Below are 1153433 nucleotides of genomic sequence, written 5' to 3'. Positions count from 1 at the left end.
CGGGAGAAGCGCACAATCAATACGGTTAGAGAAAACCAAACAGGATTGATGGAGCTAGAAGAACGGGTGATGAGGCTCGAAATGGAGAAAGCTTCAACTATTCTTCGCTTTCAAAATCTACCAAGAAAAGGAGGAAGATATAATCAGTAAAATTAGAGACATCTTAATTATTGATGATGAAGAACTATTGGAAGAAGGTCCAAGAGATATTCTTTGGGCCAAAAGAGTTTCTTCGAGCTACATAAGGAAATTCAAACTTCCCAGAGAAGTTCAAGTAAAGTTCGCCCGTCCAGAAACTGTGGAAAGGATTCTGCGGAAGGCAAGAGATTATGAAATGAATTGGAAGGGAACGAAGATCAAAGTATTGAAAGAGATACCCTGGAGTGTCCGACAGAGGAGATTCAAGTTCAAGAAATTGTCTACTTGGTTAATGAAGCAAGAAATTCAATTTAGATGGCTTCTCCCGCAAGGTCTTTTCTTTACATTTCAAACTAAGAGATACAATATTACTACTGAGGCAAAGATGGAAGAATTTTGTGATGAGTTTGTGAAGCAAAATGGATCTGAATCGGGAGACGAACAAAAGGTAGAAGGAGCTAAGAAGTTCACTGATGATAAGTCTCCCAAAAAGAAACCTGAGAAGATCAAAACCAGGCTCCAGACTAAGAAGGACTCAGCCATGATATCGGATAGTATTCACTCACCAAAATGAATTCGAAGATGGAAACTAAAATACTCTCTTTGAACGTCAATGGATTAAATGAACCCGGGAAGAGGAAGAGAACTTTTCTGCAATTGAAAAAATCTGGCGCCCACATTATCTGTCTACAAGAAACGCATATTAGGAAGGACAATGTGAAGTATTTGGAAAACAAGAAATTGGGTACTTTATATGCTTCATGTGATCCTTTTAAAAAGAAGAAAGGGGTAGCTATTTTTGTTCCTCATCACATTAAGTCAAGCTGCCTATTTTCGGATGAACAAGGAAGAATCATCATAGTCGAGTTGGAGTTAAATGGACTTAAAACAATCCTTGGGAACATTTATGCCCCTAACGAAAATCAAGAAAAATTTTATGAAGTATTGTGCACGAAACTTAGGGAACTCAATTCAGATAGGTACTGCATAGTTGGCGATTACAACGCGATATTTGATATCAAAATGGATAAAAAATATGACGAACCTCAAAAAAAGAAGAAGAATCGGAATTTACTACCTAATTCTTTTTTGAAGCTGGCTGAAGAATTAAACTTAGTAGATGCCTGGAGAACAAAGAACCCGAACACGACAGATTTTACTTTTTATTCACATTCACATAAATCTTGGTCCAGAATAGATATGACCTGGGTATCCCTGAGTATGATTTTGTCAGTTAACCAAGTTGACATCCTCCCTCAGTCATACGCTGATCACAACCCAATTTTGTTATCTCTACAGGAGCAATCAAGAAATCCTCAATGGTCTCTCAATTTGCAAATTTTAAAAGAAACTCAATTTTTGGAAGTAGCTAAAAAAGAGATTCAGGAATTTTTTAAACTCAACTTGGAGAAAGACACGAAGATCCCAGTTATTTGGGACGCATTCAAGGCCTTCTTTAGAGGAGTCGCCATCTGTTACTCAAAGAGGAGGAAGAGAGAACAAAGAAAATCTTACAATGAACTTGTAACAAAATTGAAATTCTATGAGAAACAACAGAAAACTGGGAATCCAAGAGAGGTGAAGGCCAGAATTACTTTTATCCAACATCAGATAAATATTCTTTTAGCAGAAGAAATGGAGAAAAAACTAAAATGGACAAGACAAAACTATTTTGAAAATGCTAACAAAGTGAGTAGATGGTTGGCTTACAAATTAAGGAAGGAAAAGGAGAAGAAGATCATAAAAATGTTGAAAAATGATGCCAAGGAGGAGGTGTTTCAAAATTTTCAAATGAAAGATATTATTCAAAACTTTTATAGGAATCTGTACAAAAAGCAAGAGATTGAACAATTCAAGCAAGAAAATTATATTAAAGGAGTCGAAATGAAACAATTAACAAAGGAACAGCAAGCAAGTTTGGAGAGCCCAATCTCAATGCAGGAATTGGTTGATGTAATTAAAACCCAAAAAAGCAACAAGACCCCAGGTCCAGATGGACTTCCGATTGAGTTTTTTAGAGCCTTTGAAGATTTGTTATTGTTGCCCTTTAAGAAGGTAATTGAGAATGTCTATCATTCAGGCGAGACTCCAGATTCTTGGAAAGAAGCGCTTATTACTCTCATTCACAAAGAAGGCACCGACCCATCAGAAATTAAAAATTATAGACCAATTTCACTTTTAAATAGTGATTATAAGATTTTTGCAACAATTTTAGCGAATAGATTGAAGAAGGTGATTACCGACTTAATTCATGAGAATCAAACAGGTTTCGTCCCAGGACGACTAATGAATCAGAATGTGAGGCTACTTTTAAATGTGATTGAATATTACAGAGATCACCCGGACAAAGAATTTGCTGCTATTTTTGTGGATGCAGAAAAGGCTTTTGACAATGTTAATTGGAATTTCACCAAAGTGACATTGGATGCGATTGGTTGTGGTGATAGGTACCGCAGAATGGTCGAAGCGATTTACTCGAAGCAGAATGCGAGAGTGAGTTTTAATGGAGTGATGTCTGATTTAGTAGAAATACAACAAGGCACTAGACAGGGATGCCCGTTATCCCCATTGCTTTTTATCTTGACGTTAGAACCTTTAATAAAGAAGATTAGAGAAGACAACAAAATTCAAGGAACCAGAATTAATAACGTGGAATTTAAGTCTTTGGCGTTTGCGGACGATTTAGTATTTATCTTGGAACAACCCATCTCTTCGATAGTCCCTCTGAAGCAAAGGCTACGAGAATTTGGAGAAGTATCTGGTTTCAAACTGAATGTGTCTAAGACAAAAATTTTAATGAAAAATATGGAGAAAATTCAAGTTGAATCTTTAGAACAGCTGTCAGGATTTAAGCAAGAAAAAAAGATAAAATACCTTGGAATTTATTTGACGAATGAGTTAAAGACTTTGTACAGAGACAATTATGAAAAAATATTGAAAGAAATTCGGGATGATCTAGCTAACTGGAAAGATCTCCATATTTCGCTCTTAGGTAGAGTCGCTACAATAAAGATGAACATTCTTCCAAGGATCTTATTTCTCTTCCAAACAATCCCAATCACCTTACCCAAACTATTTTTACAGAAACTTAACTCTATGATCAAGTTGTTTATCTGGCAAGGGAAAAAGGCCAGAATAAAATTGAAAATTTTACAAGACAGCAAATCAAGAGGTGGTCTTGCTCTCCCAGATTGGAATCTGTACTATAAGGCTTGTTGTATTGCATGGTTAAGGGATTGGTGTAAGCTAGATAATAAGAGGCTAATGACTATTGAAGGCGTAGGTTTGGGAGAAGGCTGGCACAATTATATGTGGTATCACACTCCTGTAAAAACTGGGCGCTTTTTCAGACACGAAATAAGAAGATCCTTGTATAAGATTTGGGATGAAATTAAGCTGATGTATACTTATACTCCAAAGTGGTTATCTCCGATAGAAGCTCTGACTCACCCCAACTTGTATAATTGGGATAACCCACAAGATTATGCCTATTTGTTGAATAGCCAAAATGATTTGATTGAGGAAGAACTATCTAAGTTAAATTGGTGGCTCCAGTGTCAACTCAAATCAAGATTTCAGAAAGACAAAGAAAGGGGCTTTTCGAATAAACCAATTGAATTAGATCTTATCTTAGAGTCCAAGCAGAAGATAATTTCTAAAACGTATGATTGGCTACTTCAAGTTAAGATGCAGGATGAAGTTGTAAAAGAAGCTTGGATCCGCTGGCTTAAGGATTTTGGCTATAATATTGATCTGGATGAATGGGAAAAATTATGGAAACAGAATTTAAAACTAATAAAGCCAACTGATCTCAAAGAAAATCTACATAAAATGGTATATAGATGGTATCTTACACCAAATAGACTGGCCAAAATTTACCCCACATACTCTAATAAATGTTGGAAATGCCGAGAAGTTGAAGGATCGTTGTTCCATATATGGTGGCGATGCAAAGAAGCCAGGAAATATTGGCTTCAAAAAATCTTGAAAATACAAGTTAAGCATGTGCCAGAATTGTATCTTCTGAATATCTGTAGGCAAAATTTGCCTACGACCAAACTGAAAGTGTTACTGTATATAGTTACCATTGCTAGAACTTTGTATGCCAAGTATTGGAAAAATGATAGAATCCCGAACAGAGACGAATTCATTAATAAGCTGTTGGAAGTCGCTGAATCTGATCTAATGTCCACAAGATTAAGAGAGGGTAATGTGCAAAAATGTCAGGAGGAATGGGACCCCATTTATAAATGGGTCAAAAGTAGAGGCTTCGACATGGAGTAGCTAGAATTTCTTTTTTCCTTTCAAATCCTCTCCATCCCCCAGTGTGTATGATTGGGATGTAGTGGTAGACGTTAGACATAGATGTGTTTTTGACTGTATGGCGCGCCCAAGCGTCTAAGGTGTTTGGAATGATTAATGTTGATTGTATTTGTTCGTTCTTTATTCTTTCTTTTCTTTGTATGTCCATCTTTTCTTAATAAAAATTTCATATATCCAAAAAAAAAAAATAATAATATTAAGACTGCAATCCCATGGTCATAGGAGTAAGCTTTATAGAACATATTGGGTCATTCCATGTAAATATGAACTAGTTTACATTAGACAATTTGAGTATTTTGTATACTTCTTTGGTAGTAAGATTCATTAAACTCAGTAGGATTGGATTTTGTTTTGCATGGAAAAAGAAGGCATGGCACAAAGCTGATAAAGCTTTTTATGTAAACCAACCATGAAATCCATGACTCTTGCAAAGAGCCCATCACATTTCTACTTGAAATTCTTTGCATAAACCACTGCTAGATGTCTTGTAATCTAATAACTCCACAGGAAATACGATATTTTTCGCTGGCCACTGAACCATAGTGCTTCAAAATAACGGTTCGATGATTTACAGAATTTCTTCAGGCATATCAATCCAGATATTTGAAACTGGGAAATGGGGCAATAAAAAGTTTTGATAATGACATGCATTGTATTGAAGCAATCAACTTGCATTTCATTTGCAACACAGCCTGAACTGCTACAGAAAACTGAGTCAAATTACTGGGAGTCATTTACATATTCATATTGCTTATGGCAATTTTCCTTTTCTGTTGGAAAATATGCACTAAGAAGAAATCTGGGGCTTAAAGAATCAGTGATATCCTGCAGCATTTAACAATAAGGTCTATTGTAGGGCTACCAGGTCTAACCTGGCAGCTGGTGGGGGATGTTCCTCACATGTGCAGTGTGCTGGTGTGATGACATCACCTGGAAGTGACATCATCACACTGGCTACTTTGTGGAGGGATGCTCTAGCACTTGGGGGGGGGGAAACTCTATGATTATCATAAAGGGTTTTTTTCCAAATGCTAGAGCGCCTACCCTGCAACATACCTGGCATGATAATGTCACTTCTAGGTGATGTCATCACAGCAGCGCACTGTGATGGGACTAGCTGCATAAAGGACAAGGCTCACTCAGAGACTTTCCCTCTGTTTTCAGGCTTAGTAGCCATCCCGTACTAACATTTTGGATTTCTACTACAAGCTTTATCAAAGGACAAAAAAAAAATCAGAATCAGAAAATTTACACTTTTAAGGGGAAAATCTAGCTTAGAATTTGGGATAGAATCATAAAGCTGGAGAAGAAACACAGATCTACTCTTGCCAGGTTTTCATCTAGCTGACTATTTTCTTTCAAAAAATGTGTAGAAAGTGACTCTATCACTTTGCATTCCATTCATCTGCCTTTTATCATGGTACCCAATACTTTAACTTTTGGCCACTGGAATTATTAACCAATGCAACAATAAATGGAAGGTTACACAAGTCAACAAGCCTTCATTTCCTGCTTGAAATTCAGTTGGCACACACACACACACAAACACAAAGCCAAACATAACAAGGTGGAGATTAGAGGATCCTTGCAGTTCTGTGAAGATAACAGTTTAAGAAGCAGGAGAGCTGAACTGAATTCAAACATGAAAAAGCAATAGAATGCCAATAATTTTTACTAACGGAGCAAAACCCCAAGCAACATTCATTTTTGTGGAATAAAGGATGGTAAAAAAAAGGTTACACAAAATATTCCAGTTCTATAAATAGGTTGAAACTATAGGTTCAAAGATTTAATGCATGCTAAGGTACTAAGCTTTAATGAATGCTAGTAACTTAAATATAAATTATATATATTGGCCATTGTGTGATACAGAGTGTTGGACTGGATGGGCCATTGGCCTGATCCAACATGGCTTCTCTTATGTTCTTATGGATGTCTACACCAATTTGTAATGCAGTTTTAAAAAATGCTTTCTTTAATAATTTTCTAATTGGGAATATGGTACATTTTCCCAATGATGGAAGCATATATGTCTTTATCCTAGCAGTGGAAAAAGAAGTTATTTTCAGCCCCAAACTCCTTTTTTGACACCTACAAGCAGGTGCTTAAAATATTTGCCCATATCTAATTCAGTCCTTCCCCCTTGCCCTGCCCCAACATACTTAAGAGTGGAAAATCTGGCATGAGCTGCAGGTGTCACGGCACCCACTGGAAATTCTGCCGTATGCAAGGTTCAGTTATTCTTTCTTTCATCTGTACATAATATATATTTTATGTAGAACATTTTTATATAGTCTTGTAAGAACCAAGCAAAAAGGAAAATCTAAGTTCTTTCTTTTTTATTACCCAGTAGGCTGTGAAATGAGCAACATAAATGAATTGCACATGGACCCCATGTTTCCATGGAACAATCAGCTCTTTTAACAAGCAAACCACAAAAGTCTCTCCTTAATCATAACAACACCTGGTAATTCACCATTTTGGGTCTCAATGCAAATACATTTCACTTGCTTTCCTTCCCTTTTTTTCTTATTTTACTAGATACATTAAATATAAATTATATATTCAACCAACTGTGCAGGCAAGAAAATCCAGCCTTTTAACCTCCTGTGCATTCTCTTCCTTGGTAATAACATTAACACTGCCTAGTAGTAGTTATCTAGCATATTTTTTAACATGCTTATGCTACTTCTTATACATAATCTGGTCATGCTTACAGCAGTACACCCATATTACAGATGTGTTTCTTAAAGGGTTACCCTATGGATTAATGGCTGAGCTCAAATTTGAACTGGAATCTCTGGTCTCACAGCTGACAATTGTTAACTACTGCACTCTGCAAGGGCCCAAGGCTATGCAAAGTATGCCTTACTTTTTTTTTCTTTGCATATCTAAGCTAGGCTGTGTAACACCATGCACTTTTCACTTGCTTATCTGAAGGCTGCATAACACCATGCACTCTTCACTTGCTTATCTGAAGTCCACTGAAAACAAGTCAGAAGAAATTTGTCAAAGCTACTAGTTGTATGCTTCAGCTGTGCCGTATGCACTGATTTACTGGGACAGGCAGTCTGTTTTCTGGCAGGTGCTTCCTGCTGAAGGCAGCATATTTTTTATTATCATCTCTCTCCTTTATTAGCTTTGAAACTATATTTAAAATCCAGCTGACATGACATGTTTTCTTTCAGAGGATTTATAGTGTTCTGTTTGAGAAATACAGAAGCTAACTTTAATGTGTTTTTTAAGTGCATTTTGTATTTTTTTAATAGTTATGACCTTTGAAAGCTCCTGGAATCTTTCACCAAATTACCTTTTTTTGTTGTTAGAATAATAGAATCACTGAGTTGGAAGAGGCCATACAGGCCATGTAGTCCAACCCTTGCTCAATGCAGGATCAGCCTAGAACAGGGGTGTCAAACGAGCAGCTCAAGGGTCAGATCAGGCCCCTGGAGAGCTCCTATCAGGCATGTAAAAACTCACTGTCATCTGCTCTCTTTCTTCCTTAATTCTGCATCACAGTTTGCTTTGCCTTGCAAAATTGTTCTCTTTTATCGATCTGCATGGCTCCATCCCTGACTCTTGGCTTGACTCTAAAATTATCCCAATATACAAAAAGGGGGGGTTGGAGTTACCAGAAAACTTCCGCCCCATTAGTTTATTATCTATAGTGGGCAAATTGTATGCAAAACATTTAGAACTCCGATTAACTGACTGGATGCGCCTAGGCAACATCATAGGTCCTGAACAGATTGGCTTCTCCAAAGGCAAATCTGCTATGGATCACTGCTGCACTCTGGCCTTCCTTGCTGAAAAATATATGCATACCGGGTCAAAAAAATTATATGCTGCCTTCATCGATTTGAAGGGTGCTTTTGATTCAATAGATAGAGCCCAACTATGGATCAAGCTAGGTTACCTGGGAATGGACCCTCGTTTGCTGTTTCTCTTGAGGAAACTTCATTCTAATACCTTTTGCCAAGTGAAATTTTCTTCTAGCGGTGACTTGACTAGTAAAATCCCAGTGTTAAAGGGGGTAAAACAAGGTTGTGTGCTGGCCCCACATCTTTTTAATTTATTTTTAACTGACCTGGCACAATTTTTGACCCCTATCAATGGTCATCCGCCTAAACTTGCAGGCCGAGCGGTCCCCTTATTACTTTATGCCGATGACACTACCATCCTCTCTTGTACAAGAGTGGGCCTGCAAAGGTATTTGAACGCCTTTTATGACTACTGTAATTGTAATTCACTCTCTATCAATTATGCCAAATCTAAAGTAGTTGTCTTTTCAAATTGCTGGGGCCCACAGAGATGGTTTATTGGCAATTCAACAATCGAACAAACAAAAAATTTTAAATACTTGGGGATCACTTTTAACCACAAGTTAAGCTGGGTTTCACATCGTAACAACACCATCAACTTGGCTAAGTGTTCAGCTGCTCAAATTAAACAGTTTTTCTTTGCAAGGGGCAACCATTAGTTCCAGCAGCTATTAAAGTATTCAAAGCCAAAACGCTTGCCCAAATCCTCTATGGTATCCCTATATGGATCTCAGCTTTTACCAGGAAAGTGGAGGGCATTCAAGCCTCATTCTTTAGACAAATTCTTGGTTTGCCAAAATGTGTGTCCTACTTTGCTCTCTGCTCTGAAGTGGGTCAGTCTTTGGTGGAGACAAAAGCCTGGATTGCAGTGTTTAAATTCTGGCTCAAAATTCATTTTAGAACAGATCCCAACAGCCTCCTTGATTGTATGAAAAGAGACCCATATATTTCGTCCTGGACAGCACTGCTTCTGTCTAAACTCAATCAATTGGGGTTAGAGGTAGATGATTTTTCTACCTCTGAAGAGTCATATATCTTCAGATGTATTAAACTGAGACTGTGGGAATTGGAGGAAACGAAATTACGGCCAACTCTCCCTTATACTTGCTCTCCAGCTTCCTTAGGTCTTTATGCTTTTTGTGGCAAAATGCCCAATTATCTATCAGACCTAACCACTCCAAGTCATCGCAGGGCATTTATGTTGGCCAGACTAAACGCGTTTCCCTCCAAAGTTTTACAAGGGAGATATCAGCGAGTCCCTTTAGCCGACAGACTTTGCTCCTGTGGAGCGAATACCCCTGACTCAATCCAGCATATATTGCTTGATTGTTCTTTTTACCATAACCTCCATAAAGATTTATTTGGCAAGCTTTCTTTTTCTCCAGATTTGTCTATTCTGCCACCCTGTTATTATTTATTGAGTGATACTGAGGGGGTGGTTAGTGAGGCTGTGGCAAAATTTCTGGCTGACATCCTTAAATTTAATTCTGACCATGTTTGAATGTATCTGTAAGCTCGGTTTTATTTCGATTTTATCTCCAATGTTTAAATTTTTATATTCTGTGTATTTTTATCTGAATCTATTATGCCATTAAAGGTTTGGTATGGTATGGTATGGCCAGGCTTGCTCAATCACACAGGAACTACAGAGCAAAGCCTCCATTTTCCCCATTGGCTGACCAGCACATGAAGCAACTTACATACAAAAGCTAGCAATTCCCAGCCATTTCATGTTTTCCCCTGGGGCTTGGGCTCAAAGCATTGACCATGAGATTTCTGTCCTGAATGTCAAATTGGTCAGCACAAATTGAGAGAAAAACAAAAGCAATGGGTTTATCCCTAGAACTATTGTCCATGCTGTCCTTCACCACCACAGTCCAACAAATTAAAAACAGGTTGCTAGATATTGAGTGCCAAGACCTTTACAGTCTGGCTAAGAAAACTTGTTCCCCACTGAGTTTTGAGATCTCTCTTAGTACTGGGAAAATGGCCTCATATCTATCCGTCTTGCAGGTGCCAAAGCAGCGTAGAGCTTTTTCCCTTGCCAGATGCAACACCATGCCCTCTGCCATTCTTTATGGCAGATTTAACAAGACAGCCTACTCAGTCAAATACTGTCTCTGCAAGCAAAAATGTGTGGAGTCAGTTACTCATATTCTTCTTTATTGTAATTTGTATACAGATCTTCGTCACAAGTATCTACATCCTCTTTTAGTTAGCATGGTTGATTGTTCTGATGCACTTAAGGTCTACAATCTTTTGTACGATACTTCTTCTAGTGTCACTGAGAAAGTGGCTAAGTTTCTTTATTCTGTTTTAAAGGCACCCCAGAGGATCTCATAGAAATAGTTTATGCTTATGCTTTTCCTGATGTATATGTAGGCAATCGTTGCATTTTATCTTTTTTTTTAAACCAATTTGCTCTGATATATATATATATATATATATATATATATATATATATATATATATATATATATATATATATATATATATATATATATATATATTATGCCAATAAAGGCTAACTTGACTGTCATGAATGTCAATAAATCAAAATTAGGTTTCCAATTTACAGACACACACCTGATCAACACCTGAACAGTATACTCAAGATTGCTACAGCACAGACGTTGTCTTCAGATTTTGATACAATAATTCAGAGTAAGAGGTGTCAGTTATCAGAAACTGTTAAACAAAATATTGCAGGAGTGCTAATCTTTTAAGCATGTTTTTTTAAAAAAAACAAAACTTTGTATTTGTGAATTTAATAAAGTTTATATTGCTACTACCTGGCATTACATTTTATGACACACAAAGCTCAGCCTGACAATGTCTCATTTATGTCAGATCCGGCCCTCATAAGAAATAACTATGACACCCATGGCCTAGAGCATACATGACAAGTGTTTATCCAGCTGCTGCTTAAAGACTGCCAGGGAAGGGACGCTCACCACCTTCCTAGGAAGCGTATTCCGCTATTGAATAACTCTTATTGTAAAATAGCTTTTCCTAATATCCAGTGGGTACCTTCCCACCCTTAATTTAAAGCCATGATTACAAATGCTTTCCTCTGCTGCCAACAGGAACAGATCCCTTATTTATTTATTTTAGTATATTTCTATTCCGCCCATTCCCCATAGGGCTCAGGGCGGAGTACAACATATGATAAAACAATAAAATGCAATAAAAACATTTTAAAAACAGACAACTCAACAGCACTCAGAGAAATTTACCATAAGTGACAGCTCTTCAAATACCATATTTTTCACACCATAAGGCGCTCCGGACGATAGGACGCACCTTCCTCCTGGGGGGCGATCCGCTGCCTCCGATTCCGGCGCTTCCTCCGTGCCTGCCTGCCTGGCTCCAGCTCTGACGCTTACAGCAAGCTCCGGGATCGCTCCCTCTGCCCTCCGATCCCGGCGCTTGCTGTAAGCGTCAGAGCTGAAGCCAGGCAGAAAGGCACGGAGGAAGCACGCTGCCCTATCCACAGCCGGCGCTCGCAAAGCGCTGGGTTTGCGGAGGGGGCGGGTGCTTTCTCCGTGCCTGCCTGCCTGGCTTTAGCTCTGATGCTTACAGCAAGCGCCGGGATCGGAGGAAAGAGGGAGCGATCCTGGCACTTGCTGTAAGCATCAGAGCTGAAAGCCAGGCAGGCACGGAGGAAGCACGCTGCCCTCTCCACAGCCGGCGCTCGCAAAGCGCTGGGTTTGCGGAGGGGGAAGGTGCTTCCCCCGCGCCTGCCTGCCCGGCTTCAGCTCTGATGCTTACAGCAATCTCCGGGATCGGAGGGCAGAGGGAGCGATTCTGGCGCTTGCTGTAAGCGTCAGAGCTGGAGCCAGGCAGGCAGGCGCGGGGGAAGCACCGGGATCAGAGGCGGAGGCAGCGGATCCCCCCCCCCCGGAAGGTAGATACCGGTACCTTCGCTCCATAAGACGCACACACTTTTCCCCCCACTTTTTTGGGAGGGAAAGTGCGTCTTACGGTGCGAAAAATATGGCACTTAAAGACAGCAATCATGTCCCCCCTCAACCTCCTGTTTGCCAGACTGAAAATTCCCAAGTCCGTCAGTCTTCATTGTTGTCTTATCCTTCAAGTGAGAGGGGGGTGGGAAACATGCAGGGTAAAAGCTCTGAAATCACATGCACGTAATTAGACAAATGGACAATGCCAAGCTATGGTTGATACTTTCCCAAAGCCCAGGACTCAGTTACTGGTATTCCTGGCACAACAACTGGTGTCCCAACAATGGCCTATCTTTTCAGGCCACGTTACAATAATACCACAGTGAAGGGTATATGCATTTATGAGTTGTGTGTAAGGCTGCCAACTCCAGGTTGGGAAATTCCTGGAGATTTGGGGGTGGAAGTTGGGAACAGTGGCATTTGCAGAAGGGATGTTCCCCTGCAAGATATATGCCATACAGTCCACCCTCCAAAGCAGCCATTTTCTCCAGAATATCTGATTTCTGTAGTTTGGAGATCAGTTGTAATTCCAGGAGATGTCCAGGCCACATCTGGAAGTTGGCAACCCTAATTTGTGTTTGTGTGTGTTATGATTTCTAAAGGAAAAAAACAAGAGCAAGAGACTTGAGGCAGGGCAATCAGCACCATCTCAATGAAAAATTGCTATAGTGTTGGAGACTGGCAATGAGGCCAGTGTAGGAAACTCAATTTTCTGCCAAGTTTTGAGAGAAAAAATCACATGAAAATATTGTCCAATGTCTCTTTCTCCTTTCTTCTACAAATTTAAAATTAATTTCAAAATAAAAAAATGGTAATTGTCACTAAATTAAGAAGTTACATATGTCAAATGTTTAAGGAATTTTGAGTTAAAACTTCAGGAAGATTGCTAAATTGAGTGCTACAAGAGATTAGACGCAGACTTTTCCAGGTGCTTGCAGTATTTGTTAAGGCAGTTCATTTGAAAATTGACTGGCGCACGTAGAACCTTCATAGGCAACTTTAAAGAGAACCACAATGAGTCATAGGACTACTGCTCATCTGCATACATTGTTTACGCAAACCCTATACTATAACCGCAAGACCCATTTTTGCTCCTTAAACACCACTGTTTTTTAAACCAAATACATTTCTAACTATAGAAGAGGTTCTCTTGTGATATAATGGGCATGGAGCAAAGCAAAGTAATAATTTGGAAAGCCAGAAAAGGACAAGCGCCAATTGTTCTTACGTGTGTTTGGTTGGATTAATTTCCTGTGACCAGACTGAACTCATTAACTTCTAGTTGGCAGAGGATTTGCAAGAAACAAGAAACATAAAGTGGATATATAAAAGTATCATTCTTATTTATTACACCAATTATTGTTCATCTAATAAGCACTACTCTATTGGCAAGTCAATCTGCATCAATTAACCTGCATTGCTCTTAGCAAGCAGAGCTTAATCGTATAGTGTGTTGAATGCATGGAACATAACTATAGAATAGAACCAAAGGTCCTAAAAGCCTGATTGGCTTGACACTGAGGTTCTGTTCTCATATATGAAGAATGCTTATGCCCAAGGCTTTTTTTGTAGCAGAAACTCCTTTGTATATCAAGCTACACCCCACTGATGTAGCCAATCCTCCAAGAGTTAACAGGGCTCTTCTTACAGGGCCTACTGAAAGCTCTTGGAGGATTGGCTACATCAGGGGTGTGTGGCCTAATATGCAAAGGAGGTCATGCTACAAAAAAAGCCCTGACATGCCACCTCACTGTGTTGTGGGACCCGAGTGGACTAGCGTTCCTAGTGCTTTCTGCTCAAGGATTGCAGGATCCAGTCCATACATAAATACAAATAAATTGTTTTCATGTTTTGGCACTGAATATTTTATGCTTGCTGTCTCCCCTTTCCCTTCAGAGTAGGCGGAATACAGCTTAAGTCTCAGGAGTATCCCTTTTCAGTGTAACACAAAGTTCACTGTAGACAACAAACACTTCTAATGAGAGCAAATTTGCAGTTGTTGTAGACAGTGTCAGTTACAAGTTTTTCAGATAATCCCAGTTCTTTTTCCACAGGGATACTTGCAAAGGAAGTTTCCTCACATGTTAAAGGATCCTTGAAGACAGCCAAAAAACTTCACTTAATCATTAGCAAATTAACAATACAATCCTGCACAGATTTACTCTAGCCTAAGCCTATTTAAACTGAGTGGTAAAGCTGCAGTAATGCAGTCGGAGCCCTCTGCTCATAACCTGAGTTTGATCCCAGCAGAAGCTGGTTCAGGTCGCATGCTCCAGGTCGACTCAGCCTTCCATTCTTCCGAGGTCGGTAAAATGAGTACCCAGCTTGTTGGGGGGAAAGTGTAGATGACTGGGGAAGGCAATGGAAAACCACCCCGTAAAAAGTCTGCCATGAAAACGTTGTGAAAGCAACATCACCCCAGAGTTGAAAACGACTGGTGCTTGCATAGGGGACTACCTTTACCTTATTTTATTTAGACTTAAGTAATTCTGTATAGGACTCCACTGTAAGACTGCAGTCCTGCATGAGAGGCTATCTCACACTATAAGAACATAAGAATGTAAGAGAAAAGAAGAATTGAATTGCAGATTTATACCCTGCCCTTCTCTCTGAATCAGAGACTCGGAGCGGCTTACAATCTCCTTTATCTTCTCCCCCCACAACAGACACCCTGTGAGGTGGGTGGGGCTGAGAGGTCTCTCACAGCAGCTGCCCTTTCAAAGACAACCTCTGTCAGAGCTCTGGCTGACCCAAGGCCATTCCAGAAACCATGTTGGATCAGGCCAATGGCCCATCCAGTCCAACACTCTGTGTCACACAGTGGCCAAAAAAACCAAGTGCCATCAGGAGGTCCATCAGTGGGGCCAGGACACCAGAAGCCCTCTCACTGTGCCCCCCCACAAGCACCAAGAATACAGAGCATCACTGACCCAGACAGAAAGTTCCAATGATAAGCTGTGGCTAATAGCCACTTATGGACCTCTGCTCCATGTGCTTATCCAATCTCCTCCTGAATCCGTCTATGCTTGTAGACACCACCACCTCCTGTGGCAGTGAATTCCATGCATTAATCACCCTTTGGGTGAAGAAGTACTTCCTTTTATCAGTTCTAACCCGACTGCTCAGCAATTTAATCGAATGCTCAGGAGTTCTTGTACTGCGAAAAAGGGAGAAAAGTACTTCTTTCTCTACCTTCTCTATCCCATGCATAATTTTGTAAAACCTCTATCATGTCACCCCTCAGTCGATGTTGCTCCAAGCTAAAGAGCCCCAAGCGTTTTAACCTTTCTTCATAGGGAAAGTGTTCCAACCCTTTAATCATTCTAGTTGCCCTTTTCTGGACTTTTTCCAATGCTATAATATCTTTTGTGAGGTGTGGTGACCAGAATTGTACACAGTACTCCAAATGAGGCCGCACCATCAATTTATACAGGGGCATAATGATACTTGCTGATTTGTTTTCAATTTTCTTCCTAATAATTCCCAGCATGGTGTTGGCCTTTTTTATTGCTGTCTCGACATTTTCAGTGAGTTATCTATCACAACCCCAAGATCTCTCTCTTGGTCAGTCTCCACCAGTTCACACCCCATCAACTTGTATTTATAGTTAGGATTTTTTGCCCCAATGTGCATTCCTTTGCACTTGGCCCCATTGAACCTCATTTGCCACGTTGATGCCCACTCGCCCAGCCTCAAAAGATCCCTTTGGAGTGCCTCACAATACTCTCTGGTTTTTACCACCCTGAACCATTTAGTGTCATCTGCAAACTTAGCCACTTCACTGCTTACTCCCAACTCCAAATCATTAATGAAGAAGTTAAAAAGCATTGGACCCAGTACTGAGCCCTGCGGTACCCCACTGCTTGCCACACTCCACTCAAAAAATTGTCCATTTATTCTCACTCTCTGTTTCCTATTGATTAGCCAGTTTTTGATCCACAAGAGGACTTGTCCTTTTACCCCATGACTCTCAAGCTTACTAAGGAGCCTTTGAAGAGGAACTTTATCAAAGCTTTCTGGAAGTCAAGTAAGCAACATCTATTGGGTCCCTTTTGTCCACATGTTTGTTCACCCCCTCAAAGAACTCTAACAGGTTACTGAAACAAGATCTTCCCTTACAGAACCCATGCTGAGTCTTCCTCAATAACTTTTGTTCGGCTACAACATCCTACAACTGCAACCCTGGAGACGGATGTTTGTGGCTATTTAAAGGTAGGCAGTGGAAGGAGCAACTAAAACTTTTCATCAGCTCACACATATCCCCTTGTGCTTTCCTGAATCAATTCCAGAAACCTCAGGTTATTTCTGTACACACAGGCTCAGTGATGCAGAACCTGGGGGGAAGATGGGCTTGCCTATCCTCCTCAAAAATATGCCTGGAAAGTATATTACATATGAAGCAATGCGTCTTGTGACCAACATTCCTTCTAAGCTGCAGAGTCTTGTGAGCATGGATACCAAATGTATCGATTTGTGCTGGCAGTGGGGAATATCACCTCACAATTTAGTTCAGTCTGAGTAGTGAAGGAGTTTAGTTGAAGATATCAACTGGGAATGAGCTGAGAACAGCCTGTCGGCTGAGTTCCTTGAGACAGAACTGATTTTAGGGTTTCTGTCTGAGAGAGAGAGTTTGATTTGGAACCAGGCACCTTCTGTAAGGAAACTCTCTGAATGGAAGCAGAGGAAAACGGAAGATTCTGCTGAGGAGATCTGTCAGCACTTCAGGGCAGATTTCTGGCAGGGCACAGAACCAGTTTGGTATAGTGGTTAAGTGCGTGGACTCTTATCTGGGAGAACCATGTTTGATTTTCCACTCCTCCACTTGGAAAGGAAATCATATGCTCACAGAAGTTGTGCTTGTATGAGCCAGCATAACATGGGAGCTTTAAACCGACAATATTGCTACTCTTCGTTACACAAAAAGAAAACAATAACTTCTCTTCCAGTTTTAGGAGTTCAGTGATTCCAAGTTATACTACTGAAATGAATGGACTGCTGATGGGAACAGTTCTTACTACAAGTCACTTACTGGGGTCTCGCCACCACATGGTCCCATTCGTCATTCCTCCCTGAAAGTGACTACCCCTAAAAACTTATTTCACTGACTATATAACTGAACATTCTGTACTGGGAATGTGCAGATGAACTCACATTACTGTCACTCTCCTCTCAACAAATCCCCTCATATAACCCCCCTAATATTACAATTTAATTACAGACTTCTGTCCCCTGAAAAAAAAATGGCTTCATTGGAGGGTGGACTGTGGTATTATGCCATGCTGAAGCCTCAGTCTTCCCCAGAGCCTGCTCTGCTGAGATTTCATGACAAAGTCTCTTGAAATCCCATTCCTGGACTTGGAAACTCTAGTCAGGCCAGGTCCAAATGAGTTCTCCTTCAAAAGCCAAAACTGGACTTGAAAGGACCCCCCCCCCCCCCCAATCTTCTCCACCCCTCTTTTATTAGTGATAGAGCCAAGCTTATGTTGTGGTGTGCTTGACTACCAACAGCGACTTTTGTCTTTTTTCATATTTTTGACAGCCCATTGTGACATATTGGAATGCATTTCTCTGGTCTGGTAACAGAGGAGACAAATGACCCACCTCAAAAAAAGGATGCTGTTAGTTACCTCCATGCTTGAGAGGAGACGGATGGAGCATAAAAACAGGGTCTCACTTAATTACCCTTAGCACTCCACAATTAAGAGGGATACATTTATCTACAAGACCATCTCCTTTGGTATGTCCCCAGGAGTGCATTGTGCTCTCAGGATAGCAACCTGTTACTGGTCCACAGCCCTAAAGATACCTGGCTGTCCTCACCAAGGGCTAGGAACTTCTCTGTCCTGGCCCCATCCTGGCAGAACTCTCTGCCAAACTCCATCAGAGCCCTGTGGGACCTTATTCAATTCCACAGGGCCTGTAAGGAAGAGATTTTCCACCAGGCTTTCAACTGAGGACAGCAATGGTCCCATCTTAAGTGGGCACCCTGCCTGTTTGCTTCTTCCTCTCTCTCCCTTTCTCCCCCCTGCCTGCGAAGTAGCAGGCAGCCTGCAATTAGGAGAAAATTATTACTCATATTTAAATGTTTTTAGTGTCTAAAACAATTGCATTATTCTGTAATATATTGCAATAATACTCATCATCTATTATTAAAAGTTCATACAAAAACATTACATTTTTCTCCTCCCTCCCCCCTTTTCATGACCTCCGACAGTGTATTTTAAGTAAATTGCTAAAACTAAAAGGTAATTTTTTCAAATAAAGAATCTTCATAAATCTTACAAACAAGAAGATTAAAAGGAAAGAAAAAACCATATGTTATAATTATAATCCATCTTCATTATAATCCTTTAGTCCTTATCAAAAGAAAATTAAAAAGAAAGTATGTTCCCATATTCCCACTTTTTGACGATAGTCCATGTACACTTCCTCCAAAGTTCAACTATTGTCAAAAATAGCCAAGTATCCTTTAACCTTCCATTGTTTTTCAACATATATTTGAAATTTTCCCCATTCATTTTTAAACTTCTCTAAATCATTTTCTTTTAAGATTCTTGTAAGCTTGTCCATTTCACTCCAATGTATAACTCTTAAAGTCCAGTCCCACTTTTCTGGTATTTTATCGTGCTTCCACATCTGTACATAGTGTCCTTGCAGCTGAAAGCATGTACCAAATTATCATTCTATCTTGTTTCGGAATTTTTTCCATTTGTAATCCCAACAAAAAGATGTCTGGTGCCTTCTTAATATTATAACCCAACATTTTTGAGATCTCTTGCGGAATCATTTGCCAAAATTGTTTTGCCTTTTCACAAGTCCACCACATATGGTAGAAAGATCCTTCATGTTTTTTACATTTCCAACATCTGTCTGACACCTGATTATTCATTTTTGCCAGTTTCTTAGGTGTCATATACCACCTACATAACATTTTGAAACAGTTTTCTTTAATGTTATAACATGTCGATATCTTCATAGAGTTCTTCCATAAGTACTCCCATGACTCCATCTGTATTTCCTTATTTATATTTATCGCCCATTTTATCATTTGAGATTTGACTACTTCACCTTCCGTAGACCATTTCAACAATAGTTTATAAATTCTTGAAATCAATTTTTCGTTATCACCAAACAGCATTCTCTCCAGTTTTGTTTGTTCTTGTCTTATTCCATCATTTTTAATGTCCTGTTCAAGCAAACTCTTAATCTGTTGCAATTGAAACCAGTTATATTTGTATTGTAATTCTTCAGCCGATTTTAATTTCACCTTCCCTCCATGTATTTTTAACAATTGTTTGTTAGCCATTTCTCTTCATTGATATCAGAATATAATTTCATTACTTCTGTTGGCACAATCCAAAGTGGTTTCCTTTCATCTCCATATCTTTTATATTTTAGCCATGTATTTAACAAATTGCTTCTTATATAGTGATGTGTGAAAAACTCATCCATCTTACTTTTTGCATAACACATAGATGCATGCCAACCAAAAACATTTCCATGACCTTCTAGTACTAGTAGTTTTCTGTTTAATATCATCCATTCCTTAATCCACACCAGGCATACTGCATCATGATACAGCCTTAAATCAGGAAGTTGGAAACCTCCCTTTTCTTTTGCATCAGTCAAAATTTTCATTTTAATTCTTGTTTTTTTCCCGGCCCATACAAATTCTGAGATTTTCCTTTGCCATCTGCTAAATTGTTTATTATCTTTCACTATTGGAATTGTTTGAAACAGGAACATAATTCTTGGTAAGACATTCATTTTAATTGCATAAATTCTGCCCAGTTAAGACAAATTCAACTTGTTCCATTTTATCAAATCTTCATCAATCTTACGCCAAAGCTTCTCATAATTATTTTTGTACAAATCAATACTTTTGTTGTGATTTCCACACCTAAATATTTTACTTTAAAAGTAACTTCACATTCTGTTAAATTTTGTAGTTCTTTCTGTTTACTGTTTGACATATTTTTACACAATATTTTCGATTTTTCTTCGTTTATGTGAAAACCTTCCAGTTCTCCATACTCTTGTATCTTACGAAGTAGCAATGGTGTTACATGAGTGGGATTTTCATTTATAAACATTACATCATCTGCAAACGTTCTGTATTTATAAGAAAAACCTCTCAATTTCAAACCCTCTGTCTCCTTATCTTCTTGAATTTGCATAAGCAAAACCTCTAAAGTCATTATAAATATCAATGGAGATAGAGGGCAACCTTGTCTTGTTCCTTACTAATTGTCATCTTTTCCATCAAGTCTGCATTTATTCAGTCTTGATTGTTGTTCAGTATATATCGCCTTCACCATTCTTATAAAATCTTCTCCCAATCTCATTTTTTCCATCACTGCAAACATGAAATCCCATTGCATATTATCAAATGCTTTCTCTGCAAAAAATAATGCTATTTCTTTTTCAGGGTGTTTCTCATAATATTCAATAATATCTACCACTGTTCTGATATTATCTCTAATTTGCCTCCTGGGAAGAAATCCTGCTTGCTCTTCTTTAATAACATTGTTCAAATGCTGTTTAAGGTGTTCTGCTAAAATTCTAGCATATATTTTATAGTCATTATTAAGTAGTGAAATTGGTCTATTGTTTATTACGTTCGTGGCATCTCTGTCTTCTTTCGATATCAATGAAATTACTGCTTTTTTCTATGTATTAGGTATTTTCCCACCTGTTCTTATAATATTCATCAATTTCTGAAGTTTTGGTGATAGCTCCTCCACAAGCACTTTATAAAATTTTGCAGTAAAACATTCTGGACTGGGTGCTTTCCCTAATTTCATTGAATTAATTGCCACCTCTATTTCTCCTCTTTCAATTGGTTGATTTAATATTTTCTCCATATTTTCTTTTAAGGGGTTTACGTTGATTTTCTGTAAATATACTTCAATTTTTCCTTTATCCACCTTTTGACCTTTAAACAATTTGGCGTAATATTTGTAAAATTCTCTTTTAATTCCTTTCTGGTCAACAATATCCTTACCTCCCGATACTATTTTGTTAATAATTTTATTCTCCCTTTTTTTTCTTCATTTGCCAAGCCAAATATTTTCCAGGTTTATTCACTCCTTCAAAAGATTTCTGTTGAAATCTTTTAAAATTCCATTCCACTTCTTTGTTTAACAAATGCCTCAATTGACTTTGTAATATTGTAATCTTCCTTAGAATTTTCTGTTTCCCAGGTCCCTTTTTAAGCTCCTTTTCCTTTTTTACAATCTCTTTCTGAATATCCACCATTAGCTTGTATTTGGCTCTTTTATCTTTATTGTTCAATGTAATGAAAATACCCCTCATTACCGCTTTATATGCATCCCATAGTTTGAAATTGAATGTCCTCTTTTTCATTTATTTAAAAGAAAGACTTGGTCTCCTTTTCCAGAGACACCACTACTTCCTTTTTCTGTAGCAAATCTTCATTTATCCACCATCTTAGAGTCTTTTTCACGGGTTTTGTAGACCACATTAATGGATTGTGGTCTGCTCCTACTTTAGGAAGAATCTGTATTTTTTTTTCTTTATAAGTCCAAAATTTATTGTACTCCATAACATATCAATTCTTGAGAAAGAATTATGCCTTGCTGAAAAGAAAGTATAATCACATTCTTTAGGGTTAAATTCCCTCCATATATCTTCCAGACTTTCTTGTTTTACTAACTCAAAAAATGACTTTGGTAATTTTCCTTGGGTTTTTTTTTTTCCCCAGATCTGTCCAGAATATTTTTAACTGTTTCATTAAAATCCCCCACTAGCATAATTTGCTCATATGTCACTTGGTGTAATTGTTGCATAATGTCTTTAAAGAAATAGTCTTTTGCTCCATTTGGGGCATACAATCCGAATAACAAAGTTCTTTTATAGTTCAACGTCACTTCCAGAAGAAGAAGAAGATATTGGATTTATAGCCCACCCTCCACTCCGAAGAGTCTCAGAGCGGCTCACAATCTCCTTTACCTTCCTCCCCCACAACAGACACCCTGTGAGGTGGGTGGGGCTGGAGAGGGCTCTCACAGCAGCTGCCCTTTCAAGGACAACCTCTGCCAGAGCTATGGCTGACCCAAGGCCATGCTAGCAGGTGCAAGTGGAGGAGTGGGGAATCAAACCCAGTTCTCCCAGATAAGAGTCCACACACTTAACCACTACACCAAACTGGCTCTCCACCGCAATATATCTGCCATCATTATCCTTAAAAATCAATTTTGGGTCCAGTTCTTGTTTAACATAGAAAACAACTCCCCTTTTTTTCTCCTTAGCCAATGAACAGAATTCCACACTCAGTTGTTTATTCCATAAAAATTTATAATCCATTTTTTTAATGTGTATGTGATGGTAATGAACGGGTTAACAAGAAAACTAAGGACACATAGAGCCTGCGTCAGATGATCTGAGGGTGGGGGCCAGAGTGCTCGGAACTCTCAGAGGTGATTGACAGCTAACGGCTGAGGGCAGTTAGTGACAGACAGAGTCTGAGGGAGACTGCTGAAGAGAGCATTTGGTCTGAGAAGGAGCTAATAATAATAATAATAAAATTTTATTTATACCCCGCCCTCCCCGCCGAAGCAGGCTCAGGGCGGCTTACAGAGTGTGGCAAAAGCCATGTTAAACAATAAAACAATTATACATTTCTATATGAGACAGGAGCTGAAGAGAGTCTTCGAGAGAAGCAAAGCTCACTGTTCACTCTATTTAGACAGCCACGGGGCTATGTGTGACTAAAGGGAGAGTCACAGTAAAAGACCTGAGAGGTCACAGACACAGAGACACTTCTCTTAAGAGCTAAAGAGGTGATTGAGGGAAATATGTGGGTCTAGAAGTCTGAAGGGCTGGGAGAAGAGACACCAGTCAACTTGAGGGACTTGGCACATTACACCCAAGAGGCCAACCTAGAATAGTGTTGGAGAGTGAAATCTGTATGATCTGTGAAACCTGAAAGACCTAAGCGAAATTGATATTATAAAGCCTGAACTACGAAGAAACTGTTAACTGCTTGAGATACAATATAGCCCATGTATATATTTCCCATTCCCCAGTTGAAGACGGTGTGTGTATGTTAATACATTTCTGTGGTTTACTTTAAAGTTCTCTGGTGCCAGTATATTGGGAAAGCTATCAAAGCTGCTGTGGTCCCCTACAAACTGAGTTTATATCCATCTGGAAGCAAAACAAAACCCCCGAAGAGACTAGTATTGAGAAATCCATATTACACCCACCCCTCGAGTTCTTTAGTCGTGAGGTAAAATTTTAAAGGAAGAACTGAGGCTGAAGAGGGGCTGGGGTAGCCATAATCCGCATATAGAAGCAATCCAGTGAGACCGCGAGGTGCGCTATTATAGTATACTTCTTGTAGGCAAATTATATTACATTTTTGTTTCCCAATCCAATGAAACGTTGCCTTTCTTTTTTGTGGTGAATTAAGTCCATTTACATTCCCAACCACAGGTATTCAAAACAACAGTTGTTTTCCTTCTTTTAACCTTATTTCTCCAAGTTCATTAGTCCCAAATTTACCCCCTCCTTTATCTTCCTTACTTTAACATAACATAGTTGGATCCAGACCTTTATCTTTATTTCAAATAAGTCTTATTTTAGTCCCGGAGTGATAGATAAAGATCTTTTACCTTTAGAATTGCGATCCTTTTAAACATCGTTCTCTTCAAAAGTTATTCAGTTCCAAAGAAGCTTTGAATCCTGGTGTATTTAAGTCAATTTAATGACCTCAGAAGTCCTCTGTAGACATTGGAATGCAATCCTTCTCCGGAGACCCTTCAAAGCCAAAAAGGAACCCCACTGGAATTTCTCGTCAGCCAAAGTAAATCCCCTCAGAATTTAACATGCATGTCTTGGGCTTCTCCCTGCCTGGGAGAAGAAGGCAGCAGGCGTTAGGATCGCCTTCTCTGGCCAGAACAGAGGCTCTGGACTGCTCCTCTGCTGAGAAGCACCTCAATCCTCCATGACTGAAAACTGGAAGCCCCCCATATTTAAATTTTTTTGACATGTATTACAAGTATGTTTTATTGTGATTGTTTTAATAATATTGTAAATTGCCTAGAGCCCTGCAGTAGCAGGGACTGGGTGATATAATAATAATAGCAGCAGCAGCAACAACAACAATCACATCTATCTCCAATTTTGAAATATTTATATGCTTCACTGTTTCCCCGCCCCCCCCCCAAATTAAATCCAAACAAATGGTGATTATATAAGCTTGTTATTCCTGCTTGTATCTATTAAAACATTTTCATTGTGCTGCATGCTGTTCAATCTCTACCTATATGCATGGACTGGTAATTTCCATTTCAATGTATCTGAAGCTCATCCCTTGCACACAGAAGCTCATACCTTGCATAAAGCTTTGTTGGTCTTAAAGGTGCCCCCATACTTAAACTTTGTTCCCTGCTTTTGTTCCTAAGAAAACATAATGGGGGGGGGGGGGTGTTCCAGTTTCTGTATAACTGCAGAAGGCCAACTAAACCTGTTCCCTTTTGTTATGTTTTCTCAGCAGGGTCAGAGTTCATTTTGTTTACTTTTTTTACAGCTTTTCTCAGGTTTATGTCCTCTGTTAGTGACACGGCCAACAATTCCTTGTTCTAATTTGACTTTGGGTTTGGTGCAATTATTTTCTTATAGATCCTTGCCTTTTATTTGCTTATCAGGGAGACTTCTCTCAGATTTAGGAGTTGCCACAAAGCTGTTATGGAGCTTTTGAGAGCCTCTGTTGATTCAGGGTGTGATCCCAGGCTGTGAAGGCTGCAATCTTATCCTCATTCTTTTCCCAGTTTTAATTTATTTCTGACCCCAGGAGTCTTCAGCTTAGAGAATTCTGCTCAATGCAGATGACAACCACTGCATCAACTTTCCACTGGCTTCTGAGCATTAATGAAGAAAGTGACATCATGAGAAGCCATTTCCATGGGTACCGACAGTGGTCACTCTTGGTTTCCATGGCATTGCCTAAGACATGCGCTGATGTTAAGGGAATGAAGAATACACATCCACCAAGCTATTTGTATGCTGCCTAATTATCTTACAAGTTAAACAGTTTTACCTTTATGTTCTATATTTTCAGAGTCTTATTAACAAGGCGAGTCTGTAGACTCAAAGGGGACAAGAAGGATTCCTTCGCAACAGCTCTTTGCTGCAGAGTTGCCTGCTTGCGAACAGAAGGGAAGACAAGTGCTTAGTTGTGCCTGACTGCAATAAGGCCAATCAACACTGAATTGAGTTGCGAATTGAGGCCGCTAGTGGGGTTTTGCCAGATCCAAGTTGGAAAACTCCTGGAGATGAGTGGGGAAGAAACCTCAGCAGGGTATAATGCCACAGACATCACCCTCCAAAGCAACCATTTTCTCCAGGGGAACTTTCTGTAGTTTGGATAGGATCTGTAATTTCAGGGAATCCCGAAGTCCCACTTGGAGGCTGGCATTCCTGACCATGAGCCATTTCTAGGAGTTACCAAGGTATGTTTTGCAGCAGAATGTGGCTCGTCAAAGCTTGTGCTCATTCCGGCCTAAGTGGAGGAACAATGCAAACCTATGTTTCTTATGCAGCGTGAACTTAAGGGCATAACGCCATCATACTTATTTGGGGGTTGATTTTGTATATGGAGTGTGTCCATACTGTCATGACAGATGCGGAGCTGGTCCCCCACTTGTCCAGGTGGCTGACGAAGATGATTAAAAGATACACGCAATCCAGAAAATCTGTAGAGATGACATTACACTGTTACTTTAAAAAAACACTCAAATAACTCCAGTTCCAGAAGTGTATATTAGGTGGAATAATCTCATTCTCAGCTAAATACTACAGTATCGGGAGCCAGGTACCTACAAAAGTCCTGTTTGTATTATTACAGGAATTAGGGTTGAGACCATCAGTGACCTTTCACATCACAAATTGTGTCCATCAGTACACTGTTACTGCGAAGTTAAAAATGTACTTTCCCTCCTTCCTTTCAAAATGCTTTTAACAAAATGGTCCTTGTAGACTGAACAGACTGTCAGAACCCCTCCCAGGTTTCTGCCATTTATTATGTTTTATTGCTTCATGCTGTGTAGTACTATCTGTATATGTATTATATCCATATAGTTTACCATTATGTATATTAACTAGTCATGGCCTTTTCCCTTTAGTTCCTCTTTTGCTTCCCCCCCCCTCTTCTCCCCATTCCCGCTTTCCTTGGTGTCAAGGATATCTCATGTCCTTGACAGACTTCAGTTACAACATGAAACACGTTCCTGTGCAAATTGCTTAGAACCTTGAAACACTTATTTGTTAACCGTTCCTCTATCTGCCATCTGGCCATGACCTTTTGATAATACCTTCCTCCTTTGAAATATATAGTGTTTTGGTCAACTGGAAAAGTAGTGGTTTTATTGCTTTGACTAGAATGTGGGGCAGTGATGGTGGGAGGGAGTGTTGAACTATTTTAGAACAATTCACTTGACGCTGGCCATTCCTGGCAAGGTCTCAATGGAGAACAGAATACCTGCAACAAATCATAAATAAAGCTTCATCTATCTTTGAGAAAGTGATATCTATCTGAGTGTTACTTGCAAGTCTTACACAAAGCCTTTTAAAAATAGAAATGGAAACTGCACTCCAAACGAATAAAAAGAAAACTATTTTAAAATTGTAGGGCGTGTTTCTATTAAGACTGATATGAGGTTTTTTTACTTGAAATGGAGCATTTCAGAAGGTGGGGAAAGGTAAATGGGGGCAATGAGCAATGCAGCTCCCAGCTTCACTGGCTAGGGCACTGCAGGGGATCTGGACATCTGAGATGTGTACTTTGGAAACCTGAACTGTGCAGTTGGAAATGCCAGTTATTCATGCTGCACTCCCCTGCAGTTGGGCCAGAGCAGAAAACACACCTCAGGAGGAGGGACTCAGTAAAAAAGACTCAATTCCTGCACAACCAGCATCCCTCGCCACACCACCCAATGGAGGAGTGGGCACAGGAGCCAGGGCTAGCACTGGTGTGGAGGCCGGCGGTTTACCAGCCCAACTGGCAGTGCTACCAGGTGAGCCAAAGCCCAGACCCATTCCTGGTGGACCCAAGGTACAAGAAGCCCGGTTCAATTGGGATCCCACCCAGCTCGGATACTTTCTGGTGCAGATAAGGGTCCACCTGCATGTCTGGGACAATTACTTCCCGACGGAAGGTGAAAAAGTGGGTCTACATTGGTTCATGCTTGGATGGGGCTGCAGCAGCTTGGTACGCGGCCCCCCAAGCTCAAAACTGCTAGAGATTTCCTGTGGACCCTCTGAGAGCAATTCAAAGGCTCCCTCCAAGAGATGGATGCAATTACCATGCTCCAAGAGCTCAAACAGGGACAGAAATCAGTGCGGGAGTATATTGCCAAATTACAAATGCGTGTGAACAAGGTGCTCTCAAGGCTGTGCAAGAGTTTGTATAAATGGATGCTTCCTGTCACAGATAGACATTACTAGAGGCGTATGTCAAGGCTGCCCCCTTCTTTCCACTATAAAATAGGACGTTATGCAGATGATGTTGTAATCTTTCTAACAGATATTAAACACTCTTATAGAGCATTAGAAAACCTGATTTTGCAATATGGGAATGCCTCTGAATATAAGTTGAATGCAGATAAATCAGAGCTCATGTGTTTTAATATAAATTTTGATGATTATAAAAAGGATGGTTGGATAAAAGGATTGAAGCTGTTAGATCAAATCATATATCTTGACATCCAGCTAAGTAAAAGTAATAAAGAATTTTTAAGAATTGATTATTCCCCAATGATTGTTGAAATTAAAAAACAGTTAAAATCATGGGGAAACTTAAAATTATCCTTTCTTGGTCGTATAAATTCCATACAAATGATGATCCTCCTTGAATTCAATTGTTTATTTGGCAACCTACCAGTTGAACTTCCAGAAAAACTTTTAAGAGAATGGCAATCATATTGAACACTTTTATTGGGGATAAAAAGAAACCTAGGATATGATGCAATAATCTGTATGACAGGAAAATAAATGGTGGTTTGGAGGTCTATATCTTTTTAAACTGTGGTGCCCAAAACTTAACACCATACTCCAGGTGAGGTTGAACCAGAGCAGAGTTAAGTAATATCACTTCACATGATCTGGACACTGTACTTCTGTTTATATAGCCCAAAATTGCATTTCCTTTTTTAGGTACAGCATCACACTGATTACTCATGTTCAGGGGTCAACTTAGACCACTAGTTCCTTTTCACACATACTACTGCCAAGACAAGTCTCTCTCTCTCTCCCCCCCCCCCACATCCTATAATTATGCACGGGGTTTTTCCTACCTAAATGCAGAACTTTACATTTATCCTGGCTAAAATTCATTTTATTTGTTTTAGCCCAGTTTTCTAGCCTGAACTGTACAGTTTTCTTGTGATCTTTCCTACCTCACTATAGATTAAAATTATGTATGTATAATGTAAAATTATGTAGAAAAACTACACAGTGCATGTTTAGTTCATAGTATTTATGTCTGCTATAAAGTCTCTATAGCCAGGCTATTTTCATTGACTGGGCAAATTTTATGATCAAAGGTTTTTCACAAGAAGATGAAGGTTACCAGATGCTTCTGCATCTTTTGGACACAGCTTTTGTTTTGTGGCACATCCTTCAATCAGTAACACCACAGATATATTGCCAAGCAGTCACAGTTTCCAGAACCAGCCCTGCCCCCTCACACACACACATACACTATGGACAGCACACTGACTGGCACTCATGCCAGGCTTTTGGGCACATAAGCGTCAGAGAGAGAGCAAGACACCCATTTTGGAGCCCAGACAAATGCTGTAGTGGGAACTGCTGTAGAGGGGAATTGCTATGTTTAAAATGCTTGCTAGCTTATCTACTGTATTATGTCTGTAAAGTTACACAAGTAACTTTCTCACCCTGCATGCATGGTATGGCTTTGTGTTGAAGGCCACAGTGTGGAGACATTCACTTTTGAGGCAACCTGCTTAAGCTGAACTTGATAACAGTGAAGGGGGGGGGGGGCGTAAAGGGAGATGCTTAATTGGTAGAGAAAAAGGTGCCTAGTGCTTCAAACATGTAATGGTCTGGATCCAAGTGTATAATTGTAATCCTGAGCCTACGTGCCTCAGTCTCATCAAGACAAAGTCTTGAACCTGTAATGTCTTCATTTAATGAATAAAACCTAATTTGATTTCATCACAGAGGTTGTCATTAATGGGGATGGTGAAGCACCTGACAATAACTCTCATGGGGTGTTTTCGCACTCACGTTTTACTGGCGCCACGACCCTCCTGACGCCGGCGAATCTGCATGGATTTCGCACCAGAAGCGCCGGCGCACCCAGAAGCGCCGGCTACTTCTGTCGCTAAGCCAGCGCAAACGTTTTCCTGCATCTTTGCGATTTCCGTTTGCGCTGGCTTAGCAACGGAAGTAGCCGGCGCTTCTGGGTGCGCCGGCGCTTCTGGTGCGAAATCCATGCAGATTCGCCGGCGTCAGGAGGGTCGTGGCGCCAGTAAAACGTGAGTGCGAAAACGGCCATGGACTTTAGACAAATTGACACTTATGCCAGACCAACTATTTGGGCATGTGGCCCTCATGGACTGTCAAAAGTACTGAGCCAAACTGGCCTCAGGACACCCCTGCTTGGACTGTTATGCTGGGAGTATTTGATGCCCACAGCACCACAGAGCACCATGCTTCATCCTTCAAGCTGCCAGCCACCCTGTTGCAGATGACTGCAGCCGTGTCTTCAAGAAGACAAGTACAGCAGCAGCAGCAGCAGCCCTAGGAGAAGGCTTGTGGTTTTGAAGCATTTCAGAACAAACTATTTTCCTGTGGGAGCCATGTAGAGATTCTCTCTTCAATGCATACAGCATACCAGGATTCTTGCACCCTCTTTAATCATGCAAATGCCAGCTGCTGAGTCGGAAACAAAGGAATGAATGCAAGAATCCCACTATGGAAAAAGAAGCTGTCCTGCTTTTATCCCAAAGGCACCTTTACATATGACACACCAGTGGGTTTATCTTGTCAACTTCCAAGGATCATAAAGCAGTTCCTGCTACTCATCATCCCTTTCCTGATCCCTTTTGTTTTCCCAGTATTCCCCATGAGGTGTCACAATTAAACTCATCAGACCTAAAATTGCCCAATGAAGTTTTCTTTATTTTAGTATATGCCCCACTCAGAGAATCCATTATCACTCATTATTAAGGGCTCCTGGGAAATACTGACTCTGGTATACCTAGGTTATTGGTCCCATGCTAATTTTTGCCATCTTGCCTAATTGAGTAAAATTTCCCAAATTAACTTAAAAAGGCATTTTGGCTAACAGATACTTCATCACAGATGTTTTGTTAAAATTATTGCTGGATGAATATGGAAATATGTTACCTTAATGCACAATTAAAACAGGAAACGTTGCAAGTGTTTCTTCAAGAACTCTTCCAACAAAATAAAATAAACAGTTCCACATTCGCCACTAATTTTGTCTGTTTTGTTGGTACCAGAGGACTAATGAAGGAGGTATCTGAGGATCTGGAAGATGGACTGATTCCTACATAGCAAAGACTGTGTTGGACCGTAAAACAGCCCTGGAGTAGGGGGCAAGTGGCCCTACAGCTCTGGCAGTGCTATAGAGACTGCCCAGCTCAAACATGGATGGTGACAATAATATCAATATGATTTTTACTGAAGGCTTTTTTTTTACTGAGGAGGGACTCATTGGCCGGGAGTAGAGGATAAAAGGGCATGTATAGAACTGATCAGGAAGCTCGTTGCAAAGTGACTCCCCTCTTTCTTGATATCATTAAAGTTGTATATTTTAAAGGAGACTCCCGACTGACAGCTCTTTTTCCTTGAATCTCCTGGAGGGCCGGGAGAGGCGGACATGTTGTCCCTAACAAGCTTCTGGGAGGAACAGAGACTGCTCCTGCACCATCAACTGCACTTTAATGCCACTTAGCACTCTGGCACTTTAACACTCAAGCACTGCACTTTAGTGGATGCCCACTGTTTAAACTGTTTGCTGCTAAATCATTGTAAGAGAGGATATATTAATGTCTAAATGTTATGGAGTGGTTTTATAATTGAGACCACTGGCTGCTAAATTAATTGTATTGATTGTATTGGTTAGCTAATTAATTTGGGTAGTTAAATTGGGGGTTCTATTTTAATTAATTGGCTATTTAGGTTTGAATTAAATGGTATTAATGGGGTAGTATTAATGTGGGGGGGACGAACTTTTTAGAATTAATTGGCTATTAAGAGGGCAACTAATTAGTGGTAGGGTTCAATTTGGGTTGGTACATAGGCTTATACCAGAGAGGGCAATCATTACTTTGTTTAGTGAATGCAGATGAATTGAGAAATTAGAGTAGTATAGGTTGTGTATTATACATTAAGGGTCTGAGGCTACAGCGGAGACCACCATAGAATGATGTCCGGCCTGGGGATCCCAGTACTCCTGGGGAGGGGAAGGTATGGTGGTGAGAACAAGCATAGATGTAAGGTAAGAAGACTGAGATACAGAGAAGCTCACCACCCTTCCAGTCTGTGTCCCATCCCAACCGTGGCAGGTAGTGGGACCAGATGGATTTACTCACCTCTGTCATTGGTGTTATGTAATGCCAGGTCCATAAATAATAAGACCTCAGTCCTATGGGACTTCCTGCAGGAGCAGGAAATGGACCTGGCCTGCATGACTGAGACCTGGGTGCAAGATGGTTGCTCTCTCCCATGTCCCCCCCCCCCCCAGATACTCAATCTTTCACCGATCACAGACTAGCGGCCGGTAGGAATGGGTGGCTTTATTTATATTGGAGGCTTCCTCCTTCTGGGCTCTCCCATCTCCAGAGATTGATGGCACTGAATGTCCTGGCTTGGCGTGGGATGTTGGGGAGGGGTTGGCTATCTGGCTGGTGTACTATATGCCTAACGCACCAGCCAGTGCCTTACCATCCCTGATGGAGGCCATAGCAGACTGGGTGTTGGACCACCCAAGACTTTTGATTGTGTCTGTGGAATCACACCCAGCACAATTGTTTAACATGATTCGGTCTCTTACTATCATACCATAGGGCAGACTCAATGTTAGGGGACTGGAGATAGGCTGTGAGATTTTTGCCACTTTTTTTGCAGATAAGGTCTTGTCACTCTGTCACAACCTCCCTGCCACATTTGATACAGTATGTGAACTCAAGACTCTGTGCCCGTCCTCTGGTTCAGTTTTTGACAGTTTCACTCTACTCAGCCTGGAGGAAGTTGACAGGATTGTCTCTACTGTACGCTTGACAATGTGCAATCTGGACCCATGCCCATTCTGGCTGATCAAGACTTGAAGGATGGAGCTACGGCATCCTTTACGGGACGGCATAAATAGATCCCTCTATGAAGGGCTTTTCCCAACACCTCTCCCCAAAGCTGTTCAACATCTATATGTGCCCCCTTGTCCAGATTGCCTGGAGATATGGGCTGGGGTGCTATCTGTATGCAAATGACACACAGCTCTATCTATTGATGGATAGATGGCCTGACTGTGTCCCAGAAAATCTGGACCTGGCATTGCAAGCTGTGGTGAGATGGTTCAGGCTGAGTCATCTGAAACTGAACCTGATGAAAACAGAGGTCTTTTGCCTGAGTCGTGGTGGTCCTGCAAGGAGATTCCCCTACCAGCCTTTGATGGGGGCCACTTGTGCAAGCAGCCCGGGGGGGCTACTGGACCCTGCTTTAACTCTATCATGTCATCTCACAATCGACGTTTCTCCAGGCTAAAAAGCCCCAAGTGTTTTAACCTTTCTTCATAGGGAAAGTATTCCAACCCTTTAATCATTCTAGTTGCCCTTTTCTGCACTTTTCCCAATGCTGTAATATCTTTTTTGAGGTGTGGTGACCAGAATTGTACACAGTACTCCAAATGAGACCGCACCATCAATTTATACAGGGGCACAATGATACTGGCTGATTTGTTTTCAATTCCCTTCCTAATAATTCCCAGCATGACATTGGCCTTTTTTATTGTGATCACACTTTCATTTTCAGTGAGTTATCTGCCATGACCTCAAGATCTCTCTCTTGGTCAGTCTCTGCCAGTTCACACCCCCATCAACTTGTATTTATAGCTAGGATTTTTGGCCCCAATGTGTATTAATTTTCACTTGGCCACATTGAACCCCATCTGCCACATTGATGCCCACTCACCCAGTCTCAACAGATCCCTTTGGAGTGCCTCACAATCCTCTCTGGTTCTCACCACCCTGAACAATTTAGTGTCATCTGCAAACTTGGCCACTTCACTGCTCACTCCCAACTCCAAATCATTAATGAACAAGTTAAAGAGCATGGGACCCAGTACTGAGCCCAGCAGCACCCCACTGCTTACCATCTTCCACTGCAAAGACTGCCCATTTATACTCACTCTCTGCTTCCTATTAATTAGCCAGTTTTTAATCCACAAGAGGATTTGTCCTTTTATTCATGACTCTCGAGCTTACTAAGGAGCCTTTGAAGAGAAACTTTATCAAAAGCTTTCTGGAAGTCAAGGTAAACAACATCTATTGGGTCCCCTTCGTCCAGATGTTTTTTCACCCCCTCAAAGAACTCTAGTTAATGAGACAAGAGCTACCCTTACAGAACCCATGCTGAGTCTTCCTCAATTACTTGTGTTCATCAGTGTGCCTACTCATTCTCTCTTTGATAATGGCTTCTACCAACTTTCCCAGTATTGAAGTCAGACTGACTGGCCTGTAATTTCCTGGATCACCTCTGAAACCCTTTTTAAAGATGGAGGTGACATTTGCTACCTTCCAGTCCTCAGGAACGGAGGCAGATTTCAATGAAAGATTACATATTTTTGTCAGGAGATCTACAAGTTCACCTTTGAGTTCTTTCAGAACTCTTAGATGTATGCCATCCGGGCCTGGTGACATTAGTTTTTAATTTGTCTATCAGTTGTAGGACCTCCTCTCTCGTCACCTCAATCTGACTCAGGTCCTTCAACACCCTTCCCAAACTCAGCAGTTCTGGAGTGGGCCTATCCTCCTTCAGTAATCCTTTTACCCCTTGGTCATCCAAGGGCCCCACTGCCTCCCTGGCTGGTTTCCTGCTTCTAATATATTTGAATAAGTTTTTATTGTTGGTCTTTATGTTTTTTGCAATATGCTCCTCATAGTCCCTTTTTGCCTGCCTGATCACAGTCTTGCATTTGATTTGCCACAGCCTGTGTTCCCTTTTATTAACCTCACTTGGACTAGATTTCCATCACTTAAAGGAATCCTTTTTACCTTTTACATTTTCCATTACTTTGTTTGCTAACCATGCAGGCTTTCTCTTAAACCTATTAGTGCCTTTCCTAATTTGTGATATATATTTTATCTGAGCTTCTAGGATTATAGTTTTAAATAGCCTCCAAGCTTCCCCAAGGGTTTTGACTCTATTTACCTTTCCTTTCAGTTTCCTCTTCACATGCCTCCTTGTGTCAAAGAATTTACCATTTTAAAGTTAAAACTGGTTGGGTCAGTCTTTTGGGGCAACTCCCTATTCATACCAATGGTGAAATCAATAACATTATGGTCACTGCTCCCAAGCGGTGCAATCACTTTTACATCTCTCACCAGGTCTTGGGCATTACTTAGGACCAAATCCAGGATCACCCCACTCCTGGTAGGTTCTGTGACCATCTGCTCCACAGCATAGTCATTGAGAGTATCTAGAAACTCAATCTCTTTGGGGTTCCGGGTTTCAGCACCTCGAGATCGGAGGGTCGGAGGAGCTTGGCTCCAATGACCCCCCCCCTGAATCGGGTGGTAGGAGGGGTGCCACAGCCATGGCATTCCAAGGGGGGCCCTTGGGGGGTCCTCCTGACAGCAATGAAATTGACAGGATCCAGAGAAACAATGGCGGTTGTTCCCTGTTTTTTCCTGTTTGATCCTATGCTTCGCTGCCCGATCGCCATGATGGCAACAAGACGTGATTGCCTGACTGCTTTTCTCTTTCAATAAGCTTCTGATACATCATTCTTCTACCTTAATCACTGGAATTCTACCATGCAAGTAAGTCAGCTTTCTAACAATACTGGCTAATGGATCTTTTAATATAACAACAATTGGAACTGTTCCAAAAGAAAGGGGAAGAGGAGGGAAATTCCCCCCTCTTTCTCCGCAAAGAAGGCTTCAAAAAGTAAAGACAAGCTGGAAAACTTTCAATAATCTAAATTGAACTGAGTAAAGATATTTGAACTGATTTGGTTGATAAATAAGCGTTAATGAGATCACCTTTTGGTTACAACACGGTCTGAATAAAAACAAGATATACTTACAAGAGAAATGTCAGTGATGCCTAATTAGGACTGAAACAGCTACAATTGTAATGTAGGAGAAAAACTTGCAGCTGGAGGAAACAGATTACCTGGAACTTTGAATTACTTTTCAACTTTGATTAACAAACTGAGTCCTTTCTGTTGGAGAAATGGCAGTTCAAACCAAAGCAGTGGGAAAAAAAGATATTATGAGTGCTATAACCTTGTTAAAGCAGGAACTTGGTTGTTTTGCAGAGTTGATGCAACAAAAGATGGAGACTTTTATTTTGAAATACAGCAAAATTGAAAATCTATATGAGCAGAGTAATAAAGAGACCCCAGTGATGTCTGTTAAGTCGAGAAAAAAGTTAAAGATTCATTTGGAAAGGTCCGGAAGAAAATCAAAATTGAGACAATGTGCGCAGTTACAAAGATGGAACAGAAATCAAGACCAATTAAAATTTCCACAGGGGGGCCATACCACTCTCAGCAAAACAGATGGAGGAGCCAAAGGGAGAAGAGGCAGATTTCAGCAAGATGATAAAATTTTGGAAAGCCTTCAAGAAGAAAAGATTATAAACAGTTTTTTCGTTGTTTTGTTCTTTTTCTACATTTAACTGGTTAACATTGAATTAATAAAAGGGATTGATAAGTGATTTTGAAATGGCAAGTGAGGCTTTCCGAATTTGGACACCTCTCTTCAGTCTTTTATACTCATTTATGGAAGTTAAATAGAATAATGTAGTTAAGAGTGGGCCAAGGAGACTGTATGATTTTTTATTTACCTAAAAATAAACAAGTGTGGGAGATAAGGTAGTTATTGTATATTAATTTCTGATTCTCAGAGTAATATGAAACAGGACTTACAGTCTCCAAAATCTTTATAGAATTTTAAATGTTTAAAGTAGACAAAAAGTTAATTCGGGTAAATTTGTATAAGACAGGCAACACAAATATTTTGCAATCTTAAGGATCTGCTTCTGATATTTCTGACAAGAGAAACTGTTTATAATGAAATAGACAAAGTACTGTGTTTTTTGCTTTTCTTCTCTCTCTGCTAGAACAAGTAAATTAGTATTAAGGATAAAGGAACTATATTTACTTTTTATGCTTATGTTAACTGTTAACACAGTTAAAACAATTAGTTAGCTTTTATTTCTAATATTGCTAAATTTAACCAGTTAACTCTGTTTCATGATTAGTTTCTCTGACTTTCTCACTTATATGTATTGAAGATGAATAGTTTAGATTTATATTACAAGCTACAGATTAGTTAAAAGTATATAACAAAATAAGAAGACAGTAGAATTTAATAGTTATAATGGGTAAAATTTTAAAGCTTGCAGGTAGAAAGAATTTGGTATTTTGTCTTCAGTTAGAAATGTAACAGGTATATATACTGCTTCTCTTTATTTCTCTTTGGGGGTTTTTCTATGGTTTTCTATCTTGTACCCCTTTTCCTATCTTTTCCTGCTGTAACCCTGCATTTCCTACCCTTTTTATATTCAAACTTAATAAAATTTAAACTTAAAGAAACTCAATCTCTTTCTCCTGACCAGAACACATATTGACCCAATCAATCTGCGAGTAGTCAAAATCACCTATTATGACACAGATTTTATGTTTAGCTGCTATCTTTAATTCTTTCATTATATTATAATCATTGTCTATCTTTTGATCTGGTGGACAATAACAAACTCCTATAGTTAAATTTCCTTTTGGACCCACTATTTTGACCCAAAGCATTTCTAGAAGGGAATCTAATTCTCTGACCTTCTCAATCTTACTGGACTGTATACCCTCTCTGACATACAGAGCCACCCCACCTCCAACCCTTCGCTCCCTATCCTTCTGATATACTTTATATTGAGGAATCACTGTGTCCCACTGATTCTCCTCATTCCACCAAGTTTCTGAAATACCCATGTCTATATTTCCCCCCAACACTAAGCATTCCAACTCCCCAATTTTACCCCGGACACTTTTAGCATTTATATACAAACATCTATAATTTCCCAGGCAAGTTAGGCCCACAACCTTCCTCCTGCTGCCTTGAGACTTTGGCAGACAGTCCATACTGTTTGTCACCATCTCAGTGGACAACTCTAATCCTTTGCCTGGTAGAAAAGTAACAGCTAACCCTTCATCTCTTTGAGATGAGTCCTCCCAAATCAGAGACATTTCATCTCCTGTCAGCTTTCTCCCAAGAGTCAATTTAAAAACTGCTCTGCCACCTTTTGGATTTTAAGCGCCAGCAGCCTGGTTCCTTCTGGGGACCAGTGGAGACCGTCTCTTTTGAACAGCTCCTGCTTGTTCCAAAAAGCATCCCAGTGCCTAACAAACTTAAACCCTTCCATTATATTCTTAATTGCACAATGTATGTCCAACCTAGGTTAAAATTCCTTTCTGAGGTTCTATCCAATCTACATTCCTATGCAGCCTCTGAGAAATTTGCAGTTTTTGTTAGCTGACTCTGATGCCAACGTATCTTACAAAATGACTTTATATACCTTGGCTGCAAAGGAAATATGGGCTAACACTGTTATCAAGGGATTTGATTAACATTGATCCCAGAGGATATTTAGTGATGTTTACCTTTTATGATGTTTTTATTCAGACTTGACAATGGACTAATGGTCTTATTTTAAATCTTATTTCATTTTGTACAACTACGTAATACCTATTTTATTCTCTTGTTATCCTTGGTTTGTAATGGACTATGGCTAAATACAAATACAAATAAATACTAGTTGCTGTGAAACTGCAACTTGGAAGTAACTTAGTGGAAGAAAGGCCAGCATTGCACGAGATTTCATTTGGGCTGTTCCAGGAATCATCTTTCTATCACTTAATAGCCTTCCTGCTTTCAAGTGATCTCTTCTTCCCTTAAACCTTCTGATCCATAGCTCATCCCCACTAATAGTGGAAAAAAGCATTTGTCTATATAAACCTCAGCCCAGAAGAAGTGAGTGTTGATTGCTAGAAGTTGAGACAAAATAAGCTCTATGATATATGGAAGAGATCTGGGAGAGTTTGATCTCCTTTTCTCCTTACAGTCTGTCTCAGATTTCTTTAGTGGAGGAGGAAGTATGGACATTCCTACAGACCATTCTAAGGGGTTGTAAATTATTATAATAAAAGAACCATAGTTTGCAGAGCCTGGAGTTCTTGATGGGCTGCAATAGTATCTCCCACACTTTTCATCTGCTTCCCTCTAAAGTGAACAAATTGCCCCTGCAGCCATATATTTCACAGGCATACCTAAAAATTACAATATGGGTTTTCTCCAACTTCTTTGAAAAAGGTTTTTATAGTCATAACATGCAGTTACAAACACTTCATATCAACAGATGAATACCCCACAGGAGTGTGCCCTTTCCAATAAACGGTTACTTTGTAGAGGTGAGCATTAACACATGAAACTGCATTATACTTAATCAGACGCTTGCGCCATCAAAGTCAGTATTTACTCAGTCTGGGAGTGGATCACCAGTGTCCCAGGCAGAGGTCTTTCACATCACCTAATGTCACATCTGTTAACTGGCAATATGAGGGACTGAAACGTAAACCTTTTGCATGCCAAGCAGGTGCTCTACCATTGAGCCATAGCCCCTCTTTCACATACCAATATCCTGTGAGTTGTACTGTGTCCAGCATTCGGTATTATATTCAGCTCATAAGAACCTAAGATGAGCAGTGCTGGATCAGACCAGTGCTCCATCTAGCCTAGCATCCTGTCACCCACAGTGCCCAACCAATGCCTCTTCAGGTCCCAATAACAGAGCATAGAGGCCATGGACTTCCACTGATGCTGCCTTCTAGTGCTAGCATTCAGAGATTTACTGTCTCTGAATGTGGACATTCCCTTTATTCACCAGAGCTCAAAGCCACTGATAGACATCCTCCATGAACTTATCTAATCCCCTTTTAAAGCTGTCTATGCCTATCGTCATCACTACAACCTCTAGTAGTGAATTCTGCACTTTAATCACTTGAGTGAAAAAGTATTTATTATTGTACATCTTGAATCTACTGTGCATCAGATTCATTGATGTCCTTAAGTTCTACTATAGAAACTCCTTCAAGATGGTGACCAGGAAGGAACTTTGAATATGAGTTCCTGAAGATGGTATTATTAGCTTTTCCTAGCTCCTGAAATTGACACGAAACTGACACAAAATTGTTCACAAGGTTAGTGCTACATATGCTATATTGACTAGAGACATACTGGCTTACCAACTTCCCCATGTTGACTGCGGTTAATGTTTTCCTCTTGGACAATCAGAGGGAATGGACTGGTGGTGATGGTTACTGGACATTGGCTGAGCAGCCTGGATGAAGCTTGAACAATCACAGACTTTTTTACAAACTTATTTGGTTCTGGTCCCAGGGTCCGGTGGCATGTTGCGGGATCATTGTCCAGAGAGACCTCTGCTGCCATTTAGCAAGTCCTATGTGTGTGTGCCAGATTAACCTGCCTGCCCCTGAAAACTGCTGAGGAGGGGCCCACCCCAGGAGGAACTATTGAACATCTGGGAGCAAGGGGTGTAATGAAGGTTACTCCCTCAGAAACCTCCCTCCCCCCCCCCCATAGGGCTATTCCACCCAGCTGTGGGTTATTTGCTGCACAAGGAAGGAAACTCCTTATTCCCAAAGTATACAGTCCTTCTTTATTTGATAAATTCCAAGAACCAAGTGGGGGGAGGCAAGAAGTCAAAATAACGATACTAGTCCAGGTACATTTCCTAATAGGAAGAACCATGACAGCTCCAAGCCTCCAACAAATTCTTCACCGGCTTCTGGGGAGAGCCTTTTCCAACAATCAAAGAAAATAAACTGCAGGTATCTCACCGGCTGCGTCATCTCCTCTCCCCCAAATTTTTACTACAACTCTGAGGGCCCGGCTCACAATCTGTCTTTCCAAAGTAGCACTAGCATAAGGCATCACCTGGGCAGTTTTATCTTTTAAAATTTGGTCTGGGCAAACCAAATCCAACTGGACCAAGGAAATATCTGCCCCAGTATCCCTTCAAGATGAAACCTTAATGCTATTAATACAAATATCATGTGAAAACTCCATCTCTGCCCAACGAGGCGCGCACACGCCCACCAAAGCTACAGAGGCAGGCACAGGGACAGAGGCATCTGGGGCACCAGCTGATAACTGCAAACTAACTGGTGCAGCTGAAACAACTGTAGCCAGCTGGGCAGATGAGACAGGTGCTAAAGCCTCATGGATTTCTCCTCCTCGTCTTCTACAAGTTGTTCTTGTTGAATCACCCGCACTGCAGGGCCGTTGGATCTCAACTGGATCTTCTCCTTCCAGGCCCTACATTCAGACTTTCTGTGTCCTGCTTTTTTACAAAAAAACCACAAATTTGATGATGACACAATCCATGGTGGCCTTACAGTCAAAGAGAGAGCAAAGATTACTATTAAGGGACAAAGTCTCCAGATTACCTCTAGACTTCCCACTGCCCGTAGAGGTAAATTGACTGTCAGTATTAATCCCAGAAACAAATAGCTTTTGCCAACTTTTGGCTCTGTTAGACTTCATCCTTTCAGCAATCTCAGCAGCTTCTCGCAATTCACCACCTCCTTATCTTGAACCAAAGCTTAGGGGAGGGACGGTGGCTCAGTGGCAGAGTATCTGCTTGGTAAGCAGAAGGTCCCAGGTTCAATCCCCAGCATCTCCAACTAAAAAGGGTCCAGGCAAATAGGTGTGAAAAACCTCAGCTGAGACCCTGGAGAGCCACTGCCAGTCTGAGTAGACAATACTGACTAGATGGACCAAGGGTCTGATTCAATATAAGGCAGTTTCATATGTTCAAAGCTAAAAGTTCTTCTGGGAGCAAGGAAAAAAATTGTTCAAGCAGAATTATCTCTCTGAATTCAAGAAAAGTGGTCACATCTCTAGAGGCCAGCCAATAATCCAAATTTTGAGCCAACTTGGATGCAACGACAGGCAGGCTATTCTCTGCCCACAAAGTCTTATCCACTTTTCTAAAAGCTTTTCTATAGGCCTTAGGACCCAAAGCAAACCTCTGCTTTGCTAGGTCCTTTACAAGGGAGTTTGCTAAAAGGAGACTTTAAAAAAAAAGTTGGGAATAACAGTCCCTATAAAACTAGCATCGGGTAGTGTTAGGAAATTATTTTTTTGAACCAATGGGAGAAGGAAACATACATGTACCATATAAATCAGTGACTACGGTTTGCATCATTATAAATGGCAAAGTTGGTGGACTTATTCTGTTGTTGCATTCAACCATATTCTCAGCAGTCCATCTCCCACTGTATGACTACCGTCTTTTTTTGAATAGCTTTTAATGACTTCCTAATCCATAAGTAGTTGTGAATTCCTTCCTTTGTATCTGCTGTTTCCAATGTAATATTCCTTTCATCTGGGTTTATAATCCATTCTGATATCCAAACTAGTGCTGCTGCCTGACGATATCACCTAATATTCCTCTCATCTTGCGTTATTTTAAACCTTCCTCTTCTCAAAACTGGGTGCTGAAAGAACACTAGACCTCCCCAGAAGTCAGTTGGATAGATAATGATTTTGCCATGAAATGTGCACCCTCTCCCCAGTATGTTCAGCGAAAGACCCTGCCTGCTCAAGCAGCCTTCTTGGATAATATCAACACAACAGGGCTGATGGAGCTGGTGTGCTTTGATTTTTTTTCCCTCCTGTGGAGTCAGATAGTGGACAAGATAAAACATTAAGGCTGATCCCTCACAAACACACACTATGGCAAATCACAAGAGCCAATACATTACACTATAGAAACATATTGGTGGTGACAGACTATTTTATATATTATGCCCAGGCCTATCTCACCGGAGATGAGAGGGCCAGCACCATTGCCAAGGTGCTGTGGGAAAAATACTTTGCTGTATATGTGCTACAGCTTGCATCCATTCAGATCAGGACCCTGGTTTTGAAAGTCTATGGTTAAGGACAAGGATGGGTTCCAGCTTTGACTGGCCTCCCCTCTCTCCCCTTTTAAGACCAAACAGACAACACACCACTTCTCCTGAGTTTTACACCACCTTTTATTATATTGCTACTTTATTATATTGCTAGTTGTATTTTATAATATAATATTAAGTATTTTATTATATTTACTGTATGTATGTACTGAATTTTTTTTTTATCATGATGTTACCCACTCTGAGCCTGATCACAGGGAAAGTGGGATACAATTCCAGTAAATAAATAAATAATATACTGCTAAAGGAAATGCTGAGTTTGACAGGAATAACGAAGTCAAGAACGACCCCCTATCACCTTCAGGGCAAACCACAGCAAGAAAGATTCAATCATACTCTGATCTCTGTTGGGGATCCTGCAACCTGAACAAAAGACCAAATGGAGTCAACTAGGCAGGGGTATGGAACACGGAAATGGTGGTTCATGGTTCATTTGATTGTCTGAACTGGAGGGTTGTTTTGTTTCATGATTTATATGGTTGTCCAAATCCATTTCATGGTTCATGGTTTGGTTTGGGAGGTGTAAAATGTAGTGGGAGTCTTCAGCAGGCTCTCCTCCAACTGCCCTCCAATTTGGTGAAGATTGGATTTGGAATGTCGAAGTTACACCTCCCCCTCCCCCAAAGAAGCTGCCCCCAGGAAAGCTCAGCTTCAGCTCTCATGATGAAAACTAATCCTTCTCTCATTGTGCTGCAGTGCAAAGTGAAAGCAGTGGAGTGAGGGTGCCTGCTCCCATAGAGCAGCATGGGAGCTCTGTGTTTGGCTTCCAGAGCTGCCAATCAAGCTATGGACAACTGCTATGAGTGTTTCTAGGGCTCCTGGAATTCCACCTCCACCATTGCTAGGAACTGATTGAACTGGCACCAGGCTTTCTCGGAAAATGAACCGCAAATATGAACCAAACAAAGCACCACAAAAAAAAGGGAGGTTCATTTTCCAATTTGGGTATGGTGCAAGCAAACGAACCAGTTCAGAATGAATCACAAATTGGCCCAGTTCATGCATGAATTGTGGTTAGTAGTTCAGTTCCTGCTCATGTCTAGAGTCAACATATAGCTTTCCTAATACATGATTAGAATGCAACTTACAATGGCTCCACAGGGTTTACACCATACTTGATGTTTGGAAGAGAGCCTAGACTCCCAATAGATCTGTGCTTTGGTGTGTTTGGGAACAGATGATATGCAAAGTCATCTCCAATATGTGGAAAAGATGAAGCAACAATTGCAAGGGGACTATTGGCTGGCCACAGCAGCTGCCCAGAAAAGCAGCAATCACAACAAACATAGCTGATACCCAAGTGTGGTCACATGAACTCCTACAAGGTGACCAGGTACTGATCAGAAACCTAGGCATTCCTGGAAGGCACAAGTTCACTGTAGAGTTTTGCATTTAGAAGAAGAAGACCTCAGATTTATACCCACCCTTCTCTCTGAATCAGAGACTCAGAGCGGCTTCCAATCTCCTATATCTTCTCCCCCCACAACAGACACCCTGTGAGGTGGGTGGAGCTGAGAGGGCTCTCACAGAAGCTGCCATTTCAAGTACAACTCCTGCGATAGCTATGGCTAACCTGAGGCCATTCCAGCAGGTGCAAGTGGAGGTGTGGGGAATCAAACCCAGTTCTCCCAGATAAGAGTCTGTATACTTAACCACTACACCAAATTTTAGGTAGGAAAAATCAATTGCATCATTATATGAGCATTAGTACATTAGAAAGGGATCTAGGGGTCTTCATAGACCATACATTGAACATGAGTCAGCAGTGTGATGTGATAACTAAGAAGGTCAATGCAATTTTAGGCTATATCAACAGAAGTATAGTGTCCAGATCAAGCAAAGCGATAGTATCACTTTGCTCTGCTCTGGGTGGACTAGAGTATTGTGTTCAGTTTGGGGTACCACAATTTAAGAAGGATATAGACAAGCTGGAATGTGTCCAGAGGAGAGCAACAAAGATAGTGAGGGGTCTGAAGACCAAGTCCTATGAGGAAAGGTTGAAGGAGCTTGATATGTTTAGCCTGGAGAAGTGATTTGAAGGGCTGTTATAAAGATGATGGTGTGGAATTGTTTTTGGTTGTCGCAGAAGGTCAGACCAGAACCAACAGGTCAAATTAAATCAAAAGAGTGTTTGGCTAAATATTAGGAAGAACTCAGTGGAACAGGCTTCTTCCAGAGATGGTGGGCTCTTCTTCTTTGGAGGTTTTTAAATAGAGGCTAGATGGCCATCTGACAGCAATTCTGATTCTCTGAACTTAGGCAGATCATGAGAGAGGGCAGGAAGGCTTGCATCAGTGCTTAGTTCTTGTGGCCCATTCTTACATGCCCAGGGAAATGCTGATCACCACTTTGGGGTCAGAAAGGAATTTTCTCCAGGCCAGCTTGGCCAGGGATCCTGGAGGGGTTTTTTGCCATTGTCTGGGCATATAGCAGGGGTCTTTGAGGGCGTGGGGGGAAGTAATTGTGAATTTCCTGCATTGTGCAGGGTGCTGGACTAGATGACTCTGGAGGTCTCTTCCAACCCTATGATTCTATGATACCTCTGAATCAGAAGATGGTGGGTGACCAGGACCTTGTTGAATGAGATGTGGCCTAGGCAAGTAGATCTGCTGGAGATGGTTCCTCCAAGTGATGCAACCAAAGGGGACAGTGTGTCCTGCCATTTGAATGCAGATGCTGAGCCATTTATACCAGGGGTACATCTTCCCCCAATGTCATCTGCAGTCTCAACTGATTCCGCTGATGCCAGTCATCTTGAATCTACCATCATTCATTCATTCATTCATTCATTCACATTTTATTTATATCCCGCCCTCCCCGCCAAAGCAGGCTCAGGGCGGCTAAGAACAAAAATTCAATACATACATTGAGTTATAACTAACAATATAAACCTACAGATAATTAAAACTATTAAAATTCTAAAAACAATAAATTAATATTAATGTGTTAATATGTTGGTGCTATTCAGATGGTGAATTTACTTAGCAGTTTAATCAGTGAAGGCCATTCGAAAGAGGACGGTCTTGCAGACCCTGTGGAACTGTTCAAAGTCCCACAGGGCCAGCATTTCTTCTGGAAGCTGATTCCACAGCTGTGGAGCCATAACGGAGAAAGCCCGAGTACGGGTACTCTGAAGTTTTACGTCTTTTGGCCCGGGAATAGTCAGCAGGTTCTTCCCTGCTGACCTCAGTGCTCTCTGGGGTTCGTACGGGGAGAGACGGTCCCTAAGGTAGGCAGGTCCTCGGCCATATAGGGCTTTAAAGGTAATGACCAGCACTTTGTAACGAATCCGGTATATAACTGGTAGCCAGTGCTCATAAGTGACTCAGGGGCTGATTCTGCCATTACCACTGATGAAATAACTCATCTGCCCAGTGTAAACCACAAGAATGAAAGTATTAAGTCTCACACAAAGGCTGTGGCTGCCTCAGAAACTGTGGCAATTCCAATTCTATTGTGACCATGTCTAGGGATCAATCCCATGCACTGACCCAAAGCCCAGTCAGGAAGGAGGTTACTGTTTCACCTCCTATTAGAAGATCCATCAGGGAAATATGGCCTGTCAGAATACTGAGTAACGGTAAAACTGATGTTTCAAGTTATGTTCCCATTTAACCATTGAAAACATTTGTTACTCAGGTTTGGGTGGATGCAGTTTAAAATTTTATATACCACTCTAATGAGTTACAGTTAGCTGGGATGGCAAACTAAAGTTTTGACAGGGGAAGAATGTATTGGAAAAAATGGTTTCGGGCCTAGGTCTGATTAACAGACTGCAGATACTTAGATAGACTTTAGGCCAGACTGGACTAGCAGATAGGTGATGCTTACATATGCTTGTGTTAATTTGCACAATTAGCAAAGGTTCATGGGCTATGCTTCTGAAAAAGCCACCATGACAATAAGAGGTGGTATAAAGTGGGGCTGGGCTAGCTGAAAGGGCAAGAAGGGGAGATTGATTAAAAAGCACTGAAGGTAGTGCTCTCTGAAGGGCAAAATTTGTTTTATAAGCTTTGGATCCAGAAAAGACAGAGCTGAAATTGCTAGCTGGGAAAAACTGAACACTCCTCCTTGGAAGAACTGCAGGAGCTGGGAGGAGCTGAAGAACAAAAATTGCTGACAGATGAACTCTCAATTGACTGCACTAAAATCAGCACCCTAGAATAGAACTGCCGCACTTCATCTTGCCAGGAGGAAAGGGAAACTGTTCTTAAGGCAATGAACAAGTTTGAAGTTGCCACAGCATCTTCACAGGAAGAGTTCCTGCTGTTGGAAGAAGGCCTTCTTGACTCTGCTCCAGGCTTAGCCATAGGAAGAATACACAGTGCTGTCTGTGCCTTGTACAAAGTGGATTGTGAATAAGACTCTGCTCTGGGGCAATAGTTAGTGAACCAGTGTTGATATCTTTGGGATTGGTTTCTGCAGTTGCTTTCTGTTGTATTTAAATAAATTGGATTTACCTTTTGAGTTTATGAACATTCGCCGATCTACACATTGAACCTGACCCTTGGAATTCAAAGGGTTACACAAGTTTCCAGCTTCTAGTCCCCAAGCTCTACCAGTCCAGGCCTGAGGGGCCCTAAGCTGGAGAAAACCTGATTGGGCCTGAGTGCAGGACAAGCACTTGGGGCTGTTACAGCTCTGCTAGGAACCCCAGAACCACATTCCATCCCTTTTAAGGTACCACCAGCATTGGAGATAGTTGAGCCTGCTCCACGGCACAGGTGCAGCTGGCATGCTCTTCAGAGTCTACCAGACTTAGCTGCCCCGAAGGAATATGAGTTCCCATGTGGCAGCCAAGCCCTGCAGCTCTGGATGATCCACCTTCATTCTCTGGATGTTCTGAAGGGTGGGCTTAGCTGCCTTCAATGCCTTGGGCACTTTAAAGGAGTAGGAATGTGGTTCTGCGCTCCAGGTATAGAACCAACTGCCTTATCTGCCTAATATCTCCGGACAATCTGGGCAAGGGGGTGCATGTAGATGTTAAACAACATTGGGGAGAGAACCACCCCTGAGGCACACCACATACATGTGGGTGACTCTATGATGATTGCTCCCCTATCACCATCCTTTGTCCCCAATCTTGGAAAAAAGGAGAGGCAGGAGAGCAGGTATAAAATTGGACAGGACACAGTTTATGAGATTCTAGATCTAAGATCCTCTGTTTGATAAATCTAAAATTATAAGAGTCATCAGATAAAAATAGATCGTCAATTGCAATTCCCATGTGTTTGAGCTTCGACATGATTCCATCTTGCCAAGCAGCATTATAAGGGTCTCTTTTTAGGTAGCTGAGCAACCCTATAAAATATCCATAACCAATGTTCAAAAGTTAGAGTCCAAGCTTTTGTTTCGATCAGAGATTGGCCTGTTTCTGAACAGATTACAAAATAAGGAACACAGTTGGGGATTCCTAAAAGTTGTCACAGAAATGTAGCCTGGATATTTTCTAATTTTTGGTTCAGAGCATTAATCCACAGAGGGATACCATACAAACTTTGGGATAGTGTTTTAGCATTAAAAGCTCTGATTGCAGCAGGCAAGCATTGGTTATCTTTTTTATAATAAAACTATTTAATATGAAATGAAGAACAACCAGCTATATTTATTATTCTGTCATGGTGAACGGCCCAGTTGAGATTGTAACTAAAGGTTATGCCCAAATATTTAAAGCATTTGGATTGCTCAATTTCCTGCTTGTCTATATACCATTTTTGTGGTCGCCAACTTTTAGAAAAGACTACAACCTTAGATTTGGAGTAGTTTATAGAAAGTGAGTTAAGCTGGTGGTAGTTGTTAAAAGCTTTCAGGTATCGCAGCAGGCCAACTCTTGTGCAGGAAAGTATAGTTGTATCATCAGCATACAATAATATTGGGACTGAGAGATCATTTAACTCAGGTGGGTACCCATTTATGAAACTAAGATATTGTGCCATATCATTTAAGAAGAGATTAAAAAGATGTGGGGCTAACACACACCCTTGTTTAACTCCTTTACAAACTGGTATTTTTTCAGTTAGGTCCTATAGATGAGAATTTTACCTGGCAAGTTGTATTTGTATGTAAATTCTTTAATAGATTTAACAGACGGGGATCTATATTAAGATCCTTTAGTTTATTCCATAGTTTGTTTCTGTCCACAGAGTTGAATGCACTCTTCAGATCTATAAAAGCTACATAGAGCTTCCCCTTTCTTGTATTCATGTATTTGTTGGCCAGAAAAGCCAATGTGACACAATGATCAATAGTTGATTTTTTTTTTGAAAACCCTTTTTTTTTTTGCTCTAGGCCAATAACGTTTTCCAAATGTATCCAGTCTATCAGCCGACGTTCTACATGTTTTGCATATAGTTTGCCCATAATGGATAATAAACTAATGGGGTGAAAGTTCTTGGGAAGATTTAAATTACCTTTTTTATAGATGGGAACAGTTATGGAGTTAAGCCAGAAATCTGGGACAATTCCATAATGGTCAATTAATGTAAATAAGCTAGCCAAAGTTTCAGACCACCAGACTGCAAATTTGTTAAAAATCTCAGCAGAGAGACCATCAGGACTTGGTGCTTTGCCAACTTTTAAACCATGAATTAACTCAATAATTTTGTCAGGTTCAACAGGAGGCCAAACAAGAAGATCAGAAAATACAGAAGCATCTATAACAGTAGAGGGGATGACTTGATCTTCAAAAATCTTAGAATAATGGTCAACCCGTGTTTGTGGAGAAATGTTACGGTTGGCAAATGCTCTAGGCTTCATGCTGTCTGAAACTAATCTCCAAAAGGATTTACTGTCATTAGATTTTATAGCGTAAAGGAGTTGGTCCCAATTATGTTGAAAATACTTTTTCTTCTTATTTGCAATTACCTCTAAGAAGGATTTCTTACATTCTAAATAGTCATATAGCTTCTGTGGATCTCTACCATACTGGGCTTCCTTAAATAAGGTTCTTCATTTCTTTTTTCCAAGAATAGCAGTCCTAGTCAAACCATTTGGACATATTAGGGCTACGTAATTTCACCACCTCTGCTTTAGAGCTGCAAAGATTAATCAACAAGGCAAGTTTAAATAGGGCTTCAGCAACTGTATTTGAATTTGTAATTGCTATTCCTAATTTTTTGAAACTCTCAGACTTAAAAAGAGCAATGAAATCTCTTTCTTTAGATAAAGACCACTTTATCCTTTTCATGACCTCACAAGAAACATTTTCATTTTGAGATGGTATAGAGTTAACTCCCCTTGGATTCATCTTTAAGGAAAAAACTAAGGGAAGATGGTCACTTTCAGTATGTGGTTCTATGGAAATGTTTTTAATAAATGGGAATAGATTTGGTGACCATAGACAATAATCTATCACACTGCAACCACAAGAGGATACAAATGTAAATTTACTGGCAGCCGGGAATTGGGGGAGTCCATTAACTATTTGGACATCATGTTTGATACAAAATTTTAGTAGGCTTAAACCAGCTTTGTTAAGTAGTGTATCCTTGGAATGGTACGTCAGCCCAAGCTGTAGAGGTAAGGTCTCTATGTCCTCATAGCCCAAGGATGAGATCCATTTTTTATTAGCAGAGCCAATTCAGGCATTCAGATCACCCACAATCATAATCTGGGCTAAAGAGTACTGCCTGGATATAGACAAAATGTATTCAGAAAGTTTCTCCCAATAAGCAGTTAACTCTAGTTCGTCATTAGAGGATGGAATGTACACATTAACCATGATTAGATGAAGTGCAATAAATGACAACAACAATGCATGAGCTACAGGTGGACAGGGACTAAAAGCAGATACCTTGACTTGTAAATGGGATTTCACCAAAATTGCTAGACCCACCTTACATCGGCCATTTGAGTGAATTCTGTAAGCAGGAAGATTAAAAACTCTAAAATCTGCAAAGTTTAGCATTTCTGTAGACCATGTTTCCTGTAAAAATATACAATCAAAAGATTTTAGGAAATTAATAAAATCTAAATCAGACAGTTTGCTTCTCCAGCCTGCTATGTTCCAGAAAACACATTGTAAATTCCTTTGTTTCCTTTGTTAGTCACTCTATCCTTGTTATCTGATCCAATGACTTCTGCAAATCATTGAAGATACAGCCGTTACATTGCGAGGATTGAGTCTCAGGCTGGGCCGTCATTGTGTCCATGTTGAATGAGTCAGAAAAAGAAGGTCGGGGTGAGGATTTGGTATTTAAAAAACCTGGTTGCTCTGAATGTTCCTGTGCCTGTTCGCTGGGAGGCTGAGTTAAATTTGTCTCAGTAAGGGAGTTTCCCATCGTAAAACTTTCATGTCCATTTTGGATTGGATTATCCTTAGAGATAAGTGGGCAAGTTGCTGTCTCTATAAGTGATTGGGAACAGTTTTTAGTAAGTTCCAGTCTCCCAATAACTGCGTGTTGCTCCATAGTTGGTAGCTTTCCAAAAGAGTGTAGAAGATCAATATCAATAGAGTTTTCCAATGGGTCACAGTTGAAAGATAGAACATTTTGTTCCAATTGTGCATCCTTGTCCGCTGGAATCTCTGAAGTCCTTCTATTGAGACCCATCAGGGACTTTCTGTTGGGTGTAGCCAGCTGTGGAACTTCTGGAATTGTTGGCTTTTCTTGGGACTTGGAAAATGTCTTTATTTTAGAGAGTCAGGAGTGGTTCAACCATTGTTGCATTTACAAAATAGCAAGCTGGGAATATCCCCTTTGTCCAGAGAAACTTGTTGTACTCATATCTTTTACAAATGAAAATGCAGGATGAGATGGTAAAAGATTGTATGGTACAGTGGGAGAAGAATATAGGCCGTAGCATTAACTTAGAGGAATGGGAGACATTATGGAAATTTAATATTAAATTGACCAAGTCCACAGTCTTTATAGAAAATGTTTATAAAATGTTTTATAGATGGCATGTAACTCCCGAAAAATTATCTAAAATGTATGTTAAAATGTCTAATAAGTGTTGGAAATGCACATCCCTTATGGGCTCTTTCTATCATATGTGGTGGACATGTTAGGTGGTGAAAGACTATTGGAAGATGGTGCGTGAACTACTACAGAAAATATTGAAAACATAGATCCAGTTTAAACCAGAACTATTCTTATTGAACATATATGCTAGCAATTATACAAAAGAGACAAGACATCTAATGGCACATATTAATACAGCAGCGAGAATATTGCTTGCACAGAAGTGGAAGCTCCAAGGACTACCTACTAGGCAAGAATTGATTGGGAAAATATTGGAGACAGCTGAGATGGACTATTTATCCTCATTACTTGGCAGCAAATTTAAAGAAGAAGCAAGAAAACATTGGGAGTCAATATATGCTTGGCTAGACACCACAGATTGAGTTTTTGAATGAAATTAGCTGATGTGAATTCCAACAGTGTGTTATGGTATATATTGAGAATATGATCCAATATAGATAAGTACAAGCGTGAACTTACAATAGCCATACAATACTAGTTATGTTGACTCTATTTTAAGGTTACTGAAATACTCTATGGTCTTGTTATGTGTAGTAACATAGCAACATGCAGAATGTACTGCCTTTATTCCTTTTTTTTCTTTTTTGCTTATCTATGTATCACTTTTATTCTCTTTCTAATGCCTTATCTTTTTCTTTTCGTGGAAAATCAATAAAAACTTTAAAACCTAAAAATTAGTAACAAACTAAGTGTAAACCAGAATGTGAAATACCAGTCAAGGTGGTGATATATGCCAACATGCAGTACAATGGTGGGCTTTGAAAACTGAATATATAGTCTATCAGAAACTACATTTAAAGTGCAGAGTGCAAAACAGGGTGTTAAATGGTTGCAAACTTGGAAATTTACAACTAAGAAAAAAGTCAATATAATTATAACCACTCAAAATTCAGTCCTAAGATCATAGTGAATTAAGTGAAAATACAAAAAGCTAATGTTACATATATTGGTCAACTGGGCAGTGTTTAAAGGTAAAGTATTAATATATTATAAAGGGAAACTAGTTGTAAACTGTGCAAGATGCCCAATCTGATTAGTAATACTGTTGAGGTTTTCAAATACACTTTTTAAAAGTAAAGTTAGTACCAAAGTGTACCAAATCTGCCAGAATACCCAAACATAGAAGTTGTAGGAATGCAGTTTTTCCATAAGGACCAGTTTCAGTGCAAAAAAACTAATGCAACTTTTGCTGTGCTCCCACTGTAAGGAAATGACAGAAAAGATACTCTACATGTTACAAAACAGTACCAAAATATAATTGCAATACTTTCCATTGACAACATAGTATTACAATGTAAATTTCAGTGACAAATTCAGTGACAAATACCAACCAAAGCACACAACTTCACTACTGTCCATAAGATGATATCAGGTTCTTTCCAAACAATACAGTCCGACAATGCAAAACCGGTCTGTTCTCATTTCGGGTCCTTATGATCCTTCCTCTGGGACCATCTTATTGATTGCATATGCAATGAAATGCTGAAAGATGGAGAAAGAACAGTAGCATTCTAATAATGAAATAAATTAGAGAAAGCCTGGAAAACAGTGTATAGTAAAGAAATAAGGCACCATCAGACTACTGCATTCAAAACCAATAAGACGGTCCCAGAGGAAGGATCATAAGGATCCAAAATGAGAACGGATCAGTTTTGCTTCGTCGGACTGCAGGGCTCTTTTTCTATCAGGAGCTCCTCTGCATATTAGGCCATGCCCCCTACTGTAGCCAATTCTCCAAGAGCTTACAGTACAGGGCCTACTGTAAGCTCCAGGATGACTGGCTATATCAGGGGTGTGTGGCCTAATATGCAGAGGAGTTCCTGCTAGAAGAAGAGCCCTGTCGGACTGTATTGTTTGGAAAGAACCTGATATCATCTTATGGACAGTAGTGAAGTTGTGTGCTCTGGATGAACATAAGAATATAAGAACATAAGAGAAGCCATGTTGGATCAGGCCAACGGCCCATCAAGTCCAACACTCTGTGTCACACAGTGGCAAAAATTTTTAAATACACACATACACTGTGGCTAATAGCCACTGATGGACCTGTGCTCCATATTTTTATCTAAACCCCTCTTGAAGGTGGCTATACTTGTGGCCGCCACCACCTCCTGCGGCAGTGAATTCCACATGTTAATCACCCTTTGGGTGAAGAAGTACTTCCTTTTATCCGTTTTAACCTTTCTGCTCAGCAATTTCATCGAATGCCCACGAGTTCTTGTATTGTGAGAAAGGGAGAAAAGTACTTCTTTCTCTACTTTCTCCATCCCATGCATTATCTTGTAAACCTCTATCATGTCACCCCGCAGTCGACGTTTCTCCAAGCTAAAGAGTCCCAAGCGTTTCAACCTTTCTTCATAGGGAAAGTGCTCCAGCCCTTTAATCATTCTAGTTGCCCTTCTCTGGACTTTCTCCAATGCTATAATATCCTTTTTGAGGTGCGGCGACCAGAACTGCACACAAATGAGACCGCACCATCGATTTATACAGGGGCATTATGATACTGGCTGATTTGTTTTCAGTTCCCTTCCTAATAATTCCCAGCATGGCGTTGGTCTTTTTTATTGCAGACGCACACTGTCTTGACATTTTCAGTGAGTTATCTACCACGACCCCAAGATCTCTCTCTTGATCAGTCTCTGCCAGTTCACACCCCATCAACTTGTATTTGTAGCTGGGATTCTTGGCCCCAATGTGCATTACTTTGCACTTGGCCACATTGAACTGCATCTGCCACATTGACGCCCACTCACCCAGCCTCAGCAGATCCCTTTGGAGTTCCTCACAATCCTCTCTGGTTCTCACCACCCTGAACAATTTAGTGTCATCCGCAAACTTGGCCACTTCACTGCTCACTCCCAACTCTAAATCATTTATGAACAAGTTAAAGAGCATGGGACCCAGTACCGAGCCCTGCGGCACCCCACTGCTTACCGTCCTCCACTGCGAAGACTGCCCATTTATACTGACTCTCTGCTTCCTATTACTAAGCCAGTTTTTGATCCACAAGAGGACCTGTCCTTTTACTCCATGACTCTCAAGTTTTCTAAGGAGCCTTTGATGAGGAACTTTATCAAAAGCTTTCTGGAAGTCAAGGTAAACAACATCTATCGGGTCTCCTTTGTCCACATGTTTGTTCACCCCCTCAAAGAAATGTAACAGGTTAGTGAGGCAAGATCTTCCCTTGCAGAACCCATGCTGAGTCTTCCTCAATAACCCGTGTTCACCAATGTGCCTACTCATTCTGTCCTTGATAATGGTTTCTACCAACTTTCCCGGTATTGAAGTCAGACTGACTGGCCTGTAATTTCCCAGATCTCCTCTGGAACCCTTTTTAAAGATGGGGGTGACATTTGCTACCTTCCAGTCCTCAGGAACGGAGGCAGATTTCAATGAAAGATTACAGATTTTTGTTAGAAGATCCACAAGTTCAACTTTGAGTTCTTTCAGAACTCTCGGATGTATGCCATCCGGACCCGGTGACTTATTAGTTTTTAATTTGTCTATCAGTTGTAGGACCTCCTCTTTTGTCACCTCAATCTGACTCAGGTCTTTCAACACCCCTTCCAAAATTAGTGGTTCTGGGGCGGGCAAAAAGTTCTCGTCTTCCACAGTGAAGACGGAGGCAAAAAATTCATTTAGCTTCTCAGCCATTTCCCTATTGTCCTTCAGTAATCCTTTTACCCCATGGTCATCCAAGGGCCCCACTGCCTCCCTGGCTGGTTTCCTACTTCTAATATATTTGAAGAAAGTTTTATTGTTGGTCTTTATGTTTTTTGCAATATGCTCCTCATAGTCCCTTTTTGCCTGCCTGATCACAGTCTTGCATTTGATTTGCCACAGCCTGTGTTCCCTTTTACTAATCTCACTTGGACTGGTTTTCCACCGCTTAAAGGAGTCCTTCTTACCTTTTACAGCTTCCATTACTTTGTTTGTTAACCATGCAGGCCTTTTCTTATGCCTGTTTGTGCCTTTCCTAACTTGTGGTATGTATTTTATCTGAGCTTCTAGGATTATAGTTTTAAATAGCGTCCAAGCTTCCCCAAGGGTTTTGACCGTATGTACCTTTCCTTTCAGTTTCCTCCTCACATGCCTCCTCATCTCATTGTATTTACCCCTTTTAAAGTTAAACGTGGTTGTGGTGGTCTTTTTGGACAACTCCCTATTTATACAAACGGTGAAATCAATAACATTATGGTCACTGCTACAAAGCGGCGCAATCACTTTTACATCTCTCACCAAGTCTTGGGCATTACTTAGGACCAAATCCAGGATCACCCCACCCCTGGTAGGTTCTGAGACCATCTGCTCCATAGCACAGTCATTGAGAGCATCAAGAAACTCAATCTCTTTCTCTCGACCAGAACACATATTGACCCAATCAATCTGCGGGTAGTTAAAATCACCTATTACGACACAGTTTTTACATTTAGCCGCTATCTTTAAGCCTTCCATCATATTATAATCGTCCTCTCTCTTTTGATTTGGTGGACGATAACAAACTCCCATAGTTAAATTTCCTTTTGGGCCCTCTATTTCAACCCAAAGCATTTCTAAAAGTGAATCTAATTCTCTGACCTCAGTCTTACTGGACCGTATATCCTCTCTGACATACAGAGCCACCCCACCTCCAACCCTTCCCTCCCTATCCTTCCGATATAGCTTATATCCAGGAATCACCGTGTCCCACTGATTCTCCTCATTCCACCAAGTTTCTGAAATTCCCACAATGTCTATGTTTTCTCCCAACACTAAACATTCCAATTCACCAATTTTACTTCGAACACTTCTAGCATTTGCATACAAACATCTATAATTTCCCAGGCGAGCTAGGCCCGCCACCTTCCTCCTGCCACCTCGAGACTCTGGCAGACAGTCCATATTGTTTGTCGCCTTCTCAGTGGACAACTCTGGTCTGTTACCCGGTAGAAAAATAGCAGCTAACCCTTCATCTCTTTGAGACGAGCCCTCCCGAACCAGAGACATTTCATCTCCTGTCGGCTTTCCCCCAAGATTTAGTTTAAAAACTGCTCTGCCACCTTTTTGATTTTAAGCGCCAGCAGCCTGGTTCCATCCGGAGACAAGTGGAGACCGTCTCTTTTGTACAGCTCCCGCTTGTTCCAGAAAGCATCCCAGTGCCTAACAAACTTAAACCCTTCCTAACTTACACCATCGTCTCATCCACACATTGAGACTTCTAATTTGTGCCTCTCTCTCCTGCCCTGCACGTGGAACAGGTAGCACTTCCGAGAAGGCTACCTTGGAGGTCCTGGCCTTAAGTCTCCCACCTAGCAGCCTAAATTTTTCCTCCAGGACCTCACGACTGCATTTCCCCACATCGTTGGTGCCAACATGCACCACGACCACAGGCTCCTCCCCAGCACTGTCTATCAGTCTATCTACTACACGCATAATGTCCGCTACCTTCGCACCAGGCAGGCAAGTCACCATACGGTCAGTACGCGGTTTCGCCACCCAGCTGTCTACTTGCCTAAGGATCGAATCACCAACTACCAACCCCCCCCCTCTTTCCCTGCTCAGGGATGGTTCCTTGGCGCGAAAGGATTCCCGCTCACCAACCAAAGAAGAGGTCCCTTCTGAGGTCGCATTCCCCTTGTCATCAGCACGGTGCCCTGTTCCCTCTCGACCCTCTCGCTCTCTGGCAGCAACGGGGCTGCTACGTTCAGAGCGAGGCTCATCTAATACGCCCCCGAGAGTCTTCCCCAAGTGCCTAACTGACCGTCTCTGCTTCTCCAGGGCAGTCACCTCGACCTCAAGGGTACGAACTCGTTCCCTGAGGACCAGGAGCTCCTTGCATCGAGCACACACCCAAGACTTCTGTCCTTTGGGCAGATAGTCATACATGTGACACTCAGTGCAAAACACTGGAAAGCCCCCAACCCCCTGCTGGCATTCTATCTTCATGATATATATATATTAAAATATACAGTCCTCTTTAAATGCTGTTTGTTTAAGTGGCTCCCCTTCTGGAGGGTCAACTTACCTTACCTCAACTTACCTTATTGGGAACTTACCTTATTTGGAGAACAAGGAAATCAGGGATCTGGGTTCCTGGCCCTTAGAGAGCCCCTAGGCGAAGAGCCACAGGCGAAGAGCCCTTTAGCTCTCGCCCTTCGGCTCGCGCTAAAGGCTCACGCCTTTGGCAAGGCGCAGCTTAAAATGCAAAGAGGTGGAGCAGAGGCACTCCTCAGCAATCAGCAGCAATCACTCTCAATCTCTTTCACCCTTAGGCCAATCAACCAAACAAAGAGCAGTTCCCCAGCTATCACACCTTAGAATTTTAGGCAGCCCCACAAACCTTAGACGGAAGTCCTTAGAATGAAGTCCTTCAAAACTCAGAAATTCTCAGCAATTTCTCCAGCTGTCTCAGCTATCAGAGCTGCTCTGCTCCTCTCAGACCTCTGTGAGATGTGCTCAGCCTTTGGCAAGGCGCAGCTTAAAAATGAAATGGTATTTGTCAGTGAATTTGTCACTGAAATTTACATTGATATTGTTTTGTAACCCAGAGAGTATCTTTTCTGTCATTTCCTGATTGTTAACCTCCACGGTCCCAGAATTGTTTGACGTGATCCCACTGTAACACAAAACAAAATAAAAAACACAGAGAGGGAAAATACTTTTCCAACCATCCTCACTGCCTCTTTATCAGAGAACAGAATTTAGGATGTTAAAAATTAGTTAAGGCTTAACTACCAATGTCTCCTATAGAAAAGGGGGAGAGAAGTATTGCAAGCAAAAGGATGTCTCCTGCCCCTCCCCATTATCTGTAATTAGCTTTCTAACGTTTGTTATAGCCCCGTTTTAAAACCTTTCTTTTTTAACTAAGCAACCATTAATTGTAAATTATTGATTCTGAGGAAATTTAAAGCTGTTGCATCTAGGTTGCAGCCAGTATCCCTTCAGGTTTCTTGTAGTAAGTCTCTCAAATGCTGCCAAAGTTGGAGGGTTGGCTGAACAGTCTGGGTTGTGCCTTGGGGATCTCGGAGATTCTAATTGTAAAGTGAGTAGAAGATCAAAGCCAGATTCCACATCTGATGCTGTGAGTCTTTGGCCCTTGTGAATGACTGTAATTTGGCATGCGGTAGACCAGCAAAAACAGATGTTGCTTTTTGCCAGCTTGTCGATGATAGGGTGCAAATCTTTTCTCCATAGCAGGGTTTCTGGTGAGAGGTCTAGGAGCACCAAAATCTTTTTATCTTGATATAGCAAGCCGCCCTCTGAACGTGCTTTTTTTGAGTACCATTTATCTGGTTCCCAAGTCAGGAAATGTGAGGATGTCTTGTGGGTAGTTTGTAGTGCAAGAAGTAAGGGTGCAAAGGCGATGGGCATTTTCAATAATAGGCACTACACCATTTTCCAGACAGAGCACTTTTGCTAGCCACCTTGTGAGAAATACACATACCTCTTGGTTCACCTTTGTGTGTTCTTCAATAGATGTGGAATTAAGGTTCCATTTTCAAATCTTGTTTTCATGGAACATTGTTTTATCTTTAGTACAAGTTTCTATTTGCTGTAAATGTTTTATGCCGGAGTGAGCTGAAGTAGTCATGTCAAGTGCTGAACTGGCTGTCTGAGTAACATATGTTAAAGTCTCACTCATCGTTCCAAGCTGCTCTTCAATAGGATGTGTGGCTGCTGCCAGCCTCAGCAATGTTTTGCTCCAGTTGAGCGACCATGTTGCAGAATTCCTCGCTAGTCAGGGCTTTGATCCTGTTGCATCTGAGGGCCTACCGTCTGCCATTTTGGGGCTTGTGCTGGAGCCTCGGGGAAAATATTTTCTTTACCTCTTGATGGTAAGATAGGTTGCCATCATTTAGGATGTAGATTGCAATTTAGGCTTTGAATGGTTATGTTTCCCTGTAGTTGTAAGCAGTGTTGATGTCGATGGATAGGGGCCAGCAGTGGAAAAGGGGAGAAGGACTGGAAAGACAATCTCCTAAGTATCTGCCATTGCCACGTGTGTCACCACACCCCCACTTTACATTGTTCTAAGGAACATCCTGACCATATGTGCCCCAGGATGCATTTTTGACTATTTAAGGGGACACTTTAGACATGATCTGTGTGTTGTGTGTTCCTGGATCCAACCACACACCCAAAATGCTGGTAATCTTGCCTTTTGCCCTCTGGACATAGGAACTCATCAGGTCAGGCAGCTATGAAATCTCCCCACCACCAACAACTTTATCCCCTATCTGCTCCACTACAACCTATTTTTCTGGTAATTATTGCATGTGGGTTGGTTTAATTCAATATGTGTGTGTGTGAGTTTTTGTCATATTATTTTATTTTTAATAAAATTATTTTCTTAATTACAGTTGGCTTGGTCACGTCAAAATTTATGTCTGTGTATAAATTTTGAAATTACCATTATGTGTGTGTGTGTGTGTGTGTGTTACCGGTATACACTTTATGGGAATCTTGCTCCTAAATAGCTCTACCTGGTTCTGACTCTGCTAATTCTCCCATAAACCAGCATTTCTGGTAACACTACATTTCCTATTAGTTTTTAAATGTAACTCCACATAAAGTTCATCATAATGATCCCAGTAGGAAGTTGCCAAATCCTGTATGCGAGAGGCTAATTTCCTCCCATCTCCTCCAACCGTGTCCATTTGATCAGAACTAACCTAAGCAACCATATTAATCACAACCTCCATTTTTTGGGGCAGTATGATAAAATAGGCACATTATGGTACCCAAAGGTTCACTTTCACCTAAATGAATGCTTCTTGAAAGGAGGCCAAGCAATTTCAGATATAAAATATTGAAAAATCTGAAATATATCCCATTAAAGCTTATATTGTTATATTATTACTACTACTACTTTATTCAGGGCCGGCCCTCCCACTAGACAAACGAGGTGATTGCCTGGGGTGCCCCCACGTGATTTGGTGACATCATCAGTTGTGGGTGGAGCCAAGAATTAGCCTTGCCCAGGACGCCAGACAGTCTAGGGCTGGCCCTGACTTTATTATTAATTCTAGCTTGTGCCAGGCTCTGGGCAATGCGTTATGTTTAAGTAACATACAAAAATCAGTGAAAAACAAAGCATCAATACATTACAATGTATAAAATTCAGATGACATCCTATAGATGTTTTCTGGATTCCAGTCTGCTGGGCGGCATGCTGATGAGGAGAGGAGGGAACTTATAAGCATTGGGGTGGGGAGGAAAAGGAAGGTGCCAGCCCTAATAAATCATTCCCATCCTCAGCCAAAAGCCTGGCAGAACATCTCTGCCTTGCTGGCCCTGCAGAACTGCATAAGATCCCGCAGAGCCCTAATGTCATCTGGCAGAGAGTTCCACCAGGTTGGGACCAGCACTGAAAAGACCCTGACCCTGGTCGAGGACAGCTAGACTTCTTTAGGGTCAGGGAACACCAGAGTGTTGCTAGCAACAGAGTGCAATGCTGTTCGGGGACATACTGGAGGAGGCGGTCCCGTAGATACGTTGGTCCCATAGAATGTTTGAAGAATCGGCTGGTGAAGAAGAGAGCCTAATTTGTTCGAATTAGCAAAACAAGGTAATATTAAAAGTTCCTGCACTAGAAATGTGATTTATCAATGCAAGACCTACATGTTTACTATGAATGGCTGCCTATATTCAATCATAAACTCATATGAATACATGGCACTGCTTTATGCCTAGCTGAACCATTGGTCTAGCCAGTCTGATCTTGCTAGGTCAGGCTCTGCTCTTCTACCTGCAAAGTTCTGCTATGGAAATTTTGGCTTTCCCTAAACTGGAGTTTTTCTTGTACATTTATTTATTCCTATGATTTATTTATTCCTATGAATGCTCCAGATAGGGTTGCCAGATATGCCTAAACTCAAGGTGCTGCCCCCCTCCCCTTTAAAGATTTCTTATTTGTTTCAAGATGCCTCTGGTATTTTAAACAGTGGCTTAATTGTTCAATTGTCTACATTGGCCAGCAACATTTTTCTAGTGTTTCAGTGTCTTTACCAAGATTCTTTTATTAGCAATGCCAGGAATTAAACTTCCTCAAATGGGTGTGTTCTTAAATTACTGGCATCATCTTGTGACCAATGTTGAGTGTCCTTAAAAGTTACTTACTAGTTTCAAACACACTAGTCATTTGGAACAGCCATGCAATTGCTCAGCAATTTTTACTATGTTTAGAAGAGAAAAAAAGACTCCTTGTTCCATACAAAAAGCTGGAAGCCAGGGTATCTCAGTTTCAAAGTGAAGTTTTCATTTCCATCTATTTGAGTGTATCCATTTACCCACTGGCAAACTCTGCTAACAGGGTGAGTCTGTTTAAAGCTTCTGGCCATGAGCTGGACAACTGAAACAAGAGGGAGGCAGAGAAAGAAAGGAGTGCATTAATTTTGCAAATTATGCCTATATCAGTTGGAAGGAAGCAACAAGGCAAAAAAACCAGAAGGGCCAGCTTGTTTCTAATACAATGTTCACTACTGCTGCTTACAAGGAGACATCTGCCCAAAAATTTCTCTTCATTAAGCATACTACTGTTAGAATGAAGAAGAATACTATTTTCCCCTGATCCTTTCCCTCTCTCCACATAAGTCTTGCTTTTTATGATAAAAGTACGTAGAAGCTTAAAGAAGCCAAGAGTCAGATCCTCCAAATACGTTGTGTTGCTGTATAATGAAAAAGGGGAATGAAGGGAAGCACCAGTGTGGTAACAAACAGATGTGGAAGATATTTATCAGGACATCCTGCTTTCACCATCCACTTATAAGACAAGAAGAGAGTGACTCCCATCAGCAGCAATGCTATTTGTAAGAATATGATGGAACATTACTGGCAATTGCTATTAAAACAGTCTATCAGAAGTTTTCATTTTATTCTGGATGTACTTCCCACATGCAGCCCAATCCTATGTACAGTAGCTTAGGAGCAAGTCCTACTGAATTCAAGAGCAACATGAGGCACTCACCATGAAATGATGTGCTGTTTGGTCAGGGCAGTTGGTTGATAATTCTGTTCTGCCTTCCATTCTGAATTACAGTTCAGGAGCTAGAGTCATTATCATTTTGAGTGCAGCCCTGTGGTGCTATGAGAGAAAAGGACTGAACTGCTAATTCATTAGTTGTATTAGCAAAGATGCCACAAGGTAGTACTTTTTCTCTATTTGGTCATTGCACCTGAAGACAATGATAAAATGGTAAAAGCACAAGAAAGCATTTCCATCTTGATGACAGAGGAAGAGAAGATTGGGAGAGAATGTGCTCAGAGAGGCTACTTGAACAAGACAAGCACTGATATCGAATGAGTTTTATCATCTGTACATATAAGGAGCAATTGAAAACCATCTGCTTTTCACCAGCTCTTCTCTAATTTGGAAAAAGAAAAACAGGGGCAGGGAGGATAAGGCAAGCTTGGAACAAACCACTATCTGGATTCATTGCCAGCACTGACCTACAATGGGGACTTTTTTCTTCCTAAATTTATGATCATATGTCTCATCGTGTCATGACATTATCTGGAATGATGGATTTTCAACAAAATGCACACACATCTTGTTGTAAGCAGGGGAAAAAACACCCTTGCAGAACAGGGTCAGCTCCCTAGACACCCTGGTTTCTGAGAATCACTCAGCACATCTGCCGTAGAAGTGGAAGGCCAGAGGAAGCAGCCTCCCTCCTTCCTTCCTTCCCTCCCAAGTTGTGCTGCATCAAGGAGAGTTTTAAAGCAATATTTGCTATTGTATCTCCATGTTCCACCATGAATCTGGACTTTTCTTGCAAGTCCGATCAACAGACTGTAAGAATGATTTGTGTTGTTTTTCTCTTGGCAGCAAAGTGTAATGCTTCCATGACTTCTCTAGGTGGGTAGCAGTGTTGGTCTAAAGCAATAGAAGGAAGTTAGAGCCCAGTGGCACCTTTAAGATCAACAAAATGTTATTCAAGGTATGAACTTTCTTGTGCATGCACACTTCAGATATAATGAAATGGAAGAAAACTATTCAGACAGAGATAGAAGCTTTAGCAGCAAATGAGCATATAACATGATGAAGATAGTGCATTTAATTTGTTGGGAGAGTGAGAAGGGTAGACTGTGATTGTCAGGGGTCAGCGGGGGGGGGGGGTATAGGAGGAAGTGGGCCCACATTTAGAAGGCCATATAGAAGGCCCACATTTTGGCCCACCAGTAAATGGTAGCAAGGTCATTGCCTGGCCCGATGGCACTATTGGAAATATGTATCTGTTCTGTATGTCCTTTGCAATGCTCTAAAGTTCAAGTCATTATAGGGTTAACACTGTGCCTAATTCCCTATTGTCTGCATGACCTGGGAAGAAGATACTGACTGCTGTCAATCAAGGTCTAGAAGCGGGAAAACCTGTTTTGTTTGTTTGGTCAGTTAGTCAGGTGACTTCCTTTGTTCAGGCAGAGAGGTCAAGAAGAAGGAGGAAGTAGTCTCCATTAAGCACATGATCTTCTAGTGTGAGGATGTAGTTCTATAGTGTTTGTTATTTTCACCTCCCAGTACCCTTTCCCTGTAGTAATAAATATGTTTTGCTTTTTCATGTTAAATGCCTCTCAATGGTTATATGATCCAGTGATCCATCACACTGTTTGAGATAAAGAAATAGAATTTCAAACAGAGTTCCCTAACAAAATTGGTAGCAGAGCAGATGGTTCTTGGTTTTTGCCATCAAGCTGGTAGCTTATAGCATGGATTGTTTTTTGAACTCTAAATGGTTTTTAATCTGGATCGCCTTTGAGAGCATTTAGAAAGCAATAGGCAAAAGCTGCTATGCTGTGCAGACAAGCCTCAATTTTAAAACGATGCCTTTTTTTTCTCTTGCCATTACTGAGAGTGTTCTGACTTAAATGAGCTTTGAATTCAGATTGTCTTGATCTGGAAATGCTGCTACGTTTGTCTAAAAGCCTCAGATTTACTAGAAAGAGAGTTTTTGGAGCTTTTTAACCCTTTTCTGTGGATTACGTTGGAGACCTTGGAAGAGCCTTGCTGCAGCCACGCACATTCAGCCGCCTTTTCTCTCCAGTGAGGAAGGAAGAATCTTTAACCCTGCCCTGCCTGATTGCTGTGAAAAAATGTCAAACCCAGAGAGAGGAGCCACTGGATCTTCTGTTTCCACATCTTCAGGAACAGCCACTGCAAATCTTGGTTTTGATACCGTGAGTAACCTACCAGTGATAGGATTTAGTACCCTGAAGTTAACTAAGAATAATTTCTCATTCTGGCTCTCGCTCCTAATGCAAAGACAAGATTTATGGAGCTGAAAGAGTTTTGTCTAAAAATCCCCCTGAGAATAAGCAAGAAAAATCAAATTTTTAATGGCTAGATGGTTTTGCAAAAACTCTCATTTTAGAATCTCTTGAGGCATATGAAATTCCTGAATTGCACACTCTTAAAACTGCAAAACAAACGATTGAATGCCTTAAAGATAAATACAACAAAACTCACATAAGCACTATTCATGATTTAAAGGGCAAAATATTTGGTTTTCAAGTGCAAGAAGGGGAAAATGCAACTAAACGTTTGAAGGAACTTATGTGCATGCATTCCAGACTACAGGAGCTTGGTGAGGCTATTGCAGAAAGAGACTCAATCTCAACTATATTGGAAGCTCTACCCAGTATTTACAAGCCAATTAAGATGATTTTGAGATTGCAAAAGGATTTGAGTCTGGAAGGCCTGTTAAATGCTGTCAAGGAGGAAGCAGCCTCCAGATCTGGGGACAAGGACACTGAACTGTCTGATTCTATGTCTGCTTTAAGTCTGAAACCACAGTATAGGAATAAGTCAAGAAGAGATACAATATGCCATAGATGTGGGCAAAAAGGCTATATCGCAAGATATTGTAATAATTGTGATGCTGCTACTGAACAAAGGAATGGCAATGTTAAAGCATGTATTTCAAATGAGGGAACATGAACGCCATCCTGTGGCCATAGAAATAATAGCAGCCAGAAATTTTTAAACCCGAAATTTTTCAAGCCACATGGCCCAGGTGGGAACAAAGAAAAGTAAAAGTAATAAGTAAAATCTTTAGAATTGGGATATCTTGTTCTCCATACAACTACCAAATCCATTTCTTCTGCTAATTTCCAAAAACTTGCTGGTAACTGAAGACCTTTACTTTTCATCTGTTTGTGCATTTTTTTATCGAGTTGTCTATCCAAAACTGCATTAAAATCTCCCATTAAACAATATTCTGCATATTCCAAATTTGATAATTTAAGACGCAAGTCTTGAAAAAATTTCTCTTGGTGACCATTTGTAGCGTAAATATTTGCAAGTAAAATTTTTTTATTGTCCACTGTGATTTCCACCAATAAAATTCTTCCATCTTCAGAAACAAATTGCAAGTGTGGGTTAACTTTATCTTTAATGTATATTTCCATACCCCGTTTCTTCTTGTCTGCTGCTGTGAATAAATTACCCAATTTTTTGTTTTTTAAAAAATGTTGGTCTTTCGTTAAAATATGAGTTTCCTGTAAACAAATTATATCCATTTCCAATTTTGCCAAATATCTAAATGTCTTCCTCCTTTTAACAGGCGAACTAAGTCCATTCCCATTGATTGAAACTATTGAAGTCATTATGGGTTTGGGTTATCATTATCTTTCTTATCCTTTTTCAGATGTTGCCTTGTATGGTATCTCCGTGGTTCATTTGGATTTTCTTCCCCAGAGTCTTCTCCTTCTTCCTCCTTTTCCTCCTTTTTTTGGTCTTCTTTCTCTTCCATTCTTTCCAAAAAGTTCTGAGCTTTAAAGATGGAATTAATCCTGTATCTTTAGGGTTTGTAGAATCTTTCGGGCTCAATCCTGTATCTGTTCTCCTGATATGTAAAAAGAAGGCCCTCTGGCATTAGCAACATATAAGGTATTTCTCTTCTTCTCAAAAAGTCTGTTAAGTCTTCGTATTCTCTCCTCTTTTGTCTCACAGGCCAGGGAACCTCTCTCAAAATATTCACCATGTTTCCAGCTATCATCATCGGTCTGTCTCTTACTTGTTTTAAGATATCATCTTTAGTCCTTTTTCTTTTGAATCTCACATGGACTTCACTAGGCAGTTTGTTTTTTCTTGTATAGCTCGAAGATACCCGTCTGACTTGGTCAAATTCTTCTTCCATCTTCTCAGGTATCACCTGCAAAATTTCAGCCAAGGCTTCACTTAGAATTTTCAGTAAATCTTCATTTTTCTATTCTGGTATGTTTTGAAACCTCAACATATATGCAGCTCTGTCTACTTCCAATTGTAAGAGTCTAGAGTCTTGTAAAGTTCTTTTTCCAGGTTTCCACCTTTTGATTCTGTCACCTGATCTAATACTTTTAGAGCTTTATTAGTCTCCACTGTCAGTCTGGTATTCTCTGAAAGTTCTTTTTGGATCTGTGTCATCCATTCACCAATGTTATCTACTTTGCCTGTTAGTTGTACTATATCAGTCATTAAAGCAGCCTGCATCTCTTTCATGTCTCCTGGCATGGTTGTAAATTTGCCTGGTGCAGATGGGTTGCTAGGTGAAAGAAATGTTTGTTTTCCTTCTTCGTTATCTTTTTTTTTTTTACAGTTTCCTTGGGGCCACTCATTCTTGTTAAAATAGAAACACTCACAGGCACCTCTTCCCCGTTTGTTTAGAAACTCTGTATTCCTGTTTATACCAGATAAGCTACGCTCCACCAAAAGCAGTTCAAAAATAATAACAATCTTCTAACTTCTATCAACAATTTATGTTAGTCAAAACAGAGCTAGCTCAATTGTAATCCAGTTCAGCACCAGATCTTTCCAATAAATTCCAAGTATAAAAACTGCAAAATATAAATCTATAATCCAGGGCTGATTACCCTATTTATAATCCAAGAGTGTGACCCAAATTTAACTGTAGACCAGTAATCCAGACAAGGGGGGAAAAGCCCAGAAAAAACCAACAGACCCAAAAATAAAAGCAAAAAGAACGAATGCATAAAACCAAAAATAAATAATCCAGATGCAGAGGCTACAAAATATAAATCTGTAATCCAGGGCTGATTACCCTATTTGTAATCCAGGCATGACCCCCAAAAATAAACAAAAAATCAGTAATCCAGACAAAAAGGAAAAAAGCCAGAAAATCCAAATATAAAAACATATAGATGCACAAAAAACAAAATCCCAAACCAAAAGTCTTTAAAACCGTATCCAAAAAATAATCCAACCACAGATATGCACAAAACCAAAATAAAAAATAAAATGCCAATTGTAATGATTATATCCACTAAGATAGATAGGAGTCCAGTTTTTAAAAGTTTGCAAAATACACAAAATGCTCTTCTTACAACCCAAGGTCCTGCTATGTCTTAAAATCAATATCTGGTACCTACCAGCTTTTAATAGTTTAAGTATTTATAAATTCAGTCAAAGCACTTGAACTTACACTTCAAACAAAAAAGTTTTTTAAACCAGCCAGCTTTCTCATCCAAGTTCACTTGTCAGCAAACCTCTTCCCCAAGAAGCAAGACATTTCCATCTATCAAAGAAAGTTCAACAGAAACCAGTTAAGTTCAGCCATCCATCACAAACTGATGAAGTCTCTTGCTGCAGGTATTTTGAGTATATCAGATTAGGCAAACTTTTACAAGCCTTGGAAAGGAAAGAGGGAGAGTCCCCCCCTCCCCGCCTCTTTCTCAGTCTCTTGCCTTACTTGAAGTCTGCTTCTGATTCCCTTTTTTCCCTGCAACTTTCCAGCTCCCTCTGAAGCGAGCAGCAGCAGCAGGGCCAGGCCGGCCAGCGGGGCCAGGAGCGTGGCGCCTGGGGCATGGCTGCACCCAGCATGGATGGGAGGGGGAGGGAGGGAGGTAGCTGCCCGGGGGAGGCAAAGTCCAGGTGGTGCGGTTGGGTTGGGTTGGGTGGGGTGGCCGGCTGGGGCTGGCTAGAGGCTCCGGCTGCTGCTGGGTGCTGGATCGGTGATGCCAGTGGTGTCAAGGGGGTGTACAATGAGGGCTGGCTGCGGCACCAGCAGGTTGGCTGGCTGGGGCAGGAGACCTCATTGTCATTGTGTCCCCAGGCCAGGCGAGCGCCTTGCTGCCCCACAGAAGCTGGAGGACCAGCTGCTCAAGCTCAGGAGGGAGGGAGGGAGGCGGGTCAGATCCCATCTGGCAAGAGAGAGGAGGGGAAGTGCTCGCCTGCTGCCTTGGAGGTGGGTCCTGGGGTCAGCGGGAGGGAGAGATGCTGATCGGGGGGGGGGGGGGGGCGCACAGTGGAAATGGCTCCAACAGGTGCCTGGGCCCAGTGCAGCCAGCAAGAGAAGAGGCAGAAAAGCCTTGCCTGCCCTCTGCTGCCCCAGAGCCTCGCTGAAGCTGTTTCCCCTTCAAGGTGATGCTGCGCCTCCTCCTTCCTCCAGCCGGCTGCCAGGTGGGGGAAGGGGCGGGACTGCCCGGCCTCACTCTGAAGCTGTTTCCCCTTGCAGGGGAGGCAGCTTCAAGGCAATGCTGCTCTCCTCCAAGCCCGGTTAAGAAGCTGGGTTCGGAGGAGAGCACAAACTGGCGTGCAATTCCGGGGAAGCTGAGAGTGGCGGAGCAATGGGAGAGGGTGCCTGAAGGCTCCCTGTAGGTGAGGTGGCACCTGAAGCCACCGCCTCCCATGCACTGGCTCTGTATGGAGGGACATCCCAGGGAGGTCCACTGCAAGTTGGATGGCTCTAGCTCACTCAGGGTCCCTTATATGCACTCCTGAACCCGTAGCTTGACATGTCCCTGAAAACTTTTTTTTTGTAGCAGGAACTCCTTTGCATATTAGGCCACACACCCCTGATGCAGTCAATCCTCCAAGAGCTTACAGGGTTCTTAGTACAGGGCCTACTGTAAGCTCCAGGAGGATTGGCTATATCAGGGGTGTAAGGTCTAATATGCAAAGGAGTTCCTGCTACAAAAAAAAAAACCCTGTGAAAACCACTTTTTCAACCCAATCTCTATCACCTATTAATTTTACAATTTGTACTCAGTTTTTTAATCCCCAGACACCTTTTTAGATATTTCTGTCTATATGTTTTGGGAATTCTGTTGAAATTGATCTGTGTGTGTCTAGAGGAGAAACCTAGAAAACTGTTCCAAATTCAGCACTGTTTGTAAATTTAAATATATATTTTTTTAAAAAAGAATCAGCCTACTCACACTATTTTTGACTCACACAGTAAAATTTTTGCTCATGAGACTGTGTACCTTACAGGGAACATTGGCTGAGGATTCACAAAGGAATTATGTGCAGGACCACTGAGGGCTCTATCTATACCTTATGCCATGAGCTTCAATCTATCCAGTCCTGGATCACACCCTGCATGGGCCCCACAATTATGGTTGCCAGTCCCCAGTTGAGGGCAGGGGATCCCACGGTTTGGAGGCCCTTCCCCTGCTTCAGGGTTATCAGAAAGCAAGGGAGGGGAATGTCTGCTGAGCACTCCATTATACGCTATGGACACCAACAATGGAGAATTGATCCGTGGGTATCTGGGGCTCGGGGGGCGACTGTTCTTTGAGGTAGAGGCACCAACTCTTCAGCATAGCATCCAGTGCCTCTCCTCAACCCCCCCCCCCCCCAAGTTTAAAGAAGTTTGTACCAGGGGGTCCAATTCTACAAGCCCCAAAGAAGGAGCCCCTATCCTTCATTATTCCAAATGGAGGGAAAGTATTTAAAAGGTGTGCAGTCCCTTTAAATGCGATAGTCATAACTCCCTTCAGAGTTCAATCATGCTTGTCACACCCTTACTCCTGATTCCACCCCCAAAGTCTCCTGGCTCCACCCTGAAAGTCTTCAGAAATTTCTTGAGTTGGACCTAGGCTTCCCAACCCTCCCGCCCTGGTGGGGGACCCCCAAATTTTCAGCCTCCTCCCCCGCTCTTAAAAAATCTGGGGGCGGGGGGAAAGAGAACATACCTGTAGGCATCATGTTGTTTTACAGCTTCGGATCCATTTTTAAAATGTGTCCCTTTAAGGCTGCACAGGAAACAGGAACAGCCCCTCCCTTTCTTTTCCTGTGCAGCCTTACTTTCGTTTCCACAGCGAGCAAATTCTGCTGGAAGAAGACCAAGTATGGTAAGTATTTGTGTGTGTGAGAGAGAGAGAGAGAGGGAGGGGGCAAGGAGGGGGCAGGGAGGGGGGATTTCCTGGTATGGAGGCCCTCCCCCCCTTTAGAAAGCATGGGGGGAGGGAAATGTCTACTAGGCACTCTATTATTCCCTATGGAGATCGATTCCCATAGGGAATAATAGGGAATTGATCCATGGGTATTGGGGGCTCTTGGGGGGCTATTTTTTGAGGTAGAGGCACCAGATTTTTAGTATAGCAGCTAGTGCCTCTCCCCAAAATACCCCCCAGGTTTCAAAAATATTGGACCAGAGGGTCCAATTCTATGAACCCCAAAAGATGGTGCCCCTATCCTTAATTATTTCCTATGGAAGAAAGGCATTTAAAAAGGCGTGCTGTCCCTTTAAATGTGATGGCCAGAACTCCCTTGGAGTTCAATTATGCTTGTCACATCCTTGTTCCTGGCTCCACCCCCAATGTCTCCTGGCTCCACCCCCAAAGTCTCCTGGCTCCGCCCCCAAAGCCCCCAGATTTTTCTTTAATTGGACTTGGCAACCCTCGTTGCACCTGGCAAACCTAACAGCTGCATAGAAATGTGCAGGGCTTTTTTTGAAACAGGAACTCCTTTGCATATTAGGCCACAATCCCCTGATGTAGCCAATCCTCCTGGAGTTTACAGGGCTCTTATTCCAGGGCCTGCTGTGTGCTCTTGGAGGACTGGCTACATCAGAGGTGTGTGGCCTAATATGCAAAGGAGTTCTTGCTACACAAAAGCCCTGGAAAAGTGATAGGAAGTTATGAAACATCAGTCATGTCCTAGACCAAGGCTACCAAGTACCAGGGCTAGGATTGTAGACAAGGAAACCAGAAATAGGAAACAACCAAGGGCTTATTTACACATTACAAAGGCCTAGTGTTCATTGAGGAAGAGCATGTGAAATTTGCACCAGACATGTGGTGGGAGGGGTTTTTGTTTGTTTGTTTTTGCTTTGTATTGTGTGGATAAGATCCAAAAGGTATACAATAGTGAAGAACAAGCCAAGGGAGGTCTTCTTTCCACAATCAGGTGGCCTCATTCTTCTGCTGCTCTTCCCAGTGCACATGCAGAGAGAAAAGCAGAAGGCATGATGCTCCTGGCGTTTATGCGTGCACACTGCCAGCAGTTCCAGAGCTACTCTACCAGAGTCTGTGGCCCGGCAGATATAGGCTCACTGAAGGATCCTGGCCCATAGACTGGAATACTGCATTATGCAACTCTTTCTCAGTAGCAAAACTCATTGGTGCTCTCTGCAAGAGTACCAATACAGAAAGTTCCAGATTTAGTCCTCATTAGCAGCATCTCTGTTAAAAAGGCTGGGAGAAAAAAAATTGCTTGAAAGATTGAAAAGGCAGCATTACTCCAAGTAGACAGTACACAGGGTTAGCTGGTCCAACAGTTTGACTTTATACTGAATGCAATGCCACAACTACATGCAAAGCTACTTTCGCACAATCATATATTGTGATTGTTTAGAAACATAAGGAATATCTGTTATTGTTTCAATGGTTGTTTAATATCCTCCTGCACCCCTTTCCTGCACTGCCTCAATTTCAGGGTTTCTTGAAACAAATCCCTCTCAATATATGCACTGGTCAGTGATCTCAAGATTTACTAGAATTTATTAAATTTTAGCAGATGAATTGAATCTATGGCTAAACATTTCTGGCTAAGCATTTGACTCAAATATAACATCCTAATCATGGACAACTTGCTCAAAAACTCCTTTCCCCCTAAATGTCTGGCTCATTTCCATCTCACTCCCAGCTCAATAAATATGATGATGACTAAGCTGTATCCCCCTTCCAAAGAATATTGCAAAAAAAAAAAAGCCATTTCAGCTTTCAAATCTTGTGCACTGAAACAAAAAACAAATTTATATAGGCTGCAGTGTTGTAATTTTCTTATAAATTAGCTTCAGATAATAAAATAGCTGTACCACATACAAGCAAAAATTCTTAGACTACAGTGCATGGGCTGCCAAAACAACACGGGTGATATAATAAATCCTGTGTCAAGTCATCAAATTCTCTGCATTCCTTGACTTTCCAGTCTGTGTCAAATGTCAGTTTTCATGTTGCTGCAATATAAACACAATCCAGAACCACGGAGTTACATGAGCTTTAATCATTAGCATTCATAGAGCTCAATTTTTGTTGCTGTTCTTCAGTCGCACAGTCGATTACGACTCTTTGCAACCCCATGGACCAAGTCACGCCAGGTCCTCTTGTCTTCCACCATCCTCCGAAGTCTGCTCAAATTTATGTTAGTTACATTAGTAATGCTGTCCAGTTATCTCATCTTTTGCCATCCCCTTCTTTTGCCTTCTGTCTTTCCCAGCATCAGGATCTTCTCCAGTGAGTGCTATCTTCTCATTTGGTGGCCAAAGTATTTGAGCTTCAGCTTCAGCATCTGACCTTCCAGGGAACAGTCTGGGTTGATTTCCCTTAGGACTGACTGATTTGATCTTCTTGCAGTCCAACGGACTCTCAAGATTCTTCTCCAGCACCACAGCTTAAAAGCATCAATTCTTCTGCACTCTGCCTTCCTTATGGTCCAACTCTCACAGCCATACATTACTACTGGGAATACCATCGCTATGACTATATGGATTTTTGTTAGCAGGGTGATGTCTCTACTTTTTATTATACTGTCTAGGTTCGCCATAGCTGTCCTCCCAAGGAGCAAATGTCTTTTAATTTCATGGCTACAGTCACCATCTGCAGTGATCTTGGATCCCAGAAATGTGAAGTCTGTCACTACTTCCATGTCTTCCCCCTTCTATTTGCCAAGGAATAATGGGGCTGGATGCCATGATCTTAGATTTTTTAATGTTGAGTTTCAAGTCTACTTTTGTGGTCTTCTCTTTCACCCTCAACAAGAGGTTCTTTAGGTCCTCTTCACTTTCTGCAATTAGAGTGGTGTCGTCGGCGTATCTGAGGTTGTTGATGTTTTTCCTGGCAATCTTAATTCCAGTTTGTGATTCATCCAGGCTGGCATTCTGTATGATGTACTCTGCATATAAATTAAATAAGCAGGGTGGCAATATGCATCCTTTTCGAACTCCTTTTCTATTCTAAAACAATTAGTTGTTCCATATCCTGTTCTGACAGTTGCTTCTTGACCCTTACACAGGTTTCTCAAGAGACATGTGAGGTGGTCTGGTACTCCCATCTCTTTAAGAACTTGCCACAGTTTGTTGTGATCCGCACAATCAATGGCTTTAGCATAGTCAATGAAGCAGAAATAGATGTTTTTCTGGTACTCCTTTGCTTTCTCCATAATCCAGTGGATGTTGGCAATTTGATCTCTAGTTCCTCTATCTTTCCGAAACCCAGCTTGAACTTCTGGTAGTTCCCAATCTACATACTGCTGAAGCCTAGCTTGTAGGATCTTTAACATGACCTTGCTTGCATGTGAAATGATTGCAATGGTGCGATAAACTGAACATTCCTTGGCATTACCCTTCTTTGGGATTAGAATATAAATTGACCTTTTCCAAACCTGTGGTCACTGTTGTGTTTTCCAAATTTGCTGACATAATGTGTGCATCACTTTAACAGCATCGTCTTTTAGGACTTTGAATAGCTCATCTGGGATACCATCATCTCCGCTCGCTTTGTTGTTAGTAATGCTAAGGCTCATGTGACATGTGACTTCACACTCCAGGATACCTGGCTCAAGGTCAGTGATTTCACCGTCATGGTTATCAAGGACATTGAAATCCTTCTTGTATAATTCTTCTATGTATTCTTGCCACCTTTTTCTAATTTCTTTTGCTTCTGTTAGGTTCCTACAATTTTCGTCCTTTATCATGGCTGTCTGCACAAAACGTTCCCTTGATTTCTCCAATTTTCTTGAAGAGATCTCTTGTCCTTCCCATTCTATTATTTTCCTCTATTGCTTTGCATTGTTCCTTCAGGAAGGCCTCCTTATCTCTTTTTCCTTGCTGTTCTCTGGCAATCTGCATTCAGTTGGGTGAATCTTTCCTTTTCACCTTTGCCTTTCGCTTTCCTTCTTTCCTCACCTATTTGTAAAGCCTCATCAGACAGCCACTTTGCTTTCTTGCATTTCTTTTTCTTTGGGATGGTGCTGATTGCTGCCTTCTGTGCAATGTCATGAACCTCCATCCATAGTTTTTCAAGCACTCTATCAACTCTAGTTCCTTAAATCTATTCTTCACCTCCGCTGTATATTCATAAGAGATGTGATCAAGATCAAACTTGAATGGCCTAATGGCTTCAGTTTAAGTCTGAATTTTGCAATGAGTAGCAAAATCTGAGCCGCAGCCAGCTCCAGGTCTTGTTTTTGCTGACTGTAAGGAGCTTCTCCATCTTTGGCTACAGAGTATATATTCGTTCTGATTTCTGTGTTGCCCATCAGGTGATGTCCATATGTAGAGTTGCCTTTTAGATTGTTGGAAGAGGGTGTTTGCTATGACCAGCTTGTTCTCTTGACAAAACTCTATTAGCCTTTGCCGGGCTTCATTTTGTTCTCCAAGGCCAAACTTGTCAGTTGTTCTGGTTACCTTTTGACTTCCTACTTTGGCATACCAGTCCCCTATGATGAGGAGGACATCTTTTTTGTGTGTTAGTCCTAGAAGATGTTGTAGATCTTCATAGAAGTGGTCCACGTCAGCCTCTTTTGCATCAGTGGTTGGGGCACGACTTGGATTACTATGATATTGAATGGTTTGCCTTGGATACAGACTGAGATCATTCTGTCATATTTGAGATTGTATTCCATTACTGCCTTCCTCACTCTCGTTGACTATAAAGGCCACACCATTTCTTCTATGGGACTCTTGCCTACAATAATAGATGTAGTGATCCTCTGAGTTAGATTCACCCATTCCCATCCATTTTAGGTCACTGATTCCCAAGATGTTGATGTTCAATCTTGCCATTTCTTGTTTGACCACATCCAGCTTACCTTGATTCATAGATCTTAAATTCCATGTTCCAATGCAGTATTGTTCTTTGCAGCATCGGACTTTCCTTTCACCATCAGACACATCCACAGCTGAGCGTCCTTGCGGCTTTGGCCCAGCCACTTCACTCTTTCTGTGGTTACTTGTACTTGCCCTTCACTCTTCCCCAGTAGCATATCGGGCACCTTCTGACCTTAGGGACTCATCTTCCAGCACCATATCCTTTAGCCTTTTGTTACTCTCCATGGGTTTTTCTTGGCAAGGATACTGGAGTGGGTTGCCATTTCCTTTTCCAGTGGTTGGCATTTTGTCTGGGTTCTCAGCTGCAGCCTGTTCATCTTGGGTGGCCCTGCATGGCATAGCCCACAGCCTCACTGAACCACACGAGCCCTCTCACCACATCAAGGCGGCAATCCATGAGAGAGGGAAAGCTGAATAGCTATAGCCAAAGTTGAACCCAAGTTCATGAGTTATTTGACTGACCATAGTGAATTATGGTATTTTACTGGTAGTACTTAAGGCCTGATAGCATCTTTGTGTTTTAGGGCCTAGGTCAGATAGATTGGTTATTAAAAATGGTGGGTGATTAAAGCATGACCCTGTGAACCAAAGAATTCCCAGTCCAGATCTCAGTTCAGTTAGGAACTTGGTAGCTTTAGGCTACTTGACAACAACAACGACAAAAGTTGTATGGTTGCTGTAAGAATTACAGCAATAATGAAAATGAAGGACAATTAGGGAAAGATATTTATAAATAATTATCATGTACAGATGTAGAAAATGACATTTCTTTGCATGAGATGCGAAAAAGACGCTCTCTGAGATTCAGCGTAGGTTTCCAAAGCCCAACGCATATCACTGAGATGTATTAGCATAACTGCTTTAGACACCCTGACCTACAATCCTTAGCATCCAGTTCCTGCTAAGGTGAATCCTGGACACTCGAGGCATAACTTCACCTTTAGCTGCCCAGCCAGCAACAATCACTCAGATGCAAAACGGTCGTGGAAGAGCAGGCAAGAAACTTTGCCTTTCCACTGCAACTGCCTGGTCATGCAGTTAGAGGAAACACACAACTTAGCCTTGCAACCCGCCCATATAGACCAGGACTAGTGAACATTGAAATGGCACCATAGCCCAGGAGAATAACAAAGGACTATGCCATGTAGTCTAGATTTGGCCTCTGAGATAAGACATAGTGCCATAGCCAATTGTAAAGAATGAAATCTGGACTCACAAAGCAAGCCACCTAATTAGAATACACCTGACGCTGCTTTTAATGTTCTTCACTTAACATTCCATCCAGCCACTCCTCCCCAATGTTTGACTGGTTGATTGCCAGAGCCTATTGGCTGTGTCAGCAGTTTGTTATCCAAACCCTCACCTCATCTTTCGAGTTCAGCTTCATGCATTCTAACTGCATGGTTTATCGTACTAATAGGAAAACTGTATGCTATTAGGAGCTTGCCCCCTGAACTGTGCTGATACTCAGGTAGCCAAATAGTGGGGAAGAGGCAGACTTTGAGCCATGGTGCATTGTGGGAGTGGCACACCCTCCAGGACCCATCCCACTGGCAGCAGGGTTTCCACCATTAACTTGGGAAATTCCTCAAGATTTGGAGCAGTGCCTGGGGAAGGCTGTGTCTGGGGATGGGAGGGAGTTCAGCAGGGATGTGATGCCATAGGATCTGTCCTCTTCCAGGGGAACTGATCTTTGTAGAACAGAGATCAGTTGGAATTCCATGAGAACTCCAGACCCCACACTGAGGATAGTAATCCTAACCAAGAGACCCACCTCAAAAGCACTTCAAATGATTCACAACTATTCAGTTGTCTAACAATTAAATGTAACTATCCCAGACCCAGATTTCAACATTTTCCAAAGTCTTTCTTTGGACAAACCATTCACAATATTTAGATTATGAGCTGAAATAATACAATTGCAAAGGTCATAAGGGATCACAGAGAATAAAATTGCAAAGGTCGTAAGGGATCACAGAGACTCCAGTAAGTCTCTGAGCCAATCACTTCTGATTCAAGTTGATGCGAAGCTAAAACATAAGGGGTTTGATGTTATTTCTAGCCAAGTATGGGAGCCTGTAAGGGTAGTTTGTATTTATTCAGGGTTTTTTTTTAAAGAGTTTGTCTCCTTCACCATGTGGTTCCTGCATGTGTAATATTTATTTTGTTTTTTAGGCTCTGAAAAGTAGATGATGAAAGCATGTTGAATACTTGCATCTGGAGCCAGTTCATTCCTTGTGTGATTTATGTGGGCCTCCAATGCAATTCCAACTGACCTAGTATCCAGCCAATTTGGAAAAGGTGCTCAGGGTAGGAGTGGTGGAGATGTCATTTGAAATAAAAGAGGAAGACAATTTCTCAAGAGTTTCCTCTTGTGTTTTGTTTCTTGAATCAGGAAAAACAGTCATGGGAGAGTTAATTAATACAGGAGCAATCCTAATCAGCTATATTCAAAAGTCCCAGGGAAGTGTTCTTAAGATTGCAGTGTCTTGAGTTCTTCCCCCTCTCCTAAGCCCAGGGAAAGCAAGGAAGCTTTTTTAAAACAGAAGCAGGGACAACACTTTACCAAAACTCCTGCAGAGAGTCTATGCCCTCTCTTCAGGCTAAACAGTAAACTGCCACCAGACTCTTTTAGCTATTCCCAGGGTCTCTAGGAAAGAATCAACCTCTAAGCCTTCTAGGGAAGTTATTCCAAAAAGTCAACCCTGCGAGGTAGAGTTGCAGCACTGAGTTTCCAAACTAGGATTTAACTGTGGCCAAGCAGGCTAGGTTCCTGGTTGTGTGTATGCGTGTGTACAGGGCTTTTTTTGTAGCAGGAATTCCTTTGCATATTAGACCACATACCTAGGCTTCCCAATCCCCAGGTCTCAGCGGAGGATCCCCCAGTTCTACAGGTTCCACCCCACCCCCAGCCATTCTGGCCAGCGGAGGGAAGCCCCACCTCCACAGCCACCATGTACCTCTAGATCTCTGGCAGGTTTAGAAACCTGCAAACAGTTCCCATTTTAAAATGTGTGTGTGTGCCTTTAAAGTTGAGCAGGAAGTACTTCATGGGGGAGAGTCAGCAGCAGAGCCTCGTGAGAGCACAGTCCCTCAGTTTGTTTTGCTTTCGTTTCAGAGAAAGTAAGTGTGTGGGGGTGAGCATGTGTGAAAGAGAGCAGCAAAGCCTCTGTACTTTTCTGATGTCCTTGTAGAGGAACCAGAGCCAATAAGAGTGTGTGTGTGTGTGTAAGAGAGAGAGAGAAAGAGAGCGAGCATACACAGCTCCTATACTTTTCAGAAGTCTTTGTAGAGGAACCAGAGCCAGTAAGAGGGTGTGTGCGTCTCTGTGCTTCTTTTGCATTGTTTTCAGAGTCTTTGTATAAGAACCTATTTATGTAATGGAGGAAAACTCCACCTCTCTCTCTCTTTTTATTTGCCAGTGTAAGCCTGAAGAACAGCATTTCCTGTGAGTAAAGCCCCAGTGAGATCGCAAAAATGTGAGCTTGCAAACTGCATTTTGGCCTCTTTTTGTGTGTTTACACTTTCATTTACTAGAATTGCAGCTATTGGGGGATGAGGAAATGATGACTACTCAGGTGAACTGCACTACTGTATTTTTATGTATTTATTTTGGGAATGGGAAAGTCTGGCTCCATCCAAAGTCTCCTGGCTTCACCCCCAAAGTCCCCAGATATTTTCTGAATTAGACTTGGCAACCCTACACACACCCCTGATGTAGCCAATCCTCCAAGAGCTTACAGGGCTCTTCTTAAAGGGCCTACTGTAAGGTCTTGGAGGACTGGCTACATCAGGAATATGTGGCCAAATATGCAAAGGAATTCCTGCTACAAAAAAACCCCTGTACAAACACACACCAAAAAATATTTATAAAGACAAGACTGTGATGGATTCAAAAATAATAGACTATTCTTTTCCAACTAATTAATACATTTCAAAGTATGGTTACCAAGGTTCCAAACGGACATGAAAATGCTTCGGCATTAACAAGACGTTGGGTGTGGTCCCACTCACCATTAAATCCATCTGCAACGTGCCTCTATTATAATCCGCACAACCAATTTTCCGATCAGACAACAGCTAGGCTCCCATTCTATCCCATGTGGGTCTCATTGCTGGTCGATCAGAGTGCTCTACCGGACCTCGTTTCATGAGACGTCAATTTGCATTAGCGCAGGCGCAGTGATGCCCGCTATCTGCAGCGCGTCGCTTTTAAATGGGTCAGATCACTAACAGTTTTGCTAGTCTGTTGGCACTACTTTTCCAGCACGAGCACTACGCGTGCGGAAAAAAACCCAGGAATTCAAATCAGTTCACATCTAGTTTCAAAAGTGAGTTTTGTTTCCGGACATAGGGGCAGGTAAACGATTTATCGAGCCAACATTCGCTCACTCATTCACTGGAGCAGTGATATCACTTGCAGGGGGCTTTGGGAGGGAAGTGGTGGTGCGCTTCTGACGAGTCGCCAATGATGGAGCGTTCAAACAGAGAAATTCCGCTCAGGAACCATCAGAAGAATTTTGTCCTGGATTTAAAGCAGTATCAAATTAGTCCGTGCCCCAGTCATCTCAATGTGGGACTCGAACGAGCTAACCACCATTCGCAGATGTTGACGTTTGGACAACCACTTAAAATCTGACATGCTTCCAGACTCCACTCATGCCCATAGTGGGATTTTCTGAATGTCTGACCTCACCCAAGGCCATTAACCTTCAGGAACAGATGGATTGCTTTTTGCCACTGACATGGTGAAAACCGTCAATGGTTCTAGCAGTCACACTCTAGGCAAAGTATAGCTTAATTTATAGGAGTAGGGTCTGACTGCCCCCTGAGTGCAAGGAGCCAATGAGAGTCTACAGGGTGATGTAACCTTCCACTTTGTTGCCAGGGATACCAATAATCAAATGACAGCCAATTTGTCCTTAGTTCTCAGGCTTAGATGTTTACTCTCAGCTGTATGGAATCTGTTAATTGGGAGCTGGTAAGGAAGGTTCAGTACCAGCTTTCAAAGGTATTGATAATTTCACTTGAAGGCTACAAGCAATTATCTCTTGTGAGAGTATACTTTCAAAAATGTTTTCTCAGCCAAAAGGCCTAGCTAGGATCTAAACACCAGGCCAGGCCAGGTTGACTAAAGTCTGCAAGGAACCCTAAAATCACTATATGCAGCCTACGGGTTGAATCCTAAGACTCCTTCCCATAACAAAGAAAAACTTTTCTCCATCAGAGTCCTTTGAAGAAAGACTCCTTTGAAGAAAGACTTAAAAGAAGATGGCCATATCATCCAGTCAGCTTGGTCAGCTTCATTTCAGAAAAATTACAAACCCCAAAATAAAGCCTGTTGGTTTAGACTTCAAGGATTCCCACCAGCTGTGTCCAAGGAAAAACATCTGCAGGGTAAGGAACTGCCCATTGACTTTCAGAAATGACAGTGAAACCCAAGAGATGTGCTGCAAACCTTGTGCAACCTTGCTACTGGAGTTCTTGAACATAGCCGCTTTGTGCTGCTTCATTGCCACATTTTAAACATTACTTAATTCACAGGAAGTATGCACATGTTTCCCTCATTTTACTCCTCAGTCATTTCATTCTTCAGTGCAGAAAGAACACAAAGCTATTTTGAGGGTAGAATATCCCCATAATGATCAGAATGAAGTGATCCAAGCTAAAGTTAAATCATTGCAATGCAGTAGAAACATTTGGTAACTGATCTTTAATGAGAGCCAGACCAGGTTGTGTCATAGGCGCCAGAGATGGTCCCCTTTTTATATATATGCAGAGCTTTCTTTGAGCAGGAAAACACAGGGACGCAACTCAGGCTGGATTGGCATCAGGGGGCGTGGCCTAATAGTCCAATGAGTTCCTGCTGTTTCTACCAAAAAAAGCCCCGTATGAAACAATAGTGGTGTCAGGGGTGGGGCAAATGAGTTCCTGCTGGGCTTTTTCTACAGAAAAAGCTCTGTATATATGCTCTAATTAAACAAAGTACATTGTCAGGTTAGTTACAAAATAATTTGCTTCTGATTATAAAGATCTTTCCCCTCTTCAGTCCCTGTACATTAACAAGTGAATGGCATATTCCTTTTCAAAGTCCTGGCATTTCTTTACAGACACTATCAGTGCAATCCTGTGGAGATTCACTCCAGTCTGAACTTCATAGGCAGGGCCAGAGCAACCCAGTAGGCCAGGTAGACAGCTACCTAGTGTGCCAACTGGCCTCAGAGAAGAAGAAGAAGAAGAATTGCAGATTTATACCCCACCCTTCTCTCTGAATCAGATACTCAGAGCGGCTTACAATCTCCCATGTCGGATTTCCCACCATCTGTGCCGGAGTTACAGGAAGTGCCGCGGCTTCTGCGTAGCAAACGTAAACTGGGTTTTAGCGGTTTACGTTTGCTACGCAGAAGCCGCAGCACTTCCTGTAACTTCGGCGCAGATGGTGGGAAATCCGACCGGACGCTGCGGAGAGAACAGGATTGTGACTGCGAGGTGAGCTGTGTGCGAAAACGGTATATATTTTCATGGTAGATATTTTTGACTGCTTTCTGTTCTCCCACTTAGTACCTGGCAGAAAAAGTCCTAGTTTCAGAGCAACCATAGTCTGTGGACTCATTCCAAGAATGGTTTAAACCCAAATCAGCTATACTGACCACCATGTGATACAGCAGTTTTACATACACCATTGCAACTACAGCTTTTTATGCAGTTGTGTCAGCATGCAGAAAATTAACCCAGTTCCATATTTGGCAGGAGGCAACAGATAGCTTTCATAGCATTGTCTCTGTTGCAGCTCAGGTGAACATGAGCGTATAAATGAGAGCTATCACATCAGACTCAATTATGTGAAAGAATCCTGAGGAACTAGAGAGGTGGTTGGGAGCATTCTTGAGGACTGATTTCTCTAGAAAATCCTACTTCACTTTTCCAGCATGGCCTGCCCATCAGCAAAACTCAAAAATGTTTATGTGGCAGAATTTCTCTTTTTGAGGTTGGTTCTCTTATGAAAATGGCCACCAAAAGTTCAAACATCTGTATTGCTAATTGCGCTTAGGCTGAGAGTTAGCTGCTAGAAATATAGCTCAGTAGAAAGTGGATTAAAGGTAAAAGTTATCTGAGGGCAATCTTAGCCTTAAATAGATTGATTTGGCAGCATAATTATTGATGTTAAAAGGGATGAGAACAATCAGATAGAGTAAAGATACCCAGTCCGTTGGCAGAGGGTGAATGGCCATCTACTAATGCAGCTGGTGATTTTGGACTGTAGATGACGCATATAATCAGATAAGATAAAGATAGTGATACTAGTTTCTGAAGAGGAAACTCTTTATAAACCCTGGGATTTTGCGAAGAAGGGGCTGACTTGTATCAGAGACAGAAGGCTGTCTCTGTGCTGGTCAAGCCAAGAAAATTAGAAGTTAGAGGCCTCTAACCAAGAAAATGTAGACTAACAGAGTGTAGTCCCTGGAATAGGGACTTAGACTTTTCATAGAATTAATGCTTTAGCAAGTATCATGCTTGATTATAGAATTATGCTTGACTACAGAACTGGGACTGGATTATAATTGTATAACTGTATGAGCAAATGTACTAATGTTGTCTAATTGTTTTACCTTTCTATATGTATATTTTAAGCCTTCTGTCTGGAGAAGAAACTTAAGTGTAATAAAGTTTATAATAATAATAATAGTTTTTAATTTATATCCCGCCCTCCCTGCCGAAGCAGACTCAGGGCGGCTTACATAACATAACATAACATAACATAAATACAACATTACATTAATAAAATAATAAACAACAAAATACCCCAATTTAAATTATTACTTCGTTAAATATTAAAACATCAGTAAAACAAATTTAAAACACAGATTAATTTGGTGCTACAGATATAACATAGTTTGCATAGCGATGGTATAATACTTCACATTAAAAAGCCAGCTGAAAGAGGACGGTCTTACAGGCCCAGCGGAATTTCACCTCCTTCGGCCCAGGGATTGTTAGCAGGTTTTGCGAGCTAGATCGAAGCACTCTCTGGGGAACATATGGGGAGAGATGGTCCCTAAGGTAGGCAGGTCCTCGGCCATATAGGGCTTTAAAGGTAGTAACCAGCACCTTGTAACGAATCCGGTACACAATTGTCAGCCAGTGCAGTTCCCGCAGCCCAGGCCTACTTAGGGAGTCCCATTAACAGTCTGGCTGCTGCGTTCTGCACTAACTGCAGTTTCCGGGTTTGGCACAGGGGCAGCCCCATGTAGAGGGCATTACAGTAGTCTAACCTCAAGGTGACCGTTGCATGGATTACTGCGGTTTATCAGTGCGGTTTAGAAATCTATTCATTTTTCTGTATCAGTTCCTGAGGACTACAGGTTGTTTGGGTTACTGAGGGCACAAAAGGTGTACAAAAGTAAATCCCGCCTCAGTCTAGGGGCTAGAAAAAGAAAAAGCTAGTAATAGTCTCTTGCAAGAAACATCGCAAGGGAACAAAAGTTAGGGAAATGTGTGAATATATAAGATCACTGAGACCAATTTTGCACTAGGGCTTGTTCTGAGTAGAGAGCCCTTTTGCCCCCGGGGCTTCTCTCCATTTTCTCATAAGCTGCCTTGGAGCTGCAAGTTGGCGCATCACTTTTCCACAGCAAGCAGAAACCACTTGTCAGAGGATCTCGCTTGCTGTGGAATAGCGGCACACCAACTCGCTGCTCCAGGGCAACTTGTGCGAAAATGGAGAGAAGCCCCAGGAGCAAAAGGGCTCTCCACCCAGAACAAGCCTAGTATGAAATTCTGAATCTTTGTATTCTTCTGGATTTACTATTTCTCTCAAGAAATTTAGAAGTATACTGTAGTGTATCGGACTCAGCGCAAGCGCCGCGCGACCCGAGCCACCCTCGGGTCGCCGTGCGCAGCGCGGGAAAAGCCACTGCCAATCCTGACCAAGGGCGGGAAGTTTGACTGGCCAGGATTGGGCTGGCCAGCGAAGGGGATGTTCCGGGAGGCATGTATATATTAGCGGACCCGGCCGCGTGTTCTCAGTTGCGTGTGATGTACTAGCCAATAAAGACCTATGCCTTCACCACGTCTCGTCTCCCAGTACATTACACTGGCGACGAGGATGGGATCTAGATAGGTCCGGCCGCCCCGAGGGGAACCTGACCGGGCCGGAGACGAGGAAGGCGTGAGACCGCAGGATCGCACAGCCCGCCGCCACCATGGCGAACTCTACAGTAACGACGGGCCATCTTGCGGAATTCAACCCGGAGCACCCCGAGAGATGGGAGACCTACACAGAAAGGGTCGAGTGCTACCTGCGGGCGAACCTGATCGAAGATGACGACAGGAAGAGAGACGTCCTGCTGAGCGTCTGTGGAGAAGAAACTTTCGAGATCGCAAGAGGCCTCTCCGCTCCAGCTAAGCTGACCGAGAGGACCTACCGGGAAGTCGTGAGACTCCTCACGGGCCACTTTTCGCCCCAACCGTCCATCGTCGCCCGCCGATTCCTCTTCCACAAGAGGGACCAAAAGTCGGGGGAGACAGCGGCGGTCTACCTGGCGGCCCTGCGACAGATCGCCGGGAACTGCAATTTTGACAAAAGGGACGAAGCCCTGAGGGACCGTTTCGTCTGGGGCCTCCGAGACGAACGACTGCAGCAGAAGCTCTTCGCTAAGGAGGAGCTCACGCTACAACAAGCCTTCAACGAGGCGACGGCGTTCGAGAGGGCCACCAAGGCGTTCGGCCAGCCACGCGGCGAAGCAGTCCACCAAGGGGAAACAGAGCTGGAAGACCGAGCAGAGGAAGAAGCGTTTCAGCTCCGGAGGCCTCAGAGAACGGACACACGGGCCCCCGCGAGACAACGAGCGACGGAGAGGGCCACCGCCACCACCGGTTCCAGGTGCGCCAGCTGCGGCGACCCCCACGAGCGACGGGACTGCCCGTACCGCAACCTGGACTGCCGCAGCTGCGGAAAGACAGGCCACATCGCCCGGGCTTGCCGGGCCAAGAACAGCCGCCGCCAACCGTCAGCGCATCACGACTCCCTGGACACACACACGACGGCATCCACCAGTCTGCAGGTATTGAACTTGCCCCTCTCGGCCCCAGACAAGGTCAAAATGTCGGTCCTAATCGAGGGCGCCCCCTGCATCATGGAAGTAGACTCGGGTTCCTCCATCTCTATCATTTCGGAGGAAACCCTCAAGAAACTATGTCCCCGCCGCCGCATCCAAACGAGGCCAGCGGACTTCGTACTGAGGGACTTTCAGAAGAACCCAGTACACATCGTGGGGTGGGCCCGGGTGCATGTAGAAAGAGGGGGTTTTAGGGGGCCCCTAGACATCCTAGTGGTCAAGCGCCAACTGACCACACTTCTCGGGTTGGCGTGGTTCAATCCACTGGGGATCCAGCTGGTGGGGGTGGACCAATTGCAGGCCAGCAATTTCGACGGGGTCTGCCGGGAGTTCCCCGAGGTCTTCGACGGGTCCTTGGGGAGCTACAAGGGTCCGCCCATCACCTTACCGATAGACCCAATGGTCAGGCCCATAAGGCTTAAAGCGAGGCGCGTCCCGTTCGCCCTTAAGCCTAAAATAGAGGCAGAACTGGACCGCCTAACAGCCCAGGGCGTCCTAGAACCTGTAACGTATGCGGAATGGGAGACCCCCATAGTAACGCCAGTCAAACCCAACGGGGAGGTTAGGATCTGCGCCGACTACAAGTGCACGATCAATAAGGCGCTGCAAGACAACCCCTACCCAGTCCCGGTGGTTAGCCACGTCCTAGCAGCACTAGCCGGGGCGAGGGTTTTTGGAAAGCTGGACTTAGCACAAGCATACCAGCAACTGCCGGTCGACGCTAAGACAGCGGAGGCGCAGACGATCGTGACCCACAGGGGCGCGTTCAGGGTTAAACGGCTGCAGTTCGGGGTCAGTGTAGCTCCGGGGATATTCCAGAGCATAATGGACTCTCTCTTGAAAGGGATCCCCGGAGTTCAACCCTTCTTTGACGACGTTTTAATCGCCGCCCCCACCGAAGGAGAGTTCAGCTGCCGCCTGCGAGAGGTCCTCAGACGGTTCCAAGCGGCGGGGCTGCGAGTCAAAAAGGAGAAATGTTTGTTGGGTGTTCCGCGAGTGGAGTTCCTGGGGTTCGCCGTGGACGCGGCTGGAATTCACCCGACGGCGGACAAGACCAGGGCCATAGTCCAGGCCCCTGCCCCCAAATGCAAGGCAGAACTACAGAGTTTTTTAGGATTATTGAACTTTTATCATGCATTCCTGCCACACAAAGCCGCCGTGGCGGAACCGTTGCACCGCTTGTTAGATAAACAGGCCCCGTGGGTCTGGGGTAAACGCCAAGCCGCGGCGTTCCAGGCAGTGAAAGACCTCTTGGTCTCTAACGCGGTACTTCATCACTACGATGAAAACCTACCCCTGATCCTGGCTTGCGACGCCTCCCCCTACGGAGTAGGAGCGGTCTTAGGGCACCAACTCCCGGACGGGAGAGAGGCGCCGATCGCTTACTACTCCCGGACTCTGTCCCCTGCCGAGCGGAACTACGCCCAGATCGATAAGGAGGCCCTGGCGATCGTGGCGGGGGTGCAAAAGTTCAATGACTACCTCTACGGTAGGCGTTTCACCATCGCCACTGACCACAAGCCGCTCCTCGGCCTCCTAGCCCCCGATCGTCAGACCCCCCAGATTCTGTCTCAGAGGGTTTTAAGGTGGAACCAGTTCCTGAATTCATACACTTACGCTCTGATACACCGCCCCGGTAAAGCAATGGGTCACGCAGATGCCCTCAGCCGCCTGCCGCTACCCACAACGGACCCAGATCCCGCCCCGGCACACGGGGTGATGCTCATTGAGTCGCTCCCCGAGCGCCCACTGCACGCGGACGAGGTGGCTCGGGCGACTGGGAGAGACCGCATCCTCGCACGGGTCAGGGACTGGGTGGGAAGGGGGTGGCCCTCGGGCAAGGTGGAAGAAGCATTTCGGCCGTTCGCGTCCAGGAAGGACGAGCTATCGACACACAAGGGGTGCATACTCTGGGGGAGCCGGGTGGTGGTGCCCCCCCCCCTGCGCAGACAGGTATTGGAGGATCTCCACGAGACCCACCCGGGCATCGTGAGAATGAAAGCCCTGGCCCGGAGCTACGTGTGGTGGCCGGGCATGGATGAGGAAATAGAGGGGTGGGTAAGAAGGTGCCAACCATGCCAGGAGTCCAGACCCAATCCGCCGTCCGCCCCGGTCCACAGGTGGGAGTCGAACGGGCGGCCGTGGTCCCGCCTCCATGTGGATTTCGCGGGGCCGTATCAGGGCCAGATCTTCTTTATACTTGTGGACGCATATACAAAATGGCTAGAGGTAATCCCGGTGGCCTCGACCTCCACCGCAGCAGCAGTCAGGGCGCTCAGAAGGGTCCTCTGCACACACGGGATCCCTGACACCCTGGTGACGGACAACGGCACGGCATTCACCTCCCGGGAATTCCGGGAGTTCACCGACCGGTACCTCATAAGGCACATAAGGTCCGCCCCATTCCATCCAGCCACCAACGGCCAGGCGGAGCGCATGGTGCGGACCACCAAAGAGGCCCTTGGCCGTATAGTACATGGGGATTGGGACCACCGCCTCTCAGCATTCCTGTTCCACAACAGGATCACCCCAAACCCTGTAACCGGTTTCAGCCCCGCAGAACTGCTCATGGGGAGGAAACTGACCACTCGTCTTGATAGGCTACACCCGGACCGGGCGCCGGATGTCCGCGGGTCCCCCGAGGTCCGGGAAGCAGTGAGAGGATTCTTTCCGGGCGACCCAGTGTATGCGAAAAACTTCGCAAGCGGCCCCGAGTGGTTGGCGGGAAGGGTTCTGAGGGTAACAGGCTCCCGGTCATACGAGGTAACCACCGCCGGAGGCCAGGTGCTGAGGCGGCACATCGACCAGCTGCGCCGCCGCACCCTACCCGAGGAGGCAGAAGAGGCAGAGAGTAGGGAACCGCCAGCAACGGAACCGCCAGAAGGGGCCCCGCCAATACAGGAGCTACCCACGTACGAGGCCCCGGCAGCCGCGGGACCAGAACCGGAGCCAGCACCCGACCCGGGCCGGCAACAGCCAGAAACGGCGCCACCCACGTTGGGATCGGGCCCCACACCAACGGCAACCCCGAGGAGATCAACACGGGAACGCAGGACGCCAGCGTACCTACAGGACTATGTAGTTTAAACTAGGAGGGGAGGAGTGTAGTGTATCGGACTCAGCGCAAGCGCCGCGCGACCCGAGCCACCCTCGGGTCGCCGTGCGCAGCGCGGGAAAAGCCACTGCCAATCCTGACCAAGGGCGGGAAGTTTGACTGGCCAGGATTGGGCTGGCCAGCGAAGGGGATGTTCCGGGAGGCATGTATATATTAGCGGACCCGGCCGCGTGTTCTCAGTTGCGTGTGATGTACTAGCCAATAAAGACCTATGCCTTCACCACGTCTCGTCTCCCAGTACATTACATATACATTTCTTTCTTCAGTTTCTGGCCTATTACAGAGCAAGACAGCTAGTGGGATGGAGTAGCCAGAATGATAGATTTGGTACAGGGAGATCTGGGTTCAAAATTCCATTCTGCTCAATGGGACTGTACGGCACAAGCCTTTGGCCCAGCAAACTATCAGTCAAGAGTACTTGCATGCCATTGGTTGAGTCTGCTCCTCTGTCCCACCCAAGTGGCTGTTGTCAGCCAGCAAAGCTGATTCTGTCAGTAAAACACCACCAACCTTAGTTCTGGCAGTTACTGTAGGAACACACTATTGACCCATCACACATCAATCACCCATCTCTGGCCTCCCATTAGCTGACTCCCTTGTCTCTGTCTCCTGCAGGTCCAGGAATGTTGAGCAAACTACTAGAAGCAGTCTTGCCTCAGAGACAGCCACATCTCTTCGCTCTTCTCTATCAGCTAGCCACAGAAAGGGCTGCAGAGCTCCTGCAGCCTCACGAAAGGCCCTATCAACAGTCCACACAGACGGCCTCCCAGCACACACAGCCTCCGAAGGCCTCTGCAATAGCCAGGGAGCCTGGCACCGCCTCAGAGGCTATGGCTGTCCCACCTTTACTGCCTTTCACTCCCTTGCTCACTCCTTCCCTCAGCCTTGCCCCAAGATGGTTGCCTGAGAAGAAGATAGGGAAGCCTCACAGGCAATATTCCCTCTAAACTGCAGGCTCTTGTGAGCAAAAATTCCACTTTGTGAGCTACGGGTATTAAAGTTGTGAGCTGCTGCATAAATTAGTGTGATCTGGGGTCATCCTTCCTGAGCTGAGACAAAAATGTGTGAGCTGGAGGCTAAAAATCTGTGAGCTAGCTCACACTAACTCAGCTTAGGGGGAACACTGCTCACAGGGTAGCTGTTCAGATCAAAGGGGGGAGAGAACTGAAGAGAATGATGTCAGCTGCTTTGGTTCTCCCCTCCCCATGAAGAAAGATGGTCCTTCTTTTTAATCTAGAGGCTGCATGGTTGCCAACTCCAGGTTAGGAAATTCCAGATGGCAGAGATCACCTCCCCTTGAGTTGGGGGGGGGGGATTAATGCCTTCACTTAGGTGGGTGGGAAGACAGCAAGGTGGGGAGGCATTTGCCATTTGCCCAGTGGTACCTTTCCAGGTTGGTGTGAAATTCCTGCAGGAGAGGCCTTTCCTCTGCGAAATGACTGCTGCCAACCTCCAGGTGAGGGCTGGAGATCACAGAATTACAACTGCTATCCAGTTCTTGCTATGGAAGTTGGGTGATTTTGGACCAGTCACAAACTTCCAGCCTAACCTGCCTTACAGGGTTGTTGTTCAGATCACACAGGCGGAGAGGAGAATGATGTATGCTTTGGTTCCCCACCCCCAAAGAAAGGTTCCCCACCCCCAAAAGGTAAGGAAAGAATTCAAACCAACAATTTCCTCCTGGGGAACCATTGTTGCCAAGCTCCAGGTGAGTGCTGGAGATCATTTTGAATTACAACTGCTATCTTCATGGCAGAGATAAGCTACCCTTGAGGTGGAGGGGGGGAATCAATGCCTTCACTTGGGTGGGTGGGTTGGAAGAAAGCAAGGGGCAGGCACTCATCCAGAGGCCTTTAGTGGTACCTTTCCAGGTTGGTGGGAAATCCCTAGAGATTCTGTGGTGGAATTTGAGGAGGGCATAGGAGTTAGGGCTTCAGAATGGGGTCTGCCCAGATACAGGTTCTTGCTGTGGAAGCTGACTGGGTGATTTTGGACCAGTCATAGACTTGCAGCCTAACCTGCCTCTCAAGGTTGTTGTTCATTTTTCTATGTAGACGCTGCAGGGAAGGGGAAGGTGATGGAAACTTGAAGTCAGAGAGGCAGATAAAGGGAAGGCGATAGGGTTGCCAACTCTAGGTTAGGAAATCCCAGGAGATTTAAGGGGTGGAGCCTGGAGAGGGTGGGGTTTGAGGAGGGATAGGACCTCAGAGAGGTACAATGCCATTTTCTCCTGGGGAACCACTGGAGATCCCTCAGATTTACAACTGCTCTTTAGATGGCAGAGATCAGCTCCCCTTGATGTGGGGAGAAGTGAATGCCTTCACTTGGGTGGGTGGGAAGACAGCAAGGGTGGGGGGCACTCACCCAGAGCCTCCTTCCAGAGCTTGTTGTATTTTTCTTCGCAACAGGCCTTACTCCTAGTTTCATTGTAGTTTGAAAATGAAGATTGTATTCTGATTTATATTGTGGATAGAGAACAAGTAAAATTTCAGTAAAAAGTTTAAAATAATCAGAGTAAATTTTTAAAAAGTTTAAAAAATATTATGCTTGGATATATATTTACATGGTTTAAGTTTTACCACCTGAAGGCTGGCAATCCTGCTCACAGGACCACAGTGAGGATGAGCCACCCTGAGCCTGCTTCGGCAGGGAGGGTGGGATAGAAATCCAATAAAATAAATAAAACTGAGGATGGAAGTAGACCTATATATGCCAAACTAAGCTCCTTGGAGGAAGGGTGAAATAAACACATAATAAATACAAACCTCCTGTTGGAATGTGGCTTGTCTAAAGAGATCTGCTGTTAGAATGCTGTGAAAGCAATATCACCCCAGAGTCAGAAATGACTGGTGCTTGCACAGGGGACCTCTCCTTTCCTCACTTTCAGGGCACTCCCCCAAACCTGCCTCTTCTTCTGAAGTAACTTTGTTTTCAGAGAAATCTCTCTGAAACTTATGCTGAGCCAAAATGGGGGTGGAAAGCTACAACCAAGCTTGCTTGGTTTCAAGAAAATGTTTGACAGCTATTTTTCATACTTTTCCTTGGCTGGGACACTGGGAAATTGCTGCGAAAGGTAGCAGAGAATTGTACTGCGATTAATTAATTAATTTCAAGTTATATGAAGTTCATACAAGTTTTTCTGCAGTTATCCCAAAAAGGATATTTATGAGGGGCTTGCAGCTTTTTACTGACTCTGTTTCCCATGCCTTTAAAAGCAACCTGTTGTGCAGATATTTAGCCAGTGAACTTATTTCATCCTTTTTAATATCTACAGGAGGACTTTAATTTTGGTGTCAGGCAGCTGTTAAAAGCAGGACCAGTAAAATGGTGCCAAGTTCATCACTTCCAGTGCTGTTGAGATATACAGCAGTAATCTCCAATAATCTCTTTCTGCCCCACACCTCTAACTCTCACTCACTCACACAGAAATCTCATTGAAAGGCCAGCTGGCTACAACTGGGGGTGCCAATTTTTCATTGACAGAGCTCCTATGTCTGCAACAACAGTATAATGAACAGAAAGGTTTCATTCAGTAAAAATGGAAGGAAAGAAAGGGAAAGAAGGAAATAGAAGGAAAGGAAAAGAAAAACATGCAAATAAAGAACATAAGAGAATCCATGTTGGATCAGACCAGTGGACCATCCAGTCCAAAATTCTCTCATACAATGCCCAAAAAGCACCAGAATGTCCACCAGTGGGGCCAGGGCATTAGAAGCCCTCCCACTGTTGCTTCCCCCCACCCCCACCATCAAGAATACAGACAGAGCATCCCTTGCAGATGGAAAAAGAAAGAAGGGGGACAAAGGGGAAAAAAGCCTTACCAACAATTCTGCCCAAGGTTCGTTTTGTAAAAAAAAATAGCTACTGGAATGCCCACTCCCTGTCCCTCCCAGCTGAAAAAAACACACACCCCTTCTTTGCAGCCCAGGCCTCCCAGGAAATCTCCCCAAAAGAACATACTGCAAGGCACATGAAATCTCCTACCTTGAAGAACACTTCATGGGTCTAAAGTGCCAATGGATGCCAGCTTTTCTCTCAAACACTGGGAGAGGGAGAGAAGGAAGCACAGAGATGGGGAAAGGAAGGAAGCCAAACAGAGCTCAGGCTTTGCAGCCTGTGTCAGTCTTCAAGGCTAGCTTTTCTCTGCACAACAGAGAGATGGTGGAAGGAAGGAAGCAGAGCAGAGGCCATGCTTTGCTGGGGGCGGGGCTAGCTTTGGCTTTTCTTGTGACCCAGTAGTGAGGCTTCCATGGCCCGGTACCGAATGGAAACAGTGTTCTAAAGTATTTAATATCTCCTGCTTAGCCAGTCCTAGAGTGCATACTTACGTTGTCTTGGGCAATTTGTAAACCTTGTATGAACAAGCTTTGAGTGCTATAATTCAAAATATTAATGGTGAGAAGACAAATAGGTTGCCCATTATCTGCCTTTGTAAGATATTGCATAGCGTGAATCACCACCCTTTCGAGGCACCAAGAAATCACAAATTAATTTAGGCATAAGGAGCAGCCATTAATTGTCGAAACAGGCTGCCAAATAGACGGGGTGAATTAGTCATCACTGTGCACCCTTAACATAAAGATTGGATGTTGTTAGGAAAGGTAAGGTGTTTTAGGTCTCTCAACTGACTTTTAGAATAATAGAATCATAGATTGGAAGGGACTCCAGGGTCATTTAGTCAAACCCCCACAATGCAGGAAATTCGTAAGTACCTCCCCCTAAATTCACAAGATCGGCATAAAAAACTTTAATTTTGTTTGTCTGTATCCTTTATAAAATTTATATCTCCGCTACATGGCGATACATTTCACGACACACGTGGCCCAGCACAAAAGGTCTGATTTATGCCTGATCTCCATTTATGACACCCCTGGCTTAATCAGTTTTTCTGTGTAAAAAAAAAAGGAAAAAAGTTTGAGAATCATAAAATCATGGAAACATAGAATAATGCAGTTGGAAGGGAGGGAGGTAATTCCAGATAATAATTTCTATAGTGAACTTTTATTCTTTTAATCTGATATTTTAAATTGTTGACAAATGATCGTGCTATAAGAATGCTTTCCTCCTTTGGAAATAAATTATATTAAAAAAAAATAGAATTGGAAGGGACCTCCGGAGTCATCTAGTCCAACCCCCTGCACAATGCAGGAAATTCACAAATACCTTCCCCTAAATTCACAGGATCAGCATTGCTGCCAGAACAGGCTGCCAAATAGAGAACTGATGGAGAACTGATGCGACATAAGTGTGATTGTTTTGGAAGTGCTTAATTAAATGGTCACGTTTGTTGTTACATATCAAAAATGCTAAACTACAGAAGATTTGCCATAAATGTGGCAACACATACAAGCCTAGACAGTGTCACAGAATCATAGAGTTGGAAGGGACCTCCAGGGTCATCTAGTCCAACCCCCTGCACAATGCAGGAAACTCACAAACCCCTCAACCTAAATTCACAGGATCTTCATTGCTGCCAGATGGCCATCTAGCCTCTGTTTAAAACCTCCAAAGAAGGAGAGTCCACCACCTCCCGAGAAAGCCTGTTGCACTTAGGAACCATTCTAACGGTCAGGAAGGTCTTCCTAATGTTGAGCAAGAAACTCTTTTGATTTAATTTCAACCCATTGGTTGTCATCCTACCTTCCGGGGCCACAGAAAACAATTCCGTACCATCCTCCATATGACAGCCTTTCAAGTACTTGAAGATGGTGATCATATCACCTCTCAGCTGCCTCCTCTCCAGACTAAACATTAAATTCTCCTTTTGAATTTAATATTTCTTGGTCACACAGACTGAAGGATGTACTCCAGTTTTAGACTAAGGTTTTCCTCGAGGTGTCCAGCCTTTGGAATTTCTTGTTACAAATGCTCAAGGAAAAATCATTTTGCTAAAGTGTGCAGAATAAAAGGAGAACGTGCAGAGCCAGAAAAGGACATGAAAATGGTATACATGGGTTTGCTGGATACTCCTGATTGCTCTAAGGCTTGGCACAGCACAGTAACAATAGCAGGTTTCCTAGTCTCTTTTAAACTAGACCATGAAGCAGAAGCAAACACTATCCCTGATGCAGTGGCTGAAGCTTTGATGGTGTCAAGTACCCTTGCCAATAATGGGTTAATAATATTGTAGCGTTCTGACAGTACCTTCATGCTCTGTATTGACACTAATCACCTGTTGTTTCGTCTATGCCAGGGGTGTCCAACCTTTTGGCTTCCCTGGGCCGCATTGGAAGAAGAATTGTCTTGGGCCGCACATAAAATATACAAACACTTATAGCTGATGATGAGCTTAAAAAGGTACATGCATGATTTTTGTGATATCTGCCTAGGCTTGTGAATCCCCAGGTCCCAGCGGGGGTTCTCCTGCTTTCCTAGGCTCCTTCCGTCCCCAGTCAGCTGGCTCCTCCACAGCCATCATGTGACTTTCCACCTCCGGAGGCTTCAGTCTCCGATTGGAAAGGCTTCCTCTTGGGATGGTGTGTCTCTGTTACTTTGAAGTAGAGATGCCAATCCCTCACTTCAGAGTCACCAGAAATGGGGGAGGGAGGAGGGAAATGTCTGCTGGGCGCTTCATTATTCCCTATGTGGAGATCCATTCTCATAGGTTATAATGAGGAATTGATCTGGAGGTATCGGGGGCTCTGGTGGGGGCTGTGTTTTGAGGTAGAGGCACCAAATTTTCAGTATAGCATCTAGTGCCTCTCCCCAAAATACCCCCTAAGTTTCAAAACGATTGGACCAGGGGGTCTAATTCTATGAGCCCCAAAAGAAGGTGCCCCTATCCTTCATTATTTCCTATGGAAGGAAGGCATTTAAAAAGATGTGCTGTCCCTTTAAATGTGATGGCCAGAACTCTCTTGGAGTTCAATTATGCTTGTCACACCCCTGCTCCTGGCTCTGCCCCCAATGTCTCCTGGCTCCACCCTCAAAGTCCCCAGATATTTCTTGAATTGGACTTTGCAACCCTGTATTCACCACCACATATAAGCAGAAGGCGGAGGGAGGATAGTAAAAAAATCATCCCATCCCTCCCAGCAACACAGGGCCTTAATGTCCTTTCTGCTTCCAAGTCCTGTTGCAGATGGCCCAGAGCTGAAACAGGAACCAGGCCAGGCAATGCACTAAGCCAGGAGTAGGACTGGGAAAGGTCCAGCCTGGGGTAGGCAGCAGCCAGCAGCAGACCACCAGGCTACCTCAGTCACCCACCCCAACAATCAAAGGGGGGGAAAGCATAACATCAGGAAATGTGCCAATATGGTGCCTGCCAGAAGCAAACAAGAACCAGGCCAGACTGCAGCAAGCCCCACCACAAGCCCAGACAACTATAGTGATCTCTACAACAACTTCCACAAGAAACCCCCCACCCCCACTCTTGCTCTCTTACATGGAGTCCAGAGAGGCTAGCAGGCTGCACACAGAACAGGAGCACTGAAAATGTGGAACAGGCTCTGCTGGCCGGCGAATAAGAGAGGCTCAACCAGGTTGCAATGCTCTCACTACTGCTAGTAGAATGTTTGTATCTGGTGGGCCTCTATGTCAGTGTTGTGTAGAGCCTGCCTACTTTTAAAACTGCCCAATTGAGAGCCTGATCCATTATGACAGCACTTTACACCAACAAACGGGGATAGATCCAGAAAGAAAATTGGGAGGGGGGTGTTACCCACTCTATTTTCCTCATAACGAGTGGTTGTTATAAGGGAGCCCTACCCTGAATCTTCCCCTCCCAGTCAGCATAGCCTGCCTACTGCTCAACCCCCCCTCCCCCGGTTCTCAGGAAAATGCCTGGCTTTCTGATTCTTGTTTCCTTTAAGAATGATCATTGAGAAATGGAAAGCGAAGCCGTGAAAGAACTTAAGTTTCAAGCACAAGAAGCAAGTAACCTTTAAATGTCCTTTGCTTTCCAGAGAAAATAGGGTTTGTTTGGTTTTCTTTGCCTGATCCCAAATTCTGTAGCTGCATGCTTCTCTCTGCACTATGTTTGCTTCTTTCAGATAGGTGAGGGTGGGCTCCTTACACAAAGTATCAGTGGGCACTGGTTAGCAGGAACAAAGGGAGGAGCAAACTGCCCATTTGAAGATGTGAGGCAGTCTGTGAGGGACTCAGGCTCTGCTCCTCCTCCTTCTTCCTTTGTCATCCTCCCTGCAGCCTGTCCCAGCCCAATTTAATCCAGCATTCAGTGGGTTCCAGAGCGGGCTGGGGGAAATGAGGGGTCCAGATGAGGGGTCCAATGAGGGGTCCAGAGCGGGCTGGGGGAAATGAAGCTGCAGAGGGGGCCTATAAAAACTGCTAGGCAGGCAGGCCCCTTGGTAGCTATGGGGTTGGGTGGAAGAGTTTGTTTTGCTCTGTTCCCAAACCGAGCCTCTAAAGTTCCAGCAGAGGGGGGAGGGAAATCATTGCTCCCTCTCCATGCCCTCTCTCAGAAGCTTGGAGCAGGGGGCGGGGAGGGGGGGAGTAGACAGATTTTTCTTTTTCACACCAGTCCCTGCTTCCTAACTGAAGCTTGCTTTTTGCTGACAGACACAGGCTTGCTTTTAAAGCTGTCCTGAGTGCAGAAGACTCACTGTCAGGAGCAAAAAAAAAAAAAGGGGGGGGGGGTCCTTGATATGTTTTTAAAGCAGGAGGCCTGTTTTTTCTACATGATTTTTAAAAAACCTCTCTCTCCAGAGACTTCTGGGAGGGGGGGGGACCTGTTTCTGTGTGTCTCTTTTCTAGTCCCAGCTACAGAGCAGGGTAAGGAGATTCTGGAACTCTCACAGTGAAGAGATGGAGGGAGAATGCAACAGAATCCACCCAAGGCAGTGGAGCATCTCCATTTTGGGGACAGCAAGCCCAGCTTCACCTCACACACCCCAACCTTTAGAGAGGGGGCCGCAGCCCCCTGACAGGGAAAACTCCCACCGCACAAGCCCACCCAGGAGCTTGAGAGGCTGGCTCTTCTACTCCCCAACTTTCCCGGAGAGGGGACCACGGCCACCCCGATACCTCCAGAGCACAGCTGAGGGCTCTCTGTCCTGGGTGAGAGATCCAGAGGGGCCACATTAGGAAGAAAGAAGAGCTGGAGAGCACCCATGAGCAGAAAACATTCACACACTTGCTCTGAGTCAGCTCTGGCACCCTCGCTGGTGGTAGGTGGGAAAGCAAGCAGCCTCAGTCCCAGGATCTGCTGCCGCTGCAGCACACAGTTTCAGATGCTGTTTTAAGAAAAATTATGAGTTTGTGTTGGGGCTGCATCTTGGGCTGCATGCGGCCCTTGTGCCACAGGTTGGGCAAGCTTGGTCTATGCTAAATGCCTGCTTACAGGAACACTGTAAACAAGAACCAGACCTTGGGAACCAAAGTGTTTTGCTTTTCGTTATCCTAGTGGGGTTCCCAGCCGGGGCTGTGAGAACAACTTGCTCTGGATTGTGAGAACTGGGGGCCTGAGAACCAGGGGGGCGAGGGGGCTTTGCATTTGCGTACTTTTGCATAGTATAAACTGTATACCTGAGGCATAGACCACCGTCTTGACTCAAACCAAACGTGAGTCTATGCCTTTTCTGATGCTTTAATAAACCGAACCATTTTGACCCCAATGGACCGTTTACTGAGCTAACAGGGATAGGATTGACAGATGGGAATGGTTCACATTATGCAAACATCAGTCATGTTCATTGCTTTTGGAAGTGCCCACATAAAACCATGAGTGTAGGAAGATCCCTACTCCATTGTGAACAAATTGAAGGCCACAATTCACCAACTGGAAGTGCAAGGCATCACAAAAATTACAAAGCCCACTCCTTGGATCAGTATCCTAGTGATCACACAGAAGAAAAATGGTCCACTATGGATTTGTCTTGATCCACATGAACCAGTTTGGTGTAGTGGTTAAGTGTGTGGACTCTTATCTGGGAGAACCGGGTTTGATTCCCCACTCCTCCACTTGCAGCTGCTGGAATGGCCTGGGGTCAGCCATAGCTCTGGCAGAGGTTGTCCTTGAAAGGGCAGCTTCTGGGAGAGCTCTCTCAGCCCCACCCACTTCACAGGGTATCTGTTGTGGAGGGAGGGAGGTAAAGGAAATTGTGACCACTCTGAGACTCTGAAATTCAGAGTATAGGGCAGGATATAAATCCAATATCTTCTTCATAAGGCAGTGTTGAGGCAATATTTCTCTATTCCCAGTGTTGAAGATGTCAGGAAAAACTTGGCTGGGAAGAAGTTGTTTACCATTCTAGATTAAAAGGGTTGCTGTTGGCAGGTAAAATTAGACAAAAGAATCAGCAGAAGTGTGTACCTTCAACACCTCATGGAGAAAATACCACTTCAACAGACTCCCTTTTGGTATACAGTCAGCAAGTGAAGTATTTCAGGTGAAAAATTATAAATGCTTTGGACATCCCAGGTGTCCAAATTATTGCCGATGACATGATTATCACAGCAGCAGACCAAAAGGAACATGACACCATTTTAAAGCAGGTTCTTCAGAGAGCATGATGAAAAGATGTCAAGTTCAACTAGAATAAGATGCAGTTCCTGGTAGAAGAGGTCAAGTATATGGGCTGGCTCCATGGGTAATTTTAGGTGGGGGGAGTCTGAAGCTATGTCTCCTTGCACATTGCATTCATGAATAGAAAAAAGGCTTCTGTCCAACAAGGAGACACAAAACTTCCATTGCACATCTGATGCAAAATCCTTCTGTCATCTACCCACTAACGTAAGGACTTTGTAATGTATACTGAAGAGGTAATTTCAGTTTTCAGTCATGATCAGTGTTCTCACAAGCAATGAAATTTAAGACACTCATAAAAGTAGAAAGCATAGTAGTATGGTAAGAACTGTGACTGTATGACTATGGAGCTAGATTTAGAAATAGGGGAGGTTGCAGGGTAGTGATAGGTGCAATAACATCACACTAACTAGCTGAAGTCACTTCATGCGAAAACCAGAAGTGACAGTATGACATTGGGGAGGGATAGTCTAGGATTTACAAAAACTTTCTAACAAATCCTACATCCCCCCCCCCAAGTCATGATTGCACTTCCCGTTTTCTCCAGCAGTGACATCAGTGTGCCAGTGCAACAAGGGGCAGGAGGAAGGTTAGCAAAATATCTATGGTTAAATCATAGTCATTTTGTCAAATCGTTGAATGTCATGACATTACTTCTCATTTTTATCAGAAGTAATTGCCAATATTGCCGACATTGGAGTTCAGGGGGTTGCCTTACAGTGGTTCTTCTCCTTTCTCCATAGTCAGGGACAAAGGGGGGCACTTGGCGAACAGACCTCCCTGCGACACCCTCTTGAATGTGTCGTGCCTCAGGGAGCCATTCTCTTGCCTATGATGTTTAACACCTATATGCACCCCCTTGCCCAGATTGCTCGAGGTTATGGGCTGGGTTGTCACCAGTATGCTGATGACACCCAGCTCTATCTGTTGATGAACGGCCATTCAGACTCTGCCCCAGATCATCTGACCAGGGCCTTAGAAGATGTGGCTGGATGGTTGCAGTTAAGTCATCTGAAGCTTAATCCAACTAAGACGGGGGTCCTATACTTGAGCTGTGGGGAGTTAGAGTCAGACATCCGGCTCCTAATCCTGGACGGTACACCTCTTGTGCCGGCTCAGAAGGTGAAGAGCCTGAGAGTGATACTGGATGCCTCACTTTCCATGGAGGCCCAGATCACAGCAGTTGCTCAATCGGCCTTTTACTATCTTCAGCAGATTAGACAACTAGCACTCTACCTGTCCTCCCAGGACTTAGCTACAGTGATCCATGAGATGGTCACTTCCAGGTTTGACTACTGTAACTCGCTCTACGCAGGCTTGTCCTTGAGGCTGACCCGAAAACTCCAGCTGGTGCAAAATGCGGCAGCACGACTGGTGCTTGCCTCTACGGGCAAGCATCCGGCCTTTGCTGCACCAGTTGCACTGGCTTCCAATAGAGTAGTGGATCCACTGCAACGTTTTGGTCTTAACATTTAAAGCCTTACGCGGCCTGGGACCAACATACCTGTGGGACCGCCTCTCCCCATATGTGCCCCAGAGATCGCTGCATTCCACTTTGCAGCATCTTCTGACCATCCCTAGCCCAAAGGATGTTCGACTTGCCTTGACCAGGGCCAGCGCCTTTTCAGCCTTGGCCCCAGCCTGGTGGAATCAACTCCTTGTGGAGATCCAGGGCTTACCTGATTTGATGCCATTTCGTAGGGCTTGCAAGACAGAGCTGTTCCACTGGGCTTTCGGTTGAGGCAGCGGACATCCTTATTTCCATCTACTTGGCCTCCCTTGCCTGTCATGATGCTATATTATCTTACCTTAATTTATTATTCCATCTCTGGGCCAACTGCTGTACTGATATTGTCGCACCCTAGACACCCCTCCCGGTCTCCTGGTGCAGCTGCCGTCCCTCTATCCTGGGCGGCCCCCCTCGGGTACTTTGTGGGTGTTCCCCGGAGGTCTCAGAAACAGGGGTGGGAGCCAGATTACTTCACCACAGGCCCCTGTTCCCCTTCTGGCTGTGCAACGGCTCCTGTCCCTCTCTCTCTCTGGAGGCAGCCTCAATAAGCACCGGCCAGCTTCCTCCCCGACCTCCTGCATCCCTCCCTTTTATTCTCCCGTCCCAGTCCTTCCCCCCTCCTGGGTTCCACCCCTCCCTGGCTCCACCCCCCTTCAAAGCCCCGGATGCCCGGGAGAGGCGTGCTGGGGCTGGGCTGCCTGGGCGTGCCTCGGGCGTCCTGGGCCTCTGCAGCGTGCTGGGGTGCGGCGTTTCTCATCGCCACGGGTCAGGCGGCTCTCCTCCTCTTTGCCCGGCGCTGGGCTTGGCTTCTCCCTCCTGCTCCCCGACGTCTCACTCTGGCCACGCTCCTTGGACCCAGAGATGAGTGCATCGGCTATGGGGCATTGCTCGGGCCGCCATCTGGGCTCCATCGGCCCAGGTGAGCGGCGGGGCCGCCGCGGGGGCTTGAGGAGGTGGGGGAAGCTCTCGGGGCGGCGACGGGGGTGGACGGCTGGCGAGCGTAGGGGGGGTCCCCCTTGCGCAGTCCTCGCCCAGGCCGGGCAGAACAGATATATAGAATGCGCCCAATGGAAACCACCGCCTGTGACAAATGTGGTATTTATTTTATTGTATTTTATGGTTTTAGCTTGTAGTTTTTAATTGTTTTAACTTTGTTGTAATCCGTCCTGAGCTCACTTGCGGGAAAGGATGGAATACAAATTAACAAAAATAAAATAACATAAAATAATTTCAACATGTGAGGAGGGACTGAACAGAGATGGTGTCTGCTGGTTTTCCAAAATTAAACCTAATATTTTCTGCTGACTGAGTGTGGCTGGATGGTATGTATGAATGACTTCAACCAAAATTAAAAGAAAAAAATAAGTTTTTTAAACTAAGAATAATAACAAAAAATCTTTCACTTTCAAAAGACGGAAACAGTTATGTGTAACACCCATTTTTCTGAAATGTTGGTTTTCCCAGGTTAAAGAAGTAGTCAAAAGATGAAATAGTCAACCACTGAGTTTACTCCTTTCTTTTGTTGGTAGAGTGACTCACTTCCTGTTGGCCTTCTCAAAACACTTCTGGAGTGATTCAACCAAAAAAAAATTGATACAAACAAAAGTTGACTCAGAACAAGACCCATCCAGATCCAAGACCATAAACACTTCTGTAGTTAATAAAGGAGAGGATAGTTCCAAAAAGCTTTAGGAAGATAATACAGAAGAGATCACTCTGACCTGTGAAGCCCAGGTTAGCCTCATCTTGTCAGATACTGGAAGCTAAGCAGGATCAGCTCTGTTTAATACTTGGACAAGAAACCACCAAAGAAATCTAGGATTGCTATGCAAAGGTCACGGCTCCCACCTGATTGCCGGCCAAGTGGCCATGTGATCGGGGGGCTGCCTTTGGCCCCACATTAGGAGGAAGAGCGGTGGGGTGCAAGGCATCTTGGGAGCTGTGGGGATGGAGCCAGCATTCAGTTGAAATGCCGGCTTCACTCCCACCTCCACAGTCAGTGCGAGCTGGTGCTGGTTGCCCTGGCTGCATGGGAGCCTGGTAGGAATTTTTTCAGCTTTTCATAATTGACCTCTTAAAGAGGTGTTTTTCGCCTACCTTGTACTGTTTGCTTAAGGGATTGTGGAATAGGCTTGGGTGGGGTTGTTAAATAGGCTGGTCGCTTTATGGGTAGGCAGGATTTTCTGGTTAATATTATGCGGCTTGGTGAGCACCAGTAGCTCTCCCTCTTACAGTGTATGGGGATCATGCTGAATCATTCCTGGACCATGCGGACCAGTTGAATGATGCTTACTGCCTTGGGATTGCCTGGATTGTTTTACCCTGGCAGCCTTGCAGCTGGGAGTTGGAACTCCAGGGCTTAGCCCATTTGCTGTACTGGCCAAGTACGAGCCATTTCTGAATGCCTCTACCTAGGAGCAAGGGTGGCTTGCCCACTATGCGGCAGGGGAGAGGTCATTTGACCTTTGGCCTTGCCTATGCCACTAGTTATGCCACTACCCTTGCCATTTTATGTGTATTAACAAATAAAAGTTGCCCTTAGTTACCCAACCCTTTGTGTCCATCTCTTTCTTCCATCTGTGGGGGCAAATGCAATGGCAAAGATCACTTGCCTCGGAAAACCCTACAGGTTTACAATAAGTCAGCTGCAACTTGACAGCACTTTACACACATGGGAAAGACCGCGTGCTCTTCTTTGCCAAAAAATATCATAGTATGAAAGCTATTAGATCAGGATTGATTGTTTCCCCCCCACCCCCACTCTGAATGCTAAACACCCAACATTTATATGGTAAAGACTGAATCTCTTACAATGTTATTAGGAGGTAAAACAACAAATGATCCGAAACAACATGGTGTCAATGCCCTGTCTGTAAACTTTTCTTGTTCATCAATATATGTTATCAACCAATAACCATCAACACTGTGTTGCTTCTGCATCTTATTAGAATATAATTAATTTATCCCAATGTTGGGAAACTCTCTGTAAAGATCTCTTTATGGAGGTGGACTGAAGAATTGGTGCTCCAAAGATACAGGGAAATCAGGTTCTGCTCCTCCTGGCTTGGCTTGAGTTGAAAAGGCAAGTAAAGGCTGGTATAGCGGCGGCGGCTGCTTGAGGGCTTGATTAAGACCCATCTAGTCCCAGTTGGCCAATGCCAATGTGTTTCTTTTGTGCAAGGAACCTGATTTGGGATGTGCAATGCTGAGTGTTATGCTATATTTGGGTTGTGCTCCAAGGCTTCCATTTGTTGGCACCAGTGGTATCTCTTGCTGGTTTCTCTTTTCTGTCTTTTCTTTCCCACCCTGCCTTCTTTGGCAAGGTTAATACAGATCCTCTTACTGGGTGTGCCTAACAACTCCTTTTTGCCAATGATTGAACAGGACATAATGCAGGTAAGAAAATGCCAAGCTGCTGGAAGTAGTGAGCAGAAAGAATTGATCCTACCATAACTCTCTTATTTATATATTTCATTTTAAAATAGTCAGCTGTTTCAGGAAATAGAATTCTGGTATAGATGAACTTCTTGTCTGATTCTTTTAACTTGCAGTTTCTGTGATCTTTTGTCCTACAGCTTCTCTACCTTTCTTCCTTCAGTTCTCTGTTGTCCAATACTGGGTAACTTGTTTAGTCCAGAGTTTCACATTTACATTACACCAAGAGTATTTCTTTTGATGATCATGGTATTGCTGGAATCAATATTAAAACTAACAACCATAACAGTGTGAATAAGATGTTAACAAAAATAACACTGTTTTTCTTTAAAACAACAACAGGTTTCTGTATTGATTTTTAAAATCACAATTGCTTTTCCAGTCTCAGACTTTTCTCCTCAGTTATCAGAGTTAAAAATGTTTGTTTTCAAAGCTCCTATACCTTGGGTTGCAACCAAAGTTTTAAGCAGCAAAGAGCCTTAAGTATAGCCATTCGTGGGAAGGGCGGGATATAAATCCCAAATAAATAAATAAATAGCGAAGGGGTGGCATTGGCATACATCCTGCAAACTGTGAGTGTATTCCTTTTACTCTTCCTTTATTGAAGAAAGGGCAGAACTGCTCAATTCCTACTTTTCCACAGTCTTCTCTTCTGAGGGAAACAGTACTCAACATGGCCAAAACAGAACATCTAATGAGGGTATGGAGTTACCACCTAGGATCAGCATGGGGCTAGTATATAAACATCTATTTTCTTTAAATGAAACCAAGTCCTCAGGGTGAGATGAACTGCATCCAAGGGTACTAAAAGAGCTTGTGGATGTAATTTCTGAGCCTCTGGCCATTATTTTTGAGAATTCTTGGAGAACAGGAGTGGTGCCGGAAGATTGGAGGCGAGCAAATATTGCCTCCATCTTCAAGAAGGGGGAAAGGGAGGATCGGGGTAACTACTGACCCATCGGCTTGATGTCTATACCTGGAAAAGTTTTAGAACAAATCATCAAACAGTCAGTCCTGGAACATTTAGAAAGGATGGCTGTGATTACTAAGAGCCAGCATGGGTTTCTCAAGAACTAGTCATGTCAGACTAACCTGATCTCTTTTTTTAAGAAGGTTACTACCTTGCTGGTTCAGGGGAATGCTGTAGGCATAGTTTATCTTGATTTCAGTAAGGCTTTTGATAAGGTTCCACATACTATCCTTGTTGACAAGTGGGTGATATGTGGCTTGGATCCTGTTACCATTAGGTGGATTTTAACTGGTTAACAGATCGCACCCAAAAGTGCTTGCAAATTGTTCCTCATCCTCTTGGAGAGGAGTGACAAGTGGAGTGCCTCAAGGATCTGTCCTGGGACCTGTTTGTTCAACATCTTTATAAATGCTTTGGATGAAGGAATAGAGGAAATGCTTATTAAATTTGCAGATGACACTAAATCGGGAGGGGTTGCAAATACAGTAGAAGACAGAAACAGGATACAGGATGATCTTGACAGGCTGGAAAACTGGGCTGAAACCAATAAAATGAATTTTAACAGGAATAAATGTAAAATTCTGCATTTGGGTAGGAAAAATCCAATGCATGGTTATAGTATGGGGGAGACCTATGCAAAAAGGATCTAGGGGTTTTAGTGGACCATACGCCGAACATGAGTCAACAGTGTGATGTGGTGGCTTTAAAAGTCAAATGCAATTTTGGGGTGTATTAACAGAAGTATATTGTCCAGATCACATGAAGTGATGGTATTGCTTTACTCTGCTCTGGTAAGACCTCACCTGGAGTATTGTGTTCAGTTTTGGGCACCACATTTTAAGAAGGATATAGACAAGCTGGAACAGGTCCAGAGGAGGGCAACAAAGATGGTGAGGGGTCTGGAGACCGTCCTATGAAGAAAGGTTGAAGGGGCTGGGCATGTTTAGCCTGGAGAGGAGGTAGCTGAGAGGTGATATGATCACCATCTTCAAGTACTTGAAGGGCTGTCATATTGAGGATGGTGCAGAGTTTTTTTCTATAGCCCCAGAAGGAAGGACCAGAACCAATGGGTTGAAATTAAATCAGAAGAGTTTCCGACTCAACATTAGGAAGAACTTCCTGACAGTTAAAGTGATTCCTCAGTGAAACAGGCTTCCTCAGGAGGTGGTGGGCTCTCCTTCCTTGGAGTTTTTTAAATAGAGGCTAGATGGCCATCTGACAGCAATGCAAATCCTGTGAATTTAGGGGGAGGTATTTGTGAATATCCTGCATTGTACAGGTGGTCGGACTAGATGACTCCGGAGGTCCCTTCCAATTCTATTTTTTAATATAATTTATTTCCAAAGGAGGAAAGCATTCATATAGCACGATTGTTTGTCAACAATTTAAAATATCAGATTAAAAGAATAAAAGTTCACTATACAAATTATTATCTGGAATTACATCCCTCCCTCCCTCCCAACTGTATTATTCTATGTTTCCATGATTCTATGATTCTCAAACTGTGTTCTTTTGTTTTACACAGAAAAAATTATTAAACCAGGGGTGTCATAAATGGAGATCAGGCATAAATGAGACCTTGTAGTGCTGGGCCACGTGTGTCGTAAAATGTAATGCCATGTAGCGGAAATATAAACTTTATAAAGGTTACAGCCAAACAAAATTAAAGATTTTTTTTTAAAGAAAAACACTTAAAATAAAACATTCTTAAAGTATGAGCACTCTTGCAATATTGTGATCAGGATCAAAGCAAATTCTCCCTCCCCACCCCCACTTCCTCCTCAGCCTCAGCCAATGGGGAAAACAGAGGCTTTGCTCTGTAGCTTCTGTGCAATTGAGAAATCCTGGGAAAGCAAGCTGTGACACTGAAAGAAGCGAGAGGGACGGTGGCTCAGTGGTGGAGCATCTGCCTGGTAAGCAGAAGGTCCCAGGTTCAATCCCTGGCATCTCCAAAAAGGGTCCAGGCAAATAGGCGTGAAAATCCTCAGCTTGAGACCCTGGGGAGCCGCTGCCAGTCTGAGAAGACAATACTGACTTTGATGGACCCAGGGTCTGATTCAGTATAAGGCAGCTTCATATGTTCATATGAGAGGGAGAAGGAAGCAGACTCACTCATGGGCCTGATAGTAGCCCTCTGGGGACCTGCTCTGGCCCCTGGGCTGCACACCCCTGGATTAAACTATTGAAACCGTATCCTCCAGAGACTATCGTTCCATACTCCAAAACCACACCGCACTGGCTCTGAAACAGACTTCACTTTTCAGACTCTTCACACACTAGAGAGTCCCCCAGGCCACCACTCTCTTCTCCAACCAACTTTCCAACTGCCTAACTGTCCCACTTCCCTCTACATTTATTTGCAGTCCTCCAATCAGAGCAAGTTCCATGAGCTGTCAATCATTTCAGCTGGCTCACTCTCTCCCAAACAACACTGCCTTAAAGCATTCATCTTCTTGTTGTCCATCACATGGTGGAAAGGTGTGTTTGCAGATCCCAACAAGACCCTGGCAAATCTTTCCAAATCTACTGTGAACCCAGAAAGAACCCTGTGTTTGGGAGATATCAGTTTTGGCAATTGCAATATAGTGAAGCTGTTGGAAGAAATGATTTTCTCACTGCGCTTAGACAAAAAGCACAGCTTTGTGAGTTTGGTCCTTCTCAGGATCTCAAGTTAAGGGACAAGACTGTGTGTAGTATAACTGATAGCAAACTCCTGGAGAAACTTCTAGAAAAGCCTGCTCTCACCCTCGAGCAGGCAATTGATATGTACAGAACAAAGGCTCTTACAGATGTCCCGGCCAGATCTATGTCTGCAGAAGCAACATTGTTTGCTGTGGAACAGAAAAGAAACTGTTCCAGCTACTTGCAACACGCATGTAAGCAGGCTTTCCACCATGTGAAAGGGGTGTGCAGCCCAGGGGCCAGAGCAGGTCCCCAGAGGGCTACTATCAGGCCCATGAGTGAGTCTGCTTCCTTCTCCCTCTCATATGAACATATGAAGCTGCCTTCTACTGAATCAGACCCTGGGTCCATCAAAGTCAGTATTGTCTTCTCAGACTGGCAGCGGCTCCCCAGGGTCTCAAGCTGAGGATTTTCACGCCTATTTGCCTGGACCCTTTTTGGAGATGCCAGGGATTGAACCTGGGACCTTCTGCTTACCAGGCAGATGCTCCACCACTGAGCCACCGTCCCTCTCGCTTCTTTCAGTGTCACAGCTTGCTTTCCCAGGATTTCTCAATTGCACAGAAGCTACAGAGCAAAGCCTCTGTTTTCCCCATTGGCTGAGGCTGAGGAGGTCTTGGTCATGTCCCATTTAAATTCTGGTTTTTTCTTCATCTTCTAAACAACAACAACAAAGGATTTGGTTCTGGTGAATTTTTTGTTCAGAAGACAGAAGACAGTATGCCAAAACCATACTGTTGCAAAGCTGATAGAATGAAGGCCAAGAGATATTCTGGGGTGCAATTTAGAAAGAACTGAAATGTTCACCAGTTGTACCTAGTATTTGTGAATCACTGATACAAAAGGTTCCTTCAGAAGAGAAAAGTCCTCTTTGCTACATCTACCATCATGTGCACACGCTGCTCTCAAATCTCTCCGGTTGACAAGTTCAATTAATCATTGTGTTTAAATTTTTCTTTAAAGAAATGGAAACAAACCTTAGGCCAAACGAGTCTGTCTTTGAGTCAGCCCTTTTATCATTTAACTGGAGAGACCTGTTTTATGACCTGGCTGCCAGTGGCTGGCAAATCTTACCCACCCGCCTCCTCACCTTACTACTTTTAATCGCTGCCATCATTAGACAAGACCGCACAGGAAAGTTGGTGCTTCTGATGCTGGCAGGCATGTGACCACTTCCAGCCACCAGCAGGCTTTTTCTATGCAGTGCCAAGAGAGTGGCATTTGCACAGATCTGTATGAAGTTCTAAATATTGAATGTTATGACAAAGTTTTCTTTCTATGAATATTTTAAAAGGAGAAGATGCTTTTGCATTACTCAGAATTAGGGAATCAATTCTCATTTAATGTCTATGCTCTCTAGTCACTGTAAATTCATATCAATTGTGGGGGGGGGGGGGGGTAATAGGCCTGATAAGGGAGCCAGTTTGGTGTAGTGGTTAAGTGCGTGGACTCTTTATCTGGGAGAACTGAGTTTGATTCCCCACTCCTCCACTTGCACCTGCTGGAATGGCCTTGGGTCAGCCAGAGCTCTCTTATCTGGGAGAACCGGTTTGATTCCCCACTCCTCCACTTGCACCTGCTGGAATGGCATTGGGTCAGCCAGAGCTCTCTTATCTGGGAGAACCGGGTTTGATTCCCCACTCCTCCACTTGCACCTGCTGGAACGGCCTTGGGTCAGCCAGAGCTCTCTTATCTGGGAGAACTGAGTTTGATTCCCCACTCCTCCACTTGCACCTGCTGGAATGGCATTGGGTTAGCCATAGCTCTGGCAGAGGTTGTCCTTGAAAGGGCAGCTGCTGTGCGAGCCCTCTCAGCCCCACCCACCTCATAGGGTGTGTTGTGGGGGGAGGAGATATGGATTATATGGATTTGCGCCTTCAATTTCCAACTTGAGCTAATTCAGGCAGCGTTCCTACGCTGTATTTTGGGGGTCTCCAACTGTGTTCACTATGCTGTGATATGCCTAGAAACTGGAACCCATTTGATCGAGACCAGGGCATGGCTACTAACATAAAGTTTTGGCTACGCCTACACTTTAGGGCAGACCCTGCTAGTTATATCCATATGATGCTAGCAGACTCCTTTGTTTCCAATTGGTATAGTCGGATCCAGAAGAAAATACATTCCATAGGTGTCTCCCTGGATAACCTCTGTATGCGAAGTGAAATGGAGGCATTCAGAATCCTGAAACAGAGGATTTTAGATATTGAGAAACGGTCCCTTTGTTCCTCTGAACATAAAACATGTTCCCCTTTAGCGTTTGGTATCTTTCCAAATTATGGGCTGCCTGCTGCCTACCTTTCCCAGCTTACATCACCCCAGTTACGCCGCTCTTTTATGTTAGGAAGACTTCATGTTTTACCCTCAGTGGTACTGTCTGGGAGGTTTGCCAACATCCCTTATCAGGAAAGATTCTGCCCATGTAATGGAAGGCACCTCGAAACGGTCACCCATGTCTTGCTTCGCTGTGATTTCTATGGGGAAGTGTGGGACTGTATAATCAAACCCATCCTTTATAACCTTTATGGACTACCTGAGGCAAAGTTGGTTTTCTTTCTGTTATCTGACCGATGTTCCCATTCCACTAGTCTCTAGGTACAAAGTGGGTGACAGGACCAACAGATTGGATAGCTGATACCCCTTTGAGCTGTGTTCACATGGTGGCCATTAATTTTTCCCTAAGAAAACTTTCTTTATGTAATTGGCTGTGGAAACATGGCACAACTTGCTATAGTTCTTCCAGGCTAGACCTGCTTCTCTCCAGTAGAGCTGTTTATTGAGACTTTATCCAGACAAAAAAGAGACATGGTCTGAAACACCAGCTATCTTCTGGTGAGAGCCAGTTTGGTGTAGTGAGAGCCAGTTTGGTGTAGTGGTTAAGTGTGCGGACTCTTATCTGGGAGAACCGGGTTCGATTCCCCACTCCTCCACTTGCACCTGCTGGAATGGCCTTGGGTCAGCTGTAGCTCTTACAGAAGTTGTCCTTGAAAGGGCAGTTGCTGTGAGAGCCCTCTCAGGCCACCCACCTCACAGGGTGTCTGTTGTGGGGGAGAAGATATAGGAGATTGTAAGCTGCTTGGAGTCTCTGATTCAGAGAGTAGGGCGGGGTATAAATCTGCAATTCTTCTTCTTCTTCTCATTAGAAAGTGTTGTAGGTAAATTCCCAAACAACACAGAAAGCTGAAGGAAACCTGGCTCAAGTACGGATATGGCCATAAAGAGAGGGGAAGAGAAACTAAACCAACCAAGCAAAAAAACCCAAAGAAAGTTTAGAATACTGATAAGGGGCCAAAAGTTAAAAAAAAAAAATCAATACTTATAGACAAAAGTACACGTTTATTGCAAAAAACATATAAAAACCTTGTAGGGGCCCAAATGAAACCTCATAAAATCATTAAAAAGTGTCAAATGTACATGAAAGAACCATATGTGACCTGACATGTTTCGGCCTGCAGAGGCCTTCTTCAGAGGTCAAATAGAACAAATTTCAACATATAACAAAATCCCTGTTACACGTCAAAATCAATAAACAATAAATATGACTCAAAATGGAATTCTACCTACTGACGTCACGCTGGCTACTCTTAGGATCCCAACTGGTGCATCTTTGCAATATCACTACTTGCGGGATATGTAATTGCTGCTGACATAAGGCCAGATACATCTGTGGCCTTCCAAAAAATGGTGCCATTCATTTCCAGATTGGAACATTCCATTTTGGGTCCTATATTAATTTGCACAATCGCATCTACCTTGTCAAACATCCACCCATACAAGTGAGCTCATTTTGCTGCACCGAAGGTTTCCTCATCTACAGGAACAAGGTCTACAGTGAAGAGGCAGGAAGGTGACCCACAGGAACAGTTGGTCACCCTCCTGAAACCCTGGCGCCCATGGGGAAGCAGGTGAATACCTCTGGGACCCAAGGGGAAGGGTTGACCACCCCCCGAATCCAACTCCACCATGAGGCAGAAGAAGGAATGTGCCAGGCCACCCTCTAAAACCCTGTCTTCAGGGAGAGGCAGAGAGGAGACCGTCTCCTGGGCCCCCCAGATTCCATCTCCACAAAGAGGTATGCTGCCTCCCTGGTCTGTGGGGGAGTGTGGCAGGTGGGGATGTGCACAAAAAAAAAATTCGGTAGTACACGGATTCGGAAATATGGGGGGGGGGGGATACGGAATCCCGTATATTTCTGAATTCCGTAGTCGGAATAGCCACATATACGGTAGATGCGCGGCTATTTCCGAATATACGGCCCCATTATACCCTATGGGCCATTGAAATCAATGGCAAATAGGGTATATTTGAAGCCACCTGGAAGGGAGGAGGTTTGAGGGAGAGCCCCCAAATTTGCAGGGGACCTGCAGGGGACTATCCCCTACAAACCACCCAAGTCCCAAAAAGATTGGGCCAGGGGGTCCAATTCATGGGGCACCCAAAGCCAAACCTAACTTCACACCAGAGAATCTCTATAAGACGCAAATGCACTATATACATCTATCTACTCTATGAACCCTGCCACACAAAACACAATCTGCTCAAGGTCTGCTCTGCAGACCTGGCTGCAGCAAACCCAGATGCCAGCTCTCCAGCCCTGCCCCAAAGAACGTGGGGAGAGCTGGCCAGGCACAACAAGCATGCTGGCTCTGGGTCTCTCACCCAGGTGCCAGCTTCCCTGCCACAGAACACACAATCTACAGATGCCAGCTCTCCAGCCCTGCCCCAAACAACACGAGGAGAGCTGGCCAAGCTCAACAAGCCTGCTGGTTCTGGGTCGCTCACCCAGGTGCCAGATTCCCTGCCACAGAACACACAATCTACAGATGCCAGCTCTCCAGCCCTGCCCCAAACAACACGGGGAGACCTGGCCAAGCACAAAAAGCATGCTGGCTCTGCATCTCTCACCCAGGTGCCAGCTTCCCTGCCACAGAACACACAATCTACAGATGCCAGCTCTCCAGCCCTGCCCCAAAGCACGCGGGGAGAGCTGGCCAAGCACAACAAGCCTGCTGGTTCTGGGTCTCTCACCCAGGTGCCAGCTTCCCCCCCCCGCAAAAAAAAAAAAACCAGAAGCAGGAAAAGGGACAACAGGAGAAGGCCAAGAAACTCAACTGTTAAAAAAGTGGCCTTATAAAAAATGAAAATTAGGCCAAACAGCCCCCCCCCTCGCAAGAACCAGAAGAGAAAAGGAACAACAGCAGCACAACACAGCAGCAACGAATAAAAAACAGAATCTTTTTAAAACAGTAAAAAACTTAACTTTTAACTATACAGGAACTTTACCAACCCCTCCCCCCCCAAAAAAGAAACCCCTTCACCCTAACCCCAAGAAATCCAAGCCACCCAAATCAGGAAAAGTAAAATGACACTGCACTTTTAAAAGTCCTCTCACTAAAGTAAGATATGGGCAAATTGGCAAAAAAAAACCCACCCCAGGCCCCCTCCCCCAGCAGAACCCCCTAACCCCAAATAAGCTACCCACCACCCAAATCTGGATAAGTAAAGGGACTCTGAGTCTTAAAAAGTCCTTTTACCAACTCAAATAAAAACAAGAACCCCAAAACTGTCTTACCTTAGACGTCTTCTCTACTCCAGGCAAGTCTGGTAAGGCTGAGAGAGAGCAGCAGCAGCTGAGGCCAAGGGCCAGCACAGCACAATCTCTCTCTCACACCAACACACACCAATACAGCAGCAATGGAGGAGTCCAGCCAGGCAGACTCCTTAAAAAGGTTCTCTGGCCCTACAGAGAGCAGTTTCAAAAAATAGCACTGCTCTGTGATTGGCCAGACAACAGTGCTTACTTGGATACTCAAGTAAGCAAAAGATCAAAAGAACAACAATGTTGCTGATGGCTGGAAGATCAGCTACACAACAGCCCTGCAAAGCATGCATTTGCAATGCATTTTGCAAATGCATGCTTTGGATTGGCTGCTGGGGCTCCTCTTCCCCCTCCCCCTCCCCAATCCCAGGGAGGCTATGGGAGAGGCAGGAAAAGGCTACCAAAGGCGGGAAAGGAGGCAAGCAGCTCCCCTGAGGCTGCAGAAGCCCCCTTCCTGCCTTTTGCATTGAATTCCGTATACTTCCAAATATCTATACAGAAGTATACGGGGAGCCATACTCAGCTCCCGCAAAATGGGCCCCAATTGTGATTCCGTATACAGCCGAATCAGGGGTGATTCAGCGGTTGATTCGGTTCGGCTGAACCGAATGCACACCCCTAGTGGCAGGCCACTCCCCTGAACCTGGTCACAAGGGCCTGAGAGAATAATTTCTACCATGAGGAGGCAAGCAGGTGACTACCTCCCAGGCCCAAGGGGGAGAATGGCAGGCCACCCTCAAAACCACATCCCCAGAGGGAAGTGAATGGGTGACTGCCTCCCACCTGCAGCAACAGTGTCTATTATGAGGACACAGGCAGTACTCACCCCCCCCCCCCAAGCCAATCCTCACTAAACTTGGAAGACAGGTAGAGGAACATCCTGGGGATGTGTGCTGTGAGTTTGATGCCTCTAGCTTGCAGGGGGTCCACTCAACACACTCCTGAACCTTTGGCTGTTATTTCTCCAGAGAGCACTTTCCAAGGGGCACCTTATTTGGAGGATGTAACTCAGTTCAGTCCCCCTAAATCCAATCCTCACCAAATTTGGAGGGCAAGTAAAGTCAGCTGGAGACTTGCTGCAAGCTGGCATCTCTAGCCTGCAGGGAAGAGCACTCTATTGTGTCACAGACCTCACAAAATGAACTGGTTTGGTAAATGGAATGGTTTGTGAAGGTTCATGGTTTGTGAGACCCCATGAACCATGACAAACATCCATTTTCCAGACTCATGCCTATCCCAATTGGATATAACCTACTTAAGTCTGTCTACTCCCCAAACTTCATCTTCCCCACACTCCATCCCCAAATCTCCAGGAATTTCCCAACCCAGAGCTGACAGCCTTATCTCTGAGTCACAAAATTTTATATTAGAAAAAATTCTGATAGTTTCTAAGGTGCCACTGGACTTCTGTTTTATTTTGCTTCTGCAGACCAATATAGCTATCCATCTTGAATGTTTGATCTATATTGATATAGTAGTCCGTGCTCTTAAAATATCCAGGGGTGGGGGTATTTCATTCTAGAACAAGCCTCTGAACTTCACTTTCTTCCCTAGAGAAATTTGTCTTTGACATAGTGCAACTTGGTCCATTCTACTCTGTGCTTATAAACTGATTCATTAATCCTCACTCATGCTTGGATGCTTCCTTTTCCTTTCATAATTTCTATTACACTTCACAATGATCAATTCACTTTGCAAGTTTTTTCTCTCACAATACCCTTGTGAGAAAGGCTACACTGAAAGGAAGCATTTCTCTTAGGTCACTATTACTATCATAGTTGGAGAGGCATTTGAATGCCACGCTGAAACACGATGTGTTACAGTAATGACCCAGAAAGCAGTCCATTTAGAGCCTATCAAGCTCTTTTGTTGTTGATTTATGGCGACTCCATGGGGTTTTCAAGGCAAGAGACATTTGGAGGTGGTTTGCCATTGCCTGCCCCCATGTCATGATCATGGTATTTCTTGGAGGTCTCCTATCCAAACACTAGCCCGGGCCAACCCTGCTTAACTGGGTTATCCGGGTCAAGACATCTAGCTCTATACAGTTCTGTAATTCCACATTCACTTAATCCCCCAGACACATAGTCATAGTTTTATTGACATCATGTCAATAAAAGTTTCACTTAATGTCCCAGACACACAGTCACAGTTTCATGCATTGACAACCTGTCTCTCCACATGAAACTGGATGGCTCCAGCAAACCTTGCAAATCAAAGGGAGAACAAAGGGCCCTGATTAAGCCATTTGTTTTAGGGCATGTTACATCATTTGATATATTACTCCAACCCTGACTTGCCCAGTAATTAAAAGTTACTTCGAAATGGGTGGTGTGTACCTCTCGATGCAACTGTAATGTCTGCAGAAGCAAATATTTTGCAACCAGCCTTTTTTCAGTATACAGGATATTCTCTGATCCTAATCCTTGGCTGTTAGGGCTACATCCTGTCTCTAATGAAAGAGTCTAGACTTTTAGATCCATGAGCGTTTCTATTGTTATTCCTATTACATATGGGAGGTTATGAAGCTGTTGCCTGGAAGAAGTAACAATGAAACTAGTCCATTATTTGGCCTGTGATCCTCAGGTTCTATTTTTCCTTTTGAAAAACAAGGCAGTTTTGTTTAACTGTCATAATCTTGTAGTTTAATGCATCTGCCTGAGATGCATACAAATTCTGTTTGGTGGATTCCTTCAAGAGGCCCATAATATATAGAGCTTCACTCTAGAATACCTATATTTTGGAGGTATAAGTTTTTGAAAGTCAACAGTTCCTTTGTCAGATCTGATGAAGAGATGTTGACTCTCAAAAACTTATACTCCAAAAATCTTGTTGATCTCAAAGGTGCTACTGAACTTGAACCTAGCTCTTTTACTGCAGACCAATGTGGCTACTCTCCTATAACTATCACTCTAGAATACCATGAAAGAGTGTGAGCTTTTATTTGCATAGAACTCTACAGAAAAGGTAGCCTTCAATTCCAGAAAACCTCCTAGAATTCCCCCCCTCCCCCAACAGAACAGCCATTCTGAGCTTTCCTCTTTGGGTTCATAGCAATGGGAATGTTGTAACAGAATTATAATGCAGATTCACTGTAGGAAAATCCAGTGCCTGATTCCAGTAAGGTCCTTCTCAGGGAATTCTTGAATGTAATAATAATCTCATTCAACAGCTGTTTGACTAGCTCTAAAACACAAATTAGATCAAGTGACAGGAGCTGAGTGGGAAAATCTTCCCACTATATCCAGATAGACAGACAGATAGATAGACAGACAGAAAGACAGACATAGATATAGGATGGATGGATGGATGGATGGATGGATGGATGGATGGATGGATGGATGGATGATAGATAGACACACACACATTCCAGCCCTTATTGGTGGAACCAACTCCCAGAGGATGTCAGAGCTTTGCAGGACCTTGCTCAGTTCTGCAAAGCCTATGGGAAAGGAAAGGTCCCCTGTGCAAGCACCAGTCGTTTCCGACTCTGGGGTGACGTTGCTTTCACGTTTTCATGGCAGACTTTTTACGGGGTGGTTTGCCATTGCCTTCCCCAGTCATGTACACTTTCCCCTGAGCAAGCTGGGTACTCATTTTACCGACCTTGGAAGGATGGAAGGCTGAGTCAACCTCAAGCCAGCTACCTGAAAACCCAGCTTCCACCAGGGATCAAACCCCCAAAATGAAAAATTGTGGCTATGTGCCCCACTAATTTGTCCCCCTTTCCATTGTTGTTATCTGCACTGTTTTCCAGTTCTATAATCCTGGTTGGACTGCACCGTTTATTGGAGGTACATGCTGTCTGATTGAAATGTTCTTTAAATTTTGTAATTTTCATTTAGTCTTAGTGAGAAAAGTAGGCTATAAATGAATAAAAGAAGATAAAATGAAATGCTACTTAAAATCACTTTTTTCCAAATCTCCCAAATCAAAATTCCTGGTTTCCATTTTTGCCTTTGGCACAACCCCTTAGGTTCCTCTTCATTACTGAAACAATGCCTAAGTTCACATAACAGGAAACAATGCATTCTTCCTTAATTTTGCCTTCCCACTGCTGCTCTTTTTGTCTTCCAGCTCCTCAGAGCAGGGACTTTCTTTCTTTGTAAAATATCATGCATATTGAAGCTGTTACAGAACCAATCCATTGAGATCTGATCACAGATCTCATGCCATCTGTCCAGTTAGGCCCTTAATCCAGGAAGGTTTGGGACAATGAAGAGAAGGAACTTAACATTTAGTTACTTTACTTCATTTATTCCCTGCATTTTTTTCCTGTGGGGACCCAAACATGTATTTTCCTCCAAGTGATGTAATGAGGAAGTTCAGCAAATTGGACCAGCATCCATCAAGTGAGAAGGTAGGTATCCTTCATCCCATGCCTCTGAACAATCTTCTAATCAACTGGGACAGAGCTGCTGGTATCCCACCAAAGCAAGTAGTAAATCCAGCTCTACTGATGGAAATGATCACACGCTGACAACTATAGGTTGGTCCAGTCACTATCTTGCAGACTCATCGAGCTTTATAGGTGAGCAGGGAAACAAAACCAGGTCTCTTTTTTCAGACAAACTCTGAAGTAGTTTGTTTGTTTGTTTGTTTATATATTTGTATCCCACCTTCCCTGCGGAAACAGGCTCAGGGTGGCTAACAGGATATTAACATCATAAAATACAATGATCTATTATAAAACAATATTAGTATAAAACATTAAGCAATTATTAGAATATATAAAATTAACTTCTATGGTGCTATATCTACTGAGATGCAATGTATAAAATAAATAGATAAATGGATGTTATCGCATAGCTCTTCATGGTTTCTTGTAGCTTACAGATATTCTGATGGCCCACGTTGATGTCTCACAAAAGCGCATCATACACGTTTCATTATCATCATATACATTTCACCTGCCATTTCTCAGGGAGCAATAGCTAAACAGGCCAAGGCATGATTGTATTGCATTGTTTAAGTTTAGTGATTTCAATACTGTAATATTTTTTGTCTGATTGTTAGCCACCCTGAGTCCATCCGCAGAGTGGGTGGGATATAAATCTAAGGTAAATAAATAAATAAAATTATAAAAGACAAAGAATTTATTAGCTGTTGGTAATGGTTCCCAATCACAACTGAGTTCTTAAGGAAGTTACTAGGTTTAGCTTTTGAAATCTTGTCTGGGTTCCCTTGAACATATGGAGCTGCCTTATACTGAATCAGACCTTTGGTCCATCAAAGTCAGTCTTGTCTACTCAGACTGGCAGCGGCTCTCCAGGGTCTCAAGCTGAGGTTTTTCACACCTATTTGCCTGGACCCTTTTTTGGAGATGCTGGGGATTGAACCAGGGACCTTCTGCTCCCCAAGCAGATGCTCTACCACTGAGCCACCGTCCCTTCCCAGCTGACACGATGTGATGCCAAGGCATCTGCACCAGTTGCCTTATGAAGACAAGTTGGCGGTTTAGGAAGCAGGCAGGGTTTCCAACAGCTATGCAGGCTTCTATCCCACTTTTCCTTGTGGCTTGTATCCTGCCTAATTCAAAACATCACAGTCTAGAAACAATAAAACCAAACCAAAACCATACTCTCTTCTCAAAAAGGTATCTGCAGTTTATACCCCAATAAAAGTTGCAGAGCCTGCTGTCCTCCTTCAACAAAGCAGGAGCTACTGTGAAAAGGCCATGAGCTCTGATTGATGCCAGGCAAGAGCGGAACAGTCAGTAGGTAGCATTCTGGGTACTGTAGTTGGTACAGAGATGTATGGGAGGAGCCAGTCCTTTAGATATGTTTGTCCCAAGCCATGAAAGTCTTTAAAGCTCATAGAGATCCAGGGCTTTCTGAGCAGGAATGCACAGGAATGCAGTTTTGGCTAGCTTGGTCAGGGCTCTGGCTCAAAACAAGGTCTCTGGCAGAGGGAAGGCACCAGGCAGCCATGTGTTCCCAGACTGTGTGCTCTATCCTCTCTGCTGCTTCCAGCTTCCAATGGGCTTGTGAACAGAGAGATGCGGAGCCGCTCATGAGCGCCCCCCTCCCAGGAGAAGCTGAGCCTTTGCAATGGCAGACAAGATTCATTTTATATTATCGAAGGCTTTCATGGTCGGAGTTCATTGGTTGTTGTAGGTTTTCCAGGCTGTGTGGCCGTGGTCTTGGCATTGTGAGGCCTGACATTTTGCCAGCAACTGTGACTGGCATCCTCAGAGGTATAAACCCAGAAAACTGTAGCTCTCTCTGGTCAAATTGAGAAGAAGTTGGTAGGCAGGTAATTTATATCTACTCAGGCAGATGGGGTAGAGCTGAGTCATTATCTTGTTTCTTCATCTAAACAACGCACTTCAAGCAAATGGCTATTGTAAGAATGAAATCAGAAGAACAATTAAAATAAGGATTAAACAAACAACTAAGAAAAAAAGTCTCCCACAAAAAAGGTGTTTTTACCATATATCAAAGGAATCACTGATCAGATGGGAAAACTTATGAAGAAACATAACCTACAAACAGTGTTCAGACCCACCAGAAAAGTACATCAGATGCTTCAATCAACAAAAGGCAGAAGAGACATGCTCATGACTGCAGGAGTATATCACATACCCTGCAGTTGTGGACAAGTTTACTTAGGGACCACACAACGTAGCATCCAGACAAGAATAAAAGAACATGAAAGACACTGCAGACTTGGCCAATCTGAAAAATCAGCAGTGGCTGAACATACCCTAACTCAAAAAGGACACAGTATCTTATTCCAAGACACTGTAATGCTGGACAACACATCCAATTACCATGTTAGATTACACAGAGAAGCCATTGAAATCCATAAACATAAACACAATTTTAACAGGAAGGAAGGAAGTTTAAAAATGAATGGCTTCCAGTCCTGAAAAACACAAAATGCCTTACAGCTTACAACAGCACTACAGATAAGATTAAAATTTCAATAGCCGATCCATATACAAAAGAACCCCCTCAGGTAAGTTCCTCCATTAGCATGTCACAGCCCAGGAAGCTCCCACAAGATAATGACTCAGCCTACCCCCACCTGCCTGAGTAGATATAAATTACCTGCCTACCAATTTCTTCTCAATTTGACCCAGAGAGAACTCCAGTTTTCTGGGTTACACCTCTGAGGATGCCAGTCACAATTGCTGGTGAAACATTAGGTCTCACAATGCCAAGACCATGGCCACACAGCCCAGAAAATCTACAACAACCAACAGAGAAAGATTCTTTAGTATTTATCAATGAAAGGCACCAATACTTTGGATGGTGCCCAGTTAAACACCATCTATTTTAGTTTACATCTAAACCACATTCTTCCTGCACACCGGTGCTCCAGTGTGTTAGAATTGCTACCAATTTACAGATCTTACTTTTTTGCCTTTAGTATGCCTTTGCCTTTGTCACTTTAATTCAATGCCAAGAAAATATTAATTGACTTAAAATTCTACAGGTGAGATGCTTACCTTTTTAGCACAGGAGGAAGGACAGTTTGTTTGTTTAAAAAAATTGCAATTCCAGTATGGAGGCAAAATCACCCCATAATATAATTAGAATTGCAGCTACCTAGAGAAAAATATCCAGTCCCTTGATTGGAAAACAGACTTGATGGAATATTATTAACCTTGACTCTGTGAAAAGTGTCAGCTGCCCATTTCCATACAGTCAGACTCTATTAAAGGTGCAGGACATATTTTTCTCCAGGCCTGTTGGCAACCCAAAGTAGTTGGCAAAGTACATTTCTTTGTGCTGACTTACATAGCCTAGCTATTTGATTCTGAGATTTTGAATTTTCTTCGTGACAGTGTTTGTGAGATAAAATTCACAGAGGCGTGCACAAGTATAAGCAACGAAAGAACTCCGCATTTTCCAGAGCATTGAGAAGTGACTGGCAACGGCTTCTTCAAAAATGGCAGATGCCAGCAGGATGTCCTGCAACCCATAGGCAGGGACAGAGTCCACAGACTACCAACAGCTAACACAGTCAGATGACTATGTTATCAGATACCTCAGATGACAGTGTCTATCATTAAGAGAGCTCTTTCACTACTACAGAGCCCTTAAACACATATAACTGCATCTGTTTGTCAGCAACCCATCCTGAGCTCCTGCTATTTTCTTTAGAACAGGTCTTTGGGGGAAAACCAGACACACATGTGACTCTAGTAAGCAACTTCTCCAGAATTTATTGTATGTCAGAATATGAATGTATTCAGCTACTGTATAGCATCGGTCAATCTAGCTCAGTAGGATCTGAACAGCAGTGACTCTTCAGGGCCTCAGGCAGAAAAAATATATATTTTCCCCAAAAAACTACTAACTGTGATCTTTTAACTTCAGATGTCATGGATTGAAGCTTGGACTTTCTGCCTACTAAGTACGTCTTTCCAGAGAGCCATAACCCCGCCAAAATTTGCAAGAGCAGCAGCATTGCACAAACTTATTTAGTAACAAACACATCAAACGTACTCCCAGGAAAAAATATTGTTTGCCACACCCATAATATTCCAGTCCAAGGAGTATGTAAAGCTGAACTATCGGCTCATCTGCAACTCACTGTCTACTCTAATCACACTCAAATGGTCCTGCCTCTGAAATTGATTAAAGCAAGAAGCCATGTTGAATTTTTTTATCATTAGCAAACAGAACTCTTCTTTTATCCTACGCTTCCTATCTAAGATTTTCATCTTCAGTGTAAGTTACACTGGTTGAAAGTTACTGGAAGGATAAACATTGTAATCCTTTCTTGCAATCAGCTGGATGCATTCAGAGTCCCACTTGGTGTCTTGACTATTGCAATATTCTATTATTATCACTTTATCAATTAGAAGAGTACAAGCGGGAACCCACAAGCACTTGCATGGGACATCTCATTTTCCCTTCCCTGGCAACCCCAGTAGCCTCTCCTTATCTGCTTCACTTTCACCTTCCCACACAGCAGCCAGCCTATCTTTATCTAACCCCTATATTGTTTTCCTTCCTTCTCTCCCCCTGGCAACCTCTCCCCAGGAAACCTCCAGCACAGTTGCTTGTTGCAGAACCTTCAACGACTTGCAGGGGTATTTCATTTTAATCTGGCACTCTGTCAGGTTCTGAGTTCAATCGCATGGAAGGGGGTGATCCTGCAAGAACTTGTGAGGACACATTTCTCCTGTATCTCATACTCATGCTATTTTTTTCCTACCCTTTTCCTAGCATTACCCATATCCTCACATTTTCTTTCTTCCCATCCATCAACCAACAAACCTATCTTTTATTTGAACCACTATTCAGCTGCATTTACTTCACTTATACCCCACCTTTCTCCATCCTAGGAATACAAAGCAGCTTTATTTATTCACCTTGCCTTTATTGTATCCTCACAAGAAACCTATGAGGTAGGTTAGATTAAGAATGTGTAACAGGCCCAAGGACACCAAGTGAGCTTCTATGGCAGAATGGAGATTCAAATCTGGGTCTTCCAGATCCCAAGTCTGAAACTAACTCTAACCACTACACTGGCTATATTAGGATGGTTGTTAAAACTCTAGAAAGCAGCCAGTCCTGGGTGAGACATGCAAGTCACTAGAGATGGGCATGAACCAGGTTTTTGTGGTTGGATTCGTGGCTGAACTATAAACCGAACCACGAACCAATACATTGGTTTGTGAACTGAACCAGTTTATATTGGCCTATGAGCCATTAAAAGTGTAAACCCTTGCGTTCTGCTCCCCACAAAAAGGAGTGGGGAGTAGAAAACAGGGGTTTAAATAGCTCCGAGCCATTTAAACCAAACAGCTGGGAGAGGTTTGTGAAAAGCATTTAACCCTTTGCTTTCTGCTTACTGCCAAAAGTGGTGAGGAGTAGAAAGCAGGGGGTTCTCTTGAGCTGTTTCTCATAAAAAGCAGAAAGTATGGATTTAAATGGTTCCAAGCCATTTAAACACCTGCTTTCTGCTCTTCATGAGCCACCACAAACTGCATCAGAATTCATGGAAATTCATGGTCATTCTTTAGTTTGCAAACATCACTTCATGAAACACAAACTGGCCAAAATTCATGATGAGCTTTAGTTTGTGAGCTGTTTTGTGCCCATCCCTAAAAGTCACATAATAAATTGCAATTCCAGTATGGAGGCAAAATCACCCCATAATATAATTAGAATTGCAGCTACCTAGAGAAAAATATGCAGTCCCTTGATTCCAAGCCATTTAAACACCTGCTTTCTGCTCTTCATGAGCCACCACAAACTGCATCAGAATTCATGGAAATTCATGGTTGCATCCAAGTCTGGTTTTAACGAATCCTCTGTCAAGGGCCAAAACAAACTCAGAAAGGGTCCTGCCCCCCATTCTGCCCTTACTGACAGAAACCAAGGCTTGAAGGCTGGCAATACCATTGTGGCTACCAGGGACAGCTCGCCCACTGGGCTAACTAGGCGATTGCCTAGGGCACAGGGATGGGGTGCTGAATTGGGCTCCCCCCACCCCGGTGCCCAAGACAACCTCCTAGCTTGCCTCTCTCCCCCCCTGTTGCCACAGCTGCTGCCGCAACGAGGCTTGGTGCTACCAGCTTCAAGGCAGTCGTGTGTTTTTCTAATCCAGCACTGGAGGAGGCTGGCTTGTCTATTCATGACTTCAAACTCTGAGTTTAAATATCCACAGACTTTGGCCATGTTCACAACAAGATATATTGATACTCTTAAGATTTCTTTTTTTAAAAAAAAAATCCCCATACTCAAGTATAATCACATTCTAGAATTCACATTCTACATGCTGCCAAATGTTGAGCCTTTGCAAAATGCAGTTCTACTATAGAGAAAAAGAGAAAATCTCAATGGATGGTTAAAGTTTCTTTTCCATCTGCTCCCAAATAAACCAGCTGACTAACCACTTCCAAGTGCAGAAAAGCTATGATTCCCAATTCATCATCATGTCTTCTTTCACAGGTTACAAACACATCCATGGATGTATATGGTGGTAAGCTAAGTATATAGCCAGAAAACACAGTAATTAGACAACACATTGTAAAAGGACAGGGTGTAACTTCATTGGTCACCCAGCAGGGCTCAGGATCAAGACTATACTGCTTCCACTTTTAGACTTTTTAAAAAGAAAACTAGGCTTTCTATTCAATTACTACTCTCTCAGCTCCTCCTTCACATACACTATAATTTTCATGTGTGCACCTGCCAGTATTGGAATAATAGGCATGTAGCCATGCATGTCAGCGATTTAAGAACTCCCCACTCAAGAGAACTTGCCTTTGGCAGCACATAAAATGTAAAGAAGACAAAGACCTTGGGGACATTGCTGGCAGCTGAGACACAACTGTCCGTGGAGTGTGCAGCGTGACCGGCAAAATCAGAAGGAAAGTCAACCTCCAACAAAGGTTTATACAAAAAATAAAAGTGCCAGACTCCTTCAAGTCATATAAATTGTTTTAATCTAATGCTTAATTTAACTGTTTTTATTGTTATTCTATTATGTATCGTGAGCCACCCCGAGCCTGCTTTGCCAGGGAGAATGGGATATAAATCAAATAATTAAAAAAAATTCAAAAATAGATGCATTATGAATAGGCTGGAACAGGTTAAAAAGGTTATCTGAATTTCTTTGGAAAACAGGATTTCGGAAAATTGGGAGAAATGCCTCTTATCAAGAGATAAGGTGGGGGAGGGTGACACACACACACGCACATTTCGCAGAGAGTTGTGCAATGGGATTTTAGCTCACCAAAAGACTGTATGCTCCATTATTTCAGAGGACTTTGTTACATTTGGTTTACATCTCTGGAACAACTCAACACATAATCAGTACAGTACTTTCACTCCTACCGCACAAGGATCTAGGGCTCAGTTTCACTGTTATATCTTTGCCTCAAGTTCTCATACTTTCCTTGCCCCTTGCAGAGTCTAATTCCTTTCTTGAACTCCTGGTTTGGGCAAACTATAGTTTGCCATTAACTTATAAACTAGTTGGAAATTATGGTTTGCGCTTGCCTTCCAACCCACCATGGTTGTTGGTTCTTTTTTGAAGGGCATGCAGAAATCACAGGTTTGCAAAGCTGGGGATGCAGCAGCAATCTATCCAAGCCAGAACTTTTAAATGGTGTGCAAAAGAACTGTTCCTTTGGAAAACATCCTGCTCACATTCAGACTCTAGGAGAAAAAGTCCATTGGAGGTTTGGGTTGCAAGCCTCATCACTGACATCTGGAATAGATTCTGGGATGCTGGCTCAGATCAGCTACAGAAGCTGCAGCTATGAAGTGTTCCTTTAGACTTGGCTTCAAGATGTTATGTTGCACTTTGGGGGATCAACATACCTTATAGCAAGTAGAAGTGACTGGAAGAGACATTAGCAGAAAACTACCAATTCTTTTCTAAACAACACTCATGCAAATTTCACTTCTTCCCAGGAAAAACTCCAAGTGAGCCCTGCATTGGTACTACAGAGTCCCCAGAATCTAAAAAGTTTGGCTTTAGAAAGACAGACCAGCTTTTAAGTCCTTGTGGTAGCAGAAAGCATGCCAAGACCATGGGGCAATACCTAGTGAGAGGGCAAGACTGGTTCCCTGTGGCAAGATGGTAGCAGACTAGCCAGAATCCCTTGGGTGGTGAGGGATGCCTGACTCCAGTGGGCACTCCCCTACTGCCTCTCAGCTGGCTGGGGGAGAGGGAAAATGGCAGCAAATGAGGGGAACACCAGCAGCATCTCAGTACATTGATGTCACTCCCTTCATACCCAGAGGTGACCTCAGGGCATTGCCAGGTTATGCTGGGGATGCTGTGGCATTTGGGCAAAATAGAGTTATACCCAAATGTCAGTGCATCCCCAGAAACATACTGATGTCACTCCCCATGTGCCCAGAAGTGATGTCAGTGTGCTGCTAGATACATTATTACTTTTCCATCATTGCTCCCTTGCCACCTGTACAACACCCGCCCCCCCCCCTAGTTTTCCGGTCCTGAGTGGCAATCCTAGACGACAGCAAAATATTTAGATGGGAAATTACAATGGAGCATGAGTTACTAAGCATACACCCCACCCTAAGACATCCCTCCTTAAATTAAAGAGACAAGGAGATACCTAAAAAGCATTTAAAGCACCTACCCCAAAAAAGAGGTGAACCAGTCAGCCAGCTTCTATCTTCATCTTCCAGTTCCTTCCCCATCCTTCACCTCCTCCTTTCTCCTCTCACCCCTCATAAACCTCTAGGGAAAAGTTCTATAAATGGGAAGTGGCTACCAAAAATTCTGTCAGTGTGCCTTTGGCTTTCAAACTGCACAAAGTGATGCAGTTATCATAGAATCATAGAGTTGGAATGTGCCATAGAGGTCATCTAATCCAACCCCCTGCTCAATGCAGGATCAGCCTAGAGCATCCCAGACGAGTGTTTGTCCAACCCCTGCATAGTTAAGGCTGCACTCCTAGAGTTTTAAGTATGTTTGTATTTTAAGCAAAAAAAATAATTGTGTTTATCTGTATCCTTTATATAAAGCTTATATCTCCACTACCTGGCATTACATTTTATGATACACAAGGCTCAGCCCCACAGAGTCCCATTTGTGTCAAATCTGGCTCTTGTAACAAATGATGGAAAGAGAATGAACCAGGTAAAGAGTGAAAGAATCATAACGTCAGATCAAATCCAGGAACGTTTTTTATTTATCTGGAATGGAACCAGCTCACCAACCTTAGCAAAAAGTGCAGATGGTGACTGTACATTCTCATTTTTTTAAAAAAAGAAAAGAAAATAAAGAGTTTGGTTTCATAGATTTCTGTCATAAAAAACAATTTCAAAATGTATACCAAGCTTTTTACAAAGCATCAATGCTAAGATGGTTTCTCTGGCTTCTACCATGATTTTATACCATGCAAAAATGCTACATCTGCTTAACAAATTTTAAAACTTTAGTATTACAAAGATACAAAGGTTCATCGGTCAATTGGTATTTTTAAGACATGGAGGTGGTTTCATTTCTTTGACTGTTTTTCTCTCTAAGGAAGCTGCAAAAATAATTTAGTTCAGACAAGATGGGGGATTGAATTCAAGTCTTGGATCCTTTAAAATCGTACCTCAGTCACTTGTATTAGCATAACAGTATCACTGGCAGCAAGGATTGGCTTGTGAGGTTCTTGCATTCATAATCGAGTTGGAAAGTATCTCACACAGTTCTAGTCTCCAGAAGCAGAAACTCTTCAAATGAAACCTTCCCTGATAAAGATGCTCATCCAGTCTTCTTTTAAGAATTTCCACGAGGGAGATCATTTCATTCTGTTACCATGCCATTCTGTTATTAGTTTCCATTTAGATCAGTGCATCTGCAACTAAGAATTAGTTCTGACTGAGCCCCAAAAGTAACCTACAAATGAAGAATGTCTGGGCCAATTTCACATGGATTTAGCCCTTTGTCCTTGGCCTCTTTGTACATCCTTTGGAAGTCTTTGAAACGAGGGGCACAGCCTAACCTGGCCTCCCCAAAGTGCATGCAGCCTGTAAAGAGGAAGTCTCCTTCTCCTGGTTTTACCCCACACTGCAGCAGGGTCTTGATCTGTCCTTCCCAGATACCAGTTTCCTTTGCAGGTTTGAAGATCTTCATTTTCTGCCTGTAGATTCTGTTCACACTCACATCAATGACAGAATCTTGCTCTTCCTCCTCATTAATTACATTTTGAATGGTACCTCTGGCAACTAGAGAGAAAATATACATTTAGATTAGAGAGTGTGCATGAAGCTTATTTGCAAATTATACAAATTCACAACACAGACACCAACTATTCTCTTTCTTGTTAATGTAATTCTGGATAAGTTTATGTTTGGGCTTCTGGCTTAACGGAATACTGGAAGAAATATCATGATGGGAACAACAACTTGTGAGATCTATGGAAAGGCTCAGCAAAAGGTGCTCACACTATCCTGTCAGGTCCAGCAATTAATCACCAGAAAACAAAGAAAGCTGCAGTTTTTCTCCATTATTCCTCCCCTGCAGCACCCCATCCTGGGGGAGGATTCCTATGTGGAGAAATAGCCACATGAAGTACGATGTTTCAATAAGCAGGGTAAAAGGGATGAAATTGTCCAGACCTGCCTCTTCCCATCAGTAAAACTATCTCTGGAGCTCTACTGACTGAAGGACTGATTTTGCCCCCTACTCGCTATTCAATGAAACCTACCACTAGTGGTCTCATGATGCTGGGAAATCAATTTTCCTATGATGAGGAGTCACCGGGCCAAGGGAGTCAGGGGGAAGAAAACAGGGCAGATCTTCAGAGCGGATCATTGGATCCAGCCTGCCATATGTTAAAACCCCTGTGCCAAAGTCTCAAGACAGAAAACTGGAAATGGAAGACTCCATTCATCTCCATTTTTGCATACTACAAGGAACTCATCCAAAAGTTAACATCAAATCGGTAGGCATTGTTAGGAAATTTACTCATAGCAGGGCTCAGAGGGAACATTTCAGTTGCATTCTATTAATGGCTCAATAACATTAAAGTTGAATTCTCTGGCACTCTGCCATGGAGAAACACTCCCAGAAAGCAGCCACCTGTCCGGGCAACATTTTCCATCAAGGCAGACTGCAATCCCACTGCACTCTGAGGGTTACTTCCATTTGCTTCTGTTTAGAATATTGCCACTATATTTGCAGTAGTGGTGGAATGTATTTATATCTGCAGCATATGCCCAGGACCAGACATGCCCAGCTGTTTCATTACAATATTTACTATAAATTCCAAGTGTGGGAAAATGACTTTAATGTTATTTTCTTCTTTATGATAGTTACACAGCTACCTCACGAGTCATTTCAGGCATAATTATTTGTCTCTTGGGAGGCATAGCACAAATAAGAAAATATACCTTTTGTTGGCTCAATTATAATCATAAAAAATTGCAGACTTTCAAACCCCCGATAGTCAAACACGAGCTCTCCCCTGGGCAAAAGATATTCAGAGCAATACAACCTCAATAAGCTACAAAATATCTATTGCCTACTCTCTTCTTAAATAACTCGATAAAATGGAGGAAGGCAAAATGCTGTGAGCCACTTGGGCCCCTCACAAGGGAGGGAAAGCGGCATATATGAAGTAAATAACAAAACTGATTAGGGTCATTTTAACCATCACAAGGTTAACAGCCAGTGTTGGTGGATCAGCTGCAATTGCTCAAGGAGTTAGTTACAATTCGGTAGTCATAACATAATCCCATTTCTGACCAGGGCCTGCTCTCATGTTTTATTATATCTGGCACAAGTAGGGAAAGACCAGTTCCATCTCCAGCATAGAGCAATTACTGAAATCACCTTTTAAAAATGCTGATGAACAAGTTTGCCAGTCTTTGGTTTTTGTCAGGGATCTATTTAGAGATATCAACAGGAAAAATTCTGTTGTCTAACCTCTACAAACCTTCGAACTTCCACCTCCATTACTGCACTAGGTCTAGAAGAGCATTAGTCAAATACATGGGTTTTAATTGAAGCGCTTCAGAGCTAAAACCCATAAAGCCTCCCTCACCCTCATTCCCTTTGTTGATCTTGAATGCACTTAGTTTACTCCAAAGAAGAGGGGAAAAGGTCTCCTTGTTTGTTGCAATATGGAAATTTCAGTCTGTTGACTGTGAAGTTTTCCTCAGGACAAATCCTGCAGATTACCACCATAAAGGAAGAAATGTTGATTTAGAGAAAGTAATGGCAAAAAAAAAAAAACCAGCAGCAGCAAAAGAGATCAAGTAAACTTACCAAAGTCACTAGTGCAGACAGCCAAGAGCACTTCTGTGTCACTGCAAGGTCGGCAGGGAGCTAGAAGACAGAAAAGTCATTTAGTCCCGTACATTCCAGTAAAAAGCAGTTTCACAAAAATGCCTTAAGGTTCAAGCCCTAGGCACCACTGAAAACTACATGCAAGTAGAGAGTTCTGAGTTTGAAGGTTAGCTTTCCTTTTTTAAAAACTGGTTGATTTTTAAAGAAAAGTTATATGACTTCTATGAAAATATCTTCCTCAATTCCAAATTTTCTTGGCTATGGGGTTACATAGTGTCTTATTTTCTTCTGGAATATTTTTTTTCTTTTTGACACGGATCTTTCTCATAAATGGGCGGTTTGGAAAATCAAATTATACGGAAGTGGTACATCACAGGTTCATAAAGGAAGTGAATCCTTAATATCTGCCATGGTGGCAAATTTCTCCAACAGCACCCCTACAACTGGTTTTCAAACACCAGACATCTTTTTGGTTGTTTTCTTTATGAGTTTAAACTAAAGTCAGTCCCATGCATAATTATGCAGATCATAAGGAAAAGTTACACAATCACAGCGAAGAACCTTTTAACATTTTTCCATTGCTAAATTGTCACTTCTTGTTCATCAATGAAATGAAAAGCCCATCAATCAAAGGGTTATTAAAACTCCCAGCTATGGAAATGTATACATCAGCATATGTTTGGGCATCTCTCTCTCTCTCTCTCTCTCTCTCTCTTTCTGGCTACTGAAATTTCTGTGTACAACAATCATCTGGCACACAGACCGCAAGGCTGCCACAATTACAGACATCTCTGAAAAAGCCCACTTCTGTGCACAGCACTTTCTTTATGCAATCAATTAATGTAGAAGAAAAATCAACTGAAAATTAATGTGTGAATTACCCCTTAATTATTGATGGCAATTTTAGCACAGAGTCCTACAGAACTCAGGGTCATTGAAAAAGCTTTTTTTACAAACCAGGATCCTATGCACATAATGGTCTTAGGTGGTTGGGCTACTTCTAATGTTCTAAGAAAAGTGTATCAAAGCTACACTGTGTTGCAAGATGCAAAGCCTGAAAACAAATGTGCCTGAAAGCAAGACCGAGTGGAAACTCAAGGCTAGATCAATTACAGCTCCAAGAACTGCACGGGCTGGCAACAGTAGAGAGACCCTATGCTAATCTCATCAAGGAAAGAATGTAAGTAATTGCTCTTTGTACTCTGCCAGCTACTTCTGCTGAGAAGGCAGTGCTGTTAGAAGCGCAGATGTTTCTGTAAGATCCTATTCAGTGATGCCATTCCTTTTTTTCTCAGAGGTCTGCCCACTCCAGCAACATGTAACCCAATGGAGGCCCATAAATGAGGGATGAGAAGGGGAAGAGGACCTCTTTTGTCACTCCGAAGCATCTGCATCCATTACAAAAATGAAAACTCAACTATCATCAACTGTGATATGCTTCCAGGTTTATTACAAAAGCAGAATTCCTTTTTTTAAAAAAATCTCAATAGTAGTTACAAGTGCGGAAGTACTTAGAGAAAATATAATAAGGGAATTATATACTTTACCTTACAATCATGATCTAAAGCATTTAATTTTTCCAGTTATAAAAGAGAAGAGCTCCTAACCCTTAAAGAAAGTGATTTAAATGAAATCAAGAATGTAGTGTGGACCATGTGCTCATCAATTCCCTCAGTCCTCAACATGCTTAGATGAGAAGTACTGATGAGGAAACTGATGAGTTTACAGTCCAGTAAGATTGAGAAGGTCAGAGAATTAGATTCCCTTCTAGAAATGATTTGGGTTGAAATAATGGGCCCAAAAGGAAATTTAACTATAGGAGTTTGTTATTGCCCACCAGATCAAAAGATAGAGGATAATATGATGAAAGAATTAAAGATAGCGGCTAAACGTAAAAACTGTGTCATAATTGGTGATTTTAACTACCTGCAGATTGATTTATGTGTTCTGGTCGGGAGAAAGAGATTGAGTTTCTAGACACTCTCAATGACTGTGCTGTGGAGCAGATGGTCACAGAACCTACCAGGAGTGGGGTGATCCTGGTCCTAAGTAATGCCCAAGACTTGGTGAGAGATGTAAAAGTGATTGCACTGCTTGGGAGCAGTGACCATAATGTTATTGATTTCACCATTGGTATAAATAGGGAGTGGCCCAAAAGACTAACCCAACCAGTTTTATCTTTAAAAGGGGTAAATTCTCTGACATAAGGAGGCCTATGAAGAGGAAACTGAAAGGAAAGGTAAATACAGTCAAAACCCTTAGGGAAGCTTGGAGGCTATTTAAAACTACAATCCTAGAAGCTCAGATAAAATATATACCACAAGATAGGAAAGGCACAAATAGGTATAAGAAAAAGCCTGCATGGTTAACAAAGTAATGGAAGTTGTAAAAGTAAGAAGAATGCCTTTAAACGATGGAAATCTAGTCCAAGTGAGGTTAATAAAAGGGAACACAGGCTGTGGCAAATCAAATGCAAGACTGTGATCAGGCAGGCAAAAAGGGACTATGAGGAGCATATTGCAAAAAACATAAAGACCAACAATAAAAATTTCTTCAAATATATTAGAAGCAGGAAACCAATCAGGGAGGCAGTGGGGCCCTTGGATGACCAAGGGGTAAAAGGATTACTGAAGGAGGATAGGAAAATGGCTAAGAAGCTGAATACATTTTTTTTTGCCTCTGTCTTCACTGTGGAAGATGAGAAGTGTTTGCCCACTCCAGAACTGCTGAGTTTGGGAAGGGTGTTGAAGGACCTGAGTCAGATTGAGGTGACAAGAGAAGAGGTCCTACAATTGATAGACAAATTAAAAACTAATAAGTCACCAGGCCCAGATGGCATACATCCATGAGTTCTCAAAGAACTCAGAAGTGAACTTACTTGTGGATCTCCTGACAAAATATGTAATCTTTCCTTGAAAACTGCCTCCGTTCCTGAAGACTGGAAGGTAGCAAATGTCACCCCCATCTTTCAACAGGGTTCCAGAGGAGATCCAGGAAATTACAGGCCAGTCTGTCTAACTTCAATATCGGGAAAGTTGGTAGAAACCATTATCAAAGAGAGAATGAGTAGGCACACTGATGAACACAAGTTATTTAGGAAGACTCAGCATGGGTTCTGTAAGGGAAGATCTTGTCTCACTAACCTGTTACAGTTCTTTGAGGGGGTGAACAAACATGCGGACAAAGGGGACCCAAAAGATGCTGTTTACCTTTACTTCCAGAAAGCTTTTGATAAAGTTCCTCTTCAAAGGCTCCTTAGTAAGCTCGAGAGTCATGGAGTAAAAGGACAAGTTTTCTTGTGGATCAAAAACTGGTTAATTAATAGGAAGCAGAGAGTGAGTATAAATGGGCAATTTTTGCAGTGGAAGATGGTAAGCAGTGGGGTGCCACAAGGCTCAGTACTGGGTCCCATCCTCTCTAACTTGTTCATTAATGATTTGGAGTTCAGAGTAAGCGGTGAAGTGGCTAAGTTTACAGATGACACTAAATTGTTCAGGATGGTGAAAACCAGAGAGGATTGTGAGGCACTCCAAAGGGATCTGTCAAGGCTGAGTGAGTGGGCGTCAATGTGGCAGATGATGTTCAATGTGGTCAAGTGCAAAGTAATGCACATTGGGGCCAAAAATCCTAGCTATAAATACAAATTGATGCGGTGTGAACTGGCAGAGACTGACCAAGAGAGAGATCCTGGGGTCGTGGTAGATAACTCACTGAAAATGTCAAGACAGTGTGCTATTGCAATAAAAAAGGTCAACACCATGCTGGGAATTACTAGGAAGGGACTTGAAAACACATCAGCCAGTACCATAATGGCCCTGTATAAATCGATGGTGCTGTCTCATTTGAATACTGTGTACAGTTCTGGTCACCACACCTCAAAAAAGATATAGCATTGGAAAAAGTGCAGAAAAGGGCAACTAAAATGATTTAAAGGGTTGGAACAATTTCCCTATGAGGAAAGGTTAAAATGCTTGGGGCTCTTTAGCCTGGAGAAACGTTGACTACAGGGTGACATGATAGAGGTTTGCAAGATTATGCATGGGATAGAGAAGGTAGAGAAAGAAGTACTTTTCTCCCTTTCTCACAATACAAGAACTTGTGGGCATTCAATGAAATTGCTGAGCAGTTGGGTTAAAACTGAGAAAAGGAAGTACTTCTTCACCCAAAGGGTGATTAACATGTGGAATTCACTGCCACAGGAGGTGGTGGTGGCTACAAGCACAAACAGCTTCAAGAGGGAAATGGGTAAGGCATATGGAGCAGAGGTCCATCAGTGGCTACTAGCCACGGCTTGTTGTTGGAACTTTCTGTCTGGGGCAGTGATGGTTTGTATTCTTGTGCTTGGGGGGGCACAGTGGAAGGGCTTCTCGCCCCACTGATGGACCTCTTGATGGCATTTGGGTTTTTTGGCAACTGTGTGACAACCATCAGGATACAGCAGCCTAAAATCACCAATATGCTAATGCAATATGCTGCAAATTCATATCTGATCATAAGAGAAGATTGCTAGGGAGGAAAGAAATGGGAAAAGAAAACCAGAATAGAATATGAACTGGACATTCTTCCCCAATCAGTGTGCTCAGGTTCACAATCTCATGGCCTGATTAGATAGTATTTGCTACAACTTCCCTCTTAGTGTATGTAATGCTGCCACCATGAATTTGCCCACTCTGTACGACTGAATTGTGCGCCCAAGCTCTAAGGCATCTTCATTGGACTATATTACCCTGAGGATGAGACAGAATTTAATAATAGGACTCCAGGTTAATAGAAAACAAATAAAACTTTATTTGTATTGTAAGTGTATTAGTTTCAAGATGTTTATAGTTTAATTCTTCAGTGAATAACAACAACTTCTGACTGAGGTGTCACTCTTTCACTTCACATACTCTTCATTCTCAAATTCTCCTTTCTCTTCCTAACTCAACTTTGACAGCTTCTGTCTCTCACATTCCTATAATATTCTGACAATATTAAGTTTTGGCTCTCTTCTAGCCCCTAATCTGTCCTCTAAAGTATTCTACTTTTCTTCCCTAGAATCTTAATGCCTTTCACAGCACTAGTATGGGATTCTAATCAGAATCTGTAGACTGCTGCATGACCACAACTGACTATTAACTGCTGTCACTCTGCTGAGTTAACTGCTAAGTGACCTCTCTCTCCCCCCCCCCACCACACACGTACTTCTTAGCTCTGCCCACTCTCTCTCAGTCACCAGTCACCTCACTCACTCATTCCTCCTCTTTCTCTACTGAAACCCACCAACTATTAAAAGAACACACACAGAGAAATTCAAATCGTTACAGTATTCTCCACAAAGAAACCGCTACTTGACAATAGTCTCAGACATACACAGAATCTTTGCTATGAAGAAAAAGAAACAAGTTAACTGCCCTATATTTTATTCAAAGGCAAGATGCTTCTTACTTTGATCGACAGTGGGGATGAAGTTCATTGGGTCAAGAGATGGCTCACCAGATCAGGAGAATTTCAACATTCAAATAAATATGTTCAGCCCACCTTACTTGTTACTTTTCCCATAAGGTAAGAGAGAAAGGGAGGACATGCAAGTACCTCAGATTCTTACCAGACTGAGATTTTTCCCCAGAGAATAATATCTGACTAGACTAATATAAACATTTCATGACTTAGCTGGTTCCTATTAAACTTTTAAGCCTCATCTTAGATAGCACAACCATTTAGTAACATAAGACCCAGGAAACCCCAAAGGTGGCTCCACAGCAGCACTATCTCACCCAGCCTCTAGGAGTATGCCTCCAAATCCAAACAATTGCTCCAGTCAGATCATTTATATACAGCTCTAACATTGGTTTAATATGATTACAAAAAAAATGCAACATAACCTTCAAGGGAAAAAGAAACACACACACACACACAAATCTGCCTTGTACACAAACAGACCCTTGATCCATCAAAGCTGGTGTTGTCCTCTCAGACTGGTAGTAGCTCTCCAGGGTCTTGCATAGAGTTTTTCACATGACCTACTACCTGATCCTCTAACTGGAGATGCCAGTGACTGAACCTGAGACCTCCCACATGCCAAGCAGATGATCTATCACTGAGCCATGCCCCCTACCCTCCTGAGTGGAGAACTTACCCTTATTTAATAAAATGCTGTTTTCTTGATTGGCATGATAGGGAATGCAGACACTGTAAATGCGTGCATTCTTAGCATTTTTGGGCACCAAAAATTGTTTTGTGGGTCCAAAACCTTGACAACAAGTAGCTTTGGCACTAAAGGAAGTGCTCAGAGAAAGTGTGTGAGTTGTTTTGTACATCCCTCTTGTGCGTTCCTGGTGTAATGTGTGGATCAACATGAATCAAGAACTTATGCACATGGCAAAATGTCACTGGTTAGTGTGCAAGGTGCATTACCTTGGGGATGACACATGAAGTACTAACTTCTACATTGTACTGGATTGGGGAAATGAGAGGGTGCAAGTTACTTCAGTAATATCTTGGTGTCTTTGCCTTTCAGTAGAACTTTGATTCACAATGGACTCAGTGCTGTCATCAGAACTCCTTAAGGCAAGATAGCAGAAGAGCCAAGTTTCCGCAGCCTTTAGGACACTGCATTTATAAGCCTACAACACACCAGTATTTTGTACAGTGATCTGTAATAGGGAAAGAGTAAAATCAAACATGGAACTCCTGAGATATGCTACACTAAGTCCAGAAATTTTCAGACTGGCAAAACCCAAAGTTCTTTGGGTTTAAGTATCTTCAGGAGAAAGAAATAAAAAAAATCCTATTAAGAGTACAGTTCTGCAATTTTATATTTTTTCTATAGTTGCCATGAAAAGTCATCTCTCATAATTAAGATGCATATACAGTCCTTTTAAATGAACAGATCTGCTCTATACTTAAGTAAAGCCCTGATTCTCATAATGTTGCACAAAATTTTCAAAAACTCCCTTTATATTTAGAACTTCATTTTCTGCTTGGGGGCAACAGGTGAGAGACTCTCAATGCTCAGAATTAAAAAAGAAAAATATATACAACACACTCTACAGCGATACACTCTACAGCATAATGCTGGCTTGCTACCAAATCAACTGGGGATTCCTTTGACGGGGTATCAAGACCTGAAGTAACCCAAGGCAGCTCTTACCCCTACTTGTCACCCCTTGAGCTCCACTGCCTACTAGTACATCTGAAAGCCTTCTATTTAATTCTCTACTGGGGGGGGGGGGCGTAGGCCATTTGCCTCCAAGTTTCTGTTGCTTCTGAGGGTGCTGGCAATAAATGTCATCTATTGTTAGTGTTTACCAATACACTTGCAGAACATGTCTTTCCTTCAGTTGCTCCTTTGTACATATTAAAAATGCCTCAGTAAAAAAAATGCATATACTTAAAAATTCCATGGGCTTCTTCTCATATTTGTTTTCCCCATGGGCAATTAGGTATTACCCAAGAGTAACCAACTACATCACACAATGCTAAATGAAAATGTTGTAAGCCAATCTAAGCCTGTTTGTGGGGTAGGGTGGGATATAAATGTAACTAAATAAATACAACCTAACTCACCAATTGTGATCTCTAAACATTGCTGGCATGACTTTGTCCATGGGGTCACAAAGAGTCGGACTCAACTGTGCGAATGAACAACAAACTACAGTATTTACTCCAAAGGAAGGTGACCCTAAATACAACACGACACAACTAAAAAAAATACTGGAAATTACTGTAATGAGTATACAAATGTAAGACAATCACTAACTTTTTTGATAGTATACCATGGAAACATATAAAGGCATGGAAACAGAGAAGAGAGCTATGCTTTTCACAGAAGGATCATGAGGTCCAATCCAAGGAAGAAAAAATAATAATTTTCAAAAATAACAAATGTGACAAATTTTTCAAGTCAGACTATTCTGTGATTATACAGCAAAGGATGCTCCTAACATGAGATAAATGTCCAGATTCTAATGTTACTAAGAATATGCTAAGAAAGCAGTAAAGGAAATCTATATTCCTTTTTGTTCTGGGGTTTGGCAATATCAGGCGTTACATTCATACCAAGCTTTCAAGTTTCATTTCTCTTGCACCACCACCATTCTAATTCCCTCCTCCATGAATTAGTCTATTCCATTGTATCATTCAGGGATCCCCAACCCCTGGGCCACGAACCAGTACTGGCCCGTGGTCTGTTAGCAACTGGGCTGTGGAGCGAGGCAGAGGCATGCAGCACCCCTTTCACTCACCTGGAACCCAGGTGGATGAAAGAGGCAGCGTGGCCTCACTCTGAGGCTGCCTTCCTGGAGTGAGGCAGAGCAGCCCCACCGCCCCAGGACCCGGGCGGAGGAAAGAGGCAGCGCAGCCTCGCTTTGAAGCACCACCTCTTTCATCTGCCCTGGTCCTGGGTAGGTGGGGCAGCACAGTAGTGGCCTTTGCCTACCCCTCATTTAAAGACCCCCATGGGCAGGGGGGGCAGCCTGGGGTGGCAGGAACCCCATCACCCCCACACACACTGGTCCATGGAAAAATTGTGTTCTACGACCTCAGTCCCTGGTGCCAAAAAGTTAATGGGAAAGTACAACCGAGAGAACAGAATGAACTAGTTTCTCTCATAATGATTGTATGACAAAGCTGTGTAAATTATACAAAATGTCAGTCAGCTACAGTCAAACTAGAAGCCTGAAATAATACACCTTACATGTTCCTAAAATTGTAGTATTTGCTTTTAAGAAGTTGAAAGAGATTTTCCTCCTAGTTATATGCATGTAATGCCTATTAAAGTCAATGTAATGTAAATGTATGCTGCATTATCAGACGCGTGGTTTTAACACATTTTTGTTTTAAAAAAACAACATCATCATAAAATCACTATTTTGGAACAAAATCTGGACAAAGGCAAAGCTGTTGAACTATTGGCAGATGTTTGGATACTAGTGGTCAGGACTTGATTATATTATGGAAGGAAACCTATTCCAAAACTAGCCATTCTTAGATAATTACATAGGGGTTCTGAAAGTCCAATTTTCCCCAAGGTTAACAACAACTATGATCAAATTGTACTGGAATGAAAACTTTATGTGGAACTATGAACATCTGGGAGTCATTTTAGGTAGGGTGTATTCAAAGGTCAAAAAAACAAAAACTGAAGAAAAAAAGAAATCCTTGTATTAAAAAAGAAGAGAACACATGTTGTCAGGGTGGTTGTAATACTACAGACAGGCATTTTTCATGGGCATTTGGTTGCTTTTAATATTTCAATTAGCCACACTGGTTTTGTTTTAATGCATCACCTTTTGTTTGTTTTATGCTTCTTAGAGCTTGGAATTTTATGTGTTTAAAGTTTTTTTGTTGCGTTTCATACTGAAAGATATTTTATGACTGTTTATTGGTGCTTTTATAAGTATTCTGTATTTGTAAAGTGCCCTGGGAACTACTGCAACAGGAAGGTGGCTTATAAAATAGGATGAATAAACTTAATCTTGGAATTTGCCTCTGGAGCCTTTTAGGCTAAACGTGTGCAATAAAACTCTATTAAGTGGCAAATCACTATTTACGACAGAAAAAATGGCATTAATTTAAAACTAAATTCTCTATTTGTAGCTAAGATGCTTCCAAAATCAATTCAACAGCTTGCCCCTGGCTAGTGGATTCAAATGTTTGAATAAATAAATACATCAAATGCAGATTTATTAATTCCTCTAACTATTGAAAACTGGTTGCATTCAGATGTTAGAAACAGCCTCATTTGTTTATAAAAGTCATTAACCTAGTTTAGTATAGTTGTGCTTGTCCACAATACCCCTCCCCTCACTAGGGTTGCCAATCCCCAGGTGGGGGCAGGGGATCCCCCGGTTTGGAGACCCTCCCCCCGCTTCAGGGTCGTCAGAAAGCGGGGGGAGGGGAGGGAAATGTCTGCTGGGAATTCTATTATTCCCTATAGAGATTTATTCCCATAGAAAATCATGGAGAATTGATCCGCGGGTATCTGGGGATCTGGAGGGGGGGCTGTTTTTTGAGGTAGAGGCACCAAATTTTCAATATAGCATCCAGTGCCCCTCCCCAAAATATCCCCCAAGTTTCAAAGCGATTGGATCAGGGGGTCCAATTCTATGAGCCCCAAAAGAAGATACCCCCTGTCATGGGTGCTGGGGACCCTGCAGAAGAAGCTGAGCCTGCAGAAGAAACTGTGCCCCTGCCACCTGCACCAGTGCCCTTGCCTCCTGCTGGAGAAGATCCAAGCCCCCCTGCCTCGCCCTCTCGGGTGGCTCGTGTGCGTGACCGCCTTCGTCAGGACCTCAGGGATTGGAGGAGGGCGGCACGCTCACGAGCAAGACGCTCCCTGAGCCCTGAGTTTTGAAAGGATTCTGGCCCTTCTGGAGTGAGGATGCTTGAGTCTCAGCAGGATCCTGGCTGCCTCTCTGAGCCAGCAATTAGCCCAAATGGGCAACAGCCAGCAGAGGGCTATATAGCTGTGGGCTTTGGGAGGAGGCTTTGTGGAAGCAACTAGTCACTTACCTGACGTTCTAGCATCCACTTCAGCTTTTGACTTTGGCTTCTGGACTCCCTGACTTTGGCTTTGACTTCTGGACCCCCTGACTTCGGCTTCTGAACCTCTGACCTGTGATACCTGGACTGTGATTCGGTTTTGGCACCTTGGACCCTCTTTGCTCACCAGCTACAGACCTTAGATTGCCCCTGGACTTTACCTGACCCGGCCTCAGCCCGTGACACCCCCATCCTTCATTATTTCCTATGGAAGGAAGGGATTGAAAAGGTGTGCTGTCCCTTTAAATGTGATGGCCAGAACTCCCTTTGGAGTTCAATTATGCTTGTCACAGCCTTGATCTTGGCTCCACCTCAATGTCTCCTGGCTCCACCCCCAAAATCCCCAGATATTTCTTAAATTGGACTTGGCAACCCTACCTCTCACACATGGAACATTATGGGAAAATTTCTTGTTGTGGAAGCTTCAGACTCAAATTATCAAATTCAAAGAGAAAGGTGCCAAAGCAAAAGTGATGGGTGGCCAAAGGTTCTATCAGAGAGATGCTGAAGGTTTATGCACAGCCTGCAGAAGCAGTATGAAAAATTCTTGATTATAGAAGGAAAAGTCTTAGGTCAGGGGGGAATAGGCAAGGCTAATGAAGTCCCTGGTAGCACAACAGCCATCTTCCACTGTACAGAACAAAAATAAATAGAGGAAAGCTTGAATTGAGAGCAAAGGAAGCATTCTCAAACACTATGTTGTGTAACAAGTCAATGCACTGAAAAGAGCTACAGTTAAGCAAGTATATATATAACAAGGCCTAGGAATATACAGTGCTATCTAAGCAAAGTTACACCTTTCTGAGTCCACTGAAGTGAATGGGCATAGAAGGGTGTAATTCTGCTTAGCTAGGGCTTTTTTTATAGAAAAATCCCAGCATGAACTCATTTGCATATTAGGCCATACCCCCTGACATCACCATTGTTTCACATAGGGCTTTCCTGTAGAAAAAGCCCAGCAGAAACTCATTTGCATATTAGGTTCCACCCTCTGATGCCAAGCCTGCCGGAACTGGGCATTTCTGCTAAAAACAAACAAACCCTGAGCTTAACATAGCAAGGGTGTAATTCCGCTTATCATAGCACCATCATATTGCTGGCAAGCTCTGTTTTTAAAAAAAGTTGTTCCATAGGCTGTTGCAGTTGTTTCTCTTTTGAACACTCTCTTCATGCCTTTTTTCAAGCATTAATTTGAAACATATCTATGCCACCTTTCCATCCACACAGGGTCCCCCAATATGGCAAAATTCAAGACATGAAAAATTTAGCATAAACGATATATAAAATAAATTCAATAAAAATGTATATGCTGATGGAAGATAAGAGGTAGCAACTTCTTCCAGAAAGTGACAGGAAACACTAAGGGTTGTATGATGCATTCCTGTTCCTCCCCTATTTTGGACATTCTTCAGAAACAGCAAGGAAGAGGATGATGAATGATTTACATCATTCAAGGTCACAGCTAAAGAGTTCAGGGAGATGCATCTATTCCTCCCATGCGAGATGTCCACTCTGTCTCCACAGTGGAAACACTTGTGGGATATTTTATTTACTTGCTTCATTTATTCCTTGCCTTTATCTCCACTGGGGACCCTAAGTTGTTACATCATTCTCACCTCCTGCATTTTATCTTCACAATCACCTTCTGAGGTAGGCTGAGAGCATGTGACTGGCAAGCTTCCACAGCAGAATGGAGATTCAAATCAGAGTCTCCCAGATCCTAATCCGACACTTACAATCACATTAGTTCTCATACACATATCCATCCACTTGCTGACCACAACCCAGAAGTATGGAGGGGAACAGTCTAATCCAACTTCTCTCACTGCTTTCCGAGAATATGCACCACTTCTTTATTTCCACGAGTCTTCCATGTGATGTGAATATCTCCTGACCTCCATATTAGTTGACCACATACAAGTTCCATAGTTTAGATGACATAAATTTTAAAGGCCAGAGTCACACAGGATCTTAGAATTGAAACAATAAAATAAGAGATTTGCTACTTAAAACTGGAACTTAAAACTGGAAAACATTATATATTAACAAGTTAGGCCTAGTTGCTCTCAATGGTTCTTTTAGATTTGAAGAAAAAAAAATCTCAAATTCCTTTTCATTTCTTTTAAGGCTTTTTGTCATAAAAAAGGCAAAAGAAAAAGAGAACTTCTTTCCTTTTAAATATTTGCCATATAAAACTATCCCAGGCATCGTTAGACTTTGCCTGCCAGGACTATGGTATTTCATTTACAGTTAAATGACTTTTTAAAAATCTTGGTCAAGAATCCCATATGTAGGAACTTGGTCCAAACCCAGGAAATGGAGGGATGGGAACGATCCCCCTTCTCAGGAAGCAAGTCGTGCAGCAGCTGGTCTAGAACTTGGACAGGGGAGAACTGGTTTCAATCCCAATGCTGCATTGGCTTGAAGGTCATGAGAGGTTACCCTCTCTCAGCCCGACCTACTTCAAATGTTTACTACAAAGGATTCAATTGGATAAACTCATGTATGCTAGCCTGAACTCCTTAAAGGTATACAAATGTGAGAATGAAAGGAGTCAGAAATGAATTCCATGTTTTATTGTTATAGACACATTTACAGTGCACTGAATACTTGTCAGTTTTTTGAAGGCTCCATTAAATGGCTTCGGAGAGAATATTAAATCAGGGCAAAGCCCAAAAGAGAGTTGTAAGAAAGAATAAACCCTCTTTTGGACTCGGCTTAAAAACCAGGATTCTCACAGAATCTCATGAAGCAATGCAAACAGCCATTAAGAAGAAAAGTTCCACCATGGCCCCTCTCCACTGAATTTGCATGCATGCCTTGATAAAACCAAAAGAAACCTTATGTGCTACCCTTGTTTAATTTATAAGCTATCAAAAAACAGGTCACCAAGACCTGATAAGTCACCTTGTTTTGATACCAGTTCAAAATAAAAGGGTGATCAAACACTGTGAAGCTGGATCCTCAAGTGATGGAATACCACACTATTATAATAATTTGTCTCCTGCATTTTCCTATCCAGACAGAAAGATGTAAGAGGTAGATGATTACAACAGCAAAATATCTAGCAATGTATTAATCCAGGGGTGTTAAAAAAATAATCCAGGGTTTAGATCCGGCCCATGAGCAACTTCCATCTCCTGTTGTCTTTTCCAGGGCCACTACTGCAGCCACACCATAGATTGCTTTTCCCCAGCACCCTCAGAGGCTCTTTGCTTCCTACCTCTTGCCTCCCTTCCCCTCCCCGCCTCTCTGAGTTCCCTGACTGCTTCCTGCTTTATGCAGAGAGATACGAAGACAAGCCTCTCTCCCCCCTTACACACTCTCTCAGTCACACAGCTTCTGCTTCCCTTCTCCAGGGCTGCTCCTCCTCTTTGGGGGAGGAAGGGAGGGGGAGGAAAGAGACAGAGAACAAAGTTGGAGTCCCATGGCCACTTCAAGATCAACAACATTTTATTCAAGGTATAAGCCTTTATTTACAAACACACTTCTTCAGAGGGAGAGAGGGTGGATGGATTCTTCTGACAAGCACAATTTACACTGAAGAAATTATTTTGTCTTATTCTGAAAAGTTTTTAATGAATTTTTCTGTTCCTATCTGGATTTTATTTTCTTCCAAAAAGACCTTGATTAGGAATTAGAACACCTGGATTGGCCCTTATATCTTGGAGAGTAACTTCAGATGCCAAATAGTAATAGCACACATTGGTACTGAGACAGGAAAATTAGCTCTCAATTCAGTCCCAGGGAATGCATTTTCTTCAGCTTCATTATCAGTTGCAATTTAGCAATCTCTCTTTCTAATCTCCTTCTGAAAATCCTTTGTAAGAACACTGCTACTGTTAGTAGTAACTGAATGTTGTGGCTTCTATTGTCAGACTTATGTCCATTTATTCTTTGCACCCTCCTGGACAGAAATGAGACCTGGGTTTTCTGTCTCATTACCAATACTGGTATCTCATGCCTACTACTCTTCTGCATATCACAACTAATCCAATCAAGCCTGTTATTGTCATTCGCCATCTAAAATCATCTTTATGAAGTTTACATCTCTGGTATCTCATGTCACACTTTATGGCACATATGGCCCAGCCCAACAAAGCGACATTTATGTCAGATCCATCCCTCATAACAAATAAGTTTGACGCCTCTGTATTAATCCTATCACTGAAACTGCCATATGCATCTGAAGAACTGCATCCATCTTATTGTTTCACAAATCATGCAGGCCTAAAATACTGTTGTTGTCCAACTTCACTCTGTTGTAGTCTGTTTGTTTGGCTCACTAGAATTCCCACAGTCCAGCAATGTGTTTTAAATCATCCATCTCTTTTCAGCATGTATCTTACCTTCATAGTGAAAGACTTAACTAATTGAGTTAAATGGTCCTGCATATACTCTATCTGAGTCAGGGTGGCCCAAGAAGGGAGATCCCTTTACCAGCTCTTGACAGGGTGCTACTGATACCGGCCCCTAAGATCAAGAGCTTGGGAGTGCTTCTGGAGTCCTCTCTGACAATGGAGGCCCAAGTTGCAGCCACTACCAAATCCGCCTTTTTCCACCTTCGGCGGACTCAGCCGTTGGCCTCTTTCCTGGAACATGACGACTTAGCAATGGTGATTCATGCTACAGTCACCTCGAGAATAGATCACTGTAATGCTCTCTACATGGGGGTACCCTCGACCCTGACTTGGAAACTACAGCTAGTGCAGAACGTGGCAGCACGGCTGTTAATGGGGCTCCCTTGATGGCAGCACATTCAACCAGTGCTGAAAGAGCTGCACTAGCTACCTATTGTGTTTCAAGGTGTTGGTACTGACCTTTAAAGCCCTATATGATTGGGGGCCTGCCTATCTACAGGACCGCCTTTCTCTGCATGTTTCTCAGAGAGCACTGCGTTCAGGGACACAACAACTATTGTCCATCCCTGGACCAAGGGAGGCCAGGCTGTGTTCTACACGGACCAGGGCCTTCTCAGTGGCAGCACCTGAAATGTGGAATGCCCTCCCGGAAGCCACAAGGGCCCTGTGGGATCTCTCAATTCCACAGGGCCTGCAAAACTGAGTTATTTTGACAGGCCTTTGGTACCTAAACTGGGAGAGGACTGCCACCCTACACTACTGAGAAATTGCGATAACTACGGGATCACTGTTATGTAAAGGACAATCCTGCCTAGGTTGTTGCTGAACAGCACCATAAAACATTTAAAAATGTTTTAATTGTATTTATTGTTTGAAGTTATTTGAACTAATTGTTAGCCGCCCTGAGTCCACTTGCGGAGATGGCAGGATAAAAATCCAAGGTAACAACAACAACAACAACAACAATAATACAATACACTCCTCAGGCCATAAAGAATGTCCTGCTGGGTCAGACTAAAGTCAGCCTCCTCCTGCATCTTTTTGTAATAATCCCAGCAATCAGCAAACACTATGTGGTCCACATCAACTCATGAAGATTGCCTAAAGCGACATTTCCCATCCTATGTGTCCTAACCCAAAAGCGGGTTGCAAAGCCCATCCGTGTAGGTTCCAGGTTTTTCTGGCTTTATTGATCTGTGTGTGCTCTATGGTTTGAATGGATTACCATACCAAGAAAAATGAAATTTTGGATCACCATAGCAAAAAGGGTGGGAATCTATGGCCTACAGAATCTCAGTTTGTGGTGGGTGATATACTGAAGTAGAAAAGACAGGAAAGAGAAACAAGTTTGGGTTTGCTGCCTTTCTTCCAACCTTCATGCCAGTATTCAGCCACTGAATACAGGAAAAAATTCTACAGTCAGGTCATATTATTTGTCACTTACGGTTGCCAGGTCCCTCCTGGCCACAACTGGGGGTGAGGCAGGCAACATACATACTATTATTCCAAGGCAATTACAAGAAAAAATGAAAACACCTTAAATTAATTTTCCCCACTTATGGGATGAACATTCCCATAAATTGACAAGATCACAGCTTACTGCCTCGGTTGGGGTCCCCACTGTGTTGTCTGTGGGCACCCCGGTACCCACGGACACCTTTTCTGGGGCCCACCATGTGTTTTTAGAAAGTTGGCAGTTTTTTTAATGCTGCTTTGACAGCAGCTGTTGCCACAGCACAAATGTCATCACTGTGTAAATGAAAGTAATGTAAGTATACGGCAAAAAAACTATTATAAAACAATATGCTCATTTTAAAAGGCATCCTGTTAAATACAGCTTCTGATTAAAATATAGAAACATTACTATTAGAGGTATGCATAACCTCAGTCCCTGACATGTTGTGGTTGGCTATGACTCTTGTGGCAGCTGCTTTGTCGCTGCAACCACTCCTCTGTGCCAGAATTTCAAAGGTGCCAAAACAATGGGGATCTCTAGCCTAAGTAAACTTCCACTTAAGAAGTAGGGAACATCTACATTAGACTTCTCTTTGACAGAAAGACCAAAGAGTGATGTTGCTCCAGTCAGCAAGTAGTGGGGGAAGAACCACCATCAACCCTGCTTCAAGACGGCAGCTCAACTCATGCTTCATACTTCAACTCAAATGGCTTCATACTTGTGAAACTTGTTAAGTTCTTATCTGGTATTCTGCTCCAGCAGAAGAATAACTTTCCCTTGCCCTCTGGTATCAGGACAATAAAAACTAAGAGCTGGTGTATATTAACTCAAACTGGAAAGCTGCCAGGAAAGTGTCTCAACCTCATGTAGAATCCAGATCAGAGTGGAATTGAACTAAACGACAAGGAACTGGTTAAAGCTAAACTTGGAAAGTAAATTAGCGCAAGTAGGTCAAAGATTAAGGGAACCTTTAAAATAGCCTAAGCAATCCTAATCTGTTTCTAAAAGAGAGCATAGCTGTTAGAAGGCATGGATTTTGATTCATTTCAGCTCCCCCACCCCCATTAATCTTCAGAAGTTTATTGCAAAGCTGGAATTGTAATCAAGGAAAGCTGAAGTGAGTAGTTGAACCATATACTACTACTGCTGCTGGCCAAAGGCACAATACTCTTGTGTGCAAATCCCACAGATGTGATACAAGTTCTACAAGAGAAAAGGCTTGTACAGCTCCTGTTTTAAAATATGATGTATACCTAAGACTATACAGTGGATCTCTCTCCTTTTATCTTATCATTTCGTCCAGGATCTCAGAGTGGCCAGCACAAAGTTAACCTTTCCCCACAACCCATGCATTCATTTCATCCTCAAAAAGTACCTGTGAAAGAGATTGGGGTGAGAATGACTGGCCTATTAACCATCATTTCCATACTTCCTCACAGAGCAGATTTGAACCTGGTTGTCTCATTCCTAGTTGGACACTCAAATCATTATTGCAGCTTTCAATTTAGAATTGTTTGTGAAATCAATTACTGGACTTTTTCAGATTCTGAATGGACTATTTTCTTGTCTGATTTATCAATACAGATCAGGCTTTGTTTAGAGTCAGTTTTGAGGAAAGTAACTGCACCATCCTATATAGCCATTTCAAAATTGTGTACACAATGAATATGAACAACTCAGGGTCTGGTGAAAGGCAATCAGAATGATGCACCTTCAACACATTTGAGAAATAAGCAAGCTTACATGGATTTCTTTATAACACAATACATTCTGTTGCAGAGATGGATCAAAAAATTAAACTGAACACTGACAGCTTACCCCGATAACTCTGCCGAACGTTTCCCCTTAAATGTACCAAGGATATTTAAACAGATTCTTCAGTTACACAGCACTTCCTCTGACTTATCACTATCATTTCCACGTAGGTTTATCAAAACCAGACATGAGTTATCCCAAGACACATTTAGAGTCAATTTGTGGCTGTTTAACAAGGTTCAATTTGCCAGGCATATTTCTTATCAATTGCATATAAACGGTTACATTCTCAGTGATTTATGGCAAAGCCCTGATCTCAGGACACTCCAATGAGTAGGAATACGGCCTATTACTGTCAAGCTTTCTTTAAGAAACCCATCTCAGATTTTCTGAGTTACTAGAACTGTGCATGAGGTCAGTTCCAAGACTGTACAAGGTGACTTGGGTATCCAGTTGAATGACTGAAGGAACATGGAAAGCATATTGGAGATTGTCTGCCTTCCCAAGTTGACCTTAACTCAGATACTGTGTCATGCTCTTCCGCCTTCAGTATTCATAACTCTGGAAAACAGCTGTAAATACATTAACATGATATTTCTCTACAGTGTGCTACCTTTCTAAAATGGTTCTTACATTGTCTCCTGCAAAATTAATTTTTGCTAAGAGCGAGAAAATACTCTCCTTCCCACAGACTCCACCCCATAGGAAATATAGACAGCTCTCTATTCCTGCTAATTTTGAAGCTAACCGCAGTCTGACAAATTAGGATGCACCAAGATTAAAGGGGGGGGGGGGAATCACTACATGAGAAACTCATTGGAATGCCAATAGACCATAATGTGGATAATACCCTTAATCGCTTTTCAGCTCTGGGTTCTACCACAGCAACAGAGAAACTGGGTGCCCCTCATCTCCTTTTCCCCAGCTATGCCATTAGTATCACAATTCTATTGTCACCTTTGACACTTTACAGAGCAACATGGATGCTGAAGTTTTTCATAAACCAGACTAGAAACTGTAAGCCAACCAGCCAGGAAAATTCTTTTGTGAGCCATCAGAGATCCTCTTTAGACGTTGAGAGCTTTCCTCCAGCACCATTTTTAGGCCTTAAATTTACACAGGATTATATTGTTATATTAAGGCACCACACAATGAGATACTCCAAAATGGACAGGTCATTTTGCTTGAGAAGTGTTTTGTTCTTTCGCTTAATAACAAGGGCACACACAGACACCTTTATAAGGATAGCTTCCTTCTCAAAATACCCTACAATTGGTTATTCTACATACCTTCTACTGCTCAGCCTCTTGGCCTCATATTCCAGCTGATTTACATCTCCTTCCCAAACAGCTGTACTGAAATAAACACACATCTTACCTACCTAATCAAGGAAACACAGTGATGATTAGATAAGGCAAAACCAGGGCTGGCCTGCTCAGAATTGACTGGAATACTTATGCAAGAGGCACAGGGTTAGAGTTCTATTCCAGCATTTAATCTTTATCACGTTATCCTGTGGCATTGGTAGAATCAACTTTTTAAAAAGATGCATGTATGCATGAAAAATTAGCAAAAGAAAGCATCCATTTATTAATTTTAATAATCTGTTTAACATCTATGGAATGGGATGAATCACTCTTGGGGAGGGCAGGTTTTCGTCTTCTAATCACTGCCTTTGGGTGTAACCTCGCTTTGGCTCTAAAAAAATAGCTTTTCCCCCCATGAAAAGGTCATTATGAGTCTTTTGGCAGACAAAACTCTGTAAAGCAGGTTCCAGGGGCCTGTGCAGCTTCAAATAAACTACAGCAAGTGACTATTTACTCACACATCCTTCCACCCTTTCCTCCCTTGCCAACAAAATTAAAGTCCAAGAGAATGGGCAAGGGATGAATAACAAAACAAGGTTCAGCTGGATATCTACTTGACATATGAAAGAGAAACTGCAGCTAGCAAGAAAGGAATCATGTATACTAGCTGACAACTGTAGAGGCATGAAGGAACGTGATAGCCATATAGGACCTGTTCAGACTATACCCACCCCTCAGATCCCATACTGGGAAAGCATGCTCCCATCTCCTGTATGTGCCCCCCCTCCCAATTAAGAATATAGTCAACCAGAAAATACATACCCAATGCAGACATAATATTGTCCACTGTCAACCACAGCTAAGAGACTGGAACTATGCTGTGTATTTCCACTTCTACCCATGCAAATTCCTCCCTTTCTCTTACAAGCACTGCCTGTGGTACACTACATGTGAACTGGGCTGCCATGGTTTTCAGAGCACAGAACTCCTAGATCTTCAGTTCATGTCTCACTTGGAAGCAGTGTTCGGCTCATGGGATGCCACATACAAACAGCCACAGCATCTTCCAATGCAGACATCTGTGTTATAGTCTGCACCTAACATACACTGAATTGCCAACTCCAGCCCAGGAAATTCCTGGAGATTTGGGGTGGTGCCTGAGGAGGTCAGAGTCTGGGGAGCAGTGTTCTCTCTAAGCTGAGTTACTGTGAGCTAGCTTACAGTTTCTTAGCCTCTAGCTCACACATTTTTGTCTTTGCTCAGGAAAAATGGCCCCAGAGCAAACTAATTTATGCAGCAGTTCACAACTTTAATGCCAGTAGCTCACAAAGCAGACTTTTTTGCTCACAAGACTCCACAGCTTAGAGGGAATATTGTTGGGGAGGAGAAGGAACTCAGAAAGGATGCAATGCATTAGAACCCAGCCTCCAAAGCTGCCATTTTGTCCAAGGGAAATGATCTCTATCTGAATATCACACTTTTCCCCCGGGGTGACCACATGCAGATGGTTGGGGAGGGGAAAACTATCTGAATGATCTTTCAAACTTTTTCCCCCTTGTTGTCACACATATATCCCTGAACGACAGAGAAAGTGGTTTCCAGAGGAATCATTTCTCAAAAAAACTTAAAGCAACTTAAGGGAAAAGGCTGGATACTGTTCTTGCTTAACTCAATCAATGTTTGAATGAAAGCATTTATAACATTGTTTTCAGCTAGCTACTGGACATTAAAATGTAGGAAACCCATAAACTAGCAGAACCTGCCTTACAATGAGCAGATCTCATCAAGATAAAAAGAAATGTTAGTTAAAGTTTGACTTGCCTAATACAGAACAACCCCTGAAGGAAACAGGGGCTTATATTTCTGAATTCCAGTAAATTAAGTTTGCAGATCTTGGCTAAGACACAAGGAAGCTGTTTTGCAATGAAAATCTAGACCGAGGAGTTAAAGCACTTTCAATACATGTGGGGATCTCTCACCGAGTAAAGTGCTTTTCACCATGAATAAGAAGATTGGAATTCTTGCTGAACAGCTGCAAAGAAAGATTGTTCAAGCTCAGTGAGAGACCCTAACTTTCCTTCCATACACACAAAAAGGGGCTTGAGGCAGCAGTGTGTTTCTTGTGTAAGCTTCACTCACTGAAGGAAAAAAAAACCCTCACACCTGTTTGTTAACTTTACAACTGCTCAACAGAAACTCCCATTTTAGATTAAACTGTATAAACAATGTGTGAGAAAAAGAGACACTGAAAGACACTTTTAAAAGATGCAAGTGTTGTTCCCCCACTCGGAAGAGTAGCTCTAACATCTAGTACAATTCACCACAATTCCTGATGCTTTTATGGCAAGTTTTCCCTTTGCAGCAGGGTCACCAACTGCAGCTAGTGATGTGGGCTAGAGGGGTGGAAGCACACATTTATAAAGGACACTGGGGTAGATCTAGCAGGATGAAGAATGGTGATTCAAAATGGGGCTCTGTTTTGTCAGCTGCTCTGTGTTATTTGTAACCTGTAATTTTGCTCTTGGATCCTGTGGGCTGACAAGATGCAGCAGGTATTGCACAGTGACCACAGCATGAGGGAGCTCCTGTCTTCTGACAACAGGAGGTCTTAGGCCAACTCTATGAATAGGGCTTTCATTGAATTCCAATGCAACCCTTTGGAGCTCCATAGTTACAGAAGGTGGCAGCATACACAGAAATCCAAGCCATGGCTTCTTTCCATATTTATACACACCCCCCACATACAGAATTCCTGATCCTATCATGTGCTGCATTTGTCCTTCCTTCTTACATCACAATGCTCACATTCAGGCAGGCAGCCGTGTCGGTCTGAAGCAACAGAACCAAGTTTGAGTTCACTGGTACCTTTAAGACCATCAAAGCTTCATTTATACCTTGAATAAAACTTTATTGGTTTTAAAGGGGCCACTGAACTCCAATTTTGTTCCACTGCTCACATTCATCAGTGAACCAGCTGTTCTCATCAGCAGAATTAGCAGCGGCCACAATCCAGACACTCAGCAAATATTCAGAGCATCTCCAATCATAGCAATACAATGCTGGGAAGTTCTCACAAAATCCTACCACAAACTCATTCAACCAACATAGTGAATCAGCAGAACAGATACATTTACATTGGGAATACTATGACCCTTGATATTAACCATTACAAAAGGGGTGGGGAACCTTTTTCCTGCCAAGGGCCATTTTAATATTTATAACGTCATTCGCGGGCCATACAAAATTATCAATTTAAAAAACAGCGCTCTGTCAGGGGACAATGATTCAGGCTGGCAAAATTAATGCAAATAATTGTTTTTCTATTTGAAGTCATGTGGGACGAGCATAATTTGGCACACACCCCTGGCCTGCCACCCTAGGCAAGTGCCTAGATCCAAGGGGTTTTTGTAGAAAAAGTCCAGCAGGAACTCATTAGCAAATTAGACCACATCCCCTAATAGTAGCATATTAGGCCACACCATCTGGGATAATCAAGTGCAAACTGAACTGGTGGTAGCTGGCTCCCACCCTTCACCCTTGCCACCACTTCTTCCCTCCCTCCATGCGGAAACGGCAGCTGCTCTCAGCAGACCTTGAAAGGCACGCATATACCCCAGCAGCAGTCCTTCACAATGCCCACCACTCAGGCTCCCAGAGGGCCAGACCAAGTGATCTCAAGGGCCGCAAACGGCCCTCGGGCCCAATGTTGCCCACCCCTGCATTACAAGAATACATTTTCATTAAGTTCTCATTCTTCAGCAGAGGGACTGTAGCTCACTGGCAGAGCAACTGCTTTGAATTGAAAAGGTCTCAGGTTCCAACCCTGGCATCTCCAGTTTAAAGTATCAGATGCATAATGTCAAAGTTCCCTGCCTGAAACCCGGGAGAGCCTCTGCCAGCCTCAGCAGACAATACTGACCAAGGGTCTAACTATCTGGCAGCCTCATGCATGTGTGCAATGACAGCAAGTTTACCCCCCCCAAACAAGTCTTGAAGTGAAGCAACTGTGGTTTTCACCATACGTTTTTATTTACAGCACATTTCTTGCTATGGCTTCCCTTCTAATGTTCCCATCTTCTCTAATGTGAAAAGATAAATCTGCAGCACCAGCTGATGAATTGCTAAGGAAGAAAGAAATGGCTAATGGGTCAATAGTTTTAGAAACTTGCGTTTACAAGACAGTATTCATTCATAGCTACAAGAAACTTGCTTGGGACTTTTATTTTTTCATGGCTCTATTTGCAAAGCCCAGATTGAACTGGAGAGGAATATAAACTAATAAAACACTGGGTCTACTAATTAAAACCCTGGCACCCTGCCAAGTACTACCATAGTTTGCTGAGGCACTCTGCAGTGTCATGATTCTGGGGCTGCAGAACAGGTTATTAATGTATTAACGAGATGACTGGTAAAACTTTGATTACAGCTGAATTAAGAAAAGAGCAAATAACAAAAGTTGGCTTCAATAAGGTAATTGGGGTATAAGAAAAGATACAAGAATTCGTTTTGTTGTTGGAAATATGACTACAGGAAAAAGTCAGATTGATGAACAGAAAGCTGGGTTAAATGCCATCAAGGCTTCATCCCCTCTTTGGCTTATGCTTTAAAACAATAGGCTCAATACTCAACAAGAAAGAGAGAAGTACCACCTATTTCTCAGGCCAAGATTAATGCAAGACTACATTAAACATACAAATGTAACCCCAACCTCTGCACCTACAATTCTAATAGAGCTGCAATACGCTTTTCCTTCCTCATCTGGTGGTGGAAAGTGCCGTCACGTTGTAGTCCACTTAAAGCAACCCCATCGTGTTTTCCAGGCAAGTGACATTCAGAAGTGACTTGCCCCTGACTGTCTCTGCAGAGCAACCCTGAACTTCCTCAGTTGTCTCCAATCCAAATACCAACCAGGCCAACTCTGCTTCGGTTTCAAGGTCTGATGTGACTGGGCTAGACCGGGGCATCCGGGTCAGGGCTTGCTCATCTTAGTTCTTCCTTTAGAACAGTAAAGTTCATTTTTATTCTTGCTTTACAGGTTGTGGATCTCTTGTTATATGCCTGGAGCTGAATTTCTGGGCCATGTCTACTTCTATTCAAGTACAAGGACACTCCCAAGGAGATGTGCAGCTTCGGAGCAAGGAATAGTCTCCTGACAAGTGGCAGTTTCAAAATCAGGCTCGCAAAGCTAGAAAATGTCCTTCTTGTTTGCAATGTGAAGTCTTCACAGTTGAGAAATCTACTGACAAAATATCTTGTCCGCAGATATCTTTGGCTATCAGCTTGTCTATAGAATCATCTTCATTCTAATCCATTATCGGGCAGCCCCACACAGGATCAAATCAGTTCTCACAGACAAATCTGTTAATTCCAGGCATGAACCCGGTTAAAAGGTGGGCCTGCACAGTCCATTCTCCTTTTCTTACTAAAAGAAAGAAAAGCCTTCACCTTAACTCCAATTAGTTTTGAGATTCAAATACAACTGTCATCACTAATCAACATTTGTTTTTATATCTGATATTCTTAATAGGGATTAAATTGTGCTTAAAAATGCCAGTTCCATGGATGAAAGCAAATCTCAGTTAGTAAAGGTACTAGCATTCAGACAGCGGCTTGTATCCAGCTGTCCCACATCAAGTCCTATCACCACAATTAAACCTAATGCATCTGGAAGAGTTAACTATCAGCGCGTTTATGCCACAACACAGCCTTATGGTCTTTCTATTGACAGTAAAATTCTAGAGGAACCTTCTCCCTTCCAGTTATGGTGCCATTGTACTCAATTTTATTTTTCAAAAGATTACAACCCAGTGCCTTTTTACTAATTAGCTAATGTTTTTAACATAAGACATTTAGGATGTCTTTATCTTTACTTTATTTGATTTATATCCCGCCCTCCCCACCGAAGCAGGCTCAGGGCGGCTCACAACATGAAATCACAACGAACAATAAAAATCCCACAACAATTACAAAAATTTAAAATTCCAAATTTAAAAATAAAACAATCCAAAAACAGTCTGGTGCTAATATCCTTCCAGATAGTTCCAATGGCTTATCTGTAAGGCTGCAGAGGCAATGTGATGGATATATATCCAGAATCTCAAATGTATTATGTTCTAAAAATCAAATTGAAATAACTATTTAAATTTCATTCTATGTTTGTATGTGAAGGTAGGCAAGAAATAAATAAGTGTTCTATGTTTAACAGCTGCTATTTGTAAATGCTCACAGAAGACATGAAAGCCACATTATATACAACATAACTGACTATTATTCTGGGCTTTGGTTGAACTTTGCCCTTGAAGAAGCTCCCTTCAGATCAAACCAATTTCCTTTGGAGCACAGGTAGCATCAGGGTTGACTAAAATTCTTGTAGAAGCGTTCAAGATTCCAAGATACTCAACTTGAGAAGGGTAGGGCAGGCAATGCAACAAAATTGTGTGTCCTGAGAGAGTTGTAATGACAAATGCGCCACCTATCAGCAACTCAAGGTGTTGCAGCTGCATGTAGCAACTGAAACTGATCAGCACACTACGCATAAGACATCACAAGGTCACAAGGTCACAAAAAGCAGACATCTCTAACCAGACACATTGAACTGACACACAGAAAGCCACAATTACTTTGAAGAACAGAACATCTCCCACTTGCCAAAGATGAGGCGTTCTTGATGCATAACTGAATGCTGCCTTTTAAAAAACAGATCACTTTATAAGTTTGTTAAATGATGCAGCAACATGGTACTTTTTATTCTACTCCATTAAAAAAAAGCAAGCAGTATCAGCTGTTCTTGTGAAGCACCAAGCACGGACTCTGAAAACTACATACTGAAAGCAATCATGTCAGCCTGTCTCTGCAGACATGCTCAATAAATGGATTTGTCTAAAAGTGTACAAAGTCTCCTAACTCCCATCACACCAGCTATAAAAGTTATGTGCTATAGGAGTCTTATCTGTATGATCCATATCAGTAGTTTTCTGGACAATCTTCAAGTTCAACACAGTTTCCAGAGTGAAGGATCACAGCATAAAGATGCAGAACTTTGTAAATAAATAGTTTGAAAATGTCTATGTGTGAAAAATATTAACCAACACATACACATTTAGATGATATCACTGTACACCCACAGCTCTGAAAGCAAGACGGACCTTACTCAAGGGAGAACATGGAAGAGTAACAAATAGTTCAGCAAATAGGCAGACCAAGCCTGAGGATGAAACCAGCACGACAAAAGCAATGGGAAAAGGAAGGGAGTTGCCTGCCACCTGTTTAACTGCGGTTGTTGCAGCACTTGCCTTTCTCAGCACAACAGGTACTGCAGCACAAGTGTGTATAATTGTCACATAAAGGCATATGCCATTCTCTGCTCCTAATGGATATTCCTGTAGGAAGTTTGTCATGTGATGTTGTCCTAAACTCACAATGGAGGGACCTCCTTCTAAACCACCTTTGTGCTATCACCATGATTCGGAAGCTACCTAACACTTCTAACCTGTACGCAGAGGGAAGGAGAGGGAAGGACGTCTGATAAACATCACATTGTCATTTTCAACTGAACAAGTGAAATGGTGACCACATACTTGCTATGAGGGCAACGAGTACACAAGACCATTAAGAGTGAAAGTTAAAATACAGTTTTAAAAAATAGAAGTATGTGCCTTTACTACATCCAAGGAATACTTCCTTAGCAGAAGAGACCCTGTTGTTTTTTGTTGTTCAGTTGCACAGTTGAGTCTGACTCTTTGAGAACCCATGGACGAAGTCACATCAGGCCCTCCTGTCTTCCACCATCCTCTGAAGTCTGCTCAAATTCATGTTATAGTACAACTCTCACAGCCAAACGTTACTACTGGGAAAACCATCACTTTGACTATAAGGACTTTAGCTGGCAGGGTGATGTCTCTACTTTTTATTATACTGCCCAGGTTCACCATAGCTGTCCTCCCAAGGAGCAAATGTCTTTTAATTTCATGGCTACAGTCACCATCTGCAGTGATCTTAGATCCCAGAAATGTGAAGTCTGTCACGACTTCCATATCTTCCCCTTCTATTTGCCAAGGAGTGATGGAGCCGGATGCCATTGTTACTTAAGGATAAATAGCCGTCATGCCTTCCCTACAACTTCCCACTGCCAGAAAACAAGTAAAAATACTACTCTTTACATATTTATTTTGGACACACATTAAGCATTTGAGATCAGAACAGTTAAGTGTCTTACCACTTACCATAAATCATGTGCAAATCTGATGCTGTTCCCTTGTTTATCAGTTCATACTGGAAGCCTGTAATCTTCCGACTAATGTCCTGCTGAGGGGTGGCCTCAACAAAGAGTCTACTCTGCTTGTAGCTGAAGCAATGCAGTCTCGTGGGAATATGGTTTCCATCTCCGAACAGTAATTTCAATTCTCCAGTTTTTTCCAAATAAATATTTGCTCCTGCAGAGTCTTTAAGGGGTTTTATGCAAACAGTCCAATGTTTGGAAGAAGAAGAAGGGAAAATATTAGGTCGCAAGTGGATTATCAGCGCTCCTGTGGGATACATCCATTCTATGGTTCCTTCAGAACAGCGGAGGTAGACCTGTTCAACGTCTTTTTTGTGAGATTCGTGTGTTAATCCACTGGGGAGAAAAGACAAGAAGTCATTGTAAGAATGCACGCATTTTATTTGAAAACAGTACATACTCTTTGGAGTCAGAGAAATTATGGGAATTCCTACGAAGACTGTGAAATGTTCCAGTGAAGTGTGCCTTCTGGCTGACCTTCTTAACTATTATGAATTCAAGAGTTGGTGCTTCTCTCAAAATCACTTAAATTTTCATTAATTGAAACTTTGTAGGATACCCACAAAGTTCAGCTTGTACATATTGATGAATAGCCAAACAGAAGTGATATAGCCAAAATCATCCATGAAATCGGTGGTTGAGTAGAAACTTTGAGCCTCGAGTCTAGACCTGCACTAGGATCACACTGGTCACCATAAGCTCCTAGCACCTGTGTCTTGCTTCTAGCAGAGAATTCCAACAAACAAAAAGGGGAGAGATTTCAAGCATTTCCCTTGTGTTGCTGCAGACCTCCAACTCCTCCTCATAATGCTCCCTTGGGAGTCACCTGCCCCCCAGGAACAGCATTTCAGGAAGCATTTGGGGCTGCAGAAGAAGAAGAAGGCAGAAGGTTGAAGGAAATACCTTCTATCCATGGAAATTACTATTAATTCATTGGCTAACAGCACAATCTAGGGAGGGGGGCAGAAAGTCTTTTGGGAGCAGACGAGCCACTACGTGGGCACAGGCAGGGTGTGCACAGACGTATGACCGATGCCACCACAGTGGAGGAGAGTTTTGAGGGCAGGCGGCCGCCCAAGCGCTGCTCTGCCCAAGGGCAGCGGTGCCTGAGGGCTGCGCCCGAGTGCAGGCGGAAGTGAGGCGGAGCAGGGAGTGGAGTTGGGGGCGTGGCCAGGCTTAGGCCGCTACCTGAGCAGTTTGACTCATGACACACACACCCCGAGAGGCGCAGCATCATGCCGGCAAAAATAGCGGCGTGTCCATAGGCACTCATTGAAACCAAAAACAAAGATCACCTCCGCTGCTGTGGAAGCTCGCAAACCCCTTAGGGAGCGGCGTGATTGCCTCAACAATCCCCTCGCACCTGGGCCTGGCGAGCCCCCTCCCTGGCACCCAATCACGGCCCCCACTCCTAGAAATACTTCCGCTCTGCCTCGCACAACTCAGTTGTTAGGGACAGGTTCGTGTGGCAGGAAGCTCTGCCAGGCAGCTTCCGGCCATATAGACTTAGAGTGAGGGACAGGCAGGCACGTTGGTGACGGGTTTTGCCCTGCACGGTTGCTTCGACAGTATCTTTGACTTGCAAGAGGGAGAGAGAGGTCTCTTCCCTGGGGCTAACTGCTCTTGTCTCCAGGTCTCCACAGGTTCCAGGCTCCCAGAGGCTCTGCATGCGAGGACTGTTGCCCATGGCTGGGTAAATTCCACTGCCCCCCCGGCCTCCCCCTCTCCTCGCTCTCGACCGCTTGGTGTGCAAGCATCTCTGGCACTTGAACCAGGCTCCGGCAGGGGACATTTGCTGACCCCGCTTGCCTGTGCTGCCGTCTGTACTCTTCCCTTGGTCTGCCCTCTGCCGCATTCCCAACCCCTGGAAGGGAAGAGTGTGTGTGTGGCAGCTGCCCCGATGCGGGGAGGTGGTTCAGAGACTATCCCTTTAAGAGAGCACCAGGCTGAAACTCAGTCTGCTCTTCCAGCCGCCGCCCCCTGCAGGTACTTTTGATCTCTGTCTCCGTTTTGCAGGTGGGATTCCAACACAGAGGCTTCTGCATGTGTTGCTCCACCGCCCCCCACTCCCTCAGCTGTTTCTGCCCGCCGCTCTGAATGGAGCCCCACCCACGGCAAGACTGCCCAGCGCACACCAGGGAGACTGCTGCACTCTGTTCCGGAAAAAATAAAGTCTGAGCTGTGCCATCTGTTGTCTCTCCTGCTTGGCATCTGCTGCACATTCTGTAGGCCACCCCCCCCCCCTTCTGTCAGTGGCCTCTCCGAGGGAATGCCTGGGAGGGTGGGCAGACTTGGTTTGGGGGGGGAGACAACAGTCTATGAGCCGCCACGCTGCCCCCCGCGTGGCTGGACACGGGAGGGGAGTGCCGCCCCTTAGCCTGCCCGGGCCGACAGCCTACCCAACCCCACAGGGCTGTTGTGCGCAGGGTACTAAGGGGGGGCTGATGAAGTGGATTCAGAGTTCTGCAGCTGATGCACTCACACTCTGAGCTCTGCGGCCCCTGGGGGAGGTGTTCCATGCACATGGCAGGAGGCGTCAGGGCAGCACAGGGGGTCTCTGGGTGGGAAAAGCACATGGATCACAACAGAAAATAGCAATATAAAATGCTCTGAGCCTAGGAAATCATGAACCCACTGGGCACTGTAAGCTTCTCCCCCCACCCCAGGTCTACTCAGAATGGTAGTGTCTCTCCAGTGTAATGTCCCCCTTTGGTTGTGGGTTTCCACGTTAGGTGACTTACTCAGGAACCTGTTCTCAGGTCGATTCAGCAGAGACAACCTGACTCAAAACATCAACCACCATTTATTAGTAAAAAAGAAAATTCCAGCAAGATAGCATACAAACCCTGGAAAGTGAAACTACTTGAGCTCCATTCCATTGAAATACATTGCTGCACAAAGTTGCAAAGAAAATGTGAAATGGATTTTCCATTAAGGTCTCTGGGCCCAGATAAACTACTCTGGGACTGGAATGACAACCCCCCTGAGTGGAATGATGGTCCCTGTGAGTAGCAGAAGCATTCTGGGAATGGAATGAGGGGTCCCAGAGTGGCATTCCATTCCCAGAACACTGCTGCCACTCCCAAGGGCTGTCATTCCACTCTGCGTCTTAGTCATTCCATTCCCAAAACACAGATTCTATTGCTGGGGTGAAGACTATCATTCCAGTCCCAGACAACTGCTGCTAGAATTGGTCCCAGAGTAGTCTATCTGGACCCTTAATGGAAAATCCATTCCACATTTTCTTTGCAATTTTGCAAGCTCAGAAGAGCTTCCTGTGGAAGCAGGCAAAGGCAAGGCTAAGGGAGCTGGGAACTTCAGCAGGGGGAGGACAGGAGGGGGAGAAAAGAGCTACAGCTGGATTGAAGCCCTGGGCAGGCCAGTTCCATCCCACAGGCCATAAATTTAACCAGGGCCTTTTTTGTAGAAAAAAAATCCCAGCAGTGACTCATTTGCATATTAGACCACACCCCTGATATCACCATTGTTTTGCTCAGGATGTTTTTTGTAGAAAAAGACCAGCAGGAACTCATTTGCATATTAGGCCGTAACCCCTGACACCAAGGCAACTGGAACTACATTCTTGTGCATTCCTGCTCAAAAAAAGCCCTGAGTTTAACAACAACTTTAATGTATGATTATATAATTTCCAGTGCGTTGCCAATGGCTGAAATATCAGTGGGAAAGTCTATGAGAAGAAAATTTATCAAAGTTTTCTTATTGGTGAAAAAAAATGAGTGGCAGTGGAGCTTTCTTTGCAGGCAGTTATATCGCACATGTTATAAAGGGGGGAAAGTACAGTTGGAAGGATTAAGTCCTGTTTTAAGGGATGACCCAAAATATACTTCATATTGATGCTGTTAAGTTGATTTGGCTAAATAACTCAAGACCTAATTAAAGCTGCTGCTCACTAAAAAGGAAAAGAGATTTATGAGACAACTATATCTTTGCACTAAAAAGTCACAATATTATTTCCAAGGTGTTAGGCATGAAACTAAGGTCAGGGGCCTGTCTATCTGCGGGACCACCTTTCTCCACATGCTCCCCAGAGAGCACTGCATTCAGGGACAAAAAAATCTATTGTCCATTCCTGGACCAAAGGAGGCTAGGTTACGTTCAACGCGAGCTAGGGCCTTCTCAGTGGCAGCACCAGAATTGTGGAATGCTCTCCCAGAGGCCATAAGGGCCCTGCAAGATCTTTCCACTTTCTGCAGGGCCTATAAGACCGAATTGTTCCGACAGGCCTTTGATATCTAACCGGAAGAGAACTGCCACCCAACATCATCTAGAGTACTAGGTGATCACCGTCAGAAAAGAAGAACTCGCTTATATTGTAGTGACACAGCACCACAAAATGTTTTTAAAATCTTAAATTGTAATTATGTTTTATTGGTTTTTATTGGTTTTAACTTGTGAATATGAATGTTGTCAGCTGTCCTGAGCCCACTTGTGGAGAGGGCGGGATAGAAATTTAAAGTAATAAATAAATAAATAAACAAACTGGTATCCAACAACCATGGCAACAAAAAAAGGCTACTATTTTAATGACATCTATAGAAATATTAGTTGCACTGACTGAATGGAAAACAGAAACTTTTCTGTGACCCCTAAATCTACATAGTAAGAGCAACTCCCAGCTAATCTCACAATCCTCCTAGTTATGCTAAAATCCACCCCCCTCCATGTTTTAAGCAATCTCACATTACAATTCGCTGAAAGATGAACTACAGCAATCCATATTGTCATTGTCACTTAAGGCAATTTCTGCACTGCCCCAGCCAAAGGGATCCAATCTCTGCCCACATGACATGGAGACCATAGTGTACAGCTCATTTTAGGCAAGTCATTTCCCACCCTTCTTGATATTTCCAACTGACAAGTCATATTCCAAAGGTACTTGAGAGTACAGCTGAAGAACAGCCAGCATAAAGACGATTCATGGAGCATTTTCTTTGGCTCTGAGGTAAGAAATACTGCCAGCATTTGTCAGTGGGAAATCTAAGGCAAGACACAGCTCAGAATCATTAGTATAAATGGGAAACATTTTAAAACTCAGCACAATCATTCTCACACAGAAATGGAAAACAAAACAAAACAGGCAATGCCCTCTTGATGGACATGAATATGGTAATACGGTTGCCACATTTTGTGGTCAATCTGTTGTTTCATCACAAGCAGGAACAAGAAACCTGCTGCGGTGGTATTGAGAGGCCTATGAAGTCAAGTAGGAAGAAAATACATTTAAAAGTAGGACGGCCCTTTACAAACCTATTATGATTACAAGTGTCTTGGGAGGCTCACAACCCAAGTATTTTATTATGAAGCATGATTACTATAGCTTAAATAATGTTGTCGCTAATGCACAGCATCTGCTCACAAGCTGCAGGCAGTGCTTTATGCCTCACCTGTCTGCAGTGACCTCTAAGGGGCCAGCTCAGACACAGTCAGAGAGCAGCTTGTTTTGCCACGCAGCCGTGTACCTGTGTGCCATCTGCACACCTGCTGATTCCACAGCAGTTTCTGTCACTTCAACAGCACTTCACAGGGTGAAGCAAAAGCTTGTAAGGCCAGTACATACGATACATTTCTCAATGGGATCCTTTACACAGAAGTGAGATGACACGAAGAAACAAGCTGTTTTGGACTGTAAGAAGTCAAACACATTTTAAAGGGAACAAGCAGTACAAAGCAGACAACTCTGACAGAAATCAACTGCATGATGCTAGACTGGGCCCAAAGTGCCTTCCTGAGTGAAGCATTACCAGATTGCCCCAGGATATGCGAGGCTCGACTGCCCCAAGCTAAAAAGAAAGAAAACTAGCTTCCATGTCCATTGATTTTTAAGAATGACTGTACACACAGGTAGGTACTGAATTACATTTGGATGTGACTCTTCTTTCACAACTTCACAACAACCCTGCAAAGTAGATTAGGTCAAGAGTATGACATTACCAGGGCCACCCAATAAATTTCACATTCTAGAACCTGGCATTCCCATGTACAAACCTATCACTGGCTCTTCGTTCAGTAGCATCATTAAGCTGGTTAAGTAATGGCAACAGATTAGCAGGTCGCAGTGCTACTACCTTGGACCTCTGGAGAGGCAGAGCTCAGTTTGCTCTCTATATGAAGTTTTATTTTCTCCTTGATTCAGACTGGGAAACATGATTTAGACCAAAACAACCTTTTTTTTTTAAGTTTACTGATTTCTGAAAATAGGTGGTTCTCTTTTGCAAGTATCACAAAGATGTGCCCCTGAAAGTAAGACCACCTGGTGACAGATGAGGAGCATGTTGGGGCTGCCCTACAACAGGGAAGAGAACAAATTTGCTCACCTACATCCTCTGGGGTTGGCCTTGATAACAGAACTGCTAAGCCCAAGAGAGACTGCATTCATTAATACATTATGCTAATGAAAGCTGGGGCAGGGCAGTGGCTCCAGAGACTTCATTACAGATGAGGAAATCCCAGCTTCAGTCTGTCAAAAATGCCCAGCCCAGCCGAGGGCAAGACCCTCTCACCAAGCTCCAAATCTGCATAGAAAGATAATTATACTGACCTACCTTGCAGGGCTGTTGCAAAGAGTTAGTGCACATTAAGCTTTTTGAACACTCCTGTAAATATTATTGCAGTGACTAACAGTTAGCCAGAATACAAGGCTGGGTTTCAACCAGGGAAATGTCGAGTCAAGTCTCAGTTGGCCTTGGATTGAATAGGTCTCAAAGGCTTGGGAAAGTAAGCATTAGTGTGTGTTGTGGGGGGACAGGGGAACAAATCATCCCATAAGGATGCCAGGAATAATCTAACGCTTCTCTGGGTACATTCATCCGCCTGCAATCAGAGACAGGCCTAAGTGTGTGTTCTTGGGTAGTAGCCACACTAGCATTAACCAAAGTTACTTCCAAGTGAGCTTAGGATACAGACTTTTCAAGCAACCCCATTTCAAGCAAACTGTATTACTAGGAATACAGCACTGAAGCCATTAAACTGTAACCATGTGCCCCAAACCAGTTGTACGTTTAGGACATGGGCCTTCTTCTAAGAATGTCTGATAACATTCAGCAAGCTTCTCATGTCACTATCTTTCCAGATAATGCAAATGTTTGCTACTGAGCAGTCAGACTTTATCATTTACTTATTTGTCATGAATTTAAGGGTGCACACTAACTTTTACTAAGAAATGTGCAATTTTTTAAATATAAACCGTCATAACTTATCTGGAATGTTTTAAAAAGCAGATTTTCCCCTCCACCAGTTATCAGCAAAAAAATAGTTAGAAGGATTTCATGCCATTCCCCCAAATACCCAGCTATTCCTTGCCTGAATGACCCAATTTAAAAAACAACAACACGACAAGGGCAATGAAGTTCATCACTGCTGCCCTGTTTTAAATATGCCCCCAAGAGCCAAATACAGGCTGCATATTTATTTAACCTAGCAGCGGTTTGGAAACCCTTTCCAAAGTTAAATCCCTCAAATTTGGAAAGCCCTAAAAACACATTGCAATTTCTACAGTGGATTAAAGGGGAAGAGGCTGGGTTTAGAAACTAAAGAGCTTTAAAAGATTTCACAATCATAAAGATTAGCATAGCTGCGGCAGTCAGAGCAAAATTGCCCCGAGCTCGGCTGATTTCCATCTCAAGTGGCAAGAGCGATGTTGTGCCACAGGTGTAATGGAGACGGGTCTAGAGCAGCGTCTTCTTTCCGAGGAGCATTGCACAACGACAGGTGCTGCGCGGAAGGTGAACTCCAGAAGTCAAGGAATGCGGCCGTCCTCGTAAAGCCGCCTTTCCACTTGAGGAGCAGCTGGCAGCTGCACGCAGCAAAGCCCAAGCCTCGAATCTAGACGAGGATTCTCCTCCCCCTCGCAATTCAGCAGGAACCCCCGAACCCCCGGCCCCAACCGATCCAAAGCCGTCCTCGACCTCGCGTGAAACAAAGGCAGGCAGCTCAAACCCCCCCCCCCCCCCCAGCGCGCCTGCTTCCACAAGCGGGCCCAACGCTCCCCAAGCCCCGTCCCTCGCCGAAGGAGGGCTCGCGAGTCGGTGGCGGCACAAGGAAGGCAGCGCTCGAGCGCAGGTCCCGGCCGGGCCGGCAGCGGGGGGGGGGGGGGGGGCTTGCACCGCGGGCAGCCGAAAAGCGGCGACGTTTGTCTGTTAAATGCCCCCCCCCCCTGTCGACTGAGCAGCTGCTCCTCCCCCGACTGCCCGGGCATCTCCCCCCGGCTGCTCTCCCTTGCATTGGCTACCAACAGCGAAAGACAAGGAAACTTTCTTCTTTCCCCATCAGCAGCCTCGGGGGAGCCCGCGCCCCTCCCGCCCTCCTTTGCACGACGCCCCTTCCTCGCCGCAGCCCCTGCTTGGAGGACTGCTCCGGGGCGCGAGGGCGAGGGCCCGGCTTTTGCCTCCCCCCGGCTCCCGCGAGGCCAGCCAGAGTGCAGGCGCGGCGGCCAGAAGCCTGCCTGCCTGCCTGCCTTCGCTCCAAGGCTGCGAGGAGCCGGGCGCAAGAGCAGAGGGGCGCGAGGAAGAGGAAGAGGCGGAAAGGGCAGCTTCGCCGCCTCCGGTCTGGTGCCAAGAACCCCCCCCCCCCCGCTCGGAAAAGAAGTCTTCGCGGGCGCCGCGCAAGGAGCGGGGAGAGTGTCGCTTGCAACTGCTGCAAAAGCTTCGGGAGCTCCTGCTGGGAAGCGAGCGGGGATCTGCCCGGACAAAGCCCAGCGTTGCTGACAGCGCGCCCCGAGCGCCCAAGCGGGCTTCCCAGCGCCCCCCCCCCCCCCAAGATGCCCGCCGGGCTCTCACCTTCCCCGCCAGTTGCACAGGTCGCCCGAGTACTGCGCCGTGCAGCGCCTGTCCAGCGCCAGCAGCCCCAGCAAGAGCAGCAGCGGCGAAGGCGGCAGGAGCAGCCCGGACCCCGGGGCCCCCCGCATGGTCCCCGCCGGGCCGCTCGAGAAGGGCTCCCCCAGGCGAGGCGAGGCGAGGCGAGAGGCAAGCGGCCGTCCCCTGCCCTACATGGCGAGGAGAAGCCCCGGCCGGCTTAAGGCGCCCCGCGCGAGCCCATCCCCGCCGACCCGCTCCCCGCCCAGCGCCGCACTTCTCCTCCCGGCCGCCGCTCGAGCCGCCCTGCAGACTGAGCGAAGGGCGGAGAAGCCTCTCGCCGGAGGAGCCGCCCACTCCGCGCTGGCGTCCAAAACCCGGACTGGAGTCTCAGCGAGGCAGAATCCACTTGCTGCTGCCCTTCGCGGTCGGCTCACGAGAGGCCTCTCGCTGCAACAGGCTTCAAAACGTCCTTGCTGCTCGTCGTTGTGAAATCGCTGCCTAGACAAGACCTCAGCCTGCAAAACGGCACCACTTAAACTACTATTTATGCATTTAGATATCCGAACGCGCTTTCTTCTTCCAAATGAGACCCAAAACGATTGACATAATATTTATTTTCTTTTCACAACAACCGTCCTGTAAGGTTGGCTAGGCTGTGAGAGAATGGCCGCCCAAGCGTCGAGACAGTGGCCGCTGCAATAAAAAGGCCAGAGTGATGCGGGGAATTATGAGGAAGGGAACTGAAAACAAATCAGCCAGCAGCGGCGGCCTGGCCAGAGCGTCAGGGTGAAGTGGGCCCCCTTAAACGTTAGAAAATGTGTTTAAAATACTAATGACCTTTTAGTAACTTGAAAATATAATAGAAGTTCCAATATTATTACTGTAATGCAACCAAAATTTATGTTGTATCACTATTTTAATGAAAAAAATTAATAAAATCATTTTGATGATACTTTATATTTAAGAATATAATAAATAACTCTGAAAAAAAATTCTGATTTGGGTTGTGAAAAAAAAATCTGATTTGGGTTATGGGAGGCCAATGCATACGTTATATAGACTCATTATATAGGATCATTACTATTGCTATTGCACAATTAAGCTTAGCTGGGAATTAGGGATGTGCAAAAAAAAACATTCGGTAGTACACGGATTAGGAAATATGCGGGGGGGCATACGGAATCCCGTATATTTCTGAATTCCGTAGTTGGAATAGCTGCATATACGGTAGATGCGCAGCTATTTCTGAATATACGGCCCCATTATACCCTATGGGCCATTGAAATCAATGGCAAATAGGGTATATTTGAAGCCACCTGGAGGGGAGGGGGTTTGAGGGAGAGCCCCCAAATTTGCAGGGGACCTGCAGGAGACTCTCCCCTCCAACCCCCCCAAGTCCCAAAAAGATTGAGCCAGGGGGTCCAATTCCTGGGGCACCCAAAGCCAAACCTAACTTCACACCAGAGAATCTCTATAGGACCCAAATGCACTATATACATCTATCTACTCTATGAACCCTGCCACACAAAACACAATCTGCTCAAGGCTGCAGCAAACCCAGATGCCAGCTCTCCAGCCCTGCCACAAAGAACGCGGGGAGAGCTGGCCAAGCACAACAAGCATGCTGGCTCTGGGTCTCTCAGCCAGGTGCCAGCTTCCCTGCCCCAGAACACACAATCTACAGATGCCAGCTCTCCAGCCCTGCCCCAAACAACATGGGGAGAGCTGGCCAAGCACAACAGGTCTGCTGGTTCTGGGTCTCTCACCCAGGTGCCAGCTTCCCTGCAACAGAACACACAATCTACAGATGCCAGCTCTCCAGCCCTGCCCCAAACAACACGGGGAGAGCTGGCCAAGCACAACAGGTCTGCTGGTTCTGGGTCTCTCACCCAGGTGCCAGCTTCCTTGCCACAGAACACACAATCTACAGATGCCAGCTCTCCAGCCCTGCCCCAAACAACATGGGGAGAGCTGGCCAAGCACAACAAGCCTGCTGGTTCTGGGTCTCTCACCCAGGTGCCAGCTCCCCCCCCCCAAAAAAAAAAAACAGGAACAGGGACAACAGGAGAAGGCCAAGAAACTCAACTGTTTAAAAAGTGGCCTTTTAAACAATGAAAATTAGGCCAAACAGCCCCCCCAAGAACCAGAAGAGAAAAGGAACAACAGCAGCACAACACAGCAGCAACAAATCAAAAACAGAATCCTTTTAAAACAGTAAAAAACTTAACTTTTAACAATACAGGAACTTTACCAACCCCTCCCCCCCAAAAAAGCCTTCACCCTAACCCCAAGAAATCCAAGCCACCCAAATCAGGAAAAGTAAAAGGACACTGCACTTTTAAAAGTCCTCTCACTAAAGTAAGATATGGGCAAATTGGCAAAAAAAAAAACCACCCCAGGCCCCCTCCCCCAGCACTACCCCCTAACCCCAAATAAGCTACCCACCACCCAAATCTAGATAAGTAAAGGGACTCTGAGTCTTAAAAAGTCCTTTTACCAACTCAAATAAAAACAAGAACCCCAAGACTGTCTTACCTTAGACATCTTCTCTACTCCAGGCAAGTCTGGTAAGGCTGAGAGAGAGCAGCAGCAGCTGAGGCCAAGGGCCAGCACAGCACAATCTCTCTCTCACACACCAACACAGCAGCAATGGAGGAGTCTAGCCAGGCAGACTCCTTAAAAAGGTTCTCTGGCCCTACAGAGAGCAGTTTCAAAAAATAGCACTTCTCTGTGATTGGCCAGACAACAGTGCTTACTTGGATACCCAAGTAAGCAAAAGATCAAAAGAACAACAATGTTGCTGATGGCTGGGGGATCAGCTACACAACAGCCCTGCAAAGCATGCTTTGGATTGGCTGCTGGGGCTCCTCTTCCCCCTCCCCCCCCCCCCCGATCCCAGGGAGGCTATGGGAGAGGCGGGAAACATCTGAACATCTGAAGCTGCCTTATACTGAATCAGACCCTTGGTCCATCAAAGTCAGTATTGTCTTCTCAGACTGGCAGCGGCTCTCCAGGGTCTCAAGCTGAGGTTTTTCACACCTATTTGCCTGGACCCTTTTTTGGAGATGCCAGGGATTGAACCTGGGACCTTCTGCTTCCCAAGCAGATGCTCTACCACTGAGCCACCGTCCCTTTCACCCTCACACCAAAATTATTGTTTATAACCCATTATCGGTTTGAGCACTAAGAATGAAATTGTTGTTGTTGAACTGCCTGGGTCCTCACATCTCTTTGATCACACATAAGAGATTTTGCTGATAAGGAAGGCACAAGGGTTGGGTGGGTGCTGTGGGCCCTCCCAGACAGACCTTTACTGGAGTGGTGGCAGCCAGTAGGGGAAAACCCCTCCCTGGTCCCTGCTGGGGTGTGGCATGAGGTCACACAGAAGTCCAGAGGTCAAATGTCAAAACAATAGAAGCTAGCCCAAATGAGCATAACCTTCAGCAAAAGCATGAAGTATAAAATTGCAACAAATATAAAATTTGTAGCACTTGCCCGCCATGTGTACTAAAAATTCTGGCATCCAACAGACTTAATGACAAGGCATATGATAACCTTTATGAACTTTATAAAGTCATCTGCATACTATCAGTTACTCAAGTCCAACGTGAGAGGACATTTTCAAAGCTAAGAAATTCCCTGTTTGAGGAGAATTAGATGCAGAAACAATTATTGACAGATCTGCACAATCATCTTAATCATCTTAATGCTCTTAATACAGTGGACTGCATGAAATATGCTTTTGAACTAGCTGTTAATGTGTAAAATGTTCAGTACAAGCAAACTATTTAAAAATATACACCATCTATTTAAAATTTAAAAAATTAAAAATTCAATTATAACAATGTGTATTTTCATTTAGTATCTTCTGTATACTGCTGGTAATATGTACAATATATGTACACTGTAATTACTAAATATATACTTTTATTTTGTAAAAGCTTTAATTGTACCTTTTCCCACTGATATATTTTTTTAAAAAATTATTTATTTTAAAAATGAGATGATAGCTTTATAGTTGTGTAAACTTCTTTCATGTCACCCCTCATTCGACGTTTCTCCAAGCTAAAGGGCCCCAACCGCTTTAACCTTTCTTCATAGGGAAAGTGTTCTAACCCTTTAATCATTCATATCTTTTTTGAGGTGTGGTGACCAGAATTGCACACAGTACTCCAAATGAGACCTCCTGGCAACCAATATTTTTAGACCCAGTCTGCCACTGTCAGCCAGTATCATAATGCCCCTGTATAAATCAATGGTGCAGTCTCATTTGGAGTACTGTGTGCAATTCTAGTCACCACACCTCAAAAAAGATATAGCATTGGAAAAAGTACAAAAAAGAGCAACTAGAATTATTAAAGGGTTAGAGCACTTTACCTATGAAGAAAGGTTAAAGCGGTTGGGGCCCTTTAGCTTGGAGAAACATCGGGCTTTTTCACACAGTCTATGTATTCCGGTATGGAAGCTGGTCAGTTACTGAACAGTAACGGGTTTCTGCTGGCATTTCAGACAGACCCGATTCAGTAACTGGCTGCTACCGGAATACTCTCACCTTTTCACACACTCCCGTGGCTGTCCCGGTAGTGAGGCGTGCCTGAGTCGTTACAAACAAAGAGCAGCTTCTTCCACTTTTCAACCCCTCCTTCCGGGTTGAAATCGCTATGGGGTGCTGTGTGAAATGTCCAGTATCTAACCCGGGAGCAGTTTTCGCGCCCTTTTTCGCCAGCCGGCGCGCGCGATCTTCAGCTTTTTTGGGGGGGAACGTCCGGCTAAGATCGCTATAGCACTATAGCGACGTATCACAACAGCATCACCATAGGGATACCTGGGCTCCATTAAGATGCCAGATATCGCCACCGCTGAAACCTGGTAACTTATCTCAATAGAGCCTAGCCATCTCTATGGTGTTGCTGTTGTGATACGTCGCTATAGCGCTATAGCGATTTTAGCCCGACGTTCCCCCCAACAAATAATAAGCTGGAGATCGCGAGCCGGCAGGCAAAAACGGCTGGCGCTGGTGGAAGCGAGATAAGAGCGGAACAGTGTGAAATGGCTCGCTTCAATCACGGAACCCTGCCGGAAAAAAAAACGTGTCTGAAAACTCCCATCCCTGTCTCGGATTACTGCAAGCGGCACAATACCGACTCCCTTCCGGTTTCCACTGGTAAGTGTGAAAAGGGCCATCAACTGAGGGGTGATATGATAGAAGTTTACAAGATTATGCATGGGATAGAGAAGGTAAAGAAAGAAGTACTTTTCTCCCTTTCTCACAATACAACAACTTGTGGGCATTCAATGAAATTGCTGAGCAGTCGGGTTAGAACAAATAAAAGGAAGTACTTCTTCACCCAAAGGGTAATTAATGAATGGAATTCACTGCCATAGGAGGTGGTGGCAGCTGCAAGCATAGATAGCTTAGAGAGGGGATTCAATCGACATATAGAGCCACAAGGTATAGATGGAACTGTCTGTCTGATGAAAGCCAGATGCATGTCGGATTTTATGTGGTTATCCAAACATCAGCATCTGGCAATGGTCTTTGGCTCGTTCATGTCCTGAACTGCCACGACTGGGATGCGGACTTTTTTGATAGTATATTAAATCCGGAATAAGAATGCTTCCGATGACTCCCGCGCGTACATTCTATGTTTGAATGCTCCATTGTAGCCAACTCGTCACAAGCGCACATCCGCTTCCCTGCGAGAGCCCTCTCCAAATGATATCATTGCGGCAGCAATTGTTGACTCAGCCTTCCAACCTTCCGAGGTCGGTAAAATATGTACCCCATCTGGTCCTGTCCACTTTCTAAAAACCCTTGGTAGGTACCAGGAAAGGTGTTGGCAGGAGCCATGGTGCCCGTGGGCACTACCCTAGGGGCTGCTAAACTGTAGCAATTATTTGTAACTGGATGTTCTTGTGCAGATGAGGCAATTTAGTAATGAATGATTGCTATAGAACAGGAGCACACAACTCAAATTGGTGAACATCAAGGATCTTGACTGGCGGTCAGTGGGCTTCCCCATGGCCCATGGAATGGTGTGGGGGTGTCGACTGGGCTCAGAACTGCTGCTCTGACCATTCCTATGGGGCTGGGACATTTCCCGTTTGTATCTCAGGGACTTGCATTTGCAAGCATTTAGGATCATGTGCTTGCAAATGCATGTCGTCTGATGTAGCAATTAAATTTTCTGGGAAAGGGCTCAGGATATTGTCTATCATCTGGGAAACAGTATTTTGAATCTCTCTCTCTCTCTCCCCCCCCCCAAATCTTCATACTTCATCCTTGCTCTGGGAAACAGGAAGTAATTGGGGGGGGGGACTTTGTAACCTAATGGAAGTGGAGAGCTGCAAGGGAGTAGGAAACTTTAACCATATCCTGATGAACCTGTTTTAACAAGCAGGTGATCATGGTTGTATGACTATATTTACAGGATGCAAGGGTACAGTGAACCACAAGTCCTGGACTTGGGCCTCCCGGTTCATTAGAACAGTTCATTAGAAGTGCAGTCACATGCATTTTCCAATTAGCTCAGATATTGTTTGAAAACATTCAGGCAGGTCTGAACTCCCAGGCCCCGCTCCAGGGTAAATATCTGTTCGGGCCTGGCATCAGAAGGACTCGAAAAGTGTACAGTCTATACAGATGGGATAATGAGGTTCAGTTACCAGCATAACACCTGAGCTGTTCTCAGAAGATACTGCCATAAGTTTTTCCCAAGAATTAAGCATTTGCATTCAAGAGTGCTGTCAAGATTAACAGCCATGTTCAAAGTCTGTAAAAAGTGGTGCTAGAATTTGGGTCTGCTGAGGAACCCCGTTATCTGTCTTGAAAATAAATATTGCTCCTTAATTCTTAGTGTTTGGGGAGGATTACTCACAGGCCTGGAGAAAAATGTGTTGTCCCTTTAATAATGACTTAATGTGTGCAAATGGGCAGTTAAACGTTTCCATAGTATGGAGGTAAATAAGATTGAGCCTCTATTAAAGGGACAGGGCATTTTTCTCCAGGCAGTTGACAACCCCGTTATTAGATCATGGTGGGCAGCCGCATTGCTCTGAAGCAGCAGAACAAAGTTTTATTCAAAGTATAAGTTTTCATGCGCACACACACTTCCTCAGATACACTGAAGTGGAAGGCAGCAGTTCAAATATATAAGCAGAGACTGACCAGTAAATTTGCAGGCAACATGAAGATGTTTTAAGACGTGTGAGGATAAAACAGGAATAACAAGCTAAGTTTATATGGTCAACATTTGTTTGAATTTAATTAATTTTACACATTTAACTAATTAATTATAACAAAAGATTATCTTGAATAAAATTTTGTTGGTCTTAAAGGTGCCACTGGACTCAAACCCTGTTATTACACAGTGATGAGGAAAATGTTTCCTGTATATGTTCATATGTACTGTTCCTATATAAATTCCTTTTTCTTTAAAGAAAAAAAACATGGCCATCAATGTTGTTGTTCAGTCACACAGTCGATTCCGACTCTTTGCGACCCCATGGACAAAGTCATACCAGGCCCTCCTGTTTTCCACTACCCTCCAAAGTCTGCTCAAATTTGTGTTAATTACATCAGTAATGCTGCCCAGCCATCTCTTCTTTTGCTGTCCCCTTCTTCTTTTGCCTTCTGTCTTTCCCAGCATCAGGGTCTTCTCCAGTGAGCGCTCCCTTCTCATTTGGTGGCCAAAGTATTTGAGCTTCAGCTTCAGCATCTGACCTTCCAGGGAACAGTCAGGGTTGATTTCCCTCAGGACTGACTGATTTGATCTTCCTGCAGTCCAAGGGACTCTCAAGATTCTTCTCCAGCACCACAGCTTAAAAGCATCTATTCTTCTGCGCTTGGCCTTCCTTATGGTCCAGCTCTCACAGCCATACATTACTGCTGGGAATACCATTGCTTTGCCTATACGGACTTTTGTTAGCAGGGTGATGTCTCTACTTTTTATTATACTGCCTAGGTTCACCATAGCTGTCCTTCCAAGGGGCAAACATCTTTTAATTTCATGGCTACAGTCACCATCTGCAGTGATGGGCTATTACAAACATACCTGCTTCAATCAGGAGTGATGGAATGCCAAGAAGCAGTAGCACCTGCAAGAGATTAGCAGCGCAATCCTAAACAGTTATTCCCTTCTGATCCCACTTGCATCAATGGGTTTAGAAGAAATAACTTTGTTTATGATTGCATTGTAGCTCTACTTACATGTTTATGTTGGAGGCCAGTTAAGAGTTTGTTAAGAATGGGGGGCAGGTGATTTCTCTCAGCTATTAATCAATTTAAAGCTGAATTTAAATAAACTGTACATTATTGCATTTAACTTGCAACCTGTTTCCCATATAGAAAGTGCTTACATACCCATGTCTTAAAATTTACACATGTAAATGAGTTGAGGGCAATTACCTACTTTGAATGATACGGGAAGGAACTGAGAACACACAACTTCCATACAAGATCTTCTGAAGAAACGTGGAAATGTTGCATCCTATCACATGTTCCAAGATTATTGCACTCATAGCTGGGAGCGCAGAAATTCTTGCACAGCTGATATCAGCACCTCATGCCCATGACCATCGTGGGTACAGCCAATTCTCTGAACTGGTTTCTGTTCATCAGCACTGTATTACTTTGTAAGTCCCCCTTTATACACCAAGTGGTACTGTAAAGGCTTCTGAAACACACACTAGGATATTTTAGTTTGGAGATTATGTTCCCCTAGTGCTTATGATGGAGAAAGTTTCAATCTTACAACTATATTTACCATCCATTTATGGATTTTTTTTCCCATGCCAATTTTGTTTGGTAAATTAAGGATTTTTGTTTGGTTTGGCGGGGGGTGGGGGGGAGACACAAATCAGTTGATTGCAAAGTTCCAATGTGGTTACAAGTAATTACAGTGAATGATGCTGCAGCAGCTGAAAACTTCTCATTACTGGACAGAAACAATACTAAGCAGCATCCATTTGAAAGGATATATTGCACAATTCTTTATTTTCTTGGTCACAACCCATAATGTTAATGCATATTCTCAGGATCTAAAGTTTCTTTGTAAGAAGGTTTCAGTGCCCCAGGAGATTCTGGTTGTAAGTACTACTGGGAGAAGGAGGACAAAGAGACACATAGTGGCCTTTCTTGTTAGTCTTAAGATTCTCTGTGCTTGCTTCACAGTATGTCTTACACTGTGGCATTCTTAAACTTGATTTATGGAAAGTTGGTTTAAAATCATTCGCAACAATCATTTATGTGATAGACATAATACAATACACATAGTCTCCCTGGATGTTTATGTGGCTCTTCAAATAATCCCCGTTTCCCTTACCTGTGTGGACATGCGACCTCACAGTGGAACCACTAGCCTGATAAAGGAAGCAAGTCCTCTTGAGCCATCTTATTTAGGGCTCTTTCTGCACAACCCTAAAAACATTTCTCTTGGATAGACCTCCTTATATGGCTGGCAGTCTTTAAATGATTGCCAGGTGGTGGCTGGAGATCTGGGATTACAAAAGATCTCCAAGCAACTGCATTGGATATGTTTAGCAGAGTGCAGCAGAGAAACAATGCAGAAACCAACATGTGTGTTTAGCTTGTATGAAAAAAGATAAAGTGTTGTGTGTGTGATATTGTGTCTAATGTGGGTTGCTAGCTCCATCGGAACCTTTTAGTACTGAGCTTGGAGACGCTGAACAACGGGAAACAGGATCCAAATCCCTGCTTCCCTGGACCAATCAATAGCCCCCTGCTGGTTCAAATGATCCAATGACATTCAAGTGCAGGAACTTTGTATAAAGTTGGCCCCGTAGGCCCAGTTATTCAGTCTTAGTTTAACTGTTGCCATGCTGTAATCACAAATAAAGAGCTGTGATCACTCTATGCAAGTCTCCTCATGCATCAAACCCAAAACTTTTCAGTGGCAAACGAAGGTGGGATCCTGTTGAGCGAGCTTGGCCATTGGCACCACACCACGCATCGCTGCTACCTGCTCCCGTACGCACCATGCATCACAATGCCACTGCTCCAGCCATGGCTTCCACTCCAGGAACACTTCCAGAGTTCGATACAATGCATCCCGGACTGTGGGAGGAGCCAAGTGCTTGAAATATTACGTCCTATTCCACAGCATTGGGGAGGAAGAAGGTGGCGAGAGGAAGAAGGCCCTACTGCTGAGCTCCTGCAGCTTCGCCACCTTGAGACTCACTGAGAGTCTGGTCACACCCGCCACACTGGAGGGCTCATCCTTTGACCAGATCATGGTGGTGCTGACCAACCACTTCTCCCCACAACCCTCTTGGTTGACCCGGCGGCACCAGTTCTTTGACTGGCACCAGCTACTGCAAGAATCCACCACAGACTTCCTGGCCGCCTTCTGAGAGCTCAGGGTCAAGGGTGAATTCCAGAATCTAGAGGAGGCCCTGCTCGACCATTTCTCCTACAGTCTCCGAGACAAGTGGGATCACCAAAAGATCACAGAGCTGGACAAACAAACTCTGCAGAAGGCCATGAAAGTAGTTGCCACCATAGAGAAGTCTGGCAAGGATCACAGTTGCCGACCCAAGGCCAATACGCACCAGCTCCCCACCTCCGCCTCCAAGGACTCAGATGGTGACGACATCCTCAAGCGGCAACATGCAGCACAGTGATGCCTACCACCATGTGCGACCAAAGCAGCAGTTCCCCAGGCATGTGCCAGCTGTGGTGAGCCTCGCGAGTGCCCCGCCTGCAGTTTCTGAGATGCCATCTGCCATCACTGCAGGAAGTCCAGTCACCTGGCTAGCATCTGCCGCTCCAAACCGGCCAGAGCATTGACTGACAGAGCACGCCAATGCACCCAAGGGTGATGATGGGAGTCTGCTAAGCATGAGGAGCTGCACTCCATCTACACATCTACCTTGCAGGAATGCCAGTTTTCCATGCCATTCCCAGACAAGCTGAAGACCACTGTGGTAATCAAGGGGGACCCGTGCACAATGGAAATCGACACGGGGGTGACCTTCTCCATGATCTCAGCTAAGACTCTTAATAGACTGGGCCCAGATGGGGGGCCCCACCTTCAACCATCCCCGGTTATCTTAAGGGATTTCCAAAAGTGGGTGGTAGCTGTAAAGGGAATCGGCTCTTTTTGAGTAAAGTACGGACATTCTGAGGGTACTCTGGGACTATTGGTAGTTGAAGGCCCCTTTTCAAGTTTGTTAGGAAGGGCATGATTCAGTCCTCTAGGGATCCGTGTCACCAGCATTCATCAGACCAACGGCTGCCCAAACTTTGTACATATTTGCGAGGAGTTCCCATCCATTTTTGATAGGACTCTGGGGAGATACACCAGTCCCCCAGTATCCTTACAACTCAACCCCACCATGCAGCCCATAAGGCTGAAGGCACGCCGTGTTCCCTTCACATTAAAGCCTAAGATCAAGGAGGAGCTAGACCACCTTGCAAGGAGTTCTGAAACCACTGTCTAACACACGGTGGGAAACTCCCATAGTGACAATGAAGCCAAATGGCAGCATCCACATCTGCATAGACTACAAATTCTCCATTAATAAGGCTTTGCAGGACCATGCATACCCAGTCCCTGTAGTCAGCCATGTTCTAGCTTCATTGGCAAGGGCTAAAAATTTTGAGAAGTTGGGCTTAGTGCAGGCCTACCAACAGCTTCCCATCAATGAGGCTACAGCAGAGGTGCAAACCATTGTAACACACTGGGGCACCTTCCAAGTCAAGTGACTACAGTTCAGGGTCAGTGTGGCGCCAGCGATTTCCCAAAATCTGATGGATTCTTTGCTGATCACCGCCTCTGACGAAGTGGAGTTCCTCAACTGCCTCTGTACCGTGCTGCAATGCTTTGAGATGGCGGGTCTAAAGGTCAAGAAAGAATAGTGCCTACTGGGGGTTCCCCGTGTAGATTTTCTGGGCTATACTGTGGATACAGATGGAATTCACCCCATGCAAGACAAAGTCCATGTCATGAGCCCTGACGAGGGGGAGCTGGAAGGGTTAACAGACCTGGAAGAGTTGCCAGCCAGTTCCTCAGCTGAACAAACAGCAGCTGGCCCATCAATCACTCTCCAGGCACCAGTGTCAGCTGTTGATGATCAGTCTCCTCCAAGCTCTCCCACTCCCATCTCAAGAGTTCGAAGTAGGCTCCAGAAAGAACTTTCAGAGCGAAGACATGAGGCACGCCGATGCTTCAGATCTCTCAGCCCTGAGTTCTAGCAGAGTCACTGCCACCCAGGGAGCAGGCTGATTGAGGCTCCCATATAGCTCCCACCCAGGACCTGGTAACCTTGTGGAAGCAACAAGTCTATTCTCTGGCTTACATCCACACTCCTTCCTGATCCTGACCTGCTTATTTCCTTGGCACCCTGACCTTTTGGCTTTTGGACATAGACTTCTGTTTCCGGTTTGTGATTCTGCATTGGTGACTTGACTCCTGCTTGACTTCCTGGACTTTGACCTTGAACTGGCTTTGGACTCCTGCCTGCCTGCACCCTGAGAACGTGACAGTCCGGGCCATCTGCAACACCCCTGTGCCCACCGCTAAGGCAGAACTTCAGGTGTTCCTAGGGATCCTCAGTTTTTATCATACTTTCCTTTCCCACAAGGCAGCAGTAGCTGAGCCCCTCTGCTGGCTACTGGATAAAAAAGCGCCTTGGGTTTGGGGCCACAAGCAAGCAGGTGCTTTTCAGGCTGCTAAGGACTTATTGACTTCTAATAGCTTGCTGGCCCATTTTGACAAATGTTTGCCCATTGTTCTAGCATGCGATGCCTCCCCTTATGGGGTCAGCACCATGTTGGGTCATGTGCTACCAGAAAGCTGTGAGATTCCAGTGGCCTACTATTCAAGCACCCTGCAGCCTTTAGAGCACAACTATGCAGAAATCAACAAGGAGGGTCTGGCCATAGTCATGGGAGTCAAAAAGTTCCACAACTACCTGTATGGACAGCCCTTCACCATCTTAACGGACCACAAGCCACTGCTTGGCCTCTTTGCCCCAGACTGCCAGATACTGCAAATTCTTTCGCCCCAAGTCCTGCGGTGGTCCATTTTCCTGGCTGGTTACCAATACTCACTACAGTATCGGCCAGGGAAGGCGATGGACCATGCTGATGCTTTGAGCTACCTGCCACTCTCGTCAGGGGACCCAGAACCAACTTCCACGTACCAGATCCTCCTGCTCAAAACTCTTCTGGATCAACCCATCCATGCAAAGTACATCACCCGCCTATTGGCCAAAGACCACATCCTCTCCTGTGTTTTGAACTGGGTGTAATGGGGATGGCCCACCAGTCAGGTGGGCCTGGAGTTTACAGCTTATGTTTCCCATCGGGATACACTCTCAGCCCACAAGGGGTGCTCCTGTGGAGAAGCCGGGTGGTTGTACCCCCATTCTTGCACCAACAAGTCCTGGCCGCTCTGCATGAGACTCATCCAGGAGTGGTGTGGATGAAAGCACTCACCCGCAGCTACATGTGGTGGCCAGGAATCAACAACGAAATCGAGGCCTGGATCACCAGGTGCCAACCCTGCCAGGAGACCAGACCAGCATCAACCTGTACACCAGTGCAACCTGGGAGTCCTTCCGCACGCCCTGGTTCCACCTCCATCTGGACTTTGCCGGGCCCTTCCAAGGACAAATAGTTTTCCTGATTGTGGACTCTTTCTCCAAGTGGCTGGAGGTAGTCTCAGTTGCTTCAACCTCCTTCAAGGCAGCTGTCAGGGCTCTCCACTGGGCTTTTGCTACCCACAGCCTTCTGGACACTCTAGTTACTGATAATGGGATGGCCTTCATGTTGGGAGAGTTCCAGGACTTTGTCTCATTGAACTTGATCTGGCACCTCAGGTTGGCACCCTTCCACCCGGCAACCAATGACTAGGCAGAACAGATGGTGTGGACAATCAAAGACTCCCTCTGCCACATCATCCATGGGGACTTAGAGGCCTGCCTTGCAGAGTTCCTCCCAGAGCAGCAGGCCATCCCATGCACCGCCACGGGCCACAGCATGGCTGAGCTTCTCAAGGGCCAGTGGCTGTCCACCCTCCTAGACCAGCTATACCTGGACAGAGCTCTGGACCTACAAGCATTCTTGGAAGTGCTATGGCCTCCCTGAGGGTTTGCACCGGGGGACCAGGTCTACACTCAGAACTTCGCAGGCAGCCTGGCCTGGGTTTCTGCTCAGATCACAAAGATGATAGGGTTTGCATTGTATGAGGTCTCAATGGAGAGTGGCCTCACTCTATGGCACCACATAGACCAGTTGCGGTCCCCCCCCCCGCCCCCGAGGACATCAACGCCAGCTGCAGGCCTGACAGCCAGCCAGAAGTACAGCTGCAACCACCGACTGAGCAGGCCCAACCCAAGGAATCAGCTGATGCCCTGCTGGATGAGCAGACTTCACCTGAGATCCTTTCTCCACTGATTGTCATGCTGGCATCCCCAGCCCCTCCACATGCCACTCTGGAAGCCACTGGGTCCAGACAAGAACCAGCCATCTCTACACCAATCCCCACACCCCAGTGCTCGACGCAGGAGTGACGCAGGACCACACACTTTAAGGACTATGTATGTTAGGGCTTGCAGACTGCGGGGGAGGGATGTTGTGTATCTGATACTGTGTCTAATGTGGGTTGCTAGTTCCTGCCTGACTCATTGGAGCCTTTTAGTACTGAGCTTGGGGACACTGAACAATGGGAAGCAAGGTCCAAATCTCTGCTTCCTCAGACCAATTGATAGCCCCCTGCTGGTTTGAATGGTCCAGTGACATTCAAACGTAGGAACTTTGAGTGTATATAGTTGGCTCTGTTGGCCCAGTTCTTCAGTCTTAGTTTAACCGTTGCCATGCGGTAATCACAAATAAAGAGCTGTGATCACTCTGCCCGAGTCTCCTCATGCATCAAACCCAGTACTTTTCATAAAGTTTACTAAAATATTTGGAACGGTTACATAGAGGAAAGAAACAACATCCTAGGTAATTAGTTCAAGCTCCATCTTGCTTGTTTGTTTGCTCAAACTTGTGTGTGGGTGAGAACAAAGGAGAGAAAGTTTACCCCCAAAGTCCTCACCTGTTGAGTATGTGACAAACTGCATGTAGCATTCTCAATATTTTGATCAGCCAATAATTATTCCGAAACTCATCTCATTAGGAATAGTACCTCCCATTCTCTGGCAAGAAACATTTGCCCAGCATCTAATTGGTTCTGTGCTAACTAGCTAACATTCTGTGCTAACTAGCTAACATTAACATGCATAAACAACAGATTAACTCTTTTATAACAGGAGGAATGACACTTGCAAATCCCAACAGACAGAGAGAATTCCCCTGGAGAAAAGGCTGCATTGGAAGGAGAACTCTGTGGCATTATACCCCACTGAAATCCTTCCCATCCCCCAAACCAAACCCTCCTCAGGCTCCATCCCCCAAATCTCCAGCTATTTCCCAACTTGGAGCTGGCAACCAAACTTGTTTAGGATGACACTGTTTATGTATCTCTTCACATTTTCATAAAGCAACAAGTTTGGTGAGCCATTCACTTTATTTTTTCCCCTCTATCCCATACTTCTTATGACTACTTCTGTCGCTAGTAGGGATGTGCACAAACCACATTATTGTTCAGTTCATGGTTTATGGCTGAACCAGGAGCTGATACATTGGTTCATGAACCAAACCAGACTTAGTAAATTAATAGATATCAAGCTGCAGTCTCAACCCACAAGAGGATTCTTTAGCCAGTTTACTAGAGGCACAGTATAATATAGTTTTCAACAAACAAATAAAAATTAGTAACCTGGTATGAGATATATGGTAATAGGATTTGGTACTGATAAACAGGTGCAATTCCAAGCCTGTTTTGTAGTTATAGATTTTTACAAAATAGCAATATAAATTAAAATAACTTGTTTTGCATGCAACTGTTTGCATGCAACCTCTTTCTGCTCAGGTCTAGACAAGCAATCTAGCAGGTTAGATGCTTTCTTATGTGCCCACTCTCGATGCCTCAGAGTTTATCTCAATCTATTGCAAAAAAAAAATGGAAGTCGGAAACAAAAAAACAGAAAAAAAAATTACAGATCAGAAAAAGAAACATAAGGCCTTCATCTTGTGACTTGCTGGAAGAAGCACCGATGATTAGCACATTGTAGAAGGAAAGGTGAGGAGGAGGGAAGCCATCTAGCCTCAGTTTCACTTTGCTTATTTATTATACTAGGAATAAGGCCCATTGTTGGACAAAATACAATGGGCTCTAAAAAAAACTTCTGTGGGCACATGCCCCCTACCCTCACTGTCTCTCCCCCCCCCCAACTATTTGCATTCACTTCCCATTATTCCTGTCTTCCCACGCTCCCCCCCCCCCAACTCAGGGAGATCTGTCCAGACATTCCACCAGGCTCCCCGGGGCCTGCCCTTCTCGAGGTGGCATCCTGAGGCAGGAGCTGCCCAGACAGGGAGCTGGACCAGGCATGGTGGCAGTGGTAGCTCACTGCCAGAAGTCATGGTGGCCGAGCTGACAGGAGAGGTTTGTCTGGGGCTGGGCTGGGTTGTTGCTGCCACTGCTTCCTGGGGAGATGGGTGGCAAGATGGCATTGCAGCTGGGCCTGGGACCCAGCAGCATCTCCACTCCACTTGGCATCAGGCTACAGGAGTCACTGCCACTGCCAGAGGCTGGAAAGTGGGTGCAGAGGGGTTCTTCAAATATATTAGAAGCAGGAAACCAGCCAGGAAGGCAGTGGGGCCCTTGGATGTACAAGAGGTAAAAGGACTACTGCAGGACGATGGGGAAAAGGCTGAGAAGCTGAATCCATTTTTTGCCTCCATCTTTACTGTGGACTGGAGTGTTTGCCCACTTCAGAACCGCTGATTTTGGGAGGGGTGTTGAAAGACCTGAGTCAGATTGAGGTGATGAGAGAGGAGGTCCTACAACTGACAGACAAATTAAAAACTAATAAGTCACCAGGCCTGAATGGCATACATCCAAGAGTTCTGAAAGAACTCAAAGGTGGACTTGTGGATCTCCTGACAAAAATATGTAATCTTTCATTGAAATCTGCTTCCATTCCTGAGGACTAGAAGGTAGCAAATGTCACCCCCATCTTTAAAAAGGGTTCCAGGGAAATCCGGGAAATTTCAGGCCAGTCAGTCTGACTTCAATACCAGGAAAGCTGATGGAAACCATTATTAAAGAGAGAATTAGTAGGCACATTGATGAACACAAGTTATTGAGAAAGATTTAGCATGGGTTCTGTAAGGGGAGATCTTGCCTCACTAACCTGTTACAGTTCTTTGAGGGGGTGAACAAACATGTGGACAAAGGAGACCTGATAGATGTTGTTTACCTTGTCTTCCAGAAAGCTTTTGATAAACTTCCTCTTCAAAGGCTCCTTAGTAAGCTTGAGAGTCATGGGGTAAAATGACAAGTCCTCTTGTGGATCAAAAACTGGTTAATCAATAGCAAACAGAGAGTGAGTATAAATGGACAATTTTTTGAGTGGAGGGTGGTAAGCAGTGGGGTACCGCAGGGCTCAGTTCTTGGTCCCATGCTCTTTAACTTGTTCATTAATGATTTGGAGTTGGGAGTAAGCAGTGAAGTGGCTAAGTTTGCAGATGACACTAAATTGTTCGGGGTAGTGAAAACCAGAGAGGATTCTGAGGCACTCCAAAGGGATCTGTTGAGGCTGGGCAAGTGGGCATCAACATGGCAAATGAGGTTCATCGTGACCAAATGCAAAGTAATGCACATTGGGGCAAAAAATCCTAACTGTAAATACAAGTTGATGAGGTGTGAGCTGGCAAAGATTGACCAAGAGAGAGATCTTGGGGTTGTGGTAGATAACTCACTGAAAATGTCAAGACAATGCACAACTGCAATAAAAAAAAGGCCAATGCTATGCTGGGAATGATTAGGAAAGGAATTGAAAACAAATCAGCCACTATCATAATGTCCCTGCATAAATTGATGGTGCGGCCTCATTTGGAATACTGTATACAATTCTGGTCACCACACCTCAAAAAAGATATTGTAGCACTGGAAAAAGTCCAGAAAAGGGCAACTAGAATGATGAAAGGTTTGAAGAAAGGTTAAAACACTTGGGGCTCTTTAGCTTGGAGAAATGTTGACTGAGAGGTAACGTGATAGAGGTTTGCAAGATAGAGAAAGAAGATAGAGAAAGAAGTACTTTTCTCCCTTTCTCACAATACGAGAACTCATGGACATTCAATGAAATCGCTGAGCAGTCAGGTTAGAACTGAAAAAAGGAAGTACTTCTTCACCCAAAGGGTGATTAACACATGGAATTCACTGCCACAGGAGGTGGTGGCAGCTGCAAGCATAGACAGCTTCAATGGGGGATTGGATAAATATAAGGAGCAGAGGTCCATCACTGGCTATTAGCCACAGCATATTGTTGGAACTCTCTGTCTGGGGCAGTAATGTTCTGTATTCTTGGTGCTGGGGGGGGCGGGGACAGTGAAAGGGCTTCTAGTATCCTGGCCCCACTGAATGACCTCCTGATGGCGCTTTGTTTTTTGGCCACTGTGTGACACAGAGTGTTGGACTGGATGGGCCATTGGCCTGATCCAACATGGCTTCTCTTATGTTAGGGGTTCAGTGAGGGGGCAGGCTCTACTAAGGGGATTTCTTCTGTTGGGGGTGGGGACAAAAAGCAGCTGAGGAAGAAGGGCTGGCTAGCCCTAAGTCCGCTGGGAGGGCCACCTCAGGGTCACCTGAGCCAGGTGGGATGGAGAAGCCACTGCTGGTGCTCCCGCTGCTGCCCAGCTTCAGGTGCTGCTTTACTGAGAGGGGGACTAAATGGGATGGCCAATAGGAGGCAAAGGAAGCTTCCCCAGGGGCCAATGCAAGGCAAAGTGAGTCATCTGCAAGATAGCTTGTGTTTTATTTCTTTAGGAAAATTTCACCCATTTTTCTGCAGAATTGCCCCACAACTTCAAATGAACAATGTCCAGTTCAGATAAGAGATGCTGTTGACTAGCTCTGCTTTCCCAGGTCCTTTTCCTTCCTGGAAGCAGCAAAGGGGTAGGGGGAAAGATGAGGATGGCAAGCAGTGTCATCCTAAGGAGAGCTGGGTTTTTTTTCTGTTTTGTAGGAAGAAATCAGTGTGTGAAAAATGAGCTGTTTGTCGCCACGAGGGAGGATAAAGAATGGCCATCATCACCAGGAAGGATAAAGAATGGTTTGATTATCTCCATATGTGGATTTATTGACTCTCTGGAGGATTGCTTCTGTATCCTGAAGTTTTTGGAAATGTATGTATCAATCACCTTGGTATTCTCTAAAACCGTATGAAGGTGGAGTAACTTTGGAGGTTAAAGAGACTGTCCAAGACCATGGCAAAGTTGAAATTTAAAGAGACTATTGAATGGCTGAAAATTGAGACCATTTAGAGACCATTACATTGTAAGAACTGGGATTGCATTTGGGTGTATTTTGTATATTTTGAAAGTTATAAGTAATATTGATAAAGGTTTTTATAAAGAATTTTGATAGTAGAACAGAGATTCCTTTTAAACAATTAGTAATACTGATTGTCAGAACCTTGGGCTTTTTTGTTACCACCTTCTAGATGGGGCCTGAAGATCTCTTGGAATTAAAATTGATTTTCATGCTTCAAAGATCAGTTTCCCTGGAGAAAATGACTGCTTTTGAGGGTGCCCACTGTGGCACTATAATCCACTGAGGTCCCTCTCCCTCCTCAAAGCCTGCTCTCCCCAGACTTCATCTGCAAATCTCCAAGAATTTCCCAACTCAGGGTTGGCAATTCTAAATAAATCCCACTGAATAGCCCCAAGAAGAATTCAGAGGAGACCTGCATTGGATGGCTCCACCAGTCTCCTGCTGCGGCCCAGCTGTTATTGGGCCTCCCAAGATGGGGGCACATTCGGCCGGGTCTTCGGGCTCTGCACTGGCTTCCAATAATATACCGAGTTCGGTACAAGGTGCTGGTTATCACCTTTAAAGCCCTATATGGCCTGGGACCTGCCTACCTGAAGGACCGTCTCTCCCCACATGTTCCCCAGAGAGTACTGAGATAGGGAACCCAAAACCTTCTCGCTATCCCTGGGCCAAAAGAAGCCCGCCTTAAATCTACTAGGGACAGGGCCTTCTCTGTTATGGCCCCTACATGGTGGAACCAGCTGCCGGAGGAGGTGAGGCCCTGCGGGACCTTGTTCAGTTCCACAGGGCCTGTAAGACAACCCTCTTCCGGCTAGCTTACACCTAACTGATATGGGAAACTAATGTAGCTTTACCAGATTCTTGCTATACATACTGTTATAAGGTTTGATGTTTTTAAGGTTTTAAATGTTTTGAATGTTTTAACTGCTTATATATTTAAATGCTAATTTAATTTTATGTCTTATTATCTGTTGTGAGCCGCCCTGAGCCACCTTTGTGGGAAGGGCGGGATATAAATCATAAATAAATTAAAAAAAATACTGCTCCTGGGGCTGACCTTTCTCATGCCCATCTTAGATTTTGGAAGAAATTCTGAATATTTCCCCTTTTCATTGTTTTAAAAGCACCTGCATTGTATTAAAAACCCTTAGGTACTTCTCTTTCAGGAAAGATGATGCTCAAACCATTGTTTAACCCTTCCCTGTTTTAAAAGCCTTCAATTTTTTTTGTTACTGGTAAGGATGATGTACATCCTTTGGGCAGGCTTTAATTTTTCATTTGCTTTAGGTCCTCAAGCCACATGCACAATACAACCTGTGAAATTCAGCGCATGAGTTCAGAAAGTCTACAAATAAACAACGCTTTGCCATTTTAGATATTCAGCAAGGGGCTCTAATAACAGAAGACCACAGCAGTCGCATCCCACCAGGTTACACAGACAGCAGTGTTCCAAAAAAAATCTTGGGAATGATTTAGACAAAACAAAAGCAACAGTAAGATAAACAAATGTGATACTTACCCAAACACATAGTCACAACAAATAGGGGCAAAATAATCTTGCGCCACAGCAGTTGCTAAGTTACCAGGAAGGGAGAAGAAATATTTTTGTGGCTAGGATGAATTAGTGGCATGTAAATTTCTTCAGTAGCTTAGATACTGTATACTTTGTTTTCAGCAGTTTGTCTAAAAAGCTTCAGCCATGTTAAAATGTCTGCATTAGAGATTAGGCTGACAGAAATCCATGGATAGCTTAACATGGTGGTCTTCTGTTGGTTCTCAGAGGATCTATTGTCTTTATATTGGGCCTATCTAGTAGGCTTGCCAGCCCCCAGGGCTGGGCGGGAGATCCCAGTTTTGCAGACTCCTCTCCACTGCCAGCCAACTGGCCAGTGGTGGAAGACCTGCCCCACCAGCCACCATGTGCCTTTAAATCTCAGCGGGACAAAAGCTGCATGGGGGTGGGAGCAAGTAGACAGAGCCAAATGGCTCTTTCCAGTGAGTGTGTGAAGTCTATGATAAAGGAAGAGAGCAGAGTCCCTCTGTTTCTTTTGCATTCATTTCAGAAGTCATCTATATAGCAAAATAAAGAGCAAATATTTAACTAGAACTTGATTATGGAATGAAGGAAAACTCCACTCCCTAGACTGCTCCCTTGCTTTCATTTTCCTGTGTTAGTCTGAAGAAGTTGATTGAAATACAGCAGATTGTTACATTCAGAAACTCCTGTGAGTAAACTTCCCCAGTGAGATCGCAAAAGTGTGTGCTTGCAAACGGTGTGTTTTTAATTTGGCTGCTTTGTGTGTGTGTGTCCCTTAATAAAGCCATGCTTAGAAATGCTACCAAAGCCTGAAAAGCGACTTGTGGGGGTATGACAAATTTAACTTTCATTTAGTGGAAGTGCAGCTGCTAGGGAACCCTTTGAAGGCAAAAAAAGAGGATGAGGAACTGAAGGCTGTGTTCAGGGGAACTACACAGCTGTATTTTAAATTTTTAAATTTGTTTTAGGGAATGGGAAAGTCTCCAGGCTCCCCCCCCAATGTCCCCAGGTATGTCTTGAGTTGGACCTGGCAACCCTACTACCTAGTTTTGAAATAACTGCTAAGTTATGGGCAGTTCTGGTTGCACAACAGTGAGCAGTCCTGAATCAAACCATGAACTGACCCACTGGTGTGATTTTTCTTTTAAAACAGCCTCATTCATAAACATTTTTTAAATCCCACAGAAAATTATATAACTTATATAAATTACGTTACTAAAAAAATTGTGGAAAAAACGGGAAAACAAATACACAGTAATTTGACAACATTATCGTATTATCATATGCAGCGCCAAATACAAACTAATAATATTGACGGCATCTTGGATTTTAGGACTGAAACTGCAAATGTATTGCATGTGTACAATGAATTTTAATGATTTTACTGTATTTTATATTAACATTATGCATTTTAACTGTTGTTAACTGCCCTGAGCCCAATGTCTTTCTCCAAAATTTCCCTGACTGCATCCCAAACAGACTTATCTAGTACCATATGAGGCCCCTTTAACCAGTTAACTTAAATGGAAGTTTGCAGTCTTATAGGATATTTTACAGGATATCAAGCACCACATAAAGATAACATGAAACCAAAACCACAACAACTGCTATATGATAATTGTGATGCCATATTGTATGAGCAGCCCTGTTCTTCACGGTGGGAGACATATTTATCTTTAAAATAATCCAAGACTGAAATCCTAACCCAAAAAATGGCTTTCTGTTTATCAAGCACTGTTAATTCCTGTTTCTGTCTTTCCTGTATTCATTGCTATAAATTACAGTTGCCAACTATGGGTTGGGAAATCCATGGAGATGTAAGGCTAAAGCCTGGGCAGGGAAAAGAGTTTGGGGAGGGGCAGGAACTCAGTGAGATATAATGGCATAAAGTCCATTTTCTCCAGAGGAACTGATCTCTGTCATCTGGAGATCTGCTGTACTTCAACAAGATCTCCAGGTCCTATGTCCAGGCTCCACTATAAATGGAATGCAGTGATATTACCATTTAGGAGTGTGCATTTGGTTCGGCTGAACCGAATACAGCCCTGAATATCATCTGATTCAGCTGTATTCGGCACCAAATGCAGCCAAATCAGATTTCCTGATGTTATTCAGGCGCTGAATACAGCCACCCTAATACAACTGAATAAGTATTCAGCAATATTCAGGGCTCCTGAATAATGGCAGGATAGGGGGGTTAAAAGGGAAAGGGAAGCCACCTACCTCCTTTCCCACCATTTCTGGACTTTTCCTGCATCTTCCTAGGCTCCCCTGGGATCAGGGTGGGAGGTGGAGAGGGGCTCTGACAGCTAATCACTGCCTCGCATTTGCAAGTTACAAAAGGCATGTGCAGCTTTGCAAGGCTGGTGTTGCTGCTGGGCTATGCCAGCCCAACTAGGCACCACCTACCTTGTTGGGAAAGGGGAGGGAAAACTTGCATTTCTGCCCACAGAGTTGCAAGTTGCAATACTCTCTGTCCAATCACAGGATAGTGTTGTTTTTTGAAAATGTTATGTCCGTGGACAGAAAGCATATGGAGTCTTGCTTCCTAGTGGCTAGACTCCATTGATGCTGGCTGCTTGGCTGAGAGATTGTGTAGCTGCTGGCCCCTGCCTTCAGCTGCTTCTGCTGTGTGCTTTGGCCTGCCTGGCTGCCTGGATCAAAGTGGACTGGACTCCTGACAGTGAAGTCTGAAGATATCATCAGGTAAGTTTGGGGGAAAATATTTCTTTTTTTTTTTTAAGGATTGAGTAAAAGGACTTTTAACAACAGTGCCCCTTTACTTATCCTGTGGGTGGTGGCTTGCTTGGGGTGGGCTAGGGGGTGGGGGTGGGGGTGGGGTGGTTGGCTTACTCTCTTAAAATTGTTCTAAAAGTTTTAAACTTTACGTTTTTCTTTCCAGCAATGGAAATGTTGTTGTGGGATTGCTGTTATTCCTTTTAGTGCTGGGTGGGTGGGGATTGTGGGATGTTGTTCACTTTTGTTAATTGTTCACGTAATTAAGAGTTTTGTTCACATCCTGTGGTAGTGGTTTCAAAATTCAGTGTTTTGATTTTTTGGGGTTTTAATATTTCTTTCAAGGTGACTGTTGTTTCCTTTGGTGTTTGGTCCTCTTCGGGGGGCAGCTGGTAGAGTGTGGGTTGTGTTTGGTGTCTGCTCACTTTCCTTGCTAGTTGCTAGTGCTGTTGTGGTTTGTTTTTGTTGTGGCTGCACAGTGTTGTGTGATTTCTGAAGGTTTGGTTTTTTGAAGTGGGAAAATTAACAGATTACTTTTTCCCCATCATAGGAAGCAATGGTGGGATGGGACCCCCTGCTCCAATTTTTTTGAAAATGGGGGCTTCTCTGGGGGAGAGGCTCCTTCCGCTACACTGCAAATTTGACGCCTCTACCTCAAGCCCACCCCCAGCCCCCAGACATTACTTCCCATGTTTTGCCATTGACTTCAGTGGCCCATAGAGTATAATGGAGCCTTATATTCAGGAAAAGCCAAATTTCTCCTGAATCAGATTCAGGCACCGAACCTAAAATTCAGGGATATTCAGAGGGAGGGTTAATATTTTTGCCCCCAAATCAGAATTTTATTTTTTTATTATTATTATTTGCATATCCCTAATTACCATCTAACACTTGTTTCTTGGCTTTTCTATTTGGGAATTTTTATTCCTACCCTCCTTTCTATTGCAATTGGTGGCTGCCTTTCATAGCTTTTCTACACTTCTAGTTCTACTCACTGATCTTCCACGTATTTTGTTCATATGAACATGTCCTCCCACATCTTTGTTTTCACAGAGGTGTTGCCTGTAGCATCCCAGAAAGGTGAAGCCAGCCTCTACTTGTAAGCTCTGCACAAAACATTACTGTAGTTTTTTTTTCTGCACATGCCCCCTTCTGTCAAGCAATTAGATCTCAAAGTAATCAGTCCTTGATTTGAAACAAAGTATGATTTATTGATAATCCAAGATGCTTCTATTGAGCTAGGTATTGGAACTGATACATAGTAACAGTGGAAGGCATACTTAAAGGTGGCACATCAAAGGTTTCATAAACAAAGCTACATTCTCTAAACAATGCTGTATTCACGTGTGAATCTTCACACGGTAAACTTCTTATCTCCCCTGTGGTTTCTTTTCCTGGGACCAGGCCTGAGAACCTGTCCCTGGAGGCGCTTATCTTCAAAGAGTAAATTCCTGCATTTGTTAGTAAAAGCAAGAGAGCCAAAAGAGGCGCGAACTACACTCTGGCTATTCCCTGCTTTGATGTGCCCAGCTTAGTTCATGGTTAGTAACATTCATGGGGTTTTATAGATACATTCAGTTAGCATTATACTATTAGCATTATACTGTTAAAAGAAAGATTCACATTGCTTGACACCTTCCTCATGAAAGCCTTGCACATTTCTTATGGCGGTGTATCAATATGTCAGATACTGATGTCCAGTTCAGGAACTCACCTTCTCACTTTAGTTTTTGAGTAGAGTAGCTGGGTTAATGTTTTCTGGAAACAGATGCAAACTGTCTTGGGAAACAGTTGTCATTCCTTGGAAATTAAGGAAAGGTACTCTGCACATTTTCAATACAACCTAACACATTGTAACTTGAGGCTACAGAGACGAAGCTGTGTGGGATTGGGCAGTGGAGTTTAATTTGAATTAAGCCTAATTTTCAACCTCTGAACATCTTCATAGATTGGCCTTCTTGAATGCAGCATCCATCATTTCCCTTTATTCCAGTGCTGTAACATTATTCTCAGAAGGGCATTTTTTCTGGAAAAAGAGGTGCCAGAACTCTGAAGAGAGAAATGAAGGAGTGTCATGGGTACTGGGGACCCTGCAGGAGAAGCTGAACCTGCAGAAGAAACTGTGCCCCTGCCACCTGCACCAGTGCCCCTGCCTCCTGCTGGAGAAGATCCAAGCCCCCCTGCCTCGCCCTCTCGGGTGGCTCGTGTGCGTGACCGCCTTCGTCAGGACCTCAGGGATCGGAGGAGGGCGGCACGCTCACGAGCAAGACGTTTCCTGAGCCCTGAGTTTTGAAAGGATTCTGGCCCTTCTAGGAGTGAGGGTGCTTGAGTCTCAGCAGGATCCTGGCTGCCTCTCTGAGCCAGCAATTAGCCCAAATGGGCAACAGACAGCAGAGGGCTATATAGCTGTGGGCTTTGGGAGGAGGCTTTGTGGAAGCAACTAGTCACTTACCTGACGTTTGAGCATCCACTTTGGCTTTTGACTTTGGCTTCTGGACCCCCTGACTTTGGCTCTGACTTCTGGACCCCCTGACTTCGGCTTCTGAACCTCTGACCTGCGATACCTGGACTATGATTCGGTTTTGGCGCCTTGGACCCTTTTTGCTCACCGGCTACAGACCTTGGACTGCCCCTGGACTTTGCCTGACCCGGCCCCAGCCCGTGACAGATTGCTTCCACCACCACAAACACCCATTCCACAGGATGGATGCAGAAGCAAGTGGAACCGCAGGACTACTGGCTGCCCTCCAAGCCCAGGTACAGCAGCTGACACAGACAGTAGAGCACTTGCAGCAACAACCTGTGGCCAGTGCTCCAGCCAAGTGCCCAGTTCCCCCACCTGACAGATTTGGGGGTGCCGTGGAAGAATTTCCTGCTTTCCTGGCGCAGTGTCAGCTGTACTTCGAACTAAGAGCACGGGACTTCCCCAATTACAAGACAAAGGTGTGTTTTATGATTAGTCTGTTAAAGGGGCAGGTGGCCAAGTGGGCCACACCCCTACTGGTTGAGTCCTCTACCCTACTGACTGATTACCAGGGGTTTGAGGCCCACCTGTCTGCTGCCTTCTCAAACCCAGTCCAAGCAGCCACAGCCAACCGGAAAATCAGGGCCCTGAAACAAGGCAAATCCTTGGTGGCTCAGTATGCCACCGAATTCAAGCTCCTGGCCCAAGACTTGGCATGGAATGAGGCTGCTCAGATGGACCAGTTTACCGAGGGGTTGGCAGAGGAAGTCCTGGACGAACTGGCCAGGGTGGAGCAGCCACCCACACTCCAAGAACTTATCACCCTCTGCCTCCATATCGATGGCCGCCTGGAAAGTCGCCGCCAATCCAAGACCAGAGGACGTCAGCTCCCTGCGCCGTGCCACTTGGCTCCTCTCCCATCCCCAGCTAGTACCAGGTACGAGGGTGAGCCAATGCAGCTTGGAGCTGCTCGACCCCACCTGATTCCAGAAGAAAAGGCCAGACGCTGCACGCAGAATCTGTGCCTCTACTGTGGCACGGCAGGCCACTATGCCTCTGGCTGCCCTGCTAAGCGTCGGATACCCAGACCTTCGTTGCCACCGCCGCCAAAAGGGCAGCCCCAGGCATAAGTGGACCCTCCAGCCTGGGGCGACTAGCTGGGTCCTCCGAACAGCAGGCTGATACCCCGGGCCCGTTCCTGCTACCAGTCAAACTCCGTCTGCCCGATGGACGCTGGCTGTTCGTGTATGCCATGCTGGACTCGGGAGCGGCCCACTGTTTTGTAGATGCCGCCTTTGTAAAGCAGCACCAGATCCCAGTGCAGACAAAAGAGATTCTGACGCTGGTGGAGGCTATTGACGGGCGCCTCCTCCGTTCTGGCTCCGTCACCCAGGAGACCTGTCCCATCACCTTCCACGTCCAGCAGCACCAAGAACAGCTGCAGTTTGATGTCACCCGCATGCCTCACTTCCCGCTGATTCTAGGCCTTTCCTGGCTGAAGCTGCACAACCCCATCGTGGACTGGGCCCAGCAGGAACTACGCTTCCGAGACCCATGCCCCCATCTGACTCCTCCCACCACTCTAGCAGCCGGCATCTCAAGTGGTGGTCCTCAGCTCCCTCAGAAGTATGCGGATTTTGCCGATGTTTTTGAAGAGACAGGAGCTGATCAGCTTCCCCCTCACCGGCCCTATGACTGTGCCATTGATTTGGTACCTGGGGCACCACTCCCGGTGGGGCGTCTGTACCCAATGTCGGAGCCTGAGTTGGCAGCTCTGCGAGACTTCCTGGACAAGAACCTGAAACGCGGATTCATCCGACCCTCAACCTCTCCCCTGTCTGCCCCAGTCCTCTTTGTGAAGAAGAAAAGTGGGGAGCTCCGGCTGTGCAATGACTACCGGGCCCTGAACAAGATCACCATCCGCGACCGGTACCCTCTACCACTGATCCCTGAACTCTTGGATCGCTTAAAGGGGGCACAAATCTACACCAAGCTGGACCTCCGTGGAGCGTACAATTTGGTGCGCATACGGCCCAGAGATGAGTGGAAGACTGCGTTTGGGACCCGATACGGGCAGTACGAGCACCTGGTGATGCCCTTCGGATTGACCAACGCCCCCGCTGTCTTCCAGAGGTTCATGAATGACGTATTCCGGGACCTGCTCGACCGCTTCGCGACCATATACCTGGATGACATCCTGATTTACTCCCGCAATCCTGCCCAGCACGCCGAGCACGTCCGCCAGGTCCTGCAGCGCCTACGAGCCCATGGCCTCTACGCCAAGCTGGAGAAGTGCGACTTTGACCTGCGCTCCGTCGAGTTCCTTGGTCACATTGTGTCACCACAGGGAATCCTCATGGACCCGAGAAAAGTGGAAGCGGTCCTGACCTGGCAGGCTCCTCAGAATCGCAAAGACCTGCAGCGGTTCCTTGGTTTTGCCAACTACTATCGGCAATTCATCCCGGCCTATGCATCCCTGACCACACCCCTGACTCAACTACTCCGCCCCAAAGAACCCTTCCGCTGGTCCCCAGAGGCCGATAACACCTTCTCCACCCTGAAGACCCGCTTTGCCACCAGGCCACTCCTGAGATACCACAACCCCCAGCTTCCCTTTACGGTGGAAGCTGGTGCCTCCAACGTGGCCCTGGGAGCAGTGCTGTCCCAGCGCGAGGAGCCGTCCCAGCCACTCCAGCCCTGTGCCTATTACTCGCGCCAGCTCACTGCTGCAGAGAGGAACTATACCATCCGGTTGCTCGCGATCAAGGCGGCTTTTGAGGTTTGGAGACATTACCTCGAAGGGGCTCGCCACCCTGTTCAAGTGCTCACCGACCACCGGAACTTGGAGCCCCTCCAGACCACCCGCCGTCTCAACCAGCGCCAGATCCGGTGGTCCCTATTCTTCTCCCGCTTCGACTTCCGGGTCTCCTACATCCCCCATACCCAGAACCGGAAAGCAGATGCACTCTCGCAGAAACCGGAATATGCCCCTGCTTCAACTGAGACCGCGCCCGCTGCTCCCATCCTGCCGCCCTCAGTGTTTGCAGCCACCTCCTCTTCACCAGCACTCGTAGAGGACATTCGTGCTAGCCAGGCCAATGATCCCTGGGTCCAGCAACACCTCCAGGCACTCCAAGATGACTCAACAGGCGAGTTCACGACTCGAGGCGGCCTCTTGCTACACCGCGAACGCCTCTATGTGCCACCTGGGCCCTTGCGGGCAGAAGTGCTACGCCTGACCCACGACTCGTTACCCGCCGGGCACTTTGGACAGCATAAGACCACCCACTTGCTGACATGGGAATTCTGGTGGCCACGAGTTCACTCCGATGTTGCCCGTTATGTCAGCTCCTGTGATGTCTGCCGACGGGCCAAAGACATCCCAGCCAAACCCTCAGGGTTGTTACAGCCCTTGCCCACATCCTCAGGACCCTGGGATACCATCTCGATGGACTTCATTACAGAACTTCCGCGATCCAAGGGTCAGACTTGTATCTTGGTGTTCGTCGACCTATTTACCAAGATGGCCCACTTCATTCTGTGCCCGAAACTTCCCACAGCTCAGGAGACGGCCCAGCTCTACCTGCAACACATCTTTCGTCTGCACGGACTCCCAGCCCACCTGATCTCAGATCGGGGCCCCCAGTTCTCCTCTCGGTTCTGGCAAGCCCTCCATTCCAGCCTGGGTACTCGAGTGCACCTGTCCTCAGCCTACCACCCACAGACAGATGGTCAGACAGAGCGCACCAATGCCACGCTAGAGCAATATCTCCGCTGTTACACCTGTTACCAGCAGGATGACTGGACCACTCTGTTGCCCCTAGCGGAGTTTGCATACAACAACGCGGTCCATTCATCCACCCAAATGACCCTGTTTGCTGCAACCTATGGGTACCACCCTCGGTTCTTCCCGGCGATCCTGCCACCCACGAATGTCCCCGCCATCAATGCCTACCTGCAAGAACTCCGCGCCAGCCAAGACTTGCTCCGAGAGCAGCTACAGCGGGCCAAGGAGGCATATAAACTGGCTGCGGAACGGAAGAGGCAAGAAGGCCCTCCAGTGCAGCCTGGCCTGGCCAGTCTCACAAGCTAGATGCATGGTTCATTGGCCCCTACCCCGTCATGGAACAAATAAACCCCGTCGCTTTCAGGCTCCAGTTGCCACCCCACCTCTGCATTCACCCTGTGTTTCATCGCTCCCTCCTTGTTCCGGCTGCATCCCCTGACCCAGCTCGGCCTCCTTCCCCACCGCCGCCACCACCAGTGCTGGTGGATGACGAAAAAGAATATGAGGTGCGCCAGATCCTGGACTCCCGGTACCATCGTGGAGGCCTCCAGTACCTTGTGGACTGGGAGGGATACGGCCCGGAAGACCGGTCTTGGGAGCCTGTGGACAATCTTCATGCCCCGGACTTGGTGCAACGGTTCCACAACGACCACCCCGACCTCCCAGGCCCCTCAATGGAGGGGGGCTCTGGGGGGGGATAGTGTTATGGGTACTGGGGACCCTGCAGGAGAAGCTGAGCCTGCAGAAGAAACTGTGCCCCTGCCACCTGCACCAGTGCCCCTGCCTCCTGCTGGAGAAGATCCAAGCCCCCCTGCCTCGCCTTCTTGGGTGGCTCGTGTGCGTGACCGCCTTCGTCAGGACCTCAGGGATCGGAGGAGGGCGGCAAGCTCACGAGCAAGACGCTCCCTGAGCCCTGAGTTTTGAAAGGATTCTGGCCCTTCTGGAGTGAGGATGCTTGAGTCTCAGCAGGCTCCTGGCTGCCTCTCTGAGCCAGCAATTAGCCCAAATGGGCAACAGACAGCAGAGGGCTATATAGCTATGGGCTTTGGGAGGAGGCTTTGTGGAAGCAACTAGTCACTTACCTGACGTTCGAGCATCCACTTTGGCTTTTGACTTTGGCTTCTGGACCCCCTGACTTTGGCTCTGACTTCTGGACCCCCTGACTTCGGCTTCTGAACCTCTGACCTGCGATACCTGGACTGTGATTCGGTTTTGGCGCCTTGGACCCTCTTTGCTCACCGGCTACAGACCTTGGACTGCCCCTGGACTTTGCCTGATCCGGCCCCAGCCTGTGACAAGGAGAAACACACAGGTGCTCCTCATGAACTTTTAAACATTTTTTGAGAATTTTGTTTCTACAAAGAGGTTCTGGAACTCCATTCTGCCACAATCCCCCAGGGAGAAAAGCCTTGATTTTCAGCATATAGTGTACATTTAGAACATGTCTGGGGATTATAGTTAGATGTCAACAGAATCATGCAGATGGACCAAAAGAGAAGTGTGCTTGCACACAGGGCTGCCAGGTTTACTTACCCAGACAGCAGGGAGTAAGGAGAGGAGAAGGTGGGGTGACATTGTTGCGCATGATGTCAGTGGCACAATGATGCCTCACAGAAGTGATGACATCACACTGGGCATGCCATACAGGACTGCTGTAGCATGTTGGTCAAAACTCTATGAGTTTTTGGCAAAAATGATAGAGCATCAGAATGTGACGTGCCCAGCATGATGATGTCACTTCTGTGTGATGTCATTGCACTGAGGACATTGATGTGGGAGGGGGCTTTGGAGGGTGGGGGCCTTCCCCACCAGCCAGCTGGCCAGTGGCAGATTAGAGCCCCCACAATTGTGGAAAACCGCGCCCCGAGCATGTGTCTGTTAACTGTAATTGCACATGAAAGCTTTTACCTTGAATAAAATTTTGTTGGTCTTAAATGTACTGGACTCAAACGTTGTTCTACTGCTTCAGACCAACACGGCTACCCACCTAACAGTGCAATTTTAAGCACGTTTTCCTGGGAGTAAGCCCCACTGAATAGACCTCAGTAAGATTCTGAGTAGAGGAGATTTGTTTAGGATTGCTCTCTTAATCTATCAAAACAGGTAATGTTAAAGTTACCCTAGAAGTAGAATGAGCTAATTTTAAAAAGTGAAAATGAAGCATATTTCTGTGAAAATGTGAGAAGAAATTTAAGGAAAAAATTACATCTTTCAACAATAAGACTCTCAGAGGTACATTCAGCTTGCTACCAGCTGCATCTGTGTTTTTAATTGTGTATTAAACTGGATGACTCATTCAAAGGTATTTACTAAGTAAGGCATAAGAGAGCATGGAGGGTGGTAGCGCCATGGTACATGGCCTATGAAATAATGCCCCATTGAGAAAGAGAGATTAAAAGGTTCCTGAATAAATTTAAAAGGCAAGACTGAAATCTGTAGCAGTCATCACACTATCAGGATACAGGAACTTCCCTCCCAAAATACATATTGCACGTAATGTAATTGACTTTTAATTACATCAAAAAATTGAATGCTGATGGAATGGACTTTCTAATAAAACAATGAAGTCTGAGGAGCTGGATTATTGCTTATTAAAATTATTTGCACCCAATTACCCACTTCAAATAACTAAGATCTTGCAGGACACCATTTTATCCTGACATTGGCCCTTGCAAACACATCTTTGAGGCAAACTGTTTGCCATCTCGCATTATATATGTTTCCAGATGATCTGGTAATATTTTTGATGGCTAGCATATTGTATGCATTTATATGTACTTATCTCCATTGGGCATTGACGTGCTAGTGTTAGTTAAGCTTTTAATGATCTAAGATCAGAATTCAAGATCAAAGTCATCAGAAAACATTTACATTGGTTCCAAAACATAAATGCACTAGATACACTAAGCATAAAATACAATACTGGGTCAAAATATTAAGATTAAGTTGTATACGTCTGTCTTATTAGACATGCCTGAACACAAAATCTGGTTACTTTAAGGGTCATTTCTTTACAACATTCTCCAATGAGGAGAGAAATATAAAACTGAATGGTTCTACCCGGGAAATTGGATAAAATTGGAGTAATATAAATATTTCGGATATTCTCGTAAAATTGACAGTACAATAAAACGTGCCCAATTGTTTCTGAGAGGCATGGGCAGAGATGTTTCTTATACAAAGTTTGAGCAAATCTCTGGGACTGGGTAATCCCAGTGAATGTTCAAACTATCAAACTATCGTACCATTGGGAGGGACAGTGGCTCAGTGGTAGAGCATCTGCTTGAGAAGCAGAAGGTCCCAGGTTCAATCCCTGGCATCTCCAAAAAAGGGTCCAGGCAAATAGGTGTGAAAAACCTCAGCTTGAGACCCTGGAGAGCCACTGCCAGTCTGAGAAGACAAGACTGACTTTGATGGACCAAGGGTCTGATTCAGTAGAAGGCAGCTTCATATGTTCATATATGTTCACCATTGCACTAATTGCAACACCAGCAAGGTCATGTTAAAGATCCTACAAGTTAGGCTTCAGTAGTACGTGGATTGGGAACTACTAGAAGTACAAGCTGGGTTTTGGAGAGGTAGAGGAACTAGAGATCAAATTGTCAACATTTGCTGAATTATGGAGAAAGCAAGGCAGTACCAGAAAAAAATCTATTTCTGCTTCCTTGACTATGCTAAAGCCAGGCAGAAGACTTGGATGAGGTACTTCTACAGCAGATTGCAAAGTTCTCCTAGAGAAGGGATGCAGTGATCATTGGAGATTTCAATTACCCAGACATCTGTTGGAAGTCCAACTCTGCTAAAAATGAAAAGTCAACTAGATTCCTGACTTGTCTTGCTGACAACTTTCTTTTCCAGAAAGTGAAGAAGGAAACAAGGGGATCTGCTATCTTGGATTTGATTCTCACCAACAAGGAAGAATTGATTGAAGAAGTGGAAATAGTGAGCACCTTGGGCAGTAGTGACCACGCGATTTTGGAATTTATAGTCTTAGGGAAGGGGAAAGTTATACATAGTCAGACATAGGTTGGACTTCAGAAAGGCAAACTTTGATAAACTTAGAACTATGCTGGGTAAAATCCCATGGTCAGAAATGCTTAGGAGGAAGGGGGTTGAGGAGGGGTGGGAGTTTCTTAAAAGCGAAATACTGAAAGCGCAATCACGGACCATTCCAATTAGAAGAAAAAATGGGAAAAGCCTAAAGAAGCCGAAGTGGCTCCACAAACAGTTCTCTAAAGACTTGAGAAATAAAAAAGATTCCCTTAGGAATTGGAAAGAGGGCCTTATAACCAAGGATGAATTTAAACAAATCACCAGTGCTTGTAGAGAAAAAGTTAGGAAAGCTAAAGCTCAGCATGAGCTTAGGCTGGCCAAAGATGCTAAAAACAACAAAAAACGGGTTCTTTTCTTATGTTCAGAGTAAGAAAAAGAGCAAGGACATGGTAGGCCCATTGCGAGGGCAAGAAAATGAAATTGTAACAGGTAATGAAGAGAGGGCGGAACTGCTCAATTTAGGGTTCCCAAGTCCAACCCCAAAAATATCTGGGGACTTTGGGGGTGGAGCCAGGAGACTTTGGGGGTGGAGCCAGGAGACACTGGGGTGGGGCTAGGGGGAGGGGGGGAAATGGCGAGCCGCCCCATCTCGGAGCGTGCGACGCCGCTGCGCAGCTGACGCCTCTTCTCTGCTCGCCGTGGCTGCTCCTCCGAGATGGGCTCAGGCTGAGCCCATCTCGGAGGAGCAGCCACGGCGAGCGGAGAAGAGGCCGCCGCGCCGCTGCCGCCTTGCCCGCTCGGCCTCTGGGGTTGAAGCGGAGGGGGGGGTGGAGGCGGGTCAGGGGCATGGCGAGCCATGAGTCTGGGTCCTAAAAGGGCCCGGATTCGCGGCTCGCCATGCTCCTGGCCTGCCTCGCCCTCCCCTGCACTGCTGCCGCCTCTTGGCTGCTCCTCTGAGATGGGCTCAGCCTGGGCTCATCTCGGAGGAGCAGCTGCGGTGGGAGGGGAGGGGGCAGCAGCGGCGCGGCAGCCTCGCCGGCTCTGGGATGCGGCGGCTGGCCATGCTCCCCGGCGCCGTTTCCACCCCCTCCCCCCGCTTCCATTTTTGGGGGGAGTGGGGGAAGAGGGTGGAAATCCTGGGGTCTCCCGTCAGGGCGGGAGGGTTGGGAAGCCTAGCTCAATTCCCACTTTTTCTCAGTCTTCTCTTCTGAGGGAAATGGTGCTCAACATGGCAGAAACAGAACATATAAGGAGGGTATGAAATTCTAACCTAGGATGAGCATGGGGTAGTACATAAACACCTAGTTTCTTTAAATGAAACTGAGTCATCAGGGCCAGATGAATTGCATCCAAGGGTTCTAAAAGAGCTTGCGGACGTAATTTCTGAGCCTCTTAGCTAAAAACCAATTTACAAACTCCATGATGTCTGTTGTAAAGCCTACCTATTCCTGCTTTCTATGCTGCATCGGGGGCAGGGAGAGGGTGCTAGCCCGACAACTGTTGCTGTCCTCAAACAAAAGCCTGGCAGAACATCTCTGCCTTACAGGCCCTGCGAAATTGTAAAAGATCCCGCAGGGCCCTAGTATCTTCTGGCCACGCGTTGCACCTTGTTGAGGACAGCCAACCCTCTTTAGGGCCAGGGATCACCAGCAGATTTTGACCTGCAGACTGTAATGCTCTTCCAAGGACATAGTGGAGGAGGCAGTCCTGTTTCGTCCCAGACTGCTAAAGGCCTTAAAAGTCATAACCAAAACCTTGAATCTGACTTGGTACTCAACCAGAAGTCAGTGTAGCTGGCGCAGCACAGGTAGAATATGTGCTGTCTGTGGTGTTCCTGTCAGGCGTTTGATAGAGCAGCGGGTTAGGTTGTTGGGTTAGGGCCTGGTGCTAAAGGGCTGGACACTGGTGGCAGTGCAGCTGTACAAGGTAAGTTTTTTCCAGAGCAGATGGGTGGGTTCCCTTCTGGGCTAGGCCTGAAGGTTGGGGTGAGCAGACCTGCTTGGCTTGACATCCTCCCTCCCCATCTTAACGCTGGCTGGCTCCTCCTCCCTTTGCCATCCCACCTTCTCCCATTGCACTTTATAGACATGCCTTTGGAGCTTCCTGAACATGTCTGGATCTGGGGACACTTCCTGCAAGAGCCACCTACTAAAAATTGAGGCAGCACTCCCCCCCCCCTTTATCCTCCCCGCCTCTAAATTCAATTTGTTCTGAAGGGTTAGAGTTAGGGTATGAGAGAGAGAGAGAGAGAGAGAGAGAGAGAGCAGCAGTCCTAATGCTTCCCTGGTTGTAGTCTTTAATCAATGTTTGCAGTGTGAAGCCTTTGCATGTGGTCTACACAGGAGGAAGCCTATCTCTCTTTCCTCTGTGCTGCTTTCAGCTGGTTTCATTTATTAGGTTACTGCCCATCCCAAGAGTCTTGTTCTTTTAATGTAAGCCTATAAGCTCCTGTAACTGTTGGTGGGGGGGATTAGGAACATTGGGGGAAGCAAACATGCATGGGGCTTTCTCTTTCTTTCTTTCTTTCTTTCTTTCTTTCTTTCTTTCTTTCTTTCTTTCTTTCTTTCTTTCTTTCTTTCTTTCTTTCTTTCTTTCTTTCTTTCTTTCTTTCTTTCTGCCTTTCCTTCCCTTCCTTCCCTTTCTTTCCCTTTTTCATATTTTGTATGTTTTATTTTTGTAAACTGAAATTCTGATTTTAAAAAAACACAAGTTCACAACTTTTATGCTCAGATTTTTTTTTACTCATAAAATAAGAATTTTTGTTTACAGCATCGACAGCTTAGATCAGGGGTGTCGAAGTCATTTGTTATGAGGGCCGAATCTGACATAAAAGAGATCTTGTCAGGCCAAGTCATGTCAGGTTGGGCAATGTGTGTTCCTCTTTTAGATTAGGTAGTAGAGATATACACTTTATAAAGGACACAAACACAATTAAGTATTCATTAAATAAAACATGTTTAAAACATAAGCACTCATTGATCTTAAAGGTGTTTTCTTTATATCTCTCCCATGCAATCCAGGGCATTGGGCAAGGGAAACTCTGGCTCTTTCCTTCCTTCCCCAGGGGCCCAGGACAGGAGGGCGCCTCAGCCAATAGAAGGAAGAGAGGCTTGGCTCAGTAGCTCTGCTGTGCGATTGAGAGAGCCTGGCAAAGCAAGCTCTGCCTCCCACCCCTTCCTCCCCAAAGGAGGCGCCTCAGCTAATGGAGAAAACAGGAAACTCTATTTTATGCATTCATTCATTCAGCAGGATATAAGCCAAATAAATAAATAAGAGATTTTGCTCTGTAGCTCCTGTACAGTTGAGCAAGCCTGGCAAAGCAAGCTGTAATGCAAAAGGAAGCAAGAGAGAGAAGGAGGCAGATGACTGCCAGTTGCTTGAGGGCCTGATAGGAGCCCTCTGGGGGCTTGATTTGGCCCCGGACTGCATGTTTGACACCCCTGACTTAGAGGGAACACTGGTGCCAAATCCAGCAACTGGTCTCCTTCCTGTCTCCCTCAACTTAGCCATAGTGTTCCGTGCAATGGTCACTTCCAGGCTAGACTACTATAACTTGCTCTACAGAGGGCTGCCCTTGAGACTAACCCAGAAACTGCAACTGGTCCAGAATGCAGCTGCACATGTACTTACAAGCACTCATCTTAGAGCCTATATACAATTAGTGCTTTGCCAGCTCAGTGGCTCCAAGTTGAATAGTGGATCAGATTCAAGGTTTTGGTTTTAGCCTTCAATGCCCTATATAGTCTGGGACCAACATATCTATAGGACCATCTCTCCTGGTATGCCCCCCCCCCCGAGAGCACTGTGCTCCAATAGCAACAATTTTCTGGTGATCCCATGCCCCAAAAGCATTAATCTCACCACAGGAAGTAGTGATGGCCGCAAATGTAGATGGCATTAAAGGAGAACTTTTACATCCATGGAAGGTAAGTCCTTGGGCCAGCCACTCTCTCTTAACCTAACCTACCTCAGAGGGGTTGTTGTGAGGATAAAATAGAGAGGAGAATGATGTAAGCTGCTTTGGATCCCCATTGGGGAGAAATTTAGAGTATACATGAAGTAAATAATAGGTACAGCTGAAGATGGGGGGCAGATGAAAGGTAGGTTGGTTGGTGGGAAGGAGAGAAAGTAGTGGGGAAAGATGAGGCTATGGGAGATGACCAGAGGAGAGAAAGAGGAAATAGTGGGGAAGGGATACAGGGGGTCGTGGGCTCCCTTTGTGGATTCCCCAGCATGAAGTTGGGCCTGACCTGGTGGCCAGCATTGTGCAACTGAACCAAATCTCTGTGCCCAGCATTAAATAACTTGGCCAGACTTTTCCTGGGAAAAGGCTGCCGAGGGAGGGAAGAGGGAAAGTTGAAGATGGCAGGACAGATAAAGGTAGGTGGACTGATAGGTAGGAGAGAGAAAAGGAAGCAGGAAAGGGAGAGATGCTGTGGGGAATTTCAAGGAATTTCTCCTTTACTCTGGATTCACTGCTTGTGATCCTACACATCGTGCCTGCTCCCCTTTTTCTCTGGTTTATTTTTTGCATATTAATGCATTCTGCATCTACAACCAAACCCTACATTTTTTGCTTAATTGTGGTTAATAGGGCTTTTTTTGTAGCAGGAACTCTTTTGCACATTTGGCCACACACCCATGATGTAGCCAATCCTCCAAGAGCTTACAGGGCTCTTAGTACAGGGCCTACTAGAAGCTCCAGGAGGATTGGTTAGATCAGGGTGTTTGGCCTAATATGCAAAGGAGTTTCCTGCTACAAAAAAAGCCCTGGTGGTTAATGTCATTTGTGACCTGTGGGGGACTGGGTTCAATTGGGTTCCATACCTGGAGTGTAACAACTTGGCAACAGTGATCCATGTGACGGTCACCTCAATAATAGACTACTGTAATGCCCTCTACATGAGGCTGCCCTTGGCTCAACTTCGGAGGCTACAACTGGTGCAAAACGCAACAGCCAGGTTGTTGTTGGAGCTACCTGTACGGGAATACATCCAACCTGTGCTGGAAATGTTACACTGGTTGCCTGTGGCATTCCAGATTCGTTTCAAAGTGCTGGTTATAACCTTTAAAGCCCTATATGGCCTGGGACCTGTCTACCTTTGGGACCTGCTTTCCCCATATGTGCCCCAGACAGCAGAAGTTGAGACCCAGTTCAGGGTCCCAAAATCTCCTTCAGATTCCCAGACTGAAAGAAGTTTGATTGTCCACCACTAGAGCCAGAGCATTCTCAACAATAGCCCCCACTCTGTGGAATGCCCTCCCCAAAACATCAGGGCCCTGTGGGACCTGCCACAGTTCCACCATGCCTGTAAGACTGAACTATTTAAGCTTGCCTTCAGTAGTTAGGGGGGGTAGCGAATGTCCCACAGCACTGACAGTCCCACTGGACAAACATAAATATTGAGAAACACCAACGTGCATCTTGGATTTTATGGTTAAAATGTGTAGAATTGATTTTATTGTATATTGTTTTTTAATATTCTATGTGGTTTTTAACGGTTGTTAGCTGCCCTGAGCCCGTTAGGGAAGGGCAGGATATAAATCTGATAAAATAAATTAAATAAATAAATAAATTGCCACTGGATTGGCTCAGTTTGCGTGCAAAGGATGGGGCATACTGCACCCTCCTCTTTCTCTCCTCTCCTCCCCACTCAGGAAGGGTGGCATCCAAGGGGGCCTTTTTATTATTTTAAAACAAGGAGGCTCCATTTTAATTCTAGGCTTCCAGAGATTGCCAAAATGTCCCCTGCCTCAAACATTTTGTCCACTGAAGCATTACATGGAGAAATGTTTTCAAACCTTTCCCATCCCATTGTCACCCTGCTTTATTTTGTTTGTTTGTTCATCCCCATTCTACTCCTCACACCTTCCATTTAAATCCACTTTGTTCAGTTCCATGAATGAAATTGACCCAGGGAAATGACCACCAACTTGGCAGAATTGGTGTGCAAGCAATGGGGCACATCGGAGTCTCTGCTTTCTCTCATCCTCACTCCCCCACTCTCTTCTGCTTGCTGCCACTGAGCTACTCCAGGCACGGGTGACCCATAGAGGAACGCGAGCTCAGAGGTTGGCTGGTCTGTCATTCAGTTTGTGCTGTGGTGGTGTTGGCATCCACCGTGGCCATGTTTGCGGAGTTGTGGCTGGAGCTGGTGGGGACCTGGTTCCTCTGAGAGGCAGGGGGGAAGAAAACTTCCCAGGAGAAACACTTCCAGAGAGCAGAGTTTTCCAACATGCAGGAAGGAGTCCGATAAAGAGAAAATATGTTGCTCCTTCCTTTCCTCCTCCTGCTTCCAGCTCCACATCCAGCCATATGTGCATGTGAGGGGGTGTGCAGACAGCAGCTCCCAGCAATGGAAACCATTGCTGCAAAAACCCCATCTTTGCAAAGTCCCCCCCCCCCCCAATTCACCCTTGCTTTCTCCCAAAAGTAAATCAAAGAAAGAAAAAAGGAAGCTGGATGTAAGCCCAGCCGTGCTGTTGATGGCCTCCCTGTGCCATTTGCAACAGGCAGAGGCAAGAGCAAAGCCCTGGCCATTTTGCAGAAGGCAAAAAATACTTTGGCTTTTGTTCCTGTGCTTACAAACATGGAAGTCTTTGGGAAACCATTTGAGAAGAAGTCCCATTCAACATGTTCACACAATAGAATAATAGAATCACAGAGTTAGAAAGGGCCAGGCAGGCCATCTAGTCCAACCCTCCGCTCAATGCAGGATCAGCCTGCCCTCCCTGACAAGTGTCCGTCCAGCCGCTGCTTGAAGCCTCCCAGCAAGGGGGGGCTCTCCACTTCCCCAGATAGCTGATTCCACTGTTGAGCAACTCTTGCTGTAAAAACATTTCTCCTAATATCCATCTGGTACCTTCCTGCCCTTAATTTAAACCCGTTTATTTTCCCTTTGGTTGCGAGCACAACAATGGACTCCCTGGGAGGACACCGAATGGGGTGGGAGGAGGAACGACCTCTGAGGGGATCAGAAAAGGGGCAGGGGAGAAAATTCGAGGAAATGGTTCTACATTCAAATTACTTTGTAGTGGATTGAGGGGGCAGGAAAAGTCGCTGCAAAACAACATTGAGAAAACCCAGGGAAATGGTGGAGTGAAAGCAAACTGACAATTCAGCTGAACAATTCAGAATCAAAAAAATAAATTGATGGAAATGCAGAGCAAAACTTGGACGCAATGCAGAACTTAAAAAACAATTTAAAAATTGAGGCAGAAGTGGGAGGCAACGACAACAACTATATTGCAAACCGGAGCATCTGTGAAAGCAGGAAGAAGCCCTGTACAGAAAGGGCCTATGACAAAAATAATTACAAACTAAGAACTCATAACTTCTTTACTTAAAATTACAGAATTGCTTTATACGAAGCTCAGGTGACATGGCTACTATTGGACATAAATGATCCTGTCACCCTTTCAGTCACAAAATTTAATAATTATTTAATTAAATACTAGAGAAATAACATTAATAAGGCCTTTTCTGTATTAATTTTAATTTCTGCTTCAGGCGACTGCTATATGAGGATAGATAGATAGACAGACAGACAGATTTTTGAATTTATTGTTCCTGGGAAAGGTAGTCAAAAAAGTGATGGCAGAGCAGCTACAGGTCTTCCTGGATGAAACATCCACCCTGGACCCATTCCAATCCGGTTTCTGCCCGGGCCATGGGACGGAGACGGTACTAGTCGCCCTCACAGATGACCTAAGAAGACATCTGGACCAAGGTGGATCGGCGCTGCTGATTCTTCTCGACCGGTCAGCAGCGTTTGACACAGTCAACTATGATCTATTGACCCACTGCCTTGCCGTCACTGGAGTACGGAGGGGAGCCTTGCAATGGTTTTCCTCCCTCCTCCAGGGATGGGGACAAAGTGTGATGTTGGGCGAGCAGACCTCCTTGTGACACCCACTGTGGAGTGCTGCAGGGAGCTATTCTCTCGCCCATATTATTCAGCATCTATATGTGCCCCCTTGCCCAGATTGCCCGAGGTTTTGGACTGGGCTGTCACCAGTATGCTGATGACACCCAGCTCTATATGTTGATGGATGGCAGACCATCTTCTGCCCCTGAACATCTGTCTGAGGCATTAGAGGCCGTAGTGGGATGGTTGCAGCAGAGCCAACTGAAGTTAAATCCAACTAAGACGGAGGTCTTGTGCCTGAATCAAGGGGGGGGGGGCGGGGTTGTGCACCCAGCTTCCAACCTTGGACGGCGCTGTGTTAGTGCCGACCCAACAGGTGAAGAGTCTGGGAATGATCCTGGATGCCTCACTTTCTATGGAGGCCCAGGTCACGGCAGCTGCCGGGTCTGCCTTCTTCCATCTACGGCAGGTCAGGCAGCTAGCACCATATCTTTTTCCCCAAGACCTGGCTACGGTGACCCATACAATGGTCACTTCCAGACTAGATTACTATAACTCGCTCTATGCTGGTTTGCCCTTTAAGCTGATCCGGAAGCTACAGCGAGTACAGAATGCGGCTGCTCGCCTGCTGACTGCATCACCTGTACGGGTGAGCATGCGGCTGGTGCTCCGCAGCCTGCACTGGCTGCCTATAGAGTACCAGATTCACTTCAAAGTGTTAGTCCTGACTTTTAAAACCTTACACGACCTGCTGGACTGTCTCTTCCCGTATATGCCCCAGAGGTCGTTTTGTTCGGCCTCCCAAGATCTTCTGACTGTCCCCGGCCCAAGAGATGCCTGTCTTGCCTCTACCAGGGCCAGGTCTTTCTCAGTTCTCGGCCCAACCTGGTAGAATCAGCTCCCTATGGAGATTCAGGCCCTACCTGGCTTGCTAGCCTTTCCTAGGGCCTGTAAAACGGAGCTGTTCCGCCAGGTTTTTGGGTGAGGCAGCGGGCATCTATTCACTAGATCGGTTGGCGTCCCCTACTGTACTATCCTACTGCGCTGTTTTGTTGCATCGTATTGTTATGCCATCCGGTCCTGCTGAACTATTCTGTTGGACTGAATATTGAAATTGGTTTTTACTGTTATGCTGCTTTATTGTTATGTTGATTTTATTGTGATTTTATTATTCATGTTGTGTTTTGCTCTGAGCCCCTAAGGGGAATGGGCGGACTATAAATAAACTAATAATAACAACAACAATACCAACAATAATAGATAGAAGTTGGAACTGCAGAAAACTGAATGGGTACCAATTTGTAAATAAACATTAGAAATTCTTCATGTTGCATTGGAAGACAGAGTGGAACATGAAAAGCCCATGAAAAATAAAATAATTGAATGTTTGAAATCTATTCAGTAACTTCCTCCACAATGGCTGCAGATATTTCATATAGCAACCTAACTGTGGAAGGCCACAGCCTTTGGCTATATGGGCCACACTCATCCAACTATGTTTACCGGGGAGCAGCCTCTGGCTTGTTCTCTAGGGCTGCTCCAAAGATGGAGAACAGAGCTTGACTTGCTTGACCATTAATTTAGTTTCTTGGCTTAGATTCTTTCTCTTATCATCTCTCTATATAATTCCCCTATGGTGGTGGCCAAATGGAGCTCTCCCATTGGCTTAAAGGTATATTCCATGCACTCAAAAAAGAATTGGCCCATCATGCATCAGTCACCACCTCTGGGTTCCCATTGACTGACTCTCCTATCCCCCAGTTACTGTAGGACCAGGAACACAACAAATTGCCAAAACACACACATCTCTGATGCTTCTCTGTGTCCTCTCCATCAACCAGCCTCAGAAATGGTTGCTGCCCTAGCATTTCCTCAGAGGCCATGGTGGCTGCCTCTTTTCTGTCCTTCCCACTGAATAAGCTGCTAGCCAGAGGCTGTTGCTAGGTAGCCAATGTTGCTCTCAACTGAATATAATGCCATAGAGTCTATCCTTCAAAGCAATTATTTTCTCCAGGATGGGGAGAAAGATCTGTTGTCTGGAGTTCAGTTGTGATCCCAGGAGATCTTCAGGCTCCACCTGCAGGTTGGCTGTCTTAAGCCTGGCAGCACCCTCTGGGTGACTTGATGCCACTAGGCCTGGCTGCTTGCTCCTGTTCAGCACAGCTCCCCTATGACAACCAGTGTGATTTAGCAGTTGCCAACTACATATTGGGAAATTTCTGGATATTAGAGGGGTAGAGCCTGGAGAGAGTGGGTTTGAGGAGGGGTGTATATTCAATACAATTTGTAGGCTTCTACTGTACATTTTTCCAGTTGTATGTACATTCCAATGTCGATTATAATTTTTTCTTATAAGCATTTTTCATTTTCAGTTGTCAGATGTTTCCTGTACTGATATACTAAAATGTTTAACCTCTCAACTGTACTGTGCTTACCATAGTTCTACCACAGTTCCAAAGACGGCATTGCTGGAAAGAACATAGAGTTCCATTATTCAGTTAAATTCCAGTAAAACGAATGACCACTGTTTGGCAATAATTGGGTGCAGGATCAAGTTGTACAGATTTACCAAAATCCTGCAAGACCACTTCTTGGAAGATGTACAAGAAAGTCTTTCCACTATTTTATGACTGCCTTACACTTGGGGAGTTACAAGGATCAAGGGAACCAGGTGCCCACAATCGGGGTGGGGAAGAGAACAGCAACAGGTTTATTCTGTAGCAGCTTTGATTTTCCATGGTTACAGGATACTGTCAAAAGCAGGCAAATAGGATTAAAGGTTAATTCTGCTGCCTGTATCAGTTTAAGCTATTGCCTTTTCTGTCACTGTGTCCAGTTTTTAGAGAATAGAAGATATACCACTTTTCTGTTAGGTTATTTGATTGTGATTGTATGTAACAATCTTATACATGTAGTGAACATATGAACATATGAAGCTGCCTTATCCTGAATCAGACCTTTGGTCCATCAAAGTCAGTATTGTCTTCTCAGACTGGCAGCGGCTCTCCAGGGTCTCAAGCTGAGGTTTTTTCACACCTATTTGCCTTGACCCTTTTTTGGAGATGCCAGGGATTGAACCTGGGACCTTCTGCTTCCCAAGCAGATGCTCTACCACTGAGCCACCGTCCCTCCCCCTAGTGAATCTCACATTCAAGTGAACTTTCTTCCAGCAAGTATGCCCAGGACGGCTGCCTTGGTAATAAAAATGCACTACCATGTCTTAGAGAACCATTGGGCTACCAATTAAGAACTTTTTGATGGGACTGGACAAAAGTTAAAAGTAGTGAATACATGGACATTAAACAGTGCCATACTGGCGAGAATTACACTGCTCAGGCCTTTTGACTTTGATGGGCTTGGACTGGTATAGCTTTGTTTAGGATGGCTAGAAAGAACATGCAGAAACAAATGCAAGAGACTAACGCAACAGTTTTAAATATAATATTAATTAAGTGATTACTCTTTTTGTACACAGAGAAACTATGAAAATACTTCAAAAGCCCACTATTGTTGTAGCATTAAACTTTGAAAGGAGTGGTGAAAGTATCATAGTCAATGGGAAAATGGTACAACCTGATGACATATCCCATAATAAAAACTATCACAATGATGTCAGCAAATAAATGCTTTCAGCATTTCAGATTTTATTTGTAGAATAATGGTTTACTCCATAATTATGGGGAAGGAGGGGAGCTATTCTGAGCAAATGCACTCTTTCAACAGTTACTACAAGTTTTGGTTCTGCTTTAAGTGAAGCGCAAAGGGAACACAATGTTTTACCTTTGCTGTGACTCCCCATAGTGTGAAAATCAATGTCGAAAAAGGTGAGAATTATAAAGCTAAAGTGAACAATGATTTGTATTTGGTGAGTCTAAAAAACAGAGCCACCTACTAGCTAAGCAAGGCAATTTTTAAACCTATAGTTCTGAGAACTAAATATGAAGAAAACAGAGTTGCACTTATCTGTAACTGTTGTTTATACTGTAACCTGGATAGAGCAAGAGATAAGCTCCACTCTGGAAAAGGTACACAACAGCTAGATACAAATTTAATAGACCTTTATGGAACTTTCTGGGCTCTATTGCAGAGAAAACTGATGAACTGTTGACCATATTGATAGGCTGAAATGGCAGTCAGGTGTACCTTAATACAGGGGTGTCAAATGCCCATCCTGCGGGCCAGAACCGGCCCACACAGGGCTTTGATCATGCCCATGGGGCTGTTTTATCCCCCTCCTCCACCTCTTGTTCTCACCCTTCGAAGCTCTAAGGCTGATGAAGTTCCCTGGTCTTTCTGCCTTGTCTTTGCCAGCTGGGTTCCAATAGGTTGATGTGTTGACTCAGATTGGATCCATGGTCCCCTAACCCTGTGAACACCATAGTGCAGTTCCTAGCCTATTAAAGAGGTAGCTGTAAAGACTTGCACCTCATAGGAATGTGTTCCATTCAGGACCCCTTTAAGAAAGTGAAATAAACTAGTCCGCCAGTTGAGTGTCCTAAGAATGGCTCTGGAGATTGAAATACTCATCCGGTGTGAGTCTGTTGCTGAACTGAACCTGCACACAAACTAGTTTTGAAGAGTCCACATATAAAGTCTGGCATGAGGGGGTCACTGCTGTGGCTGATGCCAAGTAGCCCAGACCTTCTTGGCTAATTGAAAACTGTTGGCTAAAAATGTCTTAGTCCGGGATATGATAATGTTTGCCCTAGAAAGTGGTAGGAATGGATTTCCCTTGTACGAATCAGTCGTGGCCCCAATGAAATCTATGGACTGGACAGGAGAAGGGTGGGATTTCTCCTCATTAATAAGAAAATCCAGGTCCTGAAGAGTGCAGCATGTGAATTACAAATTACATTCCAGATTTTGAGGAGAGCTGTCTACAAAGAGTACTGGTAAATGGTTTCATATAGGAGACTCAGATGACCAATGTGCACTTTTTAAATACTCTCAGTGCTGTCACCAGCCCAAAGGGCAAGACAGTGTGTTCATACATGGTACCCTCATGCATGAATTGAAGATATTTTCTACAAGCCCTATAGACAGCTATATGAAAATAGGCATCTTTAAGGCCAAGTACCACAAATCATAGGCTGTTGTCTAATAAGGGGAGGTCCTCCTGTAAAAGATAGCATTTGAAATGTTGACATATGTAAGTGCTTATTCAGGGTTCTAAAAACAAAGCATTAACCTCCCCCTTTTTGTCTACTGCAAAGTACCTAAAAAAAAAAAAAAAGATCTCCCAACTCTGGGAGAACTATAGTGATTGTACCTTTAGCCATTAAGGAGGAAACTTCTTGCAAAAGGAAGTTTGCGGAATCTGAGAAGGACATCAGTGGTGGATAATACAGAGGCAACTTGAATTCCAAAAAATAGCCTATATTTATTATTGATAACACCCAAGACTCATCAGTTATATTCAACCATACATGAGAAAACCTGGAAACCTGCCCAAAAAGAATGCGTCCTGTGCTAGTCAGGACATTCCTGACCCTCTAGGTTGTTGTTCCCTAGGGGAGTGGGAGGAGTGTTTACCCCTTTGTTTTGTTTTGTTGCCTCCTACCCTGATCTTGTTGAGAATAAGATGGTCTATAGGGTTGTTGGGTTGATCGTGGGGCTTGGTATCTATACTCTGGGTACTGATAAGGTCTAGAGTGGTGGCATCTCTGGGAGTGTCTAGGAAAATACCTTTGCTTATAAGGCTGAGTTGAAGCAGGAGTAATCCCCCAGAGACTTGGCTGTGATTTTATTCTTGAAGATGTGGTCTAAGACATCAACCTTAGCCATGGTAGCTTGGGGAAGTGCTGAGGATCTCACCCAGGAATGCCTCCTGAAGTCATAGACCTGCTGTCTGGCCTCATTTAATTGTTGATTTCCCAACTTTTGCCCTTCTAACACTAACACTTTAGCCAGTGCTGTATTTTCTTACTCAGGATGAGCTCAATGAATTGTGGAATATGATCCCATAAGAACATTTGATACCTGCCCATTAAGATGTTAAAACTGGCCGCCCTCAAACCAATTGCACCTTATAAGTAGACCTTTTGGCCTATGTAGTCCAATCTGTGACCTTCTTTATCCATGGGTGCAGAATGAGCCCTTTTCTTCTTCTTTCTGGCAGGACCTCAAAGATCAAAGAGTTGGCCCAGGGTTGTGGGAAAAGGTAGGATCAACCCTCCTCTTTGATGTGGTATAAATTTTCCAGCTTTTTAGCCAAAGCCACAGTAGAAGCTGGTTTAGACTATGAGCTCATTGCAATGTCCTATATGCCTTGTAGTACTGGTAGATTACCAGACCACACTCTGGGCTGTAAAGGACCTTCCTTATGGGATCTGAGAGCTGTGGTTCTGTGGAGAGGTATTCCAAATTTGACACCTTGGCCATTTGACTAAGTTGTTCAGTGTATAACTTTAGCTTCTCCATGGTTGAAGGAACTGAAGGTTCACTCACAGTGTTGTCTGGTAAGGGCACTGAGGTGTCTTCTGATTCTGAACCCAGCTCTTGGTTAAGTCCTTCAGACTCAGAAAACTGAGAGGAGGTATGCATCCCAGAGTCTTGTTTGCTCATTAGGAGCCTCTTCCTCTTATCCATAAAGTACCAAGGTGCTAGCTGTCAGGGAAAACCTGGGAACTCATGCTACTGAGGGTCTCAAAATTCCAATTGGGCAGGGAACATCATTGGGAAAGAGAACCAAGGATTATTTCAGGGCTGTCCTTGGGTGGAAGATCCTTGTTTTGCTGCACAAGGGGTACTTTGAAACCTCATCATCCAGTTATCTTGACTGGTGATGTGCAATGGTGACAGTGTTCTTGGACATGGCGATGGTTCAACATCAATATGGATCAGCAATGACAGAGTCAAGGTGACATCAAGCCCCAGTCTTATCAGTTTTGATGGTTAGATCCCAGGCAAGATACAGAGATGATGTCAGTTAGCTGAATTCTGTCGAGGTGAAGTCAAAGTTCAGCATCGAGGTGACAGAGACTGTTGATGCTGATCTGATCTGTGTTGAGGTGAGAGAGAATGGCGGGGTGAGGCACACAGCATATGTTTGGTCTTTTTATTTGATGGTTCCAACAATTTTCCAGCACTGTGTCATGGTCCATTTTCTATCAGATCCAACGTCGAAAGAGTTGGTACCAAGGCTATTTATTTATCAGAAGGGGCTGCTTTTCCCTGGTTGGTTCTGGGGCACTGAAAGCTTTCTCCCAAGGCTCCTTTGAGCCCAGCCACTCTCCCTTCTCTGACCTTCATTGTGAAGCAGCGGCAGGCTGGGCATGGAGTGGTATTATGCCCTTCACCCAGATATAAAAGGCACAATTTGTGCTCATTGTTTTGAGCCATTTTGGCTATGCATTCCTTGCGCTTTTAAAATAGCGCCATCCTACCTTCTCCATCAATTTCTCAAAGAAAGAAAAGGCCTCAAGATGATCCTGAAATGAACTGCTTGCTGAAGCTTATACTCTTCTTACAGTGGCAAGAAGAGAACTGAAGGAAGAGTGCTCTCTCCTCCCTCCACATGACCCTATGGGTGGGAAAGATTACACTGGAGACAGAGGGGAAGGTGAGGACTCTTGGGCTCTAGAAACTTCTATTAAAGCTTGCTCACTCTTCTCCAAAGCTGACCTGTGATTGCACAGTGCCCATGTGGGATTGCACAGAAGCCACAAAGATGAACATTATAAATAAGATGAAATTGGGGAGGGACGGTGGCTAAGTGGTAGAGCATCTGCTTGGGAAGCAGAAGGTCTCAGGTTCAATCCCTGGCATCTCCAACTAAAAGGGTCCAGGCAAATAGGTGTGAAAAACCTCAGCTTGAGACCCTGGAGAGCTGCTGCCAGTCTGAGAAGACAATACTGACTTTGATGGGCCCAGGGTCTGATTCAGTAGACGGCAGCTTCATATGTTCATATTAGGGGAGGGACGGTGGCTCAGTGGTAGAGCATCTGCTTGGGAAGCAGAAGGTCTCAGGTTCAATCCCTGGCATCTCCAAAAAAGGGTCCAGGCAAATAGGTGTGAAAAACCTCAGCTTGAGACCCTGGAGAGCCGCTGCCAGTCTGAGAAGACAATAGTGACTTTGATGGACCGAGGGTCTGATTCAGTATAAGGCAGCTTCATATGTTCATACATGGAAACATGATCAAATATATGATGTTCCATATGTTAAGAATACTGAAATCTAGCGTTCACAGATCTAAAACTTTGGTACAAATTAGAAGGTGATGAGAAGAGATTGGATTTATATCCTGTCTTTCATTTAGAGTCTCAGAGTGGCTTACAATCTCCTTTCCTTCCCTCTCCCCACAAAAGACACCCTGTGAGGCAGGTGGGGCTGAGAGAGCTCTCCAAGAACTGCTCTTGAGCAGAACAGCTTTGAGAGAGTTATGATTAACCCAAGGTCACTCCAGCAGTTTTATGTGGAGGAGTGGGGAATCAAACCCTGTTCTTCCTGATAAGAATCCGTGCACTTAACCACTATACCAGACTAGTGCAAATCTCTTCCATAATAAACAGCAGAGTAAGATTTGTCAACAAGACAAGGTGTTGCCATTCTTGTTTTACCAGTCATTGCCGATTTCACAATACTCTTTCCACTCTTCTTGGGTCTAAGTCCTCCATGTAAGGCTCATAACACTTCTGCTTCCCATATAGCGCCTGCCTACAGTACTTGGAACTAATTCACTGGAAAGAGAACAAGCAAAGTTTCCATCTCTAGGGTGATAAATTGTTATATACTGCTCAGTCAAGACCAAGGTAACTACCGTTACTACTGTTATTTTCAGGAAATTTTTATCATAAAAGTTGTTATGTTATCAGCTGTGCTGTAACTCAGTTCATTATGACGTTCAAAATGGGGGGGGGGGGGATCTAGGATGCAACTATTTGTATGTGAATGATACAATTCAGCACCATGAGGCCAGGCTGTAACAAAAAAAAAATCAAGGAATGAAATGACAAAATCCTAAAACTGATTTTTATATATGTTCAAAATGTTAGAGATTCTGCATAGCTCAGCTGAGTAGCCATGTTGGTCTGAAGCAATAGAATAAATTGCACCTTTAAGACCAACAAAATTTTATTCGAGGTATGAGCTTTCATGTGCATGCACACTTCTTCAGAAATGTTTTGCTTTTTCTGATATGCTTTTGACCAGATTTTATGAACGCAATTAAACAAAGATCCAGGCTGCAACACCTCACCTCTTCCCCATCTCTGCCCATTTAGCTACTACTGATGGAGCTAATGTTACCATCCTATTTCATGAAGGCTGCCTGCACAGTCAAGAGAACTTTGGCAGGGTTCCTGAAAACTGCTTAGGCTCAAGCAGTGAACATGGAAGTAGCATAGGAGAATGTTCAGCTTACTTATTTTAAAACTAAGTAGGAGTCAAGTGGCACCTTTAAGACCAACAAAGTTTTATTCAGAATGTAAGCTTTCGTGTGCTCTAAGCACACTTCATCAGACAATGAAGTGTGATTCCTCTTCTGATGACATGTGCTTAGAGCACACGAAAGCTTACATTCTGAATAAAACTTTGTTAGTCTTAAAGGTGTCTCTTGACTCCTACTTTGTTCTACTGCTTCAGACCAACATGGCTGCCTGCTTGGATCTATTGACTTATTTTAAATGTTTGATCCTCAGGCCAGGCCACAAAAAGGAAATCCCTTCCAGTGTCATAAGCAGTCTGCAAGCAGCCATAGGGCTGGGGAAAGTGGGGGGAGGGAATGTTAGAGAAACATCAAGTATAAGGCCACATGGAACTAGTTTTAGTTTAGCCTTTGCCATTTTTACAGTTCCAGCAACTTCAGAGGGAATGGGAATAACTTGTGATCCTGAAGAAGTTTTATTTCTGGTTATTGTTCTGCTATTTGTGTGTGAGAGATTACAGCCATACCAATATAATGTCTAGTATGAGAAGTAATAAAAACATTAGTCTGCATGTCAATCTGACTTCCAGATAACCAGCATGAGAAAATACACACATACGCGCACACACACCTATTACGACTGGATGTAAATATACTTAGCTGATACTTAGCTGAATTCCTAGCAAAAAGAAGAAGTGGAAAAACAATTAAGCAGATAAAGTTGCTTGGTACAGTGCCCGCCATTATGTACATGCCAATGAATACATTAAGATAGCTATAATCCATGAGTCTGTAGAATTCGCTAAAACTTAAACAGCATGAGTATCAATAAAGCAATGTTCTTGTGGTAACTACGCTCAAATCTCATCTGGCATAAAAGCCTGCAAAAGTAAAAGGCTGCAAATATTGCTAATGAAGTAAACAGGAAAGCATAAAACAGGGATATCGAACTCATTTGTTATGACGGCTGGATATGATGTAAATAAGACCTTGTCAAGCAGGCCATGCATGTCATAAAATGTAATGCCAGGAAGCAGAGATATAAATTTTATAAAGGACACAGACAAACACAGTTAATTCTTTAAAAAAAAAACCTAAAATAAAACATGCTTAAAGTACTCGCACTCTTGCAATATCGTGGTCAGTATCAAAGCAAGCTCTCTGTTCCCCCCACTTCCTCCCCAAGAGAGGAGCCTCAGCCAGTAGGGAAAATAGAAGTTTTGCTCTGTAGCTTCTGTGCAATTGAGAAATCCTGGCAAAACAAGCTGTGACACAGAAAGAAGCAAGAGAGAGGGAGAAAGAAGCAGACTTTCTTGCGGACTTGATAGGAGCCCTCCAGTTTGACACCCCCGGCATTAAATATCTTGAGAAAATATATGTATCTTAGCAGGAATTGTTTCTGCTCTGCTGCTGCTGCTGCTGCTGGTGGTGGTGGTGGTGGGGTTTGTAGCAGGAACTCTTTTGCATATTAGGCCACACACCCCTGATGTAAACAATCCCCTAGGAGCTTACAGGGCTCTTAGTAAAGGACCTATTGAAAGCTCCAAGAAGATTGGCTATATCAGGGGTGTTTTGTAGCAGGAACTCCTGCTACAAAAAAAAGCCCTGAATTGGACTTCAGGAAAGCAAATTTTGACAAACTTAGAGTGATGCTGGGTCAGGAATAATTATAGAGAAGGGAATTCAAGAGGAGTGGGAATTCCTTAAAAGTGAAATATAGAAGGCACGATCACAAATGATTCCTACAAAAGGAAAATGGGAGGAGCCTAAAGAAGTCAAGGTGGCTCCATAAACAGCTCTCTAAAGACTTGAGAAATAAAAAAGACCCATTTAGGAAATGGAAGGAAGGTCTTATAACCAGGGAAGAATATAAACAAATAACAGTGCTTGTAGAGAAAGCGTTAGGAAAGCTAAAGTTCAGTATGAGCTTAGGCTAGTGAGAGATGCTAAAAACAACATAAAAGGGTTATTTTCTTATGTTCAAAGTAAGAAAAAGAGCAAGGGCATGATAAGCCCATTGTGAGAACAGGAAAGTGAAATTGTAACAGGTGATGAAAAAAGGGCAGACCTGCTCAATTCCTACTTTTCCTCAGTCTTCTCTTGTGAGGGAAATGGTGCTCAGAATGGCAGAAACAGAAAATATGATGAGGGAAGAGAGTTGCAGCCTAGGATCAACATAGGGGTAGTACATAAGCACCCAATTTCTTTAAATGAAGCTAAGTCCTCAGGGCCAAATGAACTGCATTCAAGGATATTAAAAGAACATGTGGATGTAATTTTTGAGCCTCTGGTCATTATTTTCAAGAAATCTTGGAGAAAAGGTGAGGTACCAGAATACTGGAGGTGGGCAAATGTTGCCCCCATCTTCAAGAAGGATAAAAAGGAGGTTCTGGGTAACTACAGACCCACCAGCTTGATGTCTATACCTGGAAAAGTTTTAGAACAAATCATCAGTCAGTCAGTCCTTGAGCATTTAGAAAAGATTACTGTGATTACTAAAAGCCAACATGTGTTTCTCAGGAACAAGTCATGCTTGGGGGAGCACAGTGGGAGGGCTTCTACTGTCCTGGTCCCACTGATGGATCTCCTGATGGCACCTGGATTTTTTTTGGCCTCTGTGTGACACAGAGTGTTGGACTGGATGGGCCATTGGCCTGATGCAACAGGGCTTCTCTTATATGACACAGAGTGTTGGACTGGATGGGCCATTGGCCTGATCCAACAGGGCTTCTCTTATGTTCTTATGTGACACAGAGTGTTGGACTGGATGGGCCATTGGCCTGATGCAACAGGGCTTCTCTTATGTTCTTATGTGACACAGAGTGTTGGACTTGATGGGCCATTGGCCTGATCCAACAGGACTTCTCTTATGTTCTTATGTGACACAGAGTGTTGGACTGGATGGGCCATTGGCCTGATGCAACAGGGCTTCTCTTATGTTCTTATGTGACACAGAGTGTTGGACTTGATGGGCCATTGGCCTGATCCAACAGGACTTCTCTTATGTTCTTATGTGACACAGAGTGTTGGACTGGATGGGCCATTGGCCTGATCCAACAGGGCTTCTCTTATGTTCTTATGTGACACAGAGTGTTGGACTGGATGGGCCATTGGCCTGATGCAACAGGGCTTCTCTTATGTTCTTATGTGACACAGAGTGTTGGACTGGATGGGCCATTGGCCTGATCCAACAGGGCTTCTCTTAGGTTCTTATGTGACACAGAGTGTTGGAATGGATGGACCACTGGCCTGATCCAACAGGGCTTCTCTTATGTTCTTACTAGCAGTAAAGCCCATTGTAGGAAGACATGCAATGGCCCTAGAAAAATATTCAGGAGGGGGGTGATGAATGTGTAGGTGGCAGGAAGGAATTAAGACAAACAGAATGAAAGGAAAAGAAAGAGACAGAGAAAGAACTGTAGGAAAAAGATGGGGAGAAAAGAGCAAGAGAAATAGAAATGGAAGGAAGGAAGGTAGACAGACAGACAGAGGCTGCAATCACACACATTAAATAATGCAGTTTCAATCCAGTTTCAAAGCACTTTCAATCTGTATTTTGCCAGTTCATATAGTAAAATCCAGTTGGAAAGTGCATTGGAAGTGGATTGAAAGTAGAGTTGCCAGTCCTCAGTTGGGGGCAGGGGATCCCCTGGTTTGGAGGCCCTCTCCCCACTTCAGAGTCATCAGAAAGCTTGGGGGGGGGGAGGAAATGTCTGTTGGGCACTCCATTATTCCCTATGAAGACTGATTCTCATATGGTATAATGGAGAATTGATTAGTGGTATCTGGAGCTCTAGGAGAGTTGTATTTTGAGGTATGGGCATCAAATGTGCAGCTTATCATCCAGTACCTCTCCTCAATACACCCTGCAAGTTTCAAAAAGATTGGGCCAGGTGGTCCAATTCTATGAGACCCTATCCTTCAAGACTATTTGCAGGTGGAAAGGATGCTTGAGTATAGAATATAGAGAGTCTGTTTCTCTGGTGCTGAACTTCCCCCTCCCCCTGCTGTGATGGAACATTCCTTTTCTGTCTGCTGAAGAGATCTACCCGTTTTCTGTCAGAGTTTGCTTCAGTGTATATAGTTATTAAATGATGTTCAATGTCACTTAAGCAAGTCTGCCTGCCACGTAATATGAGTTCACACTGGATTCAACCACAGACTGTGCTGTAAATGAAGTGGAATATTGCCCCATAAGGAGGAGTTATATATATACACCCCTTACCTCCCGAACAATAGGTGCGGGCAGGGGTGTACTGGGCGAGTGCAACTTTGGCAGAGGGTGTTAGTTGGAGCCAGCAAAACAGTGGCAGTGTTGTTTGGCGGGGGGGGGGGGGGGGAGCGGAGATGGACTGAGGAGAGGCAGTAGTAATCAGTAAGGCTCCAGGAGAACCTCTCAGCAGAGAACTGTCTCACTCAAAGGTCAGTAGTCTTCTGATGGGGTTCTGGCCTTACAAGGCCGGCAGTTTGTTTATGTTTAATTCGATTTATACCCCAGCCTCCCCACCGTGGCAGGCTCAGGGCAGCTTACATCAAAATCATGGTATACTATGATCGCAATCATAAAATCAATAAAACCATTGAACAATGTTAGTTAAAACAATATACAGTCGGTGCTAACAAATTAGATGTTACTCATATTCTCAGGATGACAGTTCCAGAATTCTCCTACGGTCAACTGAAGGCTTGTCAGAAGAGAACAGTCTTACAGGCCTTGAAGAACTGAGTGAGGTTCCGCAAGGCCCTAACCTCTTCCGACAATTGATTCCACCAGGAGGGGGCTGCCACTGAAAAGGCTCGATCCCTGGTGGTCGACAGTCTCACCTCCTTCAGCCCAGGGATCACTAGGGCCGTTTTCGCACTCACGTTTTACTGGCGCCACGACCCTCCTCACGCCGGCGAATCTGCATGGATTTCGCACCAGAAGCGCCGGCGCACCCAGAAGCGCCGGCTACTTCCGTCGCTAAGCCAGCGCAAACGGAAATCGCAAAGATGCAGGAAAACGTTTGCGCTGGCTTAGCGACGGAAGTAGCCGGCGCTTCTGGTGCGAAATCCATGCAGATTCGCCGGCGTGAGGAGGGTCGTGGCGCCAGTAAAACGTGAGTGCGAAAACACCCTAGGAGATGTTGAGATCCAGATCTTAGTACTCTCTGGGGAACGTGTGGGGACAGACAGTCCCTCAGGTAAATGGGTCCTCGGCCATATAGGGCTTTAAAGGTGATAACCAGGACCTTGCAATGGATCCGGTACACTATTGGTAGCCAGTGCAGTTCATGCAGTGCTGGCTACCAAATTGGGGCAGCCCCAATAACAGCCTAGCAGCCATGTTCTGCACTAGCTGAAGTTTCCAGGTTTGTGATAAAGGCAGCCCCAAGTAGAGGGCATTACAGTAGTCCAATCTTGAGGTGACCGTTGCATGAATCACAGTTGCCAGGTCGCCACGGTCAAGGAAAGGAACCAACTGTTTCGCCCACCTAAGATGAAAAAAGGTGAATTTCGCAGTTGCTGCTATCTGGGCCTCCATCGTCAGGAAGGCCTCCAATAGCACCCCCAAGCTTCTGACCTTGGGCACCATTGTCAGTGGCGCCCCATCAAAAGCTGGTAGGGGGATTTCCCTGCCCAGGCCGCCGCGACTCAGGCAAAGGACCTCTGTCTTCATCAGGTTCAGCTTCAGTCGGCTCAGCTTAAGCCAGCCAGCCACGACTTTCAACGCTTGATCCAGGCTTTCTGGGACATTGTCAGGTCAGCCGTCCATCAGTAGATAGAGCTGGGTGTCATCAGCGTACTGATGGCAACCCAGCCCATACCTCCGGACAATTTGGGCAGGGGTCGCATGTAGATGTTAAACAACATCGGGGATAGGTGGGTCACAGTAGGTGGGTCACAGCAAGGCTGCCCAATGACAGGGGACAATGGTGACAGACAGAATGTCAGCCAATACTTGGTGCAGCAAAACAAAAAATGCAAGCTAGTGAACAATTTACTAAGAAGTATACAAAAACCAGTCCAAATGTCCAAAACATGTATATTCAAGTCCCAAAGTAGTGTGGTGACAAGCCAATCGATTAAGTACTTGTTTCTTTCCAGTCTTCATCAGACCTGGGACCAATATTGATTCAATTATATGGATTTTTTACACAATTTTCAAAAAAGAGGGACACAGAGCGTCTCCAGCAGCTACAGCTCAGTATGTCTTTAAATTCCATGTGGAATTCAGGTACCCCCTGAATTTTTAAAAAGCCCCCTCACCTTTAAATTTCTGGCTACGGCCCTGACTCACTTTATTTCACTTAGCTCAGATAACAACTCTAGATTTAAGGGTCCTAGAGACATCATAATTACTCTTCTTTATCAGTGCACTAAAGAAAAAAAATTAAAAGAAGCCACGGAAAATTGCTATTTTAAGATCAGAAGATACATATATTCCAGGACTTTTTGCTGGAGACTCTGCAAAAGCAGCATGAATTGAAACTAATCTTCGATATGTTAACTGAAGCTAGAAGCTGCTATAATTGGATTGCTCCGGCCAAGCTGAGAGTTTTGTGTCAGGGAGTCCCATATCAAGAAACAGATCTCAACAGCGGCCATTAGCTTTGCAAGCGTTACCTTATAGAGGTTTAGTACATTAGATCAGATGGGGTGGGATGGGCTGGGGAGGGGGTGTTGGGGGGTTTACTCTCATTTGATATAATTGCTCAGGGTAGGCCTCATTTTTTTGTTGGGGGGTCTCTCAGGACCCCCGCTCCAGAAGCTTTCTGACCCCTTTCCTGTGGCTCCTGAGGGTCTCCACCCCCACCCCCTCCCCTTCTCCCCCTGAGCAGCGCAGTCCTGGTGCCCTTCTGTTGGGGGAAGGGAGGCATGTGTGTGTATGTGAGAGAATCAGGAGGTGGAAGCCAGGCTGTGGGCGCCCTCCTCCCCCTCAGCAGCGAGGCCTCAGCCCCCGGAGGCGGTGGGTGTGCACTGTGCTTGATAGGGTTGCCAATCCCCAGGTGGGGCAAAGGATACCCTAGTTTGGAGGCCCTCCCCCCGCTTCAGGATAATCAAAAAGCGGGGGGAGGGGAGGGAAGTGTCTGCTGGGAACTCTATTATTCCATATGGAGACATTACCATAGGAAATAATGGAGAATTGATCCATGGGTATCTGGGGCTCTTGTAGGGCTGTTTTTTGAGGTAGAAGCACCAAATTTTCAGTTTAGTATCCAGTGCCTCTCCCCAAAATACCCCCCAAGTTTCAAGCAGATTGGACCAGGGGGTCCAATTCTACGAGCCCCCAAAGAAGGTGCCCCTATCCTTCATTATTTCCTATGGGAGGAAGGCATTTAAAAAGGTGTGCGGTCCCTTTAAATGCGATGGTCAGAACTCCCTTCAGAGTTCAATGATGCTTGTCACACCCTTGCTCCTGGCTCCACCCTTAAAGTCTCCCGGCTCCGCCCCCAAAGTCCCCAGATATTTCTTGACTTGGCCTTGGCAAACCTAGCGCTTGAGCAGGGGCTGGGGGTAGGGAACGCTGCTTAGCCAGGCGGCTCACAAACCCTGCAGGGCGAAGGCGGCACAGCGCCGCTGCATCCCCCTGGACGGGCTCCAGGCAGCACTCTGCAGGTGCTCAGAGGCAGCCTCCCGCCCCGCTCCCTCCTCGCCGGCCGGCTCCTCCCCACGCCGCCCACCCGCGGAGAAGGGGAGGAAGCCGCTCGACCACAGCCAAGCAGGACGACGGGCGGGATGCGCCTCCCGACATTCTGCCCTGGCGGCCTCCGCGCTTGCCTGCAGGATCCCGGGCTGGGTTGCGCCAGGAGGGGCTGGCGGCTGCTGCCTTCTTGCCCTGGGCCGCGCTTCCTCCCCAGTGCTTGGCCGGGGCGGCTGGCTGCTGCAAAGCCGGGAGGAGGAATTGGGGCCACGAGGGCAGTGGCAGGTGGCAGGGAAGAAAAAAGAGCGCGGAATCCCCCCGCTCCTCTCATGCAGTCGCCCGGCGTCCTGTGCTGGGATGAGCTGTGTGATGTACTGGGATCGGCGCAGTAAGAGACCAGAGTCGGAGAGTGATTTCAGCAATCTTTACTTCAGGAACACACACACAGAGACTGAGCTCTGTTCAACTTCCCGCTCCTTTATACAATTCTTCCCCCCTTCTGATTGGTCCTTAACTATCTACATGGATTGGCTATTTACAGGGCCCTAAGGGCCTATCAGGGTACAGTATGAGCCTGGATGTTGATTGGCTACTTATGTTTCAATCCTTCCCCTGATTGGGCACGCTTAGGCCTTCTCTGGAACCCTGGTGTGGAGTTCAAGCTCTGGCTTGTTCGGCTTCCCTCCAAAAGTAACAGTTCCCTCCAAAAGTAACAGTTCTCCCATTTGAGCCTAGGACACAACACCCCTCCCCCCATAGTTCCAGCTATCGGGTGACATAGTCCTGGAGATATGGCGGAGGGCGGCGGTCTCGTGTCGAGCGTCGGAGCTCCGTGGGGACTGGGCGTTCCAACTCGGTTGGTGGTTCCGCGGCTGCAGAGCTGGAGACATCTGGGACGGCGGACCCGGGAGACCTGGGTTCAGCTGCGCAGTCGGGGGTCTCCTCCTGCTGGGCCGAAGCGGGCTCCATGGAAACCTGTTCTGTGTCAGGCTCTCGGGGACTTACTTGTCCGGATCTGGAGCCTCTGACCTTGGCTCCCCGGCAGGCAGGCGACCTCGGAGTTGGTCGATGTGTCGCCTCAGGAGATGTCCACCTTCCAAGGTCACTGCATAGGAGACCGGTCCGGTGACGTGGTCCACCTTTCCAGGGAGCCAGGCAGGGCCAGTGGTGGCATAGTTCCGTGCCCACACTGTCTCACCTGGGTAGAACCCTCTGGGGGCTTTAAGGTGTTCCGGTGCCGGTCGCCTGTCTGGGGCTCGGTCAGGGTGCAGCTTGTCCAGCAGGGTGCTGATGTGGCGGCCCATGAGGAGTTCTGCTGGACTGCGACCTGTGGAGGCGGTGGGTGTGGTCCGGTAGGCCATTAGGAAACACGCCAAGTCTTTTGGCCAGTCTGAGGGGCCCAGACGGTTCAAGGCCTCCTTTGCCGTGCGCACCATCCGCTCTGCCTGGCCGTTGGTGGCTGGATGAAACAGGGCAGAGCAAATGTGCCTGATGAGGTTCCTGGCCAAGAAGTCCTGGAACACTGCGGACGTGAATGCTGTGCCGTTGTCGGTGACGATGGTCTCCGGCAAACCGTGGGTTGCAAAGATGGCCCTCAGAGCCCTGATGGTCGCCTGTGACGATGGCGAGGGCACCTGGACCACCTCCAACCACTTGGAGTATGAATCCACTAGTATGAGTAGAGTCCGCCCATGGAAGGGGCCAGCAAAGTCCATATGCAGTCTTGACCAGGGGGTTTTGGTGGATTCCCATGATTGCACAGGGCCACGTGGGGGGTCAGGCCTTGACACCTGGCATGTCGGGCACCTTTTAACCCAAGCCTCAATTTCTGCATCGAGGCCGGGCCACCAGACATAGCTCCATGCGAGAGCCTTCATGCGGACTATGCCCGGGTGTGCCTCGTGCAGGGCTCTCAGCACTTGGTCTTGCAAGGGTTTGGGGATGACAACTCTGTTGCCCCATAGTAGGCAGCCTTTGTGGGTGGATAGTTCGTCTTTCCGGGCTGCAAACAGAGTAAATTCCGGCCCAGTCGAGCCCTTGGGCCACCCCCTCCCCACCCAGTCCAAGACACGGGAGAGGACTGGATCAGGAGTGGAGCGGGCAGCAACGTCGCGGGAGAGCAATGGCCTGTCCGGAAGCATGTCCATCAGCAGGATCTGATGAGCTGGGGCTGGATCAGGATCCACGTCAGGCAAGGGCAAGCGGCTCAGGGCGTCAGCATGGCCCATTGCCTTGCCCGGGCGATGCACTAGGGTGTAAGTGTAGCCGGCTAAAAAAATGGACCAACGGAGGACCCATGGGGACAACATCTGAGGGGTCTGCCGGTCCGATGCAAAGAGGCCCAAGAGGGGTTTGTGGTCCGTATAGAGGGTAAAGGGCCGGCCGTAGATGTAATCATGAAATTTTTTGACGCCGGCCACAACTGCCAACCCATCTTTGTCGATTTGGCCGTAGTTCCGCTCCGCCGACGAGAGGGTCCGCGAGTAATAAGCGATAGGGACTTCGGTCCCATCAGGGAGTCGGTGGCCCAGAACTGCCCCCACGCCATAAGGGGATGCGTCGCATGCAAGGACCAAGGGCAGGGTCTCGTCGAAATGGGCAAGGACGGAGTTGGACATCAGGAGGCCCTTGATATCCTGAAAGGCTTTAGCGTGCTGGCAGCCCCACACCCAGGGTCGGTTCTTGTCTAGAAGCCGGTGCAGGGGTTCGGCCACCGCTGCCTTGTGGGGGAGAAAAGCATGATAAAAGTTTAGGAGGCCAAGGAAGGCCTGGAGTTCTTGCTTGTTGGTGGGCGCTGGAGCATCTCTGATGGCACGCAGCTTGGCGTCGGAGGGGTGGACCCCCTGGGCATCGATGGAGAACCCCAGGAATTCCACCCGATCCACGCCCAGGAGGCACTTCTCCCGTTTGACCTTGAGGCCGGCTGTTTCAAAACGTTGTAGGACTCCTCTAAGGCGGGCGGCGAATTCTTCAGGCGAAGCTGCTGCGATCAGCACATCATCGAAGAATGGAGTGACTCCGGGGAGTCCTTTTAAAAGAGAGTCCAGTAGTTCCTGGAACAACCCCGGAGCCACACTCACACCAAATTGCAACCTCTTTACTCTAAAGGCCCCTCGGTGGGTCACAATTGTTTGGGCGTTGGCCGTGGCCTCATCCACCGGCAGCTGTTGGTAAGCTTGGGCCAAGTCCAACTTGCCGAAAATTTTTGCGCCGGCTAGGGTGGCTAGAACGTGGCTGACGATGGGCACAGGATATGCGTGGGCCTGAAGAGCCTTGTTGAGGGTGCACTTATAGTCTGCACAAATCTGCACCTCCCCACTGGGCTTGACTGGAGTCACGATGGGAGTTTCCCAGGTTGCGTGGGTGACAGGCTCTAGTATTCCCTGTGCAATCAGTTTATCCAGTTCCTCCTCAATTTTAGGCTTGAGCGCGAATGGAACTCGCCGCGCTTTAAGCCTAATAGGCCGCATTGTGGGGTCAAGGTGTAGTGAAACCGGGGGACCCGTGTAGCAGCCCAAGGTGCCATCGAAAACGGCCGGGAACTCTTTGCAAACCTTGTTAAAGTCCACTCCGCCAGTCTTATTGACCCCCCTGATCTCTAGTCCCAGGGGCTTGAACCAGTCGAGACCCAAAAGGTTTGTAAGGTGGTTCTTGACCACTAGCACTTGTAGCTGGCCCTTGAACCCCTTGTATTGGACTGGGACCGGGCCCACTCCCAAGATAGGCACCTTGTTCTTCTGGAAGTCCACTAAGGTAAACCCCGGGTCCCTGAGACGAGGCCTCAGCCTAGTGGGAATTTTAAAAAATGTCTCTGCCGCTATAATAGATGATGCTGACCCAGAGTCCACCTCCATTTGGCAGGGCAACCCCCCAATCTCTCCATTGACCCAGATTTTGGAGGGCCTGACTGGCGAGGGTAGGTACTGCACCGGGTATTGGTGGGCGTGAAGAGCGTCGATCTCGAAGTCTGGCTGGCCTTCGGAGTGCGCAGATCTTTGTGGGACGCATGCTCTGGATTTGGATCTGCAGGCGCAGGCGATGTGGCCTTCCTTGTTGCAGAGTCGACAGGTGGCATTCCGGAATCGGCAGGTCTTCCGCTCGTGCTGGCCCCCGCAACTTGCACATGCAGGTGGTGTCTTGTGTCTCATGCCTTGTGGGACGTGGGTGGTCTTCCTTCCTGCTGAACGATAGCCGGTTTGTAGAGCTCTGTCCTCGTTCGAGTCCTCAGTAGATGGTTCAGGGATGATCTGGTGTGCCGCAGCCTGTCTTGTCGGCCGTGGCTCTGCTGATCTGCCCTTCTCCCAGCTGGTGGCCACGTCGATTGCCTTTGTTAGGTCGCAATCGGAGAGGGACAGGAGTTTCCTCACTAGTTTTTCGTCCCTCAAGCCCCATACAAACTGGTCAAGAAGGGCTTCGTTGAGGTCTGCGAAACTGCATTGGCTTGCCATCCGGCGCAGGCTTGTTAAGAACGCCATGGCAGTTTCGCCTGCCTTCTGTGTCCTTTGTCGGAAGTCCCAGTGCCGGGTGAGGTTGGTTGGCTGGGGCTGGAAATACTTCTCCAGAGCGCTGATGATGTCGTCCACCGGCTTCTCTGAGAGCTTCCTGGGTTGGAGAAGAGCCCTAGCTAAGTCCACGGTCTCCATGCCGCACGTACTGATAAGCAGAGCTCTCTGCATGGTAGTCTCTGTAATCTTCCGGAAGGTCAGGTATGACTGGAAGCCTTCAACCCACGAGTCCCACAGCTAGGGGCGATCGATGCTAAAGGGCTGTAGGAGGTTGGCTGGAGCCTCCATTCTTGGCAGCGCGTCTGGGCGCCTTGCGAGCTGGGGTGTACACAGAGCAGAGGTGCGGACCCAGATGGCTTGGATTTAGCCGCCTTTCCGTGTTCCTGGTTCTGTTGCTGGTTCTTTCTGGCATCCCATCCTCGTCGCCAGTGTAATGTACTGGGATCGGCGCAGTAAGAGACCAGAGTCGGAGAGTGATTTCAGCAAGCTTTACTTCAGGAACACACACACAAAGACTGAGCTCTGTTCAACTTCCCGCTCCTTTATACAATTCTTCCCCCCTTCTGATTGGTCCTTAACTATCTACATGGATTGGCTATTTACAGGGCCCTAAGGGCCTATCAGGGTACAGTATGAGCCTGGATGTTGATTGGCTACTTATGTTTCAATCCTTCCCCTGATTGGGCACGCTTAGGCCTTCTCTGGAACCCTGGTGTGGAGTTCAAGCTCTGGCTTGTTCGGCTTCCCTCCAAAAGTAACAGTTCTCCCATTTGAGCCTAGGACACAACAAGCTGCTTTGAGCTCGGCCTTGGAAGAGGCTTAAGAGGCAGCTAGCCAAGGTGAATTGCAGCCTCTCGCCTGCCTTTGCATTTCCTTAAGTCTGGGGTGAGGAGGAGGAGCCGACTGGGATCTCTCCAGGCCTCTGTTCACATCCTTCCCTCGGTTGCCAATTACTGGAGTCAAAGGAGAAACTGGAGTCAAAGGAAGTCGCTGATTGGAATGGGCATGCGAGGTAGTTGGGTCAGATTTCGAGAAAGTCATTCACAAACTTACATCGCCATAGATTTGAACAAGGAGTCAATATGCTTGTGGCTCTTGATACGGCCTGGTTATGAGTCTAAATTTGGCAAGGGGCGGAAGAGATACCTGACTGTCTTAGTCCATTGCAGCAAAACCCAAAAGGTGTCTTGTGCATCTTAAAGACTAAAGTCCAGTTCCACAGACACAGCTGAAGAAGCTGCCTCCCCTTCATGGAAAGGAATGTTATCATTTAATATATCACAAGATTGTGTGTAGTTAGGAGTGGGTGGTTAAGAACTTTTTCAATCTTTAGTAAATAAGCCTTACTCAAAAATATTTGCAAAGATGAAATTTCTGTTTGAAGTACAAGCATTTAATTTTTTTAAATATATTTTGTAATATGCTTTGAGGTTGAGAGAACAAACAGGGCTGTAAACAATGCATATTGCAGATGCCTTTGAAAGATTTGTAACATAAGTTCACTTATAAAAAACTGGGAGGTGGCACTTTTAGAAATGTGTTCCTCCTCCCTTCTCAGAGAGGAGGGAATGCTTTTATGCGTTTATTTATTTCATTAAAGATTAAAGGCCTCTGCTTTGTTCCTACCTTTGTAACAAACCCCTGATGCTTTCTGATGCACTTCCTGTGATGTCAGGGATGACATGGGGTGGCATATGCAAATGAGTTATGCTAATGAGCCCTGGCACCCCTTTTTCTACAAAATGACTCTTTACTAGGGTTTGTAGAATCTTTCGGGCTCAAGTGCCATGTTCTACTGGAGAAAGTTTTCCTTCCAGATGTTTCGTTCTCAACGTCTGGAAGGAAAACTTTCTCCAGTAGAACACGGCACTTGAGCCTTTGATGACTCTTTACGTTAAAATATATATTTTTATTACTTGCAAGAGTAATTATGCTTTTAATTGTAAAATATCTTTATTCTAATATATGGTTTGAATAATAATTTATGATTAGTTAAGAAAAGTATAAAGGCCAGGCCATTACTCAATATTTATGCCTGTAGTGTAATTTTTATATATATCATTTAACTTTTCAGCATTTTTTACATTCTATCAGTAGTCTATATGTATTGTATCTATGAGAGAGCCAGTCTGGTATAGTGCTTAAGAGTGGAGGACTCTAATGTGGAGAATCGGGTTTGATTCCCCACCAGTGTTCCCTCTAAGCTGCAGTCTTGTGAGCAAAAATTCTACTTTGTGAGCTGCTGCATCAATGATTGTGCTCTGGGGCCATCCTTCCTGAGCTAAGACAAAAATGTGTGAGCTGGAGGCTAAAAATCTGTGAGCCGGCTCACCCTTACTCAGCATAGAGGGGAACACTGTTCCCCACTCCTCCACATGCAGCTGCCGGGTGACCTTGAATCAGTCACAGTTCTCTTTGAGCTGTTTCCTCAAGAGCAGTTCTCTGAGTGCTCTTTAATCCCACCTACCTCACAGGGTGTCTGTTGTGGGGGAAAAGGAAGGGAAGGAGAGTATAAGCCACTCTGAGACTATGAGTGAAGGGCAGGGTATAAATCCAGTCTCCTCCTCCTCTTCTTCTGTGTAATATTTAATTTACAGCTGTACACACAAATAGGAAATTTATTGTAACCTAGGTCAACATAAGGCTGATACTTGCAATATTTTCTGTTATCAAAGATTTCAGTTTTTCACGGCTGGTAACATCATTAGGGTTTGTAAAATCTTTCGGGCTCAAGTGCCGTGTTCTACTGGAGAAAGTTTTCTTTCCAGACGTTTCGTTCTCAGCTGCGGAGAACATCCTCAGTGGCGTTGCAGCCGGAGCAGGCGCTCTGACCTTCTTGGCTGACCTTCTTGGCTGCTGTGTCCCTCTCCTTCCTTCCTTCCTTCCTTCCTCCCTTCCCTCCTTCCTTCCTCCCTTCCCTCCTTCCTTCCTCCCTTCCTTCCCTCCTTCCTTTCTTCCTTCCTCCCTCCTTCCTTCCTCCCTTCCTTCCCTCCCTCCTTCCCTCCCTCCTTTCTTCCTCCCTTCCCTCCCTCCTTCCTTCCTCCCTTCCCTCCCTCCCTCCTTCCTTCCTTCCTCCCTTCCTTCCCTCCCTCCCTCCTTCCTTTCTTCCTTCCTTCCTTCCTCCCTCCCTCCTTCCTAGAGAGAAGTTTAACAGAAAAGCTTTCAGGAGATGTAGGATCTTCATCACTTTCATCACCTTCATCACTTTCGGGGTGTGGATCCCCCAGTGGGGTGGGCTCCCGACTCCCTCCGCTGGCTGTTTCTGATAGCCCTGCGCCCCCTCTTTCATTTGATATGTGTCCCGTGCGGGTGCCACCCTCCCGCCGGGAGATGCCGCAAAATGAGCCCCCTTGAGGCTTATGGCGGCAGGGCTCAGGAGAAGCGAGCTAGACTGCTGTTCTTTTGAGGGGTTATAGAGTGTTTCAAGCCCATCCCTGTGGCATCGGTCCCATCGTTGTGGGACCCAGGGGGCCGGCACGGCGGCCCGCCGAAGCAGCCTGTCACTAATAACACAGGTCGAGATGCAGGACAGGAACCTGGAAGTGACCGACAGGCTGCTTCAGCGGGCCGCCGCGCCGGCCCCCTGGGTCCCACAACGATGCTCGAAACACTCTATAACCCCTCAAAAAAACAGCAGTCTAGCTCGCTTCCCCCGAGCCCTGCCGCCATAAACCTCAAGGGGGCTCATTTTGCGGCATCTCCCGGCGGGAGGGTGGCACCCGCACGGGACACATATCAAATGAAAGAGGGGCGCAGGGCTATCAGAAACAGCCGGCGGAGGGAGTCAGGAGTCAGGAGCCCACCCCACTGGGGGATCCACACCCCGAAAGTGATGGTGGCGCAAAAACACAGTGGCCCAAAAACTGGGGGCTATCAGGAGGTCCAGTAGTGGGGCCAAAACACTAGGAGCCCTCCCACTGTTGCCCCCCACCAAGCACCAAAAATACAGAGCATCACTTGCCCCAGACAGAGAGTTCCATCTATACCTTGTGGCTAATAGCCACTGATGGACCTCTGCGCCATATGTTTATCCAATCCCCTCTTGAAGCTGTCTGTGCTTGTTGCTGCTACCACCTCCTGTGGCAGTGAATTCCATGTGTTAATCACCTTTTGAGTGAAGAAGAACTTCTGTTTATCCGTTGCTCAGCAATTTAATTGAGTGTCCATTGAGAAAGGAAGAAAAGTACTTCTTTCTCTACAAGATGTGTACAGTGTCTCTGCTCTAGTGCCCTCCTACAGTGTACCACTTTCCCACCATCTAAAGCAGAGATGCTTCTAATATAGGTTTAAAGATTAAGGGACATCTTATGGAATAGTCAGTAGATGGGGGAATTTTTACATCAATACCACCTTTGCAAATGGTCCCTTAGCTGCATTCCTACATAACAGCAAAGCATGGTTGACTCTGTCCTTGAGGAACAGCTCTCTTTTTATTCCAAATGACAGTCAGGATTTCTGTAATTCTGCTTCGCTACACTGTACTAATAGTGTAGGCATAACTCTCTTGGAGAACTTCCCCTGGAATCTCACTGGAATCTGACTGGCTTCTCAGTGTGGAACCCGTTCTCTCGAGTCTTCTCACTTTGAAAAAAGTAAAAAAAGAGTTTTATTTAACTTTATTTTCCCCTTTCCCTCTCTATAAATAATCTTGGTGTTTCCGGCGGTGATATTTGGGGGATTTTTGGGGACGTCACAGGAAGTGCTGTGAAGTCACTTCCTGTTTCCGGCAGTGGCATTTGGGGGAAATGATGTCACAGGAAGTGATGTCACTTCCTGCTTCCGGCAGGTGGCGCGGGGGGGGGGAAATGATGTCCCAGGAAGTGATGTCACTTCCTGTTTCCGGCGGTGGCATGCCGGAAGTGACGTCGCCGGAAGTGACGTCGCTGGAAGTGACGTCACTTCCTGTTTCCAGCGGCGCACGCGGGCTGCGTGCGCACACACACATCATTCCCCCCCTCAAGGTGCCCCTGGCTGGCCTGCAGATATTATGGCCACGCTACTTGTCTCCAGTTTCTCCTGATTGTGCTGGGATCATGCTCACTTGCTCTTATTCTGCACAGCAGGTCCCTTCCCCTGCTTCCTCAAGCTGACCCAACATTTCCTTGTCAATCAGTGGAGAGGCTTGCCTCACTCTCTAGGTCAAGTGGGGGCTGGGGGGGGGTTGCCATTCCATTTCTGCCCCAGTGTATCTGAAAGATCCAAGGAGTCCTTGGAACTTGAGGAACCCTCTCCTTTGTCTGAGCCTTGGACTGGAGGGGGTTTCTTTCTAACAGTCTTTCTTCGTTACAGATCCAGTGCCCTGGATATTTTTAAAAGAAGACTCCTTCATATCTGTAAATAATTTGAACTTTCTTCTTTATTTCTGTATGCACAGAATAGGAACTAAGCTCTGATAACCTGCTAGAGCAACAGGGCTATTCACACTGGAAAGGACACACCTTCTGGGTCCTGGAAAGCATACAAAAAAAGTTGCATAGCTCTGCCTGGAGCAAGAGGAGGTGTGACTTAACTAGTGTGGATGACTTACCTCACTGAAGGAGAACACCATCTACCAATCAAATATCTGACTGTGACAATTCATAATAATAAACTCATCCTCATTACTCATGGCAAATCCTTGGCCTCTTTGTTCTCCATCCCAGCCTCATCTCATAAGGGCTAGATGTCATGCAAACTTAATGCTTCTTGTCAGTATACTGAAATAGCTATGATGCTTTGATTTCATACTTATGGACAGACTGGAATTCCTGCTTTTTCTATAAACACATAACAGAAAAAGGGTAAGATAGTCTCTCTCCTTTACTACCTTTATGATGGAGATAGTTTATACCCACAAAAACTTACACCCAGAATAAAACTTGGTCTTAAAGGTGCCACTGGACTAAAACTTTGTTCTTTATGATGGAGAATCAACACAATGAAAGATACAGGATTGCACTGTATATAATTCATATGAAAATGATTGGGTGCATTATCCTTTAAACCAGGGGTGTTAAACTCATTTGTTATGATGGCCAGATTTGACATAAATGAGACTGTGTTGGGCTGGGCCTTGTGTGTACCTATTTAAGATTAGGTAGCAGAGATAAAAACTTTTTAAAGCACACAGACAAACACGATTAAAGTGTTTTTTTTTAACAAAACATGCTTAAAACATTAGCACTTATTGGTCTTAAAGGTGCTTTTCTTGTACCATACCATACCAAACCTTTAATGGCATAATAGATTCAGATAAAAATACACAGAATATAAAAATTTAAACATTGGAGATAAAATCAAGATAAAACCGAGCTTACAGATGCATTCAAACATGGTCAGAATTAAATTTAAGGATGTCAGCCAGAAATTTTGCCACAGCCTCACTAACCACCCCCTCAGTATCACTCAATAAATAATAACAGGGTGGCAGAATAGACAAATCTGGAGAAAAAGAAAGCTTGCCAAATAAATCTTTACGGAGGTTATGGTATAAAGAACAATCAAGCAATATATGCTGGATTGAGTCAGGGGTATTTGCTCCACAGGAGCAAAGTCTGTCGGCTAAAGGGACTCGCTGATATCTCCCTTGTAAAACTTTGGAGGGAAACGCATTTAGTCTAGCCAACATAAATGCCCTGCGATGACTTGGAGTGGTTAGGTCTGATAGATAATTGGGCATTTTGCCACAAAAAGCATAAAGACCTAAGGAAGCTGGAGAGCAAATATAAGGGTCAGTTGGCCGTAATTTCGTATCCTCCGATTCCCATAGTCTCAGTTTAATACATCTGAAGATATATGACTCATCAGCGGTAGAAAAATCATCTACCTCTAACCCCAATTGATTGAGTTTAGACAGAAGCACTGCTGTCCAGGATGAAATATATGGGTCTCTTTTCATACAATCAAGAAGGCTGTTGGGATCTGTTCTAAAATGAATTTTGAGCCAGAATTTAAACACTGCAATCCAGGCTTTTGTCTCCACCAAAGACTGACCCACTTCAGAGCAGAGAGCAAAGTAGGAGTGCTGCGCAGACTCGGAGGAAGGCAGCCGCTTGTCTCTTCGCTCCTACTAACGCTAAGTTGTTTTAATCTTTTAACTTTTATCTTGCCTTGATAGAAGGAATTGTTTTTAAATAATCTTATCCTATCACCTCACTTTTAATATTTGGTGCCTCTGTTTTGTCTTTCCCAAGCTCTGGCCGTTTAATTAGTCAATAAGCCTCTGCTTTCGTTTTCTGAATCAGAAGCTGCTGCAGCTAACGACCTACAGCTGAAGTTTTATAAAGTTTTATAAAGTTTTATAAAGTTTTACATAGTCTTAGCCTGTCTCTCAAAGACAGGGTTTTGTTTTTTGTTTTGTTTTTTTAGAATCTTTTAATCTGAACTGAAGGTTGAAAAGTCAACTCCTGCAAAGCAACAAGGCAGAGTGCAGTCGGCTACAGAGTTGGCTCTGACAAATTTGGCTTTTAAAGATATTTTACGATATTCTTAGCAGATGTTGCGGCTTTTATCTGTAAGTTTTAAGACATTAGTTGTTTGGTATTTGTTTTATTTGTTTTATTTTTTTATTCATTTTTATCAGGACAGGGCTAATTGCCACCCAATAGCACCTTTTTAATGGCATCGGGCAAGCGGCCAAGAGAAGTGGAGGAGGAATCTGCTTCTTTGCCACTTTGCAAACAGTTCAGGATAGATGACTTTTTTACCCTAAACAATAAGTCCAAATCTGCTCTGCTGTCATTTGCTTTTTTTGTATTTATCTCATGGGATCCAGGGAACTGGGCAAAGGAAACTCTGGCTCTTTTCCTCCCTCCCCAGGGGACCTCAACCAATGGCGAAAATAGAGGTTTAGCTCCTGTGTGATTGAGCAAGCCTCGCAAAGCAAGCTGTGATGCAGAAGGAAGCCAGAGAGAAGGAGAAGGAAGCAGACAAGAGCCGGTTGCTTGGAGGCTTGATAGGAGCTTTCTGGGGTCCTGATTTGGCCCCTGGGCCGCATGTTTGACACCCCAGCTTTAAACCATGCAAGAAGCTGAGCAATTTCATTTTACAATGCCATCTTCTTGTTTCTTGGTATCCACAAACTGGTTATATTCCAAGACAGCATTCCCTGGGGATATGCTAAAACAACTCCTTTTTACAATATTGTGTAAAATTACAATAAATAAGTCTATTGCAAAGAGTTAGCATCACGTTTTTATTCACTTGCTTTCATGGTAACAAGAACCACCCTTGCTTTATTGCTTTCCAGTGGCCATTCAGAAAGTAAATGCATTCATGTGTTATCAGCAGGTCACATAAGGCCGGTCACAGAAGACCAAGAGAAAAACCATGAGCCAGTTTTATCATCCAGTTCACATTTTCTTATGTTTTGCATCATCATGATCATATTCTCTTATTTACTGAATTATTGCTCTCCAAACAAAATCTACACCTTGTCATTAAAACACAGTGTTTGGAAATGATGTTAATTTCTATAATTATGTTTGAGGTCAATAATTTACGAACAGTGGCATCCTTAGCAGAGTTACACCCTTCTAAAATAATTGAAGTCAGTGAGCATAGAAGGGTGTGACTCTGCTTAGAATTGCCCAGCAAATCACTCATGTGTTCAATAATTTCCTGCTTTGTGTCAAAAGTCCCAGGGGGTGAAGCCGTCTGAGTCCTTTACATTCACTGGCCAGTCAGACTGGAAACTTGTCCAGTTTCAGCAGAGAATCTAAACAACCTCATTGTCAACTTGTTGCCTTCTGAAGTTTTCCCTGTCATCCTTCCCCCTTCCCCCACAGAAAGATCTCTTTGCTCAGCAGCCAGAGCACATGGAGGTCAACATGAGAGGAAACATGATCTTGCCACTGGATAGATATCAAAAGGCTGCTGCACAGGTTTTTTTTTTTTTTTTTAAATGTATTTATTCTATAATTTGTAAGCCATCTTGAGTAGCATCTTACTGAAAGGCATCTTTAAAGCAAAAAAAGTATCCTGTTTGGGAAGCTCTTCATACAAGCATAAAGCAGATTTTTTTTGAAGACATCTTCGTGGAAGATTTAAGGCTCAGCCAGGAATAGGTTATCAAAGCAGGCTTCATTTTATGCTTAATCCTTTTTGTGGAAAAGACTAACAATCTGGGAGAGGAGGAATGAAAACCAATGCATGTTGGAATCCACTGGTTCCTGTCGTAGTTTGCTGAGTTTCTGAATGTCCATTGGCAGGGGTCATTTTGTAGAAAAATAGGTGGCAGAGCTCATCCAGGGATTGTTAAGCAACTGCACCTACTATTCAAAGGACAAGGATGTGGAACTCTCAGAAGGAGGAGGTGGAACTCTCAGAAAGGTTCAGGAGCTGCCACTGAATCCAAGGCCTGTCCATTGGAAAGCATTCAATAAAGCATGGGTGGTTCGTTGCTTACGATCATTAGGAATTGCCCTCAAATAGCGAAGTGTCTTTTCTCCAAATGAGAACAGGAACTTTTTTGATTTACAAAGAGACACATTCATTAATGACTCTGCTGCTCATATTATTATTGTCTCCTTTTGGCATATGGATGAAAGAAGAGCCACAGGCAAGCATGTTTTATTTATGTGAACACGGATCCCGGAGCTGGGAGAGCTAGTTTGGAAAGGGCAATATCATTTGCGTGGGGTGGAGAAGTGTTACGAAGGGCACCCTAGGCAGGGTGGTTAAAAGGGATTATTTTGGACGTGTAAGTGTATGGCTTAACTCGCGTTGTACATTTTCATAGTTCGAGCTCAATAAGCACCTTCAGGATGCCATTACTTTGAAAGGCATCTGATGACGTGAATTTATGCTGGCATACATTTTCTTAAATCTTTACAGTGCTTTTGAAAGGGATTAAAGCGTCATTTGCCTCAGGCAAAGTGTTTCTGTGCGTACGCAGAGTGCCTATCACTTCTGGCAGGACTCATTTTAAAACTATAGTACAGGGTGCCTCTAAGCATGCTCCAAAGGGATTTTTTTTGTTAAATGAAAAGTTCATCTTGTAGAACGGAAAGAAAGGCAGGATATAAAGGGGAGGGTGGGATATAAATGTGAAGAATCAATCAATCAATAAAATTATTACAAACCCCCTGACCAGCGTGATCTCTGACAGGACAAGAGGATACAACTAAGCAGGGCTCATTTCCAGGGGGAATGCACAGGAATGACATTCCAGGAGAGAAGAAACAAAGTATATATTTATTTTTTACCTTATAAGGCAGCAGCACATGGTGAAGTTCTCTGCGCCTGTCTCTGCTCCAGCTTTGCTTCTCTTGCAGCCAGCTGGAGCTTCAAAGGCTACAGTATCCGCTCTTCAAAGGCAGTATAGGCTCTTTGGAAATCTGGCCCCACCCCCTCAGCCCTGCAAGGGGAGAGGTTGAGGCCTTGCTTGGAGTTACTGCCTACCTGGCGATCCTGCTGGGCTGGCTACTGCTCCGTAAGTTGTGGGGAGGGGGGATGGACTTCTTTGGATGGGGGAAGGTGGTTTTCAGCCACACTACAAGACAAGACTTGGCCTCGCTTGCCCTGCTTGGCTGGGTGCACTTGCCCTCGAGGGAAGGGTGGCTGTGGGGCAAGGGGGGGTGATCTCTGGCCTCCATTGCAGGACCAGCTTGGCTTGCCTTGCTCGGCTCAGTGCACTTGCCCTCTAAGGAAGGCCAGCAGCGGGGGAGGTGTGTGATCTCTAGCCTTGATTGCAGGCCCATCCTAGCTTGTTTGATTGGCTGGGTGCACTTGCCCTCAAGGGAAGGGCGGCTGCGGAGGGGGATGATCTCTGGCCTCCATTGCAGGCCCGGCCTGGCTTGCCTTGCTCAGCTGGGTGCATTTGCCCTCTAGGAAAGGGTGGTGGGGGTGGGGGGTAATCTTTGGCCTTCATTGCAGGGCCAGCCTAGCTGGCCTTGATTGGCTGGGTGCACTTGCCCTTGAGGGAAGGGTGGCTGCGGGGTGTGTGTGTGTGATCTCTGGCCTCCATTGCAGGCCCAGCCTGGCTTGCCTTGCTCGGTTTGGTGCACTTGCCCTCTAGGGAAGAGCGGCTGCAGAGGGCGGTGATCTCTGGCCTCCATCTCTGGCTTGCCTTGCTCGGCTGGGTGCACTTGCCCTTGAGGGAAGGGTGGCTGCGGGGTGTGTGTGTGTGATCTCTGGCCTCCATTGCAGGCCCGGCCTGGCTTGTCTTGCTCGGCTTGGTGCACTTGCCCTTGAGGGAAGGGTCTCTGTCCTCCATTGCAGGCCTGGCCTGGCTTGCCTTGCTTGGCTCGGCTGGGTGCACTTGCCCTCTAGGGAAGAGCGGCTGCAGAGGGCGGTGATCTCTGGCCTCCATCTCTGGCTTGCCTTGCTCGGCTGGGTGCACTTGCCCTTGAGGGAAGGGTGGCTGCGGGGGGTGTGTGTGTGTAATCTTTGGCCTCCATTGCAGGCCCGGCCTGGCTTGCCTTGCTTGGCTCGGCTGGGTGCACTTGCCCTCAGGGGAGGAGTGCTCCGCTGCTGAAGGCAAGTGCATTGAGCCAGCACAGCAGGGCGAGGCTGGGGCCTGCCTTGTTGAACAGACATTGGTGGAGGCAGCATTGGGAGGGGGCACCTTCAGCCTACACCTTGCCAAGCAAGCAGACATCTTGGGTGGGGGCTTTCCTGTTTCAGGTGGGGGGTGCAGGAGAGTTCCCTGGCCATGCAAGGCCTGCCCAGCCATCCTGGGCTACTGGGTGAGTGGGAGTCTTCTGTTGGGGGGGGGGGGGCAGGGGGTTCTATATCTTCTCCTCCCCCCCCCCAGCAAAGAGGCAGTCTCCAGGTCTTTCCTGGAGATTTTCTCACAAATCAGGTCAGTTCCCCAGGAGAGAGGACTGAGGGCTTCCCCCCCACACACACACACTTTTTGGAGGAAGTGGGCTGCCCTTTCTCTCCAAGAGATAGGTCTCTTTCCCCCACACCCCAGGAGGTAGTCTCCAGGACTTTCTTGGAGATTTCCTCACAGATCAGGTTCAGTTCCCCAGGGGAGAGGATGGAGGGCTTTTCCCCTCCTTGTGAAGGAAGTGGGCTGCCCTATCTCTCCAAGAGATAGGATGGGAAGGGCATAGGATATGCCCTTCAGCATACGATACCCACAGCTTACAAGACAGCTGTTGAAGCAATGTGAAATGATAATGCAGAAACAATAGAAGCAGGAAAAAAAACACTGTGATGATGTGTGAGAAAAAGGCAGACTAAAAAAGCCCAGTCTTGTTACTGGAAAAATAAAATTACAGAGACATGAAAGAAATCAATGTAAGGCCTTTTACTGGAGCAATCGAATTAGTGCAAAATAAAATTAACCACGAAAGAAAAATAGTGTGTCAGAAAAAAGTGGCAAGTCCCAGTCTCTACAAAAAAAAAAACTGTCCAGAAAAGGGTTGGTTTCAAGAGCTGTTGCAAACTTAGCTGCCAGATAATTCCCCTGCGTGTGGAGTGCAGACTGAGAAGCCTCTCTCACCCCCCCCTTCCTTTCTCTACCTCTCCCTGTCATCTGCCCCCATCTCTCTTTCCCCCAAAAGTAACTGGACAGGCCATGCATGCCCCCTGAGAAAGGTTTGTGGCTTGGAAATCATTCCACATCTCCCTGTTTTCTTTGCGCTTTGGAAACCCTTTTTTTCTCCAGATCGCCCGCTCCGAGTTGGGAAAGACTTGGAGACTTTGGGGTGGAGCCTGAAGGGGGGGGGTGTTGCCATCTGACACACTTCCGGTGACGTCAGGGGGCATGGCATAGGCAAAGAAGTTATGCTAACGCGTTCCTGGAAAGCGTGTCCTAGGAAGCGACCCCTGCTTGGGGCTGCAGAATAACTCTCAGCTGCTGGCCCCGCCGGCAGCCCCGCCCCCTAGCTCTGCTGCCCTTCTAGCCTCCCCGTCTCCACTCCTCCGCCAGGGCTGAGAGGCGGCGGGCAGGAAGGAGGCAGGTTTCCCGGCTCCGGCGCCCGCAGGACTGAGGCAGCAGCCCGCATTCAGTTTCTCCCTTCCTCCGGCCGCGCGCGTTCCTTGCCGCCTGGGCGGGCTGCTGCCTTCGGCCCGCTTTCGCTTATTGCACGTGGCGGGTGCATTTGTTGGACGGGCTGGCGGGCCGGGCTTCATCTGCAGAGCTCCTTGGGCCTCCTGACTTGGGATGCTGCCTTCTGTTCGTTTCCGTTGCCTCCTCTCCGCCGTTGCGTCTCTCTGACGATGGAGAGGACAGGAAAGGGGCTGAGAGCGCCAGTGAGCGCGCCGCCTCCTTTCCAAGAAGAGGTCAACTCGGAGGGTGTTGAACTTGCTCAGTGCACACGCCCAGCCTCTGCTGCTCCTGCCTCTGAGGAACAGGCCATTGTGCTTTCGAATAGCGAAAGCCAGAAAAGCAATAGGATTCAGGTGGTACGTTCCACAATGTTCTGATTGGGCTCTCGATGGGTTTGTAGATTTGCAAAGTTTGTAAAAAGACTGTATCTGCATTTACTTTAAGCCAGGTATGTTTTGGATTAGTGGCTCCTGCAGAGGAGCTAAACGTTATAGTGGGCTGCCCAGTCAAGAGCAAGGTGGATGTTGTGGAGATCAGCATTTGAGACTCTCTCCAAACTACTTGCCATGGTATAAAAATAAGACTTTTTCTAAGGGCCCAACAGGTGTGTATAACAAGTTATATAGTTATCACTTAAGAACAAAGCCATTTCGGAAGAAGACTATGTGGAGCCAAAAACAATCAGGCCTGATGTAAAGGAGAAAGAAAAAAGCGTCCCTGTGCGATTTTGCATGTGCTTGAGGTCTTGATTAAAGTGTGAGGCAAAGCAGCAACATGTGCCTGGTTTGCATGCCAGAGATCATAGGTCTTATGAATATTGTGCTGTCATACTAACAAAGAATATGTTGGTCACAATCAAAGTCAGATTAATGCACTTTATGTAGAGGTGGTCAGAAACACCAACTGTTCTTACATGCAGCAGCTGCATAATTGTTGGAGGCTGGATGCAGGAATCCTATCCCCCTGATTCTAATAGGTATACTGGCTGCCATTTGTTTACAGGCACAATTCAAAGTGCAATTCAAAGGTGAATTCCTTTAAGGTGCTAAGTGACTTGCACATCTTTTCCCATACAGGCCAGTTAAAAGCCTTAATCTCTGCCCATATCTGTAGACAGATCAAGACGGGTAACCATATTAGTTCGTCTGCAGCAGTAGAAAAGAGTAAGAGTTCTTTGGCATGTGAAGAACTGAGCAGTGACTCACGAAAGCTTATACCCTACCACAAATGGTGTTAGTCTTTAAGGTGCTATTGAATTCTTACTCTTTTCTACTGCTCCAAACTAACACAGCTACTCATCTTGATCTGTCTCCATGGAAGAAGGAACCACATTTATCCGAACAGAATGGAAATACACAAACTTTGGTATCTGAAAAGCGAGCAGTGAGTCATGAAAGCTTATACCCTATCACAAATTTTGTTAGTTTTAAGGTACTACTGGACTCTTACTCATATCTGTAGACATGAGATAACTGTCAAGAACAGAGCCTTCTTTTTTAGAACAAGATATTGGATTTATACCCTGCCCTTCACCCTGAATCTCAGAGCAGCTTACAATCTCTTACCTTCCTCCCCAACAACAGACACCCTGTGAGCAATGTTCCCTCTAAGCTGCGGAGTCTTGTGAGCAAAAATTCTACTTTGTGAGCTACTGGCATTAAAGTTGTGAGCTCCTGCACAAATCACTGTGCTCTTGGGCTATTTTTCCTGAGCTAAAATGTATGAGCTGGAGGCTAAAAATCTGTGAGCCAGCTGACACTAACTCAGCATAGAGGGAACACTGCCTGTGAAATAGGTGGGGCCGAGAGAGCTCTCACAGAAGCTGTCCTTTCAAGGACAGTTATGTGAGAGCTATGGCTGATCCAAGGCCATTCCAGCAGCTGCAAGCGGAGGAGTGGGGAATCACACCTGGTTCTAGATAAGAGTCCGTGCACTTAGCCACTACACCAAACTGACTCTTGGTAGTGGTGTCTTGCATCTGAGCAGCCTTCATAATCAAGGCTTGTTTGGTGCCTACCATAATGTCATATGAAAGCCATTCCAAAATATTTTTCTGTACCGAAGCTTTATCTGAAATTTATCACATCCTTTGTGATTGTCTGTTACATAGTATGCATCCCGCTTGAGAGCTATTCTACCACTCTTTTATTATTGCAGTTTTAGAACCTCTGTTGGAATTGTTTTGTTATTATATTGGTTTTTAAAATAACCTTTCATGTTGGTTTTATTTTTGTTAAATTGCTTCTTATTTTAGCCTTCTCGAGGAAGCCTTTTGAGAACAGGGCCTGTAATTAACTAGGTACTTTGCATGGGTTGCAGATGAGATACTGAGCCCATACAAAGTCACATGGGAAAGCTCATTGCCTTAATAGGTTCATGTTTTAATCAGGCCTGAGTCATTGCAAGTGTGGGCTTAACTTCTGCCTTGTCCATTACTTTACTGTTGCAGATTGCCTCCTTCTTGTCTCTATCAATTCCATTAAAATGTCCATAGAGGTTTTGTTATGAGCTCTTCAAACAGGACAAACCTTACACCAAAGGATAAAGGAACACAAATCAGACATCAGGAATCACAAGACTGAGAAACCTGTAGGAAAACACTTTAACCTCCCAGAACATTCAGTGGTTGACCTTAAAGTAGCTGTGTTATTGCAAAGGAACTTCAGGAACAGAATGGAAAGGGAAATTGCTGAATTACAAGTTATTGCACTATTTGGAACAAATGCCACCCACCCAGGACTTAACAGGGATATTGGTTTCTTATCTCATTACATATGCTAAAGTCATTCTCACCATGAAGGACTACACATCCTCTGTATTTTTATGCACCCCTCTCTCCTCTCCCTCCTCCCCTTTTGAATAATTTAGTGGAATACTCTCTGTAATTCAATGCAATATATTGGAACAGATATTTTTTTTTACATAACACTTCTAAAGAACAATATATTGCTCTAGTATTTAGAACAACATATACTGATTGTAATGTAATGTAATGAAACTTGAAATATACTGCATTCCACCCCAGCTGTTGTTACCTTCAGTCTTGAGAGGAGACACATGGAATGTCGTAAAGGAATTTCAGTTAATGTCCCACGATTAGAAAAGATTCACTTAACACACTTATCTCCTATTTTGACATTTATTGCTTCAACCCTTGTCTCCCCTTAATTGGATTCATACAGCTGTTGACCCTGGATACTTGGCTTGTTCCTGTTTTGTCTCAAAATGTCATCATCATGGTATACAATTTGCTTTTCAACCCTGTCTGTAAGTTTGAATGTTTTTCTTCCATCTCATTTTATCTGAAGAAGTGTGCTTGCCCACAAAGCTCATATCTTGCATGAAAGCTTGTTGGTCTTAAAGGTGCCACTGGGCTCTCAACTTTATTCTGTTGCTTCATACAAACACGGCTAGCCACATGAATCTGTCTTGCCGCATTTGTTTAGCTAGGCTTTAATATAACTTTCTTAATTAAGTAGCTTGAAACTATTCATATTAGTTTATTAAAGATTGCCTCATGTCTGTAATGTGATGACAGTGTTTCTATAAATTATATCTGAGGCTGAAAGCATACTGTGGAAAGCCTTGAATACCTGATTATGGCAAGAGACCAGCGGTTGATTATCATATATACAGGCCTCATTTTGGGCAGGAGTTCACAGGAGCAGAGCTCCAGAACCGTTAAATTTTATTGTGCTCTTTCTCCCCCCACCCCCAATACTTGCTTCTGGGCTCCATAGTTCAACCCCCCTGTGAGAATTTCACTGAACTCTAAGATTTGACACACTTTCTAATATTTCCCCCCACAATAAATGGGGAAATAACCAAAACATATAAAGCAGACCGATGGAAATCTTAATACCACGGCAACCACATAGAAGATGTATGATGGGAGTCAGGTTTTATAATGGCAATTATAATTAAAGAAGCATCTTAAAGTAGATGCGGAGCTGATACAATTTAGTACACCTTCCAGTGATGTCGGGGGTGTGTGGCACATGCAAATGATTTATGCAAATGAGTTGTGCTAATGAGCTCTGGCACCGCTTTTTCTTCAAAATAACCTGTGTGTGTATGTGTATGCGTGTATATGTGTGTGTGTGTGTGTGTGTATGGTTGAGGATAACAGTGTAGGATCACTCTTTGAATCGCTTTTTGATACAAAGCACATTCCCTAAGATGTGTGTTTTTTTGAGCAAGCTGATTTTCTTTTTCTGGTATAAACAATTTTATTGGTAACACATGGTAGCAAATCTATATCTATATCTTACGACTTAAAAAGAAAAATGTATCTATCCCATATCTTACTTTTCCCCCGCCCCTCCCCCCGTTACTTGACTCCCGCCAGTGTTATTTACTTAAAAAACCCCCAAATATTAAAGGTACCCTTAACTATTAAAAAACCAAAAGTTATATTCTTCTTTTAAAACGTAATCATTATCAAAAATTGTCCAGTGTCCTTTTACTTCAGAAAACTAAAAAAAAAGAAAAAAGAGTTGTGCTGGTTTTCTGAAGTAAACACACGTGCAGAGGAATTCCAAATTTTTACTGGATTTTGTTGCTAGCCAAAATTTTAGTTGTAGTCCTACTGCTTCTTTAGCTTGGTGTGAGGGCATGCTGAACTTTAGAGGCTGCAACCTTTGTGAAGAAGACACACGCTTACTCACTTGCCAGAAGAGTCAACTTATGACAAACGTAGCAAGTACATTTCTGGACCCCTAATCAGATGACTCTGTTCCTATTGTATAGGAGCCTCTCAAACTTGCCTCTGTTTTGTTTTTCCCTTGGTCAACAAAACAGATTTTTCTGTGAGGCTGGTTAGTTTGAAAAAATTGGGAGTAAATGGTGTGCAAAAATACGTCACGCTGGATAACGCTGCCACTAGTAGTACTGCTTGGAGGAGGCTATATCTTCATCCTAGTGTAATATTGTTGGGTTAATGTGGTTTTGAATATTTGAGATCTGATTCTAACTTGAGGATTATGAAATTCTAAATTTGTTTTACTACTGCTGATTATGAATTGCATAATTGATAACTTTGGGAGGGCAGTTTCAGAATTTGGTGGGTGCAATTTGAAGATTCAGCATTAATAAGAAACAGCCAGTTCAATATTTGCATTTTCTTGTGCTAAAATTTTCATTTTGGGTGCCGCCTCTGGTAATCCATGTTGGAAGCTGGCCCAGTCCAGATAACTCATGTGGCGGTGGAGAGGGGCAAGACCGATTCCTTTGTGTCACATTCTGAGACTGCAAGGAGTTCACAGTTCCTAATGTTGATACTACTTAGTACAACACAATGTAACAGCTGTAGGAAAGGAGGTTTTACTTTCTTTTTTGATTGATAAGAAAGATCACCTTCAAGATGTCAAGACAGTGGTTTGCATTAGGGTTGCCAGGTCTCCTTGGCTTGCTGGTGGGGGGCTTTGTGTGGCGTTTTAGGATGGAGCAGATGAAAAGTGGAGAACTTTGGACCTAGGCAAGGCACTTACCCAGGGCTGGAGCCAGAGCCAGAGCCGTGTGAGAATAGGGGAGGAGCAAGAAAAGCTGGATTTAAGTGGCAGCAGGGAAAGACCTATGGAAAAGAGGGAGGGCCCTTTAAATCTTGTGGGAGGGAAAGGGAAGGCTGCTGTTGGTTGTACTTGAGGGACATGGCTCCACCCCTCACCGTTCAGCTGGCTGGTGGGGACAGGAATCCTCAAAAATGGAGGATCCCTTCCCCCCACCTGGGGACTGGCATCCCTGTAAATCTGATCTTAGTTGATCTCAAATGGATTGAATGTCCATCTCTGACAGTAGGATTAAACTATGAGAGGGGTTTAAGAAGAGAGATGGGGTTAGGCTGGGGAGCAGGAGGAACACTATAGGGGAATCACAGTTTTCTTAATACTTAGCAGTTACAGTATATTGAACAGAAGTACAACAGGGCAGGAAAGCTATTTGTAAAGAATAGTGCCTTTCATTTTCTTCTCAGAGGCTAAAGCATGTATGTGAAAAGAGGGTATAATAAAAGTACAATATTTTTAAGTGCAGCAAGGAGTATAAAATGATTATTTGTACTTACTTATGCTATGTCTATGTATTCTTTGTAGTCTGTAATTCTGCCAGTTTACAATGCTGAATGCTGGTTGGACGAGTGTTTGAAGTCTCTTCTGGAGCAAGACTTTCAAGGTTCCATTGAACTCTCTGTTTTTAATGATGCTAGTAAGGTATGTACATTTTTTACACCTGACTATTTAGTTCCAATGTGCTATTACCATTTGCCTGTACCAGTTTCCAAGAATGTATTGTTATCCTGGTTAGTTACGCTAAGTGTTTAACTTTTAAAACTGAAACATAACTTGAAATTGCTGGTAGTTTGATGGTATTTGTCTAGGTCTCACTCAATTAAAATGTTAAATTATAAGTGCTAAATTGGCATAAATTAGCAAAGCTAGGGAAACTGTCTTGATGTGAACTGCAGCTGTTGTGAATGATCACTATGACTCAGAAAAGCTTGTACACTGGAAAATTTTGTTGGCTTTTACGTTGCTGCTGGACTTAGACTTTGTGCTTATTGTGCTGCAACGTACTGCAATGTCATAGGCTATACCTTTTGCATTTTAGGACCTTTTGTCCCTGCTGTGTACGTATTTTTTTCTATACCCGTGCATATATGTGTGTGACATGTGTCTGCCCCCACAAATGTATGATCTGCTGACTGCCAGTATGCTTCATATGTTTGATGAATTGGGTTCTAGTTCACAAAAGCCTTATACAACAACTGTTCAGGGTCTATGTGACTGAATTTTGATTTGTTTGTTCATTTTCTTGTGTTCTTATCAGGACAATTCAATAAATATAATAGAAAAATGGAAAGTTTTATTAGAAGAAGTGGGCATTCGAGTACGTGTTGGAGGACATTGTTCACTTCAGCCACGAGGAGGTAGGTGAGACATCCTGAACCAATTCCTGGAAGTACTGAGTGAGCTGGATGATGAGCAATGATTGGTTTGCTGGTGATACTTATAAAGACCTGCACAGTCTGGTGCTTGGATTTTACTGTACGTTAAATATGTGAAAAAATTCACTGAAAACAAGAGGGTGTCTGCGTAACAGGTTAAGAATTGCATTTTAAATTATTTTGACTTTATTGGCAAAAAGAAACAGCTAAATGTTATATTTTGCATTCCTGGAAATTAATACTTGGCTCTTCAAAAAAAGTTCTGCAGGCAGTTTCAATGATTTTTCTAGACAACTATACATGATACAATCAGGATTAAAATTGCCAGTAAACAAAAACTATGTGGATTGAGGCTAGTAAGTGATAGATTTAAGTTGAACTGCCAAATGTGATCATTGTAGAATAAAGGCTAAGAACATAAGACAAGCCATGTTGGATCAGGCCAATGGCCCATCCACTCCAACACTCTGTGTCACACAGTGGCCAAAAAACCCAAGTACCATCAAGAGGTCCACCAAAGGGGCTAGAAGCCCTGCCACTGTGCCCCCCACCCAAGCACAAGAATATAGAGCATCACTGCCCCAGACAGAGAGTTCCAACAATAAGCTGTGGCTAATAGCCACTGATGGACCTCTGCTCCATATGCTTACCCATTCTTGAAGCTGATGGCCTGGTTTGATGTGACTTGTGAGTATTTTTGTGTTGAGTTTTAAATCTTAGGCTGAGATCACACTCACTAAATAATGTACTTTCAATCCACTTTCAAAGCACCTTCCAACTGGATTTTGTCAGTTCACACAGTATAATCCAGTTGGACAGTGCACTGGAAGTGGATTAAAAGTGCATTATTTAGTGTGTGTGAACACAGCCTTAGTGTCCTTTAAAGAGAAGGTAAAAGAATAATATATTAGTTTTTGGAGAAAGATAATAGAATATAAATTCAGGCAATATTTAATTTCAGTTTACATTTTTGGTCAATCAGTTTCATTTCTTATGCAGTTGCCCAATAATTTGCCGTGTTCAAATATGTTTTATTAATCTGTGTTGAAATCCATAGACACAAAAACCTACTTTTAAAAAGCCCCATGACCTTTCTATTTATTTATGTTCTGTACTTTCTGGATTGTTCAACAGCAAAATGGGGGGAAATGTGCCCTGTAATGTTGAAAGTAGCTTGCTGTGCAGTGATCGTTTTCCAGTGCAGAATAGCTTGTTTGTATGAGCAGTTACATTTAGGGAGCCAGTTTTTTGTTGGAAATCTTTGTGACCTCGTTGCCCTTAGTGATTTACTTTGCTGTGGTTAGGAGTAGTCGTAGGGAATACTTCCTTCGAAACAAGCAGCCCCAATAAAGAAAGAATGTGGCAGTCTTCATGTCCTGGACTGTTTACACTACATTAAGATTCATTTCGGATTCTTTTGTGTCGTGGAAAAGGAAAAAGCCTTCACAAAAGAAAGGGTCAGTGACTTTAAAGAAATTACCACAAAACTACTTCTTTCCAAGACTGAGGAATGTTAATATCTCAAAGGGTCTTTTTACTCCCGTGACCATGGTAACAGGCTCTTTTCAGTTAGTAAGCAGGCGTTACAAAATGCAAAGCCTTGGCACAAACATTTGACTCTCATCAGTGTAGTAATATCAGACTGAATTCTTTTGCTTTTGCCGAACACAAGATTCATTGCCTGAGACCAATTTTTAATATCCAGTTCCATGGAGAATAAAATACCTTCAGTCATATAATTGGGTAGATATTAGTAGGATGTCATTAAAAAGGTAAAGGTAGTCCCCTGTGCAAGCACCAGTCATTTCCGACTCTGGGGTGACATCACATCGCAACGTTTTCATGGCAGACTTTTTTACGGGGTGGTTTGCCATTGCCTTCCCCAGTCATCTACACTTCCCCCCCAGCAAGCTGGGTACTCATTTTACCAACCTCGGAAGGATGGAAAGCTGAGTCAACCTTGAGCCAGCTACCTGAGCCCAGCTTCCACCGAGATCGAACTCAGGTTGTGAGCAGAGCTTAGGACTGCAGTACTGCAGCTTTACCACTCTGTGCCACGAGGCTGTTTGGATGTCATTACAGACAGCTTAACACCAACATTTTAGATGCCTTGTTTTCAAACGAAGCAACTTATTTTATAACTTTTTGGGGGTTGGGCGAACAAGGCTTCTTCTTCTCTGGCCTCTTCCACCTTCACCACATGTGTATGTGAGAACTGGCCTTCCAAGTATTCTTTATGAATATTTTATCCTTTTAATAAAAGTTGGAAAACATTCTCTTTGTCCTTAAAATCACTGATCTTGATTGCTGTGCAAGGGCCATTGCATTGTCTGAACTTCAAGTATTGGAAAATCGAGTATCCTCCTTAACTAGTGTAAAAGTGGCAAATACAGGCTAACATAATTATTGAATTTGGGCAGATGATTTTAAAAGTAAGTAAACTTCTATTGTTGGCTACCTCTTTATTGCTTCCTTGCTGAACATTTATTTATGTGCTCCTTTGTGTGAGTGATCCAAGTCTGAGTTCATATGAAAGAGCCTTTAATTTCAGTATTGTTTTGCCTCACCTACTGTATGTTGGCTTACAAATAAACAGGGCTTTTTTGTAGGAAAAGCCCAGCAGGAATGTATTTGCATATTAGACCACACCCTCTGCTGTCACCATTGTTTTGCGCAGTGTTTTCTTTATAGAAAAAACCCAGCAGGAACTCATTTGCATATTAGGCCATACCCCTGATGCCAAGCCAGCCAGAATTGTGTTCCTGTGTGCTCCAGCTCAAAGCCCTGCAAATAAATATTCTGTGGTATTGGTGAAGAGAGGGATGGATCCTCTTGATTATACAATTGGCCCTGCTCAAGCTGTTTCTGCCCTGTGATGGAATTAGTTGAGTAGTTCAGCTGGAGTCTATTCATTTATCTTTTTTAGGATAATTGCCCAGAACTGTTCCCTCCCCCCAGTAATCATGCCCAGACCTGCCTGACGTAAGATGTAGTAATATGTTACTGAGTATGCAAAAAATTCAATACAATGGAGAGAAGTTCGGGAAGGCCAGGATAGAATCTGGTCTTTTTTTGATATAGTTTTACATGGAGTAGATTGGAGGATAACCAGCAGGTGGGACATTACCATCTCCAAAATGTAATTAGTAAGAAGTATGTACTTGAATTCTGCTTTTATCTGTTGTTCAGAAATAACTCCCTCATTTTGAGTTTTTCCTGCAGTTATTAGACTTCATCAGACTCCTCTGGAATCTTTCTATTTTGTTTGTTCATTTAGAATCATAGCGCTGGAAGGGACCTTCAAGGTCATCTAGTCCAAGCCTGCACAATGCAGGAAATTCACAAATACCTCTCGCCCACACCCTCCCCCCAGTTACCCCTGTTCCATGCCCAGAAAATGGCAAAAAACCCCTCCCCAGGATCCCTGACTAAACTGACCTGGAGAAAATTGCTTCCTGACTCAAAAGTGGCAATCAGCATTTCCCTTTGTGTATAAGAAGGGACCACAAGAACTAAGCACTGATGCAACCCTTGCTGCCCTCCCTCTCAAGATCTGCCCAAGTTCTCAGAGTCAGCATTGCTGTCAGATGACCATCCAGCTTCTATTTAAAAACCTCTGAAGAAGGAGAGCCCACCACCTCCTAAGGAAGCCAGTTCCACTGAGGTGCTGCTCTAACTGTAAGGAGGCTCTCCCTAATGTTTAGCCAAAAACTCCTTTGATTTAATTCCAACCTCTTGGTTCTGGTCCAATCTTCTGGAGCAACAGAAAACAATATTGCACCATCCTCTGCATCAGAAGCGTCAAACTCATTTGTTAAGAAGGCCGGATCTAATGTAAATGAGACCTTGTTGGGCCGGATCATGCTGGGCTGGGCCATATGTGTACCTATTTAAGATTAGGTAGCAGAGAGATAAACTTTATAAAGGACGCAGACAAATACAATAAAAATAAAATAAAACATGCTTAAAATGTTAGCACTCATTGGTCTTAAAGGTGATTTCTTTGTATTTCTCCCATGGGATCCATGGAACTGGGCAAAGGAAGCTCTGGCTCTTTCCTTCCTTCCCCAGGGGACCAGGAGGGTTGGAGCCTCAGCCAATAGAAGGAAGAACAGTAGCTCTGCTGTGGGATTGAGAGAGCCTGGCAAAGCAAGCTCTGCCTCCCCGCCTTCATCCCCAAGGGAGGAGCTTCAGCCAATGAAAAAAATAGAGGTTTTGCTCTATTTTTCCTGTGTGATTGAGCACGCCTTGCAAAGCAAGCTGTTTTGCAGAAGGAAGCAAGAGAAAGGGAGAAGGAAGCAGATGGCAGCCAGTTGCTTGGGGGCCTAATTTGGCCCCCAGGACATATGTTTGACACCCCTGCTCTATATGACAGCCCTTCAAGTACTTGAAGATGGTTATTGTATCTCCTCTCAGTCTGACAGGAGTACTAACCCTGCTGTTAGGCTGAACAGCAGATTGGTAGACCTGCTCTGCTGTTAGGCTGAAATGGCTACCAGTCATTTAAACCTAACAGCAGGGTGGGGCCACCCATCAGCTTTTAGGTTTAAATGGCTGCAAGCCATTAAACATGTCAGTTTCACTTTCCCCTGCCTTTAATTGGCTGCCAGCCATCTAACCCTTCCTTGGTGATCCCCCCTTTCTGGGGGACCTGCACTGTTCAGTTTGGGCATTTTTGCTTGGTTCAGTTCAGGGTTCTGTTTTGGACTGCCCTGAACCGAACTGGAATTTTTGGATTAATTCGCATCCCTAGTTAATGCCACCTGCATAGTTTCTGTTCATATTCCTGATAGACAAGATAGAGAGGGACACATACAACTTTTCATTACATGTTTATCTCACCCTTCCTCTAGTGAGCTTTGAGTAAATCATTTACTTTGGTCTCTGCTTCTGTCTGTGACATGGGCGCACAACTCTAGCCTCTTTGAAAGCTTACTTAATGAGAGCTGTACTTGTGTTTTCTTTTTTTTTTATTACTCTTTTTTAAAGTTTGGATGCACTGTTTTTATTTAGGGTTATTTAGTGTACTTTGCAGGGGGGGAAATCAAAGTTCCAATGATACTAGTGTCATAAATTGTTCTTTTCCTTTCCCAACAGTTGGCTTTGCTAAAAATTGTGCTGTAGGACAGAGCTCGGGAACCTATCTCTGCTTTTTGGATTCTGTAAGTCAGCTTTTTTTGCCTAATGTTTTAAGTTTGGCAGTAAGACCTTAAAATCTCCTCCCTTTGAGGTCGTTGTAGAATGGTTACTGTTGGATTTTCACATTTTTTGTCATGTGAATGTTTCATGTGAATTGTCAGGATTTAAGGTAGATTCTTTTTATACACTGACTAGGCGCTTTTCTGAGATGCTGTTATGCCTTTTGTCTGAATGTCACAAAAAAAAAAAAACGCCTTGATGGTTCTTGGAAGTGGGGGTACTCTGAACTGTGGGCAATTACATTAAAAACATGGATCTGGATTGCTGTTTACCCTAGCAGAATGGCATTGCTATTGGTGGAGCAGCATGTGTTAATTTTTGCTGATTTCCCCTTCTGGTGCAGACTTTGCTTATTTTTGAGAGCCCCACAGACTAACCCACCACACAGGGTCACTCTGAAGGTAAAATGGAGGAGAGAACAATGTAATGCTCTTTGAATCTAGGAGAAAGTTCATGTATAAATAAAGTAAGTAAATAACACTTAATTAAATTTCCCCTCCTCCTTCAGGCTCCTGCTTTATCCTCTTGCCATTCCTGAAGGCCTCTTGACTTGCATGAGTGGAGGTGACACAGTCAGAGGCAGTAAGCGTCTGATTACCAGTGTTAGGAAGTAACATTGAGGAAGGTCTTGGTCTCTGTGCCCTGCTTGTTAGCTCTCTAGAGCAGCTAGCTGAAACAGGTTGCTGGAGTAGATGGACTTCTGGTCTGATTCAGTAGGGCTTTTCTTACATCCATTCACAAAATTACTCTCTAGCTTCTTCTCTGACTTCTTTAGTCACTATTCATCTTTGGTACAATAAAGGTAAAGGTAGTCCCCTGTGCAAGCGCCAGTCATTTCCACACGAAACTGGTCATCGGAATCCAATGTGTTTTCACAGAACTGGCAATCATTGGAAATATTTCAAATATTTCAGAATATTTCATTGGGAATATATCATTATTAAATAAAACATGCAGTAGGTAGTGTATGTGTTATGTGTCATCAAATCGCTTCCAGTTCATGATAATGCTGTGAATTAACAACTTCCAAAATGTCCTGTCATTGACAGTCATCCTCAGGTTAAAAACTGAGGGCTGCAGGTTCCTTTACTGAATCAGCCGATCTCATGTTAGGTCTTCTTTCCCTACTACCTTTAGCTTTCCTAGCATTATTGCCTTTTCTAGTGAGTCTTGTGTTCTCATGATGTGACCAAAGTACAATAACCTCAACTGAATCATTTTTTTCCTCTTGGGAAAATTCAGGCTTGTTCTAGAACACACCTATTTATATTTTTGGCATTATATCTGTCAAACTCTGCTCTAACACCGCATTTTAAATGAATCAGTTTTTTTCCTGTCAACTTTCTTCACTGACCAACTTTCAGATTGATACATAGTAATAGAGAATATCATAGTATGAATTATCTTGATTTTGGTCTCCATGACATTTAAGGATCTTTTCTAGTTCCTTCATGGCTGCCCTTCCAAGTCTCAGTCTCCTTCTGAGTTCTTGATTGCAGCTTCTCTTTTGGTTGACAATTGAGCCGAGGAATATAAAATTTAAAACAATTTCAGTTTCTTAATTGACAGCCTTGAAGTTGTGTAATTCCTCAAGAGTTATTGCTTTCACCTTTTTTTCAAAAAATTGTTGTTTATAGTTCACCTTTTTCACAGGACTCAAGGCGGATTACACATAGTGAGGCAGTACAATCAACAAAACAGGGCACTAGGATTTTAGAAGTTGGGAGCCACCAGAATGAAGCATAGCATAAGCATGACACATTAAACTGTACAGGAATTACATTATTAGGATCCTAGTTACAATAAGCTGTACACAGCAGTATAGACCACAGCTCCAATCTTTTATTCTAGTTAGTTTGTTAAATGTTTTGTGCAGTGCAACACTGTTACCTTAGAGTACAGAAAAGTGGGGTATAAAAAAACTCCCTCTTCTTTTTCATCGTCTTCTTACACAGAAAAGCTCTCTTAAATAGCTCAGTTTTGCATAGTTGCAAAAGGCCAGGAGAGTGGGAGCTTTCCTTGTGCTTTTTTGGGGGTGGGGGTGTGCACAGTGGCAGGGCTTCTAGTCCCACTGGTGGACCTCTTGATGGCACTTGGTTTTTTTGGCCACTGTGTGTTGGAGTGGATGGGCCATTGGCCTGATCCAACATGGCTTGTCTTATGTTCTTATGTTCCTGACCTTCTCAGGCAGGCTATTTCACAAGGTGGGAGCCACAATGGAGAAAGCACTTTTTATCTTCTTGATGTTCACCTGTAATTCTTTTTTTGCACTTTCTCTTTTAACCCGCATTAGTAGTTGCTTCAAGCCTTCGCTATTTTCTGCCACTAAAATGATGCCATTGCCATATAACTAATTGTTAACGTTCCTTCCACCAATTTGCACTCTACCATCTAAATCTGATCTAGTTTACTTTATACATTGCACATATAGATAACATCGATAGGGAGATAATATGTCCTTGTCTGACACCTTTGCCCATTGGAGACCATTCTATTTCTCCATATTATGTCCTAACAGTACAAGCTGCTCATCAAAATGATGACCTTCTTTTCAAGTAGAAAGATGATTATAGCTTGTGTCCATTTAGTTATGTTAATTTCAGTGCGCCCCCCCCCCCATACGGTTGCCAATCCCCAGCTGGGGCCAGGGGATTCCTTGGTTTGGAGGCCTTCTCTCTGCTTCAGGGTTATCAGAAAGTGTGTGGGGGGGGGAGGGAAATATCCGCTGAACACTCCATTATACCTTATGAAGGCCAGTTCCTATAGGGTATAATGGAGAATCGATCTGTGGGTAACTGAGGCTCGGTGTGTGTGTGTTTTGAGGTAGAGGCACCAGATTTTCAGCATAGCATCTGGTGCCTCTCCTCAAAACACACACACCAGTTCCAAAAAGACTGGACCAGAAGGTTCAATTCTACAAGCCCCCAAAGAAGGTGCCCCGATCCTCCATTATTTCCAATCGAAGACAGGCATTTAAAAGGAGCAGTCCTTTTAAATGTGATGGCCAGAATTCTCTTCGGGGTCCAATTGTGTTTGCACAACCTTGCTCCTGGCTTCACTCCCAAAGTTCCCAGATATTTCCTGCATTGTACCTAGCAATCCTACCTATTGGTAAACTTACAAAGCCTAAGCACTCCCTGTGTTATTTGTTCATGCACAGTGGTATCTACCTTCACTTATGTAAGGTACTGCACTAGTTATTTGTGGATTCTCAGCTGTACTTGTGGTACAGCAAGCGGGAACTGTCCATTTTATTCAAGATTTATTCATCTCAAAATTATTTGCTTTTCCGAATAGATTAGCTCTAAGTACCTAATAATCAAAAGATTACGATTTTAAAACACCTTAAAATAATGACTACGTGATAACAAAAACACACACCAAGAACTAGAGGGATTTAGGAATCTCCTAATTCTCTCCTTATATAAATCCAAGTGGGCAGCCATACTGGTCTGAAGCAGTAGAACAAAGCAGTAGACAAGTCCACCTTTAAGACCAACTAAGTTTTATTCAGAACGTAAGCTTTCCTATGCTCTAAGCAGCCTTCGTCAGACAAAATGGAATGGCAAGCTATCTTTAAATATAGAGAAAGTGGGCAGTGAGTTGGTATGTAGAGTCATGGGAATGTTTTTAGCAGATTTAAAGAATCACAATTGGGGTCTGTGTTTGTTTGTTTGGTATTGTTAACTGGGCTGTGACAGCAGTGGAGGGTGATAAAAGGCAGACATGTCATAAGTGTGAAGTGCCATAAATCTGGGTGTCATTCTGGCTTCTTAGTTGTGGGTTTAAATGGAGAGCATTAGTATCTCAAGAGGTTATAACATCATATAGTTTGCCATTAGAAGAAAAGAATACAGTGGATAAAATATAGTGGAAGATGGGTTAGTATATGTAATAAGATAAACAGCCAATATCCCTATTTGAGTATGTCAATACAAAAAACCAAAATATTCTGATACATTGTTCTAAAAGAGAAATACATTCTAGTTTGCCATTAGAAAAAAATTACCTTAAAATATAGTGGGAGGTGGGTTAGTATATGTAATTAGATAAAAAGCCCATATCCCTTATTTGAGTATATTAGTACAAGAAAAAAAAACATTATTCTGATACACTGTGGATGTATAGCTATACTCAGTGAAAGTTGGTTTAGCATATATAATGAGATAAAAAAACAATATCCCTGCTCAGTCCTGGGGAGGTGTTTGTCCCAAGTTTCATAATAATTTGTAATTCAGCAATTCTCTCTCCATTCTGTTCTTAAAGTTCCTTTGCAGTAAAACAGCTACTTTGAGCTCACCCATTGAATGCTCAGGAAGGTTAAAGTGTTCTCCAACTGGTTTCTCAGTTCTGTAGTTCCTGATGTCAGATTTGTGTCCATTTATCCTTTTGCGTAGGGTTTGTCCTGTTTGGCCTATGTAGAGGACTCTAGGGCATTGTTGGCATTTAATGGCATATATAATGTTGGAAGATGAACAAGTGAATGAGCCTGAGATGGTGTAGTTAATGTTGGGTCCAATGACATCCACAGTATTCCAATGTATTTCTCTTTTAGAACAGTGTATCAGAATAATGGGTTTTTAAAATTGTATTGATATACTCCAATAAGGGATATGGGCCTGAATCAGGGACAAATTCCATAGTGGTCCCAATTTACAAGAAGGGTGACCCGCAAGCACCAGAGAACTTCTGCCCAATTAGTCTGCTTGACATTGCAGGCAAATTATACACGAGACACCTCTTGGGAAAACTTACTTCATGGATGCAAGAGCAAAAACTCCCAAGTAGAGAACAGATTGGATTTTGCTCCGGCAAGTCTACACTGGACCACTGCATAACACTTAACCATCTGATAGAGAAATACAGTGGTAGGAGAAGGCTGTTTGTGGCCTTCCTTGATTTAAAAGGGGCATTGGACTCTATTCCCAGGGACCTTCTCTGGAATAAACTGGACATCATGGGTCTGGATAAATGCCTACTTTTTCTTATCCATAAAATATATTCCCTTAATAGCTGTCAAGTGCGGTATAATGGCCTAGGTGCATTAACCCCAAAGATCACTTCTAATCGGGGAGTCAAACAGGGATGTATTCTAGCTCCTTATCTGTTCAATGTATTCCTGAATGATCTGGCCCCCTCCCTAAATGCTATTGATGGTCACTCCCCTAAACTTGGGCCATATGTTATCCCTTCATTGCTTTACACTAATGATGCTGTTGTACTGTCACACTCACAGAAGGGCCTCAAGCGCCTGCTACTCGCCTTGACTTCCTACTACGAGACAAATTTCCTGTCTATAAACTATGCAAAATCCAAAATTATAGTATTCTCAAACTCCTGGAAACCACAAAACTGGTGCCTCAAGGGAAATAATATTGAACAGGTGAAATCTTTTACATACTTGGGGGTCTTTTTCCAGTACAATCATAACTAGACAGTTCGATGTTAGCAAGCCGTCATTTCAGCAAGGTGTAGCTCGTCTGCAGTGGTTGGCTTCTTTTACAAGAAGGGTAACCAGTTTGTCCCAGCCGCCATTTGTGTTTTTAATGCCAAAACAGTATCTCATTTATTATATGGGATCGCCATTTAGATTTGCTTCTTCAATTTCCAACTTGAGCAAATTCAGGCAGCGTTCCTACGCCGTATTTTGGGGGTTCCCAACTGTGTTAGCTATGCTGCAATATGCCTAGAAACTGGAACGATCGAGACCAGGGCATGGCTACTAACCATAAAGTTTTGGCTACTCCTACACTTTAGGGCAGACTCTGCTAGTTATATTCATATGATGTTAGCAGACTTCTTAGTTTCCAATCGGTATAGTCGGATCCAGAGGAAAATACATTCCATAGGTATCTCCCTAGAAAACCTCTGTATGCGAAGTGAAATGCAGGCAATCAGAATCCTGAAACAGAGGATTTTAGATATTGAGAAACAGTCCCTTTGTTCCTCTGAACATAAAACGTGTTCCCCTTTAGCATTTGGTATCTTTCCAAATTATGGGCTGCCTGCTGCCTACCTTTCCCAGCTTACATCACCCCAGTTTCGCCGCTCTTTTATGTTAGGAAGATTTCATGTTTTACCCTCAGTGGTACTGTCTGGGAGGTTTGCCAACATCCCTTATCAGGAAAGATTCTGCCCATGTAATGGAAGGCACCTCGAAACAGCCAGTTTGATCCCAGTGGAAGCTGGGTTTAGGTGGCCAGCACAAGGTCATCCTTCTGAGCTTGCTGGGGGGAAAGTGTAGATGACTGGGGAAGGTAATGGCAAACCACCCCATAAAGTCTGCCATGAAAATGTTATGATGCTACGTCATCCCAGAGTTGGAAACAACTGGTGCTTGCACAGGGGACTATCTTTACCTTTATAGATTTAAAAGGAAAAAGATGAGCCAGGCTTTGTATTTCAGATGTTATAGTTAATCAGTACTGTATCTCTCCCTGGATCTGCAGTTCACTTTTGGTGGATTTCAACATCCTGGAGTTGCACAAATAGCAGCTTTAAAACCACATATTTGCATGTGGCTGTTCCTGATTTTTCTGATGACTACAGTAAGCCATTACCTCATCGTAGATTTAAAAGAACATGCAATAAGCTTTGGGCATCCCAATCCTGAGTTCCGCTGCGTAGCCCCGCACAAGCATAGGACTAACATGGTCGGTGCTCGGCGGCTTCCAAAGGGGAGAAGTTACACCAAGCGGGGAGGGGGAGTGCAGGTGGACAAGTGAGAAAGAAGCTGTCACCATGGTGATCCCACCTGTGTGTGCGCTATTGGCCCGCTGCCAAGGCGGGGGTGGGGGGAGGGATGGGGCAGCACAGGACCACAGGATTGGCCAGTCTGTTGCATGTGACCGGGAGGGGAGGTGGAAAGCCTGCTCCTGAGGTTGTCAACCCCCTCGTGCCCTCCCACTGTCAGAGACTTGTGCCAATGGTAGGCAGACGGGTAGAGGCATGCGCCCTCTGGCCGGCCACAAATAAACAGGAAGCACAAAGTGCAGGAGTCTGTTTCCAAAGACACCAGCTGGAATGTATGTATGGGAACGAGCAGACAGAGTCACAGCCTGCCACCAAGTCCCACAGGCAGCCTCTCCCCAACACAGACTCAGTGACCCTCTGTGTTGTTGTGACGCCCCCTGCTGCATGCATGGAACTCCCCCCTGGGGGCTGCAGAACTCAGAGTGTGAGGCATTGGCCATGCATCCACTCCATTAGCCCCATGGGGTTCGACAGGGTGTCGGGCCAGCCAGGCTGAGCTGCAGCACCTGCCCCCCCCCCGGGATGTGTGGTGCAAAGACCCCCTCCCCTGTCCAGCCTCACGGCGGCTCATAAGTTTCCCCCTGTGCCGCTTTCCAACCAACAAGTGAGCCCACCCACGGAGGCATTCCCTCGGGGAGCCCACTGACAAGTGGCCGGGTGGGAGGAAAGGGGCAGAGTGGAACGAAGCATAAGCCAAGCAGGAGAGACAAAGTAGTTGCACGTCTTGGGTTTTATTGTGCTGCAATAAAGTAGAACAGGATCCCAGGTGGAAGTTGGAAAGTCTTGTAGAGCAGGCTGCACTCGGAGGGAGGGCAGGAACAGCTGGCTGAGTGGAGGGGGAGGGCGAGGTTTGCATTGCCACACACGGAAGCTGCTCTGTTGAATCTGCACCTGCAAAACAGAGAAAGAGACCCATTTCACTCGGAGTGGAGTGTACCACTGCCACTGGCAGCCAGGGAGGTCCCATCCTGACAGGGGCTGCAGAGGTGTGTGTGTGTGTGGCGGGAGAAAACAAACAACCCTGTAGCACATGATGGAACCAGCCAATGCACACCCACCTGTCCTGGGTTAAAGCGTTCCTGGCTCGCTTGTAATTCGACAGCCACGGCAGCTGCATCATGGGGCTGTGTCAAAGCCAGGGACTCTCTTAAAGGGACAGTTGCTGACCTGCCTCCCCACAGGCAGCAGAGCAGCTGCCGGACTCCCCCCTTGCCCTGCCAGGGATGGGAACGAGGCAAAGGGCAGACCAGGGGGGTCCTCCAGCAGCATGCAGGGGCTGGGGTGACCGCCACAGGCCTGAGCGCACATCCAGGTTCCAATGCCAGAGATGCATCTGAGGGGAGGGGGAGCAACGTGAGGATACGCAGTTGCACTTACCTGTCCATGTGCGATCGGAGGGGGGAATACCGTTGGGGCTTGGAAACAGGAGATGTTAGCCACGGAGAAGAGACTTTGCTGTCCTCCTCACAAGTCAAATAGCTCACACTGTACTGCCTACATGTCTTCTCTGTGCAGCTCCCTCCACCAAAGTGCTCCTGCCCTCACGCTAAGTCCACATGGCAGGGAACTCCATGGCAGAGTCCCGTGCCATGCGCCTTACCCTACCTGAAGAGTTTTGCAAGCCGGGGCGGAAGCTTTTCTAGGAGATGGGGTGTTGCGGAGGGGGCTCACCCAGCCCGGGGCATGAGGGGATTGGTGAGGCAATTACATAGCTCCCTAAGGAGTTTGCAAGCTTGTGTAGCAGCGGCGGACTTTGTTTTCTGTTGCAATGAGTGCCTGTGGAATACACCAGCATTTTCGTTGTTGTAACTTTGTGCCTCTTATGGGGGGCATTCCCAGGCTGGAAGGTCTTTGGGAGCTGACTAACACAGGCCACGCCCCTGGAACTGCCCCCTCCTGTGCCAGCATGGCTTCCTCCGCCCCAGCTGTGCCACAGGCAGGGCAAGGTGCTGCGCCACTGGCAGCCATGGGCGGGCGTATGCTGAGGCGCCAATGATGGGCGTAAGTCCTGTTTGTGCTGGCGGGGAGGGAGTTAGAATGGCACAACTCACACGACAATGTAGCAGTTAGTTCGCTCCCAAAGCACTTTCAGTCCCCCCCCCCTTAGGATTGCAGTGTCAGTAGCTACTTTTAATTAACTTACGTGCACTGAAATTAACTTTGGATTGTTCCTGAATGAGACACATAAATTAGGGATCCTGCTTTTATATCTTTCTTTCCTGACCAGCAAAATGTGCTTAAGCCTTGCATTTGCAAATTTTATGTAGACCAATAATGACAGTAGAGTGACGGTAGCTCAGTGGTAGAGCATCTGCTTGGTAAGCAGAAAGTCCCAGGTTCAATCCCCGGCATCTCCAACTAAAAGGGTCCAGGCAAATAGGTGTGAAAAACCTCAGCTTGAGACCCTGGAGAGCCGCTGCCAGTCTAAGTAGACAATACTGACTTTGATGGACCGAGGGTCTGATTCAGTATAAGGCTGCTTCATATGTTCAATAATGTATATTTTGCACAGACTTTGGAAGTTCTTAAGTTTTGTATTTAAACTTATGAGAAGTGCACATTCAGCTTTTCCAATGCACGGTAAACCACATACAAAAATCCATATATATCACTAAAGCAGTATTTTGTCTGTATCAGAGGATGGGGACAGCTAGTTGAATGCAGACGAACAAGTTAATTGTAAAAAAAAGAACTGCTTATGTTGGAAGACATTTTTTGTGTGTGTAAAAGTGCATATGAATTGTTAAAGCTGTTTTCACTTGGTTACACGCAAATATATCTATTGTTGGAATGGAATGGAGAGTCCGCTGTGAAGCTGCACTAAATTCACAATTTTCTTCAGATAAGTGCATTTAGGACAGACTTGGTCTTCCTGTTGCCAGCTGTGCAGAATGGTGATTTGCTTATGTTGTGACGGTTGCAAAGTTACTTCCCCTCTCTGTCTGGCTTCTGTGGCAGTACATATTGGTGAGCATTAGCGACAATCACAAACCACTCTTTCTTCTCATCCTCTCATTTAGAGAAATGTTTCAAGTAAAAAAAAAATGCTACTCAATAAATATGCTGGATGCTTTATAAAAGGCTGGAAATCTGATGAGTGTAGTGGAATGGTAAAAATCAGGGCTGAATTCCAAGCTAGGTATATATCTCTTTGAAAGCAGTTAGGTACATACATCTGTATGCCATTTGTCAGAAGACGACTTGTGACTTTTTTATATATATTAAAAATAATGTGAACTGCAGGTTGGTGATCAGGTGCTATAAAGTTTTCAGTTTTTAAAATTAGATCTGAAGGAGACATTTCCCAGCTAATTTTCATAACTTAGTTCTTATTTCTCTGCTTAAAGTGTACTGCTTCTGACTCTAAGGAGAATTTCTTGGCTGATGGCAAAGCTTCTTCAGTTTTAAGTTGTGTGGAATTTGACAGGGTAGTCACTTATGCAAGAAAGTAACTCTAATATAAATAAGCATGGACTCAGTGCCTGTCTACCTGGAATGTGACTGCGGATCCTTATGGACTCCCCCCCCCTCCCCAAAACAGAAATACATCTGGGCTTGTTTAGAAATCCCTGCTGGTTTTTTATGTGAAATAAAGATCTTTTTCATTCTTCCTTCTTTCAGCAAACTACTTCCCTGTTCAAAACAGACTTTGGAGAAATAGGAAGCATGTGTTCCTATAATTTTGTATGCCTATAATTCTGGATTTTTTTGTGTGTATATTATGAAATACTGTTTCTTGTTTAGTGATTGCTTACTGTGATTCATTTGACAGTACCCGTTTTTATTCCATACAGTTTGTGGTATGGATTTATTGAGAAATACGCTTCAAAAATATAAATTCAATTCACATGAGACTTGGACTAATTTGTGGCACAGATTTGTAAGTGTCCAGGGACGCATCAAATCTTTCCAGGTGTTGAGGGTTTGAAGAGGAATTTAATGAATTTGTACTTTTCTATTCATCTCCAGCCAGTTTTTGAGGTGTAAGGTTTTGAGGTGTAAGAACAAAAATTGATTTTGAGATGTGTTCCTGAATGACTAATTTCATAATGAAATATTAAACTATAAAATATTAAGCACACTTTTCTCTCAAGGTTTTCCTTTAAAGATACTACAGTATTTGAAATGAAACACTTGGGACAGGATGACTTGAGAACAAGTTGCAGACGATTGCAGATTATTCCAATTTAACACAGTTTATCAATCTGAAGGATTGTTTGTGATAGATTTCGTTCTCTGTAAATGCTACGTTTGCTAATTTCCAATTGTGTTTGCTAATTTCCTTGGGTATTTAAGAAATTGACTTAAACTCTGTTACAGGAATTTGTGGATTATTTTGCAAACTACTTTGCAGTTGCAAGACACTGCTGGTAGACTCCAGGTTGCTGACTGTTGCATTTGCTTAAATTTAATTTGGTTTCTGGAGGTAAAGTGCTTGGGCTACTAGTAATTTCATGATTTTGTATATTGGCTAATTCAGTCAGTCAGATGGTAAATTTGTCTCTTTCAGAATAGTATTTACCAGATATTTTGAAGGAAGTTAGGCTCTTCCTTGGAAAAAATCTTTCTGGTCAGGAAAACTGACCTGAATAATTAAAGAATAATATGAGGAAAAACATTTGACACTAAGCAATATAATAATTGAGTCCCACGCTGTAATGTCCTAGCCCAAGTCTATATGAAAAAACTGAAATAGAGTAATAAAAACCTGGGATCTTCGTATGGATTTGGGCCGAGACATTACAGCGTGGGACTCAACTGTTATATTGCCTAGTGTCAGGTGTTCTTCCTCATATTGCTCAGACCGTCACTCCATATTTTGTACAGAATAATTAAAGGCCAGTTTCAAACATGCGATTTGTGGGTTAGGAGACTGAGAAGCTGATGGCCAGACAACTTCTAATATTTCTGAAAGAAAGTTATTTTTTAGATTTATCTATATACTGTTAGCCACCAATGGCTATGATCTGTGGATATCTAAATCCATGGATTGGGGCCACATGGAGGTGATACAGATCTTTCTGTACACTTTGGGGAATCGCCAGGTGTGCAGAAAAATCTGAAATGTTTTAAAAAATACACAGGGGTCTAAATTAATCTCCAATTTTTTTTAAAAAAGTCTCTGCACGAGTGCAGAGAACACACCTTCAGCAGTTGAAGGAAGCTGGGAGCCACACTGGGTCTGGCAATGGGGGCAGCACAGCCTCGGGCTCCACGTTGGGCCCTGTGGCAGACCGGTCCTGCGTCTGCTAGCTGGCCCCAATCCTGCCCAGCCCTTCCTGGCCTGAAAGGGCTGTTCCATTTTGCTGCCTCAGGGTATTCGCCGCTGTCCCTCTCTGGACTCTGGTTAGGCAGGACAGCCTCCTACCCTCCCTCTGAACTTGCTAAGAACCTTTCTAGGGGCTTCCTAGGGATCTTTGGGGGGGGGGGCCCTGAAGAGTTGGCAACCAGCCGCTGTGCCACGTCTCTCCACCCTATGGATCCCCCAACCCATTCCTAGCGTTCCAAGCGGTTGGGGGATCTATGTGGTACAGAGGGACTCCACTTTAAACAAACAATGTTTATTTAAAGTATACAACTATTTACAGGCATTTTTAAAAAAGTGAACAGAAGAAACAAATCAAAGTAGGGAGAAAACACTCCTCCTCTCCCTGTTCTAATACTTGCCCCAACTGGATGTCATGCAGGGCAGGTGCCTCACTTAGGTTGGTGCAGGCCTGACCATGCCTTCTGAGTTAACTGAACTCCAAGACTGAACTCCCTGGCTTCCTGCCCAAAATCTCCTGTATAAAATCCAGTTCTTGCCCAGTTATTTCTCTTGCAGCATTCTGGGAGGCAGGCCTCAAGGACTTCCTGTCTCTCTAGGAGGCCCCTCCCCAGAATTCCTGGTTCCAGGCTGGAGTGGAGGGGAAGGGGCAGGAGGAAGAGATTAGGCCAAAGCCTGACTCGAGTGTGATGGCCTCTTCCTGCCAACTCCCAGATAACCATAGCCTAAAATGGCATTTCTCCACAGGCCCAATGGTAGCTGCCTCACAGCACAGCCCAGGAGCCAAATGGGTCATGCGTGGCTGCACCACCAAATGCGTGGCTGCACCACCGCTGCTGGGCCCAGTGGTGGCAGTAGCTGTACCAGGGAGCCATGCTGGGGCAAGCAGCAGTGGTGCAACCCAAGAGCCCCTTCGACAAGTTTGAAGCACTTGCTCCTTATTGAAAAAGAGCTGTTTAAATTAGTGGTTCCAAATATAGAAAATTGTTTGTTGTGAAAACAGCCTCTGAAGAAACTACAGTGAAATGTCTCGAAGAGAGCTCTTCCGCCAGGCTTTTAATGTACCAGGTGCCCTCTGAAACCTTCCCCACACTGTCAAGCATATGATTGATACTCAGTAATGAATGTTAAGTTTGATGTTACTGTAGAATGCTTTCCCATGTAATTGCATATCAAAGCCAAAGAACCATCCTGCCTTCTATCCTCCCTTTTCTCTTTCCCACCTTTGAGTAGCAAATGTAGGAATGTGCTGCTTTGATAACCGGCGCCTCCCGGAAGGATTCCACACTGTAACCATCAACTGTATGTGTGAGACCAGGGAAGTTTTAACCTCAAAGATAGCTATGTGTAGATACGTAGTAATTCACACGTTATGTCTTTGAACTATCATTCCCAAAATGCTTTGATGTAACCCTTAAAGCGTTAGGCATTGTAATACTTTGTATCACTTTCAAGGAGTCTTACCGACAAGCAACAATGGAGTATCAATAAACTAAGAATTTGTATTAAACAAGTGCTTGGTTATCTGAATCTTCCATGCTTGACATTTTGACCTCCGCTACAAGAAACCAGAGCCCTGACGGCACTTCGAGACATGCAGCAGGGGTCAAAAGTACATGAGTATGCGGCCAAGTTCAGAGCCAATACGACCAAGGTTCGGGGTTGGAACGAAGTGATGAAGATAGAACAGTTCCAGAGGGACCTGAACGCAAGTGTATTAGATTGAGCTTTGCAGCAATAGGGGCCCCCAGTTTGTTGCCAACTTCTGGTGGGAGTTTTGCAAATTGACCAACATAGAGCAAGGCCTGAGCTCAGCATACCACTCCCAAACGGACGGGCAGACGGAGAGGCTGAATGCGCTCCTAGAACAATATTTATGGTGCTGTGTGAATCACCAACAGTCCAATTGGGTAGAACTGCTGCCTTTTGCCGAATATGGATACAACAATAGCATTCACAGCTCCACAAAATCCTCACCCTTTAGAGTAGTCAATGGATATGAGGGGAAGCCTTCCCCTTTGCTACCAGGGGGTGAATCAATGAAATTACCCTCTTCATTTGAACAATGGTGGGGAACTTTGGGGAAAGAATAGAAAATAATACAGGAGAATTTGGAAATTGCCAAAGACACTTATAAGAAACATTACGATAAGCACTCCCCAGTCTGGGATTTCAAAGTAGGAGAAACTGTATTCTTATCAACCAAAAACCTACCAATTCCTCAATCATCTAAGAAATTGGCTTACAGATTCTTAGGATCTTTCAAAATAAAGAAAATCATCAACGAAGTGACGGTGGAGTTGGAATTGCCAAAACTGTTTAGTAAAATTCATCCTGTCTTTCATTGCATTCTATTACGGTGGGACCCTGGGGCCACGACTTGGCATCCGAGACCACCAGCCCCCCAGCCGATTCAAATTGGGGGTCAGAGTCACCATGAGGTGCAAGAGATACTGGATGCAAGATTGAGGAGGGGGGTGTTATATTTTTTAATTAGATGGAAACATTTTCCCCCCCATCACGATGAATGGGTGGAAGTGGCAAATGTGAGAGGCCCCCAGTTAATAAAGAAATTTTACCTACTGCATCCAGGCAAACCCCGGAGTAAGCCTTAGGGGGGGGGGGGCAGAATGTCAAGCATATGATTTATACTCAGTATTGAATGTTAAGTTTGATGTTCCTGTAGAATGCTTTCCCATGTAATTGCATATCAAAGCCAAAGAACCATCCTGCCTTCTATCCTCCCTTTTCTCTTTCCCACCTTTGAGTAGCAAATGTAGGAATGTGCTGCTTTGATAACCGGCGCCTTCCGGAAGGATTCCACACTGTAACCATCAACTGTATGTGTGAGACCAGGGAAGTTTTAACCACAAAGATAGCTATGTGTAGATACGTAGTAATTCACATGTTATGTCTTTGAACTATCATTCCCAGAATGCTTTGATGTACCCCTTAAAGCTTTAGGCATTGTAATACTTTGTATCACTTTCAAGGAGTCTTACCGACAAGCAACAGTGGAGTATCAATAAACTAAGAATTTGTATTAAACAAGTGCTTGGTTATCTGAATCTTCCATGCTTGACACACACCACTTTACTATCCTTGTGCTTGAGTTGGTCAGGGTCAATCAATGACCTGAAACAGTGCTAAGTGGTGTTAACCAGCTGAAGTTGTACCAGCCGCTGAACTGTGGCTTCTGGCTGTATTATTGTTGGAGTTATGATCCTCTGCTTTTATGTATTATGTTTATGAGATTTTAAATTTGTTGTGTTTAATTGGATATGTTTTATTTATTGTTATTATAATGTTTTAATGTTGTAAGCTGCCCTGAGCCTGCCTTGCGGGATGCGGCAGGGTATATGTCTCAAATCAAATTAAATATTAAAAAAATACCCAGGCTCAGCATTAGACTGTTTTCATTGTAATCCATTGAGACCTTCTGTTGTTTATGGATCTATGCATAGTTTCTTGGTGGAGACAAGGTGTCCAATTCGTTGCGAGATATATATATAGTGATATACTTTGAAGATTCTCTTTTTAAATTTTTTAAAAATTATTATTATGATGTAGAGGGAAAATAACACACAAGAAAACCAAGCAATGTAGTACAAGAAATATATACAATCTCATAAACATTTTCCACCCCTATATTAATTGAATTCTTTGATATAAAATTGTCCTTGTTTTCAGATATATCTGTATCTCAAGTCTCAGATAACCAGACCATTTGTCCATAGCTTCCTGTTTGGATCCTTCTTTCAATACAGACATTAAGATGACCATCTCAGCTGTGTCTAGTATTTTCTCCAACAATTCTTCCATAGAGGGTAGTTCTCCCCCCCTCCCCCCCTCACATCGTTTAGCAAATATAAGCAAAGAGGTATATGAGAGACTGATATACTTTGAAGATTCTAAGTGGACTTTGTTTGGAACTTTTGCGCATGCCTGAAGGCGGATGTTCAACAGGTGTATCATTTCGTAATTTTGTGACATATGGTGGATTTAGTATAAACACTTTAATAGACACCTTTTTGTCTGTTGTAAATGTTTATTGTTATATGACTACTTTTGCACATTGTTTGTGGCCTCAGTGCTGTACAGTGTGCTCCCAGTTTTTGTATTTGAGGTGGTAGGTTGGCTGGGGAAGCAAACAGGAAGGAGAGCAAATCCCCTCTGCTTGGCAGAGGGGAGCCAAATTGACTAGTTCTACCTCCCATTCCTTTCCCTAACCAGCCTGCTGTGGCAGGCAAGCTAGGGAAGGCTGGACCAGTCAGGAGGTATCTTTGAATGCCTCCCTGTGCCTTCCCCAGTGTGCCTCCTGCAGCAAGCAGGTTGGGGAAGGCTGGAGAATTTGGGAGGCATATAAAGATGTCTGCCCAACTGCTCCTGCCTTTCTCAATCTGTCTGCTGTGGTGGGTGTGCTGGCAAAGGTGTTGAGAGGCATCTTTAAATGACTCCAATTTTTCCAGCCTTCCCCAGCCCACCTGCAGCAGCATGCATGCTGGAGAAAGCTCAGGAAGGCATTTAAAGGTGCCTCCCCAATCCCTTCAGCATTCCTTAGCCTGCCTGGCACTGCAGGTGCGCTGGGGAAGCCAAGGGGAGCCCTTGAAGGTGGGCTCTCTTTCCCCTCTCAGCTTTCCTCGGTGCCCTGCAAAAGAGGGGAAAGGGAGCCCTCTGTAAAGGCTCCCCTTGTCTTTTCCTTGTGTAGTGCATTGAGAGCTTCAAGTGGAACCTTTGTTTGAGAGGTTCCTTGCAGCTGCACTCTGATTGGCTGCTCTTGCTGAGCCTCTGGTAACCTCTGTGGACTAACGCTCTAGCGAATGGGGTTCCACAGCACCTGATGTTTCTGTTGGTTGATTTATATTTGGGTGTATGTCTTGATGGTGGGTTATGTGTATATAGTTGTGGTTTGCCACGTATGTTTTTCAGTGGTGTTTTTGCTAATAAACAGAGCTATGCTGAAATCATTCTAGCATCTGAACCCACTACTTTACACAGACAATGAAGGTGGGATCATACTTGGGTAGGCAGCCGCAAACAGAGCTGAATCACTGACGGTATGCTTCAGTAGGCAGCCCCAAGAAATGCAGCCAAATTACTTGCTGGCGAGGAACTGTTGCCTTGGCTAACCAGCACATGTTCACTTGGTTGCTCCAGGGGCCATTTTGAATAGTCTGATGCTGCTGCTGTGGACTGGGACTTGTACATCTCTTGATTCCAGTTCCAGCTCATGGCAAACGAGATCACCGATGCTGAACATGCCAAAGCCACGTTCCTCAGTGTCTGTTGGTGAGTCACCTTCACGATCACCCAGGCACTCATGGCACCAGAAGAACTTGATATGGTGTCCTTTGCCATGATCAAGACCAAGCTCTGAAACCTGCTTCTTGCCACAGCCATCCAGGATCGCCTGCTGCCATGCCTTCTTATAAGCAGGACAAGGCTCCAGGGGAAACTATCGCCACCTTCATGACCACCCTTAGGACATCTGTGTGAGTTTTCCAACCTTGAAGAAGCCCTCTGTGATTGCTTGGTGTGCGGCCTCCAAGTTGAGAAGCTCCAGAGATGACTCTTCACAAAGAAGAACCTGGACTTCAAGACAGCGTACAAAGGACATGGCCACAGAAGCCGCATAGCAGTCAATGAAGGAGATATGTCAGATGGGCAGCCCTCACCTCCTTCCTGCAAGGCGGAAGCCATCCACCAGGAGCGCATTGAGGCCTTCTCCATGGACAAGGACAACTAGGAAGTTCTGCACATGAAAGTCGCCAGCTGGAAGTGCAAGGGGATGTAGTTGTTCTGGGGGGTTCCTTGTGACAGCTGCGGATGGTCCCAGTAGAGGAAAATGTGCCAGTTCCAGAACGCACAATGCTGGAACTGCATAAAAGGGACACATTGCTCACACCAGCTGCTCCATTGAGCCCTGCGACACATTGCTGAGGTCAAGACGCAAGTCACCTCCAGTCTCCAGGAAGACTTATGTCTGCCTTGAAGACTGCCACACCCTCTCTCTAAGCTCCACTGCACTGGCTGAGACCAACAGCATCCCTGTCCTGACTCTACAGCCACTGCCATGCACCAAGATCAAGGTGACAGTGAGGATACAGAATGTCCCCTGTGAGATAGAAGTTGACTCCAGGTCTGCACTGTCCATTGGCTCCTTTACTACATTCCAGCGCATCTGCCCCAAGTCGTCTGGCCACTGCCTCGAACCATTCAATTTGCTCCTCAAGGACTTCCAGGGCTGCCAAATGCCATTCCTGGGCATCAGCACATTCCAAGTCACCTATAAGGACTTTAAGAGGCCACTTCATTTGGTGGTTGTCCAAGGCTGCCTATAGAGCCTGCTTGGCCTGGAATGGTTCCGACCATAGGGCATCATTGTGACCAGCATCCAGCAGATCAGCCATGTTGTTGTCACATCCATCTGCAGCAAGTTCCCTGCAGTGTTCAACGGCTCCTTGGGGAAGTACACTGGCCCACCAGTTTCCTTCAGCCTCATTTCAGCTGTTTGCTCTTAAGCTGAAAATAGATGATGAACTGGACTGGCTGATGGAGAAGGGAGTCCTGGAGCCAATTCCCCATGTGAAATGGGAGATGCCTGTAGTCGCACCGCTCAAGCCCAACGGAGCAGTCAGAGTCTGTGCAGACTACAAATGCATAGTGAACAAGGCACCGCAGCAGCACGCTTACCCAGTTCCAGTCATGAGCCACCTCCTGGCATCGCTGAATAGTGGAAAGGTCTTTGCTAAAGTCAACCTTGCCCAGGCCTATCAGCAACTTCCAGTTAATGACACTACCACAGAAGCACAAACAATCATGACACATGGGTGAGTTCAAAGTAAAACGCCTGCCATTTGGTGTCTCCTATGATCTGCAGCACCACCTGAGCAAGGCGTTGGGGCATGCTGTTGCCTTCAGCCACCTTCCTCTGCCGGACCCCGATGTTGACCTGTCACCGGCCCACCACGTCTTGCTGTTCAAGGACAACAACAACAACAACAACAACAAATTTTATTTGTATCCCGCCCTCCCCGCCGGAGCAGGCTCAGGGCGGCTAACAACATGGCTCAGAGCCAAATTATACAGGTGAATAAAACTACATCAAACATCAAACATTTAATTAAAATCTGGTTAGGCTTTAAAATTAAGTTAATTTTTTAAAAGTGCTAGTGCTACATTTACTTATTCTGATGGCGGTTTCCTTCGTAATTTCCATTTCGATCAGGGAAAGCCAGTCTGAAGAGGAAGGTCTTGCAGGCCCTGCGGAACTGTTCTAGGTCCCGCAGGGCCCGCATTTCCTCTGGAAGTTGGTTCCATAGGCTCGGGGCTACAGAGGAGAAGGCCCGGTTACGGGTGCTTTGCAGCTTCACCTCTCTCGGTCCGGGGACAGTCAGCAGGTTTTTCCCGGCTGACCTCAGTGCTCTCTGGGGTTCATATGAGGAGAGACGGTCCCTAAGGTAGACAGGTCCTCGACCATATAGGGCTTTAAAGGTAATGACCAGCACTTTGTAACGAACCCGGTATGTAACTGGCAGCCAGTGCAGTTCGCGCAGCCCAGGCTGTATATGCTCCCATTTAGGGAGTCCCAGCAACAGTCTAGCCGCTGCGTTCTGCACCAGTTGCAGCTTCCGGGTTCGGCACAGAGGCAGCCCCATGTAGAGGGCATTACAGTAATCCAGTCTCGAGGTGACCGTTGCATGAAGCACCATTGCCAGATCTTGGCGCTCTAGGAAGGGAGCCAACTGCTTTGCCCGCCTTAGATGGAAAAAGGCTGACTTGGCAGTGGCTGCAATCTGGGCCTCCATTGATAATGCAGGCTCCAGTAAAACTCCCAGGCTCTTAACTCGGTGCGCCGCTTTCAACGGCGCCCCGTCGAAGACCGGGAGAAGTATTTCCCCTCCCCGAGCGCCCCGACCCAGACAAAGGACTTCTGTCTTCGCTGGATTCAGTTTCAGCCCGCTCTTCCTCAACCAGGTTGCCAAATCCTGCAGGGCCCGGTCTAAATTCTCTGGGACGCAGTCAGGCCGGCCGTCCATTAGCAGATAGAGTTGGGTGTCATCTGCGTATTGATGGCACCCAAGTCCGTGTCTCCTGGCAATCTGGGCAAGGGGGCGCATGTAGATGTTAAATAACATCGGTGAGAGAACTGCCCCCTGAGGCACTCCGCAATCCAGTGTGCGCCTCTGGGACAGCTCGCCCCCAATTGCCACCCTTTGTCCCCGATCCTCGAGGAAGGAGGCAAGCCATTGTAAGGCAGACCCCCTCACCCCTACATCGGCGAGGCGGCGGGTCAGTAGCCGATGGTCGACCGTGTCGAACGCAGCCGACAGGTCCAACAACATCAGCACCGCCACACCGCCCCGATCCAGGTGCCGTTGGAGATCATCTACCAGGGCGACCAGTACTGTCTCCGTCCCGTAACCCGGGCGAAAGCCGGACTGGCAAGGGTCTAGGATGGAAGCGTCATCCAGAAAGCTCTGCAACTGCGACGCCACTGCCCTCTCTATAATTTTACCTAAAAATGGTAAATTAGAGACCGGTCGGTAGTTTGCCAATTCGACCGGATCCGCTGTACTTTTTTTCAAGAGGGGACGGACCAAAGCCTCTTTTAGAGATGATGGAAAGCGCCCCTCTGTGAGGGATCTATTTATGATGTCCCGTAAAGGACATTCAAGCTCCCTCAGGCAGGACTTAATTAGCCAGGAGGGGCATGGGTCCAAATCGCAAGTTGTAGGGCGTGCAGAGGAGAGAATTCCGTCAACTTCCTCCAGGCTGAGCGGGCTGAAGTGATCCAGGATTAAATCCGAAGACAGGCACGGGGCCTCGGGCTCACATACTGTATCCAAGGTGATGGGCAGGTCCTGGCGGAGCGACGTGATTTTGTCTGCAAAAAATTTCGCAAAAGCCTCACAGCCGATTTCCAATTCTCTAACGTTTGGTCTGCCTTGGGGCAGTGTGGTTAACTGTCCAATTATTTTAAACAATTGTGCTGGGCGCGAATTTGCAGACGCAATCTTGGCCGCGAAATACTTCTTCTTCGCGGCCTTGACTGCCACCTCATAAGACCTCATAAACGTTCTATAGGATGTTCTCGCCGCTTCGTCACGAGTGCGCCGCCACTGCCTCTCTAGTCGTCGGAGTCCTTGTTTCAACCGGCGTAGCTCCGCCTTGTCTGCCGATCTGTGTCTCTGACGTTGCTGCACACTCTGCCAAAGACTACACCCTGACCCGTGTTCTCAACTGGGTGTGGAGGGGGTGGCCAAAGGGCTGCATGGCTGAGGAGTTTCAGCTGCTCAGCTCCCAGCAGCACAAACACTCAGTACACAAGGGCTGCTTCTGTAGAGGAACTGAGTTATTATTCTTCCCAAGCTGTAGCAGCATGTTCTCAAGGCGCTGCATATCAGCCACCTGGGCATCGTGCTCATGAAGACACTCGCCCATAGCTACGTCTGGTGGCCCAGCATGGACAAAGCCATCTAAGAGTGGGTCTGTTCCTGTCAGGAATCTTGTCCAGCCCCGGCCCAAGCTCCAGTACATCCATGGGAATTGGCATGCACACCATGGTCCCAACTCCATATAGACTTTGACGGTTTTTTTCAGGGACAGACGTTCCTGATCGTGATGGACTCTTTCTCCAAGTGGTTGGAGGTAGTTCAGGTCTCCACCATGTCAACTGCCATCATCATTTGTGCACTCTGGTGGCTCTTCATAATGCATGGGCTCCCAGACACTATTATCTCTGACAAGGGCCAAGTTCACATTGGCAGAGTTCCAGCAGTTCCTGGCCAACAATATCATCTGCTGCATCATGTCTGCTCTATCCCACCCCTCGACAGGCAGAGAGAATGGCGAGAACAACAAAGGACAGTTTCCACTGGATAGCCCATGGAGACTGGCATTCCCAATTGGCTGCTTTCTTGCTACAGCAGCACATCACACCCAACTCCACAATGGGGTGCAGACCAGCAGAGCTTCTTATGAACAGAAGGCTCACCACGATGCTCAGCAGACTGCACCCAGACCTGTCACTGGAGGAGCCGCAGCTACCCATGGGAGAGGTGAGGGCGTCCCAACTGGTGGACATGGTCTACGCCTGCAGCTACAGTGAGGGCCTGGCTTGGGTGCCGGCAATATTGGAAATGGTGACTAGACCAGTGTCTTATGGAGTGACCATGCCCAATGGCCGGGAGTTACATTGTCATCTGGATCAGCTTTGGCGCAGATGGCCAGACAGGACAGCATCATCTGGAGACAACCCTGTGGCAAGCGCACTGGAACTCACAGCAGCACCCAGCACAGTAGGGACAGCCATGCAGCTGCTTCTGGACCCATCAACAACTCCATGCCCAGAGGCAAGCAACGCCTATTGAAAATGCAATAAGATTTTTCTGTTTGATGTCAAATTGTAAAAACTACAGAACAGTAAGGCTCTTTAAGAAGCATTTTCAATGCGAAACGTGATCTGAAGTCAACAGACATGTAGGAATGCTTCTTCTACTTTGGAGCCTCATTATTCAAGAGGAGTGTTGGATTCCACACAGAATGCTGGATAAGTGTTAAGACTTTTTTTTTAGTGTGGACTTTATGAACAGAAGGACTGCTCTTTTCTGTAATGGAACCACCCCTGTGTAAGAGTGAGATTTTTTACTGTACAATTTGGTATCTCGGAATGTTCTGTTAATTGACACAGAGTCTATAAATTTTTGCTATGTATTTATTTGTACACAGTATTGATTTTTCTGCTGTTCTTCACTGTGTAGCCACTTGCTTTTCTTTGAGTTCCCAGCAAGAGATTCCCTGGTTTGGAAGCCCTCCCCCTGCTTCAGGGTTATCACAAAGTGAGGGGAGGGGTTGAGTGTCCTCTGGGCATTCCATTATACCCTATGGAAATTGGTCCCATAGAGTATAATAGAGAATCAATCTGTGGGTATCTGGGGCTCTGTGGGGGGCTGAGTTTTGAGTAAAAGGCACTAAATTTTCAGCATAGCATCTGGTGCATCTCCTAAAAAAACTTCCAAGTTTCAAAGAGATTGGACCAGGGGGTCCAATTCTATGGGCCCCTCCAAAAAGGTGTGCCCCATCCCCATTATTTCCAACAAAGGGAAGGCATTTAAAAGGATTGCAGTCCTTTTAAATGTGATGTCCAGAACTCCCTTCAGAGTTTAATTGTGCTTGTCATAACAGCCTTACTCCTGGCTCCATCCCAGAGTCTCCTGACTCCATCTCCAAGGTCCCCAGATATTTCCTGCTGGACCTGGGAACCGTATTCCTCGTCCCAGTCATTTATTGTATGTTCCTGATTGGAATCATGTTATAGTTTGATGTTTTGTAGACATGTGAGATTTCTGACTCATGTACTATAGCTTGTTTGCTATAAAAATTCTGGATTTTCTCTTCTAATTTGTTATTAATTTGACATTAACTTTTTGTAGTAGCTGTATAGAATCCTTTAAGCCATTACGATAATATAGTACCAGGACTCATTCTAACATTTGCATACTTCTTTCTGTGTTTTACCATTTTGTTTTTGGGATGAGTAAATTGAAATCATTCTGACAACAATTTCTAATTACTGTTGAAAACAGTGGCATGCTCCTTCTAACATTTACATGTTTATTACAGGATGATGTGATGATGCCGCATAGAATAAGGCTGCAGTGGGAAGTTGCAACTCGGCATCCAAAAAGTGTGAGTAGTTCTTTCCATCCCATATTTTTACAATAAGCATGCAATTTGCTTGAACAGGAAGGTTGAAAAGGGTTATGATCAGGGGCCATTTTGTAGGGGAAAAAGGTGCAGGAGCTCAGTAGCATATCTCATTTGCATATGCCCTGGGGTCTGTGTGCTGTGGGGAGAGAACTCCCCCCTGTGTGCAGACCCTGGCTGGAGGTTCAGGAGCTGTGCTTCTGTGAGCTCCTGCTGAATTCAAGCCCTGGTTATGATAGAGCTGACTGTAGTTGGCATGCAGGTTTTGTTGTTGCTATATTCCAATCTTTTGACTGTTCATTGAAATCTGCCTCCGTTCCTGAGGATTGGAAGGTAGCAAATGTCACCCCCATCTTTAAAAAGGGTTCCAGAGGAGATCCGGGAAATTACAGGCCAGTCAGTCTGACTTCAATACCGGGAAAGTTGGTAGAAACCATTATCAAGGACAGAATGAGTAGGCACATTGATGAACACGGGTTATTGAGGAAGACTCAGCATGGGTTCTGCAAGGGAAGATCTTGCCTCACTAACCTGTTACATTTCTTTGAGGGGGTGAACAAACATGTGGACAAAGGAGACCCGATAGATGTTGTTTACCTTGACTTCCAGAAAGCTTTAGATAAAGTTCCTCATCAAAGGCTCCTTAGAAAGCTTGAGAGTCATGGAGTAAAAGGACAGGTCCTCTTGTGGATCAAAAACTGGCTGAGTAATAGGAAGCAGAGAGTGAGTATAAATGGGCAGTCTTCGCAGTGGAGGACGGTAAGCAGTGGGGTGCCGCAGGGCTCGGTACTGGGTCCCATCCTCTTTAACTTGTTCATAAATGATTTAGAGTTGGGAGTGAGCAGTGAAGTGGCCAAATTTGCGGATGACACTAAATTGTTCAGGGTGGTGAGAACCAGAGAGGATTGTGAGGAACTCCAAAGGGATCTGTTGAGGCTGGGTGAGTGGGCGTCAACGTGGCAGATGCGGTTCAATGTGGCCAAGTGCAAAGTAATGCACATTGGGGCAAAGAATCCCAGCTACAAATACAAGTTGATGGGGTGTGAACTGGCAGAGACAGACCAAGAGAGAGATCTTGGGGTCATGGTAGATAATTCACTGAAAATGTCAAGACAGTGTGCGTTTGCAATAAAAAAGGCCAACGCCATGCTGGGAATTATTAGGAAGGGAATTGAAAACAAATCAGCCAGTATCATAATGCCTCTGTATAAATCGATGGTGCGGTCTCATTTGGAGTACTGTGTGCAGTTCTGGTCGCCGCACCTCAAAAAGGATATTATAGCATTGGAGAAAGTTCAGAAAAGGGCAACTAAAATGATTAAAGGGCTGGAACACCTTCCCTATGAAGAAAGGTTGAAACGCTTAGGGCTCTTTAGCTTGGAGAAACGTCGACTGAGGGGTGACATGATAGAAGTTTACAAGATAATGCATGGGATGGAGAAAGTAGAGAAAGAAGTACTTTTCTCCCTTTCTCACAATACAAGAACTCGTGGGCATTTGATGAAATTGCTGAGCAGACAGGTTAAAATGGATAAAAGGAAGTACTTCTTCACCCAAAGGGTGATTAACATGTGGAATTCACTGCCACAGGAGGTGGTGGCGTCCACAAGCATAGCCACCTTCAAGAAGGGGTTAGATAAAAATATGGAGCAGAGGTCCATCAGTGGCTATTAGCCACAGTGTGTGTGTGTGTGTATATATATATATATATATATTTGGCCGCTGTGTGACACAGAATGTTGGACTGGATGGGCCATTGGCCTGATCTAACATGGCTTCTCTTATGTTCTTATGTTCTTTCTTAAATTTTATTTTTTTAAGACAAAGTTTCTAGCACTTTTACTGAAGCTAGCTAGTTCCCATTGGACAGGTTTTCACTGAAAGTTTCAGGTTAGCATACCTAATTGAAATGTTGGATTTCAAAGAAGTAGTAACAAAACCAATAAAAATGCATAGCATGTCACAAAGAAAAGAATTTGGCTTTTTTGTATCAGCCCTTGCAGACTTAAGCAGATAGCATTTGTTTAGGGCAGGGGTGGCCAACGGTAGCTCTCCGGATGTTTTTTTGCCTAGAACTCCCATCAGCCCCAGCCAGCATGGCCAATGGCTGGGGCTGATGGGAGTTGTAGGCAAAAAACATCCGGAGAGATACCGTTGGCCACCCCTTGTTTAGGGGATCCCTGCAGCCCAGAATAAAATTTTCAATATGAGGTCCAGGAACAAAGTAGGTTTTAAAACCATACTTGTTATCACATAGTAGGCTAGGTTTCTTTTCCTAAAGATATATATTTTTAATTGTCAGTATTGTAGATAAAGTTTTTGAAAGTGCTGTTTCAGAGAAATCATAAGCAATTGCCTTGTCCTTCATGCATTCTTCATGAAGTGTTTTAAGACATATTTCTATATCTCTGAAAAAGCTGCCTTATATTGAATCAGAGCTTTTCGTCTATCAATTTCAGTATTTTCTATTCAGACTGGCAGCAGCTCTCTAGGGTTTTGGGTAGAGGACTTTCATATCACTTACTACCTGATCCCATTCTGGAGACTGAACCTTCTGCATACCTAATGGATACTCTGCTGCATTACCATCGTTTATTTAACTATAGTCACAAACCTTAGCATGTTGCAAATGTATTTAACCATGTCACCATTTACAATTTGGTTTATAACTTGGGAAGTAGTGTGAGCGAAAGAGATCTTGGGGTACTAGTGGGGACTGTAAGCTAAATATGAGCAGTCAGTGTGATGCCATGGCAAAAAAGGCAAATTCAGTCCTGGGTTGTATCAAAAGGGCTATAGCATCAAAATCACAGGCGGTCATAGCTCTGCTGTATACTGCCTTGGTCAGGCTACACCTGAAACCCTGTGTGCAGTTCTGGAGGCCTCACTTCAAAAAAGGTGTGGACAAAATTGAGTGGGTGCAGAAGAGAGCAACGAGGATCATCAAGGGCCTGGAGGAAGAACCCTCTGAGGAATGGCTGAGGGGCCTTGGGAATGTTCAGTCTGCAGAAGAGGAGATTGAGGGGGAACATGATTGCTCTCTTTAAATATTTGAAGGGCTGTCATTTAGAGGAGTGCAAGGAGCTGTTCCACTTGGCAGCCGAGGATAGGATCTGAAGCAATGGGCTCAAATTACAACCAGAAAGGTACCATCTGGATATTAGGAAAATATTTTTTACAGTCAGAATAGTTCAGAGGTGGAACCAGCTGCCTTGGAAGGCGGTGAGCTCCCCTTTATTGGCAGTCTTCAAAATGCGGCTGGATGATTATTCGTTGGAGATGCTTTAGGTTGATCCTGCATGGAGCTAGATAGACTAGATAGTCTGTATGGCCTTCCAGCTCTATGATTCTATAACTTGTGTATTGCTTGTAATACTGTTTGCTTTATTTGCTTTTAACTGTATAATTTAAATTGCTATTTTAAAATGATGTTATCTGCCCAGAGCCCATTCTTGGGAAAGGGCAGAATATAAATTGACTAAATAAATAAATAAATGTTTATCACTGATCTGCACCCCCTACCCAAAAACAGCCTCCCAGGAAGGCAGTTTTTAAAATGAGAGTTTTTCAGAAAGTTTTTGTCCCAGGAACTGAAGTTTAGAGTTCTTAATCATTTTTGGTGGTCTTTTTATCCCGTGCTTTGAACTTTATTCCTGCACAATTGGAATGGTAAACAAGCTGGTATTTCAGTTTTCATTACAAGACCCAAACTATGTTTTGCAACTGAAGCAGAATAATTTGACTTTTATTTGGCAGTTAACAATGCCAAAGACTATTTTTGCACAGTATAATATCAGTGTATAGATAGGAATTGGACGGTTGTTTGGTTGTCTGCAGCTGTACTGCTTGCACTAACCACAAAATGGGATGTACTAAAACGAATGACAAGATGGTCCATAGGAAACAATAGCAGAGCCTGGATGGTCCATAGGATATAATGGGAGAAAAGATTGTCTATTGACTTGCATGGGCTTCATTGAAATACATTGAAGCACAGAAACAGCTGCAACAAAAACTTGGAATGGATTCTTTCAGGAGAGTCAAAAGATACTACAGGTGTCCTGGAATGGGATTGCCAGCGGGAGGGTGGGTCACCACACTCTGGGACTGCATTGTTAGGGGATTGACAGGGGAAAATGTACTTTGCCACTCTCCCCCTGGCAATCCCGTTCTACGACACCTGTAGCATCTTTTGACATCCTGAAAGAATTCATTCCAGGTTTTTATTGCAGCCGTTTCTGTGCTTCAATGTATTTCAGCGAAGCCCTTGCAAGTCTATGGACAATCTTCACTCCCATTATATCCTATGGACCATCCAGGCTCTTCAGTTGTTTCCTATGGACCATCTTGTCATTTGTTTTAGTACATCCCCCCACAAGATAGCTAGCAAATTCTGCTGAGTTCATTATTTGGTCGCTTAGAAATACAAGGAGGCCTCGGATTAGGGGTGTGCATGGAAAAAAAATTCATTAAAATTGGTTTTGGGTTGATTAAACAAAAAATATAGTTATTTCTTTGGAATCTCATATTAGTTAAAGGGAAAAAACTTGAAAAAAATTGGTATTCCCAATTTTTTCCATTATACTCTATGGGCTCCATTATATTCTATGGACCATTTTAGTCAATGGCAAAATCCCTCAGAGTACATTCCATGGGCTGGGGGGGGGGGGGGAGGGGGTTTGAGCCAGAAGCACCAAATTTGCTGGGTACCTGCTGAAGCCTCTCTCTAGGGGTGTGCAAAAAAAAAAAATCGGAATTAATCGGATTCAGAAATATAAGGGGCCAAAAAATTCGGAATACCATATATTTCTGAATATCGGTACTCGGAATAGCCATATATGCGGTAGATGCACGGCTATTTTTGGGCTCCCCAAAAGGCCCATTGCCACCAATGCTGGGGAAAGCCCAATTATCCACTTCCTCCACTATAATTGCTGTGGGGAAAGTGGCTCTGGCCAGAGGGGGGTTTGAGGGAGAGACCCCAAAACTGCAGGACAGCTTTAGGGGACTCCCACGCATGCAACCCCTCCATCCCGAGGGCCATATGAAGCCCTCGAGGTCACTTGGTGTGGCCCTCAGGGATTGCTGGGCTGAACCGAGCCATGTGGCAGCCTCCCTGGGGCCTGGCTGGCCAGCGAGGATCGTGGGGCCCAGCCATGCTGTGCAGCAGCCTCCCCAGGGCTAGGCAGGGATCACAGGGCCCAGATGTACTGTGCGGCAACCTTCTTGGGGCCTGGCTGGCCGGCCAGAATTGCTGCAGGGCCTGGAGAAGTTACTGTCACAGTTCAGTTTGCACTTGATTATCCCAGAGGGTGTGGCCTGATATGCTAATGAGTGTGTGACCTAATTTAGGGGATGTAGTCTAATATGCTACTGACTTCCTGCTGGGCTTTTTCTATAAAAAAGCCATGGACCTATGCATTTGCCTAGGGTAGCAGGCCAGGTGTGTGTGTGTGTGCTCTTCCCATATGACTTCATATAGAAAAACAATTATTTGTATTAATTTTTCTGGCCTGAATCAATCTCCCTTGGTGGAGCACCGTTTTTTTAAGTTGATAATTGTTTATGGCCCGTGAATGATGTTATAAATATTCATATGGCCCTTGGCAGAAAGAAAGGTTCCCCACCCCCGGCTTAGATGAACTTTCCTTTAAGAGACAAAACTGTGGTCAAGGTATTTAGCATGTCAGGAAATTTTGCATTTTGATTATTTTCAGTTTCATACTTTAAAATAACTGCTAAGTGAAAGTACTTACCACTTGTTTTGTTTCTTGGTTAGTTCATTTTTTTGGGGGGGGGGGGGAACAGCTGTTTGAAGAACCCTTTTTGAAGGTATAAGGAGGTCGAGCCAGATGGATAATTATCCACTCCCCCCCCCCCCAAAAGCTAAAATACAAACTAGAGAAACAAATGGCTTGACCTTAACTTTTAGTCTGGAATCCATACCACAGTATTAATATGCATAAATTGGCAGGTTCTCTTGTTCAAGAGGCCCCACATATGACTAAGCTTTTAAAAAAAGTTTAATGTGTGTATTTGTTTCTGCCAGTAAAGGTAGATCTTGTAGTAGATGTGTATGAGCTCATACCCTGCCCATTCTTTTCGACGTCTTCGATACCCTGCCCATTCTTATTTCACTTGTTTGGATATGTTGCTGTGAGGGACAGTCTGACTATTTCTTCCTCACTGTACCTCAAGAGAACCCAAAATTAATCTTGTCAGAAATAATGAAGGCACTGATAGCGTTTTAAAGTCCAAACAAATAATAGGTTTTATTATGTATAGAATTATATACAGAAAGGCTAGGAAAGGAGGAAATAATATCAGATGATTGTTTATAAAAATCAGTTGGCAGGCAGGAAATACTAATAAACTCAAGAACACTTCTTATTTTGGCAGGCTAATATTGTAATACAAAAACAGTGTTTCTTTCACACTGGATAACACTCATTCACTCTAGAAAGACTTTCAGAGATAGAGTTGGCTTTTCAAATATACTTCCACATACTATCTCATTCACACAGAGGACTGAGCTTGTGACAGATCTACCCTTCACAGACCCTTTCCCCTAGCAAATTATGTATCCTCTAGAGCAGGGGTCCTCAACCTTTTTAAATAGGGGGCCAGTTCACTGTCCCTCAGACTGTTGGAGGGCCGGACTGCCATTACTGTACAAGGCCGCGGGCCGTCAGTTCTCCGTTTTCTGCATCTCTCTCCCTTCCCCACACCACACACTCACCTCACTTCGGTATCACCTCACACTCTGTCTCCGCCGCCTCAGCCCAGTGCCGGAAGTGTGCGTTGCTAACGCGAGTTTAGGTCGAACATCACTTCCGGTCTGATTTTGCCATAACCCGGAGGGCTGCATAAACGTCCTCAGCGGGCCGCATCTGGCCCGCGGGCCGTAGGTTGAGGACCCCTGCTCTAGAGACTGTAGAGCTATACTCTGGACACTAACACCATTGAGAGCTCTTCACACTAGTGTCAGACCTAGAGGCAAGGAACAGACAAGTAAAGTTCAAGATCTTTATTCCAGCATCATAGGCAGGTACAGGTGTCGTCGGAACTGGCTCTTCCACCAGTTCCTTGCTCTTCTAGCCCTTGCCTTGGCCACTACAATTCAAGCCAAGTGCGCCAAGCTGCAGTGAGGATTTTGCACGGGTTCCTTCCTACTCTATCATCACCACAGGTGCCTGTTATCTACCGCCTCGGCCACATCTCCACTGACTCCCTTGACCTTTGTTGCATAGTAACGTGCGAGTTCCCAAACATGCCACCCTCCCTCTAGATAAGCAGCAAGGATGCTTCAAAGCAATCAGTCAGCATAGCAAGCACAAGCATTAGCATTGTATAACTGTTAGACAAGCATTGTATAACTGTTAGACGTTTGGATACATATGGCAAGAGGAACAAATATGAAGTGACTCTTGATAACTAGCATCTCATTCGCTTGTGTTAAGAAGAAGAAGACGATGACATTGCATTTATATTCCGCCCTCTACTCAAGAGTCTCAGAGCAGCTCACAATCTCCTTTATCTCCCTCCCTTACAACAGGCACCCTGTGAGGTGGGTGGGGCTGAGAGGACTCTCACAGCAGCTGCCCTTTCCAGGACAACCTCTGCCAGAGCTATGGCTGACCCAAGGCCATTCCAGCAGCTGCAAGTGGAGGAGTGGGGAATCAAACCTGGTTCTCCCAGATAAGAGTCCACATACTTAACCACTACACCAAACTGGCTCTCTTAAGTCATCCAGATAGGATCTCTGTCTCTTCTGAGATTTTCACACAGCCAGAAGAACCTTTTGTCCCTCGCAGTGTGTGTGTGTTTATGTAGGTGTTTTATCTTAGAACCAGGAGTCAGCCCTTTGGTCTGACAGAACTCCTTAGCAGAGATTTACAGTCTCACTCTGCCTTGTGACACTTTGTATCACAGCCTTGAGTGTTTTCCCCAGAAAGAACTATTGTTAGCCCCTTTTCACAAATAAACTCTCATACAGACAAGAGCTCTGTCTCAGGAACTGAACTGAACTCCTGCTCAGTCTGCTCTCAGTTCCAAACTCCAAACCGAACTGAAAACTGAAGAGATATTCCCCCTGGCTGCCTCCTTCCACTTGATACATTCGTTACCATGGAAGTGGCTCGGCCAATCAGAGTGAGCTTCTCAACTCTCACTCAGGCAGACTGCTTTCAGTCCATCACAGTTGCATAATAGTGAGATGTAGTGAGGATGGGAATGAAACAAATACATGGTCTATTTATGACCTTGAAGGTGTCTAACTATAGTTGCTGCTAAATCAACAGTATCTGCTTGGATTGATCAATCCATGGCTGTCCTGTGCCTTTGCTTTCATTTACTAGCAGTGTCTCATTCCTCTTTATCTTCGTTGGATTTATTACCCTGTTTTCAACTTTGCCTATTTTAGCATCCATTCTATTAATGCAAAGGAAGTTGTATGTCATGCAGCAGGCAAGTGGGCAAGCTAGATATTCTCAGAACTGCACAACAAAGTCCAAAGTCCAATCCCAAGTGTCAAACCAAAGAGTCATTGCCAGAGAGCACGGTCAGGAGGTCCAAGGGTCATACTCAAACAGAGGATTCGTCAGTCTAAGGTTGCACAGGTGAGGCAGGCTCAGGAGCTGTGGTTGTTGAGCCTAGCAGAATAACGTGTTGCTTTCACAACAGGCAGACCCCCTGAGCTGGTTTTATAGGCATCTACTAACAAGCCTTGTTAGCAGCCAGCTGCTGAAGCATAACTCTTCCCTAAGAAGTTATCAGCAAGCAGCTGGCGATGGGCCAGGAGGCAAACTGTCATCTTTCTAGTTCCCTTCGTAGCTGCTGCCTGTGGCACTCAGAGGGTGGAGGTGCTGCCAATTCGATCTCTTGTTCCTCTACCTCTCTGAAACCCAGCTTGAATTTCTGGTAGTTTATTTATATATTCTATGACTTATATCCCGCCCTTCCCATAAAAATGGCTCAGGGCGGCTCACAGCAAATAATAAAACAGAGTTTAGATTATTATTACATATATAAACATTTAAAAAAGTCAGAGCATTTAAAAACCTTAAAACCTTAAAATCTTAACATCAAATCTATACAGTGTGGTTCACAGAAGTCTAATAAGCTACATTTATTTCCCAGTCAGGTGTAGGCTAACCGGAAGATGAAGAGTTCCCAAACTTCATACTGCTTACGCCCAGCTTGTAGGATCTTTAACATGACCTTGCTGGCATGTGAAATGAGTGCAATCGTGCGATAGTCTGAACATTCCTTGGCATTACCCTTCTTTGGGATTGAAATATAAACTGATCTTTTTCATTCCTGTGGCCACTGTTGCTTTTTCCAAATTTGCTGACATAATGTGTGCATCACTTTAACAGCATTGTCTTTTAGGACTTTAAATAGCTCAACTAGGATACCATCCTCTCCACTCACTTTGTTGTTAGTAATGCTTTCTAAGGCCCACTTGACTTCACATTCCAGGATGTCTGGCTCAAGATCAGCGATGTCACCGTCATGGTTGTCAAGGACATTGAGATCCTTCATGTATAATTCTTCTGTGTGTTCTTGCCACCTCTCCCTACTCTCTTCTGCTTCTGTTAGGTTCCTACTGTTTTTGTCCTTTACCATGGCCAGCTTTGCATGAAACGTTCCCTTGATTTCTCCAGTTTTCTTGAAGAGAACTGTTGTCCTTCCCATTCTATTATTTTCCTCTATTGCTTTGCATTGTTCTTTCAGGAAGACCTCCTTATCTCTCCTTGCTGTTCTCTGAAAATCTGCATTCAGTTGGGCGAATCTTTCCTTTTCACCTTTGCCTTTTCGCTTTCCTTCTTTCCTCAGCTATTTGTAAAGCCTCATCAGACACCCTTTGGATGAAGAAGTACTTCCTTTTTTCCGTTTTAACCTGACTGCTCAGCAATTTCATTGAATGCCCATGAGTTCTTGTATTGTGAGAAAAGGAAAAAAGTACTTCTTTCTCTACTTTCACCATCCCATGCATAATCTTGTAAACCTCTATCATGTCACCTTGCAGTCAACGTTTCTCCAAGCTAAAGAGCCCCAAGCGTTTTAACCTTTCTTCATAGGGAAAGTGTTCCAAACCTTTAATCATTCTAGTTGCCCTTTTCTGCACTTTTTCCAATGCTATAATATCCTTTTTGAGGTGCAGTGATCAGAATTGTGCACAGTATTCAAAATGAGACCGCACCATCGATTTATATAGGGGTATTATGATACTGGCTGATTTATTTTCAGTTTCCTTCCTACTAATTCCCAGCATGGCGTTGGCCTTTTTTAATGCAATTGCACACTGTCTCAACATTTTCAGTGAGTTATCTACCATTACCATGGTGTTGATTGCTGCCTTCTGTACAATGCCACGAACCTCCATCCATAGTTCTTCAGGCACTCTGTCTATCAACTCTAGTTCCTTAAACCTATTCTTCACCTCAACTGTATATTCATAAATGATGTGATCAAGGTGAAACCTGAATGGCCTAATGGCTTCCTCAGTTTTCTTCAGTTTAAGTTTGAATTTTGCAATGAGTAGCTCATGATCTGAGCCACAGTAAGCTCCAGGTCTTGTTTTTGCTGAATGTAAGGAGCTTCTCTATCTTTGACTGCAGAGTATATAATCAGTCTGATTTCTGTGTTACCCATCAGGTGATGTCCACGTGTAGAGTCGCCTTTTAGGTTGTTGGAAGAGGGTGTTTGCTATGACCAGCTTGTTCTCTTTGCCCGGCTTCATTTTGTTCTCCAAGGCCAAACTTGTCAGTTGTTCCGGTTACCTTTTGACTTCCTACTTTGGCATTCCAGTCCCCTATGATAAGGAAGAGATAGGAGTAGTTCTTTATTCACGGTCATCCGACCAGCTTAATACAAACAAAAACAAAATCATAAAAACAGACCCATCACCTCTTACACAAAATTCCTGACTCCTACTATTACACATATTGTTAAAACTCATAACCAAGATTTACACTCTCAATTTCCCTCCTTTCCAACTGAACAGCATAACAGAAACGGGCAATCTTAGATGAAACATCAGAATGAGCGTCAGACAGGAGGAAGGCAATTTGCTCATCCTCCTGCCTGCCCACCAAGGACCCAAGAATCGGAGAGATTAATCTTGCCCTCAAGTCATTGTAATTGGGGCAGTGCAAAACGATGTGGAGAGTTGTTTCAACCTCATTGCAATTGCAGGGGCACAATCTTTCCAGATATGGGAACCCAGCGTAACGTCCCAAAAGCACCGAAGAGAAAAGTGCATTGAGTCGTGCTTTTGAGAAAGCTATCCGATATTTTGGGATAGTGATGTTGAAAAGATACCTGGCTGGGGACAGTACTTTGGCTTGCTTCCCTAAGAAAATGTGTGCAGAAAGACTAGCTCTAACAGATCTCAGTTCGAGCTCCACCAACCTCAGGCGCAAAAGTTCTTTCGCATCCCTCAGTTCCATCATTGCTAGGGACTCAGGGGAGAGATCACAGAGTCTAAAATGATCTAGACACCTTTTCTCCCAAGTTCCCACAAAAGAGTCGAAAAAAATCAGATGGGGAAGGCTTTGAGAGAACCTTCAAGAAATAACAAAGGGTGTTTAACCACATAGACGTCTCGATGCTTGGGATGCCAGATTCCAACCTGATGGCAGTGTTTGGCACACAACTGGGGACAAACAGAAGCTTGCGCAGGAGTTTAGTTTGTACTATCTCCAACGGCTTGGTGGTTAAATAAAGGGCAATTTCAGCGCCATAGAGCAACTGGACCCTGGTCTTTGCAGTATGCAACCTTAATGCTGCAGGCAAGAATTTGGCCCCTTTGGAGGTATAAAAACGGTAGATGGCATCAGCTGTTCTTTGCGCAGATTGTGCAACATAGTTCTTATGTGCCAAACGCTTACCCTGATAATGAAAAATCACCCCCAGGTATTTAATAATTTTTACTTGCTCAATGGGTTTACCATTTAGAAACCAGCAAAGAGCCTTGAAACGTTTGGCGAAAACTAAAACCTTGGTTTTATCTAAATTAATTTCCAACTTTTCCTGCAGACTGGTCTGGGTTAGATGGCGAAGGGCCCTTTGCATACCATTCTGCGTCCTGGATAGTATAAGCACGTCGTCAGCATACGCAAGAACTGGAATATGCCGATCGGCGAGCTTGGGAGGGTGTAAAGCCAAATCATTAAAGGAGGTTAGAAGTGAATTTATGTACAAATTGAAAAGCAAGGGGGCGAGCACACAACCCTGTCTGACACCCTTGTTCACTAAAATTGGTTGGGTTAAATGGCCTTGAGATGAGCATCTTATCCTGATGCCTGAGTAACTATAAGGAAGAGATCTTTTTTGGTGTTAGTTCTAGAAGGTGTTGTAGATCTTCGTAGAACTGGTTCACTTTAGCCTCTTCTGCATCAGTGGTTGTGGCATAGACTTGGATATTGAATGGTTTGCCTTGGATACGGGCTGAGATAATTCTGTCATTTTTGAGATTGTATTCCATTACTGCCTTCCTCACGCTCTTGTTAACTATAAAGGCTACACCATTTCTTCTACAGGACTCTTGCCCGTAATAATAAGTTAAATTCACCCATTCCCGTCTATTTTAGTTCACTGATTCCCAAGACGTCGATGTTCAGTCTTGCCATCTCTTGTTTGACTACATTCAGCTTACCTTGATTCATAGATCTTAGATTTGTGTCTGTTTGGTTTTCGTTCCTTGAATTTCAATCTCATAAACCAGAATTTCCATCAATGCTGGAAGCTATCAACATTATTTACTACCTTTCTTATATATTTAAAATCCTATAGGTGAAGTTTTGAATTTGCCAGGTATTTTATTTTTTCTGAATATTTTGATCCTATCTCTATGTATTTGTCTTCAATCCCTGGTTATTTCTAATTGTATTTGACTTATTTATGTATGTATATATATGTATTCATATTTCTTTCAATAAATATGGGTTTATTAAAAAAATGAATTTCCAACCAACATGGAAAGGTATTACTAAAGGCCCTGGGCGAGTGCCCCCCCAGCCTTGCTGTCTTCCCACTCTCTGCAAAAAAATACAATAGTAGTGCATCCAGCTAAAAATATTAGTATTCCAGATCTTTTGTGGGGCAGTGTGGCAACTGACAGCATGTAAATACTCTGCAGCACCAGCTGTGCATGTTCCTCTATTCTTCTTCCTTTTGTGTCTGTTTCACCAAAAAGGTTTGGTTACCTTCTAGCTCTCTTTATTTTGTTGGAATGCCAAGTCAGCACCAGTATTTGGGGTCATGTTGTCACTCCATCACTGAGTATCAGCACTTTCTTTTTGGTAATGTAAACATTTCTGTTAGAAATAGTTTCCTTATAAGAAACCTTTTTGAGCAAAGCAAGGCCTAAAGCAGGGTTGTTGAACTTATTTGTTATGAGGGCTGGATCTGACATAAATAAGACCTTGTCAGACTGGGCCATGTATGTTATAAAATGTAATGCCAAGTAATGGAGATATACACTTTATAAAGGACACAAACATAATTAAAGATTTTTATTTAACTTAAAACAGTAGCACTCTTGCAAGATTGCTTATTTAACAGTTTTGCATCAAAAACTGCATCAAAAACTGGAGACAATGTCTGTGCTGTAGCAATCTTGAATATTCTGTTAAAGTGTGTATCTGTAAGTTGGAAACCTACTTTTGATTTATTGACATTTACAGAAATTTCATGGTCAATGCTTTGAGCCTAAGACCCAGAGGAAAACATGAAATGGCTGGACATTTTGCGCCTTTGTGTGTAAGTTGCTTGGGGTGCTGGTCAAGGACACGCGAAGGCACCATGACACAGATTGCGGGCTATGTGTTTATCTATAAAACCATAGCACATACACCAAATGTCTGAACCTGCGGTTCCTTTCATAGTGAGCAGGATTACTATGGCAACAATGCATCATCAGTAGAGATAAAACTAACAGTATAAAACTATACACTTCCCCAGAGAAATAACTACAACTCCTATGAGGCAGTACAAGAATAGAGAGGCAGTGATATATAGTGGTCAGTATCAGCCTACTATCTGGAAAGTCTAAATTCAAAATCCCCAGTCTACAAAGGAAACGTGCTGGGCACACACTTTCAGCCTAATCCACCTTGTTCTTATCCCTCATCTAAATAGTTCACATTGCTTTTCTACTAAGAAAGACTGGATCATAACGGCATGGATAGAGTGAAAAAGAGGAGAGGAACTGAATTGCACTCAGGAGACCCCTCGTATTAAAAGTATCTCTCCTGTGCGCCCTGCGGCGCGGAATGGTAAAGCAGAAGTACTGCAGTAATGTGGTCTGAACTCTCTGCTCACAACTTGAGTTTGATTCTGGCGGAAGCTGGATTCAGGTAGCCAGCCCAAGGTTGACTCATCCTTCCAAGGTCAGTAAAATGAGTATCCGGCTTGCTGGGGGGAAATTGTAAAAGACTTGGGAAGGCAATGGCAAACCACCCCGTAAAAAGTCTGCCGTGAAAACCTGAAAGCAACGTCACCCCAGAGTCGGAAACGACTGGTGCTTGCACAGGGGATCTTTCCTTTCCCCTCCTGTGCAATTGAGGAAACTGGGCAAAGCAAGCTCTTGCTATTTCCCTCCCATCCCAGCAGGGCTGTAACCAGCAGGGGAGTACTGGAGGCAGTGCCCTCTATAGAATCTGCAGCACTCTCACCCAATCTTCCCCTTTCAGGGCAGATTCTATAGGGGACACAGTCCCCAGTGCCCCCTGCTGACTATGTGAAGACAAGGTGGGGGAGGTTCCTCAGCCAATGAAGAGAGGCTTGGCTTAGCACCTCTGCTGTGTGTCTGAGAGATCCTGGCAGAGCAAGCTCTTGCTCTTTCCGTCTCTTCCCAAAGGAGGAGCAGGCCCATAACTATGATGGGACCCACAGATGTGCCCCCCACCCTTACCCTGGTAAGAACATAAGAGAAGCCATGTCGGATCAGGCTAATGGCCCATCCAGTCCAACACTCTGTGTCACACAGTGGCCAAAAAAACCCAGGTGCCATCAGGAGGTCCATCAGTGGGACCAGGGCACTAGATGTCCTCACACTGTTGCCCCTCCCAAGCACCAAGCCTCGGGTGAAAAGCACCTGGTCCCACCAGTTACAGCCACTGCCATTTCCTTTCACTCACTGGCCCTGCCTGCCCAGCTGTCCTTCAGCTCCCCCGTGGGAACGTGCTAATACGCATGTGCCTGCAGTGAAGGAAGGCATCACAACTTCCCGGTGGGGGGGAGATCATGTGGGTGGGTGGAGGTCTGGCACTGGGATGAGAACCAGTGGTGGTAGCACTCTGCATGTGTGCTGGAGTTGTAAGATGGTCAGTGACAGCTCACACAGCCACCACCCAGCCCCACTCACCTTGGCTGTCTCACCTGAGCTGCTGCACCCTGCCTTCTCCCCCTAGCTCAGGTGCTACCCCATGGCCAACCAGCCAGGTGAGGCCCAAGAGCTGACTGAAGCAGCCCAAGAGCAGGACCCAGTGCAGCTGCCTTGGAGCAGCTCTTTTTCCAGCCACCACCACTTCTGCAGCAGAAATGTCCTGGCTGCTGCCTTGTCTGGCCTTGCTGCCACCACCTTTGCTTGCAGCCAGGCAGCCATGGTCCTGGACCCCAGCAACAGCAGGTTAGCCTGCCTGCCAGTCTGCCCACCTGGATTTTTATTGTTGTGACATCATTTGTGATGTCATTTTGGCCCTGTGGCTCCCACCACTTCCCCTGTGCCCCTCTTAAAAATTTTTAGCTACAGGCCTGGGGAAGAGCCTCAGCCAATAAAGGGAAGCTAGGCTTTGCTGAGAGAGACTGGCAAAGCAAGCTGGGATGCAGAAGAAAGCAAGTGAGAGGGAGAAGGAAGCAGATCTAGCCAATGGGCCGCATGTTTGACACCCGTGGCCTAAAGCAGTGGTCCCCAACCTTTTTGGCCCCAGGGACCGGTCCCAGGGCCAGTCTACCGACCACGGCCCCAGGGCCGGCAGGGTGGGGACACCCAATTCAGCCTCCCGCCATGGCATATCCTCCTCCCTCCGTCGCCCCCCACACAGCCTCGCCAGCTTCTCCCCCCGTTTTCCTCCTCCCTCCTTTGCCCCCCGCACAGCCTTGCCTCCTCCTCCTCCCTCATTTTCCTCCCGTTTCCTCCTTCATCCTTTGCCGCCTCCTGCACAGCTTCACCACCTCCTCTTCCCCCCATTTTCTTCCCCCGTTTCCTCCTTCGCTGCCGTCCCTGCAGCTTCGCCGCTGCCGCCTCCCATTTCCCTCCCCCTTTTCCTCCTTCGCTGCTGCCATCCATGCAGCCTCGCCATCTCCTCCCCCCGCATTTTCACCGTTTTAAGGCTGGGGAAGGGGCCATGAAGCACCTCCCAGGCCTACACACACCTCCACCAATCAGCTGATGGGCGGGGAAACCGCAGCAGCAGTGAGCAACACTGCCCTTGTCTCCTTCCCTGGCCTTAAAATGGTGGAACTGCGGGAAGAGAAGGCACCACGCAGGAGGGAGGGGGGCGGCAAGGCTGTGGGGGGTCAGCGAGGCTGCGCAACCCATCTCAAATAGGCCACGGCCTGGTACCGGTCCCCGACCCGGGAGTTGGGTACCCCTGGCCTAAAGTATTACCTTTGAATCTATGTGCCTAAGATGCAGTTTTGTCTCTGTCAATATATTTTAGACAGACTTAGATACTTAAATTAGGCATGTTGCAACAGCCAAATTGAAAGACACAACAAATGTTCACAAAATTAAATCCTAGAAATAATAGCTTTGCTTTGACTTTTATGAAACTGACTTTCACTCAGTGCAAAAAGAACGGAGCTACATAGTGGAATACATAGAAAAAAAGGGATTGATGTCTTATGAAGCATGGGACATGGAGAAGAAAATAGTTGAGTAACTGTTGCTATTTCACTTTTCATTTATTTGGGTGTTCCTATAAGTTTCTATGTCAAATTGTTTTAAATTGTCTTAAACTGTTAATTGATAATGACTGTTAATTTTAATTGTTTGCTTATTGTTCTATTGTTTGGGTTTGGTTGTTGTTAGCTACCCTGAGCCTGAAATAATTATGCACACTGCACTTTATTATTCACATTGCTTATAATGTATTAGTATGAACTGTTCTCATTGCATATAGAAATCAATATACAATGCATTAGCTGCTGTTACTATTCATGGTTGTTTGTTTTCGGTTGCATTTTCTGTACCGTGAATCACTTTTGCCTGTAGCCTCCAGAAGGGGGCTGGAGATGTCCCAGCTGGCAGAGATCAGCTCCCTGGTGAAAATGGCTGCTTTGAAGGGTGGACTCTATGGCATGCTGAGGCCCGTCCTCCCCTTATTCCTCGCCCTCTTCCAGATCCACTCCCAAAGTCTCCAGGTGTTTTCCAGCCCAGACCTGGCAGCCCTGATATTTCCCCATAAATGACTTGAAACATGCTAGAATCAGTTGTGTGTTTGTTTTTCATTAAGTTGGGTCTTTAGAATTTTTTTTAATTTGGTGTTTCTGAAAATCTGCAGTCAAATTCCAAAGCAAGTGTTAGTTCAAGTCTGTTATGCATTTAATGAAACATCACAAATGAGAACCATTCCTGCTGACACAACTTCATAATTGAATTTATATCCAGTATGGTGTCCACATGCCAATAACTACATGTAACAGTTTTTGCATTTTATTCCGATATTCACAGTATAGCTGCTAAACAGATAATCACATTTCATATTATTGTGAATAAAACTGTGGCAACAGCAACAAAAGAAGAAAAACATTTGTCTGTCAGACAACTGGCCACAAGCATTACATGAGATGTGATTTTTTTTTAATGGAACTCATATGTATGTTTACTGTTGGAGAGTTGCTGCTAGAGCTGTAAAAAAAAATCTGCTTCCAACTCTGTAGCCAGTTTCCTCTTTGTAGTTGTGGTTCATGATGAGTTTCTTGTTTCAGCAGTTCCTAGCACTTTCAGCCACTGAGGACTATTCTGGAAACTTGCAAAAAGCCTGAGGACTGCGCTTAATCTGCACAAAGGGAAACTTCCATATGACTTTATTTTACCTCAATCCTAATTAGCTACTTGTTTGCTTAACATCTATACAGCCACCTACAATTATTGCACTTTTCATTTCCCCTTTGGATGGAAGGTATGAGCCCTTTGTTTCATCTGAGCTTTCTCTGCATTTGAGGCAACAAAAATTGTAACTTCGAAAAGGGCACCACTGAGGGTTTGATTTCACGTAGCAATTATCTGAAGATTAGAGAAACAGAGAAACCTGTCTTTTCATCACAGTGTGGTAGATGCTGGGTAGGAGGGATAAGAGTGACTGTTGAATAAGGCACTACTGGAAGCCATCTTGCTGCTGCAGAAGAATGGCGGTAGGTGCTGTATTCCAGCTTAAGTCTCTGACATCTCTCTAGTGAAATGATTTTCCAAAGCAGGTGTTAAGTCCTTTCTCTTCCTGAAACCCTGGAGTGTGCTGCCAGGCAGAGTAGATGAATACTAACACTAAGCTAGATGAATAAATGGTAAGATTTAGCGTAAGGCAGTTGTTGTGGCGATGGAACAGAAGTAAAAGCCAGAATTCAGTCATGTGGCCAAGTGCAAAGTGATGCACATTGGGGCCAAGAATCCCAGCTACAAATAGAAGTTGATGGGGTGTGAACTGACAGAGACTGACCAAGAGAGAGATCTTGGGGTCATGGTAGATAACTCACTGAAAATGTCAAGACAGTGTGCGTTTGCAATAAAAAAGGCCAATGCCATGAGGGAATTATTAGGAAGGGAACTGAAAACAAATCAGCCAGTATCATAATGCCCCTGTATAAATCGATGGTGCGGTCTCATTTGGAGTACTGTGTGCAATTCTGGTCACCGCACCTCAAAAAGGATATTATAGCGTTGGAAAAAGTGCAGAAAAGGGCAACTAGAATGATTAAAGGTTTGGAACACTTTCCCTATGAAGAAAGGTTAAAACGTTTGGGGCTCTTTAGCTTGGCGAAACGTCGACTGCAGGGTGACATGATAGAGGTTTACAAGATAATGCATGGGATGAAGAAAGTAGAGAAAGAAGTACTTTTCTCCCTTTCTCACAATACAAGAACTCGTGGGCATTCAATGAAATTGCTGAGCAGTCAGGTTAAAACGGATAAAAGGAAGTACTTCTTCACTCAAAGGGTGATTGGCATGTGGAATTCACTGCCACAGGAGGTGGCGGCGGCTACAAGCTTCAAGAGGGGATTGGATAAAAATATGGAACAGAGGTCCATCAGTGACTATTACATCTAGTACTTACAAAATTGAAGGTTCTCATTTATTTTTATTTAAAATTTGTGACTTAAAATCTGTGGTGGTTCCAGAGATGTTAAGTTTGCCATGATGTCTGTTTAAACTTTAGGTAAAAGAAATTATTTCAAAGCCAGCTCTCTCCTGGAGTTTTGGAGTTATTCAGATACATGGCTTTGGTTTAGGCCCTATAGCAGTCATTATATATAATCATGAACACATGAAAAAATGATTTTTCTTCAAAGCAAAATGGGAGAGGGCAGCTAACTGGTGAAATTTTAGAACTTCCTTCTAATTTTCCTCTTGTTTTTATCTGTGGCAGCACTTCTGAAACTCATTTAATTTGCATTCCTTGATAATCTAATACAGCTTGCAACATCATACAACTTCCCCATTCTGACCTACTGTGAAATACCTTTTACATATTACTTTACTTTTTTTTAAAAAAAAATGCAAGGTTCCTGTTGCTTTCCTTTGAATTTAAAGGTGGGTTGTAATATGCATACACAGTGTAGTGTTAGGAAAAGAAAAATAGTCTTTCAGGATTTTTTAGTACATATATCTGATCTGTTATACAGCATTTGTAAATTAAAGGTTGCGGACCTGAAGGTTTATGTTTACTGAAGTACTCTTGAGTTTTGCTTATACAATAAACGTAACACATTAAGGAATGGGAAAAAACCCTATCATCACATACCAGCACCAGCCTTTCAAATATGTAAACTATTCTTCCTTGGGTAGTGACTAGGTTAAAACTGAGTCTTGTGGAAGCACTAATAGGCTATTGGACATACTGTGTCTTAAAATGAGATGTGGCAACTCCAGAATTGGTCCAGTTATGATTGGCTTTATTTTGTACAGGTCCTCAGCATAGGTTACTCTCATCTCCTCATACTCTATGACTAACTCCACATATATCTCGACCAATTCCGCAGGGCCTGCAAAACGGTCCTCTTTAAACAAGCGTATGCCGGCTGCTGAATTAGGACCTAGAGTAACCGTGTCTCAAGATTCTCGTCAGTATAGATACTTAAACTGGCAGGCACCAGCGTCAGAATATTATTATGCTGCCAGATTATGCTGCAAGACTTGCTCAATCGCACAGGAGCTACAGAGCAAAACCTCTTTCTCAGTTGGCTCAGGCTCCTCCCTTAGAGAGGAAGGGGGAAAGGCAGAGCTTGTTTTTCCAGGCTTTCTCTCAGGTGATCACACAGCAGAGCTAATGAACCAAGCCTCTCTTCCTTCTATTGGTTGAGGCTCCTCTCTCCCAGTCCCCTGGGGAAGGAAGAAAAGAGCCACGGCTTCCTTTGCGCCATTCCCTGGATCCCAGGGGAGAAATACAAAGAAAGCACCTTTAAGACAGAGTGCTAACATTTTAAGCATGTTTTAAGTTTTATTTTAAAAATATTTAATTGTGTTTGTGTCATTTATAAAGTTTATATCTCTGCTACCTACTCTTAATAGGTATACGCATGGCCCAGCCCAACAAGGTCTCATTTATCTGGCCCTCATAACAAATGGGTTCGACACCCCTGAGTAGAGGCTTGTGCTTTTGTGGAACCACTGATTTGCTACTCCAGCTTTTCCCATCAGGCAGTGTTCAGCAACTAACAGACGTGTCACCCAATTTGTTGGATTGCCACGCCACGCCAGTACTCTCTATTGCTGTAATCAATAAAGCTGTGGCCTGTTTTACTCCAACTGGGTACTCTGTGTATTTACTGCTGTGCTCCTGCTTCCTTTCCTCATTGGCAGCTCCTCTTTGCCCTTAGGATAGCAATCCGTGGCTGCCAACTTACTGGGGGCTGCTTTACAATTCCAGGGAAGGAAGAATTCACATGTTTTGCCATGGCATGGAGAGCAATGCCAACTGTGGAAGCTCTGCAGTTTCTGGCATGGGCATGCTGAATTCCTGAACAACCAGCTAATTGGGAGTCAGTTTGGTGGAGTGGTTAAGTGTGCAGACTCTTATCTGGGAGAACTGGGTTTGATTCCTCACTCCTTCAGTTGCAGCCGCTAGAATGACCTTGGGTCAGCCATAGCTCTTGTAGGAGTTGTCCTTTTTTTAAATTAAGCATAAACTTTTATTGAGAATATAGGCACAATACAATTAAATAACAGCACTTGCATAATAGACTATAGTACACACAAGAGTTATAAATCTTGTACCTTCAATGGCACTGGCAAGTACAGCACTTTCAGCAATATATGGTCATTAATAACAGTACAGTTAGACTTAGAGCTAAAAATAAAATATTTAATCACAATACCAAATCAATTTGTAGAAAAAGTAACCATTTTAGAAGCGGAGGTATGTTAGGGCAGAGCTATATCAGGATGAAGCAATTAAGGAAATATAGTCCTGTATGGAGAGAGCAGATGTGCTAATTAATGAGTTAAATTTCCAGGCCATATGAGAGACCATATGAGAGAAAATTAAGAAACTGCATCCAAGTTTTGTACTGTCTTTTCGATTCCGTAATTTTTTCTAGAAGAAAATACTCCGAGTTTATTGGACCATGCATTTATTTCAAGAGGGTCAGTGGAGGTCCATTTGGTTGCTATTATCAGTTTTGCACCTATGAGCATTAAAGAAATCAAAGTTCTTTGAGGTTTAGTAGCTTGAATACCCTCCCAGATGTTCAGCAAGAATAATTCTGGAGAAAAAGATACGTGAAGGCCTGTAATCTGGGTGATTTTATGTGATACTGCAAGGTAAAAGCGATTGATGACTGGACAAGGCCACCAGTTGTGGAAATAGGTAGCACGCTGGCCACAGCCCTTTGTATATAAGGGGGAAACCTGTGAAGTTACATGCGATAAACGTACAGGTGGAAGATACCACCAGGCGAGTATTTTAAAATCCTGGAATTGGATATTTAATGATTTTGATGAAAGCAAGGGGGATTGCCAGATCCTACTCCAGATGTCAGAAGAGATACCGCATTTAATATCCAATTGCCAAGACTTTTGATGTTGTTTAAGGTCCGGTGAAGGTAACTTGCATAGTAAGGTGTAGAGGATTGAAAGCATTTCTTTTATTGGAGTGGCATCTGAATATAGCAGGCTTTCGAAAAAAGAGAGTTTAATCCTGTGGGGTGGTGTAAATTGGTGCGAGGATAGGAAATGTTGGGCCTGAAGATATTCGTACCATGGTAGGGAAGCATCATAGGTGTGTTCAAGGTCCAGTTTGGTGCGCAACCGGCCCTGAGAGAGTTATTGACGCTCTTCTCCAGTTTAGGAAAGAATGTTTAGCCATTCCTGGAGGGAAACTAGGATGACCTGTTAGTAATATAATGGAATATCTGGAACCGCTAGTCTACCTTCCAAGAGGGGATGACGAATAGTGGAAAAACTAACCCTATGTGATTTTTTCTTCCAAATAAAATTATTTATATCCTTTTGCCATTTGTTGAGAAGGGAGATAGGTAGATCAATAGGAAGAGTCCTAAAATAAAAAATAAGTTTTTGAAGTAAGATCATCTTCACCAATTGGATCGTTTCAATAAATGAAAGAACTTTATTTGACCAATGGGTAGTGTTTTCTTTGATGATTTTGGTTATTTCTAGGTGGTTGAATTTTAACAGGTTATCTAAATTCAGCGGTAGTTGCACTCCCAAGTATCTCCATTTTGAGATAATCCAACAATATGGGTAGTTTGGCTTAATAAATGCTTTTGTGTGTTCAGAGATGGATTATGGGATACAGTATAGATTTATCTGTGTTGATTTTGAGACCGGCTACTTTACTGAAAGAGTTCAGATGTAAATGGATATGGGGTAGAGAACTTTTAGGACTTGTGATAAATAAAATCATATAATCCGTGAACAAGTTGATCTTAAACTTTTGCTCCCCTACTGGAATTTCCAGATTGTATGGATCACTATGTAATTTAGCAGCCAATGGCTCAATTGCCAGGGTGAACAATAAAGGGGATAATGGGCACCCCTGACAAGTGCCTCTAGATAGGGAAAATATGGGGGAGTGTAATCCATTGATGTGCAATAGGGCCTGTGGTTTGGAATAAAGTGCAGCAACAGTGCATTTAAATTTAGTGGCAAAATTCATTGATTCAAGAAATTGATGTAGATAATCAGGCTCCACTGAGTTGAAGGCTTTTTCAATATCAGTTGCCAACAGGACACGAGTGAGTTACCTTAAGTTTATGATAGTGAAAAATAGTGCTCACAAGTTTTCTAATGCTATCCATCATATCCCTCTGGGGGATAAAACCAGTTTGCTGAATCGAAATATAGTCTCCAATTATCTGGTTTAGATGTTGAGTAAGAATATTTGTAAATAGCTTGTAATCCTGGTTCATCAAAGAGATAGGATGGAATGATTTAGGATCTAATAAATCTCTGTCTGGCTTGGGGAGCAAGATTATTTTGGCAAGTGACCAAGAGGATGGAAGAGAGCTTGTGACTCTAAGGCGTTGTTAAGTACTTAAAGAAGAAAAGGTGAGATAGTTTCATTTAATGATTTATAAAATTCGGCCGTAAGATCACTTATGCTATGACGCTGACGATTTGATTTTATTTAGAATTTCCTGATGTAGTGAATCTAACTTCTTGTGCACTGAAGCAAGTGATATTATGAGTCCTCGCAAATATGCTTTATAGGCATCCCATACTACAGAGAGAGGGACTTCTTTATCTAAGTTATTCTGGAAAAATTCATTAGTAAGTGCAATCAATTGCTGAGTAAAATTTTTGTCATCAAGGAGAAAATTATCAATGTGCCAAGAGAAGTTTTTATCAATAGAATTCTTGAGAATGAGAGAACAATAAATCACTGCATGGTCTGATAGATGAGCAGGCTCTGTTCCTGTAAACTTCAGTGAATTAGCTAAACTACTGGAGATTAAAATATAGTCTAGTCTAGAGTGTGACTGGAATTGGTTTGGAAAAAAAGGAATAATCACGTTCACCAGGATGTTGGAACCTCCATGAGTCAAGCAGATCGAAATCAGACAGGATTCTTTGGAGGCCCGTGTATTTATGAGCTTGACTAAAATTAGTGCGCTTAAAAGGTTGGGATGATTTTCTGTCATAGCATAAATCCACTACATAATTAAGGTCTGCTCCCAAAATAAGGGGGCCTCCCTGAAAGGATTTCAGGCTCTGGAGTAAGTTTTTAATAAAATTTTGTTGACTTTAATTTGGGACGTAAGCTGTGGCGAGCGTGACTTTTGTGCCATTTAGGGTCTCTTTTAGAAATAAAAATCTACTTAATGGCACCTTCTGAACAGCTTGGCATGTGAATTGGGTGGATTTAGTAACAAAAAAATTAGCAACTCCACGGGCATGAGATGAACCTGGAAAGTCAAAACATTGGGGGAAGCAGTGATACTTAAAAATATAATTATAAAATATAAATACAAATATAATAAAATATAATACAATATTGTCTTTCTGGTTTTTAAAATATGAGCAAACCCTTTTGGCCTTTATAGGATTGTTGACACCATTACAATTAAAGGATATAAAATTGAGATTTGCCATTCTTGGTGTAAACATTTAGATATGCCTTAACTAAGAGCCCCGTGGAGCAGAGTGTTAAAGCTGCAGTACTGCAGTCCTAAGTTCTGCTCACAACCTGAGTTTGATCCCCAGTGGATACTGGGTTTTCAGGTAGCTGGCTCGAGGTTGACTCAGCCTTCCATCCTTCTGAGGTCGGTAAAATGAGTACCCAGCTTGCTGGGGGAAAGTGTAGATGACTGGGGAAGGCAATGGCAAACCACCCTGTAAAAAGTCTGCTGTGAAAACATTGTGAAAGCAATGCCACCCGAGAGGCGGAAACGACTGTTGCTTGTACAGGGGACCTTTCCTTTCCTAACTATGATAATTCATTTTAAAATCTGTTTGTTATAAAATGTTCTCGCCAATAAGGGAAATAGATAAATGAAATGAGAAGGTTTTAAAGATAGTTCAAGAAAAGATTACTTTTGAAGCAAAAAAGGTTATAATTGCATACCAACTTGTAATTAGGCAAAATCAAGTGCTGCAAGAAGTATAAAGTTTTTTTTACTGTACTGAATATATAAAGCTCTGATAAGAAGGCTGTGGTTCATTTAACAGAATTAACCTTATAAGTGGTATTTCCATAACTAAGCACTCTGTCTAAAAGGTGTAAAAACGCGTTCTTTGACAGTTGAATTCATGCTGCATTTTTAACTAACGCTCCAATAAATTACACCCACACCACCCAGTTCCCACCCACCCCTGTACTCTTATTCCAAATAGCGTAACCTAAAATAACTTGTGTTGTTTTAAAGCAAAAAGGTAAAGCAAAAAGTTCAAATTCAATGTTTAGCATAGCTTCAGATAACTTGACATCCCACCCACCCACCTCCCTCCCTACCAACCCCAACCCAAAAAGCTAACAATACCCTGCCCCCCCCAAAAAACTAAGCCCTAAACGGCGGGCCATAGAGACACCCAAAGATGATTTACAAAAGATGTTATCTCCCAAGAAGGGAAAAACAAAACTTCACTCCAGCTGGGTGAGAGCCTAACCAGCTCTTACACACTACCCTCCTCCTTACCTGGAGACCTGAAAGCTGAAAGCTTCCCCTACTGCCCCTACCCCCCCCTCCCATATCACTTCTTGATTCAGCGACAAGGGTTTAAAGTAACACTAGAGATTAAAGAAACTCAGATTGAAATTAGTATACAATTACCTTAAACTAGTTATAGATGTGAATAAATGAAAACAATAATACTATTGAAGTATTATTGGCGATGATTATCAATTATTTTCAGTATTGGAACGGCTAGCTGTAGCGTCCTTATGTGGAGAAAGAAGGTCTCTCTTCCTTTTGGAGGAAGGTTTGCTCAGTTCCATAGGGACTTTAAGATTTAGCACTTGTAGCAGGTGTAGACCAGCATCTGCATCTTTGATGGTCCACAATTTGCCTTCATGTCTTACCAGTAGGGAGCCTGTGAGGGACCAGCGGTACTTGACATTGACATCAGCTAACTGGCGGGCTACTGGCTTCAGCTGAGAACGATTGTGTAAAGTCTCTGCAGATAGATCCAGGAAAATCTAAATGGTCTTGTCCTTATATGGAAGTCCTACTTTCTCCCTAGCAATGTCAAGCATTTTTCTTTTGTACCTGATGTTGACAAATTTTATGATGATATCTCTCGTTGCATTCCGCAATGATGAAGGGCGGAAGCCAGATCTGTAGACTCATAGTATAAATGAGTCTGCTGAAGCCTCAAAGATAAGAAATGGGGCTAGCCATGAGCTTAGGAAGGAGGTGAGGGAGGCCATCCCTTCCTCTTGATCCTCAAAGCCCAGGCACTTAAAGTTCCGATCCTGGAGTTTATTGTCCAATGTTAGGATATGGTCCTTTGCCCACTGTTCATGGGTCTGCATTTTCTTGATGTTGCTTGCATTCACTTCGCTTGTCTCATACACTGTGTCTGCTGTTGCTGCAATGTCTTTAAGACTTGACTGTATAGATTCAAGCTGCTCTGCAAGCGGTTGAAAAACTTCACACATGTGATCAAAAAGCTCTTTTTTGAATGAAATGAGAGAAGAGTGAAACTTGTTCATGGTAAGTAGTGCCCATGGCTGTCCCTTCTGCTAAGTAAACTAGGCAGTTGTCTAGGGTGTCGAATTTGGAGTGGGAGCACCGAATTTGGCCCTCCCCCATCCCCATGCCATAGACAAAATGCTAGTTTGCCTTTTCATCCATCCAGAAGTGGCTCCACCCAGAAGTAGCTCAGCTGCTGTAGAAGAAGGTGCTTTCTAGAGCTAGAACAGAGCTGCTGGTAGGCTGTTGCTGAGTGAGGAGAGCTTGTTTGCCTGGGGGTAATTGCTGGACCCACCCTCTGCTGTTGCTCTGGCTATTGAGTCAGAGGTGGGTGGGGGCTTGAGCCTTTAATTTGCAAGGCTCCTCCTTGCCAGAGGCGCGAGCCTTTGGCATGAGCAGAAGGGCAAGAGCCAAAGGGCTCTTGGCCTGTGGCTCTTGCCTGGGGGTTCTGTAGAAAGGTGGGTACTTACAAGTAGTTTCAAGTGGCAGCTGGTAATGAGATTTAAAGAGAAGTCAAGATACAGAAAGTTTTGAAATGGATTGCAGCAGCATGGCTGGTGAGGGAGCAGAGGCAGTGACATGTAATGACTGTGGGAAGTTTGTATTTCTACCTGAGAGTAGCAGCAATTACACTTGCAGGAAGTGTAGGTTAGTGACCCTGCTGGAGGAAACAGGGACTGGAGGCATGAATGTCCACACTGCAGTATATAAAGGAAGGTGAAGATTTGTTTGACAGAATGCATGAGGTGCTCTGGAAAGGACAAGAGAAAGGAGAGAAAGTGGTATCTCAGCAATTAGAAGAAAATCCAACACAGGAAGAGGGTTCCTGGAAAAATGTAACCCGAAGGAGAAAGAAAATCAGGAGATGTTCTGAGCCTCTGCTGCTCAGCAATAGGTTCCAGGATCTCCCCATAGTAACTAATTCTGAACCATTGAAAGTAGGGCTACTTCCCCAGCCTCCATGAAGCTTGAAGAAAGTTTCTCAGGATCCTGTGAATAAGAAGCCTGGAGCTTCTGCTCCCCAATATAGGAAGAGGAAGGTGGTGGTGATTGGAGACTCCTTGCTCAGAGGGGTGGAGCCCAAAGTGTGCCAACCGGACTTGTCATTCTGAGAGGTCTGCTGTCTGCCGGGTGCACGCATCCAGGATGTGACAGAAAGGATTGGAAGACTTATCAAGCCCACGGATTACTATCCTTCCTTGCTGATCCATGTGGGAACAAATGATACTGCCTGTCATAGCCCTGAACTTATTAGAAAAGGTTATGTTGCTCTGGGTCAGAAGGTGAAGGAGCTGGGCGCACAGGTTGTGTTCTCATCAGTGCTTCCTGTTGAAGGCCGTGGCTTAGAACGAGAAAGAAGAATACTTCAAATAAATGACTGGCCATGTCGATGGTGTCATCAGGAAACATTCGGATTTCTGGAACATGGCTTAAGCTTTCGAGATGGTGGTCTTCTATCGGGAGATGGTTTGCACCTTACAGCGGTAGGAAAAAGGGTGTTTGGTAACAGCCTTGCTAACCTAATAAGGAGGGCTTTAAACTAAATTGTATGGGGGAGCGAGACAATAATTCAAAGCCTCGTATGATGACAGAAACTGGGGATAAGAACATTAAAGATTTGCAGAGAGTGGCCCATACACTAGGTAATGTGAACTTGCAGGTTTGTATGGAAACTAAACCCTCAAGATGCACAAAACGTGGTTTCCTATGTCTACCCTAATGCACAGAGTATGGGAAAAAACAAGAGGAACTGGAAGTCCTAATGCAGGAAGGAGACTATGACATAATAGCCCTTACTGAAACTTGGTGGGATGACACTCACAACTGGAATATTAGGATTCAGGGGTACAACTTATTTAAAAGTGACAAGCAAATGAGAAAGGGCAGAGGCGTAGCAGTAGATGTGAAGGAGGTATATACTTGTCAGGAAATATGTGAATCTGAGGATGGCAGCTCAGTTGAGAGTCTCTGGGCAAGGAAAAACAGTGATATTATTGTGGGGGTCTGCTATAGACCACCAAGCCAGGCAGAGGACTTGGATGAGATACTCCTACAACAGATTGCAAAGTTTTCCAAGAGAAGGGATACAGTGATCATAGGAGATTTCAATTACCCAGACGTCTGTTGGAAGTTCAACTATGCTAAAAATGAAAAGTCAAATAGATTCCTGGCTTGTCTTGCTGACAACTTTATTTTCCAGATAGTGAAGAAGGAAACAAGGGGATCTGCTATCTTGGATTTGATTCTCACCAACAAGGAAGAATTGATTGAAGAAGTGGAAATAGTGGGCACCTTGGGCAGTAGTGACCATGTGATTTTGGAATTTACAGTCTTAGGGAAGGGAAAAGCTATACGTAGTCAGACTTATAGGTTGGACTTCAGAAAGGCAAACTTTGATAAACTTAGAACTATGCTGGGTAAAATCCCTTGGTTAGAAATACTTGGGAAGAAGGGGATTCAGGAGGGGTGGGAGTTTCTTAAAAGCGAAATACTGAAAGCGCAACCACAGATGATTCCTATGAGAAGAAAAAATGGAAAAAGCCTAAAGAAGCCAAGTTGGCTCCATAAACAGCTCTTTAAAGACTTGAGAAATAAGAAAGACTCCTTTAGGAATTGGAAGGAGGGCCTTATAACCAAGGATGAATATAAATAAATTACCAGTGTTTGTAGAGAAAAAGTTAGGAAAGCTAAAGCTCGGTATGAGCTTAAGCTGACCAAAAATGCTAAAAACAACAACAAAAATGGGTTCTTTTCTTATGTTCAAAGAAAGAAAAAGAGCAAAGACATGGTAGGCTGATTGAGAGGGGAGGAAAGTGAAATTGTAGTGAGTAATGAAGAGAGGGCGGAATTGCTGAATTCCTACTTTTCCTCAGTCTTCTCTTCTGAGGGAAACAGTGCTCAACATGGCAAAAACAGAACATATAAGGAAGGTATGAAATTCTAACCTAGGATCAGCATAGGGGTAGTACATAAACACCTAGTTTCTTTAAATGAAACTAAGTCCTCAGGGCCAAATGACTTGCATCCAAGGATTCTAAAAGAGCTTGCGGATATAATTTCTGTGCCTCTGGCTATTATTTTTGAGAATTCTTGGAGAACAGTAGAGGTGCCAGAAAATTGGAGGCGGGTGAATGTTGTCCCTATCTTCAAGAAGGGGAAAAAAGAGGATCCGGATAACTACTGACTGAGCCATAATGGGTTTCTCAAGAACAAGTCAGGTCAAACTAACCTGATCTTTTTTTTTTTTTTTAGAAAGGGACTGCCTTGCTGGATCAGGGGAATGCTATAGACGTCGTTTATCTTGATTTCCGTAAGGCTTTTGATAAGCTTCCACAAACTATCCTTGTTGACAAGTTGGTAAAATGTGGTTTGGATCCTATTACCATTAGGTGAATCTGTAACTGGTTGACAGATCACACCCAAAGGGTGCTTGTAAATGGTTCCTCATCCTCTTGGATAGGAGTGAACAAGTGGAGTGCCTCAAGGATCTGTCCTGGGACCTGTTTTGTTCAACATCTTTGTAAACTATTTGGATGAAGGAATAGAGGGAATGCTTATTAAATTTGCAGATGATACTAAATTGGGAGGGGTTGCAAATACAGTAGAAGGCAGAAACAGAAGACAAGCTGGAAAACTGGCCTAAACCAATAACATGAATTTTAACAGGTAAAGCTCTGCAATTTCGTAGGAAAAATCCCATGCATAGTTATAGGATGGGAGAGACTTGTCTTAGCAGTAGTATGTGCGAAAAGGATCTAGGGGTCTTAGTGGATCATATGCTGAATATGCATCGTCAATAGTGTGATGCGGTGGCTAAAAAGGCGAATGCGATTTTGGGCTGTATCAACAGAAGTATAGTGTCCAGATCACATGAAGTGATTGTATCACTTTACTCTGCTCTGGTAAGACCTCACCTGGAGTATTGTGCTCAGTTTTGGGCACCACATTTCAAGAAGGATATAGAGAAGCTGGGTCCAGAGGAGGGTGACGAAGATGGTGAGGGGTCTGGAAACCAAGTTCTATGAGGAAAGGTTGAAGGAACTGGGAATGTTTAGCCTAAAGAGGAGGCGGCTGAGAGGTGATATGAACACCATCTTTAAGTACTTGAAGGGCTGTCATCTAGAGGATGGTGTGGAATTGTTTTCTGTGGCCCCAGAAGGTAGGACCAGAACCAATGGGTTGAAATTAAATCAGTTTCTGGCTCAACATTAGGAAGAACCTCCTGACCATTAGAGCGATTTTTCAGTGGAACAGGTTTCCTAGGGAGGTGGTGGGCTCTCCTTCCTTGGAGGTTTTTAAACAGAGGCTAGATGACCATCTGACATCGATGAGGATCTTGTGAATTTGGGGTAGGTATTTGTGGGTTTCCTGCATTGTGCAGGGGGTTGGACTAGATGACCCTGGAGGTCCCTTCCAACTCTATGATTCTATGATACACACTTTTCCCCCCTCCTTGCCTCCTTGCTTGTCTTTTCTCATCCTCCGCTTGCTTGCTCTACCTCCTCCCTGCCAGTTCCCTTCGTCCTTCCACCTACCCCATCTCCTCCCCATCCCTTCTCATCCTCCACTTGCCAGCCCCACCTCCTTCTAGTCAGTTCCCTCCGTCCTCCCGCCTGCCCCACCTTCTCCATGTCCACCTCCTCTTGTCCTCCGCTTGCCTTCCCCACCTCCTTCCCACTGATTCCCTTCATCCTCCCACCCGCCCCGCCTCCTCCCCATCCCTTCTTATCCTCTGCTTGCCTGCCCAACCTCCTTCCCGTTGATTCCCTTTATCCACTTGCCCTGCCCCCTTCCCATCCCTTCTCATCCTCTTCTTGCCTGCGCCGCCTCCTCCCCGCCAATTCCCTTCGTCCTCCCTCCCATCCCACCTCCTCCCCATCCTCTGCTCGCCTGTCCTGGCTCTTTCTCGCTGATTTGCAGCCCTACGCGCGAATTGATTTTGTTGTATATATATATATTTTTAGCATTCTATGTGATTTTAAACTGTTAGCTGCCCTGAGCCCATTAGGGGAGGGCGGGATATAAATGTGATAAAACAGATAAATTAATTAAATAGGCATGGCTGCAGGTATACTCGTGAGTAGGTGGCAGCTGCTGGTATACTCGTGAGTAGGCAGCAGGCCCAGGGACTCAGGGTGGGGGTGGAGCTGTGCTGCCTTGGGTTCCAGAAGGGCTTGGGCCGACCCTGGTAGTGCCTCTGATGGTTGATAAGAGGAAGACCCAGCGGCCTTGTTGGATCCTTGCAACGAAGCCGGGGAAGCAGGCCGCAATTGTCCTCTTGGCCCTGGCCCTCATCGAGGCCCGATGGATGTCTCTGGGGCCGGGTATTACCAAAAGTTGTTGGGTTGCTGATCGTAAAGACCTACAGGGCTCATACAGGGAGAGGCGGTCCCGAAGATATGCTGACCCCTGGCCTATATTTCTAGCCCACCCTTCCTACGAATGGGCTCAGGGTGGGTTACAACATAAGTATAAACAATAATATTTACATTTAAATGTGTTTAAAACTATCACGTTAAAACTGCTACTCTACAATAAAAACAATGGTGTCCAGAAACTAATTGTATTATCTTGCAGGTGATATAGTAAATCATAAGATGTCCCAGTAGATAATCTTCAGCTTTTGAGAGGCCGTCTTCATAGATAATACTCACTTTCCAAGAAAATAACTGTATGACCTGATAATACCAAGCCATATAATTCACTTTTTTCCCACTAAAAGCACCTGCTGAATTTATATTAAGTTCTCTGTTATGGTCTCATGATCACTTCCGTGGTTTCTTCTTTTTTTCCATTCCAGTGTGCATCTATTTATACTTGCTGACATGGAACTATTTACTAAGAAATGGGCATTTTCTGTTAATACCAGACTACTGAGTCTGAGGGATTTTATGTCTATTGTCCCTATTCACATGGTTGTAACTCCAAAAGGTTGTTGAGGCGGGACTTCTTGTCCAGAAACAGGTCTGTGGTAATTCATTACCATACCATACATTACACTTCTGCTTTGAAGGGAAGAAAGTTTTGTGATTCATGTATCTTAATGGGCTTTTCATGTTCTAGAAACTTATGGAAGCACATCACTATATGTCTCTGGAGTGCTCTTAAACACCAAGAAGCTGAAAGTGTTGCCCTTTCTTATTTTTCTTTTCATATTTGGTTGTCTTCATATGTGAATGACGTGGATACCAGGGGCCATGATTTCAAAGAACTTCAGCACCCACAGTTGAAGGTCAGAATTTCAAAAGATTTTGGCTCCCATTAGCACATCAAAGAGAATGAGCAGGACTTCAAAAGAGCTCAGTATCCAATGTCCCTATTTACTTATAAGTGAGGAGTAGTCTCAACAATCTGCTCTTTATTTAGGCCACTGGTACTCACTTTGCAGCATGCAGAGAGCCAGATTCGTAGTTATTACTAACCAGAAAAGCCACATGACCACGGTATATCGTATTCGTCACACCAAACACACTGCACAACAATATGATATCATTAATATTATTAAACTTATAACTAACAATTATAAATTACCAGGTAATTTCTGAGTATGTAGGGTTGTCTTTCTCTACTGTGATTGGACTTTAGCCAGCCTTCTGTATCTAGAGTGAGGGGAAGGGCTTCCTTCTTACTCTCTTCTCAGAATGAGAAACAGCAGCTCAAGTAAGGCAGTGAGATTGCCATGATTTCTGGAGAAGGAGAAGCTGGCCTTGGGGAAAATGGGGAGAAAAAGGGAATAAAACCACCAACATCCTCTTCCACCTAGGTTATGCTTCAGTTCTCATCCTCTGCTATCTCCATACCTGGGGGTCCTGGGGGAAACTCTGAAGGCAAAGGAGGTGAACAGGTCCATTCAGGGTTTTCTCATCCACTGTTCTACAACAGGGGTGGCCAGCAGTAGCTCTCCAGATGTTTTTTGCCTACAACTCCCATCAGCATGGCCAATTTATTTATTTATTTATTTATTTATATTAAGATTTATACCCCGCCCTTCTCACCTAAGTGTCTCAGGGCGGCTGGGTGGGGCTGATGGGAGTTGTAGGCAAAAAACATCTGGAGAGCTACCGTTGGCCACCCCTGGCCTTGTGGATGGGACGACTGTGCATACCCACTGTAGTTTTGGCTCTGCTAATGGCAAATTCCTAAAATATTTCAAATGAAGTACCTAGACAATACAGAGACTGCTAAACCAGTATCTAACATCAGCTTAATTTCCTGTCCCTCCCCCAACAGATACCTTAACAGTGCATTTTTTTTTCAAATGCAGACCTCCTCATATCCACATTCAAAACTCTTATGTCAGGTACTTGAATTGCATGCACATGGTAATTAATCTGGCGATTATAACAAGTCTTAAGAATATGTCCAAGTCTTTTACACTCTGTTCTCTTTGCAGGGCACTGAGAGTCATTTGCCAGGTGTTGTGTGGAGCCACAAAACCACCACATTTTTGTTGACATTCTATTTTGCTGGCTACCTGGGTTTTTAGCATGTTCCTTCAGCTCCTTTATAGGATCTTGACTCTGTATTGGCACTTTCTGCAGCAGTTTCATCTTTTGTACTTCATCTCCAGTGCCCAAGATTATCATCTTAGTTTCATTCAAAGCTGCCTCAACTTGAATTGCTATTGTTATGGCAATTCAATTGTTATTGTCTTTTCAACCAGCTGATCTCAAATCATTCATCAGCCCAAACTCATAGGAACCGACCAAAACTCTCAAGGCTGCAATATATTGTAAATGTGACTTCCCTAGCCTCTGTTCATGCTAGTGGAACTTGTAACAATTAGTAACCACATTCACTTTAGCTGCAAATAAATTCCTTCAATGCAATAAAAGCAGTCTCATATTTATCATCAGTAAGATGAAATGTATAAAAAATACACTGTCCTTCTGCTCCCAAGGAGTAAATAAGCAGTGCAGGCTTCCATTCTTCAGAGTCTTCAATGTCACTAATTGCAAGCAGATAAGTATCAAACATACAAATTGTTGTGTACTGCATTTCAGTCCCTGAATTTCCAACACAGCACTGCCTAGCGCGAACAGGGGAGCTGTGGTAAACCGTGGGTCACCTGACTAGGGACAGACTTCACTGACCGCCTATTAAGATCTGTGGTGCGAACTTCAACTGTCCAGGATTGGACAGGCCTTGGGAGGGGGTTGTTCCGGACTCATCATGTTGTCATGTTGTTGTGTGTTCGATAATAAAGGATGTTAACGGTTGAACGTCTCCGAACCCAGTACTTTATTTATTTATTTATTTATTTATTTACATTAGACTTTTATCCCGCCCTCTCCGCAAGCGGACTCAGGGCAGCTCACAACATTCATTACATGATTTAAAACAATAAGTCAATAAAATCTACAAAACATTACTACAATTAAAATTTAAAACTATTTCACGGTGCTGTACCATTACCATGTTGGCGGTTCTGTTTTTCAGACTGTTCGTCACCGGAAACTCTAGCTGATGTCAGGTGGCAGCTTTCTCTCGGTTTAAACATCGAAGGCCTGTCTAAACAATTCAGTCTTACAGGGCCTGCGGAATGTAGGAAGGTCCCGCAGGGCCCTTATGGCCTCCGGGAGAGCATTCCATAACTCCAGTGCTGCCACCGAGAAGGCCCTGGCTCGTGTCAAACGCAATCTGGCCTCCTTTGGTCCAGGGGTGGACAGCAAATTTTTTGTCCTTGAACGCAGTGCTCTCTGGGGGATATATGGGGAAAGGTGGTCCCACGGATAAACAGGTCCCTGACCATAAAGGGTTTTAAAGATCAATACCAACACCTTGAAATGGACTCGGAACATAATAGGTAGCCAGTGCAGCTCTTTCAGCACTGGCTGAATGTGCTCCCATCGAGGGAGCATCATTAGCATCCGTGCCGCAGCATTCTGCACTAGCTGTAGTTTCCGAGTCAGCGCCAAGGGTAGCCCCACGTAGAGAGCATTACAATGATCTATTCTTGAGGTGACCATAGCATGGATCACCATTGCTAAGTCATTGTGCTCCAGAAAAGGAGCGAACTGCTGCACCCGCCGGAGATGGAAAAAGATGGATCTAATAGTGGATGCTACCTGGGCCTCCATTGTAAGGGAGGACTCGAGCACGCCCAAGCTCTTGACCTTAGGGGCCGGTATCAGTGGCACCCCGTCAAGAACCAGCAGTTGGACCCCTTCCCTTGGACTACCCCGGCTCAGATAGAGAACCTCCATCTTCGTCGGATTCAGCTTCAGCTGACTCAGCCTGAGCCAAGATGCTATGGCTTGAAGAGCCAGGTCCAGATTTTCCAGGGTACAGTTGGACTGGGTGTCGTCTGCGTATTGGTGACAACCCAGTCCATACCTCCTGACAATCTGGGCAAGGGGGCGCATATAGATGTTAAGTAACATCGGGGAGAGAACCGCACCCTGAGGCACACCACATGTGACTGAATGCCTCTGGGATGACTCCTCCCCTATCACCACCCTTTGTCCCCGATCTTGGAGATCTTGGAGAAGGAGAAAGGAGGTCAACCACTTTAAGGCAGACCCCTGAATCCCCACATCTGCAAGGGGGCCAGTTAGTAGCTGATGATCAACTGTATCAAAAGCAGCTGACAGGTCCAATAATAGCAGCACTGCTGAGCCGCCCCGATCCAGACGTCGTAGGAGGTCATCCATGAGAACGACCAGAACTGTCTCCGTCCCATGACCTGGTCGAAAGCCGGACTGGAATGGATCCAGTGCGGAAGTGTCCTGTAGCTGAATTGCCACCGCTCGCTCTATAACCTTACCCAAGAAGCGAAGGTTTGATACCAGCCGATAGTTCGCCAATATGGCCGGATCTGCAGATGGTTTTTTCAAGAGGGGACAGACCACAGCCTCTTTAAGGGGTGTGGGAAAGATCCCTTCTATCAGGGATCTATTGATGATACCTTGCAGTGGTTCACATAGCATTGCCTGGCTAGCTTTTATAAGCCAGGACGGGCACGGATCCAACCTACAAGTCGTAGGGCATACAGCTAAAAGGATCCTGTTGACTTCCTCCAGGCTGAGTAGACTGAAGGAATCCAGAACTGGACCAGAAGACGTGCTCGGTGCCCCAAGTTCTTTCACTGTATCAATTACGGTGGGAAGGTTGTGTCGGAGCGATGAGACTTTATCTGCGGAAAAACTCGCAAAAGCCTCACAGCCTATTTCTAATTCTCTAATATTTTGTTTACCATGCGGTAAAATTGTTAATGACCAAATTATACTAAACAATTGTGCTGGGCGCGAGGTCGCAGATGCAATCCGGGATGCAAAGTAAGTCGTCTTTGTGGCCTGGACTGCCATCTCATAGGTCCACATGAATGACCTATAAGATGTTCTCGTAGCTGTATGTCGCCATTGTCTCTCTAGTCATCTTAATCGCTGTTTCATTGATCGCAGCTCCAGTGTATACCATGGAGCGGATCGTGAATGAGGATGAAGAGGACATCGGGGAGCGATCTCGTTGATGGCTGTGGAGAGCTGGTTGTTCCAGTTCTCCACCAGTTTATCCAGCGAGTCATCAGAGGGCCAGGGATCCCGCATAGCCGCTTGAAGCCGCAAAGGTCCATCTGGCTACGTGGGCGAGCTATAACTTGCTCACCACCTAAACGGGGTAGAGGTGGCGTATTCACACAATCCCTCAGGGCTTAGTGGTCAGACCATGGCACCGCCTCGGCAGAAATCTTTACACAATCCATGAAGTAAAAGCAATCAGAGGCTCACCTGGACATTGTAAAGAACAGGTTGGTGGGTTCAAAGGCAAAAAAACCATCCCAGTTTGCTGGCAATTTGTTATATCTTAAGTGATATCTCCATGTTAGTCTTTAAAGTAGTATTTATTATGCTTGGTCACAAAAGTATAAAACACCTTGTTATGTATGTGGATTCAAGGGAAGACTTTGGGTGTTCCTGCCTGGCTCATTGGAACCATATGGACTGAACTTGGGGACTTAGAACATAAGAACATAAGAGAAGCCATGTTGGATCAGGCCAATGGCCCATCCAGTCCAACTCTCTGTGTCACACAGTGGCCAATATATGTGTGTGCGTGTGTGTATACACACACACACACACACACACAAACACACACACACTTGGGGAACAATGGGCTGCAGGATCGAAATCATTGCAGCTCTGGACCAATCACAAGCCCCCACCAGTTTCAGTGACTCAATAACGTGCTTGCATGGGAACCCAGAGATATATATAAGTTCGGCCCTCTTGGCTCAGCTCTCAGTCTTGTAGTGTGGCCATCTACTATGCTACTCTTAAAAAAGAGTACTCACTATACAATAGTGGCAATGAAGGTGGGATCCAGATGAGCGAGGCCCAGAGCCAACCGGCATCGCCGTGCACACTGAACTCCAGTGCCACCACGCAACTGGCACCACCGCCCGGCTCAACCATGGCCACCGTGTCTGGATCGTAAAACTCCATGTCGGAGTTTGACACAGCGCAGCCTGAGGCCTGGGTCAAAAGACTCAAGTACCACCTCGTGGCACAAAGGATCAAGGAGGACGAACCGGAGATCAAGAAGGCCATCTTGCTGAGCAACTGCGGCATCACCACCCTACAGCTCGCTGAGGGCCTGGTCGCACCAGAAATGCTCAAATCGTCATCCTTCGACCAGATCATCAAGGTGCCTACTGGCCATTTCATTCTGAAACCAACCCACCTCACCTGACAGCTGCAGTTCCTCGACAGGAACCAAGAACTGAGTGAGACTGTAGCGACCTACCTTGCCCGCCTGCGCAACATGGGGATGAAGGCAGAGTACAGCGCACAACTTGAAGATGCCCTGCTTGTGAAGTTTACTCACAGCTTGAGGGACACAAAGGCCCATCGTAAGATAGCAGCAGAAACTGGTGAAGGCTCTGCAGATAGCCACAGCCGCTAAGGATGTGAGCAAAGAGAAGGCCTGCCGCCCGAGTGCCAGCGCTCACCAGCTTCTACTGGCCGCAGAATCAGACGACTCCGATGGGGATGATGCCCTCAAGCTGCATCAGGCAGGTCAGCAAAAGCCATGGCCATGGGCGATGGAACCGATCACCCCCAAGACCCGTGCCAGCTGTGAGGAGCCACATGAAGAAGATGAAGAAGAAGATATTGGATTTATATCCCACCCTCCACTCCGAAGAGTCTCAGAGCGGCTCACAATCTCCTTTACCTTCCTCCCCCACAACAGACACCCTGTGAGGTGGGTGGGGCTGGAGAGGGCTCTCACAGCAGCTGCCCTTTAAAGGAGAGCCGTGGGTTTGGGGTTGCTGGCAAGCTGCTGCCTTCAAACAGTTTGCTGGCACACTTTGATGAGCGGCTGCTGATCATTTTAGCATGTGATGCTTCACCTTACGGGTTGGGCGCCGTGTTGTCCCATGTGTTACCGGATGGCTACGAGGTTCCGGTAGCATATTAATCTAGGCCCCCGGTACTGCAGTAGCGAGTCCTAACAGCGCTGTGTAAAACCCATCCCGGGATTGTGTGCATGTATGCACTGGCCCACAGCTATGTTTGGTGGCCAGGAATAGACGTTGCTATAGAGTCTGGGGTGGTCTGATGACAGCCATGCCAGGAGACCCATCCGGCTCTGCCCCAAGCCGCAGCCCAACAGTGGGAATCCACTTGCAACCCCTGGCCCTGCCTGCACCTCGACATCGCGGGCCCTTTCCAGGGACATATATAATTTCTTATTATGGACTCCTACTCTAAGTGGCTGGAGCGTCCACATCCTCCCAGGTGTTGTTAGGGGCTCTCCGCAGAGTTTTCGCCATACACTGCATCCCTGACATGCTGGTATCAGATAATGGGCCGAGTTTCAGGATTTCTGTTACTGAAACTTAATAAAACACATAAGGTCGGCCCCATTTCACCCAGCCACCAATGGCCAAGCGGAAAGGATGGTGTGGACTGTAAAGGAAATGCTCCGCTACATCATCCATGGGGAGTGGGAAGCCCACCTCATCGAGTGTCTCCTGGCACAACATTCCCCCTCAGTACCATCACTGGCCATAGCCTGGCTGAGCTTCTTATGGGCTGACAGCTGACAACCCTGCTAGACTGCATGCACCCTGACCGCACCCCAGACCTACAAGAAGTATCAGAGGTGGTCCGGGCTCCCCAGGATTTTGATACAGGGGACTTGGTGTTCAACAAAAACTTCAGGGGGGGGGCAGCATGGATACCACCACGCGCATTCAGGGTATTAGGTGCTGTCATGTATGAGGTCACCCCAGGGGGGCTTCATGATGGGGCAGCACGTTGACCAGTTACGGTCACGTGAGGCGCCGGGGGATGAAGGCAAAGGCGAGAGCACTGCAGAGCTGACGACAGCACAAGACACAACAGCCCACAAGCCAGCGGAAGCAGAGATACTGGCAGCCACAACCCTGCTGGCACCAGAGACCTCGGAGGAACCAGAACTGCCATTGGCACCAGAGACCTCTGGGGACCTGATCCAGCTGACTGAGATCCCAGTGGCGCTGGGCCCTCTGCTCGCCACACCTGAAGCTGCGACCGCTTCACTGCCCACTCCAGCGCTCAGGTGGTCAACACGAGAGCACTGCAAGCCTGTGTACCTAAAAGACTATGTCCACTAGGGACTTGTGAACCAAGGGGGGGAGGGAGTTATGTATGTGGACTCAAGGGAAGACTTGGGTGTTCCTGCCTGGCTCATTGGAGCCATACGGACTGAGCTTGGGTACTTGGGGAGCAGTGGGCTGCAGGATCCAAATCTCTGCAGCCCTGGACCAATCACAAGCCCCCACCAGTCTGAATGACCCAATAACGTGCTTGCACGTGAACTCAGAGATGTATATAAGTCTGGCCTTTTTGGCCAAGCTCTCAGTCTTGTAGTGTAGCCATCTACTATGCTACTCTTAATAAAGAGCATGTTATCGCTGATCCTGAGACTCATCAACGCGTAGAACGTGGAGGGATGGTGGCTCAGTGGTAGAGCATCTGCTTGGGAAGCAGAAGGTCCCAGGTTCAATCCCTGGCATCTCCAAAAAAGGGTCCAGGCAAATAGGTGTGAAAAACCTCAGCTTGAGACCCTGGAGAGCTGCTGCCCGTCTGAGAAGACAATACTGACTTTGATGGACCAAGGGTCTGATTCAGTATAAGGCAGCTTCATATGTTCAACGCACTATACAATACACCTCACAGTTGCAATCACTCCCACTCCCCACTCCTAACTTATATAAAATCAAAAGAAACATACACCACATAGAGGGGTGATTTTATAGAAAAGAAGTGTCGGAGCTTATTAGCACAACTCATTTGCATATGCCACACACCCCTGACATCACTGGAAGGTGTACTAAATCATATCAGCTCCGCATCTGCCTTAAATGCTTCTGGAATTATAACTGCCATAATAAAACCTGACTCCCTCATACTTTAAAAATTACTTTCTCCTATGTAGCCATGGTGGCATGATGAAGATTTCCATGTCTGCTTTATATGTTTTGATTATTTTCCCGGTTTTTTGTGGGAGAAAATAGAAAGGGTATCAAATCTTAGAGTTCAGCAAAATTCTCACAAACAAGGGGTTTGAACAATGGAGCCCAGAAGCAATTATGGGGGGGGGGGGGGTAAGAAAGAAAGCACAATAAAATTTAGAGGTTCTAGAGCTCCACTCTTGTGAACTCTTGCCCAAAATGAGGCCTGACCACATATATACAATCCTCTTAAAGAAGTATACTCCACAAACATACATGTGGATGTCCTGTTGCTGCTGTGTTCACACCTTCATCAAGAGCCACAAGAAGAACTCTCAAAGTGTAGAAGCTCCCTTAGCTTAACACATTAAGATCCTTGTGTTGCACTACAGATACCATACAAGTGTAAAGAGTTTTTTATATGACTAAATCTGGCAGTCTACAGCATGTCTTCGGGCATTCACAACTAATGACCCTCTCATGCATTGTACCTTGGCAGATGTTTGATAATTCTTCTGTTTTTTTCTGTCCTTGGCAGACATCAAAGACAAGAGGTTAATCATCCCTGACAAACCTCAGACATGGCTGATGGCCAGTGTTTAGCTGTTTGGGTCATAAATTGTTCAGCAGGCCTTATAGAAATGTAGTTATCTTTTTCTTTAGCTAAGATGCTTTGAAAATGAATGAGTCTTTGAAACCTAAAACCAAAGTTAAGAATTCATAAGGCACTAATCTTAATGTTAATTCCTGTAATATTTGCCAACTGCTCCAAAGCCACAACTTCCATGTCAGAGTCTGAGGCAGAGAAGCTACGGCAGTGTGAAATGTTAGTGACACTGCAGTTATCACAAGATCTCTTCTGTTTTCTTTGAATTATAATTAGTGGGAAAGTCCAAATGCACTTTAAGAGCCCCGTCTGGCAAAAGAGATCGGCAGACTGAGGAAATCATATTAGTTTGTATGCTTCTTTCAGCCCTTCTGATGTTGTTGGATTGTACTGCTGTCAGACTGTGTGATAGTTAAAGAGGAGGTGGTACATAGCCTTCTCACCAATGTCACATACTCCTCTGTGTGTGTGTATGTGTGTTAACCAGGTATTTATGTATTGGATTATTTATTTGTTTATGATATTTATAACCCTGAGGTAGCTGACACCATCATGTTTAAAAAGATACAACAATTTTTAAAAGCCCCAGTAATTTAATGTATGCATATCTGAGTGATGGGGAAGTGTCCTCTATTTTAAATCTGTTGAACTTGTTTAGGTCACTTCAGGACTGGATTTAAAGACCAAACTAGGTTCCAACTTGTGGCCACTGACACCTGCTTGGAAGATAACAGAGCCATTTTAAAGAAAACTGTGAGGACCTAATCTTTTCCCCTTTTAAAGTGCCGAAACAGTCGCATTTTTAAAAAATGGCTACATTTTCCTTTAAACTGGCATCACTAGCCACAAGTTGGATCTTACTGCCATGACATCTAGTTTGGATCTAAGACTGTGAAACATTTTGATTCAAGTAAGTCAGCCTTGGATACGACAGAAAGCACCCTACCCATAGCAGAGAAAAAGTCGACGGCCTTTCAAACTTATTTATTTTCCCATTCACAGGAGCGCCCATGAAATTAGCATTTTTTTGCTGATAGCCTTGCCAGATAAATGGTTTTAGTTTGGTAAAAGTGAAGCTGTAACTTAGGGGATATAACAAAAGTTAAATCCTATCTTGTTATGGGATTCAAAGCTCAGAGAGGTCTTGTTTGCTTCACAGAACTTCTGAAATGATTTTCCTCTGCTCGTTTTCATATGAGGCCAAATTGCAGATGGCCAGATGCTCTGATGTGCTTTTGGACTCTAAAAAACAGCAATGGGAATCCCAATTCAGATCGTGGCCATGATGCTGGAAAGATTATTAAAAACTTTTTTCCCCTCTGCCGTTTTCAAGTTGAAATTGTGTCCTCCTCTTGGAAAGCAGATATCCCTTGCCTCTCATTGTTCTCTACCAGGGCTAATTATAGCAGTTGTCTGTGTGTCAGTTGATAAAATGGTGTGTGTGGGAGGGGGAGTTAAGCTCCGCTTTGCCCAGTAGTGTGTTTCCAATTAGAACTGGGCCCTCGGTGACTGCTTTTAGGAACCAAATTAATCATGGATATTCTGTTTGTCCTCTCCATGTGGTTTGGTCCTAATATGTGATTTTTTAAAACGTATTTCTACCCTTACTTTCAGATTGTAGGTTGCCAAGTTAGGAGAGACCCCGCAGAGGCCACTGAGCGATATACTCATTGGATCAATAACCTAACGAATGAACAGCTCGTGACTCAGGTATTTGGTAACATCCATTGTTAATTTTAAGGCTACAGAATACTCACTTTCCTTGACATTCTCTGATCCTTGCACTTTAAATAACCTCTTACTGCATGTGATAGCTTAGAACTGTAAATAGTTTTGAGTCAGGGTGCTGAGGCATGCTTTTAGGGATGTGGGCTGTCTGTTGAATGTAGATGACAGTTTTGGCTCTTTTCTGTACACACTGTTGAAATTGTAGCTCTCAAACAATGTAAAAACCAAATGTTATTAGAACTTCCAAAATGATTGAATATGGCATTTGTTTATGATCAAGGGAAGATATAACTACGTTATAGTTTCTGTAATATTTTGGTGCACATGATTGATTGCTGTTGGCCTTAATTGATCAGATGGATTTGATTTTGGGACAGAGATGGTCTTGGTGAGCCTGACTGATGATGGTCACTGGGAGAATAATGAGAGAGTGTGTGCCTGTGGATTCTTCTGAATGTCTCTGCAATGTTAAATACCTTTATCAATGGTATCCTTCTGGAGTGGTTGGTTAAGTTGGTAGTGGGGGGTATTGTGTTCAGGTAATCCCTCTCTTACTCAACTGGCTGATTCCAGAAGTTTGTTCTGAGGGATTGCTGCTTCGCCCCATGGTATTTATACTATTAGGTTTTGTACTGTATAATCTCAAGTCTAATTTCCTCACTACTATGATGCTATTTGCATATTTCAAAACTGCAGAGTGATAAACCTAATGTAGAAATCCATGAAGTACCTTCAAAATATTTTACAGGGGATCATTTGAAGGAGCTATGGATCAAAGCATTTCATATATTTATAGTGGATAATGCAGTCAAGAAAGTCCATTGTGTAATACACAAGTTTGTGTGAGAAATGCACAAACACTGCTGAACACCATTGTGAAGCCAAATTTAGTGTGGTATGAGTTTGCTAGTAGAGACAGAACAAAGATTTAAGAATGGTGATCAGTGGAATGTTCTATTTTGCTGCTTTGTTGAATTAAAAGATCCTCCCAAATGATCCATTGGATGATTTCCAACAGTCTTCATACTTTCGGAAGTGAGAGTGAGGAGGAAAGAATCACATTTAAGGGCATTCATCTCATAATGGAATATGAGATGATCTTGTAAATTGATAGAAATTAGGCTTACTGTGAAGGAGAACTGGAAACTAACTGAAACACTTCCAAAGCTAACTACTTTTAGGCCTTAGGAAATTCTTTGCATATAACTGAAGTGCACAAGGCTGGTTTTATTGGTGTTAGAGTAGATGTAGTTAACCGAGTTTCCCAGGGTATTCTGGATTCTTTTGCCGTTGATAGTTGCCCTGTTCATCTGCTACAGGAATGGAAAGTTGATTCTCGATATTGAACCATGTATTCACCTTATTTGTTGAGTAAGATAAGCTAAGTCTATTGAAACAGTAACATTTTCAGCAACATCTGGTTTAACAGTTCTTATTTCCTTCATTTTTGAGACAGAATACTTGACTATTGTCATTTTACATGTAGGGCACTGAATTCTGATGGCGCTGATTTGCCTTCCATCCTTTCGAAGTCTGTAAAATGAGTCCCCAGCTTGCTGGGGGGAAAGTGTAGCTGACTGGGGAAGGCAATGGCAAACCACCCCGTAAAAAGTCTGCAATGAAAACATCGTGATGTGATGTCACCCCAGAGTCAGAAACGAAATGACTGGTGCTTGCGCAGGGGGCTACCTTTACCTTTTACTCTCTAGTCCAAGTGTTTCAATTTCTATTTTTCTTTTAAAGTGCTAAAAACAAAACTGCAGACTTACTATTGATGTTCAATGGCGAATTTACAGGCTCAAGAGGGAGATCTATTATAAATCAACTCCAAAAATGCTGTTCTAAATTTGAAAAACAAATCATCAATCAATAGCTTCTGGAGAAGAACCGCTGTCACATTTCTGAATGTTAATCTGAAGCAGAAGTATTAATTATTCATAAACACAAAAAGGGATTGGAAACTTTAGTGGTTAGAAATAGTCTCTGTGGCCCTTCAGAATCAGTTTTCTAGTAAGGACATTAAATACCACATAGTGAGCACCCTTTGTTCTAGGACAGAATTTGACTTTTGTAAAGTATGCTGTAGAATGGTTGCAACTTGGCTCATCAAATTTTAGTTCCTCTAAAAACACAGCTCATGTTTGAAGTAGCATTATCATAAGCAAAGAAAGGTGGAGCTGGTACGGGTTCTGTGGTTAGCAGAATGTTAGCCAGGACCTAGCCCAAGCGGAAATGTGAGTGGTTGTGAGGCATCGGGCACATGAAGGAGGAGGAAGTGGTATGCATCAGGCTGCTAAGGAGCTGCTTTTCCTCTGCCGTCTCTGTGGATGAACTGGCTTCTCTGATGTGGCTGAATGTAACCCCTTTAACATCACATATCTTGGAAAGAAGCATTTTTGTATGCATTCTTTAAATACCTTATTGCAGTGAAATGCTTAAGACCTATACTGTGAAATGAGATGTCATTTATGTGTTGCTGCTGCTGTAAAAAGGGCTAATTACTGAAATAGAAACTCTGCAAAATGGTGTGGGTTTTCAGAGGGGATTTTTTCTTCAATTTTCCATGCTAGATCATTTTTACATCACAATTATAATCTGCACCTGTTTTTAGAAGGAAAGTATGCTTATAAAGATACTTTCATGACCTGTGAAAGATTTCATTTTTGAAATTCCATTAGTCCCTATAACATATTCCAGGGGTGGCCGATGGTAGCTCTGCAGATGTTTTTTACCTACAACTCCCATCATCCCCAGCCATTGGCCATGCTGGCTGGAGCTGATGGGAGTTGTAGGCAAAAAACATCTGGAGAGCTACCATTGGCCACCCCTGACATATTCAATTCCTACAAGTTCTAACTGTTAAAATGTCGAATTAGGAAAGGCTGTCTTCATGGCTGTATTCAAAGAGAAATACAGGAGGGATGAATGTTAGTTACGTTGCTTTCTTTTGAACCTTCAGTTGCCCAGAGTGAGACCATGTGGCACCGTGAATGTGGTACAGTGAAAATATTATTAAAAATTAATGTGTAATTTTATTTGAAAGATCACATACTTTCGCCTGTTCTGCTCATGCCTGAATTGCAAAAGAGTGGTCAATGCATTCCACAAGTTAAAAAATATAGACAGAACATAGAACCCAAGATCTGTGACATTTAGAAATGGCTGCATCCCAGGCCAGCCCAGTCTTGTCAGATCTTGAAAGCTAAGCAGGGTTGGGCCGGGTCAGTGTTTGGAAGGGAGACTAGTCCGCCAAGGAGTACCATGGTTGTGGCATGGAGGCAGGCAATGGTAAACCACCTCTGAACATCCCTTTTTCTTGAAAACCCTACAAGGTTGCTGATTTTTCAGTTTGGCCAAGTCTGCAGTGTCTTCATGTTCTTTTATTCTTTTCTGGATGCTCCGCTGTGTGGTCCCGATGTAAACTTGTCCATAACTGCAGGGTATGCAGTATACTCCTGCAGAAGTGAGGGGTTCTCTTTTGTCTTTTGCTGATCTTAGCCTCTGATGTACTTTTCTGGTGGGTCTGAACACTGTTTGTAGGTTATGTTTCTTCATACGTTTTCCCATCTGGTCAGTGATTCCTTTGATACATGGCTGAACATAGCCTAACTCAAACAGGACATATATCTTATTCCAAGACACTGTAATTCTGGACAGCACATTCAATTACCATGTTAGATTACACAGAGAAGCCATTGAAATCCATAAACATGATTTCAACAGGAAGGAAGGAAGTTTAAAAATTAATAGGGCATGGCTTCCAGTCCTGAAAAACACAAAATGCCCTACAGTTTACAACAGCACTATAGATAAGATTAGAAATTCTATAGCCAATCCATACACAAGAACCCCCTCAGGTAAGCTCCTCTATTAGCATGTCACAGCCCAGGAGGCTCTCACAAGATAATGACTCAGCCCTACCCCACCTGCCTACCAGCTTCTTCTCAATTTGACCCAGAGAGAACTCCAGTTTTCTGGGTTACACCTCTGAGGATGTGAGTCACAGTTGCTGGTGAAACGTCAGGTCTCATAATGCCAAGACCATGGCCACACAGCCTAGAAAATCTACAAGAACCATTGTAATAGTACCCACAAATAAGGACATGAGACACCAGTATTCAGGTTGGCTAGTTTATTAATGGCTAATCTACATGAGTTAAACATCCCTGGATTAGTGGGAGCTGGTGCTAACGAGCAGCCTACCATGGCTATCAGTTTTGAGCAAACCCACCCTGGTTTCAAATTTAGTCAATGTTACTGGCAGCTTCATTCATCCTCACCTGCACATAAAACAGAGCCAAGAACTGTTAAGCCTCTGTTGTTTGGTATCATCCTGAAGGAATCTAGACCCAATTTTAAGTTCGTTTTTGGAGGTCCAGTATATAGCAGTAAGAATGTTCCTCTCTCTATGTCCTGCTTGAGCAACTAAGGGCCTGGTTGATACCGCTCAGTCATTGAGGGCATTCTCTCCCTATCTCATCAGCCACTTGAGCCAATGATGAGCTGTTTTGGAACAATCCCCCCATCCTTGGCTCAGGGCACTTGCTAGTTATCCCTATTTATAGTATAGCAACTTGCAGTCTTCCTGCCAGGACTAGTTGTGGGTGGCCTAACTGGCCAAAAGATCAGGCCTAATTAGAGAATACTATCACTCCACAGAAAACTGTGGCGCAGAGAAAAAGAATCCTGAACAGTCCCTCAAAAGGTGATCAGCTGATCACACAACATCCATAGGGAGGGTGGGCGGGCCAACTCTGCAGCAAAAGACTGCTGAGGAGAGCAGGGCAGAGCCAATAGATGCTCCAGTGCCTATATGACTGGCTTTTCCACACAAGGCAGCAAATGGCTCATCAAGAGCCAGTAGTGCTCTTGTGTTTTATTTAAAACTGGAATTGCTACAAAATGTGTGAATTACATAGTAGCACTATTTTAGGTTTTTCTTTGCAACAAGAATTACAAAAAACTTTTAAAATTGAAAGCACAAATATTCAAAATCCTGTTAAAGCTTTCAGATATTAAGCAATACTGTATCTAGATTAGAAACACTGTCCCAGGATTCTCTTTCTTGAGCCACTGGGTGTTGAGACTCTTGATCAATGCTTCCCAATCCAAGAAAGATTAATAGTTTTCTCATTATCCTATAACCCTCGCCATATTGGGGGCAACTTCCCTGCCTTCCCTTTGGCTGAGCTGGAGCCTCACCCTCCAGTCCCAGGACAGATTGGACCACTGGGGAAGCTGATAGACAGTGGCTGTTGCTAGGCAACCAAGTTTGGTTCTGTCAGTAAAAGGCAGGGGGAGGAAACCTTTTCCAGACCTATTTTGCCCCTTGAGGCAGAACTTATGGGGGCCAGTCCTGACTCTAGGGTTGTCAGATGCAGGTTGGGAAATTCCTGGAGATTTTGTGGTGGAATCTACAGAAGCCAAAGTTTGGGGAGCAGAGAGACCTGAGCTGAATATAATGTGATAGAGTCCACCTTCCAAAGGAGGTAGGTTGATGGTTGTCTGAGAAGGAGATAGGGTTGCCAACTCCACATTGGAAAATTCCTGGAAATTTGAGGGGTGGAGCCTGGAAAGGTTGGGGTTTGAGGAGGAGTGGAACCTCAAACAGGTACAATGCCATAGACTCCATCCTCCAAACCAGCCATTTCCTCCTGGGGAACCATTGTTGCCAATCCCCAGGTGAGGGCTGGAGATAACTCAGAATTACAACTACTCTCCAGATGGCAGAGATCAGTTCTCCCACTTTGGGTTTCCACTGTGGAGAAAGACTGTACTTTTCCTTGGTACAGCGGCAGGGAGGGAGGAGGAGGAGATGGAAAGCTGAAGTCAGATCAGTTTCCCTACAGAAAACGGCTGCATTGAAGCACATACTTTATGGTATACCATTACACAACCATGCCAGGCCAAAAAACGCAGATCACACCACAAGCTCATGCTGATGCTAAATGCCACAAGGTTGAGTATGACAGGAAAAGGCGGCAACAATGCACTGAAAAAATACTGAGTTTCAGCATCTGTGTGACCGTCATCTTGCCGCCCTTTAATCACCACAATTATTCTTCCTTATCTCCATTTTGGGCTGTTTCAGGGCTTTGAACCACCACAGACACAGGGACACACGCACACACAGACATGGGGGGGGGGGCTGGCATGTTTCAGCTGCAGAGTGGGTGGGAAGACAGCAAGGGGGGCTAAGTGAAGGCCAAGGGTTGGGGTGGGTGAGAAGATAGCAAGGTGGGAGGTGAGTAAGACCATGGGTTGGGGGATGGGTGGGAAGACAGCAAGGGTTGGGGGCAAGTGATTGTCGTGGGTGGGGTGAGTAGTCGAGTGTGAAAGGTGCAGGGGTAGTTGAGAGGAAGAGATGCTTGGGGGGTGGGAAGACACCAAGAGTGGGGAGAGTGTATGCCTTCACTTGGGTGGGTGGGAAGACAGCAAAGGTGGAGTGGGCGCTCGCCCAGAGCCTTTTTCTAGAACCTATTGTATTTTTCTTCACAATGGGCCTTATTCCTAGTGTTCTATATTTAACTTGATGGACCATGATGGACACTTATTCACCAAACTTAGTCTCACAACATTGTTAATTATGCTGTGGAGGTATCATGGAAATACTGTGGAGAAATATACTTGTTTTGGAAGCAACTGAGGACAGCCTGTTTTATCTTGTATTTGCTGTTCTAAGAAGCCAACTTTGTGGGATTTGCAGGTTAGCAGCTTGGAAATTCTGACAAGTTCTCTATCAAGTAGCCGTGTGCAAAAAAACAAACACCCCCCCCCCCACCACCACCTCAGCATTTTCCAGGTCCAGGTATATTGAACCTGAAAAATATTGGTATTTCCTGATATTCACAAATCCCAATACTGGTTTGGTATTCGGATTTGGAAAATGTTCAAGAAACCTGAATTTTTCCAGCTCCATTATACCCTATTGGGACCATTATCATCAATGGTTCCCATAGAGTATAATGGAGAATTGATCTGGAGGTATCTGGAGCTCTGGGAGGGTGAGTTTTTTTAGGTAGACCCCCCCCCCCCCCCCCCCCGTAAGTCTCACAGATTGTACTGGGGATCTAATTCTATGGACTCCCAAAGAAGGTGCCCCCTTCCTCCTTTGAAACCAAAGGGGGGAGGGAAGCATTTAAAGCTCAGAGCTGCAACAGTGCATTAACTGGGGTGGTATGGAGCTATCAGCTCCTGCCACCCCAGCAGATCCTGGGCTAGTTCCTCTTGCAACTTTGTTTTAAACTGAGCTGCAGGAGGAGGTAGACAGCCCCAGCTGAGGTGGTGTAGAGTTGTGAGCCCTGCACTGCCTCAGCTGATCCTGTCTCCTCCTGCCCTGGCCGATCATTGGCTGACTCCTCTTGCAACTTGGTTAGCTTCTGCCACCCCGGCCAATCCTGGGCTGACTCCTCTTGCAGCTTGGTTTAAAAGCTGAGCTTCAAGAGGAGCCAGCCAGCCCCAACTGAGGTGGTGTGGAGCTCTCAACTCCCACAGTCCCAGCTGATTCTCTCTTGTAGCTCCAGGCTGCAAGAGAGGATTAGCTGGGGTGGCCCAGCACTGACAGCTCCGCACTGCCTCATCTGGGGCTGACTCACAGTGTAGCTGATAAAAGCCAGAGCGGGGAGAGGCATTTTTCAGGGGGTTTTTCAGTTTGGTTTATGCTGAACACCCCCCCCCCCCACTAGCAAGGCCATCTGGAAAACAACTACAAAGGAGTTGGCATTGTTGCCATCTATATCCAGACCATTCTTTTCGTTTTTAAATTTTAAACTTTAATATTTTATTGAAATATAATTCACCTTACATACATCATTCATATATAGTTATGACAATATGACTGGGTGAAAAACAACTAAACATCAATGTTGTACACATACACACACACACACACACATATATATAATAAACAAATACAGATATATACTCCAATATATATTTCAAACAAATATAATAATTGACAATACCAGGGAGATAAATTATGAATTAGAGAGATAATCTTATGTCTATGGTAGGTTAGTAAGGGAAACTGAAGGGAAGAAAAGAAAGAATTTTTTTAAAAAATAATAAGATATCTTTATAGACCTTATTTTTTGAGATACAGTTAATATTTAGTGGATCATTATCCAGCTTGTCTAGGGCTGGGAGGCAAGTAGCGATATAATTAGTATATGCTTGATAAGGATCAGATTGATCTAGGCCAGCGTGGATCTTGTCCATGACAAAGTGTTCCCAGACTTTAAGAAGCCAAAAACCAAGAGATAAATTGTTCAAATTTTTCAAAGATTGAGCAATAACTGTCTTAGCAGCCATTAAAAGTTTAGTTAAAAGGGATTTTTTAAAGAGTCTGTTTGCATGCCAGACCAATTGTTAAGTAGTACGACATCAGGATTGTCAAGAATTATAATGTCAGTTAACTTTGTAAGGTGAGCACGTATTCTTATAATTTATTTTCTACTGCTTACCTGGTGCTTGCCAGCTTGAGTTCCCTCTTTGGACAGCTTCTTTGGTCTTAGTTATTAAGTGATTACTAAGTGCTAGACATGAATTTCAAGGCCAAAGACTTCACGTGGGTAATGATGGAATCCATGGCTTTTTTTGTAAAAAGAAAAGAAAAAAGCCCAGCAGGAACTCATTAGTATGCGAGGCCACACCTCTGACATCACCATCATTTGCATGCTAGGCCACGCCTCTGACATCAGCAGAAGTATGGTCATCTAGCCACATCCACCTCTAAGATGAGTTAGTGTGAGCTAGCTCACAGTTTTTTAGCTCACAATTTGTGGAAATTTTCACAGTTTTTTAGCTTCCGGCTCACACATTTTTGTCTTAACTTGGAAAAATGGCCCCAGGGCACACTAATTTATTCAGTAGCTCAGAACTTTAATGCCAGTAGCTCACAAAATTGAATTCTAGCTCACAGGACTACACAGCTTAGAGGGAGTATTGCTTGGGAGGTCCTCCCATCTAAATACTAACCAGGGCCAACGTACAGGAGCACGTGAAGCTGCCTTATACTGGTCCATCAAGGTCAGTATTGTCTACTCAGACTGGCAGCAGCTCTCCAGGGTCTCTGGTAAAGGTCTTTCATATCACCTCCTACCTCATCCTTTTAATTGGCTATTGAACCTAGGACTTTCTGCATACCAAGAGGATGCTCTACCACTGAGCCACAAACAGGATAGTCTGGGCTATGAAGGCCATGGCTTTTACAGTCATAAGGGCTAAAGAACTGCTTTTTGAATGAAAGTGGGAGATTCTTAGGAAACAGAATTCTTCAGTATTTCCATGTTCCTCTAGAACTGTGCCATATAAACATACACATCTACACAGTCCTCCCAAAAGTTAACAAGTTATTCCAGGAGATTTCAGTGCAATCCACTGAGATAATTTCTCCATATTCTCATTGTGTCTATAATTCACATTTTAGGATAGTTTCAGAGGGTAGCTGTATTGATCTGCAGGAGAACAGCTGGACTCAAGTCCATTGGCATCTTAGAGACCAACAATATTTTTGAGGTATAAACCTCCCAGCTTTGATTCACAAAGCTTATACCCCAAAAATCTTGTTGGTCTCTAAGGTGCTACTGGACATGAATCTAACCTTCCTAGAAACAATCACAACTGAGTAGAGTTCAACAAAATTCTGAATAGATCTGTTTAGGATTGCACTGTTCCTTACTTGCAGCGGATGCTGGCACCCCGGCAATTCATTTGTGGCCATGTTTCTTTTTTGACAGCAGGGCTTTTTTTTGTAGACAGCAGTAACTTATTAGCATAATAGGTCACACCCCTGACATCATGAATTCATTAGTATATTAGGCCACACCCCCTGGTATCACCAGCCACGAACACCTAACAATTTGTAGAAATTTTTGACAATGTTCCTTTTACTGAACACAGTTTGCTCTGTGAAAAACACAAAGAAGACTTCACAAGTCTTAGCCACATCTGATCACAGTGCATCCAATGAATCAACACATTTCCAGGCCACGGTCATTCATCTGGCTACAAGGTTGGGGTATATGAAGGTAGCTGATGGATATGCTCTCTCAACTGTCTTCCTTGTCGCATACATATTAAGAAGATGAGCCTGCCTATACACACACACACACACACACACACTGTGGCTAACAGCCACTGATGGACCTCTGCTCCATATTTTTATCTAACCCCCTCTTGAAGCTGCCTATGCTTGTAGCCGCCACCACATTCTGTGGCAGTGAATTCCACATGTTAATCACCCTTTGGGTGAAGAAGTACCTCCTTTTATCCGTTTTAACCTGTCTGCTCAGCAATTTCATCGAATGCCCACAAATTCTTCTATTGTGAGAAAGGGAGAAAAGTACTTCTTTCTCTACCGTCTCCATCCCATGAATAATCTTGTAAACCTCTATCATGTCACCCCGCAGTCGACGTTTCTCCAAGCTAAAGAGCCCCAAGCGTTTTAACCTTTCTTCATAGGGAAAGTGCTCCAGCCCTTTAATCATTCTAGTTGCCCTTTTCTGCCCTTTTTCCAATGCTATAATATCCCTTTTGAGGTGCGGTGACCACAATTGTATACAGTATTCCAAATGAGACCGCACCATCGATTTATACAGGGGCATTGTGATACTGGCTGATTTGTTTTCAATTCCCTTCCCAGTAATTCCCAGCATGGCGTTGGCCTTTTTATTGCAATCACACACTGTATTGACATTTTCAGTGAGTTATCTACTACGACCTCAAGATCTCTCTCTTGGTCAGTCTCTGCCAGTTCACACCCCATCAACTTGTATTTGCAGCTGGGATTCTTGGCCCCAATATGCATTACTTTGCACTTGGCCACATTGAACCTCACCTGCCATGTTGACGCCCACTCACCCAGGCTCAACGGATCCCTTTGGAGTGCCTCACAATCCTCTCTGGTTCTCACCACCCTGAACAGTTTAGTGTCATCTGCAAACTTGGCCACTTCACTGCTCACTCCCAACTCCAAATCATTTATGAACAAGTAAAAGTGCATGGGACCCAGTACTGAGCCCTGCAGCACCCCACTGCTTACCGTCCTCCATTGCGAAGACTGCCCATTTATACTCACTCTCTGCTTCCTATTAATTAGCCAGTTTTTGATCCACAAGAGGACCTGTTCTTTTACTCCATGACTCTCAAGCTTACTCAGGAGCCTTTGATGAGGAACTTTATCAAAAGCTTTCTGGAAGTCAAGGTAAACAACATCTATCAGGTCTCCTTTGTCCACATGTTTGTTCACCCCCTCAAGGAAATGTAACAGGTTAGTGAGGCAAGATATTCCCTTACAGAAACCATGTTGAGTCTTCCTCAATAACTTGTGTTCATCAATGTGCCTACTCATTCTGTCCTTGATAATGGTTTCTACCAACTTTCCCGGTATTGAAGTCAGACTGACTGGCCTGTAATTTCCCGGATATCCTCTGGAACCCTTTTTAAAGATGGGGGTGACATTTGCTACCTTCCAGTCCTCAGGAATGGAGGCAGATTTCGATGAAAGATTACATATTTTTGTCAGGAGATCCACAACTTCAACTTTGAATTCTTTCAGAACTCTTGGATGTATGCAATCCGGACCTGGTATTAGTTTTTAATTCGTCTATCAGTTGTAGGACCTCCTCTCTTGTCACCTCAGTCTGATTCAGGTCTTTCAACACCCCTTCCAAAATATGTGGTTCTGGAGCAGGCAAACACTTCTCGTCTTCCACAGTGAAGACGGAGGCAAAAAATGCATTCAGCTTCTCAGCCATTTCCCTATCCTCCTTCAGTAATCCTTTGACCCCTTGGTCATCCAAGGGCCCCACTGCCTCCCTGGCTGGTTTCCTGCTTCTAATATATTTGAAGAAATTTTTATTGTTGGTCTTTATGTTTTTTGCAATATGCTCCTCATAGTCCCTTTTTGCCTGCCGGATCACAGTCTTGCATTTGTTTTGCCACAGCCTTTGTTCCCGTTTATTAATCTCACTTGGACTAGCTTTCCACTGCTTAAAGGAGTCCTTCTTATCTTTTACAGTTTCCATTACTTTGTTTGTTAACCATGCAGACCTTTTCTTCTACCTGCTTGTGCTTTTCCTTACTTGTGGTATATATTTTATCTGAGCTTCTAGGACTGTAGTTTTGAATAGCCTCCAAGCTTCCCCAAGGGTTTTGACTGTATTTATCTTTCCTTTCAGTTTCCTCTTCATATGCCTCCTCATCTCAGAGAATTTAAACCTTTTTGAAGTTAAACGTGGTTGTGCTGGTCTTTTGGGGCAACTCTCTGTTTATACAAATTGTGAAATCAATAACGTTATGGTCACTACTCCCAAGTGGTGCAATCACTTTTACATCTCTCACCAAGTCTTGGGCATTACTTAGGACCAAATCCAGGATCGCCCCACCCCTGGTAGGTTCTGTGACCATCTGCTCCATAGCACAGTCATTGAGAGCATCTAGAAACTCAATCTCTTTCTCTCGACCAGAACACATATTGACCCAATCAATCTGCGGGTAGTTAAAATCACCTATTACGACACAGTTTTTACGTTTAGCCGCTATCTTTAATCCTTCCATCATATTATAATCGTCCTCTATCTTTTGATTTGGTGGGCAATAACAAACTCCCATAGTTAAATTTCCTTTTGGGCCCTCTATTTCAACCTAAAGCATTTCTAGAAGGGAATCTTTAAAAAGTGTTCCATAGGAGATCCGGGAAATTACAGGCCAGTCAGTCTGACTTCAATATCGGGAAAGTTGGTAGAAAGCATTATCAAGGATGGCCAAATTCAACTGACCTGAGACTCTTCTGTCCATAAAAGAAAAACCCCATGCCATAGCAAATGGTTCCTCATATTTCTGCTCAGGGCCAGCCCTAGACTATTTGGAACCCTAGGCAAGGCTTTCTGGCACCCCCCCCCCCCCACCCCCACACTGATAACCAATTTTCAAAAATTGTGGGGGAAATGGAAAACACAAAGCCTGATCTTGTCAGATCTCAGAAGCTGAGTAGGGCCAATACTGGCAAGTGTTTGGAATAACAAATATGGGAGGGCAGGGTCTATTCAGCCACCTCTCTGAATATCCTCCAGGCCCCCAGTTAGTCAGTCACCAGAAGTTGACATGACTTCTAGGTGCATACACACACAAATACCAAAGAAACCAACTTAAAAAAAAAATTGTTATGAGAACAAGTAATACAGCAATCCTTAATTTTCTTTCTCAAATAGAAAACAATTTTAGCACACAAATCACAAATCATTTTGAATAATCCTATGGATTGTAATGTTGCAATTTATGTATCTAAACCAGACTATTGGTCAGTCAAGGTCAATATTGTCTACTCAGACTGGAAGCAGCTCTCCAGGTCTCAGGCTGAGGTCTTCCTGCCGCCTACTGCCAGATCTTTTAACTGGATTGAACTTGGGACCTTCTGCATGCCAAGCTGATGGTCCTTCACTGAGCCACAGCCCCTCCCCTAACAAACCACTACTTAAAGGTACAGGTATTTTCCCTTGACACAAATTTCCAGGTACACCCCATTTTGGAAACTGACACATCCGTGTAATATACACTTCTAAACGTTGTTTTACACATCATCAAAAACTGTACCTTGAAGGCCTTTCATGCAGTAATCAGAATGCATTCTCAGTATATGTTGCCCTCCATCAGAATTGTATAATTTGCTTTATCTTCTTCGTGGTCTCTGTGCTTCACACTCATGGGATAGAGTGCCTGTGCCGATCCCCGAATCGGTATCTGAAAAGCCCGGGATTTTTCCGCGCTGGGCGCCAATGGGCATGTGCAGGCGTCCCAGTACGCATGCTTACTGGCGCCAGCACGGGGATCCTGCCAGTTCCTTTCTGACCGCTGCGTGGAGAGGGTCTACCTTTCGTGTCCCCGGTCGGTGAGATATTGGTTTTTGCCTTATCATTGTATATAGCCCATTTGCTGTTTTTCTAGTATAGATAGTTAGTTAGTTAGTTCGTAGATAGTTAGTTAGTTTTAAAAAAAGAGTTTGTGCTTGTTGGACTTGCCCTTCGGGGCCTTTCCCCCCGTTTGTTTTCCCCCCAAAATTTTTCCCCTCAGAGGACTCTGAGTGGGTTTTTTTGTGTTTGGCATCTATGGAAAGACGTTGGGTTTTTTTTTCAAACGCTGCCGCTCTTGTGGGAAGAAGATTGCCCCCCCACACGGCCATTCTCTGTGTCTTCTCTGCTTGGGTGAAGTGTACCGCGTGGAGTCCTGCCCGCACTGTCTCCACTTCTCCAAGCAAACAAGAAAGAACCGGGCAGCGCAGCTTTCGGCTGCTTTAACTGAGTCAGCACTCTGCCCTCAAAAATCGGCATCGGGCCCGTCGGCATTGACGATGGCGGACATTGTGGCCCCGACAGTCACATCGGCCGATGTGGCACCGGTCCCGACCGAATTGCCGAATTGCCGATCGAGCGAGGCTCCTCCACAAAATGATCCCATGAAGGATCAGTGGATGAGATAGGTAGGCCTAGATTGGCTATGTTGTGATCGGGAAGACCACGGTCGCTCTGGTGATGGTTTTGAGTATGGCTTCTTGGACCATGATTTGGACCACGGTTTTTGTTTCTGGATTCTGGAGGACGTGGAGACTCCTAAGTTCCTAGACGTTTTGATTCTCTTATTTAGTTCCTGGAGTGCTGTGTCGGTGGTTGAACTGAAGAGGCCTTCTCCCTCAAAGGGTAGGTCCTTGACCCAAGCCCTGGTGTCGGACGAGAGTGCTATGGCTCTAAGCCAGGAGTAGCACCAGAGGGTAACTGTGGATGTGAGCGTTTTGGCGGATATGTCCAGAGAGCGTTTAGCTGTGTTGACCTGATGTTTTGCGACCAGCATCCCTTCCTTCAGCAGATGTTTGAAGTCCTGATGCTTGTTTTCTGGAAGCAGGGAAGAGAACTGTGTGGCCTTTTCCCATAGGGCATATTGGTAACGGCTTATGCATGCTGTGTAATTGGCAGTCTTTATGCCTAGCGCACCTGCTGCATAGAATTTCTTGCCCATCCCATCATGAGGGAAGGAGTGCGTCTTTTTACTTTTGGAGGAGGACATCACCATCACCAAATTTGGCTTAGGGTGGTTAAAAAGGAAGCCGGCCTCCGCTTCTTGGATTTTGTACATGTGATCAATCCTTCTGGAGGAGATCGGTGTGGATGCTGGCTTGTCCCAAGGCACTTTTGCAGCCTTGAGTAGTACAGAGGTCATGGGAAGGGATATTGGTGTCGAGGCATTCTTCTGTACTATGTCAAAGACTGTGTCTGTTATTGTAGGTTTCGGTTGCGATATCAATAGCGAAAGGGTCTGCGCCATCCGCTTGATAAAATCGCTGTAGGCAGTGAGATCTTCGGAGGGAGAAATGGAGCCTGCCTCCAGAGATTGTTGAGGTGAGGAAGTCTCTATGCTTGTTTCAGGGTGCTCAGAGTGGTTGGACTCGCCGTCTAAGTCAGACACCACCGCTTCACCTTCCAAGAGCTCCAGAGATCAAGATGGGGTGCTCGGTTTCGGAGTCAACTTCGGTGGCGGTGGGATGTGTTCGCGTCTGGCAGTCTTTGATGCCGACGTCCTGGGTGTTGGGCGGTCACAGTCCCAATGTTTCGAGTGGTGCGACATCATGGAGCAGGCTATCCAACAGGATACACCATATTCTCCTCAACAGTCGCCAGCCATCCACCAGGAAGTCCTATGCAGCAAAGTGGGCCACCTTTACCTGCTCTTGTACGCGCTGGGGAGCCCACGCACCTCAGGCGAACCTCATCCTAATTTTTGGGTTTCAGCTCTTCCTCATGGACAAAGGACTGAGCCACTTCTCTCTGAGGGTATACCTCACCAGTATTTCAGCTGCACACCCATCTACTAAACGTTTCCTCAAAGGGCTTATTTGCCTTTTTCCACCATCACGCAGGCCATCGGCAGCGTGGGACCTACCCCTTGTCTTGTCTAGGCTGACAAAGCTGTTTGAGCCCATGGCTACATGCTCACACCAGCTCCTAGTGTGGAAGACAGCTTTCCTGGTAGCCATTACTTCCTCATGCAGAGTAGGGGAACTCAGAGCGCTGCATCGCAACTCCCCCTATCTCACTTTCACCCAGGACGGGGTGACCCTAGCCCCTGATTTGAACTTTTTACCAAAAGTCATTTCAGAATTTCATTTGTCAGCAGACATAGTTCTGCCCACCTTTTTCCCTGCTCCTTCTTCAGATGAGGAAAGAAGGCTGCATACCTTGGACGTCCAGTGGGCCTTGTCGTTCTACCTGCACAGAACGTGGGAGTCTCGCCATTCTTCTTCCCTCTTTGTCTCATATGCAACCCAGACCAGAGGAAGCCGAATATCCACACAGCGGTTATCTAGATGGATTGTGGAAACCATCAAGCTCTTCTACCTGCTGGCAAAGAATCCTCTCCCACATCCTGTTCATGCGCACTCCACGAAGGCACTGGCTGCATCCACAGCATTCCTCAGGGGGGTCCCACTGGTGGACATCTGCAGAGCTGCCACCTGGGCCATGCCGCACACATTCGTGAAGCATTATGTCTTAGACATCCGTTGCTCTCAAGGAGCTCCGGTGGGCCGGGCAGTTTTGGAGGCAGTTCGTTTGTGAGAACCTCCAGCACCCTCCGTCCAGGTAAGACTTACACTGCTTGTTATTCTCCCATCTGTGTGAAGCACAGAGACCACGAAGAAGATAAACAGGTTGCTTACCTGTAACTGATGATCTTCGAGTGGTCATCTGTGTATTCACACCATCCACCCTCCTTCCCCACTGCTGTCAGCCCTCCTGGGGGCACAGAAGTCAGAAGGAACTGCCGGGATCCTCGTGCCTATCCCAGTGGGCATGCATGGTGGGGCCTGCACGCATGGCCCTTAGGAAGGGCATGAAAATCCTTCTATAGTAGGCTTTGAAGTACCGATAGGAACTGGCGCAGGCTCACTATATCCCATCGGTGTGAATACACAGATGATCACTTGAAGATCATCAGTTGCAGGTAAGCAACCTGTTTTTATCTGTGTTTAAGAAATGTGAGAGGTAGTAAACCAATGCAAGTGATAGAAAGTGTCCCTGGCCACTGCACCAACTACTTTTCAAACAGAGAAACTGGGTCCAGGATCACCCCCAAATTTTTAACCTGCTGTACATGTTAGACTTATTCAGGAGAGGTGGCTTCAGTCTCTAACATCAGACTTCCTGATTAGCATTACCTTTCCTTGGAGGAAATAAAATTCAGAAATACAGTAGGAGGCAACATTTAATTATTATTTACAAGTCTTTGCAATAACCTGTATCCACATGCTTGAAAATTCCATGTTGAAAAACTGAACCATCCTTCAAATTTCAAAATTCCCCATCATTTGGTGGGAATTTCAATGAGTTTTGAAATCATTCATTCTCAAGGGGCACTGTTGTTCTCATTTGGCTACTTGACTTTAAACACTAGCATCAAAACTGCTGCTTCTATTCATTTTTCAACTCTGTGGTATTGGAAAAAAGTCTAACCACTGAAGAAAACAGAGCCCTTATTGATGTTGGCCTTAGGTTACATGTGCATTACCCCCCCCCCCCCCCCACACACAAAAGTTTGGTTTTGTGTGGGAGGGGAGAGTTTTTTGTCATAAAATTATTCATAGATCTGCCCAGCAGATGTTGGCAATTGCAAAAAGGAACAGAGGCCATTCTGTGGTTAGCCAGTATGCTTCATTTCACGTGCCCAGATTAAGATTCAAGGCAGCAACTATTTCCTCTTAGCACGCTGGGTGACACTGCGAGCAGCCTATGTGGGTAATAGCCCAGTTAATTCATACAAAGCTACTGTTGTAATTGCTTGTTTTTATTAATAGCTTGGAAAGGGGCTTAGTGTTAAAGTTTTATTGTCCACTGTTTAATAAAATGGTGACTTTTTAGCATAAATTATTTCTACTTTTGAGGATTAATTATTCTACCTTCTTGGTTATGAGCATTCTTATAGTATACTAGCTGGACCTGTGGAGCTAATATTCCTTGTTTTAGTAGAAGCAGAGTGTGTATTAGACTAAACAGTCTCATCCTACAGGTGTTCACTCAAAAGCAAGTCACACTGTATTTGATGGGCTGTAGCTATAAATAGGATTAAACTGTAAAAGTAGCTAGTACAATGGCAGTGGAAGCACTTGTGAGGTGAAGAAATCTTTTGATGCTTCCCTGAAGAACTGGGGAACAGTGTCGTCTTTACATTCTGTTTCCTAGTTCTTTAGGTGAAAAGACTACACTTTCATTTTAAGTTATCTTCTTAGTGTATCCATGGCCTCATTTGTGTAGTACAGTTGCATTTGTAATGGAGGCTAAGTTTGTAAGGACTGCTAAGTTTACTTAGGAGTCTTTGGTGAGGTACCTTGTCGAAAGTCTTTTGAAAGTCGAGGTATATAATGTCTACTGGGTCACCATTGTCTACATGCTTGTTCACTTTCTCAAAGAACTCCAAAAGGTTGGTGAGGCAAGACTTCCCTTTGCAGATTTCCCCTCAGCAGGCTTTGTCCATCTATGTGCCTAACATAATATTTGATTACATTTTCTACTAATTTGCCTGGGACAGAAGTAAGGCTAACTGGTCTGTAATTTCCTGGTTCCCCTTTGGAGCCTTTAAAAAAACCCCTGTAACTTCTGCCTCTCTCCAGTATTCTGGTACAGTGGCTGAATTTAGTGATAGGTTATATATACAGGTTAGTAGATCATAGATCTCACATGGAAGTTGCTTAAGTTTGTGGTCCCTCCAATTAACTGGGGCAGCCCTTTCACTTTTTAAAAGAAGCCTCTTTAAAAGCTACTTTACTTTCCTATGATCTGAATACTGAAATTAAGATTGTGGTCACCTGAAGTATTATATGAATTTAAGGTCTGAAGTACTTTGGAAATATCTCTTAGAAGAGATACAGAAACGGGTAACTTATGCGGTAGCAAAATTTTGTACCATAGTAATTAGAAAGTAGAAATCTTTGGAATTATCGAGATAGATTTTTAGTGTTCGCAGTTTTATGAATGCAAGAGGGCCTAAAGAGATGTTCCGAACTGAAGTTGGTCTTTGACCATAATAAATATTGAGTGACTGACATTGTGGTCACTGATCCCAATTGGTGTAACTTGTACATCTCTTGCCAGGTCTCGAGACATAATAAATATTGAGTGACTGACACTGTTGTCACTGTTCCCAATTGGTGTAACTTCTGCACCTCTCGCCAGGTCTCAAGACCCACTCAGAACCAAGTCTAAAATCACTACCCCCTGATTGTTTCTGTGACCAACTGTTCCAATACACAGTCATAGTGTTAGTACATCAACACCTAGTTTCTTTAAATTAAACTAAGTCCTCAAGGCCAGATGATCTGCATCCAAGGGTACTAAAAGAACTTGCAGACATAATTTGTGAGCCTCTGTCCATTGTTTTTGCGCATTCTTGGAGAACAGGTCAGGTGCCAGAAGACTGGAGGTGGGCAAATCTTATTCCTACTTCAAGAAGGAGAGAAAGGAGGATCCAAGGAACCACTGAGCCATCAGCTTGATGTCTGTATCTGGAAATGTTTTAAAAAAATCATCAGTTGGTCCTGGAACATTTAGAAAGGATAGATCGCTAAAAGCCAACATGGGTTTCTCAAGAACAAGTCATGTCAGAGTAACCTTATCTGCTTTTTTCAAGAAAGTTACTACCTTGCTGGATCAGGGGAATGCTGTAGACATAGTTTATCTTGATTTCAGTAAGGTTTTTGATAAGGTTCCACATACTATTCTTGCTGACAAGCTGGTAAAATGTGGTTTGGATCCTGTTACAGTTAGGTGGATCTGTAACTGGTTGACAGGTCGAACTCAAAGAGTGCTTATGAATGGTTCCTCATCCTCTTGGAAAGGAATTGACAAATGGAATACTTCAAGGATCTGTGCTGGGCCCTGTTTAGTTCAACATCTTTATAAATGATTTGGTTGAAGGCATAGAGGGAATGCTTATTAACTTTGCAGATTATACTAAATTAAGAGAGGTCACAAATACAGTAGAAGGCAGAGACAGGATACAGGATGATCTTGAGAGGCTGGAAAACTGTGCTAAAACAAATAAAATGGCTTTTAATGGGGATAAATGAAAAGTTCTGTATTTAGGTAGGAAAAATCCAATGCATCATTATGGGATGTGGGAGACTTGCCTTGGCAGCAATGTTCCCTCTAAGCTGCGGAGCCTTGTGAGCAAAAATTCTACTTTATGAGCTACTGGTATTAAAGTTGTGAGCTACTGGCATTAAAGTTGTGAGCTACTGCATAAATTATTGTGTTCTGAGGTCATCCTTCCTGAGTTAAGACAAAAATGTGTGAGCTGGAGGCTAAAAATCTAAAAATCACACTAACTCAACTTAGAGGAAACACTGCTTGGCAGTAGTATATGTGAAAAGGATCTAGGGGTCTTAGTGGACCATACACTGAACATGAGTCAACAGTGTGATGGAATAGCTAAAAAGGCCAATGCAGTTTTGAGCAGTATCAACAGAAGTGTAGCATCCAGATCACGTGAAGGCCTCACCTAGAGTATTGTGTTCAGTTTGGGGCACCACATTTTAAGAAGGATATAGACAAGCTGGAATGTGTCTAGAAAAGGACAATGAAGATGGTGAGGGGTCTGGATACCAAGTTCTATGAGAAAAGGTTGAAGGAGCTGGATATGTTTAGCCCGGAGAGGAGATGACTGAGAGGTGATGTGATCACCATCTTCAAGTACTTGAAGGGCTGTTATATAGAGGATGGTGCAGAGTTATTTTCTGTTGCCCCAGAAGGTCAGACAATAATCAGTGGGTTGAAATTAAATCACAAGTTTCCAGCTAAACATAATGAAGAACTTCCTGACAGAGCAGTTTGTTAGTGGAACAAGCTTCTTCAGGTGGTGGTGGACTCTCCTTCCTTGGAGGTTTTTAAAGAGAGGCTAGATGGCCATCTGACAGCAATGCTGATCCTGTGAACTTAGGCGGATCATGAGATGGAGGGCAGGAAGGGTTGCTTAATTCTTGTGGCCCTTTCTTACACACCCAGGGAAATGCTGATTGCCACTTTGGGGCCAGTCAGCAGTTTTTCTCCAGGCCAGTTTGGCAAGGGATCCTGGGGGTTTTTGCCATCTTCTGGGCATGGAGTAAGAGTCACTGGGGATGCATGTTTGTGTGTGTGTGTGTGTGTGGGGGAGGTATTTGTGAATTTCCTGCATTGTGCAGGGGATAGGACTAGGTGATGCTGGTGGTCCTTTCAAACTCCATGATTATATGACTCTATGACCACAAAACTACATTTCCAAATGTCATTGGTGCCAATATGCACCACAGCTGCTGATTTCTATCCAGCAATATCAACCTACCCAGACAGGCCATGATGTCTGCAACCTTTGCACCAGGCAGGCAGGTCATCATACAGTCAAAATGCCTGTCACAGACCCCACTTTCAACATTCCTAATGACTGAATCACTCACTATCAGAAGCCCATCTCCCCCTAGGAGTATCTTTGGTGCAAAAGGATATTGGTCAATCACGAAGGAAGGGGTCCCTTCCGAAGGGATGACATCCCTCTTCCTCAGACTGATGTCCTCTGACCTCAAGACTCTCACTCTCCACAGCAGCAGAAGAATTGTCAGCACAGGAGTGGAACTGTTCTGGTAAATGCCTGAGGATTTCTTCTCCAATCTCTCTCTCGTCTTCAGCTTCTCCAATTTGACAACCCTAGCCTAAAGGGAATGAGCCTGCTCCCTGAGAGCCCCAAGCTCCATGCAGTGAGCACACACCCACATTTTTTCACCCAGAGGATATATAATTGTACATGTGAAACTCTCTGCAAAACACTGGGTAGCCCCTGCTCACCTTCTATCTTCATAGTTGGTTAGTGGTTTAAAAATATCTAAAGTGATGCAGGGTCCCCATGTCTGATCACCAGGCTAAAAGCTCTTGTCAAGGAACCGCAGTTAATGCTCCCCAGAAAGTTAGCAGTTCAAGAAAAGCAACGGAGAAGAAATCACCTTCCCAGCCACTCTCTCTGAAGTTCTGTCTCTCAGCCTAGCTGGCTCAGTTCTGCCATTGTAGCTTGATAATATTTAAAATTATGGTAACTCAAACATCATACTTTCTCGTTTTTTCCACTTGCACCTACTGGAATGGCCTTGGGTTAGCCATAGCTATCACAGAAGTTGTCCTTGAAAGGGGAGCTGCTGTGAGAGCCCTCTCAGCCCCACCCACCTCACAGGATGTCTGTTGCAGGGGGAGAAGATATAGGAGATTGTAAGCCGCTCTGAGTCTCTGATTCAGAGAGAAGGACGGCTGCAATTCTTCTTCTTCTTTTGTAGCACCCCTGAATATATTCTGAGTTTTGTGTATGCCCACATACATTTCATGTAGTAATCAGTTATCTTTCTCATAAGCCCATTTATTGTTTATAACAGTAGTTACACATAGTAGGCCAAAGCTAATTGGGCCAGACCTATAACTACTGATCAGTTAGCACATAAGGCCTGAAATACAGGAGATGAATGTCTTCATCCTTATCCCTAAATGTACCCTTATTGCCAAGTGAAACTGACACGAATGCAGTGTATTAATCAGAGTGACTAGTTAGACTAGACCCTTAGAAAACAGGGAGACTAATTGCACGCTTTCAGTAGATCGCCTTATTAAGAGTAGGTTGAGGAGAAAGGAAGACTGAAAACACACACATTTTTACTTTTGGGAGGCTGGCCATTAGAATTCTTACAGTCATATAAATCTCTCTGGTTGGAGGGTTGTGATATTTCTCAAATGGTTTAACTTTCCAGCCTTTAAGGTCAAATAGCCAAATGTTTTACTTTTCCTGTTAAAGGAAATAAAGTCAGTGAGTCATAGGTTTATTATCGCTGAATAAACAAGAAGTTTATCTACACAACTATCATCCTCTGTATGCAATCGTCTTTTACATAGTAAGATAAATATTGTAAAATTTGAATGTATTATATTTTAACAGAGTTAGCAAGTATATGTGGTTTCTTTGGGAAAAGGTCTGCAAGACGAAATTATTGCAGGGCCTAGCTTTTAACTGAAACCACCAAGATAATAGATCTAAATGGATGTATAAGAACACTGAATGCCATCTATAACTAAATGGAGATTAGCACCAAATTGTTTAAATTGTTTTAACTGTTTTAATTTAATTGTTTTATTGCTTTATTGTGTATTGTGAGCCGCCCTGAGCCTGCTTCGGTGAGGAGGGCAGGATATAAATAAACTAAACTAAACTAGAAACTAGTAGATGTGAATTGTTAAATCTGGGGACCTTTTCTTTTTTTACTACAGTCAAAAGCTGCATTTAGTACAGTTTTATAAACAACTGAAAAACAGAATGCTGGTCTCTGGGATCGCTTATAGACCAGATTTTCACACACAAAAAAAGCTATTCCACTTTATTGCTGTTAGTAAACCCAGAATGAATATAACTACTCACTGCAAGAAAGACTATAATCGGAAACTCTTACTTTTTTTACAAAAACGTATGAAGACCCTTTATGCCCTCCCCCTGCCTTAACACCTGAGAGTTTAGACAAATGGTCCCCAGTATCAGTTGATGAGGTACAAGCTTATATTTCCCAGTTAAAGAATGCTAAAGCCCCTGGCCTTGATGGAATCTCTCTAGAACTACTCAAAGTGAATAAGGACTAGTGGGCAATTTACTTAGCATCTGTATTCACTTATACTGACGAAACTGGGCAATTCCCAAAGACTGTGGTATGGCTGTTGTAGTCCCTTTCCATAAGAAGGGGAAGAAAGAGGACCCCTCAAATTATAGGCCAATTAGTCTTCTGAGCATGGTAAGCAAGCTTTATACTAAACACTTACTTGTGAAATTTTTAGATTGGTTAGAACAGGATATTATCAGGGAAGAGCAAGCCGGTTTTGGAACTGGTAGCTCAACAAGAGACCATTGTCTGACACTTCAACACTTGATAGAGAAATGTGCCTCGGGAGGTCAAATCTCTTTATTTGCTGCGTTTGTAGAACTAAAGGCAGCCTTTGATACAGTGTCCCGAACTAGATTATGGGAAAAACTACAGGTTTCATTGATCAATAAATGGTTGTTGTTTCTCATTCAGGCTATTCACGATTAAGCTGCCCTTACAGTAAGGTGCAACCGAAATGGGCTTTTGACCGATTCTGTTCAAACCTTTAGGGATGTTAGGCAGGGTTGCCTTCTAGCCCCCTTTTTGTTCGTCTTTTATATTAACAATTTAGTGAGCTTTATGAACAACACAGACTTTCACATACACACACACACACAATTGGCAAACTGGCATATCCATGTGCTGTTATATGCAGACGATGCCATGTTACTTTCCCGAACCTGCATGGCGTGAAACGAGCACTAATTCCCCCCCCCCCCCCTGCTATTGCGATTCTGAACACCTTTCCTGCTCTTGCGATTCTGAACACCAAGATCTTGGCTTTGGGGGGAAAAAAATGAAAATTAGACAATGGATGATTCAGGGTCATCAGCTTGATCAAGTCGCCAATTTTAAATATCTAGGTGTAACCCTGAAAGCCTCGGGTGTCAAGCATCTTTCTTTTATGGTTTGCCTGCATTGATAGCTGTTTCCCAATGTATTGCACACCAAAGCTATGTAACCCCTGTCTTAGTTCTCACTTGTAGCAAATGCAGGAATGTCCTCTTTGAAGATAAAACCTTCCTGGGAACACTTTCTCGGGCTTAGGTCTGAACCCAGGATGTAGCTAAACTGCAATAGTAGATAACGTAGCGAGCGTGTGAATTTCACACGCTGGAGTAGAATTCCTAAGGTCTCTTTGATGTGCCCGTTAAAGCTGGTATTCCTGAGTTACAATGTATCACTTCCAATCTGCTGCCTATCCGAGCACAATGGATTATCAATAAACCAATACTTTGTTTCAAAATCAAGGACTGGTTATTTTGAGTTCTAATGCTTGACATCGGGTTCCAGAACAATTCATTGTAATTCGGTGGCAGATGTAGGAGAGAAAACAACAGCATTTTGAAATTCTACTGGTCACAAGGGGGCGCTACTTTCTGGCCGCTCTCAAATTGTTCAATAGAGCAGAATGGGAGCTCTGTGATTGGCTTTCACAGCAACTCAGATTCTACCCACTGGAGGGAAACACTGCTTCAGCCTGCCTTGCTTAATCCATCAGGGAGATGGACAGATGAGCCTCACTTACCAACATTGCCTGCTCAGTCAAGTTTTCAGGCTTTAAGAACATGTAGAGACAGGTCAACTGCCTCTTTCTGGTTAGTTAGTGGAGACAAGAACTGGGAGGGTTTTCCCTTTAAGGGCAGGGATAAAGTTCTGTAGCTCCAGCCTCCTATTTAGGAAAGAGACGTTAACCTTTTCTTGCCTGTTTTCCTGGCACCAAGCATGAAGGTATTTATTTCAAAGCAGCAGGACTCTGAAGACTGATATTTCATAAATGGCTTAGGAATCTATACAGATAATTACTGTGTCTGAACCCTAGCCCCAGCTGTCAGGCATTGAGGTGCAATGTGGCCTCAGACTGAGAGGAGTGAGGGATGGGCACCACCCTATTCCAACTCCTTTCCTCTGTCTCTGTTTCCTTCTGAGCCAAAAGCCAGAACTGGTCTGTCCTCACTAGCCTTCTCTTTCAAGCCTCTTGGAGGCTCGAGGCTCTTGCCAGGTCTGGAGAATGCCCAATGGCCTCCCTCTCCCCAGAAGCTCTAGGGCCGGGTAGCCCATCTTATGAGGGACCAGTAGGGCCTCATGAGCAATTTCTGACCCATTACTCCTCTTCCCCCACCCCAACAGCTAATTGTCAGGCAGCTGGCTGTCAAAGAGCCAGCTGCCAGTGCCTGCTTGGTTATTAAAGGGCCAGCTGGCAGATGTGAGGATCTTTGTGAGGTACATCTTGTAACCACATCGGCAACCCAAGAAAAGGCCTTCCTGGTTGTGGTGCTAAAACTTTGTCTGTCTCCCTCTGTCACCAGCAGATGAAGATGGTGGTTTGGTTTTGTTTGGCACTCCCTCATGAACTGTTATTGGTCCTCCTCCCCCTCTCTGTGTTTTGTGTGTTTGTGTGTTTATGCTTTATTTAATGATTTCAGATATTTTCAATATAATGTATTTTATATGCTTTTTAATGTCTGCAATGTCCTGATGTTTTATTTCAAGTTTTGCACTTTGGGAACCCTGAAGTGATTAAATAAAGAAACATTCCTAATCCCTCAACCTGGTTAGTGAAGTGGTTCTATAGGATAAAATACTCCATTGTACTAGTCTCTTCCATCTCTAGCATGAATTTCTTTCTCCCTTCTCCTGCCTTAGATATGGTTATGGACTGTTTTGGCACTGATCTTATCCATGGTTAAGGCTAACAAAGGTTCTGCTTTAGATAACAGTATTAATCATGATCAGGGCTGGTGCTGACAAGTCTTAACCATGATTTAAGAGTGCAGGAGGGAAGAGTAGGCAAAATTTACCAGAGAGGGTAAAGTGTGCAATTTTGCAAATCCTTCCTATTCTCCTCACCATACTTTAAAGGATTAGGAGCATTAAATGTTACCAGCACTTCCCTTTCTCCACTACTTCTTGTTGTTGCTTGATTTCTGAGATTTCTAACTAAAGTCTACGCCCTGTGAACACTTCCTTCCTGGTTTTGAGAAGCTATAAGAATTGTGTATCTTCCTGAGTTTAACAATTCATCTGGTTTTTCTCAATTTTACTATTTTTCTCTGCTGAAACTTCTCTTTATTTCTCCCTTCGTATGCAAATCTTTTGCTAAACTGTTTCCTAACACTGACCTACTCTGTAGTTTTCTGACTAAATAATTTGACTATTAATGAGTAATTCTGCATTTTGCTGATAACACAGATGCTTCAGAAAGAAATCATGATAAACCTGATGACTGTTTTGTGATAACTGCAACTTAGATGCTGTGAATCAGCCAAAAAGGAGAAAAGGAAAGGAATCAACCAAAACGAAAGGATCTTCTATGTGATCATCTATGCATTCACACTCATAGGATGAGGTGCCTGCGCTGACTCTGATCAGTGAACTTGAAAGTTCAGTGAGGATTTTTGCTGCCTCCCTGTGACATGTGCAGGTACTCCACTGTGCATGCTCACAAGGGCAGGGAGCAGACATCCCACCGGTTTTCTTCTGACTGCCATACTGATCAGTCGATCGTTGCTGTGGTCTGTGAGGTGTGTCAGGAAAATTCGCTTACCTTTGGCTCAACCTCTTGTTCCTGCCTTTCTTCTCTCCAGTTTGTGCACTTTGTTGCTTTAAAAAACCCATATTTTGTTGCTTTAAAAAACCCATATTTTAATCCAATGTTTAATTTAACTGTTCTTATTGTTACTCTGTTATGTATTGTGAGACGCCCTGAGCCTGCTTTGGCGAGGAGGGCAGGATATAAATCAAGTAAACTAAACTAACTCAATCGATGGCCTGGTGGAACATTTCTGCCTTGCAAGCCCTGCAGAATTGCATCAGATTCCATCACCATCAACAACAAGGACATAGGACCAAAGAACCAGTCCCACATTGGCATGATTCATAATCTCAACTTTGAAATTGCTCACTGTGCCAATCACCCTCAGCACATTTCCAGCAACCAGCGCTTCCACCAATGTCCTGGGTCCAGAGGCAGCCTTCCCACTTCTGATTGCCATTCTGTGGCCAGTGTCCCAAGGACCCTCTGACTCGGACTAGTGTTCGGTCTACTCACAGAAGTCCCACTCAGTGAAGACAGGAAATACTTCACGCCACTCGGCAACAAACATGTCTGGTTTTAAGACCAGCCAGCCTGCAGGCACACACACACCACCACCGCCATGTCTGAAGAGGCAGCACAGGATGCCAGGCCACTTGGTGGTGGTCGGTGGTGGTGGTGATGAAGAGGAGCATGAGAACATGGGAGTCAGGGAGGTCAATGTGGGGCCTGGTCCCTTGCACTGGAGTTTAAGTGGTGGGGCTGGAACTGTGAGGGCCCCACCATAGCTACCATTCCGTAGCAGTACCTGTGATAACTGTCCTCCTACAAGTGAGCACATTTCCCTGGGACAAGCCGTCTTCCATCCCAGTCTCCTCATGGAGACTTGATCATATGTACAAAGCACAAGAAGTAGCAGCAGAATACCTGTTTGCCAATCCTAAACCTAATTCCATGGTAGTCACTTTATTGTCCAAATCCAAAGACACACTCTACTCCATCTGACAAGGAGAATAACAAGTTGGACTCCTCTAGTCACAATATGTATTCAGCAACAGCGCTGGGCATAAAGAATACAAACTACTTGGCCTGCATGGACCACTACCAGTATGCTCTGTGGGAATAAATATCAGCCTTCATCTCTTATCTCCCAAATGATAAACGAGATGAGAAGAAGAAGATGATATTGGATTTATATCTTGCCTTATACTCTGAATCTCAGAGTCTCAGAGCGGTCACAATCTCCTTTACCTCCCCCCCGCAACATACACCCTGTGGGGTAGGTGGGGCTGAGAGAACTCTTACGGCAACTGCCCTTTCAAGGACAACTCCTACGAGAGCTATGGCTGACCCAGGGCCATTCCAGCAGCTGCAGGTGCAGGAGTGGAGAATCAAACCCGGTTCTCCCAGTTAAGAGTTTGCACACTTAACCACTACACTAAACTGGCTCTCTGAAGCAAGAAAGATTCAGAACAAAGGTATGCTGCTTGCTAAACAGCAGATAAATTCTACTAAACATGCCCTGGACACCCTGGTAAATTCAGTTATGGTTCCTCCAGATAAATTCTACTAAACATGCCCTGGACACCTTTTCCCAAACACTAACATCTGCTGTTGCTATTTGCTGCCTCTCTTGACTACGCACTACCACCCTGCAACTCAACAGTTGTGCCTGCATTGAGGACCTCCCTTCGATGACCAAGGCCTATTCCACTCTACAATGATACTGTCCTTCGAGGTATGGATAAGAGTTTAAAGGCATTCTCCAACTTAGGAGTCACTGCTTCATTTAGACCATTCAAGCCTAAGACATGGTCCTGCTCTGGAACTTGTCACTCCTGTACTCCTTGATCACCTGATTGTTCATGGAAAGGTAAACTGTGGCTGTCTTCTGGATATTTGGATATGTCCAAACCTAAATAGCAGCCAACTCAGCCATCAGCCATATCCAAGACAGTCAGGAATTCTAAACAAGGCCTTTTACTTCTTTCTCTATTTGCCATTGGAGCGCCATTCCCTATACTTGTTGTCAGCATCCACTGACCTCCACCCCTTCCTTCCAACTTGGAGGACGATTACATCAGATTCCTGGGTGCTTTCCATAATCTCCTAGGGCTATGCAATAGAATTCATTCAGACACTCCCAACACTGGTTTTTGTAATCACTCTACCTTGCAACATCCTGCATCAGGAGGTTCAGGCCCTGATGGACAAACAGGCTATAGAATGAGTGCCCTCTCATGCCTGGGGAAGGGGATTCTATTCCCAGTATTTCACCATTCCCCAAAAGGATGGTGACATCAGACCAATAATGGACCTGAGAGCTCTAAATGACTTCATACTCTATTGCAAATTCAGAATATCTCTCCACAGTGTTTTACTATTGTTGAGGAATGGGGTTTGGGTGGCCACAATAGACCTGCAAGATTCCTATTTCCATTGGAACATAAGACACCACCGCAGACAGTTTTTTTTAATTTGCAGTGGGGGATGACCACTTTCAATACAAGGTCCTCCCATTAAGCCTCTCCAGTGCACCCAGAGTTTTTACAAAAATGGTGATGGTGGTCAATGTGTCAGCTGGAGACCACAGTGTTCCCATATATTGATGATTGGCTCCTGGTGGTAAACTCAAAGAACCTTCTGTTGAGAAACGTTCAGGCAATACTTTGCTTACTACAAGCCTTGGGCCTATGTGTCAACCACAAAAAATCAACTCCTGATTCCTCTCACGAAGTACAATTCATAGGAGCCATCCTGGATTCTACTTTTTGTAGGGCATTCCTTCCATTACAGCGGGCATATACTCTAGTAGATCCTGCCCAGCATATATCACAGGAGACATCCTCAGCCTTATCAATCCAACATTTCCTCAGGTTGATGGCTGTCACCTCTGCAGTCATAATCTTTCCCAAACTTCACATGAGACCTCTTCAGTTATGGCATCTTCACACTTTCAGTCCTGCCTGGCCCTTCAGACTCTGCAACTCCAACTATCACCTCAGGTCAGGAAAGCTCTGCAATAGCGGGTGCATTTCCCAAATATTCTGGAAGGGGCTGTGTTCCAGCCACCAGCACTGATTGTGACTCTTATTATCACTGATGCTTCCCTCTGGGACTCTTACCACCAATGTGTCAAGTTCTGCACAGTCTTCATTAACGTTGAGCTTAATGTTTATTCACTCATATAAACATGTATTCAATAACAAAGCTGAATCAGGCAAGATCAGGTCTTCCTAAGACAGGGGTCACAGGTAAACAAGCAGATATATAGGTTGATTCAAACTGTTACTTCATTTGGGTAAAAAAGCCTTTTTCTTTTACCAATGACTACCAACCGGTCTCTAATTTACCGTTTTTAGGTAAAATGATAGAGAGGGCAGTGGCGTCGCAGTTGCAGAGCTTTCTGGATGACGCTTCCATCCTAGACCCTTGCCAGTCCGGCTTTCGCCCGGGTCATGGGACAGAGACAGTACTGGTCGCCCTGGTAGATGATCTCCAACGGCATCTGGATCGGGGCGGTGTGGCGGTGCTGATGCTGTTAGATCTGTCGGCCGCGTTCGACACGGTCGACCATCGGCTACTGACCCGCCGCCTCGCCGATATAGGGGTGAGGGGGTCTGCCTTACAATGGCTCTCCTCCTTCCTCGAGGATCGGGGACAAAGGGTGGCAATTGGTGGTGAGCGGTCCCGGAGGCGCACACTGGATTGTGGAGTGCCTCAAGGGGCAGTCCTCTCACCAATGTTATTTAATATCTATATGCGCCCTCTTGCCCAGATTGCCAGGAGATATGGACCTGGGTGCCACCAATATGCAGATGACACCCAACTCTATCTGCTGATGGATGGCCGGCCTGGCCGCGTCCCTGAAAATTTAGACCGGGCCTTGCAGGATATGGCAATGTGGTTGAGGGGGAGCGGGCTGAAATTGAATCCAGCGAAGACAGAAGTCCTTTGTCTGGGTCGGGGCGCCCGGGAAGGGGAAATACCTCTCCCGGTCTTCGACGGGGCGCTGCTGAAAGCGGCGCACCGGGTTAGGAGTCTGGGAGTCTTACTGGAGCCTTCTTTATCAATGGAGGCCCAGATTGCAGCCACTTCCAAGTCAGCCTTTTTTCACCTGAGGCGGGCAAGGCAGTTGGCTCCCTTCCTAGAGCGCTAAGACCTGGCAACGGTACTTCACGCAACGGTCACCTCGAGACTGGACTACTGTAATGCCCTCTACATGGGGCTGCCTCTGTACCGAACCCGGAAGCTGCAGCTGGTGCAGAACGCAGCGGCCAGACTGTTGTTGGGGCTCCCTAAATGGGAGCACATACAGCCTGGGCTGCGCGAGCTGCACTGGCTGCCAGTTACATACCGGATTCGTTACAAAGTGCTGGTCATCACCTTTAAAGCCCTATATGGTCGAGGACCTGTCTACCTTAGGGACCGTCTCTCCCCATACGAACCCCAGAGAGCACTGAGGTCAGCTGGAAAAAACTTGTTGACCACCCCCGGACCGAAAGAGGTGAAGCTGCAATGCACCCGTAACCGGGCCTTCTCCTCTGTAGCCCCGAACCTATGGAACCAACTTCCAGAGGAAATGCGGGCCCTGCGGGACCTTGAACAATTCCGCAGGGCCTGCAAAACCTTCCTCTTCTGACTGGCTTTCGCTGACGAAGAAAGAAATTGCTAATGATTACCGCCATTATAAAAGCACAATTAGCATTAGCACTTTTATCAATTTAATTAAGTGATTTTAAACTTATCAGAATTTTTAATGTTTAATGTTAATGTAACCTTGTCTTTTGTATAAGGGAAATTGAATGATGTTGTTAGCCGCCCTGAGCCTGCTCCGGCGGGGAGGGCGGGATATAAATAAAATTATCTATCTATCTATCTATCTATCTATCTATCTATCTATCTATCTATCTATCTATCTATCTATCTATCTATCTATCTATCTATCTATCTATCTATCTATCTATCTATCTATCTATCTATCTATCTATCTATCTATCTAATGACGCAGCCCCCCAGCTCCCCTAGCATTCCAACTAATTTTATCTGCAAGTAGCGATAGTCTCTGAGAGGACAACCTTGAAAGTTCCAGCGATCTCAGGGTAAGAAATGATGCTTGTAAGTTTCACAGACTTGATAAGCATAATTAAACAATCAGCTGCCTCTGCAAGCACAATAGCACATTATTACTGATTCTGAACCAACATATCACACCTTGACACAGTGCTTCCCTCTGGGGATGGGGAGCACACCTGAACAGCCTCTGAGTGGGTGCAAAATGGGAACTGCATCTACTGAAGTTAGAATCATAGAGTTGGAAGGGTCCTCTAGGGTCATCTAGTTCAACCCCCTCCACAATGCAGGAAACCTACAAATACCTCCCCCTAAATTCACAGGATCTTCATTGCTGTCAGATGGCCCTCTAGCCTCTGTTTAAAAACCTCCAAGGAAGGAGAGCCCACCTCCTCCTGAGGAAGCTTGTTCTACTGAGAAATCGCTCTAATGGCCAGGAAGTTCTTCCTAATGTTGAGCCAGAAAATCTTTTGATTTAATTTCGACCCATTGCTTCTGGTCCTACCTTCCGGGGCAAAGGGAAACAATTCCACACCATTCTCTATATGACAGCCCTTCAAGTACTTGAAGATGGTGATCATATCACCTATCAGCCGTCTCCTCTCCAAGCTAAACATCCCTAGCTCCTTCAACCTTCCCTCATGGTCTCCAGACCCCCTCACCATCTTCGTTGGCCAGGCCTCCTCTGCATCCGTTCTAGCTTGTCTATATCCTTCTTAAAATGTGATGCCCAAAACTGAACACAATACTCCAGGTGAGGTCTAACCAGAGCAGAATAAAGCGATACCATCACATCACGTGATCTGGATGCTATACTTCTGTTGCTACAGCCCAAAATTGCATTTGCCTTTTTAGCTACCGCATCACACTGTTGACTCATGTTCAGCGTATGATCCACTAAGACCCCTAGATCCTTTTTGCACATACTACTGCTAAGACAAGTCTCCTCCATCCTATAACCGTGCATTGGATTTTTCCTACCTAAATGCAGAACTTTACATTTATTCCTGTTAAAATTCATTTTATTGATTTTAGCCCAGTTTTCCAGCCTGTCAAAGTCATCCTGTATCCTGTTTCTGTCTTCTACTGTGTTAGCAACCCCTCCCAATTTAGTATCATCTGCAAATTTAATAAGCATTCCCTCTATTCCTTCATCCAAATTATTGATAAAGATGTTGAACAAAACAGGTCCCAGGACAGATCCTTGATGCACTCCACTTGTCACTCCTCTCCAAGAGAATGAGGAACCATTCACAAGCACTCTTTGCGTGCAATCTGTCAACCAGTTAAAGATCCACCTAACGGTAACAGGATCCAACCACATTTTACCAACTTGTCAACAAGGGATAATATGTGGAACTTACTGAATCAAGATAAACGATGTCTACAGCATTCCCCTGACCCAGCGAGGTAGTCACTTTCTCAAAAAAAGAGATCAAGTTAGTCTGACATGACTTGTTCTTGAGAAAACCATGCTGGCTCTTAATAATCACATCCATTCTTTCTAAATGTTCCAGGACCAACTGTTTGCTGATTTGTTCTAAAACTTTTCCAGGTATAGATGTCAAGCTGACGGATCGGTAGTTACCCGGATCATCTTTTTTCCCCTTCTTGAAGATTGGGACAACATTCACCCGCCTCCAGTCTTTCAGCAGCTCTCCTGTTCTCCAAGAACTCTCAAAAATAATAGCCAGAAGCTCAGAAATTACATCCACAAGCTCTTTTAGAACCCTTGGTTGCAATTCATCTGGCCCTGAGTACTTAGTTTAATTTAAAGAAACTTGGTGTTAAAAAACAAGCTTAAAAAAACAAAAGCAAGTACTTTTTTGATCCAAATATCAGGGAGCCAAAAATAATCGATATTCCTTGTGTCCCAGGTTCCAAATACTGGTTTAGTGTTTACATACGGGTCCCTCCTCACCTGGGATTCTGATATACTGTGGCTCTATTATTCCCTATTGGGAATCTTTCCAGGGGGGCTGTTGTTTTTTTTAAACACTATTGGCACCTGTATTAAATAAAAATTAAAAGCTCATTATAAAAAGAATTGAAGAGGGGGAAGTTTATAGAAGAGAGTGTAGGACTTAGTGTCAATGAATGGGCGTGACCTAGGATTTGCTTGTCCTCAGTGCACAGAAATTGGAATAATCTAATAACATACATATTTTTTAGAAATAATTAGGAAAATATTTGAACACCTTGTCTTAAAATATTTTATTCATCATGTTAAAATAAAACATTCCATAATCAATTTCTTTTTTCTTTTTTTTCAGTTTTTCCAATTTTTAAGGGAAGGAAAGACTTCAGGAAAAAAACGGAGGGAAACTTTTCCCCCACTCCCAAATTTTTCTGGTTTTTTTCCAGGCCTTCACATCTCTAAATAGTATTCCAAGCTTGGTTCAATCAGTAAATGGTGGTGGGGGGGAGGCCCTTTCCAGGCCTATTTTGGCCTTTGAGGGAGAACTCATTGGGGCCAGTTGTGACTAGGGTTGCCAGCTCTGTGCGACTTTATGCCACCTGACTGGCATGACTTAATGATGCTTGGCTGCTTGCTCCTGTTCAGCAGCAATCCCTCCCCCCATGACAGCCAATGTGATGTTAGCAGTTAGCACTTCAGAGCAGAGTCTACCAGACTCAGGTTCTTGCTGTGGAAGCTGACTGGTGGTTTCTGGACCAGTCCCAGACTTTCAGCCTAACCGACCTCACAGGGTTGTTGTGCAGATCAAATTCAATCGGATTTAAATTCAATGGATTTAAAGTGCTAGTGCTTATAATTTACTCCATTGTAAACAGTTCTTTTCTGGTTAAATCCACCCGCAGGAGGGGACAGATTGGCTGTGAAGGTTTTGAAAAGTTTTGGAAGTCTGAATTGTGACGGCTGTTGGACTCTGTAGAAGATTGTAAAGACTTTAATGCATATACCATTTTGATATTGTAATTTATCATGTTTATGAATTCAGTGTGTTAGTGAAGTATATTTAATATTGTATAGGTATTGCTTTTAGTGTATTTCATTAATATTCCACAATTATAGTGGTGTTTCTGCACTCTCCCTTATACCTGGGAGGTGGTCACCCATTTGTGAAAATGGATTCTGGGGTTGCCAACCTTTCCCCATGGGCCCATGAGGCGGTCACCTGGGGAAACCTTAGGTGCAGTCAAAAGATCTTGCATAACTGAATGTTTGACAAGGTAGGGGTTTGCATCAGTGGATGTTAGTCCACGAAGTGGGCGTTGTGCTATGAGGTAGATCTTAATTCATGAGGTAGGTTTTGTGCTATGAGGTTGATCTAGGTTCATGAGATAGATATTACGCTATGAAGTAGATATTGTTTCACGAGATAGGTGTTGCATTATGAGGTAGATCTTGGTTCTTAGTGGGACACAACTCAGGAGGAGGGAGATGTGGATGCGGGGAGGTTGGAACTGGAAGTGCTGATTTTTGGAGGGAGATGAAGAGATGGGAGGAGGTGTGTATTGATGGGGAGGCTAAAAGCAATTATTGGAGGAGCACAAATCATGAGGAGACAGATAGAAGGTTGTTGGAAGCACTGAAGAGAAATATGTGTGTGTGTGTGTGTGTGTTTTTTGGGGGGGGGGACAGCAGCCACAGCCAGAATCCATGTAGCCTTGGGAAAGAGTGGCTGGCAAGTGTCAGTGCCCAGAATCCATCTCCCCAATGTTGGAAATATGTATCTGTTTTGTATGTCCTTTGCAATGTTCTAAAGTTCCAGTCATTATAGGGTTAACACTGTGCCTGATTCCCTATTGTCTGCATGACCTGGGAAGAAGATACTGACTGCTGTCAATCAAGGTCTAGAAACGGGAAATCCTGTTTTGTTTGTTTGGTCAGTTAGTCAAGTGACTTCCTTTGTTCAGGCAGAGAGGTCAAGAAGAAGGAGGAAGTAGTCTCCATTAAGCACATGATCTTCTAGTGTGAGGATGTAGTTCTATAGTGTTTGTTATTTTCACCTCCCAGTACCCTTTCCCTGTAGAAATAGATATGTTTTTGCTTTTTCATGTTAAATGCCTCTCAATGATTATTTGATCCAGTGATCCATCGCACTGTTTGAGATAAAGAAATAGAATTTCAAACAGAATTCCCTAACACCCAACAGGTGGGTGAGTGAGTGGAAGAGCAGCCCTCAAGCTGAAAAGGGACATGTCAAATCCAAAACGTAGTCCTGGAACAGAGTGGCTGGCAACAGCCAGAATTCATCTCTCCAACAGGGTGGTCACTGAATGGCAGAGCAGCCCCCTTGCCAAAAGGAGACCAACCATCACCAAGTCTGAAATGTAGTTGTGAGAAACAGTGGTAAAACCCCAAAACTAACTCACCAATGGAGTGGGCAAATGAGTGGCAGAGTGACCCTCAAGCCAAAATAAAGACATACTGCAAAGTTGTAAACATAGCCCTTGGAAAGAGCAACAACATCCAGAATCCATCTCCCCATATGGGTCGGCCACTGAGTGGCAGAGCAGCTCTCTGGCATAACAGAAGGCACCAGCAACCTTGGAAGCAAAGCCCCAGGTGAGAGCAGCCACAGCCTGAATTCACCTCTCCAAAAGGGTGGACCAGTGAATGGTAGAGTGGCCCTTGAGCTGAAAGGAGACCAAATCCAAAACATACTCGAAGCATCATCCCCAGAGTTGAAGGCTTGTGTGGATGAGAGGAGACTGGAGGCAATGACTCTTGGGGAGACAGATAAGGTGAAGAGGAAGGCCTGAAGTGACATCTCTTGGAGGGACCCAACTTGAGGAGTGTTAAAATAACCCAATGAGGGGCGGGGGGGGGGAGTGCAGCTTCTCAGGTGAGGAACCTGGCACTTGCTGAGACCCTATGCTTTGTCATAGCAGGAGGAGTGATGGTGGGTCAGAAGGAGGTTTTTACACATTCCAGCACTCGAGAAGAAAGGTGTTAAAATATCCCTATGAGGGGGTGCTGTTGCTCAGCCAAGGAACCGGACAACCGATGGCCTGATACCCTATGCATCACTGTAGAAGAGGGATGGGTGGTGGTTCACAGCTCCCTGGGCCCACCAGACACCTATGAAGGGAGACCCAAATCCACCGAAGAAGTGTGTAAATGGTGGGGGGAGGAGGCTGGAGTTCCGATTCTGGGGGGGGGGCACAGCTCTTGAGGAGAGGGTGTTCATCCAGGGCAACCATCTCACCAATAAGGTGAGTGTTTGCCTACAAATGAGGGGGTCTGCAGTTCCTTGGCTGAAGAACCTGGCACCTGCCAGTCTGAGACCCTATGCATTGCTGTAGCAGGAAGGACAAGTAGTGGAGAAGGTAGTTCATATATCCTATGTTGGAGTATGTGGTTCCTCAGGTGAGGAAACTGACAGTTTGATGAGACTTTCTGCTTGGCTGTAGCAGGACAACAAGTGATGGGGGAGGTAGTAAAAATATCCCAAGTTGGTGCAGTTTCTTAGATGAGGAAACTGGCACCTAGCTTGAGACCCTATCCTTTGCTGTAGCAGGAGGCAGGTGTTGGAGGAGGAAGGTAACATATCCTAGGTTGAGGGGGTGAGGTTCCTCAGGCAAGGAAACAAACACCTGAGTGAGACCCCACGCTGTGCTGTAGTGAGAGGACAGATGGTGGCTCAGACACCCTTGGAGTCCATCTCTGGAGACCCAAAACATTATGGATGAGGAGGGATACAGTGGTCCTTTATTCCTCAAAGCCCAGAGCGGGGTAGCCCAGCAGGGGGAGGTTGACATAAATGTCACTTTGTTGGGCCAGGTCTTGTGTGCTATATAATATGACATACCAAAGATATAAACTTTACGAAGATGACTTCAGATGTCAAATGGCAATTGCAGGCTTGATTGGATTAGATGTGATGTTCAGAGGGTTAGTAGGCATGGAGATACCATCATTAGTAATGATACAGGAAACCTAGGTCTCAATTCAGTTCCAGGAGGATGCAAAGAATAAATGGACATAAGTCTGACATTAGAAACCACAACTTTCAAAAAACAGTGGGAGAACATTTAACCTTCCAGGACATTCAGTTGCTTACCTAAGAGTAGCAGTTCTCTTACAAAGGAATTTCAAAGGGAGATTAGAAAGACAGATTGCTGAATCACAGCTGATAATGAAGCTCAAGACAATGGATTCTCCAGGGCTGAACTGAGAGATTTCCTGTCTCAATACCAGCACGTGCTGTTGTCATTTGGCATCCGAAATCACTCCACTTTCCAATTTATAAGGACCAGTGGACTAGTTGTATCTGAAAAAGTGAGCAATGACTCCTGAAAATTCATGCCCCAGCACAAACTTTGTTAGGTGCTACTGGACTCTTGCTCTTTTCCACTAATAAAGATTGCAAGCTGTGCTATTAGCAGAGGCCACCCATCCGCTAGGCACCATGGACTTGGGCTGTGGGGGGGGGGGGCACCAGATTGGGCCCACACTCCTACCCCTGCCTCCAGGGTGATTGATGTTCTCAGAGAGGAGAGGCCCCTGGGAGCCTGGAAGAGGCTGTTCACTGCCCGACTCCTCTGTGGCGCCCACCCCATTGCTCACCCCCTTCTGCTGCCCCCACGAGCAAAGCCAGAGGGTGGGGAGTGTGTGTGTGCCGGCACAGCAAAGCGCAGGGAGGCTGCTTGCCAACCGGCTTCCGTCGATCCACTTCTGCTTCCAGAAGGTGGAGTGATGACAAGCAGGGGCATGAGGCCTCTCTGTGCTTTGCTGCATGCGCCCTCCTTGCCTTCTAACTTTGCCCGTGGGGATAGGGGGCTGCAGCGGGGATGGGGGAGTGGCTGGGTGCCTAGAGAGCCAGTTGCCCTAGCCCTCCATTCCCTTCATCTGTTCAAACTGGAAAGGGGAATCTCTCCAAGTGAAATAATGTGTTGATTTCAGACTGGTCAAAATCCATTCAGTGCTAGTGATAATAATGAAACAAAGATTTCAGGTTTTCACGGCTGGTAACATCATTAGGGATTATAGAATCTTTCAGGCTCAAGTGCCGTGTTCTACTGGACAAAGTTTTTCTTCCAGACGTTTCGTTCTCGGCTGCGGAGAACATCCTCAGTGGCATTGCAGCCGGAGCAGGCGCTCTGACCTTCTTGGCTGCTGTGCATTGAGTGAGGCCAGGGCTGCTGGAGAGCTGCTATATCTAGGCTGGAGTGGGTGGTGTGAAAGGGCAATAGGTTTGTGGATGTGCCCATTGTTTGGTGGGGCTTCCTGGAAGGGTAGTCATAAGGAAACTGGCTGTTGAATGTGACCATTGTTCTGTGTTAATTGCTGGGAGGGTTGGAAGTGGTGTGAAGAAAAGGAAGATGGTTGTTGACTGTGCTGATTGTTCTGTGGAATGTGCTGGTTGTTCTGTGAATTTCTGCAATTTATAGTCTGTAGGGTGTTATGCAGCTCTCCAGCAGCCCTGGCCTCACTCAATGCACAGCAGCCAAGAAGGTCAGAGTGCCTGCTCCGGCTGCAACGCCACTGAGGATGTTCTCCGCAGCCGAGAATGAAACGTCTGGAAGAAAAACTTTCTCCAGTAGAACACGGCACTTGAGCCCGAAAGATTCTACAATTCCTAATAATGAAACAGTTTTAAAAGCAAAAGGGGAGTGAAGAAAGGCAGCCAGCATGATGGGAGGGGAGGAGAGACATGTTGAACTGGAACATATGAAACCATAGATGGATTTTAAATTTAATTTAAAAAAAATAAATTTATATCCTGCCCTATCCCGCAAGTGGGCTCAGGGCAGCTTACAACAATAAAACAACAGAGTTAAAATAATATCGTAAAAACAGACATTATAGAACAGGAATAGCACAGTAAACAATCTTACAGACATAGGTGGTAAACAGCATATGGCTGATGGCTAACTAAACTATATATTTCCAGTCATTAAACAATGGAATCCTATTCATGTATCCTAATTCCTAATCAGAGTCTTTTTGAAAGAAAATAAAAACAGAGAAATCTAATCTTAAAAAAAAACCCCAACCTTTTCAGAATAAGCCAAAACAATTTATTTTTAATTCTACTTTCCCCTTATCCCAATACACCACTTCTTTTTAGCACACATAAATGTGTGTGTTAAAAAGAGAGAGGGAGAGAGAGATCAAGTCTCAGTGGAAACAGCAGAGCACAATGATCTAAATGAAAAGAAGAAGCAGAAACATGCTCATGAAAGCTTATACCTGAACTAAAACTTTGCTGGTCTTAAAGGAGCCACGGACATAGTTTTCTCTTGCTCTTTTGCACCCTTCTTTTACTCTCAAAGGAGAAGAGCTCAGCCAATGGAAGGAAGCAAAGCTTGGTTTTATATCTCTCTTATGCAAACAGAGAGCAGGAAGCAGTGACTGAGGGAGCTCTGTGTGTGTGTGAAGGAGAGATCAGGTCTGGAGGAAGTAGGAGAGGAAGTTGGATAAAGGTGAGCTGCAATGCGGCAGCAACAGCAGCTTCAAGGAAGGAAACAGGAGGCAGCCATTTACTTGCAGGTGGGATTTGAGCTAGGTCCATCCCACAGGCTGCATATTTAACACCCCTGCTCTAAAGCCCTTTATGGCCTATGACCAACATATCTTCAGGACCACCTTTCCCAGTGGGCTCCTAGGTTGACAGCTTTGCTCACTGGCCCATGGCCTACTTAAGAGTGTTATCATACAGGCAGATGAATTAGCATCTGCCTGCTCCAGAATTTTTTCGGCATTGGCTTCTGTGTGGTGGAATAGCCTTTGTGTACAAATTGTTAGCATTCTGTCATTTAGATGGCACTGCTCTGGTTTCTCTTCAGATCATATAAATCTTTCACCTGAAGTATGTTTTTTGAGACATAATGTTTAAAAGTGTATTTAGTATTCCAAATGAGGCTGCGTGATAAAACTATACATTACATCAGGACTTTTTTTTAGCAGGAACACACAGGAATGCAGTTCTGGCTGGCTTGGCATCGGGGGGCGTGGCCTAATATATAAATGAGTTCCTGCTGGGCTTTTTCTACAAAAAAAGCCCTGCATTACAATAAAGGTCATTTTATTTTCAGCCCCTTTCCTAACAGTACCCAACAGCATTTTTTCACTGCTACAGCCTGCTGGACATCAGACTTTCTGCTTATAGCCCCAAGATCATGAGTGCTGTGCTGAGGAGGCACTAAGTGTTACTTGCTATTAGTGGCTAGGAAGAGAGATTATATGAATCCCATATGTGCAGTGCTCAGTGCTGATCTTGGGTAGTAAAATCCTAAACTAGAATCCTTTAGAATTGCATGAATAGGTCTTCAATGAGAACATTTTTTTTTCAACTGCAGAGGATTTTTGCAACAAGTTTTTATTGCCGTAGAATAGAATCATATGCGCAAATATTTCCTACTGTGAAATCCCAGTGGACACAGTTTTTGTAAACAGTACTGCATGAAAGTGGGTATTTGTAAAATAGTTTAACTGGGGCAGCACAGAATCTCACTCAAAAGCAGAGAGATAAAACACCGTAGAAAGTCTGAAGCAGCAGGCCTGCCAGCTGTATAGTTACATGAAATTGCTTAAAAATTCAGCAAGAAATAAGATGGTTCATTTAACACCTTGCTTATGAAATCTATGGACGTGTATTGGATGGAATAACGTAACAAGAAATCAAGGTAAAACAGTGAGTATGCTAATTATTTGTATTCCTTCTCCCCTTCACTGTGACTTTCATAGAGCAAAGTTCTGGCCCAAGGAACTTGTTGGCAACGTAAGTTTTAACTGTTTGAAATGTTTGTTTCAAGAGTTAATGTACTTTTATACCTCTTGTTGTTACCATCCCAGAATAATACTAGGTTTTATTACTGTTTCCCCCAAAGTGATACTAATGAAACAGAGTATTCTATTAGGGTATTTATTATCTGTTTGGGAAACAGATCCGTGCCTTTAAGTTGACCTACCAGTTTACTGCACTGGATTAGACAAAGGACAAAGTTGTGTGCTGTGTTCTTTGTATGGAAGCTAGCACATCCCATTTTTTCAGGTGGGCAAAACTGATTTTCAGTTGATGACAGAAGCTGTACTAGTAGACTTGTCCTAACAAGCAATAATTTTGTGATTAAGGACTTTTAATCAACTCAAGGAATTCTGGTTCATTCTTAGCCTTTATTTTGTTGAAAGTTAATATCATCATCATTGAATGAAATCCATCAGCAATTCTTTGTTGTAGCAAACCATTGCAAGTGCTTACAGTGCAGTAAAGCTTTATTTGTGTGTGAGGTAGACAAGTGGTAAAACCTACTGTGTTTCAGAATCTAGTATCTGAAATCAAATGAAGGGTGAACAATGTAAATTCTTGCCACAGCAGACAAACATTTTGATATTCTAGCTTTTTTGTGCATTCTCACAAGTGGAGAAAACAGGAACTTGCAGCTTCTAGAGCAGAATTTGTGACTTGTGGCAGTAATAAACACAAGATATGATCAAGTGGGGGGGGGGGGAAATAACTGAATTTGATTTATTTGATAATGTGCATTTTTACCAGTGGTTCTTGGTAGCTCAGAGTGTAAGGAATTTTTACACTATTTCTGGTTGGAGCTCTTGGCATTTCTCAACTTTATGCCCCTACCCTACTCAATACCACCATATCTAATTCAGTCAAGATGAATATAGGGCAGGTCTGGAGTTGAAAAAAAAATGGCTAGAGAAAATGTATTGAGATGGTGACCACAGTATCTCAAAGAGATGGATGAGGGACACTACTACTTTTTCTGCATTCCCCATGCAACCAAAGGACATCTGGAACTTTTAGCCAGTTTGGAGTTTGGGGGAGGCTGGCAAAGTGCCAAGAACAAAATGCCCTCTTCCATTTCTTTCATTCCTAAACTAAATTCAGTGAAGGATCTTTGCCAAACTGGTTTGCAGCTTTCCATTTTGATGACTAATTCTGAACATGACTGTTTACAGTGGGGTTTGATTCCCCACTCCTCCACTTGCACCTGCTGGAATGGTTTGGGGTCAGCCATAGCTCTGGCGGAGGTTGTCCTTGAAAGGGCAGCTGCTGGGAGAGCCGTCTCAGCCCCACTCACCTCACAGGGTGTCTGTTGTGGGGGAGGAAGATAAAGGAGGTTGTGAGCCTCTCTGAGACTCTTCAGAATGGAGGGCGGGATATAAATCCAATATCTTCTTCATCATCTTCTTTTAGCATGCATTGTTCTTCCCCCATAACTTTAGATCTGCTTGAGCCATATGGAGCACTTGGTGACTTGGGTCGTTTTTGCACTCACCTTAATCAGCAGCGACGACCCTCTTCACCATGCAGGATCTGCGCGGATTTTGCACTAATTGCCGTGGAGCACCCAGAAGAGCCGGAAAGTCCCGGCGCTTTTACGGCGCAAACGGAAACTGGGTTTTGGCGGTTTCCGTTTGCGCCGCAAAAGTGCCGGGACTTTCCGGCTCTTCTGGGTGCTCCGCGGCAATTAGTGCGAAATCCGAGCAGATCCTGCGCGGTGAAGAGGGTCGTCGCTGCTGATTAAGGTGAGTGCGAAAACGACCTTGGTCTCTTTAGTCTCTTTTCAGTTTCTTTTCCTGCCATTTTAGTCTCTTTTCTGGGGTGATCTACCAGTCCTAGCTCTGATGGCACTGGATAGCTTCATGCCTGCGTCTGGGATGTGAGTTATACCCACTTTTCTTTCTCTTCTCACACTGACAGCCAGAAAAAGGTACTTTATAACCTCTGAGCCTGTGCAAAATGTAATCCCAAGAATTATCCTTTAGAGCTGCACACTTTTACAGTAAAGGCATTTCACTACAGATGCCATGGAATTTCTGACGGCCACTTAATACCTTTTCCCCTGTGGACTATGGGATCTGTTCCAGTACATGCAAAACAGATGACAAATTAGGGCATTTTTACGCAGGAACAAAAACCTTATCACAACACCAAGAAGAAGGTCACCAAGTACTTGGTAGTCTTTCCCCTAGGAGAAAGTTCCTTCTCCCCCAGTTCTCATTCTTGGAGATGTAAAAGAAAATTATATTAATATTTTAGCCTAGCATCAGAAAACCCACCCTTATTTCAAGCCTCAGAAACCAATACATCCAACACTAAAGAAATGAGCTGTTATAATGAATAGACAATGAAATAAAGGGTGGGGAATTATGGGGGACATGCAAAGATGTCTTTTAGTGTCTCAGCGTATATTTCAGTGGCAGCACAGGGACAGTAGAAACAGATAATCTCAAAATAATGAGATAATCTCAAAGCAAAGTGATCACATTTCCACCCAATCTTCCTAGTTGATGTGATCATGTATGGAAAGAGATTACCACTAAATGGAACTGAAGGGAAGTGAGGGAAAAGACTGGAGAAATAAATGAAAATATCAAAGGATAAAGGGAAGGATAAAGTTGGGGGAGAAGGAAAACCAAGTAGGGAAAACCAGCTCAACCACCCACTCAGCAACAATCCATCTTTAGCTGCCATATTTTCAGATGTATTGGCTTGGATCCCATCTGTACTTTCTATGGGTGGAAGGATTTCCAGCTGAATTTTCCTTTCTCCTATACTCCCATTGCAGCCTGAAATGATCCTTGGAAACAGGGGTTGTTTTGTAGAAAAATAGGTGACGGAGCTCATTAGCATAACTCATTAGCATATGCCCCCATCAGCCAAAAGCAAACCGATGCAAGAAAGGAGAGCCCCGGGCGAGCGAGGCCTGCTTGGGCTGGCTAGAGATCCAGCCAGCCCAAGCAGACCTCGCTTGCCTGGGGCTCTCCTGGCCCCCCCTCCAGTCAAAAGGCCAGCAAGCTACCCTCTGTCCAAAATCACATGAGAAGTGGAGAAAGGCTGGCATGGGCTTCTCCAGGGGTTAATGAGGGCTGCTGGGGGTGTGGCAAAACCTCTGGTGGCTGGCTGACTGCCCAATCTCCTAATTTAGGGATTGTTATGCAGCTGCACCTACTATCAATGGACAAGGTAGGTGGGGAGGAAGAGGGGGAGCCATCAGAAAGGTTCAGGAGCTGTGCTCCTGCTGATTCCGAGGCCTGCTTGGAATACTATTCCTGGAAGACTGGGGAACCCAGGAATAGCTTGGGGAAACTGGAAGTCTTCCATGAAATGGCAGAATTGGCAAACATTGGCCCTTCTTGCATTGAGAGAAATCCAGCCACACGTTACAAGTACATATCTAAACCACTTCCCAAGATTTTCTTTCTTAGGTTAAAAAGAAAGAGGTTTTAGCTATGAAAGAAATTGTTTAATTACCCATTATCTGTGTCCTGAAATATATGAACTATATGCTCAAACCACTTCTATCCTACTTCACGGTATGAAAGCCTTATCTTCACTCTGTGACATACAGTTGCCACTATCGTCACTGCAGCACTGTCAGTTTAATGGTGGATATGTCCCTATTGTTATAGGATTTGCACTTGACTAGCAATTCAGTGTATAATGCTGCTGAAAGACACAGCTGTAGTTTACTGTTGTTTCACCTTGGATGCCTGAACAAGATAATCAGAGTAGGTCAGGAACACAGCATAACTACTTTTGTCCTCTAGAACAGTTGACTGTGGTGCTCTTATAAAATGAAAAATTTTCTCAGTGGGTTAAGGAATGCTTTACAGACTGAGGACAAAATAGAGACAAAGAGCCCCGTGGCGCAGAGTGGTAAAGCTGCAGTACTGCAGTCGGAGCCCTCTGCTCACGACTTGAGTTCGATCCCAGCGGAAGTTGGTTCAGATAGCTAGCTCCAGGTTGACTCAGTCTTCCATCCTTCCGAGGTCGGTAAAATGAATACCCAGCTTGCTGGGGGGAAAGTGTAGATGACTGGGGAAGGCAATGGCAAACCACCCCGTAAAAAGTCTGCTGTGAAAACATTGAGAAAGCAACGTCACCCCAGAGTCGAAAAACGACTGGTGCTTGCACAGGGGACTACCTTTACCTTTTTTTTAAAGGACCCATTAAATCCACTGTTGTAGTTAGTTTCACAAAATAAGGAGTTACTTTGTAGTTGTAGTTAGTTTCACAAAGTAAGGAGCAAACTCTCCACTGTTCAAATTATAATTTGCAAATTATGAATGACACACAAACCACCCCCCAAAAGACCACTTTGGTTTGTTATCTATTATGCAAAATTGAATTACAAATATTTTGCACATAGGCATTCATTCTTATTGCTGTGCATGGGAAGGCACTACAATCACCTAGGCAACTATGACACTCTATATATGCATATGTCATATTGGGAGCAGATGCACTTCTGAGAATGCTGAACACTCTGTAAGTTTATTTTTTTCTTTTTTACTGAGCCTAATAGTTTATAGCTTTGCAGCCTCTCTGCTATTTATCTCTGTCCCTCAGCGATGTTGTTTGAACTCTTGCTGAAAGACTGTTTTATTGCTATGGGCTGTTATCTTGCCGAGGCCCAACGGTAGTGTCATGATATCTTTCCCACTGAGTTGTTGCAAGGATACCAAGAACTCCTTGACACATAATAGGCAGTCAAACTTACCATAATAGAAATTACCCCTGAGTTTGAGCCCCCTCACTGGACTGCTGCAGTGCATTTTTGCTGGAAGCTCCACTCAAATACCATGTCAAGAAGCTTTGTGCCTGCATAGTAATTGCTTCTGCTACATCATGTGCATGCCATGCTTTAGTATATATGCAGCTTGTGTTCTGTAGCTTACAGGACTTTTGAGCTACTTTTGATAAGGTGCCTTTCAACAATTAGTTAAAACAAGCGAGAATGGGAATGTGAAAGAAAAGAACAAGTCACCGTGTAAGCCGAAATGCCCTCAAAAAGAGGTTGGGGGATTATTAGGTGGGCACCTGGCTCACTAGGGATCTTTTATCAATGTATACAAGATACACGTCCAGAGAGTAATGCTTAAAATAATAGGGACTCTAATTTAGTAAAATCAATTATAATTTATTAGGAAAAATATAGGTTTCCATACAAGATAAAATACTCATCAAAACACACATTCAGTCCTAGGAAATATAGACAAATAGATAGGGGAACACATGGGTAGACAAACAGGGTGATATTTACCTATCGTAGTCTTCAAGGAAGGCTCCAATGGCGACAAGCGAGGAAGTGGGAGAAGGGACCCGAAACTGATCAGGAATCGGGAATGGATCTATGCAGTGGAAGTTGGGATACTGATAGAAGCACACATGAGTGGAGTTGGGTCAGAGGTTAAATAGACTACCTTAGACCCTCAGGGGCTGGGAGGTTCAAGGGAGGAGAAAGGGGAGGCTCTGCAGTGACCATAGGGGCTGGACTTCTGCAGTAGCCAATAGAAAGTTCATTGGTGGCCCCTAATTGGATGCTTGCTCTTGACCAATGGACTTGCCTGGATCCTGGATATCTGAGTGAACTTTCAGGCTGAGATGGACCAGGGATAGGCTCCAAAATGACAGTTGGGGAGAAGAATAGAGAGATTACTTGGGTGGGGAGATGCTTAGGACTATTGGACTTATCTGAAAGGGTGACAGTAGAGAGTCAAATCATGGCCTAGGTAACACCCAGTTTGTACAAAGGAGCTTGGCTCTGGCTGAAGATGGTCTTCCTCTTCTTTAGTCTTCTTCCTGGTACCAGTCTTTGCCCTGAGTTCTGTTGGACAAAGGCTTGAGTGGTCTGGCAGGATCCACGCCTAAGATATGCTTGATTGCCTTATGCAGAAGTTGAAGCAGCTGTTGGATATGGAGTCAGGAAAACAAGATGGATTCTGGTGGTGTTAGCCTTTGGTTCATGGAAATGGGCTGGAAACTGTTTGCCTGTACAGTTCATGGTGGCATGGCTTCTTCCACTGCAGCGTCCAAGACTGGGCACACAAGGAGCAGCTGGACGCTCATCTGTAGTTCTGGCTAACACCCATCCAGAGATGTAGAATGCTGCTGCAAAGCTGAGGCTTATAGTATCCACATAAGCGTTAGAAACCGTGGGCAAAGTCCACTTCTTAGAGCAGATGTGTGCGAGTGAAAACTCCAGGCACCCTGGCAACCGTACTGGTGATCATGATGTCCATGTGTATGAAAAGTAGGGGGCTTTTCCTTACAACCGGGGCAGTCTTTGCTTGCAGTGATTTGTTTATTCCTCAGGTGAAGCAAAACCTCTTAACGTAGACCCAAAGAGAGGTAAACCCAAACCTGCTGTGTTGTTGTGTTTATTCCTCAAGTGAAGCAAAACCTCAACATAGACCCAGAGGTAAACCTACCCAGTTGTTGGGATCTTATTCTCTCGGCGTATGGTGGGGAGAGATCTTTCAGGAAGTAGCCCACCTTGATTCTCTTGGCTGGCTCTGTCCTGTTGTACTCCACATCCTTGAACTCTGGCCCAACACACTTTCCTTAGGTGTCTCTGAGCATCAGCTGATTCGCCTTCTCCCCCCCCCCCCAGGTTGCCTGTCTCCATGGCTTAAATCTTGTTTCTTGCCACCTCCTGTGTCAGCCCCCAGATGCGGCTGTTTCTCCTCTGAGTTCCCCAAGGGGTTTGGAAGGGGGGGCTACCCATGCTTCAAGGGCCCATGCACCTGCTCACCCTCTGACTTCCCACAGGGAGCAGTTGAAATGGGTGAGTCTTGGGATTTATTCGCTGGCACAGGAAACATTCTAAACTCCTTATGAACTGGTTGGTGCAATATTATTTTGCTATTAACCATACTAGTTGATTGATCTTTAGATAATTAAAAGATGGACACAGTATCCTGGTTAACCAGGGCACTCTAGATCCCGGAGGGAGAATATGTCAAGTGGAGCCCTGGAGCAAATTTGGGTTAATGCTGAGTGAGAAGTGGAAATAAAGGTTTGTCTTTATCTAGTGGCACTGGCAATGCAGTAGAATATCATATTGTTTGCAAATAGACACACAGAGGTCCCCCCCCCATCTTTAAAAAGGGACAATGTTCACTAAATTCTTTCCTTGATACCAGTGAGGAGGGAGAGGCACCACATGCCACCCCCAGTTGCAAGGCTTGCAATTGCACCTTCTAGTGAACCAAAGCTTCAGAACACTTCTACAACACACACTTATGGCTACACTGAGGTCGACATTCTGAAGCACCAAATGCAAGATATTGGCATTTGTAAATGACGTGACAAGAGGGGATGCAGAAAGATGGCATTGCTAATGAGTGACATTGGTAAAATACCGCTCCGTGGTCCTTTGTGAAATTGTGTACACATTACACAGTGTGCCTGTGTGCAAACAAATCATACATGCATTCGTGTCGTGTTGTACTGGATGTGTAGCTTTCCAGTGAACTCAGATGAATGGCTTGGCAAACATTTGATCTGATCACCTGAGAGGTTGTTTGTGACTGGCAATTGCAATGCAATCCAAACCAGCTGTAGTTTGAGCATCCTACCAAAGATATATAGATTTACAAGTGGAGATATTTTAATATGTAATTTTAAAATACAAAAGTAAAAATATAAAGCTTTATAAAGCAGTATAGAGATGTACAACTGTATCAAAGAGGGAGACATAAAACAAGTTGTATCAAACAAGTCGCAGGAATCAAGTAGCCTTCCTATTTCAAAGTGGAGCCTCGTCTTTGAACATTGTCCTCAAACACTTTGGTGGAAAGACTTGTGGATCAAGCTCTCTTCTGAAACTTCCATCTAAGTAAACCCACCCAACCATTGCACCTTTAACATATATCACAGTTCTAAGAATGGCTGAGCAAGGGTTCATTATCCAGCTGGCAAAAGATCTCAGGAAACTGTTTAGAAACTGACTTTGAAATTGTGATATATATATATATATATATTTGTATGTTTGTTTATTTCATTTCTGGTCTCACCTTGCTGATTACAGAATTATAAAAGCCAAGGCAATAAAGACAGTATAGTGCACACCATGAGCAATGGAAAGAACTAGATTGCATGAATTTAGGAATAATGAAATAGAAACAGTATAATAGAGAAGTTGCCAAAGTCTACAGCAGGGGTGGCCAAACTTGCTTAATGTAAGAGCCGCATAAAATAAATGTCAGATATTTGAGAGCCACAAGACATGAATATCAGATGTTTGAGAGCCACAAGACATGAAGGTCAGATATTTGAGAGCCATAAGGAAGACAGGAAGGCAAATAGATGGGGGGAGGGAGGATGGAAAAGCAAGCAACTTTAACTTTAAATGCATTTTCCAAGCCGCTAGCTGACTTGGCTTTGCAAAGTGATTTAAAGAGAGAGACGCCTTCTCCAAGCTGACCAGTGGGGGCTTCAAGAAGCACACAATACATGTGAAAGAGCCACGTGTGGCTCCCAAGCCAGAGTTTGGCCACCCCTGGTCTACAGTATGTGGCAACAGTAGATGGGTTGCTAAGGGAAGTGGGACTTGACTTTTGTGCCATTGTGGGACATTATATGTGTGTGTGTTTGATTTTTGAAGACAATACAGTATTTTGTAACAGCGTTAAAGAAAGGGAAATGCCCTTTTGTTATACTTTAAATCAGAAGTGTCGCTATAATTTGTTATGAGGCCGGATCTGACATAAATGTCACTTTGTTCGGACAGGCCATGTGTTCCATAAAATGTAACAAGATACTGGAGTTATAAACTTTATAAAGGTTATTTCAGATGCCAAATGGAAATAGCAGGCTTGATTGGATTAGGTGTAATATGCAAAGGGGTAGTAGGCATGGAGATATCCGCTTTGGTAATGAGACAGGAAACCTAGGTCTCAGTTTGAACCAGGAGGATTCAGTCCAGGAGGATGCAAAGAATAAATGGACACAATTATAAAGAAGTGAGCAGTGACTTACAAAAGCTCATATCCTACCACAAATTTTGTTAATCTTTAAGGTACTACTGGACTCTTACTCCTAACATAAGAACATAAGAGAAGCCATGTTGGATCAGGCCAATGGCTCATACAGTCCAACACTCTGTGTCACACAGTGCCCAAAAAACCAGGTGCCATCAGGAGGTCCATCAGTGGGGTCAGGACACTAGAAGCTCTCCCACTGTTGCTCCCCCGACACCAAGAATACAGAGCATCACTGCCCCAGATAGAGAGTTCCAACAATACACTGTGGCTACTGATGGACCTCTGCTCCATATGTTTATCCAATCCTCTCTTGTAGCTGCCGCCATCTCCTGTGGCCGTGAATTCCATGTGTTAATCACCCTTTGGGTGAAGAAGTACTTCCTTTTTTTCTGTTCTAACCCGACTGCTCAGCAATTTCATCGAGTGTCTACAAGTTCTTGTATGACTCTACTGCTATTAGAAACCACAACATTTAGACTGCAGCAGGAGTGGGGCGGTGGGAAGGGAAGGCTTGGTGGGGGCATAGTAGGGATTCTTTTAGGTCAGGGGGCTTTTTCAAAATTCAGGTGCCCCCTGAATTTTTAAAACGCCCCTGACCTAAAAAATTCTAGCTATGCCCTCCTCCTTCTCTCTCCCCCTCTCTCTCCCCGTCCCTCCTGGACTCCTGCTCCCTTCCACTATTAAAGATTGGAAGCTATGTTGCTAGCTTTCTTCCCCCCACATCTGTTAGAATTGGAAAGGGGGATCTCTCTCTCATGCCTTCTCTGGCTCTTTCACTCTTTCTCCTGCTCCCTCCCTCCCTCTCTCTCTCTCTCTCTGAAGAAGTGTACTTGCAAATGAAAGCTTATACCTGAATTAAAACTTTTTTGGTCTTAAAAGTTGCACAGGATTCCATCTGTCTGTCTGTCTGTCTCTGGGCGTTTTCGCACTGACCTTCAAGTGGTGCGACCACCCTCCTCACGCCGGCGGATCTGCAGGGATTTCGCACCAGAAGCGCCGGCGCACCCAAAAGAGCCGGCGACTTCCGTCGCGAAACCAGCTCAAACGGAAACTGCCAAGAAGCAGGAAAACGTTTGAGCTGGTTTCGCGACGGAAGTCGCCGGCTCTTTTGGGTGCGCCGGCGCTTCTGGTGCGAAATCCCTGCAGATCCGCCGGCGTGAGGAGGGTGGTCGCACCACTTGAAGGTGAGTGCGAAAACGCCCAATGTCTCTTTCCTTCCCCCTCACTTCCTCCCCAAGGGAGAGAAGGAGCACTCAGCCAATCAAGGGAAGGGAGGCTTGGTTTTCTTTCCTCTGCAACTCAGGAAGCAGGCGAGGAGAGAGCTGGGCAAAAGTGGGCTGCAGTGCGGGAAGCAGATGAGAGCCAGTTGCTTGCGGGATGGATAGGAGACCTGCAGGGTCTGGTTCCAGCCCACAGACTGTATGTTTGCTACAGATAGTGTTCATCTCATTTTAGGATTAATATTAAAATGCAGCTTGAAGAGAGACTAAGAGACTAAATGCAGGCGATCAAATTTGAGGCCTGAGGACTTCCTTAAAAATAGTGGCCGTTAGAGTTCTTTCAGTTCCACCAAACAACGTATTCTCGAAGCAGAGTAACTTTTATTAAAACAGACGTATAATACCATTACTGTTCCTTAATAGATGTTGTTTACCTTGACTTCCAGAAAACTTTTGATAAAGTTCCTCATCAAAGACCCCTTAGAAAGCTCGAGAGTCATGGAGTAAAAGGACAGGTCCTCTTGTGGATCAAAAACTAGCTAATTAATAGGAAGCAGAGAGTGAGTATAAATGGGCAGTATTCGCAGTGGAGGACGGTAAGCAGTGGGGTGCCGCAGGGCTCAGTACTGGGTCCCATGTTCTTTAACTTGTTCATAAATGATTTGGAGTTGGGAGTGAGCAGTGAAGTGGCCAAGTTTGCAGATGAACACTAAATTGTTCAGGGTGGTGAGAACTAGAGAAGATTGTGAGGCACTCCAAAGGGATCTGTTGAGGCTGGGTGAGTGGGCGTCAACGTGGCAGATGAGGTTCAGTGTGGCCAAGTAGAAGGTATTGGTATTGGATTTATATCCCGCCCTCCACTCCGAAGAGTCTCAGAGCGGCTCACAATCTCCTTTACCTTCCTCCCCCACAACAGACACCCTGTGAGGTGGGTGGGGCTGGAGAGGGCTCTCACAGCAGCTGCCCTTTCAAGGACAACCTCTGCCAGAGCTATGGCTGACCCAAGGCCATGCCAGCAGGTGCAAGTGGAGGAGTGGGGAATCAAACCCGGTTCTCCCAGATAAGAGTCCGCACACTTAACCACTACACCAAACCGCACACTTAACCACTACACCAAAAGTAATGCACATTGGGGCCAAAAATCCCAGCTGCAAATACAAGTTGATGGGGTGTGAATTGGCAGAGACTGACCAAGAGAGAGATCTTGGGGTCGTGGTAGATAACACACTGAAAATGTCAAGACACTGTGCAATTGCAATAAAAAAAGGCCAACACCATGCTGGGAATTATTAGGAAGGGAATTGAAAACAAATCAGCCAGTATCATAATGCCCCTGTATAAATCGATGGTGTGGTCTCATTTGGAATACTGTGTGCAGTTCTGGTCACCGCATCTCAAAAAGGATATTATAGCATTGGAAAAAGTCCAGAAAAGGGCAACTAGAATGATTAAAGGGCTGGAACACTTTCCCTATAAAGAAAGGTTAAAACGCTTGGGGCTCTTTAGCTTGGAGAAACGTCGACTGCGGGGTGACATGATAGAGCTTTACATGATAATGCATGGAATGGAGAAAGTAGAGAAAGAAGTACTTTTCTCCCTTTCTCACAATACAAGAACTTGTGGGCATTCGATGAAATTGCTGAGCAGACAGGTTAAAACGGATAAAAGGAAGTACTTCACCCAAAGGCTGATTAACATGTGGAATTCACTGCCACTTCTGAGAAGGCTACCTTGGAGGTCCTGGCCTTAAGTCTCCTGCCTAGCAGCCTAAATTTTTCCTCCAGGACCTTACGACTGCATTTCCTCACATCGTTGGTGCCAAGATGCACCACGACCACTGGCTCCTTTCCAGCACTGTCTATTAGCCTATCTACTACACGCGTAATGTCCGCTACCTTCACACCAGGCAGGCAAGTCACCATACGGTCAGTACGCGGTTTTGCCACCCAGCTGTCTACTTGCCTAAGTATCGAATCACCAACTACCAAGACCCACTCCCACTTTTGCCATCCACTTTCCAAACTTATCTAGCTCTGGTTTCTGACTCATCTTTACACACTTCAATCACGATCACTATATTCCAATCTACTCTATCTAATTTACTCTCAAAGCCCAAAGCCTACAACTCTATCCTTATACTTTAGTTCAAATGTAATCCAGTAAACTACTCTACAAAGTCTCTCTCTCCGCTCTTTTCCGGCCTTGTGCCAGCTCCAGTGTGAGGGAGACAGTTCAAACAAAACTTTTAAGGGTAGGATCAATCAAATTATGCATTTGATTGGAGTTAGAAAGGTAGAGGTGATAGGCTGGAGGAAGAGACAATTGGCAAGTAGCAGAAAATCAGAGTGAGAGTAGTACTTACCCGCAGTTCCCATGTTATTATGCATCCCGTTTGGGCAGAGGTGCTGGAGGGGGAATGGGTGAAACTACGCTGAGAGACATACTTCAGGCACCAACTAAAGCGAGCTCTCTACTGGGTCCACGCCACCTGTTTAGATGGAGTGTTTTCTTGGCCTGTCTTTGGTCGGACTCCATTTTGTTTAACAGGAGTAGGAGACCCTCTCTCTTTATTTGCACTGGGGTACTCCATTTTTATCAGGCAGCGGTTCTCAGTAACACTGTTTAATTCCAGAAGAAAATTTTCAAGAATTAGTCAATTGCTTTCATTTCTCTTAATGCATTTTAACAAAGTAAGGAGAGTAGCTGGGCCCAAACACTTTATGTGATCCCTCAGAAAACCTTATGTGAGTCTTATGTGATCCCTCAGAAACCCATCAAATTTTGTGAACAGGCTCTGATATACCATTTCACATATAATGCAGAGAAATTATGAAATGTCCTTAGAAGTAAAAGTTGCATTATGCAGATGGTTCTCTAAATGACTTCTCAGCATTTATCAGCATACTGGTACAGTTGGTCTTGCTTTTGAACCCAGTTCTTTTTTTTTGTTCTCTTTCATAGCAGACCATAGGATTTGGGTCTTTAAGGGTCATATGAGCTTTGAAGTAGTTTTTAGTGTTGTTTGGAAGGACACAGGAATAAAAGCCTCTGTTTTCCTTTAAAAATTGTTTGAAAAACAAAAGAAGTTTATGTTACCTTATTCTAGACCTTAAGAACATAAGAGAAGCCATGCTGGATCAAGCCAATGGCCCATCCAGTCCAACATTCTGTCACACAGTGGCCAAAAAACCAGGTGCCATCAGGAGGTTCACTAGTGGGGCAAGTACATTAGAAGCCCTCCCACTGTTGCCTCCCACCAAGCATAAAGAGCATCACTTGCCCCAGACAGAAAGTGTGTTGCTTCCTAATTTCTCCAGAGGCATCAGAATTGGCTGAAAGTTGGGAAAGGCATCAAAACTTCAAATGCAGCACTTTGAATACAGTTTTTTTTCTTTCTAAGGATTAACTGTAAAAGGTGTTTGAAAGTAAAGGTTTTAGATCAGAAGACTGGGGCATCAAACTGTGATTGCCTGTCAAACATTAATGCTTAACAGAGTCTGAGTACCTTTGAGTGTTAGGCTATTCAAATGGAATTCCGTTGAGAATGTCAGTTAAGGAATGACAGTTAGGAACTGACAGTTGAAGAAGAGAAAGTTAAGCGCTGACTGTGGAGTAGGAAGGAGGCTAAGAGAGTGAGGGGGTCAAGGAAGATCCTCATTCAAGCCAAAAAGGGGAAATATTTTCTAGTAAAACGAAGCAATCCCTGCACTGTTAAGAAAGAAAATGGCTTCTAGAAAAAGAGGTTTCTGTAAAGAAGGATTCTGGGAACTTGGTTGTATCTTCCTACTTTTCTAAACATTATGAGTTGGTGAAACTCAGAAATCTGTACTTGAGTGTTTAAGCAGAATCTGAAAAGAAAGCCTCTCTCCTTAAAGTTTTAAAAACCTTGTTGAATATCAGAAACATACTTGTTAATAAATTATCTGGTGTTTGTGTGAATACAGTTACCTCAGTTTTGCTTATTTGGAACTTTCAAGAGCCTCTCATGTGCCATTTAAAAAGAATATATGAAGGTGATTTCTCTCTTCTCTCAGTTTCATGAGCTGGGCCAGCATAATACATGCAATAATGTGACTGGGTGGGACAGCCTTAGACAAACAAGAAGAAAATAGATAAAAAGGCTGCTCAGCAAGAAAGAAGACAGATTTGAAAATCTTGTGTGTGAGGTAGGGAAGAGGGTGAGACCATCTGTTGTTTTTTTTGTCTTCTATAATCATCAACAGTTCAGATGTGGTATCTTGTCTATAGAATTACACATTGCATTTTCCCTGCTAATACAGCACACTAACAAAATAATTCCCGTGTTCTTTGGTGTTATATTTTTGCAACATGTGCTGGCATCCATCAACCAAAAATATTGACATCATAAATTTCGTGATTTATTTTTGTTTATAATATATTTTATAATAAAAACAACAACTAAAAGGTCTGTAATTTGGCAATATGCTTAATACCCACATTTCAAATTGAGTCTTTAATGTTATATAAACATTCTTTAATGTTATATAGGCAGAATTTACCTCTGCCCAAATCCAAGGCATATTAAGAACATGAGGAGAGGAGAAAGACACAACGTAGGGTGGGGTATAAATCCAGTCTCCTCCTCCTCCTCTTTTTCTCTTCTTTGATTTCTGCCTTCCTTTCTTCTAGTACTTAATTCTCTATTGGATTTTTTTAAGGGGGGAAAGAAGAGAGCGAGAGAGAGCAGACATCTCAGGGTTCCACCCTTTGGGGCCATCCCCCCCCCCTCCTCATCTCTCCCTGCTTTTATTTTTCTCTAGCTTATGGAGAAACACTGGGGCCTTAAAACACTGCTCAAAGTGTGGGAGCAAAATTCCACTGCCGGACGGCCACTTCCTCTGTGTACTGTGGTTTGGTGAAGTGCACAGGGTCGACTTGTGCCCCCAACTGTGCAAAATTCTTGAAGCAAAAAAGAAAAAATTGAGCAGCATACCTTTTAGCACTATCTCTGACCGCAATGGAATTGACATCATCAGCCCCAGTCGATACGTTGACCCATTAATCAACATTGACAGGCAAATCCGCCTGAGCCTGCTTCAGCGGGGAGGGCAGGATATAAATCAAATCAAATAAATAAATAACTTTGGAGACCAATTCTTCCAGAGCCAGGCCCATTCCAATGCCAACTACCCTCCAAAACTCTTGGGTTGGGCATCTAACGCAGAGTCCTCCATGCCTGCTAAGAAAAGCAGGGAAGATACAGACAAAAAACCATAAGAAGGATTAGGGGAAACATTGAGGTCCACAGTTATGACCACTCACAACATGCTCCACCCAGATCCCCAAGATGTCCCATACCAGAGCTGACATTCTCTCAAGAGCAATTACACCTCTACGGCTGCTAGCATCCCTGATTTTTTGGCCAAGACCTCCAATATTGGAATCACTCCTGACACAACTGATCCACTTTTCTGAATCTCACTCAGCCATCCTCCTGCTCCCACTCAAATTGGCTGAGAGTGAGAACAGCCTCCTGCCATACCAAGGCCGCATGTCCCCACTTCAGCATCATCATTTGGGAGGAATGTGCTATCAGATACCTCATAGTCAGGAACATTCTCCTTGACACTGATCACCTTCTGATCATGGTCAGGACTAATCCTTGTTCTTTAAATTGCCAGCATCTCCTCCCATTTCCTTAGATCAATGCCAGTGGTAGTATCTTTATGGAGCAGTTGACTTTTCCCTGGCTCCTGAGACTGGGCCAGTACTTAGAGGCTGTCAAGCATGAGTAGTTGCAATAATAGAGTCCTTTGTTAGGTTTCAAATGAACTTCTTTATTTAACTCCAAGTTGCATGCAGAACATGGTCTTTGAGAAGACTGAGATATCAGAGGCTACAAGATGCTATATAGGATATCATAAAACGTTACAAAAAACACACCATTCGAATCTGGGGTTCAAAGGGCAAAGCAGTAAATTTCCTCTACCTAGCAATAGCATTCTGTTGCCAACCCATGACCTGATAAGGCTTGTGAAGTGCCGGGAATTGCAGGGGAGTTTGGGCATTTAGACATAGCAAGACAATTTCCATTAGGTAAACATCCTTGGCCAGATGGCAGCGGGGACGTGGGAAAGGGAGGCATAGGGAATGAAGGATAACCAGGACTCTTTCTTGACATTACTTCAGCCATCTTATATAGAAAATAGCTGGGCTTAACATACTGCCTCCCCTTAGGCCCTTCCTCTGGGTTTCTGAGGATATTTGGCATAGAACTGTTTGATCAGGGTTGAAGCTTCTACATCAGTTTGGGTGACCAACTCATCATATGATTGCGGGAAATGTTTCCATCGAATAAGAAAATGCAACACCCCCCTTTTTATTTTAGCATCTAAGATTTCTTCTCCACCTAATATTCACCCTTTCAACTCCTGTATGATAGGACATCTTGGGGCCTGCTGGCCATATTGGCTGAGGCTTGGTCAGGGATCCCGTCTACCGAGCCCCAGCAGGTTGAGGAATATATAGCCTGGCTGCAAGCAGATCTGACGCGAGCACAAAAATACACCCTGCAGAACCTCCAGAGTGGCCAAGATAGGCAAAAGCAATAGTATGATAAGAGAGCATATCCCCGAGCATTGGCCATCAGCTCCCAACAGCAGGGGATGGAGGCCTGGGTAGGGCCATACTGGGTGGAAGGGCTCCAGGGGAATCTTGTGTATGGCATCTGGGTGGGATCACCCCATGTTCCCTTCCATTGCGCCCATGCCAACTTGCTCAAGTAGTGGACAGACCTCTTGGTGGCATTTGTGATCATGGGCAAGGTCCCAGAGGACCAGGCAATTCCCCACTGGGAACAAAATGGGGGAGGCAGAGCCTCAAAGATCCATGGAGGACCTCTCACCATCACAACAGGCTAAGTTGAAGGCCCTCCTGGAGAGATAGGCACCTGTCTTTTCAACAAGACTGGTCCGAACGCATCTCTTAGAGCATCTCTTAGAGAATCCAGAAAAATAGTGCGGGGACCCTTGCTCAGGAATGCCTGGGGCCCGATAGAAGACGAAGGGGAAGCAATGTTGCAGGCAGGTGTCATCAAACCCTCCCCCAGCCCATGGCACATAGTGATCATCTCTAAACTGGATAGCAGCATCTGAATGTGCCCAGGCTTCAGGGCTGTCAATAAAATCTCAAAGTTCGATGCTTACCACATGAAGAGTTCATCTGCAATTCCATCCTGGATCACAGAAGTCTTAGCTCCCCAGAGGATAATTTTCCTTGCTTTTGAGGTCCCAGCAATGTATGAAATGGAAAGTTACACTTCTTTGCCTACTTAAATCAGCTGGTATGAATGCAGTCTTAATGCAGCAAGTATTTTTCTAATGGTGTCTCCTGTGTTTTAATGGTGTTTGCTGAAAAGAAAACAAAGGCGTTTCTCTTTTTCCATGTTCTGATTTCTCCTTTCAAAATAGTTTGATTATGTAATATCAGAAGCAAGACAGAGTGATTATGGCCCTTTTTAAAAACAATATGCAGTCAAGTCATAACTGACCTATGGTGACCCCCTCAGGGGTTTCCAACGCAAGCGATGAGCAGAGTCCATCCTTCCTCTACATAGCAACCCTTATCTTTCTTGGTAATTTCCCACCAAAGTACTAACCATGGCTAACAGCTTCTGAGCTCAAGCTAGTCAGGAGTATTAACTGCTATTAAAATGACTTTTAATATGTAATGCCTTTACACATGCTTTAATGTGCTATTACTGTGTGTGTGAGGATCCTAGTGTTTTAGTAATTTTACATTATTGCCCGTGGAAGTGAAAGCAAAAAGATTTTGCTTGTTGGTTTGCATGGCCAGCAATCTTGAAACCTAGGGATATCCATTATATATCATGTGATGCCGTCTCTTTCAGTCCTGCATTTACCTTGCACAGCTCTTGCATTTGCAACAATGGCTTTCACTGCTGGAAGTGGGGCTTGGCTGTATTGCAACAATGGCTTTCACTGCTGGAAGTGGGGCTTGGCTGTATTGCAACAATGGCTTTCACTGCTGGAAGTGGGGCTTGGCTGTATCGCAACAATGGCTTTCACTGCTGGAAGTGGGGCTTGGCTGTATCGCAACAATGGCTTTCACTGCTGGAAGTGGGGCTTGGCTTTTGCCAAATCTCACCTCTCTCTGCTTACCTCTGAACCCCCATGCTATTTCTGGGGACCACCTGTACCTCAGGGGCAGAATTTGGGGGCAGGTTGGGCCACAGCAGGATGGAGGTGGTAACAAAGGGCATGCTGATGGATGTTCTCCCTTCAGCAGAATTTTCAGCAGGATCCAAGACTGTATCTGGAGCGCCTTCTTGCTTCCAAAATACATCCATTGCTGAAAGCCAGATGTGTTGATTTGTTCACAGGATTACTCATATGGATTTATTACTCTTATAATATATTTCTACCTTCATCTCTGCGGCTTGTTTTTGTAGAATTTTTTTTTAAAAAGCTGTTTATGAATGGAGATAATGCAGGGATTCTCTACACAGACCAGTGCGATGTGTAGTTCTCAACAGGATTAGCAATAAATGAAGAGCTATATTAAGAAAAGTACAGAAGAAGCTTTGTTATACAGTCGTTTATGTGCAGCAGTGCAAACTTGAGTCAGTCAACTGATATGTGCTGCACAGTGCCGCTGAAAAAAGACACCCTGCACACTGCTTTCAAAGGCACAAGTTTGTCCATATACAGTATTTGAGAATGCTTAGGAAAAAAAAACAGTCAGTGTTTTCTCTATGAATTTTTAGGAAATCAGCTTGATATGGCTGACCAAGGCACAGTTTGCTAAAATTATAACTTAAGCTTCCCAAAGGCAAGGCAGAAAATGAAGAACGAACTAATTAACTCATTGAAGAAGCCAAATCCACACCTACAGATTAATTCTCAAACTCTTAATGTGGTTTTACCAGTTTATCTTGTTGAGTTTAGAACTTGGCATCGTCTTGGTGTGTACGAGTATCATTTCTGCTTCTCATGATCATCATACACAGCTAGAGAGTTCCCATTGCTCTAGGGCTTGGCAGTAGCTACAGATAAATAAATGTATGGGAGATCCTGGGGAGCTGGGGGGAGTGCTATTCCCAGCTATTTAGAGAAGGGGGAAATTAACCAAAAGTGTGCTGAAGAGAGGTGTCATGTTCCAGTACAGCTTTCTGGATTTTTTTTTTCAGTAGTAGAAAGTGAGATTGATAATGAACATTGCACAGACCAGTTCACATACTTTTTTTAAAAATGGGGTTAATATTTGAGCTTGACATGGAGGGTATATAATGTCACTTCTCTTTGTGCGTCGTGTCAGGCCCTGCTGCTTTTGTGTACATGCAAAAGTGAATTCTCCTGATTTCTCTGGCCAAGATCTAGATTACAGGAATCATATCTTTAGAAACAAGGAAATGAGAGAATCACAGAGGTCAGATAGTTGGTTGTGGGAAGAGGCATTAGATGGTGGGTAATTGTGAGACACACAGGGGTATTAAGGTCTCAGAGGAAATGGCATGAAAGTTGAGGATAGCACTGGGAAATGGATTTAGAGAAGTTGCCACTTTGGAATTGGATGGTGAGAGATATTTAAACATGGATGTCCCCAGAAGTAGTAGGTTTTTGATTTAAATGATTGTTTATTTATTTATTTATTTTATTCGATTTATATCCCGCCCTACCCCACCGAGGCGGGCTCAGGGCGGCGCTCAACACAAAAGCTAACAAGAATCAATTTAAAAATACATTAATAATTATACAATATACATAAAAACACATAAAACTCACATCAATGTGCACTATGCTACCTTTCCTTAAATCAGTTCTTCAAATATTCCAGTATTCAATCATCTGATGTTCGAGATTTAATGTTCAGGCATTCCGATATCAATTAATTATATGCCAACCGGAAGAGGGCTGTTTTGCAGGCCCTGCGGAACTGTTCAAGGTTCCGCAGGGCCCTTACCTCCTCCGGAAGCTGGTTCCACCAACAGGGAGCTGCAATCGAAAAGGCCCTGTCTGGTCGCTTTCAGATGGGCCTCCTTTGGCCCAAGGATTATAAGGAGGTTCTGAGACCCCGATCTCAGCACTCTCTGGGGAACATGTGGGGAGAGACGGTCCCTAAGGTAGGCAGGTCCCAGGCCATAAAGGGCTTTAAAGGTCATGACCAGCACCTTGTACCAAACTCGGTATGTTATCGGCAGCCAATGCAGTCCCCGAAGCCCTGGCTGAATGTGCTCCCGTCTAGGGAGCCCTAACAACAGCCGGGCAGCGGCATTCTGCACTAGCTGCAACTTCCAGGTTTGGCACAGGGCCAGCCCCATGTAGAGGGCATTGCAGTAGTCCAGCCTCGGGGTGACCGTTGCATGGATCACTGTTGCCAGGTCGCTGTCCTCCAGGAAAGGGGCCAGCTGCCTTGCCCGCCTGAGATGAAAAAATGCGGACTTGGCAGTGGCTGCTATCTGGTGTTTGGGTGTTTGATACTGGGCATCTGCTGGGTTGACAGTTGGGCCATCCAAACCATTTGATCTTTAGAATGATTGTTTTTGTGCGCTGACTTTAGAACTTGGCATAGACTTTAGGTGCAGGGGGAAAGGCTTCCACCCCTGGTGTAGCAATCCTGATGCAAACTGGGCCCTGTGGCATTTCCTTGCAACTGATTCTTGAAGCGTTTCGGAGACATTGTCCATATTCATTTCTACATTGTGAAATTAAATAGCATATTGTAAACAAAATAAAATAAAGTTACACATAACAATGTAACAGTTGCCATGCTAGATAAAACAAAAGCTGATTTCACCCAGCATTGTTTTTAACAGCAGTCAGTGAAGATGCTTGTGGAAACTCACAATATCTGCGGAATATAAAGGTTGCAATTGCCCCCCCCCCATTGTATGTTTGCAGCATCTTATGCTCAGTAATGCAACGGCTTCTGAATATGGCAGTTCCATTTAGCTGTCCTGTGCATCTAATACATTTCCTTGTACCTGGAAACGTTTTGTTACCAGATCAACAATACTCTAAAGGATCAATTTAATTAGTCCTTCTCTAAAGGACTATCCAGCTAAGACTTTCATGCGAGTTCCCCACTATGTGAACAAATGTTGCACCACGAATAGCCTTCTGCCCACACAATGATCTTCTTAGATGATTACTTCAACAGACTCAAACTTAGTATAAATTTTGGCTGAATATAAATTCAAAACATTGAAGTGTGAAGTGCCCTAAGGTTGACCTCAGTACTGGCCAGAGTGTTGAAAGATACAAGGTAATAGCTTGAGTCTACTGGAGAATTTCCATGCATGCAAAGGGAATGCCAAATTTTGGTAATTCCCCCATTTTATGGCAGACTGCCAATCCCCTGTCACAGTATTTAGGACGGGGGTGTCTCCTGTACTCCAGGAGCAACATTTCAGGGGTCTTTGTTGAAGTTCTGTGGGAGGAAGGGAGGGAGAAGGTCATGTTCCACAGACAGAAATTCTTTCCATCTGTGGAAACCTTACAGTGGATCCAAGCCACTATGTGAAATATTTTAAGGTTTCTTAACTCCCCTTGAAAGAAAATTAACAATATATCATGGGTTGGAAACCAAGCTACATATTCAGAAATATTGTGGTAGAGCCCTTGTGGAACTATTAGCCATTCAGATTATATGAGGCGCTTGAATGCTCAATATATAAGAAATATTCTATAAAAGAAAGGAGACGAAGGGCTCTGGCCTTGGGTGTCCAGCCTTCATCTTGACATGCTGTTTGTTCTGGTACAGGGAAATACTGTAAATCATGTGGTCCTTCACTTGCAGCGTGAAAGGATATAATCTAGAAAGAGCTATCCTACTTGATATTTTCTGAAGTGGAATTTGGCTTTTGAGTGAGTTCTAAAAAAATGCAGCCCTCTCTTCTCTTGAGCCAATAACACATTCAGCAATTCCTTTGGTGTCCCACTGCTGTTAGTTTAATTCGTATGTTTCATTTGTTTCAGTGGAACCTGGGCACTTGAATAACTTGAACGCGGAGTTATGGCCTTTATGAAATTATTAACAAGTTGCTAGTAGTTTATCATACACTCTACTTCATTTACAGATTTTAAAATTTATTGAATATCTTAGTGTAAAAATATTTCCCCTATCTTATTGTGAGATATTTATATTCTTTTACAGATAAATAATAAACTTAATTTATGCAAAGTCTTGCCAAGAGTGGCTCTTCTTGCATAGCTCACAGCATGTTTGGCTGATAAAACCGCCCCCTCTACTGTTCACTCACCGGAATTTCTAACACTGTAATTATTAACCAAGCTGAAATATTTAATTGGCTTGATCGAATGAAGTTCCAGAAATGTACCTTACCAGATTTTGACTGGGACCCCAATGGATGTCAACTAACTAGAATACTGTGGCTTTCATCTTTCATGCAAAAAAAAATATATGAAATATTGAAAAAGAAGGCTGTAGCTTCTGCCTTCCCTCTCTTTTTTATAACTAGAGTTTGCATAGTACTTTTCATTATTTAGGGTTATGATACCTATTAATATTGTGTTGCACTTCCTTGCATAACCTTCTCCTTGCAGTTTGGCTGAACAGCAGCAAGTAACAGGCCTAGTTAAGTCATGCTTGTCAGGGGGCATCAAGACACCCAGAGGGTGCTGCCAGGCCCAGGGTGGCCAACCTCCAGGTGGAACCTGAAGATCTCCTGATATCACAACTGAACTCCAGGAGGGTGGACTCTATGGCATTATATTCAGCTGAGGCCTCTTCACTCCCCAAACTCTGGCTTCTGTAGACTGCACCACAAAATCTCCAGGAATTTCTCACCAACCTGGAGCTGGCAACCCTAGTCAGGACTGACCCCAATGAGTTCTCCCTCAAAGGCCAAAATAGGCCTGGGAAGGGCCTCCTCCCTCCACCTTTTACTGACACAACCTAGCTTGGTTACCTTTTACTGACAGAACCAAGGTTGATTGCCTAGCAACAGCCACTGCCTAGCAGCTTACCCAGTAGCCCAGTTCTCGTCTGTTCTGGGGCTGTCGGTGGGATTGCTCTTTGAGTGACAGATGGCTCAGCCAAAGGGAGGGTAGGAGAGTTATCCCCAATACAGTTAGACTTTTATATCTATAGGATACAAACATCACTGCTTAAAAAACCATGATGTCACCAACAGAAATTGTACATATTATGTTAGTGAAGTTCATATATATATAAAAGGATTAATCCTTTCAGTTGTCACATTATGATTATTATGATTCATGATTGGAATGTCTCTAGCCACATAGGCACTTAATTTGCATCCATGAAAATGCTGACAATATATACACACATACCCTCGCAATATACAGTATTTATAGTTTATCTTCCACAAAGAATCTTGCAATAGAATTGTAGTCTTGTAGTCTGACAAGAACTTCTCATTTCAATACCTGGGTAACTCCTTCTCATTTCAATACTTCATCAGAGAATACATATGCAAGTGTCTTATTCATGGAGTCCACAAAATACTTGCGTTACATAATCTAATTGGTGAGAAGAAAACATGTTCTAAAACTCATGTAAGGGAACTTGATTGATCCCTTCTTGGAAACACACTTTAACATGGTGAGGGGGGTTATATGTGTCAGCAAAGGTCAGAGCAATACTGTAAGACAGTGGTATCAAAAGTACAGCCCATGGCCTGGAACTGGCTCTTGCAGGGCTCCTATTCGGCCCATGAGCAACTAGCTCTTTTCTGCTTCCTATATTGCAACTAGCTTTTGCCCAGTTCTCTTCTCTCCTCCCTGTTTCTCAGAGGTGAGAAAGAAAGCCAAACCTCCCTTCTTTTGTATAATATAGTGGGTTCTTAGGCAAAAGAGGCAAGGTGGTAGTGATAACAAGCTCTTTATTGAGTACAGCATGGTAGGTGGCTGCACTAACAAGACTGGAGAACGGGACCCACTGGGCCAACTATATACAGTGGGTTCCTGCGCTAGCACGTTATTGGGTCATTCAAACCAGCAGGGGGGCTGTGATTGGAGCAGGGCAGTTTGGATTTGAATCCTACTGCCCATTGTTCCTAAGTCCCCAAGCTCAGTCCTTCAGGCTCCAGTGAGCCAGGCAGGAATACCATTGGTAACAACATGGATTCTCATACATAACATCCCTCCCCCCTCCCCCCAGTTCGCAAGCCTTAGCAAACATAGTTCTGTAGATAGGCAGGCTTGCGACACTATTGTGTCGACCTCCAGATTACTGGATTGGGTGTTGGGTCAGTCGTGGCTTCCAGCGCGGATGGCTGCGGGTCTGGCGATGCAGGAACTTCGGCTGGCAGTTCTGGGACCTCAGAGGTCTTGGGCATAGACGGCAACTCCAGTTCCCCAGAGGTCTTAGGTGCTGATGGGGAAGTGGGAACTGGGGCCTCAGCTTCAGTAGGCTTGGGGCTGGCATGGCTGGTGGGTTGCTCCTGCCCCCCAGCCCCTCACGTGACTTCAGTTGGTCTATGTGCCACCTTCGTGTAAACCCGACCTCTGAGGTAACCTCATATATGACCAGCCCTAGCACCCTGGAAAACCAGGTTGATATCCATGCTGCCCCCCTCCGAAGTTTTTAACAAACACCAAGTCCCCTGTGTCGAACCCTCGGGGAGCCCGGATTGCCTCGGGAACCTCTTGTAAGTGTGGGGCGCAGTCCAGGTGCATGTGGTCTAGCAAGGTTGTCGGCTGCTGTCCCATGAGGAGCTCAGCTGGGCTATGGCTGGTGACTGTACTGGGGATGGAATGCTGTGCTCTCTGCAGGGTGGGTTTCCCAGTCCCCATAGTTGATGCGGTGGAGCATTTCCTGCACCATCTGTTCTGCTTGGCCGTTGGTGACTGGGTGGAAGGGGGCCGACCTCATGTGTTTAAGTTTTGGCCACAATTCCTGGAACTCAGCCATGTGAAGGCCATCACATTATCGGATACTAGCATGTCGGGCAGGCCGTGGGTGGGGAAAACCCTGTGGAGGGCCCCTAACGCAGCCCTGGAGGATGTGGATGCTACTGGTATGACCTCGAGCCACTTCAAATAGGAGTCCACAATGAGGAAAAATATTTGCCCCTGGAAGGCCCCGCGAAGTCAAGGCACAGGTGGGACCAGGGGTTGTGTGTGGACTCCCACTGTTGGGCTGGGGCTTGGAGCAGAGCCAGATGGCATGGCTGGCATAGGGCAACCCAGGAATCAATAGTATCATCAATTCCCAGCCACCATACATAGTTGCGGGCCAATGCCTTCATGAGCATGATTCCCAGATGGGTTTCGTGCAGTGCCGTGAGGACTCACTGCAACAAAGAGCCTTTATGAACAGACAGTTTGTCCCAGAGGGATGCAAAAGCTGAGAATTCCAACCCCACCCAACCTGTGGGCCATCCCCTCCACACCCAGTCCAAAACCCGGGAGAGGATTTTGTTCCGCGTGGAACAATGGGCAATGTCCTTCGTGTGCACTGGGCGGTCTGAGAGTGACTCCAGTGACATGATCTGGTACGCAAGAGCAGGATCAGGGTTCATTGAGTGCAGCGGCAGGCGACTTAGGGCATTGGCGTGACCCATCACCTTCCCCGGGTGGTACCGAAGTTTATACAGGTACCCTGTGAGGAAGATAGACCACTGCAAAACCCTCGAGGAAAGCATCTATGGCGTCTGGCAGTCGGGTAAACAGACCCAGGAAAGGCTTGTGGTCTAAGATGGTGAAGGGGTGGCCATACAGAAAGTCATGAAATTTTTTTACCCCCACCACGATCGCCAGGCCCTCCTTGTCAATTTGTGCATAATTGCACTTCAACTTTTGCGGCGTCCTAGAATAGTAGGCCACCAGGACCTTGCAGCCATTTGGTAGCACATAAACCAAGATAGCACCCATCCCATAGGGGGAAGCGTTGCAGGCCAAAATGACTGGCAGCTGCTCATCGAAGTGCACCAGCAAGCTGTTATAAGTCAATATGTCCTTAACGGCGTGAAAGGCAGAGGCTTGCCAGCGACCCCAAGCCCACAGCACCCTCTTGTCCAAGAGTCTATATAAGGACTCTGCTACCACCGCCTTGTGGGGGAGGAAGGCATGGTAGGAATTTAGGAGGCCGAGGAACATCTGTAACTCTGCCTTGTTGGTAGGGGCTGGCGCATCACAGATCGCCCTAATTTTGTCTTTAGCTGGGTGGATTCCGCTTGCATCCACCGTGTAACCCAGAAAGTCAATGGTGGAAACCCCCAGCTTGCATTTCTCACATTTCACCTTTAACCCAGCCCCATCAAAATGCTGCAGCATGACCCGGAGGCAGGAGGTGAATTCTTCTTCAGTGGCTGCAACCTTTTTCTCCCAGTGTAGTGTGCTTATTCATGTCAGAGCTTGAAAACAAATATTTTTGTAATGTTGTACATAATCCCTTTTTTCCATCTGTCATCTGATTTAAAAGATATATTGATGACATCATGGCGGTGGTTACACATGAATCAGTGGTGGTACCTTTGATGCAATGGATGAATAACGTTCACCCTTCTATTAAATTCTCCTACATGCCAGATAGACAATTACTTTTCTTGACATATGCATATATAAGACCAGGCGCATATAATACTTTGGCAGTCAAAATTTATAAAAAGCTAATGGATAAAAGTGTTCCCCTTCACTTTCAGTCCTTTCACCCCAGACATTTAAGAGCCAGTTTGCCTTACAACCAGATGATACGAGCGAAGAGGAATTCAACTGCGTGGCATGACTTTGTCATGTCAGCAATTTAGATCTCGAGGTTATCCCAATCAGATTTTACAAGGGGCTGTGTCTAGAATAAATCGGGTACAAAGAGCAACCTTATTTCAAGGTTCCCAACCGGGAACAAGTTGTTAAAACTAGGGATCATATGACATGTGCCATGCAGTACTCTCCGCTTTCACAATCTATTTACAACACTATTAAAAAAATTCTGGTTTATTGTAAAGGATTTGAAGGATGTCAGGAAGTTCCAAGGATGGGTTTCAGAAGAACTAGGAACATAGGAGAATTTCTTGTTAAGTCAGATATTGTGACCTAACATCGGACTGTCAAAAATGCAGGCAGGCACTTTAAATGTGGTGCCCCCTCCACTTGCATTCTTTCCATGCAAATAAGAGAATTTATACATCCTACCACTGGATATAAGTTATCCCTATCAGACACTACGACCTGCACAACAAAAAATGTGTTTATGTAATTTTCTGTCAATGTGAAAAAAATTATTTGGGCTCCACTACATGTGCGGTGCACACACGCGTGTTGGAGCACAAATGGAGGGTAAAGAATCACGTGATTGACGCTCTGCTCGTGGAGCACTTTACATCTTTCATGCATGAGCCAGAGTCTTTTCGGTTTTGTGTGATTTTGAAATTTCCATCCAGATTGCAGGACAAAGTAGATTGCAACAGATGGCTCTTGCAACAAGAAATGCGTTGGATCTTTAAGTTGAACACACTGAGTCCTCGGGGGCTAAAAAACTAATGGGATTTGACTTGTTTTCTATAAACTTATATTACCTTTTGTAATTGGTTTGTTTTGTTTTGTTTTAACATCTGTATAAAATTAACCTGTTATCCTTGTTGTTGATAAAATATAAATGTACGGTCATCTCCATAGTCAAAATAGCCATCTCTTTAAGGAACACTAAATTAACTTCACCTGTGTGTATATGATGGCTGTAACTATGTCTGTCTAGCAACACTTGTTGGTTACTCATTGAGCAAAGTTGTTGGCGTTCTTACCCATGGTTGAAATTCTTTATGAGAAGGTATGCTCCTTCTAATAAGCCAGTATACACCATGTTTATTAATTTGCTCTGGTAATTATTGTATTATTAGTAATTATTGTATTATTGATGTTCATTTTTATGCAGCTTGAAGAAGCTAAAAGCGAAACAGGGAAATTAGTACAAACCTGTTGCCTTACGGACTGTTGGCTGCACAGCCTAACGAACTGCGGGCTGTACATACTTGAGGATATTGAACAGATTGGACACTAGTCAATTTCACTGGAACGTTCCCAAAGGAGCGACAACTTTCTGTTGTGAGACAAGGAGGGAATGGTGTTCTGATGTAACCATTCCTTATATTGCACAAAAAGTTTATATACTTTTTAAATTTAATACATGAATTATTTATTTATTTATTCTGGACTGATTTTTGAATTAATTTTGGTAGAGGCTGGACTTCACGGTAGTTTTTGCTTCAGATTGTTTCACTTCGGTTTGCTGTGATTCTCTTTTGTGGTTACACTTACTTCATCGAAGAACGGCTGGACCCAGGGGATACCTTTAAGGAGAGAGTCCATTACGTTCTGGAAGATCCTCGGGCCCACGCTGTCGCTGAACTGAAGGTGCTTGATCTGGAAAACCCCCCTGTGCATTACAATGGTTTGGGCCTCTGTAGTGCCGGGATTGACTGGGAGCTCCTGTGCCAAGTCCAGTTCTCCAAAAATTTTAGCCCCTGCAAGGGATGCTAGCACAGGACTAACCATGGGGACTAACCACGGGGATATGCGTGGCCTTGCAGCGCCTTGTTAATCATGCATTTGTAGTCTGCACAAATGTGGACGCTGCCATTCAGCTTAATGGGGGTGACTATAGGGATCTCCCATTTTGCTTTTGCTACCAGCTCCAGTACCCCCTGGGCCACAAGGCGGTTTAGCACCGCCTCAATTTTGGGTCTGAGGGCCAGAGGTACTCACCGTGCCTTCAACCTTATGGGCTGTACACTGGAGTTCAGTTCCAATGCCATGGGGGACTGGTATATGTTCCCATCAAAGACAGCAGGAAATTTCTCACAGACCTTGTGGAGAAACGCCATCTTAATCCATGTTGGTGCTTCATTGGGAGGGATCGCTAAACTGCCAAGCAGGCTTGGGCCTAGCCTTCCCCTCCTCCCCCCTCCCTTCCAGAGCCAAACCAACAACTCTAGGGGGAAAGTCTCCTAGAGAGGCAGGAAGTTCTTTTGTTCTCTGCATGTGAGTTAGGAGGAAGAGTTTTTCAGTTTGCAGCTGGCGCTCTGGAAGAGAGGTTGCTTGCCTGTGAGCTCTTGCCTGTGGGGGAGGCCTGCTCAGGAAAATGAGGCCTCCAGGCAGTAAGACCAAGTAAGTCATCCAAAAAGGCAGGGCGTGTTTAGATCAGGGACAGCAGGACGCGTTTAAAACCACATTTTGTTTGTCAGGCTGTTTGCTGCACGGGTGCTGTGCTGTGCTAATTTTTTAAATGCAACTGTTTTTGTTTTGTTTTTCTTTTCCTATCTTTTTCTCTTGTAAATAAATAGTTTTTCTGTTTTAAATGCTGGCAGTCAATCTCTGTACCACATAGATCCCCAAACCGCTTTAGACCACGCTGTGTTAAGAAGGGGGTCCCGGGGAAGGCATGCAGTTGGATAAGGTGCCAATCCTCCAAGGGTGCCCCAAAGAAGTGCTGAGGTCTCTGTGAAACCCAAGTGCAGGGTGGCAGAGGACCTTGAGGCCTGGCCTCACAGCTGGAGAGGGGGATTGGGAGTCCTGTTCCTCTCAATCTGAACCCCTAGACTGAGCAGGTGGTGGCAGCGAGCCCAAGGGGCAGGAGGAGAAATAGCTCCCTCCAGGAGTTGGCGACTCAATAGGGAGCTGACGGGACCGGGTCTGAAGGCAGAATCGGGCCGGTTCCGTCACACTTGGCGGCAGCGGTGGGACAAGAACAAACAGAGAACTTGATTGGCCAGGCATTTTTGGTTTTTGATACGTGCAAGCACCCAGAGGAAGCAACAGAGGTTTTGTTTTCTTTTCGGGTCAACTGGAGTAGGGAAAGTTCAGTTTAGTTAGGATGGAGTGTGCCCAGAGACGGGAAAACCTGAAGATGACAAAGCCGCAGCTCCAGGAAGCGTGCGCAAAGCAAAAGCTGGAGTGTGACAACATGACTGAAGTAGATATGAAAGACCTCCTGCTGGAGCATCTTAAGCATGCAGGGGCACCTGCAAAAGTGCCCCCTACCCAGTCAGAAGCAATTTTGCGGCTACAGTTGGAACTGGAGAGAATGCGTATCGAGGCGGACCAAGACCGCAGACGGGAGGAAAGAGAGAGAGAGGAACGACAAGCAGAGAGGGATGAGATCCGCAGACAGGAGGAACGAGAGAGAGAGGAAAGACAAGCAGAGAGGGATGAGATCCGCAGACAGGAGGAACGAGAGAGAGAGGAAAGACAAGCAGAGAGGGATGAGATCCGCAGACAGGAGGAACGAGAGAGAGAGGAAAGACAAGCTGAGATCCGCAGACGGAAGCAGGAAGAGCAACGTCGCCATGAGCTTGAGGTGCTACGTCTGGAAGCTGAACTAAGCAGAACGATCAAAGTCACCCCCAAAGACTTTGCAGTGTACCAAGAGGGAGAAGACCCCTCCATATACCTCTCCAACTTTGAGAAGGCAGCCAAACAGTGGGGGATTGCAGAGGAAGACTATATGTCTTACCTCTGTAGCATCCTGACTGGAGAGCTTTCAGCCATCTGTTACAGCATGCCTATGGAAGATGGGGGGATAACTTTTGTGGCCTATAAAGCCACTGTATTTAAAAGGTTTAAACTGGGGCCAGACCACTCCCGAAAGCAGTTCAGGGGTTTAGCTCCACAAGAAGGTAAATCCTATTCTGAATGTGGGGTAATGAAGGAACAGACAGTTCCAGTGTTATTGGGCCGGGATTTGTTGGTTGGCCAGTACTCTATCAATGCTGTAACCCGCAGCCAAACCCTCAGAGGAAAGTGGGAGGAGGAAGGCAGCTTTAGGGAAGCCACCTCACCACCAACCAGGGAGGGGGAAATAACCCAGGTTACTGAGGACGAAGAGAGGGCAGTCACCCGGGAGGGGGAGGACCAGCCTGGAGGAGGGTGTTCTCAAGGGGAAGAGGGGTGTAGCTTTCCCCAAGTGCAGCAAGAGGCTGTAGATGTTCCTAGCGAGGAAGGGAACCGGTCTAGCGTAAAGGATGTGCAACCTGAAGAGACAGAGGTGGAGAGTGGAGATTTCACAGGAGGTTCTGAGAGCAGCAAGGCTAATGTGGGCTCAGAGGAGCACATAGCTGAAGGCTTGGGGGAACAGGAGTGGTTCCAAAAGGGGGTTCTGAGCGGCCTTAGGTTGGAACTGGTTCACCAAGTAGCTGTGGATCAGGAAGTGGGATCGTCCGAGACTCTCTCGGAACAGGTTGTCTTGAGGCAGGGCAGACAGGAGTCCGGGGAAGCTGTGGGACCTTCCAGGCAAGAGGGGGGTCAGTTGGGTAGTGCTGAAAAACCAAGCCAAACCCTCAGGGGAAGGTGGGGGGAGGAAGGCAACTTTAGGGAAGCCACCTCACCACCAACCAGGGAGGGGGAGGACCAGCCTGTCTCAAGCCCTGCAGGAGGGTGTGCCCAATGGGAAGAGGGGTGCCAATTTCCGCAAGGGCAGCAGAATGCTGTGGAGCCTTCCAGGCAGGAAGGAGCTCAGTTGGCTGACACTGAAAAACCAACTGAGGGGGCGGAGAACCCAGATCAAACTTTGGCTGAGGATTCTGGAAACAGTGGGACTAGGGGTGGCTTGAAGGAACAGATGATAGGAAGTCTGGGGGAGCCAGGAAGGTTCCTGTCTGAGGTTCAAAGTGACCCTAGGCTGGATCCACTGTGTGAGGTGGCAAGGGACCAGAAAGTGGAGTTCTCAGAAGCTGAGACAGGGGATAGGGTGATGGATTTCCTGCCCCTTCATACTGGTGAACGGAAAGTGGAATGGGAGGGACCCCATATGATTGTGGATGACCTGGACGATGCTACTTATGTGGTGGCTATGGAGAAGACAGGAAAGGCAGTTAAAGTGGTGCAGGTGAATATACCACAGCCATTCTCTGTGAGGTCCATGGTGTTGCATATAGGTAGGAAGGAAGGAGACAAAAAGAAGCTGGGACAGCAATTGTTTGGAGCCCCAGAGGTGGTTTTCTGGGAGGTCAGAGTGGACAGAGGGAACATTCCACCAATGAGGGATAAAGAAGCAACTGTGTGGGAACTGGGCAGTTTCCAACCTCATATGGGGGGCCAGGAATTTCCTCCTTTGATGGACCACTCACCCCAGCAACAGCAGCAATGAAGGGAGAGCACCAAACTCCAGAGGTGGTCCTGGGAGATGGAGGAATACATCTTAAAGACTGGACATTCCTTCTGAATGCAGCAATGCGACTTGTTGTCCAGAAGGGACATGGGTACCTAGGGTGCTGGACTCTGTGTATTGTTGGGAAAATTCCTAATCTGGTGAATGTTCTGTTTGGGTTAATGGGTTTCTCCTTGTTTGGTTGGATTTTGCTACGGGGTCACCTCTGTAGGAGGCAACCCCTCCGGCTCAGAATTTAAGGAGGGGGACGTGTGGAGAAACGCCATTTTAATCCATGTTGGTGCTTCATTGGGAGGGATCGCTAAACTGCCAAGCAGGCTTGGGCCTAGCCTTCCCCTCCTCCCCCCCTCCCTTCCAGAGCCAAACCAACAACTCTAGGGGGGAAAGTCTCCTAGAGAGGCAGGAAGTTCTTTTGTTCTCTGCATGTGAGTTAGGAGGAAGAGTTTTTCAGTTTGCAGCTGGCGCTCTGGAAGAGAGGTTGCTTGCCTGTGAGCTCCTGCCTGTGGGGGAGGCCTGCTCAGGAAAATGAGGCCTCCAGGCAGTAAGACCAAGTAAGTCATCCAAAAAGGCAGGGCGTGTTTAGATCAGGGACAGCAGGACGCGTTTAAAACCACATTTTGTTTGTCAGGCTGTTTGCTGCACGGGTGCTGTGCTGTGCTAATTTTTTAAATGCAACTGTTTTGTTTTGTTTTTCTTTTCCTATCTTTTTCTCTTGTAAATAAATAGTTTTTCTGTTTTAAATGCTGGCAGTCAATCTCTGTACCACATAGATCCCCAAACCACTTTAGACCACGCTGTGTTAAGAAGGGGGCCCCGGGGAAGGGGGAAGGCATGCAGTTGGATAAGGTGCCAATCCTCCAGGGGTGCCCCAAAGAAGTGCTGAGGTCTCTGTGAAACCCAAGTGCAGGGTGGCAGAGGACCTTGAGGCCTGGCCTCACAGCTGGAGAGGGGGATTGGGAGTCCTGTTCCTCTCAATCTGAACCCCTAGACTGAGCAGGTGGTGGCAGCGAGCCCAAGGGGCAGGAGGAGAAATAGCTCCCTCCAGGAGTTGGCGACTCAATAGGGAGCTGACGGGACCGGGTCTGAAGGCAGAATCGGGCCGGTTCCGTCACAGACCTCATGGAAATCTCTCTGTGAGGGGGTCTGATGGATTCCTGTTACCTGGATTCCCAGGGCCTTGAACTATGACCAGCCCAGCAAGCTACACAAGTCCCCTTCTACGACTAAAGGGGAGCTTGCCTGAGAACTGTCCGTATTTCACAGCGACCTCTAATTTCTGGAAGTCCCTGACTACGAACGGGGACGGGTGTAACCAGGATTTTCCCCAGGGCACAACTTCCGAAAAGTACATGCTGAGATGACCGTCTGGCCTGCCCTGGAGTCTACCTCCATTTTGCAGGGCTTACCCTCTATGTGCACGGTCACCTTAAACTTATCAGGAGAAGGCATGGGAAGTTGGCATACCTGATCCCCCGCTGTGGTGAGTGCCTGAACGTCCTCCATGAAGGCGACCTCGTGGCAGCAGCCATTTATCTGCCAAATGGTGCTTCCCTGGCCCTGGCGCAACTTCAAATGGCAAACTCGCTCCAGATGGCCGTTTTTGCCACACATGTGGTATTTGCAGGAGCGTCATTCAAGGGCATCTCTGCAGCTGGTGCAGCCTCACTTCGATGTCATCTTGGTTGCACGTGGCAGCTGGCCCTTTGGTTGGTCTGGTGCATTTTGAGGATGTCATCGTCCTCGGAGTCATCTGGGTTCGAGCCGCTGGTGACCTGGTGTGCTCCTGTTGAGTGCTGCTCCTTGTGCAACTTCTCATAAGCAATGGCTTCACTCAAGGCATCTTCCAGGGTGAGAGTCTTTTTAACCACCAACTTTGCCTGCATACATTCATCCTGAAGGCCTGTAATGAAGCAGTCGAGCAGGGCCTCTTCGAGACTGGTGAAGGTGCACTCACAGGCAAGGCAGCGGAGCTTCACGAGGAAGGCAGATACAGTTTCTTCAAGCTTCTGTTTCTGCTTGTGGAATCTGATGTGCCTGGATGTGCAGGTTGACGGGGGTGAGAAGTAGTCGGTCAGCTTCTCCATGATGGCCTTGTAGGTGGCCTCATTCAGTGTTGTCGGTGAGAGGAGACTCTCCACCAGCTCTAGCATGTCCTCTCCACAGACGCTGAGCAGGAGATGCTTCTGCTGTTCCTCATCTGTGGTTTTGTGGTAGAGTATGAAGTAGTTCATCCTCTTCTCCCAACTCTCCTACTGCTCCAGTTGCTCAGGGTTGAACTCTCGGATATACCCCTGCGGGCTGGGTGCCCCAGCCATGTTGGGGCCGGGCATTGGAGGTGCAGCAGTTGGAGGCCCGGAAGCGCTGGATGCTTGATAGTTGCTCATCTCAGGTCTTGGCTTGGCGACCGTCCTCAGTGATGCTGGTGTGATGTGCGGAGCTGGAAGCAGCTGCTGCGAGGCGCAGTGCGGTGCCGGTCGCTGGATCGCCTACCCGGATCCCACCTTTGTCGTCACTATAATATAGTGGGTTCTTAGGCATTGAAGAGGCGAGGTGGTAGTGATAACAAGCTCTTTATTGAGTACAGCATGGTAGGTGGCTGCACTAACAAGACCAAGGAATGGGGCCCACTGTGCCAACTATATACAACACTGGGTTCCCGCACTAGCATGTTATTGGGTCATTCAAACCAGCAGGGGGCCTGTGATTGGAGCAGGGGAGTTTGGATTTGGATCCTACTGTCCATTGTTCCTCAGTCCCCAAGCTCAGTCCTTCAGACTCCAATGAGCCAGGCAGGAACACCATCAATAACAACATGGATTCTCATGCATAACATTTTGATTGACTGGGGGCTCAATTGGCTGACAGAAAAAGAGAGTCCCATAGCAGCTTTAAGACTAATGAAGTTTTATTCCAGGTATATGCTTTTGTGTGCAAGCACACTTCTTCGGGGGGGGGGGGAGTGAAAGAGCCAGAGAGTGGGGGAGAGAGATTCTCCTTTCTAATTTAAACAGATGGAGGGGTGAAAAGAAACCTATCAGTACAACTTGTAATCTTTATTCGTGAAAGGGGAAAAGGAAGGGGGGGGGGAGATTCCCCTTTTCAGTTCTAACATACTGGGGGGGGGGGAGAAAGCTTACAATCTTTTTATTAGTGGAAGGGAGCAAGAGTCCGGGAGCACCTCAACAACTAACAAAATGTGTTGCGGGAGCTTTCACGAATCCCTGTTCACTTCTTGAGATACAGCTAGAGTGTGAGTCCATTTGTCCTTATGTCTTGGAGAATGAAGTTATTTACAGCAGTGTATTGTACATGGGGCTGCCCTTGAAGACTATCTGGAAGCTACTGATTACAGAATGCTGTGACCAGAATGTCAACTGGAGTGGGTTATAAGGACCAAATTACTCCAGTCTCCCAGTTTGCTTCTGGGTTCATTTAAAGGTGCTGCTATTAACATTTAAGGCTATTCAGTCCCATAACCCGGCCTGATTGGAATGGATCCAAAAAAATCTACTTAAGTCAAGAATCCCTGAAGTTGAGTAGCCACTTCCTTTTTTTTAACTATCTAAATACTTCTTTTTATTTTAAAAAAGGTGAAGGCAGTCCCCTGTGCAAGCGCCAGTCATTTTCAACTCTGGGGTGACGTTGCTTTCACCACGTTTTTACGGCAGACTTTTTACGGGGTGGTTTGCCCTTGCCTTCCCCAGTCATCTACGCTTTCCCCCCAGCAAGCTGGGGACTCATTTTACTGACCTCGGAAGGATGGAAGGCTGAGTCAACCTGGAGCCGGCTACCTGAACCAGCTTCTGCTGGGATCGAACTCAGGTTGTGAGCAGAGGGCTCCGACTGCAGCACTGCAGCTTTACCACTCTGCGCCACGGGGCTCTTTTATTTAGCTATCTAAATACTGGACATTTTTTTATTTAAATCAGACTTTTTTCTTGGTAATGTAAAGCATGGTCTGAATTGCTACGTCTGATGGCTGCTTCATAAATTTTACTAAAATAAAGCTATGTGTAGGAAATGCACATGAATATTTGTGCAGAATATTAGGTCAGGAGGTCCTGGTTTGATTCAGTGCTTTTGTGAAAATAGCTTGGTCACAAAACACATTTATAATGGCTTCCTCTTCCCATGATGGTAGCTTGTGTCTCCTGATTGGCCGCTGCTGGACATTGGGGGACTGCCTGGCAGAGTACACTACGCAGGACAGTGATGAGGAGCTGCCCCAAGAAGACTTGGCAGGAATCGCCCTCCCTCCCTCTTTGCAGGGAACAGGCTCCCACAGGGCATAGGAGGGGGTGAATCCGAACAACGTTTCCCTCTTACTTCCTTACTCTGCCTCATATGCTGTACATAAAATATCGTCTGGAAGATCAAGTGAGCAGTGGTTTTTGGGCTCAAGATACTGCTCTAAGAAAAGGAAGTCAATAAAATTGCTTTTTGTGAAATGCCCAGTCCTTATTCTCATGGCAGGAAAACTTCCATATCATACTTTATGTACTAGTAGTTCATTCACAAGCATTTCTCTCTGCTTAAGAAATGATACACGATTAATCTGTATAAAGTACCTTTGCGTATTTGCCAAAAAAAAAAAAAAGCCCATTGATTCCCAAAGTAATATTTGTTAACGGTTTTGCTTCTTTGATCATTGGTGTTTGTTTTTGTTGTTTAATTTTAGGTTTTTACTTCCCATGGACCGACTGTTATTATGCCAACTTGGTTCTGCTCCCGAGAATGGTTTTGTCATGTAGGCAAATTCGATGAAGGAGGAAAGGTAAGTGCTGTAGACATGCATTGTAAGTGTGCTGTAAGGGTATTTCAGAGAACCCTGTGCCATAAAAATCCTGAGTGCTGGAATTACTCACCAATGAAGGCATAACTAACAAAGAGGCATTAGGGTTTGTAGAATCTTTCGGGCTCAAGTGCCGTGTTCTACTGGAGAAAGGTTTTCTTCCAGACGTTTCGTTTTCAGCTGCGGAGAACATCCTCAGTGACATTGCAGCCGGAGCAGGCGCTCTGACCTTCTTGGCTGCTGTGCATTGAGCAGCCAAGAAGGTCAGAGCGCCTGCTCCAGCTGCAACGCCACTGAGGATGTTCTCCGCAGCTGAGAACGAAATGTCTGGAAGAAAACCTTTCTCCAGTAGAACACGGCACTTGAGCCCGAAAGATTCTACAAACCCTAATGATGCTACCAGCCGTGAAAACCTGAAATCTTTGATAACAAAGAGGCCTTCCAGGCTTTCACACTGGAATGGGCACAAAGGGCCAGCATCTGGCAAGATGTAAGGCAAGACGCCAGTATATTTCTCCCAAGCATTCTCACTCCAAGAAGTGTAATTGGTTGCTGTGTCAATAATACTGTTAGTGATCATGTTCCCAAACAAAGGTATAGATAGCAGGGCTGCCAGGTCCCAACTTCTCCACAACAGGAGGATTGGGAGGGGGAAGGGCCATTTTCAACATGATGATGTCACGCAGAATGACATCATCATGCTATGTACTCAGCATTGCACTTTCCCCAGCCATTTAAAGTGTGAGCCAAATTACCTATGGAATATCGTCGGGGAATTTATTTAGGTGAACAAGATGGCCATAATATTCAGGAAAGATAACCTGTGTATGCCAGAGTCAGTTTTCCGAGGAGACCCTAAGCCAATGAAGAGATTTTGGACTTAATGCAATTATTTTTATTGAGGGAAAGTTCACTCATACAATAAAAATAGCAAGCATTCGACACAGCTCGGGGCTTGGAGGGCAAGAGGCAATGGCTCCCTGCTTGGAGATAGTGGTCACCACATGCACTTGCCTCACTAGTCACAGATTCACAGTTGGGGGGTAAGCCTGCACGGTGTCCATGAGGTGGACTGTTGGGGGTGGGACTTTGCCCACTCACCAACTGCCTGGCATTTGGGGGAACCCCCCAAACTGGGGGATCCCCTGCCCCCCTGGTAGATGGTCATAGGATGCTGTTCAGTTGGTTGGTTGTGTATAATGATATTGATGCTACACTTATCTTGCACTGCTGCCATGACCAGTATGTTGACACACAGAGATCACCAATCCACCTGCCAGGGACTGGTACAAAAGAATAGTAGATTTTAAAGGCTATGACATTGTTTCAAAGTGTTTGCACACCATTAAAGTCTATAGATGTTTCTGTACATTAAATTGTATTGGTTATATACAGATATTTCATAGAGTCCTGGGAAACATTCATGTGGAACATAGCTCATAGATGACTACTGTGAAGGTTAGCATGTTGCTTACACTGCTCACACTGGGGTGTTGGACTGTACCCAATCTGCCAGAAAACTCACTGAAGCCCATTCCGCACACTCACCTGCCCTGGCACAAACCATTAAAGTAATTCAGAGCTTGTGATTGGTTCCCCACTTAAAGCTGCAGAGCAAAGTTTTGGCCCGCCTTTACAGCTTCTCCCCCACATTTTTTGTATTCTTGTTTTTTCTTTTCTTTTTTCTTTTTGTCTCAGCTCTGAACTCACCTTTTACTGTGTGGAGCTCTGCCATTCACAGAAAGTATTTCCACCCTGCTCTTTGTTATAATTGTTTTCCATGCCCACCCTTCCCAATTTCAACCCACTGCGCTGACAAGCCCTGATGTCACAAGCCCCAAACCCACCACATCTATTTTTTTTTTAAATTAAGAGGACTTATGATCAGTTACAATGCAAGGTGGACAGTGTTGCGTCTTTGCTCTTCTTTCCACTTCATGTCATCAGGATTTTTTAGGTCAGGGTGCTTTTTAAAAATTCAGGAGGCGCTTGAATTTTTAAAAAAAAAAAAACCCTCACCACCTAAGAAGACAGAGCTGGCTGCCAAAAGCAGGGAGACCAATTCAGCTTCTCTCTCCCCTCCTGGAAAGAGAGGTGGAGCTGGCAGACTGGCTCGCTCGATGGCTGCAAGAAGCACAGATAAGCAGGGCTCCCTGCCTTTCCCTCCTGCTCGATTGATCAAGAGGGGAAAGAGGCAGGGCTGGCTGCAAGAAGCATGGAGAGCATGATGATGATGATATCGGATTTATATCCCGCCCTCCACTCCGAAGTCTCAGAGCGGCTCACAATCTCCTTTACCTTCACCCCACCCCAAGAGACACCCTGTGAGGTAGAAGAAGATACTAGATTTATATCCCGCCCTCCACTCCAAAGAGTCTCAGAGCGGCTCACAATCTCCTTTACCTTCCTCCCCCACAACAGACACCCTGTGAGGTAGATGAAGATATTGGATTTATATCCCGCCCTCCACTCCGAAGAGTCTCAGAGCAGCTCACAATCTCCTTTCCCTTCCCCCCCACAACAGACACCCTGTGAGGTAGATGAAGATATTGGATTTATATCCCGCCCTCCACTCCGAAGAGTCTCAGAGCGGCTCACAATCTCCTTTCCCTTCCCCCCCACAACAGACACCCTGTGAGGTAGATGAAGATATTGGATTTATATCCCGCCCTCCACTCCGAAGAGTCTCAGAGCGGCTCACAATCTCCTTTACCTTCCTCCCCCACAACAGACACCCTGTGAGGTAGATGAAGATATCGGATTTATATCCCGCCCTCCACTCCGAAGAGTCTCAGGGCGGCTCACAATCTCCTTTACCTTCTTCCCCCACAACAGACACCCTGTGAGGTAGATGAAGATATTGGATTTATATCCCGCCCTCCACTCCAAAGAGTCTCAGAGCGGCTCACAATCTCCTTTCCCTTCCTCCCCCACAACAGACACCCTGTGAGGTAGATGAAGATATTGGATTTATATCCCGCCCTCCACTCCGAAGAGTCTCAGAGCGGCTCACCATCTCCTTTACCTTCCTCCCCCACAACAGACACCCTGCGAGGTAGATGAAGATATTGGATTTATATCCCGCCCTCCACTCCGAAGAGTCTCAGAGCGGCTCACAATCTCCTTTCCCTTCCTCCCCCACAACAGACACCCTGTGAGGTAGATGAAGATATTGGATTTATATCCCGCCCTCCACTCCGAAGAGTCTCAGAGCGGCTCACAATCTCCTTTCCCTTCCTCCCCCACAACAGACACCCTGCGAGGTAGATGAAGAGATTGGATTTATATCCCACCTTCCACTCCAAAGAGTCTCAGAGCAGCTCACAATCTCCTTTACCTTCCCCACCCCCCACAACAGACACCCTGTGAGGTAGATGAAGAGATTGGATTTATATCCCGCCCTCCACTACGAAGAGTCTCAGAGCGGCTCACAATCTCCCTTCCCTTCCTCCCCCACAACAGACACCCTGTGAGGTGGGTGGGGCTGGAGAGGGCTCTCACAGCAGCTGCCCTTTCAAGGACAACCTCTGCCAGAGCTCTGGCTGACCCAAGGCCATTCCAGCAGGTGCAAGTGGAGGAGTGGGGAATCAAACCCGGTTCTCCCACATAAGAGTCCGCACACTTAACCACTACACCAAACTGGCTCTAAACCAAACTGAGAGCAGCAGCTTCCCAGTTTCCCCCTCTTGCTGTATTTGAGCAGGAGGGGGACAAAGCAGGGACAGTGCTAGCAGATTGGCTCTCCGTGCTTCTAGCAGGCGGCTGGCTGCAAGAAGCATTAAGAACCGCAGCTTCCCGATGGAGCAATAGGGGAAAGAGGCAGGGCTGATCCTTTTGTCTGTCTGCTAACAAAACATCCAGCAAAAGAGGAGAATGGAGCAGTATCTTCCCTTTTGTGATTGTGTAGCACTGAATGGACTGTGGACTGTGTGTTGTTCACTGAAAATAAATTTTCTTTGCGATTGCCCAATGCTCCACTGAAAAAATCTCCATGTTGCACCAATCATCTGATCCAAAAAATCAAGCTTGCCAATGAGAGGTTTCGCTGCTTTCTGGCGGGTAAATGTGAACCTCGTGGAGAGGATATTGGGAAGGGGAAACACAATAATGAAACCAAGGAAAGGAAAGGTCCCCTGTCCAAGCACCAGTCGTTTCCGACTCTGGGGTGATGTTGCTTTCACAACCGTTTTCATGGCAGACGTTTTACAGGGTGGTTTGCCATTGCCTTCCCCAGTCATCTACGCTTTCCCCCCAGCAAGCTTATTATTATTATTATTATTATTATTACTCATTTTACCGACCTTGGAAGGATGGAAGGCTGAGTCAACCTCAGGCCGGTACCTGAAAACCCAAGCTTCCACTCAGGTTGTGAGCAGAGCTTAGGACTGCAGTATTGCAGCTTTAACACTCTGCTCCACAGGGGCTCTTAATGGAACCAAGCATGTGCATAAAAAATGGGGAAGGGGGTGGAGGGTTGGGCTACCGAATGGTGACTGGGATGGGGGAGTGGCTGAAACAGAACCAACACAGCAGAAATGCATTACACAAGGAGTGGAGAAAAGAAAAAGAAGCTGTTAAAAAAAGGCAGGCATGCGGAACTCCTGAAACAGATCTGAGGCAGAACACCGCCAGGAGAAAGAGGGGCAAGCCTATAATGCCGAAACACCCTGAGTGTCTTTGAGCCAGTCACTCGATCTCTCTCAGCCTAGCCTATTTCACAGGGTTGTTGAGAGTACAAAAGGGGGGGGGGGGACAAACCACATATTGCTGCCCTGATCTCCTTGGAGGGCGGGTGGGATGAAAATAGACAGATACCAGTCCTGAATGAGCAAATCATGTTTTGCCTTGATCTCCTTGGAAAGAGGGTGGGATGAAAATGTATAGACAGATACTGGTTCTGAACTGTTCTCATGAGCATTCTTTTGGTACTGAAAATATGTTAGTAGTAGGTAAACTGCAAGGTGTTGGGTCTTTTAGTCTTTTGGATAATTTATGAAGAAAGATTCTTCTTCACACCTCTGTATCCTGAGTATGCCATCATTATGGAGGCAAACAACTGGAGGCAATTATTATTATTATTATTACTCATTTTACCGACCTTGGAAGGATGGATAGAAAGGCGGGGGGATTTGTATAATCCATTAATTCCATAATTACAGACTGCTGTGAATCCAAAATGCTCCCCCACGAAGGAGGCTGCCTGCTGTGCTTCTGCTGTGTCTTGCATTCTTTCCTTTACATCAGCCCTTGTACAGGAAATAGGTTGTTCGCAGTGCAATCCTATGCATAATTACTGTAGTCTAGCCTCTTTGAAATCAGCAGGCTTTGACTGGAGTAACTTCACATAGGATTCCATAGTCAGACACTCTTATTGCATTGTTGCAGCAGAATTAACCAGAATTGCCCCTTGTGTCTTTGCAGGAATTACTGTTCACAGCTTGAATCCTTTCAAGTGGTTAGATTGCTGGACTAGTACCTGTAAGACCTGCATTCAAATCCCTAACTGGCTATGAAACCCACTGGATGACCTTGAGCCAAGTCATCACCTTTCCACCTAAATTTATCTCTCTTGTTTGTTGCAAAGATAAAATGGAGGCAGGGACACCCACAAATACCATCCTGAGCTATTTGGAAGATAGATAAAATTTAAATTAGAAGAGCGCCTCTGATTTTATTTCAGAAAACAAGTCAGAAGTTAGAGAATCAGTGGCCTTAATGTCTTCTACCCCCAACTTTCTAATATTCACTAAATATGTAATATTTACAGCTCTGTCACTGGCTCATGCTCTTTTAGTATTTCCAGACTGGGGTTGAATCCAGACTAAATGTTTTGCTCACACAAGGGACTACTGTCAGTTCAATAGATGTAATGGAACATTCCTGTCCCCCCTCTACCACTGCAGCCCATTGATCTTCCCAAAATGCTGCTCCTAGGGACAGGAGATCCCCCCCCCCCCCAGGAACAGCATGGGAGGAAAATTGGGGTCTGCAGCAAGAAGAGGTAATTGGTGGAAATTACCCCACCTCTTCCATAGTCTGGATCAAGCCCAGGACTTTTAGACACATCCATTTTGAAATACATTCAGGAAAGACATGTTGATGAATCTCACATAAAAAGATGGTAATGGAAAGTGCATGTTCCTCAGACACAACCAGCAGATAAAGTGGTTTTGTCCTTAGTTTTGTATTCTTTCCCCCCTTGCACCCTATGACAAGGAATCTGGTAAGAGAATAGATGGTGCTGAGGAACAGGACAGATCACTAGAATCTAGGAGAGGTTTTTTAAAGTACTGGAGTGGAAAACATTAGGTCTGACTTGGCTTTTTTAGAAGCAGAATTAAAATATCAGATAGTCAAATCATTTGTCAAGGTGCTCAGGGGAAATATCAAGACAAAACACAGACTCTGATATTCTTGGCACATTATGGGTAAAACTGAACAGACATCAGTACTTGAGAAGTATCCAAGAAAGAGAGTGCTGTAGCCAATGATAAACTATAAACTCTCTTAATACAAGCCCTTTTAGCAATATGCCTTCACAAATGTTATGAGGCATTCCAAAGTAGCCACCCTAATTCTGTCACGGAGGTTTCCATCTCTTCGATGTTTAATTAGATTGCTCTTTGCTGATGTTGCTTCCATATGTCTATTTCTAGAGAGTAATTCTTTAACTTTATTTCCCAGACAATAGCACAATTCTAACTTCACAGATTTCCTGTCAAAATGATTGAAAGGCTTATCAGCACGTACCATGGGGTTCAGTCATACAGGTAGCAAAAGACTTAACAGGATTTGTGCAATTCTGGGAAAAGCGATTTTTAAAATGGTCTAAACCAGAGGTGTCAAACTCATTTGTTTGGAGGGCTGGATCTGACACAATGGGACTTCGTGGGGCTGGGCCATTTGTGTCATAAAATGTAATGTGAAGTAGCGGAGATATAAACATTATAAAGGACATAGACAAACACAATTAAAGATATTTTAAAGCTTAAAATGCAAACATGCTTAAAACTCTTGCAATATTTTGTTTTAAATGGAAAGGTGGGGAAATAGTGGGATTTGGCACTGCAATTTTAAAAATGAAACATCACAAAAAAGCATAAGGATCACAGCAGAAACTAAAAAAAATATAAAATTCTCTGAACTTGGGAAAACATGAAAGGTAGGGGAATAGTGGGATTTGGCAATTTAAAAAATAAAATTGTAACGTACTGAGACGGGAGACGTTGGTAGGGCAACATGCTTTAATGGAGACACGTTACAAGAGAGCGAGCACGCGGGCCGGGTCCCGCTTATATACATTCCCGGAACTTCTTCCCCGACAGGCCAGCCCAATCCTGGCCTGTTGAACTTCCCGCCGCTGCTGGTGATTGGCGGGCTCAGCGCTTCCCGCGGAGTCGCCTGGGTGTCCCCAGTCGCCTCCGCTGTCCGGCTACGTGGACTAACGCTATTGCGTCTTTACGAAATGGTTGCTGTATTGCGTTATAACGAAATGTTGCCGCCTTATGCTATCGCAATACGCTACACTCCTCCCCCCATAGTTAATGTACGTAGTCCTGGAGGTAGGCGGGAGGCCGACGCTCCGTGTTGACCTCCTTGGTGCTGCTTGAGGTATGGGGGCAGCTTCTGCGGTCGGGGCATCTCTGGGGGGTGATGCGTCGGCTTGCTGCTGGTCTGGCTCTGTTGATCGCCCGGCCTCCGCTGGTGTGGGCAGGTGCAGTGCTGGCTCAGCGGCCTCGGGTAGATCCCTCGCTGGCTCTCCCCCGGGCATTGCTTCTCCCGCTTCGGTGGGCCCCTCTGGTAAAGTGCGGCGGCGCATTTGGTCAATGTGCCGCCATAGGACTTGGCCCCCCTCTGTGGACACCTCATAGTGGCGGGACCCTATTACCCGCAGCACCCGTCCTGCTAGCCACCCCGGTCCCCCGGCGTAGTTACGGGCAAACACCGGGTCCCCCGCGAAGAAACCCCTGGCTGCGTCCCTGGTTTCCGGGGACCCCCTGATGTCGGAGGCTCGGTCGGGGTGTAACCTGTCGAGCCTCGTAATGAGTTTGCGCCCCATGAGGAGCTCCGCCGGGCTCACTCCCGTGACCGGGTTGGGGGTTACCCTGTTGTCAAACAAAAAGGTGGCCAGCCTGTAGTCCCAGTCGCCCTGTACTATCCGGCCCAGGGCTTCCTTGGTAGTTCGGACCATGCGCTCTGCTTGTCCGTTGGTGGCCGGGTGAAACGGGGCTGACCTTATGTGTCTGATCAGGTACCTCTGCAGGAACGCCTGAAATTCCCCGGAGGTGAAAGCCGCCCCATTGTCAGAGACAATAGTGTCTGGAATCCCGTGGGTGCTAAGTGCCCTGCGCAGTGCCCGGATGGCGGCTGCTGATGAAGTGGACGCTACTGGAATGACCTCCAGCCATTTTGTGTAGGCGTCCACCATAATCAGGAAGATCTGTCCCTGGAAGGTCCCCGCGAAGTCTAGGTGGAGCCTGGACCAGGGTTTCCTAGTTTTCCCATCATGTAACCGGGGCACTGGGTGGCTCTGGCTGCGACTCCTGGCACACGCTGCACCTCTGAACCCAGTTCTCGATCTCTTCATCCATCCCCGGCCACCAGACATAGCTCCTGGCTAAAGCCTTCATTCGGACTATGCCGGGGTGGGTCTCGTGAAGCGACTCTAGAACTCGCTTCTGCAGCGTGGGGGGAACCACCACCCTGCTTCCCCACAAGATGCACCCTTTGTGAGCTGCTAGCTCCTCTCTCCTCGTTTTGTAGGGCCTAAACTCTTCCCCCATGTTCCCTTCTGGCCACCCCCTCACCACCCAGTCGAGAACCCTTGCCAGTGTTTTGTTCTTCCCTGTGGCCTTCGCAACCTCCGCGGCGTGGAGGGGCGGCTCCGGGAGGGACTCGACCAACATGACCAGGTGTGCTGGGGCTGGGTCAGATTTTGTGTCGGGCAGTGGCAAACGGCTGAGCGCGTCAGCGTGGCCCATAGCCTTGCCGGCTCAGTGGACTAGTGTGTACATGTAAGAGTTGAGGAATTGATTCCACCTCAACACGCGCTGTGAAAGTATTTGGGGGGTTTGGCAGTCAGGGGCCAGCAGACCTAAGAGCGGCTTGTGGTCAGTGGCTATTGTGAACATCCGCCCATACAGATAATCATGAAACTTGTGGACCCCCGCCACGATGGCCAAGGCCTCCTTTGTCATGGGTGCTGGGGACCCTGCAGAAGAAACCGAGCCTGCAGAGCCTGCAGAAGGAACTGTGCCCCTGCCACCTGCACCAGTGCCCCTGCCTCCTGCTGAAGAAGATCCAAGCCCCCCTGCCTCGCCCTCTCGGGTGGCTCGTGTGCGTGACCGCCTTCGTCAGGACCTCAGGGATCGGAGGAGGGCGGCACGCTCACAAGCAAGACGCTCCCTGAGCCCTGAGTGGTGAAAGGATTCTGGCCCTTCTAAGTGTGAGGATGCTTAAGTTTCGGCAGGATCCTGGCTGCTGCTCTGAGACAGCAATTAGCCCAAATGAGCAACAGGCAGCAGAGGGCTATATAGCTGTGGGCTTTGGGAGGAGGCTTTGTGGAAGCAACTAGTCACATACCTGACATCCTAGCATCCACTCCGGCTCTTGACTTTGGCTTTTGGATTCCTGACTTTGGCTTGGACCTCTGGACCCCCTGACTTCGGCTTCTGAACCTCTGACCTGTGATACCTGGATTACGATTCTGTTTTGGCGCCTTGGACCCTCCTTGCTCACGAGTTGCCGACCTTGGACTGCCCCTGGACTTTGCCTGACTCAGCCCCAGCTCGTGACAGATTGCTTCCACCCACAACCAACACCCATTCCACAGGATGGATGCAGAAGCAAGTGGAACCACAGGACTACTGGCTGCGCTCCAAGCCCAGGTACAGCAGCTGACACAGGCAGTAGTACACTTGCAGCAACAACCTGTGGCCAGTGCTCCAGCCAAGTGCCCAGTTCCCCCACCTGACAGATTTGGGGGTGCCGTGGAAGAATTTCCTGCTTTCCTAGCGCAGTGCCGGCTGTACTTCGAACTAAGAGCTCGGGACTTCCCCAACGACAAAACAAAGGTGTGTTTCATCATCAGCCTGTTAAAGGGGCAGGCGGCCAAATGGGCCACACCCTTGCTGGTTGCGTCCTCTCCCCTGCTGACTGATTACCAGGGGTTTGAGGCCCACCTGTCTGCTGCCTTCTCAAACCCAGTCCAAGCAGCCACAGCCAACCGGAAGATCAGGGCGCTGAAACAAGGCAAATCCTCAGTGGCTCAGTATGCCACCGAATTCAAGCTCCTGGCCCAAGACTTGGCGTGGAATGAGGCTGCCCAGATGGACCAGTTTACCGAGGGGCTGGCAGAGGAAGTCCTGGATGAACTGGCCAGGGTGGAGCCGCCACCCACGCTCCAAGGACTTATCACCCTCTGCCTCCGCATTGATGGCCGCCTGGAAAGTCGCCGCCAAGCCAAGACCGGAGGGCGCCAGCTCCCTGCGCCGTGCCACTTGGCTCCTCGCCCATCCCCAGTTAGTACCAGAGCCGAGGAGGAGCCTATGCAGCTTGGAGCTGCTCGACCCCGCCTGACTCCAGAAGAAAAGGCCAGACGCCGCACACAGAATCTGTGCCTTTACTGCGGTACGGCAGGCCACTATGCCTCTGGCTGCCCTGCTAAGCGTCGGATACCCGGACCCTCGTTGCCACCGCCGCCAAAAGAGCAGCCCCAGGCGTAAGTGGGCCCTCCAGCCTGGGGCGACTAGCTGGGTCCTCCGAACAGCAGACTGATACCCCGGGCCCATTCCTGCTACCAGTCAAACTCCGTCTGCCTGATGAACGCTGGCTGTTTGTATATGCTATGCTGGACTCGGGAGCGGCCCACTGTTTTGTAGATGCTGCCTTTGTAAAGCAGCACCAGATACCAGTGCAGACAAAAGAGACTCCAACGCTGGTGGAGGCTATCGACAGGCGCCTCCTCCGTTCTGGCCCCGTCACCCAGGAGACCTGCCCCATCACCTTCCACGTCCAGCAGCACCAAGAACAGCTGCAGTTTAATGTCGCCCGCATGCCTCGCTTCCCGCTGATTCTGGGCCTTTCCTGGCTGAAGCTGCACAACCCCATCGTGGACTGGGCCCAGCAGGAACTACGTTTCCGAGACCCATGCCCCCATCTGACTCCTCCCACCACTCTAGCAGCCGGCATCCCGAGTGGTGGTCCTCAGCTCCCTCAGAAGTATGCGGACTTTGCCGATGTCTTCGAAGAGACAGGAGCGGATCAGCTTCCCCCTCACCGGCCCTATGACTGTGCCATCGACCTAGTACCTGGGGCACCACTCCCGGTGGGGCGTCTGTACCCGATGTCGGAGCCTGAGTTGGCAGCTCTGCGAGACTACCTGGACAAGAACCTGAAACGCGGATTCATCCGACCCTCAACCTCTCCCCTGTCTGCTCCAGTCCTCTTCGTGAAGAAGAAAAGTGGGGAGCTGCGGCTGTGCAATGACTACCGGGCCCTGAACAAGATCACCATCCGCGACCGGTACCCTCTACCACTGATCCCTGAACTCTTGGATCGCTTAAAGGGGGCCCAGATTTACACCAAGCTGGACCTCCGTGGAGCGTACAATTTGGTGCGCATACGGCCCGGAGACAAGTGGAAGACCGCGTTTGGGACCCGATACGGGCAGTACGAGCACCTGGTGATGCCCTTCGGATTGACCAATGCCCCCGCTGTCTTCCAGAGGTTCATGAACGACATATTCCGGGACCTGCTCGACCGCTTCGCGATCATATACCTGGATGACATCCTAATTTACTCCCGCAATCCTGCCCAGCATGCCGAGCACGTCCGCCAGGTCCTGCAGCGCCTACGAGCCCATGGCCTCTACGCCAAGCTGGAGAAGTGCGACTTCGACCTGCGCTCCGTCGAGTTCCTTGGGCACATTGTGTCACCGCAGGGGATCCTCATGGACCCGAAAAAAGTAGAAGCGGTCCTGACCTGGCAGGCTCCTCAGAATCGCAAAGACCTGCAGCGGTTCCTTGGTTTTGCCAACTACTATCGGCAATTCATCCCGGCCTACGCATCCCTGACCACACCCCTGACTCAACTACTCCGCCCCAAAGAACCCTTCCGCTGGTCCCCAGAGGCCGATAACGCCTTCTCCACCCTGAAGACTCGCTTTGCCACCGGGCCACTCCTGAGATACCCTGACTCCCAGCTTCCCTTTACGGTGGAAGCTGATGCCTCCAACGTGGCCCTGGGAGCAGTGCTGTCCCAGCGCGAGGAGCCGTCCCAGCCACTCCAGCCCTGCGCCTATTACTCGCGCCAGCTCACTGCTGCAGAGAGGAACTATACCATCTGGGAGAGGGAGTTGCTCGCGATCAAGGCGGCGTTTGAGGTTTGGCGACATTACCTCGAAGGGGCTCGCCACCCTGTTCAAGTGCTCACCGATCACCGGAACTTGGAACACCTCCAGACCTCCCGCCGTCTCAACCAGCGCCAGATCCGGTGGTCCCTATTCTTCTCTCGCTTCGACTTCCGGATCTCCTACATCCCCCATACCCAGAACCGGAAAGCAGACGCGCTCTCCCGGAAACCGGAATACGCCCCTGCCTCAACTGAGACCGTGCCCGCTGCTCCAATCCTGCCACCCTCAGTATTTGCAGCCACCTCCACTTCACCAGCACTCGTGGAGGACATTCGGGCTAGCCAGGCCAATGATCCCTGGGTCCAGCAACACCTCCAGGCTCTCCAAGATGACCCAACAGGCGAGTTCACGACTCGAGGCGGCCTCTTGCTACACCGCGAACGCCTCTATGTGCCGCCCGGGCCCTTGCGAGCAGAAGTGCTACGCCTGACCCACGACTCGTTACCCGCCGGGCACTTTGGACAGCATAAGACCACCCACTTGCTGACAAGGGAATTCTGGTGGCCACGAGTTCGCGCTGATGTTGCCCGTTATGTCAGCTCCTGTGACGTCTGCCGACGGGCCAAAGACATCCCAGCCAAACCCTCAGGGTTGCTACAGCCCTTGCCCACATCTTCAGGACCCTGGGAGACCATCTCGATGGACTTCATCACGGAACTTCCGCGCTCCAAGGGTCAGACTTGTATCTGGGTGGTCGTCGACCTATTTACCAAGATGGCCCACTTTGTTCCGTGCCCGAAACTTCCCACAGCTCAGGAGACGGCCCAGCTTTACCTGCAACACATCTTTCGTCTGCACGGACTCCCAGCCCATCTGATCTCCGATCGGGGCCCTTAGTTCTCCTCTCGGTTCTGGCAAGCCCTCCATTCCAGCCTGGGTACTCGAGTGCACCTGTCCTCAGCCTACCACCCACAGACAGATGGCCAGACAGAGCGCACCAATGCCACGCTAGAGCAATATCTCCGCTGTTACACCTGTTACCAGCAGGATGACTGGACCACTCTATTGCCCCTAGCGGAGTTTGCATACAACAACGCGGTCCATTCATCCACCCAAATGACCCCGTTTGCTGCAACCTACGGGTACCACCCTCGGTTCTTCCCGGCAATCCTACCACCCACGAATGTCCCCGCCGTCGATGCCTACCTGCAAGAACTCCGCGCCAGCCAAGACTTGCTCCGAGAGCAGCTACAGCAGGCCAAGGAGGCATATAAACGGGCTGCGGACCGAAAGAGGCAAGAAGGCCCTCCAGTGCAGCCGGGGGATCAGGTGTGGCTCTCAACTCGCTACCTGCGCCGGCCTGGTCGGTCTCACAAGCTGGATGCACGGTTCATTGGACCCTACCCCGTCGTAGAACAAATAAACCCCGTCGCCTTCAGGCTCCAGTTGCCACCCCACCTCCGCATTCACCCTGTGTTCCATCGCTCCCTCCTTGTTCCAGCTGCACCCCCTGACCCAGCTCGGCCTCCTTCCCCACCGCCGCCACCACCGGTGTTGGTGGATGACGAGGAAGAATATGAGGTGCGCCAGATTCTGGACTCCCGGCACCATCGTGGAGGCCTCCAGTACCTTGTGGACTGGGAGGGATATGGCCCAGAAGACCGGTCCTGGGAACCTGTGGACAATCTTCATGCCCCGGACTTGGTGCAACGATTCCACAGCGACCACCCCGACCTCCCAGGCCCCTCGACGGAGGGGGGCCCTGGGGGGGGGGATAGTGTCATGGGTGCTGGGGACCCTGCAGAATAAACCGAGCCTGCAGAGCCTGCAGAAGGAACTGTGCCCCTGCCACCTGCACCAGTGCCCCTGCCTCCTGCTGAAGAAGATCCAAGCCCCCCTGCCTCGCCCTCTCGGGTGGCTCGTGTGCGTGACCGCCTTCGTCAGGACCTCAGGGATCGGAGGAGGGCGGCACGCTCACAAGCAAGACGCTCCCTGAGCCCTGAGTGGTGAAAGGATTCTGGCCCTTCTAAGTGTGAGGATGCTTAAGTTTCGGCAGGATCCTGGCTGCTGCTCTGAGACAGCAATTAGCCCAAATGAGCAACAGGCAGCAGAGGGCTATATAGCTGTGGGCTTTGGGAGGAGGCTTTGTGGAAGCAACTAGTCACATACCTGACATCCTAGCATCCACTCCGGCTCTTGACTTTGGCTTTTGGATTCCTGACTTTGGCTTGGACCTCTGGACCCCCTGACTTCGGCTTCTGAACCTCTGACCTGTGATACCTGGATTACGATTCTGTTTTGGCGCCTTGGACCCTCCTTGCTCACGAGTTGCCGACCTTGGACTGCCCCTGGACTTTGCCTGACTCAGCCCCAGCTCGTGACATCCTTATCTATTTGCGCATAATTGCGCTCGGCCGGTGTGAGTGTACGGGAGTAGTACGCCACCGGTACCTCCCTCCCGTCCAGGAGTTGGTGCCCCAGGACTGCGCCCACCCCGTATGGCGATGCATTGCAAGCCAAGATGACCGGGAGGTGTTCGTCAAAATGGTGGAGCATCGCATTGGAAACCAGAATGTTTTTTACTGCCTGAAACGCGGCGGCTTGCCATTTGCCCCATACCCAAGGGGCTTGTTTGTCCAGCAGCCGATGTAGGGGTTCTGCAAGGGCTGCCTTGTGGGTGAGGAACGAGTGGTAAAAATTGAGCACCCCCAAGAAGCTTTGTAGCTCCGCTTTGCAGGTGGGGGCCGGGGCTTGCACGATGGCTCGTGTCTTTTCCTCCGTTGGATAAATTCCCGCTGCGTCTACGGCGAATCCTAGGAACTCCACCCTTGGTACCCCCAGCAAGCACTTCTCCCTCTTGACCTTGAGCCCCACTGCTTGGAACCGGCGGAGCACTTCTCTTAGGCGGTTGCCGAATTCTTCGGGGTCCGGGGCGGCGATCAAAACATCATCGAAGAACGGCTGGACTCCGGGGATCCCTTTAAGGAGAGCGTCCATTATACTCTGGAAAATCCCCGGAGCGACGCTGACCCCGAACTGTAGCCTCCGCACTCGGAAGGCCCCCCTGTGTGTCACAATGGTTTGGGCCTCCGCCGTTTTAGCATCTACCGGAAGCTGTTGGTAGGCCTGTGCCAGATCCAGCTTCCTAAAGATCTTTGACCCTGCTAGGGCTGCCAGGACGTGGCTCACCACTGGCACGGGGTAGGGGTTATCCTGCAGTGCCTTATTTATTGTGCACTTATAGTCGGCACAAATCCGCACCTCCCCGTTTGGCTTGATCGGGGTTACAATGGGGGTCTCCCACATGGCGTAGTCCACCGGTTCCAAGACCCCTTGGGCAATGAGGCGGTCCAGTTCGGCCTCGATTTTTGGCTTCAAGGCGAATGGGACCCGCCTGGCCTTGAGCCGGATCGGCCTGACCGTCGGGTCGAGCGGTAGGGAAATGGCCGGCCCCTTGTAGCTCACCAGGGAACCGTCAAACACATCGGGGAACTCTTGGCATACCTCCCCGAACCCCCTGGGTGTTAGGGTTTGCCCCACCCCCTCCACGCGGATCCCCAAGGGTTTGAACCACGCAAGTCATAGCAGGGTGGTAAGCTTCACCACCAGGATGTCCAGTGGGCCGCTGAAGGACCCCCTCTCAACTTGCACCCGGGCCCACCCCACGATTTGAACCGGGTTCTTCTGAAAGTCCCGCAGTATGAAGTCCGCCGGCCTTAGTTGAAGCCGCTGGCGGGGGTACAGTTTCCTCAGGGCCTCCTCTGCTATAATGGAAATGGAGGAGCCTAAGTCCACCTCCATTTGGCATGGGGCTCCCTCAATGAGGACCGCCATTTTGATCTTGTCGGGGGTGGTAAGGGGCAAGTTCAGTACCTGTAGTGTGGTGGAGGCCATGGAGTGGAACTCTGCCGACTCGTGGTGAGTGGTTGTCCTCCGGCGATTGGACTTGGCCCGGCAAGCCCTCGCTATGTGGCCGGTCTTTCCGCAGCTCTGGCAGTCCCAGGTCCGGTACTGGCAGTCCCTTCTGTCGTGGGGGTTGCCGCAGCTGGCGCACTTTGTGGCTGGTGCTCTCTCCGCCGCTGGGGGTCGATCAGTGGCTTGGGATCGCTGTGGTGTGTGGTTGGTGGCCCCTGCTGGGCGGCGCAACTGGAACGCTTCTCCTTCGTCCTGACGGTCGGGGTCCAGCTCCTCGTGGTGGACTGCATCAGTCTTCGCCCTGGGGAAAGTCCTCGAGGTCCTCTCGAATGCCACGGCTTCGCTAAATGCGCTCTGGAGGGTGAGCTCTTCCTTCGCAAAGAGCTTCTGCTGGAGCCTCTCGTCGCAAAGGCCCCACGTGAACCGATCGGCCAGGGTCTCTTCCAGGTGGGGGAAGTTGCAGTTGCCTGCGATCTGGCGTAGGGCCGCCAGGTAGTCGGCGGCCGATTCCCCTGAGGCCTGATCCCTCCTATGGAAGCGGAACCGGCGGGCCACTCGCGACGGTTGAGGTAAGAAGTGGCCGGTGAGGAGCCTGACGACCTCCTCGTAGGACTTCTCCGTGAGTCGGGCGGGGGCCGAGAGACCTTTGGCGATCTCGAATGTGGCCGCCCCGCAGACGCTCAGGAGAACGTCCCTCTTCATGCTATCCTCTGTGATCCGGTTGGCCCTCAGATAGCACTCAACCCGTTCCGAGTACGACTCCCAGGCCTCGGGATTCGCGGGGTTGAAGGTCTCGATGTGGCCAGTGGTGCCGCTCTGGTGAGCCATGCTGATGGCGGCGGCGATCGTGGCCTGTGGGTTGCCCTGTCTCCGGTGTAGCCGACGTGGCTAGAATCCCATCCTCGTCACCACTGTAACGTACTGAGACGGGAGACGTTGGTAGGGCAACATGCTTTAATGGAGGCACGTTACAAGAGAGCGAGCACGCGGGCCGGGTCCCGCTTATATACATTCCCGGAACTTCTTCCCCGACAGGCCAGCCCAATCCTGGCCTGTTGAACTTCCCGCCGCTGCTGGTGATTGGCGGGCTCAGCGCTTCCCGCGGAGTTGCCTGGGTGTCCCCAGTCGCCTCCGCTGTCTGGCTACACGGACTAACGCTATTGCGTCATAACAAAATGGTTGCTGTATTGCATTATAACGAAATGGTTGCCGCCTTATGCTATCGCAATACGCTACAAAAACATCGAGAAAAAGCATATGGATCACAGCAGAAACGAAAAATATAAAATGTTCTGAGCCTGGGAAAACAATGAAATGGCATTGCAAGCTTCTTCCCCCTCCTCCTGGGGTCTACTCAGTTTGGCAATGAATCTTCAGTGTAATATCACCCTTTGACTGTGGGTTCCCAGGTTAGAGTATGCACTAGGTCAGGTCCATTCAGCAGAGACAAGCTAGCTCAAAGTATCAACCTTTGATTTGCAAGGGCACAACTCCAGGAAGCACCAGGTTCAGTTGGATATAGGAATGCTGTAAGTGAAATTGATCTCCACTCCATAGAAACACATTGCAGCACAGGCAAAGTTGTAAGGAAAACGTGGAATGGATTTTCTATTAAGGTCTCTGGGCCCTATCTATCTGGGCACAGAGAACTTCATGGAAAATCCATTCCACATTTTCCTTTCAGATTTGCTTCCTGCTGCAGCCAGCAAAGTCAAGGCAGAAAAAGCACGGAACATTGTCAGCCTCAGAGCTTCAAAGGGGGAGGAGGCTGAGGAGAGGGGAGAAAAGAGCCCTGCAGGCCTAATTAAAGCCCACGGAAGGGACATTTGACACCCCTGGTCTAAACATTAACATGTTGGGTTCTAACAAGTCCTTGAACATATCTCTAGTGACTATCTTGGAAAGACAAATATGATTTGAAACACCTACGAAGCTAAGCTCACCACAAGCCTACACATGCAAAAAAACAGTAGCCATGCTGAGAGGTTTATGCTATTTAATATATCCATGATTCATTTTGCTGTAGAACTGGTAGCTCCAAATGTCTGCTGTGATTCAGTGATTTGAAGAAAGATGTATGAAGCTGCCATGAGGGCCATCGTGCTCAAACCCCTGGTGGTGATCATGGCAGCCATGTGTATGCTTATAGTCACCTGTCATTTACAGAGTTTTGATTCAGAGTGAGCCAATCTTTTGTTGTCATCCTTTTAAGATTGAATGGGTTCTGCCAGATACACATCAAACAATCTCCTTTTTTGGCATGCTGTTATGATTTTCTGGGCCATAGCTCTCTCTCTTTAAAAGCTTTTGAACCTTCTTGATGTTAATATTTGAGTTGACCAGGGCCTTTTTTGTAGAAAAAGCCCAGCAGGAACTCATTTGCACATTAGGTCACATCCCCTGACATCACCATTGTTTCACACAGGGCTTTTTTGTAGAAAAAGCCCAGCAGGGATTCATTTGCATATTTGGACACACCCCCTGATACTGAGCCAGCCAGAACTGCGTTCCTGTGCATTGCAGCTCTAAAAAAGCTCTGGAGTTGACTTTTAATTCTGAGTCTGATTCTGTGCATATTTACTCAGGAGTAAAATATGTCAAATAAGTGCATGCATAGGTTGGAACTTCAGTATAAACTTTCACTTTGCAATAGGGTCTCTTGGAACTCTCTTGTTGTAAATTGAATTTATGTAACTCTACAGTTTCCAGTGCTGCAGATCAATATTTTCCTGTATCTTGTCCTTTTTTTTATCACACCCACAAGAGTCAGAGTCTGTGTCTGCAAATGCTCAGAACGGTACACAAATTTGTTTGTCAGCTGAAATAAGCTGATGAAGTGTGAATACATAGTTGCCAGCTGTTTCTTCTTTTTGTTCTGTCTGTCAAACATCCCACTAGAACAGAAATAAATGTAGGTTCTGCTTTGAACTCTAGCCACCATATATTTTCCAGTTACTTATTACTACTTTAATGGATTAAAACATTTCATATGTTTTAGCACTAGCAGCAAAAGCCTAGGAATTCTTCTAGCTCTGCCTTCTATAGTGTCTTTTATTACTCTTCCTTTCTCCATTATATCCATCAGACGTGATCCTCAGAGCTGTTTGTCCAGCAGTCATGACGTCTGCATATGCCAAACTCTTGTGACTTCAAAGCTGAGAAAGTCTCTGTCTTTAATGTATTCCATAGAGATAATGTGCTCATATTCCTTCTTTAACACTATAGGCAGCTATCAAGACAAACATTTTATAGTAACTTGTGGTCTTAATATTTTTAGAATTGATAACCCTATGAAACAAGCAAGAACTCCTGTACTACAGTCACTAGGCCTTGGAAGAGCTGATAACTGTAGAGCCTACAAATGTCAAAGATATAGGCTTATCAGTTGTTTACTCCTGCACCAATGCAAGGATTGTCAGCCCAATTAAATGTAGCAGGCTCTTGCTGGCAGTGTGTAAGTATTATTACAATCTGACTAGTTGTGCAAATCTGAAGAAAGTTATGCTATTGCTATGACTCTGTTTAGGATTGGATAGTGGGCCTCTGGCTGCTGAAGAATTTTTTCCCAATGTGTAAACGCAGCATGAACCCATCTCTATTATCCTAGAGTCAGTGGAAATGTACAAAATTTGAGTCCAGTGGCACCTTTAAGACCGACAAAATTTTATTCATGGTATGAGCTTTCGTATCCATGCACGCTTCCTTCTATTCATCTGAGGAAGTGTGCATGCGCACAAAAGCTCATACTCTGATTAAAACTTTCTTGGTCTTAAAGGTGCTCTAACTTTGTTCTGTTGCTTCAAACCAACATGACTACCATCTGGATCTAGTAAGTGTAAAAAAAGGTAAAGGTAGTCCCCTGTGCAAGCACCAGTCGTTTTCGACTCTGAGGTGACGTTGCTTTCACGATGTTTTCACGGCAGACTTTTTACGGAGTGGTTTGCCATTGCCTTCCCCAGTCGTCTGCACTCCCCCCCCCCCCCCAGCAAGCTAGGTACTCATTTACCGACCACGGAAAGATGGAAGTATGAGTCAACCTTGAGCCGGCTCCTGAACCAGCTTTCGCTGGGATCGAACTCAGGTCATGAGCAGAGGGCTCTGACTGCAGTACTGCAGCTTTACCACTCTGCACCATGGGGTTCTCTAGTAATTGTACATCACTGTTTTTACACTAGCCTTTAAGTAATACTTAGCATTTACATTGTTCAAATCACCTTGTGTACATGATCTCAGTAATACTTAAAACAGCTCCGTGAGTCTGGCTGATCACAATGTTTTTATATCCACACAGCAATTAAAGGATGCAGCAGGGCTGAAATCTCTTAGTGAGTTTATGACTGGCATGAGATTTGAACTTGGAATGTCTTGACTTTTTACACCAGCTCTCAATACTTCTGCATTCTCATCAGCAACAGCAGGAGCATTTCTGCAGCATTTTTGTTGATGCCAACCTCAAGGCTAGTGCTGGAGAGCTCCTGGAACTATAAATGATATCCAGATGACAGAGATCAGTTCCCCTAGAGAAAATATAAATTCAACAGGTTCTGATGTGTAAATATGGAACAATACAATCAACTCCGGAAAGATACTTACTATCACACCAAAGTGTGTACAAACATATTTTAGTGACAAAGACTTAACAACATTTAAACATACAGTAATGCTTCCAGAATAGCAGCTAGTTACAAAATGTAATCATGGAACAAGTCTAACAGTGAAAAACTCCACACAACTCCATATATGGGGCAAAGCCCACTTCCTGTACACCTCTCTATGTCCTGTCGTCTTCCGTGCTGCTACCAAGGAATCAAAAAAAAATTCCCCTGGAGAGAGGAAGGGGTCCGTACTCCTAGATCAAATTACCATTTCATCTCTTGTCCTTTCATCTGCCTGATCACTCCACAACCATCATTCCACAGAGTCACAGAGAAATACTTTTGCTTTTGGATCAACGCATTGCTTTTTTGCTTTTCACCATCTTGAACAGGCTGTGCTTGTTTGATCAGGATAATAGCTACGATGGGGCCCACAAGGTCCTGGAGCATTGGAGCAAAGCACCCAGCCCCACCACTTACAACTCTGCTCGGTGTCCCCCAATCTTGGCTTCCTCGTGCTTGCCACTGCCACCAGCCAGCCTCTGGCCGAAGAGCTGCTCTGATCACCCTTCATTTGGTGCTACTGCCAAGACTTCCGTGAGGCCATGAGTCAACCGCCCACTTGCCACCTCCCAGCTCCTGCACTCACTGCATCCCTTCTTTGGCCTGGCACAGTTCTACTCCACTTCCACCCCTTGGAGCTCCGCAACCACTTCTTCGGCCACTGCAGGGGCTAGAATGCTGGGAAAGGCTGACAGTGCTCACCTGTGTCTATCTCCCTTTCCCCTGAATAGCACCAAAACAACAGCACATGTTCCTGTGCAGGCAGGGCTGGCCCTAGGGTGCATGGCACCCCAGGCAGACTCACCACACCTCTCTGCGGTGCCGTGCCCTGCCACACCCTTCCATGGCACCTCCTCCTCTCTCCCTTCCCCACCATTTCAATGCCTGGGAAGGGCCAGTGAAGCACTGCGCTTCCTGGACGCTTTAAAGCCCCCCCACCGATCAGCTGATCGACAGGTAAAACAGTGCTGGAGGCTCATAGCTCCTATGCCAGCCCTCCAGCATGATCACGATCAGTGCAGGGTTGAGGGGGCAGCAGCAGAGGGAAGGACAAGTGAGCTGCTGAAAGAGCGGTGGCTGCTGCTGCCTCGTCCCCCCTTCCTTCCTGGATTGTGGGGGAAGGAAGAGGGGGGGCAGCGGCCACTCTTTCAGTGGCTTCACGTCCTTCCCGCTGCTGCTGCCCTTTCAACCCCACACTGATTGTGATTGCACCAGAGGGCCGGTATAGGAGCCGCGAGCCTCCGACACTGTTTTACCAGCTGATCGGGGGGGGCCTTTACAGAGCCTGCGAAGTGCAGCGCTCCACCACGTGTTCCCAGGCATTGAAATGGTGGGGGAGGGAGAGAGGAGGAGCACAGGCAAAGGAGGCATTTGCCTACAGGGAGAGGGCCAAATTCGGCACCTTCACCCTGCTAAAAATTGAATTAAATAAATGTTTTACAACTATGTGATGACTATATGAAAGTTTTATATTCTCTAGTTGCTATAGTGTTGCTAAATGCAAGGAGATGTTCAATCATCACCATTAGATGCATGAATTTTAGAAGTGGGTGTCAGCTGTGCTGCTATCTTCAATAAAAGACACTCTCCATGTAGTCAGGATAACGTTTATTTTGAATGATAGATGACAGACACAAGACACTTACAGGGGAGTGTCTAAACTGAGGTGGAGTAGGATGTGCACAAGTTATATTCCTCATCTGGAGCCGTTACCAGCCCACTAGAATTCAAGCAGAAAGCAGGCCTTCACAAAACAATTAGTTCTCACAAGAAAATCAAAGAGAAACAGTTACACACCACAAGATATCTTTATCCTTGAGAGCCAGCTTTGTGCTGACCTAGTCATGGGGTCCATGTCTTAGTTTCGATACAAGGTAGACACAGTATCTGAGAAGCAAGCAAGCAGCCTAAAATAACACCTGTAAAACAGCATGACAAGGGATCTTGACAGTGGGTTTTTAAACTGTTGTAGGGCCTAAAGTACAGAAAATTAGTATTCCGTTGTGTCACTTGATTGCTTCAGTCAGTACAATCTTGGAAATTCAGAGAAATAGATTTTTCCCTTGTTATAAGGCTTATTTCAGGGTACTTTGAAGTTATACTGTGCTCACTCCACAATGCATTCCTGTCATGCAATTTATGTTGTATGTGCTTGTGACAGATGGACTCTGGTTCCACTCTCCAGGCATCCTCCCTAAATCCTTGTCTTGAGAGGTAGTAGGCAGATACTAAATGACATCAGCCAATGAGAGGCTGTGGATCCTCTGGGAGGAGGAGAGGAGAGTTGTGAAGGGATAGTCTGTTATCACCTCAGATAGGGCTTTGGAAGAAACAGAGAAACAGGGAAAACTGCCAGGAGAATAGTTAGATAGGTAGGCTTTGCCTGATCAAGAAAAGAACTCAGACGTCTACAATATAGGTAACACAGGGTTTAGGACCGATAAAGAGGCAGGAATAAAGACAGTATCCTGCGTTACCTTAGGGAAATAGTAGGCTAGAGACTTGTGAGGGAATTGAGGGACTAGAGAAAAGCTAACCCTATTTCAATAGACTGAGATTCTTGGGTTAAATGAAGAGCTCCAAATAAAAATCATCCTTTCTATCTCTCTGAAAGAAATAGCCTGTTAGTTCAGTAAAACCATTGTGTGTATGAATTTGTAATTGCTTTAAAGCAAAGTTCTGTTGTCCTTTGCTGTAATAACCAATAATGTGTTACATTCATTGTCTTATCCACAAACCACCAAAATCCTGAGCCCTTTTAAAGAAGAGACAATGAAGTTAATTTTTTGTGTTATGAAAGCAAGGTATTGGTGTGACTCATTCCAGGAGAAGGGGAGGAGGAAGTAGCAGATATCAATCAGCGTACTATTATATGTCCCCAGGCTTCCTCTGTAATAGCAGCACATACGTAATCCAGCATAGTTATTTGTTAACATTGCCTTACTGACCATTTGAAACCAATGTCATAACTAAAATTAGCTCAGACACTGCTACTAGAAGGTGTGACATGGTGGGTGGGGAGATGTAAAAGCACCTGGACTTCACAGTGTTACACTGAAGTATGACAACTACTGTTAAAAAATTTAATAGATAGTGTCAAACATCGGTATTTCGAATAATCGAGCTTTAAATCAAAGACTCGTTTTATTGATAATCCAACACTTGCTCCAAGGAACGAAACCTTGGAAGTGATACAGAATGTTACACAGCATAGCATCTTAAAGGCTACTTCAAAGACAAAGTTTCAGATAACTACAAAAGCATAACATACAGATGTGAATTGCATAGAGGGTTCAAAGCGTACTATCAACTATTCATTTGGGTATTACAACATCTCCTGGTTCCCACACATTCCTGGCTTACTGATATGTATGGGAACTTGGGGGAGAGGCATTTTGCTTTACAATGGTAAGATTACTTGCATATCCTGCATCCTTGAGAGTTACCAGGTAGGGGGGAACTTTGAAGAGGAGTCTTTATTCAGAAAAAGGGGAAAAGATGAAAAGAGGGGGGAGAGATGAGCACAGAATACATATTGATTCAATAATCAGAAATATCATGCTTGACAGTAGCTAGAAATATAGAAGATAAACTGCCCATAACATTTGGGGGTATAAATAAAAGTATAAATATTTTATTTGCATTTGCAAAAGTGTGAAAACTTATTCATCACCTTCACTTCCTTCAATAATGTAGTCATACTTAATTTTCAAACCAGCTGTTTATTTTTTACAGGCGATTTCTCCCAGTATCCATTAGTTAGCTTTGTGTGTGAGTTCCAGTGGCTTTTAAATACCTGTGGATGCATTAGTTTAATATATCAGTTACTTTTGAACTGACCACAATATGATCTGTTCTAGGGCACCCCTGAAGATCTGCTGTACTTTTATGAACATCTGCGAAAAGGTGGTGAAGTCTTTCGAGTCGACCAGTGTCTCCTTCTGTACCGTTATCATCCAAAGGCAGCGACTCATTCAGTTCTAGAGTAAGACATGTTTTGTATGAAATTGTTTGGGATTAGGGGTGCCAACTCTAAGTGGGAAATTTTCTGAAGATTCGTGGGTGGACTCTGTGGTGAGCTGGGTCGGGGGAGGGGAGAAACCTTAAAAGCACACAACATGATAGAAGCAGTGCCTGTTGCTTTAAGAAACAAATACCTTCAAGTGGCTGTTGCTAGGTTACTACACAGATTTGTTATTCTTCAAGAATTGGTTTCTGTCAGTAAAAGGCAGGGGGAGTGGGCAGAGCCATTACATGGCTGTTTTAGCCTTTAAGCGGGGCGGGTCTCATCAGAGCCAGCAGCAACCACTGGATGACTTGTTACCGCACGACACTGATGATTATCCCAGGCTGCTGCTTGCTTCTGTTCAACAGCAGTCACAACCCTCAACAACAGCCAGTGTGGTATAATAGTTAAAGTTTCAAACTAGGAACTGGAGGCACAGGTTTGAATCATCACTCTGCTGTGAAAATTCAATGAGAGACTGTGAGCCAGTTACACATTCTCAGAATGGCATAATCTCCTTTGGGCCCCCATTGTAGATAGGCAGATATAAATGAAGTAAATATAGCTGAAAATGTAGATAGATGAAAAGTGTTTCCAGTCTCCTGGGCTGGGGTGAAGAGGGCTTGCCATGGCTTCAATGTGTGTGTCACTTTTCCCCTGGCTTGGATACTGAAAACTTCCTAGTTCCTAACAAAGCATAATTTGGGCAACTGAATGGGAAGAAGCAACAAGCTATAATTTGTCCTCTTAACTCCAAACCAGGATTCAAAAACATGTTTTAAATATAATTTAGAAAACAGGATTATAGGCAAGAGAATAAACTATAGTTTTGTTGATGTTTTAAAAATCTGATTCAGACATCATAGCTAACTATTAGGGATGAGTACAAGTCAGCTGATGAGCTAAAGTTTGTCATGAATTTTGGCCAGTTCATGAAGTGAAAGTTTGTGAACTGAAGAACTGCCACAGACTTTCACAAATTTTGATGCACTTTGTGGAGGTTCATGAAGAGCTGAAAGCCAGGGTTTAAGCCCCTGCTTTCTGATCTTGACCAAAAAAAAAAAATCAGCTGTTCAGTTTAAATAGCTTCAAGCCATTTAAATCACTGCTTTTTTGCTCCCCAGCCATTCATACCCTGCTTTCTGCTTGTTGCAACTTTTTGGTTTAAATGGCCCCCTGCTTTCTTCTCCCTGCAGGGGTTTAAAAGGCTCTGAGCCAAGACTATTTTAAAAAGCCACAGGGATCAGAAAGTAGAGGTTTTAACTTTAAATGGCTCATGAACCAATACAAACTGAACCCCGAACCACAAAAAATGTTATTCATGCCCATCTGTATTAACTATGGTTATTAGGGATCTAGGAAGTCTTCAGCATTCAAGCTATAATATAGTGGGTTCTATGCATGGAGGAGTCGCCAGTTGCGTGATCACAAGCTCTTTAATGGACATGCTATAGGATAGGGCTACATTACAAGACTGGGGATGGGGCCTACCGGCCCAACTTATATACATCTCTGGACTCCTCGTGCCTGGGGGCGTGTGCGCTGGCTGCGGGAGATGAGGGGTGCTGCTGGGGGCGTCGCTCGGGTGTTGGACGCCCAGGTAGGTGGCTGCGCAGCTGCGGGGGCATCCAGCAGCAAGGTCCCAGCCTGGACTGGGCGGGACATACTGGTACCCTGCAAGGAAAATGGACCACCTCAACACCTACAGTGAAAGCATTTGGGGCGTTTGGCAGTCAGGGACGAATAGGCCCAGTCGGGGCTTGTGCTCTGTCAAGATGGTGAAGGGCCAGCCATACAAGAAATCGTGGAATTTTTTAACCCCTGCCACAATGGCCAGGCCCTCCTTGTCTATCTGAGCGTAGTTTCGCTCGGGTTTCTGTAGAGTCCTCGAATAGTAAGCTACCGAAACCTCATAGCCGTCTGGTAGTTTGTGCGGCAGAACGGCACCCACCCTGTAGGGTGAATCATCACACGCTAAAACGATGGGCAGCCTTTCCTCGAAGTGCGCCAGCAAGTTAGAATGTCCTTTACGGCCTGGAAAGCAGCAGCTTGCCGGCGACCCCAAACCCATGGTGCCCGTCTGTCCAACAGTCTATGTAAGGGCTCTGCTACTGCCGCCTTGTGGGGGAGGAAGGCGTGGTAGAAATTGAGGATTCCCAAGAAGGATTGTAATTCTGCCTTGTTGGTGGGCGCCAGTGCATCACAAATGGCCTTTATTTTATCCTGGGCCGGATGAATGCCGCTCGCATCCACTGTATACCCCAGGAAATCAATAGAGGGCACCCCCAACACACATTTCTCCTGTTTCACCTTCAACCCTGCCCTGTTGAACCTCTGCAACACAGCCCGGAGGCAGCCAGCGAACTCCTCTTTGGTGGCGGTGGCTATCAGCACATCGTCAAAGAACAGCTGGACCCCGGGAATACCTTTAAGAAGGGAGTCCATCAGGCTCTGAAAGATTCCTGGAGCCACACTGACCCCGAACTTCAAGAGCTTTACACTGAAGGCCCCCCCCGGTGCTTAACGATTGTTTGCACCTCTGCTTTGGTGGCGTCCACAGTGAGCTGTTGGTACTCCTGTGCCAGGTCCAGTTTCCCAAAAATCTTTGCCCCCGCGAATGACGGTAGGACGTGGCTCACCAGTGGAACTGGGTAGGCATGGCCCTGCAGCGCCTTATTAATCATGCATTTGTAATCAGCACAGATGCAGATGCTGCCATTAGCCTTGATCGGGGTGACAATGGGGGTTTCCCACTTCGCGTTCACTACTGGTTCTAGGACCCCTTGGGCCACAAGATGGTCTAGCTCCTCTTCAGTCTTGGGTCTCAACGCTAGGGGCACACACCTGGCCTTCAGCCATATGGGCTGCACGTTCGGGTTTAGCTGTAGCACTACGGGGTCCCCTGTGTACGTTCCCAGGGTTCCGTCGAACACAGCGGGAAATTCCTCGCACACGGTTTCGAAGTCTCTTTGAATGGGGGCGTTATGAATACCCGTTACTCATATCCCTAGGGCCTCGAACCAGGCCCGCTCCAGGAGGCTACTCAGGTCTCCTTCCGCTACGATTAGGGGAAGCTTGCCCTTGAACCTCCCGTATGTAACCTGGGCCAGGCCCAGGACTACAGCCTCCTGCTTTTGGAAATCGCAGACTATGAATGGGGACGGTTGTAATTGGGCCTCTCCCCCTGGGCATAACCCCCTAAATGTGCAGGCTGAAATGACCGTCTGGCCTGCCCCGGAGTCTGCTTCCGTTTTGCAGGGTGTGCCGTCAATGAACACAGTCACATGGTCACAATGAACACAGTCACTTATCGGGGGATGGAAGGGGCAGTTGGCATACCTGGGTCTCCGTCATGGAGAGTGCCTGGATGTCGTCCATGAGTGCAACATTGTGGCGGCGGCCATCTTGTTGGCGTGGAGATTTCCCTTGCCGCTGTGCCGATGATCGGCAGACTCGGGCCAGGTGCCCGGCCCTTCTGCACGTGTGGCAGGTCATTCTCCGGAACCTGAAGGTGTGTTGCTTGTGCAGCTTTCCGCAGCTGGCGCAGGTCTTGGGGGTGGTCGTTTCTGTCGCCTATGCTTGTAGGTTTTGTCGACTTGCCTGGTGCAGCTTCAGGGCATCGTCCCAGTTGCAGTCTTCTGGCTCTGCGGCCAGTCGCAACTGGTGAGTGCTGGTGCCTGGGCAGCAGGCCTCCTCCTTACTCGCATCCTTCGTGGTGCTGGCTACCTGTAGCGCCTTTAGAGTAGGATCATCTTCCATAGTGATTTTCCTCCGTGCCTTTGAGTCCCAGGGGCCGTGAGTGAACTTCACGATCAGGGCATCTTTCAGTTGCGCGCCGTAATCCACCTTCTTTCCCATGTCGCGCAGGCTGGCCAGGAAGGTTGTGGCCATCTCATTAGGTTCCTGGAATCTATCGAGGAACTGTAGCCGCCGGGTGAGGCAAGTAGGCTTCGGGACGAAATGGCCAGTCAGTGCCTTTATGATCTCATCAAAGGAGGATGCTTCGAATATTCCTGGTGCGACCAGGCCCTCCGCGAGGTGTAGGGTTGCAATCCCGCAGTTGCTCAGCAGGATGGCCTTTTTGATTTCTGGTTCGTCATCTTTGATTCGTTGCGCCACGAGGGGGTACTTGAGTCTTTTGACCCAGGCTTCCCAGGCCTCGGGTTGTGCTATGTCAAACTCCAGAATACAGTTTTGTGAGCCGGACGCGGTGGCCATGGTTGGGCCAGGTGGCGGTGCCTGTTGCGTGGTAGCGCTGGAGCTCTGCGCGTTTGGTGATGCCGGTTGGTCCTGGGTCTCGCTTATCCGGATCCCATCCTCGTCGCCACTATAATATAGTGCAGGGGTGGCCAACGGTAGCTCTCCAGAAGTTTTTTGCCTACAACTCCCATCAGCCCCAGCCAGCATGGCCAATGGTTGGGGCTGATGGGAGTTGTAGGCAAAAAACATCTGGAGAGCTACCGTTGGCCACTCCTGATATAGAGGGTTCTATGCATGGAGGAGTTGCCAGTTGAGTGATCACAAGCTCTTTAATAGACATGATATAGGATAGGGCTACATTACAAGACTGGGGATGGGGCCTACCGGCCCAACTTATATACATCTCTGGATTCCCACGCTAGCACATCATTGGGTCATTCAAACTGGTGGGGGCTTGTGATTGGTCTAGGGCTGCAGAGATTTGGATCCTGCAGTCCTTTGTTCCCAAGTCCCCAAGCTCAGTCCATATGGCTCCAGTGAGCCCCGCAGGCACACCCAAAGTCTTCACTTGAGTCCACATACATAACACAAGCCATATGCAAAGGCAGGGAGTCGGTGGATCAGAAGACTCCAAGGCATGATCCCATAACAACAGACATGTTTCTTATTGCATGCAAATCCACCCATAGCAATTAAAAGTAGTCTGCTAAAACTTTAATTGAATCAAGGCATTTCTGTAAGTTTGATCTCACAAGCTCAAGAATGGCACAGCTTCCTTCCTCTCAAGGCTTGGCAGCTTCTCCAGGCTTATTCAGGGACTGCATAGTTCCCTTAAGTCTTAAAAATAAACTTTTTGAGACTTTTGTATAGTTTCCTCTGAGCACTGTTCAGGGGTTGGACAATAAATTTTCATTGCTTGTGTTATTCTTGGAGCTGCTGCACAAACTTTAAAGACATTTTAAGATGAAAATAGAAACACATAGGAGCATGGCTCAGAATTAGCATAATTTCATTAACATGGAAGTTATGCAGGCCATACTGGTAACTAAAGTATGGATAATGGGCTCACTGTGTTGGATAATGGGCTCACTGTTTGGAAAATCCAAATAATATTCTGCTCCATCTGAAAAGCTATCAGCAGCTGATCCAATAGTTGACATTGGATGGAAAATAGTTGACATTTTGGGGGAAAAGATGGAAAAGAAATGTTCCCCCCCCCCAAAAAAAAACAGCTATTATTGCCTCAGGACAATAATTCTAAGAACAGTTAATGGTCACAGTCATATTGGAGGTGGCTGACTTGTGACAAGGACAAGATTGTCAAATTGAAATAGGAAAAAAGTGGAAGTTCTTGTGTTTTTGTTTTTTAATCCCATACTTCTTCTTGTGAAGCCATTGGAAACAAATAAACCATTCCTTAAAAAAATAGCACTTGCCTTGTTATTATTAGTTGAATGCTGTGATGTATTAGATGGTTTGAGCAGTTTATTAGAATTCTTCCAACCATTGCTTATGATGTGCCAAACCTTTTGAAAGACCACTGCTTGTTGCTATGGGAAAACATATTATTGGAAGAGAGTTTGTTCTGAATTAACAGCAAGCTGTTGCTGATTACAGCGTGCAAGGTTGTGTGGCACAACCCCACTTAGATTACAACATACTTTGGAATGTGGAAGTGCCATAAAGCAGTTTCAGGTGGTCTGGTTGGACAATTAGGAAGATTCCATCTTGTTCTCTCTTAAAAATTAGATTTTTTTTTTCTGAGATAGTGTTAGCAGACATTCTGAAAGTTGGGAGGAAAGCACCTCCTGGTGAAAGAGTTCTGAACTAATGAAATGGCCAGGAAAAAATAGGTTCTTGTCTTTCCAAAACTGGCTGTTTTTGGTACAGGCAATGAAGTTCCTGACAAACTGTTTTAGGAAGTTATTCTTCCACTGTTGCTCTTCAGAATTTTCATTTTCTCTCCCTGCTTCTCTTATCTATAGAGCAAGGGTTTCCTGAAGTGGACTAATTTATAATTTAATTACAAGAAGGCATTTGGCCCTGAGGGGATAATGAAGAAATTGCTGATACAGCCATGTGTTTGCTAACTGGAATATCCCATTTTAGCACTCAAGACGTTTGACAGCTCACTCACACTTCTAACTTTGGAAACTGTCTTTTCCCATTCCTCTTTCCCCCTCACATTACCCCAGCAGTGTAAGCAATGTGTGGAGGAATGATGCTGGGGTCACAGCAGCTGTGTCTCTTCCTCCTCAAAGGTTTTATAGAGCATACCAAGGATTTATACAGCATAAATTATGACTGAGTCAAGCAGCTTTCCTGATAAGGATAAAAGCTTTTTATTTGTTTTAAGTGTGATGAAAATGGCATGTTAAACTGTGAAGATGGAAGAGTTAACAAACCTCATTCCAAATATAAGGAAGGCTCACGTCTTAGTTTAGTAAGAGATTCTGTTTAGCTCTTGTAAACTCTTCAGGTCCCTGGGAGATTAGAAAGCCCTTACAGCCATCCTGAATTTGCTATGCCAACCCTTTCCCTTATTTTGAGGGACAGGTACCAAAATCAAACCAAGTAGTGACTAGGAATGGGCACAAACTGAATTATGAACAAAATTTTGTGATAAACTGGGCTGGTTTGTTGGTGTGCGAATTGCAATTTGTGCAATCATGTTCACAAATCAGCATGTTTTTGCGGTGGTTTGTAAGAGCGTTCTATTTAAATGCCTTCCCTCCACTCTTTAAATGCTTTCCCTTCACTCACTGAGTCATGCCACCACTGCAAGTGAAGGGAAGGCATTTAAAAATGCCCCCACAGAAGCTCCTCCAACTCACAGATTTAACAAACCATGAACTAGTTCAGCAGACTGAAAAGTTCATGAGGGGTTGTGGTTAGTGGTTTCTTATGATCAGGGCTTTTTTTGTAGGAGGAATTTCTTTGCATATTAGGCTACACTTCCCCCCCCCCCCAATGTAGCCAATCCTCCAAGAACTTACAGTAGGCCCTGTAAGAAGAGCCCTGTAAGCTCTTGGAGGATTGACTACATAAGAGGGGTGTGGCCTAATATGCAAAAGGAGTTCCTCCTACAAAAAAGCCCTGCTTATGACCCATGAACCACCATAAATCTCCATTTTCCCAGTTTGTGCCCATCCCTAGTAGTGACTGCCACCAATAGCAAATCAAAGAGTATCTCATGCTGGGTAGATTTGCACATCCAGCACTCTGCATTGCCATTAGGGGTTGTATGTTGTTCTGATAGAAAATAAATAAATAAAACAAATACCAGACAACTAATGTCTTAAAACTTACAGATAAAAGCCACAACATCTGCTAAGAATATCATGAAATGTCTTTAAAAGCCAAATTTGTCAGAGTCAACGCTGTAGCCGACTGAACTCCACCATGTTACTTTGCAGGAGCTGACTTAATTTCAACCTTCAGTTAGATTCACAGTTCAAATTAAAAGACTCTAAAAAAACCCCTGTCTTTGAGGGACAACGTAAGACTTCGTAAAACTTTATAAAACATCAGCTGTAGTTCGTTAGCTGCAGCAGCTTCTGAGTCAGAAAGCGAAAGCAGAAACTTATTAAACAGCCAGAGCTTGGGAAAGACGAAACAGCTGCACCAAAATTAAAAGTGAGGTGATAAGATAAGACAATTTAAAAACAATTCCTTCTATCAGGGCAAGATAAAAGTTAGAAGATTGAAAACAACTTAGTGTTTTTAGGAGCGAAGAAACAAGAAACAAACAAGGGTTGATCTGTTCTTCCTGGCTACTCATTTGGCTCTCTCCCTCTCTGCCTTTTTAGTTGTGACATTTCAGCAAAATTACAAGAAGGCATTTGGCCCTAAGAGGATAGAGAAGAAGTTGCTGATGTTAAACCACTGTCCTACATCAGTCAACTCTATTAGCATATTAAGCTCTTAAACTCAAACCCAGGCCCACTACTTTCTGTCAGCTGGGAGTTCACAACTGGGTTCCAATTCATAAACATAATTTAGTCCCTTTGGTTGAATTATTGGAGTGAATTTTAAGGTGCAGAACATTTCTTCATAGCCCCAATTCTTGACAGAATATAAATCTGACTTACAGTGACCCCATGGGATTTTCAAGGCAAGAGACATTCAGAGGTGATTTGCCACCTCTCAGAATGATCCTGAACTTCCTTGATGGCTTCCTGTTCAAATATTAATCAAGGCCAACCCTGCTTAACTACCAAGATCTGACCCTAAAATCTGAGGAACTGTATTCAGTTCATCAAAAGTCTCCTTCCAGAAATTTGTTGAATTAGCTATTTTTCCCAAGGTCTCTAAAGGGATCAGGAATCAGGTTTTAGTGACACGTGAAAGATAGTGGTTGGAAACCCCATTGTTTACTTCAGTCTTTCAGGAAGTCTCACCTAAAATGAAGTTTGGTTGGAAATTATTGCTCAGAAAGAGCCCCCAGTGAAATGAGCTGGTCTTTAAGCCCTAAATGGCTTGGGGTTGAAGAACCACCTCCTCCCAGACAGTCCAGACCCTGGTTAAGAACCTCTTTTCAAGTATTGCTTTCCAAGTGTTTCTGCCAGCAGAGGTGAAGTGGGTGGCAACCAGAGATGAAGCTGTTCCAATGATGGCACCTTGCCTTTGGAATGCCTCTCCTGCTGAGACTTGCCAGATCATCTAGCCAGATCATCTAGCCAAATTAGGCACTAACGAATTATTTCCCTTTATCCCTATCAGTTGAAGTATGTCCAGGGCGGGTGCGTGGCCTTGGGTGCCGCCTGGTGGCCTAGGGGTGCCAGGAGGCACCCCCTCTCCTCACTCACTGCCTAAACCCACTGCGTTCCTGACCTCGGTGAGGCTGTCACAGCCTTGGCGATGCTGAGGAGTGTGGCAGCGAGCACCGGGATGCAACACTAGCCTGGGCTGCAGAGACCCCTCAAAAACAGGCGGGGGGCAGGCAGCAGCCCCCTCCCACCCAAGCTGCTGGCAACCAAGCGGGGCGGGGCCTGAACCCCTCTGGGGGATGGCACAGCAACCAGCCAGACGGGCAGGCAGGAGAGCCCCTTCCTTTCCTCTTTTCCTTCCACCCAGCTCCAGCTGCTCTGGGCCCAGCCGGCTGGCCGACTGCCCCATGTTTCCTTCCCTCACCTGCCCCCGCAATGGGCAGGCTGCTCACCTGCTCAGGCCCTCCCTCCCTCCCCCCTCCATTCACACGTGGGCGGCAGAGGGGATGCCTACCTCATTTGCTACTGTCCCGACCCCCCCCCCCGTGTCCTGCAAGGGCCTGGCGGACTCCATTTCCCAGCAGGCCACACAGGGCCAGGCTGGGCCACTCGTAGTTCCAGGGAAGCCGAGGGGCTGAAGGAGCCCTCCTGAGCGGCAGGGGCTGGGCACCCTCCCCACCTGGCTGCCCTCTTACCCCCCATCCCCCCAAAAACACCTCCAGCTCTCTTTAAGAGGGCCGGGCACAGGGCTTTACGCCCCAATGATGTCACTTCTGGTGATATCATCGAGCTGTGCACGCAAAGCCTTGATGGGTGAGCAGGGAGCGGGGGACTGAGGGCAACTTGGGGCACTAGAAAATGCCATCTTTTAAATCTATTTTTATGGTTTGCTTCTAGGCTGAGGACTGTTTAATGGGTATCAGTTTAAGCCAGAGGTGTTGAATTCATTTTTTGTGAGGGATGGAGCTGACATAAATGCTACTTTGTTGTGCCGGGCCGTGCATGCCATAAAATGTAACATAAGGTACCAGGGATATAAACTTTATAAAGGTGATTTCATATGTCAAATGGCAATAGCAGGGGAATGACAGTAGCAAGCTTGATTGAATTAGGGGTAATATGCAGAGGGGTAGTAGATGTGGAGATACTAGCGTTGATAATGAAACAGGAAACCTTGATCTCAATTCCATCCAGGACGATTCATTCCAGGAAGATGCAGAGAATAAACTGACAGTTGCTGACCTATAAAGGAAGTGCTTTTATAAAGGAACTTCAAAAGGAGATTAAAAAGAGAGACTGCTGAATTGCAATCGATAATGATGCTCAAGGCAATGCATCCTCCAGGACTGAATTGAGAGCTAGTTTTCCTGTCCCATTACCAAGGTGTGCTGTTATCATTTGACATCTGAAATAATTCCAAGATATAATCTCCAAGATATAAAGGCCAATCCAAGTGTTCTAATTCCTAATCAGGGTCTTTTTGAAAGAAAATAAATCTAGATAGGAACAGATCTACCCTATCTAGATACCTATGAAGACGTTGGTGTTCCAGCAAACAAAAGGGCGAACTATCAATGGCTGTACTTCATTCAACATACTACATTTGTTGTATATAGGATTTTTCCTCTTTTTGCACAGGATTAAGGGAGTAGGGCTGGTTTAAAAGTGTTGGTATGCAATATCATGGTTTTGATTTGATGCCGAAACTCACGGTCAAATTTAAGATTATTTTTCTTAGGTTGGGTATGAGTTCCCCAGCCTGACTTTCAGACCATGCAGATCAGGATTGCTGCATGGGAAGGGAAGGAGCTTCAGCCTCCCTTCCTGCACTATTTTTTTTCAGCCTGGGGGCACTATTTGCCCTGTTGAGTAGTTGTGAACATACTATTAGATAAATAGTAACTCTGGAACTATTTCAGACCAGGAAAAATGTCTTCCTACTATGTAATATAACAATCTTTGTTGAACAGATGTTTTTGCAACTTTTGGTTTTCATCCATGCTAGGCACTGCTCAACTAAAAAGTTGAGATAGACTTCTGGGAAGATGGTGCAGTGATGTGGAGGGCTTGACTGAGGGCTCTTGGCAAGCACCCACGATTACAAGCCTTAGAGGGGGCCTCCTTGGTGAGACATCCCTTAAAAGAGCGTCGAGAAGATGCTGTGTAGTGAAGGGAGCTGGCAGGACCTTTGGAGGGGAAGGGGAGACTTCCCTACTGGCTTCTGCCTTTCCCATGCTGAGGCTTGTAAACGCCTTGTGCGTTTTGAACTGGGTCGCCGGAAAATGGAGTATAAAGAATACTAGACAATTCTATCTACTTATTGTTGACCGATAATTTGAGAAAGAAAGAATACTTTAATTTGGACTACTGAATATAAGGCCGTGAAGAACAAAAAACAGACTTACTTAAAATTGTTGAGACAGAGCAGTGTGGAGTGGAGAAGAGAGGTGGGTTGCGGAGGAGGACGGAAAATAACACGGTGACTGAGTGGAATATGGACTTAGATTGAGGGTTTAAAAAGTAAGTGAAGCGATACCAGGAGGGAGCAAGGAAGAGAGTTAAGAAAGCAAGGAAAAAAGCAAAAGGAGGACGTGGTGTTTGGTGGAGACAGCGGGAGGTGGAAAGTGAGAGAGAGAGAGTGAAGCGAGATCGAGAACATGTGTCTGGGCAAAGAGAGTGAGAGGACGGACAGAGTTGATTAGAGACACATTTAAGAAATGGTATTAAAGATACGGACAAGGTGGTAAAAGAGACAAGGGATGTAGAAGAGCGGAGAGTTGGCATTAGAGGACGTTAGAAAAGGAACCATTTTAGAGAGAATAAAAGGAGGAAGAGGCGGTTCTTAGCGGAGCTGCGGCTGCCTCTTCTTTGAAGAGTGGGTGGGCGATTTGAAACATTGTGTCAAGAAAAGAAGAATTGGTTTTGAGAACCCTGTATTGTTTGGTCTTTATCTGGAGTGGGTAATAGAGACGTGGTGAACTAAAATGGCATACTGAGAAAGTTTGGAACTGAGATACAGGGGCTTCTGGGAAGAAGGTGGAGGAAGAAGGAAGAACGAGATACAGTAGAATGAGATGCTCTAGCAGTAGAACTCATTGTTGTGGAGGAGTAAGTAAAACAGCTACTAGTTAAATTAATGTGAAACGCAGGCTGGGACGTAATACATGAGGGAGAGAATAGAATTGAAGTAATGAATGTAGTAGTTTAAATTGATTTCAATAATGACATAAATTGAATTAATGAACTTAATTTGATTTAGTTTAATTTGAGTAAATGAATTTAATTAATTAGAATGAGTAAGAATATCTAAATAATGATTTGTAAGTAAGGGTAAATGCATAAATAGTAACAAAATAAATGTCTATGAAGTAAATAAGAACTATTGGGGAAAAGCATTAAGGACTATATAATAACAGAAATAAGTGCCTTTAGGAGAGTGCTACGGTTTAAGTGTACTCTACCTAACTTTCAATTATTGTGAAGGTAGTAAGGTGAAGAAAGGGGAGAAATATGGAAGCCAAGATAAAAAAAACAGGACAGGGTACCTAGCCAGGTGTGAGTAAGCCAGTGGTAGCAGCATTAAACCAGGATGCTGTTGAGAAACTGCAGAACGATGACAGGTTTTAAACAAAATCAAGAGGCCTTAGAAGAGATTAAACTTGAACTAAAAAAAAAGAGATAAGAAAGATTAATGAGAAAGTTGATGAATTTCAGAGATAACTCTTACTTAATAGCCAGCAAACACATAAGTTATCAACTAAAGTGGACATATTGGATGATAAAATGATAGCAATGTCTGCCACAATGCAAGAATACAAGACTAAGGGCTCAGATATTGAGAATAGGATAACAAAATTAGAAATGGGCAAAGCTGCGTATATGTTGAAATTTCAGAATCTCCCAGAAGATATATATAGGAAATTTAATGATCTCTTGACATCAGGTGAAGAAGAGGCAGTAAAAGACATTAAACAGGAGATAGACTGGGTTAAAAGGGTTGCCTCAGCCTATACAAAGAAATACAATTTACCAAGAGAAGTACATGTTAAATTCATGGAAGTTTCGACTTGTGAGGCAATTCTGAGAGCTACCAGAGAAGTCAATTTAAAATAGGAAGACAATAAAATAAAAATCTTAAAAGAAGTACCTTGGAGCATACGACAGAGAAGAAGTGGTTATAAGAAATTGACACCATGGCTGATCGAAAAGGATATTCAATTTAGATGGTTAGTTCCGGAAGGTATCTTCTTTACATTTCAAGGTAAAAGATTTACTATAACATCAACGTCTAAAGTACAAGAATGTCTGAATAGATATGTAGAAGAAGATAGTCAGGAATCAGAGTTGGAGAAAGAGGGAAGAGGAGAAAGTCAAGAAGAAGAAGGAAACAAAAATAGAGATGAAGAAGTGCCAAAAAGGAAAAAGAGAGAGAAAATGAAAACAAGATCGCAAACACAGAAAGAGCAAGGAAAAATAGTAGATAGTAATATACTAATGGAATAACGAGCAAGACAGGATTACAAATTATTTCAATAAATGTTAATGGATTAAATACTCCACAAAAAAGAAGGAAATTTTTTTTACAATTAAAAAAATTACGAGCTGATATAATATGTTTTCAAGAGATACATATTATTAAAAAGGACGTAAAATACCTTCAAAATAAAAAGTTAGGCCAACTATATGTATCTGCAGGCCATAAGAAAAAGAGAGGAGTTGCAATTTATATTAGAGCCCAGATTGAATCTAGACTGTTATATGCAGCAGACAATGGCAGAGTGTTGTTGACTGAAATAGTACACAATGGGAAAAAATATTAGGAATATATATGCCCCGAATGAAAAACAAGAATTTTACAAGACCATCCATGATAAAATAATTGAATTTGACTATCAAGATCACTGTATTATAGGTGACTACAGTGCAGTCTTCGATATTGATATGGACAAAAAAAATTGAAAAAAAGATTTAAAAAAATGTTGTAGCCAACTGCCTAGAACTTTTTTTAAGATGGCGGATGAATTAAGTCTAGTAGATGCCTGGAGGACGAAAAATCTTAAAACTAAAGATTTTACTTATTATTCTGAGGTACATGATTCCTGGTTCAGGATTGATATGTGCTGGATCTCAACTTCTTTATTCCCGTTATTAGAAGAAACTGTAATTTTGCCCAAGACATTTGCAGACCATAATGCATTACAGATCACACTCCAAAGCTTGGCAAAAAGCGCTCGATAAACTTTGAATCTTCAGATTTTAAAGGAAGAAGTATTCGTGGAAGAAGCCAAAAAGGAAATTAAAATGTTCTTTAATCAAAATTTGGAAAATGATACATCGATCCAAACAATATGGGACACTTTTAAGGCCTTTTTAGGGGAATAGCAATCAGATATTCCTCAAGGAGAAAAAGAGAGAGAATGAAAACTTATGATCAACTACTAGAAAAACTGCATATACAGAAAAAAATGCAAAAAGTGAAAAATACAATGGAAATTAAAACGAAAGTTCAAAGTATATAGCATCAGATTAATTTATTGTTAAACGAAGAATTGGAGAAAAAATTGAAATGGACTAAACAATTTTTTTTTGAAAACACCAATAAAGTTAGCAGATGACTGGCCTACAGATTAAGGAAGGAAAGAGAGAAGAAAATGATAAGGTCCCTGAAAAATGAAAATCTGGAGGAGGTCTCACAGAGAAAACAAATTGAGGAGATTATTAGGAACTTTTACCAAAAACTGTAAAAAAAGCAGGAAAAATCAGAAATACAACAAGAAGAATATATAAAGCAGGCTAATATAAAGAATATCGAGAGAACAACAAAAAAATTTAGATAGTTGTGGGCATGATAAGAATTTTTTTAAAAAAACAATAAAACACCAGGCCCAGATGGACTACTAGCGGAATTCTTTAAATGTTTTGAAGAAGTGATACTGCTCCCATATAAGAGAGTCATAGAGGGGATAAAACAAACATCCAAGGGTCCAGATTCATGGAATGAAACATTGATCTCCTTGATACGTAAAGAGGGATCTGACTCAATGGACATTAAGAACTATAGTCCCATATCCCTTCTAAACTCAGATTATAAAATCTTTGCAGCCATATTGGCACATAGATTTAAGAAAGTCATTCCAGGTGTGATACATGAAGATCAACCCAGTTTTATTCCCAAAAGACAGACGAGACAAAATATAAGAACCATTTTAAATATTTTGGAATTTTACTGGGAAGCATCCAGATAACCAAATGGCTTGCATCATGCTGGATGCAGAAAAAGCATTTGACAACGTGAACTGGGGATTCATGCTAAAATGTTTAGAAGATATTGGTTGTGGAGAATATTTTGGGTGTTTGGTTAAAGCCATTTACTGTAATCAGAAAGCCAGAGTCAATGTTAATGTAGAACCATCATATTTAATAGCTATCAAACAAAGTACAAGGCAAGGATGCCCACTCTCGCCATTATTATTTGTTTTGACATTAGAATACTTGATTGATTCTATTCGAAAACCGGTTAATTCAATTGATAAGTTAAAAGAAAGGTTAAAACAGTTTGGGGAAGTAGCAGGTTTCAATGTGAATTACCAAAAAACTAAATTTTTGGCAAAAATATGACAAAGGAACAAATTACTGAATTAGAGAATAAATCTGGGTTTGGATATGAAAAAAGGGTAAAATATCTGGGAATTCATCTCACAGTCGAATTGAAAACTTTGAAAAATGATAACTATGATAAGATCTTGAAAGAAATAAAAAAGGATTTAGAGAGATGGCAAGATCTACAACTCTCACTGTTAGGAAGAATTGCGAAAATAAAGATGAGTGTCTTACTCAGAATGTTATTTCTGTTCCAAATGATCCCGATTATGCTACCAACATCCTTTTTTCAACACTTAAACAAGATAGTATCTAAATTTATATGACAAAACAAAAGGCCTAGAATTAAATTGAAGATTCTACAGGATATTAAACAAATAAGTGGATTTGCATTTCTGGACTGGCAAATATATTATAAAGCATGTATACTGATGTGGGCAAAAGACTGGATGTTATTAGAGAATAAAAGATTATTGATCTTGGGGGGAGCAGACCTTCCTAGAGGTTGGCACTCCTATATCTAGTACCAAATACCTTCAAAAATAGTTCATTTCTTAGACACGAAATTAGAAAATCTATATATAGAATCTGGGCGGGAATCAAATTGCAAATTTATAAATACACACCAAAATGGTTATCGCCAGTGGAAACTTCAGTTCACCCAAATTTATTTCAATGGGAAGAAGCATATACCTATGAATCCCTATTAGACAACACAGGTAACTTGAAGATAGAGGAGAATGTGCAATTAGATTGGTGGACAAAAATGCAAATTAAATCTAGATATAAATGTGATAAAGAATTTAGATTTGTTAAAAAGATGAATGAATTTAATGCTATAATTTTAGGAACTAATGAGAAATTGATTACAAAAATTTATAATTTTTGTTAGATATTAAAATGCAGGATGAAATTATCAAAGAAATGTGATAAAATGAATGCAAGACATTGAGCACAATATAGAGCAGGTAGAATGGGAGAAGTTATGGAGAAAAAATTTAAAATCAACAAGATCATCTATATTTAAGGAAAATCTTTATAAAATGGCATACCGATGGTATATTACACCAGAGAAGTTGTTCAAGATGTTTCTGAATACTGCCAATGTGCTGGAAGTGTAAAAGGGTAAAGGGTACATTTTACATGTTTACAAAGCGGTTGTGATGACAATCCTCATCTACGGCTCCGAATTGTGGGTTTTATACCATCATCACCTGCGACTCCTTGAGCGCTTTCATCAGCGCTGCCTTTGCACCATCCTCAACATCCACTGGAGTGACTTTGTGACCAACACTGAAGTCCTCAAGCGGGCAGAGGTTACAAGCATCGAGGCATTGCTGCTGAAGACACAGCTGCGCTGGGTAGGGCATATCTCCAGGATGGAAAACCACCGCCTTCCCAAGATTGCCCTGTATGGTGAACTTTCCACCGGCCATCGAAATAGAGGGGCACCAAAGAAGAGGTACAAGGACTCCTTGAAGAAATCCCTTGGTACCTGTTGCATTAACCATCACCAATGGTCTGACCTAGCCTCAGATCGCAAAGCATGGAGGCACACCATCCACCAGGCTGTCTCTTCCTTTGAGAACGCACGCATAGCTGGTCTTGAGGACAAAAGGAGATTGAGGAAGAATTGTACTGCTACAGCACCAACCCCCAATCAGACTTTTCCCTGCAGCCGCTGTGGCCGGACCTGCCTGTCCCACATTGGTCTTGTCAGCCACCAGCGAGCCTGCAGCAGACGTGGACTACTGCACCTTTCTTAAATCTTCGTTCACGAAGTCAAGCCGAGAGAGAGACATTTTACCACATCTGGTGGCAATATGATAAGGCCAGGAAATACTGGGGACAGATTAACAGCTGGATCAAAAAAATACTAAAAATGAATATTCAGTACTTACCTGAACTGTATTTGTTGAACATATGTCCAAACTTCTTGTCTAAATTAACTAATAGATTTCTATTACATGCTGTAACTGCAGCAAGGTTGGTGTATGCTAGATATTGGAAAACCCAGCAGATACCAAAAAGAGAGGAATTCCTTCAAAAATTGTATGAAGCTGACAAAATGGATTTTTTAACAGTTAAGTTGAAAGAGGGCAATATACAAGAATGTAAAGAAACTTGGAAGCCATTATATGAGTGGATGAAGGTTGTAAGTTAATTTAGGAAATAGATATTCAGTCAAATAATATATGATAAATGGAAAGAATTGGAATAGTAATAAATGTGGTTTAGAAACGCAAGTCCTTGAAACAGACAAGGATGGAATATGATGTGTGTAACTGAGTTTGATCCTTATGCTTCAGTGTATATTGTATACAGTGTGTGTTTTGTTTTTCTTTTTGTGGTGTGTGCCGGTGTTATAATAATAAACTGATAACATTTAAAAAATAATAAAAAAAGTTGAGATAAGGGATACCAGCTAAAACTGAGGAAAGGTGGAGCAGGAGATGGAGTGTAGGAAAGATTTGGTATGTAGTTAAATATGCAATTTTAAATACTGTATTTGTTTTATACATGTGCTGAGGGTGGATGGGAGGGTTCAAGAGGAGGCAATTAAGTGCCTTGTTACAGGGACCAGAAATCTCAGCTGTACCACTGCAGGCTGTCTGTTTTTTCTTCAGTGATTTTCCAATATAAATTATATTGCCTCGTGGATAATTAGGATAGGTGTTCTGACTTTTTTTTAAGTAGTAATTTACAGAATGTTTCAAGGAAGCATGCAAACATACATAAACAGTCTGATGTACATAGTCGGATAGGGAGGTATCAGTACAGACGTATAATTGTCTGAAAGCACAGTTAAGACAATGCATATGATTTTTAAGGCTTGTAGCTTATTGCCAGCAAGAAATAAATCTTCATGAAGCTAAAGAACGTGGTTTGTTTAAAGAAAGGTGTGTCAGCTAATCCTTTCAGCAAAGGTAGCAATCACTCTAAATCTTCAGTTACGTGGATCACAGTTTGTCAGAGCCCACATAGCCTGCAGACAGAAACTAAGTAGTGTTCACCTAATTTTGCAACTCTCTTAAGGAAAAATAAAAGTTAACTTTGCATACGATAGGTTAGTGGGAGTTGGTTCTATAATTTGTTGGCATTTAAAAGTAGAAATTAATTATTCATCCCCCCTCACCCCCGGGTAATTCCCACAATTAATTTACCCTACAGAATAGATTACTGGAAGGCAAGAGGATTCTGTGAAAAAGGAAGCAGTCTTACTCCCATCATTTTCTGTGCTGGAGGCATGGGAATATATCATTAAGTGGTTTGTTCTGTGCGATGATAGAATCTGAATAATGTTGAATACATATATCTAATAGGGACAATTTTGATGATCATGGCCTTTATCAACCCGACTGCAAACACTTTTATGTTGCCACCTAAAGACGTGGAAAACTTACTTATGGTATTGGAATTCCAGCAAGAAATTCTGAGTAGGCTATAATGCATTTAAACATTCAACATAGAAAACAAAATTAAAAATATACAAAGTATGCATTGTTAAACCCCTACAGTGGGAAAGAAATGAATGAAATTTCAAAAAGAATGGGATGAAAATAAATGGGTGGTTGGTTGGTAGGTAAGTAGAGAAGGAAGCAGAGGAAGGTGAGTATCTGCGTTTTGCCAGGAGGAGGGAAAGAGGAAATATTGCCAAGATAGTACTACAGGGGGGAATGAGGTGCACCCCCAGAAGGCCTTGGAGGCGCCTCACTGCACAACTGGCCCATAGCTTTCCCTGGTAGAGGTCACTGGGTGGAAGGATTTTTTTTAAAGAGTTCAAACCTTTCTGCAAACCTAGGGCTTCTTCCAGGTTTGTAAAAAGATCTGTCTTGTCTGTTCATGGCTTCAGTTTCTGGATTCAAATATCCACAGATTTGGCTATGTTGAGAATTAGAGGTGTTGTCAAGGGCCCTTGCCATGAATGTTTTGTTTTTGTATGCCTTCAGTACTGCCTCCCTCTGTACCTATACTGGGAACATTTGAGAGAGCTTATGCTGTGCTTGCTTTGCATTTCTTTGTAACTTAACAAGTATTCATTCTGCTCTGGCGGGGAAGCCTGTGTCTGAACTTCAAGGACATGCTATCTCTCTCCCAGAGACTGCCTTGGTATTTACTTTGTATGCAACAGGGGTTGGGCAAGAAACATTTGCATTTGCTTTGCGTGGGCTTTTAGATTGTAAATTTTGGTGGGCTTATAATGGCCCAAGAGGGTATAAAGAACTGGCCATCCCTAGGTAAGCCAGATCTGACACAGAGTCATACTACTGTGATAAGTCTATCAATAAAATGAACCTTCTTATTTTGGGGATTATTTCTAACGCCAAAAGCAGAGAGAGTGAACCTGATAGTGGAGAGAATCCTGCCAACCCAGGTCCAGGGAAAGATAAACCTGGACCTTCTGATAAACTGCCACATGATTTGGGGGCCATATCCAAAGCTCCATGGCACATCTTGGAGCAATGCTGCAGCAAAGGCAGAGGGTCTCTATTGTTTATTTTATTTATTTGATTTGATTTATATCCCGCCCTACCTCACCAAAGTGGGCTCAGGGCGGCTTACAACACAGAGGTTCTAACAATAAAATTCGAATTTTAAATACAATAACAATTTACATAATTAAAACATTAAAAACATGAAAAAAACATGAAAATCAGTACATCAATCCAACAGTGTGCTATCTATAAACTTCCTTCAGTATTTTGGTAGTTTTGGTGCCAGTCAGTTATAGGCCAACCGGAAGAGGACTGTCTTACAGGCCCTGCGGAATTGTCCAATATCCCGCAGGGCCCTGACCTCTTCCGGTAACTGGTTCCACCAGCAAGGGGCTGTTATTGAGAAGACCCTGTCTCTGGTTGACTTCAACCGGGCCTCCTTTGGCCCGGGGATTACGAGCAGATTTTGGGAGCCATTGTGGGATGAGAGGCTGTTTGTCACCCCAAAAGCATGGCATTGCAGAAAGTCAGACTCTGCCAAGGCCCAACAAACACGACGGCTGCTACTGCTTGTTGAGGAAGACACAAGCTCTGCACAGGGTACTGCTGGTCCTAGATGAAGACAGTGGGCACCCCTAGGGTGGCCAGACCATCCCGGGCACCCGGGAATGTCCCGGTTCTGGCCTCCTATTCCCGCCTCCCGGGCTGGCTATACCGGGACCATTAGAGGTCCCGGTTTAGCCAGCCCCGGAGGCGGTGGGCCGCGGGCGCCGGCGGGGAAGGCGGCGAGTGAGGGAGGGAGCGTCCCTGCACGTGCGGTGGCATGACATCACCGGAAGTGACGTCACCGGAAGTCCCCCTACCTCCCCCCCCAAGGTGTCCCTGGCTGGCCTTCAGACATTATGGTCACCCTAGGCACCCCACCTGGACAAAGAGAAAGAAGAGCTGTCCAAAGAACTGCCAGATAATCAGGGGGTCAATGCTGTCATGTTGAGACTGTAGTGGAGGCATTGGGGTTTCAAACTGCTTTGTTCTGCTACAAAAGAATGCAAGAGTATAGTGTCCTGCATTTTTCACAATATCAGATTCAATTTTGAAAACACTGTTGAATTCTTCCAGTTATTTGATGTGTCTATGTTTGTTTAGTCATATTTTAATGCCTTCCAGACTCCCTTGTGGCAGAATAATTTTAATGAATAAAGAATACAGTATGCTAATTGTCTAATATTCTGCCTTCATTAACTGAGTTATTGGTATCAATTAATGTTGTTGCAACACTTAGGATTCAAGACACAAAACTCAAGATGTGGGTTCAACTCTGCCTTTTGCACTGGGTAATTAAAAAAATAAACACACTCCTTTTTAGTGCAAATTACCCTATCACTGGTGGGTGCAGAGTGTGGGAAAATGCATCCTGTTCTTTAGTTGAAGTTTAAATTCTATTGAAACAGCGATGTATGGCATGGAGCCTTAACTTGGCACTCCCTGGACCTTGATACATTGGAGTTGCTTCTAGGTATGAACTTGTAGTTAACTTAAGGAATGAAATAAACCAGTGAGAATCTTTCGTGGGAGGCGGCTTATGTAACTTTTAAGAACTGCTTTTAGTTTCATTTATTTTGGGCAGTTTCTTTAATTGCTCTTTGCAAGTTACTACAGTTCCTTTCCCTTGCACCTGCCTTGGCATTGGGAGTCTGGGAAAATGGCATTCCTGATCCCCCAAGGCAGGAATCCCAGCTACTGGCTATGAGAACATCCCAAGATACAAAGCAACCTAGGTGAACCGGAAACCCAAGGGGAAAACTAAAAATCATTTCTCTTTTGACACTCCTTAAGCTACATATTTCTTATCTATGTTAGTAACATTAAATTGTGTTCATTACAGGTTTTCACAAAGCCCACTTCTGTAAAATCACATAATTAGATTGAGGGCACAGTCACACATTTGTATGTGTGAATCCAACATCTACTCACTGTTCATCCTTATGACACACCCTGAAGCTATGAAAATTTTCCCAAGGTAGAGTTCTACAATGCATTTTTTTTTAATTCTTCAGCAAATAGGCGTGTCAGAGCTAGAGTTCCAATTTACATGTACTGTTTCTCATTGACTTGGCTGTACTGAATGAATATGCTGAGCCAAAATATAATACAGGCCTATATGTTTTCTTTTATAAAGATCCAAGTGATCTTTTATAAACATCATGCAACTTTTGGAACTCGATGCAGCCGATGGTCACAAACACCAAGGAACAGTTTTTAGTTTGGTTGCTGAGAGCCCTAGACTTCAAACATTTGGGGATGAAGCAGCACAGCATCTCACTCAGATTAGTGTTAAATTCTGTGGTAAATGGTGAATTTCATCTGCACTGTTATAGGATGGCTGATCCACTGGAGTGCAATCTGCTTCTGCCACTCACTGCACACCTGGATCAACTTATTGTCTTATACAAGTAAGGGTCCTCTGAGAGTTATGAGGGGAGTCTCATTCTCCCCCCTTCAATTGCTTAGCCATCTACCCTCGGATTCCCACTCTCCCCAACAGGGACCACACATGAAACTGCTTTATATTGAATGAGACCATTGGTTCATCAAGGTCAGTATTATCTACTAAGACTGGCAGCAGCTCTTCATGGTCTCAGACTGGGGTCTTTCACATTACCTACTCCCTCCTCCTTTTAACTGGAGATGTCTGTCAAGTCGGCTGACTCAATAACGAGACCTTTTGATAAAAAGTTTCTAGTTTATTGAAATCATTGTATCCAACAGCTAGGAGATTGAGAGACTGGGGAACATACAGTAAGGATAATCATATAAGGTGTTCCTTCAAAGAAATCCTTTAGGGAGGGGTTACTATGCAGGGTACATTCACACATTGATGTTACAAATCGTTCTCAGGCCGGCTGGCCTTGGGCAAGGCGCCTCTCCCCCATTGCCAGTCTGAGAAGGCACTATTATCTCTTTCACATACTCCCATTACAGAGCAAACTACATAACAAAAGACAGGAAGGGAGGAGGGGGGGGGAAGAGTATAGCTAGCAGCATTGGCATACAGTATGGCTTTACCCAGAATGCTTTCCCCTGAACCAAAGATGACATACAGGCTTGACCAGAGTTGAAGCAGACTTGACAATGTCAGGGATTGAGCCTGGGACTTTCTGCATGTCAAGTAGATGCTGCCACTGTCAAGCATGCAATTTTCAACAGAACCAGTCCTTGAGTTGAAACAAAGTATGGTTTATTGATAATCCATGTGGCTCTATTGAGCTGGGTATTGGAACTAATACAAAATAACAGTAGAATGCATACTTAAAGATGGCACATCAAAGGTTCTCTAAACATTGCTACACATTCTAAACAAGCCTGCATTCACGTGTGAAAGTTCACACAGTAACTTCCTTATCTCCCCTGTGGTTATTCTTCTCGGGTCCAGAACTAGCCTGGGAAACTGTCCCTGGAGGCTTTATCTTCAAAGAGCAAATTCCTGCATTTGTTAGTGAAAGTGAAAGAGGCGCGAAAGCTCTGTCTCTACATTTCTACTTTGATGTGCCCAGGTTTAATTTAGAGTTAGTAACATCTCTATAATATATTGGTTTTATTCATACAATAAAAGAGAGATTAAACAATGCTTGACAGTCACTGAGCCATGGCCCCTCTCCATGAAAAACTCACTGGAGGGGAAACTTGCCTGACTTCTCCCTACCACTGTGCTTTCCTCCCTGTCTTTCTGTCCTTGTCTACCCTTTCTCCTCACCTGGCTGCTCTCCTACTTGACCCCTGCCATTCTGCCTACTAGGGGTGTGCATTTGGAACTGAATACACCCCTGAAAAACAGCTGATTTGGCTGTATTCATTCCGTTTAGATTCTCTGATCTGATTTGGGAGCTGTATACTGCGGACGCGAATTCCGCAGCCATTTGGCCCCATTATACCCTATGATCCATTGAAGTCAATGACAAAATAGAGTATAATGAAGTGTGGCTGGGGGACAAGGGGTTTGAGGTAGAGGCTCCAGATTTGCAGGGCTGCTGCAGGAGCCTCTCCTACACAGAACCTCCAAGTTTCAAAAAGAATTGGACCAGGGGGTCCAATTCTAGGGGCACCCAAATAGGGCTCTTTTCCCCTGTGATGGAAAAAAAAGCAATCAGTCACTTTCCCCACTGTGATTACAGTGGGAAAAGTGACTCTGGAGGGGAGGGGGTTTGAGTGAGAGGCACCAAATTTGCAGGGCTGCTTCTGGTGCCTTTTTCTCACAGAACCCCCAACGTCCAAAAGGATTGGGCCAGGAGGTTCAACTCTAGGGGCACCATCTATGATGGGAAAACCTACCCCCGGCAGCAGTCAGATTCTCCTGGAGAATCTCTGCAGTCAAGTCAACTGTGCTGAGGGTGCCAGCTTGCAAGGGACATAGTTGCCCAGCAGAACAGGAGCTACTGTGGCAATGGTAGTGCGATGCACACAACATTAGTTCAAATTAGAGAATCTCTCAGATAAAATTGGGATGGGGGCTTTCTGTAGGGACTGCAGCACAGAACCAGTGCATTGAACACGCAAGTGTCAAGCAGCAGAGATGAGGCATGGACTTTACAGATGCAAAGAAGTTGCATAGTGAACCATAGCCCTGCATAAGAAATACCTGCGGGGAATCTTTTTAACACTACACTGTAAGAAAGAAAATTTTGGAAACTAGCACAGGACTCTTGGGTTTTAAAAAAGCTTCTAAGAAGTCAAGGCTGCTCAAGAGGAACCTTAACTTATGTAATAATAAGTTGCATTGATATCACCTCTAGTCTTCTTTTAAAAACAAATAACTTGGAAACCTGTCACTGCACTGTACTTATTCTAGTTCTTGGTTCTGGCATGGCACACACCTGAAGAAAGAAGCATTCCTATCTATGATAACAATGCTGAGAAACTAGTTACTGCAAAAATACTCAAAACCCAGGAACCCCCAGAACTTCATAGAGATATCGGCTTCCTATCTCAGTGGACATAATAACTTGTTCAGCTCTTAATTTCCCCCAGAATGCAGACTCTGTTGGTTTTAGAAGAGTTTTTTTTAAGTGTCCCTGTTTAGGGTGAGTGCCTGCTTGGGATGAGTTAGGATTTTCTTTTGGAATGGGGTGTGTGTGTGGTTTGGTCAAGTCTTTAGAAGTTTAAATTTTGTGCAGGGTTTAAAAGATTGTTGTAGAAATATTTTAATACTTCCTTTCAAGATATTATTGCATTATTGTTGTTATTATTTTGTTGCTGGATGGGGGGCAGGATATTTTGTTCACTGTTGTTAATTGTTTGGTTAAATTTCTGGTCACAAGTTGTATTAGTGGTTGTTTGCAAATTTAATTATTGTTACCATTTTGTGGACATTAAAGATGTTTTAAAAGAGTTGACTGGTGTTTCCCTTGTTGCTTGAGGGTGGATGGGCAACTGCTGTTGTGGGGTTGTGTCTTGTGGTTTGGTTCTCCTGGATGTTGTTGTTGCTTTTTCTGCATGGTTTTTTTTTTTTGCTGCACATTGTAATTTGTTGTAAATGTGGGATTGGTTTTTTAAAGTTCCTTTTCCATTTGTTCTGGTTGCTGGGGAGGGGACTGGTGGTGTGTGTCAGTGGGTTGCTGTGTTTCTCTTTGTTTTGTCTTATACAGACTTGTGGTTTTGCCCTTTTTTCCTGGGTGGGCCTTGCAGCTGGTGTTACTGATACAGTCTTGTGTTACTCTTTGTGGCTTGCTTCCTCTGGTTGCCTGATGACTCTGTCTTCATTGCAGGTTGATATCAGGTTTGGGTTCAGTTGATTTTGGCCTTATGGGGGGCATTGTTGTTGGGTTGGTTGATTGTCAGGAAGAACCAGTTAGAGTCAAGATACATAATAAGACCTGGGTGTTCACAGAGTATAACTAAAAATGGAGCAAGGGAAGAATACAGGAGCATACAACTACAAACCTGAACACCTAAATGTGAGTGAAGTGTGCCAGTGGCACCTCCAGACAAGCAAAGGACAATGCTAGGTGGTATAAGCAACACCAGAGCTCTGTGAGATTAAATGAAAACAGTGTCCCCTCATATTTCATATGGGGGGATTTGTTGCCAGGAAGCACGATTAGAATCTAGGTGCCAAAATAACAGAGTAGTGACTGCAGCTAGAAATGGATAAGCATATTGAGAGCAAAAAAGCTGCAATTTTGGATTCAGAACAGGTACTGATGGGGTTAATAACATGCCTGAGAACGAAGTTTGACTGCAGTGGCACTTTTAAGACCAACATAATCTGTTTTCTGTGAAAAGCTGAGAACTAAGCAACTTAGTTATTAATTATTATGTCTACTGAGATAGGAAGCCGATATCTCTGTTATGTCCTAGGGCTTTCATTGTGTTGACTGTTTTTATGATGACTGGTCTCTCAGCTTTGTTGTGATAGAAAAAGAATGCTTCTCACTTTGGGAGTGTGCCATGCCAGAACCAAGATGTAGGATAAGTATGGTCCAATGACAGGTTCCTAAGGTACTTGCTTTTAAAAGAAGAGCAGAGGTGTTATTTGCATGCCACTTGGCATGTCAGTCAAGGTTCCCCTTGAGCAGCCTTGATTTTTCATCAGCTTCTTTTAAAACCCAAGTACTCTAGTTTTCAATATTTTCTTTCAGTGACAAACAAGTGGAGTGGAGTGTTGAGGGATTCCACACAGGCATTTCTTCTGTGGGGCTGTGGTTCAGTGAGCGGATGCTTGACATGCAGGAAGTCCATGCCCATCTCTGCTGCATGGCAGTAGTGCATTCAGTACACTGGTTCTGTGCAGCAGTCCTTGCAGAGAGCCACTACCCCAATTTTTGAATTAGAGATTCTCTAGTTTGATATAATGTACTGTTTGTGCCAATGGCAGTAGCATGGTGGCACTGGTTCTGCTCGAAGACACAGCACTGCCTGTGAGGGAGAGGCCTCTGCAGCTGCTCTGCAAATCTGGGGGCTCTCCCTCAATCCCTCTGCTCCCTAGAATCAGTTTATTACAGTGGGGAAATTGACTGATGGTTTTTCCCCCACCATTGGGAGAAATTGGCCTTTTTGGGTGCCCCTAGAATGGGAACCCCTGGTCCAATCTTTTTGAAACTTGGGGTTCTGTAGGGGAGAGGTCCTTGCAGCTGTCCTGCAAATTTGGGGCCTCTACCTCAAACCTCCTCCCCTCCAGCTGCCTTTCATTATACCCTATTTTGCCATTGACTTCACTGGCCCATAGAGTATAATGTGGAGATTGGGGCACCCAATGGTGCCCTCTAGAATGGGCCAATCTTTTTGGAACTTGGGGGTTCTATAGGAGAGATGCCCTTGCAGCTTCCCTGCAATTTTGGAGTCTCTATCTCAAACCCCCTGCCTTCCAGCTGCCTTTCATTATACCCTATTTTACAATTTATTTCAAGGGCCCATAGGGTATAATGGGGCCGTATATTCAGGAATAGCCGGATATCTCCAGAATCAGATTCGGCTACCAAATCTGCTATTAGGAGATATACGGCCTCTCAAATTTTTTAGCCCTGAATACCCCCAAATCTGATTTTTCCCAAAAAACTTTCTGTTGCACACTCCTACTGACTACATGCCTGCTTGCCCTCTGTCACTCAGCTGCATGCCTGCTTCTTTCTGTACCAGTCAGTGAGGAGCAACTGGGGGGTTCCCAACCTCCCTCCTTCTCCCACCCACCTGTGGCATCACCACTTCTGCCAGACTGGTTAACACAGTGACAACAGTACCCTCTCCTTCTCTCATGGTGAGCTTGTTTGTGGGGATTTATTCACCCCTTTTTTTAACTTCTGACACTTTTCCACAAACCTGGGGAATTCCATGCCTGCACAAAGCTGTCTCATATGTGTACTTGGCCTTGTTCTTGGGATCTATCAATCACTAATGGGAAAGCTCTGTCGGTCTCTGCTTCACCTCTTCAGGTAAGGGTGCAGAACAGAGCTTAAAGAAGAGAATTTAACTAGTAGGCTGAACAATGAGGGCCCCCTGAGCTTTCCTCAGACATCTCCTGCTCTTCCCTATTTCTTGTTCTTGGTGCTCTAACAATTTTCCATCTATGTTGTTGCTTCCCTGTACAGATAACCTTGTAGAGCCTAGTACACCTGCAGAGAAGATGAGATGACAAAACAGTTCCTGGAATGTACCATTCAGCCTGTAGATCACCTTCTTGGGGATTTGTTAGTTTGGGGTGTGCAGATTTTTTTTCCCTCCATGGGAAGGTAGTGGTTATGTACTTCAATTCCTAAAGCATGAAGTGCTACAGTCAAGGTACTGTTTTCCCACCCCACCTGTTATTTATGAGAACTATTCTCAATACTTTGTAGAGAGATCAACTGTTCAGTAGGAGACGTTGGGCAGAAGATGAAGCAGAGGTTCATCCCTAATCTGTACCGTGCCTTGTTAAACTTAAATTATTTTACCCAGTCGTTCTAGAAACCACTAATAGTTGGGTAATCAAACTACTTGAACTTAATGCCAAACCAGACTTACATCTTCAGCCTTTGATAGTTTTATGAGAATGTAGCCAAAGTGGAAAATAAAATACTAATTTTAACAGGTTCTCTTGGAACAATACTACGAGCAGTTCTGAAACAAATTTAAACATCAGCCTGTGTTATTCATAAGAGATGTGTTCTCAGCTCATAAGATTCATAAAATGGGCTGTTCCTCTTGCTGTTCATTGTAATAGGAAATAAATGTGGGGTACGTATGCGTGACTATATTCACACACACACATATATATAATATGTACCCATGTACCAATTTGATTAGTATCATCAAATTATAATTTTAGATTCTCCCTTAGGTTTCTTTCTAACATATTGGACCAAAAGGAGTAACACAAATACCTGAAATAGGATCCTAATTATTTATTATGTTCTGTTATATTGTATGTTTACTTTTCTCCATTCCAAGAAATTGAGTAATTGTGATTCCTTGCCAGAATTCAGTAGTAAGTTATCTTTGTTATTCTTGAATTCTGAGTTGCAAGAGTTTTAAATACAACAGATGGCATTCAGCTGTCAAGGTCTGTTTCCATACTTCTTTATTGTAGTAAATGGTTTCACCAAGTCATCTTAAATCAATCATATTTTTATTACATTGAGTGACTGAAACAATATGGTGGGCATTTGTGTGGAGAATGTACTGACTTTAAATAGTATTGACATTTGGTAACTTATTTTTATGAAAATATAATTGGCAGAGTATAGGCACAATTCTCTCATGTGAAACCATTCTACATTTTTAGGTCTTGAATGGTCCGATCAGCTCAGCTCTTGCTTTATATCATGGCTGTAGAAATCCATACCTTGATGAACCTGTGTGAAATAATAAGGGGATTGTAATGACGTGTAAGCATTTGTAGCCAAGTGTACACAGGACTACATTGTCATCAAAATTAACCTACTGTTTTTCTTACTCACTGAGATGGTAATTGACTATTCATGATGCACCAGGATAAAAGGTGGCACCCCAAAGTGTGGACATTTCCTTGTTAACCTCCAGACACAAGGAGAGCTACTAGCACTCAGCTGAAGTAGTTTGTCAGATTTTTGGCAGAAGTAAACATACTTATTCCTTGCATGAATATTACAGGCTTTAAATTCTCATATTTACAACAGTCTAATAGTAGAAAAAAATCATAATGATCCCTTTCACCTTTGAATAAAGTACTGTTCTGTGATCAGTGTGTGTGACTCCTTTTAAGGCAGCTAGAGTTTCCACAACTGTCTAGTCTTAGAATGTTGTGCAGGGTTTATAGCCTTTGCATTAATGTTTCCCTCTGGGAATAATGTATCCTGTAAAGGCTACGAGACATATATCAGAAGATTCCAGCAGCAGCTGAGCTCCAAATCAGAAGATCTTGTAACTTCGTAGTTTTATTAAAGGATTTTTTGTGTGTCAAATTCAAGATTCCATTGTTAGCTGGAGGGGCTATAAATATTACAGCCCTTGATTTCCCAATATTGTCAAAATTTCATGTGGAATGGTGGTTCCAATTGGCTGCATTTGTTTATGAAGAGTTTCCAGGCTGTGACACCCACATTGGTGATAAAGTGGTAAACTGCCATAAAAGGGACTAGTTGCACTCTCATACCTGAAGAAACAAAAATTAATTCCGCTCATGAGATCCAATTAATAATTTCCACCAACAGTCATCACAGCGTCATGCTCCATGTATTATTCTTGCCTTTTTTATTACCATAATTAGGAAGAATGTGAAATCATGGCTTATAAAAGTTACATGTTTCCTCAGTGGTGTAGGTTAGAAAACTATTTTGTTTAAAATGAATTTATGTCCATTATAACATTTCCAGAGGTTGCAAAAGCTTCATACAGAAGGTGCAATTTAGGGACAATAAAAGAAACACTTGCTTTCTGGATCATTTGAAAGTATTCCTTACATGGCCTAAATGAGTACTTTCAGTAAGATTCAGAGCAGAAAAATGAATGTAGGTGTGCATCAAAGATATCTTACATTCTGCTGGTTTTCCTGTCTCTAATTATAAATCACTCTGAAATCAAAGAGGTTTAAGGACAATATGTTCGGGAGTGTGGCCCAGGTACCAATGTGGAATAACTCAGCACATTTACATGTATACTCAAAACTCAATATTTAAAAATAAAGATTAATAGACTCTGAAGAGATTGTAACTTTTAATATTTTTCCATCTCCCATCTTCTCACCCCACTGGCAATCATTTCTCTGAAATCCCAAATGATTCTTGAAGTTGACTGAACAGGGTTCCCAGCCTCCAGTAGCATTGGAACATTTTGAGAAGCCAGTTAAATGTGTGACTCATTGTGAATGAGACAGTTATTTTGCATGGATGATGATTGCATGACACAATTTTGTCCCATTACCTGACAAAGTGACATGTGAAACAGCTGGTCTCAGCTCGTGACCTGTTGTCACTTTGGGGACATCAACAAATTTACTGTATTCCACAGGAGTGGCAGAAAGAGACAGTGTCTCTATTTGAAAGAATATATCTTCACTGTAGACTTTGAAACGTGTATGTATATTGGAACTCTTTCCCTTTAAGAAAGCATTTGCCTCAGCAGAGAGGGTGAACAATTTCTTCGAGTCAATTGTTATTACAATTCTGATTGTCTTTTTATTTTGAAATGTACATATGAACACACACACACACACACAGACACACACACATGAAGCTGCCTTATACTGAATCAGACCCTTGGTCCATCAAAGTCAGTATTTTCTACTCAGACTGGCAGTGGCTCTCCAGGGTCTCAAGCTGAGGTTTTTCGCACCTATTTGCCTGGACCCTTTTTAGTTGGAGATGCCAGGGATTGAACCTGGGACCTTCCGCTTACCAAGCAGATGCTCTACCAATGAGCCACCATCTCTCCCCAAAAGTAAAGTAAACTTTTTTTTCTGTAATCACATTGAAAAACCAATACAAATATTTTTGTACTGTTCATAAATCGTGTTTATTGGTTTAGTAATCACAGCCATGAGCTTTTATAGCTTTTGGTGTAGCCCTCAGGTCCCAGCAGGGGGTTCCCTGATTTGGGGGGCTTTGATCCACTGTGGCCAGCTAGCTGTCAGGGGAAACCCCACCCCCAAACAGGGATGTCATTGCACCAGGGATGTTGCATAGCAATGCTGATTTTTGGGCAAACCCTATGGTTTTGAAGGCAAAAAAGTCATAAGTTTTGCCCCCGAACCAGAGCATTGCATGTGATGTTGCCAGTGTGATGACACCACTTCTGGGTGATGTCATCATCGCCCACCCCTGGGATGCCCCCCAAATCCCGCCACTGTGATGGTGAGGGGACCTGGCAACCCCATGAACATACCAGAGTTGTATGTACAAACATCTGAAGGGCTTTCATTCCTCATTTTATTTCATGGCCTTCCTGTTCCTGAGTAAGAAAACTCAGATGTACCAAGGCATTATTTGGGAAGAAATCTTCACCCTGTATAAAATGTTTAGGTAGCCTATGAGGCAAAGAGTATACTACTTTGTGTGTTCAAAAACAGTTCCTGTAGCTCTCATCACTGGGTAACAATCTTCTAGTAGTAGAACAATTACTGAATTAATGCATCCTAATTCTGATCTGATGACTGAAGCAGTGGCAAGCTAAGCAAGGCAGGCTACAAGTGATCTGTCGTACTAATCTGTCTGTATTTTGAAGGAATGGTTCCGTGGTGATTGGTCTCCCACTCGGTATCAGCTCTGCAGCATATGACGTCCTGCTTTGCAGAGGCTGCGAAGCTATTCGGCCTAGAAGTTAGTCTGAAGAAGACAGAAGTTCTCCACCAGCCTGCACCCCAGGAAGATTATCACCCTCCCTGCATCACTGTGGGTGAATCAGTTCTGAAGACAGTCCAGCAGTTCAGCTACCTGGGGTGCATCATCTCCTCAGATGCCAAGATCGACAAGGAGATCGACAACAGGCTGGCAAAGGCAAACTGTGCATTTGGCCGACTGCACAAAAGAGTGTGGAGCAACAAGCATCTGAAAAAAGGCACAAAGATCAATGTTTACAAAGCGGTTGTGATGACAACCCTCATCTACGGCTCCGAATCGTGGGTTTTATACCGTCATCACCTGCGACTCCTCGAGCGCTTTCATCAGCGCTGCCTTCGCACCATCCTCAACATCCACTGGAGTGACTTTGTGACCAACACTGAAGTCCTCAAGCGGGCGGAGGTTACCAGTATCGAGGCACTGCTGCTGAAGACGCAGCTGCGCTGGGCAGGGCATATTTCTAGGATGGAAAACCACCGCCTTCCCAAGATTGCCCTGTATGGCGAACTCTCCACCGGCCATCGAAATAGAGGGGCACCAAAGAAGAGGTACAAGGACTCCTTGAAGAAATCCCTTGGCACCTGTCGCATCAACCATCACCAGTGGTCTGACCTAGCCTCAGATCGCAAAGCATGGAGACACACCATCCACCAGGCTGTCTCTTCCTTTGAGAACGCACGCATAGCTGGTCTTGAGGATAAAAGGAGATTGAGGAAGAATTGCACTGCTACAGCACCAACCCTAAATCAGACTTTTCCCTGCAGCCACTGTGGCCGGACCTGCCTGTCCCGCATTGGTCTTGTCAGCCACCAGCGAGCCTGCAGCAGACGTGGACTATTGCACCCTTCTTAAATCTTTGTTCGCGAAGCCAAGCTGAGAGAGAGAGAGAGAGGGTCAAAAATAGACCCCTTCCAGGAAGAGCTGCCAAGCTTACAGGGGCATCTGGATATTATCTGTCCTTGATGGAGACCCCTTGCTTTGTGAAAGTGTAATGAAGACTTGGGCACCTTCTTCCTCTCCTGTAATGGGCTTGAGCAGTGGCAACTGGAAACTGCAGAACAGTGGGTCTCAGTTCAAACTCTGCCAGCATGATGAAGGATGATTGCTCATCAAAAACTATTTGCTATCAAATACTGTTCTGTGGTTTGATACTTAAATTCATACCTTCTTTAATACCTTATATACAAGTCTAAGTAGTTGTGGTGGAGGTTTATCCAAATGAATTAATTACATGAACTTCTGTTTTGCCAAATTAAGATCCAAATTAAAGCAGGGTCTTTTCTGAAATATAAAATAGAAACAAGGGTTTCTGTTTTAGTTAATTCCACACTGACTTTTCAGCTCTAGATAAGTCATATTAATGGGGTTGGCTAAATAAATGCAGTAATCAATCTTTCATCTCTAGAGACCAGGCAACTACAAATTTTACTTTAGGTGAAAAGTTGAAGAATTTGATTAGTTGATCTCATCCAGCTTCTATTTTTCCACATGGAAAAGTTTGGCACAAGCCACAAGTTTTTTCTGTTACAGGAGGCCCACATTTGAATCAGTGTTCTGTTCAAGATCAAAGTGTCTTGTTATTGGTGCTAAGTATGCTAACTTAGAGGTGTCTTTCTCAGATGTTCTAGTCACAAAAATATGATCCTAAATAATGCAAAACTGTCCAACCTTGGCATATGCTTGCAATAGAATGAACGTTTTTTTAAAAATCTCAGCATGGATTAGTCTTTAGAACATAAGAGGTGTGCAGGATCAACTTAAAGTCCATTTAGTTCAGCAGATTCCAGTGCTGGCTATCCAGATGTGTTTGAGAAGCTTACAGGTAGGGCTTGAAGGCAACCACCTGGCTTGTTTGTCTCTACGATACGATGCCTTTGAATGTGAAAGTTCCATCTTGCATGGTTTTGCTTTACCTCATAGCAGAGGGACCCCATTCATTTTGTTTGCCCTTTTCTGTACATTTTCTAGCTCTGTAATAACTTTTGGAGACAGTGTGGACTGCAGGACCACCTCTTCCCTGAATGCATCTATGCAGGAGTTACATTCTACCCAGCAAGGCTTCTTTGCAATACCCCTTTTGTCTAAGGCATGTACTTCAGGAGTCCGGGATTGCTGCCTCCCCGCCCCCCCCTCCAGTAGAAGAGGTTAGGGGAACTTCTACTCTCCTGGCTTTCTGGGAAGACTGTCGCTCACAAAGACCCAAACATGTAGTTTGCCTCTCAGAACCTCTCAGAATTAACCCAGAGAGATTTTGGTCAGCCTGAGCCTGCTACTGGGGCATAAGATTTCTTTAAAAAATTATTTGAATGTATTGTATATCTTTCCTAATGTATATTGTTTATCCAGTTGCTTTGCGCTGTTTTTATATTGTTACCTCTGAGTAACGACAATACCGAGATGCCCAGGAGAAAGATGTATATAATGATTTTAAATAGGGCTTTTTTTGAGCAGGAATACACAGAAATGTGGTTCCAGCTGGCTTGGCACCAGGGTTCCTGCAAATGTGTTCCTGCTGGTTTTTTTTCTAAAACCCCCCACTGATTTTAAATGAAACAACTGTGCAAAGTGTGTTATCAGTAAGGTAGTCACTTTGATCTCCACTGCAACCCAATGCAATCCCTTTCCTGCATACATCCAATTCAAAACCCCTTCCGTTTGTTTGCATATATGTAAACATATGCAGTCTGGTTGGGATCTCACCATCATGGCTTTCTCCCTTGTTCCCCCAGTTTCAGATGGTTTGTGAATGTTAAATACCACTGATCTTTAAAATGGTTCCTTACTGATTACTTCTGTCTCTTGTGAAAACTGGCCATGTATTTCCTATTTATTTGTATGCAACAGCAGGACAATCCCCAGACTTATCAGGGAACCACTGGTGGGATGATGAAAGGTTCTTGCTTTTAAAGGGATATTGCCACTTCAACAGGTGATTGGTGGAGCCCCAAGGCAGGATAGAAACACTGCGGTGGCTTGAATGGCTTCTACTAGTCTTTCACAAGGGCCTTTTCCCTCAGAAGAATTTGGAACCACAGGGGGAATGAATTAACTGCTGCATTGCCCTCAAAAGGGACTGGTAGGAGGGCTGATATACTTGAGCTAGTGAGAAGGGGAGGAGCAAGGTGACTGTGAACTCTCCCCTCTTGGTTCTGAGGTCAGTGTAGGTCTGCCATAGGATCAAGATGGTGAAGGGGTGATCATTTGAAACTACTTTCTAATTTGTAAGAGGAAATGACTTCTAAGTTTACTTTCGAATATTGAGTTTGCCAGCCTCCAAGTGGGCCTGAAGATCTCTTCCTTTTACCGCTGATCTCCAACTGGCAGAGATCATCTCCCTTTAGAGAAAATGGCTTCTTTGAAGGGTGGACTCTGTGGCATTGTACCATGCTGAGGCCCCTCCCCAAACCCCACTCTCTCCTGGATTCACCCTCAAAGTCTCTTGGTATTTTCCAACACAGACCTGGAAACCCTAATTGAAGGGCTTGGTATAAAGTATTCAGAATGTCCATATTTATAGTATACAAGTGGGGGGCCCATGAGACTCACGGAGGGAAGTCCCATATCCCCCATTTACAAGAAGTAAAAATGGGAGGAGGCTGAAGAAGCCAAGGTGGCTCCATAAACAGCTTTCTAAAGATTTGAGAAATAAAAAAGACTCATTTAGGAAATGAGAGAGCCTTATAACCATGGATGAATATAAACAAATAACCAGAGCTTGTAGAGAAAAAGTTTGGAAAGCTAAAGTTTAGTGTGAACTTTGGCTAGTGAGATATGCTAAAAACATCAAAAAAAGGTTCTTATGTTCAAAGTAAGAAAAAGAGCAAGGACATTTATTTATTTATTTATTATTTTGGATTTATATCCCATCCTTTCCTAAATGGGCTCTGAGCGGGTAGCAACAGTCAACAATACAAGGTTAAAATCGGATACATATAATAAAACAATATATAATCAAAAAACAATATAACAGTCTAAATTCTGCAATTGGTGGTATAAGTTGCCTTCACTCTTTCCATACATCCCCCAGCTGGTATAATGAGTCAACAGAGTTATTTCATCAGGACAGGAAAGTGAAATTGTAACAGGTGATGAAGAAAGGGCAGAGCTGGTCAATTCCTACTTTTCCTCAGTCTTCTCTGTCAAGGGTAATAGTTCTCAACCTGGTAAAAACAGAACATATGATGAGGGATAGAGTATTGTGTTCAGTTTTGGGCACCACAATTTAAGAAGGATATAGACAAGTTGGACCATGTCCTGAGGATGCCAATGATGATGGTGATGGGTCTGGAGACCTAGTCCTATGAGGAGATGCTAAAGGAGCTGCATATGTTTAGCCTGGAGATGAGATGACCGAGAGGTGATAGGATAACCGTCTCCGTGTATTTGAAGGGCTGTCATATAGAGTATGGTGCAGAGTTCTTTTCTGTTGCCCCACATAATTGGACCAGAACCAACATGTTGAAATTAAATCAAAAGAGTTTTTGGCTAAACATTTGGAAGAACATTAGGGAGACAGGGCTGCTCCTTAGTGGCACAGACTTCCTCAGGAGGTGGAAGGCGCTCCTGCTTTGGAGGTTTTTTAACAGAGGCTAGATGGCCATCTGACATCAATGTTGATTCTGTGAACTTAATGAGTCCATGAGAGGGAGGGCAAGAATGGTTGTATCAGCATCCTTTGTTACTTGCCCAGGAAAATCCTGATCACTACTTTGGGGTCAGGAAGCAATTTTTCTCCAGGCCAGTTTGGCCAGGGATCTTGGAGGGTCTTTCTTTGCGTCATCTTCTGGACATGGAGTAGGGGTCACCAGGTGTGGGGAGGAGGTATGTATGAATTTCCTACATTGTGCAGGGGGTTGAACTAGATGACCCTGGAGGTCCCTTCCAACTCTATGACTCTATTAGGGTTGGCCCTCCCTGGTGATCACACTGATGGCAGGTGGAGGGTGGGTCCAGGGAGACACAGCAATATGCAGGTGGCTCCATGGCCCTGGACAGGGTGGGAGGGTTGGCCTTGCCCAGTAATCATGCTGATGGCAGATGAAGTGTGAGCCCATGGAGACACAGCAACCTGCACCTATGTGGGTGGTTCCTGGATCCCCAGACAGAGCAGGAGGGTTGACCCTTCCTGGTAACACATTGCTGGCAGATGGAGGGTGGTCCCAGTGAGACACAGCCATTGACAAGTATGTAGGTGTCTCCTAGGACCAAGGCAAGGCAGGAGGTTTGGCCCTTCCCATTTACGGAGTAGTCATTTGTGGGGACGGGGGTAGGCCTGGGAAGAAAGAGCCATCCACAACTATGCAGGTGGCTCCTGGGCCCCAGGCAAGGTGGGAAGTTCGGTCCTTCCTGTTTATTGCCATTTTGGGAAGGTGGGCCCAGGGAAACACAGTAATTCACAACTAAGTGGGTGATTCCTGGCCTTGGGTAGGGTGGGAGGATTGGCCCTGCCAATCAGACTGATGTCAGATGCAGGTGTCTCTCAGGACCAAGACAGGGTGGAAGGATTGGCCCTTCCCTTTTATCACATTGCCATTTGGGGCAAGATGGTTTCAGGGAGACATAGCTACCCAGAACTACCCACAACAGGGGAGGAGTGTCGACCCTTCCCATTTATCACATTGCCTTCCCATTTATCACATTGTCAAGTGATCACATTTTCAATAGGATGGAGGGTAATCTGGTCTACGAACTCCTGAATCCACCCCTGACATCTTTCCCAAGAGCACTTTCCTGGGACCTCCTTACTTGGGGTTCCCCAAAATCCAAGCTGCACATAACTTGTTGGGCATGTGGAAGGGCACTCCAGGAAGGCCTGCTATCAGTTGGATTGTTCTAGCTCACTCAAGGTCTGTACTATACACTCCTGAACCCATGGCTTGACATCTCTCTGGAAAGCATTTTCCTGCGATTCTTCTGGGCTACGTCGCCTTGCTATCAGGTGGATTTGCGAGCTCTCCTGCTTGCGACTCCTCTGATCGGATAGGGGGAGGGGTGCCACGGATGTGACACCTCCAAAGAGACCCCTCTATCTCAAGCATGACAAATCTGCAATGCAAGTAAGTTGGTTTTCAATTACCAAGGACTAATGAGTCCTTTTTACATTTTAACGACTTGGTAGTTCAAAGGAAGGGAAAGAGATCAATCTCTCTAATTTCCCTGTGAATGAGGCTGTGGAAAGTCAAAGAACATCTCTAAGTACTGGAAACAATTTGAACTAATCGGAATATGGACATTTAAATCGACCCAGATAATAATTGGATATTTGTTAAAGAGACTATTATTTGGCTGCAATATGGCCTGAACAAAATGAGATACCTGTTAGAGGGATTTTTCCTTGTTGTCTGATTTGAAATTCATACGTTAATATCTAAAACTTCAGTTGGAAGAGACCGAGAAGGATGGGCTATCTGGGATAAAAAAGATATTTTAAGCAGTTTGAAATCTCTGAGGCAAGATCTTGGTTTATTGGCAGACTTGGTTAAGAAGCAAATGGCAGCTTTTTTGCTGAAAGCTAGTGAGATCTACATGAGCAGAGTGCTAAAGGGAACCTGGTGATATCTGTGGAATTGAAATGGGAGACTGAGCTGTTGGGAAATCAACAAAAGAAAATCAAAATGGAATCTTGTGGTGTACTTGAAAAAGAAGACCGGAAATGGAGGTCGAGAGCTAGGTCGAGAGGAACAAAGGCTGTGGAATTTTTCTCACCTCCCTCAAGAAGGATGACTGCATTAAGAAGTAAGAAGATACATTTTAACTAGAAAATCATGATGTGGAAATCTTTCAGAAAGAAGAGCCTCCTGAACTAGATTTTTCTCAGTGGATAGCTGGACATGGACTTTGTAAGAAATTCTGATATGTGAAATTATAAGGCTGAGACTTCTTTTCTTTTTTTTTGTTTTGTTTTGGGGCTAAATAAGTTGTCTTGTTTAAAACGATATGGATTTAAAAGTTAAAGGACTAAAAAGTCTTTTAAAATAATTTTATGTAAAAATAGTTATCTTAGATTAACTTTTAAGAAGGCAGATAGCGTAATTTCCTGACAAATTGCTGAACTTGTTTTTAATAGATAATGATATTAGTTTCTATGTTTGTTATAGATATGGGTAATTCTACAAGTTAATCTATAACTCAGGAGATAGATTTCTTTTTAGTAAGAAGGATTTCCTGAAATGTTCTTATCTTGGTGGGTAGCTTGGTATGTAACTCTCAATAAGAACAGGCATGGGATTTTTATTTTTGGGTCATAAAAAGTTGTTTTTCCTAGCCCAATAGGGATACAAGAGGTGGACTCATTGTTAAAAAAGCAGACAACACAGATGTTATGTAAACTGCTAGATTTGTTTTTTAATATGTCTCCCAGGAGAAACCGTTTATATTGAGATAGACAAAATACCAGGTTGTATTTCTTTTGTTTTTTTAAGGATAAAGATATGAATTTTTTGTGTCTGTGTTAATGAGGATAGTGCTAAACTAACAAATTAGTTTGTGTTTTTTAACAAGGTCAAGCCAAAGCAGTTAATTTTGTGCTGAGACTGCTCTGACATTCATATTTATATGTGTTGAAGAAGAACTGTTTAGACTTGTATTGCAAATAATAGCTTAGTAAAAATGTTTTATAATGGAAGATAAAGATGGTAAAATATATGGAGAATTTTATACTTGCAGGTAGAACGAATTGGATATTTTATTTGGAAGTAGATTTAAAATTTTTATATTTGTATTTTTCTTTCCCCCCACCTTTCCCATTCTGTATATGCCCTCCCCCCCTCTTTTTCTGTATCTATGTTTTTTCTTTTTCTTTTGTAGTTAAAACCAATAAAAATTATAAAAATGAAATTGGAAAGCATTTTCCTGAAGAGCTTCATCTCGGTTTCTGTAATTCAGACCCCTAAAGTCCAAACATGACTATACTTGGTAGGCTGGTAGAGGAGAGTCAGCTGGAGATACCCTGTTAATTTGGAGCCTCTAGGTCCCTCAGGGAGATTTTTCATCCTTAACTGGTTTGTGAACTGGTTCACAAACCAGTTCAGGAATCGGCTTCCCTCATTCGTGTCCATCCCTCTGTGCTTGTGTGTGTAGCCATTGAATAAAGCTAGAAAGATCTGAGCAGTATTAAGTTGAATGTATCCTAACAGCTATAGGCTGGGAGTCCTCATATTCCAGAGAAATCCAATTTAATATTTGAACAGGAACATGGTTCCTGAGGAATTGTGCATGTACTTGAAAGCTTATAACTAGAATTAAACTTCGTTGGTCTTAAAGGTTCCATTGGACTCAAACTTTATGTTTTCTCAATTACAACCTTCAGCTCTTCTGGTAGCATTGCTGGCTTGTGTTTTTTGTGTGTGTTTGAAATCTGTAGTGTCTGACAGAAGCTCACCTTTGCTTATCTTTCCCAATTTCTCAGGGAAACCATCTGGACATACCGTCTCCTGTTTCTGGAAGAGAGAGTCCTCAGTCACTGGACATCTTTCACCATTTGGAATGCTGGTAAACAGGGCAGGAAGCTCTTTAGAAGTTTATCTTCCACAAACCAGAAAAAAGTAAGTTTGCAAGGAAAAATCCAAAGATGGGTGCCACCTTAATGAATGCTTAATCTTCCTTCAGTGTGTTTTAATATATTCTTGCTAATGTTTTAAAGAGAACTTTCCGCATACATAAGCACATTTTAAACTCCTGGGCATTCAGGTTCTTTTTGGTAATTAACATTTTATTGGTGTTTTCCAATACAGAAAACAAACAAGAATACAAAGGAACAAGGATGTAAATAACATTGCAGTGCAGTAAATAATATTGACTATAGCTAAGTAAGAAGTATGTGTAAACAAGATGTAAACCTTGTTGGATAAGAACATAACAGCTGCATTATGTATGGAAAATAAAATAAAAAATAGGAAACATAGCAAGTAGATTAAGAGCAAGTTGTGTAAGATGTCATAGTTAGGGAATTTAAGGAATATCAGCATAAAGAGTAATGTAAGCGATGACTATTATAAAGTGCAACAGTAGTATGCACCTTGTGCAAGATGTAGACCATGGCTAGCACAAAGAGGAGGAAAGAAGATATTTCAAAGGGGGGAGGAGATTAGAGATAGAGTAAATTGAGATTTTCTGAGTTGTATGGTTGGAGATCATGAGTTGCTACATAATCATCAAATGAAAACCATTTTTTCCATGAAATGTAAGTTTCTAGGGCAAACTTCAGAGTATTGTATGTGAGCAGTGATTTTTTTCCATGATAAGGATGTCCCAGATTTTGGCAAACCAGTTTAAGAGAGAAGGAGCCTGAGGAGATTTTCATGACAAGGCAATTGCGCTTCTGGCTGCTACTATGAAACTCGAAATTAGATCTTGTTTATAAAGAGGAATTTGTATTCCAGTCCAGAGGTTTAAAAAAGGTAACTGAGGTGAAAATGGAATTGAAAAGTCCGTAGTTAGTTGAATATGAGAAAAGACTTCTTGCAAAAAATGTTAATGATTGGACACTTCCACCAGCAGTGGGTGAAAGTATCTTCTTCTCCACATTTCTTCCAGCAAAATGGTGAATGGTTAGATGACATTGCAGATAATTTGGCATTCAGGTACTTTTAACCAACAAACATTTGTGGAGAATTTCCTGCAGTATTTGATGGTACTCTAAGAACGTATACCGGAACCCCTGCAACCAGAAACTGAGATAGAAGATAGACATATGGTAGTATATTTTGTAATGATAGCCAGATACATGTACCTACAAAGGAAGAGTTCATAGGAAAAATTTTAGAAATTGCAGAACTGGATGTTCTGACTGATATGGTAAATGGTAAATCCAAAGAAGAGGTGTTAGCTAAATGGAAGAAATTAAATGATTGGCTAAAGTAGATCAAAATAAAATATGTAAATAGACCATGTGAATGGAGAGAACAGTAAGGACAACAGAAACCGAAAGGTAAAATTTATAATTATTAGTTAATATTAATATAAAATCCTTAAAATTTGTAAGAGAATTGTATTATTAATTGGAAAACGGAGATATATCCCTCAAACAAGACATTGTATTGCTCATTCTTTACCTCTGTGCGTTAAATTAATTTGGTTTGTTACAAATGACCAACTTGAGAAAATCTATCAGAAGTGTAAACATTATGTTTGTTTCTTTTCTTATGTTAACATATTGGTCGTTTCAATATTGTGATAATATATAAATGAAAACTAATAAAAAGTTATATAACAAAAAAAACCACACTGTAGCATGTCCCAGGGGCGGGAGGCAAATTCTTTGGTGGCCGTGGCAATCAGCACATTGTTGAAGAACAGCTGGACCCCAGGGGAGGTGGAATACTTCACCTTTCAAGCCAACAGCTACATGCACTATTGGGGAAACACCTTCCCCGACGAATTCAGCCGGGTCGACTACCTTGGGTCGAAGCTGAAGGGGGCGGCTAAGCGCTGGTACGTGAGCATATACGAGGCAATGAGTCCAGAATTGGACGATGTGGCCACTTTCCTCCAGGCGCTGCTGACCCAGTATGAAGACCCTCTGCATGAGACCCGCGCGCTGGCCACTCTGAGGGACATTCAGCAAGGGTCCAAGTCGATTCAGGGGTATGCAGCCAAATTCTGTTCCAACACAGCTAAAGTGAGGGGATGGAGCGAGCTGATGAAGATCGAGCACTTCACTCGAGGTTTGAACGTGAGCATACTGGATCAGGCCCTACAGCAGGCCAGGCCGGCTACCCTAATAGGGTGGATACAATTAGCGGGTGAAGTTGAGACCAACATGAAGAGAGTGGCCCTCCAGCGCCAGCAACAGAGTGGCAAGGGAAGCCGGGATCAGAAGACAGGGGTGAAGACAGAAGCGAAGAAGACCCAGGTGGGGGGAGGAGTGGGAAACCCCTCCCCCCGCCTGCAAGTGCTTTCATTGCGGGGACCCAAACCACCTGGCTATCAACTGTCCTAACCCCCCGAGACCAGTGTCGACTATCTCGAAAATGAGCACCCCGACGCCAAAGAAACCGAGCAGCCGCCCTAAGGATGCGGCAAAGAGCTGCGCAGCGGTGAGTTCGATCCTGGAGGAAGAGACCATCATCATTGATGAGCTGAGTGAGATGTCTTGGGATGACGAGCCAGCGGGAAACGAGAACAACCTGCTCTAAATGGTGCCAACCAGCAGGTTGCGGAATCACCGGCACCACTCAGGGTGAGAATAGCGGGGTCATTATTCTTTGTTCCAGTGACTTTACTAAACTGCAAGCTTAGGAAATTTATTCACGTGAAAGCCATGATTGACTCAGGGTGCACGAGGGACATAATTACCCCTAAGTTGGTAGACGGTTTGGGGCTTCCCACAGCCTCCTTACCCCACCCCATTTAGTTTGAGCAGATGGACGGGTCAGTGATGAAGGGAGAGCCCTGTATTTTGGAAACTCAGCTGGTCCCAGTAGGCGTTAAAGATCATTGGGACTACGAGACTTTTGTGATAGCCCCCTCTTCCTCATACGATGTAGTGTTGGGGGTGGGTTGGCTAGCGAAGCATGAGCCAGACATTCGGTGGGAGGATCAGACAATAGAGTTCACTGATATGAAATGTCGACACCATCAGTGGAAAAAGGAGTGGGGACCCAACCCCCCGCCCAGGAGTGAAAAGATCTGCTTAACAGTGGAGAAAGTTCAAGCGATCCCCAAAGTGTACCGAGACTTGCGGGGGGTGTTCAGTGAGCAAGGGGCTGACGAACTTCCTCCCCATAGAAACTCAGATTGTGCCATTGAATTGATTCCGGGGCAGACCTTACCGAAAGCAAAGTTGTATTCAATGGGGTTGGCCGAAAAAATGGAACGGCGCAAATTTCTTGATAAGAACCTAAAAAGGGGATTCATACGGCCTGCCACAGCCCCCCATGCAGCCCCTGTCCTCTTCCAGAGGAAGAAGGACTGCTCACTCAGACTATGTACTGATTTTTGTGGGCTTAATGGGATTTCGACTTCCAATACATACCCGATACCCCTCATCAAGGACTTACTAAGTATAGTGTCGGAGGGGAAGCTTTTTACCAAATTGGACCTAAGAGATGTGTACTTCAGAGTGCGCATAAAAGAGGGGGATAAATGGAAAACAGCCTTCAATACCTCCATGGGACAATTTGAGTACCTAGTGATGCCATTCGGCCTCCAAGGGGCCCCGGGGGTATTTATGAACTTCATAAATGAAGTGTTGAGAGAATATCTGTATAAGGGGGTGGTGGTATACCTGGATGACATCATTATCTACTCCGAGGACCTCCAATCTCATGTGAAATTGGTGCGAGAGGTCCTCAGCACGTTGTTAAAGCATAAACTGTATGCTAAGTTGTCTAAATGTGAGTTCCATTACACTGAACTAGACTACTTGGGCTTTCGGGTGTCCGGGAAGGGACTGGCCATGGACCCGAGTAAGGTTCAAGCGCTATTAGATTGGGCACCCCCAAAGACACGTAGACAGCTCCAATCTTTCCTCGGCTTCGCCAATTTTTACCGTAATTTCATAAAGGAGTTCACCCAGACGACGTTGCCCCTTACCGAACTACTAAAAACCAAAGGGAAGGGCCCCGATGCCAAAAAACCAGGGGCGAAATTGAACTAGACACCTAGGTGTCAGGAGGCATTCACCAAACTTAAGAGACTATTCACAAGCGAACCCGTCCTGAGTCACCCGAAGGAGCTAAAGCCCTTCATTGTGCAATGCATCTTTTTATTCCTTCCTGATCCACCAACTCTCTTCCATCAACCACAATTTTATTAATAATTTTACTTTCTTTTTTTTTCAGTTGCCAGGCTAAATACATTCCAAGTTTATTTGCACCCTCAAAAGATTTCTGCTGTAATCTTTTCAGATTCCATTCCAGTTCTTTATTTAACAAATGTCTCATTCGTGTTTGTAATATTATAATCTCCCTCATAATTTTCTTTTTCCCTGGTCTTTTTCTCAGTTCCCCTTCTTTTTTCCTTATTTCATTTTGAATGTCCAACGTCTGTTTTTCTTTTGCCCTCTTGTCTTTATTATTCAATGTAATCAATGTTCCTCTCATTAATGCTTTATAAGCATCCCACACCGTCTGAAATTCTATATCTTCTTTGTTGTTTATTTGGAAGAAAATTTTAGTTTCACTTTCTAGAGATGTCACTATTTCTTTATTCTGTAGTAAATCTTCATTTAATCTCCATCTTCTCGACTTTTTGGACAATTTTGTAATCCACATTATTGGGTTATGATCAGCCCCTATTTTAGGTAAAATCTCTATAGGCCTATGTTATAAGGCCTATATCCTTAGTGCCCCACAACATGTCAATTCTGGGAAAAGTTTTATGTCTTGCTGAAAAAAAGGTATAGTCCCATACTTCAGGGTTAAATTTTCTCCATATATCTTCCAGGTTTTCTTGTTTGACCAATTCAAAAAAAGACTTTGGCAATTTTCCTTCCTTATTATTTTTTCCCCAGACCTATCCAGTGTATTCTGGATTGTTCTATTAAAATCTCCCATTATCAAAACTTGATCATATGTCACTTCATCAAATTGTTGTATAATGTCTTTTTAAAAAGCATCCTTTGCTCCATTTGGTGCATACAGTCCCAATAACAACGTTTTTTTTTCCCATTTAATATTATTTCTACTGCTACAAATCTTCCATTTTTATCTTTAAACACTAATTTCGGCTCCAATTCTTGTTTAATATAGAAAATCACTCCCCTTTTCTTCTGTTCAGCCAATGAATGAAATTCTAGTCCCAATTGCTTATTCCATAAAAATTTATAATCCTTTTGTTTGATATGTGCTTCTTGTAAACAAATTATATTACAATTTTGCTTTTTAATCCAATAAAACGTTGCCTTTCTTTTTTGTGGTGAATTTAGTCCATTTACATTCCAAGGTAATAATTTGTAATCCATCATGGTGCAAATCCATACCAAGACTACTCCTGGACCCATTCTCAGTCCCACTATCAGTCCCACTCCTGTCCATATCTACACCACCAGGCACACCTCTCTTCAACCTATAAGCATCACTTCACATAACTCTCTTCGGACTCTCCTTGCTCTACATCCCATCAACACACTGGTCCCAATCCCATCTGGCCGATATCTCAGCCTTCAGATACACTACCTCATCCAGAAGTAGTGGAGACAGAGGCATGATCACGAAGTATGGAGCTTGAGGTGGTGAGTTGAATTTATGGTGTAACCAACCCAGATGAGGAGGAGGACTCAGACACTGGCGGTCATGCTTTCCCAGGTGTTGATGTGTGGAAACAGACTGGTTCCTACAGGTGGAGTGGTGGAAGGTGGTGTGATCTGTATGGCTCACTGGAAATTCAAAAAGACTGGTTTGTTGGGTGGAATTTTTTGAGATAGATGCTTTAGACCTTGGTTGGTAGGATTGTTTTCAGGGTAGTTGATGTATTCTTCCAAAGCTCAGACTGTGGTGGAGAACAATGAGGTCTTTGATAGGACGGTTTCCAGGACTCAGGTTTTGCATGGCGATGGAAGCTGGTGGGGCAACACCCAGGTTCCTGTCAAGTTTATGTCCATTGTCAACTGACTTAAGAGTGTTATCTGCCACTGTGTGAAAGAGGCGCTCACTATCAAATGGAAGATCTTCAGTTTTTCACTTGACATCTGGTTGGAGAGATGACAAACTTAACCATGCATGATGGTGGAAGGCAACAGCAGTTACCAGGGTGTGAAAGAAACAAGTGTCTGTGTGTCTTAAAATAGTAATTTGTCATTTGGATGTTCTGCAAGCTTTCCGAGTTAAAAAGGTGGCTTCAAGTTGAATCGCAGGAGGAAGGTGAACATCCCCATAGCCAGGAATTTTTTTCATCAAGGGCACTGGCTTCCCAGGGGTTGCTAATTAAATTAAATTCAATTAAATTAGAGGGGGAGGGTCACATGATGGGCCACAGATGCAGTAGGTAAGTATCTACTGCCTTTCCTCTCCCCTGCTAGCAGAGGAGAGGGAAGGGAGAGCTTGCACTGAGACAAGCCACGCCAGCCCTGCTTGCCCATCCACTCCTCTTTTCATCAGATCTGCTGAGACCAGCAGGCTGTCTATAAAGGAAATAACTGGAACTTAAACTTCTCCCACACTGCAGGCATATAAGAGTTTTCTTTTTTCTTTGGACTGACTTCCTCTGTAAAACATCAAAAATATTCATCACATGCTCTCTCCACTAATTCTCTCCCGTCTGAAGTAGCTCCACTTAAATGTTGGTCCTCCAGTGGAGAATGTCTTCTCTCTGGATTGACTTGTTCACAGCATTGTAGTCCAAAGGGAGTTCTGCATCCATCTTGTATCTCAGATGACAGAGAAGTCTCCTGTCTTTCTTCACCTGCGAGATTGCTATTATCAGGCTGCCACACAGTGTTGCATTGCACCAACCACAGACTCCCTCCCACGGCAGTGTCTCTCGTGTGCCTCCCACTGCTGCCTCTCCTCTGTCCCTCACTCACTACATACTGGCATGTTGGCTCACCCAGCTCTCACTTCTCAAGCAGCAGCTTCTGCTGAGCAAGGGCAATCTGAAGCTGGAAGCAGCACAGCTATGCCATTGCCACAAGTCTCAGACAGGTTGGCGAGGGGGCTTTTCCACTGCTCTGTGTGCTTCCAAGAGAGGCTCCTTGTGTCTCACTCCCCTCATCAACTGCAGCGTGAAATTATGACACTTTTGCTTCTCAATTCCCTCAGCCTTTTCATGAATCAGGAAAAATCCTCCCTTCATGCATCTCAGATGATTCAGTTTATAGATGCCCATCTCTTTTCAATATCAATTTTATTTTAAGTTTTTAAGGGGGATGCCGGGGGGGAGGAAGGGGGAATAAGGAACATGGAAAAACATGTGTTAAGCAGTGTTCCCTCTGAGCTGAGTTAGTGTGAGCTAGCTCACAGTTGTTTAGATTCTGGCCCACACATTTTTGTCTTTGCTCAGGGAAAAATGGCTCCAGAGCAAACTAATTTATGCAGTAGCTCACAACTTTAATGCTAGTAGCTCACAAAGTTGATGACATTTATACATCTTCTGTGATGTTTAATTTTAAAAACTCTGCCAAATCTTCTTTACATTTCTCAATTATATCCTTTTAAAGTAAGAGGTGATCAGTGGTAGAGCATCTGCTTGGAAAGCAGAAGGTCCCAGGTTCAATCCCCGGCATCTCCAAAAAAGGGTCCAGGCAAATAGGTGTGAAAAAAATCTCAGCATGAGACCCTGGAGAGCCCCTGCCAGTCTGAGAAGACAATACTGACTTTGATGGACCAAAGGTCTGATTCAGTATAAGGCAGCTTCATATGTTCATTTAATCTCCATTTCCTTTTCCCTGTTTTTCTTCCATGTCATGAGATCCATAATAGATTATGGTCTGCAAAAATCTTTGGTTGAATCTCTGCTTTTTTAAAGGTTCGTGAGTAAAGTTTTGGACATCCAACACATCAATTTTTGAGTAGGTCTGATGTCAATCAAAATAAAAGGTATAATTTCTGGATTTGTGATCAATCAGTTGTAACAATTCCATATACCAAATGAAATTCTTAGGAAGTCTTAAAAGGATTTATCCTTTTTAGGTTACAGAACTCCATTCATGTCTCCAAAAATTATTATTTCCCCTTCTTGAAATTCCAAAAGCTTCTGGAAAAAAATTGTCATAAAAGAAGACGACTGCAGATTTATACCCCACCCTTCTCAGAGACTCAGAGCGGCTTACAATCTCCTATATCTTCTCCCCCCACAACAGACACCCTGTGAGGTGGGTGGGTGGGGCTGAGAGGGCTCTCACAGCAGCTGCCCTTTCAAGGACAACCTCTGCTAGAGCTAAGATACTTTTGTTAAGAGTCTCTTAACAAAATGCGCAGGCGCGGGCTGCAAGGAGCCGGCAGACCTTAGTTTTACTTGCAGCAAGTGGGATGGGAGAGGCAGCGAGTGAGCAGTGTCGGCAGGGGTGCAGGGGGCGTTGGCAGGCCGGGGGGTGGGGCTAGCAGCGAGCTAGAGGGGGCAGGGGCAGGCCTGAGAGGGCTAGTGGCGGCCGCAGCAGTGGCAGTGGGGGAGGGAAGCAAACGGGAAAGGAAGGGGAGAGAGGAGGCAGGTGGGCGCTGCGCCTCAGCAGGGCAGCAGGGGGGGGGGGTACCTGCCTAGGGTGCCAGGCACCCACGGGCCGGTGCTGTATGCAGTCATAATACAGCTCTCCATTCTCCGGAGATTAGAGATACTTATTCAGACTTCAAAACAATCATCAGGTGATGGGACCTTGACGTCTTCTGCATTCATTTTCTGGTCTTCTTGGGTCCGGTGTTCTTGGATGCTTATATTTCTGTAATTTAATTTTGTATACCTATGGACTCATGGTGAAAGACCTTGTTTGTCTCTGTGGATTTAGGATTGTATGTTCTAAATAGTTGGAGTTGCAGTGCATTAATGATACGGGTTTTGTATTTTGATATTGTTCCATGGTGATAATATATATTTGTCAATAATGTTAATATTTCCCTCAATACTTGTGCTTGCTGAGGATCTACCAACAACTGAGGGGATCCTAGTTTGTTAGTACCTACAGGTGAGCAAACCCCCCCCCCCAGAGATTTGAAGTTGAAACTTATTTTCACTGAGCTAGTTGTTTGTCTCTATATTATAATTTTCTCTGTGTGTCATTTAATGGGTTAGCATTCTTTACCAGCACCCACCATCCTCTACCTGTCAGCTCACTAGTCAACCAGTGTGTGGCCTGCACAGAAACCACAAATAAGATAAACAGGTTGTTTACAGAGTCACACATGCCCACCCAGCCTTCCCCACTGCTGGCATTTCCTTTTCACTTACCTTGAGCTGACTGGACTTACTGGCAGTTCATGGAAGGAATTGAGTGGGAGGCAGGGTTTCTCTCAGCTCCAGTTATGCACAGTCAATGCCTTCTCCCCTGCCAAAAAGAGAGCTGTCTAAGAGCTCTAAAAGTTTTCCAATGAGGTCCAGTGCAGGCACAGAACCCTGAGTGTGACTGCACAGATGACTGCACAAAGATAATCAGTTACAGGGAAGCATCCTGTTTTTTTGTTTTTGTTTTTTGCCTGTGAAGGCACACTGTGAACCTCTGAACATGATAAAGTAATAATTTTTTTTGCTGCTGAGGGAAACTGATGGTGGTTTGACTAGAGTCTTGCTTGTACTCTGTGGGAGTATCCGAAAACTTGTCCAATGTTTTATTACCAAAGCCACCTCCCTTATTTGTAAATGTAGCAGTGGAAGGATTGCTACAACAGGAGAAGCCAAACACATGTAAATAATTCTTTATTTTTAAAGCTGACTAATTTGTCCACTCCAAACTGTTGAATCATCCTAGTCACTTGAGTGCAGTTTGCAACATTGTTTGATGTTGCTATGGAGATTTCATCATTTCTCCATTCTATTGTGTTGCAATAGGTTCTGTGAAATCCCTTGATTTCCTTTCCTTTCAAAATGCCAGCTGATGATTCTGCAAAAATGAAGAAATGATAAAGAGAGGGAGCTGTCTGTTGACCTCACGCATGTAAAGGTTGATGTAATGACACACAACAACCAGTTCAGGCAACCTTTGTAGCAGTCCTTGTTTAGCATTTCTCTTATGAAAATATTCCTTGGTGTGTGAGCGATATCTAACTTCCTAAACCTGACTTGCAATTGACACAGTCATCTCTGAATTTCTCCAGGCTAGTTTGGACAAGGATCCTGGAGGTTTTTTGTCTTCTTCTGGGCATGAAATAAGCAGGGGCATAGACTTCTCAATTTCTGGTGTGTGTGTGTGTGTGGGGGGGTGCTGGGGCCCAGCCAGAGGCATTTGATCCAGTGACATCATAGGGAGGAGCCAGTGACATCACAGGGAGGGGCCTCCATTATCACTACCTATGAATTTATAGAGAAGCTCCCTCCCCATTATTTATTTATTTGATTTCTATCCTGCCCTCCCCACCGAGGCGGGCTCAGGGCGGCTCACAACATAAAAGCATAGAACAATAACATTAATAAATTTTAAAATACATAGTCAATAACTTACAGTAGTTAAAACAATTAAGACAGTTAAGACAAAGGAACAGAAACAGTCTATTAATTTGGTGTTAATCTGATGGTGATGGGCTTCCTCCAAAGTTCTTGAATGCCAGTCAGTTGTATGCTAACCGGAAGAGGACAGTCTTGCAGGCCTTGCGGAACTGCCCAAGGTTCTGCAAGGCCCTCACTTCATCCGGTAACTGGTTCCACCAGCAGGGGGCTGTGATTGAAAAGGTCTTATCTCTGGCCGATTTCAGACGGTCCTCCTTCGGCCCGGGGATTACTAGCAGATTTTGTGATCCAGATCTAAGTACTCTCTGGGGAACATGTGGGGAGAGATGGTCCCTAAGGTAGATAGGTCCTAGGACATATAGGGCTTTAAAGGTAATACCATAACATACCAAACTTTTAATGGCATAACAGTTGCAAATAAAAATACACAGAATATAAAAATTTAAACATTGGAGATAAAATCAAAATAAAACTGAGCTTACAGATGCATTCATACATGGTCAGATTTAAATTTAAGGATGTCAGACAAAAATTTTGCCACAGCCTCGCTAACCTCCCCCTCAGTATCATTCAATAAATAATAACGGTGGCAGACAGACAAATCTGGGGAGAAAGAAAGCTTACAAAATAAATCTTTACAGAGATTATGATAAAAGGAACAATCAAGCAATATATGCTGAATTGAGTCGGGAATATTCGCTCCACAGGAACAGAGTCTGTTGCCTAAAGGGACTCGATGATATCTCCCTTGTAAAACTTTGGAGGGAAACGCATTTAGTCTAGCCAACATAAATGCCCTGCGATGACTTGGAATGGTTAAGTCTGATAGATAATGGGGCATTTTGCCGCAGTAAGCATAAAGACCTAAGGAAGCTGGGGAGCAAATATACGGGTCTGTTGGCTGTAGTTTCGTTTCCTCCAACTCCCACAGTCTCAGTTTAATACATCTGAAGATATATGACTCATCAGAAGTAAAAAAATCATCAACCTCTATCCCCAACTGGTTAAGTTTGGACATAAGCACTGCTGTCCAGGATGAAATATATGGGTCTCTTTTCATACAGTCAAGAAGGCTATTAGGATCTGTTCTAAAGTGAATTTTGAGCCAGAATTTAAACACTGCAATCCAGGCTTTTGTCTCCACCAAAGACTGACCCACTTCAGAGCAGAGAGCAAAGTAGGACGCACATTTTGGCATACCAAGAATTTGTCTAAAGAATGAGGCTTGAATGTCCTCCACTTTCCTGGTAAATGCTGAGATCCATATAGGGATACCATAGAGAATTTGGGCTAGTGTTTTGGCTTTGAACACCTTAATTGCTGCTGGAACTAATTGGTTGCCCCTAGCAAAGAAAAACTGTTTAATTTGAGCAGCCGAACATTTAGCCAAGTTGACGGTGTTGTTACAATGTGTAACTCAACTTAACTTGTGATTAAAAGTGATCCCCAAGTATTTAATTTTTTTTGTTTGCTCAATTGTTGAGTTGCCAATAAACCATCTCTGTGGGCGCCAACAATTTGAAAAGACAACTACTTTAGATTTGGCATAATTGATAGAGAGTGAATTACAATTACAGTAGTCATAGAAGGCATTCTTTGCAGGCCGACATGTGCAAGAGAGTATGGTAGTATCATTGGCATAAAGTAATAAGGGGACCACTCAGTCTGCTAGTTTAGGCGGATGACCATTATTAGGGTTCAAAAATTGTGCCAGGTCAGTTAAAAATAAATTAACCCCCTTTAACACTGGGATTTTGCTAGTCAAGTCATCCCTAGAAGAAAATTTCACTTGGAAAAAAGTATTAGAATGAAGTTTCCTCAAGAGAAACAGCAGACGAGGGTCCATTCCCAGGTAACCTAGCTTAATCCATAGTTGGGCTCTATTGAATCAAAAGCACCCTTCAAATCGATGAAGGCAGCATATAATTTTTTTGTCACGGTATGCATATATTTTTCAGCAAGGAAGGCCAGAGTGCAGCAATGGTCCATAGCAGATTTGCCTCTGGAGAAGCCAATCTGTTCAGGACCTATGATGTTGCCTAGGCGCATCCAGTCAGTTAATCAGAGTTCTAAATGTTTGGCATACAATTTGCCCACTATAGATAATAAACTAATGGGGTGGAAATTTTCTGGTAACTCCAATCCCCCCTTTTTGTATATTGGGATAATTATAGAATCAAGCCAAGAGTCTGGGATGGAGCCATGCAGATCAATGAAAGAGAACAATTTTGCAAGGGGCAGGAGCTACCATTTGGCAAACTTTGTGAATACCTCAGCGGGAAGGCCATCAGGGCCTGGTGCTTTACCCGCTTTTAAATCCTTCAATAAAGCACTGATGTCCTCTAGAGTTACTGGATGCCAGACCGGCATATCAGTAACTGTGGGGTTTTCTAAGATACACATGGAGCAGCAAAAATGTTAGAGAAGTAATCAACCCATGTTTGCGCAGTAACAGAATTGATTTTTAGATTACCCGAAATGATTCTCCAAAAAGCCTTATTATCATTAGATTTTATTGACTGGTAAAGTTGGTCCCATTTATGCTGGAAGAAAACTTTCTTTTTGGATGTAATAAGCTCCAGATAGGCTGTCTTACAAGCAATGTAGGCTTTAATTTTAGTTGGCTCTTTGGACTGACAGGCCTCTTTAAATTGTGCTCTCGGTTCTTGTTTCCAAGCTAAACAATCTGTATCGAACCAGCTAGAGAAACTAGACCTAGACAAGATCACAGGTTTAGCTTTAGCACTACAGTAATCAATTAATAATGAGAATCCTGAAAGGATTGTATCATCTGAATTGGAATTTATGATTGAATCCCTTAATCCGCACAGTGTGTCAGACGATGGAACCTCAAATCAACCAGATTTCATTGGATACAAAGTTTAAGACTTTATTTGATAGTTCATAGTTTCTGAGCGTAGTGAGATTGGAACTAAAATCTCGTCGCTCCGCCAGGACCTTCCCGCCACATTGGATGCAGTACAAGAACCCGAGGCTCTGTGCATGTCCTCGGATCTTATCTTGGACCACTTCGACGCACTCAGCCTAGGGGAAGTTGACGGAATTCTCTCTACTGTGCGCCCTACAACTTGCGATCTGGACCCATGCCCCTCCTGGCTAATTAAATCTTGCCAGATGGAGCTTAGATATCCTATATGGGATATCATAAATAGGTCCCTTTTGGAAGGGCAATTTCCAACATCCTTGAAAGAGGCTATGGTCCCCCCCCTCTTGAAAAAAAGTACAGCAGACCCGGCCGAATTGGCGAATTACTGACCGGTCTCGAACTTACCGTTTTTAGGTAAATTTATTGAGAGGGCAGTGGCGCTGCAGCTACAGAGTTTTTTGGATGATGCTTCCACCTTAGACTCCCACCAGTCCGGCTTCCGTCCAGGCCATGGGACAGAGACAGTGTTGGTCGCCTTAGTGGATGACCTCCAGCGGCATCTGGATCGAGGCGGCGTGGCGGTGCTGATGTTGTTAGACCTGTCGGCGGCGTTCAACATGGTCGACCATCGGCTACTGGCCCGCCGGCTCACCGACGCAGGGATTAGGGGGTTGGCCTTACAGTGGCTCTCCTCCTTTCTTGATGGACGGGGACAAAGGGTGGCAATTGGGGGAGAGCTGTCCCGGAGGCACCCACTAACCTGTGGGGTGCCACAAGGGGCAGTTCTCTCTCCGATGTTGTTTAACATCTACATGCGCCCCCTTGCCCAGATTGCTCGGAGGTTTGGGCTTGGGTGTCACCAATATGCAGATGACACCCAGCTCTATCTACTAATGGACGACCGACCTGACTGCGTCCCAGAAAACCTGGACTTGGCATTGCAGGCCGTGGCAGGTTGGTTCAGGCTGAGTGGGCTGAAGTTGAACCCAATGAAGACGGAGGTCCTTTGCTTGGGTCGTGGTGCTCCCAGAGGGGAAATCCCCCTGCCGGTCCTTGATGGTGTGCCGCTGAAAGCGGCCCATAGGGTCAAGAGCTTGGGTTTTTTTCTGGAGCCTTCATTATCAATGGAGTCACAGATAGCGGCCACTGCCAAGTCCGCATTTTTTCATCTTCGATGGGCAAAGCAACTGGCCCCCTTCCTGGAGCGCCGGGACCTAGCAACGGTGATCCATGCTATGGTCACCTCAAGATTGGATTACTGCAACGCCCTCTACATGGGGCTGCCCCTGTGCCGAACTCGGCGGCTGCAGCTGGTGCAGAACGCGGCGGCTAGGCTGTTATTGGGACTCCCAAGATGGGAGCACATACAGCCGGGGCTGCGCGGACTGCACTGGCTGCCAGTAGTGTTCCGAGTCCGTTACAAGGTGCTGGTCATTACCTTTAAAGCCCTATATGGCCGAGGACCTGCCTACCTGAGGGACCGTCTCCCCATATGAGCCCCAGAGAGCACTGAGGTCAGCAGGGAAGAACCAGCTGAATGTCCCCAGGCCAAGGGAGGCCAGATTGAAGACCACCCGGGATTGGGCCTTCTCAATTGCAGCCCCACTATTATGGAATCAACTCCCGGAGGAGGTACGGGCCCTGCGATGCTTAGATCAATTCCGCAGGGCCTGTAAGACCTACCTCTTTAAAACAGCCTTCACCTAATGCTGAGCTAAGGAAATGCTGCTGGATATGTTTTTAGCCACAGAATGTATTAAAGATCGAAGTTATAGCACCACAATTAATTAATTTTAATACAATTTGTAAATGGTTTTAATGTAAGTACTATGTACAATTTTATAATTTTATTGTACTGTATTCATATGTTGTGAGCCGCCCTGAGCCTGCTCTTGCGGGGAGGGCGGGATACAAATAAAAAGTATTATTATTATTATTATTAACTAATACATTCTCCGTGGTGAGGAGTCATTTTAACAAATCGTCCATCAAAGGTATTCTAAACAAAACTATGTTCCCAAGCATTCTTAACATGAAGTGTTACTTTTCACACAGCGCCTTCTGCTTATCTCTCTGTGGTTCCTGGTCTCCCAGGCATGGCTGGGCTGCCATCCCTGGAGGCATCTTATCTTCAAAGGGGAATTGCCTTTGTTAGTTCCTGGGGCAGGAATTCACACCGGTGTTAGTAAATACTATGCTTCTACTTTGATATGCAAGGTCTCTTCTCATGGTTAGTAATACAGGTTAGAAAATGGAGTTAGTTGAGCTAAGCATTTCAGTACAGTCATTTAATCTAAGCATTTTAATACAATAGTTTTCCAGAGTCTGACACAGTGCTTCAGAACCAAAGAGGGAAGAAAACTCCCTTCCTAGGGCCGGGGACCACTTGATTTTTTTTAGAACATTCTCAGAGGCCTTCACAGATTGGGAAGATGATACCATATTAACCTCCAGATCCAATCTTAAAGATAGGATTACGAGCAAGTGGTCACTTTCCGTGCACGAATCAATGTAAAAGTTATCGATAGATGACAGAAGGTTGGGTGAACCCAAACAAAAATCTATCACACTGCAACCCCATGTGGGAAAAAAAGTAAAATCAGTTGTGGCCAGAAATTTGGAGAGATCATTAACTATTATAGCATTGTATGCTATGCAGAATGCAATTAATCTAAGACCCGCCTTATTGGTTAAAGTATCTTTAGAACAACGGGGCAAACATAATTGTAGTGGAAGGGATTCAGCCGCTTCAAAGCCAAAATAATCCATTTCTGATTATTACTGCCTATCCGAGCATTAAAATCACCAAAAATCATGAGCTGAGCAGTATGGAATTTCCTAGACAAAGACATCACATAATCAGAAAATTTCTCCCAGACAGCATCAAACTCCAGCTCTCCCTTAGAAGGGGCTAAATAAACACTGTAAAGGAGCTCCGGGGATGCACATCCTGTGTTGCAGATGGACACCGCTTTAAAGGGGCTAAAGCTCCAATAGAGGTATCATCCTGCTGGGCTAAGTGAACTTTATCCATTGACACTGATAGTCTCTTTATTTCCAAAGAAAGGTCAAGAATTTGATCTTCTAATCCCTTTAACTTTTTAAAGATACATTCCACTGTGCTTGCAATCAGGGTAATTGGGGCGAGCTCGTCAGAAGACATGGATCTTTCTTCATTATCATGCTTTCTCTGCTGCACCTTTAAAGCCCCCACCCCAGACTGGAGGTGAGAGTCTAGGACATCTTCGTGGTCAGACTCATTAGTCAGCTCCTCCTTTTCTGCTGGCTCTCACTCGTCTTCTAGAGGGGAGAAGCAATTTGATGTTTTAATAGCAAATGACGGCAGAGCAGATTTGGACTTGTTGTTTAAGGTAAAAAAGTCCTCTATCCTAAACTGTTTGCAAACTGGCAAATAAGCAGATTCCTCCTCCACTTCTCTTGGCCGCTTGCCCGATGCCATTAAGAGGGTTCTGTTGGATGGCAATTGGCACTGTTCTGGTAAAAAAATGTATAAATAAAACAAATACCAGACATCTAATGTCTTAAAACTTACAGATAAAAGCCACAACATCTGCTAAGAATATCATGAAATGTCTTTAAAAGCCAAATTTGTCAGAGCCAACGCTGTAGCCGACTGCACTCCGCCATGTTGCTTTGCAGGAGTTGACTTAATTTCAACCTTCAGTTAGATTCACAGTTCAAATTGAAAGACTCTAAAAAAAACCCCTGTCTTTGAGGGACAACGTAAAACTTTGTAAAACTTTATAAAACATCAGCTGTAGTTCGTTAGCTGCAGCAGCTTCTGAGTCAGAAAGCGAAAGCAGAAGCTTATTAACTGGTTAAACAGCCAGAGCTTGGGAAAGACGAAACAGCTGCACCAAAATTAAAAGTGAGGTGATAAGATAAGACTATTTAAAAACAATTCCTTCTATCAATGCAAGATAAAAGTTAGAAGATTGAAAACAACTTAGCGTTTTTAGGAGCGAAGAAACAAGCGTCTGCCTTCCTCCAAGTCTGCGCAGTCCAGCCTGAGATGTCCAGCTGGCAGAGATCAGCCCAATAATAAGTGTGTGCGTTTGTGTAACACCTGTGTGGAAAGGCTGAGAGACTTGGGAATGTTCAGTCTGGAGAAGAAGAGGTGTGTGTGTGTGGGGGGGGGGACATGGCTGCTCTTTTTAAGTATTTGAAGGGCTATCAGAGAAGGGCAGGGAGCTGTTCCTGTTGGCAGCAGAGGAGATGAGTCACAATAATGGGTTTAAATTAAGGTTGGGAGATACCAGTTGGCTATTAGGAAAAACTCTTTTAAAGAAAGAGTTGTCGACAGTGGAATTGGCTACTGAGGGAGGTGGCGAGCTCCCCCACACCGGCAGTCTTTAAGCAGTGGCTGGACAAACACTGGTCAGGGATGCTCTAGGCTGATCCTGTATTGAGCAGGGGTAGGACTAGATGGCCTGTGTGGCCCCTTCCGACTGTGTGATTCTATTATTCTATTCTATTTGTCAACCTTATGATTGTCACCTCTGACACATCATATAATCTAGAGAAAATTTCTTTATTACTTTTTCAAACCCAGGTTCAGCTCTTAGGTCCTTTACTTAATTTATTTTGGAACCCTGTTTTGAAGTGGATTTCCAGTATTGGTTTGGAGGGAGAAGGTTATGTTTAATTATTTCAGGGTCATGGTCAACTATTATTAGTACAGTGTTTACTAGAAAGGAAGATGACCCTGAATCTAAGTGACCAAGTTACACACACACACTTATTACTGAACATAAGTGTTAACTTGTATGTAAATGTAAGATGATCACCTCTTTTGGGGAACAGCACACCTGGGGGAAATAAAACAATCTTGCATTTGAACAGGAAAATAAGAGGGAAACAATAAGAAAGATGACACATGCAAATCTTTTGCTTATAGCAAGTTCTTTAAAACAGGGGTTGGATCCATGGGTCTGTTGCTTTTTCTGTGGCATAAGGAGCCTGATGCAAGAGGATGATAAACATTTGCTAGTTGAACAGATCTATTCTATAGGATTCAGCCCCATGGTTTGAAGCATTATCTTAACTGAGGCCCTGTGAAGTAGAGGTATAGTAGGGGTTTCTCTCTGCAGTAACCACTGCTAAAGCCTTGAGTTATACAATACTATATATTACCTTTTTGGTATGGTCAGAGCTTTATTTCTAATTAAAAACAAAACTCTAGAGAGAGTATTTTAATATATCCATGAACATGCATGTGTATGCACGCACGCACACACGCATACACATACAAGAAAAATTAGCAAGAAATATATAAACAGTAAAACATAAAGAGAAGAAAATAGAGTGGAGAAACATATCTTTACAGTTTAACCAAAATTTTTAAAAAATCTCAGCAGCAAAGCAAAATACAATCACTTATTACCACAATCCAACAAAAATCTAGAGAGATGATGATGTGGGCACTTCCTTAAACCATTATCAGACTGCTGAGATTCCTAGTCCCTGCTATGAAATCACTGGGCTGTGCTACATTTAGAACAGCCTGCTAGCATATGTACACATACACACAGAGAGAGATTCCATCCAGTGAAAGTGTAATGTTGATACAGTAATAGGTTCAATGCAGTCAACAAACAGCATTTATTCAGTCACTTCACTGATGCTTTTCTTTTTGCCTTCTTTAGGTGATTGCATTTTGTGATGTAGACAAAAATAAGATCACAAAAGGATTTTATACTTATGAAGAATCTAAGGTAGGCAACAACATGTGTAAAAGAGAACTATCTGAAAAGCTGTATCTGACGTGTGAGACTATGTTCATTGTGGAGAATGTATGATGCTGGTTAGTTTACCAGCTGAATATAGTGACTCTGTGAAGGGAGTGGCAAATTCTGGGAAGAAGAATGCTAAATTTTGTACCCAGAAAATATATTGGAATAAAATGTATGCAACTCTACCTGCTCTGTTTGGGTTGAAAAATTTGAAATTACTGTTGAATTTGGTTTAATTAGTTATTGTCTCAGTTCTTGGAGGAAGAAAAACTGAGACATAAAGGGTAGTTTACAATCACTACGGAGTGCAGAAATCCCATCTTTTGGCTGTGTATTATATGCTGTCAAATCACTTTTGACGACCCTATGAATCAAAACATTCCATTGATCATCTTCCTGGCTTCTGAGCTGCTCATCATGGGGCTGCATGATTGTAGGCCAGCCATGGAGAGGAGCTTCCAAGATTTTAAAAGAATCTTCTAGGCTCTGGAGTACCCCCCTCCCTTCCCCTCTGTCTCTAGGGATCCACCCAAAGGGTCATGTGACAGAGGTGGGGTGAGCACTTTCTCAGTTTTCTTCTTGCCGCTGTGAGGAAAGGAAGTGTTTCTTACTAATTACTCCATGATGCCTCAGGCCTTTCAACGAGTTACCTTTTCCACAGAGAAATAAAAATAAGAACAAATTCATCTGCCAAAATGGTAGGGTGGTGCTATTTTGGTGTAGAGCCAGTTTGGTGTAGTGGATAAGTGCGCGGACTCTTATCTGGGAGAACCGGGTTTGATTCCCCTCTCCTCCACTTGCACCTGCTGAGATGGCCTTGGGTCAGCCATAGCTTTCATAGAAGCTGTCTTTGAAAGGGCAGCTGCTATAAAAGCACTCTCAGCCCCACCTACCTCACAGGGTGTTTGTTATGTGGGGGAAGGTAGAGGAGATTGTGACCGCTCTGAGACTTTGAGATTCAGTGTATAGGGCGGGATATAAATCCAAAATCCTCTTTAAGAAATGCTGGGAGTGTGAGATGAAAATGGTTTGGAATGATGATCATTCCTCATGCCTATGTTTTTGGGAAGGCCATAATACAGCCAGGTGCCTGGCTTGCAAAAGCCTCACTCCAAAGTTGTATGAAGGCAAAGCAGCAAAGCTCAAAGCTGCATTATGGGAGAAGGCCCTGGGTACTCTATACCCAGGGAAAACAAAGCCAAAGTAGACATGGGTACAAGGGCCAATATGGTGACTTTGGCACCAACACTCTCAGTGTCAGAACCAGAATCTCAAACATCCAACTAAGGCTGGCATCGAAACTGCCTCCCAAAAAGGCACAAAAGAAGGCCAGACACCAATGAAACAAGAGTCTAAACCAATCACTATCAACTAGGCATTGCACAGACTCACCTCAGAACCGATAATCACCATTGTCCCAACCAGACTCCCCCATTTGAGATTGAGGATCCTCTCCATGCCAATCTTGAGGTTCGGACTCTCCGAGGAGTCAAGCCTTAACACCGACAATTGTAATATCAAAATCTCTTCATAGAATCATAGAGTTGGAAGGGACCTCTAGGGTCATGTAGTCCAACCCCCTGCACTATGCAGGAAATTCACAACACTTCCCCCTAAATTCACAGGATCTTCATTGTTGTCACATGGCCATCTAGCCTCTGTTTAAAAACCTCCAAGGAAGGAGAGCCCACCACCTCCCGAGGAAGCCTGTTCCACTGAGGAACTGCTCTAGCAGTCAGGAAATTCTTCCTAATGTTGAGCCGGAAACTCTTTTGATTTAATTTCAACCCATTGGTTCTGGTCCTACTTTCCCGGGCCACAGAAAACAATTCCACACCATCCTCTATATCAGGGGTGGCCAACGGTAGCTCTCCAGATGTTTTTTTGCCTCCAACTTCCATCAGCCCCAGCCGTTGGCCATGTTGGCTGGGGCTGATGGGAGTTGTAGGCAAAAAACCTCTGGAGAGCTACCGTTGGCCACCCCTGCTCTATATGACAGCCCTTCAAGTACTTGAAGATGGTGATCATATCACCTCTGAGCTCTGTTGGGGTGCATGGTCTCCACCACTACAGTGGTCCCGCATGCTCAATTATGCATGAGGTGATTTTAAAAATTGTTTATAAGACGTTTCAGTGGCAGTTCAGATCCCCATTGGAGGAAATTGTCTATTCCAAGAGTGATTAGAATGTCTCTTTTATGGTGGTCCAGGTCTGATAACCTAGATAAGGGAATCTTCATGGGGGTCCAGTCTCATGACATTAGCCTATACATTGATACATAACTCATGGATTGGGATGCACATTGCTTAGGAATAAGCATGAAAGGAAAATAGACTAAGAGAGACTGTACGTCTCATATTAATTTATTGGAACTGAGAGCATTCAAACTTGACTGCTAATAGAAATGGACGTCACAATGAAATTCTATGTGAACAAACAGGGAGGCACAAGATCCCTCCATTTGTGTAGAACGACCATGGTTCTGTGGCAATAAGACACACAGTCCAGTTGTCAGCAGTTCATATAGCAGGTCCAAGCAACACAGTGCTTAAGCAGGGACACAAGCACAGAGCAAGAGTGATCCCTATCAGACAAATATCTGACCCCTATCTTTGAAAATTTGGGATAGCCTGAGATAGAGCTATTCACAGAGAACAAGAAACACACTCTTTTCTGTTCCAGAGCGGCTAGAAACATAAGATTCTTGGGGGATGTCTTCCAGTGGCATTGGCAGGGCCACCTATTTTATGTGTTTCCCAACTATTGGTATCCTACACAAAATGATCCCCAAGATAAGGGCAAACAGACATCATATATCCTCCTAGCACCTTTCTGATCCAGGAGGATGTGGTTCCCAGTACTGTGGAAGTTTGCCAGGGGGTGTTGCATGATACTACCACCAAAGTGAGATCTCCTGTTTATAGGACCTGATTATCATCTGCTGTCAGAGTTCTTACTTCTGACCATGTGGATAATCATACAGTAGACAAGTTTTCACCTAAAGTGAAACAGGTTATAATAGCAGCATGCAAACCCACAAGAGGGCCATATATCATCACTATTTATCCTGGTGAGGGAAATATTGGCCATAAAATCAAAAAAGATATAAGGATTACTGGAACAGAAGAAGATAAAGAAGAACATAAAATGAAAAGTTATGTGGATGATGTCATAGCAGTAACAAATCCAAGTATTTATCTGAAATACACAATGGAACAAATAATCAGAGTTTGAACCTCTTCCAGATACAAACTGAATAAAAAGATGACGATAACGTTATTAGAGGCAACAAAGTAAGACCAAGTAGAGATACAGAAAATAACAGAGTGTACTGTTACTAAAACGATAAAATACTTTGGCATTTTAGTAATAGCACAAAGTCATTATTTAAAGATAACTATCAAAAAGTCTGGGTGAACATTAGTGAAGATTTGCAAAAATGGAAAAGATTGAAAAATTCATGGCTGGGAAGAATTTTGGTTGTTAAAATGAACATTCTACCAAAGTTGACTTTTTGTTTCAAATGTTACCAAGTTCATACAGACAAAAACGTTTTTAAAAATGGCAGAAATTGATAAATAACTTCATATTGAATGGGGAAAAGCCAATCATAAGATTTAAAGTATGAGAAAAAAAGAGGTATTTTGGCTGTATTGAATATTAAACTGCATCAATAAGCAGCTGCATTGGTTTAGATCTCAGACTGGATAATAGATTCAAACAGAAGGAGCATCACATTGAAAATAACTGATATGAAAGAAGGAATCTGCAATTATTTATGGATTAAGAAATCATTAAAATAATTCAAAGACAAGATGGTAACCATATTCTGAGAGATGGATTTTTAAGAAAATAGTTACAATGCAAAAACAATGTCTGTCTACCTCACCATTGATACCCCCAAATTGATGCCTTTTATTGTGATAAAAGAAAGAAAACTGACCATATAATTTATGAATATATAAGACAAGAAAAAAAATAAAGCTTGGCAAAAGATTTATAATGAAGGAAAGATTACTCCATGATGGTTATATTGTCAAATGGTATTTAAATATAAAGCACAAATAGCAAAGGAAGGAGATAGAGAAAAAAGATCTTTGAACATTTATTCACAGGAGATCTTAAACACCTATTAGGAAAATTTATAAAATGTTACTGCAACATGTTACAGAAACAGAGCAAGTAAAAAAAAAATATGATAAAATGGATGCAAAACTTAGGAGAGAATGTATGTGTGAGCCAGTGGTAAAAATTATGGACTAAAGAAATCCAGTTCATTTATTGTAATTAGCCATTGGCTGCTATAAATCTACAAAAATCTCAAGAAGAAGGAAAGTAAACTAGAAGTTAAAATATACAACGTAATGTGTAGGGTATAACAAAGGTATAACAACAGATGCAATACAATGGCAATAACAATAAAGATGTAGACATAAAACTAAAAGTTATCCCTTCACATTGCCACCTTGGCACGTATTTTCTTTGCTGCAAGGGCAAAGACTGAAACTTTCTGGGAGATATAAGCATCAATATCAGATAAAAGAAATACTATTTTTTCCTCAAACGAATAAGCACTTCGGCCTGACAGAACTGCATCTAAAAATTTAGCCCTTGGACTGGAATAGATCGAACAGAAAAGTAAATAGTGAGGTAAGTCCTCAATTGCATGAGAACAGCAAATGCATAAAAGTTGAGCCACTGGAGCTTGGTTAAAGAAACTAAAAAAGACTTAAGAAATCAAATTTACTGAATCTGAAACATTAAGGGAGAATTGGTACAAAATGTTTTTAGATGGTATATTACACCTAAAGATATTGCAAAAACTAACAAAGAATACAATGAGAAGTGCTGGAAATGTCCGAGTACAGATTCAGCATTCTATTATATGTGGTGGACATGTAAGAAGCAAGAAAATATTGTAGAGGTATTTGAAGATATTAAAATTTAAGTTTGTGATTGACCCCAAAAGTATGCTATTAAATGTCATACCAAGTAATATTACAGTAATACATACTGAATTATTTAATTATATGGTGACAGTGGCAAGGGTCACATTTGCAGCAAAATAGAAAGCAGAAAACTGCCCAGAATTGAAAGAATGGGAAAATAAATTAAATGATTATTCAACAATGGCAAAATTAACATCTTACATACATAATAATCAGGATGGGGACAAACCAGAAAAACATGGTTCTTCTTGTGGCTTGTGACATGCCCAGTTCACAAACCATGGACTTTTTGTTGTGAACTTTTTGACACTAAATAGGATGTCTTTCCCCCATAAAGCACTTTCCTGGGGGCAACTTCCTTGAAGGGCTGTAACTCGGACCCCATAAATACAATCCTCACCAATCCTGGAGGGCAGGTAGAAGAGAGTCAGCTGGGAATCCCCTGCAAATTTGGTGCCTCTAGCATGCGGGGGGGGGGGGAGGTTCTACCAGGTCATGAACCTCAAACTGGTCTGTTTGTCCCCAAAACTTTGTTATGGTTTGTGGTTCATGAACTGGACATGCCATAAACCATGAACCAAACTCTATTTTTCCAGTTTGTGCCAATCCCTAATAGTGGAACCATTTCAGATTTCCAGGAAAAATTGAAAGTATTTTTAATTATATTGCTGAGAATCAATATTAAATTGTTTAATAGTTAAAGCAGAAAATGATAAAAATTATAGAGTCAGACAATGTGTGTGTAAACATGGAATGTTAGCTATTATGTAATTAAGGAAAGATGGGGGGGAAACCAAACAGAAGTACAAAATTCAGTATATATAAAGTAATTTTTAATGAAAGTAAATTTTGATCAATAATAAATTTAGGGTAGTTTTTATTTGTATATGTAGTAGCTGTAGAAGATCATAGCTGATTGTTTATGCATTTGCTTATATAAAGCGATTGTTGATGTTTTGTTATTTGTATAATTGTAGTTATTATTGTGTGATGAAAATAAAAAAAAATAGAAAGCAGTGCAGGAAGGAGAGGAATTTGTATGTTTCAAGGGGGCAGAATAAAGGAAGAACTGCATCAGTGCAATCAGTCTCAGTTGGTAGTATCTGCAATACAAACAGTTTATGAAAAGGCTAAGGTCCATTGTCCAATAAACTTGAGAGCTCACTTGACATGATCACTAGTTTCTTTGGCAGCATTTTGTGCCAGACTCGTCCTAGAGGACATTTGTAATGCAGTGATATGGTCCACTCCCTCTACATTCGTCAAGTACTATCTGATGAATGTGGACTCGAGAAGTGAAGCTGCAGTAGGAAAAACTGTGTTATTTGTAATGCAACCTTTCCTACTGCAGCTTCACTTCTCGATATTCCGTTGATCAGCCCACACCCTCCTCCTAGGGTGTTGAACTTACTGTTCTCCCATGTGGGACTGCACGGAAGCCAAGAAGATGAAAACAGAGTTGCACTTCTCTGTAGCTGCTGTGCAATGAGTGATCTCTACATGGGGCTACCCTTGACCCAGACTTGGAAACTGCAGCTAGTGCAGAACGCAGCAGCACGGCTGTTAATGAGGCTCCCTTGATGGGAACACATTCAGCAGGTGCTGAAAGAACTGCACTGGCTACCTATTGTGTTCCAAGTCCGTTTCAAGGTGTTGGTATTGACCTTTAAAGCCCTATATGATTGGGGGCTTATCTGTCTTCTGGATCACCTTTCTCCACATGTTCCCCAGAGAGCACTGTGTTCAGGGGCACAACAGCCACTGTCCATCCCCGAACCAAGGGAGGCCAGGCTGTGCTTTACATAGTCTAGGGCAGGGGTCCTCAAACTTTTTAAATAGGGGGCCAGTTCACTGTCCCTCAGACTGTTGGAGGGCCGGACTGCCGTTACTGTACAAGGCCGCGGGCCGTCAGTTCTCCATCTTCTGCATCTCTCTCCCTTCCCCACACCACACACCCTGGCCTGGGAACTCACCTCACCTCGGTATCACCTCACACTCTGTCTCCGCCGCCTCAGCCCAGTGCCGGAAGTGTGCGTTGCTAACGCGAGTTTAGGTCGAACGTCACTTCCGGTCTGATTTTGCCATAACCCGGCGGGCCGCATAAACGTCCCCAGCGGGCCACATCTGGCCCGCGGGCCGTAGTTTGAGGACCCCTGGTCTAGGGCCTTCTCAGTGGCAGCACCTGATATATGGAATGCACTCCCAGAGGCCATAAGGGCCCTGCGGGACCTCTTTCAATTCTGCAGGGCCTGCAAAACCAAGTTATTCTGACAGGCCCTTGGCACTTAAACTGGGAGAGGACTGCTGCCTACACTACTGAAATATTGGAACTACTACAGGTTTAACTGTTAGTAAAGGACAATCTCACCTAGGTAGTTATTTAACAGCACCGTAAAATGGTTTTAAAATGTTTTAATAGTATTTATTGTTTGAAGTTTGATCGTTTAGTTGTATTTATTGTTATTGTGAAATTTTGAACTGATTGTTAGCTGCCCTGAGTCTGCTTGTGGAGAGGGCGGGGTATAAATTAAAGATAATAATAATAATAATAATCCCCTGTGCAGGCACACATCCCTCCCTCCTTTCCCTGCTGTGGGCTGCCAAATGAGCAGTGGCCTTCTCATGGCAGCAAAGGGAAGTGAGGGCAGGAGTGATGGCCTACTTTTGTCGTGTGACCCTTTGGATGGGAAAAAGAATAGTTGGAGACAGAGGGGAGGGGGAGCACTCCAGAGCCTAGAAGCTTCTTTTAAAAGCTTGGAAGTGCCTCTCTGTGGCTGGCCTGCAATAATCTAGTCCCAGGTATGCTTGCACAGATGAACAGCGGTTACAGGTAATGCAACCTGTTTTAGCAGCCTTGCTCAGCTCTTGCAAACTGAGGGCAAATTCTCAAAGAACAGATGAGGTGCTGGAAGACTGGAAATGGGTAAATCTTGTCCCCATCTTCAAGAAGGGGGAAAAGGAGAATCTGGCTAACTTCCTACCCATCAGCTTGACATCTATACCCGGAAAAGTTTTGGAACAAACAATCAAATAGTCAGTTCTTGAGAATTTGGAAAGGATAGTGGTGATTACTAAGAGCCAGCATGGGTCTCTCAAGACTAACCTTATCTCTTTTTGTCAGACTAACCTTATCTCTTTTTCAGAGAAAGTTACTACCTTGCTAGATCAGGGGAATGTTGTAGACATAGTTTATCTCGATTTCAGTAAGGGTTTTAATAAGGTTCTACATAATATTCTTGGTGACAAGTTGTTAAATGTGGTTTGGATCCTATTATTGTTAGGTAGATCTGTAACTGGTTGACAGATCATGCCCAAAGACTGCTTGTAAATGGTTCCTCATCCTCTTGACAAGGAGTAAGAAGTCGAGTGCCTCAGGGATTTTTCTTGGGATCTGTTTTGTTCAGCATCTTTATAAATGTTTTGGATGAAGGAATAGAGGGAGTACTTATTAAATTTGCAGATGACACTAAATTGAGAGGGGTAGCAAATATGGTAGAAGACAGAATCAGGATGATCTTGACAGTCTAGAAAACTGGGCTAAAACAACATGAATTTCAAGGGGGATAAATGTAAAGTTTTGCGTTTAAGTAGGAAAAATCCAATGCATATTATAGGATGGGGAAAACTTATATTGTGTTCAGTTTTGGACACCACAATTTAGGAAGGATATAGACAAGCTAGAAGGTGTCCAGAGGAGGGCAATGAAGATAGTGAGGGGCCTGGAGACCAAGTTATGTGAGGAAAAGTTGAAGAAGCTTGGGTATGTTTTAGCCTGAAGAGGAGACGACTGAGAGGTGATTTGAGAACCATCTTCAGGTACTTGAAGGGATATCACATAAAGGATAGTGCGGAGTTGTTTTCTATTGCTCCATAAGGTTGGACCAGAACCAACAAATTGAAATTAAATCAAAAGAGTTTTCAACTGAACATTAGGAAGAACCTCCTGACAATTAGAGTGGCTCTTTAGTGGAACAGGCTTCCTTGGTATGTGGTGGGCTCTCCTTCTTTGGAGGTTTTTAAAGAGAGGCTAAATTGTTATCTGACAGCAATGCTGATTCTGTGAACTTAGGCAGATCATGAGAGGGAGGGCAGGAAGGATGGCATCAGTGCTGAGTTCTGGTGGCTCTTTCTTATATACCCAGGGAAATGCCAATTGCCACTTTGGGGTCAGGAAACAATTTTCTCTAAGCCATTTTGGCCAGGGATCCTGGAGGGAGGGAGGCTTTTTTTTGCCATCTTCTGTGCATGGACCAGGGGTCATTTGGGGATGTGGTGTGGGGGAAAATAGTTGTGAATTTTCTGCATTGTGCAGGGGTTGGGCTAGATGACCATGGAGGTCCCTTTGAGCTCTATGGTTGTTTGATTTATCAGGAACTGTCCATGTTGTTTTCTCAAGTTTGTTTTCTGAATCACAAGGGCTAGAAAACTGTTTTGTTTGCTCATTAAAAAGGCACTAGGATTTTGAGGGTTATAAACCGAGGACATACCATGTGGGAGTACCAGATTGAGAATTTGAGCACCAACGGAATAGATTTTATACTGCATTTTGGCAGCAGAAATAGCATTAGTGCCCACTGATGTTTTGTCTTTGTAGTAAGGAAATTGGGTTGAGGTTTTGATTTGTGAGCAAATCAGTAGCTCCAAGTAGGATATCAAGCTTTGTCCCATTCCTGTGCCCTAGCTGGCTCTCCTCCATCTCCTTATAAATGGCTGTCATATTGAGTGGGAGTAAACAGGCAGATGAAAATAAATTGTTCAGAATGGCAGATTATCTTTTTTATAACGATTGCTTAGAAATATGAAATAAAAGAGTGAATGAAACTATACTTCCAAACAGAACATTTCCCATCAGGAAATTCAACTCTCCTGCAGAACAAAGATGATGAATGAGAGCTTGTAAAATTAATACAGTAGAAGAGGGGAAACAGAATGGTGTGGGGTTTTGTGAATTAGTTTCTTCTGTGTTCCATAAATTATGCCATTAAAAAAAAAAAAGGATGATGCCTCTGGGGCTGGATCCTACCCATGCTGACAGTGGAAATTTTGTTACTCACTTAAGAGGGACAACATCCCCCCCCCCCCCAAACACACACACCATTGTATGCAGATGCCAAAACAACATTTAAGGGAGATAATTTATATCTCCTCACCTTTATGGGAGACTGTCTAGCAGCACTCTGTGGGCCTTGCTCTCAAAGTGGCATTTCTGGAAGCAGGGTCAATTCCATTCAGTTCCAGCAAGGGGAGCAGAATAAAATCGTTGCATGTAAGTGACAGAAGATGTGCAATGAACCTACATCGGCACTCACCACATTGATGCACACAGCTGAATTTGCAGTTAAAGAAGCCAAGACTTCTAGGAAACTGTATTTAGGGGAGACGGGGGAGAATGGTGTGCAGGACACAGTTTAATGTATTATACAGTTTTGTTTATTTGACTCCAAACTAAAGCCTTAGAGTACAAGCTAATAAAGAAATTCGCTTGTCTTCTTCTAGGAAAACCCCAAGCCCAGAATACCCATCATACATTTCAGAGATGCTTCACCACCTTTCATTATTTGTGTGAAACTGGTGAGTATAATTTGATATTTAAAAGCTATCTGTATGGAATCTACAGCAAGATAAAATACCATGTTTCATTTGCAGCAAAGCCTATTTTAAGGTACTTCTTAGGTTGTGTATTACCTAGTCACAACTCAAGGTTAATTTTTTGTTCTTATTTTGGAAGCTGAAGTACTATTCACTGCAGGGCCAGTTCAAGCCACTTGGCTGCCCCATATCCTACCATGGCAAGATGCAGGGCAGTGACGGCAGCATAGACTGGGGTAGTGAACCTTGTCCCCTGATGGCAAAGGGAGATGGAGCCTCCTCCCATTTGTGTTGCTGCCATTACAGTCCAGGGCAGATGCTTCCAGAGCCCGTACTGTACCCAGACTGTGACAACATGGATGGGACAGAGTTCTCTTAATCTCCCCCTCTGGATCCAAGCAGGACAGATGGAAGGAGGCTGACCTTCCTCCATGCTATCACATGGGTTCTGGGCAGCTGACTCACCGTCTCGCCGATGCAGGGATTCAGGGGTTGGCCTTAAAATGACTTTCCTCTTTCCTTCAAAGTTGGGGACAAAGGGTGACGATTGGGAGGGAGTCATCTCAAAGGCACCCGCTTAATTGTGGTGTGCCTCAAGGGGCAGTGCTTTCTCTGATGTTGCTTAACATCTACACGTGCCCCCTTGCCCAGATTGCCCGGAAGCATGGGCTAGGGTGCCATCAGTATGCGGATGACAACCAGCTCTGTCTACTGATGGACGGCTGGTCTGACTGTGTCCCAGAAAATTTGGACCTGGTGTTGCAAGCCTTGGCAGGATGGCTCAGGCTGAGTCGTCTGAAGCTGAACCCGATGAAGACAGAGGTCCTTTACCTGAGTTGCAGAGGTTCTGGCGGGAAATCCCCCTACCAACTTTTGACAGTGCACCACTTACAATGGCGCCCAGGGTCAGAAGCTTGGGGGTGCTACTGGAGCCTTTCCTGACAATGGAGGCCCAGATAGCAGCCACTGCCAAAACCATCTGTTACCATCTTAGGTAGGTACGGCAGTTAGTTCCCTTCCTCAAGCACGGTGACCTGGCAACTGCGATCCATGCTATGGCCACCTCAAGATTGTAATGCCCTCTACATGGGGCTGCCCCTGTCCTGAATGCGAAAACTGCAGATGGTGCAGAACGCTGCAGCCAGGCTGGTACTGGAGCTCTCCATGCGGGAGCACATACAGCCTGGACTGCGGACACTGCACTAGCTGCCGGTGGTATACTGGATTTGCTACAAGGTGTTGGTTATTACCTTTAAAGCCCTATATGGCTGAGGACCTGCCTACCTTAGGGACCGTCTCTCCCCACATGTTCCCCAGAGGGTACTTAGATCAGGAACACAAAATCTATTATCAGTCCTCAGGCCGAGGGAGGCAAGATTGAAAACAACTACAGAAAGAGCCTTTTCCATCGCTGCTCCCCACGGGTGGAACCAACTGCCTGAGGAGGTCAGAACCTTGCGGGACCCTGCCCAGCTCTGCAAGGCTTGCAAGACAATATTATTTCAGTTAGCTTTTATCTGAATGACGACCGCCACCACAATATTAGATCCGGTTGGATGTCCAAGAACACTGAATGCCATCCTAAATCATATGGAATTAGCACTAAATTGTTGAAACTGTTTTAAATTGTTTTAATTTAACGTTTTATTTAACTGTTTTTATTGTTATTCTATTATGCTTGTAAGCCGCCCTGAGCCTGCTTCGGTGGGAAGGGAGGGATATAAATCAAATAAACTAAACTAAACTCGCCTGGTTTTCAGCTATCCTTGTCCCCACCTCAGTACCCTCACAAGCAGGATGGAGCAATGCAGATCAGGGGTGTCAAACATGCGGCCCAAGGGCCAGATCAGGCCCCCAGAGTGCTCCTATCAGGCTTGCAAACAACTCACTGTTATCTGCTTCCTTCTCTCTCTCTTGCTTCCTTCTGCATCACAGCTTTCTTTGCCAGGCTTGCTCAATTGCACAGGAGCTGCAGAGCAAAGCTTCTATTTTCTCCATTGCCTGACCAGCACATGAAGCAACTTAGTACAAAAGTTCACAATACCCAGCCATTGCATATTTTCCCCCTCAGCCCTAGGCTCAAAGCATTGATTATGACATTTCTGTAATGAATGTCAATAAATCAAAAGTAGGCTTGCTACTAACAGATACTCACATGAACAACACCTGAACAGCATACTCAAGATTGCTACCACAGATATTGTCTCCAGATTTTGATGCAATAATTCAGAGCAAGAGGTGTAAGTGATTGAAAACTGTTAAACAAAATATTGCAAGAGTGCTATTCTTTTAACCATACTTTAAGGTTTTTTTAAAAAAAATTAGTTTGTCTGTATCCTTCATAAAATTTGTATCTCCGCTACCTAGCATTACATTTTATGACACATTTTATGTCAGATCTGGCCCTTGTAACAAATGATTTTGACACCCCTGGTGTAGATATTCCTTTCAGCTGGCAGCTGTGAAGAGGAGAGGGGCTAAACAGGCTGAGAACAATGTAGAGGTAGAAGCTGCTTAAAAAGCAGGTCTGTCTCCTTTGAACATGAGTGCAGGCAGTACAGGCGGTACAGCTGGGGAATGGTAAGGCAAGTATTGCTCTTCTCATGGCACCTTCTTGATCTACTTGTGAAGTGATCTGCCCCTGCCAGGCTGTTCTTTACACCCTTCAGATGACAGAAAGGAAAAGATGTGTGATTTGACTTCAGGCTACTTTGTGACTGAGACTTTCTCATGAACCAGTGTACTTTGTGTTATATTAGAGCACTGCTGGATACACACAGAAGGTACAATGCTAAAACTTTAAATTACATCTAGGAAGGTGTTATCTCAAATACACCCATGCCAGTAAAATTCTTAACTGCAGCTAAAATTGCACTCATCAGTTCATTATACCTCCATAAAAGAAACTTAAATGATTCAGGGCTCACTTTAGTAAGGAGGCCTCATTGAGAGTCTTGCAGCTTTCTCCAAGAGCCAGTTGCTGGAAATCACTTTTGGAACGTAGAAATGCTGTCACACTTCCATTGGCACTTGGGAGAGACATATCTGGCCATGAACTACATTCAGTTAGCCTCAGAGAGCCAGGGTGCTTGCCACAGGTTCATGAGGGTGTGAGGGGTCTTGAGGCCTGGCTCTTTTATACAGCACAGCTGTGAGGCCTGACAATGAACTGTTACTCTAAGAGGAAGCCTTTTTGTACTCTGTGTTCATTACAGCATCTGCTGATCTGAAACTCCATGACATCCATCTGACAAATAAGTAATAACTTGGCTGGGCTACAAGTGTCCACTAAAGAACTTAAAGCAAGATTGTCAGCACCTCAGGGCATCTCACTGCAGGCACTGGGGAGTTAATCAATGTAATGATGTATTTTAGTTAGTTGTATTTAATGGAGTTCTTCATAACACATCCATTGGTTGGTAGAGTTTTCAGGGCAGCATATTTGCACGGTACACCGAAAGCATGATTGCTTTGGAATTTCAAAATAGCCAAGGATAATAATTCAACAAGGACTGCCTTTCTTCCTGCCCCACAAATGCAGGCCCATAGCTACCAGGGGGTCAGGGGGGCCAGGCCCCACCAGTCAATCCCATCACACCTTTCTGGCCCCTTCAATCAGTCTCCGTTGCTCATTGCCGCTCACCACCATTGCTCTGAACAATGCTACTGGCTGTTGTCTCCATCCTGCATAGCAGAAGGGAAAGCAGGCAGCCCATGCAAAGGGGAGGGGGGAGGCCTCGCAAGGCTTTATGATCTCTTCAAAGACAGCAGCAGCAGCAGGCTGGAGGGAGTCAGAAACCAACACACCCACTCTGCCTAGAAGCATGAAAGGACTCCCTCCCTCCTCCCATTTTAAAGCAGCTAACTAACAAACATATGAGGCTGCCTTATACTGAATGCCCTCGGTCCATCAAAGTCAGTATTGTCTTCTCAGACTGGCAGCAGCTCTCCAGGGTCTCAAGCTGAGGTTTTTCACACCTATTTGCCTGGACCCTTTTTTGGAGATGCCGGGGATTGAACCTGGGACCTTCTGCTTCCCAAGCAGATGCTCTACCACTGAGCCACCGTCCCTCCCAAAACTTGCCCTGCAGCCTTTTGGGACTCCCAAATTGGGAGTTGTAGTTCTAATTCCCTTTGCTATGGTTGCAGTAAGAGAACTACAACTCCCAAAGTGCAATGCAAGACGCTGAAGTTTTGCTGCTCCTGCTGGGAATTCCCTCCCTCTCCCTTTACCCCAGTCTTTGTAGTTTCTCTTTTTGATTGATTTGGGTCAATGCACACATAGCTGATGGCAGCTTCTCCTTGGATCCAGGGGCATAGACGTTTCAATTTCCTGGGGGGGGAGGCTGGGGCCCAGTCAGAGGCATTTGATCCAGTGACATCATAGGGAGGAGCCAGTGACATCACAGGGAGGGGCCTCCATTATTTTCCATAGGAAATAATGCAGTGTCCAGCAGACATTTCCTCTCCCCCCCCCCCCACTGTTTTCTGATGACCCTGAACCAGGAGGAGGGCCTCCAAACTGGGGGATCCCCTGCCCCCAACTGGGGATTGGCAATCCTATGCCTAAGTGGTGAACAATTGCCAATACATACCTTCTTGACCAAGTCTTTAAGAGTGTAGTCATTTGGGGGGGGGGGGGGGGGTAATAAGCTTGCTGGGGCCATTAGTTTTCAAAAGGATCTGGTTCAGCATCCACTTTAATGAATGTAAACAATCACAGACTTGAAGAAGACACAAAATATCTATCTGCCTAAAGAACCCCCCAATACTATAGCAATATGTATGCAACATAGCAATACAGTGTTATTCTTTCCCCCAGTTTCTTCTGTAACCATTAACGAGTTGAACAGAGTTTGAGTCCAGTAACACCTTTGAAACCAACAAAGTTTTATTCTAAGCTATCCTGTGCTATCAAACTTCCTCAGGCATTCCCTCCCCCTCCCACCTCAAGGGGAGCTGATCTCTGCCATCTATTTGGATAGCAGTTGTAATTCTGAATGATCTCCAGCCCTCACCTTGAGATTGGCAACAGTGTTTCCCCAGGAGGAGAGGCCTTTCCCTCAGAGGCCTATGGTGATCCCTTGGGAATTTCCCAGCAACCTGGAAAGGTACCACTAAAGGCCTCTGGGCGAGTGCCCCCCGCCTATTGCCAATCTCCAGGTGAGATCTCTTAGAATTACAACTGCTATCCAAATAGATGGCACAAGTCAGCTCCCCTTGAGGTTGGGTGGGGTGGGGGACATACAAGTTAGGGCTTCAAAGTGGGATCTGCCAGATCCAGGTTCTTGCTGTAGAAGCTGATGGTGATTTTGGACCAGGCATAGACTTCCAGCCTAACTTGCCTCTCAGGGTTGTTGTTCAGATCACATGGGGGGAGAGGAGAATGATGCAAACTGCTTTGCCCCCCTGCCCACTGTAGAAGCTGCAGGGAGGGAGAAGGTAATGGAAAGCTGAAGTCAGAGGGGCAGATAATTTTAAAAGACCTCTGATCTTTCAAATCTTTCCTCTTCCCAGTCTCACTTTCCTCCAATTGTAAGTATGTTGAGCCCAACCTTGCAGCCTGACAATTACCACACTGAAAGTGGATGCAGCCAGGGAGGATCAAGGGCTATACTTTCCAACAGACACCAAACATATTTAAATATTGATGTGCTCTGCATATCAAAACCTTAGTAATTAATCTAGTGAGTCCAAAGATACAGCAAAATTTTGTGCAGAAAACTTACCCTTTGCAATATCAATTGTTCCCCTTTAGCCCTCTAGGCAGGCCAGATGAAAGGATAAATTATAAACATCTTTTCGAAGATCTGAGAGATCTGTCCCTACTGATAAGTGTACTCCACTTCTGTTGCCAGCCTTACCCATAAACCTTATCAAAGTTCTTTCCCCACCCACTTGATGCAGGTCTGCTCAAAACAGCTTTTCCCAGAGACAAAGCAGTCTTCCTATTCACACATATGTGTTTCCTGGGAGGAAAGAGAAGGGGATGTTTACTTATCTCATTGTCTGCTCTGTAGCTCAATTAGCATTTGTAAGAAGGGGGAAAAGATACACCTCTGAGTCTCTGACTCCCTTCTTGGCAGCTGAGAGGGGAAAAAACACAGAGGGGATAGCTTTACTGCTTCATATGCCTTTGAAGATCATTTCAAAGGAGTATTGCCGGTGGGGGCTTAGCCCCCAGGGAAAAAAATTGGGGGGGGGCAGGAGCCCCAGAGCCCCCCCGTACTTTACACCTATGCTTGGATCTGCAGCTGTGGCTGAGAGCCAGCTCCAGGTTTGGAAATTCCTGGGGATTTGAGGCATGAAGCCTGGAAAGGCCAGGGTTTGGGGAGGGGAGGAAATTCACTAGGGATGTGAAACCATTAAATCTGCACTCCAGACCACTAATTAAATTAAGCATATTGTTGTGCTTCTTGGTAAGCTGTTTAGGGCATATTTTATGGAGAATGTGATTTCATAAGAGCAAATAGCTGATCCATCACATGTTTGAACCTCCTGAAGCTACTGAGTTACTCTTTGCATTTCATGGCAGTAGTCAGTCAATTGCCTTTAAGAAACAGAAGAAACAGCTCAGGGGTGCGATCACACTCACCATTAAATCCATCTGCAACGCGCCTGTATTATAATCCGCACAGCCACTTTTCCGATCAGACAACAGCCAGGCTCCCGTTCTATCCCATGTGGGTCCTGTTGCTGGTCGATCAGATTGCTCTACCGGACCTCGTTTCATGAGATGTCAATCTGCATTAGCGCAGGCGCAGTGATGCCCGCTATCTGCAGCGCGTCACTTTTAAATGGGTCAGATCACTAAAGTTTTGCTAGTCCGTTGGCACTACTTTTCCAGCACAAGTATGACGCGTGCAGAAAAGAACCCAGGAATTCAAATCAGTTCACATCTAGTTCACATCTACTTTCAAAAGTGATTTTTGTTTCCGGACATAAGGGCGGGTAAACGATTTATTGAGCCAACATTTGCTCGCTCATTCACTGGCGCAGTGATATCACTTGCACGGGCTTTGGGAGGGAAGCGGTGGTGCGCTTCCGACGAGTCGCCAACGATGGAGCGTTCAAACAGAGAAACTCCGCTCAGGAACCGTCAGAAGGATTTTGTTCCTGATTTAAAGCAGTATCAAATTAGTCCGTGCCCCAGTTGTCTCAATGCGGGACTCGAACGAGCTAACCACCATTCGCAGATGCTGACGTTTGGACAACCGCTTAAAATCCAACATGCTTCCGGACTCCACTCATGCTCGTAGTGGGATTTTATGAACGTCTGACCTCACCCCAGGTGTGGCAAGATGACTTGCCCATATGAAATGCTATTCTCTGTTCTAATTTTGCATGAAACAGAAAGGTTTTGCTTGTTTGGTGCAACCTTCAAACACCCAGCTTCCCTTCAAGCCGCCTTATACCAAAGCCCTGACCTGGATAGCCCCATATAAGCCTGATCTCAGATGCTAAGCAGGGTTGAACCCTTGGCAAGTAGTCAGCAGGGAGATTGCCAAGGAATACCAGGGTCAGGATGCAGAGGTAGGAAATATCCAAGCCACCTCTCTGAAACATTCTCTCTCCCCCCCTCTCACACACATGTATTTTTTTTAAAGCAGCCTTCTACCCCCAACTGTGGGCAGGTCTTCATCCTGTATGTCTAATGGCAGAGGAAATGGTTTCTGAAATGGTTAAAACTTGCTTAGAGGGACTGAACTTTTCTTATTCTGTAATGATATTATACAGACTAAGGCTAAATCTGCAGATTTGGACTTGGATGTATTTCTGGACCTCTTGAACTTTCTTTTCTGTACAGGCTGCATGTTGAAAGAGGAGATTAAATACATAGCAGCCTGGTAGGTTTCTTTTCCATTTCCCTCAAATGTGAGCTCCCCCACCCCCTCCAGACTCTGCTGCAGTCCTGAAGAAAACAGAGGTGATAATCAGGGAGGCATTGTATTAAAGCTGCAGAACACAGATGACAGCCAGTGGTTAGAGTGTGGAGGGTAGAGGCAGAAGAGAGACGCACCCCACAGGCAGCCCTTGTTAAATTAAAAGCAGGAAACCAGAGTCAGTCCTCTGATGCTGTGACATAAAGGCCACTGGGGCTTTACATATCAACATCCTATCCAGGAGATGGCAAAAGAAAGGCATTGTTTTGCTAAGAACAGGTATTTGTAGGGCTGTGTTCCATTGTAGGAATTACAGGATGTTGACCATATAGAGAGAAGTCAGAGGGCTGTAAAAGCAGCAAGAGGAGTGCAAGATAAGCAATAGGATAGGGATACAAGCAAAAGTCAGCTGAGGATGTTTGACTTGGAGAAAGGCAGGCTATGGGGCAACCATGATTACCATGTTCAGATATTTAGAAATGCCAGAAAGCAGAATTGCTTACTGGTTCCCTTGAGAATCAGCAGAGAATTAATAGTTTTGAAAATTCAGGAATGTAGTTTAACATTAGGAAATGCCTTGGACAAATGGAGTTGCCTTATAATGAATCAGACCATTGGTCAAGTACTGCTGACTCAGACTGGCAGCAGCTCTCTGGGGTCTCAGGAGGGGTCTTTCACGCCATCTGCTACCAGACCCTTTAGCTGGAGTTGCTGGGATTGAACCTAGGGTCTTCTGCATGCCAAGCAGATACTCTGCCACTGAGCCAGGGCCCCTCCCCTTGTGGGCTGTAAATAGAAGAGCAAAACCTGGCTGAAGAGGTTGTTGATGAACAATGGGAAAACATTTGTAGATAATCTTTTAAGTATTGGGCATATTGCTGTATATAATTCCCATCCTGGGATAATAAATATTCAAAAGTAGTACTCCTGACCATGAGAACATAGCCTGTGCATGTACTGTCAGGCGTAGGTTCATTGAAGCTCACAAGTAAGCAGACTTGGTATTTTGAAACAAAGTTGCATTTATTGGATACTTCAGAGTTACTTCAGCATGTCAGGTATTGGAACTGATGGAGATCAGCTCGAACTATTGGCATTTAACCTTCTACATCAAAGCAATTGTTTCTACCCCCTAATTCCTGAAACAAAAGGTTACTTTGCATGTGAGACTTTTCCCAACGGTCCCCCCCCCCTTTATCTCTTCAGTTGGTGGTTACATTTCCCAGAGGCAACATCCTTGGGGCCTCCGGAGAGGAGGTGAGAATCTGGCACATGCTGTCTACTTCAAAGAGACCTTGGCAACCTTTGATATTCCTGGGAAGCTGCTTGCTACTCTTCCCCCCTCCCTCCTTATTACCCCGGCTTCTATGTTGGTAGGCATTTCTAAGCAGCATTGAATATGATTAGTAATAGCACTGATTAACATCATACATGAACGGAGCCTGACATGTACACTTCCTCAAAATTAAGATAGTCGAAATAACTTATTTCCTCGAGAGAAGCATTAGCCCTGGACCCGGCCATATATCCACTCTTGGTGAGCCCAGCTGGGCAAAGTTCAGCATAGATGAGGCTGGGGCCACTTCTCCATGTAACTAGTCTACACCCTCAAGTCTCAGCCGGGGCACCTAGACTGTGTTCTGATATGGCCTTGATAGATTGACCAGCAGTCACAGCAGAATCGAAATCCTGATGAATATGAGCAATTCTATCTACAAAATGACTAATAAATAAGTCAGGAGTCAGATGGAGAAACTCCTGCACTGTTGGGGAAACGCTGCAGGACAGAGATTGCGCAGGCATGGCGGTGTCCCAGCAGGCATGGTTCGCTGCTGTCCTCATCACAGAACAGTAATAAAAAAAAGTCTGCAGCCCTCTGCCCAGTCTTATCCACGGTTTGTTTTTCTTTCATTTATGGTCTAGTTTTGTCTCTGTGGACTGGTAGAAGATGCTTAGGAGTGATTGTATCAACTTCTTCGACTATGTACTAATGACAGAGATCAACCAGGAAACTCCCCAGGAGTCATTAGGAATTTAATTTAATTTAATTTTTGGATTTATATCCCGCCTTATCCCACAAGCGGGCTCAGGGTGGCTTACAACATTAAAATCAAACAGAGTTAAAATAATATCGTAAAAACAGGCATTACAAAGTCAGGGCCAGAACAATAAGCAATCTTACAGACATAGGCAGCAAAACTGCCCAACCGCATGTTGTTGATGACTAACAGCAGGGCATAAACACCATAATGGTGAAATGCTGGGGGAAGCATTGACTTTCAAAGGACGACTGCTGGATTAATTAAAAGCCTGGTGGGAGAGCTCCATCTTGCAGGCCCTGTGAAACCTTGATAAGTCCCACAGGGTTTGGATCTCCAGCGGAAACTCATTCCACCAGATAGGGGCCTGGACCAAAAAGGCCCTGTCCCTCGTTGAAGCCAGGTGGGCATTCTTAGGACCAGGGACTATGAGAAGATGTTGAGTAACAGACATCAGAACCCGGGGGGGCGGTTCATATGGGGAGAGGCAGTCCTGAAGATATGCAGGCCCCTGGCCATAAAGGGCTTAAAGGTAAGGACCAACACCTTGAACTGGATCTGGTACTCGAGAGGTAGCCAGTGCAGTTCGCACAGCACCAGATGCATCTGCTCCACATAGGCCTTCATGCCAGCAACCAGGCTGCTGTGTTCTGCACCCACAGGAGTTTCTGGAGCAAGAACAAGGGAAGCCCCATGTAGAGAGAGTTACAGTAGTCTGATCTGGAGGTGGTCACTGCATGAATTGCTGTGGCTCAATCATGGGAGGTAAGTGCTATCAGCTCTAGAACTGAACCATTTTAATGGATCTGTGTCTTACAGAGGGTAAAAAAAAATCCATATTTAAACTTCACTATAATAAGCCATTATTGAAACTTTTCTCATTTAGCCATATAACAGTGAATCAGAAATGAAAACCAGATAGAGGGTAACCTGCCATGTAAATAGGAACAATATTATGTGACAATCTAAATTCTCAAACCACAGCCCTCGTCCAGGTAGAGGAAGCCTATAAGAAGCCTTATTGCTCCATCTTTTCACTGAAACATCCTAAATTCCGCCCCCCCCCCCCAGTTAAATGCAGTCTTATTGGTACTTCACATCATCTCCTCAGATGCCAAGATCGACAAGGAGATTGACAACAGGCTGGCAAAGGCAAACCGTGCATTTGGCTGACTGCACAAAAGAGTGTGGAGCAACAAGCATCTGAAAAAAGGCACAAATATCAATGTTTACAAAGCGGTAGTGATGACAACCCTCATCTACGGCTCCGAATCGTGGGTTTTATACTGTCATCACCTGCGACTCCTTGAGCGCTTTCATCAGCGCTGCCTTCGCACCATCCTCAACATCCACTGGAGTGACTTTGTGACCAACACTGAAGTCCTCAAGTGGGCAGAGGTTACAAGCATCGAGGCACTGCTGTTGAAAACGCAGCTGTGCTGGGCAGGGCATATTTCTAGGATGGAAAACCACCGCCTTCCCAAGATTGCTCTGTATGGCGAACTTTCCACCGGCCATCGAAATAGAGGGGTACCAAAGAAGAGGTACAAGGACTCTTTGAAGAAATCCCTTGGCACCTGTCGCATCAACCATCACCAGTGGTCTGACCTAGCCTCAGATCGCAAAGCATGGAAGCACACCATCCACCAGGCTGTCTCTTCCTTTGAGAACGCATGCATAGCTGGTCTTGAGGACAAAAGGAGATTGAGGAAGAATCGTACTGCTACAGCACCAACCCCAAATCAGACTTTTCCCTGCAGCCACTGTGGCCGGATCTGCCTGTCCCGCATTGGTCTTGTCAGCCACCAGCGAGCCTGCAGCAGACGTGGACTACTGCACCCTTCTTAAATCTTCGTTCGCGAAGCCAAGCCGAGAGAGAGAGAGAGGTACTTCACAGCAAGATTGCCGTGCATATGGTCCAGAGTTTTACACATGCAAATATGCCTTAGCAATGAGAACACTGGTCCTGACTCACCCAGTTTTGACAGCTGCAACTTTCCAGTGTTACAGCTAGAGAAGTCTTACTCCATCCTGCTGCATGAGATTCCTATTTCAGCAGAGATGGTAGAGGCTGAACTTGTTTCAGAAAGCTAAATTGTGTTCCATCATCCACCTTCAGTATTATAGCAGGCAAAATTCTGACTGAACACTTAGTGACCATTTATCATACTGGTTCAGAATCTAAAGGCTAAGTCAAATAGAATAAGGAAATGAATAAATAAAGGTATGAATTAGGTAGGTCATGGAAGTAATAAACTGTTAATAAAAATTATAAAACAGATCCACAAACAGTTAATGCTAAATGAGCTAAGAGGTAAAGAAAATAGAGAGATTGTATAATAGTGTAGCAACGAATATGTAACTGGACCCCAAAACTTCAGGGCCAATATGGAATCCAGAGCAGGGGAAAAGTTCTACATCAGAGTGTTCAACAGAAGGGGGGTTAATGTTTGAATTCTGTGCTGTGCAAGTGCATACAGTATGAAGTTCAGCGATGTACTTTCTCACATTTGTAGCCTTAGCAGCAAGAAACCATATTACATCTCTGCTCTGAAGAACAAGTGCCACATTAACCAGCAAGCTCGGTATGTTACTGATACAAGAAACAGCACCAATTTAATCAAGAATATGGTTTGGAAATGCTGCTTTTTTGGCATACCCTGTGGGAGCAGCTATCTCTGTATTGGAGTTTGCATGGAAAGAGTTTCCCATCCCATCCTGGATGGCTGGTTCATCAGAGGAGGTGTGAGGATTAAGGAAACACACACTCTTGCATGGCTGGAAGAACTTAGCTATTTTCTTTGGGAACAGTTGAAACCTATGGATGGAACTTCTATACTTGCCAACTCTGCAGTGCACCTTCCTGGTTAGCTTGTTTTGGCATCCACCTCAACATTATATTTAGTTGGAATAGTTAATTAACTGCCGTGCTCCCTATTGCATGCTTTTAAGTTTAAATTGGGCATACACAAAATCATTCTTCTTCTGCCAGCCGTACATAAATGTAATGTTCGGAAGTCGCAGCTTGTATATCCACTGTGTGCCCTCCTTTCCTGCCTTGTAGTACAAAGGAGGATAGACGGTTTCTGGGAGCAACCCCTCCTCCCCCTGAGCCTTGTGAACTACCAGTCATAAAATGGCAGCCTGGTGGGTACTGCCATTCACTAATGGTGGTTTGAACAAAAATTACAGTGTTTCAGTGTTCCAATGCAGAAATCCTTCCTCTGCCCCCCCCCCTCCCGTAACTTTATCTGCAGGAGAAAAATAGCCACCGCTGTGTTTTCCTTGGAAGAGGCAACTAACAGCTCTTCAATGTAAGGAGTGTCAATAGCATGTGCCTTTCCCATCCAGCATAAGGGTATGAGGGAGGGAGGAGGAGAGAGAGTTGGGAAAGACTGCTGTTTTCTCACCCAGAGCAAAGGTGCATATGCCTCCTTCTCATGAAAGAGAGGAGAGAAGCTGCTGTGGTAGCATTAAAGAAAGTAATTGAAAGAGGGGCAGAGAGGTGCTTTTAACTGCTAGGAAAGTTACCAGAACTTATACCCAAACTAAAACTTTTGTTGGTTTTAAAAGTGCTACTGTACTCAAGCTTTGTTCTGGAAAGTAACTAGCCACTCCTGAATTACCTTCTGCCCACTCCTGTTGTAGAATGCTCGTGTGTTAACTTAATGATCTTTGTATTGCAAAGCATCACCACATGAGGCATGGAAAAAGAGATTTTGAGGATTTGGTTGCTAAAAGCATCAAGACAAGCAATAAACATTTTAAAAATATATCCAAAATAGGAAACCTGCCAAGGAAGCAGTGTGGCCTTTGGATGACAAAGGAATAAAGGGATTGCTAAAGAAAGATGAGGAAATGGCAGAGAAGCTCAATTACTTTTTTTGCTTCTGTGTTCACTGTGGAAAGTGTGGGGCACATACCCATGCCACAGCCCATATTTCCAGGAAAGGAGTCTGAAGAACTCAATCAATTGAGGTGATTAGAAATGAAGTTTTAGGCCTATTTGGGGAAATAAAAAATCAGTAAGTCTCTAAGTCCTGATAGCATGTACCGAAGAGTTCTTAAGGAATTCAGATGTGAGATTATTGATCTACTAACCCATATACAGTATGTAACCTATCACTAAATTCAGCTGCTGTACCAGAAGACTGGAGAGTAGCAAATGCTGCATCAATTTTTTTTAAAAAAAAAAAAGACCCAGAGGGAAACCAGGAAATTAGAGGCTAGTCAGCCTAATGGCTGCTCCAGACAAATTAGTAGGAACTGTAATCAAATATAGACTTTTGAGTAAATTTAGCAGTCATGGGATAAGAGGACAGGTTCTCTTATGGATTAAAAACTGTTTAAATGACAGAAAGCAGAGAGTAGGAATAAATGGGCAGTTCTCACAATGTAGGGTAGTGAGTGTGGTAGAATCCCATAAGGATTAGTATTGGGGTTGATATTATTTAATTTATTCATTAATGCTGAACGAGGGGTGAATAGTGAAATGGCTGAGTTTGCAGATGACACAATATTATTCAGGATGGTGGAAATTGAGGCTGACTGTGAAAAGCTCCCAGAGGATCTTTATAAACAGGGCAAGCGGGTGACAATGTGGCAAATAAAATTCAGTGTTTGTAAGAATAAGGTGATTCATAGGGGACAAAAAATCCCAACTTCAACTACAGTTTAATGGGGGTCTGAACTTGTTGAGACTGAGAGGGGAAAAGGGTTATAATGGATAGCTCAATGGAAGTGTCAACCCAATGTGCTGCAGCAGTGAAAAAGGCAAACTGTGTTAGGGATTATTAGAAAAGGGACTGAGATTAAAACAGTTGATATTGCAATGCCCCTGTATAGTTCTATGGTGCAGCCTCATGTGGAGTACTGTGTCCAATTCTGATCACTTTATCTCCAAAAGGATCCTGCCTGCTGAACAGAAGACTGAAGATGTCAACTGGTTGTACTTATTATAGCACAAGTTTTTTTAAAATTTTCTGATTTTGCTGTAGGTTGGGGGAGGTAGGTTGGGGGAGGTAGTGGTGAAGTGACTAGACCTCCTGCCTAGGCCCTAGGGTCTCTCGGGCCTCTTTCTGGTTCTGTCTGGTGAGGTAGTTGGAGACTCTGGCTTGTAATTCATAGAGACTTTTTTATTCTTTTTTATTTTTTTTTGCATCTGGCAGGTATTTTTGAGGAGTTTTCTGATTTTTTGTTGGGGAGGGATTGGTGGTGGTTGTGTGTGTGTGTGTGTGGGAGGCTGTTAGGCTAAGAGGGCCTCAAGGGCCTTTTTGGGTTTTGGGGGAGGTTTTTTTGTGCTTCTGGGTTTAGGAGCCAAGAGGCCTTTTTGGGGGGCGGGGAGAGTTAACTTGTAGTTGGTTAAGGTTTTTTTGTTTGTGGAGTTTTCTGACTGGGAATTGTGTGGAAGGGGGAGGTTAAGCCAAGAGGCCCTCAGCCCTTTTTGGTTTTTATGGGGAGGGGGCTGTTTTACTATTGTGTGTGTGCTTCTGGTTTCTTTAAACTTAGGAGCTACTAAATAGAGTATTACAACAAGGCTTTTAGGAATTGTTTAACTTTTATCACTTTTAAATTAATCTCAGCATAGAATGTTAGCTCTTCCTACTTTTAACTAAGCTAATGCTGGGAGGACTAAAAGAGGCCAGGTTTATCTTCAAAACAGTTGTATAATTAATACTTTTTAAAAAGCAGTGTGCTGTTTGGTGGTCTGACTGAGCTTCAATGAAGGCAGGCACATTCAAACAACTTATTCCCCTTTAACTTGTCATATTTTTCAATTAGTACCTGGATAGTAAGCAACTTTTAACTGCTATTAAGAACTGTTTCAAAGAAAATAAGGATTGTGGAGTCTCTGTAAAGATGGTGTGGGAAGCCACTAAAGCAGTAGCAAGAGGTTTGGCAATCTCAATGTCAGCACACCTAAGGAAAGAGAAAAAAGAAAAAAATTAGAGAATTGCAAGAGAAAATAAAACAGAACAAGCACATAGAAGTACAGGAAGTAAGAAAATCTACAGGAAGTAAGAAAAGCTGAACATAAAATTTTAGAGGCAACTGAGACTACAAAAATGCAAAAAAAGTTAATATATTTGAAACAAAGGTTTTGCCAAAAAACACCTAAATCTCTCAAATACTTGGCCTGGAGAGTCAAACAAAACAAGAGTAAATCAGTTATTTACACCTTAAAGGATGATGCTGGACACATTCAGGTTGATTCAAATAAAATATCACAAATTATAGCTAATTTTTATTCACAGATTTATCAAACACAATCTCCAAATTCTGCCCAGATTAATGATTTTCTACAAAAATACCCTTTGACTAAACTAAATTTAGAACATAAGCAAATTCTAGATAGGGATATTTCTATAAAAGAAGTACTAGATCAGGAGTGTCGAACTCATTTGTTATGAGGGCCAGATCTGACATAAATGAGACCTTGTTGGGTCAGACATGTCGGGCTGGGCCGAGCCATGTTGGGTCAGGCCATGTGTGTACCTATTTATGATTAGATAGCAAAGATTTAAATTTTGTAAAGAACACAAACACAAATATATTCTTTTAAAAAACATGCCACTGTGTGACACAGAGTGTTGGACTTGATGGGCCGTTGGCCTGATCCAACATGGCTTCTCTTATGTTCTTATGTTCTTATGCTTAAAACGTTAGCACTCGTTGGTCTTAAAGGTGCTGTCTCCCATTGGATCCAGGGAACTGGGCAAAGGAAGCTCTGGCTCTTTCCTTCCTTCCCCAAGGGACTGGGGGAGCGAGGAGCCTCACCCAATAGAAGGAAGAGAGGCTTGGCTCAGTAGCTCTGCTGTGCAATTGAGAGAGCCTGGCAAAGCAAGCTATTCCTTCCCCCTTCCTCCCCAAGGAGGAGCCTCAGTCAATGGAAAAAAATTGAGGTTTTGCTCTGTAGCTCCTGTGCGATTGAGCAAGCCTGGCAAAGCAAGTTGTGATGCAGAAGGAAGCAAGAGAGGGAGAAGAAAGCAGATGACAACCAGTTGCTCGGGAGCCTGATAGGAGCCCTCCGGGGCCTGATTTGGCTCCCAAACTGCGTGTTTGACACCCCTGTACTAGATGGTATAATTCAACTTAGACCCAACACTGCATCAGGTAGTGACAGTTTTCCAGTGGAGTATTATAAATGATTTAAATCTGAACTTTTAGATCCCTTAACCTCTCTTTGCAATGAGGTTTTACAAACAGGTTCCATGCCTAGCCGCATGGTCAGAAGCAACTAGAGCAACAATACCAAAACCAAATAAAGATTTACAGCTGCCAGGTTCATATTGTCCCATATCCCTTTTGAATGTGGATGCAAAAATTTTCACAAAAATCTTAGCTAATCAACTAAAACCATTTCTTCCAAATTATATAAAATCAGACCAAACAGGATTTATTTTTCAAAGAAATATTACAGACAACACACAGCATATATTAAACATAATCAATCACTGTAATAAGTTCAAATTAGAAACAACACTGCTATCGTTGGATGCAAAAAAAGCATTTGACAGTGTGGAATATCATTTTAAAAAGCAATTTTAATTGAGATGGGATTTGGCAACAAATTTTTAAAAGCAATCCAAGCTATATATCAAAATCCAAGTGCAAAAAATTTAGCTGATGGCATTTTAACTCAATTTTTTTTTTATTAAGAGGGACTAGGCAAGGCTGTTTGCTTTCACCGTTGCTGTTTGCATTGGCTATAGAACCATTAGCGGAAGCCATTAGACTGAACCCAGATATTCAAGGAATAAAAATTGGAAATAAATCACACAAAATTTCTTTATATGCTGATGATATTGTTTTATGTTTAAACAATTCTGTTAAATCATTATTGGAAGTTCAAAAGGTTTTAGATCAGTTTACCCATGTCTCTGGTCTTCACTTCAATAAAAATAAATCCGCATTATATCCAATTTATTTAAGGCAGGAAGCAACCAAATTTATCAAAAAACATTGCACCTATAACTGGACAGCTAAAAGCTGGCGATATTTAGGTATAAATATTCCAGTTGATTTTCATAAATTATACAGTGAAAATTTTGACACATTGTTTAGAGAAATAAAAAAAAATTAATAATTGGAATTCACTGTTATTAAATCTATCAGATAGGATAGACCTGATATGAAGTTTCCTTCTACCAAAATTTACTTACTGTCAAGCATGATATTTCTGATTATTAATGTAGTATGCATTCTGGGCTCATACCTCCCCCCTCCCTTCTGCTTTCCCTCTTTTCTGAATAAAGACTTCTCTTCAAAGTTCCCCCCACCTGTTGACTCTCAAGGATGCAGGATATGCAAGTAATCTTCCTATTGTAAAGCAGAAATGCCTCTCCCCCGAGTTCCCATACATATCAGCAAAACAGGAGATGTTATAGTACCCAAATGAGTAGTCATAGTATGCTTTGAACCCTCTATGCAATTCACATCTGCATGTTATGCTTTTGAAGTTATCTGAACTTTGTCTTTGAAGTAACCTTTAAGATGCTATGTTATGTAACATTCTGTATCACTTCCAAGGCATTGTTCCTTGGAGCAAGTATTGGATTATCAATAAAATGAGTCTTTGATTTAAACAATAGCTCGATTATTCAAAATACCGATGCTTGACATTTTGGAAGTGATCCTTTCTTGGATTTTAACCGAACTGGCAACTTTCTAATCGTATGGTGGAAAGAACACCAGACAACGGCAGACTCCCTACATCCCCTGAGAGGAGATGAGAAGAACGCAGAGAGGAGGAAGTCGGAGTATGGACCCCTCTGTGGCATATCCTAGATGCCCATAGAGTTACGGGGAGAGCGTCTCCTCTGCATATCCAACAACTCCTCATCACTCCCCGAGACTGGGTGCCCCGAACCTCCAATACACTAATGGATGAGGCACCGGCACAGAGAGAAGTGATCTTGGTGCGGCCATTATGGAGGGTGAGAGTGGAGAGATTGAGTGGCCAAGACGGCGCACGAGCAGGGGGCGGTGGAAACAGATGAACCCCGACCAGAGGAGGAGGAAGAGTATGAGGACCCTGCTCTGCTGCTGTTCATCCCCACCTCCCCCACTATGCAATGCCCTTCCACAGCTCCTGCCACAATGACTGTTGAGATGGCAGTCATTGGGCAGATCCTTGACCCCTGTAGAAATGGCAGGTGCACAATGGCTGTGATGGTGAGGGATTACCATATGGAGCCCTATGAGTCACAGGCCATCAGTCCTTTGAGCTACTGGGCCATGAGGGAAGCAGTCTGGCCAGACTTCTCTGCTGTGGCCCAAAGGCTCCTCTCATGCTTTCTGATGAGCATGCAGAGTGAGTATGTTTTCCCCCCATGCGGGCAACATTGTTCACATCGCTCATGCCTGCTCCCCTGGTCAGTTGATGAGTTGGACTTCCTGAAAGTCAATGTGTCACTGACTGTCTGCTCTTGGACTTTGAGGGTGACTGAAGTGAGCAGATACTTGTACCTGCGTCCCCTCTCAGTCTGTGTTGAGAAGCTGGGGCAAAACACTCTTCCCAAAATTAAAATGAGAAACTAGAACAGGGCCATCAACCAGTTGGATTGGCACAGAAATGCCCCACCAATCTGCCCACCGAGTCCACCTGCACCAGAATACCTCTACAGAACCATGGCAGCAGTGCAGCACAGGGTGATATTGAAGGTGGTCTGGATACACACAAGTTCACTGTACTAGTCAGCAGCAGCCACTCCAAACCAAAAGTGCAAGCAAAAATTAAACAGCAGAACAAAAACTCAAAATTTTTTCTTCATCTTGATTGAGATGAAAGGGGTAGAGTAGAATAGTAATTTGCCAAAGAGAAACCAACAGAGCCCACAGGAACACCATTAACAAATGAAACATTCGTCTTTGCTGGGATGGGAGGTGGGAAAGGGAGAGCCTGAGATGAAGGGCAGCTGCAGCACCTAGACTAAAGCTTCCCTAGTGAGGCAGTGATAGTTGGTGTGTACTGCTGCTGAGACAGGAGGATCAGAATGGACAGCACAACTCCTTTCCTCTCACTTTCGAAGGCTTTCCCTGGGAAAATGGTGTATAAGATTTCTCTTATGAAGCATTACTGGGCAGGGCTTCTCTGTATTGGGCTGGCCTTGGTTGAAGTGTGCTAGCAAAAGTGCTTGCCCATCCTGCATGCTTGAGTGTTATGCGGGGCTTCTACTGTGCCCTCTTTTTGGCCATTTTTTAAAAACCCTGGTGGGATTCTCTGGTTAATTCTGCGAGGTTAACTTTGTACTTCTGCCACACTGGCACAGGGTTGTGCTGTCCGTGCAACCCCACCTCCCCTTGCTTGAATTGTGATTCTGTGCTTGACATCAGTTCTGCTGAGCTGCCATTTGCCACAATGGCACTGGGTTCTGCTGTCTTTGCAGAAATGCACCACCCCATCGGCTTTTACTTCAGAGATTCTCAGGTTTGATCTTAGTCTTGTTGGGTTTTGACACTGCCATCGTGGCACTGGCTCTGCTGCTGGCCTTGAAAGAACTTACTGGTGGTCCATGGCCCAAAAGATCTTCGCCTGTTCTCAAGTGGAGCCTTTCAGGTTTTGACTCCAGTGTGATGGAACTCTCCACCTGGTGGCATCCACACCCTGCAGGGCCCATTTCAGTTCTGCACAGCGTGTCCAATGGATATGTTCCACCAGGCCTACAGCTGAGGACAGCAGTGATCTGCATCGCGGCTCTCACAATAGCCTTCTCCATGACTGCTCCTTGATCTGCCCGGGGGAGAGAGCTAACTGGTTTTTAAGCCATTAACTAATGCTGTTGATTTTATTAGTTTTAGCATTCCCAATCCTCCATCGCAGGCAAAATCCTTGCTGGAATACTCCTGAACAGACTGGTGCCCACCATTGCAGAAGAACTCCTCCCAGAGAGCCAGTGCGGCTTCAGAGCTAACAGGAGCACCACCGACATGGTATTTGTTCTCAGGCAGCTCCAAGAGAAATGCAGGGAACAGAACAAGGGTCTATATGTGGCTTTTGTTGACCTTACCAATGCTTTTGATACTGTTAGCAGGAAAGGCCTGTGGCAAATCTTGGAACGTTTAGGATGTCCCCCAAGGTTCCTCAGCATGATCATCCAGCTACATGAAGACCAGCGAGGTCAAGTCAGACACTGCAACGATCTCTCGGAGCCCTTCCAATAGGCACAGGTGTAAAGCAAGGCTGCATTCTCGCGCCAACTCTCTTTACGATCTTTTTTAGCATGATGCTTCAAAGAGCCGCAGTAGATTTAGATGATGACGATGGTGTCTACATCCGCTATTGCACAAATGGCAGCCTGTTCAACCTGAGGCGACTAAAGGCCCACTCCAAGGCAATGGAAAAACTTATCCGAGAGCTACTGTTTACTGATGATGCTGCACTCGTCTCCCACTCAGTATCAGCTCTGCAGCATATGACGTCCTGCTTTGCAGAGGCTGCCAAGCTATTCGGCCTAGAAGTTAGTCTGAAGAAGACAGAAGTTCTCCACCAGCCTGCACCCCAGGAAGATTATCACCCTCCTTGCATCACTGTGGGTGAATCAGTTTTGAAGACAGTCCAGCAGTTCAGCTACCTGGGGTGCATCATCTCCTCAGACGCCAAGATCGACAAGGAGATTGACAATAGGCTGGCAAAGGCAAACCGTGCACTTGGCGACTGCACAAAAGAGTGTGGAGCAACAAGCATCTGAAAAAAGGCACAAAGATCAACGTTTACAAAGCGGTTGTGATGACAACCCTCATCTACGGCTCCGAATCGTGGGTTTTATACCGTCATCACCTGCGACTCCTTGAGCGCTTTCATCAGCGCTGCCTTCGCACCATCCTCAATATCCACTGGAGTGACTTTGTGACCAACACTGAAGTCCTCAAGCAGGCGGAGGTTACAAGCATCGAGGCACTGCTGTTGAAGACGCAGCTGCGCTGGGCAGGGCATATTTCCAGGATGGAAAACCACCACCTTCCCAAGATTGCCCTGTATGGCGAACTTTCCACTGGCCATCGAAATAGAGGGGCACCAAAGAAGAGGTACAAGGACTCCTTGAAGAAATCCCTTGGTACCTGTTGCATTAATCATCACCAGTGGTCTGACCTAGCCTCAGATCGCAAAGCATGGAGGCACACCATCCACCAGGCTGTCTCCTCCTTTGAGAACGCACGCATAGCTGGTCTTGAGGACAAAAGGAGATTGAGGAAGAATCGCACTGCTACAGCACCAACCCCAAATCAGACTTTTCCCTGCAGCCACTGTGGCCGGACCTGCCTGTCCCGCATTGGTCTTGTCAGCCACCAGCGAGCCTGCGGCAGACGTGGACTACTGCACTTTTCTTAAATCTTTGTTCGCAAAGTCAAGCCGAGAGAGAGAGAGATTCCCAGTCTGTTTTAAATAATTGACTTTGTACAGATCAATGGATCCCTAGAATTTAGGCTCAGATTTAATACTGCAAGCTTTGAATCAATTGGAATAAGCCAAGTTCCCAGCTAGGAATCAGCTGCTACTAGTTGCAGCAGAGATGGTAGAGCGTTAGGCTCACAGAGTTCCAGTTGACCTGGGTGGACTGTAGTGGCTGTGCTCTGCTTTGTTTTTTCCTTATATGATTCCAGCTCATACCTACTCTGGCTTGCAGTTTAAATCCTTGGGGTCTCCTGGAGTGCAGCATGGGATGCTGACAGAAGATTCTCCACATTTTTACTTTTCTTGGGATCGCAGCCAGCCAGCTGAGGCTAGCAACTGGGCTATGTGAGTCTGCCCTAAGTGTACTATAGATGTAAAGAGGGCTAGGATACTGTATTCTTTTTTGTTTTCAGTCACTCCTTTTTAAAACTGAGCACCATCCTAATAAATCCTTCTTAAGCATTTTAAAACTGTGTCTTTGTGTTGCTGTTAAAATTCATGGCATTCAGGAACCTGACACTGTGGCCTTAGCTACCAGGTTGTGTTCTGTTTTATGTCAAAAACCCTCTGCTGACAAGCTGGTGTTAACTGACTGCTGAGATGAGTCTGAGGTGGGGGTAATTGGCATTCCACTAGCCAGCTCCCCTGTTCTGCCATGCTCCCAACAAAATCAAAAGGAGATATCATCCAAACAAGTTCAACATGTTCATTTAACTCCTTAAGTCATGTTGTCAAATGCTGTACTTTTGAGAGAGGATTATAATTTTTTAGAACTGATCAGTTAGAGCAGTGGATCCTAACCTTTTTGGCAGCAGGAGCCGGTTTCATGGAAGACAATTTTTCCACAGACTGGTGTGTGGGTGCTGGGGTTTTTGCTGGCTTAGGCTGCCCCCCCCTCCACCCATGCCCCATCCCTATGCCCCCCCCCCAGGAGTCTTTAAATGAGGGGTAGGTGAAGGTCATTGCCACAGAGCAAGGCGGTGTCAGGCTCTGTAACTCTATCATATTAAAATTATAGAATACTAACCAAATGGACTCTCCATACTAACCCCAAGCCTTTTGTTATACTGTAGCTAGCATACATATCAAAGGGAGGACATTTGAAGTGTTAACTTTGTTTAGGTTGTAAAAGGAGCAAAGGAATGCGACCGTTAGTAGATACCGCAGTCGGCCAGCATCTTCCCAGAGGCAAAGAGATAAGCGGAAGCTCTCGTGTGAAAATTTGCACCTTCACTCCCTGTTGTTTTGAGAATAGTGGTTTTGTTTAGATATCGCTTTGATAATAATAATAATAATAATAATAATAATAATAATTTTTATTTATATCCCGCCCTCCCCACCGAGGCAGATGTAGATTCCATGAGACTAAGAGACACCCATTCCCAGGTATTAGTCTCAACTTTTGTATTCAGCTATGAGTTTCCAATAAAGTATACATTGTTTCAATGAATATTGCCTTGAGTCTCCATTGCCTGACAGGCGGAGGCACTGCCCCTTCTGCCCACCTGGAACTTGAGTGGATGAAAGAGGTGGTGCTTCGGAGGGAGGCCACCCTGCCTCTTTCATCTGCCTGGGTCCTGGGTGGGTGGGAGGGATTGCGCTGCCTCTTTCATCTGCCTGGGTCCTGGGTGGGTGGGAGGGATTGCGCTGCCTCTTTCATCTGCCTGGGTCCTGGGTGGGTGGGAGGGATTGCGCTGCCTCTTTCATCTGCCTGGGTCCTGGGTGGGTGGGAGGGATTGCGCTGCCTCTTTCATCTGCCTGGGTCCTGGGTGGGTGGGAGGGATTGCGCTGCCTCTTTCATCTGCCTGGGTCCTGGGTGGGTGGGAGGGATTGCGCTGCCTCTTTCATCTGCCTGGGTCCTGGGTGGGTGGGAGGGATTGCGCTGCCTCTTTCATCTGCCTGGGTCCTGGGTGGGTGGGAGGGATTGCGCTGCCTCTTTCATCTGCCTGGGTCCTGGGTGGGTGGGAGGGATTGCGCTGCCTCTTTCATCTGCCTGGGTCCTGGGTGGGTGGGAGGGATTGCGCTGCCTCTTTCATCTGCCTGGGTCCTGGGTGGGTGGGAGGGATTGCGCTGCCTCTTTCATCTGCCTGGGTCCTGGGTGGGTGGGAGGGATTGCGCTGCCTCTTTCATCTGCCTGGGTCCTGGGTGGGTGGGAGGGATTGCGCTGCCTCTTTCATCTGCCTGGGTCCTGGGTGGGTGGGAGGGATTGCGCTGCCTCTTTCATCTGCCTGGGTCCTGGGGTTGGGGACACCTGAGTTAGAGAAACTCTTTGAGCTTGGCCCAGTGTTGATCTGGATTGTCACTGGACTTAAGAGAGCTCTACAGGATCAGAAGTTCTACTTTATTTTCAGAAATTTGATGGTTTTATGATCCAGGAGACATGGGTTCTAGAAGATCACTCTTTAACAGGTTTTATCTCCTATTTTGTAACTCCTCTGAGAACGAAAGGATGTCCCCGTGGTGATATATCCACATATGTCTCTCAGAAGTTAATTCAACAAGTTTATTTCTTCTGGCCCATATAATATTGCTGTTGCTATTCAGATAATAGCTAACAATAAATTGACGATCTTGATTAACATACTTCTGCCTCCTTGAGCTGCACAAGGAGGAATGGATAATCAGTGGGATACATTAGAATGCTACAGCCCTGGGTTTCAGTAAAGTTTCGACAGCGTTCCCCATTATGTTCTGATGGGTAAGCTAGAGGACTGTGAACTAGACTCTAGGACAGTTAGGTGGATAGGAAACTAGTTGAAGAACCTCATTCAAAGAGCAGTTGTCAATGGCATTTCATCTGAAAGGAGGGAGGTGTCCAGTGGGGTGCCACAGAGCTCAGTTCTGGGCCTGGTACTTTTCAATATTTTTTTTTAAATCAGTGCTCTGGACGAGGGTGTGGAGAGGCTACTCATTAAAATTGCAGATGACACCAAATCGTGGGGAGAAGTGAAAACACCAGAAGATGTAGAATTCAACAAGACCTGAACACACTGGGAAAGTGGGCAGATGTGAACAAGATGCAATTTAACAAGGATAAGTGCTGAGCTCCACATCTGGATAACAAAAATGAGGACTGCACTTTTGGGGAGCAGTTTGTGTTAACAAGATCTTGGGGTATGGGAGGACTGTAAATTAAATATGAGCAGCCAGTGTGATGCAATGACAAAGAAAGTCTAAATCTAAATCGTGAGATGTCATAGCCCTGCTGTACGCTGCTTTGGTCAGGTTGCACCAGGAATAGTGCATGCAGTTCTGGAGGCCTCACTTCAAAAAGGATGTGGACAGAAAGGAAGCAGTGCAGAGGAAAGTGATGAAGATGATCAAGGGCCTGGAGGTGGAGATCAAGCTTTATGAGGAAAGGTTGAGGGGCCTAGAGAAGAGGAGGTTGAGGGGGGACATAATTGGTTGAGGGGTCTAGAGAAGAGGAGGTTGAGGGGGGGCATAATTGCTCTCTTTAAGTATTTGAGGGGCTGTCAGAGGAGGGCAGAGAGCTCTTCCTGTTGGCAGCTGAAGATAAGACTTGCAATAATGGGTTTAAATTAAGGGTGGGAAGGTACCTCCTGAATATTATGGGAAAAACCTTTTTTACAGTATGAGTTGTTTAACAGTGGAATCAACTACCTAGAGAGTTGGTGAGCTCCCCCTCACTGGTAGTCTTCAAGCAGCGGCTGGACTGGCATGGTCCATTCCAACTCTGTGATTCTATTCTTGGTGTAAGACTTATGATTGTCACCTCTGACACATTATATAATCTAGGGACCATCTCTTTATTGCTTTTTCAAACTCAGGTTCAGCTCTTAGGGTCCTTAATTTATTTTGGAACCCTATTTTGAAGTAGATTTCCAGTATTTTTTGGAGGGTGAAAGTTAACTATAGGTACCATGGTCAACTACTATTAGTACAGTGTTTGCTCAAAAGGAAGATGACCCAAACATAATATAGACTTGGTAAGGAAATTCTTGATTAAGCGTTTGCCAGTGACTATTATTCACTTCAGCGCTTGTTTTTCCTGACACTTTTTTCAAGTTCATAGAAAACTAAATTACAACTGTTACAATTTGTAAAAAGTAGAATTCTCAGGTAGCTTGAAATTGGTAGAGGATACTGGGTCCTAAGAAGCTAAAGTATTACAAACTTCTATAATTAGATCTGATAGTATAGAAAATTCAACTGAAAAGTTCCTCTGAACAGTCAACAAGGCATAGAGGCTGAGGCCTTCCCCTGATGTTGCCTCATTGTTGAAAGGATCTAAGTTCTTGCCAAATGGCTCCATCATATATGTTCCCTCTTTTTTCACTTAACTTCCTATTGTGATGTGTCAAGATAAGAGATAACGTTCTTTCTAAAGTTTGAAACTTCCTCCATGCAGCATAGAGTTTAAAGCTCTAACTTGTATTGTCAACAGTCACAATCAAACAAATGGTTTTTCACCACTGTTCTAGATGTCTTAATTGGCTTTGTTAAAGCAGGAAAGAGAAGGCCAACTGATTTAAATGCACCTTATAAAAGCTGAGGGATGGCCTTGCTCTGGAACAATTTCAAGGCCAGTTCAACTAGAACTTCTCCTTTTGGGATATAGAATTTAAAGATGGCCACAATGGTTCTGGAGACTGAGGGTTTTGTTAAATGTCACCCCAGATACTTAAAAGTTCTGCATGTTCAATGGAATTGCCATCTGTTGACCATTTAAATCTTCAGTGTCCAGTTATGTCCAGAGAGGGAGTGGGTAAATGACTGGCTTAAAAAGGTTCATCTCACACGTTTGTAATTTCATCACAATAGATGATCATGAGCTAGCAGTATCATCAGTTGGTCAAAATATAAAGTCAGTCCCCGAGCATCTTGTTTCTTTGGAGACATGAAGCCAAATGCTCAGGCCACATTTTAATGTCTCTTCCGAAATTCTACATTGCCACATCATTCTTTGATCTAAAGCTTTCTTCAATAATTACATTGAAAAATGCTGCTTGTACATGGTGTGGTAGTTAAGATAGAGTGTAAGCTATCAGTTATCAAATATCAGGACAGTCAATAAGTTATTTCTCTCACCTCCCATGCACCCTTTTCTGATGGTGGCTGCTAGGATTACTGACAGTATTCATGCTCTGTGTTCAAAACATTTCACCTGTTTTCTAAGTATTGTCATATCTGCTTCACTGTTCCTGTACAAAAGCAATGGTTTCTTTTTTGTCACAGTGTGTTGTTTGAAGCCAATCCCACTGGAAATATTACTTAATGCTCTAAAATTAAAGGCTTGGAAGGAATTCTGAAGTTGGCAAGTCAAGCATGTGACATCATTGGCAATCGCCAGGGGGAGGAAGTAGAAAATGGATGAGAGGGATGCCTCATTGCTCTATATTATGCAGAATGAGCGAGTAGACACAAAGTTCTTCTTTATATCATAAACAGGATGTACAGAAAGCCCCTCTAAGCACAGTTAATACCCCACTTACTTGGTGAAAGATTTCTCTCAGCAGAGAAGCCATTCATTATATGAAATCCACCAAGTCACTAATGTGCTGTCATCAGTATTCTGTTAGTGTAAGTTACTTGAAATGTGAAGTCTGTGGCTCTCCAAATGTAATGCAGCTTCCAAGCTTTTCTTCAAGGAGGACTGAATGGCATCAATGCCACTAAACTAGATGTTAGCTAGTAGTGATAGCTTATACCTATCCTGAAGGAAAGTCATCTTGCATTCTAGTGCTTTCATCTTAGAATTCCTACAGCAACATGTAGACTTACTCTTAATCTCTTATCCCTCAACTTCTCTTTTGACTTCCTTTAACCTGGTTTTCACACCTCCCACTCAATGGAAATTCACCATTCTCAAAAGTTAGCCACAACTAAGGGCCTCTTCAATGCATTCTCCATGACCTACTTGCTTCTTCTGACAGCATGTTATCTCCTCAGGACCTTTCCCCTTTGTCTGTAAGAGGTCCGTTAAGGGCAGGGCTACCTTGGCGAACCCCTGAATGAACGACCTGTAAAAATTTGTGAACCCGAGGAAGAATTGGAGCTGTCTGCGTGTCCTCGGGGGTTCCCAATCCAGGACAGCTTGTATTTTGGCGGGGTCCATGGCTAGCCCCTTGCCGGAGACCAGGAAGCCCAGGTAGTCCAGTTCCTCTTTGTAGAACTCGCATTTGGACAGCTTAGCATAGAGTTTGTTTTGGTACAGCGGTGTTAAGATCTCCCTCACTAATTTTACGTGGGAGGGGAGGTCCTTCGAGTAAATAATGATGTCATCCTGGTACACCACCACCCCCGGTACAGGTATTTCCTCAACACATCGTTGCTAAAGTTCATGAACACCCCCGGGGCCCCCTGGAGCCCGAAGGGCATTACCAGGTATTCAAACTGCCCCATTGGTGTGTTGAACGCCGTTTTCCACTCATCCCCTTTCTTGATTCTAACACGGAAGTAGGCATCATGCAGTTCTAGCTTGGTGAATATGGACCCCTCTGAGACTGCGCTCAATAAGTCTTTGATCAGGGGGATGGGGTAGGCATTCGACATGGAGATCCCGTTAATCCTGCGAAAGTCAGTGCAAAGCCTCAAGCTCCCATCCTTCTTCTTGCGGAATAGGACCGGAGCGGCGTGCGGGGCCGTGGTCGGGCGAATGAAGCCCCGGCGCAAGTTCTTATCTAGGAACTTTCACAGTTCCGCCTTCTCCGCCCACCCCATTGAGTAGAGTTTTGCTTTGGGTAAGGACTGGCCTGGAATGAGTTCTATGGTGCAGTCAGTGCTCCGATGAGGGGGTAGCTCATCGGCTTCGGTCTCGATTCCTTCGGCTTGGCCGGCTTCTTCGCCCCCGTCGGCAATCCCTTCGGGGTAGGTGTGGCGGCCCAAGTTCTCTCTGGGCAATTCGTGGCTAGGTGATTCGGATCGCCACATTGGTAGCACTTGCAGGTGGGAGAAAAGGATCTGGCAGCCCCCCCTCCCGAAGTCTTTCTCGCGTTGGTCTTCGGGGTGGCCTTCGGCTCGTGGCTTGCCTTTCCCCCTTGGTGTTGCTGGCGCTGGAGGGCCACCGTCTTCATGTTGGTCTCAACCTCCCCCGCCAACTGGATCCAACCCACCAGGGTCGCTGGCCGCGCTTGCCCCAAGGCCCGATCCAACAGCCCGGAGTTTAGCCCCTGCCGGTACGCCAGGATCTTCATCGCCTCGCTCCACCCACATATTTTCCGGCAGTGGGCCCGGAATTCGGTGGTGTATTCTCGAATCGACTTGCTTCCCTGCCGAAGGTTCTGCAGGGTGGCGATGGCCCGGGTCTCTTGCAATGGGTCTTCGAATTGGGATAGCAGGGCTTGCAGGAATCCAGCCACTGTCACTACTTCGGGACCCCAGGTTTCGTACAGACTTATGTACCACAGCTGTGCCTCCCCCAACATTTTCAACCTCAGGTAGGCCACTCGGCTGTGCTCGTCGGGGAAGGAATCCCCCCCCAGTAGTGCATGTAGCTGTTGGCTTGGATGATGAAGTACTCCACCTTGTCCGGGCTCCCATCGAAGGTGGTGTCTAGCTCGCGGGTCTTCACCCTCCGTCCTGGTGCCGCCAGTGCGGCAGGGCCGGCCGGAGCAGAGGGTCCCGCTGGGGCGGCAGGGGCCGCTGGTGGTGCAGGGACCAGCAGCTGCACCCACGGTAGCCCCCCAGGTGCACGGGTCAGTACCCGGTCGATCTGCTTCTGCATTTCTTGCAACATCAGCGATAGGTTCGCCTTCATCTCACTCCTCAGGTCGCAATTCATAGCCACCATCTCTCGTCTCAGGTCTTCCACCTGGTCACGTTTTGGGAGGGGGGACTTTGACTTGTCCTCTTTCTCCGACTCTGACAGCATGTCGTCTGGTTTCGAGGCCTCCCGCTCATCCCCTTCTCCCAGGGCGGGATTCCCCTGGTCCTCTGGGTCGTCCGAGTTTCCTTGCTCTCCTGGGTTCCGGAGGATATTCGTGTGCCGGAGCACTGCTTCGTCTATCAGGGTAGTCGAGGTGCGGGGGTGCCACGCCTTCGGGGTGATAAACAGCTCTTGCCTCACCCACTGGGGTTTCCGGGGCTCAAGTATGTGCCACGCCGGAGTCCCGGGCAGTTCGATAGGCTCAGAAGGCTCTTGGTCATTGGGTGCTTGTGCAGCCATCCACTACAAAGTAACTTGCGGCAATAAGCCCTCTTAGGGATCAGTTTCAAAATGTCAGCAAAGGGTTCATTGAAGTTTCAAAATGATCAGACTTGTCTTTGTTAAAAACTAAATTTCATTTATTGATTACAACAATGTTACTCTCTACATGGATTCATTGAAACTGATAACAGATAGCTTGAACCATTGGCATTTATGTATACACTTCAAAGGCTTTGGGCTTTAAACTACTTCTCATAATAAAACTACAGTTGGTCCTGCAAGTAACACTTTCACACGCCCGCTTATCTCTCACCGGTGATGGTTACATTCCCTCCCTTGGTGATGTCCTTGCTTTGCTCGAGAGGCGGCAGAGAGGCTAGCTGAGCGGTTTGCACTTCAAAGGCATTGCAGGCCTTTGGAGTTTTGGCGGCCTCCATTCCCACCCCGCCTTCTTGTCTTGCAGGACCCATGGGTTAGTAGCATAGCATTTTATTCAATAGGGATATTAGAAAGCAAGGATTAAATACATTTTATAAAGCAGAGAAGCTTCTATGAAACATTGCCTGACAATTTGACTAAGTCTGTTTTCTGTATTTCCTATTGTACCTTGCTTTTGAATTTCATTTTGCTCTCGTTAGTACATAGCAGAATCTAGTGGCTGCTGCCATTGAACAGTGGAAACATGAACCTGACCATCTAGAGTAGAATGAGATGACAGTGACAGCCACGGATACATTTCATCTCTAAGACCAATTTTTATACAACTTGAAAAAAATTCTATATGTTAGCATGTTGTGAAAATCACAATAATAATTTGAGGTTTTGTGCATGCCATGTACATAAGAAGTCTTCTACTATCTATATCTGGTTCGTTTTTGTATAAACAGTAGTGACCATAGGTGCAGAGGCCTTAGAATCTCAGTGGGATAATGGCAAACAGACTCCATTCTTTCTTTTCTCACAGGATCTGACAGATGGACAGTTTGAAGAAAACTTGAGCCAGTTGAACCTGAAAGAGGGTGTGGATTACCACCATTTCAACTGATGTTTACGGTATAGTCCTACATTGTGAAGCAAGCCAAAGGAGGCAGGTTTTCCAAAAGTTTTGGTTTTTATCCAGCAGTGGCTGCAGTGTTACTGTATGATTTCTGCTATATTCATGAGTTCCTTCCTCAAGGGAACTCTTAATAAATTCAAATATTGCACACTTCCTGTATTGCCATATTTTAGAAATTAAGGAAAGCAAATTGGGGAGAGATAAACTTGACCCAGGATAGTCAAATGTACAGTTTAACTAATTGGTTCACAAAGGTTCCCCGCAGACAGCTGCTGTTCTACTATAAACAGATGCCTGATGGTTGAACACACCTCAGATCTCCAGGAATTTCCCAATCTGGAGTTGGCAACTGTATTTCCTTCCCAGCCAACCATCAATCTACCTTTATCTGCCCCTCTGACTTCAGCTTTCCATCTCCTCCCCCCCACTATAGCTTCTACCTAGGAAAAGGAGTCTTTCTTCACAGCGAAGATCAAAACAGTTTATATTATTCTCCTCTCAAGAGCCAGTTTGGCTCCTCTTGAGAGCCAGTTTGGTGAAGTGGTTAAGTGAGCGGACTCTTATCTGGGAGAACCGGGTTTGATTCCCTACTCCTCCACTTGCAGCTGCTGGAATGGCCTCAGGTTAGTCATAGTTATTGCAGGAGTTGTCCTTGAAAGGGCAGCTGCTGTGAGAGCCCTCTCAGCCTCACCTATCTCACAGGGTGTCTGTTGTGGGGGAAGAAGATATAGGAGATTGTAAGCCGCTCTGAGTCTCTGATTCAGAGAGAAGGGTGGGGTATAAATCTGCAGTCTTCTTCTTCGTCCTTTTGATATGCACAGCAACCCTGTGAAGTAGGTTAGGCTGGAAGTCTGTGACTGGTCCAAAATCACCCAGTCAACTTCCACAGCAAGAACCTGGGTCTGGCAGACCCTGCTCTGAATTGCTAACTGCTATGCCACTGGCTGTCATAGGCAGGCTCCTGCTGAATGGTAGCAAGCAGCCAGGCATAGTTAAGTCATGCCAGTCAGATGGCATCAAGTCAACCAGAGGGTGCTGCCAGGCCAACCTCCAAGTGGAGCCTGAAGATATCCTAGTATCACAACTGAACTCTGGACAACAGTTCTCTCCCCCCCCCCCAGTGGGAAAAAACCTGTTTTGGAGGGTGGACTCTATGGCATTATATTCAGGTGAGGCCTCTCTCCTCCCCAAACTCTGGCTTCCATAGACTCTACCACAAAATCTCCAAGAATTTAACCTGGAGCTGGTGACCCTAGTCAAGACTTGCCCCAGTGAGTTCTCCCTCCCATTTCAATGGGTTGAAATGAAATCAAAAGAGTTTCTGGCTCAACATTAGGAAGAACTTCCTGGCCGTTATAGTGGTTCCTCAGTGGAACAAGCTTCCACAGGAGGTGGTGGGCTCTCCTTCCTTGGAGGTTTTTAAACAGAGGCTAGATGGCCATCTGACAGCAATGAAGATCCTGTGAATTTAGGGGGAGGTATTTATGAGTTTCCTGCATTATGCAGGGAGTTGGACTACATGACGCTGGAGGTCCATTCCAACTCTATGATTCTATGAAAGGCCAAAATAGGCCTGGAAAGGACCTCTTCCCCCTGCTTTTACTGACTGAACCAAGCTTGGGATACTATGGTTGCCTAGCAACAGCCGCTGAGGGAAAATGGAGGACCTGACACACACTAGTCTGATTTAGCAGTCTAATGAGAAAGTTGTGGCACCCAGTTGTGCTTCTCCCACACAGCGTTTGACATACATTTTGTCAGCTTTAAACCTGTAAAGCAGCTGAATTCGCAGAGGACATACAGCTGATTCTCTTTACCTGGTTTTCCAGTGGGAAATGCACCCACTTAGGTTTTTGAAAGTGAACTGCACTGAAAGTGCTTTATCAGTTTTGATGGATTAGAAAGCAGTGAGGCCATCAGTTCTGCCATTATTGGCAGGAACAGATGGCTCTCCTAAGGCAAGATCTTTATTTTATGCTTTGTGGTGCAAGTGGCAGAATACAGGGATCAAAGAGGCCCCACTTTTTAACATCCAGAGGCAGGTTAGAAAGTGCAGGCTATGGTAGAGCAACTGAAGATATGCAACCCTGAAATTTAAGAGTCTCCTGCCATACTTATTGCCATCAGGTGTCTTAACGTGAAGAACTTCTGTACAGTTCCACCAATGATGTATCTCCATCAGAAGACCAAGTATATGGCTCGCTAATATAAAGTGAGACTCCTACAGAAATAAACCTTGTTTCTCTAAACAAACATATTGCCTTCTTAAATAATGTCCTCATTTGAATACCTTCCCATGCCTGTAAAACAGGGCACACTGTCACTATTGAAACTGCCATGGAAAACACCCAACACAAGGCAAGGTTTGAATATTTCATATCTAAGAAGGGGAGGATGGAAAGAGGAGACCCTGCTGAACTTCCTGTTTATAATTTCCAACTGAAATAAAACAATCTAGGTTGTGATCCCATTGTTTTGGTGCCCTTTGCACAAGCCAAGAACATCAACAGACCCTTTCCTGAACATCATTGAGAATGCTGGGATGTCAACTGAATGAAAACATTTTTATTTCCCCCCCACTTCTTACTAAAGAATAAAACAGCCACCACCTGTGCCCACCAACAAGAGCTATGGATTGACTCTTTTTATGGAATACTAAGCTAAATGACACATTGTTTCATTTCCCAGAGTGATTATCTTTACCATATCCAATTTTTTATTACAATATTCACTGTTTCACTGAAATAGCTAATAACTGAAGATGTGGTACATACAAAAAAAGCAAGATAATTTCATTTTTTCCTGGGGGATGCTTTAATACAGTTTTTTTTTAAAGGAACACAAAACATCAGCATTCATATTGAACTTGAAAGACAATGTGGTTACAGATTGAGGGCTGAGGCACAATACTTCTGTGGGGTTTTTTTTAAAAAAAATCAACATGACTTAAAACTTTCCCTCCAATTTAAGGAGCTTCTGAAAAACAGGCTTGTACTCAGTTTTCCTTTTCATTTCTTCAGAAAACAGTGTCTCAAATTGCACAGCCACTGGCTGCTTCCACCTTGTTACTATAATCCAAGAATCATTGTTTCCAGCATTCACTGGTTTCCAATTATGTGCTCTGCACAAAAGAAGAAAAAGAAAGACAGCTGATGATCAAGATTATGATATTTCTTAAGAGTTTCTTTGTAAAGGAAAATGCAATCAATGATAATCCATTGGGCTGTATGAATACATGGATAAGTTATTCATTATACGTACACATTTTAAATCTATAAACTGGGGAGGGTTGTGAATGGGTTAAAATGATGCCATTTTATAAGTAATCTGTTGCCTTGTTCAAGAGTTGCAACAGATGCTTCTACCATAGTGAACAGGCAGAGCTTTGTACACAGTCAGTTTTTTCTGGAGATGTGATTAGGACAATGATTGGACTTACTGGAGACAGTACTCTTTTTCTCTCCTTGAATCTAGAACTGCAGCACTGGCTGTTTTTAACTAACTAAAAATTGTGCCATTCATTCTGACCATTTTTACTATGACTACTATGACTTTCATGAATAAAAAGCTTGTTTTACAGGTTAAGCCCCACCACCACCGCAGCTCAAAAGGTGAATCGAGTTCAAGAGGATTGGTAAAATAAACACACTTCAAACACCTCCCCCTCAGCTTTAACGAGGCTTTGTATTTCCCCCCTCCCCTTCCTCTGTGCCCTTATGAAACATGAGCTCTACAAGCTGGATAGTGCTGGTATTCTCATATGTTCCCTCTGAAAGATGATTTAGAAGGGAATCAAACTGCTGTGAAAATTTCCCCAGCTTGTGGCAGGTGAAGTCTTCAGCAAGAGCACCGAGAGATGCAGATGTGGCTGTCACTCTTGGATCAGAAAGGCACGAGGGCCCTTTCAAGGGTTTTAACACCAAAGAAATGCAAAACGCATTCAGGATATAGCATTCTTTGTAATTGTTATCTCATTGGCACTTGGCAGGGGGAAAGAGTGTTGTGCAATCCCATTTCTATTTAAAGCTGATCCTGGGTGATAATTTTTAAAACTATCATCACAGCATCATGTCATTGGTTATTTGAATATGACCCCATGTTAGCAGAGGGCAACAATGTCACTTTATTGATATCTGGACAGTGCTGCACAACCACTGACCCCCTTTACCCATCCGAGGGCTAATACAATTAATATATTCTTGTACTGTTGTTCCCCCAAAAAGGATCTGATGACATGCATGTATGAGGGCATTTTCTGACCCAACTAGCACCACTGTAACTGGGGTTGCCAGGTCCCCTTGCTCATCTGGCAGGGGGATTTGAAGGACATTCCAGGGGTGGATGAAAACCATAAGTGATGTTGCATGGGGCGCTCTGGTATTTGGGCAAAAGTCTATGGGTGATGTCATTATGCTGGGAATGCTGCATGGTGACGTCTCTGTTTAGGGGAGGGGCTCTCCCTGCCCGCCAGCTAGTCCACAGTGGGGAGGAGCCCCTGAAAGCAGGGGATCCCCTGCTGGGACTTGGTGGCTGGCAACCCTAACTGCAACTGTCTGGGCATTAGTGACTCTTGATAGTAGTACACACTATTTTTAGGTTTTCTTGTAGTACAGTTGACTTGAGGGTTCGGCCCAAGGTTCAGGTACATCTTACACCAGCTGTTTGCAACATGGTCTGTACCACACCACACACAATATAGCTGGTTACAGACAAACCCTATGGTATTCTACCACATGGAGCCCAGAGAGCTTCTGGAATAAGTTTGCTACTACCCTGGATGCCTTAGGCCCACGGCTCCCCAATTCTCATGTTCTCCTCTGTGGAGACTTTAACACAAGAATCAGTGCTGGTCTGTCTTGCCCCTTAGGTTACAGTCAGGTCATCCTGCAAGCCTGTTATTTTGACAGATGGTCCAATGACTCAGTTATAAACAATCCTGGTTTAAAACTTTCAGGCCTGCTTTCTGTTTTTCAGGTTTACAATATTCATGGTACCAACTCTGATTCTTCCCATGGGACTTACACATATAATCAATGGAGCTGACAGCAGGAAGACAGATATGTGTTTCTTATACATATCTATCTTCCTGGTGCCAGCTCCACTGATTATATGTTGGTTTCATCCTCACTTGTACTCCACATTTATTAGATAGATCCACGAGGGCAGCCATGTTGATATGAAACAATGGAACAAAGTTGGAGTCCAGTAGCACCTTTGAGGCCAACAAAGTTTTATTCAGAATGTAAGTTTTTGTGTTCATGCACACTTCATCAGACAAGGAAATGGGGTACAGTGAGTATAGCTGGGAGGCAGTGATTAAGCTTGCAAAATAGTACCAAGTTAGATTCTATGTCAGAATAGTACAATTAACACATTAAAAGAACAACCAGTTTGGTTTAGATGCCATTTGTTGTGTTGGAAAACAGCAAAGTCAATAAACATGTCAGAATTGAAGAGTGATGGTGAGAGTGTCACAGGCAATAAATGCAAAGTCTGTTAATTGCTCTAAAGCTACTTAGGAAAGGAAAGGTCCCCTGTGCAAGCACCAGTCATTTCCAACTCTGGGGTGACTTTCATGGCAGACTTTTTACGGGGTGGTTTGCAATTGCCTTCCTGTCATCGACACTCCCCCCCCCCCCCCGCCAGCAAGCTGGGTACTCATTTTACTGACCCCGGAAGGATGGAAGGCTGAGTCAACCTCGAGCCAGCTACCTGAAAACCCAGCTACCTCCGGGGATCGAACTCAGGTCGCGAGCAGAGTTTAGGATTGTAGTACTGCAGCTTTAACACTCTGCACCATGGGGCTACTTAAGGATGGGTTCAACTGAGAAGCAGCCCCACGGCACAGAGAGGTAAGACTATCTCATTACATATACTAAACCCATCTTCCACTATATTCTAAGGTATTCTTTTTTGAATTCGCAAACTGGAATGATGTTTATAATGTATGTGACATGTTAAAAAGGACTGAGCTGCGGTGGTGGTGGGGCTTAACCATGTTAAAAATGGACAGGAACAACTCTGTGAAAAACATGTTCTCAGTTTAACCCATCCTTAAGTAGCTTTTTTTTTTAAGAGTCCCTGGCGCAGAGTGTTAAAGCTGCAGTACTGCAGTCCTAAGCTCTGCTCACGACCGGAGTTCGATCCCAGCGAAAGTTGGTTCAGGTAGCCGGTTCGAGCTTCCGGGTTATGTCGCCTTGAGCTCAGCAGGGTCCGTGGGTTGTCTTGCCTGTGGCCCATCTGAGTCAGGCGGGTGGAGGGGGTGCTACAGATGTGACCCCCCCCCAAAAAAAAAGACCCTGAAGGGGTCTTCTTTTGGCATGGGAATTTTACAGCAAGTCAGGGGTGCAGTGGCGGCTGTTCCTGTTCTTCCTGTATGCCCCGAAGCTTCCCCCGTCATGACAGCCAATACAGCAGAAAGAGGTGAACTCCCGAATGCTTGCTTTTCTTTCTTTCAATAAGCTTCTGATCTATCGCTTCTCTACCTCAAGCATGACAATTCTACGTGGCAAGTAAGTGTGCCTTTAATTCCACTGGCTAATGGGTCGTTTTACATAACAACAAATGGCAGTTCAAAGGAAGGGAAAGAGGTTGATTGCAGTTCCACTTTCCCTGTGAATGAGGCTTCGAAAAGTTAAAGAACATTTTTAAACATTGGAAATAATCTGAATTAATCTGAAGATAGATACTTAAATTGACCCGGACTATAATTGGATATCTGTTAAATAGGCTATTATTTGGTTACAATATGGTCTGAACAAAAATGAGATATGTTTTAGAGAGATTTCTCGTTGTTGTTTGATTGAAATTGAAATGCTAACAAAATCTCAGCTGGAGGAGATTTGGAAAGACGGACTATCTGGGTCTCTGAGCTACTTTTCAACTTGGATTAATAGACTGAGTTTGTTGACAGAGAAAAATGGCTTTGCCAAGCAAAATCTTTTATAAAAAAGACATTTTGAGCAGTATAAATTCTCTGAAGCAGGCTCTTGGTTCATTGACTGAGTTGATTAAGAAACAAATGGGAGTCTTTGTGCTGAGAGCTAGCGAAATCTCAAATCTACACAAGCAGAGTGTTAAAGAGAACCTGGTGACTTCTGTGGAAGTGAAAAGGGAGAGTGATTCGCTGAGAAACGAAAAAAAGAAAACCAAAATGGAACCCTATGGCGCACTTAAAAAGAAAGACCAGAAATGGAGACACTGAAGTTATCTCGAGAGGAATAAAGGCTGTGGAATTCTTACTTCTTTTACTGAGAGGGATGACTGCATTAAGGAGAAAGAAGGTGCATCTTAACCAAAAAATCATGTGGAAATTTTTCAGGAAGAAGGGTTTTTGAATTAGTTCTCTCTCTGTGAATAGTCATATATGGAACTTGTAATAAGAACTGATATGTGATTTTAAAAGGCTGTGAGATTTTGGGGCTATAATAAGTTGTTTTTCCTAGAGTAATATGGATATAAAATCTAAAGGACTGAAAAGTTTTGAAAAGAATTATATGTAAAAATAGTTAACTTAGATTTTCGAATTGTTGTTTCCACTGTGGGCAATTAGATACTGATTTTTTTTTTACTAAGAATTGATACGCGATTTTAAAAGGGTAAGTGAGATTTTAAAGATGGAAAAATCTTACAAAAATGTTATATAAATAAATAGTTGATTTGGATCAATTGTTAAGAAGGTAGACTGCACAATTATTTTGTAATTTGGTAGATCTGTTTTTAGTATGTTTGTCTGAAGAAATTGTCTACAGAGAGAGATAAATTATTGCGTTCTATTTTTAGCTTGTTAAGGATAAAGATATTTGTTTTAGATTGTATTAAAGAGAGAGAAGGTGCATTTTAGCCATAAATTAGGATATAGAATTTTTTATCTGAATTGTCACTCTCTCTCTCTGTGGGTAGTTGGATATGGAACTCTCAATAAGAATTGATATATGATTTTTAAAGATCAAGTGAGATTTCTGGGTTATATTAAGTTGCTTTTCCTAGAACAATAGAGATATAAGAGTTAAAAAATGGAAAATTTTGAGAAGAATTTTAAGGAAGAAGGGTCTTCAAAATGTTCTATAAATAAATAGTTAATTTGGATCAATTGTTAAAAAGGCAGACAGCACAATTACTTTGTAATCTAGTATGCTTGTTTGGAGAAACTTTGTACTGAGATAGATAAATTACTATGTTGTATTTTTTTTTTAGCTTGTTAAGGATAAAGATATGAATTTTATATGCTTATTTTAATGATATTGTTAAATTAACAATATCATTTTTTACTTATATATGATGAAGAATTGTTTAGACTTTAATTTCAAGTAATAGTCTAGTAAAAAAATTATAATGAAAGACAAAGATGGTAAAATATATGGAGAACTTTATACTTGCAGGTACAAAGAACTGGGTATTTTATTTGGAGGTAGAATTATAACTGATATATTTGTATTCTTCTTGGTTTCTGTTTTTCCCACTCTGTAGACACCCCTTCCCCTCTCTAGTGTATCTATGCTCGTGCTTCTTCTTTTTGTTGTTAAAATCAATAAAAATTATAAAATACAGGTAGCCGGCTCGAGGTTGACTCAGACTTCCAACCTTTCGAGGTCGGTAAAATGAGTACCCAGCTTGCTGGGGGGGAAGTGTAGATGACTGGGGAAGGCAATGGCAAACCATCCCGTAAAAAGTCTGCCGTGAAAACGTTGTGAAAGCATATGAACATATGAAGCTGCCTTATACTGAATCAGACCTTTGGTCCATCAAAGTCAGTACTGTCTACTCAGACTGGCAGCGGCTCTCCAGGTTCTCAAGCTGAGGTTTTTCACACCTATTTGCCTGGACCCTTTTTTTGGAGATGCCAGGGATTGAACCTGGGACCTTCTGCTTACCAAGCAGATGCTCTACCACTGAGCCACCGTCCCTCCCCAACAACGTCATCCAGAGTCAGAAACGACTGGTGCTTGCACAGGGGACCTTTTCTTTTCCTAAGTAGCTTTAGAGAAATTAGGAAACTCTGCATTTATTGCTTGTGATACTCTCACTGTCACTCTTCCAATTCTGACATGTTTATTGACTTTGCTGTTTTCCAACACAACAAATGGTATTTGTTGGTCTTAAAGCTGCTACTGGACTCCAACTTTGTTCCACTCTTACTTTAGAGTAGTTGATAGGGCTAAGAGCGATCTTGGCCTAATTTTAAGATTCTCCAATAACTTTTCCCCCCACCAATCTAAAAAAACAAACAAACAACCCACTGATGGAGTATTGTTTGGTGAAAAAAGAAACAGATGGTCATCCCAGTTACCCAGATTCTGGAGAGTAGAACTTTTTATGAAATGCATGCACACAAAAGCTTCTATCTAGAGTATAACTTCGTTGGTCTTAAAGGTACCAGTGGACTCAAACTTTGTTCTGCTAGCTAAATTAGGACATAGTTAAACATCTTACACCACTACTGGTCTGCCGCCATCCTCTAATGTTGCCGCCGCCCCCCCCCCTCAAGACTGGTTTGACCAGGAATTAAAACACCATAGGAACAGGCTAATAAAATTCTCATGCCAGGTGTGAACTAACAAGAGTGGGTTATCTATGGACTCTTTAATCACTGAGATCTGCTTATAAAGAACTTCTTTATAGCAAAAGAAGTTAACTTTGCTAGCCAGTTTATGAGAAAGATCTTCTAATCCTCAAGTGTGGGAAGCACCTGTGAATAAGGTAGAGGAAACCTTTTACTCGAGGTCATGGAACTCCTTATGGAATGACCGTAGTATGTGATTATAGTCTAAGTTTGGCAGTGCACAGGGTACTGTTGAAAAGTCGACAAAAGCCAATAACTGCAATCACATTCTTATTGTTTTTTGAATTCTAGAAATTAACTAGAAATAAATACGTTGCTTTCTCTCTCTTATCATACTTTATATAACTAGAATGGTGGAACCTAAGAGAAATGCTATGGAATCCACAGTTTCTTGTAAAATTCAGAGTGGAAATTCTAATCACTCATCCTATAAAGCACAGTTTTAGACCAGCTGCACTGTATTAATTTGTGCTCACTGTCTTGTAGTTCATCACCAAAAGTATAGAAGGCTTTCAAGGAATAAGATAGAAGGAAGTTGTAAAGCACTTGCTTTTTGGCAGCCCCATTCATACACATTCTCAAGAGGACAAAAACTTGCAGGCTAAAATCATGGACTTTGCTGAGAGTGTATGATACTATACAATACATAAGCCCTCTTGAAACAACCCCGCAAAAATATGTAGGACGATGTATTACCTTGGCAACTAATTGTGGTTTGGGCACTTTCATTAAGTCACAGATGTAGTTACGTTTCTCCCTCACAAATGGCAATTCTGCATCCCTGTTTTGAGAAGGGAAATAGCATATAAAGTTAGCATAACATTATCCCTTAAAGAGCCTGGAGGGCAAATATACCGTATTAACTTTTCCAGCAGATTCATACTGCTGTATCAGTGGAAGGTACAGACAGTTACAGATATTTCCCATATCTTTCCCCCAGCAGTCCTTTCTACCTCCAGGAAGGTTTATTCAGAGGGTCACAGGACCTGCATGGAGTCACTTGGGAGGCTCCACTGGGGAAGGAGATGAACATTTAAAGCCTTACGTGGCCTAGGACCGACATACCTCTCCCCATATGTGCCCCAGAGATCACTGTGTTCTGCTTCGCAGCACCTTTTGACCGTCCCTTGCCCAAAGGATGTTCGGCTTACCTTGGCCAGGGCCTTTTCGGCCTTGGCCCCAGCCTGGTGGAAACAGCTCCTTGTGGAGATCCAGGCCCTACCTGATTTGATGCCATTTCGTAGGGCCTGCAAGACAGAGCTGTTCCATCGGGCCTTCGGTTGAGGCAGCAGACATCCTTATTTCCATCTGCTTGGCCTCCTCTGCCTGCTAGGATGCTATATTATTTTATCTTAATTTAGTATTCCATCTCTGGCCTACTGTTGTGCTGATATATAGAATGCGCCCAGTGGGAACCACCGCCTTTGATATATGTGTTATCTGTTTTATTGTATTTTATGGTTTTAGCGTGTAGTTTTGAATTGTTTTAACTCTTGTTGTGATCCACCCTGAGCCTGCTTGCAGGAAAGGGCGGAATACAAATTAAATAAATGAATTAATGAATGAATGAAAGAAACTGCTCTGCCTGTTCCAGTGCAGCTCTGTTGATGAAAGAGGAGAGGTCAATTCCCCCTTCCCCTTCTCCACTGCAGCCTCTGACCTGTGTAGCTGTTAGTCCTCATTGATCCTGCAACCCCAGAAATAAACGTTTCAGGGGTCAGAAAGGACTGTGGGAGGGAAAGGAACATGGGAATGATCTATGAGCCTTGCATCTCTAGATTGCTGGCTGCAACCCATAATTTGCAAATTGCTGTGGCTATGATCCATAAAGTAGGAAAACAGAGGGGTTCCGTTTAAATTATTTTGCACTCTCGAGGCCTAAAGTATCACATAAATGACAATTTTGATTTACACCAAACATTTCCTGTACTCCAATGTAATATGCATCTGTCCGGGCACTAGAGCAAATGATTACATGGAAATGGAGGCTGGGATCAGCACAAAGTTTTAAGTAGGTTAGGTTAACTCACCAGTTAGTATCACTCAGAATTGTCATAACTTCTTCTATAATGTCAGGGTCAGCTATATCACTGTAGGTTATTAGCATTTCATAAATCTGGCTAGCTGCTGTCTTCCTTATCTGGAGATTAAAAAAAAAGTAAAATTTCAGTTTCTCAAACGATAGGTTGATTATTGTATTTTGTTAACCACATGGTTAGTTAAAACTGCTTTTTCTGATACTAAGAGAATGTAACCCCAGAACAACCAGAATGCTGACAGAACAGGCTGTATCAGATTCAGAAAGTCTGAGCTTTTCAAACATTAGGCTACAACAGTAAATTTGTAGGCAAATAGTTGCCCTATTTAGGCTGTGGATCCAACAAGCATGACAGCACAGGGTTTATAAAGTCTATGTTTGAATGATATAGGTCAAGGAGCCGGGCTGCAAAAACCTAATATCTCAAACACAGGTGAGGGCATCTGTCTCACTAATGCTTTGCATCCATAGGGTCCCATGTTCAATCCCAGGCATCTACAGTTAAAAGGGCAGGTAACAGGTGTTGTGAAATATCTCTATCTAACTTGGAGACATAATTTCTAAGCCCCTGGGCATTGTTTCTGAGAATTCTTGGAAAACGAGTGGGGTGTCGGAAGACTGGAGGCAGGCAAATGTTGTTCTCATCTTCAACAAGGCGAAAAAGGAGAATCCAGGTAACTACCGAACTGTCAGCTTGACATTTATACCTGGGAAAGTTTTGAACAAATCATCAAACAGTCAGCCCTTGAACATTTAGAAAGGATGGCTGTGATGACTAAGAGCCAGCATGGGTTTCTCAAGAACAAGTCATGTCAGACTAACCTGGTCTTTTTTGAGAAAGTGATTACATTGCTGAATCAGGGGAATGCTGTAATAGTTTAAATTGATTTCAGTAAGGCTTTTGATAAGGTTCCACATACTATTCTTGTTGACAAGTTGGTAAAATGAGGTTTGGATCCTGTTACTGATCTGTAACTGGTTGACAGACTGCACCCAAAGAGTGCTTGTGAATGGTTCCTCATCCTCTTGGTGAGGAGTGACAAGTGGAGTGCCTCAAGGATCTGTCCTGGGACCTGTTTTGTTCAACATCTTTATAAATGAATTGGATGAAGGAACAGAGGGAATGCTTGTTAAATTTGCAGATGATACTAAATTGGGAAGGGTCGCAAATACAATAGAAGACAGAAACAGGATACAAGATGATCTTGACAGGCTGGAAAACTGGGCTAAAACAAACAGATGAATTTTAATGATTATAAAAGTAAAGTTTTGCATTTAGGTAGGAAAAATCAAATGCATCATTATAGGATGGGGGAGACTTGTCTTGGCAGTAGTGTGGGTGAAAAGGATCTAGGGGTCTTAGTGGGCCATACACTGAACATGAGTCAGCAGTGTGATGTGGTAGCTAAAAGGCCAATGCAATTTTGGGCTGTATCAAGAGAAGTACAGTGTCCAGAACACACAAAGTGATGGTATTGCTTTATTCTGTTGTGCTTAGACCTCATCTAGAGTATTGTGTTCAGTTTTGGGCATCGCCATTTAAGAAGGATACAGACAAACTGGAATGTGTCCAGAGGAGGACAATGAGGGGTCTAGGGACCAAGTCCTATGAGGAAAGATTGAAGGAGCTGAGTATTTCTAGCCTGGGGAGAAAACAACTGAGAGGTGATAGAATCACCATCTTCAAATACTTGAAGAGCTGTCATATAGAGGATCGTGCAGAGTTGTTTTCTGTAGCCCTGGAAGGCCGGACCAGAACCAATGGGTTGAAATTAAATCAAAGGAGTTTCCAGCTAAACAGTAGGAAGAATTTCCTGACAGAGCAGTTTCTTAGTGGAACAAGCTTCCACGGGAGGTGGTGGGCTTTTCTTCTTTGGAGGTTTTTAAACAGAGGCTAGATGGCCACCTGACAGCAATGCTGATCCTGTGAACTTAGACAGATCATGAGAGGGAGGGCAGGAGGGGTTGCATCAGTGCTCAGTTCTCATGGCCCGCTCTTACATGCCCAGGGAAATGCTGATCACCACTTTGGGGTCAGGCAGCAATTTTCTCCAGGTCAGTTTGGCCAGGGATCCTGGAAGGGTTTGGGGTTTTTTGACATCTTCTGGGCATGGAGCCTGCAGGGGTTACTGGGTATGTTTTGGGGGAGTTATTTGTGAATTCCCAACATTGTGCAGGGGGTTGGACTAGATGACCCCGGAGGCCCCTTCCAAGTCTATGATCCTGTCTGAGACCCTGGAGAGCCAATGTCAGTCAGAGTAGATAACACTCAACTGGCAAGATTAATGATATGACTCAGTATAGGGCAGCTTCATGTGTTCACAAAGGAATAGATTGAAAACTCTGTAATTCTTTGTGTTTTTCTCTATGTCTGAACGTCTGCAGGGAATGGTTACAAACCCTACAGAAACCATCCTGAGTTCCATCATGGATGAAAGGCAAGATTAAGTCAGGATTCAATGAATAGTACTGGGAACAATCCCTACAGATGAAAATATAATAAAAATGAGATGTACAGCCTCTGGGAAACCATCCTTGCTGCTCCTGTGGCAACTGGGAGAGAACTGGCAAAAAACAGAACTAATGTGATTGTTGAGGCATCACTTTGAGATAGACACATACATAAGAGAGAAAATCTCCTTAAAAGATCTCAGCAGGAGGTGATGCTTTGAGAATGATGAAAATGATTGAACATCTTATTATCTGGCCAGTAGAGCTTGTGATCAAATCTAGATCAAGTCAAGCCTGACCTCTCCCTAGAGGCTGGAGAGCAAGTTTGGTGTAGTGGTTAAGTGCGCGGACTCTTATCTGGGAGAACCGGGTTTGATTCCCCACTCCTCCACTTGCACCTGCTGAGATGGCCTTGGGTCAGCCAGAGCTCTGGCAGAGATTGTCCTTGAAAGGGCAGCTGCTGTGAAAGCCCTCTCCAGCCCCACCCACCTCACGGGGTGTCTGTTGTGGGGGAGGAAGGTAAAGGAGATTGTGAGCCGCCCTGAGACTCTTCGGAGTGGAGGGCGGGATATAAATCCAATATCTTCATCTACCTCACAGGGTGTCTGTTGTGGGGGGGGGGGGGGAAGGTAAAGGAGATTGTGAGCCGCCCTGAGACTCTTCGGAGTGGAGGGCGGGATATAAATCCAATATCTTCATCTACCTCACAGGGTGTCTGTTGTGGGGGAGGAAGGGAAAGGAGATTGTGAGCCGCTCTGAGACTCTTTGGAGTGGAGGGCGGGATATAAATCCAATATCTTCATCTACCTCACAGGGTGTCTGTTGTGGGGGAAGAAGGTAAAGGAGATTGTGAGCCGCCCTGAGACTCTTCGGAGTGGAGGGCGGGATATAAATCCAATATCTTCATCTACCTCACAGGGTGTCTGTTGTGGGGGAGGAAGGGAAAGGAGATTGTGAGCCGCTCTGAGACTCTTCGGAGTGGAGGGCGGGATATAACTCCAATATCATTATCATCTTCTTCTTCTAAAATGGTGATCATACTTCAGACACATTATGAGAAGACAGGAGTAACTGGAAAATGCAATAATGCTAGGAAAAGTTGAAAGCAACGTGGAAAGGGGAAGACCTCATATGAGCTGGATGGACTCTATAAAGGGAGCCGCAGACCTCAGTTTGCAGACCTGAACCAGAGGACTGTTCTTACAAAAACCACCCTCTATTTCCACCCTCAGACAGAAACCACGGCTGCCAGAGATTTAGCCAAATTCAAAGTAATACCAGGATCAATATCATAAAGACAATCACCAGGGACTGTATACCCTTCAATCTTCCAAAGGGGCAAGCAGGACACAGGAATGCCGTTTCAGCTGGCTGGGCACCAGTGTGTGTGGCCTAATATGCAAATGAGTTCCTGCTGTTTTTCCCCCTACAAAAAAGCCCTGTGCAAAACAATGGTGATGGCATGGGATGTAGCCTAATATACAAATAAGTTCTTGCTGGGCTTTTTCTACAAGAAAGCCCTGGGGGCAATGAACACACAGTCAAAGAAAATATGGGATAAGGTTTCAGTTGTCCCCGACTCCCATGCATACAATCTATCCAGTTAGAGTACTCCTTGGAAACCTAAGCAACATCTTTGATACTCACAATAGGGAATGGATGGCAGAGGAGGAGGAAGAGCTGAAATAAAACTTTCTTTCTCATGTCCCCCGGAAACTGAATCAGGCCACAAAACCTAGGGGGGAAAGCATCTTTGTTTCATTCATGGCTCTCTTTTGTAATATTGTCTCCGAGATACATTTTATAGATAAATTCTGCAAACCTTTATAAGCACGGCAAAGTGAATTTTGATGGACTGCAATTACAAAAAAACATTAAGTGTTGAGAAACTCTCTTAGGAATGGATGATCTACAGAAATGGATTTAAAAAATTAGATGGCAGTCACTATTCAGTTTTTTTCATCGCACAACAGAGAGGCTCTCTAGAGAGGCTCTGTGTTTGCTAAAGCATGTGAAGTTTGCTATAAATATCATTGCTTATTTTCATTCTGAGAAAAAATAAATGGATTTAGAGCAGACAGACACTGAATTGTCAATGCCCTCACATATCTGTCCATTTTGCTTTCCTGTATCTCAGATTAAGCAGTGAAAAATTATAGCAACTGTAAAAAAATTAAAGACAACTTGAGTAGGTTTCCACAGTAAACACTTTGAAAGATTACAGCTTTTTAACATAGTTTCAAAAAAGAAAAGTGTCGCAAAGCTTTAGAACTAAATGTTCCATATGCTGACCACTATGCTACTATTTTATATTTGTTATAAGCAAGAACAAAAAAAGATTTAGTTGAACCATTTGGCTAAATCATGCACACCAGTAACAGCAAAAGTGTTGAAACGTTAGCTTAAGCCTCACACAGATACGCCCTTTATTGCTGACGCATTTCAATGAGGAAAGTGTCTAAAATACCAACATTCAAACTGTGCTGCAACTTTATAAATTTAAGTCTGCACCACCGATGGGCTGTGGGGTCATTTAACTGGCAATATTTGTTTGACCTTCAATATTCAAACAAAGCCCTTTTTAATTCAGAGTGGTACTGCTAAAAGATACTTAATAAGAGCACAAACAGCTAAATCCTTGTGCATTTTACCATTTCTCTGTGGATTACACTGCTGTGGAAATCATCATTTTAGCACATCTCATTATTTTTCCCTAGAAAATTTCATACCCGCAGATAGGAGAAAAGTGACTTCCTTAACAGACTGGTTTACTTTCACAGCCCACTATTTAACCATTCCTCCATTTTCTTACAATTTTGAACCAACGTACACTGCAATGCTTGAGCGAAGTTTCTGGATGTCTTTAGATCTCTTGCTTTCTTCTTTGCAAAGTACAAGTAATTTCATGGGAAAGGGGTGGCTGGAGAAAAATGAGATAAGGTCAGTCACAGTTCACCAACTGAGATCTAGCTCTCAAAATCTTTTAAAAATCCCTGGGCCAAGAGAGGCTAGACTGAAGACAACCAGGGAGCAAGCCTTTTCAGCAATGGCCCCTCAATGGTGGAATCAACTTCCAGAGACGGTGCGAGCCCTGCGGGACTTGAATCAGTTCCGCAGGGCTTGCAAAACCATTCTCTTTCAGCTTGCTTTTAAGACAGAACCCGGCTAAACTGACCTGTAGCCACCTAGCCATCTTATGTATGATTGTGAACTATAGCACCTTAACCTAATTTTAATCCATAATAACTGTTTTATCTGTTTTAACTAACCTGTGTAATTGAATTGTATTTAAATCTGTTTTGTCTAGATTGTATTTTTTAAATCATGGTATTCCATGTCTGTGAGCCGCCCTGAGCCCGCCTCTGGCAGGGGAGGGCGGGATATAAAAATAAATTTACTTTACTTTACTTACTTACTTCACCAACATTGCCCTCGATTTCTCTAGGAAAGTCTATAAAGTGCACTTCTTTATGAGTAACAAGAATATATTGGTAAGCACAGTGCAAATTACTATGCTATAGCTTTGTACATAATTGAAAACTTGTCAGGTTTGCATGCTTTCTAAAACAGACTTCTATGTAACTCAAGAAAGAGTCCCGTGGCACAGAGTGGTAAAGCTGCAGTACTGCAGTTCTACGCTCTGCTCACGACCTGAGTTCGATCCCCGGTGGAAGCTGGGTTTTCAGGTAGCCGGCTTGAGGCTGACTCAGCCTTCCATCCTTCTGAGGTCGGTAAAATGAGTACCCAGCTTGCTGGGGGGAAAGTGTAGATGACTGGGGAAAGCAGTGGCAAACCACCTCGTAAAAAGTCTGCCGTGAAAACGTTGTGAAAGCAACGTTACCCCAGAGTAAAAAATGACTGGTGCTTACACGGGACTACCTTTACCTTTATGTAACTCAAACTTGTTTTGAGTTTTTTTATCAAAAGCTGGCTCAATAAAATGAGTGTTAGCTTGTGTGCATATGCAAAGGACAAAGAGATGTGTGATGTCAGAGAGCAAAAGGAGCACAGGTTTGCACATGTTCAAAGTATCTCCAGGAAAAAGTATACCATATACTGGACTATAATTGGGGATGGAGAATTTCTTTTTAATAGTCTGAATAACTTCCTTCACAATTATGCAAGGTTGTTCACAAGACTGGATAGAATTTATTGCAAATTAATTCAATTAACGGAGAAGTGCTAGCTGCTTTTCAGCACAGTAAAATGGCAATATGGAGAATAAGGTGTGATTTCCAAAATAATTGACAATGTAAGCATTCACCAAAGAGGACAATTGCAGTGGAACATCTGGAAAAATTTAGTGCATGTGTAAGGTTCTGAATCTGAAATAGGCCTGTTTTGTTTTCTGTCATCTGCCAATTCCACATTTGCATTAACTAACTCTTACTTATGGGTGATCTCAAATAGCACAGCCTCTCCAAAGGAAATTGAGAAAATTCCTTCTCCTGTATGGGCAGCAGTCCAGCAGAAACAGGATTAGTGCTTGGGGAAAACCGATCTGTCTAAAGGCTCTGTGCTATGCAAAACTGGGCACGTGTTCCTCAAACCAGAACTTTTTTTAAAAAAGGTGATCTGCACTCTAGGTAGATCAATCGCAACAATGTGGTAGTCCTTAACTCAGGGACAGGATAAGGGGTGTGCATTTGGTCTAGCCAACCATGATCCCTCTGAATGCCTTCTTTTCCTCTCCATTGAAAACAATGGAGGATGAAGGTAGGAGAAGTAAGTGCGGCCGGAATTGGCTGTGCGGCACATGAGCTCCAGGGGCCGGGTTTAATCCAGACTGCAGGAGAAGCAAGCCCAGCCAGAAGCAGCTTTAGGAGAAGCCAAGCCAAACCCAGGAACTATGTGTGGCAGGGAGAGACCCGGGGCCAGCTTCTCATCCATTACGGACGACCTCTCCCCCTGTGATCCCAAGATCAGCAGCTCCATATCTGCTGGTGGCCCCCAAGATGTCCACCTTGCCTCAACTAGGGCTGGGCTTTCTCTGCCCTGGAATGAGTTCCCCTTGAAGATCGGGGCTGTATGGGCTCTGTTGCAATTCCGCAAAATCCTTGACTGGTTACTTAAGATTTCTGAACTGCATCTCATGGCGCATTACCAAAGCTTCAGCAAATGTGTGTAATGGATACTCCTATGAATAAATACAGTAGGATCCTTGATGAGCCCAGGTTTGCCTCACTGACTTCTATGGGATGATATTGTGTTGCGGCTACATCTGTGGCCACTATGGAAGTTTTGTGGCAGTACTTCTGGCTGCAGCTGATGATCAGATCGAGATCCACTCAAGCAGTGGCAGCCTTTGAAATCTAATTGTATTACATGGATTCTGACAAACAAATTTATGAAAATTGTCACATTCAGGCATTTCATTCCATGTTGAATCTGCTTATAAGAATAACTATTCTGTATCTAAAAACTCTTTCCATTAGTCAGACAGGTACTTTAGTACCATTTCTAGGCAATTAACAATCCTGATGAGATATCATTAGTTGTGAAGGCTTCCCTCCCTTTAGAAGAGGAAGAGGAAATGGCAATAGTAGGAAAATATGCCTTCGGTGTATCTATTAGCACCTCTCCATGTAAAGCATACAATCTTAAATCTCCTGTTTCCCCCCAAAATCCCCAAGGGTTTTTAAAATTCTGTTTTTCACAATGAGCAATGGAAGCAAGCCATGGCATTTAAAAGTGAAACAGTAAACTGATCATAGAGTAAAATGTATGAAAGGGAATAGGAAATTATGCACCATTTCTGAGCTTTCAGTCTTTCTTAAAAAAATTAAACAGGAGAGTTGGAGTAAATCTGCACATTAAGCACAGTTCCTTTTTATCTGTTTTTGTCCTCCTACAGAATGCAGCTATTGGAGCTGCACTTCAATGCATGGAAAACAAAGGCAGAAGCAGCTAGAAGTGGGGAGTGATTTCCTGTGAGGGTTAGGGAAAGGGTTAAATAGCCAAGAAAGTCTGTGTGAATTCCAGTAATCTCCACTGCCAGTAATAGATGATGATAGCAAAGCACCACAATGTAAGTGAATATCAAAAGCTAAAGCACCATGTATAAGTGCATTCAATGCTAATACACTATATTTATGAAACTATTCAGTAAAGAATAAACTTCCAATAAATTGAATGGTATATTATTTAAACAAGTTAATATAACATGAACTCTGCATATTATTACGAACTCCGTGCTGAAACAGAAATTCACAATTCAAGATTAAATGAGAAGGAACATTTACACAAGCCTAACTACACAAAAGCTGGCTATGAATGCTTGTGGGTCGACTCCCAGGGATATATGTTGATGGGTAGTTCCTTTGCTATTGAAGTTTTGTAAATGTTGTGATACGGTTTGGAGTGGGCGATTCTCAGTGCTCTGCATCATTCTGTAAGTAGCAAAAGGAATAGATTTCCATAATTTTGTGTTTCAAACAATTTTATTAGTAACATATGGTAATAAATTTCAATTTCTTACTTCATTAATAATTACTTTTTTTTAATCTGTCCCATATATTACTTTCTACCCACCCCTTCCCCCTGTTACTTGACCCCCGCCGGTGTTATATACTTGAAATCTTAATATTAAAGGTACCCTTAATTAATAAGAACCGAAATTAATATCCTCCTCCCTCTTGAACTTAGTCATTATCAAAAATTGTCCAATGTCCTTTTATTTTCCACTCTTTTTCTACGTATCTTCTGAACTTTCCCCACTCCATCTTAAATACTTCTAAATCATAGTCTCTTAAGGTCCTTGTTAACTTGTCCATTTCACTCGATGTCATAACTTTTACAATCCAATCCCATTTCTCTGGTATTTTTTCTTGCTTCCACAACTGCGCATACAATGTCCTAGCAGCTGAGAGCAAGTACCAAATTAAAGTTCTATCTTCTTTTGGAAATGTTTCCATTTGTAATCCCAACAGAAAAGTCTCTGCAACTTTGTTAAATTCGTATCCCTAGATCTTAGAAATCTCTTGTTGAATCATCTGCCAGTACTTTTTCGCTCTTTCACAAGTCCACCACATATGGTAGAAAGAACCTTCATGTTTTTTACATTTCCAACATCTATCTGGAGGAATAGATTTCCATAATTGAAGTCAAAGACATCTATTGCTGTAAGACCCAAAGAAGACTTTTGTGAAATGGGATTTCTTACTGGTTCTCCATAGTCTTTCAACCCACAGTTTGTCCTAGTGTTCTTTGAAATTTTGTATGATATATTATTTTTCCTAGCCTGTTAGGCTTTTATACATTTTCTTTCTTATTTACATTAGAGTTGTGAATTTATGTTAAAGCATTGAGTTCATAGAGCATATACAGAGTTCATTCTCATTTACACTTGAGTTGTGAATTTATGTTACAGCACTGAATTCATACAGGATATACTGAGTTTATATTGTACTAATTTGTTTAAATAGTTTTTTTAGCCTATTTGTTAGGCTTTTGTATATTTTTCTTCTCATTTAAGTTTGAGTTGTGAATTTGTGTTACAGCATTCAGTTCACAGAACATATATAGAGTTCATACACCACTCAATTTCTTGGAAGTGTAAGTATTCTTTATTGTTAACGATTTAATAAATATAGCGTATTAGCAGTAATACAGAGGAGGCAGTCTTCCAGCAGGGCATGAAAGTCTTCCAGCAGGGGGTGAACCCAACCCCCCACTAATAAGCAGGCCTCAGATTCGGCAGGAGCTCACAGGAGTGCAACTCCTGAGCCTTTCTAAGGGTTCCTCCTCTTCCTCCCCACCTATGTTGTCCATTGAATAGTTGGTACAGCTGCATAACAACCCCTGGATTAGGAGAGAGGGCAGCCAGCCAGCCACCAGGGGCTTGGCCACACCCCCAGCAGCCCTCATTAACCCCTGGAGAAGCCCACGCCACCCTTTCTCCACTTCTGATATGATTTTGGGCAGTGGATGTTTTGCTGGCCTTTTGACTGGAGGGTGGGCAAGAGCCAGGCAAGCAAGGCCTGCTTGGGCTGGCTGGATCTTTAGCCAGTCCAAGCAGGTCTCGCTCGCCCAGGGCTCTCCTTTCTTGCATCAGGTTGCTTTTGGCTGGGGGGAGAGCATATGCTAATGAGCTCCTCCACCTATTTTTCTACAAAATGACCCCTGCTAATAAGCACTTACTTTTCTTCATCTACAAAGATGTCAAAGCATCCATTGGCCAATAGCTGGTCCAGCATCTTCAGCAGTGGTACTGACACCCTAGTGAGGAAATCATACAAGATACAATGCAATGTTTGGCACAGCGTTCACTGGAATATATAAGTGGAAGATTTTTTTTTTTTTAAAGGAAAACTCTTGCCCAGTTTCACACACTTACTGTCCTGTCAAATGCCCCAAACTGGATTAAAATCAGATTAATACAGCACTTGCCCAGGGCTGCCTGCACAGCCTAGTTATTTAGTAGCAGTCAGTTATGATAGCAGAGTATTGGTAATAGATGATCTACTAACACAAGTTTGGAGTACCCACATGAACATTTTCAGCCCCCAACACACTCCTCTTGAGTATATGCAGAGGGCACTGGCAGAGAAGGAAGGAAGGCAAACAGATGGGGAGAAAAGGAGAGAGAAATAAAGCAACTTTAAATGCATTCTCCAAGCTGCCAGCTGGCTTGACTTGGAGAAGTGCTTTAAAGAAACAAATGCCTTCTCCAAGCCAGTGGACAGGACAGTGGGGGCTTCAGGAGCCACACGATACGTGTGAAAGAGCCACACGTGGCTCCTGAGCTGCAGTTTGGCCCCCCCTGACCTAGAGGGTGGGAGTGGTTGATGAGAGGCAACCATGTCAATAACTTTGAGGAGCTTCTCATTCCGCGCGCTCATTGCAGCCTTAGCAGAGCTGTTTATTAATCTGAAAATCTCCTAGGACATTGTAGAAACCAGTCTTATCCACCTAGTCATCATGGTTGGCCCAATTTTACCAGCCCCTAGTCTGGACAATCACAAATTGCATTTTATTGTGAATTAATCTAATTGAAATTTTTTGGTACAGAGAATTATATGTAGCTGCTTGGTCTGATGACCTCAGAATTACTTCTACCTCTATAGTACAATTATGAGTACAGGGTGATTTCTACTTAAGTGTTAAGACTGATTTTACTTAAACTTCTCCACAGTAACTCATGTTTTAAAAATGTTTTTTTTTTTTTAAATGGTCAATCACAAAAAAGTGAAATAACGTCAGTAAATTTAATGTCCTTCATCAATAATGTTATGTTGATTGGAAAATATTTGGAAAAATTGATTCTTTTGTCTATTTAATGTTTGCCTTCTGAAGACTAATTTTTCAGACTTAAATAGTGAAACTAGACAGTGCTAAATTAGATGTAAAAAAGGAAAAACAGAGTGCAAAAGTTCAAGCTTCAGCCATTTTAACTCCAGGAAATGGTCAGATAAGAGTCTGAAATGGAGTCTGGCGGAGCTCCTAGATTCCTGTCTCAGATACACATCTGAGTATTCCCATGCTATGAATGTGTGTGTGCCTCCAGCCATTTTTTGGCTGTTGCTTTACAAGCAGAATGTGATGTAGCAATAATACTGGAACAATCCAGAGCCTCTAGGACTGCAGAGAGAGGCACTGTGTCATGTCTGTCCGCAAGGCAAAAAAATGGGGTTGTTGTCCAGCAGCTACATTAACACTTCAGCTGAGCCTTTATATCTGAGCCTTTATACATAAGTTCACACTTTGGATCCTGCATGGTCATACATTCATGTAAGCTTCTATACTGTCTTGGCATTGTTGGATATGAGAATGCAAACAGCAACTCTTTGGACCTTTTCAGAAAATATTTTCAAGATTATAGTTTGTTTTTGTCACTCACTATGCACTTATGTCTGATGAATCAGGAAAAACTCAACGCATCATTAAGCATTTTTATAATCATGGGCTCCCAGCATAGATCAGACCCTAGAGAATGTAACTCTAGTAAATATACATGACTACAGGCAAAGCTTTCCAGAATGTATATACGAAGGGCATCTCAATGAGTGTCATGTCTAACAAGTCCCTCTAAAAAGACAGATAGAGATTACCTGTCATTCAGCAGGTTATCCTCAAAGACCTGCAGCAGTGTTTCACAAAAGCTGCTCAAGGCATTCATGTTGTTCTGAATTCCCTTCAGATAGTCAAACAGGCTTTGTGACGAGTACCTCACCTACAAGGAAAGAAAACTTTTGTTCAGACACTTTTAGAAGCACTTAAAAAAAAAAAACCTCTTTGAATGTGACAAGGTTTTGTTGTCTTCAGTGATTTTTAAAGCTTCAGAAATCAATTTCACACCCATGGTCTCTCAAATCCAACAAGAATCATACGCTAAAACCTTATAATTTAATTTCCTTGATAACAATGTTTAAGGTCACAGAACCACCCAAATGTCATTCCTATTTCTGCTAATAAAATAGGAGATATAACTGGACAAGAGGGGTTTTATTCCATGTAAAATTAAATACACCAGTAAAAGAGTTCATGCAATGGCACTTTTTGAAACTTTTGTAATGGTGATTTGCTGACCATTTTGCAGGGGCACATAATTCACTTCACATGATACACCAGGGGAAAAAAGTTGAGCCCTTTCTCACAGACAATAATGCTTAAAATTTCTACTTAATGCTAGCTCTCCAGGAAGAATAAACTGTTAGCAATATAACTGGTTTAAAACAATTCACCAGGAGATCAGGGCTTTACTGATTTTGTCTTCCAAAACAGATTAATGGGTAGCTGTGCTGGTCTGAAGCCACTGGACTCAAACTTTTGTTCTATGTCTACCAAAATGAGTTCCTCCCCGCCGCGCCCCCCCCCCCCCCGCACCAAGCAATAATTATTTTTTAAATTAAATTTTCTTGCGTCGGATACAATATATACAGATCTCTTTTGATGAATATACAGAAATCATTTTAAATTTCTTAACAAATACAAAGTATTGTTATGGGTTAATGTGATGGAAAATCCAATACAATGAGTCAAATAATTATATGATCAAATACGTAAATTACTAGGAATGGTGAGAATGTGTGGCATGGTTGAACTCTGTGGCGATGACTGGAGCAATTAGAGATACATTAGGTTGAGATAAATCTGTTTATGATGGTGAATATCATTTGCAATGATGTGTTCAAAGAATGGTAACCATTTCTGATGGAAACAAGTTTCTTTTGGGCATAGATTTGCTTGCCTCACAGGATCTGTAATCTTCTCCATTATGAAGAGGTCCCATACTTTTGAATACCAGAGTTCAGTTGTAGGAGCTAGATCCAATTTCCATTTCGAGACAATAGAGGTTCTGGCTGCAGCTATGATGAACTATGAAAATTATATTCCATCTGATGATTGGAATAGAGTTGTCATGCCAGATGTTAAGGAACAGAATTTCTGGTGCAAAAGGAACCCTGATATCCTGTAATGAGTTCAATTTGGAAAAGAACATCATGCCAAAAACTTGTGATAACCACCAGCAATGAGCATATGTTCCCATAGTCTCACATTTCTTCCAACACTGAGGAGAGTGGGATGAGGAAGAAAAAGCTAATTGTTGAGATGTGATATACTAGCATGTGATAATTTTGTATGACTGTAGTCTTGTATTAACAAATGGGGAATTAACTTGGATGACCAGCTTTGATCCCATATTTCATCAATATTGGAAGTTTACAATCCACTTGCCATTTTTGCCAAAATCATTCTTTTCTATTGTTGAGTTTAATCAGAATAGCATATATTTTGGAGATTAATCCTATAAATGAACTTCTATTACTATCTAAAAGTGCCTTGAAAGCTGATTTGGAAGCTTGCAGAAAACATGATTGAAGTGTTGAAATCATATGATTTAGTTGTAGATTTAAAAACCAAGGGATAGAGTGGTTCAATTTTTTTTCTAGTGATAGTTTTGATAGCAGACCAGTCATTTAAGTAATATCTGTTAGTTGTGAGAGGTTAGCTTGGATCCAAATCTTGGCAATTTTAATGTCGTTTCCTGGGGGAAACCATTTTTAAAATAAAAAAGTTGAATATTTGGAGACTGTAGGTAGCAGTTTGTGTTTGATATTATCCCAAATCTTGAGCGTAGCAGTAAGAAAGTTGTTGGATTGAACCAATTTGGGAAGGTCAGTCAATTTGTTCCATACGACTGCTTGAATGGTAATGAGGTATATTATCGCTTAGAGTGGTTTCACCCAGACTGCTTGATCTCCTTTGATGAATATTTTGATTATATTGGAAAGCATTGTTGCTTTATAGTAAAGTCCAGATAGTTTAACCCACTTTGGGAGTTATGCTGTCGAATCAGTTTGAAACTGATTCTTGATTTGAAGATCCATTCCTAGCTATGCCCAAGCCTTACAGCCTTAAGCTCTGATCTACCAACTCAATGAATTATCCATCATTTATGAGACTTCTATGCTGCTAACAAATAATTTCAGAATTGTAATTCTTTCAACACCGTATAAAATCACATGACAACAAAACCTCATCACCAGAGATTTTTCACTCAATAATATATTTCACTTTTTGGATTAAAGAATATTCAGCAAGTCATCCTATATCAAGGGTGGTCAAACTTACTTCATGAAAGAGCCACATAGACTAAATGTCAGATGCTCGAGAGCCATAAGGTGACTTCAGAGGAAAAGGTAGGTTTGGGGAGTGGCCTGAAAGTGACACCATAGGAAAGGGAGAAGTTTTGGTGCAGGATGTGACATCACTGTAAGGGTTGAAGGTTAGGGAGTGACATCACCTGACCTTTAACCTGGATGTGACATCACAGGACATGACATCACAACAAGATGCCACATCCTTGCTAGGTACCACCCCCAAAGTCTCCTATAAGCAGAAAAACAAAAGTGGTGAAAACACAGGAAACAGCAAGAAAAAAATCACTCAAAACTACACTGCTCATTGTCTTCTCCTAAAGGGTCAGCCGGACTGAGAAAGAACTACCCTGGAGTAACCAAGGAGCTCAAAACACTTGTTACCTTCTCCTTCTCAGACCCTGCTCTCTCCGCTTTTATACAAACGTTTCTTTGCAAGGCTCCTGGCGTGGGATGTATATTTTATTTATTTATTTCTATTTGTATCTTGTCCTCCCTGAGAGCAGGCTCAGGGCAGCTAACAACATAGTATCATGATAAAATATAAAAATCTATTATAAGACAATATTAATATAAATTTTTTTAAAAATAAGCAATTATTAAAACTAGATACATAACATGTGTGGGAGGTGGGTGGGGAATTTTGTCTCTTCTTCCCTAATCCTTCCCTTGAATCCAGAACTTTACAAAAGAATAATAAATGTTATAACATGCCCTGCAGACATCTTGCTGGCCCTTCTTTTCTTGTAAAGGCGGGGGGGGGGGGGAGAGAATGTCTTAAATTCTGGGTTGTGGGGGAGGAGTGCCTTAGCGACATCAGGATGACTTGGGAGTAAGTGACCACAGGCTGACAGGAGGGCACCAACCTTTGTCTGTTGGCGGCTACGTTTTGCAGTGCCCAGGTTGTGTTCGACCATCTGTGCCGTTCAAAGGCAGAAATCACCCTCGGCTGGAATGTAGACAGAGCTTGCAATGGCCTCGCTATGCGTTATCCATCCCCTGCCTAGGAACAGCATTTACAAAATGTCCCCTGGGGATGGCAGCAATCCAGCACACTTACTCCTAAGGGACTCTCAGGAGGCTTTTGAGAACTCTGCATGTGGAATTTTGTCATATCCTTGAAACCAACCCTGGGTTCTAACATTGCCTAAACTTTCTCCCTCCCCCTCCCTTTATAGTTACTTCTTTTCAAGAGCAGGGTTGCTAGCCTGTGACATCATCCCCCCTGCAGAGGAGTAAACATTTACACTAGGGAAAGGGCAGCCATGGGGGGGAGGGCTGAAATAGAGCACTGCTGTGGGGTGGGAGTGGGGAGGCAGGAAGGAGCTGGAGCATAGCCCAAGGAGCGCAGGAGGGCTGGATTTTGGTTTGGTGGCTTGACTTTTGGGAACGTGGGTGGAAGGAACAGGCCCGGAGGCGGCTACAGGCTCAAGCCCAAAGGGAGAGGTGCAGCCAGCTGTCAACTCTGAACTACCAATCGCAGCAGTGGCAGAGGCACCAGTGCTGGCTCGGGGAGTGCCACAGGCGTGACAACAGGAAAGGCTCTGCTGGCATGGTGTTAGTGCTCCTGGGCACCCACAAGGGTTTGGCAAGAGGGCATCCCAGAGGCTGTGCACCCAACTTCCCCCAAAACTCTTCCTTCTCTCCCCACCCCCGCTGAGAAGGAAGTACCTTGAGTAGCACCTTGCTGTGCCAATGGTGAGTGGAGCTGATGAAGTCACACTGCCCCGCCCTGTTGCAGATCCAGAACCACCAGGAGGCCACGCTCCCTACCCTGCAGTGGCTGGCCTTTAACCCCAGGAAGCTCCAGAAGGGAAGGGAAGGGAAGGTGGGGAGCCCTGGTAGCCCAGCTGCATTGCTGCCACTGTCAGAGTGGTGACCAGTGGCTCCAGACAAGGGGAATCAGAGATCGATTGCCAGCTGAGCCAGGGAGGGAAGGCCCTTCACTTTGCAAGTCATAAAACATATGTGAAAGAGCTGCATGAGGCTTGCAAGCTGAAATTGGCCAGCCCTGTTGTGAATAACAGTATTAGAGACAACTAACCCTCCATTTGGCTGAGCTGCATGTTGCTCAAAGAGCAACCCCACCCTCCTGTCCTAGGACAGACGAGGACTGGGACATTGGGAAAGCTGCTAGACACTGACTGTTGCTAGGCAACCAAGTTTGGTTCTGTCAGTAAAAGCAGGAGTGGAATTCTAGCAGGAGTTCCTGTGCATATTAGGCCACACCCCCTAATGTAGCCAATCCTCCAAAAGCTTACAAGGCTCTACATCAGGGATGTGTGGCCTAATATGCAAAGGAATTCCTGCTAGAATTCCACCCTGAGTAAAGGCAATCATGCTTGGTTCTCTCAGTAAAAGACATGGGGCGGGAGGCCCTTTCCAGGCATATTTTGGCCTTTGAGGGAGAACTCATTGGGGCTAGTCCTTAGGGTTGCCAGCCCCAGGTTGGGAAATTCTTCGAGATACTGTGGTGGAGTCTATGGAAGCCAGAGTTTGGGGAGGGGAGAGGTCTCAGATGGATATAATGCCACAGAGTCCACCCTCCAAAGCAGTTTTTTTCCCTCCAGGGGAAAAAGATTTGTTGTCTGGAGTTCAGTTGTGATACCAGAAGATCTTCAGGCTCCACCTGGAGGTTGGTTACCTTAGGCCTGGCTACCTCCTACCATTGAACAGCAGCATCCTGACAGCCAGTGTAGCGTAGCAGTTATGTTTCAGAGCAGGGTCTGCCAGATCCAGCTTCTTGCTGTGGAAAGCTGACTGGATGATTTTGGACCAGTCACAGACTTTCAGCCTAACCTACCTTACAGGATTGTTGTGCAGATCAAAAGGGGAAGAAGAGAATGATGTAAGCTGTTTTGGTCCTCACTGTGGCATTGCTCATACGAGAGGCTTACTCCTTTAGGGCTCTCCCAGCCCCGGAGATTCCAGGCATGGAGGGGTTGGCGATCTGGCTGGTGTACCGACCGCCTAACGCACTGGCTAGCGCCTTACCATCCCTGATGGAGGCTGCGGCAGGCTGGGCATTGGAGTACCCTAGGCTACTGGTCTTGGGTGACTTCAACGTTCATGCCGACGACGCGGCTTCCAGTCAGGCGTTGGACCTAGTGTCATCCATGGCGACAATGGGACTCTCCCAGGTTGTTACAACGCCCACTCATCAGGCGGGACACATGTTAGACCTAGTCTTCGTGGCGGGAGTTTTAGTGGACGATATTGCTACTATAGCAGTGCCATGGTCGGATCACTATGCCCTCAAGGCTCGTGTGGATGTGTCACCCCAAGCCTGTTTAGGCGGAGAGCGTATTTTAGCTCGCCCGCGAAGCCTGATGGACCCGGAACGGTTCCTAACGGCTCTACGGGATTCCTGGCCCACTGGCGACTCCCTGGATGACCTGGTAGAGTCCTGGAACGATGGACTCTCTAGGGCCATTGAGGAGGTCGCACCTAGGCGCCCTCTGCATCCCCGTTTGAAGCCGATGCCTTGGTTTAACCAGGGGCTGCGGCAACAGAAACGTGGACTCAGACGACTAGAGAGACAATGGCGGCGTACTCGAGACAAAGCGATTCGAACATCCTATAGAGAGAGTTTGAAATCCTATGAGATGGCAATCAAAGCCACAAAGAAAACATACTTTGCGACTAAGATTGCGTCCGCAACTTCGCGCCCGCCACAATTGTTTGATATAATTCGGAGTCTTACGATGCTGCCACAAGGCAGACCAAATTCTATTGAATTGGAGATTGGCTGTGAGGCTTTTGCGAAATTTTTTGCGGACAAGATCGCGTCACTCCGCCTCGACCCCCCCGGCCATATTTGAGGCAGCTAGTGAAACCGAGGCTCCGGGCCTGTCTTCAGATCGTGTTCTGGACGGCTTCGGTCCTCTCAGCCTGGAGGAAGTTGACAGGATTCTCTTATCTGCATGCCCAACAACCTGTAATTTGGACCCTTGCCCCTCCTGGCTTATTAAATCTTGCCAGAGGGAGCTTAGATATCTTGTACGGGATATCATAAATAGCTCCCTGATGGAAGGGCATTTTCCAACGCCGCTCAAAGAGGCAGTGGTCCGCCCCCTCTTGAAAAAAACAACCCTAGACCTGGCCCAATTGGTGCATTACCGGCCGGTCTCAAACTTGCCCTTTTTGGGCAAGCTTATCGAGAGGGCATTTGCGATGCAGTTACAGACTTTCCAGGAGGACGCTTCCGTCCTCGACCCACTCCAGTCCGGCTTTCGCCCAGGCCATGGGATGGAGACGGTGTTGGTCGCCCTGGTAGATGACCTTCAACGGCATCTGGATCGGGGCGGCTCGGCGGTGCTGATGTTGTTGGACCTGTCGGCTGTGTTCGACACGGTCGACCATCGGTTACTGACCTGCCGCCTCACTGACGCGGGGATTCAGGGGTTAGCTTTACAGTGGCTTTCCTCTTTCCTCAAAGGGTCGCGATCGGGGGTGAGCTATCCCAGAGGCGCACGCTTGATTGTGGAGTGCCTCAGGGGGCGGTTCTCTCCCCGATGTTATTTAACATCTATATGCATCCCCTTGCCCAGATCGCCCGAAGGTATGGGCTGGGTTGCCACCAGTATGCTGATGATACCCAGCTCTATCTGCTTATGGACGGCCGACCGGTCTCCGCCCCAGAAAATCTAGACTGGGCGTTACAGGAAGTGGCTGGGTGGCTCAGACTGAGCGGGCTGAGGCTAAATCCAGCGAAGACAGAGGTCCTTTGCTTGGGTCGTCGGGGTCCGGGGAGGGAAATCCCCCTACCAGCTTTTGACGGTGCGCCGCTGATAGCGGTGAACAGGTTCAAAAGCCTGGGGGTACTATTGGAGTCCTCCTTAACGATGGAGGCTCAGATAGCAGCCACTGCCAAGTCCGCATTTTTTCATCTTAGGCGGGCAAGGCAGTTGGCCCCCTTCCTGGAGCGCGATGATCTAGCAACAGTGATCCATGCCACAGTCACCTCGAGGTTGGACTACTGCAATGCTCTCTACATGGGGCTGCCTTTGTGCCGAACTCAAAAGCTGCAGCTAGTGCAGAATGCCGCGGCCCGGCTGCTGCTAGGGCTCCCAAGAAGGGAGCACATCCGGCCGGGGCTCCGGGATCTGCACTGGCTCCAATAACTTACCGAGTCCGGTACTAGGTGCTGGTTATTACCTTTAAAGCCCTATATGGCCTAGGACCTGCCTACCTGAAGGACCGTCTCTCCCCACATGTTCCCCAAAGAGTACTGAGATCAGGAACTCAAAACCTCCTTGTTATCCCCGGGCCAAAAGAAGCCCGTTTAAAATCTACCAGGGACCGGGCCTTTTCTGTTATGGCCCCTTCCTGGTGGAACCAGCTGCCGGAAGAGGTGAGGGCCCTGCGGGACCTTGCTCAGTTCCGCAGGGCCTGTAAGACAACCCTCTTCTGGCTGCCCTATAACTAGATGGCACAAGAAACTAAGTGTGGTTTTACTAGATTTCTGCTGTCCTTAATGTTTTAAATGTTTTAATTATTTTAACTGTTTATATGCTTAAACCTTATTTATGTGAGATTCTATGTTGTGAGCCGCCCTGAGCCACTTGCTGGGAAGGGCAGGATATAAATCATAAAATAAATAAATAAATAAATAAACAAACACTGTGGAGAAAAACTGTCCTTTTCCTACATAGAGGCTGCAGAAAGGATAGAAAAGCTGGAAACCTGAAGTCAGAGGGGCAGATAAAGGTAAACTGATGGTTGGCTGGGAAGGACATAGGGTTGCCAACTCCAGGTTGGAAAATTCCTGGAGATTTGAGGGGTAGAAGCTGGAGGTTGGGGTTTGAGAAGGGGTGGAATCTCAGATAGGTACTATGCCATAGACTCCACCCTCCAAACCAGCCATTTCCTCTTGGGGAACCATTGCTGCCAATCTCCAGGTGAGGGCTGGAGACTAGCTTCCTGGAGAAAATGGATGCTTTGCAGGGTGAACTGTGTGTCATTATACCCTACTGAGGTCACTTCCCTCCTGCTTTGGTCCACACTGTGGAGAAAAACTGTCCTTTTCCTAGGTAGAAGCTGCAGAGAGGGGGGAGGAGATGGAAAGCTGAAGTCAGATCAATTCCCCTACAGAAAGTGGCCACCTTGAGGCACATACTCTATGGTATACCATAAGAGAACCATGCCAAGCCAAAGAAATCCAGATGATGCCACAAGGTCAAGCTGGTGCTAAGCATTGCAAGGCTTTATATGACAGGAGAAGGTAGCAACAAAGCTCTGCATGCAAAAGGAATGCTGAGCTTCAGTGTCTGTGTGACCATCGTCATGCCCCCTGCACCCCCCATAATTATTCTTCATTCTGCGCCTGTTTCAGGGTTTTGAGCCACCATAGACATGCGCGCACACACGTGAGGGGGAGGGTCAGCATCTGTTTTAGCTGCAGGGTGGATGGGAAGGCCGGAAGGGTGGGGGAGTGAGTAAATGTGAAGAGTTGTGGGTGGGAAGACAGCAAGGGTAGGAGATGAGTGAATGTCATAGGAGGGGGAAGTAGTGGAGTGTCAAGGATATGGGGGGTAGTTGAGAGGAAGAGGGGGTTGGGGTTGGGTGGTAAGACACCAAGGGTGGGGAGAGTAAATGCCTTCACTTGGGTGGGTGGGATGGAAGACAGCAAGGGGGGACACTCTCCCAGAGCCTCTTTCTAGATCCTATTTTATTTTCCTCCACAACGTGTGTCATTCTTAGTGATACTATATTTCCACTGCAGGGGACCACTGAATCACATAACACTTAGCTGGTTATTCCACTAACTATGGGTGGTCAGGGCTCATCAAAGCAGGGCCTGCACCATCAACTGAAGTTGGTTTATGTGATCTTAACTATGGTTGTAAGTGACTTGCAAATAGTAGCATTTTGGCTTGTTCTCCAAAGCTACCCTTGCTCCAACACAGGCCAGAATACCAGCTGTGCTTCTGAAGAAGAGATGGTTTCACAAGGTATTCATAGTTTTAAAAAACCATGGCTGAAACCAGCCATTACTGAAATTACCAAAGCCAAGGCAAAAAGAAAATGAAATATTTTATCTAAAGAAATACTTTATTTCTTCATGAATAACACACTGTCTTTTGTAATTCCTAACTGCAATTCTATGATATAGTTTCAGGACTGGAACCTGGGCACTGATAACTGAGAACGTCCTGCAGATCTTTCTCTGTTCTACTAGATCTGTGTCATGTCAGTGCTGGTGCGAATGCCTGATATGGTGTAGGAGTCTAACACTATTCTCTAGGACAGCAATTTGTGTCTTATTCTGCATGCATACAGATACTGGGTTAGATACAGCACAATTTTTTTGCTTGCATTAGAGCTCTTGCACAAGCAGAAAAAAACAAGAAAAAAATCCCTGCTGTTAAGTATCTGTACCAGGAGACATGTCAGAATTATCCGCCCCTGATGGAAGCTAATTGGTAGAAGGGTTAAAGCTATGAATCTCAGTGGACAACCTACTCTGTTGGACATTTAGGCTATATGGGCAGGGTCCTGTGTACCTTAGGGACCGCCTTTCCCCGTATATGCCCCAGCGAGCACTTCGGTCCGGGTCTCAAAATCTGTTGACAGTCCCCAGCATCAGGGAAGTCAACTAGAGCCAGGGCCTTTTCTGCGGCTGCACCTAGCTGGTGGAATGAGTTGCCGGAGGGCGTTAGGGCCCTGCGAGAGCTCCCGCAGTTCCACAGGGCCTGTAAAATGGCACTCTTCCACCTTGCTTTTCCATAAGGACTACTTACAGCAACGGACTAGGCCCATAAACCGGAACCTAACATCATTCTGGACTTCCTACCATGCTATGGTGATCTGGGGACCCTTGGAACATCTAATATTGACTATCCAGTTATACTGCTACCATTGAAATTTAATTGCATCAGGAATCATTGTACTAGCATCTATTGTTGTATTGTTTTTAACTGATATTTTAATATTGTTTTTATGTTTTATGTATTATTGATGTTTTTATCTTGTTTGGTCATTTTTTCACCCTAACCTGTGAGCTGCCCTGAGCCTGCCTTTGATGGGGAGAGCAGAATATAAATAAAATAACATAACATAAAAAATAAATACATAAAGCCACTTACTGCTGCAAAACTGAACTCAATCACTGAATCATTAAGAAAAAAATGCATCATGTACTGAAAATGTGCAACTTTTCACAAATGTGAATTTATTAAAATACAGCGACTTAATATTATGGTCTGCAATACAAGTTAAAAGGTAACATGACCAGATGCAAGGTCTCTTGCGCTAGTGTGATTTTCTAAATCATGCTGTTGCTCCAATTCAACAGCTCAGAGGAGTTCATCTCCACTATGCATGCCTCATATGCCAGGGTGTTTTAAGGGCAGAACCAGAGAGCTACAACACTAGGTTCAATCCTATGCCAATAAGAGCAGGTATTCTCCCATGCATACAGCTCACACCAATGACAAACAATTCCACATTAGTCCCTACATGTTTGATGCAGACAGTCCATGGAGAAGAACATGGAGGGCTAAGGCCCTTAACCTAAACAGCTTGCAAACATACAATGGACATACATAATAGCACAATGATGTATACTGGTTATGCAACTGAGCAGAATTCCAACATGAACAGGCATTTCAGCATCTACTGTAAAAAGCAAAGACAGCACAATTGATACAAAAAATACATACAACCAAGGCCCACAAAGAAAATACATGACTGAGAGCATGACAGAACCCAATGGAACCATCAAGTTCAAATACAGCATACTTCTGAATAGTATCTCTCCAACAAAGCATTTGGTTGACCACTGAAGGAAACAATGCTGGACTTAATAGACCATTGGGCTGGTCCAGCAGATTTTGCCTGTGTGTTTATATAACTGCTGAACCACCAATTACCTCACACAACTACGTATTATATATACTCACTAGTGGGGGACTTGCAAGGACAGGCAGGAGGCATCTGTCACCTGTTTGGTATAGTGGTTAAGTGTGCGGACTCTTATCTGGGGAACCAGGTTTGAGTCCTCACTCCTCCACTTGCAGCTGCTGAAATGGACTTGGGTTAGGCATAGCTATCGCAGGAGTTGCCCTTGAAAGGGAAGCTGCTGTGAGAACCCTCTCAGGCCCACCCACCTCACAGGGTGTCTGTTGTGGAGGGAGAAGATGTAGGAGATTGTAAGCCGCTTCGAGTCTCTGATTCAGAGAGAAGGGCGGGGTATAAATCTGCAGTCTTCTTCTTTTAATCAAATGCAGTCCTAAATAAAGCCATGCTGAATCATCCAAGAATGAAACAATGAAACTTTAGTGAATTGATACAATTTCTTCAATGAAAACAAAAAAGAAATGGCAGTAAAGAAAAAAATTCAACCACATTCAGCCACATTAAGAAGTAATAAGCTGAGTATGAATTACAGATGGGCATGGAATATAAAAATGGTGGTTCATTTCATTTTGTGGTTTGTGGGGTCACCCATGTTGGTAGTTTGGTCTGGTTCATTTTTTTTTTCAATTTCCTGAACGATTCTTGATTTTCTGGTTTGTTTGCTTCAGAAAGGCATAGAATGGCCACAGAGTGGGCTACAGATGCCAATCTTGCAGCAAACTCTTTGGCAGATTCCATGTTTAATGTAAACTGGATTTGGGGGGGCTGAGCTACAGCCCTCCAAAGCAGGTGCCCCCAGTAAATTGCTCTCCCAGGAGTATGTCAAGCTGGGGAAAGAAAGAGAAGTTGTCCCGCAGCTTCTGGTTGGTTTCAACCTTCAGGATGCTTGGAAACTGACTAGCAGCATTAGCTCTGCTGTTTCCAGCCCCCTGCACTTCTGGTCAGTTTCCAGTGAAACTGACCAGAAGTGCATGGGCCCAGGGAGAGAGGAGCTGCTGTTTCTAGTCAGTTTCACTGGAAATCGACCAGAAGTTCAGGGGCCTAGGAAGAGAGGAGCTGTGCTGTTTCTAGTCAGTTTCACTGGAAACTGAACAGAAGTACAGGGGCCCAGGGAGAGTAGAGCTGCTGTTTCTAGTCAGCTTCACTGGAAACTGATCAGAAATGCAGGGACTGGGGAGTCATGCTGGTGCCAGGCTGTCTGGAAAAATGAAGCAAACATGAACTAAATGACATGCCAAGAAAAAAGGCTGGTTTGTGTATGGCAGGATCAGATGAACCAGTTTGGAACAAACCATGAATCAGCTATTTTTAGCTCAAATCATGATTGGCTCGGTTCATTCCCATCCTTAGTATGAATCCCTAACTTCTCATATATTCACCCTCTGTTAAAAGTTCTTAAGAAAACAAACATCAGCAATGTGCTTCCTGAAACCTGACAGGCAATTGAACTGGGACAAGATTTTTAAGATGCTTCTCCTGTCTCCTTCTTACCGAAACGTTTTTATTTACTTACTGTTGATTCAGTTAATCCACCAACAGACACTGTTAGACCTGTCAGGACGTGGTATTGATATGTTGGTAGCCCCAGAAACTGTGTGATCTTGGGAAAGGCTTGTGATGGTGCATTCCAGTTGAAGGTAACTGCCTCTGATCTGTGAACAGACGTATGTTCATATCAAAGCAAAAACAGCAGAAAGCACATGATTTGTCTATTTCACCTAAAATCTTGACAGAATCTTAAATTTCATTTTTTTTCAAGCTCATAACCATTGAAATCAACATGAAATTCAAAACTGTTACATGCCAAACAGATGAACAAACAGTAGTTTAAACTATAATTACACTGTTTTGTCCTATTTTTGAGGGGGAGGGGGAGAAGCTTACAAGAGCACATTAATTATGTTACACATATTTCTGATTATTACAAATGTTTAATTTAAAACAAAACAGATCATGCTTGAGATACAAAATCATGTGTATACAGAAATACTTTATTTTTGTCTTAAATCAACTAATGACCCAAATTAAGACCAAGGTTGACATGAGAATGGTAAATCTGCAATTTGATTCCAATATAGTTTTAAATTGTTAATAGCAGCTGCACTCGGGAGACAGAAAGGAGGGCAAATAACTTTTATTTCCTATTGAAATCATTTATATTTGGAAACCAGATTAGCGAAGAAATCTAAAATGAAAGATCACCTATAACTAGGGCTTTTTTGTAGAAAAAGCCCAGCAGGAACTCATTTGTATATTAGGTCACACCCCCTGACATCAAGCCAGCCGGAACTGCATTCTCGTGCGTTTCTTCTCAAAAAAATTCCTGCCTATAACTAACATTATTTAATCCATTTTAAAATGGATTCAAGCAGACCAAATGTAAATGCATTTTAAATCCCTCTTTCTGTTTATGAATGCAAACTTTAAAATGATGAAAGCCCAAGATAAAGGAAATATCTATCTCTTCAAACGCTTTACAAATTTAGCACACAACACTAATGATATGAAGTACCTTGGAAATATCCTCTCTAAGTCATCTCGGTGAGGTATGTGTGGAACTGGAGGGCTATCAAAGTAGAGAAGAGTCAGGAACACAGATCCTGCATGGGCTCGATATCGGTCAATTTTTTCAGCTGACTGTTGGGCTAGGCAGCACATAATTTTCTTGCAGCTGAAAGAACACAGAAAAATCAATCATTAGGATCTCATGAAGCACCAGCTGTAAAGATCTATGTGTCAGACCTTGACAAGATTCCTTCAGCAAAGGATATAAGAATGGCTGTGGGAAGAAGAAACATCCTTACTTTGGCTTCCCGAGGATGACAGAATGAGACCACACAGCAACACTGTCCTTTGGAAACCTCACTGCTTTTGTTCCAGATGACAGGTTTCCCAACTTCCCCCAGCCGCTGCAGTGGTCATCCTCCCAAAAAAACTAGGCACCAGGGGACTTGTCAAAAATCTTTTTTATCAGTAGCTGACATAGCAATATATTATCATATTAGTATATCAATATGTCAACTTCCAAGTTTTTAGGGAAAAGAAACTTCAAAAAGCACCTCCAGTAGTTCTGTGGTGGGGAATGTGTACACTATAGGGACTGGGAAAGAGAAAATGGCTGCTGTGTGGAGGAAAGCAGGAAAATCTGGCCAATCCTGGCCACACAGTACCTAACCAGATTTTGCTTGATCTTCCCCAAACCTTCATAGCACAGCAGGTTGGGGAAATATAAGAAAAACACCATGAGGTGCACCAATATACCTCTATGCTGTTGGGAAGCAGGAAAAAACAACAGCATAAAATTTGGGGCAAATAATCTGTGCTGAAAAGGTCTGATTTACTAGGAGGCCAGACTGTGCTCCTCCAGGCTCATAGGAAAAACACAAAGCACATTTGTTCATAATGTCTTTTTGCATCCTAAACTGAAAAACTGCTCCCACTAGTTTTATTATGATGACTCTTGATAGTGGTTTTTTGGTATGGTGATGTGAAGGTTTAAATTGTTTGCTCAAGCATTTGGAAACATGGGCCATCATTTTTTAAATCAAAGAACAGGGAAAATTATTCTTGGCACAGAAATATTTATTCTAAATAGAAAACACCATTAATGTAAAGCACTTTCACTAGCAAAATAAGAACTAGAAACTAGACTTGCATTTCCTGTGCGTTCAACAGAAACAGGAGAAGTTCTGAGGGAATTTTCACTAAGGAGAAAATAGGTAAAGTTGCTGATCATCTCACAACACAGCAGTCATACACAAAATCAAACTGAGAACTACATACACATTAGCGTCGATTAATGCTGGCTCATCCTGTGTTAACAACAAGGTCACTTCCATTAAACTGGTCATAGCAGCTTCTCTCACCCTGTGGAAATAAGCATACAACTAAGTTCCTGTTCTTAACTTCCAGCCTCATATAGACAAGTTTCATATAATTCTACATCACTTCTTTGATAAGAACAAAATACATTTATACACAAGGATACATCAGTGCGAGAACCCGAAATTAAAGGGAGGGGCGGCTAAAGCTAAAAGCAACACTATTAGGGCCATGGCTTGTCTTCCAGTCCTGAAGGCCAGACCATGCCCCTCCTTGGGATTTGCTTACAAATTTTCTTTCTTTCTTTCTTTCTTTCTTTCTTTCTTTCTTTCTTTCTTTCTTTCTTTCTTTCTTTCTTTCTTTCTTTCTTTCTTTCTTTCTTTCTTTCTTTCTTTCTTTCCTTCCTTCTTTCTTTCTTTCTTTCTTTCTTTCTTTCTTTCTTTCTTTCTTTCTTCCCTTTTGAAGAATCTACCCTCTACCAAATCCATGGCTTCTGATCAACTGCTGTTTTTAGCTCTCTTTTAACTAAGACTGCAGTATTATGTACATTCCACTGGGAGTAAGACCCACTGAACATACAAAGCTTACTTCAGGGTAAATACACATAACATTGGATTGCAGGTCTCCTTAAGAAACTATATAGTTGAGGCAATAGAGAAAATATTTTGAAGCCGATTTAACCAGCACAGTTCCTCTGACAACAATTATTTGGAAAACAGTTAAGTCACATTGTCAGCATTATGTGAGCAACCTAATTCTTACAGTGCTAGTAAAAAGAGAGGCTGCTGAATTGCAATTGGTAATGAAGCTCAAATCAATGCATTCTCCTGGCCTTAACTGAGAACTAATTTTCCTGCCCCATTACCAATGTGGGCTATTATCCCTTGGCATCTGAAATCATGCCATTCTCCAAGATATAAGGACCAATCCAAGTGTTCTAATTCCTGATTAGGGTCTTTTTGAAAGAAAATAAACCCAGATAGGAACAGAGAAAAAGCAGCATCTTCCTTCTCCCGCTTTGCCTCATCATGGTCAGAAGACTGCCTGCCTGAGGGGACAGAGAGCAGGAGAAAGGCTGGAGCCAGGCACCCGTCACCTCATCTTTGTGCTCTGCCTCAGTCGCCGCCTCCTCCAGGAGTGACTGACTGAGAGGACAGGCCACATTAAGCAGATGTGGCTGAAGGCAAGGAGGAGCGAGGGGAGGTAGAGGTGGGCCAGGATGGCTGTGCGGCAGGGGGCAGTGAGGAGGGAGGAAGGGAGTGAGTGAGAGAGGATAGCACTGGCTGCTGTGGGCTCTAAGGTGACATTCCCACTAAGGCCTGGCCTCACTGGTAAGTTGAGTTTTGAGGTGGAGAACAGAAGTCATGGCCAGACACACCAGTATTATCTTAGGTTGCTGCCTGCCTGCCACAGCCTTTGTGACCGGCCACCAGTCTCTCTCAGTGGCACCAGGAGAACATTAGTTCGGCGCCTGCCTGCCACGGCCTTTCTCCTTCCTGACCGGGCACCAGTTTCTCCTCAGAAGCAGCAGGTGAGGGAGAGGAGTGGGCTTGGCCAATGGGTCAGCAGGAAACTTGAGTGATGACTGGTTGGTGGGCCAATGGTTGAGTAGGTGATTTGTGACCAGAGCGTTAGGACTTTTATTAATAGGAGAGATTCCCTGTTGGGTGTCAAACATCATATTACCAGCAAAATTTTGACAGATATCCTTGGAAGCAAGAGCATGGCTTTTTGCCTTCAAACTGTAATTAAAACAGTTCTTTGCTGAAGATATTTTATTAGGTGCTTTAAATTGAGATGAAAGCCCTGGATGAGAAACCCTGGATGAAAGCCCTGGATGAGAAACTGATGAAAGTCAGAATGCTGATTGATGATATTTTTGAGACGGGCAAAAGAAAAGCATTTTCTCTGATCAAAAAAGCAAGTCCTCAAAATCGATGATGGTAGTTTGAACTTGAGAGCCCACAAAGTATGATCATCCCTTATTTTTTGGTCTGTCTTAACCAAAATTTTAACCCCTCCCCCCAATATATACTATTTTACCATCCCACATTTTTGCAGAGCTTTTTTGTTTGCAAGACTGAACAATACCTACGATGGTTTTGCAAGGGAGATTTCTGAATAGGCCCTACACTGATAGAGTCTGTCCTTGTGACCCTAACAGGATTTATACATCCATTCATGCCCTGCTGGAATGCAGATTTTTTTGAGGTTATGAGGGATTACTATATTAAATCTTTATTCAACCAATTGTCCCCCCATACTCCAGAAACCCTGGCTCTTTTGCTCAGTGATAAGGATCCTAAGATCACTCTAGCTAAGGCTTTTTTTTGTAGCAGGAACTCCTTTGCATATTAGGCCACACACCCCTGCTATAGCCAATCCTCCTAGAGTTTACAGTAGGCCCTGTACTAAGAGTCCTGTAAGCTCTTGGAGGATTGGCTACATCAGGGGTGTGTGGCCTAATATGCAAAAGAGCTCCTGCTACCAAAAAAGCCCTGGCTCTAGCAATTAGGAAATTTGTCTCAGTCCTTTTAGCCCGTGCATAATAAGAAATAAAGGTCTTCTGCTGCTCAAGATTCATGAATCAATGAGCTTCTAAGGGTACAAAAGGAGAAGGAGCTCCTTCTAAAATTCTGTCTGTTGTTCCAAGGATGATCTCCTGTTTTGCCTGCTGAATCTTGGGCGAAGCCTCTGGGAACTAAAGGAGTAGCTGCTGGTACCCTGTCTGTCAGATCACAGACTTCGGCATCACCTTTTTCTTGTCCTTTGTTTCAATGAAAATTTGACCCAGGGAGACTCCAAATATGCAGTCATGCTGGGATGGGTAGGCTGTGACAATGGCTTTTGTGTGAAGATCCGCTGGACATGCCCTGAGCTAGAATGTCTGCCTGGAAACTACTGCAAAAACTAATGCTCTGGAAGAAAGAAGTCTTGAGTACTGTGCTCACCCCCTCTACCAGATATCAGTTGGAACTGGGGAGAAGCTGGATAATCTTCATGGCCCAAGCTGTTGCAACTCTAGCCACGATGGTAGTTGTGGCAGAAGCCTTGATGGCCATTGCTGGGGCCTCATGTGCTTTTCTTAAGGCGAATTCTGCCTTCTTGTCAAGGCTATCTTTAATTGATTCTTAACCATCTTCTGAAAGCAAACTGGAAGACTGAAATGCCATTATTGGGTCATCCATCAATGGCGCATGCAGGAACTTATTGGTAAAGGTAGGTAAATTATACAGCTTCTTAATAGTAGGAGGACAATGCTTTTTGGCCATGGGCTTGGACCATTCATTTTCCAGTTATTTCTCTAGGAATTCTGGGAAGGGAAACACTCTTTCTCTCCCCCGGGCTATAGGGGGGAAGAAATCCTTATTCTCTTTGGGCCTGGAACCAGATGCAGCATTAGGGGAAACATCATCTGCAGGTTCTTCTATCAACTCTACTGCAGCCAAGATTTTTGTGAGGAGATACTGGTAGTCAGTCAGTCACCTTTATCGGCATGTAGACACTGGTAGTCATCAGGCTTGCAAAAATGAAGAGAGTGTTCAGGGACCTTTAATTCCACCACCTCCTACTCCTCAGTTAGAAATTCCCTTCCTCCTTTTCTGCCACACTGACATTGTCCTGCATAGGGGCCCAGTGTGGGGCACTCTGCCTGCCAGCGCAAGGGTCTTTCCTGGCCACCTCAGTGGGCCATCAGGACCTCTACTTCTCTGGAGAGGTTCTGTCCATGTCCTCCTGACTGGGGGACATTGGTGTAGGAAAGGGAGCAAATTGGGATCTATTTCCCCTGTACTGTGCTTGGCAGCAGCTACAGATTTTCTCCCTCATTGCTGGCCTAAGGAACTGCATAAGTTTAATGGGCAGTAATGAGTCCCCCCCACTTTTGGGGCTACTCACAAGTAGACCCAGCTGGGTCTCACTGGCTCGGATAAGATCAACTACCGAGGCTTGGGTGGTGGGGATACCCTGCCCATTGCTGCACTTGCGGAATTCTGCTTGTGGAAGCAGAACTAGCTCTCCTGCAGCCTCCTCCCAAGTTGTTGGGAGCCTTATGAGCCACGTTCAGCTCTAAATCTGTCGGGGTGCTGCTGCTTTTCCTCTTGCTTTTCTCCCTTTGTGTCTTTGATCCCTATGGCAACAAGAGACGTATCCCCAGACTGTCCTTGGGCCGTTTTGCTGACATCGGTTTTCATGGTGGCTACTGGAGAAGGGGCGGGGGATGGGTGGGCTTCCAGTTCTCCCTCTGAAAGGAAGCTGTCTGAGCCCTCTTGGACTGACATGTTATTGCCAGAGCATTGGTGGTGGGGAGAGAGAGAAGGAGATATAGAAAGAGGGATAGACAAGAGACGGCAGACAGCAACCCCCCCCCCCCTCTTTTTTAAAAAAAAGAGGAGGGAGAGACTAGAAAGAAAGAGGTTATGGAAACCAAAGAGTTTGAAAAATTTGGAAAGGAGTAGGGATAAGAACCTAATCTACGCTGTACACCGTGCTGAGGCAGGAACAGAACTGAGATGGTGGATATATCCCACTGAGAGGACAGGAAGTGGAGGGGTTTAGTTTTTGCCTCCCTACACGTAGGGTGAGAAACACCCATCAAAATGTCCTCCTCTCAGAGGGAGAACAGCCATTCTAGATAATTTTTAAAAAAGCAGACAGCATATCTTTAGGTAGGGAAACAGAAGTCTTCTCCTAAAGAATACAGCTGTGGCCTGATGCCAAAATACTATCAGGAAGGGCACAAGATAGGTCTCCCTGGGGAGAGAGTAATGATATAGTCTCATCCACAGTTCTCCTGTGACTTAGCATAGTTACAAGGTTTCATCCATCAGAATCAGCCACTAAAAATGGCATGGTGCATGTACTGGCAAAAGGGAAATGGCCATGACATGTGTTGTGTAATTATCATCATCATGCAACTATAAAGCTAGTATAATTAATTTGCCTTTTAAAATAATGCTTGCAAATACTTGACAAGACATGCAACAAGTCAGTAGCCCAATGGTTTATACAACTACAATGGTTTATACAACTACACCCTCTGCTGTCCACTTACAAATGTGACACAGAAAAGAAGTCAACCTACCTTTTGGAACAGAAGCATTACTTAGCAACTTCAAAATGAAACCCAAAGTGTTTGGAAGTGAAGGGTGAAAAATATAGAGGAACCTGTGGCTATTTTCCCTTCCTTTCTGAGCAGGGTGTCAACATGAACACTCTCATGCCAACAAATGGCACATTGGACAGAAATGTAGTAACATTGAGAGCTTAAAAACTTACTGTTTGAACATGTTATTACACAATTTGCATTTTAAAGAACAGAATGTAACAATATCTAATTACTGGAACCCCTCTCCATGAGCATTCTTACACAAACACTGGTGCAAGTTCCTCAGCTAATTGTACCAATCTGGTGCTGGAGAAGGCACTGATCTATGACTTGGAACGCAGCATGTGGGTGGGGCCCAGCTCTTCGGCGGTGCCTGACTATGCAAGGCTATAGTGCCTTACAGTGAATGCTCATGCTTTGGGGCTGCAAGATTACACCAGTATGTGGGGTGGGGGGGCACACTGAAAGTGGCTATGATTTAACTTAGTCACTTTTTTTTCCCTAAGTCCATCACCATTTTTACAAAGCTGTGCTGGAACAGTGCAGTTCCAGATGTCTGATGCACTGGTGCACCAATCAGTACCTGTGATGTTCACTATGCCTTTCCTCTCAGCCTTACCCTCTTTTTGCACGGTCACACTGCTAACCACAGGAATGGGAAATTAATATCCAGACACCAAATGCCTTACCATGCTCCAACATCACCTCGACTGTCTGTTGTGTAATCATTCAGACCATCCAGCAGTATGTTGTATATCTGCGCAACATTATTTTTGCAGACAAATTCGGTTGGTGACCCTTCACCTTTCACCCCTACTGTCAGGCAAATCCTGTAGGAACAACAGGCATATACAAATTCATTTAATGACCAATATTAGTTAAAACAGAAAGTGCAAAATTTTACCAATGGGACACTATAATTGCAGAGTTAGTGACCAGCTTGGCAAGGCCAGAATAATCAGGCTCCTCAAATTGTTAGCGCTCCACTGGGCTTAAAGCTGCAATACATTCTCTGGCCACTAGCAGTGATGTCACTGCACAACAACAGACAGAGATCTCACCACGCATTCTTTCCACTTGGACAGTTCCACAGTAATTTAGTTATTTACCCCACCCTTCTCCATAATGGGGACTGAAAGAATCTTACATTGCTTGCTTCTCTTTAATTTTATCCTCACAACAACCTTGGGGGTTAAGCTAGGCTGAGAGGGCATAACAGGTTCAAGATCACCCAGCGAGCTTTCATGGCAGAATGAGGCTTTGAAACTGCGTTTCCCAGGTCTTATCCCAACACACTGACCACTACACCATGTCGGCTCTTCATGGAGTGAAAGACCTAGATTTGGTTGTTGCTGGTTTGAGAGACCCCCCGTGCTTTACAAATCCTGCACTCCCATTGTCTTTCTGATCATGCCATATAGTGTTACTTGGTTTAATGATCTGAATCAGAGAGTTCTAACCATTCCAAGCAAAAATTACAACAATTCATATTAAATAATTCACACAAGCCAGTTGGCACCTCTTATTCCAATGTCCAAGAAACTGGTGGTGGTCAAAACACCCCTGTCTTTATATATTACTCTGAATGTAATACACTGAGAGCCAATGCGATGTAGTGATTAGAAAAAGGCAAGGTATAAATGAACAAGTACAATTATGCAGACAAAGGATAGGGGGAACTAATTAGAGCACTAAAGGTTAGGCAAAAGGACTTATTGGCACCACATTGGAACGGTAAACTCAGAATGAAATGAAGACAAATGTGGGCATGCAACCCCATGTGTATATAAAAGAATCCTGTACCACATGATAGCTGATAAACAAATGAAATAACGAAAAGATAGATAGATAAATTTATTGTCATGGTTCTCAAAAAAGAAAACGAGAGCAACGAAATGAGGTGCTCTTCCACAAACATACCAACACATCAACACCCACAAAAGGACATATACATAGACCATTTAAATGCATCTAAAAACACATAACCATTCATAAGATGGAATCAGTCTTTGGTTTCTACCTTTCCAAAAGCTACCACTGAAAGTCTGTCTTTCTGATAGAGGCTTTCTCATTATTTAAATAGGACATACCCAGCCATACGAACATTAGAGGAAAAAATCACATTATCCCTTCATTGAGCACAGATGACATAAAAACGACATTTAAATTTTAAGATTTCATGCCTTTCTTCAAAATATGACCCCACAAATTCAATCACCCTGGCGACATCCTCCTCTTGGAAGTCTAAGGCCTCAAAATTGAGCCAACAGAGTTTCTTTCTGCTTGCTGCTCGGCAGGGCTTTTTTGGTAGAAAAGACCCAGCAGGAACTCATTTGAATATTAGGCCACACCCCCTGACATCACCATTGCTTCACACAGCACTTTTTTGTAGGAAAATCCCAGCAGGAACTCATTTGCATATTAGGCCACAGTCCCTGACGCCAAGCCAGCCGGAGCGGCATTCCTGTGCGTTCCTGCTCAAAAAAAGCCCTGCTGCTTGGTATTTTCAGAAAGCCACTTAAAAAGCAAATAGTCAAACATACTTTGCAATAGCTTTTAGGCCATCCCTTCTGGATTCAGCAAAGCTCGCATCTTTGGAGGAAATGCAAATTACTTTCTTCAGACCTTCTAAAACCTGGAACAAAGCAAAATAAAAGCACAGCACAACAATATTTTGTTAATTAATAAGTATTTGTAATAAATAATTATTAATTTCACTTGCAATGAGTTATGTTCAAACAAGAGGGAGCTAAAGGAACTGGAGGGGGAATGGTGGATCTAAGAAGAATAAAGCATCCTCTCGGACCCCTCAGGCTCTAGTTTCAGCTTAATCCATCATTTAACTGTGTGGCAAGGTTCGGATACACAGAATATCAGACAAAAACTACTTGACTGTGTCCATGTTTAATTTAGCAACTAAATAAAGACAAAATTTCCTGGAGGACAGACGCACGTTTGCCCTTCTCCATACAGTCCACAGCTTTTCCTCCTAACTGCACATTATGACATTTGTTGCATTTATTTCCTGGCCAGTCATAATGCATGTGGTCTGTGTGGTCTCTTATACTGCTGCTGGAAATCTGTAGGCATGACTACAGGCACTGTGAGATCATAAGCTTGTATTTAAATATTTCCTTTGCTATAGTCAAAGAAAATGCAGCCCATTCATGAAGAGCTTACTCTTGTGATGCAACCCCCCCCCTCCCGAAAGCAACATGCACGGAGCTCTCACCTAGCTAGTTCAGACTAGCCCAGTCTCAAAATCTAAGCAGGGTCAGCCTGAGTTAGTACCTGGATGGGACCCCATCAAGGAAGTCCTGGGTTGCTATGCAGTGCAGGCAATGGCAAACTTCCCTTGACTTTCTCTTGCCTTGAAGCCCTATGAGGTTGCCATAAGTCTACTATGACTTGGTGGCAAACAAAAAAAAAGGAAGACTACTGCTCTCTCCAACCAGACTAGGCAGAAATGATCCTCTGTTACGCAATACTGGTTTGAACTTTACTCTCCATTAACATGATGTCTCCTATGAGCCAAGTATAAGCTTGCCTATAGATATCCAGTTATAAAAGTGTTTGACGAGGATTTATCCTGAGAGTACCCAATCATCCAGGCACTCAGATTTAACTCAAACATTCTTCAAGCACTTGCAGAACTCCAATCTAAACTGCAATTCTAGCTCACCTCCTGGAGCTTGCCTTTTAGAAGAAACCTTGGAAGGGCACCCAAGGCTAATGAAAAGCCACACCGAATCATTTCCTCAGGGCTTTGAAGATCAGATATGTACTGCTTCACCAGCTCATCTAAAAATACACAATAGGGATTGACACATTGTGGGAGGATCGGAGATCATTTGCATAACCACAAATTCTCCCCAGAAGGAAAAAATGCTAACTTCAAATTATTTTAAAATTTATCAGAATAAAACCAGTTGTATTTGGTTACATGTACATGGTAACTTCTGTCAGCAAAGCACCATACTCAATGAAAGGTAAACACTTATTTTTCTTCCAAGTTGCATCATTTTGGTAACTGCATATGTTCTAAAATACCAGTGAGCATAATTCCACTCATAATGGGAACATAATATTTAAAACTAATTAAAATCGGTCTGAATAGGCATACATGTTTAATTTTTTTTCCTGAAAGCAGTGATTGCAATATCCTTTTTTTGACAGACAATCCAATAGTTTGCCCAACTGAACCAGCATTTTCTTAACTGTCTGGCCCATCAGCATTAAAACAGCCATCTGCCAATTAAGAATTTAGCCAAACAATGTGCTGAAGAAAAACTGATCAGTGTGCTATAGATAGATTATCTTTAATCAGAAATCCTAACATTTAACTGTCAGCATTCAGAAAATTCTAAACAACATGACTGCATGAGAAACCTAGTTCTAGAAACCTAGGTCTTTAATACAGAACTGCGAAAAGGGCTGGAATGAAGCAGTACAGAAGAAGAAAGTAAAAATGAAAGAACTGAGAAAGTCTAAAACATATTTCCTGCATAAAAATGGTGCCATCTACTCTGGGTAAAATAAAAATCATTGGACTATCACCTCTGTCCATTAGGTTAATTTATGAGATCACTGGATACATGTGGTCATCAGAGGGATATGTACATATCAGCACCTTAACAGATGCTAACAGTCACATATAATTGTACCATGTTTAGAATATGGCTGTAGTTTAGATGACAACCATATTCCCCCAAGCCATTGTAAATCAGCTATACACGAATAAGATCAGATAGGTTTTGGTAGCTTTTTTACCCTTGGATTCTACTTAACAGCATTAGAGAACTCCCAATACAGGTATTAAAAAAGTACTGAACTACTGGGGCATATCTAACACAAGCCTAGAGCTACAGAAGCACCCTGTTCTTCTTTAAATATTTTGTGAGAACACCTTAAATGCCAAGGTTGCACTAGGGCTGATATTAATTTCAAATACATGATCTTAGTGACAAGGCATCAAATTAGATAATGCTGGAAAACCAACCACAGGTTCTTGTTAAGTACCCATCAATGCGTAGGGAAGCATAATACAGCAGGCACTCTTGAGACACTAAGCATAACAACAGGAGATAATGCATGAAGTCTACAACATTAACAAAATTAATGGCTGTGAGCTAAAAACAAGCAATCAGGAAAAACATGCTGAAATAAATAAAAAAATAAGAAGCAGCTGTAAAAACTGCAGGCAACAGGGAGCACAAAACTATAAAAGCAATTAGATTATTATCAGTTGAACGTGTCCACTCTACCTTTTTTGCAAAAGATCATGGGGGTACCTATGTGTGTGCCTTATGTCGTTTTATGTTTGGAGTGCGGTCAGAATTTGTGGGATACTAAGCCATGGGTATTGCACTATTAAATTCTGGTTACAACTCCACTTAAACTCTGATCCACTTAGTTTTCTGTGCCAGCTACTTTCTGAATCTGATCATTCTAGCTGGCTATCTTACATTGAAGCTAAAATAAATTCCCCGAATCTATCTTTAGAATACTTATCCTTGCTTTATGAGTCCAAGGCTTTTTTAGAAATAAAATCTAGTCTACTGAGCTCAGAGCTACAAACTCTTTATAGTCTTGCCAACAGAACATGTTCTCCTCTAAACTTGGGGATTGTTCCAAATGCAAATATTCCAGCTGTGTACCTCTACCAACTTCTAGCTCCAAATTTGTGCAGAGCCTTTTCCTTGGCCAGATTCAATGCCCTTCCATCAGACATTTTATATGGCAAATTCCAAGGGACTCCCTATTCAAGTAGATGCTGTCCCTGTAAAATGGATTGTGTTGAGACAGTCGCCCATGTTCTTCTCCAATGTCCTCTTTGGCGTCTGGCCGGGATCTTTTCTACTCCACACTGGCCCAAATTTTAGAGACCTCTGATGATTTTAAGGTGTTTTTTTTTGCTTGATAATTCTGATCCGGAAATAGCAGAATTAGTAGCAAAGTTTTTTTTATAGAGCTATGGTTACTTGTCCTGAAAAGTAGTACTATGTATCAGGTTTTACTATGTTGCTACTTTATTTTTATCTTGTAATTCTAATTTTATTCTATATGGATTATATATTCTTTTAATATGTAACCTGGCCGACCCTCTATCTTATATTCTTACATATGCCAATAAAGGCTGTTTTTTATTGTAATGAAAGATTATTATATATAAAATAGGGATATGATTATGGGTAATCTGGGTATTTTTTTCAAGTAGTTTTGAAGCTTGATCCAGTGGCAAAAGCGCAAGCTAGGCCTTCGGTATAGGAGACTAGGGTTGCCAAGTCCAATTCAAGAAATATCTGGAGACTTTGGGGGTGGAGCCAGGAGACATTGGGGGTGGAGCCAGGAGCAAGGGTGTGACAAGCATAATTGAACTCCAAGGGAGTTCTGGCCATTACATTTAAAGGGACAGCACATCTTTTTAAATGTCTTCCTTCCATAGGAAATAATGAAGGATAGGGGCACCTTTTGGGGGGGCTCATAGAATTGGTCCCCTTGGTCCAATCGTTTTGAAACTTAGGGGGTATTTTGGGGAGAGGCACTAGATGCTGAAAATTTGGTGCCTCTACCTCAACAAACAGCCCCTCCAGAGCCCCCGATACCTCCAGATCAATTCCCCATTACACCCTAAGAGAATCAATCTCCACATAGGGAATAATGAAGTGCCCAGCAGACAATTCCTCTCTCCCCCCCCCCCCCGGTTTCTGGAGATTCTGAAGCGAGGGATTGGTGTCTCTACTCATGAGTTGCTGCCAACTTCTTCAAAGTAACACAGACACACCATCCCAAGAGGAAGCCTTTCTAATCGGAGACTCAAGCCTCCAGAGGTAGAAAGTCACATGGGGGCTGTGGGGGCAGGGCTTCCCCCTGCCGGCCAGCTGACTGGGGGCGGGAAGGAGCCTGGGAAAGCAGAAGAACCCCCGCTGGGACCTGGGGATTGGCAAGCCTAGAGGAGACTATGTAAATTCTTCCAAATTAGACAACGGGGTGGGATCTTATCAGACACCCCTAAACTCACTGTTACCAAGCATGCCCCTTGCGAAAGGAAAGGGAGAGAAGCAGCATCTAAAGAGCACTGTAAATCAGAGGTATTGAACGCATTTGTTACAAGGGCCAGATCTAATATAAATGTCACTATGTTGGGCTGGGCCATGCGTACCATAAAACATAATATGAGGTACCAGAAATATAAACATGATAAAGGTGATTTCAGATGCTGAAAGTCAATAGCAGGTGAATGACATTAGGCTTGATTGGATTAGGTGCAGGGATTTTTTTCTGGAAATGAAGGAGAAACACACAGGTGCCCCTCATGAAGTTTTAAACAATTTTTGAGGATTTTGTTTCCACAAAGAGGTTCCGGAACTCTGTTCTGCCATGTTCCCCTAGGAAAAAAGCCCTCATTAGGGGTGATATGCAGAGGGGTAGCAGGCATGGAGATACCAGTGTTGGTAAGGAGACAGGAAAAAGCAGGTTGCTTACCTGTCACTGATAGATATCTCTAATTTGTATGTAACCTCAGGATTCTTATCATCAAGAAGATTCTTGAGGAGTTGCAATTTTTGACTACTGGTGAAAGGTATTGTCAAGGAGAATGGAAGAACTTCATGGTGAACATTATAAGCCTCACAGACAAATATAGCTGTAGGCTCTTGTGTTAGACCTGTAACTGATGACCTTTGAGTGGTCATCTGTGCAGTCACACATTGGGTCCTGTCCCTGCGCTGTAGCCCTCATCAGGAATGTTGTAGAGCTAGACTTTTGGTGGGCTTTTTCTTAGCTCTGGGGAACAGGCACTGACTGTGCATGCCTGGAGCTGAGGGAAACCCTGCCCCCATCTCAGTTCCTTCTTTACACCGCTAAGAAACCCTGGACAGAAGGTACATGAAAGAAGAAGCCAGCAGTGGGGAAGGGTAGGTGGGTGTGACTGCACAGATGACCTCTTGAATATCATCAGTTACAGGTAAGCAACCTGTTTATCTTCTTCATGGTTTCATGGAAGAACCACCAATATAAATGTGATTATCTCAAATGCCTCAAATGTGATTACCTCAAATGCTGGGACTATCCAAAAGTTCTACTGGGCTAAAAGGGGTAAATGCCTAATTGCAGCCCTCAGATTGTTTAAGGCTAAATCTCTCTGCCAATTAACATTTGGTGCTCCAATCAATATCACCACAAATTATAAAAAACTGGAGACTGTTCAATCAGAATTCTTAAGAACAGTTCTCCAGGTACCCAATGGCATTCCAAATGCATTAATTAGGATTGAAATCAGTATGACTACAGTAGAAGTAAGGCTTTGGACCCTGACCATCCAGTACTGGTTAAAACTTATAGTTTATTTATTTATTTATTTATTTTATGACTTCTATCCCGCCCTTCCCAACAAGTGGCTCAGGGCGGCACTTAGTTCTCCCTAAGGGTTTGATAAACGTTTAATTTTGCAAGATACCCTGATTCCAAGATGGATTAGGGCCACAGAGGATTGTTTCAAAACAATATCTTGTGCTAGGGAGACTGTGAAACAGAGAATACTAGATGTCACTAGACAAAATGACCTTAATAGCACAACAAAATGGTGTGTTTTGATAGAACTGGTCAATAGGGTGATTGCTATGCCCTACCTATTCCGCTCAACAAACCATGAATGCAGAAGAATGTTCACTCTTATGAGACGGGACATTCTCCTTTCAGTGGTTGTGGGGGGGAGATACAGAAAAGTGCAGTTTGAAAAACATTTATGCCCTTGTTGCAACAATGGCATAGAATCCTTGGTGTATGTCATATTTGATTGCGAGGCTTATAATGTTCACCGTGAAGTTCTTCCATTCTCCATGACTACACCTTTCACCAGTAGTCAAAAATTGCAGCTCCTCAAGAATCTTCTTCATGATAAGAACCCCGAGGTTACATACAAATTAGAAAAATCTGGCTGGCTTACCTCAAGAATAAGAAAAATACTAAGAAGCTCTGACAAGAAATTGTTAAATATTTTTTGCCAATCTGCTTGCTGTATCTGTCAATGCTGTATATCATAATTGTATTTATATAATTGTATTTTACCTTTTTTTAATCTCTGGTTTTATGGCTTTACTGTTTTAACTTTGTATGATTTTATTCATTCTAAATGCTGGCTTAGACCATGAATAAACTACTACTACTATTCCTCGTGGTCTCTGTGCAGGCCACACACTGAGTGACTAGCGAGCTGTTGATTTATGGATGGAGGGTGCTGGCAAGAAATCACCCGAAGAAGAGATAACAGGCATTTAATCAGTATGGTTATATTAAAGAACAAAGCAGAACAGACATATTCAGCAGGTGTGCAGTAACACTGCATACACTCAGTAGTATCAGAACCAATACGCAATTCATTTCATTTGTTATTACTTTTTTTTTTTTAGCAGAGAAAACATTTGAACAAGTTAACACTGAAAAACGGAGTTCAGAACCGCCTGGTCAAAGGCCACATTCTTACATGGAGTCATGTTGTTTGGTAAGGATGGATAATTCATAACATAGTGTGATGGCCATTGAAAACCATTTCGATAACCTTTGAGGAGAAATGGGTTTGCCCTTTGTGGCACTGGAATAGGATATGAACAACCTAGAGTCCTGTCTGAAGTCTTTAGTACAGTCAATATAAAAAGCAAGTGCCCTTCTACTGTCTAGGGCATGTAAAGTCTGTTGACCATCATCAGACGAGAGAGGGAAGGACACTGGCTTCACTATGATGATACTGGATTTATATCCCTCACTGTACTCTGAATCTCAGAGTCTCAGAACAGTCACAGTACCTTTCCCCCTCCCACACACACACAACAGATACCCTGTGAGGTAGGTGGGGCTGAGAGAGCTCTTACAACAGCTGCCCTTTCAAGGGCAACTCCTACAAGAGTTATGGCTGACCCAAGGCCATTCCAGCAGCTGCAAGTAGAGGAGTGGGGAATCAAACCTGGTTCTCCCAGAAAAGAGTCCGTGCACTTAAGAACATAAGAGAAGCCATGTTGGATCAGGCCAATGGCCCATCCAGTCCAACACTCTGTGTCACACAGTGGCCAAAAAAAAGGTGCAATCAGGAGTTCCATCAGTGGGGCCAGGACACTAGAAACCATCCCACTGTGCCCTCCCAAGCACCAAGAATACAGAGCATCACTGCCCCAGATAGAGAGTTCCAACAATACGCTGTGACTAATAGCCACTGATGGACCTCTGCTACATATGTTTATCCAATCCCCTCTTGAAGCTGTGGCAGTGAATTCCATGTGTTAATCACCCTTTGGGTGAAGTACTTCATTTGATCAGTTCTAACCCGACTGCTCAGCAATTTCATTGAATGTCCATGAGTTCCGGTATTGTGAGAAACGGAGAAAAGTACTTAACCACTACATCAAACTATGGGTTGAGAAACATGCAAAGCTGAGACCACCTTAATGAAGAAGGGAGGGTCAGGTCCCAAGACCACCTTTTCAGGATGGAAGATTGTATAAGAAGGTCAACATGCAGGGCACACGGTCCAATTGCCGTGCAAGCAGAGGTTAGCTCTACAAGCAAGGCAGTCTTCCAGGTCATGAGGTGCAAGCAGCAGGTTGCTAAGGGTTCAATGGTGTCAAATGGCAGTAACTGGACCTCTTGGTCCTGGACCTCCATGGAGGGCCTGGACCTCCATAGGGAGCTGATTCCACCAGGCAGGGGCCAGAGGCAAGAAAGCCCTGGCCCTGGTCGAGGCAAGACAGACATTCTTCGGACCAGGGGTGGTCAGGAGGTGTTGTATAGCAGACAGCAATGTCCTCCAGGGAGTATAGGGGGAAAGGCATTCCTCAAGTATGTTGGTCCCAGGCTGTGTAAGGCTTTAAATGTCAGTACCAAAACCTAGAAGTGGATCTGGTACTCAATCGGTAGCCAGTGCAATTGGCGCAGCACCGGCCGAATGATAACCCGTAAAGGCAATGCAATAAATAGCCATGCTGTCTCATTTTGCTCCAGCTGGAGTTTCCCGATCAGCCCCAAGGGCAAGCCTGTGTAGAGTGAGTTATGGTAGTCCAGCCTGGAAGTGATTGTTACATGGATCACTGTAGCTAAATCCTGGGGAGATAGGTAGGGTGCCAGCTGTCTGACATGCCGAAGATGATAGAAGGCAGATCGAGCAACTGCTGTGATCTGAGCGTCCATAGTAAGCGAGGCATCCAGTATCACTCTTCACCTTCTGAGCCACCACAAGAGATGCACCCTCCAGAGTTGGGAGTCAGGTAAAGGACCTCAGTTCAGGTATAGGACCTCCATCTTAACTGGATTAAGCTTCAGCCAGCTTTGTCGCAACTATCCAACCACAGCTTAGAATCACAGAGTTGGAAGGGACCTCCAGGGTCATCTAGTTCAACCCCCTGCACAATGCAGGAAACTCACAAATTCCTCCCCCTAAATTCACAGGATCTTCATTGCTGTCAGATGGCCATCTAGCCTCTGTTTAAAAATCTCCAAGGAAGGAGAGCCTACTACCTCCCGAGGAAGCCTTTTCCACTGAGGAATCGCTCTAACGGTCAGGAAGTTCTTTTGATTTAATTTCAACCCACTGAAACTGGAAACTCTTTTGATTTAATTTCAACCCATTGGTTCTGGTCCTACCTTCTGGGGCCCCAGAAAACAATTCCACACCATCCTCTCTATGACAGCCCTACAAATACTTGAAGATGTTGCTCATATCACCTCTCAGCCGCCTCCTCTCCAGGCTAAACATGCCCAGCTCCTTCAACCTTTCTTCATAGGACTTGGCCTCCAGACCCCTCACCATCTTCATCGCACTCCTCTGGACTTATTCCAGCTTGTCTATATCCTTCTTAAAATGTGGTGCCCAATACTCCAGGTGAGGTCTTACCAGAGCAGAGTAAAGCTATACCATCACTTCATGTGACCTGGACACTATACTTCTGTTGATACAGCCCAAAATTTGCCTTTTTAGCCACCACTTCACACTGTTGACTCATGTTCAGCATATGGTCCACTAAGACCCCTAGATCCTCTTCCCATACACTACTGCTAAGACAAGTCTCCCCCATCGTATAACCATGCATTGGATTTTTCCTACCTAAATGCTGATCTTTACATTTACCCCTGTTAAAATTTGTTTTATTGGTTTTAGCCCAGTTTTCCAGCCTGTCAAGGTCATCCTGTGTCCTGTTTCTGTCTTCTACTGTATTTGCAACCCCTCCAATTTTGTATCATCAGCAAATGTAATAAGCATTCCCTCTATTCCTTCATCCAAATCATTGATAAAGATGTTGAACAAAACAGGTCCCAGGACAGATCCTTGAGGCACTCCACTGGTCACTCCTCTCCAAGAGGATGAGGAACCATTCACAAACACTCTTTGGGCACGATCTGTCAACCAGTTACAGATCCACCTAACGGTAACAGGATCCAAACCACATTTTACCAACTTGTCAACAAGGATAGTACGTGGAACCTTATCAAAAGCCTTACTGAATTCAAGATAAAAGATGTCTACAGCATTCCCCTGATCCAACAAGGTAGTCATTTTCTCAAAAAAAGAGATCAGGTTAGTCTGACATGACTTGTTCTTGAGAAACCCATGCTGGCTCTTCATAATCACAGCCATCTGACCTGACTTTCCAGAAAGTGGCAACCCTGTGAATGTTCCAGGACTGACTGATTATTTGTTCTAAAACTTTTCCAGGTATAGACGTCAAGCTGATGGGTTGGTAATTACCTGGATCCTCCTTTTTCCCATTCTTGAAGATGGGGACAACATTCGCCCGCCTCCAATCTTCTGGCACCTCTCCTGTTCTACAAGAATTCTCAAAAATAATAGCCAGAGGCTCAAAAATTACACCTGCAAGCTCTTTTAGAACCCTTGGATGCAGTTCATCTGGCACTGAGGACTTAATTTCATTTTAAGAAACTAGGTGTTTATGGACAACCCCATGCTGATCCTAGGTTGGAACTTCATACCCTCCTTATACGTTCTGGTTTTGCCATGTTGAGCACCGTTTCCCTCAGAAGAGAAGTTGAGGAAAAGTAGGAATTGAGCAGTTCCGCCCTCTTTTCATTACCTGTTACAATTTCACTTTCCCGCCCTTGCAATGGGCCTACCATGTCCTTGTTCTTTTTCTTACTCTGAACATAAGAAAAGAACCCTTTTTTGTTGTTTTTGCATCTTTGGCCAACCAAAGCTCATACTGAGCTTTAGCTTTCCTAACTTTTTCTCTACAAGCACTGGTGATTTGTCTATATTCATCCTTGGTTATAAGGCCTTCCTTCCAATTCCTAAAGGAGTCTTGTTTATTTCTCAAGTCTTTAGAGAGCTGTTTATGGAGCCAACTTGGCTTCTTTAGGCTTTTTCCATTTTTTCTACTCATAGGAATCGTCTGTGATTGTGCTTTCAGTATTTCGCTTTTAAGAAACTCCCACCCCTCCTGAACCCCCTCCTTCCTAAGAATTTCTGACCATGGGATTTTACCCAGTTCTAAGTTTATTGAGGTTTGCCTTTCTGAAGTCCAATCTATGTCTGATTACGTATAGCTTTTCCCTTCCCTAAGACTGCAAATTCCAAAACCACATGGTCACTACTGCCCAGGGTGCCCAATATTTCTACTTCTTAATCAATTCTTCCTTGTTGGTGAGAATAAAATCCAACATAACAGATCCCCTTGTTTCCTTCTTCACTTTCTGGAAATGGAAGTTGTCAGACAAGTCAGGAATCTATTTGACCTTTCATTTTTAGCAGAGTTGGACTTCCAACAGATGTCTGGGTAATTGAAATCTCCCATGATCACTGTATCCCTTCTCTCGGAGAACTTTGCAATCTGTTGTAGGAGTATCTCATCCAAGTCCTCTGCCTCGCTTGGTGGTCTATAGCAGACCACATAATAATAACACTGTTATTTATTACTCCTTTTATTTTTACCCAGAGACTCTCAACTGAGCTGCCATGCTCAGATTCATATATTTCCTCACAAGTATATACCTCCTTCACATATACTGCTACGCTTCTGCCCTTTCTCATTTGTCTGTACCTTTTAAATAAGTTGTATCCCTGAATCCTAATATTCCAGTTGTGAGTGTCATCCCACCAAGTTTCAGTAAGGCCTATTATGTCATAGTCCCCTTCCTGTATTAGGACTTCCAGTTCCTCCTGTTTGTTTCCCATACTCTATGAATTAGTGTAGAGACATCGAATCCATATTTTATGCATCCCAAGGGTTTTGTTTCTGTACATACCTGCAAGTTAACATTACCTAGTGTCTGCGCCACTCTCTGCAAATAACTAGTGTTCTTATCCTCAGTTTCTGGCATCATACGAGGCCTCCCATACAATTTAGTTTAAAGTCCTCCTTATTAGGTTAGCAAGGCTGTTACCAAACACCCTTTTCCCTACCACAAGGTGCAAACCATCTTCTGATAGAAGACCACCATCTCGAAAGCGTAAGCCATGGTCCAGAAATCCCATTCTTTCCTGATGACGCCATCGATGTAGCCAGTTGTTTATTTGAAGTATTCTTCTTTCTCATCCTAAGCCAAGGCCTTCAACAGGAAGAACTGGCAAGAACACAACCTGTGCACCCAGCTCCTTCACCTTCTGACCCAGAGCCACATAGTCTTTTCTAATACGTTCAGCTATGATGGGCAGTATCGTTCATTCCCACGTGGATCAGCAAGAAAGGATAATAATCCATGGGCTTGATAAGTCTTCCAGTCCTTTCTGTCACATCCTGGATGCGTGCACCCGGCAGACAGCAGACCTCTTGGGATGACAAGTCCGGTTGGCACACTTTGGGCTTCACCCCTCTGAGCAAGGAGTCTCCAATCACCACCACCTTCCTCTCCCTATATTGGGGAGCAGAAGCCCCAGGTTTCTTATCCACAGGATCCTGAGAAACTTTCTTCAAGCTTCGCGTAGGCTGGGGAAGTAGCCCTTGTTCCAGTGGTTCAGAATCAGTTATTGTGGGGAGATCCTGGAACCTATTGCTGAGCAGCAGAGGCTCAAGAACATCTCCTGATTTACTTTCTCCTTCCGGTTACATTTTTCCAGGAACCTTCCTCCTGTGTTGGGTTCTCTTCCAATTGATGCGATACCACCTCCTCTCTCTCCTCTTGTCCTTTCAACAGCGCCTCATGCGTTCTGTCAATAAAATCCTCACCTTCCTTTATACACTGCAGTGTGGACAAACATGCCTCCAGTCCCTGCATCTTCTCCTCCAGCAGGGCCGCTAACTTACACTTGCTGCAAGTGTAATTGCTGCTACTCTCAGGTAGAAATATAAACATCTCACAGTCTTTACATATCACTGCCGCTGCTCCCTCACCAGCCATAATGCTGCCATCCATTTAAAAATTCTCTTTATCTTGACTTCCCTGCACCTTCCTCTAATGCAGCTGAGCCACTTCTGCCTCTGGCAAGGATGAGCCTTGCAAATTAAAGGCTCAAGCCCCCACCCACCTCTGACTCAACAGCCAGAGCAACAGCAGAGCTTGGCGCCAGCAACTATCCTCAGGCAAACACACTCTCCTCACTCAGCAACAGCTTACCAGCAGTTCTATCCTAGCTCCAAGCACCTTCCTCTAATGCAGCTGAGCCACTTCTGCTTCTAGAGCCCTAGTCAGATGATCTGGGGCAGAATCTGATTGGCCATCCATCAACAGAGCTGGGTGTCATCCGCATATAGGCCACAACCCAGCCCAAAACCTTGAGAAATCTGAGCACGGGGGGGGGGGGGGGGGGCATATAGATGTTGAACATCATTGGCGAGAGAATAGCTCCCTGCAGTACACCACATTCAAGTGGGTGATGCATGGAGGTCTGCTCGCAAGGAGCCACCCTTTGTCCCCGAGCACAGAGAAAGGAGGAAAACCACTGTAAGGCAACCCCCTGAACTCCAATATCGGCAAGGCGGTGGGTCATTAGATCATAATTGACTGTGTCAAACGCTGCTAATAGATCTAACAATACAGCAGCACTGACCCGCCTTGATCAAGATGCCCTCTGAGGTCATCTGTGAGTGCAAACAAAGCAGTTTCCGTTCCATGACCAGGGTGAAAGCCGGACTGGAAAGGGTCAAGGATAGAAGTATCCTCCAGGAAAGCTTGAAACTGCTCCACCACAGCTTCCTCAATTACCTTGCCCAGAAACTGAAGATTCAAAACTGGGCTGTAACTGGCCAGGACCATAGGGTCCAAAAATGGCTTCTTTAAAAGTGGACATACCACTGCCTCTTTGAGCCTAACTGGGAATGTCCCTGATGAAGGCACAGATTAACAATGTCAACCAGAGGGCTCCAGACATCGGCATCACCTGCTTTAACAAGCCAAAATGGGCACGGGTCCAGGGGACAGGTGGTAGGCTTCACTGCAGCCAAGATTCTATCTACATATTCCAGAAAAAAGTTGACTGAAGTGGTCCTAAAAAGGGCCAGAAGACAGACAGTGGGCTTCCAGTTCTCATCCTGTATCAACTGTGGCTGGGAGATCCTGGCAGAGAGTCTGCAAAATATAATCTGCAAAATAAGTTGCAAAAATCTCCCAGCCAATGTCCAATTCCCTAACTTTTTGGTTGTCTGTCGACACTGTTGTTATTCAAATATACCATTCAAATATAACCATGTTAAAAGACGAATAGGTCATATTGCATTTATGCAAGGCTTAACGAAATGTTCCACTCTACAACTACGCAAGTCTCAACTGCAAAAATATTTGTCGAAGTGAGAGATTTAATATCAGCTTCTTTCAACATTAACTGCACCAACATCTGTTTTTCAATTGCACCAATAATTACACCAAGATACAAACTTCAATTCAAGTAACCTCTGATGCTAACAAGTAGGAACTTTCCAAAGCTGAGAAAGTTTCACTTTCACTTTCTGGTTCCAGAAAGTATAATGAGCATATCAGCAGCAAGAAAGGAGGTGGAGTTTCTGCAATCCAGGGAAGCAGACAACCTTCATTTGCAACCTTTATGCACAGGAGAAGTCAGGAAAGAGGGTGAGAGAGTTGGTACTCTGTAAACTCCAGCAGGAACAAACAATCGCATTTGCAAAATTTACTTTGCATGGTGCAGGGTAGAAAGTGCTAGTTGTCTGTGAAATCCAACAGCAGCAAATTCATTTGCAACTGTTCTGGGTTTAGCAAGAGACAAAACATCCATTCCATACACAAGCATGACCCCAAAACACGCTTATCTTTATATGTAAGTTAAAAGCAGTACTAGCAGGTAGGGATGGAAACAGATGTTTAATGTTTGTCTATTGCTAAACGGTTAAACTAGCCTTTGCAAATGCTACAAGCAGACCTTGGAAATCATGCAGGGACAGAGCTCAACAAACACATTAGGCTGGTTGCTGGGGGTGGAGCTGAGAAAAAGGTGGAGCTGGGAAAGGGCATCATTAACTTTCACTTGTATTCTGCTACTTCTCTATTCCAGTTGCCACAAGAACAGATCATCCTCTCACAGCAGCAGATCAAAAATCCAGTTTGAATATATTTTAATTACAATTTCCCTGACTTCAGACCAATTTCCCTGACTTTCACTGACCAATTACCATTTCTCTGCCTTTCCAGAAAGTGGCAACCCTGTGGATTGTTAAACAATGGAAGCCAATCCAAGTGTTCTAATTCCTAATCAGGGTTTTTTTGAAAGAAAAATCCCAGCTAGGCACAGAGAAATCTAAAAAAAAAAACTTTTCAGAATAAGCCAAAATATTTTTAATTCTCCTTATCCCAACATGCCCCTCCATTTTAACACACATACACATGTGTGCATGTGTGATTGTGAGAGAGAGACCAGGTCTCATTGAAAACAGAAACATTGTGCTGGTCAGAAGAATCCGTCTTACTATTCTCCCTCCCTCCCTCTGAAGAAGTGTATGAAAGTTTACACCTGAAATAAAACACTGCTGGTCTTAAAAGAGCCATGAGATTTGGACTTTGCTCTCTCTCCTGGGCAGGGTACTCTCTTGCTTTTTGCCTTCTCCTTTCCTTCCAAAGGAAGAGCGCCCTCAGCTAATGCAGGAAAGGGAGGCTTGGCTTAGCAGAAAGCAGCAGAGGGAGATGGACAAAAGTGAGCTGCAATGCAGCAGCATCCTCAAAGAAGGGAAGCTGGAAGAGCCAGTTGCTCGCTGGTCAGATACATGCCCTGCAGGGACCAGATCTATTCTGCAGGTTGTATGTTTGACACCCCTCCTCTAAATCATGTGGAACAAATGCTGTGCCTGGGTGTCATCTAGTAGCTGACATCTGCTGACTTTAGGACCTCTTTCTGTGGTTGCTGTGAGATCATTCCTCTCTGTAACAGTTTTCCTGATTTTCCTTCTCACTGGGTATTGTTTTATTAAAACCATGTCTTACCTAGACTTTGCAGTCCTACAAATAAATATTTATGGGAATAACTCAAATAAAATGGCTGTTAGTAGTCTAATGTTCACACTGCACAGAATTTAAAAAGTAGGGGAGATAGTTGATTCAGAAGTACCCACATAATCATCCCTGTAACATCTACTGGGAATGGTAATCTGCTAGGGACATTACAAACAATGTTGTCTCATACATGTGCAAATCAGAATTCTTTCAGTTCGCCAAGGCATTTCTACAAAAGGACCAAGTGATGCATGCTAAGTGCAGTTGCTTCCAATTAAGTGCCACTTAAGAGCCTACATAACTGGGCTGGGTCCTGAGAAATTGCTAATCACTGAGGTGCTGATTAAAGGGCTAATTCTGCCTATGCTGGAATTTTTCTAGCCTACAAGATCATCCTAGGTTATCCCTTAATGAAGATAGAGACAAACCTCGTGAATCATTACCTTGCTGAACTGGATGGGCTCCTCCTTCATTCAGGCAGTAATATTCATTACAGAGGGCAGCTAATGCCGAGACAGCTGATTCCTAAAACAAAACACTGTAAGCATACGTCTTCTCACCTTTCAATTACAGTCCAAGACAGCACTGTTGAACAGTTATGTTTCAGGAGAGCCCACTGGATAAACCGATTTGTAATTATAATATACTTTTGGTGTGTTTTGCCACGTTCATGGTCAGATAATTCATTTGTCTTGATTTAAAAAAAACAGCTTTGTTTCTTCATTTCCTATGTCTTGCTGTGGGGTCTCTCTCAGAGCTACATCAGCTCCCCACAATGTTCAAATGCTAGCCCAATTTGTATTACATTTCCCCCCGAGATTTCTTTATCCCTTCCAAGCAATCATGTTGTTGTTGTTTTTTACTCAGGAAGTCATGGGGAAAAAATGGTTTCCCATTTAAAGCTTTCTACAGGCACCAAACTCCCGTTGAGCCTTCTCCTCGATCAACTGTCCTGCCCTGAAGTCCCTCCCCCCCTTCCCGCTGCCTTCCTTTTTTTATTTTTAGTCCAATCAAAATGGTAAGTGGGCTCCATCTGGCTCCATTAGACTTGGCTTGAACATGAAAGCACTATGAATAATCATTACTGGGATTTCTATTTCCCCCAACAAATACTGAAAAAAATGTCCCATGTTTAAATAGATGAACCAACACATATTATCTCCATTTTATTGAAAGGCGGAGCAAGCAGTGGGCGTTTTCGCACTCACCTTAATCAGTAGCGACGCCCCTCTTCACCGCGCAGGATCTGCGTGGATTTCGCACTAATTGCCGCGGAGCACCCGGAAGAGCCGGAAAGTCACGCGGCTTTTGCGGCGCAAACGGAAACTGGTTTTTTTTTTGCGGTTTCCGTTTGCGCCGCAAAAGCACCGGGACTTTCCGGCTCTTCCGGGTGCTCCGCGGCAATTAGTGCAAAATCCGCGCAGATCCTGCACAGTGAAGAGGGGGTCGCTGCTGATTAAGGTGAGTGCGAAAACGCCCAGTGAAAAAAAATCTCACTATTTATATCTATAGACATTTTTTGGCTTTGAGGTTTTACACCACTTTTGGAATTGGGGGTTACAATGACCCCTGAGGAAACCAATCTTTGCAACCTGAATTGTTGAGTATATAGTAGGAGCAGGTAAAAGCCCTTTGTTTGGGCTCTGTCGAAGCTTCCCTCTCATGCCCATAGCCACATGGAAAAGCTCAAATTGAACTGTACTGCAGTTTTGGAAATGGGGTCCTTATATCCCCCAGCAGGATAAGCTGGACATGTTTGAAGGCATCCTCTGAACCTCACATTTTCCAGACCTGAAGGAGCCATGAAGCCTGGAATGCTAGATGACCGGGCCAACCTGTTTTCTGAGCTAATTGCTTCCCCTCGTCTTTCAAATTTTGCAAGCCTCAGAGTGATCTTCTCAACTGTACATATATGGGGTGGGGAAGTACTTCAGATGACCCCAGCCACCTGTCCATTGAGCTGACCTTTGCACTGAACTGTTCGCTTTCAAATTTTCCAAACTTCTGATTTGACCATCTCAACTTTACAGGAAGAAGTTACTCTAGATAATCCATAGCCACATGTGCAATGAACTGTTCACCTGTGACCCCTGACCATCTGTTTTCTGAGCTAATTGCTTCCCTTTGTCCTTATTTGTTGTTCCACTACTGGCATGGTTACCATTAAAGCATGACTGTGGATCGCTACTATCCTCTACTAGTTTGAACTAATGACCAACCCCACCAATTTAGCGGGTCTTATAGTGAAAGATTCCATCACATCATTCTGGATTAAGGATATTTAACTTAAATTGGGCTATTATGGCGTTTCCAAACAGTTTTTGATGAACATGGAGTACAACCTTGTTAGACCTTTTATCAAACGAAGAATCCTGGACACTGACAGCATGAATTGAATCAGGTAAAAGGTTACCTGCCTGCAATAGGAGATCTAATTAAAGTAACTGTGATGCCCTACTTGCAAAACAAAGATAAAACTGAGTACAGGAGAGCATTTACCCTCCTCAGAATGGATCTGTTACTGCCAGCAGTCATGGAGGGCAAATACATAAGGCAGCCATATGAGGAAAGACTGTGTATCTGTGGGGATGGGAAACTGGATTCCAAGGAACATATTTTGTTTGAGTGTAGGATTTACCAAGATATTAGAGCTGCCTATATAACTCCGAAAATTACCCTAAACGTGGCAACATTTGCTATGCAAGCTATGAGATCCCAGAAGCAAATCTTTGGGGGAAGTACTTAACTGCTTTATTAACCTTAGCACTTTAAAAGCTGGAACACGATGTATATAACTGAGGCTGATTTTATACTTAGATGTTCTATTCTGAATGTATGTTTTTATCTAGAATGTATATTTTATCTGATTGGTCTTTGGTCATATTAAACTATACTATTGTTGTTCCACTATTATCATGTTCAATGTTGTAACAGTTAAAAATGATTGTTTTCTTTAAAACAAAGAGTTTTCTAGATTCCCAACTGTGTCTTCTGCTTTAAAAATCATAGGGTCAATTTGACTCCATTTTCATTTTTGTGGATGTTTGACGTTTTCAATGAGGGGTACTTTGGACCTCAATTCCAGATTGTACTCTCCTTTGTCCTGCATTTCTGAAGGAATAACTATTCTTGAGTCCTGATTTTTTTCTTAGTAGCCAACGCCATGACCGAGAGAGCTATCAGGTTTCCACTACTTTTTGATGTAATGTGAAGTCACTTTAACCTCTATGCCAAATTAGTATAGGTTTTTCCCCCCCTTGGGGGGGGGGGGTTAAGATGGGACAAATCTCTTTTCTTTAAAAAAAATCACATAAAAAAAAACTTCCCATAATTCATGCCTTAATCCAGTATCCTAAATTATGTCCTATGTTTCATGACAAATTTTTACAAGTTAACCTAAACTCTGGTAAATTAAATTTTTTATCAATAAGCACAAGCAATGGCAATAAACATGAAGTAATCATACTTTTATTTGTTGTCTTGTATTGCTTGAAACAAGATGCAGACTTCGTAAACTGTCATTTATTAGCCACTGCCAGCCACCTGGAGGGATTTGAGAAGATACTGGATTTTATAAATTAAACATTTACTCACCATCTGCCATCCACATTTAGGAACCCACAATTTCTAATGCATTAGACTACCATTTCATTAGACTACAATCACAATGGTTGTGACAATAGCAGGAAGCCAGTGAAAGTACTGGGTCAGTTACAGACACGTAAGGACATGACCAACAGTAAAGAATAGGATGCTCTGGCCACACTCCAGGAAAGTGAACTCAACATGGCTGTGGAATGAAGGAGACAGATAGGAAGATAAAAAGGATCCATTTAAAACATAACCTACCGATTATGGGATCTCCTCTAAAAGGCATTTTTGAAATTGACAACTTTTCGATTAATGTGCAGACTGGAAAACAAAAGAAATTATATAATCTCTGGAAAACAACATATAACTGAAATCCTGAAGCAGTATGCTCCACTGCCTTCATTGAGACTTGCACTCATACACAGGGTCACAGCTCAAAGAAATGCAATTGAGAATAAGCCGTATTGGTATCACTGCAAAGAAGGCATACTGTATCATGAATATGTTGTCAACCAATACTAGAAACATTTTAACAAATCAATAGATCTAATTTTCAACAAGGCCAGATCTGTGGATTCTTAAATCCAGAGACTGCAGTCATGAACAGATAAGACAAATCTTTCTACAAACCTGAGAAAAGCCTCAAGTTAGCCAAAACAATCTGAAATATGTTAAAAATACATTGGGGAATTAAACCACAAAAATAATAGTAGCAGCAACTGTAGCTTTAAGAAACAAATGGTTATTGTGGGGGGTAATTAGGCAACCACAACAGTACTATCAGCCTTCAAGTCTTGGTTTCTGTCAATGTAAGTCATGGGGAGGACACTGGCTTTGAGGAAGGACAGAGCCGGGCCCACCAGAAATCACTGGGCAACCTGCATGACTCACCCAGGCCCTGCTGCTTGCTGCTGTACAGTAGCCACTACATGAAAGCCACTGTGAGTAGTCATTAGAGTTTTAGACACGTAGAAGTTAAGAAGGCATTTTCCTCCAGAACAGATAGGCTCAGGGGTCCTGGAGGGTTTCTTTTGCTTTCCTCTGGACCTAGAGCAGTGGTCACTGTGAGTTGGGGAAAGTAGTTGTGCATTTCCTACATTGTGCAAGGGGCTGAACTAAATGACCCTTGTTCCTTCCAGCTCTATAATTTTATATGGGACACCCAAGTTCAAAGCCCAATCTGCCATAGAAGCTCCCTGGGTGACCTTGGGCCTGTCACACATTCTCAGCCTAACCTGTGCCACTGGTTGTTGTGAAAATGCCATGGAAGAGAAGAGAATGATATAAACGGCTTTGGGTTCCCATTGTGGAGCTAAAGACAGGGGGCAGATGACAAGTTTGGTGAGCAGGTAGGAGAGAAGAAAGCAGGACGAAGTAAGGATAGGGGGATTGTCACGAGGAAAGGAAGAGCGAATAGGGGGACATAGTGAAAATGGGGTGGTCTCTGCAAGTCCTTGCAGATTTCCCATTGCGCAACGAGACCCGCTCCAGTGGTTGCTACCTCACAATTTGGCTCTAGTTTTCTGTGGTAGAGGCTGCCAGGGGAAGAGAAAGATAGAATGTTGAAAGGGGTGGGGGGATAAATATAGGCTAACTGGTGGGTAAGAAGGAAAGCAGGGAAAGGGGAGTTGCTATGGGAGCATTCAGGGAAGAGCTTTTCAAGGCGCTTTCAGGAAATAGCGGGGGAGTGGAAAATAAGATGCCCCCTGCATGTACTTGCAGGTCCCCTCCTTGTATTCCATAAGTTAAGACGTTCTGGGAAGTATAAAGCCAAAGTGACATTCACAGGTCTCTGCACTGATGCTATGAAGCATTACTTGACAATACACTGGTGATGGAGCTGCTGATCATACAGAGGTAGTTTTCAAATTGGACCTCCATGTTTGCACTACATGAGAACCAGCTTCTGCTCCAAAAAGCAGTTATGGAGAATGAGTCTGTACAGCCTGACACTAATGAGTCCAGAGAATAAAGCAACTCCATAGACCAGTTTCAATGTGTGGGGATGAGGGACACATCAAGACCTCTCAAGAATGTAACTTAGGCACATAGATTCCCTTTAGGAGAATAACTATCTGGGTTTGTAAGATATACTGAAACACTAACCTAATGTACTAGAGAGAGAATAGTGTGCCTTTGGCCTGCTCAAGAGAACAGCGAGGCTCAGTTCCAGAGCCAAAACTTAGAATTTATGTCTGCTTTGGAACTCCACTGCTCTCATCCTTTGTGCTGTAATTTTGAGGAAGACAAATGATTTACTGATGGCTGCCACAAAAATAAGAACATAAGAGAAGCCATGTTGGATCTGGCCAATGGCCCATCCAGTCCAACACTCTGTGTCACACAGTGGCCAAAAGAACCAAGTGCTGTCAGAAGGTCCATCAGTGGGGACAGGACACCAGAAGCCCTTCCACTGTGCCCCCCCCCAAGCACCAAGAATACAGAGCATCACTGCCCCAGACAGAGAGTGCAATCAATACCCTATGGCAGTTGCCCCCAATCTTTTTGACCTCAGGGCTGGCCTGCCCACCACGGCCCCAGGGCCAGCAGGGTGGAGGCACTGAATTCAGCCCCCTCACAGCGCCTCCCTCCATTTTCATAATTTTAAGACCTGGGAAGGGGCAGTGAAGTTCCTCCCAGGCTGACCCCCCCACCAATCAGCTGATCAGCAGGGAAAACCACGGCAGTGCCAATGACCTGCTGAAAAAGCGGTGCTGCCCTTGCCTTCTCCCCACTTCCTTCCCACACCCAGGAAGGAAGTGGGGAGAAGGGCAGCGTCGATTTTTCATTTTCCTTGGCACTGCTGCCACAGTTTTCCCCACTGATCAGCTGATTGGCAGGGGGGTCGGCCTAGGAAGCGCTTCACCACCCCTTACTGGGCCTTAAAATGGTGAAAACTAGGGGGAGGCGCTGTGGGGGGGGGGACGGGGCAGGGCAGTGAGGCTATGCGGGGGCGGTGAAGCTGCATGGCCCAGTTGGTAACAGGCCATGGAATGGTACCGGTCCACGACTCGGGAGTGGGGGACCTCTGTCCTATGGCTAACAGGCACTGATGAACCTCTGCTTTATATGTTTATCCAATCTCCAAATGATGCCAAACAGTACAGCCAGTTTGGGACCCATTTGTATTTTATTTAAATTTTAATCAGAAGTATATTTGGTTAAGTAAGAAGCTGTTATTGTTATGGAGACTGAAAATGAGTGCTTCAGTGAACAGTACAGATTCAAAAGTAGAGTACCGATCCACGAAAGGCAGCACCCCACTGAGAACAGCTACAGGTGTGCATGCGTGTGTGTGTATAGTTAGCATACAAATTTTTTAGAACAAAAACACAAATACAAAACACCTAAGAGCACACAATAAATTTACAAAATAAAAAAGTTCCAATTAACGTGCCATAACACATACCAGCAGGTCTCATTAGTTCTCCACCGAAACCCCTGAAAAGGGAAAAAAAATGACTGAAGACCTAATTATGGATATTTTTTATGACACAAGAAGCTGAAAAACAACCAATGCATAACTAACACCTCATGGTTTGCCAAGATGCTGAAATAACAGAGAATTAACTATTTACTCATTTCACTTTATGTTTTATATAAGGCCTTTTCCTGAGCAACTTTAGAGAACACGTTGATTGTTTTCTGGAAAGCAACATGTGATGTTACAGGGTAGAGAAACAAATAACATGGCAATGTTACATCTCAAGTAAGTGAAAGGAAGAAAGAAAGAGCACACAAGCTCACAAACCAGATTTGGATATCCTTTGGATATCCCTACACAATCACCCTAGCAAACATCTCACTTGAATTACATACACTATAAGGCTCAGTCAGACAACTTTTGTATCCTTGTTATAGACAATTTAAATGAACTGACAAGTTCCTCAATACTGTGTTGCAAGTTAAGTGTGTAATAAATTGTAACAGCGTGTAATATATAACAAACAATGTAGATACTACAAGCACACAAGGTTGCAAATACATGTTCAGCTGGTCTATCCTGCTTCTCTGTTTCCAATACTCTTCTTCAGGTACAGAGCTGATTGATATCACTAACAAATCTAAATAGCACCAAAATACATAATGAAATATACCAAAACTCACTAGGATTGACCTTCCATAGTCCATCCATCTGAACTTTTATTGCAGCCTTGTGTGCTTGTCAGGGGTCTTGTAGAAAAATAGGTGGCAGAGCTCATTAGCATAACTAATCAGCATATGCCGCCCCCCCCCAGCCAAAAACAACCCAATGCAAGGAAGGAGAGCCCTGGGCAAGCGAGGCCTGCTTGGGCTGGCTAGAGATCCAGCCAGCCCAAGCAGGCCTTGTTCGCCTGGGGCTCTCCTGGCCTGCCCCCTCAGTCAAAAGGTCAGCAAGCCACCTGCCACTCAAAATCACATAAGAAGCAGAGAAAGGGTGGCACAGGCTTCTCCAGGAGTTAATGAGGGGTACTGGGGGCATGGTAAAGCTTCTGCTGGCTGGCTGGCTGCCTGCTCTCCTAATCCAGAGATTGTTATGCAGCTGCACCTACTATTCAATGGACAAGGTAGGTGGGGAGGAAGAGAGGGAACGATCAGAAAGGTTCAGGAGCTGAGCTCCTGCTGAATCTGAGGCCTGGTGATTGTAGTATCTATATTGTTTGTTATATATTATATGCTGTTACAATTTATTATACACTTAACTTGCAACACAGTATTGGGTGATTTTTCAATCTTACTCGGTAGTGTAACTTTTTGCGATCTACTCTCCATACTCCATACCACAGCCATTTTTTTATTCCTAAGTATAGCAGAGCCCCAGGAGATGGATACAGCTTTGGAGCACCTGTTTGGGAATATGCAGATCTTTGTTGTTACCCAAGCTTGTCTGGGGAAGCAGGACATTAATTACCAATAGCCCAGGATTCTTCACTCACTTCCAATCCTTCAACCACTTGAATTGCAAATCATTCCCTTACTCCACAAGCATGGCAGAGAGGAGGACTAGTTGGATTAGTCATTAGGTGCAAACAGAAACAATCTTAAACGCTTAGTTTTGTTTCTTTGCTTCTGCCAAGCAGTCATAAGTGCACAATAAAACAATTTTTTTTAAAAAAAAGGATGAAAAGTGAGAACATGGAAAGGAGTAAAAAGAACACTCGTAGCAGCAGTTCTATCCTGATCCAGTTCTATCCCTGATCCTGACCATGCAAATACCAGAACTGAGAGAGACCGCTGCATGCTAAGAAGTGAGCCATCTGTGACATACTCTGCATGGTTCTAGACAAGCAGAAGTATGAGGAACATGTGAGACAGAAAAAGGTTTCATATCAACAATTTCCTTGAGAGAATAAATGGATCTGATCTCTGAGGTAACATTATATCCCAGAAAAGGCACCAAGAACATAAAGAAGGGCTCTGCTGGATCCATCTAGTCAAGCATCCTGTCTTGCACAGTGGGCTAACACCAGGGCATAGAGGCCAAGACCTTCCCCTGAGTTGCTCCTGTTCCCCTCAGGCACCACAGCTACTAGCCAATGATACACCTATCCTCCATGAATCTATCTACATTACGATCTAGTGTGCAGAAGGAACAGTAAAGAACATGCCAAAACTTAGTGTGAATATGGAGATATGGCAAGGCCATATGGAGCTGCCTTATACTGAATCAGACCCTTGGTCCATCCAAGTCAGTATTGTCTACTCAGACTGATAGCGGCTCTCCAGGGTCTCAAGCTGATGTTTTTCATGCCTACTTGCCTGGACTCTTTTTAGTTGGAGATGCCGGGGATTGAACCTGGGACCTTCTGCTTACCAAGCAGATGCTCTACCACTGAGCCACCATCCCTCTTTTATAGGTACTAGTATCTGACTTTTAGCTACAGGCATCAACTCAGATTCACTTGCAAACTCTAGTGGAGTTTATATATTCCAACTGATCCACAGAAGAATTTTGGACATTGATTCCCAACTAATAACTGCTGGAGCCAAGGGCAACTGTTCACCCCATTCTCAGGGTCTTTCCCTTCCTCCAAATTGCATGGCTCAGTACTTCTCTAATCTAATAAACCCACGCCAACGACAAGCTTTTATGCTGGCCAGACTTAATATATTCCCCTCATCTGTGACCTTTGGCAGGTATATGGGTATCCCTTACAAACAGAGATTGTGCAGGTGTGGCAGAGAACCTGATTCTTTAAGACATGTCTTATTATATTGCCTGTTGCTGATTTCCCACCGCCACCACTTCTCTCAAACCCTAATTTTGCAATTAATAAATGGACAGAATTCTTGCTAGCTGACAAATGTCATAGAATCATAGAGTTGGAAGGGAACTCCAGGGTCATCTAGTCCAACCCCCTGCATAATGCAGGAAACTCACAAATACCTCCCCCTAAATTCACAGGATCTTCATTGCTGTCAGATGGCCCTCTAGCCTCTGTTTAAAAACCTCCAAGGAAGGAGAGCCCACCACCTCCCGAGGAAGCCTGTTCCACTGAGGAATCGCTCTAACAGTCAGGAAGTTCTTCCTCATGCTGAACCGGAAACTCTTTTGATTTAATTTCAACCCACTGGTTCTGGTCCTACCTTCTGGGGCCACAGAAAACAATTCCACACCCTCCTCTCTTTGACAGCCCTTCAAGGACTTGAAGATGGGGATCAAATGAAGCTGCCCCAAAGAGACCCAGCTGGAAATAAAGTGCCCGGGAGCTTCCTGATGGTGCTTGGGATGGGCTATGAGCACCCAGGGAGGGTCTGGAACACCCACACGCCCCATGCGCGGCTCCCCAGGCACTTCCTTGGCCTTCCAAACGGCCAGGGAGGCACCTTCGACGTGCCCCAGCAAAACACCACTTTCAAAGCGGCGCCTTTTCAAGCCAGCTCCCGGCAAGCCCAGGTCAACTCAGGTGGGGGGGGGGGAGAATGGGGACATGTAGATGTGCTTTTTTGGTCCGCCTGCCTCCTGCCCCTGGGGCGGCTTTAAACGCCCATCTGTCATCACCCTTACAATCCCAGTCTTTGAAAAGCATGGAAAAAATTTTAGCACAGTGTTCCTGAGGTCCTAGTAATTGGTGCCAGAAGTGGAAGTGCTGAAACCAATTCCTGTAGCTTGGGTCTGCTTCAAATGGTAGCAATCAGTGCTTTTTCCCACAAGGAAGCGCTGAGCCTCAAGGACCTGTTATGACATCCCTGTTTAGTAAACTCCAGGTAGTGTAGGTAGAGAGCCACTTTATGTTCTTCCCAAGGCAATTCAGGCAGCCTTCATGCTCCTTCTTTAGTCGGAAGCTTAAATGCTGCAGTTTTTTACAAATGTACCGCTATGCAGGGGTCATTCTGCAGAAAAATCTTTCTTTCCTTCCTTCCTTCCCTCTCTCCAAATATTTGATGTTCATGTCTTGTGACTCTCAAACATCTGACATTTATTTTATGTGACTCTTACATTAAACAAGTTTGGCCACCCCTGTGATAGAACATCAGTGCTTTGAGCCAGAGTCTCTCTTAATTTCCACAACAGAAGACAGGGCCAGGTAATTGCCTGGTCTTCTGAGAATGTGTTTATTACTGTTACTTCTATATTAGAAATCATCCTGTCAGAAACTAGTAAACAGAACAATGGAAACATTATAATTGGTTTGACGATGTTCCTAGACAAATGGCTGCAGCTATTTACTCAAAATTCCAAGAAACCACTTTTCAGATGGAAACCTTCAGGGCATTACACCTGACTGCTGTTCAGAAAACCAGCTGAGCTAGTTCAGACCGCTTGCATACTAAAAGCTAAGTGGATTGGCTCTTACAAAATGATCCAAAGGGAAACAATTGAAAAAGCGCCTTCTTCCATCTCTTCCCACCTTCTCAGTAAGATCCACAGAAAATAATTTGTTAGTGGTTCCACACAATCTTAGTATGGTGACCATAACATCAGAGTGGGCTTCCGACTTTGTGTCCAACTTTGGACTATTGGGACAAATTGCTACTGAATTTGATCTAGTTAAGTTCTATAGCAGATGACTTTTAAATCAATAAACTTTAACATATTTGCAACTTACTCTGAGAAGCCCTGTTGAAAAGTGAATCATACATTTTAAATACATTTCATATGCCACTTAAAGGCATTTTAATACCCTTAAACTATAACTTTAAAAGCCTTTAAAGAAGTAATTTGAGAAAAAGGATGATGCAAGTTGGGAACCTTATCGATAAGCAAAACATTTTATTAAGTATCCTGTGAGACCCATAAATGCATTTTGTGACAAAAAAGCTAAATTATACAGATGCTCCATCTTGACACTAAAAAAGTTTAGAACAGCCTCTCTAAAGGTCTATAAACATGAAGTTTTAGTATTATTAGGTACATTCGCTCAGATACTCGGGTACATTTACTAATATGCCAAGTGAAGCTCCTGGATGAATATATAAAATATTCATTTGTGCTCAGAAGTTCAGCCGAGTCCTTTGTCTCCACAGGTGTTGAACTGCCTCTGCAGACACCACCACTAACAACAATAACAACACTAAAGTTTTAAGGCAGAGGCGTCAAACATGCTGCCTGCTGGCCATATCCGGCCTGCGGAGGGAACCTATCCATTCCTCGAGCAACCAGCTGGTTCCTGCTTTCTTCTCCAGTTCTGCTTCTGCTGTGTTGCAGCTTGCTTTGTCAGACTTTCTTAATCACACAAGAGAGATAGACAGGCAAGTCTCTGTGCTCTGCATTGGCTGAGGCCCTTCCCCCTCCTTGCAGGGGGAGGGAGGGAACAAGCCAGAGCTTGCTTCCTGGCCAGGCTCCCTCAATTGTACAGGAGACAAAGCCAAACCTTTCTTCCCTTCTGTTGGCTGAGGCTCCTCCCCTTCCTCTCCATCGCTGGTCTGCCCCAAACATACGAAGGAGAAATACAAAACACCTTTAAAACCAACAAATTCAATGTCTGAGATTTTGTGTACCTTGCTACAGTGTGTGTATGTGTTTTGTTGGGCTCATTATGGTGTGTGTGTTTTGTTGGGCTTGTTATGCTGTGGCTGTCCTGAGTGCAACTGGTTTTACATCCCCTTTTTCACTGTATTCATGCTCTAATAATCCAGTCCTTCTCAATAAGAAAATAACATTTAGATGAGGCATAGCAACAAGGCAGTGAGATGGATTATTGTATGTGTCCAGACCAAGTTCACCCAACACATTTCCTTTGTAGACTGAATTTTGAACGTAGACTTCCCATATAGCAGGTTTATACTATATATTGCTGTCTCTCTATTCTTGCACTGCCTCATAGAAGTTGCAGTTATTTTTCTGGGAAGGCTATAGTTTTGTAGACAAATAGCCCTTCACATGTTCTTGATCAGCACACAAAGCAATTTATGTACAAAAGCTTGCACTGTCCAGCCATTTGTTGTTTTCCCCTGGGCCCAAGCTCAGAGCACTGGGAATGAAATTGCTGTAATGAATGTCAAAAGTATGTCTGCAGCTTACAGATACACGCCTGAACAGCATACTCAAGATTGCTATTGCGCAGGCGTTTTGATACAATAATTTGAAGCAAGAGGTGTCAGTTATGAAAGACTGTTAAATGAACAAAATATTGCAAGAGTACTAATGTTTCAAACATGTTTTTATTTTACGTTTAAAAACTCTTTAATTGTGTTTGTGTCCTTTATGAAGTTGATACCTCCGCTACCTGGCATTACATTTTATGACACACACGGTCCGGTCCAAAAAGGTCTCATTTATGTCAGATCCATCCCCCATAATAAATGCGTTTAAAGAAGAATCAGTGGTTTTTAATCTCTACATTCCTTTGCAACAAAGGTCCTTATATCTGCTTTTATGCTCCCATATTTCTTTCTCATTATTGAAACCATGAAAGAGAAACAATGAATAAAAATTATTTTATTTATTTATTTGTTCCATTTATATCCTGCCTCATCCTAAAATTATATGGGATGCTAAATTACAGAGACTGTGCCGGCCACAGAAAGTAAGATAAATACATGTATGATTACACTGCCTATGAAATCACTCTATACGGTTCAAAGTAGGTGTACTTTTGTATCTCGCCAGCACTGCCCTAACAAGAGGCAACACAAACCACCAGCTGGGGCACACAAGTTGAAAATGCACTGCCAGCATCACACAATCATAGATGCTTACTGGTAAGTTGTTGCCAGGTATTTCTTTCTTATTTCCCCATTCCACCCACCCCATGGCAAATTAACGCAACTTAAAGGAGCATGCAGTGCATTTTACCCACTGTATAATGCGGGGGAGTCATTCTAGAAGAACATGTATGTTTGGCGTAACCCAGTACCCCAGAAAGCCAGTCGTATGCACAGAGGCATAGGCCAGCCAAAACTACCCTATTTTGTCTTTTCTAGGTTTTAAAAAATTAACATTGGTGTTAACATGGGCGTTCTGATCTACTTTAGCAATGGTGGAAACAGAACCAGACAGTGGCAGCCGATGGTGAATTAATATAAACTGCTTTCCACAGAATATTCATAGTGAAGCAAAAGTAGCAGTTACTGTTTATTCTGGATTATTTAATCCAGGGGTGTTGAACTCATTTGTTACGAAAAATGGATCTGACATAAATGGGGCTTTGTGGGGTCAGGCCATGCGTATCACAAAATGCAATGCCAGGTAGTGGAGATATAAACTTTATAAAGGATACAGACAAACATAATTAAAGATATCATTTTTTACTTATATTTTAAACATCCTTAAAACTCTTGCGATATTTTGTTTAAAATGGAAAGGTGAGGGAATAGTGGGATTTGGCAATGCAATTCCCAAAATAAAACATCACGAAAAAGCACAAGGATCACAGCAGAAACTAGAAATATAAACAAAGAAAATCAAATGTTCTAGGCTTAGGAAAACATGACATGGCTGGGCATTGCAAGCTTCTCCCCCTGCCCCAGGTCTATTCAGATTGGCAATGGCTCTTCAGTGTAATATCCCACTTTGGCTGTGGGTTCCCAGGTTAGAGTGCTCACTTGACCCCAGTCCTAAGGTCCATTCAGCAAAGACATGCTGGCTCAAAGCCTCAACCCTTTATTTGCAAAGTCACACAACTCCAGCAAGGAACAGCTTCTACCTGGCCATATAAATGCTGAAAAGTGAAACTGAGCTCCACTCCATTAAAATACATTGCAGCACAGACAAAGCTGCAAAGATAGACTACTCCCAGAGACCTTAATGGAAAGTCCATTCTGCATTTTCTTTGCGACTTTGCAAACTCAGAATTGCTTCCTGCTTCAGCCTGCAAAGACAAGGAAGAAGGAGCTGGGAATTTTTGCAACCTAAGAGCTTCAAAGGGTAAGGACAGGAGGGAGGAGAAAAGAGCCATGTGGGCCTGACTAAAGCACTGAAAGACTGGTTCTGGCCCATGGGATGGACATTTTACACCCCTGATTTAATCTATTTGGTTATAATATTTATATAACTGCTTTCCTCCAAGAACATCCCAGGACCCAAGGTGGAATCTCCAGTAAAATGGTACAATCTTGCATATGAAGGTGTTAAAGGAATATATGCTGCAAGATGTGACAATTATTAGGCATGAAGCATAATTAAATTCTCATACTACATACAGCCGTGGTACTTAGTTGCATAGTTGGAGCACTGGTGCTAGAGCTGGTAACACCATTTTTCCTTTCTAAGGGTCAGAAAAAACATGATGCAGGAAGTCCATCACATGATCTTTACAAACTTTTTAAAAACATTTGTCAGGGGTGTCAAACTTATTTGTAATGAGGGCTGGATCAGACATAAATGGGACTTTGTCAGGCTAGCCCATTTAGGTCATAAAATGTAATGCCAGGTAGTAAAAATCTGAAGTTTTCTAAACTGTATAAAGAACATAGACAAACATGATTAAAGATAATCTACCAGTTCCTGAGTAAGAATGAAGTTGGTGTGTCCTCACCACAAGGCCCCAGGTGTAGAGGTGTCCACACAGGCAGACTGGTGAGCCAACACAGCAGCACTAGGCTGATGCCGTGCTACCTGGAGTGCAGAGCAGACCCTTTCCCCAACCGGTTCTCACGGTTAATGCTCTGAGCCAGCCTAGGACCCACAAGAAAACATGAAATGGCTGGGAATTGCAGGCTTCCCGCCCCTCCCCCCCCTTCTAGCATGGCAGTGGCTCCCCAGAGTCTCAGGTTGAAGTCTTTCATATAAACCATAGCCTGATCCTTTTAACTGGAGGTACCAGGGATAAAAACTGGGATTCTATGCATGCCAAGAAGAGGTTCTTCAGCTGAGTCACAATCCCCTCCCCCAATCTAAAGTCAACATGAATGAGACCAGGAAAAAAGGGAGGTGGAGCCAGTTACATTCAGGAGAGCCAAGGCAGAAGAAGCCTACCCCTCCCCCCGCAAATAAAATAGAAACATGCGCCCCCTATAGCATGGCAAAGTACAGAGGGAAGGGGACAGCAGAGCCAGTTGCACCTGGGAGAGTCAAGAAACCCCGGAAAAAAAGAAAAAAAATACACACACACACACACCCCACTGTAGCAAGACAAAGCATGAAGGAGGTGGTAGGGAGGTGCACCCAGTTGCACCCAGGAGAGTCAAGGCAGAAGCAGCCCAGCAAAAAAAGAAAAATAAACATACAACCCACTGTAGCAAGACAAAGCACTGAGGAGGGAAGGGGAGATGGAGCCAGCTGCACAGGGGAAAGCCAAGGCAGAAGAAGCCCAGCAATCAATCAATCAATACACCCACTATATCAAGGCAAAACATGGAGGAGGGGAAGGGAGGCAAAGCCAGCTGCACCTGGGAGACTCAAGCAGAAGCAACCCAGCACAGAAAAAAGAACCAGCTGCACTGGGGAAAGCAAAGGCATATTGAGCCCAGCTTATGGGCTGTAATAACGCCCTGGGCAGGCCAGTTCTGGCCCACATGCCAGATATTTGACACCCTTGTTCTACATAGAACCTTGTGTGGGCATGGAGGTAAAGTAAGTTGAACACTTATTCTCTCAGCACTATTAGCTGTTGAAAGGAAAAAGACAGGCACCTGGTTTTGCACCCCCCCCCCCTTCTGCACCACTAACAACATGGAAGGAGATCAGTCTGATGGGTCAAATCTTGTGGAGTGGAAGAGACAGATGTTTCTTCTCTCCCACCTCAATACCCTTGATTCAAAGTGGAGCCCAATGTAACAACTATTGCCCTTTAAAAAGGAAGGACCAGCATGAAATTTGATTTGGGCTTCAATCCTTCATTTTCAAAATTGTTGAACCAATGCTCTGAATTCTAAATAATGTAAAATGACACACTAATTTGGGTTAATCTAAAATGTTAGAATGATTGGATTTATGGCTTTTAAACATCTCTTTATCGTTTATGGAGAAAGCTAAGGGATATAGGCAGAAGGTACTAGAAGGTCCCGACAAAAGACTGCCATACTTTCCACCGACACTATGTATAGAGTATGAGTTAACCTCTAAAACTGAGCTATAGTACATTCATCATAGGGCCTAGCAACTATGCTACCTACTGGGAGCCAGAAGTTCTGCTGTGACTGTATGCAATATGCATTATGTCTACTCTTACCAAACACAGGCCTCTGCATATAACCATCTTCATGTACTTGAAGGGTTGCCATATACTCGTTGGTGAGGAGGAGGAGATTGGATTTATACCCCTCCCTTCACTCAGAGCGGCTTACAATCTCCTTCCTTTCCTCTCCCCACAACAGACAACCTGTGAGGTAGGTGGGGCTGAGAGAACTCTCAGAGAACTGCTCTTGAGAGAATAGCTCTGCGAGAACTATGGCTGACCCAAGGTCACCCAGTGACTGCATGTGGAGGAGTGGGGAATTGAACCAGGTTTCCCTGATCAGAGTCTGGGCATTTAACCACTGCAAACCATAATAAAGGGATCCCGCAGTGTGAATACCAGTCAGGAAAGAAAAACCACCGGAGAGTAAAGCCATCAAACAATTATTCAAATATTCAAAATTGGCATAGAACCATTCATATATGTATTTGTTATATTATTCACAATGGCTCGCAGCAAAACCTAAGCACAATATATACTGAAGCACAATAGCATTTAAAGGCTTGGTACATGTAAAATAACAAGAATCCCAAACAGCACAATTTTCAATAAACAGTTCACAAAATAATTTTCCAGGTAAAACAGAGGGACAAAAACTATAAAAACCCCCCCATTTCTAGTCAAATTGTAGGTGTTCCAGTTACCAAGTCCCTCTGGAAGAAATTCACAAGCTGCACAAATCTCAATAAGAAGTTCACAAAACAATTTTCCAAGTAACCAAAGGCGCCAAACTATACAAAAATCCTTCTAATCACACACTGTATGTCTTCTGGTTGTCAAGTGCCCCTGGAAAAAGAGACATGTGTCTGGATTCTAAACACGTTTTGTTTCCTTTATCAATCACTTCATGATTGGAACTTCAAAATAGAAATATAAACCAAAATACAGACATTTCAATAGTCAAGCTATACAGAATCGTGATTTGTATATACCAGGAGTGGCTAAATTGAGGCTCAGGAGCCACATGTGGCTCTTTTACATATATTGTGTGGTTCTTGAAGCCCCCACCACCTTGATGGCCAGCATGGAGAAGGCATTTGTCTCTTTAAATCACTTCTCCAAGCCAAGTAAGCCAGCAGATTGGAGAATGCATTTAATTTAAGGTTGATTCCTTTCTACCTCTCCCTCCCACCCCATCTATTTTCCTTCCTTCTTTCCGGCTCTGAAACATCTGATGTTCATGTCTTGCAGCTCTGAAACATCTGACATTTATTCTGTGTGGCTCTTACATTGAGCAAGTTTGGCCACCCCTGGTATATACATAAACAGCCAACCTTACCCCTAAATTTTTGTAAGTTGTATCACAGCACCAGCTTCAATCCTCAAGGTATAATGGCTTCTCCTAAAGATGACTCACCCATACCCCTTATATCACACACTCAAATAAAGTATTTCCAAATTTAAGTAGACAGACACCTTTTAAATGAGTGGTGAAAAATCTAATGCGAAATTAAAATCAAAAGGTATATAAGATTTTAACCTAAAAATCAGCTCAGTCTCCTTCTGAAGTAATATCCGTTGTGTAATATCAATTTTGAAGTAATAAGCCATTGTGCTTCAGTAAAAAAAAAGAGTATATGTTGTGCTTGGCTCTTGCTGCAAGCCATTGTGAATAATACAACAAATACATATATGATTGCTTGTATGTACATTTTGAATATTTGAATAAGTGTTTGACGGTTCCACTTAACCACTACACCAAACTGTTGTTTTTGGTGGCCCCAGAAGGTCAGACCAGAACCAATGGGTTGAAATTAAATCAAAAGAGTTTTCAGCTGAACATTTGGAGAAACTTCCTGACAGTTAGAGTGGTTCCTCAGTGGAACAGGCTTCCTCATGAGGTGGTGGGCTCTCCTTTGGAAGTTTTTTAACGGGAGGCTAGACGGCCACCTGACAACAATGCTGGTTGTGTGAACTTAGGCAGATCATGAGAGGAAGGGCAGGAAGGGTTGCGTCAGTGCTTAGTTCTTGTGGCACATTCTTACATGCCCAGGGGAATGCTGATCACCTTTTTGGAGTCAGGAAGCAATTTCTCCAGGCCAGTTTGGCCAGGGATCCTGGAGGGTTTTTTGGACATCTTTTAGGCATGGAACAGGGGTAACTGGGGGAAAATTGGGGGGGGGGTGTATTTGTGAATTTCCTGCATTGTGCAGGGGGTTGGACTAGATGACCCTGGAGGTGCCTTCCAACTCTATGATCTATACAGTAAACTACAGAACATGTTTTTCATATGCCCGTATTATAAGGTGGCATGTAAGGAGATCACCACCCTGCTGATTGAAAGAAAATGGGCCTTCCAGAAAAAAGCTAAACTTCAATTTTTCTATCTGATAGATACCCCAAGATTACCAAGCAGCGATATTTAGGTTACAGAAATTACATGGTAGTTAGACAGTAGGTGGTTATAGTAACTAGATATTAGACAAAATTTTAAACTGTTTTTTAATGTTTTAAGTATTTTGGAACCTTGCATATTTGTATTTTCTGCTATAATAATAAACAAACAAGGTCCAGCTGTTTCTACAGCTGATATGAATGTGGGCATTTCGGCTCTTTTGCTGAGATTGCATGAGTAACCACATGATACTTGTTTGGCTACATATTTTGAGAGACTTCTCTTTTTCTCAAACACACACACACATTTGTTATCCCAGATAAAACAAGCCATTGGAATTCATTGTCTTACCGATACAACTGACGATGACAAAGCTGGAAGAGAAAATGACATTGAATTGGTCAAGAATTTCCATTGAAGCCAAGCTCCACTTTATTTTTGTCTTTCCCACTATTGTAGAAATTAGGGTTTGTAGAATCTTTCGGGCTCAAGTGCTGTGTTCTACTGGAGAAAGTTTTTCTTCCAGACGTTTTGTTCTCAGCTCCGGAGAACATCCTCAGTGGCGTTGCAGCCAGAGCAGACGCTCTGACCTTCTTGGCTGCTGTGCACTCAATGCACAGCAGCCAAGAAGGTCAGAGCGCCTCCGGCTGCAACGCCACTGAGGATGTTCTCCGCAGCTGAGAACGAAACGTCTGGAAGAAAAACTTTCTCTAGCAGAACACGGCACTTGAGCCCGAAAGATTCTACAAACCCTAATGATGTTACCAGCCGTGAAAACCTGAAATCTTTGATATTGTAGAAATGTAAGCATTAATCTGTTTCTATAGGACTTTCTAAAGATTTAAACAATAAATTATAATGGGGTTTAATAATGCTTACAATTACTAGGCATGTAATTTTTATACCCAAAGTTATCAAAATGACATAGCAATGGCTTGGATCCACCAAACATGGGAGGGATGTCCATTTGTGGAGCAGGACTTCCTTGCCTCCCTGGTCACAGCAGCCTAAAATATCCTCCCCAAAATGCTGCTCTGGGGGAAAGAGGACCGCAGAAGCAGGAGGGGGATCTGTAAAAATTGCACCTCCTTTCTGCTACAAAAAAAATCCTCTTCACAATCACAGTAGCTCGTAATGCATTGTTTAAGAAAAACAGGTTGCTTACCTGTAATTGATGATCTCTGAGTGATCATCTGTACATTCACACCTACAGGATACAGTGTGCCTGCGCTGATCCCAATCAGTAACTTCAAAGCCTAGATAGAAAGGATTTTCGCTCCCTTTCCAATATCACGCACAGTATCCACCACGCATGCTCGCTGGGATGGGCATGAGGATCCCACCAGTTCCTTCTGACCACTGAAAGTATCTCCAAGGAGGACTTACACCAGTGGGAAATGAGGGGTGGTGGTGTGAATGCAGAGATGACCATTCAAAGATCATCAGTTACAGGTTAGCAGCCTGTTGATCTTCTTCATGATCTCTGTGCATCACACCTATGGGACAACTGCAAGCAAAAGCAATAGAAGCCTACCTGGAGGAGGGTGCTGTAGGGTCTCAGGAACACACTGCTTGCAATATTGCTCAGCCCACAGATGTCCTTGGTGTATGATAAATGACCAGAGCATAATGTTTCACGAACCTGTGAAGTGTTGCCCAGGTTGTGGTTCTGCTGATATCAGGTAGAGTGCTTAAGGAGTGCTGTAGAGGCTTTTTCACCAGGAGGTAACACAACCTGATGGTTTCTATAATCCATCTAGATAGTCACTGGGAAGCGATTTTATTTCCCAAGGGCTTGGCGGCACAGGACATAAACAAGGTGGAAAAACCCTTGGGACAAATGTAAGAGGGTGGGAAACCAGTGTTGTCTTGGCCACCACAGGGTTTCTCTTATTATCTTGTTCACTACTCTAGTGATGAGCGGTAGTGGCGGAAACAAGAAGAGATGCTGGTGATGTAAAGTAGATTGGTTCCCATTCTGGAGCAAAATGCAAGGCATTTTGTGATGTGTTTTATGGCAAAGACATTGGCAGCTGGTTGACCCTACATCTGGAATAGGGGTTGTATGTATTTCCAGTTCAGTTCCCATTTGTGCAGTGAGGTACCCCCTCTGCTCAGGAAGTTTGAAGTGACATTTTGAGTTCCAGGGAGATGGGAAGCCACTAGAAACACATTCAAGGAGAGGCGATCTTCCCAAATATCCAGAGTGAGAAAATAAAGTTGTTTGGAGATTGTGCCCCCTTGCTTGTTCAGATACTAAAGGGCAGTTGTGTTGTCTGTCTGGACAGACATCACCCGACCTTTCACAAAGTGTTGAAAGGACTGGAGGGCATTTCTGATAGCTAGCAGTTCCAGGTACTTGATATGCTGGGAGATAAAGTGAAGTTCCTAAGGAGCACCTACACAGAGACCATTGAGATGTGCTCCCCAGCTCCCAAAAGAGGTGTCTGTTGTGACTGTCCATGATGGAGAAGGAAGGTGAAATAGGGCACCTTCCAGCAGATACATACTGTCATCCAACCATGTGAGGGACTCCAGAACATGGGAGTGGAGTCATAGTTGTACAGATTGGGGATGAAGCAGAGGCTTGAAGACCTGCACAGACCATAGTTGTAGGGGTCACATGCAAAGATGGGCAAATACACTGTGGATGCCATAAGTCCCAGAAGATGTTGGATCTGGAGGCCAGAGATGTCCTCTTGGGAGCAGATGAGACCAATCAGCGAGACAACAGTCCCTGTTCTCTGTAGTGGAAGGAAAGCCTTGCAGAGACGGGAGTCCAGGATTGCTTCAATAAATTGAACCTAAGTTAATGGGGTTGAGTTCAGGCTTTTGTGATTGACCTGCAGACTCAAGTCCTGGAGGAGAGACATTGTGATGCGCTGGTGTTGCAGGAGGGTCTATTCAGAATCTACTACAACCAGCCAATCGTCTATGTAGGGGAAGATCTTTATCCCCTGAAGACAGGGATGGGCTGCTATGACCACCATTGTTTTGGTGAAGATGTGTGGAGTAGCAAAGATGCAGAAAGGCAGCACCTTGTACTGAAAATGGAGGTTCCTGATGGTGAAGTGGAGGTAAGGCCTGAAACGAGAATGTATGGTTAGGTGGAAATACGCACCCTGAAGATCTAGCATGGTCATCCATGCTCCCTCCCAGAGAAGAGGAAGGATATTGTGGAGAGATTTCATCCTGAACTTTTTGTACACAATGAACTTGTTCAGGGCCCTGAAGTCCATTATAGGGTGGTGGCTGAAGTCAGGGTCTTAGAAAGCACATCTAGTGAATGCTTGGCTGCATCCACTTGGTGATTGATGAGCAGCATACCCTCTTTTTGGATAAGTCGGGCTTCTTGGCACTTGTCTTCAGGCAGAGATGTCATCATGTCTGCAAGTTGCTTCCAGAGTTGGAAGATTTAATGCCCAAAGCACCTGCTGAATAAAACTTGTGACCGAGGGAGTCCAGTTTCTTGCCTTCCTTGTCAGGCTGTGTAGAATGTGTACACTTTCCTCTTGAGGATGAGGTAACTACCATCAAAGTAGGTTTCAGGTGTGACAATAGGAATTGGGTGTCTGTTTCCTGGATTTTATAAATATGATCTATCTGTCGCAAGGAAACCAGGGAGGAAGCTGCTTTGGGCCTTGGTGGCTTATAGGAGGACTGAGGTCATGGGTAGAGCTACTGGTGTTGGTGCATCTCTCTATGATATCAAAAACAGTGCCAGTCATTGACAGCTGAGAGGGCAAAAGTATGTGCCATCCATTTCCCAAAGTCCCCATAAGCCTGGAGGCCTTCTGAGGGTGCGATGGGCAATTCCTTTGTCACCTTCTGGGTCAAGGTGGTATGGCGTTAAGAGTCTGGAAGCTTAGATCAATCATCACAGGAGTCGTGGTCAGAATGGCTTGAAGAAGCTTCCTCATTCCAGGATGGGTCAAGCCTGTAGCGAAGCTTTCGATCCTGCCACCTGTGGCCAGGGTTTCTGAGTTGTAGTCTGTTTCTGAGAGTGATCATTCAGAGAGTGTTTTGGAGCTGAAGGTTCTGATGTCAAGCTGGGGTCTCTGTTCTGATAGGAGGCTACCAAGTTTCCCAGTCTGGTGGGTGGCGTTGGAGCCAGGGGAAGGCTGAGGGCATGGGGTATGCCCCACAGAGGTACTGACACTGGCGTTGATCCCACTGCGCAGGAGAAGGAGGTGGGTGAGGCGGATGCCAATCTCAAGGAACTACCTGAATGAGAAGAGCAAAATCAGAAGGCGAAAGCAGTTTGGTTGGACCCAGGTTCTGGAGCCAGTTGAGTTGGTGGGCTGCTCTCAGTACCAAAGGAAAAGGAGTGAGATGTCTGATAGGTTAGGTTGATTTTGGAATCTGACAGGCAGGTCATTGGAGTTGATGGTTTCAGCTGCATAGCTGTCCATATTGGTGATTCAAGGAATTGAATCAGGGGCCAGAGGTGGTTCCAGGGAGTCTCGAGGTGAGGGTGGTTTCTCAGGTCGATGGCAGGGGGGGTCTTAGATTTTTCTGAGTCCCTCTTGTGACTCTTTTCCTTGTCTCATTTGTGCTCTTTTCCTTCCCTGTGTTTTCTAGCAGGAGTTGAGGCGTCTGAATCAGACGTCGGGATTGGGCATTTCAGCACTGATTGCTTGGCGTCGGACTGAGCTACAACCACCAAGGTAGAGGTCAACGTTGCTGGAGTCAACATTGAGGTGTGTCCCAAGTCATCTTGGGAGGAGGTCATTTGGATGCAGAGGGACGGTGGCTCAGTGGTAGAGCATCTGCTTGGTAAGCAGAAGGTCCCAGGTTCAATCCCTGGCATCTCCAAAAAAGGGTCCAGGCAAAGAGGTGTGAAAAACCTCAGCTTGAGACCCTGGAGAGCCGCTGCCAGTCTGAGCAGACAATACTGACTTTGATGGACCAAATGTCTGATTCAGTATAAGGCAGCTTCATATGTTCATATTAGGGGAGGGACGGTGGCTCAGTGGTAGAGCATCTGCTTGGGAAGCAGAAGGTCCCAGGTTCAATCCCTGGCATCTCCAAAAAAGGGTCCAGGCAAATAGGTGTGAAAAGCCTCAGCCTGAGACCCTGGAGAGCCGCTGCCAGTCTGAGAAGACAATACTGACTTTGATGGACCGAGGGTCTGATTCAGTAGAAGGCAGCTTCATGTGTCCATAAGTCCAGACAGAGCTGATTCTAAGAGGGCTATGCAGCTGAGACGCCTGGTTTTTGCGAGTCTGCTTAGAGAATTTATGGTTACAAGAAATCATGTGGTGGGATTCATGTGGTAGAAAAGAATCACTAACCCTCCAATTTTTCTCCAGGTGTCCGACAGAAGATGGAGAGAGAAGAATTCCCTGAAGAGATTTGACAAAAATCGAAGAAAAGGAAACATGAAGTATATACTGACCAAGAAAAGCTAGAGAGGTCCTATCTGCACAGTTGCCAGAAAGGAACTGGCGGGATCCTCGTGCCCCTGTGGTGGGACCCCTGTGCATGATACTGGGAGAAGCAAGAAAATCCTTTTTATCTAGGCTTGGAAGTTACCGACTGGGATCAGCACAGGCTCACTATATCCCATAGGTGTGATGCATAGAGACAACAAAGAAAATGCTCCTATGTTTCATTTCTCCACAAATAGTTTAGCTGTAGGATAATTCTCCATATATTACTCTTTTAAATCCTATGTGCAAAATGCTTCCATTTCTTTAACTTCATGCAGGCTTCCAAGCACTATGTGCTGGATCCGTTTAGAACTGAGATTTTCCCAGTGTGCCTCACTGGAGCTACAGCATGATTGCCAGTGCAAATGTCTATTCAATTAGATACTAAGCTCCATGGGAACAGGGCGTGGATGGATAGACTGGACATATATTTAGATATGGGGTCCCCAGTGTGGTGCTCATAAAGCGCCATGGCACCCATCAGCACCTTTTCTGCTGGGGCCACCAAGTGTGCTAAGCCAGGGAGGGCTTTTGCCAATAAGGGCTACTGATTGGCTGTGCAGATTTTTTAAAAAGTTGCTTCAACAGCAGCTGCCGTTATAGCACGAGGATCTTCACCGTGCGACTGAAAATATGCTGGTTTTATGCAAGAAAGAAAGTATTCTTGAACAATAGGTTCATCCTATTAAACAGGGCTTCTTACTAACATGCTGAAGAGTTACTGTTAAGGGTTATGCAGAACCTTACTCGCTGACAGTTTGTGGTTGGCTCCACCTCTTGTGGCAGCCATTTTGTGGCTAGTTTCACCTCCCGCAGCAGCCATTTGCAGTTGTGTCTACCTAAGTCCTAAGTCAGAATTCCAAAAGTGCTCACAAGCTCAAAACAGTTGGCGTCCTCAGCATAGATGTATTTTTTTTTAATAATCTATTAATGACAATAATGCTGAAGTATGTATTCCAGCCAACATAGCCTTTTATACGGCCTCCTCTAAAACTGAGCATACACTGACTGCAACCTTAAATAGTACTTAACAGAACAAAGTTTTTGCAATGAAAAAAAGTTTGCAAAATGAAGCTAGATTCTATCAATTCTTTTAAAAATGGCATTTAAGTGGAATCTCCTCTTTACTGCAGTTTTTACTCATGCACAAAAGCAATTAAGCAAATTGCTACAGGTGACTAAATGAAGCACTACACACATACCTAATCATTTTATTTATTTATTTATTTATGTATTTGGGATTTATATCCCGCCCTTCCCACAAGTGGCTCAGGGCGGCTTCCAGTGATAGATCCAACAAAATTACAGTATTTAAACATATAAAGGGATCAGCATTTAAAACAGATAAAAACAGATAAAACCATGGTTATCAATAAATATTAATAAATATTAATAAATATTTCAACTGTATATAAAAGAAAGAAATCCGGCAAGTTACATTAAAATTCTCAAGCTAGGTATAGGCTAGCCGGAAGAGGGTCGTCTTACAGGCCCTGCGGAACTGTACAAGGTCCCGCAGGGCCCTCACCTCTTCCGGCAGCTGATTCCACCATGTAGGGGCCATAACAGAGAAAGCCCTTTCTCTGGTGGATTTCAAACGGGCTTCCTTCGGCCCAGGGATAGTAAGGAGATTTTGTGTTCCCGACCTCAGTACTCTCTGGGGAACGTGCGGGGAAATCAACAGAAATCCTTCAGAAAAAGGGTAGGACTACCACTAAACACTCAGATATGTTTAAAAGGAGATTCTAGGCAGGTGGACAAGAGAAAAAGTAGATGAAGAAGCCCTCCCATCCCAACATCAGTTGTGGATTTTAAGTCCTCAGCTCCCAAACTCAGAAAATACCTCAGAAATCCAGCTAAGTTCCCAACAAACAGAACTGCCACCAACCTCAACATGGATCTGCTTAAGTCCTTCCAAGATTTTCTTATTCAAAAAGGACGACCTACAAAGTTAAACAGGGTTTGAACCTTTTAATATTAGGTTGTTCAGATTCTACATTAAGCAATTATTGAAGCTCTCTGTAACTTAACCATTTATTTCTTAAGTATGCATAGGCATCCTATATAGGCACAATTAAGTTTTCAAGGTGTTCTGAATTTAAAAAAAAATGGGGTTGAAACCTACTGCAGAAAAGAGATTTAAAGGAATGAAACAATACAGCAAATTAATATTTCTGTCAGCTATGAGTGACTCCCCTAGGTGACTAACTGCAGAAGAATAGGTTTTGACTCTTCCTTTTGATGACCAAGGCATCAATCAAGCTGCTTGATCCAGAGGCAGTTCCTGAGGCACATCACAATCCACATTTGTCAGACTATCCACTAGAGGAAGAAGGTCAGAGCATTCTGAAGACCTGCATCCAACAATTTCCCCAGTACACATCTCCCATGGGAAATAAAAATTCTAGTCAACTGGAACTTGTACTGCTCCTTATGGTAGTCTTAAACATCCTGTGACATTTTTAAAATAATAATAGACATAGCTTTAATGGGAAAAACAAAATCTGAGGCTAGTACAACCAGGGAGATTCATTTCGTATCGCCCGCTTCATATCAGAAGCAACTGAATTCCATACATTTACGACCATTTCCATACCCTTTCAACAATCCCAGTCACCAATTCACTTATATGAATAGTTTCTCTATGACTCTAAATACACTGTGTGTATTTTTCGTGTTATTGCTACTTTGCAATATGTTTCTGAAACTCCTTTAAAAAACACAACAGGTAGCTTAACAATAACTGATGGTCATCTGTGCATTCACACCCATGGGATCAGTGTGCCTGTGCCAATCCCAATCAGTAACTTATCAAAACTAAGGGATTTTCACACCCTAACCCCAAGTGACATGTGCAAAACCCTCACCATCATGCATGCTCACCAGGGTGGGCACAGACATCCTGCCAGTTCCTTCTGACCACTCTGTGATCCCAAAAGGATAGAGGACCAACAGCAGTGGACAAGGAGGGCGGGTGGTATGAATGCGCAGATGCCCACTCGAAGATCATCAGTTACAGCTAAGGTCTTCTTCATGGTCTCTGTGCATCACACCCATGGGAAAATAGCAAGCTAAGGCCTACCTGGAGGAGGATGCTGACAGGAACTCAGGTACAAACAATCTGCAAGACCAAACGACCCATCACCGTACAGTAATTCAGATGAACATCAAGAGCGTAATGCTTCATTAAGGTATGTCGTGATGCCCAGGTGGCACTTTGCAGATCTCATGCAATGGTATGCCTCTGAGGAATGCTGTCGATGTGGTCAGTGCTTTAGTGGAATGGCCAGAGATAGGTCCAGGAAGCCACTATTTAGCCAAGAGACAGCACAATTTTATAGTTTCAGCTAACCATTTGGAAATGTTTCGGAGGTGCATAGGACACAAAGAGACTGGGGTCTTTGCAATATGCTCTGGCTTTTTCCAGGAAAAACAGTAGAGCTCTCTTAACATCTAGAGAATTGTAATCACCTCTCATTCTCATCCTTAGGTGAGGGAAAAACAGCTAGAAGCAAGATATCAGATTGAAATTTTGAAATCACCTTGGGGAAGAAGCTCGCATCTGTGGTGAGAGAGACTTTGTCCTCATGAAATTGAAGGTAAGAAGAATTGTGGTGCAGTGCCATGAACTCCCCCACCCGCCTCACTGAGGTGATGGCCACTAAAAATGCCACTGTCCAAAATAAATGTTGAAGGGAACATGTGGCTCAAAGGGCTTTCCCATCAGCCTACTCAAGACCAAGGGGAGGTCCCAAGGCACAATAGGTTGCTTGACTGGAGGGTATAAGTGAAGTAGATCTTTGAGAAACTGCTTAGTGTCTGATTGGTTGAATACAGGATACCCCATCTACTGTATTGTGGTATGCAGAAATGGCTGCTAGATATACCCAGATAGAAAAATTGTTTAGACCAGAGTCCACAAGAGATATCAGAAAGTTGAAAACAGTTGCTAGTCCTGCCTGAATGGGAGAACTTGTTCTTGGTGTGGTATAGTGTACAAACTTAGTCCACTTATATGATTTACAAGTAGACAGTTTCCTGCTTTTCAGCAAAAAGTGTTGCACTCTGATGGAGAATGAGGAAAGTCTATTCTCCAAGCTGTGATCTCGAGGTGAGAGGCACATTATGGTTTAGCGCTCAGCCCTTGTGAGTCAGTAGAAGGTCAGCAGCTGGAGGGAAGTGGTGAAAGGTTCCTGATGAGAGTTGGAGAATTATTGGGAACCAATGCTGGTGTGGCTACCAGGGTGTCAACAGAATACAGTTTGGATGTTCTCATATCAATTTGCTTATCACCTTGGTGATGAGGGGCAGAGGTGGGAAGGAACACGGAAATATGCTGATGACCCCACAGATATAGGAGGCCGTCCCCTAGGTACATGACGTCCAACCCCACTCTGGAGCAGAATTCTGGACATTTCTTGTTTTGATGGGTGGTAGACACATCTATCTGGGGGTGCCCCCAACTGGAAAACTGGATGAAGGGAAGTCCAGTAGATCTTCCATTCATGAGGAGAGGCCCCTCCTCAACTCAGAAGATACACCTGTACATTCAGTTCCCCTGGGGATGCATAGCTACCAGAAAGGAATCATGGACTATGCAGTCTGATCAAATGGTTGAGCTTATCTGCCATCTCCCCATCTTCTTTAGCAGTCCTAGAGCTCCTGCTGTCCTTTCCCCATAACATACCTGAACAGAGACGAACCACCAGGATTACAACCAAGAAACGACAAATGTGGTGACACAACAGTCTGGGGCAAAAGAAAATAATTACGGACCTCTGCATCACCGAAAATTGCAAACAGAATCGAGCCTGGGATTCATCACTGACGCTGATGCCGCAATGGCCTGCCTCTGCTGCCGAGGACAGGCGAAGTCCACGGCATGGATTGTGGATGTGTCCAGGGCACAGGAGGAGTTGCGGCCGTGTAGAACTGCTGGTCCCGGTGAGTCCCCTTCGATAACACAGCCAGGTTCTGTTGTGGCCATTTTGCGACTTGGGTCCTGCTTTCAGCTGTCAACAACGACGTTTGTCTTCACTGTAGCGGACCCCAGTAGAGCAACGGAGGGGGCTTCGAGAGAGTCTCTGCTCTCTCGGAACCCCCTGAGGTTTGCACACAGGCAAGAAACTGACTGGCTGATTGCAGAGCTATACCAGGTGTGTGGAGGCAAGTGAGAGCGGAGAGACCTGCCTTGCGTTGGATGAACTATAGCCGGACGAACTGTGGCTTAACAAACTCCCCCAACGTATACATCAGCTACTTGAAAATTGCCTCTTGAATCCAGACTGCACTTTGCACTTTATATTTCTTGCACTTTACATCTTGCACCTTGGAAGACTCTTGATGTTTTAATCCCAGTTCTCTTATTTGACCAATTGCCATGAGGCTGAGTTTGCAAATTAGCCTCTGCTTCTTAACAAATTGCTGCTAACCAGATGAATTGTATTACAATCTAATTTTAGTATGCTAAATTAAATAGGATTAAATTGTATAGGATAATGAATTCTATTTAAATTAAGCCTGCTTAGAATTAACATTTAAAGGTATTATTGTATTGGCTACTAAATTTAATTGTAGGAGTTTGATATAGGTTTATCTGTACTACTAACTGATCATTTTAAAATTAATTAGCAATAGTGAGAGTTTTAATTAATTTAGTAGGCAGGAAATAGGCTTGTCTCTTTCTCTTTCCCCTTCCTTCCCCCCCACCCCGAGAAAATTGGCTGCTAAAATAAATGTTAGAGGTTGCTGATTAAATCAGGAGTTATTTGATAGTACTAATTATAGGTTTTTGGTTAATTTATATTATTGAAGGTTTATAAATTTAGTATGCAGAAATTAATTTGTTAAAATACTAGGTTAGACTTAACAGGTTAGTAAGGCACTCTTATCATCAAGTTGAAGGCGTATCAGGTATAGTTAGGGAGCTTTCTCTGTACTTTTCTGTATTGCTGCTACCACCACACTTTGTTGTATGAGGTGGCTGTGGAGACCATCAGTAGGAGATGATGAATGAGCTGGGGATTCCGGTGCTCCTGGGAAGGGGAAAGTACTGCAGTGGGAACAGGCATACATTTAAGGGAAGGAGTCTGAGATACCAGAATGCTCAGCCTCCTTTCAGCCTGCGTCCCAGCCTAATGCTTGCAGACAGTGGGGTCAAGCTGATGCACCCGCCTCCGACATTGGTGCTGTGCAATGCCAGGTCCATTAATAATAAGACCTCTGTCCCTCGGGACTTTCTGCAAGAGCAGAACATGGACCTGGCTTGCGTGACCAAGACCTGGGTGCGAGATGGGGAGACAGTTGCTCTCTTCCAGTCAGCTCCGCCTGGTTTCTCGGTCCTTCACCAATCACGGACTAACGGGCGGGGGGAGGGGTGGCAGTTTTAATTTGGGAGGCTTACTCCTTCTGGGTGCTTCTATCTCCACAGATCACCAGCATTGAATGTGTCAGTATGGTGTGTGAGGTAGGAGAGAGTTTGGTTATCTGGTTGGTGTACCAGTCACCCAATGCACCGTCCAGTGCCATACTGTCCCTGGTGGAGGCAGTAGCAGGCTGGGTGTTGGAACACCCAAGGCTATTGGTCTTGGATGACTTCAACGTCCATGCCAATGACGCACTCTCCACTCAGGCGACGGACCTGGTGTCATCCATGGCGGCACTAGGACTCTCTCAATGTGTAACTCCCACACACCAGGCTGGGCACATGCTGGATTTGGTCTTTGCAGCGGGAGTGACAGACGCCCGTGTGAATGTTCCACCTCAAACCTGTTTGGGTGGCCAGCATATTTTAGCTCGCCCGCAGAGCCAAGTGGACCCCATGCAGCTTCAGATGACTTTGTGAGATCCTTGGCCCCCTGGCGATTCTCTAGATGAGCTCATGGAGACCTGGCATAACAGGCTCACTATGGCCATTGATGAGATCGCTCCCTGACGCCCTCTCCACCGTGTTCAAAGCTGGCGCCATGGTATACCACGGAGCTATGGCTGATGAAACAGGGGCTGAAATTACTAGAAAGGCAATGGTGGTGTGCCCGCAACGAAGTGACAAGAACATCCTATAGGTTGTTTATGAGAACCTTTGAGATGGCAACCAAGGCTGCTGAGAGCTTATCTTGCAGCCATGATTGCATTTGTGAACTCACGCCCAGCACAACTGTTTAGAACAATCCAGTCATTAACCACCATTCCACAGGGTAAGTTAAACGATATGGAATTGGACATAGGCTGCGAAGCTTTTGCAAGTTTTTTTGCAGATAAGGTCGTCACTCTGCCGTGACCTCCCAGCCACTCTTGAGACAATAAAGGAACTTGAGGCTCTGTTCATGTCTTATAGTCAGATTTTGGATTACTTCACTCCACTTAGCCTGGAGGAAGTTGGCAGAACTCTCTCCACTGTATGCCCAACTACTTGTAGTCTGGATCCATGTCCATCCTGGCTTATAAAGGCTGGCCAGGGTGAACAACAGGTTCCCTTGCGGGAAATTGTCAGCCCTTCAGATAGGGACCGTCTCTCAGCCTCTTAAAGAGGCAGTAGTCCGCCCCCTTCTAAAGAAACCATCTTTGGACCCGGCCGTATTGGCAAATTATCGGCCGGTGTCAAACTTGCCTTTTTTGGACAAAATTATTGAGAGGTTGGTTGAGGTGCAGTTAAAGAGTTTTCTGGATGACGCTTCCATGCTAAACCCTTTTCAATCTGGGTTCTGCCTGGGTCATGGGATGGAGACAGTTCTAGTCGCTCTCACAGATGATCTCCAGAGGCATCTGGATAGCGGTGGCTTGGCGGTACTGATGTTATTAGATCTATCGGTCACATTTGACATGGTCGACCATCAGCTACTGACCTGCCACCTCACTGGCTCAGGCTGAGTCAACTGAAATTTAATCCTATGAAGACCAAGGTCCTGTACCTAAGTTGTGGCAGTCTAGGAACCGAGGTCTTATTACTGACCTTTGATGGGGCACCACTTACACCAGCACCCAAGGTTAAAAGCTTAGGGGTGTTCCTGGATCCTTCCTTAAATATGGAGGCCCGGGTGGCAGTCACAGCAAGATCAGCCTTTTATCACTTTCGGCTGATAAGGCAGTTGGTCCCCTACCTTGAACGTAGTGACTTGGGGACAGTGATCCATGCCATGGTCACCTCAAGATTGGATTACTGCAATGTCCTCTACATGGGACTGCCCTTGTCTCAAACCCAGAAGCTTCAGCTAGTGCAGAATGCGGCAGCCAGGTTGTTATTGGGTCTTCCCTTATGGGAGCACATTCAGTCTGTGCTGAAAGCATTGCACTGGTTGCCTATCACATACTGGGTTCATTTCAAGGTGCTGGTTCTCACCTTTAAGGCCCTATATCAGGGGTGGCCAACAGTAGCTCTCCAGATGTTTTTTGTCTACAACTTCCATCAGCCCCAGACATTGGCCATGCTGGCTGATGATGGGAGTTGTAGGCAAAAACATCTGGAGAGCTACCGTTGGCCACCCCTGCCCTATATGGTCAGGGGCCTGCATACATTAGGGACCGCCTTTCCTTACATGTTCCCCGGAGAGCACTTTGGTCTGGATTACAAAATCTACTCTCAATCCCCAGCCCTAAGGAGGCCAGACTCAAGAAAACTAGAGCTAGAGCCTTCTCTGTAGTGGCCCCACGCTGGTGAAATGAGTTGCCAGAAGTTAGGGCCCTGCGAGAGCTCATACAGTTCCACAGGGCCTGTAAGACAACACGCTTCCACCAGGCATTTGTAAACTAGACCGCCGGCCACTACAGTTTTTAGGTAACATATGGACCACTTCTTGTAATCTACCTTATAGCAGCAGCGGAGAGGACCATCTAAGATCTGCTTCAGAGACATCAATCTGAAACTTAAGATCATAGCACTGAAATGTCAATCTTCTATGTTTTTAAACTGTTTTATTGTTTTTATGTCTTATTATATGTTTACACTCATGCACATGCATGACCATGTAAGCCACCCTGAGCCTGCCTCGGTGGGAAGGGCGGGATATAAATGGAATTAAATAAATAAAATGGCTGATGTAGCTGAGAGCTGTGGTGTTGTCTGTGAGGGTGGAGACCACCTTTGCTGACAGAAGTGGGCAAAAGTATTGGAGGGCATGTTTTATGGCTAATAGTCCCAGAAAGTTTATGTGGTGATGATTGTGATGAGATGGCCACGGACCCCTCACACAAAGCCCTTCCGTGTGACCTCTCCACCCCCATTTTAATGCATCCATAGTCATTGTTACTGATGATGTCAGGGGGTGGAATGAGGCACCTGAGAAAAAACTGTAGTCGTTTCCACCAGCTCAGGGACATCACAACATGGATCAGGGGTTGATTGCAGAGCAAGGGGGGGGGGCGGGGTCTGATGGTAGGTTGAAATTTCATGTGTAATTTGGCAAACTTGGATCTGGAAGACAAAGGCCTCCATCTGAGCCCTGGGTTTGCGAACCAGTTTTAGGATATTGTGTGCTTTTTGAAGCAGAAGGAAGGCTCTGCAGAGCTGAGAGTCCAACACTGCTTCTATGAACTGCACTTAGCTAGATGGTATCAGGTTCAATTTCTTCAGATTTACACGAAGACCCAGTTCCTGTAAGAATGCCAGTGTGGTCTCTATGTTGTGGAAGAGACATTGTTTGGACCTCACAATTAATAGCCTATCATTTATATAGGGGAAGAGGGTTATCTCTTGGAGTTGGCGATAAGCTGCAATGACCACCATGATTTCGGTAAAGACCAGGGGAGCTGCTGAAATCCCAAAGGGGAGGATTGATAGTGGTCTGCCAATGGCAAAGGCACAGGTATTTCGTGCAGAAGAAGTGAATGTTGATATGGAAATATGCATCCTGCACATCCAGTGCGGCCATTCACTCCTCTCCTCTTGAGGAGAGGCAGAATATTCTGAAGGCAAGTCATGCAGAATTTTTAGTACCTAATGAACTTGTTTAGAGCTTGGATGTCCATGATGGGCAGAAGTCCCTGTCTTTCTATAGAACTTACAGAATCTCTGACCCTTGAAAGCCAGGGGATTTGAACTTCTTCTAGGAGAGCAGCCAATTGTGGTATGGTGACAAAGAATGGGATGGATAGCTATGGTAAGGTAGCTATGGTTTCAGATAGTTGTTCCTACAGAACATATTGCTGTCTGCCCATGCAGGCAGAGTAGTTGGATGCTTTGATACCCGAGACTCCTGCAGAGTACAGTTTCCTGCCAAGAGTGTCTAGCTTTTTGCACTCTCTGTCCAATGGTGTTGAGCGGGTCCAATGAGTTTTAGATGAAGAAGAAACTACAGAGGAGTTTGGCTTCAAATGAGTGAAGAAGAACTCTGAGCCAGTTTCCTGAACTCAGTACATGTGATCAAGTCTGCATGATGACACAGGGGTGGAAGCTGGTTTTGTCTGGGAGACATTTCATGCCTAGAGCATAACAGTGGTAACTGGTAGGGCGATAGCTGTAGAAGTATGTAACTGGATAATGTTGAATACCGTATTGCTAATGGTAGGCTGTGGCTGAACTGTGGAGAAATCAGTGTGTGGGCCATGCATTTGATGAGCTCACCTTAGGATCTGAGGGGGATCCAGGTAGATTTTCAGCTACTAGTGGTATCAGAGACAGTTCAGTATCAGGAGATTATAGTTCTGAGTCAGCTCGATTGGATTCAGCATCAGAAACTGTGGACTGTTCTGACAAATGAGGTGTCAATAAAGTGTTGAGGTTTGAAGTCAGAAGTGAGTTTGGAGGTCTGCTCGGGAGACCTTGTCAGAGGGTCTGGAGGGACAGTTAGGAGGATGACCCTTCCAGTGTTGATCTGTCAGTGCAGTGGGTTTGGAGATGATCTCAGAGGCTGTTTGGTGAGGTGACCAAAAAAAGACGTCAGATACTGGTGAGAGAATTCTGAACGCTGGTCCCAATCCTGAAGGTCAACTGAAGTAGATACGCACCATAGAGATACTGCCATTGGCACTGATCCCATAGAATGGGTGGTGGTGACAGTAATCAAAATGGGGGAATTGATCCGTATTGCAATTGCATCAAGTAGAGTGTTTCTGGTCTCAAGGGTAGGTGTCCCTTGACTGATGACTATGTGAGGCCATCAGGTAATGACAGTCCAAAGGAAAGGCATTCAAGCTCCAGGATCGAGAGGAATGCTGAGTCAGGTCTATCTCGTGTTCTGATTCAGAGAATTGGACCAGTTGTGTTTGGAGTGATCCCAGCATTGGAGGACTTGAATCAGAAGTATGACTGGAACAACTGTTGATTCCAGCATGTGTTTTTATATGCATGTGATTTAGGGAGATGGACCCAGCATATTGGGAGTGATCAATGCTTCTCAGGTATTTCTTATGTTTTTTTTCTTCTTGTCTGCCATTGATCCCATGTCCTCCCTGCTTTTCTTGAAGCCAAGTCTGGGGGGTGGTTGGTGTCAGAATGAATGTGGCTCTCGGAGCCTTGTCTCCTAAAGTATATTTGACTGCCAACATTGATGCTGATAGCTGGGTCATAGTGTCAACCGGTGGCAAGGATGTCAATGCCATCAGAGTTGGGTAGAAGGCCAGTTCTAGCAATAATGCATAGAGGCGGGCTGTTCAATTTTTTTCTAGTTTGCTTGGAGAATTTAGTGCAATGAGGGCATGATTCGATTTGGTGTTCTTTGTCAAGGCACAATAAGCAGAGAGTGGCCATTGGGTGGTGGAATTTTACTCCCACACCTTGTGCAGTGCTTGAAAAAGCCACACTGCTTTTTTCATAAGCCAGTTGGAAGAAGAAGCAGCAAAGGGGGAGGGAGAGAGAAGGAGGCTTCAAAGGGCAGCATAATGAAGACTCTCTTTCTTGGTTTTAGGTTGAAGACAAAGGAGAAGAAGAGTAAAAACAAAGGTTGGAGAAAAATATGAAATATTGTGGGGGGGAGAGAACTAAAAATATATATAGGTTCACCAACTGTGGTGATGGAGATCAACCAAACAGCGTGATAGTCAGAAGACAAACTGATGGGATGTCTGAGCAGCAGGGCTTCTGCATGTCACTGAGGGTTAGCGTGCAAAAACCCCTTAGGTCTGATAGGTTACCGATCGGGATTGGCGCAGGTGCCCTAATCCCATGGGTGTGATGTACAGAGACCACAAAGAAGATCCACTAATATACATAATGGTATGATGCTGCTTCTTCTTTTCTACACCTAGTTCTCCATTATACACTTTCCCATGATTCACTGAAAATCAGGAAGAAACCTCCCTTTACTGCCCTTATTGGTTTTTCAACTATCAGAAAGGCAAGATGTGTTGGAGTTTAAGATTAGGGCTGGAAGTCAATGCAGCAGAATGCATGAATAGGCCCAACATTCCTCCAAAGTTTGTATTTATCAAGCAAAACTCATCAGATGTTTTCAACAGGCCCTGAAAGCTGGAGAAATATGGCACTTTCAATGACTAATTTATCAGCTGAACTTAGTATCCATTAATATGTTTTCTTTTAGCATAAACAATGTAAAAACGTTGGGGGCTAATTTAGCAAGAACTTGGGAAAACATAAAAGTTATAATTTAGTTATATATCAAACTGATTTCTCTATGCATGAAGAGAGACACATTTCAAATTAAGATAAAAAATATGGCCAGCTGTCCAAATGACTAACGATACTGAGAAGAATTGTATAACTTCTTTAAATACAACTTTTAAAAACCCTTTATAACCTGCAAAACCAAAAAAAATCAATGAATTAGTTTCCTAAACTCTCCTAATTATAATGCAAATGGATACACAGATTAAACATAAATTGTATTAGCAAACTTAGGTTTGTCTTTTTACCTCTCGTTTTCTTCTGCTAGTTTACTTAAGGCATGGGTGATCTCTGCACAAGCCAGAATTGCTCCATGACGAGTATGCAAATCGGTGCCCACTGCCAAGGGCAGCAGTTTTGGTAAAACTGTAAGTGATCAAACAAATAATTTCCAATGAAATTAACTGTCCAGTGTAAAATACCGAGGATAAATCATTCATATTTTTCTTAAAAAATAACTTTCTTCTATTCATGTTTGTCCTAAAATTTATTTTACTGTACATATGCTAGACATTTTGCAGAACTATCACTGCTGCACATACTAAGTAACAGAAAATTTGGAGAAATTCTCACACACTATTATTCTACAGTAGTCCCTGTAAATATCCCTTGGAGTATGCCGTAAAAAGAAGGAAGAGAAGTTGCAGGATAAAAGGGTTGCAAAATCCCACATCCTATAAACCCTAGAATACTGATCTATGAATTACTGGCATTTCAATACTGTGTTTGCTGGAAATAACTACTTGTTTCCTTTTTAGCGACATGGCCTGGATTCTTACCGCACTAGTTCTAGATCTCTCAGAACATCATGGAACACTAAATTAGCACAAGATTGTTCATACTCACCAAAGCTTGTCACATATTCAGGGGCCTGTGGTGTAAGATTATGAAGCGCTTTGGCTGAAAGCTCCCGAATAGCACTATAACATTAGGGAGAAAATTTGTCAATGTAGATTAGTAATTATAGCATGATTATACTTCCATTTTCGTGACAATGAAAGTAATTACCCCACCCTCCAGTTTATCCTCACAATAATATCCTTGAAAAAGTTACTGGCTCAAGATCATTCGTGAGCTTCATGAAACAATGGGAATGTGGATCCCAGTGATCCTGAGTTAATAGTCTCTATCTAATGACTACATCACACTGGCAATATGAATTCATCTCACTTCTGAAATAAAGGTGTAAAATAATTAATAGGGGCTCATAATTTAAATATCAAAGGGAAGCATGGGTTAAGTACTTCTAGGAATTCAAGCCATAAATACTGGATATCTGTTTTTCCACTACAACCTATTTGAATGCTTCTAGATTTAACTGTGATTTAGCTAATTTCAAGTTCTGAATAACTAAAATAAAAATAGTACTGCTCACTAGTGTTCTAAAGTTTGTAATGGATTTTGGCTGCTTCATGATTCACAAACGGAAGTTCATGGCAGGTCAACCAGGATGAACTTTCCACAAACTTTCAAACAGTTCACAGATGCATGTATGTGAATGGATACATTTCCAGACAGACTGTATCCAACCAAGATGGTTATCAAATTTCAGACCAATGTAACTTTGAAGGCGTGTAGAGGAGCATCAGGGGGGAGGTCCCCTGAGAGTTTAATGTCTCTAGCTTGCACAGGGTTCATTCTATAAATCCCCAAATCTGCACCTGTCATTTCCCAGAAAGCACTCTCCTAGGGGCACCTTCTTTGGGGGGCTGGAACTCCAACCCTGTACATCCAATCCTCATCAAATGTGGAGGGTAGGAGAGGAGCATCAGAGGGAGATCCCCTGTGAATTTGGTGTCCCTAGCATACATGGTGGTTATTCTGCTGCATCACAAACCTCACTAACCAAACCAGTTCATTTGGTGCCTAAAAGTTTGTGAGGGTTCATGGCTCACAAACGGCATTTTGTGAGAAAAACCTGACACTAGGCAAAAAAAAATCTCTAATGATAATTATTAATAAATAAATAAATGAGTCCAATGCAGTGGTCTTATAGCCCAGTTCCAAACAAAGGTCCATGGTAGGGGGGGGGGGAGTATTTTTTTTTACTCTGTTTCAATTTTTTCTTCCACAGTGGTTAGGGTTCTAAAATATGATACATAATTCCACATTAATCATATGCATATAAAATAAAATTAATTACATTATAATTAATATCATGTAATTATTCATACAGGCTGACCTTCAGTCAATTATATTCAGGACATCAATTAAGTGGTGATATTTTGTTAACAATAAAGCAAAATGAAAATTATTATTATGTGAATTCATATTATGATAATTTTAAATTTATTCAAATATCAATCTAAGTACCTGTTATTTATACAAAGATATTAATTATAATGTAATTAATTTTATTTTATATGCATGTGATTAATGTGGAATTATGTATCATATTTTAGAGCCTTAACCACTGTGGAAGGAAAAATTAAACGAAGTAAAAAAATACCTAGGACCTTCATTTGGAACTGGGCTATAAGACCACAACGTTGGACTCATTTATTTATTAATTAATAATTATCATTAGAGATTTTTTTGCCTAGTGTTGGGTTTTTCTCACAAACTGTTCTAAACCGTCACTCCACTATTATTTGGTGTATCACAAACTGGACATGCCATGAATCAAAATGCATTTTCCCAGTTCATGATCATTCCTACTGCTCACTAACTAGATTGGCTATAATCCTTGACCAAAGTATTGACTACCCCAACATTAACATGATTAAACCTACCAATTCCAGTGATTGATCTTCATGTTAACCAAGTGATCGATCAGTGGCTCTGTATACTCAGGAAAACCAGCAATATACACACTGAAAGAAAGGGGGAGGGGATCACAAAGAGAATGGTCAGTTTCTTCAAGTGTTTAACAACCGTTCTTAAAATGTTTCCCTTTTATTGTGGCATTAATACCCCCCCCCCTTCCTACAAATGATCCAAGGCCTTAAAAAAGACTTAATGATACTAGCAAGTCATTACATACTTAAGGTACATGCAACTGGCAACAGAGCCACCCCTACAACACCCAGGATGCCAAGATAGTGGCAATTAGTGATTCTGACCACAATCCTCTTTACTCAGAAATTACTGCTCATGCTTGTGTTAGTACAAGAATAAATTGGTTCTCATTGCCGAATTAAACAGTAAACTGCTCTGGACTGGGAATTTCGTCACCATCCCAATGCTCTTCTTCAACTGTATGTATGACAAGGTCCAAAGAAAGACCATCCACATAATATTATGGGTTTAGAATCTGCAGAACTATGAGCATGATGAGTTCACAAAAGGGCTTTTTGCCAATGCTGTCTGGGAGACATTCCACACCATTCATCAGAATCCCCTGAATCTCAGGAGCTGCTTTTCAGGGGGACACAAAAACTTGCAATGAGGAGGAGGAATTGGGGGAAATTCCTTTCACAGACTTATTTTGTTTATCTTCTGGATTTGCTAAGACACACACCCTTTGTATGTTTTTAAATTTGTTTTTTTATCATTCTACTACTCTGTAAAAAGATGGATATTCGATCATATTTAGAATTAAGAAAGTGCAGGACAAGAACAGAAATACACATATAAATTAAATGTTATTGGATAAAAATGCAAACACAAATCTATATAAACACTGTTTAATCTTTCTGGTTAAGAAATTAAACAATAATAGCATATTAAACTGATTAATTCCATGATTTGGTGGCATACCACTATGTGGAGAAAATAATTTTTAAGGCATAGGTGTATGACTGGAAAATACCTTAAGATCTTTCAGTCCAGCATTATGTACTTGAAGCAGAACTTTGTATAAACTAACATCCCTACGAGATTAAGCCTACATAGCCTGTGTGTGTACAAACAGATGAGATGGTGGGAGATTTATGATTGGACCACACAAAGATGTTTTAAAACCTACTGCTGGTGCAGGGGGAGTTGTGTTAATTGGATTTGGGCTGCAGCCTTGTTGGGTGGTAAACCATGCTGGTTTTCCAATTTAAATCACATATACTCTTCCTGCTACTTGTATCCAGGGAGAGGGGGGAGGAGAGGAGGTATCACACAGTTATCCCCATACTTTCTCTCATTAGGAGGAAAGAGTGATCTCCTACAGAAGAGTACAGGGCAAAAGGACTAGCCCTCCTCTGCCCCATGGTTGCTGTTCACTTTAACACACACAGAACCAAACTACATGTTGTGACACCATTCAAGAGGGAAATCTAGCTGTTTAAAACTTGCTACAAGAACCTGCAGCAACACCAGAGGCTGTTACAGCATTTGGAAAGGTACAAGATGGACGAGATTGCCTGGTGTCACTGCAGCACACATCTGACCAGGACAGGGCCCTTGCAGTATTCCATGGGAAAGGAAGCACTGCTCTTCAGTACAGGCTGAACTTAACTGATACTCTAGCTGTAATCATTTCTCACTTAAAATATTTCAGGAAAATAAGAGAAAAAATCCCAAAACCTCAAGTTGGAAATAAGTGCCTTCCTGAACCATCACATTTCCTCATTTTTGTTTAGCTATGAAAGAATTGAGAAACTTGCAGAGTGCAGGAGGAAGGTATGTACAAAGAAAAGCAGAGAGTTCAGAGAGGGTGGAATACCATGGATGAGCGTGGGCCTAGCAGCTTATAGAGGAAAGGGACAATCAGAAATTGTATACTTTAGGCTCAAAGTAAAAAAAAAACACACACACACAAATGAAGAGAAACAAGCTCACTGAATAAATGTTTAAATCCCAATAGTTTTTCCAAGATCTGCAAATCTCCAATAAATATACCTAATAGATATCAGTACTTGACTTGCATTCTTCTAAGGTCATAATATTGTTCTGAGTTTTAGGAACATTTTTCAAGAACACAACTGAATTTAGCATATGCAGAATGATGAGGCGGACAGAATTCTGGGCTATATCATTTCCGATTATTTATTTATTTATTTATTTATTACTTTAGTTTTCTATCCCGCCCTCTCCACAAGAGGACTCAGGGCGGCTAACAATCAATCAAGGCACAATTTAAAATTACAATTTAAAACAATAACATTAACAATTAAAATAATTTCATGGTGCTACTCAAAGTTCAGTATAGGCAGGATCATAAGTTTCTTTCTTTTTACAGTGATCTTGTGGTGGATATTATGAGGCGTAGAGTCGCAGTCCTCTCCTTTTAGATATTAAAGGCCTGTCGAAACAATTTAGTTTTACAGGCCCTGCAGCCTGTACATTCCATGATGTAAGGAGTGTTATAAAAGTAAGCATTAAACATACACACACACAAACAAACACAAATCCTCCCTTGCAGTCTGGAAACTAATTATGAAAAAAAAATGTTTGTTTCAAATGGTAGAGTTAAGTTTAGATGGTCCATGAATGGGCACCAGGTGAAGTTTTACAGGCATTTGGACATTGTTATTTTGCCATTATTCCATTACTCTGGCAAATGACCAGCACATTTCCAACATGTACAGCTAAAGCCTGAACAATTTGTCTGGGCAATTACTTGAGTTTATTATGTTAGTAGTGGTTGTTTTGTACCAGTTGCGTAAAAGGTCAAAGTGGTGCCTCAACTACTATACAGGATATTTGTTTGGCTTGGTGAACATATGAACATATGAAGCTGCCTTTATACTGAATCAGATCCTCGGTCCATCAAAGTCAGTATTGTCTACTCAGACTGGCAGCGGCTCTCCAGGGTCTCAAGCTAAGAGCAGTCCAGAAGAACATGAGGGACCGTTTCGATGACTCCTTGGCTACAAGGGCATCATCTAAGATTGTGGGGGATTTTGTGGTATCTTCTGAAAAGAATGGCTGATGGTAATGCATTGAATCTAGCCAGCATGAGTGCTCTTCTTTGGTGAGGATCAGTTAAAAAGTGGAAATAGGGAGCTAGAAGCCCAGGATTCTGGGATAAACCCAGATGACTTGGGGAGCAAGATTTCCGAGCTGCCTCAGTCAGACGTTGCTACTGGATATCTAGTAGTCTACATTTGATGGATTGAAATACCGCAGAAGCAGAGGATAGATAAAATGCATCCAAGGAAATTCCTATGGATGTAATTTTCTTTTGGATCAGGGTCAACCATTTTGATGCATGATGGTCCATCAGCATCAAAAAGGTGAAAGAATTCTGATCAGAGTTAAATAAAAGGCGCAGCCAAAACTTAAAGGTCAGAAGCCAGGCGCGAGTTTCCAGCAGCAACAGTCCAGTTTCCATGGAAATTGCAGCATAAGGAACACAGTTGGGTAATCCCAGTATTTTCCTCAAAAAGAAAGATTGTAGGCCTTCAGTGGTGTGATCAAAGGCACTGATCCATATGGGGGCACCATATAAGAGTTGGGGGCTAGATTTCACATTAAAAGCTCTTAGGGCCATAGGGACATATTGATTCCCTTTCAGATAAAAAAAACGGGCAATAGCCAAGGCACTAGTTCTTGCCACTGTTAGAGCGCACTTGCGATGGGTTTTATTCTACATAATTCGCATTAAGTCCAAAGAAAAAAGGTGAATAAATAATATAAACAAACAAATTAAACTTCTGGCTGACTATTTGCCATACGGATCCATTATCTAGTTTTGCTTTTTCAGCATGCATTGCACCATTTATGAATAAATGGAGAAAAAGCTATAATCAGCAAAATTAACAGCATGGAATTTTCTCACCTACCAAACTATTTAGTGGTTAGTTCCCATGGCCCTTTCTTACATGCCTGGGGAAATGCTGGCCAGGAAGCAATTTTTCTCCAGGCCAGTTTGGTCAGGGATCCTGGAGGTTTTCTGCCATCTTCTGGGCATGAAAAACAGGGTTGTACTTACCTGTAGCTGCTATTCATCAAGTGGTCTTCTGTGCAGGCACACATGGGATTGGGCTATCACAGGCCAGACAAAGAGAGGAGCTAGCAAGCTTCTTTATAAAGAATTTTCCAGACTCTCTGTCAGGACCCACACCTAGCAGATCCCAACTCCAACTACCCACCAGGCCAGCCCAGCAGCCCAAACTCCAGGCAACTGAGTCTCCCAAGACATTTCATTTCTTTTGTCCCCCCTCCCCCTTCCTTTTCTGAGATATCACCAATTGAAGGTACTGGGTGCATACGAGATGCTCTGCCACAGAGCTACAAGATCTGTGTGGTGGAAGAGGCTGGACTGTGTGGCTTCTGCTATCCTTTAAATCCAGGTCCCACACACACACCCTTTTTGATTACTGCAGAAGATCCCCACTTTATTTGTCCCTTCAGGCAAATGTGAACTTCAGATATGTCTATTCTTGACTCTCTGTTGTCAGTAAGTTTGTACTACATATTTTAAACTGTATGAACTGTTGAAATGTTCTGATGATTTTATTGTACCTTGATTTTAACATTATGCCCTTTAACTGTTGTTAGCCACCCTGAGCCCGATAGCAAAGGGCGGGATATAAATGTAATAAAACAAACAAACAAACAAAATAAATTATCATGAGTGATTACAATTAATCATGAGTTTGCACAGTGATGACCTTCAAATTAAAATGGTTCATAGCTAGGTTTTTAAATAAAAAAGTGAAGGCGCTGGCACTACAAACTTTACTCAATCTTCCCAAAAACAACACTAGAAACATTACTGCTCATAATTTTCTAAGATTGTTCCAATAGCACAGGTAAAGCTAAGAAAGTGTGTTTAAATCATCCATAAAATTCAGGCAGAATAGATTATTTAAATCTGAGGCAATCTTACCTTATATTGAGAAAACAATTGGCTATTTTACCAACAGCAAAATAATCTGCTGCAGTCAAAATGTCAATTCCTTGTGGAAAAGTACCCTAATCAAAGTGAGGGGAAAAAATAAATTACAGATCATACAAGATTTCATATAAAAATAAATATTAGTTGAAAAGTGGCTCCCACAGATAAAGTAGAATTGTGACTACTTCACAAAGGAGTAGAATTTACTACTTCTTTGGAAAAGAAAAAATTAAGATTAACTCCTTACAAAAGATAGCTTACTTAATAAACTAAGAAAGAATAAATGATACTAAATAGCTTCTACAATCAATATTTATATATTTTATTTAAAATATTTTCATGCTGTCCTTTCACCCAAATAAGGTCCCCAAGACAGAGAACACCAAATCATTTTTTTAAAAAAACCTTTATCATTAAAACAGCACCTTCTCTATAATAAAAGCACAGTGGGGTGGCCAAATGTAGGTCTCCCATTGGCTGAGGAATGTGCATCAACCATTGGCCCATCAACCAATGGTTGGTTTCACTGGCTGAGGATTGGTTCACTGTTGGTTTCATTGGCTGAGGATTGAGGCACTGCTTCACACAGGAGAAAAAAAAAGCCTTCCCTAGATTGGGTGATAGAGGGAGGAGGGAAACAGTCACAGAAAGCCTTCCTTCAATTGGCTGAAGGCTCCTCCCTCTCCTCCTCTGAGGAACCAAAGCCAGAGGGAGAGAGACAAAAAAATGGCATCCCTTCCCAGCATTTTATTCTAGATAGAGTGAGAGAAAGAGAGAGAATTGGCGTCCTGTGTTTAAGATTGGATCACTGGGGAAGCTGCCTTTGCGTTACCCTCAATGTCTGTTGCTAGCCAACCAATTTAGTTCTGTCAGTAAAAGACGGGGGGAGGCCCTTTCAAGACCTATTTTGGACTCTGGGAGAGAACGCATTGGGGCCAGTCCTGACTAGGGTTGCCAGCTCCAGGTTGGAAAATTCCTGGAGATTTTGTAGTGGAGTCTATGGCAGCCACACTTTGGGGAGTGGAGAGGTCCCAGCTGGGGACCCACTCTCCAAAGCAGTTATTTTTTCCAGGATGGGGAAAGAGATTTGTTGTCTGGAGTTCAGTTGTGATACCAGGAGATCTTCGGCTTCCATCTGGAGGTTTCCTACCCTAGGCCTGGCTGCTTGCTCCTGTTTAGCAGCAGCCCCCCTGTGACAGCCATTGTGATGTGACAGTCAGCGCTTCAGAGCAGTGTCTGCATAGATCCAGAGACCTACTCTGGAAGCTGCCTGGATGATTTTGGACCACCCACATATTTTCAGCCTAATCTACCTCACAGGCATACATCACAGTGGCAAGATCTTGCCCGCCCAGGAAGGATTGCAGCTGGATTACCAGCTGAAGCTGCTGAAAGGCACCCCTGGCCACTGCTGCCACCCATTTATCCAAAAGGTGCCTCAGGCCCAAAAACACATCCAAGCTACAAATCTCCTTCTTTAGGAGGTATGCAACCCACTCCAGAAAAGAAGACATCCCAGCTCCCCCAACCAGTAGCACATGCATTTTCTCAGTTTGCTAACTCTCACTCATACCAAAACTGTCTCCAGGCACAGCCTCCTTGGGTATCTGCTAAAAGTGTGAGATATAGCTGAGTGTCATCTAAACATCATTGGCAACTCAGCCCAGTTCTCCAGACGACCTTCTCAGAAGTTTTATGTAGATGTTGAAAAGCATGGGGGATAAGACAGAACCTTGTGAGATCTCATAAGACAAGAGGCATAGCAGCAGTTCTCCAGCACCACACTATGAAAACCACCTTGGAGGGAGGAATGAAACCACCATATAACAGTGCTCCCCAGCTCAACCCAAAAGCCTTTCTAGAAGGATACCATAATTGATAGTATCAAAAGCTTCCAAGAGGTTCCAGAGAACTAACAGGGTCATATTCTTCATTCATCACCAAGTGCAGGTCATCTACCAGGGCAATCAAGGCCATTTCAGTCCCATAATAAAGTCTGAAACTAGATTGGAACAGATCTAAACAATCTGCTTCATTTAAAAATCAATGAAGTTGTCCAGATACTACTTGTTCTTTCACCTTGTTCAAACATGGTATACTTGAGACTGGATGGCAATTATTCAACTGTTCACTTACCATGAGGTTCCTTCTTCATTGGCCCCAGGGAGGGATGGTCACAACCAATGGGAAGAAGCTCCTCCCTGGAGGGAGCCAGGGTTGTTAGTTTGATAATTCCTAGTAGGAGGGGCTTCTTCCTCAATCTCCCAGATCAGTCCAGAAGCCATGCAACTCCCAATAACTCTAAAACACGGGCTAAAGTCCAACAGCCAACAATTAATATATGACAGTAAGAAAACATGAGGAAATAAGCAAAAAGCTGTGCTCCAAGATTCTCCAAGCAGTGGGGATGCACTTCCCAAGCTGCAACAGGCAGACCTGTGTTCTACTATGGAAGTTATTTGGTAACTCCAACATGGAAACTAAAACAATAGCTCTTTGACATAAGGCTATGCAGTATGAACACTCAGTAAAAGTTATGCAGAGAATGAGAACTAGGAGAGAGCAAGAGAAATGGCCAAGCAGAACTGGGATAAGATAGGGTAGCATCAGACAGCACCCCAGAGCCTTAAGGGAATGGTCTCTGCACATCTGCCATGGGACATTCTAGCAGCTAGTCTCAAGAGAGTCTTTGCAGCTGTTCCATTTGTCAGGAAATGAGTGGCACATGAAGAAACATGGCCAGCCAGCAGCTTTGCATGCCTGAGGGAGGCGGCAACTTCACAGGCAAAAACTCCTCCATTGAGATCCAGTAACATGTTGTTTGGTGTATAGTATTGAGGAATACAGTGCTTCAGTACGGTTCAACAGCCATCATGTCCACAAACTGGATGGTCTTGTAGGTCCAGTCAATGGCAGGCCTGCAGTGACTCAACCAGGTCATGCCCAACAGCATAGAGAATTGACATGTGCACCAAGTTGAAGGAGAGTCACTCCTGATATCAACCAGGGCACATCAGGATAGGTCCACCTCATCGGTGACAGGAGGGCATAAATGGCCTCCACCAGGGCAACACTCTCCTTGAGCTGAGTTGGGATCTGGTTCTGGCAGGCAAACTGCAGATCCATGAAGCACCAGGAAGCCCAAGTTGATCACTGCCTGCATCTTCAGGTGCTGATCATACCCTTAGGTCACTTACTATAAGGTTCCTTCTTCATTGGTCCCAGGGAGGGATGGTCACAACCAAAGGGAAGAAGCTCCTCCCTGAAGGAAGCCAGGGTTGTTAGCCTGATAACTCCTACTAGGAGGGGTCTCCCTTGGGTCATTGCTTGCCAGGACAGGAGCTGGCAAAATGCCAGTCCTTGCAGTAAAGGCAAAGGCCCTGGACCCTCCTCCTAGTTTTCTCCGCAGGTCAAGCTGGGCCAACCTGCCCTCAATTGTATTGCTGTCACCCCCATTTGTACTGGAAGCACAGGACTGGGTCCTGGAGGCTCAGCATTCTGAAGCAACTCTGCACAGTTCATCACCAGCACCGAGAGAATGGCAGGTGGTTCAGTATAAGGCAACTCATCCAGTACCTCATCTGCAAGGCCCTCCCTTAGCTTGTCCATCGGTGCTGACTCTTTCCAGGTCAGGTCTTGTGCCAGGAGTTGGAACTAAGCAGAATAAGTCACAACAGTGCTATTCCCCTACTGCAAATGATAGACTCTTTATTGGCATTCTCTGATCGCACTGGGTCAGCAAATTCCATCTTCAGCTCCTCCAGGAACAAGCTGTAATCTTGTAAGAAGGGGGAACTGGCTGAGGAAGGGCAGGGTGCACCATTTGGCTGTCTCCGCCTTGAGCAGGGTCAGGACAAAGCCCATCAGGAAAATCCTGTGGCTGTAGCCCAATACAGAGCTGTCACTGAGCCAGGAATGTAAGAAACTCATCTACGTTCCTCGAGAATTTCTCCGGTGGTCTTACTGGGTATTTTGGATGCGGGACCGTTAGCCCAGAGGGGAGAGGTGGCTGGAGCTGCTCTTGAAGCAGGACCAATGCATTGGCCAATAGGTTAACCTGCTCCTGAAGTGCCTGGTTCTGAGGGCTGCAGCAGTCTCAGCCTCCATCCTTGTGGGGTGGAAGCAACTTGCCACATTCAGGGCTAAACCTGGCACTGTTGCTCTGCCCAGTGTTTCTGGGATACACAAATACAAAGACAACAAGATACAAGAGCAAGGCCTACAGACCAGTCTGGAGTCAGAGATACAAAGGTCTAGTCCAGGGGCCACACTTGGGAACAGATGCAGCATACAGGGTCTGGGCTTCAGGAGCAAACACAGGTTACCAGTGACAAGATACGAAGCAGCAGGATCAGGGGAAAGCCCTGTTTGCTAAGGAAGACAGCACACAGAGGGGTGGTGAACACAGGTTGATTCCATGTCAAACTTTGAACAGGGTGTTCCTTTTATCTGCCTTTTCTGCCAATTCATCCCCCAAGACCCAGGTGCTGCTTCTTACAGTTGTATTCACTTTCCAACAGGTTAAGGTCATTTATGGTTTCCCTATCAGCCTGTCAATCCTGGTTCTGCAAGAACTCCACACCAGGTTAACTGATTGCTGCTGGGCTGCCAGGCAGACACTTTGTCATCTCCCCTGAGCTATAAAAAATTGTCTCCTCCTTCTATGCTCTGCTGGTCCAGGAGAGACTTGCAGGGACACTGGTCTCATTGGTCTCTCCTCCTGGATGAAAAAGCAGCCTAGCTGTGAATAGAAAATGTTCTCACTTCCTGATACTCCCCCAGTTGTGTCTGTTGCAGATTCATGGGGCCTGATTCCTTCAATTCCTCCTCCTCCTCCTTGGAGATGGCAGTTGACAGGCCCATGATATGATGCTTAGCTGGGGTGCAAAGCCTGGAAACTTACAAGAATTTATTTGGGGACAACTGCATACATTCTAGGGAATACTCTGAAGAGACAATGTCCAAGATCTACTAGTCACAAAAGGATTGTTAACAGACATTGGCAGACAGTCTCCAGTGTTCTCAAAAATCACAAGGGGGTTGATGTCAGAGTTTTTCTTTCCTTTTATTGTTAAATTTATTGTTAAATTTATTGTTAAATTGTTAAATTTAAAGTTTTATCATTTATGTTAATGTCTAAGTTGTTGTTAGCCGCCCTGAGCCGCCTAGGCGGGGAGGGCGGGATAGAAATAAAAGTTGTTATTATTATTATTATTATTTATCTGGGCTAAGAAAAGGAGTTCATTGGAACTTGCAGAGGACTTGGTTTGCTTACGTTTCCTCTTAGCTCTGAAAGTTCTGAAGCTGAAATTGGATTTTGGGATCACAAAAGAGCTGGTACTTCTTTTTTGTCTTGCCTTTCTTCCTGCAGTCCAGCAATAACTTCTTCTTAACCTTCAATGGGTATTTGTCTATGGCATCCCCAAAGAGGTTGACTCCACTGAATGGAATGCTAGCTATCTAAGCCTGGGAGGTGGGGTACACTTCCCAGCTACAAAGTCATGTTACAGCAGCCTGGCCAAGATTGGATAGCATCAAGAGAGACATCTATCACAAATTCTGCCATTAGATCAATTTTCTTTATATTGTCCTTTAGCTCTTTGGAATGTCCTTGTTGGCTGCAGAGGTCTAAAGTAGGGGTGTGCATTCGGTTCGGTTGAACTGGATAAACCTCTGAATACCCCTGATTCGGAAGTATACGGCAAACTTACAAATCCAATTTACAGGCATCAATATTCGGAAGTATTCAGAAGTCCATAGAAAAGGCAGGAAAGGAGCTTCTGCAGCCTCAGGGGAGCTGCTTGCCTCCTTTCCCACCTTTGGAAGCCTTTTCCCGCATCTCCCATAGCCTCCCTGGGATCAGGGAGGGAGGGGGAGGGGGGAGGAGCCCCAGCAGCCAATCCAAAGCATGCATTTGCAAAATGCATTGCAAATGCATGCTTTGCAGGGCTGTTGTGTAGCTGATGGCTGGGCTAATCCCCCAGCCATCAGCAGCATTGTTGCTATTTTGTTTCCTTGGGTGTCCAAGTAAACAGGGTTTCTCTGGCCAATCACAGAGCAGTGGTATTTTTTTTGAAACTGCTCTGTGTAGGGCCAGAGAACCTTTTTAAGGAGTCTGCCTGGTTGGACTCCATTCCATTGCGGCTGTGATGGTGTTGGTGGGAGAGAGAGATTGTGCTGCACTGGCCCTTGGCCTCAGCTGCTGCTGCTCTCTCTCAGCCTTGCCTGACCTGCCTGGAGAAGAGAAGACATCTAAGGTAAGACAGTCTTGGGGTCCTTGTTTTTATTTTAGTTAGGATAAAAGTAAAAGAACTTTTTAAGACTCAGTCCCTTTACTTATTCAGATTTGGGTGGGTGGGTACTGGGTAGCTTATTTGGGGTTAGGGTTAGGGGGTTCTGCTGGGGGTGGGGGCCTGGAGTGGGGGGCTGCCAATTTGCCTATATCTTACTTTAGTGAGAGGACTTTTAAAAGTGCAGTGTTCTTTTACTTTTCCTGATTTGGGTGGCTTGGATTTCTTGGGGTTAGGGTGAAGGTTTTTTTGGGGGGAGGGGTTGGTAAAGTTCCTGTATTGTTAAAAGTCAAGTTTTTTTACTGTTTTAAAAGGATTCTGTGTTTGATTTGTTGCTGGCTGTGTTGTGCTGCTGTTGTTCCTTTTCTCTTCTGGTTCTGGTTCGGGGGGGGGGGCTGTTTGGCCTAATTTTCACTGTTAAAATTGTTTTTTTAACAATTGAGTTTCTTGGCCTTTTCTCAGTGATTTGTTTGGATCTGTTGTAGGTTTTGCATCCTGTCCTGTTGTCCCTTTTCCTGGTTCTGTTTGGGTTTTTTTTGTGTGTGGGGGGGTGTTGACTGATTTGGTCTGAGGTTTTTTTATTGTTAAAACTTCAGTTTTTTAACAGTAGAGTTTCTTGGCTTTTTTCAGTGATTTGTTTGGATCTATTGTTGTTGGTTTTGCATCCTGTTCTGTTGTCCCTTTTCCTGGTTGTTTTTTTTTTTTTTGGGTGGGGTGGTGGTTAAAATTTAAGTTTCCTTCTGACACATTTTCAGCTTTTTAAATTACCTCTGATTGGTGTGACAGCTGGATCACTTTCATGTTTTTACAGAGTTATTTTTGGAGTCTGAGGGTGCTTTTGGTTTGGCTAGGGCCACTAAATAGGCTGCCCCACTAATAAAGGGGTTTTTTAGGGATTGTGTTTTTTGAAATTTAAAAAAAAAAATTCAGTTTAGGGCTTTATCTTCTTTCAAAATTCAACTAGGCCAGATAGGGGCAATTTAAAAATATTTTAGGTTTCTCATAAAAGGCAGCATGACTACTAGGCCACATCAGGCACCCTTTTAAAGAAACTAGGGTTACAGTGCATTTTGCTTTCAGCCACTGAAAGCCGGTGCATCCTTAGATTTCCATAGGGTAAACCACAGCTTCTCTCTAGCTATAGGGGACACCTGATTTCTAGTTTGAAAGGAAATCCAGTTTGTCCCAGGATCTAGTTAGGAGAAGTTTAACTAGGAGGATATAACAAGGATTGCCTTCATCTCAAGGTAGCCTTTTAAAAACTGTAGCCAGGTAGAGGCGGGATCACCTAGTCTCCTAAACTTTACCAGACTACTACTGTCAAGCATGGTAAAACTCAATGGTGATCAATAGGTTTAGGGCCCTCCATAAAGCTGGTCTGTGAAACATCATGGAGGGCCAAGGTAACATGGCTCTGTTATTCTCCCCCAACCCTTGCTTTATGGCTTTGTGTAGCAGAATAGGAAATGAAACTAGTTTTAAGATGAGAAGAAATGACACCTTCCCATACATTCCTGCATGGGAGTATGGACCATCTGGGAAAGCAAGGACGAGATACTGATAACATAGTGAGAAAGTAGACGTTTATGATAGTTTATGCACCGGCTGGCATTCCTCATCCCTTCCCATGGGAACCCTTTGAAGTATGCCTTAAAAGAATTGTATCAATGTATTGTTAGTATCACTCTCAAGGTCCTGTACCCGGAGAGCACATCAATTTAGCAATAAACTGAGTTTTGTATCCACTTGACTTGTTCTTTTGAAAATCATATGCTTGACAACTACTACCCCAACCCACAAACAAGTTTTGGTGGGAGGGTTTTTAAAAAGAAATCGGTTCAGGGTACAGTGTAGTGAGTTAGGTTTGTAAAAAAAAACCCACTCTCAGTTCAGGTTGTGTGAGACTGGCCAAGGGTGACATGAGTGACAGGCAGCAGAAGAGGGGCCCTGGGGGCAAGGTCAAGGAGAAGACTAGAGGGTTGGAGGGGAGGGAGAGGGGGAGGATCCAGTTTCCCCCCCACCTGTGCGTAGGGCCACTCCATAGCCACCTTCCAGCACTCCGACCTCTGGCCTGAGTGTGATGAAGAAGTCCCGCCTTGGGCCCTTCATCGAGGCTGCTGCTGGGGCACCCCAGAAGAGGTGCCATTAGGAGCTTGCACTGAGCAGGAGTCTGCTGCTCAGGCAGTCTCTCCTCCAGCTGATGTTGCTCGGCTTCAGCAGCCAGAGAAGGGGCAGCAAGAGCAGCCCTCCTTGGAGATGAGCTTTGGGGACAGTTTTCTGTCCAAAACGATCACCCCATGGAGGGTGCGGAGTGTCGTGCAGGATATGGAGGAGAAGCTGGTTGAGGAGGACCAGCCCCCTTCTTCGGTTCCTTCAGGCATCAGCAGTCCTTCAGGGGATGGCCAGGAGGGGAGGCCACATGGGGTGGAGGGGGAAGAAATGGAGATACATGAGGTGCCTCCATCTCCGCCCACTTCCCCCCGGTGGCCAGCCCCTCCTGCCACCCCGAGACATGATGTGTCTCCCCCGAGCACCTCACAGGAGGTGGCTCCAGACACCCAAGCTGCCGGTCAGCTTGGGCATCCGTACACCTCCGAAGTCTGGAAGCATTTCCCACTTATGGAGGATCCACGATTTGCGCAGTGCCAGCTGCGCAGGGCCCAGATCAGTTGTGGGCGGGACCCTGCCCACCTGACTCTGGGGGGATGCGGAACCACCACCAGGTGGTGCTTCTTAAGGGGGAGAAGCAGGCTGGTGCTGGGGTGCCCAAGTGGCCAACACCACCCAGCTAGGAGGTCTGTCCCACCGTGACTACCTCCAGAGCTCTCCAGGAGAGTTCCGTGACAGGGCAGGGACGCCAAACATCTCTACCTGAGATGTTTGGTGGGGGTGGCACCTGTGTGCCAAGAGGGGGTATCAGGTACGGTAGGAGGGTGATGGCCTGGAACCTTGCCAGGTCAGTTGCCTATGGCCTTCCATTTTCAGTGGTTGAGAATCCTGGGGTGCTAGGGTTGATTGAGCACCTGGCGCCCTGGTACAAAGTTCCTGCTAGAACTACCATTAGCAGGATCATTGTGCCATCTGTTTTCAGGGTGACCAGATCTGTGGTGAAGGAGCATTTGTCCCATGCTGCCGGGGGGACTGTTCATTTCACCTCAGATATCTGGAGCTTCCAACATGCGTTCGAGGGGTATCTCTCCCTGACTGCATATTGGTGGCAACTCGGGGAGCTCCAGGGTGGGGGTGGCAGTAGCGGCTGGCTATTGCTGGGCCTTGCTGCACGCCAAAGCAGTTGACATGCCACACACAGCGGACACTCTCAGAGTCATCCTCTCACGGCAGTTAAGAGGGCTGGGTAGGCAGCGGGAACGTCGGCATGGGCTTCATGGTGACTGCCTATGGCTCCAACATCAAGGCGGCTGTCCAGCGTCAGGGCCTAAAGCACCTTTCTTGTGTGGCCCACCTTCTCCACCTCGTGGTTAAGGATGCATTGGGCCAGACGAAAAGCCAGGATCATCAGTATCTAGCCATGACCCATGAGTACTGACTTCTGCTCCAGAAGTGTTGGCATATCACAGGTCACTTCTCACACAACAATATGGACTCATATCTGCTGCGTGAGAAACAGACACTGACAGGCATGCCAGGGCACTGCCTGATCGGTGACGTCAGCACATGCTGGAACTCCACCTGTGCCATGCTGGAGCGCATGGTGGAACAGAGAGCAGCCCTGGATGCCTTTGTCTCTGAGACGAGGGTCTTTCGGGATGAGAACCGTCTCACCCATGAGGATTGGGTGGTCATTTCTCAGACTATGGAGGTTCTTGGGACCTTCAAGATCCACACAGAAATGCTCTCGTCTGACACGGCGAGCATCGTACTGGTCATCCCTATGGTCCACATGGCCTGTCAGGACCTGGCCTCATTTCTAGTGCCAGCTCAAGGCTGTGCAGACGTTCTTCCAGCAGTGTGCACCCTGGTTGTTAGGCTGCAGGAAGGGCTTGAGGCCCGCTTTCAGACTTTCACCCAGGATAAGGTCTACATGATGGCGACCATGTTAGACTCGCACCTTAAGGGCACTATCGCCGAGCGGGACAAAAAGCTCGATCGCTGGCAAGACGAGCTCTCCCAGAAGGTTGAGCACTGCAGAGTCAGGGCGGGCCCAGTGCCGGTAGCTGAGGAGGATGGGGGCAGAAGCAGCTCATTTGCCACTTCCACTGCTGTTCATTCCCAAGCTCCCCAGCAAGGCAGTGTTTCCTACCAGACTCATGCCAAGAAGAGTGCTGAGATGACACTCATCGGTCGGCTCGTTGGTCCCTCTGGGAGCAGTAGGTCCCTGAGAGTGGAGACAGGCATTGCGATGGTGAGGGACTATCTTTCGGAGCCCAACAAGTCACAGGAAACGTCTCCTTTGGACTACTGGGTCACAAAGGAGGGATCTTGGCCGGCCCTCTCCTCCGGGGCCAAGGCGTTCCTCTCATGCCCACCAATGAGCGTGCAGAGCGAGCGCATCTTTTTGCATATGGGCGACATTGTCTGCCCACATCGCAATCACCTGCAACCCTGGACAGTTGAGCAGTTGATCTTCCTGAAGGTCAACTTGCCTCTGTTCGGCTCCCCGAATGTAGACTTTGAGAGTGAATGAAGTGAGTACCTATTTGTGCCTGTATCCTCTCTTGGCCCGCGCTTGGAAGGTGGTTGTAAAACGCTCTCCCACTAAACATAGACTAGAGTCCAAAGACAGCCCAAAAACTCACTCACAAATTGATTGGCAGTGCACCCCCCCCCCCACCCCTCATCCATCCCCAAACCAAAAGTGAATGCTGGTTTAAAATCTGCAAAGCAATCCAAATTTCCCCAGTCCCCATCCTCACATGCCTAATAATACTGAAAGGGCCACTGCAACCCCCAACTGTAACCGACAGCACCCACTGTAACAGACAGCACAGGATAACCCAGGTTTTTTTTTCCCAGGAGCAGGAGAAAGAGGGAGGTGCCAGTGATGATGACAGGCAGCCAGCAGCCATACCAATACTGAGGTCCCTCTAATGGGACAGTGATAGCTGGTGTGTTGCTGCTGAGCTGGGAGAGAAGGAATGGTTCCCTCCCTCTCACACAATCTGAGGCTCTCCCAGTGATGTTCCTCATTTGGGATGCAACTCTGGCTCGCCTCCTCGTGATGCACCCGGGGTAACGCAAAAGAGCCTAGACCAGCCAACCATGCTTCTTGCATTGTGTCAGATACAGAATGATGTGAAGCTAGGTGTGGTCCACCGCTTCTCTTGTTTGAGAGTTGTGTTGTTTGGGGCAGGGCTGGAGAGCTGGCATCGGTAGATTGTGTGTTCTGTGGCAGGGAAGCTGGCACCTGGGTGAGAGACCCAGAGCCAACAGGCTTGTTGTGGTTGGCCAGCTCTCGCCATGTTGTTTGGGGCAGGGCTGGAGCTGGCATCTGGGTTTGCTGCAGCCAGGTCTGCAGAGCAGACCTTGAGCAGATTGTGTTTTGTGTGGCGGTGATGTTGGCAGCTGGGTTTATATTGGTTCCAGGTCTGCACTGCAGGGTTCACAGAGTAGATAGAGGGATGTAGTGCATTTAGGTTCTATAGAGATTATCTGGTGTGAAGTTAGGTTTGGCTTTGGGTGCCCCAGGAATTGGACCCCCTGGTCCAATTTTTTTTTACCTTGCGGGTTTTGTGTGGGACAGTGCCATGAAGCTGCACAGCAGTTTGGGGGGCTCTCCTCAAAACCCCCTGCTCCCCGGAGCCACTTTTCCCATGATAATTACAGTGGGGAAGTTGCTCTAATTGGTTTTTTCTCACCATTGGGAACAGTGTTCCTTTTGGGGTGCCCACAGATGGGTGCAGTCTTTTTGGGCCAGGGGGGTGGCATGCCGGGGAGTCCCCTGAAGCTGCCATGCAGTTTTGGGGCCTCTCCCTCAAACCCCCCTCTGGCTAGAACCACTTTCCCCACAGCAATTATAGTGGAGGAAGTGGCTAATTGGGGGCTCTCCCTCAAAGCCCCTGCCCCCCAGTAGCCTCTTATTATGCCCTATGTTGCCACTGATTTCAATGGCCCATAGGGTATAATGGTGGGATAGGGGCACCCACTTTGGGTGCCCCTGGAATGGGAACCCCTGGCCCAATCTTTTTAGGACTTGGGGAATTTGTAGGGGAGAGTCCCCTTCAGGTCCCCTGCAAATTTGGGGGCTCTCCCTCAAACCCCCTCCCTTTCAGGCGGCCTCCAATATACCCTATTTTGCCATTGATTTCAATGGCCCATAGGGTATAATAGGGCTGTATATTCAGAAATAGCCATATATCTCCTGTATATATGGCTATTCCGAGTACCGGTATTCGGAAATATACGGTATTCCAAATATTTTGGCCCCATATATTTCCGAATCTGATTAAATCCTATTTTTTTCCCCACACCCCTAGTCTAAAGCCAAAGACAGGTTGCTTTGGTAAACAGTGATCCCAAAGTCCTAAGGGCTGTAGAAGAAGCCTCAAAGTTCTTATGTAGGGCCAAGTCAATTCTCTTGTTGCAGCAATCTCTAGGAAGTCTATCGTTCTTCTAAGGAGCTCAGAGTGGCATACTTAGCTCCCCTTCCCCTTTTTATCATTTCTGAGTAAATATACATTTCTATCAGACTGACTACCCTTTCATTTTTATTCCTCTACTTCTCTGGTTTCCTCTCCCCCCCCCCCCCCCCCGCCCTCCACACATACACAAACACAGAGAGAGAGAATCTGGCTACTCAGTCAATTTCCTCTTTGCAGGAAAAGGTAAAAAAATACAGATCATACTTCACCTAATCAGAACTAAATTCTCCTCACTAGCCCCTCCACCAAGAAATTCACTGGTCGTCGCTTTACATAATAAATAATTAATTCTCTTTACCCACCCACCCCCTCATTTCCTGTCCTCCCCCATGGTATCAGCGGTATTCCAATGCTCCATTTCACTGACCAATATTTTCCAATTCCCACCACAACAAGAAATCCACTGCATTCTTTTCACCTTCAGTGTTCCAATGACATTAACAACCCTTTGAATGCTACTGTTGTGAGTCATTTAATGGTGGTCTTTCCCTCAAATGACTCTGAATTGTAGCATACCAAAATGTTCAAGGAGTATCTCGCATACCCACAACTAAGTTCAGAGTAAGCAAATGCCTCTCCCGCAGTAATGAGGGAGAGAAGGAAATAATCTGCTGGGATGCATCTCTTCTCTTTACATGCACATGCTGATTATGAGAAAATTCACCATCACAAGCACAGAACCAAGTTTGAGTAGTCAGCGGCACCTTTAAGACCAACAAAGTTTTATTCTGAATATAAGCTTCTGTATGCATGCACACTTCCTCATCATGCCTACAATAAATGATAAATGTGAAATCAGGAACAGGAAAGTTTATTTGAACATGTCTACAGGATGGGAGAGCCTGGGAAAAGAAGACAGCTTATTCAGTGGGGCACAAAGCACATACCAGGGAAACAGGGAAACTGGTAGGCAGACTTATCATCATTGTCATATCACCACCACCACCATCATCACCATCACCTCACCACCACCACCCTCATCCTCACACAAATAGTGAAGTTAGCCAAACTGAGGATAATCAAATCTGGCGATGGGAACTGTGAGTGGGCAAGGCAGACATTTCTACAAACCTGAAAAGGGACTCAGGTTTGCAGAAAATTCTGAAATCTAAAAAAGAAAACCCAAACACTTGGAGGTTTAAAAAACCCAAAGTAATAAAAGGAGTGTCTGTAGTTTTAAGAAACATAGTCCTTCACAGGCTATTGCTGGCCTTGGGTTCTCTGAGTAAAAGACAGAAAGTTTTGATCTTTGCGGGAGGACTTTCTGGGCCAAGCCTGCCTGGCAGCAACCACTGGTGACCTGACACCGTGCAACTTGAATGACTCACCTAGGCACGGCTGCTTTCCACCACCTTATGAAAGCCAGTGTGGTGTAGTTTCAGAGCAGGGTCTAGGAGACGAGGCTCAAAGCCTCATCTTGCTGTGGGTGATTTGGAACCAGTTACATACTTTCAGCCTAATCTACATCATGGAGTTGCTGTGAGAAGCCCCCCCCCCCCACCCGCCAACCCTTGAAGGTTCCCTAACTATGAAAGTGGGTGTGGCATAGTGGCCAGCAGGACACAACTAGGCTATAGCTGTCCTAGGTAGAAGCTGCTTGGGAGGTCTGGGAGAGAGAAGGAAACCTGAAGACAAAGGGGTAGACATTTTCAGGTTCCCACTTGTATATTCTAATAGCCAAGTTGGCCAAATCTGAGGGTACTTAAATCCAGTGACTGGAGCTGTGAATGGACAAGACAGATCTTTCCACAAACCTAAAAACTGCCCGAAGTTTGCAGAAAAATCTGGAAAATATATAACCCAACAGGAGGGGAATTTAAAAATGATAAAAGAAGTAGCTGAAAGTTTTGAGAACTGGAAGCCCTCAGGGGTCTCTAGTAGGCAATCAAAGCACTCTAGTCGTGGTTTCTGTCAGTAAAATGCAGGGACAGGGACCTTTCTAGGGCTGTCGGCCTTTGAGAGAGGCCTCATCATGGCCAGTCGGGACAGCAACTTGCTATGACTCACTCACACATGATTCACTCATGCCCAGTTGCTTACTACTGCTGAACAGCAGTCACCCCAAGACAGCCGCTATGGTGTAGCAGTTACAACTACAGAATAAGGCCTGGGAGAGCCAGGTTCAAATCATTAGTCTGCCATGGAAGCTCAAGAAGTGATGCTGGGCCAGTCACATCCTTTCAGCCGAACCTGCCTCACAGGGCTGCTGAGAGGATAAAAAGGAGGAGAGGAGAATGAAATAAGCTGGTTTTGCCCCCACTGTGGAGAAAGGCGGGGTATAAATGAAGTTAGAACTGAGGCACAGAACATTTGAGCCTCTACAATAAACATCAATATTTCTAGGAAAGGAAGCACAGCCCATCAACATCAAAACAGATGAAGCCAGAGCAATGGGTTTACTCATATCAATACCACAGGATGAGGCATGAGTACTGAAATCTCTAGGGCAGGGGTGTCAAACATGCCATCCAGGGGCCAAATCAGGCCCCTGAAGGGTTCCTAGAACATCAACATGCATCTTGGACTTTTAATGCCTATAAAATGGAAATGATTTATTGTATATTTTGTTTTTAAGATTTTATGTTGTTTTTATTTGTTGTTAGTCGCCCTGAGCCCATCAGTGGAGGGTGGGATATAAATCTGATTAAATAAATAAATCCTATCAGGCCCCCGAGCAACTGGCTGTCATCTGCTTCCTTCTCCCTATATCTTGCTTCCTTCTGCATAACAGTTTGCTTTGCAAGGCTTGCTCAGTTGCACAGCAGAGCTACTGAGCCAAGCCACTCTTCCTTCTATTAACTGAGGCTCCTTTCAAAGAGCCAGAGCTTCCTTTTCCCAGTTCCCTGGATCCCATGGGAGAAATACAAAGAAAGCACCTTTAAGACCAATGGGTTCTATCTTTTTAAGCATGTTTTACATTTATGTAAAACATGCTTAAAAATGTTTTTAATGTAAAATATTTAAAAAAATATTTTTAATGTAAAATATTTTTAAAAATATTTTTAATGTTATATATATATATTTAATTATGTTTGTGTTCTTTACAAAATTTGTATCTCTGCTACTTAATCTTAAACAGGTACACACATGGCCCAGCTCAACATGGCTCCGCCCAACCCGATATGGCCCGGCCCAACAAGGTCTCATTTATGTCAGATCCAGCCCTCATAACAAATGAGTTCAACATACCTGCTCTAGGTTGACAACATACAAAGAACAATCTGAATGTCATACAGCTTTCTCAACGTTCTATCTTAAGCCACGCCCTGCCTCCCCTTCTCCTTACCCACGTTCAACAGTGTCCTTCACACCATCCATTTCATACTTTGAAGACACCTTTGGAGATGCAATATAACGTTTTTATTTGTTGGTAATTATTTATAAATAGAGCTTTAGGTCTTATTCGAAGTGCTATATCAATATTAAATATTAACACCTGAACAAAGATGAGAGCCTGAAGGAAAGTATCACCTGGGGTAGAAAGCTTAAGTTGTTATAATGTATTGCCAAATTCTGTAAAAGACTGCTCTGAAACATTCAAGCCTAAGTGGGAAGACCTGCCATTGTGGGCTAAACAGGTTAAGCTACTCTGCTGAAAAAGAGAGAAAGGGTTTTATTGGCAGAATGGAGGACAATGTTAAATCACACACCAAGCAATCCTGTCTCACAATGCAACACCATAACCAGCAGTAGCATGTTCACCAGATGAACCAGAATGTTTTGCCGCTTCAATAAGAAACAGTCAATGGAGGGTGTGGTAAAAGCAACCCCAGGGTGCAGAGACACTCAAGGGAGTGGCTTGAGTTTCAGACCAAGTGGGAATTAAGAGCTGATATTAAAAGAAGAAGCTGGCAAAATCCAAAGGCAGCAAGGCTTGAGGGTTCCAAGAAAGAACAACTGTAAGACAGAAAAAAAACCCTAAGAACCAAACCTAAAGCCAAATGGCTATGGATAAAATTTAAAGAGATCCAGCACGTGGAATCTGTTTTGTTTTTTTTTATTTTTTGCAGTTTACATTCACTGGCACAACGGAAATGACAGAAAGGACTTCTTGGATACCTAAAAGTACTGTGAAGAAGAAGAAGAAGAAGAAGAAGAAGAAGAAGAAGAAGAAGAAGAAATTGGATTGATATCCCGCCCTCCACTCCGAAGAGTCTCAGAGCGGCTCACAATCTCCTTTACCTTCCTCCCCCACAACAGACACCCTGTGAGGTGGGTGGGGCTGGAGAGGGCTCTCACAGCAGCTGCCCTTTCAAGGACAACCTCTGCCAGAGCTATGGCTGACCCAAGGCCATGCCAGCAGGTGCAAGTGGAGGAGTGGGGAATCAAACCCGGTTCTCCCAGATAAGAGTCCGCGCACTTAACCACTACACCAAACCGGCTCTCTGTGGAACTTCTTACCTAGTTCCCCCACACAGACAGATAGCCAGCCCCCAAATACAATGACTCAACTCTCTCCAGATTTGTAATTCAGAAATGGCATAAATTGTGTTTACTTTCTGAAATCAGGCATTTTGATCTGTTTCCAGTCTATCCTTCTGGCCATGCGAGGGGGGGGGGGGAATCATTACACACATTTTTTAAAGTTCTAAATACAAAGAAAACAGAACACTCCTGTAGGGATGAGCACAGACTGAATTATGAACAGAAATTTATCATGAACTGGGCCCAGTTCATAGTTCATGAATCTCTGTTTGTGCCAGTCCACCTCCACAAACCTCCCATGAAACTCCCAGTGGCTTTGGGATGTTCATGTGGTTCATGTTGGCAGACGTGCTGGGGCCAGTAGCAGGGCCTGAAGAAGGTCTTTAAAGAGACCATGGTCTCTTCAAATGCCTTCAAGCCACAATGGCACAACTCATCGAGTGAACTCAGAAGGCGTTTGAATGACTTCTGAGTTCACTTGCGAGTCGTGCTGCAGTGGTGGCTTGCAAAAGCCATTTAAAGGGAAGCCATGCTGCACCACAAACCATGAACCAATTTGTTAAGCAGAAAGGTTCATGGAGATTTCTGAGACCCCATGATCCTTCATGAACCTCCATATCCCAGTTTGTGCCCACCTCTACTCTCCTGCTTTCTTACATAAAAACACTGCTGATTCTCACAGAAGTTTTCAGAAGCACACTGTGAAAGCTCACAGAATCCTAAGGGGACAATTTTTACATGTTTTCAGTCTGGAACTGATCCCCTCAAACTTTCATTTTACTTTTCTATTAAACAACCACAGGCACTTCTGCACTTGTATGCTATAAAACTCTTATTACTAATAAATGACTCACAGAAGAACAGGTGCTTGAGAAGAGTACATGACAGCATTTTAGCTGTCCTTGCTTCATTACTGGGGTGGAGTTCTGATGATACATTACATTATCACAAGGGATCATTCCATAAGTGAAATCTTATAATTGACTGAAGTATCATATGAAACTAGGGGGGTGGACTAGGGGAAAAAACTCTGGCTGTACTTTCCTGCCCCTTAACCAATCTTTTGCTAAAGTCACTTGAAAAGATTATGATTATTAGACCTAACTATGGCCTTTCTTCAAAATAAAATAACATGACATAACTTTCAACCCTGCCACTATTACCTCTTGTTTCTTGTTTGAAGTTTTGCTAATATGCTTCAGTTAATCCTCTCTTAGCCTGAAGGAACTCTAGATCAGTCCTAAAGTTTCGCTCTTGTTTTATCCTCACCGATTACTTAGTCTAATCAAATATATAAGGTTTTGGGAAAACTCAGGAACAGTTTATTGGATCCGCTGTTGTGAGGAGATCATCACATTTACCCATTTACAGAGAAAGCCAAACCCACCCCCATCAGACCGCCTGATAGCTGGGGGGTCTCTGAATTTGTGTGACTGTGAAGCCTTGGGCTGATCTTTTTTCATTATGTGCATGCACCTTGCTCAGAAAGAACAAATAAAGTATTAAGAAATTGTGCAATGCCCTCTGATTCTATGTAACAACACCACACCATCCCAAAGGTCTTTTCTTTTTTAAAGAATCCATTTTAATGATGCCCCTTCCTCTATTGTTCATTCAAGAACACTTTCTTTAAAAAAAAAGTTTTAATTCAGTGGCACCCTTAAGACCAACAAAGTGTAATTCTGGATGTAATTCTGAGTATTAGCTAAACCATATTACCCTTGTATTTCGCTCTTAAAAAAATTCATAACTCCATTGACTTAGAGACTGAGACACAACCGCAGTAAGAAAATAGAGCAAGTGTAATCTCCCTGTTATGAAGCAGTGCCTCCCTTCATTTTCATTCTATTTATGTAGTTTTGAGGTTACTATTGCTGGATCAGGGACAGTGCCAAGTAGCAGTAAAGAAGAAGTCACTTTTGTTGTGCTACAGAAATAATTGTCTATGCTCAGTTCTTAAGAATGTCCTTTAAATTCAATCTCAATGTTAGTTACTTTAGCACTGCACTCATATGTAGTCAATGCTACTTGGTATAATGCCTTGCACAAAGCCAAAGGCTCTATCCAGAATGCATATAAACCATCACATTTTGAATAAGTAAAAAAAAAAATTACAGTGATCATTTTGAAGTTTATCCAGATTCACCAACTTTGAACTTTCTCCTCAGCTCAACAAATGACAAAAAGCCTACACATAATTTATGCTACAGGAGATTTACATGAAATTAAATGAAAGGATTTTTTTTTTGATGTTGTCATACCTGTCTGCCAACATTCTCCTGAAAGGCAGCCTAAGAACAAAGAGAGAAACAACATACAACAATGAGTCAGGCTTGCTTGCAGATAAACACCAGCTTATTTTTTTTAATGGAGCAATATAAATGACCCATGGGCTTTGCTTTTTGGAAATAAAGTTGGGTTTGTTAATAGAATACGTCCTTGAGAAGTTATTGCTTTATGTGCTGATGCTCGTTTAAATCTGCATGTTTCACGCCAACAGCTTTAAGAATCCACATTTATTAAAAACAGACACACCTACAAAACTGGCCTTTTATTGCTGACACAGGCCTTCTCACTAGAAATGAAAAGGCAATACCCTAAGAATATAAGTACTGAGACAGGGTGGTTTTTCAGCCTGCTTCCAGAAAGTTTGTGTGTGGTAAAGTTTTTTAAATTTCTGCAGCAACGACTCTCAAACACTCCTTTCATAAATTTAACAAGGATACAGCAGCTTGGTCAGAGAGCTTCACAGACTTCACTTTCATAATACATTCTATTACTCAACACATTTGTATTTAAACACATTAAAATATCCAGCTTTGAAGTTCCCATGTGTTTTTAGGTTTCAGTCCAACATTAACAGAGAACTGGCAATATGTAGTGAAAGGAAGAATAAGACACAGGTAAACCATAGATGTGGAACATTTTTATTCAGGATACTTCACTGAATTTATTCACATTCATTTTGTAATTTTAAGTACATGGCAGCAAAGTCCATGATAATACTATTAAGTGATCATGTCATCAACTTCCCTAGTGGGAAGAAGTTTAGAAGAGTCTGCTCCAGGTCTAGGGTTGCCAAGTCCAATTCAAGAAATATCTGGGGACTTTGAGGGTGGAGCCAGGAGACTCTGGTGGTGGAGCCAGGAGACATTGGGGGCGGAGCTAAAAGCAAAGGTGTGACAAGCATAACTGAACTTCAAGGGAGTTCTGGCCATCACATTTAAAGGGACTACGCATCTTTTTAAATGCCTTCCTTCCATAGGAAATAATGAAGGATAGGGGCACCTTCTTTTGGGGTTCCTAGAATTGGACCCCCTGGTCCAATCTTTTTGAAACTTGGGAGGTATTTGGGGGAGAGGCACTAGGTGCTATTCTGAAAATTTGGTGCCTCTATCTCAAAAAACAGCCCCTCCCCAGAGCCCCCGATACCTGCGGATCAATTTCCCATCATTCCCTATGAGAATTGTTTATGGAGGTGCATGATGGTTGTGGGGGCGGGGCTTCCCCCGCTAGCCAGGTGGCTGGGGGAGGGGGGAAGCCTGTAAAACCGGGGGATCCCCCTCTGGGACCTGGGGATTGGGAAGCCTATCCAGGTCCCTCACCAGCCATTAGCCAAAATGATCATTTTACCCAACACTCTATCAAAAATTGTACTACTAAAAATTCCAGAATGAAGGTGGCTCCGTATAGTATTAAAGGTGTAAAAAGAAATGTTGTTACAGAATATTTGCGGTCAATATTAGATGTGTGTTCTAATGTGTATTATTTTGTATAATTTATAATGCAAACGGCAGCTAAAAGGGCTGAGAGAAGGGAAATGGCAGGGATGTTTGTGGGGCCTTGGGAAATTTGCACCTTACAGATAACCTAAAAATGCACTTGGGCTGTGCTCTTCCCCAAAGAAGCTGGAGAAAAGCATGCCAGAAAACAGCATACCAAGAACAATTAGAGCATGATGGCATGATGACATTATGTGGCTGCTCCTCCACACCTCAAAAAAGCACTCCAGTTGGCAGCTGAAGGGGGGGATGACTTAAATGGAAATCATCTGACAGAGCACAGCATCCTAGTAAATTCTGGCTTAGCAAATGGGGGGGAAGGGAGCCATCTATACCGAGATATACACACACACAAAAACCCAGAAAAGTTTTTGAAACAGGAAGTCTACCAAATAGTTATGTTCTCAAAAGTAATACACATACATAGAGATGGGCACAACCTGAACCACAAAGCAAAATTTGTCACAAAGTTTGCCATATTTGTAATAGGTCTACAGAAGACAAGAGAATCACAGAAATTGGGGCTGGGCTTTTGGAACTTCTGGCTCACCCTTCCTCTATGCTGGGTCTCATTAGGCTGACAGAAACAACATGGCACAATGACATATTGATCCATGCCAGCACTTGAGTTCTGGCCCAGGTCAGGCAAGTCTCAGCACCTAGTATCACCTGTCATAACTGATGAGGAAGAGGACCAGCCCTGGATGACACTTTCAGGAAGGCCGGAAACAAAAACAAATAAAATGAATTTTAACAGGGATAAATGTAAAGTTCTGCATTTAGGTAGGAAAAATCAAACACATCATTACAGAATGGGGGAGACTTGTCCTGGCAACCGTGCACGCAAAAAGGATCCTGGAGTCTTAGTAGACTATACACTGATAATGAATCAGCAGGCTAAGGCAGTAGCTAAAAAGGCCAATGCGATTTTTGTCTGTATCTACAGAAGTCTAGTAGTGTCCAGACCACATGAAATGATGGTTTCGCTTTATTTCCCTCTGGTTAGACCACACTTATTGTGTTCAGTTTTGGGAACCACAATTTAAGAAGGATATAAACAAGCTGGATTGTGTCCAGAGGAGGGCAACAAAGATGGTGAGGGTGAGGGGTCTGGAGACCAAGCCCTATGAGGAAAGGTTGAAGGAGCTGAGCGTTTAGCCTAAAGAGGTGACGATTGAGAGGTGATATAATCACCATTTTCAAGTACTTGAAAGGCTGTCATATAGAAGGTGGTGTGGAGTTCTTTTCTGTTTTTAAACAATTTTATTAATAACATATGGTTACAATATTTAATTATATCCTTGCTATCTCTAACCCATATGATATTTTCAATCCCCCCTCCCTCCATTACTAGACTTCCGCCGAAGTTATATACTTAAGTTCAATTATAAAGGCACCCCCAACCAATCAAAAATCAATGTCTTTCTTTTCTCCCATTCACATTAAAAAAATTGTCCAATGTCTTTTTACATTCCACTCTTGCTCTATATATTCTCTAAATTTCTTCCACTCCTTTTTAAACAGATGCAAATCATAGTCTCTTAAAGTTCTTGTTAGCTTATCCATCTCACTCCACGATAGAACTTTCACAATCCAGTCCCATTTCGTGTGGAGTTCTTTTCTGTTCCCCAGAAGGTTTGACCAGAACCAATGGTTTGAAATTAAATCAAAAGCATTATCAGCTAAACATTAGGAAATTAAATCAAAAGCATTATCAGCTAAACATTCCCCAGCGGAACAGGCTTCCTCAGGAGGTGGTGGGCTCTCTTTCTTTGGAGGTTTTTAAACAAGAGGCCAGATGGCCATGCTGATTCTGTGAACTTAGGCAGATCAGGGGAAGGAGGGCAGGAAGGGTTGTGTCAGTGCTTAGTTCTCTTTATCATTTCTTAGATATCCAGGGAAATGCTGAGTGCCACTTTGGCATCAGGCAGCTATTTTCTCCAGGCCAATTTGGCCAGGGATCCTGGAGGCTTTTTTGCCATCTTCTGCGCATGGAGCAGAGGTCACAGTCTCTGTGTTGGTGGTGGGAGTTATTTCTACATTTCCTGCATTGTGCAGATGGCTGGGACTAGATGACCCTGGAGGTCTCTTCCAACTATGATTCTATGATTTTATTGCTCAATTGCATTGTACTCCACTGAGGTCTAACCTCACCCTAAACCCTGCTGTGCCCAGGATCTGCCCCCAAATCTCCAGGAACTTCCCAGCAAAGCTGGCAACCCTAAACAACAGTTCAGCTGCATACAGGCATTCCAATGTGTTTCTTATTCACAGTGTAAAAATCTCATTTCTGTATTCTTGAGAAATAATTTAGCCCCTGTAGTTGCAAGCACTGATTTCTTTATCATGAAATGTAGTACCACATCCACTGAACTGTTGTGTTGCTATAAACCAGGGCTTTTTTTGAGCAGGAATGCAGTTCCAGCTGGCTAGGCGTCAGGGGGTGTGGCCTAATATACAAATAAGTTTATGCTGGGCTTTTTCTACAAAAAAAGCCAGTGTGGAACGGTGGTGATGCCCAGGGCTCATTTCCAGTGGGAACGAACAGGAACGATGTTCCGGGAGAGAAGAAACAAAGTATTCATTTATTTATTACCTTATAAGGCCGCGCACATGGTGAAGTTCTCTGAGTCTGTCTCTCCAGCTCTGCTTCTGTTGCAGACAGCTGGAGCTTCACAGGCTACAGTATCGGCTGGCTCACTTGAAATCTGGCCCCACCCCCTCAGCCCTATGAGGCCACACCTGGAATTTCTGCCTGCCTGGCGACCCAAGTGGACTGGCTACTGCTTGGTAAGTTGGGGGGGTGGGGTTCCTGGACTTCTTTGGATAGGGGAGAGGGGACTTCACTTGCATTGCAAGGCAGGGCCCAGGCTCTCTTGCTCTACTCTGCCTCGGTGCATTGGCCTTGGGAGGAGGAGGAGAAGTGGGCTGCTTCATCAAAAGCAAGTGCATCAAGGCAGGGCAGAGTGAGCAGCCCAGGGCTTGCCTTGCAAAGTGCAGCCATTGGCGGGGTGGTTTGCAGGAGAGGGAGGGGATGGGCACCTTCTGCTTACATTGCAAGACAAGCCCGAGGTTGCTTACTCTGCTCTGTCTAGGCGCACTCTCCTCCACTACCAAAGGAGAGGACAGAGGGCTCCCCCCCTTTTGGAGGAAGTGGGCTGCCATTTGTCTCTCTCCTTCCCCAAAGGAGGCAGTCTCCAAGTTTTTCCTGGATATTTCCCCACAAAGTTCAGTTCCCTAGGGGAGAGGACTGTCAGCTTTTCTCCCCTTTATCGAGGAAGTGGGCTGCCATTTCTATCCAAGATATAGGACGGGAAGGGCATATAGTGCCCTTCTGTCCATCATAAAGTACCCACAGCTTACAAGACAGCTGCTAAAGCAATGTGAAATGGTAAAGCAGAAACAAAGGAACAGGGGGAAAAAACCTGTGGTAACCAGCAGGAGAAAAAGACAGACTAAGAAAGCCCAGTCTTGATACTGGCAAAATAAAATTACAGAAGCAACAACAAAATCAATGTAAGGCCTTTTATTGGACCAATTAAATTAGTGCAAAATAAAATTAACCATGAAAGAAAAATGGTTTAAGCTAGAATGCAGTGGCAAGTCCCAGTCAGAGAAACCAGCCGTGACTTTCTGGACTCCTAAAAGATTCTCCAGAAAAAGGTTGTTTTCAAGAGCTGTTGCAAACTTAACAGCCAGATAATCTCCCTGGGATGTGGGTCACAAAAGTGTGGAGTGCAGAGTGAGAAGCCTCTCTCACTCCCCCCCTTGCCTCTCCTTTCTTTCTCTATCTCCCCCTGCCTTCTGTCCTCCATCATTTCCCCCCTCAAAAGTAACTTGACAGGCCATGCATGCCCTCTGGCTGGCATACATCCTTTGTCTTCTTATGGAGATTCCTCCCCACCCTCCACGGGAGGCAAAGAGCCAGTCAGTAGGTAGCCAAGGCCAAGACCTCCCTCCCTACAAGCTGTCCCAAGTCTCTATTTCCTTCCTTCCCTCCATCTATTCTCTCTCTCTATTCCCACCTCTTTCACTCTTTCCTCCCATATGTCTCTCTCCCTCCCCTCCTCTTTTTGTCTCAAAATGTGGGAGCTATTGCTTGTCAAATGCGTCTCTCTGTGAAAGAGTTTGTAGTGGTGGCTGTTAAATGAATACAGGCTGTTTGTGACAGGTGAGCCAGGGAACCAGGTTGTTTGTGACAGGTGAGCTGCTTTTGCTTTTCTAATGACTGTGGTTCTGGATCTTGTATGTCAGAATAGGATCTCAGGAAGAGACACGGTTCAAAAACTTCAGGAAAGTAAGTAAAAGTTGGATTTTTGCTGTGGGATGTAGTTTTGATGGAAGTCTTTTCTCGCTGTTTTCTGTCTGATGCACACTGCTCGTTCACAGTGCTGAGATATTGAGGACTTTGAAGAGTGAGATACTTTCTGTAGCTCAGGCAATTTTTCTCCAGATTACCAGCTCTGAGTTGGGAAATACCTTGAGATTTTGGAATGAAGCCTGAGCGCTGGGTGTTGCCTTCTGACACACTTCCAGTGATGTCAGGGGGTGCGGCATATGCAAATAAGTTATGCTAATGAGTTCTCAGAAAGCCTTTTCTATTAAACGACCCATGGTGATGCCAGAGGGTGTAGCCTAATATGCAAATGAGTTCCTGCTGGGATTTTTTTTCCTAGAAAAAAAGTCCTGGCTATAACTAGTGGATGGTCAGGGTCAAAGTATAGGGACAAGGGTTCTATGTGGAGGTTAACTGCCCTCCTCCTTACAAGTGGAACAGGAAGAGCTCATGTATACCTGGAAAGGGTGTTTGTTCCTGAAAGAGTCAGGAACAAACAGCCATGAACAGCTGATTCTTCTGCTGCATAGCCTTAGTGGGATGCCATAAAGGTAAACATGATCAGCATTTAAAAGTCACAAACAAAATATGAATATGAAAATCATCAGAAAAACCTTAAACAAAATACAGAGTGCTGCCTCTAGTAAAGAGGAACTATGCTTTAATTTTTTTGTATGTGTTTGTGTGTATATTAGCTTGCCTTCAGTTGTTTTAAAGGTAGTTTTTGTTTGGTTTTAATAGCTTTTAAGAGGTGCTTTTATTATGTTTTTGTTAGCTGCCTTGGTGGTTCTGATGTGGGTAGAAAGAAGGGATACAGGTTTTATAAATAAATAAAACATATTTATTATATGTATCTTTTAATATTACCTAAGCAAAACTGCTCCTGGATACATACAAATAAGGACTCGTTATAATTCAACAGCAGCAGTCCATGGGCACAGAGACCTGTACCTAGCCAGCTCCATTCAGAGAATAAAACATCTTATTTGCTATTGACTTCTCAAAATGAAAGTAATGGATAAAACATTTAGCATTTACTTAAATATACTGCAATCAGAATTTGGACTGAGGAGATTTAGGTGAATGTTCCACTTCCAGACAGAAGCACTCTGCCTCCATTTCAATTCCTTAGGAAACAAGGACTTCTTTCACAATGTAGTTTTAAGATTTACACAAGTTCTATAAGAACTATTAACACATTCTTTATAATTAGGCTTAAAGAGATATTGTCAGCAACGAATGCCCTGTTTTAATAGACTTACTTCTAAGCTATTGCCATTTTCCAATTCTTTATTACAAGGAGTGTCAATAGGGCTGGACTTGAAAGGTAGACTGTATGCACTGCTAGCCTGCAGCTATGAGTACAGCATACTCATCGTGGAAGTATCAGTATGATTAAAGCACCAAAGACTGATTTCTTCCAATAAGACATTCCCATTTTCAAGCTATAAAGGTACAGCCTAAAGGAGTACGCAGCTATGATTGCGCCACACTTTTATATATGTCCTTGAGACAGCCACACCAAAAAAGGCAGGGAAGTAGGGCAGTAGTCAAGTTAAGGCTGACAGGCAACAGAAGAGGACATGACTGCCTTCTGAGCATAGAAAAGTAATAATGGACATGCAGTGCAATTCCTGCTGCTGCTCATTAAAGTCTGGAGTTACTTAGGAAAACAGGTTGTTTACCTGTAACTGATGATCTTTGAGTGGTCATCTGTGCATTCACACCCATGGGAATAGGGCGCCTACACTGATCCCAACCTGTACTCTAAAGCCTAAGGGATTTTCATGCCTTTCCCTGATTTACATGTACAGAAGCCCCACTAGACATGCCCACTACGGTAGGCATGGACATCCCACCAGTTCCTTCTTTTTTCACATTTTAAACATTTATTGATAATTTATAGAACACAGAACAAGAATATTAATAAAGAATGCATCATGAAAAAGGAGATGAACATGTACAGAATACAAAGAGTCTCTCTCTCGGCTTGGCTTCGCGAACGAAGATTTAAGAAGGGTGCAGTAGTCCACGTCTGCTGCAGGCTCGCTGGTGGCTGACAAGACCAATGTGGGACAGGCAGGTCCGGCCACAGCGGCTGCAGGGAAAAGTCTGATTTAGGGTTGGTCCTGTAGCAGTGCGATTCTTCCTCAGTCTCCGTTTGTCCTCAAGAGCAGCTATGCGTGTGTTCTCAAAGGAAGAGACAGCCTGGTGGATGGTGTGCCTCCATGCTTTGCGATCTGAGGCTAGGTCAGACCACTGGTGATGGTTGATGTGACAGGTGCTAAGGGATTTCTTCAAGGAGTCCTTGTACCTCTTCTTTGGTGCCCCTCTATTTCGATGGCCGGTGGAGAGTTCGCCATACAGGGCAATCTTGGGAAGGCGGTGGTTTTCCATCCTAGAAATATGCCCCGCCCAGCGCAGCTGCGTCTTCAACAGCAGTGCCTCGATGCTGGTAACCTCTGCCCGCTTGAGGACTTCAGTGTTGGTCACAAAGTCACTCCAGTGGATGTTGAGGATGGTGCGAAGGCAGCGCTGATGAAAGCGCTCAAGGAGTCGCAGGTGATGACGGTATAAAACCCACAATTCGGAGCCATAGATGAGGGTTGTCATCACAACCGCTTTGTAAACATTGATCTTTGTGCCTTTTTTCAGATGCTTGTTGCTCCACACTCTTTTGTGCAGTCGGCCAAATGCACGGTTTGCCTTTGCCAGCCTGTTGTCAATCTCCTTGTCGATCTTGGCATCTGAGGAGATGATGCACCCCAGGTAGCTGAACTGCTGGACTGTCTTCAGAACTGATTCACCCACAGTGATGCAGGGAGGGTGATAATCTTCCTGGGGTGCAGGCTGGTGGAGAACTTCTGTCTTCTTCAGACTAACTTCTAGGCCGAATAGCTTGGCAGCCTCTGCAAAGCAGGACGTCATATGCTGCAGAGCTGATACCGAGTGGGAGACGAGTGCAGCATCATCAGCAAACAGTAGCTCTCGGATGAGTTTTTCCATTGTCTTGGAGTGTGCCTTTAGTCGCCTCAGGTTGAACAGGCTGCCATCGGTGCGATAGCGGATGTAGACACCATCGTCCTCATCTAGATCTACTGCGGCTCTTTGAAGCATCATGCTAAAGAAGATCGTAAAGAGAGTTGGCGCGAGAACGCAGCCTTGCTTTACACCTGTGCCTATTGGGAAGGGCTCCGAGAGGTCGTTGCAGTGTCTGACTTGGCCTCGCTGGTCTTCGTGTAGCTGGATGATCATGCTGAGGAACCTTGGGGGACATCCTAAACGTTCCAAGATTTGCCACAGGCCTTTCCTGCTAACGGTATCGAAAGCTTTGGTAAGGTCGACAAAAGTCACATACAGACCCTTGTTCTGTTCCCTGCATTTCTCTTGGAGCTGCCTGAGAACAAATACCATGTCGGTGGTGCTCCTGTTAGCTCTGAAGCCGCACTGGCTCTCTGGGAGGAGTTCTTCTGCAATGGTGGGCACCAGTCTGTTCAGGAGTATTCTGGCAAGGATTTTGCCTGCGATGGAGAGCAGGGTTATCCCCCGGTAGTTGGAGCAGTCTGACTTTTCCCCTTTGTTCTTGTATAGGGTGATGATGATTGCATCTCGAAAGTCCTGTGGTAATTTGCCTTGTTCCCAGCAGGTGACAAGTACTTTGTGAAGTGAGCTATGTAGTACTGTGCCCCCATGCTTCCAGATCTCTGGTGGAATTCCATCAACTCCTGCTGCCTTGCCACTTTAAGAGTGCGATGTATGGTAATATACAGTGGGGCAAAAATTACAGTAATCCAAAAGTACAATAAATTTGAAAAATATTTAAAATCAAATATTAAATATAAGTTAGAGTTAAATAAGTATATAGGCAAGTAAACGGAATGTCGCCCTTCCCTGTGTCATAGCTGAAGTCAGTGCTTGTGAGACAGGCTAGAAATAGGGCATAGACAAGTGTATTGGATTGTGAGATGGATCTCACAAGACTCCATATTCTATGAAAGGTAACCATTTTTCAGAAAACTGCAAGCCTTTTGGAAATAAGTCTGATTGTTGTAAACAATCCATAATCTTTTCCATAATGAAGCGCTCCCATACTTCTGTAAGCCAAGCAATTCTAGAGGGGGTTAAAGGGGCTTTCCGGTTTGACGCTAGAGAGCAGGGGTGTCAAACTCATTTGTTATGAGGGCCAGATCTGACATAAGTGAGACCTTGAGGAGCCGGGCCATGTCGGGTTGGGCCGAGCCACATTGGGTCGGGCCATGTGTGTACCTATTTAAGATTAGGTAGCAGAGATATAAATGTTTATAAAGAACACAAACACAGATATTTTTTGAAAAAACTTAAAACAGACTTAAAATGTTAGAGCTAATTTGTCTTAAGGATGCTTTCTTTGTATTTCTCCCATGTTATCCAGAGAACGGGGCAAAGGAAGCTCTGGCTCTTTCCTTCCTTCCCCAGGAGACTGGGGGGAGGAGCCTCAGCAAATGGAGAAAATAGAGGTTTTGCTCTGTAGCTCCTGAGCAATTGAGCAAGCCTTGCAAAGCGAGCTGTGATGCAGAAGGAAGCAGATGACAGCCAGCTGCTCAAGGGCCAGACAGGAGCCCTCTGGGGGCCTGATTCAGCCCCTGAACTGCATGTTTGACACCCTTGCTGTAGAGGCTTTTGTGGCCACCAGGAGTTCCCATCTGATTTTCTGAATGAGTCCCATATATTCAGAAATATCAATTCTGGTCTAAGAGGAATTGAATAAGATGTAATGATTTGGATCTCTTGGAAGAGGTCAGACCAGAAGTTCTGTAGCACTGGGCATTCTCACCAGCAATGGGCATACATTCCAATATTGCTACATTTTTTCCAGCAAAGAGGCAAACTTGAATTGGAAAACGAGACAAGTCTGTTGGGTGAGATGTACCATGGACTCAGGATTTTAAAAGGTTGCAATCTTGTGCTAGTTACAGGAGAGATAAACAGAGATGAGGAGTATATGTCAGACCACTGTTCGACAGAGAAAGAAGCATTGCACTCAATGCCAGTTAATTTGATGACCCAATGGTTTGTCACTGTCAAGACATATTAATGTGCCATAAACCACTGATATTAGTCCCTTGTTAGTGTTGTCTGATGGGTCCATCAATCTTTCAAAGGCAGTTGCAGGAGAAGAAATGATTTTTGGAAAATTGAGAATAGTCGAGGTGAGATTCAATTGGAGGTACAAGTACCATGGCATAATGCAGCCAATTTTGTGTTCCAACTCAGTTTCGAACAGTAACCCTGTAGTAGACTGCCAGTTCCTTCTCACTGCTGTGTGATCCCAGAAAATCCGGAGGACTGACAGCAGAGGGGAGGGCGGTGTGAATGCACAGATGTCCACTCGAAGATTATCAGTTACAGGTAAGCAACGTGTTTATCTTCTTTATGGTCTCTGTGCATCGCACCCCATGGGAGAATAGCAAGTTCACGCATACCTGGAGGATGCTGCTGACAGGACCTCAAATGCAAGCCAAACACAGTGTGCTGATGAAGATGGATGTCCGGGTGCAAAGCCTCACAGAGGTATGTCTTGCAGATCTCATGCGGCACAGTGCCTCAAAGGAACGGTGTAGATGGGGCAAGTGCTCTCATAGAGTGGTGATGAATTGGCCCTGGCAGCAGGCATTTGGCTAGGAGACAGCAGCTCTTGATAATCCCTGAAAGCCATTTAGAGCAGGAGTGCTGAACTCATTTGTTCTGAGGGCTGGCCCTGACATAAAGGAGACCTTGCTGGGCTGGGCCACATGTGTCAGACAATGTAATGCCAGGTAGCGGAAATATCAACTTCATAAAGGACAAAAACACAACGATTTTTTAAAATTTAAAACAAAACATACTTAAAAGATCTCTGATGAGTGACACCTCTTGCTCTGACTTACTGTATCAAAATCTGGAGACAATGTCTGTGCTGTAGCAGTCTTAGTATACTGTTCAGGTGCTGTTCAGGTGTGCATCTGTAAGATGCAAACCTACTTTTGATTTATTGACATTCATTACAGAAATCTCATGGTCAATGCTTTGAGCCTCAGACCCAGGGGAAAACATGAAATGGCTGGGCATTGGGAGCTTTTGTACATAAGCTGCTTCATGTGCTGGTCAAGAACATGTGAAGTCATCATGACAGACTGAGGACTACAGTTTTTCCCAAAGAAATAACTGCAACTCTTATGATGCAATGCAAGAATACAGAGACAGCCTTCTCAAAATGAAAGTTATGGATAAAATATTTAGCATTTTTTTAAGTTTACTGCAATTAGAATTTGAACTGAGGCGATTTAGGTGAAATTTTCACTTCTAGACATACTCACTCTGTCTCCGTTTCAGTTCCTTAGGAAACAATGACATCTTTCACAATATAGTTTAAGATTTACACAAGTTCTATATGAACTATTAACGTGTTCTTTATAATTAAGCTTTTTAATAGTCAGGGCGGAGCCTCTCCACATGAATGGGAAATTAACTGGGTTTCAACCAGAGTTGGATCTTTTGTGTGTATAACCCAAGGATGGTGATCTTGAAGGTGGATAGTTTCCAGAATCCTTAGTGTTGATGATGAATTCCCCTAAACAACAACAAAAAAACAATGCTGTTATTTTATTATTTATATAATTTCTGCTTATTGTATTCATTGCCATGCAGCACTGCCCAAAAAGGAATATTTGCTTTTCTTCATAACTGTATCAAAATGACAGTAACATGCAGTAATAATAAGAAATATAATTTTGCTCAAACGTGACAATTCAAGGCACTCTTTAAGAAATATGATTAAATAAAAATGTTTACCAACCTGAAGATCCTGGCCTGTTCAAACATGCTTCTGTTGGCATCTTCATCATAGCACTTCTCATGATGTTGCCTCATTCGGGCCACCAGACCTTGCATTTCTTTGTTGCAGTGTTTGCATTTTGCACGGATGCCTGCCTTACCAATAGGTAGAGGAACTTCATTAAACTGGGTCTCTTTTATGGCCTGCTGCCATTATAGGTTTTCTCCTCGAGGAAAAGAATAACGTGATAAACCTCGGGTTATACACACAAAAGATCCAAAGTCTTGTGGAGTAATCTGCTCAAAAAGTTTCACTTTCATTTTTACTGCTTGTCCCTCCCTCCTCACACTTAAGTTTCTTCTTGTGCAGATCTATTCCACTCCAAGCAATCGTTTTCTATTCATTGAACTTTTTGAAACCTAGCACTTAAGGGGTTGATTCTGTGTGCGTAGGTTTGTAGAACAATGAGATTAAGGTCTTTTTCTCAACTCTGTTCATTTTATAACATTTTTGCTTTGTAGAAGAGGCATGTGATCTCTGCAGACACAAATTACAGTTTTGAGAACTGCAAAACCAGGCATCTGTGTTCTGTGATAATATCTTGTAGACAGAGAAACTGCCCAGTAATCTTACAGAAACCTCTGAAAGAGCATGACATTGTGAATGGCTTAATAGAATTTATTACCAAAAAATGTAAACATTGCATGACTATACAGCCTTATGCTTCAGAATTAAAAACCAATCCTTATTTCATGATGGAATAACCTTTGGATGATTAAATATTTTCCTCAAAAAGCATTTTATTTTAAAAAATCCGATTTAAATTTTTAAAAATCTGATTTAAATAAAAAAAATCTGATCTAAATTTAAAAAATCCAATTTTTTTTTATTTTTTTTAATTGATTTTTATCCACCCTGCATCCAACCCCGTTGTTTAGTAAAAGCAATTTTTTTTGCAGGGAAGTCATGCAAAATTTTGGATATTTGATGAATCTGTTCAGACCCCAGAGGTCCAGGATAGACCCTGGTCCTTCTCTGGAACCGTGTACTAGGGATAGAAGTCCTTTCCTCTCTGACTCGGGGGGACATGCTCTATCACCTTTTTGTTGAAAAGGTCTGCACCTCTTCTAGGAGAACTCGTGAAGGTAGTGTGGCAATGAAGACTGGAGATCAACTCTACTGCATAGCCCTTCTCGATGGAGATGACCCAGTGGTCTGATGTGATTCACTTCCAGGATGGTAAGTATGGGTCAGCCTTTGCTGTCATTCAGACCATTACCAGGGAAATGGGTGTTTACCATCCCCAGCCCCCTGCAGCTTGGGTCCATATGTACTGTCTGCTGTGTGGACAGTGTTATGCCTAGACCACTCCTCCCTCTAAGGACTAAGTCTGGTACCTTGGAAAAAGTTGATAATAGGCTACCTTCTCTCTTAACATCCCACAGGGTCATTCATTCTAGACTCTTCCCTGGTCTGCAAATAGGATCACAATAGGTCCTATAGTCACATGGAAGGCATGTCATCAAATATTGGCCAGATGGTTGTCTGGGAAAACCGATCCTAAAGATGCAAAGGACTGAGTTTTGGCAGTACTCTTCCTTCTTTCAAATTCATCAATGCCAAAGAATAATTTCCAGAAAAGACAGTACAACCAACCCATTTCCCCACCTTGCCTGATTTCCCCTTACCTGGTATATCCTATGTGAGTCCACAGTCAAAACCATTTCAATCCCATAACACCCCTTTGTAATAGTTTTCATGCTATATCTGTTAGAGGTCTCTAAACACAATAGTCATTTTCACATGAATGTTACATTGCATTTGCAACCCATGGGAAAGTTATGAAGCTTTCTGGTTCAAATACATTATTTCATTCACCCCATCACAGCATTGCTCTAGGAACTATCACATGATAGCCAGGAGCAGCCCTAGGGCACATGGCACCCTAGGCAAAGCCCCCCCACTGCCCCCCTCCTCCATGGCACCTGCCCCACCGCCCACACCCTTCCTCCTTCCCCTCCCCCGTGGGCTGCAGGCAAAGCTGGAGGAGGATGGAAGGGTTCAGAAGACAGCAAAAGGCAGGGGGGTTAAGGAGGGAGGGGGCAGTGATGGCACCCATCTGAGGGTGACCGTGGGGAGTGAGGCAGGCACCCACCAGACTGAGTCGCCCAACCTGCAGCCTGACAAGCTTCCACTGCCTGATGAGCTTCCCTCCAGCCACAGCAAGCAGGGCAGGGCCACACCAGGCTTTTGCTTTCACTCTCCACCACAGGAGGGAGGAAGCGGGGCAGGGTGTGGGTGGACAGCTGAGTGAGCGAGTGAAGTCCTCTGCAAAGGCGTTCCAGGGTGAGAACGATCGATGTCGTGGGTTTTGGAAGGGAGGCAAGGAAAGGAGGAGGCAGTGCAGGGAACAGCCAAAGATGGCTGCAGCTGGTAGCGAACTCATGCATTTTAGGCATTTGCCTATAGGCTGGTGCCGAGACGGGAAGGCCCAATTCGGTAGCAGTGGCAGCGCTGGCCCTGGTCATAGTTCAAATATCCAGGGGACATTTTGTAGAAAAATAGGTGGTGGAGCTCATCCAGGGATTGTTATGTGACTGCAATACTATTCAATGGACAAGGAGGTGGAACTCTCAGAAGGAGGAGGTGGAACTCTCAGAAAGCTATGCTCCTGTGAGCTCCCACTGAATCTGAGGCCTGCAAATATCCATACACATTCTGGTTCTTCTGGGGCTCTCTCTGCGTGACTGAGTGTCTCTGTGTAAGTGTTTGTGTTGTATGCATCATGTGGACAACTACTAAATTACACTCCCAACACGAAATTCTTTGAGTGGGACACTGGTTCGTTCTGCTCACCTTTCTCCCTGAATCTCAGTTCTGGAATAGGTAAATATAGCCCTGTGTAAAATGAGTTCCCTTCTTGTCTCTGTAACAACTACCTTTATTTTCTGAACATGTATTTGTGTATAGGGTAATTTTCAATTAATACATTTGATTTTATTTACTTAATTTTCTTTAATAAGAATCATTTCATTAATCAAGGCGTGATTCATTTGAGAGTTCTTCTGAGGGAAAAATCTCCATAAACATAAGTGGAGATCCTGCTTGTTACCCATCTCTTGCACAGTCTAGGGGTCTCCTAGCTAATGTCAAGCATTGTCTATTTCTTTATTATTATAGTTACTAAAGTACAGAAATTCCCCCCCCCCCAAAAAAAAAAAAATCAGGAGACCCTCACAACCACTTAGGGTAACAACAGCCTTCCCTGTGAGCTATGGGGACAGGTGTGAAAGACATTGCAGGGGGGCACTATAGTGTATTCTCCTTTTGGTGCCCCAATACTTGCTACTGGAAAATGGCAAGTGAGCTACAATTTGGGATTGAGGCTGTTGTCTGTGGGGCACCTTGAGGTGCACTGGCTCCATGGTTCCTTTCTGCCCTGTCCTCTGGTGGACCATTGTTCAATCAATTGTTCAATCAGTGTATATGCCAGAGGGATGTCATCAGGCACTGCTGTCTGACCAGTAGGTGCTGTTGGGATTGCTAGGACTCCAGTGTGCTCACTATGAAGACTGCACTTTGTGGAGGGGCAGGTGTTGTTCTTTCCCCCATGGAACATTCACTGTGAATGGACTACTGGTGTTGATGTTACAGGAACCCTCGGGATTGGGCTGCTCATAATATTAAACCATTAGCAAATTTATGTTGCTTATGAAAGGAAAGTTTCCCATCTTTAAGGGCAATTTCCCAGTAAGAACACAGTGCCCAGGAACTCCATTGACTGTACAACTGTAGGCTCTTACAAGCATCACAAACTTTACAAAACTGTAAAATTGCATCTTACCGAGGCAGCTCTCCTGCAGTTAATATCACGGTCAAATATTGCAGTTATCACCAAGGCACTAAAGACAGAAAAAAGTAAAATATGGAAACTTGACAAATGATAGCATTTTGTGATTCAGATTTTTTTTTTTATTTGCAAATTTCCTGGGACCACTGGAGAAAGAAGGAGTTTTCCAATCTTAGCAAAAGCATACTTCACTTTTCCAGTGTTTTTGTGACCTGTCATTTCCCACAGCAATATCAAAGCAGAAAAATCAGTAACACAATTCAGCTACGCAGAACTTCTTAGCAAATGATAACCAAAGCTATCATTAAGAATTAGAGAAGTCTTTCATAAAACAGAGAAAAATCATTTCATAGCAGCTTCCTGTAAATGTGCTTTTCAGTAAATTGGCACCAGAATGTACTATCTTGTGAAGCCTGAACGTCACTTATGAGCATGAAGAACATGTAGAATTAGAAACTGTGATAGTTTCAGTCTTCTAATATAAACCAATTAAAGAAATTTTTTTTTAAAAGGCTACTGAAACAAGTGATAAGAACAGTAGAATATTTTCTACACATTAAAAAATCAGGAAACAAGTAAACAAGTCAGATTTTTCAGTGATGTAGGTTGCTTTGGATTTGTAATTTGTAAGGATTAGAATCAGGATCCTTTAAAAATTAGTACAACTGGGCTGAAGAACAAAAAAAACCCTCACAAAGGTCAATTATGTTTGTTAGTCCCCTAAAATAAAATAGCACATTTATAGAAAGAAAGGTGCTACAATTTAGAGCTTCCCCCCCTCAACACACCCAGACTACAGGTTTTAAAGGGCGTTGGATTATATGATTTCTGGTGCTCCCAATGAGCATGCTGTTGCCAAAGCACAAAAGAGATGAAGAGTGAATTCTCTCACCCCCATTAAAGCTTTCATAAATTGGGAGGCTTCAATCCTGTCTTGAGAGACTGAACAACCCCTCCCCCACCACAGAGGTATGAATTACTAAAGTCAGAATGCACCCACTCGAGTTACCCCCCCCCCCCAGCTTTAAGTATGGTCCTAGCCTGGACTGCAGAGAAAGTAACTGAATGAGACCTGATGCTTTCAAATTCAGCCTTGCTCCTAGCTTTAAGGGTTCCATGACAAGGTCATGAGAGAGAAAATTGAGAAAGGGAACAGAGGACAGGGTGGACTTGCAGAGAAAAAGGTTCAGTGTTACTCATCAAGCCAGGTCTGCAAGTAGGAGAACTAATTCATTAATTATCATATGGCAGTGTGTGTAGTATAGCCAGGAGATTCTAAGGTTGTCTGGCAGCCAGAACTTCTAGCTCTTTTTAGTTGTTATGCACCACTGGATGGCAAGCTAGATTTGTTTTAAGGCAAGAGACATTTCAGAGGTAGTTTGTCATTGCCCACCTCTGTGTCACACCCCTGGTATTCCTTGGAGGTTGCCCATTCAAATACTAGCTAGGGCAAAAACTGCTTTCCCAAGACCTGATGAGGTTGGGCTAGCCCGGGTCAGGGCTGCAAGTGGAAGAGTCCTGTCTTCCGAAAGGTGACTATGAACTTGGTCCTGTCTCCTCCCAGATTGGAGGGGGTGAGTCCCCATGGTTCTCAAATGCCATTCTGCCTATGAGGAAGAATATACATTTCCAGCATACCCTACACTGGAACTATGATTCAATAAGGTCTGGCAAACTTATCTTCCAGTAATTGTCACAGCAGCTCAGTACTTAAACATTTAAGAAGTCACACAGAATACCAGTGTCCACCTTCACACAGAAATTACTCATCATGGGGAAGGAAGACAAAACAAGAATACTTGCTCATAGTGGAGGAGATCGCTTAAAGAGCCACTGGGCTTTAGAATTAAAAACTCATTAGAAGAGAAATGTGTCAGTATATCCAGTCTACAGACCACAGCGAGATCTAAATGACAGCTGAACAAGCTGGCATTGCTCCAGGTCACATCAGCCAAGATGATGTAATGGGGTAGTGCTTAGTGACTCAGCACTAAGCTGATTGGGTACTGAATTGTATAAATGTACTGTAGACTTGTTCTACGTGCAGCGTGTGTATTGTGGATGTGTTGGCGGAGCACTTTGTCAGTCTGTATAAATATTGTAAATAAACCTTGTATATAGTTAGCTTAACAGCAACTGTCTACAGTCTTCCTTCTGCAAATCTAGAGAAGACCCCACACTAAGCGCAAACAAAATGACTGTAGTTTAATACCTTCTTTGAACTTCCTTTAAGTTTTAAAGTCAGCAGAATTCTCATCAGTCCTGCAGGCCTCAATACTGAGTAGCTGCAATAGAATGTGCATTTGCTCGTTTGATGCATGCCAAGAGTGGGCTTTGTTCTGTACAAATAAATTTTAATAGGAAACCTATTTGTCAGAAGTTAGCTTCCCTGGTTTTTTTGTATAATAAATAAAAGCTGCAACAGTACCTCAGCATTTTATGAAAGTGTTTCAGAAAACCATAGATTTCTTGAAAAAGAAGAACTGGAGCTATCTGACCTCCAGGTTTAATTGAGTAAACAAATAACCATGTCCCAAAGTTCAGAAGATGTCAGAAGCACAGCTCAGTAAAATCCTTGTTACAGCAAGGTAGATTAAAACTAAATGGAATTAAAACTCACAAGAGAAATTGTATCTTCTCCCTCTTTAGACTTAGAATCCCACAGGCCCTCTGGTGATAACAGTTTTATATATCCTGATATAAATATTAATTCCTTTGTTTTCTTACTAGTGAAGCAACTATATCCTGCCTTTTAAATGCCAGCTGTATTAGATTTCTTCTGCTATGGAGGTCTCCATCAATTTGATCAAGACTTTTAAGTGATTTGCTGTTTCAAACTTGATGAGACACTAAACATTCCATGAATAAATTTCCCAAGCAGGGATGATAACAATTTATTCTGTGGGTAAGAACAGTGTTTCCATATCAGTGGCAACAATGCTTTCCCTTTAATAAGATCTATATTGCGGGGTTTGCATCTGTCACTTTTCCCACTAATCACATACCTGTAAATTCTCTCTGAGCACTGATGGCAACCAATGCCTCTGCTGTCACAAACACCCCTTCCAGTACATGTGCACCTGCCTACAGTGGCCACCCACAACTGCAGAGCTGTGGCAGTTGGGCAGCCTCATGGATGGCTGAGGTAACTGTTGCTTGCCTCAGAAGAGCTGCAGCAGCCAGGCTGATCAGGAGGTGGACAATGTGCGGAGCTGCAAAACCACAGGCTCTACCAATGTGGGCACCATATCAGTTGCCAGTTGTCACCAAAAGCTTGTCAAAACCATTCATGGATTTTGTAGCTTGTCTGGTCTCAGTGGATTCACTGATAATAGCAGCTATGTGGTAGCCAAGTCTCAATCAGCTTAATAAGTGGAGGAGGAGGATTTCGTAAATGTGTGGATTGTCCCATCCCTGCTACTGCAGGGCTCTGGGCAATTTGCAGTACTATTAAAACATTTACAATAAAACATAATCAAAATACATTTCAGGACATTTAAACATTTAAGAACAGATGGCAAATAATAATTTTATCCAAACTGCTGAATGCCGGCTACTTCGTGGGGAGAGGGTAAGTGAGCATGAAGCAAACAGAAATGTACTCGGTCTGCTTGGAAGACATATGGACTTCCTCTGTCTTCGTAGATGCAAAAACGTGAATTCAGATTTCAGTCTCACAATACTGAGCATCTCTAATTCATTTCTAGGGGATCTTATTTCAGATACATTTGGTTTTTAAATACATGTTGCTTTCAGTAAAGCTGCTTTTATCCAGCATTCTGAAGCTATGATGCCATCTTAGAACAGTTATGTCAACAGCCTCAATTTTACCCTTTGCAACAATTTTATTTAATTGATTAGTCGACAGTATCCAGTTACTCAAAAGTTAGTATCAGTTACAATTACTGAAAAATTGTTGAGAAATCATAAAAATATAGGCTTGGGTTAAATAATATTGTTGTCATATAACTGCAAATATCAAATAACCCTGGAAATACAGGAAGAAAACTAATGGCAAGTTGAGGCAAATATTCTATGCATGACTCCCAAGAGGGAAGAAAGCTACAAATGTATCTGAAGTAACTCCTTTGAAAACAAAAGGCATGCAATGGCATGGAAAGGGCTACAAACACTTTTCTCATGACCATGGAGTAACCAGGGGGGAAAAGATGACATGAAAACAGATTGATGGAGTTGAATCACTGTTAACTGTTCAGTTAGCCAGCTAACTTTCTTTACTGCTTCAACACAAAATTAGTTAAAATGTAAAATTGTATTATTTTGCACACTTATGAAATACTTATGAAAATTGCTACAAACAGCTGCACTCTCTTCTACCTTAGAACAGTTTCTGCCATCAGAGTGGGAAGAAAAAGTAGAAAATATCACACTCAAATTTTGTAGTAAACAAAACAAAATGTACTATTTGGATAGAGCCAGTCTCAATAGGACTACAAGCATATTTGGATATTGACTTTATAACACCAAAAACATTCAATACTATATCATCATCATATATAGTGTAGCGTAAGTATAGACAAAATTATTCACATTTAAATAATAAATATAACCTTGAAAATATTTTATATGTTTACAGGATACATAAAAGTTATTCTCCAGTGGTGTAGATCCTTACACAGAAATCTTCATACTATAATGTTGTACTTGATCCACCAGAATATTTTGACAGGAGAATTTTCATCCACAGAGTGTTATTGTCTTGCCATCACTTTCCAACTACACCTCAAACTGTACTCTGAAATGCCACTCCTGGGGGGCAAGGAACCCCAGGAACAGCATCTTAGGAACATTTGGGGCTACAGCAGTAGGAGTGAGTAATAAAGTCAAACTCTATTGGCAGAAATCCTTCCACTACAGGAACACTACAGTAGATCCAGTCCTTTGAATAAAACAATTTCTTTAAAAAACAAACACATTTCAACAAAGAAAATACTTCATAAGAATTTTCTCATACTCCCCCAGACTACCTATTTTTCTCTTAGATTTTATTTTTAATTCTTAGTGAAACAACCCAAGTGGGAGAAGAATAGGGCTTTTAAAAACTAATTTTCCAGCGTCTCCTCCCCTCAAGGGCTTTCACAGCTCTACCTATAAGACTTCAAAACTGTAAAAACTGAAACAGTTACGCCCATTTCTACATTTGTGCTCATTAGCTTGCATATTTCCAAAGAGATGAATTTCTGTTGTATAATCTGTCAGTATGAATTTCTAGCAAATTGTCCTGCTATACTGAATTGTTCATTTTCAAAAATATAGTAACTCTGTGTTTCTGGTGAAATAGAGAACCAAGGTGTGCTAATACAGGTGAAACTGTGTCTCATGCTGCACAGATTCCTGACTCTCAGTGGAGCTTAAATATCAAGCTCCCACACGAAGTTATTACAGTTCCCAAAGACTATCAAACATACAGCTGCTTAAGAACTCCATCAGAAAGGTCCCGGAAATAAGACGATTTGAAACTTTGTGGGTAAATCTGAGCTTGCCAGCAATAGGTTCTAATTTTTTTAAAAGGGAGATTTCTTGGTAGGGTGAAACTGGTTTGAATCTAACCAGTTTTTTTCCCTTTCCTATTTAAAAAAGAGGAAGAAAAGAAAAAAAAGAAGAGAGGGGGGGGGAGCAAAGTGGGAGGGGTCAAGGGACCCGCATGAGCAACAGCCAAAAGGACCAGGAGCTGCAATACAGTGGAATTTGGAAAGGCTGAGTGAAAAAGCTGGCTGTGCACAAGGCACTGTTGAAAGTCATCTGCTAGCAGTTCCTGAGGATTTCCTATCAGACAGTTGCACTTTTTCAAATGCACCTTTCCTCTAGCGATATGTATTTTGATATAGTTGAGACGAAATGAAACCTGAAATCAGCAATTTTGGATTGACTCAAGGGTATCTTAAAATGACCCAAAACACTCCTAAAATGATGGAAATAATGAAATTTACACACACCCCAACGGGATCACGGTTCATAGTAGAGGAGATACAAACAAACACTGTGATATGCTGGCTAACGCATTTAATAAAACTTTTATCAAGAATCATGCAAATCTTTTGTCACATTATAAAGAAGTAAGAAACCTAAAAGGTTAATATGCAATTAAAGGGCAAAACATTAAAAATAAACTGTAAAATAAATCATAAACCAACATACATGTATTTATTGTAGAAAGCTAAAGCCAATTTGGGGCCCATCATTAGCCTCTGTTCTATGTACAATCATAAAACCACAATGAGAATCCATTTAACTTGACTTGATACATTTTGACCTTAACTGGTCTTCTTCAGAGGTCAGAAAAGTAAGCACACCCTAACCTGTGAGCCGTCCTGAGCCTGCCTTTGGTGGGGAGGGCAGGATATAAATAAAATAAAATAAAAAAATAAAAATACATATTGCATCCAGTGTCTTATTGTATGCCACATGGTCCAGAATTGATCAAGGTAGGTGTAAGATCAGAGCCCATGTGCCAAGAGTTATGTGAGTTTTGTCACATTATAAAGAATATGTATAACTTTACAATATTGCAAAGAAAAGTCCATCCAGAAGTACAACTTTACAATAACACAAAGAAAAGTCCATCCAATGAGCACCTGGATATAGGCTCATTTCGGCAAAGTCTTCCTCAGGAGTATTCCCACATACTTCAATGTTATCAGTCCCTTATTACAATTCAGTGCGTGTATTGGGAGCAAGCCAGTCCTTAACTTCTTCTCTGAACAGATGCAAAAGCAAAAAACTTTGACGAAATGAGCCTATAGCTGGGTGTTCATTGGATGAACTTTTCTTTGCAATAGTGTAAGTTTGTACTTCTGGATGGACTTGATTTTGTAATATTGCAAAGTTGTACTTCTTTATAATGTGAAAAACGATTTGTATGAATCTTGATAAAAGATTTACTAAATGTGTTAGCCAGCATATCACAGTGTTTGTTTGTTTGTATCTCCTCTACTATGAACCATGATTCCCATGTTGTTGTTTTTTCTGTAATAAGATTTGTGTAACTATTTTATCATATACAACTGTATCTCAAACTTTTAGGAACCACTGTCTTATTGTTGGAATTGTTTTCTTTTTCCAGAATTGGGCTATTACAGTTTTAGTTGCAATCAAAGGTAGAATAGCCAAATCTGTTCCTGATTTATAAAGAGATATATCCTCCCAAAGGTTTAATAATATTGATTCAGGAATCTTAGGAATTTTACATCAAACGATTTTTTTTAATGACAGGCTATATAGAATTCCAAAAACTACTAAAATGTGGACACTTCCACCAACAATGAATGAAGGTATCTGGTGATCCACAGTCTTCTCAGCACAAAGAGGTATTTACAGATTTGCCATAAAAGAGTTTCTGTGATGTCAACTACCACCCTGAATATATGTTGAAGTTCTGTAGCCTAATATTAGTTGGATGACCAAATGGAACACATCGTTCCATGGCTCCATAGAGAATCTCCATGCTGGCAAGGTGACTGACTATGCTGGTGGCAAGGTGACCAACTACACGGCATGGACAACCCTTCTGGGGCATGTGGTTGTTATGTGTGCCAGGGTTTTTGGCAACCCCTTTTCATTTGTCCTGCAGGCTAGGTGAGCACAGGAGTCACATCTGACTTCCCAAGGGAAGTGTCTTCCATCTCTTAGCATTGATTTTCATCCAAACTACCCAATCCACATACCCATCCCCCTCAATTTACACAACTGGAATAAATGCCAATCCCATCAGTGTGGTGGGGTGTGTGTGTCACAATTCCAGTCAACATCAAATTTCACTGAGAAGTGGGCTGTGACCAGGGAAGGCTTGTGCTTGGGAAGCTGGGAGTGGAACTGTTCCTCCACCAACAATTATCCACCTGTCATCCTCTTTCACTTGCACCAGCAGCAATTTGAGTCCAGTGCAAAGCCAATGCCAACTTGCCAAGGCATCTAGCTGGCAGATCTTCATTATCATGAAGTCCTCCAGACCCAGACCCATTCACGTCCCCCACAGGCAAAAAGATGTCAGTGCATGCCCAACCCTTCCTGGGAGTAGGGCAGGTGGCAACAGATGTGAGCCTGAACCACCCTTTCTGAATGTGAGTTTGAGTCAGACTATCACATGTCCCACCATTATGAAGGTGATGAGAGAGGAGGAGGAATATGTGGTTCTCATCGTTGCATCATGTTCAGGTTAATTTAGGGGACTTCTAGTAATCCCAGGCACTATGTAAACTGTACCATATTATCTGCACTTGGCAGGCAGATACTTCCTGGGAATGGGACCTTCGCAGTTGGTTCCCATTCCCACAACATCCAGTGATGTTGCTGAAAAGTTCTGGTATTTTGGTGGAGGATTCTGTGGTTGAAGGGCCTGGCCCCAGAAAAACAGGTTGTTTACCTGTAACTGATGATCTTTGAGTGCTCTTCTGCGCATACACACCTATGGAATCTATGGCACCTGTGCTGGCTCTGATCAGTGTTATGTAGCTCCAATAGAGGGATTTTTGTGTCCCAGCCTCTGAGCATGCCCAGGGACTCCTCCACGCATGTTCAGGAGGTGAGGCACGAAGATCTCAACAGTTCCTTCCAACCGCTATCCAGCCCAAGAAGAGACTGCAACAGCTGAAAGCAGAGGAGAGGAAGGGCAGGTGGTGTGAATGCACAGGACCACTCAAAGATAATCACTTAGAGGTAAGCAACCTGTTTATCTTCTTCGTTGTCTCTGTGCATCACACCAATGGGAGAATAGCAAGCTGTAGCCTACCTGAAGGAAGGAGCTGGCAGTTACAGCGTTGTTAATTTCTCTGGTGAAGTGTACCATCTGTACACCATTTTGTAAAGGTTTTCCTTAAAGGTAAATGATCTTGTAAGCTTTATATTTTCTCTCCATAGCTTCTCCCACTCTGAGAGTTCTATAGTGTGCCCAATATCTCGTATCCATTTTATCATGGTTTCTTTAATAATTTCATCCTGCATTCTAATCTCTAATTAAAAATTATAGATTTTTTCATCAGTTTCTCATTGGTTCCAGAAATTATAGCATCAAATTCATTCATCTTTTTAGCAAATCCAAATTCTTTATCACATTTATATCTAGATTTTACTTACATTTTTGTCCACCAATCTAATTGTACATTTTCCTCTATCTTCAAATTCCCCCTATCATCTAATAGGGATGTGTTTCTTCCCATTTAAATAGGTTTGGGTGTACTGGTGATAACCACTTTGGCGTGTATTTATAAATTTGTGATTTAATTCCCACCCAAATTCTATAAATAGATTTTCTGATTTCGTGTCTAAGGAATGAACTATCTTTTGAAGGTATTTGGTACCAGATGTAAGAGTGCCAGCCTCTAGGAAGATCCGCTCCCTCCAAAATCAATAACCTTTTATTCTCCAATCCAATCCAATCCATTCTCCATCCAATCTTTTGCCCACATCAATGTACATGTTTATAATATGTCTGCCAGTCCGGCAATGCAAATCCGCCTCTTTGTTTAATGTCCTGTAAAATTTTCAATTTAATTCTGGACCTCCTGTTTTGCCATATAAATTTAGATACTATCTTATTTCACTGTTGAAAAAAGGATGGTAGCATGATCAGAATCATTTGAAACAGGAACAACATTCTAAGTAAGACATTCATTTTTATTGTTGCAATTCTTCCTAACAGTGAGAGTTGTAAATCTTGCCATTTCTCTAAGTCTATTTTTATTTCTTTCAAAATCTTACCATAGTTGTCATTTTTCAGGATTTTCAATTTGGCTGTTAAATGAATTCCCAGGTATTTTACCCTTTTTTCATATCCAAAGCCAGATTTATTCTCTAATTCCATAATTTGTTCTTTGACATATTTTTTGCTAAAAACTTCGTTTTTTGGTAATTCACTTTAAAACCTGCTACTTCACCAAACTGTTTCAGCCTTTCTTTTAACTTACCAATTGAGTTAATTGGTTTCTCTAGTATGAACATCAAGGCATCAGCAAATGCCTGGACTTTAAAATTTTCTCCTTTAATCTTTGTTCCTCTTATTTCCTGATCTTTTCAAATAGGATCAATCAGATATTCCAACATTAAAACAAACAATAATGGCGAAAGAGTACATCCTTGCCTTGTACCTTGTTCAATAGAAATTAAGTGTGATGGTTCTCCATTAACATTAATTCTGGCTTTCTGATAAGAATAAATGGCTTAAACCAAGCATCTAAAGAATTCTCCACAACCAATATCTTCTAGGCATTTTAACATGAATTCCCAGTTTACATTGTCAAATGCTTTTTCTGCATCCAACATGACACAGGCCATTTGCTTATCTGGATGTTCTCGGTAAAATTTCAAAATATTTAAGATATTTCTTATATTTTGTCTCATCTGTCTTTTTGGGATAAAACCAGATTGATCTTCATGTATTACGTCTGGAATGACTTTCTTAATTCTTTGCGCCAAAATGGCAGCGAATTATTTTATAATCTGAGTTTAAAAGTGATATAGGCCTGTAATTCTTTATGTCCATTGAGTCGGATCCCTCTTTGTGTATCAAGGAAATCAATACTTCATTCCAAGAGTCTGGTACCTTTGATGTTTGCTTTATACCCTCTATAACTCTCTTATATGGGAGTAATATCACTTCTTCAAAACATTTAAAGAATTCCGCTGGTAAACCGTCTGGAGCCTGGAGTTTTATTGTTTTTTTGAATTCTTATGTCCACAATCTCTTTTACTGTTATAGGGCCGTCTAAGATTTTTTGTTGTTCTCTCGATATTTTTATTATTTTGACCTGATTTATATGTTGTTCTTGTTGTATTTCCAATTTTTCCTGGGTTTTATACAGCTTTTCATACGAATTTCTAATAATCTCTTCTATTTGTTTTCTTTGTGAGACCTCCTCCAGAGTTTCATTTTTCAGGGTCCTTCTTCTTCCTCTCCTTCCTTAATCTGTAAACCAGCCATCTGTTAACTTTGTTGGCATTTTCAAAAAAATTTTGTTTAGCCCATTTTAATTTTTTCTCCAGTTCTTCATTTAACAATAAATTAATCTGATGTTGTATACTCTGGATTTTCATTTTAATTTCTTCGGTATTTTTCTCTTTTTGCATTTTCTCTTGTATATGCAATTTTCCTACAAGTTGATTATAAGTTTTCATTCTATCTCTCTTCCTCCTCAAGGAACATTGAATTGCAATTTCCCTAAAAAAAGCCTTAAAAGTGTTCCATATCGTTTGGATTGCTGTATCTTTTTCCAAATTCTGTTCAAAGAACATTTTAATTTCCTTTTTGGCTTCTTTCAAGAATGCTTCTTCCTTTAGAATCTGGAGATTCAAAGTCCATCGAGCGCTTTTTACAAGACTTGAAAATGTAATCTGCAATGGGTTGTGGTGTTCAAATGTCTTCGGCAGTATGACAGCTTCTTCTAATAGAGGGGATAGGGAGGTTGAGATCCTGCACATATCTATCCTGGACCACGAATCATGTACCTCAGAATAGTAAGTGAAATCGTTGGTTCTAAGATTTTTCGTTCTCCAGGCATCTATTAGACTTAATTCATCTGTCATCTTAAGAAAAGTTCTAGGCGGTTGACTATGACATTTCTTTTTAATCTTTTTTCCAAATTTCTTGTCTATGTCAGCATCAAAGACTGCGTTGAAATTGCCTATAATACAGTGCTCTTGGTAGTCAAACTCGGTAATTCTGTAATGAATAGCCTTATAGAATTCTTCTTGCTTTTCATTCGGAGCATATATATTTCCTAGCAATATTTTTTCCCATTATGTATTATTTCAGTCAACAATACTCTGCCATTGTCTGCTGCATATAACAGTCTAGATTCAATCTGGTCTTTGATATAAATTGTAACCCCTCTCTGTTTCTTTTGATCTGCTGATACATATATAGTTTGTCGAGCTTTTTGTTTTGAAGATATTTCACATCTTTTTTAGTAATGTGTGTCTCGTGCAGACATATTTTATCAGTCCATAATTTTTTTAATTGTAGGAAGATTTTCTTTCTTTTTTGTGGTGCATTTAATCAATTAACATTTATCATAGTTATTTGTAGTCCTACCTTGCCCATTATTCCTTTAGTATATTACTATCTGCTATTTTGTCTTGCTCTTTTTGTGTTTGCGATCTTGTTTTCATTTTCAATCTTTTTTTTCTTTTTAAAACTTCTTTTCCATCTCTATGTTTATTTCCTTCTTCATCATCTTCTCCTCTTTCCTCTTCCTCCGAATCTGATTCTTGACCGTCGTCTTCTACGTATCTATTCAAAAATTCTTGTACTTTAAACACTGATGTTATGTTAAATCTTTTACCTTGAAATGTGAAGAAGATACCTTCTGGTACTAGCCATCTAAACTGGATAGCCTTTTCGAACAGCCATGTTGTCAATTTCTTATAGCCACTTCTCTGTCATATACTCTAGGGTATTTCTTTTTAAGATTTTTATTTTGTTATCTTTCCACATTAGGCCAACTTCTCTAGTAGCCCTCAAAATCATCTCACAAGTCGAGTCTTTCATGAATTTAACATGTACTTCTCTTGGTAAATTCTATTTCTTTGTGTAGGCTGAGGCAACCCTTTTAACCCATTCTATCTCCTGCTTAATATCTTTTACTGCCTCTTCTTCACCTAATGTCAAGAGATCATTGATTTTCCTATATATATCTTCCCCCTTCTCTTCTGGAAGATTCTGGAACCTCAGAATATACGCAGCTTTGTCCATTTCTAGTTTAGCAGTTCTATCCTCAATTCTGAACATTTAGTCTTATATTCTTGCATTGTGGCAGACATAGCTATCATTTTATCATCCAATGCATCAACTTTAGTTGATAACTTGTGTGTTTAACTTGTGATTATTGAGTAGGAGTCGTCTCTGAAATTCATCAACTTTATCATTAGTCTTTCTTATTTCTTCTTTCAGTTCAAGCTTAATCTTCTTAACGCCTCTTTTGTTTAAAACCTGTCATCATTATGTTCTGCAGTTTCTCAATAGCATCCTAGTTTAATGCTGCTGCCACTGGCTTGCTCACACTTGGTGAGGTACCCTGCCCCAGCTTTTTTTATCTTAGTTTCCATATTTCTTTCCCTTTTTCACCTTACTACCTTCACAGAGGTTGAAGATTGCTTAGATTACACTTAAAATGTAGAACTCTCCTGAAGGCACTTGCTTCTATTATCTACATATAACCCTCTATATGGTCCTTAATGCTCTCTTATCAAATTTAATTCTTATTTACTTCATTGGCATATTTACACATTCACGCCTTTCTTATAATTCATTACACTCTAAATATTCTTAATCACTTTAATTAATTAAAATCATTCACTCAAATTAAGTTCATTAGCTCAGTTAATCAGTTATTCATATCATTACTTCTACAATTAATTACAATTAACTAGTTCTTATAATTTTTAAAATATCACCAATTACGTTAATTTAAAATATTACCAATTATCAATTTTATCCCAGTTCAATTTAAATTATTACATTCATGACTTCGTTTCTGTCATCTCCGTCACACGCATTACATATATTAAGTTCCAATCTGCATTCACTTTCATTTAGGTATTAGCAGTTTTACTTCCTCCACACAACAACGAGTTCTGTTTCTAGAGTGTCTCAGTCCACTGTATCTAGTTCTTCCTTCTTCCTCCTCCTTCTTTTCAGAAGCCCCTGTATCTCAGTTCCAGACTTTCTCAATAAGCCATTTTAGTTTTCCACGTCTCTATTACACACCTCATAAACACCCGCTTCCCCTCCAAAGTTCCTGCCAACTCCCTTTGCTACAGAGTGTCATCACGAAAGAGGTCCCCTCTAAGGCTTGTAATCAAAGGTGCTTTCCAATAGCCCTCAGTCAAGCCCTCCACATCACTGCGCTATTTTCCCAGAAATCCCCAGTTTCAAGCCTACTTTTGTGCTCTCCTCTTTCACCCACAACAAGTTCTTTAGGTCCTCCTCACTTTTTGCCATTAGAGTGGTATCATCTGCATATCTGAGGTTGTTGATGTTTTTCCCAGCAATCTTAATTCCGGCTTGTGCTTCATCCAGGCCAGCATTCCGCATGATCTATTCTGCATATAAATTAAATAAGCAGGGTGACAATATACATCCTTGTTGAACTCCTTTTTCTATTCTAAACCAATCAGTTGTTCCACATCCCGTTCTGACAGTTGCTTCTTGACCCTTATACAGGTTTCTCAGGAGACATGTGAGGTGGTCTGGTACTCCCATCTCTTTATGGACTTGCCACAGTTTGTTGTGATCCACACAATGAAAGACTTTAGCGTAGTCAATGAAACAGAAATAGACATTTTTTCTGATACTCCCGTGCTTTCTCCATAATCCAGCCAATGTTGGCAATTTGATCTCTAGTTCCTCTACCTCTCCGAAACCCAGCTTGAATTTCTGGTAGTTCCCGATCTACATACTGCTGAAGCCTAGCTTATAGGATCTTTAACATGACCTACCTAGCATGCGAAATGAGTACAATGGTGCGATAGTTTGAACATTCTTTGGCATTACCCTTCTTTGGGATTGGAATATAAACTGACCTTTTCCAATCCTGTGGCCACTGTTGCGTTTTCCAAATTTGTTGACATAATGTGTCCATCACTTTAACAGCATCATCTTTTAGGATTGACTACAGTGATGCAATTCTCCTTAAACCAACAACGGGATAGGATAGATTACTCAGTTCATAAACCACATCCTTTGGCTCCATCCTAAGAACTGACACTGCTCTTGATTGCCTTTCAAATACTTCTGTTACCCTCATTTATTTTCAGCACACTCTATTGCTCACTGCAAGGACTGCCCCCCCCCTTTAAAAAAAAGAAAGATAACGCATCATGCCAGGCTTCTGGTGTAAATTGCTTACACATCAAACACTTGGAAACATCTTAGAACTTGCCCACAGAAAGAAGGCACCAGAGTGATCATCCAGCTGTGCTGTTTTTAATCACTCAGAGGGAATATATTTTAAAAAGAGCCCTTTGTGATGAGTCAGCCGTTCCAAGTTTTTAATTTAATCATGTTGACTAAAAGCACAGGAGACAACCTCCAATGCCCCACAGTGGCAAAAAGACAGCTAGGATTTAGGTATCATCCCCCTTCCCTATGCACATGATGACACTGCAGTCAAAAATCCAATAACGAGGAAGGAATAAAAGTGGTCCATGCTCAGATATACTCTGTTAATATTCAGTTCTCAATGTAGAACTGTACAGGCACAACAAGAATAAAAAATGCTTTTCTAGAGTATGCTGTGATCCATCATTAATAACAGGTTCAATTTCTAAAAAAATGCTCTACCTTATTATTTTAAAGGATGGATTCCCCCCCCCCCCCCCATGAATAGTCTTTTTATTTGCACCAATTACAAAAATGTAATTTTATTCCATGTGCTCATTTTCTGAAACACATCCTTGTCATAATAATAATAATTTTAAAATAATGTCTCACTGTAAGAACTTACCTTGAAATCTGATTAACAAATGGCCTCAATGCTAATGGGTCATAGGCACGAGCGAAAGCCCAGCAAACATAGCAAGCAGCATCCCTGATGTTGGAACCAACACTGCAGGCACCTCGCTTTTCATCATAGGTCAGTCCTTTTAAAATCACAGGAACAACTGTGGAGAATTTTAAAACAGGAAATATGAGCAGGATGTGAAAACTTTGGTAAATGAAGAATGTAGACAATTAGTTAAAAATTTGCACAGTTGTTAATTACTTGAGGAAAATGGGAACAGTTTCAACCACAGTACTATGTTTGCTCCTTTCCTGTATCAGAAACAGCATAATGAAAGAAAAAGGTAGCTTTATAGAAAAATAACTTTGTGGCTTCTGGGGAGATGTAATGGCAGGCTGATGTCTTCACAGGGAGTGAAGACACAACACAACTAATTACCATCAAGCAGGGCTCTCAAACCAGCAAAATCTCCCTAGATTAAAAGGGAGACAAAAGAGATACACCACACATACCTCTTTAGGTTGCTTCCTTGGGTATTTTCTGTTGAAGCGGAGGCTTTACAGACACCTCTTCAGTTGAGTGATCTGAGGTCTTGGAATTTACAACTTTTCTCCTGGATGTGTTTGGAATCCTGATAAGACTAAAGCCTAACCGCCTCCGCTTCGTAAGATTTATGGACGAAATTATCTATAGCTAAAGAGATATTTTCTTGAAGACAAAAGAGACAATCTCTGCTAAGGTAACCTATTTCCTGGGATTATAAAAACCTTTAAAGAATTTTTTGAAATAACAACTCTGGCAAAAAAGTCTAAGAATGATGAATGCTGAATGGATGAGGAATCAATTTTCCCACTCCTAATCTGTAATCTTTAATTTTATTTTTGATTAAAGTGCTCATGTGTAAAAGTTTTTGGCTGTAAAGATAAATCTGCTGTGAGACTGTTCTTATATTTACTTTAGAGGATTACTTGTTATTGAACAGTTATAAATAATAGAAAATAAGACTCTGAGACACTCAGGACTGTTTGACCTTGACTGCCATGGTGAAAGGATACAAATTGCTGATGACTAAAACCCGAAGTAACTGATTTGAAAACATTGCAGACTACCTGCTTTGTTCCACCATCACCCATGGTGAAAGGGTGCAAACGGCTGACAGCTAAAAGTGCAAGTATTTGATTTGAAAAAAGTTCTCTTTCAATTTCTATCTTCCTGCATTCTTGCATAGGATTCTATTGCACAGTGAATCTTGACAGGGAAGGTTCATTAGACCAACCTGTCACATTAGATATGATGCAGAAATTATTTAAATGAATGGGATGAAGAATAGAGAGCAAAACAGAGAATCTTGGAAACAAGGCTTTTGAGAAAGGAATGAATGAGATTTTTTGGAAATCTAAGCAAGAAATGAAAGTTGCTGTGAAAGCTTGAAGGAACAATAGGGCAAATTAAAGAATAAGTGTCTGTATGTCTCCTATCTTTATTTCTCTAATAAAATTAAAATCAATGATAAAGTGGTTGCAGTAGAAAATAAAACAAAGAACTCAAGAGGAAACTAGTTTTCTTAGTCCTTATGAGAGGAATATTGTTTGAGGCTGAGAGGTATCCAAGAAAAGACTAAGATATCAAAGAGAGAATTACATTACTGCTGGCCAATTGTTTTACAAAGGAAAGAGGAAGATATGGAATTTGCATAAGATTCTAAAGCAGGGGTGTCACCCCACCCAAAGCTTTGATCAGGTCCGCAGGGGTCTTTTCTCCCCCCTCTCCTCCCCCTTCTGTCCTTACCCTTTGAAGCTTCCAGGCTCTTTCAGCTCCCAGGCTCTTTGAAGCTCCCAGGCTGAGTCTCTTTCAGTTTTAGCCTGGGAGCTTCAAAGGCTCTTTGAGGCACCCTTTGAAGCTTATAGGCGAGTCCCAGGCTCTTCCTGTCTTTCTCTGCTGGCTGGTGCAAGGAAAACTTGGGGTGGATTTTAAGATCTATTCCACATTTTCCTTGCAGCTTTGTCTGTATTCTGCAATAGTTTCAAATGGAATGGAGATGGTTACATTTTCAGCTTTCCTATAGCTAGCTGAAACTCATGCTTCCTGAGTTGTGTCCTTGCAAACAAGGGTTGATGCTTTCAGCCAGCTTATCTCTCCTGAATGGACCTAATATAGTGAGTACTCTAATGTGGGAATCCACAGCCAAAAATGGGATATTATATGGAAAGGCGTTGCCAATCTGAGTAGACTGGTGGGAAGAAGTTTACAATGCCATTTCATTGTTTCCACAGAGTCAGAGCCTTGTGCTTTTTCTTGATGTTTTATTTTAAGAATTGCATTGCCAAATTGCACTAGTTCCCCCACCTTTCCAACTTAAACTATTGGAAGAGGGGTTTGGTTTTTTTAAAAAAATATTATTGGAAGAATTTTAAGCATATTTGTATTTTAAGTTTAAAACAAATACCTTTAATTGTGTTTGTCTGTGTCCATTATAAAGTTTATATCTCCACTGCCTGATATTATATTTTATGACACTCATGGCCTGGTCTCACAAAGTCCCATTTGTGTCAGATCCGGCCCTCCTAACAAATGAGTTTGACACGCCAGTTTTAAACACTTAGATACAGCTGAAATCAGAGTTCTCTTTGCTAGGTTTATTGGACAATCAGTTGCAAAGAAGTTATGCAGCTATATTCCTATATTTGACTATGGCAGCAACAATTAACATACACATGAAATGGAAATATCTGACCATACTTAAACATACAAGAATGGCGGGAGAAGATGTTGGATTTTGTAGTTATGACTAAATCTATATAACCAGTTAGAGAAAAAATAAGTACTTCATTTATCAAAGATTGGAAATCCCCTCATTGACTTTTGCATGAAAAAGAATGATGATTAAATTATTTGTGAGAAGTTTTTTGAACAAGAAATTTGCTTAAGAGAAAATAAAAAGAATTTGTTTGTGTGTACAAGGAAAATTTTGTAATAAAATTGTATTTGTTGTAGGAAAAAATCTATAGCCTTTTATAACCCCCTTCCCTTTTCCCCCTCTTTTTTTGCTTTTTATTTTTTATGTTGTATTTTATTGATGTTTGTGTATGGTTTCAAGTTTTTCTGTATGCCTCCTAGTTTTTTCTTTTTTTTTTCTCAAAAAAAGATTTTTATTACTGTAAGTTCTACAATTACATTTCATCTTATCCCTTACAGTCTATTTCATATTCTATTTCATAAATCGATTTTAAAAAAATATTTTAACAAAATTTAAACAAATACAAAAGACCACCAAATTATTAAAACAGAAAGCAAAGGTGGATTACATCTTAGATTTATACAATGATTGATATTCTTACATTCTATCCAATCCTTTTTCATATATCTCTCCTCAATTATTCATTTTTTGCACCTTTTAACCTGTTACTTTCCTCATCTTTAACTCTATTTTGTATCCAAACATAATTTCTCCCGTTTTTGATAAGCCAATATTTTTGATTTCCCATTAAATATCGCCGTAAGTGTATCTGCTTCTGCAGCTTGTAAGATGTTACCTATTCATTCTCCTAAACTTGGGGTTTTCTCTAATCTCCAATATTTTGCATATAACATTCTCGCGGCGATAAGAGGGTAAATAGCCAAACGGACATCCTCTTTAACCACATCTTTCTTCACCAGTGATAACAATATAACTTCAGGCTTAAACTGAATTTCCGTTTTCAACATTCCTTGCAGGAATTCATAAACTCTAATCCAATATTTTTTTGCGTTACTACATGTCCACCATAAATGATAGAATGTACCAGTTTTTCCTCCGCATTTCCAACATTTTGGAGATAGACCTGGATTAATCTTCGCTAAATTGACTGGTGTGATATACCACCTGTGGAACATCTTGAATAGATTTACTCTGAAACTTACTGCCTTTGTAATCTTGCAAATAGTCTGCCATATTTGTGCCCATTGTTCTAAGTCTATATTTTTTCCGAAATGTTGTGACCATTTTACCATTACTTCTTTCACAATCTCATTTTCCAATTTCAATTGCATAAAATAATTATATATTTTTTATTAATTTGTCCTCCTTAGTCATTAACAATTTATCAAAATCAAAATTTCCTTTATTAAAACCAATTAATTTATCTTTATTGAATTTTGCTTTAAGAGCTAAGGAAAGATATAGATGATCTCAGAAATGAGACTGTGGTAACATCAAAGAAAGTGCAAGAGGTGGAAGAGAGAGTGAAAGTACATGATTTCACCTTACTAAAAATGCAAGAAAAGGTGGCAATTTATGACTGCAAATTGATGGAAACCCAGATACGTCTGAGAGGAGTACCTGAGGATGAAGAGACTGATTTGAAAGGATATATAATAAGAACAATTGCAGAACTTTTGGAGGAAGATCCTGAAGGAACTAGAAGCATGTATGGCTATATGTATAGAGTGAACTCACTATATGCCAAGAAAAATAATCTACCAAGAGATGTGATTATAAGATATATGACAAAAGAAATGGTGGGAAAAATCTTGAATAAAAATTTTGAAAAGACATTGATAGTGGGAGGCAGCAGAGAAAGAATCATGAAAGAATTGCCAAGACAAGTGATAAATGACAGAAAAGCATACAAAAAATTGACAGAAAAACTACGTGACAATGAAATGAGGTATAGATGGATACCTGAAGGTCTGAGCTTTGAGCTGCAAGGAAAAAGGATTACAATTACAAGCACACAGGTATTGCATACGTTTTATGAAGAACATAAAGAATTTGCACCATGATGGATTACAAATTATTATCTTGGAATGTAAATGGACTAAATTCACCACAAAAAAGAAAGGCAACATTTCATTGCATTAAAAAGCAAAATTGTAATATAGTTTGTTTACAAGAAGTGCATCTCAAACAAAAGGATTACAAATTTTTATGGAATAAACAATTGGGACTAGAATTTTATTCATTGGCTGAACAGAAGAAAAGGGGAGTGATTTTCTATATTAAACAAGAATTGGAGCCGAAATTAGTGTTTAAAGATAAAGATGGAAGATTTGTAGCGGTAGAAATAATATTAAATGCAAAAAAACCATTGTTATTGGGACTGTATGCACCAAATGGTGCAAAGGAAGCTTTTTATACAACAATTTAATGAACTGACTTATGACCAAGTTTTGATAATGAGGGACTTTAATGGAACAATTAAGAACACACTGGATAGGTCTGGGGGTAAAAAAAAAACAATAATAAGGAAGGAAAATTGCCAAAGTCTTTTTTTGAATTGGTCAAACAAAATTTGGAGGATATATGGAGGAAATTTAATCCTGAAGTGCAGGACTATACCTTTTTTTCAGCAAGACATAAAACTTTTTCCAGACGGTCTGGGATGCTTATAAAGCAGTAATGAGAGGAATATTGATTACATTGAATAACAAAGATAAGAGGGCAAAAGAAAAACAGATGTTGGACATTCGAAATGAAATAAAGAAAAAAGAAGGGAAACTAAGAAAAAGGCCAGGGAAAAAGAAAATTATAAGGGAGATTACAATATTACAAACGCAAAGGAGACATTTGTTAAATAAAGAACTGGAATGGAATTTGAAAAGATTGCAGCAGAAATCTTTCGAGGGAGCAAACAAACCCAGAAATATTTGGCCTGGCAACTGAAGAAAAAGAGAGAAAGTAAAATTAATAAAATTGTAGTGGATGGAAGAGAGGTGGTAGATCAAGAAGGAACAAAAAGAGAATTCTTTAAGTATTATGCCAAGTTATTTAAAGGTCTTTAAATAAGGAAAGAAAAGATGGATGAGTACTTACAAAAGATAAAAATAGCACCCTTAGCAGAAAATATGCGAAAAATTTTGAACGATCCAATTGAAAAAATAGAAATTGAAACAACAATTAATGCAATGGAAAATGGAAAAGCACCTGGGCCACCTGGATATACAGCTAAACTGTTTAAAACCCTCAAAGAGGAGTTAATCCCGAAACTTCAGAAATTGATGAATATGATAAGAACAAAAGGGAAAATACCAAATACATGGAAGGAAGCTGTTATTTCATTGATTCCAAAGGAAGATAGAGATGTCACGAACGTAAAAAATTATAGACCAATTTCATTATTAAATAATTATTATTAAATATATACAAGAATCTTGGTAGAATGGTTTAAACAATATTTGATACATTTTATAAAGGAAGATCAAGCGGAGTTTCTTCCCAAAAGGCAAATAAGAGACAATATCAGAACTGTTGTAAATATTGTAGAATATTATGAAAGACATCCAGAAAAGGAAGTAGCATTATTCTTTGCGGATGCAGAGAAAGCATTTGACAATTTAAATTGGGCTTTTATGTTTGCAGTAATGGAGAAAATGGAGCTGGGAGAAAGCTTTATAAGCATGATAAAAGCAATATATACTGAACAATGTGCAAGGCTATGTATAAATGCTGATCTTACAGAAGACATGATAATTAGTAAAGGTACAAGACAAGGTTGTCCACTTTCCCCAATGTTGTTTATAATGACTCTTGAAATATGACTGATGCAAATTCAAGAAGATAAAGAAATAGAAGGATTAAAAGTAAAAGGATTTACTTACAAATACAGAGCATTTGCAGATGATATAATGTTTATAAATGAAAACTCCATACAAGTCACACCTTTGTTGTTAGCCAAAATAGAAGAATATGGGGAGTTGGTGGGACTTTGTATTAATAAAAAAAAAATATCAAAACTTCTATGTAAAAATATGCAAATAAACAAGCAACAAGAATTGCAGAGACTAATGGGGCTGTGAAGTTACCTCCAAGGTAAAATATTTGGGTGTGGAGATAACAATGAAGAATATTGATTTGTTCAAAAATAATTATGAGAAGCTATGGCATAAAATGGATGAAGATACGTTATAATAAACTTAATTTGTCACTGTTGGGTAGAATAGCCGCAATTAAAATGAATATTCTACCAAGAATAATTTATTTGTTTCAAACTATTCCGATTGTGAAAGATAGTAAACAATTTAAAGATGGCAAAGAAAAATTTCAGAGTTTGTGTGGGTGGGGAAAAAACCAAGAATTAAAATGAAGATTTTAACAGATGCAAAAGAGAGAGGCGGATTTCAATTACCAGACTTAAAATTATATTATGACGCAGTTTGCTTAGTATGAATAAAATAATGGATAATGTTGTTAAACAAAAAGCTCTTAGAGTTGGAAGGTCATGGAAATAAATTTGGCTGGCACGCTTATATGTATTATGGGGAAAAAAAGATAGATGGCTTTTTCTCTCAACATTATATAAGAAACAGCTTGCTGAGTACATGGATGATATTTAAGAAATATATGGAGATGAGAGTAAACCGTTATGGATAGTGCCAGCCGAAGTGATAAAAATAACAGCTGAGACAGGTGAAGAAAAGTGGTTGTCATATAATCAACTATTAAAAATACAAAGTGGCAAAATAGAATTGAAAACTGCTGAAGAGCTGAATAATAAATATGATTGGTTTCAAATGCACCAAATAAAGAGCTTGGTGGAGAATGACATCAAAACTGAAGGAATAAGGAAAGAGCAAACAGAAATGGAAAAAGTTCTGCTTGGAGACAACGAAAAATTAATTTCAAAATTATATAAATTACTTTTAAAATGGTCTACAGAAGATGAAGTAGTGAAATCTCAAATGATTAAGTGGGCAATTAATGTAAATAAAGAAATACAGATGGAAACTTGGGAATATTTGTGGAAGAATTCTATTAAGCTTTCGATGAAACATAGCATTAAAGAGAAGTGTTTTAAAATGATGTACAGATGGTATATGACTCCTAAGAAATTGGCAAAGATGAATAATAAGATGCCAGACATATGTTGGAAATATAAAAAACATGAAGGTTCTTTCTACCATATGTGGTGGACTTGCGAAAGAGCAAAAAAGTATTGGCAGATGATTCAACAAGAAATTTCTAGGATCTTGGGATATGAATTTAAGAAAGTTACAGAGACTTTTCTGTTGGGATTACAAATGGAAAATTTTCCAAAAGAAGATAGAACTATAATTTGGTACTTGCTTTCAGCTGCTAAGACATTATATGTGCAGTTGTGGAAGCAAGAAAATATACCAGAGAAATGGGATTGGATTGTAAAAGTTATGACATGGAGTGAAATGGACAAATTAACAAGAATTTTAAGAGACTATGATTTAGAAGTTTTTAAGATGGAGTGGAAAAAGTTCAGAAGAAAAAGAGTGGAAAATAAAAGGACATTGGACAATTTTTGATAATGATTAAGTCTTAGAAAAAAGAAGAATATTAATTTTTGTTTTTATTAGTTAAGGGTACCTTTAAATATTAGTACTTTAAGTAAATAACACCGACGGGGGTCAAGTAACGGGGGGAGGGGTGGGTAGAAAGTAATATATGGGATAGATAAAAGAAGTTATTAATGATGCAAGAAATATAATTTGTTACCATATGTTAGCAAATAAAATTGCTTTAACCTTGAATTTTGCTTTGATCTGCATTATTAACCACCAATCCATTTTTATACCTTGATTCCTTAACTCCTCAACCATTTTTAAAGTGTCATCATCATTTAATAAGTCTTGGTATCTTACTATCTTTGTCATTGTAAATAGTTATGGCTGTATGGAAGCTTCACTGGGAGAAATCCATCCAGGAGTCTTAGTATATATCTTTTTTTTTACTTTTCCCCAAGAACTCTGCAGGGATTTACGTACTAAATGGTTACTAGCAGATAGCAGCCACTGCCAAGTCCGCATTTTTTCATCTCAGGCGGGCAAGGCAGTTGGCCCCTTTCCTGGAGGATGGCGACCTGGCAACAGTGATCCATGCATCGGTCACCTCGAGGCTGGACTACTGCAATGCCCTCTACATGGGGCTGCACTTGTGCCGAACCCGGAAGTTGCAGCTAGTGCAGAATGCCGCTGCCCGGCTGTTGTTAGGGCTCCCTAGATGGGAGCACATTCAGCCGGGGCTTCGGGGACTGCACTGGCTGCCGATAACATACCGAGTTCGGTACAAGGTGCTGGTCATGACCTTTAAAGCCCTTTATGGTCTGGGACCTGCCTACCTTAGGGACCGTCTCTTCCCACATGTTCCCCAGAGAGTGCTGAGGTCGGGGTCTCAGAACCTCCTTACAATCCCTGGGCCAAAGGAGGCCCGTCTGAAAGCGACCAGGGACAGGGCCTTCTCAATTGCAGCTCCCTGTTGGTGGAATCAGCTCCCGGAGGAGGTGAGGGCTCTGCGGAACCTTGAACAGTTCCGCAGGGCCTGTAAAACAACCCTCTTCCGGTTGGCATATAATTAATTGTGATCGGAATGCCTGAATATTAAATATCGAACATCAGATTATTGAATACTGGAAAAATTGAAAGACTGATTTAATGAAACGTAGCATAGTGTATATCGATGTGAGTTTTATGTATTTTTAGGTTTTTATGTATTTTATTTTATAATTATTAATGTATTTAAATTGATCTTTGTTAGCTTTTTTCTGTTGTAAGCCGCCCTGAGCCTGCCTCGGTGGGGAGGGCGGGATATAAATCGAATAAAATAAATAAATAAATACTAAAATATTTATGCCCACCAACATACCACATGTTCGCATGCCATCCTGTTTTAAGATCATGTCCTTCTATTGCTAAAAGAATGAGAGTCAGTTTGGTGTAGTGGTTAAGTGTGCGGACTCTTATCTGGGAGAACCGGGTTTGATTCCCCACTCCTCCACTTGCACCTGCTAGCATGGCCTTGGGTCAGCCATAGCTCTGGCAAAGGTTGTCCTTGAAAGGGCAGCTGCTGTGAAAGCCCTCTCAGCCCCACCCACCTCACAGGGTGTCTGTTGTGGGGGAGGGAGATAAAGGAGATTGTGAGCTGCTCTGAGACTCTTCGGAGTGGAGGGCGGGATATAAATCCAATATCATCTTCTTCTTCTAAAATTCTTTTATTCTCCAACCTCGCCCACTCATTTAGCCAAACCATAGTATTAGCAATATAATATGTTTCCCAGTCTGGCAGTCCCAGACCACCATTTTCTTTTTTATCCCATAAAATTTTACGTTTTATCCTAGGTTTCCTACCCTGTCAAATGAAAAGCATAATTATTTTATTTAATTTTGCAAGAAATATTTTTTTTAGCACTATATTTATTGTCTGAAATAAAAACATAATTTTGGGGAGAATAACTATTTTTACTACTGCAATCCGACCCATAAAAGACAACTGCAAATTTCCCCACTTTTTAAAAATTTTATCTATCTCCTTTAACAAACTCAAATAATTATTTTCATAAATGGTGTTACATTTATTGGTTAAGTGTATTTTCAGATTGAAAACCAGCCTCTTCTACCAACTGTTTCATCATCAGATCTGTCATATTTTTCGTTAACATTTTGGATTTTTGCTCATTTACTTTCAGGCCTGCTACTTGGCCATTCTCAGTTAAAGCTATTAAAACATTATCAATCGATTCCAATGGGTTTTGCAAAATCAATATAATATCATCTGCGTAAGCCTGTATTTTGTACTCCTCGCCCTTCACTTTAAGTCCTTTAATATCATTATTTTTCCTAATCGTATTAAGGGCCTCTAATGACAAAATAAATAATAAAGGGGATAATGGGCATCCTTGTCTTGTGCCTTTTAATAAATTTATCTCCTCTGTATATTCGCCATTCACTATGATTTTGGCTTTCTGTTTATTGTATATGGTCTGTATCATACTTATAAGCTCATCTCCACAATCCATTATTTTTAGTTGTTCTACAGCAAAACAAAGTAGGAAAACCAGCCAGGCAAGCTGGCTCCGTCAGGCTCGCCTGCCCTTCAGCAGCTCCTCAGCCCCTCAGCACAAAGCCAGCCAACACTGGCTTTTATAGAGCAAACGGGACAGGGAGAGAGATGGATTGGGCCGGCAAAAAAATTCCCTTTGCTCTTTCGGCTGCCTCCGCTCTTTCTATCAAGTGCAAATGAGAGGGGGGGGGGGACAAAACTTCCCTTTGTTCCCTGGGGAGAGGGAAGGGAAAGTGACAGCGGAAAGCCCAAGTTGTCTGGGAGTTGTCTGCCTTGAGAAGCCCAGCAAAGTTTCCCTCCAGGTTTTGTGTGCAGTGCTTCTCTGAGATGGCTGCTCCAGAGCCTCCGGTCAGTTCAGCAAGAAAGAGCCCTGTTTGTTTCTGTGAGTCAGATTGGTTTGCAGGTTGTCGCTCTCTCTTTCTCTCAGTAGCAGAGGCAGGCCCTGTGCTAAGGGTGAAGCGTGTTTGGGGGCCAGGGGGAGGTGGAAGGCGGCCATGGGAAGACAGCAGCAGCTGCAGAAAGGCAGCAGGAAGGCAGCAGCAGCTGCGGAGAGGCGGCAGAAGGCGGTGGGAAGACAGAGGCAGCTGCGGAGAGGTGGTAGAGGCTGTGGGAAGGCGGCGGGAATGCAGCAGCACCTGCAAAGAAGTGGCGGAAGGCGGCAGCGGGAAGGTAGCAGCAGTTGCACAGAGGCAGCGGAAGGTGGCAGCTGCTGCAGGAAGATGGTGGGAAGGCAGCAACAGCTGCAGGGAGGTGGCAGGAAGGTGGTGGCTGCGGGGAGGTGGTGGGGCGGCAGGAAGGCAGCGGCAGCTGCGAGGAGGAGGAGGCGGGAGGTGGTGGGGAGGCAGCAGCGGCTGTTGGGAGGGAGCGGAAGGCGGCTGCAGCAAGGCGGCAGGAAGGTGGTGGCAGCTGCGGGGAGGTGGCCAGCCTTATTCATTGTGCTGCACGTGGCTTTCTCATTGGTCTCTCCAGTAATCCTGACTATATTTCCCTGCTATTCCCTGTGTGAGGGTCTGCTTGACATCCCTGTCCTGCTTCAGCCATTCCAGACAGTTCAGCAGAAGCAATACAGACTCCATCAAGGCTGGCCCCAGCTGGCAACCAACTACAATCAGCGCTTCACCTGAACACAGACATGAAACTGCCTTATGCAAATGAAGGGGAAATATAAGGGGCACCATTTTTTACTTTTGCCCCCCCTCAAAAAATATGTGGATCCGGCCCTGCCCCCACAGCTTTGTCAAAGGGGCTTTTGAGGTTGCCTGCAGGCTGCAGTGGGGCAGGCGCTCTGTCTCTGAGAGAATTGGCAGGAACCCACACTCCACCCCCCGCCAGAGTTTGACTGCCTAGAGGTGCAGGCAGTGGGGTGGGTGCTCCAACTCAGAGATAATTTGCCAGGGGAGCCCCCAAGATTTCGACTGCCTAGGGTTCCTCCACAGTGTTTAATCCGGCCCTGTCATTTCTGTTTCGATGTCACTTCCCCACCTCATCACTCTTTCTCTGTGCCTTCCAAATCATCACTCTTTCACTTTCTGCCTTTCCCTTCCATCAGTCTTTCTACCTTCTACCCCATTACCCTCATGGGCTCCTGCCTGCTTCCCCCACCACAACAGCAGTGGTGGTGAAGGTGCTCCCAGCAGCCCCTGCACAAATATGCCAACTTAAAGAACTCCTGGAGGGCAAATATCCTGCAGTTACTCTTAAAATAGCTACATTTGGTAGATTGGCCTTTAGGATGAAAAAATTACTAGTAGCCTAAAATGCCGGAGTACATTTGTTTTAATGGCCATTTCTATATATTTTTCAATATTAATAATGTTATAATACTTTTATCACGTTTTACAGATACAGTATGTCACAGAAGTGAGTACACCCCCTCACATTTTGAAAATATTTAAGTATATCTTTTCATGTGACAACACTGAAGAAATGACACTTGGCTACAATGTAAAGTAGTAAGTCTACAGCTTGTATAACAGTGTAAATGTGCTGTCCCCTCAAAATTACACAATACACAGCCATTAATGTCTAAACTGCTGGCAACAAAAGTGAGTACACCCCTAAGTAATGTCCAAATGGGGCCCGAAGTGTCAATATTTTGTGTGGACACCATTATTTTCCAGCATTGCCTTAACCCTCTTGGGCATATACATCACCAGAACTTCACAGGTTGCCACTGGAGTCCTCTTCCACTCCTCCATGACGATGTCACAAAGCTGGTGGATGTTAGAGACCTTGCGCACTCCACCTTCCGTTTCAGGATGCCCCACAGATGCTCAATAGGGTTTAGGTCTGGCGACATGCTTGGCCAGTCCATCACCTTTACCCTCAGCTTCTTTAACAAGGCAGTGGTCGTTTTGGAGATGTGTTTGGGGTCGTTATTATGTTGGACTACTGACCTGAGGCCCAGTCTCCAAAGGGAGGGGATCATGCTCTGCTTCAGTATGTCACAGTACATGTTGGCATTCATGGTTCCTTCAATGAACTGTAGCTCCCCAGTGCCGGCAGCACTCATGCAGCCCCAGACCATGACGCTGCTACAGAGATTGAAGGGGTGGGGGGGGTCAATCTGTCAGTGCTCAGACCATACGTCGCACGCTGCATCAAATTGATCTACAGGGCTGTCGTCCCAGAAGGAAGCCTCTTTTAAAGATGAGGCACAAGAAAGCCCACAAACGTTTTGCTGCAGACAAGCAGACTTAGGACATGGATTTCTGGAACCATGTCCTGTGGTCCGATGAGACCAAGATAAACTTATTTGGTTCAGATGGTGTCAAGCGTGTGTGGCGGCAACCAGGTGAGGAGTACAAAGACAAGTGCGTCTTGCCTACAGTCAAGCATGGTGGTGGAAATGTCATGGTGTGGGGCTGCATGAGTGCTGTGGCACTGGGAGCTACAGTTCATTGAGGGAACCATGAATGCCAACATGTACTGTGACATACTGAAGCAGAGCATGATCCCCTCCCTTTGGAGACTGGGCCACAGGGCAATATTCCAACTTCCTCAAATGACTTCCTCGTTTTCATTAACAGAACATTCTGCCAGCACTTGAAGACCCTAGATGGCATAACAAAATCAATGGACTTTTATCAGATCAAGCTAAAAACTTTGTATGTTCTTATTCATTCTCACTCTCACAAGACTTCTGTGATACAAGTATTACTATTATACCAAAAGGATAAAGAAAGAAATCTGATCAGTTTTACAAGGTAGTCATTTTTGGTCTGAATAAAAAGCAGTAGCCCTTTAAATAGTTAACAGGGTAAACTGTATTTACAAACCACTTGTGTTTTAAAAAAAAATAATGAAAAATATATATGAGGTTAAAGTTAGGTAAATGATATAAGCAATATAAAAACACAGAATGTGTCCAGGGGCAATGTTTATAAAACACACGGAGCCCCCAAAATACCTTGGATGTTTAAACGACCTGGCCATGCATAACAAAAACAAAAGTTCAGTCAGATGAGAGCAGCTGTATGCACTGACTCCGCACAAAAAGAAACAGTCTTCTGCTGTCTTCCTTACTTCCTCTCTATAACTATAAGATCTCACCTATAATTTTGGCAAAACTTGATACACAGACCAAATTAAAATTAGGCCCCTTAGTCAAAAAACACAGATTCAATTTGCCAAATGGATCCTATAAATGCAGCTAACAAATGAAAAGAATTAGGACACGTTAGTTTCAACACAGCCCAGAAATGGATCTGAAGATTTTTTTTCTAAAATTTGTTATTAACTTTGCATCATACAAGGCATCTGTTTTAAGCAACATGATAAAACAGTCTCATAACCTGCAAGGCTGATGAAGGTTCTGAATAAAATCTTTCACACAGTTCCAAAGGTACAATGCCAAAACCTACCAGCTGCACAAGTTTCCCTAGAAGGCTTCCTTTTGGCATCAGCTAGCTGCTAGACCAATAATACAGTTTAAACACAGTGCTAAATACTGAACTGCATGTAATTTGATCAACTGCTTTTGCCTACAGAAACAATAGCCTCCAGGGGAAAGAGAATTTGTTTAACTCTTTCACTTTTTCTCAGTTAAATTCTACTGACCAAACCTCATTTATTTAGTAAACGCTGAATAAAAAGAGTACATATATTTATTAACTTTATTTATAGCCCACGTTTCTTACTGAGACTCCAGGCAGATTGCAAAATATAAAATAACATCATCATACAGTATAGGGTTGCCAAGTCCAATTCAAGAAATATCTGGGGACTTTGGGGGTGGAGCCAGGAGACTTTGGGGGTGGAGCCAGGAGGCATGGGGGCGGAGCCAGGAGACAAGGGTGTGACAAGCATAATTGAACTCCAAGAGAGTTCTGGCCATCACATTTAAAGGAACAGCACACCTTTTAAAATGCCTTCCTTCCATAGAAAATAATGAAGGATAGGGGCACCTTCTTTTGGGGCTCATGGAATTGGACCCCTGGCCCAATCCTTTTGAAACTTGAGAGGTATTTTGGGGAGAGGCACTAGATGGTATACTGAAAATTTGGCGCCTCTATCTCAAAAAACAGCCCCCCCAGAGTCCCTAATACCCGCAGATCAATTCCCCATCATTCCCTATGGGACTCGTTCATGGAGGTGCATAATGGCTTTGGGGGTGGGGCTTCCCCCCCCCCCCGGCCAGCTGGCTGGGGGAGGGGGGAGGCCTGTAAAACCGGGGGATCCCCCGCTGGGCCCTGGGGATTGGGAAGCCTAATACAGTATAAAACCTCCAATAAACTACAAACAGGACTAGGATTACAATATTAGAAAACAATGCAGCAAAATGTAGTGTAAGCCTTGATAGGTAGGTACCCTTTCAAAAACACACAACACAGCTCATTAGCCCCTTCCATTAAAGATGAATACTTCCATGTATGCCTTCTGCACACCACACTAAACCAACTAAACCATCATATGAAAACAAATCAAATGACTTGCCCAGTTCCATTAGCCCTAGTGTGTCCAGAGCCTCTTGAATTTTGCCACCCAGCTCACTCCTTGCATCAGCCATACTGACAGTTTTAATCATCTAAGTCTAAAAATCCAGTCAATACTCCACTGTGCTGCTGTAGTTTCTCTTTTGTTTAGCCATTGAATGCATTACTCTGAAGTGGTTTTTAGAGCTTCCATCGCAAAAGAAGCACTCTTTCAGCTGCATGATATATTCAAGACATTTACAAATCACCTTACTTAAAAAAAAAGTCCTTTGGGGGCTTAGATAGTACTACTTTCTCACCTGATGCAGGGGAATGATGAGTGGTAGGCAGGACTTCTTTTTTCTGGAAAAAAGGTGCCGAAACCAGGGGTCATTTTGTAGAAAAATAGGTGGTGGAGCTCATCCAGGGATTGTTATGCAGCTGCAATACTATTCAATGGACAAGGAGATGGAACTCTCAGAAAGGTTCAGGAGCTGCACTCCTGTGAGCTCCCACTGAATCTGAGGCCTGGTCGAAACTCTCATGAGGGAAATGAAGGAGAAACACACTGGTGTGTCCTCATGAACTTTTAAACATTTTTTTGAGAATTTTGTTTCCATGAAGAGGTTCTGGAACTCTGTTCCGCCACGTTCCCCCAGGAAAAAAGCCCTGGTGGAAAGATTAGTGTCTGCATACCTTAACTACTTGCTTGCCTCTCCCACCATTACCATCCCAGATCCAAACTGCTATTGAGTTCTTGGAGAACTTTGTGCAAATTTCATTGCAGCAGAGAAGAGGAGCTGCAGAGATGTGTGTGTGTGTGGGGGGGGGATTTTGTCAAATTTCCTTAAAACACACACACATTCCTCCCCTTAGAAGAAGAAAAAATCTTTCCTCCTGGGAGAAACAGTAACAGTGGATGGGGCAGGTGCCACTCACACTGAAGAGAGTTGACTTCTCTTAGAAAAATAGTTCAAGAAGGTGGATTTAGGGACTATCTACAAAAGCGTGCTTAAAAATTAAAATATTATAGTGTACTTTAGAGCAGCAACATTTCTAACAGAAAATGAAAGTAGACAAGAAAAAATTGTGCTAGCTATTATTGGCCTCTACTTGAGAAGGTTAGTTATGTGAAGTTTCTTCAACCATTGCGTTGCTTGTGTGGGAACCAGATACAGATAACAAAGAACAGCTGCTTGTACAACATTAGCAGAAGAAATCAGGGGCTACGCCCACTCTAAAGTCTTAAGTGCACTTACAATATATAAACTGCATAAAAAGTGAAGATGTACAAAACTTTGTGGGAAAGCCACATATCACAACTGATAGTTTAGTATTCTATACTTTATGAAAAGGAAAAGAAAATAAATTCTAACAGCAGCAATACAGCCGTGAAAAATGTAGTTTAACTTGTTTTTAAGCATGTTGAATAAACTGGTGAAAAAATGGATTTAACTGGTTATACAGGAACATTGAAACAGCCCCTGGAGGCGGTATCTGAAAATCTGCCATAAATTTCTTCTTCTGAAGATTAAACATTCCTGCTACTGAGATTGTCATTTATGTTGTTTGTACTACTTTAAATTTAATATTAGTAAGGTGAAAAGAATGATTTTGTATAAAGTACAGAGAAAGAAAGAAAGTCTTCATCTTGAAAGAAGTCATCATCTTGGGATACAAAAATGGGGGGGGGGGTCAAATTGCAGCTACAACATTTCTAACCTCAAGGAAGAGTCAGAACTCACATTGAGCAATTCAACATCAAAATAAAGGGTCTCTTGAGTAGAACAACAATGTTCAAGAGATACAGTGATAATTAACATACAAAAAAAAAGCAAAAGGAGAAAGACTATCAATATTTCCTTACCTCTAACTAAATATGTCCAAAAATATATGTAACTTTCCTCTATCATCTTTCTGCATTTTAATCAAAGACTATCTACCATCATTATCACCTCAGCAGCTAAGTTCCACCATAGATGGTAGCATTCACTTGCCTATTTTTTTTAAAAAAATTGTATTATAAATTTGTTTGTATTCTGATTAGCTACCTTGAATGTTTTATAGGAGAAATTGTCAGTAATTGGGGCCCACCACCTCTGAACATCTCTTTCCTTGTGAACCCTATGGAGTTCCGATAAGACAGCAGTGACTTGGTGGCAAAAAAAAAAGTGGCTCAAATAACCAACATCCAGAGGACCAGAGCTATAGGTAACCTGATTAATACTGACATACAAATGACTTATTCTACTGTTCTAATCAATTCTATGTAGGGATACTGAATAGACATTTAAACTCAAGACTGTAAGTCAGCAACACTCCTTTCTATATCTTATGTAAGCCACCTTTTAGTCATTTTTATCTCCCTTGGCAGTTGCCACATTGGGGACCCCTGCCTTAATAGCAGCTGGAACTACATGAGCATAGGGAGGCAAAATGCTGTTAGAGATACACCAGTGTAAGTGCCATTTCGGATGGCATCAGCACCCAGCACTGCTTTTGCCACTATCAAGCAACACTCCAGGGCCACCGTGGCTGTCTGTCACACAACCCATGTAGGGAGCTCCAGGCCAGTATGGATGTGGGCACGTTTGGGTGGGCAGCAACAGCAGAGTGATGGCAATGAAGATCCCAAGGGCAGAATGCAGCTATCACAGCAAACAGAGTTGTAAGGACAAACTCTGTAGCTGTCAGAACTTGTATCTTTGCTGCTGGTCCTCTATAATGTGACCAATGCTGTATGGTAGTTTTATTGTGGCTTGGAGCTGTATTGTTACTGAACCAAACTGACTCCATGTTGTAACCTTTGCTTAACCCAGAGTGCCTGAATAGTAATTAACCTTGCCCCACTGGTATCCAAAATATTTGGGGCTGTAGAATGAATTATGTCTTGTCTCTGCACATTCTCACACTGGGACCCTTTGAAGCCGAACAGCATGGCCTTCGGAGTAGGGAGGCATCCTCTCTACTGATAGTGATGGTGAGAAGACAGCTGCGCCCTACAATGTGAATTGTGGCTTTGTGAGATGTTTGCTTTACGTGTATAAAATCAAGCTGATGCTGGCTCTCGCCATTACTGTTATCTTGCCTTTTCCAGCACCTAGTTCTCTTCAATAAAATCCTAGCTTTGTAACTAAGTATGGGATCCGTTTGACGTTCTTGAGTTCTGACATTATAAACCCGGCGCACGCCTAACGTGGACGCCTGACTGTCAAAAAGCTTTCACGGAGCTAAAACGCCTCTTCACCTCCGAACCCGTGCTGGCTCATCCTGACGAACTTAAGCCCTTTGTGGTCCAATGCGACGCCTCCGACGCCGCTGTAGGAGCCATATTAATGCAGAGGGGAGAAAATGGGGTGCTCCGACCCTGTGCCTATATTTCCAGGAAATTTTCCAATGAACAAAGAAACTGGTCGGTCTGGGACAAAGAGGCATTTGCAGTCATGTTTGCCTTAAAAACCTGGCGCTCCTGGCTTGAAGGAGCGAGAGTCCCCTTCGAAATCTGGACCGATCACAAAAACCTGGAAGCCCTCACTGGGCGTCGCAAAATGACTGCAAAACAGATCCGGTGGGCAGGCTTCTTTGCTAAGTTTGATTTTGTGTTGAAACACATCCCGGGCTCAAAGAACTTTTTAGCGGACGCCCTCTCCCGCCTGCCCCAACACGACAGTCTCAGGGAGGAGGTGGTGGACTCACTAATTTCCCCCTCAGCCATCGCGGGGGGGGTCACCACCCGCTCCGGTAAACAGACCAACCCACCGGACTTAGAATTACTTTCTCGGTTCCTCTCAGAGTACAAACAAGAAACTGACCGCCCCCCCAACTTGGTCAAGGCCGAGAACGGGCTCTGGTTACATAATGAAAAAATCTATGTGCCCGATCCCCTCAGGAAGGAGGTTTTGGACCGCTGCCACTCAAGTCGCTTGGCCGGCCACTTTGGCTATGTCAAAACACTCAACTTGCTCACCCGCCAATTTTGGTGGCCGAAAATGAAAAAAGATGTTTCAGAATTTGTACTCTCATGTCCCACTTGCCTCATGGCAAAACGAAGGGGGGGCAAACCTCCGGGCCACCTGGTTCCCCTCCCTACAGCCACCCGACCTTGGTCGGTAGTCTCCATGGACTTCATTGTAGAGCTCCCGCCCTCACAGGGCAAGACAGTCATCTTGGTCGTAGTCGACACCTTTTCAAAGCAGGCTCACTTCATTCCTTGCAAACAGTTACCTACAGCCAAAAAACTTGCCCAGCTCTTTTTCACTCACATTGTACGCCTACACTCATTCCCAGACAAGGTCATTAGTGACCGCGGAACGCAGTTCGTTGCCAACTTCTGGCGGGAGTTCTGCAAACTAGCTGGCATTGAGCAAGGACTGAGTTCTGCCTACCACCCCCAGTCGGACGGACAGACGGAGAGGGTTAATGGCCTTCTAGAACAATACCTCCGCTGTTTCATTAATTTCCAACAGTCCAACTGGGTAGATCTCCTCCCCTTTGCAGAATACGGCTACAACAATAGCCTCCATAGCTCAACCAAAACCTCCCCTTTTCAAATCATTAATGGCTACGAGGGCAAGCCGTTCCCTACGCTCGCCCTCCCAGCCAGCCCATCCCAGCCAACATCATGCCAACAATGGTGGGAGGGACTTCGTGAAGGCTGGAAGGGAATTCAGGAAAACCTGGAGGAAGCGAAAAAAGCCTACAAAAAACAGTTTGACAAAAAACACTCTCCGGAGTGGGATCTGAAGGTGGGGGATACAGTTTTCCTGTCGACAAAGAACCTTCCCCTTCCCCAGTCCTGCCGCAAACTTGCACTGAAGTTCCTAGGACCTTTCAAAATCAAAAGGGTGATAAATAAAGTAACGGTAGAACTCGAACTACCCAAATCACTAAGTAAGATCCATCCTGTTTTTCATTGCAGCTTGCTTCGGAAAGACCCTGGTGCTACGTCCTTCCATCCCAGGGCCCCACCGCCCCCTCCGACGACAGTGAGGGGTCAGAGTCACCATGAAGTCCAGGAGATCCTGGACTCCAGAGTCAAACGGGGGAAACTGTATTATTTGATCAGGTGGAAACACTTCCCCCCGAGCTGTGACGAATGGGTCGAGTCTCAGAATGTAGTGGCACCGCAACTGCTGAAAAAGTTTCACCTACTGTACCCGCACAAGCCCAAGGCCGGCTCCGCGGGAGGGGGCGCTTAGGGGGGGCAGTATGTCAGAACTTGTATCTTTGCTGCTGGTCCTCTATAATGTGACCAATGCTGTATGGTAGTTTTATTGTGGCTTGGAGCTGTATTGTTACTGAACCAAACTGACTCCATGTTGTAACCTTTGCTTAACCCAGAGTGCCTGAATAGTAATTAACCTTGCCCCACTGGTATCCAAAATATTTGGGGCTGTAGAATGAATTATGTCTTGTCTCTGCACATTCTCACACTGGGACCCTTTGAAGCCGAACAGCATGGCCTTCGGAGTAGGGAGGCATCCTCTCTACTGATAGTGATGGTGAGAAGACAGCTGCGCCCTACAATGTGAATTGTGGCTTTGTGAGATGTTTGCTTTACGTGTATAAAATCAAGCTGATGCTGGCTCTCGCCATTACTGTTATCTTGCCTTTTCCAGCACCTAGTTCTCTTCAATAAAATCCTAGCTTTGTAACTAAGTATGGGATCCGTTTGACGTTCTTGAGTTCTGACAGTAGCTAGATCCCAGAGGGCAGCCGTGTTGGTCTGAAGCAACAGAACAAAGCAGTAGACAAGTGCACCTTTAAGACCAACTAAGTTTTATTCAGAATGGAAGCTTTCGTGTGCTCTTAAGCAGACTTCATCAGACAAATGGGAATGGAAGCAGCAATTCTTTATATAAGTGGGCAGTGAGTTGGTATGTGGAATCATGGGAATGTTTTTAGCCGATTAAAAGAATCCCAAATTGGGGTCTGTGTTTATTTGTTTAGTATAGTTAACTGGGCTGTGACAGCAGTGGGCGAAAGAGCCCCGTGGCGCAGAGTGGTAAAGCTGCAGTACTGCAGTCGGAGCCCTCTGCTCACGACCTGAGTTTGATTCCAGCAGAAGCTGGTTCAGGTAGCCGGCTCCAGGTTGACTCAGCTTTCCATCCTTCCGAGGTCGGTCAAATGAGTACCCAGCTTGCTGGGGGGGTGGGGGGGGAAGTGTAAATGACTGGGGAAGGCAATGGCAAACCACCCCATAAAAAGTCTGCCATGAAAACGTTGTGAAAGCAACGTCACCCCAGAGTCGAAAACAACCAGTGCTTGCACAGGGGACTACCTTTACCTTTTTAACAGCAGAGGAGGGTGATAAAAAGCAGACATGTCATAGGTCTGAAGTGCCATAAATCTGGGTGTCATTCTGGCTTCTTAGTTGTGGGTTTAAATGGAGGGCATTAGTATCTCAAGAAGTTATAGCAACATTATAGTTTGCCATTAGAAGAAAAGAATACATTAGATTTAGTGGAAGATGGGTTAGTATATGTAATAAAATAAATAGCCAATATCCCTATTTGAGTATGTCAATACTTATATCACCTCTCAATCATCTCCTCTCCAGGCTAAACATACCCAGTTCCTCATAGGACTTGGTTTACAAACCCCTCACTATCTTCACTTCCCTCCTCTGGAAACGTTCCAGCTTGTCTACATTCTTAAATTGTGGTCCCCAAAACTGAACACCATACTCTAAATGAGGTATAGCCAGAGCAAAGTAAAGTGATACCATCACTTTGCATGATCTGGACACTAAAATTCTTTTGATGCAGCCCAAAAATGTTAAGCTACCGCATCACGCTGCTGACTCCAGTATATGGTCTATTAAGATCCTTTTCACACATACTAGACAAATCTCCCCCATTCTATAATGATGCATTTGATTTTTTTTCTACCAAAATGCAGAACTTTTACATTTAGCCCCATTGAAATTCATTTCATTTATTTTAGTCCAGTTTTTTAGCCTGTCAAGTTCATCCTGTCAATACACATCATATGTCAATATACAAATTGTTCATGCATCAACAATTATCACAGTTAATCAACTTATGAACCAAATTCAAATGCAGCACCGTTAGGACACTTTTAAGATGATCACAACCAGGAATGGTAACTCACTTTAAAAATACTTAAAGCTTCCATCACCTTATGGGGAAAACCTAATACAATGAAAGCAGCATATCTTAATGATAGGGATATAAAATATTGCTTTTAAAATGACAGGGATTTGTTTACCAAACACATGTTGCTGTAAACATTTAAACAAGCCTGGCAAAATTATTTAGCAAGCAGGAATTACTCCTTTTTGCTGCTGTCTGTGCCCAAAACACTGTTGATGTTGGAATAAGGGGCCAGTAGACTGGGGGAGAATCATTCTGCAGACAGAGCTGCAGTTTCTTCCTCTGCATTCAAGGCATTAGTTCTTCTCTTCCCACCTGTCGAGCTATTTCCCATGCCACCAAGATTCAGCAGCAGTAGTTAGCCAAAGTTCTGGATACTGCACCACATGCAACCTGATGAGGGCAATGTATGGCTAGTACCTGCCAATGTCCTCCACCCTCCCAGAGCAGTCTGTTCCTATCCTTTGCCGCTCCTGTCAGCCACAGCGCCTTCTGGCTCTCATGCTTTCATCTCTGCCTCAATCCACAGCAGGGCTTTCCCTCCAGCCATTGTAATATGCCCCATGCAAACCTTGAGAGAGATTAGCTTTATGCACTGCTGTGGTGTGGTGGCATTGCCATGACCACACCCAGACCAATCCTGATACTCCTTTTGGAGTGCAATCTTCAGGACTTTGTGTGCTTCCTTTTCTCAAGGGAGTGCAAAATGAAACTAAACAAAGATTTGATAACAGAAGGATAGACTTGTAAATGGGCACAAAAACGTTGGCAAGAAAAAGTTTAAAAGTTTAAAAATCTTATGGTTTTGAAGAATCTAAGACTGAATTTAAATCAGACCTATTTACAAATGATGATCATGTAATTGCTAAAATGCATAAACTTTTGGTGAAATTTGAAACAGAAGAAGAATAAGTGAAAGAGCCTACAATAAAATGGGCTAAAAACTTTGGACATAACATGGAAGTAGAACAATGGGAAAATATGTGGAGGAACGACCTTAAATTTATGTTAAGCTCCAGTCTTAAAGGGAATTTTCATAAATGATGTACTGATGGTATATGTCACCAAAAAAATTAGCTAGAATGTATAAAAATATCTCAGTTGGAAATGTGAACAAATGAAGGGACTATTATTTATGGAGGACATGCAACAAAGCTAAAACATTTCGAACACAAATACATTCTTTAAATTAGAAGATTCTGAACACTAAACTAGAGGCTTTTTCTTTTGGGACTAATGGATAGATAGCTAGAAAAAAATGGAATTTTGTTTTTATACGTGACAACAGAAGCAAGGAAAAATTTGACATTATGCACTACAGAGGAATGAATGGTTGGTGAAGATGATGGAACTTGCAGAATTATACTTCCTTTATTATAGAAAAGATATCTACATTTATCGCTAACTGGAAACCCTTTACAGATTTTTTTTTTTTGCAGGAAACAGAAAAAAATGAACTAATGAGATGGGGATTTGAGGATTAAGGGTGATAAAAAGATCAGAGGTTAGAAAAAAAGAGAAACATATCTTTGGTACTAAGAAAGTAAGTGCTAAGTTTGTAATTTTGCTTGCATTTGTCATGGAGAAAATCAGAAGTCACTTCTTTATCTTTTCTCTTTCCTCCCTATTCTTCTGGCTTTATTTTTTGGTGTTGTATCTCTTCTTTTCTCATAATGTTTTTGGGTTGTTTTTATATCTTTGTTTAAAATCCCCTTAATAAAATCAATGGAGGGGAAAACACCATGTGTTTTGGAAATGTGAGCTTGTTAATGTTTAAAAAATAAACTGCTTAAGTTATTGAACTAACACTTGCTTTTAAAAAAAAAAAATTACTTCTGTACTGAAAGACTCAGTGGCCAGAACCATATATTGTATTTTCAGATTTAAAGATTCAAAAGTTTAGAAAGCACCTCAATGTTTAAGGCACATAATCATGAACTGAATGTTCTCTCTCCAAGTTCTCTCTATGGCACCAAGTCTTCAGCATCTGGCAAAGGAAGCCATTCTAGACATAAGCTGAAACCTCAGTTTGTGAAACCAGGATTCTGCTTTCAGGCAATCATTCAAATTCAGGTTTGCAAGGGCAAATCCTGGTTTCACCATATTTTCTCTCTCCCCCACTGAGAGCAAGATGGTACCCTAGCCTGCAATACAGTGAAAGTAGCACCTGGAAATATGACACAACTAAGGCAATTGGACCATTACACAAAACCATTGTTAAGACTACCTGTGGACCGTAACCCAATTTCAGATCCTACTCATGTAGCCTAAATAATCAAAGTTAGCAGAATGGCCCACAAATGGATGATCATGCTAATTATGGTGACGGCGGCGGAAAATCAAGTCATAGCAAACATGGCTATCATATTGGATTTGAAGGGCAACAGACTGCCTCTGCATTATAACCTTGGGTTCTTTGGTGGTCTCCCATCCAAATGCTAACCAGGGCTAACCCTACTTAGCTTCTGAGATTAGCAAGATCAGGCTAGAATGGACAATTCAGGACAGGGCCATGTTAACTATAGTGTTAGCTTAATTAACAGTTAATTAAATATCATAGTTTCACATGATGTCTGGACATAATAGCCCACCCCTGTATGCACCAAACTTGAAAAACAGTAAGAGTCCAGTAGCATGCAAAAGACTAACACAATTTGTGGTAGGGTATGAGCTTTCATGAGTCACTGCTCACTTCACACTTAGATGCTACTGGACACTTACTCTTTTCTACTGTTACAGACAGACTAACATGGCTACCCATCTTGATCTAAACTTGGAACAGGGTGATTTTAAAAGGGAAAAATTTTTTTTTGAAGAAGTAAAAAATCGCGGCCGCCATTTTGGAAATTTTAGAGACTTCTTTCATAAATATCTTGACTTTGGGGGCTCAGAAACCAGCGAAATTGGGCTTGCTGGAAAGGGCAAGCCCTATTCTATTGAACCTGACTGTCAGATTGCAAATTGGTGAGGTCAAAAATTTCGTCATTTTTTAAAGGGGAAAATTTTTTTAATTTTTTTTTTTTAAAAAATTATATCTTGGCCTAGGAAGCTCAGAAGAAGATAGAATAAAGTTTAACTAAAAGAGTAAATTCAGATCTTTTGAATTTGGTAGTTAAACTTGTAATTTGTGAGACCAAAATTTTTAGTATTTTTTATTTTTTTAATTTTGTCTAACCCTTTGTTTTTTTTGCCTAAATGTCTGAACCCAAGCAGACTCGACAAAGGGCTCTTTCATTAGAGAAAATGCAGGACCAAATGGACGCCATGGAAGCCAGAATAATGAAAGGAGTTAAGAGAATGATAGATGAACTAAAGGAAGAAATTATTACAGAGATTAAAAAAGAAGTGGATGATCTCAAAAAAAAAACCTGAGGAAACAGCTAAGAAAGTGCAAGGGGGTGGAAGAGAAAGTAAAAGTACATGATACCACCTTGTTGAAAATTCAAGAAAAAGTGACAATCCACGACTATAAATTAATGGAAACTCAGATACGTCTGAGAGGAGTACCTGAAGCAGAGAATGGTGACTTGAAAGGATATATAATAAAAATAATTGCAGAATTTCTAGAAGAAGACCCTGATGAGACCAAAAACAGGTATGATCACATGTATAGAGTTAATTCACTTTTTGCCAAGAAAAACAATTTACCAAGAGATGTTGTTATAAGATATAGGACAAAGGAAATGGTGGGAAGGATCATGAACAAAAACTTTGAACAGTCGCTGATAGTAGGAGGCAGTAAAGTGAGAATCATGAAGGAGCTGCCAAGACAAGTGATAAACGACAGGAGAACATACAAAAAGTTGACAGAAAAACTGAAAGACAATGGCACGAGGTTCAGATGGATAATACCCGAAGGTTTGAGTTTTGAACTTCAGGGGAAGAGAGTTACAATTACAAATGCTCAGGAGTTCAGTAGATTTTTTGAAGAAAATAAAGAATTTGCACCATGATGGATTAAAAATTACTGTCTTGGAACGTTAATGGACTAAATTCTCCACAAAAAAGAAGGGCAACATTTCATTGGATCAAGAAGCAAAATTGTAATATAATTTGCTTGCAAGAAGTACATATTAAACAAAAGGATTATAAATTTTTATGGAACAAACAATTGGGAACGGATTTTTTTTCATTAGCTGAACATAAGAAAAGGGGAGTAGTTTTCTATATTAAACAAGAATTGGAGCCAAAGTTAGTATTTAAAGATAAAGATGGAAGATTTATAGCAGTTGAGATAATATTAAATGGGAAAAGAACGTTGTTATTGGGACTATATGCACCCAATGGTGCAAAGGATGCTTTTTTCAAAGACATTATACAACAGTTGGATGAGTTGACTTATGATCAAATACTCTTAATGGGAGATTTTAATGGAACAGTCGAGAACTCATTGGATAGCTCTGGAGGGGAAAAAAGTGATGGGAAAGAAGGGAAGCTGCCAAAGTCTTTCTTTGAATTAGTTAAACAAGAAAACTTAGAAGACATATGGAGGAAGTTTAATCCTGAAGTGCGGGACTATACTTTTTTTTCTGCAAGACATAAGACTTTTTCCAGAATTGACATGCTGTGGGGAACTAAAGACTTAGGTCTCATAACAAGGAAGATAGAGATTTTACCTAAAATTGGGGTTGATCATAACCCAAAAATGTGGATTACAAAATTGTCTAAAAGATTGAGGAGATGGAGACTGAATGAAGATTTACTACAGAGTAAAGAAACAGTGGCATTTCTAGAAAAAGAAACTAAGGATTTTTTCCAAGTGAATGATAAAGAAGATATTGACTTTCAGATGGTCTGGGATGCTTATAAAGCAGTAATGAGAGGGTTGTTGATTATTCTGAACAATAAAGACAAAAGGAAAAAAGAAAAACAATTATCGGAGATTCAAAATGAAATAAAGAAAAAAGAAGGGGAGCTGAAAAAAAGACCAGGGAAAAAGAAAATTCTAAGGGAAATTTCAATATTACAAACTCAGTTGAGACATTTGTTAAACAAAGAAGTGGAATGGAATCTGAAAAGGCTTCAGCAGAAATCGTTTGAAGGAGCAAATAAGACGGGAAAGTATTTGGCGTGGCAATTGAAGAAAAAGAGAGAAAACAAAATAATTAGTAGGATTGTGATAGATGGAAGAAAAGTAGTTACTCAAGAGGGAATAAAAAGAGAATTTTTTAAGTACTATGCCAAGCTATTTAAAGGTGCTGAAGTAAAGAGAGAGAAGGTAGATGAATATCTACAAAAATTAAAAATTGAGCCCCTAACAGAAAATATGTGAAAAGTCTTAAATGACCCAATTGAAAAAATAGAAATTGAAGCAGCAATCAACGCGATGAAAAATGAGAAAGCTTTCGGGCCAGATGGATATACAGCTAAATATTTTAAAACTTTTAAGGATGAATTAGTACCAAAATTGCAGAAGTTGATGAATGTAATAAGAACAGAAGGGAATGTACCAAATACATGGAAAGAAGCCGTTATTTCTTTGATACCCAAAGAAGATAGAGATGCCACAAATGTGAAAAATTACAGACCAATTTCGCTTTTGAATAACGACTACAAAATATTTACAAGAATTCTGGCAGAACGACTTAAACAATATTTGATAAATTTTATAAAGGAAGATCAAGCTGGTTTTCTTCCCAAAAGACAAATAAGAGACAATATCAGAACTGTTGTAAATATTGTAGAATATTATGAAAGACATCCAGAAAAGGAAGTAGCATTATTCTTTGCAGATGCAGAGAAAGCATTTGACAATTTAAACTGGGACTTTGTGTTTGCAGTATTGGATAAGATGGAGCTTGGAGAAAGCTTTATAAGAATGATAAAAGCAATATATTCTGAACAAAGGGCAAGGTTGTGTGTGAATGCAGATCTTCCAGAAGAAATGAAAATCAGCAAAGGTACTAGACAAGGTTGCCTGCTTTCACCATTGTTGTTCATAATGACTCTTGAAATTTTATTGATGCAGATTCAAGAAGAAAAAGATCTAGAAGGATTACAAATAAAAGGCTATACCTACAAGTACAGAGCATTTGCTGATGATATAATGGTTATAAATGAAAACCCCATACAAGTTACACCTTTGTTATTAATGAAAATACAAGAGTTTGGGGAGTTTACATAAATAAAGAAAAATCTAAAATTTTGTGTAAGAATATGCAGATAAATAGACAAGAATTACAAAGACTAACGGGCTGTGAAGTTACCTCTAAGGTAAAGTACCTAGGGGTAGAGATAACAATGAAAAATATTGATTTGTTTAAGAATAATTATGAGAAGTTATGGCGTAGAATAGAGGAAGATGTGCTAAAATGGAATAAGCTCAATTTGTCATTGCTGGGCAGAATAGCTGCAATAAAAATGAATATTCTACCAAGGATAATGTATCTGTTTCAAACTATTCCCATTGTGAAAGATGCTAAACAGTTCGATAAATGGCGAAGGAAAATTTCAGAATTTGTGTGGGCTGGGAAGAAACCAAGGATTAAAATGAAAATCTTGACAGATGCAAAAGAGATGGGTGGATTCCAATTGCCAGATTTGAAATTGTATCATGAAGCAGTTTGTTTAGTATGGATGAAAGAATGGATAACGTTGTTAAATAAAAAACTTTTAATGTTGGAAGGCCATGGAAAAAAATTTGGCTGGCATTCATACTTATACTATGGAAAAAAGAAGATGGATGGCCTTTTCTCTCACCATTATATAAGAAGTAATCTACTAAATGTATGGATAAAGTATAAGAAATATGGTGATGAGAGGAGACCTTTGTGGATAGTGCCAGCTGAAGTGATAAAGATAACGGCTAAAACAGCCAAAGAAAAACGGCTATCATACAATCAGCTACTAAAAATACAAAGTGGAAAAATAGAACTGAAAACTGCAGAAGAACTGAGTTACAAGTATGATTGGTTTCAAATGCAACAAATAAAAAGTTTGGTGGAGAATGATATCAAAACTGAAGGAATAAGGAAGGAGCAAACAGAAATGGAAAGAGTTCTGCTTGGAGATAATGAGAAATTAATTTCAAAAGTATACAAATTACTTTTACAATAGTCTACAGAAGATGAAGTAGTGAAATCTCAGATGATAAAATGGGCAATCAATGTAAACAAAGAAATAAAGATGGAATCTTGGGAATATTTGTGGAAAAATTCTATGAAACTCGCAACATGTCATAGTATTAAAGAAAACTGTTTTAAGATGATGTATAGATGGTATATGACTCCAAAAAAATTAGCAAAGATGAACAACAAGATGCCAGATAGGTGTTGGAAATGTAAAAAGCATGAAGGTTCTTTCTACCATATGTGGTGGACTTGTGAAAGAGAAGAAGAAGATATTGGATTTATATCCCGCCCTCCACTCCGAAGAGTCTCAGAGCGGCTTACAATCTCCTTTACCTTCCTCCCCCACAACAGACACCCTGTGAGGTGGGTGGGGCTGGAGAGGGCTCTCACAGCAGCTGCCCTTTCAAGGACAACCTCTGCCAGAGCTATGGCTGACCCAAGGCCATTCCAGCAGGTGCAAGTGGAGGAGTGGGGAATCAAACCCGGTTCTCCCAGATAAGAGTCCGCACACTTAACCACTACACCAAACTGGCTAAAATGTTTTGGCAGATGATTCAGCAAGAGATTTCTAAGATTTTGGGATATGAATTCAATAAAGTGGCAGAGACTTTTCTGCTGGGATTACAAATGGAAAAAATTTCCAAAAGAAGACAGAACTTTGATATGGTACTTGCTCTCAGCTGCTAGGACATTGTATGCGCAGCTGTGGAAGCAAGAAAAAATACCAGAGAAATGGGATTGGATTACAAAAGTTATGTCATGGAGTGAAATGGACAAATTAACAAGAAAATTAAGAGACTATGATTTGGAACTTTTTAAGTTGGAGTGGAAGAAATTCAGAAGATACGTAGAAAAAGAGTGGAAAATAAAAGGACATTGGATAATCTTTGATAATGATTAAGGTTTTTTAAAATAAGAATATAACTGTTGGCTGTTTTTTTTTCTTTAATAGTTAAGTGTACCTTTAATATTTGTTTCCTTTAAGTAAATAACACTGGCGGGGGTCAAGTAACGGGGGGAGGGGAGGGGGGAAAGTAAGATATGGGGTAGAAAGTTTTTTCTTTTACTTTAAGTTTTTATAAGTTGTAGAGATAGTTTTGCTACCATATGTTACTAATAAAAATTGTTTATTACCCATAAACTTGGAACAAAACCTAGGGCATGGAAGTATAGAAAAGCAGCACCACAACAGAAGCTATTCTGCAGAATGACCAAAGGGACCTTAAAAGTGGCAAAAAGAGAAAAGCAAATAGGACTACAATTCCTCTGAAACTAGAGGCAGGCACAGTTTTCCTATGGACTGAGGTAAATTTTCCTTAAGACAGAAAATTCACAACCATCCTTCTGCAAAAGATATGTAACTAGAGGAAGAGAAAATGCAATTCAGGGATGCTTTCTATTCTTTTCTATGGGGATACAAACCAGTTTAATTAGCTAGAAGGAACTGTCAGGAGAGCACACATGTACATATGTAGTGTCATGATAGAAGAAACTGAGTTTGGAAACAAAAAATTCCTTACTAACTGGTAAGAGCTCAAACAGATTTAAACAACTGGAAATTACATAAATGGAACTTACTACAATTTTTTTTTAAATGGTATTTAGAGAAATCCAGTTTGGATTGAGACCACGGTCCTGGAGCAAGGATTTAAGTCATTTGTGTTTCTCCAATACAACTGGCCCCAAGGAGCTGTTTTTTTTGTCCAAATGCAATAAATTCATATTACCTGTGTAAATGGTAAAAACAGTCCTGGGGCCATTTCAGATCTGTCAGATGGAACATAGGGGAGACTTAATCCCTTTCCCCACATGTAGCAGCCTCAATTCAGACTGGGTCCCCCAAACCCCTGAATTTTAGGGGAAAAGAAAACTGAGAGCTCCAGTCTCACAAACCCCAAGGTGAGACCTAAAATATGTTCTATTTGCCTAAGGATTTTAATGTGCATATTTGCCATGATAATACATTCACCATAGAAAGTCTAAGACCACAATCCAGTTCTAGTTTAACACTTGCACACAAATTTTGTTCCATATCTTATGTTTATTTTCACTGCAAATCAAGTCTTCAATGTCCTCCTTTCTTATTCCTTGTCTGTTTTGATAACAAACTAAGAAAAGCAGAAAATATTTTTGGCACCACATTTATTCTAGCACAGTAATCTGACCATCAAACCTTGGACTCCAGTCAACGTCTAAAAAGTTGGGGGGCAGGGGACACCTAAATGTGATAACTAACCAGACTTCAGATCTGAAAAAAATCAAGAATTCATAGCACAACTAAATACACAAGACAGGACCATTCAAAAACAAGAGTTGGCAACTTGCCCACAGGGATGTAAGACAACCAAAGACATTGCCACATCAAGGAAATTTGATAGCCGCACTAGTAAGACTCTCATTTGAAGATCCTCAAAACCTTTTGCTGGTGCTTGCTGTACCATGGAACAGATTACTGATGGCTACATAATACCCAAGTACGTCTGTATTTTCACTCAGTTACCCCACAGCATACAGTGAATTTCTGTTTCTCAAATAATATGGAATAGTAGCAGCCGTAAACAGTAGGCCAGGCCAACATGCTAATTTGTAAATTAGCCACCAGGAAGTCTTAGTGAAATGTAGGAGTGCTCCATCCATTGCTGTTACCTCCTAACTTCCATGAGTCAGAAGTTTAAGTTGTATCAATCTTCAGACTGCACTAATTTCCTCTGTGAAGAAAGCCCTTCTATTCCTTAGAAAACTCAAGAGAGCATTGTCCAGCTAACTTGTCCAGACTTGTAACATATTACCAAAGCAAGGACTGGAAGACATTAAAAAGGACTCCGAAAGGGTGTTAAATATAAACCAACAGTTGTGCAAGTAGTATTTAAAGAGTACATAACAGAGGAGACAATGCAGAATTCTTACAGATTCAGAGTCATGCCTGAGCTTAAAATGGTTCCAGCTAGCACTAAACTGAGAATTCGTTCCTCTGCCTGGTTTTTCCACCTTCTTTTTTTCAAATTAAAGGAGTAAAAAGGGACAATTGCTTATAGGAAAATCCAATACTTTATTGTAGCTGTGATTTGGCAGAGGGTCCACTGCCACCTGCCCCCCAAAGTAGAAGCAAAGACATAAATTTATAAATTAAATTAAGGATTCCCCCAAATCCCTGAATTCACAGGGCTCTGGGCGATGCACAACAATAAATAAAATACAATATAAAAAAAAGTAAAGGTGGTCCCCTGAGCAAACACCTGTCATTACAATATAGGCATTATTAAATACAATAAAATCATTCACTGTAATCTAAAACAGTTTGCTGATGGTGTCCATGAATCCAATCCAGCAGGCTAAATATGTGCCATCTGTGAAGTTCCCATCAGGATTCACACCACTACATTCTGGATCAGTTGCCGTTTCTGTGTCAGTCTCAAGGCAGGCCAGCATAGAGCAAGTTACAGTAGTCTGGTCTAGAGGTGACCATGCATGGATTACTGTGGCTAGCTCGGCGTGACAGGAAAGGGGCTAGTTGCCATGACTGGTGTAGAAGATAGGAAAATGCCAGCCTGGCAACATTCATGACCTGGGCCTCCATAGATAAGGAGGTATTTAGGATCACATCCAAACTCTTGATGGTTTCTACCAGTGTCAGTGGCATCCTATCAAGAATGGGAAGTTTATGCCCCCCTCCCTCCAGCCACAGAACCTCTGTTTTTGTTGGATTCATTCTCAGCCAGCTTTTTGAACCAACCCACCATGGTCTCCAAACCTGCGGCCAAATTGTGCAAGGTGGTATCTGAGCAGCCATCCATTAATAGATAAAGATGGTATCAGCATACTGATGATACCCCAGTCTGAAACTCCACATAAGCTGGGCAAAGGGGCACACATAGAAGTAAAATAACACTGGGGAGAGGATTACACCCTGAGGGATACCTAGTTGACACCTTCTCTTCCAGCACCACCCTCTGTCCCCAACCAAGAAGAAATGCGGAAAGCCATTTCAAGGCTATCCCATGGACTCCCACAATGATGAGCTGGTGGGTCAGCAGGTCATAGTCAACCATGTCAAACACTGATGTGAGATCAAGTAACACCAACAGTGCCAACCCGCCTCAGTCCAGCTGTCTGTGGAGACAGCACCATCTCTGTCCTGAGGCCAGGGCGAAAGCTGGACTGGAATGACTCCAATGCCAATGTGTCATTCAGGAAACTCTAGAGCTGCTCAGCTATTGCTCTCTCAATTACCTTACCCAGAATGTTAAATTTGAGACTGGGTGGTAATTGGAAGGATCTGTAAGATCCAAAAGGTGTTTGTTTGTTTTTAAAGGGGAGTATCACCACAGCCTCTTTCAGACCCTCTGGATATACCCCTATTTCCAGGGACAGATTGATAACATCCAATAGTGGACCCTGTATCCTCTCATCGCTGGCTTTCACCATGAGGGACACAGATCTAAGAGGCATGTGGTTGGCCTGTCAACATCAGGAAGGGAGAGATGGCTGAAGTTGTCAAAAACTGAGTCCAACGGTGAACAGGGGGTCTCCTGTTCACACAGTGTCAACACTGGTGGGGAGCTTGTGCTGGAGCAACAAGACTTTGTCCACAAAAAAGTTTGCAAATGTTTCACAGCTAATGGCCAAATCACTATTTTTTTTTTTGGTTCCTCTTTGTAAGGGATGCCAATGATCTAATTACCCTAAACAACAGTGCTGGGCAAGAGCTAGTGGATGCAATGGAGACTGAGTAGAATTTTCTCTTTGCAGTCCTCACCACCACCTCAAAGGATTTCATAAACATTCTATAAGATGTTCTTGTAGCTTCTTTGTGAGCATACCACCAAACTTGTTCAAGTTGTCTAAGTATCATTTCATCCCCCTGAGTTCTGTAGTATATCAGGGGCAAGAATGTAGAAAATGTCGGGGAGTGACTTCATCTATGGCTTTAGAAAAATGGAAGTTCCAATCCTCTATCAGCTTATCCAATGAGCTATTGGAAGGCATCGGACCCCACAGAGAATTCTGGAACCCAATCAGGTCCATTAGCCTCTACGGACAAGCGTAAATCAGCTTGTCACCTAGACAAGGGTGGGTCACAACACCCAGCCAGGCCCTCAAAACCAAGTGATCTGACCACACTTCCTTCTTTGAAAGCAGGTCCACCTCCATTCCCATACCAAAGATCAAGTCCAGTGTGTGACCTGCTCAACGTGTAGGAATTGCTACAAACTGGAAGAGTCCTAGTGCTGCCATGGAGGACATCAGGTTTGATGCGTGGATGGAGGCAGCAGCCTAATCAGCATGGATGTTAAAGTCACCAAGGATTAACGATCTTGGGAACTCCAGGCCCACCTGGCTACCACTTCCAACAGGCTCAGGCCATCAGCCAGTGTGCTAGGTGGTTGGTATACCAGACATACAGCCAAGCTGTTCTCAGTGTCTCTCACTAGGGCAACACAATCAATACCAGAAGCCTTTTGGGTGGGGAGTGGTTATAAATTGGAAAAAGTACTGATCTTTATACATAATTTTACATCTTTATACATAAATTGATACCTAACATGAGAGCTCAGGGTGGGGTGGGGGGCAAATACTATGAAGTCACTTTTGAAATAAAATTCCTTTGCAGAATATATTGATATCAGCCTTTCAAAGTGTGCGTGTTGTTTGTATGCAGGCATGTACGTGTGTATAAAGTGCTGTCAACTCACAGCCAACTAATGGTGACCTCATAGGGTTTTCTAGACAAGACAAACAAGGGTGGTTTGCCATTGTCTGCCTCTGCATAGGAACCCTGAACTTCCTTGGTGGTCTCCCATCCAAATAGTAACCAGGGCCAACCCTGCTTAGCTTCCAAGATCTGATGAGCTCAGGATAGCATGGGCCATCCAGATGAGGGCTGGATCAGCCCAGGAATCACATTGCCTCCAAAGTAAATATTGTGCTTTGCCCCTTTTGAAAGGTGTCAACTCTCATGTGACTGATCTACATGTATGCAATAATTACACTACAGAAGTGCAACAGAGTTACCTAAACAGTGATAAACAGGTACTAGTTTTGCTAGGTCAATTTAACCAGGTATATCCATTAATGAAGAAAACGAGCAGCATCCTGTCTCCAAGGCTATGTTCCCTCAACTTGCAGATCCAGGTATTTTACTTCACTGCCTCCAGTTTAATAATACAATGCCTACTGCACTTGCACATTATGCTCTACTTCAGCAGCAGCCCAGTTGAGCAGGTCTGCCCAGCAGCAACCATTTCCAGGGAGTGGTTGGGTTTTAATAAGCTCTTTGCTGCACTAGGATCATGCCCAGGGGCCAACATCACTGCCACAGCTTCCTTCAGATTCACCTGGGCAAGAACAGAAAACTAAAATAGGCCATTTTCACAAAACTGGGAGATGGGCCGCTGAACATAAGGCTACCAAACGTAGTCCACCCCTGCACCAAATACCATAAAAATATTACTGATTCATCTTCAGGGCAAGAAATACCTGATTAAAGAGGCTGTCTTAACCGTGGCTGCTAAAGTTTGCCTAAACAGCTTCTCCGGCAGTACATTTAAGATTAGCAGCACGGATGTCAAGAAATGTGGAATTTGTAATTTATGAACTCTTGAAGCTAAGGGAATAGAGAAGGGGTGGTTCTAAGTTAACAGAAAAAGGACACCTGGAAAACAAAGATATTTAAGGCTGGCAGGATGGGGAGTGGCAATATTCTTATATGAAACAGTGTTGAAGGCAAAACAGCAGCATGTTGGAAAGACGCTTAGTTGGAAGGGACTTGGAAACTGCACTGATGCAAGAGTTTTAGCTGGCAAACTGTGAGGGGCTACATTAATATTGATGAAGGGATTTTGACAGGCACAAAGGGCTAAAATGTCCCACTGCTGTTAGACTATGACTTTAAAAAAAAAAAAAAAAACACCTCCACAGCCCACAAAAGCTCAATGAAATAAACGTCAGTTTTTAAGGTATTTCTTTCTCTTGGTGGCTTGGAGAATGCATTTAAAGTTGTTTTCTTTCCACCTCTTCCTCTCTCCCCCATCTGTTTGCCTGTCTGCTTGCCTTCCTCTCTCACACATTCATTTCTTGCAGCTGTCAAACATCTGATGTTTCTTCTATTTGGCTCTTATGTTAAGCAAGTTTGGCCACCCCTGCTCTATGAAGACTTCCTCCAACTTAAATAGCCCTTCCTCCAATGGCTTTTCAACTAAAGCTGGAGAAAAGCATTTAGGAGAACACGGCGAAAAGTGGGGCAACTGGAGCATAAAGTGGGGCAACTAGACTGCTAGAGGATGGTGGGCCAGGGAGCCCAGGAAAGGCAGGACAATTATGCTTGTCAACCATTAGCTATTTGATGTGGTCAAAACACACGTGGAGGCTTTGACTGCTTGATGTAATAATAAAATCAGCCGAGATGGCTGCAAGGCATACATAAAAGCTAAAGAAGGTGTAATCTACCTATCAATTATCAACAATTTTAGAAGGCAGGCAGGGAAGCAGTGGCTAGTGGGAATGTGCCTGTTTCTCCCATCAATCTAAGTGGGCAGCGTGGGTTTTGTTTTTCTTTAAATTCTCATTAATCAAAGAGGCATCAAATGCAAACACCCCGGCTCAACATAGGATGCTAGTCTTGAACTATAGGAATCTTCCAGTTTGCCAAGAATCAAAAGAATTTTTTTAAACGGTATGTTTGAGTGCTTACAGCTAAACTACATAAATAAAAAGGTCTATTCGTTTTAAAATATGATGTATCTCCTTCCCACTATTTAGGTTTTCAAGGTGCCTTACAAATAAGTTTGAGCAAAGTTGCTTTCAGCCTCAGCGAGGACAGGCTTCCACATGCAGATCTCTCGTGCTAGAACAAACAAGCAGGCTCACTTGACCTCAACCTTCTGTCCATGCTAGAAGGCAAACATGCCACTGGCGCAGACTCAGCTGTGCGGCAGAAAACAAGCTCTTTCTGGAAGCCCCTCCTCCTCTGACCACTGCAGGAGTGAAGCAGATGACAAGATGCAGATCGGGTTGGTCAGGGCTGCTCCTCACAGGCAGAAGATTTGATGACAGAAGCTCACACAGGAGGGAGACTGATGGAATTATTGTCTTTCCTGACGGATGACACCAGTGCTTCTGGCTGCCTTGGCCCAAGCAAGTGGCATAATGGATCATAACGTCCAAGTTGGGGAGCTCTGGGTTGCTCCTGCCACACTATTCTTCACAGCTAGTTTGATTAGTTAGAAACCTGCAGGAATGCTGTTCCAGCTGGATTGGCATCAGGGGTGTGGCCTAATATACAAATGAGTTCCTGCTGGGCTTTTTCTACAAAAAAAAAGCCTTGGAAACTTGTAATACTTGCAGGTGCTAGTGAACAGGGACTGTTATGCCAGTAACCTGCTTGGTACCCTGCCTTCCCCATTACTATACAGTGCCAACATCCACTGTGGTCTATACAGCCAGTCCCACTAAGTGGTTCCAGTTTGGTGTAGTGGTTAAGTGTGCGGACTCTTATCTGGGAGAACCGGGTTTGATTCCCCACGCCTCCACTTGTACCTGCTGGAATGGCCTTGGGTCAGCCATAGCAACTCGCAGAAGTTGTCCTTGAAAGGGCAGCTGCTGTGAGAGCCCTCTCAGCCCCACCCACCCCACAGGGTGTCTGTTGTGGGGGAGGAAGGTAAAGGAGATTGTGAGCCGCTCTGAGACTCTTTGGAGTGGAGGGCGGGATATAAATCCAATATCATCTTCTTCTTCTTCCCACTTTTTAAGTGAAATGTGGGATTTTACTTTGTTTTTTAAACCCCATTTTTGGAGCATCTTTCCTTCCCTACTATGTGATTCCAAAAATTAAGAATAATGGAAAGTAAAAGTGATGCAGTCGTGGTGCTTCACAGCCAATCACACCTGGCAACTTGAGGATGCTACTGAAGGTAAATGAAGCTCAGAATGAGGCAGGGAGAGGAATGTGCTCCATTGTCACATTCACAATTCCTGGCATTTTCAGAGCTGTTTCAGTTCCAGAGCTGCGTGGCAAGATTTTCATCCTGATCCACTTCTAGTCATGTGAAATTCTACATGACTAGTAGCAGCAGAATGCAGTGTGTGATAGACATCTAGATGCCCTTCCCACTAAGTAATCTAAAACAGATAGGTGACATCCAGGTGCGTATCTAACTGCAGATTTGATCCATTACTTTCAGCGGTATTTGCTTCCAGAAGAGGACCCCCATCATCACTAATCCAATACAAGTTAGTCAACTGCATGATGGATATAGGGGGAGAGCATCAACCAAGCTGCCTTAGTAACATATTCCAGTTCCTTTCCCATACCTACCTCCTTCCAAATGTCTCCTCTTTTTTGCAGATGTCTAGATCACCTTTGCTTCAAAGGAAAACACAGAATTATAGCTATTGTTCTGGAGCCTAAAAAAAAAAAAAAGAGTTGCTGCAAATTGGCATTTCCCCCTAAATGAGGCTTTTCCAGTTAAATTGATCCCGTCTCTAAAGTGTTGTATACTCGGACAAGCACATCTGAATATAAAATAACAACTTTTAAAAATCACTAAATCTTAAAAATCTGCACTCACTATAGTGGAAGACTGTTTCACCTCCAGGTAGTTTAAACTAAAAGAAAAGAAAAATTAGAACTATCCAAAAGTCAACACGAACACTCTTGCCTTGTCTTCATTAACCAGCAATTATATTAGCACTCGCTGGGTCAGTTGTTTCCAACTACATTTATATCCAAGAAACTCAGCACATCACCAACAATGAAGGGAGAGAGAGTCATATGAATAGCAGCCAAATTGTACTATGAAAACTGCACTCTATAACTCATGTTCTCCTTTCTAGCCTTAAAAAGGCATTGTGTCTTTTAGATTAGAAAACAGGAAGAGAGCACCTCAAAACTGCACTATGAAGGTTATGCTTGTGGCTCTGTCCTTGCTGGGTTATCTCCACGGCTAGCTCCATTGCAGCACAGCGACCAAGAAAAGGAGAGGGATGAGGGAGTGGATGGTCAAGTGGAGCAGGGAATGGATACCCAACCTCTGAAGAATTATCTACAAGATTAAACTACCACACACTCACACGTGTGATACACAGTCATCTGGTAGTAATGCTCACAATTTATTTTCATGGAGGGCCCTCTAGATCTGGAAGTAAAGCTGTGAAGGGAGAAACTATGTAGATGGTGATAATCAATCTCCTACTAAAATGACTCTTTCCCATTTTCCCTGGAAAATCTGAACTGGAATGTATTTGGTCACTCACTTCTGACAAACTTTGGCATGTTTCTACAGTGAGTAAACTCGGATTAATTCAGTCCTGTCATTCCCAGACAGAAGTTATTATGAGGACAAAAGCACTGGCAGGGAAGGGAAGGGCGGGGGGGGGGGGCGGAGGGGGGTGAATGTTGCAGCATACAGGTATTCTCACCGTCTCCCAGAACAATCGAGGCCATAAAAACCCAATCAAGCAGTGTCATATGTTGCAGCCTACAATTTCTTCTCCTGTTTTATGACCCCTTAAAGTTGTTGTTACAATCTGTGTCTCACTTAGAAATTATTTAAGAAGTCTTAAAACTAAGAAACACGCCTGTACTATGTCCCATCCCCCCTGACAGAAAATTACAACTCAGTGGGAGAGGAAAAAAACTTGCTTGTTAGAGGGCACAAACATGACAAGTGTTCTGCTTCACAGCTCAGATGCTGAGGTAACATCAAATGTAAGGCAGTGGATGGAAACACATGAACTGTAGCTTCAGGCTGAAGTAATATCAGGTGCATCTCTACACCCTCGGGGCTCAACTCCTACACTTTTAAGTTCCTCCCATTGAAACAACCTCCTTTAGTTTCACTTAGCAATCAAACAGCAAACAGGTACTTCTCTCTCAACACTGACAGCAACAGTTTAACAGCCCTGAACACCTTGGACTTCAGCTACCAGACTCACAGGTAAGTGGACTTTAAAAACCAGCATTTCTTTTTTAGGATTTAAAAGCAATCAGTGAAGCAAATGTATGCTAATTAGGTTTATTTACCGGGCTTCCCTTGCCCTTTGCTTTCCTTGTGAGAGATGCAACTCTTATTACCAGATATTTCACAACAGATAAAAGAAAAATAAAACTCTTCTTTTAAACTGTACAAAAAGTTTTGGGTCATTTCAGTTCACTTTTCAAAATATTATTACAGGTACTTTCCAGGTTAAAACTCTATTAAAGAACCTGTAATTTTATTTTTAATTTAAATTTTTGTATGTTAGCTTCCTTATTTAACTTGTTATGATTTCTCCTACTTGAAAGATGCCAAGAACTTTCAAGGCTTTCTAATCTTTACACAAACTGGGGAGAGTACTACAAACTTCAATCATTATGTTTATCAAAATTATGTTTTCCAGTTGATGAATATGCCTTTATTTTATTTATGAGTAGAGAAAAATAAAAGCTTCAATATTAATTTACACTTCCCAAAAAAAGATTAGGTTAACAAATACTGAAAATAATTTGAAGGTATTGGGAACAACAATGTCATTGTTAATTTTGGAGAGATGCAAACATTTGCTTACCAGTTATTCATAAACCTTAATTTCTTTTTTCTACCATCTGTTCTAAATGCGTATACTTTTTACTTTTGCTCATTTCAACTTCTTTGTATTATGTATAAAATCAAAATTTTAAGGATTAAAAGTTCAGTAAGGAGGAGGGTTAATCACTGGAAAATCTAAACTGGAATAAAACTCACAAATCTTGTTCTTAAAAAATGTTGGATAGGTGACAATGGCATGATTCTGAGTTATGCAATAATGCCACATCACAATATTTTAATCATAGCTTGCCCTTCAAAATATGCTCCACCCCAGTGAGGACTCCCTGACAGCCAGATCAATATCACCAAAAAGAATGCTGCAACAGCGACTGAATGTGTGTGTATTAATATGCTTGTAGAAATGATTACGCAGCTATCCAAAGCGATGACCTATTAAGCAAGATAATTATACCACCATCTGGAGTTTAAATTATTTTGAAACTGCCCCTTTAAATTTAATAAAAAAGGCTACAGCTTAGCAAACCAGTGCAACAATTCATATTTTCCACAACAACAAATACAGAAATTTTCCTATTTTCAGAAGTATAGCCACCCTTAGTATAACTCAAATGAATAACAATATAAAGGGGAACATCAGAAAAATCTGTTTGCTCCAGTTTATCTAAAATTCATTCAATATCATGCTTAAATAAGCCCCTACAGGCTTTCCTTACAAAGAAACGCAATGTGCATTTTACTGTAGACGCTCCCACACACCTAATAAATTCTAATAAATTCTTTACATTAAAGCTAGAAGGATAATTCAGATTCTGCAACAAAAGCCTGATCCTATGTATGCTTACTCAGCAACAAATCCCACTGAATGAAATGGTGTCATGACAAAATAAATGTGCTCAGGATTACAGCTGAATAGTTTGTATGCTAAGCTTGCCCTTTATTATTTGAAAACTTAGCAGTGAAACTAATAATGAGAAAAGGGTTTGATTATTGAGCATCCTGCTAGTTCCAATCATATCTGGAAAACTGAGCTGTAAGGAAAGGAACTCTTCCTTTTAAAAATTTATACAAGCCTAGAGTAAGGCATAGAAATTACAGTTTTACTTTTGATACATACTTAAATAAATATGCACCTAAAATACACATGACTCAGTAATCTCAGCTCCTTGAGAGGAAATTGTGACTTCCTGCAGTGTAGATTTTATTTTTTCAAAAATGTGAATCTATCTCCACCTATTAAAGTAATACAACACTTCAGCACATTAGCAGGACAAATGAAACTGTATATTAAATAATGAAAAAATACTCTTGTATTTTTTGTCTGAATACAAATTCAGACTGTTGGTGAATATAGTCAGAACTGGATAAACTGGAGGACAGTTTGTTGTGACAACAGTAATTCCAAACATTATTTGCACTGAGTCTCATGAGCCAGTACATAGGTATAATAGGTAAAAAGTGAACTTACCAACACTTGTAAGTCTTCCATTTTGGTTATTCACCATTATCCCCAAACTTAAACTGTAACTATTTGAAAATTTTTGTTTTAAAATACCATTTTACCAAAAGCAACATTATTCTTGAATGCATTTGTGCATTATGTGCATACTAAAATCCCCCCCCCCCCATTTGACAAACTAAGAAACTAAAATTGTTTTTAAAATAAATATTCCAAACGACAATCCTATTTTAAAACATTTGTATGGCTGGGTCACAAGGAACTGCACAACTAAGGGCCACCAAACAACCTTCTCACTTGCTACTTTGCAGACTGCTTTTGAAATTGACAAGACTTGCAAAAACAGGTTCAAGGGGGCATTAAAAATCCCACTGAGGGTTATTTGGAGCAAGCCTATATCAGAAACCATCAGAATTACCCTCTTAATGCTTGACAGAAAACACTAAACAAAACAACTATACACCTTGATGCTTTAAGCAGAATCTCAGCTGCTTACAGTTACTTGCAGACAAATACCCCAGTTAGTCTGCCGTAACACAGAAACAAATCTGCCACGACTACCAAGTTAACTGTACTATGAGTGTTCACAGGAAAACATCTAAATCAAAAGAGATATGAAGAATATTTGATGAAGTATATACTTGGTGAAATATGGACCCTTAAGAAAGATCATGCTACAAATAAAGATTCATATTTAAGTGCCCATCTCTATTTTATCACTTATAATTCTATCTAAATATGCTAACATTCACATTTTAAATAGCCATTGTTGACAAACATTTTGTTTGTTTTTAACACACACATATATATCTGTCTTCAAGACTGGTAATATAACAAGTAGTATTACTGTAGTTTCGGGTAACTCAGATACAGTATGTGGTTTTGCAACAGTCATCATTTTGATAATGGTGCTTACAGTTCATGATGAAATCATCACTTTTTAGATCTCTGCCATAACACATCCTGCAAAATCATGAGAACATGACTCTGAGAGATTCTCACGCCTTCAGAATCAGGGAACATAATGGAACAAGTCAATACAAGCCCATCTGACTTATCTGCCGAGAAAAATCACCAAACCTGTATTTTTAAAGTATCCACTTGTTTCGTTTTTTTACAAAAGAGAAAACAAGTGGATCAACGTGTCCCTATAAAATCAATGGATTTTTTTAGACTCAGATTTACAGCTAATGTTGCAGTCTGCTAAGAACACATGCCATAAGTAAACAGACAACAAAAAGTTGTGTAGTTAGTTGTACACCATTACTTATAACTATTTACTCTTATAACTAAACATTAATCTAGAGAAAATGAGAAACTGGGGGAAGGGTGTGCTACTTAAAGCACTTAAATCCTGGATCATTATGGGGTGTTACAAGTCATTCACACAGGTTGATATTAAATATTTGCTTAGGCGGCTTTAAAAGCTTGTTTGCTCTCTAGTGGAGCTGGGTCAGCTCTCCAGGATGGAATCAATCCCACTCCACCCTACTTCTCCCTAGCAAGGAATCTCTTCCTCTTTCCCCAACTGGCTGGACCGGATTGCCCTCAAGCCTCTGCTGTTGCCCTGCCTCTCTCCTCCTAGTCATTTACCTACAGCTCCCTCTGCTTTCATCTTTTTCCAGTCACATCCTTAGTGGCTGTTCCTCGCTGTTGTTTAGTCAAGCTCTCTTTAATTAAGTCCGCTGGAATAGTAGGTAATAGGCACCCCTGAACTTCAGGCCAGTTAATTAGGAATGTATCCAGACGTAGGGTTTTTTTCCCTCTTAAGGCAGTCATTTTTGCAAGACAATAGATTCTTCTGTATTAGCTTCACCTTCCATATGCTTGGAATCTGTGATTTTAAAGGTGAATGGTGAGACGACCAACTTTGTAGATGCTACCGTATTATTCAGGATGGTGAAACCTAAAGCAGGCTGCAAAGAATTCAATAGGAAGTAGAAGTGACTGCACAACAAACTGACAAGTTAGATTATTTGTTCTAGTGTGCACTTTGCACTAACACTGAATCTTAACTTCAGCTGTGTTTTGGAGTTTGGATTGGCTGTGACCAAATCACAAAAGATATTTTGGGTGCACTGAAAATGTGACCAATACGCAGAAGCCTAAGAAAAAAAGACAATTCCATAACAAAAGGTCAGGAAAGAAATGGAAAATAATACTATAAAATAAAATACAAACATATACTTTATACATCTTCTCTATACAAGCATGTGGGGGGGGGGGTAAAATGCAGCTGGATTTTATTTGTATTTAGAGGCGCTATGGATATATTTCTATTTTTTAGAAAAAAACGTTAACAGAAATAGAAAGCTTAAGCATTAAATAATAACTACAACATCAAGAAATTAATTTTCAAAAAACCCTCCAAGCAGCATAACGCCAGGCCCCTCAGGGGAAAGCCCAAAAGCCCTCTGAAGCAGATGCTTTTAAGTTGCACCCAAAGGCCTCCAAGCAGCAGCTGAAAACCCCTTTCTGCAAACCACACCTAGGACCATGCAGATTCCCCACAGTATCTTCAGAACCCGAGAAGGTCCACTGCTGTGGCAACACGATCTGTTTCCAGAGCCAATTAGTCCTATTAATTCCACACAGACCACACAGTCCAAGGCAGATAAAAAGGCAGTCCAATAAAGCATTTTTAAAAAGTTAATATAGCAAAGCTGATGAATGGGGCTGTTCATCCATCACTGTCTTTCCAGCACTCCACTTTAGCAGCACATATACTAAAACTGGAACAGTTTCCAAAGCAGCTTCAAAGGCAATTCCCCATCCACAGAGAGCTATAGTAATCCAATCTAAAAGTTACCAAATCACGAGTGACAGTGGCCAAATTCACTTTCTCCGGAACAACTTCCTCCTGAGCAGATAAAGGGCACTGGGGGGGGGGGGGGGGAGTCACTACTGCCATCTGCTTATTTAGAGACAACGATGGGTCTACAAGTGCTGCCAAGCAGCAAATATTGCAACTCTGCAAATGCATATGAATTTTGCATATAATTTCAACAATTTCATTTCCAAAATGATATAGTTGGAAAAGGTGCAGAAGAAACCAATAGTCACGAGGTAGGACTCCTATGTGGAAAAATTAAAGCATCTGGAGCTTTAGGTTCTTTTTTATTAAAAATGATGACAAATGAGGAGGCAGGACAAAGGATTATAAATTATGAACTGTGTAGAGAAATTGGATAGAGAGAACTGTCACCCAGTGAGCATAATCGACAGCATGTTCAGGAATGACAAAAATGACATTGTATTTATACTGGGCTATTAACTTCACTGCATTAAGATGTGGTAATTGTTACAAGTTAAGATGGTAGTTTAAAGGGGTTAGACAAATTCAGGGAACTTAGTTCTATCAGTTATTTATAAGCAAATGGAACTTCCATGTTTAGAAGCTGTATCTCTCTGAAGAACAGATTCACTTTCCTACTTGTGGACTTTCTAGAGGCATCTACTCAGCCACTACTGGAAACAGAATACTGGACTGTCAATCTGATCCAGCACAGTGAACCTCAAATTGTTTTCCACAGTCTAGTATCATGTTCTTAACTGTGGCTAGCTAGATGCTTCTGGGAATTTCACAGGGCAACATTTGCAAGAGCGTAAGTATTTGCTTCAGTTACCACATTACAGTATTTCTAACATTAATGTTTATATTAATTTTTGTGTTGTAGTTCCTGTTGCAAGTGCTGTTCTCTCCATAAAAGGAATTGGCTTCAAATCAGTATTTCAGGAACTTCTTGGGTTAGAAGGAAGCCTGGGAAAATTAAAATACCAATACATTTAAATGAAAACGGAGAAAGATTAACCTAACAACTGAAGAAGAAAGATGAGCCTTATCAAAGAGCGTAAACCAAAAAAACCTCATTATATTCCAAGACCTCCAGGAAAACCATTTAAATACAAGTGTTTTCAATGCCCATTTACTTGCAATGAGAAATCACACCTTTTCAATCACATGAAGTATGGGCTCTGCAAAAACTCAATTACTTTAGTGTCTGAACAGGATCGCAATCAAAGCAGTAAATGTTCAAAATCTAGTTCCTTGGAACCTAAGCAGATCAATCAGGTAGACCCTGTTGCCAAATCAACTTCCACTAAAGCTCTCTTAAATCTCGACTCTAAGCCTCAATATGCTTTTGCCAAAGATGATGCCAAGGAAAACATGAACATTCAAAACCAAACAACAGAAAAATCAGTAAATGGGCAAAAAACATTAATTCAGAAAGAATTAATTCCTGTTAGTAATGAAGCAGTAAGTACAACCAATGAGCAGCCCAGTCTTGAAGGCATTGTGAGACCTTCTGCTTTTGTGCCTGTAGGAGAACATCGGCACAGTAAAGACAGTAATAATATCTCTCAGTTGACATCTCTTTCGGATTCAAACAAAGGCTCTCCCTTCCACACGAAGTCAGCATTTCATGCTCCAAACCACCCATGGAAAACAGGTTCAAGCCTTATGACATCAGATTTTACTCATAAAATTCCACCTGCAAAAGGGTTTGCTGCCATACCATCTTACATGCAGCCTATTATTCCAGAGTATCCAACTTCACTGTATGAACATGGATTGGCTATCTATGCACCTTACTTCCTTCCAGGAAACTCTCACGAGTGTGAAAGTCCAGTGCTCTCTGTCTATGGCTCTCAAGATCAAAGACATTTTCTTCCTCACTCTGGACCACTCCCAAAACCAATAAACCCAGCAACTTATGAACACTACAGATTATTCCAGCAGTATCACCCCAATCCCCCAGTACCATATGGGTTTTGTAGGCCAACAGAACCGCCATTTTACAAACTTCCACATATTGCAAATATCAACAGAGATCCAAGTTCTCATTTAATGGAGGAAACAACCTTGCTGTACCCAGTTTCTCCAAGCCCCGCCAGGTTACATCTGTTGAATTCAAATAAAAAACCAGCTGAATATGAAAAAGAAGTTCCTTTACTGCATACCAAAAGCCATTCCAAAGAAGAACAAAATGAACAAGAAAATGCCAAAATGAGCCCTCGTGCTGGAAGTGCAGCAACAGGGTCCCCTGGAAGACCCAGTCCCACAAACTTCACTCAGACAAGCCAAGCTTGTGAAGAAGGACTGTTTGATCTTTCCAACAAGTCAGCTTCGATTAGTATTAGCAAGTATGATCAACCTCAACCAGAAGAAAGTTTCACAGCATTCAGACCTGTAAGGAAAAGTACTGACCAATCCACTCAGCCTTTGTCAAATGATGAGAGAGAAAACACATCCAGAAGGTAAAAATAAATACATATTTACCCTCCCCTCCCCCCAAAAAAAATTCTATATAAGACAAGCCCTTAGGAGCCTTTGCATGGAAACTCTCAGGGTATGTTTCATTACTTGCACAACTGGTAACAGCTAGCATCAAGGGAAGTATGCAGGTTGACTAGATTTAGAGAAATCAGGACAAGCAAAAAATTAATTTGAAGGGTAAAAGTTGGCAGCTAATTGGAAATGCACTTGGTAGAATGGTATTTGCCACTTTAATTTTATATTTTTAATATTATTTGATTTATTGCCTGATATGATATGCATGTGTATCTGGAAGTTCTATTACGTTAAAACAGAGACCACTAACAGACTGAATGTGTCCAAGATTATACCCACAGACAACTAGGTTCCCAGGGACATGGAGTGTTTTTTTTAATATAAAAATGCTGTTAATCTGTTCTGCGATGGGAGGATAAAGAGATGGGAGGATAATTATTGGTTTGGAAAGATCAGATGGTCATATTTAAAAAAACTGCATACCTTCTAATGAACTGTGGGCTATATATATATTTAGGGATGGGCATGAGCCAGTTCACATACTGAAATTTGGCCCAAACATTCATGAACCAATGTTCAGGGAAGGCACCTTCTCTGAACTTTTAGCAGACCTGTGGCTGTTTTGATTCAGCTATTCAGGGTTAAAGTCCTGCTTGTGGACTTTCTAGAGCAGGGGTGGCCAATGGTAGCTCTCCAGATGGTTTTTGCCTACAACTACCATCAGCCCCAGCCATTGGCCATGCTGGCTGGGGCTGATGGGAGTTGTAGGCAAAAAAAAACATCTGGAGAGCTACCATTGGCCACCCCTGTTCTAGAGGCATCTACCCAGCCACTACTAGAAACAGAATACTGGACTGTCAATCTGATCAAGCACAGTGAACCTTAAGAACATAAGAGAAGCCATGCTGGATCAGGCCAATAGCCCATCCAGTCCAACACTCTGTGTCACACAGTGGCCAACCCCCCGCCCCCGCAAGTGCCATCAGAAGGTTCACAAGTGGGGCTAGAAGCTCTTCCACTTTGCCCCCTCCCCAAGCACCAAGAATACAGAGCATCACTGCCCCAGACAGTTCCAATAATACACTGTGGTTAACAGCCACTGATGGACCTCTGCTCCAAATTTTTTCCAATCCCCTCTTGAAGCTGTCTTTGCTTGTAGCTGCCACCACCTCCTGTGGCAGTGAATTCCACATGTTAATCGCCCTTTGGATGAAGAACTACTTCCTTTTATCCATTCTAACCTGACTGTTCAGCAATTTCATTGAATGCCCACGAGTTCTTGTAATGTGAGAAAGAGGGGAAAAAAACTTCTTTCTCTACTTTCTCCATCCCATGCATAATCTTGTAAACTTCTATCATGTCACCCCGTAGTTGACGTTTCTCCAAGCTAAAGAGCCCCAAGCATTTTAACCTTTCTTCATAGGGAAAGTGTTCCAAACCTTTAATCATTCTAGTTGCCCTTTTCTGGACTTTTTCCAATGCTATAATATCCTTTTTGAGGTGCAGTGACCAGACACAGTATTCAAAATGAGACCACACTATTAAAATGAGACCACAGAGGCATTATGATACTGGCTTTGTTTTCAGTTCCCTTCTTAATAATTCCCAGCATGGCGTTGGCCTTTTTTATTGCAACCGCACACTGTCTTGACATTTTCAGTGAGTTATCTACCACGACCCCAAGATCTCTCTCTTGGTCAGTCTCTGCCAGTTCACACCCCATCAACTTGTATTTGCAGCTGGGAGTTTTGGTCCCAATGTGCATTACTCTGCACTTGGCCACACTGAACCTCATCTGCCACGTTGACGCCCACTCATCCAGCCTCAACAAATCCCTTTGGAGTGCCTCACAATCCTCTCTGGTTCTCACCACCCTGAACAATTTAGTGTCATCTGCAAACTTGGCCACTTCACTGCTTACTCCCAACTCCAAATCATTAATGAACAAGTTAAAGAGTATTGGACCCAGTACTGAGCCCTGCGGCACCCCACTGCTTACCGTCCTCCACTGCGAAGATTGCCATTTATATTCACTCTCTGCTTCCTATTAATTAGCCAGTTTTTGATCCACAAGAGGATCTGTCCTTTTACTCCACGACTCTCAAACTTACTAAGGAGCCTTTGATGAGGAACTTTATCAAAAGCTTCCTGGAAATCAAGATAAACAACATCTACCAGGTCCTTTTTGTCCACATGTTTGTACACCCCCTCAAAGAACTGTAACAGGTTAGTGAGGCAAGATCTTCTCTTGCAGAACCCATGCTGAGTCTTCCTCAATAACCCGTGTTCATCAATGTGCCTACTCATTCTGTCCTTGATAATGGTTTCTACCAACTTTCCCAATATTGAAGTCAGACTGACTGGCCTGTAATTTCCCAGATCTCAAAGATGGGGGTGACATTTGCTACCTTCCAGTTTTCAGGAATGGAGGCAGATCTCGATGAAAGATTACATATTTTTGTCAGGCGATCCAGAATTTCACCTTGGATGTATGCCATCCGGATCTGGTGACTTGTTTTTAATTCGTCTATCAGTTGTAGGACCTCCTCTCTTGTCAACTCGATCTGACTCAGGTCTTTCAACACCCCTTCCAAAATTATTTTTTTTCCCACAGTCTAGTACCATGTTCCTAACTGTGGCTAGCCAGATGCTTCTGGGAATTTTATATGAAATCAAATGCCATTTAAACCTGACGGCTGAGTTGCACAGGGTCTGCCATTCAGCTGTTAGGTTTAAATGGATGGATGGCAGCCATTTAAGCCTTCAGTTTTGCTTCCCCCTGCCTTCAAAGAGGGGGAGCAAAACCAAAGAGTTAAATGGTTGCCAGTTGAGCAGCTGACCTGCCAGGCTGTTATGTTTAAATGGCTGTGAGTTATTAAACCCTTCAGTTCTGCCCTCCCTTCAAAGCAGGGGGAAGAGAAACTGACATGTTAAATGGCTACAGACCTGCTCAGCTGTTAGGCTTAAATGGCTGTGAGCCATTTAACCCTTCCCAGGCTTTCTCTGCACCTTTCTCCTGGCTCTGGTGAGCTGCAGTTGGGAGAAAGGTGGAAGTCAGGACAGCTAGGAGATGGGGGAACTGAACTTGCCAGACTGGCTCTATTCAGGTGGGGCCCTTTTGGTTCACTGTTTGGTTTGGGAGCCACCCCAAACCATGCTGCTTTTGGGGGGTTAATACCCTAATATTTTTACTACTTTTATATGTCAAGGAAACCATATAATGGTTTGGAACCATTTTCATATATAAACATGCTGATATCATTGTAATGTCTGATGTGCTGATTTTTAAAATGTTATTTAAATTAAAACATATTTTAATTAAAATGCACAACCATAGCCCTCAATCATTAATACTGCAATTCCAGTCTCACCCTAAGAGTTTAGGGTGGGTTACAACCAATAATTTATGTTATCATCACCACAATGAAGATTTAAAAAAACAGGCAGTGAATGGCTTGTGGCTTATCAGGACTGAAACTGAAATCTCTCATATATTCAAAGCAAACAGTAGCCATAGTAGCCCATTTATCTAATAAGACAAACTCAGTCTTTGTAATCTAAAGGTAGCCACCTGTGCAAGCACCAGTCGTTTCTGACTCTGGGGTGACATCGCATCACGATGTTTTCATGGTAGACTTTTTACGTGGTGGTTTGCCATTGCCTTCCCCAGTCATCTACACTTTCCTCCCAGCAAGCTGGGGACTCATTTTACCGACCTCAGAAGGAGGGAAGGCTGAGTCAACCTTGAGCCAGCTACCTGAACCCAGCTTTCGCTGGGATCGAACTCAGGTTGTGAGCAGAGAGTACACAACTAATTTTTGCCAAGAGCTCTGAAAACCATCTTTAGCAAGTAAATGTAAATAACATTCCTCTGATGAAAGGAAATTTTTAAATCTAAAAATAAACATTGCAATCCAGGCTTTAGCTTCTAAAGATGGTTCTGCAAATTCCAACCAAATTGCTGGACCAGAGGTACACATGGGTAAACTAGACATGGAGCGCAAAAAAGAAATTAAATAGGAATCATATTTCTCATTAACTTTGGCAACGCTCAGAGGTACCCCAAATAGTAATAATGGAATTACCTTATCCTTCAATGCCTGAATGGCAACTGGCAAATAATTGCCTCTTGAAGTCCAAAAGAATCTCAAGAGGGTTGCTGAGTGCACAGATGCTAACTTTATGGTGGCAGCCATATGGCCTGTCCATGACATGTTATAGGAGAAAAGAATACCTAGGTATCGAAATTTATTAACTTGCTCAATAAAATGCCTGTCCATATTCCATGCGAAGTGATAGGCTGGGACACCTTTACAAAATATCATAACTTTGGTATTTTTGTAGTACTCATAGTAGCACATTTATTCTGTATGTGCATTAATGAATCTGCATACCTGTTCTACAAAACAACCCATAGCATATTCTTCTGATATCTTATTTCCAATCAAATCAGGCCATTGTGTAGGTTTTGCTGTAACATCATGTAACCTTGCAATCATGAAACTGAACAAGACATGAATTCTATTAAAACTTCTATTGTGACTAATTTCATAACTGAAAAATTTGTTTTTTCTTCTTTCTAGTGATAATGTCACTAGTGAAAATGAAAATCTAGAACATTCAAGTAATGGTAATGAGGATACCCTGTCCATTTCTGATGATGACACAGGAATAGCACCCCTTAACCTTTCTAAGAAGCCAGATGCAATCAATGTTCAAGAGCATATGTTCAAAAATGCTCTCCACATGGAAACCCAGGACTTTGAAGAACTGCAAGAAATGCCTCTGAATCTCTCTGTAAAAGACAGCTGTAACATAAAATCAGTACAACAGAACTCACTGTATGTAGATGAAAACCAGGAACCTCTAAAAACAGAAAATGGAAGATTGAAAACTGAGCTGTACAACCTTAAAAATCACACAGACAAGAGTTCCTGCAATAAGCCCCTTGTCATGACGCAAGGGAAAGAAGTTCAGGAAATCAGGACAATTGACAACTGTGATGAGCAGAAACAAACTGCAGCTGTCGCTCTCTGTCAGTTAGCTGCCTACAGTCCTAACAAAGTCCAAATGGAAGGTTCAGAAAAAAGTAATCAGGAGAGCAATTCTCAATATACAGAAATTACTCCTGAATCTTTGAATACTCAGGACGATCACTGCAGTCAAAAAGCAAAAGGACAAAAAAGGATCAGTCAAAGAGAAGGAGCAAAACTGCAGCAAAGTGCAAAAAAAGTAAGAACGAGTGACTGCAGTAGAGTGTTTACTCTGAGGAAGAGAAACAGAGTATCATAATAGAACAAAACAGGAGTCGATTGCACTTTTAAGACCAACTTAGTTTTATTCAGAACGTAAGCTTTCGTGTGCATGCACACTTCTTCAGACAAGGCATGAGGTACAGTATCATAATATTTTACTTTCTAATACACTAATAAGCAGTTTCCAACTGCACTGTAGATCAGAACACCAACTTTTCTGGCATTGATTCTTACTTCTTTAATGCGGCTGATTTGTTTGATCAATCCGAAATATAACATGTAACTATAAATGTCCTTAATTTTGTATTTATGTTGTAAAATAATCTAAATATCCTGAGTATAACCTGGTTTTTCTGCTTGTACATTTAAATGTAAAACAAATTTAATTATGTGTTTTAAGTGCACTATGGCGGATGACTTGTATCTGCTTTTATAACCAAAGAAATGTAACCTTTTAGAAAAAAATTATCTTATTCATGACATATTATTCCAGACATGCCTCTTTTTCTGGTTGTTTTTTAGTAAGGTTGTTGATTCCTCAATTAATTTAACTAAGTGTAAAAAATTCATATGCTTTTGAACAGCTGTAATTCTGAAAGACAATATGCAATGATATCTGAGATGAGAAGAACTTGTATTAATTCTGGCTAACATTCCCATTTGCATCAATTTTATATGAAATAAAACGGCAGAAACATTCTGCAAACCTTCTTTATGGTAAGCATGACTCTTTTCTATCAAAAAAACAACTAAGACGGACAAATATGAAAACGTTTTAACCCTACAATTCTACACACTGCTGCAAGATGGAAAGCTACTACTATAGTGTAAAGAGTAGCACTATGTACAACAGCAGTGGCAAAGCAATTTTTCAGCTTAGCAAGACTTAGAACAAGAACACAATAATAATTTATAGTGGTAGGATTCCACTGTTGATACTGACTATGCAACGTTGTCAATGAACAGCCATCTAAATGTGATTCGATTGTCTTTGCACATTCTTCACAAAAATTATTTAAACTACACCTTAACAAGGTATATTTAAAGTCTTGGGGTTGGGATTTTCAAAGGAGTTCCAAATGTTAGAGACTGGGAGCAATGCTCCCATACAAATGCTCTCTTGCTTGCTGGACAGCATCTTTGGAATCAGGCACCCAGGCAGTTATTTATTTTAATCCCTATTAAGAAACAGCACTGCTGGTGAAGGTTTTATTGCTCTTGTTGGCATCCATAGGAATTTTAAAGCGCTGAACAGTTGCATGCTTCTTTTTTTCTTTGGCAAACTTGCTGAAAACGTATTTTATATTGCATTGCACTATAAATAAAAGTGTTACATTACTTTTGTCTTCCTGTGTCTTGCAAAGAAAAATAAAATCCAAATCTGACTATAAAGACAAGACTAGTATGCCTGTAAGGAACACCTATCACATTCCACAGAAAGCTACAAGTTTGTGAATATTCTGCAAATCCTGGGAAGGATATAGCCAACTTTCCCACATAATCCTGTCCAATTCAGCTCCTTACCACAGCCCCTTTTGTCCATGCAGGTTCCATGATCCTCAGTATAACCTTTCTGAGTAGTCAAAGGAGACCTTCCTCCTTTTTGAATGAACATAAAAGCTTGTTGGATCCACTCCATCAGTAATACTATTTAATTTTTCAGCAATAAGAGCACTTTAGAGCAAACAAGTAATTTGAACCTTGCTCATGGGGCTTACAATGTCATCAAACACAGAGGATTTGTCAAATGGTGTCAGGCAGATAGTGGAAGGCAGTACATGAAGTGAAGCAAGAATAGCTTGATAAGAAGTACCTCATGTGAGAAATGTGGGCAGGGATGTTCTGAGCCAATGAGATGCAAGATAGTTTCTGGAGGAAGATGAAAGGTGATACTGTGTGACACAAAGTGTTGGACTTGATGGACCATTAGTCTGATCCAACATGGCTTCTCTTATGTTCTTAAAGATATAAACCTTGAAGTGGATGCTGAGATTTAAGGATGTGCAGCTACATATGATATAACTGAAACAACAGATGATTTTAGAATTATTCTGTATCATTAGAAGAGAAGAAAGAGGACAAGAGGCAGGGTGAACAAGGAAGTGGTAGTCTACTTCATAGATTATCAGATCTCATCCAACTGTTTTAGTTTGATGTACACAGAAAAAAGAGTAGAACTAGCATAGTGAGAACTAGTATGCCATAATGGATTCAAAACTAATTCTAGATATTTATCAAATCTATAGGATTGCTGGCAATAGGGTGATGAAGGTGATGAAAAGGACATAGCACCACATTTGGCAACCACTCGAATATGAAAGCAGAAAACTGCAGACTCAAAGAGTACGCGTAAGCAGAAGCAGAAGCTCACAGTAAACTGCTGTAAAATATATAATATATGTGCAAAAAGTATTCAATAAAGTGCTAAAGTGTGGGATGACTGGACTGGTTCCTTGAGATTTCCAAGTGAGCAAGGAGAAAGAGCTATGCTATAATGTAACATAATTAGCTCTTATGTGGACTTACAACTTTTGGTTACAAGACAACCTTTTCTGAGACTGCTTGCACTGTTATGTGGATTTTATACATGTGCATGTTATTTTCAGGTCTGCATAGAATGTTCTCAGGCTGTCATTGTACAGCTTTTGTTGATATAAATTTGTAAGAATTTCTCACAACTGATACTTATAGCACTTTACTGAATACTTTTTGCACATATATTATACCTTTTACAGCAGTTTGCCATGAGCTTTTGCTTCTGCATTTACACAGCTTCCTCTTTGTGCTGGCGAGTAAACGGGTATGGCAAGTTTTTGAGCCTGAAAAGCCAGCGGAGTGTCTCCAAAAGTAACAGCAAATTATGGGATGTAAAGAGGTTTCAATAGAAAGATTAGGAATGCTGTGTTTGCATGTTACCTGGACATATCCAGGAAAAAAATGTCAGAAAGATATAAAAGTGAGCAAAAAGTGAAAGTGTACATTAAATTAATATGTGAGACACTCCCAAGAGCTATCAGAAACATTTAAAGTTTTGCATGAATCTAACCCTTCAGTCACTTTATCATTAAACATATTATTATTTTTACATTATGAAACACATACAGGACCTAGCCAAATTGCAAGAAACTTACCTTCTGAGAGACGGGAGGGTAGTAACAACCCTCTTCTTCCTAATTCAGCTAAAGCCAAACATCCGCCATGCCAAGAATTGTCTGTTTCCTGGAAACTATTATTTTAGAAAACAGAAAGATTATGTTCAAGCTGTTACTGTTTTGATTTTCAACATATGCATTATCCATTATTGTCAACATGTTCTTTAAGGAAGTTTTATACTACGCTGAGCTCCTGTGTAGCTGAGCACAGCAGAGCATCAGGTTCAAGGATCTCAACTTTTCTTCAAGTGCTGGGAAGTGAGCTGAAAGCAGCTAGCAGAAATCACACAATCTCAGCCGTATCCTGTACAACTGTTCCTTTCACCCTCTTATTTTTCCAGGACAAATGGTTCTTAAAATATATTTGTTCACTAATAAATGCAACAAGCATTACTCAATCTGAAGTAGCCATCTTAATCCACAAAGAAGCAGGCATACAACACAGACTTAAGGACTGAGAGTAATCCATAACTGGAACAGCAAGTTCAAACTAGAGGAGTACTGCTACTTCCAGACACAAAGAGCTTACACAATGCAAGATGATTCTACACATCAACTGTGGCCTTTACAAATATGACAATACAAAAATGTTTTAACATTTTGTTGGAATTAAATGCCAGCAGTGAATAAACAAAACCTCAAGTGCATCTGAAATCTTAATTCTTTTATTTGAAAAAAAGAACATAAGTTTATATTCCATTATTTACTCAATGGCTTACATGCAACTTGAACTGATGAGAAACAGGTGATCCACTAGCAGTAATACATATATTAGTTCAGAAGATCTGTAAAACTTCATTAATAGCATGTATTGTTTGTAAAAAGTACAGCAACGAAACAGAATACACTGTACCCAAGAAAACCACATAAGTGTCCTGTCCTCTGTCTCTCCCATACCTTTCCCAGAATCTTCCTCTCTACTACCGCTGCTATGTTTGTGCTATGATAAAATATCAATTTCATGGCAGAAGTTTGAAGAAATCTAGAGAAACCTGATGCAACACTACTTCTCTTTTGCCCACCCAAAAACTTAGACAGGACAAAGGTGATTGTATGGAGAGACTGTACTTCATGAAGAATCAGCAACAAATCATCTTCATGAAGGATCAGCAAGGTTTAACTGGCTGCACAGAAAAGGCAAGATTATGCTGGTTCCCAAGAAGCACAGCTGTCAACTCATTATGTGATACAAAGTTATACAGATTACCTGAAGCAGTCTAAAACAGATCCAACCACATCATCAGCTAGCTCTTTTGGTAGCCTCCCAGTCAGCCTGCCGATGCTACAAAATGCAAAAACAATTCATAGAGATTTAGATTCAACAATGCACAACTGTGAGTCAATCTATAACCTAATATCTAGTGCAAAATCTGTTAAGTACATTTTGGAGTTCTCTTCAAAACAAAACATGCTGGCTACTGTATTCTTTCAATTCCAGCTCAGGCAACATGAGCACTTGCACTATATATTAAAAAGAAAAAAGTAGTAAAATTTAACAGGGGAATCAGTGCTAATGTTGTTCAGTCGCACAGTCGAGTCCGACTCTTTGCGACCCCATGGACAAAGTCACACCAGGCCCTTCTGTCTTCCACCATCCTCCAAAGTCTCCAAAGTTAGTTACATCAGTAATGCTGTCCAGTCATCTCATCTTTTGCCACCCCCTTCTTCTTACGTCTTCTGTCTTTCCCAGAATCAGGATCTTCTCCAGTGAGTGCTCCCTTCTCATTTGGTGGCCAAAGTATTTGAGCTTCAGCTTCAGCATCTGACCTTCCAGGGAACAGACTGGGTTGATTTCCCTTAGGACTGACTGATTTGATCTTCTTGCAGTCCAAGGGACTCTCAAGATTCTTCTCCAGCACCACAACTCAAAAGCATCTATTCTTCTGTGCTCAGCTTTCCTTATGGTCCAGCTCTCACAGCCATACATTACTACTGGGAATACCATAGCGTTGAGTATACGGACTTTTGTTGGCAGGGTGATGTCTCTGCTTTTTATTATACTGCCCAGGTTCACCATAGCTGTCCTCCCAGGGAACAAGCATCATTTAATTTCATGGCCACAGTCACCATCTGCAGTGATCTTGGATCCCAGAAATATGAAGTCTGTCACTACTTCCATATCTTCTCCTTCTATTTGCCAAGGTGTGATGGGGCCGGATGCCATGATCTTAGGTTTTTTGATGTTGAGTTTCAAGCCTACTTTTGTACTTCTTTTTTAATACAGGAGTGTTAATCAAGAGGACTAAAAGAATAAGAAAAGAGTAGAAGTATTTCAGCATCAAATGCCAGATTCTGGAATTGGTCTTATCAATCCACTACAATCTTGTGCTGTAACACATTAAAGAATGCAGGGTCATTCCACTGGGACCAAGTTCAGTTGTGTAAGTAACTCTTTGGCCAAATGAAGTTACTGGAAAGCAGATGATGTTTATATCAAACACCACGGTTTGAGACACACAAGAAAAACAGAAGTATAAATATTGCTTGGGGACAGAAGCACTAATATTCAGTTATTCTGAATATGACAGGAAAGCATAAATCTGCAACTGCAAACTAATGTAGACTAAACCCTGAGCACTGGCTACTTGCCTCTTTTCTGTGAGCCCTTCTAGGTGCCAACTAAAGATGTGCGAGTCAGTCACACAGTCAGTCCTCCCCGCCTGCTTCCCCAAGGAAGCCATCTTTGCTTCCCCTTCCCAGAGAAGTTATGCTGCTGCTGTTTACCAGGTATCCTATTTGCACCTACAAAATGATCAGCACAGGAGCTACTTATCAGCAAGTGACACAGTTTGCCAAGCGACAGGCAGAGGCTCTCACCAGTCATTCTGCTGGCTGGGAGGAGTCCTACTCAAAACAGGATATAGGTAGCAAATAAGAACTGACTGAAGCAGGAGAAAAGGTTACTATAGCTAAAAAGAATAGAAGACATTGTATGGAAATGGCCTAAATGAACATAGAAAATATGGAGATGCAGATGCCAGCAGGAGCAGAGACGTAATCATTAGTCCCAGAACCCAAGACAGGAGAGAGTTAACACTATAGCAATGAAAGAAATTAGAGAAATGGAAACTGGATAAGAGAATGCAGAGAAAGAAGAGATACACGTAACTAGGAAATGGACAGATACATGAGGAATAAGGTCTGTGGAAAGGAACATGGCACTCATGATGCCAAATTTATGGGGTACTTTCAAACCACCCTAAAAGCTAATTTCACGTATTAATATAAATGAACCTTTCCATATACTTTCCCCCCTCAAGTTAGCAATTACAAAAATTGCAATTGTCAGTAAGCCTTCATTACTATCAGACACCATGTAGGCTAATGCAGGGTACAAAACATTCAGTAACATCCTAATAGCTCAGAAGAAAGTCAGATCTAGAATGCTGAAAGCTACAGAAATTGCTAAAGGGAATGAAAGATCAGTTTGGTTCAACAGAAACAGAGATTCTAGGAAGTATGCTGCAGTTAGGAGAGAGACGGAAGAAAAGTTTCATGGCAGTTTTAAGCAGCAGTGGGGCAATTCGCGTTGGCACTAATGTGTATGGGGAAAAAAGGACAATGTTTCACAAATTGATCCAAATAATAGGGATGGGCATAGCTCACAAGCCAAAATTTGGTACAAACATCAGCTGGTTCAGAACCGATGTTCGAGGAAGGCACCTTCTCTAAACATTTACCAGCACCCACCCTGCCGTTAGGCTGAAATGTCTGTGAGCCATTTCACCAGTGGGCTTCACTTCCAAATGAATGAAGTGGCTAGCAGCCATTTTAGCTTAACAGGTGACAGGTGCACACACATGATTAGGCTGAAATGGCTGCCAGCCTTTTAAATCTAACAGTGGGGTGGGTCCACCTATCAGCTGTTGGGCTGAAACAGACATTTCAACCAGCCAGCCATTTAACCCTTCCCCAGCAATTCTCCCCACCTTCTTCCTGCTGCAGCCAGGAATAAGTGCAAACCAAATTCACTGGTTCAGTTTGAGGCTTTTTGGCTCAGTTTGATTCAGGGTTCAGCTCAAGGGCTGCCTTGAAACCCAAACCAAACTGGATTTTTTGGGGTTTGTGCCCATTCCTATCAAAATAATATGTGTTGACTTTAGATGTTCTGGTTCCTGAAGTGAAAAATCATAATGATGCTTACCTGTGCCTAATGGAACTAGTTTTCTTTTAAATGCACAAATTGCTACTGAAACAAGAAATGGTACCCCTCTACGGAATGCGTTACCCAATCTGAATTTCTCCTGGTGAGGCCAGTCTGAAAATAACAACCCAGATTTTTGGCAGAAAAGGATTGTAGGTTAGAAAGCAGGTATGTGAGACAGCAGTGGTGCTGAATTCCATATACTGATCAAAATAACCAGTCTGGCTGCAGGTCTTCATTTGTGCAATCCTCATTTAACCTGAAGTCACGTACCCTTTGGCTGCAGACCATCGGACAATGGTGTCTTTGTCTTTCAATCCAATCAGCAACTGTTCTATAAAACATAAATTTAAAATAAAAGTCAGAATACAACTTAAAAACTAAAAAACATTTGGACTTATTAACTTGCACTTTGTCAGATACTCTTTATAGTTGAGGTCTCTTCCTTTGGGGAAGGGCAACTGTTCTCTCCAAGCACTTTATAGCTGTAACTACTTCGAGAGTTAGCTTAATACTGCTGAATATACGGTAATGGCAACCTATTTGAGAAAAAAGTCTATCACAAATTTTGAAGAGAGCTGGAGCATGTATTATGTGTATTATACTAGAAGGAGACAAAATTAAAGTGAGACTGTACCACACAAATGTATGATAATGAAATAGAATTAAAATCTGTTCCAAATGCTATAACAAATGGGTTCTCAATATAAGATATATAATAAACTTTCTTTTGCACCTCAATATATTAATTATCTCTTAATGAAAGGATGTTATACTTAATATGTTGTAATGGTGAAGCTAATCAAAGATTTCAGGTTTTCACGGCTTGTAACATCATTAGGGTTTGTAGAATCTTTCGGGATCAAGTGCCGTGTTCTACTGGAGAAAGTTTTCCTTCCAGACATTTCGTTCTCAGCTGCGGAGAACATCCTCAGTGGCATTGCAGCCAGAGCAGGCGCTCAGACCTTCTTGGCTGCTGTGCATTGAGTGGGGCCAGGGCTGCTGGAGAGCTGCTATTTGTAGGCTGGAGGGGGTGTGATGAAAGGGCAATTGGTTTGTGGATGTGCCCATTGTTTGGGCACAGTTTTAACAGAAAGGAAGAAGGCATTTTCATCCACCAATCTTGGTACCCAGCTCTGCAAAACACCCTACAGACTATAAATTGCAGAAAGTCTCAGAACAACCAGCAAATTCCACAGAACAATCAGCACAGTCAACAACCATCTTCCTTATCTTCAAACCCCTTCCAACCTTCCCAGCAATTAACACAGAACAATGGTCACATCCAACAGCCAGTTTCCTTATCACTACCCTTCCAGGAAGCCCCACCAAACAATGGGCACATCCACAAACCAATTGCTTTTTCATCACACTCCCTCCAGCCTACAAATAGCAGCTCTCCAGCAGCCCTGGCCCCACTCAATGCACAGCAGCCAAGAAGGTCTGAGCGCCTGCTCCAGCTGCAACGCCACTGAGGATGTTCTCCGCAGCTGAGAACGAAACGTCTGGAAGGAAAACTTTCTCCAGTAGAACACGGCACTTGATCCCGAAAGATTCTACAAACCCTAATGGTGAAGCTAATGTTATAATCAAAGTAGATTAGTTATGAAGTTTGAAACTGTTGTACCTCAATAGAAATAAGAACTATTGTATTTAATAAATACCTTCAAAATTATAATGAAGGGGATACAAAGGAAAATATTTCCTGTCTTATACACTTTGAACTACCTGACTGTTTTCAACAAATGCAATTATGCTGTATAACCCCCTTTTTGCCTTTCCCTTTTCTGTATCACCACTGTTTTCTAAAATTTAATGAGAATGAGAAGAAGAAAAGGGAACAGGGAGGACGAGGAGGAAGAGGAGGAGTTATCTTCATCCCCATCTAATAAAGCTGGATTGCAGTAATGCCTTGCTCAAGGAGGGGGGGGCAAGGTGGGTAATTCCAGAGGGGTCACCATGTTAGTCTATTGTAGCAAAACCAAGCAGAAGTCCATGCTGGGAGCCTGTCTTCTATTTTGTTTTTATGAGGAAACACAGACTTGTTAGGTTTTATGTGCAGAATGCAAGGGCACATATTTTTAAAAACATGAAGACCAAGCTTGGAACATCAAGACGTTCCTCATAGTGCAGAGAGGGACCTGTAATGCAGCTCAAATCACAGGCAACAACTAATAGGTAGAATCATGTACGAAAGACACTTATCACATGCTTGCTAGGGCAAAAATCAACATGGTAATCATGCTGGGGAAGCATTATCTTACAACAGCTGGACAGCTTGCCCCCCCTACTCTGTCCATCACTACTCAAACCTTGGTATCCAAAAGGCCCATACAAACCACGCAGGGGTTTGCTTGCACTTGATACTTAGCCTTAAGCACTGGATTGAGCCACCTTAGTTCCAGCACACACTTCATTTCTTGCAATTTGCATTTAATTAAGAATGTGTGAATTAGTTTCCTGTTTCATTTAATTCCAAGTAGACATGGATATGAACATATGAAACTGCCTTACACTGAATCAGACACTCAGTCCATCAAGCCAGTATTGTCTACTCAGACTGGCAGCGGCTCTCCAGGGTCTCCAGCTGAGGTTTTTCACACCTATTTGCCTGGACCCTTTTTGGAGATGCCAGGGACTGAACCTGGGACCTTCTGCTTCCCAAGCAGATGCTCTACCACTGAGCCACCATCCCTCCCCTAATATGAACATATGAAGCTGCCTTCTACTGAATCAGACCCTTGGTCCATCAAAGTCAGTATTGTCTTCTCAGACTGGCAGCGGCTCTCCAGGGTCTCAGCTGAGGTTTTTCACACCTATTTGCCTGGACCCTTTTTAGTTGGAGATGCCGGGGATTGAACCTGGGACCTTCTGCTTACCGAGCAGATGCTCTACCACTGAGCCACCGTCCCTCCCAATGTCTGCATTCAGCTGCTGAAACTTCCCTGGATCAGAAAGATTAAGCCAGGACTGTTCCTTACCCATATCTGTGGATTTCAGGCATAAATTACTGACAGGAATAACCATCCTAACCTTTAAAAACTGGGTAAAGGCAGTTTAGCGTTCTACAGGGCTTTACTGTTCTACAAAAACAACAAACCAAACAAAGAGCTGCAAGGAGATTTAATGCTCACATGAAAAGACAATTACAATCTTGCAAACAATTAGTCAAGAGTAGCCCTTTGACAACTTCCATGAAATGATTATAGAAAAACTGTTCTGAGGACTACAACTTCAAAATTCAAGCATGGCTCCTTCTGCAACGTAAACTTAAAAACATGCCTCATGGCAACCTGGGAAATGTACTATGCAGCATTTCTGGACACTGATACTGACAATGCCCAGTATTCTCACAAAAGTAGTTTCCCTGAATAACCCGAGGGAAGTTTGAAGGGATAACTGAGACCAATTCAACCATCTTGCATCTGTAGTGCTTAAATTAACCACTGGAAAAATTAATGGCATCTGTTACATGGTGCAGCAAGTTACTGTCTGAGAGAAAAAGGCACACGAGGCTAGGTTACATTTGACTGCACTAGCAGCAACACATACAACTCAAACAAGTTTTCAGTTCTCACAAGTCTTCTGCAACTCATAAGTTCAAACGTTCTTTTATCAGTAAAAATAGGCTAATTTCCTGAAGCTATTTGCATTCTTGCTTCTAAGACGCTGTAACAAGGAAGAGGTGAAAACTTATAAGTGAGGAAACTATATTCACAGAGGCCATGGGCAGCAGACGGTACATTATTTTCTGTTTGGAGACAGCATACCTACAACACTTTCAACCTCTCCTGGGATATCATATTCCTCTTCCTCATCCTCCTGCTCGGTGACAGCTGTTGTGTTTGTTGTTTTCTGTGCAATGGAAACCCCAGCAGAAGACTGCAAGTTTGCAGCTAAAGAGCGGAAGCCCCGCTGATACCTAAAAAGAGAAAGATACATTTTCATGATATGCCAATATACCGTACACACGTCAAACATTCCAGAAGAGTACTTTCAAACTAAGCATTTATACTGACTTTAAAGCATTTCTCTTCTATACTTTGCTTTGTGAACAGAGGTCAGAGCAGGTTTCCTCAAGGAAACTGCCTACTGCTCAGTGAGATCAACTACAAATCTGTTTATTTCCACATTTATCTAAGCACAGAGAGTTTGCTGGTATAAATTTCAAAAGGTTTTGCTCTGCAGATCAGGAATTAAAAGCCACTTCATTTACCTGTGTGTGAAGAAGTTATAAATAATCCAATAAAAGCACTCTGCAAGCACTATGTAATCAGTACTAGTTTTCTCTTACAATCCCAAGTGATAACTATGCAACTCAACCTGCAGTCATCCAGCTTGCGGACTTCCCAAAGGCTGGTTGACCACTGTGTAAACAAAATACTGAACTTGATGGGCTTTTGGTCTGATCCAGCATAGGTCTCCTTTTGTTTATTATATTCTGTAAACCAGGGGTGGTTTCAGATTGTGAGAATCTTTGGCGAGGTGCAGTCATGTGGGCACTTCAGGATGGCTGCAGGAACCGATCCACTTGGATCCCATCTAAGCTCCCATGCACAGATATTCAACTTCGCTGCCTCCCCACTCTAGCTGCAGCATGAAATGTCCCTCACCCAATGCTACTCCAGCAAAGCATGAAAGGAGAGTTAGAGGGCTGATGGGATAGGAGTGAAAATGGATCTTTTCAAAGGATTCAGTCCCTATGACACTGTGCATGACTCTGAGCTCCCATACCAGCCTCCCCCCCTCATTCCATCCCAGCGCTACAAGATCTGCTGGACCTGGACAAGAGGTCACATCTGTGAGGCCGAATCTGCCATCTTAATCTTTGTAATTTTAGATTTTATATATTTTAAATTGGCCTTATACTGTTTTTATTGTTGACTGCTTTTATGATGAAACCCACCCTGAACCTGTTCTAAGGGAAGGGCAAGCTAAAAATCGAATAAAATAAAATAAATAATAAAATAAATTTATGCCTTTATATTTTCCATTGATTAAAATTTTGCTTTGAAAGGGGGGGAAATCTTGTATTTTGCCTTTCATATGAGATAAATATTATCAGTGGAAAGGATATCTAAAGACAGAGCACAATAAGGAAAATGCTGAATTCATAATATAATACAGGAAGTACAGGAAGGAGAAAGTTGCTTATACCCGAGATATACAAGAGTGTGCATGCCAATATATTTAAACCAGAGCTCCTTGTCATCATATGAATGTGTGGTGCTTAAATACTCATCCAGCTCTAACAATCATAGGTTTTACTGCTCAGGTTAACTCAATAAAATGGGGGAAAGACAAGTAAAAACATGATCCCGAAAAGAACAAACCTCCACTTTGCCACCTTTGGCTTAAGAAATGTCAAGCCAAGTCGCTGAACAAGTTTCACTCCCAGCTTGCGAAGAAGTGTTTGGTTACTTTCAGAAAGCTTGCAGTTATCAAGGCATTCAAGCACAGTGGAAGCTGTAAGAAAACACACACCATACAAAATTTCTTCTTGAATTAGTTTTATCCTACGTGTGCTTGCCAACTTGTTTTTAATAGGGATAAAGTGGTATACTAAAAGACTTTGAATGCTACACTGTAAAATATACACTCAGCTTTTAACTCTGGCCTATCAGTAGTTTAAGAGCCCCGTGGCGCAGAGTGTTAAAGCTGCAGTACTGCAGTCCTAAGCTCTGCTCACTACCTGAGTTCGATCCCTGGTGGAAACTGGGTTTTCAGGTAGCTGGATCGAGGTTGACTCAGCCTTCCATCCTTCCGAGGTCGGCAAAATGAGTACCCAGCTTGCTAAGGGGAAAGCGTAGATGACTGGGGAAGGCAATGGCAAACAACCCCGTAAAAAGTCTGCCATGAAAACGTTGTGAAAGCAACGTCACCCCAGAGTTGGAAATGACTGGTGCTTCCACAGGGGACCTTTCCCTCCTTTCCTATCAGTAGTTTCCCTTTCGAGCTATGAAGAAATTTGAAGAGATATTTGAGGTATTGTTATTTCTCCAGTATATCTGGCAACCCACTGCAATTTACAACTGATGTTCCTAAGAGCTATTTTCCTCAACTGATTTTTAGTAAAATCCAATCATACTGTAAGAAGGGGATATTTAGTCATTAACTATCTAAAAACCCAACTGCACTAGGCAGTCTACAACTTCAGTGGCCTGAACTCACATGACTTACCACAGTTGTGCCACAAGCTGACTTTCAGTAACTTCCCTATCATTTGTTTGTTACCTATAAAGATGAATAGCTCAGAAGAGTTTAATAGTTTGAAGAGATTCTAATTAAACAATATCTTTATGTGCTTTGTTACTTCGCACATAAAGACACACCTTTCTGAGAAATCAGCTGAGGATACTTCGTTATTGCCCACCTTCTGTTATCCTAAGGCTATATATACATTAGTAGAAACATGATGAGGTTTATAAACCCATAATAAACGTGTTTAAAGTTAAAAATGAATAGTAAAGAGCAGTCTAGATAAAAAGTGGCCTTTGATTAAAACCACAGAATTAAAAAGGGCTTGACTTAGGGAGGATATTGCTGATGGCCAAAGGAGGAGGGAAAAGACTACTTATATTTGTCACCTGAAGCAATGCTTGAAAACTTATTAAAATGCCTTTTAGGCTATCATATTAATAGAACTAGTAATCCTTAATAGTTTGAACTTGCAATAATCATTCTTCCAAAATACAGAGTAAACACCATTATTTTAAATCTTACTGTGAGGCTTGTTCTATTCAACTCTATGCCAAGCTCAAAGAATTATACTGGACCTTAAATGTACTATGGTTTTCAAATATGAATCCTTGCAGCCTCCCTGAACAAGAAATGACTCCCAAATTTTAGTGTGGCATAGTAAGTGTCAGGGCTAAGAGCCGGGAGACTCAGGTTTCAATCCATATTTTGCCATGAAACTCACTGGATGAACCTCACTAGTTAACTTTCTTTAAGCCCTGCACCCTCACAGAGTTGAAGTGGGGGCAAAATGGAAGAGAAGGGATCATATATGCCACTCTGAGCTCCTTGAAGAAAAAGCAGAATAAAAAAGAAGGAGAAGAAAGAAGAAGGAGGAGGAAGAAGAAGGAGGAGGAGGAAGAAGGAGGAGGAGGAAGAAGGAGGAAGAAGAAGAAGAAGAAGGAGGAGGAGGAGGAGGAGGAGGAGGAGGAGGAAGAAAGAGGAGGAAGAAGGAGGAGGAGGAAGAAGGAGGAAGAGAAGGAGGAAGAGGAAGAAGAGGAAGAAGAGGAAGAAGAAGAAGAAGAGGAAGAGGAAGAAGAGGAAGAGGAAAAAGAGGAGGAAGAGGAAGAGGAAGAAGAGGAGAAAGAGGAAGAAGAGGAAGAAGAAGAGGAAGAAGAGGAGGAAGAAGAAGAAGAGGAAGAAGAAGAGGAAGAAGAAGAGGAAGAAGAAGAGGAGGAAGAGGAAGAAGAGGAGGAAGAAGAGGAAGAAGAGGAGGAAGAAGAGGGAGAAGAGGAAGAAAAAGAGGAAGAGGAAGAAGAAGAGGAAGAAGAAGAGGAAGAAGAAGAGGAAGAAAAAGAGGAAGAAAAAGAGGAAGAAGAGGAGGAAGAAGAAGAGGAAGAAGAGAAAGAAGAAGAGGAAGAAGAAGAGGAAGAAGAGGAAGAAGAAGAGGAAGAAAAAGAAGAGGAAGAAGAAGAAGAAGAGGAAGAAGAAGAAGAAGAGGAAGAGGAAGAAGAAGAGGAAGAAGAAGAAGAAGAAGAATTGCAGATTTATACCCTGCCCTTCTGTCTGAATCAGAGACTCAGAGCAGCTTACAATCTCCCATATCTTCTCCCCCCAAACAGACACCCTGTGAGGTGGGTGGGGCTGAGAGGGCTCTCACAGCAGCTGCCATTTCAAGGACAACCCCTGCCAGAGCTACGCCCCAAGGCCATTCCAGCAGGTGGAAGTGGAGGAGTGGGGAATCAAACCCGGTTCTCCCAGATAAGAGTCCACGCACTTAACCACTACACCAAAACAGAGTACTGAAACCTGTGAAAAAGCATATTTTTCTTTCCCAACGTAACTAACAGAACAGCGTTCTTAACTTTGACTGGATTCTGCCCATTTTATTTTGAATAACTATTTAAACTATTAAGTAGAATCTTACCATATGGCAAACAGTCTTCTCTTTTGCCATGCTTAAAAAGTTGTGCCTGCAAAAGAGAAAAGCAGGCTTCAAACAGGCATATTAAGACCGACAACAAATGCTTCAAACAATGAATGGCGATATTATCAATTAATGCAGGGGTGTCGAACTTATTTGTTGTGAGGGCCGGATCTGACATAAATGAGACCTTGTCGGGCCGGGCCAAGGACTGTATGAGGATCATCGCAAGGAATAATGGTCTTCCCAGATACATCTTCCCCCCAGTAGATATTTTGGAGTCTGATATTTTTTCCCCAGGATCACAGCCCCATGTGGGATATTAACTACATGGGTTGTGAGAGTGTAGGGGGGAAGGGGCAAAATGGTTTGCTTCTTCTTCCTCTTCTGTCAATATAGTACAATTCATAGAAAAGGCTGAAAGGAGCACGTTCACCCTCTTCCTCCTTTCCACCACAGTTTCTCAATGTGTTTGACTGTTACTCCATGTAAGTACCATAACCCGAGGAATAAACTTTTAAAGGGTTGGAAGTGGCTGTAGGGAAGGGGGGGAGAAAGCCAAAAAGATTGGCAACTGTCAACACCTTTCATTAACAGATCATGAAGTTCAACCCTATAGCATTATCACTTAATACAGAAGCTAGCGTGGAAACTGGGGTGGGCGAGAATTTATTGCTGTATTTGTCCCAAGATCTCAGAAGTTTATTATATAATTATTACTAATGTAAATTTGATGTCTTTTTTTCCCCTGAGTTTAAACCAAAGACCATAATGTGCCCTTGATGAAGTACCAACTTTGGCATAAGCTTTCTTGCTTGATTGTAAGTTTACAAGATGAGATTCTGACATACTAATCACAACACATTATGAATCACAAGTTGGAATCACATCTTGGACAAGCTTATAGATTTAGTTTTCACAATCAAGCATACAGGAAAAAGCCAAAATTGCTCACAATAGCTAATGTACATTCTAATCAGGTCTTTAATTTCATTGCTACATATTGGCCCTTAATGAATGACACAGGCACGTATTTTTAACTGAATTTAATTTACTCATTTAACAGCTTAATGAAACATTGTTGCTCACCATGACAAGTCCAGCTTAGTCTAAATGCCTGAACCTTTTTGAAGTAAAATGAGGACCAACCCTTCAAAGTATCATGAAATAATCGTGAAAACTACTGAGTTCTATAAATGGCAGCCATGTTTTCTTTGAAACATACAGGAGGGCAGCTAAACTGCTTTTTAAGAATGTAAAACTGTTCTGATTTTGCTTCAGGAACAGCTCTGTACTTGAAAGTCTGGGATGCTATTATTTTTGCACTATAAAGCCCTTGAATAGTTTAAAGGTATCCTTTCTTCTTGTTTAACTTTACTTGTGATCAGTCACCTCCCTTGATCATCTTTCTCTATCAGTGTAGGCAACTCATTACACTACTGATTCCATAAGAAGGAATCAGAGGCTTTGTTAGTCTTGATGGGGTCTTCCTTATAGAAAATGGATGCTAGCATATGTAGTAACATATAGCACCTGCCAGTAGCAGTTGGCTGCCAGTTAAAACTGCCACTTGCCATGCTGAAGAGTCTGAATTTCATCCCCACAGCTTCTGGCCAAGGGAACTAAAAAGCAAACCCACAGGGTCCCGGGTGTAATCAAGCTCAAGCAAAGGAAACCCCCAGTAAATGGTACATTACAGTCTTCACCAATACTTTACCATCAAAATACTTAAGTCAAAACTGTGTTTGGGATTACCTCAGTTGAGAATGCCATGCCTGCTGAGAAAGACATAGGATGGTCATTTAAAAATTACTTGAGGCCTGGGCGCTCCATTCTTTGAGAATTTTTTCTCCTCTGTGTTTAAAATGATGCATTAAGAGGACATTGCTCTGTGAGAGAAATATCAAGATTCTGAAACTGGACCTTTTGCATTGATTACCAGTCAGCTGAATGGATATTTTTATCTCCATGAGTAGCACCATCAGAGACTTTTCCATGTAGCTACCTGGAGAATTTGAAACAGAATTTTGGAGAGCAGTTTTGACTTACGGAAGAATGGACTTGGGAGTATGTTTGCATATTTTTGTTATGTGTAATTTCTAATTGTACTATTGAAAGTTCACTGCTTACTGTGCATTTTGATATTGTATGAGAGGTATCTGTTTGACATTATTATATACTATTACATGGTAAAGTATTATTGTGGTTAAAACAATTTTATTGGTAACATATGGTAATAAATCTATATCTTGCATCTTTAAAAACTTTTATCTATCCCATATATCACTTTCTACCCACCCCTCCCCCCGTTACTTGACCCCCGCCAGTGTTATTTACTTAAAAAGCAAATATTTAAAGGTACCCTTAACTATTAAAACAAAAATTTATATTCTTCTTCATTTTAAAACTTAATCATTATCAAAAATTGTCCAATGTCCTTTTATTTTCCACTCTTTTTCTACATATCTTCTAAACTTTTTCCGCTCCGTCTTAAAAACTTCTAAATCATAGTCTCTTAATATTCTTGTTAATTTGTCCATTTCACTCCATGTCATAACTTTTATAATCCAATCCCATTTCTCTGGTATTTTTTCTTGCTTCCACAACAGCACATACAATGTCCTAGCAGCTGAGAGCAAGTACCAGATTAAAGTTCTAGCTTCTTTTGGAAATTTTTCCATTTGTAATCCCAACAGATGATTCAGCAAGAGATTTCTAAGATCTTGGGATATGAGTTTAACAAAGTTGCAGAGACATGGTAAAGTATTATTGAAGACTGTAATGTACTACTTACTGGGGGTTTCCTTTGCTTTGCCAAAGGGAAGACCACATGCTGCATTTTTGGAGAAGCTATATGGCTCTGCACACAGTTAAGGTCTCACATTCAATCTCTGACACCACCCGGATTCCCTGTAATTCCAGTTAAAGGGATTCCAAACAGCAAGTGGCTTCACATACTCTTATAAAATGTTTATTTGTAATCCAACATACAGAAACCAGCATATAAAATGAAAATCACTATCGCAGTGGCATGCAAATCAAAGTGGAGGAGTGCTGCTTAAGAGAATAAAGCAGGATACTTTGTGATATGATATAAATGCTCAAGATACCAGGGAAAATGCTAAAAGGTGCATCTAAATATGCAGATGCCTCTCCCTTGGGTTTTATTCCTTTCAGCTCAAGGGCAAGATGCAATCTGAGCAACACAATACATGGTTGTGATTTAAAACTTATTTAGCAATCTCCCCCTGTTTTATCTAATGAACCTGTCATCAAGTGTAACTATTGTCTTATGACTGCAAGGCTATGAGAAACACTAGCCAGCGTCCACCCAAACCGCACATTTCTAGGTACACCCAGCGCTCTTGCACAACAAGCATTTACCCAGAAACAAAACAATAACTTATCTGGGGGTTTGAACTGGTAGCTGTTTAAACAAATTTTAACCCAATCACATTGAGAATATAGTCAACTGCAGCGTAATATAAACTGATGTTAGAATGAATCTGGAATGGAATGGAAAGGAAAGGAAAGGAAAGGAAAGAACACATTTGACCTACAATAACTTAATTGAAAATGTTTTCTTGGATCCAACGAATATATATTACTGTTTAATTTATATATCAACAATATGATTTCTGCTATCTGTGCCTAGAACTGTTATTCTCCATTGATGGCTGGAGTTAAAATTTCTATCCTACTTTTTCCTGATGATGCAGTTTTCCTATCAAGAACAACATTAGGACTGTCCTCTCAGATAAAAGCTTTTGTCTCTTACTGTCTGGAAGAATGCCAGATAGTTAACTATCAAAAATCCAAGGTCATTTTGGTGGGGGGTTTTGTGGGGAGGAGAATCACATGTTTGCCACAAGTGGAGAATTAATGGTAAGAATATCAAGGAAGTCCCCTATTTTAAATACATAGGGGTTAGGTTTGACCAGAGATTAATTTGGTCAGTGAAAGCTGTTCATGTTAAAAGATTGGCTACAGTGGCATCAAGGATTATCTGCCATTTCTGTTACTCATCTGGGGCTCAGTATATCCCAGCAAATCGTTTCACACCAAGGTGGCCGCATAAAGTTTATATGGGGCTAGTATCTGGATCGACAAAACAGGGGAGTCCTTGGATTCTTAAATTCCTACATTACATCTGCAGAATTCTGAATTGTGTTGCTAAGGTAGCTCTCTGAGCTGAATTGGAACAATCATCTCTTGAAGCTCAGGCTTGGTTGAAGGCTTTTCCCCTTAAAGTTAGAATTAAACACTCTGACATTCAAGAGGGCTATCTCAGCTCAGTTAGAGAGGACTCTAAGTTTCCCACAAGGATAAACTTTTCAAGCAAAAACTTTCATTGGATTCCCTTTATTCAGTTGCCAAACAGGAAGCCATAAGATTAAGAAACGTCTATTTAGGCATGATTGTAACAGTGCAATTTGAGGAGCATGACATGTTTGTTCAACTTAATTTACTGCTATTCTTTCACCTAGAGAACTTCTCAATTACTGATCGTATTTGACTGTTCCTCGCTACAGGCTTGCCTTATGTTGGCATGCCTTAATGCCTTACAATCTAGAGTTCTGCAAGGGAGGTATCTTAAGATACCATATTCTGATAGTGCATGCAACTGTGGTACAGGTAATGGAGACACCCTGGATCACATGATCTTTGAATGCAATTCCTTTTCTGAGCCTAGAAATCTTTTAATTCTTCCTTTTCTCCAAAAGACAGATCATATGGAGACATTACTTCTGTTATTAGAAATTATTATTAGAAAGTAAGAGCAGACCTATCACTCTTTTAGCTATGAAATTTTACGCATCTGTGATAGATTTCTGCAGCTGTTCAAATGGTGTCTAGCTTTTTTATATTTTAGTAATTAGTTATTAGAACTAGTAACTTGAGAAGCAGTATGAGGTAGATAAAGAAAAATATAACATGTCAGCAGAAATATTTTTGCTTATTTTTATGTAGGTGACTATAACTAACTTATTTCAATGTAACTGTGGCTATGTCACTATCGATATTCATGAAACAATATTCATTACAGAGGATAGGCAAGCAATTACCCCACTTTTGTTTTTGCTTCCATCCAACAGCTATGTTTCTACATGGGTACACACAAATGAGCCCTGCCTAGGCACAGCCATTCAAGGTACACTTTCTACCCAGAGCCTAATATAAATATTTATGCATTACAGATTACATCTCATAAGGAAAGACTGGAATTGTCAGTGATGAAGTCTAAACTGTAATCTTTCTCACTGAAACTGCTTAACATGGGCCTAATCATGCCAGGAGTTTCTTAAGTCAAAAGATAAATGACTACAGTTACTCAACAAATAGTCCCATAAAATATTTATTCTATACCCATTTCACCTAATTATTCAGTCAAACTCCAGACTGAGTTTCTTTTCTACCTGATATTTTGTCATTCCAAAAAGAAGGAAGCCTTCTAGATAAATATGGCCAGGAGTAAAAAGGAACTTAGCCCAGCCCTAGAAATATTACGCCTAAAGCATAAATGCAACCAAATCCCTATGACTATTCACCTGCTTTTTTATGCTTCAATGAATGCCATCACATGATTTTAGATGTATCTTTAATGAACATTATATTACAACCTACACAGAACACTGTGAGGGTTAGGTTTGGTATGCTTTATAAAAACTACAATTTATGCCAGTAACCAGAGGAGCCTTGTTTCCTTCCTGCTTATAATGGAATTGAAAGTCAAAGCAGAATATTCAAATCTAAAAACACTTGCACTGGACAAGAAGTGTTTTTTACCTGTTGAGGTAACCAATCATATTGCTCTATGCTTTCTGGGATGTCTATGTTATGCACAACATTTTTTGTAATATAACTGGACAGGTAGCTAGTTGTCAGTCAGTATCTAAAGTATACAGGGAAGATAAGTACTGGTTTTATATGTTCTCTCATTGTGAGCATTGGCCTCAAGGCTCTGTTAGACATAAGGCTCAGGGATAGATCAGGCCCTTGAGGGGTTCTCAATTTAGTCCACAGCACCTCTTTCCTATCCCATGCAAGTGCCTAAAACATCCTCAGGAACAATTAGATACTCATAGTATTAACAATCCAACCCCACTCTTCTGTTGCCTTTAAAATAAAAGCTACATATCAAGAAGCTTATAATAGAGGGCAACACAATTCATCAGATACAGAAATGTTGGTAAACACTAGTTGGTCTAATTTTCTCCAGACAAAAAAATATAGTTATGGCCTCTGAACATCTATTGGGTGAGAAATTTGCACTCCAATGTATTTTTGTTTAATAGCCTTGCTGTAACTGGGTTAGAAGTTACAAAAGACAACAGCGGTGCTTTAATTAGTAGTTTAATTCTGCTTCATAGTATATTTCACAGTGTTAAAACTGCTGATTATACTCCTAAATTGGTTACATCTACTCTTCATGTCTTTTCTCATTACCGTGAGCTAAATTAGTGGGGAAAGTAATGGGGCAAACAGAGAAAAGTGCTTGCTATACAGCCTTTATTATTAATGGTGAAGTAGTCTTTAGCTTGGTGGACCCCTGCTCAGACATTTCTTTTTGAAGAATGGCAAGCAGGTAGACCATTAGTGTTTAAAAGTCAATGAACTCCCCAGAATTTGTAGGATCTGGCCATTAAGTTATTAGCCAAGCCACTAACATGTTGCCTCTACTTCCCACCTATACAATGGAAACTGTACTGTCCAAACTCTGAAGACACTGCAAACGTATTTAAATGTAAATGCATTAATTGGCTATTCTTCAAAGAATTATGAGTTACCACATCTTAGCTTCAGCACAAATTTATTTTAAAACATTTAGGTAAATGGTTAACAGTAAAAAAGGGATGACTCCTTATTCAGCATCAGAAAACAAAACTGAAAGTTATATGACGGGATACTCTCAGTTAATTTGCTGGTTTCAGCTCATACCATTGCAAACATTATGAATTTCAAATCACAGCAAATGGTCACATATACGTTCAACAATATTCTTCCACCTGAAAAGCCATGAATCATATATTTCAAATACTAAAATATAATGAGAAACAAAGAGATTTGAAAGGCAATGAATTTAAAATTTCTCTTCGGCTTTCTTGAGGGGCTTCAGAACATACTGCAATTACATTGTCAGGTAATCAAGAAAGAATTCTTTATAATAGAAAATGAGAGGAGATTTTTCAGATCGCTTATCTCCTAAAGCAACCCTAAAACTGAAGAAATTTATTTTTAATTAGGAAGCCATTAATATACTTGCTTTGCCTCCTCTTTAGAACTCTGAAAGTTCCACAGTAGATCACACTGAAATTGTGGGAGGTATCTTTTTTATGCCCTAGGCCCTTCTGTTACACCACGTTCCTTCCATATTAATAGGGACACATAATGTGCGCCAAACTAACCAACCTGCTGAGAGGAATGCATCTACCTCTCCTTTAAATAATTACACTACCTACAAATTAGAGAAAACCATTGGCGTATCCTAGCAATAGAAGTGTCAGATCTGGTTTTCTTGCTTTAGAAATAACATGGTGCAAGGTACAAACTAGTTTCTTAGTAATCAGGGAAAAACCTGACACACCTCCTAATTGTCTGAGTAACCCATTTAGACTTCGCCTTTGTAAGATGTAAGAATCAGCATTACCTCTGGGATATCTTCCTGAAGCTATACAAATCATCACTATTAAGAGTGGCATGACTGCTTGGCAGCAGCCACATCTTGCTGCCAAGCAGATGAGAATCTACAGTTACCCTCTGGCTCTAATAAACTACATGCAATGGGATTACCCAGCCTTGAGGAAAGACTGAACATAATTGCTCTCCAGCACCCCTCAGAGGTCAGAAAGGCAATTCCCTGAAACTTAGGATAGCTCACTCACCTCATAATGGAAATGTACAATAAGTGATAAGCAGGTATTTCCTGGGGAATTATTTAGAAGAATTATCTGTGTCAAAAGGATTGAATAAATATCCCAGTTTGCATAGGAAGTATATAACCCACTCATTAGCAGCATGTCGCTCCAAAAGCTCAAAAATTTACCTGCCATAAGAATCCTTAGTCTCTTACCTTTAAAAAAAAAAAAAGTTTTCCTGTTATCAGGAGTTTTAACAGAAATCTGCACATAGAATGGGAGTGGGAGGAACTCTCACATACTTTTTTCTTTAGTGGAAACAACAACAAAGTCTTGCAGTACCTTAATAACTATCAAACGTATTGTGTGACATAATACCTCCCTGAGCCAGAACCTACTGATCAGATGCATGAAACTGCAGAGGCCAGAAATTCAGAAATCCAAGACAAAGGGAAATGGAAATTTCAAATGGAAAAAACAGGGAGTCTTATGTCCCTAGGAGATTAACACAATTATCATGGCATAAGCTTTCATACTGGTACCATGAGGCTTGGGCACTTTGACCGCAACAGACTAAGCTGGCCACATTCTGAAATCCTTCAAGCCACTTACTTAAAACATTTTCTCATTCTGAGTTAATAATTCCATAACACCACAGAATAGAACACGTCTACAATTAGTTGTGTGGCATTAAAGCAAAGAAAATTTAAATGTGCATACAAACAGAGACTTCAATCAGTTCTCAGAGATCTTGGTGTGAATAACAATTAAATGCAAACTGAAAAGCTATTAGAAGGGTTACATCCAATTGGCAATTGAACCTTCAGAGTCAAGAAGGGAGAATCATGCACTCCTCACCCCTCCTTTCCAATGCCAGGAGAACAAAAAGGGGAAGCATACTAAAACTCTACACAGTATCCATCTAGTTAGCTAAACATAAAGCCAGTGGGCAAAACTTAAGAGCACTGTGTCTCAAAGCCTACAACTTTAAAAATAGATAGGTGGCTTTTCATGACCTCATCCGTACAGGGACAAGGCAACATTCAGATCTACATTTCTGTTTTCATACCTGTGAGTATAAAGAACTGTGAAGCAGATCTCTCCCTGACTTGGGGCACAATTCAGCAGAACTATTCCAAAACAATCCTTGAAGGAGGAGCAATTCTCAAATAAATGCCCCTTCTCTAGGCACAAATAAAATAGTTTTCTAGATTCACTTAACTTGCTAGCCAGGATGTTTCATTTTAAAGTCATTACAGACATTAGTACACTGTATCTTTTATAAAAGAAATCCAGGCACAATGTAATGAGTTTCTGCCCCCCAGGCTACTTCAAGATGAGGACATAGCCGTCACGCAAGAAGCCGGTGTGCTACGCCCGGCAGGGCTAACAAAGAAGTGCTGGTTATATTGGGGCAGGTTTAAAAGCAAGCCTGCAGAACAAGAGAGTGTATAATAAAGGATTTTTAAAAAGATTATAAATGAACAGCAGTTTCCCACCAATTGTGTGCTAATGGTATTTCAAATTATCTACATAAAACCCCCTATAGTGGACACATGCACCTTACTTACACCCCAGTCACAAACTTCGAATGTGCAAGGTCCCAGCACAGAATTCTCTCTTTTGTCTAGAAATCATTTCCATTGGGGGAGGGGGGATCTTTATTCTTATCCTACATTTTTCTTAATATCTATACTATCAATGTACCTAACTCTCAGAATGCCAAGCTCAGTCCTAATCATTTAATGCAGACATCTTCAGCTCACCAACACAAAAAACACATGCAGCAACAAAGGTTGCCTTTAGTTATAGCGCAGACATGCCATATTTCAAGCCTCCAACTGAAAGGGATCAAACAGTGCTACCTGTGTTAGCACACCTGTTATGAAATGATGTGTTGCCATCAACAGGTGCAGAAAAACAAGCCCGTAAGAGGAATCAAGTTGTGTAACATGCAGTGCATGTTTCAACAAGAACTATGACAAACTCTGAACGCTGCATAAAGCAATGAATTCAACAGCAGCATGCCAGTTTACTCAAACAAATTCTGGAAGAAACTGGGGCAGTTCAACATTATTTCTCTCCTTCCCAAACCTCTACTGGAGAGGAGAGCACAAGCCCAGGATCCACATGCCATTTCAAACAGGTAGGTGACCAGAGGGGAAAAAGTAACATTTAAACAGGCTTTAAGAATTATGCTACCCTGAGACCATTTGTGGAGAAAGGATGGCAAGAAGTACTCTAAACAAACAAGAATTATTACTTTAAAATAAAGTGATCCCCTAAATAACCTGGTCATTAGATTTCCAGCTACTGTACGATTCAAATAAAATCCCTAGGATTGTTTGGTATGGTAGTGTTAGAAGGTCATCAAGTCTCATCCTAAGATATGCTTCTACTTTGGTAAATAATCACAGCTTTTATCTTGCTTCTGTGTCTCCTTTGGTATATGGTAAATACTGTCATCTTAAACTTTCTGGAGTAAGAGTTGTATTGTCAAATACAAATAGACTGCTGTGAATGCATTTTACAAGGCTTCAAAAGTTTTTTGTAAAAACACATGGGCAATGAGTCAGAAATCTGCTGTCCAAATTTCCCCTCTGAAAAGTTTTTCTCAGACCCTACATCTGAGAATCTTTTTTGCAGGAGGTGCCAAGGACCAAGCTCAGATTAACAGAACCCTCTAAGGGAAACCACTGGTTTGGATCCAGTGCAAAGATCACACAAGGACTGTATACCTTCCTGACTTCCAGCAGGCCTTTCTGACACAGGAACAGTGTGGAGTAATAGCCACATGACACAGCAGACTACCAATGGGAGAAAAACTGCTCTCTTCTTCCTCTTCCTGTAACCCTGGGAATAAAATTTTGCAGGACTGAAAAAAGACTGCTGTGGGGAGAGTAAAGGCAGGAAGATCAGCCATCATCTGCACCTTCCACTGATGGATCATGTGATCCAACCCACTGTGTCTCAGCATCGGTCTTATCACTCGCGAATATCTAACATAAGAATAATTTTGGCCTCTAGTAAGATTGTTCTAATGCAAAGAAATTTTAATAGAAAAAAAGCATTACTACTAGTGGGATGTCTAGTGGGTGGAGCAGCTCTAGAAAATCTCATTCCTTCACATCATATCTAGGTTTTTTTAAAAAATTATTTTAGCAACTAATCCCAGCAAGAGAGATCTCAGGCCAAGCTGAAACTGAGAAGAGAGTTCACTACTAAAAGTAGGCAGTGCCTGCCTTCTCCACTATGTCCAGCATCACCCACTAACTCTGTTGCACATGGGAACAGCCAGCTCCTAAAAAATAAGGGAAAGAACACTGAGAGAAATGGAGGGCAGGGCCACATGGCTTCCCTCTCAAACTAATTTTCCATTTCTGTAGCACTTCAATACGACAAATTGCAAACACCCAAACATGCCTGAAATGCAAGGAGTAGATCGCAGCTCGATAGACTAATTTATTTAGGGAATAATTGTAAGCAAATATAAACCTGAAAAACAAAATACTTCTCACAAGAGCAGATAAATTACAGTAAATTATATGAATGCCATTTGGGCACATTAATCAGATCGAACATACTATATACAATATATTTGCTTAACATTTGCAGTGTGTTGTTTATTTCCTTTGATCAGTCTTTGAAAAGCAGATGGGAAGACTTTTAAACCTTAACTCTTATGAACTGGAAATGCATTACAACAGTCCTTTTTTCTCCTGCTTTATAGTAGGATAAAGAAAAGCACATATATGATTTTTTTTTTTGCAGGTAATAATAAAAAGCCTTTAAAATCTCAGGTGGTACACTCTACTATTGGGGAAAAAATGAAACTTCGTGTTGTTCAAAAGCTACAAGGAAGTTCAAATATGTGTAGATAATGTAAAATACAGGCAGGTTCTTGCAAAGCAATCAACAGATATAAATGGATTCTGTATAAAAAGAATGTATACACCCTGCTTCATTTTAACCTTAAAGGAGACTTATAAAAAGTTAATCACATTGAAATAAACAGGTTTTCTCAGGAATTCAGTCGGGAATTTTGCTACAGTTCCAGTATCACATCACTCTCAACTAAACTGGTAATAAAGAGTACCAAATAAGACAGGTTGCTTACCTGTAACTGATGATCTTTGAGTGGTCATCTGTGCATTCACACCCATGGGATAAGCCGCCTGCGCCAATCTTGATTGGTACGTTAAAAAGCCCAGGATTTTTGCTCCCTGCTTCTAGTGAGCATGCACAGAGCCACTACTGCACATGCCCACCGGGCGGGGTACGGACATCCCGCCAGTTCCTTCTGACCGCTGTCGAGAAACATTAAGTCCAGGCGGACCAACAGCAGTGGGGAAGGAGAGCAGGTGGTGTGAATGAACAGATGACCACTCGAAGATCATCAGTTACACGTAAGCAACCTGTCTAACTTCTTCGTGGTCTCTGTGCTTCACACCCATGGGAGATTAGCAAGCAGACCTACCTGGAGGAGTGTGCTGCCTGCAAGACTGAAGAAGCTGCCTGCAAGACTAGACGTCCCAACTGAGCCTACTGATGGCAACGGATGTCTAAGGCATAGTGCTTCATGAAGACATGCAGCGAAACCCAGGTCGCTGCCTTACAAATGTCATTCGGAGAAGCACCTCGAAGAAAGGCTGTTGAGGTGGCCAAGGCCCTCGTGGAGTGCCCTGAAACAGGACCTGGCAAAGGCCTCTTAGCTATAAGATAGCAAAGTTTAATCATCTCTGTCAGCCACTAGTCTCTGAGCAGAAATTTTCAAGCCCTTCTTTGGTGTAGCGTAGGAGATGAACAGATGAGGGTCTTTCCTGTAAGACCTTTTTCGATTCAGGAAGAACAGCAAAGCGCACTTTACTTCTAGGGAATGCAACCGCCTCTCTTCAACAGAAGAGGGACTTGACCTTGGAAAGGAATGTAACATCCGGCACAAAGGAGACTCCATCATCATGAAATCGCAGATAGGGAGAATCACAATGGAGCGCCATGAGCTCCCAAACCCTTCTAGCAGATGTAATTGCGAGAAGAAAGGCTGTCTTCCGCAACAGCAAAGTCAGTGCAAAAGTTGCCATGGGTTCAAACAGACATCCCAAGAGCTTGTCCAGGACTAAAGGTAGGTCCCAAGGTTCATAAGGATGTCTAATGGGAGGGTGTAAACGCAACAACCCCTTCAAGAAACGTTTTGTCTGTGAGTGTGTAAATACAGAGCAATTGTCAATAGTATCATGATTGGCCGAGATTGGCCAAGTAGACACGAAGTGAGGAATGGTTAAGACCAAAGTCCACTAGATACAGTAGGAAGTCAGAAATCATTGGCAACCGTGAACTAACTGGGTTAGTACAGCTAGCACTCACAAAGCTCTGAAACTGTTTCCACTTGTAACCAAAGCCTCTGCAGGTGAATGGTTTATGACTATTCAGTAACACATGTTGAGCCCTCACTGAAAGGTCCATATGGGGATTCTCCAAGCCGTCAATTTGAGATGGGGGGTGTTGTGATGTAGCAGTACACCCCATTGGAGAAAGAGGAGATCGGGTTCCGCCGGGAAGAGATGAAACGCTCCGTTGGCTAGACCCAGAACGATAGGAAACCAACTCTTGACGAGGCCACGATGGTGCTATCAAAATGCAACCTTGACTCTCCTTCAGGATCTTGTTGACTACCTCGGTTAACAGAGGAATAGGTGGATAGGTACATGAAGTGTTTGTTCCAAGGGAACAGGAGACCATCCCCCAGAGAATTTGGGTCCACTCCCCCTCTGGAGCAGAACATGGGACACTTTCGGTTCTGGGAGGTTGTGAATGCATCCACCTGTGGTTGGCCCCAACGTTTGAAGACTGGGATCAGGTAAGTCCAGTTGATCTCCCATTCGTGCACTTGCGCAGCTCCCCTGCTGAAAGAGTCCGCCTGCACATTGAGTTCCCCGGCAGGTGGGTTGCTACTATGTTCAGAGCCAGGGCGCAAAGCTTTCTGGAAATGGTCCCCCCCCCCCCGTTTGTTCACATAACTGAGGGCTGTGGTATTGTCTGTTAGAATCGCCACAACCTGGTTCACAATAAGAGGTCTGAAGGATATGAGCGCATATTGGATTGCCAGCAGTTCTAGAAAGTTGATGTGGTGGCGGAAAAAAGACGGGGGCCAAGGACCACCCACACAAAAGCCCTTCAAATGAGCTCCCTATCGCCATAGGGATGCGTCTGTTGTAATAGTGATTCATGGCGTGGGGATGGCATGGCACCCTGTAAGATGTTTGTGTCCCATTTCCACCAGTCTAGAGACCTCAGGACCGAGTTGGGGATCTGCAGAACTGTCAGAGAGGAGTCTGTCACATAGTGGAAGTGTTGCAGGAACCACAACTGCAACGTTTGCATGCGCAGCTTCATGAAGAGACGGATGCTGGTTGTCGCTGCCATAAGCCCTGGTAAGCGCTGGATTTACAAGGCCATGCCCTTCTTGTGCAGTTGTAGATACTCCACTAGAGACACAATGTCCTCTGCCCTCTGATTGGAAAGGAATGCTTTCTGGAGGGTAGTGTCCAAAATCACCCCAATGAACTGTACTCTCTTGGCAGGTACTAACTGGGACTTCTTGTAATTTATTTTCAGGCCTAGCTTGGCTAGTAGGTCCAGAGTGGTCGCTAGATGACAGCTGAGAAGGGCCTCTGAGCTTGCTGCTACCAACCAGTCATCTATATAAGGAAAAACAAGACTCCGTGAAGATGAAGGTAAGCCGCGATCACCACCATGGTCTTTGTGAACACCCTTGGGGCTGTAAACAGCCCAAAGGAGAGTGCGTTGTATTGGAAGTGGTCCCATCCAATGGCAGATTGGAGGTATTTCCTGTGCCTTGCATGGATGGTAATATGGAAATACACATCTTGCAAGTCCTGTGCAGCCATCCAGTCACCCTCCTTGAACAAGGGAAGGATGGTCTGAAAAGCTGACATGTGAAACCTTTCATCAGATCTCGAAGGTCCATAATGAACCTTATGTCCCCGTCCTTTTTGGGAACTGCAAAATAACAGGAGTAAAAACCGTGACACCTCTGTTGAAGGGGGACCTCTTCTATGGCTTGTTTCTGCAGCAAATTCTGAACTTCCTCCAAGAGGGCTGGGGATGAAAGCGTCACTACGAATTTTGAGGTTGGGAACTGAGCGAACTCTATCATGTACCATTACTATATGATGGAGAGGACCCAACGATAAGTTCCCATGCTGAGAGGTAAGGGAACAGGTGTGTGGGTCCAAAGGAAAGGTGGAGGGGGGCCAGTGTAACCAAAGTTACATAGTCAAAGACCCTGCTTGGGGTTCCAAGAGCCCTTGGCTCTAGGTTGTTGGGAGAATGTGGACAAGAATTTGGCCTTGGGGTCATAAAAGGATTTGACTCCAGAAAAGAAGGAACGTGGTTTTGAAGATTGCTCAGGTGACTGCTTTTGGAATGGTCTCTTATTCTAAGGTTTGTGCCAGGCCTTTGACTTGGCAGGTCTACTGGTTGATGGTACTCCCAGGTTACGTGAAGTCTTAATACTCTTGTCCATTTCCTGCAGGACAGAATCTGTTCTGGAGCTGAACAATCCTGCACCTTCAAATGTAAGATCTTCCACATAAGCCCTGGTGTCCGGTTGTAAGGTCGTGGCCCTAAGCCATGTGTGGCGGCATAAGGTAATGACAGATGTAAGTGTCTTGGAGGCTGTGCCTACCATGTGCTAGATGCTACAAGTTGTTGCTGTGCTAAGAGCATCCCTTCCCTTTGTAGTTTCCATACTGGAGCACGCTTATCGTCCGGTAGTCCCAAGATATGGTCAGAGAGCTGCTCCCACAAGAAGTAGTGGTATCGCGCCATGCAAGCTGCATAATTAGAAATCTTGATTCCCAAGGCTCCAGCCATGTAAAATTTTCTGCCTTGTCAGGAGGGGCGGAGAGTACCTTTCTCGATTTTGAAGACGATAGCACCACTACTGAGTTAGACCAGGGGTGGGTGAATAAAAATTCGGCTGCTTTTTCTTGGATATGATACATATGATCGAGTCTGCATGAGGAGACTGGGGTAGATGCTGGTTTTGCCCATGGTTCCTTGATAGTTTGTAGCACTACTTTTGACACCAGTAGAGGTGTCGTGTTGCATAATGTCGAACACTGTGTCATCTACCGTAGGTTGCAGTTGTACAATAGGCAAAGATAGCACTTGTGCCATCCTTTTCACCAACTCCCCATATGAGTTTAGGTGCTCAGAAGGAGAAATCAGAAGATCATCCGAAATCTGAGGATTTGGGGAAGGTTCTGCTGGTGATTTTTGAATCGAATCTTCGGCATCGGAGGAAGAAGCTCCCCTGTTGTTGGAGTGTTCAGACAGGTGAGGTGTTGGTGGTTTGACTGTCTGCAGTGATGGAGGAGCTGGATCAACCAGCTTGCATGGTCGAGGTGTCTCCGTTTTCTTGGTATCCAGTAGCGGGGGTGGTACTGAGACCACTGCCAATGCCCTTCATCGGGATGGGGATCGGTATGACACATGGGACCTGCAGGAGGTTTCAGAATGTTGGTCCCTATCAGGCATCTCTTGTGGTGGATACCAGGAGTAAGGTGGGTTAAAAGGGTAGCCTCCATACAAATATGCCCATTGGCGTTGACCCCAATTTGGGGGCAGTGGAGGCCTTCGAAAGGTGGATTGATCGACATCACGGTCGATGGGATGATCCTTCGGTGGTCTGTCCAGCATCGATGGCTGAGAAACATCTTGCTCGGATTGTGAGTCCCTGTTGCTGGGCCCTCGGGAACCAGAGCAAGAGGATGAGGTGCACTGCGTGAGTTCGATCTCGTGATCAGAGCCTGACAGCGGAGTGGTCTGCGAGAGCTGCCTTAGCATCAGGGGGCTTCTCTGACGGGCCAGGGTAGCATGCAGGATAGTGGCTGTCCCTGTCAAGGCATATGCCGAGCCTTTCGGAGTCGGTAAAGGAGTGCGACTGGTTAGGTCACGCTTCCTGTGTTTGTCCTTGTCCTTCTTAGGCTTGTCGGCTTTAGACCCAATATCCTCCCTGTTTTTCTTGGCAGGTGTCAAGGATTCCAACCTAGATGCCAAGCCCGCACATTTCGGGGGGCAAACAGCATCAGAAGGCAGTTGACTCTGCAAGTCTCTACTGACTGCCAGGGTCGCGATCAGTGCCGATTTCAAGGGCATGGTCGACGGCTTGGCCGGTGTCAAGGGAGTGGTGGATATCTTGTGCAGTGTGAGGGCTGACTCCACCAGAGTGGCCGAGAGGCACGCCACTCGGTTCTTTCTGGTCTGCTTGGAAAATTTGGCACAGTGTGGACATGAGTCAACACGGTGGCTTTCTCCAAGGCAGATAAGGCACAACGAGTGTTTGCCCGGAGGGGCGATTTTGCTGCCACAATGCATACAGCATTTGAAGAATCCCGAGCGCTTTTCCATAGGCTGGAGCGTAAGGAACAATAAGCGGCGGAGAGCCCCAAAGGGGCAGAACTAGCTAACTATAACTAAACTAACTAACTTTTTTGTGGGGGGGGGGGGGGGAGACAGAGAAAACCGAGAAGCTAGGAAGGAGAACGCGAAGAGAAATTCTAACGAAGGTAAGTACCAATTGGAGCAATGAAGAAATGGACTGTTCGGCGCAGCGGTCAGAAGAGAACTGGTGGGATGTCCATGCCCCACCTGTTGGGCATGTGCAGTAGGGGCTCTGCGCATGTTCACTGGAAGCGAGTCGCAAAAATCCCAGGCTTTTCCACGCCTATTTGCGTGGACCCTTTTTAGTTGGAGATGCCGGGGATTGAACCTGGGACCTTCTGATTACCAAGCAGATGCTTTACCACTGAGCCACCGTCCCTCCCCAATTGAGATCCCCAATCGTCCCACCGTATCAATCGAGATTGGCGCAGGCGCTTTATCCCATTGGGTGTGAAGCACAGAGACCACAAAGAAGCTCACAAGTATACGCAGCACCCTAACCAAATTCATTTAGTGGCAAGAAGTGCACATCCTTCATTCCCACAATACATAAGGTTAAGGTCAAAAGAGGCAAATATATCTAGAGTTGACCAATTTAATACTGAACTTCAGCATTACTCAGTATATTCAACAGGTTCATAGAGTATATAATGTTAGGAGGTACAGCTTCTCCTGTCCTAGTGCTGTGGAGATAAGAAAACCTGAATCTGTGGAAATCCTCCATTCTCTGTGCCTATTATTAGCCTAGAAATTTTGTTCCAAATTACATCTGGAAGCCACATATAATTCAGACAACTATATTTATTCATGCCTCCAAAGGAAAAGGAATATAAAATTAGCAAAGTACCAGCTACTGAGTTTCTGCCATCAAGAACATTTAAAAGAAAACAATGGATTATCTTTGAAAACAACAGTGTTCTTTACCAAGGCTTGAAGCATGCCATCCATTACAATGGTCCCCTCAATAGTCTGAAAGGAGGACTTAGATAATGTTGAAAGGGTCCAGTCCAGGAAGCCTGCCATTCTTTTTTGTTTGACATCAGGGCGGGTAATAAACCTGTCACAGAAAAAAAAACACTGTAAGTTCAGGGCAATTCAGTTGGGAACTCGCTTTTCCTGTTACCCAAATTGGTTTCTGTTCCTAAAGGCATTGTCCAATGGATACTTTCCAGCACATTTTATTTGGGAACATTCCAAGTGCCAGCTCTTTAACACTACCTTTTCTAAAGAAAGTCATATCATAACCCAGAAAGTCATACTGTTACAGCTTATGCCAAAAGTGTCTGGAAATGTAGGGAGGGGGGCATCTATACCAAAATGTGGTCACCACAAGCACACACACTGCCTCTTGCCATGCGGCCCACCACTATTAGGTGGCTCTTGCCATCTCATAATAACACCCTCTCCAGCTGTAATGCTGCCATCTCTTCTAGCTGCTTGCTCCTTCCCCCAGCACCCCACAGGATGAGAGGGGGTAAGTACTGAATCCAGTCACAGGGAAAGGCAGACAGCACACACTTTCAGCGACTGCACACATGCCAACTAAACAGATGAGCTTGAAATGGCCTGTGCTCACTGTTTCATTATTTTTGCCAGACTTTTCTGCAGGTATCATCTTTGTGCACAGCTCAAAAACCAAAACCTCATGCCAAGGCACAGAACTGCAGTTATCACTGTCAAGGCAATTAGTGCAGCTGGGATTGAAGAGTATATGGCCCTGTTGATTTCAAACAGGGGTGCACAAACATGACCTGAAGACCACATGCTGCCTGCCAACGTATGTGTTGTGGTCTACAGCCCCTGCTTGCCAATTCCAGCTGTTGAGCTGCCACTCCTAAACTCCAGACCCACAACTAGCAACACCTGTGAGGTCAACTCCATAGTTTCATGACAGCTGGGCATTGATGAAGTGGAACCACAAGAGATGGGCAGGAAGTCTCAGGCAAGCTGTTGAGAGATGCTGATGTCAGTGGTGGCAAGCCCTCTCACAAGAGCTCCGATTCTCATGGGAGTGCAGAATCTCTGATGAAACGTGTGGCTTGTGGTTGTTCATGTGTGTTTAAAGAAGAAGCCTGGGAGGTGGTCACCACAAGCACACACAGTGCCTCTTGCTATAAGGCAGTGAATGGAAGGAGAGATGAGATTGGCAGCATGGGCTGAGAAGAAGAATGGTGAAGGGCTGGGGAGCACTGGCCTCTTTCTTTCTGACCCTGGCTGTGATGTGCCCAGGACTAATGCTTACTTTATTACATTGTTATGACAAAAGCAGGTTTAAGTGCTGCCAAGCTTGAGCATCCCAAACCCTGACACTCACAGGACAGGACCTGATGATATTATAGACCTTGACAATGCAACCCACTTAGTTCCAAATCAAGGGTGATTCTGGCCTGTAGAACTTTGGAATCATGCCCCCCGGAAAATATTCCCATCTGAGATAAACTAGTGGCTGGGCAGATGGCAAAGAACATCAGTGCAAAAACAGGCAATGAGCCTAGAACACTAAGCATAGGCCTGATTTAAAAGGAATACAGGGAGGCTCCGTAGCTTCCACTCAGAAAGGCTCAGGAAAAACAGACCTCCCTACCATTAATAGCCAGGGTTACCATTTTCCCATCCATAACTATAGTGTAATATACATATTTTAAATCACTTGAACAGTTTGATAAAGTAACTGAATTTTAAGGGGGAAAGCACAGGTTCAAGTTCCTATTCAGCTGTTGGGCTGACTAGCCAGTCTGCAAGCCATTTTTCACTTCATACATTTTGAACATATTTGATCATGTTCTCCCAGGTACAGCCACACATGGTTTTGTAAATCTTCAATTACTACAGTACAGATTTCAGCACCAGCTTCTAAATACTGTGCCAGAATCACTTGAGAACTGGGTTTAGGCAATGTATAAAACAGCAGAACAGTTGACATTCTGAGGTCACTGGACTTGGGTTCTTTTTGTACTTTACTTGGGGCCACAATTGTTAAATTTATCATAACATCGAGTAGAACAGGCAAGTCCAACTTCGAACAGGTTGCGATCTATTTTTTCCGGACAAAAGTACCGGTGATCTACCATCATGAAAATTAAGTTTCAAATTAGTTTTGAATTAGATTTTAATCCACCAAAATTGGGTTCCACCGCCCCCCCCCCCCATTTACAATGCACCTTCTGTCATTTACTGGTAAGCAAAATAAGCCAAAAAACACCAGAGACACAAAGATTCAGAAAGAACTGCGATCAGTTTCTCTTAAATTTTTATTATTGTAACTTTCTTTAACTGTCTTAATAACTTTCTTTAACTTTTATTGAGTAATTTGTGTTAAATGTAAGTCACGTATTAATCCAGGCTGATCTTGCACAATCTTTAAAACTTCGCTCTTGCTAATTAGTGAGACGTCTGAGCCTGCATTGCGCCCACAAGTTTTTTGAAGTTGGGTGAATATTGCGTGAGGGCCAGTCTCAGGGAATCCTGGAGATGTTCATCTGTCATGTTGGAATGCTGTGTACTCTTTGTCATTTTCAGATGGGAAAACGCAAATCCACACAAATAAGTTGAACCGAAAAAGGAGTGTACAGCTTCACTGCATCTTCTCAAGTTGGGAAATTTGTCTCTAGGCACTAGCTTCCAAAACAATTCTTGCTCAGCATGGGTCTTGAGAAAAATGTCATTTTTAAGGGTTACTATTTCGTTTTCAAGATATGCCTTGTTCAATGAGTAATTTTTACTGAGAGCAGCTGCAGTTTCCTTAATGTCCATATCTGCTGTGAATGGGCATGACAAGTATTCCACAACTTTTTCAATTCTTTGGAAGTCACAAAATCTTTTTTCGAATTCCTGGATAACAGAGCAGGTTTCTGTCACATACTTCTCGTTCTGAAAAACGAAATTTGGATATTATCCCAGATGGTCCTGCATATTAGGAAAATGATCAAAAGTGCTTTTGTAGGATGAAATTGTACTCATCATCTCGCCAATGCATTTGTTTTTACCTTGTAGTTCTATGTACATATCACTTAGTTCACCGGTAAAGTCAGCAAGAAATGCCAGATCACATAACCACTCCTCATCTTCCAACTCTGCTTTGTCATCTCCCCTCTCCTTCAAAAACCTTCTTATTTCATTCAGCAAATCACAAAATCTTTGCAGAAATTTGTGCCTACTTAGCCACCTTACATCTGTGTGCAAAATGATTTCTGCTGTCCCTTCATCAAAAGTAAGATTGAAAAGCCGTCTTTGAAGTGATCTTCCACTAACTGAATTTACAATTTTGAAAGTTATATCCATTACAGCCTTTGTATTGAGTCTCTTGTTTGCCAAAACTTGCTGGTGAATGATGCAGTGGTAATAAAGGAAATCTGGAAAGTCGTCATGCTGTCTATAGAGGCCTATGAAACCGTTAACCTCACCTGTCATTGCTCTTGCTCCGTCAGTAGTGATGGAAACAAGTTTATGCAATAGAAGATTAAACTTTGTCACAAAAGAATAGAAAGAGCTGAATATTTCCTGACCTGTAGTTCTCCCTTTTAAAGAAATCATTTTGGCAAATGATTCAGCAAGAGATTTCGAAAACTTTGGGTTATAATATCAAGAATGCACTAGACATTTTTCCGTTGGGATTACAAATGGAAAAATTTCTGAAACAAGATCGAACGATACTTTGATATATGCTTTCAGCTGCTCGGACATTATACGCGCAGATGTGGAAGCAAGACAAAATACCAGAAAAATGGGAATGGAGTCTAAAAGTTATGCATTGGAGTAAAATGGACAAGCTTACAAGAATCTTAAAAGAACATGATTTAGAGAAGTTTAAAAATGAGTGGAGAAAATTTCAAAATTATGTTGAAAAACAATGGAATGTTAAGGGACACTTGGCGATCTTTGACAATGATTAAACTCTAAAGGAACATTAAATGGATTATAGTAAAAAAGCAAGACTATGGGAGCTTATTTTGGGGGAGGGTTGACAATGATTAAAGGACTACCATGAAGATGGATTATAGTTATAACATGGTTTTTCTTTCTTTTTCTCTTTTTGCTTTATGATGCTTTTTTAAAAGAAGATTCTTTAGCAGATTTATTTGATTACCTTTTTTTTCTTTTCTTTTCAGCAATTTAATTATTATGAAGTAAGATTCTTTAATAAAGTTTTACCTTTTTAACAATTTAAATAAAATACACTGCCGGGGGTCATCAAAAGAGGGGGAGGGTGGAGAAAATGTAAGGTATATGTATTAATATTTAATAACAAATGATGAGTGCGATTACAATATATTACAGTACAATAAATTGTTTAAACAAAAAAAAATTAAGAAATCATTCCAAGTAGTTCTTTAACACTGAAGTCTTCAAAAACCATCCGCATAAAGACTAGTAACTGGGCTATGTCTCTTATGTCTGTAGATTCATCCAGTTAGAGTGAGAAAGCAACACAAACTGAAACATCCTCCAACAATTGTTCAGTTGTGTCTCCACACATCTTTTCTATATGCCGCAGAACGGTGTTTCTTGACAACTGTACATCTTGAATAGCAGCTATGATCTCTTTCTTATTCTTAAATCCTTCAAAAAGATTGTCTGCTGCTTCAAGAAACAATCTTTTACAAATTCTCCTTCATTGAAAGGTTTGCATTTCTTTGCGATCAGGTTGCTGACCTTGTAGGATGCCATGGTTGCATTGACCGAATGTGACCTTGGCTTTGCCATCAACTGTTGCTGTGCAGCCAATTTAAATTTAAGTTCTTTGAGTTTCACTTTATGAATTTCACTTTTGAGTGGAAAATTAGCATCAAACTTATTGCTATGCAGAGCCTCATAATGACGCTCCAGATTACCCTTTTTGAGCAAGGATACAGCAGCGTTACAAAGTAAACAGCAACACTTATCTTTCACCATGATGAAGAAGTAGTCCATTGCCCATTCATCATGAAAGTGGTAGGTTTTGCTCTTCTTTGGAACACTCATCTTCGTTATACTGGGGTGCTAAGTTAACAGTGGCTGAATCTGATCCAAAACTGTCACTGTCCCAAAGTATTAAAGATTAACAGGAACTGAAAACATCTGGATGATGCCAAAACCACACATGCTGTTCTAAAAGTAACAATAAGAATTAAGAACATAAGAGAAGCCATGTTGGATCAGGCCAATGGCCCATCCAGTTCAACACTCTGTGTCACACAGTGGCAAAAAAAAAGGAGGTTCACAAGTGGGGCTAGAAGCCCTTCCACTTTGCCCCCCCCCCCCCAAGCACCAAGAATACAGAGCATCACTGCCCCAGACAGTTCCAACAATATGCTGTGGCTAATAGCCACTGATGGACCTCTGCTCCATATTTTTATCCAAACCCCTCTTGAAGCTGGCTACACCACTACGTCCTGTGGCAGTGAATTCCACATGTTAACCACCCTTCAGGTGAAGAAGTACTTCCTTTTATCCGTTCTAACCCGACTGCTCAGCAATTTCATTGAATGCCCACGAGTTCTTGTATTGTGAGAAAGGGAGAAAAGTACTTCTTTCTCTACTTTCTCCATCCCATGTATAATCTTGTAAACCTCTATCATGTCACTCTGCAGTCGACATTTCTCCAAGCTAAAGAGTCCCAAGCGTTTCAACCTTTCTTCATAGGGAAAGTGTTCTAAACCTTTAATCATTCTAGTTGCCCTTTTCTGGACTTTTCCCAATGCTATAATATCCTTTTTGAGGTGCAGTACCCAGAATTGAACACAGTATTCCAAATGAGACCACACCATCAATTTATACAGGGAAATTATGATACTGGCTGGGGGGAAGGAAAGGTCCCCTGTACAAGCACCAGGCGTTTCCGACTCTGGGGTGACGTTGCTTTCACAACATTTTCACAGCAGATGTTTTACAAGGTGGTTTGCCATTGTTTTCCCCAATCATCTACACTTTCCCCCCAGCAAGCTGGGTATGCATTTTACCGACCTCAGAAGGATGGAAGGCTGAGTCAACTTCAAGCCGGTTACCTGAACCAGCTTTCACTGGGATCAAAGTCGGGTCGTAAGCAGAGGACTCCGACTGCAGTACTGCAGCTTTACCACTCTGCGCCACAGGGCTCTTTTATATGATACTGGCTGATTAGTTATCAATTCCCAGCATGGCGTTGGCCTTTTTTATTGCAATTGCATACTGTCTTGACATTTTCAGTGAGTTATCTACCATGACCCGAAGATCTCTCTCTTGGTCAGTCTCTGCCAGTTCACACTCCATCAACTTATATTTGCAGCTGGGATTTTTGGCCCCAATATGCATTACTTTGCACTTGGCCACATTGAACCTCATCTGCCACGTTGACGCCCACTCACCCAGCCTCAACAGATCCCTTTGGAATGCCTCACAATCCTCTCTGGTTCTTACCACCCTGAACAATTTAGTGTCATCTGCAAACCTAGTCACTTCACTGCTTACTCTCAACTCCAAATTATTTATGAACAAGTTAAAGAGCATGGGACCCAATACTGAGCCCTACAGCACCCCACTGCTTACTGTCTTCCACTGCAAAGATTGCCCATTTATACTCACTCTCTGTTTCCTATTAATTAGCCAGTTTTTTATCCACAAGAGAACTTGTCCTTTTATCCATGACTCTCGAGCTTACTAAGGAGCCTTTGATGAGGAACTTTATCGAAAGCTTTCTGGAAGTCAAGGTAAACAGCATCTTTTGGGTCCCCTTTGTCTACATTTTTCTTACCCCCTCAAAGGACTGTAACAGGTTAGTGAGGCAAGATCTTCCCTTACAGAACCCATGCTGAGTCTTCCTCAATAACTTGTGTTCATCATACTGGCACCAATAATCAAATACCACCACACCAAACAATCATCAAAAAAATTCCAACACCTGTCCAGCAAACCATGAGACCAAGTGGGGCTGATGTTCTATCTCTGATCCCTCCGCGATCTATTGATAGATCACGATCTACCTATCAGACATACCTGGAGTACAACATAACAGAAGGGCAGAGATTACTTTTTACTTGCATGGGCGTTGTTTCACATAGCTTGTATTTAAGCAAAGTGGCCCCAGTAGTTCATTCATTGCTCAGAGCACAAGTACCATTTTGCAACTGGAAGGTAGGGGAGAATAAGGGGGGGTGGGGTGGGGGGAGAATCATTATTTGAATTATTTTAAATGTATTTATTGTCCTTCCACAGAATTTTATTTACAGACTGGCAATAATGTTCTGTATCTTTTGCTCTCTTATTTTCATAAAGCAGGAGTCCTCGCCTTGTATAAGACCTTTGGGATTTTGAGGGGGTTGCCACAAAAGGCAGAACCAGCCCCAAAATGGCTGCCACAGGAGGCAAAGCAAAAAGCAATACCCCACCCTTGCAAAGACTGAACACATTAAGTCTCCTTACTCAGAGTCTAGCCGCTGGTTGGTCAAGTTTAGTATTAGTATTGGTTGGTCCAGCCCCTGGGAGAACAACAAACTTGGAAAAGGAGTGTAGAGGCTTCTACCCCTGCATACTTACATCTCCCCTCAGGGAATAGCCCAGAGCCCTGAACTCTAAGACTAGAACATATGGTAGTTCCCTCTTTGCTTTGTGAAAGAAGCTCATGGCAACAGTCAGTCAGGTCTGAAGTTGGAATGGAAGCGCACATTGAATAAGGAAACCCCGGATGCTTGCCAGGCCTCCTGATCCCCCCAGTGGGTATGGCTGCTATTGTATCCATGAAAACCATTCCATTTGAATGATGGCAGCTGGTAACAAGCCATACCTTGCAACTGCCCCACCTGCTTTCCAAAAAACCTAGTCAGCACCTCAAGAGTAGTGGTGGGCACCTTGGCATCCACTGGTGTAGACTTGGGAAACTGTGCCTTAAAAGACAGTGGCAAATTGCAAGGGAAAAGAAAAAAACATTTCTGTTTTTACTCTGGAATTGCTAAGAAAGCAGGCACAACAAAGATCTAGCACTGCTCTCCCACACATCTATTAACTGCACACACAAGGAATGATTCAAGTCATACCAAATGCTGGTGGATTCCTATAACAGACTTCCAACAATTCCCATTAGGTGTCACTAGAAATCAACATCTTCATTCCAAAACACTGCAGCCCATTACATCATTCACTTTCCATAAAGCTGAAGATCCTTTTATTTTTAGTGTTCTTAGCTTTAACATTTCTTCACCGTAAGACACATTTGGAAACAGTATACTAGTTCTCCACTCCTAACCAATTTTACCACTATAAAATCAGCACAATGAGACCGCGTGGAAAGACCCGGGTTCAAACCGCCCCCCCCCCCCCTCAGCCATGCACAGGTGACCTAAATTTACATCACAGTTGTGAGGGCAAAATGGGAAAGGGAAGATCCATGTGACCTACTCTGAGCTCCCTGAAAGATGGCCAGAATAAAACATCATAGGCAGCGGGACAAAACAGCATACACGATGTGATAAAATGTAATCAAAAGAAAACATCAATTTGTGTAAAAACATGAGGAAAAATTGGAAATGAAAAGGAAATTAAATCAATACAACCCTTAGGAGATTGTGTGGAAATGTTCAGTGCCCGAGCGCAAGACACCCAGTTGTGATATCATCATAAGGGATGCATATTTTTTACATAAAAACTACCGCAGCAGTTTGTAAGACTGAGCTGTTAAAAATAAATGAAAACCATTTAGTGACTAACTTTGATTCTACTTTTCATTTAAACAGATGCCAGGAGTCGAATATGAGATGGATGGGACCAAACAAACTGAAGCTAAATCCAGAAAAGGAGGAAATGTTGTTGGTTGAAAGTTTTACTAGATCATAGATGCCAAATCGATCTCTGTTTTGATCAGGCTCTTGGTCTGCAGGTGCTCTTATACCCTGCATTGCTTATAAATACAGAAGTGGCATCCACAGAGCACAGCATCTTCTACCAACTGTGGCTGATACATTTGCTGCGAATCTTCCTCTGAAAGGATGGTTTTGTCACAGATGCACTATATATGCACACACACACACATGTTTTGAAACTAGTACAGAATGTGCAGAGGAGGTTGTTTTAAAAAGTTCAATTCAATCAGCATATTTTTTCAAGGGCTTGAAGATTTTAATGGCTCCCTTTTTGTTTCTGGACACAATCAAAAGTGCTGTTGGTAACATATAGCATCCTAAATGGCCTGAAGGACTTCCTGCTGCCATACAAACCTACCCACTAGCTAAGATCATCATGAGAGATTCTCCTGCAAGTAATCCCCTCTTCAGAAGTTAGGTGGTTATCTACCAGAGACAGCATATCTTCTTTTGTTCCTACAAAATTTCTTCACAGAAATCCACAGCAGCATCTGTTATGTGCAAAGCAAACTCTGACCTACTCAGCCATGCCTTGAAGAGGAGGCTTTATTCTTGATGTGGGGTTTGTCTCCACCCCGTCCCCCTTTCTGGTGCTATTAATAATGCTATTTGAAGACGTTATTTATTGGCTGCCTTTCCCTAAGAACAGGGTTCAGGGTGGCTGACAACAGTTTATGTGCAATAAGCGATCTACGTAAAAACCAACATTAAAACCAAGTCCAGATAAAAACAGTTACTATAAAATGGCAAAAAACCAATTACAGTTCCTGAGACTCCTGGGGGTTTTCCAGGAGGGGGAAGAGCGTGTGAGAGTGCCAGGTTGTGTGCTATCCCATCACTGTCCTCAACCAAATGCCTGGAGGAACACTGCTGCCTTACATGCTCTGCAGAAAGACAGTAAGTCCATCAGGGCACAGATGTTCTCCGTCGGAGAGTTCCACCAGGTGGGGGCCAGGGTCAAAAAAAGCCCTGGTCCTAGTTGAGGACAGCTGGGTTTCTCTCAGGCCAGGGACCACCACTAAGTTCTTATTCCCTGAGTGCAGTGTGCTCTTCTGGGGGCATATTGAGAGAGGTGGTCCCAAAGGCATGTGGGCCCCTGACTGCTAATGGCCTTAAAAGTCAGGACCAAAACCTTGAACTTGATCCAGTGCTCCACTGGAAGCCAGTGCAGCTCGCACAGCACAGGCTGAACATGTGCCCTTTGGGGGTTCCCCATGAGAACCCTTGCAGTTGCATTCTGAATCAGCTGGAGCTTCCAGGTCAGGCGCAAGGCTAGGCCCATGCAGAGAGAATTATGGTAGCCTATCCTGGGGTGGGACAGGTAGAGAGCCAGTTGGAAAAATGGCAGCTTGGCAACCTTCAAAACCTGGGCCTCCACAGACAGGATGGCATCCAGAGTCACACGCAGACTCCTGACGGTCAATGCTGCTGTTAAGGGCATGCCTTCAAGGGTTGGGAGATGGCACTCCAGCCATGGCTCTTCACAACTCAGTCACAGAACCTCCGTCTTACCCAGATTCATTTTCAGGAGACCTCTAGGCCCTTGGCTAAAATTAATGGGAGCAGTGTCCAGCTGAACACCCATCAACAGAAATAGCTGGGTGTCATCCACATACTGATGACACCCCAGCCAAAAACTCCATGCCAGCTGGGTGAGGGGGTGCATATAGATGTTAAACAACATTGGGAAGAGGAATGCTTTAATGGGTACCTCAGAGACATTGCCCTCCAAGTCTTAGCCTTTGTCCCCAACCTTAGAAGGATGAAGTAAACCACTGTAAGGCTACCCCACAGATTCCAACATCAGCAAGGTGGTGAGTCAGCAAGTTATAGCCGACTGTGCTGTAGAGTCGAATAGTATCAGCAGTACCAACCTGCCTTGATCCAGCTGCCTACAGAGATCAGGGCAACCAGTGCCATCACTGTGGCCGGGGTGGATGTTGAATTTAAATGGGTCCAGTACCAATGTGTCATCCAGGAATTTCTGGAGCTGCTCAACCAGCACTGTCTCAATTACCGTACCCAGGAACAGAAGGCTCGAAACTGGGCAGTAATTGGTTAGGTCCACAGGATCTAGGTTAGGTTTTTTCAAGAGCGGGACAACCACCACCTGTTTCAGCCCCTCTGGGAAAATCCCCCAAACTAGAGACAGGTTGATAATATCCCCCAGGGACCTTCACCTAAGAGGCAGATGGTCAACCTACCAGCACCCAGAACCCTGTCAACATCAGCTTGGGAGAGCCAGCTGAACATGTCAAGAACCAACTCCAAAAACAGCCAAGGGACTTCGAGTTCACATACTGTATCAACATTGGTTGGGAGGTAGAGGAAGAACAACAAGACATTGCAAAAAAGTTTGCAAATGCCTCACAGAATATTGCCAAATTTCTAATATTCTAGGTCCTCTCTGAGAGGAATGCAAGAGACCTAATTATCCTAAATAATTACACCGACAAGAGCTAGCAGACACAATGTACACTGCACAAATTTCTTTCTTTGCAGCCTTCACCACCATCTCATAGGATTTCATAAGCATCCTATAAGATGCTCTTGAGGCTTCATCATGAACTAACCACCAAATTCTGTCCAGTTGTCTGAGTTCCCATTTCATCCCCCTAAGTTCCACAGTATGCCAGGGGGGTGTTTTCTGCCAGAGATGGAGAGGATGCTGCTTGAAGGGCACTTGGCGTAATTAGTCAACTGATCAAAGCCACCAAGTATTACACTGTCTTTCAGTTTGCAAAAATATATTATAAGGATTGTGTACAACACATAATAGACAATACAATAATGATAGAGGCTGGTGGTGCTAGGGCCTTTTAAAGTAACAGAAAACCCCAAGGGGCCAAAAAAAAACCAAATGAAAAGATATAAGTCCAAACTCGGAAATAGTCCAACTGAAATTCACAAAGTGGGTGCTCCTGAGGAGTGTAGCTTCAACACAACCACTTTCTTAAAAAGACGTCTCTTTAGATTTTGATGACGTTTCAATTCTTTCTTCAGTTTGTCAGCTTAATTATTTAGGAACCCTGTTCTACATTCTCTAATCACAGCATTAAGCTTCTCATTTCAGTGTGAACAACGGGCTCTTTCGGGATCTAGGGTTAGACTATAGGGGCAAAAGGCACTTGCAAATAATGCTGTTCCACACTTCAGTCTTCAATTAAAGTCCAACAAGGATTTATTACAAAAGAGGAATCAGATTAAAACAAAAACACAACTGTCATTGCAACAGTGAGTTCTATGAACAATCAGGCAAGTCATTAAAACCCCATACCGGCTTGGTGATTAGGGAGGAACGCTCATTAAGCATCAGAGTCTTTTGTCAAGTCAGGCTGCGGGACAATGCCCCGGAACAAACAGAAGCAACAAAAGGAGCATGTTCAACTCAGTAAACTCAAACAGTCAAATGTCTGAGGAGTGAAAATTGCTATTTCTTCTTACTCCCCCACTAGCAACCTTCACCAACAAGAAAAAAACTTCCTCCTTCCTTTCTTTTTTGCTACTCTGCTGCTAGTTAAGACCAAGAGTTTATTACTCACAGCTGTGGCTATTTAAAGAGTATGTACCAGATTTCCAGCTTGCTCTAAAGATCTGGGCTAGCAACATTTCCATACAGGCTCACTTGATGTGTCGGCCCTGATCCAACTTGGGTGAGTCCCAGTGCTGCCATCGGTGACACCAGGTCTGTTGCCTGATTCGAGGAGGCAACACTGGCATGGATGGTGAACTCCCCAAGGACTACAAGTCTTGGGAACTCTGAGGCACAGGCAGCCTCCATCTCAAACAGGCTTGGGAGGCTGTCTGCTGGTATGCTAGGCAGACAGTACACCAGGAAGACATCCAAGCTTACCTCGGTCCCAAACCAGGCCTACACAATCAATGCCAGTGATCTTTGGGACAGGGAGTGCCCTGAAGGGGAAAGTCTCTTGGGTGAGCATACCCACCCACCCCACCCCCACTGTTCAGGATGAAGAACTAAGAAACCTGGAAGGGCTTCCCTCATTATGGTCTCAGTAATCAGAATTGCAACTGGATTTTTTGCGTTGACTGCTGAATCTTTTAACTATTGTATTGCTCTCCTTTATTTTTTTAAAATGAATTTACAAGGCATTTTGAATGCCGAGTCCCAGCATAAAGACAGCATAGAAACTTTTAAATAAACAGTCCATGTATCTGAGCAGAAGACTTCAATACAGCAATGCATCCAGCAGCAATGGGGAGAGGTTGTGATTCAGTGACAGAGCTTCTGCTTGTAATACAGGTTGCAGGTTCAATTTCTGGCATCTCCAATAAAAAGAACCAGGCATTTGGTAAAGTGGATCTCTGCCTGAGACCCTGGAGAGCTGCTGCTAGTTTGAGTAGACAATACTGATTTTAATGGACCAATGGTCTGGTTCAGGATAAGGCAGCTTCATGCGTTTGTATTAATCAACCACCAGGACACAATTAAGGCCTCTGTTTCAATGTCTAATCCATACATTATCCTGATACTGTTAAACACAATATTTCAGAAACTAAAAATAAGGTAGTAAACACTGACAGAGACTTACTTTGATATCAAAACTGCAGCTGCATCTCGAGCCTTGTCACTGACAACTAGGTAAGACTAGGAAGAAGAAACAAAATTGAGTTAGAATACCTAGCCAGTACAGAGGAAGTTCTTTGAGTGCACACAGTATTTGTAAATACATTCTTCATTTTTGCATCCAAGTGAGTCAGGATGAGTGCAAACCAGTGTACACTTAAGTGTACACTCTCTACAAAGTTAACCTAGCACGTACGTGGTGCAGGTCTGAACACCAAGACAAATCTACACAGCAAGTTCAGTAGATTGTACCTTGTGTGTCACTGCTACCAACACGCTTCTAAGCTTCTATTCTCTAAGTGACAAGGAGTAAAGCATTGCCAAACAAGCAACAGCTAATGAAGTGGAGCAGAGGTGATGACACTCAGACTGAAATGACATCTTGGGGGCCACCAATATCCACACAATCCTGCAGCCCTGGAAATCCAATTCTATGCTACACTGAGAACATTAAAAAGAAAAGTTGTTGGATCTAGCTATAGTGCAGGGGTGGCCAAACTGATTCAGGAGCCACATGTGGCTCTTTCGCACATATTGTGTGGTTCTCACAGCCCCCATTGCCCGGCTTGGAAAAGATATTTGTCTCTTTAAATCACTTCTCCAAGCCAAGCCAACTGATGGCTTGGAGAATGCATTTAAAATTAAAGTTATTTTCTTTCCACCTCTACCTCCCCCTCCCTTTCCCCATATATTTGCTTTTCTTCCACCTTTCCTTCTGTCCTTCCTTGTGGCTCTCAAACATCTGACATTCATGTCTTGCAGCTCTCAAACATCTGATGTTTATTCTATGTGGCTCTTATTGTTTTCCAAAGTAGTCAGCATAAAAATACTGATTTGCAAAAGACGCACAAGTACTGTGAAACTTTAACCTAGGTCTTCAAGGCCCAGTTCCAATACACTGTCAACTGCAAGTCCACTGAAATCAGGGTGTAACTTTGCTTCAGATTACAATGTACATTCATAGCAAAATAAAATGTAAATCAACAGCACAATACAATATGCATTCTACTTTCACAAGCACAAGAAAATCATTACATATTAAATCAAATAACACTTACTTTTGCCACTGTGAGAATGCGATCCATTATTGGTACTCGAGTATATCCTTCTACAGAGGCGAGATTTCCATCCAGCCGTGCCAAATCGAAAGGGATCAAGCATGTTACAGACAGCCACAACAGAAGCATGTAGCGAGTCTCCCAGGTCTAAAAAGGGCATCAAAAATATAACACCCTATAAAATATATAGTCCATATACCCAAAACAACTACAACATCAATGTGTGAAAACTATCTCCAGATGCAAAAACCAGACTATTTCTTTTAAAGACAGATGTAGGAAAAAAATAAAACCTTTGTATGGCAATTCCGCCATGATTTTATAAAACTTGGAAGGGCAGCGCTGAAATAAATCTGAGTCAACGGCTGCTTGCCACGACAATAAACCTAAATGCCATCTCAGTGATTCATGCCAAACAAATTTGTGGTTTCTGAGACATGCCAATAAAAGGTAGACATTCCTTTCTCAAACTAAATAAAAAAATAGAAAGCCATAAATAGGAAGTCCCCAAAGGTGGATTTGCTTGCAGTTCTGAAATAACATTTATCCAAATAGTGAAAAAAGTGCAAATCAAAAAATGTGCAGTACCATCTTTTAAACAAATATGTAATACCTACCCCTCCATCTATCCATTCCTGTTTTTCTTAATGTACAGTTGTACAGCCTTTATTTAACTATTTTAGGTGTGTGAAAGACAAACAACTAACCTCATAGTCTTTTGGATTCTGATGCTCAAGCATATTTAAGACAGGCTGCACATCAACTACTTCATGAGGAAACAGCCGCAGGAAAGTTTTATACCCCCGCACCTGGTAATAAAATTTTAATAGTGTCACAATTACAGTAACAAAGAGAGTTTGAAAATATTTTGCATACAGTGGGTTGAAAACAGTGAATGGCATTTGTAAGACATCATGATTTGCTTGGGGTTTATGTGAGTCGTTTTCAAACAAAAATCAAGACCTCTTCTGAACTTAACAGCATAGCCTTAAATATTAACTAGATTTACTCAAATACCAGCTTTTATGAGGGAGATCTCATTTATCAGATGCTAAACCACACTGGTTAACAAATAAATTAGTAATTTGCCAAGCACCAAGTCTCATTTAGTAATCAACGACTCATCCACTTCTTACAAACAGTCCTGAACAGCTCTGTTACTTCCCCGTCACCACTTCTATCTTCCTGGCACTTACATATCCCTTTCTCCTAGCTAAATGGACAGCAGCAGAGCCGCTTCCCTGTCAGAAATACCAGCCAGGCTACCAACACACATGATGGGAAACTCAGAGGCATTGAAAGTTTATAGATATATTATCAACAAGGCACATAGTGGTTAGCTTCCCTCCCTAAAGGAATCCAGCACTATGTTTTCCTGCGCTATACAGTCTTTGGTGTGAATATGACTGAGGGAGCAAGCACCAAAAGAACAATGTTATACACAATACCAAATTTATATTCTGAATTTCCATAATAATAATAATAATAATAATAATAATAATAAATTTATTTTTATATCCCGCCCTCCCCCGCCAAAGGCAGGCTCAGGGCGGCTAACACGACATGGTATGCACCATGATTACGATAAAATACAATCATTACAAAAAACAATTAAACAATTAAAATAGATAAAATTACATTCATAAATTAAAATTAGAAAGACAGTTAAACCATTATAAATTATAGATTTCGGTGCTACAGTTCAAACTATATATAGGATGGCTAGGTGTCGTTTCCCGGGTTTCATCTTAATGCGAGCTGAAAGAGGACAGTTTTGCAAGCCCTGCGAAACTGATTTAGGTCTTGCAGGGCTCGCACCTCTTCTGGTAGTTGATTCCACCACTGGGGAGCCATTGTTGAGAAGGCTTGCTCCCTCGTTGTCTTCAATCTGACCTCCCTTGGTCCAGGGACTTTTAAAAGATTTTGAGAACTAGATCTCAGTGCTCTCTGAATTTCCATACACATATACAACCAAATATACTCTTACTGCTTATACATACAGAACTTTTACATACACAATCATATAATAGCCACTGTCACAATTTACAATAGCCACAGCCACAATTTACAATAGCCACAGTCCCGGATTCCAAAGTAAATATTGTCTCTTTAAATCACCATGCAAGCTGCTACAGGGAGATTGGTAAACATCACTATACTTCCCAGATTCTCTAGCTGGCATGTTTACTAAATTCACTTCCAAAACAGTCAATGCTTGTGTCGGAGCGACCTTGAGTCAAGATTTAACGGTAACGAACAAAGAAATCCAAGGAGACTGGAAAACAGGATCTCCAGAAAAGAGAGAGGACTCATCTTTGCCAGAATTAATGGGCAGTTTCGAATGTCTTTATCAGCTCTATCCCTCTTTCAACAAAACAATTCTTCATGGAGCCACTGAGAACAACCTGTTTCAACACACGCACTTCTGATCCAAAGGTCGTCCCGCTGGCTTTATGTGGAGGTGCAGGGAATCAAACCCAGTTCTCCAGATTAGAGTCTTCTGCTCTTAACCACTACACTAAACTGGCTCTTACAAGTAGCATGCTTGCAAAGGATAATTTTGATCTCAGCATCCACTTAGATATCAAGAGCATTAAAAGTACCATATTTTTCGCTCCATAAGATGCACCTAGTTTTTCCTGTTTTCCTCCTCTAAAAACTAGGCAAGGAGAGCTCCAGCAGCAGCCGTGGCAGCAGCCCCGATGGCTGCTCCTGGCCCGAGCCCTTGGCCCCGGCGGCGGCAGCAGGGGGAGGCAGTGGTGGGTTCCGGGCTGGCTCCAGCACCTGGCGAGGCTTGTTGTGCACGGCAGGGCCGCTGCCGCTGCTGCTGCTGCAGCTCTCCTTGCTGGGGCTGCCGCAGCCGCTAGTCGGCGTGCCTTGCAGGGGAGGAGGCAGCGGCAGCAGCACTTTGTTCTTCTGGTTGCTTTTGCTCCGCAGCCCTGCGGGAAGCTGCCGTGGGGGTGGGGGGGGTGATGCTTCGGGTCCTCCGTGTTGTGGTTGTGCAGGCGGATCAGCCTGATCTTCCGCAGCAGAGTAGCCATCTTCCGCACGGCCTCCTTCCTTGGGGGGGGGGGCGATCTGCTGCCTGCACCTCCCAGCGCCAAGAAGCCCGGGCAGGGGCGGGGGCAGGCGCTCCAGGAGGCAGAGCCCCCCTCTCACCACGCTCACTCGCCGCTTTGCGGCACAGCCATCGGGGATGCTGCTGCAGGCGGCATTGCAACCTTCGAGCCACCTCTGCTGGGGGTGTCAGAGCCGCGCAGCCGGAGCCAAGCAACAGGCATTTGCAGGCTGCGGCTCCGCTGCAGCTCCAGGCACGGAAAGCGAAGGCGCCCCCCCTTCCTTCTCCTCCTGCTGCTGCTGCCGCTTGCTCCATAAGATGCACACACTTTTCCCCCCCACTTTTTTTTTGGGGGGGTGCATCTTATGGAGCGAAAAATACAGTAGTTTGTTTATGCAGTACCAAGTTCTGCACAACACACTGCAATCTATGGCTAAGATGAAATGCTTAACAACACCCGTTAATGCAAATCTGCCCATAGTAATATTTTATTTCAAAAACTTCTGCCATGCCCCTCCAGGCAGTCAAAGCCTGGAACAGCCACTGCTATTCAAGATAATACATTAATGCTTTAGTACATATCTCTTTTATGTCACTGAATGAGTGGGCTATACTTTTTCTAGTATACTGCAATTTAATGTACCTTTGAAATTATGTAGAGGAACTTGAAAGACAGATGAACTAGAGAAGGTGGAGATGCCTCATCATGGATAATATCTAGTAGTAAAGTCAACATCCATTCTACAGAGATGAGGGAAAGGGGGGATGGGGAGAAAACAGGATTAGTCTGCAAAATACTTAAATTCACACCTTTTTAATACATAGGCATCTTATTGCAAAGTTGTAAAAGGAAGGCAAATATCAATTATGATGAGAGCTTCAGAAGACATCTTTGAAGTAGAACATTTTTTCAATGGATCTGTCACACTCTTCTGTACATATTTCTGTAGATCTTGAAACCTATTCCACATCTAGCATTATCTAATCCACTTAAGTCTGTAGCTTTTTTAATGCTGCTTGCTTTTAAATAGATTCAGAGATAGTTTCTTGCCACTTCCCTGAATGCAAGTAGAAGAAGAAGAATTGCAGATTTATAGCCCACCCTTCTCTCTGAATCAGAGACTCAGAGTGGCTCACAATCTCCTATATCTTCTCCCCCCACAACAGACACCCTGTGAGATGGGTGGGGCAGAGAGGGCTCTCACAGCAGCTGCCCTTTCAAGGACAACCTCTGCCAGAGCTATGGCTGACCCAAGGCCATTCCAGCAGGTGCAAGTGGAGGAGTGGGGACTCAAACCCGGTTTTCCCAGATAAGAGTCCGCACACTTAACCACTACACCAAACTGTAGCACAAAAGAATGCTATGCGGTGCTTTTAATCTAGCACTAACCCTCTCTTTGGAAAAGGAGAGACTGTCACGAAAGATGACAAGCCACTGGAGTAGACTCTGGGATCAAGCGATAACTGGAAATGATACATGAAAGTAAAAGCAACAAGATTTTCACTTTTCCCAGGAATCATGCCTGGCAACATGTTGAGACCAGATGCACATGACAAAAAAGGGTCCTGGGAAATTGCTGGGAAAGGAGGGATCCCAAAGAGCGTGGCCTGAGAGAATCAAAGGCTGAAGAAATTGGCCATCTCTTACTAGAGTACAAAACATCTTCAATCGTTGTCCATGGGGAGCAGAAGTATGACATTTTAGAAACATTTATATGAGAAAACAAAACAAAACTTACCTAAATGCGGGTCCAAAAGGTGAGGCTGTTCCTGATACGTGTTCATTATAACTAAAATATAAAAGCATGTTCAGTAAAAAATATTCAGTTTACTGATGCTATTAAGTAACTAGGAGTAGGGCCCGTTGTGAAGAAAAATACAACAGGCTCTAGAAATAGGCTCTGGGCGAGTGCCCCCCCCACCCCTACTGTCTTCCCACCCACCCAAGTGAAGGCATTCACTCCCCCCCCCACCTCAAGGGGAGCTGATCTCTACTATCTTGTAATTCTGAGTGACCTCCTGCCCTCACCTGGAGATAAGGAACAGTGCTTCTCCAGGAGGAAAGACCTCTCCCTCAAAGGCCTGTAGTGCTACCTTACGAATTTCCCACCAACCTGGAAAGGTATCACTAAAGGCCTCTGGATGAGTGTCCTCACACCCTTGCTGTCTTCCCACCCACCCATGTGAAGGCATTCACTCCCCCCCACCCCGGCACCTCAACGGGAGCTGATCTCTGCCATCTGGAGAGTAGTTGTCATTCTGAGTGATGTCCAGCTGTAACCTAGAGATTGGCAACAGTAGCTCCCCAGGAGGAAATGGCATTATACCTGTCTGAGGTCCCATCCCTCCTGAAACCCCACCCTCTCCATGCCCCACCCCTTAAATCTCCAGGAATTTCTTAACCTGGAGTTGGCAACCCTGCAGCCTCTGAATACTGAAAGGATAGTCTTTCTTAATGGGGGGGGGGGAACCAAAGCAGCTTACATCATTCCCCTCATTCCTCCCCCCCCCCCCTTGATCTGATCAACAACCCTGTGAGGCTTCCCTATCTCCTTCTCAGGCAACCATTCTGGGGCAAGGCTGAGAAGAGGAGGGAGAGAGGAACTGACAGGAAAGACAGTAAAGGTGGGACAGCTATGCCCTCTGAGGAGACGCTCTAACAGTGCCAGGCTTCTTGGCTATTTCAGCAGTCTTCAGAGGGGAAGCTGTCTGTGTGGGCCGTAGATAAGGCGGCAGAGGTCTGTTGCCGCCACCAGCTATGATGCCTTTTGTGAGACCACAGTAGAGCGGCAGGCCTTTCAGAGCCTGGTTGACAGAGAAGACAGAGAGGAGCATTGGAGATGTGTCACTCTCTGAGATAAGACTGTTTTGGTGGTTTGTTCAACATTCCTGGGCCTGCAGTAGGTAAGGGCAGGGAGTCAGCCAATGGGAGGCCAGAGACGGTGACAGACAATTCATTAGCCAATAGTTGATACTTCACGTCCAACCAATGAGGGAGCTGGGATTTGCCACCACACTACATGTTTTATTACTAAAATATAATAAATCTGAAAACATTTAACTAAATTGTCAGTTGTATGTACGAGAAAAAACGTCTATTTCTGCTTCATTGACTATGCTAAAGCCTTTGATTGTGTGGATCACAACAAACTGTGGCAAGTCCTTAAAGAGCTGGGAGTACCAGACCACCTCACATGTCTCCTGAGAAACCTGTATAAGGGTCAAGAAGCAACTCTCATAACAGGATATGGAACGATTGGTTTAAAATAGGAAAAGGAGTTCGACAAGGATGTATATTGTCACCCTGCTTATTTAATTTATATGCAGAGTACATCATGAAGAATGCCGGCCTGGATGAAGCACAAGCCGGAATTAAGATTGCCGGAAAAAACATCAACACCCTAAGATATGCAGATGACATCACTCTAATGGCAGAAAGTTGAAGAGGACCTAAAGAACCTCTGGTTGAGAGTGAAAGAGGAGAGCGCAAAAGTAGGCTTGAAACTCAACATCAAAAAGTCTAAGATCATGGCATCCGGCCCCATCACTCCTTGGCAAATAGAAGGGGAAGACATGGAAGTAGTGACAGACTTCACATTTCTGGGATCAGAGATCATGGCAGATGGTGACTGTAGCCATGAAATTAAAAGACGTTTGCTCCTTGGGAGGACAGCTATGGGGAACCTAGGCAGTATAATAAAAAGGAGAGACATCACCCTGCCAACAAAAGTCTGTATACTCAATGCTATGGTATTCCTAGTAGTAATGTATGGCTGTGAGAGATGGACCATATGGAAGGCCGAGCGCAGACGAACTGATTCTTTTGAGCTGTGGTGCTGGAGAAGAATCTTGAGAGTCCCTTGGACTGCAAGAAGATCAAATCAGTCAGTCCTAAGGGAAATGAACCCTGACTGTTCCCTGGAAGGTCAGATGCTGAAGCTGAAGCTCAAATACTTTGGCCACCAAATGAGAAGGGAGCGCTCACTGGAGAAGATCCTGATGCTGCGAAAGATAGAAGGCAAAAGAGGAAGCAGACGGCAAAAGATGAGATGGCTGGACAGCGTTACTGATGTAACTAACACAAATTTGAACAGACTTCGAAGGATGGTGGAAGACAGGAGGGCCTGGCGTGACTTGGTCCATAGGGTCGCAAAGAGTCAGACTCAACTGTGCAACTGAACAACAAAGTATATACACCCTCTAAATAGAAACAACTGTAGCTTTGTTCTAAACAGCATTTAATAGTTACGTCAATAAGAGCATCACTGAAAATAAAACTCAAGGTTAAAACTTTACTTCTACTTGAGCAAAAACTCATATAGTATGTTCAGAGCCAGTTTGGTGTAGTGGTTAAGTGTGCGGACTCTTATCTGGGAGAACCGGGTTTGATTCCCCACTCCTCCACTTGCACCTGCTGGCATGGCCTTGGGTCAGCCATAGCTCTGGCAGAGGTTGTCCTTGAAAGGGCAGCTGCTGTGAGAGCCCTCTCCAGCCCCACCCACCTCACAGGGTGTCTGTTGTGGGGGAGGAAGGTAAAGGAGATTGTGAGCCGCTCTGAGACTCTTCGGAGTGGAGGGCGGGATATAAATCCAATATCTTCTTCTTCTTCTTCTTCAAATACAAGGAGCAAAGACCAAGTTCACTCCCTCCCAACCACCTTGCCCTTCAGTCTCAAACTCTTACTAAAGCGCCTTGTTCTCAGGGAATGAATCTGGCCAATAGGGAAGAAAAATACATTCCCCTTGCTTTCTGGACCCTAACCTATTACTGGGAGAAGACAAGAGTGTTTCAGAAGCAGCTCCATGCAACAAAGAGCTTTTAAGTGCCATAGCGGCCTCTACCAGTTTCTTCTGACAGACCCGCTACACAAGATGACTTTAAAGCACTCCAGTGCAGCTGCAGAATACAATTAATTGGACAAAAACCTCCTTTTTCTGTCCTACTTACACCCAAGAACTAAGCCTCTCAAGTTTCCAGAGGAGACACATATTTTTTATTTTTCCTGTTCCATCTTGCATGCAATTAGATGCTAGCCTATGACAGAGGGCACAGGCTATTAATTCTACAGATATAAAAACCTCATAGTATTGGGGATTGACTCACCTACCCTTCCTTTAGCTGAACTGCATGTTGCTCAAAGAGAAACTCCACCCTCCACCCCCAAGACAGATGACGACTGGGCTACTGGGGAAGCTGCTAGGCGACTAAGTTTGGTTCTGTCAGTAAAAGGTGAAAGGAGGAGGCCGTTTCCAAGCCTATTTTGGCCTTTGAGGGAGAATCCATTGGGGCAAGTCCTGACTAGGGTTGTCAGCTCCAGGTTGGGGAATTCCTGGTAATTTTGTGGGAGAGTTTATGAAAGCCAGAATTTAGGAAGGGGAGAGGCCTCAGCTGAATATAATAGAGTCCACCCTCCAAAGCAATTATTTTCTCCAAGGGGAGAGAGATCTGTTGTCTGGAGTTCAGTTGTGACACCAGGAAACCTTCAGGCTCTACCTGGAGACTGGCTACCCTAGGCCTGGCAGCACTCTCCAGGTGATTTTATGCTACCTGACTAGGCCTGGCTGCTTGCTCCTGTTCAGCAGCAGAGTTCCCCATGACAGCCAGTATGGTACAGGAATTAGCACTTCAGAGTAGGGTCTGCTACACCCAGGTTCTTGCTGTGGAAGCTGACTGAGTGATTTTGGACCAGTCACAGGCTTTCAGCCTACCCTACCTCACAGGGTTGTTGTGCAGATCAAAAGGGGGAGAGGAGAATAATGTAAGCTGCTTTGGTCCTCACTGTGGAGAAAGACTGTCCTTTTCCTAGGTAAAGACTGCAGGGAAAGGGGAGGAGATGGAAAGCTGAATCAGGGGGCAGATAAAGATAGGTTGATCGGTGACTGGGAAAGAGATGGGGTTGCCAACTCCACATTGGGAAATTCCTGGAGATCTGAAAGTTGGAGCCTTGAGATGGCAGGGTTTGAGGATGAATGGGACTTCAGACAGGTACAATGCCATATACTCCACCTTCTAAACCAGCCATTTCCTCCTGGGGAACCATTGTTGTCAGTCTCCAGGTGAGGGCTGGAGATCACTCAGAATTACAACTGCTCTACAGATGGCAGAGGTTAGTTCCCCTGAAGAAAATGGATGCTTTGTAGGGTGGACTCTGTGTCATTATACACAGGTTGCTCCCCTCCTGCTTTGGTCCCCACTGTGGAGAAAGACTTCCTAGGCAGAAACTGCAGGGAGGGGGGGGAAATGGAAAGCTGAAGAATTATCAATTCTCCTACAGGAAAAGGCCACAATGAGGCACACACACACACTATAGTATACCATAACACAACAAGGCCCCCCCCAAAAAAACCAGATTATGCTACAAGCTCACATTGATGCTAAATGTCTCAAGGCTGAATATGACAGGAAAAGGTAGCAACAATACATTGCAAACAAAAGGAATGCTGAGCTTCAGTGTCTGTGTGATCATCATCACGCCCCACCCCTGTACCCCTTATAATTATTCTTCTTTATGTCCATTCTTGGCCTGTTTCAGGGCTTTGAGCCACCATGAACACAGGGACACACACACACACAAGCACATGCAAGTGGGAGCTGGCATCTGTTTCATGTGCAGGGTGGGTGGTAAGACAGCAAGAGTGAGGGAGTGAGTAAATGTCATGGGTGGAGGGGCTGTGGTGTGCCAAGGAAAAGGTGGCTGGGGTGGGGGGTGGTTGAAAGGAGGGAGGGAGGGAGAGGGTGGGAAGACACCAAAAGTGGGGGGAGTGAATGCCTTCACTTGGGTGGGTGGGTAGGCAGTAAAATAGGGGAGGCACTCACCCAGAGACTGTTTCCAGAGCCCACTGGACTTCTAGAGCCCACCACAGGTCTTATTCCTAGTACCATATATATTGGCAACTTCTGTTAGACAAAATGAACTTCTAACAATGCAGTGCAGCAGTATACTCGTTCAGTTATTCTCAATCCATTTCTATTGTACAAAGCTGAACAATCACTAGGTGGCAGTCCAAGGTCAACCCTGATAAGGATATGCTACAAGAAACAGTGGCACCTTTCTAAAACACTCTGCTGTCGACCATTCTTCTGTTGCTGAATTAGAAGTCATCAATATTTGAATACTATCCATCAGTTAAATAGAGACAATCCACTTCTCACTAACCACAAGCGTATAAATGGGGATAACTAGGAAGACCGTTAATAGCAGCTTACATCTATTGTGAATGGTTACTATGCCTATGTCATATACTTCAATCTTTTCACATTAGTGCCACAAAATATATTTTTTGCATTTTATAGTTTTTCAATTCCCTTGTTCACAACGTTTCCTTTCTCTATTCACATGTGTACATCCATGCATGACAAAACTATGCATCTGACGACAATCGCTGCATTACAATAACAGCACAATCGTAAGGACACCTTCCTGGGACTGAGCCCAACTAAGCAGGCCTGCTTAGCATTCCACAGTAACCCCAAAGCCCTGGACATCTTTCTATGGTTCTAGGAGGCAGCCCAATAATTTAGGGCCAAGAATCATTTCCCACAAATTAGGGCTTTATGACTGTTTCCTAATTATTTTTACTATAAAATCTAATCTTAAATTCCTCAGTTTCTAAATAATAACATTTTTTAGAAACTGAGGAATTTAAGATTAGATTTTAGCTATGACAAGACTGTTGTAGTACGTAAATAAAATAAGGTTACCGTGTCTGTCATCACCAGGATAAAAACCTAACATCTAACCAATGTTCCCTCTAAGATGAGTTAGTGTAAGCTAGCTCACAGTTTTTAAGCCGCCGGCTCACGCATTTTTGTCTTAACTCAGGAAAAATGGCCCCAAAGCAAGCTGATTTAAGCAGTAGGTCACAACTTTAATGCCAGTAGCTCACAAAGCAGACTTTTTGCTCACAAGGCTCCACAGCTTAGAGGGAACATTACATCTAACCCTAACCTAATTTCTTGCTACCTTTTCATAATTCTATTATTGCTTTCAAAAGATCTGCTTAACTGAATATTTGAGACAATCTAGAAAACAACCAGTTAAGAAATGAGTTTATCTCCCACCACTGGATCATTTAAAGCAGACGTTATGATGCTCAGATCTGATATAAATGTCACTTTGTTGGGCCAGGCCAGGCAGGCCATCAAATGTAACGCAAGGTGCTGGAGATATATTTATTTATTTATTTATTTAACAGATTTATATTCTGCCCTCCCCCATATGGGCCCAGGGTGTGTTACAAGCATAAAAACAATTAAAATATAACAATAAAATTAATACTCTACAAATAAACACCACCACATAACTCAATAAAAATATAATACTAGCGGGACGGGCACATTGCAGATTTAACACAGTTATCGGTCCGAATATAATAATTCAGATGGTAAGTCATTGCGGGGGTAGGCGGCAGATAGTTAAGAAGAGAGGATGCCCACTTGCCTCAACCAAAGGCCCGGCGGAACAGGCCCTACGGAATGGCAACAGGTCTGGTAGGGCCCAGATCTCCATGGGGAGCGGATTCCACGAGGCTGGGGCCAGGGCCAAAAAAGCCCTAGCCCTGGTTGAGGCAAGGCGGATGTCCTTTGGGCCAGGGATGACCAGAAGATGTTTATTTATTTATTTATTAACTCTATATCCTGCCCTCCCCCAATAGGTTCAGGGCGGCTCACAACAATTAAAACATAAAATCTTAAAACTGGATATGCAATAAAATCATTTCCATACATTTTACAATCATTGCGTCCAAGATGTACATTGATATTCTGATTATTCCGATTTTTTTTTTGTTTCAGTTCTTTCAGTTCAGTGAGATTGCCAGTGCTGTGGAATAACAGCCACCTCCCCCTAACCATTGAAAGCAAGTTTGTACAATTCAGTCTTACAGGCCCTGTGGAATTGTGGCAGGTCCCGCAGGGCCCTGATGTTTTTGAGGAGGGCATTCCACAGAGCGGGGGCTATTACTAAGAACGCTCTGGCTCTGGTGATAGATAATTGAGCTTCCTTTGGTCCGGCGATCCTAAGGAGATTTTGGGACCCCGAACGTAGTGCTCTCTGGGGTACATATGGGGAAAGGCAGTCCTGAAGACAGACAGGTCCCAGGCCATATAGGGCTTTAAAGGTTATAACCAGCAGCTTGAAACAAATCCAGAACGCCACAGGTAGCCAGTGTAACGTTTCCAGCACATGTTGGATGTGCTCCCATACAGGTAGCTCCATTAAGAACCTGGCTAACATGTTTTGCACCAGCTGCAGCCTGCGATTTTGAGACAGGGACAGTCCAATGTAGAGGGTGTTGCAGTAGTCTATTCTTGAGGTGACCATCACATGGATCACTGTTGCCAAGTTGCTACACTCCAGGTATGGAGTCTGACATTAGAAACCACGGCATTCAGTTGCTGACCTAAGAGTTGCAGTGCTCTTTGAAGGAATGTCAAAGGGAGAGCAGAAAGAGAGACTGAAGAATTGCCATTAATAATGAAGCTCAAGACAATGCATCCTCCTGAACTGAACTGAGACCTAATTTTCCTGTCTCATTATCAATGTGTGCTATCATCACTTGGATCTGAAATAACTCCACTCTCCAAGATATAAGGACCAATCCAATTCCTAATCAGGATCTTTTTGAAAGAAAATAACTCCAGATAGGAACAGAGAAATCAACTTTAAAAAAACTTTTCAGAATAAGCCAAAATAATTTTCTCAATATACATTGTACTTGTCAGAAAAATCCATTCTTCCACCCACCCACCCTGCCTCCCTCCCCACAAAGGCGGCTTGCACACAAAAGCTTATATCTGGAACAAAACATTGATTAAAGCTGCCATGGGACTCCAACTTTGTTTTTTCTCTCTTTCTCTTTCCTCCCCCTTCATCCCCAAAAGAGGAGAAGCAGCCCCAGAGAAGCAAGCAGAAGGAGTGGGTGGGTAAGAACATAAGAGAAGTCATGTTGGATCAGGTCAGTGGCCCATCTAATCCAACACTGTGTGTCACACAGTGGCCAAAAGAATCAGGTGCCATCAGGAGGTCCATCAGTGGGGCCAGGATGTCACGAGCTGGGGCCAGGCTAGGCGAAGTCCAGGGGCAGTCCAAGGTCTGTAGCTGGTGAGCAAAGACGGTTCAAAGTGCCAAAACCAACTCACAGTCCAGGTATCGCAGGTCAGAAGTTCAGAAGCCGAAGTCAGGGGGCCCAGAAGTCAAAGCCAACGTCAAGGGGTCCAGAAGCCAAAGTCAGAAGCCGAAGTGGATGCTAGAACGTCAGGTAAGTGACTAATTGCTTCCACAAAGCCTTCTCCCAAAGCCCACAGCTATATAGCCCTCTGCTGTCTGTTGCCCATTTGGACTAATTGCTGACTCAGAGGGCGGCCAGGATCCTGCTGAGACTCAAGAATCCTCACTCCTAGAGGGGCCAGGATCCTTTTAGAACTCAGGGCTCAGGGAGCGTCTTGCTTGTGAGCGTGCCGCCCTCCTCCGATCCCTGAAGTCCTGACGAAGGCGGTCACGCACACGAGCCACCCGAGAGGGTGAGGCAGGGGGGCTTGGATCTTCTCCAGTAGAAGGCAGGGGCATTGGTGACGGTGGCAGGGGCACTGGTGCAGGTGGCAGGGGCACAGTTTCTTCTGCAGGCTCAGCTTCTTCTGCAGGGTCCCCAGCACCCATGACACAGGACACTAGAAGCCTTGCCACTGTTACCCCCCACACACACACACACAAGCACCAAGAATACGGAGCATCACTGCCCCAGACAGAGAGTTCCAACAATACACTGTGGCTAATAGCCAATGATGGACTTCTGTTCCATATGTTTATCCAGTCCCCTCTTGGCCAATGATGGACTTCTGTTCCATATGTTTATCCAGTCCCCTCTTGAAGCTGTCTATGCTTGCAGCTGCCACCAACTCCTGTGGCAACGAATTCCATGTGTTAACCACCCTTTGGGTGAAAAAGTACTTCCTTTTATCCATTCTAGCATTTGTATAATCTAATATAATTTCCCAGGCAAGTTAGGCCCGCAACCTTCCTCCTGCTGCCTTGAGACTTCATTAGGCGGCCCCTACTGTTTGTTACCATCTCAGTGGACAACTCTAATCCATTGCCTTGTAGAAAAGTAACAGCTAACCCATTACCTCTTTGAGAGGACTCATCCCGAACCATAAACATTTCACCTTCTGTAAGCTTTCCCCCAAAATTCAGTTTAAAAACTGCTCTGCCACCTTTTTTATTTTAAGCGCAGCAGCCTGGTTCCTTCAGGGGACAAATGGAGACCATCTCTTTTGTACAGCTCCTGCTTGTTCCAAAAAGCATCCCAGTGCCTAACAAACTTGAACCCTTCCTCCCTACACCGCTGTCTCATCCACGCACTGAGACTAATTTGTGCTTGTCTCTCTGGCCCTGCATGTCGAACAGCTAGCACTTCTGAGAAGGCTACCCTGGAGGTCCTGGCCTTGAGCCTCCTGCCTAACAGCCTAAATTTTTCCTCCAGGACCTCACGACTGCATTTCCCCACATCGTTGGTGTCGACATGCACCACGACCACTGGCTCCTCCCCAGCACTGTCTACCAGCCTATCTAGAACAGGGGTGTCAAACTCATTTGTTATGAGGGCCGGATTTGACATAAATGAGACCTTGCTGGGCCGAGCCATGTGTATCATAAAATGTAATGCCAGGTAACAGACATATAAACTTTATAAAGGGCACAGACACACAATTAAAGATATTTTTTTACTTAAAATAAAACATGCTTAAAATATTAGCACACTTGCAATATTTGTTTTACAGTCTCTGATGTCACCTCTTGCTATGAATTGTTACATCAAAAACTGCAGACAATGTCTGTGCTGTACCAGTCTTGAATATCTGCTGTTCAGGTGTGTGCATCTGTAAGTTGCAAACCTAGTTTTGATTAATTGACAATCATTACAGACATCTCATGGTCAATGCTTTGAGCCTAAGACCCAGAGGAACATGAAGCAGCTGGGCACTGTGAGCTTTTGTACAGAAGTTGCTTCACGTACTAGTTAAGAACATGTGAAGGCACCATGGCACATACTGAGCCCTATGTGCTTGTCTACAAAACTATATATTTTCCCCAGAAAAATGACTACAATTAAAAAAAATACAAGTTCACCCCAAAAAACAACTACAAGAACAGAGAGACAGCCACGTACAGTGGTCAGTGTCAGCCTACTATCTGGGAAGTCTAAATTCAAGACCCCAATCAAAGGAAAATGTGAAAGAAAAAATAAGGAAAATTTGCTGGGTAAACCTGGGGTGGAACACACTCTCAGCCTAATGCTGATATTTCTCTTCTAAATAGTTCATGTGCTTTCCTATTGAGAAAGACTGGAGGGCAGGAGTACAGGTGAAAAAGAGGAGGGGAACCCAGTTACACCCTTAACAATCCCAATAAAACTCTCTCTCTCTCTCTGTAGCAAGGCAAAAAGCTCATACCTTCACTAAAATGTTGTCAGTCTTAAAAGGGAGGAGGAGAGGGAAAAGCTGCTTTGCTGCTCTGGCTTATCCGAGGAGAAACACAAAATGACGACCGAAAAAAGCAGGCAAGGGAAAATGAAGCAGAAGACAGTCAATTGCTGGAGGGCCTGATTGGAGCCCTCTGCGGGCCTGATCCAGCCCACGGGCCGTATGTTTGACACCCCTGATCTAGAACATGCGTAATGCCCACTACCTTCGCACTAGGCAGGCAAGTCACAATATGGTCAGTAGGCAATTTTGCCACCCAGCTGTCTACTTGTCTAAGGATTGAATCACCCCCTCCTTGCCCAGGGATGCTTCCTTGGTGCAAAAGGATATCTGCTCACCAAATGAAGAGGTCCCTTCTGAGGGCACATTCCCCTTATCCTCAGCACGGTGCCCTGTTCCCTCTTGACCCTCATGCTCCCTGACAGCAGCGGGGCGACCATGTTCAGAGTGGGACACATCTAACAAATCCCTGAGAGTCTTCTCCAAGTGCCTAACTGACTGGTTATGGGTGGGCGAGAGAGGCAGAGTGCAAAAGAAGCAGAGGCAGGTTTGTTTTTGTAGCTCTCCATGTGTCTGTGTGTGTGAGAGAGGGGGAGGGCAGAGAGGAAGGAAACGGGAAGCAAAGAATCACTGAAAAAGCTGTGAAAAAACCAAGGTATGGTGTGGTTACAGCAGCAGCCCTGGAAAGGAAGAAGGAGGTTGCTTGGGTGATGGATATGAGCCCTGCAGAGGCTGGATCCATCCCGTGGGCGCAAGTTTGGCACTCCTGATTTAAAATCAATGTGTCAACAAGCAACAGCATGAACTTCACACGCAGGTATATTTATGTCATAGAGCAAAACATTGAGTGGGGTGCTACAGAGAGATCTACTGAGGCTGGACAAGTGGGTGTCAACACAGAAAACAAGATTCAATGTGGGCAAATGCACAGTCGTGCACATTGGAGCCAAAAATCCTAACTATAAATATACATTAATGGGGTTCGAACTGGAGGTAACTGACCAGGAAAGAGATCTTGGAATTGTGGTCGATAACTCCTTGAAGATGTCAACTCAATGTGCAACTACAATAAAACAGGAAAATGCTATGTGGGGGATTATTAGGAAGGGGACTGAAAACAAATCAGTCAGCATCATCACATCCCTGTATTAAATCTATGTCGCAGCCTCATTTGGAGTACTTTGTACAGTTCTGATTACTGTAACCTCAAAAAAGGTGCAGAGAAGCCCAACTGAAATTATTAAGTGGATGAAACATGTACTCCTTCACCCAAAGAGGAATTACCACATGGAATTCACTGCCACAGAAAATGGTGGTGGCTACAAGCGGGGACTGGTCTGTTAGTGACCATTGGGCACAATGTATAGATGAAGCACTATGTCTGGGGGCAACAATGGGAAGGCTTCTGGAGTTCAGGCCTGCTGGTGGACATTCTGATGGCACCTGTGTTTTGACCACTGTGTGACACAGAGTGTTGGACTTGATGGGCCATTCACCTGATCCAACATGACTTATCTTATGTTCTTATGTTTAATATTTTTGAATACTATCATATAATTATATACTAATCACCTGTATCAAAAGGAAGAATGCATGAAGCACTAATGACATTCTTCCAGCACCAGAGAATCTTCTGAAAGGGACTCATAATGCATTAAAAAAAAGAGTGAAAACAAGGATATTCATGCAGAAGTTCAGATCTGCTACAGCAAGGCAGTTTGTGGCAAGCCTGCTTAATACTGATTAAGATGAGGAATAGCAGAAATGAGAACAAAACAAGTCTGCTGAAGTTTTAGACAACTTCAGTGGAAATTTCAGGATTCATATTGGTGATAAACACGTAATAGATTTTGACAAAGTAATCATGGTTTCAGGATCCTGAAATAATAAACCGATTATTGTCTCAATATTGCAGATGGCAGGGCAGAAGGATCGGGCAGAATGATACTGGCTTACCTAAGACCACTAAGACTAACTTCTTGTCACTCTTAGACATTTATCTAAATACCATGCTGCAAAATCAACAAATTATAAAAATTGAAAAAACATACTTTTAAATTTCTGAATTGCTGTTTCTTGCAATATCAAGTCTTCATGCACTAATTTGAGACTGTTAATCAACTCCCGAGCTTCTTTATTCTCTGTAAAACTCTCAAGTATATTTCCCCTGGCAATGGCATCAGGCTCCAAGTTCGGATTGTTCTCTTGCTCAGGCTCACCATCATTCATCTCGTTTAAAACCATCTTCAGGTCCAACAATGATTTCTTCTCTGGCAAAACAATGGCAAATCAGCATTTACTGTGGCAGTTAAACTATTAAATCCGCCTCACCTCTCACACATAATATCTACAATCCAATGCAGAAGTTAACGTTTCTGGATTTAAATGCACTTAAGTCCCCCAAATATATCTGACGGTACATAAGGAAGCTTTTTCTTTTATTGTGTCCCAAGTTTGCCAAACTGCCATCTGTTCCCAACCCTGGCTACTTCCATACAGAGATTCTACTCTGCTTTCATATCCAAACTGCAGCAGCTTTTTTTGGTGCATCCATATGATGCTGTCCCCTGATTACCCACTTTCCAGGTTTTCTCCTAATATGCTCTGATCTTTCCCAAACCTGGTTTAATACAATATTTTAGAGAAAACTGCAGACAAATTCCACCTACATCACCACCACCATCCTTGCCTCTTTCCCCCCTCCTTCACAGCTGCCATTTCCTTCCGCACCACTGGAAAACTTCTTTAAAAAGTCAATAACTGCTAGATCATATAGTTTTATAACGATCTATCAGCACCATTTTAGTTCCTCTAAATCCCCATTTTTCATTCTTTAAAAAAAGCTGTAACTTCTTCTTGTACAGCTACGTATATCTCCATAACAGAGAGACTTATACTGTTTTATGAAAGCTAGTAATTCAGAAGACCAGAAGATCACAGGAATACATAATCATAATGCTACAGTGATCGAGCAATTCTTGGTGCCTCATTGCAATTGCAAATGCCTCTGCATTTACAGCAGGTAGTGACAAGGAGATGGAGAGCCCAGCGGTATGGATGCAGCAAAACTCTGAGAGAAGTGTTTTCTGCATGCCTCTGAGGCTAGAATTTTGTCATGGAATAATTTTAGATCCACTAAAGTTTGGGGTTTATGTGGCGTTCGTTTTAAGCTAGGTCATAAAAGTTATTTTTATTTATTTATTTATTTTAGTAGGTTTATATTCCACCCTTTCCCATAACGGCTTCAGGGCAGAGCACAACATAAATTGAACAATAAAAAACCTACAACTTAAATTTAAGACGATACAATAAAAAACCAGAACAGAACGAAGAGAAGTTAATGCACCTTTGTAAGAATTAACCAAAAAAAAATTTTTTTAAAGTGATTTTTTTTAAATCTAAACTAACCTTCACTGAATGTAATATGCAAAATACGTACACTAAAGGCTGCTTCAGAAATTCCACTCCCTTTCCAAACAAAAACTTAAAGGGGGCCTGGACTCAAACATAACGGAAACTACAAACACATGACCTGGGAGAAATGTGCCACTGAGTCACTATCACTGCTCCCTCTAAGCTGAGATAGCGTGAGCGAGCTCACATATTTTTAGCCTCCAGCTGGCACATTTTTGTCTTAGCTCAGGAAAAATGGCCCCCGAGCACAATAATGTATCTAGCAGCTCTCAACCTGAATGCCAGCAGCTCGCCAAGCAGAGTTTTTGCCCACAGGGAGCTCCTATCAGCCCCTCCCGCAGGGCATTCTAGGCAGGGGAGGTTTCCCACCGCCTTCCTCTGCGCGGCACGGTCTCCCATTCAAGGGCTGCCGTGTCTGATCCTGCTGAGCTCCCCGCCCCGGGGAGTTTGGGCCAAACTGCGCTGATGAGGCCGAGGAACCCTCCTCTCTGCGCCAAGAGGCACCTAAGGGCTGCTGGAAACTCAGCACTCTGCGGGGCCCGGGCTCCGTCTCCCTCCTGTTCTTCATGCGGCAAGCTGGGCTTGCAGACTCCAAATCCGCCCACAGCATCCTCCTCCTCCTTCTCCGCCGGGACCTCAGCAGACCCCGCCCCCCGCCAAGGACCCTCACTCGAGACTCCCATTACCTTGGCAACCGCGCTTCTCCTCGCGGCCCGGCGCCGCCAAACCTCTGCGGTACGGCTCCTCACGCGGGACAAAAGAGCCGAGCCGTCAAAGGCGCGCGTCTGAGAGGGGCGGAGACTGGCTGGGAAGGGAAGGGCAGGAAGCGACGGAATTGGCCGGAAGCTCAAAAGGGAAGCGAGGCGGGCTGCCCGGAGCGGCTGTGAAAAGGACGGAAATGGAGCCCCCCCTTCCTTTCCCCGGAAGGGCTTCTGTCGTCTTGCGGCTCCTCCTCTCCCATGCTAGAGATTTCTCCTTATTTCTTTAGATTAAAAGCATTAACTGTCGCCGAAGAGTTTCTTTTACATCAAAGTTGACTTCTTGTTGTGTATAATAGTGGAAATGAGCGTCCGCGATGCAATAAATCTTTACTTAATAAAGCTCCGTAATTAGGGTTGCCAAGTACAATTAAAGAAATATCTGGGGACTTGGGGGTGGAGCCAGGAGACATTGGGGGCAGAGCCAGGAGACATTGGGGTGGCGCCAGGAGACTTTGGGGTGGAGCCAGGAGACTTTGGGGTGGAGCCAGGAGACTTTGGGGGCGGAGCCAGGAGACATTGGGGGCAGAGCCAGGAGACATTGGGGTGGCGCCAGGAGACTTTGGGGTGGAGCCAGGAGACTTTGGGGTGGAGCCAGGAGACTTTGGGGGCGGAGCCAGGAGACATTGGGGGCAGAGCCAGGAGACATTGGGGTGGCGCCAGGAGACTTTGGGGTGGAGCCAGGAGACATTGGGGGCAGAGCCAGGAGACTTTGGGTGGAGCCAGGAGACATTGGGGCGGAGCCAGGAGACATTGGGGCGGAGCCAGGAGACATTGGGGTGGAGTCAGGAGACATTGGGGTGGAGCCAGGAGACTTTGGGGTGGAGCCAGGAGACATTGGAGGCAGAGCCAGGAGACATTGGGGGTGGAGCCATGAGGCTTTGGGGCGGAGCCAGGAGACATTGGGGGCGGAGCCAGGAACAAGGATGTGACAAGCATAATTGAACTCCAAGGGAGTTCTGGCCATCACATTTAAAGGGACAGCACACCTTTTTAAATGTCTTCCTTCCATAGAAAATAATGAAGGATAGGGGTACCTTATTTTGGGGCTCATAGGATTGGACCCTCTGGTCCAATCGTTTTGAAACTTGGGGGGTACTTTGAGGAGAGGCACTAGAGACTATATTGAAAATTTGGTGCCTCTAGCTCCCCCAGAGCCCCCGAAACCTCTAGATCAATTCCCCACGTAATATGTAGAATGCTTTTTATAGAAATTAAATTTCTTTTTTTAATTAATTACTGTTATCACAAATTCTTGTTCTTGTGACTTAAATGGAATGTTGAAATAATCTTTGTTTTTGAAAGGAAAGCAAGGGAAACAGGTAAAAGTCAGATCTACACGGATCTTCATGAATTCATATGATTTTTACATTGAAATGAAATCAAACCACTGTAATTCTATAGATCCTGTCTTAGACTATAGGCAGGACCACAAAAATCATGCTTCCACAGATGTGTGGCGCTTCACCAGTGCAAAAACAGGGTTCCAAAGCACGGATCCTCATGAATTCATATGATTTTTATGGTGAAATGAAATCAAACCAACATCATGTTGTAGATCCTCTCTTAGACTATAGGCAGCACCAAAAAAATCATGCCTCCACTAATTTGTGGTGCCACAGCACTGAAAAAACATCTTTCCAAACCATGGATCCTTATGGATCCTCATGATTTTTGCTTTGGGCCAACCCAAGATCACCAGCCAATCACATATCATGTCCACGGGGAGAGTTTGCACCACAGAAATCATGGATCCACAGCTTCGTAGCAGCACCAGGGACCAAAAACTTGGTTTTGGACCACAGATCCTCATGGATCCACATTTTTGCTTTGGATCCCCCCAGCCTCACCATTTATTCTTATATCATGTCCATGGGCAGAGTTTGCATAACAGAAATCATGGATCCACGGCTTCGTGGCAGCGCCAGGGACCAAAAACTTGGTTTTGGACCACGGATCCTCATGGATCCTCGTGGTTTTTTCTTTGGATCCCCCCAAGCCCTCCATCCAGTCACATATCATGTACATGGGCAGAGTTTGCACCACAGAAATCGTGGATCCACGGCTTTCTGGCAGCACCAGGGACCAAAAACTTGGTTTTGGACCACCGATCCTCATGGATCCACATTATTTTTGCATTGGAGCCCCCCGAGCCCTCCATTCAGTCACATATCATGTCCATGGGCAGAGTTTGCACCACAGAAATCATGGCTCCACGGCTTCGTGGCAGTGCCAGGGACCAAAAACTTGGTTTTGGACCACGGATCCTCATGGATCCACATGATTTTGGTCTTCCTCTTCTTTAGTGTTCTTCTTGCCACCAGTCTTTGTCTTGAGTTCCGTTGGACAAAAACTTAGGCGGTCTGGCAGGGTCCATGCCGGGATAAGCTTGATGGCTCCATGAACGGGTAACATCTGTTGCGTACTTGTGCTTCCCGTTGTGCTGAAATGGAGTCTTGAGACTGCTGGAAGATAGCTGGTGTTAGCCTCCCAAAGTGGATTCTATGGTCGAGGCTGAAAACCACTCCAAAAAGGGGATGGCATTCGCCCAAAGCGACTGGAAACCATCTGTTCTTCTTGCTGGCGCTCTTCCAGGGACACGGAGCGCTGCTTTAGCCTTGTGGCTGTTAGTACTCATAAGTCCTTTCCAGTCTGGTAGGCAAACCCTCGTCCTTCTGGCAGATGTGTGAGAGCTCTGTCTCCAGGCACTCTGGCAACCAGATGGGTGACTACGATGTTCTGGAAATTAGAGGCATTTCCTTACACTCTTTAGCTTGGAGAAACGTCGACAGCGGGGTGACATGATAGAGGTTTACAAGATTATGCATGGTATGGAGAAAGTAGAGAAAGAAGTACTTTTCTCCCTTTCTCACAATACAAGAACTCGTTGGCATTCAATGAAATTGCTGAGCAGACAGGTTAAAACGGATAAAAGGAACTACTTCTTCACCCAAAGGGTGATTAACATGTGGAATTCACTGCCACAGGAGGTGGTGGCGACTACAAGCATAGCCACCTTTAAGAGGGGATTGGATAAAAATATGGAGCAGAGGTCCATCAGTGGCTATTAGCCACAGTGTGTGTGTGTGTATATATATATATATATATATATATATATATATATATATATATATATATATATATATATATATATGTATGTATGTGTGTGTGTATACACACACACATATATTGGCCACTGTGTGACAGAGTGTTGGACTGGATGGGCCATTGACCTGATCCAACATGGCTTCTCTTATGTTCCAGGATTTTGCATACTAATTCACTGCCCACTTTCTCTATATTCCATCCTATTGTCTGATGAAGTGTGCTTCTAGCATATGAAAGCTTACATTCTGAATAAAACTTTGTTGGTCTTAAAGGTGCTACTTAACTCCTGCTTTGTTTTATATGAACACAGTAGTATTCATGCTGCCAGGGTTGCCAACTTCGAGTTTTGATGGTAGATTTGATGGTAGAGCCTGGGAAGAGTAGAGTTTGGAGAGGGGAGAGACATCAGTATGGTCTAATGCTGTACAGTCTGCCCTCCAAAACAGCCATTTTCTCCAGGGGAACCGATCTCTGCTGTCTGGAGAAAAGTTGTAATTCCAGAACTCCAGGCCCCACCTGTAGGCTAGCACAGTGAATAGCACAGTATAATGAAGAAGAACAAGCTAACAGACATGCAAATACAGTCTCAAGCCACACAAAATATGAGAAATCTCTAGTTTTATAAATAATGTGAAAAATTCATCCAACACGACTACTCCAAAATATACAAAAATATCTTCAGTCCAATGGATATACATATATATAAGGGAAAAGAGAATCCATGCACGTCCCACAGGTAAGTAATATAATGCGTGAACTTTGTCACAGAAACACTGTGCATTGATAGGCTTCCCAACCCACCCACCCCCCCGCTTTGGCGGGAGACTTCTGGGTTCGCAGCTTCATCCCCCGGTCTCCAGAAATCAGGAAGCGGGCAGCATTGAGGAAATCTTCTGTTCCACAGATTATCCATGACAATCTCAGATCTCATATTCCATTTTAGTTTTAAGTATCAGTATATATCAGCTTACGAGCAGAACTAGTTTTGCTTCCTACTTTATCCAAGCTTAATTCCACTTCAATAAATTCCAAATGGATACACTAGGGTTGCCAAGTCCAATTCAAGAAATATCTGGGGACTTTGGGGGAGGAGCCAGGAGACTTTGGGGGTGGAGCCAGGAGACATTGGGGCGGAGCCAAGAACAAGGGTGTGACAAGCATAATTGAACTCCAAGAGAGTTCTGGCCATCACATTTAAAGGGACAGCACACTTTTTAAAATGTCTTCCTTCTATAGGAAATAACAAAGAATAGGGGCACCTTCTTTTGGGGCTCATAGAATTGGACCCCCTGGTCCAATCGTTTTGAAACTTGGAGGGTACTTTGGGGAGAGGCACTAGATACTATATTGAAAATTTGGTGCCTCTACCTCAAAAAACAGCTCCCCCAGAGCCCCCAAAACCTCCAGATTAATTCCCCATTATACCCTATGAGAATTGATCTCCACATAGGGAATAATGAAGACGTTTCCCTCTCCTCCTCCCTCCCCCCCCCCCCTTTCTGGCAACTGAAGCGAGGGACTGGCCTTTCTACTCACGAGTTGCTGCCAGCTTCTTTACAGCAGCAGTCACACCATCCCAAAGTGGAGCCTTGCAATCAAGCCTCCGGAGGTGCAAAGGCACATGGTCCTTTGCAGGCGGGGCTTCTCTCCTCCCCCCCCCCCCAGCCAGCTGACTGGGCGCGGGAAGCAGCTTGCGAAAAGGAAGAACGGCTGCTGCAACGGGGCTGGGTGGGAAGGGAAGGGAGGAGGAGAAGCATCGGGCATTGGAGTCCGTCAAGACCCGCCTGCGTTCGGCAGCCACCTCCACCCGCTCGCTGGCGAGCCAGCCTCCCTTCTCAAGATTTCCCTTGCCAGGCTCAGCACCTCCTCCCCGGACGACGCAAATGCTCCTTGGCGCCATTCCCCCCTCCTCCCCCCGCTTCCAGAGTTATGGAAAGCGGGAAAAGAGGCTGAAAATCCAGTATTCTCCCGCCAGGGCGGGAGGCTTGGGAAGGCTAGGATACACTCACAATACTGTTAACATCCTCACAAATGTCAACAATACTCTTAACATCCACACAGTTACAAAGTTCCAACTTTGGATTTTTCACATTATTGATAAAACTAGAGATTTTTCATCTTTTGTGTGGTTTGAGAATGTATTTGTACAGAGTCTGTTGGCTTTTTCTTCCCCACCTGGAGGTTGAACAACATTGGAAGAACAGCATCAGAATAAAGGTGTGTTAGCAGCATGGGCTGGTGCTGGGGCTTTTGCTGCCCCAGGCAGGCTCCGACCCACCGCCCACCGGTGGGGGAGGGCCCCCAATGCTGGGCCAAATCAGGCCTATTAGCAGGGAGGGCTCCTCTTGTGGAGCCCTCTATGCAGCCCCCCCCCCCGCTCAACCTTCCCACTGTGCACCGGCCCTGTTTGCAGGGAGGGCTCCTTGAGAGGAGGGCTCCCTCTATGCAAATGCCCCCCCCCCAACCTTCCCGCTGTGCGGGGCCAGATGCCCCATTTGCAGGGAGGGCTCCTGCAAATTGCTGAGCCACCTCTTTCCTCTGCCCGAGTCTTGGATGGGGGAAAGAGCTGGCGTGGATCCTCCTCCTCACTCTCAGGCTGCCTTTCCTGCAAAGGAGGCAGCCTGGGAACGAGACTGAGCTGTCTGAGAGCCAGTTTGGTGTAGTGATTAAGTGTGTGGACTCTTATCTGGGAGAACCGGGTTTGATTCCCCAGTCCTCCACTTGCAGCTGCTGGAATGGCCTTGGGTCAGCCATAGCTCTGGCAGAGGTTGTCCTTGAAAGGGCAGCTGCTATGAGAGTCCTCTCAGCCCCACCCACCTCACATGGTGTCTGTTGGGGGGGAGAAGATAAAGGAGATTTTAAGCTGCTCTGAGACTCTGATTCAGAGAGAAGGGTGGGGTATAAATCTGCAGTCTTCTTCTTCCACCCGAGTCTTGGGCGGGGGAAAGAGACAGAGCTGTTCCGGCTGGTGTGTGGGGAGGGGGCACCTTGCGCCCCCTAAGCAGCCGCCTACATGACCTGCTCCCATGCACCGGGCCTGTGTTTACATGACTCAGGACTCTTAACTTCAGTAATAATGCCACATAATCCATCCCTAAAGTTTTGCACTGGAATATCTGTGTTTGATGCTAACACATTATTGTTGCAATGTATCCGTAATTACCTATTTATATGGTGATGGTATATTGGCATGCTGGTTAGCAGACCATGTCATAAGCGCTCGTGTCCCCTACAGCAAGTCTTGGACAATAAATTTGCCATCCTGTTTCTAATTACGATCAGGCACAGAATATTGTTATAAGACTTAGCAGTTATATGGAACACAAGCAAGTGATAAAAGCTTTCAAAGGTTTCAAGCAGGTTTTATTGTTTCCTCAGAATACTATCAAAATAAATGGGGGGTGTCTTAATTCCTCAAATGTCAGGTCTCTGCTCAGGTTGCAGGAGCTGTGCCCTCTGCTCCTTAATTCAAAGTATGTGGGAGTTTCTGTTAGGTGAGGGAAGGATCATCTTGCACAATTCAACTGAAGACTATTACTTCATATCTGTAAAGAATATACTATCCCTCCATTCAGCAAACTCCAAAGCCCTTCTCCGGTCTGAGGAGCCTTTCTCCAACTTCACCGGCTCTACATAAATTGGAGGCAAGCTTCAAGCCTTGCTGATCTGAATACAAGCCAACAATCTTAAGCAAAGATGAGAAAGGATAGGGCTAAGTAGGTGTGAACAAAGATGGATTGGAAGGGCTACTAGGCCACCTACCCACAAGAGATTTTCCTTCTGCTTTTCCTGCTGCTGCCAAGCTATTACAAGCTATTGTTCGAACTCTTTCAAATAGAAACAAGAAAATTTTCATATATGTTCACTCCAAAATAGATCAGTTTTGAACTCTACATTATGGCTGAAATTCTCAAGTACATAGGGTGAAATATATCCAAATAGGCAGTCGTGTTGGTCTGAAGTAGCAGAACAAAATAGGAGTCAATTGCACCTTTAAGACCAACTTAGTTTTATTCAGAACATAAGCTTTCGTGTGCATGCACACTTCTTCAGACAAGGCATTCCTTGCCTTGGGGTGTGGGATAGGCCTGTAGGCATGGGTGGGTACAGCAGGGCATAGGCTTCCCAATCCCCAGGTCCCAGCGGGGGATCCCCTGGTTTTACAGGCTTCCCCCCTCCCCCAGCCAGCTGGCTGGCGGGGGAAGCTCCACCCCCATAGCCATTATGCACCTCCAGGAACGATTCCCATAGGGAATGATGGGGAATTGATCTGCGGGTGTCAGGGGCTCTGGGGGGGGCTGTTTTTTGAGGTAGAGGTGCCAAATTTTCTGTATAGCATCTAGTGCCTCTCCCCAAAATACCTCCCAAGTTTCAAAAGGATTGGACCAGGGGGTCCAATTTTGAGCCCCAAAAGAAGGTGCCCCTATCCTTCATTATTTTCTATGGAAGGAAGGCATTCTAAAAGGTGTGCTGTCCCTTTAAATGTGATGGCCAGAACTCCCTTAGAGTTCAATTATGCTTGTCACACCCTTGCTCCTGGCTCCGCCCCAATGTCTCCTGGCTCCACCCCCAAAGTCCCCAGATATTTCTTGAATTGGACTTGGCAACCCTAGCAGGGCAATGCCCCCTCACAAACTCCAGCCCAGGAGGATGCCAGTCCTGCCTCCAGCCCGGGAGGACCTAGCAAGCACAGCAGCATTCATTCGGCAGGAGCCAGCTGTATTTGATAGGTATGATGGACCCCTTCCACTTCCCTCCCACAGAACCCTAGATTTTCCCTCCATTTTTCTGTCCTCTCACTGACTGAGCAGCCCTGGTAATGTGTTTTCTCCCCTGAAGAAACATTGGCTGTCCCACCCTGTATCAGTAAGATATATTTTGACTATTTTCTCAGCCCAGGAACATGAGGGAACGGATAAGATCATCCTTTAACTTAAACCCTTGAAAATGGCACTTGAGACACACTTAAAATTGAAAAATAACAAAAGGTTTTTAATTAACATCAATGGAAAAGGTCAGGTGAAATCATGCATTGAAATGACTGAGGTAAACTACTATCAGCCAGACTTTTGTTCATATAGATCAGGCTAATGAAAAGTTCTTAAATTATTCACAGATACATAGATCTTTATATTTCTAGTAACACCAGACTGAGGAATTTTGTACTCCTCAGAGATAACTCTCCCCATTTGACTGGGTAGGGAATCTTCTCTCTAGAAGATTTTTTCCCTTTCTTTTGGCATGAATGGGAATCTTCTCTACTAACCAAACTTCCTTATTTATCAGAAACAATATTAAAATAATACTATGAATTATTAAATTAAAAACCTTTATAACATCAGTTAATACTAATTAACCAGATGGCAGCCACTACTTCTCTTGAGGGGATGTTCTAGGTCATGTGCGTTGATAGGTAACGGATCAACACTGAAGCAGCAAGAGCAACCTAGAAAGACAGGAAAGCTGGGGTGCAACGGGGGCAGGGGTGAAGGCCAATCCAGATCAACTACCGCTGCCTCTACCTTTCCATACTTTCCCCCAGTTCTCTGTCTGTGTTCAAACTACTCTCAGCTAATGTTGAATTCAGACTGTGTTCAGTCAAGGTAGAAATCTCTGTATATATACACACACACACACATACACACACACTGTGGCTAATAGTCACTGATGGACCTGCTCCATATTTTTATCCAATCCCCTCTTCAAGCTGGCTATGCTTGTAGCTGCCACCACCTCCTGGGGCAGTGAATTCCACATGAGATGGTCTCAATACACACCTTCTCTCAGTTCAGGTAGGAATCTGACTCAGCATCCAGCTCTCTCAAGACTTTTTTTGTTAGCTGATGCTAACCAATCAGATTGCTTAGAGCAGCCTGTCATTCAAGGTTATCTGTTTCTGTAAAGAATTAACCCTTCACAATTCTTCAGTTGTTGGTACAACACTTCTAAGCCTCTTCAACAGTGCAGTCCATCACAACAGGCGACTTCTGAAATATAAGGAATTTTAAAATCTGTTTGTGATGGAGCACAAGGAGCTGCTGTCAGCAAGGGGGAAAGTCAGGACCCCAAGACTGCACTCATTCAAGCAATATCACATGCCAAAGGGTTTGTGGACAGTGTATTTTTCCTTCTGGGTCTTCTGAAATTAACACGTTGCTTTTAAAATCCCAAAACATGATTGCTTGAATTCAATAATGAGATCAGATCCTTGGCAATAGAAAGAACCACAATGAAGCATTTGACTAGTGAACAGTATGTATACTGCCTATAAACTTGTCAAAGAATTTATTTTCAATAGGTACCAGATCCTGTTCAAGGTCATGATATTGATCTTTAAAGCCTTATACAGCCTGGGACCGGCATACCTCTGGGCTATCTCTCCCCGTATGCGCCCCAGAGAGCCTTGCGCTCGACTGACCAGCCCCTACTGGTAGTCCCCGGCCCAAAAGAGGTCCACTTAGCCTTGACCAGGACCACAGCTTTTCCCCCCTGGCCCCAGGCTGCTGAAATGCTCCCATGTGAGAGCAAGGCCCTGTAGGACTTGCGACAGTTCTGCAGGGCCTGCAAAATGAAGCCGTTCAGCCAGATCTTTGGTGAGGTGGCAGATGTCCAATCCATCTTGTCCTTCGCGGCCCCACAGAAATACATCGCCCACTATTCATCCTGCAGGAGGCATCAAGGACTGTCCTGGAGTTTTTGTCTTGTTTTTGCTGCCATCTTGTTTTATTGTTTTAACTTCGTTTTAAATATACGTACTATTATTTATTTAGATCCTAATTATCGTGAGCCACCCTAAGCCTACTCCTGGGATAGGTTGGAATAGAAGTCCACTTAAATAAATAAATAGATAATAACAGTATATAGTGTTTTTTTCTGCTTTATTAAACTAGTTAATGTGTTGGGTAAAAATCACAGAATACAGAAATTACAAGACCCAGCATTTTGCGACAAATCAACCATGCACAAATGCTATCTTAACACTCGCCTTCGGCAACTTCTAGGTTTCCTCCCACGTTCCTTGAAACAGTTATTCTGATTTCAAGCAGGTTAACCATTTCTGAGGCATGTTTGATAATTATTTTAAAAGTTTCCGCATGACGTTAAGAGTAGATCCTCGATACCCTGTTCCAAAATGATTCCAGTGGTTAATATAGTTAAATAACTGGTAAAGCTTGTTGCGTTTCTCAAAGCCTGGAGCTTTGGGGATTTTGCTATGATAAGTGGAGAAGAAAGAACTGCTGAAGCCACCAAACATCATAGCAATTGCAAGTTCACATTCTGAATGGCCATAGAAACAAGCAGGGTCAAAGAGAATGGGCCCGGAGTCATCTTCAGCTACATTTCCTGCCCACAGGTCCCCATGAAGCAGGGCAGGAACAATCTCCAAGTCACAAAACATCTCTGGAATCTTTGGCTGTAAAAAGCAAAAGTAGTTTTTAAACAACAGAAAATTGCCCAATGAGAGGAAGCAGAATATGAGAAAAATAAAGGTCCCCCAAACACATTAAGCAAAAGCATACCAAGTCCTGAATATTGTTACCTTTTTACTAATTTTCATCTCAGTTTGTATATTTTGCATATTACAGGCTGGATATGGTTTCCTTCTATCTAGCTGGATCCAGCAACCCACTCAGACTTCTACTGACATCACCATAGAGGAAGTCTTTCTCAAACCATGGAAGTCTTGGCAGAATTAGATATAACTTCATGGAAAGGAATCTCTGGATCCAAGTCAGTGGATTGGATGCCACCAGTTTCTGTCTGTTTTATTGCTCAAGCTGACACAACTCTTATTATTGTAGACCCTGCCCCACCTGCCTTTTATCCATGCACACCCAGCTAAAGGACACTCCTTCAATGTTTCACCATCAGAAAAGCTGGTTGGATCCAACCCTACGAGTTTTGCTATTTTGATTATCATGTTTGATACCCTTGCTATGAATTGACCAGTGTTCCCTCTAAGCTTTGTTGCCTGCTGTAGGACTCTATGCTTTCTAATATGCTCCACTTGCTTGTCTGTAAAACAATATATTATAAGTATCCCAATAAAACCCTGCCATGCTACCCTTGTCTGAGGACACAGGGCAATAAAGCAACATGGAAGAACATGGAGGGGATCAGGGGACACAAGGATGTCGTTTGTTTGAGCCATCCAAGCACTGTCATGAATGGAGTTCTAAATGATAAGAGCATCAGGAAAAATAGGCAATGGGATGTTGTGTAGAAGAACAAAATGGAGACTGCAGCTCTATACATGACAGGAATTAGAGTCAGGCAAAGCATGAAACTGGGCTCAACTTTGGCTTGTGATCCCATATTGCACTTTACATTAGTAAATGGGCAATATGGAAGGAAGACATAATGCCTGTAGTAAAATCTATAATGGGTGATGTGAAGAAGAGGTGACGCTAGAAACCTAGCCTGTAGGAAGAATGGTACACAGAACTCTTCTCTTCCAATGTGGTCTTCTGGCTTCTCCTTCTTACCTTTAATTGAGACCAAAGTTCTCCTGCCTCTTTGTCTCCATAATCTCTCTCAATCAAGTCCATTTGGGCTTGGAGACGATGACGTACAAAGAAAGTGGCCCAGTCACTTTGCCATTCATTCACCTACAAAATAAACCATCTTGATTCACAAAACATGAGGGAAAACAACTCTATAAAGCCTTTAGAGAAGAAAGGATGTACACTATGTCTATTTCAACTGATGGCTAAACATAGGCTGTCCTCAATTCATTTGGCTAATCTTTCAGGGATTTCTTTTCCTTAGAGGTATAACATCCCATGGCAATAAATGCCTCAAGTAATTTAGGCACTGTCAAGCATATTTACTACAACTAAAGCAGTTTACATTTTGGGTTACAGACAACTCAGAAAGCTCAGGTTGGTGTAATAAACCTAAGCATAGCCTCGTTTTTGTTGGTGTGTGGCAGTTTCTAATTTAAAACGTTTTCCACGGGGTACTTCAGTTACTTAATAAAATATAAGATAATTTCATATGTTTATTACAAGCAAATATTAATACTTGTGCAAAACTGGTCACCGTTCATCTGTTGTGATGAATGTGGCATTCACCTTCATACTGAACAAGAAGAGCCTTCATAAATGTGTCCAGGGTTTTTAAAAAATGAATTGTTTATCTCATACCTTTTTAAATAGAGAAGATGGGTATGAGGGAGAAAGAAAAAGTCTGATTAATGGGAGCAATTCACAGAAGACCTGTGTCTTCTGAAATCTTTGTTTGAAGTAAATATTTTTTAAGTTAGAGAAAGCAGAAGTTTCAACAGATGAAGCATGAGAAATAACTGATGTAAGCATGATAAACTGCAAACAGTATAAATCAGATTCTATTAACAGTAGGCTGTTTCTATATCAAACATTGTAAACAGAGGACCCTACCTGAGCTATGTAGCCACAGCAGGTGACTGTATGAAATCCAAACTTATCCACATACTGGGGTTCATTCAAGCCTGCTCCCTTTCCTGCCAAATAAAATAAAACTCACATAAAAGCCCGGGAAGAGCAGCGCCTCCACCACCCCTTCCCAGGCATTGTAATGGTGGGGGGGCTGCCCGAGGAGGGGGGGGAGGCAGGCAGCAAGTCTGAGGTAGGAAAACCAGCCAGGCAAGCCGGCTCCGTCAGGCTCACCCGCCCTTCAGCAGCTCCTCAGCCCCTCTTCTGCATCTGGCAGCACCAGGCCAGCCAACACTGGCTCTCACAGAGCAAACGGGACAGGGAGAGAGATGGATTGGGCTGGCAAAAAAGTTCCCTTTGCTCTTTCGGCTGCCTCCGCTCTTTCTTTCAAGTGCAAATGGGGGGGGGGGGACAAATTCCCTTTGTTCCCTGGGGAGGGGGAAGGGAAAGAGACAGCGGAAAGACCAGGTTGTCCGGGAAGCCCAGCAAAGTTTCCCTCCAGGTTTTGTGTGCACTGCTTCTCTGGGATGGCTGCTCCAGAGCCTCCAGTCAGTTCAGCAAGAAAGAGTCTGGATTGTTTCTGCGAGTCAGACTGGTTTGCAGGTTGTCTCTCTCTTGCTCTCTCTTTCTCTCAGTAGCAGAGGCAGGCCCTGTGCTAAGGATGAAGCGTGTTTGGGGGCGGGGGGGGGGGGAGGTGGAAGGCGGCAGCCGCCGGGAGGTGGCAGGAAGGCGACAGGAAGGCAGCAGCACCTGCGGGGAGGTGGTGGAAGGCAGCGGTGGGAAGGCAGCAGCAGGGGCTTTTGAGGTTGCCTGCAGGCTGCAGTGGGGCAGGCATGTCTCTGAGATAATTGGCAAGGCCCCGTCCCCCTCAGAGTTTGACTGCCTAGGTGCACAGGCAGTGGGGTGGGTGCTCCAGCTTGGAAATAATTTGCAAGGGGGCCCCCAAGATTTCGACTGCCTAGGGGCCTCCACAGGGTTTAATCCGGCCCTGGGAGGGGCCATAGCTCAGTGGTAGAACATCTGCTTGGCAAGCATATGATCCCAGGTTCTATCCATGGTATCTCCCATTTAAAATAATCAGGTAATAGTTTGTGTGCCAGACATCTGCAAAAAGGCCTAGAAGAGCCAGTGCTAATCTGAGCAGATAATCCTGACCTTGATGGACCAAGAGTCTGATTCAGTATAAGATGCATTAATGTGGGTACTGTATGTTGTGGAGCTGAAAAGGGGAAAGTACTGGCTGTATATTTCTCTTTATAACTCTGCAATTTAAAGAGCTAGAGAGTTACTTTTTTTTAAAAGAAAGTTGATAATAATACCTTTTATTTATATCCCGCCCTCCCCGCCTCGGCAGGCTCGGGGCGGCTAAGTATATTGTTGCAATAGATAGTTATAATGCTATAACAATGTAGCTATTTCCAGTTTTCTAAGGCCTGAAAAAGTCCTCCAGTAGCAATGGGGAAATGCCAGCCACAGAGATCTGGGGCAAGAAAAGTGTAAGGGAAGCTTCTCTGTATATGCTTCATTGTCACCGTGAATGCCTCTGCAGCCATAGCAGCACCAACAACTACCTGGGGAATCATCACCATGTAGAAGCAGGCAGTGTCTATTTCTTGGAACAAAATTGTAACAGCAAATAACTTGTTGTGCTAAGTTCTATTAATTTAAATAAGATTTAACTGCAACTAACTCCCTCTGCACTGAAGCAATTATCTCATAGAGAACAAATTACTACACATTTATAACCACTACCTCTACCCATATTTTACCAACTGTCTTTTCTTCTTTCTTTAATTTCTCTCCAAGTTTTTGATTGTAAAGGTGAAGATCTGCTACTTGGTCTCCAAGTTTTGCTGAGTATCTGGAATAACAAAGAAATAAGATCCAAGACCATGATTAGGGCGCTTCAAAACCAGTCAAGGTACCAGCTAAGTTTAATGCAGACAGAAAGATTACTCATAACATACACAGACACCCCAAACTGAATATATGTATAATAAAAATCAGAAGAATATGAAGCAGCTGAGTTCAGAAATAGCTTATTGAGAAATGTAAGTCACCAAGCCAGGTGTTCCTGTTAATATCTATCTATCTATCTATCTATCTATCTATCTATCTATCTATCTATCTATCTATCTATCTATCTATCTATCTATCTATCTATCTATCTATCTATCTATCAATCATCTCAGGTTTATATTCTGCGCTACCCTATGAACAGGCTCAGGGCAGGTTACAATGAAATCAAACAATTAAAATCAATAAAGACATAACATTAAAACAGTTAAAACAACCTGATTACAGAGCTGGAGACATTAATACAGTTATATAATTGATATAAAGAAACCAGTGCATGCTGCTTGGTATATAAATGCTTATTATGAGGTGACGAAATTATATGCAGCAGACAATGCTTAATGGAGACTTTTTATTATGGTCCCAGTTTAGAGTTTTTTCTGGATAATGGCAACTTGACTTAGAAAGAGATTCCTTGAAATAGGATCCTGTCATCATTTGTTGCTTCTACTGCTGTCATTGGAGAGGATCTGCATGACTTTTGGATTATCCACCTGTGATGATTGTCTGTGATGTAAGGATTTGTTATCCTTTAAGAATCTTCATTTTGCTACTGGACTATTATTTGACAATTATATTGTTATAGCTATTAAGAACCACTTGGACTCTCCATGATTTCGAATAAATTGTTTATTTGGTACATTTTTGGTCATGGTTCTTGTTTGTTTATATTGTTCCTCTTCCATGACTCCTCCTTTCTTTTCTTGAAGTTGGAAAAATGCATCCTGGGCCTCCACTGATAAGGAAGAGTCCAAGAGCATGCCCAAACTCTTGCCGGTATCAGCAGCACACCATCACGTGCATGGAGTTGGGAGTCCCAGCCTCAGATCTCTCCCCACCGCCAGCCACAGGACCTCTGTCTTTGATGGATTCGGTCTCAGCCGGCTCTGCTTCAGCCATCCAGCCAAAGCCTCTAGTCCCACAGCCAAACTAGATACGGTGGCAGCCAACCAGTCAGCCATCAATAGATACAGCTGGTAAAAGCCCACCCTCTCTCCCAGCACTTCCCTCTGTCCCCGACCCTGGACAAATGAAATTAACCACTTCACAGCTACTCCATGGACTCCTATGTCAGCAAGGCAGTGAGCCAATAAGTTGTAGTTGACAGTGTCAAATGCTGCTGTCAAATATAACAACTGCAGCAGCACCAACCCGCTTCAGTCCTACTGTCTGTGGAGATCATCTGTGAGGATGACCAGCACTGTCTCTGTCCCATGGCCAGGGCGGAAACCCGACTAGAATTAATCTAGGGCTGGTTTTTCTTCAAGAAAACTCTGGAGCTGCTGGTCCACCACTCTCTCAATTAATTTGCCCCAAAACAATAAGATTTGAAAATGGTCAGTTATTGGCTAGATCCAATTGATCTAACAATGGCTTTTTCAAGAGCAGCATTACCACAGCACCCTTTAATCCCCCTGGATAAGCCTCAGAATTGAGGGACAGATTGATAATGTCGGGGGACATTCCATTGCCACTGGCCATCATCTGCCACAATGGACACAGGTCAAGGAGGCTCATGGTCACCCTAACAGCACCCTGGATCCTGTTGATGTCATGCCAAAAGAGTTGGCTGAAGGTGTCAAACACTGACAAGGGGCCTCAAGTTCCATTACTGTATCAACACTGACAAGGCAGCCAAGGGGCCTCAAGTTCCATTACTGTATCAACTGTGGAAGGCAGGCTTTGGCAAAGTGACAAAATGACTCACAACTAAAAGGCCAGGTTTCTTGTATTTCGGGTTCTCCCTGACAAGGATCAAATTATCCTAAATAATTGTGCCGGGCAAGAGCTAGCGGATGCAATGGAAGCTGCAAAAAAATCCCTCTTCAGCTTTCGCTGCCATCTCATAGGTATTCATAAACGTCCTATTGCTCACCTTGCCACATTTCCCATGCCTCAGCCTCTCTCCACTGTGGCCACCATTTTCTTCCCTGCCCTTAAATAAAGACGTGAAGGACTGTTCTGGGGGTGGGGGGAAACATTTGCACAAAAACTTTCCTCCCAAATAATAATAATAATAAATTTTATTTGTATCCCGCCCTCCCCGCCAAGGCAGCTCAGGGCGGCTAACAACCTTTTATACATGTACAATAATAAATAAAAACTTTAAGTTTAACAATAAAAACATTTAAACATTATAAAAACCAGTTAATATTTAAGAATTCATAATTTAAATTAATTTAAGTTAATCTGGCAGCAATGGTGGCATTCTGACGCTGGTTTCTGCCAGTTTAAATAATTCTATGATAATGTAGGTCCTTGAAACAGGACCGTGCTGGCGGGTCCTTAATTCACAATAATTCAGCAGCCGGTGTATGTTCGTTTAAAGAGGACAGTTTTGCAGGCCCTGCAGAACTGATCAAGGTTCCGCAGGGCCCACACCTCCTCCGGAAGCTGATTCCATAAGGCAGGGGCCGCAGCTGAGAAGGCCCGTGCTCTGCTGTTCTGGAGCTTGACCTCTCTCGGCCCAGGGATAGTCATTTTATTTTTTCCAACTGACCTCAGTGCCCTCTGGGGTTCATATGGGGAGATACGGTCCCTCAGGTAGGCTGGTCCTCGGCCATACAAGGCTTTAAAGGTAATAACCAACACTTTGTACTGGACTCGGTATGTAATTGTAAAGACTTAAAATGTCCAGTAGAGAAATTGGGAAATTTAGGGGAGCCATGAAAAAAAACTATCCTTAATTTTGTTTTGGAATGAATTTTTTAAGGCACATTTTACTGATTCAAAATGTATAGCATGAAAAAAAATTCTGCAAAAATTCCTGCTCCAAAAAAGCCCTGAATATCATGTTGCAATTTATTTTGGATTTCTATTCTGTAATTGTTGAAATTATTATTTTTTTTACTTCAGTTGCTCTTTTTTCTTTCATTATATGGTAAATCTTTGTCCATCTCTTTTTCTAGCACTCCTCTAACTTAATTATTCATTAATTCGTCTAGCCAAGAACTTAGCTTGTATAGACTTAGCAGAATCTTCAAAATGTACTTCGAGAATCTGTTGCGGCAGCTTATATTTGTGTCTATTTGTTTTCCATTACGTTGTATTCTGTTAATAGGTGATACTAACCTGACAATACAATGTACACATGGTTAAAAAACAAAACAAAGCAACACACAATGTGATGCCAGGTTCTCAATACAGATACGTTTTCTAGTAAATATTTCAGCCAAATAAGAAACTGCCCTCCTCGTGTTTAAATAAGTATAAGATGTGGTTGTGCAGTCAATAAATACAGTATGCAGAAGGCTGAGTAGGGTCATCAATAACAACAAAAAACCAATGCTTTTCAATATTATAAAGTGAAAGGGCAGTGAAAGCTGCTGTATGGACATTCTAGGGTTGTTATTCCATCACCAGTAACCCCTAGGACTTTTCTATGGGCAGCACCATGGGGCAATGGCATCCTTGACATGGTGAGATCAGTTCTCAGTGGAATCCAAGAAGTAATGTCACTGCCTACCATGATGTCAAACATGCAGCCCATGGGCCAGATCAGGCCCTTGAAGGGCTCCAATCAGATCCTCCAGCAACTGGCTGTCATCTGCTTCATTTTCCCTTGCCTGCTTTTTTTCGGTCGCCATTTTGTGTTTCTCCCCTCCCCCCCCTGACAATCGTGTATGCAATATCAATCTCTTCTCTGGGTTCAACTTTCTCAAAAAAAGAGATCAGGTTAGTTTGACATGACTTGTTCTTGAGAAACCCATGCTGGCTCTTAGTAATCACATTCATTCTTTCAAGGCTGACTTTTTGATGATTTGTTCTAAAACTTTTCCAGGTATAGATGTCAAGCTGACAGGTCGGTAGTTACCCGGATCCTCCTTTTCCCCTTTTCTTGAAGATGGGGACAACATTTGCCTGCCTCCAATCTTCCACCACCTCTCCTGTTCTCCAAGGATTCTCAAAAATAATGGCCAGAGGCTCAGAAATTATATCCGCAAGCTCTTTTAGAACCCTTGGATGCAGTTCATCTGACCCTGAGGACTTAGTTTCATTTAAATAAAATAGGTGTTTATGTACTACCCCTATGCTGATCCTAGGTTGGAACTTCATACCCTCCTTATATGTTCTGTTTTTGCCATGTTGAGCACTGTTTTCCTCAGAAGAGAAGACTGAGGAAAAGTAGGAATTGAGAAGTTCCGCCCTCTCTTCATTACCTATTACAATTTCACTTTCCTGCCCTCTCAATGGGCCTACTATGTCCTTGTTCTTTTTCTCTGAACATAAGAAAAGAACCCTTTTTTGTTGTTTTTAGCATCTTTGGCCAGCCTAAGTTTATACTGAGCTTTACCTTTCCTAACTTTTTCTCTACAAGCACTGTGATTTGTTTATATTCATCCTTGGTCATAAGGCCCTCCTTCCAATTCCTAAAGGAGTCTTTTTTATTTCTCAAGTCTTTAGAGAGCTGTTTATGGAGCCAACTCAGCTTCTTTAGGCTTTTTCCATTTTTCCTTTTCATAGGAATCATCTGTGATTGCACTTTCAGTATTTTGCTTTTAAGAAACTCCCACCCCTTCTGAACCCCCTTCTTCCACAGTATTTCTGACCATGGGATTTTACCCAGCATAGTTCTAAGTTTATCGAAGTTTGCCTTTCTGAAGTCCAACCTATAAGTCTGACTACATATAGCTTTTCCCTTCTCTAACTTTTAAAACCACATGGTCACTATTGCCCAGGGTGCCCACTATTTTCACTTCTTAATCAATTCTTCCTTATTGGTGAGAATCAAATCCAAGATAGCAGATCTCCTTGTTTCCTTCCTCACTTTCTGGAAAAGGAAGTTGTCAGACAAGTCAGGAATCTATATGACTTTTCATTTTTAGCAGAGTTGGACTTCCAACAGATGTCTGGGTAATTGAAATCTCCCATGATCACTGTATCCCTTCTCTTGGAGAACTTTGCAATCTGTTGTAGGAGTATCTCATCCAAGTCCTCTGCCTGGCTTGGTGGTCTAAAGCAGACCCCCACAATAATATCACTGTTTTTTCTTACTCCTTTTATTTTTACCCAGAGACTCTCAACTGAGCTGCCATGTTCAGATTCACATATTTCCTCACAAGTATATGCCTCCTTCACATATACTGCTACGCCTCTGCCCTTTCTCATTTGCTTGTCCCTTTTAAATAAGTTGTACCCCTGAATCCTAATATTTCAGTTATGAGTGTCATCCCACCAAGTTTCAGTAAGGCCTATTATGTCATAGTCTCCTTCCTTTATTCCAGTTTCTCCTGTTTGTTTCCCATACTCTGTGCATTGGATGTTAACAAGGCTTTTATGCGTGACTCGGGATCGAGTGCACATATATGCAGATTTCATCAATGGTTTGTCTGGATGAGAGTGAAAGGAGAACGCTTAAATTAGCTAACGGAGATCTCCTTGAGACCCACGGAGTTGGGAACGTAAAAATTTCACTTTATTCAAGTGATGCAGAGCTTACTGATGTCTTGTTGAAGGACTGTATTTACTCCAAGCAAGCAGACCAGAATCTGATCTCTGTAACCAAGTTAACAGATCATGGAAATGTATTTTTGATTAAGGATAGACAATGTACCATTGCCCACCCCGGCAGTGATGTGCTTATAGAAGCAGTGAAGTCTGATGGTGCATACTATCTGGAACCTGTTGAGAATGGGCATGCTTACCAAGCTAGAACGAGTCTGTGTCCTCATAAAGAATGCCTTTATGCCTGGCACCAGAGGTTGCGACACAGGAATTTGGACTTTGCTTTATGCTTGTGAAATTATGCATGTGAAGTTATGCATGTGTATGCTTTATGCATGCTTTGCTTTATGCATCTGAAGTTAAGTTTACTGAATGTGGCCAAAAGGTGCATGGCTGTGAGATCTGTATAAAGGGGAAAGGCACAGCGCCACACTATGGCAATAAAAAGCCATTGCACAATGAGAAGTTTCTGGAAACTGGGTTCAGTGACGTAATAGGCCCTCTAAGACAGAGCACAGGCAGAAACAAACACATACTGACCTTCCAAGAGCGGAAAACTCTTTTTGTGTATGCATACCTGTTGAAGTCTAAAAGTAAAGTCCTGGATAAGTTTAAAGTGTATGTGGCTGTAGTTAAAAACAAATTTGGCAAAGCTCCAGAGACACTGTTTACTGACAAAGGCTCTGAATACTGCAATCAGGAATTTCAGAGTTTTCTGGAACAAGAGGGAATCCAGCATAAAACCACTGTTGGTTATAGCCCACAGCAGAATGGCTCTGCAGAACGTTTGAACAGGGCTTTGTTAAACACGGCTAGATGTCTGTTTATGCAAGCAAACCTGCCAGAGCAATACTGGGGTGAAGCTCTTAATACTGTAGTGTATCTGCACAATAGAGTTCCTTCTGCAGTCACAGATAAATTGCCTTTTGAGGACTGGCATGATAGAAAGCCATCTCTTAAACACCTAAGACATTTTGGATCCAGGGTTTATGTTCATATCCCTGATAAAAGAAGGGGGAAGCTAGAAGCTAGAGCAGACCTGGGCATCCTAGTTGGCTACGCCCAAGGAGGCAAAGGCTACAGGGTGATGGATCCAAAGACTCTGTTATCTAAAGAATGCAATGCTGTGCATATTGATGAGAGCAGTGTACCCCTGACACCTGAGACAGCAGAGCCCACCATGCAGGAAGATCATGAAATTGATGCAGGGATGTCCCTCACTAAAATGGTCGATTGGCTGACTGCCAGAAGTGCCAACTCTCAAGGTAGGCCAGACAGTACCCCAGAAACAGAAGGGGAGTCAGATCAAGCTGGACCAGAAGGGGAGACAGGCAGTACTGTGAGGCAATCTCAGAGAAGTAATAAAGGAGTACCACCTGCCAGATATGGTGTTTGTCAAGTTCTGCAATCTGCAGAAGGATTCTCAGATTGTGAGGAAATCCCAAAAGAAATGATTGTAAAGTATGCTGCTCTCAGAACCCTACTGAGTATAGCAGCACTGAAAGAGATGCATGTGCAGCACCTTGAGACAGGAAAGGCAAACTTCAAGGAGAACTTACCTGAGAAAGAGGAGAAAGGACTGAATGAAAGGCTAACTGTTTTACTGCGGAAGCAAAGGTTCCAACAAGGGGAAATAGAACCCAGCCTCTTCTTCAGACTGAAGAATGATAAATGCCAGTATATATTAATGTCAACTGATGGACTGTTGTTATGCTGTAAAAATGAGACTGATGTGCAAGAAATAGTTGACAAGCTAAATGAAGAAGTGGAAGTAAAACGTTTTCGGACTTTGAACCACTATCTTGGGATACAGATAGAAAGAACAGAAAATGGAGGTTTTCTTCTGAATCAGAGGACCAAGATCCTGAATCTTGCTATGGCACTGAGCCTGGAAGATGTCAAAAGAGCAAGTTTCCCACTTGACCCATCTTACCTCAAGCTGGAAGATGGAGTGCCTCTCAAGGACAATAGACTGTACAGAGAAACTACTGGGAAACTGTTGTACCTAGCTCAACTTACCCGACCTGACATAAGTGCAGCCGTTGGAATCTTGAGCAGAAAGACAAGTTCACCCCATCACCACGATTGGAATGCTGTGAAGAGACTTTTTAAGTACCTTATTGGGACAGCTGATCTGAATTTGAAGATCACAGCTGATGACAACCCAAGACTGGTTGGATATATGGATGCAGATTGGGCCGAAGACACTACTGATCGCAAATCAGTAAGTGGTCACCTGTTTTTCTATGGAAACAACCTGATCAACTGGACAAGTCACAAGTAAAGCATAGTAACTATGTCCTCAACGGAAGCTGAATTTGATTCTGCAGCAGGAGCCTGCAATGAGCTTGAATGGATCATGCACCTGCTGAAAGACTTTGTAATAGAAGAGCCTATTCCAGGAACCCTGTTTGAAGATAACAGACCTTGTCTGTTTGATCAAGAGTGAGAGCATTAAAGGCAAGACCAAGCACATTTCTGTGAGATATCACAAGGTGAGGGTGTTGCAGCAACAAGGAATGATTGAAGTAAAGTTTTGTTCTTCTGAAGAGATGATTACTGACATCCTGATCAAGCCGCTCAGCAAGAAGTTTGAGCACCTGCAAGAGAAGCTGAACCTTCATGACTTCAGTTCGTGAACTTGAGAAGGGGATTGTTGGGTTTTTGGCAATTTCACTTCCTGTAGTCATGAGTTAATTAATTGTTTGTTTATGCATGCTGATTCTTAGCCAGTCAGTGGTAGGACCTATCAGAATGTCTGCACATATTTCCCACCTGAAGCTAGGTGTCAATATGCATAGTGACCTGTAAGGGAAAGTCCTAATTGGGTAATCAATATATTTGGGGTTGGTCTGAGGGAAAGCATTGGGTTATAATTTATGGTCCTTTGTTTAAGCCCTTAGATCTCCACCAGTTGCTGTTTAGACTTGAGAGAGTCAACATGTAAGTAAGAGGAGTCAGATAGGATGTTAGATTCTTTCTTGTTTTGTAGAACTCCAAGTTATTCCCTTCCCTCAGTAGACAAGTAAAATTACTTTGTTTAAAGCTAAATTGTGTGCCTGGCTATTATTGTAGTTCATTCTACATTACTCTGCTAAATGCTACATATTCTAACAGATACATTACTTTCTTCTATACTGCAGTCAGCAGACCCATATCAAATGTCAATAAATTTCAGATACAATGTGAAGGAAGAATGCTACTAGTTAATATTGTGTTCAGTTTGGGGCACCACCATTTAAGAAGCATATAGACAAGCTGGAAAATGTCCAGAAGAGAGCAATGAAAATGGTAAAGGATATGGAAACTAAGTCCTATGAGGAAAGGTTGAAGGAGCTGAGTATGTTTAGTCTGGAGAGGAGATGACTACGAGATGATATTCCAGTATTTAAAGGCTGTCATGTAGAGGATGGTGTGGAGTTGTTTTCTGTGGCCCCAGAAGAGAAGACCAAAACCAATGGGTTGAGATTAAATCAATAGTTTTCGGCTAAACATTAGGAAGAACTTTCTGATGGTTAGAGTGGTACCACAGTGGAACAGGCTTCCTTGAGAAGTGGTGGGTGCTCCTTTGGAGGTTTTTAAACAGAGGCTAGATGATCATCTGACAGCAAGACTGATTCTGCAAACTTAGGCAGATCATGAGAGGGAGGACAGGAAGGGTTGCATCAGTGTTTAGTTCTCGCCATTCTTTTTGCATGCCCAGAGAAATGCTGATTGCCCCTTTGGGGTCAGGAAGCCATTTTTTCCAGACCAGTTTGGCCAGGGGTCCTGGAGGTTTTTTGCCATCTTTTGGGCATGGAACAGGGGTAATTGGAGGTGTGTGTGTGTGTGTGGGTGGCATTTGTGGATTTCCTGCATTGTGCAGAGGGTTGGACTAGATGACCCTGGAGATCTCTTCCAACTCTATGATTCTATGCCCTTTATTTTAGTGTATTTCTTATCTGGAATAGTAGATTGGAATAGTGATTGGAATGTAATGCAATGAATGTTAGCATGTAATGTCATTTAGAAAGGTTGACTGAAAAGCATTTCTCTGGTTTTGTGACAGAGGAGACATAACAACTGCATATCCAATCACTCCACCTCAAAGAAAAGATTGTTGTTAGTTATCTTAATTCTTGAGAGGAGACAAATGGAGGATAACAACAGGGTCTCAGTTAATTACTGTAAAATTACATTACATGTTAATTACAATTAAAAAATTGAGTCCAGTGGCACCTTTAAGTTCTACAAATTTTAATCCAATATATGAGCTTTCATGTACATGCATGGAAAAAAATGGCTTCGTGACCCCAAAGGGGCAATCAGCATTTCTCTGGGCATGTTAAAAGTAAATAATTACAGTTAATCATAAAGTTGGAAGGGACCTCCAGGGTCATCTAGTCCAACCCCTTGCATAATGGAGGAAATTCACAAATACCTTCCCCCCACACATACATCCCCATGTTCCATGCTCAGAAGATGGCAAAACCCATACTCTTAGCATTTCACAATTAAGAAGGATGCATCAGTCTCCAATTTTGACTTCTGTGTTTTCTCATGGAATTGAATCCAAGCAAATGGTGACCATGTTATTCCTGTTTGTTCTTTACATCTGTTAAGACATCTTCATTATGTTAAATGATAACCATATAAATAGTTATGGTTAAATGGTAACCATATAAACCATGTTATTCCTGAATCTGATAAATACCATCATCAACATCATCATCAATCACCCAATCGCTGGCACAGGCAGGTCTCTGGATGATGTACAAACACCATAAAAACAACAAGAAGATAAAACCAGTTAAAACATTCACAAGCATTCCAGTAATCATATGGCAACATAGCATTTTGTTGAATGCTAATTCACTGCACATCCTCTGCCTTTATGTATGGACTGGTAAATTCAATTTCATTGTATCTGAGGAAGTGTGCATGTACATGAAAGCTCATATATTGAATTAAACTTTGTAGGTCTTAAAGGTGCCACTGGACTCAAACTTTGTAGCAGGAAGTCCTTTGCATATGAGGCCACACACCCCTGATGTAGCCAATCCTCCTGGACCTTACAGTAGGTCCTGTACTAAGATCCCTGTAAGCTCTCGGAGGATTGGCTACATCAGGGTGTTGTGGCCTAATATGCAAAAGAGTTCCTGCTACAAAAAAAACACACAAAACCCTGGACCACACACCCCTGATGTAGCCAATCCTCCTGGACCTTACAGTAGGTCCTGTACTAAGAGCCCTGTAAGCTCTTGGGAGGATTGGCTACATCAGGGTGTTGTGGCCTAATACGCAAAGGACTTCCTGATACAAAAAAAGCCCTGACTGCTTCAGACCGATATGGCTGCCAACCTGAATCTGTCACCTGACATGAACGTGAATTTGTTAATTCTCTTGTATGTATTTTAATTAAAGGGAGATGTTATTTAAAGGGACTTTTCAAAACTACCACTGAGGCAACAGAATAAAGAACATTCATCAGGACCATGTCTCTCCTTAGCAAGGGACAGAAGGGGGGCATTGCCACATACTTGCTGAGGCTCTTCATTTCCAGGTACTCCATAGCAAATGCTGCCCCACCTCCAGGAAGATCAATCACTTTAATTGGCTTTGGAACCCGCAGAGTGTTGGTCTGCTGAATTGCATCCAAGCTTGCCATTTCGCCCTCAAACATTGTCCTAGCCTGGTCCGAAAAAAGAATGTTACTGAGAGCAATCATTTGGTTAAGATTATGATTTTGCAGAGAAGCTGATACAAGAGGGGGTTTTTTTGTTTGTTTCCTTTTGTGGAACTGTGGCCACTCTTCAGAAATTAAATAGAGGAAAAAGAATATTTCAGAAAGGCAGAACATTTGTTTAGATCTGCAGATCTGTACTCTCTCCACAGCTTATATGTACATGTGCCCACACATTGGCCTTACATCTGAATCAGCAGGCTATTGCACTGTTGTTAGTTGTCATGTGCATAAAGGTACTAGCATCTGAACCAATCTGGGTGCGCTGGTAATCCAATGAATGTTCTCACAATGAAATTCTTTGTACCAGATCGGCACCCTTATTCAGACATGTAAAGGGTAAATAAATATTTAATTGCTTTAAAAAATGAATCAACATATGTTGGCATTACTTATAGTTAGGATTGCCAGCTCCAAGCTGATAAATACCTGCAAATCTGGGGGTGGGGTGGGGCGGGCGGTGTTGGAGCCTGAGAAGGGGAGGGTTTGGGTAGAGGAGGGATTTCAATGGGGTATAATGCCATTGAAACATACTGGGTTCAGAAACATTCAACAGCAACCATACTTTATTAACAACTACACTACAAGACAACATGGCGGGGTTGGATCCCTGCTTATATGCATTCACCCAGAACAACCCCCTCCCAAGTCCAGTCCAGTCCTGGATGGTTAAAGTTCGTGCCACAGGTCTTAATAGGCGGTCAGTTAAGGCCTTCCCTAGTCGGGTGACCCGCGGTTCCCAGTGGTTCCCGTGTGTGTGCTAGGCAACGCCGTGTGTGGAAATTCAGGGACCAAAACGCAACACACAACAGCCATAGAGTCCATCTTCCAACACGGCCATTTTCTCCAAGTGAACTGACTCTGCCGCAGGCGATAAACTGCAATACTGGGAGGTCTCCAGCCACCATCTGGAAGCTGGCAACCCTACTTAATATATTGACTCTTAATTCAATGCATACCATAAAATGTTTGTAAACAACCACTGGTTGGGAAAGGCCCAGCCTGCCAAGCCCCAAACATGGGGGGGGGGGGCGGGGGGCAATCCCCTAAGCAGCATTCCCCTCGCAAGTCCCTTGACTCTGATCTGTTCAGAAGGCTGCAGCTCGTTTTAGAGCGCTCCTGGGAACACAGTGTCGGTGTCTTTCAAAGGGGACCCCAGGATTCCAGACGGCAACCTGAAAGGACGGGTTACTGCAAAAACCGGAAGTGGCCTTATTCCCAATTCTTAGAAGCACTAGGGATTTTTGACATCTTTTTAAGACGCGGCGCCAGAAACCCAGCCGCCCCTTCTGCAACCGGGAGGCCTCAGCAGCTCTTCTGCGGCGACGCCAAGGCAAATGCCGCGCGAGCGCCTTGCAGCCCTCCTCCCCCTCCGGCACCCAGCCCAACACAGGAGAATCGCGCAGGGGGCGAGGGGAGCGGAAATAGGCAATGCATTGCAAAGATTAGCAGCTGCCACCCGTTCCCCTCCCCCGACCCCTTCCGTGCAACGACACGGCCAGGCAGGACGCGAGATCGCCGTGAACCTGGGCTTTGCCGTTGATTTTCACAAACACTCGGCCACGGTCGGTTTCATAGCTCTGCCCTGGGCTTATGCAGCCCCCTCCCGAGCGGCCGAACGCCTGCAGAAGAGAGGTTTGCAGCTCCGCCTTCAGCAGTCTGTCCATGGCTGTCCCGGGCAGGTCGCTCCCGGCATGAGCTGTGTGCGGGACCCGCAGAGAGCGGAGGGGGCGCACTTGGCAGCTGGGAGGGTTGCCAAGTCCAACTTAAGAAATATCTCGGACTTTGGGGGTGGAGCCAGGAGACTTTGGGGGTGGAGCCAAGATCAAGGCTGTGACAAGCACAACTGAACTCCAAAGGGAGTTCTGGCCATCACATTTAAAGGGACTGAACACCTTTTCAATGCTTTCCTTCCATAGGACATAATGAAGGATAGGGGCGCCTTCTTTAGGGCCTCATAGAATTGGACCCCCTGGTCCAATCCTTTTGAAACTTGAGGGATATTTTGGGGAGAGGCACTAGATGCTGTACTGAACATTTGGTGCCTCTACCTCAAAAAACAGCCCCTTCAGAGCCCCAGATACCCGTGGCTCAATTCTCCATTATTTTCTATGGGAATAAATCTCCATAGGGAATAATAGAGTTCCCAGCAGACATTTCCCTCCCCTCCCCCAAACCGGGGGTCCCCTGCCCCCACCTGGGGATTGGCAACCCTAGCAGCTGGTGAAGCCGCTCCAGAAAGCCTGGTGCAAAGTGCCGTTTGCGAGGGGTGAGGGCTGATGATGCAATCTACTAGTGGCCCATAGAATCACCAAGCGTCGGACACAACGGGACGGTTCACAGCAACAACCTTTGTCGTTCGGGAGTCGCCACCGGCTTTCCCCTGAGCCTGTTTACATCGGCAATAAATAGATGACACTGCAAGAGCAGACCACTAGGGGGAGCTCCTCAGCCCAAACCCAGCAATCCACTTGTTTTGAGGTATTTTTAAAAGGGTCCGCTCTGGAGTACAGGCACGGCAGTAGTATTTAGTTGCTTGTTTGTTTGAAAATGTATTCGCCTCTCCAGAGGTCTGCTGGACTCCGTTCAAGTAAAAAATACTATAAAATCATAACAACAACAAGTTATCGTTATTAAAATAGCCCACTGAAAACAAGGCAGTAGCATCAAAAACAGCGTAAGGCAACCGTTGAGCTGACAAGTCGAGCCAGCCTTTATCGGCATAAGAATATCAATACAAAGTAATATAGTTTTTAAAAAAACAAAATAGAAACACAACCTGCATACAAACCCGTGTGAATATAAATTATTTCTAGGAGATCCTTTGAAGCAGGTTTAGAGTAGAGTAGAGAAACAGAATCAAGAGCCCCATGGCGCAGAGTGGTAAAGCTGCAGTGCTGCAGTTGGAGCCCTCTGCTCACGACCTGAGTTCGATCCCAGCAGAAGCTGGTTCAGGTAGCCGACTCAGGTTGACTCAGCCTTCCATCCTTCCGAGGTCAGTAAAATGAGTACCCAGCTTGCTGGGGGCGGGGCGGGGAAGTGTACATATGAACATATGAAGCTGCCTTATACTGAATCAGACCCTTGGTCCATCAAAGTCAGTATTGTCTTCTCAGACTGGCAGCGGCTTTCCAGGGTCTCAAGCTGAGGTTTTTCACACCTATTTGCCTGGACCCTTTTTTGGAGATGCCAGGGATTGAACCTGGGACCTTCTGCTTACCAAGCAGATGCTCTACCACTGAGCCACCATCCCTCCCCATGAACATACGAAGCTGCCTTCTACTGAATCAGACCCTCGGTCCATCAAAGTCAGTCTTGTCTTCTCAGACTGGCAGCGGCTCTCCAGGGTCTCAAGCTGAGGTTTTTTACACCTATTTGCCTGGACCCTTTTTTGGAGATGCCAGGGATTGAACCTGGGACCTTCTGCTTCCCAAGCAGATGCTCTACCACTGAGCCACCGTCCCTCCCAAAAGTGTAGATGACTGGGTAAGGCAATGGCAAACCACCCTGTAAAAAGTCTGCCGTGAAAACGTTGTGAAAGCAATGTCATCCCAGAGTCGGAAATGACTGGTGCTTGCGCAGGGGACTACCTTTACCTTTTTAAAGAAACTTGGCCACCTTCTCGGTGACATTGAAAGAAAAGTCTTCAAGAGTCTGTAGACCTTAACCACATCAGAGCAGTCCATCATACTAGCTAAAAGAGAATATAAATACTCCAAGAAACTTGGTCACCATGCCAGATTCAGCTCGAAGGTTACAAATCCTACACCCTTCCAGCCTTCAGGACTAATACAAGTGGTCGCTTCCAAGCTGGATAGTCTGCATTTGTCTCCTTATATTTCATCTCAGAATACATTACTCTACAGACAAATAGTCTTATGGTGCAGGCTATTAATAGCCTATTAACTGCAGGCTATTAAATTCTTCAGAGAATTTAAGTCTTTTTCAATACTGGGAATGCTTGGCTACACTTATGGAATTAGAGAGGAAATTTCTGTTCACTGAAATAATTATAATGGGTGACTTCAATGCTAGGGTAGGTCAAGAGTGTAGTATATTCTTTAAAACTCTTGAAATTAACCAAGAAGACACCCTTCCACCCATTTTCTCCTATGCAAGACACTCTAAGGATAGCCTCCTAAACTCAGCAGGTATTTGTCTTGCTAAATTCTGTATAGAATATAATAGAATTTGGTTAAATGGTCTGATTGGCTTCCCAAACTCTGAAGAATTTACTCTTGTCTTCTCAAGGGGCTGCAGTGTAATCAATTATGTCTTAATTTCTCCTTCACTGAAACAGCAGACTAAAAGTAGATTAAACTACTAAAACAGAACCTAGAATAGCACCATTCTTAAGCCATGTTCATAAAATCTTACCTTGGTTAGTATGATTGTATATGGTTGTCTTCTGTTGACTGTACCATGGTATTTAAGGGATTTATTTATTTATTATTTTTTATTTATAGCTCGCCCTTTCCCAAATGGGCTCTGAGCAAGTAACGACAGTCGATAATACAAGGTTAAAATCAGCTACATGTAATAAAACAATATACAATCGGAAAACGATATAACAGCCTAAAAACAAACTCCAATTCTGCAGTTGGTGGTATCAGTTGCCTCCACTCCTTCCATACATCCCTCAGCTGGTATAAGTTAAATGGGTCAACAGAGTTATGTTGCTAACTCACAAGCATTCTAAGCATCACTTATGAAAAAGTCGGGTAGTATTTTCGCAGCCATATCATATGAAGGGTGCTTTGGGTTGTTTCATCCATTATGCGACTCCACAGAACATTGCATTACCAAGCCTTTCCTTAGTCCTGATCTGTAATTATTGGTGGGTAGGTGGGAACACAATATCAGCAATTATTGATGGGCCCTGAGTGTGGATGCCTAACTAGATATAGCTGATGATGATTTCCTTAGCATAGCACTGGATTCATTTCATTTCTGCAATGTGTGAACTTTCACTTTCTGTACTTCTGAATGAAGAGCGCTGATCTTCCAACAAGCAGCAAACTAGAATGTAAATATTCTTCTGATGTGACTGGTAAGCCAGTTTTGCATAGTCTGGTTGCCTTTTCAGGGCCCCCAGAAGGATGTTTTCTGATAGTCGAAAGCTTACTATCACCTATTCAGTTTTTCAGGCACTGTGATGTTCAGCCCCTCCATCTATTATTTATTGGAGGAACCATCAGTCACCACTGGTAGGCATTCTAAGTGTTCACGGGGTTCATGTCTTGTTATGTTTACCAGGATTGCCAAGTCCAAGTGGATATTTGGGAGAAGGGGCAGGGTTTGGGAAGAGAAGGGCACTCAGCAGGACTTCTGCAGTTGGACAGAAAGGGGAGGGATGGAGAAACCTATCCTTTCCCCCACCCTCCCTTTTTCTTCAGTCTACCATCCGATTACGGCTATTGCATTACCTGCTGTTTTCTCAAAAGAATATGGCCTCTTCAGGCTTCAAGACGGAAATCTTTCCTCGCAGCCCCACAAGCTGTGCTCAGGTCACTGAACTGGGAAGTCCTATTCCTTTTCATCCTTCCCCCCTCACCAATCTGCGCAGTCCTATCATGATCCCACTGTCTTCTGCACAATCCTAAGCAGTGTTATTTCATCTTACAATTTCACTGTGTTAGAAAGGAACAAATATAAAGGCATTATTGTCATTTATCCAATACTTCCATATCACTTACACAATACAAGCTAGTTTGGAACTACAACAGGTTCTAAACTGGTTTCTACAAAAGCCCCCACCAGGTACTCCTCTTACAATCTTACTGCCCTCTACTGGCCTATAGAAATCAACTATAGAAACTTATTTATTCGTTTAGAACAAATCCCATTTTCCTCCTCAGTAGAGAACCAAAACTGTTTACATTGCCATTATCCTCCTCACAACAGCCAGAATGTGAGGTTGGTTGGGCTGAGAAAGATTGACTGGCCCAAGGTTATGCAGTGATGTTCCATGGCAAAGTCAATCCTTGAGCATTTAGAAAAGATGGCTGTGATTACTAAGAGCCAGCGTGGGTTTCTCAAGAACAAGTTCTGTCAAACTAACCTTATGTCTTTCTTTCTTTTTTAGAAAGTTACTAAATTGCTGGATCAGGGGGATGCTGTAAAGGAGATTGTGAGCCGCTCTGAGGGCGGGATATAAATCCAATATCTTCTTCTTCTTCATTCACAAGCACTCTTTGGGTGCAATCTGTCAACCAGTTACAGATCCACCTAACGGTAACAGGATTCAAACCACATTTTACCAGTTTGTCAACAAGAATAGTATGTGGAACATTATCAGAAGCCTTACTGAAATCAAAGAATTAGCAGAAAAGAAGAGTTAACCCCTTCTTAGTCAATGCCATCCTCCCCACCCCCCACCCCACACGCAATAGCCATTTTTCTAGGGACAAATTGCACATCAGGACTTCCAGTTATGTAATCCTCAAGTCACATAGAGCTTGTAATTCAGCTCTCCGTTTGTATGTAAATTACTGTGCTGCTGGGTGTACTGTCTGGGTGTACCATATTCTTTGGGTTACCAACAGGCCTGGAGAAAACTGTCCTGTCCCTTTAATAGAAGCTTAATATGTAAAAATGGGCAGTTGAAGCTTTTCATGGCATGAAGGTAAGAACATCATCTGATGAATAGCATCCTATTAAGCCTGTATTCAGGTCGGCCCTGGACCATCTGGTCCCCTCCCCCCCTGCACTGATAACCAGTTTTCAAAAACTGATGGATTGTCACCATGGCTTCCAGATGTGTGCATACATACGCACGCACGCACACACACACACAAACCAAAGAAACCAACTTGAAATTGCTATTTAAATAACTGTGAGAACAAGCAGTACAACCCTAGGGTATCAAGTCACAGCTGACTTCTGGCAATCCCTTAGGGGTTTTAAGGCAAAAGACTTCACAGAAGTGACATGCCATTGCCTGTTCCTGTGTTATGACCCTGGTGTTCCTTGGTAGTTTCCCTTCCAAAATACTGACCATGGCTGACCCAAAAAGCAAGTTGCAAATCCAGCAGAACCTCATAAGTAATCAAGCAATGCTTGTCTGCACTTGTACAGTTCAGAAAAAAACACCTAGATACATCACCCCACCCCACCCCCCACAACAATATATCATTCAGAATGCAGGTGGGGGAGCATGCTTAAACTCTGTATTTTTGAAAAACCCTCTGTCCACAAAAAACGAACATTTCCGAAGGCAGGCTTTCAGACCCAGCTAAGCAGGGATCTGAATCCAAGTCTCCCTGTTTTAAGGACCACACACTACCCAGTTCCTCTCAGCTGATGAATCAAGTGCTCTAACCACTAGCTTCTTTTTTGGAGAAGGGGAGAAAGAGGACCATCCAAAAACAGTATTGTTGATCCATCTCCAAAGAGTGATTAAAAAAAAATCAGGCTGCTGCAAGAGTGCATGTCAATTTCACTTGGAAAGAAAAGAATCCACCTTAAAAGCAGCCAAAACAGGATGGGGAGGCCATGCATTTTAACAGCAAGTCCACCTTAAGCTGAGGAGACCAAGGGTGTTTTTACACTGACAGTTTGTGGCTATCACCATATTGGATACTCACCTTTTACATTACCTAATGTTCTCACAACTGTTTTGCATCTTTGCTGCCTGAAGCATCTGCATTTGTTTCGGTGAGATGGCTTCTGGTGCTGCTGCTGCAACGTTTTTTCTTGAAACTAGTTTTGATCCGGTCATTTCTCTACAGGCATTTCAAACTTGTATTGTAGAAGTTTTCATGCATTTTAAGAGACTCCTCCAAAAGCCACAAGGTGCAGTAATTTGCATGAGAACTGACAGCACTTGAAATTTTTACATACTGTATCATTGCCTGCCTCATCTTGTAATTTAAATTTGTATATATTTTTTTGCAATGTTGACATGATTTCCAAGCAATCGCATACATTTAACTAAGCACTGCTATTTCAGCTGCCCTCTGATCAGAGACACTCACCCCCCCCCCAATTGAAACGCTTTCAGCAGGCAATATAAAAGTTTGGCTACGCAAAATAAGTCCACAAATGAAAAAGGAAAATAATTAAAGTGGAACGGTGGCAGGCGATTTGAAGTCTCTAAAACTCTGGATCAAACTGAATGTAAAAACACCCCAAGACAGAGGCAGCAAGTGCTGCCTAAAGGTGATGGCAGGGAAGAGCCGGTGGTGTTTAATGATGCTTCTCTCCTGGAAGAAATGCTCTCCAGACAACATCAATCACTTATGTATTACTAATTCCACTTCTCCTGGAGCAAATGGCTGCTTTGAAGGTGGACTGCATGGCATTATACCCTACCAGAGTCCATCCCCTCCCTAAATCCCACTCTCAACCCCCCAGGAATTTTTGAAACTGGAGTAGGCAACTGTATTGTCAACCCTTGGCTGGCATTTCAAAGTTGTTATTTGCTTCATTAACATTGGTGATCTGGAGATGATAGATGATAGATAGATAGATAGATAGATAGATAGATAGATAGATAGATAGATAGATAGATAGATAGATAGATAGATAGATAGATAGATAGATAGATATTTTAAAGGGACGTTACAGATAAGTCATTTGTCAATTGAACCAATATTTCCACTGGTAAAGCAAAGAGTTTGCTTTGCTTTCCCAAAACATCACTGCTTTACACGTTCCCCAAGGAGAAGTCATATAGGAAGAAAAAAGATTTGCTCTGATCTCCCCACCTCGCAATTCACCATTCCTCAAAGTCAGGAAATATTTGTGCCCAGGATCAAAACTTGCAACTGCTGCTTCCTTCTTTAAAGTGCAAAGGTGTGTGCCGTGGGAGAGGGCAGCAAAATCTACAGAGGAAGACTCTGTCTCTGTAGCGGCTCTCTGTCATCCATATACTGGGAAGAGAAGGCTTCTATTCCTTCTGCTTCTGGAGAGAGAAGGAATCTTCATGGAAGATAGTGAGGGGGGGGGGGGAGTCCAAGGAAAGAAAGAAAGAAAGTTCAAGCAAGGATGGGGAGGAAAACAGAAAGGAAACGTGGGGAGGGGAATGGAGAAAGAAAGAAAACCTGTAGCGGAAAGGGGGGGGGGAGAAAATAAACAAAGGAGAGAGGGAGAGTTTTAACAGTGTTGGTTTCAGTAGAGCAGCTAAATTTGAGTCCAGCAGCATCTTAAATACCAACACCGGGGGATTCTACATCCATGTTTGAGCCTGATTTTCTGAGAACTGAAACCGCCTTATAGAAATCCAGATTATTTCGTACCATTTTACACTCCTGGTCCTGTTCACCGCGTTTTCTGAATTATATACAACACAATGGTTGTATCGACGAGCTTCATCCACAAGGTGGTGCCATTGCTCTCATTTTCACATCTGTGGTCCAGTGTTGGTGTGAATTTCAAGATCGACAAAGCTTTACTCATAATAGAGCACATCCAAATAGGCAGCGTGTTGGTCTGAAGTAGTAGAACAAAATAGGAGTCAATTGCACCTTTAAGACCAATCTAGTTGGTCTTAAAGGTGAAATTGGCTCCTATTTTGTCATAATAGAGCATTCTCTTTTAACCTATGCATTTCAAAATATGCATTATAATGCATTAGAATATAACTAAATCCATGCTGGAGCATGTTATTGCTGATTTGAAATTGCCAATTACATTTCATTACGCTAACAATATTCAGTCTCACATATCCTGTCACGGTTCTAGAATTGGAGATTGCGGTTGGACGTGTTTGTTGTCTGAGAGCAGAGCAATCACCAGTTGTCTTGGGTAGTTCTTATTTGTATGTGTGAAGCCCTGCAATCATAGGGGTTGCATGTTCAAGCCCCACTGACCTCTTTTTCTTTTTGAGATAAATGTTATGATTTCTCTACATTGATACCTTTTGTTATTTATTCAAACTGAGTGCCCTCAGTGACCACTCCTCTCCACTTACGTTATCTATTGCCCAGAATGTATTCTTTGCTTTGGTTAAGTTCTCCCGTTAAAATGTCATCCATGCAGTTTATGCTTGGACTCCAATAGGCCTCTGCCTAGGAAGTCAGCAGCCATGCCTTTCACGGCAAAGCGCTCTGAGGTGTGAGAGATAAATTTCATGTTTGTGAGATAAATTTCATGATGGGGATACACTGATGCCTTTTTAAAATTTATTGAATACAAGTACGCTCAGTGACCACTCCCCTCGATTAATCTTGTTAGTTGCCCAGGAGGTGTTGCTTCCTTTGGTTCGGTGTGATGTCACTGCCAGCACTTCGCCCTCCATTCTCTCCTGTGTGCGTCTCTCTCATTAAACAATGCTGTCAGCACCCCTAAAGGGGTCCCTGCAAAAATTGGTGGAGAAAGAGAGGCAGGGACGGACGTGCAGGAGCTGGAAGAGGGTCCCTGGGAAAAACTAGGGGTGGGGTAGGACTCGGAGGAGCCGTGCCACAGTCAGGACTCCAATATGCCTCTGCCTAGGAAAGCTTTACAAATAGCTGAGGAATGAAGGAAAGCGAAAGGCAAAGGTTTCTGAATGCAGATTTCCAGAGAACAGCAAGGAGAGATGAGGCCTTCCTGAAGGAACAATGCAAAGCAATAGAGGAAAATAATAGAACGGGAAGATCTCTTCAAGGAAATTGGAGAAATCAAGGGAACGTTTCGTGCAAAGATGGCCAAGATAAAGGACAAAAATGGAAGGGACCTAACAGAAGCAGAAGAGATCAGGAAGAGGTGGCAAGAATACAAAGAAAAATTATACAAGAAGGATCTCAATGTCCCGGACAACCATGACAGTGAAATCGATGACCTTGAGCCAGACATCCTGGAGTGTGAAGAAGAAGAAGAAGAAGAAGAAGAAGAAGAAGAAGAAGAAGAAGAAGAAGAAGAAGAAGAAGAAGATATTGGATTTATATCCTGCCCTCCACTCCGAAGAGTCTCAGAGCGGCTCACAATCTCCTTTACCTTCCTCCCCCACAACAGACACCCTGTGAGGTGGGTGGGGCTGGAGAGGGCTCTCACAGCAGCTGCCCTTTCAAGGACAACCTCTGCCAGAGCTATGGCTGACCCAAGGCCATGCTAACAGGTGCAAGTGGAGGAGTGGGGAATCAAGCCCGGTTCTCCCAGATAAGAGTCCACACACTTAACCACTACACCAAACTCACTCTCCAATGGGCTTTAGAAAGTCAAATGGGCTTTAGAAAGTATTACTGACAACAAAGCGAGCGGAGATGATGGTATCCCAGTTAAGCTATTCAAAGTCCTAAAAGATGATGCTGTTAAAGTGATGCACACATTATGTCAACAAATTTGGAAAACACAACAGTGGCCACAGGATTGGAAAAGATCAGTTTATATTCCAATCCCAAAGAAGGGTAATGCCAAGGAATGTTCAAACTATCGCACCACTGCATTCATTTCACATGCCAGCAAGGTCATGGTAAAGATCCTACAAGCTAGGCTTCAGCAGTATGTTGATCGGGAACTACCAGAAGTTCAAGCTGGGTTTTGGAGAGGTAGAGGAACTAGAGATCAAATTGACAACATTCGCTGGATTATGGAGAAAGCATGGGAGAATCAGGAAAGCGTCTATTTCTGCTTCATTTACTACACTAAAGCCTTTGATTGTGTGAATCACAACAAACTGTGGCAAGTCCTTAAAGAGATGGGAGTACCAAACCATCTCACATGTCTCCTGAGAAACCTGTATAAGGTTCAAGAAGCAACGGTCAGAACAGGACATGGAACAACTGATTGGTTTAGAATAGGAAAAGGAGTTTGACAAGGATGTACTGTATATTGTCACCCTGCTTATTTAATTTATATGCAGAGTACATCATGCGGAATGCTGGCCTGGATGAATCACAATCTGGAATTAAGATCGCTGGGAAAAACATCAACAACCTCAGATGTGCAGATGACACTACTCTAATGGCAGAAAGTGAGGAGGACCTAAAGAACCTCTTGTTGAGGGTGAAAGAGGAGAGCACAAAAGTAGGGTTGAAACTCAACATCAAAAAAACTAAGATCATGGCATCCAGCCCCATCACTCCTTGACAAATAGAAGGGGAAGACATGGAAGTAGTGACAGACTTCACATTTCTGGGATCCAAGATCACTGCAGATGGTGACTGTAGCCATGAAATTAAAAGACGTTTGCTCCTTGGGAGGACAGCTATGGCGAACCTGGGCAGTATAATAAAAAGTAAAGCCATCACCCTGCCAGCAAAAGTCCGTATAGTCAAGGCAATGGTATTCCCAGTAGTAATGTATGGCTGTGAGAGCTGGACCATAAGGAAGGCCGAGCGCAGAAGAAATTATGCTTTTGAGTTGAGGTGCTGGGGAAGAATCTTGAGAGTCCCTTGGACTGCAAGAAGATCAAATCAGTCAGTCCTAAGGGAAATCAACCCAGACCGTTCACTGGAAGGTCAGATGCTGAAACTGAAGCTCAAATACTTTGGCCACCAAATGAGAAGGGAGCACTCCCTGGAGAAGATCCTGATGCTGGGAAAGACAGAAGGCAAAAAAAGAAGGGGACTGCAAAAGATGAGATGGCTGGACAGTGTTACTGATGTAACAAACATGAATTTGAGCAGACTTCGGAGGATGGTGGAAGACAGGAGGGCCTGGTGTGACTTTGTCCATGGAGTCGCAAAGAGTCGGACTCGACGGTGCGACTGAACAACAACAAAGGAAAGCAGCAGCCATACCCTTGAAACAAGTCATAGCAAGAGTACACTTTTATTAACCCTTCCCATCTTCAGGTACCATCGCTTCATTTAACTGTCCAGCCATTCAGATATAGTCTTTACATTACTGGTTTTGTTCACATTAAACCACAGTGCAATAGGGACATCAACCCAACGCTTTAGTTTTGAACTCACCTTCCTTTTGGCCCACTGCATGTATTAGAATGGATTAAGGTGGTCCTGCAGAAGTGGTGCAGTGAAGTGGTTTAAAATTCCGTGTAGTGTTCGCTTTCTCTCATATTTAGCTCAAGAACAATTGCTGCGAGCCAGCAGAAAACACTTGCTATATTAGAGAAACTGGGACAACCAACACTAGACTGAATAGATGCAACTGGCTCTGTGTGGTACTGCTGAAGCCATTCAAGTTATTTGGTTTTTCATACGTTTTAATATGACATCTGTGTTCTACTGTTAGCTGGCTAAATACTCCAGCAGGTCTAGTGTGACAGGAACAAACTGACTGATTTTTGAGTGGGGGACCTGCGGAAACCCTCGGGGAGCCCTCCACGCCCAACCCCTAGCCCTGTGCTGTGTAGCCTGTGACTACTTGTCACACATAACTTTGATGCCATGATTTGAGCTCCAAGCCGCAACTGGACAGGAAAGTAAAGTGGGCTTGGGGCTAAAAGTATGCCTGGTGCATCGTTAACACTGGCCATCACGTTGCCTGCCCCTCCCACATCTGCCCTCCTGTAATCTGACCAACTATCCTTTCCACACCACTCTCTTTGGTCAGCTCTATTTTTTTAATAGGAATATTTTGGTGCTTGGTGACAAAACTTTTCACACTTTTGTGTGATGCCTGAGGAAAGTGAATACATTGATGGATACTTGAATGGAATAGAAAGTGGCATGGTATGGGGATGGCAAATCATCTCTGCTTTTCACTTGTTTGCAGTTTGTTGTCGGTGCTGTGGAACATGACTCCCATTTTTTCCCCACTTTCCAGCCTTTCCCACAAACCAGGACACACCTCATATTTGTAGAAATGTCTCCGATATGTCTCCGTGGCTCCCACCTCTACCTGGGGAAGCTGCAGGCATCAGTTCACTTCATGTGCCCATTTCCACCACTAGATTGACAAGATGCTTTTTCTCCAGAATAATTTTGAGTAATCATTTGCCTTTCGCATGGACGTTTCTGCTACCAAATGTCCACATTATCGTCATGTTAGTAGAATGGCTATGTATTATTAGAAGGGAAAGCCAAAGTTTATTTTTTTGCATTATGACTGCATAGCGAAATCAATACTTCCCAGAATCCAAGGCCTAATAAGTAAGACGCATATCAGAAAGGCTACGTGACTGAGCAAAGGCAGCCCAGCACCGCTCCTGAAACCTGACCTGAGGTACGAATGCAACCACTCAACTTTGTACCTGAGACACCTCAGCAGGGTATAATGCCATACAGTCCACCCTCTAACATCTTTGGAGATCTGTTGTTAATTCTGTAAGATTTCTAGGCCCCACATTTTCTCTAGGGGGACTGATCTCTGCAGTCTGGCCTTCCTCTACAGAGTATTCCTTGGTGGTCTCCCATCCAAATACCAACCCTGTTTAGCCTCCAAGATCTGACAAGATTGGGCTATACACTATAACATTCCACATTCCCCATAGTAGGACCTATACTAAAACATCCCCCCCACCCCACCGAGATGTACTAACAACTGATCTCCAGACAATCATAAACACATTTAAAAACACAATTTTGGTGATTTCTCCCGCCCGGGAGATGGCAACAGTTAACTGGACACGTCATAGGCCCAACGCAAAAAGTGCTGCCTGGGGTTAGTGGCCGCAGCAGCGTAATGAGTAAGGAGGAGGGGAGGGGTGTGAGGGTTGAATAGGAGGGATTATGGAGATTGCTTTTCTAATGCCTGTTCCACTCTGTTCTGGGTGGATAGCTGTTCTCCTCAACCGCTATTTTCAGCATTGACATGCTCAAATAAGGGATATTGGCTGTTTATCTCATTATACATACTTAACCCATTTTCACTATAGTTTATTGTATTCTTTTTTTCTAACAGCAAACTAGAAATTTACTAGAAAGTAAATTATGTGAATAAGAACATCACTAGGAAATACATATCCTTATGTTTTACCTAGCAAGAGCAATTAACAGGCAATTTTATTACCTTTTATTGGTTTCCCACACAAATGCTATCCAGGCCAAAAGGTATTCCAGTTTGCTTATCACACTCTTTTGCCATTTGATCCTAACTTTGTATCAGTTTACGCTCTTAACCCACCAGCTATATGTATTTCCGGGGACAGGGTAAAAGCCGAACTGGCTGGAACAGCCCGTAAAGGCATAAAACAATGTAGACTGTCACAAAAAACACTGTGATGCATCACAGACACTTGAGAACAATATTCTACAGCAGAAAAAGGGGAACTCACACGTCCTTATTGCCACCTTCCAAACCAAAATGCCTCCGGAACACCATGGAACTGGCTGGAATGGGCATCAAACAACCTGGGCTGCCACAAAAAACAATGAGGTGCCTCCAGAACAATATTCTAGAAGGAAAAAACTGAAAATCAAACATCTTTATGAGCCTGTTCCGGGCCAAAAGGCCTTCAGAACACCCCGGAAAAGGCCGGAACGGGCATCAAACAACCTGGGCTGCCACAAAAAATACTGGATTGCATCACTGGCCCTCCAGAACAACATTCTAGAAAATAAAAAGTGGAACTTACACATCTTTATTATCCCATTCCGGGTCAAAATGCCTCTGGAACACGCTGGAACTGGCTGGAACGGATATGAAACAACCTAGGCTGCTACAAAAAACACTGGGATGCATCACAGACAGTCATGAACAATATTTTACAAATGAAAAGGAGGAAATCACAAGTCTTTATTAACCTGTTCCAGGCCAATATGTCTCCGGACCACCCCAGAACAGGCTTTAAACAATCAATGGAAGAACGTTTTGGAAATACAAATTCAAAAATGTCATTCTGTTATTTTCCTGTTCCAGGCCAAGAGTACTCCAGAACACCTCTAAACTGACTGGAATGGGCATTTAATAAGAAAGCATACCACCAAAATATGTGGGATTCATTGAAGGCACTCCAGAACAACATTTTAGAAATCCAAATGCAGAAATACTGTGCACTTATTAACCTTTGGCAAGTTAAAATGCCTCTAAAAATTTTGTGTATTCATTTCCTCTTTCCAGGCCAAAATGTCTCTGGAACAAGCCAGAAAAGTCATTAAACAAACAACAGTTCCTGCAAGTTCCCTAGGTAGAGCTAGCAGCCACGGATAGATAGGAGATACGTTTCTACAGATATGAGGGATGTCCTGGTTTGTGGAAAAAGCTGAAAAGTAGAATTAAAAATGGGAGTCATCTGCCGCAGCACAGCTAACATATAGATGCCAGCAAGGGGATTTCAAACACTTGAGAAGCAGAGATGGTTTGCCACTGCTATCCCATGCCACTTTCTATCCCATCCAAAATAGCCATCGATGTTTTCACTTGCTCAGGCATCACACAAAATTGTCTGAAAAGTTGTGTCGCCTAGCACCTGGAGATTCCCATGAAAAGGTAGAGATGACCTAAGAGAGTGCTGTGGAAAGGACAGTTGGTCAGATTACAGGAGGCGAGAACAATAGAGGACTAGGTGGGAGTGGCAGGCAAAGGGTCAGGGCTCCAATGCACTCGGCATACTTTTGACTCCAAGGCCCCTGAACTGTCCTGTCTGGTGTGGTTTGGGGCTGAAATCATGGCCTTAAACTAATGTGGGTCAAGTAGCTGCAGGCTACACAGCCTAGAACGGGCTAAGAAAGGGGCTGGCAGTGGAAGGGCTCCCCAAGGGTTTTTGCAGGTCCCCCCCTCACACATCAGTCAGTTTGTTTGCATTCCACAAGACCTGGTGCAGTATTTAGCCAACTAACAATAGAACAGAGATGTCATATTGAAAGGAATAACTGGAACGGTTTATGCACTGCTCCACATAGCCAGTCGCATCTATTCAGACTAGTGGTGGTTGTTGCAGGTTTTCTAACATAACTAGTTTTCTAGGCTGGCTTGCAGAGATCCTTCTTTAACTGAACATGACAAAAAGCGAACCTTCTGTGGTATTTTCAACCACAGTACTATACCACTTCTGCAGGACCACCTTAATCCATCTTAATCCACGCAGTGGATCAAAATAGTAAAGCAATGGGGGGATGTCCCTAGTGCACTGTGAATTAATTAATGTGAACAAAACCAGTGTTGTAAAGACTGGCTTTAAATGGTTGGAAAGTTAAATGAAGCACAGTTAGCTGAAGACAGGAAGGGTTAATAAAAGTGTACTCTTTCTGTGTTTTGTTTTCCAAAATTTTGTTCTGGAGTGCCTGTAATGCATCCAACCTTTTTCAGCCGGACCTGCCTGTCCCACATTGGTCTTGTCAGCCACCAGCGAGCCTGCAGCAAACGTGGACTATTGCACCCTTCTTAAATCTTCGTTCACGAAGCCAAGCCGAGAGAGATTATTTCTTGAATGCCCATCCTGTTGTGTTTTGGAGGCATTATGGCTCAGAACACATTAATAAATGTGCTAATAAAGACGTGTGAGTTCCACTTTATCAGTTATAGAATATTGTTCTGGAGTGTCTGTGATGCATCCCAGTGTTTTTTGTGGCAGCCCAGGTTGTTTGATGCCTGTTCCAGGATGTTCTGGAGGCATTTCGGCCTGAAATGGACTCATAAAGATGATTGAGTTCCAGTTTTTTTTTTTTCTGGAATCTTGTTCCTCAATATCTGTGATGCATCCCAATGTTTTTTGTGCCAGGACTGAACAGGGATATTGGGTTTTTTTCTCTCATTACAGATGCTAAACCCACTCTCAGAACTTCAAGAACAGAATGGAGAGGGGAATTGCTGAATTTCAAACTATTATGAAATTTGGAACAAACCCCTCCCCAGGACGGAACAGAGATGTTTTGTTTTTTTATCTCATTACATATGCTAAACCCACTTTCACCAAGTAGGGCGATATAGCCACACTATTCCAATGTATTTCTCTTTTAGGATAGCGTATCAGAATAATGCTTTTGTATTGACATACTCAAACAAAGGATATTGGCGGTTTATCTCATTACATATACTACACCCATCTTCCACTATATTTTAATGTATTTTTTCCTAATGGCAAACTAGAATGATGTAGATATTTATGTTGCATATTAAAAGGTAAATCAGTTGGACAGGAAAAACTTCTGGGAAAGAAATGCCTTCTTTTTGACCCAGGTTTATTAGCAATAGAATAATTAACAAACATTCTGACATGTTACTGTTTTATGGTTTCCCACACTAATGCAACCGAGATCAAAGGTTTTCTGAATTTTTTAATTTTACTATTCTGCTATTGGTTTTTAGCTTTGTACCACTTGGCATTCCAAACCCCACTAGCTATATGAGGCTCTGCTTACTGTACCTCATTCCTCGTCTGAAGAAGTGTGCATGCACACAAAAGCTTACCTTCTGAATAAAACTCAGTTGGTTTTAAAGGTGCAATCGACTCCTATTTTTGTTCTGCTACTTTAGACCAACACAGCTGCCTATTTGGATCTCTCTGCTTGAAAAGAGTTCCTTTGAACAGTCTTGGGAAACGATCATTTATTGCTTTATTGCTTTATGACCCTTTAATTGCAGAGGGGTTTGTTTACTTTATAAAAAAAAACAGGCCAACTTCATACCTTAAGTATTCAACCGTGATTGGAATGTCTGTCTCTCTCCATCCTCCAATATATAGGGTATATCTCAAATAAAGGGTATATCTCAAATAAACCTTCACTGGTCTAAATACTTTTTATTTGCATATATTATTTATACTGGACTCTATAATCTAGTTTCTCTTGAAGTCCCCACTACTCCATTTGCCAGATTGGAGAAAACATTTGTCTCTTTAAATCTCTTACGAACAGGTGGCAGTTCGGAGAAGAATTTGCATTTAAATGTTGCTTTATCCCCTCATTTCATGTCTATTTGCCTTCCTTTCTTCTTTCTTTAATGCTTTTAATTTCTTTTTTTAATGCCTCCCTTCCCCCCTCCCTCCATCACTTTGTTGAGGCTTTGAAAAACTCTGATCTGCACGTTTTGCTGCTCTTGGAAATCTGATGTTTATTCTATGTGGCTCTTACATTGAGCAAGTTTGGCCACCACTTATCTACACCAAGCAAAAACCATGTAAGAAAGCTGGGTTATTGCCTCAGAGAATGTAAATATTCCAAAATGTTTTTGGTGTGTGTTTGTGGAGAGGGGGGGGGGTTGATAATGGGTGATTTGGCATTTCCAGGACCCTTGTCCTCCTCAACCGCTATTTTCAGCATTGGAAATGATCCTTTATATTTGAATATTAAATGTGGCACCGTGAGATCTCCAGTTTCCCCCTTTAATTTAGCAGGAAATATAAATACAAAGAAATATAAAACACACCATTAATTGATAGCATTAAACAGTAGGGAAAGGGAATACCCACACTTCCCACTGGCAGTGCCAGAGGCTGGCAAACCTCCTTTCCCCCTTTGAATCCAGTGCCAGAGGCTGGCAGGCTATCTTTCCCCCCTGACAACCCAGCCCTAGAGGCTGGCAAACCACCTTTTCCCCTGGCAATCCAGTCCTGGAGGCTGGCAAACCACCTTTTCCCCTGGCAATCCAGTCCTGGAGGCTGGCAAACTACCTTTTCCCCTGGCAATCCAGCCCTAGAGGCTGGAAAACAACCTTTTCCCCTGGCAATCCAGTCCTGGAGGCTGGCAAACTACCTTCCCATCTTAAAAGTTGGAGAACAGAATTGGTGAGTAGCTGGCTGTAGAATGAGAGGCACTTTCAAAGCTCACAGCAGAAGGAACGACAAGAAACGCGTCACCAATAGAGCCACCAATAGCGATTGCTTCAGAAAACTCCACCTGCTGGTGGTAATGAAGAAAAGCGACAAAAAGAACTAAAGCCATCTACACTCATGCCGTAGATGGGGAGCAAACGGGAAAGCTCCACTTAAGAAGTGGTCTGCGAAAGCAAGGAGCAAAACCGTGCTGGAAACAACTTCACTGCTGGTCCAGGATTTTCAGTGCAAATGATAGCCAAAACGCCAGAGCAAGACTGTAGTGAGGCCAGTTTGTAATGTAGATGGTCAAATCCAAAAGGGTAGCATTACTGGATCTTTTGCCCAGTGTAGAATCCCCCACCATTTCCCAGGTTTGAGTCCTCCCGAGCCCAAGCTCCCTCGTCTGATATGAGTGGGGCTGGAGATCCCAGGGACCTTCTATTCCACTCTGATGGAGGGAAGGGCATTGCAAAGAAACGGGGCCGGATGCAAAAAGTGCAATGCAAAATGTAGGTGAAGACTGCAGGGGGGAAAGTGGGCGAAAGCTGTCCAGGGGAGGGAGGGTTGCAGGCAAAGCTGGAGGAGCGCAGAAGGGTTCAGTGACAGCAAAAGGCAGGGGAGGGGTTTTAAGGAGGAAGGCAGGAAGAGGCAGGAACTTATCTGCACACAAGGTGCCCGGCAGCACCCACCAGACTCTAAGTTGCCCAACTCGCAGCCTGGCGAGCGTCTCTCTAGCTCCAGTTGCAGCAAGTGGGACCCAGGGCCACACCTGCTTCTGCTTCTGCTCTCTCTGTCACAGGAGGGAGGAAATGAGCAGGGCAAGGTGTGGCTGGAGGAGCGAGCAAGGTGTAATGTACTCAGTGACGAGACGTGTTGAAGGCAACATACTTTATTAGCAGCAACATACTTTATTAGCGGGTACATCACACTGGTGGCAGTGTAATCATGCCATAAAATATTGGACCCAAATTAATATTTGGAGCCAGGAAATCTTTAAAATAAGGCTTCCGCATACCCCAGAACTATATTTATTGAGTGTGGTTAAAGAAAATCTCTCCAAACTGGAAAAAAAAACTTTTGGTGCATATTATTACTGTGGCTAGAATTTTATATGCCAAATATTGGAAGGTCCCTAAAATACCAGATAGGAATGAATTTTTACAAAAGTTATTGGAAGCTGCCAAATTGGATACGTTAACAATGAGATTAAGAGGAGGGAACCTTTGGGTTTGTAAAAAGACTTGGAATCCGCTGTATCTATGGATAAAAAGTATGGGAATTGAATTGAGCAATTCGAATTTGTGTTATGGAAATACCCCATAAGCTCTTGGTGGTGGTGGGGGGGGGTAGGTGGTGGTTTTTTGTCCTGGATGTATGCCGTTTGATTGTTGTTTTGTTAGTATAGATAGTTTTTATGTAGTTTTTATGTATGTGTATTTGTCAACAGTATGTTCAATCAAATTTCAAATAATAAAAAAAGAAAAAAAAAGAAAGCTTGTTGAAGGGTGAGCTCCTCCTTTGCGAAGAGCTTTTGCTGCAGCCTTTCCTCTCAGAGGCCCCATACGAATCGGTCTCTTAAGGCTTCCTCCCGCTTGTCGAAACTGCAGTTCCCTGCGATCTGGCGGAGAGCAGCCAGGTAGACGGCAGCCGTTTCTCCGGGCCCTTGATCTCTCTTGTGGAAGAGGAATCGGCGGGCGATGATGGAAGGCTGGGGCAAGAAGTGCCCAGTGAGGAGTCTGACGATCTCCCCGTACGTTCTCTCGGTGAGCTTCGCAGGGGCCAAGAGACCTCTGGCGATCTCAAAGGTGGCCTCCCCGCAGACGCTCAGGAGTACGTCCCTCATGCGGTTGTCGTCTGTAATCATGTTTGCGCGTAGGTAGCATTCGACCCGCTCCGTGTAGGTCTCCCACCTCTCGGGATTGGCGGGGTCGAACTCAGCAAGATGGCCCGTTGTTACACTCGGATCGCCATGGCGGCGGTGGGCGCTTCTTTCTCTTGCAGCTCCGTGCCTTTCTTGTCTCCAGCCAGGTCAGCGACTTCCTGCTTGGGGAGTCCTCCTAGCTAGATCCCACCTTCGTCACCAGTGTAATGTACTCAGTGACGAGATGTGTTGAAGGCAACATACTTTATTAGCGGGTACATCACAAGAGAGAATGGCGGGCTGGGCCCCGATTTTATACATGCCCCGGAACAACCCTCCGTGAGGCCAGGTCCAATCCTGGTCAGTTAAACTTCCCGCCACAGATCTTGATTGGCGGTGCGTATTAGCGAGCTACATCCGGGGACCAGTGGGGTTCCACTGGTCACCTCTGTAGCGTGCGCTGTGCTGTACATAGGGATTAGAATGCAGGACATAACACAAGGGAAGTCCTCTGCAAGGCGCTCCAGGACAAGAACAACAGGAGAGGGAAAAGAAGGCAGTGCAGGCTTCGGAGGGGAAAGGACAAAAGGCAGCGGTGGATGGTAGTGAACTCATGCATGATTTGAGGCATTTGCCTGGGGACTGGTGCCGGGCCGGGAAGGCCCAATTTGGCAAATGCCTAAAATGCCTAATGGCAGGGCCAACCCTGCCTGTATTAAAGATGCAGGATTTCCTCCCCTGCTTTGTTGGCAACCCTTAGCCAGGGGAAAGAGGCATGTTCAGATTCTCATCCTTGTCTTTATTACTGGAGAACTGATCAACTTCCATCTAATTTCCACTTAATGTCCTGTCTTATGAGCTCATATACATCAATTGTGGTAATGAGCTGTAGCTTAGAGAGCAATTTTGAGTTCACCGTCCCAGATGTTGTCCCAGGTCTGAGAAGAGAAATCTGACATAAAGCACAGCTGGTTTCATGAGTACCTTAAACATGTGTACCGTTCAGTTTGGTTAACTAACCGAATCTCAAAGATAGCATCAAGTATATCGTGAGAAAAAAAATATAAAGCCAGAATACCTTGATATAAACCAAAATACACAGCAAGGCTGATTATCTCTGTGGCTGTTCATCATTACCCCACAGATGGTGTGGATATTGCAGTAGACTTGCTGGACTAGAAAGTTATATATAAAACCCAATGCACAATATCTCCGATCAGTTAAGGTTTTATTACACAGACCGGATTTAAAACGAGATTATTGGAATACAGAACAATATAAAACGATTAGGAGATGTACGGGAAGGAACAGCTAAATTGCCCATAGTTACTTTGGGAAAAGAACTGGTCAAGACCGCGGGATAAACAGATGAAGAACGGGGGGCAGGATTTGCACTGGACTAAGAGGAAAAGGGACAAAGGAAGACATTGCTGCAAGGGACTCTCAAAGGGCTTTAGATTTATTCTAACCTTTTCCCTTGTGGCAAGAAAATGGCCCCAGTTCGCACATTACTGACAGTGACATGGGAGCTGCTTCTTCCCATGATGTTCTGGTACTGCTTGAATCCAAGAACTCCATGGACTAAGCCCATTGGTGAGATTATCCATCCAGTGTTTCTGCAATCTTTCTTTCCCAGCATCCAAATGGCAAGCATTCTTTATCTTGCATTCATTGCTACAAAAAATGCAGAGGCATTCCTACTGGCAATGGAGTGTCCATATAGGAGTTTTATATTTATTTATTTATTTATTGGATTTATATCCTGCCCTCCCCGCCGAAGCAGACTCAGGGCACAGTTATGCACAGTTTCCACCACCAGCTGCCATTGTTGCCCATATTTCCCCCGACTGTACCACCAGAGGGCTTTTTTGAGGGCTTTAAAAACGGTAACTGCTAGAACACTACAATATTATAGTGACCACCAGGGGTCATTTTGCAGAAGAAAAGGTGCAGGAGCTCAGTAGCATATCTCATTTGCATATTCCCCAGGATCTGTGTGCAGCTGGGAGAGAAACTCCCCATTGCATGCAGACCTTGGCTGGAGGCTCAGGAGCTGTGCTCCCGTGAGGTCCTGCTGAATTCAAGCCCTGGTGAGCACATTTTTAAAAAGCCCTCTGATGATGCAGTAGGGGAAAATGGTGCCACAAGAGTCTGACAACAGGAACCTGGCACTGATGTGAGTGGGATCTTTGTAAATGCACACCTTCCTATCCAGCTGACATGCTAATGCACTCAGGCCCAGCGCTAGGGGTTCTAGCACCGCAGGCCGAAACATGCCCCCCACCCCTCCAAGGGGTCTATTTGAGCGCACAAAGCACATGTGACCCGATGACATTGCCGGAAGTCATGTCATCAGGCACACGAAGCGTGAGCTTTCGGCCCACCCCTGTGCTCGACCCTCTCCCACTTCAAATGGAGCTGGAAAGACCTCTTCCCAGCTCCCTCTGAAGCGGGAGAGAGCTGGGCACAGGGCAGGCTGAACTGCACGTTCTTTCAAGAATGCATGGGTTGGTCTGCCCCTTGCCCCCCCCCCCCCCGCTTTGCTGAGGCTTCCTTAGCCTTGGTGAGGTCCAGATGGCAGCGGGCACACTCAGAGCCGGGCTCTGAGCATGCTTGCCGCCATGCCCCCAAACTTCACCTCGGCAAGGTCTGGATGGCAGCGGGCGCATTCAGAGCTGGGATCTGAATGTGCTTGCTGCCATGCCCCCCAACTTTGGCTTGGCATGGTCTGGATGGCAGATTATAAGAGCCAGTTTGGTGTAGTGGTTAAGTGTGCGGACTCTTATCTGCGAGAACCGGGTTTGATTCCCCACTCTTCCACTTGCACCTGCTAGCATGGCCTTGGGTCAGCCAGAGCTCTGGCAGAGGTTGTCCTTGAAAGGGCAGCTGCTGTGAGAGCCCTCTCCAGCCCCACCCACCTCACAGGGTGTCTGTTGTGGGGGAGGAAGGGAAAGGAGATTGTGAGCCGCTCTGAGACTCTTCGGAGTGGAGGGCGGGATATAAATCCAATATCTTCTTCTTCTACAAAAAAGTTTGTGAGAATGAAAAAGTTCTCATGCAAAGAAGTCTCTCCGTATTAATGAAGGATCACTCCCGTGTCAATTTCCAATCCCTTATCCAATGCGAGAGTGGCTCCCAAATTGTTGGGATCTTCCAAATTCAATATGAAGCAGTATAAATGTAGAAGCTCCACAAAGGAATATCCTCCTAAGTTTATAAAGCCACTTTCCAAAAGCCCTGGCTGACATGCGGGTCATGGATATGCATGAGAGGCACTTAATATGGGAACATCCTTGTTTCTCTGTTGAGTCTTTTGTATATGGCAGAGAGAAATATTGACTGAAACAAGCTTAAGAACTCAACCTGCTTGTCAGCTTCAGCTGCTCCCCATGGCTTCTCCAAAGGCTTCCCCCCTTGAGAAGGCAAAGAAAGGCCATTTAAACTGACATCCTCCCAAGATGATGGCAAGGCTGAACACCGACATCTTGGGAATCAGTGAACTAAACTGGACAGAAAAGGGTGAATTTAACTCAGAGGATCCCTACACCTATTACTGTGGGCAAGAGTCCCATAGAAGAAATGGTGTGGCCTTTATAGTTAACAAGAGCCTGAGGAAGGCAGTAATGGAATACAATCTCAAATATGACAGAATGATCTCTGTCCGTATCCAAGGCAAACCATTCAATATCACAGTAATCCAAGTCTATACCCCAGCCACTGATGCAGAAGAGGCTGAAGTGGACCAGTTCTACGAAGGTCTACAACACGTTTTAGAATTAACACACACAAAAATGTCCTTCTCATCATAGGGGACTAGAATGCCAAATTAGGAAGTCAAAAGGTAGCCAGAACTGACAAGTTTGGCCTTGGAGAACAAAATGAAACCGGTCAAAGGCTAATAGAGTTTTGTCAAGAAAACAAGCTGGTCATAGCAAACACTCTCTTCCAACAACATAAAAGGCTACTCTACACATGGACATCACCTGATGGGCAACACAGAAATCAAATTGATTATATACTCTGCAGTCAAAGATGGAGAAGCTCCTTACAGTCAGCAAAAACAAGACCTGGAGCTGACTGTGGCTCAGATCATGAGCTACTGATTGCAAAATTCAGGCTTAAACTGAAGAAAACTGGGGAAACCATTAGGCCATTCAGGTTTGACCATGATCACAACGCTTATGAATATACAGTGGAGGTGAAGAGTAGGTTTAAGGAACTAGAGTTGATAGTGTGCCTGAAGAACTATGGACAGAGGTTCATGACATTGTACAGAAGGCAGCAATAAGCACCATCCCAAAGAAAAAGAAATGCAAGAAAGCAAAGTGGCTGTCTGAGGAGGCTTTACAAATAGTTGAGGAAAGAAGGAAAGTGAAAGGCAAAGGTGAAAAGGAAAGATTCACCCAACTGAATGCAGATTTCCAGAGTAAGGAGAGATAAGGAGGCCTTCCTGAAGGAACAATGCAAAGCAATAGAGGAAAATAATAGAATGGGAAGAACAAGAGATCTCTTCAAGAAAATTGGAGAAATCAAAGGTACGTTTCATACAAAGATGGCCATGATAAAGGACAAAAATGGTAGGGACTTAACAGAAGCAGAAGAGATTAGGAAAAGGCGACAAGAATACACAGAGGAATTATACAAGAAGGATCTCAATGTCCTTGACAACCATGACGGTGAAATGGCTGACCTCAAGCCAGACATTCTGGAGTGTGAAGTCAAATGGGCCCTAGAAAGCATTACTAACAATAAAGGTTCTTTTAAAAGAAGACTAGAGGTGATATCCATGCAACTTATTGCCACATAAGTTAAGGTTCCCTTTGAGCAGCCTTGATTTTTTCATCAGCTTCTTTTAAAACCCAAGCGCCCCAGTTTCAGTGACAAACAACAAGTGGAGTGGAGTGTTGAGGGATTCCACACAGGTATTTCTTCTGTGGGGCTGTGGTTCAGTGGGCAGATGCTTGACATGCTGGAAGTCCATGCCCCATCTCTGCTGCATGGCAGTAGTGCATTCAATGCACTGGTTCTGTGCAGCAGTCCTTTCAGAGAGCCTCCATCACAATTTTTGAATGAGAGAGATTCTCTAGTTTGAGCTAATGTACTGTTTCTGCCAATGGCAGTAGCATGGTGGCACTGGTTCTGCTCAAGGACATGGCCCTGCCTGTGGAGGAGAGGCCCCTGCAGCTGCCCTGAAGATCTGGGGGCTCTCCCTCAAACCCTCTGCTCCCCAGAATCCCCAGAAAACTGATTGCTTTCCCCCCACCATTGGGAGAAATGGGCCTTTTGGGGTGCTTCTAGAATGGGAACCCCTGGTCCAATCTTTTTGAAACTTGGAGGTTATATAGGGGCAAGGCCTTGCAGCTACCCTGCACATTTGGGGCCTCTACCTCAAACCCCTTGCCCCCCAGCTGCACTTCATTATACCCTATTTTGCCATTGACTTCAATGGCTCATAGGATATAATGGAGCTGAATGGCCGCCAAATTTCAGATCCCTTTGGAGTGCCTTACAGTCCTCCCTGGTTCTCACCACCCTGAACAATTTAGTGTCATCTGCAAACTTAGCCACTTTGTTGCTTACTCCCAACTCTAAATCATCTGTGATGGAGAGCCCCCTATTTTTCATTTATACAGACATCGTGATCACTGGTTTGGTTGCCAGGATGCCTGGAGATTTAACTTGCACACATCTGCTCAAAGATGCGGATTTTACGCGCCATTTCCTGAGAGGCTTATGTGGATACTAAAAGCCCCAGCATCACAGCAGCACTCTCTATATCTGAATGGGTTCTAGCAAGAAGTAAAGATGAGCTTCTAGCTGCTCCGTGTGTGCACAATCTCGTCTGTTGCAGTGGGAGAAGACGCGCCGCCACGAGCTATCCAGACAAGTAGTTTTCAGCCCTTTTCCCCATGAAAGTTGCGTTCCAAGGCTAACATCATCTGCAACCATCTTGTTTATCAGACTTCATGATAGTGAGACAAGAGGGTCACATACACTCCAACTGCGACTAACATCTGCATAAGCAATCAAGCTTATCTTATGCATGGATCCTGTTGGACTTCCCAGGCTGTTGTCAAATGGAACTCTAGACAAAGAATGGTGCCAGCCGGAAGAGGAGGAGGAGCTGTACCCCAGAGCCAGCGCTATTGTATCAGATTGGGTGTTACCTTAGGTTTCAGTTTGACTCTCTATTGTCCCTTTCAGATAAGTTTGGATAGCTTGTTTAATCCCCTCCACCCATGCCTTGCCCAAATTGTCACATTGGAGCCTCCCCTTTTCTGAGGTAATGTACCATGTGGTATAGCATCATGTCCCATGTCATAATCCCCAGGACCTCCTACCCCCTAAGGGTTCAAGGTGGTCCTTACAACCCCTGACCCAACTCCCCACACGTGTGCATCTGACAGTAGCCCTACCCTGCTGTTCAAATACACCCCCGATACCTGATCAGTTGAGGGTCATCTCCCCCACACCCTTTTTCGTCGCCATTGGAGCCTTCCTCGAAGACTACGATAGGTAATTATTACCCTGTTTGTCTACCCATGTGTATATCCCTGTTTATTTCAACCCAATTTTATTAGGCCTGTATGATTGTTGTGTGATTTGATACCTTGCATGTTTGCATTTTAGAATAACCCCCCCTTGATTATTAGATCAAATCTCCTTGTTTTGATTTCCAAAGCAGATGCCTTCTGTATATACAGATTCTCAAGTTCTCGCTGTGGCCTGATTGCCCACCACGCTAAATTCCCCAGAACCCTATTTTTAGGGCAGTTCAGGTAACACATTAATGAACAAGTTAAAAAGCATCGGACCCAGTCCTGAGCCCTGTGGTACCCCCCACTGCTTACCACCCTCCACTGTGAAAATTACCCATTTATACTCACTCTACTTCCTATTAATTTGCCAGTTTTTGATCCACAAGAGGACTTGTCCTTTTACCTCATGATTGTTGAGCTTGCTTAGGAGCCTTTGCTGAGGAATTTTATCAAAAGTTTTCTGGAAGTCAAGGTAGACAACATCTATTGTTGTTTGTCCACATGTTTGTTCACCCCCTCAAAGAACTCTAGCAGGTTAGTGAGACAAGATCTTCCCTTACAGAACCCATGCTGAGTCTTCCTCAATAGCTTTTGTTCATCAATGTGCATACTAATTCTCTCTTTAATAATGTTTTCCACCAACTTTTTGGTATTGAAGTCAGACTGACTGTCCTGTAATTTCCTAGCTCTCCTCTGGAACCCTTTTTAAAGATGGGGGTGACATTAGCTACCTTCCAGTCCTCACGAATGGAGGCATATTTTAATGAAAGATTACATATTTTTGTCAGGAGATCTACAAGTTCACATTTGAGTTTTGAAAGATGTATGCCATCTGGGCCTGGTGACTTATCAGTTTTTAAATTGTCTGTCAGTCATAGGACCTCCTCTCTCTTCACCTCAATCTGACTCAGGTCTTTCAACACTCCTCCGAAACTCAGCAGTTCTGGAGTGGGCAAACACTTCTCATCTTCCTCAGTGAAGATGGAGGGAAAAATGCAGTCAGCTTCTCAGCCATTTCCCTATCCTCTTACAGTAATCCTTTTATCCCTTGGTCATCCAAAGGCCCCACTGCCTCCCTGGCTGGTTTCCTGCTTCCAATGTATTTTAGGAAATTTTTATTGTTGGTCTTTATGTCTTTTGCAATATGTCCCTCATAGTCCCTTTTTGCCTGCCTGATCACAGACTTGCATTTGCTTTGCCACAGCCTGTGTTCCCTTTTATTAATCTCACTGGCACCAGCTTTTCATTGCTTAAAGGAATCCTTCTTACCTTTTTACAGCTTCCATTGCTTTGTTTGTTAGCCATGCATGCCTTTTTCTATATCTAGTTGTGCCTTTCCTGACTTGTGGTATATATTTTATCTGCGCTTCTAGGATTGTAGTTTTAAATAGTCTCCAAGCTTCTATAGTGGGACCCCAGAATAAATGCTTTAATAATCTATAATCAATACATGAAGCAGAAATGCAGGCTTTTGATAAGGCAAACATAAAGGCTTTTGTTAGCAATATATAAGCAAAGCTTCAGCAAAGCTAGAAAAAGGAACTAACCCCAAACAGGATGTGAACTGATTGCTGAAATGATAACCACAAACCACAGTTGTTTACAACAAAGGAAACGGAATCCATACCGTGTGGAAAGTCCCTACCCGTACTGATGGGCTAGTTGAAATCACTATCACTCATCCCAACAGACCTCCTAGTTGTGATCACTATGTTAGTTGTAATCACGATCACTCATCCTAGTGGTGATCATTATCACTTATCTAACCTACCCATCGTCATAATAGTGATCACTATGGATCGTCCCAACCTATAGTGATTATAATGGGAAAAGCCCATTGACTGGAACTAAGGACATGTGTGCTGTAAAATAGGATGAGAAGAAAGGAGAAGTATGAAAAAGGGGAAGTATGCCACTAGTATAAAAGGCATTAGTACTGTAACAATGCTATAAAAGCTGTGTGTTTTCGGTGCTCATTGCTCAGTCTCTCCTGAGAGTCTGTAGCCCGTGCACAGGGCCCGTGCACGTTAAATAAAAGAAGCTGTTTTCCTGACAACGCCTCGCTGCCTCTGTTATTGATCCAACTGAAATTGGTAACGTATAGCTCTCCCGCTACACTTCCCCAAGGGTTTTGACCTGTCTTACCTTTCATTTCAGTTTCCTCTTCACATGCCTCCTCATCTCAGAGAAGTTACCCCTTTTAAAGTTAAAAGTGATTGTATTGGTCTTTTGGGGCAACTCCCTATTTATACAACTGGTGAAATCAACAACATTATGGCTACTGTTCCCAAGCAAGGAAACTCCACCAGGTGAGGGAAGTGAGCAAGTGGTTTACCCATAGTTTTTTGGGAAGAATAGGAAGACTGGCCTGAATATCAGCCTGTTTACTGGAACAATTCAACCTTCTGCGGCATTCCTGCTTTCTGCTGTGTCCATCCAGACTGCTGCTGGGTACTAGTGCCCTCCTATAGAGCTACCTGCCTACCCTTTTGGGCTGCCAACTGGAGTGATTTGTGTCATGATTACAGGGCCTGCTGGCTCCTTCTCAGCTGCTATGCCAGGGCAGGGGAGCATGGAGAGCTGACCTGCTCTGCCTAGAGACAACTGGCTGAGACAGCATCAATTGTGGTAACTCATAACAACTGACTGAGAAAGACAAAGGCTGAGAGGACATATAGGACTATCGAAGGCTGCTGTGTGAATGCTGCAGCAGTGTACCCCAGAGGATACGGTTGCCAATCCCCAGGTGGAGGCCCTCCCCCTGCTTCAGGGTCATCAGAAAGTGGGGGAGGGGAGGAAAATGACTGCTGTACCATTATTCCCTATGGAGATCAATTCCCATTGGGTATAATGGGGTCCCGGCTGCGGCCCATCAGGACTGCTGCCAGCACTGCCCATGCCCCCGAACTGGCATGGGCACCCTGGCCTGCTAGCAGACCCCCCAGACCCACCCAGCACCCTTGATGTAGGTCAACGCTGTCCTGCCCTCCCCCATTCACTCGGAGGGCCAGGGAACCCGTGCTCACCACTGCAGTCGGAGGAGTGGCTGCTCTGGAGGGCGGGAAGGAAGCAGGCACCATTGTTACCTGGCCTCCTCACCCTCCTGGACCTCTGCCAGCCAGCAGAGCCCCCGACGAGTAGGAAGGGAGGAACTGGGCCAGCAAGGGTGCTTCATTCTGGGCTGCAGGGCCTGCCGCGCCACACCCAAACAGCCAGGCGGCCAGAGCTGGCCCAGCAAGCCCCTGGAGAGGGAGGGGGCTGCTGGCCATCTTTCCTTAGGAAGGGGGGCGGAGCCTGGAGGGTTACCGCGGGGGAGGAAGCATGGGAGCTGGGAGGGGAATAAAAGGAGGGCTGGGCAGCCAGTGAGAGTGGTCGGGGATGAGACAAAATGAGTGGAGCTGGTACCCGAGCGAGCCTCATACAGTCAGAAAGAAGAGAGAGGGGCGGAAGAGAAGAATGAAGGTGGGGCATGACAAATGGAGAATTGATCTGTGGGTATCTGGGGCTCTGGGAGGGCTGGTTTTTCTTAGATACACCAAATTTTTAGCACAGCATCCAGAGTCTTTCTTCAAAACACCCTCCAAGTTTCAAAAGGTTTGCACCAGGGGGTCCAATTCTATGACCCAAAAAGAAGGTCCCCCTATCCTTCATTATTTCCAAACCAGCATGGTATAGTGGTAAAGACCAGCAGACTCTAACCTGGAGAACCAGATTTGATTCTCCACTCCTCCACATGAAGCCTGCTGGGTGACCTTGGGACACTCACAGTTCTTTCAGAACTTTCCCAGTCCCGTCTCCTTTACACAGTGTCTGTTTCAGGGAGATGAAGGGAAGGCAATAATAAGCTGCTCTGAGACTCCTCCAGGTAAAGAGAATGAGGGTATAAAATCCAACTTTCTTTCGTGTGATTAGCTTATAGTCGTCAGACTCAGCAAAAAAGTAACAAGTTATTTTACATCTCTAAAAGCAGCCATACTGGTGCAGGACAACTTGGTGCACATTATACTGCCCCTAACGCCATACACAATGATCTCACAGCTTGCTTAATGCAGAGCCTACATATGTACTCTTCACTCGTACACAGTCCACAATGCAAATTGTACCTAACCAATGAGGAACTAACTTGCAAAATTGTACTGTTGTAGATCCATTCTGAGCTTCATGCTGTGGACCCAAACAATCACCAGTGTATCAAGATTAGTGTGGGCCTTCACTACCATATGTATGACATATATATCTACACCACACCGTACACACATTACATGTTCTAAGATTCATAGCCCCCCATGAAGGGAATTTCCAGATCCACAAACTTATGAATCAGTTCTTAGAAAGAACAAGACACAATAGTAATTTTCCTGTGTACAAAAAAGGTACCATAAAGCAGAAAGAGGAAAATTCTTCTACAATTATAGAAAGAAGATTATGAAGAAATTATTTCAGATCACAACAAAATATTTCAGGTAGATATAAACAAATTAATTAACTATAAGGATAATGAAATGAATTGGCCAGCAAAAATATAAAATCTTTTTACTCTGGGTTTTCAAGAGGAGAGGGAACAGGATCTCCCTGGTAAATTTAAATCATGCTGTCACTTCTATTTTGATTTTTTGATCTGGCAGTCATAGGCTGATGACTACCCACAATTCAAGGACTTGTGACGTGGAGTCACTACACATAGTTCATAGTATTTCATATTTATGCTGAATTTATGGTTGACACTTAATCTACAGAAATGGTTATTACTTCTTATTTGTATTTCCAAATTCATTTAAATATTAATTAAAATTGAAAAAAACAACAACAATTATGTCTTGGGTACGATAGGACGATAGGGCTGAAAAGCTGAATGCATTTTTTGCCTCCATTTTCACTGTGGAAGATGAGAAGTGTTTGCCCATTCCAGAACCGCTGATTTTGGGAGGGGTGTTGAAAGACCTGAGTCAGATCGAGATGACGATAGAGGAGGTCCTACAACTGATAGACAATTTAAAAAAGTCACCAGGCCCAGATGGCATACATCCGAGAGTTCTGAAAGAACTCAAAGGTGAACTTGTGGATCCCCTGACAAAAATATGTAATCTTTCATTGAAATCTGCCTGTTTCCCTGAGAAACATAGCAAATGTCACCCCCATCTTTTAAAAGGGTTCCAAAGGAGATCCGGGAAATTACAGGACAGGCAGTCTGACTTTAATACGGAAAAGTTGGTGGAAACCATTACTAAAGAGAGAATTAGTATGCGCATTGATGAACAAAAGCTATTGAGGAAGACTCAGCATGGATTCTGTAAGGGAAGATTGTGTCTCACTAACCTATTAGAGTTCTTTGAGGGGGTGAACAAACATGTGGACAGAGGGGAATCCAATAGATGTTGTCTACTTTGACTTCCAGAAAACTTTTGATAAAGTTCCTCAGCAAAGGCTCCTAAGCAAGCTCAAAAATCATGAGGTAAAAGGACAAGTCCTCTTGTGGATCAAAAACTGACGAATTAATAGGAAATAGAGAGTGAGTGTAAATGAGTAATTTTCACAGTGGACGGTGGTAAGCAGTAGGGGAGGTACTGCAGGGCTCAGTACTGGGTCTGATGCTTTTTAACTTGTTCATTAATGATTTGGAGTTGGGAGTAAGCAGCGAAGTGGCCAAGTTTGCAGAGGACACTAAATGGTTCAAGGTGGTGAGAACAGAGAGGATTGTGAGACACTCCAAAGGGATTTGTCAAGGCTTGGCGAGTGGGCGTCAACAAGGCAAATGAGGTTCAAAGTGACTAAATGCAAAGTTATGCATATTGGGGCGAAAAATCCTAACTATAAATACAAATTGATGGAGTGTGAACTGGCAGAGACTGACCAAGAGAGAGATCTTGGAGTTGTGGTAGATAATTCACTGAAAATGTTGGGACTGTGTGCAACAGCAATAAAAAAGGCTAATGCTATGCTGGGAATTATTAGGAAGGAAATTGAAAACAAATTGGCCAGTATCATAATGCCCCTGTATAAATCGATGGTGTGGTCTCATTTGGAATACTATGTACAATTCTGGTCTCCACACCTCAAAAAAGATATTACAGCATTGGAGAAAGTCCAGAAAAGGGCAGCTAGAATGATTAAAGGGTTGGAACACTTTCCCTATGAAGAAAGGTTAAAACGCTTGGGGCTCTTTAGCTTGGAGAAATGTTGTCTGAGTGGTGACATGATAGAGGTTTACAAGATTATGCATGGGATGGCGAAAGTAGAGAAAGAAGTACTTTTCTCCCTTTCTCACAATACAAGAACTCGTGGGCAATCAATGAAATTGCTGAGCAGTTGGGTTAAAACGGATAAAAGGAAGTAGTTCTTCACCCAAAGGGTGATTAACATGTGGAATTCACTGCCACAGGAGGTGGTGGCGGCTACAAGCATAGCCAGCTTCAAGAGGGGGTTATGCATGGGATAGAGAAGTTAGAGAAAGAAGTACTTTTCTCCCTTTCTCACAATATGAGAACTCATGGACATGAAATTACGTCTTCACCCAAAGGGTGATTAACACATGGAATTCGCTGCCACAGGAGGTGGTGGCGGCTGCAAGCATAGACAGCTTCAAGAGGGGATTGGATAAACATATGTATCAGAGGTCCATCAGTGGCTATTAGCCACAGCGTATTGTTGGAACTCTCTGTCTGGGGTAGTGATGCTCTGTATTCTTGGTGCTTGGGGGAGCACAGTGGGAGAGTTTCTGGTGTCCTTGCTCCACTGATGGACCTTCTGATGGGGGTTTTTTTTGGGCCACTGTGTGACAGAGTGTTGGACTGGATGGGCCATTGGCCTGATCCAACATGACTTCTCTTATGTTTTTTATGCTCTTATGTTTATGACCAGTCTGGGGCCGTCTTGGATGGAATTCAGCATAGATTAGAATTTAGTATTCTATCTTCTTCTTGGCTCCTTGAGGCCAATACCTAGGAATACACCTTAGCTATAACACAGTATATATTGATTCATGAAGTGAGTCTATCTTGTGAGACAAATGGACTTTAACGTTTGTTAGCAAAAATGTGTCAGTTGTAAAGAATTACCAAAGGTTTGTTTACATCGTATGTGGCAGGTCTGGCAAAGAAATATATATTCTGTGAATATACAGAAAAGGTTAGAAGGAGGTTTCCTATCCAAAGGCTAATATACTGTTTAGGTCCCTTTTTCTGATCCAGATCTGTCCTGTCCTTGAGCTTGTAGCTAATAGCGTTAATTATAATGCAAACTCCCATAGTATATCCATACATCTGCAACGAGAGATTCAAAACCCTCCATAAAGACTAGGAAACCTAATTCCTCTTAGAAGGAGGTATGTACTCTTTCTCTACCATGGAAATAGAGAGAATGTAACAAATTCTCAATGACCATTCAGTCTGCATGATAAATGCAGCTGTAACCGTGGATTTCAAGGATTTGAACTAGGGTTGCCAAATCTAACTCAGAAAATACCTGGGGACTTTTGGAGGTAAGGCCACGATACTTTGGGGGTGGAGCCAGGAGACTTTCCCATTCCCTAAAATAAATAAATAAAATTACAGCAGTGCAGTTCCCCTGAATGCAGTCATCCTTCCCTCAACCCCCAGCAGATGGCTGTACTTCCACTCCCTCCCTCCAAAATTAACACAACCAAAATTAACACAGTTTGAAAGCACACACTTTGTGCTCTCATTGGGGCAATTTACTCACTACTGGAGTTGTTGAATGTTGTATACTCAACCAAGTTCTTCAGACTAACACAGGGAAACCAGAGGTTCTCTCTATTTTACCATGCAAATTACTTCTGAAGGGGCTATAAAACAAATGGAGGAATCGGGCTGCATCCCTTCCTCATAATAGACACATTGTTCTTCAGGCTCACCCCACCCCCATTCAGCCTGGCTTTGGAGATTTAAAGGCATACACACCTTTCAAAAAACAAGCCCTTCTAAAGACTTCTGAGCATTCTGAGGTGGAAAGGCACATGGTGGCTGTGGGGACGGGGCTTTCCCAATGGCCAGCTGATTGGGGGTGGGAAGGCCAGCTGACTAGGAGTGGGAAGGAACCTACAAAACTGGGGGATCCCCTGCTGGTACCTGGGGATTGGCAAGCCTAATTTGAACCTGGTTCTATAAAGCATTTTTTCTCATTTTTTCTGTACATGAAATTACTTCAGAGCAGAGATCAGATCTGTCTTATATAATTACATGAGAAATCATCTCGCTTTATGGTGAATTTAAACAACAACATGCAACAATTTAGGTACTGGCATTCTTCAATACTTATTTGTAATTTAGAGATGCTAATCTTTATTATTTTGATGCAGTAAAATGGTATTAGAATCTGTGTTCATTCTGATACAATGCATGGTTACTGCTGTGCTTCTTGTGTTTATTTTTTCTAATAACAATAATGCAAAATACAAAGTGCCCTGGTGCAAGTAATAATCCCATATTACCTTGCATTTCCCTTTACAGTTCTTGTGCTTTCTGATCTTCTTCTTATATCCATTTCAACAGAGACTCCAGCATGTCCAGTGAGAGCTGGGGTTACCTGGGGATATGGTCTTTGCTTTGACTGAATGTCTGGACTTCTCTCTCCAGACACATTCCTTCAGTTTTTCTCCCACTATGGATTAGCCTATGTTATCATTGGTTCACTGGAACTTTTTCAACATTAATATAAAACACAACAGAACATGCAGTTTCTGTGTCTACGTGCGCCCGAGCCTAAAGGACTTGCAGGTTACTTTATGTATTAGTCTAAGTAAGAACACATTACTGATAACCAGTAGTGTAACTTGTAATAATGTATAAAGCAGAATCACATATTAGGGAAGCAAGCCTAAACAGCTCTACACGAAAGTCCCATATCATTGAATGGGTCTTGCTTCCAGGAAAGTTCTCTTAGTTCACTACACATACAGTGCAGAGACATGGTTCTTCTGGAGTACTTTCTCATGGTGTGTTCTTACAGATACTGAAATTATTTTATTTTATTCGGCTTATATCCCATCCTCCCAGCAGAGCAGGCTCAGGGCGGGTTACATCAAAAACAAAACAATTAAAATGGTTAAAAACAGATTAAAGTTTCAATATAGGACAGCTAGAAATATAAAGAAGACATTAAAACAAAATTTATACTGTGCTTCAAAACTCTGCCTCAGCAGATCCTGATAACTGGAATGATTGGGGGGGAGGCGGGGAGGAGGCCTAACAGCAGGTGACATTGGCCACCTCAGCTAAAGGCCTGGCAGAAGAACTCTTGTCTTATGGGTCCTGCAGAATGGGAGCAGGTCCCACAGGGCCCAGATCTCTAAGGGCAGCTATGACAGACCCCCATTAATTCCCTCTATTCAGGAACAGTTTCCCCATCACTTTCCCCCAAAATAGCAGAAATGGCACTGGAGACACTAATCAGAAAATTAAATAAAATTTAAAAAATTATTTGACATAACTGGGTGGGAATAAGCAGACACTTTTACGACATTCAGGTGGATATTGTGTTTCCGCACTGCACTCTCTTTGGCACTCCCCTAGAGATCTTCCCTGAGAAACCTCCCAAGTGTCTCTCTCCCAGGAATATTTTTTTTCAACCACCCCAACTGTCAAAACCCAACTCCCCCCTTGTTCCAACCGATGGGAGAGCTAGGAAAAGAGCTGTCAGTCATAGCCACTCTTTTCTCTCTGTCCCTCTCCAAATGATTTTGCTGTTTTGCAAAATCATGCATTTGTTCTAGTCCATCACAGCAGCTCATTCCACCAGTCAGGGGCCACAGCTAAAAAGGCCTAGTCGAGGCCAGTTGGATATCTCTGGGGCCAGGGACCACCAGAAGATGTTGAGTTGCTGATCTTAAGGACCTACAAGGCTCATATGGGGAGTGGCAGTCCCAAAGGTATGCTGGTCCTTAGCTATACAGGGCTTTAAAAGTAAGAACCAGCACCTTGAACTGGACCTGGTACTCACTAGGCAGCCAGTGCAGTTCACACAGTGCAGGATGAATCTGCACCCATGTCAATATCCATGCCGCTGTGTTCTGCGCCAGCTGGAGTTTCCAGAGAAGGGCCAAGGGCAGCCCCACATAGATAGAGTTACAATTATCTAGCCTGGAAGTGACCGTCACATGGATCACTGTGACTAGGTCAAGGGGATGAGCTATGGGATCAACTGCCTGACCTGCTGTTCCTATCCACCTCACACATATTGCAGTCACTTTTGTAACATGTACCAACTAAAATTGTGACATGTGATGGAACCCTAATTTATTAAGTATACTGTTATATCATCCTCCTTCTGAAAGGGTCAGAGCAGCATTCATGGCCCCCTCTCCTGCCTTTTATGCTCAGAACAACGTTGTGCACTGGGTATCCAACCATCAGGTGCAGCCTGAAGTTCTCCTGGAATCACAACTGATGTCCAGGCTATAGAGAGAAGTTCCTCTGGGGGAAATGGCAACTCTGGAGGGTGGACTCTATGGCATTACATCTCTACTGAGGTCCCTCCCCAGATTTTCCCATCCTGGAGTTGGCAGCAGAGTGATAGCCAATGGGAGGGGGGGGTGGCACAGCAGGTGGTGCCCCTACCAAATTTTTAGCATCCTCACCCATTCTCCCTTTAGGCTTGCCAATCCCCAGGTCCCAGCCGGGGTTCTTCCGCTTTCCCAGGCTACTTCCCACCCCCAGTCAGCTGGCCGGCGGGGGAAGCACCGCCCCCAAAGCCACCATGTGACTATCCCCCTCCGGAGGCTTCAGTCTCCGACTGAAAGGCTTCCTCTTGGGATGGGGTGTCTGTGTTACTTTGAAGAAGTTGGCAGCAACTCATGAGTAGAGAGGCCAATTCTTTGCTTCAGAGTCGCCAGAAACAGGGTGGGGAGGGAAACGTCTGCTGAGCACGTCATTATTTCCTATGTGGAGATCGATTCTCATAGGGTATAATGGGGAATTGATCTGGAGATTTTGGGGGCTCTGGGGGAGCTGTTTTTTGAGGTAGAGGCACCAAATTTTCAGTATAGTATCTAGTGCTTCTTCCCAAAATACTCCCCAAGTTTCAAAATGATTGGACCAGGAGGTCCAATTCTATGAGCCCCAAAAGAAGGTGCCCCTATCCTTCATTATTTCCTATGGAAGGAAGACATTTAAAAAGGTGTGCTGTCCCTTTAAATGTGATGGCCAGAACTCCCTTGGAGTTCAATTAGGCTTGTCACACCCTTGTTCCTGGCTCCGCCCCCAATGTCTCCTGGCTCCACCCCCAAAGTCTCCTGGCTCCGCCCCCAAAGTCTCCAGATATTTCTTGAATTGGACTTGGCAGCCTTATCTCCCTTTAACTCCAATTTTGAGCAGGGGAGCTGCACCACACTGGTGTTACACTGGCCCAAAGCATGTGTGGCCAACCTCAGTTCCTTAATCTGCAGAGCAGTATGGCCTGCCCTGGCACCTCACTGTACCTGCATCAAGTCAGAGGGCCATTCTGCTCTGCTGCCTGCCTTCCTCCTTTGGGTTGCGTCAGACAGCCAAATACTGTTGCAGTTCCTCCTAGTGCATGTGTCTGATGCAAGGTGGCTTGGAGGGGGAAGAAACAAGAAAATAACCAGTCTGCTGTTGTTATCTTATCCATATTTGTGGCTTCTGCTACTCCTCTGTTGTGAAAAATCCTCTTGGAAGTCAGAGTTCTCCTGAGATCTCCCACCCTGGCTTTTGTTTGGATGTTAATTAAATTAGCTTTAATTAAATCAACACCGACCGGTGCCCCCACAAACAATTCCTGACTATGGGCCTGTTTGGCAACCCTAATTGTGAGTGAGGTTAGCATAACAAGCCATAGCCACCCATAAATGCAAGGATTGAGACCTGGATCTCCTCAGGCCTGGTCCAACAACTATCCCCTGCACCACTTTGGTTTTCAGCAAATTCTAAGCTAACAATCTCTTAAAGACCTTGAATCTGCCAATGAATTTCAACCCTGATCTAGAATGTGGGGTCATACATGCTTGATAAGACAAATGTGTATTTGATCTATACTCTAATGGAATCATACATTTGGTTTCCATGTGCCAAACGGAACCAGTGCGGCATAAGGTAGACTTAAAGTAAAGCGACCATGGGAAAGATTCCTAGGACCAGAATCAGCATTAAATCTTGGGCTCCAAGAACAGCCTTGGCTAGACCTTGCCTACTGGGAATCAACAAATGAGCAAGTTTGATCACAATAGGCATGGATGAAAAAGACAAGGCACCACCTTAAATATCCAGGGCTGACTGGGGACAAGCCACAGCAATGTGAGTCACATAAACTCTCCCGAGACAGTGCCTAGCACAATCTCTGGCATGCAGACATTGATCCTAAAGAGAAAACACCAGGCTGCTGATGCCACAAATCACTTCTGTCTTAGAATTCACAGGATGGGTTTCCATATGTCGTGGAGTCAGTTTATTCCCTTCTACAATTACAACTGCTCCCAGTAACTTTAATGGATTGATATAATGCTACCTATGATGCAGTTGTTATTGGTTGTTAGATGTATTAATCACTCCATCTTGGCTCACACTGGGCTCTGGCTGATGTACAACCTATATATCATAAAAACAGTATACAAGTTAAAAACTGACGTAATACATTAAATTCTTTTTTTTCAGAAGACCCAGATGGTGTCCTGTAAGTTTTTTGTACAGATTCTGGACTTCCAAGGCATCATACTGGAGGGGGGGGGGGAGGAGAGAACACTTATAAAGCATCTGGGGTGGGTGGGAAAGGGAGGTGCCAGCTGGTGACAAACCATTGCTGTCCTCAGCCAAAGGTCTGGTGGAACATCAGCAGGGCCCTGATGTCATTCAGCAGAGAGTTACCTCAGGCTGGGGCCAGTACTGAAAAAGCCCTGGCCTTGGCTGAGGACAGCTGGACTTCCCTAGGGGCAAGGATCACCAGTAAGTTGTTATCAGTGGAGTATAGGGTTGCCAAGTCCAATTAAAGAAAAATCTGGGGACTTTGGGGGTGGAGCCAGGAGACTTTGGGGGTGGAGCCAGGAGACATTGGGGGCGGAGCCAGGAACAAGGATGTGACAAGCATAATTGAACTCCAAGGGAGTTCTGGCCATCACATTTAAAGGGACAGCACACCTTTTTAAATGCCTTTCTTCCATAGGAAATAATTAAGGATAGGGGCACCATCTTTTGGGGCTCATAGAATTGGACCCTCTGGGACCCTCTGGACCCTCTGGTTTTTGAAACTTGGGGGGTATTTTGGGGAGAGGCACTAGCTGCTATACTAAAAATCTGGTGCCTCTACCTCAAAAAAATAGCCCCCCCAGAGCCCCCAATACCCATGGATCAATTCCCTATTATTCTCTATGGGAATCGTTCTCCATAGGGAATAATAGAGTGCCTAGTAGACATTTCCCTCCCCCCCATGCTTTCTAAAGGGGGGGGCTCCATACCAGGGAATCCCCCCTCCCTGCTTCCTCCCTCTCTCTCTCTCACACACACACAAATACTTACTGTACTTGGTCTTCTCCCAGCAGAATTTGCTCGCTGTGAAAATGAAAGCAAGCTGCACAGGAAAAGAAAGGGAGGGGCCGTTCCTGTTTCCTGTGCAGCCTTAAAGGGACGCATTTTAAAAACGGATCCCAAGCTGTAAAACAACATGATGCCTACAGGTATGTTCTCTCTCGTCCCGCCCCCAGATTTTTTAAGAGCGGGGGAGGAGGCCGAAAATTCGGGGGTCCCCCGCCAGGGCGGGAGGGTTGGGAAGCCTAGTGGAATATAATGCTCTTCCAGGGACATACCAGAGGAGACAGTCCCACAGATACAGATAAGGCCAGACTATTCAAGGCCTTAAAGGTAAAACCAAACCAAACCAAAACCTTGGGCCCAACTTGGTACTCCACCAGGAACCAGCGTTGCAGGTGAAGCACTGGTTGGGTCTGTGCTGTCTGTGGCATTTCCATCAGAACTTGCACTGCCACATTTGGGAACCACTGGAGTTTCTGGGTCAGTCTCAAGGGCAGGCCAGAGTAGAGGGAATGAATGAATGGTTTATTGTACGTGGCCATTGGCCTTTACAATATAAAAGCACATTATGAAAAACACAATATAGAATTTACATTCAAAAATACCCCAAACCAAGTCTTCAGGTTAAAACTATATGGCACTTAGCCAGAGTAGAGTGAGTTACAGTAGTCTTGTCACACCACAGAGGTGAAATAAGCACAGCAGTCACAAGGCAGCTAATGGATTCTAGGACTTTCTCTTACATGCTGGAAAACAAAGCCAGAGCCTTATCAGAGCTAGAAACTAGGTTTCTTCTAATTAGCTCCCTTTCTCCCTGTCTCATCCTCCCCTGCACATAAAGGGTAGCAGAGGGCTTTCCCACATGCTCAGCTTACTCCTGATTTTTTTTGGGATTCAATCCACAAGCATTTGAATTGGTCTGGGCACAGTTTTTCTGCACCACTGCCTTCCCTCTACATTTTCACAGTTGTGGAGTCAGTTTATTTTCTTCTAAATATGCCTTAAATAATGAAGATTTTCAAGGGAGGGTGCTGTCGTCATTGGTGGTGTCATTGATGGCTTCATAGCACTCCCCCTTTTATTTTCTTGTGCATGCTTATATCTAAGATGATGACATTGGATTTATATTCCACCCTCCACCCTGAATCAGAGCCTCAGAGCAGCTCACAGTCTCCTTTATCTTCCTCCCCCACAACAAACACCTTGTGAGGTGTGGGGCTGAGAGAGCTTTCCCAGAAACTGCACTTTCAAGGACAGCTCTGAGATAGCTATGGCTGACCCAAGGCCATCCCAGCAGCTGCAAGTGGAAGAGTGGGGAATCACACCTGGTTCTCCCAGATAAGAGTCCACGCACTTAACCACTACACCAAACTGCCTCTCTGTATCAATACACTGCTGCAATAATAAGTCAAGTAGCGTCTCTGAATTCCCAGCTTTCATTTAAAAAGTGTCTAGCCTTTTCGCTTGTGGAGATATGCCTTTTTCCTTATAGCTTCACCTGGGAAGTGGCTAGAGACTTATTTTGAAAAATGAAAGCTGGAAATTGGGAGAAACTGCTTGCCCTGTCATTTCTTCAGTATATTAACATATCAATATTTTAGTGCCTTTTAAAATAATTAATTAAACCATGCCTTCAAGGTGGGGTGGAGGAGAAAGAGTGTTCAACAATGATGACAGTCTAATCATCTGAGCTGGAAGTGCATGGGAGTAGGCAGGACATAGAAAACCAAGAGAAATATTATGCACAAAAAAGGGGAAACTCAAAACCAGCTGTTAGAAAAGGATTGGGGTAAAAGTGGTCTCAAAAGTAATGGAAAAATTCGGGGGGGGGGGAAGCAAAAAATAAAGGCACAAAATACAAGTGGAAATCAGGATAAAACAAGGCACTATGAGGCCAGAACCACCACTACCACCACCAACAAAAGCATGCAGAAAAGCCCTGACATATAAAAACAGATACGTAGCTTCTTATCAGAAAGTACTACCAGACATTTATGGAAAATATATTCCAAGCAATGAAAGGTTTAATGGATTTCCACGCTGCCCCAGGACATTGACCACAATTGAGAAACAAAGGGGATATTTATAGTCATGGAGGAAGGCTGTTAAGAGTTCCTTCCCATATCATCTCCTAAGTCACTATAGCAAAAGTCTGGAACCTAATGAACCGGAGTGCCTCAGATCGGGGGCGTAGACTTTTCAATTTCCAGGGGGGAGGGGCTGGGGCCCAGCCAGAGACATTTGATCCAGTGACATCATAGGGAGGAGCCAGTGACATTACAGGGAAGGGCCTCCATTATCACTGCCTATGAATCTATGGAGAAGTTCCCTCCCCATAAATTTAGGGAGCACCCTCCCAACAATGCCCATGGACCAGGCCAAACCCAGGAAAAGGTGGAAGTTGATCAGTGGTTATAGTGGTATCTCAGAGGTCTCTTGCTGTGTCCTGTTTTTGAAATTCACTTTTAGAATAGTCACTTTAAGATCTGCAAATATACATATCATGTGCATAGGACAAACCAATGGTCACAAATTTGACAGTAAAAGGCAATACAGAAAAGCTTTAGGGGAACATTTTATAAGTTTCCCCGGACGTTCACTTACAGGTGTCTTTTTTCTGCCTTATTAATAAAGTACGATTGTACTGAAATTGACAAAACTATGGCATCGCAGATATCTTTTTTTGATAAATTCATGGGTCTCTGACCCAGGGCAGAATACAAAACAGTTTCTGGGCGCTCAATTTCTGAGCAATGTACAAAGTTCAGAGTTAGTGGCAATGTTCTTCTCACTTTCAACTCATCTCCTACAAAATGAGTACAAGTACATTTTGAGGCAATTCAAAACATTGCCCGTGGTCCATGACCCCATACCACCTAGGAGTTTATATACCTTGCTCTCTTAGAACACTGCTTAGAAATTCCACCTTAAAAACACATATTCAGAACAAATCATTAATGAAAATCACATGATTCATTTTATGGGAAATGACTGCATTCCTGTGCATGGTAAATTTCTGCTCTTTAGATTCAATTTGCAAAACACATTTGGCTTCAACAAATTATCTTCAGACAGCTGAAATACAATTTTAACTTTTAATTAACAATGCAAACTGTTTCTTTAGAAATTACTTTTAGAATTACAGTACAATCAAATGTTCTCCCAATCCCCTGTAACTCCTTCTGCTCCCACAAGCATCCTCTCCTGCCATATCCCATCTCCCCACCCCAACTGGCGATTGGCAACCTTATGCCTAGATGGGGAACAATTGTCAATACACACCTACTTGACCAAGTCTTTTAGAGTATAGTCATTTTGAAGAAGAAAAAATAGGCTTGCTCGGGCCATTAACTTTCAAAAGGATCTGGTTCAGCATCCACTTAAATGAATGTAAACAATCACAGACTTGAAGACGATACAAAATATCTATCTGCCAAAAGAACCCCCAAATACTATAGCAATATGTATGCAACATAGCAATACAGTGTTATTCTTCCCCCCAATTTCTTCTCCAATCGTTAACTAGTTGAACAAAGTTTGAGACCAGTAACACCTTTAAGACCAACGAAGTTTTATTCTGGGTGTAAGCTATCCTGTGCTAGCACACTTCGTCAGATACATTGAAAACAGTTCCCTCAACCCTTACAGGAGCTGGGTGGTTGTCAGAAAAGCCAAGATGCATAAATACTGGGTGATTATAGCTGATTATAGCCGAGACTGGATGTGAGAAAGATCTGTGAATTGCGTAAAATTAGCATGCAAATACAAGAGTTAGCAAGCAGATATGGGAATGAGGTTTGAAGTTTCAGTTTTTACCTATAAGTCAAACATTCCATTATGGGTACAACTGAGAAGCTTAAGTTTGGAATAACACATTGGGTAAGATGTGTAAATCACAGTACATTGGTATACAGATAATAAAGCAGTTAACAAATGTGAGAACTGAGTTGGAGCACCTTTAACACCAACAAAGTGGTGTCTATAGCCCCTTCACAGCCTTCTTACCTTCTGATATTTTTTCAGACACTATTCTGGGTTACACACACAAATATTTCTTCGACATGAAGCATGGATTTTTTTTACTAGGGGGTAGGATGGGGTATAAATTGAGAGGAGGAGGAGGAGGAGGATATTATTATTGGATTTATATCCCACCCTATACTCTGAATCTCAGAGTGCTCACAATCTCCTTCACCTTCCCCTGCCCCACAACAGACACCCTGAGAGGTAGGTGGGGCTAAGAGAGCTCTTACAGCAGCTGCCCTTTCAAGGACAACTCCTAAGAAAGCGATGACTGACCCAAGGCCATTCCAGCAGTTGCAAGTGGGAGTCAAACCCAGTTCTCCCAGATAAGAGTCCACGCACTTAATTACTGCACCAAACTGGCTGTCACCAACTATACGTTGGTTTCAGCATATGCTACAGTTTATCAGGGAAGCTGTTGATACCTAAATCATTCAGTTTTCACTTATACTCAGAAATCAAACTTTTATTTCATTTCATGTATTCAACATATCCTGCCCTCCCCACAAAATGGGCTCAGGATGGCTCACATCATAAAACCAACAGCAGCAAAACAATAAATAAGATCAATGATCAATAGCAAAAAAAGGCTCATGTCAGATAAAATAAGTGTGTGTGTAATCTAAATGAAACAGTGAACATGCACACAAAAAATTGATGCCCAGAATAAAACTTGGTTGGTTCTTAAAGGTGCCACTGGCCTCAAATTTTGTTCTGCTGTTTCAGACCAACATAGCTACCCCACTTGAATACATTAGGAAATTTTTAAAGGCCTCTGATCTTCATGTCCACCTGGACTCAATCTCACTTTCCCCCCAAATGTAAATTGGAACCCAGCAAGTATGTTGAATCCACCAAAGAGAGCTTGCATTCTGACTGTTGGTATATTAAAAGTGGGTGTAGCCAGCCAGGCTTTATTTTCCAACAGACACCAAACTTATAAGGATTGCTATGTGCTGCTGGATATCAGTACTTTAGTAATTAATCCAGAGACTCCAAAGATACAACTGAAAACTTTTGCAGATCTCAATTACCTTACAATATCAAGCGTCATTCAACACTCTAGATCAGCTGGATGGATGAAAAAAATAGCCACCTTTTCTAGATCTCAGAGAGGTCTGTATCTCATGTATGCTGCAAGAGATATTGCCAAGAAAGAAAGTTACTAGATCTCCCCACCCCCTTGACCCAGGTCTGCCAATGTATTGATTTATCCAATTAGAGCTTACCAAACACTGGTTAATATGTATATTGACACCTAGCCTCTGGCGGGAGAAGTTTCTTAATTCCTCTATCTAATCCATTTGTGTCTGTTTTAGCTCAATTAGCATTTTTAAGAAGCTGAGGTTGTAAAGTCATTACACCACTGACTTCTTTGCAGCCCAGAGGGAAAATCATACATAGACTCTACCACCCCATTCATGTCTTTGAAGATAATGATCTCTCCTCCTTGAAAATTTAAATTGGAAGCCCCCAAGTCCTGCATTGGTTGCCTGGAGGGGGCTCAGCCCCTGCTGGGAAAATCTGGGGGGGGGGGGGGCTCAAGCCCCCAAGTCCCCGTGTAGTTTACGCCCATGTCTCTGATGATGTGTGATGTGCTGTTGCTCCCAACACTGAAGGTGAAGCCAGCCCTATCCTTTCTAAAACGAGACAAAAAAGCACAGATTCTAACACTCCAGTGAAGTTAGAAGCCATGGAGTTATGAGCTCATTGTTCCTTATAGGGAGGTAATAGTACCTAAACCATTTTAACACCGCTAAGTCATTTCAGAATTCAGTAATGTTAATCCACTGTGTTTATCTATTTCCAAATCAGAACGGCTTGCCTTTGACTAACACCATCCCTAAAGTTACAATTTCCCAAACTGTCCTCTTGGTGGCAGCATTTACAACCTATTGATTTGAATCAAATTTTGCGTCCAGTGGCACCTTTAAAACCAATAAAGTTTTATTCAAGGTGTAAGCTTCCATGTGCACTCACACTTGATGGCTTTACATAGGTGAACAGCAAAATAGCATACAACTTAATGAGGATGTTTTGACATATGCAAGCTAAGTTCCTAGGGTCACCCATCATACTTTTTTAAATTACTTTCTCCTATGTGGCCACAGAGGCATGATGAAGATTTCCATTTTTTTTTTTTTGTGGGGAAAAATACTAGAAAGTTTTTTAAATCTTAGAGTTCAGCAAAATTCTCATTAGTGATTTGAATGATGGAGCCCAGAAGCAAGTATTTTTTTTGGGGGGGGGGAGGGAGAAAGAAAGCACAATAAAATTTAGAGGTTCTGGAGCTCCGCCCCTGTGAGCTCCTACCCAAAATGAGGCCTGGGATTTCCAAATCCACAGCCATCATGCATGCGAAGACTACACCCATTTTTGCTGGAATGTTATTCTTACTGAACTGAATATCAGCATCTGGGGGGGAAATGCAGAAGATTTGATTCGATATAGCCAACAGGAGGGTACCTCCCCATCCCATTCCAGTAGATCCACAGCCAGTCATCCAGACCCAGGTTGTCACTCCAACCCAAAGAAGCAGCATATGATCCAGCCCAGAGGACCAGGGCTTTCTTTTTTTAGCAGGAACTCCTTTGTATATTAGGCCACATCCCCATGATGTAGCCAATCCTCCAAGAGTTTACAGGGCTCTTCTTACAGAACCTACTGTAAACTCTTGGAGGATTGGCTACATCAGGGGTGTGTGGCCTAATATGCAATGGAGTTCCTGATACAAAAAAAGCCCTGCAGAGGACAATACTATGTCAGACAATTCAGATGATCTTAAGCAGGTGTCAGAACTGGAGAAACTTCAATCGAGGCCCAAACTCGTTACAAAAGTATAGGCTTTATTGAGAACTACAGAGGTAGAGGTACAAGATAACACTGATGCCAAGCCTGGCATTTGTTACAGTTTTATGCGGTTGTTGTAGCAATACTAGAAGCAATAATAAAACCATCTTTCACACGGTTTGGAGATGACTGTCTCCTTCCCAGGGATTGTTATCAGGAGGGAGGATAGCATCCCGCTGTGAAGGCCTGTTCGGCTTGGCTTCAAAGGCCACCTGCAGATGTTGACCAGGGGTTATCTGCCATCCTTCAGTGATCACAGTTTGTTTGAAATGCACATGAGTCTGTGTTAGTGGCCTAGCGCGAAGCACCTTGGGTTAGTCTTTGGTTACAGCATGGAGTCAGTTATGCTAACAGGGCATAGTGAAGTTACAAGTTCTGACAGCAGGCCTGTGACAACTAAAGAGAAGACACATTATAGGCTTACCTAAGCTGAGTGTATAGGTAAGTCTTGTAAGCCACAGAGCACTAATGTCCGATGGCCCAAATCTGATCTGAAGATAGCTTGTAGTCTGAAGTTTCAGTAGCTGCCCCGTTATAAAAAAATGCATTCCATATTCAGTTAGAAGGAGGTCTAAACTTGAAATGCATGCATGCAAAATTTTGATGAATTGGAATTTCAACAAGTTGGCATTATCAGCATGGATAAAAAGTGTTCCTGGATCTAAAGGCCATATAGCTAAATAACCCCTCATGGAATACAGCTGAGTGGTGGGGAGGCCCTCCCAGCCCAGAATAGCTGAGCGGTGGGGAACAGGCTGCTATCCTCTCCTTAACTGTTTTTTTGAGCTTTCCGCAAACACATTTAAAGAAACTGCAGTCCCTTTGAATGGGGTTTGGGAAGCCATGAACCACAACCTGGTTCAGTTTACAAACAGCCCTCTCATTTGTGTCAGTTTGTGGTTCAGCCATGAACCACAAACCAACATGACCTGCATTTTCCTAATTCATGCCCATCTCTAGTCCCCCCAACCAACAGCGTCCAGAAAAGTGTAAAAAAAAAAAGGAAACCATACGAAAATATGCATGATGAGCAGATGGAGCTATTGACTCCAAGACTTCCTGAACAATCAGAAGTTCCCAAGGGTCCACAGGTCTTCCTGGAAGTGACCTAGGTATAAATTTTTGTTGGAAGCTTATTTTTGGAAGCTCTCTTCCCAAAAGCAAGATAAGGCATCCATGGTGTCTGCAATGTAACATGATAAAAAGGAGATGTTAAAAGCAAGGCAGGCCAATACGAACCTACAGACAAGCACCATCACCCACTCAGAATGAGACATCTGACTATTGATGACCCTGACCAATGCCTGCTTGTTGCGCCAAACAATGATGCTTTTTCCCCAGATTTATTGAAACAAGTCTACTGCCACCAAAATAAGAAAGAACTCTAAATAGATGGGGTCCCTAAGCATGTTGTTACTGGCAACATTGGAGCCAATGCTCTGTGCACCAGTAACACAAAGAGGAAAGACCAAAGCCTAGGATGGCTGATGCACCTGAGTGAGTCTGTAAAGAACTCTGCAGGTTGGATGGGGATTGCCATATGGCCACACTGTTAACATTGGACAGGAAATGAGCTCCCAGACCTGTAAACTCTCTCTAATATCTCAGGTAATTCTAATGTGATGGTCAGGTAATGAAACCCCAGATGTAACCCACACAACACAGGCATAAAACACATGGACAGGAGAAACTACTCTGCAGGCAAAATTTAAGTGGCTCAGCAGCGCGTGAATCTGCTAAAGGGTGCAGTCAGTGACCTGCCTCAATAGGGCCCTCTTACAGATTCCAGACTTTCAAAAAGTGTCTCAGCAACAAAGCCAAGTACAATCACTTGTTGCTACATTTACAAAAAAAAAATAATCACTGACTCATAACCAATCCACCAAGTATCCTAATTTTCTAAAATTTAAACTTATCTTTATTAATCCGAAGAGTACTTTAGTGGCCTGGTTCTTCTTCATAGACTGCCATCAATATTTATAGAGAGAGCCAGGAAAAAAAGGGGGGGGGGGAGGAATGCGATCTGAAATGGTGCAGGAAGACAACCTCAATTCTGTTTTTCACAACATACTCTTTGCAGCTGAGAACGTCCTCTTTTCTACACCAACTTCTTTTTCAGATTCCAACCTCCCTCCCCCCACTGAGAGCTTTTAAAGCCAGGCAGAAGGAAATTGGAGAGAGAAACAAAAAAAAAATATTTTGGATGTTTGGGGGGAGGGCTAACCTTCTTGCCTGGCTCACAAGCAGCTAGGGATGGAAAGCAGATCCCAAAAATGGGACTCGCCTCTCCTCCCCCACCCCAGTGGAAGGGTGCAATTCTGACCCAGCCATACCCAGCAGTTGGACATTCTGGTGGGACTGGGGATCTGCCTTCCAGGGTCCCCTCCTCTCCAGGCAGATGGTGCTCCCCTCCCTGCTCCAGGGTGCACAAGGGCTGCAGCAGCTGGCTTGGGCAGACGCTGCTGCTGAACTTTGGTTTGGGGTGGCTGGACTCTATGCAGCCTGGTCACTTCACTGGACCCACCCCCCAGTGGCTACTGAAGAAGGGTGACTCTGGATTGTAGGCCAGGACAAGAGGGAGGAAACAGCAGCCTCATGTTCCGCTTGGGGGGGGGGAGGGAGATTGATCCCTATCAACCGCTTTTCTCCTGAGTGGTGGTGGGGAGAACCTGCGTTGTGCCACTCCAGTGCTGAGTACCAGGGGGAGGAGGAGGACGATGAGGCTGTGGCTGCGCTGGGGCATGGCAGCAGCACTGGGGAAGTGGCAGTGGGCCCCAGAGCGTGGCAGGATGCCGGAATAACGGAGACTTGTGGCTGCTGCAGAGCCCACAGGGTATTGGTGAGACAAAAGGGGTGGGCTTCAAAGGCAAGGCTGATCCATCCTTGCCCCCCCTTCCCCCCAATTGAGGTGTCCTACAGAGGGGAGGGGGGTTTCATTAGAGTGGCTGTACCCCCCTGGGTCCCCCGTAGCTACAGGCCTGGCCTCCACTCCTCCTTGACCTCTTCTCACAGCCTCCTTTTATTTTCCCCTGTATCCCCACTCCCTCCTGAATCCTCCCCTCTCCTTGAGTACACCTCTACTCTTAAGTGAAGATGCTGGGGTGGAGTTTCTGGAGTGCTGTCCTCTGTGTTGAGGCCACTGCAGGGCCAGGTCGCATTTCCCCTGTTCAGACATGGCAGCTCATGCTGCCACAGCTCCAGAAGCAGCCCCTGCCCATCCACTGGGCTGCTCTCTTCAGCTGGGGGCACATCCTCTTCCTTGCCCGTCCCAATGGCTGAGTTGCCCCGTCTCTTCTTCCTGACTTGGGGCCGGGCTCTACGCATGTTCTGGCTGGCAGGTCCTGGCAGCAGTGCTGTTCTTTCCACTAGCAGCTTGGCAGGCTCAGACTTCCCCGACCCCGGGCCATCCTCTTGTGGCTGTGGGTAAGTGGGGGGCACTCTGGTCAAGGTTGGGACAGTCAGCTCCTGAAGTGGTGCAGTGGAAGAGGAATCCCCCAGGGCAGGGGGGTTGTCCATTTGAATCCCGACCGGAGGTGGCCAGGACAATGTGTTTTATTGTTCTGCCCATGAAGGACAGAAAATGATTGCAGGCTGTCGCACAGCTCAGGAGTGGCTGGTGGAGCAGCAGGAGCAAGGCGGGTTCCAGGATGCCCAGCAGCAGGAGATGGCAGGAAGCCAGGCAAGAAGCCCACTGGGGGCTTAGTCCAGGCTCTGGGCCCTACCCCATTGCTCACTCTTCCAGGCCCACCTGATGCTGTGAGGTGCCAGAGTGAGTCCTTGAGATGAGGTGGGTGAGGGAGCACTGCCTTGTCTGGCTGGCTGGCACAAGGCTTGGGGGCAGATGGCAGGGTGGCAGTAGTGAGATGGTGAGTGGCTCATCCTCCAGGGGGAGGGGAGGACAGGAGAGAGCCACAACCAGGCTCCAAGGGCCCCACCCACTGGCAGAAATCAAGGGTGGTAAGTGGTGGGACCAGGGCCCTGGCTTCCATGTTTAAGTGCTGGGGCCAAAACCCTGTGGGTTCCACTGTGGCTACAGGACTGTGTCTGAATTTTCATGTCTTCCTTGAGTGAACATCCTGCAAGGCAAATGCCCAGCAAAGTTAATGGAGGTGAGAATGGCCCCCAGAGGGGCGAGAAGACATAGTCCTTTTTGAACAATGTGGCCACTTTCAGAATAACCACCTAATGAGGACTTGGCAGGAGCCATGAGCTGTAGCCACGCCTGCTGATGAACCTGGCCCCATTGCAATGATGGGTTAACCACAGCTTTCATCCTAAATTTTTCATCATACTATAACGAAGCTGCTCTTGAAAACTCAGTATATGCTTGGTAAATTATACCATGAACTGACTAAAATGGAGTGGACCTCATGGGCTGGGACATGGCTATAATCCCAGCATAAATTTAAAATCCTGGTAACCAACTGACCCAAGCACAGTCTACCCTCTGCTTCTCAAGACATCCCTTGCTCCTCTCATCCAGGTAATCTTTGTCTTTCTTCTCTATATTAGTAGGGTAAAAATGATCACCCAGGAGCATAGCACCAAAGGGGATCAAGCCATGAGACTCCAGCTGGCAAGGAGAACCCCCAACTGCCCCACATGGGTAGCGGCCTGGGTAAGGCAACACCCTGCAGGAGGTTCCAAATACTGACAAAAGGAGACTGTGCCATCCCCCAACTCTGTGCCTGAGGAATAGGAGATTCCTGGGAAGTAGCACTGGAAGAAGTGGGAGTTGAAGGTCCAGGGGAAGTTACCTGACCCCAGGGGCCCCAAGGATTAGTAGGCTTACCTCCTTCATCCATGGCCATGATGGCCACTGCCACTGGCTCAGCCTCCATTGCAGAACTTCGACCACTTGCCCCAGCCTGGCTTATCTCCACCATTGAACCTGGACCACTCACCCTAGCTTTGCTAGAGAGGCAGGCAGAGAACAATTAAACTAAGGCCCACCCCTCACAATACCCATATGGGCAGGAAAGCTTAATAAGTCTCTTACCCCTTCCACAGAGAGCAAAGGTGGCCCTCCATTCTAAAGCCGCCTGTATTCTGAGCTCTGTAGGGTGTTTGGAAAGAGCCATCTCTTAACACTTAAGGCCTATTAAGGCATATCTACAATGGTTAAGACACACTGCCATTCCTTTTCTAACACAGACCAATCCACTGTGATCAGAGGCCAAGCCTGCTGGCCAGAGTTACAAATAGCATCTTAGAAATAGAAACTATTCATAAATTTTGAAAAGCCATCTAGGTTTGACCTCTCATCCTGGCATTTTATTTTCCTTTTTAACAGCCTCAACACCCTCCCCCTTTATTAGAAATGACTGCGTCCTCCTTTTGTATCCAAAATGGATCCACATACCTAATTGCAACAACATTTAAAACTTAATGTAAAAAAATATGTTAAATTAAAAAAAAATCCAGCAGAATGCCTGGCCAGCCAGCCCCACCAATTTTGGACAACCTTTCCTTTTATTTATTAGCTTCTTTGGCCAATAGTCTTTAAGCTAAAGATAAAACAAGACTATAAATACAAAACAAATTACAAATAATTTAAAACCAAAATAGTTTAACAGCAAAGGAAGAAAACCAATAATCATGGTCATAAGACATAATTAAATAACCTGAAAGAATACCTAATATTAATATACAATATTAATATACCAATATATACATTATAAAATTAGACTTTAAAATCGTAGTACATAATAACAACACAACAAATTTCAGAGGTGTTTTAGAGCAGGATTTTCCAAACTTTTATTTCCATTGACCCGATTATTTTTACACTTCTCCTTCGTGGCCCACTTAAAATTTGGGGGTGGAGCCAAGAGACTTTGAGGGTGGAGCCAGAAGACAGAAATTATGTCATTTCCTGTGTTGTCAAGGGCCAAGTGATGTCACTTCCAGGGGGACACTGAACCAAAACTCCACCTTTTCCTGTGATGTCACTTCCAGGGCACTTCCCCAAACCTGCCTCTTCTTCTGGAGTAACTTCGTTTTCAGAAAAATCTCTCTGAAACTCCTGCTGAGCCAAAATGGGGGTGGGAAGTGGGCAGTCCTCTCTTTCCACTCCCACACCTGCATGCACCTATCTGTTTGTGTGTTCTTCTCCAGCTTGCAAGCACTCCTAATGCCCATGTCCAATTGCCTGCACCACCTACACATCCCTTCCTCAACAGCACTGGCCAGTGTATGCAATTGGGAGTGCTGTTGCCATTGCCATCAGGAATGCCACCACTGTGTACCACCTACACAGGGCCCTGGCAGCTGCTCTACCTCAAAATATGCAGACACATTTAGTAGGCCCTTCCTTCAGCTGCTACTACTGGAACCCTGATTCAAGCTACAACCAAGCTTGCTTGGTTTCAAGAAAATCTTTCGACAGCTATTTTTCATACTTTTCTTTGGCTGAAACACTGGGAAATTGCTGTGAAAGATAGCAGAGAATTGTACTGCAGTTAATGAATTAATTTCCAGTTATATGAAGTTCATACAAGCTTTTCTGTAGTTATCCCCAAAAGAATATTTATGAGGGGCCTGCGGCTTTTTACTGGCTGTGTTTCCCATGCCTTTAAAAGTAACCTGTTTTGCAGATATTTAGCCAGTGCAATTCTTTCATCCTTTTTAATATCTACAGAAGGAGTTTAATTTTTCTGTCAGACAGCTGTTAAAAGTAGGACCAGTAAAATGGTGCCAAGTTCATAGTACCATCACTTCCAGTGCAGTACACTGCAGTAATCTCCAATAATCTCTTTCTGCCCCACACCTCTCACTCTCAGTCACTCACACAGAAATCTCATAGAAAGACCAGCTGGTTACAACTGGGGGTGCCAACTTTTCATTGGCAGAGCTCCTATGTCTGCAACAACAGTATGATGAACAGAAAAGTTTCATCCAGTAAAAATGGAAGGGAAGAAAGAAAGAAAGGGAAAGAATGAAATGGAAGGAGAGGAAAAGAAGACATGGAAAGAAATTACATAAGAGGAGCTATGTTGGATCAGGTCAGTGGACTATTCAGTCCAAAATTCTCTCATACAATACCCCAAAAGCACCAGAATGTCCACTAGTGGAGCCAGGGCACTAGAAGCCCTCTCACTGTTGCTCCCCCCCCTCCCAGCACCAAGAATACAGACAGAGTATCACTTGCAGGGAAAGAAAGAAGGGGGGGGGGAGGAAAAAAAGCCTTTCTCACCATCAGATGACCCCAGCCAGCAACAATTCTGCCCAGGGGTCATTTGGTAAAAAGAATAGCTACTGGAATGCCCACTCCCCGCCCCTCCCGGCTGAAAAAAATAAACACACCCTTCTTTGCCGCTCAGGCCTCCCAAGGAAATCTTCCCAAAAGAGCATACTGCAAGGCACATGAAAACTCATACCCTAAAGAACACTTCATGAGTCTAAAGTGCCAGTGGACTCCAGCTTTTCTCTCAAACATTGGGAGTGGGGAGAAGGAAGGAGAGGCTGCCCAGCTCCTCTCTGCACAACACAGAGACAGGGGAAGGAAGGAAGCCAAACAGAGCTCAGGCTTTGCAGCCTGTGTTAGTCTTCAAGGCTAGCTTTTTTCTGCACAACAGAAGGACGGGGGAAGGAAGGAAGCAAAATGGAGTGCAGGCTTTGCAGCCTGTGTCAGTCTTCAAGGCTAGCTTTTCTCTGCACAACAGAGAGACGGGGGAAGGAAGGAAGCAGAGCAGAGGTCATGCTTTGCTGGGGGTGGGGCTAGCTTTGACTTTTCTTGTGACCCAGTAGTGAGGCTTCCATGGCCTGGTACCGGGTCATGACCCTGCAAATGGGAAACACTGTTTTAGAGAGAACACCATTGACAAGTATTTTGTCACTGAATGAGTTATTTCAGGGTCCACATCTGCCAACGGTAGGGTTGTCCCCCAAGATTCCATCGGAAGTCAATGTTTGTGTAAAATAGGTGTAATCCAGAAGGATCTGGGCATGGCCTACTGATGGCAGAATAATCAAAGGTGATCTAGTGTCTCAATTATACCTGATGCATAGTCACATGACCAGCCAGCCCCAACAAATTTTGGATATCAGTAGATAGTCTCACAGAATATCAGAAGAGGGGAGGCCAAGTTTTGTCTTGTCAGATTCCTTAATTTTTTCTCAAAAAAGAAAAATGAAGATGGGAAATAATTCTGAATACATTTCAAGCAGAATGAAATAAGCTAATAGCTCATCTCTCAAGTGCCACTCAGTTCTGTCAAAAGTCCAAGGGTACACAAAGAGTTCTGCAACTTTGGAATCACTGTTGTACCTCTGAAGGTGGGGAACATGAAGAAGGTCCTCTTTGTATGGGAAAAGAAACACTTTTAGATGCTCAAGATTACACACAGTTACTGCACCTTCAAACACCAATTTACTTGCAACAACTGATGTAACCTGAACACATTGAGTTAGAAATATGGGTGTTTGGTTTCACCAGCAATTTTGAGGATGCAGTCCTCTACCTTTCTTCTTTATGGGGTTTTCAGCCCTGGTCTACTCATAGTCTACTCTTGAGCAATTTGTATAAGTTGCTCTGATCCCAAACACACATCTTTCCAGTTACTGCTCTATTTACTGTAACTTTAGCTCAGACACAAGCAAAGACTCCCACCCCATCTGGAAACCTTTGTGAAAAATTTTTTAAAAACCCAAGACTAAACTATTTTAGTATGCTTTCCTTTTCCCCTTCAGCGTTAGATGTTTTCCCAAATGGTGAATTCTCCAGAGCCGCAGGATGGGTGAACCTGCCTTCACCCATTCAGGCCCCATCCTGGTAGAAGCATTTACTCTCATGCTCGCAAACCTTTTGTCAGTAAGCAAGCTTGGCATTACACTAAGTTCTGCAACAGGAGGCGATTCTTCAATGAGATGGAGCATACTGCTTTATATCAGCTTACTGACACATTACACAAAAGTTATCACATTAGGGCCTGAGACTGCAGAGACATCTACCTTCTTGGTATCTGTAGTACTGCATCCTCAAGCAGGAAGTGGCTACTTAGCTGAAATAGTTATTTTTGTGTTAGTGTTTTTAAGTTGCTATTCCAGGAATGGAAAAAAAAAAAACCCAAAGAAGGAACAGCTGGCTTCACTATCAAAGATTGGCTTGTTTTGTATTCTCCTGGGGATAGTGCATTTAGGGAATGGTTTAATGAAGGGGGATCTCACACTTAAAGGTGTGATTAATTATATAGTGCCACCATGTCCCTGGTATATTAAAGTCAAAATGCACTAATTAAGGTCTCTGCCCCAAGGAGTTTAAAACTGAAATAATAAAGAGAGAGGAGGCAACAAAAGGAGGGAGTGGAAAGGAGAAGGAAAGCTAACATGAGAAGAATGCGAGCAAATATGCTTATGTGTACAGTAGGGTTGCCAATCTCCAGGTAGGGGCAGGGGATCCCCTGGTTTGGAGATTACCCCCCCCCCCACTTCAGGGTCATCAGAGAGCGGGCGGGGGGAGGGAAATGTCTGCTGGAGACTCCATTATTCCCTATGGAGACCAATTTCCATAGGATATAATAGAGAATTGATCTGCGAGTATCTGGGGCTGGGGGGGGGGCTGTTATTTTAGATAGAGGTACCAAATTTTCAACATAGCATCCAGTGCCTCTCCCCAAACTACCCTCCAAGTTTCAAAAAGATTGGGCCACAGGGTCCAATTCTATGAGCCTCAAAAGAAGGTGCCCCTATCCGTCATCTTTTCCACTGGAGGGAAGGCATTTAAATGGTGTTCGGTCCCTTTAAATGTGATGGCCAGAACTCCCTTTGGAGTTCAATTCTGCTTGTCACAACTTTGCTCCTGGCTCCACCCCAATGTCTCCTGGCTCCACCCCCAAAGTCCCCAGATATTTCTTGACTTGGACTTGGCAACCCTACTGTACAGGCTTTGTTTTAATGAGAATGAAAACATGAGAAAATGAGGGATGAAAACTAGAAAGTGAAGCAACATTATCATTGAAATATATGTTTTCAAGAGGGATTTCAAGGAAGAGACACTTGGCACTTGATGGGTAGAGACGGAGGATGTTTTAAGCAAATGAAATAACAAAGATGGTTAGCAAACCAATATATGCTCCTTAAAGATCTGCACTGCAGCTGGCATTAGTACAGGGGGATAACTAGTCATAGTTTTGTTTGTATATAGTAAGCCCATTTTTCTCCTACACTAGAAACTCAGAGCTGCTTGCACAATATAAAATGGACAAAATACAATATCAACTGATATACACTTGAAGCCAGTGACAAGTCATCTGAGGGTGGCGCTGGATTTGCAGTGTGACTCTCTTAAACTACAGGCCAGCAGTCCTTCAGCTCCTGTCAATGGTGTATGCCTCTGACAAGGTCAAATACCTGGTCCAAATGCTCAGCTATGCTGAGCTAGCTCTGTTCCCAATTTCCTCTTAATTTCTTTCATTTTTAATAGAATTTTCTAGTGTTCCTAATAAATTATATGTTGTCTAGAACTCTCTAAATCCCCATGGCCCTTCTTATTGTCACCCTTGGTCAATAGCTGGCATTTGTCAAATTTCTGTTGTTAAAATGTTTTTGATGCTTCTTGAGATTATTTGGTTGATGATACTGCACTGAGTTCAGTTGTGTAAAAGTACAAAACAAATGAGGGGATAAAAAACTGAAGGTTCATTTATCTGTGAATGTGTGCATTTTGCCAAGCAATCCATGACTGTTTTTAGGCTCATCCTCCCCTTTTTAAACTAGGAAAATCTTTATGTTGAGCTTTTCCTTTTTGTTTAAAAGAATGAGAAACAATAAAGATAAAGCTGAATCTGAGAGTCACATGTCTCTTGCTACCAGAGGAGATACGGGCTGCAGCTTGTTCATCTTCATCCAGTAGAAGGAAAGATTATTTTCATATCAAGATGTTTGAAGATTAAAGGCAAAGCAATCCAGTAGAAGGAAAGATTATTTTCATATCAAGATGTCTGAAGATTAAAGGCAAAGCAATCAGCTTTTGGAAGAGTCCACTGGTGCTCCAAACACCCTTGTTAATAGATATGTCTTGCTTTGTTACCTCATTTTAATTAATCATAAAACAAAGACAGCTGCCAAATTTGCGATCTGGCCCCAAGCCTATGACTGACTTGAAACCCCATAAAACATACTATTTATGGTACTTGAGGTTTAAAGTTTCAGTTTCTTGAATAAACTTTGCCTTCTCTAAGAATTATGTTATACTAGTAATAAGGCTCATTGTGAAGAAAAATACAATGGGCTCTAGAAAGAGGCTCTGGGTCAGTGCTCCCCTCACCCCTACTGTCTTCCTACCCACCCAAGTGAAGGCATTCACTCACCCCCACCTCAAGGGGAGCTGATCTCTGCTATCTGGAGAGCAGGTGTAATTCTGAGTGATCTCCAGACCTCACCTGGAGATTGGCAACAGTGGTTCCCCAGGAGGAAATGACATTGTACCTGTCTGAGGTCCCATCCCTCTTCAAATCCCGCCCTTTCCAGGCCCCACCCCTGAAATCTCCAGGAATTTCCTAACCTGGAGTTGGCAACCCTATCTCCTTCCCTTTATCTACCTTTTTGGCTTCAGCTTTCCATCATCTTTCCCTTCCCTGCAGCCTCTACATAGGAAAAGGACAGTCCACAGTGGGGGGGGCTTACATCATCCCCCCCCCTTTGATCTGCACAACAACCCTGTGAAGTAAGTTAGGCTGAAAGTCTGTGACTGGTCTGAAATCACCCAGTCAGCTTCCAGAGCAAGAATCTGGGTCTGGCAGATTTTGCTCTGAAACCCTAACTTCTACGCCATACTGGCTTTCATAGGGGGTTGCTGATGAACAGTAGCAAGCAACCAGGCCTAGGGTAGCCAACCCCCAGGTGGAGCCTAAGATCTCCTGGGATCATAACTGAACTCCAGAAAACAGATCTCTCTCCCCATCCTGGAGAAAATAACTGCTTTGGAGGATGGACTCTATGGCATTCTATTCACCTGTGGCCTCTCCCTTTACTGACAATAGCAGCCTGGGTTGCCTAGCAACAGTTTCTGGCTAGGTTACAAAGTTAGTTTTATGAGAGCTTTCCATTCTTGGGTCAAATTTCTTGAAAATAATGAGAGCTGGTCCATAAGTTCAGAAAAAGAATATGTGGTATAGACTTCTATTGGATTGTATGACTTTGGGGGGTGGGGTGGAATTACATATTTGAATACTTAGGTGAAAAAGCATGCATGCATCTCCCTGGTATTTTTCATAAACATGTTTTCAAAAAGGGCTAGAATTTCATCATGTGTGTTCCCCCCTTGCACTGTAAAGTTATACAGTTCCAGGAGGACTGTACCACATTCTTTACTTGAAAGTGTGGCGTTCTTTGGAGGATAAAATCAGGGAGGAGACTGCAGCATGCACACAGCACTTGAGGTTTCTGTTCCCTGCTTGGCCTCTAGCAACCTGGTGTTTGTTTTTAAGTTAAGCCATGCTTATTTATTGCTGATATCCATAGACTGTTACAATCTTAACATAAGAGATAGCAAAAACATTTTATGATACAGAAACTATACAAGTTCAAGTGCAAGTTTATTTTAGGTTTAATAGCCATACACCATAAAAGAAAATTTAAAAGTTAAAAATACAGTAAAACAGTAATTTGCCATGTCTCCTATACAGTTTATACAGAGGCTGCTCAGAGTAACCTTAGCCTTATAGTAGCAGAGGTATTAAAGTGGGTTGAATACTTCAGCATTTATTTTATATTTATTTATATTTACATTTATATCCCGCCCTCCCCGCCTAGGCGGCTCAGGGCGGCTAACAACATTTCACATATTTAACAAAGATAAAACTTTAAAATTTAACAATTAAAGAAATTAAACATAAAAACCAGTTAATTAAGTTAAAATAATTAAAATACATGATTCATTACATAGAATAAATCTGGCAGCAATGAACTTGTTTGGCGCTGGTTCTGCCAGTTTAGATGGTTCCATAGTCGTATAGCATCCATTTTCTAAAGATTTTTTTCTCTTGCTGTTGCATATTTTGGACAATAGAAGAAAATGTGAGATGGTGAGTCAAGTCCTTTCAAAGAGCAGTCACAATACCACTGGTCTGAATGTGTTCTGAGAAAATAGCACTTCACCTGGGCTGCTGAAAATGCATTACAGCTTGCAATCATGTATGGCAATCATGTACAGCATACAATCATGTACAGCTCCTCAGTTTTGGGATTGTCAGCATGTTAAGATTTGAGGTATGTGTGTGTCAAATTTAGTAGAATATTTAATTTCCAGATGAAGTACAGAGCATTTTATAAATCTTTCTTCTTCTTCTTCTCTTACATGGTTCTCTCTTCCATTTTATCCTCACATAGGCAAAGAGTGTGTGGCTGGTCCATATTCACCCAGGGAGCTTCCATGGCAGAGTGGGGATTTGAACCTGGTTCTTCAAGATACTAGCCATATACCCTAACCCAGGGATTCCCAACCTTTTTGGATCTGTGGGCACTTTTGATATTCTGACACCATGTGGTGGGCACAGCAACAAAACTGTTGCTGCAAAATGGCTGTCACAGGAGGCAGAGTGTAGGAAAGAGTAACTAGAATGATGAAATGCAGAAAAAGGCAATTAGAATGATTAAAGGGTTGGAACACTTTCCCTATGAAGAAAGGTTAAAGCACTTGGGGCTCTTTGGCTTGGAGAAATGATGACTGAGGGGTGACATGATAGAGGTTTACAAGCTTATGCATTAGATAGAGAAGGCAGAGAAAGAAGTACTTTTCTCCCTTTCTCACAATACGAGAACTCGTGGGCACTTCATGAAATTGCTGAGCAGTCGGGTTAGAATGGATAACATGAAGTACTTCTTCACCCAAAGAGTGATTAACACATGGAATTCACTGGCACAGGAGGTGGTAGCAGTTATATGCATAGACAGCTTCAAGAGGGGATTGGATAAACACACGGAGCAGAGGTCCATCAGTGGCTGTAGCCACAAGGTATAGATGGAGCTCTCTGTCTGGAGCAAGTGATGCTCTGTATTCTTGGTGCTTGGGGGGGGGGGGACATTGGGAGGGCTTCTAGTGTCCTGGCCCAATTGATGGACCTCCTGATGGCACCTGCTTTTTGGCCACTGTGTGACAGAGTGTTGGATTGGATGGGCCATTGGCCTGATCCAGCATGGCTTCTCTTATGTTCTTATGTTTATCTGACATTCTTTTGAAAGGTGTCCTACTTGTGAAACCATACAGAATTTAGGAGAAGAAAAACTGAGTAAATCTCAAAACATAAAAAAACAAGTATGATTAAAAGAACAGTAAAATTAAATTGTCATGCCTATAAAGCAAAACAATGAATTTGAACCATTTATTACCTGGACACAGCTCCTTCACTGCACAGTGAACTTACTTGGAACTATTGAATCTCAGAGAAATAAGAAAACATTAACATAATCTTAAAATGACTCATGTTTGTATTAGCTTGCCAAAATTGAAGATGACCTTGTTGATTTTGAAAAGTTGCCTCTTTATTACAGAAATCATTTGTCCTCCACTCCAAGTGGACTCACCCTTGGAAGAATGGAGACTCATGGTGGCCCTACTTTAAAAACAGCTTCCAGGCAAGGGGTTTCTCTTTGTAGTTTGGTTTTGCTTCATACAGTGAGAATCCAGAGTTGCTCCTCCCCTGATAATGTTATTGGATAATACTCAAAATCCAGCAGGTTCTGCATTTTGTCACTAGCAAGGAGAACAGGGGAGGTTCCCGCAGTATCTTCCACAAACTTGGTCAGGAATTCCAGGCAGATGTTTGCTCCAATTTCTAAGCTGTGTTCCAGACTCAAAGCTGCATTTTTCAAATGCTTCTGTTCCCTCAATATTCCTTTTTGATTCCATAATTACTTATGCCATTGAGCTGCTTGTGCTTTCACGGCAAAGTGCTTGATATATAACTTCATATTTAAGCTGTTGGGTAGAGCTTTTCCCACAGCATTATTGCTTGTTTGTTGAACAACAGAGAGGAGAGCCATTGAGCTAACCTGGGCTGAAAAGATGTTTCTCAGTTACAGATGGTGTTATCCAAACTGGACCCAGAGAAGGGAAAATTTGCTTTAAAAGAGTTCCAGAAAGGAATAACCAACTGGATTTTGGAAGGGGTACCCCATGGTAAAATTATGAAGAGTGAAAGAGTGATTGTAAACACAAAAAATGTTTTATTGTATATAAAATAAAATTAAAGATGTAAACATGTAAAGAACCTACACTTTGAGAACCAATTCCCTAATTAACCACACACAAACACACCAGTAAGAGGGCACACTTGTAAAAGGTAGGAATGAGGAAATTGGGAAGTTTTAGGGAACAGACATCCCAACCCATCAGCTTGACATCTATGTCTGGAAAAGCTTTAGGACATATAATCAACCAGCCAGACCTTGCACAAACATACATACTTACATTTATTTATTGGATTTATATCCCGCCCTCCCTGCTAAAGCAGGCTCAGGGCGGCTCACAACAATAAAACATTTACAATTCCAAACTTCAACAGCTAAAACATTAGGTAAATTAAACAACAGACAATTAAAGCCGATTAAAACAATTTTGGTGCTAGTGTCATTAATTCCAATGTCTTCAGCCCTCTTGGGTATCTTCATATACTAACATCAATTCAGTTGAAGGCGAGTCAAAACAGAGTTGTCTTGCAGAGCTCGCGGTACTGGGCAAGGTCCCGCAAGGCTTTTACTTCTTCTGGGAGTTGATTCTACCAATAGGGAGCCGCGATTGAGAAGGCTCTCTCTCTGGTGGTCTTCAATCTTGCCTCCCTCAACCCAGGGATCAATAACAGATTCTGTGTCCCAGATCTAAGTACCCTCTGGGGAACATGTGGGAAGAGACGGTCCCTAAGATAGGCAGGTCCTTGGCCATAGAGGGCTTTAAAGGTAATAACCAGCACCTTGTAGCAAATCGGCATCCAGTGCAGCTCTCGCAGCCCTGGCTGTATGTGCTCCCCCATGGAGAGCCCTAGTAGCAGTCTAGCTGCTGCATTCTGCACCAGCTGTAGTCTCTGGCTTCAAGTCAAGGACAGCCCCATGTAGAGGGTGTTGCAGTAGTCCAATCTCGAAGTGACCGTAGCATGGATCACAGTTGCCAGGTCGCCACAGTTGAGGAAAGGAACCAACTGCATTACCTGCCAAATATGGAAAAAGGTGGATTTAGCAGTGGCTGCTATCTGGGCTTCCATTGTCAGTGAAGGCTCCAGCAGAACCCCCAAGCTTCTGACCTTAGGCACCATTGTAAGTGGCGCACCATCAAAAGCAAGTAGGGAGATTCCCCTTCCCGGGCTGCTGCGGCTCAGGCAAAGGACCTCTGTCTTCTTGGGATTCAGCTTCAATCAACTTCGCCTAAGCCACCCTGCCACGGCTTTCAACGCCATGTCCAGATTTTCTGGGGCACAGGCAGGCCGGCTGTCCATCAACAGATAGAACTGGGTGTCATCAGCGTACTGATGGCAACCCAGTCCATATCTCCAGGCAATCTGGGCAAGGAGGCGCATATAGATGTTAAACAACATCGGGGAGAGCACCACCCCCTGAGGCACACCACAATTAAGCGGGTGTCTCTGGGATGACTGCCCCCCCCAATTGCCACCCTTTGTCCCCGACCATGAAGAAAAGAGGAGAGCCATTTTAAGGCCCACCCCTGAATCCCTGTGTCAGCGAGGCAGTGAATCAGCAACTGATGGTCAACTGTGTCAAACGCAGCCGACAGATCCAACAACTTCAGTACCACCAAACTGCCTTGATACAGATGCTACTGGAGATCATCCATCAGGGCAACCAGTTCTGTCTCCACTCCATGACCTGGATGAAAGCCAGACTGATGAGGATCTAGGATGGAAGCGTCCTCCAGAAAACTCTGTAACTGCAATGCTACTGCCCTCTCAATAATTTTGCCCAGAAAGGGCAAATTTGAGACTGGTCAGTAGTGTGCCAATTTGGCCAGGTCTAGTGTTGGGTTTTTCAGGTGGACCACTGCTTTTTTAAGGGGCCTTGGAAAGAGCCCCTCAGAGATTGATCTATTTACAGTATCCCGTATAGGATGTTGTAGCCCCATCCAGCAAGCTTTAATCAGCCAGGATGGACAAGGCTCCAGATCACATGTTGTTGGGCATACAATAGAGAGAATTCTGTCAACTTCCTCCAGGCTGAATGTTGTAAAATGATCCAAAGTTGATCCGGAAAACAGGCACGAAGCCTTGAGTTCACATACTGTTTCAAAAGAGGCAGGGAGGTCATGACGGAGTGACGAGATCTTATCTGTGAAAAAAGTTGCGAAAGCCTCGCAGCCAATCTCCAATTCCCTACAGTTTGGTCTGCCTTGTGGCAGAGTTGTAAGAGTCTGAGTAATACTAAATAATTGTGCTGGGCATGAATTCACAGATGCAATCTTAGCCACAAAGTAAGCTTTCTTCGTGGCTTTGACTGCCATCCTTTAGAAAGGATGTCTGTGATTACTAAGAGCCAGCATGGGTTTCTCAAGAACTAGTCATGTCAGACTAACCTGATCTCTTTTTTTGAGAAAGTGACTACCTTGCTGGATCAGAGGTATGCTGTAGACATTGTTTATCTTGATTTCAGTAAGGCTTTTGATAGGGTTCTACATACTATCCTTGTTGACAAGTTGGTAAAATGTGGTTTGGATCCTGTTACCAGGTGGATCTGTAACTGGTTGACAGATCACATCCAAAGAGTGCTTGTGAATGGTTCCTCATCCTCTTGGAGAGGAGTGACAAGTGGAGTGCCCCAAGGATCTGTTCTGGGACCTGTTTTGTTTAATATGTTTATATATAATTTGGATGAAGGCATAGAGGGAATTTGCAGATGATACTAAATTAAAAGAGGTAGCAAATATAGTAGAAGACAGAAACAGGATACAGGATGACCTTGACAGGCTGAAAAACTGGGCTAAACCAATAAAATGAATTTAAACAGGGATAAATGAAAAGTTCTGCATTTAGGTAGGAAAAATTCAATGCATGGTTATAAGATGGGGGAGACTTGTCTTAGCAGTAGTACATGTGAAAAGGATCCAGGGGTCTTAGTGGACCATACGCTGAACATGAGTCAACAGTGTAAAGTGGTGGCTAAAAAGGCAAATGCAATTTTGGGATGTATCAACAGAAGTATAGTGTCCAGATCGTGTGAAGTGATGGTATTGCTTTACTCTGCTCTGGTAAGACCTCACCTGGAGTATTGTGTTCAGTTTTGGGCACCACGTTTTAAGAAGGATATAGACAAGCTGGAACGGGTCCAAAGGATGGCGACAAGGATGGTGAGAGGTCTGGAGACCAAGTCCTATGAAGAAAGGTTGAAGGAGCTGGGGATGTTTAGCCTGGAGAGGAGGTGGTTGAGAGGTGATATGATCACCATCTTCAAGTACTTAAAGGGCTGTCATATAGAGGATGGTGTGGAATTGTTTTCTATTGTCCCAGAAGGATGAACCAGAACCAACGGGTTGCAATTAAATCAGAAGAGTTTTCAGTTAAACATTAGGAAGAACTTCCTGACACTTAGAATGGTTCCTCAATGGAACAGGTTTCCTTGGGAGGTGGTGAGCTGTCTTTCTTTGGAGGTTTTTAAACAGAGGCTAGATGGCTATGTGACAGCAATGCTGATTCTGCAAACTTAGGCAGAAGGATTAGTTCTTGTGACCCATTCTCACACACTCAGGGAAATGCTGATCACCACCCTGGAGTCAGGAAACAATTTTCTCCAGGCCAGTTTGACTAGGGATCCTGGAGGGTTTTTGCTGTCTTCTGGGCATGGAACAGGGGTTACTGGGGTGGGTGGGGAGGTATTTGTGAATATCCTGCATTGTGCAGGGGGTTCGGCTAGATGACCTTGGAGTTCCCTCCTAACTCTTACGATTTTATGACCTGAGATCCTGGGCTTGTAGTCTGGAGAGGTCCAAGGTACAGAGTGAGGAGGAAGAAAGGGAGCCAGGTAGTGGGGAAAATCTGGCACTCTTTTCACTTACCTGGGATGGTCTTTTTATGGGAAAGAGTCCCATAAATGGACATGGGAACCCACATTCCCAGGAACATGATTAGTCCAAGATAAAAAGTTTGAATCTCCCTGGCTGGTTAAAAGTTAACTGCTATGAAACTTTGTGGGGAAAATACCTTGATGAGGAAATTGTGAGCAAAATCTGCATGGGCACAGTGAGCATGGGTAAGGCAATATGATTAATATACTTTAATTAAGGTGAAGTGAGCCAAATCTACATTGACACAAAAGTTTGGGTGAATCAAGATAACTCCTAAAACAGGATAGAGCATTAATTAATAACTTGAGTGCCCTTTTTGATTTAGTAAATTTTATTTAAAAAGGAAAAAGGGGAACTGGGCATTGCTTAATATAATAGCAACTTCCTTGGGCTGGGGAGACCCCTCTGGGATAGTATTGTTATTGAGAACATTGAGCTTGGGGAGGTTGTGCTTAATCACCTTTTCTGGACTTTCATAGCTGTACTGAGGTGCCTTTATGAGACTTTCAAGGTTTCAGGTCCTCTGGCACCTGGCCTCTAAAAGGGGGTACCTCTTAGAATCATAGAGTTGGAAGGGATTTCCAGGGTCATTTAGTCCAAAGAACTTCCAGGATCCCTGGCCAAAAAATGCTGCCTGATCCTGAAGTGACAATCAGCATTTCATTGGACATGTAAGAAAGGGCCACAAGAACTAAGCACTGATGCAACACTTCTGGGCCTCCTTCCCATGATCTGCCTTAGTTCTTAAAACAACTAAGTCCAAAATAAAATAGGGACCCCACTAATCAAGGGGGTCTCGGCTGGAGGAGGGGACAGGGTCCTTACAATGGTCAAGGGCAGTCCATTCCTTTTGATGCAGGCAAGCAAAATGAAGTCAAAGTCTATCCCAACTGCCTTTACTTTATTGGGCTGGGTTACGCCATTAAATGTGCCAGATGCTTTACCAAGAAATGCAAAGTTTCAAAGATAGTTCAAATGCAGTTTTAACAGCTTTAGTCAGATTCCTTGGTACTGGAGGTAAAACTAATCATATCGGAAGATCAACCCGATATCACTTGCATTGGTTTCAATGAAAAACTCATTTCTGGGCATAACCCCACCCAACTGGAATGAAATTCTTAGAAACTGCATGGAGAGAGAATATAGGGAAATAGCCTTGTCTTGTAGGCAATGCGCATTGTGATCCTAAGAAGAATCAGTCTAAGCCTGCTGGAACAGTGGACCTAGAATGGGATAACACTGCATAGTATTGTGCTGTATCATTCTTACTTTTACAGTGGCACAGTCTGACAGGAATAGGTATAAATGAGTTTTGGGGGTTTTTTTCTTGAAAACCTCAGGCTAATAAAAAAATAGGCAAGGAGAGATAAATCCTTCACACAACACATGAAACTTACCTTGCCACACCCAATTTCAGTCAGCATTTTCCTCCCAGCCTAGTTGATTTTCTGTATCAGAGCCTGGCCAGGGGAAGAAATGATTTAAGTACAGAAGTAAGACAGAATGGGACAGGATTTAACTCCCCTGAACTTCACATTCTATTTTGTTTCAGAACAGCCCAATTCCTCTCTTTCTTTACACATTCAAATGAGTGGTTGCAAATCTCCCACAAGAGGACTAATAACACTTGGTAGGTAGGTGAGTGTTGTATCAACAACAACAAAAAAGAATAATAATGGCAGATTTAAATTACATGTCACCTGGTCTTGGGTTTTTTGGTGGCTTAAGTGATAAGGTAAAATGTGACCCTGAAGCAGGGCTGAAATAAAAAGATATTGAATAAGGTGAATTGAAAGCCCTCAATTAGGCACAAGGGCAAGAAAACAAAAGGTCAAAGAGATTTTAAAAGTGCTTGCTAGATGCCTCTGTGAAATAATCCTTCTAGATTTTGAAAGTAAGGAAAGAGGAAGTTAATCCTTCACCCACTGACTCTGCCACAGCTGCCTAAAAGAGGAACCAGAAACTGGCTGGAATAAGCACTAAAATAAGCATTGAGCAAATGTACCTTGGAAAATGTCTTGGGAGCAAGTCAAAGGTGCAAATGTGTTTTTGATGAAGAATATTGCTGCAAGAGTGTTAGCAACATCAATGCCATGTATGGAAAGACCCTCCCTGTCTCCTCCTTGTTCCTTTAGTAATATGACGCTTGTAATGATGTATAGGATTGTCAGGCAATGGAGACTCAAGGCCGTATTCATTGAAGACAATGTATACTTTATTGGAAACTCATTGCAAGATACAGAGATTGAGACTAATGCCAGAGACTAGAGGTCTCTGGATCTTATGGAATTCTACATCAAAGCATTTTCTAAACAAAGTTATTCTCATAACAAAAGGGACCGAAGGTGCAAACTTTCACATGAGAGCTCCCCCTTATCTCTTTGCCTAAGGGAGGATGCTGGCCGGACGTGGTATTTATTAACGGCCACATTCCTTTGCTCCTTTCACACCCTATACAAGGTTAACACTTCAGACAACCTCTCTTTGATATGCAGGCTAGTTACAGTATAACAAAAGCTTTGGGGTTAGTATGAAAAGTCCATTGGTTAGTATTTTATAGCTTTTAGCATAGTAAAGTTACAGAGCCTGACAAGGATATGGGGTGATCTTTTCCTGTAATTGTGTGATTGTTTACTGGAAATGATTGTCTGTGACTATAAAACTGTAGACCTTCCTGAAATCGGGGCTCCCGGATGTGTTTAGACATGAGTCTGATCTGGGGTCCGTGTACACGTTAAATAAACGGCTGTTTCCTCCTGATTTCACCTGTGGCCTCGTTTCTGCCTGACCACCAAGGGCTAAAGTTGCTGCTACAATCCTCCTCCAGAAATATTGCAAATTCCTTGTTGTCTAATCCTTTTCTTCCATTCTTAGTAAAAAGAGCAAAACTATATTTTGTACTATCTTTTGTTCAGACCAACTAAAACAACATCCCAGTGTGTGTGTGTGGGAAAGAGGTAATGGTCAAGGACAGGAAAGTATTCTGGGTCATAATCTTAAGGCCCTTTAATTGAGAAGGAGCAAAAAAAATGGCAAAAAAGAGAAGAAAATGAGCCAGCAGTTAATCAAACGCCTCTGACACCAGAAGGATTACACAGGTCTTTTAAATGACTGAAAACATAGGGGAAATGGTGTTCTCTTTCTATTAACAATATTAACCACATTCTGTACCCACTGAAGTCAACTGAACATTCTACCCAAGATGCAGACAAAAGAACCTTAAGATGATGGCATGGATGATCTTTTCTTCTTCCCATTTTTTTTTTAAATCTAGCCAAACTGCTCATATGATTGCACTCTTAATAAAGATAGGATAAGCTTTTGGAGTTTTCTGTAGAGCAATTTAGCTGCATCTATTATCCCCTCTGGAAATACCTTAATTTATGCTAGAGAAAAAAAGGACTCTCCAACTAGACAAGAAATAATCTTCAAAGATATGCTAGGAAACACTATTCTAGTTTGGCTTTATTTCGACTCTTTACTTTAATACATTAATTAAAATTAATCTCCAGCACTGTTAATATAAGAACTACTACATTTTCTCTTGCTCTCTGAATGTTTTATGAATTGTTCACTGTTCAAGATATATTTTAAATAGGGTTGCCAGTTTCCAGGTGATGGCTAGAGATCTCCTGAAGTGAAAATCTCCAAGATCAGTTCTGCTTTAAAAGGTGGACTGGGTGCTTTGGAAGGTGGATTCTATGGCATTGTAACCCACTTAAGTCCCTCCCTTCCCTAAACCCTCCCCTCCCCAGAATCTATCCCCCAAATCTTCAGGAATTTCCCAACCAGAAATGGCAACTCTAATTGCTGGTTTTATACAGTTTCAGAGAGATGGCTTTTATTCTTTGATTCTTCTTTCCAAAATGCAACCTGACACAAGCCACATCTTGCATCCCCTGAAGTCCAATGAGTATTCTACACAAGAAGATGCAAATAAAAGGGCCTTAAAATCATGACCTGGAAGACCCCCCCTCCCCCATTTTGAACATCAAACCTCATTAAGAGTTCTGGAGAATCTGAAAGCTTGCACATTGCGTTACGTTGTTTTAGTTGGTCTTAATAAGGTATTCCATGTTTTTTGTTTGGGGATTTTGCTATGGACCTACAAATACACCTGTATTTTTGTGTACTTTCTAGTGAATCCCACTCACATCCATATGCCCTTCATCCCTTAAAAAATGGTGCTCTGTCAGCTATATAAGTGCAGTTCGATTTTAAGCATTTTTATTCAAAAACAAATCTCTTTTAGTTCAGTGGGAATTATTTTATGTAAATGTACCTAGGTTTCCAGCCTCAGTGATAGTTCTGAGATGCTTAAGTATTGAGCAGGGATGCAGAGTCCCCTGAAAGGCGCCGTAGGAGCATCTGAAATGTTCAGGCTCTCACTGTTATCTGAACCCTGAGAGAAGAAGCTCCTCCTCTTCTCCTTCCTCAACTCTCCCAGCTTCAAAGGAGCTGTGGCTTGGGGTTCCCCCCCGCCCCGAATTCTGTTGTTATCTTTCTGTACAGGCAGGACAGCAAAACACCCCCCAGCCTCCTTTCCTGATTTAAGCCTCCTTTCTAGTGCACGAAGGTTGGGGTGGTGGGTGGAGACACCAGTTCAGAACCATCAGTAATATCTTGAGTGTAGCACGTGTGTGCAGGATGTACAATAAGCAGAGCGTGCCATTCTCCTGGCGAGCTTGGATACACTCCCAATCACTTGATGACGTAGCCAAGGGAGGGGAAAAACACTTCAGCTAGCCCTTACTGTCGCCTCCTGTCACAGGCAAGGTGTGCCTGCGAGGAAGATGTCCTCCTTCCCTGCCTTTCCTTCCTTTAATTTTGGGTTGCCAGAAGTTAACATTAGTTTTGGGAAAGCAGCTCCCAGAGTTTACCTAACTGCATCTGCACCAGCTCCTTTCACTCTCTCTTCAGCCAGTTCCTCATATGCTTCTAATTTAAAAACAAGTGTTACTGCTCTCTATTGAATTGGCCATACCTCTTGGAGAAGTCAAGAAGTCTCAGGTCCAAGGGATCTGCTGAAAATCTGTAATTTATCTCAAAGGCCACACGGGTAGTTTATTCAACGTAATAGTTTGTCTTTCTATCCCACTAGTTCCTCCCACTCCTCTCCCCATTTTTCCCTCTAGCATTGGCATTTTAATATGCTTACATGTTGCCTGAAGCTTCTGGTTTCTTCGAACCAGTGAGATTAAAAAAAGAAAAGAAACTATTAACAGTTCAAAAGTAGAATAAAGTTTTACTGCTTGCTTTTTTTTTTACTGCAGATAGGATGCACCTGTTGAGTTGCACATTGTGTTTGTAAAAATACTTTTTACATATATTTGCACATGTATTTTGCATTAGCAATTTATATAGAGAGCTCTACATGAATATCCATGTATCATGTATTATATATGCACTCTCACACAAAAGGATTGTGTACACATTCATAGAATGTGAGTGTGATCTGAATACAAAATCATGTGCATGTGTGTGTGCAGCATGCACAAATACATAGGTTGTACTTATATGGGCTATGTGATACATATTTGTGTAGCGAATGCCTCCATAATATACTTATACATTGTAATGGCTGTGAATACAGCATATATTGTATTTTTGTGAGTGACAGCAATATACATCTCAAACATGCCAATGAGGATGTTTCTCTTGGTGAATTTCAAATGTGCCATGTCTGTTAACCGTACTAAAATGTTACTTTGATCAGAAAGAACCTTTGACCTAAGCTAATGTGGTGCATTGTCTACAGAGAATTAACAAGCTGAAGTGATCCAGAATAACAGGTGATTTTAGTTTCCCTTGGAAATGATGAGATTTTGAGAACATGATGTGGTCAAGGTACCTGGATGTGTATGGGGAAGAATGACTTCATGGACAGTCCTGCGGACTTTTGTTTTCCATCAGACAATTAAGACTATTCTGAGCAATAATTATTCTTCTCTCTAATAAGGCTATTCTAAAAACATCTCACTGCTGAGGCTCAGCATAAGCAGTATTGCCTAGAAACGAGCGTTGTGCTTTTTTTCTTCCTCGGCAAAATCTGAGAACCAATTTTTGTCACGATTGAGTTCTGTGACCTAGAAAGCTGTTTTTCTGACTCACCAAAGGGAAGCTACACCTTATACTGCTAGCAAATCCTGTTCTGTCGAAAGCAGCTTGGAAGAACTTCCTGCTCTTTCATATACAGAGATGTGGATGCTGGAAGGATGCTGGTTTGGTGGCGAATATGTTGAAAGCACCGCTTGGGCAGCAGCTAAATATTTGCATTTTACAAACCATTCCATTGTGCTCATAGGGAAATGTCAGGATATGGAATGGTGCCCCTGAGATTAGGGTCTAGCACACAGTCTCCGTTAGTACTGTAGATCTGTCCTGCCTTTTTAGGGCAGCTTTTATGGAGCTTTTTTCCCCAAAGCCATTTATTCTAGTTTGATTAATATTGAAGCAAGTAGCATTCTTCAGTTGCCATCTCATGACCATTATCACAGACTAGAGAGTGAACATTATTGCCTTCCAGGGTTAGTGGGTTGACAAACAACCAAGGACTAGCCATGGAGGCATTCGGCGGTCACAGAAATGCTAAAAAACCGTCACACACCCTTCTAAGCCCAATGACTTCAACTGTAAATAGCTTAGTTATGGCTTTGTTCTCCAGTTAACAATGAGGAGCTAAAAATATCTAACTTCATTTTGCTCTCTGAAGTGCTCTATTAAACTTGCAGTTTTTGGATTGCCAGATCCATGTATACACAGCCAAGTAATTTAACATTTTTGCCAAAAACATTTCATAAACATGTAATGAGGGTAAGACATACTGTTCTCGAAATTGGGGTCTTGCTGTCCATTCTGTCACCACATTCAGAGGTGCCTACTGCTAGGCTCCAGCCCACATATACTGACAGACTGACTGACAGGCACAAATACACAGATACGCACACTACTTTTGCAGTAACTCAAGATGCCAGACCTCATCTGGACACAGCTGAGCATATGGAAACTCACCAAATATTCCTATCTGTAAACCCAGAAACTATTGCTAATTGGGAACATAAGTGAAATCTACTGAACAGAACTCATGTATCTATTACCTTCCAAGATTAGGTGATTGATCCATTGGTCCCTTCATCCTAAACAGTGAATATCTCATTCCAATCTGACTTTGTCTCTTTCTATGCAATTGCAGGGCTGTAGTCAGAATTTCAAATGTGGTGGGGCACATAGCAGGATTTTTTGTTTGAGGGGGGGGGGGCACAAAATTATATAAAAAAAAAATTAGAACCCTGGCTGGCTGACTGGTGGGTGGGCAGGAAACTGCCAGTTGCCATAGGCACAACCTTGCTCCTGAGGAAGCACCAGTCCAATCAGGCCTGGCAGCTGAGTGCTTTGTGACTGTCCCTCATGATCCTCCCATTCTCTGTGAAGAAGGGACAGAGAAGCTAATGGGTGGGGGAGGGGGATGACATCCTTCTGCCCTGAAGCTGCCATCTGGCCACTCTTCCCCCATGGGCCCTATCCCTAACCAGCAAGTTGCTCATAAACAAGACTGTGAAGAAATCTGAAAGGGTACCTATTGTACCATAGAGTTTTCCCTCCCAAATGGCTAGAGCATCCGGGAAAACAATAGAGTTTCCCCAGAAATGCCTAGAGTGGCCCTGCACAAGTGCCACCGTTTTGATGACATCACTTCCAGGTGATATCATCATGCCAGTGATGTAGGGGAAGCTTCCCCCTGCTGCCCCAATGTGGGCTGGTGGGTTGGGAACCTCCCAGGCAGGGAATTCCCTGCCCAGACTGGGGGCTTGGCAACCCTAAAGCACACACAACTGATGGGCATGAGTGGACTGGTGGGCATGCTCCCCTACCAGCCACACTGCACCTCCATCCCCTCCCTTGGCCTGGGGAGGCAGAGGGCAGCCCCAGCATGAAAGGCCTGACCACAGACTTGGGCACTCCCCCCTCTCAGAAGTGGTCCCAGTGAACATGAACAGCCAGGGTGCCCTGAGAGGGGCTTCAGAGCCACAGTTATTCCAGTGACAGCACCTCTACTGAGCTGTGGCCAGCTGACACCGGAAGGCTACAAACCTGAGGGGCACAGTCAGATGCCTGGCTGGGAAAGAGTGAGGCTGCCTCATAGCTCTTTGGCTTCCAGCCTGCTGAAGGCTCCCCGCACAGACAGGCAGCCTCGCTTGTTGCCACCAACAGAGATGCAACAGCACCGGCAGCCGCCACAGCTCTGAGCCCCAGTTGTTGGTGGTATATGGTGGAGCCAGGGACCTACTGTTTTTTTTTTTTTAAAGTAGTGGGACCAGGACCTTGGAGGCCTCTCCATGGCCATGGGCCCGTGCAATCATCTTTAGTAAACCACTCTGTTATCTGGACTTTTCCTGAAGTCAGCAGATAAAATGTATCTGTAAAGCTTTGGGAGGAAAGTGCTTGTTCCATGGAAGAGCACTGTCTACATGGCAATAATCACTCAGTGGGGACTTTATTTTTTTCTTTAAAACATTTCTATTCCACCTTTCTACCCAATTCAGGGTCTCCAAATCTGCAAACATTAATTAAGGCATTAAAACAAAACACTAAAACATTTCAAACATTAAAAAGTATTGGGTATGTGTGTATATACATATGTACGTATGTATGTAGATATAAACCATGTTTTTGTATGATAACTCAGTCACGACTCCTTACACACACCAAAGTGTGAAACCAGCAGATCCTCCCTGAGAATGACTAATGGGTCAGTATTGAGATTTCTAGTGTGTGAAGGAGAGCTGAGGCTGAAGATGTTTACTTAACCCGGGGACTCCCTGCCTAAATAGCAGTTTGAGCATATAAATTTGTAGCATTGCTGCAGCAGAGTTCTGCTGCTATACATCTGGTCTGCAGGCAGTGCTGGCCCTAGGGTGCAAGGCACCCCAGGAAGGCTCCCTGCCCACCACCGCAGCCTCCCGCCTTCTCTCCACAGTGCCCTCTCTCCCTCAGAGAAGCACAATGAGGCTTGGCCCTACTAGCTTTGAGGCAGCCTGCATCTGCACATTTTTCGAAGAAACTGCTGGAGGAGACTTCTCCCCCCTCCTTTCCAGAACTGGAAGTGAGGTGGGAGTGAATCCTCCTCCAGCACTCTCCTCGAAAAACGCATAGATGATGGCTGCCTTGAAGCTGGTAGGGCCCAGCCTCTTCGCGGTGAGCTTCTCGGGGTGGGAGGTGGAGTGCAGTGAAAGGGAAGGGAGGGGGCTGCTGGTGGCGGCAGCGGCAGCAGCAGTGGCAGCATTGGGAAGAGAGGCAAATGTATGCGGTTGTCTTGGGTACCTGGAGGGGGGGAGCCCAATTCAGCGCCCCCCCTTCCCAGCACCCTAGGCAACCACCTAGTTTGCCTAGTGGACGAGCTGGCCCTGCCTGCAGGCATTTCTTCAATCGATGTTCTCAGGCCACAACTACCCACGTGCTCCACGTGTCTGCTTTTGATTAGACATTGGGAGGGACGGTGGCTCAGTGGTAGAGCATCTGCTTGGGAAGCAGAAGGCCCCAGGTTCAATCCCTGGCATCTCCAAAAAAGGGTCCAGGCAAATAGGTGTGAAAAACTTCAGCTTGAGACCCTGGAGAGCCGCTGCCAGTCTGAGAAGACAATACTGACTTTGATGGACCGAGGGTCTGATTCAGTATAAGGCAGCTTCATATGTTCATATATATATTGATTGTCTGGTTTTTTGTTTGTTTTTTAAATCTGTGGCCTCGTAAGCTATGATTCCAAGGCTTCTGACACCCAAGTCCACATTCTTGAGTCAAAACACTACCTTGGTTCAGTTATAACGCAGAACTGTGCTTTATTTTAATTGCAATTAGTTTTTGAAACTAGGATTAGGTTTGCAGATGATCAATCAAACAGTGGGTTGGCTTAACAATTCATGGTTTTGTCACCTCTGCTGAGTCCCTGACCTTCCCTGCAGAGGCCCAGCTAGCATCTCAGCCCACAGATTGAGGAGGTGTGTGCCAGGGAACACTCTAAAATAGCTGCGGTTTTGCATCATATTAAAACATAGTATCGTCAAAACCTAAATTGATGTAAACTAACTAACCATAGTTAGTGGAGTGACTTCCATTCAGATGATCCCAGTAGCCATAGCTGGAGTAATTAAACCATACTTTTGTATGATAGCTTAACTCAGCCACTACCCTTCCCATGTAAACATGCTACAGCTCCTTAAGGCACTTTCAGTATCATATGGCACAGAAAGTTTTGGAGTAGTTTTCCATCATTCCCTTATTCTATGTTTGCTTCCCCTGTGACATCTTTGATCCATTCCGAGAACTGTATACTAAAGAAGTCTTGGGAGTTGCATCTATAATTGAATCTACAGTATATTGCCAAACTTCTGTAGTTATGGTTCAGAGTGTGTCAAGTGATTTGTGCTATGTTTGCCCTTCAGCATTTTCAGAATGTACCTGTTTTATTTCTTGGTGTTGCTGTCTCCTTCTTGAGTTAAAAAGCTACACTGCACGTTGTAAGAAGACCTGGAAAGAGGTCCTCTCCTATCTGACCTGCTCTCTTTGCGTCTGGACATCTATGTTGTAGATGACTCAGTAAAGAAATATTTCCTCTTGCTTGTGCTGATTTCATTGCCCATCAACTTCATTGGGTCCTCCTGAGTTCTAATATTATAAGAGAGGGAGGGAAAGTTCTCTTTGTTCATTCTCTCTACTCCATGCATAATCTTGCAAAGGAGACTAATGTATGACCTGTTCCCTGTATGGAGAGTCCCCTCCTCCTCAGTTACACAGGTAGTACACACCATAGTGGGGCAGAGGCAGTGCTAAAACATAAATTTCCTTATACAATTATATTGACTTGAATCAAGTATTGCATCTTGCATTATAGATTTATGCTAAGCACAGACTGTGAGTGTAGAGATTAGGGAAGTCCCTTAGGGTAGGGATATGTCCTTCCTGGAAAGTGTCATGTTGGTTGATGTCTGATATTTCACTTTTGTGCAGCACAGCAGCAGTTTTCAAAATGCTATCCTGGGGTCAATCTCTGTGTTTGTCCATCTAGTGTCACTATCGACTGCATCTACACGGTGAAGACTCTCCACTGTGCTGCCCTTTCTGCAATGGAGCATCCCTGCTTTCCTTGGTCATCCCATCCCACAAATGAACTAGCATCCCTTGCTTCACCTCGTCCTGCTTCCTTACTGAAGTGATGACACTTCAGGAGATGACAGCAGGAGATACTGACACAACCTTCTGTGCCACAACAAGCCCTTGCAGATAATTTGACGATGGATATGGTCAGATTTTCTTCTGATAATCTTTCATAAAACAGTATCAAACAGGAAGGGATGGGATGATTCTCTCTGTGTTTCTACATTTGCACCACAGACAAGAGTATTTGTCCTAGTTAACATGAGAATGGCAAGTCTTCCCTATCTTTGCTTCACTTTCTGATCTTTATGAGACTCTTTGCAGCAGCAGTTCTGAGAAAAAAAAATGTCATTCCCATTCCTTCTTCCCCCAGTCAATCTGAATTGGCAGCTCCATCTAAAAAGGCAGGAAATGAATGGCTAAGTTTCACATTGTTCCTTTCCCAAGTTTCTCTGCTTTAACCAAGTTATCTCTAGCCATCCTTACCTCAGTTCCATTGCAGACATTCCAAAGTATATATCAAATCAAAGGGCAGCCTTGAATTAGCTTGCAAAAAAAGGATCATGACAAGCAGTAATAGAAGAACAAGAAAGCTAGTGCTTTTTTTTTCTTTCATAGAACGGAATCTTGTCATCTAAGTTAACATCTGAAGTCTGGTCCTTGAGGCTGGCACAAACAACCATCTTTTACTATGGCAGCTAGGCTTACTCAGCCTGGCAGCAGCTTTTTTTTTTTTTAAAAATCTCCGGCTGAAGTTTTTTTTGGTGTTCCTTCAAAAGATGCATTTATTACAGATGCCAGAGATTGAATCTGTGTCCTTCTGCGTGCAAAGCATGCGTGCTGACGCAGGTTCCTCTCATTCTGAACTGCCTGCTTTGAGGAGCAGCAGCAGCCTTCTGGTATCTCAGCAGTAGTCTTTCCCTCCTTTGCAACTCGGCACAAAAGAGACTGGTCACAGGAATTGAGGCAGGCCAAGCTAAGCTTGGAGGCCCTGACCATCGCTCACTTGCTTACCTCATACCCTGCTTTCATTTGTTGTCTAACCATCATATTCCCTTAAGTGTGGCAGGTGAGCAGACTGACTAATTTACCACAAGATGTTTTGTGCACCTTTACATATTAAGGTGGAAGAGAACCACTGGGGGCAAAGACAAAAGCATCCTTGTCAGGTTTGGGAACTACCTTCGATTATAATTACTCTCCTTATGTTCAGGATAAGTGTTTATTGTGAGATAGAACTGATGACGCTGGTTGGGACCAGGGCCAGAACTGGGGTACAATTGCAGATGTGCCAAATATATACATTCACGGTGACCGTCACAAGCACGCCTTTTGCTTTAGGTTTGCGACATTAATTCAAAAGCAGAAGTCGCTACAAAATACTTCATTTCTTTTCTCACACTACAAGCCAGCTTGTGAAATCACCACGAGATAACAGATTGCAATAATCTTGAAGGCCAAGCTGGGAAGAACTGGCCTTTCTTTGGGGTGCTTCACTTTCAGTTTCTTCCAGACAAAGCAAGAAATACATTAAATGAAAGCAATGGCAGGGGATCGTGACGATCCCCAAGAAACAAGCCAGTGCTAAGCACTGGGCCAGAAGATCATGAGAATCCCTTGGCCCACCATTTTGGGCGAGGCCATTGAGAACTGAGCAATGGATTAAATTGCTTAGAGACAATACAAAATCCTCTGAAGTATTAGTTGTATTTAAGAAGAGGCTGGAAATGGCCTCTTGTCAAGAATTCTTTAGGGTGGGTAGAGATGACGTATTTTTCACTTTGTTGGGACAAGGGCTGATCCACAAGTTTACATAAACTTTGAGACACATCAGAACCTGGTCATGGGTGTCAGAATTCACCTGTTACCTTTTAGAAAAGAAATGTATGATGTGCTAGGTCAAATTCAGTGATTTCTTATACATCACACACATTATTTTAGAACATTGAGCATCAGCAGCTGGCAGGGGACATCCTGGACTTCCCTGACCCTGATGAGAGGCTGTCCATAAAGCATCTTTTGCTGATTTATGTGGTAACCCAGGTCAAAAATACACTGCCTTTGCTGTCCTTAGTCAAAGCTTATAACTGGCATCAAGTTCTCTTTTTTTCCTTACTAGAGATTAATTCTGATATATTTGCTTAAGAGATACACTTACCAAGTATAGGTGTGTGTGAAAGATTCTTTGGGGTGACCTCTAAATAATAATGGGACAACAAAATTTCAGGATGTACTATTAACAGCGATCTCAGTCCTCAGCAGAGAAAATGAGTTTGCAGAAACTGGTCTACAAGAAAGAACCAGTCCCTAAACAGCTAAACTCTTAGGGTACAGTCACATAAACAAGTTGGTTACCAGTCTGTGTTATTCAATACCTCACATTTATACTGTTAAAATAAACAGTACTATACATGCTAACAAAGTAGAGGTATATTTTCTATTCAATGTTAACAGTACACAGTCAGTTCAGAAACCACAATTAATGTTAAACTGTTATTCTGACAATGTTCTTTTTGAGAACATTGTTAGAATAAGAGTTTACCATTAAATAGAGGTTTCTGAACTGGCTCAGTCCTGTTCAAAGGTAATTCTCAAGGATGTAATTAGAATTATAGAATCATAGAGTTGGAAGGGACCTCCAGGGTCATCTAGTCCAACCCCCTGCACAATACAGAAAACTCACAAATACCTCCCCCTAAATTCACAGGATCTTCATTGCTGTCAGATGGCCATCTAGCCTCTGTTTAAAAACCTCCAAGGAAGGAGAGCCCACCACCTCCCGAGGAAGCCTGTTCCACTGAGGAATCGCTCTAACGGTCAGGAAGTTCTTCCTAATGTTGAGCCAGAAACTCTTTTGATTTAATTTCAACCCACTGGTTCTAGTCCTACATTCTGGGGCCACAGAAAACAATTCCACAACATCCTCTATATGACAACCCTTCAAGTACTTGAAGATGGTGATCATATCACCTCTCAGCTGCCTCCTCTCCAGGCTAAACATCCCCAGCTCCTTCAACCTTTCCTCATAGGACTTGGTCTCCAGACCCCTCACCATCTTTGTCACCCTCCTCTGGACCCGTTCCAGTTTCTCTATATCCTTCTTAAAATGTGGTGCCCAAAACTGAACACAATACTCCAGGTGAGGTCTTACCAGAGCAGAGTAAAGCGGTACCATCACATCACGTGATCTGGACACTATACTTCTGTTGATACAGCCCAAAATTGCATTTGCCTTTTTAGCTACCACATCCCACTGCTGACTCATGTTCAGTGTATGACCCACTAAGACCCCTGGATCCTTTTCACACACACTACTGCTAAGACAAGTCTCCCCCATCCTATAGCCATGCATTGGATTTTTCCTACTTAAATGCAGAACTTTACATTTATCCCTGTTAAAATTAATTGTATTGGTTTTAGCCCAGTTTTCCAGACTGTCAAGGTCATCCTGTATCCTGTTTCTGTCTTCTACTGTAATTGCAACCCCTCCCAATTTAGTATCCTCTGCAAATTTAATAAGCATTCCCTCTATTCCTTCATCCAAATCATTGATAAAGATGTTGAACAAAACAGGTCCCAGGACAGATCCTTGAGGCACTCCGCTTGTCACTCCTCTCCAAGAGAATGAGGAACCATTCACAAGCACTCTTTGGGTGCGATCTGTCAACCAGTTACAGATCCACCTAACGGTAACCGGATCCAAACCACATTTTACCAACTTGTCAACAAGAATGCTATGTGGAACCTTATCAAAAGCCTTACTAAAATCAAGATAAAAGATGTCTACAACATTCCCCTGATCCAACAAGGTAGTCACTTTCTCAAAAAAAGAGATCAGGTTAGTCTGAAATTACTTGTTCTTGAGAAACCCATGCTGTTTCTTAGTAATCACATCCATTCTTTCTAAATGTTCCAGGACAAACTGTTTGATTATTTGTTCTAAAACTTTTCCAGGTATAGACGTCAAGCTGATGGGTTGGTAGTTACCCAGATCCTCTTTTTTCCCCTTCTTGAAGATGGGGACAACATTTCCCCGCCTCCAATCTTATGGCACCTCTTCTGTTCTCCATGAATTCTCAAAAATAATAGCCAGAGGCTCAGAAATTAAATCTGCAAGCTCTTTTAGAACCCTTGGATGCAATTAATCTGACCCTGAGGACTTAGTTTCATTTAAAGAAACTAGGTGTTTATGTACTACCCTTACGCTGATCCTAGGTTGGAACTTCATACTCTCCTTATATGTTCTGTTTTTGCCATGTTGAGCACCATTTCCCTCAGAAGAGAAGACTGAGGAAAAGTAGGAATTGAGCAGTTCCACCCTCCCTTCATTACCTGTTGCAATTTCACTTTCCTGCCCTCGCAATGGGCCTACCATGTCCTTGCTCTTTTTCTTACTCTGAACATGAGAAAAGAACCTTTTTTGTTGTTTTTAGCATCTTTGGCCAGCCTAAGCTCATACTGAGCTTTAGCTTTCCTAACTTTTTCTCTACAAGCACTGGTGATTTGTTTATATTCATCCTTGGTTATAAGGTCCTCCTTCCAATTCCTAAAGGAGTCTTTTTTTATTTCCCAAGTCTTTAGAGAGCTGTTTATGGAGCCAACTCGGCTTCTTTAGGCTTTTTTCGTTTTTTCTTCTCGTAGGAATTGTCTGTGATTAAGCTTTCAGTATTTTGCTTTTAAGAAACTCCCACCCCTCCTGAACCCCCTTCTTCCTAAGTATTATCATTATAATTCTTATCAAGGACATGATTGCTACTTGTCAGTTTGACAGCGCAGTTTTGGAGGGAAGCTGGAATATTTGCAAACATTCTATGGCTGAGAATTTTATTCAGCAGCTGACACTGATGAACATTCCATGACATCATTGCCTTGCAGAAACATCCCCGCAACAAGTAAGTATTGTGTAATACAATATGAATTATGTGGATAGATATCATGTGGATAAATTTTGTGACTGTACACTAAGAGTTTCCAGGTAGCCTGTCTTAGCAGTTTAGGGACTCTCTCTTTCTTGTAGACCAGTGTCCACAAACTCATTTTCCCTGCTGAGGACTGAAATCTCATTTAATAGTACATCCTGAAGCTTTGTTGTCCCATTATTATCTGGAGGTCCTCCCAAAGAATCTTTCCCCTGCACACAAAGAAGACCATTTCCAGCCTTACACTTCTACGGCTCTTTCTATGACATTCCATAGCTAAATCCTGCACGCATAGCGGTAAATCAGGAAAGAGATGGGCTGTGCAAGATACCAGGAATGGAGATGAGCTGCCATATAATTACATCTATTGTCAAACAGTTCCAGAAGATCCAGTGCAGGGTTGTTTTGTTTGTTCGTTTGGGCCTTCTGCTCAGTAGTAATTGCCTTGCAGGCTTTAACCAATTGTGTGCAGCCCCTAGGAGTGTGTCATTGAGAAAGTCAGTTTTCTGATGTCTCCAAGCTTGCTAAGAATAAACTTAAGAAATTAGTGAGCGCATTTCAAGTGCACCACCATGGGTTGCTCTAGCATTTTAATTTGACTGTGAAGCTATCCAGAGTATCTGCTAAGCATGTGGCCAAAGGCTGCAGAATTTGTACACTGTTGTAGTTGGTACATTGACTGACCCCTTGTGCGCCACTCTGACAGGCTGAGTGAATTTATAAGGATCTTCCACTGGGGAAGGTAGCAAGGTTGTTCCTTCTAACACACTAGACGGAGTTATCTCACTCCGATCACCTTCCCCTTGTCTCGCCAATCTCGCTGGTGAGGGATTATTAAATAACGCAGCTGTATTTTATGCTCTCCAGGGCTGCATATCCTGTTCAATGGCACACATTCTTTGCAGGTCAGTTGTAAAACATGTTAGAGGAAGTTGGCACAAAACACTCCGAGAAAATCTTTCCCCTTTTACATAGCAGCGTTTTATAGAACTGCCTGCAACCTGTTAAAGCTTTGCCTAGGTGGTGTCATTACAACCCGGGAGCTGTCTTGCCCGTGGCGGAAGGAAAGGAATGTTGATCTCTTGAGGGGGAAAGTTTTGAAATGGCAAGGAAGTGAAATGAAGTATCTGCTGCCACCAAAGCTGGCTCTTTACTCATTTCCCCCCACTATAACAACTCTTTAGGACAACCCAGCCCCACTGAACACAGCACACATTAGACTGCAGCCCTGACGTGCAGGGCTGGCCCTGCCACTAGGCAAACTATGCATTTGCCTAGAGCACCGGCCTTCTGGGGGCACCAAATTGGGTGTCTCCCAGGTGACTCAGTGAGAAAGCTGCCCAGTGGCTGCCTCTCCAAGTTCCCCCACACTCCTAAGAGGCATGGGCAGCTTTCTCCCTGCTTTTGCAAGCCTGGGGTGTAAAAGCAGGGAGAAGATCTCTCCCCCCACTGCACCTCTCATGAGTTTCTTGAGAAGCGTGGGCAGTGGAGGGTTTCTCCCTGCTTTTGTAAGCCTGGGGTGCAAAAGAAGGGAGAGGATCTCTCCCCCCTCCCCCAGCACCTCACGGGAATGTCCCAAGAGGCATGTTGGCAGGGGTTTTCTCCCTGATTTTGCACCCCTGGGGTGCAAAAGCAGGAAGAGGATCTCTTCCCTGCCTCTCGGAAGTCTCCTGAGAGGCATGGGCAGTGGGGGCTTTCTCCCCACTTGTACCTCTCAGGAATCTCTCAAGAGGCATGGCAGTAGGGTCTTTCTCCCTGTTTTTGTACCCCAGAGGTGCAAAAGCACAGAGAGGATCTCCCCCCCCCTCCTTGCTATCCTGTGGGCCCATAGGATATAATGGAGGGATTGGACCACCTCTGCAGCACAATCCCAGGAAAGGGGTTTTAAGTTTGAAACCCCTTCTCTATTGTCATGCCATAGTAGTGGCCCAATCCCTCCATTCTATTCTATGGGCCCATAGGAAAGAATGGAGACTATTCTATCCTATGGACTCCATTCTATCCTATGGGCCCCTATTATATTCAAGGACTGATAATATATCTGACACCACTACACCAGCATTATGAGCACTGTGACCACCAAATATTAGTTAAGATTTGTAATTTATTGATTTTATTGAATATTATTGTTTTAATGTTTTATAGGTGTTTTTATTGGTTGTTAGCTGCCCTAAACCCGTGACTGGGAGGGCGGAATATAAATCAAATCAAATAAAAATAATAATAATAATAATAAAAATGAATGGACTCCGTTCTATTTTATGGACCCAAAAGATAGAATGGAATCCATTGTATCCTATGGACCCATAGGATAGAATGGAGTCCTATCCTATGAGCCAGAAAGATGGAATGGATTCCATTCTAGCCTATGAGCCCATAGGATAGAATGGAGGGATCAGGCTGCTACTGCAGCATTTTTTAAACCCCTTCTCTGGTGTCGCGCTGCAGAGGCAGCTCGATCCCTCGATGTTATCCTATGGACTCTTAGGATAGAATGGACTCCATTCTATTCTATGGGCCCATAAGATACAATGGAGGCCATTCTATCTTATGGGCTCATAGGATACGAGGGGTGGGGGCACAAGTTAATTTTGCCTAGGGCACCAAAGGGCCTCAAAGGGTCTCAGGCCAGCCCTAATGACATGCAAAAAAATAGTGAAGAACTGACTGAGAAGTCCATCCATGTTACTCCCACAAAGATAAGCTTCTTTGTCGGCTTTTATTATAGGTGTTGTGTACTGCATTGTGGTCCCTGAATTTCCAACACAGCATTGCCTAGCGCACACAGGGGAACTGCAGGAAACCGCAGGTCACCTGACTAGGGAAGGACTTAACTGACCACCTATTAGGAACTGTGGTGCGAACTTTAACCATCCAGGATTGGACTGGACTTGGGAGGGGGTTGTTCTGGATGTATGCATATAAGTGGGACCTGGCCCTGCCATGTTGTCTTGTAGTGTAGATGTTAATAAAGTATGATTGTTGTTGAACGTCTCCAAACTCAGTACATTACACTGGCGATGAATGTAGGATCCTGTTGAGCCAGCCTACACTCAGCCGTATGCAAGCTCTGCGCATCAGCTCCAGTGCTCTAACTGCGCTCTGAGTCTGCATTGTGACTTGATAGTGGCTGTTGCTCCAGGACACCAACTACCAGAGTTCAACCATTCCAGGCTGGACCTGTGGAAGTCATGGGTGGACCAGCAAGTATTACATCTAGCTGCACAAGATGGAGGAAGCAGATGACCAGAAGGCACTCCTTCTGAGCTTGTGTGGGGTCGAAACTCTTCAGCTGATGAAGCGCCTCATTGCACCTACAATGCTTGTGGCCACCACATACAAGGGTTTTGATCAAGGCAGTGACTAATTACTTATTGCCACAGTCGACCCACCTCACATGCAGAAACGCTTTTTACACGTGGCAGCAGTGGCTGTCCGTCCGAGTCCATTGCTGACTACCTTGCCTAACTTAGAGGTTTCGCCCTGCGCTGTGACTTCCAAGGGGACCTGGAGGAGATCCTGCTTGACCGATTTGCAGTGGGTGTCCGGGAGGAGAAGCTGCACCGAAAGCTACTCGCCACAGATGATATCACCATCATGGGAGTGCTTCGCCAGGCTTCCCCCTTCGAACAGGCTCACAGCGGTCATCTGGCCATGGCCACACACCAGGCGACAGCATCCTCGGCTTCAGATAGATTGGATGTGAAAGAAGTGCATCAGCTCCACCGCGCAGCCTGCTGTGGAAACCGGTTGGTGGCACAACCATGGGCCACCAAGAAGCAAGCCTTGGGGAAATGCACCAGCTGCGGAGATCCCCAGGAGCACTGTGACTGTTGATTCTGGAATGTGGATTGCTGGAATTGCGGGAATGTTGGCCACATAGCACAGGACTGCAGGGCCAAGTCCAACCAGAGGCATCAGTCAACCCAGCGTGTCTCGACAGACATGCACACCAATGTATTGACCAGCATCCAGGTACTGAATTTGCCCCAGGACACTCCCAATAAAATTAAAGTACCAGTGCTGATCAACAGGGCCCCATGCCTGATGGAATTGGACTCAGAGTCCTCCATCTCCATAATTTCGGAGGAGACCTTGAACAAGTTATGTCTCAATGGCACTCCGCTCCTGCGGCTGCCCGGGTTCATATTGCAGGACTTTAAAAAAAAACCCCATTCAGATTAAGGGGTGGGGCCAAGTCAGGGTACAGTTTTAACAATTTGATGGGATGCTGGACATCTTGGTGGTGACGCGCAAGCTCACCAGTTTACTGGGCTTAGCCTGGTTCAAACCACTGGGGATCAAAATTGTCAGGGTGAACCAAGTACAACCTCACAATTTCAACCATGTGTGCTGGGAATTCCCTGAGGTATTCAATGGGGCTCTTGGGTGCTACAAAGGGCCACCCATATCGTTACAGCTCAACCCTACAGTTCAGCCTGTAAGGCTAAAAGCATGGTGGGTCCCATTCACGCTGAAACCTAAGACAGAAGTTGAACTTGTCGCCCAGGGGGTCTTAGAGCCCATCTTCCATGTTTCTTGGAAGACTCCCATAGTCATGCCCATGAAGCTCAATGGGGACGTCCGCATCTGTGTGGACTATAAATGCACCATAAATAAGGCCCTCCAAGATCATGCATGCCCAGTGCTAGTGGTGAGCCATGTTCTAACATCCTTGGCCGACTCACAGATTTTCAGGAAGCTGGTTTTAGCTTAGGCCTACCAACAGCTTTTGGTGGATGAGCAGACTGCAGAGGCCCAGACAATCATAACTCACCAGGGGGCTTTCAGGGTGCGGCGGTTACAATTTGGGGTCAGCGTGGCTCTGGGGATTTTTAAAAATCTCATGGACTTTCTTCTCAAAGGTATTGCTGGATTACAGATATTCTTCAACGACATTCTGATTGCAGCCCCCGACATTGAAGAATTCAGCTGTCACCTCCACGAGGTGCTACGCCACTTTCAGGATGCTGGTCTCAAGGTGAGGCATGAAAAATGCTCGCTTGGGGTTCCCCGGGTGGAGTTCCTGGGGTTTGCAGTCAATGCCACGGGAATCCACCTGACGGACGATAAGATCAGGGTGATCATCCAGGTTCCAGCCCCTACATGCAAGGCGGAGCTTCAGGCTTTCTTGGGGCTCCTGAACTTTTATCACTTGTTCCTGCCCCACAAAGCTGCCCTCACAGAACACCTACACCAGCTCCTCGACAAAAAAGCCCTGTGGATGTGGGTAAAGAAGCAGGTCACCGTCTTCCAGGTGGTCAAGGACATTCTGGTCTTGAACAGGGTGTTGCATCACTTTGACAAGTCCCTTCCAGTGATCATGGCCTGTGATGCTTCCCCATACAGAGTTAGTGTGGTGCTGGGCCACCAACTGCTGGATGGGTGGAAGGTCCCCGAGGCCTATATTCACGCACCTTGTCGCCGGCAGAGTGCAACTATGCCCAAATTGACAAGGAGGCATTGGCAATCGTGGCTGGGGTGTGCAAGTTTCATGATTACCTCTTCGGGCGGCATTTCATGTTTGCCACAGACAATAAGCTACCTCGCACCAGACCACCAGACCCCTCAGATCCTGTCTCAGTGCATTCTGCAGTGGAACATAAGAACATAAGAGAAGCCATGTTGGATCAGGCCAATGGCCCATCCAGTCCAAAATTCTATGTCACACAGTGGGCAAAAAACAAACAAATCCAAGTGCCATCAGGAGGTTCACAAGTGGGTCTAGAAGCCCTTCCACTTTGCCCCACCACCCAAGCACCAAGAATACAGAACATCACTGACCCAGACAGTTCCAGTAATATACTGTGGCTAATAGCCACTGATGGACCATAGCTCCATATTTTTATCCAATCACCTCTTGAAGCTGGCTATGCTTGTAGCCACCACCACCTCCTGTGGCAGTGAATTCCACATGTTAATCACCCTTTGGGTGAAAAAGTACTTCCTTTTATCCGTTTTAACCCGACTGCTCAGCAAATGCATTGTATTGTGAGAAAGGGAGAAAAGTACTTCTTTCTGTACTTTCTCCATGCCATGTATAATCTTGTAAACTTCTATCATGCCACCCCGCAGTCGACGTTTCTTCAAGCGTTTTAACTTTTCTTCATAGGGAAAGTGTTCCAAATCTTTAATCATTCTAGTTGCCCTTTTCTGGACTTTTTGAGGTGCGGTGCGGTGACCAAAATTGTACACAGTATTCCAAATGAGACTGCACCATCGATTTATACAGGGGCATTATGATACTGACTGATTTGTTTTCACTTCCCTTCCTAATAATTCCCAGCATGGCGTTGGCCTTTTTTATTGCAACCGCACACTGTCTTGACATTTTCAGTGAGTTATCTACCATGACCCCAAGGTCTCTCTATTGGTCAGTCTCTGCCAGTTCACACCCCATCAACTTGTATTTGTAGCTTGGATTCTTGGCCCCAATGTGCATTACTTTGCACTTGGCCACATTGAACCTCATCTGCCACGTTGACGCCCACTCACCCAGCCTCAACAGATCCCTTTGGAGTGCCTCACAATCATCTCTGGTTCTTACCACCCTGAACAATTTAGTGTCATCTGCAAACTTGACCACTTCACTGCTTACTCCCAACTCCAAATCATTTATGAACAAGTTAAAGAGCATGGGACCCAGTACTCAGCCCTGTGGCACCCCACTGCTTACCGTCCTCCACTGCGAAGACTGCCCATTTATACTCACTCTCTGCTTCCTATTAATTAACCAGTTTTTGATCCACAAGAGGACCTGACCTTTTACTCTATGACTCTTGAATTTACTAAGGAGCCTTTGATGAGGAACTTTATCAAAAGCTTTCTGGAAGTCAAGGTAAACAACATCTATTGGGTCTCCTTTGTCCACCTGTTTGTTCACCCCCTCAAAGAACTGTAACAGGTTAGTGAGGCAAGATCTTCCCTTACGGAACCCATGCTGAGTCTTCTTCAATAACTTGTGTTCATCAATGTGCCTACTCATTCTGTCCTTGATAATGGTTTCTAACAACTTTCCCAATATTGAAGTCAGATTGACTGGCCTGTAGTTACCCAGATCTCCTCTGGAACCCTTTTTAAAGATGGGGGTGACATTTGCTACCTTCCAGTCCTCAGGAATGGAGGCAGATTTCAATGAAAGATTACATATTTCATTTCAATGAAAGATTACAACTCCGACATTGGGGTTAGGGGTTAGCCTTGCAATGGCTCTCCTCCTTCCTCTCAGGTCGGGGACAAAGGGTGGCCATTGGGGGCGAGCGGTCCCGGAGACACACACTAGATTGTGGTGTGCCTCAGGGGGCAGTTCTTTCCCCAATGTTATTCAACATCTACATGCGCCCCCTTGCCCAGATTGCCCGGAGGTTCGGGCTGGGTTGCCATCAATATGCAGATGACACCCAGCTCTATCTGCTAATGGACGGCCGGCCCGACTCCGCCCTAGGGAACCTGGATCGGGCTCTACAGGCGGTTGCGACGTGGCTCAAGTTGAGTGGGCTGAAGCTGAACCCAGCGAAGACAGAGGTCCTTTGTGTGGGCCGCGGCGCCCGATCAGCCTCTACATGTCATGGAGGTTGTCCGTTTATCAGGCCGCGACCGTATCCTTTCCCATGTCTTGGACTATGTGGGGAGGGGTTGGTCCCCTGGCTGGGTCGACCCAGAGTTTAGGGCCTTTGTCTCCTGCTGGGATGACCTTTCAGCCCACAAGGGCTGCCTCCTATGGGGTAGCCACACCGTGGTCCCCCCTGCTCCAAAAGCAAGTGCTAGAAGCCTTACACGAGATGCACCCAGGGATACTGCGTATGAAGGTCTTAGCCTGGAACTATGTGTGGTGGCCAGGAATGGACGATGAGGTCAAGGCATGGGTGAAACCCTGCCAATCCTGCCAGGAGTCAAGGCCAGACCCTTCTAGCACTCCTGTAGACCACTGGGAAGCTAACCATACCACCTTGGTCCCAGTTGTACTTTGCGGGTCCCTACCAGAGACAAATATTCTTCATCCTGGTCAATGCCTACACGAAATGGCTGGAGGTGATCCTGGTGGCCTCCATCTCCACCCAAGCAGCGGTCTGCGCTCTCCGTAGGGCTTCTTGCACGAACGGGATACTGGAGACCATGGTGACAGACAACGGGACCACATTCACCTCCTGGGAATTTTGGGAGTTCTTGAACAGGTACCTCATCTGCCATATACGGTCTGCCCCATTTCATCCAGCAACCAACGACCAAGCTGAGTGCATGGTCCGCACAACAAAGAAGGCCCTAGGCCACATCATTTATGGTGATTGGGACCACTGTCTGGCCACCTTCCTTTTTGGGAACAGGACTACTCTGAAACCCGTTACTGGCCACAGTCCGGCAGAACTGTTAATGGGGAGGCGTTTGATCACCTGGCTGGACAGACTGCATCCTGACTGAGTGCCTGACCTCCACAACTCCCCTGAGATCTGGTAAGCCGCAAGGGGGTTCTTCCTGGGAGACCTGGTCTATGCAAAAAACTTTTCCAGTGGGCCAGAATGGCTACCTGCCTGAGTGATGCGAGTCACCGGCTCCCATTCATACGAGGTGCCAACAGAGGGAGGCCAGTTCCTCCATCGACACATCAATCAGTTGCGCCACCGGACCTTGCTGGAAGAACCAGAAGACCCCGAGGAAACGGGGGACAGAGAAGCAACCACAGGTTGCTGCCATGCCAGCTCCAGGACTTCAGACCTCTGAACCTCACAGAGACTTGGCTACATGTCCCCCTACAGGGGGGAGTGAAGGGACTCCATTCTCTCAGAGTCCGTGGACCTCCCAGCGAGGAACCAGAGGGACCGAGCATGATTCCTACAGCCCCAGTTCCTCTGGCTGAGCCTCGGCATTCTCAACGGGAATGGAGGCCTTCAGAATATTTCAGGGATTATGTGTGCTGAACTAGGCAGGGAGGAGTGTTGTGTCATTTTGGTCCCTGAATTTCCAACACAGCATTGCCTAGCGTGCACAGGGGAACTGCAGGAAACCACAGGTCACCTGACTAGAGAAGGACTTAACTGACCACCTATTAAGAATTGTGGCATGAACTTTAACCATCCAGGATTGGATTGGACTTGGGAGGGAGTTGTTCTAGGTGTATGCATATAAGTGGGGCCCCGGCCCTGCCATGTTGTCTTGTAGTGTAGATGTTAATAAAGAATGATTGTTATTGAATGTCTCTGAACCCAGTACATTACAACAGGCATGAACAAAAGAAATATCCAAAGACCTACCAGGGCATAACTGGTTTGGCTATATTGCTTAGAGATGTTTTGAGGAAATAACAAACCAAATTAGAAAGACAAAAAGAATAAAAAATAATATTGTAGTTACCAAGCAATCAGTAGTAGACAAGGGTAATATGGTGATTGCTCTAACTCAAACCATGTAGGACCCAGTAAAGATTAAGGATGGGTGGGAAAACTATCACATTGCTAGTATGATGTTCTGTGGCAAACCTGGAAGTGAAGTTATGTCAGTCTAGAATTCTGTCAGTCAGTCATTCTAGGATTGCTGAATCCTAGAGTGACATTATGTCACTTCTAGGTTCACCCTCAAAATGATGTCATGCTGTTCACAGAATCATAAAATCATAGAGTTGGAAGGGAACCCCAGGGTCATCTCATCCAACTCCCTGCACAATGCAGGAAACTCACAAACACCTCCCCCTAAATTCACAGGATCTTCATTGCTGTCAGATGGCCATCTAGCCTCTGGCCGTTTTCCCACTCACGTTTTACTGGCGCCACGACCATCCTGACGCCGGCGAATCTGCCTGGATTTCGCATCAGAAGCTCCGGCGCTCCCAGAAGCGCCGGCTACTTCCGTCGCTAAGCCAGCGCAAACGGAAATCGCAAAGATGCAGGAAAACGTTTGCGCTGGCTTAGCGACGGAAAGCGCCGGCGCTTCTGGGAGCGCCGGCGCTTCTGTTGCGAAATCCAGGCAGATTCGCCGGCGTCAGGATGGTCGTGGCGCCAGTAAAACGTGAGTGGGAAAACGGCCTCTGTTTAAAAACCTCCAAAGAAGGAGAGCCCACCATCTCCTGAGGAAGCCTGTTCCACTGAGGAATCACTCTGTCAGGAAGTTCTTCCTAATGTTGAGCCCGAACCTCTTTTGATTTAATTTCAACCCATTGGTTCTGGTCCTACCTTCTGATGCAATGGCGATTTCCCTATCATTTTCCCACTCTTGGTCTACCAGGCTGTAATGAAGGGCAGCAGTTGCCAGTATAGTGGGAGACCTGGCAGCTAGGGCCAACTTCAGGGTGTCTGGTGCTCAAGGCAATGCCCTGTCCCACTGCCCCCACCTTGCCACCTGCAGCCTTCCTCCCCCCACCATTGCCCCTAGCGAGGGCAAGTGTCATAGTGGTGGTGAGGGCAAGTGCTACAGTAGTGGTGTGGTGTGGCTCCTGTGCCTCAGGGTACATGCGCCACCCGGCTGCCAACACTTCGGAAGCTTCCAGAAGCAACGGCAGCCGGGCTAAGCATCGTTGGCCAGGCAGCATGCACACTCTGAGGTGTAGGAGCCATGCTGCTGTGCTTGCCTCTTTCCCTTGCTGAGGAGGCAAAAGTGGGTGGGTGGGCCCAAGCCGGCACCCCTCCAGGGTCGCGCCCTAGACAGCAGCCTAGGGCTGCCTAATGGATAGGCCAGCCCTGCTGGCAACCCTACTATACATGGTTGAATATTGCAGGTAACAATTTAACTCCTAGATTTTCTATACTGCAATGTTCACAAGGTAGAATTTTGCAACAGAGCAATATCCAGTCAAGCGTGGACTTGGACTAACAAGGAATATTTCCTTTGACTGTGGGGGATAATATCTTGAAATACACCATGCAATTTAGTTTTTCTAATCCTTGTGGTAAATGCAGGACTCTGCAGGTTAAACTGTGTGTCATTTTTAAGATGTTGAAGTTAACAGCAATTTATTGAAGCTAAAAAGAAGTGAAATAAAACATCTGCTGCCACCAGCGCTGGTTCTTTATCCAAACATTTCACTATTAACAGCCCCTTAGCACGACTCAGCACCTCCAAACACAGTACAAATTAAACTGCTTTCATTATTTATTATTTATTGATTTAATACATTTGTACCATGCCCTCCTCAGTGGGGAGCCAGAGTGACTTACATTCTTCTCCTCTCCATTTCATTAAATAAGCTATAGTTATCCAGGTATATTCAAGCACATATCAGTATCATGCCATAGAGTTTGCTTTGAATATTAATTCTGCATAAACTGTCTGGACATTCCTAACCCATCCTGAGGCCTCTATCCTTTATCTAAACTTTGCAGACTTCTCTGATACAATCGACTTGAACTATACATACTTACTCTTTATCACATGAGGACAGCATTAAAGCAATCTGTACAAAGAAGGAAATTCCCAGCAAAGAATTTTAATGATGCAGTGTAAGGAAATGCTTACAGGAATTAATAAGGAGAAATATTTCTTTATACAGTCTATCAGTGTCTCCTTTAACCTCTGCTCATGTTAGGTGAATCTCAAATATTTAGAACACTGAGGCAAAGAATCCTCAACACTGAAAAACAAACTCTCTGTTCTGGTATGACCGGCTCCCTTCTGAAGTTCAATATAACACCAAGAAATTTCTTTATGCAGATATCATATTTCAACAAATTTTGTCACCATTAAAAGTTATCAGATATCATTTGGCGATATGTGGTATCTGGATATAAGATGAATTCAGATAAATCAGAATGAGTACGCTATAATATAGACAGTAAACTTAATTTAGAGATTAGTTAGAACTGATACCTAAAAAAAGGCAAAAATATTTGGGGATACATACTGTATAAGAAGGCCTCATTTTGGGCAGGAGCTCACAAGAGTGGAGCTCCAGAACCTTAAAATTTTAGTATGCTCTTTCTTTCTCCCCCCGCCCGTCCCCTGGGGGTTTACTCCCAGGAAAGCATTTCTAGAACTGCAGCCTTAATCATGGAACCACAGTTAACCCTATATTTGACTCATAAGAATCCACACCCCTTTAGGATATGACTCTCATTTGCGTGCTCTGCAGAGTTCATTTACCTCTGCTCATTCCTTTAAGTGTTAAACTCTCAGAATTACTGTGGTTTTTCCTCTGGGGATTCTTTCCTTCTTTGCATCTGTTGCTATTATGCTGTACAGTACTGATAAAACAAAAAGGGAGGAAAAATGGCTGTTTCTGGCTTTCCTGTCTTTGAAAGCTGTAAGGAATTTGAGCACATTGCTGAGAGTACTTCTATCCTAGTCCCCGTGATCAATCACCCATTTGTCTCACTGAGAATATTTTGCCCATTGGACTTGCTGCATAATACTGGAAGAGTCTAAGAAAACATCTCATATTTTGGGGTCTTTTATGCCCAAGACTGATTAATGTGTCCAACTCTCCTCCAGTTGGAACTGAAGAAAATACACCCCCCCCCCATTACTCAAATATTGTGTTGCAACATCTCATTTAGTAATGTCAGATCACAGGCAGTGATCTATTAAAAATGAGAATATTTCTCTTCAGACTATGAAATTCAATCTGTATTTATTGCCTTTAACCACCAGCCTCCAGAGTCATCCAGAATAAATGTTTTGAGTTCCCTGCAGGAAAACTCTGGCTTTTGCACTCCAGGAACTGTTAATTAGACAGTACCCCTCCCCCTCCCCAATGCGCATATAGCAAGGATGTGTGAGCGACAGTAGTATGATATCATGTGAAGATAAGGTGTGCCCATGTCTTACACCTCATTATGTCATACCATGATGGAATACTCAGCATGCCTTGAATTGGCAAGAAGATTTTTTTTTAGTGTGTGTGTGGGGGAGGGAGGGGGGGAAGAAAGTCCTTTTTGAAGCCAATCTTTCTGCACTACAGGTTTTGGCAAACACTTGAGCATCCCGAGCACTGTCTGCTCTGCTTGCAAACAGGGGATGCCTGCCAGTGGGGAAAAAACAATAATTTAATTTTCCTCATGCCTTGGCAAAAGGCTATAGCAGACAGACACCAGTATGGTTTTGCTAAAGAGAATCTGTGACCATGCAGCCCAGAAGACTTTGTTCTTGGGCACACCATTTCATAAAGCCTACGGCCTTCTTTATCACATCTAGCACAGGCCTGTAACCAGAAAAAAAAAATTATTGAAGGTAGATGAAGGTATTGAAGAAGCTATTGGATTTATATCCCGCCCTCCACTCCGAAGAGTCTCAGAGCGGCTCACAATCTCCTTTACCTTCCTCCCCCACAACAGACACCCTGTGAGGTGGGTGGGGCTGGAGAGGGCTCTCACAGCAGCTGCCCTTTCAAGGACAACCTCTGCCAGAGCTATGGCTGACCCAAGGCCATGCCAGCAGGTGCAAGTGGAGGAGCGGGGAATCAAACCCGGTTCTCCCAGATAAGAGTCCGCACACTTAACCATTACACCAAACTAGCTCTTTAGTAGGAAATGAGTACAGTGGTGGGGAACACATAATTTATTTGTTTGTTTAGTTATTATGAATGAGCCATGATGTAGTGCAAAGTCTCTACAAGGGATCATTCAACAAGAAAGGGCTGTCATTCCAGTCCCAGAATACAGATTCTATTGCTAGGGACCGTCATTCCACTCTGTGCTCTGCTATTCCAGTCCTGGGAGGCTTCTGCTACTCCCAAGGGCTGTTATTTCACTCTGGGGACTGTCATTCCAATCCCAGAGCACTGCTTCTGTTCCTAGGAACCATCATTTCATTATGGGAGCTGTCAAGTCAGTCCTAGAGTAGTTTACCTGCCCCAGAGACCTTAACGGAAAATCCATTCTGCATTTTCTTTGCAATTTTTTTGTGTGTGCTGCAGTGTATTTCAATGGAGCTCATGCAAGTCAATTGGTGTTCCTGGCTCCCATTTTCTCCAATGGGCCTTCAAGCCTCTCCCATGGTATCCAATGGACAATTCTGCCATTTCTTTTAGTGCATCCCCCTCGGAAACACCCAGCTCCATCCCAGAGAGGCCTGCCTCCCCTGCTTCTCCTGCGGCTCTGCTCCCAAGGCCCTACTTGGCTCATGCCTTGCTGGGAAGCAAAGGAAGTGCGGAAGAAAACAAACAAACAAAAAGGCACAGCTGTTTGTTGAGGAAGGACAGGGCGGATTTCATAACACATTACATTTTAAAGATAAATAACAGTAAAAGCATTACAGCTACCTACAAACAAGATGGCATCAAGACTAGGTGGTGCCCTATCTTGCAGGGGGAGTGAAAGTGAGAGTGGGATTGCCAGATGTAAAACATAGCTGCTTTCAACCTAATACCTGGAGGAACATTTCTGCCTTGAAGGCCCAGCAAAATGGTAGTAATTCCCTCGGGGCCCAGATAGAAATTGGTAGAGAGTTCCACCAGGTTGTCCCAGGAATATCTCTTGGGCTGGGGACCACCAGCAGACATTGATCACTGGAGTGCAAGGCTCTCTTGGGGATGTGCCAGGAGAGGCGGTCCTGAAAGCACATGGGTTCTTGGCTGTTAAGGACCTTAAAGGTCAGTACAAGTACCTTGAATCCAATCCAGCACTCCTCTAAACCAATGCAGCTCCCACATCACAGGAGAGATGTGAGTTGAGTGTGGGTCCCTGTAAAGACCCAGGCCAAAGCATTCAGCACCAGCTTCAAGGGTAGACCCAGGTAGGGTGAGTTACAGTAATCTACCCTGGAGGTGACCATTGCATGAATTACAGTGGCCAGTTCGGGGTGAGACAGGTAGGGGGCCAGCTGCCTGACTTAGCATAGTTGGTAAAACACCAGCCTGGTAACATTGGAAATCTGGACCTCCATTGTCAGTAAGCCATCCAGGATCACCCCCAAACTCCAGGCAGCTGATGACCACTTCAGTGGCACACCATCCAGAGATGGGAGTTGAGGATCCAATGGGACCCCCCCGACCCAGCCTCAGAACCTCCACCTTAGAAGGATTCAGTTTCATCCGGCTGTGCTCTAGCCATCTCACCACAGCCTCCAATACCTCAGCTAAATTAGCTGGGATGGTATCTGACTAGCCACCAAACAACAGATATAGCTGGGTGTCAGCATATTGATGGCAACCCAACCCAAAACTCTGTGCCAGCTGGGCAAGGGAGCACATGTAGATGTTAAATAACATCAGGGAGAGGATGGTTCCCTAAGGCACACCACATATCAGGGGGAGCCTAGGGGACACCCTCTCTGCCAGCATCGCCCTCTGTCCCCAACCTTGAAGAAATGAGGATAGCCATTTCAGGACAGTAGCATGAACTCCTGTGTTGGTGAGGTGGTGGGACAGAAGGTCATACTTGGCTATGTTGAATGCCACTGTGAGGTCAAGCAACAACAGCAGTTCCAACCCACCTCAATCCAGCTGTCTACAAAGTTTGAGCGTTTTCCCACATAGCTTACCTCGGAGAGATGTCCCTCTTCACTGCGCAGCGTCTGCGCGGATTTCGCACCAACTGCTCCGCATAACCAGGAAGAGCCGCGGCTTTTGAGTCGCAGATGTAAACCGCTAAAAACCAGTTTACATCTGCGACGCAAAAGCCGCGGCTCTTCCTGGTTATGTGGAGCAGTTGGTGCGAAATCCGCACAGACACTGCGCAGTGAAGAGGGACGTCGCTCCGAGGTAAGCTATGTGGGAAAACACCCTTTGTCTGTGAGGGTGACCAGGGCTGTCTCTGTTCCATGGCCAGGGTGGAAGCTGGACTTGAATAGATCAACTGTTGATGTGTCATCTAGGAAACTCTGAAGCTGTTCAGCAACCACTCTCTCAATTACGTTGTCCAGAAACAGTAAGTTTTAAACTGAACAGTAATTGGAGGGATCACAAGGACCCAAATTTGGCTTTTTCAAGAGTGGAACAACCGCAGCCTCTTTCAGGGTCTCTAAAGGCAGATTGATTAAGTCCACTAGAGGAGCATGTATCCCATCTCCACCCACTTTCATTAGCCACTTTCACCAGCCATTGGCCAGCTTCAATCCCACCGTGGTACAGATTTGATCTGGGGCATCTGCTCTGCATAAGATACCTTCATTCCGGGACTTTAATTAGTCCCGGAATGAAGAGATAGCAATCAGTACCTTTTTTTCATAGTTTATCCAAATCAACACCAGTCCGTTGTAGATTAGATGTTTAAAATTGTAAAAGAAGGTTTGGATCCTGTAGAGCTTATGCCAAATTGATGACTCTGGAAACTTCTGCAGACGATGAATATGCAACTTCTCTCCGGAGATCCCTCAAAGCCTCAAAGGAGACCCCCCCCCCCCGGGACTCCCTTTCAGCCAAGGTAAGTCTCCTCAAAGTATCTGTGCATATCTTGGACAATTCTCTTGCTGAGACAAGTAGGCAGTAGGCATTAATTTGCCTTTTCCTACCCTGAACAGAAGTGCTGGCCTGCCCCCATTAGGGAAAGCAACTCAGCTCGCCATTTTCCAACCCCGGAAGTCATCCATCTATAGTATCTTGTTAAGAGCTTGACTTTTTCTGAGTGTTCTATTAAGAAAACCCTTTTTTATTATCCATGTTCTTAAGGAAGTAAGCAATAACCTGCTAGATTCTTAATGTATGTTCTTAAGAGTTCATTTCTGATCATGATTTTCTTCTTGCTACTAAATGTCCTTTTGTGTTATTTTTGCATCTATAACTAGTTGGCTGAGCCTATCAAGGCTTCCCAAATTAAGTCTTGTTGTGTTATGCTCTAAATTTGGTCTACAATCTAGACCTGACTTGCTACTTGGTTTTCTTGATGGTTGCATTTCAGTATAAAATGGGTCATATGCTTTGGCCGTTCCCTCTCTCAATGATTGTGATTACAGCATATTGGCTTCTAGCAACATGATCTTTGCACTCTGCACATGCACAGAGGACAATTGTTCTCTGGCACAAGCCTTAAGTCTAGAGCATTATGCTACCATACAGTTCTGCCTTTTACTCTATAAAAAGATTTCTTATTCAAGGTGCATGTTCAGCTCTCTATTTTTATGGCAGGTTTTGAGTTATATCTTTGCACTGCCTCACGCATCTCCTTGGCTGTGCAAGCTTCTTAATAGTTTCTCCCAAGGTCATATATGTTGCATGCTTATTATAAGTAGATTTAAGAATTTTTTTGTGTGTGCTAATAATTGATTATGTATTAACCAGAATTTGCTCTCTAGAACTTTTGCTCATCTTTTCTTTCAATGTATGCAGGAAATCTGGACCTGCAAGTCAAGTCTAATGCATGCTCAGTAGTTTTAAGAATTATTGGCAGGTCTGTTAAGAATTGGTTTATATTTGTGTAACCATTATGTTGCTTTTCAGAATTCTTGTTTTGTTAAGTTTGTGTTGAAATCTATGCTCACATGTGAGACCCCCATACAAAAAGTTTTAGCTGAACTGGCTCAGAGAAAAACTGGATTCAGTGGGACTTGATCACCTCACTTATGTCCAGAGTTTTAATTTGTTTGAACTAGCTCACCTATCATTTTGGGTCTAATCCCTCTCATATAAAGCTAGCTGGCATTGTTCTATCGAGGCCTCAGTTTTGTTTTTGAAGTTTTTCTATTGTTTTGACAATTTATTATACTCCAGAGCTATAGCAAAGGTTTTTCTTCCCTCCCTTGTGGGACTATTTTCATTATATGGGTGATGCCCCAACTCTGATCATTGCTCTGGAGTTCCAACATTGTGCGCAATGTTTTAGGTTAAGTTTTTTATGTTGCAACAAAATATATTTGGGGTTGTGTTGTCTGAATTGTGTATATTTTGACATTCTGTCCCTTCCTTGAAAAAGAAAGAGCCTCCTGCAAATCTGTTCTATGCAGACTCCTATTGTGACATGTACAACCTCAGGATAGGGTACTCCAGTGATGTAAGAGCTCACTGTTTGCCATCTCCTGGACAGGAAAACACTTTACTAATAGCCGCTTAAGGATCCTTGGTTGAATGTGTACCTTTTTGTTCTGCTTTCACTGTCCCCTGCAATAGTAAACAATCACTCTTCACGTTGTCATATATGAATGTTTTTGTACCTTTTTGTTTCTTTCCCCAATCCCACAGTTGCTCAATGCTCATAGGTGATAAAGACTGGAAAGCACCCTTGCAAATTCCATGCTGGGATACAAGAAGAATTCTTTTTTTTTGGCAACAATAAAAACAGATTTTGCTGGGTGCTTGGTGGGGGGGGAAGAAATGGGAAATGGGTTTTCTAAAGTAAACAATGCAACCAGTATGGACTGCCCATCTCTGGCAATGTTCTCACCTGTATTTGAATGTGTTATCCTGATCATCCATACTACAATAAGTCGCTTGCCGGAAAGGAACATGAGTTGGTTCACTTCACAGTCTAACTTGCTCACAAATGTATCATATTGCACATGCTCCGTATTATTGCCTGTAATTGTTACTGCATATTTCCCTCATTGTTATATGTTTTAGGAATTGTTTAGTTGTTTTGTTTTAATGTATCTTAGTAAGCAATGATTCATTGTTAAGGGAACAAGTTTAACAGAATTCTCTCCAGATTTATTTCAGTAATCCTGAACTAACCATAGGTATTGAAAAATGATGTTATTGATTGTCCCCACATCTTAGTCTCTGAGGAAGTCGCCTATGGCCTATTGGATCCCGACTTTTAAATTTCATTTTTGAGTAGTTTAGCTTATTGGCTCCAACTTTTAGCTAGGAGGTACACCCCAATTTACACTTGGCTCCCAACGAGAATGTCGCCTGTCAAGACCTGTTATGGACTATGTTGTTAGTCAAGATGTCGTCCCCATTCTGAGATGAAAGTCTTGAAGGGGGGGATCTGTGAGCAAGAGACCCCTAATTTCAGTTATATGTGGACATCATACATCCGTTTGGTTGCCAGGGTGCCTGGAGATTCAAATCACACATATCTGCTGTGAAACGTGGGTTTTATCTACCATTTTATAAGAGACTTATGTGAATACTAACAGCTTCATCATTACAACAGCACTTTATATCTCTAGAAGAGTGCTAACCAGAAGTACAGATGGGTTTCCAGCCGCTTCGTGCGTGCATCATCTTGGCCGTTGCAGTGGAAGAAGTTGTGTCGGCAGGAACTGTCTGGGCAAGTGGTTTCCAGCCTTGACCATGAAAGCCATGTTACTAGGCTAACATCATCAGCGACCATCTTCCTGCAGTGCCAGACTCCATGACAGAGAAGCAGGAGGCTTACGTACTCAACAGCTGTTACATCTACATAAGGCAATCAAGCTCAGCTTAGGCATGGACCCTGCCAGACTGCCCAAGTCTTTGTCAAATGAAACTTTAGACAATGGACAGTGCTAGCCAGAAGAGCAGAAAAGGAAGACCAGCTTCACCTAGAGCTAGAGTTCTTTGTATGAATTGAGTGTCACCTTAGGTACCAATTTGGCTCTCTATTGTCACCTTTAGATAAGTTTGGATAGCTTGTTTAATCACCTCCACCCTTACCTCCACCCATACCTCCACATATGCCATGCCCTAACTGTCATTCTGGAGCCTCCCCTTTTCCTGAGGTAATACACCATGTGACACCGCATTGTGCCGCATCTGACCCAGCATCATAATTCTTTTGCTCTCCTATCCCCTAAGGCAGGGGTGGCCAACGGTAGCTCTCCAGATGTTTTTTGCCTACAACTCCCATCAGCCCCAGCCATTGGCCATGTTGGCTGGGGTTGATGGGAGTTGTAGGCAAAAAACATCTGGAGAGTTACCATTGGCCACCCCTGCCCTAAGGGCTTAAGGAAGATCTTATAAGCTCTGACCCTACATCCCACACGTGTGCATCTGACAGTACCACACACCCTGCTGTTAGATACGCCCCGATACCTGATCAGTTGAGGGTCCATTCTCCATCTCCTTTTTCATCGCCATTGGAGCCTTCCTTGAAGACTACGATAGGTAATTATTACCCTGTTTGTCAATCCTTGTGTTTATTTATTTATTATTTATTTATTTTTTGTATTTATATCCCGCCCTCCCCGCCGGAGCAGGCTCAGGGCGGCTATTTACCCCTGTCTATTTCAACCCTATCTTTATTAGGACTTTATGTGTGTTGTGTGACTTTATACCCTGTATGTTTGCCTTTATTCTATAACAGAACCCTGTAATTATTATATTATATTGCCTCGTTATTGGGTAACTTCCAAAGCAGATGCCTTCTGTATAGATAGGTTTTAGATCTCACTGAAAGGCTGATTGCCCTCCACTCTAAATTCCCCCAAACCCTATTTTTAGGGCAATTTGCCTAACATGTTACAGACATAGATCTGAGATGTAATGGGATCCTTAAGGTAGTGAGGAAATTTGTTCCTGAGAAGAGATGGGAAACGGGCCTCTTGGCTCACATCTCCCATTCTTAACTACTATGTTATATCAGCTCTGCTATGGCAAAAATAGGACGTCTAGGCATGGCCTTGCTAAATAATAATACTACCAAAGCCCGCAGTCTCTTTGTGATTCAGGGAGTATGTTGGGCCTCTCAAGTCAAATTGCTTTAGTGAGATTGCATTGCAGTGGGATTGCATCAATGGGATTTGTTCTGAATAATTCTCTGATATAGTCCTTTCCATACAATATTATTTTATGGGGGGAGGGATGCACAACTGTGTATTCCCATTTTCTTTGAAATGGAACAATTACTCAAATGCATGCTTAGGATTGCTCAAGGAGTACTTAAACCCTCTCATAAAAGTTGGGTGGGAAAGACATTCGCTTGGATACCATTTTCATTAAAGTAATGAAAAACATTATTAGGGAAAAGTCAGTTAAGAACACAGGACAAGAATAGAGCATTCTACATGAAGCACCTTTCATGGCTGATCCTTGAATTTCTGTCTGCTTACAGTTTTGAGTTGTGGTAAATTGGAGCAGAGAAAGAACATGCTCCTTTTCAATGTGGTGTTATACACCAATTCTTATTGTGCTGACAGTTCCCAGGTAGACTTTTTTCATGCAGATGCTGCAGGCCAGCTGCACACCAAATCAGCTTCCTGTCAGCAGTGACTCACTGTAAATTTGTAGAATAGTCAGGTCCTGACTTTGAAATTGGAAGGGCAGAAAGCAGTAGCAGTCAAAGCCAAGAAGTCTGAGTTTCACTGTCACATGTGACCACCAGTGCAATGCAATGGATTTCCTGGTTTCTGTTGGAGAGATTTAGGAGATACAGGAAATACATATATGCTAGATGTTTCACTGTACAATTTATAGGCAAAGACTTCATAATTGCTGCAAGGTCTTCCTGTCCTTGCTTGGAGCGACTAAGGGCTTTGTTTTTTTGCAGTTGCATCATTCTGCTGATGCAAACCTAGAGGTTTGAGATGAAACAGCAATGGAAAAAGCTTATAACATTCTACAGCTGGCTCAACCAGGCATTATCAAAGCATTGCCTCCACTGTCTTCATCTTTGAATCTTAATCCACTAGCTTTGCAGGAGTTCCCTAGGGTAGGCTGGGGAAGTGCAGCGTGCAGAGAGTATGTGAGTCTGTGCTCAAAGGCTTTGGTCAGCAAAGTCTTGCCCATGGTATGTGTGGGTAAAGGAGTTATCTCTGCTGGAGGAGTCTGTTTGGCACAGTCTGCCACAGTCTCTGGGAGCTCCAGGGTTTAGGATTTGTGGTTTTGAGTGTGTTATCAGGGTCAGTACAGACATTCCTGTTACCTGCAAGCATCAGTGTTCCTTAGAACAGTGCTACAGTTTATCTGTGGCTCTCCCATTTACTGCACTGTACCAGCCATCTAAGGAACAACGATTATCAGTCACGTAGGGGGAAAATATGTCTCCTGACTTTATTGCACTCTACTGTTGAGCTAGAAAAAAGCAAATAAAAGATTTTGCCTCTTAAATTTGGCAGTCAAAGGGTGTGTCTGTCTAGATTTTGGGGATGGAACTTGAGAAGGGCACAGTTTGTGGAGGGGAGGGACTTTAGTGGGTTATAATGCCATATAGTCCCAAAGTGGCCATTTTCTCCAGATGAACAGATCTCTGTCACCTGGAGATTAGCTGTAATCCCAAGAAATCTCCAGCCACCACTTGGTGGCAACCTTAGTTTTGGCAACCTTAGCTAGGGCTTGTTCTTGAAAGCAGACAGCATTACTTTGTTTTGCTTTCAAGCTCAGAGTCACATCAATTGTTGTATTTAAGAAGAAGAAGAAGAAGATATTGGATTTATATCCCGCCCTCCACTCCAAAGAGTCTCAGAGCGGCTCACAATCTCCTTTCCCTTCCTCCCCCACAACAGACACCCTGTGAGGTGGGTGGGGCTGGAAAGGGCTCTCACAGCAGCTGCCCTTTCAAGGACAACCTTTGCCAGAGCTATGGCTGACCCAAGGCCATTCCAGCAGGTGCAAGTGGAGGATAAGAGTCCGCACACTTAACCACTACACCAAACTGGCTCTTTAAGGGTGGAAAGGGAATGTTTCCAGGTATTTTTCATCTTCCCATTGAACACATGGCACCGTTGCAGATTTAGACCATTACTGGCATTATCCTAAGTAAAGTTAAACCCTCCTAAATCCAAGTAGCCTTGCCATTCTCCATTTGGTGGTGGATGATCCCCTGGTTTTGTGGGTTCCTGCCTGCCACTGGCCAACTGGGTGGTGGAAGGAAATCGCCCCCCCCCCCTCAACAGCGACATTGCACAACATGCCTACACCACCTGGAATTGGTATAGGTATATTGGGGATGACGCTCTGGTTTTTGGGCAAAACTCTATGGTTCAAGGGTGATTTTACAATAGAGTTTTGACAAAAACTAGTGTTGCCCCCAATGTGCCTAGTCACTTAGGTGACATGGGCATGGTGTGCAACATCACTTCTGGTGACATCAGTACTTTGGGGATGATGCTTCCAGCTCCTGGAATGTCCCCACCCCACCATACTGGCATCTCAATTGGACCTGGCAGCCCTAAATGCAACAGGATTAAAAGGTGTAACTGCTTAGGATGGCACTGTAATTAAAATGGGGACATATTGCCTGTTCATGCATTTCTGCTTCTGGAACATAGTGATGCACACAGAAGGGAATTTTGATCCTAAAGGTGGATTATGACTAAATGGCAGGGAAGTGCTAACCCCAGTAGCATTCCTTGCTCTCCGATATAGTAGCTTTCCACATGCATATGTTTGACATGAGAATCCAAATATATGACAAGATGGCAAGCCCTGTGTTGATCTGTAAACTAGTTATCCCAGACATGAAAAGCTGCCTGGTGGCTGTACTCAAGCACGCTGTATCGTGACTCCCATCTAGTGAACTGTCCTAGCTAAAGAGGCCAGAAAGGTATCCTGCCATTCCACAGAAGGTATGAAACAGCATTCTTCTGGAGTGCAGTCTTATAAAGGGAACAGGGATATAGGAAAACAGTTGTTCAGGAGGGCATTTTTTATACAGGGGATAGGGTTGAAGGTTAATTGTCTGTGAAAAATAAGGCTTTTTTTTTCTTTTTCCACCTTATGTTGTTTATTGAATGTATTAAGCTGTTTTTATTTTGTTACTCTCTAACAGTGTAAATTGGTTTCATTACATTGTTTATTGAATAGTGATACTGGTGCTTATTGCATTGTCACATAATCCTGTAATTCCACTAGAAGCACAGCCCCAGGAAGACTGAGTGGGGTTTGCACTTGGAGCCTGCCTCCGAGCACCTCTGAGCACACCAGCCACCGCCTTGCTGCCCCTGGTGCCACTTCCCCGCTGCCCCTGCTGCCTGCCTGCATTTAGGCAGGAGATGGAGGAGGGCAGTGGAGAGGCAGGTGGCAAGGGCGGGCATGGCGGCAGCAGGGAAGGGGCACCAGGGGCAGTGGGACATATGTGGGGAGGGGGAGGGGCACCTGCTGGCCTCCCCTGAGGCCACGTAGCACCCTAGCTGGCCATCTACCCAGTCTACTGGGATGCGCAGGCCCTGGATAAGTATATCAACTATTCATTCTCTGATCCGCACATCATAACAAAAAGTGAGTTGTTTGAAAAATAGAGGTGAGGTCCTTAAACTCGTTTAGTTAGTGGACAGTTTTAGAATTTTGAGAGGAAGGTGCGGCACCATCACAAAATTACTACCCTGGGGTGCTGAGTCCAATCACAAAAATATTAGGAGACTGGAAGCCAAGCATCCTTCTGTCATGGAAGCAGCTGTTTTAGAATGAGCTCTCCCTGCAGATATAAAGGTGATGCCTCCTGGGTCCTTCTGAAGTATATCCTACTCCAATGGGGTGGGTAAAATCCAGGACTGTCTCTATGCCTTTTGACAGACAAAAAATGAGAACTAACATAAGAACATAAGAGAAGCCATGTTGGATATGGCCAGTGGCCCCTCCAGTCCAACACTCTGTGTCACATAAGAACATAAGAGAAGCCCTGTTGGATCAGGCCAGTGGCCCATCCAGTCCAACACTCTGTGTCACATAAGAACATAAGAGAAGCCATGTTGGATCAGGCCAACGGCCCTTCCAGTCCAACACTCTGTGTCACATAAGAACATAAGAGAAGCCCTGTTGGATCAGGCCAGTGGCCCATCCAGTCCAACACTCTGTGTCACATAAGAACATAAGAGAAGCCCTGTTGGATCAGGCCAATGGCCCATCCAGTCCAACACTCTGTGTCACATAAGAACATAAGAGAAGCCCTGTTGGATCAGGCCAATGGCCCATCCAGTCCAACACTCTGTGTCACACAGTGGCCAAAATATGTGTGTGTGTATATATATGGGAGGGAAGCCAATTGAACCGCACAACTTCCTCTTAATGCCCACCTAACTATATATATATATATATACACACACACACACACTAGGAAACGCTTTGGTGGGCACCATATTTCCTGTGGGTGCCACACTGGGGATTAGTGCACTATGGAGTAGATGAGAGGGCTGGAGAGAGCAACTCAAAAGAAGAGAGGGCCATACAGGTTAGTGAGTTAGTTGTGAGCTATAGGAAGAAGAGCCTGGGAAAGACAGTAAGTTCATTGGAGGGCGGGGGGGAAGCCAATTGAACCACACAACTTCCTCTTAATGCCCACCTGACTCCACTCCCCACTCCTGGGGAAGTATCACTCACCCACATTTTACTGCAACCACTGCTATTGATGAGGCTGCTGAGAAAAAGCAAGGAGTGTGGGAGGGTTTCCAAGAGGTCATTTTCCCTTCAAAGCAGTGTGATATCTATCATTACTAATCAAAAATTGGTGGCAAGTATCCTCCTGTCAATCAACTGAATAACATTTGGAGGCTTCCCTCAGGCCAAGGAACCTTTAATTAATTCAAATGGCTTCTCCCTAAAATATTGGCGTATCAACAATTTCTTCTTTAAATTCAGGTGGGTAGCTGTATTGGTCTGAAGCAATAGAACGAAGTTTGAATCCAGTGTCACTTTTAAGACGAATAAGCTTTTGAAAGTTTATACCCAGAATTAAACTTTGTTGGTAGGGTTGCAGGGTTCCATCTTCTCCCCATTGGGGAGATTTGGGGGGTGTTCTGGGAGGGGCCATCCCCAATGCAATGGCATCATGCAGAGTAATGTCATCATATCAGGGATGCAGTGCTGCATATGTGTGCCCCCCTCTTTCCCCAAAAAAGGAAAAAAAGACACAAAGGCACGCAGCCCCAGCTTGAAAAGAGTGGGGGGTCCCACAGATTCATGGCTTGCACAGCACAGCACCCAGTCTTTTCAAGTGGGGCTTTGTTGGGGGCGGGGCTTCCCCTGCCAACCAGCTGGCTGGCTTCTGGGGAGAGCCTCAAAAATTGAGGGATCCCTAGTCCTCACCTGGGGACTGGAATCCCTGATTGTTTATCTTTAAGGTGCCACTGAACTCAAACTTTGTCCTTTTTTAAAATAGTAGACATTGGTGAGAGTGACAAAGCTTGCTTGCAGAAAGTGGGGGTGGGAGGGGGCAAGAGCATATTAGGTTATTAAAACTGCCCAGTTGAACGACCCTTTAAAGACCCTTCAGAACTGGTTTGCACAGAAAAATAAAGAGTAAATAGTAAAGTAGTCATTCATTCATACATTCATTCAGACCTTTATTGCCATAAAAGCAATAATGATTCACAAACCAAAGTAGATACAAAGGCCTGAAGTATAGTAAGAACAGTACATAAAACAATCAATTAAAATAGCAGCCAATGATACAAATCAAGAGTAGACACCCAGCAATTAAAATACAGTAGTATGCCTAGATTTAATTTTATATAATTTTAAAGCAGTCGAACGTATGGTTCTCCTGTGTTAGTCTGAAGAATTGGTTGAGTATACAGCATTCAGCAACTTCCATGGTGAGTAAATTGCCCCAGTGATACCACAATGTGCGTGCAAGAGAGAGAGGAAGTGGAAGTGCAGCCAGCTGCTAGGGAATGGGGAAATGAAGACTGTATTCAGGGGAACTGCAGTGCTGTATATTTATTTATTTATTTTAGGGAATGGAAAAGTCTCCTTGCTTCACTCCCAAAGTCTCCTGGCCCCACCCCCAAAGCCCCCAGGTATTTTCTGAGTTAGACTTGGCAACCCTAGTGTACTCTGTAATATGTAAGTTGGTCCTCACTGATAAACAGGTATGGTAAAAGACTTATCTCTGTTTGAGATCCTGGAAAGCCATGTCCTCTCAGAGTAGATAATGCTAACCTAAATGACTCAGTGGTGTAATGTATATACCCCATGTTCTGTTTTATTGAATGTGGCCACTGCTTTTCTTATGAGATCTCTGAAAGAAGAAAGATTAGCAAAACTACAATTTTATACTTGGCCAACCTGAAATTTAGTAAAAAGCATGAGTTCAGCACTTACTGTTCTCCCCTTCTCCCCAAGAGAGCCCCAAAGATGGCCATGATAGGTAGGGAGATCATGTTTGTCTAACAGTTTTGCAGCAGCAAAAGAGTGGGTAGAACCACAAACTGAACTTGGAGGTTTGTGGTCCTTCAAACCCTGTAGCAAGGGAATGCAGTACCTTTCAAAAGGGTTTGCAGAAAGCCTGGAAAACAACTGAGTGATGAGGGGGCAGTCTGTTCCCCACTGCTCAGCTCTTTGAGGCTGTCCTGTGCAGTCCCCTTAAACTGTAAAGGGACTGCAGAAGACAACCCCAAAACAGCTGAATGGCAGAGAGGTGCTTCATGTCATTCAGTTGTTTTGGATTGTCTTGTGCAGTCTCTAAACTTTAAATGGACTGCACAAGACAGCCCAAAACAGCTGAGCAGTGGAGAGTGCCTCCCTTACGGCTCAGTTGTTTTTCAGGTTGGCTTCTGCAGTCTCTTTAAACTTTAAAGGGTCCCTCCCCACCGCTCAGCTGTTTTTGTGGCTTTCACAGGGAACAGAAAGCAGGGGTTTAAAGGGATTCAGAGTCCTTTTAAACATCTGCCTTCTGCTCTATCCACCAACTGCCACAAATTCCTTTAAAAGTTCATAGACATTCATGATGATAGACCAGCATAAATTTCGGTTCACAAACAATGAACAGGGCAAAATTCATGACAAATTTTGCTTCATGGTTCAGTTCATGCCCATCCCTAGTAGAAGTTCCCACATCCAATCCCTGACATCTCCAGTTAAAAGGATCAGGTAATAGGTCTGTCCACCTGAGACCCTGGAGAGCCAGTGCCAGTCAAAGTAGACAATACTGGGCTGAATTAAGACATTATGAAGTCCTAAACAATGTCATTTTAAGGGGTCTTATAACTTTACTGGAAAAAATGGTCATTTAGAAACTCTTTTAAAATATATATTTAGAAGCCCCTCATACTCTGAGGCTCCAAACTGTATCTTAATGAACTTGTGCATAAATTAAACTCTGAAGACAGTTTCATGTATTCGTGTGTATGTTCTTTCCTCGCCCCCTCTTCATCTTCCTTGTGTGGAGGCAGAAGTGGTGGGTGGGGAGAAGATGTGCAGTCTCGGGGAGGAATGGAAGGAGGGTCCACTGTGGCTACGTCTTCCTTTGGAGTTACAGTGGTGTCAAAGTTTGGCCCTTTCTGTGAGTGTGACAAGACAGCCTTGCTGGATGGACCCATGCTGCTGCCATCTTATCCGTTAGCTGCCCTGACACTGAGGAAGCACAGAGCTCTGCTTTTTACTGTGAACTTCGGCCTGACATTTAAACACGACCAGGGGTCAGATTCGCTTGTTTTCTGGCTTAATATATAGATTCAATAATGAGTCACTCTGCAACTTGATGCCTGCTGTCTAGATAAAAGAGACTTTTTTTATCCCTCCAATTTAAAAGGGGGAATGGCTGTGATGTCAAAATAAAAGGATGTTGCCTCAGCTGAATAAAAGTTGAAGTTGCCTAAAACATGCCTCCAAATGCTGGAGTTTAGACTCTTTACCTTTTATAGTGAAAATTACCAAATGAAGCCTGCTGTTTCCCTCACTCCTCCAAAACACAATACTGACATCATGTGTCACCTTGGCTGAGAACTGTCATTACTGAGACATCTTCTTGAGTTTTGTTGGCCATATGAACACAACAGCATGCATTTCTTACTCTCGTTCATTTGTAGAAACTGGCCAGCCTTCTGGAGAAGAATTTTTCTGTGCACAGCGTTCCCTTAAAATGTCAGTTCTTTGTGCTACAGTTGTCAGAAAGCTTCGCATTAACACCAGAGCCATTAGGAGCAGGATAGAAGATTGGTACAGAAATTATCACAATGACGCCTTGTAAATAAACAGTGTTCCTCACGCTTTCATTTCTGAGAACAGTTCAGATCACTTTGTCTTGGAGAAGTGAATCAACATAACCAGAGGATTAAAATGGCTCCCAAGTGTTGGCAGATGGGGAAAAAAAATGTGGCAGTCAGGTTTTTCTGAGTGTTTGATGCCATTTATTTCAGTGGGTGTTAGGAGAAGGTGAGAGATGGAATAAAGCAATGTATTTGGTACAACATTGTTCTTAACCCCTCTGTGCCTTTATCACCTCTCCTTGGTATTATCTACTGGAAGTATGTCAATGGCTCCTCTTGGAGAAGGGCTATAACTCAATGGTAGAAGATCTGCTTAATGCAAGGCCCGAGGTTAAATTCCTGGCATCTCTAGTTGAAGGATTTCAAACAGCAAGTGTCAAAGACCTTGCTTAGTCTGAGATCCTAGAGTGCAACTGCTTGTCAGAATATGAAGGAAACAGGAATCTTTTGGGACCTTAAAGACAAAACATGTTTTCATTCCACCACAAACTTTTATGTGGACTAGAGCCCACACCATCAGATGTTAGTAGCCCCATTCAGATGTTACAGTCCACATACTGAAAGACCTGTGCCTGTGTGTAGATGCCATGCTGTTGGAAACAGGCAACCTGTTTGTGCATGTGAACCCTGAAAAGATCAGGGTTTCATGTAGCATGTACAAAGGCTGTATGCATGTGCAGAATCAACGGGTGAGATCACATGAGAGATTTGGCCTGACCTAGCCACACCTCCCCTCTGGATTTAATGTGCGTGATAACACGCACACATCTGCCCCCTGAATCTCATCCATACTTACCACATCCCAGGATGGGCTGGGACTGAATTAAATAGCTGCTTGGAACTTCCTGATAGGAAATCTCTAAAGTGCATGCAAGGCGTGTCTGAACAGTCGGGGCTGCATCCACCCTGCACACACAAGAGCTGTCCAAATGCTCCTCTTGAAGAAGAAGACTGCAGATTTATACCCTGCCCTTCTCTCTGAATCAGAGTGGCTTACAATCTCTTTTATCTCCTTCCCCCACAACAGACACCCTGTGAGGTAGGTGGGGCTGAAAGGGCTTTCACACAAGCTGCCCTTTCAAGGACAACTCCTACAAGAGCTATGGCTAACCCAAGGCCATTCCATCAGCTGCATGTGGAGGAGTGGGGAATCAAACCCGGTTCTCCCAGATAAGAGTCCGCACACTTCACCACGACACCAAACTGGCTCTTGTGCACACGCAGCCCATGCATCTCCCAGCAGTAGGGCAGGGGCTGTGTGATTGCCGTGGCATACATCAAAGAGCACCAGCTTTTTCAAAGCCAGAATACTGCCGCACCAAATTTCCAGTGTGATCCTACCCTATGTGTCACCCCTTTCAGACAACTTGGAAACTGGCAGGAACTTAGGCCACACATGTTCCAATATATGCAGTTGGTGCAGATTATTATAATGTCTCAAAAAGGCTAATCAGAGTGGACATTACTGAGCCAGTTGGACCAGTGGTCTGACTTGTTTTGGTATGCTGATTTGGTGTTTTGGTGTTAAGTTGAAACATGAATAATTTTGTTGTGTATCTGTTTTGGGTGGGGGGGAAAGAAGGGGCCATGTTGAGGGTGCCTTTGGGTGGGGGACCAGGACAAGCTCTCTGCTGGGTCTACTCCATTTCTTGGCCTGTTTCTGATCAGAATCAATTTTGTTTCCAGGAATAGGAGCCCCACTCTCTCTCTAGCTATTGGGGTGCTCCTGTATAAACAGCCAGTGCCTCTTGGTCATATTACATCAATATAATGGTAACAACTTCAGTGCTATAACAGGCAATCAGTAACAGTATTTGCATCGCATAATCATCACATTGTATGATAATGGCATTCCAAAAGTAGGATAACTCCCATACAATGGGTGACTGTCCTCTATAGTAGCTTGAAAAATAATATAAGAAGTACTATTTTGTTTCAGTCCAATGCTACTAAAGGAAGCTTGCAGTCATGACATTGTCAGCTGACCAACAATCGATCTTGGAGCCAGTTTCAGAGCCTTTCTCAGAAGCTGATTAGAGAAAGAAGAGGAAAAAATAAGTCTTACACCGAAGCCTCTTCTTTCCCCAACAAAGTTTCTTCAGAACATAAGAGAAGCCATGTTAGATCAGGCCAATGGCCCATCCAGTCCAACACTCTGTGTCACACAGTGGCAAATTTATATATATATATATATATATATATATATATATATATATATATATATATATATAAAATATATAAAAATATGGAGCAGAGGTCCATCAGTGGCTGTTAGCCACAGTGTGTGTACATATACACACACTGTGGCTAACAGCCACTGATGGACCTCTGCTCCATATTTTTATCTAACCCCCTCTTGAAGCTGGCTATGCTTGTGGCCGCCACCACCTCCTGTGGCAGTGAATTCCACATGTTAATCACCCTTTGGGTGAAGAAGTATTTCCTTTTATCCGTTTTAACCTGTCTGCTCAACAATTTCATCGAATGCCCATGAGTTCTGGTATTGTGAGAAAGGGAGAAAAGTACTTCTTTCTCTACTTTCTCCATCCCATGCATTATCTTATAAACCTCTATCATGTCACCCCGCAGTCGAAGTTTCTCCAAGCTAGAGTCCCAAGCGTCTCAACCTTTCTTCATAGGGAAAGTGTTCCAGCCCTTTAATCATTCTAGTTGCCCTTTTCTGGACTTTCTCCAATGCTACAATATCCTTTTTGAGGTGCGGTGACCAGAACTGCACACAGTACTCCAAATGAGACCGCACCATCGATTTATACAGGGGCGTTATGATACTGGCTGATTTGTTTTCAATTCCCTTCCTAATAATTCCCAGCATGGCGTTGGCCTTTTTTATTGCAAACGCACACTGTCTTGACATTTTCAGTGAGTTATCTACCACGACCCCAAGATCTCTCTCTTGGTCAGTCTCTGCCAGTTCACACCCCATCAACTTGTATTTGTAGCTGGGATTCTTGGCCCCAAGTGCATTACTTTGCACTTGACCACATTGAACCGCATCTGCCATGTTGACGCCCACTCACCCAGCCTCAACAGATCCCTTTAGAGTTCCTCACAATCCTCTCTGGTTCTCACCACCCTGAACAATTTAGTGTCATCCGCAAACTTGGTCACTTTACTGCTCACTCCCAACTCTAAATCATTTATGAACAAGTTAAAGAGCATGGGACCCAGTACCGAGCCCTGCGGCACCCCACTGCTTATCGTCCTCCACTGCGAAGACTGGAGTTGTCCTACTTTGGGAATACCAATACTGTGCAACGTGATGATTATGTGATTAGGGTTGCCAAGTCCCCAGCATTGTCTGTAGGGGAACTTTTGCGCGTGCACTTTGCATGCATGCGACACAATGATGTCACCCAGAAGTGACATCACCACGCTAGTGATGTTGCTCACGGCTGCTCTAGGCGTTTCTGGGAAAACTCTATGGTTTTCCCAGACGCTCTAGCCATTTGGGAGGGGAAGACTCTATGCTACCCATTGTACCATAGAGTTTTCCCTCCCAAATGGCTACAGCGTCCAGGAAAATCATAGAGTTTCCCTGGAAACGCCTTGAGTGGCCACTGCGCAACATCACTGGCATGGTGATGTCACTTCCGGGTGATGTCATCACAGTGACGACGTTGGGGGAGGTTTCCCCTGCTGGCCCAATGTGGACCAGGGGATTGGAAACCTCCTGGACGGGGGAACTCCTGCCCCTATCAGGGACTTGGAAGCCCTGCATATACTGTTATTAATTGGCTATTAAAGTTGTTACCATTAGACTGATGTAGCATGGCCTAGCAGGGGCTTAATAAATCTCACTTGTGCTGTTTGTCCAGCAGGTGACTGGCTGGCATACATGTCTGTTAGGCTCCATTCAGTTTACTAGTAAGTCCTGCATTGTGTGGCACTGTAATAAAGTTTAATCACATATAAAGTAGTTCAAGAACAATAACCTATAAATGAAACCCCTAATCTTACCATATATTTTATTTACTATGAAAATGCCATGGCTTTTAAAATATTCAGGAAAATTCTGCATTATAATGACCGACACACAAACAAAGAGAGAATGGATCGTGGGAGAGACCCAGCATGGTGTAGTGTTTATAGTGTCACACCAGGGTCTGGGAGACCCAGGTTCAAATCTCCCCTTTACCATGGAAGTCTGCTGGGTAACTCTTAGCTAGTCACTTGTGTTCAGCCTAACCTACTTCACAGGGTTATTGGTGAAGATAAAATGGAGAGGGGAAGAATGTTAAAAGCCACTTTGGGTCTCCACTAGGAGAAAAGTGGGACATACATTAAGTAAATATAATTCTTGCTTATCATGCAATAGCAGTACAAACCAACTGAACGTGTACTATGAATAACATGAGGGAGGAAGAATAAGGACAACAGCAGTTGTCCTTTACACCGACCTACCTACCTTCCTTCCTTCCTTTTCAATTTATAACCCACCTTTCCCTTAACAGGCCCATTAATTATGAGACTATTGGCTCTCTTTTTCAGCTGCTAGTCTTGGCTATATTAAAGATAGGAGTCCCACCTGGATGATAGCAGATATTGATACTGTAGGCATGTAGCAGTGACTGAGAACAGAATGATTTGTAACTGGAATAGTAGTTATCTAAATATATCAACTACAGAATTTCAGTTTATATAACATCTTTTTGCCTGTTCTCTCTCTCTCTCTATCCTCCTCACAGTTAGCACAGTTAGTATTGTTTCTGGTTTGAAGAACTGCTACCTGAGAAACTTGGGCAAGGACACCTCGTGAATATAAAACCTCAATTTGATTTTAATCCAGATCCAAGCTATTATTGGTTGTGGGTCAAAAAAATGACCCTCCCCCCTTGCAAGACTTGCTTAACAGAGGCAAACCAGGGAATATTTCTGTTCCCCTTCAGAGAGCAGCACCTCATCCCAGTAACAATGTAGTAGCAACTGGATGGAAATCCAAAGGGGGAGGTAAGCAAATCTAGCCACCTTGGGAAGCAGCAAGCCCAGTTCACCAGGCACAAGGAATAATGAAACAGGGAGATGAGTGCAGACGGCATGAAACAAATAAAGGAATAAATTAGAGAAATGAAGACTTGCCGCTGAAGAGAAGAAACAGAATGTTGGCAATGGTATGGCAATACTCACTGAGTTGGAACTATAAATTCCAGGAAGAAAGGGATGAATTAAACAGCACAAGAGCTGAGGGATTTTAAAAGCTGCCTGAGAAGTTACTGTAGGTGCTTCAGAAATCTAAACAATGAAGAGATGCAGTAAAGAGGGCCAGCCCCAGATCTGTCTGAATATGAAGCTGAGGCAAGAGAAACATTGCTCCTCAAGAACTCTTCAGCAAAGGCACATTAGAACAGTATGGCTGACGCATCTTTGCCTGCTAGATGCATCTGAGGAATTAAACGAGGAAGGGGCAGATATAATGTCATGTGGGCTAGAATGAGTCAGTTGCCAACAACACCAGAAACATATGCTTCATCCTAGGAGGAAAATAGCCGCAGGGTGGAGCAACTGAAAGAAAGGGAAGGTGCAGGTAATTTACCACTCCTTCTCTTAAACCATCACTATAATTTCCACCCTTTCCAACTCTGTTGCTGTTATTAACTTGAACAAAATATCCTGAAAACTAATTTCTTCTGCATTGTGTAGTTTGACCTTAATACAGTAAAATAAACTGGGATAATCTTTTGAGCTGGCATGATAAGCATTTGAGTCTAGAAAAGATCAGTGTTTCTAAGACGGTAATGTCATGCTTTTTTTTTTTTTGTCACTTCCTAATATCTCCTACTCATGAGAAAACATATTATGATGGCACATGCTACTTGGCAAGAATAAGCCTATTGGACCAAGCTAAACATTACATCTCCAAAGGAGGCCAGCATCTGTGCAGCTGTCTTTCTTCTCTTGATATGGCCCAGGGGATAACCTGCTTGATCTGAAAGTCAGAGCCTGTGGTTTGTAGACTCACAGAGATCATTGTTATAGGCTTATTTATTTATGTAGGATATATCTATACTCCCTTTTCAGAGTCCTTCTTGAGGCAACTTACAATAAAACACATACCACAATATTTTTAAAAGCCATTAAAAAGCAACCCATTGGATATAAACACCATAAAAACTATTCATAAAATAGAAGCAGACCATTAAAAAGCTGATATGATCAAACCCCTAATTAAAAGCCTGGGTAAAATAATGATTTTGCCCTGACACCAGCCTCACTTCAGATCCCTGAATGAATTCTCTCAATTTATTTATTTGATTTGATTTATATCCCACCCTCCCTGCCGAAGCAGGCTCAGGGCAGCTTACAACATAAAATCCCACAAACAATTAAATTAATAAGTATTAAAATTACACATTCAGTAATAAAACATATTAGTGTCAGACTTGGAACTTCAAAGTAAACGGACCACAGTTTTGTAGCAGCTTAATCCATTTATTTGAGAACTGGCAGTCTTGGATAGAGACGAATTGGGATTGATACATTTTGCAGCAGAACATGCTATTTTAACCTCTAACATCAAAAGCTAAACAATAAACTCATTCTCACACTTTGGAGAAGCAATAGCCAGTTCCCAGGCCCCCTTATCTCTTTCTCAAGGAAGGAACCCCACTGGTTACCTTGAGGCTCACTATCTTCAAAGGGCTGTTACATTTGTTAGTGCTATGCTAGGCATTTCCCAAGGGAGTTAGTAACTGTTGCAAAAGTGTTTGAAATGCAAGGCTTTATTCACACGGCTAGCAGAAGCATTCAAAATGGAGTTAGTCAGGGCAAGGGAACATGGACAGTATAAAGCATATTAAAACAGGTAAGTTACAATGTCTGACAGCTAGTCTGAAAAGAACTGCTAATGCCTCTGTAAGAAACTGACTTACTGCATGTAAATTACCTCTGAGCATTGGTTCCAAATTATCGAAGAAGTTATTAATCAAAACACGAAATTTTACCTGGGAATCGTGTCATCAATAGTACTTCTCTTCAATATCTGAATCCTTTCTACAGAACATTCATAGCATCATTGAATATCCTGTCTATTTTTGCAAGGGGAAGTCTGCGTGTCAACACAAAACTACTTTTGAGTAGTGCATCCTTATGGACTCTTATGTGATGGACTTTTCTACCTCATACTGAATTATTAGGGTTTGTAGAAACTTTCGGGATCAAGTGCCGTGTTCTACTGGAGAAAGTTTTTCTTCCAGACGTTTCGTTCTCAGCTGCGGAGAACATCCTCAGTGGCGTTGCAGTTGGAGCAGGCGCTCTGACCTTCTTGGCTGCTGTGCATTGAGTGGGGCCAGGGCTGCTGGAGAGCTGCTATTTCTAGGCTGGAGGGGGTGTGATGAAAGGGCAATTGGTTTGTGGATGTGCCCATTGCTTGGTGGGGCTTCCTGGAAGGGTAGTGATAAGGAAACTGGCTGTTGAATGTGACCATTGTTCAATGGGCACAGCCACAAACCAATTGCCCTTTCATCACACCCCCTCCAGCCTAGAAATAGCAGCTCTCCAGCAGCCCTGGCCCCACTCAATGCACAGCAGCCAAGAAGGTCAGAGCACCTGCTCCGGCTGCAACGCCACTGAGGATGTTCTCCACAGCTGAGAACGAAATGTCTGGAAGAAAAACTTTCTCCAGTAGAACACGGCACTTGATCCCGAAAGATTCTACAAACCCTAATGATGTTACCAGCCGTGAAAACCTGAAATATTTGATCATACTGAATTCTTTATTGTTGTTTTGATTATATAAATATATTTGTTTTGTGAATGACTTTAAGTGCTCTATTGAAAGAGTGGTTTAGTTCTCTAAGTAATTTTCATTTCATAAATAAGATTAGCGAATTTAAAAGTCTTCTTTAAGTGTCATGATTAATTTTCAAAGAACACGTTTTTCTTGGTTTGCATGTTAGTCTGAAGTGGCAGAACAAAGTTGGAGTCCAGTGGGACCTTTAAGACCAATAAAGTTTTATATAGGTATAAGCTTTCATGTGCATGCATACTTCTTCAGATACATATCTGAAGAATATATATCTGAAGTAATGTGCGTGCACTGCTTTTTTGGCTTATACCCAGAATAAAATGTTGTTAGTCTTAAAGGTGCCATTGGATTAAAACCGTGTAAGTCTGTGATGTAGATAAACCATTTGATCAGATCACAGTTTGTAATGTGCCAAGCTCTACAAACTTGGAAAATGTGTATTCCAAGCCACATAAGTACGTTAGTCAGGGCTCATTGTGGCACATAGGATTAGTAATGCAAGATGCCAGCCCAGTGAAGTCCTTGCAGGAGAGGCAGCTTCAGTCAAAAGTGATCTTTGCTTGCAGATGAAACAGCAGAGAGACATCTGCTGCTCTGTAAATTTGTTAAGGAACTTTAAAACCACAATTGGCCCTTTTTCATTGAATCTTATAAATTCAGACACCTTGAACAGAGCATGCTTGTGTGGCTTACATGTGACATTTCATCCAAACCACTTATGAACAACTTGCATTTCTTACAAGTTTGTTCGTTCCCTGCAGAATATTGGCTCAGCTGTGCATCTCCAGGGCTATCTGCTGTGGGCGAGCAGCTTATCTCAGCTATCATGAGCCCTCTTCTAAATATTATGACCAAATAGGATTCCTAGAACAACAGCTATCCCATTGCACGGGGAATGCACAAAAACTGATAAACTGTTTATATATTATCAGCTAAATAAGTTGGGTTTATCTGGAAGGTCCTGCATAAAATCCCTGATGTTAGTAGTGAGGAATTCCACTTGGAATTAGCATTTTGCAGGGCAAGTCCCAGTGACAAAGGTTATTCCATGCCCCACCCCGTGTGTGGAGATGTCCCAAAATTCAGACTCTTCTCTTTATTCGAAAGGAAATGTGCAAGTATTTTTTAGCTAAGCCAACTAGTGAAAGAAGGGATGAGTATCATGGATATACCAAGAGGAGAGAACTTGAGTGAGTAGAATGAGCAGAGATAATATGCTGTAGGAACAGTAGCTCTGGTTGAACACCCCAGTCAAAGATCAGGTCTTTACCAGCAGCAATAGGGATGAAAGTAGAGATCAAGGGAAAGTCTTGGGGAGAAGCTCCGCAAGAATTATCAAAAGCTGTGGGCTAGGGGATTAAATGGAACCTCCATACTTACAAGCAGAGTTGCCAACAGCCTGGGGAGAAATGTCCTGCCCTTTTAATAGAGGCTTAATATGTGGACATGAGCATCAAGTTAAATAACATAACCTGTTATTAGGGATGGGCATAAACTACACTTTTGCACAAACCTATATAAACAGGAGGTTGGTTCACAAACAAAACCAATTTGTATGGGTTCATGACTTCTGCTTTCTGCCCACTGCGGCTTTTTGCAGGGAACAGAAATCAGGGGTTTGAAGAGCTCCAAGTCATTTAAACCAAACAGCTGAGTGGCAGGCTACAGCTCCGGTGTTTGGTTTAAATGGCTCAAAGCTGAACCCAAAAAAGAAGAAGAAGAAGAAGTGGTTTTATACCCTGCCTTTCACTATCCAAGGGAGTCTTGGAGCAGCTTACAAAATCACCTTCCCTTTCTCTCCCTGTAATCCTTGTGAGGTAGGTGGGGCTGAGATAGTGCTGAGAAAGCTGTGACTGACCCAAGGTCACCCAGCTGGTGTGATGTGGAGGAGTGGGGAATCAAACCTGGTTCTCCAGATTAGAGTCCAGATTAGAGTTTGTGAGCTGGTTTGTGTCCATCCCTATCTGGCATACAGTAGCCTATTCAGCCTCTATTAATGGAACAGGACATTTTTTTCTCCTGGCTGCTGTCGACCTATTGTATGTCCAAAGAAAACTATGGGGACAATCCAAAGCATTTCTGCTCAGTCATCTCATGTTATGCAATGAGGTTTACATCCAAGGAAGTGTCTTTCAGATTGCAGCCCAAATCTGCTTAGTCCAGTCTGCAATCCTGTACACACTCGCCTGAGAATGAATCCTGTTAAATATGAAAGGATTAGCATCTGGTTAAAGGTACACTGCACATGCTGTTCATCATTCTGTTGTAGAACATCTGAAAAATATTAGCTCCTGAAAGTGATGGTGTAAGGGCTTCTAAAAGTCTGTTTTCTGAAACTAACAAATCTGGTTTTGGGGTGATGCAGCAATTGAGGGAATGCAATGTAGATGAATGGGGAAGGCAATGGCAAACTACCCTGTAAAAAGTCTGCCGTGAAAATGTTGTGATGTGACATCACCCCATAATTGAGATAGATTGCATAAAGACAGAAATGATTAGATCATCCATTGATCATTATGCATGCTACTGAAATATTGTTAAGAATACAGTGGGCACTCCCCCAATGAGCGAGGAAATGTGGAGAAATATTTTGAAATCCCATAATGTTCAAGGAATTCAGCAGCAGGGTAATGCTCTCTGGTCATGCACAGAAGATTTTTCAAAATGTGAAAAATCCTTTGTGACTGGCATGCACTTCTTTGACCCTAATTGGCCAGATTGTCCCTCTCTCCCTCCCCACCCCCCCTCCCTGCTGGCTGCTAGGCCTTACAAAGGAAAGCAATTCAACTATACTGTGTAATTAAAGGAAACACAAAGGCATAATACATTACATACTAGCCTTGTTTTTAGCTATTGGTTTATTTCAGAAGTCCATTCCTTTGGTAATCCATTCCTGAGTATGTGTGAAATTATAAATATTAACCATTTATTCTAGAGCATTTATTCTTATTTGCAGTAAAATAATAAACTTGCTGCAACAAATCCCTCCCCTCCCCCCCATTGCCCTAATAGAGTTCACACTGATAAAACAGTTGTTAACTTGATGGCTGAGTGATTGAGGAACACATTCAGACTCTTCAGACCTCTTAATGGATTCTAATTGTAGAGACAAAAGAAGATGAAAGATTCCCTTGAAGTATGCAAGGAAGAGGAGTATTCTTCTCTCCTTCTCCCTGCCATTCCCCTGATTCCCCCCCACAAAAAAGCTGATTTTTTTTGGCTTTTTCTCTGGTATGCTTAATTCGGCTGCCCGGTCAGATCAGAGAATCTGACTTTGCTTTATGAAAGCCTAAAATTACCGGAAAGGACATTTTTTGTGTCCCCCCCCCATTTTATCTTTACCGAATGCACATCCCTAAAGTGATCCTAGGACAGGTTTTGTGCATGCAGCATTAAAGTGGTGAGTTGTATGAACCACTTGAATGAACCATCACAAAACAGATATCACAGTTAGAATTACTGTGTTCCCTTGCATGCAATGCTTCTCAGTGGAATCAATTCACAGTTCATTTGGAAGTTAAGTATTTAGTATCAAGTGGGGAGTATTCAGGTACAAAGCAGCTCAGTTTGGCTATTGTGTGTATGTATTGTTTCTCCTTATGGATCCCTATAAGATGGTGATTGTGTGAACTCCAAGACCTGCATTGATCACCCAATTTTTTCCTGTTGGTAGAAAGGATTGGTAGAAAGATAGTTCCTGCCATGAATATGGACTGTAAGGACTGGATGGTCACTCAGTTTTCTAAATCCATGCACAGATACCATGAATCCACGCACTAGGTTAGTTGCATGCAGATAAGGCAATGAAGGAACAAGAACCAATGCAGGTCTGCTGTGAAAGTATGTATGTCTGCTAGATATAAGTGCTGCAAAGATTCACAACATACAATACTTGAATTTTGAAGGGGCTGGAACTTGCTTTTGACATATTGACCAACTACAGTTACCTTTGCTGAGACCCTGCTGAAAATAGTAGTGAGGAGAGACCGTTGCCATGGACATCTGGAGACTGCATTGTCACGGTATGGTCTGGAATATCCTGCATCTGCCACCGCTGGTCTTCCTGCATTTCCTCGGTAACCTGCTTCCTAGGAAAGGAAGAAACTCATTTGAACATGTCCTTCCGTTTAAGTCTTCCATGACAAACAGCATATCTTTCTAACACTGCTTGCTCTCCCATACTTGCTGTCTCCTTTGGTACATTTATCCATCTGTCTGAAAAGGACAAGGTTTGGTATTTGAAAATAACCTCTAACATCTTTGATAATTTTCCTTGACCATTTTAAAAGCTATTATAGAGGAATATGCTTTGAAGTTTCCATCTCAGCACCAAGCTAGATGAGATTGGGCAAGCAAGTGTATTTATTCATGTCCTCAGCCATTCATAGAAGGCAAGGGATGAGAAGGCAGTCTGTCTTTCAGAAAATCAAATGTGTGGGTGAGGACAGTCTTGCCAGTCAGCCTCAACTCTCTGCTTGTACTTGCCCTATAACGAAAATGTGCCTTTGCCATCATTCAGTGATTGAAATGTTCTTCAGTGTATGCACAAGTGTGTATATGTCAGAAGTAGGGTTGCCTAGCCCCCCCTAGCTACTGGTGTGTAAGTGGGGGATAGGGTTGCCAACTCCAGGTTGGGCAACTCCTGGAGATTTTGGGGTGGATCCTGGGAAGGACTTCAGTGAAGCCCAATGCCATAGAGTCCACCCTCCAAAGCATACATTTTCTCCATGGGAATTGATTTCTGTATTCCGGAGATAAGCTGTAATTGCAGGAGATCCCAGGTCCCAGAAGTTCACTGTATGGCAGCTGTATGTTGATTGCTCTCCAGGTGGCAGAGATCAGCTCCCCTGGAGAAAACAGCTGCTTAAATTAGGTTGCCAGCCTCCAGGTGGGGCCTGGAGATCTCCTGCTTTTAAGATCTTATCTGGCCTACTTACAGGGGAAGTGCTAAAGCTCTATGCCAACAACGTTACTCAAAGAATTTCCTGTCTCAGACCCTAATTATTTTAAAAAGCCTACTAATAGCCCTAACTAAGTTGTAAAAACTCAGACGCACCCACTGAACAACTCTCAGACTAAATGGCTTGCCCCTGAAAAACAACCTTCTGGAAGTCAAAACTATGCCCCCCAACAAAGCAATCTCTATGGGTTGGATCCAGCACAGTGTTAATGAGGACACAAGGACTTGCACCCACACAGTCTGACTTTCTCAGTTATCCCCTTGCATAGCAGCCCAGAATGCCCCCTGAAATCCTACTGGGGCAGAAATGACACCCAGAAACAGGATTACAAAGGGCATTTTGAGCTGTTGCAGGGGGGAAGTTGAAAATGTTGCCCTCTGCAGGTGGAAACCTTTGTGCCCATGGAAATGCTGTGCTGGATTCAACCTTATATCAGTGACTGCAGTGTATTAGGACTTTATAGAATAATAGAGTTGGACGGGGTCATACAAGCCATCTGTGTAGTGCTAGTTTGGTGTAGCGGTTAAGTGCGTGGAACCAGGTTTGATTCCTCACTCCTCCACTTGCAGCTGCTGGAATGGCCTTAGGTCAGCCATAGCTCTTGTAGAAGTTGCCCTTGAAAGGGCAGCTGCTGTAAGAGCTCTCTCAACCCCACCTACCTCACAGGGTGTCTGTTGTGCAGTGGGGAGGGGAGGTAAAGGAGATTGTGACCACTCTGAGACCCTGAGATTCAGAGTACAGGGCAGGATATAAATCCAATATCTTCTTCTTCACCATCTTCTGGTCCAACCCCCTGCTCAGTGCAGAATCAGCCTAGAGCATTCCTGATTACTGTTCATCCAGTTGCTGCTTAAAGATTACCAGTGAGGGGGAGCTCACCACCTCCCTTTGTAGCTGATTCCAATGACGAACAACTCTTACTGTAAAAAAGTTTTTCCTAATATCCAATCGATACCTTCCCACCCTTAATTTAAACCCATAATGGTGACTCCTCTCCTTTGCTGCCAACAGGAACAGCTCCCTGCTCTCCTCTAAGTAACAGCCTTTCAAATATCTAAAAAGAGCAAGCATGTCCCCTCTCAATCTCTTCTCCAGACTGAACATTCCCAAGTCCCTCAGCCTTTCCTCATAGGGCTTGGTCTCCAAGCCACTGATAATCCTTGTCACTCTCATCTGCACCCACTCCATTCTGTTCACATCCTTTCTGAAGCGATTCCTCCAGAACTGCACACAATACTCCAGGTGTGGTCTGACCCATGCAGTGTCCCATAGAACTATGACTTCTTGTGATCTGGAAGTTATGCCTCTGTTGATACACCACAAGTTGGCATTTGCCTTTTTCGTCACTGCATCACACTGTCTGCTCATATTTACCTTATGGTCCATATGCACCTCAAGATCTTGTTCACACCCACTGCTACCCAGAAGTGTATTGCCCATCCAGTATGTGTGTTTCTCATTTTTGTTACCAGGATGTAGAACTCGGCACTTATCCTTGTTCAATTGCATCTTGTCCACTTCTGCCCACTTTCCCAGCATGCCCAGATCTCATTGAATTCTAACTCTATCTTCTGGTGTATTCGCTGCTTCCCCCAATTCGGTGTCTTCTGCAAATTTAATAAGTAGCCCCTCCACACCCCCATCCAGGTCACTGATAAAAATATTAAAAAGTACAGGGCCCAAAACTGAGCCATGTGGCACCCCAGTGGACACCTCCCTCCATTCAGATGAAATGCCATTGACAACTACTCCGAGAGTGATTCTGCAACCAGTTCCCTCTCCACCTAACTATCCTAGAGTTCAGTCCACAGTACTCTCGTTTACCCATAAGAATATCATAGGCAACCCTGTCAAAAGCTTTACTGAAATCTAGGTAAACAACATTAACAGTCACACAGCTTCAGATGTCTCAGAAACATCTTGAATACTGTAGGGCCAGGCTTTTTTTGAGCAGGGGGTGTGGCCTAATGTGCAAATAAGTTCCTGCTGGGCTTTTTCTACAAAAAAAGCCCTACAAGGCAGTATTAAGTACACTAGTAGCATAGTATATTGATGTGAGTTTTATGTATTTTTATGTATTTTATTGTATGATCACTAATGTATTTTAAACTGATTTATTGTTAGCATTCCGTATTGTAAGCCGCCCTGAGCCCGCCTTGGTGGGGTAGGGCGGGATATAAATTGAACAAATAAATAAATAAATAAATACTATGCTCTGAGGTCACTCATGATATCCTGAAAACATAGGAATGTCTAAACATAAAACAAAGTGTGAAAACATCAACCGTAGTATCTTAGGTCCAGGTGGGCCGCCATATTGGTCTGAAGCAGCAGAACAAAGTCTGAGTCCCTTAAGGGGCACCTTCAAGACCAACAAAGTTCCGTTCTGAGTATAAGCAAGAACTGAGAGACTTAGCAGGTGTAGACGCACATTTCTTCGATACATTGAAAAAGATTTCCTCAAATGTTACATATGCGTAGGTGAGCTACTTGCCAGGAAGGGCTAATTAGGGACAGGATAACAAAGCAATAAATACAAATAGATTAGAATACCATATTTGGTAAAACCTGTGCATAGCAACAAATTGCCGTACAGATAATAAGAGTTAACAACAGATCTGAGAACTAAGTCTGAGTCCAGTGGCACCTTTATTGACCTTAAAGCTGCCACTGAACTCGAACTTTGCTCCATAGTATCTTAGTTTAAAGCATTGCCTTTAATATTGTGCTTGGGGTGTGCCTCTGTTGTCACATCCATCCTGCCTTTCTCCAAAGAACAGGACATGCAGGCCTATTTCCTTTTCCCTACGCAACCGGCATCTGAGGTGGGTTCAGCAGAGAGTGTGTGACTGGCCCAAGACCATGCGATTGCAATTCATGGCTGATGAGACATTTGAATCTGGGTTTCCTTTCGCCAAGTCATTCTACCACCCAAGCTCTCTCTTTTTTCTGGTGTTGGAAGAAAATAAGGCTCAAGTTCGGACCACTCCCTGGGCTTCTGTATACAGCTGTCTTGTGTTTGAAAAATTAATGTACACTCTCCAGCCAGACTGCTGCCAGTGATGAGCTCCAGCTGCAGCATGCACAACTTCAGCACTCAAGTATATGAGGTCTGGAGCTGAAATGTGAATTTCAGGTACTCAGGTCATCCTTGGACTGTCAGCTAGGTGACAGTACACCTCAGCTCACTGCAAGAACCTCTCCAAGGTTAGATGAGCTGGTTGATCGGATGTCATTGCTGTTACCCTGTGGATTGAAAAGGCATATTCAAACAGCACTGTCCACATTCCATTCCCCATCCCCCCCATTGTCACCCCTGTCCGATTGTGAGTTTTGTGACATCAGGGAAAGCCTGAGGTTTGTGAATGTAAGTTGTTTCATCCCTCATTTTTGGATGTCTGCATTCTCACTTGCAAATGCAAGCCATTTGAGAAGTCTGAACCTTCCATTCCGTTTTCACCCTTTAAAAAATCAATCAGTGATGTGTGCATCATTGGATCTTCGTGCAAGGGTTGTGAATTACCATTTGTGCATTTATGCGCCTGAATATTTTGTTGGGATTGGGAGCCCCTGGGGGGTGTATTTGAGTGACAAATTCAATGAAATACTTTATTCTGTTTCTTGGGGTGGGACAGCTGTGGAAATAGCCCCTACTTAGGCTCCCATATCAGCTGCTAAGATCCTGCCCCTGGAACGTCACTCCAAGCCATGTTATGGTATTCCTCTGGTGGAAAAGCTTCAAACACAGTTGGAGGCTAAGCATAAGAAGTCCAAAAGAAGTCTCCTGAGGATCCATTTTTTATGTTGACTAATTTGACCGACAAGATTCAAAGATGAGTGGGAAAAGGAGTAAGATCAGGTGGGAAAGGGAGTGATGTCTGGTGGAGAACTGCAGTTGTATGGGAACCAATGAGGTCACAGTCCCCTGCCCCCCAGGAACAGCATTTCAGGAGGCATTTTGGACTGTGGAATATGTGGGAGGAAGACATGCTCCATGACCATGGAAACCTCCCTGTAGATCCAAGCCACTGTTGGCAATGCCTCTCCTTTCCCCTAGTCTTCCCTCTCACATTCTGTGTCCCTTCTGTTACTCACATTATAGGGATTGGCATTCTACAGGTTCACCACAATTCAGTATCTTAACTTGCATTCTCCAGGTGGCAAAGCAGGTGGCAAAGCTTAAGTTTACTAGGATTCCTTCCTGCCTTACAGCTGTCCACATGGGTTTAACTCAGGTGGCTTACAGGTTTGATATACTCACCTCCTGAGGCTATCTAAATCTTTTTCTGCTTCCCTGCTTCTTCCAGTTGCTGTCTACCATACCACAGTCCTGTTGCAAATAAACCTGTTGCTCACTATTAGATCTTGAACGTCTGGTTTAACCTCCCGCCATGAAAACAGCTTTCAAGGAAGTTCAATATAACTGCCTCCACAAGTGTGGTAACCACTTGGGTGAAGTCCTTCTTCACCCAAAGGGTGATTAACATGTGGAATTCACTGCCACAGGAGGTGGTGGTGGCCACAAGTATAGCCACCTTCAAGAGGGGTTTAGATAAAAATATGGAGCACAGGTCCATCAGTGGCTATTAGCCACAGTGTGTGTGTATATATAAACATTTTTTGCCACTGTGTGACACAGAGTGTTGGACTGGATGGGCCGTTGGCCTGATCCAACAGGGCTTCTCTTATGTTCTTATGTGACACAGAGTGTTGGACTGGATGGGCCGTTGGCCTGATCCAACAGGGCTTCTCTTATGTGACACAGAGTGTTGGACTGGATGGGCCATTGGCCTGATGCAACAGGGCTTCTCTTATGTTCTTATGTGACACAGAGTGTTGGACTGGATGGGCCATTGGCCTGATCCAACATGGCTTCTCTTATGTTCTTATGTTCTAACCAGTTTTATTACAGGGATGTGATGTGTGCTGCTGAATGACCATTCCCAATCCCCATAGAAATCCTTGTGCTACCATACCATTCATAAGGATTTTTGATACCTTCCGTTGAACAGGAAATGCCTTTCCTTCCCCCAGGCACATGGGCTGGTTGAATGAACTCTAGACTTCTAATAGGCATGTACGTTCCCTTGTTGTTGACATTTCTGTCCCAGGTTCTCGTGCTCAGAGAAACACAGAGCCTATGACAAGGCCAGTTGTGGTATTGCCTTGCAGCCTGTGCGGGGGTCAGGATAGTGTTCTTGGCAACAGAGCTGCTGGAGTGTTCCAGTTCCTTGTGGCTGCAGGATTAGGTGAGCAGCCAAGAAGCAGCAGCTGATGTAGGTCTGTGTGCTCGCTTCCTCCTTTTCCCTCCCACATTGTTTGCTGTCCTTGAGCTGCTTGTGTTGGACCAGGAGCTCTGTAAACAACTCTTCACTAAGAGTGAGAGTGAGAGAGAAACTACTGAGCCTTAAAGAGGAAGGAAAGGATGAGAAAATGGTTGTCCGACACAATTTGGAAGGGATCAATTTTGACTCAATCCTATCCATGTACAGCGGATGCCTTGAGGACAGGCATCTCCTAGGGAAGTCTGGGTATTCAAGGTTTCATCTGAACTTGGGGTGATTTGGAAATTCATCTTAGAGTCTGCTTTTCATGCCAGGCTTCTTCACAAGAAGGTGTGATGTGATCTAAAAGAAGTGAGTCTGTCTTGCTGCTTGCAATGCAGAATTTATAATCCAGGATAGGCTAGCATTTCGGAGTGGGATAAACAAAATCACCAGAGATAACTGCAAGGTAAATGGTCACAAGTTGAACTCAGAGAAAACCTGGGTTGAGTTCCAAGTGAGGAAACAACCTAGGAGTGTTCTGAGAGTCTTTCCTTATCCAGGTGCTGTTCATAACCACCACAATTGGTCCCAACACAGGATAAGAGGTGTCCCAGGGAGGAGGAGTGTGTTCTGTGCATCTTTCATTTATTATTGCATATTGTGCATCAGGTACAAACATCAGAATTTAGGGGCAAGAGGATTATGTTTGTCACATAGTGTGATATGTCGCTTACATTTAAACGTCCTAGACTTCAATCTTAGCAACATTTATAAGTGAGCAAGTCTCATGGAACACTGAGGGCTTACTCCTGGCTGAACAGACCTAGCGTGCGTGTTTCAATTTCAGGTTGCTGTTGTTTTTTTAATGTAGAATTGTGTCTATGGCAGCCTCGGCCGTTCACTAGGAAATACTCCTCTTTCTGTCTATGAATATGTATTTATGTTCTTGTTTATAAACATCCTTATAAAAATAGGGAAAGAAATTGAAATGTATCAAGCCATTTTCCCATAATTAAAAAGATGTTTTAGAATATAAAAATGTCCATTTTAGGTGCAGGGGACACTGATCTTATAAACAAGCATTTGAGAGAAACATTACCATCACTACCTCAGTTCAAATGCGCCTGCGCACACCCCCCCCCCTTGAAACAGGCTCCCACACTATAATTTTAAATAGTACAAAACAAATGAAATTCTCCAAATACTGTTTATACTGGCAGGATGGTCAATGATGTCACTGCCGCAGGAATCGCAAATTTGTTTTCTAGCAATAAATATGATGGGTTTTCCCATTAATCGTTTTGTCATGGCTGTGTTCTCTGTGCCAGTCTTGACAAGCAGCTCTGGCTGGGTACTTTCTGGGTTGTGTTCTCATCACTTTACTTCACCCTGGGGCTTGGCTTCTGCCCAGTGGCGGTCTGTCATGTGATAGTCAGTTAATAAACTTGATATCCTTTATGAATAGGTACATTTGTAATTGCCGAGACTGCCAAATCAGGGGCACATGAAAGGCCACGTGGTGTTTGTGACAAGGCTAATCAGGGCCAGTGTTTTAATCTGCCCATATCCATTCCAGTTCTTAATGCAGGCTACAGCTAGGCTTGCCAGCTTCGGCTTGGGAAATACCTGGAGATTTGAGGGGTGAAGGCTGAAGAGGGTGGTGTTTGGGGAGGGGAAGCCAGTTTGGGGAGAGCCAGTTTGGTGTAGTGGTTAAGTGTGTGGACTCTTATCTGGGAGAACCGGGTTTGATTCCTCACTCCTCCACTTGCACCTGCTGGAATGGCCTTGGGTCAGCTAGAGCTCTCTTATCTGGGAGAACCAGGTTTGATTCCCCACTCCTCCACTTGCACCTGTTGGAATGGCCTTGGGTCAGCCATGGCTCTCTTATCAGGGAGAACCGAGCTTGATTCCCCACTCCTCCACTTGCACCTGCTGGAATGGTCTTGGGTCAGCCAGAGCTCTCTTATCTGGGAGAACCAGGTTTGATTCCTCCTCCTCCACTTGCACCTGCTGGAATGGCCTTGGATCAGCCAGAGCTTTCTTATCTGGGAGAACCGGGGTTGATTCCCCACTCCTCCACTTGCACCTGCTGGAATGGCCTTGGGTCAGCCAGAGCTCTCTTATCTGGGAGAACCGGGGTTTGATTCCTCACTCCTCCACTTGCACCTGCTGGAGAGGCCTTGGGTCAGCCAGAGCTCTCTTATCTGGGAGAACCGGGGTTGATTCCCCACTCCTCCACTTGCACCTGCTGGAAAGGCCTTGGGTCAGCCAGAGCTCTCTTATCTGGGAGAACCGAAGTTGATTCCCCACTCCTCCACTTGCACCTGCTGGAATGGCCTTGGATCAGCTAGAGCTCTCTTATCTGGGAGAACCGGGGTTGATTCCCCACTCCTCCACTTGCACCTGCTGGAAAGGCCTTGGGTCAGCCAGAGCTCTGGCAGAGGTTGTCCTTGAAAGGGCAGCTGCTGTGAGAGCCCTCTCAGCCCCACCTACCTCACAGGGTGTCTGTTGTGGGGGGAGAAGATATAGGAGATTGTAAGCCACTCTGAGTCTCTGATTCAGAGAGAAGGGCGGGGTATAAATCTGCAATTCTTCTTCTTCGAGTTATAATGCCATGGAGTCCACCTTCCAAAGGAGCAATTTTCTCTATGTGAACTGATCTCTGTTGCCTGGAGATCAATGCTAATCCCAGGAGATCTCCAGCCACCACCTCGAGTTTGAAAACCCTAGCTACAACATAGGGAAAGGAATCGGTTGTTGTTGGAGCTCCACACAGAAGAAGGAACTTGACTTATTATAACACGTTCCTACTTAAAACTATTCTTAATCTTTATTCTGATGCCTATTAAGGACACAACAGACCAATCAGCTGAAATTGGCTGCAGAACTGTCCAGACAGACTCCATTCCCACAAAGCCTAGATGGAACAGGAAGCTGAAAGGTAGATGCTACAGCATTCTGCTTTCTATACGGTGCACCTTAACAAACAAACAGCATTTAATGCAGCTGCTACTTGGTCACTGTGTAGTTTTGCCGTTTATTTATTTTATTTTATTTCATTCGATTTATATCCCACTCTTCCCACAGAGCAGACTCAGGGCGAGTTCCATCAGAAGATTAACACTTAAAACAAGATTGAAATCAACAATAAGGACAGCTAAAATACAGACTTAAAAATACAGACTTAAAAACTTCCTCAACAATCATGACCAATCAGATCCACAGGTCCATTGGATCCCAGGATCTCTGGTGGTGTCAGACTTTGTTTCATTGAAGTTATATATTCGCTTTCTGAATATATTACCTGCTGCTTACTAACCAGAATGTTTAATAAAGTCCTATGCTACTAACCCTGATACCATGTACAGTAACAAAGGGGGGGGGGGGAGAGGATGAATGTCTCCTGGGTATCAAAGGCCCACGAGGTATTTGAAGTGCAGAGTGTGCAGCTAGCTTCCCAGGCGCCTCCTGAGCAGAGCAAGGACATCACCGGGAGGGGGATGTAACCAACAATTGTGAGAGATAAGAGGGCATGTGAAAGTGTTACTTGCAGGGTCAGTCTGTAGTTTTATTATGGGAAATAGTTTAAAGCACAAATCCTTTGAAGTGTATTCATAAATGCCAATGGCTCGAACCGTTTGTTATCAGTTCATCCATGCTTAGAGTAACATTGTAGTTATCAATAAAGGCAACTTAGTTTTTCAACAAAGACAAGTCTGATCATTTTGAAACTTCAATGAACCCTTTGCTGACAGGTGGGAGGGAGGCCTAATAGAAGGCGATGTCCACTGCCTCAGTTGAAGGCCTGGCAGAAGAGCTGTCTTTTGCAGGCCCTGCAGAACTGCAACAGGTCCCTCAGGTCCTTGACATCCAAGTGAAGCTCATTCCACCAAATAGGGGCCAGGGCCAAAAAAGCCCTGGCCCTAGCAAGGCAAGTCAAATGTCTTTGGGACCACCAGGAGATGTTGAGTTGCTGATATTAAAGACCTTCAGGGCTCACATGGGGAGAGGTGGTCCTGAAGGTATGCTGCCCCCTGGCTGTATAGGGCTCTGAAGGTAAGTACCAGCGCCTTGAAATGGATCTGGTACTTGATAGACAGCCAGTGCAGTTCATGCAGCACGCTATGTATTTGTGCCCGCATAGGCAATAAGGTCAACATCCATGCCAATGTCTTCTGCATCAGCTGAAGTTTCCAGATCAGAGCTAAGGGCAGCCCCTCATAGAAAGTTAAAATAATCCAACCCGGAAGTGACTATCACATGAGTCACTGTAATCAAGTCATGGGGACCAAGATTCAGGACCAACTGCCTGATCTACTTCAGATAGAAAGAAGCAGAGCTGGCAGTGGCAGTAACCTGGGACTCCATAGTCAGGGAGGCATCCAGGAATACCCCCAAGCTCTTCATTCCCGATTCTGGCACCAATAGAGCCCAGTCAAAGGATAGGAGCCTGAATTCCGATTCCGGTCCCTCATAGCTCCTTCATCTTTGATGGAGTCAGTTTCAGCCAGTTCTGTTGCAACCATCCAGCTATGACCTGTAGCGCTCTGCCCAGCTCCTCTGGGGCAGAGCCTGGGTGGCCATCCATTAGTAGATAGAGCTGGATATCATCTGCATATTGGTGACAGCCCAGCCCATATCTCTAGATCAGGGGTGGCCAATGGTAGCTCTCCAGATGTTCTTTGCCTACAACTCCCATCAGCCCCAGCCAGCATTGCCAATGGCTGGGGCTGACGGGAGCTGTAGGCAAAAAACATCTGGAGAGCTACCATTGGCCACCCCTGCTCTAGATAATCTGGGTGAGGGGGTGCATATAGGTGTTAAATAACACTGGGGAGAGAATCATTCCCTGCAGCACACCACATTCTAATGAGTGCCATTGAGACAATTCCCCCCTCAAGTGCCAACCTCTTTTTCCAACCATGGAGAAAGGCCAGCCACTGTAAGGTGAGCCCCCGTATCTCTGTCAAGTCTGCTATGAATTTCTTAACTAAAATATTAAGTTTGGTTCTGAAGTGAAGGAGTCTGGGAGTTTTCACTGAACTCTAAATGCTGCTAGCTAACTTCCCTACCCCCCTCCATAGAGAGGCCTTTGTTGTGTAGTCTACTTTGAAATGCTAACATGTGAACAAGATAGTGGCACCTTCCCAGCCTGGATGTCTGTGGGAGGATGGGGCGGCAAGGTCTCAGGCTGGGAATGAAGGGAGTAGCACCCGAGTGCGAAAATGTATTGCCTAGATTGCCCTCCCCGTAGGAATCCTTTGATCTATACCTTAAATGCTGGTTTAATGCTTGTATATCTCAGTCCTTCAATCTCTGCCATGGTCTTCAGTTCTGATTACAATAAACTTGCAACTCTGTTTTAACAAGAGACTCGTTATTGAATTCAGCCGACTTGACATTTTGAAGGACTCCCTATCTCGGAGTTCAACCTTTCCGGCAACTGAAAAGGCGATGTCCGAACAGTCTCCGGAGAACGGAGAACTCCCGACCAGAGTGGAGGGGGCCGAGACACCCTGGCACATCCATACTGCCAGAAGGACCGCGGCCTCCCCTCCACAGTTCCAGCTGGTGGTGACCCCGCGGCAATACCAGCCAAGGACCTCCACCACGCTGATGGATCAAGCCCCGGTCCGACGGGAGGCGATCATGACCCGCCACACCAAGCGGGTCCAGTTGGCCGAGGCCGCCGCAGCCAACCTGGGTGAAACGAGCGACGGGGCCGGAGCCGCAGGGACTCAGAACCCCGGGAGTGAAGGCGAGGGGGCTGAGTGCAGATCAGAGGACGGAGGGGCGAGGCCCAAGGACCAGGCCGATGAGGACTACCAGGCGTTTCGGGCGATGGTCCGCCGGGAAATCGACGGGGCGGTGAAAGACCTCAAGGACCAGATGCAAACGCTGACCACACAGCTGGGAAGGGCGCTGGGGGTGACCGGGGCCCGCCAGCAGCAACCCGCCCCGACGGGACCCCGGGGACCCCCGAATCAGCCGGGCCCCGCCGCCCCGGTGCCTGGAGCGGCCCCGCAAGTCCCGGGCACCCCGGCGGCGCCCCCCCCTGCTCCGGTCAGGCAAAGAGACCGGGGAGGAAGTCGGGAGCTGGATGCCACGTTCGACGGAGATCCGGAGGAAGTGAACTACTTCGCGATCCAGGCGAACAGCTATATGTACTACTGGGGGGACCTGTTCCCCGACGAGATGAGCCGAGTGGACTACCTGGGGTCGAAGCCGCGGGGCGCCGTGAAAAAGTGGTATGTGAGCCTGTGCGAGACCAACAGCCTGGTCCTCCACTTCGTAAACACATTCGTGCAAGCTCTACTAACCCAGTATGAGGACCCCCTGCAAGAGGCCCGGGCGCTGGCGGCGCTGCGGAACATGAAGCAAGGGGCCCGATCCATCCGAGAGTACGCGGCCGACTTTCAGGCCAACGCCGCCAGGGCTCGGAACTGGAACGAGGTGATGAAGATCGAGCACTTCACCAACGGGCTGAACCCGAGCATCCTGGATCGGGCGCTCACGCAAGCCAGCCCCGACACCCTGGTGGGGTGGATCCAGCTGGCGGGGGAAGTGGAGACCAACCTGAAACGAGGAGCGATGCTGCGCCAAGCCCTAGCCGCTGGGAAGGGGGCGCCTAAAGCCGCCCCAGGGAAAACCGAGCCACCCAAAGCTAAGAAGCCGGCGGCGGCTGCCCCGGCGGGGCCCCGCCGTTGTTTCCGATGCGGAGACCCCAACCATCTGGCTTCCAGTTGCCCCCAGCCCGCCACCGGGGCCGCCCCGGCGCACGGCGCAACACGTCCGGGCACCCCCGGGCCCAAGAAAACCGCAGGCCGCCCTAAGGATGCGGCGAAGGGCAGCGTGCTCCTGGTGCCAGAGGACCTGCAAGAGGAAGAGGTGCGTCTGTCCGCAGAGCTGGCCGAGCTGGCTTGGGAAGAGGAGCCGGCGGGAAACGACGCCGACCTGCTTTGAACGGTGCCAACCAGCAGGTCGACCGGGAGGAGGCACCACTAATGGTGAGACCCACGGGAAGACTGTATTTTATAATGGTCAAGCTGTTGAACCCAAAACTAAAAAGGTTCCTGCAAATCCGAGCCCTCATAGACTCGGGCTGTAATAGGGAGCTAATCTCCCCCAAGGTGGTGGAGGCCCTGGGGTTGGAATGCTTGCGGCTGCCCCATCCCATGCATTTTGAACAAATGGACGAGTCAGTGATGGGGGGGGAACCCTGCACGCAAGAAACTGAGCCGTGCCCACTGGGGATTGAGGACCACTGGGACTCAGAGACGTTTGTGATTGCGCCCGCCTGTGGCTACCCCGTGGTCCTGGGAGTGGGGTGGTTGGAGAAGCACGAGCCCCTCATTCGCTGGAGAGCCCAGACCATCAGATTCCCCGACCCAGACTGTAGCCAACATCTTTGGCAAGTGGCGTGGGGGCCGCGAGCGCCGGTCGCTCGAGAGAGAGCGTGCGTCCTAGTGGAAGAGGTGCACCACGTCCCGGACGCTTACCGCGACTTGATGGAGGTGTTTAGTGAGCGGGAGGCCAATCAGCTGCCCCCCCCACCGGAGCACAGACTGTGCGATAGAACTGATTCCGGGGGAAAACCTTCCCAAAGCCAAACTCTACCAAATGGGGTGGGCTGAAAAGAAGGAGCTGCGCAAGTTTCTGGACTTAAACTTGAAAAGGGGGTTCATCAGACCCGCGACGGCCCCCCACGCAGCCCCAGTGTTGTTTAGAAAGAAGAAGGACAATAGTCTTAGGCTTTGCACTGACTTTCGCGGGATTAACGTGATTTCCATGTCCAATGCCTACCCCATCCCCCTCATCAAGGACTTGTTAGGCACGGTGGCGGGGGGGGGGGAGATTTTCACAAAGCTGGACCTGCAGGACGCGTACTTCCGAGTGCGCATCAAAGAGGGGGATGAGTGGAAAACGGCGTTTAACACACCGATGGGACAATTTGAATACTTGGTCATGCCGTTTGGACTGCAGGGGGCACCGGGGGTGTTTATGAATTTCATAAATGATGTATTGCGGAAGTTCCTGTACAAGGGGGTGGTGGTGTGCCTTGATGACATCATTATTTATTCTCAAGATGAGCAGTCCCATGTAAAGCTAGTGAGGGAAGTGTTGACCACCCTGCTGGAGTACCAGCTTTATGCCAAACTGTCCAAATGCGAGTTCCACCGCACAGAACTAGACTATCTGGGCTTCCGGGTATCTGGGGACGGGCTGGCCATGGACCCAGCCAAAGTGCAGGCAGTCCTAGAGTGGGCCCCCCCCGAGGACACGTAGACAGCTCCAGAGTTTCCTCGGGTTCGCGAATTTTTATAGAGGATTCATTGAGGGGTTCGCCCAAATCGCCCTACCCCTGACCGATCTCCTAAAGACAAAGGGAAAAGGGGAGGAAGCGAAGCGACCCGGGGCCCGGCTGAATTGGACACCGACCTGTCAGGCGGCTTTCGGCCGGCTCAAACAACTATTTACAAGCGAGCCGGTGCTAAGCCACCCAGACGAGCGGAAGGGGTTCGTGGTCCAATGCGACGCCTCCGATGTCGCCGTAGGAGCCATTCTCATGCAGAAAGATGGGGAGGGGAAACTAAGACCCTGCGCCTACATCTCGTGAAAGTTCTCGGAGGAGCAGAGGAACTGGTCGGTGTGGGACAAAGAGGCTTTCACTGTCATGTTTGCGCTAAAGACTTGGAGGTCTTGGTTGGAGGGAGCCAGGGTGCCCTTTGAGATCTGGACAGACCACAAGAATTTGGAGGCGCTAACGGGGAAAAGGAAATTGAGTGAAAAACAGATCAGGTGGGCGGGGTTCTTCTCCAAGTTTGACTTCACCCTGAAGCACATCCCGGGGACCCGAAATTTTTTAGCAGACGCCCTGTCCAGGCTCCCACAGCATGAAAGCCAGAGGGAGGAGGTAGTAGACTCCCTGATCCCCCCCACACAAGTAGCAGCTATGGTCACCACCCGCTCGCAGAGGAAAAAAGAATTGAGCGGGCTAAGTAAGGAACGCATCGCCCTAGAGGCTGAACGGGAGGGAGGTGGGCGGCCAGAGGGGGTGCAAAAGAAAAAAGACGGCCTTTGGTACAAGGGGGAGAAACTGTACATCCCGGAATCGTTAAGAAAGGAAATTCTTCAACTGTGTCACTGTTCCAAACTAGCGGGGCACTTCGGCTACGTCAAAACCTTGCACTTAGTGCACCGGCAGTTTTGGTGGCCGTCCCTAAAGAAAGATGTCTCGGAGTTTGTGGCCAGTTGCCCTGTGTGTGTAATGGCAAAAAAGAGGGGGGGGGAATCCCCGGGCTCCTACAACCGTTAGAAACAGCGAAACGACCATGGGCCATAGTGTCTATGGACTTCATAGTCGAGCTGCCATCCTCCTGGGGAAAAACAGTCATACTCGTGGTAGTGGACACGTTTTCAAAACAAGCCCACTTCATCCCCTGCAGCCAGTTGCCCACGGCCAAGAAGCTAGCGGCCTTATTTTTCGATCACGTGGCCAAACACCACTCCATCCCAGACAAGGTCATAAGCGACAGGGGGCCTCAGTTCGTTGCCACCTTCTGGCGGGAGTTTTGTAAACTGTTAGGGATGGAACAAGGGTTGAGCTCCGCCTATCACCCCCAGACGGACGGACAGACGGAGAGAGTGAACGGGGTGCTAGAACAATACCTACGGTGCTTCGTCAGCCTACGCCAATCCGACTGGATGGACCTCCTCCCCTTTGCTGAATACGCTTACAACAACAGCGCCCATAGCTCCACTAAAGCGTCTCCCTTTGCAACCGTCTTTGGGTATGAGGGGAAGCCGATCCCCATGTTACCAGGAGGGGAGGGGTTGACGGGCTCAAGTTTCGAGCAGTGGTGGCAAGGTCCTAGCCAGTGTTGGCCAGCTATACAAGAAAACCTGAAGCTGGCCAAAGAGACATATAAAAAGCAGCACGATAAAAACCATGTGCCAGTGTGGGACTTGAAGGTGGGGGATTCCGTGTTTCTGTCAACAAAAAACCTGCCCCTGGCACAACTGTCTAGAAAACTGGCTTTCAAGTTCCTGGGGCCGTTTAAGATCAAGCGGGTAATTAATCCAGTGACGGTAGAACTCGACCTCCCCCCTGCTCTTGGTAAAGTCCACCCTGTTTTTCATTGCAGCCTACTGTGCCGCTGCCCGGAGCCGTCCAAATGGCACTCACAGGACTCGCCAACCCTCCTCCCGAAGGGGGAGTGCCGGAGCCTTTCGGGGCCCAAGTTGCTGAGCCATAAATGCGAACCGCCCTCTTCACGGGCCCGCCCTGCAGGGGCGGCCTAGGGGGGGCAGTATGTCAAGTCTGCTATGAATTTCTTAACTAAAATATTAAGTTTGGTTCTGAAGTGAAGGAGTCTGGGAGTTTTCACTGAACTCTAAATGCTGCTAGCTAACTTCCCTACCCCCCTCCATAGAGAGGCCTTTGTTGTGTAGTCTACTTTGAAATGCTAACATGTGAACAAGATAGTGGCACCTTCCCAGCCTGGATGTCTGTGGGAGGATGGGGCGGCAAGGTCTCAGGCTGGGAATGAAGGGAGTAGCACCCGAGTGCGAAAATGTATTGCCTAGATTGCCCTCCCCGTAGGAATCCTTTGATCTATACCTTAAATGCTGGTTTAATGCTTGTATATCTCAGTCCTTCAATCTCTGCCATGGTCTTCAGTTCTGATTACAATAAACTTGCAACTCTGTTTTAACAAGAGACTCGTTATTGAATTCAGCCGACTTGACAATCTCCACATCAGCAAGGTGGTGGTCAAAACATCATGGTCAACCATACTAAGCACAACTGACAGATCAAAAAGTATCAGCAGCACCAATCCAGATGTCTCTGGAGATCATCCACCAAGGCAACCAACACCATCTCTGTCCTGTGAGCAGGGTGAAAGCTAGACTAGAAGGGATCCAGGATGTTAGCGTCCTCCAAAAAGGCCTGGAGCTGTGTCACCACAGGCATGGAGCTGTGTCACCACCACCCTCTCAGCTACCTTGCCAAGGAATGGCAAATTTAAGGCTGGATGGTATTTTGTAAGGACCATAGTGTTAGCCAAATTGCTGTGGATCTCCTCTTACATGGGGAAATTAGCAGAGGAGACCCTGGCAGAGCGTAGGAGAGATCTTTTACCAATTTACAGAGGTGTAGTTTTCAGAATAAAACTGCAACAGTAAACAAACTCCTTGTATTTCAGCCCACAATATCTGATCCCCTCGTCTGATGAAGTATGCTTAGAGAGCACATAAAAGCTTACATTCTGAATAAAACTTGGTTGGTCTTAAAGGTGCAACTTGACTCCTGCTTTGTTCAACTACTTCAAACCAACACGGCTGCCCATTTGGATCTATAAAAATACAATCACACATAAGCAATCAAACACATACAAACAAGAACTAGGAAAAAAAGTAGTGAGAAATAGGGAAATCTGGGAATATTGCAGGGGTGGGTTGATACTACCTGGTCCATGGATCCTTGAAGCAGAAGGCATGAAGGTGGAGAGTGGCCAAACAGAGTTTGGGGGTGCAAGTCTGTGGTAGGGTAAGACAAGACACACTGAACTTGCCACGTGCTGATTTATAACCAGATTTGTGCCTGCAGGTAATGAGATCATGTGGTGTGTGACCAGTAGGTCAGGTGACCTGTGACACTGCAGTGATTCCAGTACATGTGACTCCTATGTCACCAAAAGGGGCGGACAGGAGGATACTCCCAGAGGCTTGACAGGATAGATGGGCTTACCTATTGAAAAACTACCTTAAACAAAGAAAAGGAATTGGTCAATTTAGAGCCTATTGTAACACCATAGCTAACACAATGGAGTTGTCCTGCATAATGGGCTTAAGTCCTCAGCAACAGTTACTTCCTTGAGCTTCTTCTTTGTTTCCAGTGATCTTCTCAATGGCTGACAGGAACAAACCTTTGTTAAAAACCCTTTATGGCCAGGGATCTGCATACCTTAGGGACCGCCTTTCCCCACATGTACCCCAGAGAGCACTTTGGTCAGGGTCACAACATCTACTCTCAATCCCCAGCATCAAAGAGGCCTGGCTCAAGCCAACCAGAGTCAGGGCCTTTTTTATTGTGGCTCCTGCTTGGTGGAATGAGCTTCTGGAGGAGGTTAGGGCCTTGTGAGAGCTCTCACAGTTCCACAGGGCCTGCAAAACGGTGCTCTTCCGCCAGGCACTTTTGAATTAAAATCTACGACAACAGGAAAAACAGATATTACACCATCGAGCCCAAAAAGGAATAGACAAATACTCCACTGTGTCCTGGGACCTTTTGCTTAATACACAAAGCAGCTAACAATAGAATTTATCGATTGAATTGGCAGTTACCCATCATTACTAATACAACTTACTATTAGATCAAATAGCACCTACCATTGTTGTATGATATTGTTTTATATCTTTTTATCTATGATGTATTATATATTTTTATGTACAGCTTACTAATACTGGTTTTTATGACTTTTCAATGTGAGCCGACCTAAGCCTGCTTCAGCGGGGAGGGCGGGATATAAGTCAAACAAACAAACAAACAAACAAATATGTGCAGGGATGGTAGTAAAGCCTTTTGTTCAGCTGTGGGCTATTCCATTTGCATCTGGCTTGAGCTACCCAACATATGTGCTTATCCTGTTGTGCCGTCATGTCTGCTGAGCAAGAACAAGATGGATTCAAGATCCCTTCCATTGTGGCTTCTTAGAGGCTGTCTTCCTTGGACAGAAGTGCAGTGATGTTCTGCATGTCTCGGCAGCTTCTTGGGGAAGCCTGATATAGAGCCCTTCTATGCAGGAGGAATGCAGTTACAGCAATGGCAGGGACAAGCAGGGAGGCCTCTTAGCTAAGTTGGAGTGTTTGCTGCTTGGCCCCACAGAATAAAATGTCCACCTGGAAGTTGGCACAAATGCCAAATGCTTAAGATCAAACAGGATCCACTGCCTATAGACAGTAGGCAAGTGGGTATTTGTTATTAATGTCCATATTGGGTTATTTCGTATACCCAATGTTTTCTGCTTATCACTGAATGTTCATAGAAGCAGTTTGCCAGTTCACACAATATAAGGTCATACTGAAAGTTCATAAGAGTCCTGCATCTCTGACACTAGGCCAGAATAAACTCAGTCTATAAGTGGTGCTAAAAGGGGGTCCAGGGCGTCTGGCACCAGGGCCAGGGTGAACACAATCCATCTAAAGATGGAGGAGGGGGCTCATGCTTACAATAAGGTCCAAAGATTTTTTTTTCAGGAAAGGACAGACCACTACCTCCTTCAAAGTCCCCAGAAAGGTCCCTGTTGATAGAGACAAGTTGATGATCTCCTTCAGAGGGATCCATACCTCAGTGCCACAGGCTTTACCCTACCACAATGGGCAAGGATTGAGGGGGCATGTGGTAGATTTTACAGTTGCCATGGTCTTGTCAATTTCATTCCTGGGGGAGCAGGCTGAAACAATCTAAAACTAGACCTGAAGATTGGCAAGGGGCTTTCAGTTCCCTTACTGTATTGAGTGTGGCCGGAAGGTTGTGGTGGAGTGACAAGACTTTATTTGCAAACTGGTTCACAAATGCCGCACAGCCTATTTCAAGTTCCCTAGTATTTGGTACTCCTTGAGGAAAAGAAGTTAAGGACCAAATTAATCTAAATAATTGGTCCGGGTGCAAATTTGCAGAAGCAATGGAGGTTGAATAAAACATCTTTTTTGTGGCCCTCACTGTCATCTCATCGGTCTTCATAAATGACCTATATGATGTTCTTGTAGCTTTGTCCCGAGCTAATCACCACCATCTCTCAAGTTGTCTTAGCTTCCATTTCATCTGCCTTAGCTCCAGGGAATACCATGGAGCCAATTTGGCACTGGGCAAAGAGGGTGCCGGGGAGTGACCACATCAATGGCTTCAGAAAGATGGTTTTGCCAGTCTTCTACTAGCTCATCCAACAGGCCACCAGGGGAAATTGGTTCCCACGGAACTTCCTGGAACCTACTGGAGTCCGTTAGGCTCTATGAGCGAGTATAACTTTCCTCACTGCTTAAACAGGGAGGGTTAAGCATGCATAGCTGGTCCTTCAATGCATGGCACTACATCAGTAGTAATACAGTCCACCATAATCCCTGGCACAAAGATAAGGTCCAGCATGTGTCCTGCTTGATATGTGGGGGCCAAAACAAACTGGGAGAGTTCCAATGCCACCATGGACAACATGGTGTTGGAAGGTTGCATCATCAGCATGGACATTGAAGTGTCCCGAGACCAATAGTCTGGGGTACGCCAATGCCCAGCCAGATACAGCTTCCAAGAGGCTAGGCGGGACACTGGCTGGTGAGTTAGGCAAATGGTACACCAGGCCCACACCAAACTCTCCTTGACTTCCCACACCAGGCCCACACATTCAATGCCAGCAATCTTTGTCTCGGGGAGTGCTCTGAAGGACAAAGCCTCCTGGATTAGCAATGCCACACCCCCCCCACCCATCAGTCCAGGACTGGTGAAGGGCCAAAAAAACTGGGAGGGGGGCAGTTGCCTCAAGGCAACTGTTTCATCTTCCCACACCCAGGTCTTGGTCACGCAAGCCAGATCTACCACCTGTTCTGCCAGATGGTCCTGGAGAACAGAGATCTTATTGTTGATAGACCTGGTAATGCACAACACCAGTGTTGAAGAAGCATATGTTGTTCTATCCCCACAGCCAGCACCTTTCATAAGAATATAAGAGAAGCCATGTTGGATCAGGCCCATACAGTCCAACACTCTGTGTCACACAGTGGCCAAAAAAAAAGTATCTATCTATCTATCTATCTATCTATCTATCTATCTATCTATCTATCTATCTATCTATCTATCTATCTATCTATCTATCTATCTATCTATCTATCTATCTCTGTCTATATCTATATATTTGGGTGAAGAAGTACTTCCTTTTATCTGTTTTAACCTGACTGCTCAGCAATTTCATCAAATGCCCACGAGTTCTTGTATTGTGAGAAAGGGAGAAAAGTACTTCTTTCTCTACTTTCTCCATCCCATGCATTATCTTGTAAACCTCTATCATGTCACCCTGCAGTCAATGCTTCTCCAAGCTAAAGAGCCCCAAGCGTTTCAACCTTTCTTCATAGGGAAAGTGTTCCAACCCTTTTATCATTCTAGTTGCCCTTTTCCGGACTTTATCCAATGATATAATATCCTTTTTGAGATTTGGCGACCAGAACTGCACACAGTACTCCAAATGAGATCGCACCATCGATTTATACAGGGGCATTATGATACTGGCTGATTTGTTATCAATTTCAAGATGGGATGAAGGTTGGAAGGGGACCAAGCATGACCATATCTCCACCTCCTTCCTACAAATCACCTTCTCCCACCATCATACTTCCCACGCCCCATCATCACTGGGATCCTCAACCCCAATGTGGCCTCTCCCATCAGATCCTGTTGGCCCAATCTGGACCCACTAAGTCTCTGGAAGCAAACACAATGCTGTAGCAACACTGATTAACACTGCACTAACAATTCCTCAAAAACCTACCTGCAACCCTCCCTCATCTCAGACTACTCCCATTAACAACTACAAAAATCTATCACTAATCAATTCTAATAATGGCTCAATTTATAAATTTTTGCCTATCAATTAACAAACTCAATCAATTAACAGGAAAATTTTTTTACAGCAGCCAAGGAACAATAATAATCTCCCAGTCTCCCTCTTGGCACCCGTAACCTACTATTGCTAATAATCAATCAAACTGATCAATTAAAAAGAAATTAAAGGTAATCCCAATCCCAATCAATTCATCAAGTCAAACATTCTATATCAGACTCTGAACTGAGTCTGAACAATCTATATAATTAACCAGTACCCAATCAATTAGTCTACTTCCCTAATTAACAGAAGTAACAATATATATTAAAGGGGAGGGGAAATCCTTCTATGGGGATCAGTGCTAACAACAGCATAAGTGGTGGTAAATCCCACAGATGGAATCATAACAGTTTGGGATAACAAGGTCCAATCGGCAATAGTAAGTGGCAGTGTCCGATGGTAAACAACTCAACCTCTCACAGGGCCCTTCCTTGTTGGTGGCAGAAAATCTGTGAAGCTCAATATCCACACCCCATTCCTGCATGGAGCCAATCATGACAGCCAATCATCCTCCAATCCTGGTCTCAGATTTACTGGAGTGAGTTACAAACCAGTCCGTTTTTACAAAGGAACACTGGTCAATTAAAGCCACAGTCATAAAGTCTGGAGGACAGGGTAGATCAATGGAACTTAAGCCTCCATCCCACCCACCCCAGTCTCCCCAAGGAAACAGTTTTGAGTTAAGCCAGTGGGAGAGAAAAATCCAGGCCATGACACAATGTTCATGGTCAACAGGCCCCGCATCAATCTCTCGGAGCTAGCAGACTCGTACCCAGGGGATCACCCTCAGTGGCAATGGTACAACTAGAGCCTCCTCCAATGCTGCTCGACCCAAAGAAATAAATGCAAGGGTCCTCCAGAGGAGGAGAGTCCTCCAGACTGTGGTATGATGTTCAGAGTCAACAGACCCCTGATTGCTCTCCTGGTGCCAGTGGCTCTCCCAGCACCAGTAGCAGCCAACTCACACAAAGACCATCTCTCCATGTTAGCGGGCAGTCCAAGAAATCTACTGGCTGCATCACCACTAACTAGGCCATCTGTTGGGAGCCCAAAAATATATTGCTCCAGTCCAATTCTGCTGCTCATCTGATGAATCCACATCAGATTTAATGGTCCATGAAGTAAGTCCAGTAAGTAAGGTCTAAATTTCCTGAATTGTGGTATAGTAAGCAAAGAATTTGTTTATCAAGTTGGAACTCTCACTCAATGTATTGTATCTCAGTCGCCATCTTGGTTGCATCTAACATGGTTAACCCTTTGGAATTTCTTTTTACAAGCTCCATGTTATGTCCTTCCACTTTGCGTGTATCAGAAATGTTGTAGTGGATGGACACCACTGCCGAGGCTGTGTTTATTTGGAAGAATTCATCTTAACTCTATTAGTCCTTTAAGTTTTGAAATCTTTACAAGGAAATGATGGTCTATCAGCTCATTGTATTTAATTTTAAAAACATATTTGTAAGGTTTCCAGGGTGGAGGAAAGATGATACTCTCATTAGTAAAACATCAGGTTAAATGCCTTTTAGTAAAGATCTGATCCACAGTGGCTGCAATCACCTAAACAGTTTTATTGTTGCTGTTTCCTTCTAGATTTAAAGTGCACAATCACAGTGACATCTACCTCCCATTCCCCAGCCATTGGCACCCTATTTTGACCCACCTTTGAAGTGGAGTTAAGGCAAGTCCAAACTTTATGGATGTCTGTGTTTTCACCCCACATTTCTGGCTGTCTGAACTCTATTGTTGGGAAGTCTGAACCTTCCTGTCTGTTTTCACCTCCATTCTTAAAAATCAGGTAGCAATGTGGGCATAAGTGCATAATCACACTGGCGTTGTCAATCGCTACTTGTACATCTAAGCAGCCACATAGTCATTCTGGATTGGAAGCCCCTGGGGGAGTTGTTTTTGAGCAACAAATCCCCCCCCCCCCATGTCTTATCTTCTGTTTCTGCATCAGAGTTGCTGTTAGAGCATCCCATGATTGACACACAAGTAAATGTACTGACATCAATGGGACTACTCTCATGTAAATCTGCACTTTAACCCCCCCCCCATGTATTCCAAGGAAGAGAGGTGGAGGGAAGGTGGCTGAAAGGGATTGTGGAGCTGTCAAAAAGGAGGTGGAGCTTCAGATACATACTTAAGCGTATGGGTGAAAGACAAGAAAAAAAAAAAGAAATGCCACAGCAATCTGAATGACTGACGATGAGACAAGTGCAGGATGAGGCTGGTTCAGGGTGGAATGTCTAATCAAAACTTCCTGTTTTAAAATAAAAATGGTGTAATTAGAGGCGTGGTCAGATTGCACCAAGCCTGTAGTGTGACTGCATCCAGTATTTATATTCATCCTAAGGGGAAAAAATCATGTAACTTCCAGGGGAAGAAACTTAGAGACATGTTCATACTTTATATGCTTTGTCCAATACCAGCTGGTTTCTATGAAATACTTTCACGCTAGCCAAATGATAGAATTGCCGTCTTTCATTCACTCAGTTTTAATGGAGAATCCAGATTATGCTGTTGGTAATCCATTGCATTCCAGGAATGTCTCCTGTTAACAATCTATTTTTTCCTCATACCTGATTTTGCGGCAATTTTTACCAATTCAATTATATACCAGTTTATCAGGTGTAGATTAGTCAAAGCACCGCTGAAGTTTTTCTGAGCTACTGTGAATGTCCCTAGTATTCTAGTGTTATCTGGAAAACTGTCACTGTATCTTTCTTCATACCTCCTGCTTCCAGCTTAATTAAGTGCATCCTGATCCTTGCAGCCATGCCATTATTAATCCAATTATTTATTATGTGTACTTAATTATCTGGTGTCAGAGAGGGATTAACTGATTGTCAGTTTGTAGTGACATCTGATTTAATTTTTAATTGTACTATTATATTTATAAAATATAATAAGCAGTGGTTTTGACTGCAGGATAAAGTAGTACTTATTGTCAGGTTGAGCCTGCCATGATTCCCTCTCCCTCTTAATTATGTTTTGTTTCTTGAGTGCTTGCCTGTAACTATACTTTATTAAATGGGTGTTGGAGGGAGCCCCGTGGCGCAGAGTGCTAAAGCTGCAACACTGCAACCCGAGTCCTCTGCACACGACCTGAGTTTGATCCCAGTGGAAGCTGGTTTCAGGTAGCCGGCTCAGGTTGACTCAGCCTTCCATCCTTCCGAGGTCAGTAAAATGAGTACCCAGCTTGCTGGGGGGAAAGTGTAGATGACTGGGGTAGGCAATGGCAAACCACCCATAAAAAGTCTGCCGTGAAAACGTTGTGAAAGCAACGTCACCCCAGAGTTGAAAACGACTGGTGCTTGCACAGTGTCATGGGTGCTGGGGACCCTGTAGAGGAAGTTGAGCCTGCAGCAGAAACTGTGCCCCTGCCACCTGCACCAGTGCCCCTGCCTCCTGCTGGAGAAGATCCCAGCCCCCCTGCCTCGCCCTCTCGGGTGGCGCGTGTGCGTGACCGCCTCCGTCAGGACCTCAGGGATCGGAGGAGGGCGGCACGCTCACAAGCAAGACGCTCCCTGAGCCCTGAGTTTTGAGAGGATTCTGGCCCTTCTAAGAGCAAGGATGCTTGAGTTGCAACAGGATCCTGGCTGCCTCTCTGAGCCAGCAATTAGCCCAAATGGGCAACAGCCAGCAGAGGGCTATATAGCTGTAGGCTTTGGGAGGAGGCTTTGTGGAAGCAACTAGTCATCTACCTGACATCCTAGCATCCACTTCGGCTTTTGACTTTGGACCTTCTGACCTTGGCTTGACTTCTGGACCCCCTGACTACGGCTTCTGAACCTCTGACCTACGATACCTGGACAACGATTTGGCTTTGGCACCTTGGACACTCTTGCTCACCGGTTACAGACCTTGGACTGCCCCTGGACTTTGCCTGGCCTGGCCCCAGCTCGTGACAGATTGCTTCCACCCACACAAACACCCATTCCACAGGATGGATGCTGAAGCAAGTGGAACCGCAGGACTACTGGCTGCCCTCCAAGCCCAGGTACAGCAGCTGACACAGGCAGTAGTGCACTTGCAGCAACAGCCTGCAGCCAGTGCTCCAGCCAAGTGCCCAGTTCCCCCACCTGACAGATTTGGGGGTGCTGTGGAAGAATTTCCTGCGTTCCTGGCACAGTGTCAGCTGTACTTTGAACTAAGAGCACGGGACTTCCCCAATGACAAGACGAAGGTGTGTTTTATCATTAGTCTGTTAAAGGGGCAGGCGGCCAAGTGGGCCACACCCCTACTGGTTGGGTCCTCTCCCCTACTGACTGATTACCAGGGGTTTGAGGCCCACCTGTCTGCTGCCTTCTCCAACCCAGTCCAAGCAGCCACAGCCAACCGGAAAATCAGGGCCCTGAAACAAGGCCAGTCCTCGGTGGCTCAGTATGCCACCGAATTCAAGCTCCTGGCCCAAGACTTGGCATGGAATGAGGCTGCTCAGATGGACCAGTTTACCGAGGGGTTGGCAGAGGAAGTCCTGGACGAACTGGCCAGGGTGGAGCGGCCCCCCACGCTCCCGGAACTTATCACCCTCTGCCTCCGCATCGATGGCCGCCTGGAAAGTCGCCGCCAAGCCAAGACCCGAGGGCGCCAGCTCCCTGCGCCATGCCACTTGGCTCCTCTCCCATCCCCAGCTAGTACCAGAGACGAGGGTGAGCCTATGCAGCTTGGAGCTGCTCGACCCCGCCTGACTCCAGAAGAAAAGGCCAGACGCCGCACGCAGAACCTGTGCCTCTACTGCGGCACGGCAGGCCACTATGCCTCTGGCTGCCCTGCTAAACATCGAATACCCAGACCTACATTGCCACCGCCGCCAAAAGGCCAGCCCCAGGCGTAAGTGGACCCTCCAGCCTGGGGCGACTAGCTGGGTCCTCCGAACAACAGGCTGATACCCCGGGCCCGTTCCTGCTACCAGTCAAACTCCATCTGCCCGATGGACGCTGGCTGTTCGTGTATGCCATGCTGGACTCGGGAGCGGCCCACTGTTTCGTAGATGCCGCCTTTGTAAAGCAGCACCAGATCCCAGTGCAGCCAAAAGAGATTCCGACGCTGGTGGAGGCTATTGACGGGCGCCTCCTCCGTTCTGGCCCCGTCACCCAGGAGACCTGTCCCATCACCTTCCACGTCCAGCAGCACCAAGAACAGCTGCAGTTTGATGTCGCCCGCATGCCTCGCTTCCCGCTGATTCTAGGCCTTTCCTGGCTGAAGCTGCACAACCCCATCGTGGACTGGGCTCAGCAAGAACTACGCTTCCGAGACCCATGCCCCCATCTGACTCCTCCCACCACTCTAGCAGCTGGCATCCCGAGTGGTGGTCCTCAGCTCCCTCAGAAGTATGCAGATTTCGCCGATGTCTTTGAAGAGACAGGAACAGATCAGCTTCCCCCTCACCGACCCTATGACTGTGCCATTGATTTGGTACCTGGGGCACCACTCCCGGTGGGGCGTCTGTACCCAATGTCGGAGCCTGAGTTGGCAGCTTTGCGAGACTACCTGGACAAGAACCTGAAGCGCGGATTCATCCGACCCTCAACTTCTCCCCTGTCTGCTCCAGTCCTCTTCGTGAAGAAGAAAAGCGGGGAGCTCCGGCTGTGCAATGACTACCGGGCCCTGAACAAGATCACCATCCGCGACCGGTACCCTCTATCACTGATCCCTGAACTCTTGGATCGTTTAAAGGGGGCCCAAATCTACACCAAGCTGGACCTCCGCGGAGCGTACAATTTGGTGCGCATACGGCCCGGAGACGAATGGAAGACCGCGTTTGGGACCTGATACGGGCAGTACGAGCACCTGGTGATGCCCTTCGGATTGACCAACGCCCCCGCTGTCTTCCAGAGGTTCATGAATGATGTATTCCGGGACCTGCTCGATCACTTCGCGATCATATACCTGGATGACATTCTAATTTACTCCCGCAATCCTGCCCAGCATGCCGAGCACGTCCGCCAGGTCCTACAGCGCCTACGAGCCCATGGCCTCTACGCCAAGCTGGAGAAGTGCGACTTTGACCTGCGCTCCGTCGAGTTCCTTGGTCACATTGTGTCACCACAGGGAATCCTCATGGACCCGAAAAAGGTGGAAGCGGTCCTGACCTGGCAGGCCCCTCAGAATCGCAAAGACCTGCAGCGGTTCCTTGGTTTTGCCAACTACTATCGGCAATTCATCCCAGCCTATGCATCTCTGACAACACCCCTGACTCAACTACTCCGCCCCAAAGAACCTTTCCACTGGTCCCCAGAGGCCGATAATGCTTTCTCCACCCTGAAGACCCGCTTCGCCACCAGGCCACTCCTGAGATACCCCGACCCCCAGCTTCCCTTTACGGTGGAAGCTGATGCCTCCAACGTGGCCCTGGGAGCAGTGCTGTCCCAGCGCGAGGAGCCGTCCCAGCCACTCCAGCCCTGCGCCTATTACTCACGCCAGCTCACTGCGGCAGAGAGGAACTACACCATCTGGGAGAGGGAGTTGCTCGCGATCAAGGTGGCTTTTGAGGTTTGGAGACATTACCTTGAAGGGGCTCGCCACCCTGTCCAAGTGCTCACCGACCACCGGAACTTGGAGCATCTCCAGACCACCCGCCGTCTCAACCAGCGCCAGATCCGGTGGTCCCTATTCTTCTCCCGCTTTGACTTCAAGATCACCTACATCCCCCATACCCAGAACCGGAAAGCCGATGCGCTCTCGCGGAAACCGGAATACGCTCCTGCTTCGACTGAGACCGTGCCTGCTGCTCCCATCCTGCCACCCTCAGTGTTTGCAGCCACCTCCACTTCACCAGCACTCGTGGAGGACATTCGTGCTAGCCAGGCCAATGATCCCTGGGTCCAGCAACACCTCCAGGCACTCCAAGATGGCTCAACAGGCGAGTTCACGACTCGAGGCGGCCTCTTGCTACACCACGAACGCCTCTATGTGCCGCCCGGGCCCTTGCGGGCAGAAGTACTACGCATGACCCACGACGCGTTACCCGCTGGGCACTTTGGACAACATAAGACCACCCACTTGCTGACACGGGAATTCTGGTGGCCACGAGTTCGCTCCGATGTTGCCCGTTATGTCAGCTCCTGTGACGTCTGCCGACGGGCCAAAGACGTCCCAGCCAAACCCTCGGGGTTGTTACAGCCCTTGCCCACACCCTCAGGACCCTGGGATACCATCTCGATGGACTTCATCACGGAACTTCCACGATCCAAGGGTCAGACGTGCATCTTGGTGGTCGTCGACCTATTTACCAAGATGGCCCACTTCATTCCGTGCCCGAAACTTCCCACAGCTCAGGAGACAGCCCAGCTCTACCTGCAACACATCTTTCGCCTGCACGGACTCCCAGCCCACCTGATCTCAGACCGGGGCCCCCAGTTCTCCTCTCGGTTCTGGCAAGCCCTCCATTCCAGCCTGGGGACTCGAGTGCACCTGTCCTCAGCTTACCACCCACAGACAGATGGTCAGACAGAGCGCACCAATGCCACGCTAGAGCAATATCTCCGCTGTTACACCTGCTACCAGCAGGACGACTGGACCACTCTGTTGCCTCTAGCGGAATTTGCATACAACAACGCGGTCCATTCCTCCACCCAAATGACCCCATTTGCTGCAACCTACGGGTACCACCCTCGGTTCTTCCCGGCGATCCTGCCACCCACGAATGTCCCCGCCGTTGAGGCCTACCTGCAAGAACTCCGCGCCAGCCAAGACTTGCTCCGAGAGCAGCTACAGCGGGCCAAGGAAGCCTATAAACTAGCTGCGGACTGGAAGAGGCAGGAAGGCCCCCCAATCCAGCCGGGGGATCAGGTGTGGCTCTCAACTCGCTACCTGCGCCGGCCTGGTCGGTCTCACAAGCTGGATGTGCGGTTCATTGGACCCTACCCTGTCTTAGAACAAATAAACCCCGTCGCCTTCAGGCTCCAGTTGCCACCCCACCTCCGCATTCACCCCGTGTTCCATCGCTCCCTCCTTGTTCCAGCTGCACGCCCTGACCCAGCTCGGCCTCCTTCTCCACCGCCACCACCACCAGTGTTGGTGGATGATGAAGAAGAATACGAGGTGCGCCAGATCCTGGACTCCCGGTACCATCGTGGAGGCCTCCAGTACCTTGTGGACTGGGAGGGATACGGCCCAGAAGACCGGTCTTGGGAGCCCGTGGACAATCTTCATGCCCCAGACTTGGTGCAACGGTTCCACAACGACCACCCCGACCTCCCAGGCCCCTCGACGGAGGGGGGCCCTGGGGGGGGGGGATAGTGTCATGGGTGCTGGGGACCCTGTAGAGGAAGTTGAGCCTGCAGCAGAAACTGTGCCCCTGCCACCTGCACCAGTGCCCCTGCCTCCTGCTGGAGAAGATCCCAGCCCCCCTGCCTCGCCCTCTCGGGTGGCGCGTGTGCGTGACCGCCTCCGTCAGGACCTCAGGGATCGGAGGAGGGCGGCACGCTCACAAGCAAGACGCTCCCTGAGCCCTGAGTTTTGAGAGGATTCTGGCCCTTCTAAGAGCAAGGATGCTTGAGTTGCAACAGGATCCTGGCTGCCTCTCTGAGCCAGCAATTAGCCCAAATGGGCAACAGCCAGCAGAGGGCTATATAGCTGTAGGCTTTGGGAGGAGGCTTTGTGGAAGCAACTAGTCATCTACCTGACATCCTAGCATCCACTTCGGCTTTTGACTTTGGACCTTCTGACCTTGGCTTGACTTCTGGACCCCCTGACTACGGCTTCTGAACCTCTGACCTACGATACCTGGACAACGATTTGGCTTTGGCACCTTGGACACTCTTGCTCACCGGTTACAGACCTTGGACTGCCCCTGGACTTTGCCTGGCCTGGCCCCAGCTCGTGACACACAGGGGACTACCTTAACCTTTTACTTTTAGGAGGGAGACAGAGACCTTGCTATTAATGTATCATTGTGGTAATGAGTTTGCTTATCTAGTTGTTATAGTAATGGGCCAGTTCAACCTGAGAATGCAACTGTGACCTTGAAGGTAAGAAGCCTTGGGAGATGCCTCACACCCTGCAGTGTCAACATCCATGGGAACCAACAGACCTAGGGGGTGGGGATATTGTTAGCCCTCATTTTTGGTGTGTATAATTGTAACCTTTTCACCGATTGAGTTATTCCTGGCAATGACTTTCTAGCAGAAGGTCATCTCTTGTTTCTGACTTTAATAAATCCTAACTACACCCGTATGAGCACGGATTTGTGGAGTTGATAACTGGCGGAACCTTACACTTATTCGCATTCACCAGAAAATAAGAACTAATCATTAATGACTGGCTAAGGAATGCAACAGCTGCTGGAGCACAGGAAGTAATTAAAACAAAGGAACAAAAGGGAAAATTTCCTGGAGAAGTAGAACTCTGCTGGGATTTTACTTTTGAGTAAACAAACAGGGATCCTGCCCATGAAGTAATGCTGCTGCTCCACTTAATTGTGGAGTGCCCCAGGGAGCGGTTCTCTCCCCGATGTTATTTAACATCTATATGCGACCTCTTGCCCAGATTGCCTGAAGGTATGGGCTGGGGTGTCACCAGTATGCTGATGACACCCAGCTCTATCTACTCATGGACGGCCGACCGGTCTGCGCCCCAGAAAATCTAGATCGGGCATTGCAGGCCGTGGCTGAGTGGCTCAGACTGAGTGGACTGAGACTGAATCCTGCGAAGACAGAGGTCCTTTGTTTGGGCCGTCGTGGACCGGGGGGGGGGGGAAATCCCCCTGCCGACTTTTGACGGTGCGCCGCTGACGGCGGCGGACAGGGTCAAGAGCCTGGGGGTGCTGTTGGAGCCGTCCCTAAAGATGGAGGCTCACATAGCAACCACTGCCAAGTCCGCGTTCTTTCATCTTAGACGGGCAAGGCAGTTGGCCCCCTTCCTGGACCGCGACGACCTAGCAACAGTGATCCATGCTACGGTCACCTCGAGATTGGATTACTGCAATGCCCTCTACATGGGGCTGCCCCTGTGCCGGACCCGGAAATTGCAGCTGGTGCAGAATGCCGCGGCCCGGCTGTTATTGGGCCTCCCAAGGTGGGAGCACATTCGGCTGGGCCTTCGGGCTCTGCACTGGCTTCCAATAACATACCGAGTCCGGTACAAGGTGCTGGTCATTACCTTTAAAGCCCTATATGGCCTGGGACCTGCCTACCTGAAGGACCGTCTCTCCCCACACGTTCCCCAGAGAGTACTGAGGTCTGGGACTCAAAACCTTCTCACCATCCCCGGGCCCAAGGAAGTCCGTCTCAAGACAACCAGAGACAGGGCCTTTTCTACAATGGCCCCCACATGGTGGAACCAGCTGCCGGAAGAGGTGAGGGCCCTGCGGGATCTTACTCAGTTCTGCAGGGCCTGTAAGACAACCCTCTTCCGATTAGCCTATGCCGACTAGATAAATGTAGCTTATCAGATTTTAGTGAAATATACTGGATAGTTTTAATGTTAAGATTTTAAGGTTTTTAGGTTTTTTAAATGTTTTGACTTTTAAATGTATTAACTTTGTACCTTATTTATTTATTTATTTATTTATTTATTCGGGATTTATATCCCGCCCTTCCCAGGAGTGGCTCAGGGCGGCTTCCAACAATAACAATTTAACAATTTAAATAGAACAATTAAATACTTCACATTTAAACATTAAAACCAATACATTTCAATTCATAAAAACAAAGCAGCTTAAAACCAATAACATATCATTTTATTGTTTATTGTTTTGTCGTTTACCTTGTTTATTGTTTTGTCGTTTGCTGTGAGCCGCCCTGAGCCACTTTGTGGGAAGGGCGGGATATAAGTTATAGAATAAAATAAAATAAATAAAAAAATATATGGAATATAAAGCTGTGTGGAAGTCAAGTTTCAAATCCTATCGTTGCTGATTGAAAAAAAATGGCTAACACAAAAGTATTCTAGTGTAGAAGCAGCTTAAGAAGGTAAAATCAATTTATACTGATTTTTTTTCCCTGCCTCCTATGATCTATCACTTCTGTCCCCATTAGTCAATCACAATCGGGTTTTAGATGTCAATGGGATTTAGACAAAAATGGAGCTACAAATTACTAGAACGTTCTGTTCTCTATGCTTCATCGTAAGCATGCTTCATAGCTTTAAGTTTTGTATGTTGTTTCTGTTATTTATTTTTAAACTTTGCATACTGCTTTTCCAGAAGTGTTTTACAGTAAAGGCAGTAAACATGTCACAGGATTATAAAATATATAGCAAGGCATTAAAAAACAGACATGCCATTCTAGCTCCCACATTATAATGCAGAATAACATTCATGCAGAGGTGAGATGTCAAAGGCCTGATGACATAAAACTGGGATGCCAAGTGCTCCTATCAGAAGCCACTCTGGAGGAAAGTTGTCACCAGAGGGGCTGAATTTCTGGTGTTTGCAGAGCAGACCCTCCATGGGCAACAGTGGCTTCTGATATGAGCTCAGAACATGAGGTCAGGCAGGACAAGGTATTCCCTACACTTCTAAGGATCAGGTTACGTAGCACTTTAATGAGCATAACCACCATGTTGAATTGAATTGATCCTGGAAGCAAACCTGCAGCCAGTGCAAATCAGCCAAAGGAAATTTAATTTCACCCACTTCTCCATCATCAAGTACACAGCTGCACTGTGCATCATTTCCAAACTGTCTTGTTGTTTCCAAAGTGTCTTCAAGGGCACAGATCATGAGAATCCTTTGCAGCAGTCAAGTGTCATTTTATCAGCTAGAATTAGCTCATCATTGGCTGGGTACAGATGGGCAGCTTTGGGTGCACCAGAAGGACTCCAAACTGTGCCACCCCAAACTGGAGCAGACAAAAAGTGATCAGATGCTCCTGCACAAGGCACCTGTATCTCACACAAGAAGCGCTTCAGCGCATTCAGATGGTTGTTGTGCACCATCCCCTTAGTGTGGTTTGAATTTCTTTTGTTCCTTACATTTTTAGTGGCCATGCTCCTAGGGCAGTTTTTTTTTTAAAAAAAAAAAGAATATTGGTGAGCATCTAGAGCAGATTAGTGGGTTCATACTGCCAATCCACCTCCTTTGTGCTCTCCAGCATTCAGACACTTGGAAAGGCAGATGGAGTGTGGCAAAAGAAGTGGTTGCTTTTTGAGCTGTCTCAGAGCTGCTGGAGGATCGGGTGAGTACAGGAGCTGGACAGGAGGCAGAAGTATATGCTTGGACATGATTTTTTAATCCATCTGCAAGCTGAACCTATGTCAGCTTAAACTGCCGGTCTGGACCCAGCCATTATGACCCTATTCCAAGTAGAATTTCACTGAGAAGTGTTTGCCAAAACTACCTTATGCCTGCAGTCCTATGCACACTGTCTCCAACATGGTGATTATTTCTGAATACACTTGCTTAGGAATGTACTGTTAATTAGTCCAGGCAGAGATCCTGATTCTTGAGGTCAAGTGATGTAGTAGATTCTTGGTAAATTCTCTGGGTCTTTTGAAGGGGCATTACAAAGTTAGAAGAGAAGAGATACTAATGGGGAGCTAAACAGTGAACAGGTTTGGGACTAATTGCGGGGGGGGGGGGGAGATGATGACCAGCATCGCCATATTGCGTGTCACCACATCCGAGAAATGTGCCCTGTCTTGAGTTGCTCTAGTTGAGCTACTGCCTGAGAAAAATTTTTAGTTTGGGACTTCCCTGTTCACACTCTTAACCCAGACGCTGCTCCAGTGTCGCAGTAGAGATGCAATAGCATTTCTCGTTGTTTTCTCCCCAACCAACCCAACCCTTCCACTGATTTCCAATGTGCTTGTCAGCTGTTAATTACCTAGTACGCTGATATACTGACTATGCTGATAAATATCAGCAAGAATTACATGCATTTTAAACAATAACTAGTTTCAACAAGTGAGATGAACTTAAAGAAGGAACAGAGCTGGAAAAAGTGGAGGAAAAATGACTTTGATTTTGCTGTGATGTCTGCATGCATATTTTTACCCTGAAGGAATGCAAATGCATTTTTGTTCTGTTAGAGCACAGTTTTCAGCAGGCTAGCAATGATGCACAGTACTCTCTCTCTCTCTCTCTCTCTCTCTCTCACTGTATTAAAACACAGTGTTCTCCCAAGAGCTTTCCATTGCATTTTCTCTACGTGCTTGTTTTGTAATGGGCATTTTATTTGTTTTTGCAAAGACTCTAAATAGTACATGTCTCAGTTCAGGAAAAGCAATGTGTTTTTCCTTTATGGGCTGGCATGCATTTTATTAAAAGTCTCTTTCTTTAAAAAAAAATGATAGCTAACGGTCTTTGCCCAACTTTGCCCCCTTTTAGTATGAAATAGCGCTTTGTGCAAGTGAAAAGTCAGGCACGTTCGCCAATGTAGAGAAGCACTCCCTGATTCACAATCTATGAAAGTGCTTCCTAATCTATGTCAGTGCTTCCTGATACACAAACTCTCCATGAAGCGAGCTGGTCTGTATATTAGTGTGGTCACCTGCAGCAGTTGCCACCCAGAGTTGCCAGGTCCCACTGCCGGGGCTTGAATTCAGCAGGAGCCCACAGGAGCGCAACTCCTGAACCTCCAGCCAGGGTCTGCGTGCTGTGCAGAGTTCTCTCCCCTCTGCACACAGATCCTGGGGCATATGCAAATTAGATATGCTACTGAGTCCCTGCATCTTTTTTTCTACAAAATGACCCCTGCCCACTGTCATCATGGTGGGGGTAGGCAGGACATTGTATGCAACCTCCCCAACATGATGATGTCACCCACTGATGTAATTGCATTGGCAGTGTCACACGCGATGCTCTGGTTTTTGCCTTCAAAACCATAAAGTTTGTCCAAAAAACCAGAGTATTGCCTGTGTGACATCCCCAGTGTGATGACGACACTTAGTGATTCATTGCATCAGGGATGTTGATGTAGAAGAAGATGAAGATATTGGATTTATATCCCGCCCTCCACTCCGAAGAGTCTCAGAGCGGCTCACAATCTCCTTTACCTTCCTCCCCCGCAACAGACACCCTGTGAAGTGGGTGGGGCTGGAGAGGGCTCTCCCAGCAGCTGCCCTTTCAAGGACAACTTCTGCCAGAGCTATGGCTGACCCAAGACCATGCTAGCAGGTGCAAGTGGAGGAGTGGGGAATCAAACCCGGTTCCCTCAGATAAGAGTCCACGCACTTAGCCACTACACCAAACTGGCCCCAAACTGTTTGGGGGTGGGGTTTCCCTATCTGGGGGTGGGGTAGATCAAAGCCCCCCAAAAGCTTGGGAAACCCCACTGGGACCTAGGGGCTGCCAATCCTGTTCAAGTGGCTTCCAGGTGGTGGTCATCAGGAAGCTGGGCCAACATAAGAATACCCTCAGGTGGGGCAGCTGCCAGGGTCCAGGGCTCCTGGTGGGGTCCACTACTGCTCACCCCCACCAATTTACCTTCCCTGCCACCTGTCTGCATGCCCTTCTCCATCTGATTGCTTGAAGCGCTCTGCTACCCATTCTCCAACTGACCAGTATCATTGGCAAAAGGCATGCAGTGGACCGAGGCAGTGTTGCTGGTGGCCATGGCAGCAGCATCCCCTCCTGCAAGCACTTGCCGGCACTGTTGGAAAAATGTGTGCAAGGAGTGCAAGTAACTAAGCATAGACAGTGAGAGGGTTTGCAAGTAGGAGAAAGATGCACAGGCAAATGTGGGACATGGGTGGGGGTGGAAAGGTGGGCTTTTGGGGCCTTTGGACACTGTTTGCCAGGGCTCCTCAGAACCTGGAACCAGCCCTGGTCGGAAGGTAGGGCTCCAAGTGCCAGAAGAATATGTTGTGCAGAGCAATCTGACATGGGCATGAATTACAGAAGAAAGTGAAGCCTCACTGATCCCCAGCTTATCTGATATGAAGAAACTTGCTTTTGATATTACTTACAGAGATTCTGACCCTGACCGAAAGACCAGTTAATTGAGCCCCCCTGAGATAAAAGCTTTCAGCACTTACTTTCCTAGTCTTGATCATTAGCTATTTCATTTCTAGATGATGCTTCACACAAAATACCTAAGATCAACCCACACTGTAAAGTTTGGCAGACTCACTGCTGCAAAGTAATCCAAGGGGGAAGAAAGCCCTTTTTTTCAAAAAAGCTATGTAAGAATGTTTAAGAAATCATACCTTGTTTAAGGAAATTAAATTGCTTGTTCTATTTAGTATTAATAGCAGAAGCAGAAATTTATTTTTCATTACCGGTCGAAAAGATGGAACAGACATTTTGGAACAATTTTCATCACAAATCATTTGTTCAAGGCATCTCCAGCATTCTACAAAGGGCAGAGAGCCGTTCAGAATTTGTGCAGTATGCATCATAAGCCTGTAATGAAAACAAGAATAGGCACATCATAGTTGCCAATTTAAGGCTGAACTGTGTAAATAGCTGAAACTTTTCACAGAGGTTGTAAATTGCAAGCCATGAAGCACTTTCCAGGAATAGCAATGTCCTTTTCCAAATTATGGTGGTGCACTTGAGATGCACCATGTTTTATTTATTCTTTTCTTCTAGCAGGATGCTTTATTCTTAAAGGGTGAAAAGCTGTAGAATTTCTGCAGTTCTGTGAACTGGATCTAAAAGATTCTATACCTGTTAAGGCACCTACTTTGCTTTTGTTCCCATTTGTTTCAAACACTTTGTCATGTGGTAAAATTATTCCAGCATTTGACTGTGCATGTGGAGAAATATATATCTGAATAATATATTTAATAATTTAATATATAATAATATTATAGAAAACTGATTATGTCATGGACAGGGCTGCCAACTCTGGCTTGGGATATTCCTGGAGATTTGGGGGCAGTGCCTGAGGATGGTGGTGTTTGGGGAGACAGCTCATTGAGAGTGTGATGTCATGTCCTTTGAGGCCACATCCCATGATGCGCCATCAAGATTAAAGATTAGCTCCTCCAACTCCTCCCCTTCCTGTGTAGTCACATCCCCCCACCAGCATCTCATATCACTCCCATCCTATCACTCTGGCCTTTAATGTCTTAAAAAGAACAGCTGGTTCCTCCTAGTCTGTAGGCTAGATAAGGTAGCTAGGTCTCACTGGACCCTGCTCCTTCCCTGGCAGGGCAACAGGAGAAAAATGGGGTGTGTGAGATTCAGCATTACAGTCACTTCTGGCTCAGACTGGTGTGATGCTCTAGAACTCACCCAAGCAGCATGCCAATGTGATGGCATTTGTCCTGGGTCACAATGGAAATAGTGTCATATTGTCAGTGTCCCTATCCCCAGCAGTCTCCCACTGTGGATCAGCACTGGGTGCCAATCCTAATGGCATAGCATAGAATCTACCACCTGCAGCCATTCTAGGACTTTTGTTTCTCCTAGACTCTGTGGTATACCATGAAGTCCACCTTCTGAAACGGCTGTTTTCTGGAAACTGATATTTGAAGTATGGAGACCAACTGTGATTCTAGGAGAATTCTATCTCCTACCTGAAAGTTGATCATTTTAGTCAGGGAAAAGGCTAGGGTAATATCTGTTCATCCGGCATCTACTTTTCTATGTTCAGACAGTTTTTAAAATAACGTAGTTTTTTCACTGTCAGGGAATTCATGCGTTTTCTTATCCTGAAGTCTATAATAGGATAGTCCAGGTACAGTTGTTCCATGAGATGAGCTATTAGTCTAGACTAGGCCTAGATTCAATAAGCTTTGCAACAGTTAAGTTTCTAAATCAGATTGGAATTTTTTGCATGATCTCTGTTCTGTCAACGAGGGCGAACAAAGTAAGTTTTGAAACAAAAGTGATTTATTTATTCATTTAAAAAATTTATATCTCTGCCTTCATCTTGGGCAGTCCAGGACCCCAGACATGTAACAGCAGGTCTCCTCAGCGTGCCAGTGGGGGGATCTGGAGCCCAGGGGACATTCCAAAGGGGGCAGGGATGTCCCCAATGCAACCTTGTGGGATGTGGGATTTCCCACCTCAGCGACATTGCATGACAACACTCTACTTTTAGGCAAACTATGGTAAAATTGGGCTCAAACCATAGAGTTTTGCCCTAAAAGCAGAGTGTTGATGCATGACATCACTGATGTGATGACATCACTTCTGCAAAGCCCCCCCAAAACAGGATATTCCCCACCCAGACCGACCGAATATAAAAACACTATAAAACAGTTGAATTTCATTCATACTTACTTTCTTTACCCAGAGCAAAAATGCACATATAGTACAGTCCAGTGCTAAACTCTGGTTTCTAAAACGAGAGATTGCAATTATCAGGGAGTCTGGAATTCAGTCTTCTGATGAGAAACCTATCCCCCAAATATGTGGAAGGCTGGTTGTGATGTGCTGGTGGTGAAGGAAAAATATTTATTAACCACTGTGTCAAAACTAAACCGAGGTGCACTGTGGATCACATTAAGCCTTGTCAAACCTCAAAACTATAGGGAGCTGTTTCTTGCATCCTTACTGAGTTAGAAAATAGACCATGTGGTAACTGCTTAAAAGTAAGGTGGGCGGTGATTTCAGTGTGGAGAGCTTCAGCCTTATGTGGGTTGAGGGGGTTTTTGGGGGGGGGGCGGAGGGAGGGGGAGCTTGATTTGCCTGCTGTTTTTTGGTTTTCTGGGACTCCTGGAATTTTTTGTTTTTTGGCAGGTCATTTAAATAGGATCCAGATCTGTTAGGCTAGCATTAGGAGGAAATGTTTGATACATTTTTTTCCCTTTCACTTAACTTAGTGTAGAGCTGCAGTTTGACATTTTAATCGGTAGTATCAGGATCATTAAAAAGAGCAAAGGCTTTACTTGATAAAGGCAGCTTAAGTAGGCTAGGGGAGGTTGTATTAAAAACACAGTGCAGCGAAACAGTGCACTTCACCTTCAGTGACTGATAGTGCCAGACTATTTGATTTAGTCAGGGGGTTACACTGCATTTCCCTTCATTTAGGGGACACTTGCATTTCTTGTTTAAAAGGAAATCAGGTTTGTCCCAGTAGATTCCAGTTAGGGGAAGCTTTCAAGTCCCACTAAAAAGGTTTACTTGTCCAATCTATCTCGAGGAAGCCTTTTAAAACATTCAGCCAGGTACGGTCAGGTTTCCCTAGTTTAAACCACTACTACCAGCTCAAAAACAAAAAAGGGCTGAGTGACAATTTTCTGTATCGCAGCATCACCCCAAGGATGCAGAGGGTTATGGTGGAGCTGGAGGTGACACCAGCCCACTTCTCCAGTTTCTCTAGACACCAGCAGGCCTTCTGGGGATGGACAAAAGGAGATGCTGCTGAAGGAGGTGGAGGAGGAAGAGATGGAGAGGCACCCTCTGGTGCCGCCATCTCCACCCCCTCCTCCCTGACAGCCATCTCCTCCTGCCACTCCAAGGCACATCGTGCCTTCCCCGAGCCCCTCAAAGGAGACCCCATTGCCAAGATGATCACCGATGGACATCCCTTCTCCTTTCTGCAGAGCAATGGCTTGTGGGGGATGCTCCGTTCACTTGCCCCCTGCTACAAGGTTCCTTGCCACACCACGATGAACGGGAGCATTGTGCCAAAACTTCTCAGGGCAATGAAGTCTGTGGTGAGGAAGCATTTGTCCCATGCTGCCGGGGCAACTGTTCACTTCACGTCAGATCTGTGGATTCCCCACAGTTCGCATGAAGGATATCTGTCCCTGACTGCACACTAATGGCAAGCAAGGGGGGTGGGTGAGGGTGGTGGAAGTGGCAGGCAGGGTCAGGGTCCCCAGGCCGGCTATCGCAAGGCCTTGCTGCATACCAAACCTATCAACAGGTTGCACAGAGGGAACAACATCAGTGCCATCATCGATAGGTCGATAGAGGATTGGGTAAATAGTGGGGTCACCGCAGGCTACATGGTGACAGATGGTGACACCAACATGATTGGGATGACTGAGCATGTGGGCATGACACGCACTGATCTGCAATGTGGTGACGGATGCCTTGGGTCAGTTATTCTGAAAGGATGCTGATTACATCGCGGCAACCCACGAGTATCTGTTTCTGCTCCAGAAATGCCGACACATCGTGAGTCACTTCTCCCACAGCAATATGGACTCTCATTTGCTGGAGGAGAAATGTGCGCTGATTGGCTTGCCACATCACCGCCTGACGGGGGATGTAAGCACTCACTGGAACTGCACCTGTGCCATGCTGGAGTGCTTGGTGGAGCTGAGAGCAGCCCTGGATGCCCTGATTGATGAGAGTTGGGTCATTTCAGAGAAGAGCCGGCTCAACCAAGAGGACTGGTTGACCGCCTCTCAGACTGTGGAGGTTCTTGAGCCCTTCAAGACCTTCACAGAGATGCTCTTGTCTGACATGGCGAGCATTGCACTGGTCGTTTCCATGGTCCACAGGGCCCATGAGATACTGGCCCAGTTTCTGGTGCGAAGTGAAGACCGTGCAGACTACCTTCTAGCAGTGTGTGTGCTGGTAAGACGTCTGCAAAGTGGGCTTGAGCAACGTTTTGGGGCACTCACGAAGCAGAAGGTCTACATGCTGGTGGCCATGTGTGACCTGCGCAGTAATAGCAAGGTTACTGAGCAGGTCAGCGAGCTCAATCGATGGCGAGATGAGTTCTCCTAGGAGGTTGAGCAGAGGCGGGCCAAGAGGGCAAGTTTGGCAGGAGCTGGGGAAGTGAGGGGTGAAAGCAGCTCCTCTGCTTTGGTGGCTGCTGCTCATCCCCCACCTCCCCCACTAGGTGGCATTTCCCACAAGGCTCCCACCGCAAAGAATGTGGAGATGGCACTCTTCGGGTGGCTTGCTGGCCCCTCCAGGAGCGTTGGGCCCATGAGAGCAGACACGGGTGCTGTGCAGGTCAGGGCGTACCTCGAGGAGCCCTCCAAGCCACAGGACACTTGTCCATTGGGCTATTGGGTCTCCAAGGAGATGGTCTGGCCGGACCTATCTGCCATGGCCCAGGCATTCCTCTCGTGCCCACCGACGAGCGTTGAGAGTGAGCGTGTGTTTTCCCATGCGGGCGACATTGTCAGCCCGCGTCATGCAAGCCTCAATCCCACCACGGTGGTGATGCTGGTCTTCTTGAAGGTCAACATGTCACTGTCCGGCTGCCCAGACATAGACTCTGAGGATGTATGAAGTGAGCACCTGGTTGTCTCTGCATCCTCTCTCAATTTGGTCTGAGAAGTCCAAAGACAAATTAAAAACTAATCAGTCACCGGGTCCAGATGGCATACATCCAAAGTTGAACTTGTGGATCTTCTAACAAAAATCTGTAATCTTTCATTGAAATCTGTCTCTGTTCCTGAGGACTGGAAGGTAGCAAATGTCACCCCCATCTTTAAAAAGGGTTCCAGAGGGGATCCCGGAAATTACAGGCCAGTCAGTCTGACTTCAATACCGGGAAAGTTGGTAGAAACCATTATCAAGGACAGAATGAGTAGGCACATTGATGAACACGGGTTATTGAGGAAGACTCAGCATGGGTTCTGTAAGGGAAGATCTTGCCTCACTAACCTGTTACATTTCTTTGAGGGGGTAAACAAACTTGTGGACAAAGGAGACCCGATAGATGTTGTTTACCTTGACTTCCAGAAAGCTTTTGATAAAGTTCCTCATCAAAGACTCCTTAGAAAGCTTGAGAGTCATGGAGTAAAAGGACAGGTCCTCTTGTGGATCAAAAACTGGCTGAGTAATAGGAAGCAGAGAGTGAGTATAAATGGGCAGTCTTCGCAGTGGAGGATGGTAAGCAGTGGGGTGCCGCAGGGCTCGGTACTGGGTCCCATGCTCTTTAACTTGTTCATAAATGATTTAGAGTTGGGAGTGAGCAGTGAAGTGGCCAAATTTGCGGATGACACTAAATTGTTCAGGGTGGTGAGAACCAGAGAGGATTGTGAGGAACTCCAAAGGGATCTGTTGAGGCTGGGTGAGTGGGCGTCAACGTGGCAGATGCGGTTCAATGTGGCCAAGTGCAAAGTAATGCACATTGGGGCCAAGAATCCCAGCTACAAATACAAGTTGATGGGGTGTGAACTGGCAGAGACTGACCAAGAGAGAGATCTTGGGGTCGTGGTAGATAATTCACTGAAAATGTCAAGACAGTGTGCGTTTGCAATAAAAAAGGCCAATGCCATGCTGGGAATTATTAGGAAGGGAATTGAAAACAAATCAGCCAGTATCATAATGCCCCTGTATAAATCGATGGTGCGGTCTCATTCGGAGTACTGTGTGCAGTTCTGGTCGCCGCACCTCAAAAAAGATATTATAGCATTGGAGAAAGTTCAGAAAAGGGCAACTAGAATGATTAAAGGGCTGGAACACCTTCCCTATGAAGAAAGGTTGAAACGCTTAGGGCTCTTTAGCTTGGAGAAACGTCGACTGAGGGGTGACATGATAGAGGTTTACAAGATAATGCATGGGATGGAGAAAGTAGAGAAAGAAGTACTTTTCTCCCTTTCTCACAATACGAGAACTCGTGGGCATTCGATGAAATTGCTGAGCAGACAGGTTAAAACGGATAAAAGGAAGTACTTCTTCACCCAAAGGGTGATTAACATGTGGAATTCACTGCCACAGGAGGTGGTGGCGGCCACAAGCATGGCCACCTTCAAGAGGGTGTTAGATAAAAATATGGAGCAGAGGTCCATCAGTGGCTATTAGCCACAGTGTGTATGTGTGTGTGTGTATATATATATATATATATATATATATATATATATATATATATATATATATATATATTTGGCCGCTGTGTGACACAGAATGTTGGACTGGATGGGCCATTGGCCTGATCTAACATGGCTTCTCTTATGTTCTTATGAAGTCAGGGAAATGCTCCTCCCTAATTGAAAATTAGAGAGAGCCCAGAAAGAGCCCCAGCCCAGAGCTCAGTAATTGGCGGGAAAATGGCCCAGCCCCAACATTTCTCCCATCATGCTGCCTGCCTGACTCAGAAAGAATGCTGCATGAAGTCAGCAGAGCAGAGCAGTAAATGAATATTTTCCCAATCCCCAACTCATCATAGCCTATGGAATGTCTGAAAGGGTTAAGAAAAACCAACAGCTCCAGTCAGAGTGCCACATCATTTTTGCTGGAGTGGGAGTTTTCTTTGAAAGGGTGGCTTCTGTGAGAGCTGTTTCCGGCCAACCCGGAGATTGTGTGACTTATTGATAAGCTGCTCTGAGACTCAGAAGCTTGAAGGGCAGGATGGAAATCCAACGTCATCTTTGTTGTCTGTTCTTCCATTACTCCTTTTCCTTCTGTCTCCTCTCCATTGGATGTGGAAGATGGGGGGGGGGGGCTGTGATGAGGAGGGCAGGCACACCTTGGCTCAAGTTCCTCTACTGGGACAGTAATGGCTGGTGTGTTTTGCAGAGAGAGGGAACGGTTCTCTTCCTCTCACTCTCTGAGGCCCTCCCAGACATCTTCCTCATTTGGGGTGCAACTCTGGCTCATCTCCTAGTGGTGCACCCTGGGTAATGCCAAAGAGCTGGACCAGCCAATCATCCATCACCCAAAGTAAATCTAAATGCTTCTTGCTTTGCAAGTCAGTCAGTGTCATATAGCTATGTGGAACTAGCTGTGGTCCACTGCACTTGTTTTTTGAGACTTGTGTTGTTTGGGGCAGGGCTGGAGAGATGGCATCCTTATATGGTGTGTTCTGTGGCAGGGAGGCTGGCATCTGGGTGAGAAACCCGAAAGTGGCATGGTTAGTGCGCTTGGGCAACTCTCCCAGTGTTGTTTGGGGCTGGCCTGGAGAGCTGGCATCCTTTGATGGTGTGTTCTGTGGCAGTGAGGCTGGCATCTGGGTGAGAAACCCATAAGTGGCATGGTTGGTGTGCTTGGGCAACTCTCCCACTGTTGTTTGGGGCTGGCCTAGAGAGCTGGCATCTGGGTTTGCTGCAGTCAGGAGCAGATTGTGTTCTGTGTGGCACTGAAGTTGGCAACTGGGTTGATATTGGTGCCAGGGTGCATGTAGAGTAGGTAGATAGATATAGTGCACTGAGGTCCTATAGGATTCTCTGATTTGAAGTTAGGTTTGGCTTTGGGTGCCCCAGGAATTTTTTGGACTTGGGCGTTTTGTAGGGGAGAGTCCTCTGAAGCTGCCTTGCAGTTTTGGGGGCTCTCCCTCAAACCCCCTCCCCCCCCCCAGGAAGCTTCCAATATACCCTATTTTGCCATTGACTTCAATGGCCCATAGGGTATTATGGTGGGATAGGACACCCTCTTTGGGTGCCCCTGGAAAGGGACCCCCCCTTGCCCAATCTTTTTGGGACTTGGGGGTTTTGTAGGGAAGAATCCCCTGCAGGTTCCATGCAAGTTTGGGGGCTCTCCCTCAAACCCTCCAGATGGCTTCCAATATACCCTATTTTGCCATTGACTTCAATGGCCCATAGGATATAATGGGAGCCGAATACCGAATATATCTGAATATACCTGTATATTCGGATATATCCGAATACCCTATTCGGTAATATCCGTAATACCAAATATCTCCAAATCTGGATATTACTGATTTTTTTGTTGTTGACAGCCCTACTCCCCAGTGGGAACCCCAACTGGTTTACAATATTCGTTCCTTCTCCATGTTATCCTCACAACAACATTGTGTGGCTGAGAATGTGTGACTGGCCCAAGGTCACCCAGCAAACTTCAGTGGCAGAGTGGAGATTCAAACCTGCATCTCCCAAATCCTAGTCCAGCACTCTATTTACTACACCACACTGTACTTTTGAATGTTATAACCTGAATATTCTTATTTCTTGGATACCTGGGGAATACCAAGTCTGATTGGGGCACTGTAATGAATGGCTGTGTGAAAAGATTAAAGGGGATATACAGAAACAAAAACAGAAGTGGTTGAATAAGTAGTGGGAGAGAAAAACACTGCAGGTGAGGCAGGATTAGCTCCCTTTGTGTGTGTGTGTGTGTGTGTGTCTGTTGGGGGGACAGCAACTTCTGGGGGCCTGTTTTACTAAATACAATACACTATTCAATAGAGAGCTGTGGAAAGGTGCTATATCCTTTCCAGTAATGGATGATTATTGTATTCTGTTTCAGCATGCAGGCTGATGTAAACAGTTAGATATGGAGAATCAGGCATCAGTGCCAAAGTGGGACAGAATGGCCTTTGGGTCCTTTCCAGTTCTGTTATCCTATGATTATAACAAGATATGGTTATAGACAATGTTAGCAGCTGACCAGGCTGCCGCTTGTGGCACAGCCACAGTATTTTCTAGTTCTCTGCAGTGGGCTGCTTGAGGGTAGAAAACATTCATCTGGAAAATGCATTCTCATGCACATTTCCATGCCTAGTGTCCAGTGGTATAACATCAGGGCCCAGGAATGCTTCCCCTCTGCCTTGCATGTTTTCTAGGGGGGAAAGATGTTTTTATTTAAAGAGGGCTGCTTTGCCCCTTCAGAAGAATTTCATAAATACTTGGTTTACTGTGTCAATTGCTGCCCTTTGCGAAGAGGAAAAGCAGCATCTGGAGAACATAATGATTTATTGGCAAGGCTTCTCCTGGGAGGCATCTACGTCACCCCAGACTAGCGTGGCAATGTGCTCTGGCTCCCCACAGCCTTGCTACGGAGATTGGGAAGTGGAACCTGAGGGCATTATTCTATGACCAATGCCAATCTACTGCAGCAGGCAAGAGTTGCTGGCACCTAGCTGTGTGAGGGCATACAGACTACTTTGCGATGACCTGTGGTCAAACAAATGAAATTTGATGATCTTGATGGAAAAAAAATGAGTCCAGAACTAGACATGATTGGGTGACTCTGTGAATAGATCCATGGTACAGCTAATCACACAGCTGACGGACTTGGAACTGTACTTCCCTTAGAAAGTGTGGGATGATCTCTCCAGGGGAGGAAGAGATGGGCAAGTGGTGGCAATGAGGTACAGAGAGCAGACATTTAATTTAATTTAATTTTTAAATTTATATCCCGCCTTATCCGGCAAGCGGGCTCAGGGCAGCTTACAACATTAGCTGCAGTTAATCATTCTCACTCAAAATGAAATGGACAAGATTTTCAGAACTTCTAGGAAGGGACTGCCAAGAACAGCATTGAGGATTTTGTATCAGACAAGTCAGCATAAGCCATAGGGTTGCCAGCCTTGAGGTACAGCCTATAGATATTCTGGAATTACAACTGATTTCCAGACTACAGAGGTTCCCTGGAGAAAATGGCTGCTTTGCAGGGTGGACTCTATGGCATTACACCTCACTGAGGTCTGTCAAGCCCTGATATTTTCAATAATGAAGTCCTTTGTTTTATTTCAAATGAACTACTTTATTTAAAAATCCCAAGGTGCTCACAGGACATGGTCCTTGAGAAGATTGAGATACCAAAGGTTACAAGATGCTATATAGGGTATCATAAACCATTACAAAGAAGCACTCTATTCAAATCTAAGGTTCAAAGTGTACAGCAGTAAATTTCTTTTATTCTACAAAAACATTCTATCACCAACCCAAGAACTGATAAGGACCTGTGAAGGACCTGTGAATGCAGGGGAATTTGTGCTTTAGACATAGCAGGCCAGTTACCATTATGTAAACATTCTTGGCCAGATGGCAGAGTGTATGTGGAGAGAGAGGTGCAGGGAATGGAGGAAAACCAGAGCTCATGTTTGACAGTAGTTCAACCATCTTTATACTAAAATAGCTAGGCTTGACAAGGTCCTATGATCTATAGGCCCCACTCTCAAATCTCCTGGAATTTCCAAGTCCAGAATTACCAACCCTATATCAAGGTATAATGGTCAGTAGGTTTGTCAGGTCCCCTCATCATTGCAGTGGGGGGATTTGGCAGTTATTTCAGGGCTGGGCAGGACATCATATGTGGAAGTGACATCATTGCATCAGTGACATCACTCACAATGCTCTGGTTTTTGTTTTGTTTTTTGCAAAACTCTATGGGTTTTTGGAGGAGAGTGGAAGACAGGAGGGCCTGGTGTGACTTTGTCCATGGGGTCTCAAAGAGTCGAACTCAGCTGTGCAACTGAACAACAACAAATGGGTTTTCTTTCCGTTCAAAACTATAGAGTTTGACCAAAAACCAGAGCTTCGCTGCATAATGTCCTTGGCACGATGATGTCACCCAGAAGTGATGACATCACCTAGAAGCTGGACAGCCTTGGATTGAAACCCCCAAAAGTGGCAATTGGGGGCTGGCAATCCTAGTGTCAGGCAGGAAGGTTCTGGCCAGTGTTCTGAGGAGGCATTCCTCTTGTGCTGATTAGAAAAGGACATTCATTTGTCAACTACTCAGGCTGAGAATGGGCAGGTACTTTGCAGCCAAGCTAGTAGGCCAGAAGCCAGAAGTCTGGTGATACAAAGGAAATATCTAATGACCTCCCTCAGACAAAAGGGAAGTCAGCAAGTCTGGGAATTTTTATATTCCTCAGTAAAACCTCATTGGATCTCCAGCATAACCTTCCTTCAGTCTTCATAGACCAGGGAAATTAGTTGCTATGGCAGCTCCTGAATGGAATGTCTGGAAGTTCCTTCCTCTAAGCAACAGCCCTGTGATTCAAGAAGTTACTATTTGAGTTACTGAATCCCAGTCTGAATCTCATAGTGCTTGGCACAACCCTGTCTAAAGTGACATAATGCAAAGGGTAAAAGTATCCTGTGGGTATAATAGGTATGTGGAAGAGGAATTTTGGTAGGTGCAGTTTTTCATGCAAGGCTGAAAAAAGCTAACTCTGTTGAGACATCCTCTTCAGTACAGCTATTCAAGGTAAAAAAGGTATATCTTCATTTATCTCTAGGAATGCTTCATGTGTTGCTCTTGTGGGCATTTTGTATTTTCCTTTTCTTCTGGGCTCCTGTTTCTCACATTCTGCCAGTTATTCATTTAAATATTTTAAGGTGTCCCACTGATGACACAACTTTTTGGGGAGAAAGAAGAGAGAGGATATCGAAAACAGCACCCTGATGAGTTTCTACTAAGGACAAGTGAAGGAATTAGATGAGCAATCTTTCTCTGGTATATTCTGGATCCATTCACATAGGGGTTAGGGCCTGATGGGTTGTCTTCAGTCATCCGTAGGCCAATCAGCTGATGATGGTTGGAGTGGAAAGGAAAGTGGCTGAGAAAGCTGCCAGCAATAACCAGCTGTGATTGCCAAGGAATACTCTTGAACAGCCAAGTTATGAATGAGATGTGTTGGGGAAACTAAAATGTTAATGAAGATGGGAAGAGTGTCTTGGAGAGAAAGTGTGTAAGAAGATAATGAATAGCTGGTTGGTGTGCCTATGAATCAAGTTACTTAGGCTACTCTTTGCTATAAATTTCTGCTATGAGTATTTTATTTTATTTTTTTTAAATATACGACATAAACAGAAACAACAACACAATACAATAACATAAACATTATAACAACGCAAATACAAAAACAATAAATAGGAAAAAAACCCCACATGAACAAATATTTTTGGGGAAGAGAACTTGATCTAATTCTAATTCTAAGTTCATCTATCAGTTTCATCAAACCTTCTTTTCCATCACTCCTCTCCTTTATTACTAGTATTTCTACATACTCAACCAATCATATACAGGCTGCCAAACTTCTTTACATTGATTTAACTTTGTTGCAAGCAATTTGGCTGAAAGAAAGTCCATTTCAGCTATTTCCAACAGTTTTTGCACAAATTCTTCTTTCTTAGGTATTTGTGGTGTTTTCCAGTACCTAGCATATATAATTCTTGCAGCCGTAGTTGCATGAACCAAAAATCTAACTTGTGTCTTAGAAGTAGGGGTTTGACATATACTCAAAAGATAAAGTTCAGGTAGGTGGTTTGTATTTATTTTAAGTATTTTCTGTAGCCAAGTGTGTATTTGAGTCCACTAACTTCTTGCCTTTTCACATTGCCACTGTCAAGTCTGCTTTAACTATGGTCAAGCCTGCACTCAATCTTTGGTTCAGGAGAGAAGCATCCTGGGTAAAGCCATACTGTATGCCAATGCTGCTAGCTTGAACTCTCCTCACCCCCCTCCTTTCCTTTGTTATGTAGCTGTGCTTTGAAATGGGAATATGTGAAAGAGATAATAGAGCCTTCTCAGGCTGGGCATCGGGGGAGGTTGGAGCCAAGGAGACGCTCAAGGCCAAAGCAGGTCTGAGAACGAAATTGTAACATCAATGTGTGAATGTGCCCTGCATAGTACCCCTCCCTCAAGAATCCCTTTGAAGTATACCTTATATGCTTGCATTCTACTGTATGATCTTTAGTCTTTCAATCTCCTTGTAGTCGAGAACTATGATATCAATAAACTAGCTACTTTGTTATCATTTTGAAAGACTCCCCTTCGAAGCTCAACCTTTCCGGCAACTTTAAAACCTGATGGCTGAAAAGATTCCGGACAACGGAGAGCTTCCCAACAAAGAGGGGGAGATCGAGACGGCATGGCACATCCTTGACTCCAGGAGAACCGCAGCATCCCCTCCCCAGTTCCAGTTGGTGATTACGCCCCGGCAGTACCAACTGCGGACCTCAACCACTACCATGGACGAGGCCCCGATCTGCTGGGAAGCCATCATGACCCGCCACACCCGGAGGGTCCGCATGGCCGAAGCAGAGGCCACCAACCCAGGCACCATCAAGCCGGGGGAAGTGGACAGCATCATAGTCGTCCAAGTACCAGAGGATGAGAGCAAGGGGGCCGAGTGCATGGAAGCCAGTGGAGGGGATCCGAGGCCGAAGGACATGCACAATGAGGACTACCAGATGTTCCGTTCGATGGTACGCCGGGAGGTCGACGGAGCGATGCGGGGCCTGAAGGACGAGATGCAGACCCTCACGGCCCAACTGGGGAGAGCGCTGGGGGTGACCGGGTTCCGGAGACCACCACCGGTCCAACCGATGACCCGAGGCCACCCAAGCCAACCGGCTTAGGCGGCAGCCCCTGCAAGAGGCGCGGCTCCCACAATCCCTCCAGCCCCGTGCAATGCAGGGAGAGGGCGAGAGCTGGATGCCACCTTCGACGGGGACCCAGAGGAGGTGAACTACTTTGCCATCCAAGCAAACAGCTACATGTATTACTGGGGGAACTCCTTTCCCGACGAATTCAGCAGGGTGGACTACCTGGGCTCGAAGCTAAGGGGGGCAGCCAAGCGATGGTACGTGAGCCTGTGTGAGGCGATGAGCCCCTATCCGGACTATGTGCACACGTTCCTGCAGGCCCTGCTGACCCAGTACAAAGACCCCTTTCAGGGGGCCCATGCGCTGGCTGCCCTCCATGACATGCAACAGGGGGCCCAATCCATCCGCGAGTATGCGGCCGAGTTCCGGGCGAATGCGGCCAAGGTCCGGGGCTGGAGCGAGTTAATGAAGATTGAGCACTTCACCCGGGGGCTCAACGCTAGCATCCTGGACCGGGCGCTCACCCAAGCCCGTCCAGACACCCTTGTGGGTTGGATCCCGCTGGCAGGGGAGGTAGAGACCAACCTGTTTTCTTTAAGAGTAGAGGATCTCGTCATTTTTATATTCATTTTCCATAGCTTCTCCCAATCTGCTAATGCAGTTGTATGGCCTATATTCTGCATCCCTTTTGCCATACTTTCTTTAACAATTTCTTTTTGCATTCTTAATCCTAAAAGTAGATTATATATTTTTGCAATCAATTTCTCTTCAGTACCAATCCAAATTAGATCTAAATCATTCATTTTTCTTTCAAATTCCAATATCTTCTCCTTCATATATCTTGACTGAATTTGTGTCTTGGTCCACCAATCCAATTGCAATTCTGGATCAATCTTCAATGTCAAGCATGGTAGAATTCCACTGCTAATTAATCATTTTAGGGTCCCCCATAAAGCTGGTCTGTGAAATATCAGGGGGACCAAGGTATGCTGGTTCTGTTATTCTTTCCCCTTCCCCCCTCTTGCTTCATTGCTTGTGAAAGTAGACTAGAGAGACACGAAACTGACTTGAGAAGAGACAATCGGCACCCTCCCATGCATTCCTCTTTGGGAGTGTGAAACATCTGGGGGAAAGCAAGGACGAGATACTGATAACATTGTGAGAGGGTAGACATTTATGATAGTTTATGTGTTAGAGCTCCCCGCTTACCCCCACTCTTGGGAATCCTTTGAAGCATGGCTTAAAAGTAATGTAGCAATGTATTTTTCGCATTACTCTCAAGAACTTGTATTGAGAGCATATCAGTCTATCAATAAACGTAGTTTTGTATCCAACTTGACTCGTCATTGAAACTGCATGCTTGACACTTCAAATTCACATGGCTATCCAATAATGTATGATAAATAGGTATTTCAACCCAATTTAACAAGTTAGGGTGTATCAACGTTTCCAATGGGGATAACCACCTCAGCACCTTATTGAAAAATTGCAGTTTAACTCATTGCCATGGTTTGTATAGTGTTTTCCTAATTTCATGTCTAGTAAGTAAACTATTTTTGGAGTGAGGTTGATACCACATGTAAAAGTGCCATCCTCGCGGGAGGTCTGTGCCTTCTACAGCCAATGTCTTTTTATTAGCTAATGTGACCCAATCTTTAAACCACACCAATGAACAGGCTCTATGGTATAACTGCCAATCCAGGAGGCCGGAGCCCCCTCTCTGCTTGACGTCCTGTAGAACTTTCAGTTTAATTCTGGGTCCCTTGTTCTGCCAAATAAATTTAGAGATTAAAGTGTTCAACTGCCGAAAAAAGGTTTCTGGAAGGATTATAGGAATCATTTGGAACAGGAACAACAACCTTGGAAGAAGGTTCATTCTAATAGTTGCAATTCTTCCTAGGTCCTTTTTGATCTCCTTTAGGAATTTATCATAATTATCGATTTTCAATTTTCTGATTCCTGCCGTTATATTAATACCTAAATATTTCACCTTTTTTTCGTGTCCAAAGCCCGATTTAATTTTCAGTTCTTTAATCTGTTCTTTTGTCATGTTCTTTGCCAGAAACTTAGTTTTCTTATAGTTAATTTTCAAGCCAGCAACTTGACCATATTGGATCAATTTGTTTTTCAGAATTTCGATTGAGGAGTTCGGCTTTTCCAAAATAAACACCACTTCATCTGCAAAGGCCTGTTCTTTGTAATGTTCCCCTTTTATTTTTAGTCCCTTAATCTCAGATTTTTCTTGTACAGACTGAAAAAATATTCCAATTATAGCACAAACACCAATGGAGACAAAGGACACTCCTGCCTAGTACCTTGTTGAATATTTATTGGTTTCGTCAATTTACCATTGATGTTTACTCTTGCTGTTTGTTTTGTGTAAATAGCTTGGACCATACTTTTAAAATACGACCCAGAATCGATCTTTTCCAAGCACTTTAACATGAAACTCCAGTTGACATTATCAAAAGCCTTTTCCGCATCAAGAAAAACTCAAGCAACTTCTTTATCTGGGTGATCATGGTAATATTCCAGAATATTTAAAATATTTCTTACATTCTGCCTCATTTGTCTCTTTGGTAAAAATCCAGTTTGATCATTCTCTATTATCTGCGACAATACTTTCTTGAGCTTTTATGCTAAAATGGCAGCAAAAATTTTATAATCAGTATTCAAAAGTTATATTGGTCTATAATTTTTTATGTCCGTAGATTCAGATCTTTGTGAATCAAAGATATCATGGCCTTGTTCCAGGAGTCTGGGACTTTGGCTGTACTTTCTGTACCCTCTATAACTTTTTTGTAAGGAAGCAGGAGCTCTTCTGAAATTTTTTTGTAAAATTCCATTGTTAAGCCATCCAAACCTGGAGCTTTGTTATTTTTCTGTATTCCTATCGCATCAACAATTTCTTGAATTGTAATCTTTGTATCTAGAATCTCTTTTAATTTTATGGGAATTTTCTTCACCTTAATTCTCTCAATGTGTTCTTCTTGCTTTTTCTCTGAAATTTCTTGTTCCGCATATAATTCTTGGTAAATTTCCTAATAATTTGTTCCATTTGTTCTCTTTCCCAGATTTCTGTCTGATTTCCATTCTTCAAGCATTTTATCATCCTTCTTTCTTTTTCTTTTTTTAATCTATAAACCAACCACCTACCAGTTTTATTGGCGTTTTCAAAAAAAATTTGCTTGGTCCATCTTAATTTTCTCTCTGATTCTTCATTCAATAATAGATTTATCTGATGTTGAAGATTTTGAATTTTAATTCTAATTTCCTTGTTGTTATTGGCCTTCAATTTCTTTTCTTGAATTTGTAAGTTTTTTATTAACTGCTTATAGTCTTGTGCTCTCTCTCTATTTCTCCTAGAAGAATATCGTATCACAATTCCCCTAAAAAAGGCTTTGAATTCATCCCAAAATGTTTGAATTGAAGTACCTTCCTCCAAATTTTTCTCAAAAAACATTTTAATTTCACCTTTAGCTTCTTTCAAAAAGGCTTCTTCCTTCAACAACTGAAGATTTAAGGTCCAACGGGGTCTATTTTTATAGCTTGTCAAGGTAACCTATATTGGGCTATGATCTTCAAAAGAGCGAGGTAAAATCGTTGCATCTTCAAGAGTAAGAAACATAGTAGGTGAGATCCAGCACATGTCAATCCTTGACCATGAATCATGAATGTGGGAGTAAAAAGTAAAGTCTCGAGATTTAATATTTCGTGTTCTCCAAGCATCTATTAATCTTAGTTCTTCTACCATTTTAAGAAAGGTTTTAGGAAATTGATTTTGACATTTTTTTGCTTTATCTTTCCCCCTGTTTTCAGGCCTAATTCCAAGTCAAATACTGCATTGAAGTCACCTAAGACACACAATTCTTGATAATCCATTCTAGCAATCTTGTCATATATCGTTTTAAAAAAATCTCTCTTATTTTTCATTTGGGGCATAGATGTTACCTAGAAGTAATTTTTCCCCATTGCGAGTGATTTCAACCAGAAGCGTTCTACCGTCTTCTGCTGCATACAGCAGCTGGGACTCAATCCTTCCCTTTATATAAGTTGTGACTCCCCTCTTTTTTACTTGATCTGATGCCGAATATAATTTACCTAGCTTTTTTTATTGTAGATATTTTGTATCCTTCTGTGTAATATATGTCTCTTGCAAGAATATAACATCAGCTTTTAATTTATTCAATTGTAGAAAAGTCTTCTTTCTTTTCTGGGGTCCATTCAAGCCATTCACATTAAATGACACTATTTTTAGTCCATCCCTATCCATTAGTCTTTCTGGTTGTTACTATCTACTATCTTTCCTTTATCTTTTTGAGTTTGAGATCTCGTTTTAATCTTATCTCTCTTCTTCTTTGCCTTTTGTTGCATCTGATCAAATTTCTGGTCACCCTCTTCCTCTTCATATTCACGCCCTTCTTCTTCAGCTGAGTGTGAAGATTGCCTGTCATCCTCTACATACCGATCTAAAAATTCTTGCGCCTTATATATTGAGTTCAAATTAAACCTTTTATCTTGAAAAGTGAAAAGAACGCCTTCTGGTGTTTGCCATCTAAACTGAATATCATTTTCAATCAGCCAGGATGATAATTTCTTGTATTTGTTCCTTCTCTGTCTCTTTCCAGGGTACTTCTTTCAAAATTTTAATTTTACTTTCCTTCCAGTGTAAATCCACTCCTCTTGTTGCTCTCAAAATGGCTTCACAGATCGAAACTTTAGTAAATCTAACATGGATTTCCTTTGGTAAGTTGAATTTCCCAGTGTAGGATGAGGCCACTCTTCTGGTCCAATCTATCTCATGTTTAATGTCCTTTAATATCACCTCTACACTTGAAGCTAAAAGTTCATTTATTTTCTTAGGCACATCTTCTCCCTTTTCTTCTGGGATGTTCTGGAACCTTAAAATGTAGGCAGCTTTTTCCATTTCTAATTTAATTGTTCTATCGTCAATCTCCTTGCTTTTATCTTCCCAGCCTTGCAACGTGTCAGACATCAATTTCATTTTCCCTCCAGTTCTTCCACTTCTGCTGATACTTTATGGGTTTGTTGAATGTTACTCAATAATTGCCTTTGAAACTCATTAACTCTTTCATTAGGTTTCCTAATTTTCTCTTTGAGCTCCACCTTGATGCCCTCTAAAGTATCCTGTTTTTTTTTTTTAAACCTGCCATCATCATATTTTGTAATTTTTCAAGAGCATCTTGATTTATCATTGTAGCTACTGACTTCGGTAACCCAGGCGAGGCACCCTGACCCACTTTTTAAATTTTGGGGTCTAGATTCCCCCCCCCCCCCCCCCCCATATCTGGTCTTTACTAGCCGGATCTTAACAGTTATAATTCTTCTATATATTATGAGCTGAACAGTACACTTAAATCAACACTAAAATTTTCACAAATACATGACTTAATTCTTTATATCATTTCTCCGACTCAGCCGCAACGTCTCTCCTTCTCAAAGCTTTCTCCTTCCCAAGTCCTGCACCACCATTTATCCGCACCAACCAACTTTCCTCTTCACACTCCTTCACATTCCAGTCCTTTCTTCTTCATTACAGCACTCTCCATCTCACCTTCTCTATACAACGCTCTCCTTCCAAGTCGCCTTCAAAATGTCGTCTGCAGGACCACCCCTACGATTCTTCAACTCTCCAGCTCAACTTTGCTCCAACTTTAGTGCTCTCTTCAGCATTTTTTGCATATATGGTTTGTATCTTACTATTTTATCCAGTTCGTTTCATCTCTTGGGGCTAGTCTAGTTGGATGAAATTCTTATGTTCTCTATCCTCCAAGCTCTGGAGACCCAGTTGAGTCGTGAAAGCACTTACCAGCCTCAGCACAGGACAGATTAGAAATCAGGAAGGGGGGGGGGCTCCACCTCCCATCCCTTATTCCAACCAACTCCCTTAGCTTCAGAGAGCCTTACCGGTTTTCTTTAGGAGGGCTCCCTCTAAGGCTAGTAATCAATGCACTCACTGAGGAGCCTCAGTTCTGTGCACTGTGTTACTGCGCCATTTTCCGGAATTCGACTACGATCCTTCATTATTGCCCAACCATCAAGTAAAGCTTGTGGCAGTGGCATAACTGGGGAAAGCATAACAGCCATTTAGTATCATGAGTAGAAAGGATGCCAACAGCAGGTACTTAAGACAGATCATTTTAAACTCTCATGACAAATGCTGTATTATTTTGGACATTTCAGTTTTCATCTCAAGAACTTTTGCACTTAGAAAAGCAAATAGTAAGTTTTGATCTTTAGAAATCATGTTTTATGCAGAACAAAGTTTGAGTCCAGTGGCACCTTTAAGACCAACAAAGTTTTATTCAAAGTATAAGCTTTTGTGTGCATGCACACTTTTTCAGATACAAAATGTGTGTGAACATGAAAGCTTATCTCTTGAATAAACCGTTGTTGGTCTCAAAGGTGCCCCTTCAAGGACCCAAACTTTGTTCTTCTGCTTCAGACCAACATGGCTGCCCACCTGATTCTATCTTCATATGTAGTGAGTTGAGGCACCCAAACTGTGGAGACACTCTTGGTTAAATAAACTTTAAAAGAACCTGAGCTGATTTATGATATGCCTAAATATCCTATAAATAAAAGTTCCTAGACTTCTGTTTTCATTATAACCTGATTTTATTTTTTTCTGCTAACAAAAAGGCTACCAGTCTTTTGGGGCATTAATACCCATGTTTGTTTCTGGCAAATAATAATGGTGACCTATTTTTTTCTGTGGTCTTTCACCCTTTCCAAATAGACCTTCAGTCTGCATGCTTTCTTCTTTTGTACTCTGCCAGCTCTGGGATATTACTGTGTTTGTGTCACATGCACACACAGAGAGAGAGAGGGGGGGGTGGAGAGAGAGAATCTGATGAGTAGTTTGGAACACACCGTAGGGACACATGCACATATCAATAAACTGCAGGCTGGCGACCTCTTGAGTTTTCTTGTGGAAAGCATATCAAAGCAGGGGAGAGGAGCTGCTTTGTGTTTGCACAAAATTAATTGCTGGAAGTGACAACTAAAATAGGTAGTTGCCATTGTAATATTCAAACACTTACTTAACTCATGCTAGTCCAGAGTCTGTCTACGTTGCTCCAAAGCTAGGCAGCCGGTGTTTTCCCAGCACCAAACCAAACTGTGTCTCATGAAGAGAGCAATCCCAAGCGCAGTTATACTTTTCTAAGTTCACTGAAATCAATAGGCTTTTTAGAGTGTAACTTTGCTAAGGATTGTGCTGTAGCATCCTTCACACACACACACACAGGTGAAATATATGGAATTTTAGTAACAGAATGCTTCTGCTGTGGTAATGAATCACTTCAAGGCTTCTAAGAGGAAAGAACTGAACATTTCCTGCTTACAGAGGCTCTGAGATATGTGCATGCCATATGGAGAAGGGAGCAGAGGGACTTTAGCACGAGAGTGCATTTGGTAAGGGGCCCTAGAGAAAATACATTGCAGAACCATTAGTTTAGATAACAACAGGCACAGTGAGATCACTCAAGAAATGCTACCCTCCTGTGAAATTCATAAATTCACCAAAACTCAGAGGAGAAACAAAAATGCTCAATAATTGAGGGGAGGGGGGGGGGGTCAGCTTCTTCCTATGAAGATCCAAGTGCTATTGGGACAAATACTGACCAAGGGCAAAAGAACCATGTCAGCACTGCAGGGAACTGGTTAGGAACTGGAATTATGGTAAATGGAGTAATTGCTAATCAAATAACTGACTAATGCCAGCTGGATATGAGGAAATCCTGATTTCCTAGCAATGAGTCTGTGGAATAATTTCCCTAGAGATGGAGAGGAATCCCCATTGCTGGTGGAGTTTAAAATTGGATAGGGGCTTGGGAATCTGTTGCAGGAGGGAAAAGGGTGATGATGTCTCTGTGTGAAAATCTGCTGGTTTGGAAAGGAAACGTTTGCTAGTCAGAAATATATTTTTGTATCACTGGAGGAGGATTCCTTTGTGGACGAGAACGTTGGGTCAGGGAAATTAGTTCTGATGGGCAAAGTTCACTTCAGATGAAACTTCAGTGACTTTTGTAGAATTTTGTCAGGCAAGAACATAAGAACATCTTTTTCCCAGAAAGAATGGGCTGTTTAGTTCACCTTCCTTTCTGTCTCTGACCATGGCTAAATAATAAAAAAACACTTCAGCACTTATTGGTTTTGGAATGAAGTATTATTTTCAGATAGAACCCCATGAAGCAGAGTGGTAAATTTGCAGTACTGCAGTCGGAGCCCTCTGCTCATGACCTGAGTTCGATCCGAGTGGAAGCTGGTTCAGGTAGCCAGGTTGTCTCAGCCTTCCATCTTTCCGAGGTTGGTAAAATGAGTACCCAGCTTGCTGGGTGGTGGTGGTGGAGTCTAGATGACTGGGGAAGGCAATGGCAAACCACCCCGTAAAAAGTCTGCTGTGAAAACGTTGTGAAAGCAACGTCACCCCAGAGTTGAAAACGACTGGTGCTTGCACAGGGGACTACCTTTTTAAATTATTTTCAGAAATGTGTATGAGAGCGGGAGAAGGAGAAACAAAGACAACCACTTAAATGAATGTAATAATATAAATACTGATATTCTACAAATGCTGACATTTTATTTACCATTGTTAAAAATAGGGCATCCAAAACAACAGAGCCGCTGAAGTCTGTTCCATGTCTCAATAGAGATTATTAACTTCCAAGAAGGCAGACTGACAGTTCCAGGCTGTACCATTATCTCTCAAAACGTCAAGCCAGTTCTTCCATTTCTTACCATTCCTTCTATAAGAGTATCTTTTGCTTTGGGTGATTTACCTTAGGAACCCTTTTTTCAAGGAAGAGTCCTGAGAGGACGACAATCCCAAAATGGCTAGTCCTTGATTTTTATGAGAAATTTCTCCTTTCTTCTTTGTAGAACACTTTGCTCCACTTCGTGCTCCTATATCTATCCAAATGCCTTGTGTTACCTGGTCTCAGATCAGAAGACAGGCATGTCTTTGTAAATCCCCTGATGCAGTGGGAGATGAGGCAGCTGCAGCTTCTCCCACCAGCTTCTGTTGTCTGTGCTCCCATAGCTGTGGAGTACATCTGGAGTCTTGTCTGTTACAGCAAGCAAGGAAGGATATGTGACCACCAGGCCTTGAATTCAGCAGGAGCTCACAGGAGCACAGCTCCTGAACCTTTCTGAGGGGTCCCCCTCTTCCTCCCCACCTACCTACCTTGTCCACTGAAAAGCAGGTGCAGCTGCATAAGAATCCCTGGATGAGCTCCACCACCTATTTTTCTACAAAATGACCCCTGGTGACAGCACAGGGGAAGGAAAAAGTGATATGTGTTTGTAACATGTATATAATGCCTTCATCCCTTTAAGGAATTCAAGGTAGCAGGATAGCTGAGACTCTTCAACCCAGACTCTAAACCAGGGCAGGGTCCCCTATGTGGTGCCCATGGGTGGCATGGCACCTACTGACATATTTCCTGGCACCTATCAAGTGTTTTTAGAAAGTGCCCAGGGCCAGATGGTGCTTTTGTTCAGGAGAGCTTCTGATTGGCTGACCAGATTTTTGAAAAATGTTGCTTTGTGTGCAACGAACAGCACAAGGATCTCGGCTGATTGTCGAAAGGTAACATATGCATATATGCAAGGAAATATTTTAAAACAGTTAAGTTCATTTTAGAAGGTGTCGACTATGTTATTAAAGCTTCTGCTTGAAATGTTGAACAGTTGCTCTAAGAGTTAAATACAGCCTCCCTCCCTGATATTCCGTGGTTGACCCCATTGTCTGTAGTGGGCATTCTGTGGTTGTGCCCTCCACTCTGGGTCAGAATTTCAAAGATGCCTGCAGGCTCAACAGGTTTGGGGACCATAACGAAACACAGTCTTACTGAGAGTGAGATCACATGAGAGATTTGGCCCAACCTAGCCATGCCTCCCCTCTAGAATTAATGTGCATGATCACTTGCACTCATCTGCCCCCTAAGTTCTGCCCATGCTCATCTTGGATCTGGATTAAATCTCTAAAGCACACGCAGGGCACGTTTCCTGGCTGTCTGAATGGCTGGGACATGCAATGCACCTGCCCCACATGTGCAGAAGCAGTCTGAATGCTCCTTTTGCGTGTATGCAGCCCATGCCTCTCTCAGCGGCAGGGTGGGGTTGTGTGATTGCCTTTGCACGCATCAAAGAGCACCAGCTTTTTCAAAGCTGGGATACTGCTATGCCAAATTTTCAGTGTGATTGCAACCTTGGCTTCAGCAAAGCTACAGTATCTAACCATATGCCCTTCAACTATGCCCTGGGACTTTCCTGAAAGAGAGGAGCTGTGTGGGCCTGACTCTGAAAGCATAGCGACTTGGCAACCAGACTTATGCCTGAATGTACTTTAAAACTGTAACTGGCAGCATGCGTTCAATCATTTGGCAAGAACATCAGCCCCTGCCTTGCCCTCTGTTACGAGCAGAAATAGCTGGTCTCTCCCAGTAGGTGTCTGGTAGATTCACTGCACTGATGTGGGAAGCTAGACGAGCCATCTTTCTGAAATGGGGAAGGGGCAAGGGGATGGTGCAGCACTGTGCTGAGCACCCATGCTGACCTTGGCGTATGGGATGGGTGGTGCTGCCTGCCTGCCACAAGGGCTCTTCTTGCTTGCTCCCTCCCCTGGAAACAAAGACTCTGCTAGTTCAGACTTAAAAATAGACCTTTTGCTTATGGAAAATTAAGGATGGATAAGCAGCTCCGCAAGATGCCTCTTTGCTTCTAATTATATTGTAAATCAATTGCTGTGTTAAAGAAAGAATTCTGGCAGGGAGTTCAATCCTCAGTGCAAGAGGAGCGTTTGTAACTTAACAAGATGCTTTGGCAAATCCGTTTAGCCTGATTTTCATCAATGGAAGAGGAGGGGAGCAACCGGGATGACAAATGTTTCTGGGGACCCCAGTGGACTTCGGGTTCTGCATTGTTGGAGTTCCTATTGGCTCTCACATTTTGGTGGTTGGTCACTGTGTTACAGACTTAAAGGCACATGCTAATGGTCATATACTATGAGACTATCTCATAGACTTTAGACTATTTAAATGTGATATCAAGGCAGAGTAAAATGAATGGGATGGGAAGTCTGCCTTTCTCTGCACCATCAAACTACTCTGGCTGAGCAGAGCAGCTCTAAGTGACTAGAGAATGCAAAGGCTTGCCTGGAAGTTAATGGAAAAAGTGAAGTGTTCTGCTCCCCAGAACAGACAACTAAAGCAGACACAAGGACAGAAAGCTCTGTATTCTCAACCCATTAATAAATTCCTCACTCATCTCAATCTAAACAGCTGCACAAAGGTTCACATTTGTCAGAATGTGACTAATCCAGGAGAAAGCAGTCAACTGCCAGCTTGAGCTGATGTTTTCATTCAGCTATGCCTGGTGTTGATGGATGGCGTGGCTGGGCATCTGCTAAGGTCCGTGACCCAACACAGAGCGCACCTCTGATGCTGAGCTGGTCAGGTGGCTGCTTCTCTAGTGGCTGCCCTACACTACCTTGCCTACCTGTCTTATCATGTTAACATTGCGCTTGGTTGCAGAGTTGCAGTGGGAGAGAGGTGGAGGGCAGTAGAGCTGCATAAGCGTGTATATTTACTTATAACATTTTTACCCCACCATTCTGCCCTCATTAGGCTGAAGTAGTATCTGTGGTATCATCAACATTGACAGCTGAGCTCAGAATATGGAAAAGAGTGACACTTGGGCAGGGGTAGAATTCTAGCAGGAGCTCCTTTGCATATTAGGCCTGATGTATCCCTGATATATCAAATCCTCCAAGAACTTACAAAGCTCTTTTTTTGTAAGCTCTTGGAGGATTGGCTATAGCAGGGGTGTGTGGCTTAATATGCAAAGGAGCTCCTGCTAGAATTCCACCCCTGCACTTGGGAAGACAGAGAGGGGGTTGGTATGAGTAAGGAGGTCCCACAGGTTGGTCCAGTGCTGCAATTTCCTGTTCAACCACTTTGTTGCTGTTCTCTCCACTGTGCCTAGCCTGGACAATCAAGCATTCAGAAAAGCCACAGTCACACTATGTTGCTAACCAGTAGGAAACAGACACCATTTTGTGACCCCACTGGAAGTTCCCCCTCTGTAGGTCTCTTGCATTGAACCCACAAAAATATAGAAATCTCCTTGCACAGGGAAGCACAAATACATGTGGAAAGATGAACTCAGAATTGCACAGTCTTCTTGTAGTGGACTTTTAATGCATCTTTTGCTTCTGCTTCTGAGGATTCCATCATCCTGTCTAGAGATCTCTTCAAAATACTCTACCCAGTTCTTCTTACTGCTCCTTTTATTCCTGGAATGGCTTCTTAGTGCACAACTTCTGAGTCACTTCTCTCATGTTCCTCGAATCTCTCTTCAAAGGTGATTATTTCTTCTCATTATTTTTCAGAGGTCCACCCAAGCTGTTACTGCAATATCAGGAGATCATCTGCAGTTTTTGTATAGCATAAATAGCAGTCACCGAGGGGGCGTTAAGATCATGAGGGGACAGGATTAAAGCCTTTTACTTGGATTGATTTCCTGATTTCAGCTGCCTGCTCTAGAGTTGCTACTTGTGGAAGGAAACAAGCAGATAACTATATAGTGTCTGTGTGTTTCCTTCACTGAACACTTGTGGGAGGAGTGTTGATCTGGAAATTGTGCAGGGTAACAGTTTAACCCCTCCCTCGATGCCACAGCCCAAATCAGCTACTCTCAAATCACTGTTATTTACTCATTTAAAAGAGGTTAAATGTTCTTTCTAGGTCTCACACTGATAACACTAGGGTAAAAACTTGGTGCAATCTCAGCATAATATACTAATTTACTGTGTGGAAGGACTTTATTTTTACATGGAGTAGCATTAAAATATGACCCTTTCTGCTATTATGGTCTACCATCTCATTCTGAATACATTGTAGAATGGCTCTGAATTAGACTTGCTAGCTTTGAACCTGCTCCTTCCTTAGCAGGTAAGCTTGATGTAACTAAGAGATGGTCATGTTCATCTTCATGCCATGAAGAAGTTTTAACTGTTGGTTTCTGCAGCTCAGACTTCCATTAAAGAAACAGGAACAATTACTAATTTTGACTGCTTGTCACCTAAGTTCTACCTATGGAAGAGTTTAAAATACTGATGGTATAAACAAAGAGGGCAAAAGAAGAAACTCTTTTGCATTCTCTTTATATTTCTGCAAAGGAATAGGACGTCAAAGGTTTTGGTATGAGTAGAATTTCTCACATTGGAAATTTATATTTTGTTATTAGCTGACAAGTAACCAACAATCACGAATACAGACAAACAGAAAATACAAATTTCAACAAAATGGAGATAGGGGATATGGTAAAACTCCCTGTAAATCTTTTTACATACACAACCTCACAATCTTAAGTAAACATAAACCTCGATATCAGAAAATAAATTGCTGCCTCTCATTTAGCGTATATATATCCTCTCCTATTTCGGCAACCTTCATTTATCTCTCTCAGTTTTAACAACTCAACCCTTTGTTAACCACTCATAAAATAAATTCCAATTTTTATCAACATACTTCTTAGGTTTAGTTCTTAACATCTTAGAAAGTTTATCCATTTCAGCAGTATCTATTATTTTTACAATTAACTCATCCATTGTTGGCATTTCATTTCTTTTCCAATACTGCGCTAACAAAATCCTTGCAGCCTTATTGACATGGATTATCAGGTGCTTCTCAACTTTCTGCATTTTATCCGGCAACAAATTTAAAAGGAATAATTCTGGCTTGAAAGAAATAACAGTTTTAAACATTTTTTGGAGTGTTTCATGGACTTTCGTCCAAAATTCCTTGACTCTTTTACAAGACCATCATACATGAAAAAACATTCCCACATTATTCTCGCATTTCCAACATTTATTAGATAGGCCTGGAAACATCTTTGCTAATTTTGCTGGAGTCATATACCATCTATATATCATTTTGTAAATATTTTCTTTAAAAGATGTTGACTTAATTATATTTGTTTGCCAAATCTGAGACCACTGATCCAGGTGTATTGCATGCTCTATATTTCTGGCCCATTTGATCATTACATCTTTAACTACCTCATCCTGCATTTCTAACTGGAGGAGAAAACTATCGTTTACTGATCTGTTTTATATCAGTCTTCTTTCAGATGAAAGCCCTTCTCTTTATCTTTATTATGTCTAGACTTTAGTTGGGCCATTCTCCACCAATCTAGAATAATGTTCCGGTCTGCTAATTGAGTACTTGTTCTGATATTCCCATCTTTGTCCAACAGGGCTTCATATATTAATGGTATCTCATGTATTGACAGATGGGGCTGTGTGGATGCCTCTAATGGGACGACCCAGTTCGGAGTTTTATCATACAAAGATCTTATTTTTTCCCACATAACAATTAATGACTTTCTTATTAAATGATTCTTAAAGTATTTGTGGCCATCTATTTCATACCATATAAATGCATGCTAACCGATTCTTAGATCATGATCTTCAATTGTTAATATTCTCTTATTGTCTAATTTAGCCCACTCTTTCAACCACACAAGTATATTCGCTTTATAGTAAAGTTCCCAATTACGTAATGATAGCCCTCCTCTATCTCTAGAGTCTTGCATGAGCTTACGTTTTATTCTTGCTTTCTTTCCTTGCCACACAAAATCACTGGTTATTTTATTCAATGACTGAAAGAAGGTCTTATTCAACTGTATTGGGATAGTTTGGAATAAAAACATTATTTTAGAGAGAATAGTCATTTCCAGGGCTGCAATTCTATCCATGAAAGACAATTGAGGATTTCATCATTTGCCCATATCTTGCCCTATTTCTTTTAATAACTTTGAATAATTATCCTCAAATATTGTCCTACATCTGTTAGTGAGATATATTCCCAAATATCTCACTTTTTAACAACTTGAAAACCAGATATTCATTGCAATTCTATAGACTCAGTTTTTTGAATATTTTTGACCAATATCTTCATCTTGTCAAAGTTTACTTTCATCCCTGCCACTCTACCAAATTTCTCTAGTTCCTCTTTTAAGATAATAATAGACTTCATGGGGTCCTCTAAAATAAATACTTGGTCATCTGCAAATGCTTGCAATTTATATTCCTCCCCCTTTATTCTTAGTCCCCTAATTTCTTTATTATTCCGAATTGCTATATTTAATACTTCCAAATACAGAATAAAAAGCAAAGGAGACAACGGATAGCCTTGTCTAGTACCTTTCCAAAGATCGATATTCCCTGTCAATGCACCATTCACTGTTATCTTGGCCTTCTGATTGGAATATATAGTCTCCGTTATTTTTTCAAATTTATCTCTGAATTTCATCCACTTTACCAGCTCTAAGAGAAACTTCCAATTTACATTGTCAAATGCTTTTTCAGCATCGAGAAAAACTAGAGCCATCTTAGCTTCGATATGTTGTTCATAATATTCCAATACATTCATGACCATCCTTATGTTATTTCTAATCTGCCTCTTTGGCAAAAAAACACCTTGATCCTGATGTATAATTTGAGCTAAAATTTTCTTTAGTCTTGCAGATAATATCGTTGCAAAGATCTTATAGTCAGTATTCAATAATGAGATTGGACGATAACTTTTAGCTTCCTTTGGGTCGGCATCTGTTTTCGGTATCAAGGTTATGTTTGCTTCTTTCCATGTCTCAGGTATTTTGGCATTGTCCCATATATATTCTGTCAACCTTTTGAAAGGCAATAATATACAATCTTCAAATGTGATGTAAAATTCTAATGGAATACCATCAGGACAGGTGTTTTCCCTTTCTTCATGGTGGAAAGAGCTTCTTTAATCTCAAACATAGTTATGAGTAGAATTTCTCATCCCATTTGGGTTTTGGCACTGATGATCTGATTCACCAAAATTGAATTTCTGAATAAGAAGAAATGTAGGTTTGTAGGAAATCACATGAACCCTATGAGTTGTCATGCACATGAAGCAGGAGTTTGCAACTGGAGGGTGTTTGACCAACTGCATGAGGCCTGGAAATCCTTGAGCTCCTGTGTTTTGGTACCACATCCCTCCTTCTTTTGGCTTGAAAACAAGTTATTTCCACTTTTGTGGCAAACCAGACATTATTATAACATGCAAACTACAAGCTGTGTGTTGTTTGCTTTTCTCCAGAGAGGGTTGAACTGTGGCCTGGGATCCAGGCTTGGAAGAAAGGTTTGTCGCTTGGGTGACACAACAAACCATAATTTGTTGCAACAGTGGAAACAATTAATTTCCAAACCAAGCAACAAAAAGAGGAAGGAGGGAGAGAAGGCAGGCTGAGTAAGAATCCAAGTGTTCCCATGGCTTGAGTCTGGAATGACGTAACATGGTTTGTTATGACACTTGTCGTGCTAATAATACTAAGTAAAAGCAAATGAAGGAAAGGGGATGCGACAACAAATGTAGGAGTAGAAGCCCCCCCCCCCCGCCCCCCGAAGTGGAGTAAAAATGCAATATGAAATTTTACTTTGCCATCAGAGAGATGTAAAATTCTGACTGTGTTTCAAAAGCCTTCCTTGGGGAAGTTTTAAAAGCAGTTTGGTTAGATCTATAAAAAGTTGTGATTTCTTAAAAGATAAAAATCTGTTGATTCTTAATGTTCTGGAGAAAGCACCTCCCATGAGCCTCCCAAACTCATGGAGGGTCAGAAGGTTTGGGAAGGGTTCATTCCTTCCCTCCAAGCCTTGGCTTCCTCAGGCAACCCTTGGCTGCAGGGCTCCTGCCTTCCCACCCAGAATCAGTGTCCCTAGGCATCCTGTGGCCATGGGGTGCTTGGGGAAGCCAAGAGGAGGCAGTTTAAACTGACCCCTCCAAGTCTCGGCTTGCCTAGCCATGGCCACAGGGCACTTGGGGAAGCCATGGGGAGGCAGTTTAAACTGCCCCCTCCAAGCCTCAGCTTTCTTAGGTTTTCCGTAGCTACAGGGTGCCTGTGGAAGCAAAGGGGAGGCACTTTAAACAGCCTCCCATGCCTCAGTTTCCCTAGGTTTCCCATGGCTGCAGAGTTCCTGGGAAGTGAAGGGAAGGCAGTTTTAACTGCCTTCCCTCCCATGATCAGCTTACCTCGGTGTCCTGCAGCTGCTGGACACTTGGGGAAGCCAAGGGGAGGCAGTTTAAACTGTCCCCTTTCAAGTCTTTGCTTTCCCAGGCATCCCATGGCTGCAGGGTGCTTCAGGAAGCTAATTCTGGGAGGGAAGGCAGTTCAAGCTACCTTCCTTCAGAGCCCCAGCTTAGCCCATGTGGATCAGCTGTTTTGCAAGTTCTGCTGGACTCTCCGGCTTCAACCAAGCAGCTCAGCAGAGCCCCAGCTAAGCCCATGGAGAGACCTCTCCCTGATCTTTCTTCATTTTCCCTGGGGAAGGGAAGAAAGAAGGGGAGAGATCTCTCCATTGTACCCTGTGGGTCCATAGGATACAATGGAGAGATTGTGTCCTGGCTGCGGCCTGGCTGCAGAGAAGGGGCTTAAGCTTTAAACCCCTTATCTCTAGAGTCATGCCACAGAACCAGCATGATCCCTCCATTTTATCCTATGAACCGATAGGGTTCAGTGTAGAGATCATGGGGTGGAGAAGGGAGGGGTGGCATTTAAATGCCTCCCCCTCCCTCCCCCAGCCATGCAGCTGCTGTCTAGTGTCTTCAGTATGCCTGCCATGGTAGGGTAGCTGGTGAGGGGAATGGGAGGTAGAGTAGGTCAGTTTCAGTCCACTGAAACTGATCATGCCCAAGGGGAAGTGAGCTCTGAAGGCATTTCATTACCTTCAGTGCTCACTGGGAACCAGATGAACAGGATGAACTGATGGACCACAAAATGGTTCAGGCAATCAGATGAATCACAAACCAAAAGGACTGCCTCTCTCCATATGAGCCCCCCCTGGGCTTTGAGGTCATCTACACAACATCTTCTTATGATCCCTGGTCCTAAGGACGCCCGGTTGGCCTAAACGAGGGCCAAGGCCTTTTCAATCCGGGCCCCTACCTGGTGGAATGAGCTCCCGTTGGAGATCCGAGCCCTGCGGGACTTACCTAAGTTTCACAGGGCCTGTAAGACGAAGCTCTTCCGCCAGGCTTTTAATTTACCAGGCGTCCTCTGAAACCTTCCCCCAGGACTTTACTAACCTTGTGCTTGAGTTGGTCAAGGGTCTGAGTGGTGTTAATAACCTGAAGCTGTGCTAAGTGGTGTTAACCAGCTGAAGTCGTACCAACTACTGAACAGTGGCTTCTGGCTGTGTTATTGTTGTAGTTGTGACCCTCTATTTTATGTATTATGTTTATGAGATATTTTAAATTTGTTGTGTTTAACTGGATGTTTTATTTATTGTTACTGCAATGTTTTAATGTTGTAAACCACCCTGAGCCCGCCTAGTGGGCTAGGGCGGGGTATAAATAACAAATTAAATTAAATTAAATTAAAATGAAACACTGGTTTGGGTAATCAAATGAACCACAAACCAACACGAACCACCATTTTTTCAGTTTGTGGCCATCCCTACTCCCCACTTCTTGTGGCTTGCTATCACTATTCACCAGCTCAGTCATAGCATAACATCATAGCAGCTGGAGAGTTCAGGTTGCCAACAAAGACGTCAAATGTGATTTTGGGCTGCATCAACAGACATATAGTGTCCAGATCATGCAGACTTACGGTATTGCTTTACTCTGCTCTCATTAGATGTTACCTGGAGTGTTTGGTTTTTGGCACGGGCAGGAAGGGTTGCATCAGTGCTCAGTTCTCATGGCCCTTTCTTATGCACCCAGGGAAACGCTGATTGTCACTTTGTAGACAGGCAGCAATTTTTATCCAGGCCAGTTTGGCCAGGGAACCTGGAGGTTTTTGCCATCTTCTGGGCATGGAGCTTGCAGGGGTCACTAGGGATGTATGTATGGATTGTGGGGGAGGTATTTGTGAATTTCCTGCATTGTGCAGGTGACTGGACTAGATGATCCTGGTGGTACCTTCCAAATATATGATTCTATGAAGGACAGCATTGTTTATCAAGGCAGCATGGAACACTGATCCACTGGAGACAACAAGGATTTTCTGAGGGTGGCTGGGAGTCATGGTAACATGTCCGCCACTGGCAGTCCCATATATCAGCTAAGAACTATTTAAAAGTACATTCCAATAGTCTCATGTCTTTCAGCCAGCCTGTGACAACGGACTCTCTGGAATTGTTCTTTGAGTTGGATATATTTTTTTCTCTATTTGTATCATGTCAAAAGCCATACGATTCAGTGGAACCAAAGGTCATCTGCCTCAAATCCCTTACACTCAGTCAGGATTAATTGTACCTAAACCTTACTTGACAAATGTTTGAGGATTTATCTTTTCTTTATGTGACAGTTTTCCATTGTCTTGCTTGGAGCATTTTCCTGGCTTTGTACACCCTGAAGTTTCATTAAATCAGATTTTGTGGCAAATATCTGGCTGCAGAAACTGAGTGTGAGTGAACAGAGACTGACTATGAGGGTGTATTCAAAGGTGCGCCTCAACTTCAGTTCAACCCACTTTGCAGTTTGAGAGAAGCAGCATGGGTTGGTTCTGCTGGCCACCCAAACTTTTTTGAGCAGAATCCAGTGGTTTTGCTTATCTCTAAAAACAACATAATTCATATGAACATATGAAGCTGCCTTATACCGAATCAGACCCTTGGTCCATCAAAGTCAGTATTGTCTTCTCAGACTGGCAGTGGCTCTCCAGGGTCTCAAGCTGAGGTTTTTCACACCTATTTGCCTGGACCCTTTTTTGGAGATGCCGGGGATTGAACCTGGGACCTTCTGCTTACCAAGCAGATGCTCTACCACTGAGCCACCGTCCCTCCCCAATTCAAACAGTGCCACTGTCTATGACTTCTACAGTACAGAACTCCATGCTATAGATTTCTGTTTAAAGTGGAATAAATTATATATGTTTAATGCAAGGTGCATCTCCAGGGTTTTCAGGTTATTAAAGTATCTGAATGAAGGAAAAAAACAAAAATAAAAAAAAATGCCTCTGGTAGAATATTGGCTCTTGTATTTCCCACATACTACATGATAGTAGAAAGTTGAAGATGAAGCTTGGAAGGCTGAGGTTACGTACAAACATACATTAGAAAGAGGACATTTGTAGCAGATGAGCAAATTTAATGGTGACACGTGCTATAACCACTGGCCAGTCTGTTGCTGCTACCATCTCCTTGTACTTGCTAGCCCTGTATTATGGAATGAGGCTAGCTGTCTGTGATGTATCACTTCCATACCAGTCTGCACCATGCTTTCATTCCCGTCAGAAAGATGAGGCAATGGTGGTCTAGGTAGGGAGCAGATAGGCTAGCCTGCAGAAAAAGAAAGCCCCCCCCCCCCCCCGCAACCATATGGTAAGTTCACTGCTAATTTGCCTAGCCTGCTTCCTCCTCCTCCTCTTGTTAAAAATAAAGCAGCCTGAATCCAGGTGCTTAAGGTGGAGCTGCCCATCTCTGGTAACCAGTTGCCAGCATGCTTTGTTCTCTATCATAGTAGGGTACCAGTCGCCAGGTAGGGCTTGGAATTATAGCTCATCTCTAGATCAGTTCTCCTGAAGAAAATAACTGTTTTGGAGGGTGAAATCTATGGGATTGTGCCTTACTGAGGTCCATCCCCATCCTCCCCAGCTTCAAACCCGGCCTCCCCCCCCCCCCCCCGATCTCCAGGAACTTCCCAACCTGGAACTGGCAAACCTATCTCAAAGGGACAGATTGGGCTGGTTCAAATTATGTTCTTACCCCAAGCAGGATACTTCACACATCCAATCCTGGGCCTACACAGCTGCCAGCTGGTGGTGGTGTGGGGCCGAAAAAGGACTCAGTCACCTCCCATGCTGCTGATGGCTGGGAATATGCTGGGCTTCTGTTGTGCCAGCAGAAATGAAGAGGAGGAGGAGATTGGATTTATGCCCTGGACTTCGCTCAGAGCAGTTTACAATCTCCTTTCCTTTCCCCACTCCCAGGGCTGGATTGACAATTAGGCCAAGTAGGCACTGGCCTATGGGCCCCTACTCCTTTAGGGGCCCTAGACTGGTTTCCCCTCCATTTCCCCCCTTGCTTGCAGCCCTCCCAGCCTGCATGTGCAGCCAGCAACTGAGCTGCTCTTTGCCCAACTTGCCTGGTGTGGCTGTTGCTGGTGTTGTTGCCAAGATTGCCTCTCTCTGCTTCTCTCCTGCAGTTTTGTCAAATGGGCTTTTGGGAAAGTTCTTGCAGAATGCAGTAGGGGTTGCAGGCAGTGGGGTGGGCGCTCCAACTCTGAGAAAATTTGCAAGCCCCCCCCCCAAGTTTTTGACTGCCTAGGGGCCTCCACAGGGTTTAATCCAGCACTGCCCTCTCCCCAACAGACACCCTGTGAGATAGGTGGGGCTGTGAGAGCTCTTTCAAGAACTGCTTTTTTGAGAACAGCGACTGGCCCAAGGTCTCAGAAGGTGCGTGTGGAGGAGTTGAGAATCAAGCCTGGTTCTCCCAGTCCACTTTATTTTATTTATTTATTTTGGTAAATTTATATTCCACCCTTTCCCAGACGGGCTCAGGATGGATTACATCCAAATAAAACCAGTCAGATACAATAAAACCAATAAAATGCAATTAAAACAATAAACACAACACAATACTGCATAGCAAAGGCAGGCGGGCTCATAGTGCAGGTTGGAGTATAATCAGTGGCCCAGATATAATAGTTCAGATGACAGATCACTGTGGGGGAGGATAGCCAATGGTATAGGCAATAAGGAAAAGGATGCCCGCTTGCCTCAGCCAAATGCCTGATGGAACAGCTCTGTTTTACAGGCCATAAGGAAAGGTAACAAATCTGGTAGGGCCTGTATCTCCACAGGGAGCTGATTCCACCAGGTTGGTGCCAGGGCCAAAAAGACCCTGGCCTGGTCGAGGCAAGACAGATGTCCTTTGGGCCAGGGATGACCAGAAGATGTTGGTTGGCAGATAATAGCAACCTTTGGGGCTCATATGGGGAGAGGCGGTCCCGCAGGTATGTCGGTCCCATGCCACGTAAGGCTTTGAATGTCAATACTAAAACCCTGAAGCGGATCTGGTACTCAACTGGTAAGTAATTGTAAAGGAGACCGCCACTGCCAGATAGGGTTCTCTCACCCGGATATGGGCGCAATTACTGCACCAAAAAGAGAACTCTTGAGTCAGAAGATACATAGTTTGTTTTTATTGAATCAGTTTCCGGGACCAAAAGAAGAGAGGGGAAAGAAAACAAAAGGGCACAACAAGGATATTCAGTCCAAGTACCCAATAGTTACCAATTCCAAACCCTTAGCAGATTCCTTGCTCTGGCTTCAGAGGAGGGTTGTTTTCAACAACAAAGTAAAACAAATTGCAGGTATCTTCCTGGTGCCAATTGCAAGTAAAACGTTATCTCCTCTTCCTAAATCTGTTCCCACTCCACGGGCTTGGGCACCTGGCTTCCACCCCGCTTATTAGGCTGCCTTGGTCTAATTTGATGCAGCTGTCAACTTCATCGTACAAAGATGATGATGAAGAAGAAGATATTGGATTTATATCCCGCCCACCACTCCAAAGAGTCTCAGAGCGGCTCACAATCTCCTTTACCTTCCTCCCCCACAACAGACACCCTATGAGGTCGGTGGGGCTGGAGAGGACTCTCACACCAGCTGCCCTTTCAAGGACAACCTCTGCCAGAGCTATGGCTGACCCAAGGCCATGCTAGCAGGTGCAAGTGGAGGAGTGGGGAATCAAACCCGGTTCTCCCAGATAAGAGTCCATGCACTTAACCACTACACCAAACTGGTGTAGATTAACCCCTGCAATTCAGAGGAGAGGAATCTTCAAAGGCCTGGAATTACTATTACACCGTTCTTTGTCCTTTACATCCTTCCCCTTCTAAAATAAAAATTAGGGTTCTACTTCAATTTTTATTCTCTATCATTTACAACTCTTCAAAACCCAACACAACTATGTTCATTTCAAGACTACCATGGAACAATCACGTATTTCAATCACCCAACTTCTCCAATACCACGTTATGAGTGATTTTTGCCTTCAACACTCTGATATACTCTAGACAATCGATCTGCTATGATGTTCTTAACACCACTGATGTGAGTGATTTCAAAATCATAATCCTGAAGGGCCAAGCTCCAACGCAACAATTTCTGATTGGTAATTTTCACTTTATCCAACCAGCACAGCGGAGAATGATCTGTTTGCAATATAAAATGTTGCCCCTACAAATAAGATCGCAGCTTAGTCAATGCCCACACAATGGCAAAATACTCCAGCTCAATAAGTGACAAATGTTGCTCACTGGGCAATAATTTTTTACTTAGAAACACGAGTGGATGCAACTCTCCTTCAGCATTCCTCTGGGTTAATACACACCCTAGACCGAAACAGCTAGCATCTGTTTGTACAACCAACTGTTGAGTGGGGTCAGGTGCACATAATATTGAGTACTGTACCAGACTTTGCTTTATAGCTTCAAAAGAGATCTGACACTGCTTGGTCCACTCAATCTTTTCAGACAAGCCCTTTTTACACAGATCTGTCAATGGTGCTGCTAAAGTAGGAAAATGGGCTAAGAAACGTCTATAGAACCCCTTAAGGCCCCAAAATGCCTAAACATTTTTCTTAGTCTGAGGCACAGGCCATTCCAAAATGCTTCGGACCTTTGCCTCCAGGGGTTTAATAGCCCCTGAGCCCACAACATAACCTAGATAGGAAACGTCGGCCTTAGCAAACTGACATTTAGAAATCTCAATAGTAAGCCCAGCTGCATAAATCCTGTCCAGAACAGCTCACAGATGTTGCTGATGCTCCTCCCATGTTTGACTATACACAGCCACATCATCAGTGTACACCATAGCATAATCAAATAGCCCTTGTAACAAGAAGTTAACCAATCTTTGAAAAGAACTGGGAGCATTCCTCAAACCAAAAGGAAGAACCGACTTCACCCTAGAGTCCTCATCTAAAGGTATCTACCAATAACCTTTATTTAAATAAAAAAACAGTAATAAACCTTGCTTGACTCAACTTTCAATCATATCGCCAATCCTAGGCAGGGGAAATACATCTGGTACAGTGATAGCATTAAGCTGGCGATAGTCCACACAAAACCTAATTCCCCCATCCTTTTTTGGCACCAAAACCACCGGGCTAGACCAAGGGGACTGAGAGGGTTCAATAACCCCCATCTCAAGCATGTCAGTGATTTCCTTAGTGATGTCTGTACCACGAGAAGGGCTTACTCTATAAGGTGTACTAACAACTGGTGCTGCACCCCCAGTATTAATACTGTGAGTCAACAGATGAGTTCTCCCAAATTGAGAAGTAAAAACAGAATCAAAATCCTTCAAAAGAACATACAACTGCTCTGCGTGCTCCTCCAACAGGCCAGGATTATACAGCACCTCCTCTAGGGACTCTGGTCATTTAAAGTCAGTTAACAAATCCACAGGATCCCATGGGATCTTTTCCTTCTCTTCAACGTGCACTCTAAGCATATCCAAAGTTCTATAATAGTATTCCTTTAATGAGTTGACATGGTATTCCTTAGGACTAGAATGCACTTCTGGGCAATCAACCAAGTCATGCACAGCAAACAATCGCCTAAGGACAACTCCAGGGCCAATCCATTTAACTGTCATTTTGTTAGGTCTAACAGGTCTCAACATCAAAACCTTTTCATCTGGAAAAAACTCCTTAGGCACAACAGCTGTATCATAAAACCTCTTCTGTTGTTCCTGTGCCTGTTTCAAATGCTCTTGAGCTATCTTCCATACCTCTGCCAAAGTATGCTGCAAGTTCTGAAAATATTCGACCACTAACTGGTCTACCAAGACTCACTGCCACTGTTGTCTCAACAGAGACAGTGGGGTATGAAGCTGTTTCCCAAACACCAGCTGATTAGGAGACAGGCCACACTACTTGGAACAGTGTTGTGATAAGCACATAACAAAAGGAAGGGTCTGATCCCATGAGTCTTCATGAGCCAATGCATACGTACGTAACATAGAACAAGAGTATGATGCATCCTTTCAGGTAAGGAGTTTTGAAAATGGCAATAAGTAATAGATGTATAGTGCTTGACTTTAGCCAATTCAAAAACCTTCTGAGTCAATTTAGCTGTAATAGAGCTCCCCAAATCTGAACAAATAACTTTAGGAATCCCCTATTGACACATCACCTGAACCAAAGCCTTAACCACACTAGAAGTGGTGACAATACCAAGGGAATAGCTGAACACATTCTGGACCCATGATCCATAATCGTTAACAAATACTTTTTACCAGATCTAGTCTTTTTAACAAAAGGTCCTAAGATGTCTATACCCCACTTTTCAAATACAGCATTTTCCATGTAAGCTGACTGCAATGATACTGGAGGGCTATCTCTTCCATGCACCTCACTTTGACAGACATCACAACTTTGTACAAACATCTTGACAGAATAATAAACATCTGGCCAGTAAAAATAATGCACTACTTTTTCCAAAGTTTTCTTAATTCCAAAATGTCCAGCAAAAGCTGATTTGTGAGCCAATCTCAGCGCCACTGGTCGAAACTGTTTGGGCACTACCAGCTGCTTAATAACTTCAGAGCTGGCATTAGAAGCAAAGTGTTCCCTATACAGCAGCCCTTCCTGGAGAAACGTACCCCAGTAGTAGTCCTAGGAAGTTGACCCACAGATTCCCGACAATCTGCCGGACTCTCATCTATCATGACTGCAATTTTAAAAGCTTCCATACTCCCAGCCAAAAATTTTTCACAGGGATCTTGCTCTACACATCCCTCTTCCTGACAAACCTTTGGTTGATGCACCACCCCTCCCTTCATCAGCTAAAATAACAGGCTGAATGGCTGCCAGGCCAGATGAACAGAGGTTTTGGCAGTCAAAATTAGCTGACTCTATTCCCACACTCTCAGTTTGAACACACAGTTTTATTTCCTGATCTTTCCTTAACAAGACGAACTTGAAACCCTAAATCATTCCCTACTAAGCACGGAATCTTACACTGAGTTGTATCATGCACCAACATAATCATTTCCCCACTAAACCCCTTATAATCAACCTGAACGACTAACTGCCTTTCCAGAGTAGCACTAGCATAAGGTGTCACTTGGACAGTTTTATCTTTTAAAATCTGGTCTGGACAAACCAAATCCTGTTGGACTGAGGAAATATCCGCCCTCGTATCCCTCCAAGATGAAACCTTAATGCTATTAATGCAAATATCATGTGAAAACTCCATCTCTGCCCAACACGCACGTCCACTAAAGCCACAGAGGCAAGCACTGTTCTTATCTCCGGGACAGAGGTATCTGGTGCACCAGCTGATAGCTGCAGAGTAACTGGAGCAGCTGAAGCAACCGTAGCTAGCTGAGCCGATGAAGCAGATGCCACAAACTCATGGATTTCTTCCTCCTGGTCTTCTACTGGTTGTTCTTTTTGAATCACCCGCACTGCAGGGCCATTGAATCTTGACTGGATCTTCTCCTTCCAGGCCCTACATTTGGATCTTTGGTGTCCTGCTTTTTTACAAAAAACCCACAAATTTGATGATGGTGCAATCCATGGTGGCCTTACAGTCAAAGAAGGAGCAGCAAGGCTATTCTTAGGGAATAAAGTTTCCAGATTGCCTCTAAACTTCCCAACTTCTTCACTTCCTGTGAAGGTACATTGGCTATCAATATTAGTCCCAGAGACAAATAGCTTTTGCCAACTTTTAAGTCTGTTAGACTTCATCCTTTCAGCAACCTCAGCAGCTTCTTGCAACTTCACCATGTCCTTATCTTGAACCAAAGCTGAAAGTTCTTCTGGGAGCAAGGGAAAAAACTGTTCAAGCAGAATTAGCTCTCTAAATTCAAGAAAAGTGGACACATCTCTAGAGGCCAGCCAGTAATCCAAATTTTGAGCCAACTTGGCTGCAACTACTGGTAGGCTATTCTCTGCCCACAAGGTCTTATCCACTTTTCTAAAAGCTTTTCTATAGGCCTCAGGATCCAGAGCAAACCTCTGCTTTGCTAGATCCTTAAATCCCCAATAATCTCCAGCTTGATAGAGGGGCACCTGGCCCAAAAGATCTGCCAAGTGGCCAGTAACTTGAGATCTCAAAATGGACACATACAGGCGCTCTGGCACGCCATAATCCTGACATGAAAGTTCAAACAGGTTAAAGAATGCCAAAATATCACTTCCATCTTATATGCAGAAAACATACGTCTATCAAAATGCAGATCTGTAAGTCCCTCTTCTCTTTGTCTGCCACTCAATCAATCAACCTTTAATGGCATGTAAAAACAGGTTAAAAGAACAATGGGTTGAAAAACAGAAAATAGGTTAAAATACTGGACATCAGGATTAAAGTACATTTACATAAGATCACAGTTAAATGGGACAACAAGACTGTTCCTTATCTTGACGAATCATTTTGGCCCAGTACAGAAATAAGGCAGTGTTTACAGTTATGTCAGGAGTAACATCCTTCAAAAGAAACTGGACCTTATCTGGATCAGACCTTGTCTGCCACTCCACTGTGATTGTAATCCATCAATATCCCTAGGTCTCTGCTCAGTTTGACCTCTTCCTTCCCCAAACTTTAAAAGAGCAGGACCATTTGGCTGACATCCATCCCCAGAGTGCCAAGACTTACGATCTGACACAGCATCTTCAAAGCCAGTAATTAACGAATGGCCCCTCCATTCTTGCACTAGCTCAGCTGCAAACGTACTTCTCCGGTCCTGAAGCCCAGCATAACGTTTGGCAGAGTCATATAGCCAACATCCTCTTCCACTGCTATTAAACCTTTGCTTTAGGTTCCCAATAAAAATCAGCTAGACAGTCTGGCTTGCCACTAACATCTAGAGTCTGCAAGGACATATCTTCCAAAAATGGTAAGTCTTGATTCTGGCATTCAGCCATGCTAAAAAAAAGATTTCAACAGCTTCTTGCATCCTCAGCTTTAGGTCCAAACTCCCACCTTTTGTGCAGAATTATGCCACCACTGTACCACCATGTAAAGGAGACTGCCACTGCCAAATAGGATTCTCTCACCCGGCTACGAGCGTGATTACTGCACCAGGAAGGGAACTCCTGAGTCAAAAGATACACAGTTTGTTTTTATTGAATCAGTTTCCAGGATCAAAAGAAGAGAGGGGAAAGAAAACAAAAGGGCACAACAAGGCCAGGGATGACCAGAAGATGTTGGTTGGCAGATCATAGCAACCTTTGGGGCTCATATGGGGAGAGGCGGTTCCGCAGGTATGTCGATCCCAGGCCACGCAAGGCTTTGAATGTCAATACTAAAACCCTGAAGCAGATCTGGTACTCAACTAGTAACCAGTGCAATGTGCACATCATCGGTCGATAGCTTGCCCGTACAGGCAATCCAGTTAGGAGCCGTGCTGCCACATTTTGCACCAGTTGGAGTTTCTGGATCAGTCTCAACGGCAAGCCTGCATAGAGTGAGTTACAATAATCCAACCTGGAAGTGACCATTGCATGGATTGGTTCTGGGTTGTCAGATAGGGCACCAGCTGTTTGGCCTGCTGAAGATGGTAGAAGGCAGATTGCGCAACTGCTGTGACCTGGGCCTCCATGGAAAGGGAAGCATCCAGTATCACCCCCAATCGCCTCACCTTCTGAGTTGGCATCAAAGGGGCACCATCTAGGGTGGGAAATTGGATGTCTAATCCTAATCCCCCCCCAACCCAGGTACGGGACCTCCATCTTAGTTGGATTAAGCTTTGGCTGGTTTAACTGCAACCATCCCACCACGGCTTCTAATGGTCTGGTCAGATGGTCTGGGGCGGCGTCTGAATGGCCATCCATCAACAGATAGAACTGGGTGTCATCTGCATATTGGTGACAACCCAGCCCAAAACCTCGGGCAATCTGGGCAAGGGGGCACATATACATGCTAAGCATCATTGGTGAGAGAATAGCTCCCTGAGGCACACCGCATTCAAGTGGGTGCTGCAGAGAAGTCTGCTCACCAATTTCCACCCTTTGTCCCTGACCACGGAGAAAGGAAGAAAGCCACTGTAAGGCTACCCTTTATCTCCGATATCGGCAAGGCAGTGGGTCATTAGATCGTAATCAATTGTGTCAAATACTGCTGAAAGATCTAACAACAATAGCAGCACTGACCTGCCTTGATCCAGATGCCTTCTAAGGTCATCTGTGAGGGTGACCAGAGCAGTCTCCATCCCATGACCAGGACAGAAGCCGGACTGGAAGGGATCAAAGGTAGAAGTATTCTCCAGGAAAGCCTGGAACAGCTCTGCCACCACTCTCTCATTTACCTTACCCAGAAATGGTAAGTTCGAGACTGGCCAGCAATTGGTCAGGACCATCAGGTCCAAGGGTGGCTTTTTCAAAAGCAGGCGGACCACTGCCTCTTTAAGTTTAGCTGGAAAAGTTCCTGTTTCCAAGGATAGGTTAATAATATTGACTAAAGAGCCCTGGATACCCTTGTCATCTGCCTTAATAAGCCAGGATGGACATGGATCCAGCGGGCAACTGGTCGGCTTCACTGCAGCCAAGATCCTGTCCACATCTTCCCAAGTAAGACGGATGAAGTGGTCCAATATGGGACCCAAAGACAGGCAACGAGCTTCCAGTTCCTGTACTGCGTCAACTGCGGCCAGAAGATTTTGGCGGAGAATCAAGACCTTATCTGTGAAATAAGCTGCAAAAGCCTCACAGCCACTATCCAGTTCTCTAGCTTTTAGATTGCCTGTTGACACTGTAATCAATGATCAAATTGTCCTAAATAATTGGGCTGGGTACGACTTTGCTGACGCAATGGAGGCCGCATAGAATTTCTTCTTAGAGGACTTCACTACCTTCTCATAGACCTTCATAAATGCTCTATAAGAAGTTCTAGACTCCTCGTCATAAGATCTCCGCCACACTCGCTCTAGCCATCTAAGTTGCCATTTCATCCTCTTCATGAAAGAGAGCCAGTTTGGTGTAGTGGTTAAGTGTGCGGACTCTTATCTGGGAGAACCGGGTTTGATTCCGCACTCCTCTTGCAGCTGCTGGAATGGCCTTGGGTCAGCCATAGCTCGGGCAGAGATTGTCCTTGAAAGGGCAGCTGCTGTGAGAGCCCTCTCAGCCCCACCCACCTCACAGGGTGTCTGTTGTGGGGGAGGAAGGGAAAGGCGATTGTAGGCCGCTCTGAGGCTCTGTCCTTGAAAGGGCAGCTGCTGTGAGAGCCCTCTCAGCCCAACCCACCTCACAGGGTGTCTGTTGTGGGGGAGGAAGGTAAAGGAGATTGTGAGCCGCTCTGAGACTCTTTGGAGTGGAGGGCAGGATATAAATCCAATATCTTCTTCTTCTTCTTCTTCAGTTCCAGGGTGTCAAGTCTGCTGTAATGCCTGGATAGTTTAGTCACAAACTCTGGTTCAGGAGAAGGATCCTGGGTAAAACCACTCTGTATTCAGAAGCTGCTAGCCTGAACTCTCCTTTCCCCCCTCCCCTCCTTTGTTATGTAGCAATGCTTGGAAATGGGAATATGGGAACAAGATTGTGGTGCCTTCTCAGAGATAGCCGGTGCTAAGAAAGCGCCCAAGGCCAGCCAACCCTTGAGAACGATAAAACAGTAACAATGTGTGAATGTGCCCTGCATAGAGTGCCCCCACCCCACCTTTGATGTATACCTTAAATGTTTGCTCTTTGTGCATGTTCGCCAGTCTCTCAATCTGCTTCTACAGTCTTGCAACATGTTACAATAAACTAGAAACTTTTTTTATCAAGAAGGTCTCGTTATTGAAACATCAGACTTGACACAGGGTATACCATGGAGCTGATTTGGTACGGCGACGAAGAGGGCACCGTGGGGCGATGTCATCAATAGCAGCAGAGAACTGGGAATACTTAACCACTATTCCAAATGCCAGGTGATAGGTGAGTGGTTTATTATCATACAAAGCTCCTACACATTTTGCCTTGTAGGCTTCATAAAAGAATTTAATTGTTGTGGACAGGTCCATCACCTAGGTAAATTCTCTGATCCTCCCTGACAAAGCGCACACGCGCACATACACACAGCCTTAGAGTATCAGTGTTGTGAGGAGCATGACACCCAGACTTTGTCTGAAGGTTTTGAGGAGGAGGCAATTTATATCCATCCAGAACGATAAGTCATTATTTAGAACAGGGATGTCCAACCTTTTGGCTTCCCTGGGCCACATTGGAAGAAGAAGAATGGTCTTGGGCCGCACATAAAATACACAAACACTAACGATATTTGATGATGAGCTTAAAAAGGTTCATGCATAATTTTCATGATATCTGCTACATATCATGAAAATAATATATAAGCGGGGGAGGGGGGAATCAGTAAAAAAACCCCATCCCATCCCTCCCAGCAACATAGGGCCTTAATGTCCTTTCTGCTTCCAAGTCCTGCTGCAGATGGCCCAGAGCTGAAACAGGAACCAGGCCAGGCAATGCACTAAGCCAGGAGTAGGACTGGGAAAGGTCCAGCCTGGGGAAGGCAGCAGCCAGCAGCAGACCACCAGGCTACCTCAGTCACCCACCCCAACAATCAAAGGGAAAAAAGGATAACATCAGAAAATGTGCCAATATGGTGCCTGCCAGAAGCAAACAAGAACCAGGCCAGCCTGCAGCAAGCCCCACCACAAGCCCAGGCGACTATAGTGACCTTCGCAACAACTTCCACAAGACCAGTCTCCCCCCCCCCCCCAGCTCTCGCTCTCTTACCTGGAGTCCAGAGAGGCTTACTGCAGGCTGCGCACAGAAGAATAGGAACACTGAAAATGTGAAACAGGCTCTGCTGGCCAATGAATGAGAGAGGCTCAACCAGGCTGCAATGCTCTCACTACTGCTAGTAGAATGTTTGTATCTGGTGGGCCTCTATGTCAGTGTTCTGTAGAGCCTGCCTACTCTTAAAACTGCCCAATTGATAGCCTGATCCACTATGACAGCATTTTACACTGACAAATGGGGATAGATCCAGGAGGAAAATGGGGGGTCACCTACTCTGCCTTCCTCATAATGAGTGGTGGTTATAAGGGAGCCCTACCCTGAATCTTCCCCTCTCAGCCAGCATAGCCCACCTACTGCTCAAACTCCCCCCCCCCCCCCACACACTGTTCTCAGAAAAATGCTTGGCTTTCTGATTCTTGTTTCCTTTAAGAATGATCATTGAGAAATGGAGAGCAGAGCTGGGAGGGAACTTAAGTTTCAACAAGCAAGTAACCTTTAAATGTCCTTTGCTTTCCAGAGAAAATAGGGTTTGTTCGGTTTTCTTTGCCTGATTCCAAATTCTGTAGCTGCATGCTTCTCTCTGCACTATGTTTGTTTCATTCAGATAGGTGTGGGTGGGCTCCTTACACAAAGTATCAGTGGGCACTGGTTAGCAGGAACAAAGGGAGGAGCAAACTGCCCATTTGAAGGTGTGAGGCAGTCTGTGAGGGACTCAGGCAGTGCTCCTCCTTCTTCCTGATTTGTCATCCTCCCTGCAGCTTGTTCCAACCCAATTTAATCCAGCATTTAGTCAGTTTAGCACCAACAGACAATACAAATGAGGAGCCCAGAGCGGGCTGAGGGAACTGAGACTGCAGAGGGGGCCTATAAAAGCTGCAAAGCAGGCAGGCCTCTTGGTAGCTATGGGGTTGGGTGGAAGAGACGTTTGTTTTGCTCTGTTCCCAAACCACGCCTCTAAAGTTCCAACAGAGGGGGAAGGGAAATCACCGCTCCCTCTCCATGCCCTCTCTCAGAAGCTTGGAGCAAAGGAGGGGGGAGGGAGTAGGCAGAATTTTTTTCTTTTTCACACCAGCTCCTGCTTCCCAACTGAAGTTCACTTTTTGCTGATAGGCACAGGCTTGCTTTTAAAGCCATCCTGAGCGCAGAAGACTCACTGTCAGGAGCAAAAAAAAAAGGGGGGGAGGGGTCTTTGATTTATTTTTAAAACAGGAGGCCTGTTTTTTCTACATGCTTTTAAAAAGCCCCCTCTCTCCAGAGACTTGGGGGGGGGCACCTGTTTCTGTGTGTCTCTTTCCCAGTCCCAGCTACAGGGAAGGGTAAGGGGATTCTGGCACTCCCACAGTGAAGAGATGGAGAGGGAATGCAACAGAATCCACCTGAGGCAGTGCAGCATCTCTATTTTGAGGATAGCAAGCCCAGCTCCACTGCACACACCCCACCTCCAACCTTCACAGAGAAGGGCCAGCAGCCTCCCAACAGGGAAAATTCGCACCCCACAAGCTCGCCCAGGAGTTTGGGAGGCTGGCTATGCTCCCCAACTTTCCCAGAGAAGGGCCCGCAGCCACCCCCGCTACCTCCAGAGCACAGCTGAGGGCTCTTTGTCCTGGGTGGGAGATCCAGAGGGGCCACAGCAGGAAGAAAGAAGAGCTGGAGAGCACCCAGGAGCAAAGGAAGAGCACTCACACACACATGCTTTTAGAATCTCCAGGAGTTTTCCAACTTGGATCTGGCCACCTCCCCACTGGTGGTGGCCAGGAGGGACCTGACATCTCTAACTAGGGCTATTTCAGGGAGGGAGGGGAAGGTGCAAAGTCAGCTCTGGCGCCCTCTCAGAAGGAAAAAGCAAACAAATGTAGCCTCAGTCCCAGGATCTGCTGCTGGTGCAGCACACAGTTCCAGGTGCTGTTTGAATGAATTTGTGATAGGGCTGCATTCAAAGCCATCCTGGGCTCCATGCGGCTCTTGAACCACAGGTTGGACCAGCTTGATTTAGAAGAAGCCAAATGATTACTTTGGAATAGATAGAGGGGGGGAAGGGTTCCTTTGTGGACTGAACACAGAGCCCTTCTCTGTCTGACTGCTATGTTAGCTCTATGGATCCCCAATTTAGAATAAGATGCCTGCCCCATACCTGAGCTTTAGTAATGAAGCAGGATCTGCTTATCTTAGTCTGACAGACGGAAGAGAGTAAATAAGGCAGGGAAACAAAAGCAGAAACTGGAGAAGACCACAAAAGCACAACACAAACTCTGGGTGTGTCACCTTCCTCCTACAACAGGGAAGCAGCTCCACACCTGGCATGTGCACAGCATTCCTTGGGTTTGTGTGGCAATTTGACATTATTGCAGAGTATGGTTTAAGTAATCTGGGGCCCTGCTGGAGGCACCTCATCCCCCTCTCCTTACTGCTAGCATCTAGTGATTTTGCAAGTTGTTATGCCATGATTTTGCTGGGAAGTGCAATGGGGACTGTATTAGGTCAGAGCAGTCTTTTTACATTAATAGGCCTGTTTTTTTGTGGTTTTTTTTTTTGCAGTCTGTGATTCTTTTCAGATTTTTTTATTTGCAAATCATCCTGAAAACAAGATCTAAAATTCAGAAATGCATGTTAGGCCTGCAGTTGTGCAGTCATCTGGCCCACCCATCAATAGCACATTCTGGTGTGAATTTGATTGACATGATCTTCACTATGCCATGCACAAATGCTATGTCTGTCAGCACTGCAGAAATAGACAGATTTGGGAACTGGGGAGGGACGGTGGCTCAGTGGTAGAGCATCTGCTTGGGAAGCAGAAGGTCCCAGGTTCAATCCCTGGCATCTCCAAAAAAGGGTCCAAAAAAGTGTGAAAAACCTCAGTTTGAGACCCTGGAGAGCCGCTGCCAGTCTGAATAGACAACACTGACTTTGATGGACCAAGGGTCTGATTCAGGAAAAGCAGCTTCATTGGTCATATGTCAGGAGAAGGTGTTGGTGAGATGTTGTAATGTACCCCAGCATTCTCCCTTAAACAGAAAACATCTGTTACCCTGCCAAACATCTTCAGTGTGTGAGTGATCATTGCACACACACATTGTGTATGAATTTGTTTATAATTACATCCCAGGATCTGTTCTGGTGTGTTTTCAGTAGGTGTTGATTGGGGGAGAGTATTTATTTTATTTTATTAGATTTATATCCCACCCTATCCCAAAAATGGGCTCAGGGCAATTCACGGCAATTAGGATATAAATAAGTAACAGTTACATATAATAAAAACCAAGTTAAAACAATTAAAACAAGATGGCAGCAAACAAGACAAAGGCTCCGGGGCAGTCCTTGATGCCTCCTGCAGGATGATTAATCCGATAATGTATTTCTGTGGGCAGGGGAGGCCAAGATGGATTGGATGTCTGTTGCCTCAGCCAAAGGCTCCATTTTACAGATCCTGAGACCTTGATCTCACATGGGAGTGTGCTCCACCAGAATGAGGCCAGGATGAAGAGAGCCCTGAGCAGGGCTTTTTTTTTGTAGAAGAAGCCAAGCAGGAACTCATTTGCATATTAGGCCACCCCCTCCCCCACCCGATGGCACCAGAAGTGTCATCATCCTGTTTTGATAGAACATATTTGCTATGATCTTTGTTCAGGGGCCATGCTAAATATCAAGTGTGCTGGCAATAAACTGACTCAACATTGCCCTCATTTTAAGAACATAAGAGAAGCCGTGTTGGATCAGGCCAGTGGCCCATCCAGTCCAATACTCTGTGTCACACAGTGGCCAAAAGAACCAAGTGCTGTCAGGAGGTCCATCAGTGGGGCCAGGACAATAGAAGCCTTCACACTGTTGCCCCTCCCGAGCACCAAGAATACAGAGCATCACTTACTCCAGAGTTCCAACAATACACTGTGGCTAATAGCCACTGATGGGCCTCTGCTCCATATATTTATCCAATCCCCTCTTGAAGCTTGCTATGCTTGTAGCCGCCACCCCCTCCTGTGGCAGGGAATTCCATGTGTTAATCACCCTTTGGGTGAAGAAGTACTTCCTTTTATCAGTTCTAACCCAACTGCTCAGCATTTTCATTGAGTGTCCATGAGTTCTTGTACTGTGAGAAAGGGAGAAAAGTACTTCTTTCTCTACCTTCTTTCTCTGCACAATCTTGCAAATCTCTATCATGTCACCCCTCATGCTCTTTTCCACACACTCTTTTCCAATCTTACTTCAGTGCCAGTTCCTGTCCTCACAATCACAGAGAAACCAAAACACTCTTATTTTTGATAGAAAGAGAAACCCAAATTTTTGTATTTTGGGGGGGGGGGGGTTTGTGTAGTCTCGTCCTTGTTACATAATTTTTCTTCTTTTTTTATAATTTTTGTTTGAAAAAATTTATTATAAAATTATATATATATATATATATATATATATATATATATATATATATATATATATATATATATATATATATATATATATATATATATATATTATGAGCATACTGTTATCTCTTCATCCTCATACAGATGGACTTTTCTCTGTTAATTTTACCCAGTAAATCTAAGTATTTGCTCTGTTATTCAGTAATTTTCTATCCCACCTTTCTGCTTTGTTAGGAAGGAAGGAAGGAAGGAAGGAAGGAAGGAAGGAAGGAAGGAAGGAAGGAAGGAAGGAAGGAAGGAAGGACATTAAAATTGCTTCAGGGCAGTCATCCAAAGTTGTCTCAAATGTCAGAATGGACTGAATCTCCTGATATGACTGGAATTACAGCTCATTTCCAGACTACAGAGATTAGTTTCCCTGAAGAAAACAGATATCTGGAGAGTGAACTCTATGGTGTTCTACCCCACTGAGGTCTCTGTTCTCCCCAGGCTCAATTCCCAAATCTGCAGGAGTTTTCCAACTTGGATTTGGCCACCTCCCCACTGATGGTGGCCAGGAGGGACCTGACAACTCTAACTAGGGCTATTTCAGGGAGGGAGGGGAAGGTGCAAAGAAAGCCAATATATGGGAAGTGAGGAGGGGAGGGAGGGAGGGGAGGGAGGCTACAAGGGGAGCAGCGGGGGAGGGGGGAGCGACTCCCTGGACCCTCCTTGCTGCCAGCTCTCACAAACATAACACAGAGAGAGAAAGACAGAAACACACACAGAGAGAGTTTTATTAAGGATAGTTTTATTAATGATACTGTACTGTGCTGTCGCTTCAGACCAAGTAAAAGGAACTAAACTAGATTGCAAAATTTCCAAATCAACACGCAAAGGAGCAGAATTAAACACACATAGACTACACCCCCTCAATGAAATAACTGGGATCCACTAAAAGAGTGTAGAACACTATTGCCAGGGATCTCTTTAATAGATAGTTACTCTTCCAGTGACTTATTATTTCTCAGGTTTTTCACTTATTCGCTCTTTCGTAACAGAACACCAAAGAAACCTCCATGCTTGCAACAAGGTTCAAGTACTTACACTTGTGTGGACTCTTAAAAACAAATAACTAAAACAAAGGCTCATGTCTGCTTAGGAGCGTCATCTCTTGAAGGAAAATTGTAAGTGGTAAGAAAAATGGCCTCTTTATATGCTCTTGGATTTCACACCAGAGCTCTGGTACATAGCAAGGTCTGAAAAACACCCCCTTTAGTCTTGCCACTTTGGTGGCAAGAGAGCCAGTTTGGTGTAGTGGTTAAGAGTGTGGACTCTTATCTGGGAGAACCGGGTTTGATTCCCCACTCCTCCACTTGCACCTGCTGGCATGGCCTTGGGTCAGCCATAGCTCTGGCAGAGGTTGTCCTTGAAAGGGCAGCTGCTGTGAGAGCCCTCTCCAGCCCCACCCACCTCACAGGGTGTCTGTTGTGGGGGAGGAAGGTAAAGGAGATTGTGAGCCGCTCTGAGACTCTTCGGAGTGGAGGGCGGGATATAAATCCAATATCTTCTTCTTCTTCTTCTTCTTCACTTCAGGTTAAGACTGCAAAACTTTTAATAACCATGTTGCAAGGGGGGGGTGTCACGCCCTGGGGTGCAGGCAGGGAAAGAGACCAAGTCCTACCTGGGGTCTGAGTTGGAAAGCAGAGAGGGAACCACCAGGGCAAGTCCAAAGCACTGAGTCCAAATCCAGTCTGAAGTCAGAATCAACAGAGCAGAATAGGAATCAATAGAGAAAACATCCAAAACACGAACCGAGAGCAGAGTCATTTGTAGCCAGAAGTCAAGGAGCCAAAGGATCAGGTTTCAAAGCCAGCCAAGGTGGATGCACATCACAAGATACCTTGCTTCCATGGAGACACCAGCCCCAAGCAGGGACTAAATGGACCTCTTGTGGTGCTCCAATTAACAGTAGGAAAGCTCCTGCTAATACTCAGGGCTAATCGAATGCCTTCCCCTTTGGCATGCGTCCTTCCTCTGAGCTGCTAAGTCATGGCACAGCTGTTCCTTTAATTGCACCACTGGCGGGGGGGGGGGGGAATTCAGCCAGGCTCCCTGCTTGCAGCTGTGTTTGCCCCTCCTCTGCTGTGGATCAAGGGCGGGGGCCAGCAGGCTGTCAACCTCCTGAAGGCCCACTGTAAGCGCCAATGCCAGCCCGTCCTTGTCACCCATGCAGGGGGCAGGGGGGTTAGTCCTGCAGCAGACAGACCTGAGTTACTTACCATGCCCCCGAGCACTAGGTCTTGGGAATGTGTTGTGCTCCTTCTACCTTCTGCCTCTACCACTACCCCCATGGCCAGTAGGCAGGCAGTTAAGAGACATAAGAGAGTGCCACTGTTTAAGGAGCCTCCCATGGGAAGGACTGGCATACCCTCACCTGGCCAAGCAAAGGCTGCTGCTAGCAGCCAGGCTCACACTTGCAGAGAAGGAGGATAGGGAAATGGCTGAGAAGCTGAATGCATTTTTTGCCTCCTTCTTCATTGTGGAAGATGAGAAGTGATTGCTCACTCCAGAACCGCTAATTTTGGAAGGAGTGTTGAAAGACCTGAGTCAGATTGTGGTGACAAGAGAGGAGGTCCTACAACTGATAGACAAATTAAGAACTAATAAGTCATCAGGTCCAGATGGCATACATCCAAGAGTTCTGAAAGAACCGAAGTTGAACTTGTGGATCTCCTGACAAAAATATGTAATCTTTCATTGAAATCTGCCTCCGTTCCTGAAGACTGGAAGGTAGCAATTGTCACCCCCATCTTTAAAAAGGGTTCCAGAGGAGATCCAGGAAATTACAGGCCAGTCAGTCTGACTTCAATACTGGGAAAGTTGGTAGAAACCATTATCAAGGACAGAATAAGTAGGCACATTGATGAACACAAGTTATTGAGGAAGACTCAGCATGGGTTCTGTAAGGGAAGATCTTACAGAACCTGTTACAGTTCTTTGAGGGGGTGAACAAACATGTGGACAAAGGGGACCCAATAGATGTTGTTTACCTTGACTTCCAGAAAGCTTTTTGATAAAGTTCCTCATTAAAGGCTCCTTAGTAAGCTCGAGAGTCATGGAGTAAAAGGACAAGTCCTCTTGTGGATCAAAAACTGGCTAATTAATAGGAAACAGAGTGAATATAAATGGGCAATCTTCGCAGTGGAAGACGGTAAGCAGTGGGGTGCCACAGGGCTCAGTACTGGGTCCCATGCTCTTTAACTTGTTCATTAATGATTTGGAGTTGGGAGTAAGCAGTGAAGTGGCCAGGTTTGCAGTGGGCCATTTCTTGTCTGCCCTGAGGAGAGGCTGAGGGAAGGAGGGAGGGAGTGACGGGAAAATGGCTGCTGCTATGGCCTCTGAGGAAATGCTCCTGGCAGGGCCAGGCCTAGTTCCATTACCATCTTCATTCCTTGTCTCTTCCCATCACAGCCTATGGGAATGCCAGATTTGGCCAATTCCATTAGGAAATTATTATCTATAATTCCATTCACAGAAAGGCTCTGTACTTGCTGTTAAGGGAGTCTGAGACTACAGAGCACTTAGGGGAGGGGCTGAGGTGGGCACCCAAGACAAAAGTTTCTTCAAACAACCACAAACAATAATTTAAGTTACAGTTTCAATTAAAATAACACACACCTCATTTTTTTTCAGAAAGAGTGAAATAAATTTGGCCTCAGCTTTATTGGTTACAGCTGTAGTAAGCCTTGGCACAGCATGGAGTAAGGATCCAGCTCATCAGTTGACCTGCCTGCCAGTCTATGGTCATTTGAAATGATGGCAGGTTTTGGATCCCACTAGGGTGGATGCCCAGAGGTGATTTCCCCTGCCACCTGAGCGTGAGGGTAATCCCCAGCATGCCTCTGGGCTGGGTGTATCAGTTGCCCCTCATGCCAAGATCCCTTAGGGGGATCCCCACACTCAGGAAATGGACATGCAGGCCAGCTTCCTGGGAATGGATCCAGCTCCATGCTGATACCACCAAGTTCTGACAAGAAGAAATCAAGTAGACAGACCCTCATGCAAACCCCTGCCAAAACACCTAACTAAAGAGCTGGGAGGGTGAGTCAAGCTGTCCAACAGCTGAAGATGGTTAGCAGGAGTGGCATGGCACCTAAGTAGCTGTTGGGCATCCCCACCCCCTAAACATCCCAGTCAGCTAATAGCGTTGGTGTTGGGTGGGGCAGGCCCCAGATTCCCACCCTTGACCTTGGCCTACCCCCTTCACCTGGCAAGGAGTTCCCATGGCTGTCCTTGATCTTGCCCCTCCCCATGGTGCTGCAAACAGAACTTGGGTGAGTCTAGGTCCCGGCTTTTCATATGGCCATGTTATAAGGGAGCACGTAAGGAGATCATCACTCTGCTGATTAAAAAAAAAGGGCTTTCCAGAAAAAGCTAAACGTGAGTTTCTTTTATCTGATAGCTCCCCCAAGATTACCTACCAAGTAGCCAGTTTCTGTATGGTGATACTTGGGTTACAGAAATTGCAGGGGAGTTAGATAGTAGGTGGTTATGGTAACTAGATATTAGATGAAAATTTAAACTTTAAAAATTTTAAAAGATTCTAAAACTTAAAATCTTGGAACTTTGTATATCTGTATTTTCTTTCTGTATGACTGGTCTAAGGACTGTTCTAATAATAATAATAATAAACAAACAAATGATTTAACCTGCATTACTATTGTTGTTTAACATTTATTTCTTGGCCAGCTGTTGCTTAAGCCCTATACATTACAAACAAGTGATGTGTGGTCTCTGCCTTGAAGGCTAACAAGTGGAAGAGATGGATTCACAGGGATTGCACTGGGCAGCTCAGTTCAGTTGTAGAAGGCAGCATGCTTGCAAAGGCCTGCATGGCAACCCAAGGGAATAATTTTTGTCCCATGGCTTCTCAGCATTTGAAAATGCTCATCAGATAAGTAGATTTGCAGTTCCTAAGCATGTTTACTTGAAAAACTATTGCACTCATTTCAGTGGGATATTCTAGAAAATACACTTATACTATATTGTGCAGTGACCAAATTATTGATCTTCTGTCTGCACACACCTTCCACTGTATGCACAATGTAATGGATTATATGCATATACTTTCAAGAAGATTCAAGAAGATTCCTAGGCAGACTGGAAGCTTTGGGCACATGGGAGGTTCAAAAGGGAGCAGCCAAATCCCAAACAGAAGCTCCCGTACAAGTCACCAATTTCCTGTGTGGGAAGCACTTTGGCGAGGTCAGACAGCTGTTGTGCATCATTCCCTTGTTATAGTTTGGGTTTCTCTTTCCCATACATTTTTAGTGGTTATGTACACATGCGCATATGTGCTCAGGGCAGTTTAAAACAAACAAACAAAAGAATACAGGTGAGCACCTAGAGTGGATTGGCGGATTCACACCACCAATCTGCCTCATTTGCACCCTCCTACGTTCAGACGCCTGGAAAGACAGATGGCGGGTGGCAAAAGGATTTGCTACCACTTTGTAAGTGGTAGCTTTTTGACTTGATTTTTTAATCTGTCTGTGAGCTGACTCTGTGTTGACTTGAAATGCTGCTCTGGACCCAGACATATAGTCTTTACGGTCTCCTTTCTTTTTGTATTGAAAGGATTCCACAGATTTGCCAAAATACATTTTCATGCATGCATATGGTCACCAATGTTCCCTCTAAGCTGCAGATTTTTATGAGCAAAAATTCTACTTTGTGAGCCAAAAGTGGAGCATTGTGAGCAAAAATTCTACTTTATGGCATACCAACTGCCTAGCCCTCCATGGCAGTTGTCTTGGCCTCCAGAGAACAGGTCTATCCACTGTTCTCTTCCATGGGAGTAGACTTGGCTTCTGGAGAACAGGTCTCACTCTCCACCCCCCCCCCATCAGTTTCCATAACAGTAGACCTGGTCTTCAGAGATCTACCCACTCTTGTCTTATACAGGTGTAGACCTGGCTAATGAAGGTCTACCCACCCCAGCCCTGAGTAAAAAATCAGTACGCTGAGGGCTAAAAAGATGCACACTAGTGCACCCTAGCACAACTTAGCAGGAACACTGACTGTCATACATGTTGTTTTTAATGGGGATGGAAAGAAGGATTAGCAAGTATCTGAACTGGCTCTCTGAGACTTCTTTTGTCATGGGAACATTGATGTAGTCACTGTCAGTGCAATCCTAAACAGAGCTACACTCTTCTAAGCCCATTGACATCAATGGATTTAGAAGGGTGTAACTCTGTTTCAGATTGCAATATATTTCTCAGTCTCCCGTTTGTAATGCAGAGATGAAAATAGTGTCATATGTGAACGTAATATATGTGAAATAAGGGAAAGTCTTGTATACATTCTTAGTGAAGCTATGTCCCTTCTACATCCTAATTTGTGGTTACATTGCACAGGTTAGAATTTAGAATACTTGGATTACAAATGTCAGATTTTAAGTTCTCTCTGGGTGAATGCCTTAGTAAAAATATTAAATGCTGGAGTTCTTGAATCTGTGAGGCTCTTCGGATGGACTGCGCCTGCCTCTTCTTCTCCTTATCTAGAAAAGAACAGAGTGGTCAGCAGATATACCATGGGGAGAAGGCAAACAAGATTCTGTTTTGGGATATATTCAAAATTAATTTACTAAAGGCAGAGCATTTTAGGAACATTTGTTTTGGTTACTTTTTAATACCTTAGAATGATCAGATACATAAATGTTCTTGAAGAATATCCATGAATGATCTGAAAGGTATAGCTGGGGCACCATCACCCTCTACCCATTATAAATGATGGTCCTGGAATGATGGTGTTAGCCTACAGGTTTATTTAGAAATTCTTCCTTTGTCAATGTTGTTGGCACTCTTTTGTTGACGGAAGGAGCACAGCCAAACCACTCTAGGTTGCCCCCTCCCTTTCTCTTACAATAGCACAGAATGATCCAAGGAGTTGTGGCTTAAAACCAAGAACTTGTTGCTGCTGTTAGCTCTGCCAACATACTGCCTCAATAAAAAAAGGAGCAAATCCTGGATCTGCTTTGGGAAACTGCATCTCCCTTGTCTTTTCACATACTAAATACGAGCTTACTTAATATCTTCATTTTCTAAACTGCTCCTCATCTGGTCTGGCACCATTTCTTGTAAGATGCACACAGCTTTGTTCACTGGCATTGTGGCAGAAACCATTGACCCAAGATGGTATTTGAAGGACTGAACTCTTGCTTGTAGTAGAGGAGAGACCTGCTTGGCGATCCTCTTGCTTGGACTCAATGGTGCCTTGGTGGACTCCAGTCTGCTGAATCACAGAACCAAGATAGCAACTTGAGTTTTCAATCTAAACATAATGGTTTTCCAAGGAAAACCCTCTTTACCAGAGTTCCCCCATTTCTTTGAAGTGGAGGAGTGGCCTAACTTTCTTCTGGCTGTCTCAAGCAATCTGAGAACCAGCACAAACTCCTTTTCATCCATATGTTCAGAGATGAGAGGAGTTAAATCTCTTCTCACTTCTGTGCTCCACTGCTAGAATTAGCATAGAGAGCACATGATTTGATTTTGAGGTTGTAAAGTATTTTGAAATTAGTCTGGAAATCAGTTTCTCTTCAATAGACGAAGTTATAGTTGAAGGAGACTGATTGTTCCCTCCTCAGTCTAGCAGATAGTTTGCTGCTGCAGTAGTAATTACTTCTTTGCACCTGATTTCATCAAACATGTTTTTCTATAACAAGCAGGGGACCCACAATGATTTGTGGGGGATGTCTCATGTTTCCCTCCCCTACTACATCCTCTTTCCCTTCTCTGAAAGCCTCCATAGCCTCTCCCCTTTTCCTGCTTCCTTCATCCTTCCTACCCAACAGGCAACCTACTCTTTCCTGCTTCCCTGTGCCCTGCTTTTCTACCTGCAGCCTCTCCTGAGGAAAACTGTAATTCTGTGGTGCAGGCTAAGCCAGGCACAGTTTCATAATGGGAACCTGGAAGGACTTGTGAGGGACATCTTATTTTTCTTTGTATCCCCTCCTCAAACAATTTCCTCTTTCCCTCCTCTTGGCAGCCCCCATATCTTTACCATAGCCTGCTTCCCTACTTTCCTCCACCAACCAAACTATCTTTATCTGTCCCCCCTCATCTTCAGCTATATTTATGATTTATTACTGCACTTATATCCCACCTTTCTCCACAATGGAGACCAAAAACATCCTACATCATTCTATTCTTTTTTCCATTTTATTCTCACAGCAATCCTGCGAGGTAGGTTAAGCTGTGAGGATGTGACTTGCCCAAAGTCACCTAGTGAGTTTCAATGGTGATTTGAACCTGGGTCTCCCATATCCTAGTCTGGAACTATAACCACTACATGAGGGATGAGTCCTCCCTCGAAGAGCCATTTTGGGTTTTTAAAAACTCACTCCAGTAACAGATGGGGCCACACTGAGAAATTAAAAACAGAAGAAGAAGAAGAAGAAGAAGAAGAAGAAGAAGAAGAAGAACTTGACTAGATGTCAAATTGCAGAACACCATCTACCAGTCAATGTGGTGATTGTGACACTTCTTCTTCTTCTTCTTCTTCTTCTTCTTCTTCTTCTTCTTCTTCTTCTTCTTCTTCTTCTTCTTCTTCTTCTTCTTCTTCTTCTTCTTCTTCTTCTTCTTCTTCTTCTTCTTCTTCTTCTTCTTCCTGCTTTTCAGAGAACAGCCTCCCCAGGCAGTTCACATCAAGTCTGCCTTTTAGACTAAAAAGACAAAAGGAGAATTGGGGAAAATGTTTCAGGAGCAGAATCCATTTAAAGGACCCCCCCCCCCCTCAAAAAAAAATTGACTCAGGCTAATTTTCTTCCATTGATATTCCTGCTTGAATGGAAGGGGTGCAATTTCCACAGTCCTAGCTCCGTGGCCTCGTCACAGGGCAAAGTGTTGTCCCCTTACTTCCTTATTCGTCATCACTCAAATAGGGAATCTGTTACCAGAAATGCTGGCTGTCTCCTCTTTTTCTAGGGGGAATTAGCAAGAGGTAGATTTAGGCAGAGCTATTTTGGAGCAGGATTCTCACACCAATAATACAAAGGTCCAGTATCAGAAAGAAAACTTCAGGTTTAAAATAGTTTAAAATGTTTATATAGAAAAATATGTAGGAATACAGTCACACACAAGTAATCATAAATACACTCACAATCAAGAAGCTAAGGAAATCAGGGGTGAGGAATAGACTTTTAGGAATTATTGAAAATGAACATACAGTATTTGCCTGTATGTTTATGCCAATGCTCTCTACTCAAGCCAATAATCAGGTTCCTAATACATGCTGTAACTGCAGCAAGATTAACATATGCGAGATATTGGAAATCGCAGCAAATACCTAAGAGGAATTTATTGAGAAACTGTTTGAAGTAGCAGAAATGGATTACTTATCAATAAGAATGAAAGGGGGGGAATATACAAGAGTGTGAAGAGACCTGGAAGCCCTTGTATAATTGGCTGAAGCTGATAGGATAATGGTATGACAAACTAAATTAAAAATAAAATGCCTAGAAGTATTCGAGAGGGATTTGTAACTGATATAAACAGAGTATTATAGTGGGTAACTTCAATTTAGAACAGAAATAGAGAACAAGTTCTTGATGGAACACTAGGTGATTGATTGATGGAATCTTTATACTCCAGTTTTAGAGTATGTTTTTGTTTCGTGTGTGTCTTTGGGCTCATTCTGTGAATTAGGAAGATCATGAGAAGGAGAGCAGGAAGGGTTGCATCAATGCTTAGTTATTGCGGCCCTTTCTTACACACCCAGGGAAATGCTGGTTTACATTTTTGGATCAGTCAGCAATTTTTCTCCAGGCCAATTTGGCAAGGGATCCTGGAGCTTTTTGCCATCTTCTGGGCATGGAGCAGGGGTCACTGTGGTTGTATGTGTGTAGGGGAAGTATCTGTGAATTTCCTGAATTGTGCGGGGGGTTGGATTAGATGACCCTGAAGGTCCCTTCCAACCCTGTGGTTCTAATTATTCTATTCTATGTTTATTTCTTTGCTGAAATTTTCCAAGCAATGAGTAATTAAAATAAGCAAGTTAAACTTTTCCAAGAGAAATTTTTCAAATCAAATCAGAGGGTATCTTTACAAGATACGATACAAGCAGACACTAAGGGCATTTTCGCACTGACCCTAATCGGCAGCCACGTCCCTCTTCACCACGCAGGATCTGCGCGGATTTCGCACCAATTGCTGCGGAGCACCTGGAAGAGCAGCAAAGTCCCACGGCTTTTGCGGCGCAAATGGAAACTAGTTTTTGGCGGTTTCCATTTGCGCCGCAAAAGCCGCGGGACTTTGCGGCTCTTCCGGGTGCTCCGCAGCAATTGGTGCGAAATCCACGCAGATCCTGCGCGGTGAAGAGGGACGTCGCTGCCGATTAAGGTCAGTGCGAAAACGCCCTAAGAAAGAGAGGAGGAAGAGAGTTTTCAAGCATGGGAGGACCATCTCTAAGTGCCTTACAATGTGCTTCTTTAAATCTGAGAATTTAAATAGCTGCTTTATCCATCTTTGATTCCAACGAGGATTAGAATGAGGTGCCTCTGGGATCACGAAGCAATTGGTATAATTGTGGTAGGGTCTGAAGTCAGTTGAAGGAGCTAAAACCTTCACCTGATATTATTTCAGGTGCTGGGGTAATGTCATGTGTGTCTGGTACTATGTACTTTTAGAGTCCTTGCAGAATACACACCAGTGGCACTACTTTGAGATTTCTTTTCATCCTGGAAACTGGGTGCAAGAACTTACATAAAAAGCTGAGTTATCCCTCACCTCCACTCAGGTCTTAAGTCCTTATGGTTGTGAAAACTGGGCCTGAAAAATACACAAGAAATATGTCTGAGATACTAGATGCAGAAAGGAGACTAGGGGTGTGCAATTAGATATTACCAAACCTAAAAGAGGTCTGGCTTACCCAGCATTGGTTGTGTGTGTGTTAAGTGCCATCAGATTACTTATGGCAACCGTGTGCATTAATGTCCTATCACAAACAGCCTTGCTCAGGACTTGCAAGTTGAAGGCTGTGGCTTCCTTGACTGAGTCAATCCATCTCATGTAGGATAAGCTATAGGCTAGGCTTGCCAACCTCCAAGTAGGGCTTGGAGATCTCCCAGAACGAACATTCCCAATCTATTTCCAGTCTCTATCCCCAAATTTCCAGGAATTTCCCACCCAGGAGTTGGCAACCCTCTGGACCAAGGCAATCGAAGCCTTTCCAGATTGATTCCCGGATCACTTAATGCTGCAAAAACTGTTGGGAATATAATACATCTTGCCTACAAATTTTTTAAAAAATATATTCTCCCCATTCCACAGGAAACAGCGTATCTCCCTGCCAGCCTTAGCCCTGGGACCAGTCAGGCAAATTGCCTTGGCTAATCACACAGTCTTCTTTGCAGGTAGGGAGGTTTTAAACTGCAGTTGTCCTTTACATCATCCATTTTGGGCTACTGCTCCTGACATCTTGGGAGAGCGCTGGTAATTTTGTCTATCAGAAGAATATGGGTAGTGCCTGCTCCCATTCTCTGTGGTTGGAGTAGGTGCTGTGAAGAGACAGACCTCTTTAGCTTCACCAAGGTTTGTACATTATAAAATCCTCAGTCCTGCTTTGCCCCTGGAGCTTTAGTGCCTCTCTGTGATTGGCAAATGCTCAATAATGTATGCCAAGGGTCCCCAACCAGGAGTCCCTGGTGCCAAAAAGGTTGGGAATTACTGATTTATGCAAACCAAACATGTGCATTTTATTGCATAATTTATGCACATTGCAGAATTCAACTTTTACTCATGCAGAATTTCAGTTACCATGCAGCCAAACCTTAGTTTTTCAATCCAGAATGCACACAGCTCTGGGGTTTTCACTTTCTTATCATGAACTGCCTAGCACTGTGGTGTGTTTAATAATATTCTTATTATAATCTCAGGTGTGGGTTGATGATAAATACTACGCAGTGTGAGGACATGGCTTTACATAATTAGGACTTTTGGCTTTATTTTGTGTGCTGATGCATGAAGCCCTGGCATTCCAAAAAGCTCCTGAGCTGTAAATCTTGGTGTTGAGGCTGTTCTTGTGCCATGCTAATCCAGGAGCCCTCCTTCAGATTCCTGACCCCCATCTGTGGGCTTACAATATGGCACTGACCTCCAAGATGGAGATTCAGGATCATTTGCTGACCCCTCTTCTGCTTTCATTCCTGAAAAGCACACAGGGTACTATTTCTTTGGGGTTCTGATATTATTAATTACAGGCTCGGGTTCATTCTTGCCTGGAAGGTTGTTTATATGTATAAATATGTGTGCACTATGAAGAATATTACCATTTTGTGTAGTATTCCTTGTGTTATTTTCTTTTTCAGAAAGCAGACAACAACATGTTGCCATTTCTTATCAGTATTTGGATTCATCCTCTTACGCAGGACGATATACATATGTCTAGCTGCAACACTGGTCACAATGACCCACTACGCAACTTGATAGCAAGGCAAGAGCTGGTGATGTCAGCCACCCATCTACACTCTTCCTGAGTCAGGAATCTCTGTTCAGTAAATGTGTGCAGGGGGTAGTGGGATTACGCCTGTTGACCCTGTCTATGACATCTGTACACTCAAAAGTACATCTCCAGAAAGCCCCTTTGTGTGACTACACAGTTGGCATCTTGCTTTCAGCAGAGGTGCCAGGCATGTATATGTACACCAGTGCATGTACTATAGGGTGTCACTGCAGACATTCAGTCAAATGAGCATATGCTGGGAGCAGGGTTAACAAATACAATCCTTCTCCCCTCTATTTATGTTCCATGAACATGTAGATAAACCTGCAGTCCAAAAAAGAAAAAAGGAAAGGAATTTTATATTTCCTCAGGTCTGAATAGCAACATGGTCATTATGTGCCCTACCATGTGACCCAGGAGTGGATTGCTGTGCTTTTTAAACTGCTGCAATGAGTGGGTCTCTTGGAAGAGGCTATTTGTTCATTCACAATATTTATATCCTGCCTTTCTTTCGTCATCAGGACCACCAAGGCAGCTAACAGATTTAAAATATACATAGTAGAAATATATCTTAAAGCCATCAAAACCAAACAAAAACACATCATTAAAACAATTAAAACCAAAGCTAAAATACATAAACCAAACCATAAAAACGATAATTAAAACACAGGGCAGAATGGAGCAATCACTGAGGCAATGCCAGACAAAACACAGTCTTTGCCTGCTGACTGCAGAGCCCGTGCATGGCAGTAGGCAAAGTAAGCAGTCGCTTAGGGCACCACCTGGTCTAGGGGGCACCACTGGGCACCGCCTCCCTGGCGCATGACTCTGGCTCCTGACTGCTGTCACCTTGTCCTCTCCCATCGCCAAGCTACCCTCAACAAAGCCAAGCCACCCCCCCTGGCCTCCCACCTCATCCTATCCTGCCACCCTCCTTCCTGGCATGGCCGGCAAGCACCTAGTCTCACAATTTTTTTTTTTTATAACATCACATTTTTTTTAAAAAAAAATTAAAATTAAACATCTAAATTAAAAATTAAAAATTAAAATTAAATCTAAATCTATTATTATCAGTAAACTAAAAATGTGAAAAGTTTCAAGTTTGGCACTCTTCAGTTTCCCTATATTTTTTTAATAATGGGGGAGGGTGCTAGTTGGTGATTCGCCTAGGGTGCCAGAAAGCCTAGCACGTTAGACTTCTGCTTTTCTTAATTACAGTAATTACAAAATGGGGTATTTCATAATTATTGTCATTATTATGAAGATGAAACAAATTTCCCATCTAAACCAGGGGTGTCAAATGTCCTGCCCACAGGCCAGAACCCGCCCGCCCAGGGCTTTAGTCAAACCCACAGGACTTTTCTCCCCCCTCCCCCCGTCCTGTCCTCACCCTTCGAACCTCCGAGGCTGCCAGAGTTCCCAGCTCCTTCTGCCTTGTCTTTGCCAGCAGGGGGAGGAGGGTGGAGAAAAGTCCTGTGGGTTTGACTAAAGCCCTGGGCGGGCGGGTTCTGGCCTGTGGGCAGGACATTTGACACCCCTGGTTTAGATGGGAAATTTGTTTCATCTTCATAATAACGACAATAATTATGAAATACCCCATTTTGTAATTACTGTAATTAAGAAAAGCAGAAGTCTAATGTTGGTGTTGGTTTTTTTTTTTTCCCCTGAAGGTAAAAAAATACACAATAAAACAGATTGGAAAGCACTGAGGGAAAATATGTTTTTAATTTTTAGAAATGAGAATAATTTCATGATTATATGGTTAGAAGACATTAAAAGGCCTTCCAGCTCTATTCCATGTTCTACCCCCCCCCCCCCCCAAAAAAAAACCCCTTTCTCTTTTAGGACTCTGGCTGCAGTCCTAAGAATACTTTTGTGAATTGGCCAACTTTTTGAATGTCTTCACTCTCTGTACATTTGCTATATATTAGGCCAATATTACTGATTGTTATACTTATTATGATGCTATCTAATTTATTTGTTTGGGTTGTCTATGAATTTTAGACGGCCTTTGTATTATATTATTAGGTAGTATGCTAAATTTTCTATAAGATGGAGTTATTTAAGCTGTACATTTTAGTTGCTGGTTTCTAATGTATTCACATGTTGTTTGCCATTTTTGCTGTATCCATGTGAGAGTTGGTACTCAGCTTTTTACAATTTAATCTTTCCACCTCTAAGACATGACTAATATTAAATTTAAATTGTCATGGCATCAACAACATCATTGAAGCTAAAAGGATCCACACATATTTAAAAAAACAACAACAGGCAGATATACTTTCCTGCAAGAAACCCACTTATGAAACAATATTAATTATTTTGCTTAGTCTTGGGGCTTTGGAAGTACTTTGTTTCTGCTGAATGGACTTGAGAACTGGTGCCTAGTGAGTACTCTAACTTGGGAACCCATAGCCAAAGGGAGATATTACACTGGAGAGTCATTCCAAATCTGAGTAGACCAGGGGGAGGAGGGAGTTTGCAATGCCCAGCCATTTCATGTTTTTCTAGGTTCAGAGCATTTTATATTTTTAGTTTCTGCTGTGACCCTTGTGCTTTTTATTGATGTTTTATTTTTAAAATTGCATTGCCAAACCCCACTATTCTCCCACCTTTTCATTTTAAACAAAATATTGCAAGAGTTTTAAGCATGTTTGCATTTAAAGTAAAAAAAAAATGTCTTTAATTGTGTTCATCTGTATCCTTTATAAAGTTTATACCTCCACTACCTGGCAATAAGACAAACAGTCAATATCCCCCATTTGAGTATGTCAATACAAAAAAACAAAAACAAAACCCCCAAATATTCTGATACATTGTTCTAAAAGAGGGATGTGGGCTGTTTGCTTCATTACATATACTAACCCACCTTCCACTATACTTTAATGCACCCTGTTTTTCTAAGGGCTAACCTATATTATTTCTCTTTTAGAACAGTGTATCAGAATATTTGGGTTTTTTGTTTGTTTTTTTTGTATTGACATACTCAAATGGGGGATATTGGCTGTTTGTCTTATTGCATATACCAACCCATCCTATGGCAAACTATATGGATGTTACAATCTCTTGAGTAAACATACCCTCTATTTAAACTAACAAAGCCAGAATGTCATCGAGATTTATGGCACCCCTACGACAGCAGTCTGCTTTTTATCACCTAGTGCTTTTTCAGCCGTTTTGTCCTACACTAACAAACACAGATCCTATTTGTGATTCTTTTAATCTGCTAAAAACATTCCCATGATTCCACACTGCCCACATATATTAAGAATTGCTGCGTCCATTTCCATATGTCTGATGAAGTCTGCTTAAGAGCATACGAAAGCTTACCTTCTGAATAAAACTTAGTTGGTCTTAAAGGTGCACTTGTCTACTGCTTTGTTCTATTGCTTCAGACCAACACGGCTGCCTACTGGGATCTGTTCTTCAAGCTAGTTTGGTGTAGTGGTTAAGAGCAGCGGACTCTAATCTACTCGGTCTTTCACCAGTCCCGGACTAGCGGGCGGGGGGGAGGAGTGGCATTGCTCATACGAGAGGCTTACTCCTTCAGGGCACTCCCGGCCCCAGAGATTCCAGGCATTGAATGTGCCGGCCTGATGTGGGATGTTGGGGAGGGGTTGGCGATCTGGCTGGTGTACCGACCGCCTAACGCACCGGCCAGCGCCTTACCATCCCTGGTGGAGGCGGCGGCGGGCTGGGCGTTGGAGTGCCCTAGGCTATTGGTCTTGGGAGACTTCAACATCCATGCCGACGACGCGGCCTCCAGTCAGGCGCTGGACCTAGTGTCATCCATGGCGACACTGGGACTCTCCCAGGTTGTTACAACGCCCACTCATCAGGCGGGACGCATGTTAGACCTGGTCTTTGTGGCGGGAGTTTTAGTGGACGATATCGCTACTATAGCAGTGCCATGGTCGGACCACTATGCCCTTAAGGCTCGTGTGGATGTATCACCCCAACCCTGTTTAGGCGGAGAGCGTATTTTAGCTTGCCCACGGAGCCTGATGGACCCGGAACGGTTCCTAACGGCTCTACGGGATGTCTGGCCCACTGGCGACTCCCTGGATGGCTTGGTAGAGTCCTGGAATGATGGACTCTTTAGGGCCATTGAGGAGGTCGCACCTAGGCGTCCTCTGCGCCCCCGTTTGAAGCCGTCACCCTGGTTTAACCAGGGGTTGCGGCAACAAAAGCGGGGGCTCAGACGACTAGAGAGACAATGGTGGCGTACTCGAGACGAAGTGACTCGAACATCCTATAGAGAGAGTTTGAAATCCTATGAGATGGCAATCAAAGCCTCAAAGAAAACTTACTTTGCGGCTAAGATTGCGCCCGCAACTTCGCGCCCGGCACAATTGTTTGATATAATCCGGAACCTTACGACACTGCCACAAGGCAGACCAAATTCTACTGAATTGGAGATTGGCTGTGAGGCTTTTGCGAAATTCTTTGCGGACAAGATCGCGTCACTCCGCCCCGACCCCCGGCCATATTTGAGACAGTTAGTGGAACCGAGGCTCCGGGCCTGTCTTCGGATTGTGTTCTGGATGGCTTCGGCCCTCTCAGCCTGGAGGAAGTTGACAGGATCTTCTTATCTGCACGCCCAACAACTTGTAATCTGGACCCTTGCCCCTCCTGGCTTATTAAATCTTGCCAGAGGGAGCTTAGATATCCTATACGGGATATCATAAATAGATCCCTGACGGAAGGGCATTTTCCAACGCCGCTCAAAGAGGCAGTGGTCCGCCCCCTCTTAAAAAAACCAACTTTAGACCCGGCCCAATTGGCGCATTATTGGCCGGTCTCAAACTTGCCCTTTTTGGGCAAGCTTATTGAGAGGGCAGTGGCAGTGCAGTTACAGACTTTCCTGGAGGATGCTTCCGTCCTTGACCCACTCCAGTCCGGCTTCCGCCCGGGTCACGGGACGGAGACGGTGTTGGTCGCCCTGGTGGATGATCTTCAACGGCATCTGGATCGGGGCGGCTCGGTGGTGCTGATGTTGTTGGACCTGTCGGCTGCGTTCGACACGGTCGACCATCGGTTACTGACCTGCCGCCTCGCCGACGCGGGGATTCAGGGGCTGGCTTTACAGTGGCTTTCCTCTTTCCTCGAAGGTCGGGGACAAAGGGTCGCGATTGGGGGCGAACTATCCCAGAGGCGTACGCTTCACTGCGGAGTGCCTCAGGGGGCGGTTCTCTCCCCAATGTTATTCAACATCTATATGCGACCCCTTGCCCAGATTGCTCGAAAGTATGGGCTGGGTTGTCACCAGTATGCTGATGACACCCAGCTCTATCTACTTATGGACGGCCGACCAGTCTCCGCCCCAGAAAACCTAGACCGGGCATTACAGGAAGTGGCTGGGTGGCTCAGACTGAGCGGGCTGAGGCTAAATCCAGCGAAGACAGAGGTCCTTTGCTTGGGTCGTTGGGGCCCAGGGAGGGAAATCCCCCTACCAGCCTTTGAGGGTGCGCCGATGATAGCGGCGGACAAGGTCAAAAGCCTGGGGGTACTATTGGAGTCCTCCTTAATGATGGAGGCTCAGATAGCAGCCACTGCCAAGTCCGCATTTTTTCACCTTAGGAGGGCAAGGCAGCTGGCCCCCTTCCTGGAACGTGACGATCTAGCAACAGTGATCCATGCCACGGTCACCTCGAGGTTGGACTACTGCAATGCTCTCTACATGGGGCTGCCCTTGTGCCGAACCCGAAAGCTACAGCTAGTGCAGAATGCCGCGGCCCAGCTGTTGTTAGGGCTCCCAAGAAGGGAGCACATCCGGCCGGGGCTCCGGGACCTGCACTGGCTGCCGATAGTTTACCGAGTCCGGTACAAGGTGCTGGTTATTACCTTTAAAGCCCTATATGGCCTAGGACCTGCCTACCTGAAGGACCGTCTCTCCCCGCACGTTCCCCAGAGAGTGCTGAGATCAGGAACACAAAATCTCCTAGTCATCCCCGGGCCAAAGGAAGTCTGCTTAAAATCGACAAGGGACCGGGCCTTTTCTACTATGGCCCCCTCCTGGTGGAACCAGCTGCCGGAAGAGGTGAGGGCCCTGCGGAGCCTTACCCAGTTCCGCAGGGCCTGTAAAACAACCCTCTTCCGGCTGGCCTATGACTAGCTGGTATAAGAAACTGCGCGCAGTTATATTGGATGTTCGCTGCCTCTAAATGTTTTAAATGCTTTAACTGTTTAACTGTTTTAAATGCTTTAATGTTTTAAATGGTCTAATGTTTGAATTTAAATGTTTTACACTTAATTCCTATTTATGTTAGACTCCTATGTTGTAACCCGCCCTGAGCCACTTGTTGGGAAGGGCGGGATAGAAATCACAAAATAAATAAATAAATAAATAAATCTAAAGAACCAGGTTTGATTCCCCACTCCTGCACATGCAACTGCTGGGTGACCTTGGGTCAGTCACAGTTCTCTCATAGCTGTTCACTCAAGAGCAGCTCTCTCAGCCCCCTATCTGTCGGCAAAGGGTTCATTGGAGTTTCAAGAATGAATAGACTTGTTTCTTTTCCAAAAGTAAGTTTCCATTTATTGATTACAACAATGTTACTCTCTACACAGGTCTATTGAATCTGATAACACACAAGGCAAAAGCATTGGCATTTATGGCATACATCAAAGACTAGGGGATTTAAATCACTTCTCACAATAAAGTAACTATTTCACACACTCCTTATCTCCAGCCTAAGCAGGCGGTGTCTTCCCCCTAATGGTGTCCTTGCTCGGCGCCTGAGAAGCAACTGGATGTTTTGCACTTCAAAGACCTTGCTGGCCTCTGGCACATAAATCACCCCCCTTCCTTCCCCCCTACATTTTACAATGGCACTGGTGTTAGTAAGGCAAAGAGTTATAGAATTAGTTGACAGTAAATAAACATTTCAGAACAACAGAGTTTACTACAATGAACACAAGCTGACATACTGCCCCCCCTAAGCTCTTGCTCGGGGTTTGTCTGGGTGCAGTAGGTAAAATTGCTTCAATAGTTGGGGGGCATTGAGATCGGAGGATTTCACCCACTCATCACAGCTGGGCGGGAAATAACGCCAGCGGACCAGGTAGTGTAAACCCCCCCTTTGCAGTTTAGCATCGAGAATCTCCTTCACCTCGTGATGTTTCTGACCCTTCACCAGAATAGGTTCCAGTTCGGGGCTCCGAGGATGCCACTTCGAACCACCCGGATCTTGACGGATAAGACTGCAATGGAAAACAGGGTGTATTTTACTGAACAGTTTGGGCAAGTCCAGCTCCACAGTCACTTTATTGATCACCCGTTTTATTTTAAATGGCCCCGGGAATCGATAGGCGAGCTTCTGAGAAGTCTGGGGCAGTGGCAAATTCTTAGTGGAGAGGAACACTGTCTCCCCCACCTTGAAATCCCACCCGGGGCTGTGCTTTTTGTCAAATTTTTGCATCTTCCAGGTTTTCCTGGATTGCTTTCCAGGACTTTTGCAGATTCCCCCACCATTGTTTGCACTCAGGGGATAAGGGCGGGTCATTCCCTCCTGGAAGGGAGGGGAATGGCTTTCCCTCGTAACCGTGCACTGCTTGGAAGGGGGACACTTTGGTTGTGAAGACTGTTATTGTATCCATACTCTGCGAACGGTAATAGTTCCACCCAGTTGGACTGCTGGAAGTTTATATAGCAACGCAGGTACTGCTCCAGTAGCCCGTTCACCCTCTCACTCTGACCGTCCGTTTGAGGGTGGTAGGCGGAGCTTAGCCCCTGCTCCATCCCGGTCAATTTACAGAACACCCGCCAGAAGTTGGCAATGAACTGTGGCCCGCGGTCGCTAATGATCTTATCAGGGAATGAGTGGGCCCGGACCACGTGTAAAAAGAACAAATAGGCCAGTTCTTTGGCCGTGGGGAGCTTGTGGTACGGGATGAAGTGAGCTTGCTTAGAAAACGTGTCCACCACTACCAGTATCACTGTGCGGCCCCTGGAGGGCGGCAGTTCTACTATAAAGTCCATTGACACCACCGACCATGGCCGCTCCACAGTAGGGGGGGGGCTGTAAGAGTCCCGGGACTTCCCCCCCCCCCTTCGCTTAGCCATGATGCAGTTGGGGCACATCTGAATGTATTCTGAGATGTCCTTTTTCATTTGGGGCCACCAAAACTGGCGGTGGACCAGGTGGAGGGTTTTTACATAACCGAAGTGCCCGGCCAATTTGTTGGTGTGGCAGTGTTGTAGCACCTCCACTCTCAGGGACTTGGGGACATAGAGTTTCCCGTCGTGGTACCAAAAACCTTCTTCCCCCTTCACCAGCCCCTCCAGTTGCTCTTTCTCTTCCGCCTCTGCTTCCACTATCAATTTATTACCCCCCCCCCCACTGTTCCTTTTTCTGAGCGGCCGTTTTGGATCGGGTTTGCACGGCCCCCGCCACTGCCTCTGGTGGTATCAGGGAGTCTATAGAATTGGTTGACAGTAAATAAACATTTCAGAACAACAGAGTTTACTACAATGAACACAAGCTGACACTATCCTCACATGGTGTCTGTTGTAACGAGAGAAAGGGAGGGAGATTGTAAACCACTCTGAGTGAAAGGTGGAGTATAAATCCAATCTTTTCTCTTCTAAATTGCAGCTCTGCTGTCTCCCATTACTTGCAGTGCAATCTCCATCTTTCCTATCAGTTATCCCATAGACATTAATGTCAAACATGGGTGACGTTCAGTGACTCAAAATAGAGAGCAGGTATGGGTGTCCTTGAGGATTGCTACAGTTCCCCTAGGTTTTGCCCAATTTGGATGTGAAATTATGAAGGTTTTCCATGAAGGAGAAAGAGTATGTGTGTGTTCTGTTGAAATCAGTGGGAAATAGCATTATGAAAATGAAACAACAGTAACATAAGAAGCAATAACAAAGCCAACAATGAAAAACTCAGTAACAAAACACTTCATCTTGGAAATAATAACAAAAATGAAGGGAACAAAACAAACTCCCATACACGTCCAGTTCCCCTACAGTTTACATGTAAACATTGATATATATATATATATATATATATATATATATATATATATATATATATATATATATATATATATATATATATATATATATATATATATATATATATATGTCTTCCGCTTGCCACACTTCTCATTTTAACAATAATTCAGTTAATATGAGCATGATTTTAAAATTTCTAAGTGAGCATTCAGTTTCAATTAGGCCCTTATCATTCTCTTTCCATACTGAATTCAGGTTATGTGCTCCATGATGTCACAGAGTCCCCTGGGTTATTATTATTATTTTGCTTACACATTGTGGGTTTTAAGATAAAAGCATGAAATTTGCCAGTGTGTGAGGGAATGAGCTAATAAAGATAATCCTGATAAAAAGCCTGTACCAGTTCATGTTCTGCAGGCAATGGCCCATGCTTTAATATCTTCATTACAAACTGCAAATAATATTTTGTGGTTTGACATACAAGGGATGAATTCTTAATTTTTATTCATTGTGATCCTAGTAGGAACTTTATAGTTCTCCCACATCAACTGTCAAAGATCACTGTGGATTGGCCTGCTTTCATCATAAGCATCTGAATGTGGACAGCTCACATTTGGCCTCATACAGGATGGTTTTCATCAGGAGCTGATAAGTCTGGAGCAGATTGGATATAGATTTTTTTTTTAAAAAAACCCAAAACCCTTTAATGCATTTATAGAAACAGCTGATGCCTTCTTAAGTGTCTCATGGCACATTAAAAACAGAACATGCATTTTGAGGTCTCCGGACATTTTGCTGTGTCTGTGTTTTGATCCTTCCCAAGCACTTCAGAGCCACATTAATGCGTCACTGGGGAAAGGCTCTTCCAGAGTGATCCAACATCCCTCTATCTGTGGTTCAGTTTTCACTAAGGTTCTTAGGCTTTCTTGGGCTGTATCTTTCCACTCTGTCAGTAGGGATTCAAGTGGCTGAATGCTTCTCCATATGAAAAAAATTATACCCACAAAAGAGAGTGAAATTTCAAGAATAAGGATTTGAGCCTAGCCTTTCCTTGATTTATTAGTTTTCTACATGCAGATATTTCCTTGATATATACTGAGAGCTACCTGTGTAATGATGGGCTTCAATGGAAAAATGGCAGCTCCTTGAGGCTGTTTCTAAGCAGGAAAAAGGCACAGGCTTAAGCCTCTTCTCCTGGTGTGCCCCAGACTGGATCCAAATCAGGACCTCACACTTGAGGATTGAATTCTGACTCTCAGGAATGGGCACAAACTGGTTCATGAGCCAAAATTTGTCATGAATTTGGCCCAGTTCAGAGCTTCCAAATGATGTTCAGGGAAGGTGTTTTAACCTGAACAATCCCCAGACTTTTGCCTGGTTCGGCTGTTCAAGTCATTTAAACCTAACAGCTTCAGGTCTGCAGCTTGCCTATTAGGTTTAAATGGCTAAGAAAAGGAAAACAACCATGTACCAGTGCATCAAACAAGTTAAAGAACATACAAAAAAATCACAGAAATAATGTGCAAAATATTCATCTGGTACATAACAAACACGGGGAAGCAAAATTTATAACATCCTCAGATTGTCAGGCGTAGGTTCATTGAAGCTCACAAGTAAGCAGACTTAGTATTTGCAACAAAGTTGTCTTTATTGGATACTTCAGAGTTACTTCAGCATGGCAGGTATTGGAACTGATGGAGATCAGCTTGAACTATTGGCATTTAACCTTCTACATCAAAGCAATCATTTCTACCCCCTTATTCCTGAAACAAAAGGTTACTTTGCATGTGAGACTTTTCCCAACGGTTCCCCCCCTCCCTTTATCTCTTCAGTTGGTGGTTACAATTCCCAGAGCAATGTCCTTGGGGCCTCCGGAGAGGAGGTGAGAATCTGGCACATACTGTCTACTTCAAAGAGACCTTGGCAACCTTTGATATTCCTGGGAAGCTGCTTTCTACTCTTCCCCCCTCCCTCCTGGCTATCCCTGCTTCTATGTTAGTGAGCATTTTTATGCAGCATTGAATATGGTTAGTAACAGCATTTATTAATATCATAGATGAACAGAGCCTGACACAGGTAGGATAAACACTCTTTACATTTGAGTATATTATGTACAGTCCACTCAGTCAGGGACCCAACTTTATAAAATACAGTAAGGAATAATCACGTAGAGAATTCAACAAGGATGTTCTTTAATATATTTGAGGCATTGGTACATAGATGTTTTCTTTTACTGTGTATCTCAAGTTTAAATGATTGGCAGCTATTTCAGTGCTTCATTTCACTTTCTCCCACTTCGAAGGGGGGGGGGAGGCGTAAAACAGAGCACTGAACTGGTTGAAAGTCATTTAAATCTAACAGTGTGGTGGGTCCACCCATCAGCTGTTAGGTTTAATGACTGTGAGCCATTAAACCCACACATTTTGCTCACTTTGAAGTAGGGGGAAGAAGAAGAGTTGGTTTTTATACTCTGTTTTTCTCCATACTCAGAACTCTCAAAGCAGCTTACAATTGCCTTCCCTTCCTCTGCCCTACAGACACCCTATGAGGTAGGTGGGGCTGAGAGAGCTCTGAGAGAACTGTTACTGTCCCAAGGTTATTCAGCAGACTTCATGTGGAGGAGTGAATCAAACGTGATTCTCCAGATTGGAGTCCTATACCGTGCTGTTGTTGTGTGGTTGCCAGCCATTTAACTCTTCCCGGGTGATCTCCCCCTTTCCTTGCTGTGGCTGGGAGAAAGAGGGACCAAAACTGGCCAGTCTGGTTTGGGCATTTTTTTTTGTTCAGGTTCAGTTTGGGTTTGGTTTGGGAACTGCCCAATCCCCAAACCCAAACCAGAATTTTCTGATTCATGCCCGTCCCTACTCTCAGTATGTCTAGTCAAGAGGACCCAGAGAGGCATGGAGTGGGCCTGTGAACATTGTGTAGTAACATTACCTGAACTAATGACAGGTAAGGTAAAGATCATCTTGCAGTTGGGGACTCCAGTTGCAGATAGGGACTCCAGTGAGCTTAGAAGGGTGTAGCTCTCAGTGAGCAGGAGGGAGGCAGGGAGGGTCGGCAGAAAATTGTGGGGATGTCTCTTCTGGGGAATACTTGGAAGTGCCAGGGTAGCGCTAGGAATATCTAGGAATCCACATGACGGTAGGGAATGGAATTGAGGACCAGGGTGCCGGCCTCCAGGTAGGGCCTGGAGATGTCCCAAAATTTCAACTGATCTCCAGAATACAGTGATCAGCCCCCCTTGGAGAAAACAGCTGCTTCAGAGGGTAGACTCCATGGCTTTATAACTCTGCTGCAGCCCCTCCCGTCCTCAACCCCGCCCTCACCAGACTCCACCCCCAAATTTACAAGCATTGCCCAACCTAGAGATTGCAACTGTACCAGGGGCTTGGCAGCCCTTCCATTTCAGACAAACCAAGAGGTCAATAAACTAGCCTTGATAAAAGCAATACATTTTCAATGTGTCTAGACATTGTTATGTTGGAGCTTCCCAAATGTATTTATGAGAAAAAAAGGTGAGAGCCGCTGTTCCATACATAGAGCGCAGTGTAACAGAAGGCAAAGAGAAGGAGTCAGAAAAAGAAAACAAAAGGCAGGTTCTAGTTCAAATTCCAGCACTGTGATCAATGCATCTGTCACAATGGGAATATTATACTGAAGTTCTACTCTCTTGATTCATTAGGCTTTTGTTATAACATATTTCTTCTGCTGTTTTTAAAAGATCTATAGTTAACGCAATTATATTGTCATTCTCTCGGCTTGGCTTCGCGAACGAAGATTTAAGAAGGGTGCAATAGTCCACGTTTGCTGCAGGCTCGCTGGTGGCTGACAAGACCAATGTGGGACAGGCAGGTCCGGCCACAGCGGCTGCAGGGAAAAGTCTGATTTAGGGTTGGTCCTGTAGCAGTGCGATTCTTCCTCAATCTCCTTTTGTCCTCAAGACCAGCTATGCGTGTGTTCTCAAAGGAAGAGACAGCCTGGTGGATGGTGTGCCTCCATGCTTTGCGATCTGAGGCTAGGTCAGACCACTGGTGATGGTTGATGTGACAGGTGCTAAGGGATTTCTTCAAGGAGTCCTTGTACCTCTTCTTTGGTGCCCCTCTATTTCGATGGCTGGTGGAGAGTTCGCCATACAGGGCAATCTTGGGAAGGCGGTGGTTTTCCATCCTAGAAATATGCCCTGCCCAGCGCAGCTGCGTCTTCAACAGCAGTGCCTTGATGCTGGTAACCTCTGCCCGCTTGAGGACTTCAGTGTTGGTCACAAAGTCACTCCAGTGGATGTTGAGGATGGTGCGAAGGCAGCGCTGATGAAAGCGCTCAAGGAGTTGCAGGTGATGACGGTATAAAACCCACGATTCGGAGCCATAGATGAGGGTTGTCATCACAACCGCTTTGTAAACATTGATCTTTGTGCCTTTTTTCAGATGCTTGTTGCTCCACACTCTTTTGTGCAGTCGGCCAAATGCACGGTTTGCCTTTGCCAGCCTGTTGTCAATCTCCTTGTCGATCTTGGCATCTGAGGAGATGATGCACCCCAGGTAGCTGAACTGCTGGACTGTCTTCAGAACTGATTCACCCACAGTGATGCAGGGAGGGTGATAATCTTCCTGGGGTGCAGGCTGGTGGAGAACTTCTGTCTTCTTCAGACTAACTTCTAGGCCGAATAGCTTGGCAGCCTCTGCAAAGCAGGACGTCATATGCTGCAGAGCTGATACCGAGTGGGAGACGAGTGCAGCATCATCAGCAAACAGTAGCTCTCGGATGAGTTTTTCCATTGTCTTGGAGTGTGCCTTTAGTCGCCTCAGGTTGAACAGGCTGCCATCGGTGCGATAGCGGATGTAGACACCATCGTCCTCATCTAGATCTACTGCGGCTCTTTGAAGCATCATGCTAAAGAAGATCGTAAAGAGAGTTGGCGCGAGAACGCAGCCTTGCTTTACACCTGTGCCTATTGGGAAGGGCTCCGAGAGGTCGTTACAGTGTCTGACTTGGCCTCGCTGGTCTTCGTGTAGCTGGATGATCATGCTGAGGAACCTTGGGGGACATCCTAAACATTCCAAGATTTGCCACAGGCCTTTCCTGCTAACGGTATCGAAAGCTTTGGTAAGGTCGACAAAAGTCACATACAGACCCTTGTTCTGTTCCCTGCATTTCTCTTGGAGCTGCCTGAGAACAAATACCATGTCGGTGGTGCTCCTGTTAGCTCTGAAGCCGCACTGGCTCTCTGGGAGGAGTTCTTCTGCAATGGTGGGCACCAGTCTGTTCAGGAGTATTCTGGCAAGGATTTTGCCTGCGATGGAGAGCAGGGTTATCCCCCGGTAGTTGGAGCAGTCTGACTTTTCCCCTTTGTTCTTGTATAGGGTGATGATGATTGCATCGCGAAAGTCCTGTGGTAATTTGCCTTGTTCCCAGCAGGTGACAAGTACTTTGTGAAGTGAGCTATGTAGTACTGTGCCCCCATGCTTCCAGATCTCTGGTGGAATTCCATCAACTCCTGCTGCCTTGCCACTTTTCAGTTGCTTGATGGCTTTAACAGTCTCTTCTAGGGTGGGGATCTCATCCAACTCTGTTTTCACCGGTTGAAGTGGGGTGAGGTGGATTGCTGAATCTTGAACTACGCGGTTGGCACTGAAGAGAACCTGAAAATACTCCGACCACCGGTTCAGTATGGATGCCTTGTCTGTGAGGAGCACTTGGCCGTCTGCACTATGCAAGGGACTCTGAGCCTGATATGATGGACCATATACTGCCTTCAGGGCTTCATAGAACCCTCTTAAATCACCAGTGTCTGCACACAGCTGGGTTCTCTCTGCAAGCTTGGTCCACCACTCGTTCTGAATGTCTCGAAGCTTGCGCTGGAGGTTGCTACATGCAGCGCGAAAGGTTGCTTTTTTCCCAGGACAGGAGGGCTGAGCAAGATGTGCTTGGTAGGCAGATCTCTTTTTTGCCAGTAATTCTTGGATCTCTTGATTGTTCTCATCAAACCAGTCCTTGTTCTTCCTTGTGGAGAACCCGAGGACTTCTTCAGAGATCTGCAGGACGGTAGTTTTTAGGTGTTCCCAGAGTGCTTCTGGAGAAGGGTCTGTGGGGCAACTGAGGTCCTCAATTCTTGACTGGAGTTTTGCCTGGAAGGCAGCTTTAACTTCGGCTGACTGGAGGCTGCCAACCTGAAACTTCCTCCGAGGGATACCTCCTCTCCTGGGTGTGGGTTTAAAGTGAAGACGGAGATTGCAGCGTACAAGACGATGATCCGTATGACATTCTGCGCTGGGCATTACTCGGGTGTGTAAGACATCTCGAAGGTCTCTCTGGCGCACCAGAATGTAGTCGATAAGGTGCCAATGCTTGGACCGTGGGTGCATCCAGGTTGTCTTCAGACTGTTCTTCTGCTGGAAGATAGTGTTGGTGATGGTGAGCTGGTGCTCCATGCAGAATTCTAGCAGGAGGCGCCCGTTGTCATTGCAGTTGCCAATGCCGTGTTTGCCAAGTACTCCTTTCCAGGCTTCCGAGTCTTTACCTACTCTGGCATTGAAGTCGCCAAGGATGATCACCTTGTCCTCTGTAGGGGTCTTCCGTACGAGGTTGCGTAGATCAGCATAGAACTTGTTCTTTTCTGCAGGATCTGCTTGAAGGGAAATATACCTTAATCAAATGCAACTTGGAAATGGATTGCTTTAGAAATACTATACTATTTCTAAATAGCGCAGTACAGTGAGATAGATTTTTGAAAATATTTGGGTATCTAAATCGATTGCCATTGTTTTTTAGGATAGGAAGTACTAAAATATAACCCTACTGATATGGTTTAAACCCATAAACAATCACTATCAGCAAAACTTCAGTTGGAGGGGGGAATTGCATTCAGCCTTTAAAATGTTTGTTGTTGCTGTTAGAACATTGGTTGGTGATGGCTTCTTATCTGGAAAAAAATCTTTATTAAGACATGCCTTAAGACTATGGCAGATTTCATGCTTCTATCGTGAAACCCACAAGTGTTTCACAAATCTCTGTTCTTTGAGCCATTAATTCTTTTTTTTTTGCCGCTAGCATTAGATAGATTTTTCCATATTTCATTTTTTTCTGCCCTGAGTTGTTGAGCTAGACTTAGACACACTTTGAGAATGGATTGACATAATGATGTAGTCGTATTCCTATTTCTGTACTGATGTCATATATCTAAGTTTCTGGATAATGAACCACATCAAAGATTTCTGGAGGTTTTTTGGGGGGGGGGGATGTAAAAGGGGTTTTAAACAGGCACATAAACAACAGGGTCAGAGTCGTTCATACAAGCAGGAGAATGAAGTGGTGGCAGAGCCCTGAAATGGTAAAATAGACTGTGCTAGTTTAGATTAAAGGGAGTAGACTCTGGATTGGAATGGTCTTTAACATAAAGGTGTTGGAAATATGCATCTGTTTTGTATGTCCTTTGCAGTGTTCTAAAGTCCCAGTCATTATAGGGTTAACACTGTGCCTGATTCCCTATTGTCTGCATGACCTGGGAAGAAGATACTGACTGCTGTCAATCAAGGTCTAGAAGCGGGAAAACCTGTTTTGTTTGTTTGGTCAGCTAGTCAGGTGACTTCCTTTGTTCAGGCACAGAGGTCAAGAAGAAGGAGGACGTGGTCTTCCATTAAACATGTGGTTCTGTGTGTTAGCATGTAGTTCTTTAGTGTTTGTTGTTTTATCTCCCAGTACCCTTTCCCTGTAGAAATAAATATGTTTTGCTTTTTCATGTTAAATGCCTCTCAATGATTATTTGATCCAGTAATCCATTGCACTGTTTGAGATAAAGAAATAGAATTTCAAACAGAAATCCCTAACAAAAGGTAGTCCATGCAAACAGAAGACAAGCATCACAGGGGGAGAACAAATTTATTCCCTCTCTTTGCAAGCTGTGCTGTTTTTCAGTTTTCAGGGCATTTTAACCTAGAGGAGCAATCTGTGCTCCTTCAACCCCTCCAACCCACTTTTCTACTGCCACATTCTACAACCTCATTCCCCTTTGAATGTGAAACAGGCCTTAGTTTCACTTGCCATCATCCCAAGAAGATTTGACAAATGTAGACAGAGTAGTTTCATTATCATGAATTTTATCATAGTAGTTACAGTGCTGGGAAAACATGGGTTCAAATGCCCACTCAGCTATGGAGCTTCCTGGATGATTTTGACTCACAGCCTAACCTGCCTTATAGAATTGTTGTAACTTGTGAAGATAAGGGGGAGGAAAGTGACCCTGAACTCCTAGGATAAATAAAATAGCTGGAGAAGATGCAAGGGTTCTAGTGAAAGTGTTATCAGTGATGTGCTATGGCACCAAAAGATTGCGTTAACTTCCAAATCTGGGAACATAAATATGACTACCTTATTTTAGCAGTGGGGAAAGACTTCTTTTCAAATATTGTACAGTCCAGTTCGAGTTCCACTGTTAAGAATTATACTTTTCAAGGAAGAAGCCTTGGAAAGTACGAAGGCTGTAGGAGGCAAGTTCATGTTTGAATTATTGTTGCAAACTGCCTCAATCCCATGGAAAGATCAGAGGCAAATGCTATAAATCCATTAATAAGAGAACTGGTTGATCTTCTCGGATGATTGCTTGCAAAGTCCCTTTGCCCTAGACTTTTCTCCTCCATTCTTTTCAGCTTTGTGTATAGTGAGAATCATGCCATATAGAATAATGCCATATACAGTAATTATGCCAGCATTCCTGACCAGTGTTTTGTTCTCATGTGTCAGGTGGTATTTTAAAGTCTGGATTTCAAAAGAACTCTTCCTGTGTTTAGATGTCTGAGTTTTGTGCAAAGTGATAGATCCAGAGGCGTTAGCTGTGTTTGTCTGTTGCTGCAAAGCAGAGATCTGGACTTATCCTGATCCCATTTGCGGCACCGCGGAGAGGGGTAAGAGGGAAGGCAGCCTTTTGCCAGGTGGAGGGGGCAGGGGCTCTCCCTAACCTGATGCTGGCCCTATGGGCTGTCTCTGGGTTGGGTCGGAGGTTAGGGGGCGGCCAGCAGCTACTTAAGACGCAGCACTGCCTCCTCCTGCCCACTTTGGCCATCGGATTGCTTGGCTTACCCTCCCAGCCCTTTATTTAGGTGTTTTGTCAGGGGTTGCATATGGTTTGTCTTCTTGATGTTTTTTTTTGTCACAACTTGGCAGTATCAGCATGGGGATCCATTCTTTGGAAAATCGGCCTGCATGCCCACTTCCAGAGTATGGGGATCCTCTTAAGGGATCTTGGTAGGCTTCCCAACCCTCCCGCCCTGGCAGGGGACCCCAGGATTTCCACCCTCTTCCCCCACTCCCCAAAAAAAGGAAGCGGGGGGAGGGGGGGAAATGGCGCCGGGGAGCATGGCGAGCTGCCGCATCCCGGAGCGGGTGAGGCCGCCGCACCGCTGCCGCCCCCTCCCCGCCCACCGCAGCTGCTCCTCCGAGATGAGCCCAGGCTGAGCCCATCTCGGAGGAGCAGCCAAGAGGCGGCAGCAGCGCAGGAGAGGGCGAGGCAGGCCAGGAGCATGGCGAGCCGCGAATCCAGGCCCTTCTAGGACCTGGACGCACAGCTCGCCACGCTCCTGGCCCGCCTCCACCCCCCCCCCCGATTCCACCCCAGAGGCGGAGTGGGCGAGGCTGCCGCGCCACTGCCGCCTCTTTTCCGCTTGCCTTGGCTGCTCCTCCGAGATGGGCTCAGGCCGTTTCCCCCCTCCCCCCTAGCTCCACCCCAGTGTCTCCTGGCTCCACCCCCAAAGTCTCCTGGCTCCACCCCCAAAGTCCCCAGATATTTATGAGGTTGGACTTGGGAACCCTAGATCTTGGCATGAGGGGTGACTGAGGTGCCCAGCTCAGGGGCAGGTAAACCGGGGGATTACCCTCACGCTCAAGTGGCAGGAGAGACCACCCCTAGGCTTCCGCCCTAATGGAATCCCTAACTTGCCATCGCAAGGTGACCAGCAGAGTATCGACTGGCAGGCAAGTCAGTTGATGAGTGGGATCCTTCCCCCATGCTGTGCCAAGGCTTACTACAGCTGTAACCAATAAAGTTGTGGCCAATTTTATTCCACTTTTTCTGAAAATTGTGTGCTTGTGTGTTATTTCAGTTGAAGCTGTAAACTAAACTAGAATGTGTTGGTCAGGAGGAATTTTGCCTGGGGGGCCTGCCTCAGCCCCTCCCTTGATGCTGGAGTCACAAATAGTAAAGAGTCCAGCAGCACCTTTAAGACGAACAAATGTTATTGTAGTATAAGCTTTTGAGAAACATAGCTCTCTTCATCAGATGCACCTTGATGAAGAGAGCTGTGTTTCCTGAAAGCTTATGCTATAATAAAGTTTATGCAAACCAAACGTGTGCATTTTATTGCATAATTTATACACATTGCAGAATTCAACTTTTACTCATGCAGAATTTCAGTTACCATGCAGCCAAACCTTAGTTTTTCAATCCAGAATGCACACAGCTCTGGGGTTTTCACTTTCTTATCATGAACTGCCTAGCACTGTGGTGCGTTTAATAATATTCTTATTATAATCTCAGGTGTGGTTTGATGACAAATACTACGCAAGAAGTGGTGGAGTACTACGCAGCGTGAGGACATGGCTTTACATAATTAGGACTTTTGGCTTTAATTTGTGTGCTGATGCATGAAGCCCTGGCAGTGGAGCCTGCCTCAGCCCCTCCCTTGATGCTGGAGCCACAGATAGTGAAAAGCCCACCAGCACCTTTAAGACGAACAAATGTTATTGTAGCATAAGCTTTTGAGAAACACAGCTCTCTTCATCAGATGCACCTCGATGAAGAGAGCTGTGTTTTCTGAAAGCTTATGCTGCAATAAAGTTTGTTCGTCTTAAAGGTTCTAGTGGACTCTTTACTATTTTGTGCAGGGGGCCATTCTAAAATCCACATAATGATTGTGACTAGAAAACTGAGGGCATTGTAGTGAATTACTCAACCAAACCTGAAGAGTATGATTTGGGTATGTATCTCTATACCACAATATAGTTTCAGTCAGGGTGTGGGTGGGACACAGCAATAAAAGGACTTGCTGTAAAGTAATAGTCTCCACCCGAAAGGGACATTAGAGCCGAGGCATGCATCTTTTAAGTAAGCTAAGCTTTCTGAAATGTTTTTAGCATTTGATTTTGGGACCTGCCTCAATGATTTGCGTTCAGTAGTAGATCTGAAAGGGAAAAAAAGTATTATTTTAATCAAATTAATGCTCGCAGCAATGCTGTTCAAAGTGGCTTGGAAAGTAATGCTTTATGACTGAGGCACCTTTCTGCCTTCAGTGCTGTGAAGTATTAAATCATATCAGGTCTGTTCTGAACAGCTTCAAACATCTTGGGCAGCTTGAAGAGTTTCCTAATTTCCAAAACATAGCAGAGTGATTTGGACTGACATTTTTACCAAACGTCAAAGAACAGCATTTGGATATGCAGTGCAAATTGCTGGCCTGACCAGACGAGATTGTTCAATTAGTGTCTTTGTGATTCAGCCTGTTTCTTTCAGTGGGGCTCTGAAATGACTGGGCCAATAGACTTTTCTTTGCTGCCAAACACAGTTCTGTTGAAGGGCTGCAACAGGCAATCTGCTTTGTAAACTGAGATAATATGCAGGAGTATTTGCCTTTAAAAGCTGTTGGTAAACTTCAGCTGGTTCAAAATGTGGCAGCCAGGCTTCTGTCAAAGCAGGATACAGGGCTCATATCCCCAGTGCTGAAAAATCTGTCCTGGCTTCCCTTCTGTTTTAGATGCAATTGGAAGTGCTGGTCCTTACCTTTAAGACCGTACATGGCTTGGGACCAGGATACTTGGAGGACTGCCTCCATTTGTATGATCCAGCCCACCAGTTAAGGATCCTCTTCTGTAGCCCAGCTCTCTGTGCCCTCGTTTCCAGAAGTGAGGCAGGTGACAACCAGAGAAAGGGCTTGTTCATTGGTGGTACCTTGCCTCTGGATGCCCTTCTCCTTGAGGCTTGCCTGGTGCCTACCCTACTCTCTTTTAGGCGCCAGTCCAAAATGTCTCTTTTTGACCAGGCTTTTAATTAAGGTGTTGATCTTTCATATCACTTTTTTAGTCTGCTTTTTAGCCTGAGAACTGAAACTCTTTCAAATTGGCTGCTGTTCCTGTGTCAAAAGCAAACCAACTCTGTGCCCCCAAACGAATAGCGTCTATAGTCCCGCCAGTACGTAAGTCCAGAGTTCTTATTTTTAATGCGTGCCTGACGGGGGGACACATGAAATATAAACTTTGCCATGGCCAGAGTTACATTCTTATTGTTGCCAGCCAAAAGATAAGGCAGATGGAAATAATGTGAGCACTAGGGAAACCTGCTCGTTTTAAGTGGCTCAATGTTTTATGCTGTTTTTATGCCTTGGCTGAGTTTTTAATACTAGGTTTTTAAGTTAATTTTTATTATGCTATATTTTTATTATTTTGTTTTATGTCTCCTTGAGCAAGGACTCTAGAGAGGTGATATAGAAATTTTCCCAATCCATTATCTGGCAAAAGACGTTGCAAGCAAGGAACTTAATAGAGCTGTTCCAAAGAGGTTTGTCCAAACATGCCACCCTTAACCTGCCTCACCACACCTTACTGTGTGCTCACTCAATGCTTGACCATTCAGATTGATTGGGATTCACAAGGGATGTTTATAAGGTTTCTGCTACTGAAAATTCTCTCAGCATTTGTTCAAACTGGTCTGAACTCAAGAAATACCTGGGAACTTTGGGGGAGGAGCCGGGAGCAACAGTGTGACAAGCACAACTGAACTCTGAGGCGAGTTCTGGCCATCACATTTAAAGGGACCCTACACCTTTTAAAAGTCTTCCTTCCATTTGGAATAATGAAAGATAGGGGCACCTTCTTTTGGGGCTCATAGAATTGGATCCCCTGGTGCAATCTTTTTGAAACTTGGAGAGTGTTTTGAGGAGAGGCGCTGAATGCAATGCTGAAAATTTGATGCGTCAATCTAAAAAAATACCACCCCCACAGAGCTCCAGATACCCACAGATCAATTCTCCATTATATCCTACAGGAATTGGTCTCCATAGGGCAGGGGTGGCCAACGGTAGCTCTCCAGATGTTTTTTGCCTACAACTCCCATCAGCCCCAGCCATTGGCCATGCTGGCTGGGGCTGATAGGAGTTGTAGGCAAAAAACATCTGGAGAGCTACCGTTGGCCACCCCTGCTATAGGGTATAATAGAGTGCCCAGCAAATATTTCCCTCCCCCCCATTTTCTGATGACCCTGAAGCAGGGGGAGGGTCTCCAAACTGGGGGATCCCCTGCCCACAACTGGGATTGGCAACTCTAGTTCGGACTCAGATTTTGCAACCCTTACAATCCATCCATGCAATTATCATGCTGATTGACAATCTAAATGTAAATTGATGATCCACTCACAAACCTATGAAGCTATGGAGATTTTGATCATGATATAACAGGAAAATTACACCTTGTGGTAGGAAAACTGGTTATGTGAATATGTGTGTTTGTGTAATATATAATCAAGTCATTTCCTAGTTATGGTGACCCTATGAACTGATGACTTCCCAAATGTCCCATCATTAACAGTGTTGCTCAGGTTTTGCAAACTGAAGGCCATGGCTTTCTTATTGTGCATATACATACTCTTAAATTAATAAAGCTAGCATGCCCCCCAAAACTAATTCAGAAGGAATTTCATTGGCATAAAATCATGCCATAACTAAAGTGGCTTTCCGTCTGTCCTCAAAATAAAGATTAAGAGAAGCAGTTACGGTTGAAATACTTAAGTGGGTGACTATATAATTGACTTTCACGCTTATTATTTCTCTCTGAAGTGGTGTACACAGGCGGTCATTTGAGAGAGGTGAGCTTCTTAGGCCCTTTTGTGAATTTGCCTAGCTTGTAATTGCCAGGCCACATTGGAACCACAAACAATATGGAAATCTTTCAAGGAATGGGGAGTCTGTAGTCCAGGCCTCATGTGGCATAATTGCCCTTTGTTGCACTTTTGGGGAGAAGTATTGCACTTGTATGTCAAATAATGACCCTGACTTCTGTCACTGATGAAGGGTTTAAGTATTATAATATTGTGTAAAATCTCACCTGGAAAAATGTTTTGTCAGCACATTGGTGTTTATTTATTGGTGTTAAGAATCAAAGCACATTGATGCCTTTGTAACTATAGAAGACCAAAGGTTTAATCATGATTTGGTCAAAATAGGGTTGCCAGATTTTACTTTGGTTCCGGTGAGGGATCTATCTCTCTTGCATAAATTGTGCCAAGTGCAATGACATCACCTGGAAGATACATCATAACACTGGGCATGTCATACCAGGGACACTCTAGCATTCAGGGTAAAAACTCTATGGTACCAAGGAGTTTTAACCTGAATGCTAGAGCGTCCCCAGCCCAATGCAATGACATCACTTCCAGGATGGAGCTCATTGGGGGTGAGGATCCCCCCCAGTGACCTGCTCTGTGCCAGTGGATTGGGGGCCTCTAAGCAGGAGAAACTCCGCCCTTAGTGGAAGCTTGGCAGCCCTAGTTCAAAAGTATTTCCCAAGGTTTTTTAAGCATGGATTTAGAACTGGCAGAAGTACTAAGAGAACATGTGCAATGGCCAAAAGTCCTCAAGAAAAGGGGATCCTTCTAGAGCAGGGATGGCCAAACTGTGGTTCAGGAGCCCCATGTGGCTCTTTCACACATATTGTGTGCAGGACCAGCCCTAGGGTGCATGGCTTGCAGCCTGCCCCCCCTCCACGGAGCCCTCCCTCCACCGCTCCTCATCCTTTCTCCCTTCCCCACCAGATCTATTTCAATGCCCAGGAATGGGTGGTCAAACGCCACATTCCCAGGCTAACTAAGGTACCCCCCACACTGATCAGTGGGTAAAACTGCACCAGAGGCTCCCAACTCCTATGCCGGCTCTCCAGAGTGCTCACTGTCAGTGCCGGGTTGAAGGGACAGGCCGGCAGCAGCAGGAAGGACCAGCGAGCCGCTGAAAAAGTGACCGCCACCGCTGCCTCCTCCCCACTTCCTTCCCAATCCAGGAAGGAAGTGGGGAGGAGGCAGCGGAGGCCGCCACTTTTTCAGCGGCTCACCAGTCCTTTCCACTGCTGCTGGCCTGCCCCCTCAACTTGACACTGACTGTGAGCACACGGGAGGGCTGGCATAGGAGCTGGGAACCTCTGCCATGGTTTTACCCACCGATTAGCTGATTGGGGGGGGGGCATCTTTAGATAGCCTGAGAGCATGGTACTCGACCACCCGTTCCCAGACATTGAAATAGACCTGGCAGGAAAGGGAGGCAGGAGGAGGCTGGGGAGTAGGCAGATTAGGCATTTGCCTGGGTGGGGGAGGCCGAATTCAGCACCGCTCCCCTGCTGGCACCCTAAGCAAACACCTAGTTTGCCTAGTGAACTAACTGGCCCTGAGTGTGTGGCTCTTAAAGCCCACACCACTCCATCAGCCAGCTTGGAGAAGGCATTTGTCTCTTAAAATCACTTCTCTAAGCCAAGCCAACCAGCAGCTTGGAGAATGCATATAAAGTTAGTAGCTTTCTTTCCACTCCTCTCTCCCGCCCTCCCTCGCTCCCTCCCTCAGACATCTGTCATTCATGTCTTGTGACTATCAAACAATTGACATTTATTCTATGTGGCTCTTACATTAAGCAAGTTTGGCCACCACTGTTCTAGGGTATAATTTCTTCCAGTTCTCCTACTGCAGCTATACAATAGAAGACGAGAATCTATTACTGTAACGCTCTCTACATGGGGCTGCCCTTGACTCAGATTCGGAAGCTGCAGCTGGTGCAGAATGCTGCAGCCAGGCTACTAATGGGGCTTCCTTGTCAGGAGCACATTCAGCCTGTGCTGAGAGCGCTGCACTGGCTGCCTGTTGCGCACCGAATCCATTTCAAGGTCCTGGTATTAACCTTCAAAGCCGTATATGGTCTAGGACCTACCTATCTGTGGGATTGCCTTGCCCTACATGTTCCCCAGAGAGCACTGAGATCAAGTTCTCAAAATCATTTGGCTGTCCCTGGGCTAAAGGAGGCTCGGCTCAACTCCGCCAGAGCAAGCGGTTGTGGCCCCAATACTTTGGAACACCCTCCCAGAAGCCATCAGGGCCCTGCAGGATTTATTGCAGTTCCGCAGGGCCTGCAAGACTGAACTGTTTCGGATGACTTATAACATCTCATGGGAGAGGGCTGCCACCACATCTGGATCCATAGTGCTTTTATTACTAACTGCCCAGGATCTGTGCACGTGAGAAAGAAAATATTACATGATCTGCCTGAAGTAGCACCATTGTCATTTATCTGATTGTTTTATGGTTTTAATATTGTTTTTGTTTATTGTCTATTTTTTGCTGTTAGCCGCCTTGAGTCTGTATGGAATGGGCGGGATAGAAATATAATGTAAATAAATAAATATAATGTGTTTTACACAGGCTGCCTTTGAAAACCGTTCAGAAATTTCAATTGATTGTGTAATGTTATCCCCCCCTCCCCCATTGCTTCCACTAGACACAAGGGCAGATTGGAAGTCTGGATAGCTGGGATATCACCCACCAGAAGTGGGCAAATAGCATGCCTGTCATATACACAACTGCTCTTCAGTTGGCAGGGGTTATCTTTCCCAGACTTTGATGGGGACTTGAATGCAACAAGACACAGTGAAGATGCACTCACAGTGCCTAAGGAATACTAACATCATTTTGTGATAGGCCTTTGTTCTGTTGGGGCATGCCACTTCAACCTTTGGTTGCCAAACTGGCAACATTTCAAGAGAAATGGAGGGGACAGGTGCACCAGCATCACACCAGCACATGAAGTCACTTACAGCTAAAAAAACTGAAGTAATATCATTACATTAGAATGACACATCAGGTTTTGCCCAAAACTTAATTATGTCACTTCCATTTCAGTTTTTTAGTCCAAAGTGATGCATGCTGGGATGACCCCTCCATTTTTTGCTAGTTTTCCTTCCACTGGTCTGTGATATGTTAGAATAACAATTTTTTTGCTAATGCTCTTAAACTTCACATTGGGCATTGGCTATTAAACTAGAGATTATCATTTCATTTCCTTTATTAGCTTCTATGACCAAAGGTTTTAAGTTTAACCAGGATATATCAATTATCAAAACATAAATGGATATACATTACTCGCAATATTCACAGAATTCAAAAATTACAGTCAAAATATTCAAATCTAAAGGTGACTAAAACATTAATACAGGAATTTCTAATAAAACCCATCATTCAGTTAAGTAAACCTAAAATTGTCGTGTTAGCCATATACCAGATTCTGTTACCATCAGATCAATCCAGATTTTTGTTTTACAGATAAAATTACCATTAAAAATTTTGTAACAAAATAGGTGGTTTCAGGATTAATATCTGCCAACAAGCAGGGGACTACGCAAAGTTCAGTTGGTACTTGGTGTTTGGTAAGAATGGGAGTTCTCCAAATTGATCTAGGAATCGACCACTGATGACAAAATAATAAAAGATGGCCAAGTGTTTCTACAGTTCCAGACTCACAATCACATAAGCGATTCAAATACCGGACTTTAGAAAAATGACCTGTCAGCTCAGCAGTGGGAAAAGAAGCCTAGCAAGAGTGAATGAACGTCTATGACGAGGTGTTTTTAGGGATCTGGTATATGAAGGAAGAGACTCAGGAGGAAGAATACCTAGGCAAGAATGGAACATACACATCTTGCTCGATCTCAAGTACTAGCCCGGTCAGGATTGATCGCCTTCATTCTAGTCTGCTTCAAAACTTCCTGGTAAATTAAATTATTCCAGGCTGTTGGAGGAAAGCCTAATAACTCAAATCTAGCATCTAGATATCTTTCCCAACCACTTTTGTAATTGTCCTCCTTTGGGAGATGCAAGAGGCCACCTTGGGCATTTGGTGCTAAATAAAGGACTTTCAGTCTCAGTTTAAAAGCTGCAATCCAGGCTCTAGACTTCAAAGAGTGTTGGGCAAATTCCACTCTAAGTGCAGTTCCAGCCACACACCTCGGAATACCTGCCATCCTGCTCAGAAAATGAAGAAGTATATGATTGAGGGGCTCAGAAACTGTATTAATCCAAATGAAGATTATAACAGGAGAACTCCTGAGCCCAATTGTTGGATGGCAACTCTAGTTTGTATCCCAGCATGGCTTAATCCAGCCCTATTATCAGACTGTGTGTTTGTACTAGGGATGGGCGTAAACTGAACCATGAATAGTGATTTATGCCAAAATGGCTGGTATGTGGTTCATTCCAAACTGAAGAAGATATTGGATTTATATCCAGCCCTATACTCTGAATCTCAGAGTCTCAGAGCGGTCACAATCTCCTTTACCTTCCCCCACTCCACACACACAACAGACACCCTGTGAGGTAGGTGGGGCTGAGAGAACTCTTACAGCAGCTGCCCTTTCAAGGACAACTCCTATGAAGAAGAGAAGAAGAACTGCAGATTTATACCCCACCCTTCTCTCTGAATCAGAGACTCAGAGTGGCTTACAATCTCCTATATCTTCTCCCCCCACAACAGACACCCTGTGAGGTGGGTGGCACTGAGAGGGCTCTCACAGCAGCTGCCCTTTCAAGGACAACCTCTGCCAGAGCTATGGCTGACCCAAGGCCATTCCAGCAGGTGCAAGTGGAGGAGTGGGGAATCAAACCCAGTTCTCCCAAATAAGAGTCCACGCACTTAACCACTACACCAAACTGAGAGCTATGGCTAACCCAAGGCCATTCCAGTAGCTGCAAGTGGAGAAGTGGGGAATCAAATCTGGTTCTCCTGGATAAGAGTCCACACGCTTAACCATTATACCAAACTGGCTCTCCACTGGTTTGTCTGATCCCACTGTCCCTGAACATGAAAATGAACTGGCCTTTTTCTTGGCATGTCATTTGGTTCATGTTTGGTTCATTTTTCCAGACAGCCTGCCATGATTATCCAGCTTCCTGCAGCTTCTAGTCTGTTTCCAGTGAAACTGACTAGAGCCCACAGCTCTGCTTTCCCCCAGCCAGTGAAACTGATTAGAAGCGGCAGCTCTGCTCTCCCCAACCTCCTGGGGGAAGTCAGGGGTCTGGGGACAGTGGAGTTGCGTCTTCTAGTCCATTTCACTTCCCTCCAAACTTCCTGGGGTGAAATGGCCCAGAAGCTGCAGTGCGGCTTCCTTTTCTTTCCCCAGCTTGACATACTCTTAGGAGAGCAGTTTATTAGGGGCACCTGCTTTTGGGGGTTGCACATCCCTGAAATCCAATTTGCACCAAACTTGGAGACTCCACTGAAGAGTTTGATGAATGATTCAATGAACCATGAATCATTTGGGAAATTGGGGGAAAAACACAAAACAAAATGAACCATCAGATTGGGCAACCCAATGAACCACAAAACTAAATGAGCCACCATTTTCAAGTTCCATGCCTATCTCTAATTCGTATCCATGAATAAGTGGCATTTATAGTTGGAAGCAAACACTTTGAGGTGCAAAGCACCAGGGAATCTTTTAATATATGCTCTTTTAAGTACAAAAAATAGTTGCAAGAGATTCTGTCCTTCAAAGTTAAAGGCATATTGTCAAACCAAAGGCTTATTCCTGCTTAATATTTGGAACCTGGTAATCCAAGTGCTTGAAGTTACTGAGGGACATTTTCTGCATTCTGCCTGGTGCTTACCTACCCTCGATGTCTCTTTCTCTTGCATCATCGTCACCTCCAAATCCAGACTGCTTCACTACAACCTTATTTCCCCCCTAAAATTTCTTTGTCTTAGTTCTTCCTAATTGCTGCCAAATATTTCCCCATCTGTGACACTAAATGATATCTGTCCCTGTGCAGGCAGTCTTCAAATGTTTACTAACTGTTATCATGTCCATTCATAACTTTTGTTTGGGCAAGCTGTAAATATTTATCTTTAAGAATTTCCCCCATCAGCTCACCTCTCTTGTCTTTTTCCTCTGAATTTCTGCATGCCCCCACTAGCTGGCACAATGACGCTCAGTTCTGTCTGCAGCAAGATGACTATGTCGGGATGAAGCCCACTCCACCCACAGTCAAGAATGAAAAGAACTCTCACATACTATTTAGTCTGCTCCCCTGGCTCCATATGCCCCAATTCCCCATAGGGTTGCCAGGACTTCTCCTTGGCAGCTCCCCACAAAAGCTGCTTGGTAGCCCAGTGGACAAAAATGAAGAAAGAAATTACATAGGAGCACAAGCATGACATTATTTCCAGGATGAACCTGGAAGCAAACTCTATTGTAAACCTATAGAGTTTCTGCTAAATCCTAGAGCACTTCCAGGTTCAGCTTGGAAATTATGTCACATCACTGAGATTACTGTCCCCCATGTCCTTATCCCCCAAGTCTCCAGTCTTAACTGCACGATGCCCTTTTCCTTCCTTTTTGGTTGTGGTAGGAGCTAGCCTTTCATTGCTCTAGAAGACATTGTCCCTATTTCCAAATATGTGAGATTACTCAGGGATGGAGGAAATGTACTCTGTCAGATATTCATCCTATGCCTTTGTCAGTAATAACATTTTCCAGGGTTGAACTCTGCACTGAAAACAGGTCCCAAGATTAAACGGTGGAGTGAGCACTTTATCAAATTGAGCCCTGATTTAAGCCAATGGCCAAACTTAGGTTCTGCTGCTTAAAGAAGACTGATAATTCCCAACTGGGAAAACATAAAGTCAAAGATTTGGCCTCTGCAGTATTGTTGCCAGTGTATATTCGACCAGCAGCCTTGTCTATGAAATTTTTCTGTTCAAATCTTGCACAGTTCATGGTCTCGAGAGGAGAGAGTTGAGCCATGACACTGAGCAACTGATGACTGACTTCTAGACCTGGCAGGCTATCCAGTGTGCTGTGATATGGCCTGCCGCTAGCCCTTTACACAGCAAAGTATACTGGCCTAACTTTGCAAGCAATGCAGGTGACGGGTCTTACGCCGCTGCCCTGACTGCTGGCTTTTGTGTGATTTATGCTGCAAAAAAGAGCAGTGTTCACTCTCATCAGCGTGCTGGACTTCTTTCGTGTGGTTTCAGGAATAAAGAGATTAAATCAGACTTTAGAGGCATTTTTTGTTTAATGGAGATGATAATTTTAATGACCTTTAATGAGCACATTACGATGAAATGTAAGCAATAAGTGACTTTAGGATTAGTTCGGCATTGCCCGCAGTATGGATCGAGCCAGTAAACTATCTCTGTTAAATAGCAGTCAACACCGAACACATTTTATCAACTAGATATAACTATATTAGGAAACTCATTAGGAATTTAGCCTAAAGCAGTAGAAAAGAGCAAGAGTCCAGTAGCACTTTAAAGACTAACAAACGTTGCGGTAGGGTATGAGTTTCCATGAGTCACTGCTCGCTTCATCAGATGCAGTTAGAATGTGAGTCCATCTGTCCTATATATTGGAAAGTGGAGTGATTTCAGATGTCAAATGACATTAGCAGGCAAACGACAATATGAAGTGTGATTGGATTAGGTATGATAAGCGGAAAGGTAGTAGGCATGGCAAAATCAGCGCTGATAACGAGGCAGTAAATCTAGGTCTCAATTCAATCTAGGTGGGTTCATTGTCTTGAGCTTTGTCATCAGTTGTAATCCAGCAGTCTCTCTTTCCAATCTCCCTTTGAAATTCCTTTGTAAGATAACTGCCACTTGTTGGTCAGCAACTGAATGTCCTGGAACGTTAAAATGCCCCCCTATTGGTTTTTGAATGTTGTGGTTGCTGATGTCAGACTTATGTCCGTTAATTCTTTGTTGAAGGGACTGGCCTGTTTGTCCAATGTAGAGAGTGGAAGGGCATTGCTGACATGTGATGGCATAAATTATGGTAGAGGGTGAGCAGGAGTAGGAACCTGAGATGGTATGGCTGATATTGCTTGGTCCACCGATGGTGTTGCTAGGATCTATATGAGAGCAAAGTTGGCATCTTGGTTTGTTGCAGGCCTTGATACTAGTGTCCATGTTACTGTTAAGTAGTTTATCATTGTGGGTGAGAAGTTGTATTAGGTTAGCAGACTGTCTGGAAGTGAGAAAAGGTTGCTCATGTGAGGGAAGTGTCACTATCCAGCATGGAGTGGCTTGAATTGTGAGCTGTAGGTGATCACTAATGTTCTGTTGTCATTTTCTTTGCCCTTTTCTTATAGCAAGCTGTCCCTGGGGGTCATTCTGGCTTTTCCAATCATCTTTTTCACCATATCAAGAGGATATTATAGTTGTAAAAATGCTTGTTGCAGTTCCTTCAAGTGAATATCTCAGTCTGAAGGGCTGGAGCAAATGTGACTATAGTGTAGGGCTTAACTATACACAATGGATTGTTTGACATGGCCGGAGTGGTAGCTGAAGGCATGTAGATATGTTTGCCAATCTGTCGGTTTCCAATATAATGTGGTGCTTAAGTGTCCCTTGTGTTTATTTCCTGTGTAGAGTAATTCATAGTTAGATTGATGGTGGGGTGGAAGTTGTGGAAAGCATGATGAAATCTCTTGAGGGCTTCTTTGCCTTGGGTCCAGACAGACTACTGCTACAAACAGTCCAACATGGCTACCCATGTTAGTCTAAAGCAATTCTTTGATGGGAGTAGTTCCATGTCCTACAGAGGAGCAGAGGCATAAACATAACTAAGTACAGGATTTTACACTGTGCACAAACAGGGGAGCAGGGATGGGGTCATTTGGGTCTTTTACTGCAGTTGTGTTTGCTAATCTGCAATATGTTTGGTCTGCCAGGGGGATCATAACAGGGGTCTATTGAAAACATGCCAAAAAATAATGTTAAATAAACTGTTTACATACTGTAGCTCCAGGCAGGGAAGCAGAATATGAAAGCTTCAAACTCAGATTCTTTTGCAGGTCTCAACAAAAATAAACCTTTTCACACTTTCAGCTGGATACTGCAACTTCCCCAAGTGCATGCTGTTTGTTGAATCTAAAAGTATAAAACAATTAGTGCTTCTCTTTGCTTTTAAAGAGCTGGAGACACAATTATAGTTGTTTGAGATATGTCCCCAGAAATCAATGGGATTGATCTATTAATGCTGTAAATGCTCACTTTTATTATTGGTGCCTGATTCTGTGGCATAAAATGATCCTTCCACAGAAGATGCTGTCATTCTGGAGGCTGTCATTTATTTTAAACAAAGTAGTTTTATTTATTTTTATTTAAAAAAAAATTATACCTGCCTTTCTGCCCTTACCAGGGCCACCAAGACAGCTTAACAAATTCAAATCTACATAGTAAGACTACATCCTAAAAGCCATTAAAACCAACAAAAGCATTAAAACCAGAGCTAAATTGCATACAAAAAATTAAAACACCAGGCTATAAGGTGCCCCAGGTGAGGTTCCCCCACCCATTGGCAAAGCACCCCCAGGCACCTGACCAGACTCACCTCAGCTGCCTTATCAGAGGGGCGTCTGAGAAACAGGGCGGAGCTCCCTTCCTCCTGTGCCCCAGCGCAGCGTGGCATGGCATGGCTGCGTACTCTGTGATCTGAATGCATGCTCAGATGCGTGAACACACACACCGCCTTCGCCTCTGCCACCCCCTCCCTCCCAGGCAATTTCAAATGCACTGGCGGGCGCAGGTGAAAGGGCACACCAATCTGCTGATTGGCAGGGCTTCTATCTGCAAGAGGGAAGGGCAGCAGCTCTCCCTTGCTCGCTCACTCCCCCCACTCGCTGCCTGGGAGGGGGGCACCCAATTCGATGCCCCCCAGGGCCACCCCCATAGGTGACCACCCAATGGATGCACGGGCTCTGCAATGCCAAATGGGAAAAAAAGTCTTCGCCTGCTGGTGACGGACATCAGCAGAAGGGCACAGATGAATCTCCCTGGGGAGAGAGTTCTAGAGTTTTGGTTTAAGGGATTCTAAGGCACTCTTTGTTATTGAGGTTTCTGTAAAAAAGAGGAGAGGAGGTGATATATACATTAAATAGATCACATTTCTTTTTCAGCTGTGCATGAAAATAACCAACGTTGATATAAAAATTCAGCAAGCTATCAGGGAAAGAATGAATGCTGCCTGGTTACCTGAAGATTCCGTTATTCTTCTGGATATCTTCCTGTGTTCAAAGAGTGCAATTATCCAATGTTAAAATTAACATTAATAAACATGGGGCGTTTCCCCACATAGCTTACCTCGGAGCTACGTCCCTCTTCACCGCGCAGTGTCTGCGTGGATTTCGCACCAACTGCTCCACATAACCAGGAAGAGCCGCGGCTTTTGCGCCGCAGATGTAAACTGTGTCATGGGTGCTGGGGACCCTGCAGAGGAAGTTGAGCCTGCAGAAGAAACTGTGCCCCTGCCACCTGCACCAGTGCCCCTGCCTCCTGCTGGAGAAGATCCCAGCCCCCCTGCCTCTCCCTCTCGGGTGGCGCGTGTGCGTGACCGCCTCCGTCAGGACCTCAGGGATCGGAGGAGGGCGGCACGCTCACAAGCAAGATGCTCCCTGAGCCCTGAGTTTTGAGAGGATTCTGGTCCTTCTAAGAGCAAGGATGCTTGAGTTGTAACAGGATCCTGGCTGCCTCTCTGAGCCAGCAATTAGCCCAAATGGGCAGCAGCCAGCAGAGGGCTATATAGCTGTAGGCTTTGGGAGGAGGCTTTGTGGAAGCAACTAGTCATCTCCCTGACGTTCTAGCATCCACTCTGGCTTGACTTTGGTTTCTGGACTCCCTGACTTTGGCTTGTGACTTCTGGACTCCCTGACCTCGGCTTCTGGACCTCGGACCTGCGATACTTGTACAGTGATTCGGATTTGGCGCCTCGGACCCTCCTGCTTACTGGCTACAGACCTCGGACTGCCCCTGGACTTTGCCTGACCCGGCCCCAGCTGTGACAAACTGGTTTTTAGCGGTTTACATCTGCAACGCAAAAGCTGCGGCTCTTCCTGGTTATGCGGAGCAGTTGGTGTGAAATCCGCGCAGATCTGCGCGGTGAAGAGGGACATTGCTCCGAGGTAAGCTGTGTGGGAAAACGCTCATGGTCTCAGGAAAAAAGCCACCTGTGCACCTGAACACATCACATTAAATAATATGAGCAAACATATTATCAACAAGAAAGCATGCATTAGAAATAGCAGGGGAAATGGATACAAACAAAAATGTATTGCTAACTAATAGTGCATTTGTTTGAAACAGTGCAAGATGTTGTGTGTGAAGGGGACTTCCTGATGCATTAGGATTATGTATGTTTGATCAAAGGGATCCTCATTCAAGAGCAGCTAAAATGAAACAGAGACTTATTTTTCTCTACTGAAAGTAATTTAATGATCAAGTAGAACAAAGTTGGAGTCCAGTACCATCTTTAAGACTAACAAAAGTTTTATTGAGAATGTAAGCTTTCTTGTGCTAAAAGATAATAGTATGGGGTGGAATTAACAGTCCTACATATATAGAGAGTGGGCAGTGAATTAGTATGTAAAATAATGAAAATGTTTGCCCACCTTCCCATCGAATGAAACACTATACAAGTTATGGGTTGAACTGGGAATTTTATTTACACATAAGCTGATCTGCACCATTACAGAGAGCCAGTTTGGTGTAGAGAGCCAGTTTGGTGTAGTGGTTAAGGACGTGGACTCTTATCTGGGAGAACTGGGTTTGATTCCCCACTCTTCCACTTGCACCTGCTGGAATGGCCTTGGGTTAGCCATAGCTCTGGCAGGGGTTGTCCTTGAAAGGGCAGCTGCTGTGAAAGCCCTCTCAGCCCCACCCACCTCATAGGGTGTCTGTTGTGGGGGGAGAAGATATAGGAGATTGTAAGCCGCTCTGAGTTTCTGATTCAGAGAGAAGGTCGGGGTATAAATCTGCAATTCTTCTTCTTCTTAAAATATGGGTTGCATTGAGCTTGTAAAGCAAGCTTCCTAATGGCAAACCTACACCGGCTCAGGGCCATATTCAGGCTGGACAATAGCAACCAGGTATAAAACAGTAAGCCTCACTAGGGGTTCAAGTACCGGGGGTGGGAATCAGCTTTGTTTGAAGTTGGATGAGTGTAATCCATTTGATTGCTACTTTAATGGAAGCGACACACATCCATACACGTTGAATATTTGATACCAGTGTAGAACAATTTGGAGAGCCTGTGTGGCTACCATGAGAGAATGTCCATGGCCCATTGTGAACTTCTAGGCCACAGTCACAGAACCTTTATTGGCATAACATAAACTTCTAGTAATTGTGCAATATATGAGAAAGCAACATCTAATCTTTTGTCATATTGAATCCAGCGAAATTGAATCCAGCGAAGACAGAAGTCCTTTGTTTGGGTCGGGGCGCCCGGGAAGGGGAAATACCTCTCCCAGTCTTCGGCGCACCGGGTTAGGAGTCTGGGAGTTCTACTGGAGCCTTCATTATCAATGGAGGCCCAGATTGCAGCTACTGCCAAGTCAGCCTTTTTTCACCTGAGGCGGGCAAGGCAGTTGGCTCCCTTCCTAGAGCGCCAAGATCTGGCAACGGTACTTCACGCAACGGTCACCTCGAGACTGGATTACTGTAATGCCCTCTACATGGGGCTGCCTCTGTACCGAACCCGGAAGCTGCAGCTGGTGCAGAACGCAGCGGCCAGACTCTTGTTGGGGCTCCCTAAATGGGAGCACATACAGCCTGGACTGCGCGAGCTGCACTGGCTGCCAGTTACATACCGGATTCGTTACAAAGTGCTGGTCATTACCTTTAAAGCCCTATATGGTCGAGGACCTGTCTACCTTAGGGACCGTCTCTCCCCATACGAACCCCAGAGAGCACTGAGGTCAGCTGGAAAAAACTTGTTGACCACCCCCGGACCGAGAGAGGTGAAGCTGCAATGCATTCGCAATCGGGCCTTCTCCTCTGTAGCCCCGAACCTATGGAACCAATTTCCAGAGGAAATGCGGGCCCTGCGGGACCTTGAACAATTCTGCAGGGCCTGCAAGACCTTCCTCTTCCGACTGGCTTTCGCTGATGAAGAAAGAAATTGCTAATGATTACCGCCATTATAAATGAACAAATAGCATTAGCACTTTAATTAATTTTAAACTTATTAGAATTTTTAATGCTTAATGTTAATGTTTAATGTTAAATGTAACCTTGTCTTTGTATAAGGGAAATTTGAAGGATGTTGTTAGCCGCCCTGAGCCTGCTCCGGCGGGGAGGGCGGGATATAAATAAAAATTATCTATCTATATATTTACTGCTGGATGTGTGTCATTTTGCGATAGCAAATTTGATCACTGAGGAAGGCCCTAGGGGACCAAAACACATACAATCTACTGGTCATCAGATATATCTGGCAATTGTATATGTGGAACTATTACCTCTGTATATCAAAAGTTTGAAAAGTCTGATATTTGGATCATGTCCTGTAACCTATTCTATCTTTTGCTAAAATGTACTGGAATAAACATTTGTATTTGATAATCATACATGTTGACAGCTTGACTCTCATATATCACCAGCATATCCTGTGTCGAGCCCCCCCCCCCCTTTTTAGGTGCTTAAACTATATCATTGACAAACAATTAGTCTAATGTGCAAATTATTATCGTTTCCGCACACACCTTACCTTGCAGTCACAATCCTGTTCTCTCCGCAGCGTCTGTCGGATTTCCCACCAACTGCGCCGGAGTTAACAGGAAGTGCCGCGGCTTTTGCATAGCAAACGTAAACTGGGTTTTAGGATCAGGCTAAGCCTGAAAGAGGGGAATGTGGCAGCAGGCCAAGAAGGAAATATTGAGGAGTATCTGGATCTATGGAAAGGAATGTTTTAGGATACAAGGATCAATAGAAATAGGCCTACTTGGGCATGTCTGGGCTTGCCTAGCTAGTAGATCATATTGCAAGGCTATAGGCTCATAAAGAAGGCTTGCTATAGTAAAAGATTCAGCTTGCTTTAAACGAAGCCAGAAGAGCAGGTGCAAAACGGCGCTGATGCAAATGAGTGCTCAAGGAAGCATCAGTAGGAACTTGAAGGCTACTAGAACTAGCAGAAGCGGAACCACCAACGGGTTGTGGCTAGGCACAAGATGGTTTGTAGTTGAGGTTGCCTAGGAGACCCGTGGTCCACAATGCTTGGGCAAGAGACTAGTACCACACTGAAGGTAGCTGGTAGACGAGGTGGGGGGCCTTCAGCTCGTTCTTCAGCTCCTTCAGTTAGATTTAGTTAGAACGGGAAATGATTGTGCAAAGGGTATATAAGGCCTGCGTGCCCCTGTGGTCGCTGCTCAGACTCTCGGGTCTGAAGCCCATGTACAGGGCCCATGTACACGTTAAATAAAGAAAGCTGTTTTCCTGACTACGCCTCATGCTGCCTCTGTTATTGATCCGACGGAAATTGGTAACGTATGATTTTTCCTGCTACATTACCCATTTGGGGGAGAATATACAATCCTCCACTGTGGTAATGTTGGGTCCTGCATCATTGCCCCTGGTGGCTACCACCCCACCCCACTGCCCCGAAGCAATCTGGCTGGGGTCCCAGAATTGGGTGCGGAGCTGAGTTAATTGCACCCTGGTGGCTCCCACATCCCTGCTGGGACTGGCTCTCATCTCTCTGGGTAGCTCAGTCTACCAGCGCATTTCCTCCTTGACCTCCTCTTGGCATTCTCCTTTTATCCCCTTCTTGTCTGCCTGCCCTTCTCCAGCTCCAGCTCCACCCCCTTTATAAACAGAGATGCCCAATTGTCAGGTCAGATGCCCAATTGTCTCTTCCCCCTCCCTGTCTCTCCTCTCCTCTCCCTTTGCCTTCCTGTCCCCACCCCTTCCCTGGCTGGGCTGTCTTTGGCTGAGTGGCAAAAGCCACAAGGCTGGGTCCCAGCCCAAGTGGTGGATCAAGCCAGCTTCCCTCCCTTCCAGCCTCCAGGCACATTCCTTGGGCACCGGGCCAGGCCCACCACCTCTTGGGGCCATCTTCAGCTCAGTCAAGTGGCTCCACCATTGGCTGGGGTTCTGTTCAGCTGCCCTGCCACTGAGCCCAGTGGCCCCTAGTGTGCCCTCCCTGACTCTCAAACCCGTCGGCATTTGGGCTGCAAAGCATTGTTGGGGCTCCGGGGGCTCTTGAACACCTCAGGGAGCATCATCAGGGGTCTCCCAGCAGAGTCCCAACTGGGACTCATTGGGACACCCCCCTCCCTTTTGCTGCGAGTCGTTGGGTCATCCTCAAAAAGCTGGGAGAGGTAGTCCATGATGTGTTGGGCCTTGCCGGCCTGGTGCTGTACTGTAAAATGGAGAAGGGGAAGGTACCATCTTAGAATGCGGGGATTGCTGTCTTTCATCTGGGCCAACCATAAAAGGGAATGTGGTCAACCACCAGGTGAAAGGAGTTGTCTGTTAGGTGATACTGGAGGGCCCCCATGGCCCATTTGACCGCCAATGTCTCCTTTTCCAGGGTGGATTAGTTGTGTTCGACTGGCTGCAGCTTTCAGCTTATGAACAAGATGAGCCACTCAGCTTCTCCTTTGCCTCGTGTCAGGGCAGCTCCTATTCCTGTCCCCGAACCATCAGGATGTAGGGTGAAGGGATGGGAGAAGTCAGGGTTCTGTAACACTGGTCCTCTTGAGAGGCTGTTGTGCAGACTCTGGAATGTTTCTTCTTGCAAGAGACCCCACCTCAGTGTTGAGCTGTGTCTTGCAGAGGCAATCTGTCAGTGGAGCAGCTAGTACTGTGAAGTGGGGGATAAATTTACTATAACCCATGAAGCCCAGGTACTGCCAACTGTCTCTTTGTTTGGGAGTGGGGCTGCTGCTCTAGTTTGGTGACCTTGTCAGAGAGGGATTTCAGTTCTCCCTGCCCCGCCATGAAGCCTAAACACTGAAGCTCCTGGAAGCCCAAGTGGCTTTTATGTGGGTTGGTCATAAGACCTTGGTTGGGGTTTCCCATATTCTCCAGGTGGCTGGGGAGGGACGGTGGCTCAGTGGTAGAGCATCTGCTTGGGAAGCAGAAGGTCCCAGGTTCAATCCCTGGCATCTCCAAAAAAAGGGTCCAGGTAAATAGGTGTGAAAAACCTCAGCTTGAGACCCTGGAGAGCCGCTGCCAGTCTGAGAAGACAATACTGACTTTGATGGACCAAGGGTCTGATTCAGTATAAGGCAGCTTCATATGTTCATATGTTCATTCCTTGAATTCATTTACATGCACTCGCTTCTGCAGAGGAGCCTGCGACCCACACTGGACTTCGTATGAGAGAGGGCCCAAGACTTGTGTGATCTGGAAGGGCTCCAACCAGGGGTCTCCATGGTGTTGAGCTAGGACCATACAGGATACTAGGACCTGGTTGCCGACTTGGAAGGCCCAAGGCCTGGCCTCGATATCATATCTCTGCTTCTGCACCTGTTGCACTTTCTCTAGGTTATGCCTGCCGTTGCAGCACTCTATGTTAAGGTGCTCCTGTAACATCCACACATAGCTGCAGGGGGCTTCCTTTTGTCCTCCTTCACAGAGGGCCCACTGCCCCTTAGCCAGCCCGATGATCCCCCAAAGGTGTTGTCTATAAAGCAGTTCAAATTGGGAATAGCCAGTCAAGGCCTGGGGGGGGGGGGGTGGTCCTCACAGAGCATGAAAAAGACTGGGTCAAGGAAGAGGTCCCAGGCTATCAGACAGGTGTAGGCCATCCTTCTTAACATTGTCTTAAAGGTCTGATTCATGTGCTCCACCAGTCCATCCATTTTTGGGGGTGGTGGTGAGCAAGTGGATGGGAATCAACAACTGCTATAACCCCAGGGCCTGATAGACTTGTCTCATGAGCCAAGTGGTAACGGTGACCCCTGGTCCATCAGTATTTGATCAGGGAGGCCCACATGGGTGAAGTATTGCATGAGGGCTTGTGCCACCCCTGTGCTCTTCATGCTTGATCTGGTTGGCTTCTCCAGCCAGCACTGTCATCTGTGCTAGGAACTGGAATAAAAACTGCCATCCCTATGAGATATCATGATGTGAGATGGCTAGGCTGGACAACATGTGATGTCATGGTAATCTGAGTGCTGTTGAGTTGTCTGTTTATAAAATGTTTTTACTGTATTTTATTGTTGTATTATGTGTTGTACTCTGCCCTGAGCCCTGCGGGGAATGGGCGGAATAGAAATTTACTAAACTAAAAAAAATAAAATGCTGGGTAAGGGGATGGTTTCTGGGTAGTGGGTGGCATACTCCATGAGGACTAGGATGTAATGTGCTTCCTACGGGGTGTGGGGTAGTGGGCCCACAAAGTCCAAGGCCACCCAGGCAAAAGAGGTTCCTATGAAGGGAAGAGGGGCCAGCACCATGACTGGTTAGCCAGGATATGAGAGTCTCAGCCCAAAAGGCAAACCAATGAACACTATGAAGTTCCGTAGGACCTACACCCACCTTCTGGCCTACCAGTGTCAAGCCAAGCCTTACTTATACAAACGTTCCATAGACCTAAAGGATCCACAGTCTCTTCTCTACCTCCCTGGTAATTCCTCTCCCCCTCTAACGTACAGTAATTGGTTCTGACAAATTTAACAGCCCTATTCCCTATTTGCCCTTAAAAGAATGCAGCACCACTTAGATGACCACGCTGTTCAAAAGCTGTCTGTTCACATGGCAGGAAGGTATGGACCCTGGAGGAGACCAGGAGCTGAAGCCCTGCAAGGCCACAGGTAAGACAAGCCGGTGGGGGGGATGAACCTGCCGGATGCCCAGCCCCATGGCCACCAAGCTGGAAAATACCCAGGCAACACAATCATTGGACCTAACAGCATTAACTACACCATCTCAGGTGCAGTTGTTCATCTTTCAATATTATGTATGCCATTAAATGCCAACAATGCCCTCTACATAGAATAAACAGGACAAACCCTGTGGCAAAGGATAAACAGACACAAATCTGACATCAGGAATTACAGAACTGAGAAACCTGTAGGAGAACACTTCAGCCTTCCAAGGCATTCAGTGGGTGACCTCAAAGTAGCTGCTTTACTGCAAAGGAACTTCAAGAACAGAATGGAAAGGAAAATTGCTGAATGACAAGTGATTATGAAACTTGGAACAAACAGAGTTGGACTAGATGATCCTGGGGAGTTCCTTCCAACTCTAGGATTCTATTAAATACCACTCCAGGGTTTTGGTTTCTTATCTCATTACATATGCTAAACCCATTCTCACAAAGTAGAGCTATACATTCACTGTATTCCACTGTATTTCTCTTTTAGAATAGTGTATCAGAATAATGCCTGTGATATTATGCAAAATAACAGAACAGAAATGTCTTAGAAATACTCTTGGAAAAGGATGTTGTTAGTATGAAAGGTATACATCTACTGTATTCTAATGTATTTTTGTATTAGTATTTGAACAGAGTAGACTCCAGCTTCATTCTACAGGGAAATGTTATTTTAACCCATGCTTTAGAGGAGACTAATGGAACATTACAACAGGCTCTAATTTATTACTCTCCACAATTAAGAAACCTAATGACGTTGACATCAGTCTCTAATTCTGACGTTTATTGCCTTTGCTATTTTTTTCCTCCCAGTCAAACCAAACCAATGATTACCAGACCCCAACTTGTCATTCTTTTAATCTGCTAAAAACGTTTTCACTATTTTGCATACTAATTCACTGCCTATTCTCTATATACATAGGACTGCTCATTCCATCCCATACTATTGTCTGATGAAGTGTGCTTTTAGCACACAGAACCTTATATTCTCGATAAAACTTTGTCTTAAAGGTGCTACTGGACACTGAGAATCTGTTGCTTCAGACCAACATGGCTACCCACCTGGGTCTAAAAATCAAATAGTTTAAAGACTGGTCAGTCAATGAAATTTCACAATGTGCTAATTACAGCCAAATGCTATGATTGTGGAAGCAATAAGAAGAGTTTATTGGGGTTACCAATTCCAGATTGGGACATTCCTGGAGATTTGGGGGTGAAGCTTAAGGAAGACAGTGTTTAGGGAGGGGGAGGGACCTCAACAGCCCATGCTCCAAGTCAGCCATATTGTCCTGGGTACTGAACTCTATTGTCTGGAGAGCAGTTATAAGTTTGGAAGATCTCCAGGCCCAAGCTGGAGGATGGAGGATGGAGAAGCCTAGGGTTCCACAGGACAAAGCGACTTATACAACAACACAAAAAAACTGTGGAAAATAACGAATAAATCATGAAAATTACTTCAAAAATACTTCAAAAATATAATTAATTAATTTTTAAACGACAACATCACATATTATTGCATATTACCAAGAATTCATGAATACAAGGTATAAAATGCAGAGAATAAATTTTCAAACGTGCTTGCCGTTAATCCTGTCCATTGCCGACTTAAGACACTTGAAGACTATTCACCCGACTCCGCGGGACAAATAAAGGCCCAGTGTCAACCGTGTTGCAAATGCAGATGGTTCTTGTTTTTCAGAAAAAAAGTTTTTGATTTTAAGACGTTACTTGAGACTTTCATCCTTTAAAGAAGTTTGCTATATAGTGGATAGTCATCAGCCTCTAACAGTAAAGAGACGTTTTCCACTTATCAGCACCCAGCATACCACATCCCTGTGACACCTCGAAACCTGGTTTTCTCCAGAGCTAGTGTCACAAGAATGTGGTATGCTGGGTGCTGATAAGTGGAAAACGTCTCTTCACTGTTAGAGGCTGATGACTATCCACTATATATCAAACTTCTTTAAAGGATGAAAGTCTAAAGTAACGTCTTAAAATCAAAAACTTTTTTCTGAAAAACAAAAAGTATCTGCATTTTCAACACGGTTGACGCTGGCACTTCATTTGTCCCGCGGAGTCGGGTGAATAGTCTTCAAACGTCTTAAGTCGGCAATGGACAGGATTAACGGCAAGCACATTTGAAAATTTATTCTCTGCACTTTACACCTTGTATTCATGAATTCTTGATAATATGCAATAGTATGTGATGCTGTCGTTTAAAAATAATTATATTTTTGAAGTAATTTTCATGATTTATTAATTATTTTCCACTTTTTTTTGTGTTGTTGTATAAGCCAAGCTGGAGGTTGGCAACTCCAGTTTACATAGTGGTTTTTTAGCCACTTCTTAGCCAGACTTTCTTATGAGCTCCTTGGCCAATCTCAATGCATTGTTCTAGAAGCCAAAAAATGCTTATACCATAATATGAGTTATAAGACTATTTTCATTTTTTTTTCTTGAAATTCAAAACATGAGAGAAAAATTGCAGAATTCATCTCTTTAAAAAGACTGTTATGGTTGGCTGATATAGGGCTTGGTGCTGTAACATTATAGGTAAAATGAGCGAATGTAAAGGGTAATAGGTAACTCTTCAAGTAATATTTGGAAGTTTAATGTCTCTTGCAAACCCTTCAGGCTTTATGATTTTGCACTTCTTACCTAACACTGAGAATCTGGCTTCCAGCCTCCCGTGTGATGGGGTTTGGGATAGGGACTGTACTTTTATTTAGTCTAGTTGGTTCCTAGATTGATTTTGAAACTTCATAGACTGACCCATAAACATGACAATTTTTGTGTACAGTTAATTGGATTTCTGCAAATGTATAGCAAGACGGGAACAGAGAAAAGACAGCCAATACTTATGAAAAGTCTTCTGAAGACTAAATGCACATTGTTATGCTGTCTTGACTCCAGCAACAACAAGGCATGCATGGTCTCCCCACCCCCAACCCCCCATTCTGTTTTCAGTAACCCCATGATGTTAGATAGGTCACCCAGATTATCCAGCACACTGGCCCAAGGTCACCTTGTAGACTTAATAGTTAAACAGAGATTTGGAATTCCCACATTCAGACTCAGTATTAGCCACTCTACTGCACATACTTCTTATAAATAGAATTAGGACTTTGGATGTGTGAACATCAGATAGCTGCATTATTTTATTTTAATATAAATATTTGCTGTTGGACTCAAACATCTTGTAATCTTGAGACCAGTGGCACCTTTATGACCAACAAAGTTTTATTCAAGGTATGAGCTTTCATGTGCATACTCTCTTCTTCAGATACAATGAAATGGAAGTTACCAGTCCATACATGTAGGTAGAGGGTGAGCAGTAAATTTGCATACAACGTAATTGAAGATGTGTAACAGACTCGAGGACTGAACAGGAATAACAAGCTTAGTTTATATGGTTACAATCTGTTTGGCTTTAATTCGGGGGGGGGGGGGCACATACATATATCAAAATTGGAGATTGATAGCAGATGTATCCTTCTTAGCTGTGGAATGCTGGGAGTAGTTAACTGAGATCCTACCATTATGCTCCATCCATCTCCTCTCAAGTGTGGAAGTGACTTAAACTTGACCTAACAGCATTCTCTTCTTTGAAGTGGGGCAATTGACTGTATGGTGTATCTCCCTTGACCCCCGACCAGAGAAATACATGCCATGCTAATTTACTGCTCATCCCCTACCTATATGTATCGACTGCTAGCTTTGATTTCATTGCATCTGAAGAAGTGTGCAAGCACATGAAAGCTCATACCTTGAAGAAAACTCCATTGGTCTTAAAAGGCGCCACTAGACTCAAACTTCATTCTGCTGCTTCAGACCCATGTGACTACTCCTCTGAATCTGTCTTGTAGTCTGCTTACTGACTTACTGAAACTTTTTGTAACATACTTGTAATCCATCTGGAGTTCCAGCGAGAAAAGTGGACTATAATTGAAAATAATAATTACAGTAAAATGTTGGGTTGCTGCAAACCTTGCTGGTCACAGCATGGAGTGATTTGTATTCTTTGCCCCCAAGCTAAGCACAGGGTAACAAGGACAAAATAGAGGCTTATCACAATGAACTTTCAGGAGGAGTCCAGATCCTTGCAAGTAAACCAAAATCCACCAGCATTTGGAATGCGTAAGTGCTTTGCTTCTTTTCCAGACACTATCCCGAATAGCCAAGTGTGAGGCAGCCAGCAAGGATCAAAATGTTCATTGGGAACAAAAGCTTCAAAGCAATCTTATAATTATTTTATCTGAGCCAGATCAGTGTCTAACTACAAGGTAATTTAGACTGGAGCGAGAAACGAGCAGTTGGAAACATTCTCAGTGGATGTCTGCTCCTCAGATGCAGACACTGCTTCGGAGCCAAGCGTAAGCAAGGTAGTGCTGAGAGAGATGATGTTCCGTGTCTGCAGCAAGACCAGGCACAAGGACAGTAGAGGCAGCCATAATGTCTGACAGGTTCACTTTATCTGTAATGAAAACAGACATCAGCCTAGCAGGAGATGAAAAAATAGAGGCTGTCTGAGGACGGAGACTGAAGGATGCAATCTTGCAAAGGAAAGGCAGAATCTCTCTGATGCCTGCAGTGTGGGTTCTTTTGATTCTTCCTCAGCTAAAAAACATTGGAAGTAAGCCTTTATCTGTACTGAGGCTTCTTTTTATTTTTAAAATCTTCTCTAGTGCATCAACTCTGTTGGCTGTTTAAACCATTGGTCTCAAGGCTTAGCTTCTCTGGGATGCCATCCCCCGAGATTAATTTTATTGAATGATTGGTTTGCTTTCCTTTATCGTTCATTGTTCTCGCTGAGACGTAAGGAAAATTACAAAATGCGAAAAACAATTTCAGAAAAAGTTATATAAGGCATACCACAAGCAGTACAATGAATGGATCTCAACCCCCCCCCCCACAAAAATCATCTAATAAAAACAAGATAATAAACTACAATGCTTTACAAAAATGCCCTTCTGAGCAATTCCATTTTATACATCCTATGAAACAACAGAAGTATGGAAGCCTTCTTGATCTCCACAGTGCAGACCACTCCACAAAGTACCAAACCACGTTGTGGATTGAGGTCAGTTCTCATCCATGATTATCTGAACAGAGCATCCTCCCATCTCCAGCCTCCCACCTGCCATTTCACAAGGCTGCGTCTTGACAGCAGTTAGCTAGTTCATGTAATCACACAAAAGGGATCCACTCTCAACAAGTCTAGCAAGTCATGCCATCAACTAACTATCCTAATCCAGATCACAATGTCACACAAGATCAAACCATACCAGAATGCCTTTAGAACAATACCAATACAATGATGTGAGAAAAGTTTGCCAAGCCAGGATAAAGTAGGGGTTAAAAAATGGGGCACAATCTAACTGGGGAAAGGGGGACATGTCACATATCAAGGCTGGCTTTTCCACCCATTTCTAGATGGGAAGTGAACAGTGTTCTTGTTTGGCCTTTCCCAAATATCAAGACTGATAGTTTTCAACACAGTTGCTTTGAATGTTAGCTGGATGGCTCTGGTTCTGAAGCAGAATAAGCTGGAAGTGAGCAAGGAGAGATTAACAATCATTTGCTTTCCCCTGCTGCTGCTGCTGCCGCAGCCACCACATCCCAGAGTAGCATTACACTTTGCGTAGTGAAAGCTCCTTCAGGCCTTGACACTTGCAAGCAGGAGATGCAGGCTCCAGATTCTGCAGACTAGGTAATGTTTGTTTTGGATCGAAGACCCCAATCAGCAACACATTGGGAAAGTGAATGTGACATCACAGCTTGCTTTCATTTCCTGAGACAGCTCTCCCCATCCTCTTGGGTGCAGCCGGCGGCCTGCCTGCCTTCCATGTGCTTGTAATTAGGAGCCTGATTTTAACCATCTACAGTGTTTGCAGTCAGTTCCAGGAGAAGAATAGAAAAGCAATTGTGGAAGGAAACAGGCTGCAGAGTATCCAAGCAGCTATTGTGGTTTAATAACATAGCATCATACTATATGGAGAAAGAATGGAATATAAAAAGTCATTGGACAATTTTTTAGTATTAATGAGAGAAGAAAAATATTGAACTTTGATTGGTTAGCGGTACCTTTGTAATTGAATTTAAATTTATAACTTCGGGGAAGTCAAATATTGGAGGGAGGGGGGGTTGAAATATCATATGGGTTAGCATAGAAAAGAGACAATTATTGTAACCATATGTTATTAATAAATTGTTAACACACAATAACAGCATCATACTACTGAAAGGGAAGAAAAGATATGACCGTCCATTCATTTGCCCCTCTCCATCAATCTATACAAACTAGACCACAAAGTGCTACAAAGAGCAAGTGTGTGCTGCAGAAAAAGACTGCATAGCATAAAATGACATATAAGCAAGCCAATCCACAAAACAGGTGATATGAACTCCCAAATTCATGCTGTCCTGAATTCCAGTTTTGTTTTCTGGATTCTACTTTTCTTAGCTGTTTGCATTTTACATCTTAACTTTCGTCAGATTTACCTTCTTTGCCTGTAATTTGCAGAGTCTCATATTGCCCTACATAGGTCTTACAATCCTTAAAGTTGCCCCCTGTTCATCTAGTTTATCTGTCTTCTGCCTTCAGCTTATGATCCACTTTTCCATACTCAGGTCTCAGTCCTTCTTTCCTTTGAGATGGATCTAGCAGTCTGCAGGCACAAGAATCTCAAACCTTTCCTGTATTTCCCCCCACCTCTGAAGTCCTTTCCAACCCTGGGAAAGTTCATTCCTATGGTCACAGGACTCAAGTGTACTAGTAGCCACGTGGGTCAGGAGGCTTCAGTAGGGAGACGGAATTGAATGGATGACGCTTCTGTCCTAGACTCTCACCAGTCTGGCTTCCGCCCAGGTCATGGGATGGAGACAGTGCTGGTTGCCCTGGTGGATGACCTCCAGCGGCATCTGGTTTGAGGCGGCTCAGCGGTACTGATGTTGTTGGACCTATCAGCAGCGTTCGATACGGTCGACCATCGGTTGCTGACCCGCCATCTCGCCGATGCAGGGATTCAGGGGTTGGCCTTGCAATGGCTTTCCTCTTTCCTTGATGGTCGGGGACAAAGGGTGGCGATTGGGGATGAACTGTCCCAGAGACATGCGCTTGACTGCGGGGTGCCTCAGGGGGAGGTGCTCTCCCCGATGTTGCTCAACATCTACATGCACCCCCTTGCTCAGATCACCTGGAGGTATGGGTTGGGTTGTTACCACTATGCTGATGACACCCAGCTCTATCTACTGATGGACAGCCGGCCTGACTGTGTCCCAGAAAATTTGGACCTGGCGCTAAAAGCCGTGGCTGGATGGCTTAGACTGAGTAGATTGAAGCCCAATCCAGTGAAGACAGAGGTCCTTTGCTTGAGTCGTGGTTGTCCAGGAAGGGAATCCCCCTACCGGCGTTGACGGTGCACCACTGGCAATGGTTTGGGGGTGCTACTGGAGCCTGCTTTGACAATGGAGGCCCAGATAGCAGCCACTGCTAAATCCACATTTTTCCATCTTAGGCGGGCAAGGCAGTTGGTCCCCTTCCTAGAACACGGCGACCTGGCAACAGTGATCCATGAAACAGGCTGGACTTCTGTAATGCCCTCTACATGGGGCTGCCCTTGTGCCAAACCTGGAAGTTACATCTAGTGCAGAATGCGGCTGCCCGGCTGTTATTGGGGCTTCTCAGGTGGGAGCACATTCAGCTGGGACTACAGGAACTGCACTGGCTGCCAATAGTATACCGGATTTGTTACAAGGTGCTGGTTATTACCTTTAAAGCCCTATATGGCCTAGGACCTGCCTACCTTAGGGACCGTCTCTCCCCATATGTTCCCCAGAGAGTAGTTAGATCAGGATCACAAAATCTATTAAGAACATAAGAGAAGCCATGTTGGATCAGGCCAATGGCCATCCAGTCCAACACTCTGTGTCACATAAGAACATAAGAGAAGCCATGTTGGATCAGGCCAATGGCCCATCCAGTCCAACACTCTGAGTCACATAAGAACATAAGAGAAGCCATGTTGGATACATACACACACATATACTGTGGCTAATAGCCACTGATGGACCTGTGCTCCATATTTTTATCTAAACCCCTCTTGAAGGTGGCTATACTTGTGGCCGCCACCACCTCCTGTGGCAGTGAATTCCACATGTTAATCACCCTTTGGGTGAAGAAGTACTTCCTTTTATCCGTTTTAACCTTTCTGCTCAGCAATTTCATTGAATGCCCACGAGTTCTTGTATTGTGAGAAAGGGAGAAAAGTACTTCTTTCTCTACTTTCTCCATCCCATGCATTATCTTGTAAACCTCTATCATGTCACCCTGCAGTCGACGTTTCTCCAAGCTAAAGAGCCCCAAGCGTTTTAACCTTTCTTCATAGGGAAAGTGTTCCAAACCTTTAATCATTCTAGTTGCCCTTCTCTGGACTTTCTCCAATGCTATAATATCCTTTTTGAGGTGCGGCGACCAGAACTGTATACAGTATTCCAAATGAGATTCCACCATCGATTTATACAGGGGCATTATGATACTGGCTGATTAGTTTTCAATTCCCTTCCTAATAATTCCCAGCATGGCATATTAGTAATCCCCAGGTCGAAGGAGGCCCAATTGAAATCAACTAGAGACAGGGCCTTCTCAATCGTAGCCCCCTGTTGGTGGAACCAACTGCCAGATGAAGTGAGGGCCTTGCGGAACCTTGTGCAGTTTCACAAGGCCTGCAAGACTGTCCTCTTCTGGCTGGCATTCAACTGACTTGGCACCAGTACTTAAGAGAATTGGAAGAAGGCCGTCGCCAGCAGAATAGCACCAACTCAATATTCTGTTTTTTTGTTTTAACTGTTTTAATCATTGTATATCTATTTTATTACTGAATGTGTAATATTAATACTTATTAATTTAATTGTTTGTGGGATTTTATGTTGTGAGCCGCCCTGAGCCTGCTTTGGCAGGGAGGGCGGGATATAAATCAAAACAAATAAAATTTTAAAAAATAAATGAAATTGCCCTCCTTTTTCGGTGGACCTGCACTGATGGGAGAGGCAGAAGGGCATTGCAGCCTCCCAACCTGCAGGGCTATTACACCCAGCTGGCCCTTAGAGATTTGATTGGCTATGTAGATTAAAATAACATTGTTTTGGCAGCAGCTGTCACCACAGTTCTGGCTTCATTTTCCGACTCACACATATTTACCAGTGGTTTTTTTTTTTTAAATTACTCCTCTTGCTTCCTGCACTTGGACTTCCTCTGCATGTGTGTGCGTGGTTCTGCCTCCTGTTGAGGCCATTTTGTGGTTGATTTTGCCTCCTGTGGTGACCAATATGTAGTTGCCTCTGCCTCCTATGGCCCTCTGTACCCTATTAAGATGGTTTTGTTTCAGTCCTTTAGGGATCCAGGTAACGGGCATCCACCAGGCCCATTCAGCACATTTGTGGGGAATTCCCAGCTGTATTCAATGGGACCCTGGGGATTTACACTGGCCCTCTGGTGTCCCTGCAGCTGAACCTCACTGTGCAGCCCATAAGGCTGAAGGCAGTTTTTGCAGTGGAGTATAAATGGGCAGTCTTCGCAGTGGAGGACAGTAAGCAGAGGGGTGCTGCAGGGCTCAGTACTGGGTCCATGCTCTTTAACTTGTTCATAAATGATTTGGAGTTGGGAGTGAGCAATGAAGTGGCCAAGTTTGCAGATGACACTAAATTGTTCAGGGAGGTGAGAACCAGAGAGGATTGTGAGGCACTCCAAAGGGATCTGTTAAGGCTGGGTGAGTGGGCGTCAACGTGGCAGATGAGGTTCAATGTGGCCAAGTGCAAAGTAATGCACATTGGGGCCAAGAATCCCAGCTACAAATACAAGTTGATGGGGTATGAACTGGCAGAGACTGACCAAGAGAGAGATCTTGGGGTCATGGTAGATAACGCACTCAAAATGTCAAGACAGTGTGCGATTGCAATAAAAAAGGCCAATGCCATGCTGGGAATTATTAGGAAGGGAATTGAAAACAAATCAGCCATGGACTAATATTGCTATTAACCAGATTCCTGCATGGCTTATTGCAGACAGAGTGGAAGTTCCTGTTGATACACACCTTGAAACTAAAACTAGGCAAACTTTCGGGCCATGTAAAGATGCTGTTTCCCTGTTCTCTTTTACTCCACTTGGTGGAGGCGAACAAATTAGAAAGAACCCGAGTGAGAACCAGTGACTGAGAACTAGTTGATTATTCAAATACCATGTGCAGGTCACCACTCCAAGCAACTTCTGCATGGTACAGGTACTCCATTAGGTGGCCATAACATGCTGGCCTCAGAGAGGCACGCTAAGAGAATGACTACTGGGAACCATTCTTCTCAACAAAGATTAGTACAGGCACCACAATCACTTTGTAGGAGTCTGCTTTCATATGCTGTGGAGTGGCTGTGATGTATAGAGGCATCACAGAGGCTCTTTATAAAACTGAGGCAATTTTCACAATTCAGCACATGAAATTAATGTAAAAAGTGGCAGAAGTGAGACTCTGCATGCCACCCACAGTTCCTGGGAGAACGGGTGGGATAAAAAACCAGAACCTTTATGGAGCTGCTATATACATTAAACTACCACATGGAAGCTATGGGAAGTAGCTTTCACCAAATGCTTGTAAACAAGGGTCATTTTGTAGAAAAAATGGTGCAGGAGCTCAGTAGCATATCTCATTTGCATATGCCCCGGGATCTCCCCACTGTATGCAGACCCTGCCTGGAGGTTCAGGAGCTTCTGCTGAATTCAAGCCCTGCTTGTAAAAATTGTAAGAAACCTGTCAAGCAATTGGATCTCAAAGTAATCAGTCTTTGATTTGAAACAAAGTATGATTTATTTGATAGTCCAGGATTGAGCTAAGGATTGGAACTGATACACAGTAACAGTGAAAGGCATACTTAAAGGTGGCACATCAAAGGGTTTTCTAAACAAAGCCACATTCTCTAAACAATGCTATATTCACGTGTGGAGATTCACACGGCAATCCCTTATCTCTCTGTGGTTTCCTTCCCTGAGATCAGGCCTGGGAACCTGTCCCTGGAGGCGCTTATTTTCAAAGAGCAAATTCCTGCATTTGTTAGCAAAAGCGAGAGATGCAAAAGAGGCGCGAATTACCCCCTAAATACTTCCTGCTTTGATGTGCCCAGCTTGGCCCTGGTTAGTAACATTTATGAAGCTTTACAGATAAATTCAATTGCATTATTTCATTAGCATTAGATTATTGAAAGAAAGATTCACATTGCTTGAAAAACCTTCCGCTTCAGGGGCTGGAAAAATCTTTAAGCCTCTGCAGGGCTGGATCGGGGGGCGGGGGGGCAGAGGGGGGTGCTTGTCCCGGGCACCACCGTAGGGGTGCCAAATTGGGTATGGAGTCCATTCTATTCTATGGGCCCATGGAGTAGAATGGGCCTATAAGGGGGCGCCATTTTTTTATCCCCCCCCCTCAAAAAACTTGTAGATCTGGTCCTGAGCCTTCCCATATATAATGGTTCCAAATTCAGAGTCATGGCACTTTGCTTTATTTGTTACCGATACCTATTTCCCAGGTGCAGTCTATTTTTGAGGGGTTTTGTGAATCTCAGGTGCAAATTGCTTCAGAAGAGCACACTGTACACTTTCTGTTCATTAGCACTGTGCAAATTGCAAAAAGGACTGGTGGGAGTGTTAGCCATTCCTAACGTTTGGGCACCCAGGGAGCACTGCATCGAAGCTGGCAGATGTCAGCAAAGAACTACATTTAACACCTTCCCTTTTGAAAGCAGCGGATCTCATGAAGCTCACAAAAGGGAATTAGATCTTTCCCTAAGAATAAACATTCTGGAGACTCAGGGTTTTAAACAGTCCCCAGGAGCCCTCGTCATCCTGTCCTGCTCTTCTCTGACTAATCTCTCTTGTAAGTGTTGGGTCAGGATCAACAATGGTTTTCCACTAAGGTCATTTACTTTCTCTGTTTACACGGCTAATTTTATCACAGCTTGGAGTGGCTAATGGCATTATTTATGTGCTCAACCAGGGTGATGAATGTGAGGGCTAAATAAAGGCCTTCTGGCAGGGCAGGTGTGGGGGCCGGTCCAAAGCTGTTGGGTTCAGAGAACTTAACACTGGCTTTGAAGGAAAGGTATTTATGACTGGACAAGTTATTTAACAACTGGGAAGGAGTTTCACCTATGGATAAGGAAGACATTAAGGAATGCAATGCCTATTTCAAGTGACTGACTGCTTAGGAAGTCATAAAGAGCTGTAGGAAGCTCAGATCACAGATTCTAGACTGGACTAACCTACATATTTTTGCTCTTTGTGTGTCTTATTTTGGGTATGCAGTTTGGAAAGATAGAATTTTTGTTTGTTTTGTCATTGTAGGTTGATGGGGAAAAATTGATACCATTGGTAAGCATAAGCTATGTCAAATGAAGAAATAAAACTGAGTATTTAAAGCTTCTTCTAGTATCTAGACATTAAGCAGAGCCTGTCTTAAGGTTGTTATCTGCTCCTTTGGGGTTAGGAACTTGCTCTTACGCAAAATTAATAATTGTTGAGAATATAAATTCCCTGGTTCTCCATTAGAAGTCTTATTCAAATGCAGAGCATAGGCTCTGTGAGTGATTGTTGTTGTTGCAATTTTTAGACTTTCTGGTACCATCAAAATGGGTTTCATGTTGATGCTTCTCAGTCTTAATGACTAAGGACTTTATAGCCACTATGTCAATGACAGAGCCAGTTTAAAATATCACCAGTCCTACACATATATCTAATTAAAAAACCTACTCTTTTCTGCCAGTACTATTCTGCATCGTTCTATTTTTTAGAGCTGTTTTGAGTGACAGACCCTAATGTTAGCCTTCCATGAAGTCACCCTCCCTCCTTTCTGCCTCCATGTGTCAAGCATGGCTAATTCTGCTCAGTAACTGATGGTTTTAGGGCCTGACTAAAAGCAGGCCTAGGTAAGATCCCAGAGAACCAAATGTTGTTAGTTTATTATTCTTTCCTGGCTCCTCTCTTGCTTTGTGACTGTTAATTAGAGGGAACAAACCAATCAGCACCTTCCCATGAATCTTTCTCCGGGAGGATGAGCCATCTGGGCGATGCAAGGCTGAATGCCTGATAACGCCCTGGGAATGTATGTAGTTTTGATATTCTATGTGTGAACGCTCCCCTGCTTCCCCTCCCCGTAGGAATCCCTTTGAAGTGTATCTTAAAAGTTGTGTATCAATGTATTGGTTTCATTCTTCTCAAGCAACGGCTTGAGCCAAAGTATCGGTCTATCAATAAACATAGTCTTTGTATCAAATTCGACTTGTCATTGAACCCACATGCTTGACACCATGCCTTCCATGTTGGAGCTCCTTAGGCCTCGGAACTGGGGAAAGCATAGATCCAGTAATCTTTGAATTTTATCTCTGAGTTCCTATTGATCACATGATATATCCAATCACATTGTGTAGTGTGACAAGGGGTCAAAGCAAAAAAAAAAAAGAGGAAAATTCAGATTCAGGTTATTTGGAGGTAAAACTATTCAGGAGACCTGAATATCCCCAAATATCAGGTTTAGTGCCCAAATCTGATTCAGGAGATATTCAGGAATCCCAATATATGGCTCCATTATACCCTATAGCCATTAAAGTCAATGGCAAAACATTGGGTATAATCTGGGGGCTGGGTGGAGGGGGTTTGAGGGAGAGGCACCAAATTTGTAGTGGAGCTCTGCAGGAGCCTCTCCCCCAGCAAACCCCAAGTTTCAAAAAGATTAGACCAGGGGGTCCAATTCTAGGGGCCCTCAAACTGGTTGCCCCCATTCCCCATGCTTTCCTATGGCAGGGGGGAAACTAGCAAACACACAGGCAGCAGTCAGATTTTCCTAGAGAGTCTCTGCAGTATCAGTAGTCAGTCAACTGTGGTGAGGGTGATTGTGTGCAAGGCACATAACGGTGCTAAGTCACTCAGTTCTCACTTTTACCAAGAAATCAGACACTATTGGTCTTAAAGGTGCCACTGTACTCAAACAGCTCTCACATCTGTTATTAACCCCTTCATTATCTGTATGCTAATTTGCTGCTATTTACGTCTCACCTAATATGTTCCAATTTTAGCCATATTTACCACTCAGTTACATAGGCATCTTGTTTCAATTAGTGTTTCCTGGCAACTAACTCCCACCCATATGTAATACCCAGTATTGACCTTTGTCTTGAATGGGCCACTGGATTCAAATGTCATTCTCACATCTACGTGTTAATGTTTGTATTTGTATGCAGATCTTGTCTTAATCTAATCTCAGCTAAAATCACCCAGTTCTTATGCATTCTTTACTCTAACTGGTTCTTCCTGACATCCAACCAACCCCCCCCCCCCTATATGTAATGGCTGAATACTATATCACACTGGCTGCTCATATAGTTAAACTTACCTGTGATGCTCTAGCTCTTTGGCATTCCCAGAGTGCACCATGAGGAAGCGAGCTAGAGTCACACCCCAATTGGATCTCAGGGAGGGTCTTCGAGACTGAGAGGGAGGGGCCCGATCCTTCTCTCTCAGCAGCAACACACCAGCTATCCTTGTCCCATTAGAGGAAACTTTCCCTAGGCGTAGCTGGCCTTCATCACTGCACTCTGTCTTTTTTTGGTGTGTGTTTAAAGTATTGATAGTAGGTTTTTTATTTTATATAAACAATACAGCAATTGAGAAAGGTAAGATAATGTAGGACTACCACAGAGTTTCATTTATACCTAAGCAGTCATATTTTGTTTGACTAAAGCATAAAAAAAGAGAAAAACCGTCCTTTATAATAGTCAGTATTGTCTGATAAATTGTAACTAATAATGTTTTTCTATCTTTAAAGTTGTTGAACAGATCTGACTTTGTTATGGACAAATTACTTATTCACTTTTGGTTTTGTCTGGTCTATATACAACTGCATTTTCATTCCTAACGATTCTAACATTGTTGACCTTGGGTCATTGTAAGCATAACCATTTTAAACACACGTTGCTTAATTCCATCTCTTGATCCTCCTGGGCTATCATTTTATTCTTATTTTAATCTTTTAAAGCTTCCCAACCTAATTTTGATCAATATATACAAAAATACATTCCATTTTTCTTGAAATTCAGATTCTAGTCTCTTGGGCAAGTAAGATATTAGTTTTGCCATTGTCATATAATTGGTTAATTTATTTTTTCCAGTCAATTAGTTCTGGGCATATTTCAGCTCTCTATTTAGATGCTGTAACGGACTCAGGCACGTTAGCCTGGAAGCTGGGAACAGCCTTGCAGTGATTGTTGCAGGACCACCACATATGATAGAATGTTGAGTCTGTCCTCTTGCATTTCCAACATCTGGCATGGCAGTTCTTGTCAGCTTTTGCAATTTCTTTGGATGTGATCGTCAAGTCTCTGTAAAACTCTGGTCAAGCTTGTGTCTAACTTTGTCTCAGGCAGAGAGCCTTCTGGGTAAAGCCATAACGTATGCCAATGCTGCTAGCTGAAACTTTTCCCTAACCCCCTCCTTTGTTATGTAGTCCTGCTTTGAAATGGGAATGAGAATACTTTATCTGAGCCTTCTCAGGCTAAGCGTCGGGGGAGGTTGGAGCCAAGAGACGCTCAAGGCCAAATCCGGCCTGAGAATGAAATGGTAACATCAATGTGCGAATGTGCCCTGCATAGTGCCCCTCCCTAAAGAATCCCTTTGAAGTGTACCTTAAATGCTTGCCATGGCTGTATGGACTTTAGTCTTTCAATCTGAATCTATCCAAGTGCAACATATCAATAAACCAGTTACTTTGTTTCAACAAAACGACTCGTTATTGAATTTGGAGACTTGACAGTGATGTACCATCTAAAGAACATTTTATACCAGTTCTCCCTTAGGGTATGGGATAAACTTGATTTATTGTGTCCATGAGTTTTCCCACAGGCTCATTGGAATGTTCTCTCCAAAGTTCTTCATCCATTTGATCATATAGTCCTTCACTTGTTCTGTTTCTGTTTCATATTACAATAGCATTTTGTATATTTTTCCTAATAGAAATTTCAGGTCACCTGTGATCAATTGTTCATAAGCCATTTTCTGCCTTAGATGGCCTCCTTCTTTTGCTATTCTTTGTATTTTGATGCCATTTAATAATATATCAACCATTGAATAGCTGCCTGTTTACATGCAAGCCAGCACCGTGCTCCATCGCCGCCGCCCCCCACTGCCAAGCCAAGGCTGGTCCTTTTCAGCTTCAATGCGGCTGGCGCAGCTTCTAATCCTTTGAAGGGCCTGTGGGAGAAGAGTTCGCTCCCCCTCCTTCCTGGAACCGGAAGTGAGGGGCAGCAAACTCTCCTCTTGTGGGCCCTTCAAAGGATTAGAAACCACGCCAGCCACATTGAAGCTGGTAAGGACCAGCCTTGGCTCGGGGGGGGGGGGGGCTGAGCGAAAGGAGGGAGGGAGGGAGGAGGGTGGCAATGGGGAGGGGGGAAGAGGGAGGAATGGTCTTGGCTTCCTGACTTCGACTCCCCTCTGGCTAGACCTCCCCTCCCATTTGCACTTTAGACCATCAGAGAGCACCTTTCCCCTTTGTGCTGGTTTTAGTGGGGGGGGGGGGCAGCACAAGAGGATGCACAGGTGGGGGAGGGGAAGAGAAAATCAACACTTTTTACCAAGCTCTCAAATGGCTCTATGAAGCCCATCTGCTGTGAGGAAGAGAGATTTTAAAAAAAGCCCACCACTTACCCTTTAATTGCAGCCAAAGTGTTAAAACATTCCCTGCTAATGGTTCCTTCTTCACTGATCAAAGATTAGGAGGGATGGTGGCTCAGTGGCAGAGCCTCTGCTTGGTAAGCAGGAGGTCCCAGGTTCAATCCCCGGCATCTCCAATTCAAAAGGGTCCAGGCAAGTAGGCGTAAAAAACCTCAGCTTGAGACCCTGGAGAGCCGCTGCCAGTCTGAGAAGACAATACTGACTTTGATGGACCGAGGGTCTGATTCAGTATAAGGCAGCTTTGTATGTTCATCAGCGATCAACATATCATATCAGAAAGAGAGAGAGAGAGAGATTAAAAAAGACAGGAAACCCTTGCAATACTGAAGCAGAAGTCGGGAGAAAGGCGGAAGGTGAAGAGTGGGAGGAACAACTAACCTCAATCTTGGTGATGGGGTTGACAAAAAAGAGGGGCAGGAACAGGGGTGGCAAAAAGGTGGGGTTGAAAGATCCAAGGAAATGTGTATGCTTCTGAATAACATTTGGCTTGGGAGCAAGGCAAGTGAAAAGTTTGCTGCAAAACCACTTTCAGAAAAACCAGAGTTATAGAGGAAAGAAAGCAAACGGAGAGCTGAATGGGCAAAAAGCAATGCAGAACAACAAATAAAACCCAACGGACATGCATGGTGAATGCATGAGGAATGCAGAACAAAATTTAAAGGGTGACGAAGATGTGTGCAGTAAGTGCAGGAAAGAACCAGTGCAGAAAGGGCCTAAGTTGTGTTACCTGAGACCCCCCCACAGATACAAATATAAGGAATGGAATATAGGCCTTTACCAGACAGAATATGTACTCTGCCTCTATGGTATGGCCCTGCTGCTGTTGCCAGCAAGTACACACTCCTATCACTCCTCCTGTTTTTCAAGGGGGGAAATGTGCCTTTGTAATTTGAAAACAGTGTTCAGAACATAGCTATGGAGTTGTGTGAATGGAACATAGGCCCAACAGCATAGAGATTTGTCATCTCCTCCTTAAAAATGGTCAAGCAGACTTCCGGTTTTGGTGGCTTGAGGTTGAAAGCGGCTCGGACCGTGGCATCCAGAGCCGCTTTCAAATCGGATTGTTGAGGGGTTGCCCTCCAAAGGTCGACTCGATTCTGGGACCCAGGGAGGGTCCCACAAGGCAAGGGAATGGGAGCGGTAGATTGGGAATGTCAGCGGAGGCAGCTGCTTCCCGATCCTGCTCTTCCCCAGCATCAGCATCCCAATTGCCATTTTTAAATGGGCAAAGAGCCAGCCACTGGCTTTCTTTCTTTTTTCCTCTTTCTTCTTGCACACCACACTCTGGATCTTCAAGGTTTATGTCTTTAAGACTCAAGACTCTGATCTTAAAACTGTAAGTGTTCCCCTATATTTTGGCTTGGATGAGTAGCAAGTTGCAGGAGAAAAAAAAGTGAATCAGGAGCAGACTACAAGCAAAACAGGAGACTGAGAAAGAGTGGGGGGGGGAGACTCTCCCTCTTTTTCTTTCAAGGCTTCTAAAAGTTTGCCTAATCTGATATTTCAAGAATATCTGCAACTAGAGACTTCATCAATTTGTAATGGATGGTTGAACTGAACTGAACTGATTTCTATTAAACTTTTCTTTGAGAAGTGAAAAGACCTTGCTTCTTGGGGAAGATGTTTGCTGATAAGTGTACTTGGATGGGAAAGCTGGCTGGTTTAAAAAAACTTTTTCTTTGAAGTGCAAGCTCAAGCGTTTTGACTAAATTTATAATTACTAAAAGAAAAGGCTAAAAGTTGGTGGATGCCTAATATTGACTTTAAGATATAACAGGATCTTTGCAAGAAGAGCATTTGGTGTATTTTATAAACTTTTAAAAACTGGATTCTTACCTATCTTAGTAGATATAATCATTTTAACTGGTATTTTTTATTTTTCATTTTTGCTTGGTGTACATCTGTGGTTGGATTACTTTTTGGACATGATTTTAAAGATTTTTGGTTGGTGATTTTGTTTTGTTTTTTTGTGGGTGTTCCTATATGTTTTTATTTTTGGATTGGTTGGCTTTTTATTTTTTGTCTGGTTTATTGTGTTTTTATTTGTTTTTGGAGGTTGTGCTTGGATTACAAATAGGGCAGTCAGCCCTGGATTTTAGATCTATATTTGGAACCTTTTGCATCTGGATTATTTACCTTTGGTTTTATAAATCTGTTCTTTTTGTCTTTATTTTTGGCTTTGTTGGTCTTTTTTTTCCTCATCATTGCCTGGAGTATTGGTTGGCAGTTTGAATTTGTGGATTAAAATAGGGTAATCATCACTGGATTACAGGTTTATACTGTGCTTTTTATATTTGGAATTTAATGGAGAGACCTGGTGTTGATTTGGATTACAACTGAACTAGCTTTGCCCCATATACGGCTACAGTTACAGTGAACTGAACTGAATTGTTTTCTTTACTATCTACGGTGGTGACCGGGAAAGGGGTGTTTATTATAATTTTTAATATTGTTTTGACTAATGCAAACTGTTGATAGAAGCTAGAAGGCTGTTCTTATTTTTTGAATTGTGGTGGAGTTTAGCTCAATTAGTGTAAACAGGAACACAGAGTTTCAAAACAAACAGGGAAGAGGTGCCATTGGATTTTTGTTTCTGAGTGTTCTTATTTTAACAAGAATGAGTGGTCCTAAGGAATCTGTAAAGGAAAAAAGATAACCAAGAAGGAAAACAAATATTTCATTCACCTAGCAAACCATCGGGACCAGGCAAATTTGCGGCCATGTCATGAGACATGAAAGAGATGCAGGCTGCTTTAATGACTGCTATTGTACAGCTAACTAGCAAAGTAGATAACATTGGTGAATAAATGGCACAGATCCAAAAAGAACTTTTGGAGAATACCAGACAGACAGCTGAGACTAATAAGGCTCTAAAGGTCTTAGAGGGTCAGGTGACAGAGAATAACCAAAAGGTGGAACATCTGGAAAAAGAACAGAGTTTACAAGATTCTAGACTCCTACAACTGGAAGTAGATAGAGTTGCATACATGTTGAGGTTTCAGAACATACCAGAAGAGAAAAATGAAGATTTACAGAAAATTTTAAGTGAAGCCTTGGCTGAAATTTTGCAGGTGACTCCTGAGAAGATGGAAAAAGAATTTGACCAGGTCATACAGGTACCTTCAAGTTATACAAGATGAAACAAATTGCCTAGTGAAGTTCATTTGAGATTTACAAGAAAGAGAACCAAAGATGATATTCTAAAACAAGTAAGAGATAGACCAATGAGGATAGTGGGAAACATGATGAAAATCTTGAGAGAGGTTCCCTGGCCTGTGAGACAAAAGAGGAGAGAATACCAAGACCTAACAGACTTTTTGAGAAGAAGAGAAATACCCTGTATGTGCTTAATGCCAGAGGGCCTTCTTTTTGCATATCAGGAAAACAGATATAGAATTAATTCCATCTTTAAAGCTCAGAACTTTTTGGAAAGAACGGAAGAGAAAGAAGGGAAAAAAAGGAGGAAGAGGGAGAAGGATCTGGGGAAGAAAACTCAAGTAATCCACGGAGATACCACACAAGACAACACCCTAAAAAGGATAGGAAAGATAATGATAACTCAAATACATAATGGCTTCAATAGTTTCAATCAATGTGAATGGACTTAATTCTCCTGTTAAAAGGAGGAAGACATTTAGATATTTGGTAAAATTGGAAATGGATATAATCTGCTTACAAGAAACTCATATTTTAACAAAAGACCAAAATCTTTTGAAAAACAAAAAATTGGGCAATTTATTCACAGCAACAGATAAGCATAAGAAGAAAAGGGGTGTGGCAACATATATTAAAGACAAATATAATCCCCAGCTGTAATTTGCTTCTGAAGATGGAAGAATTTTACTGGTGGAAATCACAGTAGATAATAAAAAAAAATTACTTGCAAATATTTATGCCCCAAATGATCACCAAGAGAAATTTTTTAAAGACTTGCGTCTCAAACTATCAAATTTGGAATATGCAGAATACTGTTTAATAGGAGACTTCAATGCAGTTTCAGATAGACAATTGGATTAAAAAATGCACAAACAGATGAAAAATAAAGGGCTTCAGTTACCAATAAGTTTTTGGAAATTAGCAGAAGAAATGGATCTGGTAGATGTATGGAGAACAAGATATCCCAATTCCAAAGATTTTACTTATTATTCTTCCAGCCATCAAACCTGGTCAAGAATTGATATGTGTTGGCTTTTGGCAAGTTTGATTAAAGATTTAACTGATGTAGAAATTCAAACAAGGATTATTTCAGATCATAACCCTGTAATGATAAAGCTAAAAGGTCTATGGATGAGAAAATTATGGAATTTAAATATTTCAATTTTGAAGGACAAAGACTTTCTCAAAGAATCCAAGGTGGAAATGGAATACTTTTTTAAACAGAATACAACGCAAGAAGTAAAAATGCAAGTAGTTTGGGACACTTCTAAAGTTTATTATAGAGGTCTTGCAATCAGATATAGTAGCAAGAAAAAGAAAGAGAGAACTGAAAACTTCCAAAAGTTAATATCACAAGCTGGAGAAGCTGAAAAGAATCTTAAAAAACAACCAACAAAATGTGAATTCTAAAAAAAAGGTGAAAGAAATGCAACATAACCTGAATTTAATTCTTATAGAAGAGATGGAAATTAAACTAAGATATGCTAGGCAAAACTTTTTTGAACATGCTAATAAATTTGGGAGGTAGCTGGCGTATAGGATGAGAAAAGAGAAGGCCAAAAGAATAATTATGACATTGAAAGATGAGAATAACAAAGAGAAAAATCAAAAACAAGAAATACGACTAATTGTGGAGCAGTTCTATAAAAAATTATATGAAAAACAAGTTCAGAAAACAGAGTTAGAAGAATATATTAACCAAGATAATCGTAACAAATTTACAGAGGAACAACAAAAAATTCTAAATGAGCCAATAACAATAAGGGAACTTGGAGAGGCAATAGCATCTCAAAAATGTGGCAAAATTCCTGGACCAGATGGTTTACCTGCAGAATTTTATAAAGCTTATGAAGATTCTTTACTTTTACCATTCAAACGTCTCATTGAAAAGATCCAGGATGAGGGTCAGATTCCAGCTTCATGTCAAGAAGCCACAATATCTTTTATTCCAAAAGAGAATAATGACTTGAAGGCTATTAAAAATTATCGACCAATTTCCCTTTTAAATGTGGATTACAAAATTTTTGCTACAATACTGGCACAATGTCTGAAGAAAGTTTTACGATATACAGTACACTATGACCAAGCGGGATTTCTTCCTAAAAGATAACTGAGAGATAATGTCAGAACAATTTGTAATGTTTTGGAATATTATGAGAAACACCCAGAAAAGCAACTGGCCTTAATTTGTCTAGATGCTGAGAAAGCATTTGATAATGTTCGTTGGTACTTTATATTACAACAATTGAAAGGTATGAAGTGTGGTGAAAACTTTTTGAGAATAGTAGAAGCAATATACACTACACAAAATGCAAAAGTGACAGTGAATGGCGAACTAACAGAAGTTATTAAAATTCAAAAAGGTACAAGACAAGGCTGCCCACTGTCACCTTTACTTTTCATTTATCCTTAGAGATGTTGAATAACCAAATAAGGGAAGATCCAAACATAAAGGGAGCTGTGATAAAAGATGAACAATATAAATTGAGAGACTTTGCTGATGATTTAGTTTTTATATTAGAACAACCAATGGACTCAATGGATTGTCTTATAAACAAGATTCAACAATTTGGCCATCATGCAGGATTAAAGATTAATTATTACAAAACAAAAAATATGACGACGGAACAAATTCAATCCTTCCAGCAGAAATCAGGATTTCTTCATGGAAAAAAAAATAATTAGGTGTGGTTATTTCAAATATATCCAGCAATTTAAAAGCAGATAACTATGATAAACTACTCAAAGAAGTTAAAAAAGATTTAGAAAAATGGCATGACTTAAATTTATTTTTAATGGGAAGAATAGCCCTAATAAAAATGAATATTTTGTCAAGATTATTATTTTTATTCCAAACCATTCCAATATTTTTAAACAATGCATTTTTTCAATATTTGAACAGCATGGTCGCCAAATATGTTTGGCAAGGCAAAAAAACCTAGAATCAAACTAAAGACACTGCAAGACTCTAAATTAAGAGCAGGTATGGGCCTACCAGATTGGCAGCTATACTACAAAGCATCTGTATGGGTAAGAGACTGGATACTTTTGAATGATAAGAGACAAATGCAACTAGAAGGATATGATTTGACTATGGGCTGGCATGCATATTTGTGGTATCAAAGACTTGAAGGCCACTCCTACTTTAAGAATTATTGGTTTCGAAAATCTTTGTACCATACATGGTCGTGGTTAAAGACAAAAATTTACCAAAAAATTCCAAGATGGGTTTCTCCAGTAGAGGCATTTTCCCACCCAAACCTAAAACTTAATCAGAATTATAGATATGAAGACTTGTTGGGAAAAGATAATCAACTGAAAACCAAAGAAGAATTGGAAAAGGTGGATATTAAAATGAATTGGTGGTTGAGAATGCAAATTGAATCTAGATATGCCAAAGACAAAGCAACAGGTTTTAACACAGAGCAATATGTATTTGACAAAATTTTGTTGGGCCCACAAGAAAAATTAATCTCCAAAATATATGCATATTTACTTCAAATGAAGACACAAGATGAGGTTGTAAAGGACTGTATGGTTAGGGTTTGTAGAATCTTTCGGGATCAAGTGCCGTGTTCTACTGGAGAAAGTTTTCCTTCCAGACGTTTCGTTCTCAGCTGCGGAGAACATCCTCAGTGGCATTGCAGCCGGAGCAGGCGCTCAGACCTTCTTGGCTGCTGTGCATTGAGTGGGGCCAGGGCTGCTGGAGAGCTGCTATTTGTAGGCTGGAGGGAGTGTGATGAAAGGGCAAGTGGTTTGTGGATGTGCCCATTGTTTGGTGGGGCTTCCTGGAAGGGTAGTGATAAGGAAACTGGCTGTTGAAAGTGACCATTGTTCTGTGTTAATTGCTGGGAAGGTTGGAAGGGGTTTGAAGATAAGGAAGATGGTTGTTGACTGTGCTGATAGTTCTGTGGAATTTGCTGGTTGTTCTGAGACTTTCCCGTCAAAGAAACCCTTGTTCAACTACAACACATCTTTCCTGATGACATCACTGCCCTATTCCACCATGTGCTCACCACTACCTACTTCCAATGGAACAATAACTTTTATGAACAGATCGATGGAATTGCCATGGGAAGCAGAGATGGAAAGTTCAGTTTTGCAAAACTGTGTTTAAATGCAGATCTTACCAAAGAATTGAAAGTGAGTAAAGGAACAAGGCAAGGATGACCGTTATCAACATTGTTGTTTATAATGACTCTTGAAATTCTGTTACAACAAATTCAGAAAGATGGAAAAATAGAAGGTTTAAGAATTAGAAGATTCTCTTATAAATATAAAGCTTTTGCAGATGATATAGTGTTTATACTGGAGAACCCAATTCAAGTGTCACCATTGTTGCTAGTTAAGATAAAAGAGTATGGAGAACTAGCAGGATTATATATAAACAAAGAGAAATCGAAAATTTTATGTAAAAACATGCAACCAAATAAAATAAAAGAACTACAAAAGGTGACGGGTTGTGAAGTTACAAATAAAGTTAAATACCTTGGAATAGAGATAACAATGAAGAATATTGATCTATTCAAAAATAATTACGAAAAACTGTGGTGTAAGATGGACAAAGATTTGATGAAATGGAATAGGCTTAACTTGTCCTTACTGGGCAGGATAGCTGCAATCAAGATGAATATTTTGCCAAGAATAATGTATTTGTTTCAAACCATCCCGATTGTAAAAGATGTCAAACAATTTAACAAATGGCAAAGGAAAATTTCTGATTTTATTTGGGCCGGAAAGAAACAAAGGATAAAGATGAAGATTCTAACGGATGCTAAAGAGAGAGGGGGTTTTCAACTTCCTGATTTAAGACTGTATCACGATGCAGTTTGTTTGACATGGATCAAAGATTGGATAATGCTGTTAGATAAACAACCTTTATGGTTAGAAGCCCACGGAAATAAATTCGGCTGGCACGCGTACATGTATTATGGGAAAAATAAAATGGATGGTTTTTTCTCTCACCATTATGTTAGAAACACTTTATTAAGTACTTGGATAAAATACAAGAAATATGGGGACGAGAGAAAACCGCTGTGGATAGTGCCAGCAGAAGTAATAAAAATAACAGCTGAATCTGATGAAGAAAGAGAAATGTCATATAATCAACTGCTCAAGATTCAAGGAGACAAAATTGAATTAAAATCCTCAGAAGAGCTAAACAATAAGTACGATTGGTTTCAAATGCAACAAATCAAAAGCCTGATGGAAAATGATATTAAATCGGAGGGAATTAGACGAGAACAAACAGAACTAGAAAGGGTCCTGCTTGGAGACAATGAAAAATTGATATTGAAAATATATAAATTATTATTGAAATGGTCTACAGAAGAAGAAGTAGTAAAATCTCAAATGGTTAAATGGGCAATCAATGTGAACAGAGAAATACAAATGGATGCGTGGGAGCACCTTTGGAAGAACTCAATGAAGATTTCAACTTGTCAGAGTATAAAAGAGAACTGTTTTAAGATGATGTATAGGTGGTATATGACTCCGAAAAAACTGGCTAAGATGAGCAAGAAAATGTCGGATAGATGTTGGAAATGTAAAAAACATGAAGGTTCTTTCTTCCATTTGTGGTGGACTTGTGAAAAAGCGAAAGAGTTTTGGAAAATGATTCAACAAGAAACCTCAAATTCTGGGCTATGACTTCAAAAAAACTGCAGAGACGTTTTTGCTTGGATTACAATTAGAAAAATTTCCAAAGGAAGACAGGACTCTAATTTGGTACTTGCTATCAGCGGCTAGGATATTGTATGCGCAGCTTTGGAAGCAAGAAAAAATACCGGAGAAATGGGACTGGACAATGAAAGTTTTATCGTGGAGTGAAATGGATAAACTAACTAGAACACTAAGAGACTATGATTAGAAGATATTCAAAAAGGAGTGGAGGAAATTTAAAGAATACATGGAGAAAGAGTGGAAAGTAAAAAGACATTGGACAATTTTTTAGTAGTAAGGGCATATATGGTGAACTTTGATCAGTCAGTAGTACCTTTAGTATTGAATTTGAATCTATAACCTCGGGGAAGTCAACATTGGAGGGAGGGGAGATAGAAATATCATATGGGTTAGTACTGGAATAGTTAAAAAATAATTAAGTTTTGTAACCATATGCTATCAATAAATGGTTAAAACACAGAGATGGAAAGTTCAGGAAATTCCCACAAAGATGGAACTGGTGGGAAAAGTTCTGGACACAGCTGAGTTGGACTTCCTATCCCAGCTATTAGCTGGGAAATCTGAAGAAGAAGCAAGGAAATATTGGATGAAATTTTATACCTGGTTAGATAATCAAGACTCTTAAGATTCTCTGATGTGAACTTATTATATCTCCCCCCCTGCATTTTATACTATAAAACTTATCTTTATTGTTAAAATTATTAACAGCCTTAACAAAAGGTTTATACTATAAAATTTGGAAATAGATTTTGTGTAGTTGAGATAAAATAATAGGGAACAGTTCACGTAAAAATATGGTAGAAGTTTTTTTTCTTTTTGAAAATATTCCTATTCATAATAATACTGGAATGTGTTGTGCTTTTTTATTTTTTCCTATCCCCTATTCCTTTTCTTATCTAAAACCAATAAAACTTTTTGAAAATGAGAAATGGTCAAGCCATAAAAAACCTAAAATAAAGAAACCAAATTAAAACTAAATTGCCCTAAGGCATGGAAAATTTTATTGTGAATAACTGAGGTTGGCATAACTGTAGTGTTAGACAAGCTTAAATGTAGACCACCCTCAGTTTTGCCTCTCCTAGCTATTTCTAGGCAAATGTAAGATATGGAAAAGGTCATGCGTATGATGTCCATGAAGGGATCCAACTGCATCTTGTCAACAGTATTGATATACTAGAAAGCACTTCTTCCACTGATCAAAGATTAGCAACCTGCTAAAAGATCTGCTAATTGCGATGTACCTTCATCTTTTGTCTACTTGATCTCTGTCCAAGATTGTGACTGTAGCACTCCTATGAAAAATAGCCAAACTGCATTTCTAAGACTCTTTTGAGCCATACCACTGACTCTGCTGTCTGACTGGCTAGCACACATTCACTCTGTTCTGACTGCAGGTTTAACCTTTTAGAAGATGTATATATGACACCCAAAGTGAGTAAAATGCTTTGTCAGTTTGCCTTCCCTATTCCAGAGCTTCATATGATAAACCTAAACTGTCTTCAGTCCTCAGGCTGGGCCCTCAGGAGATGTTTTACCAGAGAATTATGCACTAGTGTCTGTACAGACATAGCAGGGAGCTTCTAGAGGGGAACTGTTAAGGAGTCATTTTTACTGTGTATCACAGAATTATTCTTTTGGAAATTGTTTTTAACAGTATTTCTGGGCACTTTTGTTTCCATTTTTTGAAACCCTCTTTCTTCCAAGGAGAAGAAAAGGAATGAAAGAGAGAGAAGATCCCACACTCCTTACCTTCTGGGTAAGGCACATCTCCCCCCCCCCCCCCCCCCCACAAATGCACCTGGCAAATACCAGTACAGCAAAAAAGAACGTGAGACACTAAGTATCATACAAATGTAGTTTGTTAGTTACATCAGCCTGTACATAGTGGCACTCATAAATAGATTTTGCTTTATTGTTACCATTTACTCTGGACAGTCCATTATCCACTGTTGTCATAGAGACTGGTAAATAGGAAGATGTGTTGTAAATTTTATCTGTAAGAATTCTATGCTGTTATCATGATTTCTGATAAAAATGTTGGCTCCAAAATATCTCCAGGAACACTGCCAGATACTGGCAGTATTCTTTGAGTGATGCCCGCTTATTGACACTCAACAATTTCCATTATTCCCAGCATGCACTAGAAACATGACTGCATGTTTATTTTCTGGAGCTCCAGGAGGTCTCATGCTTGCTTAGTGATACAATTGTCATTTTAGTGTGCATACCATTACATTTCTGTTAACTATTACTGATGTGTAATTCAAGTGAGTCATCACTCCTTGGCATAGTGGAAAGAAAATACAAGATATAAATGACAATGCAAACTACGTACCAGAACAAGAAGCCATTTGGAGTTCATTAACTCTGAAGAAACCTAATAGGAAGACATAACGATGAATTGGTGATATAGGGACTGGCATGTGACTTGTTTGATAAAGACATCAGAACCTTGCTCTGTCATTTCATTCAAGAGTTCAGTTTTTATTTTAGCTTTGGCATGAGAAGTTGTGCCTACTGACCAGGGAAAAGGCTAGAATTGCCTCTTCTTTCATTTCTTGTGCTTGGTGGCACCATGCTGTTTACAAGAACTGCCGCACAAGTTCCTTGTGATTGAACCTGTTGTATCCAGAAGACCAGAAGAAACAGAAGAATAGTTGGTTTTATACCTCGCCCTTTACTACCTGAAGGAGTTTCGGAGCAGTTTACACATACCTTCCCTCCTTCTCCTCACAAGAGACACCCTGTGAAGTAGGTGAGGCTGGGAGAGGTCTGAGAAAGTTATGGCTGACCCAAGGTCACCCAGCTGGCTTCTTGTGGAGGAGTAGGGAATTAAACCTAGTTCTCCAGATTAGAGTCCACTGCTCTAAACTAGGGCTGTCAACAGAAAAAAAAATTCGGTAATATCCGGATTCGGAAATATTAGGAATAAAATTTTTTGTATTCCGGATATTACCTAATAGGGTATTTGGATATATCTTAAAATACTGCTATATTCGGATATATGCCGGTTTGGTGTAGTGGTTAAGTGTGCGGACTCTTATCTGGGAGAACCGGGTTTGATTCCCCACTCCTCCACTTGCACTTGCTGGAATGGCCTTGGGTCAGCCATAGCTCTGGCAGAGGTTGTCTTTGAAAGGGCAGCTGCTGTGAGAGCCCTCTCCAGCCCCACCCACCTCACAGGGTGTCTGTTGTGGGGGAGGAAGGTAGAGGAGATTGTGAGCCGCTCTGAGACTCTTCGGAGTGGAGGGCGGGATATAAATCCAAAATCATCATCATCATCATCATCATCATCATCATCATCATCATCATCATCATCATCATCATCATCATCATCATCATCATCATCATCATCATCATCATCATCATCATCATCATCATCTTCTTCTTCTTCTTCTTCTTCTTCTTCTTCTTCTTCTTCTTCTTCTTCTTCTTCTTCTTCTTCTTCTTCTTCTTCTTCTTCTTCTTCTTCTTCTTCTTCTTCTTCTTCTTCTTCTTCTTCTTCTTCTTCTTCTTCTTCTTCTTCTTCTTCTTCTTCTTCTTCTTCTTCTTCTTTTCAGCTCCCAATATACCCAATGGCAAAATAGGGTATATTGGAAGCCACTTGGAGGGGAGAGGATTTGAGAGAGAGCCCCCAAATTTGCAGGGGACCTGCAGGGGACTCTCCCCTACAAAACCCCCAAGTCCCAAAAAGATTGGGCCAGGGGGTCCCATTCCAGGGGCACCCAAAAGAGGGTGCCTCTATCCCACCATTATACCCTATGGGTCATTGAACTCAATGGCAACATAGGGCATAATCAAAGGCTGCTGGGGGCAGGGGGGTGGAGGGAGAGCCCCCAAAACTGCAGGGAACCTGCAGGGGACTCTCCCACATGCAACCCCCATGGCCCAAAAAGACTGCATCTATCTGTGGGCACCCCAAAAGGTAAACTGCTCCCAGTGGTGAGAAAAAACCAATTAGCCACTTCCCCCACTGTAATTATCGTGAGGAAAGTGGCTCTGGGAGCAGGGGGGTTTGGGGAGAGCCCCCAAAACTGCTGTGCAGCTTCAGGGCACTGTCCCACACAAAACCCACAAGGCCAAAAAAACCTGGACCAGGGGTCCAATTCCTGGGGCACCCAAAGCCAAATCTAACTTCAAATCAGAGAATCTCTATAGGACCCCAATGCACTAAATCTATCTATCTACCTACTCTATATGCACCCTGACACCAACATAAACCCAGTTGCCAACTTCAGTGCCACACAAAACACAATCTGGTCAAGGGCTTCAGCAAACCCAGATGCCAGCTCTCCAGTTCTGCCCCAAACAACATGGGGAGAGCTGGCCAAGCACACCAACCATGCTGGTTCTGGGTCTCTCACTCTGATGCCAGCTTCCCTGCCATGGAACACACAATCTGCAGATGCCAGCTCTCCAGCCCTGCCCCAAACAATGCAGAGAGAGCTGGCCAAACACACCAACCATGCTGGTTCTGGGTCTCTCACCCAGATGCCAGCTTCCCTGCCACGGAACATATAATCTACAGATCCCATTTCTTCAGCCCTGCCGCGAACAACGTGGGAAGAGCTGGCCAAACACACCAACCATGCTTGTTCTGGGTCTTTCACCCAGATGCCAGCTTCCCTGCCACAGAACACACAATCTACAGATGCCATCTCTCCAGCCCTGCCCCAAACAACACAACTCTGAAACAACAGGAGCAGTGTACCACACCTAGGTCCACATCTGTATTTGATACAAAGCAAGATGAAGCATTCAGACTTACCTTGAGCAATGAGCGGTTGGCTGGTCTAGGCTCTTTGGCATTACCCAGGGTGCACCACGAGGAGGCGAGTCAGAGTTGCACCCCAAATGAGGGAGATGTATGGGAGGGCCTCAGAGAGTGAGAGGGAGGGAACCATTCCCCATCTCTCAGCAGCAACACACACCAGCCATCACTGTCCCACTAGGGGAACTTTAGCCAAAGTGTGGCTGCCCTCCTCATCACAGCCCCCCCCATCTTTCATCTCCAATGAAGAAGAAACAGAAGGAAAAGAAGAAACAGAGGACAAGAAACAAAGAAGACATTAGATTTCCCTCTTGCCCTTCACTCTGAGTCTCAGAGCGGCTTACACAACAAGTCACACAGTCTCCCTTATGTCTTCTCCACCCCCTGGTTGGCCTGAGAGAGCTCTCACAGAAGGCACCCTTTAAAAAAAAAAACACTGAGAGAGCCATGGCTGACACAAAGCCACTCCAGCAGCTGCTCTGTCAGCAGAGGAGTGGGGAATCACACCAGTTCAAAAAAAGATAACAGTCCATACACTTAACCATTATGACTGGAGCTGCTGGTTTTTCTTAGCCCTTTAAAAATTCTATTGGCTATGATGACTTGAGGATTGGGAAAATTTTCTTTTACTCCTCTGCGCTGACTTCATGCAGCATTCTTTCTGAGTCAGGCAGGCAGCATAATGGGAGAAATGTTGCGGCTGGGCCATTTGCCTGCCAATCAATTGACCAATTACTGAGCTCTGGCGGGGGCTCCTTCTGGGCTCTCTCTACTTTTATTTTAGGGAGAAGCATTTCCCTGACTTCTCAGACCAGACTGAGAGTGGATGCAGGCACAACCAGGTGCTCACTTCATACACCCTCAGAGTCCACGTCTGCGCAGCCGAACAGTGGCATGTTGACCTTCAAGAAGACTAGCATTGCCACTGTGTTGGGATTGAGGCTTGCGCGATGTGAGCTGATGCTCTCAACGCTTGTTGGTGGGCACAAGAGGAATGCCTGGGCCATAGTGGAGAGGTCTGGCCAGACGGTCTCCTTCGAGACCCAGTAATCCAATGGACTCGTGTCTCACAGGGCTGGGGACAAAGACCTACGAGGAAAAGTTGAAGGAGACAACTGAGAGATGATATGATAACCATGTCCTTGAAGGGCTTTCATATAGACAATGGTGCAGAGTAGTTTTCTGTTGCCCCAGAAGGTCGGACCAGAACCAACGGGTTGAAATTAAATCAGAAGTGTTTTTGACTAAATATTAGGAAGAACTTCCTGACAGTTAGAGTGGTTCCTCAGTGGAACAGGTTTTCTTGGGAGGTGGTTTTAAACAGAGGCTAGATGGCCATCTGACCACCATGCTGATTTGTGAATTAGGCAGATCATGAGAAGGAGGGCAGGAAGGATAATATCAGGGCTTAGTTCATGTGGCCCTTTCTTACGCATCTGGGGAAATGCTGTTCGTCGCTTTGAGGTCAGGCAGCATTTTGTCTCCAGGCCAGTTTGGCAAGGGATCCTGGGAGCCGGTGTTGAGCCTCTGCTGCTTTGGCCAAGTGCTCCGCTGCTCTGCTCTCTGTGGCCTGGTGTGGTGATCAAGATCCTGAATCCTGGACCTGGACTTCAGCATCTGACGGGGTGAGATCCTTCCTTTCCCCTCTTTATTGTGGGGTAGGGGGTTGGGGGATTTTTATAAGCAGGTTTTTGTTTCTATCTTTTAGAAAACCTTCTGTTTTCCTTGGGTAGGTGTCTGGGTGGTTTTGTGTTGGGGGGAGGGGGTGGCTCTGGCCTGGCCTGGCTGGGGTTGTTTGCTTTAATCACTTTAGCCTAGTTTGTTAAAATCATTTCTGCTTTGCTCTGCTGTTTTTGGGCTGCTGTTTGTTTGCTTTGGAACAGGCCGTTTTTCTATGGCCTGAGTGTCTACCTGTGCTTGTGGTGGGCCTTTGGTAGCCTGGTTTTTTTGGTGGTCCCTTGGCTTATTTTCAGTCTTTATTTCCCCTGCCATTCTCCTATGGCCTCAGTGCCTAGCCTACCTGGTCTGGTTGGCGTGCTAGTTTGGGCTTATGGGTGGGTTGGCGGGGGGGAGGGCTGGTGACCCTTCCTGGTCTCTGTCCTGTACTCTGTTGCTTGCTAGCCAGTAACCTGGTCTGGTGGTCCCTTGGCTTATTCTCAGTCTTTATTTCTCCTGTGGCCTCAGTGCCTGGCCTACCTGGTCTGGTTGGCGTGCTAGTTTGGGCTTGTGGGTGGGCTGGGAGGGAGGGCTGGTGACACTGCCTGTTCTCTGCCGTGCTCTGTTGCTAACTAGCCAGTAGCCTGGTCTGGTGGTCCTCTGGCAAAGTCTACTTGTCTGTGGCCTGCGGGGTTTTTTTTTTTGGGGGGGGCCTTGGTTTGCCTGCTATTTTTTGGTCTTCTGGTCTGGTGCTCTTGGAGGTTTTGGGTTTTTTGGCAGGGCATTTAAATAGGATCTATATCTGTTAGGCTAGTGTTAGGAGGGACTGTCTGATACTTTTCCCCCCTTTCACTTAACTTAGTGTAAGGCTGCAGTTTGGCAATTTAATAGGAAGTGTCAGAAATTTAAAAAGAGCAAAGGTTTTACGGTAAAGGCAGCTAACCTAGGCGAGGGGGGTTGTACTAAAAAAAAAAAATCCACATAGAAAAACTGTGCAATTTGCCTTCAGTGCCAGCCTATTTGATTTAGTCAGGGTTACACCAGATTTATCTTCATTTAGGGGACACTTGCATTTCTTGTTTAAACGGAAATCAGGTTTGTCCCAGTAGATTCAGTTAGGGGAAGCTTTAAAGTCCCACTAAAAAGGTTTACTTGTCCATCTCAAGAAAGCCTTTTAAAACATTCAGCCAGGTACGGTCAGGCTTCCCTAGTTTAAATCACCACTACCAGCTCAAACACAAAAAAGGAAATTTTTAGCAAGATAGTTCAGGGACCACTTTTAAAAAATAAAATTTGGTGGGAGAAGGGTAATTAAAAATGAGTCAGGTTGCCAAGATGATCACTGAGGGAAGTTTGTTGCGAATGTGATGCAAGCGATGTGGCCCGAGCAGCCGTGTTGCTCCAGGAGGGGGAGATGGGAAACTCCACCCGTGCGCTTACCTGTTGCAAAAATTCAACCCCATGGAGCAGAACTAGTAAGTGTCGGACAAAGAAGCCTCTGCCATTAAACTGGCCCTAGAAAAATGGCGGCATTATCTTGAAGGGGCAAGGGAACTGTTCGAGCTATGGACAGATCATAAAAACCTTGTGTCCCTATTTGCCACTTGAAAACTTACTACCAAGCAAGTGTGGTGGGTGGGATTCTTTCACAAGTTCAAATTCACATTGGGGCACATCCAGGGGAGGTTGAACTTCCTAGCTGATGCCTTGTCCCACCTACCTCAACACGAAAGCAAATGGGGGGTGGTGATAGACTTACTGTTCACCCCCGCCCAACTTAGCACTCTGGTTACCACCCGACTGCAAGAACGCAAAGGAGCGGAGCAACCTGAATCCTTTCTAGTGTATCTTAAGGAAGTGTTGGCGACCGAACCACCTGATAGCGGATTGGAGCTCACCCCCTCCCCCGAGGGGTTATGGTATAAGGACAATAAATTGTTTATCCCTGGTCTGCTACAAACGGGAGTCATGCAATGAGCACACAATTCCAAACTGGGGGGACATTTTGGATTTGTAAAAACCATCCACCTGATATAACAGCAATTTTGGTGGCTGGGGCTCCAAAAAGACATAGCACAATACATTACCAGTTGCTGAACCTGCATCATAGCAAAAAAAAGATGAGGACCACCTCCTGGGCAATTGCAGCCATTAGCCCCAGCCTCCTGCCCCTGGGAATTTCTCTCTATGGACTTTATAACTGACCTCCCCCTTCCCATGGGAAGATAGCAGTGTGGGTGGTAGTAGATACTTTTTCAAAGCGGGCTAATTTCATTCCATGTAAACAGCTGCCCATGGCAAAAAAGTTGGCTCAGTTGTTTAAACAGCTTGTCTTTCGGCTACATGCTTTTACAAGTAAGGTGATTTCCGACCGTGGGCCACAGTTCGTTGCCAACTTTTAGGCACACCTGTGCTCTTTGGCAGGGTTAGAACAGGGGCTCAGTTCAGCCTACCACCCCCAAGCAGACAGAGAGACAGAACACACAAACGTGGTGCTCAAGCAGTTTCTAAGATGTTACACCTCATTCCAATAGGACAATTGGGTGCCCCTGCTGCCTTTTGCAGAATATGCTTACAATAACAGCGCAACCAACGCTAGCCCATTCCTGGTGATAAATGGCTATGAAGGAAAACCCTTCCCAGAGCTCCTGTTGCCCCCCACCGCCCCAGTGGATTTTACTGAATGGTGGACTCGAATCTCACAGAGCTGGGGAACCATACAGAAGGAACTAATTAGAGCTAAGGGAAACTTATAAAAAACATTATGACAAAAACACTCCAAGTTATGGGACCTCAAGGCAGGAGATATATACATGTCCACAAAGCATCTCCCAAATGCACAAAACTGTTAAAATCTGGGGATGAAATGCCTGGGTCCTTTCCCCATTAAACGGATTATAAACAATGCGACTGTTGAACTTGAGTTACTAAAGAACTTAAAACATATCCATCCTTGTTTCATGTTAGCTATCAGAAGTGCGATCCTGGTCCCTCAGCCTGGCGCCCTCAACAACAGCCTCCAGCTCCAACTCTGGTTTGTGGTCAGATTCATCATGAGGTGCAAGAAATTCTAGACTCAAAGACTAAATGAGACTCAAAGACTATCTCATCAAATGGACCCACTTTCCCCTCAGCCAAGCAGAATGGGTCTGCGAATGATACTAATTGTTCGAAACTTAAAGACTTTCACCAGAAATACCCAGAGAAGCCGGGGGGGGGAGGGGGGCAGAATGTCAAGAGTCATCCCCTTGGTATTCCTCTTGCCATGCATTCTGTAATGTAACTTTGCTTAGCTTTCCTCCCTGCATGTTTATCTGTGGAACTTATTATTCAAGCTGTTTCCACCAGCCTCAAGGTCAGACGCTAGTGAAGTAAAGATTAGGCACCTGGACTCTAAGACTTGGGGTGGGAAGGGGTCCCGCCAAAAAACTATTCCCACTTTGCTTTGCCGTGCTAGTGTGCTTGAAATTTAACGGTTGGGGTGAGGGGTTAAAAGGAGAATCACTGGGTTAAGACGTTAGTCTTAGCAAAGATGGTGTACTGCCTTAAGATGCTTATGGAATAAACTGCTGAAATGTCGGACTGTGTTATTCCTTGACTCGAGGTCTTGACAGATTGGTTCCTTGTTATTGATTGATTGAAGTGTTTTGTTTTTTTTCCATGTTGAGCACCATTTCCCTCACAAGAGAAGACTGAGGAAAAGTAGGAATTGAGCAGTTCTGCCCTCTCTTCATCACTTGTTAGAATTTAACTTCCCTGTCCTTGCAATGGGCCTACCACATCCTTGCTCTTTTTCTTACTTTGGATATAAGAAAAGAACCCTTTTTGTTGTTTTTTAGCATCTCTCGCTAGCATAAGCTCATACTGAATGTTAGCTTTCCTAACTCTTTCTCTACAAGCACTGGTTATTTGTTTATATTCATCCTTGGCTATATGACCTTCCTTCCATTTCCTAAATGAGTCTCCCCCCCTCAAGTCTTCAGAGAGTTTATGGAGAGTTTCAAATGTTTATGGAGCCACCTTGGCTTCTGTAGGCACCTCCCATTTTCCCTTCCCTTAGGAATTGTTTGTGATTGTGCCTTCATATTTCCCCTTCAAGAAACTCCCACCCCTCTTGAACTGCCTACTCCTTAAGTACTTCTGGCCATGGGATTCCACCCAGCATAAGTTTGTCAAAATTTGCTTTCCTGAATTCAGACCTCTACATCTGACTATGTACAGCTTTCCCCTTCCCCAGGACTGTACATTCCAAAATTACATAGTTACTGCTACACAGGGTGCCCACTACTTTCACCTCATCAACAGTTCTTCTGTATCGTTGAGAATCAAGTCCAAGATAGCAGATCCCCTTGTTTCCCTCTCCACTTTCTGGAAAATGAAGTTGTCAGCAAGTCAAGTCAGGAATTTATTTGACCTTTCATTTTTAGAAGAGTTGGACTTCCAATAGATATCCAGGTAATTGAAATCTCCCATGACCACCATGTCCCATCTCTTTGAGAACTCTGTAATCTGTTCTAGGAGTGTCTCATCCAAATCCTCTGCCTGGCTTGGTGGTCTATAGCAGACCCCAATCATAGTATCACTATTAATTCTTACACCTTTATTTTTACTCAGAGACTCTAAATGTATTGCCTCACAAGTGTACACATCTTTTACATATAATGTGACTCCTCTGCCCTTCCTTATTGATCTGTCCCTTTTAAAGAAATTGTACCCCTCAATCCTAATATTCCAGCTGTGAGTGTCATCCTGCTAAGTTTCAGTAATGCCTATCAGGCAGGGCCAAATTAGGCAGTTGCCTAGGGCACCGGCAGGGCAAGGGCACCAAATTCATCCCTCCCCCTAGGAAAATCCCTCCTTTGCCTGAGGGCTGCCACCCCCAGCCTTCTCCTTCCTCCCTTCCCCACAATTTCAATGCCTGAGAAAGGACGGTGGAGTGCTACACTTCCCAGGCTCTTTAAAGCCTCCCCCCCCCCCACTGATCAACTGATTGGTGGGTAAAACGGTGTTGGAGGCTCGTGGCTCCAATGCTGGCCCTTTGGTGTGATCACTATCAGTGTGGGGTTGAGGGGGCAGCAGCAGCGGGAAGGATGAGCAAGCCGCCCAAAGAGCGGCCACTGCCGCTGCCTCCTCCCCCTTCCTTTCTGGATCACGTGGGAAGGAAAGGGGGAGGAGGCAGCAGGGCAGCCAAACTTTCAGCGGCTCATTTATCCTTTGTGCTGCTGCCCCTCAACCCTGCAGTGATAGCGATCAGGCCAGAGGGCCAGCATAGGAGCCATTAGCTTCTGGCACCATTTCCCCCATCTATCAGCTGACTGGTGGGAGGGCTTTAAATAGCCTGGGGAGCATGGCGCTCCATTGCCCCTTCCCAGCCATTGAAAGGTGAGGAAGGGAGGGAGGAGGAGGTGCCACAGAGGGGGGGTGGCGGAGGCACCACCAAAGAGGGGGGCAGAGGGCAGTGAGTCTGCCTGGGGCGCCATGCGCCCTAGGGCCAGCCCTGCTATCAGGTCATAGTCCCCTTTCTGTATTAGGACTTCTAGTTCTTCCTGCTTGTTTTCCATACTCTTTGCATTAGTGTAGAGACATCAGAATCCATGTTTTATGCATCCTGAGGTTTATGTGTCCTTATGTACCTGTGATTTAATGTTACGTAGCATATGTGCCACTCCCTACAAAACCTCAGCATTCTTATCTCGTTATTGGCTTCATACTAGGCTTTGAATTTTTTGTATTGCTCCCCCATATGGTTTAGTTTAAGGCCCTCCTCGTTAGGTTTGCAAGGCTCTCACCAAACACATTTTCCCTACCCTCTTGAGGTGCAAACCATCTCCTTATAAAAGAGCATCTTGAAAGTGTAATCCATAGTCCCAAAATCCAAACCTTTTATGATGACTCCATCTATGTACCCAGCCAATTATTGGCAGTATTCTTTTCCCCCTTTCTAAATCATGGTCTTTGACAGAACAGCTGACAAACACACAACCTGTCTTTCACCTTCTGACCCAGAGTCACATAGTCTCTTTTAATATATTCTAGATTGTGCCGGGCAGTATCATTTGTTCCCACATGGATCAGCAAGAAAAAGTAATAATCTGTGGGACTGATTATTCTTCTTACTCTTTCTTTCTCATTCTGGATGTGTGTACTCAGTAGACAGCATACCTCTCAATACAAGAAGTCTGGTCACCACACTTTAGCCTCTACTACCCAGTTTGGTGTAGTGGTTAAGAGCAGTGGACACTAATCTGGAAAACAGGTTTGAGTCCCCATTTCTCCGCATGCAGCCAGCTGGGTGACCTTAGATCAATCACAGTTCTCTCAGAGCTCCATGTATCTCACAGTAGGCTTCTATCAAAGAGGCAGGACATTTTTTCCTCTAAGCAGCTGACATCCCTAGTTATGTCTGTCTGGAGAATGGCAGAGCCTCATATTATTTGCTAGCAACAAGATGTTTTCTTGGGATTGAAGAAAAGGAAATAGACATAGCTGTTTTAGGATCATTTTTATTAAGAGGATTACTCCTGGCCCTTGATTAAGACTTCATTTCATTTGTCGAAACAGCTGTTGGGCAGAGGAGACCTTGGAGAATTTATTCAAGCACTTCTGGGCAATGGAGACTGAAAAAATATCATACAAGCACTTTTCTGTCTGTTGGGGTCTGGTGAAATTGATGGATTTTTAAACATACTTTTGCACACCTGAGAACCCCTTTTGGAAGACTTTACAGCCTCTGTGTATAGGTTCAGAAAGAGTGCCTTGTTATAGATCATATTGCATATGTTTCCTGTGGTTTATACAGTTTTGTGAATGAATATCATGTACTTTTAAGCATACTATTATATTTATACTCTATTTGTTTCTAGTGAGGTTTTTTTTTTTGCTTTCTGTCTGGATTCCACAGCCAGACACCTGGGGATGAAAAATGAAGGTAGTTGTCACATCCACCCTAGAAAATAAAATTAGAATTTTCCTCTGGAGGAAGAGCCACTTAAGTTGAAGGAGTAGGAGGATACAGGCCAGTTGCACTATTAACATATATAATTCCAATCCTTCATTACGTGTCAGTTAAGCTTGTAAAACCATGGGGGAAAGAAGGGGAGGAGATTGTAAACTACTCTGGGATGACTTCTTCTTCTTCTTCTCCTCCTCCTCCTGCTCCTCTTCCTCTCAGTAGTGAATTCCCAATCACCAGCACACACCTCCTATACTGGGGAACCTTTACTTCCAGCTCTTGGCCTAAGGTCAGCTTGTCAGCTTCCTTGATGAGTTTCGCAGTTGCAGTGATTATTTGGAGACAGCCTGGCCACCCTTTTGCCACTGGAGCCAATTGCTTGGATAGATAAGCCACTGGCCGGTGCCATGACCCCAACACCTGTGTGAAGACTCCAACTGCAGCTCCATTTCTTCCATGCACGTAGAGAGTGAATGGTTTCTCTACATCAGGTAATCCCAAGGCGGGGGCTTCTAGCAGCAATCTTTTGAGCTCTTTAAAGGCTTTCTGTTGTTTGGCATCCTATTGAAATGACACCCGCTCACCCCCCCCCCCCCCTTTGTGGCTTCGTACAAGGTTTTGCAATCAGGGCAAAATTGGGAATCCAGATACAACAGAAACCTGCAGCCCCCAAGAATTCTCTCACGACGTCGGCTTGTGGGTTCTGGGATGGCGCACACAGCTTCCTTGCATTCTTCTCCCAGTACCTGTGTCCCCTGCGAGATATGGAATCCCAGGTACCGTATCTGGGGCATACACAGCTGGGCCTTCTTCCTGGAGACCTTATATCCAGCCTTCCATAGCAGGTCAAAGAACTCAAGGATTGCCTGGTGGCAACGGTCTTTTCCTACTGCCGCAATAACCAAGTCATCAATATATTGTAGGAGCACACACTTTCCTGGTTCCGAATGGAAATCCTGGAGATCTTGCGAAGTACTGATGCAAAAAGAGTTGGACTATTTTTGAACCCTTGAGGCAATCGAGTCCAAGTGAATTGTGTTTTTCTTCGCATCTCTTTTTCTTCCCATTGAAATGCCAACAGGGACTGACTCACAGGGGCAAGTTGTAGGGTGAAAAAGGCATCTTTCAATCAAGGACAGTAAAGCAGTCTGCTTGCTGTGGCACTAGTCCCAACAGTACATAGGGATTCGGGACAACTGGATGAATAGTCACTGAATGCTTATTGATTTATTTAAGATCCTGAACAGGCCTATAATCTCCTCCTGGCTTTTGGACTGAGGGCAAGGGAGTATTCCATGGCGACTGGCATTCTATAAGTATCCCATATTTTAATAACCTATCCAGATGCTTCTGGATTCCTTCAATCATCTGTCGAGGAATGGGATATTGTCTCTTTCTGACAGGTTGAGCTCCTGGAACTACTTCCACTATTATTGGGGCATGATTTCTAGCCATTCCTGGTGGATTGTCTTCTGCCCACACACCAGGGAATACCGTGGACTATTCCTCAGCGGCCATCAAGCTTCTTGAAACAGCCTCCATTCTTCCTCCATGGGGCAAGTCAGGACATACATCCCAGGGTGCTTTCTAAACCTTAAGGCAGCCTGGCCATCATCTTCAAAGGATATTTCAGCCCTCAATTTGCATAATATATCTTGCCCTAGCAGCAGTAAGAGGCATTTGGGCATATATAAGAACTGATGATGGACTTGGTGAGTGCCTAAGTCACATGCTCATTTTTGAAGGAAGGGTTTTAGGGCTGACTTTTTCATAGCTCCTATAGCTGGGACACTTGTTTCTACTGGAGGACCTACCTTTGTGGTTATCACTGAATGCTCCGCCCCAGTATCAACCATAAAGGCTATGCTTTGGCCCCCCACTTCAACACTGACCATGGGTTCCCGGGGGCCAGGTTTGAGGGGACCCAGTCTATCCTAGTCTTCCCACTGGGAATCATATTCATCATACTCATCAACGGCGGCAAGCCCAAGGAGGGGGTTCTACTCTGGGCGCGGATCCGTTTCAGCTAATTCAGCCCTAGTCAGACGCAGGTTCGGGTTGTATTTACCATTCACCACCTGGCCTGGGACTGAGGAAAATTTCTTCTGATTCCCCGCCCCTAGTCTCGCTATCGCTCCCCTGGGATGCCAGTCTGGGTTCTCGCTGGCCCCTTTTGGCAGTCGCACCTGTCACCCTGCCTCATTGCCTTGCTGCTTCCAAAACTCCGGGCATGAGGCTTTCCAATGTCCTGTTCTGCTGCAGAATGTGCACTGATTTCGGGCCAATTGGGGTCGGCTACCACTCGCTGGCCCCTTCTCTGGTCCCTTGAAACCTGGGTGAGCTGTGCCTTGGCTGGTTATGGCTGCTGCTAGCAGGTTAGCCTTCATTTTTAATTTACACTCATCATTCTTCTTGGCTTCCTGGTCTCGATTTACAAAGACTTTGTGGGCTATTTCCAGGAGATTCATTCCTGCAAAGCCTTCTTGCTTCTGTAGTTTTCACTTAATGTCTGGAGCCGAGTGGCTCACGAATGCACTATTTACCATCCGTTGGTTATCTTTGGCCTCTGGGTCAAAGAGCAAATAAACTCGATAGGCTTCATATAGGCGTTCCAGGAAGGCACCTGGGGACTCGTCTGGCTTCTGGATGACCTATACTATCTTGCTCTTATTATTAGGTTTCTTGGCTGCCTCCTTCATGCCTGCTAACAGTGACTGTCAGTATTGACTCAGCAGGCAGCCATGAGTCTCCCTATTGGCATCCCACCCTGGGTCATTGTCAGGAAAATGAAGTTGGAGCCAGTCATCCGGGTAAGCCTCGTCCTCTGGCAACCTCTTTTTGGCATCCTTCTTTGCCGCTTGCAATATACGCTGGCGCTCCTCAGTAGTAAAAAGGGTCAAGAGGAGTTGCTGACAATCTAAAAAGGTAGGGTGATGAGTGCCCATGATGCTGGTGATTAAGTTAATGAGAGCTTCTGGCTTCTCAGTAAAAGACAGGGTATGGGTCTTCCAATTAAACAAATCGGCCAATGAGAACAGTGTGTAAATATAGCGGTTCTGTCCTCCTTCAATCCTTCTATTGGGGCCCACAAACTGAGAGGTCTGAACTTGTCAAAGTGGCATCTCATGCGCAGCGGGTGTCACCAGACGGAGATGAGGATAGGCGCCTTCGGAAGCTTGTCGAGGGATATGTTTTAGGCAGTTGCAGGAATTCTTCAGACGTGTCTGAAGAAGAGGAGGCCACTAACTGGGGATATAATGGGATCTTAACTTCAGCCAGCCAATTTTCAGGAAGCGTCAAGGTGGTCAAAGGTCCGGGGTGCAGGTGCATGAGGTTGGCTGGAACGTAACTATAGGAGTTGATGATGTCTCGACTGGGGGCTCAAAGTAGACTCATCCGAAGAGCTAATTGTAGGAGCAGGGAGTGTCCAGCTGAGGGGGCGGCTGCAACAGTATCGCAGCATGGGACCTTAAGTACATTGAGTGTGTATCTGGTGGCAGTGGAGCACCAGGTATTAGCGACCCTGCTGTTTGAGATGCCATGGGTTCCCTTGGCAAAGGGAGGGCTGCCGGCACATAAGGAGGAGGCCAGTCTATTTTGGAATCTGGGGTGGCTACAAGACAGGTGGAGCCAATTCAGACTAAGATACGTTTCCTGTACAAGGGCAAGGGGGATTCTTGCTCATGGGAGGTTGCCGAAATCATGTCTTAGGCTTTAATACCAAAATAATTGCCTTAGATGCTTTTATGCAAGCCTGTTGCCACATTGGTAGGTCATAGACCATACCACTGATCAATATATGGAAATTGGTCAGGGTGATCAGGGACAACCGTTACTGTTGCATAGACCCTCCAGGCGAGCTCACGGTTGTAAGAATCTTCAGGTGGTCATCCTATATTAAAGGTAGGCCATTCTCTTTCACAAAACTTCCTCAACTTGTCAGGAGTCAGATCTACACTGTAATCCCCATTAAATCCTTTGTCAAAATTTGCAATCATGCAGTCCAAGGTATTCCACCCATGGTTAACCAGACAGACAAGACACCTCTAACAACACAAGGGAATGGGTGGTTGAGAGGCTGGTAAGGGGTCCAGGATCTAGAAACAAAGAGGGGTTCCCTGTACACTTGGTTCTCCTCGTTTTTGGCTCAGATGCACTCGCATGACTGCGAAATGCACAACTAGAGGATCCACACTTATTTCATGACCGGCTGCTGCCACCAGCAAATGTCATGGCTCAGTCACACACAGGCACATCACAATACCATCCCAATACAATCTCTAGGCGTTCACAGTTTCAAGGGTGCTGGCAGGGGAAAACAGTCTCCCCTGTCCAGCAGACTCTATTAGTGTGATGCCAAGGGGGTGATCAAGCCCCTTTCCCCCTCCAAGACAGGCGGTAGCCAAGCAGTTTAAATAATTCTCAACTTTTGCATTTTTAGTCACACAACAACCCGATGAAGTAGGTTAGTCTGAAAATGTATAATTTGCCCAAGGTGACCTAGTGAGAATCCACAGAGAGGTGAAATTCAAACCTGGTCTCCCTGATCCTAGTTTGAAATTCTAACCACCTCACCACACTGACTTTCATGTAATGTCTGTTGTTTAATAGAGGTTGCTGCTGTTCCTGACTCCACTGAGTCCTCTCTCAAAGGCCAAAACAGGTGTGGAAAGGGTCCTACTCCTTCCCCTGCCTTTAACTGACAGAAACCAAGGCTTGAAGGCTGGAAATAGTGTTGTGGTTGCTGAGAAACCCCCACATTCATTGCAGAAGGCTTTCATTTCTTAAAAATACAAACACTACATCCAATATTTAGAGGGAAGTTAACCCCCTAATGCATTTTTTTTTAATTTTAGATTTTTATGTGAACCTGAAGCTTTTCTCAGGCTTGTAGAATGATCTGGCTTCTCTGTTCATGGCCCCAGGGTCCAGATTTAAATGCCCACTGATTTGGAGAGGAGGAGGAGGATCATCACCATAATCATCATTTTAGGAGGTTTATCTTGATGCTTTCCCCCATTTTCTGTTTTATCCAATTTGAAATCCTGTCCAAGACGGAAGGAAACTTGGCTTTGTTACTTAAAGTGCCAGCATATCAACAATGAGTGCAGCCGTGGCTTAGAATCAGGCAGGCACACTTTAAAAATTATAATTCTGGGTTTAAGTACTAGTGGGAACATAGATTCTGTTTGTTTCATCAAGGTGGCTTGATTTTAGAACAGGAATACAGCTGTGGAAATTAGTCTTTGATTGATACTGGGCCAACCAATCACAATTGAGTAAAGCTGATTTCTTCTCAAGGCAGGAAATCAGGTTTCCCACCCAGCCCAATTCTGCAGGATCTTACATGTGTTGCAACTGCAGTGATCAGGGGTCATTGTGTAGCTTCTGTACAAACTTGTCATCAACTAGAATTGGCTCTGATCTATTTTTCAAGTGATATTTTCCAATATCTTATTGGTTATTTTTTTTCTCCAGTAGTTAACATTTTCATCTATCCTTTCTCATATGATGGAGCTCAGAAGAGCAGCCATCTGTGTGTGTTATTGTCACAATAAAAGTTGTCACAATAAAATACACACTTCCCTTCTAATGGTCTGAATTGGCTTCTGCTTCCTTTTGGGTGAGCACAGGGCAGTGAAGCCCACAGTTTCTGCTGGAGAGGTTACAGAGTCACCTTCTATTGGGATCTGCACTTTGTTAAATTATTTGAAAGGAGAATGTTTCTGCTATTTCCTTTGGGGAAGGGCAGAAGAAAAATGACTGTATTATGGCTGTGTCTAGCATAGGCCTTGGCTGGACGCCAACGGGATTTACTACAGCAAGGGGGAAAGTCTAAAAGGAAAACAGTTCAGCCTGTTTGCAGACAGGACAGTTTGGATGGGGTCTTTGAGGAACAGACTGGAGGCTTGTCTGGGTTCTTCCAGTTAAAATTTGTCAGCCAACCCACCTCTTAAGTGTATGAACCATGATATCACATGGGCCTACCTTAATTTCATCTAGGGTATGAGAATAGAAAGAAAAAGCAAATAGGAAAGGGTTTGTTTGAGGGGTTTTTCAGTTAGCTAGGGGAACAGGAGATGTACATACAATAGTAAAACTTTGTGTATGTTGCAACAATTTGTATAGAGATGTGAATCTATTATTTCCATGTGCTGTGTATAGCTGACTTTGCTGTTTGAAAAACACATTGGCTCAGTGGTAGGGCTACTAGACAGTCTCTGACAACCAGTGCCAGGGCCTGCTTGGGCAAAGAGGCAGAAATGATACCATGCGATGCCATCATTCCCTCTGTGACATCACCAACACAGTGATGCTTTAGGAGTTCCATCCATAGTTTTGACCATAAAGATCTTGGGATTCTTATACTGTTCCTGCATCAGCCAAAATACTCTTGTGACTGTATGCACCTAGAGATGGGCATGAACCAGCTCACAAACTAAAGTCTGTGATTAATTTTGGCCAGTTTGTGAAATGAAAATTGTGGAGGTCAACCAGCATTAATGTTCTGCTAATTTTCAAGCAGTTCCTGGTGGTTTGTGGCAGTTCGCGAATGGATACATTTTCAGACAGTCTCTGACCAATCAAAATGATTTTCAAACTTCAAAGCAATGGGGGAGAGGGTGAATTATCCAGCCCTTCATGTGTATAGCCTGCAGGGGGTCCATTCTTTACACTTTTGAATCTGTGCCTGACATTTTCCCCAAAAGCACTTTCCTGGGGGATCTTGTTTGGGAGGCCATAACTCGGGTCTCCTAAGTCCTATCTGTACATAACTTGGAGGGCATGTAGAGGGGCATTGCAGGGAGGTCCCCTGCAAGTTTAAAGTCTCTAGCTTGTACAGGGTCCATTCTAAACACTCTTGAACCTGTACTTGTCATTTCCCCATAAAGCAGTTTCCTGAGGGCACCTTTTTTTTGGGGGGGGGGGCTGTAACTTGGATCCTGGATATCCAATCCTCACTAAACTTGGAGGGCATGTAGAGGAATGTCAGTCAGAGTTCTCCTGTGATTTTGGTATCTCTAGCATGCTAGGGAGGCATTTTATTGCACCACAAACCTCACAACTGTGAGCTGCCCAGAGTCCATATGGAGTGGGCAGCATACAAATTTAAGGTAAATAAAATAAAATAAATAAAACAAACCGAACTGGTTCATTTTGGTGCCTAAAAATTCATGATGGTTCATAGCTTGCGAACTGGGCACACTACAAACCAAAACAAACCACATCTTCCTGGTTCATACCCATCCCTGTGCACCACCATTTCCATCTCCCAATTTCTTCCCACTGCTGATTTGAACAGCAGCAGGTGGTGGGGAGGACTGGCAAGAACCTTCACACGGGAGGTATGCAAATGGCATCCCTACACATATCTGTGTCATCAATACGACTGTCTAAACAATTTCTTCTAGGGCAGGGTTTCCCAAACTCCCCCCCCCCTCCCGTGGCCCGGTTATTTTTACATTTCTCCTTCATGGCCCACTAAAATTTGGGGGTGGAGCTGGGAGACTTTGGGGGTGGGGACGGGAGACAGGAAATGATGTACAAGCAAGCCTAAAACTCTTGCAATATATATTTTTAGGAAAAGTAGGAGATGGTGGAATTTTGCAATGCAATTTTAAAAATAAAAAAAAAATCAAGAAGAAGCACAAGGATCACACAGCAGAAAACCGAAAATATAAAATGCTCTCATCCTGGGAAATCATGAAATGGCAAAGCATTTCAAGCTTCTCCCCCCACCCCCAGGTCTACTCAGATTAGCAATGGCAAGGAAGGAAGGAAGGAAGGAAGGAAGGAAGGAAGGAAGGAAGGAAGGAAGGAAGGAAGGAAGGAAGGAAGGAAGGAAGGAAGGAAGGAAGGAAGGAAGGAAGGAAGGAAGGAACGAACGAACTGAAATGGCAGTGCAGAGAAAATATGAAATGGCAGGACATCTCCCCCGCCCCCAGGTCTACTCAGATTAGCAATGGGAAGGAAGAAAGGAAGGAACTGACCTGAAATGGTGGTGCAGGGAAAACATGAAATGGCAGGGCATCTCCCCCCCAGGTCTACTCAGATTATCAGTGGGAAGGAAGGAAGAAGAAAAGACTGACAGAAAGAGAGAGAGAGAGAGGATGGGAAAAGACTGATGAAAGAAAGAAAGAAAGAAAGAAAGAAAGAAAGAAAGAAAGAAAGAAAGAAAGAAAGAAAGAAAGAGGGAGAGAAAGGGGGAGAGAAAGAGAAAGGAAATATGTAGGAAGGAAAGGGCAAGGAAGGAGAGAAAGAAAGAAAGAAAGAAAGAAAGAAAGAGAAAGAAAGAAAGAAAGAAAGAAAGAAAGAAAGAAAGAAAGAAAGAAAGAAAGAAAGAAAGAAAGAAAGAACAAAAAAAACGGGATAGGAGCAACTCACTTTTAGAAAACAGAGCTGAGATAATTCGTCACTGAGGCATGCCGCTGGCATTTCTAAGGGACCATGCGTGGAAAGGGCGTGTGGCTGATCCCTTCCCCACTGAAGTGTGGGGGAGAGATCAGCCACCCGCCTTTCCAGGCGCGGTCCCTTTGAAATGCTGGCAGCATGCCTCAGCACTGAATTATCTCAGCTCCGTTTTTCTTGCTGAGGAGATGGTCGGCGGGGTTGGTGGGGGGAGCTTTACAAAGCTGGAAATTTACCAGCAGTGGGGAAGGGAGGGAGGAGGAGGTGTGGGTGCTACGCCGTGGGAGGGAGCTGAGGGGGGGGACCGATCAGTGGGAAATCGGTGCTGAGCTCATTCCGCGCTGGGCCAAGCTAGCCGCAGGTCAAACAGACCACTGGATGGAAAGGAAGTTCTGGGGAGGGAGAAGCCATGCGCCCTTTTCAGCTGTGGTCTGTTCGATCTGCGGTCGGCTTGGCCCAGCGCGGAATGAGCTCAGTGCCAATTTCCCACCAATTGGGGGGGGGGGTGCGTGTGGAGGGCTTTGCACAGTTTGAAACTGACCTGCCTGCGGTGGGGAAGGGTGGGAGATGGAGGCCAGAGACGTGTGACCCGGGGGAGGGAGGCACAATGCAGGGGAAGGTGGGGGGAGGGGCAGCCAGGGGACTGAGAAGGCCCCCCAGCCTGGCATTGAGGGCTCTGTGGCCCAGTGCCGGGTCGTGACCCTGCCTTTAGGAAACACCATTCTAGGGAGCAACTTTGGATAGAACAAAAGCAACTAGAGAAAGTTGTGTGTTACACAATGATGTAGAAGGCCCTTCACTACCCAATGAAAGCAATGCTTGCCTGATTCCCATCCTTGCCTGGAATCAGGCACTCTTCACTTCCAAGTGCTAGGAGTGGAAGGAAGGGGTACAATGGTTTGGTGAGGGAAGAAAGTGGGGGATTTTGCCATACTGTCATAAAGCATATAGGAATTGAGGTTGCCAGGCAGGTAATGGATGGGACAACTTACCACGGGGGACTCACCACCAAGGTAACCATAGAGTTACTGCCAGTGTGCCCCAGCTTCACTTGACAAAGCACTGGTATTACTTCCAGGCTCCCGAAAAATGATGTCAGTATGTCAGGATGCTGGCATTCCCCCATTTGGTGCCACTGCCCCCCCCCCCACCAGCCAGCTCAGCAGCAGCAGGTTAATGCCTGCCAGGAGTGGAGGATCTTCTGCCCTCAGCGGGGGCATGACAAACCAAACATGAACTTCCATTATTTACTTTATTTATACCTCAGCTTACCAATGGGAACCCAAAGAGACTCATCATTTTCCTGTCCTCTGTTTCATCCTCATAACAACCTGTGTGGTAGGTTAGGCAGAGTGGGTATTCAAACCTGGGTCTTCCAGATCCTAGTCTGAGGGTCATCTGGCTCTCAGTTTCTTAGGATGACACTGATAGTTCCTAATTCACCTCTGAAAAGCTTGAACTGATGTCTATTGATACTTACAATACAATTCTAAGCAGTCACTTCCTTCTAAGCTCATTGACTTCAATTGATTTAGAAGATTGTGATGATGTCAGAATTCTAAGGTTTTCTGTGTGTAAGAGAAGGGAGTCTTCCCTAGCCCAGGCGCTGAGGAAAGTCAATGGTGTGTTGTGTTCCAGAGGATAGGAATTTAGTATTTGCTCTCAAAGTATTTGGTTCAGATGCAGCGTAACTGATGGCCTCATATCAGCCTCCAGGGCTGCATTTGTAAGAAGGTAATAACAGTGGCTCTTGTCACATCATTGTGCCTCTTCTGGGACAGTATTGGGATAAATGTTTATGTAAAAATGCACTGAATAGAAACTGTGTAACTTTAAACTGTGCACTTCAAATCGCATAGCAATGATTATCATACGGCACTGGAGAGCAGCTTGGCAAAATCTGTGCTGAATACCTATTCTAGCAATCCTGGACTTTGCTTCGCCTTAGAGATCTCATCCACGCTTACCACCAGTGCATGTCACTAAATAATCTTGCACTTTATGAAGCAGTAAATTAGATGAAAACATTGTCCACGATAAGCTGAACTGAAACCATTTGTGGTTTAATATGTCAAAGGCAGCTTGGAAACAAATTGATAGCTAATATTGTTCTTTTCAGTAACACCATAAATAAGTGAACAAATGCAAGCTGCAGTGTCCTAGGGCTGTGCCACTCATTGCCTGTTTGATGAGTAAGTACCTGCATAATTATGCTTTTGTTCTATGGTTGCCAGCCAGTAGTAGCTAACAAAACACAAGGCACCATGGTCTCTAAGCTAGACATATGTTTGTTGTGAATTGCATGGTCTTTTCATACACACATTACAATGTAGAACAGTAAGACAATATTGATAAAATTACAGTCCATGAATGGTGAAAAATCTTTTCAGTCCAAACAAGGTGTTCTACAAATATAGTCCTATAAAGAGTGCTTTCCTCCTTTCTTCCACAAGCCTATGGGACTTCTCTTAAACAAGAGACGAGCTTCCAAATAGGAGAAAATGATCCCCAAGTCTGAGCCTGACTTGCTATTTGAATACAAGTAGTTTTGGTTTGTCCCAGTGATGACTTTGTCATCTCTAGCACTGATCATATAGAGAAGGCTTGAGTGAATGGTATTTGGATTTAGCTATAATTTCCGAATAAATATGTTAACCTTTCCCCACATACACCTGCTATCCAGTGCAATTTTTTCTGTTTTGCTCTGTGTATGCAGAAGAATTACTTGTAAAACTACAACTGTGAAGTTCTTAAGAGTACTAGTAATTACAGGTTGTTCATGTTTTCTTTGAATGTCTTGCAGTGTTAAACTTCCATTGTTACAATACTACTGAAATGGGGAGGGGTGGGGGGAGAGAGAGAGAGAGACTCATCAGTCACAGGGTCTGAAAGTAACCTTCCCAGGTGTGCTCCTTCAAGAGAGGAAGTTTGTACTGGAGCCAAACATGAAGATGGCAGCAGACAGTTGGTTTCCTGTGATAAGAATAGCTTGGCTGGATTAGATGAGCCTGACCAGGGCCCAGATATTATATAGATACTGTGGAAACTTTTACAGGGATGGAGGGGAGGTGAAGGACTTCCTCCCCCCAAGCTTACTTTTATTGGTTAAAATTGTATTGTGTGATAGAAAAATTTCTGCTGTGCATCTGTTCCGTAATATATACAATAAACCTCCAGAACCATGTACCGCAAAATGCTGAACAATGCCTTTTACTATTCAGTTTAGGAAGTCCCAGTGTTCACTTGAAACTCTTCTGCATCTCAGCCAATTGAACATGTGTGCCCAGTCACCACTCAAACCAGAAGTTATTGGACATACCTACATCACAAATTCAAACTGATGTAATAGTACTGAACATATGAAGCTGCCTTATATTGAATCAGACCATTGCACTACCATTGTTCTTATTGTCTACTCTGACTGACAGCAGCTCTCCATGGTCTCAACGAGACAAAATTTACAGGAGTGTCAAACTCATTTGTTAGGAGACCTTGTTGGGCCAGGCCGTGCGTGTCATAAAATGGAATGCCAGATAGCAGAAGTATAAACTTTATAAAGGACACACTAGACAAATACAATTTTTTTTTAAAAAAAACCTTAAAAATAAAACATGCTTAAAAGATTAACACTCCTGCAATATTTCGTTTATGTAACAGTCTCCAATAAGTGACACCTCTTGCTTTGAATTATTGCATCAAAATCTGAAGACAATGTCTGTGCTGTAGCTATCTTAAGTATGCTGTTCAGGTGTTGTTCAGGTGTGTATCTGTAAGTTGCAAACTTACTTTTTGATCTATTGACATTCATTACAGAAATCTCATGGTCAGTGCTTTGAACCTAAGACCTAGAGGAAAACATGAAATGGCTGGACATTGCCAGCTTTTGTACATAAATTGCTTTTTGTGCTAGTCAAGAACATATGAAGGCACCATGACACAGACTGAGGACTATGTGTTTATCTACAAAACTACAGTCTTCCCCAGAGAAATAACTACAACTCTTATGAGGCAGTGCAAGAACACAGAGACAGAAATGTCTAGTGGTCAATATCAGCCTACTTATTTGGGAAGACTAGGTTAAAAATCCACAGTCTGCAAAGGAAATGTGTTGGGTAAACTTGGGCTGGACACACACTCTTAGCCTAATCCACCTCACTGGCTTGTTGTTATTCCTCACCTCAACAGTTCACATTTCTTTCGTACTGAGCCGCCCTGAGCCCGCTTCGGTGGGGTAGGGAGGGATATAAATCGAATGAAATAAAATAAATAAATAAATAAATAAATAAATAAAATAAGAAAGACTAGATCATATAGACATGAATACAGTGAAAAGGGGGAGGCAAACCCAGTTGCACCTAGGAGAGCTCTGGCATAATGAGCCAGCAAAACTCTCCCCCTCCTTCCCCCTCCATCCCTTCCTCCCTGTAGCAAGGCAAAAAACTCATGTCTTGAATAAAACTTTGCTGGCATTGAAGGTGCTTTGTATCTCTCCCATGTGATTGAGGGAACTGGACAAAGAAGGCTCTTATTCTTTCCCTCCCTCCTCCTCTTTTTCTTCCCAGGGGTTGAGGAGGTGGAGGAGCCTTAGTCAATAGAAGGAAGAGTGGCTTGGCTCAGTAGCTCTGCTGTGTGATTGAGAGAGCCTGGCAAAGCAAGCTCTCCCTCCCCCCTCCTCCCCAAAGTAGGAGCCTCGGCCAATGGAGATAATAGAGGCTTTGCTCTGTAGCTCCTGTGTGATTGGCAAAGCAAGCTGTGGCACAGAAGGAGAACGCCGTGCCTGCTGAGAAAGACACAGGATAGTCATTTAAAAATTACTTGAGGTCTGGGCGCTCCATTCCTTGAAAAAATTTTCTCCTCTATGTTTAAAATGATGCAATATTGCTCTGTGAGAGAAGCTCAGCTGTGGATCAAGATTCCGAAACCAGACCTTTTGCATCGATTACCAGTCAGCTGAATGGATATTTTTATCTCCATGAGTAGCACCATCAGAGACTTTTCCATGTAGCTGCCTGGAGAATTTGTAACAGAATTTTGCAGAGCAGTTTTGACTTATGATAGCATGGACTTGGGAGTATGTTTGTATATTTTTGTTGTGTGTAATTTCTAATTGTACTATTGAAAGTTCATTGCTTACTGTGTATTTTGATATTGTATGAGAGGTGCCTTTTTGATATTATTATTTACTATTACGTGGTAAAGCATTAGTGAAGACTGTATGTACTATTTACTGGGGGTTTCCTTTGTTTGTTGTGGCACAGAAGGAAGCAAGAGAGAGAGAGAGAAGGAAGGAAGGAGGCAGACAACAGTTACTTGCTCGCAGACCTGATAGGAGCCCTCTGGGGGCCTGATCCATTTGACAGCCCTGATTTCGATCACCTACTATCTTATCCTTTTTTAAACTGGAGATGTCAGGGATTGAACATGGGACGCCTGAATGCAAACAAGATTGTTTGCCTATGAACTACAACCCCACACCTATTCCTAATTATCTGTCCCCAAAGAACTTTAATATCTTTAGTTCTGTAAAGGGGCTAGGTGAGTCCTTCTTACCAACAGCACTTCCATCTTGTTGAGATTAAGTTTCAGTTTCTAAGCCCACCTACACACCAAATTTGCCTCCAGACATGGATGCAGGTTTCTAAAGCCTCCCTGAGATCCACTGGAAGCACAATATGGAGTTGAGCATCATTTGCGTACGGGTGGCAACCCAGACTAAATCTCCAGATAACGGCAGCCAGCCAATTCATTAGTTATTGAAAAAACATGGGGGACAAGATGGAGCTTGTGGGACCCCACAGGCTAGAGGACAAGCGCTTGAGCATCAGGCTCCCAGCACCACCTTCGGAAACCTATCTGCCAGGTAGGGCTGCAACCATGCAAAATAATGCCTCCCAGTCCCAACTCTGAAAGGCAGTCCAGAAGGAGACCATGATTAATGGTATCAAAAGCAGCTGTGAGATCCAGGAGAATCAGCAGAGTTGCACTTCCTACATCATCCACCTAGGCAATCAAGGCTGTTTCAATCCCTTAACCAGGACTGAAACTACATTGGAAATGTCTGTCCTGCGATTTTGCCCCCTAACGAGCCCTCAAGGTGGGTACTATACCATTTAACAAAAAGAAAATAAGCTATACCTGAAAACAAAATTGAACATTTGGCAGCAGTACTAAATAATAATCATTAATAGCACAGAACAGCCAATGACTATTGACCAACAGTGCCTTGATCAACCACCTCCCTAACACCTGGAAGAACAAAAAAGGGTTTGAATTCCTAAAAATGCCCATGGAGAGTGTGTGACTTGCACAGAAGTGGCACCATCTTAGAAAAGATACTCCTTCTCATGGCAACATGTGTCGTCTCTTCTACAAATATATGAAACAGAGCTTCTCCAGAGGACCGCAGCGTTCAGGGGGACTTAACTGTTCTGAATTCATTGTCTTTAGATACATTCTCAAATACTTTCTCATTTACTTGTTTCTTTGCGGACCTATGGACACAGAGAAGCCTATGTCAGCTGATACTAACAACTACATGGAAGTAGGAGGAATGGCAGTTTCCAGACTGATGCTTAAAAAATGGAAATGGGAGGGACTGACACGTTTGCCTTTTGGGTGAGAGTCCTGCATATGCATGCTGCATGTCTAAACTGCCACATTCATTCACATTGCAGGAGTCTTTGCAGTGCAAAGTTTGCGCCGGAAGAATGAGCATGAGTAATAACCGAGCTGGCATTTAACTATTCAAACAGGAGATAAGCAGCTGAAGCTGAATTCTTGGTGAGCGCCTCTTTATCTCTTTTATGGATGTCACAACTGAAGAAGTGGAGAATATAAAAATTATTTATTAATGTTTTGTTCCTTCAGTGTTTTAAACAAGTACTGAAGACAGTGACCCTAAAATACCACAGCTCTTGATACATCATGGATTAAGTGTGTGGGGGTGGAGAATGCTCTGTATAGAAAGAATGGATAGGAGCAGGGCCTTTTGTTGTACTTTATGTCCTTTCCCCCATTTCCTTTATTCCAGTGCAGGCTCTTTCTTGAAACATTCCTTCACACGATCAATTAGGAATCACTGCTTCCTGAATAAATAGCATGGCAGCAGCATAGCATGGCTTGAGACCTGCCTGCAACCTCTTTTTTTAAAAAAGGATCCTTCAATAGGGTTGCCAGGTCCCATCTTCTCCCCAGTGGGGGGATTCGGGGGGGGGGGGTGTTCTTGGAGAGGACAGGGCCACCCCCAATGTGATGACATCATGCAGAGCGATGTCATTGCATCGGGGATGCAGCACCACACATGCATGCCCTATCTTTCCCCAACCATTTCAAGGTACATGTGGTCTCCCACTTAAAAAGAAACATCCCTTTAAATGGTTGGGGGGGGGGGGGGGAGCAGGAGACACACATGCCTGCCCTGCAAGCTGTGAATTTGCTGCTTGCAGGGCGGCGGCAGGCAGTCCTCACTGGAAAAGAGTGGATGCCGCACACACCTGCCTTGCAAGCCACAAGTTCATGGCTGTGGGGCAGGTACATGTGGTCCCCCACTTAAAAAGAG

The 1153433-nt window shown here is 44.0% G+C and overlaps 5 protein-coding genes and 1 non-coding gene across 9 annotated transcripts; 3 read left to right on the top strand and 3 right to left on the bottom strand.

Moving 5' to 3' along the window:
- Positions 1–127165: 127165 nt before the first annotated feature.
- METRNL (meteorin like, glial cell differentiation regulator) lies at positions 127166–166990 on the bottom strand. 2 transcript variants are annotated; one of them, XM_060252622.1, is made up of 5 exons: positions 166657–166829; positions 163624–163662; positions 157806–158197; positions 130160–130219; positions 127166–128115 (listed from the first exon to the last, which is right to left on the bottom strand). In XM_060252622.1, the coding sequence occupies exons 1-5, from the start codon at positions 166782–166784 to the stop codon at positions 127787–127789; spliced, it is 948 nt and encodes a 315-aa protein (XP_060108605.1). In that variant the 5' UTR covers positions 166785–166829; the 3' UTR covers positions 127166–127786. The 2 variants fall into 2 exon arrangements, with proteins under 2 accessions (XP_060108605.1, XP_060108606.1); XM_060252623.1 differs by lacking the exon at positions 163624–163662 and having other exon boundaries at positions 166657–166990.
- A 32868-nt stretch (positions 166991–199858) lies between these two features.
- On the top strand, positions 199859–199929 carry TRNAL-GAG (transfer RNA leucine (anticodon GAG)). Its single transcript has one exon. It is a non-coding gene; the product is annotated as a tRNA-Leu (tRNA).
- A 43179-nt stretch (positions 199930–243108) lies between these two features.
- B3GNTL1 (UDP-GlcNAc:betaGal beta-1,3-N-acetylglucosaminyltransferase like 1) lies at positions 243109–528456 on the top strand. 3 transcript variants are annotated; one of them, XM_060252291.1, is made up of 12 exons: positions 243109–243294; positions 249028–249144; positions 249761–249860; positions 254976–255040; positions 278722–278787; positions 322281–322376; positions 401346–401441; positions 426245–426369; positions 467027–467162; positions 486202–486270; positions 496734–496808; positions 528214–528456. In XM_060252291.1, the coding sequence occupies exons 1-12, from the start codon at positions 243109–243111 to the stop codon at positions 528292–528294; spliced, it is 1212 nt and encodes a 403-aa protein (XP_060108274.1). In that variant the 3' UTR covers positions 528295–528456. The 3 variants fall into 3 exon arrangements, with proteins under 3 accessions (XP_060108274.1, XP_060108273.1, XP_060108272.1); XM_060252290.1 differs by lacking the exons at positions 243109–243294; positions 322281–322376 and having other exon boundaries at positions 249000–249144; XM_060252289.1 differs by lacking the exons at positions 243109–243294; positions 254976–255040 and having other exon boundaries at positions 249001–249144.
- Positions 528457–531252: 2796 nt separating this feature from the next.
- TBCD (tubulin folding cofactor D) lies at positions 531253–807205 on the bottom strand. The gene is made up of 39 exons (XM_060253390.1): positions 806991–807205; positions 794199–794249; positions 793103–793200; positions 790109–790210; positions 789402–789548; positions 788309–788364; positions 774871–775003; positions 756626–756671; positions 753855–753987; positions 752292–752443; positions 748795–748855; positions 745585–745659; positions 744357–744451; positions 687822–687978; positions 672358–672415; positions 655864–655893; positions 636280–636365; positions 631304–631384; positions 629418–629491; positions 628820–628937; positions 617904–617958; positions 610935–610957; positions 598117–598148; positions 594966–595028; positions 594583–594659; positions 591560–591641; positions 576427–576545; positions 575288–575379; positions 573434–573574; positions 567599–567682; positions 566328–566486; positions 565329–565467; positions 552407–552528; positions 550497–550574; positions 545188–545277; positions 544005–544092; positions 539899–540008; positions 538565–538649; positions 531253–531427 (listed from the first exon to the last, which is right to left on the bottom strand). The coding sequence occupies exons 1-39, from the start codon at positions 807181–807183 to the stop codon at positions 531419–531421; spliced, it is 3594 nt and encodes a 1197-aa protein (XP_060109373.1). The 5' UTR covers positions 807184–807205; the 3' UTR covers positions 531253–531418.
- On the top strand, positions 728517–741262 carry ZNF750 (zinc finger protein 750). Its single transcript, XM_060252881.1, has 3 exons — positions 728517–728630; positions 734355–735936; positions 740554–741262. The coding sequence occupies exons 2-3, from the start codon at positions 734510–734512 to the stop codon at positions 741260–741262; spliced, it is 2136 nt and encodes a 711-aa protein (XP_060108864.1). The 5' UTR covers positions 728517–728630; positions 734355–734509.
- An 11875-nt stretch (positions 807206–819080) lies between the features above and the next one.
- On the bottom strand, positions 819081–836610 carry FN3K (fructosamine 3 kinase). Its single transcript, XM_060253056.1, has 6 exons — positions 836402–836610; positions 834673–834824; positions 823402–823493; positions 821618–821700; positions 820706–820828; positions 819081–819633 (listed from the first exon to the last, which is right to left on the bottom strand). Exons 1-6 carry the CDS (start codon positions 836540–836542, stop codon positions 819295–819297), a joined length of 930 nt encoding a protein of 309 aa, XP_060109039.1. The 5' UTR covers positions 836543–836610; the 3' UTR covers positions 819081–819294.
- Positions 836611–1153433: the final 316823 nt, after the last annotated feature.

Source organism: Heteronotia binoei, chromosome 13 (genome assembly GCF_032191835.1).
Source record: "Heteronotia binoei isolate CCM8104 ecotype False Entrance Well chromosome 13, APGP_CSIRO_Hbin_v1, whole genome shotgun sequence".
In the NCBI taxonomy this organism is placed as follows: Eukaryota; Metazoa; Chordata; class Lepidosauria; order Squamata; family Gekkonidae; genus Heteronotia; species Heteronotia binoei.
This window is presented reverse-complemented; position numbering and strand designations above follow the sequence as displayed.

What these genes read in the sequence shown, in the direction of transcription:
- TBCD (XM_060253390.1), bottom strand. Translation starts at nt 807,183, where the DNA reads ATGGTTTTAAACGAGATGAATGATGGTGAGCCTGAGCAAGAGAACAAT. An exon ending in ACTGCAGGAGAGCTGCCTCG is followed by an intron (nt 655,894 to 672,357) that starts GTAAGATGCAAT and finishes CTTTGTTCTTAG; the next exon opens with GCTGCCTTTCAGGAGAATGT. An exon ending in ATCTTTGTAGATGAAGAAAA is followed by an intron (nt 545,278 to 550,496) that starts GTAAGTGCTTAT and finishes ATTTTTCTCCAG; the next exon opens with CCACCCCTTTCCCATGAAAT.
- FN3K (XM_060253056.1), bottom strand. Translation starts at nt 836,542, where the DNA reads ATGGACAGACTGCTGAAGGCGGAGCTGCAAACCTCTCTTCTGCAGGCG. An exon ending in AAATCAACGGCAAAGCCCAG is followed by an intron (nt 834,825 to 836,401) that starts GTTCACGGCGAT and finishes TTTTCGGACCAG; the next exon opens with GCTAGGACAATGTTTGAGGG. An exon ending in AACTTTGGTCTCAATTAAAG is followed by an intron (nt 819,634 to 820,705) that starts GTAAGAAGGAGA and finishes TGCTTTTTACAG; the next exon opens with CCAAAGATTCCAGAGATGTT.
- ZNF750 (XM_060252881.1), top strand. Translation starts at nt 734,510, where the DNA reads ATGAGCCTTATCAAAGAGCGTAAACCAAAAAAACCTCATTATATTCCA. An exon ending in AGAGAAAACACATCCAGAAG is followed by an intron (nt 735,937 to 740,553) that starts GTAAAAATAAAT and finishes TCTTCTTTCTAG; the next exon opens with TGATAATGTCACTAGTGAAA.
- METRNL (XM_060252622.1), bottom strand. Translation starts at nt 166,784, where the DNA reads ATGCGGGGGGCCCCGGGGTCCGGGCTGCTCCTGCCGCCTTCGCCGCTG. An exon ending in GCATATCCTGGGGCAATCTG is followed by an intron (nt 158,198 to 163,623) that starts GTAATGCTTCAC and finishes TTTTCTCCCCAG; the next exon opens with TGGATTAACACACGAATCTC. An exon ending in AGATTTGCACATGATTTATG is followed by an intron (nt 130,220 to 157,805) that starts GTAAGTGGTAAG and finishes TCTGTCTTCTAG; the next exon opens with CTCCCTGCCGACCTTGCAGT.
- B3GNTL1 (XM_060252291.1), top strand. Translation starts at nt 243,109, where the DNA reads ATGGAGAGGACAGGAAAGGGGCTGAGAGCGCCAGTGAGCGCGCCGCCT. An exon ending in TTTTTAATGATGCTAGTAAG is followed by an intron (nt 249,145 to 249,760) that starts GTATGTACATTT and finishes TGTTCTTATCAG; the next exon opens with GACAATTCAATAAATATAAT. An exon ending in CAACTCGGCATCCAAAAAGT is followed by an intron (nt 278,788 to 322,280) that starts GTGAGTAGTTCT and finishes CCTTACTTTCAG; the next exon opens with ATTGTAGGTTGCCAAGTTAG.